The sequence below is a fragment of the Delphinapterus leucas genome, chromosome 15 (genome assembly GCF_059928025.1).
Source record: "Delphinapterus leucas isolate spDelLeu-1000000601 "Yukka" chromosome 15, BTC_Dleu_Yukka2, whole genome shotgun sequence".
Taxonomy (NCBI): Eukaryota; Metazoa; Chordata; class Mammalia; order Artiodactyla; family Monodontidae; genus Delphinapterus; species Delphinapterus leucas.
In genome coordinates this window covers 51,346,357-52,499,789 of record NC_143143.1, presented here as the reverse complement: position 1 = coordinate 52,499,789, position 1,153,433 = coordinate 51,346,357, and the positions used below count along the sequence as shown (strand labels likewise).

Genomic DNA, 1,153,433 nt, shown 5'->3' with positions numbered 1-1,153,433 from the left:
GCATAGCATTTAAACTGAGGTTTCAGCCCTTCTAAGTATGGGGCCCTGTACCACTGCACAAGTTGCATCCCCATGCAACCTACCTTGTGCAAAGTTTCTGAAAATTTATCTAGGGTGGTGTTCTGGTATCTGTGATATTTAAGTCGAGTTATTCTAGTATAAAGCCATAGTTGAAAACCTCTGATATAGTCCAAAATTATCATTTAATAAGTCAAAAATTGCTGAGACCTATGTCCTGTGCTGCCTCTCCAGAGCATCACTAAAACAGCCTGTTGTTAAGACAAAGCTGAGTTTATTGCTCACTCTGGTAAGGCAGAGAGATGAGCACTACCTCGACACTCCAGAAACATCTCAGAGAGGGAGAGACAAAATTGTGATATAGATTGAAATTTGCAAGTCTCCTTTAAGGTTTATATTTTTTAAATTTTTGCTTGTTTTGTTTTTCTCACAAGTAAGGACAGGCTTGGTTAGGACTGGGTAAGAATCAGGAAACAATAGTTTAGGATCAGTGAACACAGTAAAGCGGAAAAGACTTATGAACTGCCATTTGATGCCTTCTGTTGAAGAGTGTGCTGGGCCTTTTAGAAAGCTTTTGGAAATACCTTATTTAAAAGTTATCTGTAACTTTTAAAGTCCTGTGTAAGTGCTTCCAGGAATAGTAAAGTTAAATTGATGAAGACAATGGAATAATACAATAATGTTAGTATATATAATAAGTTGTGCAGGCAGTCTGGATTTTCCCCCAGAAATGTTAAGTGATTGGCACAGTATCACTCAAGTAGTGGGTGAGTCAGGCTAGACACTAAAGTTTCTGATTCTGAAGATAGTGCTTATACCACCTTACAGGCTGCTTCTATAGAACCATAGGTTGTATAGCCATCTAATTAAAATCTCTCAGGTTACACTCAGAATTCTCACAAATGGTATTTCAAAGACAGTATTCACAATAGGTATTAAACTTCCAGAAAATTGTAAGAGTAAAATATAATTGGATTTTATAACAGAAAAGTTCAAAGGATTACTTTTTCATCATTAAAAAGATAATAGTTTCAAATCCAAAGGTAAATTTGAGGATTTAAAAATTGTTATGCCACATATGTAATATATCTGTGCATCTTATACTTAAGTTTGTTTCTGAAAATACTTGAGTTGGTTCGGTAATCAGATTTGAGAAGGCTTCACAAATTACTATTTCATGGCTGTTACTGTAAATTGAAACACATCTCAATCTTTCAGTCTAAGTGTTTTCGTTTTTTCAAATAATGCAGCAATGTATGTTTTAGAAACTTTTACAAGAAATCCCCATCTTTCTGGGTTCACTGAGTTACACCAAGAAAAGAAGTCTTTATTGAATTTTTCCTAAACTAAGTAAGCTGTTTTTCTGAAAAATAAGCCCATATTTTTGCAGACTTTTACAATAAATTCTGTTTAATTTCCTATTGGCATTAGCTATTTTTCTAAAGAGAACTAATTAATGATGCTTTCTTTGATGAAGAGACTGTTTCCTTGGGTTGCCAATGGTGTAATGCTGAGAGGACTTGTATAACCCTCTGGAGACAGTTTTACATATAAAATTAAATTCCATACAGAAAAGCAAACAAACAAGCATCATCAGCCATTGCACACTCTTTTTTTAAAAAATTATTTTATTTTATTATTTTAAAAAAATTTTAACATCTTTATTAGAGTATAATTGCTTTACAATGGTGTGTCAGTTTCTGCTTTATAACAAAGTGAATCAGCTAGCTATACATATACATATGTCCCCATATCTCTTCTCTCTTGCATCTCCCTCCCTCCCACCCCTCTAAGTGGTCACAAAGCACCGAGCTGATCTCCCTGTGCTATGTGGTTGCTTCCCATTAGCTATCTATGTTACGTTTGGTAGCGTATATACGTCTAGGCCACTCTCTCACTTTGTCCCAGCTTACCCTTCCCCCTCCCCATATCCTCAAGTTCATTCTCTAGTAGGTCTGCATCTTTATTCCCGTCTTGCCCCTAGGTTCTTCGGACCATTTTCTTATTTTTCTTTTTTTTTCAGATTCCATATATATGTGTTAGCATACGGTATTTGTTTTTCTAACTTACTTCACTCTGTAGGACAGTCTCTAGGTCCATCCACCTCACTACAAATAACTCAGTTTCGTTCCTTTTTGTGGCTGAGTAATATTCCATTGTATATATGTGCCACATCTTCTTTATCCATTCATCTGTTGATGGACACTTAGGTTGCTTCCATGTCCTGGCTATTGTAAATAGTGCTGCAATGAACATTTTGGTACATGACTCTTTTTGATTTATGGTTTTCTCAGGGTATATGCCCAGTAGTGAGATTGCTGGGTCATATGGTAGTTCTATTTTTAGTTTTTTAAGGAACCTCCATACTGTTCTCCATAGTGGCTGTATCAATTTACATTTCTACCAACAGTGCAAGAGGGTTCCCTTTTCTCCACACCCCCTCCAGCATTTATTGTTTCTAGATATTTTGATGATGGCCATTCTGACTGGTGTGAGATGATATCTCATTGTAGTTTTGAATTGCATTTCTCTAGTGATTAATGATGTTGAGCATTCTTTCATGTGTTTGTTAGCAATCTGTATATCTTCTTTGGAGAAATGTCTATTTAGGTCTTCTGCCCATTTTTGGATTGGGGTGTTTGTTTTTTTGATATTGAGCTGCATGAGTTGCTTGTATGTTTTGGAGATTAATCCTTTGTCAGTTGCTTCACTTGCAAATATTTTCTCCCATTCTGAGGGTTGTCTTTGCATCTTGTTTATGGTTTCCTTTGCTGTGCAAAAGCTTTTAAGTTTCATTAGGTCCCATTGTTTTTATTTTTGTTTTTATTTCCATTTGTCTAGGAGGTGGGTCAAAAATGATCTTGCTGTGATCATTGCACACTTTGTTGGGAACTTATGGTGGAGCCATGGAAGGAAGGAAAGACAGAGGGAAAATTCTTCTTATGCCGGAGCAGCAGGTGTGAGATTTTCTTTTTCTACACCCTCAAGGCTAATTTACTTCCAGGCAAACAGAAAACACTGACTGGAATTAATATCACTAACTTGGGAACTCACTGTAACATCTTTCACTCAGATGTGAAATTTGCTATACGTAAATGTTGGGGAAGGAAGAACTATTGTTTTATTTCTAGTTTTAGGCTGAATGCTCAAGGTGTCAAAGAGAGAGAAAAAAGATGGGAGTGGGGAGGAAGGTGATGGGAAAAAATATGGTCCAGAGAGGCAACAAATTATATCAGCTGTAATTTATCATTATTTCCTTGTAATGTGACAGGGATAGTATATTAACCTATGAGTATTTGATGATTTCCCCCAGAAGGCAATAGCATAGGTGTCTCTCATTTATTCCTTTGTCCTTCTTCTACCCCCTAGACTTTATTACACAAATTCAGAGCAATCAGTAGAGCAGGGGAACAAAAGAAAATAAAAGATTAAAAGATTTTTAGAAGAAAAAGGTGAGGTTTATTTATGAAATCAGGAAAAAATGAGACATGGAAGGAGGAGGGAAAATCAAGAGCTTATGCAAAAAGAGTCCAGGGGAACATTTGTGGGGAAAAGAATGGAACGTGAGAAAGAGGTTGAGGTTGAAGGGTAGCCCATGCACCCTCGTATGAGATGGTAGAAGAATAAAAGAAATGAGTTGGAGCTTTTGAGCACTGTTAGTCTGGATAATGAATTGGACTCTCCTTAGTACTTTTCCAGAGATAAAATTAAGTATTCATGTTCCTGGGTTTAGCTGTGTTGGCTGGAAATACTGAACCATGTAGACTCACTAAATTTAGATGGGTTACACTTTGGGAGTGAATCTCCAAGTCTTTGGATTTGTGATGTGACATCCAACTGTGCTTTGAATTAAATTATCACCTGAGTCAACAGTGCATTTTGGTATGAAGGCCAGACTCTTGGAACAATGAAATAAAGTGGGAACTGAGGAGTGTGGTCTTGAAATAATTCTAGAAAGCCAGAGCAATGTGGTTGAGGCTTTGCTGAAATGGAAACTGTAATTGGGAGAGGAAGAAGGAAAAGTAGTTCCAATTTGGAAATCAGATTTATGAAGCAAATATAATGAATGAAATTGAGATTGTCTTTAAAAGGAAAACTTCTCTTGTGAAATTGCAAACTGGACATTTGTTTTAAGGCAGATTCAATGGCCACTTAAATTCTTAAGGAATTGTATTCCCTTCTCAACAGAGAAAGAAGGCCTATGTCAATCCTGCTTGGAGCACACAAAATATGCTGCCTTGCTCCACTGGTGGTGAACACATTTATTCCAGGGCGATCTGGCTGCTGCCGTGGAAGTCGACTTCAAGCAGACTTTGGAACCACCGAAACAAAATAATAGCTCCCAGAAACTTGAGAAATCTGTGGGAAATACCATGCCAAGGAAGGGCCAAATAAAAAAACTTGAGTTGTGATTTGACCATTCCACCAAAATGATACAAAGATGCACAGACACAGAAATAACGAGATGCTAGCATCTAACATCCTCCACCAGGGGTGATTTATGAAGTCAAAGCTAGAAAAGCTGCCATTAATGTTATGGATGGTTTTGAGAGGATGTGCCCATGAGAAGTAAGTGGCAGAAAGAATTCCGAAGGTGGACCATCTGCCAGGGGTGATGGAATGAGGCTTGGCAAACCTACTTGTTGGTGCAATTAGGTGAGGGGGGTCACGATTTGCTGGATGTTAATCTTGAAGCAAGAGCCTCATGAATTCTCACTATTGGTGAAGTAGACCTAGGCTGAGGAGGATAAAGAATGGATATGGCCTTCAGGATCATCACCTAATGGGGTTCATGTCAGAGACCTTGAGCACATCTAGGGAACTGGAAATTACAGCAGGGATATTCCCTCTTATTGAAGTCTCCTCAGGGGGTCATAAATAGGACCCAAATCCCAGTCAGGGACCCCAAAAGACAGCTCTTCTTGCAGGTTGGGCACTAATTTGCTTCCAGTGCAGGTGGTTTTCCTATGATGAGTGGAGATTTGAAAAAAACCTGCAGGGGTGAGTCCATGCAGGGCTCACCCTCGGCCTGTGTGGTTGGACCTAGAAGGCTGGGCATGGCCACTGTCCCCGTCTGCCTTGGAGAAGAGGGGAGTCTAGTGGTGGCCTCCACCTTGAGGGGGCTTTTCAGATCAATCATCTTTCCTTATTTGAGGAGCAGAGACTGGAGCAGAGGGCTTGAGATTCTCTGGGGAGGCAGGGGTATTATTTACTAGATCTGATATATTTCTAGAAACTCCATTAGCGAATTTTCCCATTCTCTGCTTCCAAAGTTTCTGGAAAGGACAATAGTGAATTTTGGCAGAAGCTGCTGAGCCTGATAGTTTCTCCTGACAGAGACCCCTGACAGGGATTTTTATCTGCCTGGAATAAACTAGAGAATTTGGGGTGTAGCAGATGGAAAGTGTAATAGGCGCAGTTACTTTTGACATCTGGGCATTCATGGCCTCTCCCCCATCTCCCCTCCCAATCAAAGAGAATTCTGGCAATGTCATTTTTGTATTTACTATTTTTCTGGAGCTCTGTGGCTTATTGTACAGTGAAGGAAACTTAGGAACTAAGATAGGGTATCTATATCAGAAAGGATCTGTGGAGAAACGGTCTTTCTCCAGAAAGGGTAAAAATAGAGAGGTAGTAGGTGAGAGGAAAATGGAGGTGAAGAGAGACCAGTGAATGTTCACACTGGGGACACCAGAGAGAATTTTTCAGGAATAGATTAGAGAATAAAAGGAGGGAATAGTGCTGGCTCGGGGAAGGGGGTTGATCGTTTTGGGGACTAAAGGAGGCAGAAAAGGAAAGGAATATAAGAAAATCAATATTTACTTTTGATTGCTAGATTATGGTCCTTTGAATTCAATAATCCACAAAGACAGGGCTATATTAGCCCCAGGATTTATTTAAACCATGAAATCCTACCTCATAGCAAAGTGAAAAATGTAAGAGAATCCACCACTCAACTTAAGAACACAGTTATTACCAACTTCTTCCTCCCAGCATCTGCATTTACTTCCAGGATCACCCCATCCTGCTTTCAGGAACTGGATAGACCAAGGTTGTGCCTACTTCTGGTTCATCCTCATTCCTAGCATGAGCCCTTTCAGAGATCTAATCCAAACCGGGGGGTTTCACAGGCCATCCCACCCTTAGCCAATCCTTGTCTCCTCAATGAGACAAAGTTCTCAAAAACATCACTCAGCCTTTCACTACACTCACCACCTCCACATCTAGAAATAGCAAGTGCCCTCAGTAGAAAAGCTGACCCTAACACCAGGATCACATTCCTGACCTTTCCATCTCTCCTGACCTGGTAATCCTTCATTATCTTATAAACTCTGATGCCCTTAAGCAAGATGTGTGTGTATGTAAAATTTATAATATATTACCATTTTAATATTTATATACATAAATATCAACATATATATACATATATATACATGTATATATATAAAGTAGCTTTTCTAGCTGTCCTCATTAGGAGGGTTGGTTAGAATTGTCTAGAATGTCATTAATGGATGTGGAAGTCCCTTACTATGCCCACTGTAAAGATGAGGCACAGAGAAGTTAGATAACTTGCTCAAGTTCACACCACTGGCAAATGGTTCACCCCCAGGAAGACTTGCTCCAGTATCTGTTTTCTCAAGCATCTGCTCCCTGCAAGGGTGAAATGCATTGCTTTTTGGTGACATAAGAACACATCTTGGAAAATCCTTAGGATATATTTCTAACATTCATTCCAATATTTCTACCACAGATTATTAGTAAAGTAGTTCAGGGATGTTTCATACTCAGAAGATAACATGGACCAGCCAAGAACTAGAAATACTCTGCATGTCTATTAACAGAAAAATAAACAATGTGTTGTATATTCACACAATGAAGTCTACACACCAATAAAAAGGATTGAACTGCTGATACATGCAGCATGGATGAATCTAAAACATTATTCTAAGGGGAAAAAAATGCTCTCCTTTTGTGTTTTATATTCCTTCTATCCTTTTAATAATTTTTAAAAGTTTGAAGTTTTTATCTGATATTATTTTCTCAAGGATTAAGGAAAATCTAATCCTGCTGTCTGATGAATAGTTTTCTTGTGTATTTTGTAATTTTGAATTGTGAGTGCATCTTAAGTGGGCTTCATCTATGGGAATCTTTATGCCAGGTTGAAGGTGTTTACAATAGTACTTAGTTCTGTGCTCACTTTTGCTAGTATACCCTCCTGACCCACTTTTTATGAGAATTTCTTGATTTGGGGCCTTTTGAGACTATGAAGCTTGTGTAAATTCAAACTTCAGTTTGTAAAGGTCAGGCCTGTGGTTATGATTTCCCAGGGAAGACTACTGTTTTCAACACACAGACCAGGCCAAGACAGATAAGCTTTCCCCACGTGCTAGTGAGCAGATTTTTCATTTCACTGAGGATGTGGCTGGGAATTTTATGCAGTTTTGATCCCAACTTCCCACCCAATGTCAAGACATTGTACCCTGTAACTATGTGGTCAAACCCCCTTGTTACCTAGGACAGCAGCTTCCACCGCCACCATCACCCCCACCACCACCACTCCCACTGGGGCAGTCTCAGTACCAGGTCATGTTTATTTACTTCATGATTTTTGGCCCCTGTGAATTTTTCTTTCTTTTGTAGTTAGCTTTGCCTTGAAAAGATGTCAGTTGTAGTTTAGCCAACATTTCTAGTTTTTGTGGTGGGAGAGTTTTCAAATTTTCTGTTCCCTCAATACCACTTATCAAATAAGTTTCAGAAATGCTAAACTCAACTCTTCCTTGGAGATTCACATCACTAGCCTGCTAAAGGACAATTTAAATTTAACCTTTTAGGAACAATGTACACTAAAATCTCTCTTAACTTGGGCTTGCCCTTAAATCACTATTTTGTTTGCATATTATGAATGAGGCAGTTTCCCTCATGGGAGAACTCAGGAATAATCATGGACTTAACTGTTTCTCGAGGCCACTACTTTAACCTGTCACTAGGATTATGCTGTACTCACAGGATGGAGGGGGTGAGGGGGTTGTCCTTCTGCTATAGCATGAGAGCAGGCATGCACTTTTAAAACAAATGCCAATACTATTTATGTGTGTTTAAAAGCATAGAAGAAAAAAATCACCCTATTTTATGCCAATTAATAGGGCAGTTTGCTCTGTTAGGAGGTAACACTTTTCCAGAGTCAGTAGAATAAAGGCTCTGAAGGAGGGTCAAAGGATTTGATACCACAGTATAACCATGTGGCTTTGCCCACAGCTGGCTCTCATCTATGGAGGAGTCAAGGGTATGAAAAGTCTTAGAATACTCTGTACAATATTGTTATTAGTTGGAATAGTTAAAAGTCAATGGTTAACCCAAAACCTGCTGGTTTCTAATGCTATTTATTAGATCGAGACTCATGCTCAGAACTTATTGCACAGAGAACTAACGATTGAGGGACAATCCTATAGAGTGACAGCTCTGTAATTTTGTAAACCTGGCAGGTTGTCCTTTTGAGTCTGGGTCTATCCTATGGATTCTACAGGGTAACTAGTTATAATTTTAGGAATTATATGCCCCACCAGGGACAACAGAACACAAAGAATGCTGATGGTATAAACCTTTCCAAAGTATAATTTTTAAGGTTAACATGATTAATCAGATGTCTATTAACTAGAAACCATTTAGGGAGATTTATGGAGTTTATAAATTACTGATTAGATATCAAAGACATTGAAATAGTAGAAAAAGCTCATACTAAGATTAGTAACTGTTCCTCTCTCATTCCCTAAAAGGAAAATGAGGTCTAGAACTCACTCTGAATGCTCAGCAAAGAACCTCCCACTGAAATAAATATTAGTCCTATTTTTCCATATGTGCATCTTAAAGGTTGCTTGCGCGCATCAGAGGGGTTCCAAATCCATCTCTGCCTCAGAAACCACTAATCCTGCCCTCCTGGTCACATGTACCATCCAAACCCTCAGCCTAGATCAGCTTCCTCTCTTATAAACTCACATAGCATCTCTTAACTCTTCTATTTGTCATTCTTTTTTTAAGCTTACTCTTTCTTTAAAATTTTTATTGGAGTATAGTTGCTTTACAATGTTATTTTCGACTGTACAGCAAAGTGAATCAGTTGTATGTATACGTATATCCCCCGTCATTCTTATTGCACTTATTAATGTCCATCTTTCCAAACAAAACACGAACTCTATGAGAACGCACGACTCACAGTTTGAAAACTCTGGTATCTTGAAGACCAATTATAGGCAAGTGCAGAAGGCAGACAACCAGCACTGGGCCTGTATGTATTCTTCCCTCTCCTGCGAAACATGCATTCATACAACTAATCTTCGTGAGGCACTCAGGTTACAAAGGCAGGTACGATAAAGTCACTGTGGCAGAGACGCTAGCTCTCAATCCCCCTTTTTCTTAAGGACACGGCAAGATTACACAGCCCAGTCCCCCTTTAGGTTAGGCGTGACCTCTCTCCCAGCGAACATAAGTGACACGGCCCAGCTATAACACCTCCCAGGAACACTCCTCGTGCTCTCTCCACTTCCTAGTGACCGGGGGTGAAATGAACACAGTCACCTCAGAAGCCACAAGTTAGACAGCAGAGCCTCTCTTGACCTGGGTCCCAGAAAAACTTGCATGAAGCAGGGCCTCTGCTCTCTGGGATGCCTGAACTCAGTGAAACAGTAATAAATTTCTCGTTCTGAAAGTTCCTGAGATTTGGGAGTCCGTTAACACAGCCTAGACTAGCCTAATCCAGTCCTCAGTCTCAAAAGGATCACATGTCCTAAGAAAGACGTGTCCTATTATTGTGGAACAGGTTCCAAATAGCCTCCGAGATTGAAGCAAAGCAGGGGATTGCATTTTGCACCTGAAGTGCTGTTGGCTTCAAAAGATGCAGGTTTTGCTCCCAAGATGTATGACCAAGTTCAAGTAGGCTGAGATACCACATAATGGATATTTTTCCATTAGCATTCTGAGCCAGTTTCTCAGAGGGGAAGGATTTGGTGGTATGGAAGTTTAACCATTTTTTTACTACACCCCCCCCACCATCTTTCCAAAGTGAAAAATCCAATATCCATTATTTCAGTCCTTGAGGGTGTTTAATAAAAGCATCGCCTCATGTCCTTTGTCCCTTTCCACTGCTATACTGATAGGAAGGGTCAGGTGTAGGTCAGAATCTTCTGAATGCCCTAGGAGACCATGTCAACTCACAGTGTCTTGAAGGGTTAGCAACATCCCTTGCCATCCACTCCAGCCCTGGTCACCTCCAGACCTCAGGACAGAAGACACCTGAGGGCAGTGAGTTTCTATAGGCAACACAACAACTGTGACAAGGAGGAAGCCTTGTTTCTCTGCACTCATTCTTGGTTTCGTGAACCTTCCAGAGCAGCTAAAGGCAAGGGTTCAGGTTTCATGAAGTCAAGGAAAAGAGGGAGAAAGAAAGAGGAAAAATGAACAGACAGGATGGAGGATGGACACATGAAAATTATTTTTTAAGGAAGTAATATTTTTCACTGCCTAGGCAAATGACTTCTGTGAAATTCTTATATGAAAAGTAATACACTGTTTTGTTTTTACTTATCACTATCATTAGGTTTCGATGCAAGTGGAAATTTACAATAAAATGAAAACAAATAGCATCAAGGATGATATACAATTCTGTGATAATGTGATTTGTAATTCAGGCAATGCCCTGCTTGAGACTCATATCCTGATTTCCCACTCCAGTTGCTGCAGAAGCAAAAAATACAGAGATGAAGAAAAAAATAATTATCACTAGGCTTAAAGATTAAGACCATTACAAGAATATAAATAATGAATTTATAATGTATTACAATACAAATAAACAGTATTTTTAGTATAAAAGCTGCATTTGCACGAAGAAGCTATTTAGTAACAAATATGATTAAAATACATCAGAAACATGTTAAAGTTGTATGAGTCACATATGTCACAGTTCACACGAAACTTCACTGAAAATAAGCCATCTGAAGGCCACATGTCCTGGTCTGAAACTATCAAAGGCCTTTCAACCAAACCTCCTGGTTCAGGAAAGATGCTCAAAAAACTGCCCCATCTGGGTTCATCAGACCTGATGACTCCATGTTTGGTTTTCAAAACAAGCTATAAGGGATCAGAACGTAGGACTGAGGTAAACAGATACTAAACAAGAAGGAACTTTTCTATTAGCGCAAAAGATTTACATGAATACTTCCCAAGATATTATATTGAAAGAATGGGTCAACCACACATTTAGAATACTGGCAGAAATAACACTTTAACACTGAGATGAAGGACATATCGAAACTACTGAGACACATTAGCAAAAGCACCAACCTTCCCCTTCTTTCTCTCACTTCATGCCAATTTAAGGTTTTATGCTAAAAGCTCAGGTACATCCTATCATTTCTACCCTTTTTTGGACTCTTTAATGTTTCCCATTCTGTAAAACAGGCTCCACTCTTAAAGGACTTGGTAATAAAAAGTCACATGCCAAGTACTTGCCTTAAAAGACACTTTTATCATCTCCCCAAATTACACATACCCAAATCCTGGAGAAACACCATAGCTATCAACAAGGATATGGGCCATAAGAGAGTCAAAATTTGGCTTTCTCCCCCGTCAACATCAACCTGACCAAAGCTTGTTTGCTTTTTGTCACATTAGTAATTTTGCATTTCTTTCTGTAGTCAGAGAGGCCTGTGGCTAACAGGGATTGTGTTCCCAAGATCAGGCTGGGGGTGCATGCCCATGTGGTGCCAGGCCCTGTGAGCTGAATGAGCAGGGCCTTGCCCCATTCATGCTTACATTTCAAAGGGAAAGAAGGAAGTGGGATTGCCTATATGTTGCTTCAGCATGAGATCTCTAAGCAAGTTGGGGTGGTCTGGCAAGAGATGAATAATAAAAGAAAGAAACTAAAGAAAATGTACCTAGAAGTTTCAGATTTTCCCTCTAATCAGTGAACAGGCACCCCATTCCCACTACTCACACATAAAGCACTGCACCCCCATTCCCAAATGAACAGTTTTATTTACCTAATTTTGATATATATAAAATACTATTCTGTAACTAAATGATATTGTAATATAGGGAGGCATGACTTTTATTTTTTCAATCAAAATCATGTTTCCATGCACTTGACTTCTGTATTAAATATATTATCTAAATGAAAAGTCTATCAATCCTATTGAAATGTTAATCTAATTTTAAATTATTTTGGGTTGACTTTTTTCCTTTAATTTTATATTAAGTATTGAAAATGAACCTAAAGGCTAGAAGTGGAAAGAAATTAAATTAGATGTATACATCTTTCATCAGAATATTAAAAAAAAACAAAAACAAAACAGGAAAAATGGTCCCTGTAGCCAGATACTTCAACTTTTAATGGATCTGGTTCTCCAAACTGTTTTATTCCTCTTCCTCCAATTTTTTTAAGTATTGCTGAGAAAGAAAATACATGTCTCATTATATAATCAGATACTATTTGGAGCCCAACTGGGAATTGGCCTTACATTTATAAAAAGCCAAAGTAGACTTTACTTCTTCATTCCTTCTCCTTTAGTGAAATACTCCACTTTAAAAAAAAAAATTATTTCAACATTGCAGGGGAGGAGGTATTGTACAGAAAAGCCAAACTATGAAACCCTTCTATTTCCATACCCTTGAACTTGAACTCAATGATCTTTGAAAACTTTGTTTCAGCTGATTAGAAAAGAAAGAAAATCCAGTGACAGGAGGGCAGATCCAGCTCAGCTCTGATCCAGAAAGGCTTCCTGGTATCAGGGAGATGCAGCTGCCTCCCTCAGAACCATGGTGCTTTGGGTGAGGAGGTATCAGAGCCCCAGATGGTGGGAGGGGCAAGAAATGAGCACAAGTCAAGGTTTTCCCAGTCTGTCAGTTCTGTGATAGCCTCAAACTTGAGGTCGTGTTGCTGTCTGAAGAAAAAAATTATTGGCAACTCTTAATGAATGTCACCGCACTGGGGGATGAGACTGTCAGGTCACTGAGTTGGGAAGATGAAAAACCACCAACTCTAAAAACTGGATTCCGTCAGAATAAAAACTCCCTTTGTATGAGGCTTGCAACAGATTCCTTCAGCCACACCAGGGTAGAGTTTCAGAACCTCCCCTTCCTCCAGTGAGCCCGAGTTCAAAGTTAGTACAACGTAAGGGTTATTGAAACAGCCAGATAGGCATATACTGCGTTTTTCTTTTTAAAGATGACAGAAGCTTTTTGAATTTCATAAACCTGTACTACTTATTATTCTGTCTGGACCCAAAGGGGTGTAGGATCAACTTTAGACATCTTTCATAAGCTCGGAATCTAATATTATGAATTTATTCTAAGACGCAAATCAGGTAGATGGATGGATTTTTTAAAAGACATTGGGCCCCTGGGTACTTTTAGCAGATTGAGTATTGAGAGATTTACAGGGATAAAATTCTTTACAACATTAAGGAAGAAGGAAACGAAACCAAATCTTTCATTTCCAGATATACACTTTCATTAATTCTTTCACCAAAAGCACATCACTGAAGGAAAACCAGAAATGGTTTTTCAGTTATTATTAAAGTGGTCCAAGAGCCAGGGAACCCCTTGAGATAGAAACAAAACAACACAGTATTCAAGTTTTCTTCATAAGACTACCTTGTACTGGCAAGACTTAGGAGACTTCTGGCTTCAAAAAGAATATTGCTAAAGGAACTTTTTGAAAAAAAAAAAATGACATTTTGGCTAAAAACAACAAGAAAAATCTCTCTTGTAAAACCCCTACTTCCTTTTGAATCTCCAAAGGTTACAACATTTGAGATGCTTGGCAGTCATGGCTTCATGGGCTGCGCTTCTTGATTATCTAAACCCTTAAGGTGGAATAAACGCAGCTGATGTCAAGTAGACTGCTGTCTGAGTCCTCTCACTGAGGACGGATTGTGAAGAGTGTGAGGGGCCTGCAGGCCCATGGTGGGAAAGTTGGAAATGCTAAAGGTAAGAAATAAAACATAAGAAGGGAGATTTAGAGAGTTAGGAAGATTTCCAAGCTCTTTTCTACAATAATATCCAAGGCCCTCTCAAGTTCTATCTCTAAAAAGTACACTTGTACTATGGTACCTGACGTTTCTTACAGTTTGACAAAAATAAATATTCAATACAAGAAGAGGAAGCAAGTTATCAGCTACACCCTGAGGACGTTCATTCGCCCTGCTTTCATGTTAGGGGCCTGCAGCCCTGTCTACTGCCCATGAACAGTGCTCATGATGGCTGGGGATTGCTTCCTCTTGTCAAAACTCTGGAGCCCCAAGGAAATGAATTTGTTCTCATCACAGGTCCCAAACAGACCCTAACAGCATGTTTGTTTTTCTGTACCCTGACTGTCATGCCTGAAAGATTCTCCTTAACATATATGAGACTTAATGCCATGAGACTACATGGGCTAGAGATCATTTTTTAAGAGAAGCTTGCTCATTCAAGAAAAAATAAGGATTTGGTTTAAACTGCAGACCAGAAGGAAGCAGACATATTCTTTTGGTCTGTATCCTTGGAAACACTGTCATCAGGCTGACGGTCCCTTGTCGGCATGCTGACTTCTGCGCTGTCTCACTGTGTCTTCTGCTGCCTCTGTGCCAGCTGGACAGGGCTGCTCTGGGGCATTCTCTTCAGTCCCAGCAGGTCCTTCATCCTCCTGGGCCTCCCTCAGGGGCCCCTGGTCCCGGGCATCACTCCTCTTCTCGTCCATGCCAGCACCCGGGCTGTCCTCCTCGTCCTCCTCTGCTTCTTCCTCATAACCAAGGTCTTCTTTCTCTTCTTCATCATCTACAAGGCTGTCCTTGTTTTCTTCTTCATTTGAATCATCCTTTTCTTCCTCTGCATCCTGCAACTGTTCAGTTGTATGAGCCTCCTCTGACCTAAGATTCTGCTCTGTGGAGGGAAGAGAGGGGAACATCCTCTGAATAAACAATGGGCATTCACAAATACTGTATGTTTTCACTAGTATGTGGAATCTAAAAAAATAAAACAAATGAATATAACTAAACAGAAACAGACTCATACAGAGAACAAACCAGTGGTTACCAACAGGGAGGGGCAAGATAGGGGAAGGGGGTAAGAGGTACAAGCTACTAGGTACAAAATCAATAAGACACAGGATGTAATGTACAGCATAGGGATATAAGCAATTTTTTTTTTTTTTTTTTCCAGTACGCGGGCCTCTCACGGTTGTGGCCTCTCCCGTTGCGGAGCACAGGCTCCGGACGCGCAGGCTCAGCGGCCATGGCTCATGGGCCCAGCCGCTCCGTGGCATGTGGGATCTTCCCGGACCGGGGCACGAACCCGTGTCTCCTGCATCGGCAGGCAGACTCTCAACCACTGCACCACCAGGGAAGCCCCAGCAATATTTTATAATAACTTAAAATGGAGTATAATCTATAAATATATCAAATCTCTCTGTTGTACACCTGAAACTAATATAACATTGCACATCAACTATACTTCAATTAAAGAAAGGTCATTCAGCAATTGAGTACATTTAGCTGTGAAATGAAACAATGGGGCATATGACAGTCTTCTCCATCTTGGAACTATGTTATCACACAGGACAGATCTCTGGATGGCATCCTGGCCCCACCCATGGCCTCTGCACCTCTCTCTGGAGACTTCACTAACCATGTTGACTTTGGCAGAGCCCAGGGGCATGGAGGGCAAAGGTTTCTTTGTGCTCTGTATTTTATACTGTGTAGAATGTTCAGTGACCCACTCACTGGTCATGGTGATTGGTTCAGAACTGTGACTTAAGCCAAGCCAATCAGAGTACTTTCCAGGAGTTTTTGGCCAGAGTCAGGAGCAAAAGCTTTCTCTCTTTCTACAGGGACTGCTAAGCTGATAAAATGTGAGTTGGGGCTGTTGAAAGCTACTGAATCAGCTTCATGAAGTAGAAACTATCATCCCTTGGGCTGTGCATGAAGCCAGAACATCCCCGGATTTTTCAGTTTTGTGAACTAATAAATTTTTCTTTTTTCCCCTAAGTTGTTTTAAAATGGGATTCTGTTACTTTTAAGAATTCAAAGGAACATATTTTATAATTATATATGGAAGTTTCAAAGCCTTAAAAACGTCAAGAACTAAAAAGAAATATAAGCTTATTTAGTTGAGCTCCCACATAAAATTCAACAATTATGAAATCTCATAAGAGTCTTCATGGGGACTTCCCTGGCAGTCCAGTAGTTAAGACTCTGCGCTTCCGCTCCAGGGGACATGGGTTCAATCTCTGGTCGTGGAACTAAGAACCCACATGCCTCACTGCACAGCCAGCCAAAAAATAAAAAAGAGTCTTCATGCAAACAATAGGAATAAAAGCATGGAAATCCAGGGGTATTTGGTCCCAGGAACAGTGTGAAATAGTGAAAGGATTTGGGGAGATGGCTTTTAAAGGACTCAGGACAGTTACTGGCACACAGTAGACACTCAGTAAGTGTCAGTTCCCCTCCCTCCCTGCTCATTCCAGTTTCAATGAAGGAAAAGATGTCAACTGATTAATGAAGGGCAAACAATTCAAGGGAAAAAGCAATTGCCAAAATGAAATGTTCCTTAATTTAAGAGAGGAGAAAAAAAGAATTTTTGCTCAAATCTATCTAGAGAACATATTTCAAAGGAATTTGGTAATGGTGATGGTTTGGTCACCTAGCAAATCAGGGGAAAAATCCACTATCTATATGAGCATGAAAGGGCACACCACAGAATTCCAAAAATACTCTATCTCATGAATCTGTCATACTTACCAGAACCTTCAGATAAATGCCTTGGAAGTGGCAGATAGAAACATTCTGATATGACCACCAAGACCTGGAGGGAAAAAAGTGATTTCACAGTGAGTGGATAGGACATTTGTTACCAAACAACCTCAAAGTTAGGTCCTGCTTCTATAACCAGACATTCATAGACAAATATCAATACACAGCAATTGGTCAAAAGTCCTCAAAAAAAGACAAGGGTATAATTAAGAATTTTCTATTTTTCAAATGTGATATAACATAGGAAAACACTATTAACTGTAGAACAGGGGTCACAAAGTCAAATGTATACACACAGACCACTAAAAATAGATGAATCAAGCAAGTGTAAGAAAACAGACACTGTCAGCCAAGACTAAAGTGATCTTTAAAAAAGAAAACATATTCTGACAAATAAAAGTAGTCTGTACATGGGTTGTCTCTCACCAGTGGGTAACCCTGATTGTGTGGAAGAATACTTCAGGGTGTAGAATTCTTAAGAGCCCTATAAGAAATTACTACAGGGACAAACTGTGAGAAAACACTTCAGTGATGTGAACTAAATCCTATTTTAAACAGTGATTGACTGGCTTCACACCTCTGACCTTGAATGCAGCATTGAGTCACTTGCTACTTACTATAAACATGCTGTTTCCCTTGATAAACCACAAGCTCCTAAGAGGCAGGTTCATTCTAGTCCATGTTCCAGGCCTGGATGGTGTGGGCCGTGGTGATGAAACTGACAGGATGACGTGTGAATCGGGGCCAAGTCAGCGGGAGCCCCTTGCTCTCTACGCCCTCCCCATGTCCTCCCCTACACAGTGCACAACACAGAGAAGTCAGCACAGGAGGAAGCTGCCCACTGAGAAGGGCTTCACAGTTCCTCTTTTACCTAGCTAACTCCTGGAGCTCACCTACACTTTGAACAACTGCCCAGTCTTTAAAATAGGAATAGTACTTCATAAATATGTTTTTAAGGGGCTCTAAAATTTTAAAAACCCAAAGTCATTGTCCTTTTGATTCAATTTTATAAACATCAAATGAGAACCTCACTTTATTACCATCTGTATATTCATTTATTACTTTACTTAATATTTGCCTCATTAGGTTCAAGATACCATGTTAACTTCTGAGGGGAAGGGTTCAAAAAGAGAAAAAAATGGCAGTTTAATTAAGAAGCAATATGGAACAGGGGTCTCATAAAAAATGAAGAAAGCTCTCTGATAGACACTTAAGAGATACAGAGATTACAACCAGTTATGGGGGTGGGGAAGACTCTAGAATGACCACTTGAAAGGTGGCATTTAGGGTCCTGGGCATGGTCAGGAGCGGAAGGGCAGCAGCAGCTATCTGGCTCTTGTAAGCGACACCAAACTGGACCACAGGGGCTCTTGGATCCAGAGGAAGGCCTAAATGCCAGGCCGAGGAGACCCATGTGCTGGGCAGTGTTCCTCCTTGGGAAGGAACAAGCTCCAAGCCATCAAATTGATTTGAACAGCAAAGAGGAAAACATTTCCATCTGAAAAGACTGAGGTTGAAAACCTATTTCTAATATGACAGTCACTTGCTTATAGTAGCTATTCACTGGACATAATGTTCTTTGTGACTTTTTTTTTTCCTTTTGGCTTTCTTAATACCAACTGGAGGGGAAATTTTTGGTCCTGATACATTGCAAGGGAAAGAAGAAACACCTGCCAGTGACAAATAATTGGCATTTACAACAAAGCCTGGGAGGGAGTAAGTCCCACCTGCGAGATACCTGGGCCATCTAGAGCGCTAGGTAAGGGGGCCTAGCAAAGACTTATGGGACACCAGCCTCAACCTTGTCAGTTGTGTGACCCTGGGCAAGTCACTTAACTGTTCTCTCACTTGCACTTTCTCTTGAAAGGACAGGCTTGGGACTAGTCTATCACTAAGGGCTGTTTTATGCCTCTAAGAGTATATAATTCCATTATACTGTCTTCCTTCCCAGAAATTGGGAGGAAAGCCCTCTCATTCTATCAGTTCAGGATCTATTTTCCAGTCTCAAGAACCACTCCCTTGGGATGAGTCACTTCCTGAGCCACTAAGAATGGTACTGTTTAAGAACAGGGTCTATATAGGATTGGTGTCCTCATCTTCATCTTCCCTTCCATGGTGAGATTTTCAGGTTTCAGCTTAGCAGACAGCCAGGCATCTAAAAGAGGAGAGTAGACGGATTTGCCATCTTTCACAGGAAAGATGAAACTTTCTTCCACTAGGAACTGGTCAGCAGCATGGAGAAAAATAGTCCACCCAAGCTGCAAAATCCAGACAGTGTCTATACATACCAACCGAAATGGAGACCAGATAACAGAGGCAAAAGATTGCTACCTGTGTTTTCCATTGCTTTTCTGCCTGTCTACAGATTTGCTATCTTCCACCCTTCAAAGCAGAGTTGCTGATGTCAGAAAATGATGCAGCCTGCGTGATTTGATACACAGACTATGCACTTAAGGATCTTTCCCATATTGGTTTAAAATGCAAAATATATACTTGATTTCTAAAACTGAGCTCTTTGTTTACATGTGAAAAATAACATTTAGTAAAATATTTCAACCACTAGGCTCAATCAAGACAGCAAGCAAAAATCAAACTAGCAGCCTTGTTTTGACTTCCCATCTTTTAAAATTAAGGAAAAATAGGAAATGTAATAGTCAGGCTTATGGGAAACAATGACTTGATCCGGAAATCACTTCTTATGGAAAACATCCTGCCCTTTCTGGCCACTGCAAAAGTTAAACTCCATAAAGACTCATAGAGGGAAGGAGACCCTCCAAAGTCACCAAGACCAAGTTTCACATAACTGCACACTGGGGCTTGCTTTCAGCCCCCAGTTAATGGCAAAGGTGACACAGAGCAATGAACTGATCACCTGCAGACCTCATTGAAGGCAAAAATTCTAGCTGTTGTGTTTCTTTTAACATGTTACAGTTGTAGAAAACATTTTGAGCAGAGACATGTGTTTGCTATTTTATGGAAATGTATTAACAGAAAATGTATGAGTCTATTACTGCTTTGAAATTATTATTTCCTTAAATAACATTCTCTTCCCAACTTCTTATGAAGGAACAGTAATCTCTATCACTTAGTCACTTGAATAGTCTAGAATCAACTCTCTTCTTTCTTCATGTCAAGCCTCTAATAACCTTCCTACACTGATTATTTGACTCTAAGTTTCCAAATAACTTAGGGCTTAGGCAGGCCTGACTTCTTGGACTTACGGTCAACCTCAAAAGTAAAATTCTAAAACTCTTTATGTGAGAAGATTTTTCAGTGATCTTCCAATAGGCCCACACTCAAACTACATTCCCCATAATTCCATCTCAGAATCACCCAGGATCTCATACTGTTCCCCCTACAGAAGCCTCACACTGATGCAGCTCCAGAGTAGACGGTAGATGGGAGAAGCACATTTATATCCAAAGTCAAAGTTATATCCAAAGTCAAATCATTTTAGGCCAGAGCATTAGGGAAATGTTAGTTAGCAGTAAGATTAATGCAGCAGAATGGAACATACCTAGGACCTAATGAATGACATATCTAAGTTCTATCCCCACCCATGAAGTTAACATCAGCAATCAAATGACAAATATAAACCATAATACGAAGTAAGCATGTTCATGGCAAAATAAAATCGAGCTTACTTGGCTCCTTGGAATATGACTTTGTAGTACCAAGTTGTGACTTGCTATAAAGGCGACTGCTAACATTTTAAGCTTATTTTTTAAAAGACCTTGCAAAAGAGCTGAAATACATTACAAAATGTAAGGATAGACTTTAAGACAATCTTACCTAAAGGGCTGTCCTTTTCATACAAATTTTTAGCGATCATCAATTATTCCTATCATACAGTGTTTAAGGGCTATGTGATTAGTATATAGTATAGTAACTTTTACAAGCTTCTTAGACTTTAAAGCCCAAACTGATCAAGTGTAGGTAAACAGAAAGATTTCAAAAATATATACAACCAAGAGTAAAACACGCCCAAACATTTATAGTTGCCTATATAGTTAAGTAAATAAATGTATTATTCCAACACTTACCTAAAACTCTAGGGAGAAAATACACACATACCTAATGGATAGTAATTTTCATATCCAAAGAAGACATAGTGATGTGGTTTGCATCTTATTTTTTCACATAATAATGATTGTGTTTTTTTATCCACATTATCTTACACACTCCACCTGGGGAAAACTGCAGTGTATGTATAAGCAGCTGGTGAGCTTAGAGGTTCAATTTGAGTATACGAACAGGAAAGATCATCTTGTTCACCCAAGGAACAAATTCACAGCTTTGGCCTTATCATCACAATGTTCTAATCAAGTAGGCAATTTGTGAATTCACAGCTGACTCAGTTGTCTTGGAAACTGACTATGAATTCGAGTAAGTCTCTATTTCTTTCTTCATTACTGCCTGTATTTTGGGCAGCACATGACTTCAGAATATTTAAGGGAGAGGAGTAGGCAATAATAATTTAATGAATTTTCCAGTATTTCTCAAATTTCCATTGAAAGCAGTATCAAACAAGCAAATATTATTTAACTGCTTAGATTACACACAAAATGATGTTTGTTTATGAGCTTTTTCTTTCTTGGCTGCTTTCCAGTTTTGCATGAAACCAACTGGCTTTAAAGACAAGAAAAAAGATTGGCATTATCTCTTACCAGACCCATGAAAAGGCCAAAAATCAAGGTGGCTATGATGAAAAAGACATAAGAACACCAAGCAGGAACTCCAAGGGTCACTGTGAAATAGTTGTGAAGATGCTGTAATCAGAAGAAAAAAGTAAAAAAAAATATATTTATAATGAGGACTAAGAATGTTTGAATCTCCCTCTTTACCTATAACTCAAGTCTGCAAATTGTTTCTACTTATATGAGCCCCCACAAAGGTGGTCCAGCAGTTTATGCATCTATATGATTCTTCAAAAACAAGTCAAATTTTACAACATTGAGAATCTGAGAGTAATAATCAAGGTCATATCTAGTGAGAGTTATACTTCCTTGAAGTTCATGATCAAATAGAACTCTGGTAGAATTGGTTATCTAGTCCCTTCTTCCATCCTGAGATTTTTTTGGTCACTCTGCCATAATAATTTATAATCTTAATTTCTACTCATAATATGGCATCCGTAAAAAATTAAACTTCTTCGGCCTTTACCAATTTTTAAGTAGAACTAAATTACTACTTACGGAACATCAACCATTTAAAATGTCTCCGTGCTTCCTTTTCTAATCAGACTCTTATTGCTCTACCCTCACTCATCCTTAACAACTTTCATAATCACCATAAAACCTGAATGTAATAATAGAAGTTTTCCAGTTAATTCATTATGAACAAATAAGATTTCATCAGTCTTCGAATAGAGTGCACATCCCTTCTTGTTTACTGCCCCTGGGACTCTATTTGATGCCAAACACTAAAAAATAAGTGAGGAGATACAATCTTAGCTAGAAGTTATTTACATGCTAAATCATACAGGAATTACAGATATGAGCCTGCTAGTCTGGAGTCAAAGCACATTTATATATGGACTTGCAAGAGCCATGCTGCCTCATGATGGCTTTGTGATAATCTATTTTAGCCTCTTACAGCTTTAAAAACATTCACTAAAAAAACAATAGTTTTATGATTTTGTTAGATAGTTTTATCTATAAAATTACTGGGCACAGGATGAAATGGCTCCAAGCTAAATGCCACCAGCAAGCAGATATAATGACTGAATGACTTGCCTAGAACTGATAAGGTTGATGAAAATAAGGCCAAGATTCTATTTTAATATTTCTCAAAACCTAAGTTACTCGACTATCTCCCATTGGTTTCTCAGTTTATAACTGTCAATACAATTAAATAATATATTTTATTCCGGCTTAATTCAGAATAATAAACAAAAAGCTTGTTAACTGATCTAGAATAATCTGAGATCTCTTCTCTCCAATTTTTTACTCAGCAGTAGAGATATATCTAAAGACTCATCAAGTTTTTAAATACACATAATCAGTGTTCAATAAATATTTATTGAATAAGGAAAAGATACTAGCAAATCCTTAAACTATTCATAAGAAATGCAAACAACTCTTGATTTGAAAAACTGTCATCTGTCCTCTGCTGATGGCACTGGTCGTCACTCTGTCTTCAGCCAGGGCAATTATTTATTAAGAATAAATAAGGGGACACAGGTTCGTGCCCCGGTCCGGGAAGATCCCACATGCCGCGGAGCGGCTAGGCCCGTGAGCCATGGCCGCTGAGCCTGCGCGTCCGGAGCCTGTGCTCCGCAATGGGAGAGGCCACAACAGTGCGAGGCCCGCGTACAGCAAAAAAAAAAAAAAAAAAAAAGAAGAATCTAGTATTCTGCAGCCCAAGTAGGCAAAAGAGGTGTTTGGGATACAAAAGGTTGTTTCATTCAAATTCTGTTCAATGGAAGTTTTAAGATGCATTGCACAGTTCTCTACTTTAGGAAATTTTGTATATTGAACAGTTTATTTATGCCTTTTCTTGATTATTCAATATCATCATCAAGATTAAACTGTGAAATGTGCCAAAGAATTAGAAGACATGGAAAGCCAGTATTCCTTTGTGCTGACCCATGGATGTATGAATTCTGGAACTTGCTTTATAAGTAATATCTGCCCATATAGTTGGAATGAATAACAGCATCCAGTTATAAGTCCTTCTGGACAGTGTCTTGTGCCCTTTTGCAAAATAAATGATTTAAGAAACCCTCAATAAATTTTCTAAGTTATTTTCTAGGATTCAGTAAATTGTGTGCCTTTGAATCACTGCATTCTGAGTCAGTCTTAGTGCTTTCAAAAACATCCTCTTATTATAATAGGTTCCACTTCAATTTTCTTGTATCAACTCACTCTTTAAAGGATTTATTTGAGCTTCTTAGAGAAACTCTGCCATCTTGTGGTCTTTTTAGGTGATTATTACTAAAGCCTCATTAATCAAGTTGTGCTCTCACAACTGCAGCCACAAATCCTTACCTGTTTACTTTGTCTGAGTCCACGATGGTTTCAGAGTACCTTTAAGAGTATTAGGGTTCCTGGTACTAGGCACTTGAAGTTTTGCTGTATATATGTTTCCAAGTAATAACTGATTAAAACTGATCTAGTTCAATTTTAGATTTCTGTGTTTCCATTCGTTGCCAGGTAAAGTAACAGTTTTCACTTGTGGAAAATACTGACCTAGTTCAATATTATATATGCTCATTACAAGGAAGCATCCTGTTGTTTACTTATGCACGAAAATGTCGCCTGCTGGGCCCAATACCTTATACTTTTGCAATAGGTGACTGAATTAGAGCTAATTTTTGGCTACATACATTTTGGCTACATACATTTGAATGAGAGAACTAAATGCAGAATAAATGAGAAGAATATTCCAACCAGTGGTCAGATGGATTTAAGGAATGGAGCCAGGCCAAGGCGTCCAGGGGTCAGAGGTGGAGCCTCCCCTCCCCAGGGAGGCCAGCAAGCCCTCTGGGATCTGAACTACTGCAGGTCAGGTTAAATCCCGCCCAAGGGCACCACTCATCCAGCCCAGCGTCCCAGAGTCTCATTCAGAGCTGGGCTGGCCCCAAAGGACAGAGAGCCTTTTGAATTTAAATCCCATCTGCATCACAGGATATACCCTGAGGAGTTTGGGGATGATCCTTAAACCCCTTTCAGACACAGATTAGAATCCTCAAAATATCCTCCCTGTGTGGGAGTAGCTCAGAAAGCCTTCTCCAGTGATCACCAAGGGCTCACTTCCCCTTCTATGTTCTACCCTCTCAACACCTCCAACAAGACACAAATCTGCAGCCTCTTGTAGGCTCAAGGGGAGGTGACTTGTGGATGGCCACCATCTCACTGTAATATGGTTCCAGATATTTTTACAAACAACAAAAGATCCAAAAACACTAAGAGAAGAGACACCACCATCTAAAACACAGGGGGATGTTTTAGAGTTTTAAAATTCACTCTGGTTATTCTCCAGTCTAAACATTCATGGCCTTTAATTCTCATCATGAGATACTGATAAAGCATTAAATCTTCTCCATCACACAGCATGTCCAATAAGGTGTAGCACATCTTATTGTAACTAAAATTTGCCATATGCCTGCATCTTTTCATAACAACAGTAACACTGAGGAGAGGTATTAACTTACATCCTGTATTAGCTCAGTAAGCAGCACAAATTCAACAAATAGAGTAATGCTTAAATACATTCAAATGCTAAACCTAGTTAACAAAAGTACACATTGTACAACTGTCATAAAACCCTATTTCAATCCTATCAACCGTGGTTAAAAAATAAGTGAAAAAAGATAAAGTATTCCTTGTTGTCTAATCAGCGGAAAAAGTAAAATAATGATGACAACAATGATTAATGAATAAAAGTAACAAAAAACAGTTTTCAAGTACATGATAGGCACCAGGTTCTATGCTAAGCACAGAACAACTGTCTATGGCAGGGAAAACAAATGGGTTGGGAAACATACAGCGGGTGGACTAGCAACCCATCCATGGGACACTGTTGCTGAGAAAAGACTGACTCCTATCTGTCTATGCATCCACAAAAATCTCAGTATGGTTAAGAGACTGTGGATTGGCATCAACAATCTTGCCTCACTGGCATTAGGCCCTCTGCGTCTTTCTTTCTTCCCTATTTTTACCTTCTTCCTCAGAGTCTTTACACTCTTTTAGTTCCAGCGCTGTGTTTCTTCTGTTCACTGTTAATACAGTTGCACTGCAGTTTTATATTATCTAGACTTGAGTTAAAAACAGATTATGTTCCCCACAATTACATACTCAACATTGATGTGAGGATCTTGGGCATGGGAGAAGAACCAGCTAAATAAGCTAACTGAGCAGTCAGGTGGTCAGCTAGGAGAACGGGCTTAAGTATCAGTAGTTCTGTAAGGACAACAAGGCAAACTATAGCTAGAGGTTGCAGTGGGAATCAGAGGCTGATGCACAGCCAAGGACTGGGTCACACCAGGCCAGAGATCATACCCTCTGAATAAGAGGACAAGGGCTGAATTCTGAAAACACAAGTGGTGAGAGCCCTTCCCAGAGATTTGATGAAAGGCTGGGGACTTGTTTCTAAGAATAAAAGAAATTACAAAAGTTTGTCAAGAGGCTTGAGGAAACCAGATGTTGATACAGAGAGTAATACCAGATTTCTATTATAGATGTTTAAGGTAGTGTACACATATGAGGAGACTAAAATAACCTACAAACCTACCATCTATATTCTTTTAGTCATGTACATCCCCACCCCGCCCCCCACCACACATACACACACAATCTACAATCAGGGCAAATGTATTAGTGACCTCAATAAATATAAATGGACTAACTTTATCAGTGAAAAGAATTACTTCTTGCTATATGCTTTTTAAAAGATTCACTTAAAACATAACAACAAACAGGTTGAAAGTAGAAAAAAATATCCCAGGTATACACTAAGCAGAAAGAAAAAATATGGTATTAATATTAGACAAAATGACCTAATAGAATGTAAAATACAATTGCTGTGTGTCAAATTCTACAGTTTATCTTATAAAATTGTATTTTTTGTTCTTTTTAAAAATATCTGGAAAGTCTAAACATACGTATATATAAAATATATAAATATCATATATACTTTACTTCTCAGTCCTAATAAGAACATCTTAATTGGTTATTCAGAGATGGATCATATTCTATTCTCCAAATGGCCTTTTCTCTGAAGTCCAATGCATCCACACAGAATCCATCCATGCTGCCCAAGGCTGTGCACTGTGCCTACAAAGATAAAACATCAACTCCTGGCCTTGATGTGCTCCAAATGCCACATATTGTCATCATTTGCATGACATGATGACAAACTGCAACTCCTTGTTTATCAGTCAAGCTATAAGAGGTCTGAGCAATCATTTATTTTCCCTGGTACTACCTTTGAAAATAAAACTACTCTTTAACAATGTGTGAAGGTCACAATCAGCTTCCATCTAAGCTCTTCTTAACCCTCAGAACAAATTCATCTCTTGACCTGCAGTTATAATAGATTCTGTGCTAAGATCTTGATGATGATTCCTCACACTTATTAAATTATCCTCTTGGATTAGGCATTATATGGCTATAAGGTTTTCAGATAGCTATCAGAATATATGACTCCATCAACCTTTAGTGTCAAAATACTGCAATAGGCTGAATCCCTTACTCTCAGTTCCTGGTTTGCAATTCATAATTCTCAACCTTTGAATAAACTTCTTGCCAATATTACGAAAATATCAGAAGAAAACCATATGAAACTCAAACTATCTGAAAAGGGAAAAACGCTAGTTATTGTTTAATATGATATACAAATGTCAAAAAAACCAGTTAACAAATCTTAACCAAAAAAAGACTGAATCTAAGTTACCAATTTGCTTTCTGTTTTAAAAATTAAACAAAAAAAATCTAAAGTAGGTATCTCACAAGGCAGGAAATATAATACAACTGAGAAACTAGGACACAAAAATTTGTTCTTAAATTTCCCTAAACATACAGTAAATGCATGAAAAACAGAGAGTCTTCATGAGCTCCCTGAATATTAAGTTCCAAATATGATGCATGACCTATAATCATAGCTTAGAAAAGACAAATATAGGGAGGGACTCACTTCTAAAGATCTTTTGAAGTACTTTAAGGATATATATTTAATTTCACAGCAATTTTGTCAAATCTGGTAGGATTTATTAGTTCACCCTACATGTAAAGAGGAGCAAAAGCTTATGTGATACATTCAAGATTATGTAACAGTTCAACATTTTAACCTAAATAAGTTCTAAGCCACTGAAAGGACTCAGTGAAGTGATACAATCACACATATCAGGGGCTCTCTTCCTTAAAGGGCCACATCATAAATATTTTAGGCTTGTGGGCCATATGATCTCCATCACAACTACCCATCTCTACCACTGTAGTGTGAAAGCAGTTACAGAATACAATTAATAAGTGCATGTGACTGTGTTCCAACAAAACTTTATTTACCAAAAAGGGTGGCCCAGCCCACACACAAGTTGGCTGATCCCTGACAAATATTTGATCTGTAGGGAGATTACAACAATGGGAAAATAAGATGAAGAGAAACCACATAAGCCCTTTCAGCTTTGTTAAAAGGATTCATTACCGATCTAAGAAAATATGACTTTGACACAGTAGTTACAGGTCTCTGTCCAATTTATGTCCTTACAAGGACACAAAGACACATTTCCACTGTGACCCCATGTAAGAGTACTTCTGTGACTTAAAAAGAAAACGGAAATTATAAAACCATTTATAAGTGTTTATTTTCCAATTATTTAGAAGCTACCGTTTCACTCTTAAAAAGAACCCTCTACCAATATAATAATAAAGGGCATATTTACTCACCCATATCTTGCCAGAGATGCTAAAAAGACCAGCCATTCCAGACATCCTAAAAACATAAAGAGAAGGAGAACCACTGGTGATGTATGGTATTAAAAAATAAACAAACACAAGATTCAAGTCACAAGGACTACTCCTCCACTTCTTGCAATACATTGTCCTCTCTCCTGGATTCATTTCCATCCTTATAGAGCTTAGACCCCATGGTCACCATCTGAATTACTCTGCTGTAAATACGGTCAAGTCCCTGATCCTTTCTCCCTGCATGGTGCATGCCTGGCGAAATCCCTAACCCTGAGCAGCTGAATGTCTCTGGGGAAAAATCACGATCTCCCCTCACAGTCACAAACCTCAGCGAGCACTCAATACGGCCCAGTCCCACTGTAATCTTTTAGGCTCTTACCTGAGATGATAGCTCCTATCCTTTTCTCTCCCTTCAAACTTTACACACCCTCCCCTCCCCATCCACTCTCAGCTAACAAACACTCCTTGTCTGTCACTGTGAAACCAGAAGCCATTATGTGATCTCTCTTATCTTCCCAGCAGCAAATCTGAGCCTGGTGTACAACTGCATCCACCTTCTCCTATTGCAACAGAGAAAGGCTACCTGCCTGAGCACAGTCCAAACCCTCAACTCGTGCCTTGCACCCCATCCCTTCTGTCTTGCTAATGACTTGGTTTTTCCTGTCATCCCATTTCCTGCATCAGTAATTTCTTCCTCTCTGCTGGATCATTTTCATCTGCACGAAAACAGGTTCTACCCTCTCTCATCTTTTGAAAAGAGCATCACTGGACCTCAGACGGCCCTCCAGCTTAGCTTCACAAACTTCTCCAAAGAGAAGCCTACGCTTGCTGCTGCTTCTTCCTCACCGTATCTTTAACCCATTCAAATCTGGCTTCCATCACTACTGCACTATCACTCCTTGTCAAGGCCACAATGACATCGCATTGCTTCACTCAATGTCTCTATCTGACTTGATCTCTCTTAACCCCTTGGTAACATGGGACACGAGTGACTATTCCCTCCTTCTTGCGCACCTTTTACTTGGCTTCTAGGAAACTGTGTACCCTCGCCTGTCCTCCTGACTCACCGGTACTCATTTTCAATTTCCTTTTGCTGACTCCTTCTCTATCCAACTTCTTAACTTTGGAGTGTCCTGTGGCTCAGGCCCAAGCACTTTTCTTTTTCTCTCTCTCTAGGTGATCCCCTTCCTTCTAAAACTTTAAATACCATCTATATGCCTTGTATTTGTGTTCCTGAATTCTCCATGGAGACCCAGCTCCATGCATCCAACTTGGCAGCTCTACAAAGAAGTCTGCATCTCAAACTTTACATGTCCAACACTGAACCCTTGATTTTCTCTCGCTCAAATCAGTAACTGGTACCAAGACCATCAAATTCTCAAACCAGAAACCAAGGAGTTGTGTGTGTGTGTGTGTGTGTGTGTGTGTGTATGAATCTTCCCTCTCCTTCACCTGAGCAAAGTCTACCTTTAAAACATATTTTATTTTAATAGTAAAACAATTATTAAAACATTTTACAACTACATTTACATCATATAAAAATTTAAATTTCATTTAAAAGTATCAATCGATAGTGGTGTTGGATTCACATTAGCAATCACTACATGATCAAAGAGAGTGCTTTCCTTTGCTTTATTACACAGTTATTTCTATTGAGTTAACTACTCAAGTTTCAGACTGCTTTATTTTTTTTCTCCAGGTATACTCCTTTCTTTAGGGCTCCTAAAGCTTCAAACAATTGTTCCTTCCTATCTTTAAACTCAGTCCTGTCTCAGTTTAATTCAACATCTATTAGCAGACATTGATTTCAATCTTATTCTTCTTAGCTATTATTATGACATACAGGGAAACAAAAGAAGCATCAAAGCTTAACATTTGCCAAGTGTTTTTTATTTATTAGGGGCCATGATTAGCACTGAATCTCAGTCTTCAGGGAAGAGCTGGGAAAGTGAAAAATATGATCTCATCTTCCATTTAGAGACTAAAAAGCCTGCTGTAAGTGGGCTCTGAGTGATGCTAAGTTTAATCACTTGGTTAACCAGTGATTGAGACAGACCTCTCCAGTGGAAATGCAGTTTTCCCTTGGTAATGGGTAGGTCATTTGTGGGGTGATATGTTGGCACCATACAAATACCCATTACCCCACAATCTTCTGCCCAAGAGTTTTACAAGTATTGATGACAATGGCCCTGGTCGGCCATCATGCTACTTTCATGCATCCACTCCACACGATTCCTATAACATTTAATAAACTGTAATATTATACTTATGTTTGGTATTCGGAAGGCATCTGAAGTTGTATGGCACTTAATTTAAAAGGCTTTAAAGGCCTGTTCAGCAGTCACTTGTTAACAGCAGAACTATAATTTTATTAGCACCAGCTTCCAAGTCTGTAGCGGTTCCCAACTTTGGCTGCTCCAGAGGAACACGAGGCTGCCCCACAGGAACACGAGGCTGCCCCACCAGTACCCGTGTAATCAGAGTCTCTAGGATGGCAGCCAGGGGCCAGTAGTTTTCAAAAGTCCACAGGTGATTCCCCTGGACAAGCAAGGATGCAAACCACTGCTCTCAATCATAGTAATGGCACTTCTTACCACTTCAAATTCAGAAAGGTAGAGTTTTGGTGAATCAATAAGCTGACTTTACAGTTCTCTGAAAATGTGAAGAAAGTGCAACACTGTCAGTTTTCACTAGAAAACTAGTGCTCTTGAAACTCATAATTCCTTAAGAAGAATCCAACATCACAGACGTTAAGCCACACTGCATGATTTTTGGGAAATCGAGTCCAGAATAAGGCATGTTTTCTGCCCAATTCTCAAAGAGATCACACTAATATTGTATAAGTGATTAAGAAGGGCCCAGACCTGGAATCCACGACAAAGAAATGAAGCTGATAATTTGGTGGAGGGAGCAGAGACGGCAGCAGCCTAATTTTGCCTACGGGGTCCAAAAGTGGCCTTAAGTAAGTTTCCCTCAGAGAAGAAACTGACATCATCGTGAAATACTAATGATACTCAGATATTTCAAATCTATCCCTAAGCCATTTTTTTCAACCAGAAATTTACTGCATTTCCCAAACTACACAAAAGTAAAAGTTTCAAGTAAGAGCCCAACCATCAGTCATGTCCATCTTTCTGCAAAAGTCACACAAAAGGATGATGGAGAGAACATCTTTATAACAGTTACACACTTCAAAACCACAAGCACCCAACCCAAGGGTATGTTAGCTAGAATTATGTAAGATTCACCTTTTAATTGTGTCCTGTGTCCTGCCAGGTCCAGTAAGGAGGGCTCTCACCCAGCTGGCAGGCCAGGTGTGACAGTCAGGCGCCTCCTTCCCCCATCCCCACCCCTGGCCCCCTGCCTACTGATGAATGTCCCTGAAGCTGAGTGGTGAGACGTGGGAGCAGACAAGTGGCCCAGGTGGACAGCGGGAGGAAAGCCTTGTTTGTATGTTATAACAATGACAGTGATGCTCATGACAATGGGACTGCTCAAGCTCAAACCATGTCAACAATGCGGATACAGAGCCTCAGCAAGACTGAAGACATGAGAATCTATTTGTTGGCCCTGAGTGGGCAGCAGCCGGAAAGTGAAAGTGCCAGTGGATCCCTCTCCCTCTCCTCTGCATTACAGCTCCCATCTTACCTGGTCCATCACAAGGAGGGAGGCTGGGTCAAAGGGTGGCCCAGAGTGGCAGGGATGCCAGGAGGGGACAGAAGGAGCTCTGGGGTGAGGAGTGAAAAGAGAGAAAAGTCTCACAGGCACTCCAGCCACCAGCTGTCAGAGGTTCTCCAGGCCAGGCCAAACTACAGGAAGGGAAGCCCCGAGCAAGGGGAGCTGAAACCTGAACACGGTCAAAGTGATGACTGAAAACGCTTAATCCCTCTGTCAGTCAAAGAAAAGCTGCTGTGTCTTCAGTCCCCATCACTAAGGAGGCCCAGCACATTATTGGATTCTGGGTACTGGAGAAAAATGCATGCCTCATTAAAGAGGTCTTGCCAATCACAAGGAAACAGAGCATCCATGGGTACAGTTGCCTGGTCCTGGTATCTCAGTTTGGCATGGAGGGGTGGCAGCTGCTCTTTGGGGGAAATCTCTCTCACTTCACCTGAGACAAAGCTGCTGGCAACAGTGTCTCCATTTAGAGGCTCCCCTGAGTGCCTGAGGGAGCTCTCCTAAATGCCACCAGTGATGTGCATCACAGCACCGCCACTGTTCAACCTCAGCACCCACTCTGCATGGCCACCAGTGGTGGCCCCGCTCAGCAGGCAAAACTCAAGGCCATTCTCACTGCAATAGGATGAGGCCAACCTGCAATACGGACCTCAACCACGTCCCTCAGGAAGAAGTTAGAATCTTATTTCAGTCTATTATCTATTGAAACCCGCCCAAAGCAGCTTAGAGCAACCTGCTAATTTTTGTCATCACCAATAATCAGGGGGATAAAGGCCACCCCACTAGAGAGACCACTCCCACTACCTGCAGCCCAAAGGGGCACAAGGCACTTCAGTTAGGTTTTGCAGCCCCCATTCCATTGGTCTGGGTGGGGTCAGATGGGTATAATAATAGGGTATTGTATTTATGATTTTTAAAACGAGTTCTTACCTTTAACAGAATGACACATTTGGTATCTCTTTCAAAACAATTGATTAAAAAAGCTATAATTTGATGATTATAGGTGGGTAAAGGGTACATGGGGGTTATTGTACTATTTTCTGTACTTTTATGTATGTTTGAAAGTTTCCATAATAAAAAGTGAAAAAAAAATTGAGTTCTTGTACAAAAATATAGAACAAAGTGGCTCATACCATTATGATTTGTGTATGATTCATACTTGTTACAAGCAAAATAACATGTTGCCTTAAAATACTACCAGAATATAATAAGGAAAAAAATGGAAATGGATGAATTCCTAAAAATGCCACACATCTACTGGTAGCTACAATTTCCAAATTCAATACATCATTCCCAAGATAAGTTAAAAGGCAAACATTTTGGGCTTCACTGGTGGCACAGTGGTTGAGAGTCCACCTGCTGATGCAGGGGACACGGGTTCGTGCCCCAGTCCAAGGCAAACATTTTAAAAGGAAGGTCTGAAAAACATACATTTTTCAAAGGATCACCTGCAAGTTTAAGAATTAATTCCAAGTTTTCTACATTCTCAGAACTCATAAAGTCTCAAAAATCCTGTGGATCAGTCCCTTTTCCAGCCCACTTTCTAACCTTCTGGAATATGAAACCCATACACCATCCAGTGACACCTCCAATTAACAGCTGGGTTGCCACGCTATACTTCTCGGCTGAAGGCCCAGATTCCTACCCAAACACCTTGCGCCACCATGGCTGCTTTTTAGCAAGGTCTGCAAGGTCCAGTGACTCAAAATTTCCCTCAGTCTCCTTAACTGGCTGCGGCCATTTTGGCAAGCTTGTCTCATGATGACCCCTGCAGGGGCTCGGCGCGGTGGGACGTGGAGTGGCAGGCACACTGCCACCGGCGCGAGATGGCTTCCAGCATGTGGGGCAGATGTTTAAAACATATTTTAGATCTACCCATTCTCTCCATCCCCACTGCCACCACCCTGATCTGCACTGACACCATCCCTGGGCTAGACTCTGAGACAGCCTTCTACCTGTCTCACCTCTCCACATGGCCTTCTCCACTCTCTGCTCACCGCGTGCGCTGCTAAACATCCCAGCTCCTCACTGGCCACAGGCCTGCATGATCTGCTTCCTGCCCTCCTCGCTTTCTCAGTTTACACTCCTCTCCCTCCCTTTCACTGGCCACCTTTCTGCTCCTCAACACACGGAGCTCTTTCCGATTTGGGGCCTGTGCGGATGCTATACCCGTTCCTGGGAATGTTCCTCCCCTGCTCGTCACCTGGCTGGGCCATGCTGTCTTTAGATCTCACTTGCAGTCCTCCCCTCAGAGCGACCTCTCCTAGCCCCCATCTAATGTCTAATGCAGGGCCACGCTCCCACAATTAGTCCCTGACTTAGTAAAGGTTTATTTTTTGTTTTTTTCTGAACAGTCCTTATCTAGACTATGATTCTTTACATCCCTAGTTTTTTTCTTAATCTGTCTTACTTTAAGTCACCCGAGGAGAGCAGAGGGGTCACATCTGTCTTGTTCACTGCTGCACATCTAGCACTTGGAACAGTACCTGCATAAAATCAGTGCTCACATATTTGCAGAATGAAATGCCAGAGATGAGCTGCTTTTAGAATAAGCCATGTATTTCCTGTAAATGCTACCAGATTACTTATTCCTGAAATATGGCATGATTTGACCCTATTTCAGCAGGGATAGTCCTTACACTTATATATACTAATATAAAATTAATTACAAATATGACAATTCATTCAAAATTAAAACTGTGAAAAAGTTATTATGGCTTGGCCTTATCTGTCTCACCAAGCATTATACAGTTTGCCATTATGGCCAAAAGTTACCCCAGCAGTATTCTGCTAGGCCGCCAAAGACACCATCAGTCTTATTTTCCACATGGATACATGAGCAATTCCTTCATGAACTATAATTCAAGAAACAGTTGCTCCTCTATCTTATGAATAATTTATACGGAAGGAAGGATGGTAAATGGTGTTCACCATATTTTGTAAAGAGAAAACAGGTGACATGGTGCAAAAGTTAGAGGAGAGGATTTCTGTAACCCGCCTGAATCTGGGTACTTAATTCCCAGTATCCTAACAACCAGCTGAAACATATGTGGGTCACAAAACCAGAAACACAACATGGGCCAAGCATAGGCATGTGTAGTCTGGGTAACCAGAAGTGAATATGAAGAAAAATGTAGACTGTCAAGTTCTATGGGTTGTTAACTTGAGACCATCTGTTCTATTAATAACACCTTGTCATTAAAAAAACAAGTTACGTTAGAGAAGCCGGGGATTTCCAGCCAGTCAGAGGCTCAACTGATTGCCACTTCTTCTCTAAGATATAGTTCTGCAGGTCTTCATAGATTCCTGGGCCACGGTAACGGCGGAATATCCCATCTTTTGCACTGTAAATTATAAAAACAAATAGAAAATAAATCCATTAAAATATCAAGTATTACAGACAATGAAAATCAAAATAACTATTGGTTTTACATGTGAACTCCACTCTGAATTTTAACTTGGCTCAAATGAAGAAAAAGAAATGTTATAGTTAGGTATAAGTCAGAAAGCATGCATAAATACTTATCTAGTACAAATGAGGAATTCCAAAACAGAAAGTATTAAATATTCTATTTTATTACTGCACAATTTGTGCCTATAAGCAAAGTCCTTGGCACTGTCTAATCTGCCAAGTTACTTTTTATTATTTTTGCAACCAACTATTCCAATTTTTCTCTTATAGCAGCAAAACAGCAATTGTTATCAAGTTTTAAAAAATTGTATCCACATTTCCAAATCTATGTCATCCAAGTCCCTCCCCTGAAAATTAACAAAATGCCTCTTAGTCTCACATACGCCTTTCGTCTTCCCTCCCTCTCGCTTTCTTGCCAGTCAAGCTTCCTAGAGGAGGAGTCTACACTTGCCATTTTCTCCTCTTACATTACTCATTCAACACTCCTGCAGTCGGGGGTCCTGCGTCCATGACTCCATGGAAACTGCTCATATTAGAGGTCTCCAATGACTCTTAAGTGCCGTATCCATGGAGCACTTTTCTGCCATTTTTCCTGGGTGGGTCATTGGCACTGTCCACTGCTGAGCCTCCCTTCCCTTGGCTTTTATGACATGAGCTCTCTGGACTTCTTCCTACTACTCTGTCCATCCCTTCTCATTTCCACACTCCCTGTTTCCCTTTGCAGATATCCTAATGGTGGTCAACTCAGGTTCTATCCTTGACCTGCTTCTCTTCCCAATGTATCTATTTCTCATTGTCTATATTTCTACTGTTATCTAAACCCCAGTATGTATCTCTAGCCTAGATCTTTCTTAAGAGCTTTAGATCCTGAAATCAAGCTATCACCTAAACTTCCCCATTTGGAATTAGCATAAACCCTTCACATTATCTTCTCTATTCTGGCCTCTATCTTCCGAACTTCACCTTATTCTAACGGCTCCTCAAAAGCTTTCACTAGTTAAGAATGGCCCATTGGTAAGTCATCACAGGCTCCTTCTTCCTTATGGCTAATCAATCACCAGTTCCAATGATCCCATCTCCTATGTATCTCCGGAATCCATCCCTTTCTCCTTCCCCCCTCTCACTACCTAAGCCTCTCTAGCCCCATCACCCAGGATGATCCAGCTGTACCCTATGGGCCAGCCACAGAGAACTAGTTACAGTTCTCTGAAGGTTATCTCCTTTTCTCCCGGGCTTTTCCATGATACATCCTCTATCTGGAAAGGCCTTCTCTACCTTGCCTGCTTAACCTATTCCTTCCTATCTATTAAGAATCATCCCATCTTTTACATCATCAGAAAAATCTCCTTTGACCTCCTCACCTATTTGCTACTTGAAATTAGGTTCCTTTCTCTGCAGCACCCTGAGCATCCCTCTCTTCTAATCACTATCATTCAGTGCAGACCAGTCTTTCTCCCTTCAAATGCTAAGCTGCATGAGTGACGGTTATGGAAAACAACTTAGAATACTGGTACACATCTACTGATTTCTAATCTTTGTAAAACCAAAAAATTATTTGAACTTACTGAAAAAATGCTGGGAGGGTAGTGACAAAGAAGCGGCCACTCAAACCTACAAGAAGCATAGACAAAAAAGTTACAAGTCAAACTCAGACTAAACCAAGCATCTAACTTAAGGTGCAAGAACAAACAGCCTTGAGCTTGTTCTTACAACCACATTAGCAAAATCTTTCCCATTACTGAATCACATTTACTATTTTTTTAAAATAAATTTTTACCCATTTTTATTTACCTAATACTTTCTAGTCATGACATACAACTTGCTTATCTTTGATGTGTTAAACTAGAGTTTTCTGGCTTGTGTAATACTTAGAATTATATGGTGGCTGAAAGGATAGGTATTAGAGACATGCAATCTGGGTTAAACAACTAAATTCTCCATTTACTAGCTTTGTGTCCTTAGATAAATTACTTAACCTTTCTGAGTCTTGGCTACCTCATCTATAAAATGGGGATATAAAAGCCTAACTGAATTGTTCTGAAGTTATATTGGATCATTATATCAAGTGTGTAGCACATAGTAAAGGACTCTAAATAATAATAGGTATTATTACATCAGTCATACATTTAAAAAATAATAAGGAATACGAAATAAGTTATGTATAATCTTTGCACATTTATAATATTTGCAAGTACTGTCAAGGGATTCTATATACATTAAATAGATTTTTTTCAATTTCTCTTGGCAAACCTTTACTGAACACTAACTACATATCAATTGTTATGCCAGGTACATGTGAAGACAAAGATAAAGAAAACCCTTAGTCACTCAGCAAATATTTACTAAGCACCTTCTTTGTTCTGGGCACTGTGATAACTATTCAAGATATAGATAAACAAAAAAACGCGTACAGTCTAGTGGCAGAGGGAAAAACTTAATCAAAATAATCACAACCATGACTACAAACAGAGATTGATGATATTAAGGGGCATGCAACAAAAACCTGAATGATATAGGAGTAATGAGCATAATGCTCTTTAAATGTTTACAAATAAATAATGTTTATGTGGGCACCAAAAGTGAGTAAGCCTGGTTCTGGCAAAGAGAAGCAAAGCTGAAGGCTATCTCTGGCCAGCATGGAAAAATGAGACATTATTTTCACCTTTCTCAAAACTTCTGCTTTTCCCATTGAAGAACAATCTGGACAAAATCAAATAGCTATTCAAATAAAGTGGCTCAAATTTTACATCTCTCCTGTCTCACCTGCAATTTGAAACACTGAAGCTTTACTTTTAATAACACGGGAAATTTGCTTATATCCATTCTATAAGTTAAACCTATATTCAGTATAATAATTATTAATTAATGATGAGTCTTCCAAAAAAACAATTACTATTTTTTTTCTGATATCAAACAAAGAAGACTCTAAAACATCCCTATGGCACTTAAAAGAAAAGATAGTATTCTGAAGGTAATAAAAATCAATTTACAAAAAGAAACATTTACTACATACACTTATCATTGTACATCTGGGGGGGAAAAAAAAAGGTTGTACTGGCAGTTGCAAAAACACATGTGACCTGAGAAGTCCACTGAGGATTTAACAAGCATGTTCACCTCTAACATTGTTTGGAAATACAGCCCAGCAGGGGAACAAGGGTATTTTTTAATAAATTTCCAATGCTAAATTACTAGGGGAAAAAGCATTGGTAATCCTAAACTATTATATGCTTTAAGCTTAAAATAATTATTGCAAACAGTTTCATCTCATTTCTCTCCTAGCTAGAGATTCTTATGACCATTCAAAAATTTTATCTAAGGAGTTACAGTATTAAGGAATTATGCTTTGTGTATATGGCCTTTTAAAGTAGAATGAACAAATAGCATCCCATCGCTACCTCAAGTTTCTATTTAGATTTCATTTTTATCAGAATAAATAGGACTTCTAATAAATGTTAGGTATCACTGAAAGCAGTACTTTTAACTTTTTCCTTAAAATCCTTCATGTGATCTTGGTCATCATTGGCCATGGCAATAAATAAAAAATAAATACATCTTTTTTTTTTTTTTTTTTTTTTTTTTTTGTGGTACGCGGGCCTCTCACTGTTGTGGCCTCTCCCATTGCGGAGCACAGGCTCCGGACGCGCAGGCTCAGCGGCCATGGCTCACGGGCCTAACTGCTCCACAGCATGTGTGATCCTCCCGGACCGGGGCACGAACCCGTGTCCCCTGCATTGGCAGGTGGACTCTCAACCACTGCGCCACCAGGGAAGCCCAAAAATAAATCTTAAAAGTAGTTCATAAAACATTAAATTATACAAAATCTTAAAAGTAGTTCATAAAACGAAAAGACAACCCTCAGAATGGGAGAAAATATTTGCAAATGAATCAACGGACAAAGGATTAATCTCCAAAACGTACAAGCAGCTCATGCAGCTCAATATTAAAAAAACAAACAACCCAATCCAAAAATGGGCAGGAGACCTAAACAGGCATTTCTCCAAAGAAGACATACAGATGGCCAAGAGGCACATGAAAAGCCACTCAACATCACTAATTATTAGAGAAATGCAAATCAAAACTACAATGAGGTAACACCTCACACAGTTAGAATGGGAATCATCAGAAAATCTACAAATAACAAATGCTGGAGAGGGTGTGGAGAGAAGGGAACACTCTTGCACTGTTGGTGGGAATGTAAATTGATACAGCCACTATGGAGAACAGTATGGAGGTTCCTTAAAAAACTAAAAATAGAATTACCATATGACCCAGCAATCCCACTACTGGGCATATACCCAGAGAAAACCATAATTCAAAAAGACACATGCACCCCAATGTTCACTGCAGCACTAAATGCCCATTGACAGAAGAATGGACAAAGAAGATGTGGTACATATATACCAATGGAATATTACTCAGCTATAAAAAGGAACGAAATGGGTCATTTGTAGAGACATGGATGGACCTAGAGACTGTCATACAGAGAGAAGTAAGTTAGAAAGAGAAAAATATCATATATTAACGCATATATGTGGAATCTAGAAAAATGGTACAGATGAACCATTTGCAAGGCAGAAACAGACACAGATGTAGAGAACAAATGTATGGACACCAAAGAGGGAAACTGCGGGGCGGGGGTGGTGGTGGGATGAATTGGGAGATCAGGATTGACATATATACACTAATATGTATAAAATAGATAACTAATAAAAACCTGCTGTATAAAAAAAAATAGTTCATAAAACACATTAAATTATACAATATGAATTTCCAGATTAATGAGCCAGCTTACCTGGGGTTAAACTCCACTTCTGCCTCTTAGTTTTTAATATGAGACAGTTAATTTAAACTCTCTGGGCTTTAGTTTTCTTATTATAAATGGGCATCACAATTTCTATCTTGCAGTATTGTAGTATTAAGTGATTTTATATTTATATAGCACATAGAAAACAGGGTCTGACATATAAGTACTTAATAAATGTTATTAATTTCTTTATTTAAATCTCTGATTCAAAGTTAGAATAAAATAAAGATGTAACAAACACTAGTTTAGTCTTAAGTGCTTTGGAAATTGTGCCTTATTTTGGATAACATAACTTAAAATTTTATAAATAAATGCACCCATGAAAATCAATGCGAAAATAAAAAAGAAACACAGTGATGGATGGTCTCTGAGATTTCTGCATCTTTCTCGTTCAGGCTAGACGGTACAACAGCACACTTGTTCCCCAAATGGCTACATTAAAGGGTATAAGAAATTTATAGTTTTTGATATGAATGTCTTCTAATTTTTAATACTGATACTATGAAATGTTAAGGGAGACCTTCATCACCTGAAAAGTTAAACCATGACCACCTTGGAACACAGAAGCACCATGTAAGGTTGTGGCTTTATGATTTAAAAACAAGTACAGATATTAAAGAATTATAACAGGGCAGCAGCTCATTTCAAGGTTTGCATAATGGTTCAGTGACACAAACTTCAGAAAGTATGGAAGAAACAAGCACACCTCAAATACTTAAGGAGACATCCCAAAATTTCTACGGTACCTTTTATACTTTAAGGGTAACTTCCACTTTAAAATGAAGACTGCATTGCAGCATAAAATGACATTAATCCAAAATGCAGAAAAAATTTTAATTTCTTATTAGCAAGCTTATCTTAAACACATATAGCAAAAGAAAAAGAAGAATTAAAGATTAGAGAAATAAAATTTATGGCAGGGAACTAATTTCATATGCAAAAGCACAACAGAAATTATTTAAATTTAATATTAAGAAAATGGGGACAGCTACTAGCTTTTGTTCTATCATTTATTAGCTGTGTTATTTTAGGCATGTTACTTAACCTCTCTGAGCCTCAGTTTTATGAGTAATAATATATAAATAGTTTGTTCTTCCTAGGATTATAATGAAGCTAAAATGTATGTAAGTGCTTAACACAATTACAGGCTGAAGTAAATGCTGCTAAATGTTAGGTTTTTTTTTTTATTAATTTTTATTAGAGTATGGTTGCTTTACAATGTTGTGTTAGCCTACATTGCAGAACAAAATGAATCAGCCATACACATACAGATATCCCCTCCCTTTCATACTTCCCTCTCATTTAGGTTACCACCAGGCATTAGGCAGAGTTCCCTGTGCTTTACAGTACGTTCCCAGCAGTTGTCTATTTTATACATAGTATCAATAACGCATATGTGTCAATCCCAGTCTCCCAATTCCTCCCTCCCCACCCCTTTCCCCCTTGGTATCCATACATTTGTTCTCTACGTCTGTGTCTCTATTTCTGCCTTGCAAATAAGATCATCTATACCATTTTTCTAGATTCCACATGTATGAGTTACTATACGGTACTCGCTTTTCTCTTTCTGACTTACTTCACTCTGTATAACACTCTCTAGGTACATCCACGTCTCTACAAATGACCCAATTTCATTCCTTTTTATGGCTGCGTAATATTCCACAGTTAGTTATTATCACCAAAGAGAGAAGTAGAAGGAAAACAATTAAAAAAAAAAAAAGTAGAACTAATCTTACCTTTGAAATTGAAATAAAGTTGTCAGTATAATAGAATACAAAAGACTAAGTTTTACAATTATAAAATTAAAATATCAACACTAACTAAAGTACAGTAAACTAAATTGTCTTCTATAATAAATTAGTGGCTTTAAAGACAGCACTTATTCTTGACCATGGTAAGGGTCTGGTTTACCTCTCATCTAGTGCAACAGCCATGGGTGTTCTCTGAGCAGCTGCTCTTTTCCTGTCCTGGACAACTAAGCTCATCCACATGGAACAGAAGGTTCAAGTATATACTCATTAAATTTAATTTTCCAAAGTCAACTCAACTGAAACATCATCTGGCCTATGCAGTATTAAACAGGCAATATAATGCAATCTAATCTAAGGCCTGTGCTCTCCTTGACTTCTACATCTCAGCTGTAAAAATGCAGTGTCTTTATAATCCTGAAATCTTATTTTCTATTTCAAATACCTAAAAAATCTCTTATTAGATATACCAATGGAACAGTTACAGGCATAACTAAAGAGTATGCATTAACACCTCAAAAATTCTTGCTTTCCCTTCTTTTTAAAAAAGAAATGAAATTATCCCTAACTAGCACTCCTGTGCACAGCAGCCCTGATGAAAGATACAGTAATGCAGATCTGTACCCAAATATCAATCTGTATACAGAAATATCTAGTAAAGAGCTCAGCCCTGGGGAAAATAATATCATTTTGATGGTTTCCCACTCATTCAGGAGGTAAGATTTTGTAAAAATGAAGTAAATACTTAAATAGCTTCCAAGAATAGGGACAAACTGCCCCAGAGGTTTGCCACATAAGGCATGTTCTCTTCATTCAGCTTTCAGGACCCCATACTTCTCCATCTCCTTCCTGCTTCACTGGCTTCTCCTTTTCTGCTGCTGGAACTTCTTTTCTTCTAAATGTTGTAATGCCCCAGTTCTCAATCCACAGAACACTTCTCTGCACACACTCCCTAGGTAATCTCAATTCGTCCCTTTGCTTCAAATACCATCTACACTGATGATCCTTAAATGCCTATCTCTAGCTCACCTCTATTTGGATTTCTATGAAACATCTCCAAATTAAACCCTGTCCCAAACCTGATCCTCCTTCAGTCTCTTCCATCTTCTTTCCTCTCACCAAGTGCTACAACCAATCTACTGGGAAATCCTTTAGGATATTCCACCCAAATGCCGTATCTCCAATCCAGTCACTTACCACTGCTGCTACTAGTGCAAGCCACCATCCTCTCCACTCTGGGCTATTGCATTAACCTCTGAACTTCTCTTCTTGCTTACACTTCCGACCTCCTACAGACAATTTTTCACATAGCCAAATGAATACTTTTAAAACATGAATCAAATAATGTCACTCCCGTGCTCAAAACCTTCCAGTAGCTTCCTTTCTATCATACTTGGTATAAAACCTAAACTCCTTGCCATGGCCAACAACAGCCTAAATGGTCTGGTCCCTAGCTCCTTCTCCAGTCCCATTTGTCTCAAGGACCCCATTGGCTACCATATTGTTTCTCAAATAAGCCAAGTACTCCTACCTGCACATGCTGTTTGCTCTGCCTGGAATGCTCCTCCCCTAAACCTTGTTGAAATTCATTTCCTTAATTTGTCAAGACCTACAGTCAAACAGCCCTTCCCTGGACATCCTATTAAAATAGTGGCTCCCACCATTTTCTACATTTTTACCCTGCTTTCTTTTTCATCATAGACCTTACTACCACCAGACATTATTTCCCAGTTTTCTTTTGTGATTGTTTATCCCCTTCACTAGAATGTAAGCTCAATGAGGAGCCAGGTCTTTTCTTCCTTATTCACCTGCACCATTATTTACCTGCATCATTCGTCTGTATCACTGCTATCCAGAACAGGGTCTGGTGCATGGTATCAACTCAAAAATTGGTTGCATAAACATATTATTTCTAAATGCTATTAAAATATTATTTGAAAGCATTAGGTTTGTAATTTAAAGTAAAATTATAAACATAAAAGTTTTATAAACATAAAATAATCTACAGTGAAATATTCTCTAGGCCACTCAGTCATGTGTGTAGAATTCTGGCTCCTAATTTTTACTTATCAGTTACAGGTTTTCAGTTGTTATCATTTAAAAGAATTCTAGGGCCTCTACTTTAAAAATACTAAGACACAAAACAACCACATTTTGTTTTTTGGACTTTGTTTCTTCACTAGTTTCATAGGACATCAGACCAAAGACTTTTTTTCTTCTTCTTTGAAAAGGTTTTACACTTATATAAATACTATGAGTCAATGATAAATTTGCTTTTAATATATTTTGTCATAATCAATTTCTCTTACTTCATTATCGAAAAAGCATTTCATCCATTCACAATGGAAAAATAGTTTATAAGTCTACATTTTAGGAGGAAAGACAGTATTCAGTTAGACTTTAGATCTGTGAATCCATCACAAAGCTAACTTTAATTCGTTTAATTCAAATCATGCTGTGAATTCACAGCAGGTATGCCAAAAGGCTGAAATGAGAATAGGCCGGCTGCATGTCTAAGAAACTCATCATAAAATGTGTCTGGTGCCCACAAATTAACAAGGACTCAAACTATTAAAAACACAAAAACAAGTTTACCACAGATATGTCATTGCAATGATTTGACCTCCAAGCAGGAAAACTAATTATAATAGCCCAAATCATGAACTAATAACTATAACTGTCCATCTCTAAATAGCAGAGAGGCAGAAGTGGTTTTGTTTTAAATGCTTAAAAAGGTTGAGGCTTGAGGACTCATGGCTTGTAGCAGAAATCTCTCTCCATGGGTTTGTCAACACATAGATCTTAACGGACATCATTCATTTTGTTGTCCCAGTAACTGGTAATTCATTATTTTGTGTTTATTGAACTCAGTTATTACAGAGAAGGAATAGCTACATTTCCACACCTACCATCTTTTTCCCCCTTGTGAAAGGATGCAATAGGTAGAAATTAAATGTAGATAGGAAAACAATTACTTATAAAGTTTTAAAATAGTCAAATTTGAGATTTAAATCATAAAAACCCAACTTTTCTCAATTTATATATAATACACAAAGTTACATAAAGTTATTTTTAAACTATAAATACAAATTTACTGTATCTTTTCAGAATTAAAGTCTCCTTTATCTCCCTCTTTTGAAAAATTATATCATTAACAACTAATAAATGTAGATGGTGACAGAATTAGAAATTTACCATTCTGGAGCTCTTAATAAAATATTTGATTCAGGTAAGATCATTACAGATCTTAAAAGCCTAAAGTATCACCCCACAGATTACTTTCCAGCTACAAAGTGGGGTCTTTTCTTTACAACTGAGATGTTTAGTGTCATCACCTTAACCAAATGCTCAAATTCAACATCACTAATAGTGACAGTACATGTCTTACGATGGGATACAATATAAAGTCACAGCATCACCTTTCCATAAATGTCTAATCCAAATTATGCATTTACACTGAAGTTTAAGTTTACAGAAAATATAAGAACAAGTTAAATGTCACCATAAGGAAACATCTAGGCAAATCCTTGGCCTGTTCTCTTCAGAATATCAATGGCATAGAAAAAATGGAGGACTATTCTAGATTGACAGAGACTAAGAACACATAACAACCAAATGTAATTGGTGAACCATGATTGGATCCTGGTTTAAAAAACTATAAAAAGTCATGTGGGAAATAATTAGGGAGATTTTAATATGCTGAAGTATTGAAGAGTGAAGTCTCATGATGTCTGCAACTTATTTTCAAATGACTTAGCAAAAAAATAATAAAAATATAAATATATACACATATGTATGTGTAAATACAAACACAGACAGATGGCAGATATGCTAAAATATTATCTTGATTTTAGGTGGTCAGTTCATGGGTAATCAATATTCTGGTCTTCCAACTTTTCTGAATGCTTGAAAAAATTAAAATTAAAAGCAACTAACTTTTGCATTTAATGTTCAACATTTACAGTACCTGGTTCTTGAATGACATCTACCTTCCCCACACTGATCTGAAGTATTTCACCATTCTTTGCAAAAGTCTCCCATTCTGAATCAGTCTGCTGACAGGATGGACACCAAGGGGCATAACTATAAAAGAATAATAGCTAATCAATATACATACATGAAAAATATCTGTAAAACAAAATAGAGAAATAGAGTATTTAAATTGACAAGATAAATTCTTAACTAAAGGGAGACACAAAAGCAAGTTTTCCCAAAGTCATTAGACAACGAAAAACAGAAGCACATTTCCCTCCTAGAATTTAATATAAATATTATGAATATATAATATTTATATTTATATATTATTTATATATTATAAATACATATTATTATATTATAATATTATTATATTATTTATATATTATAAGTATATAATATTTATATATATATATTTATATATATATTCCAGGAGGAATATCAATTCCCTGGGAAAAAATTAGCCAAAGTTTAAGATTTTTCACAAATTACTATAATACTTAAAGTATTTTATTTCAATGTTATTGCTACAATCAACCCAAATTTTATCACTTTCCAGATAGTTTTTGATATTTGAGGGTGCACACTGTTTTGAAAGTGCTACTAAAGGAGAACAATTTTCACAAGGGTACCCCTAAACTAGCCAAACCAGTTTCAAATCCATCAAAGCTACAAATCTGATGAGCAAAGACCACAAGATCTGCTAGTGGGTCCCCAAGAACGTGAGTCATTTCCAAACATCTGTGGCAGTTCTGAACTATTTCGAGAAAGAAAGCAGAAGCTATAGGCTAAACAAACTCTACCTGACACTTAAGAATTAGAAGAACCTGTGTCTTCAATCAGAACTCTGCTTTTTACATTAATTTTTTTCATTCAATAAACATGAACTGAGCACCAACCAAGAAGCTGAGGCTATAGCTGTGAACAAGACACATGTGCCTCCTCTCCTTAGGGAGTATACAGTCCAAAGAGGTAATTACAAACCAGGTGGCAAATGTGAGTATAGAAAAGATGGTATAGAGACACTCAGATGCTGGGTGATCTCAGAAGGGCCCAAAGAGAAAGAAGCAACTGTGCTAAGATCTAAAGGAGGAGTAACAGTCAGAGAGGGATCAAGGAATGTTCTAATCTAAGCAGAGAGAACAATGTGTGTGAAGGTGCAGAGTACTGAGCATTTAACTAAAGTTGTATAAAGAGTTAGCACTCTATTTGAAGCTCCATGGTTAGCCCTAAAGAGGTAAGAGAATTCTGATCAGATTCACATTTTGTAAAATGCACCCAGCAGTTCTGTGGATAATGGATCAGGGAAGAATACGATGGAAGCAAAGAGAAGAGGTAGAAGGCTGGCCCTCTCTAGCTCTATCTTTAAAAAAGACTAGTATAGGGGTTCCCTGGTGGCGCAGTGGTTGAGAGTCCGCCTGCCGATGCAGGGGACACAGGTTCGTGCCCCGGCCCGGGAAGATCCCACATGCCACGGAGCGGCTGGGCCCGTGAGCCATGGCTGCTGAGCCTGCACGTCCGGAGCCTGTGCTCCACAATGGGAGAGGCCACAACAGTGAGAGGCCCGCGTGCCGCAAAAAAAAAAAAAAAAAGACTAGTATAGCCAATTCCAAGATCATTCTAAAAGGTCATTAATCGTCCCATTATAGCTCACTGTCCAATCCCTGAGGTCCAGGAGACATGGACCAGAGAACATGGTCCAAGAACAATCTGCTGACATGACATCTTTGAATGTGGATTTTTCTATAAACACTGTATACCTACACTTCCAAGGCAAAGTACATCCTGGTATAGAGTAAGTGCTCAATAAATGTTTGCAGAATACATAAGTGAACAAACTTTAAAGAAAATTATATTCTTCATCTGAGAAAATAGTTGTTTTCTACATATTTTCTAAATATCCAAATGGCAGATGAAACTGGGGCAAGCAGTTGGTAAACTCTAGGGAAAAAAGGAACATTTTATTATTAAGTACATTTCAATAGGCATTTCAATATATTGGATAAGAGTTCTGCCAGAGGCATCAGAGAGACCAATTACAAATTAACCATGTGTCTTTGAGCAAGTTAATAATCCCTCCATGCCTCAGCTTTCTCAACTATAAAATGGGATAATAACAGCAGCTACCTTAGAAGGTTATTGAAAGATCAGACGACACATGTAAAGCAGGCACATATTAAGAAAATCATTAATGTAAATGACATTTGTAATATACGCCTGGTTTCAGAGACATTTTTATGATGCGTTAGCTCATCTGAACCTTATGGCCTCACTGTTGTAAGGCAACAAGGCAGATTCAGAGAGACTTGCTGACAGTCACCTCAGACCACACAGAGCAGGAACATAGATGGAGGTATTTGTGTGATAAAAATGTCCAAGGAAAATAAGATCCAACAGAGAAAGACAGAGAGACAGACAGTAGGAATAAGAAAGACATTACCAAAAGAAAGGAAGAAAGTTTGAGGTACAGTTTAATTAACTTCTGATCCTCTTTGCTTTGTTTCCCTAGAACTGTTTCTGCATACAACTGTTTCTGCATACAACATATTTGCTATATCAGTAATGATTAAATCATGCAAATTTCATCATTTTAAAAAATCCTAGTCCCTAATCTCTAGACAGACTATTATATAAATAGGGATTTTGGTGAAACTGACCCTCAAAGTATACAAATGCCACTGAGGTAATTTTAGATACTCCATTTTCTTTGTCGCTGTTACCCACTGGTCTGTGGCACTGTTAATGCCATTATTGCTAAGATTTAATCAGAGTTTATTGTGCTGGAATGTACCAAGGTCATCCATTAACCTAGTGTGTTCTTTTGGTGACGGAGATAAAGCAGCCCTGAGTCTCAGAAGTGGGAACTGGTCCATTGTTGTTGCAACTTTTTAAACTATTAGTATTCTTTTGTATCTAAAAGATAGTCATTTAGGATCTACCATGACACCTGCTAGAGAAATTTCACTAGAATGAACACTCCATGAAGGCAGTGACTGGTGCATTGTTTGTACCTAGAACAGAGCCTGGCACATTCTAGGTCACAGTAAATATTTATTACATCAATGAACAAAGGGGAGGTGATAGTGATTATCCTTAGTACCTAAGAAAATATATACAGCTGTTTCCTTCAGTGATATACTAGCTCGTTATTAAAGAACAATTAAAGTCTATTATTCATTCATTCACTGAGTCAAAAAGTATTTATTGAACACCTAGAACTTGACAGTTATTAAGGTTCTGTAAACAGGAGGAGGAAAAACTTTGTTCCTCTACTTAAAAGCTTATCATCTAGAGGAGGAGTAAGACAAAAACCAAGTACAAAAACATATAAATTGATTATAAGTTGTGATAAGGTCATGCTAGATACAAACAAGAAAGAATTTTCCTGGGTGGTTGGGGTACAGAGAAGGCAGGGCACCTGTATGAATGGTAAGGAGTGTCAGGAATGCACTCAAAGCGATGTTCTTAGTTTGCAGAAATTACAGAGATGCTAAGTCATGGGTGGACCTCTGAATCCCATAGGGAAAAGGCCTCCTCTTATATGGGTCAGGGTGCAGGCCAGCTGAAAGCGTAAGCATGAGTCAGCCAGGCTCTGTGCCTTCCTCCAGGCTCCCCCACTATACAACTACTCTCCTCAGCTTGCACTGGGGATTGCAAAGCTCAGGCCAGCATTCTAGCTCTGGCCTTGCCCACCACTTACTAAGGATATGGGTTAAAGGTTTAACCTCCGAAGTTTTCGTCTCCTTTAGTTAATGAGAATGAGAATAATAATTCTGCACCAGATTTCTGGGATGCTCAAATTCTGAAAGAGGGCATTCTGAATCGCTTACACTGATGTTAGCAATGTAACTATTTACTGTGATGATGATGACGATGGAGAAGATGTGGATGATTACCCTTTGTGGAAACAATGTGAAATCAAATACTTCTATGTTAGCCTATAAGCTCCTCTTTTGCATGCTTTTAAATTACCCATAACAGTACCTAAGGCAGTGGTTTCCAGTCAGAGGCATTTGGAAGTGTGTATAGGGGATGGAGGTTTAAATATTTTTGATGTCACATGACTACTAGAATGTTATGGGCAGGGGCCAGGGATGCCAAAGGTTCTGCAATGTGTGAGCCATCCCCACATATCAAAGAACTGTCCAACTCAAAATGGTAATAGTACCCTGGTGAGAACCACAGAGGAATGCTCAAGAGAGGAAGCATTCAACAAACATTTGCTAAATAAACAAATGCTACCTATGCTACTTATTTCCTTCACAGCCCAGCAGACATGCCAGTCCCTTGAGATCAAGAAATATAATTTATTCACTTTCATCCTCCCAAGTCCCCAACCCTGAACCTGACACATAACAAGCATTTAATGACTATCTCTTATACATTCAATCAACAAATCACCACTATCGATGAAACTGCAAGAAATTATAACTATTTGATATGGGCAAGTTAAGGCAATGATGTTCTCTCCCAATTATAAGAAGGATACTAGAAAAACAACGCTAAAACCAAGAGATCCTAGGGAAATAAATGAGGCTTTTCTCCATCACCAGATGACTAGTTTCAATTTTGAAACATGATCATCCCAAGAACAAAGTCAGAAAAAGTATTGCTTTATAAAGATTTCTATGCCTTAGAGATAAATATTTTAGATATTTTAACCCAAAGACATATTTTTCCTCTAGATATCAGTTTAAAGTATGTGGGTCAAAATTAAGCTTTGTAGATATCTACTTATGTCTTTGGGGTAAAAAAGCCACCAGAACAGCATTATATTGTATATTTTTGTGTTTCAAAAGAACAAAAGTAGTATTCTCAAGCACTGATATGATGGGAACCAAGCAAGTGTTTAAAACAGCAAAAGGTTACAAAGCAACTGAAGGAAGAACAGTATGAAACAATGGAAAGAGAGAAAAGAAAACATCAGAAGGCCTTTTAAAGATTAGATAATCTTCCCTAACCCAAGAAAGGACAAACTTTTCAACAGAGGTTAAGAGGAAGAAAGCACAGCAAACCAATTATAGAGACATGGCAGAAACAGGGGTAAAAAGTATAAAAGAATGTATGAAAGCAAATAAGAAGAGAAAAACTGAGTGTATAAAAAATCCACAGAATTAAAGAAAATGTTAATAGTAATGGGAGAATTTTTCAGGTTTTAAAAGGTTTCAGAATAAAAATGTGAATTACTGCAAATATAGTTTTAGCTGATATTTCTCCTTAACAGAGAAGTGCTTTTTTAAAAATTGAAAATTCAATTGCAAGAATATAAAAAAGTGTTTGAAAGTCAAAGAAAACATAACAAATTAAATTTTACATTAAGGACTTTTCATGTCTCAGAGCAAACACTGCTACGTGCTTCAAAATAAATTATTGATACCAATCTAACCAGGAATTGTATTATAGGAACTTTGTACGAAGTGGGATCAAAAAGAAAAAGTCCCCAGAGGAGAGGTAGCATATAAACAAATGAACAAGAACTGTCATTCAAAGTAATGTTAAAATTTTAATATTATCAGAAAGCCTCCTAACTTGCTTCTTTTGAGAAGTTAAATATATCATCACCTGTGGATCCCTAAAAATCTCCATTTATTATGACCAGTTCATCTGAACAAAGTACTAACATGGGAGCAAGTATTAACACATTTTGTTTTCCTCTTATAGACACCAGAAAAAAAAATCTGATAACTTACTGGATGTTTGAAAGAATTTCTAGAAATTTATAGTAGGCTTATAGTGGTACTGAAGATATAAATTTTATTTTTTTTAAGTGTTGGATTTTGTCAAAGGGAGGAGGAATATCACAAATAAAGAGCCACAATTTTCTTCAGGACGAGCACTTAGCTTCTGGAATTTGGAGATAATGGTTCTTTCCTTTCTAGCTGCACTTCATATCAACCTATTCTGAAGTGTACTCGATGAAAAGAGAACTTCTAAGAAGATCTCAAGTGTCTACACAGCTTACTTTCGGTTACAAGTATCATCCTGAACCAGAGCCCAAACATAACTCCATACAATGGACACATAGCAAGCTTACAACAATTGATTACTACACCTCAGCTTGTACATTTATGAAGTAAAATTTGAACCATCAACATAGCCATAAGAGTTGTTGGCTGTTGCTTGTTTATAATCTTAACTTGGCTTACACTTACCTGAGCTTTAGTGTTCTTAGTTTTTACTTAAAAAAAGAAAAATAAGAACATAGCTACTCCAAAAGGAACTATAAAGGAGTTGAGGCCATTAAACATAACAAGTCTTTTCTGCTTTGACCTTCATCATGCACATACACAAACTCAGTTTTAATCAGAAAACTGACATCTAGAAAACCTCCATTGTACAAGCACCTACTTAAAAAACAACTTTCTGTACTACTAGCTGAAAAAACAATCTCTCTAAAACTCTTGCAATTATTACAAACATGACAGTCCTGTCATGCTTACTTTAAAATTTTCTCTCTTAAATAGAAAATGACCTCATCTCTATTCAAAGTGGTTAACTGGTTAATTTTAATCAGTGCTTCATGTCTACAGATCTCTTTAATAATTTCATTGATTTATTATGATACCAAAGGCATTTTACTTTGAAGTCTAAAATATCCCCTGCTTTGTGACCAAAAGGTAAATACTTGTTTGAAACAGTACTGTGCATTATGTTCTTTGAGCAATGTCATCTACTAAGTGACTTACAACTTTTGGGCCTGAGGTTTTCAGTCTATAGAATAATCTGTTTGCAATCTAAATTCAAAGAATCAAAATTTAGTCTTAAGACAAATGAAGGAAAATTTCAATTCTGTTAAAGTCTGTGTCCTCAACGTAAAATTAGTTAACAGATGTTAGCAATCAAGTATGTGTATCATCTGAAAACCACAGGCTAAGGAGATGTGGTCTCGGTGATTATTTCTTCAGCGATTCTCCATTTTCCTTACAAGCCCCCCACGATGGTCTCTCTAGCCTATTGAGACATCTGCCCACTGCCTATTTCAAGCCGTCTTTCGAATGGTTACTTCCTTCCTAAATTTTAAACTATAATGAATAAATCTTCCCTGCTCCTAACTCAAAACTGCATTTACCTCTCCTCAAGCCAAGGCACTATCCAATATGTACTTTTTATTGTTCAAAAGGGGCAATTTATTAATATCCTTTTCTTTAAGACACTAGCACAATTAAGTTATGATACCTACCCAGAAATCTCTACCTCTAAAAACTATAGCAAATATCAACATTTATTTGCAATCTTGTTTTAAAACTTCAAAAGCACCCACCTTTCCGTTTATCTTTCACAAGGACATCGGGTCTTCAAAATGAAGACTGAGATACTTTGTACAGACTGGTCTGCCCTTCACCATGCTGCAATTATTCATTCAACAAGTACCTTGCCTAGTCAGTGCTACGTTATTTGTTCTGTACAGAAGGGTCACTGAATGACAGCCCTTTCCCCTCTACATACACTTTTATCAAAAGCTAGAGACTTTCTTGCAGATTTCTCTGTTCCCCTTCCTCCCCTTGGTAAACCGCTCATCCACCCCATCCCTAAAACACTTCCTCTCAAAATAGGGAACTAGTCAGGCAGGAGAGGATGCGCTAAACCCGCAGCCCTCAACGCGGAGGGCCGGGCGCGCATGCGCAGCGTCGGGGGCCTGGCCCAGCTCTGCAGGTCGCTGGCTGGGCGGGTCCCGGCCCGAGGTCTAGCCCAGTAGGCACTGCGGTAGTGGGAGAGGGCGGCAGCCGCGAGGGCCGTGTGGCGAGCGGGGCGGGCGGGCACACTCACAATTTCAGCATCCACTCGCCCTCCAACACCAGCGTCCAGTTGGAGGCTGTCATGGGCCGCACCAGGCTCCGCTCCTGCGGCAGCATGGCCTGCTCCGGGCCGGCCTCCGCCTCCGCAGCTGCCGCCGCCGCGACCCAGGCGACCAGGAGCGCCGTGAGCAGCGGGCCACGGCGCCCGCCCTCCATGTCGGGACGCGGAGCGAGGCTCCTCGGCAGGGTCTGGGACAGAGGGTACGGCCGGCCTCCGGACCGGGCCTTCCCAAGTAGTGCGAGGAAAAACCGGGCCGCCCCGCCTCCACCCTACCGCGCCGACCAGCCCAGCTCGAGAACGGGATGGCAGTCACCGCCTCTTATCTGCCCGGGCCGCGGAGGCCACGCCCCCTGCCGGCTTGACTCGCTGTTGCCCGGGGCGTCGGTTGCCTTGGCAACGGCCACCCTCTCCCTTCTGACCGCGGCGTTGAAAATAAACAGATGAGCCGTTGTTGCTTAACTTAGAACCTGCCCGGCGTGTGCCTGGGCTCCAGTAAGTGTGTGTGGGGGGGGGGGGTTGGTGCGTGTGGCTTTTTCTAAAGAGAAACGTCTCCAGTAATAAAAAAATGCATCACCTATTCAATGGTAGCAAAAATAACAGCAATGGACTACAAGTAAACTGCTGAATGGAAAAACAAAAGGACATGTTGGGCATCTCTTACTGAATGGGAGAGGAAATTTTAAGTACTCTTTGCCTGTGTATAATGAAGTAGCACTGCCTAATTGGAGATAATGAAACTAGACCGTGCAATTGTATTTTTTACAAAAATAATGTTAATTTCACAAAAAAACGTTTAAAACATGGGTACTAACAGATAAAATGAGTCAATAAGAATAGTGACAGTTGCGATTAAATGACTTCTCGCTTCTCTTGGCTACACTTTTGTTAGCTCTAAAATGAGAATGGCCTTAAATGATTTCCACATCTCTTTCCAGATACCCATTCGATGCATCTGTACCTTGAGATCACTACACCATTAGTATGTAAGACTGAATTAAAATCAGAGGTCGGGTGTGCTGTTTCAAAGTGTTGCTTTACAAGAATTCATTAGATGTGAAAAGCATAAAACTGGGTAGTGTGGTCAATATATCATGAAAAAGTGTGATTTCTGTCTGGGCAGAAATCAAATCAACAAAGACAGCTATGCAACTAAGAGTATTGCAGGGCACATGAGATCAATCTCCAATCAGTACTTACGGTGAGAAAGATGAATTTTGCTGGCAGAGATGATCATACGTGAATTAGGTGTTAATTAGTTGTTGCTCAATTCTGTGTGGAGCCAGCCCTTATCTGTAAGACCCAAATTTACAAACCACTGTAAACTTGGAAAGTGGCCTTGCAATAAATGTTACCAAAAGTCAGTTATTTTATACAGATCAGTCCTATAAACTCAGTGGGAAATATTTTATTTTGTTTTTAGAAAGAAATGGCATACACAGAAATTCTATCATTCTTTTCAGTGTAGCTTTTGTATATGATATATGATTGGTAAAACAAATTCTTAAAATAGGATCTGATATTAAGGAATTAGTGTTAATTTTGTTGGGTGTGATAATGGTGTTATGATTATATTTTAGAAGCCTTTATTGGTTACAGATAGTGAAATATTTATGGGTGAAATAATATGATGTCTAAAATTCTCTTTACTCCAAAAATAAAATTTGGGGGCGGTGGAAGGAAAATGGATGAAACAAAAGTAGCACAATATCAATCAGTGCTGAAGCTAAGTTCATTTTTGCTATTCTATTTTTGTGTAGGCTGGAAAATTCGCAAAACGAAAAGTTAGGAAAGGAGAGTATCATTGCTGAAGCTCTTCCTTACTTCTAACACAAAATGAGTGTTCAAGGATTGCATTTCTTGGCCTTCAGACTAGGGTCACTAGGAAGGAGTATAGCAAGCATGTGTGGGCAAGTGTGTGGTGGGGTGGCACAGAGTAGGCTAGGGCATTGGCCTGACACTTTCTACCTATGTGACTTGGGGCTAAAACCAGTTAACACCAAATTTTCTTTTTAAATGCAGGTAATAATAGAACCTACTGCATAAGGTGGCTATAAAGATTAAATGAGATAAATATAATGCCTAGATAATTAGGTCAGGGCTCAATCCTTTTCATGTTTAAAGCATGGAATCACAGTTTATAGAAGATTGGTACTTGGCACTGGGAGAAATAACTTTTGTCCCTAGAGCAGTTTCCAATGGTGGCACTGCGGGCAGCTATGGTTATACAAAAACACATGGCTCCTAGTAGGAAAAGGAAGCCAGATGACAACAAATATTCCAATGGTAGAAACTTTAAAAACATAGTAACAAGCAAAGACCTTGATAAAATTGGCAATGTGGGACTTAATATTACTAAGATAATCAATGAGGGATAAGGAGATTGTATTCAGATTACAAACTCCATAGTAATAAGTTATAGAAGTAATATGCACTGATTTTCCTATTGAGGATGGAGAAACTGGTATGGAAACATTAAATAAGCTACACAATGCTGTAAAATTAGTCCATAAAGTAATAATAGTACAGGAATTTAATTACACAAACAGATTTGCTAAATGCCTTACAGGAACAAGAGGTGGAGGGAGAATTATTAAATAGGACACTTCCTAGAACAGATGGTAGAAGAAACCATAAATGATTGAAATAAACTGAATTGTTCCAGGCTAGTGACTAGAAATGAATCCAAAAGGAGCCATGATAAGCCTCTAAGAAACAGCAAACAGAAACCCCAGGACCACCTGCTGGGGAAAGAGAATCAACTAATTTTTTTTCAAAACTAATAAGTGAGCTCAGGAAAAGCTGCATACAAGAGATATATACACAGGTCAATTCTCTTCCTATATACCAGTAAGAATTAATTTTAAAATGTAATATAGACAAACATCACATTCAAGAGCAACAAAAACTACCCAAAGAAAGAAAGAAACATGCAAGACATATGAAAAAAGCTAGAGGACTTTGTGGAGATGTCAATTTCCCCAAATTAATCTGTAAATCTAATGCAATAGGATTCAAAATCCAACCAACTTCTTTCATTTAGAATTCTAAAAATCTATCTTAAAAAGTTAATGCTTAAGTCTAGACAATAGTATTTTGAAAAAGACCAATGATGTAGGTCTTGCTCTCTCAGGTATTAAATCTGCTATAAAGTTACAATAAAACAGGGAGGTATTGGTATAAGAAGAAGCAAATAGAAAAATGGATCAGAGTAAAGACTCAATAAACAAAACTATATGTATATGGATATTTATATATGTTAAAGGTGGTGTAGTTGACAGGATAAAGTAGACTTAGATTGCAGTGACAAACAACCCCCCAAATTTCAGAGGCTTGACTCATAAAGTTCCTTACTCTGTCATGCAAAATCCTCTTTGGCCTAAGAGACTCTGGGGAAGCTGAACACTAGGCAGGGTCTACGTAATACATGCTGCTTCAGTCTTATGGCTCTGCCACCTCAACACGAGACCTTCCCCATGATCATAGCAGGGAAAGGGAAAAGTAAAAACCGCAAGGAGATTTTGGCTTCCTTAGGCCAGAAGTAGCACATCCCAATTCAGCTCATGGTCCACTGGCCAGAACTAATCATAAGACTGCATCACTTATAGGAAGGGTGGTCATCCATGGGAAATGAATATTGATGCATACTAATAATGTCCAAAAATGGCGTTTCAAATAGGTGGGAGCAATTGGACTGATGCATAGTAGTGTTAGGACAATTTCCTCCTCATTGAGGAAAAAAATATCTCTACCTCAATCTACATATCCAAATATTTTTCAGATCCACTCGTGAAAAAATATACTATAACAAATGTTCTTGGAAAGCTTTTGGGGGAATACTTTTATAATCATCTGATGGCAAAGCCTTCCTGAGTAACGCAAGAAACACTGAGGCCATAAAAGGATTCTGGTAAATTTGCCACCCAATAAAAACAATTTTTAAGTAAAGCCAAACTGAGCAAAATGACCTGAAATACACACAACACACAAAGGTTTAAATTCAAGAAGTTCTACAAATAATTAAGAAAAAGATATACCGCCCAATAAGGAAAATAGAAAAGAAAATAAATACCCACAGAAGAAGAAATCCAAATGCCAGATGAGTATGAAAACCTGTGCCTGCGTACTGCAGATCAGAAAAAGGACATTTTATAGTTGCAAATACAGTTTATTTGATAATTCCCTGTGATTCCCCTTGGAGTCCAGTCAACTGCGATTAGGACCAGCCACCCCAATATTATAAAGTCTTCACTGGACTCTAATTACAATAGCTCCCTTTCTGTAACTACTTGCCCCCTCATTTTCTGATTATATTGTCTGATTACATGATATTTGGGGACCTGGCAAGTTAGTGTCAATTTTAAAGTAGGATTAAATGGGAACTGGAAAAGAGAGAGGCACAAATTTTATTCAAAGCAATTGTGTGCTACAAATCTGGCAAATTGTACATGAAGGGGGAAAACAAAACCATCAAGGACTCCAAGTATAAATATTATGTGTAATGTTTGGTAATCTCTAATAATCACCAGGCCCTGGATATTGCAGTATACCAGGCGGTTTCTTCATTTCATTCAGCAAATTTTATGGAGCATATATTATGTGCAGGCCTTATGCTAGATTCTGTGAGATCAAGAGAGGCATGAGTCTCCATTCTTAATGAGGAGGCATAATAAAAGTTAAATAATGTTCAGAAAACACTAAGTATTCAATGGTCTAGAGCATTTCAGAATAGGAAGGTTGAGAAAATGCCACAGAAGATATTGAGCTTTAGAGCTCCTCTGATAGGAATAGAACAGACAAAGAAAAGAAGCAGAGAAAATTCCAGATGGAGAAGATGCCCTGATAACAAGAAAGCATAAGAACCCCCAAATTTAACTCTCAGCCTTAAAAAAAAATCTAAACCATGTTTATTATGAACAAATATCTGTTGTCTTGGCATTTGAAGGTTGGGAAATCAGGCTAACTGTATTCGTGTACTTAACACAGTTAGTCAAGATTTACTTTTATCGTAGAGAAGAAACTGGGAAGGAACAAAGATGTCCATTGAGTTTATTGCTCTGCTCCAAGGCAATAAAACATGTTAACTAAATCATCAGTTCTTGTTATCTATACAAGAATTCATTTTACAAATCTCATTTTAGTAAATATTTCTTGATATTTGAACCAAATATTTCCCAAAGTACTTAAATCATGCATTAAAAAAAATTTTCCTTTTGTCTTATTTACATTTCAGTGAAGGTAAAGAACAACAGTTCACCATTTAATAAACTTAAGTTTATATTCCTAAGTATAATTTTTGTCCATATTTCAAGCTCCTCTCACTTTGTCATCATATTTGAAATCCAAAATTAGACACAGATAAGCATTTAAATATTAGACAGTACAGGCCAAGAATTGAACATTTCTCATTTTACCTAATAAAATACTTCGGGATAATCACTAGGCAGTAACTTATATGTTCCTGATAGAAGCTGAGAAAACAATTTTGCTTGTCTTACAAGAGAAAATATGACTAAAATATAACTAAAAGTCCATATTTCACATAAATCAGTAGTACAATTTACTATTAAAGCATAAACATAACACTTAAAAATTAGAAACATAGTAGGATAGATTCTATATAACACCATTTTGCCCAACTGCCAGTGACTTGCCGGTAAATGAACAACAACCCACATCCCTGAGGCTGAGAAGCCCAGACTTGTTGAGTTTGCCAATTTTTGTGTGCTAAGTACTCCCACGTGACTGATTTCAAACTACCAACTTGATATCCACCAGCTAGAAGCATTTCTGAAAATTTGCCAGTTGGCTCTTACAAGCTGGTGCAAGATGACTCCAGCGTCTCACTGCAAACACTGATAATACTCTACTACCACTCAATACAATTGCTTACCCTTTATTGTTTTAAATACTAAAGATAGGGGTTTAAAAACTTTAAAATACTTCTAAAATATATGGATATAAGTGTGTGTATGTGTTTTGCAAATTTATGAACTTAAAATACTACCCTTGATTCAATTCCATGCTTTTGGGCACTTACTAAATTTCTTAAAAAAAAAAAAATTTAAACATAACCAAAGAACATGTATGTTTTCAAGTGAGTCCTTACATAAAGATGTACCTGGTGTTGAGTTACTGTTTGCATCTGTTGCTGTGAATGCACACACACACAGAAACACACACACACATCATTGAATGTTTTCTTTGAAGTATAGTTGATTTACAATGTTTTAGGTATACAGCAAAGTGATTCAGTTATACATACATAGATATATGTATTCTTTTTCAGATTTTTTTCCATTATTGGTTATTACAAGATATTGAATATAGTTACCTGAGCTATACAGTAGGTCCTTGTTTATCTATTTTGTATATACTAGTGTGTATCTGTTAAACCCAAATTCCCAATTTATCCCTCCCCCATCCTTTCCCGTTTGGTAACTGTAAGTTTGTTTTCTATGCCTGTGAATCTATTTCTGTTTTGTAAATGAGTTCATTTGTATCATCTTTTTAAGATTCCATATCTAAGTGCTATCATATGATATTTGTCTTTCACTGTCGGACTTCACTTAGTATGATAATCTCTAGGTCCATCCATGTTGCTGCATTAATCCTATACTGTTTTGATTAGTGTATCTTATAACATACCTTGATATCTGGTAGAGAAAAGTGTATGCCTTTGTCTATGCTTTTCATAATTTACTTGGATAGTCTTATTTCTCTATTTTTCCATATATATTTTAGAATCAATTGATTTGGACCAATCCTAAAAACAAATGAACTAAAACTGCTGAGATTTTTAAAATTGTGATTATACTGGATATATAAATCAATTTACAAGAACTAACATTTTAACAATATGGAATTTTCTAATCTATCAGTGATGTATAGCACTAAATACACCTTATTTAATGTTTTTGGCTAAAGTTTTATGATTTTCTCCATAGAGATAACACAGTTTTTTTGTCATGTATACTACTAATTACTTTTTTTTTTTTTTTGGCTGCACCACGTGGCAGGCAGTGTCTTATTTCCTCCACCAAGGATTGAACCCGTGCCCCCTGCAGTGGAAGCCAGGAGTCCTAACCACTGGGCTACCAGGAAAGTCCCTAATTACTCTATTTTAAAGTGCTATTTTAATTGGTCTCTCTTATATTTTCCCTTCTAAGACTTGTTTCTGGGACATATGGCTGCAAACGATTTTAAATATAGATTTAGTATACACTTAATTGTTAAACTCAGTTCTGGAAAAAAATTGTCTGAAGTTTTGTGGCAGAAAAAATTTTAAGGTGGCCTCTGGTGTACATACCCTGTATAAGCCCCTCCTCTTGCATGTGGGCAGGACCTGTAAATATAATGAGATATCTCCCCATGATTAGGTCAAGCTATATGGCATAGATGAAGGGATTCTGCAGATGTCATTAAATTCTCCAATCATTTGAAAGCTCTTAAAGCCCTTACTAAGGGCTTTAAGCTACTAAGGGCTAAGGGCTTAAAACTCTTAGCCCTTCCTAAGGAACGACACTCTCCCTCTGGCCTTGGAGAAGGAGGCTCCCATATTGTGAGCTGGCTGTGGAGAGGTCTGGCCTCGAGCAGCTGAGAGCCTCAGTTCCACAGCTAGAAGGAAACTGAATTCTATCAATTACCTGAATGAGCTTGGAAAGGGGCCCTGCTATCCTGATGAGAACACTGGGGTCAACATGTTGATTTCAGATATGGGAGACCGTGACCAGAGAGCTCTAGTATGTCTGCCTGGGCTTGTGGCCCACAGAAACAATGAAATAATAAATATGTGTTTTTTAAGCCATTATGTTTTGGTAATCTGTCACACAAACTTGTAGACACTATCAGATTAAATAACTCCTGTTGGTCCCTAGTTTGCTAAGAAATTTTTTTAAGAACAGAGGTTGAATTTTATCAAATACATTTTGTGCACTTTTCAAAAATATCATAGAGTTTTCTTCCTTCAAAAGATTCATGTGTTGTATTATATTAACTGATATTCTTATATTAAAGCAACCTTTCATTCTGAGGGAGAGCTTTCTTATATCTTGACCTCCTGTTCCTCTCTTCAACAGGGGCCCCTAAATTTACAGATTCACTCAAGGTTGAGAGAAAGTGAGACTGGAGGAGACAAGGCCAACTTCACAACAGCAAAAAAGGAGAAAACTGGAAAGTCACTGATAAACTGTGGGGTCTGGGGGCTTCCTGACACACATTGAGAGACCCCACCATTTGTGAAAGCCACGTACTAACAAGGGAAATTATATGTACATATGTGGTAATTTTCACTTATATTTGTAAGATTTTCTAAGAAAAAACTTTCCTGTTTTGCTTCTTTTCTTCCAATGGTACATCTGTCAGTTTTCTATGGAATACTAGGTGTCCAAGAAACACAATTTTCACAAAATTTACTGTTTTTTTAAAGCATCATTTAGTATTTAAATGTCTTTCTTAATCATTTTTTTTCAAATCACCATCTTTAAGGTGACTTACATAAGTCCTTGACTAAAGTGTACTAGATACTAAAATTGGTAAGTGTGGCATATAGCCCAGTGTCAACCATAGAAAAGAGACTCAGAAATGATTTGTGGCCTTAATTCATTAGACGTCTTCATCATGTTTAGCCAAGTGAGTTTATATGAATAGTTTCATGTCACACGTATCACATTATAGACCCTTCACAAGCTCAGATTTGTAAATGAGCAGTTGCTGTTTTAGTAAGAAGGATACTGTGAAATAAGTTTCAGTTAACTTGTTATCAGAAAGTGAAGTTATCACTGGCCCTATATTGCAGATGGAAACTATTTTGCAATACTTAAAATACAAAATTTGTAGTATATATAAACACTTCCATTTGTTAAAATGGGATGTTATTCCAAAAAAGACTGATTATGAATTCATAAACAAGTCAGGAGAGAGGATGTAGAGATTGCCACGGTGTTGTGAAGTGGGTTTTTTCATTTTATGATAATTCATTGAACTATACATTTGTGTTTTGTGTGCTTTTCTACATGTATGTGTTACTTTACCTAAAGTATTGGAAAATTTCATATTCTTGCAGTTTGTTTAACATAAGATAATGTTGATCATATTGGAAAAATCAATAAATTAGGTAGGTTATAAAATAGCACAAGTAGTATAATATCATATTGGAAAAATTCACAAGTATGTTCATGCACATACAAAAATCTTGAAATATATACACCAACAATTTCCCAGGGGCGAATGTAAAAGTGTTTTAGTGTGTAGCTATAACTAGTCTAGTTATAGATAATGCTATGTAGGTATATAAAGAGCTTCCTCATTTTTCTTTTTTTTTTTTTTTTGCGACACGCGGGCCTCTCACTGTTGTGGCCTCTCCCGTTGCGGAGCACAGGCTCTGGACGCGCAGGCTCAGCGGCCATAGCTCAAGGGCCTAGCCGCTCCGCGGCATGTGGGGTCTTCCCGGACCGGACACGAACCCATGTTCCCTGCATCGGCAGGCGGACTCTCAACCACTGCGCCGCCAGGGAAGCCCAAGCTTCCTCATTTTTTTACAGCTTCAGTATTTATGTATAATTTAATCCGTTTTCTGTTGATGACATTTAGTTTATTTCTAAGCTTTACTCTCCTAAACAGTGTTGCAACGAATAATCTTTTACACACAATGAATTGCCTATGTGCAAGTCTATCTATAGAAGAGTTTCCTAGAGTAGAATTGCTGACTTAAGGAAACATGCATTTGTACCTTTGACGGCCATGGCCCAATGGTCCTTCAAAGAGATTATCTCAATTTTATGCTTCCATAAGCAATGGATGAAAGTACCTGTTTCTACATCCCACAATGTATGAAAGTACTTCTGTGTCAATGCAATTTGTATATACTCCATTTCCACCCCCCCGCAAACTTGCTTAATGCAGAAAATGTAAAAACTATACAATAAACAAATATTTTGGATGGTATTAAAAGTGATCCCCTCTCCCCTGCCCCTTTTTCTGGCTTTGATTTTTTTTTTAGCTTTTCAAATTAACAGAAAAAAATCATGCTACAGAACAGTATGTATAATATACCACTAGGGGTGTAAAAAGTGTTAGAAAAAGAATAGAAGTATGTATGTGCAGAGAAGTTCTTTAGAAGTTGAAATAACACATAGATTCCCATGAATCAGAGAGATATTTCCCAGTCCTGAGCTTTATTAAATGTGGCAAGGGCCTACACAACCAAAATGCTCAGATGAAGCACAGAGAGGTCTGTGAAGTTATGGAGGCCCTCCCCTTCCACCCCACATCAGCTAGAGCTGCACTCTCTATGTGAGGTCCACAGGATCACCTGCCACAGTGGGAGCATTTAATTAGGAAGCATCTTCATTTTATGCCCAGGTATAGCCTACCTGACATTCTCCCAGGATGCCCAAGTCAATGATACTGGGTTCTATTTACTATAGGTTACCCTTAGCCAGGACCGACCCCCAGGGACCTTTTAGAAACAGTGCCTCTGCCTCCTAACAGACATCAGTTAAGTCTATTTACCTAGAGGTCCAGATGCCTCTCCCTTGGGGGCATATTCTCTGTAAAGGAACGAGTAGATCTCAGCCAGCTGATTTAACTCCTTCCTCCCAGAAGGATACACTACAGTGTCTTAGGGAAGCTGGATAGCTGGGAATGGGGTAAGATGGAGATTTTAAACTGAATATCTTTTTTGTCCCATGTGAATGTATTACCTATTAAAATGATTATATAAATACAAATAGCAAAATTAGTAAATTAGAAACATGCAGTTTATAACCAGTATAACATGATATTTCTGAATCCTTATTTTGTGCACATTCATGGAAAAATGTTATATGCTTCTATGCTGTCGTTAAATATCGCCAATTTAATTTTGGTAATGGAATATTTGGCACAGAGAAAATTGAGAGTGAGGAAGAGAGTGTAACAAGATTAAAGTCCTTTGGCTAAGAACAGTACAGATTCTTGTGTTTGGTTTTGGAGCTTTGCCTAATAACAGCCTATTTTTTTCTTCCTGAAATATATTAGTGGATTTTATGGGATTTCTGAATGAATTAATAGCATTTCCATTTCTAGGTTTGACCATTGTATTTTATTGTGCTTTCTGAAGTAATGGCTAGGCTTCAGGACATTATACTAGCCCTGTCCTTGTCAGTTTATTGCCTTAGCAAGACAACTTTTTTGTCTTAGGTGCAGAGGTAATATGTTACAGACCTAGAATTTGGGCTGGATTTGGCCTGCCACTTGTTATTTATGTGACTTCAAAATCACTCAGCTTCTCTGAGTTTCAGTCATATTCTCCCTATCTGTAAAATGGGGATATCAGTGCCAACTGTTTCAGCCCAGATTCTCTGGAAAACAGAGCCTGAGGCCAGGTTGACAACAATGATGCTTAATGTGTGGGGTGTGTAAAAGTCTGGAGCAGTAATAGTGAGGGAAAGAAGGAAAGTGAGACACCAGGAGGTACAGAGCCATGGTCATCAGCAGATATATCCACCTGTCATGGGATATCCTGGATAACAGAAAAGAGAATCCATGCGCCAGACCAGTCCATCAGAGGGAGGAAAAAGAGGGAATCTATTGGCTAGGCTTCATGCATCTCCTCTTTCCCACTGGCCAAAGTTCTCATAAAATGGGATTCAATGCCCTGCACTGCCAAGTGGCATCATTTGGCCCTTTCAGCTGCTTCTTGGGATGCTGTAACCCAAGCCCTGAGGTGCAATGTTTCATTGAAATCCTCAAGTGTCTGGAGGAGTCAGAACTCTGGATGGCCTGCCTGGCTGCTTTGGGGTGGCCATGAGGAAGGTTCCAGCATTCATGAAAGTGACTGTCAGCCCCAGGAGGTAGGCATGAGCCAGAGTAGAGTTGGTAAGACGTGGAAGGTGGCTGAGGTTCCTGGAGATGAGCCTCACTCATGATCACCCCAATACTGTGCTGACAGTAGGACTGTTTTTGTTCCTCCACAAAAAGAGCAATGACTTATATTATACAATTTAGGGATGTTAAACAAGGTGTTTTAACTTATTGTAATGCCTGAAATTCTAGCATTAGGTACTCATTTCTTTGGTCTTAAAGAGGTTTTGGTTTTGAGGTTCTCAAATTAAAATTAAAATACTCCTATATGGTAAATATCTTAAGTCATCATCAAAGAACAGTTTAGAAGTTAAAAACTAGACTCAACCAAGCCCTGGAGGAATGCATTAGAATATTTGGTAAATGAGAATAGAATATAGAATTAAAGTAGAAGGATTCCTGGACCAACTCTGCCTAAATTTTTCATAGTCCATCCCAGAAATCACTAGCAAAGGAGTTTCATTAACATGCACTCTTGTTTGGAGTGCACTATCTTTCCTCAGTGAGCACTATAGTGAAATGATCTTTATGAGTGTAAGGGTCAAGATTATGCACTTTGTGGCCAGACTTCTGGATTCAAACCCCAACCAACACTGCCTCTTATGAACTAGGAGACCCTGGTACAATTGTCCGGCTTCATGGTAGAGCAGTTCCCTGATCTTTAAGATAACCTAACAAACACTAAACTAGTTAATGTATGTAAAGTTCCTGTAACAGTGCCTGGTACTTTGGTAGACACCCAACAAATCTTGGCAAACAATCCATCAGATTTCAGCTACTTTATAAATATATTGTGACTCTGAGCTTGACTTTCCACTACTTCCTTGTAATGGGGCCATCAAGATCTTTGAATGAATAGAGTCACAATCATATGAGCTACATATTTTTTTTATCACAGATTATTTTTATTGGAGATAGCTAGTCTCAATTCCATCACATCAAATCAGGTAAGACATGGAATTCCACGTTTTGTGTGAGAAATATTATGTGATTGTATTAAAAAACCCTACAGTTTTACCATCATAATTATGCTCAATATCTATACATTTCCCCATCATAGCTGTGTTCTATAAAAGTAAGCTCTCAAATTAATAATGAAAATGAAAATCTCTTTCAAATTTTTCTATAAGCCTTTGATGTAATTCTTTCCATTATTTGTCTATCCATTAACTTAATTATCTCTGAGGAGACGGCCAGGGGGTGTTTCTTGGGCTAGCACAAGATAGCTGATGCTTCTCCCCAGACATCCTGCTATGTTCTGCCCAGGGATCAGTGCTGGCGAAGGACCTAGAATGTTGAAAAATTCAATCCCTCCCTCTCTCTCTCTCTCCCTCTCTCTCTCTCTATATATAGGTAGGTAGATAGATAGATAGATATAGATATATAAAACATAGAATATATATATAAAACATAGAATACACATAGCATTTCTTTCTAAACATATGAGATAGTCCAAACAAGCTAGCTATATTTCAGGACTAAATCAGCACAAGAACAGTGAGAAAAGATGAAAAGGAAATGATTTTTGAAAAAAACTTTGAATGCAATACTAAGGCCAAGCCCATTCAGTAGGGAAAAGACAATCTTTTCAACAAATGATACTGGGAAAATTGGATATCTATATGCAGAAGAATGAATTTGGACCCTTACCTTACACCATTTACAAAAATTAATTCAAAGTGAATCAAAAACCTAAACATAGAGCTAAAACTATTGAAGTCTTAAAAGAACACAGGAAAAGTGGTTTCTTGAACGTGACACCAAAAGCATAGTCAACAAAAGAAAAAATAGATAAATTGGACTACATCAAAATTTAAAACTGTGCACAAAGGGCACAATCAACAGAATGAAAATATAACCCATGGGATGGGAGAAAAATATTTACCAACTTATATCTGGTAAGGGGTTAATATAAAAAATATATAAATAATCCCTACAGCTTAACAACAAAAACAACCCAATTGCAAAATGGACTTTAATAGACATTTGTGCACTGAAGATATACAAATGACCAATAAGCACAGAAAAGATGCTTAACATCATTTATCATCAGGGAAATGCAAATCAAAACCACAAGGAGATACCACCTCATACCTATAGGATGGGCTACTATCAAAAAAATAGAAAATAACAAGTGTTGTCAAAGAGGTGGAAAAATGGGAGCCCCTGTGCACTATTTGTGGGAATGTAAATGGAGCCACTGTGGAAAAAAGTATGACAGTCCCTCAAAAGACTAAAAATAGAATTACCATATGATCCAGCAATTCCACTTCTGGTTCTGTATCCAAAATAATTGAAAGCTGGGTCTTGAAAAATATTTGTACACCCATGTTCATAGCAGCATTATTCACAATAGCCAAGAGGTGGCAACAGCCCAAGTGTCCATCAACTGGTTAAATGGATAAGCATAATATGGTGTATAATGCAATATTATTCAACCTTAAATAGGAAGGAAATTCTGACACAAGCTGCAACATGGATAAAGCTTGAGGACATTATGCTAAGTGAAATAAACTCATCACAAAAAGCAAATGCAGTATGATTCCACTTATACGAGGTACCTAGTGCTGAAAAATTCATAGAGAAAGAAAGTAGAATGATGATTGCCCGCACTAGGGGGAGAAGGAAAAGGAAGTTTATTGTTTGAGGGTACATAGCTTCAGTTTTGCAAGATGAAAAGAGTTCTGTACTTAATGCCACTGGACTGCACACTTAAAACTGATTATGATGATAAAGTTTATGTCATATATATTTTAACACAATTTAAATAAAAATAAGAAATAAATATGAATGCAATTTCTAAGAAATAGGAACACTTGTACATTGCTGGTGGGCATGTAAAATCATGCAGCTGCTGTGGGAAACAGTTTGGAGTTTCCTCATTAAGTTAGGTAAAAAATTATAAGATGACTCACAGGGGCTAAAATAGATATTTATACAAATGCTCACAAAACATTATTCAAATAGTCAAAAGATGGAAACAACTGTCCATCAACAGATGAATGGATAAGCAAAAGGTGATATATACATACAATGGAATATTATTCAGCTGTAAAAGGAATGAAGTTCTGATACATAGTACAAAATAGATGAAACTTAAGAGCAATAACCTAAGTGAAATAAGCCAGACACAAAAAGACAAATATTATAGGATTTCACTTTTATGAAATACCTGCAATAGGCAAATTCGTAAGGACAGAAACTAGATTAGAAGTTACCAGGAGCTGAGGAGGGAGGAATGGGAGTTACTGTTTAATGGATAGAGTTTCTGTTTGGGGTGATGAAAAAGTTTTGAAATAGATAACGGTAATGGTTATACAACATCGTGGGTGTAATTAACGGCATAGAATTGTACACTTTAAAATTATTAAAATGGGAAATTTTGTTATATATTTATCATAATTCAAAAATAAATATAAAAAAGTGCTAATACTACTGCCTTTTTGTTTTGTTTTGTTTTTGTTTTTGCGGTACGCGGGCCTCTCACTGTTGTGGCCTCTCTCGTTGCGGAGCACAGGCTCCGGACGCGCAGGCTCAGCGGCCATGGCTCACGGGCCCAGCTGCTCTGTGGCATGTGGAATCTTCTCGGACCGGGGCACGAACCCGTGTCCCCAGCATCGACAGACGGACTCTCAACCACTGCGCCATCAGGGAAGCCCCACTACTGAGTTTTTAAAGTTGGTTTTTAGGAAGTGAACAAAGGGAAGGAGTTGGAGGGCACCCTAAGATTTCATGGGCTGTGAGGCTATTCATGCTATCAAAACTGAGCATGTAGGAAGAAGGGGGATGGGATTATGAGAATGAAAGGAAATTGTTCCTTGGGTTTTGATTATGTTAAATTTGAGATGGTTACAGGGTACTGGTAATTTGATTCCAGATAATGGCGAAATCAATATTTGGAAATCATTAGCATTTAGTGGTAGCTGAAAAAAATAGCATAATGATAATTAAAACTTGAGACAATTTTAGGAAATTTTAAGCTCCTCTTCCAGTCTAATAAATATGATTACATTAAACTGGAAAAAAACCTAACAGAAAATAGCTTCCTCCTTAATGGTGGAGATAATTCTTTTCTTGACTGTTCTCAAAATGGAAAAAGTCAGAGTGAACATTGTTGTGCTACTTCATAGCAACAACCTAATTTGATTTTCTTTTAGTTACTGCAAAAAATTTAATTAGATACATAATCTATGATCATTAATAGTTTGTCTATTTATTCTAGGGAACCATGGGCTTTTGAAGGCTGGTTCTGAGAATTAACTTACTTAGATGCCCCTGTGTCTTCTGTGGGAACATGGATTGTTGCTAAGACCCCTAGACACATGAATTTGGATATTACCAGCAAAGATTAAGGAGCTCTACCCTGGAACGACCTCATGTGATAACATCCCTAAGCCAAGGTTCATATGGTGTAACATGAGAAAATCTTGAGATAGTTTAAAGTTCTGTATAAATATTATTTATTGTTATTATTATTGTTATGAGACAATCAGGCTGAGTAATGCATCAGCTTGCATCATTAGTACAAACATGTTAAGAAGGAAGTTAGCAGTGTGATTTTTTTTTTTTTTATGTATGATTCCAGCTGGTTTTAGGACTAGAGAACTCTGATTCGATACCTAAAGTAGCTCCTAAAAAAATGGTGTCTTTGGTATATACAACAGTATAGGCATTTTGGACCAGGTAACTCTTTTTGTGTGGGATTGTCTGGTGCATAGTAGTACGTTTATCAGCACCCCTGGCCTCTACCCACTAGATGCTGGTACCACCTCCCCAGTTCTGACAATCATCAGTATTTCCAAATTTGCCAAATGTTCCCTGGGGATGAAAATTGCCCCTGGTTGAGAATCCCTGCTGTATATACAGGTGTTTACATCTTAACTCATTTATAATAAAGATAAATAGGATTCAATATAGTGGTCTAATTGTCACCTAATTGGACTATTGCCTTTGAGAGATGCTAAGGAGAGATGCTTCACTACTGGGGAGCAAGGGAGTTATTCTATGCAGCAGTGGATCCCAGGATGCCTGATAGCAGAGAGGCCTTTGGAGCAACCAAATGGAGTGCTCCAAATGGAGCAACCGAATAGGGTGATTAGGTTAAGATTTTCCCACCTCCCTGGAGGGTTCTGTCCTCTCTGCAGCTCTAGTTTCACTTTCTTAGTCCCACCCCTCTCCCAACATAGCCACCAACACAAAAGTACCACCATCACAGAATAAATCACCCTGGGAAAAGGATGCAGTTTGCCCTGCTTAGGGAGAGACAGGTGATGTTTATCATTATTTTCCTTATCAGTTTCTGAGAAATAGAACATCAAGGCAGCCATAAAAATTCTAAACTCTAACCTCCCTCTTCTCTTAGTTCTCTGGTGTGAGCAAGAAAACATGCTGCACATTTATGGATAATCTATAAGATATTTAGAAAGTCTCACTGTTCTATTGCTGTTGTTCTTTTTAAGGTACAAATGAGGAGTTCAGCGTAAGGTACATGGAAAGCAAGGAGCCTTTTCTTCTTTGTTAAGTAAAAATAATATGAGCTGACACCAGCACAGAATGTAACTCCAAGAAGGAGAAAACTAATGTTTAATACAGACACATACATATGTATAGTACATCAAAACATATAACTTTTAATTTTGAAATGATTTTAGATTTACAGAAAAATTATAAAAAGAATACAGTTCCCATTCACTCCTCACCCAGATTTCCCTGATGTTAACATCTTACAGTTATCAAAACCAGGATATGAACATTGGTACAATATTATTAAATAAGCTGCCTTATTTGAAGTTCACCACTTTTCCCATTAATGTTCGTTTTTCTTTTCCAAGATCTAATTCAAAATCCTACATCATATTTAGCTGCCAAGTCTGCTTGTTCTCCTCCAATCTGTAATCATTTCACAGTCTTTCCCTGTTGGTTTGTTTTTTGCTTTGCTGAAGTTGGAATTTTTTGTCTTTCCTTGTTTTTCATGACCTTGGCTGTCAGGATATTCCTCGATTTGTGTTGATATGATATTTTCTCAGGATTAACCTGAGGTTCTGCATCTGTAGCAAGAACACCACACAAGTGATGCTGTACCCTTCTCAGGGCATCCTATCAGGGAGCTGAGATGAAAATGTGTCTTACTATCAATGACTTACCCCTGTTCTCTTGGTTAAGGTGGTGTCTGCCAGGTTTCTGCTCTATAACATTACTATTTTTCCTTTTTATACTTAATTAATATCTAAAAGTGAAAACACTTTGAGACTATGCACAAATCTTGCTTCTCAAACTCTGCCCACTTCTTTCAGCATTTATCAGTGGATCTTGCCTCCAACAATTGTTTCTCTGGTGTTTGCCTTTTCACGATCTTCTATTTCCTCATTCCTTCTACATTTATTAAGTAGAATCCTTCTCTAGGTAGAGCTTTCCATTTTCTCCCACTTATTTATTTGTTCAGCTATTTGTCTTATCACCATGAATGCATGGATATTTCTTTTATTCTATGGGTTAGAAGCCAATACATATTCTCATTATTTATTTCATTGCTCAAATTGTTATAGCTTTTGGCCTCTTCCAGCTGAAGCTTGGGTTCCCTTGACATTCCTACATCCTTTTCTGATCATTTCCTTATTTTCAGCACCAAAAGAGGTTCTCTGCTCATTTTGTATTTTTAAAATTAGATCTTCTTTTTCTTTTCATTTAAAATGAAAAGCATTTTTCATGCAGTTAATAAAAAGGACTGGGATTTGCAAAAGCCGAATAATTATCTTGAACTAAAAAAGATTTAATCTCCAAAGAGAAGGAAGATGGTAGATTTTGAGAGAACAGGAAGAAAAATACAGAAGAGCAATGCAAATGATACATAAAGAAAACAGATGAGCATGAGAAGAGCAACAAAGTGAGTGGGAAAAAAAGAAAGACATTTTTTGAAATTTAAATGGCTCTAAAGCACGGTAAATGGGGAGAAAAGTAAATGAAAAAGAGAGGTGCAATGAAGATCTTAAAAAGTAATACACATTTGACTTTATATAACACTTTGGCACTTTATAATATTAAAATTAAATACTTCATTTGCATAAAATACTTATGAAAATTTGGGAAAATATCTAAATTTCCAATCTTTTATTGCTCAGGTTCTTTTGGTTATAAGATTTGTTAAATTTGTAGATGGCTCCCTTCTCTGCGAGAGAACATACTTTTATTCCTTTATATTTATTTTTTCAAAGAAATGTGATGGAGGGGACAAAATGATCACAAGCTGTCATGAGCCCTTTCTTCTTTAACAGTTGCAAGGCTAAGCATTTGTTAGCTGCCACCATGCCCCATCCTCATTTCTCTTTCGGTACTCTCCTTGAAGTTCTAGTTTTAGGCTCTAGATCTAGATCTAGAACTAGATCAACTGGCGTTGATCCCCCATCACCGGGAGCTGATGGCACAGTGTTGGCACTCTTTTCCCAGCCTTGTGTCTGCTGCCTCTCTGCTCTTGACTAGACTGCTCCTTAGCGTAGGCTCTCTGGGCTCTAGGTGAAATCAGAATTCATCTTCCTTCTGCATCACATAAAAGGATGGATTCTTCTCTACTCAGAGAGAAAACATATAAAAAAAGAACAAGCTAGCAAGATCTGCTGGCCCCACTCCCCAGACTAACCCTGAACAACCACAGAGCAAGACCAATAAATCTGAAAAACTAACTTCAACCCTCAGAAATCCCTGAAGTAATCAAAGTGTGTTAGCTGTCTTTCATTGTATAACAAACAACTGTTTGTTATTGTTCATGAGGATGAGGGTCAACAGGGAGTTTCCACAGTTGTGTCCTGGTCAGCTGGGGTTGGCCTGCCATGGCTTCATCACAAATCTGACCACTGGGTTGGCTGGCAGTGGAGACAATGAGGTGACCCTGCCAAATGCTTCTAAATGGATAAATTTCAGCAGACTTCGAAATGGTTATATGTCTGGAAAAAAACCACAAAATATCTACATTAGGACAAATAAATAGAAAACTTGATTAGAAAAATAACCATTAAGAAGCACTAAAAATGCCACATGCTGTCAGGTGAGTTCTATATATTGAGTGAAGGGATAATCTCTGCCTTAAAAAAAGAATCTCTGTTAATATATTTTTAATGTTCATTCTCCCTAACTTACTCTAAAATCTCAAAGAGGTTCCAGTCAAAATCCCGTTATTTCAAGAAACTGAAAAACTTATTCTTAAATTTACATGGCAGAATTGACACATATAAATGATTATGTTGATTTTGAAAAAGAAGAGATACAAGGAAGAATTTGCCAAACTAGCCATAAACTGCTGCTTCAAAAGGGTCTTGTTCTAGACAAGAGTTCTCCCAAGGGCTAGGACTCTGGGCTCTGGGAAAAATGCTATTTCACCAGAAATGAAGAAATGCTACAAAGCCATTATAATAAAGACAAAGTTCAGAAAATAAACACACACATATATAAAAAAACTTGGTATAATATAGAAGTGGTACCTCTAATCAGTAGGGAAATGATGACTTGAAGATGTAGTTTTGGAAAAACTGGATAAACAAATAAAAATAAAGTTGGATCCATTCCTCACACTATACATTCAACAAGTTTTGGAGTGGGTAAGAACTTCTTAAGAAATACTCTAAAAAATTATAAATCATAAGGTAAAAATACAGATGGATTAGACTTACAACATAATTAAGAGTTCCTGTTCAATGTAGGCCATCATAGACAAAATCTGGGAGAAGTTAAATGCACTGTCAAAAATCCGTAAGGTATTAATACCAGTAATATGCAAGGACATAAGAAAAGAATGGGCATCCAATAGAAAAATAGGCCAAAAATATGACTAAGCCATTCCTAATAGAAACAAAAATGGCTAGCAAGGCTATGGAGAGATACTTTATCACACTAGAGATCAGATAAATGGAATGCGACAATAATGACCCTATCTTTTTGGCAAAAAAGAAAACAAAACAAAACAAAAGAAAACGCCAGTGGTATTATTATACCAAGTGATAGCAAGGCTACAGGGAAACGGAAGCCTTACTGAACTTCAGGTACAAGTTCGGACAGTGCAACATTCAGAAGAGAAATAATTCACTACTTTATGAAATTATACCTGTAAAATCCCTATAAAATACCTCTGAGAAGATAAATCAGAGACATTCCTGCATGAAGGACATATGTAAGGATTTTTATCTAAGGTCTCAAGCATAGAGGCAATCCTATTGGCTACCACTAGAAACACACTCAGACGAAAGGTGATGGATACTGTGTAGTGATTAGATGCAAAGAACTAGAGCAGAAACAGCAAAGGGAGGATTCTAAAAAGAATTTGGAGTGAAAATAGTAAGAAACTGAATAAGATCTAGAGCAAAATACTGGTGGTGAGAGTGAGAGGGATAAAGTAAAATAAAATGAGAGAGAGGTTTTGTATGAAATAATCATAGCATCCTAAGAATTGGGTGCATGATTATTTTAACTGTGCAACCAGCTAAACTAAAGCAAACATTTCTGCACTTTTCTCCCCTGCAGATATGCAACATGTCTTATTTTGTCCAGTGTCTACATGATAGGCAAACATTAAAGCCCCACACTACTATATATAAAATAGATAACCAACAAGGACCTACGGTATAGCACAGGGAACTCTACTCAATATTTGTAATAACCTATATGGGAAAAGAATCTGAAAAAGAATGAATATGTATATATGTGTAACTGAATCACTATGCTGTACACCTGAAACTAACACAACATTGTAAATCAACTATATTCCAATAATTTTTTTTAAAAAAGCTAAGGCCAAAACAAGTTTATACCTTATACATCGCCTGTTTTTATACTCAGAAAACTTTTTAAAATCATTTTTACTATAATCATGACACACATGATTGTAATCTTTTTTAAATGTATTTTTTATTAAAGTATAGTTGAATTACAATGCTGTGTTAATTACTGCTATACAGCAAAGTGACTCAGTTATACATGTGTGTATATATATATATATCCTTTTTCATAATCTTTTCCATTATGTTTTATCACAGGATACTGAATATAGTTCCCTGAGCTGTACAGTAGGACTTTGTTGTTTATCCATTCTATATACACTAGTTTGCATCTGCTAATCCCAAGCTCCCAATCCAACCCTCTCCATGCCTTTCCCCCTTGGCAACCCCCAGTCTATTCACTATGTCCCTGTTTCTGTTTCTGTATCATAGGTAGGTTCATTTGCGTCATATTTTAGATTTCACAGATAAGTGATATCATATGGTATTTGTCTTTCTCTTTCTGACTTACTTCACTTAGTATGATAATCTCTAGTTGCATCCATGTTGTTGCACATGGCATTATTTCATCCTCTTTTATGGCTGATATGTACCACATCTTCTTTATCCATTCATCTGTCATGGACATTTAGGTTGTTTCCATGTCTTGGCTATTGTCAATAGTGTTGCTATGAACATAGGGTCACATGCTTGTAATCTTAACATAAGTTAGGAAACCCATGGAGACTCATGCACATGGCCATTCCCACAAGGTCAAGTTATGGGTCTTCCAAAGCTTATGGGTGTCTTCTTAATATGATGCCACAGTACCTTAGAAAAGTTTACCTTTCCTTTAGTTTTTCAGGTTGATGATTTTCACTGAATCTGATGGTCATCTGTTATTAAAATCAGGAAAACAAAGCTTAGAAAAAAATGTCATACCTTCAAATAGTTTAAATAAAAATCATTGATAATTCTCTTATTTTTATTTAAAAGAAAATACTGTTAAGTCGTATTTTGATGCAGCAAGTACCTTTCATGTGATAAGAGGAAGATAAAAAATTTCCTATAACGATAACTTAGTTTTTTCGCTACATGAAATGGTGCACAAACATGTTTTGTATTCCATTGATACCATTTCCTTCCACACCCTTCCTTTAGAGTCGAAATAAGGAACCTATAAACCTATAGCTCATATGTTAATTCTCCACATCACTCACTTTAGTGCATACTGGCTGAGAACAAAGAGAGAAAATCGCATTCCAGGGCATTTGGTTCTCTAGCTGAGTGCTCCCAGGCAGGTGGGGTTCTAACTGTTCTGCGGATTGGTTCTAGCTGGCTTTTAAGATTTGTGCCACTAGATGGCGATAGAGTTCATAACGACGCAGTCATTTCTTGGATGCTGCGGGATCTTTTCAGTGCTCCATTATTCATGCATTTGATTTATTTATTTTAGATTATTCTTTATTATTCAAATATAATTGTTACTCAGATAACTGCAAGATACTATGAATTTCTAGAGGACAGAATCCTTGTCTCTATATCTTTGTGTAATCTTTAATACTTCATTTCAGTAGTGTATATATTTTTAAATAATATATATTTAATATATAAATTATATATGCTATATATTATATATGAATATGAACTATAACATACAGGTAGGTGTTAAACAACAGTATATTCTCCTTTGTTACAGGCATATAAATAAGGACTTGCTGGCCTTCACACTTGAAGAAGCAATTTTTGTTTACCCCATTTAGTAAGTCTGACAAATGGCGAGAACTTAATAAATATTTGTCACATGAATGAATGTCATCACTCGGCTCTCATTCTCCCCCATTCTACTTAAACTAATAATCATCACTTCAAAAATATGCTATTTCTTTAAAATCACAATTAAATGACTATTACATTTGACAGTTGACAATTACTACACTGAATCAATACTTTGTTGCATCTCCTAAAAGAATCGTGTTTCCTACACTTATTTTAAAAGTTCCCCTGTCACAGTAATCAAACACACAGGGAGAAAGAAAAAACTATCCTTCTTCAAGTGTCTAAAATCAGATGAAGCTGAAATGGACCGTGTGATTATAAACGAGAGGCAGAGTGAATTCCACATCTGCTTGGCTCTTGTGACTTCCTGTGTATCTTGGAAAAGTCACTCAGCATCACACAATAACCATGTAACAGAAGAGGCCCACTTAATGAGATGAGAGACCTACAGGCTATGTTCAGTCAGTGGCTATATTTTCCCTATATTGCCCTTGCCTCCCCAGAGAGAGGCCATATCTGACCCACTCCTGAATTTTGGAGTGAACTTTAATATGTGCCCAAGTTTTTCTCACTCCCTAAGTCCCCTTCTCTGAGCCCAGAGATCCCAGCAGCAGCTTCCCTGCTCCTCCTCAGGGGTCTGGGTGCCAGGCTCACAGGTCCCCTCCTCCAAGTTCAACTCACCAGTATCCCCTATGCAGAGACCCAAGGTGCACATCCACAGAATACCTTCTCTAAATTTCCAGTTTTGATTAGCCCAACACTTTCCATTTTTCCACTTAGCCCTTGGGGTGCTAGTTGTTCCCTGTAATTGTTAATTGAGTGATTTTTTGTGTGTGTGCTATTATTTCTTCAGTGCTGGGTTAATACTACTTTATATTGAATTCTCACGGTGAACAAAACTGGCATGGTTCTGTCCTCTGAGTAGACACTGACTGATAAACCTTCTGTTGGCCAATAGTGCTCTTTGAATCTTCTCTGTTGAAAATTTGGTAAATTTCTCATCCAGGACAATGATAGGTGAACTAATACTTAGCGAACTTTCATCTGTATTCTAAAATGAAAATAAGGGAGATTTCTTATAACAATACAGAAAAAACACAAAGGGACATCTAGCAAACATACTAGCTATTTTTGCAAAGTATATACCTTGATTCTACATCAAAAGCATCTTTGCAAATACTATTACTTAAACTGACTGGAAAAATACAGTTCAATGACTTCAAGAATGGGAAAGACACTTTGACCCTGAAACGGAATCATCAGTATCCCATAAAACAGTAAAAAAAAAACCCCACAAAAAACAAAAAACTGGATATGTTTGAGGAATTCTGGCTATTACAGTGTCCACAAAGTTAGCTCAACACATTGTGTTTTATACACCTTGCTTCTCAGAGATAAAAGAAACCATTCGGATATTTCATTCTCATTCAACAGCATGCCTTCATGCCTTTCTCAAAGAGCCGCTCCAGTTTAAATAGGAAAGAGTCCTGTCAGAGGAAAGTTAAATGAGCTAGAATTAAGATACAAGGATCATTATTTCTTATTTGTTTTGATAGCTTTTGTTTATCAGTAACATTTCCCAGATAGATGGCTCAGTTTTAGTTTGTTTGTTTGTTTAATGAAATGTCCTGGCTTGCTTTTCTTATTACAGCATGTGTTACCATGGCTACTGTATTTTTTAAGATTCAACTTTTTTCTCATCAAGAAGATACCTTTACTGAGCTTTTTTCCCCAGATTACGTAAATAATATTTGCCTTAAAAAAATTCAGAAGATACATCAAATTACATGGAGGAAAGTAAAACTCATCTGAAATCTCACCATCCTACCTCACTATTAATTTACATACTTTTATGTAAAACCTATGATGGAAATATTTTTAACACCACCTTGGCATTACCTTGTAAAGCTAACCATAGTCATAGACTGGAATCCAGCAATTCAAGCCCTCAGTACATACGATTGGGAAATTCAGGAGACATAGACAGGGATGTTCATAATAGCCCCCCAGAGAGAGAGAGAGAGCAACACACTTGTTCATGAACAGAGGTGGGGACAATGAATTGTGGTATAATCATAACTAGAAGATTATACAGCAGTGAAAATGAATAGATTACTCTGCTCACGAGCATGGATGAATCTTAAAACATATTTTTTTTGTTAAATGTCATATTTATATAATATTCATTTTTATATTCATTGAAGAAATTAAATACAGACTCTTGCAGGTTGAAAACCAGTAAAAATGATATTTGACCTAATATCTGATAATCCAGAAGAAATTAACAAGTGTCATGCTAGAACGTAATTTTTAAAGGAAAAAAAGCAAGTTGCAAAACAATACACGTAATATGATTCCATTTTTATGAAGATAGTAAACAAGTGAAACTCAATTTTGTTTAGGGATATGTAGTTAATCTATAAACAAAAGCAAGGGAATGATAAAGCACCATAATCTTCTCCCATTTTGTCACCTCTACCTTGCCCCCACCCTTCAGTCTTATATTTTTATCCCTACCAAAATCCCAGCATATGTGCAGCCTTGGAAATGCATCTCCTTTCAAGAAGGAGCTAGACATTCAGCTGCAAGGAATGCAGTCTGCTGAAAGCTATGGACTTTAGCTCCCCCTCAGCTTTTGGTTTGATATTACACATCACTTGGGGCAGACCTGAGCCAATGACTGGTCACTTGTGCCCAATGTGAGATTCCTTCAGTGGGAGACCTTTGTTTCAGGGCTTCCCATTGGACAGACCTAGACTTTGACAGAGCTGAATTATAATCTGTGGCTTACTCTATCCTATCCTGCATCTTCCCTCTTTTATCTTTCACAGGTACTAGCTATCCCAAAACTACTTGCATTCTTAAGCCCATCTCAACATCTGCTTCCCAGTGGACACAATGAAAATACCTATTTTCTCCAGTTGCCCTAATTTTGTACAAATACACATGTTTGAAGGTTTAGCACTGTTTACTTTAAAAACTGTGACGATATCACAATTCTATTCATTTGTTTTTGTCACTTAGGATAGAATGGCTCTGGCGCCAAGTCCACCTTAGAGATCTAACCCATTATTTCAAAGGCTGCACAGCATTTGATGGCATTGATGTCCCTCAGTTCATCAGTTGCCCCACTTATGGGAATTTTTGTTTTCAATCTTTTTGCATTTCAAACGGTTCTGCAATAAACTCACTTGTATATACATTCTTATGTACCAGACCTTTTATTTCAGTGGGATAGATTTTCAAAGTAGGATTTCAGGAGGTATGAATATATGCATTTTGAACTTAAATAAGTATTGCAGATTGCATTCCAAGTGTGCCTTAAACAGTACACATCTACATCGGCCAAGGGAGGGGATACCTTCTCCCACAACCATGCCAGTGGCAGTTGTAGTCACACTGATTTTTTTTCCAGTCTGAAAGATATAAAGTTTTATTTGCTGTTACTGATAATTCTACTCTCTAAGGACTGGAGAAATTGAACATTATTTCCATATGTTTATTGTTTATTTGTATTTGCTTCTCTATAGATTGCCTTTTCATATCACCTATGAATTTTTTCATAATAAAAAATTCCTATGAATTTTTTATTAATTTGTTACAGCTCTTTGAATATTGTGTAGTGTAACTACATATATTTTATTTTTTTATTAAAGTATAGTTGATTGACAATATTACATTAGTTTCACGTTTACAACTTAAGTGACTCTATTTTTATATATAGATTATATGCCATTTAAAGTTATTATAAAATATTGGCTATATTCCTCATGCTTTGTAACTTATTTATTTATTTATATTCAAGTTCAAGACTACCTTTACTTTGAAAATTCATACAACATTATTTATTCATACAACACACAACAATGTATCAGGCACTACAACAAACTGAGAATCAAAAGATTTAAGGGAATCCTCTCAGTGGATGAACCAGGATGGACCCTGGGTCTCTGAGCTCTTTTTTGAAATTTTTATTTATTTTTTATTTTTACTTATTTTTTTAACATCTTTAGTAGAGTATAATTGCTTTAAAATGGTGTGTTAGTTTCTGATTTATAACTAAGTGAATCTGTTATACATATACGTATGTCCCCATATCTCTTCCCTCTTGCATCTCCCTCGCTCCCACCCTCCCTATCCCACCCCTCTAGGTGGTCACAAAGCACTGAGCTGATCTCCCTGTGCTATGTGGCTGCTTCCCACTAGCATTCTACTTTACGTTTGATAGTGTATATATGTGCACGCCACACTCTCACTTTGTCCCAGCTTACCATTCTCCCTCCACGTATCCTTAAGTCCATTCTCTAGTAGGTCTGCATCTTTATTCCCGTCTTGTCCCTAGGTTCTTCTGACAATTTTCTTTTCTTTTTTTTTTTTTTTTTACATTCCATATATATGTGTTAGCATACAGTATTTGTTTTTCTCTTTCTGACTTACTTCACTCTGTATGACAGTCCCTATGTCCATCCACCTCACTACAAATAACTCAGCTTCATTCCTTTCTAATGGCTGAGTAATATTCCACTGTATATATGTGCCATATCTTCTTTATCCATTCATTGTTGATGGACACTTAGGTTGCTTCCATGTCTTGGTTATTCTAAATAGAGCAGCAATGAACATTTTGGTACATGACTGTTTTTGAATTATGGTTTTCTCAGGGTATATGCCCAGTAGTGGGATTGCTGGGTCGTATGGAGGTTCTATTTTTTGTTTTCTAAGGAACCTCCATACTGTTCTCCATAGTGGCTGTATCATTTTACATTCCCACCAACAGTGAAAGAGGTTCCCTTTTCTCCACACCCTCTAAAGCATTTATTGTTTGTAGATTTTTGATGATGGCCATTCTGACTGGTGTGAGATGACATCTCATTGTAGATTTGATTTGCATTTCTCTAATGATTAATGATGCTGAGCATTCTTTCATGTGTTTGTTGGCAGTCTGTATATCTTCTTTGGAGAAATGTCTATTTAGGTCTCCTGCCCATTTTTGGATTGGGTTATATATATATATATATATATTTTTTTTTTTCCTGTGGTACACGGGCCTCTCACTGTTGTGGCCTCTCCTGTTGCAGAGCACAGGCTCCGGACCCCCAGGCTCAGCGGCCATGGCTCACGAGCCCAGCAGCTCCGCGGCATGTGGGATCTTCCCGGATCAGGGCACGAACCCATGTCCCCTGCCTCGGCAGGTGGACTCCCAACCACTGCGCCACAAGGGAAGCCCAGGTTGTTTGTTTTTATGATATTGAGTTGCATGAGTTGCTTGTATGTTTTGGAGATTAATCCTTTGTCAGTTGCTTCATTTGCAAGTATTTTCTCCCATTCTGAGGATTGTCTTTTCGTCTTGATTATGGTTTCCATTGCTGTGCAAAACTTTTAAGTTTCATTAGGTCCCATTTGTTTATTTTTGTTTTTATTTCCATTTCTCTAAAAGGTGGGTCAAAAAGGATCTTGCTGTGATTTATGTCATAGAGTGTTCTGCCTATGTTTTCCTCCAAGAGTTTTATGGTGTCTGGCGTTACATTTAGGTTTTTAATCCATTTTGAGTTTATTTTTGTGTATGGTGTTAGGGAGTATTCTAATTTCATTCTTTTACATGTTGCTGTCCAGTTTTCCCAGCACCACTTATTGAAAAGGCTGTCTTTTCTCCACTGTATATTCTTGCCTCCTTTAACAAAGATAAGTTGACCATATGTGCGTGGGTTTATCTCTGGGCTCTCTATCCTGTTCCATTGATCTATCTTTCTGTTTTTGTGCCAGTACCATACTGTCTTGATTACTGTAGCTTTGTAGTATAGTCTGAAGTCCGGGACCATGATTCCTCCAGCTCTGTATTTCTTTCTCAAGATTGCTTTGGCTATTTGGGGTCTGTTGTGCTTCCATACAAATTTTGAAATATTTTGTTCTAGTTCTGTGAAAAATGCCCATGGTAGTTTGATAGGGATTGCATTGAATCTGTAGATTGCTTTGGGTAGTTGGGTCATTTTCACAATGTTGATTCTTCCAATCCAAGAACATGGTATATCTCTCCATCTATTTGTATCATCTTTAATTTCTTTCATCATTGTCTTATAATTTTCTGCATACAGGTTTTTTGTCTCCTTAGGTAGGTTTATTCTTAGATATTATATTCCTTTTGTTGCAATGGTAAATGGAAGTGTTTTCTTAATTTCACTTTCAGATTTTCAGCATTACTATATATGAATGCAAGAGATTTCTGTGCATTAATTTTGTATCCTGCTACTTTACCAAATTCATTGATTAGCTCTAGTAGTTTTCTGGTAGCACCTTTAGGATTCTCTATGTATAGTATCATGTCATCTGCAAACAGTGACAGCTTTACTTCTTCTTTTATAATTTGGATTCTTTTTATTTCTTTTTCTTCTCTGATTGCTGTGGCTAAAACTTCCAAAACTATGTTGAATAATAGTGGTGAGAGGGGGCAACCTTGTCTTGTTCCTGATCTTAGTGGAAATGTTTGCAGTTTTTCACCATTGAGGGCAATGTTGGCTGTGGGTTTTTCATACATGGCCTTTATTATATTGAGGAAAGTTCCCTCTATGCCTACTTTCTGGAGGGTTTTTATCATAAATGGGTGTTGAATTTTGTCGAAAGCTTTCTCTGCATCTATTGAGATGATCATATAGTTTTTATCCTTCAATTTGTTAATATGGTGAATCACATTGATTGATTTGATATATTGAAGAATCCTTGCATTCCTGGGATAAAGCTCCCTTAATCATAGTGTATGATCCTTTCAATGTGCTGCCGGATTCTGTCTGCTAGTACTTTGCTGAGGATTTTTGCATCTATGTTCATCAGTGATATTGGCCTGTAGTTTTCTTTCTTTGTGACACCTTTGTCTGGTTTTGGTATCAGAGTTTGGTGGCCTCGTAGAATGAGTTTGGGAGTGTTCCTCCCTCCGCTATATTTTGGAAGAGTTTGAGAAGGATAGGTGTTACCTCTTCTCTAAATGTTTGATAGAATTCGCCTGTGAAGGCATCTGGCCCTGGGCTTTTGTTTGTTGGAAGATTTTTAATCACAGTTTCAATTTAAGTGCTTGTGATTGGTGTGTTCATATTTTCTATTTCTTCTTGGTTCAGTCTCGGTAGGTTGTGCATTTCTAAGAATTTTTCCATTTCTTCCAGGTTGTCCAGTTTATTGGCATATAGTTGCTTGTAGTAATCTCTCATGATCCTTTGTATTTCTGCAGTGTCAGTTGTTACTTCTCCGCTTTCATTTCTAATTCTATTGATTTGAGTCTTCTTCCTTTTTTTCTTGATAAGTCTGGCTAAAGGTTTATCAATTTTGTTTATCTTCTCAAAGAACCAGCTTTTAGTATTATTGATATTTGCTGTTTTTTCCTTCATTTATTTTTCATTTATTTCTGATCTGATCTTTATGATTTCTTTCCTTCTGCTAACTTTGGGGTTTTTTGTTCTTCTTTCTCTAATTTCTTTAGGTGTAAGGTTAGGTTGTTTATTTGAGATGTTCTTAATTCTTAAGTAGGCTTGTATAGCTATAAACTTCCCTCTTAGAACTGCTTTTGCTGCATCACATAGGTTTTGGGTCATTGTGTTTTCATTGTCAATTTTTTCTAGGTATTTTTTCATTTTCTCTGATATCTTCAGTGATCTCTTGGTTATTAAGTAGTGTATTGTTAAGCCTCCATGTGTTTGTATTTTTTACAGATTTTTCTCTGTAATTGATATCTAGTCTCCTAGTGTTTTTGTCTGAAAAGATACTTGATAGAATTTCAATTTTCTTAAATTTACCAAGGTTTGATTTGTGACCCAAGATATGATCTATCCTGGAGAATGTTCCATGAGCACTTGAGAAGAAAGTGTATTCTGTTGTTTTTGGATGGAATGTCCTATAAATATCAATTAAGTCCATCTTGTTTAATGTATCATTTAAAGCTTGTGTTTCCTCATTTATTTTCATTTTGGATGATCTGTCCATTGGTGAAAGTGGGCTGTTAAAGTCCCCTACTATGAATGTGTTACTGTTAATTTCCCCTTTTATGGCTGTTAGTATTTGCCTTATGTATTGAGGTGCTCCTATGTTGGGTGCATAAACATTTATAATTGTTATATCTTCTTCTTGGATCGATTCCTTGATCATTATGTAGTGTCCCTCTTTGCCCCCTGTAATAGTCTTTATTTTAAAGCATATTTTGTCTGATATGAGAATTGCTACTCCAGCTTTGTTTTGATTTCCATTTGCATGGAATATCTTTTTCCATCCCCTCACTTTCAGTCTGTATGTTTCCCTAGGTCTGAAGTGGGTCTCTGTTGACAGCATATATATGGGTCTTTTTTTTGTATCTATTCAGCCAGTCTATGTCTTTTGGTTGGAGCATTTAGTCCATTTTCCTTTAAGGTAATTATCAATATGTATGTTCCTGTTACAATTTTCTTAATTGTTTTGGGTTTATCGTTGTAGATCTTTTCCTTTTTTTGTGTTTCATGCCTAGAGAAGTTACTTAACATTTGTTTTAAAGCTGGTTTGGTGGTGCTGAATTCTCTTAGCTTTTGCTGGTCTGTAAAGCTTTTAATTTCTCCATCAAGTCTGAATGAGATCCTGGCTGGGTACAGTCATCTTGGTTGTAGGTTTTTCTCTTTCATCACTTTAAATATGTCCTGCCAGTCCCTTCTGGCTTGCAGAGTGCAGAGTGAAAGATCAGCTGTTAACCTTATGGGGATTCCCTTTTGTGTTACTTGTTGTTTTTCCCTTGTTGCTTTTAATATTTGTTCTTTGTTTATAATTTTTGATAGTTTGATTAATATGTGTCTTGACATGTTTCTCCTTGGATTTATCCTGTATGAGACTCTCTGTGCTTCCTGGACTTTATTAACTATTTCCTTTCCCATATTAGGGAAGTTTTCAACTATAATCTCTTCAAATATTTTCTCAGTCCCTTTTTTTTTCTCTTCTTCTTCTGGGAACCCTATAATTTGAATGTTGGTGCATGTAATGTTGTTATAGAGGTCTCTGAGATTGTCCTCAATTATTTTCATTCTTTTTTCTTTATTCTGCTCTGCAGTAGTTATTTCCACTATTTTATCTTCCAGGTCATTTATCCGTTCTTCTGCCTCAGTTATTCTGCCACTGATCCCTTCTAGAGAATTTTTAATTTCATTTATTGTGTTGTTCATCTCTGTTTGTTTGCTCTTTATTTCTTCTAGGTCCTTGTTAAACGTTTCTTGTATTTTCTCCATTCTATTTCCAAGATTTTGGATCATCTTTACTAGCATGTTTCTGAAATCTTTTTCAGGTAGACTGCCTATTTTCTCTTCATTTGTTAGATCTGGTGGGTTTTTGCCTTGCTCCTTCATCTGCTGTGTGTTTCTCTGTCTTCTCATTTTGCTTATCTCACTGTGTTTGGGGGTCTCCTTTTTGCAGGCTGCAGGTTAGTAGTTTCCATTGTTTTTGGTGTCTTTCCCCAGTGGATAAGTTTGGTTCAGTGGGTTGTGTAGGCTTCCTGGTGGAGGGGACTAATGTCTGTGTTCTGGTGGATGAACCTGGATCTTGTCCTTCTGGTGGGCATGTCCATGTATGGTGGTGTGTTTTGGGGTGTCTGTGGCCTTATTATTATTTTAGGCAGCCTCTGTGCTAATGGATGGGGTTGTGTTCCTGTCTTGCTAGTTGTTTGGCATAGGGTGTCCTGCACTGTAGCTTGCTGGTCGTTGAGTGGAGCTGGGTCTTGGCGTTGAGATGGAGATCTCTGGGAGATTTTTGCCGGTTGATATTATATGGAGCTGGGAGGTCTCTTGTGAACCAGTGTCCTGACGTTGGCTCTCCCACCTCAGTGGCACAGCCCTGACTCCTGGCTGGAGCACCAAGAGCCTGTCCTCCACACGGCTCAGAATAAAAGGGAGAAAAGAAAGAAAGAAGGAAGGAAAGAAAGAAAGAAGATAAAATAAAATAAAGTTATTAAAATAATTATTAAGAAAAAAATTTTTTAAGTAATTAAAGAAAAGAAAAAAAAACAAAAACGGACAGACAGAACCCTAGGACAAATGGTAAAAGCAAAGCTATACAGACAAAATCACACACAGGAGCCTACACATACACACTCACAGAAAGAGAAAAAGGGAATAATATATGTATATTATTGCTCCCAAAATCCACGTCCTCAATTTGGGATGATTCGTTGTCTATTCAGGTATTCCACAGATGCAGGGTACATCAAGTTGACTGTGGAGATTTAATCCGCTGCTCCTGAGGCTGCTGGGAGAAACTTCCTTTTCTCTTCTTTGTCCGCATAGCTCCCGGGATTCAGCTTTGGATTTGAACCTGCCTCCGCGTGTAGGTTGCCTGAGGGCGTGTTTTCTTGCCTCAGACAGGACAGGGTTAATGGAGCAGCTGATTCGGGGTCTCTGGCTCACTCAGGCCGGGGGTGGGAGGGGCACGGAGTGCGGGGCGATCCTGCGGCGGCAGAGGCCAGCGGGACATTGCAGCAGCCTGAGGCACGCTGTGCTTTCTCCCAGCGAAGTTGTCCCTGGATCACGGGACCCTGGCACTGGTGGGCTGCACAGGCTCCCGGGAGGGGAGATGTGGATAGTGACCTGTGCTTGCACACAGGTTTCTTGGTGGCTGCAGCTGCAGCCTTAGCGTCCCATGCCCGTCTCTGTTGTCCGCGCTGAGAGCCGCAGCTCGTGCTCGTCTCTGGAGCTCCTTTAATTGGCGCTCTTAATCCCCTCTCCTCACGCACCAGGAAACAAAGAGGAAAGAAAAAGTCTCTTGCATCTTCGGCAGGTCCAGACTTTTCCCGGACTCCCTCCCTTCTAGCTGTGGCGCACTAGCCCCCTTCAGGCTGTGTTCACGCAGCCAACCCCAGTCCTCTCCCTGGGGTCTGACCTCCGAAGCTGCAGCCTCAGCTCCCAGCCCCCGCCCGTCCCGGCGGGTGAGCAGACAAGCCTCTCGGGCTGGTGAGTGCTGGTCAGCACCGATCCTCCATGCGGGAATCTCTCCGCTTTGCCTTCCGCATCCCTGTTGCTGTGCTCTCCTCTGCGGCTCCGAAGCTTCCCCCCTCCACCACCCGCAGTCTCCGCCCGCGAAGGGGCTTGTAGTGTGTGGGAACCTTTCCTCCTTCACAGCTCCCTCCCACTGGTGCAGGTCCCATCCCTATTCCTTTGTCTCTGTTTTTTCTTTTGCCCTACGCAGGTACGTGGGGAGTTTCCTGCCTTTTGGGATGTCTGAGGTTTTCTGCCAGTGTTCAGTAGGTGTTCTGTAGGAGTTGTTCTACATGTAGATGTATTTCTGATGTATTTGTGGGGAGGAAGGTGATCTCCGTGTCTTACTCTTCCACCATGATGAAGCTCCTCCCCCTTATTTATTTTATACATAGTAGTTTGTACCTCTTAATCCCCTACCCCTTTCTTATCCCTCCCCCCTTCCTTCTCCCCACTGGTAACCACTAGCTAGTTTGTTCTCTGTATCTGTGATTCTGTTTCTTTTTTGTTATATTCATTAGTTTGTTTTAAGTTTTAGATTCCACATATAAGTGACATCATACAGTGTTTGTCTTTCTCTGTCTGATTTATTTCACTTGGCATAATACCCTCCAGGGCCATCTATGTTGTCACAAAGGGCAAATTTTCATTTTTTATGGCTTAGTAATATTCCATTGTGTATGTGTGTGTGTGTGTGTGTGTGTATCTCATATCTTCTTTATCCATTCATCTGTTGATGGATACATAGGTTGCTTCCATAACTTGACTATCATAAATAATGCATTGGGGTGCATATGTCTTTTCAAATTCGTGTTTACATTTTGTTTGGATATATAACTAGGAGTGGAATTCCTGGGTCATATGATAGCTCTGTTTTCAGTTTCTTGAGGAAACTCCATACAGTTTTCCACAATGGCTACACTAGTTTACAATTCCACTAACAGTGTACAAAGGGCCCCTTTTCTCCACATCTTTGCCAACATTTGCTATTTGTGGTCTTTTTGATGACAGCCATTCTAACAGGTGTGAGGTGATATCTCATTGTGGTCTTAATTTGTATTTCCCTAATGATTAGTGATGCTGAGCATCTTTTCACGTGCCTATTGGCCATCTGTGTGTCTTCTTTGGAAAAATGTCCATTCAGGTCTTCATTTTTTAATTGAGTTGGGTTTTTTTCATTTGTTTGATATTGAGTTGTATAAGATGTTTATGTATTTTGGATATTAACCCCTCATAGGACATATCATTTGTAAATATCTTCTCCCCTTCAGTAGGTTGTCTTATAAAGTAGTGGTGATTAATGACAGTGGCAGACATCTGTGTCTTATTTTTTATTTTAGTGAGAATAGATTTAGTGCTTAATTAGGATGGCAGCCATTATTTTTTGAAGTTTGAGAATATTGGTTTATTTTTTCCTTATTTATTTTAGATTTCTATGGTCAATTGCTGCTGAATTTTCTCAAATTCCTTTTTAATATCTATATGTAGTGTTTTTGCTTTTTCTTTAATTTGTTGACAGTACAAAAAATGGGAAGAGTTTTCTGATATTGTACTGTTGAAGTATTCCTGAAACCCACCTTATGTTTTCACAGTGTATTATTTTTGAATCTCTGACTTAATATAATGAAGAAGGGAGAGCTTTCCAAGTTTTTTCTTCTACTAAGGAGTTAACATTAAACTTATCTATTCTGAAAAACATAGCAATCATTCATTTGATTTTAGTGCCATTTTTATTTATTTATTTATTTATTTGGTGGTACGTGGGCCTCTCACTGTTGTGGCCTCTCCCGTTGTGGAGCACAGGTTCCGGACGCGCAGGCTCAGTGGCCATGTGGGATCTTCCCGGACCAGGGCACGAACCCGTGTTCCCTGCATCGGCAGGTGGACTCTCAACCACTGCGCCACCAGGGAAGCCCCATTTTCATACTTTTTAAAGAATGATTGTTTTCCTTCTCTCCTTAGGTAATTTGTTTCTTCATGATTTTTACAAATTTGGATGTCAATTTTGATAATATTCATTTTTCTAAGAAAGTATGTATTTTCTCTAAACTTTCTAATTTTATGTCATAGAATTCCATATAATCATTTCATTTGTTTCATCTCTTCACCTATGTATCCTCTTTTTCATTCTTATTAGTGAATATTTTTTACTTTCCCTTTTATCCACTAGTTATATTTATCTATTTTACGTCTAGGATTTGTTTATCCATTGTTATTTTTTATTTTCTATATTTAAAATTTCACTATATATCTTTATCCACTCCCTCTTTCCATTTTCATTTATATCTGTGTTCTTCCAGCTTCTTAAGATGAGTTTTAACATAGTGGTTCAGAGTGTACACTGGAGCCAGACTTCTCTGGCTTTGAAGACTGGTGCTACCACTTGCTATGTTACACTTGTCAAGCTGTTTAACTGTTCTTTGCCTCAGTTTCCTCATCTAAATAATAGGGATAATAATCTCCCTCCTAAAATTTTGTGGGAATTAAATAATATAATATAGATAAATAACATAGAAGATTATCTACCATATACTAAGTATTATGAAGTACCATTTTTTTCCTTTATTCTCTTTCTCTTTGGAAAGTAAAAGCATTTCAGACTGTATGTTTTCCTGTGATTATGCTTTAGCTATGTCTCGACTGGTGCGAAGTATTACTCTTTATAGTCATTTATTGGTAGATTTTCATGTTAACTTTGTTTTCCTAATTAACTCAAAAGTGATTTGGTATTATGTTTAATAATTTTAATTCTTCAGTTTTTGGACATATTTTTATTATGTTTGGATATTATGATCAGAAGATGTGGCTTATAAAATTGATTATTTTTGTTTTGGGTGGTCAATTATATAATCAATTTTTATAAATGTCCCATAGATATGGGAGAATTGCATATTCTCTACATATAAATATTTGCTGTATCACAAAATCAATTTTTGATTGTGTTCCTCATTTCCTGTTCAAGAGCTTACTGATTCTTCAAGTGGTATTTATAATATCTCACCATAGTTCTGTTTTTTTTATTAAGGTCTCCCTGCACTTCTGATTGTTTTTGTTTTGCAGATTTAGCTGTCATATTCATTGGCTTATAATCTTTGTGTCTTCATTAATAATTGTGCCTTTTATTTTACATAATGTTCCTTTATGTTGTTAGTACTTTCAACCTTAAATTCTCCTTCTTTACATTATATTGTAAAACTTATGTTCTTTTTAGTTTTGTTTGCCTTGGAGCTACCATGCAAATATGAATATTTCTCCTTTTCTTAAAGGAATATTTTATTTCTTTCTTAAGTCTGGTATAAATTTCTGTTTATGCTTGAAGTTCAGGAATTTTTCCAGGATGTGCCAAGTCTCATTTTATCAGTCCTGTGAGGAACTTATTTAGCCCTTTAACTATGAAGAATTTATCTTTCCTCCACTCAGAGCAAATCTCTCCCATTATTTAATTGTTACTCTCCTCCATCTTTTCCTTTATCTCTATTTGGGGTTCTTAGTAATAGCATTTTAGAATGTCTGGAGTTGTATTCAAATGGCTTTGGGTTTCCTCATGATTCCCAAATCTTTGTAATTAATTTTTGTGTTTAGAGATATTTATTACCCAGGATCTTCCTGCCAGTTGTTATCTGATCTCAGCTATACCTGCACTCCCTTTCAATATCTCTCCTGAATCATAAAATGGAAAATCACTTGCTTATGTTCCCAAAAGAACTTTAGGTTTATAATTGAATCCTTTTACATCCATTTAGTTTGTTAGTTAATTAGTTATTTAAGGTTGCCATCAGTTCCCCGCAGGAGTTCTTTTCTGGTAGAAGCCACCTGTTCAGGGTGATCAGACCCATCACTCTGTCTCTGACTTCTAGGTTCAGCCCAGTTTATGGTTATTTTGCTGCTTACTTATGGATGACTTACTCTTAGGACTCAGCCTTAAGTAGGTATTTGGTATCTATTAGAAGCTTCCAGCAAAAATCATATTTATTGGTGAAATGTAAGAGAAATTCCTATCAAAGTCTTAAACAAGGCAAGGATAGCTATTATGGTCACTGTGTTGGTGATCATAGCCAATGTAATAAAACAAGAAAGGAATTATGTACATTGATTAGAAAGAAAAATGAAAAAACAGGCATTATTAACAGATGATATCATCTGCCCAAAAAGTCTGAGTGGAAACCAAAATATCATTAAAAACGAGAAAGAAATTGTCAAGGTTGTCAGACGTAAGATTAACATACAAATCTCAGATACTATTCATAAATGGTAATAAATGTTCTTAAATGTCTAGAAATAAATCTACCAGGATATAAATGTAAGGTATATAAGAAGAAACTCCATGAAAGGGAAAAGTACAGTAACATTCAGAGGAACATGCATAAAATTTAGATGAGAAAATTCAATATTGTAAATATTTCACTCCACACATTATTCCTTAAATTCAGTGCAATAATAAATAAAATTCACATTGGAGTTTTTATATGAATTTTTATGTAAACTTAAGAAAATATATCTAAATTTCATCTGGGAGAAGAAAAACAAATATACAAACAAAAGTATAGCCAATATATAATTTTCATTAAATAGACAAACAAACAAAATAATGAGTAACTTGCCTGGCCTGATAACAAGTTTATTCTAGATCTACAGAATAAAAGCAGTGTGGCAATAATTTTAGAAAATATAAATAGACAAATCAGATAGAATGAATAGTCCAAATATAGACCCATTTTCAGTGGAAAAATCAGTATACAGTAAAGATGACATTTAAATCAAAAGGATTAATTGTTTAGTAAAAGGTACTAAGGTCATGAATTCTGCATTCGGAAGAAAAATAAATTCAGTTAATTATTTCAAATTTGTTGCAGATCGGTTTCCCCAGGAAGCATTTTTGAGACAGATTTGTTGGCAGGACGTTTATTGAGGATTTGCTCTCTGGAGCAAATACCTGAGGGATATGTGAAGGAAGCAGCAGTGCACAGAGGGAGAAGTTGGGCTGCAATTTAGTCTCAGGGGCTTCTGCCAACCCTAAGTGGAGCCTCTGAAGCCGGGTGTACATCGGGATGGTGTGCAGTAGTCCACAGGGAACAGTCATTGGATGTGGGCTGCTGGTGGGTAGGGGGCGTGACCCTGGGCAAGGCAGCTTTCCCCAGCTGAGGGCAATTTTTCCACAGAAGGTTGACACTACAACAATATTCACAAAATGAATTCCAGACGTATCTAAAAACCACTTATAGGAAACTAAAATATGGGATGTAAATTTTTTTTAAGTATAAAATACTTATAATCCTAGGGTAAGAAGGACCTTCTAATGATAGGTGGACTACATGACTTAGAGTTGAGAATGCCTAGAAACATATTATAACACAAAGAAAGTCAAAGGACAGACTGGGAAAAAATATCTGCAGTGTGTTTTAACCAAGGCATGATGTATGGGATGTAACAAAAAGTGACATTACTTCTGTCTCCCAATGGACATCCTAAAGATGATTTAAGTAGGAGAAGCTCTGATGGGCACCATGACTTTTCTGTACTAAGTTCATGTTAAGTTAAAAACACATTCTCATTTCAGCCCAAGGTATTAATCCACACTTCTCCTCCTCCTCTCCAGCTCTGTGTGGCATTCGTGGGGCCCCAGATTTTAGGGAAGGGGATGTGGTTGCCTTCTGTTGGTTCTTTATCTCTCCTCACCTCATGCTCTCTAGCTGGCTGTGGTTTTAGACCCTGCCTGGTGGTAAAGGGTAGAAAGAAGGAAAGAGAGGTAAAAGGATACAGCAGGAAAGTTTCTGCTTGGCTGGGGATGGCTTCTGTCACAGCTTATGTCTGGGCCTGGCTGTGTTCAAAGGAGACTCATGGGAAATTTGGTGTGGTCTTTGGAAACCAGGATGATCTCCCCCAACCCCAACCATAGCATTCATGCCTCTCTGGCCCATGCCTCCAGTAACTTGTGGACCCCTCTTCAGGGACCCCCCAGGTGGTTTTGGCACAGGTGGAAAAGACTTCCACATTCCTGGACCCCCTGTGAGTGGGAGGAAATTACTCCCCCAATGCAGCCCTTTACACTCTTTTTCTCTGTTCCATCTGTCACCTTCTAGACATCTTGATCAGGAGACAAACAGCAGTCAGATTTTCCCCAACTGCAACCCCATGGACAACACTAGGTGTGAGGAGGAGAGAGACATGTACATGGGGCCAGCGATGGTCAGGGATGGAACTCACATGGGAAGAGGCCCTCCTAAGAAATCCCTTACAAATCTCTGCCCATCTTCTCAGCCCCTTGTGAATGAGGTTGTTTGTTTGTTTGCTTTAGGTTCAAATGTACTCTGAAAACATCCCTGCACAATACATAACAGAAAAGTGATTAATATCTAGAACATATAAAGAGCTTCTACAAATCAATATGGGCAATTTATTGACACAGAAGACAAATACAAAAGAACAATTAAAGGGAGAAAAGATTCCCAAACTCATTGATAATCACAAGGATAGAATTTAAATCAACTGGCACTTGGATTATCAAAAACAGAGACGTTCAAAGCATCTAGCTTGACAAAGATGTGGGGGAATAAATATTCTCATTCACAGCAGTGGTGAATTGGCAATTGGACAAGGACTATGTATTACAACGGTGGAGGGTAATTTAGCTATATAATTAAAAATTTAAACCCTCACAGTCTTCAATGCAGCAATTCCACCAGAAGTGATTATACTAAGTTTTGCAATAATGAGTGAAAATGGATTATCAGAGATAAGGAAAGTATGTACAGTTGTATAATAGAGATGTTTTTTCTTTGGTACACATCTGATTTGTGACCATCAAAGTTCTGTCTGTAGCATATGCTTTACTGGAGTGTTTACAAGAATATGTTCTATATAATACTGTGCATTTAAAATATTTTAAGAGATTATAAAATTATTGTTTTGCAATAACTTAAGTACAACAAATACAACATTTGTTTCACAAGACATAAAATGACGTCACCAATACACTCTCTTTTGCTCTTTTCCAGGCTACTGGTTTCAGAGAAGATAAAAAACACTTTTTCACAATCATTTTATTGCAATGGAATGATTTTTAAAATGGAAGAATTAGAAGGTCAAGACGTTCCTCTAAGCCTTGGTTTCCCAATCTCAGTTGGCCATCTCCTACATTCTCTTAAGATTATAAACACCACGTGCAACTCTAATTTTCACAGTTAAAATGGTATCCATGGACCTAAAATGAAAATAATTTTATTTCCATGGCCAATTTATGTTAAAATTATCTTCTAATTAAGAAGAATCTGCCGAGCCCATTTTTCCTTTCTTAGAGCTGTTTTCTAAGAGATCTTGGGCCTCACAACCATGTTTCTACTACAGGATCCTGTTTAACATGTTTCTAAATCTGAATGGGTCTGAATGACCCAAGATCTATAATCGGACTATCTCTTCCTGATATTTGGGAGTGAGCTTGAAGGACACTGAAGAGTCTGGTCTGGTTGCTTGAACAGAGGACACAGAAGCTCAAGAGACACAGGGCAGCAAAGTAACACAAGCATTCAGAAGGAGGGCAAACCATTCTGCAAAGACAAGGGGAAGATTAAAGTAGACACACAAAGAGGAGCTGAGAGGGAGACAGGGAGCAATTGCCTGGGTTCATAATCGTTTTCCTTGTGTTGAAAATAGTCCCTATTAGTAATGATACTTTTTTAGAATTTATTCTATGCTGGCAACCTTTCCAACCATCTTACACAAGATATACAGTCTCTTTCAATCCATATACCAGTAAGATGACTAAATACTCTTAGCAATCCTATAAGTGGAAGGAGAGTTTATATATCTATGGTCTCAGAGCTTGCAACGAGAAGAGCAACAATCTGAACCCAGGCTGAATGACTCCAGAGCCTAAGTTTGCTCTCTCTTTCTCTCTCTTTTAACTTTTATTTTAAATCTGCTTCTTTTTTTCCAACAAGTTTTTATTTTGAAAAGTCCTTCTTTGTCCCTAATATTTTCTTTAGGTTGTTTTTGCCACTGAAGATGTAATGAAAATCATGTATTACATTTAGTTGTCAGGTTCCTTTAGTCGCCTTAAATCTAAAATAGTCTCTGACTTTTAAGGTGTCTTGTTGTGTTTGGATTTTTGTCTCATGCCTCTTCACAGTTATCTACTGTTGCACAACAAACTACCCTACTACCCTACAACTTAGTGATTTAATGCCATTAAACAACCACCCTTTGATTATGGTCACAGATACTGTGGGTCAGAATAATGGACAGAGCGCAGTGAGGATAGCTTGTCTGCTCCATGATGCTTCATGCCTCAGCACTTAAATGGCTGGAGGCTGGGATCATCTGAAGCCTTCTTCACTCACATATCCTCTGCCTGAGCTGGGATGATTCAAAGGCTGGACTCAGCTGTGGTTGTCAACTGGAACACCTACACATGGCCCTGCCATGTAGCTTAGGCTCCCTCACAACATGGCAGCCTCTGCGGAGTTAGGCTCAGGGCTCCACCACTAAGTGTTCTAACTCCATAGTGTAGAAACTGAAAGGCTTTCAGTGATCTTGCTCAAAGTCACACAATGTCACTGCTGCTCTATTGTACTGATCAAAGCAGTCACAGAGGAAGGGAAACAGACCTTCTACCTTTTAATGGAAATAGTGTCAAAGAATTTACACCATGTTCTAAAACCACCAAAATATCATTGATCTCTTTGAAGAATCCAACCCAGTTAAATACATTTCTAACATCATGACATATTATTTCTTTCACAAGTTACCCTACTAGCTTTCAATTTTTCTTTTATAACTCCAGCTTGAAGCAGATTTCTTTTTTTTTCTGTTGTTCTTTCCACTGCAGTGATTTATTTGTTTTGCTCAAGGAATATTCCCATTGCTTAAGATTAACATTTGAAGTGAACTATGAATAGCGTTGTGTATAATGAGTACTGTAAAGGATATACATTCTTTTTTTTAAAAAATACATCTTTATTGGAGTATAATTGCTTCACAATGCTGTATTAGTTTCTGTTGTACAACAAAGTGAATCAGCCATATGCATACATGTATCCCCATATCCCCTCACTCTTGAGCGGCCCTCCCACCCTCCCTATCCCACCCCATTAGGTCATCGCAAAGCACTGAGCTGATCTCCCTTGAAGCAGATTTCTGTTAGTTAAGTTAAAAGAGCTCTAAAGAATAAGAAACATATTTCAAAATTCTTAATTACATTGAATCTTTATGTTGTATTGGTAACAAGCAGGCAGGTCTTCAACAAAACTGCCTTTTATTGCCACAGAAAAAGACTATCTATGACCTTCGCTTCCTCTTACATCACCAAATCAAAGCAACATGTAACACCTGCAAACACAGACGGACCATTCAGCCATAGCACCTCATAGCATGCACCAGGACATATTACAGGAAGAAAACAAGCGTGGCATGCAGTTCTTCTAAAAAAAATGAAAAGGAAATGTAGTTTTCAACCAAGAACACTTTTTTAAAGTTAATTTATTTTATTGTATTTATTTATTTTGGCTGCGTTGCGTCTTTGTTGCTGCACGCGGGCTTTCTCCAGTTGCAGTGAGCAGGGGCTACTCTTCATTGCGGTGTGTGGGCTTCTTATTGCGGTGGCTTCTCTCATTGCAGAGCATGGGCTCTAGGTGTGCAGGCTTCAGTAGTTGTGGCTCGCGAGCTCTAGAGCGCAAGCTCAGTAGTTGTGGCGCACAGGCGTAGTTGTTTCATGGCACATGGGATCTTCCCAGACCAGGTCTCGAACCTGTGTCCCCTGCATTGGCAGGCAGATTCTTAACCACTGCGCCACCAGGGAAGCCCCCAAGAACACTTTTTAAATATGATTTATTAATGTATAATTTACATACAGTAAAATTCACCCTTTCTTGGTATGTCATTCTATGAGTTTTGACAAAATAAAGCATATAGTCATAGTCAGGTAACCACCACTAAAATTAAGTTATAGAACAATTCTATTACTTCAAATGATAGTCTACTGTGCCTTATAGTCAATTCTTTTCATCCATTCCCAGCTTTTGGCAAGCACTGATCTCATTTTCCCCCTATAGTTTAGAGTCTTTCAGAAGAGGTCATGTATGTGGAATCACTTACCATATGCATTTGAGAGTCATCCACGTTGCTGCATTTATCGGTAGCTCATTTCCTTTTCTTGTGGAGTATTCTTCCATTGTAAGAATACACCACAATTTTATACAATGAGGGAAATTTGGGTTGATTTCAACACACAACTTTTTAAAAACAGCAGAAAAAGGTAAAAATTAACCTTGTCAGAGTCTTTCATTTCTTAACTGTCTTCATATTTCCAGGCCATTTTGAGTTTCTTATAGCAAAAGTTAGAAATCATCAACCTGATAGGAATCATGCAAGTTTTGGGGAGAGCAATGGTCTCTTTCTAATCAACCTTTTTCTCCCTGAATTCCTTCTGGTGTGATGCAATTGCTCCTGTTTCCCAATCAGTATGTTTATGGAGAGCATTGAAAGATGATTATGTTTCAGTGGGGAACAGCTGGCCTCATAGCAACTGGATGATAAAGGGATTATCCAAGTGTATAACTTATAAAACTTGGGCCAGGAGCTGGGTTTGGGGATGGAACACCCTCTCTGGCCGACTTTTAAGGCTCAGTCCTCAACGATGATGTTGATTGGGCAATCGTGAGCTTTCTACAGGATGGAGAGTGATGGCAAGGATGATGGCAGGGCCCGTGGAGAAAGAACGTGGATATTTCTGCTTTTTCCACATCCAGCTCCCTCTCAGCAATAACTCAGAGTGAGTCATTGCACATGCTATGCAAGATTTCAATAGAAATGAATTTTAAATCCATTAAAAACAAGCCCGTATCAGCATTGTCTCCATGACCCCTTGCCTTTAAAACAACTGAGAACAATGCTGCTTCACTGATTTTCTCCTGCTATTGTATCATTTGCATAAAACAGGGTTACCACAAATGTTTCCCTGCCCACTCAACATAATGCGCCTGCCCAATTCTCTAATTTCACTGTCAATGCAATAATCCTTTCTCCTTTGTTAAAAGGCTCTCGAAGTCACTGTAAGTAATGCCAATGCATACTGAATTTAAGTCAAATCATACCTTTGCCTTTCCCGCTAACTTTGAAGCTGGAAAAAGCAAGACCTGAAAAATTAGAGATGGGTCCTGGAGTGAGTCACTCAAAACTCAAGATCCCTGGTTTTGTGACAGCCAATATTACTAAAAGGAAGAAAAATAATAGGAAAAGAAAAAAAGTTAACCATCAAGTTTGATTTTTTAAAAAATTTATTTTCAGTCCCTTTCATTTTATAATACTTCTTTCCTTTAAGGAGTTTCCATCAAGAAATGAAATGAGTATCAACTTACATTTACCTGTCAACCATCTGTTTTCCTTTTTCTTCTTCCAACTGTCTCCCCACCAATAGAGCTTTCTCAGTAACTCTCACCAGCAGTGTCCTGGTTAAATGTGACTAGACATTTACAGAGTTACTCACAGAGACTTCAACCAGGGCTCACAAAATATACACTCACTCATCTACACTGCTCATTTCTGCACAATGACTGGGAATGAAAACAGATTCCATTATTTTCATCACCCATTAGACTGGTGTTTATAAATAAGTACATAATTAGTGTATACAAATAATTATGTAAATATGTACCTATATTTATGAAATGTATATCTAATGAATACCCAGATATACAGGTATACATATGTGTACATATAATGCCTGTATACCTTTTACATGAATGTAGGCTCATGGAATTCCCATGATTGAACCCCCAGTGGTGCCCGGCAACTGCCCCAGTCCCCGCATGCTCTGACTACAACCCTTCCCTCCCTTTCCTTGCTTACTTCACTCTGACCCCACAGGCCTCTTAGTTTCTTAAACACACCAAACTAATTCCTTCATCCTGGATGTGTTGGATGTTCTCTTGGCCTCAGGAAGCTCTTCCTCTGATGCAAGCAGGACCAAGTCCCTCTCATCTTGAATATTTCAGCTGAGCATCACACACTCAGAATGACGTTTCTTAGCCAATTGAACAGAGCTTTCCAGTCATTCTAGTTCTCTTATGTTTTTCTTGGCTTTTCCTTTGTTCCTAATTGGCGTACTACCAGTCCTCTGCAGCAGAGGGTGAGTGCCTCTCTAATGGCCCCTCATTCCCACGGCTCCCACTAGGTGGGCTCCCACTTGAAGCACCCGATCTTCTCTGCCTGGGGCTTCCTTTAGCCACAAAGCATGCTCAGCCTGCACAAGGGGGCTGGCCAAATCACCAGCGAGTTCATGTCCCAGGAGCAGCCCTCATCCAGTGACGGCTGAACGCTGATGGACCCTTAGGTGGGACAGCTCTGAGGTGTACTTTGTGACATAGCCTAGAAAGCCAGAGCAGCACTGAACCCCAATTTCCCAGAGCACTAACAGCTCTTCAACACACTTTTCTCTGCTTTTCTTCCCCTCTCCCCTCTCCCCACCATCTCTCAAGTAAACCATTAGTGTCCATGTACTTGTTTCAGGTCTGCTTCTGAAACATCCAACCTAAGACACTCCTTAAATTAGAATGTAAGCTCCACTAAAAGCAGGAAACATCTGAAACTATTTGTCATTATATCCACACCCCACACTCCCCACCCCAGCCCCCACTTCGCACACGGGATAGATATTTGTTGAATGAGTCAGTCATTACATTTGTACGCACGTATGTGCGGTAGGATATGATTTGGATACCTTAAGAAACTTTGCCGCTGACCCTAGGGCCTGCCTATCTCCCAATATAGGAAAGCTCTTTATTGCCTGGGGGCCTGAGTATTGAAGAGAAAACACAAAAGCACACAGAGAAAGTGAAAAGACAATGGGAGACTTTTGGGATTCTCAGTTGACATTTAAAAATGTTTCTGAAAAGTTGAGGATGTGATTTTTGAGAGGAGGACCAGCTACACTGCAGGGAGTGAGGACCATGGCTCAGGGGACCTAGGAACTTCCCATCTTGCCATCTTCCTATGGTATTTCTCCACCAAACTTTCTCTACTTCAACTTAGAGAAGAAGAGACATTAGGATTTCCTGGAGATTGTCAGTGGTTTGATAAAGTCATATTTAATATAATTCAATCAAAAATAGTTATCATACACCTATTATATATTTCCAGGTATTGTTTTAGGCATTGAGGTTATCACCATGAACAAACAGTACAAAACCCTTGGCCTGATAGAGCTTAGGTCTGAGAGGACAGAGGCAGTTCAATGAGTGAGCAACGTTTTTAAGTGGCATAGATAATAATATCAGTGGTGAAAATAAACGTAAGAGAGTAGGGAGAAATGCTGCTATTTTATATGTGGAGGTAAATGCAGGTCGTCTGATGAGAAGACATTTGAGAAATGAGGAGGCCAACTCTGCAGATACCTCTGGAGGGAGAGCACTTGAAGCTGATGAAGTAGCTCAGGGCAGAAGCCATGAGGCAGGAGACTGCTTGGCAAGTTGAAGCAGCTGCAGGGAGACTCTGAGTCTGGGGGCGGGAGAGTGAGATGGTGGGGGATGGGACCAGAGGTGGAGCAAAGACCCTCTGATGTGGAATTGAAACTCTCCATTATTTCCAAATCATCTTTATTTGACCTAAAGTCAATTAATTTGACAATCGTGCATTAATGGAAGAAAGAATCTACGATGAAGTTGCTTCATGGTCACAAGATGGCTGCTGTCCTCCAGCCTCAGGCCACAATCTTAGGAAAAACAGCCAATGTTTACTTTTATACATAAAATTTTAATTGAAAAATGACAGCATGTTGAAAAGTGCAAAAATCATAAGTATGCAAATCGACGAATTTTCACGAACTGAACACATCCATGTAATCAACAACCAGACTAAGAAATAGAATGTGAATCAACCTCCCAAGGGTAAGCACTATTCTAAATTCTAGCACCATCTTTTGTTTACCTCTTTTGAACTCTATATAAATGGAATAAAATCATATGTATTCTTTAGTGTCTGACATCTTTTGCTCAACATTAGGTTATAAGATACATCTGTGTTGTTGTATGTAGATGTATTTTGTTCATTCTCCTTGCTGTGGGTGAATTATTTGAGTTCAATGCACAATACAATTCATTTATCCATTCTGCTATTGGTGGGCATTAGTATTTTTTAGTTTGGGCTTCTATCAATACAAATAGTGCTGCTGTGAATATCTTTGTATATTTTGGTGTACATTTTTTTGGGTATTTAACTAGGAGTTGAATTGCTGGGTTAAAGAAAATGCTTTTTTTTTAGCTTTAGTAGATTCTGTCACACAGTTCTCCAGAGCAATTGACCAATGTTTTTCTCCCTTAAGCAGTGTATTAGAATTTTTGTTGGTCTCTATCAGACAGATGGTATGTCTGTCTTTTTAATTTTAGCCATTCTATGCAGCAGTATTGGATTTTAGTTTTAATTTATATTCCCTTGATGATTAATGAAGTTTAGCACTTTATATTTCTGCTGGTAATTAAATGTTCCTATTTTAAAGGCAGCTTATAAGTCATTTTAAAAGTAGTTATGGGAATTATAAATGAAGATGATAAGTGTCTACATCACAGGGTGGGAGATAATTGCATGAAAGGATCCATGTACAAACACTCAATATGACGCCTGGTAGAGAGTAAGAGCACAATTAATATTATGTGTTAATGACATTATTTTATGTTCTAAATAAAGAATAGCCTAAAACCTGTGATGATCTTTGCTACTAAATATTCCATTTGAAGATGAAATCTAGAGGCACTGCTGAGTGAAAAGAAAGAAAAGATGAATCACTTTCACAGAGCCAATAAAAATAAAAGGGCACTGGAACAGAAATAAACTAATCAAAGTCACTTCAGAGGCTGCACTATTTTTGTTTCAGTGATAAATATAGTCTTAAACGTCAAAGTGTGAGGGTCAAAATACTGACGTTAAAAAGCTTCATCTTTAACAACTTGTATGTTCTGTAAGTTTGATTATTGACATATTTCATAGAGTTAGATATTTTCATCTTTAGTCTGTGAATAAACATTCTTTTAAGATCTATAAAATACATTGGTAATATTCAGCACAATTCTTCTGAGGCTTATTTCCATAATTGTCACTTTTTGCTGTCAGTTGCGTCATTAAGTGGAGTATGGACTGGATTAGGGCTAACCTACTGTACAGGTAGAAGAAACAGAAATCAACACGGAGGAATGTTAATACTGAACTAGCATCTGATGTAAACCTTAAAGGATAAGTAGGGTTTATCGAAGTTGAAGGCAAAAAGGACACATCAAGTCATTAAAACAATAACAGCAAAAGAATTGACAAAATACTGTACATGTAATGTTCAGAGGATCATGAGGTCTGGAAACACAGATACACAAAAGGTAAGTAGAGTGATACAGGCTGCAAAGATTATGATGGATCCTGACTGTCATGCTGGATTTCGTTTTGTAGCCTTTAGGGGCTTGGGAAATGATTTTGAACTGAGAATGTTATGCCTATAATGTGGGAAGGTAACTTTAGAAACCTTGAAAAGAGTGGATGACATTAGGTTTGAGAGCAAGAAAACCATAAAGACTTTTGCAAGAGAAGAGTTGGTATATGATGAGAGCCTGACCATAGGTGATAAGAGAGAAAAGGTGAGAGAGGTGATTAATTTGAAATATATTTTGAAAGAAACTTGATTAAACTTGATGATCTGTTGGATGAAGAGAATGAAGGAGTGGTCTAAGATTACAATGAGGATTTTAGGTTAGTACTAGTACTTTCTAATTTTAAAAAGTCTTAACAGGACTGGATGGGACCAAATTTGGGAAGAAGATAATGAGTTTACTTTTTAATTTGATAATTTTATTCCTTTGCGTTTGTTAATGTAATAGGAATAGTAATGAAAACTAATGTAAAACCAAAGGTGGGAGCATTTGTGGGGGAAAAGATAAATTAGAGGAAGGAGTAGAAGATAAACAGCAACAACTATGGGGTAAATTCATGAGCCAAACAAATTTGGACAATGAAATTATAGAGATTCTCTATTGATGACATGATTTATGATAGACATCTAAAACATACCATAGATTTTTCTGTGAATACAAAGATTCTCCCTCTTGGTATTTTCATTCCAACCTAATTGAATGGGGAGTTATCAGCACCTAATAAGTGAGTAAAAGGAATAATATTCCTACATAGTTTTGAATACTCTTAAAATTGGAAAAGAGATCTTCCAAATAGGTTGTCTTTTTTTTTTTTTTTTTTTTTTTTTTTTTGCGGTACGGGGGCCTCTCACTGTTGTGGCCTCTCCCGTTGTGGAGCACAGGCTCCGGATGCAGGCTCAGCGGCTGTGGCTCACAGGCCCAGCCGCTCTGCGGCATGTGGGATCTTCCCGGACCGGGGCACGAACCTGCGTCTCCTGCATCGGCAGGCGGACTCTCAACTACTGCGCCACCAGGGAAGCCCAGGTTTTCTTTTTAAGTTATTCTTTTATCAATGCTTTGTATTACTATAATTCATTCATTTGAAAGTTTTTTGTCTTTTTCTAAATTTCTTAACTGTTTCAGGCACTGTTCTAAGCACTGGGATACAGCAGTGCGCACAATCAACCCCAAATCTCACTCTTCCTCAAGAACCGTTGAACGGTTATCCAAAAAGTAATCACCCCCCAAAAAAATTTACAGCAACTTTTCCCTATTTATTTACATTCTCCCTCCCATCATGAAAGGCAAGCACAGCCAAACATACTCGTGATTATAATGTAGAAACTGCATTAGACTTGGCAATCGCAATGGGCCAAGTGACATCTGTCTAATAGAGATAAGTGGATATTGTGATTTCACCACAACTATGCTAACTGTAAAATGCTAAATAAACATTTAATGTGCCTCCTGTATTTCAGTAAGTGAAGCCAGTATTTTGTGAATAGGTGTTAATCCATGTTCATGACTGCTCCAATTTTTCACGTCGTGAGAGCTTTTGACATTACACAGTTCATTTTCCCAGAAAGGACAGTGAGTCCTTAAAGTAATTATTTAACTAACCTCTGAGTGAACTGGCTCTGCTGTCACTGTAAAAATTTGGATGTACTCATTGTATTAATAGGCTTTGGCTAACTTCTGCTTCTTTACTTCCATCTTTTAAGCATGGATCTTGTTCTAAGTGATCTCCACTGCGAAAAGATAAAAGGCATATTTTAAATAAACTCTACTGCTGCTTTTTACTTTTATTTCCCCATTTGAATTTGATTCTGGAATCCTACATAGTTAAATCATAAAAGAGAAGGCATTGAGGACACTTCATCATTGTGAGAAACCCCCTTATATAACATTGACTCACACTGTTAAAACTGGCTGATGTTTTATCTTAGTCCCAGAAAATTTCCCAGGATTTGAAAGTAAATATATACTTTCCTCATTTGTCACTAAAAATCAAAATAGTTACTACTGGCATGTTAGTAAATACTTATTTTAAAATCTTATTCAGACATATTTTGTCCTATTTGAACTATGGCCTTTCTGTGTTATAAATCTTGCTTTGAAGATTCATTGTCATCACTACTTATTTTTTGCTGCTTTGATTAACACAATTCAAGACTCACAGATGTACAAGTTGCCTGAAATACTAAAATTTTACTGAAATAAAGCAAAACATTTCAAAATAGCCATCTGAAAGAAATCCAGAATTTAGGAAGATATTCTCACCTTGAATGAGCATCATTTCTGTGCAATAAGGTTCTGTTCATTGTATTTATAGATTTTACAGATGCCTTGAAATATGTGTTTTTCTTCCGAGAGAATATAAAGAAAGCTAAATATCTACAGGAATTCTTGAAACAGTATGTTTAAAAAAAACTGTGTGAAGAGAAAAAAAAAAAAAGAAAAGGAATAAATAGATTTTTATTTTTCTTAGCACTGACTAGTTTCTCTTGAAAAGGTTCCAGTAGGGGAAATCATAAAATAAAATTATAAATAAGGTAGCTTGCTAAATTTATTATTCATTAAAAACTTCCTCTATGACGTGTTCCAAGGTAAAAGGAATTTACATCCATATTTCAATGTTAGTTATACATTCACTAAATAATCTATTGCTCATCATTATGTATTCCACAATCTTCAGATTAGATCTTGAATCTTTTTATACATTATACTTCCAAGATTTTATTTGCAGTATTGGCTTAATTTTTCAAAACACATAATTAAGATGGCTCATGTGCGCTTTTATTTTTAACACCACAATATATATATATATCTTTATAGGCTTACTGTGTCTACATGTGATGGTAGCATATAAAACACTTCATGGTCTTGATTAAAGGAATGGCATGCAGAGTTTCTCTCTCACTTTACTGGAGTTCAAAGTTTATTTCTCACTTTGTTGAAGTTCTGAATTTATTTCTCACTCTACTGAAGACTGCAAGATATAAACAAACCTTTTAAAAAATAAACCACCAAGAGTGCAGTAGAGATAAGCAACACTATGGTATTTCTTTGAGCGAAAGTTGATCATGTGAGTGAAGTTTCCACAGTCTTCAAAAACAAGTGGCTTTCATATTTGAAATAGCTGAAAAATATGGAGGTACATAATAACTTTTGGCCATGGCTTTGAATTTTAAGAGTGGGCTAAAACCATCCTAGTCCTGTAAACAATCACATTGGTTGACCGAAGCTGCCAGGAAGGTGTTCCATAGTTTTGGGCTCCTGCCAGGCCACCATATTTTGAGGCTGCAAGACCTAGATCAGTAGCAATCCAGCTACTCGTTTCCATAGCTTACATCACTGGAGAAGGTAACAGGCTTTCAGCTGGGCATGGGAGGCGGGAGCTATAGCATCTCAGAAGAAAACTGAGATGTATCACAATAGAAACTCTCAGACTTCATTTTTACCAAAGCAAGAGCCATAAAATGATATTGTAACTGGAGAGAATGACTTTGGAGTGAAAGGTAATCTTCTCTGGGATGTAAACTTTTTGAGGAAGTAATCAGATTTAAGTATAAAGACAATATTTTCAGTTTTTAAATGGCAACATAGGTAACCTTCAGAGAGTAGTTGCAGACGCATTACTTTAGAAGATTTAAATAAGTATGGAAAAGCTCAAAAATATATTTGTGCATTCTTAATTTTTGAAAACTTATTTTTCATAGAAATATTTATAATGCTACTACTGCTCACTGTTCATTGTATATTGGCTTCCTTCTTATTTTCTAAGAACTCTAACTCTTTTTATTAAAATTAAGGGCAAGTAAATTTATAATTCTTAGATGTTAAACTTTGGGAACCAACCATTTCCTTTATTTACAGTAGGATAAGCAAAGTAGTTTTGAATGTCTGCTAAGTGCTAGGTACTGGCCTGTAGAAGTATATATCAAAATGTGAGAAAATGGGTGCATAAATGTAAAAATAATATTACAAAGTAGGACATGGCTATTGCAAATAACTGATACAGACAATAAGTACCATGTGGATTTAAAGGAGACAGATTTCTTGATGTCAGGCAGTCAGAGAAGGTTTTACGGAGAAGGTAGAGAAAGCAGGAACTGGAGATAAAACAAATAATTAAAGTATGTTGTGATAATTTTATGTGATAGAGGTACATATAAGAGTTTCAGCATCACTAATAAGAGAGGTCTTGCAGGATTAAATTCTTAGTGAATCACATTATTTCTCATTTGTACTTATTCTAGGACATCCTAAGACACGACTGTTTGGATTGTGGAGTAGATGCCACCAGTACCCTGTTACCTCCTGGACCACCTTCCAAATAAACTTCCTCCACTCAAATCTTTGTCATAGAGTCTGCTAAGGCAGGAACCCAGATGAAGACAGATGGGATGGGGTACATTTAATTGATTTTGTGTTAGTCAACGGAGTCATGTTTGAGCAGCACCGAAAACTATGCCTGTGTGTATATATAAGTGACAGGAATTACTAAAGAACATCTTACTGAAATGCAAAAGCCCTACAATTTCACACTTTTATTAATTTTCTTTCTTAAGATGCTTAGGGCTCTGCTTTATCTTCGATAAATTTAGAATAATATTACATTTTCTGGGTCAATGATATTTCATTTTATGTCATTATCATAAAATTGAAGTGATTTTAAAATGTAGAAAGAAGCAGTCTGAAAAAAACACAATTCACTTTGCGTTGCTTTTTTTGTCCAGGCATTACCAAGCTTAAGGTGGAATATGATGACTGAAGGAGATATATTCAATAACTGGTGATGGGAGAGAGCCATTAGCATGAGGAAAAGGCTGTTTTCCATGTATTTGACTTGTTTTATAGTGTTTCTCTTTTAGCCAGTGGATTTCCAGAGCATCACAAAAAATTTCATTTTATAAGAATGATCTCAGATTGCACTTAGCAAAAATACTATGTTTATACATTTTGTATGAAATTATAATATTTCTCTCATCTCATGTTAAAATTAGGAAAAAGGAAGTAGAATTAAAGACAGAAGCTATTACAGAGGCATATATGAGAAGGCATATTTAGTGGTCTTAATTATAACCTGTGGATTCCAGATTACATAGCAGGTAGTAAATGGACTTTTAGTTAAAAAATTAACCCCATCAAATTATATTCCCAAATCATATTTACTTACCTAATAAAACTCATATTCATTTCAACTTGCTTTATTACCAGCACTCTGCAGCTCCCTTAACACAAGCACACCCAAGAGTAGTGTATGATGAACACACCTACTAAGTGCTAGAAAACAGAACACTCGTTAAAATGACCAAGATGATTAAAAAAAAAAAAGCATGACTTCTGTCCTCAAAAAAAAAAGAAGGAGAAGGATGATCCATAAAAAGTGTGATGACTTCCTTCTTATCCCTGGAACATCAAGAGTACTGAAACAGCAGCATTGTACAGGGAGGTCAGCTCAGTGCTTTGCGATGACCTAGAGGGGTGGGATAGGGAGGATGGGAGGGAGGCTCAAGGGGGAGGGGATATGGGGACATGTGTATGCGTATGGCTGATTCGCTTTGTTGTGCAACAGAAACTAACACAATATTGTGAAGCAATTATACTCCAATAAAGATCTATTAGAAAAAAAAAAAGAGTACTCCTGTCAAAAACTGGATTGACTTCCTCTTTAGCTGTAAAATGTACTGCCTACCTCAAATCAAATTGTGAAGAAACAATTTGCAAATATTAGTAACTGCTATATAGTGTAACCTAATTAAACAAATTATCTTTGGAAGTGAGCCACTTCTGTCAGAGGACCAATTTATAAAGTTGCTATAACTAGTTTCATTTTATAAAAAATGAAATTAGGAAACTCTCCCAAAGTCTCAAAGCTGGTAAGTATGGATCTAGAAACTGCCCTTTACCACTACATGATGACTAAGGAGAAACAGGACCCAGGACAAATGTGACATAAGATCTGTTCATCTGAAAAAGTGGAGATTGAGAACATGAAGTACCGCCCTCATAGGCTGTTGCAGCTCTTTTGAACAGAGAAGAAAACAGTCTTAATTTCATTAGATTACTCATAATTTATACACTATTCTCCAATTTATGAAAAGAATAAAAATTCAAAACAGACATTGTTATTAGTCTTTGAGCATATAAGTATTTTTACTTCCTTTGCTGTGTCTTTGTTCTGGGGCCAGTCATATATATTTCCTGGGAAACACAAACAAGTGAGGGGAATCTCATTCCAGAAACTCTCTGCTCAGTTATTTTTCAACCTTTCATTACTTAGGTCAATCTTGAAAGCAAAGCCTCATCTGATTATGTGGGAGTTTCTCCATTAATGAATTGACCATTATAACATCTAACTAGTCATCAAAAGGGACAGTAGCTCATATTTTTATTTAGTTCCATTCTTCTTCTTCCATTTGTTTACTTGGCTATATCTTTGAAAGATAAATAACAGGGAAGGAACAAGCCATGAATGCACTGTGATTTAGTGATATTACTTAGTTCTTATAAAGAGCAACAGATGGTAATGAAGTTGTGTCAAATCTATGGATTAAATCATATCAAAATTTTCATAAATTCAGGTAACTTTGTCTAGCAGGAGCTATACATGAGTCAGAGAAAGAAGCATATTAAAATTATTTAAAGTAGGAACAATTTCGTAGGTCTTCTCTCCTGGTACCGTTTCCCCCCCTTGTGACAGGAGGACTAGTCACAAAGATCCATGTACATCTGATCTGGAGTACATCTCAGATTAGCCATGGTATCAACAAGTGACACAGGGCCAAAAACTAGGAGCTGGGACTGAAGCCTATTAGGTAATGACACTTGACACAGTGTCTGACATGTCTTAGATTGTCTTCTCCATAGGCAAGCCTAAGACCAGGATACATAGGCAAATGAGTTCTTAAGTGAGCATTCTGAAGGGAAACTAGTAAGACAGTGGTAGAAATGGAATAGAGAGGGGAGAAAGCTAAGCAAACATATGATTTCAGGTAAAGTCCAATTCTTGGCCTGATCGCAGTGGGAGCTCTGGAGCTTAAGTCACACACTAGAGTTGACCCCTGCTCAAGATAACTGTACACACACATTGTACATTTAATCCAGCAATTCCTCTCTCTCTCTGGGGATCACTGTGGTCTCAAGGACCACAGCTTAAGTTAGGTGTTCTCCCTGAATCTTGGTCAAATCTTAGGGTAGGTTGTATCATACCTGGTGGTCTCTCTGTCTTTGCAGAATAAATGTTCTAAAGGAAGTGGCTTTTATACTCCTGTGCCAGGCAGTCATTGGTTACAGATTGTCTCTAGGGAAACAGGAAAACCCAATGACTTCTGACTCCCCAGGGACCTGATAAAATTGCCTAGTGGTGGTCCTTTCAGGAAAGTTGAGCTGTCAGGAACAAAACACACAGAACACAGGGGATCTGAGGGGGTGGAGACGGGGAGAGCAACAATGCCTACTGCACATACTAATGTGTAGTTTTACTGTGTTGGACATGATAGTACTTGCCACTGTGTCCATTTATACTTGGGGTAAGTTGTATTACGTTAGCTAGCTGTCTTGGTTAAATAAGAAACCCAGTTTGGCTCTCTTATTTCAGGAAGGGCTGGATTTGGCCCGTGTTCTGGGCCAAACTTTGCAGATCCCTGATCAAAATTAATGGTATGAAATAAACTTTCTGTGCAATTGTATCAGGGTTAATACTGAACTGGATTAGAATTTTACTATCTAAGCTAAAACAAGACAAATCTACTATTTTACCCCCATTGCTGGGGTATTGCCCAGAGCACCAAAAATAGAAATTCAGTCCATAAAGTTCAAAGGAATCCTTTTTATTGCTTTTTAAAGTTTTCTGTTCCCATTAACTCTGCATTTCCCTGTACTCTCAACAGGGCACTTTGCAGGAGAAAGAGTTTTGGAGTCAAACTGGATAGGGAAACAGAATTAAATACACATGTTTCTACCATGAGACTTTTTAGCACTATTATTATATGTTGTAAATCCCCAAGAAGGGTGATACCAAATACAAAATTGTCATATTGAGATGACAGTGTAACCTTTATTGTATGGGGCATCTTTTAAGACTAATGTCCCTGGGCACACTTTGGTGAACTCTATTATGAATGAGTAATATAGAAAATTTACAGATCTATTTGACTCGTGATTATAGATACAAATATCCTAAACAAAATGTATGCAAATTGAATCAGTGTATAAAAATAATATGCCATGACCAATATGAATTTAAGCTATAAGAATATATATATTTCATCATGTTAAGAGAAAAAATACGTAATCATTTTAATAGTTGTAGAATAAGCACTTGCAAAATATGTAACCATTCATGACTTAAAAAAAAAACTATTCATTAAAATTGGAGTAGAAGACAATTTTAAGTTCTGCCAAAAATTGAAAGAAACAACTAAAACTAGATAAGCCATCATTCTAAATGGAGGAACATTTAAAATATCCTCTTTCAAATTAATTATAAGGATCTCTACTATCATTACTTTTACTAATTATATTGGAGGTCTTGTCTAGTGTGGTAAGAGAAGAAAAAGAAATGAGATATAAGGATTTGAAAGTTAAGAATTACATTTTTCACTAGTTTCATGGGATGTTTCTTTCACTATTTGCATGAGTCATAGAAACCACAAGAGTTCACAAACACATGAGATGTAATAGAGTTGATTAAGGTCATTAGTTATAAAATTAATAATCAAAAGTCATTTGCATATTTATACAACAGTTGCAAATACCTAGAAAACATAATTTTAAAAAAAGGTACCATATACAATTACATCAGAGAATACCAAGGACCTAGGAATAAATTGAACAGAAAATATGCATAACCTCCACAGAGAAAATTGTAAAGTTGTACTAAGATATACCAAAGACGTTATAAATAAATGGAGAGAATTTATTTTTATGATTAAAAAGAGTTTTTATAAATACTCTAATTTCCCCCCAGTTACCTACATATTCAATGTAAATACAATTAGATCCTGACAGAGCTTTTCCTGGAAACAGATAATACTAAAATTTACATGGAAGTATAATAGGCCAGGAATACTCAGGACTTGTTTGAAGATCCTTTTGAAGCAGAGAGAAGACTTGCTGTATCAGGAATCCAGATATATAGTAGAGCTATGGAATTTAAAACAGAGAGGTAATGACATAAGAAGAGAAATATTAAATGGTGAAATTTAACAAAAACACAGAAAGAGACCTCAGTAAACAATGAACTTTGCTCTATAACAGCAGAGAAATGAATGGACTGTTCGGTAACAGAACTGGGAAGAGTGGTTGGTTATTTGGAAAATAATGAAGTTGGATTTCTTTCTCATACCCTATTCAAAACTAAACTTCTGCTGGATTAAAGTTTTAAATGTTTAAAAAAAGGTTGAAAGTTTGAAAACCATCAGTAAATATCTTTCAAATATTGGGTCAAGGAGAGGAAACCAAAGGAAATTATGAACATAGGATTCAGGATGATGGTTGTCTACTGTGATGAGAGGTAATGATGGGATGGGAAGGGATCATATTTGGATAGGTTATTATCAGAAGTTCAGCTTTTGTTTTGGTAGTTGGCTGATTTATTATTAAATAAATAATATAACCATAAAAGTAAGCTATACATGACAGTGTCACAAACCAAGGGTTGTGATTAATCCAATTCTAAACAACCAAGGTCCCAATACAAAAATAATAAATGTACTATCATTTTTAATATTTTTATGCTTTACAATCCAGAGTATGTGAGCAAAGGAAACATTATAACACAACGGGTTTGAACATGGACTTCAAAGTCAAGGGGACTGCCTAATTTCACCACTTCAATCTAGGATGTTAGTTTGTTAACAGTTCTAAAGCCTCAGCTTCCTCATCTGAAAAAAGGGTAACATCACCTTTGCCTTGAGTTAGTTTGAAATTTAAAACAAGAGCATGAGATCACCAATGTCAGTGTTTCCCAAATATTTCACAAAAGTTTCCCAAATAGAAGAGGAGCGTGAATGTGTATCTCTGGGTAGAAGCAAAAGTAATCTTCCACAAACACACGCTTTCTTTAGACTGTAGTCTGTTGTCTCTAAAATTTCATCCTAATTTTGACTATTTTAGGTCCTCTTTAAATGTTTCAAATCACTTATCATCAGCAAGAATGTGGAAAAATAAAACTGTGACAGAAGACCCAGCGAGAACTCAATTTGTGAACGTGTGTGTGTGTGTGTGTGTGTGTGTGTATGCGTGTCTGTTCTGTAGCAGGAAGATCCCACACTTGACTCTGTGGGTGAGGGGCCAAGAGCTGAGATAGGGAAATGTGAATTATCAAGAATGAGTCCACCTTCTGGAAAGGTGGACAAGTCTTTAGCATAACCAAAATCAGGCTTGCCCACGTAAGCCATCAAATCATGCTTTGAAATTTGATGGAATCTAATAAACTCTCAGAGGGCCAAGAAAGGAGAGTGGTGTCAGTTTTCAATGTCTCACTAGAACAGAGAGGAGGAAATGTTTTGGAATTTCTAAGAGGTGGGTGCATGCAGCTAATTACTTTTGCAGTGACAGGGCTTTGGGGAGAAGGACTGGCTGCTATGGGTTGAATCCTTAGAAGCCTAGCCTAAGAGACCCTATAGTCAATCTGAGCATGGAAAGAGTATAGTATAAGCCTTTGTAGGACCAAGAGAATCCCAACACAGCATGGCTCAACGGATTGGTGCCTTTTGCATTAAGGACAAATAGCAGCAAGAACCAAATCAAAGTTTAAAACCCCATGATTCCTACTTACACAGGAGGGGAAATCTGAGATCCATAGCTCTGGAATGTTCATGAAGCTGCAAGAATTTGATACTAGATCTCCACTAGAGAGGGCCTAACACACCTTCTAATTTAATTTTAGCAATAAATTAAAATGACACTCCTTGTACTCACATTTTCATGGAACAATTCTTATCTGTTTCTGTCCAGTTAACAAGAGAAATTACACTGAATCAGTCTTCCCATACCAGAAAACCGGGCCAAACTGAAGAGAGCTGATACCTTGTACAGGCAATGTCTCTTCTATTTTTGTAAACCAATGTTGTGACAACCCAGACTTTACTCAAACAGAGGATTGGGATATATGTATGTATATAAAATCTATCTACTTAAAAGATAATTCAAAATGGTAACAAAAGTTACTAGGTATCTAAATAAATAAATTTGAATAAATAATCTGAAAAAAAAAGCCATACAAGCCCTTTTTGGAGAAAATTGTTTTAAAAAAATTAAAGGACCAAAAGAAAGACCTTATTAAATGGTGAGATATATCATATCTTGGATGAAATAATCCAGTATAAAAAGATGTCTATTCTTTTTGTGCCAGCCATAACAGGGAATACAATCAATTCCAATAAAATAGTAAATGCAATTCATCAAGGAATTTGACAAACTCATTTTTTTTTTTTTTTTTTTTTTTTTTGGCGATACGTGGGCCTCTCACTGTTGTGGCTTCTCCCGTTGCGGAGCACAGGCTCCAGACGCGCAGGCTCAGCGGCCATGGCTCACGGGCCCAGCCGCTCCGCGGCATGTGGGATCTTCCCGGACCGGGGCACGAACCCGTGTCCCCTGCACTGGCGGGTGGACTCTCAACCACTGCGCCACCAGGGAAGCCCGACAAACACATTTTAAAACTTGTATAGAAGAAGAAAAGTACAGGAATAACTAAGATCATTTTGAACAAGTAGGAGAAAGAGGACTGTCAATTATTAAGATTCATGATAAAGATATACTAATTAAGATAATTTCTTTTAAAACTGTGTAGTAGTGGTGACTAAATAAATAAATAGAATAAAACAGAAGGAAACAAAATCATGCATGGGACTTTGATATGAGAAAAAATAAGGATTTGAAAATCTGGAGGACAGGATGTATTAGTATATTTGGTTTTCTATATGGAAAAAAGTAATCTAAAATTCATATCATAAAATGCAACAAAACTGGGTAAAGACTAGCTTGGAAAAAAGTAAACCTATAAAAGTATAGCTTATTCTCTTTATTATCTCAGAATATAGAGTAATGTTTGAATAAGTAGATAAAGGAAAATGTAAAATCTTAAACAAGTTATTATCATAAGTAATAGATTGACAGGTTGAATTGCATCATAATTAAAAGATTCTCTACAAATAAGACACTGCAGTAGGTAAGTTCTGAAATTGTCCCCTAATCTCCATTTCTCTTGGTGTTCATCACTTTGGGTAATTCCCTGGAGTAGCTTGTTTCTTTTTTTTTTTAATTTTATTATTTTTTTATATAGCAAGTTCTTATTAGTTATCCATTTTATACATATTAGTGTATATATGTCAATCCCAATCTCCCAATTCATCACACCACCCCCCCACTTCCCCCCATGGTGTCCATACGTTTATTCTCTACATCTGTGTCTCTATTTCTGCCCTGCAAACTGGTTCATCTGTACTGTTTTTCTAGGTTCCACATATATGCGTTAATATATGATCTTTGTTTTTCTCTTTCTGACTTACTTAACTCTGTATGACAGCCTCTAGATCCATCCACGTCTCTACAATGACCGAATTTCATCACTTTTTATGGCTGAGTAATATTGCATTTTATATATGTACCACATCTTCTCTATCCATTCATCTGTCAATGGGCATTTAGGTTTCTTCCATGACCTGGCTATTGTAAATAGAGCTGCAGTGAACATTGTGGTACATGGCTCTTTTTGAATTATGGTTTTCTCAGAGTATATGCCCAGTAGTGGGATTGCTGGGTCATATGGTAATTCTATTTTTTGTTTTTTAAGGAACATCCATACTGTTCTGGAGTAGCTTGCTTCTAACCAATCGTAATGTCCAACATCCGGGGCAAGTCATTTCTGTGATTAGATTACAAATGTTCTGACTGCTATCTTGCCAGTACTTTCTCTCCCTTGCTTGCTTTGATGAAGCAAGTTGCCATGTTGCTTTTTCAACAGCCAGCAAAGAAGTGAGTCTCTTAGTCCAGCCCAGAGGGAACTGAATACTGCCAAAAACCATGTCAATGTGCTGATCCTTCTTCAGCCGGCCCTTCAGATGAGACGCTGGCCCTGCGTGACACCTCGATTGTAGCTTTGTAAGAAGCTCTGCCACCGAGAGCTCAGTTAAGCCATGTTTAGATTCCTGACACACAGAAACTGCAAGATAATACACATGTGTTGTTTTAATCCACTAAATTTGTGGTAATTTGTTTCACAGTGATAGATAGCTAATACAGATACCATGAACAAATAGACATGGTCAGAGTGAGACAAGACATTACAGCACATATAATAGTCAAAGCCTTAGTATTTAGAAAGGTTAGTACATAAGAAAGTCGTACCAATTAACATTTTTATGTTAACGTTTTATGAGGATCACTCAAAATGGGCAAAAGAAATGATCAGGTAATTCATGGAACAGAAACCTGCATTGACAATACACAGATGAAATAATGGTTATTTTCACTAACATTCAGGGAAATGAAACTTAAAGAACAAGTAATATCTTATACCTATTTGACTGACACAAACTTTAAAAGTTTGATAAAGTCTAGTATGGCCTGTGGAAATGAGAATTCAAATGCACTGCTGTTAAAAGTGTAAGTTATCACAACTGCTCTGAAAATCACAATTTGGTAAAAATTAAATGATGCATAACTAGGGCTTCCTTGGTGGCACAGTGGTTGAGAGTCCGTCTGCCGACGCAGGGGACACGAGTTCGTGCCCCGGACCGGGAAGATCCCACATGCCGCGGAGCAGCTGGGCCCGTGAGCCATGGCCACTGAGCCTGTGCGTCTGGAGCTTGTGCTGCACAATGGGAGAGGCCACAACAGTGAGAGGCCCGTGTACCGCAAAAAAAAAAAAAAAAAGCATAAGTAAGACCCAGAATTTTCATTTCTAGGTAAATTCTCAAGAAGATATGAACAAAGGTACATATTTTGGTATTTTTTGCAGTCATGAAAAATAGGAAACAGCCCAAATATCCATCAGTAGTCAAATGTTATAGTCATGCTTTGAAATTATATACAGCAGTTAAATGAATGAATTAGATCTATAATATTTAGATAAATTTCAGAAAAGAACATTGAGGAAAATACCAAGTTGAAAGGCATAATACACAATATGATATTATTTATGTAATTTATTAATAATATTTTAAAACACCATTCAAAAATAAAATGGATTAAATAATATTATAATATATAATACTAATAATAATTATTATTATTTTAAAAACTGACCAAATATACACTAAATTCATGATAGCTATCATCTTGGGAAAAGAGAGAAAAGTGATTCCAGGAGAAACCAAATTTTATTATTTTCTTTTTATGCATATTTTTGATATTTTATTTCTTTAAACAAATTATTATTTATACAAAATGTAAGCATGTTTAAATGTGGAGTGATGGGTGCAAAAATGTTTGTTATCCTTGTATTTTTTGGTATTATTTTCCAAAAAGAAAAAGTGTTAAAAATAAAAATGATCATGTGTGGCAATTGTTTCCTCAATGTATGAGGGTTGCCAAAGAGAGAAACTGAGAGATTTTCAGAAAACTGCCTAAATTAATATAAGACAACATTTCTGACTGGTTAGTAAAAATGTCTGTGAGGAAATCTTCTTGCTTAGAAGTCTTATCACATGTCACATGTCAGGCTGGAAAGGTGGTATTATGAGTATTGGCTATTTTAACAGTAATTAATGAATTAATGTTAATTATTTTAACATTAAAGTTATTTTAACATTAATTTAGCAGTCGTTTTGTTTACATGTAAATGTAGACTCAAAGACAAATAATCCTTACTATCAGCTTTCTTTATTTAACTCATAACTTCATTGTTCATTGCTGTAATCTGATCGCATGCTGTATCACTTACTCCTGGTTAACAAATCACTCCAAATCTTAGTGGTTTAAAACAATAACCACTTGTTATTTCATATGGGTGTAGAGCTTAGCTTAATGGTTCTGCTGATCTTGGCCAGGCTCACCCTTGTGTCTGATGTCAACTTCTGGGTTGGCTGAGCACTGGATGATGTAACATGACTTCAGTGGGACAGATCAGGTCCAACCACATGTCTCATCCTTCCCAGTTTAATCCACACATGTTCTTGTGGTTGTGGCAGGGGTCCAAGGAAGTGAAAATACCCAAGCGCAGAGCTTGGGTCAATAACTACCTGCCCAAAGCCAAAATCAGTGCAAGCATGCACTACCACAGTATGTAGATGCCAGGAAGTGTGAAAAATTCAGGACGTTAGCAGAACTCATCTACCATACATACTTATAAACACTCATGGTTTTTCTTGTAGCCTTTTAATAAAATTTACTAAATTGGGCAACTTTAAAAACCATCTTATTATTATTAAATTGGTGACTACAAATAATATTTATTCAGTCCCCGGACTGTTACGTTTTATTCCCCACTGTCAATAATAGAAGTTCTGAAGTGAGTTTACTTTCCTCCACAATTCCAGTCCACTCTATTGAGACCAGGAATCTATGGTGCTCATAAATATAAAAGAGAGAGAGCATTCCTGTTCATTTTGGCCTTACAGTGTTGGAGGGGTGCTGGCTGCCAGTAGAAGTTCCATCTTCTAATTTTGAAGCAACCATCAGTGGTAGGGTGACACTATGGTGCTAGATTTTCCTCAAGATTGAATTCACACCATGATGGGAGGGTTGGAGTTCTTTTAGCTCCATACCCAAAAGTTTTCTCCAGGTGCCATTAGATTCAGAGTGTTGGAGAGAGACTTGCTGTTGGATGTTCTTTGATGAAGACTCTAGGAGTGACTAAGCCTTTAGTGATACTCTTATGCAGACAGATGTCTCATAGGCAGGTGAGATGCTATCCACCCTAGTAAAAGGATCCTTGATGGCTGGGGAGGAACCCTATTCTGCTGCGACCATCAAAGTCCATAGCTGAAAACATTCTTAGTATGGCAGGATCCACTGAGAAGAGACATAAGTTCTGGCTATGAGGATTTTTGGTGACAACCCCTTTCAGTTCATGCACAGTGACCTCTCTGGCTTAAGGAAGGTCTAGTGTTGCTGTTTAAAGAACTCTTAGCCTAGACTCTTCCTACACTGATCACCTGCTAAACTCAAACATTGGACCTGTGAATTTCTCTTCAGACTTGTAACTTTATTTCAATTTATCTGTAGCCCTCCCCTGCTACTGGGTCTTAGTGGCTGTCACCTTGGTTCAGCCTTCTTATTCTCTCTGACTGGAACCTCACTTAGCAGAAAACATCTGGATTCCTTCCTCCAGAAGACCTGGAGCTTCTTGTACAAATTTGTTTGCCTCTTCCATCTTCAGTTTGCTCTGATAATCAAGCAATTCCCTTCTTGAAGCACCTTCCTTTGACTGAGCATTGCAAATTTGCCTCAGTGATGAGTATTTAAAACACACTTTTCAAAAACCACTTTTATCAGTCCAGGTATTGGATTGGCAGAGAAAACCAAGTTGCAGGCTCTCTGAAGCTTAGGTGGATAGACTTTAGAGGGCTGAAAGGGCTTGATTCAGTCTCCAAAGTTAGCCCCCTTGTAGGTGTAGGCCCACATTCCCACATATAAATCTCAGTTTATACTATATTCACTAAAAATCATGGCACATAATAATACACACATGTACATAATAATACATATATGTGCATACATGTGAACAATGCATATTCAGCATTAATGCATCATGAATATCGGTTTGCTCAGTACCCACCTCGTGCTAGACACAGTGCCAAGTACCAGGACAGAAAGACAAAAATGATATTACTGTTGTTACAGAACTCATGTACAATTTTTAGGTTGGAAAAGCTGTAGAAAATATATGAGATTTTTGCCATGAGTATATTGTTTCTAATTTTACACAAATATAAACACCCATTGTTCATTATCAGAGCTTAGAGTAAGAACGTGGATAATTTGTGTGCAACTCACCAAACAAACTCAGTTTGTAGGCCTGCAAGGATTCTTTAAATGAGTTTCAGGACAGAATTTATCAGAAGCAAGCCTCTTGCATACTTGGAAGAGATAACCAAGGTTAGTCAGCTCCTGGCTTTTTCATTTGGTATAACTCAGATATCTGTGATTTTGCCAAAGTTATAAATAGCCAACAGGCCTTTGAAACACATTTTCTTTATCATGAAGTGTAAGTTTTATATCTCCTACTTTGGTAAATTTTATAAATGCCAACTAGAAGCAGCCATTTTGGAGAAAAGTCATGGACTCAAGTAACTTTTTCTTCCCACTCACTTGAGTAACCCTTGATATATGGAAAAAAAATCCATTATCATTATTTTAAAAGACTGAAGCAGCATTATAGTTAAAAGCATATACAAACACTTTTAGAAAGCATGAGACACTACAAAAGAATGCAAACCATAAAGCAGAATCAGTTCTCAATATTTAAGGAATTGATTTCAACCTGTAAAGTATTGGGAACTGGTACAAACTGGTCCCCAGTAATTGATAATGCACTTGGCAAAAATTACTTAAAAAAAAATAAAAGGAAACAAAGGCAGAGATCAGCCAATCATGGACAACTTTATATTGTCAAAAAGAGCACCTTTAGGATGCTTACTAGTAGATCTGGCCTACATTTTTAGAGGGGTTTTGAACACATGGTTTGATATTTCACATTAAAATTATTTAAAAATGAATATGGTAATTTTCCGAAATGAAAATTTTGTTTTGTCTTTATATGTTTATTCCAGCAAGCAATAGGAAAATTGGGAATTAAATCATTATTCAGAATTAATTTTTGTCATTGAAAAGACATTCTTTTATTATACAAAGATTCTAAAAATAGAATTTCAATCGAAAGGATGGCATTCTAAGTCCATTTATGAAAAATGGTCAATTTTTCAGAAATTGACTTAGTTAGTTATGACTAGTTAGTTCCTGGGCAATTTGTGCTCTGCTGGAGGACTTTGGTCATGAACTCCTTTGACTCTCAGAGAGGTCCAGCAGCTGCGTTCTCACGTCTGTCCAGCCCTAGGAAATCACTGACTATGGTCAGAGCATGAGCAGACAGTTATCAAGGACCTGAGACACTGAGGGAGAAAAAACTCTGATGTCATAAGCATCTCCATCTTTCCCGCTTTCTGGAAACGCCTGTCTGACCTCCCATAGGCAGGCCTGGAGGAAACTGAGTAATAGGGATTTAAAATCTTGTTTAGTAGAATGCTTTCAATTAGTAATTAATTTATATCCCCCCAAGGCTTTTAAATTAATTTATTTTTATTATATGGATTAATACATGGATTCTCTTGCCAAATTTTGTGTTTAAAATAGCAAATAAAATGGAAGCGTTTTGAATAGTCACCAATACCAACCCTTCCACCATGTATGTATTCTTTCATCGCTTTTTTGATGTGTATATGCAGGTTTGTGAGGGTGTGTGGATGTGTGTGGATGCATTCAGATGTTTATAAAAATATAGAACGCAAGTGCAGTTGAACATATTTTACATATATTGGACATTTGCATTTCCTCCTCTATGAATTTCCTACTGGAAATTCAAAGGAAGACCTTATAGAAATGTAAATATATAGGGATTTTTGATATATGAATAGTTTCATATGTTTATATCACTGTACGGGTCACTTAGAAATAAATGTTTCAGAGATCTTTCCTTATAGAACATAAGGAATTATTAGTCGCTCTTTAACTGCTGTGTATAGTTATTCCAGAGGAGAGATTGGAAAGGTTTTATTTAACCATTTCCTTGTATGTGCCTCTCTCCACACGTGTCAGGTTTTTCTAGCATAACCAGAAGCAGAATTTTTAAGTCCAAGGGATACATAGCTTAATTTTTAAGAAATTGTACCAAATTATCCTCCAAAAAGACCATGCCAAATTATTCTCACTAATCACGCATGAAAGTTAATGTATCTCCCACCCTTGTCAACAGGGTACTAACAAACATTTTTATTTTTGCCAAGCCGGCACAAATCACTGCATTAAATTTGTTTGAATTTTTAGTTCCCTGGGTAACAAGTGCAGTTGAACATATTTTCCGTATGGTTACTGGCCAGCTGTATTCCCTCCCTCTCAATTTTCTATTTTTGACATTCAAAGAGGAAATGCAATACATTTGTTGAAGTTTATTATGGTATTATGTTTAGCTATCTTTCAGCTATATTTTGTGAAAGTACTTTCTTGTTGAATTGAAAAAGTCATTTATATATCCTGGATATCTTTTTTTATATAAATTTATTTATTTGTTTTTATTTTTGACTGTGTTGAGTCTTTGTTGCTGCGCATGCGCTAGTTGCAGCGAGCGGGAGCTACTCTCCATTGCGGTGCAAGGTCTTCTCATTGTAGTGACTTCTCTTGTTGTGGAGCACGAGGTCTAGGCACACGGGCTTCAGTAGTTGTGGCACTCGGGCTCAGTAGTTGTGGCTCGCGGGCTCTAGAGTGCAGGCTCAGTAGTTGTGGCTCATGGGCTTAGTTGCTCTGCAGCATATGGGATCTTCCCAGTCCAGAGATCGAAACGGCAGGCAGATTCTTAATGACTGCACCACGAGGGAAGCCCTGGATATCTATTTAATTTGTGTGATAAATCATTTCCCCTATTTTCTGACTTGTATTTTAAATTTAATAATGATATATTTTATAATTATTTTAATAATTAACTTTGAAATTTTATAATTAAAGTTTATCAAACTTTCTCTTTATAACATTTTCAGGACTTTACCAAAGTCATAAATATATGTTCTCATTTTTGCTAAGGTTTTGTTTATATATTTAGATTTTAACCCATCTGGAAATAATTTTTGTGAGTAGTGGGTGGGAGGTAGGGTTCAAATTTTATTTTTTCCAGAGGGAAAATCTATTGTCCCAGTCATTTAGTGAATACTTAATTTCCTCACTGGTGGGAGACACCACCTAATTAATACATGAAATTCTCATAGATATAAATGTATTCTTGACTCACTCGTTTGTCACATCTCAATTTTTAAAATTATAACACAAATGTCAGGAATTTAACTATTAATGGCAACAATTAATCATGATCTTCATTCATTTAACAGAGTTTATTGAGCGCCTATTATTTGCCAGTCACACTATTCTAAGCCCTGGGAGAAAGCAGTGAATGAAACAGGCCAAATCCTTGCACTCATGGCTGTTGTGTTCTGTATGGACCAGGTGTGCCAGAGGGCACCACACAACCAATGCATGATGATACAGCAGATCTACAAGATGTCAAGCTTAAAAATTGTTGACCTCCTCCTAGGTAGTGTTAAAGAATGTAGATCCATTTTACTTACACCAAAGTCTACGTAAGATACTTTTTGTTTTGTTTTGTTTTGTTTGCTTGTTTTAATGAACCCACATCTAAATTTCACTTCAGGAACAATCAACATGCAAAACTCTAAAACTACAGAAAAAGCATATGGCAAGTTCTTTTCCCCAAAACAATTTAAACTATATCTGGAGAAATGAGACATAAACAAGAAAAATTATATAACATGAATAGATAAAAGCAATAATAAATGAGGGGCTTCAAGATAACACAGCATTACTTTTCAAATTAATAGGATAAACCATAAAAATCACACCAGTTTGAGGAACCAGATAAATGTGCTCTGGAAAGATTGAGCTAGATGCTGAACTCTGACGTAACTATGAAAATGCAAGTACGTGGACACAAGTGGTATGGCATTCTTGATCGGGGGAGTTCCTCAGTTCCTTGTGTCAGTTTTATTTATTTATTTTTTAAAACATCTTTATGGGAGTATAATTGCTTTACAATGGTGCTTTAGTTTCTGCTTTATAACAAAGTGAATCAGTTACACATATGTTCCCATATCTCTTCCCTCTTGTGTTTCCCTCCCTCCCACCCTCCCTATCCCACCCCTCTAGGTGGTCACAAAGCACCAAGCTGATCTCCCTGTGCTATGTGGCTGCTTCCCACTAGTTATCTATTTTATGTTTGGTAGTGTATATATGTCCATGCCACTCTCACTTTGTCACAGGGTAAGATGTGTCAGTTTTATTGAAATGGAAAAAGGAGGATGTGTCATTAGACAATAGGCTGAAAAAAGCAGTAAAGAGAGAGGGCTTTAAATAGCTAAGAAGTGTTGGTTATATGTTATATGTATCAAGGGAAACCAAAAGAAAACTTTTAAGCAGAAGAAGGACTTGATCACCTTGGGTTTCATAGAACTGACACGCCTGGAAATCTTGAAGGCAGGACAGTCTGACACAAAAGACTGTCTTAACTTCTACTTTCCTTTGAGAGTCCCTTCTTTTCCCCAATGTGCTCTGTGTCATTGGGCCGACCTTCTCTCCTACCATAGTGTCCTTTCATATTTTGGACCCTCCAAAAATACTAACTATTCTTCTCTACTTTTCAACCCTAAAGAAAAACTAAATGGCCTCTGCCACAGTTGTAATGAATCTGAAGATGATCTATATCCTGGATTCTCACATCTGGTCCTGAAAGTAATGCTCCATGAAATACATGTGCATTTCACATAATTTGGGGATCAGGAGATGGGAAACCCTTTCCTAGAAAGCATGTGACAATTTCAGCTTCTGAGGCAGCCTGGGAAGAGAGAAACTTTTGTCTCAGGGGAGTTTCAGGTCCTGTAGGAGCCTTTAAAATGGCTCCTACTGACTTCTCCCTCTGGGATTTCATGCCCAATGTAATCCGTTTTTTGAGTGTAGGCTGGACTCATGACTTGCCTCCAGCAAACTGGATATGGCAAAGGTGATGGGATATCACTTCTGAGGTTAAGTTACAAATGATTGTTTCAAAACAAAACAAAACAAAAAATTGTTTCAACTTGCTTGTCCACTCTGGCTTTCTCTCTCTTGCTCACTTTAATGAAGAACTTAAGGAGGACTCAGCCCAACAACCTGTGGTGAACAGAATCCTATCAGCAACAATACGAACAAATTTTCCCTCAGTGGAGCCCTGACTAATAACATGATTGCAGCCTTGTGAGAAACCTTGAGACAGAAGACCCAGTTAAGCCACACACAGATTCTTGATCCACAGAATCTGTAAGATAATAAATGTTTATTGCCTTAAGCCTTATTGCCTAAATTTTGGGTAATTTGTTATGTAGCATAGATAACCAATACAGGCCACCTAATTACAGAAAATTCCATGGGTATTGTAAGCAATCCAGAATCTTGGGGTAGAAAGAGACTTTAAAATCAACTAGCTCCATGCCCAGTTAGATGTTTGAGACTCTCATAAAATTCCTGCTAATGATGGTCAAGGCATACTTGAACACCTCCCCTCTTCTGAACATTTTAATATAATTTTCAGTTGGGTTTGGAAATTTCCCTGTAATAGTCACTTGATAATGATAAAATTTCTTATCTCTGTGATCAACTGTCATTAATGTTGGTTTCTCATTTGGGATAAGGAAAATTATATTATTGATTAAGAGTGATAGAAAAGAAAAAGCATGTTATTTAGGAGAAGGTCTAATGCATGTCTGGTCTAATGAATCTTTCTGTAGTCACATTTCCTGTGTAAAACATGTCATCTCCAGAAAATGGAAATGGAAAATGGCAACATAATAGTGCTCTAAAAACATGATAAAGAGTGAAAAATGAATTATCACCAGAGTTGTAATAAATACCCACAACTATTTTTTTAAAAGATAAAACACATGTGACAAATGTGCCTAGACATAATGATTTGGCTCCTTTAGGAAGAAAACCTGTACAGTAATAATCCAGATCATACAATTACCCTATGAACTAGTCTTCAGTAATAACAAGCATAGGACAGCTGCAGTGCATCTTGAAATCCCACAGCATTTCCCAACTGCATTACTAACAAACTGAAGTCATACACCCAAATGTGGTGAAGCAATTCATTCAATAGCAGCTGGGAAAGATTGGTCAGCTTAAATAGACTCTAAAGATAATTTAACTGGCAAGGACACTTGAAAGAATGCCACATTGGTGGATGATTTATGTAGCTGAGGCTATTGAGAGCCTGCTCTTACTCCCTTGTGACTCAACCCTACACTAGGAAGGCTACTTAGTGCAAACACCTGCTGCTCTCTGCCTGTGAGCTTTCATTTTGGCCCATGCTCTTGGCAAACCAGAAATGCCGGAGGGAGGATAATGTTCTGGAAGCAAGGTCCAACCAATGTTGGAGCAGAGGTTAGAAGACAGATACACAATCTCCCTTGCTGCTCTGTTGGCATAACTCTAATGCGTGTTCTACACTGTCTCCCAGAGTTCCCCAGCTGCACTGAAGCAGCAATTACCCACGGTGGTAACTTGCTTGATGATGTAAACTTCATTGCCTGATTTCCCTTCCATGGTGTCAGTTCCCTGCTCCACTATAGGTGTTTCCTGAGATAACATGTAATAACAATCGGCATCCCTGGGGTCACCCAAATAAATTATTTGCACTCAAATCCATGTCTCAGGTTCAGTTGCTGGTTGGGTTCAGATCACGTCTCAGGAACCCAACCTAAGACATCTTACTTAGCAGCTGTACATTGAAATCAGGTATTATATTCTGAAAGAATTGGGGGAAGTTTTATACACACAGAAACGCTTAACAATAGAGCACATAAAGGGAAGTAAATTTCCTTGATTTAGGAGCTAAAACCAGACTTGGGATGTCACCTTAATGTATTTGTGAATTTTTGTTACATTTTCTCTTTCTTATCTTTAATTTTGAGGTGATGCCAGAGGCAATGTGCTTTTTTTTAAAAAAACTTTTATTAGAGTATAATTACTTTACAATGCTGTGTTAGCTTCTGCTTTATAACAAAGTGAATCAGCTATACATATACATATATCACCATATCTCCTCCCTCATGCGTCTCCCTCCCACCCTCCCTATCCCACCCCTCTAGGTGGTCACAAAGCACCAAGCTGATCTCCCTGTGCTATGTGGCTGCTTACCCCTAGCTATCTATTTTACATTTGGTAGTATATATGAGTACATGCCCCTCTCTCACTTCGTCCCAGCTTACCCTTCCCCCTCCCCATGTCCTCAAGTACATTCTTATGTCTGCATCTTTATTCATGTCCTGCCCCTAGGTTCTTCAGAACCTTTTTTTTTTTTTTTTAGATTCCATATATATGTGTTACATACGGTATTTGTCTTTCTCTTTCTGACTTACTTCACTCTGTATGACAGTCTCTAGGCCCATCCACCTCACTATAAATAACTTAATTTCATTTCCTTTAATGGCTGAGTAATATTCTATTCTAGGTATGTACCACATCTTCTTTATCCATTCATCTGTTGATGGACACTTAGGTTGCTTCCATGTCCTTGGTTATTCTAAATAGAGCTGCAATGAACATTGTGGTACATGACTCTTTTTGAATTATGGTTTTCTCAGGGTATATGCCCAGTAGTGGGATTGCTGGGTTGTATGGTAGTTCTATTTTTAGATTTTTAAGGAACCTCCATACTGTTCTCCATAGTGGCTGTATCAATTTACATTCCCACCGACAGTGCAAGAGGGTTCCCTTTTCTCCACACCCTCTCCAGCATTTAGTGTTTCTAGATTTTTTGATGATGGCCATTCTGACTGGTGGGAGGTGATACCTCATTGTAGTTTTGATTTGCATTTATCTAATGGTTAGTGATGTTGAGCATCCTTTCATGTGTTTGTTGGCAGTCTGTATATCTTCTTTGGAGAAATGTCTATTTAGGTCTTCTGCCCATTTTTGGATTGGGTTGTTTGTTTTTTGATATTGAGCTGCATGAGCTACTTGTAAATTTTGGAGATTAATCCTTTATCAGTTTCTTCATTTGCACATATTTTCTCCTATTCTAAGGGTGGTCTTTTCACCTTGTTTATGGTTTCCTTTGCTGTGCACAATCTTTTAAGTTTCATTAGGTCCCATTTGTTTATTTTTGTTTTTATTTCCGTATCTCTAGGAGGTGGGTCAAAAAGGATCTTGCTGTGATTTATGTCATAGAGTGTTCTGCCTATGTTTTCCTCTAAGAGTTTTATAGTGCCTGGCCTTACATTTAGGTCTTTAATCCATTTTGAGTTTACTTTTGTGTATGGTGTTAGGGAGTGTTCTAATTTCATTCTTTTATATTTAGCTGTCTAATTTAGCTGTTCTAATTTCATTCTTTTATATTTAGCTGTCCAGTTTTCCCAGTATTGAAGAGACTGTCTTATCTCCATTGTATATACTTGCCTCCTTTATCAAAAATAAGGTGACCATATGTGCATGGGTTTATCTCTGAGCTTTCTATCCTGTTCCATTGATCTATATTTCTGTTCTTGTGCCAGTATCATACTATCTTGATGACCAAAACTTTGTAGTATAGTCTAATGTCTGGGAGCCTATTTCCTCCAGCTCCGTTTTTCCTTCTCAAGATTGTTTTGGCTATTCAGGGTCTTTAGTGTTTCCATACAAATTGTCAGTTTTTTCTAGATATTCTTTGATTTCCTCTTTGATTTCTTCAGTGATCTCTTGGTTATTTAGTAGTGTACTGTTTAGCCTCCATGTATTTGTATTTTTTACAGATTTTTTTCCTGTAATTGTTATCTAGTCTCATAGCATTGTCGTCAGAAAAGATACTTGATACAATTTCAATTTTCTAAAATTTAGCAAGGTTTGATTTGTGACCCAAGATATAAACTATCCTGGAGAATGTTCCATGAACACTTGAGAAGAAAGTGTATTCTGTTGCTTTTGGATGGAATGTCCTATAAATATCAATTAAGTCCATCTTGTTTAATGTATCATTTAATGCTTGTGTTTCCTTATTTATTTTCATTTTGGATGATCTGTCCATTTGTGAAAATCAGGTGTTAAAGTCCCCTACTATGAATGTGTTACTGTCGATTTCCCCTTTTATGGATGTTAGCATTTGCCTTATGTATTGAGGTGCTCCTATTTTGGGTGTAAATATTTACAATTGTTATATCTTCTTCTTAGATTGATCCCTTGATCATTATGTAGTGTCTTTCTTTGCCTCTTGTAATAGTCTTTATTTTAAAGTCAATTTTGTCTGCTCTGAGAATTGCTACTCCAGCTTTCTTTTGATTTCTATTTGCATGGAATATCTTTTTCCATCTCCTCATTTTCAGTCTGTATGTGTCCCTTGGTCTGAAGTGGGTCAGACCTATATATACTTGTAGACAGCATATATATGGGTCTTGTTTTTGTATGTATTTAGTGAGCCTGTGTCTTTTGGTGGGAGCATTTAATCCATTTACATTTAAGGTAATTATCAATATGTATGTTCCTATTACCATTTTCTTAATTATTTTGGGCTTATTATTGTAGATCTTTTCATTTTCCTTTGTTTCCTGCCTAGAGAAGTTCCTTTAGCATTTGTTGTAAAGCTGGTTTGGTGTTGCTGAATTCTCTTCACTTTTGCTTGTCTGTAAAGGTTTTAATTTCTCTGTCAAATCTGAATGAGATCCTTGCTAAGTAGAGTCATATTGGTTGTTGGTTTTTCCTTTTCATCACTTTAAATATGTCTTGCCACTCGCTTCCGGCTTGCAGAGTTTCTGCTGAAAGATCAGATGTTAACCTTATGGGGAGTCCCTTCTGTTATTTGTTGTTCTTCCCTTGCTGCTTTTAATAATTTTTTTTGTATTTAATTTTTGATAGTTTGATTAATATGTGTCTTGGTGTGTTTCTTCTTGGATTTATCCTGTAAGGGACTCTCTGCACTTCCTGGACTTGATTGACTATTTTCTTTCCCATATTAGGGAAGTTTTCAACTATAATCTCTTCAAATATTTTCTCAGTCCCTTTCTTTTTCTCTTCTTCTTCTGGGACCCTTTTAATTCGAATGTTGGTGCACTTAATGTTGTCCCAGAGGTCTCTGAGACTGTTCTCATTTCTTTTCATTCTTTTTTCTTTACTCTGCTCTGCAATAGTTATTTCCACTATTTTATCTTGCAAGTCACTTACCCATTCTTCTACCTCAGTTATTCTGCTATTGATTCCTTCTAGAGAATTTTTTATTTCATTTATTGTGCTGTTCATCATTGTTTGTTTGCTCTTTAGTTCTTCTGGTCTTTGTTAAACATTTTTTTTATTTTCTCCATTCTATTTCCAATATTTTGGATGATCTTTACTATCATTACTCTGAATTCTTTTTCAGGTAGACTGCCTATTTCCTCTTCATTTGTTTGGTCTGATGGGTTTTTACCTTGCTCCTTCATCTGCTGTGTATTTCTCTGTCTTCTCATTTTGCTTAACTTACCGTGTTTGGGGTCTCCTTTTCTTAGGCTGAAGGTTTGTAGTTCCCGTTGGTTTTGGTGTCTGCCCCCAGTGGGTAAGCTTGGTTCAGTGGGTTGTGTACGTATCCTGGTGGAGGGACTAGTGCCTGTGTTCTGGTGGATGAGGCAGGATGTTGTCTTTCTTGTGGGCAGGACCACATCTGGTGTGTGTTTTGGGGTGTCTGTGACCTTATTATGATTTTAGGCAGCCTTTCTGCTAATGGGTGGGGTTGTGTTCCTGTCTTGCTAGTTGTTTGGCATAGGGTGTCCAGCAGTGTAGCTTGCTGGTCATTGAGTGGAGTGGAACTGGGTTTTAGCATTGAGATGGAGATCTCTGGGAGAGTTTTCGCAGTTTTATATTATGTGGAGTCAGGAGGTCTTGGTGGGCCAATGTCCTGAACTCTGCTCTCCCACCTCAGAGGCACAGGCCTGACACCTGGCTGGAGCATGAAGACCCTGTCAGCCACACGGCTGTTTCTAATGGCAGTTGAAAATGACAGTTTGTAGGGGAGGTATATCCATAATTCTCCACAGGAAAGGAGTATCCAAGGCTTGTCCTGGGTGCTGCTAGGCAAGGAGACCTCCGCACCTGTCTGCCAGAATTTTAAAAGTTTGTATAGAAGCCTTAATGGGTTTCAGTCACTTATTTCGTCCACATGGGGATGACACATCGCTTGCCAGCACAGTTTCTAAACTTTCATGAAATTGAGGTTGAAATATAGCGTTTCTCAACCCAAGTGGACTGTGGATTCACAAAGAAAGATTCACAACTCAATAATAACCATAACTTACTGAATACTTAATAAGGGTCAGGAAATGTGCTAAGTGCTTTATATATATTTATCCGTTCTACGTCTAATTAACCTTAAACTCTACATACTGTTCTTATTGTGCTTTTTTTGTAACAAATTTACTGTTTACATGAAAACTGCACATAGTTACAGTTTACCATATTGTAAGTCTAAATGCTTACACCCATGAAACCACTACCACGATCAAGATATCCAAAACCCCAGACATTTCTTCATGATTTTTTTTATAATTCTTCTCCCTTCCTTACCTCTCCTTTTCCTTAGGCAACTGTCACTGTACATTAGTTTGCATTTCCTTGTATCTTACATAAATGAAACAATACAAAATATAGTCTTTTATTTCTTCCTTCTTTCATTCATGATTTTTTGGGGATGCATTCATATCATTGTATATATCTATAATTCATTCATTTTCACTGCTGAACTTATTCCATTGTATGAATATCCTACAATATGTTTATACATTCACCTATTGAAAGACACTTGGGCTCTTTCCAGCTTTTGACTATTACAAATGTGAACATTTATATACAATATCTTATATGCACTTATGCTTTCATTTCTCTTGGGTAGATGCTCAGAATTGGAATAACTGGATTATACAGCAAGCGTATGTGTCACAATTTAAAAAATGGTCATTGTATCATTTTATATTCTGCCAGCAATGTATGAGAATTCCAGTTTTTTTCACATCCTCACCAGCACTTGGTATGGTTAGACTTTTTATTTTTAGCAATTCTTACAGGTGTGTGGTGCTATCTTAATATAGTTTTAATTTGCATTTCTCTAATGACTAATGATGTTGAGCATCCTTTCATGTACTTATTTCACGTGCCTCCTGTATATCTTCTTTGGTGAAGTGTCTATTCAAATAATTTGCCCATTTTTATTTGGTTGGGTATTGTCTTATTTGGGTTTCAGAGTTATTTACTTACTCTATGTACAAATCCTTTATCATATATACAATTGGCAAATGTTTTCTCACAGTCTGTGGTTTATCTTTTATTCTCTTAACACTATGTTTTGAATAGAAACATTTTTAATTTTGATAAAGTTCAATTTATAAATGTTTTCATTTAGGGATTATGCTTTAGGCATCTTATCTAAGGACTCATTGCCTGACCTAAGATCATAAAGATTCTCTCCTATGGTTTCTCCTAGAAGTTTTAAATTTATCATTGAGGTCTATTGTTCATTTTGTGTTTATTTTTATATATGGATCAAGCTTTATTTTGAATATCCAATTTAGCCAGTGCCATTTGGTAAAAAAAACTATGCTTTCTTCACTGTTTTGTTTTCTCAGTTTTTCCTAAAATCTGTTGTCAATATATGTATGGGTCTATTTATGGACTTTCCATTCCAATCCATTGATCTATTTGCCTGTCTTAACCAAAACGCTAGAGACTCTCTTGATTATTATAGCTTTATGAGTGTTAAAGTAAAGTAGTATTAGTCCTTCAAGTGCGCTCTTGTTTTTCAAAGTTATTTTGGCTGTTCTAGACCCTTTATATTTCCACATGAATTTTAAAATCACTTTTTCAATCTCTACAAAAAAGCCTTCTGAGTTTTTTTTTTAATTTTTAATTTTTTGGCTACATCATGCAGCATGCGGGATGTTCTCCAACCAGAGATCGAACCCGCACCCCTGCAGTGGAAGTGCAGAGTCTTAACCACTGAACCACCAAGGAAGTCCCACCTGCTGAGATTTTGATTGGGACTGTATTGAATCTATTCATCAAATTAGAAAAAAAAAATGTTATCTTAACAATATTGAGTCTCCTGACCCATGAACATGGGATATCTGTCTTTCCATTTATTTGAGTCTTCTTTAATTTCTCTCAGGAATATATTGTCATTAAAACTATAGTTTCCAGTGATTAGGCCTTCCACATATTTTATCAGTCTTATCCCTAAGTATTTCATATTTTTGATGCTATTGTAAATGGTGTTATTTAATTTCAATTTATAATTATTCATTTCTAGTATATAAAAATAAAATTAGTTTTTGTACATTGATCTTATATCCTGCATACTTGTTAAACTCATTTAGTTTGAGAAGCTTTTTAGCACATTCTTTTGGATTTTCAATATAGATTATCTGGTGTTCTTTGAATGAAGACAATTTTACTTCTTTCTGTCTAATTTGGATGATTTAAATTTATTTATTTTGCTTTATTCAGTGGATGGAATCTCCAGTACAGTGTCGAAAATAAATGATGAGAGTGTACATCCTTGTCTTGCTCTTTCACCATTAACTATGATGTTAGCTATAGTTTTGTCATGGATGTACTTTATCAGATTAAGGAACTTCCCTTTCATTCCTAGTTTGCTAAGAATTTATACTGGCTTTCATCTAATATAAATTTATGGATGTTATCAATGCTTTTTCTGCCTCTATAGGGAAGACCATGGGGCTCTTCTTTTTTGGTCTATTAATATGATAAATTATATTCACAGTTTTTTAAATGTTAAACCTGCATTCATGGAATAAACTCTAATCGGTCATGAGGTATTATCTTTTTTATTTATCAAATGATTTGATTTGCTAAAATTTTGTGAAAAATATTTGCATGTGTTTCTGAGACATATTGGTTTTTAGTTTCTTATAATGTTTTTTCTGAATTTTGTACCAGGGTAATTCCACCTCATAGAATGAATTGGGACATATTCTCCGTATCAATTTTTGAATGTGTTTATATAAAACTGGTATTATTTCTTCCTTAACTGTTTAGTAGACTTCACCAGTGAAGCCATTTAGGCCTAGAGTTTTCTTTGTGGGAAAGTTTTTAGCTACAAATTAAATTTCTCTAGGAAATATAGGGCTAATCAGCTTATCTGTTTCTTCTTAAAGGAGCTTTAATAATTTCCTTCTTTCGAATTATTTGTGCATTTAATCTAAGTTGTTGGCTTTACTGGCATATAGTTTTTCATAAAATTTTCTTGTTCTCCTTTTAATAACTGTGGAATCTAGAGTAATGTCATCTCTCTCATTACTGATACTTGTAATTTGTGTCTTCTCTCTTGCTTCTTGAGTTGTCTGTCAAGAGATATGTCAATTATAATAAACTTCTCAAAAAACCAGCTTTTGGTGTCATTGATTTTTCTCTATATTTTCTATCTTCTATTCTATGGATTTCTATCATGATTCATATCATTTCCTTTTTTCTGCATACTTTGGGTTTAATCTGGAATATATTTTCTAGTTTCTTAAGGTGGAAGCTAAGGTCATGTTTCAAGACATTTCTTCTTTTGTAAAATAGTATTTGAGTGCTATAAAACTACCACTAAATAATGCTTTAGAGGCATCTCACAAATATTGAAATGTTTTGTTTTCATTTTTATTCAGTCTAAAATACTTTCTAATATCTATTTTGATTTCTTCTTTAACTTATGGGTTATTAGTATGTTATAATTAAATATGTAATAATTAAACATATGTATGTTATAATTAAATATCTGTGGATTTTTCAGAGATATTTTATTTCATTGATTTCTATTTTTATTCCATTGTTGACAGATAGTATAATTTGTATAATATGAATACATTTTAATTTTCAAGACTTGTATTATGGTCCAGAATATTATCTATCTTGGTAAGTGTTCTATGTGTTACTAAGTCCAAGCTTATACTGCTTGCCACATGACAGGCCAATAAATTGAAAGACGAGGTGTTAGGGCAAGGAATAGTAGATATTGCTCCAAAGAACCATCTTACCCGAGTTAGAATTCAGACTTCTTTTATACTAAAGGGGGAGATAGTGATAGATCAAAAAAAGTATTGCTATAGAGCAAAGGAAATAAAAGCAAAAATAAACAAGTGGGACATAACTTAAAAGCTTTTGCACAGCAAAGGAAACCATCAACAAAACAAAAAGACAGGAGGGACCTTCAAGATGGTGGAGGAGTAAGACATGGAGATCACCTTCCTTTTCACAAATACATCAGAAATACATCTACATGTGGAACAACTCCTACAGAACACCTACTGAACGCTGGCAGGAGACCTCAGACTTCCCAAAAGGCAAGAAAATCCCCACGTACCTGATTAGGGCAAAAGAAAAAAGAAAAAGCAGAGACAAAAAATAGGGATGGGACCTGCCCCTCTGGAAGGCAGCTGTGAAAGAGGAAAAGTTTCCACACAGTAGGAAGCCCCTTCACTGGTGGAGATGGGGGTGGGTGGTGGGGGAGAAGTTTCAGAGCCACGGAGAAGAGCGCAGCAACAGGGGTGCAGAGGGCAAAGCGGAGAGTTTCCCGCACAAAGGATTGGTGCCAACCAGCTCTCACTAGCCAGAGAGGCTTGTTTGTTCACCCATCGGCCAGGAAGGGAGGGGGCTGGGACTGGAGGCTCCGGCTTCGGAGGTCAGATATCAGGGAGAGGACTGGGTCTGGCTGCGTGAACACAGCCTGAAGGGGGCTAGTGCACCACAGCTAGCTGGGAGGGAGTCTGGGAAAATGTCTGGAACTGCCTAAGAGGCAAGAGACCACTGTTTTGGGGTGCACAAGGAGAGGGGATTCAGGGCAACACCTAAACGAGTTCCAGAGATGGGCGTGACCTGCAGCTATCAGCGTGGACACAAGAGATGGCCATGAAATGCTAAGGCTGCTGTTGCAGCCACCAAGAAGCCTGTGTGCAAGCACAGGTCACTATCCACACCTCCGCTCCCAGGAGGCTGTGCAGTCCGCCACAGCCAGGGTCCTGTGATCCAGGAACAACTTCCCTGGGAGAACACATGGTTCGCCTCAGGCTGTTGCAACACCACGCTGACCTCTGCTGCTGCAGGCTCGCCCCACACTCCGTGCGCCTCCCTCCCCACGGCCTGAGTGAGGCAGAGCCCCCGAATCAGCGGCTCCTTTAACCCCGTCCTGTCTGAGCAGGTAACAGACGCCCTCAGGTGACCTACATGCAGAGGCGGGGCCAAATCAAAAGCTGACCCCAGTAACTATGTGAACAAAGAAGAGAAAGGGAAATTTCCCACAGCAGCCTCAGGAGCAGCAGATTAAATCTCCACAATCAACTTGATGTACCCCACATTTCTGGAATACCTGAATAGACAATGAATCATCCCCAAATTGAGCAGTGGACAGTGAGAGCAACTGTAGACCTGGGGTTTGCTTTCTACATCTAATTGATTTCTGGCTTTATGTTTATTTTACTTTAGTATTTAGAGTTTATTATCATTGGTAGATATGTTTATTGATGTAGGGGCTCTCTCCCTTTTTTAAAATATATATATATATATTTTGTGAGTATATAAGTTTATACTTCTTTGTGTGATTTTGTCTGTATAGCTTTGATTTTACAATTTGTCCTAGGGTTCTGCCTGTCCAATTTTTTGGTTGTTTTACATTTTTTAATTTTTAATATTTTTTGTTGTAATAACTTTATTTTATTTTTTCTTTCCTTTTTTCTCTCTTTTTTTCTCCCTTTCCTTCTGAGCCATGTGGCTAAAGGGTCATGGTGCTCCGGCCAGGTGTCAGGCCTGTGCCTCTGAAGTAAGAGAGCCAATAACAGGACATTCGTCTACCAGAGACTTCACGGCTCCATGTAATATCAAATGATGAAAGCTCTCTCAGAGATCTCCATCTCAATGCTAAGACACAGCTCCACTCAACGACCAGCAAGCTACAGTGCTAGACACCCTATGCCAAACAACTACCAAGACAGGAACACAAACCCATGCATTAGCAGAGAGGCTGCCTAATATCATAATAAGGTCACAGACACCCCAAAACAAAACACCGGACGTGGTCCTTCCCACCAGAAAGACAAGATCCAGCCTCATCCACCAGAACACAGGCATCAGTCCCCTCCAACAGGAAGCCTACACAGCCCATTGAACCAAGCTTACCCACTGGGGGCAGACACTAAAAACAACTGGAACTATGAACCTGCAGCCTGTGAAATGGAGACCCCCAAACACAGTAAGTTAAGCAAAGTGAGAAGACAGAGAAATACACAGCAGATGAAGGAGCAAGGTAAAAACCCATCAGACCAAACAAATGAAGAGGAAATAGGGAGTCTACCTGAAAAAAGAATTCAGAGTAATGATAGTAAAGATGATGCAAAATCTTGGAAATAGAATGGAGAAAATACAAGAAACTTTTAACAAGGACCTAGAAGAACTAAAGAGCAAACAAACAATAATGAACAACCCAATAAACGAAATTAAAAATTCTCTAGAAGGAATCAATAGCAGAATAATTGAGGCAGAAGAACGGATAAGTGATCTGGAAGATAAAATAGTGGTAATAACTACTGCAGAGCAGAGTAAAGAAAAAAGAATAAAAAGAATTGAGGACAGGGTCAGAGACCTCTGGGAAAACATTAAACACACTAACATTTGAATTATAGGAGTCCCAGAAGAAGAAGAGAAAAAGAAAGGGATTGAGAAAATATTTGAAGAGACTATACTTGAAAATTACCCTAATATGGGGAAAGAAATAGTCAATCAAGACCAGGAAGCACAGAGAGTCCCATACAGATAAATCTAAGGAGAAACACACCAAGACACATATTAATCAAACTATCAAAAATTAAATACAAAGGAAAAATATTAAAAGCAGCAAGGGAAAATAACAAATAACATACAAGGGAATCCCCATAAGGTTAACATCTGATCTTTCAGCAGAAACTCTGCAAGCCAGAAGGGAGTGGCAAGACATATTTAAAGTGATGAAAGGGAAAAACTGACAACCAAGATGACTGTATCCAGCAAGGATCTCATTCAGACTGGACGGAGATATTAAAACCTTTACAGACAGGCAAAAGGTAGGAGAATTCAGCACCACCAAACCATCTTTACAACAAATGCTAAAGGAACTTCACTAAGCGGGAAACACAAGATAAAATAAAGACTTACAAAAACAAACAGAACAATTAAGAAACTGGTAATAGGAACATACACATCGATATTTACCTTAAACGTGAATGGATTAAATGCTCCAACCAAAAGACACAGGCTCACTGAATGGATACAAAAACAAGACCCATATATATGTTGTCTACAAGAGACCCACTTCAGACCTAGGGATACATACAGACTGAAAGTGAGGGGATGGAAAAAGTTATTCCATCCCAGTGGACAGCAAAAGAAAGCTGGAGTAGCAATACTCATATCAGATAAAGTAGGCTTTCAAATAAAGAATGTTACAAGAGTCAAGAAAGAATGCTACATAATGATCAAGGAATCAATCCAACAAGATATAACAACTATAAATATATATACACCCAACATAGGAGCACCTCAATACATAAGGCAACTGCTAACAGCTATAAAAGAGGAAATTGACAATAACACAAAAATAGTGGGGGATTTAACACCTCACTTATACCAATGGACAGATCATACAAACAGAAAATTAATAAGGAAACACAAGCGTTAAATGACACAATACACCAGATAGATTTAATTGATATTTATAGGACATTCCATCCAAAAACAGCAGATTACACTTTTTTCTCTATTGTTCACGGAACATGCTCCAGGCTAGATCACACCTTGTGTCACAAATCAAGCCTCAGTAAATTTAAGAAAATTGAAATCGTATCAAGCATATTTTCTGACCACAAGGCTATGAGATTAGAAATCAACTACAGGGGAAAAAACATTTTAAAAATCCCATACACATGGAGGATAAACAATATGTTACTAAATAACCAAAAAATCACTGAAGGAATCAAAGAGGAAATCAAAAAATACCTAGAGATAAATGACAATGAAAACACGATGATCCAGAATGTATGGGATGCAGCAAAAGCAGTTCTAAGAGGGAAGTTTATAGCAATACAAACCTACCTCAAGAAGCAACCAACATCTCAAATAAAAAATCTAACCTTACAACTAAAGGAACTAGAGAAAGAAGAACAAACAAAACCTAAAGTTAGTAGAAGGAAAGAAGTCATAAAGGCCAGAGCAGGAAAACATGAAATAGAAACAAAGAAAACAATAGCAAAAATCAATAAAACTAAAAGCTGGTTCTTTGAGAAGATAAACAAAATTGATAAATCATTAGGCAGACACATCAAGAAAAATAGGGAGAGGACTCAAATCAATAAAATAAGAAATGAAAAGGAGAAGTTACAGCAGACACTACAGAAATACAAAGCATCCTAAGAGACTACTAAAAGCAACTCTATGCCAATAAAATGGAAAACCTGGAAGAAATGGACAAATTCTTAGAAAGGTATAACCTTCCAAGACTGAACCAGGAAGAAATAGAAAATATGAACAGACCAAACAGAAGTAATGAAATTGAAACTGTGACTAAAAATCTTCCAACAAACAAAAGTCCTGGACCAGGTGGCTTCACAGGTGAATTCTATCAAAAATTAAGAGAAGGGCTTCCCTGGTGGCCCAGTGGTTGAGAGTCTGCCTGCTGATGCAGGGGACGTGGGTTCGTGCTCCGGTCTGGGAAGATCCCACATGCTGCGGAATGGCTAGGCCTGTGAGCCATGGCCGCTGAGCCTGTGTGTCCGGAGCCTGTGCTCCGCAACAGGAAAGGCCACAACAGTGAGAGACCTGAGTACCACAAAAAAAAAAAAAAAAAAAAAAAAATTAGAGAAGAGCTAACACCCATCCTTCTCAAACTCTTCCAAAAAAAGGAGAACTCCCAAACTCATTCTATGAGGCCATATTATGCTGATAACAAAACAAGACAAACATACTACAAAAAAAAGAAAATCACAGACCAATATCACTGATGAATATAGATGCAAAAATCCTCCACAAAATACTAGCAAACAGAATCCAACAACACAGTAAAAGGATCATACACCATGATCAAGTGGGATTTATCCCAGGGATGCAAGGATTCTTCAATATACTCAAATCAATCAATGTGAATCACCACATTAACAAAGTGAAGAAGAAAAACCATATGATCATCTCAATAGATGCAGGAAAATCTTTTGACAAAATTCAACACGGATTTATGACAAAAACTCTCAAGAAAGTGGGCTAGAGGGAACCTACCTCAACATAATGAAGTCCTTATACAACAAACGCACAGCAAAAATCATTCTCAATGGTGAAAAACTGAAAGCATTTCCTCGAAGATCAGGAACAAGACAAGGAGGTCCACTCTCTTGACTATTATTCAACATAGTTTTGGAAGTCCTAGCCATGGCCATCAGAGAATAAAAAGAAATAAAATGAATACAAATTGGAAGAGAAGAAATAAAACTGTCACTGTTCACAGATGACATGTTACTATACATAGAGAACCCTAAAGATGCCACCAGAAAAATGCTAGAGCTAATCAATGAATTTGGTAAAGTAGCAGGATACAAAATTAATGCACAGAAATCTCTTGCATTCATATATAGTAATGCTGAAAATCTGAAAGTGAAATTAAGGAAACACTCCCATTTACCATTGCAACAAAAAGAATAAAATACCTAGGAATGAACCTACCCAGGGAAACAAAACACCTGTATGCAGAAAACTATAAGACACTGATGAAAGAAATTAACAATGATACAAACAGTTGGAGAGATATACCATGTTCTTGGATTGGAAGATTCGATATTGTGAAAATGACTATAATACCCAAAGCAATCTACAGATTCAATGCAATCCCTATCAAATTACCAATTGCATTTTTTACAAAACTAGAACAAAAAATATTAAAATTTGTATGGAGACACAAAAGACCCTGAATAGCCAAAGCGGTCATGAGGGGAAAAAAACGGAAATGGAGGAATCAGACTCCCTTACTCCAGGCTATACTACAAAACTACAGTCATCAAGACAATATGGTACTGGGGAAAAAACTGAAATATAGATCAATGGAACAGGATAGAAAGCCCAGAGATAAACTCACGCACATATGGTCAACTAATCCATGACAAAGGAGACAAGTATATACAAGGGAGAAAAGACAGTCACGTCAATAACTGGTGCTGAGAAAACTGGACAGCTATATGTAAAAAAATGAAATTAGATCATTCCCTAACACCATACACAAAAATAAAGTCAAAATAGATTACAGACCTAAACGTAAGACTGGACTATAAAACTCTTAGAGGAAAACATAGGAAGAACACTCTTTGACATAAATCCACAGCAAGAGTTTTTTGACCCACCTCCCAGAGTAATGGAAATAAAAACAAAAATAAAGAAATGGGACCTAATGAAACTTAAAAGCTTTTGCACAGCAAAGGAAACTACAAAAAAGTTGAAATGACAACCCTCAGAATGGGAGAAAATATTTACAAATGAATCAATGGACAAAGGATTAATCTCCAAAATATATAAACAGCTCATGCAGTTCAATATTAAAAAAACAAAAAACCCAATCCAAAAATGGGCAGAAGACCTAAATCGACATTTCTTCAAAAGAGACATATAGATGGCCAAGAAGCATATGAAAGGCTTCTCAACATCACAAATTATTAGAGAAATGCAAATCAAAACTATAATGAGGTATCACCTCACACCAGTTAGAATGGGCATCATCAGAAAATCTACAAACAACAAATGCTGGAGAGGGTGTGGAGAAAAGGGAACCCTCTTGCACTGTTGGTGGGAATGTAAATTGATACAGCTACTATGGAGAACAGTATGGAGGTTCCTTGAAAAACTAAAAATAGAATTACCATATGACCCAACAATACCACTGCCAGCCATAAACCCAGAGAAAACCATAATCCAAAAAGACACAAGAACCTCAGTGTTCATTGCAGCACGATTTACACTAAACAGGACATGGAAGCAACCTAACTCCCATCGACAGATGCATGGATAAAGATGTGGTCCATATATACAATGGAATATTACTCAGCCATATAAAGGAACGAAATTGGGTCATTTGTAGAAAGGTGGATGGATCTAGAACCTGTCTTACAGAGTGAAGTAAGTCAGAAAGAGAACAAAAAATATCATATATTAACGCATATATATGGAACCTAGAAAAATGGTACAGATGAACCAATTTGCAGGGCAGAAATTGAAACACAGATGTAGAGAACAAACATATGGACACCAAGGGGGGAAAGTGGCCTGGGGGGGTTGGTGGTGTGAATTGGGAGATTGGGATTGACATATATACACTAATATGTATATATTTAATACATATACATATACACTAATATGTATATGTTTAATATGGATAACTAATAAGAACTTGCTATATAAAAAAATAAATTAAATAAAATTCAAGAGAAAGATAACATACACAGACTCAATATCACAAGCACTGAAATTGAGAATGAGATTAAAAATCTTCCAACAAGCAAGAGCCGAGGACCAGATGTCTTCACAGGTGAATTCTATCAAACATTTAGAGAACAGCTAACACCGATCATTCTCAAACTGTTCTAAAATAAAGCAGAGAGAGGAACATGACCAAACTCATTCTGCAAGACCACAATCACCCTGATACCAAAACCAGACAAAGATGTCACAAAGAAAGAAAACTACAGGCCAATATCAGTGATGAACATAGATGCAAAAATCCTCAACAAAATACTAGCAAACAGAATCCAACAGCACATTAAAGGGATCATACACGATGATCAAGTGGGGTTTATCCCAGGAATGCAAGGATTCCTCAATATACGCAAATCAATCAATGTGATACACCATACTAACAAACTGAAGGATAAAAACCATATGATCATCTCAATAGATGCAGAAAAAGCTTTTGACAAAATTCAACACCGATTTATGATGAAAACCCTCCAGAAAATAGGCATACAGGGAGCTAACCTCAACATAATAAAGGCCATATATGACAAGCCCACAGCTAGCACCGTTTTCAATGATGAAAAATGGAAACCATTTCCTCTAAGATCAGAAACAAGACAAGGTTGCCCACTCTCACTACTCTTATTCAACATAATTTTGAAAGCTTTAGCCACAGCAATCAGAGAATAAAAGGAAGTAAAAGGAATCCAAATTGGAAAACAAGAAGTAAAGCTGTCACTCTTTGCTAATGACATAATACTATACATAGAGAATCCTAAAGATGCTACCAGTAAACTGCTAGAGCTAATCAATGAATTTGGTAAAGTAGCAGGATACAAAATTAGTGCACAGAAATCTCTTGCATTCCTATACACTAATGATGAAAAATCTGAAAGAGAAATTAAGGAAAGACTCACACTTACCATTGAAACAAAAAGAATAAAACACCTAGGAATAAACCTACTTAAGGAGACAAAGGACCTGTATGCAGAAAATTATAAGACACTGATGAAAGAAATTAAAGATGATGCAAACAGACGGAGAGATATATCATGTTCTTGATTTGGAAGAATCAACATTGTGAAACATTGTGAAAATTACCCAAAGCAATCTACAGATTCAATGCAATCCCTGTCAAACTACCAACAGCATTTTTCAGAGAACTAGAACAAAAAGTTCACAATTTGCATGGAAACATAAATGACCCCGAAGAGTTAAAGCAATCTTAAGAAAGAAAAATGGAGCTGGAAGAATTAGACTCCCTGACTTTAGACTATATTTCAAAGCTATAGTAATCAAGACAGTATGGTTCTGGCACAAGAACAGAAATATAGCTCAGTGGAACAGGATAGAACGCCCAGAGATAAACCAATGTACATATGGTCACCTTACCTTTGATAAAGGAGGCAAGAATATACAATGGAGAAAAGACAGCCTCTTCAATAAATTGGGCTGGATAAACTGGACAGCTACATGTAAAAGAATGAAATTAGAGCACTCCTTAACACCATTCAGAAAAATAAACTCAAAATGGATTAAAGACCTAAATGTAAGGCCAGACACTATAAAACTCTTAGAGGAAAACATAGTCAGAACACTCTATGATATAAATCACAGCAAGATCCTTTTTGACCCACCTCCTAGAGAAATGGAAATAAAAACAAAAATAAACAAATGGTACCTAATGAAAATTAAAAGGTTTTGCACAGCAAAGGAAACCATGAACAGACGAAAAGACAACCCTCAGAGTGGGAGAAAATATTTGTAATTTAAGCAAGTGTCAAAGTATTAATCTCCAAAGTCTACAGGTAGCTCATGTAGCTCAATAACAAAAAAACTAACAACCCAATCCAAAAATATGCAGAAGAAGTAAATAGCCATTTCTCCAAAGAAGATATACAGATTGTTAATGAACACATGAAAGGATGCTCAACGTCATTAATCATTAGAGAAATGCAAATCAAAACTACAATGAGATATCAGCTCACACCGGTCAGAATGGCCATCATCAAAATAGCTACAAACAATAAATGCTGGAGAGGGTGTGGAGAAAAGGAGACCCTCTTGCAGTGTTGGTGGGAATGTAAATTGATACAGCCACTATGGAGAACAGTATGGAGGTTCCTTAAAAAACTAGACAAAGAACTACCATATGACCCAGCAATCCCACTACTGGGAAAACCATACCTGAGAAAACCATAATTCAAAAAGAGTCATGTACCACAATGTTCATTGCAACTCTATTTAGAATAACCAAGGACATGGAAGCAACCTAAGTGTTCATCAACAGATGAATGGATAAAGGAGATGTGGTACATATATAGAATGGAATATTACTCAGCCATAAAAGGAAATGAAATTAAGTTATTTATAGTGAGGTGGATGGGCCTAGAGACTGTCATACAGAGTGAAGTAAGTCAGAAAGAGAAAAACAAATACCATATGTTAACACATATATATGGAATTTTTAAAAAATGGTTCTGAAGAACCTAGGGGCAGAAGAAGAATAAAGACACAGTTGTAGAGAATGGACTTGAGGACACAGGGAGGGGGAAGGGTAACCTAGGATGAAGTGGGATAGTGGCATGGACATATATACACTACCAAATGTAAAATAGATAGCTATTGGGAAGCAGCTGCATGGCACAGGGAGATCAGCTCTGTGCTTTGTGACCACCTAGAGAGGTGCGATATGGAGGGTGGGAGGGATACACAAGAGGGAGGAGAATTGGGGATAAATGTATATGTATAGCTGATTCACCTTGTTATATAACAGAAACTAACACACCATTTTAAAGCAATTATACTCCAATAATGATGTTTAAAAAAAGATAAATACTGTATATCATTTATAGATAGAATTTTAAAATTAAAAAACTGCAAGGTCATAGATACAGAGAACAAATTGGTGGTTGTCAGAGGCAGGGGGTGTGGGGACATAAGTGAAATGGGTGAAGGGGCTCAAATGGTACAAACTTCCCAGTTATAAAGCATGGCAACTATAGTTAATAATGTACTATATTGCATTTTTGAAAGTTTCTGAGAGTAGATCTTAAAAGTTCTCATCACAAGAAAAATATTATAACTATGTATGGTGACAGGTATTAACTAGACTTATGTGGTGATCATTTTGCAATATATATAAATATCAAATCATTATGTTGTACACCTGAAACTAATATATGTCAGTTTTACCACAACAAAAAATAATAAAAATCTTTACTGTGAAAAGAGATCAACTAAACAAAAAAACCAAAAAGATATCTTACTGAATGGGATAAAATACTTGCAAATTATACGACTAATAAGGGTTTAATATCCAACATATATAAACAGCTAATACAACTCAACATCAAAATATAAGTAACCTGAATAAAAATTGGCAGAAGAACTAAATAGACAGTTTTCCAAAGAGGAAATTCCAATGGCCAAGAGGCACATGAAAAGATACTCAACATTGCTAATCATCAAGGAAATGCAAATCAAAACCACAGTGAATTATCACCTCACACCTGTTAGAATGGCTATCCTCAAAGAGAACAAAAATAGCAAATGTTGGCAAGGATGTGAAACAAAGGGAACCCTCATATACTGTTGGTGAGAATATAAATTGTTGCTGCCATTGTGGAAAACAGCATGGAATTTTCTCCAAAAACTGAAAATAGAACTACCATATGACCCAGCAATACCACTCCTGGGTATATATCTGAAAAAAACAAAAACACTAATTCAGAAAATGCATGCACCTCAACGTTCATAGCAGCATTATTTACAATCGCCAAGATATGGAAGCAACATGTGTCCATCAACAGATGATTGGATTAAGAATAAATAGTATATATATAATGGAATACTACTGAGCCATAAAAATGAATGAAAAATTTTCCATTTATTTCAACATGGATGGACCTGGAGGGTATTATGCTAAGTGAACTAAGTCAGACAGAGAAAGACAAATATTGTATGCTATCACTTATATGTGGAATCTAAAAAAGACAACTAACAAATGAATATAACAAAAAGGAAGCAGACTCACAAATACAGAGAACAAACTAGTGGTTACCAGTGAGGAAAGGGAAGGAGGGAGGGGCACGATAGGGGTAGGAGATTAAGAGGTACAAACTATTAGGTATAAAATAAGCTACAAGGATATATTGTGCAGCACAGGGAATATAGCAACTATTTTATAATAATTATAAATGGAGTATAACTTTTAAAAATAGAGAATCACTACATTGTACACCTGTAACTTAGCTAATATTATACATCAACTATACTTCAATAAAAAAATTAAATTTAAATTTAAAAAAAGAAACCACAATAAAGGTGTTTGCTTACAAAAAAGAAAGAAAAGTGCTATTAATTAATTAATTAATTTTAAAGAAGGTGGAGGGTTGTTGCAAACTTGGTGTGGAGGGGATGTGAAAATCCTTTGTTCTTTCAGTTTTCTTGCAGTTTTTGTTCTTGCAGTAGATCTGGTTATGAGGTTCCTGTAAACCTCCAACAAGAGAAATGCTATTCTCTGTTCTGCAACTTTTTATCTCTACATGAGTAGAAAAGTGTTACACCTTTAGAGGTCAAACGTTGGAGGCAGAGCCTTAAGAAAGACTATTATATATATATATATATATACATATATATATTTCAGGTTATATGCAACATTCTTTTACAAAGACGTAGAGTCAGCATGACTAAGCACAAGCAACAGAGCACACAGGTTAGAACTAAAGGAATAGATTCAATATGGAATCAGGTTTGTTTGCTTTTACAAATGTGCACTTGCCAAAAGTGTGTATTCCTCTGGTGGATGAGGTGTTCTATAAAAGTCAGTTAGGTCAATCAAGTTGGATGATCATATTGTTCAAATCTTCTATATTCTTACTGACTTTCTGTCTTCTTGTTCTATCATTTTTCTGAGAGAGATATATTGAGAACTTTTACTATAATTATTGATTTGTTATTTTTCCTACAGTTCTATCAGTGTTCACTCGTGTGTTTTCAAACTCTGTTGCTAGGTGCATAAACAATTCGGATCAACCATTTTAGTATTATGAAATGATTTTCTTTATGCCTGTAATATCATCAACTCTAAAATCTCCTTTGTCTGATACTAATATATAGCCTATCCACTTTTCTTTTGCTTAGGACTAGTGTGGCATTTTATTTTTCCATCCTTTTACTTTGAACTTGTTATTTCATATTAAATTATATTTTGTTTCTTGTATATAACATACAGTTGAGTCTTGTGTTTTTTTCAGTCTAATAACCAAATTAAAAGGTGGAGGCCTTTTAATTGGGGTGTTTGAATCATCTGCATTAATGTGATTACTAGTGTGCTTAGGTTTAAGACTATCATCTCCCTATGTGTTTTCCATTCATCTAATCTGCTTTTTGGTCTCTTTTCCTTTTTCCTTGGTTGAGATCACTTGAGTATTTTCATGACTTTATTTAATCTGCTTTGTTGGCTTATTATAACTTTTTGTTTTGTTTGCTTAATAGTCTCTTTGGTGTTTAAAACTTGAATCTTTTAATTTATCACATTCAACTGTCAATTGTTATTATACCACTTGGCATAGAGTTTAAGTATCTCACAAAAGTATGCTTCCATTTTTCCTCTCCCAGAGTTTATGATTATTGCCATACATGTTTACTTAAATGTATGTTATAAATCCTACATTACATTGTAATTATTTTTGTTTAAACAGTAAATTATATTTAAAGAAATTAAATAATAAGGAAAATGATCACCATATATTTACACATATAGTTACCATTTCCAGGGATCTTCATTCTTTTGTGTAAATTTATATTTCTGTCTATGTCATTTTTCATTTGCCCAATGGAATTTCATTAAGATTTCTTATAATGTAGGTTTGTTGGTGGTGAATTTTTTCAGCTTTTGTACATTTGAAATAATGTCACTATTTCACCTTCATCTTTGCAAGATATTTTCTCTGTGTACAGAAATCCAGGTTGATAGGGTTTTTCTTTTTTGGGGGGTCATGAGGGGTGGGGGCTGGATAGGGAGGTTTCAGTATTTTCAAGACGTTGCTCTGTTGTCTTCCTTCTTGTGTTTTTTCTGACAAGAAATCTGCTGTCATGTTTATTTTAGTTCTACCTAAAACATGTCTTTTTTCTCTTGCTGCTTTTAAGATTTTCTCTTTATTACTGATATTGAGCAATTTGATTATGCTCTACCTAGGTATACGTTTTTCATGTTTCTCGGACTTGTTCACTGAGCTTCTTGGATTTGGTTTTTCAGTATTCATCAAGTTGGGAAAAATTTCAACTTTTGTTTCTTTAAATAGCCCCTCCCCCTTTGGAGTCTATTTACACATATAAGCAGGGCAGTTGACTTTGTTTCATAGCTCATTGATGCTATTTTCAGGTGTGCTTTTTTACTCCTCTCTCGGTATTTCATTGTGGATAATTTCCATTGCTATGTCTTCTAAATCTCTAATATTTTACTCTGCAGTGTTTAATTGCTATTAATCCCATCCAGTGTATTTTTCATCTCAGACATAATAGTTTTCAATCTGGGACATTTAATTTAGTCTTTTAAAAAATCTTTCATTTTTCTACTTATCTTTTTGAATGTATGGGAACTATGTCAATGTCCTTGTCTGCTAACTATAACATCTGTGTCAGTTCTAGATCCATTTCAGTTGATTGATTTTTCTTCTTGTCATGAATATTACTTCCCTGATTCTTTTTCTACATAGTAATTTTAATTGGATGCTTCGTGTTGATTGCAAATTTTACTTTTTTGGAGTGCTAAATATTTTTATATTACTATAACTATCTTTCAGCTTTATTCTGGAAGAGATAAATCACTTGCAAATGGTTAGATTTTTTTTAGGGTCTTGCTTTTATAATTTTTTTGGTGATCCTTGCGGATATTTAGTCTAGGGTTAAGTATTTCCCACTACTGAGGCCCACTACTGAGTACCTTCTGGGTACTAAATCCAATGTCTTGTCCTGTGAAGTTGGAGGTAGTTGGTACAGCCACAATCACCAGCACAGAATGGGTGCCAAACAATGTTACAGTGATTCTAATCCTTACATATGATTTTTTCCTGGCCTTGGATAGTTTCTTTTTATGCACATGCTGATGGATGCTCTGCTGAATATTCCAGAGAGGCCTTCTACATACCTCCAGAGTTCTCCCTCTATTTAGCTCTCCCCTTTCCAGTGCTCTGTCAAGAGATCTGTTGCTAACTTGTTCTCCTTAGACTCAGCTGTCTCTCACCAACTCATGGAATCTGTTGGGCCCTCCTGGGTTTCTCCTTCTCTGTGCCAGGACATGGAGATTCTCTCAAGGCTAAAAACTGGGCCCAGGGCTTCCCTGGTGGAGCAGTGGTTGAGAGTCCGCCTGCCGATGCAGGGGACACGGGTTCGTGCCCCGGTCCAGGAAGATCCCACATGCCGTGGAGCAGCTGGGCCTGTGAGCCATGGCCACTAAGCCTGCGCGTCCGGAGCCTGTGCTCTGGAACAGGAGAGGGCACAACAGTGAGAGGCCCGCGTACAGCAAAAAAAAAAAAAAAAAAAAAATTGGGCCCATTGTAAGGCTCATCTGTTTTTTTGTTTCATGTCTCTTGAGGATTACCATTGTTGGGTGTCTGATGCCCACTGTCTTGAAAACCATTGCTTGTATATTTTGTCTGGTTGTTTTTTTTTTTTTTGTCTGGTTGTTTTATTATTTCAGATGGAAAGATAAATCTAGTCCTTATTATTTCATCTTTTCTGTAAGCAGAATAAGGAATAAGTAATTCCTTATTGTAATTTAATAAATAAGTAAACTGAAACTAAGGGAGAAACTTCCTCAAGTGGTGAAGTCAGAATTCAAACGTAGATTTTCAAACTCCAGAGCATTAATTCTTGACCACTACTCCCTACAAATTATGTAAATACTATTCCAATACTTGCCACCTAATTAGCACTCAATAAATATTACTTATTTTGATATATTAACAAAAGCTATTAAACTGAAGTAAAAAATTTTAATGGAACCAGAAATTTTTTAAGGATCAGATTAGTTACACACAAGCAAGGAACTCTAGATCTTATAAACTAATTACAAGAAATTTGTGACAAAAGTAATTCAAGTATAGACATTAAAAGGTTGTTTTGGAATAGCTAAGGTTGACCAAGAAGAAATAGATCTAAATCCTAATGCAATGGATTCAGATTAAACTTTAAGAAGTTTTATTTTTGAACACTTAAGAACTCTTTACTTGGGTTACCAAAAGTTGTGAATCAGATATGCATACATGGATCCGAAACGGATTTCTCCAATGAGTTTTCCCTTGAAAGTCACTGACTTAAATCTTAACAGAACTGATTCATGAAAAATGGGCCAAAATTTCTAATTAGTTCATTTTTTAGAGATATGTGAATGAGAGGCCCAGGTGGTTATGTCTGAGTTAAGAGGAAAAATAGAAGGTAGACTTCACCAATAAACTATTGTCACATTTTTTTATATTTAAAAAGGGGGCATCTTTATCATTTTGTTTCTGAAGCATATATCTAAAAGTTTGTACTGAATTAATACGTATATTTCCAAAACCACAAAAGGCTGATAAACCTAGAATTGGCATCTTAATATCTCTTCTAGCCTGATGATTCTACCTGATTAATTCTAACCATTTCTCATTACTTGCTGAAGCAGGCAGGTAATACTCTGTATTTGGCTGCTGATAAAGTGATGTCTATTGCAAACCCTGAAGTGGGAAAATATATGAAATAGTTCCTCTTCTTCATCCCTCTCTGCCTCCATACAGCTAGAGAAGCTGGCCTAGTGCCTCGTACAGAGTAGGTGCCTAATAACTGGCTTCTTACGTTTCTATAAATGAACACTTTGGGGATAAAAATATTATTGGAGGAAGAATAATGTGGAATTTGAGAGAAAGGAAAAGAATAAGAGAGGATAGTGTAGCATGGCACTCAGAATAATTTTGCATTCACTCAGAAATAGGAAAACATGTAGAAGAGGTAGATAAAACAATGGAGAACGTAAGGAATCTATTTTTCTTTTGGATCAAGGTCAAGTTAACAACTTATCCAAAGGCTCTAAAAAAGATGAAGCATGCGATAAGCATAGCTAACTACCATATCAACTGACTCATGGGACAAACTTTATTTGCAAGAAAGTTTTGAGGCTACTGAATCAAGAAAAGAAATGCAAAACTGAAGATTTCAACAGAATTGCGGAGGATGAAGGAGATAAAATTATATTTTAAAAGTAGATATTCCAGGATAAGTGATGTCAGGCTTGGACAACAAATGCCTCCCCCATCTTTGGTAATTCTATGCTGACTCTAGTGGTGTTTTTCTAATTCAATTACTAATGATTCAAATTTTAAAAAATATTATGCATATTTAACTTCATTGAAATGGGATTTGAGTATATAAAATACTGCAAATATTTAGTGGACTATCTACATATTTTATCAGACAATTTTATACAGTGAGTATAAACCTCGTATTTTTCCTTTTTTTAAAAAAAGAACTACCTCGGGACTTCTCTGCTGGCACACTGGTTAGGACTCCATGCTCCCAATGCAGGGGGCCCAGGTTCAATCCCTGGTCAGGGAACTAGATCCCACATGCATGCCACAACTAAACAGCCCACAAGCCACAACTAAGGAGCCCACCTGCCGCAACTAAGGCCCAGCACAACCAAATAAATAAAATGAATATTTTTAAAAACCCAAAAACATGTTAAAAAAAAAAAACACCTTCCAATATCTCATATCAACACCTCTCATGAAATTCTTCAGATGAGATTTGCTCTTTTCTTTTGTAATTTATAAGTAGTTTTGTTTCTAAGCCCACTGTACTGAGTCAGCTTTTACTCACATCTGTAGTACCCATGTGTTTTTTTCCTCACCTTTTCAGACAATAGAAATATGATTATTACAGACAATGGTTTTGCTATCTGCAACTCCCAGAAGACACAGTGCCTTAGATATTCTAAGTATTTCATCATAGGCCCCACCAATGTACATTTAGGAATGAACTGATAAGAACTGAGTGTCCACTTGAGCAAGATATTTTTGTGGTTACAAAAATTATTCTGGAGAAATTATATTTTTCCTCCTCCTTCTTATCATTTAATAGCATGCTTTGAAGTGCATACACTTTAAGGGGAAATATGGTTTCTGTCCAGTGGGGTTATTGCTGAGAGGGCCCCCACTGACCTTTTTTCATCAAACCCATATCAACTCTTTTTCTAGACCCTTTTTTTTTTTGTCATAGATGTATTTAGCTCTGAATTGGAAAATAAATGGTATCCAGGGCTGAGTGACTTAGCAAACAAATGATGCATGGATATTGCAAAGCCAACCACTCTCTTGAATTGTCTCACAAAATTGTTTAATGGGAAGGAGATGGCAATTAACTTTTTCCAGTTATCATTTCTCTAATTCAACATTCGGTTGCTGAGTGTCAATGGGAGCTCCACAAATCATTCAGGGGTCAACAATTAAACTTTATGACCAGACTTTTAATGATTTCACTTTCTCTTTTTAAAATGAATTTTGATAAGCTTTAAATGTGTCTCCTTCCTTTTCAAAATATTAAGGCTGTGGGCTGTGCCTCTCCTTTGCTCCAAACACAGGGAAAAAATATCTTTTTGAAATCCTAAGGCTTCAAAGAACTTCTTTATCTTTATCTAGATGGGAGGAACCACAGTCTAAGACCAGGGCATTTGGGATCAAGAAAAACTGGATCTGAATCTCAGCTCTTGCCTTCCTCTCTGTGAGATAATAGGCAAATTACATAGTCTCTGGGTCCTTCCCTGTAATATGGGAGTAATATTAGCTACTTTTTTACAGAGCTGAAATGAGGGTTAGATGAATTAACATATGTAAAGTGCTTGACCAAAAAAAGAATCAATTCCTTCTGTCTTCACGGTAAAACACCTACTGTGAGTTTGAATCTTGTTAACTGCTAATGGTGGAAGAATCAGGGAAGTATCAATACGTACCTTCCAGGATTTATGGCTTGCAGTGATATATGAGCCAATTTAATATTATAAGGTATTTTATCCTCTCTTAGCAGATTTCTTCCCAAGGAACTTGTGTAATTCATCTTAGCATTTCTCACTCATCACAGTCCTGAAGGCAACTAACTGCTGTGATACATATAAAAAAACTGGAGGAAAACCTATTAGTTTATCTAGAGCTTAGCAGATTCTTTGAATCTTGCTAGTCTACCCTAGAGGCATGCTCTGATTCAACTATAGGTTGCCCTAAAACCACATCTTATCCTCTAAATTTGCAATATCCAACATTTTGATCCCCAAATGCTCATCAGTAAAAGCAATTTGTGCATACCATCTTTAAAATACATTTATTTATAAATGATATATATGTTCTTCTATACTGAGGCAGTTCACGCATTTTAAAAACATAGATAAAAAACAAGTTGAAATGGAAGTTCCAATCTTTTCTTGCCATGCTCCAATAGATCATCTTGTACTTTCCTTGGTGTGCCTCCCCTTTGAGACAAGATGTTTTTGTTGTTGAATCTCACACGATGGTGGAGCATGCATGAGGCAGAGCAGTGGATGCTGAGACGAGCGTTGCTTTCTGTTGGCCATATTTATGGCATGGCAGGTTCTCCTGATCTTATTTTACAGGGAGCTGAGTCAGGTTCCTTTACTTTTTCAACAAGGACTGGAGGAAACTGGACTCTTGGCCCATTGCCAGCCAACCCTTTTTTTTGGCTTTATGCTTTTATAATCAAATATTGCATCGTGTCCTTTGAGATTTGCAAAATTGGCTTGAATTCCCACTCTGAGTCCTGTGTAAATGTTCTTGCCCTCTCTAAGATTTCCCCAAGCTCCAGGATGGTTTTATATCCCTACAGTTAGCTCTCCCTCCACTTTCTTATTCTTTGAAATTTTCTATCTTGTTTATTTTTGCCACCCAGCAAGGGTTCTCTTCTCTCACCTTGTGCCACTCAGGGGAAGGACAGGGGGCACCAGCATGGGACACGATTGTAATGGCTGAAGAGAGTGTTTCATCATGGCACAGAAGAGCAGAGATTTACAATTATATATTACTATCCTGTGATATTTACTTTTAGATTCCCTTTGTCCTTATCTGTCTCTATGCTGAATTTCCCCTTAGATGTCCCTGGCCTTTCACTATGATGATATGTCAATCTCTCTCAAGATTATCCATCCATCACCCACTATCTTGGGCAAATATTTTTCAGAGGTGAATTCCAGAACAAGGGGGGGACCAAGACCATACTTATATGACAGTACTTCATACAACTGTTGATCCTTGTGTCACTACATTGATGTGTCACAATCTATTGTGAAGTGAAATGCAAGTAATTTCTTACTATCACACTGTGAATAATCTTTATTACCAAATGAGGATGGATTCAAAGTTACTCCTGCAAAAATGTTGTTCTTATTTCTTTGCATTGTAATATAAATTCTAGAGTGGAAGAGAGAGGGGTAGAGTTGCAACAGGTGTGTTGGGAAAGGTGCATAAAAGTGGTACATCCACGAGAGTGTGTCCCATATGTGAACATCAACCATCATTAAGGCTTTAGCAGACAAGTGTTTCTCACTTATTCAGACCAATGTATCTCCAGTGTGGAGTCCATACCCAAAGGAATGAGCAAGGTGATTCAATGGGGCAAAAAGAAAATATTACAACTTATATTGAAGTTTATTTTTATCTCATGGTTTTAAAATTATGTTTTGAGTGTATGTAATGTCACATGCAGAAGGGTTAAAGCATAGCCATAATTCTTTGACATTTCTCCTGTGAAGAGATAGGTCCTTGTCTCCTCCTCTTGAATTTGAATATACTTGTATTAATAGAGTATGGCAGAGGGAAGACCATGCAACTTCCCAGCCTAGGCCATGCAGCCTTCATCTTGTTTGCTGAAACACTTGCCCTGGCAACCCTGAGCCACCATGTAAGAAATCCAAATACCTTGAAACCACTATGCTGTGTGGGAATCCAAGCTATAAAACACCCTGATACTTCAAAATTATAGCCGAGCCCAGCCTAGGCACCAGGCATGTGAGTAAAATAGTCTTTAGATGATTCCAGCAACTGAACTTCCTAATTGAAGCTCCAGGCATTATGGAGCAAAGTTAGACCATAATTCCCTGTCCGAGTTCCTGATCTACAGGGTACATGAGCATATGAAAATGCTGTTTTATATTTTTAGGTTTTATGATGCTTTTTAATGCAATAACAGTGATCTGAACAAAAATGTATAAATATATTAGTACATGGACAGATATATATTGTGATGGTATATGAAAAAATTTTTACTGATGGAGTGCAAGGTCAAGAAATTTAAAGACTACTGAAGCTAGACCTTAGATAGTGATCATAGGCATACAGAAACTAAAGATAAGAAGTTTGCATAACCAGATAGCCTAGTTTGATCCAAGTATAGAGCTGAAGAGCAGAGAGAATATACAGCATATTGGTCAAACAAGTGGTCAGAAATCAAACTGGACAAATGCAAGAATCAAAGACTCCACGGAGATTAGATAAAACAAATGCAATTGCGTAGGCAAAGTAGGCAAAATACCTCAGATACTTTGAGGCGACCTAGAGAACCAGAGGAAAATTTCAGCCCCATCAACAGCTCTCATGAAACATCTATTAGGGTAGAAATAAACTTCAGGCCAGTGAGGCAGCAGAAGCAAGTACGTAATGCTCCAAACTGGAAATGAGAGCTGAGAAGCAGCGCTGAGGACAGTCCTGGCAAGTTAGGATTTTCTTGACTATCAGAGACCTATTACTTTCTCCTACAGCTCTGCACATTTCCTTCAGAGTATTAAGATATAACTCACACACCATAAAATTTACCTATTAAAAGTATACAATTCAGTGGTTTCCAGTATATTCACAAAGTGGTACAACTGTCACCACTATCTGATTCCAGAATATTTTCATCATACCAAGAAGAAACCTTTGAAAATATTAAAGTGGGGGACTTGACCTGTTTGGTTTTAAAAATTTTATACAGATACAATAGTCAAGACTGTGGTATTGACAGAGGAATAAGTGCAGAGAGCAATGGAACAGAATAGAGACCCAAGAGAACCAACACAAATATGCCCATCTGATTTTTGACAAATTTGCAAAAGCAATTCAGTGGAGGAAAGTAAGCCTTTTCAGCAAATGGTGTTGAAGCCATAGGCCAAACATCCACAGGCAAAAAAAGAAAATGGTATAAGAACCTTTAAATGTCATGCTTTATCCTAAAATTAAATCAAAATTGATCACAGACAAATATAAAATGTAAATCTATAAAATTTTAGAAAAAAAGTCACAGGAGAGGACCTTTGTGATCTAGGGCTAGGCAAAGAGTCCTTAGACTTGACACCAAAAGCATGATTTTTTTAAAAAAATCATAAATTTGACTTCATCAAATTTAAAAAATTTTGTTCTGTGAAAAATCATGTTAAGAGGATGAAATGACAAGCTATATAGAATGGCAGAAAATATTTGCAAACCACATGTCTTAGTCCTTTCAGGCTGCTATAACAAAAACAAAACAAAACAAAACAAAAAACCAAAAAACACAGACTGGGTGCCTTATAAAAAACAACTGTATTGCGTACAGTCTTGGAGGCTGAAACTCTGATATCAGGGTGCCAGTATGGTCAGGTCACATATGAAACAAAAGACTAGTTAGTATCTAGTATATATAAAGAACACTCAAAACTCAATAATAAAAGACCAAGCAATCCAGTTAGAACATGGTCTAAAGACATGAAGAAACATTGTTTCTTTGCAACCTTGGGAGTTCCCCCAGTGAAATTTGAAACTGTCTCCTGTTCTAGGAGGGCAAGGAGAAGAGACAGACCACTCCAGATTGGTATGTGTCAGGGTTATTTTAAATATTTTTTTTAGTTGAAGTATAGTTCATTTACAATGTTGTGTTAGTTTCAGGTGTACAGCAAAGTGATTCAGTTAAACATATACATACATATAGTGTTTTTCAGATTCTTTTCCATTATAGGTTATTGCAAGATATTGAATATAATTTCCTGTGCTATACAGTAGGTCCTTATTGTTTATTTTATATATAGTATTGTGTATATGTTAATCCTAAACTCCTAATTTATCTCTCCCCCCTTCCCCCTGCTATCCCCTTTGGTAACTATAAGTTTGTTTTCTGTCTTTGAGTCTATTTGTGTTTTGTAAATAAGTTCGTTGGTAACATTTTTTAAGATTCCACATATAAGTGATATCATATGATATTTGTCTTTCTCTGTCTGTCTTACTTCACTTGGTATGATAATCTCTAGGTCCATCCATGTTGCTGCAAGTGGCATTATTTCATTCTTTTTTATGGCTAAGTAATATTCCAGTGTGTGTGTGTGTGTGTGTGTGTGTGTGTGTGTGTGTGTGTGTATACACATATATATACACATATATATACACGTATATATACCACATTCATCTGTCAATGGACATTTAAGTTGCTTCCATGTCTGGGCTATTGTAAGTAGGGCTGCCGTGAACAGCACTATTGGGGTGGGGTGCATGTATCTTTAGAGTTTTCACATTTTCTGGGTATACGTGCAGGAGTGGGATTGCAGGATCATATGGTAACTCTATTTTAGGTTTTTTAAGGAACCTCAATACTGTTCTCCATAGTGGCTGTACCAATTTACATTCCCACCAACAGTGCAGGAAGGTTCCTTTTTCTCCACACCCTCTCCAGGTAGCTGTTAGTTTTTAATAAGCAAGGGAACTTACACATGAAGCTTTTCTTGGGCAGTCGAAAGATAAGTAGATTTCTGCACCCATCCACCAGAATTGTAAGAGTTTATATAGAGGCCTTAACTGGGTTCAGTCATGTATCCAGCCCAGATGGACTCAATAACACATTGCACTCTCAAGGTTGTGTCCTTGAAGTGGCTCCTAGTGCAGAAATAGTGGGTAGAACTACATTGCAAGGATAAAGGAGGGAGTAAGGAGCCTTAGATTGCCCAGGTCTAGCATGAGGTTGACCCAGCAGCCACGTCCTCTCAATGACCTCCTCCAACAGAAATTGTATCAAAAAAGATATACAGATGGCAAATAAGCACATAAAAAGGTGTTCAACATCATTAGCCATTAGGGAAATACAAATTAAAACCTCAATGAAATATCACTAGCATAATGGCTAAAATAAAAAATATTGATAACACCAAATGCTGGCAATGATGGAAAGAAGCTAGATCACTCAGCCATTGCTGAATGGAATGTAAAATACTAGAGCCACTCCAGGAGAGTGTTTGGCAGTTTCTTAAAAAATTAAAACGTGCAACAACTATACAACCCTGCAATTTTACTGCTGGGTTTTTATCCCAGAAAAATAAAGACATAAAAACCTGTACACAAATGTGTATACCAGCTTTATTCATAAAAGCTTAAAACTAGCCAGATGTTCAACAGGTAAATTGCTAGACACTTTGTTATATATCCACACTATGAAATACTACTAGCAATTAAACTATTGCTACATGCAACAACCTGGGTGGATCTCCATGGCATTATGCTGAGGGGGAAAAAGCCAACCCCCAAACGTTTTATATTATATGATTCTACTTATATAACATTATTGAAATGACAAAATTATAGAAATGGAGAACAGATTAGTGGTTGTCAGGGTTAAAGAGGGGTTGGGCTTAGGAGGTAAGTGGGCGTGGCTATAGCAAGACAATTTCAGGGATTCTTGTGGTGATTCTGTATCTTCACTGTATCAATGTCAGTATTCTAGTTGTGATATTGTATTATGGTTTTCCCTTTGGGGGTAATTGGGTAAAATGTACAAAGGATCTCTTTATATTATTTCTTAAAACTGGATATGAACCTACAATTATATCAAAATAGAAAAAGTTAAAAAAAATAAAGATGGAACTGACACCCTCAGTAGAAGAATTGCAGGACCCTTTAGCCTGGATTAGATTATGATAGCATCAGGATGACATGATGCTGTTGATGTCTTACTACAGAACAATCCATTAAGCAAAAAGGAAAAAGAACTAAGCTTTCCAGAAGGCAGGTGTCTAGTTGGTAAAGAGTAGCCTCACAGGAGCAAGGCTTGTGTGTGAACAAAACAGACATTTCCTCTGAAGATGCCACCCATTGGGACATTTAGCTTGGCAAGGGGAGAATGGAGTAGATTTTAGTTTCCAGTAGCTGAGGACAACAAAAGCCCTTCTGATATTGCATGACAGGGATTGTACACAAAACAGAAAGAAGGGTCATTTTCAGTCAAAGAGAATGGTCAGTCAGAAAAGTGCTGCAAAGGAAACAGGAAAATTCAGTGGGACTCTTTAGGATGCTGTTGGTAGAAGATGATTTGCAAGGACAACCAAACTAGCCCACCATGTTAAAAGCTCCTTCACTAAGCAGTGCACACCAGCTGTGGGGAATTTGCTTACATTTAAGGAATCTTTGACTTTAAGGTGGAATTCAGTGGGAAAAATGAGAAAGTGTTTTTAACCACATTCATACTGCAGGTACTCATATGGTGTTCATATCTTGTTTTTGCTGTTTTAGTGAACTTATTTCCAAGACCAGTTTTCCTCATCTGTAAAATACCTATAAAGTTATTTGAAAAATGGAAAACATGCACAAATTCCCTATGACAGTGACTGATACGTGAAAATTAGAACTTTTGAGAGATCATCTCTATTCCTGATCTTATATGTACTTGATAATATTTTGAGTTATTCTCTGTGAAATTATCTTCTACAATTAGATGTGACGAGTATAATAGGCATTGGGGTATTATGTGTATCTTTTAAACTTGTATTGTTTTAGTTGCAACCTCATAGACTAATTACAGAATTAAAAATTTGCTATTAGTCAAATGACTAGTTATATCTTCCCTGATTGCCTATTATATTCTAGACCGCAGCTTGACTTGCGGGAAAGTTTAAAAGTTGCTTTTTTAATAGACAGGCTTTTCTATTTGCATTACATTATAACAGATGGCATTTCTTGTGTTCATCTGTGCCTATCATATTCGCACATTACCCATGAATGGTGTTTTGGATTTCTTTTTAAGGCATTCTACTTTATTCCCTAAGTTTCAGTGAAAATGAGAAACAGAAAACCAACATTTTAAATTTTGTTAATTTCTTATAAAAGTAAAATGTACATATAGAAACAAAACTTTAAACAAAATGGAACAGTACAAATGAACAGTAATTGTCTCCTTCCTTCTGACTCTCTAGCTCCAATTTTCAGAGAATCATTTAAAAAATTTTATTAGTTACTTCCTAATTCTAAATAATTGTGTTAATTTTTCTATTTCCCTTTACAAATTTTTTTCGTTTCTTTTTTTTTTACATCTTTATTGGAGTATGATTGCTTTACAATGGTGTGTTAGTTTCTGCTTTATAACAAAGTGAATCAGTTATACATATACGTATGTTCCCATATCTCTTCCCACTTGCGTCTCCCTCCTTCCCACCCTCCCTATCACACCCCTCCAGGCAGTCACAAAGCTGATCTCCCTGTGCTATGCGGCTGCTTCCCACTAGCTATCTATTTTACGTTTGGTAGTGTATATATGTCCATGCCACTCTCTCGCTTTGTCACAGCTTACCCTTGCCCCTCCCCATATCCTCAAGTCCATTCTCTAGTAGGTCTGTGTCTTTATTCCTGTCTTAACCCTAGGTTCTTCATGACATTTTTTTTCTTAAATTCCATATATATGTGTTAGCATACGGTATTTGTTTTTCTCTTTCTGACTTACTTCACTCTGTATGACACACTCTAGGTCCATCCACCTCATTACAAATAGTTCAATTTCGTTTCTTTTTATGGCTGAGTAATATTCCATTGTATATATGTGCCACATCTTCTTTATCCATTCATCCGATGACAGACACTTAGGTTGTTTCCATCTCTGGGCTATTGTAAATAGAGCTGCAATGAACATTTTGGTACATGACTCTTTTTGAATTATGGTTTTCTCAGGATATATGCCCAGTAGTGGGATTGCTGGGTCATATAGAATTTCTATTTGTAGTTTTTTAAGGAACCTCCATACTGTTCTCCACAGTGGCTGTATCAATTTACATTCCCACCAACAGTACAAGAGGGTTCCATTTTCTCCACACCCTCTCCAGCATTTATTGTTTCTAGATTTTTTGATGATGGCCATTCTGACTGGTGTGGGATGATACCTCATTGCAGTTTTGATTTGCACTTCTCTAATGATTAACGAAGTTGAGCATTCTTTCATGTGTTTGTTGGCAGTCTGTATATCTTCTTTGGAGAAATGTCTATTTAGGTTTTCTACCCATTTTTGGATTGGGTTTTTTGCTTTTTTGTTATTGAGCTGCGTGAGCTGCTTATAAATTTTGGAGATTAATCCTTTGTCAGTTGCTTCATTTGCAACTCTTTTCTCCCATTCTGAGGGTTGTCTTTTGGTCTTGTTTATAGTTTCCTTTGCTGTGCAACATCTTTTAAGTTTCATTAGGTCCCATTTGTTTATTTTTGTTTTTATTCCCATTTCTCTAGGAGGTGGGTCAAAAAGGATCTTGCTGTGATTTATGTCGTAGAGTGTTCTGCCTATTATTTCCTCTATGAGTTTGATAGTTTCTGGCCTTACATTTAGCTCTTCAATCTATTTTGAGCTTATTTTTGTGTATGGTGTTAGGGAGTGATCTAATCTCATACTTTTACAGGTACCTGTCCAGTTTTCCCAGCACCACTTATTGAAGAGGCTGTCCTCTACTGTACATCCTTGCCTCCTTTATGAAAGATAAGGTGACCATATGTGCATGGGTTTATCTCTGGGCTTTCTATCCTCTTCCATTGATCAATCTTTCTGTTTCTGCGCCAGTACCATACTGTCTTGATTACTGTAGCTTTGTAGTATAGTCTGATGTCAGGGAGCCTGATTCCTCTGTCTCCGTTTTTCGTTCTCAAGATTGTTTCAGTTATTTGGGGTCTTTTGTGTTTCCATACAAATTGTGAATTTTTTTGTTCTAGTTCTGTGGAAAACGCCATTGGTAATTTGATAGGAATAGCATTGAATCTGTAGATTGCTTTGGGTAGTAGAGTCATTTTCACAATGTTGATTCTTCCATTCCAAGAACATGGTATATCTCTCCATCTATTTATATCATCCTTAATTTCTTTCATCAGTGTCTTATAATTTTCTGCATACAGGTCTTTTGTCTCCTTAGGTAGGTTTATTCCTAGATGTTTTATTCTTTTTGTTGCAATGGTAAATGGGAGTGTTTTCTTGATTTCACTTTCAGATTTTTCATCATTAGTGTATAGGAATGCGAGAGATTTCCGTGCATTAATTTTGTATCCTGCTACTTTACCAAATTCATTGATTAGCTCTAGTAGTTTTCTGGTAGCATCTTTAGGATTCTCTATGTATAGTATCATGTCATCTGCAAACAGTGACAGCTATACTTCTTCTTTTCCAATTTGGATTCCTTTTATTTCCTTTTCTTCTCTGATTGCTGTGGCTAAAACTTCCAAAACTATGTTGAATAATAGTGGTGAGAGTGGGCAACCTTGTCTTGTTCCTGATTTTAGTGGAAATGGTTTCAGTTTTTCACCATTGAGGACAATGTTGGCTGTGGGTTTGTCATAGTGGCCTTTATTTGTTGAGGAAAGTTCCGTCTATGCCTACTTTCTGCAGGGTTTTTTATCATAAATGGGTGTTGAAGTTTTTCAAAAGATTTCTCTGCATCTATTGAGATGATCATATGGTTTTCCTCCTTCAATTTGTTAATATGGTTTATCACATTGATTGTTTTGCATATATTGAAGAATCCTTGCATTCCTGGAATAAACCCCACTTGATCATGGTGTATGATCCTTTTAATGTGCCGTTGTATTCTGTTTGCTAGTATTTTGTTGAGGATTTTTGCATCTATGTTCATCACTGATATTGGCCTGTTGTTTTCTTTCTTTGTGACATTCTTGTCTGGTTTTGGTATCAGGGTGATGGTGGCCTCGTACAATGAGTTTGGGAGTGTTCCTCCCTCCGCTATATTTTGCAAGAGTTTGAGAAGGATAGGTGTTAGCTCTTCTTTAAATGTTTGATAGAATTCGCCTGTGAAGCCATCTGGTCCTGGGCTTTTGTTTGTTGGAAGATTTTTAATCACAGTTTCAATTTCAGTGCTTGTGATTGGTCTGTTCATATTTTCTATTTCTTCCTGATTCAGTCTTGGCAGGTTGTGCATTTCTAAGAATTTGTCCATTTCTTCCAGGTTGTCCTTTTTTTTTTTTTTTTTTTTTTGCGGTACACGGGCCTCTCACTGTTGTGGCCTCTCCCTTTGCGGAGCACAGGCTCCAGATGCCCAGGCTCAGCAGCCATGGCTCACAGGCCCAAGCTGTCCGTGGCATGTGGGATCTTCCCGGACCGGGGCACGAACCCATGTTCCCTGCATTGGGAGGCAGACTCTCAACCGCTGCGCCACCAGGGAAGCCCTCCAGGTTGTCCATTTTATTGGCATAGAGTTGCTTGTAGTAATCTCTCATGATCTTTTGTATTTCTGCATTGTCAGTTGTTACTTCTCCTTTTTCATTTCTAGCTCTATTGATTTGAGTCTTCTCCCTTTTTTTCTTGATGAGTCTGGCTAATGGTTTATCAATTTTGTTTATCTTCTCAAAGAACAAGCTTTTAGTTTTATTAATCTTTGCTATCATTTCCTTCATTTCTTTTTCATTTATTTCTAATCTGATTTTTATGATTTCTTTCCTTCTGCTAACTTTGGGTTTTTTTTGTTCTTCTTTCTCTAATTGCTTTAGGTGGAAGGTTAGGTTGGTTATTCGAGATGTTTCCTGTTTCTTAAGGTAGGATTGTATTGCTATAAACTTCCCTCTTAGAACTGCTTTTGCTTCATCCCATAGGTTTTGGGTCATCATGTCTCCATTGTCATTTGTTTCTAGTTATTTTTTTAAATTTCCTCTTTGATTTCTTCAGTGATCACTTCATTATTAAGTAGTGTATTGTTTAGCCTCCATGTGTTTGTATTTTTTACAGATCTTTTCCTGTAATTGATATCTAGTCTCATAGCGTTGTGGTCGGAAAAGATACTTGAAACAATTTCAATTTTCTTAAACTTACCAAGGCTTGATTGGTGCCCCAAGATATGATCTATCCTGGAGAATGTTCCATGAGCACTTGAGAAAAATGTGCGTTCTGTTGTTTTTGGATGGAATGTCCTATAAATATCAATTAAGTCCATCTTGTTTAATGTATCATTTAAAGCTTGTGTTTCCTTATTTATTTTCATTTTGGGTGATCTGTCCATTGGTGTAAGTGGGGTGTTAAAGTCCCCTACTATGAATGTGTTACTGTCGATTTCCCCTTTTATGGCTGTTAGTATTTGCCTTATGTATTGAGGTGCTCCTATGTTGGGTGTATAAATATTTACAATTGTTATATCTTCTTCTTGGATTGATCCCTTGATCATTATGTAGTGTCCTTATTTGTCTCTTGTAATACTCTTTATTTTAAAGTCTATTTTGTCTGATATGAGAATTGCTACTCCAGCTTTCTTTTGGTTTCCATTTGCATGGAATATCTTTCTCCGTTCCCTTACTTTCAGTCTGTATGTGTCTCTGGGTCTGAAGTGGGTCTCTTGTAGACAGCAAATATATGCATCTTGTTTCTGTATCCATTCAGCCAATCTGTGTCTTCTGGTGGGAGCATTTAGTCCATTTACATTTAAGGTTATTATCAGCATGTATGTTCCTATTCTCATTTTCTTAATTGCTTTGGGTTCGTTATTGTAGGTCTTTTCCTTCTCTTGTGTTTCTTGCCTAGGGAAGTCCCTTTAGCAGTTGTTGTAAAGCTGGTTTGGTGGTGCTGAACTCTCTCAGCTTTTGCTTCTCTGTAAAGGTTTTAATTTCTCCATCAAATCTGAATGAGATCCCTGCTAGGGAGAGTAATCTTGATTGCAGATTTTTCTCCTTCATCACTTTAAATATGTCCTGCCAGTCCCTTCTGGCTTGCAGAGTTTCTGCTGAAAGATCAGATGTTAACCTTATTGGGATTTCCTTGTGTATTTTTTGTTGTTTTTCCCTTGCTGCTTTTAATATGTTTTCTTTGCATTTAATTTTTGACAGTTTGATTAATATGTGTCTTGGCATATTTCTCCTTGGATTTATCCTGTAAGGGACTCTCTGTGCTTCCTGGACTTGATTAAATATTTCTTTTCCCATATTAGGGAAGTTTTCAACTATAATCTCTTCAAATATTTTCTCAGCCCCTTTCTTTTCTCTTCTTCTGGAACCCCTATAATTCGAATGTTGGTGCATTTAATTTTGTCCCAGAGGTCTCTGAGACTGTCCTCAGATCTTTTCATTCTTTTTTCTTTATTCTGCTCTGCAGTAGTTATTTCCACTATTTTATCTTCCAGGTCACTTATCCGTTCTTCTGCCTCAGTTATTCTGCTATTGATCCCATCTAGAGTATTTTTAATTTCATTTATTGGGTTGTTCATTGTTGTTTGTTTCATCTTTAGTTCTTCTAGGTCCTTGTTAAATGTTTCGTGCATTTTGTCCATTCTATTTCTAAGATTTTGGATCATCTTTACTATCATTATTCTGAATTCTTTTTCAGGTAGACTGCCTATTTCCTCTTCATTTATTAGGTCTGGTGGGTTTTTATCTTGCTCCTTCATCTGCTGTGTGTTTTTCTGTCTTCTCATTTTGCTTATCTTACTGTGTTTGGGGTCTCCTTTCTGCAGGCTGCAGGTTCGTAGTTCTCATTGTTTTTGGTGTCTGTCCCCAGTGGTTCAGTGGGTTGTGTAGGCTTCCTGGTGGAGGGGACTAGTGCCTGTGTTCTGGTGGATGAGGCTGGATCTTGTCTTTCTGGTGGGCAGGTCCACATCTGGTGGTGTGTTTTGGGGTGTCTGTGGACTTATTATGATTTCAGGCAGCCTCTCTGCTAATGGATGGGGTTTTGTTCCTGTCTTGCTAGTTGTTTGGCATAGGATGTCCAGCACTGTAGCTTGCTGGTCGTTGAGTGAGGCTGGGTGCTGGTGTTGAGATGGAGATCTCTGGGATATTTTTGCCGTTTGATATTATGTGGAGCTGGGAGGTCTCTTGTGGACCAGTGTCCTGAAGTTGGCTCTCCCACCTCAGAGGTACAGCACTGACTCCTGGCTGCAGCACCAAAGCCTTTCATCCACACGGCTCAGAATAAAAGGGAGAAAAAGTAGAAAGAATAAATTAGTAGAAGTAGAAAGAAAGAAAGAAGGGAGGGAGGGAGGGAGGGAGGAAGGAAAGAAGGAAGGAGGGAAGGAAGGAAAAGAAAGAAAGAAAGAAAGAAAGAAGATAAAGTAAAATAAAATAAAATATAATAAATTTATTAAAAGAAAAAAGTAATTATTAAGAAAACAAAAACAAAAAAACGGACGGATAGAACCCTAGGACAAATGGTGGAAGCAAAGCTATACAGACAAAATCTCACACAGAAGCATACACATACACACACACAAAAAGAGGAAAAGGGGAAAAAATCATAAATCTTGCTCTCAAAGTTCACCTCCTCAATTTGGGATGATTCTTGTCTATACATGTATTCCACAGATGCAGGGTACATCAAGTTGATTGTGGAGCTTTAATCCGCTGCTTCTGAGGCTGCTGGGAGAGATTTCTCTTTCTCTTCTTTGTTCTCACAGTTCCCAGGGGCTCAGCTTTGGATTTGGCCCCGCCTCTGTGTGTAGGTCGCCAGAGGGCGTCTCTTCTTCGCTCAGACAGGACGGGGTTAAAGAAGCAGCTGCTTCGGGGACTCTCGCTCACTCAGGCCGGGGGGAGGGAGGGGTACGGAGTGCAGGGCGAGCCTGCGGCAGCAGAGGCCGGCATGATGTTGCACCAGCCTGAGGTGCGCCATGTGTTCTCCCGAGGAAGTTGTCCCTGGATCCTGGGACCCTGGCAGTGGTGGGCTGAACAGGCTCCCCGGAAGGGGGGTGTGGATAGTGACCTGTGCTCGCACACAGGCTTCTTGGTGGCGGCAGCAGCAGCCTTACCGTCTCATGCCCGTCTCTTGGGTCTGTGCTTTAGCCGCAGCTCGCGCCTGTCTCTGGACCTCCTTTAAGCAGCGCTCTTAATCCCCTCTCCTCGCGCACCAGGAAACAAAGAGGCAAGAAAAAGTCTCTTGCCTCTCCGGCCAACCCCAGTCCTCCCCCTGCGTTCTGACCAAAGCCCGAACCTCAGCTCCCAGCCCCGCCCACCCCGGCGGGTGAGCAGACAAACCTCTCAGGGTGGTGAGTGCCAGTCGGCTCCGATCCTCAGTGCGGGAATCTCACCACTTTGCCCTCCGCACCCCTGTTGCTGTGTTCTCCTCCACGGCTCCGAAGTTTTCTTCTCCCTCCTCCACCCACAGTCTCTGCCTGCGAAGGGGCTTCCTAGTGTGTGGAAACCTTTCCTCCTTCACTGCTCCCTCCCACTGGTGCAGGTCCCGTCTCTATCCTTTTGTCTCTGTTTATTCTTTTTTCTTTTGCCCTACCAAGGTACGTGGGGACTTTCTTGCCTTTTGGGAGGTCTGAGGTCTTCTGCCCCCGTTCAGTAGGTGTTCTGTAGGAGTTGTTCCACGTATAGATGTATTTCTGGTGTATCTGTGGGGAGGAAGGTGATCTCCGCGTCTTACTCTTCCACCATCTTCCCCCCTCCCTTTACAAATTTTAAACTGTATATTGGCATTGATTTTAAAAAGTAACTTTCCTCATTTCTATCCCAGACCTATTTACTTCCCTCTCTTTTCAACTTTTGTTAGTCTTGTTTTAATTTTCAGTTGTTTCATTGGTTATCTTTATAATTTCAAATAATATATTTATTCCCAATACTTATTATTTTACTTCCGATGTCCTCAAAGTTCTTGAATTTCCTTTGTATTTGGTTAAGGTATACTCTCAAGTAGAGTTTCCACAAAATCAATTTGAATCTTTTCATGTGAGGAGACATCTTTATTTTTCTCTTATACTTGCTTGGCTGTAAGCTGGACTGATTTGGAATTCTTCGTTTAAAATAATTTTCTCTCCAAACTTGGAAGGCATTATTATATCATTTTCTGGCATCTCTCTGATGTCATTCTTACTCTAGTTTTTGGGGAATTACCTTATTGTTTTTTTCCTGTTTGAAAGTTTCTGGGTTCTATTTCTTTTCAGTTAAAAACATTGATTTCAGAAATTGATCTTTTTAATTTACCCAAATCCCAGTGAGCCTTTTAGGCAGAAAACATGTTTTTTGTTTGTTTGTTTGTTTTGCAGTACACGGGCCTCTCACTGTTGCGGCCTCTCCTGTTGCGGAGCACAGGCTCTGGACACGCAGGCTCAGCGGCCATGGCTCATGGGCCCAGCCGCTCCGTGGCATGTGGGATCTTCCCGGACCGGGGCACGAACCCATGTCCCCTGCAACGGCAGGCGGACTCTCTACCACTGCACCACCAGGGAAGCCCAAGACGTGTTTTAATTTGGCAATGAGAAATTTGTTGCTATGATTTCTGTGATTATTTCTCCCATTCCTCAACCCCTCACCTAAATTTCCGTTTTCTTTTTTTGGAACTTCTCTTATACATCAATAGGTGTTAAATTTCCTAAACAGACCTTTGATGATTTTAACTGTGATTTAAAATACTTTTTCTGAGTAGTGAGTGGAGACCTTCAAGATGGCAGAGGAGTAAGACGTGGAGATCACTTTCCTCCCCCCAAATACATCTACATGTGGAACAACTCCTACAGAACACCTACTGAACGCTGGCAGAAGAGCTCAGACTTCCCAAAAGGCAAGAACCTCCCCACGTACCTGGGTAGGGCAAAAGAAAAGAGACAAAAGAATAGGGACAGGATCTGCAAAGGAGGAAAACTTTCCATACACTAGGAAGCCCTTTCACTGGCAGAGACCCGGCGGGCAGGGTGTTGGCGGTGGCCAGAGGGAAGCTTCAGAGCTTCAGAGCCATGCAACAGGGGTGCAGAGGGCTAAGCAGAGAGATTCCCGCACAGAGGATCAGTGCCGACGAGCTCTCACCAGCCCGAGAGGCTTGTCTGCTCACCAGCCAGGGCTGCTGCCGGCTGGGAGCTGAGGCTCGGTCTTCAGAGGTCAGATCCCAGGGAGAGGACTGGGGTTGGCTGTGTGAAAACAGCCTGAAAGGGGATAGTGCACCACAGCTAGCAGGGAGGGAGTCCGGGGAAATGTCTGGACCTGCCTAAGAGACAAGAGACCATTGTTTCAGGGTGCGTGAGTAGAGGGGATTCAGAGCACTGCCTAAATGAGCTCCAGAGACGGGCATGAGCTGCGGCTATCAGCACGGAAACCAGAGACGGACTTGAGATGCAAAGGCTGCTGCTGCAGCCACCAAGAAGCCTGTGTGCAAGCACAGGTCACTATCTACACCTTCCCTCCTGGGAACCTGTGCAGACTGCTACTGCCAGGGTCCTGTGACCCAGGGACAAGTTCTCTGGGAGAACACACGGTGTGCCTCAGTCTGGTGCAATACCATGCTGGCCTCTGCCACTGCAGGCTCACCCCACATTCCATACTCCTCCCTCCCCCTCAGCCTGAGTGAGCCAGAGCCCCCTAATCAGCTGTTCCTTTAACCCCGTCCTGTCTGGGTGGGAACAGATGCTCTCAGGCGACCCACACGCAGAGGCGGGGCCAAATCCAAAGCTGAACCCCAGGAGCTGTATGAACAAAGAAGAGAAAGGGAAATCTCTCCCAGCAGCCTCAGGAGCAGCGGATTAAATCTCCACAATCAACTTGATGTACCCTGCATCTGTGGAATACCTGAATAGACAATGAATCATCCCAAAATTGAGGTGGTGGACTTTGGGAACAGCTGTAGACTTGGGGTTTGCTTTCTGCATCTAATTTGTTTCTGGATTTATGTTTATCTTAGTTTACTATTTAGAGTTTATTATCACTGGTAGATTTGTTTATTGATTTGGTTGCTCCCTCACTTTTTTTTATATATAGATATATATATAGTTTTACTTTTTCTGTTTTTGGTAGTGTGTATATGTATGCTACTTTGTGTGATTTTGTCTATATAGCTTTGCTTTTGCCATTTGTCCTAGGGTTCTGTCTGTCCATTTCTTTTTTTTTTTATTTTTTTACTTTTTTAAATTTTGAATAATTTAAAAATTTTTTAATTCTTTTCTTTTCTTTCTTTCTTTCTTTTTTTCTCCCTTTTCTTCTGAGCCATGTGGCTGACAGGGTCTTCGTGCTCCGGGCGGGTGTCAGGCCTGTGCCTCTGAAGTGGGAGAGCCGAGTTCAGGACATTGGTCCACCAGAGACCTCCCAGCTCCATGTAATATCAAAGGGGGAAAGTTCTCACAGAGATTTCCATTTCAACGCGAAGATCCAGCTCCACTCAAAGACCAGCAAGCTACAGTGCTAGACACCCTATGCCAAACAACAACCAAGACAGGAACACAAACCCACCCATTAGCAGAGAGGCTGCCTGAAATCATAATAAGTCCACAGACACCCCAAAACACACACCGGATGTGGTCCTGCCCACCAGAAAGACAGGATCCAGCCTCATCCACCAGAACACAGGCAGCAGTCCCCTCCAACAGGAAGCCTACACAGCCCACTGAGCCACACTTATCCACTGGGTGCAGACACCAAAAACAACAGGAACTATGAACCTGCAGCCTGTGAAATGGAGACCCCAAACACAGTAAGCTAAGCAAAATGAGAAGACACAGAAATACACAGCAGATGAAGGAGCAAGGTAAAAACCCAACAGACCAAACAAATGAAGAGGAAATAGGCAGTCTACCTGAAAAAGAATTCAGAGTAATGATAGTAAAGATGATTCAATACCTTAGAAAGAGAATGGAAAAAATACAAGAAACGTTTAACAAGGACCTAGCAGAACTAAAGAGGAAACAAACAATGATGAACAACACAATAAATAAAATTTAAAATTCTCTAGAAGGAATCAATAGCAGAATAACTGAGGCAGAAGAATGGATAAGTGACCTGGAGGTTAAAAAAATGGAAATAACTACTGCAGAGCAAAATAAATAAAAGAGAGTGAAAAGAATGAGGACAGTCTCAGAAACATCTGGGCCAACATTAAACACACCAACATTCGAATTATAAGGGTCCCAGAAGAAAAAGAGAAAAAGAAAGGGACTGAGAAAATATTTGAAGAGATTATAGTTGAAAACTTCCCTGATACCAGAAAGGAAATATTTAATCAAGTCCAGGAAGTGCAGAGAGTCCCTTACAGGATAAATCCAAGGAGAAACATGCCAAGATGTATATTAACCAAACTTTCAAAAATTAAATACAAAGAAAAACTATTAAAAGCAGCAAAGGAAAAACAACAAATAACATACAAGGGAATCCCCATAAGGTTAACAGCTGATCTTTCAGCAGAAACTCTGCAAGCCAGAAGGGACTGGCAGGACATATTTAAAGTGAGGCAAGGGAAAAACTGACAACCAAGATGACTCTACCCAGCAAGGATCTCATTCAGATTGGATGGAGAAATTAAAACCTTTACAGACAAGCAAAAGCTAAGAGAACTCAGCATCACCAAGCCAGCTTTACAACAAATTCTAAAGGAACTTCTCTCAGCAGGAAAAACAAGAGAAGAAAAAGACCTACAATAACAAACCCAAAACAATTAAGAAAATGGCAGTAGGAACACACATATCGATAATTACTTCAAATGTACATGGATTAAATGCTCCAACCAAAAGATATAGACTGGCTGTATGGATACAAATATGAGACCAATATATATATGCTATCTACAAGAGACCAACTTCAGACCTAGGGAAACATACAGACTGAAAGTGAGGGGATGGAAAAAGATATTCCATGCAAATGGAAATCAAAAGAGAGCTGGAGTAGCAATTCTCATATCAGACAAAATAGACTTTAAAATAAAGAGTATTACAAGAGACAAATAAGGACACTACATAATACTCAAGGATCAATCCAAGAAGAAGATATGAAATTTGTAAATATTTATGCACCCAAAATAGAAGCACCTCAATACATAAGGCAAATACTAACAGCCATAAAAGGGGAAATTGACAGTAACACATTCATAGTAGGGGACTTTAACACCCCACTTACACCAATGGACAGATCATCCAAAATGAAAAGAAATAAGGAAACACAAGCTTTAAAAGATACATTAAATAGATGGATATAATTGATATTTACAGGACATTCCATCCAAAAACAACTGAATACACTTTCTTATCAAGTGCTCATGGAACATTCTCCAGGATAGATCATATCTTGGGTCACAAATGAAACCATGGTAAATTTAAGAAAAGTGAAATTGTATCAAGTATCTTTTCCAACCACAACGCTCTGAGACTAGACATCAATTACAGAAAAAATTCTGTAAAACATACAAACACATGGAGGCTTAACAGTACACTACTAAATAACCAAGAGATTACTGAAGAAATCAAAGAGGAAATCAAAAAATACCTAGAAACAAATGACAACAAAAACTCGATGACCCAAACCCTATGGGATACAGCAAAAACAGTTCTAAGAGGGAAGTTTATAGCTATACAATCCTACCTCAAGAAACAAGAAACATCTCAAATAAACAACCTAAAGTTACACCTAAAGCAATTAGAGAAAGAAGAAGAACAACAACAAAAAAAACCCCAGAGGTAGCAGAAGGAAAGATATCATAAAGATCAGATTAGAAATAAATGAAAAAGAAATGAAGGAAACAATAGCCAAGATCAATAAAACTAAAAAGTGGTCCTTTGAGAAGATAAACAAAATTGATAAACCATTAGCCAGACTCATCAAGAAAAAAAGGGAGAACACTCAAATCAATAGAATTAGAAATGAAAAAGGAAAAGTAACAACTGACACTGCAGAAATACAAAGGATCATGAGAGATTATTACAAGCAACTATATGCCAATAAAATGGACAACCTGGAAGAAATGGACAAATTCTTAGAAATGCACAACCTGCCAAGACTGAATCAGGAAGAAATAGAAAATATGAACAGACCAATCACAAGCACTGAAATTGAAACTGTGATTAAAAATCTTCCAACAAACAAAAGCCCAGGACCAGATGGCTTCACAGGCGAATTCTATCAAACATTTAGAGAAGAGCTAACATCTAACCTTCTCAAACTCTTGCAAAATATAGCACAGGAAGGAACACTTCCAAACTCATTCTATGAGGCCACCATAACCCTGATACCAAAACCAGACAAAGATGTCACAAAGAAAGGAAACTAAAAGCCAATATCAGTGATGAACATAGATGCAAAAATCCTCAACAAAATACTACCAAACAGAATCCAACAGTACATTAAAAGGATCATACACCATGACCAAGTGGGGTTTATCCCAGGAATGCAAGGATTCTTCAATATACACAAATCAATCCATGTGATACACCATATTAACAAATTGAAGGATAAAAACCATATGATCATCTTAATAGATGCAGAGAAAGCTTCTGACAAAATTCAACACCCATTTATGATAAAAATCCTCCAGAAAGTAGGCATAGAGGGAACTTACCTCAACATGATAAAGGCCATATATGGCAAACCCACAGCCAACATAGTTCTCAATGGTGAAAAACTAAAATCATTTCCTCTAAGATCAGCAACAAGACTAGGCTGTCCACTCTCACCACTCTTATTCAACATAGTTTTGGAAGTTTTAGCCACAGCAATCAGAGAAGAAAAGGAATCCAAATTGGAAAAGAAGAAGTATAGCTGTCACTGTTTGCAGATGACATGATACTATACATAGAGAATCCTAAAGATGCTACCAGAAAACTAGTAGAGCTAATCAATGAATTTGGTAAAGTAGCAGGATACAAAATTAAAGCACGGAAATCTCTCACATTCCTATACACTAATGATGAAAACTTTGAAAGAAAAATTAAGGAAATCCTCCCATTTACCATTGTAACAAAAAGAATAAAATACCTAGGAATAAACCTATCTAAGGAGACGAAAGACCTGTATGCAGAAGACTATAAGACACTGATGAAAGAAATTAAAAATGATACAAACAGATGGAGAGATATACCATGTTCTTGGATCGGAAGAATCAATGTAGTGACAATGGCTATACTACCCAGAGCAACCTACATATTCAATGCAATCACTATCAAACTACCAATGGTATTTTTCACAGAAGTAGAACAAAAAATTTTACAATTTGTATGGAAACACAACAGACCCCAAATAGCCAAAGCAATGTTGAGAATGAAAAATGGAGCTAGAGGAATCAGGCTTTCAGACTTCAGACTCTACTACAAAGCTACAGTCATCAAGACAGTATGGTACTGGCACAAAAACAGAAATATAGATCAAAGGAGCAGGATAGAAAGCCCAGAGATAAACCCATGCACATATGGTCACCTTATTTTTGATAAAGGAGGCAAGTATATACAATGGAGATAAGACATCCTCTTCAATAAGTGGTGTTGGGAAAACTGGACAGCTACATGTAAAAGAATGAAATTAGAACACTCCCTAACACCATACACAAAAATAAACTCAAATGGATTAACGACCTAAATGTAAGACTAGACACCATAAAACTCTTAGAGGAAAACATATGCAGAACACTCTGTGACATAAATCATGGCAAGATCCTTTTTGACCCATCTCCTAGAGAAATAGAAGCAAAAACAAATATAAACAAATGGGATCTAATGAAACTTAAAAGCTTTTTCACAGGAAAGGAAACCATAAACAAGATGAAAAGACAACCCTCAGAATGGGAGAAAATATTTGCAAATGAAGCAACTGACAAAGGATTAATCTCCAAAATGTACAAGCAGTTCATGCAGCTCAACATCAAGAAAACAAACAACCCATTCCAAAAATGCGCAGAAGACCTAAATAGACATTTCTCCAAAGAAGATATACAGATTGCCAACAAACACATGAAAGCATGCTCAACATCACTAATCACTAGAGAAATGCAAATGAAGATTACAATGAGGTATCACCTCACACCAGTCTGAATGGCCATCATCAAAATATCTACAAACAATAAATGGTGGAGAGGGTGTGGAGAAAAGGGAACCCTCTTGCCCTGTTGGTGGGAATGTAAATTGATACAGCCACTATGGACAACAGTATGGAGGTTCCTTAAAAAACTAAAAGTAGAACTACCATACAACCCAGCAATCCCACTACTGGGCATATATCCTGAGAAAACCATAATTCAAAAAGAGTCATGTACCACAATGTTCATTGTAGCTCTATTTACAATAGCCAGGACATGGAAGCAACCTAAGTGTCCATCAACAGATGAATGGATAAAGAAGATTTGGCCCATATATACAATGGAATATTACTCAGCCATAAAAAGAAATGAAATTGAGTTATTTGTAGTGAGGTGGATGGACCTAGAGTCTGTCATACAGAGTGAAGTACATCAGAAAGAGAAAAACAAATAACATATGTTAACACATTTATATGGAATCTAAAAAAAAAAAAGTTTCTGAAAGACCTTGGGGCAGGACAGGAATAAAGATACAGATGTAGAGTATGGACTTGTGGACACGGGGAGGGGGAAGTTTAAGCTGGGATGAAGTGAGACAGTAGCAAAGACATATATACACTACAATATATAAAATAGATAGCTGGTGGGAAGAAGCTGCATAACACAGGGAGATCAGCCCAGTGCTTTGTACCACCTAGAAGAGTGGGATAGGGTGGGAGGGAGGGAGATGCAAGAGGGAAGAGATATGGGGATATATGTATATGTATAACTGATTCACATTTTTATAACGCAGAAACTAACAACCATTTTAAAGTAATTATACTCCAATAAATGTGTTAGAAAAATAAAATAAAATATTTTTTCTTTTTTACCCCTTATATCTGTGGTTTTAGTCTTGACATTTTACCCAACACAGTAGTCAGAGTGAACTGGCCTTAACATAAGTCAGATCATGACATTGTTTATTCAAACCCTGCAGTGGCTCCCCCTTTCTCTGAGAGCAAAGTCCCTGCAATAGCCAATAAAACTCTACATGATCTTCCTCTTGCACCTCTCTGTCTTCATCTTCTTCTACCTTCACCCTGCTCATTCCAATCCAGCAATATTGCCTCTTTGCTGTATCTCTAACCTCCCCAGGCTCACACCTGCCTTAGAGACTTTGTGCAAACTATTCCGTCTTCCTGGAACTCCCATTTCTTCTAGATACTCTCTTAACCCACTCCCTCCTCTTTCTCAAGTCTTTGCTTATATCTTAATTGCACAGTAAGCCTGGCCCCAATGGTCCCATTTAAGTTCCAAAACCTGCCCATCCCAGAGGATTCCCAAGTTTGTTCCCATGCTCTTATTTCTTGCCTAATATGCTGACATTTATCTATTTATTATGTTTATATTTATTGTTCTCCAGCAGCTAGAGGGTCAGCTCTGAAGGACAGGGTTCTGTGTCTGCTTACACTAGTATAACCGAAGAATCTAGTTATACTATCAGAACCAGGCACATAGTAGGTATTTAATTAATATTCATTAACTAAATAAATAACTTGTGTCCTAGAAAATTAAATGATTTTTTCTTCCAGCTCCTCAATGAAGCATTTTATTCAGTAACTCTATTTTGAATTTACATGAATCCTTTCTTTTTCTCAAATTATTCCTTGATCATAGCTTCTTATTTTTCTTTTACAATCACAACAAAATAGGAATATTTCTAAGTTCTTTTTTCCTCGAATTTTCTTAAGCAAAACGGTGAATCCTAATTTCCAATTAATTCAGTCATTTTCATTTTAAGTTATATGGCAGTATACAATAATCGTCTTGATTGTCAAAAAATAAAAAAGAACTTGGGAGTGAATATAAGTAGCTCATTGTTTAAAATAGAAAAAAAAAGACTTGATTGTCACAGCTGGGTATGTAAATCAAATTAGCTTAAGCAAAGAAAGGATTTTTTTCCCTCTTTTTGCTGATATAATTGAAAAATCCATGGGTTTATCTGTCTTAATTTATTGCTGAATCATCTATCTCACTCTCCATCATTTGAATACCCTCTATTCATGAGGGCAAGATGCCCCGGGATACATGGGAGCCTTTCTAAGTAGTCGCAGCAGAATAGTTTCAGTGAAGTTTCTGATTGGTTTGCCTTAGGTCACATGACTAAACTTAAGCCAAACTTGTGGTCAGGTATTTGAGATTCTCTGATTGTTTTAGACCTGGATCTTGTGTTCCCAAGGTGAAAAGAGGTAAAAGATAAGCAGCTTAACCTAAACTACATGAATAAAGTTCTCCCAAACAAAGAGTTATTAATATTGCTGTAAGAAGAGGGAGACAAAAATTGTGCATCAGTCATAATCTCCGTGCATTTTGAGGAAAACAACTGGTGCTTAGTTTCACCTAGAAGTTTAGCTAAAGATACAGAAGAGCATTTATCTTCAGGGAAAGCCACCTGAGTACAACCAGCAAACTATTTTATTAATAGCTTTTTAAATTAGTTGAAGCAGTATCTTCAGCTCTTATCTGGACAGATCTATTTTTAGTTCAGTGTAATCAACAGGATTCCATTGACTTTGTGATTTAATTTTTATAGTCTATCATATATACTGCTTGCTGAATCTGAGACTAAATTCATAAGATTAGATATGCAAAATGTTTATTCTTATTTATTCAAAATCATGCCAGGCAAAATTTTTCCTAGAGAGAAGTAATACCTAAGTTTCTGATAAAGGTGGGGAGGAAGAAACACTATAATTAATTCATTTTAAAAGGATAAGGAGGGACTTCCCTGGTGGCGCAGTGGTTACGAGTCCACCTGCCAATGCAGGGGACATGGGTTTGATCCCTGGTCCAGAAAGATCTCACATGCTGCAGAGCAACAAAGCCCATGTGCCATAACTATGGAGCCTGAGCTCTAGAGCTTGCGAGCCACAACTACTGAGCCCGGGTGTTGTAACTATTGAAGTCCTGTGCCTAGAGCCCATGCTCTGCAACAAGAGTAGCCACCACGATGAGAAGCCTCACACCACAATGAAGAGTAGCCCTGGCTCGACGCAACTAGAGAAAGCCCATGCACAGCAGCAAAGACCCATCACAACCAAAAATAACTAACTAACTAAATAAATGAATAAAAAGGAAATAGGTTAAAAAAAAAAGGATAAGGAGTAAAGCAAGTAACACAATAATAACATAATAATAAGTAACACTAGTAATACTTCTACTAATAACTTTACTGTTGAATATTCTTAAGTCTTTCAAAATATTTTCACCTATGCTATCAAATCACTTGTTTTCTCATCTCATGAATTCAGCAGGACAGATATCATTGTGTTCATTTACCGAACAAGAAAATTGAAGGTCACGTAGGTAAATATAACATTTATACAAGCCATCACACAGTTTGCTCATGCTGTATTCGAGATCTTTATTTATGTCTCTACATCACCTTTTCGGATTATGAGCATTATGGGGGTGAATATCTTGTATTATTTACTTGTGTAGTCCCAGATCTTAGCCAGAGCCTGGCATATATCAGATAACAAGAAAAAACTTTTCAAAATAGAATTTAACTGCCTGTGGTCACAAAGCTAAGTTACACATGGCTGGGATGAAAACCAAGTTCTTGTGCTTTTCAATACAGCATGTAGACTCATTAAATTGCAATCAACGTGTCACATATGTTTTTAAAATAAATGAACACAGTAACCTTGAGTCTAGTGAGATGTCATCCAGCAAAGTGTTAGTCAGGGGTCCCAGCAGGAAGAAGATGACACACCCAAGATGAGTAAATGAGGAAGGTTAATAAAAGGACTATTATAAAGGTCAAGGAAGAAAACAAGGAAGAGTGCAGGACACTGGGACTAGTGATAACAGCAGGGAGCTTCTACCACTCCTAGACCTGGAGAGGTAAGGAGAAGAAGTTCCATAAGGAGTTCCATAAGAAGGAGTTCCATAAGTTCCATAAGAAGTTACATAAAGGCAACTTGATGGGAGCTGGGGTCCTCAGGAGATGGGACCAGCTAACTTACAGGGGTTCAGAAGGCAGTGAGCCGGGAGAATAAATACCCTAACTTTACCTTCCTCCCATCTCATCCTGGTATATACCACGGCTGAAGCCAACCAGAAAACAAAGAGCAGATACTCCTATTGATAAATTGATCCAGATTAGCATCGCAAGGGCCAGGGCAGAGAGCAGGATGGAAAAGGATGGAGAATGGAGCGGTCAACAGAAGACATCTAACATGGAGGATTTGCTACCCCAAGCCTTCAGTGACAGAAGTGAAAACTCCCTTGAGTACTTAGCCTACACTTGACTAGAGACTGAGGAAGCTAATATACTTGGAAGGACCTGGTGTGCTAACAGGGCTGCTGCCAATCTTTGGAAGAATAACTCATTCTTGCCAAGAAGCATAACAGATGGGGTCTGTGGTTTAGCTCACCACTTCCATTGTGTGCAGCTGTCAGTTGTGGCTACAGTCCTGGGTTCTAGAGGGTTGCAGGCTGTAATATGTACCCCAGATCTTCCAGAGAACTACTGGCATACTCTGCCCAGTAAGTACAGGCACAATCCATCCACACTGTTAGAATCAAAGGATATTTTTCATTAATTGAATGTGACAGTGCATTTACCCCTCTTTATTTTAGAGAACAAAATACTGATTCAAAGATTGTTCTGACTATGAGCTCCAAACAACACACACCACAGAAGCCAATGACTCAGTTTGGTCTATTTCTTTATGAATAGATTCTTCTGTGTGGCATGTCCAAGTGAGTCCTAGCTTGCAAATTCTCAGCACTGCTCACCCAGCAGTAGTCTCCCTTTAACTTACTTGACATGGCTTTTCCTCTTGGGCCATGATGATTTCAGCTGTGTTGGTGTGCAACTTGTACATGCAGAATATTAAGGAAATGACTTGAATAAATCTCCTTCAAGCAAAAGGTCAGAATCAGGCTTCTGGTAACAGTGTCTAAAAACTGGGATGAACCACATCTGTTTCCACCATTGTATGACCCTGTGAACTTGTTAACCTCTGTAAACTTTGGTATTTCCATCTATGGAAAGGATATAGATTTATCTCCCCTTCCTACATCCCCAGATTTTGGAAATCTCTGAAGTGCTGCCTTATTATAAGATATTATAACCCATAATATATAGTTATTAAAGATAAACATTAATTTTAAATATTTTAAAGGGTTTACATATGCCTCTTGTTCTCTCCAGAATAGTTGCTGGGGCTTATGAAGTAGCATGTCTTAATTAAAATAGAGGAAATGTGCTTTTATTTCAACCTATCATGAAAAGTTGAATGAAAAAGGAAAAGTCACTTATTAATTTTAAGATTCAGACTTTTTATGTGAGAAATGGTGATAATAGGAATTTACTTTATGAATTTTCTCTGGAACTAAAAGAATAAGTGCTTTAAAAAAATGAAGTGTTATAAAAGTGAAAGTTACTTTTTAGTTTAGTTTAGATGAGTCATAATATTTGATAGATCAATTTATTTTCATGTTATGTACACAGTGTTTTGCTACTCTTGACTAATATTAGAGTCAGAATTCTACTCTATGAAAATGGAATATTTCAGTATTTCTAAAAAGAAAATATGAAAGTCATGACCTAAGTGACTCTGGTCAAGTGGAAGAAACCCTGGATGTGCAAAGAGAAAGAACATTAAAGAACTGATTTTTTTAAAAAAGTCTTTTATAGGTTTAGCAAGATTTTGGTTTAATAACTAGGGGTATCCATACTCATAATTTATCTATTGCTGCTACAATGTTGTGTTATAAACCACCTCAAAGCCAGTGGTTTAAAAAAGCAGACATTATGATTGCTGTTGGGTATGGGGTGAGTTGGACAGGTCTTCTGCTATTGGCTGGACACATTCATATGTCTGCAGTCAGCTGTGGGTTGGGAGGCAAGTCTGTTGACATTGGCTGGGTTCTATCACATATTTGGAGGTGGGCTGGCTCTAAGCTGGTTTGGATGGGTTCAGCTGGAATGACTAAGCTTTTCTTCATTGGTTTCTTACTCACCTCTGGCAGGCTAACCGGGGCTTATTTTCATGATGGCTAGACGTGGTAGAGGCTTAGGCTCAAAAGCAGTCTATTGCTACTTCTGCATCATGTTTTTCTGGGCAAACCAAGTTATAACACCAAGCTAGATTTGAGGAGTAGACAAAGACTTCACTGCTGGATGGGAGAAGCTACAAAATCACATTGCAAAGTGTATGGATACAGGGGGAAGTAGAGGATTGGGGCCATTCTTGCATTCAGCCTACCACACTTCTCTACTTAAATTGTCTTGTGGGCAGTAGGCAAGGGCTTATAAACATCTGGGAGGTTTCAAAACTTTGGACATTGCTATATCAGTGTGCCACTACAACAAGCCATCTGCATAGAGCAAGCCAAGTTTGTACTTAAAGGGATCTATGAGACATGCCGACTATTCTTATGAATGTACAACTTTGTCTGACATACATTTTTTAATATCTGGAATATCCCATTTGTGCAACTTGAGCAATCAAATCAGATGCAGTAACTGGTGGTGTGACACCTTTCTCAGCCACCCTTATAACAGAATAATTCTTAGGCTGCTATTTATTTTACATATTGGATTTAATTTACAGAACAAACATATGTCATTTTCTGAAAACTTCCATCTCATTTGCTTATATTTTTAGAGGGAGGAAAATTATCTTTACTTAATAATATTTGGAAATGTGGGCCTTTGTACAAAGGGCTGTTATATAGCACAGTGGTCCCCAATCTTATCGGCACCAGGGGCCAGTTTCGTGGAAGACAATCTTTCCATGGGGGTGGGGAGGGACAGATATGGTTCAGACGGTAATGTGAGTGATGGGGAGTGGCTGTAAATACAGATGAAGCTTCGCTTACTCGCCCACCGCTCACCTCCTGCTGTGAGGCCCAGTTCCTAACAGGCCGTGGACCAGTCGTGGTCCATGGCCTGGGGGTTGGGGACCCCTGATATAGCATATTTATTTGTAACTCAACATTAAAAAGGGTGTATGTAGAGGGGGGAAGCTGGGGAGTATTTACAATTCTTCGCTTATGCAGTGTAGATTATTTCTTTACTTAAACATGGAGCTTCAAAGAGGAAGTTAGATCAATGAAAATAACATATTTGCTTGGCCTTTGTTAATAACAAAGATTTTTGCCTGTATCTTCATGAATATGGAAAAAATAGAATTAAAAATATTTGGGAAAGTAAAACCAGATAATTATAATAAAACCAGCTAAATCAGATGCAAACTATTATATATAGGATGGATAAACAGCAAGGTCCTACTGCATAGCACAGGGAACTATATTCAATATCCTGTGATAAACCATAATGGAAAGGAATATGAAAAAGAATATATATATGTATAACGGAATCACTTTGCTGTACAGCAGAAATTAAACACATCGTAAATCAACTATACTTCAATAAAATTTTAAAAAATAAGTCAAAACAGAAAATTTTAAATTATATAATTGAGGAAACGGTGACTATAACCCCAGGGATGGTTTTGGATATTTCAGAATACAGCCTGGCCATGGTCATTCCTAAGAGAAAGTTTGAAGTTATAATAAAATGTAGCCGTAATGCATTTAGAGGAGTCAACCAACTTTCTAACTAGTCATAAAGTAGGAAAATAATCTTTCACGTTATTATGCAACCTGCAACGTTTTTACTAGTTCTAGTCAGGATTAAAAATGTCAGTTAGGGGCTTCCCTGGTGGTGCAGTGGTTGAGAGTCCACCTGCCGATGCAGGGGACACGGGTTCGTGCCCCGGTCCGGGAAGATCCCACATGCCGCGGAGCGGCTGGGCCCGTGAGCCATGGCCGCTGAGCCTGCGCGTCCGAAGCCTGTGCTCCGCAACGGGAGAGGCCACAACAGTGAGAGGCCCGCGTACCGAAAAAAAAAAAAAAAAAAAAAAAAAGTCAGTTAATGTATATAATATATACGTAGTGGGATTATATGGGAAATTTACTGTTACTCCAATATTTCATTGTCCAAAGTTCTAACTAGAATTCTTGTTTCTTTCAAGTATTCATTCTCCTTAGCCTGTTGAACTGCCTTTGAACCCAAAGACCTGTGATAATCTACAGGCTATGTGTGGAGACTAAAATCCCGTGCTAGTCTTCTATTTCAGAGTTCTGTTTTGGCTTTATTTACTGAACATTAACTGATTGTCTATTGTAACCTCTTGTTCACTGAATTCATGTATTAAGTGGGGTATTTATAACATTTTAAAATAATAATTATTTTTAAAGCTATGGTGGAGAAAGGTGAGTTTAAGATTCAAATCCTGGCTCCTACATTACTAATGAGATGACTTTGATAAGGGGGTTGTTCGCCTCCTAAGCCTCCTCTTCTCATCTTTAAATTGGAGATAGTAATGTTACTGATCTCATATGATTACTATAATAATAATGAGGTAATATGCATAAAGTAAAAATGTAGTGAGCTTTCAATAAATAACAATAGCTAGAAGTCATGCTTTGTTTAAAATACACCTGTTTCCTAACCCCTGGAAGAATCTTTGCTAGGAAATCTGAGCAACATAAGAGAAAAGACTATAAATGCTGTTATTTAAGTTACCCAAGGAAATATTCCAGTCTGATTATCTTACAACCACATTTAATAAGCTCTGCCCATGTCTTTAGAGCTTTTAATCAGTTTTTTTCTTTGCTCTACTCTTTTAAATAAGCTAGCAGCCAAAAATCACCAGATATTTGTGGGAAGTATCTGATATGAAAGATAGAGACAAAGCAAGCAGGAGAAAGCAACCAGGTGGGAACAAAGACTAGCCATTGGAAGAAGACTTTAAAAATAAACAGAGTCAATTAACATCATGGAGGGAATTGGAAATGAGACCAGGATGCTATAAAAATGATCAGAGAACAAAAAAAGAGCTCCTTAAAATTCAAAACATGATAGCAGAGAGGAAAACTGAAACAGAAGAGTTGGAAGGTAAAGTTAGAAAATGCCACAGAATGTAGAACAAAAAGATAAAGCAGGCAGACAGGAAAAAAAAGATAAGAAAATTAGAGGAACAATCCAGAAAGTTCAATACCCAAGACAGGAGGTGTTCCAGAAGAAAAGAAAATTAAGAAGAGGAAATAATAAATAAAATATTTCTGGAGAATAATTTCTAGAACTTTTCCCAGAATTACAACATGATTTTCTAAATTGAAAGAACCCAATGGATGCCCAGAGTAGTGAATAAAAATAACTCGAACCAAAGTCCAAAATTCATGTAAATTCAGGACAATTGAGGGCAGAGAGAAAGTCCAACAAATTTTCAGAGAAAAAAAAATTTTCATATCAAGAAAGAGAACTAGGTTTACAACACTGGAATCTAAAAGACAATGGAAGAAAGCCTTCCAAATTCTGAGGGAAAATCATTTCTAAACTAGAATTTTCTGTTCAGCCAAAATATCAATTAATTTTGAAGGGTAGAATAAAAGTATTTTCATACATATCAGGTCCCAAATAATATACCTCCCTTGCATACTTTCTCAGGAGGCCACATAAAGATAAAATCCTTGCAATCAAAGGGTTAAGCAAAAATGAGGAAGAATTGGGAGTTCCAACACAGTAACAAGGCAAAGGTAATCCATTCTCAACCTTATGAAGAAAAAGCCCCAGAAGACAGTGGTACAAAATCTGGACAGAGAATCCAGGTTGGAAAGTGTCAGAAGTGCCCAGGAAGACATCTTCAAGAAAAAGATGAGAGAATATCAACATGCCCTCAAGACGAGGAGATTTCAACAACTGTAGCTATGTGGAATTAACAGTAAGTACAAAACAATCTGATCAAATGAGAAAAGAAGGTATAGAGAACAAAATATTGTTCAGGAAATGAAAACTAATTATGACAGTTGCATGACAGCTATGAATATACTATATATATACACATGTATGTTTAGTAATAACATTTAAATATGAAATATAGAGCTAACCAAAATTAAGATAAATCTACATCTATGGTGGGATAATGAGGGCAGGAGAAAGATGAGGAAAGGATGATGCCAAAAGCAAATTTCTCATCTTCTCAATTCTTGATTGAGAAATCAACAGATAGTGAACAGAGTGAATCAGTCAGTGGTGATGTAAATGTATTATTTAACGATATGGCGCTAAATGGCAAAAGAATCAGGTAATGTGATTACAAGTATTTAAACTGAAGAGAGGGAAATTGGGTGGGGTTGGGACAGGAAGCTTCATCTATTTATGGAAGCTTTATACATTTATTTGGCACTTAAAAACTAAGAGTTTGTATATTTGATAAACATGAAATCTAAAAAGCAATGTATCTATGACATTGTACTGATTCAATTTTTTGAAAAATGAGGACAAATATTTCCCCAAAGAAACAGGTTTTTGAGAACTTTTAAACATGAACACACTCACACACACACACACACACACACACAGACATTCATCACTGTCACCAAGCAACTATTTTCTATCAATAAATGTGAGACGATTTTTTTCCCCCATGTGTGAGTACTGCAATTCTTTGCCTAACTTTTATCTGTAGATTTAACCTCATATTCTTGAGAATCAGACCTACCAAGCAACTTTACAGCTAAGGCTAGTCCACAAGAAAGCAGTGACCAACTTTCTCCTTCTGTCCCTTCCTCTGGAATAAAAAGCAATTATACAAATATAGAACATATTTTATTATTAAAAAATGCTTGTAAAAATAGAACTAGATAATTGGTCTCATCAAAATTTATATGTCTTTGCCTAAATGAGGGATCAGAAATTAAACACATATCAATACAAAGGAGACAAATCATTATATAAATAGAAAATCTCAATATTTAAAAATTCAAATATCAACTGTTAGCAACTTAGTGCATTTTAGTGCATTTTTTTGTAGTAGCCCTGGTTATTGTACTATGAAGAAAAAAATCTATTCTCTCAACATTCAGGGATGAAAAAGAGACAGGGCATTAAGACAAATTAATTCTCTGAGTATAGATATTAAGCAGCATGTTAGCTTTCTCCTGTGGTGCAATCTTAGTTTTCCACCACAGCACATAAAAACATATTCTAATATCAGTAACTAGCCAGATGGTATGTTATCCATGGAGTATGGAGTCAACATGGATTTTTTGCCCAACTTCAACAGTCCATGAAAGCTTAGCGTGTGACTCCATTATATGGAGTTGACTTCAGCTATTTTGTAAAGAGCATACATCTCAGGAGATGAAGCTTAAGATGTATGCCTAAAAGGCACAATGATTATTTTATAAGTAATAAAATAGATTCTCCTCAATGCCAAGATATTCCTTGAGAAGAAGTTAGTTCCTTAGGAAATTGGAATCAGGACTGCAGGACACTGGAGAATCACTTGCTTGCCTGTGGCACTAATACACTGCACAGGTACTTCTCAGCTCCTGTGTGCCCACCAATCTCTCAGGCTTTTGGCTAAAAGCACACTGTGATACAGTTGGTCTGAAGTGGGGCCCAAGATTCCGTATCTCTAAAAAGTTCCCAAGGGATGCTGATGCTGCTGGTTTGTGGACCACAAATTGAGTGGTTAGGTGCTAAATGATACCATAAGCTTCTCATTGATTAGATTGCTAGGTTTCCTATGTTGGCATAAAAGAGAGAAAACTAATTATAGAGTTTAATAGATTGCCTATCACACAGTAGGAATTCAATTTACATCTTTTGAGAGACTATGCTATCCTCAGATAAGTATGGAGTTGAAGAGAACCCCCAGAGAACATATCTTAGGCACATTTAATGAGAACTAAACTCTATATCTCTATATGCTTGGTGCACTTTTATATTTCATTTATACAAACAATGTAATGAGAAATGCTATTTTAATAACTGAATTTCTCACATATTTGCAGAAAAGATTAATTTGAATAATTATAAATTACACACCAAACATTATTTTATGGGGAATGTGATTTTGCAAGATGATTTCCTTAGATTTTTCTTTATTGTTGGTTTTGCTGTTGTCAGGCTCTTTTTGTTGCTAGGGGTTGTTATGGGCCAAAATTTATATTCACTTATATTCACCTAGTTCAGACAGTTGCCTGTCTTCATGTATAAAACATATTTTGCTTCCAATCTGCTATATTATGTGGGTTTACTTCTTTATAGTTTATTAGTAGAATTAACTGGACCTACACATTCCATGCCATAGAGAAATAAAGAAATAGGACACTTTATGAGGCAATAAATGCTCAGTTACTTTAAGGGAAAGGTTCAAGAAGTCTTGAACTTTTTTCTTCCTATAGAACAGGGGTTTGCAGACTATAGTCTATGGACCAAATCCAGCCTGCCACCTCTGTTTGTAAATAAAGTTTTATTGGAACACGGACACACTATATGTGTGTGTGTCTATACTGTCTATAGCTAATTTCAGTCTACAGTGGTGGAGTTGAGTAGTGATAGAGATCATGTGGCCTGCAGAGCCTAAAATATTTACTCTCTGACCTTAAAAGTTTGCCTATTCATTCTGCCATACAGTCAAAGAGTATATTCTTTCTAATAAATTAATTTGAATAGGTAACAGGAGACAACATTATTACCTTCACTCAGACTAGAATTAGAATGTAGGGTGATGCAAATCTTGCATTGTTTCATCCTTTGGAAGGTGCAGTGGCAACAACATAGCTCAAATAACAGTATATATATTCTGTTTGGTGGAGAGGTTCTCTCCATTGTCTATATGCAACTTAATTTTTCTTTTTTAACCAATCCCCAAAACAAAAGTGACTACTTGTTATTAGGGTATTTTCATTTTTTCTCTGTAGTCAAGAAAAGGGTGTTTTGCATCTTCATATTTATGACCTGAAATTTTTTACTACAGTTTTAAGTAAACCATTTTCCAAGTTATTTTTCTTTTCAGATTTGTAACATAATCACTGCCATCTGTTGCTTGGCTTGGCTGTTCTCTGTTCCTTGTACATATTTGTATATGGGAATCTGATATTTAATATGTACCAGTAGAGGTAACCTACATTGGGGAAATGCATACATGTTTATAAAATATCTGTATTTACCCAATAAATATATGTACAACTTGATTCAATTTTTAAAATCTGTCTTAAACTGCTAACCTGGTACTATTTTTGTGAATGCAAAATCCCAGCTCAATATTATTCTTTATCTATATGATTCAGTTTGGCATTACGAAGCTGGGTCAACAAAGATGTGGGGTTATTTATTTATTTCCAACTCTAAAATCAGAAGGAAACTGGAATATATGTCTTTCCTTTTAGTCATGCTATTTAGTTAGATAAAGAATGAAATCGTCCATACCCTTATTCTGTCAATTCTCTAGCATATTATAATGTCAGCATTAAAGTAAAAGATGGTATTCAAGTGAGAAAAGCACAAGTTCACAGTCTCTGTAAATCATCATAGATTATCATACATGGCAACATCTATCTCTAATTATGTAGCTGCTACTGTAGCATTGGGGCCTATTTTTAATAAAATGCAACGCTATGCCAGCTCCCTCATTACTTAACCTCATAAATACTTTGAAGTACAATTATTTTCCATGAAAACCAGTGTTTCTACCCTGATCCTGAATTGGTGGAATGACTGAAAACCAGCAATTTCTTCAGGAACAGAAACCCCGGGGAAATACATGAAAAAACAAAAGGCATTTTTCATAACCTGCTGGCACAGAGCACTGAAAGACGTTTAGAGAATTGAAGTGGAACAAAACAATAGCATCAGAAGCCTCAAGAATGTTCGGTGTTTGCTTTAGTATCAGTTAGGGCTGTTTGTGGCTTCATGGGCTAAAACCCCCCGAAATTGTAGGGATTTAAACGAGATAGAAACCTTTTTCTGATTTAAAATCTAGGTGATCCAGGATGATGTGATTGTTGGGAAACCCAAGAACTTCTATCTTCCTGCTCTACCCACCTCACTTCTGACTTCCTTCTCAAGGTCACCTCAGGGCTGAAAGTTCAGCCCTCAAGTGGGCATTCCATGGAGCAAGAAGTGGGAATGAGGGCAGGTGAACAAAGCATACTGTCATCCCAAATTAGATTGGAGTCTGTTGGAGGAGGTCATCGAGCGGGTGTGACATGTTGTCCCGTGAGCTTGATCTGGGAAATTGGAGGCTCCTCACCTATCCCCTGTCCCTGAAATGTACCTTCTGCCCAATAATTCACAGTGGGAGCCATTGTCAAGGATGCATCCTTGAGAGAGCATGAGTTGTTGAGCCCATCTGGATGGGATACGTGACTGAACCACATTAAGTATAAACTTTAAGATTCTGGTGGGCCGGTGCCCGATATAAGCCTGTTATGTAAATTCCCTTGATTTTAACCTGTCATCTACCAGTCTAGAGTGTCTGCTTCTTTCTTTGGTCTCTTCCTGCCCTCTGTGTACCTGCAGTAGTTTCGAATTCCCCCCCAGGGAACTTTTGAGGTTTCAAACCAACAGAATCCTACTGCCACTGGCCTCGAGGAGTATGGATACTGGGTAGGCAACCAGACTCTCTCTAACAGGGACTCCCTGATGAGCATCTTTCCCCACTGCTTTTGTATGTTTTACATAATAATTTGATTGGTTATAACACAAAAGTTTGCTCTTAGATCCCTAAGGTGGGGTGACTATAGAGAAATGACAGAATGCCAGAAAAGAGAAGTCCTGATTGGAAACAAGGTCATGTTCTTGTTTGTTAAAGCCCAAGAAAATGTGAAAAGATGGTTATCCATATTTTATAGATGTTAGTGTACCAGTAAATGGTGACTGAAGTCTTTGCATAAGAATAGGTTCAAAATTGGGGAATTTAAGTTCAGTTTAATTAGGAGGGGAATTATTATCTGAAACTAGTCAATAGGCCAAAAGATTTTTTAAAAGTGTGAATTCATTCATATGTTCAAAAGCTCAAAAATAATAATAAATTTCCTTTAAATTCTGGTGAGATATCACTAGAGACCCAAAGGTTGGTGGTTATATTTGAAGTGAGAGAGGATTGGGGGGTGCTGATATTTACTTTTATAGAATAGAGAAGACAGAATGACTCATGAAGATTATATATACTGATAGAGTGTTGCATCACTCTGTCAGAGGGTCTGGAGATGGCAGGAGGGAAACAGGGTGAGGTGGAGAGGTCTTTCCTAGATGCTTCTTGTCCTGAGGCATTGTTTCCATGGGCCACACTCCCTAACACCTGCATTTTCTGTGAAATCGGATTCTTAGAGCATCTCTCCTTAGACATTTTTGGATCTGCGCTTCCAAATTCTTTTTTTTCAAAATGGTGTTTAAGGTGATCAGACAGATTTCAATAAAAGCTTTTACTTTAAATGGAGGATAAAACAGAGCTTAAATGAATATCGGGTCATTTTTCTTCTTTTTCAAGAAGAAAAAAAACCCCACCATTTTTGTAACATAACTAAAGCAATCTGAAAGCTTTTTTCTTTTGTGTGATAGAATTTAGAGAAAATGCATTGCGCTATTAAGAAAGGGTTCAAAGGAGAGCCTCTGGGGAGGGAAAGCATAGCTTTTTTCCCCATGCATCAGTGATAATTTTAAGTTGTCGTCTTTTGAGTCCCTGCCTGTCCCAGGGTTTTACTTGATAATAGAACTCACTGAGTCAGAACTTGGCAATTTCATCACGATGCCTGTTCTTATTTACCATCTAAAATGTATAAATCTTATCTCTTATATTGATGTGAAATGTAATAATGGTAATAATGTTGCTAATGACATTTACTTCTTGGCTTGAATACTCTCAAAGTATAGTTCTTGTTCACAGAATTATACTGTGCAGGTGATCACGTGACCCTCACCCTGCAGTCCCTTCAGGTACCCAGGCTAACAGAAGCTCTGCTTTCTTCAATGTGCGGTCCTCAAGGTCACCATAGGGATCATCTTCATTCGAGACAGTCAGGGAGGGAAAGGGTATGGAGTAGCACAGATGGAGGGTTTTATGTACCAAAGACTATTTAATGTAACCCAGATGTGGTTATTATAAAGCTGGTTCTAGGCGGTTTTTCCTCCCTATCTCTCTGTTATTTACAAAAAGATAGAGTTAGAGGAACCCTGATGCTTAGATGCAATTAGAACACATTTATTGGTAATGGAAAAGAACTTTTGAATTCTAGAAGGTTAGAGATGAAAATGGATATGATTAAAGTTTATAGAATCAATGCAGGCAGAAAGAAGTTGACTAAATCACAGACCACAGAATTAGGATGCTGCCTTTGAATACTGCTCACAAAAAGTTATTCTAGGGCACATAAAGGCAATATAGTACAATTTTAGAATAATTATAAGTGCATTAACTACTATTGATTAGCACTATGTGACAGAGACTTGCATACATGATTTCATTTGACCTTCACAATAACTCTTCAGGAAAGTGTAGTGTGGTGATTAAACGTGTCTGCTCTAGGGCCAAGCTGCCTGGGATTTAATTCTGGTTCTTCCACTTACTAGCTGGAAAATCCTGTACAAGTATTTAACCCTTCCCTGACTCAGTTTTCTCTGCTATGAGATGGAGATGATAATGACAACCCGGTTCATGGGGTTAATGTGAGGATTAATGAATTAAAAGTGTAAAACCCTTATAGCTTTCATCATCATCATTATTATTTACCCATTAATATATTAGGCTTCTGTATTTCAGAAGGAGGAAGATACTTTCCCAATGTCACAAAGCTAGTCATTGGTAGAGCTGGCTCTTAGAAAGTATGTCTGTTCAAATCAAAACACCCTTCCTTCCCACTGTGGCAGGCCTCGAGTGAGTGATGAACTGCTAAGAGACAGGGCTACATACCACAGTTTTCTAGAGGAAATGGGAATATTTACATTATATTGCAGTTAAAAGTAGGGAAAAACTACTCAGATCTGAGTTGTAAGTTCTAGAGGTGCCTAGCATGGTGGTTGAGAGTTAAGTTCTCAAATCAGAGATCCTAGGTGTCAAACCTGGTTCCAAGTTGGGTAACCTTAAGCAGGTTAATTCACCTCTCCAAGTCTTAATTTTATAATCAATAAAACTGGGGATAATAATATGGTCCACCAGGTCAGCTGAGGCTAATAGTAAGGCTTAAGCAATAAACACACTTATTGCCTCACTTATCAGGAAGTCTAGAGACTTGCAAAGGGCTAACAATCTCATGAAGGACTAAGTAAGGCTCTTTGCATGTTTCTAGTTGGCTATCCTCTTTACAGGGTAACAGAGAGAGAGAGACAGAGAGGGAGAGACAAAGTCAGAGAGAGACAGAGAAAGGAGCAGGCCCTACTTCCCTTAATCCATTGGGCAGATTTGGGTCTCCTAATGACCTCCTAAACCCATCAGAGAGAAGGAGAATGTGATTTCTATAATTGCTTTAGACCAATAGACCAATAGCAGTTCATTTCCTGGGAAGAGGGAGGAGCCACCTTGCCTAAGCACATTGCCAGCTGAACCAAATCAGGGTTTGCTTAACAAGGAAAAGGTGGTGGGAGGGTGCTGTTGAACAGTAAGTGTTATGTTATCAAGTATCTGGGAAGTGCTTAGCCTAGTGCTCTGGCCTATAGTTAATTCTCAGTAATGGTTAGCTTTGCCAACTCCCTGAGGCTGACATTCCTGAGGGCAATTCTGTGCTCTCACATAAAACAGACCTTTTTATTGTTTTAAAAACAGAACAGAGCACTGAACTTGATGGATCACAGGCCTGGCTCACACAATTTTGGATGTTCTTACCAGTCCCTTTGCATGGCAAAAATCCCCACACGTTAAAACTACTTCTGTCTTGTATCTTAACCAGAGGTGTGGAAAATGAGGGAGTTGAACCAAGCTGCCTCAAGCCTCATCTTACATGTTGAAGGGGGTTATCACACAGCTCTCCTGGCTCAAACTGCATCCTTCTGCTGGCAGAAGGAGTTCCCACAGTCCATGCTTGTCTTGAAGACAAACACTGTTCAGAATTCTACAGCTTTATTCTCCTTACATTCACAGCAACAAGCAACAGCTGGGAAGGATCAAGAATACTAGATGAGTGACTCAACCAGCTACTTCCCACAATAATGGTGCATAATAAATGATCCCCCAGTCCCTGGCCAGATCGGTGGATCCAACAATGAGCATATATTGTCATGCTCATAAGTCTGCAGGTTGTCTGGGTTCTGACAGATCTCAGATGGGTTCTGTTGGATTTGCCTCTAGGCTGCAGATCGGGCCTACATCTTCCCCTTATGGCTCTCTGAGATGTGTTTTTCTCATGGTAATAACCAGAAACCCCAGAGGGCACGTATATTTCCCACCCATCCTCACAAGTATATTTCAAGCCTTTTCTTAGGTCACATCTTCTAACATCTCATTAGCCATTATCAATGGGGTGAATAAATACACAGGTCACCATAAGGTCACATGGCAAAGTGTGTGGATACAGAGAAGGACAAGGAACAGAGAGAGATGTTGCAATCTGCCACCACGAAGAGCCTCATTCTACCTTCTCATTTAGCCTAGAGCCCATTTCTAATCCTCCAAACTCATCTTCTAGAGGGCACATCTCTGGTCTATCTTGCCTTCCTACATCATTCTGCTGTTAAGCCTATTTGGCCAATAATCTTTTCAGTACAAAACTGAGGGTGGTGGAGAAATAAAAGAGAGAACAGAGAAGAGAAAAGAACAAGTCTGGTAGGATGAATTATAAGCACAATTGAGAAGGGCAGGAATGCTAGAAGTAGAGTTGTGTTGCTGTTTTCAAGAGAAGCAGTGTGAAAATGTGATGGTGCTTTCTGCACTTAGCAAGCCAAGGCCACTGGATAGAGAGTCTTTGGACAATATACTCAGGTTTTAGTTTAGGGACATGTGATCAAAATGAAACAAGTCAGTCTTTAAAGAGATTCTTTGTGGCAAGTGGCTTCCAAGGACCAGGTAAGGCCCCCCAAAAAGAGCAGGAGTCTGGGGTCATGTTCACCAGGTTATCCTTGGTGATTATCATAGTGCCTAGCATACAGCTGCTAATTAACACATATGTTTTGAATGCACTGAAATATTTAACAGCAGATTTCCCCATCAGATTTTGGGTAATATTTTGACCGAGTTTATAAACATTGGGCCTTGGAAGCCTCTGGGGCAGAGGAAAAAAGACAAACACTTAAGAGAAAAGAATGTTTCTCTCTTTCTTTGTTCATATTGTTTCTTTTTTAAAATCAACTTTATTGAGGTACAATTTACTTACAATAAAACATACTCATTTTAGGTATACAGTTCTATAATTTTGACAACTGTGTACACACATGATATGGAACATTTTCGTCGCTCTCAAAAGTTCCCTGGTTCACCTTCCCTGTCAATCTCTGCCAATCCTGGCCACAGGTGACCACTGATCTGCTTTCTGTCAACATAGAGTGGTTTACCTGTTGTAGAATTCCTCAAATAGAATCGAACAGTATGTAGTCTATTGTGTCCAGCTTCTTTCACTAAGGCTTAGAGTCTGTGTGATTTATCTGTGTGGTTGTATGCCCATTACTTTTTTATTGCTGAATAGTATTCCATTGTTTGGCATACCACATTTTGTTTATCCATTTACCTGTTGATGGACATTTGTGGTTTCCAGTTTTGGGATATGATGAAGAAAGCTATGAGCATTATTGAACAAGTCTGTGAGAACATATGTTTTCATTTCTCTTGGGTAAATACCTAAATACTTCTACCTAGAAGTAGAAGTTCTGGGTTTTATGATAAGTAAATGTTTAACTTCATAAAAAACTGTTTTTCCAAGTGGCTTTACCGTTTTATACTCTCTCCAGCAGTGGATGAAATTTCCAGTTGCTCCTCATTCTCTCAACACTGGTATTATTGGTCTTTTAAACTTGATCTATTCTGGTGGGGCTATCTCTTTGTTTTAAAAGAAATGAGAAATGTTTGTTGAATGAGTACAAACATCCTTACACCTATGTTCCTAAATGAGCAAGTTTCTATCAGTTAGACACCTCTCTCTCTCTCTCCTCCTCTGTCTCTGATACACGCGCGCGCGCGCGCACACACACACACACACACACACACACGCAGGGGCCTTCTGTCATCGTGGGAAATAAAAGCATTGTTTCTCTTAGAATGGGCTTGCTTTCTCAGAAACACAACTTAATCGAAGAATGCCCAGGCTTCAAGACCAGCGCGCTGCAAATTCTCAGGGCTGGCAAGGTTTCCCCAAAGAGCTCTCACTCCATGCCTCTCAAATGCTCTCTTCTCTACTAATAAATAATAATTGTCTTTTCAAAAAGCTGGTTTGTGGTCAGCGCTGGAGAGCTCCAGCTACAGGGGAAAGCAGTGGGTCGCTTCTCCGCTCCCTCCGACGGCTCCCTTTTCCCACCCCGTTTGGACCCAAGGACATTTCCGGGCTTGGGCTCACGTTCCCCAGCAAACCCCCAGGAACGCCTGGCTCCTGGACACCCCAGCACCCCGCCACCGGGGCACGAGGCATGCTCAGAGGTGCGGCGGCGCAGGCGTTGGCTGCAGTGGAGCCCGGGAGCCGGAAGGTGCCGCTGCGTCCCCGCTTCCCGGCGCCTGACCCAGTGCGCAAAGTTGGGCTGGAAGCCGCCGAGGGAAGGAGGGACTGAGCGAGCGCTGGTGGCGGGGAAGGGGGGCGGGAGGAGGAGGGAGGAGGGGAAGGAGCAGGGCGGGGGGGCGCCGAGCGTGTGTCATTCGCGCTCTCCCTCCACGTCTAGAGGATGTGCTGAATGGTACGCCAGGAGGCGACGGCGGCCGAGGAGCAGTATCCGGCGGCGGCTGGCAGCCCTGCTTGGCGGCTCTTTGCCCTCCGAGGCTCCGCATCCACCGCGGGCGCCCGACCCCGCGTGCCGCCCGAGCATGGCCGGGCGCCTCGCCCCCGCGCACCCCGCCTGCTGAGCCGCGCCGGAGGAGGTGCGGAGGCCGGCGCGGGAGCAGAGGCGAGCGCCTCTGGAGCCGGGAAAGGAGCCCGCGCCCTGCGCCCCGTCCCTGCCGCGCTCGCCCGGGCTGCCCGGAGCCCCGATGAGCCCTGATGGCCGGGGCTCAGCCCGGAGTACACGCTCTGCAACTCAAGCCCGTGTGCGTGTCCGACAGCCTCAAGAAGGGCACCAAATTCGTCAAGTGGGATGATGTAAGTCGGGGCGGCTGGCGGGGGTGCCGGCGGGGCGCGGGGCAGGCGCGGGCCTCTCGTGGGGGTGGGGCGAGGGGTGCGTTATGCAATGGGCGCACCCGGGCGGGCGCGGGGGCTTCGGAGCGCTCAGGTCGCCGCCGCCCGGGCGGGTGGCCGACAGCGGCGGCTGGGCGCCCGCTCCTGGGTCCTTGGGTTCAGTAGTTGACGTCCTGGCTGGGTCTGGTCAGCGCCCCCTGAGGTCTGAAATCTTTTGGGCCAGTGGAGCCGAAGGGGCCGGCGTTGCCGGTGACGGGTCCTGAGAGTTTGGAAAGTGGGGAGGGTGAAGTTGGGACCCGCAGGAAAGCGCGGCGGTGTGAACAAGTCGCGCCCCTCTCCGCGCGCAGACGCACCCCCTGTTACCTCCTTTGGTCCCTTTCGAGAAGGAACTGCCCGGGAGTCCGAAACTGTTGAATGGTTGCTCAGCGTCTTAGCGCTTTTCTGGGCGCCCACGCGGCAGAGGCAGAGGACACAGCGGTCCAGCCGACAGGTGGTCGGTGATGCCAAACTTTAGCGCCCGGCTCCGCAGAGAAGGGCCCTGAGAAAGGCTGGGGAGGACACACCAGGGGAGGGCTGAAGAGCAGAAGGGGGTAACTGAAGGGTCGATGAGGGCTCGGTGGGCCTGCAGGCCAAGCGGGAGGGCAAGTTTCTGAGAACTGAGCTGGCTGGAGTCTTCAGTTCGAAATAGACTACAGAATAGAATACAAGACATTACCTCAATTTACCTTCATCTTATGCCAGGAGGGGCTGGGCTAAGTCCAGTACTTTACAGGAACCCTGGACCCTAGGACTTCAAGTGAATCCCCCCCGCCACCCCCACCCCCCCTCGCTCATTGCCTTCAGACACTTTAATAATCTTGCTGAATACATGGGAATCTTCGGATATTAGTTTATCAATTTTATGGCCTAGATATCATTCAACAGGTTTGATAAGAACAACCCATGGGAATAAACCTGAGCTGCTGGATCTGAGGAAATTTGGGTCCAAATGACTAAGACATCTCTTAAACAGGAGGAATTATAGGAGAATGAGGCATTCTTCTTGCTGAAAAGATTTTCCACCTAGTAAATTATAGCCTGTTATTCTCCAGGGTATTTTTCTTTAATCTTCTTAAGCCATTTTCCAGTGTCTGAAAACAATTTAAATATTCCAGGTAGAGAATCCAGTTACTTAGCTGAGCCGGTCTGTGTCTATATTTTGTCCATTTGGAAGTGCAAACAGGACTTGGAGGCTGAGCCCACAGCTTCCTTGAAAGCTCATACCAGTTATTAAATGCTGTAGGCATCCTTTTACTATGGACTTTACACTTTTCTCCTTCTGACCTAGTCTAATGACCGGATGCTTTGTAAATGGATTGTTCCAGAATCTAAACAATAAGTTCAGACACAGATGAAATGCTTTGTCTGTCTCAAGGAAAAACAAAGAAAATGCAGTTCAACAACAAATAAAGCAGTCTTGCCCATCTTGAGATCCTCAGATAGAAAGCTAATATGATGATGGGTTTACTGAGAAAGAGAATGAAGAGCAGAAGGAAGAGAGAGCGAGCGAGCGAGGGAGAGAGAAGGAGACTATGCAGAATAAGAAGGGTATTCCAGGATAAGCTCTGGATTTATTCACAGAGATGATTTTAAACTGCATTTTAAATAATTCTCCAGATGAACCGGTTTGCAAGGCAGAAACAGAGACACAGATGTAGAGAGCAAACGTATGGACACCAAGGGGGGAAAGTGGCGGGGGGTGGTGGTGGTGGGATGAATTGGGATTGACATATATACACTAATATGTATAAAATAGATAACTAATATAAATAATAATGAATAAAATAAAATTTAAAAAGTATTTGAAGAAAAAATAATTCTCTAGAATGTCTTGTTTGGAAGAAAATATGTCACTTTGAAAATGAAGTTCTTCTTTGGAAACACTTTTTGATACATCCAGGTAGATGACTTTTATTATGTGCATTTATGTCACATATATTTCTTCCTCACCTACTAATGCCAGGCCCTGGATTAGAGCCTGGTGTGATGAAGAAATCAGCAAATCCCCTGCTGTTACCGACCTTACATACTAGGTGGAGGAGCCAGAAAATTATCAAGAACACCAATGATATAGAGATTATGAGGGCTGCAGGGAGAGTGACGGAGAGGCTGCTAGTCAAACGCCACCTGCAGAAGGTGAGAAGGGCTCCCTCTGAGCATTGAACAGTGAGTTTCTGGGGCAGTCTGGTAGGAAGGATATGGGCACTAAGGAGAGGGCCAGGGGAATCTCAGATCTTTCATAGGGGAGAAACCAGACTGCACCCAGGAGTCAGGTTATGTGGAATGCAATGGACTATCCTGTAAGTTCCTTGGTTGGCCTTCTTGGTCTCCATGGTGATCTGTGGAGTAAGAGGGACCCAGACCTTCTTAGGATGGTTTTTTCCTCCCCAGGTGTCACCCTTCTACTCTTCCCCGTTCATATTTGTCCTTCTAGTGTCAAGCCAGTTTAGGTTATCTGGCTAATTATATTGCATATTAGTGAGACTGTGTGTTGAAGACACAGAGAGCTAGATCTTGAGTCCAAAGGCCTGGGTGTACCTGCTGATTCTTACCAGCTGGCTGTGTGACTTTAGCTTAATACTTAACCTCTCTGAATCTTTGCTGCCTCTTGCTCAGACTGTGAGAATGCTGCATTTCCTACTTATTTCATCTAAAAGTTGGCAGTAGCTGATAGGTAAAGCAGCCCTTCTCACACATGAGCATGCATCAGAAACATCTGGGGGGATTGGTAAGGTTCAGACTGCTGGGGCCCACCCTCAGTTTCTGATTCAGAAGGTCTGAGATGGAGCCTGGGAATTTGCCTTTCTCATAGGGTCTCGGGTAGCACTGATGCTGCTGGTTGGGGAACCACACTTTGAAACCACTGAGATAAGGTTTGTGAAAAAAACTTGGAAAGTATGGTAGAGAGCACAGTCTTGCTGGCCTGTGTACATTTTCACCGGTTTGTAAGTTTAATTTTATCTCTGTGTTGTATTTTGAGAAATTCTTCCAATTATTACCTTTCTACCTACGTAGGAGGTAGAAAAAACTCAGTGACATAATCGTGGACAATCTTTTTAGGTCTTCTGGGATATTTAGGAAGTGTCTCTGATGCCCAGGCTGACTTAACTCACATTCATGCATTTCTTTTGAATTTCTTAGAGGCAATGAAACATTTTCAGCATTTTTGTCTGCTTCTAGTGGGAGTGTTAGACAAGGAAAGGAAGGAGAGAAGCTTCTTGAGAGGCTGTCTAGTCTGACTTCCTGCCTCTGAGCAGGGGAGGCTGCTGTGTTTTTCCTTTTCGCTCTGACTTTGGGAAATACCTGCTGCCCACACCCCCGCCCCAAGGGTGTGCCCCATCTGCTAGTGAGGAAAAATAAATGCTGGAAATAATTTAAAATATCTGATCTCACTTAAAAATTGTAAACCCTCTTCTCTGATCTTTAAGCCGAAGGATGGGCAAACTCAAAACAGATTTTCAATAGCCCATTAGAAAGCATAATGGTACATTTGAAAATGATGAGTTTGGGGCTATTTAGAATTGTGTAGAGATTCTGTCTTGTTCTTTGAGTGGCTAAAGCACCATAATCACCAGTCCTGTTGTCCTGGCCATCATGTAGAATGGGGGATGTCACCCAGAGGGCGTAGTGCCCTGCATAGTCTGTTGGCTACCTACCAATGTCATGGTGAGGCTGTGGATGCTCTAAGGGTGGTAGCCAAAAGCTTTGACATTGGCGTTAACCAATCACAACAGACAGCAGGCGGGCAGTGGAGCTGGAGTGGAGTCCTGGAGACATCCTGTTCCACCAGGGCCAGGCATGAACCATGCTTTTGCCTGATCCTGGGAAGGTCTGCGGGTCCCCAATGTCTGTGGGAGCATGTGGAAATATTTCCGTTTTTGAACAACTACTAATGGTGTATAGGTATACACAGTCTGAACATCAAGGCCAAGCCTTGTCCTCCAGAACTTGGCCAACAGATAAAGGACTGACCTATGGTGGCTATGTGTTTCACCAGTGATACGAAAGGATGCACCTTGCTTTTATTGTGCGTTTGTATCTTTGCTTTCATTTTGCATTTGTATATGATCAGTCTCTGGTAGTAGGAGGTGGGTGTACAGGACTGGGGTGTTTGAGAGTGAGCTAACTTTCTCCATCTCAGCTAGGGAGTTTGGGAGATTGTGAGCCTGGCCTCTCTCATTTCTCTGTGTTGGACAAGATGTGGAGGGAAAGACGAAGGTTTCCCAAACCCTGATTTGCCTCAAACTCCTCATTTTCAAATGTACAATTATGCTTTCTAATGGGCTGTTGAGAATCTGTTTTCTGAGTTTGCCCACCCTTCCTCTTAAAGATCTGTGTCTTTGTTCTACAACCTCTGGGGCATGGAGGGCTTCTCATTTGATTGTTTTCTCTTTCTCCACTCTCACCCTCCAAATTCAGAGCTCACTGTGGATGAATTGCTTAATGCATCTCAACCTGCTTCCTCATGTGTAATGTAAGGATTGTAGTATCTCCTACTGCACAGAACCACTGTTACCATTAAAGGAGCGAAGGCACATGCATTGCTCTGTGTGGCGCCTGACATACAACACTCAATAAAATAAGTTGTTAAAAGTGATGGTCCCCCAATAATTAGAGGGCCATGAACTTTATCAAGGTGGTCAGTTTGTGTTGGATGACTCTTTTATTCTATAGGTGGGAAGATCCGGACCTTCCTTCCATTCCCTTTAAAGTGTGTTTTGATTTTCATATTTTATGATTTGAAAGGGAAAAAAAAGTTTTTTTACCCTTTTAAAAAATATAGGTATTTCAGAGAAAATGAATCTATGTAAAAAATGCAGGACTCTTTCTCTTTAAAGGAAGTCAGTTTCCAAAGCATCCAAAAGTTTTACTTCTACTTAAAAACCTTAGAGTACACACAACACACACACACACACACACACACACACACGAGTAAGTGCACAGGTATGATGCCCAGAAGGAAGAGGAAACAGTTAAAAAAACTTTTGTAATTTAGCAAGAAAAAATTATATATAGATAGATAGATGTAAGTCTCACATCATACATCATGTCTCAGAAGCATAATCTTACATTCAAAGGTCATAATTGCTAGACTGGCTAAGTTGTTTGAGAAGAAGGCTGAGGAAGCTTGGAGGTTTGGATGTGCTGAGCGCCCTGTGGATTTGAACAAGTAACTCCCTCACCCCTCTCCACCACTCTGCCCTCCCCACCAAAAAACCCACAGCTAAAACAGGTAATAATAATAAAAAATCATGTTAGTATATTGCACATTTCCCAGAATCCTACACAAAAGCTCAGTTAGAACTTTTGCATTATGTAGAATCTGTAGTTGCGGTTTCCAAAATGATGACAAAGTGACACTGACAAGATTAATGAGGGAGCAGAGGAGAAGGGTTTACAAGGTGGGCAGTCAGCAGCATTCACTTTGGACAGGTTATAGGGGAAAGAGGGAAGAAACAGTCCTGGTTGGTAGGTGGTGGATCCAAACGCAGCCCCCAGAAGGGCTGGCAGGTGCCTTCTAAAATACTACTTAAATATGTCCAGATGTGTCCCTTTTTCTGTCCAAAGAGCTTTTGTGAATTTCTTATCGACAGTGATTACTGTAATCTAAGTGTAAGAATATCACTTTTCCAAAGTAAGTCAATAAAGCTATTTTAAGCTTTTGATCAGAGTGTAACGTTCATGAAGTAAAACACGCAAATCTCGTGTCCAGCTGGGTCAGTTTTCACAAAATGAACACTCACGTGATCAGCACCAGATGGAGAAACAGCATCGCCTGCCCACAAAGCCCCTGAATGCTCCCCTCTGGCCCCGACGCCCGCTCTCCTGACTTGCAGCTCCGTAGGTTGGTTTTGCCTGTCTTGGATCTAAGAAAGCTATTTTCTTCTTATTTTCAATGAAAACAAAAGCCTAAAGCATTTTTATTATTGCTTTAGGACCCTCTTCAACAGTAACAAAAATGACTTATCCTGGGTTTAGATGGACCTTGATTAGGTCCTTATCTAGCCTAAGGTAAGGCCTGGGAAGTGAAGCAGGTGTAGTAAATGCCCCAAAAGAGAAAGCAGTTGAATAAAACGGTAATAATTGAGCAAGGAAGTGTAGTGCCTACAGGCTGTTATTGGCATAGCAGAGCAGACTAGTAGAGTGCTGTTTCTGGAATATAATTTTCTCTAGGAGTTTTTCTCTCGCATCTTGCCTGACTTTGATATTCCCGCCTATGGTGCAGTAGGATAATTTACTCTGGCTATTAGCATATCTCTAATCCTTCCCAGGAAAGTTTAGCATATCAGTAAATAGCTTCAAATGATATTTACGTGCAATGACTGTTTAAATGGGACAGGAACATTTTGCTTTTTTACATTGAACTTGATTAAACTGTAGTTAAATGTTTCTTTATCAGGATTGCTTCACATTATCATGAACAAGGAGTGCCGGCAGAAAATGGAATGAGATTGATTGTGAATTGTCGACTAATGCTGTGGGTCTCCACCTAAATAACAAATATTTTGTACCTGAAGACCTTAGTTTTCCTGTTACTGGAGCTAATATGAGGTTCAAGCAGCCTTTTCAGACTGTATCAGAAATTCCATCTGCCCAGAAAGATTTCATAATGCTCCCCTTCCCCCATCTGTTCCATGTCCCATCCCACAGTCAGTGCCAGTGCCCCTGTATATCAGTAAGGAAAGGAACTAGGACATATTTCTGAGATTTACTTGAGATTTTAAAGAAGCTATTGATTTCTGTTAAAAACTAAATGAAATAGCATATAAAGAAGGCTAGACTCTTGAAGAGTTCTTTGGCTTCCCCTTTGATCTCTTTGTGCTCTGATATTTGATTTTATTATTTTCTTCATATGTTAATTTTCAATTTGGGGAAATTTTTATTTTAATTTTATTCTGAAAAAAATGCTTAGGTATATGCTTAGATATAATTGATGTTGACGAAATCTGTATACATTTATCAAGAAACTAAATTATTGTCAGTGGAGAAACATTATTCTATAAAATAAAAAAAATATTTAGTGTTAAAAGAGAATTAAAAGCATCCCACATATGGTTTTCATTTCAAGGACTTTTTTAGTTCACAGTACTTGCTCAGTGTTTTGTTTCTTTTCATCACAATGAAGTTTTATGAACAAGTTTAAGGAAAATGAATTAGTTAACAAAGCACTTTTACCTGAACTAGTCATTGTGGATCTTAATATATAACATTGATACATAGGAGATTAAGAAGTTATTTTGCTGTTAAAAAATCAAACTTTCATTGGAACTTGTTTATGAAGTAGGTAAGGGAAAGTTAATTTGATTCATTTTATAGGAGAGGCCATATAAGCTGAAAAAGGAAGACCCCAGAGCAAGTCAGCAAGTGGTCCCGTAGATTAAAAAAAAAATGAAGAATACTGGCAGGGATGCTTTCTCAGGTTTGCTGTTTGGTTGAATCTCACTTAGTCTCCATCCCCAGCGTCTAATATTCTGGCTGTAAATTCATTCCACCAGTATGAGATGCACTTATATGATATGTGAAGGAGGCCACTTATCTGCATTCTTTGGTTTGTCCCTACAGATGTGTGGGATGTTGAAGGATGAAGTATGATCTTCTTTAGTCGTTCTTCTGTGTTTGGTTATAAAGAGGCAGTGGCGACAGTGGTTGCTCCCTGTCTCAGATTACTCTTCCTTTGTCTTCAGCTAAGCCGGCGTGTGTTTGACCCTAGCAGTTTCTCCTTGATTTCTCTCTCACCTTTCTGAATGTGGTGGAGGCAACAGCTGTTCTCAAGGGTCAGTGTATCATGTTCTGGGGTCATTCACAGAGGCTCAGCCTGAAGCCTATGTCTCCAGTCCTTCTAGTGATACTGTCAAGTACCTGTAAGTAAACTCCTTTATGTTCAGAGTTTCCAGAGAGGTTTTTGTTTTCTTCATTAACCCCTACCCAATACGGCCTTTTATGGTTCTAGGATTCCATGAATTTCAGTTTTAATGTGCAATAACCACCCGCACATCCCATGTAATTTTCTCCTTCAATATTGCAGTTGAGTAAAATGGAGTTTTGCTGTAATGCTGCCTCTCAAGTTCAGTACTGAGAGCGAGTTCTAATAACAGGCCCTGATATTTATAAACCACTCTTATTTATTTGCAGTCATGCTTCTTCAGCCTTCAAGACCACCTCGAGTGGTAGGAAAAGGCCAGATGTTATTATTCCCATCTTACATAGAAGCACACTGGGGCTTGTGTGTGGTGAGTTGTCCAAGGCACACAACTATAGCCAAAGTCAGCTTTAAAGCTAGGTCTTCTGGTTAAATTCAGGACCTTTTCCAGTCTACCATGATATCCCCAAACAGTGGTAACAAAAGGCTTTAATCGAATCCAAATGATTACCAGTTGAAAGAGATTCATTGACTTTTCCAAAGAATCCCCCTGATTTTAGGATTCGTACAAATGAGGCTTAGAACCCTACAAATGCCTTCCTCTTTGCTAGTGTCTTCAAAAACAGCTATTTTTATGATGTGTATACAAAGCCCATTTTTGTTCCACAATGTAGGATGTGGGAACATAGGAAAACTTAATTTCTGCTTTGAGGCACAAAGACCAGGGCACAGTCTACAAATGTTCTACATCAGTCAGTCAGTGGAAAACATGCTCACGGAAAGTAATTCAGGAATGGTGTTAAAACAAAGGTCATTTTTTTCATTACCTAGTAAGTGGCACTTTTGTATCTGGCAAGACTCATTACATGTGCTTTTCCATCTTTTTCTCTTCCAAACATACTTGCAAATGTTGTCTTTTGCTGGATGCCCATTAAGACTGGTCCCATGGCTTCCTATGGGAAATCTTTGATGTTGGAAGATGAAAGATAAAGTGGGCATGAAGGAAGTGTAGAGGATGCCACTTGCACCCAAACATGAGGCAGAATGGCTTGGAATTCAAGGTGCTGTCAATTGAGAGCCCAGATGTAGATTGCCAGTGCAGGAGGGTGCATGCAAGGAGGTGGTTATGCCTCGTCTGTACAACAACTGGACCAGGGCTCCTCAAAGACTGTAGCTTTGTGTTATTTATCTTCTTCCCTAGGGCAAAGCATAGGCCTGGCACTGAGTTGGTGCTCAGGAAATCTTTGTGGAATGAAGGAATGATCTGGTGTGTTTCTGGGTCACAGTGGGTTCATGGGAAGGGGGAGTGTGCAGTCATGAGGGAGGGTGGTCATGCTCCCAAGACACCTGCATGACACACTGTGTGTGGCATTGGTTATAAAGCCCTGCCCTCCATCCTTCCATTCCATCTGACATCTCCCAGAGTCCGAGGGACCCTGTGACCTTCTTAACTTTGGTTTCTCCATGTGAGTTCAAGAAGCAAACTATTTATTGTCAATACAGAGCTGATTGCTGTCATAGCACAGATTTCCCGTAAGGGCTAAATATGGCTTAAGGTTGAGTGTGTAATCAATTGTGATTCGATATTGGTTGAAAATTGTGATGCTTAATGTATTTACATCTCTTATTCTGAATGTTACAAGTGGCTTCTGTGTTCTGGAAAAGATACACATATACCGAGATTTTGCAAGGAAAATTGCCCTTAAAGAAATTCAGAAGTGTTGGGAATGACAGAGCAAAAGACTGATGGGTGTGAAAACATCCTCTCTATCTGGATAATGATTCACAAGGAGAAAAATGGATATGTGAGCTTTATTGCCAAAATGAGAAAAATATTAAAGACATATAGTTTTAAAAATATTAGTTATAATAAAAATTCTACCTACACTATTTCTTCTGTATAGAGGGAATGGAAGTTACTGGGACAATATTATTGACATCCTCCCTTGCCCACTCCTAGTTCAATATACTTGGGCCACCTCTATGGTCCCACCTTCCCTCCTGTCCCTGGGAACGCTCTATGTCCTGGAGCCCATGCCTCCTGGTTTCTTTGGATTCTGGATTCATAATTATCCTCCCCTTTGACAGTATCTGTGAAAGATTCCCTTCTGTTGAGGCTCTTCTAAGAACACAGAAATATGCTTTTTAGTCATACAAATGCCAACATAGAATCCAGCACAATGTCCCCCACCCCACCTTCCTCCTACTGTTACTGCCCTCTTTTCCTCATCCTTCCCTCCACAAGGAACATGCAGCTTCTGCCCACTTTCTCCTCTCCTAACATCCCACTCACTCCTTCTCTGCCCTCCAAGGCCTTATTCTGCCTTTGCCATTGCTTTGAAATTTCTCTTGCCACAGCTTCTGGCAACCTGTTGGGTGCCAGCCCAATTGATATTTTTCAGAATCTACCTTGATTCTTTTTCTGCAGTTTCCTTCCATCTACCCATTCAGTGTTCATACTTTAAATTTGTATTGATGCCTCTTATAAGCTGGACATTTCGCTAGTGTTGTGGATTTACAATGGTAAATGATTTGGTTCCTGCCCTCACGGAGTTGGTGCTCTGCTGGGGGAGATAGATGCTCAACAAAGAGAGGTAAATGATGCTACTGTAATTGTGATAAGTACTACGGAAAAAAGTACAAGTGAGTATAAGAAGTTTGGAAGGTTTCCATGGAGAAATTCTGTTTAAGGAAAGACCTGAGTTATAAGTAGGACTTAAGCCAACATGAGGATGGGGAGTGTATTAGGTCAAATGTACAGGACATGTGGGCATCCCAAGGAGGGAAGGCACATGGGACTTTGAAGGACAGGGAAGAATAAGCAAATGGGGCAGTTGGTGGCTCAGATAATGAGGCGGGATGGCAAGGGGTGCATATATGCTACTTAGGCCACTGCAAAATTTTATCATGAAGTCAGTAGGAAGCCATTAAAGCTGTGTTTCTGAACCTCAGTACTATGGACATTTGGGGCCAGACAATTCTTTGTTATGGGGTTTGGCCGGTGCATTGCAGAATGTTTAGCAGCATCCCTGGCTATCTATCTACTAGATTCCAGTAACAAAATCCCCAGTGTAACAACCAAAATTGTTTCTGGACATTGCCAACATTTCCCTGGGGTGAAAAACTGACCCTGGTCCAGAACCACTGATTAAAATGTAAACCACTGATTTAAATCTTAACTGATTTTAAAAAGTACTGGGCCCCTGTGTGCGCACGCGTGCGCGCACACACATGGCCAGTAGGGACATGAAAAGACGTTCAACAACATTAGTCATTAGTCATCAGGGAAATGCATATTAAAACCACAGCCCACCAGACCTATAGCTTCCTGAAATGATTGGTTTACTCATCTGATGCCCCCACTAAACATTGAGCACCTTGTATGATGGGGGATCTGGACTTTCATTTGAATCCCTAGTATAGGCCTGCAGTATCTTGCATGGTATTTGAAGGAGCATGCTTCCAACTTTTTGCTGTATTTTGTTAAAAGAGATTTGTATACCTGTCAGTAAAAGGCAACTTTTTAATGGTACTTCTCTCCACTGTTTTGCATCCTCCACCCTGGACCTTCTTCCCTCCTCTGCTTTCCTTTCCTCGGGGAAATTTCAGACTGGACAGGCCCTGGGAAGAAAATCCTCTTCCATGCTGATGCACATAGAACATTTACTTCACTGATCTTAATCTCACAATCCATCATCCAAGACTGCCTTTAGTGTGCGTGTGTGTGTGTGTGTGCGTGTGTGTGTGTGTTTCATAGTCAGGGCTGCATCGCTGATGTTTGTTGGGCATCACATCTGATTTTCTGTGACACTTGGAATTTTTTTTCCTTACATAGCTGTTTGTGTATGTGTTTGCCGTCTTTGGCTCTGCTGCTTTCTGAGGCAAGTCTTGGGCAATCCCTGTGGAGCATGGCTGGTTATTTTCCCTTGTTGACTCTGTAACATTGATTAGTTGAGAAGTGCACATCTCTAGCCATGTGTGTTTTCTGTTTAACAACATGAGGACACAAAATCACTGTGGAGTCAGGATTGTGGTCAATCTAGGCCAGTAGACTTTCTGACAGTGGCACCAACGTGTGGGCTGTGGATCTGTGGGCCTGTGAGCCGGTCCTCGACATTAGCCTTAATGGGTTATAGCTTGTATCAGTTTTATAGGGTGTCCATAACAAAGTAGCACAGACTGAGAGTCTTAAACAACAAAAATGTGTTTTCTCACAGTTTTGGAGGCCGCAGGTCTGAGATCAAGGTGTTAGTGGAGTTGGTTCCTTCTGAAGACCCTGATCTGTTCCAGGCCTCTCTCCATAGCTTGTAGGTGGCTGGCCTCCCTGTGTTGTCACATCATCTTCCTTCTGTATGTGTCTGTGTCCACATTTCTTCTTTTTATAAGGACACCAATCCTATTGAATTAGGGCCCACCCTTAATGACCTCCTTTTAATTTAATCGCCTATGTAAAGATTGTTAACCATATAGGGTTGCACTTTGAAGCACTGGGTGGGACTTGAATATACGGATTTTGGGGGTGGGGCACAATTTAGCTCATTACTAGCCTGAACCTGGTAAAGTAGAACTCAGAGGGCAGCAACGTATTGGCTCTATTCAGATACTTGAAGAATTGACACTTAGAGAAGCAACTAGATCTATTTTGTATAATTGGGTTGGCTAAAAAGTTCATTTGGAAAAACCCAAATGAACATTTTGGCCAACCCAATAATTAGGAGTTAAAACTAAATGGTAGCTGCATATATGGGAAAAGATCCCCAAACTTTCTAGCTGGCATTATCTGACCAAGTTTGCTTTGTGAAAAAGATTTCCCTGTTAAGGAGAAAACTTATTTTCTCATGAAGATTTAGAGCTCCACTGCCCAGTAGAAATATAAAATGAGCCACACTGGAAATTTTAAAATTTTTAGTAGCCACATTAATAAAGTAAAAAAAAAAAAAAAACAGGTGGAATTAATTTTTTTTTTTTTTTGCGATACGCGGGCCCCTCACTGTTGTGGCCTCTCCCGTTGCGGAGCACAGGCTCCGGACGCGCAGGCTCAGCGGCCATGGCTCACGGGCCCAGCCGCTCCGTGGCATGTGGGATCTTCCCGGACCAGGGCACGAACCCGTGTTGCCTGCATCGGCAGGCGGACTCTCAACCACTGCACCACCAGGGAAGCCCCTGGAATTAATTTTAACAATATAGTTTGTTTAACCCGATATATTTATTTACATATATAATTAATATAAACAATTATTCATTAACTACTTTACATTCTTGTTTTCATTGTCAGTCTTTCAAATCTTATAGCACATCTTAGCCAACTCGCCACATTTCAAGCGCTCCGTGGTCTCAGGTGAGCCCATATTCAACAGTGCAGGTGGACAGCGTTGCCATCTCAGTTGGGGCCAGATCATCTCCAAACAAATGAAAAATGGTTCTTGAGGGACAAAAAGTCTTCTTATTCTTTACTTTTTATTTTGTATAAAGCACAGGATACATACAGCATATAAATAGATACAGAATATCTGTGACATTAACATTTCATGGAAGATGATTAGGAAAACAAATGTCGAAAAAAGCCCTAATTTAGCAGATCAGTAATGAAACTGTTGAGTGACCTTGGTGTAGAGTCTGTCCTTGAGGCTTAATTCCAGTGCTTCCCTTACTAGCTTAGCTAGGTTTCCTTGGACCTAGTTATTTAAGCTAAGCCTTAGTCTATTTATATGTAAAATTGGGATAAGTGTCTACCTCTTAAAATATTATAAATATCAAAGGAGAAATTCCATTTCAAGTTCATATTGCAGTGATTGGCTCAGACCAAACATTTAGGATGTGTCTATTATTATTTGGTCAGGGAGTTTTGTAAAGAATATTCTGGTATTGGGAGGGAGTTTGGACTGTTTTGTCATTTCCTCCCAGTTCCTTTAGGACATTTTGTTTATTTATTTATTTATTATTAAAGTATAGTTGCCTTATTATATTAGTTTTGGGTGTACAGCATATTGATTCAATATTTTTATAGATTATACTCCAGGGTATATAATTTGTTTTATAGTGATTCATTTATTTTCACATTTCATCTTTTTTTTGAGATGTAATTATCATATAACATTGCAGTAGTATATGTTATTGATTTATATCAGCACATTGATGCACAAATCATAATAAAGAAGTTATAGGACTTTGTAATTTTAATATTGATTGCAGTGACTTTTTCTTACTGAAATATCTCTCATTCTTTTGGATGTTGAGGTTTTAAGAAGTCCCTTTACTTTGTTCCTTGACTGTCCTTTATTTAACCTAAAATCTTTTTGGAGATTCATGTAAATTGTAGGACAGCAGCTTCTTATATCATTATATTAGTCTTCATTTTTGATAAGATGGGATGAGAGTAAAATGGTTTCTGTCAACGAAAGAGGGGTAAATGGAGATTTACTGTACATTATCCACAATTACTAACTTAAGACAGGTATGTTTATTAGTGTTCTTCTTTTCAAGGTAGATGTTTATTGGAAAAAATACCTTATAACTTTAAATAAGCAAATTAAAGTTGAATTCCTAGTTAGAAGCCATGTACTTAGAAGACACAGGGATGTCTACATTTCAAGCTCACTGGTGCTCCTGGGCATTTACATCATTGTATTCCTGATTCAAAGCCTCACCCATTGTAGGCCTGTGTCAGTGGATCTGAGTCTGGTTCCTGGACCAGTAGCAGCAGCATCACTGAAAATTAAGTAGAAATGCAGATTCTCAGACTCTGTTCCAGATCTCCTAAGTGAGAAGCTCCAGAGAAAGGGCTCAGTAGTCTGCATTTTAACCAGTACTCCTTGTAAATCTGATGCACCCAAAAGTTTGAAAACCACCTTCTTATGGAATACACATCTTACGGATATTGATGGAGGGAGAAAGAATAAAACATAGACCATCTGAGAGTTACCTCCATTATTCTGCAGTAAAATGCTGCAGTTGCCTTGGAAATGAAGGATGGCCGTATATTTCAAACTTCAAACTACAGCATAGATTCTGACAATTAAGAATACTTGAGATCTGGGTTGAGTAGGGGGAGAATATAGGCTCTTGCAGCTATGTGAGAGGTGTGAAAAAAGGAGGTGGAGTTGAAAATGGATATTCATGTATTTCTGGGTCAAACCCTGCCTTGCATGGCAAGAATGCCAAGTTCCAGCTGATCTTGGAATGTCAAAGGTGATTATGGAGGAAGCAGGCAGGGAGCCATGATAAATGATCATTTAGTAGAGGAACTGTGGCCGGAAGAGTGGGTCAAGAAAATACTGAACAAAGGAGCTTTAACTTTGAAGGAGGAAAAGGAATAAGCTAGAAAAAGCAGTATCCGAAACAACGAGGCAGCCTAACACAATGTTCCAACATATAAATTTGAGCTGTTTTGCTCTGCTAACTTTAAATATTTTATTGTCTGGGATCCTTGCAGTGAATTGTCACTAAGATTTTGATTAGAATCTTATCAGATACTCTTGTCAGACACTCTGATTAGAAAAGGAACTGACGTGAAAATGATAACTTACACCTACAGGTTAATTCCAAATTTACCTGGAAATTGGGATGTGTGTTCTGTGAAGCCTATTGGAAACTTTTATTTCACCCAACTCTGGAAGAGTAGGTGATGAAACAGAACTGAAAATATTGCTATGATTTACTGGAAATATTACTCTGAACTTCTATGCATGTAATCTCATAGGAAAAGCTTCAGATATTTTAAAAATTTTTCTTCCATTATAATATCAAATTTGTTTCCAAGTGTCTTTTTTTTTAACATTTAAAAGTAATTTTGGAATTTAAAAATTCCAGCTGAAGCTCTATGTAACAGCCCAAGCCTTGTAAAAGATATTTTCAGACTGCATGTTAAGAATGAATCTTAAGACTATCAGAATAAAACAGCAAGGCAGTTGCTCAAAAAATTAAATATAGAACTGTCATATGATCCAGTTATTTCACTTCTGGGTATATATGGAAAAGAATTGAAAGCAGGGACGCAAACAGATATTTGTAGGCCCATGTTCATAGCAGCGTTGTTCGCAACAGCCAGAAGGTGGAAAGAAACAACCCAAATGTCCATCAGTGAATGAATGGATAAACTAAATGATACAGACATATAATTGAGTATTATTCAGTCTTAAAAAGGAAGGAAATTTTGATACCTACTATAACATGGATGAACCTTGAACACATTATGCTGAGTGAAATCAACCAGATACAAAAGGAAAAATACTGTATGATTCTATTTATATAAGGTACCAAAAAGTAGTCAAATTCATAGATATAGAAAATAGAAAGGTGATTGTCAAGGCCTAGGGGGAGGAGGGAATGGTGAGTTAGTGTTTAATGAGCGTGAAGTTTCAGTTTGGGAAGATGAGGATGGATGGTGGTCATGGTTGCACAGCAATGTGAAAGTACTTAATGCCCCTGAACTTTACACTTAAAAATGGTAAGTTTTATGTTATATATACTTACCACAATAAAAAAAGAATGCCATGATAAACTTTCATTTAATATTTTAATAAATCAGGTTTTAAACATAATTCACTATAATAATAATGAACATTTTTATGTGCCAAGAATTGATCCAAGTGCTTTACCCAAATTATCCTGTTTAATTCTCACAAAAAACTCTGATGGAGGTATGATTATTATCTCTTTTTTTTCCAGTTGTGGTTGTGCAGAATGAGGCACGGGAGGGGACAGGCAGAGGTTTGAGCCCGAGGGGTTGGCCTCCAGAACCTGGCTCTTATAATAAAACTTACCATGTGTACAAAAGCCTTAGATCTGCTCTACCCATCGGGAAGACAATCCCAAATTCCAAAATTATCTCTGCAAGTTCTAAATTTATTACAAGTCTTTTTAATCAGATAGAGGATATGACACACCAGAGTTACAATGTGTATGAAAAAGTTGAAATAAACTGGTTTTATTTATGTCTCTTTAAAAAATGCAATTCCTGCAAAGATCCCAGTATTTCAGTATAAAAATCCATATCCAGTGACATGTGTTTCTTTGTGCAGATGGTATGCCTTTCTGAAAATTGCCAAAAGAAAAGAACACATATTTTAGAAATGTTTAATATTGTAATTACAATACAGGCAGTTTTTGCTTTATAATATGCATGCTTTAAACTAAGAAGACTGTCTATGATGTTTTATTTTATTGTGTGAAATTTAAATTTATAACAGTTTTGTGTATAGCCTTCCAAACATATAGAAGATGACCTTATTTACTGTTACCTTGGAAACAGCAATACCTAAATGCTGTGTTTACTCTCTTCAGTACAATTAAAAATCATTTTATAGAGCAAATGTAATTTAAAATAATATCCTGAAGCATGGATTTTAATTAACTTTAATCATATAAAATATGTAATGATGTTTAGTGTTAAAATTATTTGGAAAACCAAATATAGTTTTTTGTTAGAAAACATGCTAGTGCCTTTAAAAACTTGCCTTAATCAATAAATACATGCATCACTGGCCTTTTCCTTTATAAGTAATGTCCCAATATTCTAATTATTAGTAAAGTACCTCAGTTATGTAATTAGCAATCCTATGATGTTAAAGATATCATGTTTAACTTTTTATTAGTTTTACTAATAATTGATGATCTTGGAGAAACTTAACAATTATAACTTGTTAAGCAATTCACAGGTAAGGCTTTCTATAGTGGCATATGTTGATATACGTGTATTTTCTTACATTTCTAGGACTCCACTATTGTCACTCCAATTATTTTGAGGACCGACCCTCAGGGATTTTTCTTTTACTGGACAGATCAAAGCAAGGTAAGAAGTGAGATATGTCTTTCTTACATTTCCAGTTAGTTGCTGATTTGCGAAGTATTTAGCTTTCTATCCATTTCATGGATGACTCTTTGTAATTTATTTAAAGATTCTACTTAAAAATAATATCTTAGATAGAAATGTCTTGGGATTTTCCAAGGTCTGAAATATTAGATGTGCTAAATCCTAGAACAATTGGCATTTTTCAGGGTAAGAACATGGAATTGTGAATTACATTTGTTGTAGAGGGAAGTTAGCCAGTATTACTGCTGTTAAGTCTCCCACCAACTCTACCCATAAAAAATGAAGAAACATGATGAGAAAGTCATTTTTGACCCTGATGACTGTAACTGTGGCTTTCCCTTTCTCTTCCTTCTCCCCTTTGCTGCTTATTAAGTGTTCTCCCAGCCTCAGCAGGAATTTGGCCTTGATAATTTGTTTTTTGTTAGAAAATCAGGAATAAGATCCCTTTAGACTATACCTTCACTTTTTCAGGAATTTCTTCCCATTTTAGCTTTCTGTCCACCATACCATGAATTTAGAATCTCATTTATTATGAAACCAATTGAGATGATTCCATATTGAATTATTAAAAACTAGACTGTCTGCAGATCATAAGATTTATTTGGAGTTTAACGGGTAGTTAGATCAGAATATTCATAAAAAGTAGGATATTATTTCCATAGACGATGGAACATGCACTTGAACATACACTTGATGTTGCACTTGAACATACAAGGCCACAGACCTTGACACAGACACAGAATATTTTGGTCCTATAAGTTCTGATATTTGGAAAGGTGGGACAGGCTTTATTGAGAGCGCTAAATCCATACTGAAACCAATAAAATACCTGGCATCAAACTGTGAGGTGCCTTTTCATGTTCTGGTGTTAGTTCTCTATATCCAAGGTTACTGGTGTTTGTCAGCTTAGCTTTCGGCCATTGGGGGCAACCTGGACTTCACCAGTGAGTAGTGATATGGAAACTGCTCTGTGCAGTGGCATATTTGGGGTCAGAGTAGAGCCTGGGGAAACTCTTAGGGTGCTAGACAGTGATATCTGGCTCCCAGGGCCAGTCCTGAATGGGTCTGTTAACACGTCATGCAAAAGGCAGATTTTAGCTTTGTGGTCCTGGAGTTACTTTCTGAATATGGGTGCCCTGTAATCATCTCTGGCCACAGACATGGGGCTAAATCATAGACCCCGAGCTAACGTCAAAAACCGTATTTGAGTAAGATTTCATACTGACTGTTCATGTTTATTACTGGGTGTGTTAATCACTTTGGCTTTGACATTCTGTTTGGTTTCCTGCTGTTATGTATAAAACAATGGCTTGAAAGAGGTTTTTTATTTTTTTCTCCTAAAGGCTATTTTTAGAACTGTTGAAGCTATATTCATGAAAGATATATTTATAATGCCTAGAGCATTTTTAAATGTTGGGTATTTGTACAAGAGACTAGACTGTCAGTTTGATTTTTCAGCTTGTAAATCAAGCTTCTATAAAAGCAACAGAAGGTATTTTGGGGTTTTTAAATAATTCATAGCAACTCAGTTAAGCTCCCCTTTAAGACCAATCATAAATATTTCATTGCTTAAGAAAGAGAAAGTATTTAGGACCAGAGGCTTTTTGATGTACCTCTGTTGTCCTGTGAACCCAGTATTTTAACTCATGCTTATTTTCAAATGTAGAAAATTCTCAGTTTTTTAATACTAACCACTTTCTCTTGGTTGTAATGCTGTTTATGACCAACTTAAACAAATACTGTGGTAGCAATACTTCTGTCTCTTTATTACTTTTCTTTTCATGGATATTAATCTTCCAGTTCTAGCCAAGAAATGGGAATTTCATTTTTCACTTTTTAAGTCAATGGTCAGTCATGTATCAGAATTTTGAGGTTTATTTTTTTAGTTAATGATCATATATCAGTATCTAAAAGATGAGACGATTTAAGAAAAAAATTAAACTTTCCATGATTCTAAGTTTGTCATTTTCTTCTGGCTTTAAGCCTAGTCCTGGAGTCAGAACGAGTGATGAATCCACTTCTAAGAGGTAGACTCCTGTAAGTGATATATTGGGAGCATAAATGTACGCAAGCAGAGATGGTACCCACAAGTGAGTGGGGAGGGTGCACAAGCTTTAAGTCCATGTTTTTGCATAAAATCATTTGAAGGGATGGGCCTAATGTTGCAGTCAGATGATGCTTAGAGGCCCAGTTTCTTTAAGATACTTTTTCTGACAATCAGTCTTGTTGATATGAATCTATCACATGTACTACAGGGGTTACGTCTCAAAGAAAAAATGTGATACTTTTAAGTTTATCCCCTGATTCCCTCCCCACCCCTGTTTGGAAGCTTGTGTTGGTATCTGGGTGATGTGCCTCTCTTCTCCCTGGAGCTTCTTCCTTTGTCTTTGTCCATGTTTCTCCTTGGTCCATGAAGGCTGTGCTGAAGCCCTTTGATTAGCGATCCCTTGAAGCCTACTCTGCTCAGAGGCGAGCTGAGTGGCTTAAGAAGCTCTTGGTAAAGAATATTGTTACAAGATCTTTCTCTTTATAGCCCTGGAGGAGAATCCTCACGTTTGACAGTTTCTCATCCATGTCTTCTCTCCTGTCATGGCCACATTGTACCATGCACCACTGATTTCAGGCCACTGGTTTCACTTTCTGTGAACATTGACGTGCTTCCTTCTGTAACCCCTCCTTTGTCACCATAGAAATGATAGGTGGCAAAGAAGACAGACAGCCCAGATGGTTTAAGAACTTAAAAACCAGAGCAGGCAGGTAATTTTTATGTAGCAGAAATGTGCTCTGATGAAACATTGAAAGAATGTTTGGGGTTGGTTGGGAGCAGATAAATATGAACATCATCTTAAGGGATAAATGTTCATACTTTGTACCAGCTCTGGGCTTATTTTAATCATTCTTTCCCTTTTATTGTTGGCTCTGTAAATCTTATTGACTGTAATTAGCAAGAATGAGTTTCTGAATATGACTATTTTAAGCATGGTTGTTTTTCTTATGTCAGTGTGTGTTATGTAAAGAAGATCAGTTTAGGGCTTCCCTGGTGGCGCAGTGGTTGAGGGTCTGCCTGCCGATGCAGGAGACACGGGTTCGTGCCCCGGTCCGGGAAGATCCCACATGCCGCAGAGCGGCTGGGCCCGTGAGCCATGGCCGTTGAGCCTGCGCGTCCGGAGCCTGTGCTCCGCAATGGGAGAGGCCACAACAGTGAGAGGCCCGCGTACCGCAAAAAAAAAAAAAAAAAAAAGAAGATCAGTTTATTTGTAATCATGAGTGAGAAGGGGCTTCTGTACAGCCTGAGTATGGAAGCGGTTGCCTGCATTACGCTATGACTTTACTTTGGAGCTCTGCCATATCAGTACCAGAAACCAACACAGGAAGTGTTAGCCGTGAAAACCATGCGAACTGCAAGAAGAATCTGTATGGGAGCTAAAGAAGAAAGAAGGGTCAGTGTAAAAGGCTAATAACAAAAACCTATCCTGCTAGAACATGAAACATAGTAAGCTGATGCCCTGCTTCTGTGCCAAGGTTGGTGTAAAAATAAAACTACTCACTACTAGATCCAAGAAATTCAATATAGTTCAGTAAGCTCTTCCTTGTATCCCTAAAACAGGAGCTTGGAGGAGGGGAAAGAGGAACATATAATTAAATTAACAAGGAAGAGGAGGAAAAACACATTTTAAAGGAAGGATTCCTACTACTTTATCTTTTTTGTTACAGATATTATTTATTTTTTATTTTGTGGATAATCCACTAATAGGTTCTTTTTGTAAGAGAGTAAAGCAGTATTGATGCCTTTGACTCCATCCCACCATTGACCCAATCCTAGTCTCTTCCAAAGTCAATTGCTCGTAACAGCTTCATGGTATCTTTCCAGGTCTCCTTTTAATGAATTTGTGCATACATTAACTATGGAAATATTTCAGTTTGTTTCATTTATATCCATTTGTACCCTAAATAACATCATGTTATTTTTACAGTTCCACAAACTGGCTTTTCACTTTACAATATGTCTTACAGAACTTTTTGTGTAAGTACATGTGAATGCACTTTATTCTTTTAAATTGCTCTACGTATCCCATAGAATGGATGAGCAAATTTCATTTAACAATAAAAAATTCTCATTGATGGACTCTTGGTAGTTGTCTGTTTCTAGTCCACAGAAAACAATCCTGAACTATAGAGTAATAGTCAGCCTTGTGTATCCCTGTCTGAGTATATGGGTCAGGCGTCCCTGAGGTAAATTTTGAGAAGTACAATTGCTGATTGAAGGCTATATATATCCTAAATTTTAGTTAATAGTTGTGTCATTTTATAACTTTGCCAGTCTTGTGTGAGAGGAACTGTTTCCTCCATCCCCACCAACACTATTAAGAAACATTTTAATTTTTGTCAATCTGATGCAAGCATTGTATCTCTGCTCTAATTTGCTATTGCCTGATTTGCTACTGAGCTGTGTACATTTTCTTACATTTGTGGACAATTTCTGTTTTCTCTTACAGGAGTTACCTGCTGAATTTCCTTGCCTTGTGTTGAGAGTTGTCCAGGTATTCTGGATGTTAATCCTTTAGCTGTTAGGGATGTTGCAAATATTTTCTTCCTGTCTGTGGCTTGTCTTTTGAATTTCTTAACTTTTAACTTATGCATGACAAAAGATGACTCGACCTTCTCAAATTTGATGTATTCACATTTCAACCTTTTTTCTTTTTTTTGCTTTATTTAAAGCCTTTCTTATTCATCATCCTCATAGCCATCATTATTATTAGTTTAGATTTTTAATTCATGTATAGTTGTCTTAGTCCATTTGGGCTGCTCTAACAAAATACCATAGAATGGGTAGTTTATAAATGACAGATATTTATTTCTCACAGTTCAGGAGGCTGGAAGTCCAAGACCAGGGTATCAGCATGGTCCAGTGAGAACCCTCTTCTGGGTTGCAGACTTCTGGTGTCCTCATGTGGTGGAAGGGGCTAAGGATCTCTCTGGAGCCTCTTTTATAAGGGTGCTAATCCCATTCAGGAGGACTCTGCCCTCAGGACCTAATCACCTCCCAAAAGCCCCATCTTCTAATACCATCCTTGGGCATTAGGTGTTCAACATATGAATTTGGCCTGGGGGGTAGGGACACAAACATTCAGGCCATAGCAATCATATAATGTATTTTGAACATTGATGTGAAGTTTGGTTCTAAATTTAATTTCTTCAAATGATTAGTCTTGTCTGTAGGTGGCTCCTCATTCTTTCTTGTTGGAGCCAGCTCTGATAGCACCATCTCTTCTGTAGCTTTCTTCTGGCTGAGAGTAGAGGGTGTGGGAGGTGGGAGCTGTGATGGTGGGTTGACCTGAGTTGATGCTCCCATTTCATTCCTAGTGCTAATACCTTCACCGCCTGTTTGGGTGGCCCAGATCTACTCCTATGTTTTAACGTCTGTGGGTTTCTGGGATGTCATTTCCTACTTCCTTTTTATTCCATTTATCTTTTTTCTTCCATTCTTTCTGATTGAACAAGTACAATCCTTTCTGTGTACCCATGATCCTAGATGATAGACATATATTTACACCTGCATATCCAGTCGTTTCTAGGGACCCAGGACCAGAGGAGGGCTCCACCATCTGCACCATATGCCATCTTTTTCTGGCCTATGATTTTGCACGAGACAACCATTTGGGATCCTTGTAGAGCAATGATTAAGCTTCTATTAATGACAACTATAGACCGCATTCTCTTATGGTAGCCTTAAATTTCTATACAGAGTTCAAAAGCAAAGTTTAAAAATTAAATATTTACATAAGACACAGTGACGTTTTCAGCATAAAAGTCCAGAATTCAAAAACATTTAAAATGATGCCTCATAAACCTCTAAGAAAACCTTGAAATATCATGTTAAAAAAATAGTCTGGCCTCCAAAAGCACCACCAGGCACCACGGATTTCATTAATCATCATTTAACAATGGCGCTTCCTCTTTCACACACACTTCCCTAGTATATCCCAGAAACATCAATTTTGGACTTTCTTGTCTATGGTGAATGGGGTAAGACACTCAACAGTCAATTGAGTGCAGTGACATGATTATAAATTAAGAAGATCAACTCTATTCACTTTTATTTGGCAGTTTCCCCCAAACCCTGAAACAACAACTGATTTACCTTAGAAAACAGCAAAGTGCATGTGAGTATCACTCTTGGAGGGCTGGGATCATTGCTTGGCCTGCAGTGGTGCACCAATCATTGCCAACAAACCAGCAGCGACTATGGACTAAGTCTTTTCTTTCACCCTCCATGAATTTCCTTCACATAAAGAAATTAATAGAGCAGACATGGCCCAAAATCTAAACCCACGTCCTTACTACTCCTGAGGCTGAGAGTTGGACCCCAGTGGCCAGCATTTGCATTCCTTTGCTTTTTCTGGCCTCTGGAGCTCATGTCACTGCCTGAATTAACACCCACCCAACCAAAGAAGTTTGATGGGCAAATACCACAGCTCCCTCACTTCTTGGATGGGATAACTCAAAGGTGCTAGCTTTCTGTTTTCCTCTAGTGCCCTCCAGGGTTAATAAGCCCATTTACCCTCAGTGGTAACTGGCTTGAAAACACACCCTTCTTGGGCTTCCTTCCCTTCCTGTCTCGATTACCCATGTATCCTGGAACCACCTCTAAAATAAACTCATTTTACTAGAATCCTTGTTTAGCAACTGCTTAACATGGATGCTTTGTACCTAACAACTTAATATAGATGCCCCATAGTTAAGGGCATTAAAAAGATTCCTTAGTAAGAGGCACTGGAAACTGTTAGGTATATACTTTAAGCCAGGGAGGTTTTCTTTTCTTTTTCTTAAAAGAGTCCTGATTTGGGAGGCCAGAACTTGAAGTCAGACAGATGTGGGTTGGAGTTTCTGCTCTGCCTTGTACTCCATGAGTCATGTCTGGTGAATCTCTTCAACCATTTAAGCCTCCGTTTCCTCATCTGCAAGATGGGGTGTAACTTTCTCAGAGTTGCTCATAAACATGATGCATGTGTGTAGCACAATGCCTGGCACTTTGTAAACTCACTCTTTGTGGTGGCTTTTTAAAAAAAAAACATTTAATTTTAAAATTAGTTTAATTTTTAAATTAAATTTTAAAATGTCAGCATTCCTGAGGTATGATTGACAAAATTTAAGATAGTTAAAGTGTACATCTTGGTGATTTGATGTACATATCCATTGTGAAAGGATCCCCCCATCTAGTTAATTAGCACATCCATCACCTACCTCACTTATTTTTCTTATTTTTGTGTATGTGTGAGAATATATAGGTTCTACTCTCTTAGCAAATTTCATTTATATAATACAGTGTTGTCAGCTGTAGTCACCATACTATACATTAGATTCTCAGCCCTTATTCATTTTATAGTTGAAAGTTTATAGCCTTTGACCAACCTCTCCCTAGTTCCCTGGCACCCCAGCCCCTGGCAACCACTTTTCTGCTCTCTGTTGTTATGAGTCTGACACCTCACCCCTTTCTGAAGGTTTCACATGTAAGTGATACCGTGTCATATTTGCCCCTCTCTCTCTGGCTTTATTTCACTTGGCATAATGCCCTTAAGGTTCACTGTGGTGGCTTCTATTATTGGTATATAATGGACAGTTAGTCTCTGACTAAACAGTTAGTCCCTAACTAATTGTTAGGGACCACAAATGTGCTGTTTTGAAAGCCAAGTGACCATCTATTTACATATATTTTAAAAGAGTTTTTCTTCTTCTTCAAGGTAATAGTGACTTGTTTTCTGTTTAGACTCTGCTGTGGTCTTTTGATCTAAAGCATTGAAACTTAGGTCTGTTTGGGCAAACAAGATGTTTATTTATGTATTTTGTAATGTTTTGGGAACAGAACTGTGCAAGGCAAAAGAAGGGATTTATTGTTGAGAAGACTTTCCCACTAAGGATAATTTGCTAATAAATGCTGCATCATAGGTGAAAGGTTTTTGACCCTCGGGAATCGGAAGCATCTTATGAAATAAGCTTTAAGATGATTTAAAAGTCTTGGATAGGAGAAAATGCTATTATTCACAAGAGGAATTGGGCTCCGCCATGGTTGTCTGTGTCTTTTTTCTAAGATAATCACTTTGGGATTGGATTTTCACTGCTATATTGGCACCAGGAGCTCCTTTTCCTCCATACTGATCAGATCCTTAGAGATTAAACGTTCAGTGTTTGTGAGAATAATTTAGTCAGTGGTCTGTTAGATTGCTGAGGAACAAACTTCTTCTCATCAATTCTACTTCCAGATTAAGCTTTATTTATTATCAACACTTCCTTCTTTCCACTGCCTTGAGTCCCATAACTTTTGCCTCCATGAACTCTAGCTACTGTAGGACAGCTAATATGATTGCTTAGCCTATGCAGATGCAATAGAAGAAAACATGTTATTAGAATGGAAATTTTTACAAGGTTGTGAATCATGGTTTTTTAGTAAATGCATTTTAAAATCAAGCTGATTATTATGAAATGGCATCGTCGTTCTTTCTTTGGAATCATTTCTAGGGTGTAAGTGCATTAACCTGATTTTCATGTCTCCATCATAGCACTTCATCAGGCAAATAACAACAGCATTGCTTGTGTGAATACATTGTAACCAGAGTTTATTACTCCTAATATAATTTAATTACAAAATTATGCCTCAGTTTTATGAGTTGCTTATATTTAGCTCTTCCTAGTCTTGTAGTAGAAATTAAATTGGATGCTTTCTATGCTATGAAGGTATTATAATGGGATATTTGTACCTTTTGATACAAAATTAGTCTGAGATGCTGGATTAAAGGAATGTGTAGAGGAAATACATTTTGTATGTTGTTCATAATTTTATTTCTTGTTATCTGGAAAACCCATTTGCGCTTGTTGTGAGTAGAATTCCCAAATATATTGGTATTGACCCAATGTCTTGCTCCTTTGCTTGAATTATAGATGTTATAGATAGAGTGAGTATATTTGTTTGACCTCTAGTTCCTTTTCTTGCCAATTTAAAATTGTGTGATCCTACTGATGGGGTCCTTGTCAAACTCTTTCTATATTTAATAGCAGGACAAGCCTCCTTTTTCCTTCTGGTAACATAAATGGAGACTTACAGTTGAGTCATTTAAGCATTTACCAAAATAAAAATAGACTTAAAAATATAATTATTTTCCATTTTTCACATTTTATCTTCATTTGTTTCATTTAACTAGTTTTAAGAGGGAAAAACATAAACTTTAAACTATATGACAAACCCACAGCCTATATCGTTTTCAATGGTGAAAAACTGAAACCATTTCCTCTAAGATCAGGAATAAGACAAGGTTGTACACTCTCACCACTATTATTCAACATAGTTTTGGAAGTTTTAGCCACAACAGTCAGAGAAGAAAAAGAAATAAAAGGAATCCAAATTGTAAAAGAAGAAGTAAAGCTGTCACTGTTCACAGATGACATGATACTATACATAGAGAATCCTAAAGATGCTACCAGAAAACTACTAGAGCTAATCAATGAATTTGGTAAAGTAGCAGGATACAAAATTAATGCACAGAAATCTCTGGCATTCCTATACACTAATGATGAAAAAACTGAAACAGAAATTAAGAAAACACTCCCTTTTACCACTGCAACAAAAAGAATAAAATACCTAGGGATAAACCTACCTAAGGAGACAAAAGACCTATAAGCAGAAGACTGTAAGACACTGATGAAAGAAATTAAAGATGATACAAACAGATGGAGAGATATACAATGTTCTTAGATTGGAAGAATCAACATTGTGAAAATGACTCTACTACCCAAAGCAATCTACAGATTCAGTGCCATCCCTATCAAACTACCAATGGTATTTTTCACAGAAGTAGAACAAAAAATTTCACAATTTGTATGGAAACACAAAAGACCCTGAATAGCCAAAAAAAGCCTTAAGAAAGAAAAACAGGGCTGGAGGAATCAGGCTCGCAGACTTCAGACTCTACTACAAAGCTATAGTAATCAAGACAGTATGGTACTGGCACAAAAACAGAAAGATAGATCAATGGAACAGGATAGAAAGCCCAGAGATAAACCCATGCACATATGGTCACCTTATTTTTGATAAAGGAGGCAAGAATATACAGTGGAGAAAAGACAGCCTTTTCAATAAGTGGTGCTGGGAAGACTGGACAGCTACATGTAAAAGAATGAAATTAGAACACTCCCTAACACCATACACAAAAATAAACTCAAAATGGATTAAAGACCTAAATGTAAGGCCAGACACTATAAAACTCTTAGAGGAAAACATAGGCAGAACACTCTATGACATAAATCACAGCAAGATCCTTTTTGACCCACTTCCTAGAGAAATGGAAATAAAAACAGAAGTAAACAAATGCAACTTAAAAGCTTTTGCACATCAAAGGAGAACATAAACAAGACAAAAAGGCAACCCTCAGAATGGGAGAAAATATTTGCAAATGAAGCAACTGACAGAGGATTAATCTCCAAAATTTACAAGCAGCTCATGCAGCTCAATATCAAAAAACAACCCAATCCAAAAATGGGCAGAAGACCTAAATAGACATTTCTCCAAAGAAGATATACAGATTGCCAACAAACACGTGAAAGGATGCTCAACATCACTAATCATTAGAGAAATGCAAGTGAAAACTACAATGAGGTATCACCTCACACCAGTCTGAATGGCCATCATCAAAAAATCTACAAACAATAAATGGTGGAGAGGGTGTGGAGAAAAGGAAACCCTCTTGCACTGTTGGTGGGAATGTAAATTGATACAGCCACTATGGAGAACAGTATGGAGGTTCCTTAAAAAACTACAAATAGAACTACCGTATGACCCAGCAATCCCACTACTGGGCATATACCCTGAGAAAACCATAATTCAAAAAAAGTCATATTAGCACAATGTTCATTGCAGCTCTGTTTACAATAGCCAGGAAATGGAAGCAACCTAAGTGTCCTTCGACAGGTGAATGGATAAAGAAGATGTGGCACATATATACAATGGAATATTACTCAGCCATAAAAAGAAATGAAATTGAGTTATTTATAGTTAGGAGGATGGACCTAGAGTATGTCATACAGAGTGAAGTAAGTCAGAAATAGAAAAACAAATACTATATGCAAACACATATATATGGAATCTAAAAAAAGCTTCTGACAAACCTAGGGGCCAGACAAGAATAAAGACGCAGACATAGAGAATGGACTTGAGGACTTGGGGAGGGGGAAGGGTAAGCTGGGATGAAGTGAGAGAGTAGCATGGACATATATACACTACCAAATGTAAAATAGATAGCTAGTGGGAAGCAGTGGCATAGCACAGGGAGATCAGCTCGGTGCTTTGTGACCACCTAGAGGAGTGGGAAAGGGAGAATGGGAGGGAGATGCAAGAGGGAGGAGATATGGGGATATATGTATAAGTATAGCTGATTCACTGTGTTATATAGCAGAAGCTAACACACCATTGTAAAGCAATTATACTCCAATAAAGATGTTAAAAAAAAGAGCAATCGATTTATTAAGTAATTGGTGTCACATATTTTAAGGTGTTTTTTTATATGCACTAATTCAGTTTGCACTAATTCAATATTTTATTTTTTAAAATTTTTATTGGAGTATAGTTGATTTACAATGTTGTGTTATTTTCAGGTGTACCACAAGGTGAATCAGTTATACATATATCCACTCTTTTTTTTTTTTTTGCTGTATGCGGGCCTCTCACTGTTGTGGCCTCTCCCATTGCGGAGCACAGTCTCCGGACGCTCAGGCTCAGTGGCCATGGCTCACGGGCCCAGCTGCTCCACAGCATATGGGATCCTCCTGGACCGGGGTACGAACCCGTGTCCCCTGCATCGGCAGGCGGACTCTCAACCACTGCACCACCAGGGAAGCCCTTTTTTTTTTTTTTTTTAAGATTCTTTTTGCATCTAGGCCATTACAGAGTATTGAGTAGAGTTCCCTGCGCTATACAGCAGGTTCTTATTAGTTATCTATTTTATATATAGTAGTGTTTATGCACATTTCTTTTAATTTTTTTTATCATTGTTATCATAATCACCAATAATAGCAATCACATATATGGTGTTTTCTGCATGCCAGACGCTGCTCTGATACATATGTACATGCGCATGCTCACACACACACACACACACACACACACACACACACACACACACTCAATCATTTCCATGAACCTGTGAGGCTAGGGCTATTATCACCCCCATTTCCAGATGAGGACATTGACGTGCACACAGAGCTTGAGTAATGACCTTGGTCATACAGTTTGTGAATTGAGGCAGGAATAGAACCCAGGCAATCTGGCTCTGTGTCCTGGCTCTTCACTTCTTGCTTTTTAAAGACCCTGTTTAATCTGTCAAGTTAAGTGTCTCTCTGAGTTTTTTTTCTCATAGATTTGTCTGAAAATAAACCTCAGTAGGCATACTGCATGTGCATGGAAAAGGCAAAAAATATGAAGTGATTCTCAACTTGGGCTGCACATGGAAACACTGAAATCACTGGGGGAGCTTCAAAGAGTGCTGATGCCTGGGCCCCAGCCCCAGAGAGTTTGAGTTAATTGCTCTAGGGTGCAGTCAGGACATTGGATTTTCTTTTTTTTTGTTTTGGAAAGCTCCTCATTTGATTCTAATGTGCAGCCAAGGTGAACACTGAGAGGAAGCAAGCTGACATCACAAATCAATTCAGTGAACATCCTGAGGGGTTGTGCTCACTCTACCTTTCCTGTCCGTGGCCTCATTTCTATCAGAAGTCAGACTCAGCTTGAGCACCCAGAGGCCCTACAAGACTCTGAATTATTTAGCTATGATTGAATAATATTCCCTATACTGCACTTAGGAAGGCAGGAAATTACTAGCATTTTTTAGAAAGATTCTCAGTATCCAAGATTGAATCAAAATAGATATTTTTATTATATTCAGTTGATTAAGATTCATTTAATTTTCCATTCCCCAAATGTTCCAGGTACTAGCTATTTGTTTTATTTTTACTGAACATGTCCTCAGCACTCAAGCCCTGTTTATTAACCTTATGTTTATGTTTTATAGATCCCCTAGTAGACCAAGTTACTGTTTGAATTCCATATTTCATTAAATTAGTTGCACTTTTGAATAAGCAAATGTGGTTTTAAAAATGATTTTATATAATTATTTCATATCTTAAATTTGTATTGTAGATACAAAAGCAGATATCATCTTGGTAAATTATGGCATCATGTCATTTCTTATTAATTTGTAGGAATCCTTCCTTTATTGATACATAAGCCCAGCAGGGAAACCAGAGAGAGCCAGGTCATATACAGGTGTGACAGGAAGCTTGTGATACAGTCACTTCTGTGTGATACATTTGAGTGGTAAAATGTGTGTTTCTCCCTTAAGAATTCTTGGTTTTCACTTCTGTCTTCTATGTGGATTGTGATGGGAATGATTTTGCATGAGATTTCTCTTTAGTGTTTTACATGGTGAACAATGCACCTGTTTGAAGTGAATGCCTCAATGAAAAGTTTTATGGGGCAGAACTAGTTGCTATGCTAAGAAACTAAGGGCTGTGCTGATATACATAATGGATTCTATTTTTAGTTGAGCATGTGTTTCTATAGCCTGGCTTCGTTATGCAAGAGGCCAGCAGTTTCAGCACTACATTGTGAATATTGAGACATTAGATGATCAGAAGAGGTGGGATTTTAGGTTGTGAAATTTTCATCTATTGTAGCCCTGACAGAGTTCATGACTAGAGGGAAAAATTAAAAATGAAACAAACAGATGAACATATACACACTACTATATATAAAATAGATAACCAACAAAGACCTACTGTATGGCACAGGAAACTATACTCAATATGTTGTAATAAGCTATAAGGAAAAAGAATCTGAAAAAAAGTTATATATGTATAAATTTATCACTTTGCTGTATACCTGAAACTAACGCAACATTATAAATCAACTATACTTCCATAAACAAAACAAAACAAAAAACGCATGTCCTGGCTACTGTAAATAGAGCTGCAATGAACACTGTTATAAAGCAGAAACTAACACACCATTGTAAAGCAATTATACTCCAATAAAGATGTTAAAAACAAAGTTCTAAAACGACTTCAGCTTTATGGTGTTTGTAGGGTGAGTTCTCCCAGAAGCTGATCCCAAGACAAAGATTCAAGCTCAAGTACTTGATTTGGAAGGTGACCTCATGAAGCATGGACAGAACAGTGGGGAAGTGAGACAGGCAAGGGAAGACAGCCCATAATGGTTGAATTATCAAATAGGTTACACTCTGGGCAACTGAAGCTTCAACCCACTGGGGAGCCCTGGGGGACCTTGTGGCACACACCACAGTGAGAGAGCTGTGATATTTACCTATCAGTTCCCGCCTGTCAGTGTTTGAGGACAGCTCTTCCCTGGGCTGTTATGTCCTCCGCACTTTGTCAGCCCCTCTCCATGGCCAAGGGGCCTCCAGATCAACGGGCCCCAGGCTTCAAGAAAGCACTCATAGTTGTGGTTAGAAGTTGTCAGTGGGCATGCGTAGGAACACATGGGCACAAGCAGCAGTGACTACTCTGAAGGCCTTAATTTTCAGGTCAGACTTTATAAATCTCTACCACAGGCGCAAACAGGTGGCTGAACCCATTCACAGGCAGACAGATTTTTTTTTTTTTTTGCAGTACGCAGGCCTCTCACTGTTGTGGCCTCTCCCATTGCGGAGCACAGGTTCCGGACGCGCAGGCTCAGCGGCCATGGCTCACGGGCCCAGCCGCTCCGTGACATGTGGGATCCTCCCAGACTGGGGCACGAACCCGCGTCCCCTGCATCGGCAGGCGGACTCTCATCAACCACTGCACCACCAGGGAAGCCCGGCAGACAGATCTTACTTGGCCTGCTTAACATATTAAAATGTAAAGGCCAGCATTTAAAGAATCTGGGGAGTTAATATGCAAATCTGGATTTCTCAGAAAATCAAAAGGCCTGGCAACACTGGTCACCAGTACCCCCATGGCCACATTTGGCCACCTGCAATCAGGGCATGTGGGATCCGGTCGACCACTGTCCCCACCAGGCCAGCCTGCCTGCCTCATTGACATGATCACTTAAGCTCATTTAGACTTTTGAGCGTAGAGTATCAGGCGTCTATGGCAACATCCTTTACTGGAAGTTTCAATAAGCTAATGATTACGAAGCTTCCTGTGGAATGAAGTCAGTTCTGTCACAATAGGCCTGTTGGTTGCTGTGGCATAAAGACTGATTTTACAGTGGAAAATGGCTGAAGGTCAGCAAATCCAGGCCCTGCTCATAACTGCCAGAAGCAAAGCAATTGATACCCCAAGCCCATTTTCTTTGTGAGATATGGATTTGAAGTGTGTGAGCCTTGAGGTCACTCTCAGCTTTAAAAGGCTATTATTCCAAAGTGACTTTCACACGGCATTGTGCTAGGTTAGATATATCAATATGACTCCTTGGCAAACGATTTCACGTTGAGTTGGGCCATTAATCTATGGGAAATAAAAATGGTGGGCTCCGGGACACCAGGCAGAACAACTTCCCTTTGTGGAATGAATGGCATTAACTGCGTCCCCAGTTCAAGGCAATGGGCACTGACTAGTTTAGCCAGCTACTGTAACCTGACCTTTCCCCATTAGAGAGCTTCACTGTCCCATATGGTGGCCACTAGATGCATGTTGCGTTTTACATTTAAATTGTAATTAAAATAAAATAAGAAATGCATTTCCTCAGCCACAGTAGCCACATTTCAAGTGCTCTGTAGTCATCTGTGGACAGGTACAGTTAAAGAACATTTCCATCACTAACAGAAAGTTCTGTTGGATGTCACTGCATAGAGATTGGGTCAGAAATGGTCTAGTCAGAGCCAGTGCAAAGCAAAAGTTTCCTTGAATTTATAGAGAAAGAACCTTTCTCTCTTTTGCTGGATCATGTCCTGCAAGGATGTTGTATGGACCTGACTTTGTTATTTTGTTCCCATGGATGAAGATGTTCAGGTGCTCTGGATACCACTTTGGGAGCCTAACAGGTAAGCTAACCCTTCAGAAGACAAACCAGTGAAGGACCAGATCCTCAGTGATATCATTTGAGATATAGATCAGACCATTTCAAATCCATGAGCTAATCAGTCTCCTTCATTGTCTAAGCCAGTTTCAGATGGGATGTTGTGCTAGGTACCATGAAGATAATGACTCTTAGTTGGAGGGTTAAATGCAGTGTTTTATTCCATCACAGAAATCAAAGAAATGTAGCGGTAAAAAATGCTAATGTTTCAGACAAAAATGGCATAAAATCTTTCATTTTAGAATTGGACCAGGCCTTAATTAAGTTATCACATCTGATCCCTTCATTTTTCTCTCTTGTAATCGAGGGACAGGGAATGGGGTCTGGCACAATTACATAGGTAGCTGGTAAAAGAACCCAAGTTAAAATGCACATCTCTTAATTACCAACATACATTCCTTCCACTATATCCCACCATCATTTCCCAAAAAAGTAAAATTTTCTAATATTAATGATTAATTCAGGTTGTGTTATTATATAGTGGTGTGGTTGAACATATGGTAAATAAACCCACTTTACAAAAGGAAAAGCAATGTTTGATCATTCCTTATTAAATTTTGTCCATTGAGAGAGATTTTCCCTTTATCATTTTCCTCCTCCCTTAATTATCTCTTGTAGTTATTTACAGAATAAATATATCAGTCGCCTTCTGTTGTGCAGCAAACCACCCCCAAACTTAGTGCCTTAGAACAACAACCATTTATTTCAGTCACTCCTGTGTGGGCTGACAGTCTGGTGTGGGCTCAGGCAGACCCTTTGTCTTGTTCAGCCGGGCTCCTCTGGCATCTGTAGGTAGCTGGGGGATGGGTGTGAGGCTCTGCTGATCATGGCTGGCCTCTCATGTCTGAGGCTGCATCTGGGATGGCTGGGATGGCTCGGATCTGGTCCAGGTGGTCCCTCATCCTCCAGCTTGTTCTTGTGGTGGGTTCTGAGACAGAATGGAAGTTTCAAGGCCCTAGAGTCAAAATTGCCATATTGGCACTTCTGCCCCATTTTATATGCAAAACCAAATCATTCATAGGGTGAGGAAATAGATGCCAGCTCTTTATATCAAGTTCTGCAAAGAGGCCTGGATACACATGATGGAATGATTTGTGGCCATTTTTGCAATCAAATACAGAAAAGGAATTGTTTCCTCAAATCATAGGAGACTCTCTTCGTTATAGTGAAATGTCTCAATGGGGAAGAACTGACCAATGGCTTCCAAAGCTTCCTGAAATATCAAGGCAGTGCTAAATACCCTAGCCAGGCAATTGTGTTAACTGCATACATGCAGCATTTGAGCCTTATACTGCTGTGAGGTAGGGTTCTCTCTTCATACCCTAGACTTTGGGTCCTCCATTGATGTTCAGAGAAGAAACGATCCCTGTGAGGTGAGGGGGAAGTGGAGCCATATTCCAACCCAGGATGCACCTGGGCAGTACCCTGCTAGCAACGGCTCTTAAAAACAGTGTTTTTAAGTGTATTGAGGAATGAGGCTGGGAGCAGGCAATTGCAACAAGAGAGGGAACTCTTAATTAGTCTTCAAGGGTATGAGTTTGCGGTTATAAATCTCTCAGTTTTTATTCCTGTCCTGCCCCTAGGTTCTTCAGAACCATTTTTTTTTTGATTCCATATATATGTGTTAGCATACAGTATTTATTTTTCTCTTTCTGACTTATTTCACTCTGTATGACAGACTCTAGGTCCATCCACTTCACTACAAATAACTCAATTTTGTTTCTCTTTATGGCTGAGTAATATTCCATTTTATATATGTGCCACATCTACTTTACGCAAACGTAGAGAATAGACTTGAGGACATGGGGAGGGGGAAGGGTAAGCTGGGATGAAGTGAGAGAGTGGCATGGACATATATACACTACCAAATGTAAAATAGATAGCTAGTGGGAAGCAGTGGCATAGCACAGGGAGATCAGCTCCGTGCTTTGTGACCACCTAGAGGGGTGGGATAGGGAGGGTGGGAGGGAGATGCAAGAGGGAGGGGATATGGGGATATATGTATACATGTAGCTGATTCACTTTGTTATACAGCAGAGACTAACACAGCATTGTAAAGCAATTATACTCCAATAAAGATGTTAAAAAAATAATATGAAGAATAAATGAATGGAAAGTAGAAAAAACATAAAAAGAATAAATTAAAAAAATAGGGGCTTCCCTGGTGGCACAGTGGTTGAGAGTCTGCCTGCCAATGCAGGGGACACGGGTTTGTGCCCCGGTCCAGGAAGATCCCACATGCCACGGAGCGGCTAGGCCTGTGAGCCATGGCCACTGAGCCTGTGCGTCCGGAGCCTGTGCTCCGCAATGGGATAGGCCACAACAGTGAGAGGCCCGCATACCGCAAAAAATAAATAAAAAATAAAATAAATAAATCTCACAGCTTTCTGTGCTATTTTTTCCTCTCCCTAAATGATTTTGAAGTGATTTTTCTGTGCCTAATATAGCCCTTTTTTTTTTTTTTAAGTATTCCTGTGTTGGGAACATGGAAATAATTCAAAATCTGTAAGAACACTGGGGAAGTGGAAATTAAACCTCAGGATTCTTTACTTCTGGAAAATGATCGTGGGGGATTTTCCATAGTAGAGAGGTAGAAATCTTTCTAGATCTCTTCTTCTCTCCTGGGCCACAACATGCATTTTTCTGGGATGAAAAACACATGAGTTTGACCAAGGGAGAGTTTGGTAGGTTTTGTCAGTGAAGCATGGGAAGGGATCAGTCCTTACTCTGAGCTCATCTTTTTTTAAGCTGAGTGTGCTCTGGGAAGATGCAGGCATCAGCGCATTTATATCCGACAGAACCAACAGAGCTGCAGTGAAAGGGAAGAAAGGCCATTATCTAGCGAACGTATATTGAGCTGGGAGACACTGAGGTTAAAACATTCAGTTTATTGCCATCTCTTTATTTGTATTTTATAGAATTAGTCCACGACCTCCAATTGTTCTTTTGTAAGATACCCTGTGTAAGATCATGGACTCTGAAATCCAACTCCCTGGGTTTGAAACCCAGCTCAGCACTCTGTGTCTCTGAGGAAGCCATTTAACCACTCTGAGCTTCCGTTTCCTCTTCTCTGATATGGGAATAATATATCTCTTTCATAGGAATCTTGTGAGGATTAAATGAGATCACACATCTGAAACACTTGGTACAGCACACAGAGTAAATGCTCCACACTTGCTAGCTACCTTTAGTAGAAATTTTAGTACATTTAGAATATATATAATATATATATATTATATATATATATATAGTGTGTGTGTGTGTGTGTGTGTGTGTGTGTGAGAGAGAGAGAGAATTTGAACTATGGCAGGTGTTCAGGTACTTTTGGTTCATATTTTAAATCTTTTTACTTTTTTTTTACTCTATTTGATTAAAAAGTTGGGATCCCCAAGGAATGCCAGTGTCCCAGGTTGCAGATGTCCTCATAAATGAGTGTAGATTGGGAGGCTGTCAAATAATTAGTACGTCAACTAGATGCCTGAAGTCAGAGAGGACATGGGGCATGTGACCTACATCAGTGGATGTGAGGAATGGAAGGCTGAGCAGGAAAAGACACTTTGTCACCTAAACCAAGGATCTGGACAAGCTTGATGGACCCACTTGCCAGGTTGGGCTTGGAAAATGAGATCCAGTTCTCTGTGTTTTTGAAAACAGGAGCCATGTTTGATTTCTCTTTGTGTCTCTGGCAGCTTTTAGCAAGGCTTCTTATATTAAAAGAATGGCGTTAAGGTCTCAATCAGGACGGCCTGAGGCAGTTAGAGGGAAACTGATTTAGTCCCTCTACTGGGCAATGTCAACCAGTGTTGCACCCAGATTCCCTGGGATCCCTGTGTGCCCATTACTTTTGAGTGCCTATGATGTGCTCTTCTTGTTGTATCTGAACTCTAGCTAGGGAGGCCTGCTCAGATCAATACATTATTTTATCCGCCTTGGATAAATAGAAAATCATACTCATTCTGAGGAAAAATTGGCATATCTCAAAGCCTAAAGTACTCTGGTTGGATATTTAAAGAACATATGTAATAAACTCTTAAAAACCAGAGGTAAGAAAGGGGAAGCATTTGAAAGTATAACTTTGCAGTAAATCACAGTTTCATTCAAATGTAAGTGGGAAAATTGGAACAGGAAATAACGCCACTTACAAATTTATTTTAAATCATATTTAAATTTTTAGTCTTGCAAGGTCTGGGCAAGATAAAAGAATGTAATTGCTTGGAACTTCTTAGGAAAACAAATCAGTACATCAGTAAGAAGTAGCCTATGCAGTAGGCATTATTCTGCTTTCTGACCTGGAAAAACATATTATATTAAAAGGGTAAGCTAGGTACATAATCAAGGCAGCCTTTAATCTCTGACTTTTTATAGACATAAAAAACATGAATAGAAATGACTGATTCTAAGCAGAAAAACAAAGGAGCCCTGAATCTCGTAAGCTGAGCCATATGAAATTGCCATAATTGTAGGTCAAAAATGGTCAAACATGGGCAGTTTCACATAGTCAACAAGCCAGTCATTAGGAAGAGCAAGTGTTACTTTTGCTAAACTGGCCATCTATTGATGACAGTGTAGAGCCAACATTGATGCAGCAAATAGGAGTCCACTTCTTCTATTGTTAATGGATCTGATTTTATTCTAATAGATTAGTACATGGTGCAACGTTTCACAAATAACAGGAGATAATATGCTACTTTTACGATTCTGTATAGACTTCTTATATTTCATTATATGCATGTAATTAAGTGCAAGCGTAACTTTTGCTTAAGAGGTCAGCTTCCGATTCAAGTTTGGGGAAAATAAACTTGGAGTTAGCTTCCCACATATTTATCATTTTATTTGCTCATGAGTTATGTTCTCTTTTTGTTGCGTAGGAGAAAAACTGATTTAGGTTGCTTCCTTTGCAGTATAGGTTGGCAGTTAATAGTACAGACTCTGAAACCCCTCTGCTTGGGCTTGAATCTCAGCTCATTAACTTGTGAGCTGTGTGACTTAATCCATTTGTACCTCAGTTTTCACAGATATAAAAAGAGGATACTGATAACACTTCCTCGATAGGTTGCTGTGAGGAGTACATGAATTAACAGAAGATGTGTAGATCAGTGCTTTCCATATTGGAAGCGTGAGTGTTTATTGTTTTCCATTGCAGTCTTCTTTATGAAACTTCTGTACCTGGACTTTCTGGAGACTGACTGGTTGCTCTTCAGCATCAGAAGCCATCCTAATTCTCTTGTAGTACCAGAAATTCATCTGTGAGGAGTGTCACTTTGTCAATAGAAAGTCCACACAAGTTGGTGAGCCTAGAGGGTGGGGTTTCCTTAATCAGTTGACATTTAGTGAGGATTGGTTTGTGGGAGTAAACTGCTCTGAGTATTCACGTGGCTGGGAACTACCCCACCTGCGGTTGCCTTATGAATGTTCTAGTACAATTTCTTTGCAGGTGTCCTTTTACCCACAGAGCAGTAAGTGATGGTTGGGTCTATGTACTATATGCATGTGCATCCTGTTATTCATTCATTTATCCAGCACAGTTTTACTGAGCACCTACTAGGTGTCAGGCGTTCTTCTACGTAATACACAACGGCCTTATTTGCATCGTAAGTCAGATGTGCTGGAGAGCACTGGGAAGAGCTGGAACCGGGGGTGGTGGTGACTGTGTAGGTGCTCAGGGAAGGCATCTCTGAAAAGCTAAGTTTTTTTTTATTCAGTATATTTTTAATTGAAGTATAGTTGATTTACAATGTTGTGTGAATTTCTGCTGTACAGCAAAATGATTCAGTTATATATATATACTTTTTAAAATATTCTTTTCCCTTATGGTTTATCATAGCATATCGTGTAGTTCCCTGTGCTATACAGTAGGACCTTGTTGTATATCCATTCTATATATAAAAGCTTACATCTGCTAACCCAACCTCCCCCTTCATCCCTTCACCAACCCCCTTCCCCTTGGCAACCATCAGTCTGTTCTCTATGTCTTTGAGTCTGTTTCTGTGAAAAGTTGAGATTTTGAGCAGAGACTTAAAGGAGCTGGGGGACAAGCCAGGTGGAGATCTGAAGGAAGAATACTCTAGGCAAAAGAATTAGTAAGTGTGAAGTTGTGTGACCTGGGATAGCTTGATGAACAGAAACGTGGCTGTTTGGCTGCAGCAGAGTAAATGGGGGCTGGGGCAGTAGTAGGAGACAGTGCCAGAGAGGTCACTGTAAGGCAAGGTCAAGTTATGTTGGGTTTTATAGACTATTTTAAGGACTTTGACTTTTCTCTGAGTGAAATCTGAAGCTATTATAAGCTTTTGAACAAAGGTATGAGTGTGTTTCAAAAAAGGATCCCTGTGACTTATGATTTGGACAAAATGGTGTGGATTTGTGTCTCTCCGCTTTTCTCCACTAAGTACAACATAAATCCTGGAAGTAATGCCAGAGACAACCAGCAGAGAACTCTGACAGGTGCTGACAGGAAGGAAACTGGTTTGTGACATCAGGACTAGAGGAGCAGCACGGTGGCAGCAGGGCATCTCCTGTTCTTCCCAACCAGCAGAAGAAGGTGACCCGGGTCCCACATTGCATTGCATGAGCTCTGATGTAGAAACACGGGTGACCCAGGAAGCTCCTTTGTTCCATGAATCTAGTGGGAGTCCTTCCACTGTCACCAGGAGAGCCTGGCACCACTGGCAAGGGGGACCAACTGGGATCTCAGCTAGTGACAGAGGCTGGAAGAAGTGCTCTCCTTCCTCCCTACGTCTGAAACTCTTCTCCGTCATGAGACTCAACCTGGGGGTGGCTGAGGCACTGGCAAAATGGAACCCACTGCAACAAGCAGCCCTGGCCTGGGAAACCTCTTGTTCCCATGGGCCTGAGGCTACAGTCCTCTGCCCAGGGACACTGGGACTGCTGGGCAGCTCCAGGAACAGAGATTCCACTGCAGGGAGCACGTGGCCTGGAAAGTCTACTTGTTCCCACAGCCCTGAGGCTCCCCTCCCTGAGGAGGACTGAGGAAGCAAACCCCTTCTGCCCCCTCAGGTACAAGGAGCCCCTGCAGTATCAGATAAACGCAGCAGATCAAAGTAACACAGCAAAGGCTCTGAAAATTAACCTGTCCTTGGAACCATAGCCCATGAAAGTACACCAGGAACCTCATGATAAACTAAGCAGGGTGATTGCCTGCTAGAATAAAAGATGTGAAGAGGGTTCAGAGTCTTCTACCATAATAGACAAAATGTGCAGGATACAGCTGACGACTGCCCAGCATACTAAGAACCAGGAAAATGAAAATGTGGATGAGAAAAGACAATCGACTGATGCTAACACCAAGATGAATCAGAGGTTGGAATGATCTGATATGGATTTTAAAGTCACAGGATAAAAATACTTCAACAATCAATTAAGAATTCTTTTGGAGGGCTTCCCTGGTGGCGCAGTGGTTGAGAGTCCGCCTGCCGATGCAGGGGACACGGGTTCGTGCCCTGGTCCGGGAAGATCCCACATGCCGCGGAGCGGCTGGGCCCGTGAGCCAAGGCTGCTGAGCCTGCCTGTCCGGAGCCTGTGCTCCGCAACGGGAGAGGCCACAACAGTGTGAGGCCTGCGTACCGCAAAAAAAAAAAAAAAAAAAAGAATTCTTTTGGAATAAATGCAAAAATAGAGAACCTCAGCAAAGAAATTGAAGTTTTAGAAAAAGAACCAAATGAAATGATAAAACTGAAAAAATGTAATAAAACTAACATATAATAGACACATACATATATTTTAATAGCCAGAGCAATCACAACAAAAACTATGCAAAGATGTCCACTTAAAATATATATATAAAAACATGGAATCCTAAAAAGTGTTCAAGTAACTCCCAAGAAGGCAAGAAAAGGAGGATAGCGGAGTGAGAACCAGAGTAAACAAATAGAAAACAAATAATAAAATGGCAGAGTTAAACTCCAGCGTATCAATAATTAACTCAAACGTAGTAGCATGGAAAACCCAGAAACAAACCTACAAAAATATGAACAACAATTTTTGACAAGGTGCAAAATCAATTTAATGGGAGAAAATCTTTTAACAGATGATGCTGGAGAAGTTGGACATCCATAGGCAATAAATAAATAAATAAATACTCAATGTAGCTTCACCCTTTACACAAGAATTAACATAAATTATGGACATAAGTGTGTAACATAAAACTATAAAACTTAGGGAAAAAACATAAGGAAATATTTGGACCAAGGACTAGGCCAAGAATTCTTAGAATTGAAACCAAAATCGTGATACATTGAAAGAAAAGTTAGCTCTTATTAGAATTAAAATCCTTTGCTCTGTGAAAGACTCTGAAAAGAGAATTAAAAGACAAGCTACAGACTGGGAGGGAGTATTTGCAAATAATACAAATAATACAAGTTCTTGTACGACAGAGAACTTATATCTAGAATACATAAATAACCTTAAACTCAACAGTTAAAAACCGAAACTGAATGATCCAATTAGAAAATGGACAAAAGATGCTCAAATAATCCACCAAAGGGGATCTATAGATGACACATAAACATATGACAGGATGTCCACCATTATTGACCATCAGGGAAGTGCAAATTAAAATTCCAATAAAATATCGCTACCTACTTCTCAGGTTGGTTAAAATGAGAATAGTGACATTACCAAATGCTGGCAAGGGTGTGGAGCCTGATCACTCACACGTTGCTGGTGGGAATGTAATATGGTACAGAACTTTCGAAAAGAGTTTGGCAGTTTCTTATAAAACGTAACATGTAACTACTATATGGCACAGCAATGTCTTGAGCACTTATTTCAGAAAAGTGAAAATGTATGTTCACACAAAAAACCTTTACACAAATGTTCATAGAAGCTTTATTCACAATAGCCTCAAACTGAAAACAGCCCAGATGTTCTTCAGTAGGTGAATGTTGGTACTTCCAGATCATGGAATAATACTCAGCAATAAAAAGGAACGAATTATTGGTACACACAGTAACCTGGATAAATCTCCAGGATGCTGAATGGAAAAAGCCATTCCCAAAAGATTATATACTCTGTGATCCCATTTACATAAGTGTTCCGAAGTGACAACATTTTAGAAATGGAGAACATATTTGTGGCTGCTATGTGTTAGTCACAGGCATATGGAGCGAGGGAGGTTGGTGTGGTTGCAAAAGGGTAACATGAGGGATCCTTGTGATGATAGTACTGTTCTATATCTTGACTGTGGTGGTGGATGCATGAACCTGCACATGATAAAATTGTATAGAATTAAATACACACACATGCATAATACACACACACATACACAAATGAGTACAAGTAAACCTGGGGAAATCTGAATTAGATCCGTGGATGGCATCAATGTCAATACCCTGGTCATGATATTTCACTATATTTTGCAAGATAGTACCATTAGGGGAAACTGTAAAGGGTACTTGGGATCTCTATGTATTATTTCTTACAACTGCCTGTGAATCTATAATTATCTCAATAAGAATTTCAATCAAATAAAAAGAAACACCCAAAGTAGCACCTGAAGATTTTCAGTAATATCCCTGATCTCAGGACATCCTTAAACAAAAATAATAGAGTGAGTCTCCCTTTTCGAGGCATTTTTCGTAATGTGATATTGTTACTACTCCCTTCTCAATAATAAGTATGATGTTTATAGGAAAACAGCTCATGGTATATCAGTAAATGTTAGTTGTTATTGCACACTAATATGCAAATGAGGGACAGGCTTAATTATCTGGGTGTTGTTTACATTTTAGGAAAAGAATATTTAAATATACATGACTGCTATGAGAGAGGTGATTCTGGACAATATGGTTTTATGCTGTGTGATCGTACTCCAGGCTGCTACTCCCTTCTATAAAACACAAGGACAGAAATTAGCAACTCCAAACTCTGCTCATGAAAAATGCCATGCAATGCCCAAGTCGTCGTCTTCTTCTTCTTTTTCTTCTTCTTTTTCTTCTTCTCCTTCTCCTTCCTCTTCCTCTTTCTTCTTCTTCTTCTCCTTCTCCTTCTCCTCCTCCTCCTCCTCCTCCTCCTCTTTCTTCTCCTTCTCCTTCTCCTTCTCCTTCTCCTCCTTCTTCATATCCTTATCAGGAATTATATTTTATCTCTAACAGGAAAATGAGTTCAGGATAAAAATTTTGGCAACTACAAAATGCTATGTAAATACACATTTCTGGTTGAATTTGGAAATAGGTTTGTAGTAGGCCCAAAATAAGAAATACAAAATGTGTGTGATATACTTTCTGAAATCCAAAGTCCAGCTTATTAAAATAAAGTTTATTTGTTAATTCTCTTCTTTATTACAAGTGAGAATTTGAGGTAGCTTACAGAATATATAGTACCCAGGATAACAATAAATGAGGCTAAAAGTCTCTAAGTGTCTGGTGATATAGGGTTGCTTGAATCATGGTACTTATAAACAATGCAGCCCTAAAACTCATGCTATAGGTGTATCATTAGTACAATGGAAAACTATGATAAATTAAATTTAAAAAAAATGGACTTTCACTTTTACATGTATACATATCAATAAATGTGTATATATGTGTATATATAAAAAGAAGAAAAAAAACTAGAAAAAACTAGTCAGTTTGGGCTGCTATAACAAGAATACCATAGACTGGGGGGCTTAAACACAGTATTTATTTCTCACCATTCTGGAGGCTGGAAATCCAAGATCAGGGTGCTAGCATGATTGGGATATTGGTGAAGTCTCTCTTCCTGGTTTATGGCCATCTTCCTGTATCCTCACATGGCATAGAAAGAAAGAGGAAGTGAGTTCTCTCCTGTCTCTCCTTATAAGGCTCCACCCTCATTACCTAATTACTTCCCAAAGACCCCATCTCCAAATACCATCCTGTTGGGGCTTAAGGTATCAACACACAAATTTTGCAGGGACACAAACATTCAGTCCATAGCAATATGCTAGAATGTTAGCAGTTACCAGTAGTGGTGCTGATAGGAATATGTGTGGAATTAATTTTCTTTCTTATGCCATTCATATTCAGACTTTCTTATGATGACTTCGTATTATTTTTGAAACTGGAAACTAATACAATAAATGGGGTTTTCTTTTTAAGGAAAATGTCAGAGCAAAGAGAAAACTAGGATATGAGAAAAAAAAATGATGAAACCAGAGGTATAGCTGGTACACCATAAAGGGCCCACATAATAACTCAAAGCGATTTACAGTTTGACTCTGAGTTTCCTAGCAGCACATACAAAGATTCTCAGTGCTGATTAGAGCAAACAGACTTAGCTATTCAGAAGTTTTATGGCGACCATAGCTAATAATATAACTACCATTGATACGGATACCTAAGAGTTTTCTCCAGTGTGTCCCTATAAAGAAGATCACGCCATCTCTTCTTTTAGTGAGTGATGCCTGCAGTGACATCTCTGTAAGACACAGAGGCAATAGCATTCACAGAGTTTGTCTCATATCTTTCTGAAACAGAGGTCAAAAACTACTCAGTACTAGCAGTTCTAGGAGAAATAAACCATGTGAACCTTCTGTGCAGCAGCTATGCTATTTGTGGCCTCAAATTTTCCCTTCTCTGTCTCCACCCCTCTTTGTAATTTCACTTTGTAGGTCCTCCCATAAAAAGGTGGAGATTATTCCCTCACTCTTTGGTTTGGGCTGGCATTGTGACTTTCTTTGTCCAATAGAATGTGATAGAAGTGATGGGGTGTCATATCTGAGCCTAGACCTCAAGAGTTCTTTTGTGCTTCTGCTTCTTCTTCTGTCAAGAGAACAAGCTTAGGTGAGCCTGATAGAAGCCAGCAGATCACGTGGGACAGAGCTGAGTCATGCTAGACTATCCGGCTTCCACGTGACTTGCTAGTTGATTGCATATGCGTGAGCAAGACGAACTGAGTTCAGCTGAGCTGGCCCAGATCAGCAGATCCATTGATCTGGCCCATACTCTCATAAGCAAAGATAAATATTTATTCTATGCCCTTGAAGTTTTATAGTTGGTTGTCATGCAGCATTATTGTAGTAATAGATAACAAACACATCTGGCTTCATCCATTACAGGGAAAGAGATGGACTATATAGCCTTTAGGGCTCCCGTTCTGGTTCTGCATTTAACTAGATAGGTGACTGTCAGCAAATATTTTAACCTCTGTTGAGTGGCATATGTAAAATGGGAAAGAAAAAAGATTATCTGTCTAAGTCACAAAATTGCTAGTGTGAAATGAAGTATTTGTGAAATAATTTAGTAGCTGTGAAGTACAATTCAAATTTAGGTTAATTTGAAACTCTCTGCTCTACAGTAATACACCAAATTTAAATTTTCTCCAATACAGTTGATCTTTCACCTGCTAAATAAAACAAACAAACATAAAGAGTATTTTAATGCCATGCCAATCAGTGTTAGATTAATCCAGGCATGTTTTGATATCTCATTATCAAATATGAAATTAGCTAGAGGAGAAAATTTTTTTAGTTTTTATAAATATGGCTTACAGAAGGTGATCTTTAAATAAAATAAAGCAAAACAAGCTTTGGCTTACTCAAGGCAACTTTTTAGTTCAGAACATCGAATATGACTGTCAGGCTCCAGGCACGTCAGGGTGTGAACCTGCTGCACCCTTGAGGTATAATTTGCATGCTCTAGTCAGGTAACGGCATGTGCAAAGAGAGAATTAATTAAAAATTGGATGAATGGATAAAGAAGATGTGGCACATATATACAATGGAATATTACTCAGCCATAAAAAGAAACAAAATTGAGTTATTTGTAGTGAGGTGGATGGGCCTAGAGTCTGTCATACAGAGTGAAGTAAGTCAGAAAGAGAAAGACAAATACCGTATGCTAACACATATATATGGAATCTAAGAAAAAAAATGTCATGAAGAACCTAGGGGTAAGACAGGAATAAAGACACAGACCTACTAGAGAATGGACTTGAGGATATGGGGAGGGGGAAGTGAGAGAGTGGCATGGACATATATACACTACCAAACATAAAATAGATAGCTAGTGGGAAGCAGCCGCATAGCACAGGGAGATCAACTTGGTGCTTTGTGACCACCTAGAGGGGTGGGATAGGGAGGGTGGGAGGGAGACGCAAGAGGGAGGAGATATGGGAACATATGTATATGTATAACTGATTCACTTTGTTATAAAGCAGAAACTAACACACCATTGTAAAGCAATTATACTCCAATAAAGATGTAAAAAAAAAAAATTGGCTTTATTTAAATGCATTTTCACCTTTTTGTTTCACGGTCTACAGATCCCTGTAGGGTTTTGAAATATAGGAAAGAATTTCTCAAATTAAATATCAACAATATTCAGTTGTTTTATTTGCAACCACAGAGATAAAAGTGACTCTTGATATCTGATTTATTTTTAAACAAAAATTAAATAAACTTTAAATAAATTTCTAAAATAATTTTTCATTTAAATTAATTTAATTTAATTTATTATTAGAATAACCAAAAAATATTACTAAGGAAAATGGTTTTCTTGGTTTGGCTGTAAAATACATTCTTTGCATATACTATCATCTTGAAAATTCTGGATATTTCTAGTTTTTAAATAATGGCTTTTTTCTAATAATGATATACAATCATTATAATATTTAAAATAATAATAAAATATACAATAAAATAAAATTTTATTCAGATACCTTCACCCAGAAACACATTAACTTTTAGAGAATATAATTTCAGATATTGGCCTGTACATCTATACATATAGAAAGGTAACACATAAATAGGAGTACTTTTAGAACAACTGGAACATGTGATACATTCTAATTCAATTAACGTTTTAGATTTCATTTTAGTTCAAACTAAGCATGAAAAATAAGCTGAATATAATCTAAAGGGCTGAACTCCAGATAACAGTTTCACTGCAGGATAAGTTGTTTCTAAAGGATCCCTCTAAAATTAAGGAAAAAAGTGATTATAAAGAAATTGACTTTCAAGTCAGTACTTATGTAACCAAATTTTGCCCTTTAACCATATGCAGTTCTTGTTGTGAATCATTAATACATTAGATAACGTATGCTTCTTTTTCACTTTATTCTCACAGCCCCTAAAGTTATAATATTATTTTTACATTTTTAAGGCTTCTACCATGTCATGATACTCTGTGGTCATTATTCCTGAAATTATTTAAAATTAATGAAAAAACCAGCAATCAAATTAAAATGGGAAATGCAAAAAGTGCTTAGATATGAAAAAGGAGACCCAAACTTATTCATAATAGTAGAAATGCAAATTATAACCATAGTGAATTTCCATTTTTTACCTGTCAGATTGTCAACAATCTAGGAGTCTGACAACATCTTCTAATGGTGAGGCTGTGGGGAAATAGACCTTATCATGCATTGCTGGGAAAAGTGTAATTAAGCACCACTCTTATGGAGGTTATTCAGTAATATCTACCAGGACTATAAATGCATTTATCTTTCAACCCAGTAATTTCTCTTCTGGATATTTACCTTTTTATGTATATCTGCACATGTACAAAATGACATATGTACAAGGTTATTCATCTCAGAGTTGCTTATAAAAGCATATCTTAGAAACACCCTAAGTGTCCGTCAGTAGGGGACTTGTTGACATAATTATTAATTTATATTTTGCAGCTAAGGAGGAGGGAGGGGATAGGAGAAATGAGAGCTCTTTGTATTATTGTAGAAAGATCTCTAAGATATGCTGATCAGTAAAATGTTCATGTTCAGAAAGTGTATAATAAAGGGAAGTGGTAAGAATATTCTTGTCTATATTTGCATATAGACAGTTATGTATGACATTAATGAAAGTATTTGCCTGGTGTGGGAGGGGCTGGGGCAGAAGGGGCACTGGTGGACTCTAGCTCTCTGAATTATTCTGCTTTATTAATCAGTGGCCATTACTTATTACAAAAAGAAAATTAAAGCATTAACTGAATGGATTCAGTTCTCAGCAGCACTGCTTTTGTCTCAGACTCTTCATTTCTGACTTCTTTCATTTGATTTGCTTTTTGGTTAGCTGGATTTTTGTCACACAGCTAATTTAAAAGGAAGATTCATGAGTATTCTGTGTCCTAAATTGCTGCATGAGTGAGAATATCTGTCTATCACAGTTTTGTTTGTGAATCCTTACTTGAAAACTCTTACAATCCTTTGGTCTCACTTGTTTCTGCCTCAAAATGTTGTTAGCATCATTTCACTTTCTTCTGGAATGGGACTGTGGCATTTTCACCAAAGTGGATCTTTTTTTTTTTTTTTTTACCTCTACTTTTGTTGTTGTAGTTTTGGAGATTTTTTTAAGGTGGAGTAATTCACTAAAAATGGCTCATACTCTTTAATTTTACCCAGAAGTTTGGATTTCTTTTTAGAATATCTATTAATGTTGCATTATTTTGTGAATCTTAGCTTTATCTCTAACTCTTGAGTATAAACTATATTCAGGGAGGAATTTTAGCTCTTAAGAGGTTTAATTCAAAATTTTCTTTATGAAATTATTCCTATATTCTCCATGAGTATGTGAATGAAATACAAGAATAATCTGAAGTTTTGTACTTGTTTGAATTGCCTGTATCTTGAAACCGATGCTAAGGTTTTTAACTCTTTACTATACTGCTTAGGTTTTGAATTGTATGAGTGCTCTTTAATAGAGAGGTAGGTCGCTTAATAGCTTTATTCTTTATTGACTGTGATGTATGCATTGTAGATAAAATTTTTCTATGTGCAGATGATACAAAATGTCTTGCAGACCTCTATGAGTTTGCCTGTGCAATGCTGAAACAATCTGATTGAAACAATAAGGGGAGGAAAGTCACCTGGGTACCTCTATGTGCCTGTAGTAGTCCAGATGATCTGAGAAGCAAGTGCCAAGATGGGATTAAATGTGAAAAGGTTTAATTAGGGGAAATGTGTGTGAGTGAAACAAGGCAGAGAGCTGGGGGAGGTTGGGAGAGCCTTCTGACTGCGATGTAAGTTTGGCCCAGAGTGAAGGAGAGAGGGAGAAGAGGTTGGTTGGAAGTATACTAGACTGGCATGCCTTTTAAGGAGGGTACAGCAAACTTGAAGGTGAATCTTTGAGGCAAAGTCAATTGTCAGAGGAGTCCCATGTCTCCTAGGAATGGACCTGCCTTCTTCTCTTCGTAAGGATTACTCATTGCCTGGGAGCACCAGTAGGGGCTGTGGCTTCAGCATAAGTGTGGTGATGACTTTCAGAGGAGCTGTGCAGGCTGATTCCATCTTTCCCAGGCTTACACTGGGCCTCCTCCTTTCTATTTGTTCTTGGATGACTTCATCCACTCCTAGCACGTGGTCTGTCACTTAGTCTCAGTCTGTAGTTTTGGTCACTATCCTATCTGACATGCCAAAACTATTTTCCAATTGCCTTCTGTATATTTCCACCTGGCTGCCTTGAAGACCTTCCCAACTCAAAACCCTACAATGAACTCATGTTCCTTCATCCCTCCCCCATTTCCTCTATCTCTCAATCCCTGTCTTAATTCACCACTTTATCTTCTTTCCCCTTCCCAAGTTAAAAACCTTGGAGGTATCTGTATCTCTTCCTCTCTTCACCTCAAATATCCAACCAGCTGCCATGACCTTTCGTGTATCTAAAATTCTAGACTTTGGTCTCTCCTTCCATTTCTATTGTAACAGTCCTAATTTAGACTACAAGTTTCTCTTCATGGTTAAATAGATTTAATTTAATTTGATTTAAGTAATTTGATGCACTTTTTGTTTAGCTAGATTTTGTCATCTAGCTAATTTTAAAGGAGGATTCATGAGTGTTCCATTTCCTAAATTACTGCTTAAGTGAATGGAATAGAGTGGATAGGGCCTGCCACTCCATTTCCTAATGGTAGTGACTGACAGGCATCTCTCCTCTTCCTAGAATTCTCATAGTTGATCACCTCTTTTTTGACAGTTCTTCAGCCCTTATGTTTGTATGAAAAGCCAAAATCTGCAATGAGGGATGCTGGCAGAGTCGTGGCGATTTTTCTGCCTCTGCTTGTCACATTGGTATCGTGAATGATAATTTTTTTGTGTCATGGGAAAGTTCCAGATGCTACAGCCCACACTGCATAATCCAGTATAGAAGTACAGAAAGTATCAAAAGTTGGTAACTAAATCAGTAAATGTATAAGACTGTTACACATTTTATGGTGGTGTGTGTGTATATAAATATATAGACAAGATAAAACATTACATAATTAATTACTGTATTGGTAAGTTATTTGTGTAACAAACAACCACAGATTCTTTGTAGCAGACAACTATGATCAGTGTTTCTAGGTCTCTTGTCTGTGGGTTGCTGGAGTTTAGCTGATCTAGGCTTGGCTCAGCAAGGCTTGACCTCAAGTCTACTCCCAGATCTGGCTGTGGGTTAGGCTCTGGTCTTTCCTCCATGTTTTCATTGTGGAGCTCAGGCTCAAGAGCGAAGCCCATAGCCATCTGGAGAAGGCTCTTCTCAGGGTGATGGCAGAAGTGCTAGAAAGCAAGACCCACAGAACAAGTACATTTGAAGTTTCTGCTTTATCATGTCCACTAACATTCCTTTGGCCAAAGCAAGTTACATGAACAAATCCAACCTCAGAGGGTCCAGTGAGAGGAACTGCAAAAAAAATAGACATAGGGAGGGGTGAAGAACAGGGAACAATAATGCAGTCTAACCCAATTATAATTATTGCTTTCCATAAAAAGAACACAGATATAAAAAACCTGGGCTCTGTTGTGTGTACATGCCTTTCATGCTGTATGTTTAATCTCATTGGGAGGAGAGACCCATTTTCCTGTGAAAATTAAATCAGAAACTAAAAAGAAGGTAATTTGTAATTTTAGACAATAGATTTATGGCATTATTACATGCTAGTTCTCTGATAAGAGTAGCCACCAACTGACAAACAACTTTCACAGTTCCTTTGGAGACTTCCTGGGAATTGTTTATTTTCATTCACATTTGTAATCCCTGACCAATTCAAAGAGCTAAGTATAGTGTGATGGTTTTCACTTTTCAAAACTAGTCTCAACCAACTATGTTAGTGTCTCATAAAATGAGCTAAATAGTCAAACATTAACACATAAGCATTTAATATGGATTCCCAGGAAGTGGATTCCCAGAAGGTGAATTTATAATTCTTAAAGCATTGTGTAGTTGACTGTTACAATTAGTATATAATTGGTGCTATTGTGATTTGATTGGTAATTAAAATATTTTGTTAAGTGTTTCAGAGGAGAAGGACTCTATAAATCAAATGATTTAGAAATTAAAATGAGACCTGTCCCAAGAGGTGAGTAGTTGTAATATTTAAACATAATGTTGCCTAAATGAGCATGATTTAAGTTTTCTATTACTAATATTAGGAAGAATTTTAATTTTCTTTGTAAACAAAAGACTCTTTCATTTGAATTTTATATAGAAGCAAAGATATTACACACAGAAAATGAGTCTCTTTCTTCTATACCGGAAATGTTGGCAGGTATACTTTTATCCAGTCATAGGAAACACAATGAACTTGTGGTTGAATGTGCTAGAATTTTCTATCAAGTTGTGAAATTTGTCAGAATTGCAATACATTATCATCTATGTCTTCTTAAGAAACATGGATATGATAATGTCTTTAATTTCAGTCACTCAGTCACTCAGATTTTCTACAGTCATGTTATTCATGGTGAAATTCATTCAATAAATTTATCTTTTTCAAATTGGAAGGATTCAAGAAGTGACAGCTTCCCACCTCTTTCATATTTGTCATTCTTAAATTCCCTTAGAAACCACGATACTTAACCATTTACCATGAGTTAAGGGAATGTTTTACTAGAAAAAGAATTGCACAAGTGTGGGAGAGAAAAAAATACAAATTTTATCGAATAGTCAAGAAAAGGTCATGATGTGAAAACCAGATAGCATATTCTTAGCATGTCCTGAATTAATAATGAACATGTGGCTTCACTGATCTTTTTTTCCCCATATACGGATATATAAATATATGAAAAATACAGATTCCATACCAAGCAGTAAAATCAGAGCTCTTATTTATTCTTTTAAGTTGTTTTATTTTATTTGGCCACACCACGTGTCATGCGGGTCTTAGCTCCCTAACTAGGGATGGAATCTGTGCCCCCTGCAGTGGAGGTGTGGATTCTTAACCACTGGACCACCAGGGAAGTCCCTGTAAGTTATATTTTTGAAAAATTAAATTCTAAATGGCAGGTGACACCAGTACCATTGTGTTCTTGAAGTATGGTCTGCATTCCCCATTTTGTTCATAGCACACATTCCTAATCCCCTTTTTGTAAAACCCAGTTAATTATTAAATAGGTCAGAGTGTACACACTACCTGAAATTATCAGATAAGTTGTTTCTTAACATCTCCTTTGTATTTACTGTTTAAAAAAAGTTAGCATTGTTTTTGCTTGATTCTGTGAAATTGTTCACTTCTACACTTTCTTTTCGAACCAATTGTTCCTAACTAATAATTTTGAAGTTTGAAACGCCCTGGCCTTCCCTGTCATGCACAAATTCTGTACTTAATGGGCTTGATACCCGCATACACCTCCGTGTTTATGATGGCACAGCAAAGTGAAGGTTTCAGACAATCATCTTGACAGTCAGGCCTCCGGGTTGGCTGGCTGCTGTGTTTATAGGCAAAGCAAGCTGGACGCTGGGCTGTCGCAGACAACCTGTTAAAGTACATAATTCTCCAATGGCTTTTTGTTCTCAGTGCCCAAGTAACTGCCTGGTGTAAGTTGGGTATTTAAGGGTGAGCATTAACTCTCCAGGGTTACCAGGGAACCATTTAATAAGTAACCAGAGGCCTGGAGATGTTCATGTAATTCTCTAAATACCCAGGTTTTGTTAAGGTGCAGTTCACTGAAGGTCACTCCACAGTTTCAAATATTTAATGTCCTTTCCCAAGTGAGTGACCCAGGTCTCGTAGACAAGCTGCTTGATTCCTTATTTGTAGCCGGCCAGTACATAGTCAGCAAATCAAGTACATAATTATTATATTCTGGCAAGGAAAAGCTGATCATCAGATGAAATAGGAGTTCCGAGAGGCTAAAGTAAATCTGAGGTATAACAACTTTCATTAGATAAGAGTATATATTCACAAGGATTTTTGAGCTGAATACCTTTTGTGGGATTTTTTTTGGTAACTTTTAATTTTGATATATTTCAAACTTACAGAAAATTTGTAAGACTAAAACAAGGAACAGCTATATATTCTTCACACATATTCACTGATGGTGTCCAATTTTTCCCACTTGTTTCATCATTCTCTCTATCTACCAAGCTATCAATCCACATGAATTTTTTTTTTTTTTCCTGAACCATTTGAAGTAAGTTGCAGACACTATGTCCCTTGACCTCTAGGTAATTCCGTGTATATATTCTAGAACAAAGATATTTTTAACATTACCAGAGTGTATAATTTTCAAAATCAGGAAATTTAATAATGATGCATACTTAATTGTGGGTGTTTTTTTGATAAATTATATGCTATATAGAGAAATGAGAATATGCAAGTGAATGACTACAATTCCCACATTAGTTGCACTGGAGCAGATTGTTATGCTACATCAATGTGAAATAAAGAGGACTTAATTATTTAATGGTCACATACTAGGCTAAATTTCAGTTATAAACTTGCTAGATGATCCAAAAGCTGATTAGATGAGGGTCACTTTTTCAATAACTCCTTTGCGTCTTTTAGCCACTTCGAAGCTTTCTCTTTTTTCCCAGTGACTTACCAAGGAAATGATTATTGGCACTTAAGCACCAGTTTACAGTGTATTTGTATATCAGGTTTGAATTAAAAATCAAGGAAGGTTGACTTTGACCTTAATATTCAGCCATAACTGCACCTCTTTGGAGCTGAATTTTTAGGTGAACTTCATTGCTGGCATCCTTGAACTTGATCACCATATTGGATTTCTAGCTTTAAGTATGGAATTTAGTATAAATATAATGAAGATAGAATAAAAGGTTGGCAAAATCCATCTAAAATAAAGAGAACTGCTAATTTAACAATGTACCCTACGGGATAGTCAGTGTAACAATATAAGTAACACAAACAAAGCATACTTGTAGGAAATCAGATTTTTTTAAAATGTCATAAATGTATTCAGACTTTCTAGTGTAGCACTACTATAGTAATAATTAAGAAGTTTAAATCCTTCTTCCTGATGACTTTAGGCAGATGCCTGCCCATTAGAATCATCTGTTCCTACCTGACTCTCTCCTGTTCATTTTCCAAGTCTGTGTTTCAAGAAATGGTATTATGCCAAGTGGAGTTCTTTTGCCTTAGAAACTAATTCAAAAAATGTATGGCTGAAGTGTAGACTGCTAAGTGGTGGGGTTAAGATGAACACTGAGGAACCACATAAAGGCAGGTGTAGCCAGGAGGATTACCCACCTGTGAGGATGAGTTAGAGGTGCAGAAGGAGGTCCCATCTTCAGCTATACATCCAGAGTATCTTAACATGCAAGCCTCTTAGTTGGCATTGGGAGTTTTTGAAAAACAAATATAGCATCACCTGGATGATCACGTGAGTTATGGAGGTATGATGTACATCAGTCCCAAGCCAAGTATGGAAGCAGGATGGCACTCAAATCATGGACAGGAGTAAATGCCATCTGAGTGACACCAGTGTAAGTACCTAAGGATTCAGGGGGTGAAGAGAGTGTCTCAGAGACAAATAGAGAAGACTTGGGAGGAATTGGACATGGACAAAGGTGGGAAGAAAACTTCCTAAGAAATGTTGTAAATAAAATTATATTGCTGCAGAGAAGCAGGTAGCTGCTGAGCGTAGCCAAATATGATGGGAGCTAGGGGTGAATGTGTATGTCAGAGATCTCCAGTTTGATGTCAGTTCTCATGAAAATAGGGTGCAAAGGAAATGGCCTCTAACATCCAGTTAGTAGAATAGACTGTCCCTAATGGGTGAATGACTTTCAAATATCCATTTTTAATACTATATATATATATATATATAAATTTTTATTACATCTATAATTCTGCTATGATATTTGTTCATTCACGTTACCAACATGAGGTCCAGCCTGGGAATTTCTGCCTTTGCATACAGAATTTATGACATAAATCACAGGAAGAATAAGATGCTGACAAAGAATATCCAGTATAAAGAGGACTGTTAACTTGACACATTTTGTAGAAGAGGCTGTGGGAAAACAGACACATTCACATGTTGCTAGTAGGAGTGTAAATCATTACAGTACACAGGTAAAGCAACTTGGTGATGTCTATCAACAATACAAATATGCTCTTTGTCCTGGAAGTCCAGCTTCTGTAATTTTTCTTATAGATTCACTTATGCAAAAGAACTTTTGTGCATTGTTTGTAACAGAAAAAGACAGAAGCCCAAACTAAATGTTTGAAAATGGGGACTGGACAAATCAACCCTGGGAGATCCAGCCATGGAATACTATGCAGCTGTAAAAGAAAAATAAAAAAGGAGAGGAATGAAGACATGCTCTGTGTGCAGATTCGGAAATAGCTCCTAGAGGGAAGGCAGGAATAATCTCATTTGCATGTATTTACATAAAGAAACTGGAAGAATATATAAAAAATGAATACAAGTGTTGTGTGGTGGGTGGAAACTGGCAGATGGAGACAGGGGTGGGTGTGAAAGTCTTCACTGTGTAAACCTTTTTATACTTTAAAAATTTTGAACTGTGTTTACATACTAGTTAATGAAAAAAATTAAAAAGAGGACTAATGCATTCTTATAGGAATGGCAGAGACTGCTAGTTTTCTATCCAAACATCTATCCTGATTGTTTTGATTTTAAACCAGAACATTGTCCTCTAGGCTTAAAATAATATTTTCCCAGCTTCCCTTGCAGCTAGGTGTGGCTCTGTGACCAGTAAGATATCATGAGAAGTGTTATATACATTTTCATACTTTTTACATGGATCTATTCATCCAGGAGGGCCTTTCTCCCTTGGCTTTTTCTTCCTAAATATAGATTTGATGTCTGGAGGCTCAGCAGATATCTTGGACAATGAAATGACCTTGAAATTGGAAACCATGTATTAAGGCAGCAGAGCAGAAAGAGAATCATGAGTCCCTGTGGGCACTGTGGAGCCAACATATTGGCTCCTTCCTGTTTTCTGTTATATGAAAAAAAAAATCCAAACATCAAAACAAAACAAAAAACTAGATCCTATCTTGTATGCATCACTCTTATTTTGACCATTATGTTGTGGATTATACATTACAATCGAATCCAGTATTTACCCTCAATGTAGGAGAATCCTGTTTTCCTTAAGATCTTTTCTTTCATGAACTTCATTAGGGTACTCTCAGCCTCTGCCTTTGTTGCTTCTTCAAATTTAGTCACTCTTTGGGTTGAAATAATATGGTTTGTGATAAATCTTTCCAGAGAATCATGAGATGTCACTCTTATCTGTCACTGTGTTTTACAGTCCAAAGTACTGGTCTTGGAAAAATTCCCATAAGTGCATCATGTCATTTTTCTTTTTAATATAGCTGTACAGCTGAATTTTTAATATTTAATATGCAGTTAAAATAACCATACTTGTCATGTCAGAATATATGTTCAAATTCTCAATCGTGGACTTAAGGATGTGGAAATACATTGATTTTTGGAAAGGGGCATGTCTGTGTTATTGCCATACCTATAATTCAGGCAAAAAGTATAATGAGTAATAAAGAAAAAGACATGGAGACATGGATGAAATTTATTTCTTAGACTCATGGGTTATTTGTTTAGTGGTGGGAAGGGCTGATGTATTTTCAGCAAGACATCTGTTAATGTGACTAAATAAACAGTATCTATTAAGTAAACATTAACTTTTTTTCAGAAAGATATATTGTTATCTCATGGCTGGAAGACTCACAGTTTGTTCATATTAGAAGCAGGCAATTCCATCACAGTTGAACAGTACCATCTGTTTAAATCAAGATTTGCTCACCTGAAAAGTTATGTAATAACTTCACTAAAGAGAAATCTTAATAGATTGAAGAAGTAAACAAATTCAATTGCTGTTTCATAATATCTAATTTCCCTTAGACCTCAAATGACTTCTTCTGGGGCCCTTATACTGATTCTAATTTGCACACACAATTTAGCAGCCTCTTTCTCTGCTTTAAGTAGAAAAAAGTATTCTACAGCACATTTTTACATAATTATTCTACATTATGGAGATGGGCTTTCCCACATTTTTTATTAAGTAAAAAATCTTTTAGGAAAGTAAAGAAGAAACTATGCAAAAAGAAAATACTTTTTTGGAAAGAAGTTTAGAAGATATAGCAATCATTTGTCTTTATGTCATGCAATATAAGGCTTCTCCTCATCATAATACAATAATTTACACAGATAAAGGTCATATGGCCTTTATACCAAGTATATTCTTTTTTTGGGCCTCTCACTGTTGTGGCCTCTCCCGTTGCGGAGGACAGGCTCCAGACGCGCAGGCTCAGTGGCCATGGCTCACGGGCCTAGCCGCTCTGCAGCATGTGGGATCTTCCCTGACCGGGACACGAACCCGTGTCCCCTGCGTCGGCAGGCAGACTCTCAACCACTGCGCCACCAGGGAAGCCCCCAAGTATATTCTTTATTCGTTCATTTCTGTATTATTCTGAAGATACTTATTGATCATCTACTTTGTGCCAGAACCTTGGAGCTGCAGATAATAGAGTTGGTTCCTGATGTCATTAGAGCGGTGTAAAGTAGTCTTACAAGAATGAATTCCTCAATAAATGCTGGTGACTACAAACTGAGATAGGTGCTAGGGCGGGAGAGTAGGCCATCCTGCAAGAGTGCATGACAAAGGAACCTGACTCAGTGTATGGGCTCAGAAAGCCCTGAGCAAGTGGGAGCTGAAGCTAGGTAAGGTGGGTAAAAGTGGGGTGCACCTCATGTTCTAGATGGATGAGTCCTTGACAGTTTCTCAGTATTTCCTTGTCTTTCACGTCCTTGATACTTATGGAAAGTATTGACCAGTTATTTTGCAGACTGTATCTCCATTTGAGTTTGGAGATTTGGGATGTTTTCTCATGATTAGATGGAGGTTATGTGTTTTGGGCAAGAACATCACAGAAGTGAGCCTGTGCCCTTCTCAGTGCATCATAACCAGGGAGAAAATGATCTTTTGAAGTATCATTTGACAATGGGCGGTTTGACGAATTTGCCTCTAATTTGAGCTCTGCATCGTTATTGAACAAGTTCTTGATGGCTTGCAATTTTAGCTGCCTACTCTCCATTTTACTCACAAATGCATAGAATAAAGAGGGAAAGATGGGGGCTTCCTTGTTGGCGCAGTGGTTGAGAGTCCGCCTGCTGATGCAGGGAACGCGGGTTCGTGCCCCAGTCCGGGAAGATCCCACATGCCGCGGAGGGGCTGGGCCCGTGAGCCATGGCCGCTGAGCCTGCGCGTCCAGAGCCTGTGCTCTGCAACGGGAGAGGCCACAACAGTGAAAGGCCCGCTTACCACAAAAAATTAAAAAAAAAAAAAAAATTAAAAAGAGAGAAAGATGGAATTACTTTACAATTTAGCATTTTAGTCTGATATTTTTTCCTACATATGTTGAAAAGGGAAACTAAAATTTCACACCCAAATATTGCAAAGTGTTCTTATAAGCTGGGGTAGGAGGAGGGGTAAAGACAGTTGCACTGAAGTGGGCTTGGGGTGGGGGGTGCTGCTCAAGTGCACCTACCCCTGAAAGCAACCTCAAAGGCATTCCTTTCAGTCTTGCTGTTGGTCAGAACCTTTGCTCCTTTTCCAAGGAATCCCTTCCCTATCCCAGTTTGCAGAGGCTGTGACACCATGGAAGAAGCAGTAGCAATGGACAAACGGGCAGGCACAGACAGGCAGAAGCACAAGAACCCACTATGTAGACAGAAACATGTTAACTTTTGAGTATATTTTGAGGTTTTTTTCATATGTGCTTATACATAATTGTTTACAAATATACAATTATATTTACCAAAATTAGGATAATTATACACACACAATTTACCTGCTTTTAATAATAGACGTATTTTCCTTGACTGTGAATACAGAGCAATATTATCATTTTTCAAGGCTCAGCAGTATTCCCTTCTGTATTCTATATTCCATACTGGCTTGAATTGGTCTCATTTTGTTGGAAACTTCACTATTCTCAACATTGTTGCCATGGACATCCTTGTATGTTGATTTTACATTCTGCCCAGATACTTCCCTTTGGATAAAAGTCTAGAATTGGAATTATTAAATCAACCTTATGAACATTTGAGCCTGGTTGCATATAAATTGACTTCCAGAATAAGATTGTTCCAATTTTAACTCCCACCAATATGAAACTGTCCATTTCTGTGAGCGTTTGCCAAAATAAGAAAATTTCAACATATGAAGATATCTCACTGTTGCCTCAGTTTTATTTCTTTGATTGCTTTGAAGTTGAACCTCCTTGTATATATTATACCTTCTTTTATTTTATCATTTATTTGTAATTTGTTAGCTATAGTTTAGTTATTTTTCAATTAGGTTGTATGTCTTATTGATTTTATAGATTTACGTATTAGTGATGTATCAGTTATACTGCAAATAAATCTTCTATTTTGTAACTTATTTTTTAACTTCATAATTACTTAAATATTACTAATGAAATAATTAAAAACACAAATAACATAATGGGCATCTTTGTACCTATGGCTCATATTTAATATATAATAATGAAGCAATACTTGTGATTACTGTGACAGGTACTTCTCCACGAATTTGTGAATTTTAGCTTATTTGATCCTCATAAAAATTATTTAAGAGAGGTCCTGATTTTATATCCATTTTACAGATGAGCATACTCAGGTACAGAGAGGTTGAATAAGTTGCCTAAGCTCACATAGCTACTAAATGGAGACACTGGGATTCAAAGTCAGGCAATTGGTTTTTGAGTTCATGCTCTTACCACTACATTTTGTTATTAATTAAAAAAATCTTTATTTATGGTGGATACTAATTCTTTGTTGAATCATTTGCACTTTAAATATCTTCTTCCACTTGGAAGTCTCCCTTTTAACTTTGCTTATGCTATCTTTTGACATGAAGAAGTATGTCATAACTGTTGTATGACCATAATAATGAGGTCAGTTTTATCAATCTTCTCCTTTGTGGGTTATGCTTTTTTGTGACACTCTTAATAAAACCCATCCCAACTGTTGTATCATCAAGGTAGGCTCCAATACTTTCTTCAAAAAGTCTCCAATATTTATTTCATTCAGAGCCTTAATCAACATGGAATTGATTTTTCCATTTGGTATGGGATAGGAACTTCATCATTTCCATTTTGTCATAGAAAACTTATAGTCTCAGTAGCATTTGTTAATGTAATTTCTTTATAAAGGGCTTGGACCTCATATTTTATTTACTTCTAGGTGTTTTTAAAGTTTTCTTGTTACAGAGAATGAACTCATTTTGTTTACTACCTTGGTTATTCTAGTGTGTAGGAAATGCTATTGTCTTGGAATGTTGATTTATTAACCATTAACCTTGATCAACTGTCTTTTGCATTCTAATCATCTTTTCTGAAGATTTTCTTGGATTTTCCATGTAGAAAAGTAATAAGTATATAATCTATACATAACCACATTTTTTCTTTCCAAACCTCTTTACCATTTAACTTTTTTCTTGCCTTCTTGAATCATCTAGGGTCTCTGGCACAATACTGAATAAAGGCAGAGCTGTCTGGATCTGTGTGTTTTCCCTGATCTTAGAGGGAGTGCTTCCCATGTTTACTGTTAAGCATGATGTCTGCTTTAGATTTTTAGAAGATACTCCTTAACAAGTTAAGGAAATTTCCTTTTATATCTGATTTGCTGAGGGCTTTAGAACACTCATAAATATGTGTTAAGTTTTGTCAGATGACTTCTCTGTATGTATTGAAATGAACTTTTCTCTTCTCATATGTTAGGATAAACCCTACTTGCTCATTGCTAAAATCTGCTTGCTAATATTTTATTTTGCTTCTTTATTCACAAGACAGGCATAGAATTATTCTTTCTTGTACTGTCCTTGTTCAATATCAAGATAATATAGCTTCATAAAATGTTTGAGAAATGTTCTTATTTGTTTGTTTCTGTATTAGTTATTTAATGTTTTCTATGTTTCCAAATCTTCTCAGTTATTTCCTTTTAGTCCTTGGTTAATGTGTTACTAAGAAAGGGCTCCCTTGCCAACGTTATTAAGAGTCAACTCCCTTTATCTTATATTTTAGATATAGTATTTTGTTTGTTAACCTTTAAATCTTAAATGAAGTTTGCTCCTTATCTATTATAGGATTTCCTTCTGTATATACAAGAACAAGATGGGGTTATGCAATTCTTATTTTAAAACCAGAGAAAAAAGTCCAAAGCCATTTTTAGCAGAAGCCTCAAATATATTCTTCATGGTACCAGCTGGGGTGCCCAAGAGAATTGCTATAGTTTTCAGGCTTAAAATAAATCTAAGTCTCTACCTAATTCAACAATATGATTCCCTACTCAATGCAGAAGTAAGCCTTCATCTCGAAATATAACAGAGAATAGAATATACTTGGGAAATCTTCTTAACTCGTATAGACTATTACTCAGCCAGAACTAAGGATTTACTTTGCAAGCAGTTAGAATTCCCAAGCATACAGAAGCAAGGTGAATAGCACAAAAAAAAATGTGATGTTTTGCACATCTGGAGCTAAATTTTCTTTTAAGGATTTGCAATCAATGATGATACCATTGACATGATTTTAGATTAATGTTGAAGGAAAATTATAACTTTTAAAAAAATGAGCAGATGCATGAAGAACACAGTTTACTTTTCACATGAATGAAGACTCACAGAGTTTTTACCTGTGTTGGGTTTTATAGGTCCTTCTTGATTCTTCCCCGTATTTAATACGTATGTTCGAATGAAAATTTCCAACATGGTTAATCGTAATATTAATTTTATTCCTCAGCCAGTTTATTCAGGAAGGCAGTATTTGGGGATATTGTTCTTTATTTCTTTATTATAAAGTCTGTTTCTACAGTGATATCTATCTGTCTCTGGATATTTAAGACATACATGCAGACATTAAAATACAGTAGATATTCAACTGTTTGTTGGACTAAATAATTCTGATATCATACATGGGAGGTTGCTGGTTTGTCTATTTAATTCAGTAACATATATTGAGAGTACATTGTGTGCCAGGCAATGCATTGTGTTCTGGCATTTCACACACAGATAAAAATTTCATAATAGAGAGGGGGAGATTGTCTGCAACAATAATCACATCAGATAATGTGATGATTGACAATCCAGTATCATGAATAATGTGTTGAGGGAGCACAGGGGAGAAATCAATCAGTTTTTCAGAGGTTTGGGGGTGGATGTGAGAGCAGAGATGAGGAAGGACATAAAGAGAAAGTAGAATTTGGTCTAGGCCTTGAAGGGAGGTGTAATTCAGGTAGAAGGGGACCAAAGCATTGAATCATGGATGCTCTTTGCCTCCTTGGGGAATGGCAGATTATATAGGGTATATGTGGTGAGCAGTGAATGGTGATTATGGACCAGAAGAGTTTAGGCTGAATGGGTTTATCCATTGTGTTTTTTATATAGATTAACCTGGCAGCTATATGGAGGGTCATGTACAATGTGGAGAAAGTAAAAATCACTACACAGTTGAGAATGCAGTTCAAAGTCTGAACAATGGTAATAGTAATAGGAACATGGGTGAGAGGTGGAATTGATGGCAGTTTAATGTGGAGAATAAGGAAGAGAAGAAAGCAAAGATGATGTAGAGGTGTCTAGTTTGAGAAACCAGAGGGAAGGTGGTGTCATAAATGGAATGGAGAATTAGAAAGAAGAAATTGTTTATTTTGTTTTATTTTATTTTTAAGTGATTTCCAGTGTGGCGATGAAGAGTAAAAAGATAGTGAATTTGGTTTTGAACAGGAGCTTACCTAACTATTTAGATGGAGATGTCAGTATACGATGGGGACGATGAATTTGGAGCTCAGAAGAGTGAGATGTACATATCACCAGGACATGGGTGATGGTTGTAGAAAAGGGAGAGCATGAAGTAGTTCAGAGAGTGATGCACAGAGAAACCAGGTTCCTGATCAGTAGAAACTTTTTTTTTTTTAATTTTTTTAATTTTGTGGTACGTGGGCCTCTCACTGTTGTGGCCTCTCCCATTGTGGAGCACAGGCTCCGGACACGCAGGCTCAGTGGCCATGGCTCACGGGCCCAGCCGCCCCGTGGCATGTGGGATCTTCCCGGACCAGGGCACGAACCCGTGTCCCCTGCATCGGCAGGCAGACTCTCAACCACTGCGCCACCAGGGAAGCCCTAGTAGAAACTTTTAAGGTTTATCATGGGAAGGAGCCAGCCTCTTGCTGAAGAACAGTCAGTGAGATAAGGGAGAAAAGTTGGAGAATATTTTCTTGAAAATTGAAGGACAAGTGGTTCCCAAAGGGAATAGCCAAGAAGAGTGTAGATGGGAGTTGTTTAATAAGTCCCTCAGCTCTTTGCCCTTTCATTGGTACAACCCTGAAGCAAGTTCCACATAGTCTTTGAGAATTCTACTCACTCTTCGGACATTTTAAGAGGAGAGGCATGTGACTAGTCCATGGGGGATACAAAGGCACAAATACACACTACAGGAAATAGATAAGCTGAGGCAAGAGAGAACTTGGACGTGATGGGATAGAGAAGCCATTGATTAAGAGTCAGACCAGAGGAGGATCAAGGGCTCTTCATCCCTTGAGCCACAAATGAAGAGATTGGAATGAATCAAGTTTGAGGTGTGGTCATTCTTCATCATTCATTCTGTCATTTCCTACAGAAGGAGACAGACTTGTTTTCAAGCATACCCTGGGAGAGATAGTCCCTTCATTTCAATGTCTATGGTGATTATTCATTCAACAAATACTGTTTATCGGTCTAAAGCACATACTATGTGACACACTTGAGATTTTCTGTCTTAAAGACAGGTTCCCCCTCTATCATTTTTTTTTCTTCCTTGCCATTTATTTGATAACACTGGTTGCTTGTACTTTTCTGACATTGAACTCAGTTAAACTTATGCTACTTGTGCCACCTATGATAATAAATTATTATCCTAGAAATATGTTTTGCATTTAAATGGAATATACATCTTGAAGTTGCTGTAAATTCTTTGTGGTAAAATCCACTGATCATAATAATCAGGAAAGACAAAGCTTAAAAAATTAAATTATTTAAAATAGTGATTTAAGAGTGTTGCTGTGAAATATAGTGGGACTATAGAAGGTAATTAATATTCTAAAACTTGCTGAAATAAAGAAAAATGAATTTTTGTTATCTCATTCTGTGGTCTGGTTCTTCTCTGGCATCTAACTGTATTAGTGTGCACATATTGCATTTATATAATTAAAAGTCTTGTTGATACACCACCTATGGAGTAGTCTTGCCAAAAAAAAAAATCAAACTTGACATTTACGAAACCTCTAGGTCCAACTACTGACTCTTTGGAAGTACCAAGAGGAGAAGCATATGACTAGTCCATGGGGGATACATAAGCACAGTACATATTACAGGAAATAGGAAACTCTTTAGGACAGTCAACCTGGTTTACTGAATAAATAAATTGCACGAAAAAAAATAAAACAGAAGGAGAAACTATAGTTTAAAATACTTAAACTATAGAGACTTCCCTGGCGGTCCAGTGATTAAGGCTGTGCGATTCCAATGCAGGGGGCATGGGTTCAATTTCTGGTTGGGGAACTAAGATCCCACATGCTACCTAGTGCAGCCAAAAAAAAAAAATTATAATAATAATAAACAGAAGTGTTAAAAAAATACTTAAACTGTACAGTCATTTTAACCAGTTGTGATATATAGCCTTTATTAAGATTGTGGTTTAAAAAAAGAATTATGACCTTTATGAGATAACTTAAACATTGAGTATTTCATGATATTTAGGAATTGTTGCTAATTTAAAGGTATTTTTGTTATAAGATAGAATCCACATCTTTAGAGATGAATTCTAAGTTGCTTATAGATAAAATTATACGATACCTGGGATATAATTTAAAATAGAACAGAGCAGTGGGAGGAGAGGATGGTCTGTGGATGGGGCAGATGGGCCATGGTTGAATAATTTGAGGGTGGTTTACAGCTCTGAGTGTTCATTATACTCTTCTGTGTACTTTTGTGTATGTTGAAAATTATACATGATAAAAACATGAAAATTAAATTAATAATATAAAAATAGATCACCTCCAGTGTATGAACAGAGCATGATTTATATTTCTATGAAAAATGTTTTATTATATAATACCATGGTTTCTTAAATTCATCTGTTTGATAGAAATAAGGTTAACCAGTTCAAGAATCAATTAAAATCATCCTATGATAAGTTTCATTGCAAATCCAGCTCTGACCTTTGTTCACAGAAGAAAAGAATATGAAAATCACACATTTGTGCATGTTTTTTCCCTTACTCATGGCTTGTATAGATGTTAGCACAGTGTGTTTTTTTTTCTGAAAATATTTCACCCTTCTCCCATCTTTCTATTACCCTTCTTTAAATTTTAATCATTACTATATATTGCCAGTATTTTGAATAAGATGTCTAAATCTTATATGCTGTTCCTCCATTAAATTTGCTTAGTTTCAGAACTGCATAATTCAATAAAATGTGGTAGAAACGATAGGTAATTTAATTATGGAGTATAAAGGTATTGCTATATTTGTTACATTTTTAAAGGAAATATCCTTAATCTGAGTTGGAAATTGTTACAGTTGCTTATATAATATAGTAATTTGGTAAAATTAATAAAATTTATTTTTGGAGCTGCATCTAGATTTTGCTTCTGCCTAAAATATGAAATACAAAATAAATAATGCATTGTACTGTGTCTTTGCTAACACACTAAGTTTTTAATTATTTTTATTCCTAAGAAAGGTATGTATGAAAAATTATCAGAATTGCTATGCTAAATCATATAAATGTATCCCAAGAAAATATTTCAAAAATGAAAATATACATGAAGATAGTTACTATAGTATTTTCTAGACTAAAATAATTAGACATGAATTGAATGATTAAAAAGTTGCAAAAAGTAAAAGTAAATCATGGTATTTCAGCAAATTGAATTATTGAACTACTATGAGAAATGGATTTTTAAAATGAAGCAATATGGAAATGTTTAGATATGAAATTAGGGAAAAAGACAAGCAGAATAAAAATTATGCTCTTACTCTGATAATAAATATGTAAAATATGTTCATTTATAAAGACTGGAAGATTATATTTAAAAATGAAGCCAGCAGTTGCATTATACTGGTGCCATTAAGGGTGATTTTGTTTTTCTTTAGAATTCCCTTCTGTTGTTATAATGAAAAAAAAAAGTTGTAATGAAGCAAATATACAGAAAACAAAAAATTCTGCTATGAAAAGCTCTAATTATTTCAAATATAGTTCTAAAGGGAAGAAAATGGAAGGTTAATTTTAGGTCAACCCTAAGAAATACAATAAATAAATTGCAATGAACTGGCACATATTTTAAGTCTAGATTGTATTATAAGAGACAATGCAGGACATCTCATGGCTCTGTCCTTCTTACTCTTAATGAATCATTGCATCAACAAGAAAATGAACTTGTTCCATTTTCAGCAATGACCAGTGTCCAGTACAGTGCCTGGCCCCAGGTCGTCACTTACAAAACACTAGTGGAGTGGTTGAAGGGATACTCTTGAGTCCCTGCCTCCCAGAAGCAATATTTTCTCCAACAATGTCACATTTTATTTCTCTTCAAGTTCCTTTTTCAGTAACTGCCTCCCTTTTCCACCTCCATTACAGCTCTGGAATTATAGATAAAAGTTTTCCAGTTCTGGCATTTGAGCCCTACTCTCCCTATATTCTTGAGGGGTATTTGCATTGCTGATGTAGGGAAGAGATTGGGGAAGGAGTTGACTTTTTGTTGGGGGTTATTGAAGTGCCAGGCATTTTCAAAACATCTGGTTGTTTGTTTCCCATTGTCAGGATCCCAAAGAGTAGACAGGTATTTGAACCAAACTGTAGAAAACTGTTTTTGTTTTTCTTTTTCTTACCCCAGACACTGTGGGTCCTCTTCTAAGGTTTTGTCCCATAGAGTTAAAGAAACTCTTGGAACGTGGGGTCAGAAGGCAAGATCATGCTTTGGAATGTTTCTAGAGTTAATTCCTTTTTACTGTACAATTAACTTAAAATTAGAAACTCTGAAAAGCTGGCTTCTTTTTGAAAGGAGATTATGGACACAACATTTTTTTTTTTTTTTTTTTCCGGTACGAGGGCCTCTCACTGTTGTGGCCTCTCCCATTGCGGAGCACAGGCTCCGGACGCGCAGGCTCAGCGGCCATGGCTCACGGGCCCAGCCGCCCCATGGCATGTGGGATCTTCCCGGACCAGGGCACGAACCCGTGTCCCCTGCATCGGCAGGCAGACTCTCAACCACTGCGCCACCAGGGAAGCCCGGACATAACTTTTGATAAGGGCTGGCAATGGAAGGGGAAGGGAGGAGGTGTCATTTTTCTGTATATTAGTAAACACAGACATGCTTCGTTCATTCCACCACTCACATATTGCTACTGGGAAGCAAATATTTCCCTCTCTTGTTTATGCAGTACATTTAAAAAAGTTAATTAAAGGGTTTAACAGGTATTATTTCACTAAACACACAGAAGTCTTAATAAAACATAGACCTATGCTTAGCATCATTACATTCTTTTAAGATGTAGTTTTCTTAGAGTGTGAAAATATGATCTCTGTGCCAAGGAGTTTATATGTGCTTTTTGACATACATGTTGTATACATATCAAATATGAGAAATTTGCAAATCAAATTAGCAATGAGGACTAAAGTAATGTTTTTCATTTATTTCATGAGATTGTTGAGAATAACTTAATAAAAAATGAAAATGTTGTTTCAGATAAGTTAGTGTGCAAAATAAGCATTTTATTGATGAACTTAATTTATTTAACCAAAGCTACAGATCAATGAAGTAAAATGGAGCATGGAAGAGATTTTGGTCCTGCATGATACTAACATTTTCCTCAGCTTTTGTCTTGGCTTTTTTAGTGAAGATTATAGTCAGGTAGTCAAGATTGAATTAATGTGTTTGTTTCTAAAAGTGCTTTGCTCGCCATTATCTTTGGAGAGTATGATTGATACTGGCAGAGATCAGTAAAGAAAAACTTGTTCTATGGACTGTACAGATGGTCTTTGAGGGGCAGCCACCCTGACCATAGGAACTCTGATTGCTATTTTAATTAAACTTGAGGGCAGAAGAAAAGAGCCTTTTTAAAAAAAAAAAAAAGTATTGAGGTTACACAATGTGTTTAACCTTAAGGTATATCAACAGTTGTAGAATAAAATGAACAATTCACAGGAACAAACCAGTATGCAGTTTTACAGGTCAGCCACCAAGATGACTTTTCCATTGTAAGTGAAAGTAGGAAATAACTTTCCTTGGCAAATGTAGCATTTGTTCTCAGAGGAGTTATTGTCTTAAAACAATGGGTATATGTAAAATGTAATTTAGGAAAAGAAAAGGAATGTGTCATTTTATGGTAATTTTGCTGTGGTGTGTTTTACTTCTCTAAATTTAAAAATGTGTTTTCGTCATTTTCTAAATTACAAAAGTAGTACTTGCTTAATGAAAGTAGTTGATGATTGTCAAACATCCAAAGTCAAAATCCCAGTTGGAAAAGAAAAGCAAATGTATCTGTATGTGAAATAAAAATACTTCTCATAATTTCCTGGCCTTTCTAGAAGCCATGATTTGGGTCAGTTTGATGTGTTGCTATACAGAGTATTTTATTCTAAGTAACAATAGAATTTTAATATGTTATTCTAAGTAAGAGGAAAACTTACACATACATATAATCATCATATTTAGCATTCGTGAGTGTTTATCCCAGCCCTGCCTCTATTTAAGTGCTTTTATACACATTTGTCATTTAAATTTTACAGCCCTCTATGATACAGATATCATCCTCCATGTTATAAAGGAGAAAACGAGACAGGGAGAAGTTAAAAGTAATTTGTGCAAACTCACACAGTTAGTAAAAGGCTGAATGGGGATTCGAACCTGGGAGTATGTACTCCAATGCTTAATTACCACATATAACCCTAAATAAATAAACTGAATATCTGTGTATGTCCAGATGTATAATATTTGTTTTTGTAATAAAAAATAGGGTTACTCTATGCATATTCTGCATTTTCCTTTTTTTAATTAACAATAAATCAAGCCTATCTTTCCATGTTTGTGTACATAGCTCTGTTTTATTGTTTTTAAAAGTTTTATGACTTTTAATAATTCCATAGTTTGTATACACCATCATTTGTTTTAGAGATCTTCTCTTTATTGAGGGCATTTAGGTTGCTTCTCTTTTGAGTCCTGTGAAAACAGTGATGGACATTCTTTTATATACATCCTTGTGCTCATGTGGAGGTAATGTTGTAGTATTGATTCTTAGAAGTAGAGTTGTTGGGTCAAACACTGTGTTGAAGTACTGCTAAGTACTCTACCACCTTACACTCCCACCAAAGGGCAGTTTGTAATAAAGCAGGAAGGACCACCCAAGAGAAATGTAATCATTTATTCAATAAGTTAATTGAGTTATATGCCATTCATTCAGGAGTACTATCAAAGAAGAACAAAACATGATTCTTTCCCTCTGGAAGCTTCTGATTCATTTACATAGGCCAGAAATACAGTCAAACTGACACAGGCAATTTCTGCAGGCAAGCAATTCCATAGATAATGTTGCTTCACGGTCTCTTAACTTTGACCTCCTTCTAGGGACACACATCATGGGTAGCAGAGACTTGAACTATGCTTAGCCTGATCTTTTAGATCCAAGGTGATCAAATGTTTTAGCTAATGTACCCTAGAAAATAATTTTGATAATCTATATGTCTCTTCACAAATGTTTAATTTAACATCTACATTTTTTAAATCTGAAGCTTAGATAGCCACAAAAGATGTAAATTCTGCCTTTATTATAAATATGAACATTAAAAAATTGATCACCCAGAATGTCTCCCATGGAATCCAAAAGCCATAGTTTTTTTATGCCAACATTATCCAATTAGAAAACACCTAAGTTCTCTTTTAACAAGAGATTTATGTTTGGGTTTTGCTTTAACTTGAACCTCTATACTACTTCTCCCACAGAATTTTAACCTAACATACTTATGCTTGAAATTCTTGTACTGATTATTTTATCATTTTTCTGCAGCAAAAGTATATATGTATGTGTGTATTTATATGTGAATTAAAAAAATTCTGTGACCATAGTCTGTAAGTGTTGAAAACATTATTCTGGATGGAATATTTTAATTATTTTTAGTTACAGTTGACAAACACAACTATTTCTTGGTAAATAATTATTTAATATTCTATAATTTATTATAATAATTCTAAAATAAAAAGTAAAACTTTATTGGAATTATATCTCTTAGTGTGACAAACAAGGCTATCTTTTAAAAATTCATGCATCTGGGGTGAAAATTATGATTGCTAAAATGAAATAAGCTTCAGCATCAAGTGTATCCTTTTTATTAATGCACATGCTGAGAAGTATGCTTGTATAAATAAATGGATGGTAATGGAAATACTTTTCTTATAGCAATGCCCCTCAAGTCTTTGGATTCCTAAGCTATGTATCAAAAAATATCATCATTGATAAATCACGAAAAGTCATTTTATTAATCTATTGGCTGACAACTTAGACTTTCTTTAAATTTTGTTAAATTTAAATAATTGGAAACAATTTGACTTGTAAAATGATTTTTTTTGCCAATTTTGAGGTCTTTTACTTTCTGAATTTCCAGGAAAGACATCAAGAGATCATTCTCTATACCAGTTAGTATTTCACTTAGAGGCAGCATGTGAAATCTTTGTAGGTTTCAGAAGAATCGGAATATTGGTAATCTCAATACACTTTGACGATATAATATTTTCTGAGAAAAGCTTTCATCATAATTTTATTTCTATCCAAACCTTGGAGCTACAGTCTTAACTCATTCAATTTATGGGAAATGTTCATCCTATAGTCTAATTAGGAAACCTAGCCGTCATTGTCAGAAAACGTCTGATTTTATTTATAATTCAAATAAACATGTTGGGCTTCCCTGGTGGCGCAGTGGTTGAGAGTCCGCCTGCCGATGCAGGGGACACGGGTTCCTGCCCCGGTCCGGGAGGATCCCACATGCCGTGGAGCGGCTGGGCCCGTGAGCCATGGCTGCTGAGCCTGCGTGTCTGGAGCCTGTGCTCCGCAATAGGAGAGGCCACAACAGTGAGAGGCCCGCGTACCGCAAAAAAAAAAATAAATAAATAAATAAATAAAATAAAAAAAATAATAAACATGTTAATACAAACAGCCATCGTGCTGCAATGATCTGCCTCTCATTTTTCTGAGTGGGAGATAGAAGAGACCCAAAGCTTTGCCATGCATTGTTGTAGCACTCTGCTGCTGTCAAGAAGTTTTCCAACTTTGTTTCCATTTGTTCTCATGGGACTCCCCCTCAGGATGGGTGCATTCATCCTCCAGAGTAGGGGATGGGAGAGGCAAGTGTGTTAAATGAAAATTGTTAGCCCTCCCATTGCCTTACTTGACAATATATCTGAACTCAGAGTGTACTCATGATGGATGGTCCAAAGCACCATTACAAGCTTATGTATGATGTTTGGATAAAGGAGCCTGTTATCATCCCTTCATTTGGGTGCCCCTGGGGTAATGCCCTTTAGTAAGATTCTGATTGGATGAGGGGCAGGCTTTGTTTGGTAAGGAGTGTGAAGGGTGCCAGAGAAAGGGTGGGTGGGAGAGACAGAGCGGCCCGTGTTACTAAGCTGTCTTCTCAGGTTGCTCAGACTTAAGAAAGATCAAAACTTGCTGGAATCTCATTCCCTGAAAACTCTCCATGCCTGTGTTTCTCTTGGAAAATGTTGGTGTACCCTCACATCTCCATTTGAGTAACAGCATTCTAGATGGTGTATCAGAAGAGTTAGTTGGTTACTAAGAGAAAAATGCCAGTGATGAGCATTAACTAATTTTCCTGAATTCGAACTTTTGGATTCTCTACATATAATTATATTCAAATGAAATTGTCAGGGGTGTGGATTGGTCTATAAAGGTCTTCAAAAAAGGAAAAGATGCAGAACTGTGGGTGTTAATGATGAAATAAATGAGGAAAATATTTACCGTGTTGTCTTTGGTTGCTGAAATTCTTTAAGTTTTTCTTAATTTTGTATTTTATAGTGGTAGATATGCTTATTCCAATTGCTGTTGAAATCTATTGCAGTTCTTCAATGATTTATGATTGGGAAAGATTGCAAAATCTCCTTGTATCAATTTTCCTAAAATAAATTATTCAAAGCAGTTCATTATCTATAATTCTATCCTGAGTTAAAATAAAAATCTGCTTTCTAGGTCAATCTTCATTAAGCTATTAATATCCTTTTCATATTATAAGACTTCTTAATTTCCTTTATTAGCAACTGCAAGCCACTGAAATACAAATGTCATTGCTTTGAGTATTTATTGATATTGAATTCTCTTCATCAGTTTTGCTCTGATGTCAGCAACCTTCAGTCTAGTACACACAGGTATAAGGTCTTTATTTACTGACATATATACAGTAAATATATATATACTATACATATTTATGCATATGTATTATGTATGTGTATATACATATTTATGTTTTTATTTTACTTCTGATGATAGACATGCCTCTTTTCTATAATTTGTATGACAGCAAAATGCAGAATTGTCACACAGACAGTTATTGGTGCATTTGGAAAAGCTGAAACTTTATTATCCTACTTTATGTTCAAGAACATAAAAACCTTGAGGATAAATAAATGAGAAGTCGACTTAAAAAGTTCAGAACAGCATCTGAATTTTTGGTTCATTATATTAATCGATATGCAGTTTTTTCAAAAAGAATATACATTTTAAATATATTTTATTCTAAACAAAATTCATATCAAGGAAATGTGATAGGTGGAAAAAGCACTGGCATAAGAGTCCAGCTTTTCCTTCAGTTCTGTGAGCTTTGCCCAGTGAACCCATCTCTGGGTCTCTTGGTGAGTCTCTTTGTCCCAATTTATAAAATGAAATGATTGAATCATGGTGATTATTCTTATTCCAAGTCCTGTATTTTAGGACCTCACAGAGTCATAAGTTTAATTGCTATTGTGTCTTAGGATTATAAACGTAATATCATATAGAAAACACAAACCATATAGATATACATAACACAAAAGGCAAAATATCTCCACAGTTTCCAACCTTGGATAAAAGCACTGTTCACTGCTGACAACTGACTGGTGTGCCCTTGCATGAATACACCATTGTTTATTTACCTATTAAAGGACATTTAGAGCACTTTTAAGTTTCAGTTACACCCCCCACACAGAGACTCCTAAAGTACATTCTTGTACAGTTTAGAATTCTTACATGAAAATGCTTCATCAAAGTATGTGAGAATTTAATTTTTTACCTGTGCTACCACAAAGCTATGCCAAAAATCAACATTATGAATTTTTTATTGTTTGCACATTTGAAAACTGGAAGCCAAGTTCTCTCCCTTCTTGAGTCACTTCCTCCACCCGCTAAAGGCTCTCCAGCTGCCCTTTAGATTGTACACCATGTTTCCTGCTGGTACTCGAAGACTCTATATTGTCTCAAAACTTGATAGTGATCAAAAGTATATTCACTAATTCACCCAAGAATTTACTGGGTCCAGTATTGCACTGGAGGCTGAGGCCACAGTAGTGAACAAAAGCAGTATCTCCCACAGCTGCTTTTATGGAACTTACAGTCCAGGTGGTCAGGACACAGATGTTACTGAGATGGTTGCAGGAATGCATGTGGATTTTGCAACTGTGGGAAGAGACCTGTGAGTACAGAAGGACCGGTTTCAGTCTGATGGTGGTGGCTGGCAAGGAAGAGTTCACTGGGAAGAGATCTTAGCTCTGAAGATGCATAAAAGCGAATTGCTCATCATGGTGGGGATAGTAAATGGGCTGGGAAGAAGAGCTTTGTAATCAGAGGAGACTGAACATGCAAAGCCCCTGTGGCAGGAGGCAACAAAGCGAGTTTGAGGAGCTGAAAGAAAGGTGTGGCTGAGCTCAGAACACAAGTTGAAGTTTGGTGAAAGGTAATGCCAGAACAGGGGCAAGAATTAAGCCTGCCCTGTTGGTCAGATTTATTTCTTAAATTCAGTAGGAAGCCAGTGAAGAATTTAAGCAAAGGTGGAAGTCAAGGCAGGGATGGGTGTTACGTGTGTGTGTGTGTTTACATGCAAGTAACATGATTAGATATGCATTAACATAAATTGTAATAAAATATGAAAAGAACGCTTAGATTTTAAAAAGTTATGATTTTGCTTAGCTTGTACCAGTTACCCATGTTAGCAGATAGTTCATAATTCTTTTGGAAGTAGTTCTTTTCAACAATGCAGTGATGTTCCAGAGTTAGCAGAGAAATACTAATAAAGTCATTTTCCTACTGGGCAGAGAGTCCCAGTCCAATTTAATGTCCATAACTAACAGTTTCAATATAATTTAATCCTTAACTACTCGATCAAAGCTGGGACAATGGTAAACATGTTTTTAAAATCCTCGTCATTAAGGCTGCGAAAAAGCAAAAGTTAAACAAAGGTGGTGGAAGTAAAGAACAGCTTTGGATGGAATGTTTCAGCTTTGGGAACGATGTACAAATAATGACTTGGTAGAAATGGGTCCAACATATGCTGATGAAAGTAGCTGTGTCTTCATTCATTAAAAGGCTCCTGAAATGTACCTCATACTACATTTTGCAGCCTTGCTTTTCCCCTATTTAGGACTAATGTCTTTTGTTTTATGGACAAATGTAGCCTCATTCCTTTTTTATGTGATAATGTTCTCTGATGTGGCCTTTGTGTTGACCATTAAGAAATTGTGGGATTTAGAATGGTGGTTTGGGGGTACTGTGCTATTTAACTTGTCTTTTATTCTCTCAGATACAAAGGGCCCAGGCACCACTTCTGAATTATTTGGAAGACTGTTTGCACTTTCTCGCTTGAGGATTGTGTCTGTGGGGTTGCTAAGACTATAAAAAAAGCCAAGCTAACTTGAAAATGGTGCAGTTACGGCTGAAATATGTCTCCCACCATCTATCCTTTGTGTCCTACTGGCTAAGAAAGGCTTTCCTTAACAGCTCCATACCAGCTTCTTCGGGACTATTTTCATCTCATCTACTAGGCCTAATGCAGAAGCTATGTTTGCCATGTGAGTTTAAGGCCACTTAGAAGACTGTTTTGTTTTTCTGATCTCTTGACTCCCAGAAAGCTCCCATCATCCCTTTCTCTCCCACCTACTGCCACCACACTACGAGTAGAAGCCAGCCCATAGGCATTTTACATTTCTAAGTCAGTTTGTGAATCTCAAAAGGTCATAAAAATATTAAACTTAAATAGCTAACAGAGAAAAAAATGTTAAATCCCTGGATGACTTTGAAGCTAGGATGTTTGAGGAGCATCTTTGTTGTTTGCTGAGGGCTTAGAAATGACAGAGTCCTGTCACATAGCAGGACATACAATCCCTTTGAGTTATAGCCAGTCAAAGGCCATACTTTGTTTTGTAAGGTGGTGAAGGCCAGCTTTTTCCCCTTCAGATAGCTGACAGTTCACTGCCCCTGCCCCCTTTGGAGCACTACAGCCCTAGATTATGCAATCCGTTTGGAATTCTTCCTCAGCAGTCCTAGTTTGAGGCTCAGGCTGGGTTGTGAACATTGAGAGCTTTGGTCTGTCTTGACAAACTTGAATTCGTTGGATGTTCTGTTTTGGTTATATAGACCAAGTGCTCTGGGCTCGGATCCAAAACTTGAACAAAATGATCAGCCCTGGAAAGAAGCCTGAAAATCTCTGAGTACTTAAATGGGGCAAACTATTAGATAATCTACCATATTTTAAATTTTATATGTAGTATATACTTATATATATATATTTACAATTATTGAAGGGGGCAGTACACACACCATGAATATAAGAGAAATATCTAGTTTATGCAGAGTTAATTTGCTAATACCCTAACCACTCAATAATTCAGTGTTGGGCTTTCTTTCTTTTATTCTTATCATTTAAAAAGCTATTTATGTGATTTTGAGGGGTTTGTTCAAATTAGCTGATATTTTAAGATCCTTTTGACATTTTACATGATTATAGGACATAGGGACATAAGTTCAGAAAAACTTGAAGGCTCTCAGTCACAGAACTGCCATATTTGGAAGTTCTTGGCAAAGTTTTATGTAAACTGTATGTTTTTGACCCAGGGAGTCTTTATAATGGAACTAAGTCCATACTTTGTACATGGACTTCTAGCCACAGAAGGAATACAGCAAATCTACTGAGAAAGATAGAATTTGAATCAGAGAAAAGAGAATATGCAGTTAGAGAAAGGAGAGAGTACTGTACAGACCTAAGGGCATGGTGGGTCTTAGGTTCAGAACCAGGCTGTAGGATTTTCTCCTGACACTTGAAACAGACAGGAACCTGGGACTACACTGGAATTGTGAAGTTGTCTTCCAAAGAGCCAAAGCAGAGTTTGTGTTCTGTTTTGGTCTTCACAGTTTTAAAGGGATTTCTAAAACCAAGACAGACTTCAGAGATGCATCTGAGTTTCAAAAGAAAATTTGGAGAAAAGACAGAAAGCGAGTATATTTAAGTAGAAGTAAAAAGTCTGATCAAGATATAGGGTATCCACTCAGCTCAGGGTAGATTTCTGGGAAGTAGAAGATCCTTGCCCTCAAAGAGGTCAACGTCTATTACAGAACCACACAAAAAAAGGATATAGCATAAAAGAGAGAAATTCAGATGATTTCCCTCACTATACATGAACACAAAAATATCTGTTATCTACTATATAGAAACGCAAGTACTTAGAGCTCTAAGTCTATGAGTGGAACATTCAGAAGCCAGAATAAACTGAAATGGTAAGTCAGCCAGTTTCTCTGACCTGACACAGTTAGGAGCAGAGCCTCCCTGTCCTCCTGCCTCCCCAGAGACATTCTTCCTAATGTGTCATCTGTATACAACTTACCTCTGAGGTGGGTTGACTCACTCCCTTTCTCTACATAATTTCAGTCTGCACGATGGTGAGTGGCTGCCATGAAGCCTTGGTCTCCCTCTCCTAAATCTTGTTTCAAATTCACCCTACTTTACTAAAGGTGACGTTATTCCCAGTCATTCCAAGACCACATTCCTTATCCACATCTTTTTAAAAGCAATCGGAACCTTGACACTGAAACCAAAGTGTGTTATATAATTCTGAGTAAAGACCCCTTGGGATGCAAGGGGTCTAGGTTAGTGTTAGGAGAGAGCCTCCACAGCAAGTTGGGGTGAAGAGACAGGGTAAGGGTGTTAGGAGATGGGAAGAGTTGAAAATAAGCTGATCGATTAGCTGACAGGGAAGAAAGCTCAGAGGAGATTGAAGGGATTGAGTCAAGCAGAAAAAAAAGTGACAGGAGATGGAACACCCCATCTCTCCCTGAGGGTGGAAGGAGGGTGGGTAGGGGGAGAACAGTACAGAGGAACTTGCAGGTGGGGGGATGGGTGGATATATGCACTAACCTGGAGGAGATAGAAAGGAATTTGTGGGCATTTGATATCAACGACTATAAACTTTTTGCCAAAGTAAGAGATGAAGTCATCCGACAATAGCATGAGGCGTACAACTGAAGGTCCTGAGGAGAGTTGGAAAGGGTTGGGTTAACTGCTGAAGGAAGTGAACGTTTAATTCACACTTACTCATCCATCTATTCAACAGTATTTAGATTTCTCATCGTTACATACCCAAGTCTCAGAGGGACACGTGCAGTGAGCAAGGGAGGTGTAATCCTTGTTTACGTCAGTGGGGAATGTGGTGTGGTACCTTGCTATTCCAAGTCTAATGAACAGATGAGCAGCATCTGCTTCCCTGGGAGGATGTAAGAGATGGGCAACTCGATGTACATTAAAGTAGGTAGCATTGGTATAGGGTATTGATTCCAGAACCATACTGCCTGGGTACAAATCTCAGCTTCCACCTCTTACTAGCTCTGTGGTCTTGGGCAGGTTTTAAAATCTTTATTTTCCCTTACCTAAACTGGTAAGAAGAATAATAATACTTACTTCATAGAGTTGCTTTGAAGATTAACTGAATTAATATTTATAAAATGTCTTGGCACATGGTAAACACAATGTAAGTATTGGTAAATAACAATAGGCAGTTAGCTAAACAAAATTCAGGATATAATAGAGAACACAGAGCATGAACCAGTGGGTGTGAGACAGTACCATGCTCTAGATCTAGACTATGTTTTAGAACTTTGTGGGGGGTTGGTTGTTCAATTGACTGGGGAATATAATGGGAAAGGGCTAGCACATCCTGCACAAGTTTCAAATTTCCTAGCAGACATTCAAGTAGGTGAAAAAAAAGTTTATAATATTCTGAAGTTCCATTAACTCCATCTTACATGTAATTGCAAGAGTAAGGTGTTACAGAGTTTCATTATGCACTGAACTTTCCAGGACTGCAACTGCCTTGCAGATTGAGGGATGATCATACTTTATTTGTTTCAGAACATTACCAAGAATTATTCACCATTTCAGAATGTCACTAATTCAACATCAATCCCAGCATATGAGTCCTGATGCAAGGCAACTCTGTCAGCCTGAAGCACTCACTGTGGTTCTCCTTATTTGTACAAAAATCCAGAGACTTCCCATGTGTTCTAGTGAAGCTGTTGCCAAGCATTGATATAATGAAATACATGTGCTTTTGGAGTAATTTACTTTCTTATTTCTTGGTATTACAATAAGAGCATTATGTTGGTCTTTAAGTCATTATATCAGTGGATGGCTAGATAATGGTTACATTCTCAATGAATTTTATTTTATTACCAATATTTGTTAGACGGTGACAGAACTGGGACTGATATGGGTGGGATCCACTGGTACAAGCAAGTGCCCTGGGGAAGCGTCCGTGAGAGGTGTGGAGCCTGGGCAGTTGTTGCAGGCTGGACCATGGCTTCTGTCCATGAGGAAGGTATTTGTTAGATGGGCACAAATTTTCCCATGAGGGATTTAGTGTAGTCTTAGCTTGCCAAGCTCTGTTTACTTGAAGATGATATTGACACTTCTCTCTGAACCTTTATAAACAAGGTAGAGGTTAATATCTTTCTTGTGGAAAACAGGCACTACACCTAAACCAGCCTTGAATTTATGTCTAAACGCATTCACATACTCACTCACTTCTGGACTTAAGCTCGGTTGCTAACAAGAGATGGTTTTCCTAGACCCCTACCTTCTTCCAATGAGTGTGACATTATTACACAGATAGATAAGAATTTGAATTGTTATATATTAAAAACTTACTCTTTCACAAGTGTAATACATTGTTATTCCTAATAAGTATATATGGTCAGTTTAAAGAATCTGGATTTCACAAGTGATTTTTTTCTTCGAGGTTGCAAACTATTTGCAGACAGGGAGTCAATTTTGAATATCTTTGTGAACCTTGTAACTAAAACTGCCTGGCATAGAATAAGAATGCAGTACATCTTTGAGGAATGGATGAACATTTGTGTGGGGCACTGGTGAGTTTGGGAAGGTGAACTGAGCTGGAGTCATACATTCTAGGTTTTACTTACAGATTTGTCACTCAAGTGAGTTTTGAACTTGGGTTCAAATTTTCGTATTTTGGTTTCATCATCCAAAAGCTGAGGTAATATATTTCTTGCCCAGATTATGTATAACATTTTTAAAATCAAAAGAGATAAATCAGATAAAACCACTTGAAAACAATAAAGTCCAAACCAAATGCAAGCTTTAATAATTCTCACAAAAAGTGTGGAATCGAATTTGGGTTTATTCACAGAGGAATGGTGCATTCATGAGGGGTGTAGTAGGCTGAATAGTGTACAAAATTCACATCTGCTTGGAACCTCAGAATGTATCCTTATTTAGAAATATTATTGTTTTTTGAAGATTAATTAGTTAAGATGAAGTCATCCTGGATTAAGGTGGGCCCTAAATCCAATGACCGGTGTTCTTATAAAGAGGAGAGAGGGGAAGAGGCCCACGTAAAGATGGAGGCAGAGATTGGCATCATACAGCTACAAACCAGGGAATGCCAAGGACTGTCAGGGGCCACCAGAAGCTAGGAAGAGGCAAGGAAGACTTCTTCCCTGGAGCTTTCAGAGGGGCATGGCCCTACTGACACTTTGACTTTGGGCCACTAGCTTCCAGAACTGTTTAAAGTCACCCAGTGTGTAGTACTTTGTTATGGTAGCCCTAGGAAACTGATACAAAAGGTAATCTTTTTTTCCTCTTGTGAAGAATTGGATAGGATCAGAGGTGAAATCATGCTTCTGGAAATTTGCCTGGTGTCCTTGGCATCATTATCATTAACCAGACCTTCGTGGAAAGAGAAGCAGCTAGCGCAGGGTTTAAAAGCAGGGCATTTGAGACAGACTCAGTTGGGATCTGGTTCTGCCATTGGCAGCACTCTGGGAGGCTGGGCACACTCCACCTTCCAGCTGTAAAATCCAGGTGATAGTAGCTGATCTGAATATTAAATGTAGCTTGGAATATATTTTGTATATGTAACTTGGAATAATACCTTTTAAGGTTTACTGGTTATTGCTATAAACTAGGTAACTTGAGGCAACCATAGTCCAATTCCATATAGTTCTACTTTACCAAGGTATCAACAGAGAACTTGATTCATTATTCTTGATCACCATGTCCTCAAAGCATCAGAATTCGCCTTTGTCATGATGACGATAACCAGAACTGAGAAATTAACCGCATTTGGCTGACGTCCATTCCAATTGTAGATGTCTTTTTATTATATTTTTTAAGTTACTGCAACAACTTTTTGCCACTATTTAATAGGAACTCAGGAATAGAAAGCAAGAATTTGAAAAAGTCCTTGACCTTGCAATTGCTTTAAAGTCTTGGCTTATGTTTCAAAATAAAAGCAAGATTTTATTTTATTTATTTTTTAAAATTTATTTATTATTTTTGGCTGCATTGGGTCTTCATTGCTGCGCGTGGGCTTTCCCTAGTTGCGGCGAGTGGGAGCTACTCTCCGTTGCGGTGCGCAGGCTTCTCATTACAGTAGCTTCCCTTGTTGTGGAGCACGGGCTCTAGGTGCACGGGCTTCAGTAGCTGTGGCACAAGGGCTCAGTGGTTGTGGTGCACAGGCTTAGTTGCTCTGGGGCATGTGGGATCTTCCCGGACCAGGGCTTGAACCCGTGTCCCCTGCATTGGCAGGCGGACTCTTAACCACTGCACCACCAGGGAAGTCCCTAAAAGCAAGATTTTATTCCAAACTGGCTTTTTGCCAGTGTTTTGTTTTTTTTTTCTTAAATTAAAAAAAAAATTTAACATCTTTATTAGAGTATAATTGCTTTACAATGGTGTGTCAGTTTCTGCTTTATAACAAAGTGAATCAGTTATACATATACATATGTCCCCATATCCCTTCCCTCTTGCATCTCCCTCCCTCCCACCCTCCCTGTCCCACACGGAGCTGATCTCCCTGTGCAATTTTGCCAGTGTTTTTGATTGAGAGACAAGCAAGCCAGATCCTCCTCACACACCATCACTACCTTCTGTGAAGTCAGGCTGGACTTTCCTGTCCTCTGTCAATGAACGGTTCTTCATTAGCTTTAAAATCTCAGATAGCAACCCAAATGCATTAACAAAATAGGTATTATGAGAAACTTACAAAGAAGTTCAAATTCACACAAATTTTCAATATTTGAGACCTGAAAATTCCATATTCCATAGGTTTGTATATTTAGCTGTACTTCCGCAACATCTGCTGGGATGTTTTGTTAGACTGAATTGAAGTGAAAAGATCAAATGTCTGGAAATTTAGGCTTAACTTAACATTATTTTTCAAACAGTTTATTTTGAAAGTTTTCAAAACATCATTAATATTGTACCATGTCTTATGGAAATCATGCAACCCTATAGGCCCATTTATGTAGTTCTTTGTTCCTTAGTAGTTGTATGTTAGTTACATCTACATTCATTCTGATCCCAACAAGACAATGTTATAATTTTGCTTTAAGCAGTATTATATATTTTAAAGAAATTCGGAGGAAGGCTATCTTTAAAAAAATGTACCCACATATTTACTGCTTCCAGTGCTCATTATTCATTTCTGGTGATTCAAGTTTACATTTTGTATCATTTCCTTTCAACCTGAAGAACTTCCTTTGGAATTTGCTTCAGTTCAGGTCTGCTGAAGAAAAATTCTCTTAGTTTTATGCTTTGAAAATGTCTCTATTTTCTCTTTATTCCCGAATGATACTTTTTCTGGATATAGAATTCTAGGGTGACATTTTTTCCCTTTCAGTACTGTAAAGGTGTTCGTCTAATTCTTGTACCCATAGCAGTCATTCAAATCATTGTTCATCTGTAGGAAATATCTTGTTTTACTCTAGCAGCTTTCAAGATTTTTTCTATAGCACTGGTTTTCAGCATTTACAAAATGATGAGTCTAGGTGTGTTTTTCTTTGTGTTAATTCTATTTGGGTTTTGTTGAGTGTCTTTAACCGCAAATTCATATCTTTCACCAAATTTGGCAAAATTTCAGCTATTATTCTTTAAATATCTTCTGTTACACTTTCTCCATTCCTTCTGGGGCTCCAATTGCATGTATGTTAGACTTTTTTATATTGCCCCACTTTACATTATTTTAAATAATTTTACTCAACATATATCTTCAATATTGCAATCAGATACAAATAAATTGGCTTTCTCAACCTTGGTTACTGTGGCTTTCTCAGTGAAATAAATCCAATGCTTTCACTATATCCTTTTCATATGGGTTATTATTTGTTTGTTTAAAGAAATACTGTTCAACTGTCCAACAAGTATGTGTGACCAGGCCTTTATGTAAACCTGCTAGATCACCATTTTACTCATGAGCCATATTTATAGGTCAATATTTATTGACTCTTTCAAAACAAACAGCTCGTTCAGTTACACTGATCAAGCTTCCACTGATAGGTAAATGTTCCAACCTTACTGTAGCACTGAGCAGTGCTTCTTTTAAGTGGAATTCTCTTCTGCACCAGCCTCGTTAAGCTTTCTTGTTTACGACCCTTATAAGGACTTGGTTGCATTTCTACTATAGAAACCATAGGGCAGTTCTGAGGAGTCTTACCCTTTTAGCAAACTTGTTATTCAAATAACTTGCCTTCTTTGAACATTTATATTGTCTCACAACTCTATTTAGAGCAAGGCTGTGAGACCTCTCTGTCCTGAGCAAGACTTAAAAACTCATTCTTACCATCACATTGGCAAATACCCTGGAAGCCAGCCATTTGGAGGAACCCTAATTGAACATTCAAGCCCGAAGGCTTGGTAGAGTCCCAACACTGACCTTTTAGTCTTTCTTTCTTTTCTTTTTCTTAAGAAAATAGAAGAATGACTGCTTACTATTGATTACAACGTGTATCAACTTTTAAAATTCAGCAGTTGAGCAGTAAACTTGTTTTACTGTGCACATTTGCTTTTGTTGAATTAAGTCCAGGTCTCTTCATTTCCCAGGGCATAAAATCTTGGTTAAATTCCATGGGAAAGGATTAAGTTCTGGATATATAAACATCTAACCAAATACTTGTAAAATTCAGAAAGAGCATACATTCTTAACAGTGACTCAATTCAAACACATGCATGTAGATTAAACCTCTTTTTCAAGGAGGCATATTATGTTAATAGTTTTGAAAATGACTTTTCCAAGCCCGATTCAAAGAACTCCTGTTCTTCAGAATAAAATACACCTTCCGTTCAGGTGGGAGAATTAGCATCACCCCTAAAGTACTTGCTTGGAGGGAGGCAATTAAATTTTAGAAAGCACAAGAGGCATAGAATCGGTATGTGAATTATAGTGAGATTTGGCACATGTGAGGTTAATGGGATTTTTAAAAGTAAACCATTGCTTACAGTTTCAAATTGTTTTCATTTTGAGTTATTTTGGTTAAAAACAGAAACCCAAATTTAAACAAACATCCTGCTTAATGTAAAATAAACATGTAACATAATTTGCACATTTGTTGGATGCTTGTTTTGGAAATCATTGTGGTGAAATGGAAATAGTCACATAGTTTTCTGAGCCAGGTAAGTGTGGGTTTGAATCCTGGATGACTAGCTCTGTGGCTTTGATCAAGTCACTTAACTCCTTTGAGCCACAGATTCCTTTTTTATACGTTAGAAATGATGTCTACCTTTTAGGGTGGATTAAGGGATAAGAGATTCAACCAGCACCCGGTGGGTCTTCAACAAATGCTATTATTATTGGGAATAGACAAGACCAGAAAATGAGAGCATTTTATTTATGACTAATAATTTCTAGGTTGTTTTCATAGTGATGTTGCTGGATTGAAACAATTGAGACTTTATATTAAAATCTCTTTAATTCTTAAATATGTACCACACATATAATGCATAAACCATAGATGTATGTTAATAGATTTAATGCTTACCATTACTCAATATTTCAGCTTTTTGAGGAAACTTTAAAAAAACTTTTTAATGGAGTTATACATGTAGAAGAGTACACAAGTAATAAGTGTACAAGTCACAATAATTTTCACAAAATGAACAAATCCTGTAGCCATTGTCCAGATCAAGAAATAGGACATTCCCAGCACCAACCGGAATCCCTATATGCTCCCCCCATTCTATCCTCTCCTCACCCAGGGTAATGTGACTTCTCATACATGAGGTTAGTTTTGCCTGTTTTTTAACTTTATATACATGGAATCATATCATGTGTACTGTCTGATGTCTGGCTTCTTCAGCTCACTATCATGTTTCTGGTATTTATTTACTTATTTTTAAAATTTATTTTATTGAAGTATAGTTGATTTACAATGTTGGTTAATTTCTGCTATACAGTGATTCAGTTATACATACATATACGTTGTTTTTCATAATCTTTTCTATTATGGTTTATCACAGGCTATTGAATATAGTTCCATGTGCTAGACCATAGGACCTTGTTATTTATCCATTCTCTGACATTTATTTTTAAAGATTTACTTATTATGGAAAATTTCAAATGTACACAAATAAAGAGAAAGCACAATGAATCCAAACATGTTCACTAACTGTTTAAAACCAAACTTTCTTTGTTTCATCAGAACAGCCACCTAATTTCTTCCTGCCCCAAAGCACTGGATGACTTTCCTCAACCATTCTGTCATAAATATTTCAGTATGAGTCTCAACAAGAAAAGGATTCTTTTTGTCACACCTAAAAATTTAACAGTAACTACATTCTATCAGTGTCCTATTAGGAACCAAATATTTCCCCATTGTCTCAGAAGCGATTTATTTTTCCAGTTAGATTTTTCACAATAGGGTCTGAATAAAGTATGCGTAAACCTTCTTTTAAATGCCCAGTGTGAGGTTGGGGATTGTGTTCTATTTATATACACTGAATATTTGAGTGGGGATATGGTTCTTTATCACATAAGAACAGAGAGAAATTCTGAATATATTCAAATTACGTTGGTTGCTGGGGAGTTCTAAAAATTGAGGTAGTCTTAATTTCCTGACATGTCTTGGCATTCTTCAGATCTCTCTTTGTCTTTGGAGGTGAACTTCTTGCCTGATCTATCTTTTTGCCTTTGGTATTATAGAGTCCTTTTTTTTTTTGCTGTTTTATTCCTTTGATTTACCTGCAAAGTGACAAGTACAATGGGCTATTTTAGCTCAGCTCCTCTGAAGGAATTCATCACTGAGCCCTGAGAATGTTCCTTGAAAGGAGCTCTATAGAGAAAGCCAAAGTGTTCTCACCCTCAAATTATCACTTCTCCGAGTGGGGCTGGAATTTAACAGTAAAGCTGACACAATCAGATGTTTGTTGAAATGATTTTTCATAGAAAACATTTGAAGTTTCCAATTAAATATCTCTCAGTTTTTTCCAATTTAAGCCTCAGGCCACTCATTGGCCTTAGGTTTCTGCTTCCTTACCTGTCACCTGTGCAAGAGTTTGGCGTTTTGTCCCTTCCATCACAAGATGGCACCTGGGTGCAGGGGGAGGGGCATCTTGCCCTTAACAACTGTCACAGGTTGATTGAGGGCTCTCTTCTTGTCTTTTTTTAAAAATTTTTAATTTTATTTTGGAGTATAGTTGATTAACAATGTTGTGTTAGTTTCAGGTGTACAGCAAAGTGCTTCAGTTATACAAGTATCTATTCTTTTATCATATTGTTTGATGTCAAGCCAAGTTTTCTGTGGTCACTGAGAATTCAGTATCTTTTGGAGGTCATCCTGGCACCCCTTGTTGGTGACCTTCACCTTCGCCTCTAGTCACAAGCTCACCTCCCATTATGAGCACCTTACCCCACCCCCAGGCCTTCATCTGTCCACTGATCCTTGGAACTTGTACCCTCCTGGCTGCTTTCTCTTCACCTGCTGTGGTGTGCTGACTCTGTGAGGCCACCCTGAAGCCCGGTCACCTCCCTCACCTTTGCCATTTGATTGTGCCTGAGTCATACTGAGCACGCTGTCAGGGTGATGGCTGAGCTTAGATTATACACATATGGAGAAGCAGGGAACCAATAGCATTGGTTTTGAAATCTTTGAAACTTGGATGAGTGCTTCTCCCTCATCTTCTAGGTGTCTTTGGAGAAATAACCAGGACTCTTTGAGCTCTTTCCTCCTTATCTCCTTTATATCATAACTTCCTGCTTCTTTCTCCAGTGCTGTAGTAAAGCTCTGTGCTTTTCAGTCTTCCAAGGTTGATTTAGTTCCTTCCTTTAAGTTATATAGGTAATGTTAAATATTCTAGTTGCCACATTAAGGGAAAATAAAAAGAAACAAATGAAACTAATGTAAAACTATTTTTATTTGACACAATATATCTAAAATATTATAATTTCAACATGTAAATAATATAAAAATAATTGAGATATTTTACATTCTTTTTTTGTACATAGTCTTTGAACTCTGGTGTGTATGTTTTATACTTTACACATGTCAATTTAGACCAGCAGCATTCAGGACTAGTGTGGCCACCATATTGGACAGCCCAGGTCTAGGCAATCCAAGGTCCTATACAGGAAATACACTAGATAATTTTAAAAGAAAAAGAAACAATAAATAAACTAAGCAATTAGAATGATGCCGTTTTGCCTGCCTATCTCGGCTTCTGAGTGAGCACATTTTAGTTATCTAACCCCAGATCCCCAGTTCTGTACATCCTCCCTTTTTAGTTTAAGGTTCATACAGCCACACTTGAAGAAGATTTCATTATGCAGCATTTGGGAGTTAATAAAGAGAACTGGAAGCTGTGCAATAAAAGTGGAAACTGTAGGACTCGAATAAAGCATGCCTCAAAGATTTAAGAATGAGAGTCAGAAATGGTCACTTTGACTTTAACATTCACAAAAATACAAGTAAAGTATATGGGATTAGGAAACTTTCTGGAACAACCCACTCAAAAGGATGATTTATCAATAGAAGGATGAGGCTAGATTAATTCCAGATCTTATCTAAAAATATGTCTAATGATAATATATGAAAGTGATAATTCTAATTAAATGTATTTCAATAAATTGAAAAATTAAGTCAGCTATATCCCCTAGGAGTGTGGCGTTACTCTAATGACCAAAAAAAAATAAAAATAAAAAGTAAAAAATTCTGGCCCTGGAGGAGGATGTTGGCTTTAGTGACCAACATTAGTTCTTTTTCTTTTTTTTTTAATAAATTTATTTTTGGCTGCTTTGGGTCTTTGTTGCTGAGTGTGGACTTTCTCTAGTTGCGGCGAGTGGGGACTACTCTTCGTTGCGGTGCTCGGGCTTCTTATTATTACGGTGGCTTCTCTTGTTGCGGAGCAAGGGCTCTAGGCGCATGGGCTTCAGTAGTTGTGGCACGTGGGCTCTAGAGCCCAGGCTCAGTAGGTTTGGCACACAGGCTTAGCTGCTCCATGGCATGTGGGATCTTCCCCTACCAGGGCTTGAACCCCTGTCCCCTGCATTGGCAGGTGGATTGTTAACCACTGCACCACCAGGGAAGCCCCAGCATTGATTCTTGATGTAAGCACACACCCTCCACTCACATGCATCCACTCAGTCACCAAATCTTGTTCATTATGCCCCTTCAATTCCTCTTGGAACTTCACTTGCTTCTCTGTGTCACTGTCCACCTGATTTCTGGAATGGCTTCCTAGCAAGTCTCTTTGCCTTATGTTTACATCCCTACCTCCACATTTGTCCTCTAGGCTAGTGCTTTGGTAATGCTCAGTGGTGAAGACCACTCAGTGGAGGAAAGCTTGATGAGACAATGCTGATCTAGTGTCTAGTTCAGCATCCACAGGTCAACATTATCTGCCCCTGCCTACCTCTTGAGCTTCAAATGCTGTGGTGCCCCAGGCTGACCCTTCTGTCCGAGATGAATGATCATGTAGTTTAGTTCTCATGTGTCTTCATACCTGCTGGTCCTTTGTCTTGAATACAGTTGTTCCCTTTCCTTCTCTCTACCCACCTCCCCATATTCTTCAATTAATCTGTATGTTCATCTCATGTGTAATCTGCTCCAAAAAGCTTTTCTAGAAACCATCCACACCCCACACCCCCCTACACACACACACACACACACACACACACACACACACACACACAATTTAGATGGTCCCCTTTCATTTCTTAGGTAGAGGCCTATGTATGCATGTATCACATTCTTTGTTACGGTTGATTTATTCTCTCCCTTTAGATCAGCATTTCTCAACCTCAGTACTTTTAACATTTGGGGCCAAATAATTCTTTGCTAGGAAAGTAGGGAGCTGTCCTGTGCATTGTGGGATGTTTAGCAGCATCTCTGACCTCTACCCACTGGGTGCTGGTAACACCCCCAGCGTGTCTCCAGACATTGTTGTATGTTTCCTGAGTGACAAAATCGCCAGAGGTTGAGCACCACTACTTAGACCTATAAACTCTGTAAGGGGAGTCTTTCAAGGTGTATGAGATACTCTGAATCCATAACACTTCAGTTTCTGCACACAACTGGCATTATGTTGTCACAAATGTTAAATGAATGATTGTCGGGAAAATCTGTCATCATCAGGTCTTTCCTTGCTTTGTTCCTTTCTTCTTTTTTCTTTTATTCCATTTCTTTGCACAGTAAGCAATGAGTTCTCATGTCTAATTTGATTTCCTGAGTGAACTCACCAACCAGGAGGGAGGCTTCAACAGAAAGGACCGTCTCTGGTCAGGTGTGTCTCCCACGGTCAGTTGGTTTGGTTGGCTGATCCACAGTAGAAGGATGGACAAAAATCATCGACCTCCTAAACTGAAGACTTGGGCTGGGAGTGAATCGGAGGTGACAGCCCCCCTGTGATGCTCAGTTTTACTGTTTTAACTGTGAGTCAGAGTTGGCAGATCTGTTAGCTTTTCAAGCAGCTATTAGCTAAAGATTTTAGACTTTGGAGGAACCTTAAAGATCATGCATTCCAGTAGCCTCATTTTATCTACATGTGGATGATCTTTTGGGTCCTACTCCAGTCATCATCAGCATCCTGGATGAACATAGAGTTTTGTGGCTCCATCATTTACAGCCAATTAATGCAAAGTTGCAGGACAGTGTAGTTCATGACCTGAAATCCCTAAGCTTTGTAGTCTGCTGCATGCTGCTCTCCAGGAAGTCCCCTGGCACTGGAACAGTGTTATGGGATGGTGACACAGCTTAGCTCTATGGTACTGCTCCAGCCAAGCAGAAAGGACCCAGAAGTTATATCCCAGGTCTCCAGCATCGTTGAGGTCTGCTTTTCTGCTTTGCTCTTCTTTCTAGGATCCTCTGAGAAGACTGAACCCCCCACCTCCACATTCTGAAAACCTGTACTTCATAATGTCTGTCCTTCATGCTGGGTACCATTTCTGCCCAGGGGTTTCCTGTGTGTCTTTATGTCAGGCTCTGATTGTCAAGGCATTGCCATTCTCTTGTTTTGGACTGGCGGGAAGATGGTGAAGTCCTCTCCCCTGTCTTGGTTCATCACTTTTGCCACTGCCTTTCTAGAGCCTGATCACATTTGATCCCCACAGACGCCTGATACCCTTGTAGCAGCTTATGTTAGCATCTCACTCTGACATTGCCTTGAGTCTGGGCTTGAAATGGAAATGTGTCAACATTTCTCTTTTGTGTGTGGTGGGTAAAATATGTATAACATAAAATACTGTCTTTATCCTGAGTTCAGTGGTATTAAGTATACTCATATGGTTGTGCAACCATTACCACCATGCATCTCCAGAACTCCTTTCATTCTGTAAAACTGAAACTCTGTATGCAGTAAACAATAACTAGCCAAGTTCCCCTCCACCCAACCCCTGGCAACCATCACTATACTTCCTTTTTAAAAAAGTCTCCCCTTTTCTCCTACCATCTACCCCAGCCCCTGGTAATCACCATTCTACTGTTTCTATGAATTTGACTTTTTTTTTTTTTTTTTAAAGATTTCACATGTAAGTGAGATCAGTCAGTATTTGTCTTTCTATGTCTGGCTTATTTCACTTAGTAGAATATCCTCCAGGTTCATCCACATTGTTGCAAATGGCAGGATTTCCTTCTTTTTTAAGAATGAATAAAGATCCATTGTGTGTGTGTGTGTGTGTATGTTCTTTATCCATTAATCTGTCAATGGACATTTAGTTTGTTTTCATATCTTGGTTATTGTGAAGGTTGCAGTGAATGTGGGAGTGCAGATACTGCTTTGAGATCCAAGGAAATAAAATCAGTATCTTGAGGAAATGTGTATACAGTTCTTCACAGCAAAAGTGCGTTCCCTCTCTAGCCCAGGAGATACCTTTCTCAGCCCTAGCACACTCTCAGCTCTGGGTAGCTGTTTTGAGCTTCCTTTGCGTCTCAACCACATGGTCAGTTAGATGGACTGAGAGAAAGAGGCACAAGTCACCTGGGACCTACTCATCAGTCCTGGAGCTTTGTTACAGACTTTCATTCAATCCCATCAAATATTTATCAAATCCCTGCTCCGTTCTAGCCCCTGTGGATATGATTAAGTTGTTGTCTTGTGCTTCAAGCTGCTGGTCATCCAGTAGGACCGGAAATGAAGCAAAAACATGATTACAGTACAGTGTGGAATAATTATACAAAATGATATGGTAACACAGATAAGGGGCGAGTCAGAGAATGATGATAAGAATAAATACTCTTTGGAGGGGCAGACTTTATGCCAGACACTATACTAGTCATTTTATTAAAAAATTTACACTTCTGTTTAAAGTCTCACAACCATTTGGTTAGGTTGACAGGTATCTGAGATAAGGGAAAGCTCCTTTAGAAATTGATACCTGTCTGAGCTTTCTTCTTTCTCTATTCCTTCCTTCTTTCCTTCCTTCCTTCCTTCCTTCCTTTCTTATATATTTTTATTGAAATATAAAATACATTTAGAAAAGTACACAGTTCCTGAACTTTTACAGCCTGAGCATATCCATGTAACCAGCACCCTGACACCCAGATTAAGAAACAGGACATTCCCAGCATCCCAGAAGTCCTCACATGCCCGCAACCTAACCCTCTGTCCCCCTGCCCCACTCATCCTGCTTCCTTCCAGATGCTACTGCCCCTCCCCCCAAGGGTAATCTCCTGACTTTAACAACGTAGATGAGCTGTGTCTGTTTTGTACTTTGTATCAGTGGAAACGTAAGGCAGGTCTTCTTTTGTGCTGAGTTCTGTCACTCAACAAAGTGTTTGGAAGATTCATCCATATTATCATATGCAATTGCAATTCTCATTGCTGAAAAGTATTCTGTTGTGTGAATGTTCCAACATTCATTTCATTTATCCATTGTAAAGTTATGGGCCTTTGGCTAGTTTCTAGTTTGGAGCTGTTATTAATGGTACTGCAAAGGATTTTCTAGTGCACATCTATGTTGTGTATGTGAAAGCTTGTCTTCTGGGCATGTACCTCAGAGTGAAACTACTGAGTTATAAGCAGTGGTGCACTCGACTGCAGAGTGGAGAGGACCTGTGTACAGTGGGCTTATGAGCTGGTGGGCGCCAGCTTGGCACACCACTGCTTACAGACAGAGCATATGTCCAGCTTTAGTAGATACTAACAGTTTTCCAAAGTACTTTTACCCAGTGCTCAGCTTCAAGGAGCAAGTAAGAGCCTGAGGGTTAAAAAGAAAGCAGGAAATAGTTTTCCAGCAATGCACAGTGTGCGACTGTCAGAATTGCTTGTTGCTGGTTTAGCCATGTGCATGAATTTGAAATCCTGCCATGGGCTCGCCTTGCTTATTCTTGCCTGAAATTTCCAGCCACTAATGGAATGTAACACTTTACCCTTTTTGAACTTCTTCCTTCTCAACACAGTACCGCATTAAAGGTCAACTGTAAAATTTCCACATCCTATTAAATCCTGTTCCTGGAGCCGGATATGATACTTCAAAATGCTACTCCTGTTCAAAGGCATACACGTACTCGTTGTCATGGGAGGATCTAGTGCACGTGAAATTTTTTGTTTGAAAATCCAGAGTTTTTTTGGCCTCAGTTGTCTTTGCTTTGACTTTGTGGATCTGACAAAAATTGATAATTTTTTTCTTTTGGAGTAGAGGATTATTAGGTTAAACAGTATTTTACTAAAAATAGACCTCTTGGCTGACTATTAGTGTCTCAAGAGACAATGTGAGTGAGTGTCTGTTTCTATTTACCACGATGTTAAGTATCACCGGGAGCGTAATGCTGACAGCTTAACCCCTTTTTGTCTACAATATTATGGTTAGAATTCCTTTTCTCTCTTTGTTAGAATCTACTTTTGGGGGGGGTTCAGAATTACATAGTGAATGTGCCACGTGAATAATGATTTCTGAGGTAGTCATTTAAAAAAAAAGTCATTTCCCCTAAAAGGTAGCAAAGAAGTGCCTTTTTGCCAAGTGCAATTCGTGTAACTTCTTTTCGGGTTAAGAGGCTGTTCATTGGACGTTTCTGAACATATGCTATATATGTGATTTTCTTGGAAAGCATTACCTAAGATAATTTTAATAGCCTTTCTTCCAACCATGTAGAAATATGTGTGGAGCTTTGAGAAAATGAAAATATTACATGCATTATTTCCTATTACTTCATATAATGTATGCCATTTATAAACCACACTGAAGAATTATTCTACTGGGTGAATAAAATTGAAGGTGTCTATACATAAAATCTAGCATTATAAGAAACATACAACATAATAAAGTAGAGATTGATCCTCAAATGTAAGAATATTCTAATATTGGAAAACGTATCTATATTGGCACTACTTTAACAGACAAAAGGAGGAGAACCACGAGATCATACTGATAAGTGACAGACATGTGTTCAACATCTATTCCTAATAATTTTTAAGAGATCTTACAAATTAAGGATAGTAAGATACTAATGTCAAACTGGCAACCAACATCATGAATAATAATAACATTTTTGGGGCATCCTCCCATTAAATTAAGAAGAAGCCAAGTTTTTCACTGTCATTCGTATTAGTGAACACTGGCTCAAAAAATGAAATAAGGACTATAAATATTAGAAAAAAAGCTATTCTATAATTTGCATATGACATGATTGTCTACCGTAAGAACACAAGATCATCTGAAAAGATTAATGCTAATAAAGAATTCAATAAGGAGGATATTTCCAAAATAAATTTACGAAATGAGAAGTTTCCTATGTTTGGTAATAAAAAGTTTGTGGAAATGATATTCAAAACAACAACCCAACCCAAAATATAAAATACCTACATTTTAAAAAATCTTATGGAGTATACGGAATTTATACATTAAAAACAATTTAAAACATTCTCAAAATAATAAAAGAAACAGTTTTAAATAAATAGAAATGCCCTATTTCTAGATAGGATAATATTTTAAAGACACACATCATTCCCAAATTAAATTAATGCAAATTCAAAGATGGAAAGTTATTTTATAAATTTGGAAAACAACTCAAGTTAATCTGAAATTTTTTGGAGAAACTGCTTGAGAAACACTGAGGGAATTTTGGCAATCAAAATTTCAAACACAGTGTAAGACAACTAATGCAGCATTTTATTGACAATGGAAACCAACACATCAGTAAAACAGAACAGAAAGTTCATAAACATACCTAATGACTATGAAGCAAACAGACAAACAAAACTAACATAATAAAGGTACTAAATCAGTTGGGTAAGAGTGGATTATTCAATAAGAGGCAGAATCTACAAAAGGAAAGTTAAATTTGACAGCATTATGAAAAATACTTCCACATAAAGCAATTCACAAATTAAAAAAACAAAATGCAAAGGCACAACAAAACAAAGCAGACGGAATATTTTTTGCAAAATAAATGACATTTAGAAGGTTTAGATCCTTATTCAGTACCTAGAATATAAGAAAAACAGAAAAATGTGCAAAGAATACAAATGGGCAATTAATGAAAAGAAAGGAAGAAAGAAATACAAGCATAAATAAGTTTAAGAAAATTATTAACTTCACTACTAACCAAAGAAATACAAATTAAAACAGCAGTTATTTTCACCCATAAAGTTTCCTTTTTTCTAAAACTAAGAGAGCTGGTGGTTGGCAGTGATGAGGTTAAATACCACTCTAAGCTATTTTCAGAGAATTTAAATTGATTCAGCTTTTCTGGGTAGCTTTTGACATATTTATCAAAAGCATAAAAACCCTCAAGTCCTTTGATCTAACAGTTTCACTTTTAATGCATTATTCTAAGGAAATTTTCATGAAAGTGGGTAGAAATTATAAAGAAGTTCATCGTGGTACTGATCAATAGCATAATAAATTGGAAAATAAACTATAAATATTCAACAATAGGAAATCAGTTAAATAATTAGGATATATGTCTATAATGGAACCGTATGCAGGCATTAAAAATGATGTTGCCAAATTAGCTAATACATAAAAATGTTCATGTTCTAATGTCAAGAGAAATATGCAGACTACAAAGGAAAATGAACAAAAATATCTTATTTTTTAAAAAAAGAAAATGCTTAAAAACTGTATGGATAAGCACCAAAATAACAGTGGTTTTCTCTAGCTGGTGGGCTTATGAATGATTTTAATTTACTTACTTGTAGTTGCCTCACACTTGCAATTTTCTCTACAGTGACTATACATAACTTTCATAATTTATTGTAATAAAATCATACTTTACTTTACAAGAGATGTGTTTCGGTTTTTAAAAATAGAAATCAGAAATTGAATGATTAGAACTATCGATTAAATTCAGAGTTTGAAAGAGGAATCTTTATTCACTGGTTTCTCCATTACTATTTTTTGGATAAACTGGCTTTTTCATTAACTTCAGTGCAGACACAAATAACATTAACAGTATAATCTAGGCACCAACCATAGGATTAATTAGTTAACTGTTTACTTGAACTGGATCCCAATTTCAACAATCATACTTATGCAAAGAATGTCCTTTTCTTTGCAAAACTAGTGAAGTACCAACTTGTAAAATGAAGTCTGTTAACTTGTTATAAAAAGCTTGTGTAATGCCCTGAGAAAAGATGTAGAATGTTCAAGTTGAAGATGACCTTTGAAAAATGGGTAGATTTGAATTCAATATTTACCTCTTCTCTAAGGACTTAAAAAAGTTTTCTCAAAAAGAAAATGAATGCTCTGAAGACTTGACAAAATATTTTCTAAATGAGTTATGCCCTCAGGGTGCCCCCTGTAGGAATTAGAGTTGAATGAGTGGAATAAGTGATGATTTGTACTCTTGAGAAACTTACTGGAAAGAGAGGTGGCTTGGAGGGTGTAGGTGGGAATAAGCAAGGCAAAACCGTGATTTCCGGTAAGATGACTTGAGGAGCTGGCAGGTTACCCAGTGGAAATATCCAGCAGGCATGTGGGAATATGAAACTGGCCCTTGAATCAGACATGTCAGGGGCGATGATCCTGACGTGAGGAGTCAGTTGCCAAAAGTGAAAGCTGAAGCACAGTGAAAGTATGGGTTCCAGGTGGGTTCAGAGGCCCCTGATCGCACAATTCTCAGTCCGGGAATAGTTCTTCTTATTCTGTTCTTTGAAGTTATGCTCCAGGGCAAGCCACTCACATAAACTGTATTAAGAACAATGCCCCTTTTATGCCTTCATCATGCACGGTGGCACATACCAGATGAGTTCTCTCAGCAGAGCAAGACAAGATGTACAAGGACTCACACTTACATGTAAAATGAGAGAGGGGAAAACAGGAGTCAGTGGACTGGTATAAAATGGGAAGAATGAAAAGGGGCAAATTTCAGGGAGTGTTAGGCCCGTGGTGTCATATGTTCTAGATACACTGTAGATAGTAAGAACTGAGGCAGACCACTGGGCCTCAAAGTATAAAGAAATGGAAAATCCTGGAGACAGTGGAGTCCACTGAGCAACGGAGAAGACATCAAAGCACCGGGAAGTAGAGGCCGGTCCCTGGGGAGGAAGGAAGACTCTGGGTTCCGAGTGTAATATCCCTGATTGAAGGACTTGTATTTCTATTTAGAGAAGCCTGAGCATTTCTAAGTATAACAAAAGGAATCAGGGGAAAGGAGGAAATTGGAGGTGCAAGAGAAAGAGGGGAAGATTAATCAAACAGAGTCACGAGGAAAGAGGGATGGAATTGGATAAATATACCAAGGCCAGAATTGGCCCTAGAAAAGAGAAGGAATGCCCATTTCTCAGGATGAGACTGAGGTAGACGAGGAATGAACTCTTTCCAGAAGAGAAATGGGTTAAGTCATGGAATCCAACTTAAAATCTGGTTGGAATGTGAAATAAAGGGAGAGACCTGAAGTCACGAACAAGGTCTCTTGCAAGCTCGCAGTCACTAAGTTTCTTGTAGATGAAGAAATACTTTTAAGTCATTGTATGCAGCACTAATAATACTCTTTCACTGTGTCACCATCATCGGATGTAAGACACGGGGGACCAATTTACAGTTTTGCAAATGGGCCAGTGATGGGCATGGATACATTGTGCCAAATGCAGTTTGCAAAAGTGTTACGTTTTGCCTCCAGTAAATTGTGTTTAGTTTTACCAAGCAGTGCTTCATGTTTTCTATACCTGTGTTTCCTCTCTCTAATACCTGAAAAAAAAAAAAAAAAGATAAAGCCAGGTCAGGTATACTCTGAGATAACTGTTGAGAAAAGAATATTGAATGGGATATTGAGTTGATTGGTTAACACTTTAGAAAGATATGATGGTTTATAGCAGATCCTTTTTATTAAACACAGAGAATAGCATTTCATTCTGTGCCTTAGAATTTTGTGGTAGAATTGGCAACACCAGAGTACTTTGAGTTCTTTTAGTCCAGAAAAGCCCAGCACTGTAGCCACTGACACACTGTAAATTGGGTCCTTTGTTGATGCTGACTTGGAAACCGTGTTAAATATCCTGCCCAAGGCTCTGAGGATTTGGCTACAAATCTATAAAGCTATTTCACATTTGTGTCACTTCCTTTTGAAATGATAGGTAATTCCCAGCTATTTGCTTGTAAATCAGATATGGGTTTACAAAATACTAGACTAACAGATAATAAAGACTAGTTAAGTGTAGGTATGTTACAATATGAGATATAAATTAAGATTTCCAAATAAGAAATCATCCATACTTTCTCAACAAACAGAGAACTCAGAAGGGACTTTGAGATTATCTAGACTAGAATTCTAATTTTTTAAAAAATTCATTGTAATTACACATATAATCTATGAATATCTTCTTCATGTGAAAACCAAAAACAACACAAATGAGGTCAACGTCCTCTTTGGCACTTCCGTTTCCCAAACGAGCACCAGTGGTCAGTCTGCTGTGCAACCTTCCAAACTTGTCACGAACATTGACATACAAATACATGTATCTGCAGGAAATATGAAATACCATTTAGTGTATGTGCAATAAATAGCACCATGTTTTATGTAACTTGCTTTTTATATTTAATGATATGTCTTAGAGACCTTTGCGTATTAATAGGCATAGAACTACTTCACACTTTTTATCAGATGCAGAGTAGTTCATCATATGGATGCCCCATAGTTTGTTTCATGTCATTCTCTTCAGATGGATATTTGGCTTGTTTCAGAATTTTCCCGATTACAAATAATGCTGGAACACAAGTGCTTCCTTGCACTGGCTTTCTTTAGGATGCATAGAGAAGGGAAATGCTGGGCCAGAAATTATAAGCATTTTACATTTTAGTAGGCATTGCCAAATCACCCTTTAAAAGGATTGTACTAATTTTCTCTCCCATCAGCTATCTTTTAATTTCATGAATGAGGAAAATGAGGAACAGAAATTATATAACTTGCCAAATATCTTAAAAATCTAAGGAATAGGAATCAGATATCCCATCTCCCTGATTGATTTCTAATGCCTGCACCAAATCTTCTCCAAATTTATAAAAGAAGAAAAGAATATATATTAAGCTAGCTTCCTTGAAACTTTGCTTTATATTTTTCTTATCCTTTACTAACTTTGCAAAACCATTTCTGATTGGTCATTTAACTCAATGAGTTGAAGAATAATAAGAATATAATTTTCAATTTAGGGGTTATGGGAAACTATTAAAAACACAAGATTCTTTACTTGTTGGCTTTAAGTTATGTTTTCTGGGTTGTGTGATCGTGTAATCTTATATCTGCTAAAATTTTCATGGTTGAGGTATTTCCTAATATAATTGAAATTCTTCTGGTTTAGAAATTTCATTTTCATATACTTATCAACCGAGTCATCTTTATTTCTTCACTTGATGTGTTTCCAAAAGTAATAAAATATGCAGAGTGAGTTGATGGGAAAAATACATACAAGTAATATACTTGAAAAATCACACCTTTACTTTCTAGAAAAAAAATCATTTTAATGGAGTTTGGGTTCACTCTCCAGAAGTCCTTTCATATCCTAGGGTCAGGATGGGTCATAGACATCTAGTGATCCAGGCTAGGCATTCAGTTAACCTCACTTGGGTTCTCTTCACCTCTTGATCTGGAAGAACATGTCACTTGAACTTTCTGATATTTGAAGATAATTGGGCCCACATCATACATATTTCTGAATAACTGACATGTCTTTGTTGCTACCTGGTGGCAGCTTGATGTTGAAGCAAAATTCTATAGGAATCAAAAAATAGAGGAAATGCAATGGACTATTCAGTGGGCATGGAATAGAGCAAGGAACTGGCTAGGCATTTTCGTGTATGTTCTCTAATGTAGGCTCACAAGAAACTCATATAGTAAATTTTATTTTACTCGATTTCCATATCAGGAAATGGAGCCTGAGAGGGGAAAGTAAATATAAAGTTTCCCAAGCCTTCCCTGACTCCCATCTTGGTAGAAATCAGTGAAAGCTGGAGCAAAGAGAGCCTCCTGGAAGAAGTGGAGTGGAGTTGAAAAGTCCAAAAAGGTGGCCTAGAGTCAGATGCGGGGGGCGGGGGGAGTGCGGGGAGCATTTAAGGACAGGGAGAGGGCTTCCCTGGCGGCGCAGTGGTTGAGAGTCCGCCTGCCGATGCAGGCAGACGCACAGCTGAAGGCAGGCATGGTGCTCAAATAAGGCTTAGGCAGATTTATCCACAAGGAACAGAGCCCTGTCCAACTGGCTTTGGGAAGTATAATTTTGGAGGATAAAGGGCTTTGGCAAGAAACTCAGTAGGCGCTCATGAAAAATAGCAGCCAGAAACTAGGAGTCAGGAGCTCAGATGACTTCCTGTGTTTCTCTAGGAAATTTAGTGTCTCTTCCCTACTTCTTTGACCTTCCTGCTACCTACTTCTTTGTCTCTTTAGAAGGGCTTGTTTGCTTTGCCTCGTGTGTGGCCACCTCACTACAGCAGAGATGCACTAGCATCACTGAGCCTCGATGCCAGATTTCAAGGGCCAGATGTCCATCTCTGGTCTAGTCAGCTGTGATGAGAAGAATGGCTTTCAGTGGTCACTTCCCTTGGCTTGGGAGCAGGGTCTTTGATAGTGTGGCTCAGGCTGCTTCTCTAAGAAGGAATGATTGGCATTTGAATCACAGGAGCAAGAGAAATGGGAGATCAATAGGGTCCAACTTATAGAGTATCTCGAAGGCCAGTGGAAACACATGCACTTGGTTCTCTAATTGAGAGGGGAAGGTTTGCAAGGTGGAAGGGTTTGGTGCGGGGCAAGTTGCAAGGGTGGAGAGACTGCGGCACAGAGGTGAGCTAAGAGATAATGGCATAGGACATAGTAACTAGACTTAGAGGGTTAGGAAAGGAACGGTGATGGCAAAGGAGACAGGAGCTACTTTGAAAGGCCAAGCAGGATTTATTGACTGGTTTTAAAGAAAAGGCAGCTTTCACCACCAGGGACAGGGACAAGGGTGTGTGACTTTGGGAGATAAAGAAGGAGGAGATGGAATGTAATTTCAAGGAGAAGGAGAATGAATCTATTTGGGGGAATGTTGTCTCAGATTCATCTGAGGTGTGTAAACACCAGCCATAGGCTACGGGTGCTGTGGGCAAAGGGAATTGGATAGGATGTGAAGTCATGTTAATCTGAAGTTAAGGAGTTGAGATGGGGGATGGACTCTGGAGGAAAAGGGGAATCGAATCCGTGGCCAATAGCCTTCCATCCAAATTTGCATCATTGTAGGACAAGCTGTCCCTGGGTTTGTGACTGAACTTCCAGGTGGACAGGTCAGGTCATGAGGTGGTTTTCTAAGACTGAAACACCTGAAAAATATCTTGACCTAATACTGTGCTGAAACAGTGATGATAGATGAGGTCCCTGCAGTGAGGAAGACTCTAGAAGCAAGTCCAATTTTACTGTGGATAAGACCGATGCCGGAACCTGCTTTAAAGACCGTGCTAGGCTGATGGTCAGTGATTCCCAAAGTGTGCCTTAGACCACCAGTGCAAACAGGAAATGGTTAAATTTTCACATATGGGGATAAACATTTCTTCCTCTTACATCAATACTAATGGGACTTAGTCTAATGCAGTCAACATTGGTCTGAAAGAATGGTTGTGTTTTGGCCAAGCCACGAACTCCTTTTTGAGATTCTGCCAGTTCCTGGTGTAAGCCAGGAAATATATTTTTAGGTCTCTATAACTTGAGCTAAGGGAACTATGTACTGCCTGGTGGTTGTCATCCAATGGATATAAATAGAACCTTTAAGGAGACAAACCATATGCTTTGTAGTGGTTACTTTATTTAACTCCAGATCTGATTTACAATCACTTTAATTCCCAAAACCACTCAATTTTATTCATTAAGAATATGCATTGCACATAGGAATGCTTTGTAATTTGGCTGTGGAATCAGAAACCAAGAATACTTTCCTCCCCCAAACTTGTAATAAGGTCAAACACTAAAGCCTTATAATTGTTTTTAGCTGTTCTCTTAGAATTGAAAACAAATGTTATCTAGTTTCCCAAAAGTAATATACTGTTAATAATGTATTCGTATAGTATACTTTCAATTTCTTCATCATTTTTATGCATTATCTCAAAATTAAATGTGGCAAATGCTTTAGTCCTCTAATTTTTTTTGTGTGTGTGTGTGGTACGCGGGCCTCTCACTGTTGTGGCCTCTCCCGTTGCGGAGCACAGGCTCCGGACGCGCAGGCCCAGCAGCCATGGCTCACGGGCCCAGCCGCTCTGCGGCATGTGGGATCCTCCTGGACCGGGGCATGAACCCATGTCCCCCGCATCGGCAGGCAGACTCTCAACCACTGTGCCACCAGGGAAGCCCCAGTCCTCTAATTTTTGAAGAATTAAAAGAGCTGGTTTTTACTAATTAATATCAAATTTATGCTCCTCTGTAGCAGAGATTTTTATGGTAAAAATTAATATAGCAAACTTATAATGACATATACTTTTACCCAGTGTAAAGATATGCTGCATGCCCACCAGAAGGACAAAAATTGAAAAGACCGACGGTACTAAGTTTTGCAAAGATGTGGATAACTGGAAGTCTCATGCAGTGGGAGAGCAAATTGGTTGGGAATATAAATTGGTTACACAACCACTTTGGAAAACTGTTTATTAGTATTTATTAAAGGAATGTTTGTGTTTACCATATAAGCCTAAGAGAAATGAGCATATATGTTCTTCAGGAGACAGTTATTAGAATGTTCATAATGTTTTCTATTTGTAATAATCCCAAACTGCAAACAACCCAATTGTCTATCAACAAGAGAATGCATAAACACATTGTTAGAATGAACTATTAATACATGCTACCATAGGGATGAAATCTCATAAATGTCATGTTGAATGAAAGAAGCCAGATATAAAAGATACAGAAGATTCCTTTTGTATGAAGTTCAAGAAGAGGCAAAACTAATCTCTGGTGATAGAGATCAGAATAGTAATCTACTTTCCTCTTGAGGAAGGTAATGTTGGAAAGTGGCACCTGAGAAATTTGGGGGTGATATGGAAATGTAGATCTCGGTTTGGATGGTGCCTCCATGAGTGTAAACATATGTAAACATTCACCCAACTCTGCTTTAGAGTACTTCACCACGTGTATGTTATACCTCAGCAAATGTATAGAATTCATGTTGTATGTTTCAGTATGATTCACAACAAATTATTTTCCTCTTTCCAATTCCAATGAGAATGCAGAGGCTAATTCTAATGTAAACCATTGATCCTCAGCTAAATTGGGGTGGAGATGGATGCAACTGAAGTATTGAGACAAATACAGGGGGCTTTAACTTCCCTGTATTTATTGCAAAGAGTTCTACTGTGAAAGTAGTAAAATGGTGTGGCTTTGGAGAGATCCTATTTTTTTTTTTTTCCTGTAGAACAAGTAATAACACTTTTGTATTTGATACCACATCACATCAGATATATTCAAAAAGAGAAAAAATATTTTTAATTTTAAGCATATATCTACATATCCATATATATCCATCTCCTATAAATAAGATCATATGCATGCTTGTAGGATTCTTTAGTACAGTTTTTTGGGGGGATGTTTTTCCTGTTTCTTTTCATGTCACTTCCTCTCTTAGTGTTACAACCTACTGTGTATCTTACATAATTTTCTTTAAGCTCATGTAGTAAGGCACACTTATTATATATACATAGATATTTGTATGTATGTATATGTATACGTCCATAGATACAAGTGTCCTTGTGCTACAAAAGTCGTATTATACCATACACATTTTCTTGCATCTTGCTTTAATTCTCCCAATAAAACTCCATGAAAATGCCTGTAAGTCAAGTGGTAATGTCATGGTAGCCTTTTAGTCCATGGGGTGGATATACCATAATTTACTCAACCAGTCCTTTGTGTATGGGCTTTGGTTGGGCAAGGTCTTTTGTGTACTGTGGTGAGAGAGTTTTGGACTCAAAAACAGTGACTAGGGTGATGTCACTTAAATTGTCTGAGCCTGGGCTTCCCTGGTGGCGCAGTGGTTGAGAATCTGCCTGCCAATGCAGGGGACACGGGTTTGAGCCCTGGTCTGGGAAGATCCCATATGCCGCGGAGCAACTGGGCCCGTGAGCCACAACTACTGAGCCTGCGCGTCTGGAGCTTGTGCTCCACAACAAGAGAGGCCGCGACAGTGAGAGGCCCGCGCACCACGATGAAGAGTGGGCCCCCGCTCGCCGCAACTAGAGAAAGCCCATGCACAGAAACGAAGACCCAACACAGCCAAAAATAAATAAATAAATAAATGATTTAAACTGACATGTCATTTAAAAAAAAAAAAAAATTGTCTGAGCCTGTGTCTCCTCATCCACCAAAGGGGGATGCATTTATACCTGCCCACCCACAATACAGGGAAACTATATGAATCAGAAAGATGGTATGTAGGCATATACATGTTTGACATGATGGGAAGAGATTTGTCATTGTAACCATCACGATGTATTTGTGTTTAGTGCTTGTTATGTATGAAGCACCATTCTAAGGGTTTTAAGTGTATTCATTTAATTCTCACGATAACCAAATGAAGCACTGTGTGTTGTTATTTTTCCCATTTTCCAGATGAGAAAAGTTGAGGTAACTTAGGCAAGGCCACCAGAAGATCTCAGATTCGAATCCTGCATGTCCCACTTTGATTTTATCTACCATGCAACACTGCCTCTTAAATGTGATGCTCACTAGCCATTTTATTTTATACATAAATATTCACAGAACACATAAAATAGAATGGTTCTCGAAAAATGATGGAATTACATTGTCAATTGTAAACATTTAAAAACAAAAGCAGAGGCGTGTATCAGATAGCTATTTATGTGTAGGAAACCATCAGAAATGTAGTGGCTTAAAACAACAACCATGTATATACGTCACTATCCTGAGTCAGCAATCTGTGCTGGGCTTAGTTGGGTGATTCTTCTGCTTTTATCTGGGGTCACTCAAGAATCTGTGGTTAGCTGCTGGGTCAGCAGGGCAGCACAGCTTGGATATTTCCTGACTGTAAACTGGGATAATGGGGACAGTTGGACCATGGAGGTCTCATCCTCCAGCAGGCTTTGTCAGGCTTATGCAAACAGTGATAGTGTGGTTTCAAGAGGGAGAATGGAAACACACGGGAATTCTTGAGGCTAACAATTAATACTGGCTCACCCTGGCTTCTACCACATTCTCTAAATCAAAGCAAGTCACAAGCCTAACCTAGATTCAGCCCCTTGATGGGAATAACCACCAACTCACATGGCAGAGAGGCTAAGATCTAGGCTGATGAAAAATTTCTGTCTCATCCAATGTGGGAAAGAAAGAAAAAAATGTCTTACTATTTTCAACCCACAGAGCCCCAGAACCGGTTTCTTATTAGTATCAGTACTGTGCGTGTGTTTGTGTATGTGTGTGTTTCTGCTGAGAATGCCTCCTATGTATTATCCTCTGGCTTGCAAATAGCTGGTTTTCTTTTGGGGGGATGTTTCTTCCTGAGACAGTGGCTTACTCTGAATGTCTAAGCTGAATCAAATCTCCCACGCTTTAGAGCCATCCTCATGTTCTTGATTAAAGTCCCTCTGTCTTGAATGGTTTTAATCTGTATTTCTCAGGCAGCCAGAGGACATGATACTACGTTATGGCTTTTCAAATAGCAGGACTATTTGGCTACATAATCAATGTATCACAACCAAATTTTCTAATTCACATGGCTTGTAATATGTGTAAGTTGTACATTTTACAATGAGCACTGTCATGCTTTCTTTCCAAGACAGGTACTCTTCCTACACCTTCAGCACCCTCTTTTAATACTCTCTGTTCCCAGCATCCTTGCCCCATTGTGTTAAAGAAGGACACACATTCAACAGATAAGTAACCTGAGACACAGGAAAATATCTGTCAATTTCATACAGAGTTCATGGACTGAGATGCAAGATTTTCTCATTTCTTGGCTATTGACCATATGTACTGTCTAATGTGATTTTCAGGTTGTTCCAGGATATTCTAGAGACCACCTCTTTTTTTTCTTTTGAAGGCTTAAAATGATATATTGGTTAGCTCATCCTTTCAACATATTTCTCCTAGCTGCAGAGAAATGATGGTGTCTTTGCATAAGGAGCCTTAGGAAACCATGTAAAATTGGTTAGTGAATGTTCCTTATTTTGTTTTAGTCACATGGCATAGTAGATGAAAGTATGGATTCAGGAATAGACCAGATTAAGATTTGTATTCCAGATCCACCACTTACAGGATGTGTGACATTAGGCAACACACACACACACACACACACACACACACATACACACATACACACATACATATTAGCATATATTAGGCTGGCACATTGTGGTAAAAATTCGATAAATGTTTATTGTTATTATTTTTATTGAGGTATAATTAACGTATAACATTATATTAGCTTCAGGTATACAACATAATGATTCAATATATGGATATATTGAGAAATAATCACCACAATAAGTCTAGTTAACATCCATCACCACACATAGTTACAGTTTTGTTTCTCGTGGTGAGAACTTTTACAATTTACTCTCTTAGTGACTTTCAAATGCGTGGTACAGTTTTAACTATATTAGCCATGCTATATATTATATCCCATGACTTATTTGTCTTATAACTGGAGGTTTGAACCTTTTGACTCCATTCACCCATTTTGCCCACTCCCCTCCCACTGCCTCTGGCAAAGAACAATCTGTTCTCTGTATCTATGAGCTATTTTTGTTTTACAGATTCCACACGTAAGTGAGAGTGTATGGTATTTGTCTTTCTCTGTCTGACTTATTTGACTTAGCAAACGCCCTCCAGGTCCATCCATGTTGTCACAAAGAGCCAGGCTTCCTTTTTATGGCTGAATAATATTCCATTGTATATCTGTGCCACATTTTCTTTATTCATCTGTCGATGGACACCTAGGTTGTTTCCATATCTTGGCTATTGTATATAATGCTGCAAGGAACAGGGGTGTGTGTATACCTTTCTGAGTTAGTGGGTGTTTTTGACTTCAGATAAATGTTCAGAAGTGGCATTGCTAGATCAGATAGTGGTTCTCTTTTTAAATTTGTGGAATTTCCATACTGTTTTCCATAGTAACTCCACCAATTTGCATTCCTATCAACAGAGCACGAGGGTTCTTTTTTCTCCACATCCTCACCAACATTTATTTGTTGTCTGTTTGATGATGGCCATTTTAACAGGTCTGAGGTGATATCTCATTGTGGTCTTGATTTGCATTTCCCTGATGATTAGTGACACTGAGCATCTTTTCATGGACCTATTGTCCATCTGTATGTCTTTAGTATTATTATTATTATTATTTTTTTTTCCTGCGGTACGCGGGCCTCTCACTGTTGTGGCCTCTCCCGTTGCGGAGCACAGGCTCCGGACGTGCAGGCTCAGCGGCCATGGCTCACGGGCCCAGCCGCTCCGCGGCACATGGGATCTTCCCGGACCGAGGCACGAACCCGTGTCCTCTGCATCGGCAGGCGGACTCTCAACCACTGCGCCACTAGGGAAGCCCTGTCTTTAGTATTCTTGTTCTTGAAAACAAGGGGCAGAATAGGTATATGCCCTTCTGACGTCTGATGTGGAGGCCACAGGACAAAGGATCACTTGTGCAGACTTCCTTGTGTTTCTCTACCTTAGACGATCCATGTCTCACCCTTCGGTAAGAGCCAATGAAATAATATATATGAAGTGCTTAGTGCTGGGTCTGTACAGATTAGCTTCCTGCCTGTTTTACTCCCTCTCCTCCTGGAGACTGAACAGTCCTTACACCAGCATTTTGTCTTAGTTTGGGTTCCCCAGAAGCAGACTCTGAGATGTGGGTTGTGTGCAGGGGAATCCTAGGAAAGGATCCCAGGAGAGAATGGCAAAGGAGTGGTGGGAACAGGCCAGGGATGGGGACGAAGCTAAATAAGGGCTCTATTTCGGGGGCAGTCCAGGCCTCAGCATGATGTTGTGGGGTGCTCTAGAGCATAAATACGCCTCAGAATATGTCCCGCTTTGAGGCAAAAGACCCTTCCTTTCATATTCCTGCACCCGTCTCTTATTGGTCATGGGCCATCCTGGTGTAACTTCCAGACACTTCCAGCTCTCCGTACTGAATGGGCAGTCCCAGGGGCCCAAGGAAAACCCCTGAAGAAGGAAGGCTATGGGTGCAAGCATTTAGAAACAGAGCGCATAGAAGCTGGGGGTAGGTGCATGGAAGCTGCAAAAAGAATGGAGGTAGCATATCTGGGTGGGCAAGAGCAGTGTCCACTGCACCCTCTCGGAGTTTATAGGGACCAGGTAACCAGTCTCTGGTTAAATGGTGGCCTTCCAGTGGGAAAGGCAAGGCTACCGTTTAGGTCAAAGTCACGCCTTATTTTTGTAAGCGGCTACTAAAGCAATATCAGTCAGCAAGAATAAGTCCATATCTGAAGATCAAACACCCAGGAAATCTGTGTCAAGCTTCAGTCTCCCCTGTTAATCTGCCAGACGTGATCTGAGTGTGGCTAGGGGTATTTGATGAGCACATTAGATGTGCTGATAAAGAATCAGCTTTACTACTATCCCTTTTAAGGAAACAACTGGTGATTAATTTTCAGGCCAAATAGGGCTCTCCCTCCTAAAAGAATGGCTAAACTGAGAGATTTACTTCTAAAAGTGTAAACTTTTAACTGGAGCTTTTAGGAAAGAGCAGCTTAGAAAGAAAGCAAAGAAAGTTTCAGGATTGAGAAGGAATTCTGAAATTCCTCTTTTGGGAAATGAAATACTAACAGTTTCATGGATATTTGTTAAAGTAAAAATGAAATATTCTGGTTACACAAATCTTCCATTATAGTCTTTTAGTTGAGGAAATGTCATAATGAAAAAAAAAAAAATCCAAGGGCTTGATTTAAATAAGAAATAGAGTTATTAGAAAGGAAATTTCCAAAAAGCTGCTCATGGTGTTTGACATATTAAAAAGGGCACTTATATTTGTGAAAAAATGAACTATTTTAAGTGTAATTATTTCTAATGTTCCTTATTTTGGGGCCTCATGAGAAATTAGAAATTGCTGATAACTGATTTTGAATATTTTGGAGATAAGTTAATAAAACACTTTATCTGTGATTCATGGCTTTTTATCCTTCTTACATTATTCTTGTCTGGGTTAAGGACCTGTCCATCACTGGAAGCAGTTGGAAAGAAAACTTTGCCTGAAGCTGCTTGAGAACTGGAATCAGAATCTTAAATGGTGAATGGTGGCAAGATTCCAAAATTAATTATGAAGGCTATTGAAATGCTGTGGCATTTTTCAACCTATTTTGATTGACAAGAGATATCATAAATGGAGAGCTCATTTTCCATTTCCCCTTGCTTCCCTGTGATTTTGGGTCTCATCACTCTGAAATCTGAGCCTCCATGGAAGCCATGTCTTCATCTATGTCAATCTGAAGCAGCAAAGACGAAACAGCTTGTCTGTGTATCTGACTCTGTAGAGTCCCATAACCAGAAAGCCTTAAGCTTCAATTTGTTTCTTTTGATTATTGGCAGATTGCTGTCTGTGCTCTCTGATGTAACTGTTTGAGCATATTAGCTATGTCCTCCCTAATTATTCATGCTTCCAGTGTTACCCGTTCATAATGTATGACCATAAGGACAGTGGATTAGAAGCCTGAGGAATTTAGGCTTAAGTCTGCTGCCAGAGATTTATTGTCATTGTTTTAGTTGCAGTGTATTAACAGGCAGGCCAAGTCACTCCCGTTCCTGGCTTTTGGTACATTTAGTGTAGGATTATCTGAGAAAGGGTGCATTTTCTCTGACACACCAGAAAATCAAACAAATAAGGAGTTGTTGAAAAATAGGATTTAAGTTTAAGTCTGTTATTCTGTATCTGATGGGCATCACCCCAATCTGTGAAAATCTGATGCCGGGGATGTGCAGGCTTAGATAGATGCTTTCAAGGTGTGTCTCAAAGGCTGTCTTACTCCTTTTGTTCCCCATTTGATACTTTGCAAGTCTCCCTTAGTTGGTTAAAGAGAAAATCATTGACTAATCATATAGCATATATCGCTGCTATAAATACCTCACCTGCTGTGACACAATGTCTTATTTATTTTACTTTATTATTGTGATCTGTTGGCTTTTGTAGCCTAGTGCTTCAAATGCTTTTGCATTTGTAAAGTACTTAGTAATTAGATACTCTTCATCATACCTTTTGCCATCTTTGAATGGTATTTTAAACCTTTTTTAAAAAAAATCCCTAAATGTATAGTCTAAGCAAATTAGGAAAAAACTACCTATAAAGTATACTGACAAGTTCCATTTTAAATTTTTAGTGAACTGATGCATTTAATCTTCCTTTCTCTCTGTCAGTCAACAAATATTTATTGAACCCAACAATATACTGGAGGCATTGCTGGCTGCTGGGTCACGGGGCAAGAACACTGATGCATTTCATCTTACTTTGAGGCTGTCAGTCCCCAAATATTTATTGAGCCCTAACAATATGCCAGGGATTTTGTTAGCTGCTGGGGATTCGGAGCTGGAAAGACATAGTTCCCTTTTTTCACAGAATTTATAGAAGAGACAAACAAGACAATGTAGACTTAAGGTACGTACTCTGGTGAAGGGCTAGGCCAAGTACAGTGAAGTCCTCACAGGGAAAGGTTTTATAGCTGCCAGGGAGAGTAGGAAGACAGCCTTGGAGCTGAGACTTGGTAGATGGAGAGGAGTTTGCCAGGTGGATAAGAGCATGGAGGGGCATTTAAGGCAGGGGAAATAACACGGTCAAAAGCACAAAAGCCTGCCAGGGCCCTCAGGATCTACCAGTGACTCTGCATTATTGGAGAATGAAGTGTAAGTCAAGGAGCAGCTGCAGCTGAGAGGCATGGATGGGTGGAGGTCAGATCATAAACAGCTGTAAATGCTGTTCAAAGTGGTTCATATCTTACCTGCGTCCTTCTAGGAGGCAACTGTTATGGTTAAGACAGCAGGAAAGAGAATTTTCCAGTAGCAGAAATTACATACTTGCAAGTGATACTCAAACCCAGATCTTCTTGCCCCCCAAACCTTTAGAGTTGGAATAGATTTTGTGATAAAGTTTGCGCTCATTTGTTTGTTGCGGTAGTGATGATTAGAATTGAGAATGGCCATAAATGAAGGATATTTATTGCTCTAGACTTAGGGATCTTGGTATGAGTGTTTTCTTATTGTTGGGTCAGCACTGACAACTGCCCTTTGCAAGTTCTTTGAAAACGCAGGAGGCTCTGAACGGCCTGGATGATGTTGCTTGAGGGCTCAATCAGAGATCGATATTCAAGATGAGAGAGGAAGGTAGTAAGAAATTATGGATGATGAGAGAGCAAGGGTAGAGTGGTACATCCACCATAGACTGGAAAGGAAAAAAAGAAACCTAAGGGGAACTTGGGGGCCTCCTGATACAGCTGCCCAAATAAGCATGGAGATGCTGTCCTTGTCCAAGCTTGACTCCAAAGGGGCACTGCTTGGAATCAGGCAGCTGCTGGTCCCACGTCCAATGGGAACATAGCTCTTCCAGTTTGTAATGAATGATACACAGGGCTCTCAGATTGTGTGAAACTACCGGCTTCACTTGGAAAAACTGTCTAATTCAACACAGGTGTAAACGGTCACTAACAACAAGAAAACCTTACATGGTAACTCCTTTCAGTTATGCCCGCTGAGTGTTGCGATGGAGGAGAAAATAATGAGAAGAAGGTCCTATAAATCAGTAATGGCTAATTCTGATCCAGTGATCTCACATAACATTAGAGTAAATGTGAGCTTCATTTTGAAGACATTTCAGCTTTATTAAATAGCTGTTTTCATGCATAAGCAATACAGCTGGACCACACTATTCCAAAGATTGCTTTTAATAATACCTCATTAGCACACCAAGGCAAATTGAATTCTCACTTGATTAACCCTCCCACCATCCCTCATTTACCTCTGCAGTACAGAGCACTGAGTGTAGAATTTCACTGGCCACTCCATTGAGCATTTGATGGAGAAGTGCATGTAGGGAACGACCTTTATCTACACCGTGTCTTCCTCTCAAGGCTAAAATTAGTATCAATTCAACAGGCATGAGATAAAACAGTATCTGTGGTAACATTATAGTTTTCGTTTGCCTTGCTTGTATTTAGGTGACCGCATGTTCAGGTTTATCTGGGACAGTCCCATTTGAGTGACTTTACATTTGTGGGTCTGTTTTTGGACTCTCTTCTAATCCATTGATCTACCTTTATACCGATACAAGATAACTGTATTTATCCCCAGGTGACTATAATTTGTCATCAGAGTTGAGCATCACTGTTTAAGATAAATCATGATTCATTGCCTAGGGCTAAATGCATTGCTGATCTAAATGAAATTGGGATTTTATTCACAAAGAAGTTATGAGTATTGAATTGACAGATAACAGCGACTGCTACATATGTGTTTAAACCATATGTTGTATTAAGCGATATTTTTTATGAATAGTGCTTTTACCTTACTCATTTCATAGAACCTCCCCCACCCTCCGAATCTTCACGTGACTTTTGGGCACATTGCCTTTTTATTTTTTTACCACTGGAGCATCTTTTGGAGTCATCTAATAGAGTTTTCCAGGATAAATCTGTCCACTTCCATTTATATTGTTTGAAATGCAGCAATTTTCGAAACCCTATATGATACAGCCACTGGAAATTTTAGCCCAAGCCATAAATATCATTTGCAAAAAGTATGATAGTTTTTTGACCATTAATCCTGCATATATTGGAGGAGATCTGTGAAACCATTTACTGTATTTATTTTTGAAGTGATCCTGAAAAGGCCCCTTTAAATTATCTACAACATTTGCAATTGTGAGGTCATGCCCACCTAGGAATAATCCTCTTACTTTCTGTTATACTAGTTCTGTTTACATAAACCTCTAAAGGTATCTAAACTAGGATTAATAGAAGTAATTTTAGGCTAAGGTATCATCCCCAAATATTATCCTGTTGTTCAAAATAAAGTAATTAAGAAAACATGGTAACATTAGTGACTTTATTAAAACCTGACTATATAAATCAGGCCCTTTGTTTCTGAGGGACGCTTATCAAGAATAAAATGTCACCACTTATACATAGGCAGGCTTATATAATAGTTTTCTGAGTAGAAATCTTTTTAAAAAAAACTTTATTGAAGTATAGTTGATTTACAATGTTGTGTTAATTTCTGCTGTACAGCGAAGTGATTCAGTTTTATGTATATATTATTTTTCCTATTCTTTTCCATTATTGTTTATCACATGATACTGAATATAGTTCCCTGAGCTATACAGTAGGACCTTGTTGTTTATCCATCCTGTATATACTAGTTTGCATCTGCTAATCCCAAACTCCCAGTCTATCCTTTCCTACCCCCACTCCCCTTTGGCAACCACAAGCCTCTGACTACAGATCTTTGTAACTTCTTTTGACCATGGTTCGAAGTGGAAAATTCTAAACAATTTGAAAACTGCAGTCTAACATGGTTGCCTTATTTTATATGGCTATGAGAAGCTTTTTGGTTTAAATAATGTGTACCTTTTCCAGAAAATCCCTGCACATCACACATTCAAAACTAACTAATTTACCAGGACATGGGAAAATGATGTGAGGTGTCTTACTTGCTGAAATTTCACTTTATCTTGAATAACGAAATTACAGATCTACCTAGAATTAAACTTAATTGCACAATATTGTGTTTCCTTTGCCAATTAACCCAGTGGAGGTTTGAAGTAATATATATGAAAACTGCTTTGTAATCTCAAAATCACTAGGCAGAGTTGTTAATCGTTGTCATTACTATATTGGAAAAACTACCTGTGGCCACTCAGAGTGGAGAAAAAGTTTAAAGAACAGCTCAACCCTTAGGCAAGTACTTTATCATCAAAACATTTTCCAACGATTGTGATACATAGCAGATGGAAACTAAATCCTAAGCCAGTGTTTTCAAACTAGAGGTCTTGACCCATGAGTAGGTTGTAAAATCAGTTTATTGGTTAGAGACCAGCATTAAAAGAAAAAGAAAAGAACAGGAGAATAGAATATAACAGAACATAGAAGAAAAAAAATACTAGAGATTGTATGGACACATATTGTTTTGATATATATACTTACACAAACACTGGACGGAAATTAAAATGTTCTTACTGAGAATCACTGCTTGAAAACAAAGCAAAACAAATCCTATAACAATGAATACCATTGCCCTAATCTTGTTTCAGAATTTTAAGAACATTACAGTTGTCCTTAGACTTGGCAATTATTTTATTAAATTTAAATTGTGACAAAAATTCTTAAGGGTTTTGTGTATTATAAGATCATTATTTCTGAATCCAGAATAAAGGTTTTTTAATTAATATTTTTCTCATAAATCGTTGAGTTATTAAGGACAACCAGATATCCAGTTCGATTCAACACGTTTATTGAGAATTAGGCATATATAAAAGTTACATCAAGCAAGAGGAATTAAGATAATTATGTAATTATACCATATGTTAAATAACAATTTAGTTTCTTCTGTGAGATATAAATATTTCATAAATATCAGTATTTAAAAGGCTGACACAGATTTTAAAATATTATTTGAATTATTTTTACAAATATTTTCCTGTATCAGTTAGCTATTGTTGTGTAACAAACCATTCTAAAACGTAGCGACTTAAACAGCAGCCATTTATTTAGTGCCAATTCCATGGGTCAGTAATTTAAGCTGGGCTATCCTGGGTTGTTCTGGTCTTGGTTGGCTCCCTTATGTGCATGGTCAGCCCTGAGCCTGCTAAGCTGCTCTGGTTCTAAGAGCTGGTTGGCTTTTGGCTGGGGTGCTTCAGCTGTCCCCTACCCCAATCATCTCTCATCCTCAAGAGAGCAGTCTCTTCAGAGGGCAGAGACAGGGCCCTGAGTGACAGAGAGAGAGAAAGTGAGAGACAGAGACAGAGACAGGGCCCTGAGTGACAGAGAGAGAGAAAGTGAGAGAGAGAGAGAGAGACAGAGAGAGACAGAGAGACAGAGAGACAGAGAGAGAGAGAGAGACAGAGACTGGGAATAGAAAGCATGCTGAGGCTAAATTGGAACTGGAATGGTGTTACGTTGGCTGCACCCTGCTGGCTAAAGCAAGTCACAGGTCAGCCAGATTTAAGGGGAGGGCAGATAGACTCTACTTCTTGATAAGAGAAATGGCAAAGTAGTCACAGGGCAAAGGACAGAGATACAAGAAAGTCATTAATTGGGACCATCAGTGCAGTCAACCTAACATTGTTTTTTCTTTGCCATCCTGTTCTTTGGCACAATATAAAGGAATTCTTCAGACAAATGTCCATAAAGACCCTCTTTCCTGCTTCTGTCTGAGCTTCTAGTAAAAAGAAGATAAATGTGGAAATTAATCTAATCCATGCATTACTAAGTAGAACTTTTACTTAAACTGGTCAATTTTTCTCTCAATTTGATTGTAATAAATATTATGCGTTAAAAAGTCTAATATTGCTAACAGAAGGATTGTGTTTGCTCTGAGAACATTATGAAGCACGCCTTACTTATTAATAAATGCTTTCCTAAAAGGGTGTGGTAAATAAAATTGTAACTCAAACCAGATTTTGTATATTGAGACTAAAATTTAAAGAGATCCTTTTACATGTATTCTCTTTCCATAGGTGTCTCTGAAAGTCCTAGTTTTTAGATGGCACATTCCGCAAAGTGACCTTCACCTGTAGAACATAATTGCTATATTTAGCCCAAAACTTGGGCCAGAAGGGCTAATGTGTCATTTAAAACTTGCAGTTAAAATGAATATAATCTGCTGAGAATAGTTTCATCAACTAAGTCTAGAAATAACTAGGTACTCGAGTGATTTTTACATAATCATTTGTTTCATTTTGAACAAATTAGAAAGAAAATTAGAGGAATCTAGAAGGAAAATTAGAAACGGTGGTGCTAAATACCTATCCATATGGTAATAATTTTACAGTATAAGGAAAACTTAAGCAAAATATAGCATTTGTGTATACCTGTCTTGCCTATGAATACTGTAGTCTATTATAATTAGCAAGCTAATATTATGAAGTAGTTAGAAGATGACTGACTCCAATGACAGACTGCTTGGATTTGAATCTGAACTTCATCATGTGTTACTTTTGCGTTCCACATTACTTTATCTTTTTACACCTCCCAGTAGAATGGGGATGATAATGGTACCTAATTCATAAGTTATTGTGAAGATTCAATAAGGCACAGGGCAATGACCATGCATGGTAAACATTCAATAAATGTTTATTCTCACTATCAATACTTACGGTTTGTTTTTATTTCAAACTTCATGTATCTTCACGGATTCATTCCAGACTTGTTTGGACTCACATGTTCTGTCTTGTGCCAGCGGCCTGGGAGACAGAGATGAAAAACAAAGGCATTAAAAAAAAAAACAAAACCCAAAAAAACAAAGGCATTCCCCCAAGTAGCTGGAAGCATTAGATGAGTGCCCCCCCCCCGGATGTTTACATGGTGATGCACCCATAAAGGGGATATCAAGCTTGAAGGTCATTGAGAATGTCCATGAGACTTGTTTCTTTTTTTAAAAAAAGATTTTACACATATAGTTCCCTGAACCAAGGTGCATACTTTCAGTTGTTAACTAAAGTATATTGAATTAGCTGGATTTACTGAAGTTTACACTCAGCCTCTATATTTCTCAGAAATATACATAAAGTATATTATTAAATATTATATTATTAAATATCTTAAGTTATTATACAGAAATGTCCCAATATTATGTAAGGCATGCTTTGTAGATAGAGTATATTAAGCCTTAGACAAGGGGCACAATTCTTCATTCTTGCAGTATTTAAGGATTTTAATCTTCATTTGGTGGTTCCTAATTGTCCCCTGAAAATGACCCCTCCGTGCCAACCTTAACATTGACTGAATTCTGCCAAAAAGGAAAGGAAGTGATTATAATTCTCTTTATAGATCCTGGGATCCTGTAAAAAGCACTGGTTGGTTATGGAGCTTGCCTGGAGAACAGGCTATGTCAACAGCATAAAATCTTTACTACCAACTTTGCTACTCTTGGTTCGGTTGCATCCCCTTCCCTGCAGTGGATTCACATTTGCTTTGAGCGTGGTGAGCTATGTGGTAGGAAATATTGTGGTGTATGAATTTCATTTGCTCTTTGAAGAAGTGGGTCTTGAGTTCAACCTTTTCCTGCCAAGTCCCAGGCCTTGGGTCAGTCCCCAAAATGTAGAGTTGACAAAGACCTCCCATAACTGCAAGCCTGTAGAGAAATCAGAGATGGGTTCACTTTGGCTTTTATGTGCTCCTGGATCATTAGAACAGGTCCAGCACATGCAGCGTCTGGGCGACTTCCTTGTCAAAGAGGTGTATTGAAACAGATATTTAGATGGGATTGACTTTTTGGAGGGCTACTTTGAATGTGTTTTACTCAAACAATCTGATCTGCAATGGATTTGACTAACTATGAAGGAGAATTCATTACAGATTAAAATTAATTTTTTGAGGACACAATATTTTGAAATTTCTCTTAGAATTCAAGATTCTGATGCTTGCAAATTAAAAATGAGCAGAGATTTTTAAGTCTATCAATAAATTTATGAATCATGTTTTTAATGTTATTGTTATTTTTGGCTTATATAACAATAGGTTTATTGGTAAGCTGTGGTTTCTTTTTTTAAATTTAGGTATAATTTGTATAGAGTTAAATTTACCTCTGTTAAGTCTACAGTTCTGTAAGTTTTAACAAATGTTAAATGTTGAAGTGTTGTAACCATCACCACAATTAACATATTGAATACTTCTGTCACCCCCCCACCCCAAATTCCCATGGACCCTTTTGTAATCAGCCCTTTCCCCCAGTCCCTGGCAAAAACTGATTTGTTTTCTTTCCCTATAATTTTGACTTTCCCAAAATGTAGTATAAGTGGAATCATACAGCGTGCAGCCTTTTGAGTCTAGCTCCTTTCATGTAGCATAAGGAATTTGAGATTCATCCATGTTGTTGCTTTTGTCAGTAATTCATTCCTTTTATCACTGAATAGTATTTCATTGTATGGATACAATATGGTTTGTTTATCCATTCCCCATTTGAGGGACATTTGTTTCCAGTTTTTGTTAATAACAAGTACTGTCACTTAATTATGTTTTTACTCATTTTGGAAAAGGTCAAATAAGATGGTGAAAGAAGTACTTTGTGTGTACAGTGGTGAGGGTAGGGGTGGGGAAGTCTCAGTCCATTTGCATTTTCCAAATCTTAAGTTTTTCTCTAATGAACTGTTTGAAATACCTTGGTAACTCACAGAGCATAAAATTATACCTGGTTTGGCACAAATCATTACACTGATTTTCCTGAAATTGAATCAAGTAATTTGGGGGTGTACCATATAATCATGTAACTGCCAGGAGCTCCATCCCTCAAAAAGAGTATGCCATATGGAAAAGATTCTAAATTAATCTATCAGGGTGTTAAAATAGGACTCTTCTTGTGCCAGTTTTGGCCAAGGCGTAAAGACAATGGCCACTACATTGCTTCATGAAGATCGCCAGGAACAGAAGAGAGGCTTGGAGAGTCTGAGGAAGTGGAGACTAGAGCTTGGTGGAGGATTTGCGGGAGAGTTCTTAACGTTCTCTGATTCCCATCATACACCTTTGGTGTCGTGAGCCAGGGTTCAGTAGGACTATTTTCAGGATAGCCTGTAGCTAGCATGGGGTCTCCTTTTATCCTTTCCATGGGGCTTCCAGGAGGCGCAACCAGAGCTTAGCAGAGAAAAGCTAGGATTATCTATGCTTAGTGTTGAGGAGGGAATGAAAAATGAGCTACAGGAAAATGCATCGTACACATCAAAAGAGCTGAAGACAGAAGGGCTCTAGTCGGGGGAGTGAGGTTAGCACGTGTTAGTTCTCTGTCCATATCTTTACCTGAGGAGGTACGTCCATTCTCAAGCAGCTGTGGGTACCAGCTGCTAACAACTCACAGCTGACCTTATGCTCTGGAGGACTGCCCTTGGCTGACAGGAGCCTCCTTGCCCAGAGATGCCTTGTGGTTTATACCTCCCATCAATCTGGAGGCTGCCTATGTCCACTGACTGAAAAATCCAGAAGTGTAAAATCTCAGCATCTTTGCCTCAAGGCATTAGAGCCATGCTCCAGAGCTCTCCATGGCTCAGGCTGATAATAAACTTCAGCTGAAATAAGCTCTTTGCCAGGCTCATTCTCTTGTCCCATCTCAGTCCCTTAGAGGTTTCTTCTGAGAGTTCTCCCTCGAAAATTATTTGCGCAAGAATCCCTGTCTCAGGCTCTACACCTAGGGCACCTAACTTAATATAGGGGTCTCTGAAGAATCCACAAAAGCATGAGAAAGTGAGAATGAGAGAGAGACACACACAGATAGGGATCATGCATTTTAAACATGTGCCGAGCTCACAGAGGTTAATTTCAGCTTGCTACTATAGCAGTCAGGTAAGAACTTTCCTACCTCCCCCATCTCTTCAGTAAGTTTCTCGAAGTGTCAGAAACCATGATAGCAGGGCAAGAAGGCGATACCTAACCAAGCTGTTTAGGGAAAGAGAGCATAAGTCAATCATGGACCTTTCCTTCCTCCAAGATTCGGTTTTTTCACTGGCCTTGTGCCTTAGGAGGAGAAGCCTTAGTGCAAAAGCAACATGACTTTTCCATGATCCAGGATACTGATTGAGGGACCCGGGAAAGTGTAACCAAAATTTCATGGGGTCTGCCTAGTTTTCATCTAGGAGCTAGAGAATAATCAACTCACCCAGTCCATTTAAGGAGAGATGGGAGAAAAGTGCTTAATGATTATATCTCATGAGTCTTGCCCATTTGGTTACTTGTTACCCTAGAATAATTGAAAGGGCAAAAATATAATAAATTGCTGGACCCTGAAAGATGAAAGCAGAGAACTTGCCTTCCTTCTTAAGCTGAGGGTATGAGTATTCTAATTAGTAATGACATTAATTCTCCGTGAGATATATTCCGTTAAACACACAAGTCTCTCTGCCCTAGTCATCTTGGCAGTCCCACAGATACATCTGACAGGAAACTCTTTCTCTCCCAACTTTATTGAGGAATAAGTGACAAATGCAGTTATACATAACATGATAATTTGATTTACATATACACTGTGGGATGATTATCAAAATCAATATTATTAACACATCCATCACCTTCCATCATTAACTCTTTGTGGGTGTGGTGAGAATGCTTAAGACCTGCTCTGCAACTTTCAAGTATCTAATGCTGTATTATTAATGACAGTCACTGACAGGGCACTCTTAGTTGCTTTTTTTTCTTTTTCTTTTTGCAGTACACGGGTCTCTCACTGTTGTGGCCTCTCCCGTTGCGGAGCACAGGCTCCGGACATGCAGGCTCAGTGGCCACGGCCCACGGGCCCAGCCGCTCCACGGCATGTGGGATCCCTCTGGACCGGGGCACGAACCCGCGTCCCCCGCATCAGCAGGCGGACTCCCAACCACTGTGCCACCAGGGAAGCCCAGTTGCTTTCTTCTTGATAGCAGGTGGATCTTTTTCTTTCCTTGCTTAGCGCAAGAAATACCCAGATACCTGGAGGAAAGAAAGAGTGGGGAATGCATAACCATGAAGTCCTTGTTTTATGAAAATCCCAGTGAAAGGAGAGAAACAGGAAGACACAGCTTAGAGCACAGGACTGAGCAGAAGAGAATCAAATTTAGAATTGCCTTCAGTCATTGGAAAACCTTCGGTGTGACTGATGCTTTTAGATGCCTAGAAGCCCAGTTTCATTTTTTGAATTTCTTATGTTCCCCTATATTTCTGGTTCTAATGCAGTATAGAGGTAATAGAGTCAGCGTTGTAAACTGACTACCTGAGTGACCTTGAACAAGTTATTTAATCTCTTTAAGACTTAATTCCTTCATCTATTAAATGGGGAAGAATTAATGTCTACATTAATTCTAATGTCTACAGCACCTAAAATTGTGTCTGACACATACTAAATATTCAGTATTTTTAATTGTTAGCTTAGACCAAACTCTGGAGTAGTTAATTGAGAAATAACAATTATTTCATTAATAAGGAGATGCTGAGCATCGTATTACCAACAAAATGTTCTGTTGATCTGATATTTCAAATAGTGACATTAAATGTCCTGAGGTTGTTTCCTTAAACATGACAGCATCAGTTGACTCAATTCAGAAGAAAGTTGAGTGCCTACATAATGTAACACAAAAGTTGAGAATTCAGTTCTAGTTTTATATATATATAAATATATAATATGTGTATATATATATTTCTTACTCTCTCATGCATGATTAGGTTTCTTCATTAATGTGATATAGAAGGTCAGTATTTATTGGCATCGAAGGATGTTTTCATCTTAGCAGGAGCCAGATATGAAGTCTCATGCTAAAAAGTTTTTGTTCTTTCTTCCTGTTTCCCAAGGAAAATTGAGCAATTCTCCATGACTCACCAACATGTATAGTTGTGGATGCATTATGAGAAATGATTAACAAGGAAGTCTTGAAAGCTGGACCCAAATTCACCAGCTCTTAGAGAGGAAATTCCTCATAAGTCCAGGACCTGGCCATGTCAAGAATAACTTATTTGTCTAACATTATACATAATTCTGAATGTTTAAGAGCATAGGCTTTGGTGACAGGCATATTTGAGTTCAGTCCTACCAGTCATTAGCTGTGTGATTTGGGGCAGTGTCAGTTTTCTCATCCATAAAATGGGAATAGCAGTGTCTATCCTGTAGGACGGTTGTGAGAATTAAATGAGCAATGCATATAGAACACTTGGTCCTGAACCTGGCATATGGTAGCACTAAGGTAGTTATTATTGTTGGAATTGTCTGATTCAAAACATTTTCATTTTACAAGGGAATGACGAAATATCATTTAAGACTTGCCAAAGAGTGGGAGAGCTCTTTAATATCCAAGTAATGATATCACTGATAATTTCTAATTAACTTGAGGTCACTCCATATTTTTAGTGCAGGGAACTTTTAGTAGAAGCCAGCTCTTTCATAAGTATTTTCATCCTTTCATTTATACTTTAAAAAATGTTTTTGGAGCACATACTGTTGTGGGTATATGCCAAGTTTACATCTTAATGTTGTCTTGTACTTAACCTTCTTTGTTTCTGCACTGCTTGCACTTCAGTAATTTCTAAAATAGAGAATTGTGGAGCATAAATACATGTATCCATTTTCGACCATGTTTGCTATGTCATCACAATATTATTATCGAAATCATAATCTTTTCACTGCAACAGTGACTTAACAGAAAGAGCATGTACCAAGACAGAAATAACAGTTTTAAGTGATTTTTGAACCACTGTTTTATTATTTTTATTTTTTCTACAATCACTATTAGGAAATCATATGAGTGTCATGGTAGAAATTAAGTCATCAGATTAGGGTGGATAATTCATTTTTTATTGTAAGAATAGCCATATTTATCTGGATGTTTACGTAGAGTATAAGTAAGATTGGCTAACTTTTAAAGCCCCTTACTTTATCAAACGCTGGGTTACATGCTGCTGAACCTCCAGATTCTCCTTGGACAGCCAATGACAATGCTGAGGCTTTGTGTGTTGAAAACTTTGAATTATGTATCAGTTGACTATTGCCACAGTAATGCTGTGTAACAAGCAACCCCAAAACTCAGGGCTTAAAACAACAACCACTTATTGCTTCTTGCAGTCCAGTTGTGGTGGTCCTGCTGATCTGAGCATGTCTCAGCAGGATGCATTCAAGCATCTGCAGTCGGCTGTGGGTTAGCTAGGTGGTGTCATTGTTCTTGGCTAGGTGCTCACATGGCTTGGCCTCATCAGAGAGGATTAGGCTCCGCTCCACATGGCAACTCATACTCCAGCAGGCTAGCTCTGCCGTTTTCTCAGGCTACCCCAGTTACATTTTCATGACAACCACAAAGCAGCAAAAGAGAGAGTGGGAGTACTCAGACTTGGCATTGACATCTGAGAACATAGGTAGATCATTCAACTTGAGTCTCGATATCTTCATATGCAAAATAGGAATAATATTCCTATTGTGAGAGATTATGTTGAGAATTGTTACATGTGATAATGCACATCAAAGGACTTTGTTAAGTGGCAACAGAGATGTTACTTTTACTTGTAGAGTGCCAATAAAATAGAGTAATGGAGTAATAAAGAAAACTGATTTTATGCTTACTATTTTTTTTAAAAAATGGATTTTGTTGCTTACTGTTTTGTTTTTAAAAATGATTTTGTTGCTTACTATTTGTATCATTTAGTTGAAATTGAAACATAAGTTTTATATCTCTATCCAGGGGATATAAAGACACATTTTTGGCTTTAATCACATCAGTTTAGTAAGATAAAGGAATGTTCACTTCATTTTAACATTATATTTTGACTTCCTCTTATAAATGCTACTTCAAGCATATGGCAAAATAAACTTTCAAAATTAGCAAGCTTTGAGGAATAAATGATGATTTAAATATTCTTTTTGTGTGAAATGTACATACTTTTTTTAAATTTTAATTTTTTTAACATCTTTATTAGAGTATAATTGCTTTACAGTGGTGTGTTAGTTTCTGCTTTATAATAAAGTGAATCAGCTATACATATACATATATCCCCATAAATTCTCCCTCTTGTGTCTCCCTCCCACCCTCCCTATCCCACCCTTCTAGGTGATCACAAAGCACTGAGCTGATCTCCCTGTGCTATGCAGCTGCTTCCCACTAGCTATCTGTTTTACATTTGGTAGTGTATATGTGTCCATGCTACTCTCTCACTTCGTCCCAGCTTACCCTTCTGCCTCCCCGTGTCCTCAAGTCCATTCCCTACATCTGCATGTTTATTCCTGTCCTGCCACTAGGTTCTTCAGAACCTTTTTTTTTTTTTTTTTTGATTCCATATATATGTGTTAGCATATGGTATTTGTTTTTCTCTTTCTGACTTACTTCACTCTGTATGACAGACTCCAGGTCCATCCACCTCACCACAAATAACTCAATTTTGTTTCTTTTTATGGCTGAGTAATATTCCATTGTATATATGCGCCGCCACATCTTCTTTATCCATTCATCTGTTGGTGGACACTTAGGTTGCTTCCATGCCCTGGCTATTGTAAATAGAGCTACAATGAACATTGTGGTACATGACTCTTTTTGAATTATGGTTTTCTCAGGGTATATGACCAGTAGTGGGATTGCTGGGTCATAGGGTAGTTCTATTTTTAGTTTTTTAAAGAAACTCCATACCGTTCTCCATACTGGCTGTATCAATTTAAATTTCCACCAACAGTGCAAGAGGGTTCCCTTTTCTCCACACCCTCTCCAGCATTTATTGTTTGTAGATTTTTTGATGAGGGCCATTCGGACTGGTGTGAGGTGATACCTCATTGTAGTCATGATTTGCATTTCTCTAATGATTAGTGATGTTGAGCATCCTTTCATGTGTTTGTTGGCAATCTATATCTTTGGAGAAATGTCTGTTTAGATCTTCTGCCCATTTTTGGATTGGGTTGTTTGTTTGTTATTGAGCTGCATGAGCTGCTTGTAAATTTTGGAGATTATTCCTTTGTCAGTTGCTTCATTTGCAAATATTTTTCCCCATTCTGAGGGTTGTCTTTTTGTCTTGTTTATGGTTTCCTTTGCTGTGCAAAAGCTTTTTAGTTTCATTAGGTTCCATTTGTTTATTTTTATTTCCATTTCTCTAGGAGTTGTGTCAAAAACTATCTTGCAGTGATTTATGTCATAGAGTGTTCTGCCTATGTTTTCCTCTAAGAGGTTTATAGTGTCTGGCCTTACATTTAGGTCTTTAATCCATTTTGAGTTTATTTTTGTGTATGGTGTTAGGGAGTGTTCTAATTTCATTCTTTTACATGTAGCTGTCCCGTTTTCACAGCACCACTTATTGAAAAGGTTGTCTTTTCTCCATTATATATTCTTGCCTCCATTATCAAAAGTAAGGTGACCATATGTGTGTGGGCTTATCTCTGAGCTTTCTATCCTGTTCCATTGATCTATATTTCTGTTTTTGTGTCAGTACCATACTGTCTTGATGGCTGTAGCTTTGTAGTATAGTCTGGGTCAGGGAGCCTTATTCCTGTAGCTCCATTTTTCTTTCTCAAGATTGCTTTGGCTATTCGGAGTCTTTTGTGTTTCCATACAAATTGTCAAATTTTTTGTTCTAGTTCTGTGAAAAATGCCATTGGTCATTTAATAGGGATTGCATTGAATCTGTAGATTGCTTTGGGTCGTATAGTCATTTGCACAATGTTGATTCTTCCAATCCAAGAAAGTGGTATATCTCTTCTTCTGTTTGTATTATCTTTAATTCCTTCCATCAGTGTCTTATAGTTTTCTGCATACAGGTCGTTTGTCTCCTTAAGTAGGTTTATTCCTAGGTATTTTATTCTTTTTGTTGCAGTGATAAATGGGAGTGTTTCCTTAATTTCTCTTTCAGATTGTTCATCGTTAGTGTATAGGAATTCAAGAGATTTCAGTGCATTAATTTTGTATCCTGCTACTTTATCAAATTCATTGATTATCTCTAGTAGTTTTCTGATAGCATCTTTAGGATTCTCTATGTATAGTATCATGTCATCTTCAAACAGTGACAGCTTTGCTTCTAATTTAGATTCCTTTTATCTCTTTTTCTTCTCTGATTGCTTTGGCTAAAACTTCCAAAACTATGTTGAATAATAGTGGTGAGAGTGGACAACCTAGTCTTGTTCCTGATCTTAGAGGAAATGGTTTCAGTTTGTCACCATTGAGAACAATGTTGGCTGTGGGTTTGTCATATATGGCCTTTATTATGTTGAGGTAAGTTCCCTCTATGCCTACTTTCTGGAGAGTTTCTGTCATGCACGGATGTTGAATTTTGTCAAAAGCTTTTTCTGCATCTCTTGAGATTATCATGTTTTTATCCTTCAATTTGTTAATATGGTTTCTCACATTGATTGATTAGTGTATACTGAAGTATCCTTGCATTCCTTGGGTAAACCCCACTTGGTCATTATGTATGATCCTTTTAATGTGCGGTTGGATTTTGTTTGCTAGTACTTTTTTGAGGATTTTTGCATCTGTGTTCATCAGTGATATTGGCCTGTAGTTTCCTTTCTTTGTAACATCTTTGTCTAGTTTTGGTATCGGGGTGATGGTGACCTTGTAGAATGACTTTAGGAGTGTTCCTCCCTCTGCTGTATTTTTGAAGAGTTTGAGAAGGATAGGTGTTAGCTCTTCTCTAAATGTTTGATAGAACTCACCTGTGAAGCCATCTGGTCCTGGGCTTTTTTTTTGTTGGAAGATTTTTAATCACAGTCTCAATATCAGTGCTTGTGATTGGTCTGTTTATATTTTCTGTTTCTTCCTGGTTCAGTCTCGGAACATTGTGCTTTTCTAAGAGTTTGTCCATTCCTTCCAGGTTGTCCCTTTTATTGGCATATAGTTGCTTGTAGTAATCTCTCATGATCCTTTGTATTTCTTTAGTGTCAGTTGTTACTTCTCCTTTTTCATTTGTAATTCTTTTGATTTGAGTCTTCTCCCTTTTTTTTTCATGAGTCTGGCTAATGGTTTATCAATTCTGTTTATCTTCTCAAAGAACCAGTTTTTAGTTTTATTAATCTTTGCTATTGTTTCCTTCATTTCTTTTTTTTTTTTTTTTTTATTTTGGTACACGGGCCTCTCACTGCCGTGGCCTCTCCTGCTGAGGAGCACAGGCTCTGGACGCGCAGGCCCAGAGGCCACGGCTCACAGGCCCTGCCGCTCCGCGGCACGCGGTATCCTCCCTGACCGGGGCACGAACCTGCGTCCCCTGCATTGGCAGGCGGACTCCCAACCACTGCGCCACCAGGGAAGCCCCTTCATTTCTTTTTCATTTATTTCTGATCTGATCTTGATGATTTCTTTCCTTCTGCTAACTTTGGGGTTTTTTTGTTCTTCTTTCTCTAATTGCTTTAGGTGTAAGTTTCGGTTGTTGTTTTGAGATGCTTCTTATTTCTTGGGGTAGGATTGTATTGCTATAAACTTCCCTCTTAGAATTGCTTTTGCTGCATCCCATAGGTATTGGGTCATTGTGTGTTCGTTGTCATTTGTTTCTAGGTATTTTTTGATTTCCTCTTTGATTTTTTCAGTGATCTCTTGGTTATTACGTAGTGTATTGTTTAGCCTTCATATGTTTGTATTTTTTACAGTGTTTTTCCTGTAATTGATATCTAGTCTCATAGCATTGTGGTCAGAAAAGATACTTGATACGATTTCAGTTTTCTCAAATTTACCAAGGCTTGATTTGTGACCCAAGATATGATCTATCCTGGAGAATGTGTCATGAGCACTTGAGCAGAAGGTATATTCGGTTGGTTTTGGATGGAATGTCCTATAAATATCAATTAAGTCCATCTTGTTTCCTTATTTATTTTCATTTTGCATGATCTGTCCATTGGTGAAAGTGGGGTTTTAATGTCCTCTATTATGATTGTGTTACTGTCAATTTCCCCTTTTATGGCTGTTAGCATTTGCCTTATGCATTGAGCTGCTCCGATGTTGGGTGCATAACTATTTATAATTGTTATATCTTCTTCTTGGATTGATCCCTTGATCATTATGTAGTGTCTTTCTTTGTCTCTTGTAATAGTGTTTATTTTAAAGTCTATTTTTTCTGATATGAGAATTGCTACTCCAGTTTTCTTTTGATTTGTATTTACGTGGAATATCTTTTTCCGTCCCCTCACTTTCAGTCTGTATGTGTCCCTAGGTCTGAAGTGGGTCTCTTGTAGACAGCATATTTATGGGTCTTGTTTTTGTATCTGTTCATAGATTTTGTATCCATTCATAGACATATCCATCCAGTCTATGTCTTTTGGTTGGAGCATTTAATCCATTTACATTTAAGGTAGTTATCGATATGTATGTACCAATTACCATTTTCTTAATTGTTTTGGGTTTGTTATTGTAGGTCTTTTCCTTCTCTTGTGTTTCCTACCTAGAGACATTTCTTTAGCTGGTTTGGTGGTGCTGAATTCTCTTAGCTTTTGCTTGTCTGTAAAGGTTTTAATTTCTCTGTCGAATCAGAATGAGATCCTTGCTGGGTAGAGTCATCTTGGTTGTCGGTTTTTCCCTTTCATCAATTTAAATATGTCCTGCCACTCCCTTCTGGCTTGCAGAGTTTCTGCTGAAAGATCAGCTGTTAAGCTTATGGGGATTCCCTTGTATGTTATTTGTTGTTTTTCCCTTGCTGCTTTTAATATTTTTTCTTTGTATTTAATTTTTGATAGTTTGATTAATATGTGTCTTGGCGTATTTCTCCTTGGATTTCTTCTGTATGGGACTCTCTGCACTTCCTGGACTTGATTGACTATTTCCTTTCCCATATTAGGGAAGTTTTCAACTATAATCTCTTCAAATCTTTTCTCAGTCCCTTTCTTTTTCTTTTCTTCTTCTGGGGCCCCTATAATTCGAATGTTGGTGCATTTAATGTTGTCCCAGTGGTCTTTGAGACTGTTCTGAATTCTTTTCATTCTTTTTTCTTTATTCTACGTTGCGGTATTTATTTCCACTATTTTATCTTCCAGGTCACTTATCCATTCTTCTGCATCAGTTTTTCTGCTATTGATTCCTTCTAGAGAATTTTTAATTTCATTTATTGTTGTGTCCATCATTGTTTGTTTGCTCTTTATTTCTTCTAGGTCCTTGTTAAACGTTTCTTGTATTTTCTCCATTCTATTTCCAAGATTTTGGATCATCTTTACTATCATTACTCTGAATTCTTTTTCAGGTACACTGTCTATTTCCTCTTCATTTGTTTGGTCTCCTGGGTTTCTACTTTGCTCCTTCATCTGCTGTGTATTTCTCTGTCTTCTCATTTTGCTTAAGTTACTGTATTTGGGGTCTTCTTTTCTCAGGCTGCAGGTTCTTAGTTCCCATTGTGTTTGGTGTCTCCCCTCAGTGCGTAAGGTTTGTTCAGTGGGTTGCATAGGCTTCCTGGTGAAGAGGACTGTTGCCTGTGTTCTGGTGGATGAGGCTGGATCTTGCCTTTCTCATGGGCAGGACCATGTCCTGTGGTGTGTTTTGGGGTGTCTGTGTCCCTATTATGATTTTAGGCATCCTGTCTGCTAATGGGTGTGGTTGTGTTCCTGTCTTGCTAGTTGTTTGGCATAGGGTGTCCAGCACTGTATCTTGCTGGTTGTTGAGTGTAGCTGGGTCTTAGTGTTGAGATGGCAATCTCTGGGAGAGCTTTCACCATTTGATATTACATGGAGCTGGGAGGTCTCTGTTTGACCAATGTCCTGATTTCGGCTCTCCCACCTCAGATGTACAGGCCTGACATCCAGCTGGAGCACCAAGACCCTATCAGTCACACAGCTGAGAAGAAAAGGGAGAAAAAAAAGAAAGAAAGAAAGAAAGAAAGAGAAAAATAAAGAGTAAAAAAATTATTAAAGAGAAAAAAATAAGGCAAGAAAGAAAGCAGAAAGCAAGAAAACCAAAAAACAAATCCACCAATGATATCAAGTTCTGAAAACTGTACAAAAAGAAATAAAAAAAAGAAAAAATGGATGGACTGAACCCTAGGACAAATGGTAAAAGCAAAACTATACAGACAAAATCACACAGAGAATCCTACACATACACACTCACAGAAAGAGAAAAAGGAAAAAAATATATATATCTATATATAAAAAAAGGAAGAGAGCAACCCAATCAATAAACAAATCTACCAATGATAATAAACTCTCAATACTAAATTAAGATAAACATAAAACCAGAAACAAATTAGATGCAGAAAGCAAACCCCAAATCTACAGTTGCTCCCAAAGCCCACCGCCTCAATTTTGGGATGATTCGTTGTCTATTCAGGTATTCCACAGATGCAGGGTACATCAAGTTGATTGTGGAGACTTAATCCACTGCTCCTGAGTCTGCTGGGAGAAATTTCACTTTTTCTTTGTTCGCACAGGTCCTAGGGTTCAGCTTTGGATTTGGACCCACCTCTGCGTGTAGGTCGCCTGAGGGCGTCTGCTCTTTGCTCAGACAGGGCAGGGTTAAAGGAGCAGCTGATTAAGGGCTCTGGCTCACTCAGGCCGGGCGGATGGAGGGGTACAGATTGTGGGGCGAGCCTGCAGCGGCAGGGGGCAGCAGCAGAGGACAGCGTGAGGTTGCAATAGCCTGAAGCACGTCGTGTGTTCTCCCGAGGAAGTTGTCACTGGATCACAGGACCCTGGCAGTGGCGGGCTGCACAGGCTCCTGGTAAGAGAGGTGTGGATAGTGACCTGTGCTTGCACACAGGCTTCTTGGTGGCTGCAGCAGCAGCCTTAGCATTTCATGCCCGTCTCTGGGGTCCACGCTGACAGCCGCAGCTTGCACCTGTCTCTGGAGCTCCTTTAGGTGGTGCTCTGAATCCCTTCTCCTGGCGCCCCCTGAGCAATGCTCTCTTGCCTCTTAGGCAGGTCCAGACTTTTTCCTGGACTCCCTCCCGGCTAGCTGTGGCGCATTAGCCCCCTTCAGTCTGTGTTCACGCCGCCAACCCCAGTCCTCTCCCTGGGATCCGACCTCCAAAGCCCAAGCCTCAGCTCCCAGCCCCCACCCACGCCGGCGGGTGAGCAGACAAGCCTCTTGGGCTGGTGAGTGCTGGTCGGCACCAATCCTCTCTGCAGGAATCTCTCTGCTTTACCCTCTGCACCCCTGTTGCTGTGCTCTCCTCCATGGCTCCAAAGCTTCCCTCCCACCCAACCCCCATCTCCACCAGTTTGTGGAAACTTTTCTTCCTTAGGTGCAGGTCCTGTCCCTATTCTTTTGTCTCTGTTTTTTCCTTTTTTTTTGCCCTACCCAGGTACATGGAGGGTTTCTTGCCTTTTGTGAAGTCTGAGGTCTTCTGCCAGTGTTTGGTAGGTGTTCTGTAGGAGTTGTTCCACATGTAGATGTATTTCTGATGTATTTGTGGGGAGGAAGGTGATCTCCATGTCTTACTCCTCCGCCATCTTGAAGGTCTCCTAGAGAAAAGGAGCTGGAGGAGTCAGGCTCCCTGACTTCAAGACAGTATGGTACTGGCACAAAAACAGAAAGATAGATCAATGGAACAGGATAGAAAGCCCAGAGATAAACCCACGCACATATGGACACCTTATCTTTGATAAAGGTGGCAGGAATGTACAGTGGAGAAAGGACAGCCTCTTCAATAAATGGTGCTGGGAAAACTGGACAGGTACATGTAAAAGTATGAGATTAGATCACTCCCTAACACCATACACAAAAATAAGCTCAAAATGGATTAAAGACCTAAATGTAAGGCCAGAAACTATCAAACTCTTAGAGAAAAACATAGGCAGAACACTCTATGACATAAATCACAGCAAGATCCTTTCTGACCCACCTCCTAGAGTAATGGAAATAAAAACAAAAATAAACAAATGGGACCTAATGAAACTTCAAAGCTTTTGCACAGCAAAGGAAACCATAATCAAGACCAAAAGACAACCCTCAGAATGGGAGAAAGTATTTGCAAATGAAGCAACTGACAAAGGATTAATCTCCAAAATTTACAAGCAGCTCATGCAGCTCAATAACAAACAACCCAATCCAAAAATGGGCAGAAGACCTAAATAGACATTTCTCCAAAGAAGATATACAGAATGCCAACAAACACATGAAAGAATGCTCAACATCATTAATCATTAGAGAAATGCAAATCAAAACTACAATGAGATATCATCTCACACCAGTCAGAATGGCCATCATCAAAAAATCTAGAAACAATAAATGCTGGAGAGGGTGTGGAGAAAAGGGAACACTCTTGCACTGCTGGTGGGAATGTGAATTGGTTCAGCCACTATGGAGAACAGTATGGAGGTTCCTTAAAAAACTACAAATAGAATTACCATATGACCCAGCAATCCCACTACTGGGCATATACCCTGAGAAAACCAAAATTCAAAAAGAGTCATGTACCAAAATGTTCATTGCAGCTCTATTTACAATAGCCCGGAGATGGAAACAACCTAAGCGCCCATCATCGGATAAATGGATAAAGAAGATGTGGCACATATATACAATGGAATATTACTCAGCCTTAAAAAGAAATGAAATTGAGCTATTTGTAATGAGATGGATAGACCTAGAGTCTGTCATACAGAGTGAAGTAAGTCAGAAAGAAAAAGACAAATACCGTATGCTAACACATATATATGGAATTTAAGGGAAAAAAAAATGTCATGAAGAACCTAGGGGTAAGACAGGAATAAAGACGCAGACCTACTGGAGAACGGACTTGAGGATATGGGGAGGGGGAAGGGTGAGCTTTGACAGGGCGAGAGAGAGTCATGGACATATACACACTAACAAACGTAGTAAGGTAGATAGCTAGGGGGAAGCAGCCGCAAGGCACAGGGATATTAGCTCGGCGCTTTGTGACAGCCTGGAGGGGTGGGATAGGGAGAGTGGGAGGGAGGGAGACGCAAGAGGGAAGACATATGGGAACATATGTATATGTGTAACTGATTCACTTTGTTATAAAGCAGAAACTAACACACCATTGTAAAGCAATTATACCCCAATGAAGATGTTTTAAAAAAAAAAAAGTTACTACAAAATAAAAAAAATAATAAATAAAAAAATAAAAACAAAATTCAGTGAATTTTATTTAATTCTACTGAGCTGTAATAATTCTTGTATATTAAGATTGGCAGATTGTAGATTCAAGTTGAAAATGACACTTTTCTTGGTACCGCATTGGTGGTAAAATTTACGTGTATTTTGAGTTAGTGTAGGGTTAAATTGAAAATAATCCTTTTTAGGGTTGTGGCCAGCATGATTCGTAAACAATCTACCAAAACAACCATTTTTTCTTAATGAAAATATAATGCTGATCGGGATTTTGCAAAACACTGTGAATCAAATTCACACACTCAGAATGCTAGCGTCTGCAAACAAATCCCCCCTTACAATCACTATTCTAATCACACTGCATTTTTATTTGCGTCTTTCTTTTTCCTCCCTTTTACTTGGTGAAATACACACTGTATTTCCTTTCTTAAATACTTTTTCTGTTCAAAAATATTTTTTTAGGAATTTGAAAAATTCAAGGGAAGGCCAAAATGATAGTAGACTTAACTTCCAATAAAGGTTGATGCTGATTATGGTGTAATGGTGGGTGTGTGATAAATGGGCTTGAAAATCTCCAAGACTGTTGAGACTGGCTAATGTTTGGGGGAACTTTGGACACAGATGTTCATATGTATTACTGCACGTTCATTTAATGAGGGAAAAAATATGTGTTTAGATTGATTGATTGATCAAGCAAGAGATTGATTAATCTGGGGAAAAATAAGAGGATGGAATTTGGCAAAGAAAACCTAGTGATGAGAATTATTAAGATCAAGATTTTAAAAATTCTTTTTCTTTGAATTTGCCCTCTGGTGTGTGCTAATCTTGATGTCTGTGATTAAAATCCAACTTTTGCTCTTCTGCGTGAAAACTGGTGGAAGATTCTTGTTTCTTTCTGTCAGTTATGTTTGGAATAAGTCATCTGTCTTTGGATGAAATGCCTCAGTCATATAACAGCATTTAAAACTTATAGAGCTGCTGTTATATAATTGGCCTCAATCACATCTTGTGCCCCTTCTGCTGATATAGCAAAAACATACCTATGCAAATATGGAAGAAATTGTCCACAGCAGACACCAACCCCTGGGCCACACAGTAGAATGCATTGTTTTACCTAAACTCAAGTTGAAAATACTGAACATTCTTCAACCATGGCCGTGTGTTACTTGTCATACCATTGTGTTTTGTTTGCTATTTAAAAATTTTTCTTTACAATAAGTTTCACTGAAAGTGGTAGGAATCATTCCCCTGAAGCTTTGGTTTGCCTAGAAGAAATGTCAGGAAAAAAAAAAGAGAGAGAGAGAGAAAGAGAGAGATGGGGATGATTCTGGCTTCCTCCCATTTTTCCCCCTGGGGTTTGGTCTAATCTCCTCATCATTTTTTGTTGATTGTATAATATTAACCATTAAGGCATTCAATAGCAGGTTATATGATTGAAATTTCTGGCCATCTGACTCATTTAATTTGAGCTTTCATGAAGTTTTTGCTATATCCCTCCCCAGTATAATCACAAAATCCCACTGTTTCATTGTCACCCTTGAGAGAATTAACCATATTCTAAAATTAATTAAAACCTGAAAATCAGATTAAATTTATTTTAAAGAAAACAATGTATATTGCTTTAAACCTGTGGTTATTCTTTGTTCCCTACACTGTTATTTCTTTCTGACTCTCTTTTGATCTAAGGCAGAGAAATTTCTGCATAAGATTATCTAAGAAGTATAGCATATAAAATAGTTGGGGCATAAGAGAGTTTGACTTATAAATTGTCTGATTAATAGATAAAAGAGGCAAGGCAGAATGTCTTGTATTCAAAGAAAAAGTTGTCCTTAAAAGTGTAAAATTAGAGCTTGAATGTCTTGGAATCAAAGGACAGAAATAAAATTAATATTAATGTAGGTGTATGGGCTTAAGCATCCTACAACCCAATTACATAACAGGGACAAAATGAGGTAACCATGGTATAACATCTTGTAAAAGAAGAAGTGAAGTTATATAATTAGTCTGCATTTATCAAGCAGCCCATTCCTCCTACATAGGCTCTGAAGAAAGAGGGAGGAGGTGGATAGGGAAGGATTTCTAAGGAATAATGACTAAGAACAATTTGATATGTGCATTGGTTTCATCCTTTCAAACTTTTTTTGGTATCACGCAGAATATCACTCAGGTGCCTGATGACCTACAGTTTCATTCCTAAAAGTTCTTGATCAAGATGGTCTTTGGAGCAAAAAAAAAATGAACTCAGTGATTTGAGAAACAACCAATGTTTGCCCTAAGAGCTGAGTCTAAGGAAAGAAGGCAAGAACCTCTAACTAAGAGCGTATTTATTTGGATAGATTGTCTTTAGTATTGGGAAGGAGAGTTATTAGGTGTGCAGAGAGCACATCTTTTGTGCCTTGGGTTGTGTGAGCTAGAAAATTGGACTGATATATTATTAGCACAGTTAAAGATAATGCAGGTAATATGGAATGTTTTGTTAGTTCAACAGTATCATGGTAAGGTACAAAAGAGAGAAGGAAAAGGAAGATGCTAATAAGAGGCTTTACTATAGTAATCAATGGTTCTGGTTCTAAGGGGCAATCAATACAGCAGAATCACTCCAACCACCATGCTTACAGTTGTTTCCAGTTCTCTTATTTAGTAGCAGTCTTAATAAGATTTTTCTCTCTCCTGTGCTATTAAATCTGAAACAACAGTAATTCCTGATGAGGAAGTGTACTAACTGTCCTTGTGTACACCCAAATTGGAAAAATCTGAACTGATTTCCAGATTGTTTCTATTATTTTCTCCAAAGTTGGAGCTTATCAACAGTGATGAACCAGCTAGAAGTATGTCCTGATACCATCTCTGTCAGACACCAGGAGTTTAATGTCTTTTGCTTATCTCATATTTGGGGTGGCAACTTAAAAGTCCCTGATGAATTACATGTAATTGCTGAAATTGACAACACTGTAATTAATACATAGCTATTTTGCTACCTACATTGATGCTTCCTCTGAATGCCAAACATCTGGTGAGGAAGATAAATGCATGTGTGACTTCCCTGTTTTCAAGGGAACTATTCACTCAGCAATAGAATTTTGAAACTCAAAGAACAAATAGGAGTTAACCAGTGACAATAAACATGTAACAGTTCCTGAAACCAGCTAAAGAGGTAGCAGTAAATAAACGTTATCAAACAGGTGAGAAAAATTGTCTCAAATTCTACCCTTTAGAAATTACCATCATTAATATTGGATGAACTAAATGTTCACAAGGGAGGCTGGCAAATAACCAAGTTTGTATTTAAAGACATTTGGTGGGTAATGTTATAATTTCATAGTATTTATCTCTCATTTTATGACTTGGCTTTTTATTTCATTAATATTAACCAAAAACTATTTACTTTTGGCTCTGATGGACTTAAATCTGAATGTCTCACAAATTGAAATTGGCAAGAGTGAATTGAATTGCTTTTTAAACTCATTTCTGACAGTTAATTTGACTTGTTTTAAGATGGGACTATATTTTACATATATGTCATTTGGCAACAGTTATTTGCTTCTAAACTTTTACAGTGGAAAATAAATCACAAACTTGGTGGTAATGTAGATAGGCCCTAAATCAGTGAAATTACCTCTTTGCTGCTTCAGAGCATCCAGCCTGAGAATGTTTATAAGCAGGCAAACTGCCCACTGGCTGAACTGAGGTAAAGAACTGCCTCCCATGCATTCCCTTATATATTAATTTTTCAAGCCTCCTTCAAAATACTGGATTTTAGGAGTGGTAACAATTTCCATTTATTTCATGAAGTTGATTTCCAGTAGACTTCAAAGGTATTACTTTTCTACATAGACTCATTTAAAAAAATAGAGTAAGAAAATAAATTGTTCCTAAAATGTTATGGTGTAAATACTGCAGGCACTGGCTTGAGACGGATCTGGGTACTGATGTCACCTCTTCCGTATAAGGTGTACTTGGGCAAAGCTGTTTCCTGGTCTGTAACATTCAGATACCAATAGTTCGAAAGGTAACAACATAGAAGATGTAAAGATGTCTCCATATATAAACACTGTTGAAAGTGTTAGAAAGGGAAGTACAGGAGAAAAATCATATATTAATAGATGCTATGAGTACAGACAGGAGAAACTGATTGGGACTTTCAGCATAAAAACTTATTTTAAATGATAAATAAACAGTGTTAGCAACTTTCCATATTTACTTTCAGTCTTTTTTTTAAACGTGGCATTGTTTTTGTAATACACACACACATATATTCACGTATGTGTATATGTATATTCAGATAATGAAAATAGGACAAAAATCAAGTTAAAAATAATCACCTGAAATCCTAATACCCAGAAATAACCATCATTAACATTGGAGTAATGTCATTCCAGATATATTTCTAAGCATATATGCAGATAAAAATATAGATAAGGGATTAAAAATTGTTTTACAAAAATAGGATCATTCCAAAGGTATTATTTTAACATGAAGCCTTAAAATTTCGATCTTGTACTGAATGCCTCTCTATGAAGCATGAAAACATTCACCCCTAGTGTGTCTCAGCCTTTCCACCTGGCCCCATGTCTCCATATTTGTTACTTGTGTTATGTTTACATTGTTACATTAAAACATTCACACAGGGAATTCTGCTCAATGTTATGTGGCAGCCTGGATGGGAGGGGAGTTTGGGGGAGAATGGAACATGTACATGTATGGCTGAATCCCTTTGCTGTGCACCTGAAACTATCACAACATTGTTAATCAGCTATACTTCAATGTAAAGTAAAAAGTTAAAAAAACAAACAAAAAAATTCACATTGTCCTAGAACCATGATTTCCATGTTTGATTAGTATTAAGAGTATATTTCAATGAAATCAGTGTTCTCCATCCATCATTCACCATGGCTTTGCATTTCTAAACAGTTTATCGTCTCTCTAAATTGGCTCTGTTTCATGGTCAAAGTCTATGTAAAGATAAATTTCAGAAGGGCTCATAGGCGCCTGTATATCATGAGGTCTTCCATGTTTGCCAATGTCACTCTTTTACCTTAAACATGAATAATACTAAACCTCAATGCGATATTCTTGGGTCACATTTGTAGCCATTGTTCCATGGTCTTCTAGCACTAGATGTTGCTGCACAAAAGTCTAAGGAGAACTTGAACTTTCCCTGCAAAGGGTTATTTGTTTTTTATGCCCAGATGCTTTAAACATTCTTTTCTTTATTTTCCTCTAGACTGGGATATTTTGCATAGTTGCTCTGCTTTTTTTCTTCATCTTGTTTGAATGGCCCTTTTCAAACATTCTGTTTTGTTTTTTTTTTTTTTTTCCTAATAAAGTATTGCTGACTTCTTGACTGTCTCCCTTTATCTGAGACCAGAGTGCTTTCCCTTCACAGGCTATGGTTTGAGAGCTGAGAGTTTTTAGTTCTTTCTGTTTCTCTTCAGATAGAAGGCTGGAGGGAGTACTGATGGCCGTATACATTCTTTCTTAGAACACCAGGGTCTGTTTTCCCTTCTGACATTTTGGTAAATGTCCTGTATCAGGGAGAATGGGTATCTCCCTTTCCTATAGGGAGACATCCTCAGTCTTGAGGTAACTTTCCCAACTCATTATGAAGCAGTGGATGGATTCCTCCCTTATTTCAGAGAGAAGCATTCTCTCCCACGTTCCTCACTCAGAGGCATGTCTGTATTTTTCAGACAAGGCAAACTGTAAGGAAACCTATTCAACTTGTTTTTTTCTCAATTTGTGGTTATGGATGCAAATTCTTAGTAAGTTTGGCCTCAACCATTGGCTTGGGGGAGGGATCAGTGTTTGAAGTCAGACAGTGACTCACAGCAACTCTCTGCCCCAGAAGTTTCTCTTAGTTTCTTAGCTGCCAGAGCTACTGCACTGGGTCAGGCTTCAATTCTTGTTTGTTTGTTTTGGTTGTATTTTGTGTTTAACTGTTTTTGCTCTTTTTAAAAATGTATTCTGCAAGGCAGCTTTCATCTTAACCTGAAAATCAGTACAGGATTTTGACCTAAGCCCAGAAAGCTTCTCTGGTCTTTGAAGGTGGTGTGTTGTCCCTGGGGGGAAACTCTCTGTAAGAGTAGAGCCTCCTGTGTGAGCTAAGCTTCTGAGAAGGATATTTAACCAACAGGCTCTTTTATTTTTTTACTCTTAGCTCTCACCAGTGTCAAGGGTCCTGTATTTTTCCCAGTTTTGTTGTTGTTGTTACTGCTTAGAAGCTGAATAAGAAAGAAGACTCACACCTCCCTGACTTTCCTGTGGTTGGGAAATTCTTATATTTCCTCCTGATTTATTCTTCTTTGCTCTGAGATTTACAACCCTAAAGGGAGATGGGGAGCAACAAGATGAGACACACTATCAAGATTGTTTAAAACTCCAGCATGTTTAATGATTGGAAAGCAAAACTTTAAAAAAGAAGTAGCCAAAAAAAGTAAGCCTAAAATTGGAAGGCCTTTTCCTTTCCAAAATGTGTTTCTGCAGGAATTCTCTCAGGTTTGAAAGGCAGAATTATATCAGGTTAATATCTCCAGGTGGAGAGGTAGCTTTCTGTTTTACTTTCAAATGCTATTAATTGAATAATATTAATTTTTTTTCCTAAGCATCCATCTTGTTCACGTATGAGAATAACGGGGTGGAGTTAGGTTTTCCTCCGTATTCTTCATTGTGAAGAGCACTGCTTGAGAAACCTGCCTCATACCATGGCTATGAGGATTAAGTGAGCAAATATTTAGAGAGCACTTGGTAAATGCTTGATGAGTATTATCTATCTGCAGCGGCAACAGTGGGAGTTTCCTCATTTGTCTTTGTTCTTATTGAACATTCTCCTTGAGGTGTTTTGGCCTTAAAAGAGATTTTGCACAGTATTTAAAGCATAAACTCTACTGGTTTTCCATTTGAACTTTTGTCTGGAACATGTTGGTTTCATTGGTTAAAACACGATGTAAGTAAAGTTGATGGGTTTCGTTGAGGACAGGCCTCAGGTGCACTTTTTATAATGGTCCCCAGCAACAGGCTTAGTCTTCTTAACCTGTGTCCAGGCCCAGGGAAGTAAGGAAACCACATATACGACAACACACCCATAGCCGTTCCATGAAAAATGTCACTGGAATTGAGGATTTGGATTGCTGTATCCGTGACTTCAATCTTGACCTCACTCAAGCGTAGTTCACCGTTTATTATGTTGCATTTCTCCAAGAGGTTTATTCCCTTTGCACACATGAAAATTATACATGGAGTCATTTATGTATGAAGATGCCATCATACCGAGCCACCCACAAAAGAGAAGGTATTTTGATTATAGCATCCTAAATCTGAATTATTTTAAATAAGTGATTATTTTACTTGATTTGCTTTGAATTTCTTCGTTAAGTTACTGCAACTGTTTTATACCATCTACTCAGGTGGGTCCTTGGATCTGCAGCTTGGGCACCATCTGAGACGGTGTTAGGAATGCAGAAGCTCAGGCCCCAGCCCAGACCTTCTGAATCAGAATTTTCATTTTTCCAAGATTCGCCAGAAATTCACATAGACATTAATATTCAATGTTATAGTACCAGTGTAGCTGAGACCTTCTTTGATAGGGGAAGCCGTAACACTCAGAAGAAACCTGGATATAAAAGACCTTTAAATGTATGACTCAGAAGCTGATAATGATAATGAATTGTAGTCTTATAATGGTTAAAATGGTCAATATTATGTTATGGGTGTTTTACCATAACAAAACAAAACAAAAAAAACAAATTATAGTATATTCACAGAAAAGAACAGAGATGAAAATAAAGGTAGTACAGCTACACTCAGTATGATGAATCTCTCAAATATAATGCTGAGTAAAGAAAGCTGTATAGAACATAATGTATAACATTAAATGTATGTAAGTTCATTTATATAAATGACAAAGTAGGCAAAGCTAAAATATAGAGTATAGGGGTGTAAGTGAAGTGATTAGTGTAAAAAGAAAAGCACTGAGGCAATTACCATAGAAGGCAGATTGCAGATTATCTTTAGTGAGGGGTGTAAGGATCCGGAGGGCAAATGAAAGGTCCTCTGGGGTGCTGGCCCTCTATTTATTTAGTTATTCACTTGATAAAATTTTAAGTGTGCATTTTAAATGCATTTTTCTGTATGTGTTATATTTCACAAGAAGATGAAGATTATAAAAGTGGTTATGTGGTAAGGATACTAGTGGAAGAACTGGATGGAGTGAGTATGATTCTTTTAATTTTGTGCCATTTCTATTTAATGTTTTAAACTATGAGGTTATTACATGTATTCTTTTAATTTGAAATATTATATCAGTAAGCCATCAAATGACCTGGATTAGATAACTGCAAAAAATCTTGATTTTACATATTCAACCTCTGTCACCTTCCAGAAAATACAAAGACTTTTTGTGCAAATATAAATACAAATGTCTTAATGGTAAGTATTAAATTTGGTTTCTCTTCAAAATCCAACATTCTGTGTTAAGTTCCACTTGGAAACCCTACTTTTTGACCTAGGTCATTAAACACTAGGCATTTAATTATTACAGATACAAGGAAAACTTTAAAGAAAGATGAATTTCTTTGTTCATTTTTCAGACCGAACACCGCTTAGCCAGGGCCTGTACCAGGGTAGCAGTTCTCCCCACAGAGAGGCCTCACAGCAAGCCAAATTAACTTCCTTGTTTGGATCACACATTACATTTCTGAATAAAGCCATTTCCCTACCGAAGATCAGGAAATACTGATGTGCAAGAAGGTTAGGCTTCCAAGTTGAGAACATCATCTGTTACCCTTGGCCCATTGGGCGGCTACTTCTTCCCTGGTCTATGTTCCTTGTTCAGGTGTCCTTCTGAATGGCTACACAAAAAATTAATAACCCCTTCTAAAAGTAAAAGTCTTATTTTGGGGTAAGATGGCATTGAAAGTTGAATAAAAAATCAGGGTAAACAATGTTAACATGTTTCTTTTGAAAAAATACATTTAGCTCTGAAAGCAGCATCCTGTTGGAAATCCAGAGAATGGCTTATCAAGGACAGCCAGTTTAGGAAAAGGTATATACTTTAGGAAGCTTATGGGTTATATTTGGGGAGCCATTCTTTACTTAAAATCACTGGGGGCTTCCCTTGTGGCGCAGTGGTTGAGAGTCCGCCTGCCGATGCAGGGGACACGGGTTCGTGCCCCAGTCCGGGAGGATCCCACATGCCGCGGAGCGGCTAGGCCCGTGAGCCATGGCCGCTGAGCCTGCACGTCTGGAGCCTGTGCTCCGCAACGGGAGAGGCCACAGCAGGGAGAGGCCCGCAAATCCCCCACCAAAAAAAAAAAAAAATCACTGGGACTTTTTATTTATGTTTAAAAAAAGTCATGTGAGTAAACCTAGAACCCTTTTTTTTTAATTGAAGTATAGTTGATTCACAGTGTTCCAGGTGTACAACAAAGTGGTTCAGTTATACATACATACATACATATGTGTGTGTGTGTGTATATATATATATACATACAGACATATATGTTCTTTTTCAGCTTCTTTTCCATTATAGGTTATTACAAGATATTGAATACAGCTCCCTGTGCTATGAAGTAGGTCCTTGTTGTTTATCTATTTTATATACATTAGTGTATATTTGTTAATCCCAAATTCCTAATTTATCCCTTTCCCCCCTTCCCCTTTTGTAACCATAAGTTTGTTTTCTATGTAGGACTCTTTTTAGAGCAATTTCATCCTTTTTTTCTCCTGGGCTATGTGTTTGATTAAATTATTTTTGAAAATCATTTTACTGTGTTGTAGACACCATGAACTATATTCAGTAAATAATTCAGCAGCAAAGATCAGATGTTAAAAGTGCATATGAAGTGAGGATGTTTGTTTATTAGATACTTTTAAACTTTTAGACTCATTTTACCAATAAATCTTCACACATCAAAAAACAAAGATCTACACAAAGATTTCAATTAGGTAACTCTTCTTTCTCTCCTTAATTCATTTCCAAATTGACTTTGTGTCTTTGGCCTAAAAAGATTCTCAACAGTGTAGGTTGAATTTGGATGAAGATGTTGCCTAGTGTTATTGTCTTCGTATGGTTGTTTTTAATTATTGCCTTTTACTTTTTTCCTAATTTTTCTTTTAAATTAACAAATAATAACTGCTATGCTTATTCAACAAATACATGTTTCCATCTAGAAGTCTCCCTTCCTTTTATCCTTTAACATTCTAGTTGTGGAAGATACTGCATATATATTACAATAACAGGCAGTATTCTAAATTCTGTATATTTAATAATTCAGAAATTGAGATGCTTGATTTTTTTCACTTTATTGTTGTGTATTCCTAGTATGTTTTGCATCTACTTATTATTTTCATTAAAAAGAAAAGTTTGGATAAACTATCATAGGAAAATCTGACCTGGAACCTGTAAAAAACATTTGAAAAATTCAAGTGTTCAAATGCTCAAGCTATCATTTCATATTTAATACCTTGTAACTGTTATATACATTGGTTTGCATGTAATACAGTCACCATGATCTCCTATTAGAATGTACCATTTTTATGTAGTACAGTTTCTCTAGCAGTGTGGATAATACCTACTATGGGGATCAGCTGTACATCCAGCATTTATGTTGTCCTTCCTACTGGTTTTAGTTTATGGTAAAAAGGGGAAGAGGATAAAGATGAAATAGAAGCAATCCAAAGTGTGTAAATCGTGTTTTCTCCCCTTATGATCCTAATCTTGGCTTTTATTGCCTCATTTGGGGACAAGGTTATTGTATACCCATGCTATTAGACCTAGGTTAGGTCAGCTGGCTGTATTGGGTAAGAGAACTTTTTGGCTCTCAGCTTTTAGTCATCTGATGTTTTAAGTTTGCATTGGGAGGCAATGAAGGCGTATAAACCATATTCTCTGTTCCTTCCTTCAGCAGGAAGCTGTCTTAAGTCAACTGTTTGTTCAGATATCTGGTTAAAAATGAAATAATCTTCACTTTGTGCTATATGCTGCAAAGAAAATGACAGCAGCAATATGGAAGCAGGATATAAGTAGATTTTATTACCTCAAATCTACTTGTTTAAAAAAGAAATGAGCAAGGGCTTCCCTGGTAGTGCAGTGGGTGAGAGTCTGCCTGCCGATGCAGGGGACATGGGTTTGTGACCCGGTCTGGGAAGATCCCACATGCCGTGGAGTGGCTGGGCCCGTGAGCCATGGCCGCTGAGCCTGTGCGTCCGGAGCCTGTGCTCTGCAACGGGAGAGGCCACAACACTGAGAGGCCCACGTACCGCAAAAAAAAAAAAAAAAAAGAGAGAGAAAAAAAAGAAATGAGCAAAATAAGGGGGAAAAATTGTCAATCAAAATGGTTATATTTGGGTTGGCCGAAAAGTTTGTTTGGGTTTTTCCGTAACGTACAAAACCTGAAAGAACTTTTTGGCCAACCCAATAGCTTGCTTTATTTTTTTGACTACGTGCTTCCCAATTAGGTCAAACAAACTGCTTTCAATTAAACCTCCATTTCTCTTTCTTTTAATACTGCTTTTTTCCCCCATAAAATTAATAAGGTATCATTGTAGAAATTTTGGAAAATGTCTAGCTACTGTAACAAAGATTCGAGTGTCTTATGATTAGAGTTTATTTCTGTCCCATATTACTCTGAGATGAGCAGTCAAGAGCTGATGTAGTGCCCCGTGGTGTCGAGGACCTGGACTCCTTCCATATTACTATGCTAGCCTCCTCAAACATTGCTTTTGCCTTAAGGTCTAATATGGCTGCTTCCACTCCAGCCTTCACAGTCACCTTTCAGCAAGAAGCAGAAAAGAGAAAAGAATATTCTGGACATTCCTAGAAGCCTTATACATCACTTCCATTTAAATTCCATTAGTCTATGCTTAGTCACACAGCAGAAACTGAAAATTTTAGTCCTAATTTCAGATAGTCATATGCTCAGTAAAATTAGTGGTCCTATTACTACAGGAAGAGAAGGAAGACTGAATATTGGGAAATAGCTGGCAATCTTTGCTGCCATACATAAAAGTATAAAGAAGAAAATAATTATCTCCCATAAACTCACCACCTAAAGATAATCTCACCTTTAACTTATGGCACATTTCCTTTCATTAATTTAATGCATTCAATATTGTAAAACAGAATTACACTGTATGTTAAAATATGCTGTTTTTGTTTTTTGTGACAGCTTACCGTTGAACACCTCCCCCCAAATTTAATGACCTTCACTGCATTCTTTTTAATGGCCGCACAGTATTACATACTATATATGTATCATATATTTAACTGAAGTCATACTTTTGAATATTTAGGTTTTTCTGAAGTCATCAGTGTTTATAAATCTTTTTGTGGCAAAATCCTTAACTTAGAGATACAATGAACATTTTAAAGTTATTAATAATTTCAAAAAGGTGATACAAACTTATACTCCCATAGTTATGTCTAAGAGTACTTATTGCACCAAGCATTTCCCACTACTTAGTATAATTTTTAAGATTTGAGAGTTAACAAGTGGTCTCTTATAACTGTTTTTTTTTTAACATCTTTATTGGAATATAATTGTTTTACATTGTTGTGTTAGTTGCTGCTGTATAGCAATACATATATCCCCATATCCCCTCCCTCTTGCGTCTCCCTCCCACGCTCCCTATCCCACCCCTCTAGGTGGCCACAAAGCACGGAGCTGATCTCCCTGTGCTATGCAACTGCTTCCCACTAGCTATCTATTATACATTTGGTAGTGTATATATGTCAATGCCAGTGAACACTATTGAAACTTTAAAACATTTTATTGGTAATTTGAGCATCTAGTTTAAATTTCCTGCGTATGACATTTATCTCTTTCCCTACTTAAATTATGAAAGTTCTTTGTATGATAAAAATATCATTAATATGTTTTTAATTATGTTCAAATAATTTCCCAGTTTCAAGTTAGTCTTCTGTTTCATTAAGTATTTATATTCTTAGAAATTTGTTTTGTTACCATATTTACAAGTTTTTATTCACATTTAGTAAGCAATCAGTAAATGTTTATTTAGAAATAATGCCATCTGCAGCAACACGGATGGACCTAGAGATTATCATACTAAGTGAAGTAAGTCGGAAAGAGAAAGACAAATACCATATGATATTACTTATATGGGGAATCTAAAATACAACAGAAATGAACTTATCTATGAAACAAAAACAGACTCACAGATATAAAGAACAGACTGTGGTTGTCAAAGGGGGTGGGGAAGAGTAGGATTGGGAGTTTGGGATTAGCAGATGTAAACTATTATATATAGGATGGATAAAAAACAAGGTCGTACTGTATAGCCCAGGGAACTATATTCAATATCTTATGATAAACCATAGTGGAAAAGAATATGAAAAGGAATATATATATATATATATGTATGTGTGTGTGTGTGATATATGTGTGTGTGTATAACTGAGTCACTTTGCTGTACAGCAGAAATTAAACACAACATTGTATTTAAAAAAAATAAATGTTCATTTAATGAGAGGCTGAAAGAGTAAGCAATTAGGTTTATTAACAGGTTTTATGGTACTTGATTTTACTGCTAGTTTTTTCTTCTTTTTATCAGGGCTCCCCCATTCTGAAGCTTTAATTTTTATTTGTATCTTGGTTGACTAGAATATATATTTTAGTGATACTTTAGAGAAAGATTTCATATATATTAAGCTTGATGTTCTCATGCATATCAAAATATCATTCTATTGACTTTACCCAAATACTTGGATGATTGTATAGAATCCTTCATTACAGCTATTTCCCTTCAAAACTCTGTTGACCTTCTTCCCTTATCTTCTGGTATGTGATAGAAGAGGTGCAGGCATCCTGATTTTTATTTCTTTGTAAGAGATTGTTGCTGTTTTTATCTTCCTGAAAGCTCTAAGGACTCTTTCTCTCCCCTTGAAATATTAAAAAAAAATCATCATTATAATATGTGTTGACATTGATAATGTTTCATAACTTTTGCCTAGAATCTTGGGAATTATTTTAGATGGACAGATTTGGAAATGTTTCCTTCTGCCTTGTCCTTAATTCTTACTTCCTGGTCTGTCTGGCCTTAGCCTCTGGAGTATCAGTTTGCACTATTTGGGTGTATTTTTCATATGTATTCCTCATTGTTTTAATCTTTTTTTTTTCCTTCCCATTCTGTGAGAGTTTAAAAGGTTTGTTTCTGTACCAGTGACTCGATTTTTCTTCTCTGACAATTATGTGCCCTATTTCTAATAAAGACTTTAATTTTGTTATGGTATTTTCCCTTCTTGATGTTGCCTTCTTTGGCTATTCAGCTCTTGCTTTGTTTCTGCCTGTGTCTTAGCTCCTGTTTTATCTCATCCTCTGGCCCTATCCTCTCATTGTTTATATGCTTCTTATTTCAAGGAATTTTATTGATCCTATAAAACAGATTCCTCACTTGTTTTGCTCTATATATTTGCTCTCTCTCTATATTTCTCCAAATATATGTTCCTCCTCTTTGTTTTATTTATATATAGTGCAGTATCTTTAGGGCTCAAGCTTTTAAAACTTTTTTTAATTCTTTTTAATATTTATTCATCTTTGAACAAAGAGTCATCTAGATGTAGACCTGACATTTGCCCATAACCATGAAATAATGATGGTTGGATTCTTGGATCCTTTCATGTATCTATAGTAAAAGAAAAATTTTAAAGGAATCCTTTTCTGGGTGTTATATTAATATATTTATATTGCTAGTTCAGTGACCTAGCTACTTGAAGGACATGGTGGTTTTCTCTATTTAACTTTCTTCCTGGCCTGGCCTCCTTGTCAGGTATACAATGTGACCAGACATGACCTTCTTCTACCTGCTGCATCATCGAAATATACTCCGGGTCAGGAAGATGATCAAAACTTTTCTTGGATAGCTGGTTCGTAAGGCCAGGGCCTCTCCACTGGGGCAGCTACTTGCAGTCTCCTCACTTGTACCCACCATTTGGGGGGATGGTTTCCTAAGAACCTGCAAGGATTACTTTCAATCATGTTATGTTTATTTCTGAAGATGGAAGCATGCAAGGTAGCCCTTGGCGTTTTCCTTCAATTTCCCTTCTGTGTAGCAGAAGTTTGATGCTGAATATTGTTGGTGTTGTTTTAGGGCTAATCTATTATTTCCTGCATACTATAGTCCACTGGTGATTTTAGAATGGATCTGAGAGGCATAGCATAAGATAGTAAAGTGTGTCTTCTTAGGCTGCCATCTAAGGGCCAAGTTTATATCCATGCCATTAACTTAGCCTATAAATACTTTTATGACCTGCATAGTATATAATGACCACATCTCCATATTATTTGATATTCTGACAAAAATTATTTAGATGATTTCCTTCTAGTCCATGAAATTATCACACACAATTTTTCTACTTTCTCTTGCCACCTGGCCCAGTTCCACCCATAAGAGTCAGGGATTGGCCAAGGGTGACCCCAGGATATATCTGTAGGCTCCAGGTGAGGCAGCTCCCATTTGGATGAAGGCAGTTTTCAGAAAGGGTAACTATGAGCGGTTAGCAGACAACACTCAGGAGCTGGAAGGTGGACCTCAGGGGGAGCACCCACAGAATCTCATGTATGAATCCTGTGCATTTCCTTCCATGTGAATTGTATGTGTATGCTCTTTATCCATTTCCCTGTTTGTTAATTAATTGTTAATTACTGAACAAATAGTTATATAGTGCCTATTACATGTTAGAGATCTTGAATATTTGTAAGAGATTTCCTTCAGTGAACCTCCAGAGATCCACTGATCAGAGGTCTTTATATTAAGGAGAGGATCTCTTCATAATAAGGCCATTATCTATTTTATTTCTAATAAAATGCCTTCCTAATTTTCTCTTTTCTTTGTAAGATATATGATGGTTTTAGCCTAGAGAAGTTGATAATTTACTGTTGAAATTGTCAGTGGCTTTGTTTTTAATTCTTCCATTTGCTTTATGTGTGAAAAAATATCCAAGTAATCAATAAGGCTGATATATACCCAGATCCATATTTTTCATCTTTTATTTTAATATTTACCTTTTTAAAAATCTAACAGGAATTTATTTTGAATTTTTGTGATAAGTGAGATTCAGATGAATGTATTTACTTCAGAAATCACCAGCCAATTTTTACAGTGTTGTTTATTAAGTATTTCTTACCTGCTCATATGTGACTTTCTTTATCCTGTACCCAAAAGGATCACACTTCAATATTTTATATGTGTATATATATAGTGTATGTATATATTTATGTATACATATATTTTTATAGTGTTATATAAACTGGCATACAATACATTTATGATATAATATTATTTGATATAATATGAGCATAAATTTATGTATTTGTGTATATATATATTTAGCATAGTGTTGCAGGTGTCAGGGATGTTTAATAATACAAAATTTGTGATTAGAATAAAGAAGGAGACAGGATGCCACCAGCTTATTGATGAGTACTGCCACCCAAAATACTTCATTCTGACCCCAGGAGACTTGCTGGGCATGTGGGGGAGGGACAGAGAGCCAAATGGTGCCTGTGGTTCCATGTCAATGATTCCTACAGGGATGGAAAGCAATTACTCAGCACTGGTCCCCTGGGAAGCTGCCGACAAGGCAATCATGTTCTCTGCATTCATCTCTACAAGGTGTAATAATTAAGCCAACAGAATCATAGCATCCGCCTGATAGATGTACAGAGAATCAGCATGGACCCTCTTGGCTTGTTCATCACCTCAGTGTCACCTACACAGACTAGTAATTGCTCAAAGAATTTATGACATTTACATGTGACCATGAGTTTTGTCTCATTACTGCCTCAGAAACCTTAAGTACATTGGACAGTTAAAAATTTGTTTATGACCAGTGAAGCTTAAGCATTGGGGTTTAGGTAGCTTTTACTGATGTCACTCTTATGAAAGAGTTTAGATGTTTTCATCAGGAAGAGGACCAAGGGTATGTCCTGGATTTGGCCATTTTGATATGTGAAGTTGACAACTGTACATATTAAGTGCACTATAAACTAGAGGATTTCTCTGTTCGTGATGTAATTGTCAATTATGGGACTCAGGCTAGTTGCCAGGAAGCTGGACAGCAGGGGACCCTCGCAACTGGTCCGTTGAGAATTCTTGGCAGATCTTGAAGTCTGTTTTATAGTTCTGCCCTTCCCTACTCTTGCATTCCCATCAGGAGGCCAGTGCAAATGGAAATGGGGCCTTTTGCTCCCCTGATTCCTCTGCTGGAAGGGCCTGGAGGCTACAAGGAAATGAGAGAGAAGTGGCTACTCATATAGATTGGGACTCTGGCCATGGGACACTGCAGGGAAAGAGAATTCTGGAGAGAAGAGAAGTTACTATCTTCTGTCGGGGCCCCTAGAAGCAGATCCAGAGAGTGCGATTCTCCTGCAAGTAATGTATTGAGTGAATCCTCTCAGGAGAAAGAGAGTGAGGGAATCCGAATAGGGTAGAGCTGGAAGGAAGTAAAGAAGCTGAGGGAGGGGTCTCGCCTCAGCCTGTCCCTCAGGAAGCTCTGGAGTAGGAATTGCCCCACGTGGACCCCAGCCCATCCTTGGCTACCAGCAGCTTCCCCAACCCAGGGGTGGGTTCCAGCCACCTCCAGCCAAGGTGGTGCTCCTCAGAAAAGGATAATTCCCCCCTGAGAAGAATGTGGGTGGGAACTGTTAGCGAGCACCTGCGGCATCTGCAGAGTTGGGGCTCCCGCCCAGCACAGGGGACCTAAGTGGGACACTGAAGCACCAGCTATAGTTTCTGACTTCACCTTCCTCTCCCTGCCCCGGCAGTCACTCTATTACTCTGTGAATATAGTCTTAGCACGTATCAGTGGCTGGAAGTATCTCGTATATCTCTGTGTTTACTGCTTATTGTCTCTCTCTTCTCCACTAGATTTCATAAACCCCATACCATATTGCATCAGTACTCTATCACCAGCTTCTAAAACAGTGCCTGGCACTTAGTAGATAATCAGGACTTTTTTTTTTTTTTTTTTGCGGTATGCGGGCCTCTCACTGTTGTGGCCTCTCCCGTTGCGGAGCACAGGCTCCGGACGTGCAGGCTCAGGGGCCATGGCTCACGGGCCCAGCCGCTCCACAGCATGTGGGTTCTTCCCGGACTGGGGCACGAACCCGTGTCCTTTGCATCGGCAGGCGGACTCTCAATTACTGCGCCACCAGGGAAGCCCCAGGACATAATTTTTTGAATACAGGAATGAGTGCCTGGGGGTGGCGTGAGGTAGGATGGCAAAGGGGCCTATTTGGGACCATCAGACATCTGGGTAGTGCCCAGCTGTAGTGGACAATGTCAGTTCCCTGCCCCGACCGCCGCAGATCCCTGCTTCTTGGTCCTGGGTTCCCATCCCCACCTGTCACATGCTTCACTCCTAACACCTGCTCCCTTTTTCAGAAGATAGCCCTTAGCTCCTCTTCCAAGGTGCCAGGAGTGCCTGGGAGTTTCCTCCTAGGGAAGTCTTGGCCAGTGATTGACTGGGGTATGAGGATGAATGTCCAGGTCCCTTGCCTCAAGGCTGGAAACACTAATTTAATCTATCCTATGGAGTTCCCTGTAGGATCAGGCTAAGGCCAGGGCTTTGCCTGAAATCATAACTTGCTCAGCTTCTTTCTCTTCTCTACCCTGTTTTTTCCTGCCTCCACTATCTGTTTCTCCTTAAGTCACAAATCACATGTGTATGTACCTTTCCCTCAAGGATCTCCTTTTAGGAAATCAGATCTGTGATATCATGTAATAAGTCCATGAGAAAGACGTGAATCAAGTAGCTATGAAAAATATGTAAAAGGATGACTATGGCTTGTGCCACAAAAGAATGGTCTTATAGAAGCACGTACACGACTCTTGGAGATCACTAAAGACTTTCCTGGGGAAGTGTCTCATCAGCTGAGATAATCATAGCGAAAATTGATTGGGCACGTTCATCCTGTCGAGCTCTGCTTCAAGCACTGGACATGTGTTAGTCGGTGCTTCTCAGGCTTTAATGTGCACACCCCCTCCCCCTGAGGATTTTGTTAAAATGCACACTCTGGTCCAGGGGCTCTGGTATGGAGCCTGAGGAATTTCTATCCAGCTCCCCAGTGCCGATGCTGCTGGATGTAGCTTAGCTCATTAATCCTCATAACAGCTCTATGATGTAGATTCTGTTATTATTTCCATTTTGCAGAAGAGAAAAGTGAGGTGCAGAGAGGTTAAGTAATTTGCTGAAAATTACACAGCTGGTTAGAGGTGAAGCCAGGGTTTGAACCCAGGCAGCCTGACTCCCAAATATATCATCTTAAGTGCTATAAAGGAAGGTCTCTGCTGAAAGATGAAGTTATGAGTGGGGTTGATCAGGCCAATAAGTGAAGCCAGTGATCTCAGGGTGAACAAAGCCTTGATACTATCCCAGGAAACTCAGAGTCACTGAGCTTGTGTGACTCAAAGACAGACTTTTCTACCATTTTTCTCTTCCAGCCTCCCATCACTTGGACCCATTAGGTGCTGGGTTCTGACAGTGTTTCCCAACTGCTTGAAAGTAACTAATGAGTGAGTGCCAGTGCCTAATAGAGGTGAATGACAACAGTTGTAAATAAGTTCTCAAAGATCATTTGATTTGTCTTTTGTGATATTTCAACATGTAATGTTAAAAAGCAGGCAACTGGAGATTTATAACCTGATTCACTCTAATTGATTTCTTGGCTTCCTTGGGTCTAATTAACTTTTCCTGTGTACCTAAAATAGTGCAGTAGGCTTCCTGAAAGCTGTTAGAAGGCAGCTGTATCACAGTTATGAAAAATTGAGACCTGGCTTTTATTTGGTAGTTAAATAGAGATTGATTTTACTGTTTAGGTCCAGACATAAAGGAAGAAAATGGACTCCAAAACTCAGCAGACCACTGTGGATTACTCTGTCTTGGTTTGAGTTCCCCCAGGAGGAGATTCTGAGACAAGGATTTCTGTGCAAGTAGTTTATTTGGAAGGCAGTGCCAGGAAAACCCCTGTAAGGAATGGAAGGAGAGACAGGGAAAGAAGAGTCCGTAACACTCACAGTGGGTGCGTTGTCAAACGAGTTACCGCTGTGGGAGCTCTGTCTCTGGGCTTCCCCGGGACACAGTGTAGACCTTCCACTTCAGAGTAAGTCCAGCGAAGGAACAAGTAAACTGGGATATTTATTCAACCCTCCCATCAGTCATGGGTGAAGAGCTGCGCCTTGGGGAAAAGGGCATGAACCCCCAGCACTTCTGGCCATAGCCTGGCAGGCTAAGGCAGCCAGAGAAAACCCTTAATCAAAGAGATGGAAGTGAATTTTCACTTGGAGTCATAGGGTTGGGCCTGCAGAGGGGTGGTCAATGCCAAGGGGATGTGGGCAGGTCACCTACAGCACCTGTTGCAATGTCCATAAATCAGTTGTGTTGCTTTGATCTTCTTTTGTGCACAAGAAACGCCCCACTCCCCATCCCCAGTTCCCAGCCTCTTGCACCTAACCTTGCATAGATCCCAGAATCTAGACTATGCCACTGACTTGGAGACATTTAACTAAAGCAGTTACCTGTCTTACATTTTATAGTACAACACTGTATCCCAGTCTAGAAGAATAGAAATTAGACTACAGCTACGGATGAGGTTATGCAGACTGTAAAATGCTTTGGGATTGTTTTCATCAGTTTATTCAGAAAGCCATCATGATGACGACTTGGCCTGGAGTGGACCCTCAGTAACAGTGTTTTGAAAAAAAAAAGAAGAAAGAATTCCCAGCCAAACTGAAAATTGAATAGAAGCTTCTATGTTGCAATACTTTTTAATGGGTTTAAAAATTAATCTTGAAAATATAACATTTATGTTTAGCATTATCAGAGAATAAGGAGGAATAACAAAGTGCATTCCAGGCCAAGGAGAAATAAATTTGGCTCCTTCCCAGGGGCTGCTACCTCTGTGGTGTCATTACCTCGGTCTTTGGAGTGGCACCACACAGGCCGTCTTACCACCTCTCAGACCCAGCTGCTGTTTGCCCACCTGTGTGCCTTCGTCCTGCCCACAGGAGGAGAAACAAAACAGGAACAGTGTGATCTGACACCAGACTCAAGGTTCAAGAAAGACTTTGCCCTCTGGTTCTATTGTCCCCAGCATGAAGCTACTCAGAGAGGCCTGGGAATATCTAGCTGTTGACCTGTAGGCGTCAACCACTTCCTTAGGAATAACGTGCTTTATGGGCCCTACAGACCAGGAGAATGATTCACAACCTCTCTCTGATTTACACTTTGATATTGGAAATGTACGTCCATTTTTCTGTGCTTCATTACGTAACTCAATAACACATTTTCATTTTATTTTAATTAACAAAGCTTAGTTGTTCACCATATGCCGGACAATATCCTAAGCATTTGGCAAATTAACCTCATTTCCTCTTCATCACTTTGCCATGACATAAGTGCTGTTTTTATCCCCGTTTTACAGTTGTGTAAATTGAAACACTGAGAAGTTAGCATGGTGGTATTCTCATGAAAACAGCATTAAGACTGATGAAATGTATGTATTAACTCATTTTGACTCCGAGGTTAATCCCTCTACCCCTCCCTGCTCCCACTCCAGATGGCTTTAGGTATGTTATTTATCAATACATATTAGAGGGTTTTTCTGTGTTCTCTCTAGATTATTGTAAGAAAAATGTTGCCCTGGTTTAGTTACAGTGAAGGATGGTTTTAAAGTCAGTCCATAGGGGAGAAAATGCCACAGAGTCAAAGTTGCCCTTGAAGATGCTCCCAAACATCTCCGAGACACTTCTATATGATTTTTTTGTGCACACTCTCTGTAGTAATTCTAAGGATGCTGAAATTCTAGAACAAAAGAGCTTGACTAAAGAAAGGAACAAAAAGTCTAGATAGATTTTTGGGCTCTCAAATCAGCAACTTTTAAGATAACCATCAAATCCCTAGGTATAAATGAGTGTTGGATGAATGAATCACAAAAGGTTTTGCTTGCTTGCCAAGTAGATTCCCTTCTATTTTCACATCAAGCTTATAAATCTTAATTACTGGTAATTGGTTTATTTGTCACCTTTGAGAATGTGAACTCAAGCACAATTGTACTTTACAAGTATAGTATAGCCTATACAAGTACTTTACAAGTATAGCCTAGTGGTTAAGAAAAGGATCTCAAGGAGCAGAAGGACTGAGCTTAACTCTTGTCTTCTTAGATATTTAACACTGGCAAATTACATAAAGTGTTGAACCTCAGTTTCCTCATGTGTAAAATAGGCACATGATCTGTACTTACCTCCTAGGATTAACTTCCATGAAGCTCTTTGAAGGGTATCTGGAACTTAGTAAGGATGCTCTGAATGTTTGATGCTATTATTATTCTAGAGTCAGAGGGTAATTTAAAGTGTTTGTGATGAGATTAAACTCTATCGTATTGTCTTGCATAATAGTACTATGATGAATAGACTTAATAAGCTCTTATTTCCATTACTTGCAAGCTTGTGACAAAATCAAGATACTCATCTTCCCTATGGCTCATTTTCCCCAACTGCAAAATGAGATTATTAATACTGCTTTTCTCATAACATTATTTTAAGCATTAAATTAATTAATATATGCAAAACTTCTAGGACAGTGTCTGGCATTTTTGTCTTTTTGTTATTACTAGTCTATTCCAGAACCTAGCCCAGAGTAGGTGCTCAATAATGAATCAATAGCCACAATAGAGAAGAACTTTTCACATTAAAGTGTCATCTTTGGTTGATACTGTAGTTCCCAGGACATATTATGTGGTCTTAGCATGAACTGATTTCATATGTAGGCCCATTCATTAATATTATTACTACCACTGATCTCATCAGAAAAGTCTGTAAGCGTTGAGAAGCTGTCAAGCTCATGGTGATGGATACAAGTTTTCCAAAATAATTTTTGCTTAGTAGCTTGCATTTTATCTCTGGAAACAAATACTGTTAGTTATTTACCTCGAAGTGACAGACTCTCTTCATTAATTTTCAAGAAAATGTCTGCCATGTCCCCAAGTCTGAATAACCCTGATTTCCCTGTCAGGCATTTTTTCAAGTAAAAAAAAGGTTTTACATGGGAAGAACAACTTTAGTTCAAAATTCAGACAATCCCATTATGCTTCAGTATCCTGCAGGAGTAATACTTCTGCATACTTCCTGTTTTGCAACACAAAGTATTTTTAAAAACATGCTCTTAAGAATCGAGATTTAAGAAAATTGATAATTGTTACTGCTTCAAGAAGGACATATTTACCAACAGTGTGTGAGAATGAAGAATCCAATGACTTCTGGTACCCTAAGACTGTGGTGCCGTCATTTTGTTCCTTGTGAATTTACCAGCAGTTATATCCATCATTGCTTTTGTATAAAGTGTGAATGTCAACATAGAAAGAAAAGGAATAACCTCTTAGGATCATTATAAAATCCTTTTGACCCCAGGGATGCTCTGAAAAGGGTCTTAGGATAACCCAGTGACCTGTGGACCATGCTTTGAGAATCACTGAGCTGTAGACACATTCAGTAGGTAAAACTGGCAGGATTCTGTCTTCAATGAATGAAGGCATGAAAGGTATAAAAGAGTCAAGGATGATTTAGTGTTCCATTCTGAAAATGGCAGTGGGCACAGATGTCACTGCAGAGAAGGCAGACACTAGAGGAAGAATAGATTTGGGGTAGAAAAGATTATTTCCATTTTGGAGCATGAGGTGGTTCGAAGATATCCTTTTTGAGTTGTTCATTTTAGGACATCTTGTGCAATTGTTCATTCATGAAAGATTTCTGGAGCACCCAGTGGTGCTGGGGACAAAAATACTGTGTTTCGTTCCAAACTTTTTTCATTCAGGAGTCATTTTATTAGTGAAATTGTAAGCTTCCTTAGAGGATGACCTAAATTGTACATTTAGAAAAAAAATTTTATGACCCGATCATGGTGCCAGGCAATGACAAATTATCCCAGTTTGCCAAAGACAATGTTCTCCTTCTTGCTTCCCCACAATAACATACAGTTTTCCTCCTTCCTTTATCCCTGGTCAGATTAATATACACAGCTATTCTAACCCTCATCATTAATCAGGGAAATGCAAATATCACACAAAATGGTGTCTACTCAATAGATGGGTGAAAATTTAAAATTGGCCAATCCCAAGGGTTGAGGATGGTATGCATTAACAAGAGTGCTCATAGCCTTCCAGTTGGGAGAGGAGATGAGTACTGCCATGTGGAAAACAATTTCACAATGTTTTGTGAAATTGAACATTATATTCCCTACGATCCAGAGAATCCGCTAGGGAGAGACTCTACCAAAAGTCTGGCACAGGTGCACCAAGATAACTCTAAAAGAAAATGGATGATAGCACGTTCATGATGACAAAAGAAAAAAAGATGGGGGTAGCAATCTAAATGACCATCAGGTGGGAAGCAGCCACATAGCGCCGGGAGATCAGCTCAGTGCTTTGTGACCACCTAGAGGGGTGGGATAGGGAGGGTGGGAGGGAGGGAGACGCAAGAGGGAAGAGATATGGGGATATAGGTATATATAGAGCTGGTTCACTTTGTTATAAAGCGGAAACTAACACACCATTGTAAAGCAATTATACTTCAATAAAGATATTTTAAAAAATAATAAAATAAAATAAATGACCATCAGTTGGAGACTAGTGATATATTCCTACATCAAGATACTATACTACAGTTAAAAGGAATGAACTGCTAAATGCAATTATATCTGGAAATCTTAGAAATACAAGCTCAAAAAAAAAGAAAACTCTAGAAGACTACATACTGTAAGATACACTTTTTATAAAGTTCAAAGCAAACAAAACTTAAATGTGTTATTTATGGATACGTACCTATTTGATAAAACTATACAAGAAATAACACAGGCCTGCAATCAACCCAAAATTTTAAGGAAATGTTTTCTTCTGGCAGGTGTGTAGACAGAAAGATGTGATATGGGAGGAAAATACAGGTCATACAATAGTATTGGTAATCTATGTTTTATATTAGAAAGGTGGGTAAATCAGTGTTTATTTTATTATAATGATTTAGAATATGTTCATATATCATATATATATAGTATATATATATGCTTGTAACAAAATATATGCAAATTTTGTACGTATATATTTGTAATAAAATATGTATACAAATATATATATTTGTAACAAAATAGTATTAACATGAAATAAAGGAAAAGTTTCCTTGTTAAGGTTGTTCCTCTTTATTTAGTCATTTTTGTATTTTTCACATTGTACTGTGAATATGAGTTTATCTGCATGTTTCCTGATAATTACCAGAACTTCCAGGGCAAAATACTAATTTTAGTCACGTTTATATCCTGTCCTAAAGAAAAACGCCAATTTTTAGGATATGTAAGGCACCAAACCTGTTTGCTGACCAAAAATAATTAATATAAATAAATAAATAAATAAACGGAATCTACTTTCTGTATTGATCTGTAAGCAAGAAATTCACTGACTTTTCATTTGGCTGTATTCAGAATATGTATAAAATCCTCAATTATTTTTCCTACATAGGATTTTAGGTAAATATTCTGAGGATTATAGTTTATATGCACACAAGAAGGAATGTCTTTTTGTATTTGGTTTAATACTAGTTGTTCAACCTAATGCAGCGATGAATAAATTTTATATTTTTTTAAGTAGGAGAAAGATTGCTGGGCTGATTTTGACTGTTTATTGAGTGAGTTTGCCTCAACCAGCTAAGACAGGGAATTGACATGTATGCTAAGATAGTTACTACAGTTATTTTCATGATAAGACCGTCTGTCCAAACAATGCCACATTTTACAAACAAATATGTAGTAACCAGCCACTGAATATGTCAATCTAATTACATCAGTTAAGCCTTGCTGTGGCTTGACATGAGAAACGTACACATTTGTTTAGTGCAGTGTTGTATTTTAATAATGTGTGTGTATGTGTTTAGAGTGTGTTCTGCTATCCTGCAAAATTATCTGAAGTCATATCCCGTAGCCCGTTAGTATCGTTTAGGGAATCATAAGGACTATCATTGTCCTCATTTCCGGTACTGTGTCCTGCTCCCCTTAAACCTTCACGTAGTCATGACAGTGGGGCATAGAAACAAATACGTGCTCACCAAAGATTGTGAGTTCTCTACATCTTGTCCAACTGAGGCAATAACACAAGTTTATTGGCCTAGAAAAGTTCTTTTAGGTCCCTTTTCCCATTAACTTTTTAGTTGTAAACACTGGTCTTGAGGTTAGGAGGAAAGGTGATTTGAGGAAAACAAGGGAGGAAAGGGAGGGAAGATGTGAAGAGTCATTTTCTCCTGAATTATGTCTCCTTGTTTTGTGTTCCTTCCTTTGGGTGTTAAGTCAGCCAAGGTGTGTCCAACTTTTATTGATCCTGTTCTCCCACCAGCAAATCAGGGAGCAGATGGAAGATCTCTGGAGCAATTGGGCTTCTTCCTAAAGCGTGGGACAGGTACAGAGAAAGGTTATAAAAATGACAGTAGCTTTGCACATGCTGTAGCTTCATCCAGATATGACTTGTAGATGATGAAGCAATCATATGTTGGAGTAACCATATATATAGAAAATGAGAGGGTTTAAAAGTTGACTTTTTTGATCCAAAATAATTTTTATTCAGATACAGCCTGTGCTGTGTTATTTTCACATATATATGATATATATATATATATATAATTTATGTATATATATTATGTATGTTTGTGCATGTATATATATGCACGTATATACATATATATATAAGCAAGGATTAGATGGCTCTGGTATGGAACTGTATCACCTGAGGACTTTTTCCTTATATTGAAAACTATCAGCCTTTTTCCTTATCTGCAGGAAAGATAAATTTAAACTCAGAAAGGGTGATTAGTCATGTGAGTGGTAATAATGTCCAATATGCAGAGATCAGCTGAGTACATTGATGTCCCATACAGTCAATACCAAAGTAACATAGGAAAAAAACACGCTAAATAACATGTTCTCTTTAACTGTTTATTGATAAAAATTCTGAAGGGGAATGGGAGAAAATGGGGAAGGGCAATTTCATGGCAAGTCATAATAATGATAACCACTGCGGGACAGCTGAGCGAGGATGCTGTTGTTTGGCTGAAGAAAGCTTTCTTGGGACTCTGAGGATGTCAGTATCATTAATGCGTGACCATGGGGAAGGATTTTAAAAGGTGAGGTACAGACACAGTTGTTAGAAATAAAAGCAAGACATTTTTCAGGAAGGTTCAAGGCATTCTGGTCAGTCAAGAGCTATTAATTTCAATGCATTCTGCGTGTGTTCTATGAGCAGTTCCCCTGCGGGGCCACCTTTGATCTTGAACCTCCACGTTCATTTTCTGTCTCACTACCCTAGTGGTGTTCTCTTGCATTTTGTTGCCCAAAGCTTCCCTGTGTGATCTGGCAGACTCACACCCTCCTCATTTTCCATTTTAAATCAAAATCCCACCAAATGCCTGTGCTCTTTTATAAGATGAAGCAAGAATTTGAATCAAGATCGTAAAACTGAAAACCCAGAAGAGTCATTAATAGTTTCCATTCTCTGTTCAAGAGTCCTTGCAGCTCATAGGTACTGAGAGAAAAATACATTTTGTTTCCCTGTTCCTCAAACTATTCATTATTTTAAGAAATATGACTTAGTCATATTTCTAATATTTGTTTTTTAATCTGATATACTTTAAAGTACTGAAAAAGGCTTTATTCACTGACTGGACAAGGACTTTTCTGTTTAGAAGTGTGGAATCTGGGCTTATTTTCCCCTTACCATGGAATGAGCCAGTGTGAAGCACTGATTCTTTATTCATTTGAGTATTTGAATTTTGTTTTGTTTTTGCTCTTTGTATGTGGTATTTTTTTGTTGGTCAGAAAAATAAATAATTGCATGTAAAAACCATCTATTCTTTAATTTCAGAAGTATTTATTCAGCACTTAACTGTATTGCAAGCTTTGATGGTATTACACAGCACGTGGGAATTATTTATTTATTTATTTATATTTATTATTTTAACATCTTTATTGGAGCATAATTGCTTTACAATGGTGTGTTAGTTTCTGCTTTATAACAAAGTGAATCAGCTATACATATATTCCCATATCTCCTCCCTCTTGCATCTCCCTCCCATCCTCCCTATCCCACCCCTCTATGTGGTCACAGAGCACCAAGCTGATCTCCCTGTGCTATGCAGCTGATTCCTACTAGCTATCTATTTTACATTTGGTAGTGTATATATGTCCATGCCACTCTCTCACTTTGTCCCAGCTTCCCCTTCCCTGTGTCCTCAAGTCCATTTTCTACGTCTGTGTCTTTACTCCTGTCCTGCCCCTAAGTTCTTCAGAACCATTTTTTTTTTTAGATTCCATATCTATGTGTTAGCATATGGTATTTGTTTTTCTCTTTCTGACTTCACTCTGTATGACAGTCTCTAAGTCCATCCACCTCACTACAAATAACTTAATTTCATTTATTTTTATGGCTGAGTAATATTCCATTGTATATAAGCACACAGGAATTTAAGTGCAGTGGAGCATCCCAAAGGACCCAACAGAGGGATGGGGCATGCGTTCTGCTAAAAGGAAAAGATATCTAAAGTACCACCCTAACTATAAACATGTTTCGGTACAATTAGAGAAACACAGAGAGACAGAGAGAGACAGAGAGAGAGAGAGGAGGGAGGGAAGGAGGAAAGTCGAGGGAGCGGGGGTAGACAAACTACATTTATTCATTTATTTATGTTTTACTGAAAAAATAGCTAAAGGGAGACTGTAAAACTTCCTAAATTCTCTTAAGGCAAAGTCCTAATCTATCAGCAGCTGTTCTTCCCATGCTTCATTCCCACAACCACTGCTTTCTAGATCTCTTTTCCTCCAGGTGTGTCTCCATGACTTTTCTGATGGAAATCTATTTGGACTCTTTTCTTAGACTATTCTATCCATTATGCTGATCAACATATAAAGGCTTAGGAGTCAAGCAACCCAAAAACTATGTCTTAGAACAGTGTTTTTGAGGTTTTTTGTTTGGTTTTGTTTTTGATGAAGTCCCAATAAAACATATTCTATCGTGTACCTCAAGGTACAGATGAACATGCACACACACACACACACACACACACACACACACACACACACACACTTCTTTTATGCCCAGACCTTTTTTTATTCTCAATCAATAGTCTTGCTCAAGGTCGTATCATTCAATCTCATGGATGGAAATATACCTGCTGTCCACTCCCAAATTCATATCACCATTCCTTCTCTATGCTTCTTTTGATCTTGAAGTTGTCTGACACTGCCACTTGCATGTCTGTCATGCACCCTGATTCCTCATCTGCCACTGAACCCTCAGTTTCCATACACCCCCAAATTGCTGCTCCTCCTTCCTTCCTTTTTAATAAATTCCATAACTATCTACTGACTTGCCTAAACTGGATACGTAGGGATCACCCTTGGGTACCTCTTAAACCCTTGTCTCCCACTATCTGATCTATCACAGTGTCCTGTTTATTTATATCCAATATCCATCTAGAATCCACACACGACCCCCCATTTGTACTTTCTCTCAAGGCTCAAGGTCTTCCCTGGATTTTCCTGGCTGCCTCTTCCTTAGGGCTCAACTCTAATGTCACCTTATGTATCAGTGATCTCTTGCCACTTAATGCTGTGTCTTAACCACAAAACCTCCCTCGCATACAATCCAACAGTGGGCATTTGTTGTTCACACATTTCGGGGGGTGGTATCTACCTTGATAACTCTGTCTGTCTTAGCTGAGCTCACTCACCTGTCTGGTGCCCAACAGCGTGTTGGCTGATCTAGGATGGCTTCAACTAGGAAGGCCAGGATGGCTTGGTCCTAATCCACAACATCCTCCAGCAGCCCAGCTGGAGAATATTCTCCAGGTGTATGGTATAGACACAATAGCACAAGTAGACACCCCACGTCTGTTCAGTGCTCTGGTTTGTCACATCTCCTAACATCCTATTGGCTGAAGCAAATCACATTTCTGAACTTGGGATCAAGGGGCAGGGTATTGGACTTTGTTTCCTGAGTGAAAATCTGCAGATTCCATGGTGAGGAGCATGGATGGGAGGAGGACAATGAATTGGGGCCATTAAAGCAATCAATCTACCACACTGGGTCAGAGATGCTCTTCCCCCCAGATTAGAGTCTCACCTCCCCCATTTATACTGTCTCACAGCATCCTTTCAATTACATCATATCCATATGTTTGGAAGTGGTTACTTTTCAGTACCTATTTACTACTTAAAACTATTATCCTTCTGAGAAAGGAGAGAAAGGAGCTCCCTTTTGTTTCTTCATTTTCAGAGCCTAACACAATGCCTAGTTCATGGTAAGTGCTTGATAGATGTGGAATATGTGACAGAGCAGAATCAGCAGTGGGGCGTCTCAGGGTGCCCCAGACTAGGGTGCTGTTTACATCTGCAGGTAGAGAGAACTTCAGATCAGTGAATTGGCCCATCCCCCATGAGACCTTTGATATCATGAGCCTTTTGAGAGATGCCCCAGTTCCTGAGGCTGTGGCTGTGATGTCCCTCTCTCCATGGACCAAAGATGCAGGCAGGAGTCATTACTATAACACTGAACTCAGAGGCACCTTCCCTGCCTATTTCTGCCTGTTAGACTCCTGCCTGGAATCACAGGAACCAGTCAAGGGAGCTGGAGAAACCCTACTACTCCCTGAAAATTCAGCTCCCTGGAAATTCAACTCTCCTTCGAGGAATGTATCCTAAGGCAATGTATACCCTGCTAATGGCAGGTGAGGCAGTATCATCTTCCGTTCAAAGGGCAACATTTTTGTTAGTAAAACTTTCTTGCAGTTCAAAAATAGGCCATTTCAAAGAGCTGAGTTTGGTACTTCACAATTTAATAGTTAAGTCATTCTCTGTCTATTGTAAAGAGTTTTCAAGAGAATTCATGAAGAACTAGAATGCCCTTGAAAGATCCATAATACTCTTTTTTTTCTGACCAAATAGCGAATGCAAGCTTCATTAGAACAGTTGAGTACAGTTGCATGGATTCAAGAGGAATCTATATCCTTTGAGAAAAAAGGCAGCCAGAACTCTGGTAAAGAGAGCCCCCACCCACTGCTCTACCAAGACCTGCCATTATGCATCCCGTCCCATCCCCCACATGCTGAACAAATGAAGCCCCCACTGCTGCTGGATCTGGTTCCCCACCATCCTGCTGTGCATGCTGTTTCCACCATCTGGAATACCCTCTTCCTCCCTTCCTGCCAGTCCAGAGTCTATGCAACATCTAGGCACTAGGTATTATGGAAATTTAAAACGTGCATATGCTTTGACCCAGTGCATTTGTCTTGAAGGATTTATTCTAAGGATGGAATTGAAGTTGTGCTTTGAGATTGCCTGGCAAGACTTCAGAACATCAGCAGTATTTCTGTCATCTCCAGGGGTGGGAATTTGGCGACCAGGGACGTGGCTTTGACATCACATTGCCTGGATTCAAATCCTGGCTCCACTGTTTGCCAGCTATATGACCTTGGCCAAATCAGTTAACCTTTTTGCCCCAAGTATCTCATACATAAAATGGAATTAATATTAGCAACTACTTCCAGGGGTTGTTGGGAAGATTTGAAGTATCAGTAAACATGATGTACTTTGAACACTGCCTGGCACCCAGTAAGAACTCGGTGCATATGAGCACTTATTGTTTCCATTATTTTTGGATTTTTCTTCCTTTTTCTTGTGCAGTTGCTACTACTAGCACAGTTAGATCCTACTCTTTGTTGAGGCCTTTTACGTGGGGCATTAGCTAGTGTAGATGTTCCATGAATAATTGTTAACTTGTCAAGAAAAATAATGAAGATTCTTAAACTAAACTAATTTCTCTTAGAGGAACACATGCCAACTCTCTAGTTTGGGGAAACTACTTCTCTTTTCTGATATCATCTGAAGATGTCATGATAGTTATTCAAGACACTGGCAACTTGATAATAGGCCCAGATATGTGGTCAATTTAAATTACTATGAGTCCAATTTAAACAGGCTTGATTGGGTCAAAATTAGCCTTTTAATTTTACTGTATCTAACATCAGGAGTCAGTGTTGTGCTTTATCTATTTAAAACTTTGGCTTTCAATTAGAAATGTAATAGCAATGCATTGCATCTTCTCATTGCATGTGCAGAATGTAGCTTTCTAGTTTTTTCTCTCCTTCGATTAAATAGCATTCTAATCACAGCTGCTGAGAGAAGTTGCTAGTTGCATGCTCTGATGCCTCTTTCAATGTTTAACTTTCTTTTATTTTTTAACACTCTTATTTATTCATATTCAAACTGTGTCTGAGATGAATTATTTCTGTCTTCCCTTTCAAGTAAAACCTAGGGTTCTTTTTTATTTTCCAAAGAACAATTTTATTTATCAAATATCATATTGTGTCATTAATGTAGTATCTGGACAATGGGATGGAGTCTTGAAGATGGTAGGAGACAGTCTTGGTGTAAGAAGATGAAAAAAGAAAGTAGACAAATAGAATTACAATGGATTACATTGGTTGCAGGTAGGGAATCTATTACAAGGCTTGCTGTACATGGAAAGAGTTGGTGGTCTCTCCTAGGAGAACAAGTAGAGGTGAGGAATATTCTGCCCTGGACCAGGCAGGGTTGACCCCATCTCAGTGTCCTGTGTGTATCCCTGAAATGGAAGGTCTCCTCCCATGAACAGCTCCTGAAAATATGAGAAGAACGTCTGGGCTGAAAGAAGGCTTCCTGTTCCCTCTTTGTTACATTAGTCTTTATATAGATCTGGGGGGTTTCAGATGAAAGGTCATGATTTTCTCTCCTTGGTTATTTTGTCTCTGGGTTGGTTTGCCTTTACAGAAAGGGGAGCCGCTACTTCCTGACCCTGCCAAGAGGGCTGAGCTTCACCTCCTGAGCAGATGGAAGCTAGAAGAATACCACAAAGATGGATATAAATTTTAAAAGGGGTTTGGGAGAGAAACAAGGGAAATTCAAGGGTGATAAATCATTTTTTTACTACCCTTCTTATATATGGTGTATTACTTCCTTCAAAAAGAACCAGAGAAGCACAATACAAAGAGGGTCATTTTTAAATCTCCAGAGAACATTCTATTTTTTTTTCCTCCAAATTGGCCTTTTATGTCCAGTCCTAGGTAGAATTTTTTTTTTTCTGGCAAAATCAGCAGGAACTTCCAGGTGGCTAAAATCCACCCCACATGTTGTTGCAGAGAACATTTATAGCACATTGTTCAGAGCAGAATAACTGAGAACGACAGGGGGCTCTTGAAATATGCCTCTTCGAGCCCCAAATTGGAGACCTGTTTTTGTCATTTCAAAGTTTCGATTGGGGTCTAGGATTCAAAGCAAATACCACCTCCTGTGGAACACAAACTTTAATTAATTTCCAGCAGGAGATGAGTGATTGCCAATAAGCCATGAATTAAAATGGAACGGTGCACCAAAGGCCAGGTTCTCATCTCAAATGAATAGCATTTCTTGCTGTTTTCTTGAAAGATCATCTCAGACAGAGAGGGGAACAAGCTTCCACGCCAGCTCTCCAACTGTGAGGGGTGAGCAGTACTGGCAAACGCAAAGAAGTAAGTTCTGGTCCAGCAGAAAAGGGGGAACATGACTGATGGACTCAAAGGCATTTTGTTAGTGTCCCCAACAGTGATAGCTGTGATATTTATGGAGCATTGATTTTCCTGGACTCATTATTTCTCATATCGTCATAAGCCTCGGTCTTGGGAGGGTTCATGAGGGTTGTCTGTTCCCATCACTCAGTGGAGGCTTGTAGGGACCACTTGTGCCAAAGGCATGTCCAGGTGTTGCTTGAATCCTCCTGTGACCTGAAACTCCCTCCCTCTAGGAACAGCCTGTTTCATCTCTGAGCAACTCGGCCAGTTTCCATTTTTTCCTAAACTGGAGCCAAAACGCGTCCCCTACTGCTTTAATCCACCGAGGCTGATTTATCCCTGAGGGCCAAACACAATGAATCAAAACCCTTGTCATGCTTGATAGCCCTTTAATAAAAGGGAAGGCAGGTCTCGCACTCCCCCTGAGGTGCCTCCTTTATGATCAAAACATCTCTGAATCTTTCAAACAGGCTTCATTGGGCATGATTTGTGTGTGAGTGTATATCCACTTGGGCAAATGATAATAATAATCATTATAATCATAAATAGCACTTACAGTGGGCCAGACAGTGTTCTAAGAGCTCACAAACTCCCCACCGCAATCCTATGAACTGGTTACTAGGATTATCCCATTTTATAGGTGAGGAAAAATGAGACAGAGGTTAAGCAACTTGCCCATCAGGATTTGAATCCAGAATTTACACTCCTAACCATGACATTTCAACATTTCCCATGCTCTTGTCTATTTCAACCATACCTTTCCAGAAGACAGGAGCCATTCACAGTTTTCTGTGGGAAGCTGATATTTCTAACATTTGCTCCACACTGGACGTGTGCCTGTAATTTGAGATTTATTGTCTTGATTAAGACTCTCAACACTCAGCAAACATTGTGAGCCCCATTTTTCCTGCTGAGAAATGGACTCAAAGTGGTTAAAGATAACAATGCAGTAGAGTCAGGATTTGAACCCAGGCACTTCTGGGTCAAAACCATGGAGTTTCCATTCTACTGTATGCCTTAAGGTCCACGGCCAGTTGAGGTTTTCCACAAGCTTCAGCCACCTGTAGTGAATGAATGAGGAGCTACTTCCTGCAAAGTGGAGCCAGGCTATCTCGACTAGTGTCCCCTAGTGGTGTGAGAGGTGGGGCGAGGGGACTTCTAGTTTATGGTTTGACCTCAGGCATTCAGAGGCAAAATCACCACAAATCTGGTTCTCTGAACCCCCTTCAGTCTTGTTATTTATCTTTTCCTTAATCCTGAGGTCCTCACCTCACATGCACTGCCATGTAGATTCAGCCTTTAGCAACTGTCCAGATTATCTACTGAAATGCTCATTTCTGTGCCAGTGCAATGGCTAGCTTTGATTTTTATAGAGCTGCATGCAAAGAGAGAGTCTGAGAGTGGGAAGCTTGATTTGTGGGTTGCTAAAATAACTTGGGTCTGTGAACGTGGCCCCCTAATGATGAGAGGCCAGTAACAGAGGGTGGGCAGGGATGCTCCCTGGAGTGAACCCTAGGAGCCTAAATGAGGGCCTATTCTTCCATGTCTGCCATGGACAGGACGGTTAGGGGTTTGTGGAGATTAACACATTCCTCTTTTGGAGCGTAAATACTCTCAGAGGATGTGAAGCCAGTGGATAAATCTCATAGAATAAATTGCTTCATTGGGTTGCAATTTACAGAGATTGACTTTAGGGAATAAGTGATTTGTTGGAAAAGAAGGAACCCAAGAGGGTGGAAAGATCAAAGGCCCATCTTAGTTATGAATCATTAGGGCTGGGAGGTCCCACTTGGATTCCTGGACACGTTTAGAAGGAATGTCCCAGAAATACCACCTGCAGGTCACTGGTCATGCCGATCTGTGGAATCTTGTATACAAGTCAAGTATAAGAAAGAAACTCATTACCTTTTGATCACATTTACTCAAGTGTTGGATGTAATGCTAGGTCAGCTTCTCACTTCGGGCAAATTTTTTAATGTCTGCAATCCACAGTGTTTTCATCTGAAAGTGAAGCTTATAATACTAACTTTTTGAGACTTAGGGATTGAGCTAATGTCTTACATATCAGAGACAGACTAGTGCTGACACGTGACGAATGCTCAATAAAATATAATACTATTAAAATTATTGTTGTTTGAATATTAGGTTGTGGACTTATTAAAAAGTGAATGAAGGGCTCTCCTCTTATACAGTTTTCTTTTCAGTTTAAATAAATAGTTGATTTGGAAACAGGGAATCCTTACAAGTTACCATGAAATGTTACCATCTGAGAACTACCCCTGTGCTTTATAAACATTAACCAAATCCCCAAGAATTAAACTAGAACTAAGTGCTTTCTTAACGAGGCAGTTTGGAGTTTTCAGACACATCTTTTTTCCTTTAGCTCGTTTGCAAATACTTATCTCTGATTTAAATCATTCAAATGACTTCAGAAACACAATGGAAGCAGTGCAGAACTAACTGTTTCCAACTGTCAGTTCTGGTGAGGGATGATGTAAAATGGGACGTTTAGCTGGCATCCTGCAATGGTCTTTAAATAGAATAAACAAAAGCATCATGTTTAGTGGCTAAAAATAGTGTTTCTTGTAAATGCAGCATGCCTGGAGATCTCAGGGTGGGAGTGGGTGCCTCTGGGAATGGGCGAAGTGCTTGCAGGCAGGGGCACTCTGAGGGTCAGTTAAAAGGTTCTTAGTCTCTGGATTCAACTTTAATTGGATAAAATTGAGTAAAAATGGCCTTCCTTCTCTCTCCGATGTCATCTTCAACTGAATTATGGACTGAATCTGCAGAGGTAAATCTAGTGGAAGAACTGAACACTCCATTGATTTACTACAGATTATCAGTTGGAATAGTCCACTGAAGACCTGACTGCAAAGATGAGACTGCTTCCCTTTATCCTTCAGACAGTATTTCAATGTTAATGAGATTTTTTGTTTGTTCTTTTTGTTTTGTCTTTTTTTTTGGGGGGGGGGTTCAGCAGATTCCCCTCCCTGCCCTGCTAATCGTTAATTATGTTGTTAGTTAAGAACATGTGTACTTGACTCATGGAGCTTTATTTCTTTTCTACAGATTATACAGTAGAGCTATTTATTGTCTGTTTTATAGGGAGCTTTAAATATCAAAGTGGTTAATCCAGAAATTTTTTTGCTTGGATTGAACAAGCAAAATACATTATTGTTTTCTGCACAAGACCTGCTTTGAATAAGGGGACAGTGTTGCATAGCCAACAATGAAAAGCCAGATCGGATAGGAAGGCCATACACAATTTTTTTCTGAGCAAAACATTTGCTTTCAATTTATTATTCAATACATGGATATATAGCACTTACCATCTGCCAGGTAATCTATATTCTTCACAAACATTATTTAATCTTCATAATGATTAAATGAGTGAAATACTATGAACTTCTCCATTTTATGGATGAGTAAACTAAACCACACAGTGAAGTTGAGTAACTTGCCCAAGACTGTATACACAGTAAGTGAAGAAGGTGGGATTTGAACCCAGGCAGTGTTCATGAGCTCAGTCAACACTCTATCTGTACTTTTGTTCATACCTCTTGATTAAGTGTAATAAAAGATATAATAATGACAATAATAAAGCCTGCCAACATAAGCACTGTCACTCTTTTGCCTTTATAATGCTGTTCATTCAGAATCCCAGATAGAAATTCTCATAGAAGCTTTCCTTTTAATATTAAAAATAGCCTCAAATTTGGGGATTTAAAATAAAGATCCAAATAGAAAATTTCCAAAGGGTGGACTTAGAAGTGAGTATTATTGGGAGAAAACATTGTAGACTTAGAACCAAGTGTTACTGGGGAAAACATTATGTTTCAGTCAATAGTGTGGTCTTTGGGATCATCACCTGATGGGGCTGGGAGGCTCAGTATTTTTTTCTCTTTGTTTTTGGAGATGAAGAACCTGAGATGTGGAAGGGAGAGTGGCTGGACCGGGGTTTTACGTCCCACTAGTGATAGAGATCCATCTGGGCATATGATTCCCAGCTCCTAAACCAGCCTTTCCGCTGGACCATTTTCCTGAAATAGCTTCAGACGTCACAGCCCAGAAGCCAGGTCAAGGACGTGCCAAAGTCTGAATCCAGCAGATGCCCTTAGTCTTTTCTGTATTCCCCAAGCAGCTTAAAGCAACTTAACAGTTTTTCCATAGGACCTGGAGCAAGGTGGGTGCAAGGGCTGTCTGACTCTTTGGCAGGAAGGAGCCAGTTGTCTTTTGAAAAGATGAACAGCCGATGAGTATCACCTGGACTTGTGCTAATTGATGAGTTTTTTTAAGTTGGTCCAATCTCAGTTTCCCTTCCTATCAGTGATGGTGTTGGACGAACTTCTAGAGTGAGCCTGACTGGTGCTTGATTTTGAAAAACCAGAGTGAGGAAACGCTTTGGTGGAGCACAATTACCATATGCCCCTTGCCAGTTTTCAGAGGTTGGGAGACCACTGCCGGGTTGGGGGCTCCATTGCTGCCTGTCTCAGTGTAGGATGTCATCTTGCCTTAACTGGAGGGGGGCTTTTCTCTCAAGCCATCAGGGCCTTGCAAGGTGTCCAAGCATTCCTCCCATCTGTCTTGGGCTGGGGAGTGGATGGCACAGTGAGTCTGATGAGTGTCTTGGGCTACGTTTGAGGATTGTCCACGTGGGACTGGCTAACTGGATGGGGACCTGGAGAGATTCTCCGAGCAGAGTTGCGGGCACTCACACTGGGCAATTTATGAGCTCTGGGCTGATTGTGGATTGTGGGTGGCAACTCAAGGGTCAGTTTAGTGCTGATTTGGCTTTCCTGAAGCTCCAAGGTACTGTTAGGATATCAGGGGTTGTTAACCTCTTCTGAGTCCTTGGCCCCTTTGACGAAACCCTTGGAATAATGTTGTTTTCAGTACTTTATTGAGATAAATTTACATATTATAAAGTGAACATATCTTATGTACAGTCGTGACAAATGTAAACATAGTTACCATCATCCAGACCAAAATAAGAACACTTCTATTATCCTAGAAAGGTTCCTCATTCATTTCGCAATTAATCTTCCCTACCCTAGCGTCCACTGCTGGTTTCTGCCAGCACAGATAGTTGTGAACTTCATCCTGTTGTCTTTTAAGGATAGCTTCTTTCCTTATAATATTTCTGAGCTTAATCACGTTATTGTGCATATCAGTGGTTTGTTTTCATTACTGCATAATTACATAAGGTTTTTGAGTATATAATTCTATACATGCAAAGGAAACTGTTTTGAAATACAATTGTCAGCATATTTTTAGAAAACATTGATTATGTAGTTTGGTATGTATGCCTCTTTATTAATGCATTAATAGCAAGCTCTAGCCATGGGTCTAATAGTCTAGTAACTACTGTAATTGTGAAGTAGCACTGAACATATGCAGTGGACATCTGGCATATCTGTAATGTCATATGAAAGCATGTCATTTTTTATTGGTGGCAAAATAACAAATATTACCAATATTAATGTGGTTTATTATCTACATTCTTAATTAAAGAAATTGCTTTGTTAGAGGCTAGTAAAAATAAAGATATTTTGCCATCCTAATCACTGGCCCCCTGAATTCCGTGGACACCATGTTGTAAACCCTGGTGATCTGTGGTGGTTACGTGGGATGGTCCTCCTGGCTGAGTCATTCATTGCTTCTCTTTCACTTTTTGGCCTTTGAAATCTCTAATAAAGTCTTTGGGGGCTGGACAGCTGGCTTCATCCAACTCCTCTCTTACATGTGGAATGGGAGCTTTTAGCCAAAAGGTCTTTTCAGGTCTCCATTTTCATACAGCCCTAGGCTGTCTCTCTGAGTGGACTCAGGGAGGCACTTGGGATAAGAGAAGGACTTCTGTGAACAAGAGGGTATGGTTTTCTAAGAGAGCTTTGATTGGTCCTTGGAAATATCCCTCCATGAGGCGTTGAGAGGGAAATTCTCTCTGCCCCCAGAAGAACGCCCAAGACATTCCTAGACCACAAGGGTCATGCCAGTAGAACCAAGGACAAGAGAATTCCTGTGCCCACAAAATAGCTAACATAGAAAAGCATTTATTTTGTTGTTTGAACACAAAATATAACATTTGAAGATTTCTACAAATATATTCCTTAGATCTGGAAACAGTAACTAAAATAATGTCACACATTGATGTCTGTATTCTAAATGGCTAAGATTTTGTCAGCTGAGGCAACGAATGAGAAATAGAGGCCCCATGATGACCTAGTCCATTCAAGTGTCAAGTTTAAGTCTCCTGGTTCAGAATTAAAGGGAGCCATAGGGTGAGAAGCAATCTGTGTCCATAATCCTGTTGACAGCACTTTTCTTCAGGCTTTGATTCAGAGCTCATCTGCTCCTTGCAGATAACCCAACAGCCCGGAGCTCAGCATTGCCAGGCTGGTTTCCATGGAGCTGATGTGCATACCAAACCAGGACTTATATTTTTGTGTTTACCTCACACATTTCCAGTGCTAAGTGTTCTTCTAAGAAAGGGATTAGCGTGCTAGCCAATTAAGAGAGTATGCCAGAAATAAAGCACCCAGGGAATTATTCTTCAGGTTATATTACTGCTGCTATGCCCAAGAACAGAAAAACGGTTGATTGGTTTTCTTAGGCCAGCACTGAGTTTTAAAGATAAAATGTCTCCAGTGAGGTCTGTAGTGGTTTCTTTCTTTCCTTTTTTTTTTTCTTATTATATCTTTTAAGCAGTTTGCAAATGATTAAAACAGATTTTGTGTGTGCATGTGTGTGTGTGATTTTATTGTGGAGCAGGAATGGATTTCTGGAAGGTTATTAACTTTGGAGATTTTTTGCTTTTGTGGCCGTGGGTCTCTCTAGTGGAAAAAATATTGCCAAATTCACTTCAAAATATTTTCTTAAAAGACATCACTTTTTTAAGAAATTATCCAAATTATCTGAATCAGCTTTTCCTTTTTTTTTTTGCCGTACGCGGGCCTCTCAGGACGCGCAGGCTCAGCGGCCATGGCTCACGGGCCCAGCCGCTCTGCGGCATGTGGGATCCTCCCGAACCGGGGCACGAACCCGTGTCCCCTGCATCGGCAGGCGGACTCCCAACCACTGTGCCACCAGGGAAGCCCTGAGTCAGAATTTTTAATTAGCTTTAATCATCAGAACTAAAGCTGGAAAAAGTTTGGTTCTAAAATTTCTCCATTGGGCTTCCCTGGTGGCGCAGTGGTTGAGAGTCCGCCTGCCGATGCAGGGGACACGGGTTCGTGCCCCGGTTCGGGAGGATCCCACATGCCGCAGAGCGGCTGGGCCCGTGAGCCATGGCCGCTGAGCCTGCGCGTCTGGAGCCTGTGCTCCACAATGGGAGAGGCCACAACAGTGAGAGGCCCGTGTACCGCAAAAAAAAACAAAAAGCAAAAAACAAAAACCATGATGCTGAGTGAAAGAAGCCTTTAACAAAGGAGTATATACTGTTCGATTCTATTTAGAGGAACTTCTAGAATAAGGAAAATTAATCGATGGGGAAAAAAGTAACAGTAGTTGCTTCTCGGTGGTGGGGGCAAGGATTGGAGTGAGAAGATGTTTCATATTTTGATGAGGTTTGGGTTACATGTGGGTGCATTCAAAACTCAGGAAAGTATACTTAAGATTTATGTGTTTCACCCTACATACATTTTACCTCAAGAGAATAAAACAATAAAGTTCTCCATTGCAAAATCTGGGGTTATTGTATCAGATATTTAGAAAACCTAGGAGCTCCATGGCACAACTGGTTAGCGTGTGGTACTTGTACACAACAACTCGACTCTGAGAAAAAGTGGCATAATGAGTGACAGTTCAATCAGCAATACTTGGAAATTATGTGTGGCTATGTTCATTCTGCTACTTCAAATATTTACCCGAGTCTCTAGATACCTGTGGAAAGGAGTCTGCTTCCAGAAAGCACTACCTTGATTTATAATTTTGTTTGGTCAGCCCTGATTTGATTAGATTGGAAAGTGCACCATTTGGACTTCATTTTGATCCATCTTCCTTTTTAGAAATGAGAGGAAAGGTATCAGTGACCATGCCTTTGACCGGGTGGCATTTGGTAACCCAGTTTCTCAGGGAAAATTTAGTTTTTATCTCTTTTAAATGTATCAGTTCTCAGACAGTGGCCTGTCCGATGGTTCAGAAAGCCTTGGCTTTCTAAAATACTACTAGAGCTCTGGAGTGATCTTTTGCTTTTACCAATGCTTTGACTTTTCTAAGTTGCCATTTGAACTTGGCAAGGAAGCTGAGGAAGTGGTACCCGAGGCAGTTGAATCTGATGGAAGTGGGCTCTGAAGTCCTGCCTTGAAGTTATGGTTGATCCATATTACACAAGTGACAGAAACATGAATGGACAGATGTGGGCTTAGAATGTGAGCAACGAAGTACACCTCATGTCTAGGTGGGAGGAGAACGAGTTCTTGATCTCCATCTGCTTGATGGATTTTCTCTCTGTTGATGCCCCTCTCTCCTCTCACCACTCAACCTCTGAATCCATGCTGCTGTAGAAATCACTGTGGTGGCTCCCCCAGATTCCCTTCACAAGGCTGTGCATCTCCATCCCAGCTGTGAGTGGTTCTGAGGCTCGCAGCTGCCTCCCTTCTCAGAGGATTACCCTTGGCCGATGGGAGCTGTCTTGTCAGGGAAATACAGATCTACCCCCAACACACACACATACACAATTCTCCCTGTTGCCACAAGTAGTAATAACTCTGTGGTGTGATTCATGTTCCAGAGCTCCCTATGGGACTGGGGCAAAGACTGAACTCAAACACTTGTCTTCCTATTTATCTTCCCCATGAAAATGGTGAAAATCCTCAGCAGAACTCTAAAGGGACTGATTCAGATCAGGATTCTTGGCCTTCCCCAAACAATAGACGTTAACCAGAGGCCAGTCAGGAAATTCAGGCAAGGCTTTATTGGGGCCCCTGCAGCTGCAGGAGGGAGCGAAAACAAGTAACAGGTTCCTTTGCTCAATCCCTGAGGAGGAGGGGGGCCGAGTTCGTTCCCTATATGGGGTGATGGTAGGGGTGTGTCCAGGGGTCGGGCTGGAGGTGTGGCTTAGGTCGCTTGCCCACCCCTTTGGTGGTGTTGAGTGCAGGGGGCATGCGCAGTACGCTGATTTTGCTCCTGACACCCTGTTTTTACTCTTGGCTCTTCAGAAGTGGCAGTCGGGGTTTTTCTGGTCTTTTTGTAACTTATCATCCATAATTTGCCCCAATTGAGCATGCACACAGTTATTTTTACTCCCTTATAGTTTCTTTGTATCCTGTTGCTCGAGGAGACATTTGTCTAGGTGCAAGCTCTGCAGCCAAGGGTCCCAGGTCCCAGGTCCCAGTCTGTCTCAGGACCAAGGCACCCACCTAAAGGCAGCAGCAGTGACTGCCTCTAAGATGAATTTACATGTGCGTAGTTTGGTCTATGTAATTAGCTATTGGCCATTTTCATGTTTTTCCTGCCCTGAAACCAGCTGATTGTTGTGCTTGGGGAGAGCAACAATTCTTGTATGAAACAGAGCCAAGAGTAATTAACCTCTCACATGTTAATATTGGAGGGAAAACCAGGAAAAGCATGTTTTTAACATTTTACTTCTGTTGCTTCCCTACCATATCTGAAAGGGCATCACTTATCGCTCATTCCATCTGTAGAACTTTTAACAGGAGGGACACATACAGAAATATAAACCCTAACCTTGAGCCATTAGAATATTCATCCCAGATACTTTGTAGCTTCTGGGAGCCAAGAGCCTCTATGTTTTCTCTCTGGGGGAAAAAATGACTTCACCCTTCAGTTGGCTCTACCATGTATTGAAAGGGCCACCATTTGTTGCAAGTGACTGTTCTGTTCAAAATAACTGTGATTATAGAGTCACAGAAAAAGTATAACTGTTTATTCTGCTTACTTTACATTGAAAATGATGTTTATGCATATTTGTGTTTTAATGAAATGTGAAAGGAAGGGAAATCCATTTCTTTCTCTTTAGAGTAAAATTTGGGTGCCCTGGAGGGCTTCTCAGCCTGCCTGCAGTATGAATTTTTAAAGCAGAAAATACCAGCCGTTTTTTTTTTTTTAAGTAAGGGGAAGCAACAACAACAAAAAAATGTATCAAATATTTGTTTGCAGAATAGTGCTGTGTAGTGAGCTCAGGAGTCTGTGGTTCACCAGGAGAGACGAGGCTCATCTGGTGGTTCTTCTGGTCCTGGCCAGGCTCACTGATGTGCCTGGTGGTCAGCTGGTAGTTGACTCATCGCTGGAGCCATGGAGACAACTGAGCCATCTCTCTCTCATTCTCCAGCATCCAGCCTGAACATGTTCTCCCGAAAAGCAAGGATGAGAGCAAGCAAGTTCTCTAACCTAGTTTTCATGCCCCTGCTTGTGTGACATTTGCTAAGATCTCATTGGCTATACTGTGTCACATAGTCAAGCCTAGGGTCACTGTAGGAGAATCTATAAGATTAGTGGCCAAAGGTGTAAATACTGAGAGGGACAAAGAATTGTATGCATTGAAGCATCAGCTTTACACAAATACATAATTTTATCAAGTGAAGTAGAAATCTCCCTAGCTAGAACCCTAAAGAACTTGATATTTTCTGTCTTTTTCTTTCCAGACATCTGCTTCTACTCATTTTGACCTTTTTCATCAGAAATTTTGCACCCATCATTTCTCCTTTTTGGATTATCTTTTTTTTTCTCTTCCCTTTATCTATCCAAATCCTAACTATTTCCCAAAACCCAGCTCAAATTCACTTTCCTGGAAACCAAATGCCGGTGTCATTGTTCAACATTTACAAACTACCTTATTTAATAATTATTTTTATGTGTGTAAAGGTCTGGATTACTCCAATATAAGTTCCAATAAGTTCCTTAAAGTCAAGGACCTTAAAGTCCTTAAATTATGTCTTATAATTATTTGTGTCCCCCAGGTGTGCTTATTCTATAGTAAGAGCTTAATAAGTATGTTGATTAATTTCCTCTTCCTTGTCTCTACCAACATTATCTACTTCTCTGAGTTAGCATCTTGAGTGTCATCTTCAGTCAATTAGTACCAGCTGCCTTAGCTGTGGTGTTGAGAACTCCATAACCAGGAAGAGTTGTAATGAGCATCATCATCGATTAGTAATGTCTGCCATGGATGCAAGAAGAGGATAGGCCATTCATATTTGGAACCAAAACAGTTCTTAGTTCTTCTCTGAGTGGCATTACATGTTCCAAACTCTGGAGGAAAATAGTAGTAATAGTCATTCAAAAACCATACATTCAATCAAAGTATCTTCATAAGCATTTGTAAACTGCTAAGAATGGGGCCTTCAGTCAACCAGCCTGACTTTAAATTATGGTTTTGCTAACTTCTAACTCTGTGCCTTTGGGAAAGCTATACAATCTTACGTTTCCTGAGTTTCCCCATATGCTAAGAAATGACACCATATGACACAAAATGCTTAGGATTGTTCTTGGTCCCTAGTAAGCACTCAATAAAAACTAGCTACTATTTTATTATTAAGCAGTAGTAAAATTTACAAGGAAGTAAAATATACATTTAAAATGAAAATAAATATAACTCCTGAAGTTGGAAATCTTAGATGATGGTAGTTGATGAGAAGAATGGAAGGTTAGTGACCCTGGGTCTAACATTGCTTCAGGCCATTCTCAACATACCAGGAACCACTTTGAGCAATGATTCCATCAGCACCTAGTTTCAGTCAAGTTGAATTCCAGTTGGAAAACCACCAATATGGATTTGTTATAGGGTTTTATGACAATTATAACTTAGGCAATTGTGGGAGCTACTTAACAGTCTCTGTAGGTCTGTTGTTTGCACATCTGAAGCCGGAGCTTGAAGGGAAGATGGGTGTAATGTAGGGGAGAACAGGACAGGCTGGACCTCATGAGTATGAATGGGATGGATGCCACTAAAACAGACTGGACCTGTGACAGTTCTCACTTCCTCCGACCTTGACAAACAGGTGTCCTGCAGGAGAAGCCTCATCATGGAGCTGAACACGTGACTTACCAGGAGTGGACAACGTGAGAGCAGGAAAAGGCAGAGCAATTGCCTGCCTATTAAGTGAGCCATCAAATAAGTGACAGTGAACATGAACTACAAAGCACAGTGTGACCCTCTGAGTGTGAGAAACAGTATGGCTGCCACTTCACTTCTTCTTCTGACTCCTACAAGGCATCTTTTGTGACCCACCCTAATCAGAAACATACAGGGAAGGAAACTGGGGAATTTTGTTCAGCCCAGCTAAGCTGACACATTACAGAGTCACCATGTACCTCTAGTGACCATGTTTTACAGCAGAAAGAGAACTGGCCTTCAGACTGGGAGATCTGGCCATGTGACTTTAGGCAAAACCATGTAACCTCTCTCTCCAGGTTTTAGGTCTTAATACTCTCATGTGTAATAGTGAGTGTAGGGTGGACTTTTTCGTCCTTAAGACCCCTTCCAGCTCCAAGTCTGTACTTTGTCATCCCACCTCCATTATGTTTCTTGTGTCTGCCCGTCTTGTTTACACATTTCCTGCAATTCTGTCCCAGGGCAGTCAGCTAAGCCAGAAGGAATGCCAGGCAAGTAGAAGGAGCCCGTGTGTTTGCCTAAGCTCTCAGAGCTGCTGAGGTAAATGCTGGGGGCAAAGGGCAGTTGTCAGTGATGGAATTAAATATTTACCGTGTTAACCATGACCGCTCATGGATTTCAGGGCAAGTTGACCATACTGACTGAAACGTTTCACTCCAGTTTTTCTAATGATGTGCAATCTTGGCTAAATTTGCCAGCTCTCAGAGGGCTGCACGCTATTCAGCAACTTTAATTTCTTTGCCTCCTTCCAGTTACGAGCAATTATCATCGTGGCAGATTTACTCTCCTTGAATAAGCACGTGCACACTTTCTTGAAGCCTGGCAGTGCTGACGCCCTCCACGCAGAGACTCACTTAGGGTTTCGACATGAACTTGACAGAGTGCTCCCGCTGCAGAACCACACTACGGAGCGTTCTGGGGGAAGATGTTATCATGGAATACTCTGGAACAGAAGATTCCAAGAAAGTTGAAGGGAACTGGTTTGGGGGCTCTTACATCTTTCCCCTCCCGCCCAAATTGGTGAATTAACCAGTCCTGGTAAGGTACTAGTTACTGGTTCACAATCTCTTATTGGCAATCCCCTCTTTAGGAACTGACATTGCCTGGAGGGAGCTATCTTGCCCATAGTCACGTCCTTTCCTGCCACGCACATCCAATGAGTGTTGATTCCAGTATATGAGACCCCACTCCCTCTGTCCAGTTCAGGACGACTCTGTAGGGCCATCTCAATTCAGAGCCCTAGTGAGGTTGGCTGAGACTTCTTTAGCAACTGTATCACAGCCTAATTTCTCCTTCTGCCCCCACCGGCTCCCTTCCCTTCCCTTCCCCTTCTCCTCCCTTCACCTCCCTTATATAATTGCTGATCCCACATGCATTCCCTAATAAATGCTTGTGTAAAAATCTCTATCTCAGCATCTGCTTTCCAGGGAACCAAAGCTGCAACTGCCGTGACATGGTGGGACATTAACGTTTGGGAGGCAGAGACACCTGGGTGGGAGCTACCTAGTAACTCATAGATCTTGGAAGTTGAGTTTCTTTTCCAATTTATACATTGGTTTTGTTGAGAGGATTAAAGGCCACTCACTTAGTACAGATCTCTGGTCCCTGTTGGGAACATAAACACTCTCACAACACTTATTACCTTCTAGCTTATCTAATTTGTTCATGTATTATGTTTTTTGTTTAGTTTCTGTCCACTCTCCCCTTTGCTCACACACCCACAAACAAGAATGCAAACTTCACAAGGACAAGCATCTTTGTTTTGTTTGCTAACATGTTACAAACACATAGTGGTGTCAATAAATACTAAAAGAAAGAATGAATGAATGAATGAAAAGACAAGTAGAGACAGGGAGACCAGTTGGGAGACTGTGACAATAAGGTAGGTGAGAGGCGATAGAGGCTGCATGACACGAAAGAATGCAAATGAGAAGAAGCGGAAAGATTCTAAGGATTTGGGGAAAGTATAGTACACAGAAGTGCTTTAAAAACAACCTCAACTTCTCAAACTTGAGGGTGCATCAGATTCCCCTGGAGGGGTTCCTGGGCCCCACCCCTAGAGTGTCTGATTCTAGAGGTCTGGGATGAAGCCTGATGGTTTGCATTTCTTACACATTCCCAGGTGATGTTGCTGTGCTCATCTGGATCCACACCAGCTTAGAATAGCCTGCCTCTGGCTCCCCCCGGGTTTCCAGCCTTATCCCCTGTCCTTGTCCCCTGTGCCCACCCTGCTTCCTTCACAAAAGTCTCCTTCCAGTTCATCAGACTCATCACTGTTTCTCCTTACCTTCTTTTGGCTTTGAGATCTTCACACCTTTGAGACCTCAAAGCCAAAGCACTCAAAGCGCTCGCTTGGCGAGTCCTTGGAGAAGCCTTCCTGAGCCTCCCAGGCGAGCATAAGACCTTCTGTGAGTCACTGCAATAAGCAATTTGTAATCCCAGCCTCATTTGGGTAATGATTTCTTTAAGGAATGTCCACCATCATGGACTGGGAGCTCCATGGCGGCGGGGGCTGCGTCATGCTTATCACATGCTCTCTCCTCTTACCTACTGGAGTGGTTGGCACAAGTGAGCACTCTCGAAGTATTTGTTGAATGAGCAATTTTAACCCCTGCCCCAAACCCATGCAAATATGTGAAATCGGGGAACTTGCAAATCCTTTGTATCGTAAAATGAAAATAACAATTCCTATACCCGAATTGTTACCAGATTCGATAGGCAAAAGAGCTCAGCATCCAACCCACACTATTGTTAAAGCTGTACAGAGGGAGAGGATCCTCAGCCTCTTCTGGTACTTGCTTTTACTATTTATTGTTTACCCATCTTGGTTCAGTTTAATAAGGTTTTTGGTTATTTTGTTCATTGTAGACATAAGGAGTAAAATGTTAGTGTTCACCTGGTACCAATAAAAACTTCATAGTTTTAAAGATAATTATTAAATAACCCATTCATCTGCTCTCTTTTAGATTGTTTGAAACTCTCATTATTTATTTCCTCTTGAGCACCATTGGCATTATTTTCCTTCCATGGAGAGTACATTAAGAGTTATTTCCTTTCTTCTTTTTTTTTTAAATTTAGCATCTCAACTCCTATATTAGAATGCAGAGATCAACAGTGAGCTTGGAATTCATAAATAAAGTGGCAGTTATAAACAGACATTATTTCTCTAACGCCTGATTTCTGTGATACATCCTAGTGTTCATCTTAGGGCTTTAATCAGAAAAATTTTGTAATTTTTTGTATAGTTTATATGACCTTCGGTTTTTTTTTTAATTCTTTAACTATATCAGAGATAGATATTTGTATTTTTTTCTGACCTTACAGTTATTCAAGTTCATTATTAACTCCTACTTTGATTTTCCAGGGGAAAATACTTTTATTGAATATAATGAACCTGAATTAAGACCATTTTGACTAGCCAAATGCAGATCTTCTGAACCTTTCATTTCAGAACATTTTTAAGGTACTAGACTAGATGTTGTTTTATAGAAACTCTTCATTCTTTTTTTTTTAAAGTAATATTCTGTGTTGATACACAGTTACACAGATAAATTAGCAAAGGACCAAGGCTGCTTTATTCATCCCTGGGTTCCCACTGGTTAGCACGGTGCCTTCCACATGGTAGATGCACAGTGAATGTTTGTTGACTGATTGCCATTAACAAAGTTTTATTATTATTTATTTACCCAAGGGCACTGTGTTTCCTTGTGTGTATATTTTGTGGGTTTGCATGACAATATTATGTTCCTTGAAAAGCAGACAAGAAAAAGTTAGAAAAAAAGATGTTTTCAGTGAATCAATAAAATGCTTATCTTTGGGTATAATTTTGTGGTATGATTTTCAAATAATATTGAGAGTCAAAGAGTAAAATCCTTAAAAAATAATGATTTATAATCTGTTAAGTATTAAAAGTGAGAGTGGTGCTCCCTGCTTGTTTTTATAAAATGGTCATTTATTTTTTGTTTGGCCAAGGTGATATATTTTTTTTAGTTTTTTATTTTTTATTTTTTTTAATTTTGTTTTGTGGTACGCGGGCCTCTCACTGTTGTGGCCTCTCCCGTTGCGGAGCACAGGCTCCGGACGCGCAGGCTCAATGGCCATGGTTCACAGGCCTAGCCGCTCTGCGGCATGTGGGATCTTCCCGGACTGGGGCACGAACCCGTGTCCCCTGCATCGGCAGGCGGACTCTCAACCACTGTGCCACCAGGGAAGCCCCAAGGTGATATATTTTTACCCTCCTTCCAACAGCTAATCTGTTCTACTTAAAGTAGGCTTTGTTTAGTTGTACTGTATTATATCTACGTCTACTCAATATATCTTCTTTGTAATGTAATATATTATATATATATATATATATATATATATACACACACACACACACATACACATATATTTTAATTATGCAGTGACTGCTTTTTTACAGCTTCAAGAACAGAGGTCTTGGAGTCACAAAAACTAATGTTGGAATCTTACCTCCATTATTGTATCAGTTATCTATTGCTGAATCATGCTGCGTAACAAATTACTCCAAAATATGGTTGCTTGAAACAATAAGCATTTATTTAGCCCCTGTATCTGAAGGTTGGAGATGGGCAGGGATCAACTGGACAGTTCTTCTGGTCTTCTGATCTGTCTCACCTGTATGTCTGTGGTTGTTTGACTACAGTGAAAGGGGTGACTGGGTCATGGGTCTCACTTCCAGTGCGATGGCCCAGGCATGTTCACACATTGGCTGGGCTAGCTAGGCTCTGAGAGAGAGATAGAGAGATAGACAGAGAGAGAGAGACAGAGACAGAGACAGAGAGAAAAAGTACAGGCCTAGGCTCCACATGACACACTCTCACTTCTGGTGCATTCTTATGGCCAAAGAACATCACAAGGCCAGCCAGATTCGAGAGATGTGGAAAGAGACCCAATTTCTTGATGGTAGAGGGTATGGTTACAGGGAGGTTGGTGATCTGGGGCCATTTATGCAGTCTTCCACAGCTATTTACAAACCAGCTTGGAGCAATTTCCTCATACCTCGCCTGGGTAAGGGAGGGTTCACGCTTTTCTTTTCCTTATTGTGACCTCATGGGTGGTGCATTACTTTGATGAAATAGAGACCCTCCTCACTCAACCAAGGCACTGAGTGAGCTGCATGCCTAGGGTCACTATGAATGAGATGAGGGGAGGAGCAACCTCAGTGAAGGTATCATCACCAGGTTTGCAGTGACAGGGTAAGATATGTGACTTGGTATTGTGGCTGCCTGTGTACACCTGGATTTAGAGCAATGCATGGAACTTTTTCCATAAGTATATGATACATGAATAAATGTTCTTCTCTTTGTGTTGTTATTGACTTGTTATTAATAAAGTAAGTATGTTTTAACTTTAGGATCTTTCATAGGAACATGGACACACATACATATGAAATTGAGGATTGTGGGAATCAACTACAAACATCTGAGAGTCTGTGTAACTGCAGTTAATGCTTATGGAGGGTCTGTTATATGACAGGCTCTGCTCTAGCTCCCTTCTATTAGCATATTTGAGTTTTAGAAGGTACATGTAAGGCATCATGAACTTCCCCGTTTTGCAGATGAGGAAATTCAAGTTCATAGACATTGTCTTGCTCCAAGTTACCAGCTAATAAAGGTCAATGGCAAGTTTTGCCCTCAGACAGGATTGTTCCAGGCTCAGAGCCCTAAACCGTTGCTCTGCAGCTTCTGCTTCAGTGAGGACTTCCTTATGTGGTCCCCTTTCCTTCAAGCCAACTCTCAGGGAAACCAAACCATGACTTGCAGATCATTCCATGGGCATTGTTCATCTAACTCTGGCTTTGCCCCGATACCCACTCGGTACCTAACTACAGTAATAAGACTTTCCTTTGCCATCCATTCACATGTTATCTTATCAAGGAATGTAAATCATTTTTACGAGAAGTAGTTTTTTTCAGCTTTACTGAGACCTGAGTGACAAATAAAAATTGAATATATTTACACTGTACAACATGATGTTTTGATATACAAATACTTTTTGAAATGGTTACCACAATCAAGCTAATTAACAAATCCATCACCTCACATAATTGCCTTTTTTATGGTGAAAACATTTGAAACCTACTTTCTTTACAAATTTCAAATTATTATTGACTAGAGTCACCATGCATACATTACACCACCAGAACTTAATTGTCGTGTAACTGAGAGTTTATATCCTTTGATCCATACCTTCCCGTCTTCCCTACCTCCTAGTTTCTGGTAAGCTCCATAAAGAAAGAAAGGAAAGAAATAAGGAAAAAAGGAAAAATAAAAGGACGGAAAGAGAGGAAGGGGTGGAGGGAGAGGAAAAGACAAGAGAAGAAAAGAGAAAAAGCAAGCAGAGTGCATTGCAATATTTTTCTATTGTCCTCAGTTTTGGGCTCATCCAGCCATCACTATGAACTTCTCTGAGAGCACACATCATTGAAATAAACTATTTAGGTAGTAAACTAATTTTCTATGTTCAGAAGAAGACGGTACACAATCTCACAACTCACAAAAGTATTCTTCTCTCTTTATTTTGTTTGTATAGTTCTGTACTTGTTCCCTTTTATAACAAAATGTAAACACATGTGAGAAAAATTCTGATTCAAAACAGATTTTAAATCAGGAAGCCCTTTGCCTGCTCCCAATTGTTATTCATCAGACCCCTTATTGTCCTTCTCTAAGCATTTCGTAAATTTGTTTTTCAGTCCTCTGGTTTCCTCATATAAACCTTTATGTTCTGTTGCCTATGTGTTTGGTATATTTGTTAGTGAAAATCGACTTTTTCAATAAACACTTTTGGTGCCCTGGAGGTTAGGAGAGAATCTGAAGCAACTGGAGGGATGATATGGGTCCTGAGATGGGAACAGTAGGCTTTTGATAATAAGCCAAAGAGGGCAAGGGGTCCTTTAAATATTTTATCAGTACTCTGTGATTCTCAAAATAGCACATATAATAAACTCTGTTGGTACAGGGTTAACAACAAAATTAGACTGGCTTTGGTAGTGATAAATGATCTAGAGCTGTGTTAACCAAGTCATCAAGATGTCTCCATGTAAGTGAAAATCCCTAATTAAAAACCATCATCATATATCTGGTCTACCCTGAGCATGGCATTGGGGAGGACATGGGCTGCTGTAGCGGGTGAGTCGGTGCCCCGCCCATGCTCCCTCAGCAGTACCTCTGCTGCTAGCTTCTTGCTGTAACTACTTGTGACTTTCTAACTAAGAGAGCTCTCTGGCCTCTAGAATGTTCTCAGCATGTGCTGGGAAGGCTGAAAGTGTAGAGAGTTAACGCATCTGGAAACAGCGCTCTGCCAATTGCAGATGGGCTTGGTAGAAGCCAAATCCTTCGGCTCTCAGTTGGGATAAATCTGTGGTACTTTCTCCCCAGCAGGATGGAGACCCGTTACCAGCAACAATTACCTGTTTCATAAAAAACCCGCTTCTGGCTTCCTTCACCTTCCTGCCCTGCCTCCCCACTTACCTTGTTTCTTGGGATCACTTTTCCCATACAAACTCCTTGCACACCAGCCTTTATCTCAGGTGTGTTTCGTGGGGAGCCCTACTGAAGACATCTATCATAATATTCCAACAGTTAGATGACTGAAGCCATCCTAATTTTTAAATTAATTTTTTCTGTCCTTTTCTTTCCTCTGTCAACTCTTTTCCCTTTCTCCTTTTCCCTTGCATTGTAAGGTTATGCACCATCCTACAAGGTAAAAATCTTTGGGATAATGTATAGGGAACACACCAGCGAAGGGATAATGTATAAAGTAAGGGAGTACGTAGGTAGAATGCAACACTGGAATCTTAATAATTCTTGTGGATGATGCCCTTAAGATAAAACAAAACATTAAATTCTAAGATAGAAGGTGGTTATAAAAATAGAATAAAGAGGTAGGAGATATTCTACAAGCATTTCTTAAACTACTTTTAAAGAGCTTTAGACCATCAGACATAAAGTAGAAAAACACTTACCTAAATCAACACATGGTATTTCTCAGAAAGTAGAGGAGCCCATAAATTTACTTCCAATGTTTTGAATGAAAAATGGCAGGTGAAGGTGTACATTTGGAAACGCTTCCTCAGAATTCTCCTTCTCTGGGTAGAGTGGGCAGCCTACGTGGTCTGTCAGGGGATAGGAAGTAGCTGCTACTGACCAGACAGGTGTTGAATTGTTTAGGGCTGCACCATACGTCAAAGTGTGATAGAACTGACATAAAAAATACACCTCACGTTGTGTTAGAATTGAAAGGAACTGTTTGTGTTCATTAGAGAAGTGAAACTTTTCAAAAAAACTGCCTGCTGCAGTCAGAGCTCCATCCCACTGAGTGAAAAGGGTTTCAAATCCAACCCAGTTCACCGATTGCTTTGGAAACAGTCCCAAGAGGGATTTAATGCCAGAATGAACTTTGTAACACACACACCTGAAGAATTTGACTCTTCTTTTCTTTCTAATATGTTTTTCATCCTTTCTAAAATATAGTCTCGGATACTTTAAAGTAGGACAATTTATTTACAAGTACATAATGTGACAGTTATCAATTGATATATAATATACCACCCCAAACTTAGTTTTGTACAACAGGAATAATCACTTGTTATCATTATATATTATGGTTCCAGGTTCATGTAGGTAGTCATCATTGGAGGTCTCTCAGGAATTTGCACTCAGAAGGTACCTGGGGCCAGAGTTACCTCAAAGGCTTCCTTCTCCACTCATACATTTGTTGTCTGGCTGGGAAGACTCCAACAGCTGGGGTGTGGAAGAGCTGGGGCTCTTGGGCTTGGCTGTCTGTCCTTTCCATGTGGTCTTTGAGCAACGTGGATTCAGGAGAGCTGGGCTTCTCACTGGTGCCTCAGTGCTCCAAAGGGGCAATGTCTCGAGAGAGAGAACCAGGCAACCAGCTGGGTTGCCCTTTGGGACCTAGGCTTCTGTAAATTAGAAGCAAATCACTAAAGACCCATGTTTAAGAAAGAGACTCCACCTTTTGAGGGAAGGATTATCAAAGAATTTGAAGACTTTTTTTAACCTTTCATCATTACAGGGCCTTATGTAAGCCCACTGGCTTGTAGCGTCTGGCCTAATACCATGCTCAGTCATTGCTGAAAAAAATTGGCTAATTTAATATATCAAAATTATCATACAGCAATACTTTTGCTAACTTGAATGTGGAGTCCAGCTGTTCTTTTAAACATATTTATCTAGAGGGAAGGGTTAAGTGGGAGAACTGGAGATTCAGAAGTAAGATGTTGACTTCTAAATCAAGAAGAAGTATGTACTATTGCTTTTTTCCTTGAATTCAGCTGACATCTACAGTGGCCACTATAAGCGTCACTGTGCTAGGCTGCTGTGATGAATACAGCTCACTAACACAACATTGTAAATCAACTATACTTCAATAAAATTTTTGTTTAATTCAAAGAGTATTTATAATATAGAGGAACTAAACAGAAAGGAATGATGGTGAGGGATAAGGGAACAGAAAGAAAAAATAAAAATAAAATAAAATTATGAAAGAACTTAGTCCCAGGTCTTTCAGGAGCTCACAATCATGTGTGTGTGTGTGTGTGAACGTGCACAAGCGTGCACATGCACAAAATTCATTAACAAAGATTATTTAGCCATCATTGCAGAAGTCACGCTAATGAAATATTATGGAAAGATATGTCTTAATATTCTGTAGAAGCATCAGGCAAGAGTTCCCAACATTCTCCCAAATCCATAATCAATCCAAAGAACATTCTAAACAATAGGCTTTGTTAGAGAGGGTACAAAAAAGGTTAATCACATCTGGTAACAATTACCTGGTTGACATTTTTTCTGTCCTACAAATTATGATTTATGTATCATAAATATCATGCAAATGTTTGCTGAATTAATGAGACTTTACATAGTATCATTGGGCTAAACCTACCATCGAGAGGTCTTCTGTCTGGGGACCGGGGACTTCCTGAGCTCTTTTGAGAGAGAACTGTTGAAAGGGAATAAGAGCACTAATTTCCTCTCACTTCATTTTATAAAAGTGTAATCGATATAAAGGGGCATTTTCTCATTGGTCTTCAGTGTTATTTTGGTCTCAAGAATGCATAAACATCAGTATCCCAACCTATTTCCAGAATCACTTTCTCAATGAGCAGACACAGGTTGTATTTATTTGTTAGGTTCTTTCTCTTAATTATTTAAGTTCTTTTCCTCTCAGAGTTTATAAGTGGACAGAGGATTAGCTAGGTAGAGCGGGTGCCATCAGCATCTCCTCCCATTTCCCTCAAACCTTTCGCTGTGCTCCAGCCCTTTTCCAAAAGCTGGGATCTACAATGTGTGTCTGAATGCTGCTCCTTTTATTTTTTCTCAAAATTCTGACTGCTGCCCTGCTAGAATGTGTAGCAGCTGGATGTGCCATTGAATGTTGGTAACCACAGGAGCAATCCTTAAACAATGACTTTCGTGAGTTGGTGTATAAATGCCTGGGCTCCCTCCAGCCTTGGGCATGATAATGTGACACGTGTTTACTCAGGCTCTGAGAGTTCTAATGAGACCTTCCCGAAGGTCTGCAGAGCTGCCTTTCTTGATATCACACTTTCATTGGCTTTCGCGCTCTCCCTCTCTCTCCTTTTCTGTCCCTCTCTCTCTTGCTTTACCTTCCAAAAAAATGACTGTGCTCAAATCCTTGTCACAACCGCTGCTTCTGAAAACCCAAACTAAGATGCTGTGACTGGGGCGCTAGGTATTTGCCAGGTATTCATAGGGACTTTCCACGTAAGCAGAATTTTCTAAATGATTTTCAAAGAATGAAAATGTTAAATTAAAAATTTTGATGCTATTAGACACTGACACAGTAAGGAGACATATTTTCAGGTATTTTCTTGTGAAACAGTGCCTTTAAATAGAAGATTTTTTCATGTAACAATCATGATATGCGCAATTAGAGACACCAGCTATTCACAGGAGTGGAAGTTATGGGAGTTAAAAGGTGAGATGGAAAAGAAGAGACATTTCAGACTTTCTCTGTAATAAATAAATGACTTAAAACTACACATAGTTTTCTTGGTTAGATAAATTAATGCATATTCTTTAAAGCAGTATTTTAGATTTCCAGACACAGGTCTTCAAAGGAAGGACAGCCATTCTGAGCTAAGATTTTGCATTTTAGACCATTATTCTGGAATCTTCTCTTGAGATAATTTTGTTGGGTTGTGGCCATCCCAGCGTTTCATGAAGCTATGTTTCCACTGGAAAAGTTTTAAGTATTTTAACAGCAGTACTTGCTTGTAAGATTCATATTATTCTTGAAGCTGGTGTGCCATGGTGTTAACCTACCTTTCTGTTTAAATAAGTTCTTATTAGGCACCTGTGGAATCAGGAACTGACTTGAAAAAACACTTATGTGGCACTTACTACGTGCCAGGCACTTGTCTGAGAAATGTATTGTGTATTAACTCATTTAATCCTCAGACGTGCTTGCCCATTTAATACTATTGCCTATTTTAGAGATTGGGCTCAGGAAGGTAAGGTAACATGCCTAAGGTCATATGCACATGATTTGGTGGAACTAGGATTTGAACCTTGCCTGTCTTTAGAGTCCATGCTCTTGAATGTATGTGAGGTTCCATCTAGGGCTGTTTTCAAGGAGTTCCTAGTTAAATGGGAAGGCGGTGGAGAAACAAATAATTACAGAATTAAGTGGTATAGTAGAATGCTCAGGAAGTGCTAGAAAGTGCAGAGGATGAAAGGCTGACTTTGCCTGGCAGATTTGGAAGCTCCACCGAGAATAGCACCCTTGACCTGAATTGCAAAGCACATAGTTCATTGAAGAAGCTGTTGTTTCCAGGGAGCAAAATATTTTAGAATATATATTGAAAATATGTATGAAGCTACAAAGGACTTGTACTCACTTTTCTACTCTAGTTAAGAGTAATTAAATGTTTATTCTTTTAAAAGAGATTTACCCTTTGGGATTATGTAAGTAAATATTTTGCTTCTTGTTAAGTATTCCTGCTTGGAAGTGTAAATAACTGCTGATGTGTTTACCTGGGTCTCTAACTTCAAAAAGATTCCTAATCTATTTTCTTAAAACTCTTGATACTAAGAATTAATTCTCTGGGAAATTATGGAGTAAGTATTGACCTCTAAGAAATAAATTTTTAATATAAAGTAATTTATGTGGTTTTAATTTTGTGTTGTTGCTCATTTGTCAGCTTGTAAATGTTCACCCATGTACCAAGGATAAGACTATGGAGCTGGAAGGTCTGCATTCCAGCCCAGCTCCCGAAGCAGAGCAGAATGATGGCCAGAGTAGGCAATTTGCAATTGTTCTAAAGCTTTCTAGGAATGATAGGTTATGGTTTTTCTTGGCCTATGATTAAACCAGTCCTGAAAAATACATTTCTTTCTCATGACTCAGAAAATTGTTCTTGGTGTAGGTTATTTACATCTTCAAAGTTCTACTGGTGACTTAATTCAACTACTAAGCAATGACATACTGAAGCCACAAAGTGCCTGTTACTAGACATACCTTCTGTCCAGGTAACCCCCAATGTCCTCTCCTTTTTAAAAACAAACTTTAAAAAGAAATCAGAGCCAGGTCACGTCTTGTTTCTATTTTACTTCTGTGGCTTTCCAGAAATTTCTCAAACATATACCTGGTTATCAAGCCTGAATCATACACTGAAACAAAAGTTAATATTTGATATTCAATAAAAGTTGAATGTTGACATGGCTACTTTCAAGGGATGTAAACAGATCTAAACAAGATGGAAGGTTTATTCCTTTTCCATGTTCTATTTCATGTCTGAACCTATGGACAGTTTAAGGTGACCCCACCCCATGTGGCTGTCCAGATACCCTGGCTTCTTTTATCTAGATTCTGCCATATATATGCTGGAATAGTTCTGTGGCTGAACATGGGTTACAGCACCATATCCTCATTCCAGCTGTGAAAAGGGAGAAGAAAGTGGAGGACAATAGTTTCCTTTTAAAGATGTGAGGTAGAATGTTATACATCCTGATGCTTACATCCTATTGGTCAGAACAGAGTCAGATGACCATGTTTAGCTGCAAGGAAAGATGGGAAATGTAGTCTCTAGCTCAGTAGGCAAGAGTCCATCCAACACTTAGAGGTTGCACTTACCTAAAGGAAGAAAAGTAGCTTGGATATTGGAGAGCAATTAGCAGTCTCTGCCAAAGAAGGCTTGCTCAACATAGTTTAGTTTGGTGGAAAAAAGGGGTCTTCCTAATTTCACTTCATGCACATTCTATATTCCAATTTTTAAATGAACATGTGGTATACTTAGGCCTCCAGATATTTTTCTGAGGCTTTTCTGTCTGGTAAATTATTTCACACATTGTTGAAAAAGTATACTGTCTTCTAGTTTTCACCATATAAAACTAGTTATCTTTAATTCATTTCACTAAAAACAAATATATATTATATATAATACATACATAGTGATATATATAAACATATATGTAGTAATACACATACATGCAGACACAAACACCCACATGAGAAAGTGATTAGGGGTAATTTTCTTATACTGTTCACCAGACGTTTTTCTCTCTTTTCTTTTGCTGAACTTCTTTGTCATAGCTTAAATTTGAACTCTGTTGCTCCTGCAGACTGTTCAAAATGGAAAGAGGAGGCAGATGCAGGAATTGCAGGTGTCGGCAGCCAGCCCTTCTTGTCACTGTGTTGGCTTTTACTATCTTAATTTTTAAGCATATGAGTCGTGGTTGTTTTTGTTTTTTTTTTGGTGCATTGCCAAAAAAATAGTGGTCCTAAACATTCCATTTCTATTGGTATGTTTTATTTATTTATTTATTTAAAGGACTTATACGTATATGTTTTAGGTATTATTATATAGGACTTATATAATTTTATGAATCAAATAAGTCTATAGACATATAAAACCATAGCTTACTACAACTCTACTGCTTTTCTACCTTGAGCATATTAAAGTTGAAGCTGTTTTAAGTTTTGATATGCTCTGAGATAAATGCCCCAAAATAAAATATCTCAAGAGAGTTCTTGCTGCTCCAGGGTTCCTAGAAGACTCCCTTGGGGAAGAAGCAAGGAGATTGCTTAGAAAGAAAAATTAACCATAAGCATTACATTATGGTATTGCCAACTAATCCTGGACATTTAGTCAACTAACTAAGCAGATACATAAGACACAGCATTGAGTGAAAAATCAAGGAAATGCTTTCAACCTTGAACAGTGCCAACATTTTCAAAATCCAGTGTCAAATAAGAGTGAAACATTCCAAAAAGAGTCATGTACCACAATGTTCATTGCAGCACTATTTACAATAGCCAGGACATGGAAGCCACCTAAGTGTCCATTGACAGATGAATGGATAAAGAAGATGTGGCACATATATACAATGGAATATTACCCAGCCATAAAAAGAAATGAAATTGAGTTATTTGTAGCGAGGTGGATGGACCTAGAGTTTGTCATACAGAGTGAAGTAAGTCAGAAAGGGAAAAAAAAATACCGTATGCTAATACATATATATGGAATCTAAAAAAAAAAAAAAGTTCTGAAGAACATAGGGGCAGGACAGGAATAAAGACACAGATGTAGAGAATGGACTTGAGGACATGGGGAGGGGGAAGGGTAAGCTGGGACGAAGTGAGAGAGTGGCACTGACATGTATGCACTACTAAATGTATAATAGATAGCTAGTGGGAAGCAGCTGCATAGCACAGGGAGATCAGCTTGGTGCTTTGAGACCACCTAGAAGGATGGGATAGGGAGGGTGGGAGGGAGGTACAAGAGGGAGGGGATATGGGGATATATGTATACATATAGCTGATTCACTTTGTTATAAAGCAGAAAGTAACACAACAATGGAAAGCAATTATACTCCAATAAAGATGTTAACAAAAAAAAGAATGCAAAATTCAAGTGATAGCCTCACTCAATTGGCTAGCTTTGGGAGGTCTTAAATAGCAAAATTTAATTCTGTATTCCTGTATTTATAGCCAGTATTTTTTTTTTTAATTTTTTGGCTGTGCTGCGCAGCATGCGGGATCTTAGTTCCCTGACCAGGGATCTAACCTGTGCCCCCTGCAGTGGGACCTCGGAGTGTTAACCACTGGACTGCCAGGGAAGTCCCAGCCAGTATTTTCTATATAAGAGAAGTTTGGTTTTATATGTGTTCCTATTAATCTCAGCCTCTTTCAGAGAAGATTTCTAAAATGTTTACTTGCCTTTCTACCAGATATGTTTGGAAATGGTTGAAAGTCTCTCAACCAGAGCTGCCAGATCTTTGAAGACAGATAGCATTTTGCCCCATCAGCCTAAAATAAAGAGTCATTTTCTCTCTGCCACATTTTCAGCCATTGTTTCCTTTCCACCGTTGCATGCAGACAACTGGAATGTTGGCTTCTTTCATCTGCAAGAAATGTCAATGATCCAGCTTCCTCTTGAAGCTACCATATTTTGTCCCATGTGCAATGATAATGCCACCGATGGCAATGACATCTTCCTCTGCTAGTGGAGCCCAAAGCTAGGTTTACAGTGAGACTGTTCAGCATCATTCTTTTATGAAAATCATCATTTGATTTGGGTTGTGGTTCACTCATAAAGTTTGCTTCAGAGTCAACCTGTGCATTATCAGAGCTCTGCCCCAGCATGTACTTAGTTAGAGTTAGGTCTCTTTAACTCTAGACTGGCTCACCACAGTGCTGACTCATGAGGACCTTGCATTATGAATTTCATGAAATCTCCTACAGCTGAAATGTGCAGTAAAATAAGCATTACTTCAGTGTTTGTAAAGGAGATGTGTTTCAGGTTGTTTTCTTGTCATTAAATGTTTTTTTGCATTTAAAATAGGAAAATAGGTAGGTGACAAAGTCTTCAGGAATCATTCTTTCCTGTTTGCAAAACCCACTTCGTTAATGACCCTCCCCCACTCCTGCTAAAAAAAAAAATGTAGGATACAATTTGGGAGCCTTAGAATGAATGGAAACAATTATACTGAATCAGTAAGAATAGGTATCATTTATTAATTGCTTATCCAATTGCTGGGCCTTGTCCTTAGAACTGTACACTGTATTAACTCAATCATTACAGCAACTAGAGGGGGCAGATCTTACTCTCATTTTCTGTTTTACATGGGAAACTGAAGCACAGAGAGGTTAAGTAACTTGCACTGTCTCACAGCTGCAACCAAAAAGCTGAGATGTGAACCCAGACCGTCTAATTCCTGAGCCCGTATGCTTAACAAGGACACTGTTCTTCCAAGTGTTGTATGTAAATGCTCAAGAGGCTGCATTTTATGGCCATAGGAGAGCCATGCTGCATTAGTATAGAGTGTTCATTGAAAGTCTCTCGAATGTTACTCTAGCTGACTGGATGGGATTATTCAACCTCCTTTCATGGGTTCATTTGCATCAGACCAGCACTCATATCTCATATCCACTGATCAGCTCTCAGTTCTGTAATTCTGATGAACATCTGTCATTGTATGGAGCTTTTCTGTTTCTGTAGAAGAGATTGGTTCAGGATTTCTGTTTTCTCAATAGCATTCAAGGTTTCCTGCAAAGTCAGCAGTGTTCCACAAGCCTATTTTAAGGATAAACTCGTTGGCATGTAACAGATTCTGAAAGACTGTGTCTGGGCATTTTGATGGCATTTGTTGTTGGTTGAGTTGAAGGAATATTATCTGGGTCTATGATAAGAGCCTCTTAAGTCCTTTGCTGTGTCATAAAGGATGGATGTATAATAGAACGAACTATGAAGGAGAGAAGTAGGAAATATGATGTCATATTCTCCCAGGGCATAAAGTAGGTTTTTGGTGTACCTTGCGTAGTTCATATATCTTAGGCACTTCTTGAATATATGAGGTTGAACCCTAAGAAATAGCCATTTTTGAAGGTCAAAAACAGTCAACTAGAAGAAATTTCATTCACACACATGCACACATATGCACAGACTCACATGTACATACATATCAAAGGATACTTATGCTGTTAACTCAGTCAGTAAAACAAACAAAGCTCAAAAGTACCCAGTGGAATTTTTCTTGACCTCTAGATGATATTAAAATCTTGCATAGCTGAAATTAAGAGTTGGCTCTGAGAACCCATTCTTAGGGTTCTATCTGAAAAGAATGTTTTTGAGACTGAGACTTGCTTTTGGAATAATATGCTTGCCATCATATTCTCAAGCCCAGACTTATACCCTAAAAGAATGAGACTCAATCCATGTGATTTTTTTTTCCTTATTAAAACCAGGAGAAGCATGTTACCCAGAGCTGACATTTGAGATTTTTTTTTTTTTTACGCTATTCTGCTGACAATGAAGACTCTGCTCTTGGCAGGCTGATGCCTTTCGTGAAGTTCTGTGGTTGGGGGCATGTCTGTGCCAAAGTGATGGGAGCGATTTTTCATGCCTCATCTTTTTGACAGAAGTTACTGAGGTGTGATGTCCACATCCACCAAACCATTTCATCTTCAGCTATCAAGGCCCCAACGGAAAGAAGGGCTTTGGAGTATTTTGGTCCTAAACGAAGAGCTTGTCATTGGAGTAAAGTTGCTGTTTTTTGTTCAGCTTTGTTTTTATTAAACAAGTAAGGTCAAGTGCTCACAGAAGGTGGGGACTTACCTTCAATTTGGGGGAAATATCTCTTAAACTGGAAGAGGCATTTGTGTATGGGAAAAATTGATGGCTTCTGGAAAGGTACTCTGTAGACTTTTGTATTTGCCTCAGGTAGCTTAATATCACTTCACTTTGTAGAATTGTGGAATATAAAGTAACACAGATATGAAAGCAGCACAGGTAAGACAACTGGCCCAGGAATTGGCAATTGTGGCTTTGGGACTCATGTCTCCTATTTTTTTTTTTTAACATCTTTATTGGAGTATAATTGCTTTACAATGCTGAGTTAGTTTCTGTTTTATAACAAAGTTAATCAGCTATACATATAGATATATGCCCATATCTCCTCCCTCTTGCATCTCCCTCCCACCCTCCCTATCCCACCCCTCTAGGTGGTCACAATGCGCTGAGCTAATCTCCCTGTTCTATGTGGCTGCTTCCAACTAGCTATCTATTTTACATTTGGTAGTGTATATATGTCCATGCCACTCTCTCACTTCATCCCAGCTTACTCTTCCCCCTCCCTGTGTCCTGAAGTCCATTCGCTATGTCTGCATCTTTATTCCTTTATTCCTGCATCTTTATTCCAGCCCCTAGTTTCTTCAGAACATTTTTTTTTTAGATTCCATATATATGTGTTAGCATATGGTATTTGTTTTTCTCTTTCTGACTTACTTCACTCTGTATGACAGACTTCAGGTCCATCCACCTCACCACAAATAACTCAATTTCATTTCTTTTAATGGCTGAGTAATATTCCATTGTATATATGTGCCACATCTTCTTTATCCATTCATCTGTCGATGGACACTTAGGTGCTTCCATGTCCTGGCTATTGTAAATAGTGATGCAACGAACATTGTGGTACATGACTCTTTTTTGAATTATGGTTTTCTCAGGATATATGCCCAGTAGTGGGATTGCTGGGTCGTATGGTAGTTCTATTTTTAGATTTTTAAGCAACATCCATACTGTTCTCCATAGTGGCTGTAAGAATTTACATTCCCACCAACAGTGAAAGAGTGTTCTCTTTTCTCTACACCTTCTCCAGTATTTACTATTTGTAGATTTTTTGATGATGGCCATTCTGACTTGTGTGAGGTGATTATAGTTTTGATTTGCATTTCTCGAATGATTAGTGATGTTGAGCATCCTTTCATGTGTTTGTTGGCAATCTGTATATCTTCTTTGGAGAAATGTCTATTTTTGTCTTCTGCCCATTTTTGGATTGGGTTGTTTGTTTCTTTGATATTGAGCTGCATGAGCTGCTTGTAAATTTTGGAGATTAATCCTTTGTCAGTTGCCTCATTTGCAAATATTTTCTCCCATTCTGAGGGTTGTCTTTTCATCTTGTTTATGTTTTCCTTTGCTGTGCAAAGGAAAGTTTCATTAGGTCAAAACTAAGTTTCATTAGGTCCCATTTCTTTCTTTTTGTATTTATTTCCATTTCTCTAGGAATTGTGTCAAAACAGATCTTGCTGTAATTTATGTCATAGAGTGTTCTGCCTATGTTTTCCTCTAAGAGTTTTAGAGTGTCTGGCATTACAATTAGGTCTTTAATCCATTTTGAGTTTACTTTTGTGTATGGTGTTAGGGAGTGTTCTCATTTCATTCTTTTACATGTAGCTCTCCAGTTTTCCCAGCACCACTTATTGAAGAGGCTGTCTTTTCTCCATTGTATATTCTTGCCTCCTTTATGAAAGATAAGGTGACCATATGTGCGTGGGTTTATCTCTGGGCTTTCTATCCTGTTCCATTGATCTCTATTTCTGTTTTTGTGCCAGTACCATACCATCTTGATTACTGTAGCTTTGTAGTATAGTCTGAAGTCAGGGGCCTGATTCCTCTATCTCCATTTTTCTTTCTCAAAATTGCTTTGGCTATTTTGGGATCTTTTGTGTTTCCATGCAAATTGTGAAATATTTTGTTCTACTTCTGTGAAAAATGCCATTGGTAATTTGATAGGGATTGCACTGAATCTGTAGATTGCTTTGTGTAGTATAGTCATTTTCACAATGTTGATTCTTCCAATCCAAGAACATAGTATATGTCTCCATCTGTTTGTATCATCTTTAATTTCTTTCAACAGTGTCTTTTCTTTTAGTTTTCTGCATACAGGTCTTTTGTCTCCCTAGGTAGTTTTATTCCTAGTATTTTATTCTTTTTGTTGCAGGGTAAATGGGGTGTTTCCTTAATTTCTCTTTCAGATTTTTCATCATTAGTGTATAGGAATGCAAGAGATTTCTGTGCATTAATTTTGTATCCTGCTACTTTACCAAATTCATTGATTAGCTTTAGTAGTTTTCTGGTAGCATCTTTAGGATTCTCTATGTATAGTATCATGTCATCGGCAAACAGTGACAGGTTTACCTCCTCTTTTCCGATTTGGATTCCTTTTATTTATTTTTCTTCTCTGATTGCTGTGCCTAAAACTTCCAAAACTGTGTTGATTAATAGCGGTGAGAGTGGGCAACCTTGTCTTGTTCCTGATCTTCGTGGAAATGGTTTCTGTTTTTCACCATTGAGAACGATGTTGGCTGTGGGTTTGCCATATATGGCCTTTATTATGTTGAGGCAAGTTCCCTCTATACTTACTTTCTGGAGGGTTTTTATCATAAATGGGTGTTGATTTTGTTGGAAGCTTTTTATGCATCTACTGAGACGATCATATGGTTTTTCACCTTCAATTTTTTGGTTATTCTGTAGCATATTGTATAGCCTCCATGTGTTTGTATTTTTTATAGTTTTTTTTTTCCTGTTATTGATATCTAGTTCCATAGTGTTGTGGTTGGAAAAGATACTTGATGCAATTTCAATTTTCTTAAATTTACCAAGGCTTGACTTGTGACCCAGGATATGATCTATCCTGGAAAATGTTCCACGAGCACTTGAGAAGAAAGTGTATTCTATTGTTTTTGAATGGAATGTCCTATAAATATCAATTAACTCCATCCTGTTTAGTGTATCATTTAAAGCTTATATTTCCTTATTTATTTTCATTTTGGTTGATCTGTCCTTTGGTGAAAGTGGGGTGTTTAAGTCTCGTACTATGATTGTGTTACTGTCAATTTCCCCTTTTATGGCTGTTAGCATTTGCCTTATGTACTGAGGTGCTCCGATGTTGGGTGCATAGTTATTTACAAGTGTTATATCTTCTCTTGGATTGATGCCTTGATCATTATGTGGTGTCCTTCTTTGTCTCTTGTAATAGTCTTTATTTTAAAGTCTATTTTGTCTAATATGAGAATTGCTACTCCAGCTTTCTTTTGATTTCCATTTGCATTGAATATCTTTTTCCATCCCCTCACTTTCAGTCTGTATGTGTCCCTAGGTCTGAAGTGGGTCTCTTTTAGACAGCACATGTACAGGTCTTGTTTTTTTGTATACATTCAGCCAGTCTGTGTCTTTTTGGTTGGAGCATTTAATCCATTTACATTTAAGGTAATTATTGATATGTATGTCCCTATTACCATTTTCTTAATTGTTTGTTATTGTAGGTCTTTTCCTTCTCTTGTGTTTCCTGCCTAGAGAAGTTCCTTTAGCAGTTGTTGTAAAGCTGGTTTTGTGGTGCTGATTTCTCTTAGCTTTTGCTTGTCTGTAAAGGTTTTAATTTCTCTGTCGAATCTGAATGAGATCCTTGCTGGGTAGAGTAATCTTGGTTGTAGGTTTTTCCCTTTCATCACTTTAAATATGTCCTGCTGCTCCCTTCTGGCTTGCCGTTTCTGCTGAAAGATCAGCTGTTAACCTTATGGGGATCCCCTTGTATGCTATTTGTTGTTTTTCCCTTTGTGCTCATAATATTTTTTCTTTGTATTTAATTTTTGATAGTTTGATTAGTGTGTGTATTGGCATGTTTCTCCTTGGATTTATCCTGTGTGGGACACTCTCCACTTCCTGGACCTGATTGACTATTTCCTTTCCCATACTGGGGAAGTTTTCAACTATAATCTCTTTTCTCAGTCCCTTTCTTTTCCTCTTCTTCTTCTGGGACACCTATAATTCAAATGTTCATGCATTTAACATTGTCCCAGAAGTCTCTGAGACTGTCCTCAATTCTTTTCATTCTTTTTTCTTTATTCTGCTCTGTGGTAGTTATTTCCACTATTTTAACTTCCAGGTCACTTATCCGTTCTTCTGCCTCAGTTATTCTGCTATTGATTCTTTCTAGAGAGCTTTTAATTTCATTTATTGTGTTGTTCATCATTGTTTGTTTGCTGTCTAGTTCTTCTAGGTCCTTGTTAAAAGTTTCTTGTATTTTCTCCATTCTATTTCCAAGATTTTGGATCATCTTTACTATCATTACTCTGAATTCTTTTTCAGGTAGACTGCCTATTTCCTCTTCATTTGCTTGGTCTGGTGGGTTTTCTGCTGCATATTGCTCTGTCTTCTCATTTTGTTTAGCTTACTGTGTTTGGGGTCTCCTTTTCGCAGGCTGTAGGTTCATAGTTCCCATTGTTTTTGGTGTCTGCCCCCAGTGGGTAAGGTTGGTTCAGTGCCTTGTGTAGGCTTCCTGGTGGAGTGGACTGGTGCCTGTGTTCTGGTGGATGAGGTTGGATCTTGTCCTTTTGGTGGGCAGAACCATGTCTGGTGGTGTGTTTTGAGGTGTCTGTGACCTTATTATGACTTTAGGTAGCCTCTCTGCTAATGGATGGGTTTGTGTTCCTGTCTTGCTAGTTGTTTGGCATGAGGTGTCCAGCACTGGAGCTTGCTGGTCGTTGAGTGGAGCTGTGTCTTAGCGTTGAGATGGAGATCTCTGGGACAGCTGTCACCGTTTGATATTCCGTGAGGCCAGGAGGTCTCAGGTGGTCCATTGTCCTGAACTTGGCTCTCCCACCTCAGAGGCTCAGACCTGACACCTGGCCAGAGCACCAAGTCCCTGTCAGCCACACAGCTGGGCTCCAAAGGCTTTGCACTCTCTGGACCTGCAAGGGCTCAGCCAGGGCCCTCTGCTTCTGCTCTGAGAATGGCCACAGAAGATAGAGGGCTGGTGTTTGGGCCAGACTTGATGTCCTGCCTGCTGCCTGAGGTGGGTTCACAGCCTTTGCCTTGCATGGCCAGAGCCACCATGTCTCTTATTAAAACACCGATCTTGTTGGCCCTTTGTTTCCTCATCTGTAAAACAAGATGACTCAAAACCATGGACTGGAAAGTGAGGTTGGGTGCTGGGTTTCTGTTCTTGGCCCTAGAGTTTCTGGCCGCTGAACTGGCATAAGAACACACAAAGCATTTGACCTTGCTTCCATCTTTCATGATGCTCCGTGCTGCCCTTGGCATTTAAATGGACATGATTCTACTGCCTTGCCGTCAGTGGGGTTTGCACTCTGGGCTGCTTTCCAGCAGTGGGGATGGATTTACCCTGATTCATCTGCACTTTCTTCCCCAGATGCTTCCTCTCTCTGTTTCTATTGTAGAACCGAGCATATCTGCTAAGGTCAATGAGCATTTATTTGTTCTTTGTAATCAGGCTAATGTGGACAAACCTAAAGACACCCCAAATTCATAGAACTTAAGTGTGATGTATATTAGCCAGAAAATTTTGTAAATTTATAGATAATGTATTATTTATTTCTTGTGGCATGATATCAATAGCCAAAATTTATTGTACATTGTCTTCAGTACTTTCTATGTATCATCTCATTTAAACTTCATTATCCCCAGATGTGAAAATGGAGGCTCTGAGGGACTAAATTCTTTTTTGATGTCACATACAACCATCAGTGGCAGAGACAAGTCACTCCAGCATCAGTGCTTATAACACCATCCCTCTTTGTAGCTAATGTCACTCTCTGCTCTTCTTAATATTCGTCACCTGCCTTGCAGTTGGAAACTGTCAACTGAGATTCAGACTGGGGTTCTGTCTCTAGGATATCACCCTCAAGTCACAGGAATTATTCGTGTACAAACTTCACCATGTGTAAAATGGGGAAATAAAACATATACAATTGCAATCATATTTGCCTAACTTACAGGGTTCTTATTAGGCTGGAATATTTATGCAGCTGCTTTGGAAAATACAGAGCTGTGGCACAGATGGCTAGAAAAAACACTAAAAATACCTACCCCTTTCCAAAATGTAGTGTTATTGTTGGAAGAAGTTTTCTCAGTGCAGGACTGCCTGACCATTTTCCACCAAAAAGTGTCAGGAGTGATGTGTGATGCTTCCAGGCTGATGTGGTTACACAGAGGATGTGCCATCCTTACCATCTCCCCTCACCACCCTGCCCCTGGCCGAATGGAATGGAGGGAATTCCAGTCATGTGTTAAATATGATGGAGCCAAAGACATAAGGAGATGGGGTTCCTGAGTGATCACCTGGAGTTAAGACATCTGACAGATACACCTACACTGGATTGTAAGGAATAATCTTGCAATGAATTAAGGCACTGAGATTTTATCTGTTATAGCAGCTAGAGTTACTTAGTCTAACTACCATAAAGGCCCAGAACAAAAGTTCTGTTGCTTCAGTCTAGGTCCAGAGTAAAAAAAACGAGGATTCTATTATTGTCCAGCCTTTAAATTGCTGAGCAAGCATCAGCTCAGGGCAGTGTTTCTCAAATAGAACAATTTTGCCCTCGCCCTCCCTCTGCAGGGGGCATTTAGAAATGTCTGGAGACATTTTTGGTTGTCACAACTTGAGGGGGGACATCTAGTGGGTAGAGGCCAAGGATACTGCTCAACATCCCACAATGCACGTGACAGCCCCTTACAACAAAAAAATCATATGGCGCCAAATGTCAATAGTGCTGAGATTGAGAAACCTTAGAAGCATATTTGGAGGCACAGCTATGAACAGTTATAGTGCTCTTGAGACGTGTAGCAAGAACTGGTGGAGATATTGTCCAGTTCCTACTCCATTGGGATCCTGTTTTCTAGGTCTATCATTCAGGGCACATACTCTTGACAATACTCTTTTGGTCCTCAGGTAGCATGTTGTGGGGTAATAAACATTGGGTGGAGTAGAAGACTTTGACTTTAAAGCTATATCTTTCTGTTAATAGCTGTATGATTTTGGGAAGGTTAATAAACCTCCTTAAGCTTCACTTCTTTCATTTGTAATAATCTCATAGTTTATAAGCATTAAATGGAATGATACATATTAAAACATTTGTTATAATCTCTGACATAACAGGCATTCAATGTCAGTATTCATTTCCTTCCCAGGACTTTATAAATGTGAGAAAAATAACTTGTTAACAAGATCTGAAACCACACAGTTGTATAAATCAGAAATAATTTACTGAACAGCATAATGTTCCGACCCATATATTTATATAATGTCAGTTTATTAGTTGAATAAACAACTGGTTTCCAAAAAAAAAAAAAAAAACTAAACTAAACTTAATGTTCAGCTGTAACTCATATAGTTCTAGCTTTAATTCCAGGCCCTTCTTGACAAAGAAGTGGGAAACCCTCTATTAGCAGTGAGTTGGAAAAATGTTACTATGCTGTGGTCATTCTAGTTCTTTGTAGTCTTTTGCTCTTTTGTTTCTCTTTCACATCCTAAGCTAGTCTGTGCCCCATACTAACCTCTGCTCCATGCTTTTCTGTGCATGGCTGCTCGTGTTCTTGTATCATGGTTGATAGGCCAGTGCAGAATATGCTCAGGTGTTATTTGCAGTGGCTCCAAGTTTAGACATTGGATTAGAATCTTTATCTACTTTCCCATAACCGTAGGTATTTCTGAACCAAATAATGTCAGCACAGATTAATGCAGTGTTCAGACTTAATGAACAGGGGTCTACCCATCAAGGCTTGCACTATAAATGTCTCTTTCTGTTTCATGGGGAATATTTTCTTTGCTCTACTGCGATGATGTATGTTTTCAAAATAGCCATGGAAGTTGACAAGAAAAAAATATCTTTTTATACCAGGGCTTCTGAATAAATATTTTTGTGTGGGAAAAGTGGATCAACATACATAGGAAAAATATGTGTCTGCAGTTCCCCTAGTGCTGGAGGTGACCAGCTGGGGTATTCAACTGACCAGGCCTCACTCAGTTACACCAAGAGGCAGACCTGTCACAACCCATCCGTGTCACACTGACTTGTCGTTCTAGACTTCCTTGACATGGAACTATAAAAAAGACAGTTTCACACGAAGTTCTAACCCTCAGCCCCTTAAATATTTCCTATTAAAGTCTTGTTCTTCATTTATATTTTCCGGGCTATTATATCAGTTGTCACCTTATCTGTAGGAACTCAATTCAAGGTTCTCGACTGCTCCTGTTGGCTAACCTTGAGTGTCTGTATGCATATGACCAGAACTCCCCCCTGCCCCTCCCCCAATGCTTGTTCTCCTTCTGTCTTGGGAATTGCTTGGTGCCCCTGCATGGTCTTCCTTCAAGGACTATACACAGGATAGTTATTCTTTTGTTTCTGTTCTGTGCAATTAATGCCATTATAGGGCCCTTCCTAGCATTTCCAATACATTTGGGGCATCTCAGAAGAAAAAGACTATAATAATTTATGTCACTTAAGGACTAATTTCTTTCATGACTTTTAAAATGACATTTCAAAATGAAGACTTTATTAGCCAAGAAGAAAGCAGTCCTGGAGATCAACTGATTGCTATTAATAGTGCTGGTCAGGGAGATCCGGGTTCTGGCCCTGCTCCTAAGAGACCTGTTGGCAGCGTGGAGGGATCTAGAAGGGGAAGGTAAGGGTGGTAGAACAGCAGGAGCCACTGAGAACATTCGGAGCCTTTAGCCTGGAGAAAAAAAGTCCAAGGGGTGGCAGAGAGTTATTTTCAGCTCTCTGAGGAAGAATTAACAGAACTGATCTTGAATTTTCCAGCTGACAAGAACTAAGAGTAAAGGGTAAAAAAAAAAAGTAGTCACAGATTCAAACAGAGCATATAAAAGTTGCTTACTAGTGGCTACAATCGGGTGATATCCTCCCAGAAGTTTTTCTATGTAAACTTAAACATACACCTACCTACTTACATACATATATATATATACATATATGCTTTATATCGTACCTATATATTTAAGCATATTTTAAAAATGAGATCGTGGTCTATATATTTTTCTTAAACTGGGAGGCAAATTTGGACTTCATATAATAAAGGCCTTCTAAGAACTGGGAATATCTAGGAGTGGAACAGCTGCCTCATGTGTAGTGAGCTTGCCACGAGTACAGGTAATTAGAATAATATAGTCCACCTCGTCTCCAAATTTAATAAGCATGCAGATACCCTGGGGATATTATTAAAATGCACATTCTGATTCAGTAGGTCTGGGGTGGGGTGTGAGATTGTGCATTTCTGATAAGCTCCCAGGTAGTGCTAGTACTAGGACCATATTTTGAGTAGCAAAGATTCTAACTGAACATCTCTAGGGATGCTTAGAATGGATGCCGGTCCTGGGTTGGGATAAAATAGTTCTAAATTCCCTTCAAACTGGAAGGTTTTATGTTATCTCGATTACGTATACATCTATGGAAGAGAATGTTTGTTATATATAGGTGTTTTCATTTACTGTTTCACCATCACATATCAGCTTTCTTTTCTCTCCTTTTCTCTTTTCTCTAGTACAGACTGCACCACTATGCTGATAATCATGTTTATCATCTTTCCTATTTTAACATTCAAAACAAGGATTATAGTCCTTAACTTCCACTGGTTCCATGTATCTTTATTTAGAAAAAAATATGTATTTATATTAGGATTATTTCTATGTGTCTAAGTTAATTCACATAGTAATAGAAGTGTTATATTTTTTTTCCTGTGAGAGCAACCCTGTAATATTTAATTTATTATTTAGACATTAATCTGTGTATTTGAAGCAAAATTCTTCACTGATGGAAGCTTTTAGACTGGTAAAGCAGATAGCTGGATCATGCCAAGTCAAGGGCACGGAGCTATAGAAATCCTCAAAACTGCTGGAGGGCGTGTGGGCTGGGCTACCCTCCTGGACAGCAGTGTGACACTTCACTGTGAACCTAAGGATATGCACACCAGCAATATCACTCCTTTGATGTACATGGCACCATGCAGATATCATTTTTTTTCTGGTCTAATGCATATAATATGACCGCTTGTTTTCTTTGCTTTTTGTCTGGTTACTAATGATTTGTGCATCTCTTTGTGAGCTTATTCCTTATTGTGTGTTGTCTGTAGAAGTGTTATATTTAAGTGCTGTCCCTAGTAATGCTAATAGAAGGAACCAGAATAAAAAAAATAATAAATATTAATGGCTGAGAACAATTAAGCACAGCTTACATCATAGGCCCTGCTTTAAGGGTTTTATATGCATTAAATGATTCAATGTAAAATACAGACCGATGAAATAGGCACTATTATTATCCCATTTTATGGCAAAAGAAAGTGAGGTACAGAAAAATTAATTAATTTGTCCAAGGTCACCCAGCTGTAAGTGGCAGAATTAAGATTTGAACCCAAGCAGATTGGCCCCCTGTTGGCAATCTCAACTATTACAGCCAGATTAGGGAAATTCATTGGGGTGATGTGAAATAAGATAGTAACTTAAACTTGTATCAAAGTGTAGGTTTTCATTTTATTATCGTTAGGGTGCCATTTTTGTGATAACAGTCTTTTAAGTATACATTGCTTAGCATTTGAGAGATCCATGCTGCATTTTGTAAATTCTAACTTATTTGTGAAATGGTCTTAAACACATGGAATCTGTTGGACTAACCAGTTTCATGACGTAAAACTTAAAATAACACTTGTACAATGCATATGAGACTTTTGTAAATTTATTATTATAATTTTATGACATTTGCTGAAAGTAAAGGATACCTGTGTTTCAGTATTGGTTTGAGTAATTTAAATTTTTTCTTTGCAAAATTACACCATCTTTAAGAGGGAAGTTAATTCAGATATAGTTTTTTTCCAAAGAGGCTTATTTTCTTAGTAAGTTAACTATGCTTAAGTATTTACTCTTTACGTTTGTTTTTTTTTTTTTTTTCCTGTAAGCAAGATGAAAAGGAATAATTAAATGAATAAGAGTGAGTTCCTGGTATCTCAAGCCACACAGGTGTCCATAGTCAGGAGATCTACCCATTTCAGCACATGATGGCCATTGCTAAGAGCTGGAGAGGAAGATAAGCCGTGAAATAGGGCCAATGCCCCAAAGGTGCCTGTGACTGAGATTCTGGTGCCCAAGAATCTAGAGACACTAGAATGTCAGTGACGTGGGGGCATTGGTGTTCCTTGTGGAGTGATTTGCAGATCTGGGAATTAGCAGGGGCTATTTGTTTCTATTTTCCAAATACTTAAGTTTATTAAATTTTAATAATATATAATATATTCCCATGATTCCAAAAACATGAAAGGCAGGATTTTAACAATGAGAGGCCTGCTGATTATTCAGAGCTTGGCACATTCCTAAAGAAAGCTCAAGTACTGTCCTGTTTCTCTGTGGGAGGATACCCTGCCAATGGACCTCCAGCATCATAATTATTTTGTTAATGTTAATGGTATGTATGCCTTTTTATCAATACCCTCTTACAGGAAGAAAGCGATAAAATGGTCCACTACAGGAATAGTTGTTGAGTAGTTCTGGTGTGGGTTCTCTGATGCGTTGATTCTCTTTGCTTTTTGTGATGTGTGGTGATGGTCAAGAACCTGATTAGCAGACCTGGGACAAGGGTGATAAACTTAAAAGTCATCAGTGAAGAGGTTTTATTTCCCCAGCCCTCAGAACAAGGACAATTTTTAATATTTTTATTTTGTACACTAATGGTTCTTCTTTAAGACATAATGTATGTACAGTATAATGCACAAATCTCAAATATATCAATATCACTGAATGAATTTTGACAAATGTGTATACCTGTATAGAGTAGCTCAAGATAGAATATTGTCATGGCCCCAGATCTTTTGCCCTTTCCAGGCAGTATCTCTCCTGCTACTCTTGCACATACAGGAATACCCAGGGACAACTATTATCCTATCACCCAGCTTAGTTTTACCTATTCTTGCCCTTCTAAGTGGAATCACACAGCATGTTTTTGTGTGTCTGGCTTCTTTCACTCAACACAGTGTTTTCGAGATGCATCTGTGTAGCTGCATGTTGTGTTGCTCTTATTTATTGCTCTGTAGTATTCCTTTGTGTGACTTTACCACAATTTGTCCATTCTCCAGTGGATGGATGTTTGGTTTGTTTCCAGTTTTGAGCTATTGTGAGTAAAGCTGCTATAATCAATACCATACAGACTTTTTGTGACGATGTCTTTTCATTTCTCTTGGGTAATTACCTAGGAGGGGACTTGTTGAGTCACAAGGTGGGTGTCTATTTAACTTTATTAGAAACTCGCAGTTGTCCAAAGTGTCGGTGTCACTTATACTCTTACCAGCAGTGTATGAGCAGACAAGGATGGTCCTGATCACAGTGAGAAGCTTCCTCCACTCCTAATGTGGGCAGCTTCTCAGTCTTATGTATCCCTGAGCTGGAGAGGGTAGGAGAGAGTAATGGGCTGGGGATGGGAGGCACTGGAATTAGAGTTAGTGCACTGGAGAGCGAGCCATCCTTCCCCTGCCAGCAGGGCGAGCTCATTCGCTCCCAGAATCTCTCCCCAGCCCAGTGATGCCTTCCAACCTTCCATTAAGAATTACACCACCGGCAGACTGGCTGTGTTACAGAATTAATTCCGGGACTGGCTTTCAGCCCACCTGCACTTTGACCTCATCTCTGCTTGTTCTCTCTCCACACCCACACAACATTCATCCAGCTTCACAAAACCTCTGTCCTTCTATTTTTGGTAATTAACTTCATTGGCCTTCTTATCGCTGAAGCGTCAGAGTCATGAGTTCTCTCACTTAATAAGAAGTGTGTAACTTTGGGCAAGTTACTTAACATCTCATTGCTTCTGTTTCTTTGTTTGTGAGATGGGGATGGGGATGCCGTGAGTGATAGAAAGTTGATGCAGCTGTTCCTGCCTGCAGAGGGCGCTGCACAGGCTCTGCTGCCCGTAGTGTGTGCTCAGTAAATGCTGACTCTGCTGATGCCTGCACGACCCCTCCTGCTGTGCTTCTTACATATGGTCTCTCCACTCCCCTGGGTCTCTTTAATTGATAATTCTAGCAAAAAGCCCTCCTTGGAACTGCCTTACACATACTTATCCAAGTCCCTTCCCTTTCCAAGGCTCAGCCAGAAACTCACTCTGAGAAATAGTTAAGATGAAACAGGAACCATTTCTACTGCAGACCTTAGAGTTCCTGCCAGTTTGACATGGGGCCCTGTGGATTTCCTCTTCCCTATTTCTCAGGATGAGGAGTAAATTTTAAGGATGCTATGCTAAATCTACATCTCCCTTTTGCATTTTCGAGGATTTTAATAAACTGGTACGCTCTGGTCTTGACATGTAGAGTGCCTCCCCCTTAGCACATGCTGAGCACATGAACACTAGTCCCTAGGATCGCATGGATGTCAAGGGTGCCTTTCAGATGACAACAGAGGGGACTTAGTGAGTCCTGGGAACAGAGAGGTCATTGCTTTTATTTTAAACTCTGCTGCCATCTAATAGCGGCTCCCTTTTTTCCAAGCTCTCCATTCATGCAGGATGCCCGTAACCAGTCTGGCTCACGTGGTCACTCCCTGCCACCTCTTGCTCCCGCTTGGGTACCCTGAGCCTGCACGCAGACCTGCCTGCTTGCCCCATGCACCGGGATCCCTCCCCCGGAGCACACGCCCCATGCTTCTCTTCTCCGTGCCTTTACTCACCTCACCCCTCGCTCTGGTTAGTGCTTCCTTTTCACTATCGTGGGATCACCTGATTTTGCTGTCCACTTCGCAGCAGGACTCTTTAGTGAGCCCTCCACTCCTGGTGTCTACTTGCTCCCCTTCCTTTCTCTCCCCAACTCACCACTGAAAAAGGTCTTTTCACAGTCACCCTTGTCCAACATCTTGTCATCTGTTTTCATCTCACTTGGTCCCTTAGAATCACTTGATATGGGAAATGGCTCCCAGACCTACTTCTTCCTTGAAATTCTCTCTTCTTGTAGTTTCTGAGGCACCACCCTTGCTGCTTTTTCTTACTGAATTCTCTTCTCCTAGATCGTCATGGCGAAGCCGCTTCTCATGGATTTAACCTGCTTGCATAGGCCTGCTTAGTCCTGGACTGTCCTAACCAGAGCAGCTTCCATCGCTCCTTTGCCTCACTTTCTACCTTTAAAAAAAACAGCATTTATCCATACCTGACACTCTCATTGATTGATATGCATGTTAACATTTCATGGGACAGTTTCTAACTATCAAATCGCACATTTGGCAATAATGATAGGTGACATTTATGATGACCATGCCAGTGCACTTAGCACTTTGCATACGTTAGTTCATTTCATATTCATGATAACCTTGTGAAGTAGGAAGTATTATCTTCATTTTACATACGTGGAAACTGAAGTACAGAGAAGTTCAATAACTCGTACTTGGTGTCAGTAACTGTAGGTATCAGAGCAAAGATTCAGACCTGGACATTCTGACTCCAGGATCTGTGAGCAGAATCACTGTGGTGAAAACTACTGAATTATGCTGCTTCCCCATGCTTTCTGAGAGGACACAGGAAGACTTGGGTCAGAATATCTTCAGTGACACCAACTGGGGAGAACCAACATTTTATGTTTCCTCTGGAGCACTGAGAATTTCAAGGTTTGGTTTTGTGATGACTCAAAAAGTAATAGATCAGACACAGTAATGTATTCAGCACATTTTACACTGAGTGTGGCAGAGATTCATTACGTGATAAAGAAGTGCATTATAAGTATTGTAATAATGTCTTAGAATACGAAAATACACATTTCTGAAGCGTGTAGTTTATAAATAACAAGATATGTTAGCTTACTTGTTAATGAATCAGTAATCTGGGCTAAACCAGAACTAGCTCCCAATTAAAACAAAATAAAGACAATGAGCTGATCTCTATTTTCTGCCCTTTGACTCTCCACTTAATCATTAAAGCCAAGCCCTTCTCGCATTATTGGCAAGGGACAGCTGGCAATAAGGCATTTTGCGGCTAGAGAGAGCAGGCGTCTCCCACCTGTTGGGTTCTGTCTCCAAGCTGAACTTTGCCTCCTTTACCCCCATCTGCAGCAAAGATTGTTAGCGTTCCTGTAAACTGTTGATCTGTGGCTGGCAAGCCTGCATAGCCCTGGGCCAGAGCCAGCCGCTCCAGAAACCCTGAACTGGGGCTCACCTGATCCCAGCAAATCCCATCTCTGCCTGCTGGGCGGCTCCTTATGGCACCCTCACCTCCTGCCTGTGGTTCCCAAAAAAGAGGCCAAAACCTCAGTGGAAGTGTTCTATTAATGGATTCATATATCCTCCCCCTCCCAGAAATGTTTGCATTTGGGGCGAAGAGGACAGTTAGAAAGGTTGATTGTGGAACCCCACAGGATGAAATATCTCTGTCATTAGCTATGGTAGACCCTGAGAACCCTCAAATCCCAAGAGGCCAGCAAAGCGAGTCCCCGCTGGTATCTGAAGGGTAGTTTTATGTGATTGGATTACCAGTGAAGTGTTAGAGCTGTTCACTAACCTTCCCAAGCATCCCTCCAGGCTGTACCTCTTCCCCATACCCACAGTGGCTCCTTCTTTTAGCATCTTATTCACCTCCTGGTCCAGCCTTTCAAACTCTAATGTACCTATCAAGCACCTGGGCTCTGGATAAGACACAGAGCAGGTGTGCGGTATGGCCTGAGAGTCTGCATTTCTAACCATCTCGCTGGCTGGAGCCCTCTCTTTGAAAATCACTGCCCTCAATTATTATAGTAGCCCCTGACTTGTCTCTCTGCCCCTTCTACTTCCTTTATCAATGTCCTACCACCAGAATTCTCCCTAAAATTCTGAAAATTATAATTTTGTACACTTTCTCACCTTGTTTATAAAACTGCTAATGAATCTCAGTGGGCCATCTCATGCACTTCTAGATGCTTTGGCATGGTATCACACACAGCTGGAAATAAGCATCCCTGAGACAGAATTTTGTCATAAGCCTGCCTCTCTGGTTAGCTAATGGCAACTGTGAGCCAGTGCTCATGTCTGCGTTTATCAGGGCTTTAAGCAATTCTTTATTTCAGGGACTTCTGCAGACAACAGAAGCATTTATTGAGAATGAATAAACATACACTAGAGAATGACGTCTACAAACTTTTTAGTAATCCGTAATCAAAACATAATACCAGCAACGGGCTCGTTAGACCATACATCAGACTTCTGCTGTCAACCCCATGTGCAATGTCTTGAGAAACGGGCCAGCGTCAGCAAGAGATGCTTCTCCACTCTCTCCTGACCTGAGCTGCCCTTTGCTTCGCAATAGTTGTACTAATTCTCTCCTGTGAGACCCAAGCTATTTCTTTTCCAGGCTTCTAGATGCGAGGATTATTTGTTGTTGCTGCTGCTTGTTTTGTTGTGGGGATCTTGGTCCTAATTCCTTTTCTCTGAATCTGTAAATACTCCAAGTGCAGTCCATAAAGAGGCTTGACTGGCCTTCAGAATACACTGCCAGATGCTGGCTTCCAGCTTTACTAACCAACCCGAGAGCTGGATTTTGTGGGTTTGTTTGGTCTCGTGGTTTGTACCAACTGGGCACCCTGTGCTCGGTCCACCTTCTTCTCTGCACACAAGTACAAAAGAGAACATGTTATTCCTCTCCCTTGGGTGGAAACAGTCACTTTATTTATGGGGTCTGAACTGAAATTTGATTTCCTGATTGCCTGATTCTCTGACTTTATCTGTGTAAATTACGATTTTGCCATTTCATGGCCAAGTTCTTCTAGGCTTCTGAGAGCATCTGAGCCCTTGGTGGCCTCGGTCTTCCTCTTCAGCCTCAGCTCCTGGCACTGGGATACCTCTACCCCAAGGTCCCTCAGGAAAGTCACAAACTGATACCTCCCTGCCTCTGCTTATTTACTTAGTTCCCTCTTCCCAAAATGTCCTCTGCAGTGGCTTCTCCTCTGGTTCTCACCCCAACCTGGTGAAGCCCACACATGCAGGCCTACTCAGACCATACACTGATCTTTTTAAGCCCAATGAAAATCAGGTGGTTTGTCCCCAGAAGGCAATAGCCTCTAACTTGTCTCAGTTTTCCTTTTGTCTGGTTTTCCTAGGAATGTGTGTGAGGGAGGGAAGGGGGTATTTGCTGCAGGCAAATATTTGAACATCCAGGCAGATTTAAGGGGAGCAGGATATAAGAGTCTGTCAATGTGGGCACAGCTGATGCAGACTTGGAATATGGAAAGGAATTTTTGCCCCTTAATGATCTCTGCTTTCTTTTTTTAAAGTAAGACGTAAGGCAATTAAAAGCAGAAAACAGCTCTAACCAAACTGATATTTATTTTTCAGTATATTTGGTACACTGTATACTCATTCTCCATATTTTCAGAGTTTTTGAAAAGTGAAAAAGCTTTAAAACTGTCAAAGCCAGCTCTTCCTTCGCTCTTCACTATGCCTTAGGAGGCAAAAGGAAAGAGCTGGGCTGCTTGTCCTAGGTTTTTTATGCGTTGACACAGATGCCTTTGAAGAATTTGAAAAGAATTGCAATTTGAAACTTGAGTTCCTTTTACTCTTCCTGTTGTTTTGTGTTTTCACCCATGGGTACCCTTGATGGATATTATATATTGTTCATGGTAGGGAACAGACCACGGGTTTAGGACTTTGATGTTTTCAGGGAATAGGGCAGAATGTCCTTACACCTAAAAGGGAGCTAAAAGTTCATCATGTCTGAGGTTTTAAGACAGTATTTTTTGAATTATGCACCTGCTAATGAGCAGCAGCTTCCCTCTTTCGGACTCTAGGAATTTGGAAGCCTTGAACAGCAGATGATGTGAACCTTCTGACCAGACCCCTTTGGGGTCAGTGCACCCATCCTTCTGCTGTTACAGGTGCTGGCCTGGGCACTAGGAGGTAATCAGCAGCACCCACGTCCTCTACCCATGGATATGCCAGTAATGCCCCACCGGAGTGGCAACCAAAATGTCTCCAGACTTTTGCCAAATGCCCAGGGCTCGAGGAGGGGAAGCAGTGGGCAGCAAAACTACTCCCTGTAGGGAACCGTTGGTCTTCTGAGAATCTAAAAGTGAGCTGGGCAAAAGCTAGGTCTTTCCCTAAAACTCTTCCAGGAGAAAGGAGAAAAGAGATATCCTGCAAAACAAAGACAACATTCTTTTATTTTTTTCACATGGTATCACCATTTCCCTTCCCTCCAATTTTAACTGAACTTTTACAGGGAAGACTTCCTCAAACGTCCAAAATGGCAGAAGAGAGATGAGATGCTTTCTACTTTGAAGAATGCAAAGAGGTTGAAAACGGTCCTGGTTTAAAGTAGCGAGGCCAAGGATATTCGTGTTTTACATTAAATTGTGGCAGGATACAACATTTTAAAAGAGGTTTAACAGTTTCCCAGACTTCTACAATATTTTTTGAAAGAAAATAACGTATTGAATATAACTGCCTGACATTATAAAGATGGAGACAAACTATTCAATATGTTGTCCCCAAATCATGGACCTGACTAAACTAATTTTAACGTTTTCTTGCTGATAAATTTCGCCCTTTTTTTATCTGCCTTTGCAGCTCAACCCTTCAAATTTATCCCTGATGGAAGGACTACACATGATAGAGATAATTAAGCCAATCTGATTTTCAAGGCTTGAATAATTAACTACTATGATTTTGACATTTTAAGAATGTTATGTTGACCTTGTACTTTGCTCAGTGAGGAGAATTAAATGCAAGAGATGTGCATCAGAGCAGGGCCCTTAGCATAATAAAGATTTAATTTATAATGTTTCCTAACGTTCTCTTCTTTTTGGTTTACACTGCCTACATTGTGCCTTTTCCCAAAGTAATCATTAGTTATTATTTGAACTATTAAACACACACCTCCTTCATTTTATATTATGTTGTTCCATTAATCAAGGCAGTGACAAGAAAAATTTTGTCCCAAAATCTTAACCTGCTTTAAAATAAAACTAATGTTCACTTTTTAAATGAGCCATTAAACATATCCACTGAATTTTGGGGTGAAAAATATTCTCCTGTCTCGGGAGCTCAAATTGCACTTGACGGTTGCCTTTGGAATGTGTTCCTTCTCCCAAAGAGACGAGCAACAGCAGGAGTTGTGTCCTTGGAACACTTCTTCAGTTCCAAAAGGCAATTTCCATACTCTCCAGAGAGAAATCAAAGAGGAAAGGCAAGAATCATCTGCAAGAGAACGCAAGAAGAAATTGCACAGCTTGGTAGAAAGCTAGCCAGCAAGAGAGAGAGAGACGGAGGATACAGAATTGTGAGAGAAAAGGGAATTTTCAAGTGTTTGCAGAGTGGAGGAGAGATGACTGTAAACAAAGCCATGAGCTAAATATAGAAACTATGGAAATAAATAGCCCACGCTCCCTGGATAGCCTTAGCTTTGATGTTAAGCAGTAAAGCAGCTCCGAAAGTGTTCCTGCCTGAAGCTGTAAACAGGAAAGCCTTAAGAATATGCTGATTAAGAGAAACAAATATGTTTTACCTCTGGATTTTGCTATTTATGAAATAAAAAGCAAGAATGTCAGAGTAAGCATCTTTGTATAATTAAAATTCTAGAGCATATGGAGGGGAAAAGGCATATCATCCATTGTCTTGAAATACCTATTACACAATCTGTTGCAGTGGAGCTTTAAAAGAGTAGGTGCCTCATTCTAATCATCCTTGTTGACTAGGAAAGAAACCATGGCCATGAACTTTGAGGAGCAGGACTGAAACCAAACCAGAAGGTAGAGCGGGAATGAAGGGAGAATCTAATTGGAGCTAGGCGACGTATCTAAAGTACACTTCATGTATACTTTCTTTTTTATTTCCTTGGCTTGGTTATCATGTACATTTCCATTAGTTGGGTGACACTGGGTACATAATGGACAGGGGCACTTAGTTTATTTGCTGTTAGTTGAGAATGTGGCTATTTTAGGGGAGTTGGAATGGTCAAAAACTATAAGTAGAATAGTTCCTCAGGATACTGTTATACCTACTGTTTCTTTTAGAGCTACTTATGATTCTTACTTACAATGTTACCATTACAATGGACTGACTTAGACCTTAGAGTTAAGACAAAACTTAAGGATGATGAATTTTTAAAGTTAAATTTCCATTTAATTCTATGATGAGAGATCTACGAAATCTCAAATTGGCTTTAGTTTCAAGTCGTTGGAAGACAAAGAAGTCCCAGCTCCTTAAGAAGCCAGGTGGTAAGGTGGTAAATCGTTCCCCAGGAGAAAAAAGATGGCAGTATTCTGGGGGGAGATGTGATTGTAGGAACATTGCAAGTTTCTGTTGAAAAAGATGTCTTTGGAGTCATGGCTGAGAGAGAATATTCTGGAGAAGGTCATTGGGCAATCCCAAAGAAAGGAGGAATTATTCATCCAGTGACTTCACTGTCTTTTAGCAAATGCTTATTTCAGTACTGTTGAATACACAAGTTGTGTTGATTCACACACACATATGCAGAAATAAATGTTCTTCCAGTAGACAGAGGAAGTCTGCTAGCAGTTGGGCCATATCCATTCCCCTTTACACTTCCCAGCCTCCCTTGCAGCTAGGTGTGCCTATGAGACTAAATTCTGGCCGAGAGGTATAAGCAGAAGCCTGTGAGACTTCTGGAACATCATTTTCTTACAGGGAGGGCATGTGCTTTTTCAACCTTCCTCCTTTGCTGTAGGCTGAAATGTTGCCGATATGAAATGTGTTTGAGCAGCCATCTCTACCGTGAGGTTGGTGTCATATGCTGAGGATTGAGAAACTGTCAGATAGAAAAAGCTGGGACACAAACCACCTTGTGGTGCAGCCCTACCAAGCCTGGGCTCCTACCTCCAGGGCTTCTTTTATCTGAGAGAGAAGTAAGTCACTATCCTGTCTAAGCTACTGTTATCTTGGCCATTTTTTTTTTTTTTTTTTTTTTACTTATAGCTGAACATACATTAACGGTTGCACATTCATTATGATTATAAGTAGGATTAAAAGACATTTATATTTAGAACTTTAAATTATTTCCCCAGTTCATGCTAAAACTAGGGCAGTATCTCATTAAAAACAAATATTAATCAATTAAATGTATTTGATTTTATATGGATTGAAAAGAAGTATGAATGGAATTTTGGCCTTTGAGAGACTTTCTTTAAAGTGAAAAAAACAATTAAAAATGTGCCTACACACACACATACATACATACAAAACAGTATAAAACAACCCATTGTGGAACCGTTCAATCCAATATAACCAGTGGAGCAAAGAGCAAAAGATTAGCACAGGCAATAAAATCCTCAGCAGTTCAGAGGAAATAGCTGAAAAAGACTGAAAGAGACTGGAGAGTTTGGGCAGAGAACTAGATTTTGAAGATTAGAAGAAAAGATTAGACAGGTGACAAGAAGAGGAAATGGGATGCAGTGAATATATTGTCAACAAAATGAAAGAATTTATATTATCTTAATATGACATATTGGCAGTCAGAATCCTGGTTAAACGATCTCTTGCTAATGCTCATTTCTTTCAGCTGGTCTTGATGGAATGTAACACTGCCATGATAGACCACACAGTTCCACTGGTGGCATTTTCAGGAAAACTGTGCAGTTGGTGTCTGGATTCTTTCTATGAAGAATCCTTACTGTTTCCATTTCAACTGGCAATTCTGTGGTCAAAGAGATGAGTGGATGACTGCAGTGTGATGATTGTGTCTGGAAAGGAGAAAAGTACAAGAGGATGCTTCGGTTTCTGTTGGCAGCATTTCTCACGGAAATTGGAAAGTTAGGGCATTTAAAAAGATGAAGCGAGAGGAGCTAAGTAAGATGGAGAAATGCGACGAGGAGGTTTGATGGAATCAGATGGAGAGAGTTAGTACTCTGAGGAGAAGAAATACGGGGTTGATGGAGGCTGTGGAAAAAGTACCAATTATGGCCCAGTTGAAGAGGAAGAGAATCAGTGAATTAAAAAAACAAACAAACAAACAAATAAAGAACTAAAATTGTCTTTACTCACAAATGACATGATATTTTATGTAGGAACCCCTGAAGAAGCTATGAAAAAACTCCATCTGGTTATAATAAGTGAGTCCAGTAAGATTCCAGGATACAAAGTTAATGTATCAATATAAAAAGTCAATTGCTTTTCTATATTCTAACAATGAAAATTGGAAGTTGAAATGTAAAAAAAATATCATTTATAATCACACTAAAAATTGAAATAATTAAGGTTAAGTCTAACAATCTATGTCAAGGATCTTGCATGTGAAAAACTACAAAACACTGATGAATGAAGTCAAGAAGATCCAAATAAATTGGGAGATAGATATTCCACACTCATGGATGGGAAAATTCAATATGGTAAAGATGACAGTTCTTGCAACTAAACTACAGATTCAATGCAGTCCCAACTAAAAGCCCAGAAACCATTTTTTAAAGATATCAACATACTTAAAAAATTAGATGGTAATGCAAAGAACTGGGAATTACCCAACTCAATACAAAAAAGGAAGAACAAAGTTGGAGAACTCCCACTATCAGATTTCAAGTCTTACTATACAGTTATAGTAATCAAGACTCCTGTATTAGAGAATGCTTGCTGAAACTTCAATGAGATTCTGTCTACCAAGTCAGAGAACTGGGTTAAGCCAGGTATGTTGAGATCCCTGGGGTATTAGAATCCTCAGCCATCTAGGGGTCTCAGTCTCACCATCTATAAAATGGGGATAAAATTAGTTTTTCACTTACTTACAATTTTTTTCCCATTTTTAACTTTCTGTGTATGTATTTTCAGTGTTATCCAGAGAAATAGACCTATCTATCTAGAAACAGAGAGATACATTGTAAGGAATTGGCTCACATGATTATGGAGGCTGAAAAGTCCCACAGTCTGCTGTCCAAGTCCAAAGGCCTGGGAGCCAAGGGAGTTGATGGTATAAGTCCCGATGTGAGTGCAGGAGAAGATTGTTGTTTCAGCTCAGACAGTCTGGCAGAGAGGGAATTCTTCCTTTCTCTGCTTTTTTTTTCTATTCAGGCCCTTAGGGGATTCGATGATGCCCACCCACATGGGGAGGGCAGTCTGCTTTCTCAGCCTGCTGATTCGAATGCTCATCTCATTCCAGAAACACCCTCATCAGGACACACCCAGATGTTTGACCAATATCTGGGTACACCATGGCCCGGTAAAGTTGACACATAAAATTAACAATCACAATGTGTCTGTGATGTTTTATAACCTAAAATAGTGGAATTTGTCTTTTTTAAAAAAGGTCATATAAGCCCTATATTAACTGGAGTAGCCTAACTATTATAAAAGATAAACTCTAGAATGTCAATGGCTTAACACAATTATTTCTCATTCACTTGAGTCCAGTGTGGGGGTATGTGGTCTGGAGACGGCTTTTTTCTACCTGGTGATTCAGGGACCTAGGCTCTTTGACCACAGTGTAAAGGAAGAAGGGGAAGGAAAAAGGCTCTGAAATGATCCTCATCCCTTCTATTTACGTTCTGTTTATGAAAACTAGTTATGTGACCCTCCTTAAATGAAAGGCATGCTGTGAAATATGGTTTATGACTAGGCAGTGATTTTGCTGTAATTCTCTACAGTGTGTAAGGCAAAGTGCAAACTTGTGATGGAAAGTTAGTCACCTCTGCCTTAAAGCCTGCACTGCCCATCAATGCTGAACTGCACAAGCCCACCCACCTGGGTATAGGGAACAGTGGCACCATAAGAATACAGTCCTTCAGAAATCACCAAGTAGCATGGTGCAGTTAACCCCTTAGGTTTCTGTGCCCTGTAAATGACTTAATACTAATTCTATCAGAAAATGTTTTAAAAGCACTTGAGTATGCTTACATATTACTAAAATAATATTAAGGAAATCACTGACTCCAGTCTCAGCATTAAATGATACTTTATGTTACAAAGAACCCCTTCATGCTGTATTTTTCGTCTTTAAAAATAGACTTGCAGAATGGATATGACATAAAATGAGGACCATCATGTCTGAAATTTATTTGTCTTTATATTTGCACTGATAAGTTCTCTTTCCCTCTTTCTCTTTCTTCTTTCCCCTCGCGTCTCGATTTTCAATTACTCACGTATTTTATTTTAAAATAGCGTCTGATCATTGTTAACATCAGCGATTTTCTTTAAAGAAGATGAGATGCTTTTTCTGTGTGCTTTAATCTAAATATGAGCTTTTATAAGTCAGGGAATTATTAAGAACAAGAAAGCCTGTCATATCCACATGCTATTTGTTACTAATTTATGTGTGTCCGTGCCAGTGGTTCTCAAACTTGAGAGTATATCAGAATCATCTGGATGGTTTGTTATAACACGGCTTTCTGGATCCCACCCCCAGAATGTCCTATACAGTGGGTCTGGGATGGGACCCAGGAATTTGTTTTTCTAACAAGTTCCTAGGTGATGCTGATGCTGCTGGCCCAGGGACCATACTTTGAGAACCAATGACCTTTCTATCAAGTAATACCAAAGAGGTAGGAATAAAGACATTGAATCTATACCTTTGGACTATTTGATGTGTCCCACCTTTTGTACTAAAAAAATAATGCCAAAAGACATACAGTGCTTAAGACTCAAGTTAATTTAATTTCATAATCATAAGGCAGAACAATACCAATTTCGGTACATGGAGAGTTCTGTACTTAATTTTGACTGACCCACATAGAGCAAATGTGATTCATCTGACTTAAAATTGAAAACCCAAATAACCTAGGTTGTGAAACACAATATATTTTTATGATGGGGCCTAAAAGGAGACAAATTGGTTATTAGAATGATAGGAGTGATTTGGCCAAAGGTACACAGGGAGTAAGCTGCTCAGACATCAAGCAAAGTAACAAGAAAATTATGAAAACTTTATGAATAAGCAGGGTAGGCTATTTTCACTGAACATGAGTCCAGGGTCTGAGCTATACAGATTTAAGAATTTTCTCCTGAATATTTACTTTCTTAGTTATACAGGGGAGGTAATTCTGAGGAAGATTTATTTTTAAGGTTTACTTTCATGTAAGCAAGAAGAAATCTATTGTGCAATAATGAAAACAAAAATGGTCTGTTCTCTGGGTGTTCAACACTTCTGTTAAGGATTCATGAGTTAGTTATTTAGAAAATCATATACCCAGGAACATTGACCCTGGTCAAAATGTAGGCTTTATAGGAAATTATAAAATTCAGTTGCTCTATACTCTAGAGAGTAAAGTAGTTCACCCTAACATGAAAAACTGTGAAATGAAAGAACAAGAATTACAGTGGGTCCCCTTTTTGTAAGTATGATGCCTGCCTGGAATCAGCATACAGGACTCGCTTCAAAAGGTGAGCAGTGATGACGATCAATAATGTGATTTTTCTAGGAGATGATCTGGAACAAGAAGATAATTCACATACCAGGAAGGTAATATTCAGGCAGCCAAGGAAGCTAATGATTATTTCTTCTGGCTATTCTGCCCTTGATGAAAAATTTTAATACAGTTATTTTTTTCTCAGTTATATGTACAAAGGAGGCATTAACAGTGAGAATGTCTTGATTTGAAGAAATGAGAGGATACAAGGAAATCTGCCCCGCCTTCTGCCAGTGACAGTTTTATTTGGGAGCAATTCCACTCTCCATTGCTCCTGCTTTTATCACCCGATTTAATATTTCAGGAAAGTTATCCAAGGACGGGTTCTTGTGGTTGTCTTTCTTGGCACCATTCTATGGCTTCTCTGTGTATTCAGAGTGTTCTTCTGCCTTGAGGAGGTGAAGTTCATGCCTAAGCATGTACAGAAACCCAAGGTCTGGTGCTGCTCCCAGGGCCCTCAGAGTGAGTTTTCAGGAAGTCAAGTTGGCACACCTGCCATCCATTGTCATCAAGCAGCGTCATCAGGAAGGGAGGTGGCCCTGTGGCCCCACTGTTTCTTTCCCTCTCTCCCATTTTCAGTCTTGGGTGTGTCCTTCCTGCCCTGACTCTGTCCAGGCATGGCCAGCCTATGAGATGACCCCAGCATATCTGCTTTCCTCGTACTCTTGCTCCATCACCTCACAGAGCTACCAGAGATGGAAAGCTCCATGAATTTCTCGTGAAGGTCAAGACACGGATGGGTGGGAAGAAGACAGTGTCTTCTATTAACTGTCCTTCTGTCTTGTTTCTACCTGTTGTTCTGAAGCTGTAATTGGAGTAAACATAAGGCCTCATAAAAGAAGTTTTACACAGTATGATTTTCTTTCTTGTTGTGGAGTGCAAATGCAGAGCATATAGGTATGTCACCCCATCCTTCCCTTTTCGGCTCCAAGCTGAAGAATTCCAACAAAATCATTCATTCAAGCTTCCTCTTGACAAGTAGCTCACTTCCCACCTCCCAGTTCTGTCCACTCCTCTGTCCACATCTTACTCTGGCAACTTAAAGTTCTGTATTCCCTCTTTAAAACATTTTAGTGTTTAACGAACTTACAGAGTTCATTAAACTTAATGTTTAATGGAATTCCCTCCTTTCCACGTTAGCTACTAAAATCTGATTCCTATAAAACTGTAAGCCCCAATTTCATCTTCTCGTCTAGATCTGTGCCATCTCTGTGTTATCCCAAAATTCCTGTTGGGTAACCTTTACGGAGTCACTTGACTTGTTCTTGAACTTTACCCTTGTTTGACCCCTTAATGATTATCAGCTCTTTTCTTTTCCCTCTTCCTACAGGGTTCTCCCCTCAAGAGCTGTAACTCTTCAATTTTACAGTCTTCCCATACATTGCCTTTCAAATCTGTCCCACACTAGGTCTGACTGTGTTTGCTTTTCACTTAACTCCCTCGCCATTCATAGAGAGGTAGTAATACTAAACTAGTAGCGTTTGTGAAGAACACTTAGAAAAGTGATGTTACTTACATAAAAGCTTTTAAAAATGTCATCTTTATTCATTTTTAAAGTTTTAATGAAATTATGAAATGAATTATTTTTCTTCATCTTTGGAGTAAAATTTGTATGTTTAGGGATATATTTTTTTTAAAGAAGGGAAGCCAGAGTAGCTGGTTGAAAATGGAATAAATCCTTACCAAAAAGAAAGTGACCTAAAATATAGTGGGTATGAAAATATTTCTTTTTAGCCCTGAATATGACAAAAATGAACTCTGGTTCGGGAATTAGGTAAGCTGATGCTTTTATAGTTTTTTCTCACTAAGAAAAAGAGAAAACTATTTGCGCATTAAATTAGATGATATATACTCATATATGTATTTCCCAGGAGATAGTCAAAATATTTTAAAACCTGATTAAGGATGATACAAGATAAAATACAGTGTACAGTGACTGAGGACTCACTGCTTCAGAAAATGCTCGTTTAGTAGATGTATCATAATGATTAAGACTGTTTTCAAAGAAAATTTAAGGATTCCAAAAACCTGCAGAAATATATCAAAAGCCAAAGACAATAATAAATATACCAAATATATACAGAAATATATCAAAGGCCAAAGACAATAATAAATATAAAAATGTGATTCAAAAAATTGTATGTATGTGATTCAGAATGCTTTTGAGTTTAAGAATAACTTCTAAGTTGTTTATTTGCAAATGATAGCTGTCTTGGATCATGTTCTCCAAAGAGACCCAAATACAAGTGGCTGCGCACAAGAGATTTATTAAGGAAGGGTTTCCAGGAGACAACAGTAAGAGAGTGGAGGAAACAGGACAGTGAAGGAACAGAAGCCAACCCAGGGTGAGCTTTCAGGTGAAGTCCAAGCCTCAGCCTGGGAGTGTGTTCTGCCCCAAGGCAGGGTAGCTGGGCTTTCATGCTCCTGCACCTGTCACCCCTAGCTGTAGCACTCTGAGCAGAAATAGCCTCCCAGGCACTTCCCGTTCTCTGTGCAAGGGGGTCAAGTGCTCCAGGAGGCCAAAGACAGTCAAAGGTCAGAGGGTCAGTTATTAGGAGGGAATCAGGCAGGCACTGAGGAATGGATGTCCAGCCAGTAAAGGGGACCAGCAAGCATCAGGGTGGGCATTAATAGTTTCCTACAGGAGCTTTATTAAAATTTCCTGGAAAGTAGAAAATGACCCTGGATTTAGTGAACTTTCTATTATATAAAGTTCTTGACATGAACAGCTGGCCTCATTATGTGTACTTTCATTAGGGTTGAGGTTGATCAATAGTTGAATGAAAAAGAGTTTACCTCTGGTGAAATTACAGCACCCAGGCAGGACCTTGGGAATGATGTGTTTACTGACTAAGTGACTATTCTTCTAGGGACAATTCATTAAGCATGGTACTCCCCATTAGACATATCCAGTCCTTATCCCAACAAATGAGCATTGGAAGAAGCTCAGCTGGATTCCTTTTGTCTTACCAGAAAGCAAAAAGTGATCTTAAGAAGCAAGTCTTCTTTGAAAAGAAAAAAAAAATGACGTTATTACATACTTGTCAACTTCAAATATCTCATTTTAGAAGCTATATTAACTCCTTGCATGTTCAGGGTGTCATGTGAGATTAAAAGGTCATCAGAATCCTATGGTTGCTGCTTTTCCTGCATGCCATAAGTTCTGGTTTATTGTTTTTTCATTTTTGCTTGTTTTAAGATATTTTCTGTTTTCCCTTTTGATTTCTTTTTTGATTCATTGGTTGGTTGTTCAAGAGTACGTTGTTTAATTTCCATGAATCACAGGTTTTAAAAAAAGCCTTAGAATGTCCTTGATTAAGCAGTAAAAAATTTATTAAATCTTAAAAAAATAAAATCTTGTGGTTGCCAGAACCCTGGGAGAGGCATGGAAAAGTAAAAACAAACTTCTGGGCAGAAACATGCGAGATAATATGTAGGAATGATTAGCTGAAGGAGAAAAATGAGACAATCTGGTTAGACATTACAATGTGGCTACCAGGGAAGGAAAGGATAAATGCCATTTTTGTATACTTCAGATAATTTGGAAGTCATCAGACATTCCATGATTGTGTGATTGAAAAGAAAAGAAAATACATCAGTTGCCAGCTCAGTTGTCTCATGCACAAGGTTGAATCACAACATCGGGAAATAGGCCAAGCATCTTTAGAACCTCTCCTTGACTTTGTCTGGGCTCTAGGGCACAATGAGGAAATCACTGCTTTAATCTATTATATTTATTTAATTTAAAATCTATTAAATCTATTATTTAATTTAAAATCTATTAAATCTATTTAATCTATTAAAGCAGTTTTTGATGCTACCAATAAAGACAGTAGTCTGAAGAAGACTTTTCTCAAACAGTCTTATTATCAGTTCTCTCATTGTTTTTAGGATTCTGTTGCAATTGTTTCTTAAATGGATCTAGGCAGCTTGTCCAATATCCTACAGAATGTCCTACAACAAGTTCTAGCCCTGGTGAATTAGCCATCTCTATGCGCAGCTGTTGTCTTCTCCTTAATATCTAGGACAGAGGTTCTCAAACTTCAGATTGCTTCTGAATCATCCCGAAGTTTAATTAAAATACAGATTGCTGGACCCCACCCCAGAGATTCAGATTCAGTAGGTCTCCGGTATTACCTGAGGATTTGCATTTTGCACATATTCCAAGGTGATGTTGATGCTGAGCCTGTTGGTCCAGGGACCACATTTTAAGAACTACTGGTCTAGGGAAATGAAAGAATTTAAGTCATATAAGCAGATAAGTGATATGCTCAAATATTACAGTAGGATAAGATTAAGAGACTAGAAGCAACTTGCACTACCAGATAAAAAAAACTTGGCTGGCTGTTCAGCCATAGGGAAATAGGTGCAGACCAGAAATAACATTTTAGATGATTTAAGGGGAAAGTCTGGCTATGTTTAAAATATCTGGACTTTTCAAGCGGAAATAGCTTGTTTGCCTGATTAATCGATATCATTTCCATATGTCTTTTCAAGAGACCTTTTATGGAGATTGGATTTTATGCTCACCCAAAATATCCACAAAGATAGTTTTCCACAATTATGACACTATTTACCAAATGATGAATGCTGTTTCTAGTTAATCTGATTAGACTGAAATCAGGACTTTTGCTGAGCACAGGCGTAATAGAAAAATGTGACAATGCAATCTTTATCACCCTAATACAATTAAAAAACAAACTCTGAGTCTTTAACAAATGCAATATCACTATTTGTCCATAAAAATGCCATGAATCCCTCCATGAGATGCCTGTTAATAAATACAAACTAGGAAAATAAAACATTGGTCATCAACTTTCATTATACTTCTGAATTTATCTTTAGCATATGTATAGATCTTCCATGTTGATTATAGAGTCTTTTTTCTCAGTTTTTAAAACGATAACCAAATAAGTTTAAAATAAACCCAGTTACTATTATTTTAAATCTCCCCAGTTTTTCATTTATCATTTTAAAAAATTGCTAAAAGATATTTTCTGAAGTAATATGGTCTAGAAACTTTTCCTTCCACAATCGTACATGCATGGAGTTATAAATGTATCATGTTATAAACATACATGTTGTTAGAATTAAGTTTTATTAACATTATATCTTAATAAAAGGTTTGGTACTATGGACATAATTTTATGTTCAGCTGCGTTACCTTTCAACTTAAGCAACTTTTAATTATTAGATGAATACATAAAAGTTTCTCAGGGCGCTAAGGAAGGAAGTAAGAAGGAGGAAATTTGGCTATTGCATAACCAGGAGCTGAACTGTCTTGCTGGTTATGTGCGAAGGAGGAGTTAAATAGATATTTGCCAATACAATTCACATTGCCTTGTGGGGACCCAGCCTCACAGCCTCTTAAAATTACTGTTACATTCTATTTATCATGATATTTGTTTTCTTGTACATGAACAAAGAAATGTTCTTTTTCTGTTTGTACCACTCAGTTAATATTCATGCTATTTTATTAATACTGAAAAATAATTCTTTAGCAAAAAAGTCGGTCTGGGGGAATATGAATTATTTTCCTATCCTGTACTAAGTCTCAGTGATCTTGATCAATGGGTATATTTTTCTCTGGCACTCAGTTTCCTCATCTGCAATCTCCCCCAGTTCCCAAAGTCTGTGGTTCCATTACAGTAATTGTTTCCTGTTGGACATATTCAAAAAAGATGACAGCGTTGCAGTCATTTTTATACTGGGAAGAGTGCCAACATATGTAAAGTCATTTACGTTTTAATTAAATGCATTAGAACATGGAAACAATGGGGGTAGTGTATTAGTTATCTATTGCTGCATAACAAATGACCACAAACTTAGTGGCTTGGAACAACACACATGTATTATCTCACAGTTTCAAGTGGGTTAGGGTCTCACCTGCCTAGGGTCTCACAGGCTGCAGTGAAGGTGTCTACTGGGCTGTGTTCTGTGGATCTGGAGTTCCTCCTCCAAACTCATTCATGTTGTTGCCACAGTTCAGTTCCTTGTCACCACAGGACTGAGGCCCTTAGCTCTTACAGGACTTGTCTTTTCATAGACAATACAGGACAGAGCCAACACGTAAGCATCTCTGCTGCTTTGAGTCTCTCACTGCTGGATCTCTTTTGAAAGACTCACCCAGGATATCTCTCATTCAGTTAAAGTTAAGTCATCTGTTCAGAGACTTCAATGACACCTGCAAGATGCCTTCGCATTTGCCATATAAGGTTACATAGTCATGAGAGGAATAGTCCATCACATTTGCCATACTCTGTTGGCTAGAAGCAAGCTGCAGGTCCTGACCGCACTAAGCGGGAGGGGATTGCACAGAGGCGTGGACGTCAGGGGCGGGAGTCGTGATGGCCAGCTTGGAATTCGGCTTGCTACAGGTGGGCAAAATGTTGGGTTCCTGATGCAGTTGTTTAACTGACTAGCAATTGTCACTGAAGGTCTCCATCAGTTCTCTCATCTGCAAAGGGGAGGAATATAATACTCATGACAGTGGTGCTGCCAAGACTGATGAGATAATATGTACGAATTATCTTACAATTCTCGGCACGTGGTTGGTTCTCTGTTGGTAATAGTTAAAAGTATTATTGCTGTTGTTATTATTAATTATATTATTTGACTTTGCCTCTTTTAGTGATAGGAAACTTTTATCTCATTACAGTAATTTTTTCAGTTTTATTTTATTAGCTCAAAACTGTCAATAGTTACAGTTCATAACACATGAACTAGTTCATTGCTTTTTCTCCATTTCAAATATTAGTCTTATTGATATTTTGCATTTAACTGTGACATTAAAAGTAAAACCAGTTTCCTCTACAAGTTGCCTCTTACTTTATTCTCTTATTTTGTTTTATGAACTATCTCTGGAGTACTAGATTTTCATATCACATTTTGTTTGTTTCTTTGTTTGCATTCTGTGCTTTTCTTCTAGATGCTTTACCTATCCATTTTTGGCTTTTCCACTGGGGTCTTTTCCCTTTCACTTAGAATGGGAACTATTACAAGAATAAGGATGTATATGTATGCAGGACTCCCTGCTTGCTAAGTGGAGATCTCAGTTTAATATCTCAGTTGATTGAACAGCAGCCCACTGAGAAAGGTATTGCTGGTGTTGGCATCTCTGTTTGACAGATAAGGATTCAAGGCACAGACATCTGTGGTAACTGGCTTAATAATGCATAGGTTACAAATGATAATTCTGAGAGACAACTTAAGTGTTCTGCCTTCTAGTTCTATGAAATTTGCACCATATTAAACCTAGAATTTCTTAAATAAAGAAATCCAGATGTATCAACTTTCTTTTTTCTCTGCTGCTTGGTATTGATGACCTGGGCATCTCATTTCCTTGGATGTTTCCTACTCTGAGTCTCCATTGCAGACTGGGAAAAAAAGAGAAGAATCGAGGCTAGGGAACAAAGACAACAAGAGACCAGGTGAAACAGGGTGCAAGGACTTTTTGAGAGGTATACTAAATACATTTTCACTCCCTCAGAAGTGGAATCAAGTTAAGGAACAAAGAGTCTATTTTATCTGCTTCTCTTTAAAATAAAACACTTCATTAACTGACTCTAAAGTTGTTTTGTTTAAACATTGGACATTTTAGGGGTGTTGGCAGTCAATAAAACATATTAATGTCTACTACTTTTGGGAAATTGAGGTTGAACAACTTAATGAATATACCACATGGGGAGGTATACATACCCAGCCATTAATATCTTCCCTGTGTAATGTTTATGACTGTAATCGCTGCTCTGATTATATATTGTGTGAACTTGAAGCCCATTATTATAATGGGTGACAAATGGAATTTGGTGACAATGCACAGAAATTGGTATTCTGGAAGAGGGTTGAGTTTTAAATTGTATTCTTTCTTGAGTTTTCAGTGCATTTCATGGATCATCTACTTCACAGTGTGTTGGTGGCTGATGGATTGAAATCCTTCTGCTGAATAGTAAACATCAGAGATAATTTCGTCTTCCCTTAGCTCGTCTGTCTCAGTTTTCTCATCATTCATTCAAACTATCAAAAGTAAATCCCTTAATTCACTTTTGTCCATACTGACCTAGAGAGAAGACACATCTATCCACACTTCAGGGCATGCATCGGGGGTCCTAGGAATGTGGTCTCCAAGCTTTGCAGGGGCCATTGTGGGCCTTGGAAATAAAGGGTTTCTGTTAGTTCATTCTTCCTTTGCTGGTTCAGGTAGCCTACAGGGCTTTGGGCACCCCAATACCCTTTCCTTGTTGGATGGGCTTAGAGGCAAGAGAGAACAAATTTCCTCCTTTCACTTTTCTAAATGTCTCTAATGTTATGAAGTATAACACAAAAGATATATAGTGTAGCATTTTCAACAAAAATAAAACAATTTCAATGATTGCTTGAATTTCTGAACAGAGGCATTTATTCTACAGAGTAAAATTTAATGCTAAGAACACATTAGAATAGGAGTTAGTGGCATTTGTCATTCGATAGTTTATGTTTAATTAAGTCAAATCTGAGCCTAGGTTATTCACCATTAGGCACACTTTTGCATTCAGTAGGTATAAAATTTTTATTTGACAGTTCCCTATATAAAGAAATGACTGTTTTAAGTTCGTCATACAACATAGTATAAGTAGTGCATAGTTTTATCAATCATGTTCATCTAAAAAGCCTTATAATAACAACCCTATGAATTAGTACATCAGTGCTTTTCAGTGTGCTCCATGGACCAGTGGCAACAGCATCACCTGAGAGATGCAGATCCTCAGGCCTGTCCCAGTCCCACTGAACCAGAAACTCTGATGGATGGTGCTCAGCCAATTTATGTTTTAACAGGTATTCTAGGTGACTCCAATGCAGCCTTTGAGAACCACTGATATGGAAAGTATTATCATACTTATTTTATAGATGATACAATTAATGCTAAGTGTGGTCTGATAATTGGCCAAATACATGACTAGTTAATTTTAGGGCCCTTCCTCAAACCCAGGTTTTCCACTTAAAAATCATGGGGCCTCCCTTTCTTAAAGAAAAGAGTAAAGGAATAGTAAATCCCGTAAACTGGAAAACAGTAACTCTTAAATGAATTGAGAAAGGGACCATTTTCCTGCTTTCTCATCATGCAAATGGGATGTTAAAACTATTAACACAAGAAAATTAACCTAGAAAAGTTTTAATGACACAAGTAACATTTTTGTGGTCCCATGCATTGAGTTCCTCATTTTCTTTTTAGTGGAGGAGCAAATAGGATGTAGTTAAGTCCTAGAGGGGTGGCTGTTGTGTGTTAATAGAAGTGGGAGACTATTTTAATCATGGCTTTCTAACCGAATGAGTCCGTGGATAGATTTCCACCCGGGTCTTTCCTATGCCACATTACCCACACTGAGAGTGCCCTGCGGTGGTTTTCCTGCATGCACAATTTTACACGTGCTCCAGAGTCGCTGTGGTATCAGAATGAAAACCTAGGGCAGCTGGCGCTAACTACCCCCCTGTGACTTGGGAAATGAATGTTTCCTCTTGAGCTGGAAGTAGAAAACAGCGTTCATGATCTGTAATAGAAAAGTCTATAGAATGCTGCCTGCTAAGGTCTATTTCCTTGTGAACTCAGTTTGGGCTTTGTGTATAAAAACAAATAAGTAAAGTTTAAGTCTATTGTTTATTCAACTGGAATTTCCTTGAATAGAAAATGTTATACAATTAGGTAAATGTACTGTGCATGTGTGTGTGATTTTTATTCTGCATATATATAAAACATCATGCCACGTTTATGGAAAAGTGCATCAAACCATCAAACATACATGTCAGTGTTTTATGAATAATTACAAAGAGGACGTGCAGATAACGACTGCTAAGTTCAGAAGTGACTGATAACTCTCCATGCGCTTCTGCTGTGTGTCCAGAGTGACTTGTTTTCTGCACAGGACTCCTGACCCTGTGCATTTGTAACTGCTGTTTCCTCTCCCTGGAACCCTCCCCACCAAACACACAGAATTATAAGGCTGGCAAACTCCTTTTCCTCCTTGCGCGTCAGCTGAAAAGACGCCATAGCCCTTTGTAGTCCATGTCTGCAGTACACTTTGAAATGTCTCCTTTAGAGTATAATCATTAGCTTTGTGCATGAGCTCCTCTTTGTATTTTGAGATATCATTCCTCAGTACCTAGCCTGTACCTAACACATTGCAGCATTCAATAAGTAATGCTCAACTGAATTAATGACTGGTATTTCCACTTGGATAAAGCCCTCAAGCCAGCATCTCCAAAATGCAGTATCATTTTGCCCAAACTTCCAAGCCCCAGCGAGGAAGCTGGAACCCCTAGAGCTGTAGATGCCTCCTGTCTTGCCTTTAGTCAACTCTACCTCCTTATCATCCCTCTCATCTTTGTCCCCAGTACCTCTACCCTCATTTGGTCTCCTGTCTTTCAACACTCTACTCAGTTCTGGTCTTCTAGATTAAGCTTCGTCAAGCTTGGTTCTCTTCCTGTTACTCCTCTTTCAGCAAATGTTTTTGCTGCCATTGCCATGGAGATGAAGAAACCTGGGCCAAATGCTCCACTTCTTCACATCTGAATGCTTTGTATGCATTTGCCTAAGTGAGGCCTTGAGTCCAGCAGTTGATACCATTGGTATCTAACACTCACTAGGTGACCTTTGATATTGTGGATGGTGCGTCCTTGGGGGAACCATGGCACCTGCTACTCTGTCTTGCAGGATCCTTGCTGGGTTGCTACCTATCACACCCCAGGGTTTGGGAGGGTTTCCACAGAGTCATGCACAATAGAGAATGGCTTAAGGAATTCACTAAAATGGGGGAAAGCAAACTTACCAGGCCAGTGTGAGCAAAAGAAGAGAAGGCGCTGTTTCCTGTCCTCCCTGCAGCCCACGGAGAGGTGTGCGGGGCCAGGTGTTCTATTGGACCTGCTGTGTGGTTTGCACCCCAGTGGAGAGATTCCATCTCATCTTTGACCCTTATTATGCTGCAATCATGAAATCAACCTTAGGTTCAGGAAAATAATCAGACCATTTTGCACCAAACATTTGGAATCAGGGGCAGCTGTTTGAAGGAATTGTCTGGGAACCCATGGCGCCAGTCCTTGTAGATGTTGGGGCCTATGAGAAATTATAGCCACTCCTGTCCAGATGCAGTTCCTCCCGCTGGGAGATGGGAGTAGATGCCTGAATCCCACTGGCTCCTTCTCTAGAAAACAGGTTGGATGGCTCTGCTTATTGCACCACAGTCTCATCTAGCTGGTGACAGAGTTCACCGGATAACTCGGTGACGTGTGTGTCCCAAATTTCATGGCTCAGTGCCCTTAGCCAGACTTTCAGGGTTTCCATCCTTTTGCCCAAATCCCTTTCTGGTCTCATCTCCCATGATTTTTCTTCATATGTTCAGCATATGGAATTCTGAATGTCGGCCATGTGGATCCCCTCCCCCACTGCCACTGTGCCTTCCCTTGTGGTCTTCCTCACTCTTGGATGCCCCCTTATCCCCCTCTTCTTCCCACCTGCTTCCCATGCATTATTCTCCTGCTCTGAGCACTAAGGGCCATGAAGACCTCAAGGTTCTGCCCAAACCTCTGGTCCTCTCTTGTCTGGATATTTGCTCATGTGGTACACTACAGCTGGGTGAGCCCCTTCCCTCCCCACTTCTCTTCTCTGTGCTCCACAGACTTTTTTCTGAGCCTCTCAGGGAAAAATGATCTTTTCTCTGTTGACCGCACCCCCCCCCCCACACCCCAGCAGTTAACTTTAAAGTTGGCATTAGCATGGTCTCCCTTGTCTTATGTGTACACTTTACTCCACAGGTCCATCCAGAGAAGCAGCCATATCTTTTTTTTTTTTTTTTTTTTTTTTGCGGTATGCGGGCCTCTCACTGTTGTGGCCTCTCCCGTTGTGGAGCACAGGCTCCGGACGCGCAGGCTTAGCGGCCATGGCTCACGGGCCCAGCCGCTCCGCGGCATGTGGGATCTTCCCAGACCGGGGCACGAACCCGTGTCCTCTGCATCGGCAGGCGGACTCTCAACCGCTGCGCCACCAGGGAAGCCCCTATGCAGCCATATCTTATATGTCTTGTACCCTAGAGTAACTTGCATGTTATAGGTGTTCAATAATATATAATGAATAAATGAAAAGATCAGGGCATAAGGGATGTGTGCAAAAGGCTGGGGTGCAGGTAGGGGAGGCAGGTCTGCGTCTTTACCTTGGCCAGGTGGGCTGGGTATCCTGTGAGCTGAGGGGAGCACCTCCTTCCACTTCCCCGTCCTCATCCCCCACCCCGCTCACAAATCCTCACCTACACTCAGAGTGACTCTCAGGATTATTTTTCAACAAGGGAACAGGAAGGCCTGATTCATCATGACTTAGGAATGGCTTGTAGGATAGGCTGGGGACCCAAACCATACATATTATACATTTCAAAATGTATTATGACATATATATATATAAAACTGAAGAACTAGCAGGTAGCTATCTTTTTGTTTCCATTCCAATTTGATCGATAGGCAATGCATGTAAGAGGAAAAATATCCCAACAGCAGAGAAATTTTCAGGCAAGTCTTAAGATAATATTATTTTTTAAAGTGATGTCAATGCTATAAAACAAAGAAAAAAGATCTGTGTGTATGCTTAACGATTTCACATTTTTGCCTTCCAGGAGACGGAGCTGTTAGATCTCAGCCTTGTCAAAGATGCCAGATGTGGGAAACACGCCAAGGCTCCCAAGGTAGGAAGTGGAGTGTAGTATGCACACCAGCTGCTGCCTTGATTATTTAGCTGTGTCCTGGTATCAATTAATTGCCCCAGTTAAAAGTTTCTCTGTTGTAGATGTTATAAAACGCAATAAAACAGCCAGTCCTTTCAGAGACCAGTATGCTCTAAACACTACCATTTTTGTTAAAAGACGGAAACAACGAGCAAATATAGAGGCAGTTGGACATGGGGCTTGCTTTATGCCCTCGAATCTTATTTTTGTTTTGGAAAAAATAAAAAAAACAATGCCAAAGTTACTGGGTAATTCTAAATATTCAAAACGTGCTTAAAAGTACTTAAAAAGTACTTAAAAAGTGCTTAAAAATTTGAAAAATTCCTTGAGCCTCGTGAGCGTACGTGAACTAACCTTTTAGACAGATAAACAAGACCCTTTAGCTCAAATGCTTTGCAGTTGGAATCATTCCATCCATGAAGCCAGAGAGTGTCAGATCTTTCTGCAAATGTTCCTAGTGAACACCCGCAGACTTTGGGATCAGTTATGTGGAATGTCAACTAGCTTGGGTTTGAAAAACTTACTGAAGAAATATCTAAAGCAGTGTTTGCAGTTTATTTCGTTTTGGAAGATGGTTTAAAAATGTTGAATATGGGACTTCCCTGGCTGTCCAGTGGTTAAGACTCTGTGCTTCCACTGCAGGGGGCATGGGTTCATTCCCTGGTCGGGTAACTAAGATCCCGCATGCCATGCGGTATGGCCAAAAAAAATTATTGAATAAAACATACATATATTTTAAAAATTTAGATTGTCTGGTAGGGTATAGTAGCAAGATGTGTTGACTTGCCATCAAAGTGGGAAACTGCTCTTTATTTAAATTTTAGTACTTTAAAGACTTCTTCTGTAGCACAGAGAATATTGGCAAATAGGGAAGTACAGGTGCCATTCAGGGACTCTTGCCTCCTTCCATAATTGATATAAAACTAGCGATTTTCTATTTGAGTATCTGCCTGCAACTTTTGTTTTATTCCTTAAAAAGTCAAAACACTTTCTTTGACATCAAAAATTAGCTGTTGCTGTGGAGATGCAGGAAGGGAAAAAGTCACCTACAATGATTATTCTTCAGATACCTAACAGTGCAGTAGTTGCTGGCAAATTTTGTCATAGAGCAAACAGGCAAATACTGCTTTTATTGCTGAAGGGGTTAAGATGATCTACAGGAAAATGTGGAAAATGAAAAGAGAGAAAAATCAGAATTATTTTCAAGAGGGTTTCTATAAGTGTTTCATGTGAAAACGGCCCATTATTTACATTCATCTCTTAGTAATACAATGATATTTCATTGGTTTGGTCTTTTGGTTTTATATCAAGCTTATCATCTTTAATGCTTTGTTGATGATTCAAAATTGTTCAATTTTCAGGGTAGAAAACAAATTTTTTTCTTCTTCTCTCAATAACATTTCAGCCAGGTTTCATGTAAGCCTGTTATGGATAGTTCCGAGAACTATATTGATAACAGTTATAAAGTTTGTCTTTCAACGCAAGTTTATTGGCCTAACTTGAAGTTTCATTGTCAATATTGGTTAAAGACAGTTGCCTACCCTCTATCAGACCCCCTTTGTTTCTGGACTTAGGGAATTCAAGTCAATTCTTCTGACACATGGAGACTTGCTTTCAGGCTTGACTCTTCTACTGCAGCCCACAGCCTGCTTATCAGTTAAGTGTTTCATTTATGTACGTGGTTTGATAAATGTCTGTTGAATGATGAGAAATGAACAGAACTAGGGTGTGTGCTCTGCTCAGTTGATAAACCACTATTAGATTCTAAAAGGCTTCTATTGAGGACAGATTTCAACACTCAGAGTGCTCTGGCTTTTACTGTTTTTTTCCACTAAGATTTGCTTTCTCTGTGGATTATCCATGTTCTTGGTTTTTTTTCACTTCCTATTCCCTGCTGGGGTTCAAGCACCTCAATCTATTTTAATATTTTCAAAGCCGGATTCTGTCACATGTTACCTGTGTGAAATTCCTGAGACTTCTTCCTCGCTGGCTAAATAGTGATAATACTAATACTAATGCTACAAATAATAAATGACTACTTCATATCATTGCTGTAAGGATTAAATAAAATAATTCATTGGCAAAGATTTAGCAGAGAAGTTCTCAAATTTAAGAGCTTGTAGAATTACCTGGAGAGCTTTAAAAAAAGGCTGATCCTTGTTGTCTACTTCCAGAGATGCTACAAGAATCTAATTAAATGTGCAATGTGGCATCAGGGTTTTGAAAAGTAAATTTGCCACAAAATTTGAACACTGCTGCCTGAACTCATCACCACTATATAGTAAGCACCCATTCAGTAGTAGCCACTGTTGTTGGTATTATCATCATTATTTTTGTATTTATTATTATTAAAATTACAATTCAGATTTTCAGGAAGTCAGATTCATTTCACTCAGCTTGGAAAAGTTGCTGTTATAAAGAGAGATTGGAGCAGGGGCTTGGCTGAAAGGGGCTTGGTGGATGGACAGGCAAGAAAGAAGTAGGTATTAATGCCAGTTCTAAAATCTTTAAGTTGCAAAAGAAAACCTTGGCTTGAATTGGATAAATAAAAAGATAATTTATTAAAAAATGATTGGAATGTATTGAACAATTCAGTGGAATTTCTGGGTTTAGATGAAGTCACATTCAGCTGCTCAAAAAATTGTCACCAAAGAATAGGTGTCTCTTTCTCTCACCAAACTGGCTTCCAAGGTGCTGGAAGGGATTCCCTTTCCATCCTCAGGGTCCCCATGGTGGCCACCTCTGCACACCATCCCTGGCAGCTCCCAGCTTCCCACGTGGCAGCAGTTCTATGTGGCAGGGACCAAAAGAGAAGCTAGTTTCTTCCAGAGTATTCCAGAATGATTGCAGCATAGCCACCTCATAGAAGGGGGCATATGGACCGGAGGAGGAAAACTAAATAAGAGGGGACCATTGTGTTGGCTAGAACAGAAGCAGCAGGACAATTACAAAGTATTTGTAATTACAAATTACATACAACCAGTATGGAGTGAGAAAAGCTTGGGGACTTAGGACAAGAAGGCAATGTAATATGAAGACAGATTGAGTGGAAGACTTTCTGCGGGGGCTTATAGATCAGAGAGGAAGGCGGAACATGTGTGGAGCAGATACTATTTATCAAAACACCCAGGCACCCTGCAAATATTTATCTGTGTATTCATATTATTTTTGTTTTTCACAGCATCTCATTATATAAAAATTCACAATCTAGTTGAAGATGAACTGTTTTCTATGCCTGCTGTGATTTGAAATAACATTTACAGGACATGAAAAAGCTTCTACGTGTTGCCCCGTTAATGAATTTTAAATGTAGACTCCCAACGCAATGCATACGATTCCAGATCTGCTTTTCTGTACACAGCTTTTGTTCAAGTTATCAGTTTTGAAATTTCTCACTGGAGAGAAATTGGGAGATTTTTATCCAAAAGGAAAAATCACACTAAAAAAATCTTATCCTTTGAAATCTAAAATGTATTTATGTTTCCTTTCTTGCTCTCTCCTTCGTCTCCCCTTCCACCTTCCCTACCTTGCCATCCCCCCTCCCGCCCCCAGGTTTATGAAGCACATGTAAAGAGAAAGGTTCTGTGTTATATACATCTTGTCTATGCCATATACACATGCTCTCTGGATCTTCATTTCAACAGGATCTTTGCTTTTTAAAGGAGTGTTTATCACTGTGGTTTCTGATCTGTTAGTGGCACAGCATTAACAAAATGAATTAGGCCTAACTAGAATGAAAAATATCAGTGTCTTGTGCAGAGCAAGTTTTCTGATACTCTTTTGTGTGTGTGTGAGTGTATGTTCTAGAACACAACAAGAAGTGTATTTTTTTCTATAGGCTATCCCAGAAAGTTTTCAGCAGCATTTCTGAATGCATTTCTGATAAAGATAGTTTCTTTATCTTCAGGATTCTTAGGAATTATTTCATCCTTAGGAATGTTGAAAAGTAGATGGGACTAAGAAAGTGGAGATGTGGTTTTGGTTGCCCACTCTGCCATTAACGAGCTTAAGTTGTTCTTTCTATCTGTGCCTCTACTTCCTCATCTATGAAATGGGTGTCGGGGAAGCACAGGATTTTAGGTGTGTAAGTCTTGTTAAGTATTGATTCCAACTTTTAAGGGCAGTTAATCAAGCCAAGGCACTCCATCTTACAGATTATAAAACATGTCCAGCAGGTTTACATGACCTAAAACTTCTTACTTCGGTCATAGCAAATCAGGTGAACTTAAGAAAAAAAGTCAGGTAACATTTGAACCAAGATAAGGTCTTATGCAAACAAAAAGAAAAGAAAAGAAGAAAGACATGTCAAATTTTTCATGTGAACTTCTTGAAAGTTCTAGGATTGCTTTGGATTCCTGAGGGAGTAATACCACAGTTACAGAGGCCCTCCCAGGTTTTAGTCCATGATCAAGTCTCCATATGCATGCAGCAGCATCACTGAAAAATATGTCTATGGTAGTACTTTCAAACTGTATTTTGTGCAAAGAAAACTGCTTCTTTTGCTTAACTGACAATTACCTAGTTCCTCCTATCGGTAAAAGGCAGTGTATTCCAAGTGTGTGATATTAATTTGAACACAGATACCTTGTATATATCCAGGTCACAATTAAATTCTAGGTGGTACAGGTACTCCCTACTTTTCGAAAGTTCACTTTACACCACTGCATTTTTTTCGAAAGGGCTACATTAGTATGTGTTTTAGATAAATGAAAGAAATCTGAAGAGGATTTTCACTTTTACAAAACATGGGGAAAAGCAGAAAAATAGCATTCAGCTTTTGTTTGCGGCGGAGGAGCGCTTCTAGAGGTAAGCCTTGAGCGGGGCACCGCCAAGCTCCTTTCCTGGGAACGGTACTCAGCATCAAGCCACCCCAGCTTTGTGCCGTGTCTGTGAGCATCTGTGCTTTTTCTCAGTTTATTTTGTGCCTCCCTTAGCAAGATGTGCCCTACGGTAATTGCTTCTTCACTTTATGCCATTTCAGCTTGTGAAAACTTTCACAGGGATGCTCTACTTTTCGATAATGGGGGAAATCTGTATATAATATCACCACAATCACATAAGGTAGATTAGAGTAAAACTAAATTTTAAAAGCTGATCAGGTTTTGTTTTCCTAATCCTTATATAAAAATGATGGCTTTTCAATTTCATCATTGTTTTGACAAATGGACATTGAGTACCTGTTTCTGCCAGGCACTGTTCTGGGCACTAGGAAAGCAGCAATGAACAAAAAAGACAAATAACTCTGTTCTCATCTAACATTCCTTTTCGGAGTAGGGAAGAGGTGGTAGTGGTAAACTGACTTTCAAAAAAAGAGAGAGAAAGAAAGAAGAAGGAAGGAAGGGAGGGAGCGGAGAAAGAAGGGAGGAAGGAAGGAGGGAGGAAGGGAGATGGAGGGGAGGAAGGAAGGAGGGAAGGAGGGAAGGAGGGAAGGGAGGAAGGGAGGAAGGAAGGAAGGAAGGAAGGAAAGAAGGAAGGAAGGGAGATGGAGGGAAGGAGGGAAGGAGGGAAGGAAACCCCTGGTTTGTTGTGTTTCCTGGTTTCCTTTGGGTGAATATTCCGAACCTGATGGGTTTCAAACCACACTCTGACATCACCGAGAGTTGGAAAGCAGTGTGCACCACAGCCTTCAGCCCTGTGAGCAGGCTCCCTCCAGCACCGCTCTGGGTGAGGGAAACAGATAACTGATAAGTCCCACAGAGACAAATAAAACAAGGACAGGAGACCATAGACCATGAGTGATAAAGAGGCTTCTTGTTTTATTGAGCCCTAGTGAGTAAGTTCTCTTGATAAGATGAGATCATATAAGCAGAGACATGAATTAAGAGAAGGAGAAGCATTCCAGGCAGAGAGGGCACAGCAAGAACAAAGGCCCTGAGGTAGGAACAAGTTTGGCATATTTGAAGACCAAATATGAGGTCAGTGTGGCTACAGTGGAGTGCAGCAAAGAAAGGTGAAAGTCAGAGAGGTGGCTGAGGGCCACATTATTTTGGGCTTCGTAGGCCATGCTGATGATTTTGTCTTTTCCTCTGAGAGACATGGGAAAGGATCTGAATGTTCTGAGCAAAGGAGAGACAAAGATCTGACCTAGCTTTTAAAAGCATCACTGGCCACAGCCTTGAGAACAGACCACAGAGGACAAAGAAAAAAGCAGGGAGACCAACTAAATGGCTGTTGCAAATATCCTGGTCAGTGTTGATGATGAATTTTGACCAAAAGGTGTAGAAAAACACCAAAATCTGAATATGTTTTAAAGGCAGAACCACAGGATTTGTCAATGCATTGGATGGGAAGTATGGGGAAAAGAAAGGATTCAAGAACAACTCTGAGTGCTTTGACCTGGGAAAGTGGGAGAATTGAGTTGCCATATCCTGAGATGGGAAGGAAGAAGCACAGTTAAACAGAAAAATTCAGCTTGGTTTTTGGATATTTAAAGTTTGAGATGCCTATTAGACTTCTATCTGATATCATATTTGGATCTACAAATCTGGAGGTCAGAGGAAATGGCCATGGAGTTATAAATAACTTTGATTCTTTAAAGCTCAAGGCCAAGGGAGGTCTCCTAAGGAACGTAGGTGTCCAAGAAAGTTCTGATATCTAAACCCTGGGACCTCCAGCATTTAGACTTTGAGGAGATGAGGAGGAACCGATAAAAGAGACTGAGACTGGTATATTCCCCCAAAGAATGGAAAACAGGAACCTTAAAGATACTTGTATACCCGTGTTCATAGTAACATTACTTACAATGACCAAAAGGTGAAAAAACCCAAATGTCAATCAGTAGATGAATGGATATACAAAATGTACTAGATACATAAAATGGAATATTATTCAGCCTTAAAAATGAATGAAATTTTAACACAGGCTACAACATGGGTAAACCTAGGAGAAAGTATGCTAAGTGAAATAAGCCAGACACAAAATGACAAACATTATGTGATTCCACTTATATGAGGCAGCTAGAGTACTCAAATCCATAGAGCAGAAAGGAGAATGGTGGTTTCCGGGGCTGGGGGTAGTGGGTAGGGGGAGTTACTGTTTACTGGGGACAGAGTTTCAGTTTGAGACGATGAAAGGCTCTGTAGATAAATGGTGGTAATATTGTGCAACAACCTAAATTAATGTCATTAAACTGCATCACTTGACAACCATTAAAATGATAAATTTTATGGTATATATATTTTGCCACAATAAAAAAAAAAAGAGAGATAGAGACTGAGAAGGAACAGCCAGTGAGGAGGGAGGAGAATCAGAAGAGAGCATATCTTGGACACCTAAAAAAGTATTTCAAGAAGGAGGGAGTTGTCATTTGGGTAAAATGGTGGAATTTCCTTCTAGTCTTTTTTTTTTTTTCACTTTTACATACTTGTAACTTTATTGAGATACCATTTTATATATGCTTTAAATGTTTTCCCTATATCAATAGCATCAAATAGGTTATTTATTTAAGGGCTGTCAAATCTTCAATAGCTCATCATAGAATCTGGATGCCAATATGTAAATCTCATAATGAGCTGTTATTTGGACGTTATACAACAGTGGTTTCAATGAATCATCCATGAGTACTGGAGTTGTGCTTTATTTACTGTCCCCCTTTGCTGATTATAAGCTATTTCCCTGACTTTGAACAGATTTCACCATTGTGTGAAGCCGCAGTCATAAAATTTGGTGTAGATATTTGAGGTTTACTAAAGAATAAGAAAACCCTTTACACAACAAAATAAAGGTTTCTCTCTCTTTCCACTCAGTTGCTGAGGAGATTTACCTTCAGCCCATAATCTTGGTTCCAACTGTTTCTTAATTTACCTGACATGGTGCAATAGCTGATTTGGGGGTGTGGGGTGTGCATTTGTTGGGGTCATTTTGTTTACATAAATGTTTATTTACATCTTTACAAAATGGAGAAAAATAGGGCTAAAAATCCACAGAATTATCAATGTATGTGTAATGGTTTTGACAACTATTCACATTTAGCTCCAGATGTAAATTATATGGCATAGTTCCTTTTTCATGTTCATTAAATTCCATAGATGTCAGTGGTTTCCTTGGAAACGAAAACCTTTATATAACTAGTTGGAGATTTGGTAGCAGAAATATCAGGATGCTGAGGGGGGTAAGGAATGTTTCCCTTAGTAGATCTTTGCTTTTAAAACTCTTCTGTCTTTTCCACCTGCCCCTCAACCTCATGGCTGTTCAATAGTGAACAAGAGAAGATTTTTAAAGCTACCATTAAAGTATGAATATCTTCTCTAACGGTTAAAAACTTTTAACTTTTTTATAAGCAATCACAGCTAAGCTAAGTCTTGTCTGGGATGTTGATATAAATTCCCAAATTTGAGAAGGCGTTGGATTGTCTCTTATCAACAATTAAATCTGAGCATTTGAGTGATGCCGCCATTACTCAGTATATATATACATATGTGTCCATCTGTAAAATATGGTGAACTAAACATGTGTATGGCTGAATAAAGATTCCATTTTGCTTTTAATAATAGCAAGCATCTGTCTTAGTATCTAGTGCCACAGAGTTCAAAAGGCCCCTGAAGAGTTGTGGAAGGGGAAGGGAGAGGCCACAGTTCTGGCAAAGGTTAATAGTAGGTGAAAGACATGGCAGCTAAGAGCATTCTCACGATGGCCAGAGTGGACCCCTTGTTGAAGACAGGATTAGTTCCATGCGGTAACTAAACCCCAGGTCTTTTCAGAAGGTTCTGACTCATTCTATCACTGCTTCTATCTGCTGTAATTTCAATCTAAATCCAATCTGTTTTACATACAATGGTACAGAGTTGCATTTTGGAAACATTTCTCAATTTTAATTCTTTTGAATGAAATAATACGCCACCTTGTGGATATACTTGATATTAATTTCTTAAGTTAATTCAAAATAGTGAACTGCTCTCTAAGCCAGGGTTTTCAAACTTTGGTTCTAATGTAGAGATATGAGAGGCACCCGAGGAGTTTTTAAAATCTCGATGTCCAGGCCACATCCATATCAATTAAATCAAAATGTCTGATGTGGGGCTTAAGCATCGCTTTTTTCTTTAAAGCTCCCCAGCGATTCCTGTGTTTAACCAAGTCTGAGAACCATTGCCCTCAGTAAAAAGAGTGTCAGCTTAAATGGATGTTTCTCTTTTTAAAATAAGGACTCTATGCAGTAAGGCATTGAGAACTTTCCTACAATATTCTCTTGTCAAAAGGACTACTTTTCAGTCTAGCCTTCCTTCTCAACTTGCCCAGCTATACTTAATATAATAAGTGTGCCATAGTACTTGTATGAGAGTTTTCCAGCTGCTATAACAAAGTACCAAAGACAGGGTGACTTAGACAACAGAAATTTATATTCTCATCATTCTGGAGGTTTGACGTCTGAGATCAGGTGTTACGGCAGGCTTGGTTTCTTCTGAAGCCTCTCTCCTTGGCTTGTAGATGGCTGTCTTTTCCCTTTGTCTTCACATGGTCCTCCCTGTATACCTATCTGTGTCCTGGTTTCCTCTTCTTATAAGGACCCCAGTCATATTAGACTAGGGCCCACCCTAATTACCTCATTTTAATATAATTAACTCTTTAAAGACTTTATCCTCAGATATAATCACACTCTGGCAGGGGCAGTTAGGGATTCAACATATGAATATAGGTGGGGGGAGCACAACTCAGCCCATAACAGTATTTTCTCACTACATTACAAAGGATTATTTCACAATAGATCTAATATAAATAAGTAGATTTTTTTCTTTATAATCAATAGTCAAAGTGGATATAAATGTGTAGCTGGAATCATTTCAGAAATAGATATTACTTATCGCTTTTACAGAGGACCTTTTTTGCAGCTTTTGATATTTTTGTTTCATCAGCACATTCATACCCATTCTTCTATACCCCAGACCCCCAGTAAGTGTCTTTGCACATCTAAGTGCCTAATATAGTGTAGTCATTATGTGTACAAGCTTTTGGGTCAGATGCCCAAGGCTCAAAGCCAATTACTAGCTATATAACTCAGGAGGTTATTCCATATCTCTGAGATTTAGTTGCCCCATTTGAATTATGGAAATAATCTCTATGTTTATCTTATCTGGTTACTATAAGGACTCAGCGTTACAATGCATGTAAAGCCCTTAACACAACTCTCATGTCTATTGTATGTGTTAAATACATTTTAGCTATCATCCTTAATGACTTTTAGTAAGTAAATAAAATGTATAACTGATGCTCATGTGATGTACTGTAGTAGGCAAAAGCAAATTAGAGTTGCATAATTTACCTATTTACAGTAGAACTCAGGCTATGGGTTACTCCACGTGAGAGATTTATACTTTTGTAGCTTTACTTAAACCTACCTGTGAAAATCTATTTTTATGTATTAACTGTAGAAAACTCAAAACACATTTATCTTTGCATCCAAACCACTGTCCACAGTGAGCTATCACAGCAACCCATTGTACTAAGATTTACAGTTCTTATTTAGAAAACTGCCTAGATTTGCAAAGAGTTAAATAGATTTTCCCAACAATCAGAATAATTTTAGAGCAATTTACTTTCAGTTAAGAACATGTTGGTAACTTTTTCTGCACAATGAAACCGTTGAAGTAAAATTGGAAACACTGTTTGGAAATGGAAGACCAAACTTAGGGTCAGAGAGACCCAAATTCAAATCCCAGTGCACATATTAACTGAGGGATCCCAAGAAGGTTTCTTAGCTTCTCTGTGGGAATAATACCCATTAGATAGGGTTGTCTGGTAAGTTGGAATATAGTTGGTAACAAGACACACATCCTAATATCGGACACACTTTAGGAGCTCACTCCTTGTGACTTAACTGCCTACCTGCCTTGGGTTCAATGTTGGTTTTTTCTTCTTAGCACTCAGTGAGTCTGATGGGTAATTAAGCATATATATTACTTGAGCTACCTTCTTGTTGGAGATTAGGTTCTAAAGTATTTTTCATGTAATTTGACACGTGTCCAACAGGGAAAAGAACTGGATTGTGATTTGACTCATGATATAAGAGAAGAAAAAGTTGGGGGAGTAAAAGGAATGTTTATGACTACCATGGAGTCATTGTGAGAATTAAATGATGCATATACCTGAAATGGCTTCGCCAGCCACAGTGTGCTATATAGTAATATTAATTTGTGAGCAGCTTAGTAGAATGGAAGGAATTTAAGAATATGTACTAGGTCTTACTGTATAGCACAGAGAACTATATTCAAAATCCTATGATAAACCATAATGGAAAAGAATATGAAAAAAGAATGTATATATATGTATAACTGAATCCCTTTGCTATTCAGCAGAAATTAACACAACATTGTAAATCAACTATACTTCAATAAAAAATAAATAAAAATAAAAAAGAATATGTACTAGAAATTCATTTTTATCATCCTTCAATGGAAAATGGCTGAAAATTCCTGAATTCCTTCTATTTACCACAAAAGCATAAAATCCCAGATTGCGGACTTGGAATATGATACCTAACACACAGTAAGGTATTTTCATGGATGAAATAATACTTTCCCCGTAGTTTTTCTCGTTCCTTGATGTGAACACAATTAACATTCTTAGCTGTCTAAAATGTGAAATTTCAAGTGCCTGAAGAAATAGCCTTGGTTTTATGTAAAGAGTGACATTTAAAAGACAAAATAACGTAGTGAAATATTTGCTACTTCATAGATCTTTGTTAAGGGCAGAAATAAAGTTTTCTAAGGCTACAGAACTTAACATCCATAGAGATTTATAGGAGATGGAATAGCCTAACTAATTAAGCAGAATATGTGTTGTTTGCCTGTGAAACAGGATCATTGGTTCTAACAGGTCAGAAAATTCACATTTCAGTCTCACACAGCAACACATTTTCTCCGTGCCATCCAGATGTTTCTTGATACTGTAATTTGTATTCGAGCTTTACCAATTTCAGGAAAGACCAGTGCAGCTGGAAGAAGAGCTTGTTGGTCACTATTGGCTGTGAATGGATGTAATGTGAAGATGATTCAGTTTATTTTCTCTTAGGGACAGAGAAAACTTTAAAAAAATAATTAACTCAGTATTTCTCTGAGTTCCTTGGAATACTAACAGTTGTCATGAGATAGAAGTGTCAGATAAGTTTTGTAGATGTTGTTTCTTTACTACAGGACTTCTCAGAGCCTATGATGTGTTAGACATGGATCGGGGCCATTTTCCTTTTTTTTTGGACAACAGGCCCCTTTGTCAAGCATATCTCATAGAACTACTGTTCTGCTGAATTAGCTTTGGTGAATGTCTCTATAGTCAGTTCTTATGAAGTTAATCATACTCCATATTGGGACTGGAACACCAGTTTAATAGTGGTGCTTGTTCCTACAGTAATGCAGATACCTAATTAGAGATGTTTAAAAACCAAATTCTTGAGTGATCTAAACTATATTTTTACGTTTCTTTAGGTAAAAATCCCTTGATGATATACAATTGAATTTTATCTCGTATTATATTGTGTATTGGTTTTAATTTTAAACTTTATTAGCATTACCCCACTTTTTTTTTTTAACATAGACCTTGGTTTATGACAGAAGGTCATCAGCATTGTCAGTACCTCATTTAAAACACAAGAGTTTAATTTATTTCCACAGTATCTGGGATGTAGTTTGGCATTTAGGCCAGCTTAATGCATGGTGCAATGCTAGGGTGGGATTCCAGGTCTACTGATAATTCTGGAGATCAGTTTCCTACAGCTTTACATCTTATCATTTGTTTTAAACTGATACCACTTAGATTTTTGGAAAGATCTGAAGTCAAGATAAAGCTTGAATTGAGGTTAAATTAAAAGTAAGTAAGAGTTGGGCTTCCCTGGTGGCGCAGTGGTTAAGAATCTGCCTGCCAATTCAGGGGACACAGGTTCGAGCCCTGGTCCAGGAAGATACCACATGCCTCAGAGCAACTAAGCCCGTGTGCCACAACTACTGAGCCTATGCTCTAGAGCTCATGTGCCACAACTACTGAGCCTGTGTGCCACAACTACTGAAGGCTGTGTGCCTAGAGCCCATGCTCCACAACAAGAGAAGCCACTGCAATGAGAAGCCCGTGCACTGCAACGAAGAGTAGCCCCTGCTCACCGAGGTGTTGTACACAGCAGTGAAGGCCCAACACAGCCAAAAAAAAAAAAAAAAAGTAAGAGTTACTTGGGGAGCAATAATTTTTAAAACCATCGCTTCTTCCTGGTTCCCTTATGGGTGTGTGTGTGTGTGTGTGTGTGTAGTTGGGAGCAGGGGGAGGCAGTGCTGATTCTCTGATCACATGAATTGACTTTAATGCTCTGAAAATGAGGCTTTAACTCTGTAACCTCGTGTTAAAGGGACAGCAGTCGTTCAGAGCCCCAACCAGTGTTATCTTTGTGGCCACAGTCAGTCATCAGTTTCTTCATATTTTGATTTCCTTATTCATAAAATGAAGTTCATAATACTATTTCTCAGGGTTGTTGTGAGGATTAAAGGCCATAATATATTTCATAGTCAGGGCTCTGTAACTGTAGCTATCGTTATCCCAAAAACTAAAGGCCATTGGCACATACGTTTAATAGACTTGAACTCAGGGTCATTATTTGACAAATTAGACTCTTTGCTTGATCAGCTATAGTTTCAATTTTTTCCTTTAGATACTTACATTTGCCATCTATATTATGCAGTCTTTTCACTTTCTGGCAGTTTTCAATTTTAATCTTATCTTGAACAACATTTAAAAAAAGAACTTTGCTCATTATTCATATTTCAAATATTTAATTTTTAAATTGAACATTTCCTTACAAGAAGTTTTCAGGATTTGTAATATCTGGTCAAAAATTGCCAAGCATAACTTTTCTTTTTACAAATATTAATTAACAATTAAATTTCATTGTTTTTAGTTGAAATTAAGTATGTCCTTTTGTATCTGTGCATGAATTACATTTGCTTTCATCCTTAGAGTACCTTAGTGTGAATTTAATAAAGAAGTTTCATGGGTTGGGACATACACAAAGATCTGAGAAATTAACTATTGACTTGATTATTTTTGCCATAGGTAAACCCCTACTGTCTAAAATAGGAATTAATGAGCGAGATTTATTTTTTGTTGTTGGGTACTCTGAAAACATGCTTCTATATTAAGTTCCACCCATGCAGTTTTATTTAAAGATTAAATAATTTAGAAGGCATTGTCTACACATTTTTACTTACAAATATGGATACCAGATGAAAATCTAAATAAAATTAAGATCTCATGTTAGTTTTGTCTCACACGTATGCTTAAGTATGTTGAATAGCTGAAAACTGAAAATCAACTTCTTCATTTACACATTTTTAAAGTCAACAGTGTTTTCAAATAAATTATCAATGTACAATGTTGAAAAAGAAAAGCTCTTAGAACATCAGAAATTAAAAGACGATTGAGTGAGGTATTTCATGAGTTAGTGGTTGATAGAAATTTTGGAAAGTGTGTTAAAGAATAAATTGTGTCACTAATAGCAGACTAGACTGGATATCTAATTTTGTGGCTACCTGCTCAAAATTTTATGGTTCCTGTTGATAATTCTTAGTCAAATAATTTATTTGAAGGATACTGTAGAGCATTTGAAATACTGTAGAGGTATGACTAGAGACCTTATTTTTTTCCATGAAAAAAAAGAAAAGTAAATTATTATTCCAGCGCAAAGATTACAAAAAGTCATATAGATTGATTCTCTGCTCTGTAAATATTTTCCCCAGATACTTGTTTGCTACATTACTCTAAATTCTTTAAGTAAATTCTTACAAATGTTCTAAGAACCAAGAAATTCATCAAGCTTCTTTTAATCACATTTTAAAATGTCCTGCTTTTAAATTTACCAATATTCATGCCCAATTCAAGATTATGAATTGAGAAACTATAAAGTTACAAGAGAAAAATAATATATTGTGCTGAAGGAGACCTTGCCTTTGTAAGTTGAGCTAGTTTCTCTGGCAACAAGATGTTACATGATAAATCATGTATCAAAAACCATATAGTTTTGGAGGCGGTGAGAAGCAGAAAATTCAGGGCTGTCATCTGACTTCAGTTGATGGTATCTTTGCCACAATGAATAAGGTGTGGCCTCGTTAACTCAAGGGCAGAAGTTCAGGCTGTGGTGAATCCAAGTCCATTCACAATATTTCCTTTAATCATAACAAAACATATTGCTTTAATCGCATTTGTTGGTATTAGTTGCATGTGGCAAAAATTTCATGCACTATTAATTCTTTTTTTTTTCATGCACTATTAATTCTAACTCTACATTGGAACACTAGAATTATGCCGCCTTGGCTCTAAATAAATCCTCTTGGCTCTGACTGAGAAGAGAAAACCGATTATTTTAGGGGCCAGCCCTGAATTATTGCCTTAATACAGGCTCAGTCACCAATAAAGGGAGCTTGCATAAAGAATAGTTTAAGAACTAGTTGGAGGGGCTTCCCTGGTGGCGCACAGTGGTTAAGAATCCGCCTGCGAATGCAGGGGACACGGGTTGGAGCCCGGATCTGGGAAGATCCCACATGCCGCGGAGCAACTAAGCCCAGGAGCCACAACTCCTGAAGCCCACGGGCCTACAGCCCGTGCTCCACAACAAGAGAAGCCACCGCAAAGAGAAGCCCAGGCACCGCCCCCACTCTCCACAACTAGAGAAAAGCCCACGTGCAGCAACGAAGACCCAACGCAGCCAAAAAAATTAAATAAAATTTTAAAAAATTACAAAAGAAAAAAAAGAACAAGTTGGAGAAAGTGATGGAAAGGGATTCTGTCCTCAATTTTGGCAACATTGAAGCTATTACAAAAAATTCCTTTGAAAAAATATTTAAATTGCCTTAAAGCTTGAATAATTCCAAATACGCAAAAGAAAAACCGGGTCATGTGTTTATCTTCCAGAAGATCACACTGTGTTCATCTATTCATTTGCATACATGACATAGTAAAGTTCTTTTAACATAACAGCTTAAGTACAGCCATGGTGCTAAATATCCTTTTCATATTTATCACTTCTATGGCTGAATAATAATCCATTGAAATCATGTGAATATTTACCATCAATTTACTATTGAATAGTTACACAATTTCCATTTTATTTTTATTATAAGTAACTTTGAAGCAAACATCTGTCATTTTGCATTTTTCTTTTCTGTTGTTATTTTCTTAAATTGTAGTCCTAGCAATGGAATTACTTGTTCAAATGCATCTGATTTAATGCATTATCATAGGGTTCTTCCTCATTTTCTCTCCTTAGGGCACCCTGTGGGGTGGCCATGCACTCCCTGGTGTATAGCCAAGGAGGGAACTCCATATTGGTCCTGGGGATCTTTTTCATTCTTTTATATGGCGGTATATTATTCCACTGCATAGTGTACTGTAGTTTATTCAAACAGTCTTATGTGGATGAACATTTACGTTGTTTCCAATATTTTACTGTGCGTATGAGGCTGCAATTTAAAAAACAAAACAAAACAGAAAACAGCTCTATGTATGTCTTGTCATACATATGCAGAGGTTCAGTTTCAGGGTAAATTCCTAGGACTGGTTATTTTGCTAACTTTTCCTTCATAGGATTTTTGCTTTGTTTCGTTTTGTTTTTATCATTTTCTATTCCCCCTGCAATGTATAAGATGATCTTTGCCCCCTCACCCCCAGCCTTAACACAAAGTATACTGTCAAGTTTTAGATTTTTGTCAGTTTGGTAAGAAATGCTATCAGTATAGTTTTAACTTGCATTTCTCTTACTATGCTTGAAATTAAGCATCTTTTCATGTGTTTAAGAGCCACATGTATTTTTACTATGAACTTCTGTTCATATATTTTGCATTTTTCTACCTGGTCTTTCAGCCTCCTTAATTTTTTTACAGCTCTTTAGGAGAATTATCTCTTTATCTATCATAGAGCTGCAAAAATGTTTTCCTGGTTTGTCTTTTGACTTTGCTTATGGTGCTTTTTGCCGTGTAAGTTTTTGTTTGTATTTTTATATAGTCAACTTGTTAATTATTGCTTTTGGATTTTGAGTCACAGAAAGTCTTTTTCCATATCTAGTTTATGAAGAAATTAACCCATAGTTTTTTCCTAGTATGGTTTCATGTTTTTACATTTCAGTCTTGGATAATCTAGAAGTTTTTTATGTTGTATGTTGTGAGGTATGGATCCACTTTTACCTTTTTCTAACTTGATATCCTTTTATTACAACACTTTTTTTTTAAACATCTTTATTGGAGGGTAATTGCTTTACAATGGTGTGTTAGTTTCTGCTTTATAACAAAGTGAATCAGTTATACATATATATATGTTCCCATATCTCTTCCCTCTTGCGTCTCCCTCCCTCCCACCCTCCCTATCCCACCCCTCCAGGTGGTCACAAAGCACCAAGCTGATCTCCCTGTGCTATGCGGCTGCTTCCCACTAGCTATCTACCTTACGTTTGGTAGTGTATATATGTCCATGCCTCTCTTTCGCTTTGTCACAGCTTACCCTTCCTGCTCCCCATATCCTCAAGTCCATTCTCTAGTAGGTCTGTATCTTTATTCCTGTCTTACCCCTAGGTTCTTCATGACATTTTTTTCCTTAAATTCCATATATATGTGTTAGCATACGGTATTTGTCTTCCTCTTTCTGACTTACTTCACTCTGTATGACAGACCCTAGGTCTATCCACCTCATTACAAATAGCTCAATTTCGTTTCTTTTTATGGATGAGTAATATTCCATTGTATATATGTGCCACATCTTCTTTATCCATTCATCTGATGGTGGACACTTAGGTTGTTTCCATCTCTGGGCTATTGTATATAGAGCTGCAATGAACATTTTGGTACATGACTCTTTTTGATTTATGGTTTTCTCAGGGTATATGCCCAGTAGTGGGATTGCTGGGTCATATGGTAGTTCTATTTGTAGTTTTTTAAGGAACCTCCATGCTGTTCTCCATAGTGGCTATAACAACACTATTTTTTTAAGACCTTCATTTGTCCTAATCTGGTGTTGAGGTGTTTCAATATAATTTAAAAATTGAATTGTATCTTTCTGCAACTTGCTATACACTCGTGCCTAGACCATTTATTATAAAGTCCATTTTTGGCACAATTTATTTAGCAGTCTAACTTTTGTCCTAGTGAGTTGAGATAATACTCTTTTCATATATAGTATTTCCACATGCAGCTGAGCCTATTTCTGGACTATATTCTATTTCACTGTTAAGTCTGACTATTAATATATACTGTAGTACTTTAAATTCAGATTCTGCAAGGGAAAGGTGGATTCTTAGTGCAGAATAACAACAAAAAATAGGAAGTTATAATTTTTTATCAACCCATATGTCTGCTGAATTTTGCTTTCAATACTATTCTCTCCTTTACTCTTAATCCCTCATGGAAAAATTATTTTTCTCTAAGGCAATTTTTGTTTGTTTCATATATTTTATGTAGCTATGGCATGCCTTTGCTAATTTTAAAAAATTTAATTTTTTTAATTTTATTTTTTAAAATCCTTAGAAAACAAAAACAAAATCATTATCAGTTAAGCAATTGACACTGATATCTTGTAAATTTAACCACGAGGTCCAGGAAATAAAAACAAGAGAACATGTGTGCTTATTCTATCTGTCTTACCAATCTGACTTTTAGAAACCTATGCCATCGTTGAGTTGTCTGACCTATAATTTCTGAGCACGTTTTACTAAAAATAACTCCTGTGCATTATTCATGTTGACAGGCCCTTTAAATAGCCATATAAAACGTGGGAGCAGATTAATGCTGCATCTGCCCTGTGCTTTTTAAGTCTATCAATTGTATGGGATAGAAATCTTACATAATGTCAGAAGTTTTTTACATTCTCCATTGCTTGTGGTGGCATAGTGAAGTACCCGAGCTGCATTATGTGGGTGAAAATGTCACATTTTCTGATTGGATTTTTATCTAAGGAAGGTGAGAGCTGTCAGTTTCGCTTCGCAACTGTTACAACCATGTTCCAGGTTGACTAAGTTTTCTTGTAAAAGGATGTCAGGAATAGCAAATGTCTGTGACCTGTCTATTTGAGTCAGAATTTTTCTTGACAGTGATTACCGTTCTTACCGTTTATAACCTTTGAGATGTGAAAATTCAAATGATATTAGCCATTTGGGTAGCAGTGCAATTGGTCTGGTTTAATGTACTTAAATTGTTTTTATTTTTGGAAAAAAGTAATTCATGCATCTACTAAAAAGGTAAATTCCAACAGTGTTAAAGGTTATCATTAAAAAGTATACACTTTACCCTCATTTCTTCTGTTCCCTTCCCATAAACAACAATTCATAGTTATTTCCTTTTTTTATTTCCCAGGAAATCTATGCATTTCCCAGCCCAATTTAAAAAAATTAAATTCTATATAAATGATGGCACACTATCAAATGTTATTTAAATGCAACAATGTGTCTCAGAAATTAAACCATATTATTACACATATATCTACTTCATTCTTTTTTTAGAAGCTGTATTTTATTTTATAGGTGCATCAACATTTATTTATTGAGTCATCTCCTAATAGGTATTTTGTTATTTCCACTTTTTTGCTCTCCAAAAATGCTTCAATATAGATTTATTAAATATATTTTGGGACGTAATATGGGTACATTTGCATTTCCTACAAGTGAAATTCCTGCATCCACATGCATTTTAAATTTTGAAGTATGTTACCATATTGCTCTACAAAGAAATTGGATCTATTTGCGCTTCCATCAATAGCATTCAAAATTACCTATTTGTTCACATTCTTACCAGCATGGTGTTTCATTAACCTTTTTTTGATTTTTGTAAATATGGTAGATGAAACATCGGTAGCTCTTTATTCTTTAAATTCGTATTTCTCCCATTATGAGTGAAGAAGAACCTTTTTCTCCTGTGCAATATATTTATATTGTTTCATGTAAACTTTGCCCATTTTCCAATGGATTGTTGTACTTCTTGTTTTATAAGATATTTTGATATATTAAGAGCTGTCTGTCATGTGTTATCTCCAACTTTTTAATTTGACTTTGTAGAATTTTTGCTTTCCAGATATTTTTGGTCATCAGATTTATTAATCCTTTTCTTTATGAGTTTTCAATTTGGAGTGCTACTTATAAAAGTTATCCATTCTAAAATAATAAAGATAATTTTGTGATTTCTTCCGATGTTTTTATGTTTTAATTTTTATGATTGTGTCTTTACACCATCTGGACCTTATTTTATGATGGTGACAAAGGGATCTTCACTAGTCAGGATAGGCTAAGGTAGTCCCTAATAACAAACAACTGCTCAATGTCAGTGGAAAAACACATCAAAAGTTTCTCTCCTCCTCTGTTTGCTAAAGGTCTGAAACACATTCCAAGCTACCCTCAGCAATGTAGGCTGTTTCTATTTTGAGCTCTGCCATCTCAACAAGAGGACTTTGCTTTTGCTGGGTAAGTAGAAGAGAAACAGCTGGAGAATCAAGAGGGACTTTTCAGTGGGTCAGCCCAGAATTGACACCTGTCCCTCTGCTCACATTTCATTGACCAGATCTAGTCACATGGCACAGCTCAATTGCATGTGGGCTGGGAAATATAGTCTCCAATATGCCCAGGGAAGAAAGGAAAACTAAATAATAGTGAACTGATAATGTCTACTACAATACCAATTTTATTGAACTCTGCATGGCTGCCCCATTGTCCAACATTAATTATTGCATAATCTATTTCTTTTTCTCACTGATTTGAAATGCTATCCTGATTATATACTGAAAACCCCTGTATATTTCCATTCTTCCCTCTGGTATCATTGACCTTTCTATATATTTTAGACTAGTAATAAAATGTTTTAATTATTATAGCTTTATAATATATTATTATTTAATAGAGATAGTCCTACTTCATTAGTCTATTTTTTTCATTTATTTTTATTTTCATATGAATTTCAGGAACAATTTATACTATTTTCCAAAAATTTCTGTTGATTATTTATTGACATTACTTAAATATTTAGATGGATACAGTAACAGTTTATACTTTAGCATACTAAGTATTTCCATCCAAGTAAAGAGTATGTCTTTACTTTTATTCAAGTTGTCTTTTATATCCCTTCTTAATGTTTTCAAGTCTTCATCATAGAGATCATATACATTTAAAATTAAGTTTTCCATCATTTTGATGCTGTTCTAAGTAGAGCTTTCATTTACATTTCTAAGTGCCTTGTATTTAATGAAGGAAAACTGATTTGGGGTATATCATTGTATACCCAGGAACTTCACTGAATCTCATTGCAATATTTTTCACTGGATGTTTTCATTCTGACAGGTTTACAACCATACCCTATATAACAAATGATAATGTTGCCTCCTCATTTCTAAATTTTATATCTAATTTTTCTTTACCTTTGAACATAAGTTTTTGTATTTTGATGATTTGGTAAAGTTCTTATCCCTTTATGGCTGGGCAAAAATTAATCAATATTGTATACAATATCATTTTATTAGATTCTGAACTCTTTTTGAATTAGAACTATCTAATTCAATAAAAAATATTGAATATCTCCCACAGGAAAATCCCTATGATTTGTCCCAAATGATATAACAAGAGAAATAAAACAAAGTCCTTGTTCTCATAGTTCTTATACTTGAAACAAGAAAGCAGCAGGAAGTATGCAAATATCTATAACTCAGATTCAAATGTGGTTAATGATACAATTGGAAGGCAAGGAAGCGTTCGGGGTTAACAAGATTTTAATTTTGCCCATTTGGGCTGGGAACTGAGATGTCAGGAATGGGAGAAGATGGGCAAGGCATCACTGCAAAAGTAGCATTTAAATGGAATCTCAATAGATGTTCAGAAAGGAGACAGGAGGTGCATTGCTCAGGTGGCCCCTGAGATCCAGGGGCCAATCTGGACTCATTTTTGAAGCTTAATTTTATTCAGCACCTAGAATAAATATGCCCATGCACATTCAATATCATTTGGAGACTGCATGTCTGTGGAAATAAGACACTAGTAGCTCATTTGTCTTCAATTGAATGTCCATTCTATTGGAAATTAGGATAATTTCTTTTTTCATTAATTTCATGAGTTCTCTATAATTTATTTTTTTCTTTTCTTTATTTCTTTTTTATACAGCAGGTTCGCAAAGATCGAGAAGATGCAAGGCAGAAATAGAGACACATATCTATAATTTCATTTATTGTTCAGAATCTATCCTAGACTTTGGCTTATAAATCAGGCTTTTTTTTTTTTTTTGGCTCTTAAGTGTTTATATATGGACAGAGGTTTTCTACTTTTTATCTGTTTTTAATAAGTAAAGAAGGCAACATTCATTTTGTAGCAAGAGTAAAATTGTTTTTTCTTTGCAGACACGTTTTAGTTTAATGGCAGTCTACCTTCATTAAAAGCAATGACTTTTATGATTTTATGGGAAGAATACTCTGTGCTAAGAGTTAACTGACATAAGTTTTTGTTTCAGGGCTTTGGTCAAATATCTGTATATCTGTATATCTGTAAGCCGGTTGCTATCAGTTTCCTGTTGTGTTCAATCAAGATATGGGATCATAACACTCCTAGGTTCCTTCTGTCCTGAGTGGTTTTAACCAATCCCAATTTTGCCTTGTATGTCCAATGGTTTGTATTTCTCTATGCAAAGCACGTTTTGGTGCTGACCTAAAGATAAGAGATTAAAAAGTACCTAGTACAGAGGACACGAGACAATTCTCAAGATTATTTTGTGTTTCCTTCCTTCTTTCCTTTTTCACCTTACTCCTCAGAGAAGCAAGATATCAAGCTCTTTGGGAAGTTGAAACATTATGATAAGTTATTATACCTTTGGTTTATTGTATACATCGGAGTCTTCTCCATGGCACTTGTATCTCTTGATGATAAAGGCTCTTCAGTATTGTTCCCAGTTCGAGACATACTTTGTGTTTCTCCAGAAAGATTCCCTAGCAAGGCTGTGTGTAAGAATCCACAAAGATCCAGTCATAGAAGTGACCCTGAGTATTCTAGGACTTTGCCTTTAGATATTTGAATTTATTTCCCATCACACTCTTTATTTCAAAGCTTAAACCATCTAATCTTCCTTGTGCTAAATTAAAACCCCTCGTCACTTGTTTCCCTTTCCTTTTGAATACTCTTCAGGATAAGAAAATGTGTATTATATGAAGGAGATCATAGGAGTCTTACTCTTCAAAAATCTTACCACATTAAAAAAGAATGGATGAAGTATTTTCTTGCCATTATATTATTTCTACTACCAATAAGGGAAATGGTGCGTTTTGAAATAGTGAAGCCATTTGATTCCATACATCAGTGGCAATCTGATTATGGTGGCTGGGGTAGCAGTCTATGATTTGAAGATTCAAATTTAAAAATATAAAGATCCTTTCAATTATCCTTCCCCCCGAAATACTAGTATTTACTAGTGGTATTTTTTAAAAAGCAAGTCTTAGTTTTCACAAGATATATTCAATATTGAATCCATAAATCATAGTAAGAATATTCTGGAAATATGACTCTAACATTTAAAAATGGCAGAATTCTTGCTGATTATGACTAGAGTTTGGAATCTAAACAATATACCAAACCATACACATGTCCAGATTAGCAAAAAAAGCAGTATCCATCAACTGCGAATCAACCTGCTGCCTGATTTCCTCTGATATTGTCAGCAGTCCTCTACTTGCTTCCAGCAATTGTCCAAATGATTATTCTCTTTTTCTTAGTTCTCAATACAGAAGGCAGAAGTCAGTCTTATTCTCAAGCTCTACCAAACCTCCCCAAAATTCAGGGTCATAAAACAATAAATATTTGTTATTGCAAATGAGTCTACAGGTCAGCTCCATGGTTCTGGCTTACCCTGGGTTCACTTATATGTCTATGGTCAGCTGTGGGTTGGAGAAATGGCTCTGCCAAATTTTGTCTGGGCTTTTGCACGTGTTTTGGGGTCACCTGGCTCTAGGCTTATCTGCGCTGGCCTCCACCCATCTCTGTGTGTCTTGCATCCCTCAGAGTCAGTCTAGCCTTGACCTGTTCTCATGGTGGAGCCAAGGGTGCCAGAGCAGGCTAGCCTGAGAGTATTCTCAAGGTGGAAGCAGAAGGCTAAGAGAGAGACTAAAAGCACACAAGGCCTCTCGAGGTCTAGACCCCAAATGGGCATCCCGTTAATTATGCCGCATTTTTTAGCCCAAAGCAAGTCTCAAGGTCAGCTGAGATTTAAGGGTGGGGTAATAGACCACCTCTCAATAGGAAGAACTGCAATGTCACATTGCAAAATGGTGTAGATACAGGGAGAGTGGGGAATTTTGGCCAGTTTTGCGATCAGTCAAGCTTGATTGCTTCCACCGATATCAAAACCAGCTGAAACCTGGACAATCAGTGGCCAAAAACCTTCTTTGTAAATGTGAGTATTTTTGAGTTGGCTTTTACTAGCTTACAGAGCCAGTTGTTAAACAAAGCTATTAAATTACATAAACTTTAAAGTAAATACATTACACTGAAAAAAGGTAATATTACTAACCCCCCACGTCTTCCTGATTATTTTTATTATTATCTATGTTCTCAAGGGTATTTACAACAATAATATCTAAATGGTGGAAACGCGATATAATCGATCACTATTGCATATCACTGCCCAAATCTGTGCTATCATGTTGGTAGCTTGAAACTGGCCGTGGGAGTATTTACGATTCTGGAATTGGCAAACACTACTAATCAGGGCCCTTTTTTCTTGTTTTGATATCTACTTGTTAACGTTTACCAACACATCAGTGACTGTAAGTGTGATGGAGGATTTGGAGGCTTGAGTGAAGTCCTTCTTGTACTTTGTAGCATGAGTTACAGATTCACCTTATTTATTCTTTTTTTAAAAATTTAGATATAATCGACATAAATATTACATTAGTTTCGATATTTGTATGTATTGTGAAATGATCATCACGAGTCTTTTTAACATTCATCACCGCACATAGTTAGAGAATTTTTTTCTTGTGATGAGAACTTTTAAGAGATACTCTCTTAGCAAATTTCAAATATGCAGTACAGCATTAGTAACAATCCTGCACAGTAGTCCCCATGACTTATTTTATAACTAGAAGTTTGTGCATTTTGAGCCCCTTCACCCATTTCATCCACCCCCCCCCACTACCTGCCTCTGGTAACCACAAATCTGATCACTTTTTCTATGAGTTGGGTTTTTGTTTTGTTGTTGTTGTTTTTAGATTCCAAATACAAGTGAGAGCATACAGCGTTTGACTTTCTCTGTCTGATTTATTTGACTTAGCGTAATACCCTTAAGGTTCATCCATGTTGCCACAAATTCACCTTATTTATTCTTTTATGTTCTGCTTTGGTTTAAGAAAGGAAAGGTATGGATGGAGTAATTACAGAAAGGAAATCTCCTAAACGTGAAGTTTTTAAATCAGTGAAGACCATGGTGGTAAAAAAATGCTTTTCTCTTTCTTTGGTAAGCTCAAATGTTTGTAACTGAAAACATAAATTAATTCAAGTTACTAGTGTTAAGGTACAAGCCTAACCTTAAGCTTATATGGAAGGATAAGGCAGGCAGTATTTCACATGATAGCCATGGTCATAGCTTAGGGTAGATACATGCAGGAAAATAATTGCCTTATATTAAGTGTTTTCAATACATTAATTTCAGGATGAGGTTTTTTCTTGAGAAGCAACAAAAAGCAAGTGAGTTACTGTGTTTTATCTCCTTGTTAATGGAGACCAGGGCTTATTTATTTTCCTGAGTCAGATGGGTTGACGTTTGCCTTCCAGAATTCCTGTACAGCAAAAGGTCATTCCATCTACACAAAAGCCTGTCAAGCAGAGAGCCTTTTCAGAAAGAAAACTCACTGAAGAAGCACTAGGAAATAGATAAAATACAAAAAGTAGGGCTACTCTAATTCTGTTCTTTTGTTGTACCAGCTTCACTATGAATTCCCAGAAAAAGCAAGAATTGCAGCAGTTCTGTGTGAGGGATCAGCTTGGCTGAGCTGTTCCTTATTTTTAAAATCCATTTATTAGGGGGGCTTTGATGAATTGTTGGACTATGGTATGGCATGGTGGGAACTTAGGATAAATGATATGATGTTTCAGAGTGGGAAAAATTAGACTGGTAACTAAGTAAAGAATCAGGATTCTATTTCTAAGCCTCTCGTAGCTCTAAGAAGGTCATTTTCTTAACTTTCAGTCCATAGCCTCCTGATATTTTAATTGTTACAGATAACCAAGGGGTGAAAGGTAGAATGAATCATGTGATACTAGAATGAGACATCAGTGTGAACACATGTTTAGCTTAATATATTTACAGACGGATTAATAGGGAAATAATTATAGATATGTGTACATATACAGGTGTATATATATATATATGTATATAATACACACACACACATACACACACACACACACACACACACACACACACACGCCTATATGTTCTCAAGCTCTGCCCATTAACAAAACTTAGGAGCAACAATACCACCCAGAAGCAATAAGCACATCTCGTGCCCAGATCTTGGTTTCTAATACCATTCTCCAATAAAAGAACCAGGGCTCCTTGGAGAAGTGGCTAATTTCTGGAACTGTGACAGGAAATTTACATGATAAGCCTGGATCATTTGTGGTTCCAGAAAGCAAGTAAGTAAGTACTCAAAAAACTAAAAAATGAGGGTATGTCAATGGAACACCAGAGCCACCTGAAATATCTCCCGATGGTCATGCTGGAACCATGTGAGCAAGAAAATAAATAAGTTAATATTGGCTTGTAATCCAAAGTATTAAATAAACATCCATGAATCCATGCTGATGTAATTATGTGATTTAATAAAAATTTTAAATGGGACATAATAGACAATAATAGAAAATTCTTCCATACAGAAAAATCCAAATAATTGATGTAAGTAACACCCCCTCAATAGGGTGGGAACTGTAACTGCAGACTTAAGTGTGGACTTCACACAGTGCCCGCCTTCCAAAGAGAACAGGATAGAAACAGGGGGAAAGAGTAACTTTACGGTGGGAGAACCTGCCAGCCACTGCCTCAGTCAGGGGGTCAAGGTCAGCATGTCAGCACTGAGTCAGGTTGACGGTATGTAACCTTTATATGATGTCATAAAGGTGACACTTTAGCTTGTGGCTTTCTCCTTAAAACTGATAATTCCGGTCCAGTCATGAGAAAAAACATCAACCAAACCCAAATTAAAGGATATTTTACAAAATGCCTGAACAGTGCTTCTCTAAACTGTGAAGGTCATCAAAAACAAGGAAAGTCTAAGAAACAGCAACAGTAGGGTACCCTAAGGAGACATAAAGACTAAACATAATGTATCAATATTATCCTGGGTGGAATCCTGGAACAGAAAAATAAAATGTAGATTAAAAACTAAGGAAAAATTATTGAAGTATGAGCATTAGTTCAAAATAATGTATCAGTATTGGTTCTTTACTTGTAACAAATGTATCATATATTTGTAAGTTACAACTGGGGAAACTGGATGTGGGGTGTAATTGGATTCTCTCTACCATCCTGGCAACAGTATTGTATATCTGTTGACAGAAATCTAATACAGTTGCTGTAAAAACATTCCAAATTGGAAATTTATCATTTTTATTTTACTGAGGTATAACTGACATATAACATTTTATTAGTTTTAGGTGTATAGCATAATGAATTAAAATTTATATAAATTATGAAGGAAATTTTATTAAAAAATTACAGTGACATAAATGCTAGATTTCCCTTACCAAATTTTCTTATATCTTAAAGAAGATGCTTGGATATATTATGGTGTTTGGTTTTAAAGTCAAGTGTCTGTAGTGTAAATCTGTAGGCAGTAGATGACAAGACACGCTCAGTACAATGATGCTTAATTTTGGAAAACTTTACACCTTGAAGCATATTAGCGTTTTAATCTAAGTAGCTGAAATCACACTGTAAAAAAGTCAACTGTGTTACGGTCTATTTCTAGCTGTGCCACGATCCAGCATGGCAACTGAGACAGATTTCTTCATCTCACACTCATCAGCCTTTCTGCCAAAGCCACGCACATATTACAACCTGTTCAGGACACTTGAGAACCCTGTATATCTAGTAATAGTAATAATAACTATTTTTCTGTTACTAATAACCATGTAATTTCATTACTAATATTAATCCTTTGTGTTCTGTGTGAATAAACCCTCTAGAATCCAAAGTACAGTTGATTTTCTATCAAGTCTAATTTTCAATATTTTACATAGTGTTGAGCTTTGAAATTTAAAATTTTTGGAAACAAGTAGCATTGTAGTGTGTTTTAGATTAATGGAGAGAGATCATACCCACATCCACTCACCACGTGGTCCCAGCTAAGTTAGCTGAGATGCAAAAAAGGTCTGTCCATATCCTGAATCCCAGAAGCTGTGAATGTTACCTTATTCGGAAAAGGGGTCTTTGAGGGTGTCATTAAGTATCTTGAGATGAAAAGATCATCCTGGATTATCCAGGTAGGTCCTAAATCCAATGAGAAGCATCCTTGTAGGAGACACGCAGGGAAGATTTGAAATAGACAGAAGAGGACGAGCCAGTGTGAAACAGAGGCAGAGATTAGAGTGATGCAGCCACAAGCTAAGGAATGCTTAGCACCACCATAACCTGGAAGAGGCAAGGAACAGAACCTCCCCTAGAGCCTTCAGGGGAAGTACCACACTCTGCTGACATCTTAATTTTGAACTTTTTGCCTCCAGAACTATGAGAGAATAAATTTCTGTTGTTTTAAGCCACCAAAATGTGTGGCAATTTGTTACTGCAGTCGAAGGAAATGAATACATTGAAATAGACATTTTATCACATTATCTAAAACCATACCATCCAATATGGTAACCACTAGCCACATTTGAGATGTAGCTGGTCCAAATTAGATGTACTGTACCTATGAAATACCCAATGAATTTTGAAGACTTAGTATGACAAAAGGGCATGTAAAGTAGTTCACTAGTAGCATTTTATGTTATTAATATATTGAAATAATATTTTGGATATATTGGGTTAAATAAAATATATTATTAAACTTAATTTCATCTTTTTTTGCCTTTCTAAAAAATGTGGTTACCAGAAAATTTAAAAGAACACATGTGGCTCACATTATAGTTCTATTGGACAGAGCTACTCAAATACAACAGTGAAAACATGTAGAGGTCTGTCTGTAAGAAGTACAACCTTGCCACTGCCAGTTCACCATAAAGTCATCCTTCTACTCTTTATTCATCCTGTAAAAGAATAAAGACTCTTATTGTTTTGCTGTTTTCAAGTTCTGTTATACAGCTTGTTTGGGGTACAAACTCAGACATCCTGTTTTTCATTTTTGTAGTTAAACTGAGTCTCTAAAGACAATCCTTTTAGCAAAAGCATGTGGATTTCTTACCTGACAAACAGGCATTTTCCCTCATGACCTTGTCAAGTAGAAGGCAATTTCCTCATTAAAAAACTGACAAATTTAATAAGAAAACTACGGATCAGCTTACCCTAGTTACTGCATGCTAATGAATACATTGCAAGGTTTATTAGTCAGTTTTTGCTGCAGTAAGACTGCATGAAAAGAAAAAACCTCAAACTCAATAGTTTACAAAACATGCACTTATTTTCTTGTCCAGGGATGCGTAACCAGCTATGTTATGCTGTGCGATGTTGTGTGGTGGCTGAGTGTCTCAGATCTCAAACACGGTTCAGATTTTCTCTTCTGGTCTACTATAATCTCCGTGAAGTAGTACTTACCTGAGGCTGTTCTTCCATGGCAGGGCCAGGAAGTGAAAAAGATGAGCAAAATCCTCCCTGCCACTTAAAACCTTGAATCATGTCTGGCACAATCTACTTCCACCACATTTTATTGGTGAAAACCAGTCACATGGCCAAACCCAAAGTCAGTGGGACAGGAATGTATACTCTACCTACTGGACCCCACTATGGGGTCCCAGTAGTGAGGGAGTGAAAAACTGAGAACAATAATCCCATCTACCACACAATCATACACTGTTTTCCTCTTTTGCCTTTCCTTTCAATACATTAATCAACTATCTAATAGGTGATCAAATTCTTCAACAGGAAACGTGGGACTCAGAGATGAGGAAACAGCCAGGCCTTGCTTTATAGAACTTTATAGTCTAATGGAGAACACAGGTTCATTATTTAACACATTTTGCTTCCTCATCTGTAAAGCAGAGATAACACTGTTGCCTGCCTTGTACAGTTACCAGGAAAATTCATGTGGTTACACCTAAGAAGAGTGTGCACAGCACTTGGCACGTAAAGATTATAAAGATTATAGCTGTTGTATGTATCTGTCTCCTTGTCCATTTAGCTACTTAGTTTGACCTTAATTTAAAAGAATACAATATATCTGTATTTATATGTACTTTGCAAAGAAAATCAACATGGAAGAAACACACCAGCATGTTAATAGTGCCTACATTTGGGTTTTTTTCTTATGCATTTAGGTAGTTTAAAAAATTTCTACAGGGCTTCCCTGGTGGCGCAGTGGTTGGGAGTCCGCCTGCCGATGCGGGGGACGCGGGTTCGTGCACTGGTCCAGGAGGATCCCATATGCTGTGGAGCAGCTGGGCCCGTGAGCCATGGCCACTGGGCCTGCGCGTCCGGAGCCTGTGCTCTGCGGCGGGAGAGGCCACAGCAGTGAGAGGCCCACGTACAAAAAAAAAAAAAAAAAATACATTTTAAAAGGTAATTTACCCAATGTATTGGATCACATTGGGAAATTCCAGCTCCACATTGTTTGTTTCCTAAAGACTTCCACCAAATTATGTAGATAATTATGCAAACATTAAAGCTTTCATAGATATCACTTGGATTCTTTAGAAATTTTTTATTGTGTATATATGTGAATTTGATTTCTAATTGATACAAATTTTATTTTAATACTACATCTGCTCAAACTCTGTAACCAATAAAATCATCCATTTCTTTCTTGCCTTACCCTCTTGTTGTTTAAAATGGTCAAGTATTACTTGATTTCCTCTCTTGCACAAAGGTGGGTATGTACTACCACAATAAACACTCATTATATGCAGGGTCTCCCAGGTTCATTTTAATTGTTAAAACTTAATGTCATGAACACAGAACAGTGAGAAATCTGTTTTTTTCTTTTTTCAAGTTGTCAGTGTAAATAAGTTAGGGCATTTGAAAATATGAGCTTCTGCTTCCACTAGCAGTTTCAGTAATTAATGTACAGAAGGTTTATCAAACATTTGAAATAAGCTGAATATTTTGCTGAATTTGTTCCAGATCTTGGAGTTGAGTCGATTACTACGTGCTACTTTTCAGACACTCTTTCAAAGTACTCTAGCTAAATACGAAAGGAGTAAGGTTGGAAGGTTCACATCACTGCTGTTTGACCACGAAGGTAAAGGACAACCAGGAGACAGCCCAGTTCTAGGTCCTTCTCTATTTGCAGTATCAGAAGCATTTTAACATGTTCTAAATCTTTCAATTTTTGCAACTATTCCTGTCTCAAATTCGATTTTAAAACTCAAGAGCTAGAATGATTGAAGTGGTGCCATTTCTAGCACCTTCCATGGAAGTTTTGCCACAGCATATTCTGCCATCAACTGTAGTTTTCTAAACCTAATTGCATTTCATTATAATCAAGCAATTCACGCTGCATTTGAACTTTGGGTGTATCTTTATTTTCTAGAAAAATTGTTACCTAACAGCCAATTTTGACTTCCTGAGACGTTAATAGATTAACTGAGAAACAAACAAGTATATTTCTAAAGCATTTTCAGCTATTAGAGAGATAAATTATTATGTGAGTCAAAAAAAAGTATCATTTTTATGAAAAGGTAGTTAGAGAGAGCACTATCAGGACAAAAGCAGAAATCTGTTTGTTTTTTTTTATTAGACGTGCCCTATTTTCTCAATCTTGACACTACGAGATGAATGACATCTTCACATATTCTGGTTAATAAAATTGAGAAAGATTATTGCTGTACTCATATTCTAAGAGGACATTTAAGCATATCAGATTTAGGGTGTTCGCCCCAAACTATCTGACTGAATATGTTATTCATTAAATCTACAAAACACAGACTAGAAATAAGGATAGTTATGGAGCGTCCATTGTCTTGATGGCCTTGGAGTTTCTACCAATTCTTTCAGAAGAAATGTATCCACAAGATGCCTGCGAGCCCCCCCATTGCAGAATTTTTATGGAAGTGTAAAAAATAACTTCACAAACAGTGTAGGGAATTGGAGGGGAGTAGGAAGGAAAGATTAAAAGAGTGAAAAATCAAAGAAAAATAAGATACCTGAGAACATCTCTCCAATGTTTAAAGTAATTCTATCCAATGAACTTTTTGCACTACTGGAAATATTCTCTGTCTGTGCTCTCCAATATGGTAGCCATTTAGCCTCATGTGGCTATTGAGCACTTTCAAACGTGACTAATGTGACTGAGGAAACTGAATTTTTAATTTTATTTAATTTCGAATTTAAATAGGCGCACGTAGCTAGTGGCTGCCTTAGGGGAAAGCACAGGTTAGCAGTTTTACCACTTACAGTGTGGTCTTTGAACCAGAAGCATCAACAACATCTGGGAGCTTATTAGAAATGCAGACTTGGCTCCCACTCAGACCTGCTGATCCAGAATATGTGTTTTAACAACATCCTAAGGCAAGTGGTATGAAAGTTTGAGAGGCACTGCCCTAGAGCAAGTTTCACTTGCTAATTAATCACCCATTCAGAAAAAAACTGGGAATTCTCTATTTTTACCATGCACTAACAAACATTAGCAACATATTCATTTTACCCTCCAAAGAGTATGTGGTGCAGTAGGAGTGAGTTGTAATCCTGTTGGAACTGCTTACTTTAAATCTTTTCCAAATGTGAACAAAATGTACCCCCTTGATTGATCCGTTGATTCATCCACTTATGAAAGAAACACAGAGTCCTTACATGGAAGGTGCTGTCTGAGATTTATTGAGCATCTCTAGTTAAATTTGGGCATGTGTTTTATTTCTCTGCAGTGAAGGAAAAGGGGAGGAAATAAACAGATTACCAGGTTCATTCTTGGGACTGAGATTTAAAAATTACCATTAAAAATTTTAAAGCAAGGAAACATCTTCAGAGCTAGAATTGGAGAATGATGTTGATTAAACAGTTTATTGTGTTTGACTCTTTACCATATGTCTTAATTTGAATTCCCCTAAATCTGACTCTGAGATAGGAACTTGCGTACAAGAAGTCTAGTTGACAATAATCCCAAGAACCACAGTGAGTGGAGTGGTGAGAGTGAAGCAGGGACGGGAAGAAGGACAATAAAGGGCACATTGCTGTGTGTGTCATAGATGTGGGCAACTGGGGTTCAGTCCCTCTTGGGGGACATCTGAGAAGCTATAGGTATTTGAGGGAGGAAGACGTCAGCATGTATGGGAACTATCCACCTAAGCTTCTGGTGACTTCCTGAGTGGTGGTGGTGGTGTGGCGCACCTGCAGGGTCTTCTCCACCATAATGTAAATTGCTTCTGTAATAGGATACTACCCTGCAGAAAGAAATCAAGGGCTGTTGAGAACTGAGAACTAAGAACCAGTGAGACACACAAATCTCACCTAGGTCTCCTATTGTTTAATTATTTGGCTTAGGTACATTGCTCTGGGCCCCAGAGTACAGCAGAGGCATTGGATTTTGTTATCAGAGAGGTTACTCCCTGCTCTAAGGTCAGTATTCTTCTGCACCCTTCCTTACCAATATCTGTTATCTCTATTTTCCTGAAACTTACCTTTTTTATCTCCTTCCCTATTCCTCCAGAGAACACTAAAAATAACCTATAGGCTAATGAATCTCAAAAACACAGGTATGATTTGCTAGAAGTTCCATTTGGCCCATGTGTGTTTAGCTACTTCTAAGTTCAAGATATTGTGAGTATTTGAATTATATTTGCAGAATCAAGAGAATGAGCATGCATGGTATGAAAAAGGAGATTTTTGTTTTTTGTGTGGCTTCATTTATGTTTATCTCAAAAATGATTTAAAACCACTTACATAGGTTCCTAGTACAATAAGTTCTGGATGGATAGAAAATAAGGGCAAGTATTTATAGAAAATAAGTCTTTTAGATTTAAAAATATTACAGTAAATCAGATTTAGCTATATATTATCGAGTTGACTTTCCTACATAAAACAAAATTCTAAAGGCTCTACAATAAAATCCAGGGCAAATGGTCACACTAATTGCAGAGGATGCAAAGGTACATTCACTTACCTTAAGTAACCTAGTGTCCCTTTGGGAGGTAAGATATATCCCCAAGAATAGGGAACATAAGCTTATAAGGGCACACATTTTATGCACAGTCACATGAGTAGGACTAGAATGAGATTCTGTATATATTTGGGAGAATGTGTGTGGAAAGCCCAGGGGAGACACAACGCTGTCTTTTAGCATCCTCAGCAAGGACTCTTTTGGACATGGGAGCATTTGAACCAAGGCTTGAAGAATTACTGATAGGTGTAGAGACTTCCAGGGAGATTATGCAAATAGTGCTTGGTTTGATTGTGTTGGGTTTAGGGGACTGTGTGTAGATTGCCTGACTGAAGAAGAATATTTGGCGGAAAAGAGAAGACACAGTTGGATATGCCAGGGGGAAACGTGAGTGCCAGGGGTAGAACTTTAGTTGCGTAATCCTTGGGATCTCTTCTACAGCTGAACAGACTAGGTTCAGTATACATATATTTTTGGCAAAGTGAAATTGATCATGGCAATAGGACATTATTGCCCTGATAGTTCATTTTCTTTTTAGTCCCGTATAAGAACAGTGTTTATTCATTAAAGAGTTCATCCATTTATTTGCTTTTGTTGAGTGCCTTGGACTAGAACTGCAACACTGAACAGAAGAGCTCACCCTACAGGTAGATAAATGTTCAATGCAATAAATCTTAATAAAAGTGCTCATGAAACTATATACGGTCTAATCAGATTCTCTAATTGATTTGTTATTTAATTCTTATTTTCAATGGAGTCCCATATACTTTGTAAGAAGACAGAATGTCTGGCAGAAAATCTTACCAGAGAAAATCAGAAAACCAATCTGTCAGACACTAGAAGCCCGTTTTTTATTCATGCGTAATAGTTCTTCTAGCAGGATGTTCCGATGCATGCTGAAATGGGCCTGCAGGAAAGCCAGGCTGCCCACAAGCATTATACATGGGGTCTCACTCATTTGCAGTCATTTTGCTGGAGTGGGCAGCAACCTGCAGTCCCTGAACTCCAGCTGGATCCTTTCCATTAAGTCCAAGGCTGAGGCCCCTGGGCAGTTCTCTGGTGAAGGATGCCAGGGTCTTCTGCAGGTCAGCTGAGTTGAAGGTTGGAGCTGGTGAGAGTCAGACATAGATTCCTGGTTGCCCTCACTGCTCCCCCCTTCATTCCCATCTTTCTTTACAAATTGCTTGATGTACAGTTGTGTGGGTCCCACCAGTAGATGCAAACGTGCCGATCTTCCACAGATGTCTTGACCAGCTCCCACGGTTTTGTAAGATGGAATTGCTCTAGTAAACCCTACTTCCCTGTCACTCTGAGTGGCTCTGCCTCCCTGATCTGTGCCGGTTGCATTAGTACCTGTTCACTCCACCCCCTTCATCAGGCCATCTCCAAGCCTTAAAAGCATCACATGACACACCTCTGTGATTGAATATCTTCAGAACATTAAGATCATGGCTTTTTGTTCACCTGCCCTAAAAAGGCCTTAGAAATGAATATATGTAAGTTCTCATGCTGTTGAAATCTGCAGTGAGTGATGAATGGCAATCCCTTATCTATCAATGGAGCACTTTTTTTTTAACTTTTTTTTTTTTAATAAGTGTATTTATTTATTTTTGGCTGCCTTGGTCTTCATTGCTGCTCGCGGGCTTTCTCTAGTTGCGGCGAGTGGGGGCTACTCTTTGTTGCGGTGCGCAGGCTTCTCATTGTGGTGGCTTCTCTTGTTGGGGAGAATGGTTTTCAGGCGTGCGGGCTTCGGTAGTTGTGGCACGCAGCCTCAGTAGTTGTGGCACGCGGCCTCAGTAGTTGTGGCTTGAGGGCTCTAGAGTGCAGGCTCAGTAGTTGTGGTGCATGGTCTTAGTTGCTTCGCGGCATTGTGGGATTTTCCCGGACCAGGGCTCGAACCCATGTCCCCTACATTGGGAGGCAGATTTCCAACCACTGCACCACCAGGGAAGTCCCTCAATGGAGCAGTTTCTAAACGCTTTCTTTGTTCTCTCTTTTTCTTTATTTTTTCAAAGATGATCTTGGAGTTTTGCAAAAGTATGTTGTAATGAGAAAATCAAAATCTTTACATTTTATAAAAGGTAACTACTTTGTCTGTGAACTTCTTATCTGATTATAGTCTATTTTTCATACAATTGCTAAGTACTCTTTATGCATGGGTTGGCTCAAACACACTGATGACCTTGTTTATCTTACCCAACCATCCTGAGGAGAAACTGGAAGAAATGATAGCCTTTCTCCAAAGCCTCTGGAGCCTCCTGCCTACACAAAGGGGAGGAGACAACACTGAAATTTCTCAGAGTCCCAGGAGAACCTTTTTGAAATCCCCATCTGTATAAAATACTTCGGGTATGTTTCCATTAGCTCAGTAATGTAATTTTCACATGATTATTGCAGTTAATGATTATGTAATTATCCCTGATCATGTGGAAAATTAAAGATGTTAAATTAAAATATTGACACTGATATTAGTGAGTAATGGTTGTTTATAAGATATATAAGTTTTGAAAACTTTTTAAATGTAATCTGTTAAAAATCAAAGTTAACATGTCTTTGGTGTACAGAATTAAACATGTGACACTCATCTTGAACTTCACACAATGCTTAACAGCTTTTGTAATACTATTTTTCTTTTTTTTAAATTGAAGTATTGTTGATTCACAGTGTTGTGGTAGTTTCAGGTATACAGCAAAGTGATTCAGTTATACATGCATATATATATATATATATATGTATATGTATTCTTTTTCAGAGTCTTTTCCATTATAGGTTATTACAAGATATTGAATATAATTCCTTATGCTATACAGTAGGCCCTTGTTGCTTATCTATTTTATACATAGTAGTATGTATCTGTTAATCCAAAACTCCTAATTTAACCCTCTCCTCTTTCCCCTTTGGTAGCCATAAGTTTTTTTCTATGTCTGTGAGTCTATCTGTTTTGTAAATAAGTTCACTTGCATCAGTTTTTCAGATTCCACATGTAAGTGATACCGTACGATAGTTGTGTTTCTCTGTCTGACTTACTTCACTGATGAGTATGGTAATCTCCTGGTCCATCCATGTTGCTGCAAATGGCATTATTTCATTCTTTTTTATGGCTGAGTAGTATTTCAGTGTGTGTGTGTGTGTGTGCGCCACATCTTCTTTATGCATTCCTCTGTTGATGGACATTTATGCTGCTTCCATGTCTTGACTACTCTAAGCAGTGCTGCCGTGAACTCTGGGGTGATGTATCTCTTTGAATTAGAGTTTTTGTCTTTTCCAGATATATGCCCAGGAGTCGGATTGCAGGATCATATGGTACCTCTATTTTTAGTTTTTTAAGGAACCTGCATACTGTTTTCCATAGTAGCTGCACCAATTTACATTCCCACCAACAATGTAGGAAGGTTGCCTTTCTCCACACCATCTCCAGCATTTATTATTTGTAGATTTTTTGATGATGGCCATTCTGACCGGTGTGAGGTGATACCTCATTGTAGTTTTGATTTGCATTTCTCTAATAATTAGCGACATGAGCCTGTTGGCACTTCTGTAATACTTTTATGAGGCTTCTGCATTTGTCATGAGAAAGGCTTTTTTACTGAACCAGCTTATATTTTCAGAAATGTGACTTCAGTCACAGGTCTGAGCCAGTGCTTGGCTTATAAAAAGCATCCAAAATGTTAGTGATTGTTAGGATAATTTCGCAGGGAGGGAATAGTAGGAAATGGGACCATTTGTTCAAAAGTACAGTTTATTTGTAACTCAGATGTTTATGTATCCAGTTTGCTTATCATGTCTGAAAATTTTGAGGTAACTCTGTGGTCTTAACATTGTGGTAGGTTTGTCATTGTCTTTGATTTGTAGGCCTCAGGTATCTACGTGAGCAGCAGTTTGTATCTGAAATTATTATAAATGGATTTGCATGTTAGAAATGAGCCTGTCAAAACTCCATTATTAAATAAGGTCACAGCAGTAATTCTGATTAATGGAGGTGATTCTTGACAGCTCTGAGGATACTTCCAAGACCTTTATAAATATACACTTTCATAACAGAAAATGCCCTTCATTTCCTTACCTGTAAAGTATGGGTAATAAATATGTGCCTATGTATTATAATGAAAGTGAGAGAGGTTCCTGAATTAGCTAAATGAGAACAAGCAAGCAGAGCTTAGATGCAGGTACCAGGCCATCAGTTAGTCAGTTTCAGTGGGCTACACATCCTGTTCCTGACTATGGTCCTTGCAGAGGACACGACTCCAGTTTGTAATTTTTAAATACTCTGTGAACCCCCAGGTTTGTTCGGGATTTTTTGCAACCATAAATATAAAATCTTAGAGTGACAAGATTCTACTGAATAGCTATAGTGGCATTTTTTAATGTTATCTTCAGTAGATACAATTTTGAAAACGCTGTACATTAAATCAGTGCACTTAAGTAGCTAAAACAAGAAAGGCATAACACAATGCAAGGCTGTACTTCAAAAATTCCAAGTGTATCTGTGAGAGTAACAGAAAGATCCAAATCAGAAAGAAAAATTTGCCATCATCGTTTGGAATTTCTTAAGCTTACTGGCAGTGCATACTTTTTTGTCTGTTTGTGTTTTAAATACCCTGATGGAATAGACCAGTTTGACAATCTGAAAAAGAAATGTAAAAACTCAGCTGTCAGGCAAATATCATGTCCCTAGCAAGAGGCATACTGAGGAAAGGATATAACTTAGAAAAATGACACAGGACTCAGCTTTCCCAATTAAGCTAGTGAGAGGAATGAACAGCATTGTTACAATGTGGGAAAAATGAATCCTATAACCTTATAATTATTTGTGAAACTCCCAATGCCATTAATTTTCTTAGATAGGTTATATGTTACACAGCTTTATATGCATCCACTTGTCCTTGTTTTTAGGCAATAAATTGCCAAATTGTACAAACGTAGCCTTCTGGCTCTGAAAGTTTGTGGAGCCTGTCATTTCAGAAAGGGAAAAGCAGAAATAGGAGTACAAAACAATGGGAAGTTTTGTGTTTTATTTATTATTTTCAAGACAATCAAATCCTTGAGAGAGTTTCCTTGGAAATAATAGAAGTTTAGGTTCAGAAGGAATCTACAAGGTCCTCTCACCCTACTGGAGGGGTAACGGACCCATCAGATGCTCTTCAAAAAAGTGCTCCCTGATCTAATAAATGTGGGAATGCTCATATACTATATTGCTCTCTTGGAGAGTAACAATTCACATTAGCATGTTAAAGGTTCTGATGAGTCCTGTCTTAAAGAAACCGTTTTAAGTTTAACCCAGTGACTCCCAAATTTATTTGACCAGAGTCCTTTTTATGCCCTAAAACCTTGGCACATGGGTAAATGTTTATTTAATCCGACCTTGAATATGTCCTGAGTACTCAACCTGTGACCTTTGGACCAGCAGCATCAGCATCACCCAGAACTTGGTAGAAATGTAGAGTCTCTGGCCCAGCCCCAGACCTGCTGAATCAGAATTTGCATTTTAACAAGATCCTCAGGTAGTTCATGGGCAGGTTCAAGTTTGAGAAGCACAGGTCTATTTCCGTTCTAATTAACCACCTTCACTTCCTTGAAGTTAGAGGCCTACTGAAAAAATACCTCCTGCACAGAATTTAAATAATTGAGGAACTACAGGGAAGTTGTTGAACCCAAGCAGTGTCTGCATGCACCTTCTCTCTAGTTTCTGTGATTCTGGGAGCTGTCTTTGGAGACCTGCTCTGTTGTTCAGTGGGTTATGAGTGATGAATCTCTAGATTACAAACAGCGAACAGTGGAGCCCATGCCCTTGCCTAGGCACAGTGTCAGCTGGTGGAGTGTATAGAACCAGATGTATTGAACTGAAATCAGAGCAGGACTAACACTTCAAAAGAAGATATGCATATGCACAAAAAAGGAGAGAAAGTACAGAATTGCAGCTTGCTATTGAAAATTGAAATGGATGTTATAACTTTCAAATATGATTACTGGTTTGTCCTGGAAGGTGAAACATTTATGAGAAATCAAAACACTGCTCATTATGCAAAACTTCTGCAGAAGTATCTCTACCAGAAGCAACTAAAATGGATACAATTGACTGAGAAGGGGCAGAAGGGACCTTTCTGGGGTGATGGAAATGGTGTCTTGATAGGGGTTCCATGGGTATATGCTTTTGTCAGATTTGGTGAATTGTTCACTTAATATTTGTATATTTTACTGTATATTAATTATACCTCAATAAAAAAGTAAAATATTTTCTTTTATGAAATTTGAGTACAGTTGGTATTAGATGGAGCAGTGTGGGCTGTCAAAACTCCTTTGATGAAAATGTGCGTTTGGAAGTGCCCTTTACTTGGTATAGGGATAGTACTGCATTAGAGGGCATAGCCATATGGATTGTGTAGGCTGGTTTACATTGACCTCATAGGCAGGCCAATCAGGGTGCCAGCTCTCCAGGGAAGCCATACATAGGGGTTGTAGAGTATCGATAAAATGGCAATGATAAATGTATTGTTTTTTGGATGGTTGGTTTTGAAGATTGAATGATTTAATATTTGTAAAGAACTTAGAATAGTCCTAGCACATAGCAAACACTATAAATGTGTTTATTAGGTAAGTAAAACGGCTCCAATAAAGTAGCTACTACAACCACCATTACTCTCATCTTCGCCAGTTTTATTTTCTTAACAGCACTTTTCATTGTTTAAAATGATCCTGTTGTGAATCTTTTTTTCCATGTTATTGTCAGTTACCCACCCACCTATTCCATGAGCCCCAAGATATAAGGAACCAACCTGTACTGTTCATTGCTGTACCTATCTTCCGCCCCACCACCCGGCACTAGAACAATGCCTTACACACAGTAGATGATCAGTAACATATTGAATGAATGAATATGTGAATAAAGTTTAAACAAAACCAGTTCTTAAAGAAGTGAATTCTGAGATGTAATCTCATTTTCTTAAATACTGAATAAATTATCGTGGACCTATCACGTGCACTTAGTGATATGTAAATAGATTCCTGGAGCTGAGGTGTCTGTTTTGATGGGCTCAAGAAAGTCTCTTGAATAAAAGAGACAACAGTTGGAAAAACCAAGACATGAGCATTCCAGGTAGAGGGAAATGCCAGTGCCAAGCCCTGAATATCGAATGGTTGTAGCTCATCCCAGAATCTGAAGAAAGTGTGAATATCAATATTTAGACTAAGATTTTGTCTCCAGAGAAACAAAAACTTGTTTTTCAGGAAACTTAAAAGCTTAGCTAATACATTTATTACAGCATCTAATTATGCTAGATTTACTTTTTTTCCCTTTAGGATATACATCAACTAAGATTAAGGCAGTTTATATTATGACTGGGAATAAAGCCAAATTAACAACAGGAAAGTTTTGACCTTCAAATCTGGCAAGTGCTATATTTCCATTAACCCCTGCACCTGGCTTCAAACTGCAAGGGGAGGGACCTAATCATGTTCCTCTGTGTACCTTTTAGAAGCTTCCCAAAGTAACTTGTACTTAATAAGCACAATTAATATATAATCAAGTTATATGAGTTGAATTTAAAAATGTAGACCACATGCCCGAGAGCTTGAGACCCAGGATTTAAGGAAAGGCTTAGTGTTTCGCTAAGACTTTGCCTGCTGGAAGGACAGAGGGGCCACCACACAATCCAGAAGTTGGGCCCACTCCTTATAGCTCACAATTTTCTTACTGACCTTGCTAGGCCTGCTGTTTATCTCCCCCGCCAAAAACAAAAAAAAACCTCCAAAACATAGTAATGAACAATGGATTTGCTTCCAGGACCATGAGTTTTAAGATAAGCTGCTGGGAGCAAGAGTTTACAACACTGCAAAATATGTTGTGAAGATTTATGTTTGAGTCAAAGGATGGGAATTCAAACGTTTATTTCCAAGGAGCTCAGATAACACACTTACATTTGAAAGATGACAAGATATTTGTTCAATAACACGTTTACTGTTTCGTTGAGATGAACTTCTCTGATTTTCACTGTGCAACACTGTTTGAATAGGGGGCTGCAGGGGGTGGCTCGTTTTAGCATTTGCAGAACATTTTAGGGGACTTGCACTTCTGCATTTTTTTTTTTTTTTTTTTTTTTCGGTACGCGGGCCTCTCACTGTTATGGCCTCTCCCGTTGCGGAGCACAGGCTCCAGACGCGCAGGCTCAGCGGCCATGGCTCACGGGCCCAGCCGCTCCGCGGCTTGTGGGATCCTCCCGGATCGGGGCACGAACCCATGTGCCCTGCATCGGCAGGCGGACTCTCAACCACTGCGCCACCAGGGAAGCCCCTTCTGCATTTTTTTATCATAAGGATACATTAGCCTTCTGGGTTGCCTTCCGCCTTCCCCAACATCATTTTCAGAGCCTGAATTAAAACAATGTTTGTCTAGTATTTAACAGAACTCGTCCACCTGTACACTTACCAACACTCAGAGAGACCCAATCAAGTCAGCTAGGACAGTGCTTTTCAAGCTACAAAGTGCATCCAGATCCCCTGGGGAGCCTTTAAAAGGCCCTTCTGATTCCACAGGACTGGGCTGGAACTGAGATTCCATATCTGTAACAAGGTCCCAGGTGATCTCATGGACCACACTCTGAGTAGCAAAGGTCTAGAAGGAAATCCATGTGTCTTCTGGAACTGACCCCTTTTTTCTTTTTCTTTCTTTCTTTTTTTCTTTTTTATGAAATCTGGTTTTAATCCTTGAAATATCATTGCATATCTTTTGCCTCTGAAATGGATGGATATAAACCTCCTAGGCAGTGAGTGCCAAAGAAGCTAGTCTTATACACCATCAGCAGCCATGTCCAGGAGAGCTGAGTCCTTCATTTCTGGATTTTCCCTTGCAGTGGGCTGGCGTGTATGTCTACACTGCATTCAATTTTAGAAAAAAGAAAGTTTTTGCAATTTTCTTCAAGAGAGAACACTTCTCTGCTGTTTTTAAAACCTACTTCTCATTTTTCTGGTATCTTCCAGCAGGCAATGGAGGAACCTGATTAACCTCAGCCCTCTTTCACTTTGAGTTTCATGGTGATACTTTTCTGGCACCATCGTCAGCAGATCCTGCTTTTATGTGGAGTTGAAAGGACCACAGGAAGCACTGCTTCTTTTCTCTCGGGAAAATCCAGGGACTCACTGGCAATGTGATTTCTTTCCCTGAAATGTGGAAGGATGATTGGCAAAAATGAAACATAGCACAGCAGTCATTCTTCACTGGGGGCCAAGTCCATGAGCAATGAGGTAGTTTAACTCTTAGCAGTTTCTGGACAAGGCTTTAAATAATTCATAATCCTAAGGAAAGAAAAGTTCTATTTATTTCCAGTGGTGTTTGAGAAAATAGGAAATCTATTACAATTTGATTTTCACTCCATTCATGGAAAACCAAACAAGTTAACTAGTTTTCTTTATTTGTTTGCACGCACATATGCGTGCATATGTACACACACACACACACACACACCACAAACTTGAAGTTCAGAATAGAAAATCGATGAGGAAAATGGAATATAAATTTAAGCTATTTTACAGTCTAAGCTTCAGACCCTTATATAGGCTGAGATATTCAGAGCACAAAGGAAAATAATGAACTGGATGAGGATGAAAAGTGCCAAAAGTGGAAAAAGATTATTATAACAAGATAACAATGCAGATCAGGAATCTGGATATACCCAGATTCGCGGTATAGACTCATGGAAGATGAAAGTCCAGTTTGTTCCCCCAACTAGAGAGTTTAATAGGAAACCAGGCATCTGAGGATTTGAAGATTTAAACCTTGAAATTTGATTCTCTAATCATAATTGGTCTTAGCTAAGTTAGAAAATACAGGGGTGGGATGGAGCTTGAATGGGGATGGGAGGGCTGCACAGACAGCTGTCTGGAGAGGGAGACAGTTAAAAAGACTGTTTGGGCCCAAATGATTCAGGACATACTCAGCTAAAGCTTCTATGACCTGAGTCTCAAAAAACTAAATCTGAGGTTGACGGCAAGGGTTTTTATGGCTATGTTTAGATAAAAGAAAAGAAAAATGCACAGGGGAAAAAAATGTAGTGTCAGTAGAAAGGGCAGGATTATTCACTTCTAGTTTGCATACTCCATCACCAAAAATCACTTTTAAACTGCAAAGACGTACCAAGTGTCATGAAGAACAAATTGTGACAGATTAAATAAGAAAGATGAGTTCAGAGATCTCAGGGAAACATGTGACTGTGGACTCAGGTAGTCCAGGCTGTCTTTGGGAAATGATGGAGAAAAAATGTGGTGTCAGAAGTTAGGAACTTCTTTGACTTCCATCTAGAGTTTTGCTTGGCATCTTTCTCAAATACTTCTCAGAAATATTAGAATTAAGTGGAAAAAGTTTTCATTCTATCCCATGACAGTTAATAGAGAATGTGCGGATTATGGATTAGATTTGTGATTCAGGTGCCATTGATGGTTCCTGGAAGAGAAGGCTTCTTAAAAGCCGCCAGGAAACCAATATGACACCCAGTAAGAAAAGAGGAGTTTCTGCGTTGTCTGTGGCTCCCTTTACTCACTTGTTTCCTACCCTCTTCTCTCCTGGGAACATGCTCCAGGTAGGAGAGACCACCTTCCTGCCAGCCTTGGACATTTTAGGTATGTGCTGGGAACACCAAAATAGCTGTTGCAAGTAACTGCTCAGTCAATGTTAATTTCCAGAGTAAAAAACTCAGCTGACTTGAATTCTTTAACTTCTTAAACTCTTTAATAACTAAATGAAATAACTTGTGGTGGGGAGATAAGAGAATTTCCTATAGACCTTTTGAACTAGAGCTCATAGATTTCAGTGCTGTCACTGGCTAAGGTGATACAATGAGGTTATCAATCAGTGCTTTTCAGGCCTTGACCTGAATGGTTATGAATTCCATTTTGAGGGTTGGGAACTACAATATTAAAAAATGAAATATGGGCTTCCCTGGTGGCGCAGTGGTTGAGAATCTTCCTGCCAATGCAGGGGACACGGGTTCGAGCCCTGGTCTGGGAAGATCCCGCGTGCCGCAGAGCTACTAGTCCCGTGAGCCACAACTACTGAGCCTGCGCGTCTGGAGCCTGTGCTCCTCAACAAGAGAGGCCGCGATAGTGAGAGGCCCGTGCACCGCGATGAAGAGTGACCCCCCCGCTTGCCGCAACTAGGGAAAACCCTTGCACACAAAAACGAAGACCCAACACAGCCAAAAAGAAAAAAAAAAAAAGAAATAGAATATAATAAAGTCAAGTATAATATAGTGGAAAACACCAGAGCGTATCACAACTAGTAAGGTTAAGTGCTGGTTTGCGTATGTTTCAGTTACGTATATACCTGTGTGTATGAGTGTATTGAGTGATGATGTGCATTTTGACTGAGGGGCGTGATCAGAAAAATGTAAAACCACTGACAAGCATCGATGTATTTCTGTTAGGAAGATTTTTAAATGAAGCTCTTTATGGTAAAAGGAAAGAAGAACACAAAATTTTGAGGATCTACTCTACAAAGGCACTTTTATCCTTTCAACCTCTGATTATTAAGCATTATGTTTTACTGTGTTTATGGATGAACTCTCAATGTCCTAAAAAAGGTGAATTAGCTTCAGTGGATTAAAAATATAAATTACCTTGAGTCTTCCCTGTTGCTTGTAAGTGTCAGAGCCTGAATTTGAACATGAATCTGCATTAGCCGCACTAAATGCATATGTTGGTTAGAGTTCAAGGTTGGGCAACAGAAGGGCAGGTCAACTTGAGAAGCAGTAAGCATATGATGAAGGCTGAGAGTCTGAACCCTGGAGTAAAGTCAAGGGTTACTTACTTTGTGGTTGGGCAAGTAAAAGTGTGAATCTGAAGACAGGTCTGAAACTAGAAGATAAACCCATGGGAGAAGTAGGAAAATGTGCCATGAGTTTGAGTTACATTTGCAAAAGAGCAAAGCTGAGTTCACGATGGAAGAATTTCTACGTAAGTAGAGAGGGTAGAGGTGATCATCAAAGGCTGAGGTCGCTGGCGAGAGGCTGCAGATGATGTGAAAGCCAGGCATGTTCAGAAGCGAAGGGAATAGGAAGGAGGTTCTCCCAGGTCAGTTTTAAGGCTGAGATTATACTTAGGAAAACTGGGTGCATGGTTGGAGCAGGCTGAGCTGGTGCACCTGTGGACAGTAGCCTCAGGATCACCCTGCCTGGGAACGGGATGGGCCCAGAGCTGGGCTGAGAATGCAAGTTGCAGGTGCATGTTTAACGAATCTAGCTGAGAGAATTAGGGGACAAAGGATGTTAGGATTCAAACTGGTTCTGATGTGAGAATTTCCTTTTCAAAGACTAAGCTAACAGAACTATAGCAGTGCTGATGATGAAGATTTCTATTTTTATTTTTCATCAAAAGAAAGAAGAGAAAGTGGAAATTAAAGGACAAAATCTTTTCCCATTGTTTCCCATTGTTTATCTTTATTGGTTTAAAACATAAAAATAATTTATATTATGTTATTATTACATATTATGTATTACTATACAACTATATATTGATTTAATATGTATTTTTTAACATCTTTATGGAGTAAAATTGCTTTACAATGGTGTGTTAGTTTCTGCTTTATAACAAAGTGAATCAGTTATACATATACATATATCCCTACATCTCCTCCCTCTTGCATCTCCCTCCCTCCCACCCTCCCTATCCTACCCTTCTAGGTGGTAATAAAACACAGAGCTGATCTCCATGTGCTATGCGGCTGCTTCCCACTAGCTATCTATTATACATTTGCTAGTATATATAAGTCCATGCCAGTCTCTCACTTCGTCCCAGCTTACCCTTCCCCCTCCCCATGTCCTCAAGTCCATTCTCTACGTCTGCGTCTTTATTCCTATCCAGGCCCTAGGTTCTTCATAACCTATTTTAATTTTCTTTTTTTTGATTCCATATATATGTGTTAGCATACGGTATTTGTTTTTCTCTTTCTGACTTTCTTCACTCTGTATCACAGATTCTAGGCCCATCCACCTAGCTACAAATAACTCAATTTCCTTTCTTTTTATGGCTGAGTAATATTCCATTATACATATGTGCCACATCTTCTTTATTCATTCATCTGTTGATGGACACTTAGGTTGCTTCCATGTCCTGGCTATTGTAAATAGAGCTTCAATGAACATTGTGGTACATGACTCTTTTTGAATTATAGTTTTCTCAGGGTATATGCCCAGGAGTGGGATTCTTGGGTCATATGGTAGTTCTGTTTATAGTTTTGTAAGGAAGCACATACTGTTCTCCATAGTGACTATATCAATTTACACTCCTACCAACAGTGCAAGAGGGTTCCCTTTTCTCCAAACCCTCTCCAGCATTTACTGTTTGTAGATTTTTTGATGATGGCCATTCTGACTGCTGTGAGGTGATACCTCATTGTAGTTTTCATTTGCATTTCTCTAATGATTAGTGATGTTGAGCATCCTTTCATGTGTTTGTTGGCAATCTGTATATCTTCTTTGGAGAAATGTCTATTTAGGTCTTTTGCCCATTTTTGGATTGGGTTGTTTGTTTTTTTGATATTGAGCTGCATGGGCTGCTTGTAGATTTTGGAGATTAATCTTTTGTCAGTTGCTTCATTTGCAAATATTTTCTCCCATTCTGAGGGTTGTCTTTTCATCTTGTTTGTTTCCCTTTGCTGTGCAAAAGCTTTGAAGTTTCATTAGGTCCCATTTGTTTATTTTTGTTTTTAGTTCCATTTCTCTAGGGGGTGGGTCAAAAAGGATCTTGCTGTGATTTATGTCACAGAGTGTTCTGCCTATGTTTTCCTCTAAGAGTCTTATAGTGTCTGGCCTTACATTTAGGACTTAATCCATTTTGAGTGTATTTTTGTGTATGGTGTTAGGGAGTGTTCTAATTTCATTCTTTTACATGTAGCTGTCCAGTTTTCCCAGCACCACTTATTGAAGAGGCTGTCTTTTCTCCACTGTATATTTTTTCCTCCTTTATCAAAAATAAGGTGACCATATGTGCATGGGTTTATCTCTGGGCTTTCTATCCTGTTCCATTGATCTATATTTCTGTCTTTGTGCCAGTACCGTACTGTCTTGATTACTGTAGCTTTATAGTATAGTCTGAAGTCAAGGAGCCTGATTCCTCCAGCTGTGCTTTTCTTTGTCACGATTGCTTTGGCTATTCGGGGTCTTTTGTGTTTCCATACAAATTGTGAAATTTTTTGTTCTAGTTCTGTGAAAAATGCCATTGGTAGTTTGATAGGAATTGCATTGAATCTGTAGATTGCTTTGGGTAGTATAGTCATTTCCACAATGTTGATTCTTCCAATCCAAGAACATGGTATATCTCTCCATCTGTTTGTATCATCTTTAATTTCTTTCATCAGTGTCTTATAGTTTTCTACATAGAGGTCTTTTGTCTCCGTAGGTAGGTTTATTCTTAGGTATTTTATTTTTTTTTGTTGCAGTGGTAAATGGGAGTGTTTCCTTAATTTCTTTTTCAGTTTTTCATCATTAGTGTATAGGAATGCAAAAGATTTCTGTGCATTAATTTTGTATCCTGCTACCAAATTTACCAAATTCATTGATTAGCTTTAGTAGTTTTCTGGTAACATCTTTAGGATTCTCTATATATAGTATCATGTCATCTGCAGACAGGGACAGCTTTACTTTTTTTTTTTCCGGTTTGGATTCTTTTTATTTCTTTTTCTTCTCTGATTGCTGTGGGTAAAACTTCCAAAACTATGTTGAATAATACTGGTGAGAGTGGGCAACCTTGTCTTGTTCCTGATCTTAGTGGAAATGGTTTCAATTTTTCACCATTGAGAATGATGTTGGCTGTGTGTTTGTCATATATGGCTTTTATTATGTTGAGGTAAATATGCCTACTTTCTGGAGGGTTTTTATCATAAATGGGAGTTGAATTTTGTTTACAGCTTTTTCTGCATCTATTGAGATGATCATATGGTTTTTATCCTTCAATTTGTTAATATGGTGTATCACATTGGTTGATTTGCATATACTGAAGAATCCTTGCATTCCTGGGATAAACCCCACTTGATCATGGTGTATGATCCTTTTAATGTGCTATTGGATTCTGTTTGCTAGTATTTTATTAAGGATTTTTGAATCAATATGTATTATTAAGCTTTTTTTATTTAATTAATTATAAGCTCCAAATGAGATAGAAAAGAAAGCAAAACAGTCAAAAATGCTACTCAGTTTTAAGCACTATTCTGAATGTTGAAGTTCTTTATGGGAATTAACAGGACCTCTAAGATTATTTTCAGTAGGCTATTTTCATTGTCAGTAGGTAGACATGAAGCTTGGATTACGGTCATGATCTGAAAGCTATACTAGAAGAATGTTTACCTGAATGGAAACATCAGTCTTTTTTGCTTTGAAAAAGAAACAGAAGCAAAGGAAAAGCAGAAGGAGATGGAGGAGAAAAAGAAAACAATATCTTTCCAACAAAATGCAACAAATGTATGAATCCAAAAGTGATTTTTAAATACCATAAATTGTTTCACATTCTTTCTTGATAAGTTTTGCCACCAAATGAGTTTATGGCAAACTCATGGCCAGATTTGTGGTTTTCAGAGATTTTAGGATTTCCAGATTATGGGTGGGGGATTATAGACCTGTATTTGGTATGCAGAGCATTGGCGAGGGGCTTCACTATTCATTCTGATGTCCCCTTTCTGGGTTTCTGTCTGTGTCAGCACATTCTGCACAATGGTGTAAAGTTCTCCTGATAATTTAGTGTCAGCAAAGATTACTTTGGAGGTCACGTTTTCACATGAGGGTCTTGGAAAGAGCAAAGTATTAGTTGAAATATAATTTAACAATTGATTTGAAGGGGCTTAGATGCTGTAATTAGTCTGCTCAGGCTGCCTTTAACAAAATACCAGAGAATGGATAAACTACAGAAATTTATTTCTCATATTCTGGAGGCTGGGAAATCCAAATTCAAGATGCCAGTAAGAGAAGCTTCATTTTGAGGCTTCTTCTCTTGACTTGTAGACAGCTGACATCTCCCTATATGTGCATATGACCTCTCCATTGTGTGAACCAGAAGAGAAAGAAAGAGGAAGAGAGATAGAGAGAGAGACTTCTCTGGTGTCTCTTCTTATAAGACCACTAATCCTATCATATTGGGACTGCACTCTTGTGATTATTGGATTTTCATTACTTACCTGCATATAGTCACATTGGGGGTTAGGGTTTCAACATATGAATTTGGGTGGACACAATTCAGTCTGTAGCATAGATTGAAATTCAGAAGTGGCTTTCGCTGCTTACCAGATGATTATGTGCTGTGGTTTGTGGCAGTTTTTTTTTTTTTTTAATCCTATTTCTTTTCAATTCCATGTTTGCTTCTTTTCTAAGAAATTCTTTCCCACATGATCAAAGAGACAGGAACCTAAAAGTGGCATTTGAAGTTGTCAGCATTAAACCTTTGATCGATGGAGCCTAGTTGCCAGTAGAGCAAGGAGGAGAGAGATCAATCAGTCATCTAAATTCGCGGGGCAGAGGTGCTGAAATCCAGTTGGCATGGAAAATATTTCCTGTCCTGAGTTAAATTTAGTACTGAACCCACCATTTCTGGATGATTTCTCCCAGGGGTGCCCGTAGGGGCCGGCAGTGTGTGACCCCTTCTGCCTGTGCCATCTGTAGGTTTTCTCATCACACATGGGATCCATTCACCAGTTCTGGCTAGAACCAGTTTCCCAGAGTGAAGGGATTCAGCATCATGGGTACAGTCAGCTGAGGTTAAACAAACTTCTAATTAGACCCAGGACGGTTTATTAACACAGTTAGCTTTCTGGAGGACAGTTACAACAGGAAGCAAATTCCTTGCAGCATACTGTCTTTTTTTGAGCAATGTTAGTTGATCAAGAGGGAAACCTCAGAATCAGGAGTGTAATTGTAAACACCTAGGAACTTAACTTTCTAATAACTGTAAAATTTTAACTGCAAACTTTCTAATAACTGTAAAGGAATATATAACTTTCTAAGAACTGTAGTGCAAGAATGGATTCTAGAAAAATTGCTGGGAAATTAATTGTTAAAGTGCTGAAGGTTTTAAATTTGAGGAGAATATAGTTATTTTGGTTTGCAACATGAAAGCTGTTTTTGCCCGTGCTTTCTGGAGGTCTCCTGAAAAGAGGGGACCTATGAATTGCAAAGTCAAGCATAGACCGTGGAGTGACATTGTTGGTGTCATATTCTATCCTTGTGACCTTTGGCAAGTTCTCTAATCAGGTGTGTCTCAGTTTCCTGAGCTGTAAATGCAAGTAGTAAAAAGCAACTGTCTCACAGGATTGTTGCAAGGATTAAATGAGAAAATATACAGAGAACATAAAAGGGGAGCTGGCATCAAGTGAGTGTTCAGTAAATGATGGATATACCGTCATCTATATAATCAGCACCATTATCGTCATCATCATGGATGGGCTTTACCGGATGATAATCATTGTATCCATCTGATAATGTTCCACTGCTAATTGCCCCAGGAGTGGTGTGAAAGAAGTCTGTACATAGGTGCTGAAAGTGTTTAATTCTAACAGTATAATATCTGGAGTATCTGATTCTAACAGTATCAGAGGAAAAGCTGATTCTCTGGAAGAAGGGTATACTTCCTTCTATTGAAAAATATGAATTAGTCAACCCATCATATTTTTTGTTCTTGCCCTTATTACCAGAAAATTACAAGATGATTTTCCATCACAGTGACTATTAGTTTCTATGACTAACATGTTTATTTCTTTCCTTTCTTATGAATTTGATTTTCTATTCATAAGCTAAAAAACACACACATTCTAAAATGTGTGTGCCAGGAAGAGACAGGAAGTTAGTCGACAATTGTTTAATTCCTGTATTCATTCCAGTTAGTTAGTGTCTGCACTTCCTTCTGAAATGTAAACATTTTTGGAAGTATGGTCTCTATCTTGTTATTTTTCATTCTTTCATTCATAAAAACTTGGATGAAGGTGTCCAAAACGCTAGACACTAAGGTTTCACAGTGGTGAAACACCTGGTCTCTATCTTTAACTGTATAGCATAGAGCAGAGGACAAATTTATAAAATAATAGTAATAATATCTACTATCTATATGAACACATAAGATCAGGAGGGTGGGAATTTCTTTCTTATTCACTGCTTTATCTCTACTCCTAAGACAGTGCCTGGAACAGATTAGATGCTCAATTAATATTTCTTCAATAAATTACTATGCCAAGCATTTTACATATATTAAAAATATAAGAACTAACATTTATTGAGCAATTCATATCTATATGCTAAGCACTATACTTGGCATTTCACAATACCATGAGAAACAATTATTAATACTTTGAAACAGAAGTGAACATTAAGGTCTAGAGAGATCATATAGTTCACCCAGGGTCACGCAACTAATAAGAGCCAGACAGAGGGCTGCCTGGTTCCAGAGTCCATACCCTTAACCAATACCTCCATCTTTTACACTGTCTTACCCTAATACCACAGAGGTGGAGAGATAGTTTCCCCTAATGAAACTGAGACTTCCTAATGCAGGACCTGCTTACTCCAAAGAGTACACCCTTTCACTATACCACCCAGCCTCTCATGCACATAGACAACTAGACCTATACATGTTCTAATGAAAGCCTGTACACATTGTACTGGGACCTTGCCATGTAGTCACAGTTCTTGATTCCATGACATGTGACATGCCTGAAGTAGAATACCTGTTGAGTTGAGCTACAAAGTTAACCCATTGGTGATGGAATTTGGCATGAAACTTACAAGCTACCCATTGATTTGCATTGGTCACCCTTCACTACACTGCTTAGTTCTTGTGTAGATATTCTCTAAACATTAAGGCAGTTTCTATTCTTGCCATAGAGAATTGTGGAACATAGATGCGGTAGAAAGAATTCTGAGATGGTCCCCCTAACCCCCACCCTGTGTTGTCCATGCCCTCCATAATTCACTCCCCTGGAGGGTGGGCAGGATCTAGGACTTTCTTCTAGCCAACAGAATATGACAAAGGTGAAGGAATTCTCTGCAGATATAATTAAAGTCCCGAGTCAGCTCATTTAGAGTGAATCAAAAGAGATCTCCCATCCTAGATGGGCTTGACTTAATTAAGTGAAAGCCCTTAAAAAATAGACTGGGCCATTCCTGAGATGAGAGACTGTCCTCACAGACTTGATGAAGTTGGTAGCCATGTTGGAGGGGCCCACATGGCGAGGACACGTGGCAGGTTCTAGGAACTGCGAGCAACCAACTTCTGGGATCTATGGAAGCCAGTAAAAAGCCAGGGCCTTCAGTCATACAGCTCAAGAAATTGAAATTAGCCAACAACCTGAATGATCTCAGAAGAGAACTATTTCCCAGTCAAGCCTCTCGGTGATAACACAGCCTAGCCTAGCTGACACCTTAGTTGCAGCCTTGTGAACCTCTGACAGAGGACTCTGCGAGGCTGTGCTCAGACATCTAATCTGTGGACACAGAGAAAACGTGTGCTGTTTAAGCTGCTGGATTGGTGGTAATTTATTACGTAGCGATGGAAAACTAATACTGGTGCCTTAGTGACACGTCAGTTGTAATCCCAAAAGGTTAGTTAATGCCACCATTATGTCACTGGCCTTATTCCTGTGGTTTCATTTCTTACAAGTAAACTTTTGGATTCAGTTAAAAGTTAATGTTCCAGTTCCCCTTATCAGATAGACTAAAATGCAAAGAGGTTTTTCAAGGAAGCTGTATGTTCTAAAATACCATTATTGTGGCTGGGTAACTCCAGGTGGAAAGATGAAATATAACAAGATTTCAAGCATCTCTAAGGATAAATTAGAAAAATGCTAGGTGATCCCTAGATGAGCTGTGCTAAATTTCCTCTCCATATGAGGTAGATAATGATGTGTTTCTCTACTTCTTTTGAAAGTTCCATCATTAAGAATATTGAATATAATATGTGTGTACATACATTAATTTTTTGGATCAATGACTATCACTGCTTCACTAAATCTAGAAACCTCACTTTGTGTTCAGAAAAACAAGCAAGCACTTCAAGGTAAGCTTTCACACTCTTACTACATGGGAAGAGATTTTTAATTAAATAAATCTGTTATCACCTAACACTGTTCGTCTTCCTTCTCTCCCTCTCCTCTCTCTCTTCCCCCATCATTTCTCAGATCTTAATATCTGTTAGCTCCCCTCCACATAATCCAAACCCCACCCCCACTCTAGGTTTACATCCTTCTAGCTCCAAATCCAAGAGAGAGCCCTGGTTCCATATACTCTAGCAAGAACCCTGGAGTACCTTTCATTGGACCAACTTATGTTGTGGGCCAACCCTTGACCTAGTCGCTCTGGCCATGGGCTTTGATGATCTGGTAGCCAGGCCTGGAATTCATGCCCTTCCCTATAGTCAGGAGCAAAGTTGTTTAATCAAAACCATGTGGACTGGAGTTCTGTTTTCGAAAAAAGGGAGGAGGATGAAAAGTTTCTTTTACAGAAACGACTTCCAAAAAAAACCAAGTTTTTCCAGGGGATGGAAGTTGAGAAACACATTTAGAATCATCTGAAGATTGGAGGGAGTTGGGGATAGAAGAAAGGACATTCTAAAACACCTGTTTACTAAAATATCACCTACTAGTACAGGTAGAGACAACTAGATCAGTGGAATAGAAAAGATTAGAAGCTGTTCAAATAGGCATGACTCATTTAGAATGGCTGCATGAAATGCTATTTCATTATAAAGCCATTGTTTTAGAAACGTTTTTAATAAACTATACACAAACACATGAACACAAAATCTTACAGTTCTTAGTGCATTTAATATGTATTTCTCAAATAGCCAGTCATCTAGTAGAGTGACAGCTTATTGGATTCACATCAATTTATTCTCTCTGATGTGGTGTCTATTTCTAGCAGTATTTTGTATTATCATGAACATTTCTGAGCCAAGATGGCTGATAAAAATGTGCATATGTTAGCTGTGGCAGTGTGCACAAGAATGGCAAAGAAAAATATCCAATTTGATGTTAAAATACCACTTTTACTGGGGCTCTGGGCACTCACAAGGTGATGATCAAGGAAATACTAGGTAAAATTACCAATTATATAGGTATTAGGGAAGATCTTTGAAAACTTAATAGGTCATATACACATTGCTGCAGCCTCAGAGGACTGACAGCTGGAGAAAAAGAAATTGCCAATAAGTGATACTGAGATTGCACCTCTTTATAGAGACTATGCCATAATGAGGAAGTCATGCACTCAAACATAAATAAATCTACGTGAATAATTTTATACATTTGGTATATTTATAAATACATTTTATTGCATATATTTATCATTAGTGTAATTACTGTATTCTATGTACTTTATATATTTATATTACACTTTTTTATATTTTGGTATTTTTAATGTATATGAGTAATTTCATATATGTTTATTTTTGGTAATTAAGCACCAGGTGTAAGTGACATTTTCAATTAATTGGGAAATGGTATCTTTTGTAAGGGTTTTGGGACAATGTATAAACATGTAATGTGAGTAATTTTGTCACCCTGCCTTACACCATATAAATAAATAAGTTCCAGATGGCATAAATATCTAAAACATTGAAGGAAATCCAAAATTACTAGAATATGCAAAAAATACTTTTTATAATTGTGGAGGGAGAGAAGACATTTCTAGACATGATACAAAACCCAGAAACCAGAAAGGAAATCATAGGCAGATTATCTGTTTAGCATTGTTGACTGTCTGATTGGCCAAAGATGCAACAAAGGTCAAAGATAAGTTATAGACTGAAAGAAAACACATATGATATATATTTATAACTATTATATATATATGGCTCAAATCAACATGAAATGAGGTTCTTGGGCATCTCTGAATGTAAGCCCCACTTGTCTCCTATCTAAAAGGTCTAGAGTGCTTCAGGAATCAATTCCTACTGCCCCTGGCCGGGTGCTCTGAGGTCTGCCTCTCTATGGCTTCTGTACAGCATTCCTTCCCAGAGGATCCTTGGGACCCTGCTCCTCACCCCCCTTCTCAGCAGAGCCACAAAATTCTCAGTCCTCACCCCAAACCACAAGGAGAGTATCTCCTTAATCACTAGCCACAGGCTATCTCACCTGGTCCCATGATGAAAGAAGCACACCCCCTGTTCTTCTTTGGTGATTTGGCACACTCCTGGCCTTACATGGGCCCTCCAGGCACTGCCTATTTACTCTTTGGATGTTGACTTCACTCCAGAAAGAAAATTGAGAAGAAAAGAGGGTCAGGAACATACTCTCAAGAAGGCCATCTCCTCCGAATCCCCCTCTCTGCAGTTAGTTTTGAGCATCTCTTGAGAGCCTGTAAGGTTACTTTAAACTACGTTTGTATCCCCAGTGCTTTACATAGAGCAGGCATTCAGGAAGTATTTTGGCAAGACTGAGCAAAGGATTTAACAGTTGACCGAGAGCACATTGCCAACTCCCTCTATCTTTTCTATCCACAGGATTCAGGTTTGGTGGCTGAAGTAGTTGTAGTAAAGATGTCAAGCTTTGAGGTATCTATTGGACATTAGCACACTGGCATGTTTCTTAAGACTAAGGGATTCTTTTATTGACCCTTTCCAAACAATACCTAAAACAAAAACGTCTTAAAGCCTTCAAGTGATGGCAGGATGTATTTTTCCCTAAAATTCATAAATACAAGTAGCATAAACCGTTATTATTTCATAAGAAAAACTGTGCTACAGAAATACTCAGATGCTTAACCAAGGGAGCTGGGTTTTCTGTCACATTTTTATTTGAAGTCTTATATGTATCATACTATTCAGACCACATCCCAAACAGGCATCTATTACTCTTTAAAGTTGTGTGGCATTTGGATATTTAGATTTATGACATTTAGGTATTTGGATAGATATGTGGGTAGCAGATCTATAAGTAAAACTTGGATCTTTTCTAATATTATCCTACTTCTACAGTATTTTCTAAATTCTGCCTTCTATTTGATTTATACCTTTCCCTGCCTTTTTTTGACTGGTTAGATTTTTTTCTTTTCTTTTCTTTTCTTTCTATATTATTGGCCTTTATACAGGCATAGAAAACTCCACTTACCATGTACCAAAAATCTTAAATTTTTAAAAATATCCTTTGACTAAATCATCCCTTGTCCTCTTCTGAAACTATTATGACCTTTACTTTCTATTTTATTTTAATTAACAATATCTTAGAGATTTGCAAGCTTATTTGTGGGTGCATATATATTATCTTGTTAAGTATACAGAAGTGATGCATATAAAAGATTATGTTAGTTTCAAAGAATTGTGTGCTAAAGAAGCGATAAGAATCCTAAATAATAGAATTTCACATATTCAGAGCTTCTTTCATTAGAGCATTTGAAATATAAGCTGATCTCATCAAGGTCACCATGAAGTAGGATGATTTAAACTAGTTGTGTTTGGACAGGAATACCTTGTAGCTTGAAAGCCAGCAATCAATCAATGACTGGAAAACATATCTCTAAGGCTGGAAAATCATTTTAATGGTGGCCAATATTCTGCTGGCAAAAAGGCTTAAACATTTGAGAAGCCCATAGCTAATATTGATATGAGTGATGATAAATAAGGACACATTACTTTTATTGTTCTGTTTTCTTTCTTCAAAAACCTTTGGACTTTTTTATTCACATTTTTGTTGTCTAAGAAAACTGCTTAACAGTTATAGCTGGGACCTTGAAAGGAGAAGGGAAACTCAGAGCAAAGGGGTCCCCAGAGTTTCCTTATGTTTTCTGGACTTTCTGCAGGAATTGATTGCTATATGTTATTCCGTCTCACACCATTTTTTTTTTTTTTTTTGCGGAACGAGGGCCTCTCACTGTTGTGGCCTCTCCCCTTGCGGAGCACAGGCTCCGGATGCGCAGGCTCAGTGGCCATGGCTCACGGGCCCAGCCGCTCCGCGGCATGTGTGATCTTCCCGGACCGGGGCAAGATCCCGTATCCCCTGCATCAGCAAGCGGACTCTCAACCACTGCGCCACCAGGGAAGCCCGTCTCACACCTTTTAACTGGTAAAACACTTGGCTCTTCGGGGCTTACTCATGTTTCCATATATCTGGAAAGTTTGTATATTACAGCTAGCACACAGCTAAGAAATTAACACAGACACACTATTTTACAGTAGAAGGGACTTGAAACAGAACAAATTCAAACGACTTTACTGCAATCACTCAGCAGAGTAATCTTTTCCAAAACGCATCATCACAAGAAATCTGATTATGTCCCTGCAAATAAGTAGCTCCATCTCTTAACAATGTTTCAATTATTATTATTGCACACAATTAAAGGTAAATCATTGTTTCTAACTGTTGATATTACAATTAAGGCAGTATCACCATTTCTTCATTGAAGTCAAGCATGGTTAGCTCTGCCGAATTTGAGTAAAAATTTCACCCATGTGATTCTCTTTAATAAAAAATAAATTCAGAATTACATGGTCTTAGTTGAAATCTATGTGAAAGTATCAATTTCAAACTTACAGACCTTAATAGGATACTTACAGAAGAGCCGGATAATGAAGACCATCAGCCAAAGACTTCCTGAATATGATATAAATTTCTGAAGGGTAGACTGATTTGCTACAAGAGAGAATTGCTTTGAATGCATTTTCCAGCTCAGGCTTTTGATACCTTGCATTGTACCGGTTGCAAGATAATCTGATCACAAAATAAGAAATTTGATCAGTGTAATTCCAACTCATGTCAGTAAGAAATAATAAATACTCCTTATTCTGGAGGTTTGCTGAGTGACTTAATATTTATCTAAATATAGATGGTTTTGCATGAACACTGAGAGCTATGTTTGCTTACTAATGAACCAGGCAGATATGAAACATGAGCGATGACTGACCAGGGCAGAAGATGTCTCTGAAATTATTCATGTTTCCAGCAGAAGTAAGAATTCCTATGGGGGAGGGGGAGGGGACTGTTGCCTCTTCAAACTTTGTTTAGGAAGGATGACCATTCCCCTTGGCTTGCTCAACTATGAAGCTCTTTGTATTGGAAAAATTCCTTAAGCCAGTTTAAATATCAATACAGGAGGATTCACTGAGCAGCAACAGTAAGGCACCTTACCTCTACCTGTTATATAATTAATATAAAGAAGCATTGTATCAAGATAAATGAATGTGGACAAAATAAAGATCTGGTTTCAAGAAATATATTTTGTCTAGTTCTAATTTCACATAAAAGAAAATAAGGCACATTGAATATAACTGAATCCAGAATATACATAGAAATAAAATAACATTCCCTTTGTGTGTATGTTTGTGTGTAGAAGATATATTTTAGTGATTCTGTCATCTTTTATTTTTATTTTGAGAGTTTTCTAAAGAAGTCTGTATATGTTTTAAGAACTTAAGTTTACCTCTTTATTTTTTTAAGAATTTTCCTGATTTTTTAAAAAAGTTTAAAGCCCAGTTCAATGAATAGCTACATTAAAAGTTTAGTGAAAGCCCCAAATCAAAATTATCTTCTTTTGCAAGTAATTCACTGCATATTCTTGACATCAATTATCGAAATTTACAATACTATCTATTCAATTCTTCTTGGTTTTATTGATGAAACCCAGGAGATTCAAGTACTTTTGCCACGTTGTAGAAAAACCAGTAAAACAGCCAAACATACAAACCAAGCATGCTGGGATAATACTATTTAATTATGAAATAGCTACTGAGTCATCTTTATTTTCTTGAACATTAGTACAATGCAATAAGACTCAGTAAAGCCCAGTTTTCCAGAGTAGAAAAAATTGCATTTGACATTTTGATATAAAAACTGTACTGTGAAGTTTAATGCAAATGACACTTGGTGGGTCCTGGCCTTGGACTACATTTTTCTCAAAAATTATTGGCTGGTGTGGAAGAGGCCACTTCCTCCATCTCAATGGGATGAGACATCTGATTTTTACCTGGTAATGGAAGAGTATACCATTCACTATCAATTTAAGCATCACTTTTACCAATGTGAAAAAGAAATTGGCAAGAAAGCTTATAGACCATTAGCCGAACTGGAGAAGGGACATATGCTTAGTTTTCACTCTTTGCTGCCTCCCAATCACTCCCTCTCCCCTGAAATCCAGTTTCTACCATTGTCTTCTCCGCTCCGTGGGTGCCCTGGGAAGGTGACTCTGGGGAAAGTTTGAGTTTGGCCAGTGGGATACAGAGTCAAGGCTATTAGAGGGTGGAGGGATAGAGATGTGGGGTGTTTATCCTCTACTCCCCTCTCCTTCAGCACATTTCTGGCAGTGGCAGAATATCTCTTCAACTACAACTCCCAAAAGGCAGCCCCTCTTTTATGGCTCCAGCTCTGACCACATACAGTCAGTCATTCTCTTCCCATCACACCCCCTTACTTCCACTTCAGGCCCAGGAGTTATGACAGCTCCCCACAGTGGCTAATCCTGCATGAACCAGCTTCCCTTATTGGCTGTGTCCTAACCTGCCCTATACCTCTGAGTTCTATACCTTCATTAAAGCCTCTTCACTTAATATATCTTCTCATTAAAATTTAGAGGGTGTGGGGAGCTAGGATCTTGACTGATATGGGGTTTTTAAGTCCCTGGTTTGGGAACACTTAGGAAAGAACAAGTTGAGCATTAGGACTCTGCATGAGTAGGTCATTTAGTCAAGCAAATTAGTGTCTCTTTGTATAGTCATTCCCAATGAATGGGTGTTTATGATGGATTATATCTCGGTGTTATATCCTTCCTCTTCTTCTGATCAATTATTTTTATTAAGCAATTCTATGAAGCCATCATAGAAGATGCTGTTTTCTTTTTCTTTTTTTTTTAAATAGATCTTTATTGGAGTATAATTGCTTCACAATACTGTGTTAGTTTCTGTTGTACAACAAAGTGAATCAGTCATATGCATACATATATCCGCATATCCCTTCCCTCTTGACCCTCCCTCCCACCCTCCCTATCCCACGGCTCTAGGTCATCGCAAAGCACCAAGCTAATCTCCCTCTGCTATGCTGCTGCTTCCCATTAGCTAACTATTTGACATTCGGTAGTGTATATATGTCAATGCAACTCTCACTTTGCCCCAGCTTCCCCCTCCCACCCTCTATGTCCTCAAGTCCATTCTCTATATCTACATCTATTCCTGCCCTGCCGCTAGGTTCATCAGTACCTCCTTTTTTTTTTTTTTAGATTCCATATATATGTGTTAGCATACAGTATTTGTTTTTCCCTTTCCGACTTACTTCACTCTGTATGACAGACTCTAGGTCCATCCACCTCACAACAAATAACTCAATTTTGTTTCTTTTTGTGGCTGAGTAATATTCCATTGTATACATGTGCCACATCTTTATCCATTCATCTGTTGATGGACACAATCTTGAGAAAGAAAAATGGAGCTGGAGGAATCAGGCTCCCCAACTTCAAGTTATACTACAAAGCTACAGTAATCAAGACAGTATGGTACTGGCACAAAAACAGAAATATAGATCAATGGTACAGGATAGAAAGCCCAGAGATAAACCCACTCACATATTGTCACTTAATTTACGACAAAGGAGCCAAGAACACACAATGGAGAAAAGACAGCCTCTTCGATAAGTGGTGCTGGGAAAACTGGACAGCTACATGTAAAAGAATGAAATTAGAAGTTGCTATTTTCAAATGTTATGTGATGCACAATTTGGAGATAGGGTTGATTCATTGAATAATAGCATGAAGACTCAAAGAGGTCTCAGTGATCTGGAATCCTGTATGTGCAGAATTGGAGTTTCATTGAAATTGCACACAAATTACAATATGCATGTATGAATGTCAAGATACTGAGTGATTTGCTTTGATCATAAATTCAGTGTGAGGTGATATTGTGATTTGGCTGTTTAGAAATATTCATCACATTCTAGACATCATTAAAAGTAGTCAGAGGCCAACTATACTCTGCACCAATCAGACCCTACCTGGAGACATGCTTCTAGTTCGGGGCACTACGATGAACAGGTAAACAAACAGGAGAGCTGTGTGGCAAATGGTTCCAAGCACAGGATTTTGAGTGGCTGGATTTTAGTGGCCTGGGTTTTACTGTCAACTCTTTTACTTACTAGCTGTGAAATTTGGGACAGCTGCATACCTCATGTTCCTCATCTCTTAAGTGGGGATCCCAAGACCTTGGGAGCAGTCATTGAGAAAATGTACATAAAGCTGTGCCAACCAGATTCCAAATGCTCTACAAGTAATACCTAGAATACTACTGATAATCACTAGGGTGTGACTGGTCTGGAAACCAAGTTACATGAGTAACAGTCCAGGAAACTGGGGAGAGTTTTGTTTCTAGTAGAAAAGACATGGTGAGGAAGGGGCTCGGCTTCTTCAGAAATGTGAAAGATTGTTCAGTAGGAAAGAGAGTTGCCCTAGGGAGTCAGAAGGAGACAGTCAGTGCAGATTACAGGGAAATGTAATTTTGCCCAATATCAGAAATACCTTTCTAGTTTCTTCATGTCCATCAAGGAAACAGGCTAACAAGCAAGTCTTTTTGAGTTATTTGTCAACAAAACTGGATAATTACAATGTGGAATATGATTTTAGCAGGAAATCCTGCAATAAGGGCTGGTGTGGGGGGAGGGGCACGACAGAAGGAAAAGGTGACAAAATGACCTTTAATTCCCTTTTTGGGGCTCTATGATTTCCGACTCTGTGTATGTTGGACAGAATATCAGGAAAATGGCTGCAACCTTTGTTTGTATTCATGTTGTCTCTTTCAAATCAGCCCTTTGGCAGTAGCCCTGAGACATGTTGTCCCAGCTAGGCTTGGTAATCCCACCTATATTTTCCTGTGGAGAGGATTTTGCCTGCCAGATTTTGCCTTTGGGTGGCACACAATGGCTTCTATGTCACCAGCTTTGTAGACTTCTTCAAGAAACAGTTTTTTGGGGCTAGAAGCTTACTAACTTGGACTAAATCCCTTTCAAAAGGGATTTCTTTTCTTGACCAGAAGGAAAAATATATTGAGCGGGGGAAGAAACCTCACAGTGTTTGTGCTTTTCTTTTGGCCCTGCCAGGTATTTTTACCCTGATTGAGCAGGCTCTGGAAACCTTCAGCACACATCAGTCTTGTGTCTATTTCTGTTTGTACCACTAGGAGTTGATAATTACAGCTTTTCAAAGATACTCAGCACATGTCATGTTTTTGGTGAGAGCAGAGCCTTTGCGTGGAAAAGTGGCTGATATACTTCTAAGTAAATCTGTGGATGTGTTATGTTTAGAAGGCAGCGGAAGAAGGCTGAGCTGGCAGAGTAATTGCTGTGCTAGGGCGCCACTGAAGACAAATAGTGCACCCAAGATTGTGAACACCCTGTGTTATAAAAACTTGTTTCAACATCAGGACTCCTACTGGGACAGAAATAGCAATGTCTACCGTTTCTGAGCAAATTTGGAGAAAATGTCAGTGTAATAGCTCAAGGGTAATTCATTTTTGAAAAATGGGCGTCCTTTCTACTGACTACTTCTTTTTGGAGGGACATTTTTAGCTTTTCAAACTGTGCTTTCCTGCCCTGTCTGGATTTTAGCCATTTATATAAGTGCTGATGACAACAAAGTAAAGAAATGAGTCTCACACAAATCAGTCTCAATTATTTAAGGTCAATAGGTGGCTCCTAGTTAAGAAAGGAAATTCTGTCTGTTGAGAGGCATGGCACAGGCAATTGGATGGGCTGAACTGGGAGGTCCCTTCCTGTCCTGATGTTTTCTGATTCCATGAGCATAGCAACTACCAGAGAATATGACATTTCATAACTCATCGATGGGCTATTTAAAATGCCAACTAAAGTGAGAAGTGGAGTAGAATAGTCTTCAATGAAAATTAAATGAAAAGAGTAACAGAAATTGGATATATTTCCTTGGTTTGGTGAGCATTTTTGGCAATAAAAAAGATGTTTAAAAATATTTCTTTAGGAAAACGAAAACAGTTCATTTCCCTTGAATGCTTACTACATGCTAGGTCCTTTATTTTATATGCATTATGGATTTTATTATTATCACCATCTTATGGATGAGGAAACTAAGGACTGTAGATTATCTGTAATGGTGTCATGGAGCTGACACTAAAGAAATACTCTGTCAGCTATTATGTCATCCTGCATCTCTATAACAGATGGTGATATCAAGCACCCTTGGCCCCTAGATATTGGAGCAAATGTCATAGACACTTCATTGCATATTGCCAGCACTTCAGCTCTAGTGCACGTGGGAGGGAAATTGGAAAACCAATCAGTGGGCAGGAGCAACATAGAATACAGGGGAGTTAACATCTTCAATGGACAGCCCTTAACCAATGGAATGATAGGGGGTAGTTTCCGGGTAAACACACAGCCTGAGGCACAATTTCTGAGGGTGACCCCAGCAGGACTGAGCCACCACTCAGTGAAAAGTGGTAATAAACTCATTTCTGTATCTTTCATTAAAAACTCTTCCTTCCCTATCTCATTGTCCATACTCCTCTTTTCTGCTTCTGGGATCACCTCCTAAATCAACTTCCTGCACTCACATCCTTGTCTAAGATGCCGTTCTCAGGGGAAGCCACACTAAGACATTCCCTAAGTACAATATGTGTAACCGCTATATTTGTTATAGGCATAACCCCACTAATGGACTACAATGTCCATTGCACCATGGGGTTGACTATCACAAAACCTAAGTTAATGGAGGAATATTTCCATGGCATCAAATCGCTAATTACATAATGGAAGTTAATGATAATATATTGAACTTTGCTCTTTGGAATTCAATTATTCAATAAAATAAAAGAATCTTTACCATTTGAAGTCTTCAAAAAGCCTAATGATTTAGCATGAATATTTCAAGATCGTTTTTCCTAGGCTTCCTCCCAGACCACTCTCGGAAGTGCCTGCTATTTATTTCCTTTGTGGTCTTAGATGAGTCAGAGATTGTAGGTGAAATGATTGTGTACCCATTCCCTTTGAAAAATTTAATGCCAAACCTCTTACACCTACTTCAACCCTAATATTTAGCTCTAATGGATTAAAATAGCTACATCTATTTGGGGAAGTGACTCTAGTGAACAAAATCATCACATACATTTTTCTTTCAATTTCTTGTCAATCTATGAAATTAACGGACAGGTAGAAATGTCCATTAGTTGGGACCATTTTTTAGTGGTGTTTTTTATGTGAAAACAATGCAATTCAGGAGTGATAAGACTTGTCCACAATTGTCTCATCAGAATTCTACCAATGTACTACTGTTTTCTTTTCATCTCTCCTTTCTTTAATCTCTGTTCCTCAAGTATCTGGTGGATTTACTCTATGCTTCAAGGAGAGTACTGGATTATGCATACCTTTCTTCCTTAGCCTTATAGAAAGCCTGCTCCCTTTTTAAGGACTCTGTTTTTAGTGAAGCATCCACCAGAGATTCCACATTTTGTGCCAACAACCAATCTAGCTGCAGGATTTTCTTTGAGGAATTCTACCATCCTCCATTGATGACGTATGACCAACTCAATACTGTTGGGCTAAAGATAAGAACTGGTTCCTGGAAGCATGGACAGTTGACAAACATTCTGTGAAAGAACTGTGGTATTAGAACAAACACCAACTAGTAGAAGCCCCCAAATATCACTTTGCTGCTAAGTTGTAAAGAGTGGGCTTGTACCTGATGAAAATATTTTTGCAAATTTGTATGCGATGCCCGGGGGATATGCAACAAAGAGCAAGCAGAGATAAGATTCTCACTGCGTCTATGCTCAAGAACTATACTAGCAGTGAGCTGAATGCTAAACTTTACAATAATATAGAAACCGTATGCTTATTTTTCACCAGTGATAACACAGACTTCATTTTTGAAACACATGGTACTCATTCATGGATTCTATATTCAGCTATACCTATATATGTTCATATCACAAGGTTATTTTCAGGTTAAAAATTCACTCTATCTTTGTGGTAAGAAATAAAAGAATTAGTTCAAAGAAAAAAATTGTAATTTGTATTTGGATACAAATTTTAAGTGGACTTGCTTATTTCTGACTCATCCTGAGAACCCCTTTCAGCTTGCCTTCTTTAAAAAAAAGCATTTGCTTCTTAAAAGCAATTTCTTTCCTTTCTTCTTTCCTTCTTTCTTTCACTCATCTAAAAATCCTGTAATATAGATGTTTGGTGGAATTATTTTAGTTTTGATATCCACTACAAGATTCACTGGAACTCAGTCATAGAATTCTGTCCTGTTTTTAAAATTGCTACCAACTATAATAAGAGATCTACTAGGAAAGTTCGAAACAATTTCAATTGTGAGTATTTTGTTAAATGGTAATATTCATGAAACAGCTGTACTTTGGATGGTTCTTAATTTGCAAAACAACATTCTGTTTTAATTTTTAACTCTTTTCTTATGCCACTGCTGGAAATAAGTACCTTCTGGTAGAAAGAGATTTTTCCTTTTTTATAGTTTTCTTTTATATTTTCATTTTTACTCATCCCTTAACCTTTTTGCCAGAGCCAGAAGTTCAAGAGAAAGGTGAGCAGGGCCCCTCCTGGGAGTTTGTTAGCCATGTGAGAACATATGCTAAAATGACTTAAAGAGATTCAATACAGCCTCTGGAAAAACTTTTAGGGAGAAAAATTAGATTCATTTCTCAGCTCTGCCATTAGTTAATTATCTTGGGCAAGCATCAAGATCCTCATCTGGAAATTGAAGTTCCATTTCCAAACATTTATTGCGTTTCTCCAAAGTACTAAGCATACATTGGCATGCTGGAGATGTAAGATGAATAACATATAGGTGGCGTATTTCAGGAACACCACAGAAGACAGTATGAGCTAAAACAAATAATGGTTTGTGTGCCAGAATAGAGCCAGCTTCTACAGTGAAGAGCTCTGTTAATACCGCTCAGTGAACCCTGGAAAAGAAGCATTTGTTTCTGTACAAGGAGACAGGGAGCAGAAAAAGTCAAAGAGAATAAATGATATTTGATTTGGATTTTTAAGGATGAATAGAATTATACCAGATGAATACATTGGAGAAAAGCTTTCCTCATAGATGCAGCATGAGTTAAATAACTCAGGACTGAAGGAGGGCTTGTGAATAGAGTGCATGAGATGGAACTTTTGTTGGCATAATGATGATCTGTGATCAACAACACCATCTTTGCTTCCCCAATAAATGCCCCTGAGCACACCAGCTGTCATGGACACCAGAATTCCAGCGATGAGAATGTTCCTCTGTTCATTTCAAACTTAGGCACAAATTCGTTCACCCAGGACCCTGCTAGACTTTGCATCCTGGTTTCTTCATCTTATCTACTCCTCTGTGGGTGAGGTAACCCAACTGTGGAAAGATAACTCTGTTTCTGGCACAGCATCCTTCCTAGGATGCTTCTTCCTGCAGCTACACTTCGCCTCCAATATTTGGGCAAGAAGCCCACTGCCTCTGAGTCCCAGGGCCCCCTCATCAAGCCAGTTCTGTGCCCTGTAGATTCTGATGGGAGCTCAACAGTTACAGTAACTCATGTAGCCATCTCACAGGGCTGTTGTGAAGGACAGAGATGATAATACATGGAACCTGTTCACTTGGGAGGTAAGCAGACTTGGATTTAAATCCTGGTTCTGACCGAGGGAGCCAAGGCAAATTATTGAACTTCTCTGATCATCATTTTTCTCCTCTGTATGATGGGGCTAATAGCACCCACTTGGTATAAATGCTCTGAGAGTTTTCATCCAACTAATAGGGACACTTGCTATATACAGGTTACTATTCTAGGGCCTGGATATACAGCAAAGAACAAAGTCCCTGCTTTCTAGGACTCAGACAGGAAATGTAATATCAGGTAGGGATTAGAGGCTGGAAGAAGAATAACAAAGGGTAAAGGGAGAGAGAGAGAGAGGAAGAGGGAGAGTAGTATTATTGCAAAGGGTGATCAAGGAAGGGCTCATGTCCACATGAAGGGAAGGAGCCAACCATGCAGAAACCTGGGAGAAGAGCATCTTAGGCGGAGAGAACAGCAAGTGCAAAGGCTCTGTGATGGACTGAATTGTGTCCCCAAAATTCCTACGTTGAAGCCCTAACCTTCAATGTGACTGTATTTGGAGATAGAGCCTTTAAGGAGGTAATTAGTATTAAATGAGGTCAGAAGAGTGGGACTCTAATCCATGGACTGGTGTCCTTATGAGAAGCAGAAGAGATCTCTGTTTCTGTCTGCACATGCAAAAAGAAAGACCATGTGAGGACACAGCAAGAAGGCAGCCGTCTACAAGCCAGGGTGAGAGGTGTCACTAGAAACCAACCCTCATAGCACCTTGATCTTGGACTTCCAGCCTTATTTTCTCAACAGTGAGAAAATAAGATTCTGTTGTTTAAGCCACCCAGTCTGTGGTAGTATTTTGTTATAGTAGCCCAAGTAGACTAATGCAGGCTCTGAGGCTGAAAGGAGTTGGCAGGGGGCTGCAGCAGAGTCAGTGGTGGGAGAGAGGGCTGGGAAGTCAGGCAGAGAAGGAGCCAGGATGCAGGACCCCTCTGCTCTGACGAGGAGTCAGCATTTTACGCCAGAGGTAATACATGCTGGATGATAAGCTTCCAGAAGTGAAAGGATGGGATGTATGTTTTTAAAAGGTCAGTCTGGCTGTGTGGAATTGACTCTGGGCCAGGGAAGGCATGGCCTTGGGGAGAGCAGTTGGGTGGATGAGGGTGTGAGCCTAGAGTAGAGATGGAGAGAAGTGACTGGGATAAATTTTGGAGATGGAGGTATCAGAATGTGGTGATGGATTGGATGGGAAGTGATAAGAAACAATTCAGGATGACTAATGGACTGAGCATTGGACTGAGTGATGGTGCTTTGGTGGAGATTCCTGCTCTCGTGTCTGTAACACTGTGCTCCAGATTCCAGCATGGCTCACTCCTTCTTGTGTGTCTTCACCCAAATGTCACCTACGAATAGAGGCTTCCATAACCAGCATTCTTAAAATTGCACTGTCTCTTCAGTTACTTTCATGCTTTACTTTGCTCTATAGCATTTATCCCCAACTAACATATTATATCTTTTACTCACCAATTTTTTTTGTCTTCTAGAATGTATACCTCATGACAGTATATATTTTTGTCTGTTTTGTTTACTGCTTTTTGGTTCATCGTGCCTAGAACATTGTCTGGCACGTAACAGGTAATCAGTAAATATTTGTTGAATATACAGATGAATGAATGAATGAATGGGTGAAGCCTGAGGAAGAGGAATCAAGAAAGCTGTCAAGATGCCTACTAAACAGCCAAATGGAAATATCTAGTGTGTCATCGCCCGTGTGATTAACTGAGATAAGGCACATGAAACGTGTGGTGTCCTGCCTGCCACGTAGTAATGATTATTATTACAAGTATTATAATTCTATTTCTAAGCCTACTGCGTCTGCCTCTTACTGCACTTTGGTTGAAATTATCTCTGACCCGTAATTCTTAGTTCTGTGACTCTGTGGGTATGTGGTTGGGGGGAAAGTGCTGAGGGAAGTGGCTGCAGACCACCTTTGTCCTTTTGTAGCCACCCACACACCACCATCACACAAATGGACGCTTATGCAGATCCCCTACTTCCTTCACAGGCTCTCATCTTTGTGCTGAGTATTAATTCTCATCTGCATTCAAGGATCTTAATCAAGCAGGGGCAGTAATCAAAATGTTGTGTACAGCAAAATCAAAGCTTTTTACATCAGAATCAAAACCGCACGGAAAATTAGAGGAATGCGTATTATGGTTTAATCAATGACTCCGATCTTGCTTTCATGATTGATACAGAGAGAATCAAAGATTAAGTTTAAAAGTGGCCAAGACGAAAGTATTATGAATTTATCTCATAAACTTAGCCTGTTAAGACTTATTTTTAAGTAATAAGATTTTGCTGTATATCTCACGATACTACCATTCTCTTTTGGCACATGAGGACCAAAAAAAAAGAAAAAACCCGTAAAAGAGAAAACTTTTAGTATCTGCCTTTACGTAGTGCCTTGCAGAATGACCTGTCCCACCCTCCCACCAAAAGAAGTTCTTTACAAGTGAGATGATATAGGCATCAGAAAAAAATGGCTAATGTGCTTATTCTGCAGCATTAAGCAGATTCCTATCTTTGCTGTGGTTTGCGAGCAAAAGATTTGGGGTGATTTTTTGTTTCTTTCTGAGAAGTGACAACGTCATTAGTTTATTTGGTGGCACTGTCTTATCTTCACAAGTTAAAGAGTTGATATTTTTTACCTGACCCTCCCCTTAACAGTAGCAGTTAAGGAATAGGTTTATCTTTTAAAGGATGCATTTTCTGCTTTTAAAAGTTTATAATTTACATAAGGAAAAGTACATAAATTCTAATATAAAAGGTAAGAATTAACATGCATAGGAGGGAAAAAATCATTTTACCGTCTTCACCTATGGTGCATTTTATCCAAATGCATCCTCCTTGGACTTCTGTAGAGGTCGTTAGATTTCTTAACCTATCGCTGTTTTATACAAGAACGTATTTTTACATGCACATCATCTCCACTTGCAAAAGGATCTCCTAATGAGGTCATACTTCTTTGTAAATGTACCGAGAGAGTTCAAGTGTGGAGCAATGTCCACTGTCATTCAGTGTCTAAGTCTACCTGGGACATGACATGTTCAATAGGAGTAATGTGAGCTTTCCAGAAGTCATCTTGACCTTGTGTCCCAGGTCCACCACTTAGCAGGTGTTCTTAGTTATTGCTGTGATTTACTTCCTAACCTGTTCTTCTCCATGAGCATGCCACCTAGAAACCTGGAGTGATTCTCAGTTTTTCTCTTGTCTCTACCACATCTTGTAAGTTGTGTGTCTGTAACATAAATATCATCTCTTTTATTCTGTCCTCATTTCTGTCCCCACTGCCAGTGTTTAGGTCTTCAGCATCTTTCATCTGGGCCACAGTGATGATTTCCTAGGCATACTCACCTCATGGATTGCCTACCATCCATTCATCTTCCATCCTGCTGCTAGAGTAACATTTCAAAAATTCAAGTTAAATCGCATTAGTTCCCTATTTAAATGTTTTCACTGTTGTCCATAACTAAAGGATAAATTTACAGACTTGCAAGTTTGTCATTTAATGTCCTTCATCATCCTCCTGGTCTCTTTGTTCAAAGTCATGTCACACTTATACTCCCAAGTACATACACACACACACACACACACACACACACACACCACTCTACCCTCCAGACACACTCAGCCACCAGTACTACCCTTTGCATGCCATCCTGTGCGTAACTCTCTGTGCCTTAGCTCTTTGTAAAATCTCCCTCTCCATCCACTTACTGGATCACTTTATAAAGTTGATATTAATATGTGTTTATGGAAATAAATGAAGACCACGCAAATGTGAATAAACAAAAGCTATTCATTTAGAGCTTGCAAGGGTATCAGCAACAATTACTTGCACTTGGCAGAGACTCAAAGGCCAGCAGAAGAATAGGAAACCTTTATAGTAAAACAAACAGAAATTTGCAGGTGGGCTTTTCCATCCGGGAGGATTTTGGCATGGGGAAGCTGAAATTGGGCTAACTAGAAGTGAGCATTTGATGAGCTTGGTTTGGGAAGCATACTTGGCTTTCTCTGAGTTGGAAGGACAGTGGGGAGAAAAATAGGAAAGATGAAAGCCATTGATCAAATCATGATTGTTTGTGTCCAGTTGCGGCAGAGGTTCTGGTTTTGCTTCCTGGTCTAGTTACTGGAGAGTTTGTGGTGTGGCTCCTGGTCTGGTTACTACAGAGGCTGTGGTCAGAGTTCTGTTGTCATGTATGGCCTGGTCATTATCTGTTTGTATATTCAGTCTCTCATGGTCAATCAATTTTTGTTGAATGAGTAGATGAACATTTCAGCTTAGTGTTCATTCCCGCCACTTCCAACTTGATAAAATTCCAATATCCTAGCTTATCTCTCAACAAATTATATGTTCTATTCTTAAGGTGTAGGTCTTCCACATAGGTCTAGATGTGTTGATTCCAAGGGAAAGCAGATTTCCTTTTCCAGATAAATATCCCAAGCCTTTACCCTTAAACACTAGGTGATCCCACCGTCGTTGGATGAAACAGGAACTTGGGAGCACATGTTTTCTTCTGTTACGCAGTCCATTCCTATTGCTTGTCTGATTTGGCCTGCTTACCTCATTTGCACTACCTGCCTGGAGTAAAAGACAGTTAAGATTGTAGTTCTGGACTCTTATGTAACTTCTTCCTTCAGGTAAAGAAGCTGACCTTCAGAGCTAACTTTTCCCACTACAAAACGGTGATAATAACATGCCATCCACTCCAGAAAGGAGATCATGCAGATGAAAAAATAATGTTTGTACAGAGCTTGGCACTCTACTAAATATTCTAATAACATGGTGTCCACTCCAAGAAATGTTTACATCTATTTCAACAGAATTAAAAGCCAACATAGGATAAAATGTAAGTCGCCTGTCATGCTTTTTCATGGAGGCATAAGGCTACATTGATGCCATTCAACAGTTTCAAAGCTGAGGTCTAGCAAAGTCTCTGAGGAATGTTATTGGTTTGGAGGGGAGGAGGTGATGGTGGTATTTGTTTAAATCCATCTTTGTAGAGAAACAGTGGGCTACAGTGTGAACCAAAAAACACTTATGCAGCTAAATCACGGAAATCTGTCTACTCATCTCCAAGGGAAAGTTTTGGCTAAGCAAGTTAATTTTGTCTTAAGGCATTTGCACAGTAATTGTATTGGGCCTGAATGTGCATCTGCATGGAGATAATTTCTTTTTCTTTCAATCATGTTCTTTGGACAGGGATTAATATAGTTCCTAGAGAATCATTATATAGTAGATTATTGATGTTGCGTGCTTAATTACTTTTGTGGTTTGGTCCTTTATAACTTGATGCTTGAGACTCTAGTCTGCTATGTGTTGCACCTGCCTTTATTGTTGTTACCAGGTAATGGCCACTTGAATTTTGTGTGTGGGCTTGGTTTAGGGGCACTAATGAATGCCCTCACATAATGTAAGGTTTCAAGTATTATTAGAGAATGATAGTTAAATATGCTTTTATGAAAGAGGTATGTGGCATTCTAACATTTTTATTGTGACTGTTACGATGCTCATGAAAAATATGACCATGTGAATTATCTAATGGGATTCTTCCAGGAACCTCAGATGACCTCAAATCGTTGAAACCATTGCATGCCATTATCTGCCATGGAGGCCACAACATTCTATATGTCCCCACTGTATTCAAGGTTATTTCCCAAACCACCACTTTGAATAGCACAACTATCAGGGTTTCTAGAAATTACCCTGGAGTGATGAATGAGGATATGTTTACCAAAAGGATTTCCCAGAATTAGTGAAAAAGGTGTAATCAAGTTACTATGTAATATTTTTCCCCAAATTGATGAATGTCGACATGAGACAACTCAATTTTTGCTCATATCATGCCAATTTCAGTGGCAATTCTTGCCCAGAAATTGTTTGTGAACTAATGTTTTGTCTTTCTGGACCAGTTTGGTCTCTGTGAATAGAAAAGACATATTTATGCAGATCTTCTTTGTTGTTCTTTGTTAATAGAAAAATGGTAGAAATTATTCTACCACACACAAGATTGTAATGAGGCAAGGGCAGAGACGTTACCAGGGTGAGTTCTGTCTTCTGGTACTTTCTTGAATCCTTCTTAGTCATAGCATTCATAGCATTTTTCTAGGCTTCTTGGCTACAGTTACATATTGACATTATCCAGTATCAATCAGAAGGGACCCCACAACTACTTTCCTGGCATCCCCTGAGAGCTGGGAAGGGATCATTTTACACATGGCTTAGAGTATCATTTTTAGATACATGATCATGTGCTTGCTGACACTCAGTGCATCTGCCTTAAGTGCACCCCACTCAGCCCTGTGAACGCCTCCTGTAGATTATTCTGCCTAGTCAACGTTCATTGGAAACATTCCCTCCTCTCAAACATTCATCAAAGCACAAAGTGAATGCATTATCAGCACCAATCACTGTTTGAAATTCAAGGTCCATGAAATTACTTTAACATGTGCAAAGACTCTATTTGATGCCTGGCATGTAGGTCACCCATAGTTGATGGCCATTACCTTTATTATTGATCTTTTAGTGTTTGTTCTGAATGTAAAGTCCTCTGTATTCTGTTAAATGTTCCTCACTGTTGCCCGCACCCACCCACCAGCCCACATATTTTACTTGGTAAAAGTGTTTGGGGAAAGCTCTTAAAGCTTTTCTCTAAGAACCCATTTAAGATGTTAATGTTCACATGGATCACTGAGGGCTCTTGCTATTGTTCTGATTCAGTAGGCCTAGTTTGGGGCCTGAGATTCTTCATGTCTGACTAGCTCCCAGTGATGAGGATGGTGTTGAGAGCACCCCTCGAGTAGCAAAGCCCTAGAGCAGTGCCTTCTGATAGAACTTGCTGCAGCGATGGAAATATTCCACATCTGCATTGTCCAAAGCAGTGGTCACTTGCCCCTTGTAGATGTTGAGTGCTTGAAATGTGGCTGTTGTAACTGGGGTACTGAAATTTTGTTTTTTGAATTTTAATTAGTCTACATTTCAATAGCTGCAATATGGTAAATATTTGACTATGTCAGAGGACTTAAGGTTTTTATAGTTCATTGGCTTTCCCCAGTCTCGAGAAGGGCGATCTCGAGATTGAGGGCTTCTTCTTACTTATCTCTGAACTTCCAGGATCTTGCACAGGGCCAAGAACATTATGTGTGCATATAAACGGCTTTCCGTCTAGTCTCCAGTTATGGGAGCAGATTCATAGAACTGTCATATAGTAAAAAAGGTTCTGCTTTAAAGCTATAACACATAGTGGGTAGGTAGTTCTGCCTCCACCAATTATGGGATAATTTCTGGTAAGTCACTTAATTGCTCTAAACATCAATTTACTCATCTCAAAATAGCACTCATGATTATGGTAATACCTACCACACAGGGTTGCTGTGTTATTCACATGAAATTTTTGCCAAATCAATTTTTCAAGTGGTATTTGCTCGGCAAATGCTAGTTTTTGTTGTTATATTATCATATGTTCTTTCCCTCCCCTAAATATTTATATTTTTGGTGAAGCAATATAGAAATATGCCTTATGTGGACAGGACTGCAGTCTTAATTGAGAGGTGAAATAATCACACAAACCCATGTGCAGTTTTGTATGTTTCCTCACGTGGAGAAAACAGTTCTGATGGCCAAGGAAGAAGGCTTTAGCAAGTTTCTCTTATTGTATTGCCTTGCAATTTAATTTATGTGGAAATAAATATAGCATTTTTGTTTCAGGATTCTGTGTTGTTTGACTTAATTCCCTAATAAAATTGGGGTCATAAATGCCTTGCTAAGTCTAATTGTAATTGTATGAGTCCATCTTATCTTAAAAATACACCATTCTAACCTGCCAAATATCTAACTTCCCACTTGTTTATAGTGATAAACAACAGACATTTTCTTAAGCAGCTTGGCTTTGGGATAGCCTTTTTTATTTTTTCACATCCTCTTTTGATAAAGCATTGCCAGCTTCATGGCCATAAGAAAAATCACAATAATTAACATTTAGCAAGTGTACAAAGCGCTATTCTAAACACTTAGCATGTATAAACTCATTGAGTTGTTGTGGGACTGAATAAACCTTTTAAGCTCTTTTACTGTTTACGAATGTGGTGAGTTCTGAAAATATTGATGGCCTTCTTATTACTGGTGATGGCCTGGAGCAGCTATCCAGTGACCTTTGTACAATCTTGACTTATAAATGGGTTGAACTGAGAGCTTCACCAGAATGATTTAAGAATGATTGATTAAGACAAATCAAGGCATTTCTGAAAAAGGACAGATTGATTTTATGTTTCTTAGTTAAAGTGTTATAGCTTGTAATGCAGCTGTCTGCTTTTATATACTCTTAAACAAGCTCCATAGACCTTATTAAATAATTTAAATGTTTTGTTTAAAACTTGATATTGCAAGTGAATTCAGCTTCCTCTTTGCATTCATCAGTGTTTCTTTATAGACATTTTACCTTCATTCTAGATTACATTTTAAAGTAAATCAACCAGTCTGGTTAAAGGTAAAAGCCTTAACTGTTAACAATCTAAAAGCCATGGTGTGTTAACTGTTAACAATCTCTCAAGACTGAATCAATGCTGTCTTAGGTCTGAGTTTCTATGGCAGGTAAAAGACCTAAACTCTGACTCTCTCACCCCCGCTGCAGTGTACTTTCTTCCTTGCCTCACTCCACAGTAAGACTTAGATGCAAAATACTTGATTTTCCTAATCACCTCTCAAATGCGATAGACCATGAACTACCGATTTCTTCCTTGCCTCACTCCACAGTAAGACTTAGATGCAAAATACTTGATTTTCCTAATCACCTCTCAAATGCGATAGACCATGAACTACCGATAAGCAGAAAACAACTAGGGAGAACCTCCTTCCATGAATAGAAAGGCAAAGAATTGTGAGAGCACCTTTCTGTGTTATTCCAATCTCAAATAAATGAGAAATGGAGGTCTGGTAACCATCTTGTGACCATGGAGACCAAATCCACAGGGTGAAAATATCAGAGCAGAGAAACATAAAGAACCCAGAACCCTAAATGGCCGTAACAGCCCTACAAACCTGCAGACATCTCATTATGTAAGAAAAAGAAAACCCTATATGTTTGCTGTATTCTCTGAGCCAAACGTCCATAACTAGGAGTTCCACAATTGAAGTGGAAACCAGAGAATTGCAGGCTACTAATGTAGAAATATGGTGTAAAAAATGACCATATGGTGTAAAACATGACCAGAAAAGTGTAAAAAACAGTTCTGGACAGCCTCTGATAACCTGATATCTTTAAAGCAAGAGAGATGTCTCCATGAGGTATAAAGAGACCCAAAGGGAAATTTTTATATCTGTGGATTGACCGTAAGATGTTTTGAAAGTTATCTAACACCAGAGTCCTTGTAAGAAGGCTAAATGTTTCCTCATGCAAAGACGTCACCCTTTCCTGAGTCGCCAAGTTTCACCTCTGGACCATGTCTGAGAAAGAGGGCAGAATGTTTTCCCTTTAATGAACCTGAATCTGTATATCTCCATAAACTGCCGTGGATCAGTACTAACTTTTCCCTTGGAGCCGTCTAACCAGTTGAGTGTATAAAAGGCACCCAAGTATTTGAAGAGTATTTTCCTGAAGTCATTTAACTTCTTCATTCTCTGATGGAAAAACTGCCGTTAGTTCATGTATTTCCAATGCAGTCTGGTTTCTAGGCACCTTCCTATCCTGATGTTTTTTATTTTTTCAGATTGTGTTCATTTGTCTCCTTAAAGTGGGGTTTCTACAAATGAAGGCATTTTTCCAGCAGCAATCTAACCTGGCACAGAGCAGCGTATTAGTGTGTGTGTGTGTGTGTGTGTGTGTGAGCACACGTGCACCCATGCACACATGCACACACATGCTTTTGTGTATTGAATATATACTAAAATGTTTATAATATGTATAAAAGATTCAAATAATAAAATGAGTCTGTGTGTAACTACCACTGGCTTGCCCTACCGTAGAAACCCTCAGTGTATCCCGTCCCAATCCCCTGCTTTTCTTTCCCACCAAAGTAACCACTGTTATGAATTTTGTGCTTATTTTTACCATCCTTCTCTTTATAGTCATACTACATACCAAACAGCTCTAAAAATATGTTGTTGAATTTTACATCAGGATCCTGTAACAAAAAATCACACTGAATGTAAATGGAATCACATGGTATACATTCTTGTGAAACTTGATTTTTCATTCAATATCACTACTTGAAATTTATTTATGTTGGTGCAATTAGCTACTCTCATTCATGTTTCACTGTTCTATATTTGTCTCAATTGTTCCAGGTTTAATTTTTTTTCTTTTCCCTATTGAGCTAGTTTGAAATTATGTACTGTACTCTTTTTCCCCAACCAGAGATTGAACCTGTGCCCTTGGCAGTGAAAGCACAGAATCCTAACCACTGGACCACCAGGAAATTCCCCTGTACTCTTTTTCCTAATCTCTTGGTTACCCCGGAAATGTTTAGCCTAATACTTAATTCTTATTTAATCAACATCTTTATGTTTGTCTTAAGTAATAAAAATGAGTTAAGCATTTAAGCTTCAGCTGTTATCCAGTATTTACTTTTATCTTCTTTAACCACACAAAATAGATATTTTAATATAATCAATGCTTATTTAAATTCACTCCCATGTTTACTAGTTTCTTAGTTTACCTCTCTGTGCATCTCTGACTTTGCATTTGGAAATATTTTCCTTCTGCCTGGAGTATTCTGTATGAATGCCTTTAGTGAGGATCTGTTGTTAAACATTTTCCTTTTTTTTTTTTTTTTTTAATGAAAATGACTTTCTTTTATCCTTTATAGTGAAAGTTAGATTCACTGGGTTCTGGTTCCGGGTTGACACTGGTTCTGTCTTAGCACATTGACAAGAGTCTCCCACAGTCTGGTACCCACTGGAGCTGTTGGCAAGCCAGCTGTCCATCCAATTGTTCTTCCTGAAGTTACCTTTTCTTCTGGCTGCTTCTAATATTTTTATGTTATCTTGTGTGTTCTGCAGTTTCACTGTAATGTTTCCAGGTGTGGGTTTCCTTTTAAGTATCCCTCTCAGGATTTGTTCAGCTTCCTAAAATGAGGATTAGGTCAATCAGTTCTGAAGCATTTACAGCTGTGTTGTCTTCACTGCCTCTCTCCCATTTCATTTCTCCCGGGGGTATATACCAAGGAGTGCGTCATATGATAACTCTGTACTTAAAATTTAAGGAAGCTCCAGACTGTTTTCCTAAAGAGTTGCGCTGTTTTGCATTCCTACCAGCAGTGCATGATGATTCTAATTTCTCTATATTCTCACCAACACTTGTCATTATTTGTCTTTTTGTTTATAGCCATTATAGTGGGTGAGAAGTGGTATCTCATCGTGGTTTTTATTTGCATTTACCTAATCTTAGTGATGTTGAGCATCTTTACATGTGCTTATTGGTCATTTCTATATCTCCTTTGGAGGAATGCTTATTCAGATCCTTTGCTCATTTTTTTTAAATGGGTTACGTGTCTCTTAATAATTGAGTTGTAAAAATTGTCATTTTTTTTGTAGGTTTGTATGTTTTGTTCTTGTTTGATTAACCATTTGCTATTGGTTAAAAGTGAGTAATTAATGAAAAAATAAAGGAATGGGTAAGGGGAGAAGAGAGAGAACTAAATAGTGTGGAATACTTGCAAACATAACTAAGTTTCACCAATTAGGAACAGGTTAATATTTGTTTTACTAGCATAGGGGAGGGAGGAGTTTCCTTTGACCCTCTTAGGGTCCCTGGCTAGATCTGAAAATTAAACTAACAGAGGCAGATTAACAGGAGAAAAGCATACAAATTTATTTAATGTAAGTTTTACTTGACAGAAGAGCCTTCATAAGAAAATGAAAACCTGAAGAAATAGTTGATCCTGAGTATTTTTATGCTAGATTTGATGAAGAGTGGACAGTCGTAGAGTAATATGATACATGAAGGAGTGCAAGATAAGTGTGATAAACCGGGGGAAACTTAGTAAGGCCTCTTTTTTCAGAATATTCCTGGCATCCATTTATCTTTGGACCTAAGGTTGCTTCTTTCCTCCAGGTGTAGGGAGCGTACCTCTTTCTGGAGGGTTCTTTGACCTGTTTCAGGGAAGAAGGGCAGAGGGAAGGTCAGAATGACCTTCCCCTTTCTGCTCTTTTCTCAAACTCCTTTAGTTTAAAATATTCAATTTGCTAAGGTGCCATATTTTGGGGTGGTGTGTCCTGAACCCCATCACTAGTTAGAAAGATATCATGGGCAACCTACATGTTGGTTTTAATATAGTAATTAATTCATATCTTCTATGCTATATTTAATATCACCATTTCCCTAATTGTTCCGTTGAATGTTACTAGGTGTTAACAGCCAGAGGTTCTGTAGCTTAATAAGCCTAGAACCTCAGACTCGATAAATAGAATGCAGTGTCTTTACTAAAGGGCTTCCTTGAGCCTTTAATATTTAAATGAACAATGTAAATGTTCTGTATGGAGGCTGAGCTTCAGCCTACAGTAGTCTCCCCTTATCCTTGAGGGATACGTTCCAAGACCCCCAGTGGACACCTGAAACCTGTTTATACAGTGTTTTCTCCTATATATACATATCTATGGTATAGTTTAATTTATAAATTAGGCACAGGAAGAGATTAGCAACAATAACTAATAATAAAATAGAACAATTAAAACAATATGCTGTAATAAAAGTTATGAGAATGTGGTCTGTCTCTCTCAAAATGCCTCATTGTACAAATTTAATGCCTTTTCACTATTAACTATGCACTCATCATGCACTGTGGCTATAACTGTTGCAGTTTAACAACAAAATCAGCACAAATTTTTTTTTTCCTTCTTCACAGTTTCACAGATAGAAGATTCCTTCCTTTTGTAGATCTTAGCAACCTGAGCATACAATTTTTTTTCTTTCTTTATGAAGTAGAGAATTTTTACCTTTTCACTTAAAGGAAGTGCTTTACAATCCGAATCGTCAGCATCACTTCTTGTGTTTTGGGTCCATTATTAAGTAAAATAAGGGTTAGTTGGACACTGTCATTGAGATACTATGGTTACCAGTTAATCTGGTAACCGTGGAGGCTACAGGCTACTGGCTAATGGGGGCAGAGGGGCAGGGGACAAAGGGAGGTTTCACAACCTCCCTTGGAACAAGAACAGCTGAGATATCACTACTCAAAACAGCGGCAATTTAAAACTTATTGAACTATTTCTGGAATTTTTCATTTAATATTTTCATACCAAGGTTGACCAAGGGTAACTGAAACCAAAGAAAGTGAATAGAGGGGACTACTGTAAAACTCTCCTCTTTCCCTAATAATCTTGTTTTGAGATTCATGTTCTAAGGAACATACTGAGGAAAGCATTGCTTTAAAGACATTAATTTCCCTAAAAGAGAGAGACTTGCCATAGTGAGCTCTGATTGTGATAATAGGACAGGGATGATGGTCAGGTGAAGCAGCAATTGGTAAGTTGCCTGTTACAAGGTCAGAATTAATATTGGAAGGAGCCTGACATTTTACCAAATGAAAATTAACATTAATTAAACAGAAAGAGGAAAAACCTGGGAATATTTGAGACAGTGATTCCTCTCCACTAGCTGGCATGTTTATTTTTCACTAGAGTTCATGACTGACCCCCTGCTAAGTGAATTGGAGTTTGCAGGCCTTCTTTGTTAGGTATTTCAAAGAGCTCTAAATTCAACACATAGGTGTAAGCTTTCACCAGCCCTCCATTTATGGCCTGTAGTCTAGCTGGGAAAGTTTCTCTGTCTGTTAAATTAGAACAATAACTTTTTTAATGCAGCCAGTGTAATTCTGGAGAATCCTCTCATTTACATAATATTTTGGTGACTCTGATGTTTTCTCATAAATGTATAGGGAGTGGAGCTGTTTCTGGAAATATGAATTGAGAGTTTATTTTCTCCTGACTCTCTTACTGCCCTTATCAGAACCACAACAAAATAGGCTTTGCCAGTTCCCATTGCTGTGGGATATAGATATAAGATATAAAAGAGTTTTAAATGATTCCATGTTCATAATACATGAAAAAAATGATCATTTAACAAATTTCCCCTAAGGATACTAGCGATGTCTTCCTTAGGAAATTTAGCTTTTATTTTTTGTTTTACTTTTGGTGAAGTAGCTGAACTTTTGTTTCAAGGCAAATTAAGCATAGATAACTTGATTGTAAAGATATTATTGTTTGCAAACCTCTGTGGAATTTATTTTGGGCCAGAATAAACCATTACATATAACTCAAAAGAAAAGTGGTTTTTTTTTCTATCATTGTTATTTTATTGCATTTTACTTTAATATTTTGCTTATTTAATTTATTATTCATTTTATTTTTGTGCGCATGATACCAGGGATGGTGTTCTGGTGGTTACTTAGTTTTATCGTTAGGTAGAAGGTAGATGGTATGTGAGCCAACCCCTATGTAATAGTTAAAGCCATCTCCACCAGCTACACTGATATGATAAAACTTATTCGGACCCCAGATACACCATCATTTTGTAGAATGACTCTCTCTGGAACAGAGAAGTTTTCTTAATCATTGAGATCTGTAGACTGAAAGAAAAATGCACAACCTAAAAGTTGAGAATTATATTTTATTTGGTGGACTTTCTGAGGACTTCAAGCCCAGGAGACAGCTTCTCAGAATAGCTCTGAGGGACTGCTATGAAGAGGTAAGGGGGGAGCCAGGATATATAGGAGTTTTTGCAATGAAGACCAGGTAGTTGGAACATCAAAAGATTACTGTTAATTAAAGAAAACCAGATACCTCAAGTTAATGAATTTAGCACTTTTCTATGTATGGGAAGATGCAAGAATCTGGGTTCATTGAAATCATCCCTTTGATATATACCTCAGCTACCTGGGGCCAGTATCCTGCTTCTTTCCATCTTGAGTCCCCTTAGGGTGCGCAGTTGGGGGTGGCTCCATTGGCTGAGGGCTTGGCAGATAATTGAAGAATGACAGATCAAAGCACTGGATTATAAAGACAGGATGTAGGAGAAGGATGAGGAAGGGGGCTGTTTTCCTCTGATGCTGGATGCTGGAAAAGATGAACTTCCAAATCTCAGGAACTTGACACTAGAGAAGTCTGTTTTGTTGTTTACAAAATGCTCCTTACGGTGGACTGTTCTCTTTCAGGCCGTGGTTTACAGACCCAGGATTCTTACATTTTGTAGGTCCATCATCTTCAAATAGGGACTTCCAATTTACCCTGCTAGGCTGCAGCAGGCCAAAAGGGGAAAAAAACATGGAGGATTACGAATGGAAGGTTGTTTTGAACACACACTTTAGCTTTTATTCCACTGGCTCAAAGTTAGTGTCACTCGACTACATCTTCCCTCTGGGACAAGGGGTCCAACCTGATGCCTAAAAGAGGAAATGGGTTCTTTTGAACATGCAACTATCTCTGCCACAACTCTCTCAGGATATTTGCTTTTTTGTATTTATGGTGTTGAAATTAATTTGAGCCATGAAATGGAGTGAGTTATCTCCAAAGGAAATAAAATTATACATGCATATTAATTATACATTTAAAACCAACCTAATAATTAATATATAGCATTTTAAGTAATTTCCTTAATAAGTTCTTTACAAATTCCTTCAAAGATGTTTTTTGGCATTCCTGGAAGGCAAATTTTATTGAGCAAAGGCTCTGGTCTCAGTTTACAAAACAAATAACCAGCTCATTTTCGTATCTCTGGAATCACCTTACAGCAACAAGACTGAATAGCTAAGCATCACACCTGGCTAGAGAATGGATTTTGACAGCCCAGCCTTGTTAGTTATCATTCAAACGGGTACCATTAGCAGGAAGATGAAGCCGTCTGCCATAGCTCTATATGCTAATGGAAGTAAAGATCTATCCAAGTTCCCTGGCCTCCTTTTTGAAATAGAAAATGACATCATGTAATTGGTTTTGTCTGAACTGCTCAGTGGGTGAAAATGTGATTCACAGGAGTTAAGGCCTGATGTCATTTTTCCCAAAGCAGACTGTCAGGGAAGCTGGGTGCTTAGCAGCCTGATTCTTGGAGCCAGCAGCAGTACGTAAAACTGGTGAAGAACTTTAATCTCATTAGTACAATGTAGTGACTTTCTTCTTAAACGGAAACATGGTGGGTTATTTTTAAAAACAGGGAATATGCTCCAGAGCACTATTGATACCCTTAAGAGAACTTGTTGGGTTAAAGAATTGTCTGTTTTGGTCTGGTCGTTGTCTCACCTGAGCATGTATTCTGGACTAGGTATAATAGTCTTCAGCTTATTCCAATCCTGAGTGGCAAAGAGGGGCAGAATATGGAGATGGTTTTTATTTACATATTTAGCAATACTGCCCACCTGCTATGTGCCTGGTAGTAAGCTAGGTGCTGGAGATTTAGCCGTGAATAAAATAAAATTTTTCTTCTTGTAGATAATAAGCAAATAAAAACATAATCTAATACCAGGTACGAGCTAAATGCCAGGAAGAACGATGGGTGGAGTGCTAGAGAGGGATGGAGTAATGGCATGTCATGGAAAAAGGTGGTCTGAGAATATGACATTTAAGCAGAGAGAGACCTAAGGAAGTGAGGGAAAAATTATGTGGAAATTTTGGGAAAGAAGATTGCAAGTGGTGGGAACAGCAGGGGCAAAGGCTGTGAGGCTGGGAGCATGCTTGACAACTTTACAGATCAGCAAAAGTGAAGGAGAGTGGATGGCGTCCGCCAGTCTCCATCCCAAAGAGCACCTCAGCAGTCTCCAAATGTGAGTCAAAGCAGATGCCTGCATCTCAGGCTGATGCTCCAAGACAAGCAAATGAGCCTCTTCCAAACACAGTCCAGGAGCCCCTTGATGGGCAACTTCCCTCCTGGTCCCTGAGGCAGATTCAACAAAGACATCCAGATGGCTCTTTGTGGTATTTTGAGAGCAGACCCTGTTGGAAGCCGTGTGGCTGACAGGATCTTGGTGCTCCAGCTGGGTGTCAGGCCTGCGACTCTGAGATGGGGGAGCCAAGTTCAGGACACTGGTCCACAAAAGACCTCCCAGCTCCATGTAACATCAAATGGTGAAAGCTCTCCTAGAGATCTCCATTCCAATGCTAAGACCCATCTCCACTCAACGACCAGCAAGCTACAGTGCTGGACACCCTATGACAAACAACGAACAAGACAAGAACACAACCCCACCCATTAGCAGAGAGGTTGCGTAAAATCATAATAAGGTCACAGACACCCCAAAACACACCACTGGATGTGTTCCTGCCCACCAGAAGGACAAGATCCAACCTCATCCACCAGAGCACAGGCACCAGTCCCCTCCACCAGGAACCCTACACAAGGCACTGAACCAACCTTACCCACTGGGGGCAGACACCAAAAACAATGGGAACTATGAACCTACAGCCTGCGAAAAGGAGACCCCAAACACAGTAAGTTAAGCAAAATGAGAAGACAGAGAAATATGCAGCAGAAAACCCACCAGACCAAGCAAATGAAGAGGAAATAGGCAGTCTACCTGAAAAAGAATTCAGAGTAATGACAGTAAAGATGATCCAAAATCTTGGAAATAGAATGGAGAAAATACAAGAAATGTTTAACAAGGACTTGGAAAACTAAAGAGCAAACAAACAATGATGAACAACACCATAAATGAAATTAAAAATTCTCTGGAAGGAATCAATAGCAGAATAACTGAGGCAGAAGAACGGATAAATGACCTGGAAGATAAAATAGTGTAAATAACTACTGAAGAGCAGAATAAAGAAAAAAGAATGAAAATAATTAAGGACAGTCTCAGAGACCGCTGGGACAACATTAAACACACCAACATTTGAATTACAGGGGTCCCAGAAGAAGAAGAGAGAAAGAAAGGGACTGAGAAAATATTTGAAGAGATTATAGTGGAAAACTTAACTAATATGGGAAAGGAAATAGTCAATCAGGTCCAGGAAGTGCAGAAAGTCCCATACAGAAGAAATCCAAGGAGAAAAACGACAGGACACATATTAATCAAACTATCAAAAATTAAATACAAAGAAAAAATATTAAAAGCAACAAGGGAAAAACAACAAACAACATACAAGGGGATCCCCATAAGGTTAACAGCTGATCTTTCAGCAGAAACTCTGCAAGCCAGAAGGGAGTGGCAGGACATATTTAAAGTGATGAAAGGGAAAAGCCTACAACCAAGATTACTTTACCCAGCAAGAATCTCATTCAGATCCGATGGAGAAATTAAAACCTTTACAGACAAGCAAAAGCTAAGAGAATTCAGCACCACCAAACGAGTTTTACAACAAATGCTAAAGGAACTTCTCTAGGCAGGGAATATAAGAGAAGGAAAAGACTTACAATAACAAACTCAAAACAGTTAAGAAAATGGTAATAGGAACATACATATCAATAAGTACCTTAAATGTAAATGGATTAAATGCTCCAAACAAAAGACATAGACTGGCTGAATGGATACAAAAATAAGACCTGTATATATGCTCTCTACAAGAGACCCACTTCAGACCTAGAGACACATACAGACTGAAAGTGAAGGGATGAAAAAAGATATTCCATGCAAATGGAAATCAAAAGAAAGCTGGAGTCGCAATTCTCATATCATATAAAATAGACTTTAAAATAAAGACTGTTACAAGAGACAAAGATGTACACTACATAATGATCAAGGTATCAATCCAAGAAGAAGATATAACAATTGTAAATATGCACCCAACATAGGAGCACCTCAATACATAAGGCAAATGCTAACAGCCATAAAAGGGTAAATCGACAGTAACACAATCATAGTAGGGGACTTTAACAACCCACGTTCACCAATAGACAGATCATCCAAAATGAAAATGAATAAGGAAACACAAGCTTAAATTATACATTAAATGAGACGGACTTAATTGATATTTATAGGACATTCCATCCAAAAACAACAGAATACACTTTCTTCTCAAGTGCTCATGGAACATTCTCCAGGATAGATCATATCTTGGGTCACAAATCAAGCCTTGGTAAATTTAAGAAAAATGAAATTGTATAAAGTATCTTTTCTGACCACAATGCTGTGAGACTAGATATCAATTACAGGAAAATATCTGAAAAAATACAAACACATGAAGGCTAAGCAATACACTACTAAATAACCAAGACATCACTGAAGAAGTCAAACAGAAAATCAAAAAATACTAGAAACAAATGACAATGAAAACACGATGACCCAAAACCTATGTGATGTAGCAAAAGCAGTTCTAAGAGGGAAGTTTATAGCAATACAATCCTACCTCAAGAAACAAGAAACATCTCAAAGAGACAACCTAAGCTTACACCTAAAACAATTAGAGAAAGAAGAACAAAAAACCCCAAAGTTAGCAGAAGAAAATAAATCATAAAGATCAGATAAGATAAGAAATAAATGAAAAAGAAGGAAACAATAGCAAAGATCAGTAAAACTAAAAGCTGGTTCTTTGAGAATATAAATAAAATTGATAAACCATTAGCCAGGCTCATCAAGAAAGAAAGGGAGAAGACTCAAATCAATAGAATTAGAAATGAAAAAGGAGAAGTAACAACTGACACTGCAGAAATAAAAAGGACCATGAGAGATTGCTACAAGCAACTCTATGCCAATAAAATGGACAACCTGGAAGAAATGGACAAATTCTTAGAAAAGCACAACCTTCTGAGACTGAAACAGGAAGAAATAGAAAATATAAACTGACCAATCACAAGCACTGAAATTGAGACTGTGATTAAAAATCTTCCAACAAACAAAAGCCCAGGACCAGATGTCTTCACAGGCAAATTCTCTCAAACATATAGAGAAGAGCTAATGCCTATCCTTCTCAAACTTCCAAAATATAGCAGAGAGAGTACTCCCAAACTCATTCTACGAGGCCACCATTACCCTGATACCAACACCAGACAAAGATGTCACAAAGCAAGAAAACTACAGGCCGATATCACTGATGAACATATATGCAAATATCCTCAACAAAATACTAGCAAACAGAACCCAACAGCACATAAAAAGGATCATACAACGTGATCAACTGGGATTTATCCCAGGAATGCAAGGAATCTTCAATATACACAAATCAATCAATGTGATAAACCATAGTAACAAATTGAAGGAGAAAAATCATATGATCACCTCAATAGATGCAGAAAAAGCTTTCAACAATATTCAGCACCCATTTATGATAAAAACCCTCCAGAAAGTAGGCATAGAGGGAACTTACCTCAACATAATAAGGGCCATATATTACAAATCCACAGCCAACATCGTTGTCAATGGTGAAAAACTGAAACGATTCCCTCTAAGATCAGGAGGAAGACAAGGTTGTCCACTCTCACCATTATTATTCAACATAGTTTTGGAAGTGTTAGCCACAGCAATCAGAGAAGGAAAATAAATAAAAGGAATCCAAATCGGAAAAGAAGAAGTAAAGCTGTCACTGTTTGCAGATGACATGGTACTATATAGAGAGAATCCTAAAAGTGCTACCAGAAAACTACTAGAGCTAATCAATGAATTTGCTAAAATAGCAGGATACAAAATTAATGCACAGAAATCTCTTGCACTCCTATACACTAATGATGAAAAATCTGAAAGTGAAATTAAGGAAACACTCCCATTTACCATTGCAACAAAAAGAAAAAATACCTAGGAATAAACCTACCTAAGGAAAGAAAAGACCTGTATTCAGAAAGCTGGAAGACACTGATGAAAGAAATTAAAGATGATACAAACAGATGGAGATATATACCATGTTCTGAGATTGGAAGAATAAACATTGTGAAAATGACTATACTATCCAAAGCAATCTACAGATTCAATGCAATCCATATCAAACTACCATTGGCATTTTTCACAAAACTAGAACAAAAAATTTCACAATTTGTATAGAAACACAAAGACCCCAAATAGCCAAAGCTATCTTGAGAAAGAAAAACAGAGCTGGAGGAAATAGGCTCCCAGACTTTAGACTATACTACAAAGCTAGAGTAATCAAGACAGTATGGTACTGGCACAAAAACAGAAATATAGATCAATGGAACAGGATAGAAAGCCCAGAGATAAACTCACACACATTTGGTCACCTTATTTCATTTTATTTATTTATTTATTTATTTTTGTGGTACGCGGGCTTCTCACTGTTGTGGCCTCTTCCGTTGCAGAGCACAGGCTCTGGACGTGCAGGCTCAGTAGTCAAGGCTCACGGACCCAGCCGCTCCGTGGCATGTGGGATCTTCCCGGACCAGGGCACGAACCCGTGTCCCGTGCATCAGCAGGCGGACTCTCAACCACTGCGCCACCAGGGAAGCCCTGGTCACCTTATTTTTGATAAAGGAGGCAAGAATATACAATGGATAAAAGACAGCCTCTTCAATAAGTGGTGCTGGGAAAACTGGACAGCTACATGTAAAAGTATGAAATTAGAACACTCCCTAACACCATACACAAAAATACACTCAAAATGGATTAAAGACCTAAATGTAAGGCCAGACACTATCAAGCTCTTAGAGGAAAACATAGGCAGAACACTCTATGACATAAATCACAGAAAGATCCTTTTTCACCCACCTCCTAGAGAAATGGAAATAAAAACAAAAATAAACAAATGGGACCTAATGAAACTTAAAAGCTTTTGCACAGCAAAAGAAACCTTAAACAAGATGAAAAGGCAACCCTCAGAATGGGAGAAAATATTTGCAAATGAAGCAACTGACAAAGGATTAATCTCCAAAATTTACAAGCAGCTCATGCAGCTCAATATCAAAGAAACAAACAACTCAATCCAAAAATGGCAGAAGACCTAAATAGACATTTCTCCAAAGAAGATATACAGATTGCCAGCAAACACATGAAAGGATGCTCAACATCACTAATCATTAGAGAAATGCAAATCAAACTTCAATGAGGTATCACCTCACACCAGTCTGAATGGCCATCATCAAAAAATCTAGAAACAATAGATGCTGGAGAGGGTGTGGAGAAAAGGAAACCCTCCTGCTCTATTGGTGGGAGTGTAAATTGATACAGCCACTATGGAGAACAATATGGAGGTTCCTTAAGAAACTAAAAATAGAACTACCATACAACTCAGCAGTCCAACTACTAGGCATATGCCCTGAGAAAACCATAGTTCCAAAAGAGACATGTACCTCAATGTTCATTGCAGCTCTATTCACAACAGCCAGGACATGGAAGCAACCTACGTTTCCATTGACAGATGAATGGATAAAGAAGATGTGGTACATATATACAATGGAATATTACTCAGCTGTAAAAAAAGTGAAATTGAGTTATTGGTAGCAAGGTAGATGGACCTTGAGTCTGTCATTCAGAGTGAATAAGTCAGAAAGAGAAAAACAAATACCGTATGCTAACACATATATGGAATCTAAAAAATAAAAACCCCATGGTTCTGAAGAACCTAGTGGCAGGACAGGAATAAAGAGGCAGACATAAAGAATGGACTTGAGGACACGGGGAGGGGAAACAGTAAGCTTGGACAAAGTGGGAGAGTGGCATGGACATACATACGCTACCAAATGTAAAATAGATAGCTAGTGGGAAGCAGTCGCATAGCACAGGGAGATCAGCTTGGTGCTTTGTGACCACCTAGAGGGGTGGGATAGGGAGCGTGGGAGGGAGATGCAAGAGGGAAGAGTTATGGGGATATATGTATATGTATATGTATATGTGTAGCTGATTCAATTTTTTATAAAGTAGAAACTAACACACCATTGTAAAGCAATTATACTCCAATGAAGATGTTAAAAAAAGAAAAGAAAAGTGAAGGAGAGGGAGAGGGGTAGGGAGTATGGTCGGGGGGCAGCAGGATGGGAGCAAAACCTGCTCAGCGCTGGTGTTGACCATCATAAGGGACTGTGTGTAGAACCATGATGCTGTGCCGTTGAGGCTTCTATTTCATGACCAAGCACCAGGAGCAATGATCCTCTGTAGTCACTGATCTCTGCATTGGGCTGGGGGACTACAATTGGCCTTTTTTGGGCCCTGGGTGATTGGTTAAGTTTAGGAGGTCCTGAGTTCAGGCAATGAGGAGATGCATTGTCCATAAAGAACTTTAAAACAATTATAAGCCGTCTTAAAGTTGACCTACTCTTTATTATCATAATGCTTAAACAATTTCAGGGATAAAATACTATTCCCCCCAGGGACAGAGTACCTTCATCTTCCTGCATCCCTTGGTACCACCACTGCTTTCACCTTGAAGTTGGCCAAGAACGATCAAACATTGACTAAACAAAAGCCTCCAGACATCTAATAATAATATATAGTTGTTTAAAAAAGAAGACTATACGTATATACAGACACATACACGAACACACACACACATACATACATATTCTTTAACATATATAGCAAGGACAAATCATGGAGTATATAGATTTAAAATGAAATTTGAATTTAAATTTAAAATATTTGGAATCAAAAGATCCTACATGGAAAATGTTAAATTATTAAGGTAGAGAAACTAATATATACTCAGTACCTATGATGCACCAGGCTGGTTTTTTTCTTACATTTTCATTTGTTCAAAAACCATTTTGTGGAACTTACCTGTGCTGCTGAAGAAATAAAGAAAAACAAAAGTGATGTGCTTGCAACAAACCACAAAGTATGGCTTGACTATTCCAATTTTACAAACAAGAAAACTGAGGTTTGGAGGAGTTCAACCTGTACTCGGTCCACAGAGCTGGTAACAAAGAGCTGGAACTCAAATGCCATTTTTTCTACGCCTTGTCTCTTGTTTGAAACAAAAACAAAAACAAAGTTGAGATACTTGCTCTATTCTTAATTGTTTGAGATAATTGGCATGTGTGAAGTATTGCTATCCACATGGACTATTTGGATAGATGGCATCTAAGAAGATCTAATTTTTTTAAATATATATTTATATATTGATTTATTTTTGGCTGCGTTGGGTCTTCGTCGCTGCGCATGGGCTTTCTCTAGCTGTGGCAAGTGGGGGCTACTCTTCGTTGAGGTGTGTGGGCTTCTCATTGCAGTGGCTTCTCTTGTTGCGGAGCACGGGCTCTAGGAGCATGGTCTTCAGTAGTTGTGGCTCACAGGCTCTAGAGCGCAGGCTAAGTAGTTGTGACGCACAGGCTTAGTTGCTCCATGGTATGTGGGATCCTCCTGGACCGGGGCTCGAACCCATGTCCCCTGCATTGGCAGGCAGATTCTTTACCACTGCGCCAACAGGGAAGCCCAGAAGATCTAATTAATATCTGCTCAAGAGCAATGTTTTTATGTAGTATAAAAACAATTAATAAGAATCTAATACAAGTAGAATCTGCTCACACAGAATTAATTAATACTTGGATAAATGGTAGAGAATATATGATCTTGTCTTTAAGAGCAAGTCTTCATCCCCCTGTGGTACCTTATATCAGTGATTCTGTGGCCTACAATCATGCACATGGCTGCTTCTCCACACCTCTCCTGGGACAATATCTAACACCGTGTCACATACCACTGCTTCTCAAATTTTAAGATGCATATGAATCTCTTAGGGATCTTGTTAAGCTGCAGATTCTGATTCGCAGATCTAGGTGGGGCCTGAGATTCTGAGTTTCTAACAAGCTCCCAGGTGACAGAGATGCGCAGGTCTGCACACTTTGAGTTTAAAGTTGTTACAGTCATTTCTGGCGCCAACCAGAAGCTGTATCTTGGACCCCAACTCCACCATTGGTTCCTTTTGCAAGAGTGTTTGCTGGGCCGACCTTCCAGTAGAGCAGTTTACAGGATTTGAGGAAGGTGTAGAGTAATGGTAGGGGGATAAAAGGAAAGAAATAAGTGTTCCAATGGATGCTGTACCTCATTCCTAAAGCAACCACAAGCCAATCGTTTACTCCTTGTTATGAGGGTCATAGGCAGCAAAGCCGTTGGTCACCTTGAGGAATGAGTATTCTGCTCTTTGGTATAAGCTCAGTTTTATCTTGCTGAAACAAAACAGAAAGAAGCCAATAGTTTAAAAAACAATAAGCCAATAGTACATTCCCTCATATTATTCATTCTGGCTGGATGCTAAAGTTAATTTTCTTAAGTGTATTAAAATTATCCTTTTTATGAAATGGATTAATGTGAATCATTTGAAAACATGCAAGAAAATTTCGTTTGAGCATTGCTTCTGAAATTTTAATGAGCAAGCAAATCACCTTGGAATCTTATTAAAAATATAAATTTTGATTCTGTGGGTTTGGGGGTTTGGGGTGGAGACTGAAATTTTGCATTTCTTAAGAGCTCCTCGGTAAGGCTGACACAGCAGATCCTTGGGCCGCTCTGAGTAGAGAGGCCTTAGAATGCTTGACTGTCTTGCACTAAGATGGCACTTGTGTGTGTGTGTGTGTGTGTGTGTGTGTGAGGTTTTCAAAGTGGGGAGGAAGTTATATATTGACAGATAGCTTGAAATGTTGGAAAGGAGGCATCTTCCTCATCACACAGGCCAGTTATCAAAGATTTCACAGTCACATTATTTCCTTAACATGAAGGACTATTCAAACACCAATATTACAAGAAAGGACTTTTTTCAGTAAGATGATGGTCCATTTTAATTTTTCTGAGGCCAAGCTCTATTTTAGATCACTCAGCAGATTCTAAGAGCATAGATACTCAGGGCCCACTCCAGACCAACTAAATCAGCATCTTTGGGCTTGGATCTATCGAGTCATCTTTAGACCAGCAACATCAGCAGCTTATTACACATAGACTCTCAGGCCCCATCCAGATGTACTGAATACAAATGTGCAGTTCAGAAAGTTCCCCAAGCATTCCAATCCATGTTCAATTTCCAGAGACTCTGCTGAATGGGAGGCAAACCTAGATAGCTGCAACAGCAATGTAACTGTAAGGTATTAAACACTTCCTTTCCTGTCTGATAGTTTGGGCCTCTGCCTGATATGAAGACCAAAAGAAGACAGACAGACACAATGGTACTTTGACTGAACCTGAAGCATCTGGGTTGGTGTAAAATAATAGGGAGCAGGTACAAAAAGTGTACCCAATTCCCTGTAATGAGCGTTTTACATCAGCAATTCCATCTCTTCTTAGCTCTTCTTCTTTTTTTTTTTTTTTAGGAGTTTATTAATTAATTTATTTATTTTTGCTGTGTTGGGTCTTCGTTTCTGTGCAAGGGCTTTCTCTAGTTGTGGCAAACAGGGGCCACTCTTCATCGTGGTGCATGGGCCTCTCACTATCACGGCCTCTCTTGTGGAGCGCAGGCTCCAGACGCGCAGGCTCAGTAGTTGTGGCTCACGGGCCTAGTTGCTCCGCGGCATGTGGGATCCTCCTAGACCAGGGCTCGAACCTGTGTCCCCTGCATTAGCAGGCAGATTCTCAACCACTGCGCCACCAGGGAAGCCCCTTAGCTCTTCTTTATCATGGTTTTTCCTCAGCTTTTTCACAGAGTTTCATCACTTGCTTCAAGCTTCAAATCTATTGAGTAAAAGTTAATCCAAAGGAAACCAAATAGATAGTTGAAGTCTGGAATTGCTTGACCATAGGGACAGCTGTGCTCATATTCTTGCTACTTTGCAGGGAGGCAGTTCTTGTCACTGGGCTAAAACCCAGGCAAGGGAAGGAATGATCAGGCATTTACTGAGGAACCACTTTGTGCCTAGCATCAAGCTAAAGATGTTGGTGACAAATGGAAAGAGTCAGTTGCTTGAAACCTGTTGAAGTCACATGTATTTAACTCACAAATAATGTGCAAATTGTGTGTTATTAGGTTCTGAAGTAGTGAAAAAGCATCAATTAAAGGCTTAACAGTGGAACAGATATTCTGAACGACAACAAAAAAAAATTAGAGAAGGGCAACGTCAGTTTGAGGTGAGGCTTCACAGAGCCAGTGGGCCTTGACTTGAGTAGTTACAAGATGGAAGCCATTCCATTTAGAGGCGACAGTTTGAACAAAGGCAAAAAAATTAAATGGCACGAGATGACAGGCAGCAAGTAATGAGAACTTGCTCCTAAACATGCAGTGCTATTTTATAGCACACATTTTAAATTGTGCACATAGAATATTACATATGTTGGGGAAATTGTAGCTGTTTTTCTAATTCTTATTACAGAAGGTAGTTAGTTCTGAAATTAAACATTTTCAATAGTTATAACTTTCATTATTTTTTTCCTCAAGGGTATGGATTATGGTGTTTCCTGGTAATTTTTGCTAACTTCAAAATGGAAAGCATAAAGGTTTAATGAAATATTAATATTTTGAAAAGTTTTCCTGCTAGTAACGATCTAAAAACTGAAAAGTGTTAATTTGAGCAGGTTCTTTCCATAAATTAAAAATGCTCAAAATTGCTTGGATGTTATGGACTGATATTTCATATACTTCATTCAACTATACTTGTAAAATCTTCACTATGTGGTTTATAGAGGCAATTTTGCAGTCTGGCAGTAGTTATGCCTAATTCTATAGATAAATGTTATTTGGAATTTCTGTTGTCATTAACTTTTCCATGTGGGAAATGGGATTTATAACGCCAGTCTAAATAAGTGTTCTCTGTTTGGGGGTAAAAATATGAATGTGCTAAGAAGTGCATGTGTTCAAAATAGTACAGAATGATATGCCCAATAAATTCATGTATTTGTTTTATATCTTTACTTTTATTATCAGCTCTGCTTATTTGACTTATCTACTTTAGAAGGCTAATTGTAACAAATTACACTATTATAGAATAGGTGTAGGCCACCAAACTGAACATTTGATGGAAACATTTTTATTTAGATTGTAGATAAATGCAGTGTATTCTCAACAACAAGGTAGTGCTGAAACGTGTTACAGAAGATACAGTATTTCTAACCTCACAAGAACTTGTAAAACACCCGCTTACATGAAATAATTTCTATGCTCTGTCAGCTTTGTTATTATAAAACCTATGGCTATTAACTGGCACTGGAAGTTGTAGGAGGAAAATGGTTGTGTGCTGTATATGCCTCCACTGATAGAAGATATTATCAAATGTGTACAACTCACTAGACTGCAGACTTGTCTACGACAAGCCATACCCTACTCACTTTCATAGCCCGAGCAGCCATATGAATAGCATCATGTGCTCACAGCTCCCTTGCTCCCCATTTTCGCTATGGCTGGGTGTGGGTCAAGTAAACGGTAGCAGACCCCATCATAGTACAGTTCCTGCAGTCACCAGTCGGTACCCACAAAGCACCTCCATGCTGTCATGTCTTAGTTCTGGGATTTCTGTGTACAGGCATCCCCTGAGCTGAGCTCCAGCATATGATGCTGGTGGGGAAATATCTAAATATTGGTTTCTAGAGGTTTTCTGAGTAGTGGGACAGTAGCCAAGAAACAGAGGAGAAATCAGCTAGGCCAGCAGCCTTCTCCATTTCTGGGGCTCCAGATACTGGTTCAAAGTAGTTCAGAGATACAAAGGGGAAGCATTAGGGTCAAGTGATACCAGAAGGTTCCACAAGCCATGACTTGGTGCCTGAGTGGGTGGTGAGCCAGGGTCCCTGTCCAATGCTCCAGCTGGGCAGAGGGTAAAAAATCGGGGGTATGATTAAGCTCATATTCAACAGTACAAAATGAACAGGAAAATACCAACACAAGTTTGGCTGACAACTGGTAGTTCAAGGAATGAGAAAAAGGAATGAGGAACAAACTTGAAGCACTGGGAAAGGGAGTGGGGAGGAGTTGTTCCAAAGGAAATTGCTGAGAAAGGGGTGTTTATCCTTGAATGGGTGCTCTGGGATCTGACTGCAATTTAAGGTAGTTTTCGTATGGACAGATTACAGCCTTTGGGTGCAACCTGTGTCACAAATGGGGAGGGCACGGTTCCATATCTACTGATAACTGCTATAAAAGGGAGGTTTCCTATCATGTCCTCCAAATTCTAACCAGGCAATAATCCCAGGGAATCCGATGGTGCCTGGGTTGAGGGAAGCTTCTGAAGACAGCCTGAGAACCACGATAGGAATGGTGTTGAAGTTGGCTTTAAAAAGTAAAAACAGAGAACTCTGCTCAATATTATGTAACAACCTAAATAGGAAAATAATTTGAAAAAGAATAGATACATGTATATCACTTAGCTGTACACCTGAAATTAACACAACATTGCTAATCAACTATACTCCAATATAAAATAAAAAATTAAAAAAAAAAGACTGATCAATTGGTGAGAAACAAAAAAATAGGAGACAAACTGTCTGCTATTTCAGGTCAGGGAACTGAAACTGAAAGTTTACTTTTGCAGACAGTCAAATTTTAAATGTATTTGTTATTTGAAAAATTAAATTGTAGTGTTTTTTAAGTTTTTATACTATGTTATCACCAGGCAGATAACAAAAATCTCCACAGATATTACCTTGAAAGGGTCTCGAGGTGTCTTCTGATATAATTGCTAATGAATTCCTAGTAAAATTGAACTAATTTGAAAATACTAATTATTGTGAATTTTTGGATGACTTCCGATACATATATTTTATTTTGAAAGTATTGGGTTTTTTTCTCTAAGAATACTAACACTCAGTATCCATCTTATCTTTCATTTATAGCTGATTATTGTGTGCTATTTGTCCTGTATTTAAAAGGTAGGGCTTTGGGAAGCTCTGTTGCTACTAGTGGCGGTTGCATGTAGTCTGACCAAACTGAATGCTTAATAAACATTTTGTATTGTTCTTTCTTGGCTGTACAATTAATTTAGCTCATTTTTGTTAATTTTCTCAAAAGGAATCATAGATTACCTTATATGTAATAGTCCTTAATTACCATTTTAGAGGGAACTATTTTTATATGCTATTTGTTTTTCCCCCATTAGATTGTGCCTTATTTATCCTTCTTTGTCTTTTACTTTGATAATATTACATTGAACATTATGTTGTAGGCACTAAACAAATAAATAATTTGAATTGGTTCTTTGATCTGAAATTCACAGATAATAAAAGCAACTGAAAGCCATTGCTTTCTGTGAATAATTTTTTATTTTAACCAAGTTGGAGTTGGTGTCTACTTAAATATCCCTCTCTTATGAAAGAGGAAAAATTAAATATAGGAAAACTTTCAGGCTTAGAATTAAAAGAAAAAAAGCTTAATAGTGATGTGAATTTTCATGAGCATCCACAGCTAAGAAGTTATTTAAGTATGTCATTTATTCACAGTTTAATAAAAATCTGTCTTTTTCTACAGCTTGACTTATTTTGTGCTTGAAGGAAATTTTAAAACTGATTCTGTAAACCCAGGGTGAGATGTGTGTCTTTTGTCTAGCTTCACAAAGCAGCATACCATTAACCTGAAGTAGTGAATAAAAAGGACATTTCTCAAAAGTATATATTTGTATAACATCTTATAATACACCCTTACTGAAAGTAATAAGAGCAATATTTTCAAAACTATTTAGCTCTCCAGTCAACCACATACAATCTCGATTGTAGGGAAATGTGTTCCGTTTTTGAGACTGCTTCTTGCGGGTCCCATTTGCACTCAGAAAAATAAAAAACAATTTAATTACAAAGGACTCGATTTTATATATTGGAAACAATATAAAAATGTGACTGCTTGCCAAATGAGACTGTGTGTAATAAAGTGGGTTTTAAAAACTTATGCTCAAAACATAATCAGGAAGTCACAAGAGTGTGAGACTCATAAATAGCATGGAGATATTGGGCCAATATAAGCAGAGCAGGCAGTCCGACTTTCTTTTTTACCTTTTTCTAAAGGTCCTCTACTGAATTGAGCAGAGTTGTTTGAGGGTGGGAAAGTGATAGTGGGAGAAGCTTTTCTCTCCACTTATCTGAAACCTGTAACATCACTCTAGTCATCTACGGTAACAAAAAGAAATGAGACAGGCTAAATAAAACCTTAGTTGATTAACCAGACCAGTATTATTTGAGAGCACAATTCTCTACACCAGCCCTCTTTTTTCATCTAATAAACATTAAACTCAAATACATAAAAACATTTATTCTCTTTCCAATTCTGCTGTAAGCTCCTTGAGACAAAAGTCTTCTATCTTCTACTTTGTCCTCCTGACCAACAGCTGATACAATATTCTATCCATAGAAGACCCTCCAGAAATGTTTTCTGCTGAGATTACTGATCTTACTCTTCCTTAATGTGCGGCTTTTGGCGTTTAACTAGCCTCGTACCTCAGTCTCTTCAACCATGCAGTAAGGATAATAATTCCACCTGCAGTTAGCATTGAAGATAATGGGTACAAATTACCTGGTATACAGTAGGGCTCTAGGCTGATGGACCCTCTGTCTCAGCATAGAGTTTCCTGATTATTCTTGTTCCATCCTTTCTCACTGTTTCATCTCCCCTACTCCATAATGTGGCACTCACACATACCTTATAAATGCACATATATTTTCTTTCTTTTTAATTTATTTTACCAAAATATAGTTGACTTACAATGTTGTGTTAATTTCTGCAGTACAGCAAAGTGATTCAGTTACACATATATATACATTCTCTTAATATTCTTTTCTCTCATGGTTGATCATAGGATATTGAGTATAGTTCCCTGCACTATACAGTAGGACTTGTTGTTTATTCATTCTGTATATAATAGCTTGCATCTGCTAAGCCCAAACTCGCAGTCCATCCCTCTCCCACCTACCCCCTTAGCAAGTCTATTCTCTATGTCTCTGAGTCTGTTTCCTAGATAAGTTTGTTTGTGTCATATTTTAGATTCCACATATAAGTGATATGATACACATATATTTTCATAGTTTCATTAATCACATGCCACATGCTAACAGTACCAGCTTAAACTGTTTCATCAAATTGTTAAAGTTAACATTAGTGATATGAAGTTAGTCCTCAAAAATATGGAACACATTTTTTACAGTGATTTATTGTTCAATATTATTCTCCTAAATGCCTGCCAAGTGACTTGCCTGATCAGCCTACCTCTACTTCAGATCAAAAGCACATGAACACATAGTTCTTCTTTGGGGTCTTTCTAATTAAAAGTATTGAGGTCAGTACCTTAAATTCATAAGCAACTTTGGGGCATTTGATTTGAGTCAGGTTATAACAGTACTGTCCAATAGAAATTCAATGACAACCACATATATAATTTAAAATTTTCTAGGCAAACAATATTGCAGAGAATGTACTATCACTTCAAACAAAGAATTGTATCTTGCTAAAAACATTTAATTCTTCTGGCTGTCTTGCTTCATTCTATAACGGATCAAAGACAACTGAGACAAAGTATTATATAGTCAATAAAATAATTGGAACCCCCAAAATAGAAATAAATTAGGAAACCAAGAGCAAGGAAAATGAAACACAAATACACAGACCTAACACCCAGGCTGGCTCACATCTTAGGGCCTTTGCACATGCTCTTTCCTATGCTTGGACCAGTCACTTTCCCAGATCTTTTGATAGCTTCTTCTTTCATATGCTGTGTGTCTCTTTTTGAGATTTCACTATCTCCAAGATGTTCTCACTGACCACCTTGTCTGAACAAGGTTTCAAGTCTCTTTTGTCACCTCCCTTTGCTTTATGTTCTTTGGAGCATTCATCAAAACCAAGTAATTTCTTGTTCACATGTGTTTATATTTTGTTATCTCTCTTCCCCAATTCTGATACCAACTCTAGGAGAGCAAGAGTCTTGTTCACTACTGTATCCCCCAACTTTGAAAATTATGCCCAATATAAGAGGACTCTTTATAAATAACGTTAAGTGAATAAGTGTTCTTATGACGTTGTTATGTGGCCCTAAGCTTTCTGGAAGTCAAAATGAAGAGAGGAGGATTCTTCCCCGTGCTTGTCTTGCACAGGACCCCATTCGGTGTGTACTGACTGATGCAGTGAGCAAGGCTCCATATATTCCTACAGTAAACTTGGGAACAGAAGCCTTACAGCTATTACTTAAGGTTTCTTCAATCAAAATTAAAAAGAATGTGAAAGACTTAATTGTCAAATAGAACTTTGTGCAGGAGACAAACGTATATGATCCGCATCTGGAGCTTTCTGCTAGGCTGGCTCCATCTGAACATAGAACTTAGGTTAAAGGAGTAAATAATTGCATATTCCTCAATTAACCCTCCACAAATCTCATTTCTCTCCAATGGAATTTTGATAGGAGCTGGGAAACAAGCAAACAACAATAACAACAAAAACAAAAAAATAGCTATTCAGTAGTTTTTTTTTTTTTTTAAGTTTCCTTTTGTTCTTGTATTCATGATTCATTTTAACTCCTCAAATAAATTGTAAGCTGCTTAAGGGCAGAAACTATAGCATACTTAATATTTCTTCTTATCCCTACGACATAAGATGGCCCCTCTACAAGACAGGTATTAATTAAAAATCAAGGTTTGGTGATGCTAATGCTATTAGATGGATTCATTAGTCACATAGAAATCCATTATGTGCATAAGCAAATTTTATTATCCGTACTCTTTCAAGGTAAGTTCTGAGAAGGAACATTAGCCAGAGTGGGGCACAGAACTTCAGAGTCAGAGGTCCTCAGCCAGGGAACTTGGGCCTGAATGAGCACAACTAATTAGTGACAGAGCCTCATTCTGCTATACCAGTGTTAAAAGATAAACTGGAACATATTTAAAAAGCTAAGATTTTATGAGCAAAAATCAATTTGAATCAGCAACACCAACTGGAAATAGTAAGGAGTACTTCACTAACAGGAGCTGGGGAAAGACTCTTACAGAGAAGATGTGGAAGCAAAGCAAGGAAATTATTTGATGGGCTTTAGCGTGAGCGATTGCCTTATTTGGGAAAGTCTATTTGGCTGTTTGTGATTGGTTGTAATTAGGTTTCAATTTCCTAACTTTGAAGCTTAGGTTTTTGGTTTGCTGCTAAGGCATTAAGGTCATCTCAGTCTAGTGGCCTTATTGCTTAATTAATTTAATACCAGTGATTCTTCAAAGTTAGTGTGTTATCTCAGTTACATAGGGAAAGCATTAAAAATATAGATGTCTACTTCATACATATGCAGGATGCACAGGGATGTTATTTAAACCCTCCTCAGATCTTGGAGGGATATACTGAGATTCAAGGAGAATAAATGAGGTATCTGGGAAAAGTAGAGAAACCAAGACAGAGGGATCTAATAAAAAGAAAAAAAAAAAAAAACTACTCCAAAACTTAAAGGCTTGAAACAACCATTTTATTACTGTTATTGCCATGGCGGTGGACAGAGCACTGTGGGCAGAGACTTGTCTCAGCTCCACAATGCCTGTTCCATCCTGAGCCAGAGAGTGGAAACAGCTGGGGGTGATTAGCATCTCTCTGTTTTTCTGGAGGCTCAGACCTGTAAGGGTTTCTCACCTTCCCTCCCAGGTAGACAGGTTTCCTGGGGCTCAGGGTATTCTGAGAGACTCAAAGAGGAACCTGTCAATCTCCTAAAGCCTGGTCTCAGAAGGTAGCACAGCATCACTTCCACTGCATTCTGTTGGTCAAAGCAGAGCCCACCAAGAATTGGGGGTGGGAGGGAGAGACAGAAACACCTCCTCTCCTTGGGAGGTGTGTCAAAGATTTCATGACCTTCAGTCTACAACTAGTACAACCTTGAGAAATCCTAGTCTGACTTCACAATTGTAGCAGTACATTTTTTTCTAGCTCACCAAATCAAGAGCAAGAATTGGACAGTTTTCTAACAATACAAAATATTGATTTTACACCATAAACCCTAAAATATGTGGGATTTAAAACGCTTTTAAAATTAGACTTGGAAAAGTTTTTAAAAAAAATTTTTTATAAATATATATGATATAGGATTGCAGTATAATTAGTCCTGTGTTAATTTATTATACATTGATTTTTATTTGAATATGTAATAGAGAAAGGACAATTTAAATGACAGATAAAATGTTTCAATGTTATGTTAGGAAATGGAAATTTTTTTAGTGTAGCTATTTTAGGAGTTTTTCTGGTTATTGTTAAAGCCAAAAAAATGTTACATTGTTATGAGGAAAGAAAATATAGAAATTAAACTTTACTGAATTGAATGCAAATGTCAACACATTCAATGTTTATAAGTGTCAAGTGGAAAAATAATCTGGGTGGAGTTAGAAAAGTTAATTTTAGTGTAGGCATAAAAATCTCTGGAGCATTTTATACTGAAAATAAAATGCCAAAGCATTTCAAGGCCAATGAGAAAGCCATTGTTGCTTGCCTTTTTTTCTGTCCTGCCCAGTTCCCTTGCTGTCGCCTAAACCTACGCTCTCAGAGTTTTCACAGGCTTGAATAATCACCTATTGTCTTAAACTTGCAGAATACACAGTACTTTTAACTCTGCAAAATGTTCCAGTAGGCGTGGTTTCCCCCAGGCCATTGCATTTTAGCTAACTGAAAATTAGTCCGCTTTCTCACACTTTAGTCCCTTATCAGATTAGCCATCTATAATGGGGAGACTTTTGTTTTGATTTTTGTTGTTGATATTTTAGTGCTTTCATTAAGAATGTATTTTAGAGCACTCTTAGATTCCCAATTAAGTACCTGACTCACCACTTTTATACCTCTCCTGTCTTTAACTGTAGGTGACTTGTATGGTATATTGTTTTTTTGTTTTATATTAAATAATGATGGTTTTGTAACTGGCAAAGACTCGCTGTGTGGTTTTGATATTAAAAACCAGAACAGAAACATTGAAGTGGATTATTTATATGGGTTAGACCAAAACAGTCATTGCTTCCACTGGAAATGCAATTAGTTGTAGACTTTTATAAGAAGTTTTTGTATACTGTTATTTATTTCTTAAAAGTGACTAAATGCTACTTCCAAATGCTCATCATTTGGAAATAAATGATATGCTGCTTGGTAATGCAGATGGCTTTCTAAATAAGGACATATGACTTGGATTTAGGAAGAGTCAGTGTGAACTGACTCACTATGGAATAGATGCCAAATACAGTTAAGATTTTGATTGTTCGTACTGGAGCTCAAATTATTGCCATTATCTATAACAAATCCATCTTCTCGAACTGGCTTCCCCATTTTACCCCAGACCTTTTACATCATCTACTTCTCCATCAGTTACTTTGTAATAAACAAGTAAACTAATTTATTATTCACTGTTATGGCATAAACTAAACATGTTCTTGAAAGATGTATAGTTGTCCCAGATGGTAACAGACCGGGATCACATCTAATTTGCTGATCAAATCCAATACAATGAGAACTCAATAGTAAATCAGATGATGCTTATTAAAGTCCTCTCAAAGAGCTTCTGTGTAAAATACTAAAGGAACTGTAGGCTTTTAGTCCTGATGTTTGTCAATAGTGGCCTATTTAGAAGGACGCTTGTTTTGATGAATAATAAAATTGAAACTTCCATTCTCCATAGGACTGAATAAAAGAGAAGTAGCTTGATGGTGTCTATATACCCATTACTTTGAGTTTCTGAATGATTTTCTGGGAACACAGAAATTGGTTACAAAATTAAATAATACAGTCTAACGTGTTTTGAACAAACCACTGCAATGTACACTCCATAAAAATGAGATTTTGTGGGGGGTTTTATCCACTACGGTATCTCCAAAACCTAAACCAGTGCCTGACACATAATTAAGTGCTCACTATCTGTTGGATGAATGAATGAAACTCAATGTCCTGGCGGTTGTGAAATCTGGACATTGCTATTCTAACTCTATAATTTAGCCACCACATGAGGAAGCACATTAGTTGATCAAGCTGTCCTTGTCCACTAGTTAAAAAGAATCTTGATCTATTCAGGACAGTTAAAGCAGAAAAAAGGCAAACTCCAACTGAGTATCTCAGGTATCTGTGATTCTAACCCATTCAAATCTATACATTTGTCCAATGCCACAGTTACTTTCCTAGTTTAATCTTTCAAGTTGGAAAAACATTTGAGATTCAGAAAGATAAAATAGCCATGTAGTAAATGCATTTTTCTTTTTTTTCCTCTCAACTGCTCCTATCCCAAAATCTTCTTGAGTTGCTGACCCTTGTGCAGGTATGTAAAAGAGAAATGGTATTTGTTTATGAACATTCTCTATCAAAGCGCCTTCTAAGCACTTTTGTAATTCTGATGTGAACAGTAGAAATAGACCTTTGCATCGGGTTTGCTATTTCACAAAGTCCTCGCCCTCTAAACTCTACATGGAAAGAAATCTTGTCGCATATACAGCAACAGACATCTTGACAGAAATGTGAACGTTTCAACTGCTTTAAGTTCACAAATGCTTCCTAACATTTCCCTCTTTCTCATATTACAAAATGAGCCATGTGACTTTGTGTACATGTGGATATGTGTGTGTGTGAGTTCAAAGGCTTATCCAGTTACAAGATAGAATCAGAAGATGGAGTCCTTGCTATTCTCAAGTTATTTTTTTCTTTGTTCATATATGTGTATTTTTAAATTTAAGTATAAATACTTATACAAGACATGTTGGAGATATTTTGTGAATAAATCCTAAAATTTTCAAAACAGGTCATGCACAACATTTTTTTTTTCCCTTTGGGTGCTGGTTTGGCCATTCTTGGTTGGATTTCTGGAAGTAAGGAGTAGAGGTTTTCCCGCTACACCTTTATCAATGCTTCCAGAAAGCATAGAAATTACTCCAAATACTCTTGTCCTGGACTTCCTCCAGGAGATCAGCACTTGCCTTGCAATAATCATACGATGACTCAGGTTTAGAAGGGTTTGCAAGAGCTACTTTGTAATATGGGATTGGCTGTCTTCTACTTCCTCTGGGATGACTGGAATTTTCAACACAGGACAGGTACCAAGTCTTTCTTAATTGGTTTGAATCAGATAGGGAGGGGACAAGCGGACATGTGGAACTTCCAGGTCGGGTCTCTTCTTAAGCTCCTCAGAGAATTTCTGCGGCAACCCAAGGCCTATCTGTTTAGATAAAAAAGACACTTCGATGAAATTATTTGTTTCACTAGATAACCCACTTCAGAGGTTGGCCTGAAGAAGGTGGAGTATTTTTTTTTTTTAACATCTTTATTGGAGTATAATTGCTTTACAATGGTGTGTTAGTTTCTGGTTTATAACAAAGTGAATCAGTTATACATATACATATGTCCCCATATCTCTTCCCTCTTTCATCTCCCTCCCTCCCACGCTCCCTATCCCACCCCTCTAGGTGGTCACAGAGCACCAAGCTGATCTCCCTGTGCTATGTGGCTGCTTCCCACTAGCTATCCATTTTACGTTTGGTAGTGTATATATGTCCATGCCACTCTCTCACTTTGTCCCAGCTTACCCTTCCCCCTCCCCGTGTCCTCAAGTCCATTCTCTAGTAGGTCTGCCTCTTTATTCCTGACCTGCCCCTAGATTCTTCACGACATTTCTTTTTTTTTAGATTCTATATATATGTTTTAAAGATAACTGTTTTATTTTTTAAACAACTTTCTTAAGGTATAATTTATACACATATTTATTTTTGTAAAAACATTTGAGGGCAGAATATGAAGGACCTATTCACTGTAGAAAATTTGAAAAATACAAACAAATATGAACTCAGAATTCTCAGATTATCTCCTCTTAAAAATTTGGTCTATTAACACCAATTTTTTCCTTTATTGATCTATATATACATAAAAGTAATTGGGATAATATTTGATATAGATTTTTGTAATTTGAGTTTTCATTGAAAACACAAAACATTTAACCTTTCATCATAAATTCTTCAAAAATCTTATACTAGTGTTTATGATGAAACAATATGTTTGACATTTACTTCAAAATAATCAGAGAAGGGGAGTCAAGCCAGTGAAGGAGATATAGATAAAACAAGCTAGCACTTAGGTGATATTTGTTAATGTTGAGTGGTGAGTACTTACGGGATCTTAATGTGCTTCTTCTGTATACTTTCATATGTTTGACATCTTCTATGATAAAACAATGTAAAGCCTTGTTTTGAGCAGTTACGCTATATTTCAATGCAGATGTTTATTAAAGACTTAGATTGTTGATAGTTCCTTACTGTCGTAAACAGCACCGTGATAGACAGAAAGTGGGGTTTTAACAACAAATGTGTTGGGGCCCGGTCCGCATCCCTTTCTCTAGGCTGGTGCACCCAGCTCTCAGCTAGACCCCGCTCCCAGATCATTTAAAACTTCATTGTTCTGTAAGTAACCAATGGGCATTTTTAGAATTTGTCTGTCTCCTCATCATAACATAGAATCAAAATTTATGGAACTGCATTTGGTAGCTATATTGTTCGCCATTAAACATAGTAAAATTCCAAATAGAGAAATTCAGTGAATCTATGTAAATTTCCTAGATTTACTGACTCTGTTCTGGACAGTGTTGTCATAGAGATCAACATTTAATTGATGGTTTACATTATGAAAAATATAACATGGCGAAGATTCATAGTCCTGTTTAATCTCAGCAGTGGCATGTTATGAAGACAAATGGAGACTAGGAAACATTTTCCTAAATACAATACCTCATTTTATGTGGTTCTGATAAGCAGAGTTTACAGCATGAAATAATTTAGTACTCATTGAGTACCTTAAAAGTTTGTATACTCTGGTAGGAACTGGGAACCCAGGGTAGTAGAATATGGATCCTACTCCCAAGAAGACAGCACAATCTATTCTGGGGAAGGGATGGGGTGACACAGTAGTTGAGGGTGAGCTCAGACCTGTAAATAACTTATCAGTAAACGTATGTACACCAGACCTGTCTATAGCATGGCAGAACGCAGGATATGACTTTAGCAAGGGAATGAGCAAAGTACAAAGGGAACTCTGAGGAAAGCTCTGTTGAAACTGAATATTATTTTTCTCGTTAAGATTAGTATTACATAACTAAAATACTTCAGCTGAATGACCTAGAAAAATAAACAGTCATGGGAAATGAAAACGTCTTCATATCTTTATACAACTATTCATTTTGTATAAAGCATAACTTGGTGGCACACCTTTTCTTTCTACGGCTTCCCCCACTAAATTCTTGGAGTTCAAAAGGTTATCTTTTTGTTTGTTTTGTTTAACATCTTTATTGGAGTATAATTGCTTTACAATGGTGTGTTAGTTTCTGCTGTATAACAAAGTGAATCAGCTATACATATACATACATCCCCATATCTCCTCCTTCTTGCGTCTCCCTCCTACCCTCCGTATCCCACCCCTCTAGGTGGTCACAAAGCACAGAGCTGATCTCCCTGTGCTATGCGGCTGCTTCCCACTAGCTACCTATTTTACAATTTGGTAGTGTATATATGTCCATGCCCTAGAGTCTGTCATACAGAGTGAAATAAGTCAGAAAGAGAAAAACAAATACCGTATGTTAACACATATTTTGGAATCTAAAAAAAAAAAATGGTTCTGAAGAACCTAGAGGCAGGACAGGAATAAAGATACGGACATAGAGAATGGACTTGAGGACACGGGGCGGGGGGAAGGGTTAGCTGGGACGAAGTGAGAGCGTGACAAGGACATATATACACTACCAAAAGGTATCTTTGATTTAGTCGGTTTTTCAAGATGTTTATGTTGTAGCAAGTTATGGTTTGGGGGAGGGAAGTGATGAAAACCATAACTGCCTCCAGAGATCTGGTGGGTCCAAGCCATGGATTGGTAGAGTCCTGGTGACCTAAGGTTGGCCAGAGTACAGATGCAATGCAGCTAATCATAGTGCCAGGATAATTCTAAAAAGCTGTCACTTTGGGAAGTATTGGTTTGAAAGAGAATTTTCTAGGGTGATCATGTTCACCCTGGAACCTTCCACATCTGAATCTAAAGAGGAACTCTTTCTTTTCTGCAGATTTGGGATTCTCTAGGATGTTCTGGGGCCCCGGTGATTCCATTGGGGTAGATATCTGGCTTATTTGACTAAGAGTCTTTCTTCCTTGCTGGCATCTGAGGGCTCATTCACAGTGATGCAGTCATCACTGGAGGTAAGATAAGAGGAATCCAGGTAGAGCACTATATAAAGTGTCTTGAACCAGGCAAGAGAGGACTCTAGTACTGTGATGGGTTGAATTATTGTCAAAATATTTGCGGCCCCTGCCATCTGTTCTTCCCTATCGAGCCCCTCCATTCTAAAGGACTATCCTTCATGCCCCATTGCTGTAAGGATGGAACATATGTCTTGCTTTGAACATTGATATGTAAGAGAAGCAATGTAATTTTCTCGCAAAAGAGACATTAGTGGTTCAGCCGTGCAATCTCTTTGGTCATTCAGCCATAGTCTGGAGTTTTAGAATCATTTTGTCAATTTCTACAAAGAATTTTGGATTTTGATTGGGATTATGTTGAGCATATAGATGAATTTAGAGAAAATTTACTGTTTAAAAAATACTAAGTTACCTGACCTATGAACATGGTATGTCTTCCCATTTATTTAGTTTTTCTTTAATTTCTTTCAGTGATGGTTTTCAGTGTACATGATTTTGGAACCTTTTTTTTTTTCAAAGTTATCACTAAATAGTCCATGTTTTTATGCTATTACTTTTTTCATGTCAATTTTAAGTTATTTGTTGCCATATACAGAAATAAAATTTATAGAAATAAAATTGAATTTTATATTGATCTTGAGTACTACAATTATGCTAAACTTGTTTATTTCTTATAATAGCTTTTTATAGATTCCACTGGATTTTCTACAGAGACAGTCATGTCATTCTTCCTTTCTAATTTAATTGCCTTGCCTTATTGCATTGGCTAGAGCTTCCAGGACAATGCTGAATAGTAGTGGCAAGATTGGATCCATTTGTCTTGTTCTTGATCTTAAAGGGAAAGTGTTTATATTTTCATGATTAAATATGATATTACCTGTAGGCTTTTCATAGATGCTCTTTATCTAAGTGAGAAAATCCCTGTTTTGCTGAGAGTTCTTATCAGGAATGTATGTTGGATTTTGTCAGATGTTTTTCTGCATCCATTGAGATGAGCATATGATTTCTCTTTTTAGTTTGTTATTATGATGAACTACATTGATTAATTTTCAAAAGATAAGACCACCTTTGCATTCCTAGGATAAAATACTCATTTGATCATTCAGTATTGTTTTTTGCATATATTATTGGATTCAGTTTGCTAAAATTTTGTTTCCAAATTGGCATCTATATTGATGAAGGATACTGATCTACAATTTTCTTTTCCCATGATTTTGTCTGATTTTGGCACTGGGGTAAAGCTGGCCTCATGAAATGAGTTGGAGCATTCAATTTTCTTTTAATTTTCTGTAAGAATTTGTAAATAATTGGTATTATTTCTTTTTTGAATGTTTGGTAGAATTCACCAGGAAAGCCATCTGGGCTTCTAGTGTCCTTTGTGGGAAGATTTTTCATCTCACCTATTGTAATTTTATTTCTAGAAGTTTGACTGGGTCTATTTTTATACCCTCCATGTCTTTACTTAACATTTTGTACATGTGTAATAGTCATGAAAACTGTTTATTATGTCCTGGTATGCTAATTCTAACATTTGTATCTGGTCTAGGTCACTTTCAATTGCTTGATTTTTCTCTTCATTATGTATTCTATATTTCTACTTATTTGAAAATCTGGTAATTTTTGATTGGATACCAGACATTGTGAATCTTACATTGTTGGGTACTGGATATTTTTCTATTCCAATGTCTTTGGCTTTGTTCTGGACACAATTAAGTTACTAAGAAAGTGTTTAGTCCTGGTGGGTCTTGCATTTAAGCTTTTTTTAGACCACAGCAGTGTTCATTCAACCTACTGTTAAGTATTTCTCATTACAGAGACAAAACCTTTTTGTTTTGTCTCTCCAGAGTTCTTTCTGCAGCTCTCTCTTCTCCAGTCCTCTTGACTTAGTCTGCCTAAATCCTCAGCTCCAACTCCTCACCTCAGGGAATCCCTGGAGTCTGCCTGGGTTCCTTCTCTCTGAACCTCAGACTGCCAACTTTCTCTAGACAATAGCTGGGTCGCACGTAGGACTCACCTCATTTGTTTAACCATCACCCAGAGATCACTGTTCTTTGTGATATGATGTTCTGTGTCTTGAAAAGAGTAGCTTCATACATTTTAACTGTTGTTGTTGTTTCAGGTAGGAGGGTTATTCTGATCTCTGTTACTCCATTCTGACTAGAAGCAGAAATAACTAAATTGATTTAGAAATCAGTACATATTCTTGGTTCAAAGTCTGGTGGGCTAAAGATGTTGTCTCCAGATTGTATTATTTATCTTGGCCACATCATTTACTACTGTTGACTTAAAAAAAACGCACAACATGAGAGTTGCGAGTTAAGTTTTATTGGGGACAAAATGGGGACTGCAGCCTGGGAGACAGCATCCCAGATAGGTCTGAGAAACTGCTCCAAAGAGGCAAGGGGGAAGTTCAGTATACATGTGATTTTGGTGAAGGGGGATACATGCAACCGAGCACATATTTTTTTTTACAGAAGGTTTCTGCTAGTCTCATGTGGGTTACTGCTAGTCACGAGGAGCAGACGCCACCATGAAGGATTTTAGTGCTTTTCTAGATATGAGGAGATACAAGAATTGGGCTCATAAAATTGGCTCCTGAAAATATCTAACTCTCTGAAGACCTGTTCTGCCAGTTCTTCCCAGAGCAAAGAGTGCCTCATTTCTGCTCTCCACCTGAGCTCCTTTCAGGGGGTGTTGAAAGTCAACAGCTGCACCTGCACATGATTTAATCCTTGTAGAGGTAGATGGCAAACGCCAATGGAAAATGCCAATTCGTCGTTGACACTAGCAAACCTGCTCATTTTTAATGAATAGCTGCTTTGCCAACCATTTATATCCATCCAGTACCTCTCTGTTTGTTTTTCTTTTAAAAAATTGTTGCCCACTTCCTATTGACTTACGTAGAGTTCCATTATTTAGGATTCTGAAAACAGCCTTTCTGTCGTGTAAAGAACTATTTAACTGCGTATGACTCACTCACTTTTGTGTAGCTTGAATAGCTAACTGTATCTTCCAAAAGGAATTCTGGTGATGTTGATAAACTGTTCAAATAGGTCTTTTGTAAGTTTGCATCAAAGAAAGTTTTATGGACATGTTTGGCATAACTGTCCTTTCTTACCTTTTTAAAAATAACATGGCATCGTGGTAAATAATTTAAGCAGGAAATATTTGGGGTTTTTTGGGGTTTTTTTGTTTGTTTGTTTTGAGTCATATTTCCACCTGTACCTATGTTAGGGAATAATTTTAGCAGCTTATAGTTTCAGTGTGATAAAATGGGGGAAAATGATGCATTTCCTCCGGGCTTCGTCTTGAATTATAATGTAGACTTAAGTCAGGAACTAAGAATATCTGCCTTGGAATACATAATAGGTTTAAATCTAAGCACAGATATTCCCAGAGGTAGATTTTTTCATGTAATGACTTAGTCTTGAATTTGGAAATTTGTTTTCATGCCTCAATTTCAATAACACAAAGGTTATTTTATATATGTTCATTTTTCCTGTTTATTTCTTGAATTTTTTTAAATTACATACATACATGAGTAATGACAGCATTCTCATTGTAAAGAAGTCAAACAATTCAATAAAATAAAATTCCCCTGGTATCTTCTTATCTCCAATCTCTTTCTTTCCCAGGAAGTAATCATTGAAATGAGTTTGATGTGAATAACTCTCAATGATGGTCTCCAAATCCTCTTCTGCACCTATACCTGCCACATTTGAGGTGTGAACACTCATGGGCAGCTCTCTTCTTTTGTAAAAGTCTACCCATGCACTACGATTTTCTGTTTCAATCAATCCTATGCTTCACTCATCTTTCACTGATTTCTCAAACTTTCTGGTCATCAAGGGCACTACTTGTTCTATTGCTTGGAAGATAAAGTGGTAAAAAATGAACACTAACTTTAAAAAATATATATTCCAAAAACAATTTCTGAATTTAGAACAAAAGTAAATGAATTTAATTTTTGTTTAATTCCAAGATCATACATCACTAGATTTTAACACTAGATTTGATTTTATGGCAGGTTCCAAATGTGGCACTATTTAGGGTAGATGAAGGGCTCTGGTTTATTTTTGGTCTCTGGAAAAGTTATTAAATCTCTGTATGATTTTCAGAACCTAGCAAATGGGAAGCTTTTAATACTTCATTTCTTGTAAAGTTTTCAGAGTGCTGCTTGGTTCGGCATGATTAAAAGGTGAACCTTGGGCTTCCCTGGTGGCGCAGTGGTTGAGAGTCCGCCTGCCGATGCAGGGGACACGGGTTCGTGCCCCGGTCTGGGAGGATCCCACATGCTGCAGTGACTGGGCCCGTGAGCCATGGTCGCTGGGCCTACGCATCCGGAGCCTGTGCTCCGCAACGGGAGAGGCCACAGCAGTGAGAGGCCCATGTACCGCAAAAAACAAAAAACAAAAAAACAGTACATTTCATAAAAAGGTGAACCTCAAGTAGTCCTTACTTTGGTTTGCATTTCCACTTTAGAAGATTCTGAAACTGAATTAATAATAATGTCTTGAGCATTTGATAAACTAGAAGATTATAAGAAAACATTTTGGAGCATTGTTTTCCTTCTGCTTTTTAAACGTTTCTATTTCTTTTTCTCTAGATTTTTCGGTAGATGTTTGGAGGTATTTTGGGTTGAATTATTGTGTCTTTAAGGAATTCTAAGACAATAATTACCAGGAAATTAACTCAAATTACATAAGAATGTATTCTAGACAAGATAGGTCTTGTATTGTTGTAGTGGGGGAAATACCAGGATCCATCACAATATTTTAAAATTAGTAATGTATTTTAAATACTTGAACATTTTCTTTCATCTCAGAAGCTAGTCTGCTCTTAAATCAGAAAACAAAAGCCAGATGCCAGAGTGAAGGAAGTACTTTAGGAACTAAAAGAGGAGAGAAAATAGGCTTTTCTCAGTCTGTAATTCTGGGTGTTCTTTAAATGTGTCAAAATGCTCCTCTTGTCAATTTTTTTGGTGTAAATTTCTACTTCTTCTTTATTGCTCAAAGAGTTCTATAATTCTTTTCCCTCCAAAACAAGTTGCTTACTCTCCCCCTAACTTGCTCGCTTGCCCTTCCGTCTTCTCTCCCTTCCTCCCTCCCTCCTTCCCTCCCTTCCTCCCTCATCCCTCCATCCCTTCCTTCCTTCTATCTCTACATCCTATGGTTTACATACCAGCTCTACTACTAGATTCTTTTGGACCTTGAGTAGTAACTTAACTTTTGACTTTCAGTCTCCTGATCTGTAAAATGCAGATGATACTTACCTATGTCAAAAGCTTCTTATGATAAATGATTGAGCCACAATACCACAATACGTGAGAAGACCAAACATGGTGTTTAGTATCTAATACTCAATAAATATTATTTTTCTTTTTCTCTTTTTTTATGCTACTCTGAGATTTTTTTCTTCATCTGAGATTTAGTTCAAAATAGTTTTTTAAAATCTTATGGAGAAGAGGAAGAGTTATGAATCCATGAACAGAAGGAAAAGAACACCATCAACAATAATGAACTGAGAATATTGAGCACTTACTATAGCTGGTCATCATTTTAAGCCCTTCACTTGCATAAATTCATTTAATCTCATTACAATCCTATGAAATAAGGGTTATCATTATGTCAATTTTATACTAAAGGAAACAAGGTCCTAGGAAAAACCAGTAACTAATGGAGCCAAAATGTAGCATTTTGGTTTCAGACCCTGCAATCTCAGCTCAGCTGGAGTTTGGAGCAGAACTGATATTCATAAAATGTGATCTGGCTCTACTTGGTCTGGCCTTACCTGCCTTTCTTATCAATCATGCCACTGACCTGCATTGGCTTAAAAATCCAACTTCTTTCCTACCTCAGGGCCTTTGTATATGCTATTTCATTCTCTCTGCAATTTTTCCAGATCTTCCCAGCTCAGCAAAATATTATTTCCCCAAAAAGCCTTCTGTGATCACTCTCTTCAAAGTAATAGAGTCTTTTCCCACCAACCACTCTTGGGTTTCCATGGTTTGCTTTGTTCAGAATACTTATCACAGTAGGATATTATCATCTATATTTACTAGGTTTTATTCCTTGTCTTCTGTCTGTCCTCTGAAGGAGGTAAGCTGTAACAGAGCACGGACATTGCTTTTTCACTTCCTGTTTTGTTTTCTGTGCCAAGTATTATTGCTGGCATATGATAAATGTGTACTGTGAACGAACAAATGAGAGGTTTGTATTTTACACTGCCATGAAGATTTGTCCCAGGCTTACAGCATTTAAAGAGAATTTACTCTTCAAAAATGTAGGGTCATTCGGATGTATCCCAACTTTGCCATGATTAGTTTCAGTTCTGTCTTTCTTGTGGGCCTTTTAAGGAGAAGCTGATGGACAGTGTCAACAGACTACACCTTAAAGCCACTTATAAAGGTAGATTTTCTTCCAGGGGTACTTTTTGGCACAGAGTTGACTAAGGACATTTTTAAATGCTGTCTACATTGATATAACTTGGCAATCGGTCAGGCAAAGCCTGTGGTAAAGTGGACCCTAAGTTAATGCATGAACCCCACAAAATATAGTCTTTTGTTCAGTACCAAACTTTCATACTCATATTGATGCTTCAAAAATGAGCCTTCATGCTCATTTTTATAATAATGCTGAATGTAAGTCAACAGATAATATCTTTTACAGATAAAAGAACTGAGTCACAGAAGTAAGAGACTTACTTACATAAAGTAGCCTGTATGGGGTCTCTATGTACTAGGTCTGAACTACTTTGAAGATATTAGAAGCTTGCTTGACATAAAGTTGTAAAGGACTATTTTAATTACAGGGAATGTTATATATAATATATGTGTGTCTGAGGAATGTGATAAATAATTATACATTAGATGTGCTAATGAATTTAATTGCTTGGAAATGAAGGAAAAGATCTACAAAATTTTTATTTAGGCTCATGCATTTTATGTAGAAAAAAACATTGAAATTTGGAAGCAAATAGCAAATCTGCATCTTATTTTGTATATACCTGCTGCCCATATATTAATTGCAAAATGTTTTAAGTATTTTAATTTATTAAATGCTTTGTCAAGTATTTGAAACACCCATATGATATTTGTTACTGAACTTAAAAATGGTATATGAGGGTTTAGGTAAATACCGTCTGTCCAAAAGTAATTTTGGAAAGTAATTTAGAAGATAATATTTTGAATACAATTCTGGCAACAATTATTAAATATGTTTTGAGGAGAAAATTACTATCCAAATTACCCATCTTATCTTGGCACTTTCTGAAAAACACGACAAAGATTTTATTTTCTTTTTAGTTTTTGAAGGCTGCTCACAGCAATTAGAAGCCAATTAATTATAAAAGATTTAGCCATGCACTTAACCATGAAATGGATTGGTTGTGACCGCTGGATTATAGTTTCAGATGATTTTATGTAGATCCATGCATTACTTTGACTTACTGATTATTATGATGATTATCTGTGTGAGTGATCAAAAAAAATCCCAATAAGATTAAGATATTTTTCTTGGTAAAGGTACAGAATATGTTTGAATAAATAAATAAAGTTAAATAAGGTATAGAAAAATATCTGAACACCTCATGAATTTTTAAAATCAGTTAATAAATAGTGAAAAGGCAAGAAGCTCATTAATTACAGACTTTTAGTCTTATTTCTTAGGGAGTGTTTCTCTTTAATCACTGCATTCATTTGCTCATCTAGGGCATAATATTTTTCACAAGTACTTAAGGTCCTCATTTGTCTTTTTATGTGATATTGACTTTCTGCATATTTTTTTATTTCTTGGTCACTAGTTATCTTTTAGGTTATCTTAAAGTCCACAACAAACATCTATTCTTATAGTAAGCTAAATGCCAAGAATTGAAATATTAATTTTATAGGTTATTTTATTTAAACTTCAAAGTAATTCTATGAAATAGATACATTTTTTCACTCCACAAATATTTACTGACCAACTAATAAGTATGAACTCTTCTAAGACCTTGGGACACGTGGTAAAATAAGGTTGTCAAAGATCTCTGCCCTTATAGAGATTACATTCTGAAGGGGAAGAAATATCCAATAAAGAGGATAGTCACAGTTTGACATATGACACTGTAATAGTGACCAACTCATGGACAGTAGGTGAGCTTTTACTTCATCACAAGCTACCTCAAAATTTAGTGACTTAAGACAACCCTTTATTTAGGCTCGTATTTCAGCTGGTTGCAGTACAGCTAGGCTCAGCTGGCTGGTTCTGCTGATCGAGGTTGGGCTAAGTTGATCGCATTTGGAGCAAATTCTCAGCTTCCAGATCAGTTGGAGGCTGGCCGAGGGTGTCCTCAACTGAGATGTTTTGTGTCTGCTTCCCATGGTCTCTCCTGTTCTAGCAGTTGATCCCAGATTTTTCACGTGGTGGTGGTTACATGGGTCCCAAGCGCAGCAGAGATCCTTGTGAAAGCTAACATTCCGGATTTTGCTTCATTCTTCTGAGTGTATGCCATATAAAAATTGATCAGATTATCCAGAAACCTTCCTGTATCACTTATCAGGTTTGAAAACCCATGAGAAAAATAAGATTCATTCTGCTGATGGAGTGATAGTAGTGAGCTTTTCAAAATCTACCCACAAGCCAAGATGTATGTTCTTTGAATTTTGAACCAGTATGTGATTTTCATTCAGAGAAAAACTATTTTGCTATGACCACCCTAATGAGTAAGACCTACAATAACTTAGGAACTTATGGGCTATTTCAGGTAAGGGTGAAAAAAAATGATTCAGAGAAAAATACAAGTATTGCTTTTTTCTAATATTCTCCTGCTTCCTTCTATTGTACGTGTCATGGAGAGATGCTTTCTCATTTATCCACTTGGCCTGTCAAACACAAATGCAATATGAAAACAAAACATTGAGCAGGAGTTACACTGGGGGAAGTAAACAACTGTGCAATTTTTGTTAGTGTCATAAGGAAGCCAGAAAGATATACAGAAAGACATGCCTTGGAGATACCGTGGGTTCGCTCCCAGACCACCACAATAAAGCATATTTGAAATGAAGTGAATCACAGAAAAATTTTGGTTTCCCAGTGCATATAAAAGTTATGCTTAGGGACTTCCCTGGTGGTCCATCGGTTAAGACTTCACCTTCCAATGCAGGGGGTTCAGGTTCGATCCCTGGTCAGTGAGCTAAGATCCCACATGCCTCACGGCCAAAAAACCAAAGCATAAAACAGAGGCAATATTGTAACAAATTCAATAAATACTTTAAAAATGGTCCACATCAAAAAAAATCTTTAAAAAGAAAGATATGCTTAGATTATACTATAGTCTATTAAGTGTGCAATATCATTATGTCTAAAAAACAATCTACATACCTTAATTTAAAAATATTTTATTGCTAAAATACGCTAACTATCTCTTGAGCCTTCGATGAGTCTTAATCTTTTTGCAATTGTAACATCAGAGATCACTGATCACAAATCACCATAACAAATATAATCATAATGAAAAAGTTTGAAAAGCGGTGAGAATTACTAAAATGTGACACAGAGACAAAAAGTGAGCAAATGCTGTTGGAAAAATGGCGCTTATAGGACTTGCTCGAGACAAACCGTCACAAACCTTCAATTTGTAAAAAGGCAATAAAGTGAAATACAATGCAAGGAGGTATGACTGTACAGAGTCAGTGCCAGATACTTTGTATCACGTGTTCAGTGAAGAGGAGGTAAAGAAGGTTGTCATGTAGCAGAGACCCATATTTCTATACTCTGGTCCATAAAATTTAGAGTATTTTGGTTCTTATTTAAATTCACATAACATATATAAAATGAAAACAAGTAGAGAAAAATGCTATAATATTACATTTGAATTAGAAATATCAACTCATGATATAAAAAAAAAAATTTGCTTCTTAGTTCTGTCCACTAATCATTTAAACAATGGTATTCCAGTAGCAGTAGCAGACCTAGCACCCCATCTTGGTTTTTCATATGCTTATTATCCATTTGCATATATTCCTTTGTAAAGTGTCTGCTCAAATCTTTTCCGTTTTTATTGGATTGTTTGCGTTTCTTATGATGGAGTTGAAGGACTTCTTTCTGTATTCTGGATAGGAGTTCATTATCAGATATGTTTTGTGAACATTTTCTCTGATTCCATGGCTATATTATTTATTTTCTTGATGAGCAGTTTTTAATTATGATGAAGTACAATTTATCCATTTTTTTTCCTTTTATTGCTTTTCTGTGTCTTGCCCCAAAAACCTTTGCCTACCTAAATTACAGATATACAGATATTCTTCTTATGTTTTCTTCTAAAAGCTTTATAGTTTTGCTTTTTATGTATAAGTCTATGGTCTATCTAAAATAAATTTTTGGATGTATTTCTTTCATTAAATACCATCAAGTGCTTAATCAGAAAAGAATAAATTCATACAATCTTGTATTCTTGGTATGTGTGCCAACATCTCTCTTTCAAAGTTTGTTGAATTAAAGTACTCAACTCTCCTACACTTCTAATAAGGGAATAGATATGTAAATTTGCTGCATTTTAAGAAAGCAGGACTACACATAAAAGTAAATATTTGTGGAGATTTCTATGTGATTCACAAAGTTTTTGTCTTTACTGATATTTTTCATTAATTCACTCAACAAATATGTATTAAACGCTTATTATGTGCTAAGCATTGTTTTAGGTGCTAGGGACACATTGATAAATGAGGCAGGAATGGCCCTGCTCCCCTTGAGCTTACAGTATGTTGGATATTAGGTGAACAACTCAGTTTTTCTATTTTTTTTAAAACAAGCTGCTGATATTTTTAACAAAAATCATAATATAAGAAATTTACCAAAGGAATTCAAAAAACATTACATGACAATTGAGCTGGACCCAGTATTCTAGAAAGGTTTTATTTTAGTTTTTAGCAGTTTATTCATTTAGGAAGAGGTCACTTTGATTTGAAACATCTGTAAATTCAGCCCATGAGGTATAAAGAAGCTAAAGGCAAAGAAGCAGAGTCTAAGCAAGTACACAGAACATGGTAGAGACCTTTAAATTCTCTTTCTTACCATACAAATTGGTCTCTCGAGAATTCAGATATTTACAACCAATACAACAAATGTTTGGGTATGGGCTCTATACTATTCTAGGCTATAGAATTGTAAAGATATTTAAGATATGTGAGAAACTGGTCCTGCCTAAAATGCTAACATCTTTGCTGACATCTAGAGCTTTGCATGCTCCCTTGTCGTATGAGCAATGATGGTAGAAATCACAAAATGATAGGGATCACGGAAGTCCTACTGAGAATTCTCTATGTGCGCAGAGTTCATAGTCTTTACACATTGCTTTTTTCTTGTAATATAGGAAAGTAAACTTTTACCAAATTTTTCGTTCCTCATCTTTATTATGTGTCTCTTATTAGTGATTATAAGCCCATGTGCAGATGTTTTCTTGTCTGAATCCAAGTCTTAGAGTCACTCTTACTATTTTTACTGCCTTGGGCAAGTGGCTTAACCTCTAAGACTTAGTCTCCTCCTCTGCAATGTGGAATTCATGGGGTTGGCCCTAACTTGCTGGTAGGCTGATCATGAGGCTTAAATGAGATCATGCCTGAAATAGTTTACAACAGAGCTTGGAGCATCACAAGCACTCCCCAAATCTTGGCTATTTTTATTCCTATTTGTATTCATTTTTGGATTAGTTCTATTATATGTGTATAAAATGTGCCACTGTTTTCTCATGTAGCTTGAAAGAATAAAAGAGAAGGGTCTCCTTTCTGTTTCTTGCTCTTAGTTCAGGGGCAATGTTTGTCCTCTTTTTAAGATTTTCAAGAATCTGAAAAAGAATACATATATATCTGAATCACTTTGCTGTACACTTGAAACTAACCCAACATTGTAAATTAACTATACCTCCATTAAAAGAAAAAAAGATTTCCAAGATTTCCTAACAGTTCAAGTCCAGACAACTCACTGGGACACCCGAGACTGATCCCTGTCCCATCCCCCATTCTCACACTGCCAGCTGCCCTAGAAAAAATGCTCTGATGTAACGTGGACCAACCAGACAGAGGGCACATTCCATTCACAGCCTGGGACAGATAATGCTTTTTCCACAGCAAAGACCAGCCTCTGCCAAACCAAATCACTTGGCACAATTTCCAACTCCAAATTCACTTCTTCACTTATTTGCTTAGTAACTGTCTTCTCGGCAGTCAGCCAGCCTGAGAGAGACAGTGGACGTGCCTTGCACACAGCAGGTTCCTAGCAGAGTGCCTGAGGCCCTCAGTGTGCTCCTTGAAGAAACCAAGCCAGCAAAGTGCCCTCTGCATTGGAAGCAGCGTGTGCCAACCACGTCACCTCTGCTGTGCCTCCCTATGAAGCCTTCTGAACGGTCTCCCACGGCTTGAGGCTGCTCTGCAGAGAAGCCCGCACCAGCTTGCTGCACAGACCCTCTTCAGCTACTGGACAGTAACCCTGGCCCTACTAGATTTTCAGGCTGGGTCAAGGAAAATGTCAGTCTGTGAAAAATTCCATGCCATGGTCTGGTCAGCTGCATGATTCTTCTGTGGAGCTAAGTTTCCCTTAAATTAATGGTCTTTGCCTGTCACTGTGCAGTCTTAAGGTCTTAACATGCAGTTCCAGACAGTCTTCTTTCTAAAAGATATTAAAAAGTACAGCAGTGTGTATCGTATGCTACTATTTGGTGGGGGGGGGAAGTTATAGACATACTTTGGGTTTCTCTTGCTTCTATTTATGCCTGTGTTTTACTTCTTCTAAGGTTGATACTTTCTTCTAAGGCACGAAGAATGCAATTCAAAAATAAATAAATAAAAAGAAATAAAATTTATAGTCTATGACTTCCCTTCCTTGTTGAATTAATTTAAGTTATATATCTTCTTTATTACTAAGATTGTTTTCCATTTTTAATGTATATAATGACTACTGTTTAAAAAATACTGTTGTGTAAACTAAAATTAACAATGTTCTATGGGTTGGCTCTAAAGATACTATAACTATTAAAATATATATATATTTTTAAAGTATTCCAGAAAGGAAAAATACTTGACATGAACTGTTCTGACATATAAATCTTTTCTTATTCTTGTCAACGCTGTCACAGTAAATGACCAAGGTGGTATTAATAGCCATACATTTTTTCTGAAAATTAATTTTCTAACATCTTTCAATTGACAAGGCCAGATGGACATATTTACACTTTGAAAATCTTTTATTGTATTATTTGCAGATAAATAAATCTACTATATATATGTGTGTGTGTATATAAATATATATATGTATATATATATATATATATATATATATCCTTGTTTCGAGGAAGTAAAATGATTATTTTCTGGCACACTGACTTGAATTTAATTAAGTACAGCTTTTTCCTGTCTAAGTGTATTTATCTATTGAACATTTTCAAGTTCTTGTTATTCTTTAAACAACTGCATTCTCATAGATTAGAAGAAAATAACAGCAACTCTATTGTTAGTTCTAAGTAGTTTTCCAAGTGCTAGTCTCCAAACTTTGGAGAAAATATTTTGTTCTCTGTGCCTCTTTGCAGAATTCTTAGACTACTCGCTAGTAGAATAGTAGTACAAATCCCCAATCCAAGACAATATTTTGCCATTTTGTTGATAATTCTTAGAATACATTTGCAAAATAAGTTTAATTTTATTTTATTCCTGTGTCTCATGTTTTCCCATCTCCTTTCCTCAAGTCATAGAAAATTCATAAACCTTCCTCTGTTCTACTCAACTTCAGCTGGTCACCTCTCTTCCACAATCCTGGGTGTGGCTGAACAGAGGACCAGTTATGTGCTGGGAAATCTTGGCAACTGAGTTGACCATTATCTGGACCATGAAAAATGAGACCCACCTTAGAGCTTAATATGAAGATGAAATTAGTTAATAGAGGGGAGGGCACATTGGACAGTGAACCACAAAAGCCACCAGTAGTAGTAGAATGCTAAGAAGTAATCTTTCTAACCCCCAGTTGATGAAGTGTTTCTTCCAACACACCTCCAACAATACGTGTCCAAACTCCTTAGAATAACATTCAGCTATCTAACAATGGTGGTAGCTGCTTGGACCAGCTATTTCTTCCATTTCTTAAAGATGCTGCCCATCGTTTTTCCTTTCCCTGGGATTCCTGGCAAGATACTTCTGTCCAGCTCCTACACACAGTTCAAATCCAGTCTCCTCCTTGACACAACCTCTTCCCTCCAACACTGTTCATTTCTCTCTCACCTGAAGGGTTAGCAGACAATTTGCTACATGAAGGTACATGAAACATACTTCACGGACCAAATCTCCAAAATATCAGTTTTTGTCCCTTCTCCCTTCTTTCCTATTGAATCAGTCACATGGACAATTTATTGGATGAATATGGAGAGAAAAGAAAGTTACTTTATTTCTTATCTCACAAACTTTTAATCAAGTTCTATTGGTTTATTTTCCCTTTGCTTGATAAATTACAGTGATTTAGATTGCTATCATATATTTACACACAGTCTCTTTTTAAAAAGATATTTAACATGACAGTGTATATAGTATGCTACCACTGAAATAAAGTGTAAAAGTCTCTGGAAGCATACGTGAGTATGAATGGGAGAAAATATTTGCAAATGAAACAACTGACAAAGGATTAACCTCCAAAATTTACAAGCAGCTCATGCAGCTCAATATCAAAAAAACAAACAACCCAATCCAAAAATGGGCAGAAGACCTAAATAGACATTTCTCCAAAGAAGATATACAGATTGCCAACAAACACATGAAAGGATGCTCAACATCACTAATCATTAGAGAAATGCACATCAATGATATCAATGAGATATCACCTCACACCGGTCAGAATGTCCATCATCAAAAAATCTAGAAACAATAAATGCTGGAGAGGGTGTGGAGAAAAGGGAACCCTCTTGCACTGTTGGGGGGAATGTAAGTTGATACAGCCACTATGGAGAACAATATGGAGGTTCCATAAAAAAACACAAATAGAACTACCATACAACCCAGCAATCCCACTACTGGGCATATACCCTGAGAAAACCATAATTCCAAAAGAGTCTTGTACCACAATGTTCATTGCAGCTCTATTTACAATAGCCAGGACATGGAAGCAACCTAAGTGTCCGTCAACAGATGAATGGATAAAGAAGATGTAGCACATATATACAATGGAATATTACTCAGCCATAAAATGAAAGGAAATTGAGTTATTTGTAGTGAGGTGGATAGACCTAGAGTCTGTCATACAGAGTGAAGTCAGAAAGAGAAAATCAAATACTGTATGCTAACACATATATATGGAATCTAAAAAAAAAGATTCTGAAGAACCTAGGGGCAGCACAGGAATAAAGGCGCAGACGTAGAGAATGGACTTGAGGACATGGGGAAGGGGAAGGGGAAGGGTAAGCTGGGACGAAATGAGAGAGGGGCATGGACTTATAAATACTAGCAAATGTAAAATAGATCACTAGTGGGAAGCAGCCGCGTAGCATAGGGAGATCAGCTTGGTGCTTTGTGACCACCTAGACGGGTGGGATAGACAGGGTGGGAGGGAGACGCAAGAGCGAGGAGATATGGGGATATATGTATATGTATAGCTGATTCACATTGTTGTAAAGCAGAAACTAACACACCATTGTAAAGCAATTATACTCCAATAAAGATGTTAAAAAAAAACAAAACCCAAACAAAAAGGAATTGAGGGTTAAGACTGGGCTGATAGAATCAAGGGTTGGAGAGAGACTTCACTGTATACACTTTTTGAATTTTGAATCACGGGAGTATATTTCTCATTGAAATATTAAATAACAAACATTTAACATAAAATTTTAAAAGTCTAGGAGAGTATAATATAAAAAATTTATTCATTCAAGTAGTCTGTAAATTCCCTGGCTCGTAAGCTTACAGGGGAGAAAATAATGTGGCTGGCTTTGTTACTGTTTCCACCTTTGTCTATTTTTCCTACGTTACTCAGTATGACACTTCTGACATCTCTAGATCTGGAGCCAGGACAGGGTGAGGAGTCAGGGACATAAAGGTTTTACTTCAAAGGTATAGTTTTAATTGGGTATTGACAGAAGGGCTTAATACAAAGAATATTTCTCAGTCAAGCTCCACTGCAGTCAAATTCCTCTAGATTCGCAGGTGCTGTGCTCCATATCATCTTCACTCTGAAGTCACTGTGATGGAGCGGCCACCATTTGTTGCATCAAATTACTATGCCAGTTGCTGTGGCAGAAGGAAAGGACAAGTGACAAATCATGTGCTAGCTCTTAAAGTGTCCACCCAGATGTGACCCAGGCCACTTCAGCGGACATTTCCTTGGTCAAAACCAACCACAGGGCTACACCTAACTTCAAAGTGGGTGGAGAGACGCAATACCTCCATGTGTTCAGAAATATCAAAAATGATGGCAAACACACTGATAAATATTTTCTGGGAAATATAAGTCAAGAGTGGAATTCCTTTTAAGTACTTATTTAGTTGTAATCTGGGCCCCAAGATATTTTGGGTTACACATGTAACTAAAAATTAATAAGTGACTGTGCCTCAGCCCTCCCCGCCCCACCCCCTGGCCCAGACTTTCTCCTCTTTCTCTCTTCTTGTTCTCTTTCTTTCCTATAAGTCACCAGAAAAACAAAACAAAACAAAATAATACCACCTGGATGCCCTCTAAAATATTTGGTACCACAAAAATATTGAAAGCAGGGCACCACTGGATTGTCCAATATTGCCAGCATGGCATTGAGACATGGGCAGTTGTGTTCTTTGGTACCTTTTCTCTCCAGAAGGAAGATACAGGGTAGTTCTTACTGTGATGAAGAAACCACAAGCCTTTATTCAAGGAGGACCACTGGCAATTCTTTTTGCCCTACTCTTCCATCAACGGTTCTAGCAGGGCCATTTCTTTTTCTTGTGTCTGTTACCTCCTCTCTGAATGAGGAGAACACACTCTTGAGACTCAGCAGCTTGCTCTATGTCAACCCACTGTGACAAGAGGGAAACATGGGCTGGGATGTAGGGAATGGATATTGGTTTTAGTTACCCCTCTGGAGGCATTTTGAATTAATGCAACTGGTGCATAAAACAGCAATGGAATGTTTATGTCCTTTTCCAATTAGTGGAGGAAAGGAGTAGAAAGAATAAAGAAACAGAACCTAGTAGTCTGTTTGGTGTGTTCCAAATATAAATTTAAAAGCCTCTGAAATCTTTGCAATGACAAATTTCTCATTGCTGGGATATCAAGTGAAATGCTCTGTAAAATATATCCTGTTTTGCTAGATGTGATGGAGACAATTTTCTGAAATTGTCATATTGCTCAGTGAGATTAACTCTTCAAGAGACCGCTGGAAATTTAGCATCTAAAAGAGAGAGGAGGGGAAATACAGTTGGCTCAGTTGAGAAGCAATCCTTTGGAGCTGATAATTATGTCACATCTGTTTGGAGATACAAGTTGGCCTTTAAGGGAGTGAATGGAGTAGCAACTTAAAGATAGGTTAGATTACATGAAAATTACTTGCTATTATTATGGGAGAAATCTGTTAAAACAGACAACTGGGAAAGCACTGTTTTCCTTTTCTCTTGAGGGAACAACTCTTGACACAGCAGGAGAATTCAACTTGCTTTATTGGATGTAAGTTTTAACTCCGGTGTATGAATGGAGGTCATTGCACCCAGTCTGTGCATTTCCCTGTTTTCTCTTTCCTTCTTCCTTTCTTACTCAGGTGCTGGTCATTCATAACTCGGTTTGATGTAACACTTGAGCCAACAGAGCATTATGTGGTTTTCAGTTGCCTTCTTTGGTTTGCAGGAATTTTAGAAACATTCATTTGCCTTAAAAAAACTGAAAAGCTGGTTTAAAAAAAAAATATATATATATATACATGTGTATATATATATATATATATATATATATATATATATATATATATATATATATGAACATATAGTCCATAATTCTAACCTGGTATTTTTAGCTTTGTGGGTTTGAAACTAACTCAACTGAAATTCTCTATCTAATAATAAATCATTTTCTCTCCCTAGTATTGTCTTTGAGATAGGCTTATAAGCAACTCATTCTTTCTCAGTGTGAATTTATCTATATCACCCTTTTTGATGGTATTCTCTATATGGAACATGGAAATGTAATATTTTAACATGCCAAACAACTAGCAAAGAACTTCTCCATGAATAATGAACTTGAAAATTATACATTTTAATAAGCTGAAGCACATCTCAAGAAAAATCAACTTTAATGAAGCTACAATTGTAGATGTGTTTAAAAGGACACTAGGCCCAGAATTTCCATATGTTGGCTGTTTATTTATAGAGTGAATTGCCAAAGAAGAGTTCAAAAAATCAGTCCATCTAAATAACCACAATTAATCTAAAAATGCTCTCTATAAACCCAGGAAAGTTATGAAAAGAGTGATGCTTTACCCCGTTTTATTTTATATAATCTCCGATGACATTTGTTGTCCACTTTATCATTTGCCCAAGATTTTTAATTTTTATAGGATGCTATTGTGGAAATTTTGTTTTTAAAATAACTTCAATAAAACTATTATGTATGCCTATTAATATAATAAAATCTACTTATTAGACAAAAACCTTTTAGTCTTACAAGTGTCATGGTTTGAACAATAAAATGTAAGGTCGCAGTCTCACTAGGTAGAAATTTGTCTTCAATAAATTCGAGGTTACTTTATGACTGTCAGGATGTGAGAAAGTAACTGGGAAGTAACAGTTGCCAAAGATCAGAGTAAGTAACAAGTTGCAAACCCTTTAGGATAGTGAAAGTGTTAGGGAGTATGTTTTTCCCACTTGCTACAATCCACAGTAAGCAATGATTGAGGTCAAGGTAGAATAGGAATTTATATTTAAATAAATGCTATGACTACATTATGGAACACTTAGTATCATTTCTGGTGACAGTTATAATTTCTGACCCACAGTGGAGGATTGCATAATGCCTTGTTTGATTGAGTGATTAATGTAGATCTCATGGCTGACAAGGGGCAAAGAGTCTGAGAAGATTATCTAGGAATGTAAAAGTCGTCATTTTGTCACTATGTATGAGTCCCAAGTAAATAAATACAGTGAGAGAGAGAGGGAATTGTATTTCATATGCATATAATGAAAATTTAGTAGTAGCCTCAGCAATTGTTTAAATCAACAAAGAGGGTTTTTTTGGGTGGGGGGATGGGGGTGGTATTTTATCACTGACATTATTAAGAATTGCCAGGGAAGGATGATAATAAAAAGCAACCAACTTGTAGTTATAAATGCTTAGAAGTTCTTTCAGATAATCCGTTCCTCTGTTATCTGCACCTAGAGCAGACAACTCCCTCCAGCCTACCCTTGTCTACATGACTGCCTAAACAGTCTTATATTTTAATTATATTTTTTCCTTTAATGTCAGTTAAAAAAATTATAACTCATTGGCTACCAAAGCCTTACACTTTTTTAGTAGTAGCAATTCAGTGTTAAAACTTCACTGGTATTTAATAATCCTAGGGGTCTTCATGCTGTACTGCAGCAGAGACATCGTGCAAGTCCTCTGCCTGGGTCTGGCTAGACAATGGAAATGGTGCCTTGCTTCAGAGTGCCTCCAAACCACATGTCACAGGAGAGAGCACTAATCCTTGTCAGACAACTTGGAAATGAAGTCATCAATTTCAGCTGAAGCAGGGAGATTATTGAACATATTTTCCATGTGCTTTGGAAACAAACACAAATTCAAAGGAAAAATCCTTCAGTGAGGTCTAATCAAAGGCAGTTGATGTTTACCATTCTTTTTGTATTCTAAGAGAAAGCTGGTTAATATTATTCATCAAACTATATTATTCTTTCTGCTTATAAAATACAATGAAGAGGAAGTAAAGAGAAGAGTAGCTAGATGAGTTAATTAACCTAAAGTTGTTTCAGTTCTTAGACATTGGCACCCTCTAGGAAAGACAGTGGCATGAGAAAAACCATTAAAAATATTAGAGGTCAGTTAAAAAAAATGTTATTTTGGCAATATGAAGACTATTAAGTTGAGGTGACTTCAATCTAGCTTTCATTCTGAAGACCCAGGAGTAAATGTACATTTTCAAGTGACTGCTTGATACGATATTGCTCCATTAAGCCACTGAAGGGCTTGTGTGTAGGCATGAAAAAGCATTGCCATCTGTTTTGTTGCTTGTGTCCTTGCTTATATTTCTGCCTTCTTTTGAGGGACTACATTATGGAACACTCTCCATCATTTCTGGCAGCGATTATAATTTTATGACCCACAGTTCAGGACTGCATAATGCTTGACTGATTGAGTGATTAATGTAGATTCTGTGGCTAACAAGGGGCAATGAGTCTGAGAAGATTTTCTAGGAATGTAAAAGTCATCGTTTTGTCTACTATGTCTGAGACCTAAAGATTTGGTAATTTCATAGTGAATCTAGTGTCAAGTATAATGAGGATCTTGCTTATTCTATTAACCGAATGATTTCAGAACTGGGACAGGTTGCTTCCAAGTGAGGAATTTTCCACTAGCCAAATTGAATCCTCTATATTCATAACAAAGTTAATTGTGTGAATTTTTTTTTTAGGATAATACTGATCTCTTTTAAACTGTAATTTTAAAATTTACTGTCCTCACAGAAGAAGTGAATTTATTTTTAATTACTGTTCTGCAGAAGCTAATTAAACTTCAGCTGGACTACTTGTAAAGGAGAGGACTTTTTACCATGATTTTACCTAAACTTGTTTAGATAGGACAACCATTATTTTAAATAGAAGCAGTAAAAAAGTTTTGTATTCTGAAATTTCAGTCTATATGATTGAAATATTTGTTGGATTTGTGATTAAATGATTAGTTATTTTGGAATTAGAAGTTGAAGTTTTAATCAGAAATCTATAAAGTTAAGAGTGCAATCATCGCTTTTAGTATATTTCTTATTCATCGAGATAGTGTGAGCATTTACTGAAAAAAACTATGTAAATAAGCTGTAAATAAGTTACTCTTTCATACCAAAAATCACATTTAGACATAGGTGCTTTAGTTACAATTCGTAAGTACTTTGAATACATTTCATAGATTTTTAAACTAGTATTACTAGTTTTTTTTTTTTTTTTTTCCTCTGTGGCTGTGTTTGGAGAAAGTATTGAAGTTTTGTAAATATAAACCTACTACAACTGCTCCAAAATATTTTTTAAATGAATTGCTTTAGATTCTTGAAGAATTTGTCAACTTTTCTCCCCTTTTTTATTTTTAATTTTGTGGTTTCTTTTTTTAAATGTTTAAACAAAAGGATTCAATATATAAATCTGACACAAACAAGTACACACTGTATTATTCTATGTATATGATGTACAAGAACAGGCAAAATTAATCAAAGAGAAGAGACCAGAGGAAAACTTCAGGGGTAGTGGAAATATTATTTTATCTAAGAGGAGGTCACACAGGGATATAGATGGGGACAAATTTCTTCAGCTATGAACTCAGTATTAGAGCCCTGGCAGTAATGAAGGGCACACACATACACTCACTCATTTACATTCAGGAAAAGAAGTCTAGTAAGTGAACATAGGGGTGCAGAATGAGCATTAGTTCATGTTAAGTTGCAGTAAGACAAATTATATTTTCTTACAGTGTAAACAGTTATCTTCATTTAAATGCACTAAGTGTGTTAGAATACACTGGACAATTCAAAATGAAGACATATACTACATGTACAGCAAGTGCTGAAAACAAAAGAATTACATCCCTGTTAAAGTCTTGTAAAAATTCTATTCCCTTTCTGCCAGTTGCTGTCATTAAATAGTGTGTGAAATAAGATGGTGTTCCCTAAAACTTACTGGGTGAGGATAGGGCCAAACTACTTTCTAACAAATGATAAAGGGCTACCAGAGCTGAGGAAACAAAATCATTTTAAACTTTATTATTAAAAAGGAAGATTACCTATTATAAAATAGCAAAAAATCCTATCCCTAATCAATATTATACCCCATAGAGTAAAGCCCTTTCTTTTCTCCCATAATGTTGTTTCTGCCATAACAAAGTAAACTAAGGTTAAAAGTTAAAACAGGGGCTTCCCTGGTGGCGCAGTGGTTGGGAGTCCGCCTGCCGATGCAGGGGATGAGGGTTCGTGCCCCGGTCCGGAAGCATCCCACGGGGCGGCTGGGCCCGTGAGCCATGGCCGCTGGGCCTGCGCCGTCCGGAGCCTGTGCTCCCCAGCGGGAGAGGCCGCAACGGTGAGAGGCCCGCGTACCGCAAAAAAAAAAAAAAAAAAAAAAGTTAAAACAGTATATTTTAGTTTATTCATGATATATTCCATATAGTGTGCATGAATGAATACTCTCATATTATCTTTTGCTTCACATGTAAAGAAATTCTTTAGAAAGGGAAATTAGAGCCTTGCTTCTCAAACTGTAATATACACACAAATTACCTGAAGACCTTGTTAAAACTGAGATTCTTCTACAGTACTGCTGGGGTGGGCTGCGGTGCCGGGTCCCTAACAATTCCCAGGTGATGCTAAAACTGCTGCATAGGCCACACTGTGAATATTTAGACTTTGATTCAATTATATAGAAATACCCCCTGAGTTTTACCACAGAAGTTTGGATATTAGATTGTAATACATCTTTATGATATGAAGGAGATATTTTTTATAACAGCTTTGCATATTTCAATGTGCATATGAATCTTGCTAAAGTTGGATTCTGATTCTGCAGTTCTGTGTTGGGACCTACAGATCACACTTCGAGTAACAAGGTCTTAGATTAAAAGATATTTAGACTCACTGATACTGATTAACTTATAAAAGTCAGAGATGAGGGTGGGGGAGAATGAAAGGCAAAATGTTAGTCAAGGCACAAAATACAGTTGACCCTTGAACAACATGAGTTTGTACTGCGTGCACTTATATGCAGATTTTTCTTTTCAGTGAATGAGTAGGTACTACAACTTCGCGTCCACAGTTGGTTGAATCCATGGATGCAGAACCGTGGATAAAGAGGGCCCGCAGTAAAGTTATACGAGGATTTTTGACACAGCGGGGGTGGGTGCCCCTAACCCCCGTGTTGTTCAAGGGCCAGCTGTATTGCTGTGTAGAAAATGGTATAAGTTTAAATATATTCAGCCCTGGAGAAACAGCCCCACACTTTTAATAGTACCACTGCTTCTTTACTGTTTCTGTTTTAATGTGACTATAATAATAGCCCTTCAATTAGAGAGCTGTTTCAGTAATAGCATCTGCTTTATTAGAGCAGTGGTTTTATTAAACTAATAACTGTTAGCATGCAGACATCATTACTGTAAATTATATTTATAATTATGACAGTAAATATACTCAGGTTGTATATAATTGTTAGAAATTTTACCCTAATTATTATTTACCTCTCCCACAGCTTTCTTGCTGTCATACACTCTGAATTTGTGTCAGTGTAGGCCAGCTTTTAGATGTAGCTGTTTTCCTGTATCGCATATCGCTATTCAAACTGATGCATGGTCTGTCCAGAAGCTTGTGTCACCAGCTTAGAGAGTAGTTAATTAGAACTTTCTCCACAATTTCTACTTCCCACAATGTGGGTCAGGTCAATGTTTAGGGCCTTAATCAGAAATAATTTGGTGTCTGGCTGTGCATGGCACTGAGGGAGGCACCAAATAAAGAAAAGTTTAAATAAGAAATGCACACATTAAGTGTTGATGCATAGCAAACACCCCTAAGTGCAGAGGCTTAAACCAAAAACCATTTTTCTCACTCCTGTCAGGTCAGCCTGTCATGCTTACCTAGACTCAGCTCAGCATGGGGATTAGGTATGTGTGTGTTGGGGGGTGTCTGCTCTACACACACCTCCTCTGAGCCATGCCCTCCTCCTAGCGATGGCCCGTGCCTATGGGAGCACTTCCAACAATGGAAGCACATTGCAAGCCTCCACTATGTCATATCTGCTAATATTATTACATTGGTCAAAGCCAGCCACACAGGTCAGCCCAATGGCTAATCACTGTGCTCCTGATGAGGCTGAAGGAAGTCACATGACCAAACCCAACTTACATGGAGAAGAGAAATATCATCCTCCCATGGGATAGAAGGGGAATGAGTGATCCTTTCAGGATAACAGTCTAACCTACCAGTGGCAGTTTTCCTTCTATATGTGTAAGTACAAGTGATATCTAAAGTCTGTGAGTCAGTTATTTTTATAACATGCCAAATAGCCATAGCTATATTTAGCTGAATCAGAAACATTTGGATTGCTTTGTTTCTTTAAGAATCTCAGGTTTTAATAGGCAGGGAGAAATTAAGATCCTAACATCTGAGATGCATTATTGTTTCAGTTTAGTTTTATATATTACTAGTCACAAATAAGGGCTTTTTTTTTTTTTAAACATCTTTTTTGGAGTATAATTGCTTTACAATGGTGTGTTAGCTTCTGCTTTATAAAAATGTGAATCAGCTATACATATACATATATCCCCATATCTCTTCCCTCTTGCGTCTCCCTCCCTCCCACCCTCCCTATCCGCCCCCCCCCCCACCCGCCGAACCAGGTGGTCACAAAGCACCGAGCTGATCTCCCTGTGCTATGTGTCTGCTTCCCACTTTCAAAAAGTCTGGTGACTAAAGTCTCAGGCCAGAGAGATGTAACAGTCGAGTCATGGTCAAGGTGGTAGGGCATTCATTCAACCAAGAAACCATTCATCAAAGCTTTTCCATGTACCCCTTGTCGTGGCCACAGAGATGGATTCAACACAGTTCCAGGCTTTAAAATTCTTACACTATTTACAGACAAATGAACAGAACATTCAGTAGAAGGTGGCAGGTTCTATATACCGTGTGTATGCCACCTCTCACAGAGAGTGAGTTTAACCACCTGATGGAAGGGGCAGGGGGGCAGGCTGGATCTGCATGTTGACGGATGAGAAAAAATTCACCAGGAGGATAGAGGAGTTAGGCATTCTGCATAGACAGATGACATCATGCTCCGTTCAGGGAACTGCAAGTAATGGGTTAGGAGTGTTGTTTGTGTCCAATACCTTCTCCCTGACATCCTGTCCCAAGGGTGTTAGACCCTGAAGGGGCCTGTGTCATAAGCCTGGAGCCTAGTGAAGATACAGGAACAAGACAGGATTGCCAGAACATGGAAAGATATGAAGCAGAAGTAGGTGCTCTAAAAGGTATTGTCTATGTTTAAAACTGGAACCAGTGCCAAGCTGATGAGACCATGGGGCCATCAGTCAGAGCCACTGGAGTCTGACAGCCAGTGAGAGCTCACCTTTCTATGAGCAGTGTTAGTTTGATTCAGGGTAGAGAGAAATGAAGTTAGAGGATCCAGTGATTCATGTGTCACAGAAACAGCTTCAACAGCTCCAGCAACGTTAATGTTCTTCCCTCTTCTTCCTGGGCACACATTAGGTTGCATTTTGAGCCTGCCTTGTAGTTAGAGGGCCATATACCCGAGCTCTGGTCAACAGAATGTGAGTGGAAGTGGTAGACCCACCTCTAGTGCCAGCCCATCTGCTCATCACTAACAGAGGATTCCGAGACCAGTAGAAGAGCAGAGGGGAAGATGGAAGGAATTTGGGTCCCTGAATGACTGTGTGGAGGAGACAAGCATGCCTTTCTTGACCCGCGTGAACTGTAATGTGATCTTAGAAATTAACTTGTATTGTGCCACTTAGATCTAGAAGTTTCTTAGCATTATTAGCCTACATTGACTAATAAAATCAGAAATACTGAGTTTGCTTTATGTCTCCTCTCTCCCAGCTTCAGAAATACTATGTGTTTGGGGATAAAGAACTTTCTCATAGATCACAGAGGATCCTCTCAAAGAGGTGGGAGGCAAGATAGGACTGAAGAAAGAAAACCCAGCTGGGGAGAAAATGGCAAATGGAGACTGGGTATCACAAGGTGGCCACCCGGCTCTTCACTAAGGGAGCAGTTAATGTTCTTCTCCCAGTTTAAGTTCAGAACCTTGTCAGTTTCAGAGGGAAGTTTCATTAATTCATTGATTTATTCAGACATATATGCATCCAGTAAATACTTACTAAGCATTTACTACAATGCACCAGGCAATACGGCTGGGGCTGAAATTGCAAAATGAGCAAAAATAGACACAGTCCTTTTCTCAGTAGCTTCTGGTGTGTAGAGAAAGAAAGAGATTACAACTGTGGTGAATACTGCAGAGGGGAAATAGGCAACATGTGAGTGCATTTAGTATGAAAGAGGAAGAAATCTATGGGAGGGAAAGATAAGGAAAAGCTTCTCTGATTAAGGGACTTGGAGCTGAGATCTGAAAAAAAAAAAAAAAAGGAAAGTAAACTAGATAACCAGGATGGGAAAAAGGAAGTAGGAAGTAGAAAATACGAAACAAAGCACAAAATATCATCAATAACAGCAGAGCCTCTTCATCCTTTGTAACCCCTTCCCCACTCAATGATGATTAAATGTTTAGGGAAAGGAGTTGCTCTTAGCAATCTGAATATTTTTGTATAATTGCTTTCATTTTGTATAATTGCCTAGTTTTACTAGAGCAAATAAAGACAGAAGACATGAAGACACACTAGGAACCAAACATGGAACTCTACAACTCCAGAAACCCATCAAAATGATATACAAATATTCTATGTAGATGTCCTACTTTTTTCCCAAAAAATCCCATATTGAAAATAACTTTTTGTATCTATAATCTCATTAGCTCAGTAATTTTAAGGCACTGTTAGAACAACATTCATTAAATCTTGAAGAATGTTTAGTTCTCAAATTTCTTGTAGGATATTTCCTGACCCATAATGTGCAAAAGGACGTGGTATTTGGCCAGAGCAACCACTTTATAATTTCTGTATCATAAGACAGCCTGACTCAGCTCTTTAATATATAGTTTCCCTTTTAAATCATGAATGCTTTAGAATTCATGTTTTAGTCAAGGGGGAATTTGGATTTTTTCAAGCCTGGCAAACACAGAGAAAAGCTACTTAGAAAATCACACTTAGGCAACAGAGTGGTAACAAAAGTCCCTGTAGTGGTTATTAGCACTTTGCCTGAAGAAAAACTGTTTGGAGGAACCTTTTAACTTTTTAAGTTACAGAGGCATCAGAAACTAACACACCATTGTAAAGCAATTATACTCCAATAAAGATGTTAAAAACAAAACAAAGCAAAACAAAAACACTGTTGAAAAGTTCTTAGTGAGACAAAGACTTGGTGAAGGAGAAGTTTATTTTGGAATTTCCTTTTTAGAATTTCAGGATATCCCATTGGTTTATTTAAAGTTAGCGTCCAGTTTGCAAAGATAGCAGATTGTAATTGAAATTTCCACCATAATCAATATCTAAAATTTGTACTAGGTGTTGGGACAAAGCCTGCAGTTTGGATAAATCATAGGAACATAGGGCACTGCTATCTAACTACTCTTCCAGTTACCTGTACCAAACTGTTTTTTTTCTGTGTTCACCATCTCTCTAAAGTTGGATCTACGATTCAAATCACAACCTATGCATCTTTTTGCTAATAATACTTTATTAAGGTATAATTTACTTTCAGTAAAATCTGTAAGTGTTAAGTGTGCAGCTCAAAGAACCTTGACATACATGCCAACCTATTTAAAAATCACCCAGTTGTGGAATATCACCATCATAAGTTCCATATTGCCCTACTCCAGCTAGCCACACCCCACCTCCAAAGGCAACAACCATTCAGTTTGTACGACCATAAATTACTTCTGTCTGTTCTTGAACTTCGTATCAATAGAATTATAGAGTATGTAGTACTTGGGGTCTGGCTTCTTTTACTCAAAATCTGTGCATTTTGAGGAATTCTGAAGCTTTAAAGATACCCAGGGCTTCTGTAAACATGGGATGCACACACAACTTCATCTATCTATACCTGTCAGAATTAACCTAATACTTCTTAACCTGAAAGTTTCTGATTATGATGCCATGTTACTCTAGGCGGGGACTTTGTTAAGTTAGTTACACACTATGGAAGAAAACTATCCTGAAACAAATTAAAAATAGAAATAAAATTGCAGGTAGTAGAAGATATCTAATCTTCTTAGAGATAAGCTCATCCTAAGTACTTTTCAAGTGCGAAAGAAAAGACATTATAAAGTATTCTTATCCATGTATTAAGACTACTCCCTTAAGGGTCAATCCTAGGCAATGCTTCGTCAACCTTGTGTCAGTTACTTATTCTTGAATTTCAAAAATTCTTTTTTTTTTTTTGATAATTTTTATTAACTCAGAACTTTTCATTAATTCAGGCAGGCCCTCCTTATCATTTGTACAAATTAGTGAGGTGGTTATATATATGTGGAGTCCTGGAGATTCATCTTAAGAAGGAGAAGGAAGAGAAAGAGAAAAAGTAAATGTATTGAGGGCCTACTGTGTACTCATGGTCCAGGGTACTTTCTCCTGCATTCATAAATTAAATCCTTCCAATAAATTGTGATACACAGAATGCAATACACCCAGTGGAGTACTGGTTCAAAATCATTGGTACTTAAGCATGAGTTGCATTCTAACAGTTCACCTCAAAGTTAATATTTTACCATTAAAACACAGATATAAGTAAAGACTACTTTTCTAAAATGGTCAATATACCGTTATGTGGATAATAGAACATATTTTATCAAATCTAAGAAGCTGCTGACTATAAAAGGCACCCTTATTCATGTAACCAGCACTAAAGGGAAAAAATTGCCAGTTATTATGGTATATCACATTTAACTTCTGAGATGTTAAAATGTGCAAATATGTCTTAGAATTAATGGAATACAGTACTTGTGTAGAACTGGAATCAAGAATATAGCCAAGAATCAAGAATCGAAGTGGGGAGGAGAGTCAAGAGCTCAGAGCAGTGAAAATATTCATTCAAAACCACTTTCAGCAGAATGAGGAAAGTAAAGAGATGCTGGGAGACTCAGCTGCTGCCCTGAACCAACAATAATAATAACCAAAAGGAAGAGGAAACACAAAAACCTTCAAGAAAGGGTGAAATTTATATTTAAACCACACAGAAACCAAGCAGAGTTCAAGAGTGCAAACTAGATCTTCTCTCTTAATACAGGATGTCTCCACTGTAGCAAATGTAGTTGGTGCCCTGTCTAAATCACCCAGCTGCTGTGTGTGCCTTTGCTAAAGCTCAGATTTGCAAATGCCTCTGAAAGATTGTCCTTGAGTGACTGGAGTCACCTTCTGTTGAGGCAGTGGGGAGTCTCCTATTATCCCCATGCCTCCTAAATCTTATAAGCAAAGACTATCCAATCCTGTGGTATGAAAACCCAGCCACCTTGTATCAAGGCTAGATGAATTCTGAGATGCAGTTCACACTCCAGAAGTCCCCTTGGGAACAGGCTCCTTCTACTGTTCTAGCCTGCTTTCCTTACTCTCTTACTGGCTTCTCCTGAGAGCACCCTTTATAAGGATCCCTTATAAAGGGTGCATCACTTTATAAGGATCCCTATCTCAGGCTCTGCTTCTAGGGAACCCAGCTTAAGATAGACTTTTTATCTATGTTGTAGTCCTCATGCTGCCCTGAAGCTACACTAACAGCTGTCTTCTCCCAAAGAAAGGCAAAGGCAATTTAGGGAAAGTGACTGCAGTGATGAAACAGATTGTCTTCCGTGCGTGGAAAGCAGACACTGCCTTTGTAAGCACATGTAATTTAAAAACAAAGAATTAAATATTCCTTATCACAATAAATATAAGAATAAGCTTTAAAAAATGTTCTAAACCACAAAAAAGGTAAAAAATATTGTATATTATTCTAAACATATGAGGATAATTAAGACAAGAATATGAAATGAAAGTTTAATATTTATTTGAGACAAATCTACTGAAACAAGAAAGATAGGGGGATCCCGCTGCTTCTCAAATGAGGACATCTCAGATTAAAGCAAGGCCGAATCAAGCTGGCATTTTAGTCAAACTGGCTGAAATGCAGGCCAAACTATCAGGTAGAATGTTGGCCATAAGACACGGTTTATGGTTCTCAATGGAGTAAGCAGTTCAGGATATCACTATAGATTCTCATCATCCTCTACCAGAAAGAAATGGTCCATTGTGAGGTACTGGCACCTTACATGTTTGAGTGCCTGCTATGTGCCAGGCATCAGTCTAGACAATCAGGATATGGTGGGAAAGAGGATGGATGAGGCCCAAAAAGCTTGTGATTTTGTGAGGGTTCAGAAAAAAGATCAGCATGTCCATGGAACAAGAATTAGATTCAAGAGGAGGCTTTGTAAATGATCATATATATAAATATATATACATATATATAAATATATATATATATATGAATACCACCCTCAAAGACAAAAAAGGAAGGAAAAGCACATGATCATCAGCAAATAGAATGGAATAGTATGCGGATTTAATTTAATTGAAAGTCTCAGGAAGGTGTGAGACAGAGCGATTTGTTTGGCTACAGTGATGGTGTCAGTGAACATCATTTGCGTTATTAACTCAAGGTTTTAGATCCACTGGAAGGAGAAAAATGGAATTTGCTCAGCGTCTAGAGGGTGGAGATGGCACTCAGATCAATGTGCAGTGGGAGGGGGAGGAGATCCTCGTGTGTTATGAGAGTTTATGTGAGACTCTGAGTGCGTGCAAGATGCCCAGTGATACACAGAGGCATCGACTTGGAGGGATCTGAAAACTACGCTTATGGCTTCTCGTGCCAAGAGGCCAGTATGCAGAGCACCTATTACATGGAATAAGGCAGGACAGTGTTACTGCTCAAGATTTAACAATAATTAATTAGTTTGTTGTTTAATTAATTCATTTTAAAATTCCCAAAACTTCCAACATGCATTTCAATATTTTGTGTAAAATTTGAAAAATGACAACCAAACAAAATTACAAAAGACAAAAAAAAATCTCCATTCATTTCAGTGCCATGTATTAAAAGCCTTTATCCATAAAGTGGAAAGAATGTTTTATTCAGATACTCCAGTCACAACTGTAATATTCTGTAAACTAATATTAGAGAAGACATTTAAGAAAAACAAATATTTAAATACCACTCTATGACTTTGGCAATTCAGAAAATTCAGTAAATCTTGAGGAAAATTAATCTCTCTGGGTTTTTTTGGAAGGGATGAGAACACTGTTTTTTTTAAAAAACACGATTTTCCAGGCTACCCAAGCCTGGGTCAATTTTTTTAATAACTCAAGTTTGCTAATCAGTTATGGCACTTGTTTCCCTTCTTAAATGCAAATCAGAGTAATGCAAATGAGAGTAACATTGTGTGTCTGTCTTTTCAAGGTCATGTTTGGCCAAGAGAGTATAAGCCAGGGTTTCTTTTTCCTCTTTTAAGCAAGCAGCAACGATCTGATTAAATATTTATAAGTCCAGTTAGGTAAAGTTAAATGGAGCAGAAGATACAGTTAAGAAGTAAAATCAAGTATCACACTGCAGGGTCTATTTACATTATATAAAACATTGGTATCATAAAACTTTGGGCACTGTTTTTAAGCCAGAGTTGGGTTGTTTGGTATGATAAGTGAACAGTGATTTCTAAGATTTATTAATCAATGTTCAGAAGTTGTCTAAAAATACTGAGTAATGTATGCCCTCTCCATATTCTCCAGAAATAGTTTTACTATTCCCCAGTAGGGGTGGGGCGTAAGAGGGAAGTGGTGACTGTGATGTTTTACTGTCACAGCTGTGGACACTGCAGCATCCTCTTTCAAAGTGCTGTCATAGACACCTTTGGGGCTTGTTAAGAATATCTGGAGAGATGTGAGCAGAGGTTAAATGTTTGACCACTTTTTTTCAGAAAAAAAAGGGAACTCATGATTAGCAACATACATCCCTTCAGTTGCTTTGACAGCCTTCCAATGACCATGACATATATGTAAATGAAAAGAAAAAAGGAAAATAAATAAATAAAGAAAAGAAAAGAAAAGGAAAAGTCATTTTTCAATCTCAGATTGAATGCTGGTGGATGGAGAGGTGAGCATAAATTCATTATCAAATACCTTCTTCACCCACACATAGATAGGAGGAAAGGAGCTAACTGCAGACCAATTACAGAAGGAGCTTAACCTTGGCAGAAATGGATGCTCTTTAATTATAATTAGTATTATGTATTCATAAGCATTTTCAAGGTTTGTATTTATTTGGGGTTGAAATGTCATAAATATTTGTCTGTGTGGTAATATTCTAGTTAATTTGTTCATAATGTTGATAAGGCCAGGTTCAGGTAATCAATCTCAATTAGGCTAGTTAGTTTCACACTAAAAACTGTACCAAGGGGACACAGTTCACTCCACCTCTAGCTGACGGTGTTGTGCCTTTGGGCCCTAGGAGATCATGGAAAGCAGATCTCAGGGTAATCACTCTATACAAATACTGGAAAAACAAACTCAATTTTCACATCTTACCCACAGTCAGTTGTGCTGCTGTTGTATATAGATGAAGTAGAACTTCAATGGAAAATAGGTTATGTGATCGATTAATAACACCTGAATTCAGTGAAGTGAAATTGAGAAAAATCAGTAAAAAATGAGGGAAAATGAAATTTTCTTTTTACTTGGGGGCTGAAGAGGGATGTCAAGTTTTCTTTCAGTAACTCTATCCTGTAAAATCTTTATGAAACTTGTTCAACTTCTCAAATGCAAATTGGCATTAGGTTACAATTTTCATTATTTTTTTCCTAAAGTATCAGTTGAAGTCTTGTATTACTATGAATGATTATTGTTAAGGTGAAAGAACAGTGGTTACTTTTGGAGTGGTGCAGTAACGAGTAGGGGTATGTGGGTAGCTCCTGGGACACAGTAAATGTTCTATATCGTGATCTGGGTGGAGGTTACCTGGTGTGTTAACTGTGTGAAATATCATTGTCTTGTGCACTTATGATTTATGCACATACAGTTTTACCTCTTTTATATTCCAAAAGTTTTTTAAAAGATTTTTTAAATTAAAGTATAGTTGATTTACAATGTTGTATTAATTTCAGGTGAACATAAGAGTGATTCAGTTATATAGATATATATTTTTTCTTTTCTTTTTCAGATTCTTTTCCATTATAGGTTATTACAAGATATTGAATATAGTTCCCTGTACTATACAATAGGACTTTGTTGTTTATCTATTTTATATATAGTAGTTTGTGTCTGCTAATCCCAAACTCCTAATTTTTCCCTTCCCCCCCTTCCCCAAACTTAAACATAAGTTTGTTTTCTATGTCTGTGAGTCTGTTTCTAAGTTCATTTGTATCATATTTTAGATTCCACATATAAATGATATCATATAATATTTATCTTTGTTTGACTTACTTCACTTAACATGATAATCTTTAGGTCCATCCATGTTGCCACAAATGGCAGTATTTCATTCTTTGTTATGGCTGAGTAATATTCAATTGTATGTGTATATATGTATATATATATATATATATATATATATTCCAGATCTTCTTTATCCATTCATCTGTCGGTCAGTTAAAGGAATTATTAAAAAACCAGTTGGGTTCCTATATTCCTTCCTATAAACGAAGTTGTCACACAGACCTGAAATTTTATTTAAGTACTGGCTGCATTATTTTCTTTGATGACAGCATGTTTCCTGGATACATGCATTTTTATCAAAGGTCTTCTAACATTTTTCTTTGATTTCTTTACTGGGACCTTGTTACCGTAATGCAAAACCTATTTGCAGTTTCCAATATATTATAAAATTAATATCTTCTTCCCAGTTGGGATTAGAAAATCACTTGGTTTTAATGGTGTCCCAAGCTTCCAGCTACCTTCACATATAAGCCCTAGCTTTGATTTATCTTTCTAGCATCCATTCCTGGGCAGTGAGCATCCTTATTATCCTCCAGTATGGTAAAATGTTCAGTGTAAGAGTCCTCTTTACTCACAGTATACTTTTGAATCTATACTGTTTTTCTGGCATTGGATACTCAATTCATTACATTCTGTATAATTTTGTATACTGATGTCTTGGGGAGTAATAATTGCATTTTAATGAAAAAATGGCCTGGATTAGCAGTAATATGAGGAGCTGTGGTCTACAGTGTTAATATACACCTACTGTTTCAGTTTTCTAGTAAAGCTGATAATGACTGAAGAACACAGGTGATTCAGAAAATCATGCCTGGCAACTGTATCTGTCATCATGTTGACTTTTGATGCTTCATCTCTAGCAGTTTGCATTTAGCTTTTATTGAAGAGTGATGAAAAGCAGCGCCAGTGCAGATATCCTCTGATGCTTGTTTAGATGTTTTACCTGGTGCTCAAGCATTTACAGTTCTAAAAGACTGGTCTCTAGTAATCATTAAAGCATGGACTATGATATCAGACACAGCTGGGTGATGTTAGACACACCTGGGTACTCGTTCTTACTGAGTCACATACTAGCCTTGTGAGTTGGGCAATCTAGTTTCCAGTCTTAGCCTCAGATTTATTATCAGAAAATGGGTATAATTGTATCTTTCTTATTGGGTTATTGGAAAGGTCAAACGAGATTATGCATGTAAATTCCTTAGGTAGCACCTGGTGTGCATTCCCGAGCTCAACAAATGGTGACCTTTATTTTTATTAAATACTGTGTTGTAGCTCATTCCAATCAATATCAGAAATTAAGCTCTACTTTGTCTTTTAAACCTTGCATATGAGAATAAATAGGTATAACGGTATGATTTAACTTATGTAAAGTTTAAACACAAGCACAGTCATTTTATGGGATCAATATCGGAGTAGCAGGTCCTTCTGTGAGGCGTGGTAGAGTCTGGGAGAAGCACAGAGTTTCTAAGGTGCTAAAAATATTCTTTCTTGATCTAAGCCATAGCTATTGAATTTTATATGTGTAAAAATTTATCGAGCTGTACACTTAAGATCTATCCTTGTTAAAACTCGTTAAAATAGAAAGACGTGGCTTAAAAATAGTACATTTCTCAAATTTATTGAGGGAATATAAATTACTACAGACTTTTGGGAAAGTAAGAAGTCATAATACTCTAACTCTGCCCCTTTTGTTTCAAATAACTATTCCGACAGCAGAAATATTCCCACAACAGCTAAAAATTAATTGCATGAAAATGTTAATTGCAAAATTTCTTATTTTAAAAAAATAAGTAGTATTGAAAACAATATAAATTAAATGCCCAATAATCTAGAAAAAAATTACTTATTTGGTGATGCGTCAATTCCAGAATTATGCAGTCATCCAAAATAATTGCAAAATGGTGGTGCAGCCATTTTAGAGGACTCCTTAGCAGTGTTTTGTAAAGCTAAATATACATTGGCCCTATGACCCAACAATTCCACTTCTGGATCTTTACACAATACAGATGAAGACATATGAGTCCACACAAAGACTTGTGCATGAATGTTCATAGCAACCTTATTCATAGTAGTAGCACAAAGCTGGAAACAATCCAAACACCCCTCCATAGGAGAATGGATAAAGAAATGGTGGTATATTCATACAATGCAATACTACTTAGCAATTACTGTAACATGAATGAATCTCAAAAAAAGTTAAAGACTCCAGGTACAAAAGATTACATGCTGTGCGATTCCATTTATATGTGTTCCAGAAGAGGCAAATTAGTCTATAGTAATAGATACTAGAACAGTGGTTGCCTATAGTTGGAAGACGGGGAATTGCCTGGCGATGGACATAGTCTTTATCTTGTTTGGCAGAATCTGCAGCAGCCATCTTGTGACCTTGAAGGTTTGCCCAGTAGAACTGTAAAGATACCAATCCTAAAATTGTTGAGCTGGTGACCCAATGCCAGGACTCATATACTTCCATACTTCTTAACGTAAAAGAAAGTAAAGTCATATTTATTCACCCACTGTAACCGATAACATCCTATAAGAGAAGACTCAAGGAAATGCTGTTCTAATTTATGTCAGTGTAACAAGGAGTTATTAATAAGGGCTGCAGGAATTCCAGAAGCCTTCTGGCAGTCTCTCTGGCCTTATAGAATGATAGGGATAGAAGGGACATTAGCATTTATAGAAAATGACACCAAAGCCCGGAGAGGTTATGTGTCTTTCCCAAGGACACATACGGCCAAGTTTAGATCATGTAACATCCAATTCTCAGTCTCCCATATGAGAAAAAAGAGATTAAAAGAACTGTGACAATTCCCAGAGAAACTGAAATGGTATTTCCTATATAACTCTAAAATAGCACAACATATAAGATAAGAAAGTTTGAGGAGAAGCTTTGACACTGAAAATATAGTTCTACACAGGAGCCTCCTAATGATGTCTCATTGTGGAGGCACAGGTGGATCCATGTGTGGATATTTGCATGTCCAGTCCCTTCAGTATCAGATATTTATCATAGCTCAAAGTCACACACTTGATGTTTTTACTTTTCACTGAATTTTTTTTACCTGTTTGTTCTTGTTCTATGTTAAGAAGTGTTGATGATAAGTTTAAATTGTGTTCTCATCACGAAATTTATGAAAATCTGTAGTAATTTCATGCTTGTATTTAATTATGTATCCATTTATCATTTTCCAAAATATTAAAATATGCACAAATATGCCCCTGTGATCTTTATGGCATTATTAACAGTTTCCTTTATCTATGAGAAAAAGATAATTTTAATTTTCTCCTGTGTTATTTAAATATGTTCTACAATTCCTCCTGCAGGAGGAGGAGTTATACCTATGAACAGCAACACTTACCCCCACAACTTGTCACATATGCCCAAGGAATATTTGTAGGTGTTTTCAGTAACCCTGTTGCTTCTTGTCATATGCTTTTATAGATAAGGAGAAGTTCCATCTTTTAAGAAAGTGTTATTTCTATGGCATTTGACTAGTCATTGCCAGATTTTTGGTTCAGTCTCTTGACAGAGCCCTACTGAATGAGAACTGGGTGGTTTTATTTTCTGTTGTTTTAATGTTATTTTGTTTACTTTATCAATAGTTAATATAAGCATTGTGTTGCAGTCACAAAATTCAAAATGAACGAATAAATGATAAATGATAAAACGGGTGTGAGTCAACGTCACATCTTTCTCCAGTCATTCTGTTCCCTTCCCCAGAAATAGTATTTTCAAATAGTTCAACATAGAAACTTACATTCATATATATGTATTTTCTTCATCCTAGTTTATACATGTATTGTTGACATATTATACACAATGTTTTATACCTTTTCTTAAACTTAACAGTTTCTTTGAGATCTTCACGTATTGTCGTAAAGAGCTTGAGCAATGTTTTGTGTAGCTCCATTGTATTTCATTGCATAGATGAACCATAACTGAATCAACCAATCCCTTCGTGATAGGATTACAATGTTTCTGATATTTTACTCTTACAAATACTGCTGCAGTGAATAACCTTAGATGTAGATTATTAAGTATGTTTTGCAGTATTCATTCTTATAAGAGTATGTGCTTTGGCAATTTTAGTTAATATCACCTTGCTCTCTGTAGAGGTTACTGTGGTAATAAAGCATGTTCCTGGAACCCTAGACACTCCCTGCAGGCCCCTTTAAAAACCCATCCCTAACACTCTTCTCACTTCCAATAGAGATAAACACTATCCTGAATTTTTATTTATGATCCTCCTTTTCTCTTTCTGCTTTTACCACTTCCATATATGTGTACATTTCTAAGTAGCACAGACATATGTATAGATTCCTAAATGGCATATTATTTTTAAATATAGGTACATAAATAGAACCATACAGTATAAATTCTTCTGTAATTTGCTTTTTCCTCAGAACATAACAGTTTTGAGGTCATTCATGTTGATCCAAATAACAGTAGTTCTTTCATTTTCACTTGTGTGATGTGCCATTGTAAGAACACACTGCAATTCATTTATCCATTCTAGTGATAGACGTTTTTGTGCTGATTAACGTTTTTACTATTTCAGCATTTCTATGAACCTTCTTGTCAATGTCTCCTACTGTACACGTTTTCAAAAGTTCTGTAACTCTTGGAGTGCAATTTCTGCATTGTGTGTGCTGTGTGTGCTAGGTATTTTCAACCTAGCTATGTTGTTATTAACTTTTCCAAACAAATGGTCTAATTTACCATCAGGAGTGGGTGACGGTTGTTGTGACCCCACAACCTTGCTAGTACCTAAAGTCAGGCTTTTCAACGGAGTGCGTGAGAAATCGTATCTCACTATGGTTAAAATGCGCATATTGTGGATAGTAATAAAATTGATCATCTTTTCAGATGCTTATTCAGGTTTTTGCTTCCATAAATTGTCTCTTCAAGTATCCTGCCCATTCTTTTTTTTTTTTTTTCTATTGGGTTGTTGGTAATTTTTTTCTTATTGACTCATAAACTGATCCTTATATACTTTGGATTTAGGTATTTGTCAATTATATATTTTTTAAATCCCTAAGTTGGATGCAGCACTCCCTAATTTCAAACCTGCCTTATTCTCTAATGTAAATATCTAAGACTGGTTGATTTCTCTTAAAGTATTAGTGTATCTTACAAACTTTGATGCATGATATGTGTGCTGTATTTCATCTCAATACATATAGTCTAATTTCCATTATTATTTCTGCTTTGACCTATAAATTGTTTAGAAGTGTGTTTTTGTATTAATAAAAATAAAGGTGGGCTATTTCTTATAATTTTTTATTATTTATTTAAATTAAATTGCATGTGATCAGAGAATGTGTTCAGTATGATACCAATACTTTGAAATTTGATAACATTAGCTTTATTGCTATGTAATCAGTTTTCAGAAAGGCCTGCATATGCTTGAACATAATATATATTCTCCACTAAATCAAAATTCTAAATTATAGTTTTCAACCATTCTATATCTTTACTATTAGACCCACCAATTACAAAAGAGTCTTATTTGTCTATTATTAGTATAACTAATGCTTTCAGTTTTTATATACAAACATTTGGTTTGTTCTGGGTTTATTTTGATATAAAGTGTGAGGTAGGGATCCAACTGTTTTTTCCAGATCCTAATTATAACAATAGCTTTTATAATATATATTTATACAATAGTGGAATATATAAATAAATGTATATAAATATGTATTTACTTAATATATTTTATGTACAAATAATATATTTATAACATATATTTATACAATAGTGGAATAATTCATCATTTTCACCACCTATTTGTTATGTCACCTTTATTATATACCAACTTATCATGTTTTTGGTTTACTTGAGGATATGTATCCTATTCCACTGATCTGTCTATTCATATAAGGATGAGTCTTTTTGATTTGATGACAATCAGCAATGAAAATTAAAATTGGGTCTTGATGGAATGATACACTGAAGGGCCAAAGGCAGACAACTGAAGCAGAGACTTTAGAAAGATGGATAGGATCATAGTCTTTTTTGCCTAAAGAGGAGTAAGCCTAGAATGGATGAAAATGCAAGTTTCATCAGAGGGAAGCGCACATCGTTAGCAATTTATTTAAATCGTGTATCAAAGTACTCTGCAATGCTTTGCTCTGTAAGAGGCATCATATTATGGAGATAAACATCACACTAAATTATACTTGTAGCATGTACTCATGTCTCCAGAGAAATGGGTGAATATGGTTAATGCATGTTTTATGCTATTTTGACTCTAGTCTAAACCAACAAGAGTAAAGAAATTTACTTTTTGAACAAAAATGGCAAGACATGATGGTTGCAATTAGAATGTGATGTTAAAGTTAATATACCTGTATTCCTTACACCTAAAACACACCCTCCTAGTAAATTAGCCAGTGTTTCATGTTTGTACTTACAATCTATTCTCTAGGATACGTGGAGTTCATACAAATTAATGCTCATTTACATAATTTCATCGATGCTTCTTCCACCTCTAGGTCTCCCCTTCTTATGCATTAAAAGAATTCATCCCGACCACCCCAGGAGGCTGTGGGTAGAAGGGAAAGAGAGATAGAAAAAATAGTTCACCAAGATTTTACAAATTCTTCCAGGATAAAAAATATATATCTTGAAAGTGCTGTGACGATGTTATATCAAAAACAAATTTGTTACCACTCATACAAGGTTTTAGGACTTATGAATTTTTTAAAGTTTAAGTCATTTTTTAAATAACTTTTAGTTTAATTTCACTTGACTATATTTTTAAAAACTAGAAATTAAAAATAATATATATAGCAATGTTAATAGTGAATTTAATGGTGAAATCTGATCTACTGGGCTTTGCTTAACCTAATATCCAAAGCCCAAGTATTAATTAAGTTGGGGTATGGCGAGGCCTATTACATTCTTAGGGACATTATTATTTTTTCCTTCCTTAGTGTAGGAAGTGCCATATTTGCCGATCTAATGTTTTATGAACCAATTCTATGCTGCCTGAATTTATTTCTATTCAAATAAAACAAAATGAGCATTTCAATTGGAAACTTACTGAATTCTTCTGAGCTATTGGTAATATCAGATTCTTCAGCAAGAAAGCTGTTTTATCAGTTGCTAAACACACAGACACTGCATAATCTTGCCCATTAGAAAGCCAGGTCAGGTACACATTTTGGTTGCTAGGCAGCTGTTAGAGAAGTAATCCCTTCCAGATCTGTGGCTCACAGGCCTGCATTTCACACCAACCTCCCCAGACTTGCCAAAGAGTTGCTAGAGAGGTTTGTCATTTCCCTGTCATAAGCACACCATTTGTGTGTCAGCTTTTATCAGGGACATTTCTGGGAGGTAAATATGGTAAATTTTTATTTATATATATATATATTTTATATATTTTATATATAATATATATTTTATATTTTTATATTTTTATATATTTTATATATTTATATTAACTGATTCTGAAGATTCACATTGAACAGAAATAGAACAAAGCCATAAAGCCATTGTGGAATTTGAGAATGTGGATGAGAATATATTAAGATTAAAAGGCAATCTCTGTTACACTTCTATTTTCATGAAATTTTGTAAAAAGTCTTCAGAAGAAGAGGAAAAAGTGGGACAGTGAAAAGGAGAGAAGAAAGGGAAGAATAGAGGGATTCAGGGAGGGAAGAAAGGAAGGAAGGGAGAGAGGAGGGTGGGGGAGACGAAAGGAGAAAATGCACCTTTTAACACCTCGATAAATACTGTATGTGAATGTGAACTGTCATGGAATATTCCCTATGTGGCAGACGTTTTATGCTCTTTGGCTACCTGTACTATGTCAATTCCTTTTTTAAAACATATTAAAAACCATTCAGTTTTATTAATAAACATACATTAAGTTCACCTATAGTCTAAGTAAAGCCTTTCACAATTTGTTGTCTGATCTTCAATCAAATTTCAGATTACAAGAATTCAGGAACATTCTTTTTCTTCTGATATAATGATCTGAGAATTGTAATTTTTATGGTTTACATACAGAGGCTAATTATTTAGTAAACTTGGATGTACATTAATTCTATGACCCCTTAGGGAAGGGTTACCTATACTTTTCTTGGATATCTGTGAATATGTCTTTTTTTCAACAATGTTAACTAACATTCATGACTTCTATCTGTTGCTTTTATGAGTATTTATCAGGATTTTAATGAACTGCCATCTTTTCATACTAAAAAGTAAATGGCACAACCATTTAAAATTTAGACTGATAATCTGTCTTACTTTAATACAGAGAACGATTCCCTGAACTCTTACCTAATAGTCACCTATGGGAATATTTTAAATCAATGACAAACATCATCTCCATTTAGTTTTCACTGGACAAACCTCGCCCACCTAGTGGTTGAGAGCTTTGGTCATCATGCCCTGAGCAGAAATGGAGTGGATGAGGCAGGCCTGTGGGAGGGGCTTGTAGATTCCTTGAAAGCAAAGCCAGTTGGGGTAGCCCACTGAGAGAGGTCTGCCCCACTCCTTGAACATCATGCAACTGGAGTAAAACAACAGGAGGCCATGTTTCCAACCATCTGGGAAAGAGGTTGGATAGCTTTCTCTCAAAGACAAGGGATGTTCACAGCGGGCATCAGAGAGAGCAAAAAAGCCATGTTTTAGATTCTCTTCCTGACACAAAACAACTGAAATCTTTGTTTATCTTTGGGGGTGGCAGGCACGGAGGGGATAATGGGGCTTTGGTAGTGATGCAAGGGAACAAGAGGGCTGCAGTTAATTATCCATCATGACAGTATAGACACAGTCTGGGGAGCCTGATCTGTCTTCCCTGTTCAAGAAGACAGGGAAGACAAGAAGCCTACGATTTTCCCAAACCAGCAAGTCCTTTACATTGAAACAGTTTCACTCTTTGCTTTCTGAATTCAAATACAGACTTCCCTTATGAAGGGCTAAACTTGGCAGACTGTGAGAAAAACAGCAAACTAGAATGCTACTTTCAAGTCCCTTCTCCTGGTTGACGGAAATAGAACAATTCTTTTTGAAAACATAATTTTTCAACTTTCAAAGTAAAAAAAAAAAAAAAAAAAGGATAGATGCAGTTCAGAATTTCTTTGCTGACCATTCTATAGGAGGGTACATTCTCAGACAATAATTACAATTAGCAAAATAAATGACTTTAGTATAACAGCCTAAGTATATTATATAGCTTAAATATACTATTTTGTTATAATTCATTATACTATATTAAATATACCCACATCTATACTAAAATATGTTGCTGCCCTATAATTCAGATAACTGTAAACCTTTTGGGGAAGGAAATTTGGCAGTATACATCAAAAGCCATGTCAGTGTCATTCTCTTTGACCTAATAATTCCATTTCTAGGAGTTTAACTTAAAGAAAAATGTTAAAAATTGAATAAAATAATATTCATGAAAAGGCTTAAGTTATAATGGTTAGAAAGGAAATAATATAAGTAACCAGAGTAGGAGGTTTATTAGGGCACTGGCTCTCAAGGGGAGGGGCAGTTTTGTCCCCTAGGAGACGTTTGGTAATGTACAGGACTGTTCCCCTCAACAAAGAATTACCGGCCCCCAAATGTAAATAGTTCTTCTAAGGTTCAAAAACTCTACCTCAGGGAAATTAGAGGACACTGACTGGAAAGAAACATATGCAATCTTTAAAGGTCATATCATAAAGGATAGGCTTTGACATGGAAAATCATTTTGATATAATATGAGAGAAAACAAGATATAAATGTATATATTCTTTACAGTCAACAGCAATTTACCATGAAGCTAATGAGACCTAAGATGAAGGCCCTCTCATTTACATAAGCCCCTTCAAAAGCTCTTAGAGACTTTGTACAATGTGTTTCATATGGTTATAGATTTTTGAAAAGAAATTTTTCAAGTTAGATTATTTAAATTTCCTCTTGAACTAAGATTTTTCCTTTTTTCCCCCATTATGTTTTACAAGCTTCAGGTACCACTAAACTAGATCCCCTTTTGGTTATAATTTTAATATAACATAATGCACATGATCAAGGAAAAAAAAAACGAAAACCTGTTGGGAAATTCCCAAAATAGCTAACTGCAATAATGTAAGGCTGGTGGGGTCAGGGGAATGTTTTTTTCTTCTCTAGTTTCCGAATGTTTTGCAAAGCTGTTGTATTAGTTTATAACGAAAGAAATTATTTTTAAGAGAAAGAAAATTATAGTCATATGAGAAGAAAAATATGTGGAGGAAAACCACCATTTTAAGCTCCTTATGAGTTTTTTATGGTTCAAATCTTGATCTTCTCATGCTGCCCCTTCTGGCTTATAATTCACCCTGGTCTCTGTCACTCGTACTAGTGTTCAACTCTTGGCCTAAGAGGGCACGTGTTCCAGTCGCCTATTGCTATATAACAAGGCACCCCACAGCCTAAGAGGTTGTCTAGGATTTGCAGGGTGGTTCTCATTTGGGTAAGTGGTTACAATAAGAGGGTGGTTGGAACTAGAATCATCTGAAGGTTCATCTGGGCTAGGCGTCCCAGATGGTCATCACTCACACGTCTGGTGTCTCAGTGCTCCTGCCTGTGGCCTCTCTGGACAGTACAGTATCCTGGTCTCCCTACATAGCAATCAGTAGTCCAAGAGGCAGGACGAAGAAAGTGCCAGTCCTCTTAACCACTAGACCCAGAACTAGGAGAGCATCACTTCTACCATATTCTATGGTTCAACACAATCATAAGTTAGCCCAGATTGAAAAGAGTGGAAGAATAGACACCTTCCCTCCCTGGCAGATTGTCATGTGCATATAGAGAAGGAACAGCTTGATGGCAGCCATCTTTGAGCACCAGCCAGGGACATGTGGTTTCTGGAATTGGCCCAATATAGGGAGGGGTCTGCAATATAGAGCAAGGACCTTCCCTACAAATAGGGATGTGATGAAAATTCCTACCATATGGTGATATCCTCATGTCCGTGAAGTTCAAAACTTTTCTTCCTTAAGTCCAGGAACATTTCTTAAGAAAATAATTCAGGATTATTGGGAATAACCTCAACAGATGACAGACTTCCCTTATTTCTCAATAAATTTGGATGTTCTGCATTCACTTGAAATATCACTTGTCTTAGCAATCCTAAGCATGCCCATTTCTTGCTTCTCAAAGTAAGGCCCCCATTACTAGGAAATTACTTCACAGCTGGGCACCATTTACTCTTCTACTCATGCCAGTCCTGAAGATTCTGTTCTTAAGCCTGTGTTATACTGTCGTCACCTATGAGAGCATCTTTAAAAGTTAATGGATCTATTGTAAAGGAAAATGGGTGAGTCTTACACTGGAATTCACAGTTCCCCTTTTCCTCAAGTGTTTAGTAATGCAACAGTGTGAGGAATTTTGACTGATGGGTATTGCAGATTCTCCTGGGCATTCAGAGGGAATAATGAATTACATGTGGAAATGAATTGCATTCTCAAAAAAACAGTATCGAGACATATCCATACTTACAACATGAAGAATATCTGACCATAGCTATAGAAACTAAAAAAACTCTTAAGCAGCATTTTTCCAAGTAGAGTGCTCTATAAAAAGGACCTTCCTGAAATCCTCCAGTATAATTTTCTATTATGAAAATTAATCGCAATAGAGCAATTACATCTAGCTGAAATTTATAAATATTTACTTGTAATAGCACATAGATATATATGGATAGTAAACTAATATTTGGATTAGAAACTTCTTTAAAAGAGAAGATACAGACTACTTTCTACTGAAGAAAAGTGTCTCAAGCTAAAAAGACTACCTTTCCATGATTGTGGAGTACCTGGTAGAGTAACTAGTGGATGAAGCAGAGCTCACTAAAGGCCACCTGCATCAGCACTGAATTAATCAGGATTCTTGGGTAGTGTCCCTCTTTGCTGGATCACTGGGAATTCTTATTATGTTTCTAAATGTATGAGTAAGTGATCAGGGCTGTTGTTTGCCTTGGGGATTGATATTCCATGGATTCAGTTAGTCTTACTTGCAATTAATGAGCAAATAGTTAAGATAATTATAATATGTACACATTTGATGAAATAAAGAGACAATTTGCAAGTATCAACACAGAAGGACAGACTCAGTCCACTTATTAGAAGCATGCCACAAATTAATCAGCATTTAGCATTATTTTCCTTTCTTTGTCCCACATTTCATGCTACATCTGACATTTTTGTCAAAGATCTCCAGCAATCCTATTTCTTGATATCAAAGTACAGTGCCTCAAACCTGTGACTATAAGAGAATAAATTTAAAATACCTTACACTTTCCATTCCCCATTTTATTTTATGGCTAACTTCTTAACCACCTTGCCCTAAAAAATGTCATCAAATATTTTCACCATACTCTTAATTCTCACAGCTGGAGCAGAAATGCCATTTAAAATGAATAGAGAACAATTTTTTTCAGTCATTTATATGGCAAAAGGAACCACTTATGAATGAGTGCTAGGCCTGATGTCATAAAGGCTCTAAAGAAATACTCCCAGGAAAATAATTTAAAATCATGTGTCTCTGATTTTGGATGCATTTTCAAACGAACTTGTATAATATGTTTTCCCAACCTGTAACATACCTGTTCATGTTCATTTATTCAATGACCAAATCAGGCACCCAATGAATACATATTTATTAACTATCCTAGGTGCAATGCTGATGCTGACGTTATAGAATTAAAGATAAGTTACAGTCTCTTCCTTGGAGAACAGGGAAGGACTCACCTGTCTTGTTTGCTGTCGTATCCCCAATGCCTGAGATTATACTTGACACAGAATAGGCACTCACAATGGTCATTCTTTCCTTCCTTCTTTCTTTCTTTCCTTCCCTTCTCTCTTCCTTTCCCTCTTTCTCTCTTGTTTTCTGCTTGTCCTTTTTTCTTTTTCTGTTTTTTAAATGAGTGACATTTTAAAAACACAAACACCAGTGGAAATACACAGAGATAAGAAGATAACAAGCTTAACAGACCGAGATTTGACCAAATGGTCTTCCATATCTTAGCAGCCCTCGTAGGGTTGAGGTTATGTCAGTCTTACTCCCCAGTGGACCTCCAGCATTACCCCAGTGACTTGACAAAAGAAGTAATCAATTAATAATTGATATTGAAAGGAATGATTCAGTATATTTGCCACCTAGGACAGCATACTCATGGATGCTCATAAGAATCATATCAGTTTATTGAAAAAAATGTTAAATGATGCTCTTTATACTCTACTCAAAGAAAAAAAGGTTTAAAGTTTTTTTTCATTCATCTGGAAACTTCATTTACACCAAAGTCCTTATTTAGCTTTGGTGCCTGATGAATGAGCGATTACTTGCTATTCTCTTGCTTTGTCGATAACCGTTGCATCTAGAGAGCAGGGTGGGATTTCTCTAGCTTTCTTGACATGGTGAAGCTTCTGTCAAAACATGTTCTCTCACTGGGAACACACTCCGCAGTTTGCAGAAGCCCACAGGTTGTTGAAACCTAACCCAGTTGTAAATCAAAACATGGAAAAAGTCTTGCATATTTTAGAAGACAGAAAAGAAAATAACTTGTCAGCCAGCAATCAGAAGCACGTTGTATCTCAGAAAGCCTGTCCCTTGTACCTGTTGGGCTAAATGGCTCCTTTCACACAAACCTTCTTTCCAATTCATTTGGAGCCTCCAGACAACTCCCTCCCTCTCGTCTCTCAAATTACCCCACAAGTCTCAATGACACCACAAGTCTTAGTTTTCCTTTAAAATGTTTCCAAACCACTGGAGCACACCTCGTCATAGACCCCCATTGATGAAAAGTAGGATGGAGGTTGTGCCAGATATAATTAATGATTAGAATTATTCCCACCTTCTCCACATTGTTGACAGACAACGAATAAAGGCAGCATTGTTACACCTACAATTGATCTGTTGAAGTTAGGACTTGTTTTTGACTCATGAAAATACCACCTTTTGCCAGGGCTGCTCTAAGCCAATGATTTAGAGCCCTGATTCTCTATATTTATTTTTTAAAATAATTCTCCTACTGCTCATGCAATGAGGCATGTTATTATTATTATGACTGCCTGGCTTTGGATAGTGCACGTGTGTCGTACCCACAAACTCATGGAAAGAAAAAGCATACAGATCTTGCGTTCAAGTAGAAAAGGAAAAGACACCATCATTGTTTTCGTTCTGTCTCTTCTATTTTAAGTAGTGAGGTTGTTACCTCAGTTAAGCACTTCTGGCTTAAGAATAGATTGTATGAGAAGCTGTATGAGTAGAAATTAGGAGTTAAGGCTTTGGAACCAGCCCCATGAGGGTTGGTTCTAAAATGTGGGCTCCACCATCTAGTAGTGATGTGACTGGCCAGGAACCACTAACCCCCTTCAAACTCTGAGGGAGGTTTTGAAGGTCCTTCCAAGATGTTTAGACTTTCTTCTGCAGGCAGAAGAGAGCCTTTGCAGAAGAGTAACATGGTAGGAGGGAAGACTTGAGATAACTTGCAAAGGAGAGATGTCAATGACAGGGCTTGCTAAGTTCCATTCTCATTCTGGACACACAGACGTGCTGTATGTCTGTCACTGTTGATTCTCCTTATTTTATAAACAAACAAACAAACAAACAAACAAAAGTTGCTGTAAATGACTGTGACGATTGAATAATTAACCAACAAATCCAAGTAAAGAAAGAAAGATGATGAAATGGGGACATGTAGACTGACTGATGAGAGCTCAGGACAGGTTCCATGATTTACTTTTCTTTTGAATAATTTATATTCATTTTTTGAGAATTACCTGAGTAAAGGACATAATTTGCTCCATGCCTCATGTAATGGTTTAATAATCCAGTACTGAATCAACACTGACCTTCAAGCAATGTCTCAAATCCAGAAGCCACAAAGAGTTCTGAGATGTAATTTTCCCTTCAAACTTCCCTCCCTTTATATTTGCATAAGATTTTGAAATAGCAGTACAATTTAGATCAGATGAAGAGGAATGAGGTGGCTTCGGCTAGCTGCAGAACAGAGATGCGACTTCATTACCTAGCTGTGAGTAATTTTCCTCCCAAGCGGAGGTAGAATTTTGAATAGGCTGCAAGCACATTCTGTAGCAGGAGCACTGCACCCAAGATGCTCTGTCAATGCAGGCACTCACTTACTTAACTCATATGGTGGCCTCAGATGGTCGCCCTTCCTCTTCTTTATGCCATGATGAATGCAGGTATGAATGGCCAGGTCAACAGTCCAGAAGTGAACGGTCCCCAGGCTTCTGTGTTTTCATGACCTGTTCTTTCATAGACATGAACTTGGCCATGTGGAACCCACTAATCTTTGCCTAAACAGAAAGGGCATATTTCTTAAACCCCCAGAAGTGAAACACAAAAGCAAGGGTCAGTGTGAATATTGGGAATGAGCTGGTGAAACTGGCAGCCACTTTTGATCATTTTAAGCAATAAATGTGTTCTCCCCACATTCTCCACATTAATGGCTCACTCTTGTCAAATGTCTCACTGGGTATTATGTGGATTTGCCTAAGAATGCCTGTAGCTGTGAATATGGTCTGGGCCCTTTTTCTTTTTATAATCTTCAGCAGACACCTGTTCTGAAATCACATGCTGGAAGCTCTTGACCAGAAATGGTGGAGAGAAGGGGAAAGAACAACACTTTAAAAAATAGAAGAGCTTCAATGACATTTGCAAAATTGCCTTTCTTTCTGATTTGGTTGGAAAAATATTTTTCAGATTCTAGGGAGTTATTGTTCTCACATACTTCATAGAATAATATGCTTCAAGCCAAAAAGACCCTTCGAGGTGATGTTCAGTGTCCTTTGTACAGATCAGGAAACTGAGACTCAAAGTTAATTGACCTGCACTACAGTTGTGAATGCAAAGCACAGCTTTAAATGTTAGGCAGACAGAGAGCAGATCAGTGGTGGCCTGGAAATGGGCGATGGGCTACAAAGGGTGACAGAAATAGTCTGTATCTTGACTGTGGTGGGAATACATATGGATTGTCAAAACCCATCTAATGGTGCAGTTAGAATGAATGCATTCTATTAAAGGGAAATTATCCCAAAAAATTTAAAAGAAAAAAATGTTAGGCACATCCTAACCAGGACATGACATGACATAACATAACATAACATAACATAACGTAACTTAACATAACATAAAGTAACAGTGAGATAAAAGCTTTTGCAAAGTGTCACAGTTGAAGCCACACTTCTCTCCAAACCTGGGGAGAAACGGGATGTGTGGCCTGTACAAGATTGTGCACTTCAAACAATCATTCCGGGAACCCAAAAAGCTTGGGAGTTGGCAGAATAAAAGAATAGAGAATCCAGCGAGTTACTGAAATGAGGAAACACCTGGTCAGCATCTAGAAGATAGATTCTATTTCTGCTTCCGATTCTATTACTTCCCAGCTTTGTGACCTTGGCTAAGTCACTTCTTCTCCTTGGGAAGGCAGTTTTCTTCTCTCTCAAGTAGTGATCAGAGCACCTGTTCCCACTTTGCTCTTTAAGGGTCAAGTGCAGCATAAGAGCTTTCAAAGTGCTTTGAAAGTTCAAAGTAACCATATACATGTAAGTGATTGCTAAAATTTCCTTCTCTGTTTGCATTCATATCAATGAGACCAAGAAGCTGGAAATGACTCCAAATATAAGGCACTAGTGACACTGACAAAATTTCAGGGCCTGGTCAGCTTTTACTGATGTTCATGCAAAATTCTGTGCTGAAATGTTCCCAAAATAGGTCCAGCCTCCGCACTTCTAATACATATTTTAGGTAGATTCTTCTCAATAAAAGACAAAATGGTGAAAAGCAAAAATGTGTTTTGTAAAGAAAGGGCACGTGGAACAAATTTGAAGGTCACAAAGTAGATTTGATATAGACATTTACATTCATGTATCCAATGACATGTTTTGAATATCTGGCATGAGCAAGGCCTGGAAGTATATGCAAAGATGAAGAAAACACAGTCAAGGAGAAGGATAAATAAAGCACAGATTCACTGTCATCTGGAAGGATTGATCATATATGTCTAAAAGTAACTTGAGTGCAAAACCATATGTGGAAAATATCAGAAAAAGTTTAGTGCAATGGAGTTGGATAAGGGGGTAAATGCTTGTCTCTTGGAAGCCTTCATGAGAGAGGTGGTATTTGAAGTGAGCATTGAGGAGTGAGTAGGAACCCCCTGAGAACAAGTAAGGCATCCCAGGTGGATGAATAGATTAAGCCAAGTCATAGAATTGGGAAAATACAAGGCATTTTTGGAATGACATGATGGCTGGTTTGGCTGGGGAAGAGTTTATGTTCAGGGCGTTAGTGTGGGAGGTTAGGCTGAAGAAGAGGAATTGAGGACAGGACCATGGAAGGCTTTATGTGACAGGCTTTCTTGGCTGGAAATGAGAAACAACTGGAGGCTTCTGAGCAGTAGTATGACTTGAAGTGTGCCAACGGAAAATGAATTTGGCAACTTTGCCCTGTGTACGCTCATGTTGGGAGAGACCACTGCTAGGCAGGCCAATTAGAAAACAAATGCAAAGATCAAGGGGAGAGAAAATGAGGTTTTGAACTAGTATAGTAGGTAGAGATAGGAAGGTAAGTGTTGCAGGAAAATGGGATGCGAGAGGACGGTCATGTCCCAGGTCTCAGGTGAGACCCTGGGACAGGCCGCCAAGTGAGGGTCCTTGGCTTCGCTCAGGATAGAATTCAAGAGTGAGCCATAGTAAAGTGAAAGCAGGTTTATTCAGGGAGATACAGACTCCATAGATAGAGTGGGGCCCGTCTCAGAAGGGGAGAGCAGCCCTGAGGTGTCCGGTAGTTAGTTTTTATGGGCTGGGTAATTTCATAGGCTAATGAGTAGGAGAAATGTTCTAACTATCTTGGAGAAGGGGTGGGGATTTCTAGGAGTTGGGCCACCTTCCACTTTTTTGGCCTCTTATGGTAGGCCTCGGAACTATCATGGCACCTGTGGGTGTGTCATTTAGATGCTAATGTATTACAGTGAGTGTATAGTGAGGCTAAGGTCTACTGAAAGTCAAATCTTCTGCCATCTTGGGCCTAGTAGGTTCTAACCGCTTTTGGTGACATCCTGTTTTTCTTAATGGTTGTGTCATTCTTTTAATGGTTGTGCCCTGCCCACTTCCTTCCTGTCTCATAAGCACAAATACAAGTAACACTGGTATTAAAAATTTGGCTGGACTTTAAAACTTCTTGGTGTGGGAGGTCAATAAGGAGTATCAAAGAAGACGCTCAGATTTCCAGCCAGAAAATCCTTGGAAGAGTGCATTGGGTGAAAGATAGTATATTTATTTTTAAGACATGCTGAGTTAGTGGTGCAAGTGGGACAGCTAAGATTATTGGGTATTTCTTTTATACTGTACACATATACGTGTATTATCCTATTTAATCTTCCAGATGGCTTTGCGAGAAGAGTAAGGTCATACCATTTTACAGATAGAGGGATTTAAGCTCAAGAGGTACAGTAACCTGCCTAAGGTGGCAAGATCATCATTCAAAAAGAAATCTAAATATTGTGTCCTTTGTATATCACCACAGCAAAAAATCTAGCAGACAGCTGGATGTGGAATCCACATGGTGGCTTTATTGAGAAAATGCATTTTTCCCTTCCCTGACACAGTACAGAGCACTATAAAATCTATTCAATACATCTGCATAGTTTTACAAACTCTAGAGCATAGAGATGATTTCCTGGTCCAGCGATAATTTCTAATGTATATCAAAGAATCATTCCAGTGAATTTCTCAGTAGTATTTTGCTAACATATGATACATACAAATTAGTTCCTAAACTGTGTTTTGAGAGTACACTGTGATTCAGAATATTCTCATATTGCCAAGAATGCCACTCTGATTCTATACGCAAATCCATACCATACACTAAAGATCTGGGCGGAAGGTAATGTAACGCAACCTATGTATCAAAGGTCAGTCACCCCCTAAACAGACCTTGCTACAAAAATAAGTATATTCAGAAAACAGTTGATGAATCTCAGATCTGTGGCTGAAATTAGAAGTTGATGAGATTCTAATACACGTCGTTACCATTGCTGTGTTCTGGCTTCTTATTCAAGTTTGTAGGAAATGACTAGTATCATAAAGCTTCCTAACAAAAATCACATTTCTGTTTTGCAAATAAGAGTTTTTTTATGCCACAGCAAATGAGTTCTTCTTTTGAATTCAGCTGTGCTTTTCTGAATATTATCTGCTGGCAATGGCTTTGCTTTATCTCCACTCCGCTGTTTCCAGATAGCCTATTTTGCTATATGTATCTGAAGGTGTATAATTGCAGCTCCTGGTTGGAAATCAAGGGTTAGCATTAATTAACAGTTACTGGTAAAATGTCCCACTGATAAAACAAATGCATACATTTCTAAAATAATAACTTCAGTTCTTCTCTGAAGAATCTGAAGCGGCAGGCTGTCACTTCACAGAACTTTCTTACTTCCCCAAACTTGTAATAAAGCCAGCTCATTGTTTCTTCAGGCTACTAAGCATCAAGCCATTTGTTCTCTGTGCTCATTCTGTCTACTCTTGCTTTTCTGTTCACTGAAGCCCTACAGCTGACTCCAGGATCATTTTTTTTTTAAATAAACAATTACAGTACCTTTGAATATGGATATTATCAAAAAGGGATCTAATTGTCCATCACAGATATGGACCAGACAGTTATTTCGTATAAAACCTAAGGTTGATTCTAAGGAAATTATTCCTGCATGGGGACACATGTCAAATGCATTATAAAAGCACCGCCTCCTTGGTTGAAATGGTGTCACCTGCTTCCATCCAGTTTTGCGGCCTGGGAATTTAAAAGTCATCCTTTATACTTTGTCCTTCCAACCCATTTCCAAACCGTTCAGTGTTCTGAAGTGTTACTTCTGGAATCCATCCTAGTAAGTCCTAGATGTATTCATTTTTCTCTTTTCCAACTGCCCCTCTCAGTCAGTTGATGTTTCACTGTGGCTTCCTGACTGGTCTCCCCACCATTCACTTGTGCTCCTTTCCAGCATTTTTTCCGCACTATAGTGAAAGTGATATTTTCAGATTAACAAGTACATCAAGTGAGCCCCAGGTTGAAACCCCTTCAATAGCTTTCATTGCTCTGAGTACCAAGACCAAAATCCTTATCATGACCTCCAAGGCTCTGTGCGTTCTAGCCCCACTTCTCCAGACCATTTGTTACTATTATCCTCTTCTCTGGGAGGAAGAGATCCCCTCCATCAATACTGCTTCTTCTCTCCCATCTCTTCTCTTGGCTAATTCTTTTCCTTTGTCTTTGTATCTCAAGTGCCACTTCCTCAAAAAGTCTTCCTAACTACCCCCACCCCCGCCTCCAGGATCAATCTATCTATGTATCTATCTATCTATTTATCATCTATCTATCCATCTTTGTATGTACATATTCAATAGGACTGACTCTTTGTACTTCAGAGCCTTTATTTCCTTTTGTAAATGTATATTTATTTGTGTTCACAATCTCCACCAGTAGACTGTAAATTCCATGAGAACATCGGTTATATCTGGCATTGCTTAACTTTATATGTTCAACATCTAATTCAATGTCTGGCACAGGTGATTCTCATAAATATTCGTAGACTAAGTTAAAGTGTTTTGCTGTGCTTTGAATGTTGATCAAGAAGGCCTTACCACTGGCAAAAGACTAAATTCCAAAAAAATAAAGTACTTTACCACTTCTCAGCAAATGGTTTTCAGTGATGCAGAGAGGAAAAGGAAGACATACTTCTTGAAAATCAAAAGAAATTAAAAGGGATATGAGAAGGTAAATAAAACACATAAAAATGAGACCCTTCCTTTAGCTACTCTTATCTTATATTTGAAATAAAGTGGAATTGAAGAAGAATGTCTAGGCCCAGGTTGCCAGTGCTTGCTTTTATGTATTCTCATATTTTTAAGCCAATTAGCAATTAAAAGCAGTTTAGGATCAGTTTACGACCCATTGGAAAGTCCAGATGGCAAAGGGACATTTGATTTTTTTTAATTTATTTTACTGAAGTTTAATTGATTTACAATTTGTGTTAATTTCTGCATATAGCAAAGTGATTCAGTTATACATAGCATTTGATTCTGATTACTAAAATAAGCCCTAGCTCATACATACCCCAAACCTCCCTTCATTCTCTGGGCCATCACAGTGCCTTCAGTATATTCTTAGAGTCAAACTTTAAACCAGTGCTTTGCTTTTAAGTTTTTTCTATGGTTTCTTGTGCACCTTACATGAAATTCACCACATATATTGAATTAAGAGAACAACTCCACGTAGTTAAGAGGGAGAATCCCAGCTAACAGCTCACTCATATTCTCTCTCTTTTTCTCTCTCTCTCTTTCTCTCTCTCACTCTCTCTCTCTGAAATTTTTACCAGAAGCAGATTAAAAGATACACCAATTTAGATTCTATAACAAAGAATGACAAGTGGGGTAGACAAAGAACAGACATTAACACTTTGCATTAAATAAGGTCTGGGGCTAATTGTCCTCTGTTCCCAAGGTTCTTTCAACTGATTAACAGGAATAACTTGAATTAAGTGTAATATCATAAAATATTAGTGACTGCATTTCACCACAAATCACTCATAAATTCCTCTCTTGCTAAATTAGGGGTCTTTAGTTTAGTATAACTGAAGGGTAGGAATTTTACCTTTAGGTTGGCTATAACCAAAGCTACCAAAAAAAACCCATATTTTAATATTATTTGTAGTTAATTTGGCACCTGCCTGACCCGATTTAAAGTAAATTTCTTCCTTTGATTACTGGGTAGAGAAGACCTTGAAGTTCTATTCCCCTAACTCAGTCTTTGTTACTTCTCTGAATAGACATCCTTTGGCCCTTGGTGTCCCACTGATACATGCTAGATTTGTAGGGATGTGGTTAGAGGAGAGAGACAGGAGAAGGAAGGATGGAGAGAACAGTCAAGACCTGATAAACTTCTAGGAAATCTTGTCAGCATTTCAATTTCAGCTGCCCTTACAAACAACAGGATGCCAACTAGAATACCATGGATTGGACTTTCCCGGGATTATGCTTACATTTCTGCCTCTGCTTTTTTTTTTCTAGATTGAAAAGGTTCATTAGGAAAGAAATGTAAGACCAAGCTTCTCCACCCCCACCCCCAAAGCACACACACACAATTCCATAGTGAATATTTGCTCTTTGACCAGATATGTGTGGTGGATTAAATTCCAGGCCCAGAGCCAGATGCCAGAGCCACTACCCACATCACCACCCCCAGGTAGCAGACATTTAACATCTGGTCCTGCATTCCCATATCCCCATCCAGGTTGTAAGTTTTATAGCTGGAAAAGCATTTTCACGCTGATTTCATAGTGATTATGTGTTAATCACCTTGGGGAGTTATTAAGAATTCAGGATAATCTTGGGTTGGGAAGCAAGGAGCATGTATCCAAAGGACAGCTATTCCTGAGATGCACCCTCATAGATGTGATAACCCCGGAAAACAGTCCGATTTGCATCCATAACTGCCTTCTACGGAGTGGGGCTGAAGCTTCAGAAGCTGAGTTTTGTTACAAATGCCCAAGTCTGGGCCACAGATAAATCAGACATCAGGACTAGGGTGATTTTATAACCTGTATGCATTTTATAGTTTCTCATGACACACACAGTAATCACGAAATTCAAAAGACACACTCTTTACAAGTGTGAAAAAGGCAATTTCAGGGTTCCTTTTGCTTTTTGTTGTCGTAAGGCAGGATTTAGATACTGTTTCTCATTATTTAGATTTGCTGCTGAAGTTTTAGTGGAATGCCAAAAATTTCAGTTAACGAATGTCAATAAATGATGTCAACACAACTCGAAGTTCAAGGTGGAATAACTTCTTGAAATAAAGCAAGAATTTGATGCCCAGAAATCTTGTTTTGAGAATTCTGTTTGTTTGTTTTTTTTTTGTGGTACGTGGGCCTCTCACTGTTGTGGCCTCTCCCGTTGCGGAGCACAGGCTCCGGTCGCACAGGCTCAGCGACCATGGCTCATGGGCCTAGCCGGTCCGCGGCATGTGGGAGCTTCTCGGACTGGGGCACGAACCTGTGTCCCCTGCATCGGCAGGCAGACTCTCAACCACTGCGCCACCAGGGAAGCCCCAGATGTCTTGTTTTAAGATCCACAAACTTCTCAGCCCTTGAAGTCTCTTTATTAAAAAAAAAAAAAAAAAGAAAGAAAGAAAAAACAGGTCTTCCCTGTTGGTCCAGTGGTTATGACTCTGTGCTCTCACTGAGGGGGACGTGGGTTCAATCCCTGGTTGGGGAACTAGGATCAGTGCAGCCAAAAAAAAACAGAACAAAACAAAACACCATATTCTTATACATATATAAGTATACTTTTCTCCCATGTGCCTGTTTCTGACATTTGTACACATACACAGTAAAGTGTTGGTTTTGTTTTTTTTTCTAATCTTTTATTCTTGTCTACAATTGTTGATAGCATTTGGAATGTGGAAATGTTTTATAAAACAAAAAATCAAGCAAATGAAGCTAGAGAAAAATAGAAGCCTTAATAAAATCATTTACTAACCCAAAAAAGCTATTCTACAACTACATACTCATTAAAATGGCTAAAGTTAAAAAAAAAAATACTAACAAGACCAAGTGTTAACAAGAATGTAGAATAACTGAACTCTCAGGCAGTGGGATGTAAAATGGTTCAACTACTTTGGAAAACTTTTTGCAGTATCTAATGAAGTTCAGTATATACCTACCTACCCTTGACCCAGCAATTCCACTCCTAGGTATTTACCCAAAAGAGATAAAACATATATCCACATACTGATCTGTAAAAAAATGTTCATAGCACCTTTATTCAAAATAACCCCAAAAAGGAAAAAACCCAAATGTCCATCACCTGGTGAATGAATAAACAAATTGTAGTATACATATATCCAAATACTATCCAGCTATAAATAGGGATGAATTACTGATACAAAATGATTGAATCTGAAAAATATACTTTTCAGTAGAGTTGAAGAGATACAAAAGAGAATATATTTCACAATTTCATTTATATTAAGTTCAGAGATAGGCAAATACTCTATAGTGATAGCATGATTGACTCTGGAGTGCAGGACAGTTGGTTGGAAAAGAGCACGAGGAGAGTTTTCTGGAGAGATGAAATGCTTTATACCTTGGTCTGGGTTATGATTACTTACATGGTCCTCTACAACTGCCAAATTACACTGATCTGTATGCTTAACGTGTGCATTATCTGTATATAAATGACACCTCAATAAAGGGCTGCTGACATTAACTAAAGTGATTGCCCAGCTTCTGAGTTCCTGTTTGACAATATTATGTGTTGTTTTTCTACGTTAGCTTGGAGGCCAAATTCAAATTCAGCATATGGCAGGATCTAATTCATGTGAAATTACTGGGATGTGTACTGTTCCATTTAAGGAAACTCTCCAGAATATTGAAACTTCCCCCTTCAAGTGCCAAGCCTTAAAAAAAAAAAAAAGAAAGAAAGAAAGAAAAAAAATTAACCAGTTTCATGGCAAAATCTCCTGTGATTGCATTTTTTTTTCCTTCTTGGTAGTGCCTCATATTGATCATCTCAAGTTGCATTGGCAAAGTTTTTTCCCACATTTTTAATATTCTTCAAAGTAGCTGAACAAGTATTTTCTATACACTAGGACATTTCATACATTAGAAAGATTTTCACCGTGTGGAATGTACCACAATTCCCTTTGCTTGTGTCTTTCTCTAGTCCTATTGCTTGATATTAATGAATATGTAGAATTCCTTGGGACTTGAGAAAAGCAAAATGATTAAACTGGGAGAGAAGAGATGGATGTGATCACAGGGTCAGGTTGAGGGAAGCTAACAGACACCCAATTGATCAGACACATTAACCCAAATAATTTTTCTTTTTCTTTTTTTTTTTTTTTTAAATTGGCGTATAGTTGATTTACAATGTTGTTTTAGTTTCAGGTGTACAGCAAAGCGAATCAGTTATACATATACATACATCCACTCTTTTTTAGATTCTTTTCCCATATAGGCCATTACAGAGTATAGAGTGCCCTCTGCTATACAGTAGGTCCTTATTAGTTATCTATTTTATATATAGTAGAGTGTATTAGTCAATCCCAATCTTCCAATTTATCCCCCTCCTTACCCACTGATAACCTTAAGTTTGTTTTCTACATCTGTAGCTCTATTTCTGTTTTGTAGATAAGAGCATTTGTACCCTTTTTATAGACTCCAAATATAAGCAATATCATATGATATATATCTTTCTCTGTCTGAGTTATTTCACTCAGTATGATGACTTCTAGGTCTATCCATGTTGCTGCAAATGGCATTATTTTGTTCTTTTTTAAGGCTGAGTAATATTCCATTGTATATATGTATCACATCTTCTTTATCCATTCCTCTGTTGATGGACATTTAGGTTGCTTCCATGTCCTGGCTATTGTAAATAGTGCTGCAATGAACACTGGGGGTGCATGCATCTTTTCGAATTATGGTTTTCTCCAGATATATGCCCAGGAGTGGGATTGCTGGATCATAAGGAAGGTTCCCTTTTCTCCACAACCTCTCCAGCATTTATTGTTTGTAGGTGTTTTGTTGATGCCCGTTCTGACTGGTGTGAGGTGATACCTCATTGTAGTTTTGATTTGCATTTCTCTAATAATTAGTGATGTTAAGCATATTTTCATGTGGTTTTCAGCCATCTCTATGTCTTCTTTGGAGAAATGTCTATTTAGATCTTCTGTCCATTTTTTAATTGGGTTGTTTGCTTTTTTGATATTGATCTGCATGAGCTGTTTGTATATTTTGGAGATTAATCCCTTGTCGGTTGCTTCATTTGCAAATGTTTTCTCCTATTCTGAGAGTTGTCTTTTCATTTTGTTTATGGTTTCCTTTGCTATAAAAAAGCTTTATTTATTCCCAATAAATAAAAAAGTTTATTAGGTCCTATTTGTTTATTTTTATTTTCATTAAAAGACAGTCTCTTCATTAAGTGGTACTAGGAAAACAGGACAGCTACATGTAAAAGAATGAAATTAGGGGGCTTCCCTGGTGGCGCAGTGGTTGAGAGTCCGCCTGCCGATGCAGGGGACACGGGTTCGTGCCCCGGTCCGGGAAGATCCCACATGCCGCGGAGAGGCTGGGCCTGTGAGCCATGGCCGCTGAGCCTGCGCGTCCAGAGCCTGTGCTCCGCAACGGGAGAGGCCACAACAGTGAGAGGCCCGCGTACCGCAAAAAAAAAAAAAAAAAAAAAAAAAAAAGAATGAAATTAGAACATTCCCTAACACCGTACACAAAAATAAACTTAAAATGGATTAAAGACCTAAATATAAGGCCGGATACTACAAAACTCTTAGAGGAAAACATAGGCAGAACGCTCTGACATAAATTGCAGCAAGATCTTTAACTCAAAGAATTTTTCAATCCCAACATTAACCTAGATGTTTGGTTACTACCAGACAGATCTTTGATCATGCAACAATGGGCTGCCCAGCATATCAACAGACATTCATGGCCACTTATTAAATTTCTCTTCATTTAAAAATCGTTCCTATGACTCACTGTCTCTTTCATGTAATTTTAGTCAGGTTTAGAAATTATTTTAAAAATTCTTTCTGAAAATAATATTTATTTATTAATTTTTGATGGAATAGAGAAAATTGGATCTATCTTTATCGGTAAGAATTTTTTAAGTTGTCGGTAACTGATATTTGAGGCAGATATGGAAATTATAGTCTATTCCCCTCCAACTTAAGCAATTTTCTGATGCTTTTGATGAAGCCCTGACAACCAAATAGCTCCTGTAACATTTGTGATGAGAGCACATGCCATATTCTACCCTGACATACACACTGGAGCCAACCTTATCATTAAAGCAAAATGCTTCCACTTGCTTTTTATTTGTCACATTTGAAAGAAATACTTAAGAATTGAAAGAAAGCCAGAGATTTATAGAAAATGTATGACTTTTCCAGAGAAGTCTTCAGACCAACCAGGACGGAGAAAGTATGTCTTCAGAAGTACTTAAATCATAAAAGCTACCTCAAATAGCTCAAACCAAGGTCCTACATTGAGTGAGGTGCTGCGTTCCAGGTTGTGGTGGATGGTTTTAGTCTGTGAGTTGGTGCTTCTGGATTATATGATATAAGTGTGGGGAGAAGGGAGAGGAGAGAGGGAATGTGTGTCCAGATTGTGTCAGAACTGCCTCTTTTACTTCAAAGCTCATACCTTTGCTTGACCTGCCTTTTGAATCCCATTCAACCTTATTAAAAATACAGGGTTATGAGTGTGACGTTTGGTGGTCAAGTCGGCAAAAATAGCAGATTGGGAACTCTAAGGGTCCATCCCTCCACAGAAACACCAATAAAACTACCAAAAAACTGTCATAATCAACTCTATGAGAACTCTGGAAAATAGCCAAAGGTTTAAAGGAACCAAGCCAGGGACTTCCCTGGTGGTCCAGTGGCTGAGACTCCATGCTCCTCATGCAGGGAGTCCGGGTTCGATCCCTGGTCGGGAAACTAGATCCCACATGCCGCAACTAAAGATCCCACGTGCCGCAACTAAGACCCAACACAGCTAAATAAATAAATATTAAAAATAAATAAAGGAAATAAAGAAAACGAGCAAAAGGTGACTCGAGGAAAAGGCCCCTTAAACACTATAAGGGAGCTTTGTGGCATTCTGCCTTAGGCTTGTCACACATCTCTCCTCAGCAATGGTGGTGGTGTAGATGGCAGTCCATGTTCTCCATATGGGTTCCTGGTTCTAGAAGGAACAGAGTGAATCTTGTTATCAAGGAATTGTGCTTGTCTGTTTTGATATCCAGGGGTTCCCTGAAGGAATGACACAAGGTGTTTGCTTTTTTTTTTTGCTTAATTTGAGGTTCTCTCAGGACAGAAAATAAGTTATGCAGAGGGCATTCTTCAAAAACATTGAAAGGCAAATGAACAAGCTGCTCCCACCAGGGACAAAAGATTACAGTTGGGTCAAACAATAGTCATGCCTAAAGCCTAAGAGGCAAATCTGCAGAGAGAGTTACTTTGAGGAATAATTGTTTTGAAAATACCCCAATATAACAAGGAATCTAAAAAGCCATGCAGATGCCCAGAGTAGGGTGTATGCTTAGAAAGGATTCAAGGAGACTTTCACCTCCAACTTTCACCTCCAACTGATCTTTAGGCTCCATGCCAGCAGAAAGTCACAGCTAAGATAGAGCTGTAAACATTGAAAGAATGTCTCAAAGGACTTGAATAGAAATTTCTCCAAAGAAGATATACAAGTGGCCAAAAAGCACATAAAAAGATCTTCAACATCACTAATCAAAATCACAATGAGGTACCACTTCACACCCATAAGAATGAGTACTCTATCAAACAGAAACAGAAAATAACAAGTGTTAAAGATGTGGAGAAATGCAAACACTTGCACATTGCTGGTGAGAATGTAAAATGTTGCTGGCACTGTAGAAAATAGTAGAGCAGTTTCTGGAAAAGGTGAACATAGAATTACCATATGATCCAGCAATTCAACTCCTGGTATATATCTCAAAATGTTGAAAGCAGGGATTGAAACAGATATTTGTACACTCATGTTTATAGCAGTAAGTATCTGTTCCAATCAAAAGGTGGAAGTAACCCAAGTATCCACTGATGGATGAATGGATAAATAAAATGTGATGTGTAAGCACAATGGAATATTATTCAACCATAAAAAGGAAGGAAATTTTGACATGCTACAACATGGACCATTATGCTAAGTGAAATAAGCCAGACACAATTTGTGTGATTTCACTTACATGAGGCAGCTAGAGTAGTCAAGTTCATAGAGGCAAAAAGTAGAGTGACGGTTTCCATGGGCTGGTGGGAAGGAGAATGAGGAGTTATTGTTTAATGAGTACAGCGTTTCAGTTTGGGAAAATAAAAAAGTTCTAGAGATGTTGATAATGATGACAGCACAACACAATATGAGTTCACTTAATGCCACTGAATTATTATGTATACTTAAAAATGGTTAAAATGGGGGCTTCCCTGGTGGCACAGTGGTTGAGAATCTGCCTGCCAATGCAGGGGACACGGGTCCAAGCCCTGGTCTGGGAAGGTCCCACATGCTGCGGAGCAACTAAGCCTGTGCGCCACAACTACTGAGCCTGCAAGCCACAACTACTGAGCCCGCAAGCCACAACTACTGAGCCTGCGTGTCTGAAGCCTGTGCTCCGCAACAAGAGAGGCCGCGACAGTGAGAGGCCCGCGCACTGCGACGAGGAGTGGCCCCCACTTGCTGCAAGTAAAGAAAGCCCTTGCGCAGAAACGAAGACCCAACACAGCCAAAAATAAATAAATAAATTTATTTTTTAAAAATGGTTAAAATGGGAAATTTTATATGTATATTTTGCCACAATAAAAATAGTTTATAAAATTCACTAAACAAAGAAACAACCCCAACCCATAGCAAGCAGCAACAACAAACCCTGAGGAGAGGAAAGAATCTGATTTCCAGAGTCATCACATAATAATATTCAAAGTGTCTACTTTTCAACAAAGAATTATGAAGCATGCAAAGAAACAAGAAAGTATGGCTCATTCACAGGAAGAAAAAGAAAAAGAAATTGACTGAAAGTCTTCCTGAGGAAGAACAGACATTGAACTTACTAGACAAAGACTTTAAATCAACTCTTAAATATGCTCAAAAATATAAAAGAAACCATGGTCAAAAAAGAACTAATCTAACTAATCATACACTTTTCCCATCCAATCTTTGGCCATATGTGTATATTTTATCCAGATCATACATGTGCAATTTGAAACTCTACCAGAAAATATTTAAGCCACAGAATGATCTTTCCTTGTTCATTGAGGAAAGACAATAAGAATAAACTGTCATATCAGCAGGATGATTTGGATTTGTCACTAGAAAGAACTTCTTGGTCAGTAGAGTTAAACTGTTCAAGAGGTGAATGTGTTGATTAATCAAGTTATAGAAGACATGAACAGGGTCCTGTCTAAGAGGTCGGGTGATGGGGAAATGGCCATGGAGAGACGACCTGGGACTTGTCAAGGATGGTTCCAGGTAGAGTGCTGAACACTGCTGGTAGAAATTATTTGCCTATTCATATATCTTTCGCTTAGATGTCCTTCTGTGTATACTTTACCATCTTATTGTAGTTTATGGATATATCTTCTAGCCTAAAGGAATGAAAATAGATTTACATTTCCCATTGTACAATTTGGTATCTATAACTTAGAACATAATATGATTATGACTCATGTAAATAAGATTTGCAGTTCGAGCACAGGGATGATGTGTAATTCTAGGGCCCTCATTCTTAGTCTGTGCTTCTAAGACAGTTGGGACATGAGCAGCTTGAAAACACTTCTCTTAGTTAGTTCAAGTGGATGCCAAGCCCCAAAAAGCATTGGAGACTTGAAATCTAATGGGTTTGACATTTCAGGTAGATGTCCAAAACCACTTTCTATTCTGTCTAGATGTCACATTGAAATAACTGCTATGGTTTAATTCTATGAATAAAAGTAATACAATGAAATATTACTCAGCCATAAAAAGGAATGAAATTGGGTCATTTGTAGAGACGTAGAAGGACCTAGAGACTGTCATACAGAGTGAAGTAAGTCAGAAAGAGAAAAACAAATATCTTATATTAACACATATATGTGGAATCTAGAAAAATGGTACAGATGAACCAGTTTGCAAGGCAGAAATAGAGACACAGATGTAGAGAACAAATGTATGGACACCAAGGGGGGAAAGCGGGATGGGTGGTGGTGGGATGAATTGGGAGATTGGGATTGACATATATATACTAATATGTATAAAATAGATAACTAATTAAAAAAAAAAGTAAAGTTTTTTGTTTAACTTTTTTCCGTCCTCGTTACCTTTCCTCATTTGTGTCCAGTAAATTTGCTTCAACGCCTCAGTTTGCACGAGGATTAACTTTCATTAAGATGCAATTAGAGAGTGTGGTTTATAGAATAAATCTGCTTTATACCCTAACCACATAGACATCAAGATCATCAGTGCAATTGATCAGAAATCCTTTAAAGAAAGTCAAGTCTACAGTTAATAGAATTTTTTTGTATAAAACTAAGAACATTCACTACAATCAACATATATGAACTAATAAATCTGGCCCCCCCCTCACCCCATCACCTGAAATTATAGAGCTAGGTCAGTTTGATATTCTTGCAGCAAGTAATTCTCCCTGGCATGAGATGAAACAAAGTCTGCTTAACCGTGCTTTCCGTTTTCCTTTTAGCAGATCTTCCCCTGGGTGAAGAAAGATGGAGGGGAGGGAGAGGTCTTTGCTCAGTTCACTCTTGGCCTGTTTAACCACACTGTGTCATAGCTGAGTACGGGAAGGCTGCCTGCATGGGAAGCATAAATTAACACCCACATCCTACTCACATCTTGAGCCTTGTCTCTTTACAGCAGTGGTGCTCAACCATGACTGTTGGTTGGAATCACCTTGGGTGCCTTAAAAATTCTAATGTCCAGCCCCACTCCAAGATTTTGATGTGCTTGGGCTGGGGTGCAATCCAGGGACTAGGAATCTGAAAAGCTGTTCAGTGATCTAAAGGTATGGTCACGTTTGAGAGCAGCTGCTTTATAGGTAGCAGTGCTTTACCTAAAACAGGTAAAGCAAGGGTGTACCTGAGACTTTGGGAAAGGAAAGGCACTTGTTTCAATAATAGCCGAAAAGCAGACTAAGTGTCCTCTGCTCATCGAAATATTTTTCCCTCTTGCTGCACATTTAAGTAGAAACCGTGCCAGAGCAATCTCATTTTCTCTGGCCGCACTAGTTTTATGAAGCCAACCAGTCTAACAGAATGGTATGCAGTCTTTTTGCCAAACAGTACACCAGCTCCTCTATGGACAGGAAATTGCTCTTCAAAAAAAATGGGTGGCATTTTTAATAAGTGTAACCCCAGTTTAAATATAACCAACTGAAAGTCTAAGCAATTAGGCAACATGGCTTCACAGGGGGGTAATCTTAACATTAGTAAAACCTGAAATGAAGTTATTTCTAGAATATTGCTAATCTCAAATTACTACCTTTGGTAACGTTTTGGGTGGTACGCTATTTTTACTAACTAGAATAAACTCTAAACCAGGAAAAGTACATCATTGAGGCCAACCTGTGGACCATTAATGGCATTACCTCTCCCACTTGCATGAAACTGCACCTTCCTGGTGGCTTATAGTGTAGACTTATGAGACTGAGACCAAAAAAAAAAAAAAAAAAAAGAGTGTACATATTATGCTTCATCAAAGGGCAAGAAAGTAGCCAATTTGTAAATAATTACCAATTGGAACAACCCTTCTGTGAATTGGCAAATAAAACTTGCATTCACACAATGGATTGAAAAGTTTTGCTTAAGAATTGGAAAGCAAGTAATTGATTTTCTTAAAATGGTGTAGGGGGAGTAGAATAGTTTTATGGACAGAAAAAAACAAATCAAGTTAAAAGGTCTCATTTGAAAAATAATTTAGCTTCCATCTACAAGGGGTCTGGCCTTAGCTAGAGCAGGAGGAATAAAAGCCCCATCATTTCCCTCCTCCCAACCTTCAGTCTCTTGTGGGAGTTCTCATTGTGCAAACTCAAAGGGAAGCTGGAGGGTGAAGGCTGGTGGGTACACTTCATTAAGGTCTGTCCCCTGCGGCCCAGAACTGGGTGAGGAAGGCTGGAAAGTGGGTCTGAATGGGCACACAGAAAATATACAGTGTATTGGCTCAACCAGTATTCTTTCTCTCCTTCTCCTTCAGTAACATTCACGGTGGCACTGTAATCAGCTAAAAGTCTAGGTTTGGTCACATGACTACTTTCTGAGCAATGTGATATAAGCAAAACCCTAAGGTGGAATTTTAAGGAAGGTTTTCTCCAGGAGAGTAAAGACAGCTGGGGTTTGCAGTTTATCCACCCTCCCCTTTCTGCTTCCTGATGCCTTATACTACAGAGGTGAAGATTGAAGCTCCAACTGCCATTTTGGACCAGGAAGCAACCTTGCAGTTGGAAGTCATTGCTAAGGATGATAGAGCAGAAATTTACAAGGGGCTTGGGTCTCTAGTGAATGAAGCCACTGTACCAGACCTGGATCCCAACTTTGGGTTTGTTCCATAAGATGGGAAATTAATTCTTATATATTAAAAAGAATCCTCAATGGCTCAAAAGTTTCATCTCATTATTTATTTGTTATCAATTATATAATTAAAGTATGATACAGATATTTTAAAATCATTCATTTTTAAAGTTAGTTTTGGGAAGGGTAAGCTGGGACAAAGCGAGAGAGAGGCATGGACATATATACACTACCAAATGTAAGGTAGATAGCTAGTGGGAAGCAGCTGCATAGCACAGGGAGATCAGCTCGGTGCTTAGTGACCGACTGGAGGGGTGGGATAGGGAGGGTGGGAAGGAGGGAGACGCAAGAGGGAAGAGATATGGGAACATATGTATATGTATAACTGATTCACTTTGTTATAAAGCAGAAACTAACACACCGTTGTAAAGCAATTATACTTCAGTAAAGATGTAAATAAATAAATAAGTTAGTTTTAAGCCCCCAACCTGTTTGTAATTTTACATAATATATTTGACTGCCTTACAGTAGCCACTGTCTGCTTGTGAGCTATATTCATTTGAAATGAAGTTTGTGCCTCATTAATAGATGGAGACATCATTAAATATAAAGAATGTCTATTTAATGTATCAAGTGAATATGCGAACAAAGCACCCCAACTTACATTGGTTTTTTCAGTCTATGAACCAAGTGCATACTTCATCAAAAAGTTGCTTTTTTTCTAATAAACACGACAACAGATATCCCAGCACCTTCAAAGTCAAACAGGGCTGAGAAATGATGCAATGATGTGTGATTTATCCTTGGAAATGTGAAAAACAACATTTCTTCAGAATCATGTGAGTATGAGTGAGATCATGATCATTATTTAAATATCACCAAATAAACATAACATTTCCATTGGACACCTTTTAAGCAGTTGGAGTTTCTTTCCATAGAATATATTTTAGCTTTGTTTTGCTTGCTTGATAATCATAACACTAAATTTAATAAATAGTTATTACTGAATTTCCTGGGAATGTTCCCAGTGATGTGCACAATTGGCTGCGACACATGACTATTTATCTATAGTACTTAAGGGTACTGAAGCCTGTTTTAGATTTTCTGGACCTCAGTTACCTAGCTTGAACTATCTTGAGAGTTAATTCACTTCTTTTTTTTTTAATTTTTACTGGAGTATAGTTGATTTACAATGTGTTAGTTTCTGCTGTACAGCAAAGTGGATTGATCAGACTACATCTGGTTTTTCACAATGAATGTACTACTGGTATTCGGAGCCATTATGTGATATGGACCTCAAGATTTTTCTTATAAACACTGGAAAGGAGTAGCCCTCTCACCCAGCTAAAGTGCTAGGGGTTTCCAGGGTAGCCTCTTGATTTGTGTGTTCTTAACCTTGAGCTCCAGGTAGGATGGGCCAAATCTGGGGTCAAGTATTAGAGTTTGGGAAAAGTATTGCAATTACCATGAAATTAGGACTGCTAAAACAGTGACCCTGACAGTGGTCTGTGGTGATTTCATTAGGTCTCCCCCTTTCTCTTGAACCCTTTCACTCATTACATTAACAGCTTTTAGCCTAAATTATCCAGATGCCTCAATCTTCACACTTCATTTTGCCCTTGTAGGACAGCCTGAGTCCTGAGTTCATGACGTTCATAGATGGAATATTCTACAATAACATCAAGATCTTGATGGAAGATCTCTCTAAATTGTGATGGCAAAAATCTTCCTTCCGAATTACAGATATTTTGAGTGAACATCATGATGCCCATAAACCTGTAACTTCATTGATATAAACCAAAAACTATTTTATGGTACTTCTTTTAAAATAGGTTAAGCAATAATCATTATTAGTAGGTGGTACCCGCTTCTATTTTGCTTAAAAGCAACGAATGTTGAAATGCCCATTGAAGTTGTTAAAATTTCTTTAAAGATATTATTTAGAAGTTGTGACTTAGCAATCAAAGCTGTGGCTTTGAAGTAAATTTATACTTTAAAGGGAATTTATGATCAGTTGAGTTTCAGATCTCATGCTCAAATATCTAAAGAAGTTAGAAGTTCTAAAATGCAGTGTTTGGAAAGGACATGCATGTATAGTTGTGATATTGTCTTAGCAACAAACTTTCTTTTAAAAGAAGAATTTCTTTTTACGTTATCAATCCTTAGAACAGAAGGTCATATATACTTGGAAAACAGGCTCTTCATGAAATCTGTAAAACACCATCTAAACTCCAAGTGAACCTCAAACAGCCCAAACCAAATATATGCTAGAAGAAGTGTATTGTGGTTGTTGGAAAACTTTAAAATATGAAAAGTTCCCATTACTCTTGGTATTTTACCTCTGAGAATTTTCTAGCCAAAGTTCTATTTGAACTGAGGTCAACAATCAGTTACTGTTTGGACTTTTCTTACAGAATAAATTTAATGAAAGGGCCTAGTTATTGCAACAGATGCTGCCTTCATTTCAAAAGATTTCCTTAAAGCATGATGATTAAGGCCTAGGGAGAAATACATTTTTACTTATCAAAAGCTCTAAAAAGTCCCCTAGAGAAAAAAACTGAGTCCCGAAGCCATGATATAATGAATAAATACTCCTTTTAGCTTAAAAATCATAACAAATCATTAGTTATTTTTGCTTCTTTTTCTTGAATGTGCTTTTAGAATTTTTAAAGGCTGGTGTACATTGTACAGAGTACTTCTGTCTGTCTCTAAAGAAAAGTGAACTGCTTTATTTTGAATTTTGTGGTTCTTCTTTTTTTTTTACATAGAGTAGGGAAGATTTCAAATTCTTAATAAGTATTTTTTAAAGCCTAAGTAAGTCATTATACTATAGTAAATCTCATATGATATGTGTCTTAAGACACATTCCCTAGAGAGAAAGCCTGAGAGAAGGTTTTGGGTACAGAATTTATTTGGAAGGTGATGTCAATAAGCACCAATGTAGGAGTGAGGACTGACACAGGGAAGGGAAGGCAGCCAACGTAATGTGAGTCATCAAGCAGATTTCCACTATGGACAACTGGAACTTAATCCCACTGGGGTGCTCTGAGTGAGAATGTAAAAACCTGACCTTACTGTTATCCACATGAGGGAAAGGGAGCTGGGGTATTTATACACCAATTCCCATCAGTCTTTGAATGATGGATGCTTTTGGTTTGTGAGGGAGGGCATTTGACTCAGCCACTTCCTGCTCATCCCATACTTCGGCCTAGTGGGCACCAGCAATAAAGCTTTTTTTTTTCTTTTAACATCTTTATTGGAGTATAATTGCTTTACAATGGTGTGTTAGTTTCTGCTTTATGACAAAGTCAATCAGCCATACATATACATATATCCCCATATATCCTCCCTCTTGCATCTCCCTCTCACCCTCCCTATCCCATCCCTCTAGGTGGTCACAAAGCACCGAGCTGATCTCCCTGAGAAAAGAACTTCGACTGTTTTCTGTGAAAGTCATTGGTCTTGGTACATGGAAGTGATGAGGACCCAGAAGATATTGCTAGGACACTGACAGCATCTGCCACAATGAGTCTGAAAAGTTGACTATAAATTCCAACTACAAAATGACAAATGTTTCCCAGAAGAATAAATATCAATACATATCAGAAATTATCCAAACACCAGTTAATCAGAGAAGATGCAAATTAAAACATACGAGAAATCAATTATTAGGTGCATCTAAATTTTTGTAAAAAGTAAGTTTGTTATAAAGTCTAATACAGGCAGGATACTGATGATACTAAAATATTTAAATCATTTTAAAAAGCACTATGGCATTGTATTTCAAGAAGTAAAGCAATTTCCATACATTTTGACCTAATAATTATATTTCTGGGAAATAAGCATTAAAGAAATTAATCAAAGCATGAGAAAAGTGATAATACCCTATGTGTCTGAAAAATGGACAAATGGTTAAGTTATAGTATATGCAATCAGTGGATATTTATATATCAAACAAGATTATGGTTGTGAAGATAAGTATTAGCATGAAAATAAATGCTTATACTGTAACAATAAGGAGAAAAAATAATACACAAAAGTATACATGCATTCTGGTTACAACCATCTTATCTTTTAACAGCATTAAAATTTCCTGGAAGAAAATACCCCCAAAATGTTAACAGTAATTAGAATTTAGTGCCAATGTTTTATACGCAAATAACAGAAAATCCAGCTAATACTGGCTTGAGCAATGAAAGAAATTATTGCCTTGTGTAACTGGAAAGCCCAGTGGTCAGGTTTCAGGTTTGATCCAGCAGGTCAGTCAGGTCATTGAGTTCAATTGCTTACTTTCTCTTCACTCTGCCTTCTGGAATGTCTGCTTCATATGCAGGCAGGCTCTTCTCTTGGTTGTCATTTTGACACCAGCAGAAAATAGAACTAGGTGCTGCCTTGGTTACACTGAGGCTCAGAATAAGGCTTCTCTTCCTCAAATATTGAACAAAATCACAAAGTTCTGGGTTATATGCCCATCACTGAATCAAAAAAATACGGCCAGATGGTGAGATTGGCTTTAAGCCAATTAGGGCACCCCTCTACAACTGTGATTGGGTCAATTCTACTCTAAATCCATGGCTGCTTCACAATGAGCATAAGTGCTGAGGAGGCAATGCCAATATCTACTACCGTATGTAAATATACATGTATATATGTGTTTATACATGTGGGTACATATATGCACGATATAGACATACATACACACCCATCTCCAGAAGAAGCACAACTGCACTACCAAGCTGATTCATTTGTTCATTTATTCATTCAGTAGACATGTATTTACTAAGTACCTGTCTTGTTCCAGATACTATTCTAGGCACTGCAGACACAACATTAAATGAGAAAAGGAAGGTCCCTTATCTCATGGAGCTGAAATCTCTGTGGGAGAAAACCAACAATAAACAAATAAATGAATAAATAAGAAAAATGACGTGAAGGAATTAAAGCAAGATGCCTGTTGGAGTAACAAGATGGATATATATATATATATATATATATATATATATATATATATATATTTGGTGTGGTTGGTTAAAGGACTCTTTTTTTATTTTATTTAATTTTTTTAACATCTTTATTGGAGGATAATTGCTTTACAATGGTGTGTTAGTTTCTGCTTTATAACAAAGTGAATCAGCTATACATATACACATATCCCCATATCTCCTTCCTCTTGCATCTCCTTCCCACCCTCCCTATCCCACCCCTCTAGGTGGTCACAAAGCAATGAGCTGATCTCCCTGTGCTATGTGGCTGCTTTGAAGAGGAAACATTTAAGCTAAGATCTGTATGAAAAGAAGAGCTTCCCAGGCAAAGATCAGCGTGTAGAGCACATCAAGAAGGTCCATTAGTGTAAGAGGCCTAAAAGTGCAAGGAATCCTGAGATTCTGGAGAAGCCACAAGAAGCTCTGTGAGGCAGAGATACAGGGTATGAAAAAGAGTGTGGGCTGAGTGGAGTTTGGAGCAGTGCGTAGATACCAGGTTATGTAGAACTTTGGAAACCATAGTAGAAATCTGAGTTTCATGCAAAGAATAATGAGACACATTGGAGCATATTTAGCAGAGAAGAGCAAATCTCTTTGTACATCTTTAAAAGGTCTCTTTAAAAGATCTCTTTTGAACCTACTACAGGTTTTATATATCTTTTCTAAATATTTGGACATTAGAACTGTTTCTAAATATATTTTTCCTAGTTTAAAACAATATATGTATGGATGTTTATGTATACTTCTGTTTTACAAAGTGGTTGTACCAATTTACACTTCCACCAATATAGAAAAGAGCTCCCAATTATTCACATCCTCATTCATGAGTGTTAGACTCTGGCCATGTGATCCTTCTGACCCCTCTGTAAAAAGATCAAGTTCTCAGTGGTTTCACTTTGATCTCTGCTAATCAAGCCTTACTCTAAGCTCCCAAAGGCATAATGAGTTTTTTTTTTGTTTTTTGTTTTTTAATTTTCATTTGTTGTTTCTGTCTGAGCAGAACTCTAGAGTATCAATCGGTGATTACAGCAATAGTTTCTGTCGTGACTTTCAGAAAAAGATCAAATGTAAACAAAACAAAAATCCAAGAATTCCATTCCTCTTTAAGCCTGTTATTTCAGGATAATTGAGCACTTACATTTTTCAGTCTGTAGTTGATGAACATCATTTCATGGGCAAAAGAGGAGTGAGATAAATGTGGATCTTTTTAGAATTTTCTTTAAGACTTTGCTTTTAAAGTCTGATTCATGTTTGAAGCCTAGAGATTCGATCTCAAAAGTTCATAGCAATCAGTGTACACAGCAAATGAGAAGGAATCAAGAGACAAAGAGCAATCTTATTTAAAATGATAAGGTTAAGAGTAGGGAATCTTCAGCTCACACAATGTTAGAGTCATTAGAAAATAGAATTAATAAATATTTATGATTCTTAATTATTTTCTACCACAAAACACTTAAAGGTGGAAAGTATCTTAGCCTGATCCTGGTCCTAAGTCAAGGATTTGAATGGAAATAGTTTATTTTGAAGGAGTTTCCAGGAAATAGCAGTGGAGGTATGGAGGGAGTGAGACAGGGGAGGAATGTAGTCATATAGGATGTTATCAAGCTAGTTACCACTGTGGGCAACCAGAGTCAATCCCACTGGAAACTGGGAGACAGGATCGAATACAATCCTCAGGTTTTCCCACCTGAGATGCAAGGGAGCTGGGGTATTTATCCACCAACTTCCTTTAGTCATTGGTTGAAGGTTGTTTCCAGGGGATATTAATTCTGTGGCACTTCCAGCCTGCTAGACACTAAGCAGTCTCTGGCCACAGGAAAATCACTCCACCCTAAAAGATACAAAGGCTGGCAGTTGAAAGTTCAAGTCCAAATGCAATAAAATGGTAAAGGGGAACCTCAGAGGGGCACCAACAGAGGCCTGGTGGGAGGAGACACAACGGTAATTAAAACAAAGCTCCTCTAGTACTTGTTTCGAATACTATTCCAAACAGACCCTCCACAACCCCACTGGAAATCAGCCATTGTGTCTAACCCAATGACTGCTATATGAGGACACAGAGGCTCAGTGACATTTAGGGACTTGCTCCAAGATGCACAGATGTAACAGAGAAATCAGACATCATGATGTTTATTCTATGAGTCTGATGAACATCAGTAAATTGTGCGTCTTCAAATATTTAGAGAGGAAGAAAATAGCTGTCTTGGACTTTCAAGTGAAGCATTTCAAAGTGGGGACTGTCTAACTTATCCTTTCATCCAACCAGAGTCAGAAGCAGACACGGAGACTAGAGTAGACAGCATCAGGACCCCAACAGGAGTCTTCGTCTCGCCACGGAGGCTGACTATTGTGCCCGTAGAATATGTCTGTGAGTAGATAGATTCCATGTGACTCCCATGTTTTCTTTCTTGACTCAGACATAAATTTAGCAAAGGGAAGTCATGAGAAGTGAGGAGACTAATCCTTTTGTCCTTTGAACTAGACCTGGACCAAGCAGTGACCCCACCTTAGCACTTCATCAGGAGGTAAGTTCTCCTGCTTTGGGGCTTTGTCCATCCCTTTGGTGGACAGATTTGATTCACCATTAGTGGGGAAACTCTTGGCTGTTTCTCAGCTCACTCAAGAGTGCTAGCAGAGGGGGTTCATATTCATCTGACTTGTTTATAAAGTTAGGCTGGATTTCAGGTAGAATTCTGACCTGTAATCATCTTGATTTGATTTGCCTTTGGTTCAACATCATATAAGAGTTGATATCCACTCCACCTTCAGAAATTGTGGTCCCTGCCACTTGTTTTATCCCTTTATTTTATACCAATAACAAGCTTAGAGACGTACATCAATCACCACTTGAAACTGGTTGATCAAACCGAGTAGGAAACAAACCTTCCTGCTCCATGAAGGACACCCATACTTCAACATTTGCATATTCAATAAGTCATAAATAGACTAGACTAATTTATACAATACAATAAAAATATTATCCCAGTTAAAATCATATATGCTCTCACATATTCAGGGGCAGTATGCTTTTTGAAAAAATTGTTTAGGAAATATAATTTCTTTAATTTTATAAATTACTTCACAACTGATCAAATTAATATTTGAAAAACATCTGACAGTTGGTGGGCATTTCTACCTAATTTTCATTAAAGGCAAGTAGTTGAGCCTGTCCTCCTGAAACACTTAAACTGATTTCATATCTTAATTTTTTAAAAATGCAGTTTAGGATTTCAGAGACTGTGCTAGCTCTGAAAGGCATTCCTGTGAGCCCATCTTCAGTCTGGGATGAAAAAAGTGTAAAGCAATAAATAAGAGACCAAGGAAAATAAAAGAACTCTCTCTGACTAGATATTCTTAATTCTAAATAGAGTTTAACAGGAAATGACACAGCACTGACATACTTTTAAACAGTATTTTCAGACAATAATTTAAATTTATGATTTTCCAATTTTTCATATAAGTATTATACATATATATGTACTTTCACATAAGTGCATATATGTATATGCGTACATACATAAAAGTACATATATATGTATATATGTGTACACATGCTTAAATAATGGAAGCTCATTTTAGAAGTATTTGAGGAACATGAATCTGTAAGGATCAGAAAATAATTCATTACTCATTTTTCTTAGTAGTATTTTTAAGCATTCATTCATTTTTCACTTTAGCTGAACTAAAATTGAATGTGGGATTGTGTTTCCTGCCATTTTTTGTTTTAAATTTTTAAGTGGTAGTCATTAATGAACTACCTAATATTCTATATATTCCCTAAATTTCTCAGATTTTAAAACCTATGAGTGATGGTGAGTGAGACCTGTAGCTGAGATGAGGAGCAAACAGAGATCACTGTAGGAAGCAAAGAAGTAATATTGCAGAACTGACCTTAATTCTTTAAGGCCAGGTCTTAGAAAGGGAGTAAAGAACCCCAACAGAGGAACAGAGGGTAAAGGAATGAAGGGCAATAATGAATGCTGTTAAGGAAACAGTCAAATCATGTATTATCTGTAGATGTATCACAGATAAATATTTTTAAGTCTTGAAAGCAACCACATTCAGTCATAAGATAGTTTCACATATTCTTTGATGACCTTCTAATATAAGCAATCTTATACCGGCAAAAGAAAAAAATAATTAAGAATTCTCTCACAATATGGTGTCCTAGTTTAGTATCTAAGGAGTCTGATGAGAACTGACATTAAAAAAAAAACCTTCTTTAAATAAATTTAAAAGGCTAAACATAAATGCATATACAACAAACCATGCTAATTCTCTTCTCTTAGCTAATTTATAGGTTATCAATTACTTTTGGCTTTTTTTCCCTCTTGTTTTCCTTGTTTGATTTTGTGTTCAAAGTTAAAATGCCAAGGAGCTCATTACTGCTTACTGTGTGGTTGTCCTGTGAAAACCACTTGTGCTTTTATATACACCATATTCTCATTACAACTGAGTCCATGCAATGTGGGCTGTGGGGCCTCTGCCTTTGTGAACATGTCCTAAAAAATTGCTCCAGCAACTAGTAAACCTGACCCTTTAGGCCATAGAGAGCTCTTTCATCTCTGTATTCTAATAAAAGTTACTAACAAGTAACTATAATATTAACTGTTGTAAGCCTTTGTAATTTACTTTTGGTGTACTCATTTCTTTGTCTTCACTGATGAATAGCTTAGTTAGGGCAAGGACAATGCAAACATTGTGCTTCTGTGTGTTTTCCAGACACCAGCCCAGTGCTTGGTATATATTATATCTGCCATTAATATTTTTGCTGAATGAACCAACGTTGGATGGACATGAGACAGTCACTTCTGTATAATACATTCTTGTCTCCAGGGTGAATAAAGCCGTAATTTCAGTGTGTGAAGGTTATAGAAGATCAGAACTGAACAGTCTTTGATCTGTTGAAGCACAGTGAGTGAAGGGAACAAAGATATTGACCCATAAAAATTAATGAATAAGAAATAACCTTTCCTAAATAAGAAATGGAATACAAAGGATCTGTTGATTGGTCACAAGGACCATAATTGGAAGTTATGATGGAGAACATATCTAAGTTATTTGTAAGAGAAGTCAATATGTTACAGATAGAAAGTTCTATGCAAAGATTGTTCCAACCATTATTGTTTAAAGGACTATCCAGAGTGTAGAAATTAGATTAATTTTTTGGGGGGAAACAGCCCTTCCTGTTCCTCAGTTATTTCTCTTGTTTTTTTTTTTAAACATTACACTTTTCTTCTTTGTCCATTACCACTCAGGGTCAGGGTCATCAAACAAGAAATCAACCATGACCTGGATTCCTGAGAAATAAATCACACTGTTTCATATCTTCCAGTGTAACTTGAAGCAATGATTCAAAGTCTTCTTTAAGCCTCTCATATATAAGCACAAGTGAGTAGATCAATAATAAGATGGATAATCATATACAGACCTGAGGATATTTCCTGTAGCAGTCACAACATCTTGATAGGAATAAATATTAGTTCAATGGAAATAATTTAATAAACATATGTCTGCATTCCCAAGCTTTATGCAGATGATAAAATGTTAATCTAGTTTGTTTTCAGAGTACTCATTTTCCTTTAGGTATACTTGCTGCTTTTTACTTTGTTGGAAGATTGATTGCATTACTGGCCCCATTTCTTCACTGTCACCACCCCCTGTAACCATGCCCTTAGACATGTAACTTTATAATTACCTTGTTGTACTCTGACTTTGAGCTCAACAATGTGACTCATAGTGGCAAATGAAATGTTGGCAAATGTGAAATTCACAGACATGAATTCACAGTGCAATTGGGCTTGTTCTTAGAGTTGCCCTCTGACACCATGAGAAGGATATGCCCAGACTAACCTGCGAAAAGAGGAAACACATGGAGCAGAGCTGGTACCCACAGCTGTCTCAGTCAAGGCCATCCTAAGTCAACCAACAGCACATGTACCTGCAGGCATGTGAGCATGCCAGGTCAGGACCAGCAGAACCACACAACCGACCCACAGAAGTGTAAGCAAATAGTTAATCTATTGTTTTAAGTCATTATGCGTTGGGGCAGTTTGTTTCATGGCATTAATATGATAATTCCTACCTGATACAATTTGATTTCTCAATATGTAAATATATAATTAATTGTTTCTTATTAACTGAAAGTATTAAAGCACATGGACAATGAACAGTGATTCCTCAAATAGGTCCATGATTTTATTTTAAGGATATGGTATCAAATTAAAGTAAAAAACACAATGGATTTCTTTTTTTACAAAGTTCTGAGAATGTTCGAACTATGATCTCTTCATTTTTTCCCATAACAAGGATTGAACAACCATGGAGGAATCCAGCTGGCCTATATCTTGAGTTCTCTAGGATTATATGAAGTTTTCCAATTGATAATATGACAGTAGACTTTAGTAATGCTCTGGAAGGCAGTCTCCTCAGCTGCATGGGATAGAGTAGAACAATAAATGTTTATTATTTCTCACTATTCTGTGGATTGACTAGGCAGTTCTGGTCTGAGGTAGCTCGGTAGCAGCTTAACAGCCAAGAATGGCCTCGTCACATGTCTAGGGTCTCAGCTAAGGTAGCTGAGACCTCTCTCCAAGAAATCTTTTGTCCTCCAGTGGGCTGACTTGAGCTTGTCCATTGGTAGCAGAAGGGTTCCCAGCAGCAAGGTAGGGTAAGAACAATGAGCAAAAATCTTTAAAACCTCTGCTGGCATCACATTTACTGTTGTCCCATTGGCCAAACCCAGAGTTGGTGTCGGGGGAAGAGGGGTCGGCAGCGGGGAGGGGTACCTGGCATGGGCATTGTTACAGAGAGAAGAATCATGGTAGCCATTTTGCAAACAGTCTACCTCTTGTAGCATACCTAAATCTTCTTGATGGGGGACTAGAACTCTACATGCCCATTTCTGCAAACTATTCAGTAAGTCCTACACTCTGGCCCATGGAAGACAATTCCACCCTTGTTTTAAAATGTAGGTTTTATTATTATTAGTTATGGTGAGGCCAACAGATCAGGAGACAACAGCCATTGGAAAGATAGTTTGCTAGTCATAGCTCCCAAAAGGAGGGGGCGCACCATGCTACAGGGGGCCATATGGGGAAGCACCAGGGTCAGTCAGGAAGTGGAAGGAGCAAAGGGAAAATGTGGGCAAGAACTTTACTGTGGTTTCCACTGGAAGGGATGGGCAAGGCTGAGGATTGGCTGGTTTGAGTAATTTCAGTTGGCTCTGGGGTGTAAGAGTTGGCCTGGGTGATTAAGGCAGGAAGTATAAGGGCCCAACAGAGGAAGTCAGGGGTTGGAGGGTAGGGTTCTGGATTTGTTGGTTTGCATATGAACCTTTAGTGTGAGTTATTTACTCTTCTAGGAATTAGTTTGCCCTGGAAGGGGCAGTCCCTCCAGTGTCAGCAAGGCCCCAGATGTCAAAGCATCAGAAAAGCAGAAAATAAAAAAGCATGGTTAATACACCACCCCACTTCAAAATTATATTCCTAAAGCAATAATATATTACTGTTCTGAGAGACTGAAGTTCAGGGAGTCCGAACTTTACTTCATAAAATCATGTCAATTGGCCCTGCTGGTGATACAATGACCACAACATTCTCAAAATATTTTTTAAAGGATTTCTCAGTCCCATATGAGGTGTGTAACATTGACTTCTTGCTATACTGTCTCCTTTCTAGGATTTTCTTTCCAGTGTTAAGACATTAATGTAGGACCATCTTAGCATTCTGCTAAGTGCCCACTCTAAATGTGTGTGAAAAATATCTGACATGCTCTCTGAATGCATGAAAATGTGGGGGGAGAAGCAATGTCAGATAAATAGAAGGCAGCGTCAACTAAATACACTTTAGCAATGATTTATTTGGTACCTACTATGTGCCAGGCACTGTGATAAGTGCTGTGGGATTTTAATCAAATGCCATTTAGGCTCTCAAAGGGCTCACAGTTTACTGAGCAATCAGGAAGAAACAATGTTAAAACATGTAGCACTTTATGGGGTCTGCTTAAAGTTTAGGGTTACCTGTCCAGGGTTGAGGAGTTTCTCTAGGATGCAGGAGGAATTTTCTGTGCCAAAACTGAGATAGCCCCAGGCAAACCAGGATGGTTGGTCACCGTAGGTCTGCTTGGTCATACAACCTGCAAAAAATGGTTAATGATGGGACTTCCCTGGTGGTCCAGTGGTTAAGACTTCGCCTTCCAATGCAGGGGGTGTGGGTTTGATTCCTGATCGGGGAGCTATGATCCCACATACCTTGTGGCCAAAAGACCAAAACATAAAACAGAAGCAATATTGTAACAAATTTAATAAAGACTTTAAATATGGTCCACATAAAAAAAATCTTAAAAAAAAATGGCTCATGAGTAGTTCTCCTCTGAATTCAGAAATTTCGACTAGAGAGATCTGGACTCCTCCAAACTTCTGTATCTGAGCTACCATTCAGTTATGTTGACCATGAATCCTGATTTGCCAGGATAGGGAAGAAAGTGTGGATGCTATAAGCCAGAGTTGTGCTAGTATCAACTCGCACGAGCTCACAAGAGCTGGTTCTGCTCATTTCTTCCCAACTCCACATTTAGTGAGTCATGCTGATAGATCAGAATTGGCCATGCTGGGAGAATTTATATGATGGAAATTGGCAAATAGTACTATAAATCAGGGCTCCTCTCCCCCATGCCCAACCCCAGAGCTGGGTTTTAAACATTTACCAGCACACCACTGCCCAAAGCTGAGTTGAAAAATCTGGCAGCCCAATGGAGATGCAGTTGCTGCTCTACTCCATCCCTTTTCTAAGGCAGTGCATCTATCCCCCAGATGCTGTGTGTGCTGGTTGTCAACAGCTCTTAGTCACCCCCTTCTTCTGAGAATTGTCCTCAGCTGACAGGAGCTGCCTTGCCTGTAAATGCATGGGAGGTAATACCCTGTACCCAGTGGTGGCCTGTAGCCAGTGACTGACTTACGGAGTGATATCAAAGGTCAGCCCTCTTGGCTCAAGTTGGGAGAACACTATGGTACCATGCATGTGCCAATACTTCCTCTGAGATCAGGCTGAGACTAGTCACCAGATGGAACCACATCCTTGCCCACCTGCTTCCCCTTCTCTATCTTGCTTCTCTTATTTCTTTATATGTTTTCCCCAAGAGTCTCCCTAAAAAAAATCACTGGCTTGGGCTTCCCTGGTGGCGCAGTGGTTGAGAGTCCGCCTGCCGATGCAGCGGACACGGGTTCGTGCCCCGGTCCGGGAAGGATCCCACATGCCCGTGAGCCATGGCCGCTGAGCCTGCGCGTCCGGAGCCTGTGCTCCACAACGGGAGAGGCCACAACAGTGAGAGGCCCGCGTACCACAAAAAAAAAAAAAAAAAAAAAAATCACTGGCTTAAGAGTCCCCATCTTGACCTGGAGTTTATCATACTAAGTGAAGTACGCCAGACAGAGAAAGACAAATATCATATGATATGTCAAATCTTAAAAAAAAAAAAAAGATGCAAATGAACTTATTTACAAAACAGAAATAGACCCACAGACATAGAAAACAAACTTATGGTTACCAAACAGGAAAGCGGGGTGGGGAATAAATTTGGTATTAACATATACACACTCCTATATATAAAATAGATAACCAACAAGGACCTACTGTATAGCACAGAGAACTGTACTCAATATTTTGTAATAACCTATAAGGAAAAAGAATCTAAAAAAGAATTATATATATATCTGAATTACTGTGCTGTATACCTGAAATTAACAGAGCACTGTAAATCAACTCTGCTTCAAATTTTTTTAAAAATGGGCAATAAAAAAGAGTCCCCATATTAGGCTCTGCTTCTAAGGAACATGACATAACATACCCAGCCCAGGAGAATCTCTAGGGAATGAACATTTGATCCCTAGTATATCTCATGTACTAACTTATGAATTGTTGAGAGAACTTTTTGATCTTCATCCCTCCTTTGAGCAAAGAGCATCCCCTTGATTCTTGAGCTTTCTGGAATCTCATTTGTAATTCTCCTTCATTTCCTTGTGCATACCTAGTAGTAACCACAAAATGATTTTGAGGGCAGTTTTCAGTTTTTCATTTTGAACTTTGGATCCTCCTTTATTTAACTAAATTGGGAGAAGGAGAAATGAAATTCCAGTGTATTCACATGACAGTTAAGGTAGAGAAATTTAGTGGCAGTAGGCAATCACGTGTAGCAGCCATTTATGACTGAATTATACCATTTGTAGCTACTTAACATGCTGAACCATTCCTCTCTGTCTGGAAAAATCATAAAAAGGGACCCGTCAGCACTCTGAGTCACTGCTAAGAAGCTTATGAATCCTCACACCTGCATTTAAATGAGTGTTTGTGGGGCACAAATATAAAGACCTTAGAGAAATGAAATGAAGCACTCTAGCAGAGAAAAACAATATTGGTTTCTGTCTACATTTGTAAATTGACTGCAGGAAGAACACTTTTGGAATTAGTTTATTAATAAGAATCATTTTGAATAACTTTTTTACTTCATATGTTTTTTAAACGAGGATAGATCATATAAGAAGGATTAAAACCAAGGGGCAAATTTTGATAATATCCAAATTATGAAGGAATAGTAAATGGTAGGATACTTTGCTCCATTCCAAGTAGGAATTCTGTAAATATGTGAATACATAAATCATATCAACAGTAGGATTCAAAACCAGGAACTGTGAATACCTCATCTTTAGTTTCTTCTTTCTTAAATTTTACATTTTATTACGGTATGACTTACAGCAAGTATAGTGAATAAATCTCAGGTGTAAGTCTTGATAAATTTATAAACACGCACACACACACATAATCACTACCCATATAGAAACTGAGAATTTCTGGTACCCCAGCAAGCTTCCTCAATTACCTCCCCACCAAAAGGTAACCACCATCTGACCTTACACTGTAGATTTTCCTAGATTTTCATGTTTCTGTGGAATAATTGTTTCCCTGAAGAGCAGCAGGAGTCTAGTCATAGCACCTCTTGTTGACTATTTCATGCATCCCTTTAACCCACCATTATCTGAAGAATCATTAGCCTTTTGCTACTTATACTCAGAAGAGCTCACCCTCCCATTGTCCCCACTGGGCATCCTTACCCATGCTACGGCCACATTCTCAATGTGATCCTTGGAGCTTTTGCCCACTTTCTGGGAGCAAAATACACCCCAGACTCTCAGTGCTTCTGTTCTAGGTGCTTATCTACAGGTTCTAGGACCTGTATCTAGATCCTTTCAGGAACTCTCACATGCCAGAGGTAAGACATGTCCTCAAGGCAGTGCCACCATGCTGTCATATGAGCAAGGGCCATATGGCAGTGGCAGACTCCATTGCCAGTCCTCCAGTTTACTGACTCTTAAATGTGCACACCTCAGAAGATGTCACAGTTTTGCTCAACCAGAGACCAGCCTCTTACAGAATGGTTCAAGATGAGGTAGAGTTGGAAAAACTACAACCTCTTCTCTTTGCATGATGCTGTATACACATTTTACTCCATTATAACCCAACAGAGCCTAGTTTCTGGTATACCATGTTGGTTCATGTCTCCCTGCCTTTAATCATATTACTACATCTTTTTAGAACTACCAAGTTTTTACCTTTCTTGACTTCAGTTCTTTTCTTTCTCTCAAGTCTCGGCTGAGTTGTCACATCCCAGAATCTCAAGTTTAGCTGAGTCCCTCTTCTCTGGGTCCTCATGCTAATGTGCTTTTTTTAGCATTACTTCCAGTATTTCCCAAACTTGAGGTGGCCGCTGCTCCTTGACAGCTTCAAGTGTTCAAATATTCTTCATTCTTTAAATTCAAATTTGGATACTATCTCCAAATTTCCAGCTCATCTCTAATGAAGCTTATTGCTTCCTCTCTATACAAATTTGACAGTTTGTTAATACCTCCTCATGGTTTTCACATTTTATATTTCCTGCCAAATTGTAAAAATGCCTTGAGAAGAGGAACCATGTCTTATTCAATATTGTATTCCAATCCTCTCCAGCACCCAGCTCAGCACCATTCAATTAACACCGGCTGAATGCATGCAGACCTGAGTGAATAAGCACGCCTCATTGATTAATCACATCAGTTAAACTGGGTCAAAGACATTTTTATTAAATTGTTTCCATTGTCTGACTTTTGGAAAAGCAATATGACCTACAGAGTTGACATGCCCTTGATATCACAGAGGATGTGTCTGAAGAATCATCTTTCTGGATCACTTCACCAACTCCACCCTTTGGCTTTTGTTCCAGGCACATTTTTCACAAAGAAACATGTTAAACAACTAAATGTGATGGTGGCAGATTTATTATCAACATGATGTGGCGTAGAGAAAAACAAATTTGCATTTAAAAGCAGACAGTGGGCCAGTGGCTAGGCCAGACTTGCTAATTTCCTCACTTCCTTATGGCCTTGTATAGTCTGATACTCACAATGACAAATCCCAATGGGCCATAGACCCTAGTGGTCACTCTCAAATAGGAAAAGCTTGAATTTTAAATTTGCAGATTCAACAGGTCTCCTTTGCACATTTTTTGCAAAATTTGTTTTGATGAGAATTAGATTAAGAACAATTTGTTTCCCATAGAAGTACACCATAGTCTGTACATACAGCACTACCCTCAACCCCTCTATACCTTTTAAGCAAACAAAGCTCACAAATTTTAATTTCAAAATCCAGAACCATTATATTAACTCGAAAGTCTGAGCTACAAAAACTGGGACACATATAAACCCAGTGTGGAATCTCTGAGACATAGATCTCCAGCACCACATGGTATGTTTTAGTTTAGGAGTTTGTAAAAGTGTAGAGGATGAACTTTTGCTGTAGGTTATATAATGATGATATTTTTATTAAATTTGCAGGCCTAAAAATATCTTTTAGTAGATGAAAGTATTTTAACTTACAAGAAGCATTATATAGTTGGTAAAATTGTGCCAAAATTTTAAGAGCAAAAAATGATCTGCTTTCTTTGCTATTTTGGAGGACTAATGCCAGAGCTATCAAATATAAAAAACTGTTGGGAACTCCAAGAGGGGGATCATGAAGGATCTACTTAACTCTGAGCAGTACCAATAGAGAATTCTCCCAGGGCTTATACTAAATGAGTTGGGTTATTATTAATTAGTAAGAATTCAAACAATTATCTGATAATGCACAGCACTGCTCTTAATGTAGCCTAGGGACCCTCTCAAGAGGGGCTTTGGCAGTTTGCCTCTTTGCTTTCTTATATAATAATATCATTATGGTCCAAGCAAGGGGGGAGTCCAACAAGAATGTATTCAAGCCCATTCAAAAGAGGTCTCCATGACATTTCAAGGAGTTAAGGAAAAAACAGAAAAACAAGCATGTGAGCAGAAACATTCCTTTTTGAAGACATTAGGAGTCTTTTGTTTTTCTATTTTCTAATTTTTCTTTCTAACTTTGAGAGTACTTGCATTCATCCTGCAAGCTTGCATGGGGAAGAAATAATATAGTTGTACATTTGTCACCATTGTATCCCAGCTTATAACACTCTTACCTGAGATTATAAATTTTTCAAATTAGTGGAGTTTTAATACAGAATTGCTCATACTGAGATTTGTGTATGTAACATAATAATTAAAACCCAAGAGACAAGTAATACATGAAGTCAGAGGTCCTGGGTTCTAGTTTTCCCTAGCTGGGTGCCTATGGATTAATTATTAAACATTTCTGAGTGTTCAAGTCCATGACTATAAAATAGAAATGTTGAATCATGTGACTTCTCAAGCCACTTGAGCTTTTGAAATTGTAAGATTTTACATGATCACTTCAATCCCCACCAAAATAAAAATTTCCAAAAAAATTGAAGCCAAGTTTGCTTGTCCCTTTGGTGTTGGGGTGAATAGCCATAACTGTCAATTACTATAAAAAAATAGTTGAGACTTATGTAAGATATGATTCAATAAATGCTTATTGAGTATGTATTACTTCATGTGAGGCTCTGCACTTGGAATTGTAGAAAAGTTCAAATATATTTAAAACATAGCTCTGGGATGGTGTCTGGTCTGAAGTGGCCTCCAGGGGAGGTGGGGAGATAAAGGAGATATTTATCAAAATTATTTTGGGGAATGGTGGAATAGTCACCATAGTAGTGGTCTGTCTCTCCACCAGATGCTTATATATTGCCTTGGGTTTTGTTTCTAACTTGATTATTTTCTAAATTCTGTGTGGAACCAGAACTCATGTTGTATTATTTACATAGTAGATGTTACCGACTGAACTTTGTCCCCAGAAATTCATACGTTGAAGCTTTAACCCCCTATGTGACTGTATTTTGAGAGCACCCTTGAAGAGGTAATCAAGGTTAAATGAGGTCATAAGGGGGGTGCCTTAATCCAACATGACTGGTGTTCTTATAAGAAGAAGAAGAAGAAACATCAGGGATGCACACCCACAACAAAAGGCCATGGGAAGACACAGTGAGAAGGCTGCCATCTGCAAGCCAAGGAGAGAAGTCTCAGGAGAAACCAAACCTGCTTATGCCTTCTTCCAGTCTCCAGAACTGTGGGAAAATAAATTTCTGTTGTTTAAGTCACCAAGTGTGGCATTTAGTTATGGCAGATCTAGCAAACTAATTCAGTTTATTTCATGCAATTTCATGTTTTCTACACTGTTGTGCTTCTGATGTTTATAATCCCCTTTTTAATCAGGAAAGTGGAGTATCTGTATGGGGGAAAGACACTTGTCCCCACCTCCTGCCCCCCAGCACAAACACCCTGATACAAATGTCTATCAAAACAACCCAAATTTGGTAAATGTCTTGTGAGTGATGTCAGCCTTCATGATAGGTCAGCAAGGGAGAAATCCCTGGGTATCTAGAGTGCCCAGGGCGGGCTCTAAGGATACTGAGCTGGACCAGGTTAACTTCCATCACCACTTTTGCCTCTGGGCTTAGCCGTGCTCCCTCCTCCAACTTCTTAGGGCAGAAAGAATGGGTTAAGGCATGAACATGTTTTGAAAACTGTTCCTTGATTTGCCCAGTCCTAGGTGCTTGAGTTACATGAGTGACCAAAACAGACCGCAATCTTGCCTTTCTGGAATTTATACTCTGGTGGAAGGAGGAGAATAAGATGGCCCCTGCCTCTGAGAAGTTCATCTTGTGGGGAGATGGCCCCACTTACACTAATGGTATCAATACAATGATAGAAATAGAGCAAAGGAAGCCTGAACAGGGAGTTTTAGAAGGACCTAGAAGGAGCCTGAAGATGATTGAGCTGATGATTCCTTGAAGATTTCATTTGTCCAGAGAGTACGAAGAAAAAAGCCAGCCCAATATGCCTATCACAAACTCTGAAATGATGTCATCTGAATTGTCTTCTTTATGTTCAACTTACTGTATAAATGTAAAACACAGAAGAAACATCAGTTGAATTATTTTTAGCTCCTTTTGTAGGAATTTAATTGTTTATATAACTAAATATAGTCCAGTAGTAGGTAAAATTGATAGTCTTTTTTTTTTTTCCCCACAAATTTAGTACCTTCAATAACACAAATTTATTATCTTACAGTTCTGAAGGTCTGACACGGGTCCTACTGGGCTAAGATCAAAGTGCCAGCAGGGTGTGTTTCTTCCTGGAGGCCCTGGGGAAAATCTATTTCTTTGCCTTTTCCAGTTTCTAGAGACCACCTGCATTCCTTGGATTGTGACCCCGTTCCTCCATCTTCAAAGCCAGCAACATTGGACTGAGTCCTTCTCACCCAGACTTCTCTCTGGTTCTCTTTTCTGAGTCCCTCTTTCAATTGGAATGACCCTTGTGGTTACAGTGAAGCCTTGAACAACATAAGTTTGAACGGTGCAGGCCCACTTATATGCAGATTGTATACAAAGGATCTGCAGCTGGTCGAATCAGTGGATGTGGAACCATAGATACCGAGGGCTGACTGTCAAGTTCTGTGCAAATTTTCAACTGCTCTGAGGGTCACTGCCCCTAACCCCCATGTTGTTCAAGGGTCAACTGTACCTCGAGCTCACTGGGATAATTCAGGATAATCACCCTAGATCAGCTAATTAGCATCCTTAATTCCATCTGACTTTAACATCCCTTTGCCTTGTATCCTAGCACATACACAGGTTCCAGCAATTAAGAGATAGAGACCTTTGGGGAGCCATTACTCTGCCTACCACTCTAGTGTATTACATATATTCTGATCACCAGGAAAAAAAGTAAATAATAAACATAAAAGAAACCAACTGAAAGAAAAAAGGTTTGTCTACCCTGCAACACTAGAGAGCAGAGAAAATCAAAGAGCTGTATTTTTCATTTCAATCATTTTGACAAGATAATAATGTAGAAGACAAGATAAAGGAAGACAGACTTTTCTTTTTGAAAGCACAATTCAGATTCAGTGCTCCCTCAAGTAGTGTCCACCTGTGTGTATGGGGCGGGTGGTGTCAGTGATAATGAGACATTATCTTCCGAGCACTTGCAGTAGATGTGCTCTACACCGTAGAGCCATGTGGGAATTCCCACTTGAGAAGCATTTGCTGTTACACACTTTTCTTGCCTGTCTTCACCTCACATTGTACGCACTTCAGAGGCAGGTATCAATATTGTGCACAGCTCTTCACATATTTTGGTGGGTGACTAAAACACATTTCATTATATGCAACTTCTAGTCACCCAAAACATTATGGTAACAATAACCACTACCTTTTATTGAACCGTTACTAACTAAGGGCCAAGACTCTGTGCCAAGTGCTAGACATATATTATCTCATTTAAAGGTGACAGCAATGCCACAGGGAAGGTACCACCATGCCCAGTCTCACCTTGACTACACATTAGAGCCACCTGGGCAGCTTGTAAAACTTCCAAAGCCCAGACTGCACGCAGGCCAACCAATCAGAGCCTCTGAGGGTGGGATCCAGGCATCTTATTTTTTAAAGCTTCTGGATGGTTCTGACATGCAGCCAAGGTTGAGCCTAGGTCCTAATATATTGGATCCCAAGCCCAGATACTTTCCTTTGTCAAGTAAGCCAACTGCCCAGGCCCCTCCCACCTTCTGCCTCCACCATCCCCATTGTGATGCTTGCCAGTTTCTGCCATGGACTCTTCTACTCCCAGTTAGATTCTTGCCCACTTCACACAAGCTGAACATTCTTGAAGTCTTTAGTGTGATCCCAGTGACCATCTGACATTGCTTTCACCTAAAATACCCTTACTGTTCTTGGTATTTTGGGGGGGTTTTCTTGGGAGGGGGTATCTTTATCATTAACAGTACTAGTATTTTGCAAAATTAATTATAATAGCTTGAAATTTACCACGTTATTTTATATACCAGACATTTTGATGGACTTTACATGGTCTTGTGACACTTTGGGGAAGGTTCTGTTATTGTGAGTGAAGGGAGTATGACCCTCAGTGACACTGCCTCCACGGGGTGACATTCAAGACCAGACTGTGTTATTTCAGAACATCAGCTTATACCCTCCCCTTAGTTTTCCAAAACTGACTGCTAATAAATCTTTCTTGAGCAACTTGTTCACTTCCTGAAAATATGCATTAGCTAGTGGTGTTCCAGGGATAGACCACCACATGACAAGACAGTGGGCCCTTAAACAATGGCGCATTTGAATTGCGAGGATTTTTTTCAATAGTAAATACTACAGTCGTACAGGATCTGAAGTTGGTTGAATCTGTGGATGCAGCACCTTGGATAGGGAAGAATTGCATATAGGGAAGGCAGACTATATAGGTGGATTTTCAACTGCATGGATGGTGGGCGCCCCTGACCCCCACATTGTTCAAGGGTCAACTGTATTTCCTCAGGTCAGGGCTTCTCAGAAGTTCACATTCAAACAAGTCACCCAGGGATCCTATTAAAATGCAGATCCTGACTGAGTAGGTCAGGGGTGAGCCTGAGATCCTGTATCCCTACCTGGATCCCAGGGCATGCGATGCTGCTGGTCCGCAAACCACACTCTGAGTTGTGACCCAGTGCCTGTGAACTAAGTTAAGTTTTCTGAGAGCACTGTTACTCTCTATTCATTGTTGCATCTTTCTCATACATTGATTTACAAGAATCCCCTAGTATGTCCTTGAGGAAGCAAAAAAAAAAAAAAAAATGGCACTTTTTAGACAATGGGATCACTAAGAGCTCAGTGCTTTAAATGAATTTTATAACTAGAACAACAGATAAATTACCTTTTCTAGAAATAAAACATTTAATCAACTACATCTTTTACCCATTATACATTAAACCCATTCTTAGAAAACAGTTCTTCACCCAAACTGGGTTCTTAAAAAGGCATTTCTTAAAGGAATAACATATTATCTTAATCTCTGATTTGTTTTAAAGTGGGTCTTACATTTTATATTCCATATTCTAGCACCTTGATCCTTTTTTTTTTTTTTTTTGCGGTATGCGGGCCTCTCACTGCTGTGGCCTCTCCCGCCGCTGAGCACAGGCTCCGGATGTGCAGGCTCAGCGGCCATGGCTCACGGGCCCAGCCGCTCCGCGGCATGTGGGATCTTCCTGGACCGGGGCATGAACCCGTATCCCCTGCACAGGCAGGCGGACTCTCAACCACTGCGCCACCAGGGAATCCCCCACCTTGGTACTTTTTTTAGGATGTGCCTGTGAATTTTCATTCAAGAGGACGTACTCCTAGGTACAAGATTTTTATATTTTATACAGATTTTTTAAGGCAATTAATAACCCTGTAAAAATACAAGGAGAAAAAGAAGACTTTTAATGAGACTAAAACTAACTTAAATGTACCAAACAAGAGAAAAAATAAAACTGACCTCGTTTTTAATTCACTTCCCAGAGTTATGATTCCCAATGTGAAATGTATATAAACCACAGATTTTAAAATAATACTGGTAATAACAGCAATGTTAAAGAAAACCAGAGCCAGGCAAAAATTAAAGTGGTAGAAGCAGATTTTGTTCAGGAACCATTGCAATAGGGGAGAGGAGACCATGGTTATAGGACTGGGCTCAATTCTGAATACAGCAAGGCAGGTGGGGATTTATAGCCAAGGAGCAAGGTTGGGGCAGTGGATGGAAAATTCCTAAAAGGCAACATCAGCGGTAAGGGTGAGTGTTGTCTAAACTGATTTCAGAGGATTCTTGCTGAAGGCAGGCCAGGATGGTCAGATACCAAGGGTATGGATGAGGAATTTGATCGTATATTGAGGTGGCCAGACGTGAAGGGTGGGGAGTGCTCTCCAAACTGACTTAGCACCATCTTTGCTACAACTGGGCGATGCAGACCCTATAAGAGGAGGCCAAGGTCGAGGCCCACAGGGCTTGAGGAGGCTGACTGGAGTTAGGTCAAGGAGGGAGTCTTATCAAAAGCAACGTTAAAAACTCACATTTAACGAGCACTTCCTTTTTACCTATGTACTAATCAGTAGGCAAAGCAATAAGCCTCTTAGGCAAGTGCCCTCTGACCTCTTGTATAGATGAGGAAATGGAGAAGTGGAAGAGCTTACCCCACTTACAGAGCTCGTACAGGGCAAAGCCAGACACACTCAGGTGTTCATTTCTAAACTAGACGCCTCTGAGCTAGTTTTCTTTGTACCGGAGTAAAGTGGAGGAGTTCATACTCATTGGAAAACTTTTAGATGTTGATGGAGTGCCATGTTTGAAAGGAAAAATCATCCAAACCTCCTAATGTTAACTGGTGTGCTCTCCCCTTGCTTTGAGACAAGGCTTGTTCTGGAAGGCTTGTTACTTTCACAGCTCTGTTTATCCCTCCCATCCTTCCTCCCTCTTCCTAGCACCACTACCTCCGCCACTACCACCATTTTATCTCCTAGGACTGTATGAGTTCCAGGTTTAAGGAGACCTGAAGTTCTTCTAATGTCACATTCTTAAAAACACATTTTAAACACATTTTCACATGGGGCATCACCTTTTGTAGCTTCAGATCAGATAAGAATTAAAGTTCTCTGATGAGACTAGTTTGAAAGCTGATCATAAGAGACAAAGAACAATTTTCTAATATCCATAAGGAGGTTCTATATATAGGAGTGTTTGACACCTTTTGTGGGCTTTTATTTTTAATCAAACAAAGGCAAGGTTGACTCTTGCAAATCCCAGAAGAGGAGCTCTTATAACAGACCTTAAACAGCCTTAATTTAGAGAAGGCATATAAAATACAAAATGGTATTTAAAGAGGTGTAGAGATATTAATTAAAACGGACTTAACTGAAATGCCAGGAATATCATCACTTCTGAAAATTGAATTACTGAATGTCAATGGTGAATTAAAATGAATAGAGTTATCTATCTCTGTCCAAAGGTATTTTATCCACAAAATGTGTAATACACGACAATTAATCAGAGGTCATGGATTCTAGCTGAAACCCAATCAAATTCTTCAGAACTCTAATAGAGGAATGCATTCAGGTCAAATAACATTAACAGAAAAGCTTCCATCACTGAAAGGGCAAGCAGAGGGAGTCTTCAAAGAAGTGCTAGAAATATGCTTAATTGTTCTCTTCTTGATCTATTGTTCTTGATGATGTAGAAAACCTGTGTGCTGCAAGTTAAGCTACATTAATTACAGTCATGTCAAATATGTAGGCCTTTCTTTTTTTTTTTAAAAAAAAGAGCTTAATTTCTATGGCTTCTGAAAGTGAGAGGAACTGAATGCACATTTAAAAGCTGGTATATCTGTTGAGAAGTTTTTCTGCTTTTCCCAAACAGTAGAATTTTTCTAAAGGCTTGCCTGTTGGAGAACCAGGGTCCAAAGGCAGTTAAAGCTCCTGTTAGAGGTCCAGCATCCACTACTTTTGTTTTGTTTTGTTTTTTTGTCCTCAGCACACCTTGGTTTCAAAAAGCCCCAGATATATAAAACTCACTGTTAAAGCACTGCATTGTTTGTGTACTAGGATCATTTGTACTATATTAAGAATTCTGAAACTATGGAGAATGAAAGAAGATTTATTGTCTATGATAAACAGGATAAATCCTCTAGCAAAAAAGAAATTTTGATTTTCACCTGTTATTTAAAAACATGAAATGCTCCAGATGCTTTTATTTATTTGTTTGTTTATTATTATTATTTTTGCTCATTGACCTTAACTCATTATGAAAGGAATCTGTCACTAAAAATACATTTCAGGAATCAAGTGCCCTTTTTTTTGTATACATCCCTCTAAATCTATGACTAAGCCCAATGTTTAAGGTTTTGAAAGTGGCTCTGATCCAAAATGAGGTTAACATTTGCACTTTCCCTGAAGTGGGACTCCAAGATGCAGCTCAAACAACCTTTGCGGTAATCCTCCCTAGTGGGTTTTAGCATCACCAGCTGGCTCCAAATGGGCCATTTGCTCTCTCTACAGAGGAGGGAGTCTTAAACACTTAAACAAGAGTCAGAGCTTGTCAATTCAGCTGTTTCTGAATTCATAGATCAGTGGTTATCACAGTGGTGTGGTCCCTAGACCAGCATCCTCTAAGAACTTTTTAGAAATTCAAATTCTCAGGTCCCGACCTACTGAATCAACACTTCTGGGATGAGGTTCAGCTATATGTATTAACAAGCCCTATAAGTGATTCTGATGCACACCAAAGTTTGAGAACCACTTTTGTAGACACTTCTTTCTTTCTTTTTTTTTTTTAAACATTTATTTATTTACTTAGTTGTGCTGGGTCTTAGTTGCAGCATGCAGGATCTAGTTCCCTGATCAGGGATCAAACCCGTGCCCCCTGTGTTGGGAACATGGAGTCTTAACCACTGGACCACCAGAGAAGTCCCTGTAGATACTTGTTTCAACTTGATACTAACCAATAATTCCACCATTTAGAATTAGCAGCTTTCATTTTTATGATCATTTATGTTGGACAAGTAAAAGTGACCAATTTCAACTACTTAGAGCACCAGGTTTTATTCTGGGTTGTTAAAAATGTTTTGGAACTAGATAGAGGTGGTAGTTGTATAACACTGTGAATGTACTAAATATCACTGGATTCTTCACCTTAAAAATGGTTAATTTAATGTCATGTGAATCTTACCACAATGTTTTAAAAGATGTAATATAAATGAAAGTATTTTGAAATGCAACTGCTTCAGGCATGCCAGTCTAGACAATAAACCTACAGATTAAAAAATTCTCTAACCTATAATCATGTGATTTGGGGTACATCCTAATTTTAATATTTTTTCCTAGACACATATGAGATATTTTAATTGCACAATTACTAAATTTTACTATGTGTGCATGGAACATAGAGTATCCATAAAACTGTGATTTGAGTGCTGGCCATGGAAGGTTTCTTGTTAGAATTTCTTCATGAGTCAAACCATAGTTTCAACTATAAACAGAACAAGGGAAATTTTTTTCTTGCCTATCATTGTTAGCGTGAGGATTAGAAAAGAGGTAGAAAGAATAAAAATGAGGCTTTTAAAATTAAATTTCAGGAAATGTCTTATAGGGCCTCCACCCTATGACTCATTTATTCTGTGAGTAGAGTTTTATTCCTTATGGAATCTACATTTTTTATATTCTTTTCCATTATGATTTATGATAGGATACTGAATATAGTTCCCTGTGCTATACAGTAGGACCTTGTTTATCCTCTTTATGGAATCTAGTATAGAATATTATCTTTTATAATATGCTCTGAGAGTGTCCCCTGCAGTTGTGCATCACAAAATTCTTGGGGTATTGTCTTTTGTGGGTAAAGGATTTGTTAGCTACTGAACATATATGTGTTTCATTAAGGAATTTTTTTCAGTAAATAAAAAAAAATTCTATGAAGATTTACTTAATGTGAAAAACAAAAATCAATTAAGGCTTAAAATAACATTTTATTTTATTATATAACCCTATAACCTCACCTCCCAACTATCTATCTATCTCTTATATTTATAGATATAATGCATTATAATTTAGAGTATTAGAAAATATGAAAAATATTAAAAAAAACAATTTCCCTGAATCTTCACAACTGAGAAATAACATCTGCTGTATCTCATGAAACTGCATATGTGTGAGCACACAGCACACATGCATGCACAGATTACAGTCAATAACACAGCATATTCCAGTTTGAAACCTATTTTCTCCTTAGCATATCATATTCCCCTTGACAAGAAATGCTCTTCCACAATATTAATACAATTTTAAAGGCTGCATAGTATTCCAACCTAAGGGCTTAATTTACTTGATTAATTGATTAATTCCCCACAAATGAATATAATAATTGCATCCCTATGACTAACGTCTTTACATATGTGTTTTTGTGATTTTGCTGATTATTTTTCCATTATATTGATACGTAAGATCTCTTTTTACACTAAAAATGTCAGCCTTTCTATTTATCTGTCAAATATTTTTCCCAGTTTGTCATATTCTTTTTAATTTTGGTTTTAATGCCTGTTTAATGGTCAACATTTTCTTTCATGATATTGTCTTCCTATCCCAATATTATATGAGATACCTGTAGTTTCTTCATCATGGTTTTGTTGTTTACATTTAACACTTTATTTGAACATCATTATGATCGGTGAGATGGTAAAAAGATCTAAATTAATTTTTCCAAATAATTAAAACAAATTTAATTGCCATTTATTGAACGATACAATGCTTTCATCACAGATTTGGAAAAAAGCTTATCAAACTAGGTGTGTAAAATAGAGCAAATGTGCCTTAGTTTCTTCCTCTGACAAAATGAAGACACAGCACCTCCCTCAAAAGGCTAATATAAGGGAGGAATTTTAAAGGTGTCTGACGCAGAATAAACACTTGATCAGCATTAGATTACCACTATTGCCATGATATGTAATATTTAATTATTATTGCCCTCTCCAGCTCAACATGCTACTATTCTTTCTAGGACATTTACATGTGTATTCAGAAGTGAGTGATCTGTGTTTCTTGTGTTTATGTTAACTTTGCCAGGCTTTGAATAGGGACTTGATAATTTCACTTTTTTTTCTATATTATAAATGTAAAATTTATTTTACATTACATTTGCATTTCATTTACATTACAATTGAAAGAATTCCTCTCAAACTCTTATGAGCCCTGAACCTTTCTTTAAGACAAGACTTTGAAAACCATTTCAGGGTTTTCTTTGATTTGGAGTCTCTTAAAAACTTACTCTTCTTTTGGATCAGCTTTGGTAAGATTTTTGTCTAGAATGAATTATTAGGAACATGCCCGAAAGTAGACACCAGTAAGGAAGTTGTTCTAACAGTGTAGGCAGTAGATGTTGGTCCCCTGTCCTAAATTCATGTCTTTCTTAGTACTTTCAGGCTCAGTAAATGACAACACCTTCATCTCTATCAGAAGACTCCCTGGGAGCCCCCCTTAATTCCCTCCTTTCCTCAGTACCACCTACCACCATCCCCACATCCCGTCCCTCAATAAGGCCAGTTGCCTCGTATCTAGATCACATCTAGAATGCATCCATTTCCATCCCCATTGATTCCACGTTAATCCAGCCACCATGAAATAGACTTTGAAATAGCTTCCTAACTGGCCTCTCTGTTTCCAGTTCGCACACAGCAGTGTGAACTTCCAAGAAAATAAATCAAATCATGTCACTTCCCTGCATTAAACCTAACAGCTTTCCTGTGTTTCAAATACAAATCCAGACTCCATCCCTACAAGAGCCCAGATGACTTGGCCCAGCATTCAGCCCCCATCCACCTCACCACAGATCACTGTCCCCTTCTCTTGCTGTGTTCCAGCCTCTCTGGTCTTTATGTTCCTTGAACAAGCCAAAGCATTCCCACCTCAGAGCATTAGCACTGCCTGGAACATTCTTCTCCAGACTTTTGTGTGCCTCATACTTCTGCCATCTGGGTTTTGTTCTATGGGTACCTCCCTTGCCACTCTATCTAAAGGTATCCCCCTACCCCCAATCCACTCACGATTCTACCTTCTCTCATTTTATTTTCTTCATAGACTAACCACTGTTTGAAATTTTCTTGTTCATTTTAGTTGTTTGTTTATTGCTCTCCTACACTATAAACATGATAATGTGTTGTTTATGTATCTCTGGCAGGTGTTTGCCTTCAATAAATATGCATCGAGGGAATGTGTGAATGAATGAATGCAGTCAGGATGATAAAACAGGTGAATTTAAGAGATTGAAGAATGAGAATATTTAAAAGTTAGATATAAAAATAACTACAACATATGTACATTAAGCCGTACACTTAAAATTAATGCACTCTGTACTCTTTAATACATGTGTGTTATCCCTTAAAAAAAATCCATGAATATTTGTTTAAAATAGCTAGAGAAAGCACAAAGCTTAAATAATATGCCCAACTCAGAAGGTTCCATTTTCACATACTTTAGGACCTAACAGCCTGTGCAAATTAAACATTTATTTGAGAATAAGACTGGGGATTTTGTAAAGATTTGGGGCTCTACCGTGAGGTTGATAAACAAAATTGCTCGCTTTGTTCAAGGTAGTAAGTGGACCTCATAATGAGCTGGTAATCATCTCTGGCTTAAAAGAAAAGGGTATGCCCACAGGGCAAACTTGCTTCAGCCCAAAAAGCATTTTATCATGCCCATCTAAATTAGATAGCTTTACATTACCATGTGACATTTGTTAAATATCCAAATGAAATAGTCCCTGATGTTTAGAAAATGATACTTAGATTTATAGAGTGGTTTCTTGCATAAGACACTAATGCTGTTCATAAGACATCTCATAAATGGATTTCATATGAGTCATTTGGCACAGAGACACACACAATGTAGAAACTCAAATCTTTTCTGAATAAATAAGTGAATGGGGATAAAAAATAAAAAATTAGAGGTAATTAGTCAGGTTCCAAACAAACCTTTATTTTATTTACGGATCCTAATATTTGAATGAATTCAATTTTCACTTTATCATAATTGGAAGACTGCAACAATTGTTAATTAATTGTACAACAGTGACGGGCTGTGTAATTCAGTAATATTAACTCCTAAAATGTTTGAGACATAAAAATACAGACACCCTAGTCTTTTAAGTGTACGTTAGAAAACGGGCCCCAGAGTTTCTGGAACTTTTAAGCTCAGGCAAAATTAAATACCTTTCTCTGATTCCCTGCCCAATAAGAAAAACTTTATTGATTGGAAAGCGTTCTTTTCCTACAACTTTTTTGCATTCTTTTACTCATTTACATGGCAGGCAGGTCAGTAGAACAAAAAGTGTTGGTTACTGGGGATTAGATTCCTGATTTTAGATAGACGTATGCTGTAACTATACATTTCCCAAAGAAGCTAGACCTAGTTCAAGCATTTATATTTGTGGCTTAGAGCATAAGAATGGAGGAGATTACAAGTTTAGAAATTCCCCAGCATTTGGAAGTAGTGGGCAAGTTGAGGTTCAGCCAAAGGGAGTTAAGTCACTGGGCCAGGCTACCTGTATCCTTCAAAAGCTGTGCATGTTATAATTGCTGACTCCAAGCCATCTACCTAGTCAGCCACTGCTGTTCTAAGCGTCTCCTTCCCCTTCAATTCACTACCTATCATTAGGCCAAGAAAACCCTATCACCTGCCAAGAATAAAAATATTTTGAAGCTTTCTCCAAAAACACTGAATTCTATGATTCACCCATGCCTTCTGTCTGAGACATAGAGCAAATTTTTCACAGCATGGTGGGGGGAGGTGGTGGTGCACAGATGCTTTAGGAGGTGCATGAATGAATATTTGTATTCACACCCCAATTAGTTAACCTCTCCAGAGTGTACAGTTCAGTGGCTTTTAGTATATTCAGAGTTGTACAGTCATCACGACTATACAATATTAGAATATTTTCATCACTCTAAAAGGAAGTCCTCTATTCATTAACAATCACTCCCTTGCCTGCCTCCACCCAGACCCTGGTAACCATTAATCTACTTTCTGTCACTATTGGTTTGACTATTCTAGAGATTTAATGTAAATGGAATCATACAACATGTGGTCTTTCATGACTGGATTCTTTAACTTAACATAATATTTTTAAGATCCTTCCATGTTGTGGAATGTAACAGTACTTTGTTGCTGTTAATTGCTGCGTACTATTCCACTGTAGAGGTAGACCACGTTTTGTTCCTACCTTCACCAGTTCATGGACATTTGGCTTGTTTCTACTTCTTGGCTGTTTTGAATGATGCTACTATGAACTTCCACGTACAAGATTTTGTTTGGACATATTTTCATTTCACTTGACTAGGTACTTAGGAGTGGAATTGCTGGGTCACATGGTCATGCTATGTTTAACACCTTGAGGAACTGCAAAGCTGTTTTCCAAATTGGCTGCACCATTTTCCATGGCCACTGGTAGTGTATCTATTAAGTCCCTTATCAGATAGAATTTACAAATATTATCTCTCATTCTATCAGTTGTTTTTTTTTTTACTTTTTTTATAGTATCCTTTGAAGCACAGAGTTTTCTGTTCTGATGAAATCCAATTTATCCCTTTTTTTCTTTTGTTGCTTGTGCTCTCAGTGTCTAAGAAACCACTGCTGAACCCAAGGTCACACAGATTTACACCTGTTTTATTCTAAGATTTTTGTAGCTTTACCTTTTACATTTAGGTCTCTGATTTATTTTCAGTTAATATTTTTTATATAGTGTAAGGTTTAGGTCCAGTTTCATTATGATAATGATAAGAAGTTTCATTTTAAATTAGTGTATTTTAATGAAGAAATTTGACAACTAAAATAAAAACCTTAAATGAATGCTAAACTGTAAGCATCTAAGAAATGTGCCATAATTTTTTCAGGCTTTCTAGAAAAATTAATCTAGTTTCCATATTACTGAGGGAATTTATAGTTAAATTTTAACTTTTATTTAATTTTAATTTATAGAGTGTTAGGATGGAATAGAGGAGTATATATACATATACAAATATGTGCCAAGTTCTGTGTGAATGCAAACTTTTATTTTAAAGTAAAAGCCCTTGTGTTTTTAAGGTTAGGAAAGCATGTATGCAAGATGGACCTCATCAGGCCCCATCTTCTTGAGTTATTAGTTATGAAATACAGAGGAATACTTTGGCTTTGATAAGGTTAAGCCTTAGTGTTAAAAGTCCTTATATAAGGTTAAAATTAAAAACTACATCAGTACCTTTAACAAAGGGATTACCAAGAGAGATTTCCACTGTACTCAGTTCATTCACATCAAGTTACCTGCTGTCTGATTATCTGAAAATGTTAGAAGCCTCTACTAACTTTATTTTAATAATAAATTAAATTATGGGTTACTCAATCCCTGAAAACATGATTTCCATATGTTTTTCATTTGTAGAAGCTGTAAAAACAACTTCTTCATGAGGACTAGGATTACCAGGAGGGCTAATAACATGAACTAGAAGAAATTTTATTGGCCAAATACAGTTTATGGAGTTTTACTGGCTGAGTGTGCAGGAAATACTGACTCTTTGATCACTTTTCCTAGTATTTCTACTGGTATTTTCAGAACATTTCCTTTGCACTATTCATGTGTCTGCAAACTCTTAAGAGATACAGTCTTAAGAAAACTTTTCTACCAGCTTTGCAGCTGGTTTTAACTTCCTTAAACACAATTAGGCGGCCTTCTTCAATGCTCCAAAAGCATTTATCCCATTACACACTAAGGATCTATGTACATTTCTCCTCTACCAGATCATTAGAACCTTAAGGGCAAAGGTTATACCTCGGTAATAAACATACCCCTAGTATAGAGAATGGAAATACAAGCATAAAGTTTGTTGAATTAAAGCGGGGTGGAGGGGGGAGTACAAATGAAAGAACACCTGAAAAAAGAAGTATTTTTATAGTATTTGTAAAGCTCTCAGAATATTCAGTTGTACATAGGTGAATCAATTCTTGTACTAAATGTCACCTAAGTAAACATTCACAGTTTTCCTGGGATTCTGTGATATAAAGATCCAAAAAGCAATTTTGAAGAAGGCTGACCTTAAGGCCTCATCTTTGTTGTTCACTGGATGGACAAAGTAGGGAAAGGGTGGTATATAAATGTGAGATAGTTGTCTCTCCTCAACCCAATGCCCTATACATTTCAGGTCCCATCTTCTCATAGTCTTGTTTTCCTGCACCCTGCAGTCCTCTCCTCTACCATGACCAAGTGGAATTCTAGAGCAATAGGAGGCCCATTACCCTCTGCTTACACAGAAGCATTACATGCCCTGTGTTCCCTGGGTGCATTGGGTTATCATGGACCCACTAAACCCCATAGCTCTCCTTAAAAGCTATATATGTGCCTACATGTATGTACACTTTTCTTCAAGTACTCAGGTGTTAGAGCATGATCATTGTGGAGCCCTTTCAAGGTCTTCTAAGAGTGTTAAGTTCAACAATAGCAACATTTGGGTACTGACTTCAGGGACATTAGCTGTACTTATTAAGCATCCCTATGGGTATTGTAATAACCTCACAAGGGGAAATTCAGAACATAGGCTAGTGCTGGCTCCCTTCTGTGCTAGTATGTAACCTTCAGTCAATATCATAAGATTCTCTTACAAAGTCTAGCATTAGTAAATGCTCATCTATAGAATGAAAAGAAACTAGTAGCATAAGTTCCCATTTAAAAGAAAGCTTGATTCTTAGTTGTTTTAAAAAGCATTTTCCTCATTATATTTCCCTTGATACTACAATAATGTATTAAAAGTGCATGGTCCTTGTAAACATTTGCAAATTACATAAAGGATATTGAAGAAATAAATGCTTATAAATTGAATATTTCTGTAATGTCAAGATAAGGAAAGTCTTTCACACATGACAGTAAGTCAGAAAATAATTAAAAAGACTGATAGGTTTGAATATAAAATTGTTTTAAATTTCTGTAGGGGGAAAATACATCATGACAAGAATTTAAGACAAATGATTTAGAAAAAATATTACAACATATATGCCAGGCAAAGGGTCAATAAAAGCAAAAGCTTCTTATAAATTAATAAGAAACACAGAAATAGCCTACCAGAATAGAGGGGTAACAGCCTGAACAAACAGTTCATACTATAAAAGACATGTGAATAGCCAATAAATAAAGGGATACCCTCACAAGTAATTTTTAAAACAAATAAAAACAGTAAAAAGATACAATTTTTCTTCCAGTAGACTGCCAAAATGAAAAAATTGCCAATAACCCATGTTTGTGACCTCATCTGCTATTTGTGGGGCTGTAAACTAGTAAAGACTCTTTAGAGAGCATCTGGCAATATGTATCACAAGTTAAACATGTATACCCTTGACCCTGCAGTTCCCTGCCTAGGAATTTATCTCAAACAGATCTTCAGTCAAGTAGATGATAACATAGACACAAAGATGTTTGTTAAAGCATCGTTTATAATTAAAACCTGTCCAATGACGAAAGATATATTAAATAAATTGTGGTACATCTATATAATGGGAGGCAGCAGGATCAGTTAAAAAGGCAATACATACCTGTATTTATATAAACATTTCATTAATATATTAAGTGGCCAAGATAAAAATAAATATGTGTAGTTTGGTCCCATTTATATACAATTATTTGGATATTTGGGTATGTGTCTAAGTAGAGAAATATTTATTTTTTTCACATTTTTATTGGAGTATAATTGCTTTACAATGTTGTGTTAGTTTCTGCTGTACAACAAAGTGAATCAGCTGTATGCATACATATATCCCCATATGCCCTCCCTCTTGAGCCTCCTTCCCACCCTCCCAGTCCCATCCCTCTAGGTCGTCACAAAGTATTGAGTTGATCTCCCTGTGCTATGCAGCAGCTTACCACGAGCCATACATTTTATATTTGGTAGTGTACATATGTCAATGCTACTCTCTCACTCTCCCAGCTTCCCCTTCCCCCACTGTGTCCTCAAATCTGTTCTCTATGTCTGCGTCGTTATTCCTGCCATGCCACTAGGTTCGTCAGTACCATTTTTTTAGAGTCCATATATATGCATTAGCATATGGTATTTTTTTTTTTTTTTTTTTTTTTTTTTTTTTTGCGGTACATGGGCCTCTCACTGTTGTGGCCTCTCCCTCTGTGGAGCACAGGCTCCGGACGCGCGGGCTCAGCGGCCATGGCCCACGGCCCAGCTGCTCCGCGGCATGTGGGATCCTCCTGGACCGGGGCACAAACCCGTGTCCCCTGCATAGGCAGGCGGACTCCCAACCACTGCGCCACCAGGGGAGCCCAGCATACGGTATTTGTTTTTCTCTTTCTTACTCCACTCTGTACGACAGACTCTAGGTCCATCCATCTCACTACAAATAACTCAATTTCGTTCCTTTTTATGGCCGAGTAATATTCCATTGTATATATGTGCCACATCTTCTTTATCCATTCATCTGTCAGTGGACATTTAGGTTGCTTCCATGTCCTGGCTATTGTAAATAGTACTGCAATGAACATTGTGGTACATGTATCTTTTTGAATTATGGTTTTCCCAGAGTGCATGCCCAGTAGTGGTATTGCTGGGTCATATGGTAGTTCTGTTTTTAATTTCTTAAGGAACCTCCATACTGTTCTCCATAGTGGCTGTATCACTTTACATTCCTATCAGCAGTGCAGGAGGGTTCCCTTTAGAGAAATGTTTAGAACTATGCAGTCAACTTGCCAACCAGTGGCCTCACATGATTATTTAAATTTAAATTAATTTAAATCAGATTAAATTAAATTAGATTAAAAATTAACTTCCTTAATTGCAATAGACACATATCAAGTGTTCTATAGGCGCTTGTGGCTAATGGCTACCATATTGGACAGCACAGATACAGAACAATGCCATCAACACAGAAAGTTGTATTAGGCAACACTGATCTAGAAAGGTGTTTTCCAACATGTTTTCAGTGGTTGCTTCTGGGTGGTAGAATTCAGAGTTAATTTTGTTTCATTATCCTTTTCTAAATTACTTGAATTTTTTATAAGTGTATGCCACATCTTCATATTCAGAAGTTATTTTCATCTGAAAAAAGAAACAACATCTTACAATGTAGATATGAGCATTGCTAATAGTTTGTTATATTTCTTTTGAGTGCTCTCTGTACTTATAGTTGCACCGAATTAAGACCATGTGTACAAGTTCTTAGGGTTGCTTTTATACCTAATATTACACCATCAACATGATTTTTTAAAGCTGCATAAAATTCCATCCTATGTGCTTAAGTGATTTTTGTTTTATATGTTGCCTTAAAAATATTACTAAAATATTTAAGAGTTTTGCAAATCACTTGGATTTGGGGAAATCAAATTCATAATGAAATTTATAGTTCTTTTGTTATAGTTACATAAACATCTAATATATCACACTTCAAAGATGCTGTTTTTGTTCTAAATCACTATTCAGAACCACCCTCCTAAAACATAATAGCCTTAGAAATCAGTGTTTTTGATGAAGTACCTTTATAATTCAATCACCCACTTCCACTATTGAATGTAACAATGCACAGAAATCTTTGTTAACATCTGTCTTCTGTGGAGACTTATCCAAAATGTATCACCTCTCCTTAAGTCCTTTAGAAGCTGTTCTTTAAATGTACATACTTCATTTGGCTTCCTGGGGCTACATTTTGATAAATATAAAGTGATTTTAATGATGTGAATCAAAGGAAAAAAAAATATTTGAGGGATTAAAGAACAATGACCCAAAATCCATGTAAGAGGAGAAAGTGTAACAAATCCACTTGGCATCTTACTCTTCAGGTTGTTTTTGCTGTATTTAGAGTTCTATCCAGAATAAAACTGAAATCAGGGGCTCTGTTTCTGTAGCCATTCTCTGGTAGATAAGACTTTTGCAGTTGGATTTATGATCCACAAACAGGAATAGTCTCCAAAGCACCTCAGACTTAGCATATTAAAAACCCAACTCATTACCATACCATCTACTCCCCTCAAACATATTCCTTCTCCAGGTGTCCCTGTGTCTCTTGCCTACACCACGTCTCAGTTGTTCAGAACCTGCTAACACCTCCATCTCTTCAATCCCAGTACCCAATCTAACATCAGGTCAAGCTAGTTTTGCCTCTTCCATGTCTTTCAAATCTGTCCAGCTACACCACGATGCCCCTGAAATGCTGCAAGTGCCTCCCTTCCAATCTGTCCTCTATGTTCTAGCAAATCACACCGTGTTCTTCCTCTGCTTGAACCTATTCAATGGCTTCCCTTTGTTCAAAGGCTTAGAACTCCCTAAGCAGCACAGACCATACCTCTTAGTATAGTCTGGCTCCCTACCTACCTCCCAGGTTCATTTCACGCAAACTCCCTTCCCGCTTTGAACTTTCTCTTGCTTTGAACTTTCTCTTACTTGATTGTCTTCCTCCACCCACAAGGCATTTACATATGCTGTTTCCCCTGACTGAAGGGCTTCTTACTACTCTTCCTTCACTTGCTTAAGACTCTTCCTCATTTTTCAAATTTTAGTTCACCTAATACATCTTTAAGGAAGCCCTCCCTTATTCCATTAATTATATCATAACAAGCTCTGTCTTGTTTATTTAGAGACTCTTTGAGTAATTTAATGCTTGTGTCCTAACCAGATTATAAATATCACCAGGGTGTGTAGTATCTGTTTTCTTTCCCTAATGTAGCTTCATCAACCAGCACCATGCCAGGTAAACAGCAGGTACTTACAAGCATTTGTTCACAGGATGAATAAAGAACTTGTGGCAGATGCCCACAAACACTAGGAACACTCTAAATGTTCTTCCACAAAGGAGCCTTTGGAATATCTGTCAATAGCAGAGTGTCTCTAGACAACCAGACTCTCTAATGAGGAGAAAACCATGCTAGTCATTGTACTTTGGAGTGAAATGCTCTTATTACATTTCACTTTGAGTTGGACTATAATTGTATTTGAAGGTGAGAGTCCAGGACCCAACCCTATAGGTTTAGAGCCCAGGAAGCTGGGATCTACCCAACAGAACCATTCTAGGGGAGTACCCAGAGTGAGGTCCTCTTACATGTGTCAGATAAGGCCCGAGGAGAGCAATCTGTGACAATAAAGCAATTGCGAAGCAATCTCCAGCCAGGAAGAAAACCAGAAAGAAGCTAAAATAGATAAATTGATGCCTATAGAGATTTGGGGGTGATGCTGTTCAAACAGACACGTTTCCCTATTTCCCAGAAACATAGCAGTCTCTTTTAACTTTTATAGACCACCTCTGGACACAACCAGTGATGAGCTGGAGCCAGCTCATACCAGTTCATGATAGTCAATTGTTAAATTTTTGGTAAATGTGCTACGGGTTGTTAAACACAGCCATTATTATAAATTAAATAAGATGAATTTGCAACTAAATACATTATATTAAATATATAGGTAATAAATACTCAACACTCATCACTTTCTATTTATTTTGTTATATTTTATGATTATGATCTTGAGGCTATTTATAGCTCTTGTATCTGTACAGTGAAATATTATATAATAGTGTGCTACATCTGTAGCACATCTGTACATCTCTTTCCACTTCTGAATCCAGTGATGTTATTTGGGTGGTTTAAAATTGGCTATAGTGGCAGTATTTACATCATGAAAAGTGGTAAGTGCTACAATTCAGGGATATGGGGGTTTTTGTTCTTGTTGTTTGTTTGCTTGGGTTTTTGGGTTTTGTTGGGATTTTTTCCTTTGAAAGCCTTAAACATGTACCAGCATACCATGAGAGGCAACCTATTCATGGCTCAGTGCAATCCATTTTTTGTACTTAATTGTTGAAATTAGCCAACAATGCTAGGAAATCACTAGACTGAAGTGAAACTCTGAGCGAATCTTCCAATATCTTCTACAGTATATTTCGCAAGAAGGTATCAAGTGGGAATCGTTAAAGAAAAGAAAGGAAAGTGCATGAATCCTCTTACTCCCACTTTGTAGACTACTCTGTTTCTTGAGTCCGTAAGTCAGTGTTTGCTATGAGTTAATCATAAAGCAAGTATTTGAATGAATTGGAGAACTCAAGAAGTGGAATAATTTGAATTGATCCTTGACAGTAGGATGATTTCTCTTTATATGAAACTGGGTTACATTACAGTTCATCCTAAAAGAGTCCATGCCTCAAATGTTGTCTTCTTAAGATGATATAAAAACATGTAGTTTGCCAGTTTCCAAAGGCTTTACAAAATCCCCCAGGGAATACTTTGGTAGGGGAGAGAAAAGATGAGTGAGTGGGAAGGAGGGAAAAGGTGACAGAGGGATAAATGATATTTGAGAACAAAGTTAAAATAAATTACTTCAAAACTGATTCGTGCAGGTCGACAAGTAAAATGCAAAGAATTGGCTACTAATGTCCTGGGAATACTTACTTGTTTTTTTGTACAATTTTTGTAAAATTTTGAGAGCTTCATAACTCATTGAATTCTTTTTACATTCCGGCTTAGAATTGTACTAGCAATCTTGGCGATACTGTAATGGCATGGAGATATTATTAACCTGCCTGATTTTACTGACTAGACACATTCAAATAACTCTCAGGATAATTGTTTTCTCATGGAAAGTTGAGATGACAACTTTGGTCTTCATGTGTAATGTTGGATTATTCTGATGGATGGATAGCAAAGAATTTTAGAAGACATTTTCTTACTTTCAAAGAGAAGCACACACATAAAAAGGCATATTTAAGACAGAGCTTATTTAGATGCTATTTGTTATTTCTTATAAAAGTAGACATCAAACCTCCTCCAGACTTTGAATTATAAAGAGCTTTATAATACCTGTGTTTCTGAAGGAACAATACATTATTGATCTTTATTCATTATGGAATATAGTTAACTCATTTATCTAGAGTAACGGAAAATAAAAGAGATAAATAAAACAAAGAGATAAATGTGAAAATCAAATAATATTTAATCTTGAAATATTTTTAGAACCTTTAGTAGATACACATTCGTATCTACATTTAGACACTGCTAGATAACTTATCTATTTACTTCAAACTCCTTTAGTTACCTATAGCAAATTGACAGGAAAATTTCTTTCCTTTAAGCTCCTGTATCCCTTTTATAATTTTAATAAGAAAAAGGTAAACAGCTGACAATTTTTCACTGCTATTTTTCATGTCATACTTAAAATAAATTATTACATCAGTCACCACAAAAATATGTAAATTCTTTCTTTACACGTGACACAGTACAGTTTGCAGATTCAATTTTGATTACCACACTAATGCATTAAGGTGAGAAGACATTATTATCATCCATATTGAGTAAAAACTAAGCTGAAACTCAGAGGAAAAAGTTGCCTAATTTTCAAAGCTAGTTGAACACAGGAGCCAGAAACATAAAAGTTCTAGAAATGTCTTTTAGCACTCTTTAAATTATGCTTCCCATGGAAGAGCAAATTAAGGAAAATATAAAGGAAAAGTGTGTGTGTTTAAATATAATATAATAAATAGATACAAATGTAAATACAAATATATGTCTTGCTTGATAAGTCACAAAGTAAGTAAATATATATATGTGTGTATATATATGTACATATATATATTTGTAGTAACATGTTCTGGTGTCCATAAGAAATTAAATTATTCAGTAGATGCCCCTATATTGTCTTTCATTTTCAGGCTATTGATTTATTTTTCACATACTCACAGCTTGTTATGTGCTGCCCCGAGCACTTAACATATAATTATTCATTTATTCCGGTAACAAAGAAACTGAGTCATAGAAGGATTAAGAAAACTCACGAGGTTACATTGCTTTTAATTGGCACATCTGAAACTCAGAGTCAGATAGACAGGATACAATTTCTGCTGTCTCCCTCAGTGTCAGAAGTCCTTAGCATCTACGCTAAGCACATGGATTTTCCAGAAACTGCAAAGGGAGCATTGTTTGTGTTTGTCATTGCTAAGGAATTGTTGGGCCTTCTTTTTTTAATATGCTTGATTTTCACTTCTGTTCTGAGGTTTCAGAAGCCCCTTTGGTGCCCTCTAATTGTATCAAATACCGTATAAGGAGGCAAATCCCACAACAAAATAGGAAAAAAAAATATCTCACCAGTTAAAGGACTCATGGACCAGAGAGAACTTAGTAAATATTATCTGCATTCTTTTAACAAACAGGCTTCATTATTCTAAAACTTGGAAAAAATGATAATGAAACTTACCCAGAAGCACCACGCTCCCCCTCAACCCACCCCACCCCCAAAATGTAATGCATGTCACCCGCTCTGTGGGGGATTTTAACCAGGACGGAACATATGCGGACTAATTGCCTGCTTTGCACACACCGCTAGCCCTCAGGACATGTGGCTTTTTATGCACTGGAGTGGAAATGACGGTGTATACGAATTTTGCTGGGAGTTAGGTGGTTGCATGTGTCACAGAAGGCCTGGGGAGAGTTTGAAACATGAATGACAAGCTATCTATACTTTAGAATTTTTAAGTTTGACAAATACTGACTCCATGAGGAGGAGGAAGCTCACTTCTTTTCCCACTGACTTTTTTTAAAAAACTGCTATATATTTCATGCACTTTGACTTTCAGTAAAGATTACTGTACAAATGATGATTGAACTTGGCTGTTTGGCTCCCATTCTTTCCTAGCAAGACAAGTGGTACCACTAGACCATATTTCTTTCCTGTTTTAATTTCACATTCGGATTATTTTGTACTTTTAGGAACTGCCTAAAATATCACTAAGGGAGATGACTTGAATGGATGCTGATTTATTTGTTTATTCTGCCGTTTGAAATATTTGCACTATTTTTATATCAACTCCATCAAATTGGCTACATTTTTAACACAATGTGATACAGAGAGGGCTTAGACTTTATGATCCACTGTACCCGGTGGCAAATCTTCCTTCCCCCATTTTACAAAACTGGGCAAATTACTTTACCAACCCCCAAACCTCAGAGTTCTTATTTGCAAACTGAGGGGAAGAAAAACATAGCTACCTTTCAACGTAGTTTGCAGATGAAGCAGAGGGAAAAATATAGAACAGCTAGGATGGTGCTTGACAAACGATTACTAATTAGAACTTACTGTGGCTATATTTATTATTTTTTATAGAGAACTGATCAGCTAGGAATCTAAATCTACTTGCCCTAATGAAATTCCTTCAAATGTAGATCCCATAGAATACATGAAGATTAATCAATATCAGGACCAAATTTTATTTCTTACAGTCATTCCTTCAACAGTGTAACAGACATTTTCTGTGCACTCATATTCCACTGGCCCACCCCAGCATTTACCTGTAGAGTTCCTACATAGTCCTGAGAATGTTTTCTGGCCGTAATGCAAGGGAGTGGACATCCCAGGAGAGATGCTCCATCAACAAGAGATGGGAGTTGACAGGTCGGTACTCCAGTTTCCAGGACCCTTGGGGGTATGTTCACACAGTCTTAGGGTTGCGCTGGTTGGATTGAGCCTCAGTTGCCCAAAGTGGTAATCTGCTCTATATCCTACATACTGTAAACATGCTATCTATTGGCTTTCTTTCCTCCTTGTCTTACTCTGTCATTGTACTTCCTGTGATCACCTCCAAAGTAATGTATCAATACTTGCCCCCAGATCATTGACCCAGGTCTGTTTCTGAAGCATCAAGACAAGCATCCTGTTAGCTGAGCATGTGTACTGCGACCTAGGAGCCTAGCTCAGATAATGCAACTTCTTAAAATAACAGCATTTGTGCAGCTCTAACAAGTATCACTTGGACATCTCTACATTCTGGGGCTTACTTGTTCCCAGGAATCCAGGCAGCTTATTTTAATCCCCTTTTTATTCTCCTTCTGAGTGTCAGCTGGCTGAACGCCTCCAGCACCCACTTCCTCTTTCTCTTCATTCTTTGAAACTACGTAACTCTGAAACTACGTTAAAACCACACCCTGAGCTTGTTCACTGAAAGGAGGAAAACCTCAAGCAGTTAAATTTTACGTTAATCACTAGAATGCTAATTGGAGATTTTCCTTGAATTTATATCTCTCTCCTCTGTAGCCATTCCTAAGGATAAACAAAATTTTAGCTGCATGGATATGCCTATGATCAAGGGGAATATTTTTCAGGGTGATTGCATTTACATTTCTTCTAAAGTATTTATTTTTCTTTTAGATTTGAACAGTCTGTTAGTTTTTAGCTCAATAAACTCATGTCTGGCACCTTCAGGACACTTTATTTTGGATGGAGATGCATAGCCAGGCCAACTAAATGTTTTCTTCTCCTCCAATAGATTTTTTTACTTGTACATGGAGGCCTCCCATGAGTGCAGTGAAGACTGTGTATACAACTTCATCACCACTCTATCCAAACAAGTATAAATAATCTTGTTATGATAATGCCTCTGTGAGATATGAAGGACTGTACTGCTCTTTTTCTTTCTAGTATTTGCCCATAGTCACTTTTCTTTGTCATAGTCAGTCTGTTCTCACTTTGCTATTTCCTCCATCTAAAGAAATAGCTGAAAACTATTCAAGCCACCCCCGTCCTCACTTACAGGAAAAAAATGGATAAACAACGTCCTCCAAGTTTTCCCTTCTGTGTAGGAGAATGTTCATGGCACCACATTTCAGAGTTAAAAATCCATGCAAGTGGAAACTTTTATCTGAAAAGGCTTGCTGGCTGTGTGAGCTGCCTAAACTACTGGTATATCCTGAAGAAGAGAATAGTATTCCTCATGACGTTCATAAAAAAGAGCAAAACTTTTGCAATGAGAGGTGTGAGAATAAGTATTGATTCAAGGGGTTTGTTCATCTATGTTTTATTTTCCAAAAGGCAAATGTTAAATTCAAAACCTTGATGGAAAACCACCCTTGACATAAGTTTATATCTTTCTTTCACAACAGATTTAAATAAAGCATAAGCATGCTAATGTCATTTTAATCTAACAAGGAATCTATCTCTTTCATTTCTAACTGTTGTACTGAGTGTTAATAGAAAGGCTTTTATATACCTGGCTCTTTATCTGAATGATGGATTAAAGTTACATCTATATAATTTTAATTCAGATCAAAAATATTGTATTAAGTGCTGGGAATAAAATTAACCTAATATGCAAATTGTTCAATAAGCCTAACATCCAGTAAAGATATATTTTATGGGGATGAAAAATGAGTGAGGTATATTTTCTGCACCAAGAATGTTTTTGGTATCAAAATGAAATCTAAGGTCTTGAAAGATTTTTTTTTTTACTTTGCATATGTCTGACATACAAATAAAATAGCTTTTCTTTGAAAGTCATATATATTAAGGAATGAAGGTTGAAACTGGGATTTGACTCTTTTAAAAAGCATCTTTTAGCATGTGATTATCCTTTTTATTAATTTCTATTTTGTTGAATGATATGTTATAATTATAGTAATGCACACCTGTGTCTCAGGTGTAGGCGGGTCTTGACTTTCTTCAGTTGCCTATTACCTAGAAATGGGAATCATTAATCTGAGAAACTTCACTTTCTTTGCAGCAGAACTGAAGAAATTTAATCACGAATCCTAATGATTAAGAGAAAATGAACTTATTTAGTCAGACAGTCTCTATTTTGTAACACTTATGGGAATGAATAGAGATGATCCTTCACTTAACATTAAAATTACACTTAAATTATAGCTGCCAGGATTCTTAGTTGGTCTGGCTAATTCCAATGGTGGAGACACATGTAGGATATTCTCTGGGGAAAGCAGGCCTGAGTGCCAGCTTAGTGAAACTACGAAATTTCAAGTTCACCTCACCTCTTTTTTTTTTTTTTCTGAGCTATATTCTTTAGTGTTCTGCAACAGAGAAATTGGACATTTTTACAGAGTTGTGGGGATAGCTTGTTTTCTTTGTAAAATTTTCAAAGAATTTATATCATTGCAGGGACCAAGAAATATGTTTGAACTTGGTAGTCACCTACGTAGGTAAATCCTTTTCTGAAAACTGGTCAGGAGGTTCAATCAATGAGAAACAGAAATAAGATTCCTTAGTAGAATAGATTTTGGGAAGAGGGTGGTTTTTATGCAAGCTGTCTATAGGTTTTTTTTATTGTTACAACATATTTTGATTTTGTTTGTTTCTGAAATGCAGCCACCCATATCCCCAGACCTGAGAAACAACTCCCGAGAGACAACCATTTTTTAGACATATTTACTTTATTTTTTGTTTGTTTTTGTTTTTGTTTTGGCCATCCCACGTGGCTTGCGGGATCTTAGTTCCCAACCAGAGATTGAAACCCGGGCAGTGAAAGCACTGAGTCCTAACTACTGGACTGTCAGGGAACTCCCTAGACATGTTTACTTTAAATCCTTCCACTTACAAGTTTCTCCAAACACTGGGTGCCTTTGCTGTTTATTCTTCTAGATAATTTCCCCCTTTTGCCTATTCTCTGAGGGTCTCCTTTGCTGAAAACAACTGAGGGCAACTTTTGGTACTTGAAAGGACAGATATCTTTTCCAAGTATACCCTTCACATAACAATCTGCTCAGTAATGAGGAATGAGATTTGAAGCCACCACATCAGCTTGGGATGTTGTGTTCAAAATAGAAAACAGTACAGGTAAAAAGAAAAGTGAAGTCATGTCCTAAGAGAGATTTCTAACATAACCATGTTTGGTGTTGATAAAAATGAAATAGATGAAGAAAAGGTACAATTTTAAAGAGAAATAAAATGATTAATGATGGAAAAGAAAGTAAAATATAGTTTAAAAACTACTATGATCCATCACCAAGAAAAGGTATTAGTAAGAAAGTTGCTTGTTATATATTTAAACGATTTCTCTGCTTGCTTTCAGAACTACATAATTTTAAAATATTGTGGTTTCTCTTGAATTTCTAAATTTTATTTCTAAAATTTCTTGCACCTCCTGTTCATGCTCAATACTTTTTAAAAATCTATTATTGATGTATAAATGTTAACTATCTCAGATGTAGATAGATATATAACAATGAACTCTCAAATACCTACCCCTCAGATTCAGTCATCATCATCATTTTGCCAGCCTGCATTATCTTCCCAATCCCATATATATATGTATGTAACCATTAAACTATTAGTGGGAAAACTTAACAGAGCTGCCACAAAGAGTTGGTCATCTTTCTCAAAACTTCCTGTTGACTGTACCTAATAGTATTGTTAGGGACAGTGTGAATCCCCGAATCCCTCTTCCAGAATTATCTTCTATTCTAGGCACCTTCCCTCGGTCCTCTGTACTTGCCCGGGGTTCCTATTTCTCAAGGAAAACTCAAATGAATCCCTGAGCCCCACACCTAGTCCCTGAAGTTCTGAGAGGTGACACTCTTTAATCCATCAACTATTAATAAGTGGGCAAAAGTATTTTTAATGGATATGTGAATTAGGCAGCAAAGTAGTATAGAAGGAAGAGAAAATACTTGAAAGAGAAAAGAGCCAGAGGGTGAGTCACATGGCTGTCAATGGAAGGAAAGAAAGGATACAAAGTATAGAGCGCATTCAATTCCAAATATTGTCCCATTAAATGTTGTAGAACCGAAGATATTGGTGGACTTTTTAATCACTGATTTAACACTAGGGATTTATAATTACAAGTTTCAGGTGGTTTCTGAAGTTTATTTTTCTCTTCTAAGTACACACAAAAAATTTTTAAGTACTGATCAAATGTATTTTCTCTTTGAAACTTGCCTCAATGGTGATCAAAACCTAAGATGCAGTTGTTTCACAGAACAGCTGGTATCATTCTTTAATTAGCCTTCACAAAAAGTCCATTCTTTCGGAACATTCTCCTTTAATCTTTCATTAATGGTAAAATGTTAAACATTTCCCTTTTTGCTATGATTGTTTATTTAATATTTTTTTACTGTGTTCTTCTCCTTTTCTAGGTCATGCAAATTGATACTTTTGTGATAGCATTTGATCTTTCAAGGAGGCCTGATGTTCTTGATAAATTCTCAGCTTGTTAGTCAAGTTGAAATTTTGATTATATTGGGCACAGCTTTGAAATGGGATTTCCTCTCATCATAACTTACCTGAAAATGTTCCTCTTCATTCGGCCGAACAGAGGAGAAAGTTTTATTAACTAAAGAGAGAATTAATGTCACCAAATCAAATAACTCAGCTGGAAACGTTTTGTTGTTTCTTTCTTGGTTTTTTCAAGTTTGCTTTTTCTTTATAAGCGTGCTGTATATAAAAACCTCAGAAGGGAGATCAGAATAACCAGCCTAAGTCATTAAGCCCTGTTGGCCCAGCATTTAGCTAAATAAATAAGAATGTAAATTTATTCCTTGCTCAGAAGCTGGCTGAAAATTTGCCAAGTGATTGATTTGATGCTAATTTTCTGCATGAAGCTGTTATCTTCTTCAAGGCCTGTATGAAAGGAAAATAAATTCAGCCAAAATGGCGGAGCCCTATGTAGATTTTGTTTTGAATTCAGAAAATTTGGAAACCTCCTTTGCCCAGCAGGACTATATCTCCAAGGGATCCATACTTATGATGTCACAAAGAAGGCAACTTGCTCTGAAAAGAGTGCAGAATTTCTCTATGTCCAAATCCCATTACTTTTTGAGGATAGAACTGAAATAACATATTCATGGCAGGTGCCGCCATGTGGCTCACTTTAACAGTCCTCTCTGTCAGTGTTCAGTGTGGAGAAAGTCCATGCTGTGACCCTCAGCTAGGTTTCTGCCCCAGCCCTAGGTGGCATTGTTGTGTTTTGATTCTGCCAAACCACCCTCTTCATTTCAATGTGTTCATGAATTGAGGAGAAGGATGAGATTTTGCATTTCACTATGTGATTCCTGGGATAATTTGAGGAAATAAAGGGAGAATTGTGACACATAAAAATGTGTTACTGAATGAGAGTATGACAGAAAGAGCTCTTGACTTAGGACCATAAGTCTTTTTTCCAGCTTTATTGAGATATAATTAACACACAATATTGTGTAAGTTTAGGTGCACAGCATGTTGATTTGTTACATTTATATATTGCAAAATGATTACCACCAGATTGTTAGCTAACGCCTCCATCACCTCACATAATTATCATTTCTTTTTTGTGGTGAGAACATTTCAGATCTACTCCCCTAGCATTTTTCCAATATATAATACAATATTATTAACTATAATCACCATGCTATACATTAGATCCCCAGAACTTATCTTATATCTGTAATTTATACCCTCTGACCAACATCTCCCCATTTTTCCCACCCTCCAGTCCCTGGTAACCACTACTCTAATCTCTGTTACTATGAGTTCAGATTTTTTAAAATAATATATAAGTGATATCATGCAGTATTTGTCCTTCTCTTTCTGACTTAGTTCACTTAGCATAATACCATGAGGATCGGGACTTCCCTGGTGGCGCAGTGGTTAAGACTCCACGCTCCCAATGCAGGCGGCCCAGGTTCTATCCCTAGTCAGGGAACTATATCCTACATGCATGCCACAACTAAGGAGCCCACCTGCTGCAACTAAGACCCAGCACAACCAAATAAATAAATAAATATAATATAATATAAAAAAAATACCATGAGGATCTGAGGATCATAAATCTTTATGCAGAAATTCTCTCTTCACAACCTTTGGGCAAGTTATTTCACCTCTCTGGGCCTTTCTGGGTTGAAGGACTTCAACTCATACCAGTTTCTAGTAAGAATAAAAGGCAACTTTACCTAGAGAATATCATACTAAGTGAAGTAAGCTAGACAGAGAAAGACAAATATCATATGATATTGCTTATATATGGAATCTAAAAATGTGATGCAAATGAACTTATTTACAAAACAGAAATTGATCCACAGATGTAGAGAACAAACTTATGGTTACCAAAGAGGAAAGGAGGGGGGAGGGATAATTTAGGAGTTTGAGATTAACGTATACACACTACTACATATAAAATAGATGACGAACAAGGACCTACTGCATAGCATGGGGAACTCTACTCAGTTTTTGTAATAACCTATAAGGGAAAAGAATCTGAAAAAGAATATATATACGTATATATCTCCAAATCACTTTGCTGTACACCTGAAACTAACACAAGATTGTCAATCAACTATACTTCAATAAAAATTTAAAAATTAAAAAAAAAGAATAAAAGGCAACTTTGTTTTTAAGGCATTCTAACTCTAATTCTTTTGATATTATGCTCTAAAATCTCTAGCTAAGACTAAATATTTCAACATTTATTATTATCCAGGACCCCAAATTACGTGAACTTCTGGATGTGGGGAACATCGGGCGCCTGGAACATCGCATGATAACAGTGGTGTATGGGCCTGACTTAGTTAACATCTCCCATTTGAACCTCGTGGCTTTCCAAGAAGAAGTGGCCAAGGTATGTGGATTGAAACTTCTGAAGCTTGTCACCTCTATCTGAATCCGTATGACATTGTCCTGATTCCTATGAAAGACTTTGAGTTTTTGTCATATTTAGCATGTGTTAAAATTCCATCTAAAAATCATTCTGCTGCCAAGTAGAAGTGTAATTCAAACACTTCCAAGTAATGGCATTGGCTTAGAATAATGGATATTTTACATTAGAAAATAAGGCATTTTATATAATTTCTTTGCAAAAGAAAATATAAATGAAACCACATTCCATTTCACCTAAGCATCTTATCCCAACCCATTTTCTCAGCCTTACCATCTTCTTTCCATCCCTCTCCTAGAGGGCAGACATTTCAGTACCTATTTAACTTCTTTTACCATGTGCACACTTAACCCATGGTTATGCACATAGTAGCTGCTCAATTAATATGGGAAAGAATGAAAAGTTTAAAATTTTAAATAATAATAAATATTTATTCAGCCATGGACTAGAAAGATGAATTAGACATCGCCCTCTCCATTAAGGAGTTGCTAGTTTACTAAGATAGTGGGCCTTTCAGATGCATACAGAAATAACTAGAACAAAGGCAAGATATATCAAACAAGAAGCTATGAACTTCTGGGAAACTTGGACTCAAGTTTGATGCTTTCTCTAAAAATGTCCAACTGCCATTAGAAGAGAACTGAAATGAACATATTGAAAGAAAAGTTTTCTTTTTCCATGTTTATAGTTTATAAGATACTAATGATGATCCCGACCCTTCATACAATTTCTTTCCAGAGTTAAGAATATGAATCTAGGAACAGTTTGAAGTCTGCAGATCATGTCTGTGCCCTTACACAGCTTCTCACATCATGGATCAGAACTATGGGGTCATGTCAGGCTGTTGTTCATTGCCTGAGCATTATGATCTATAATTTTTTAAGCCTCAGTGCTCTGACATTTTTTTGAGCTACACCAGATAATCTGACCTGACCTCTAATTCTTCAGTGATTACGGTAGAGGTTTATTTCCAAAAGTTGCATAACATCAACTTCAATTCTTATAATGGAATAAATAAAATGCCAACTAGTTTTGACACACTGAGGTCTTTAGAAACTCCTCATCAAGACTGTGTTACAAACCCCATCTATTTTCTCTCTTTAAGAACCAAGTCACCCATTTACTTCTATGGTATAATTTATGCTTGGAGAGAGACTTCGGTTCAATGAAACATTGTCTGCGTGACAGCATTGTACTTGCCTTGCAATCATTCTTATTCTGGTACCTGCTGGTATTCTGTTGAGTGTATACACTTCACTTCTCAATATATGTATGTATGGTTGGATGGATGGATGAATATAGATAAACAAATACTAAATATTTCTAAAATATTTTTAAAATATCATTCCTGAAATACAGTCATATTCAGTTTCTTAAAAAAATGACCAATTCATGATATTCATTAACTCTCAGTTAAAAGCATTCACTAAATGACAGTGACTTTCAGGGAGGCTTTTACTGTGAGCGAATATAGTTTTTATTACAAACAAATCTGCATATCTTATATTGCGTTAAACCTTTGTGCGGTTGAGTCGAAAGCATTTTAATTTCCTCCTCTCTGTGGGCTTCTGCTCACTAATTGTCTTTAGGGATTTTGATTACTGAGCCCTGTAGTATTCCCTGTCAGAAATGAATCTATAGACGTTTTTCCAGCAGCTACTTGCTTAGTATAATTAATGAAGATACAGAATATGTTTTGCCTTCCCAGACTGTGATATTCTATAGGATACTTTTCCTCCATTGAAATTGCTCAGCCAGAAGATTAAAATTTGCAAACACCATGTACTCTGAAAACTTAATTTCCACCCTTCTAATTGTCAGCACTGTCTCATAACATCACACCTTCTGTTTAGTCTCCGGAGCCAACATACCTAGTACCTTGCATAGTGCCAGCACCAAAGGAAACAGTTTTCCTCATTATGCAGAACACCCTACAGGGACCTGAGCTTCTTTGAAAGTCAAATGTCTTCAGAAAAAATTGTTTACCAGGGGATTCTGGCTCATTCATTCATTCAACACACATTTGTCAGGTGCTTTCTGTGTTCCAGTGTCAGGGACACAGCATTCTGGAGGAAATAAATAGATAAATCACGATGATGAAGTACACTTACTGTGGGTCAGATGGAGGTCTGTGTGGAAGGATATAGCAGGATGAGAGGGTATGAGGATGGGGGAAGGGGATTATTTCTTCATGGAATGCTCAGAGAAGGCAAAAATCTGAAGAAAGTTGCTCAATTGCAACAATATCATAGATTCCTGAGAAATCTCTTGAGTCGATTAAAAATTTTTTTATCAGAGCCAGGACTTCAGCTTTCCTAAATATATTATTCCAGATTTGCGTGCTTTCTTTCTTACATAAATCACTTGAGATTGAATTTTTTATTTATTCTTTAAGACAAGTGACTCAAAAGTGGATTGGGAGAAAGCTGTCTTTCAATTTTTCCCTCTGTAGTTGGACTAAAAGAGTGGTATCTTTTGCAATTAAGTAAAAGTCACTCTTCTTGTTATGCAGCATGATTTGCCGACTCTCTGTGTCCTAAAGATGGACATTCCCTGATCTCTCGAGGGATACCTCCCTTTAATATACCTGGAAAATGGGTGGTTTGTTTCACATTTGCCCTCTGAGTCTCACACTTCTCCCTGCATCTCCTGCTTCCCCGAGGACCAATGAACACATCCACATTTGCTACCCCTGGAACTCCTGGACTTCAGTCCCCCTCTCTGGGATGCCCTGACCCCTCCTCAGAGCTTCAGGGGGGAGGTGAATACCATCATCCTTCCCTTTACTCTCCCACTGTCAATTCCCAACGGTCCTCCGCGCACAGCTACGTGAATCCTGGCAAAGGTGGAGGTACCAGCAAAGGAAACTAGCAAAGGCAACAGAAGTCGATTTCTTGTATGGTAATGTAGGCTTTTGAAGGACTTTGGCTTTTATTTTGAGGGAGATGGAAGCCATTGGAGGGTTTTGAGCAGATGGTGGACTTGGTCTGACTTAACTCTTTAGTCAATAATGGACTGCAAGGGCAGAGGCAATAATGGAAGCAGGGAGATCAGGTAAAAAAACTGTAGAATATTTTAAGTGGGTTATTAGTATCTTGGACCAAGGGGGAGCTATGTAGGAGATAAGAAGGGGTCTGAATATCTGTATCTACATCTACTTAAAGGAAGAATCCAGAGCATAAACAATTGCAATTGTATGTTGCATGTGAGAGAAAGAGAAGAATCAAGGATGATGTTAGAGTTTTGGTGCAAGAGACAGGAAGGATGGAAATGCCACTTACTTCAAAAGGAAAGTTTAAAGTAGAACACATTTGGTGGTATACAACAAGGCTTCAGCTTTGATTATGTTCAATTTGAGATTATTATTAGATACCCAAAGAAACATGTTGAGTAGGCAGTTAGATATATGAACTTGGGGTTCAATGCCAAATATAATGCAACAGTTTGGAAGTCATCAGGTTATCGATAGTATTTAATGAGGCAGGATGAGCTCAGCCAGGAAATGACTGTAGATACAGAAGATGTCCAAGACCTGAGTCACTGATACTCCAACATGAAGAGATTGAGGAGATAAGAAAGAATCAGAAAAAGTAGGCTGAGAAGGAGTAGCCAGTGAGGTGGCAAAGAGGCCAGTATGTGTGTTTGGAAGCCAGGTAAGCAAAGTGTTTCAAGAAGAAGAGAGTGATCAACAGGATCAAATGCTACTCATAGGTCAAGTAAGATGAAGGCCAAGAATTGACTGGTGGATTTAAGGATATAGAGGTCATTGGTGACCTTGATTAGAGCAACTACAGTGGAGTAGCAGGGTCAAAGTCTATTGGAGAGGGCTCTGGGGAATATCAGTGGAGGCAAATTAAGAAACCAAAAGAGATTGCTCTTGTGAGTTTTGATGTAAAGGGCAGGGGAAAAATGAGAAAGATGCTAGAAGGGGGAAGTGAGACCAAGAGATAGTTTTTAAGATGGGCGAAACCACAAAATACATGTATGCTTGTGGGAATGATCCTGTGGAGGGAAAACAATGTAAGTGAGTCAGAGAATTGCTAGAGCATGTCCTTGAGCGGGCAAGAGAGTGGTAGGATCTAGTACAAGGCTCAGTAAAGTACAGCCTGAGGCCAAGTCTGACCCACCACTTGTTTTTATAAAGTTTTATTGCAACATAACAATGCCTATTTGTTTACAAGTTGTCTATGGCTGCTTTCACTAGACATAGTTGAGTAGTTACGACATAGAACATATGGAGTACAAAGCCTAAAATATTTACTCTCTGGTCCCTTACAAAGAAAAAGAAAATTGTTGACTCTCTCTTATTCACAAATAGAGGGGCTGTGCTCAGACAGGAGCAATGGCATTTAATCAATAAGAGGAGGAAAACTGGAGTCCAGCAGTAGAGATGCTGGTAAATCGTCCATGTAATAGAGGGAATTGTAGATGTTTTTTGATTGCTTCTGTTTTCTCAGTGCCAAAGACAGAAGTCAGTAGCTGAGAGTAAGGACTATTAAATCCTCAAGCCTTTTTTCCACACCAGTTGGCGAATTTCTTTAAATATCTGACTGGTAAGGTTAACATGGACTGCAAAAGACAGATCATTTACATCAGCTCCAAAAAACAGTGTCATTTGAACAAGTTAACTGATTTATCAGGTCAATGCAAATTTTTCTATTGGTCAAGAAGTCTGAAGATAAAATAATTCTCTTCTTCCTGCCCAGTTCTAGTCCCTCTTTCTAATATTGTGCTTTCCTTTGAGGTGGGAGGCTACATAGAGATGTCTAATTGTGCCTACTTCTTCCTGCAGTCGTGCAACCTAAACACCATTGTGTAGGTTAAAACAGATTGCTCTGAGCCAGGAGCAGGGTTCACAGGATTGCCATATGCTGGTGTTTACTGTCAGGTCTCAGGGATCCAGTATGTAACTCATGGGAGATCACTCTTCATCAAGAGAATTTCAGTAAGAAATGAATCTGTCTCAGGATTAGTAAAGAGGAATCTCTGTGTGCAAAGGCAACAGAGGTGGAGCCTTCCCTGTTTGGATTTAGAAATCTAAAATGATTTTCAGCATGTCTTCCCTCTGGGTTCTGGTCCCTGGAGGCTCACCCCATCACCCACCTGCCCAATTCCTATCCCAGATCCTTGTTCAATCCAATATAATAGCGAGATGGCCTATCACCCCAAGAGACAGGATTTGAGATTCCAGCTCTGATATTCAGTTCTAATTGGTTAGATATTCTGATAGGCCCCCTGGGTAGATACATTGTTGAACCACCCCCCAGTTTGGCAAATTTCAGCCCAGACATTGTTTCAGTGTATTAAAATGCAGTGGATTATGACAGCAAGGATCCAGGGGGTTAAGATTGAGATGCCTAATGACAGAGCCATGAAGGGGAAATTTTGTGTCCAATTCTCTGCACAAGAATTGAGAGATGCCATTGCTTCCAATCCTTAATATTTTACACACTAAATTCTCTTGAGCATTTATAAATTGGAAAAACAAAATTAAAAAATTAATTTTTTTTGTTTAGCTATGCTACTCGCAGGGACTTGACCGGATTTTTTTTAACTTTGATTGAAATATAATATGCACAGAAAAGTGCACAAGCTGTAACTATATAACTTGATGAATTTTTGAAAAGAGCACACACCCATGTGAGCAGCACCCCAATAAAGAAACAGAGCATCACCAGCACCCCAGGTGTCTACCCTACTAACACACCCTATTTTAACCTGCAACTTTATAAATTAGTTTTACCTGTTTTTAAAATTTCTGTAAATGAAATCATAGACTATGTTTTCTTTTCGGTCTGACTTCTATTACTCAAAATTTATATTTATGAGATTCTTCTACATTTTGCATGTGGTTGCACTTTGTTCATTCTCTTTGCTAAATAGTATACCATAATTTATTTATCTATCCTATAGTTTGTGGACATTCAGGCAGTTTCCAGTTTAGGGTTATTACAAATAGTGTTGTTATAAATCAAAACTACAACAAGGTATCAACTCACACCAGTCAGAATGGCCGTGATTAAAAAGTCTACAAATAACACATGCTGGAGAGGGTATGGAGAAAAGGGAACTCTCCTACAGTGTTCTCCTACAGGGAATGTAAATTGGTGCAGCCACTATGGAAAACAGTTTGAAGTTCCTTTAAAAACTAAAAGTAGAGTTGCCATATGATCCAGCAATCCCACTCCTGAGGATATATCCAGAGAAAACTATAATTTGAAAAGATATATACACACCAATGTTCATAGCAGCACTACTTACAATAGCCAAGACATAGAAGCAACCTAAATGTCTATCAACAGATAAATAGATAAAGAAGATGTGTTTATATATATATATATATATATATATATATATATATTCACACACACACACACACACACACACACACAGCGGAATATTACTCAGCCATAAAAAAGAACGAAATAATGCCATTTGCAGCAACATGGATGCACTTAGAGATTATGCACTAAGTGACGTAAGTCAGAAAGAGAAAGACATGGACTTACACAGTGGTCCAGTGGTTAAGACTTTGCGCTTCCAATGCAGGGGGTGTGGGTTCAATGCCTGGTTGGGGAAATAAGATCCCACATGCCATGCAGTGTGGCCAAAAAAATAAAATAAAATAAAAAGAAAGACAAATACCATATGATATCATATGTGGAATCTAAAATATGATACAAAATGAACTTATTTATGAAACAGAAACAGACTCACAGACATAGAAAACAAACTTATGGTTACCAAAGGGGAAAGCGGGTGGGGGCGGGATAAATTAGGAGTTTGGGATTAGCAGATACAAACTACTATATATGAAATAGATAAACAAAAAGGTCCTACTGTATAGCACAGGCAACTATATTCAATATTCTGTGATTAAACCATAATGGGAAAGAATATGAAAAAGAATATGTATATATATATATGTATAACTGAATCACTGTACACCAGAAACTAAAACAACATTATAACTCAACTATACTTCAATTTAAAAATAAAAATAAACAGTGTTGTTATAAACATATGCCTTTCTGTGAGGTATGTAATTGCTGGTCATAGGTCTTCCTATGTCCAGCCTTGATGGATATTGCCAATTTCCCAAACTGGTTGAGCCAGTTAGTTTTCTAAATGTTAATTCACTCATGCAAAAAGAAACTTTAACAGAGGATCTCTGTCTGCTAAATTATTAGATTTTGAAGTAACTGTCACAGAATAAATGTGCTCTCCAAAAATATGTTCTATAAACTGACATCAGTTTTCAATAGCTATTTCAGAATTTGGGGGTAACCTCTGTCACTGCTGCAGGTATGAATATCATAGACAATCTAGTTTACTCATTTGGGGAGTATGATCTGGGATTTCCTGGAAGTTTGCCTTAACTGCATCCACACCATTTGCTTGCCCACCATCCAAATAGCTTGCAAGCTCTCTGAATTTCCTAATTAGCTCTCATATCTCTTTCCTCATCCTGCTCCCCCCTCCCATCTTGTTCAAGTTCTTGATGGGTCCCATCTGTAGACGCCTTCTACCTCATTTCCTAGAATCCTCTCTTTGCTCTCCAACTCTGTGTGTCTATCTGCTAGGAATGATCCTAATAAACCTCAAACCTGATCTTGCTTCAAATCATTTTTATTGCATATTACCCACAAAATGAAGTTTTCTGCCCATATCATTCAGTCATTCATTTAATGAACAAATATTCATTGAGGGTGTAGTATGTGCCAAGTACTAGGGATTTATCCGTGACCAAAACAAACATAGCCTCTGCCCTTAGGTGTCAGTGAATCACCACTTGGACCCTAGCACTATTCTGCCTCAACTGTTCTAAACCACCTGTGATTCTTTCTTCCTTTATAATGGTAATTCTGTGCCCTCAGAAGTGTGTGCTTTCCTAGATGTCCCTTCTCCATTCTGTCCAGAATTTCCAAGCCTCCATAGGGACTCAGCTTACTCACCCATCTCCCCTTCTGTTTCATGCGTTCCATGAACAACTGATGGTTCCTTCCTGTTTTTTGATGAACCCCATGCATATTTGCTATTGCATTTCTCACACTTTAATTATCTGTCAGTGTGTCTGACACCCTACCCTGGATTTGTGAGCTGCTTAAAATCAGAAAATATAGCTTAGTCATTTGTGTTCCCAAGATCTACCTTAGTGCTTAGCCGGTATTAGGCACTTAATAAATGTGTGCTTTGGCAGAAAAAATAAAAAGAAAGAAAGGAAAAAGGAGGGAGAGGGGAAGGGAAAGAGCAATAAAGGGAGAAAGAAGCTTATGAATTCTTGAAAGCAATTGATAGATCATGAAAAATTGTAAAGCCATGGAGACTTTGAACATCATACACTCCAATATCCTCATTTTTGAGTTCAAAAAATTGAGGCTCCTGAGCTAGTTGCTCCAAGATCCCTTCCCCCCAGTACAGAACTCCCCCTAAGGTTTTCCAGGATTCTTGGTGGCTTCCAACCTCATCTTTCCCGATCCCAACCTTGTTCCCACTCAAAGTCATTGTCACTGTCATCCCCCTCTACCCACCAGTTACCACATGTTTTCTGGAGAAAAGAGAAAATATCTTCAGCTCGCCAAATAATTGAGATCTTTTAGGGGAAGGAATAAGAGAAGGTGCCACAAAGGGGGGGCTTTTTTTAAGAAAAAGAAATAATAGTCTACTAAATGAAATAGAAAAGAAAAAGAGGGAAGGGTCCTGCCACAGCCTCCTCTGGCCATTCCTGGTATAGAACTTGATTCCTCAAAAACCTTGGGACTTTTCTTAGACTGTCCTTCAAATTAATAATATAGATATTTAAAACTGACCTCAATAGACACAAAGTTCTTACATTTCTTTTTATTCTGAGACATGTACATTGAGATAATAATTTTCAAACACTAATGGATATTCTGTACAAAATGTGAAGTTGATCTCATTTCCTTTTTGAATTTAGCACCAACTTATGGTAAGTGAGCAATGGATATGTTTGGCTTTTCTTTAAATGAAAATGATTAAGAAAAAGAGAATGAGGTACCATATATTCTTTTCAGCAATGTATTTTGGGAAATAATGGAAAACTGTGCTGATCTCCTTGGGGGTAGACTATATGTGCCAAAAATATTGCCATATTGAATATATATTGCTTTTTACACATGTGAAAAGTTAGCCCTCTTGGTTATTGTATTTTATGAGATCTTCATTCACTGCTATTCCTGGCCTTCTCATATGCCTATGTCATCTTAGGATATTCCCCCCACCCAATCATAAATAAGGACCAAGTTCTTGCCAGGTCAATACATTGCACTGTTAGTCTTGGGATTTTACAGTTGTGGATGTCCTTTGTTGGAAAATGAGATTTACCCCACGTTCTGCACTTGAGTTTTGGATGAGTGTGGGGCAGGTGAAAGATGTACATTATAAACTTTCAACTTGTGAAAGTGTTACCCATCTGGAACATCCATATAAAAGTTTAAAAGTTCAAAAGTAAAAAAATATATAAAAAATAAAATAAAATAAAAAAGACATTCATTAAAAAAAAAATAGAGGGGAAACAAAAGGCAACTCAGATGGTAATCTCTTCTTACACTCAGATAAGAACCAGCAATTGCAATTCTGTTGATTGTGGAAGAAATCACCCTCGCCCACCTCCCCCGCCATCTCTTCTCATTCCTTAAACATGGAGCTTCTTTTGAACCAGGCATTGTTCAAGGGTGCCACAAAAAGGAATTAATGCTTAACTTAAGGGAAAGTACATATGCAAGGACACAGAAATGATCGTGATTTCAGACTGTGGGCTACTGTTAGTCCACTTTCCCCAGGAAAAGACAGGAAACTGCTTAAGCAGCAGCATCTTCGCTTTTCTTCCATCCATTCCATAACACAGAAATAAGCTGCTTCCCACTCATTCCTCTGCCTCCCTGTCTTCTGAGCCTGGCAGCTGAGAAAGCCCTAATTGTATTATCTGTGTACCTTACCTTAAAGCAGGCACAAAGATACATTTTAAAAACTCAGGGCTTCCCTGGTGGCGCATGACTAAGAATCCTGCTGCCAATGCAGGGGACCCGGGTTCGAGCCCTGGTCCGGGAAGATCCCACATGCCATGGAGCAACTAAGCCCGTGCGCCACAACTACAAAGCCTGTGCTCTAGATCCCATGAACCACACTACTGAGCCCACGTGCCACAACTACTGAGGCCTGGGCGCCTAGTCCCCGTGCTCCACAACAAGAGAAGCCACCGCAGTGAGAAGCCCGCACACCGCAACGAAGAGTAGCCCCCACACACGACAACTACAGAAAGCCCATGCACAGCAACGAAGACCCAATGCAGTGAAAAATAAATAAATTTTTAAAAAAAGAGAGTTTACAAAAAATCACCATGGGCTTCCCTGTTGGAGCAGTGGTTGTGAGTCCGCCTGCCAATGCAAGGGACACGGGTTCGAGCCCTGGTCCGGGAAGATCCCACATGCTGCGGAGCAACTAAGCCTGTGTGCCACAACTACTGAGCCTGCACTCTAGAGCCCGCGAGCGACAACTAGTGAAGCCTGCGCGGCCTAGAGCCCGTGCTCCACAACAAGAGAAGCCACCGCAGTAGAAGCCCATGCACCGCAATGAAGAGTAGCTCCACTCGCTGCAACTAGAGAAAGCCCGTGTGCAGCAACAAAGAACCAAAGCAGCCAAAAATAAATAAATAAATAAAAATTTTAAAAATCACCATAATTTTTTATTATGAATACACAATGATGAAGAGAATGGATAAGTCACTAAGACATGACATAAAGGAAGAAGAAATCTAAGAATATTTGGCTTCCGTGTTTAATTACTGTGGAAAAATACCTGCTATCCTTTGAAAGTGGCATGTTGATCTGTTTCATCTAATGCCTTAATATCAGTTGTTATGTTTCGGTTTCCAATGCATCAAATGCTCCCAAGGAATAAGATGCTCCTAAGAATAAAAAACAAAATTTTTGAAAATACTTTAAAATAATCTTCCTATTGGCTATATAATAATAATTCATTCATTCACTCAACAAATACTTAATTGCCTACTGTGTACCAGGTACAATGTTGAGTGCTGGGGATAAACTAGACAAAAATGATTGTCTTCATGAAGCTTACTTAATGGTGGGTGTAGGGTGACGATAACAAAATAAATAAGATGGTGATAGGTTCCAGGGGGAAATAAAGCAGGGAAGAGAGATAGGAAGTGTTGCGGGGGGGGGTGTATTTCAATTTTAAATAAGTTGGTCACATAAGGTTACACTGATATGATGAAGATGTTGGAGTGTGTCAAGTGGTTATCATGGAGGAGAGTGATGCTGAGATAGATGTGACCCAGTGTGTTGGTGGAAGGGAATGATAAGCAGGGAGGAGAACAGGGGAGAGGCGAGAGGAAGAAGATGGGGGATGTGACAGGTGACCCAAATAGTGGTGGGTGGCCACTGTGAGAATTTTGTTTTACTCTCAGTGACACAGGTATCTATTACATCATTTTGAGCAAGGGATGGATTTGGGGTGATGTATTTTAACAGGATTGTTCTGGTCGCTCTGTTGAAAAGCTACAGTAGGGGTATAGAAACAGAAACAAGGAGAGCAGAGTGCTTGGGATAGAGGTGGTGAGAAATGGTTAGGTTCTGGATGTATTTTGAATGTGAAGCCAAAAGAGTTACTGAATGTACCAGATACATGAAATAAGAGAAAGAGAGAGCTAGGGATGATCTCAGGGCCTTTTGGAATTTCATTTATTGAGAGAGGGAGTGAGTTAGGAAGGGAAAATCAGATATTTGGCTTTGGACATAAAATTTAAAGCAGTGTTAGCCCAAAACAGCAAAATGAGCACAGGTGTGATCTCTTATCTCTTTTGAGTTACTGTGAATATGATGATAAAGGAATATAAATACACAATGATGAAGAGAATGGATAGGTCACTAAGACATGACATATTTTAGTAAGTTTGCAGGAGAAGAAAATGGAAAGAGGAAAGTGATAAGATAGAGTCAAGAAGACCACAGTCTAGGTTACATAGAGAGTTACAGCCAAGGAAACTCCTGACCTACTCAGAAACAATTGAGACATGCTCTAGACTCAAGTTCTACCAGCCCAGCAGAACATGGAGTAAGAATTGGGGGTGAGAAAAATAACCTTCTACTCCTTCCTCCTGGTCCTCATGTAGAATTAATCAATAACCAATTACTTCCTGGGTCAAAGAGCTGAATGTCTGTCTTTTATGAAATTGAACAAACTAGTTGAAAAATATTATGGTGGCTAGCATTGGAGTTCAGGATCCAGAGTAAAGCTCTTCTCATTCTAGCATTTATGGATACTACACTATGGTGGCTGGCACCCACATGCTCACTGGGAAAGAAGTCTGCAAGCTGGTCATTCCCACTCCCACACCCAGAGCTCCCAGTCGGCCCTCCTATTGCCCCATCTAAGATGTGAACTAACAATAAAATATCCACAGACTATAGAGAAATGCTACAATACTGAATGACAAAGGAAGCCAAGATGAACAAAAAGAGAATAATAGACACACAAGGATAATTAAAGAAACAAATAAAATAAAAAAGGAGAAAGTATCTTCAGAGAGAATTTTAAATATATTTTATCCTTAAGAAAAGAACAAGGACTTCCCTGATGGTACAGTGGTTAAGAATCCACTTGCCAATGCAGGGGACACAGGTTCGAGCCCTGGTCCAGGAATATCCCACATGCTGCAGAGCAATTAAGCCCGTGTGCCGCAACTACTGAGCCCATGCGCCACAACTACTGAGCCTGAGTGCCACAACTGCTGAAGCCCATGCACCTAGAGCTGGTGCTCTGCAACAAAAGAAGACACTGCAATAAGAAGCCCATGCACCGCAACCAATAGTAGCCCCTGCTCACCGCAACTAGGGAAAGCCCACGCGCAGCAACGAAGACCCAGTGCAGCCAAAAATAAATAAATAAATTTATTTAAAAAAAGAAAAAAATAATAAAGTGACATGAGGGTTTTGGACAGAACCACTTCAAGAATATGGCTGAGTGACATGAACGCTATGGAAAGGATACTTTGGGTATTTCATATTGGGGCATTTGATGGACATTTTCTCAGTTGTGCAAATTAGCAATGACTCAGGAAACTAGCTGGAGAGAGAGGTGGGTGTCTCCTCAGCTGATGCTCAAAATACATGAGATTCACAAAGATACAACTGAAAACCTCTCATCATGAAAACGTAACCAAAGCAAACATTTTTTCTCTTTTCTTCCACTCTGTGCCAAGGATGTTGCACTTTTGGGTGTTTTATTTCTTTCCATTTGAAGAATTCTCTTAAGGTTCATTTTAACTTGATATCACCACATTAAACTTTTCCCATTGGAAAGGAGAATGTCAAAAGCTGTTAGAACAGGACTAGGGATATACTAGACAGTTAGCTCTCAAAACGTGGATCCTTACATCCACATCTTGTACACGGCACTTGCAGGCATGTAAACTCTTCCTTAGACCATCAGGATAGAGCAGTGCTTCACTTATCCAGGGAAAGATAATTGGGCAACAATCTTCAGAATACAGCCCAAAACATAAAACAAAGCATAAGGTATATCTATGAAGCCAATGCAGATGCTCTAAGCCCTAAAATTAAAGTTTCTGTACTTTATTAACTGGATAGTCCCCTCAGCCCCATGCTACACACAGGACTGTGAGTTCTTATAACTTATTCCAGCATAGTTCAAATTACAATAGGAAATGTGTAAAGCTATTATCCAAAACCGTGTAGCAAACCATGATGAATGAATACTTATGACAATGAAGAAGACATAAAAATTAATTTCACAAACAATAAATTATAAAGCATGGATGTAATTCTGTTTCATTTACACATTCATTCATTCGTGCAGTCAACTCAGGTCAACAAGTATGGATTTATTCCCCAGTGTATAAAAAACTGGCTTCAGAACTATAAGATCTCACACAAGTTGTGGGATGATGCACATCCTTTTCTTCGCTACTCCTATGAATGGTTATATGTAGTGTTTTCTATACTCTTCCAGTTACAATGATTTGATTTTCATGGACACTGCTAGGTTCTTACTCAAATAGATTGTTCTAGAGGTAGACCAATCAGAGACCTTTCCCAGGATTTTTCATACTGGTTATGAGGAAATCAATCAGACTCTCTCTGGTGGTAGGAGGCACCATATGTGACAACTCTTGGTGCAGTTGGTGGCCATGGGGAAGAAGTTGGTCAGTCAGGAAAAAAGTAATGACATCAGGAAGAGAGAGCAGTGAAAAAGCAGTGAAGAAATCCTCCCTGGTATCCAGACCACAGTTTCCTGATACTCTGCAAACTGCAGTTTGTCAAATTTTTCCTTCAGTTACAGGAAATACCCAGTGTCCTTGGCAAATTCTCCTATTTCCTAGGCTAGTTTGAGTTGTGCTTTTGGCAACTGTAGCCTAAAGACATTTGAATAACATACACCTTTCCTTGATATTACATTATATGAGTAATATGGATTCTAGTGTCCCAGTGCTGATAATATTGGGTTGTAATATACTTCCTGATTTTGGTAATTATATTGTATTTGACAAACATTTCTCTTTGAATATGAGATCAACATTTTGACTATAAAATATAAATCTTCACTGCCACCCAAAACAGAGGAACTGTGCTGGAAATTTTGCCAAAATTCTAAATGCTCTACATAGACCTGTAAACGCAGTTACTTTTCAGACAGTCTTTTCTGCTTTTAATGAAAGTCTTTGCAGCTCATATACCATCTTTCACCATGAAAAGATTCTTTACTGTGCCATTAAGACAAATGCACGGCAAGATGAATTCTGATGCCTGCCAGCAGGTGGGAGAAACGTGCTCAGCCAGGCAACTCAACCCTGAATGAGCTGTGCATTGTTCCTTCTTACTCAAATCCCAACCTGCTGCCTGCTGATGATCAGAGGTAATGGGAATGACACCATTATCAATGACGGCAATAGGGGTTTGCCAATAAATTAAAAATAAATGGAAAGCTATTAAAAATTGTTAGGACTTTCATATGTCTCACAAATATTAAAATACCCTGTTTTAAATTATTATTTATTCCAGGAACATTTTATTAAAAAATACAATAGATTGAGGCTTCCAAATCAGGTACTTTGGAAATACCTGCTTTTAGATTATTGTCATCTGTCACTCCTGTTACTTCATTAGGGTAACCATTGACTCATAATTGCTTATATAATTATAGACTATAATTATATATATTTATTTATATATATATATATATATATATATATATATATATACACACACACACACACAGAGAAAGAGATTTGGTATTCCTTTTAGAATATTGTCATTTCCCCAAAGAACTCACTGAATAAATACATGTCTTTCGGGACAGACTTCACATTCTGCCTTTTCTCTGTGACTCTAGATGCTTGGTATCAGGTCACAGCCATGGACTGGGTGCCTGGCATGCCACGATCATGGACTGGGTGCCTGGCATGCCACGATCACGGGTGACATTTACAAGACACAGTTACTATGTGTAATTTTGTTTCTATCAATAGGACTAAGACTGACCACCACCCTGTGCTTGAGCTCAAACCTCAGACAAACAAACAAAACCCTCCCCTTTTTAAAGACAACGAACACAAATACCCAAAGAAAAAAATGGGTTAAGAATGTGAACAGGAAATTTGCAGAAAAGAAAAAGTGGAACAACCCTGACATGTAAAACAAGGCTCAACCAGGCAGGTGAATCAGGGATGCCAATTAAGACCAATCCAAGGTCCCACACTGCATACATCAAATTTGCAAAAATTTTCTGAAAGGCTGATAATAGCAAGTTGTTTTTGAAAATGTAGGAAAATACAAGCTCTCCTACACTGCCAAAAGGAACACAGAGTGTCCTTACCACTTTGGTGAGCAAGCAGCTGCCTCTAGTACTGCTGAAGATGCATGGATCCTAAGAATACATCATGGTAATAACCCTAGAGAAACTTCTGGATGTGGCTTGAGTCAACAAGAAATAGGTTTGTGCAAATAAACTTTTTTTTTTTTTTTTTTTTTTTTTTTGCGGTATGCGGGCCTTTCACTGTTGTGGCCTCTCCCGTTGCAGAGCACAGGCTCCGGACGCACAGGCTCAGCGACCATGGCTCACAGGCCCAGCCGCTCCATGGCATGTGGGATCTTCCCGGACCGGGGCACAAACCCGTGTCCCCTGCATCGGCAGGCGGACTCTCAACCACTGCGCCACCAGGGAAGCCCACAAATAAACATTTTTGAAGGAAAAAACTACATATGTACATGAACAGAAGAATAAATTAGTTATACATTCTTATAGTGGAATATTTTAGTAGTTAAAATTAATGACCTAGATCTACATGAGAAGCAAGGACACATTTTAAAGACATAATGTTGACTGCAAATAGCCATTGGCCAAAGGATGCATACAGTATGATATGATTTATGTAATATTTTAAATAAACATATATGAGTCCATACCAGGGACTGGCAAACTTTTTCTGTAAAGGGCCAGCTAGTAAATACTTCGCCCCTTGGGAGTCTCTGTTGCAACTACTGTACTGGGCCACTATAGCATGAAAGCAGCCATAGACAATACATACGTGCACGAGCATGGCTGTGTTCCAGTAAAACTTTATTTAGAAAAACAGGTGGCAGGCTGGATTTAGCCCTCAGGGGTTTGTTGAACCCTGATAAAGACCACTGTCCTCAGAATCCATATGAAAATAGATAAGGTATTGATATCTGCTTTTCAAAATAGAGCTTGCTCCTGGGAAAGTGAGAAGAATGGAATCAGGGAGAAGCACAACATAGAATGAGTCTGCACTGCAGTGTCTTAAGTACATAATTTTTTAAAAGCACGGAAGGAAATATCACAAATTGGTAACATTTGTTAAATATGGATATGTGTTAGTTACACTGTTCTTTGTATTTTCAGGTGTAACAGAGATACGTAATGCTAGAAAAAGGAAAGATTAAAAAATACATTAAAATACTAAAGATAGCATGCATCAGAACAATGGGAAACAGAAATATCTGCAAGAATGATATTTCTTCCAGAAGGTTCTGTCTTAGTCTGTATACCACTTGTGTTCATAAGTTGAGCCAAAAAGTTAAGAGGTGTGAATTGCTGATAGGAGAAATTTCTCTCTGTTCTCAGAATTATGAACGGTTGTTGAATAGCTTCATGACTAGTATTTGGATCTAGGGCAACTAGATCTAAAAGTTATTGAATCTCTCTCTTCACATTAGTTCAGTCACGTTCAAGTTGAATCTGTGACTTCCTCTATCAAAGTTCTAAGACTTTAGAGCTGCATTTTGTGATGGACCTCACCCCTCTCTCCATCTTATGATTTTTCCTCTACCATCATTATCGTAGCATAGTGGTAAGGTGTATACTTTATGAACTTCACACATTGTTTCATCACTGTAACATAATGGTAAGGTGTTCAGACTCCAGAGGCAAACTTCCTGGGTTCAAACCTTGGATGTGCCTCTAACCATCTGTGGGACCTTATGCTAGTCATTGCATGCCTCTGTGCCTCAGTTCTCTCATTTGTCAAAATAGGGTGGTAATAACAGAGTACATCTCATAGGGTTGTTGTGAGTATTAAAACGTTAATTACTGGGCTTCCCTGGTGGCGCAGTGGTTGGGAGTCCACCCGCCGATGCAGGGGACGCGGGTTCGGGCCCCGGTCCGGGAAGATCCCACATGCCGCGGAGCGGCTGGGTCCGTGAGCCATGGCCGCTGAGCCTGCGCGTCCGGAGCCTGTGCTCTGCAATGGGAGAGGCCACAACAGTGAGAGGCCCGCGTACCGCAAAAAAAAAAAAAAAAAAAAAAAAGTTAATTACTTACAAAATGCTTAGAACAGTGCATAGCCCATAGTAAGTGCTAAGTCAATGTTTTAAACACAGCATAGTTAAGTGGATTTATTTATCATTTTTATCTTTTTGAACTGTATGTAGCAGCCATCTTAAAATGTTCTAGGACAAAATGACAAAAGCACAGTATCTAAGAGTACAGGTTTTGGAGCCCAAGAAATCAGTTATCTAACCCCAAACTGTGATCTTATTAACTCTGAGGATATAAATAAATTTTATAAGTGCTTTGAAACTTTGAATCCTCATCTGTAAAATGAGGCTAATAACAGTACCTGCCTCCTGGAGAATTACTGTAAGAATTAATTAAGTTGTTGGATGCAAAGAATTTAGCTCAGTACCTAGTAAAAACTCAAACAATACCTATGAGAGTAACTGAAACTTGTAAAATAATTGTTCGTAGTATTAAGCAAACACATAAATCCTGTGGCAAGAATGGCAGAACTTAAATAACTTTAGAAATAAAAGTACATTAACTTTGTGACATGTTAGGAAAACTTAATGGTGTCAAGACTGGGATCTCGGGCTTCCCTGTTGGCGCAGTGGTTGAGAATCCACCTGCCGATGCGGGGAGCACGGGTTCGTGTCCCGGTCCGGGAAGATCCCACATGCCGCGGAGTGGCTGGGCCCGTGAGCCGTGGCCGCTGAGCCTGCGCGTCTGGAGCCTGTGCTCCGCAACGGGAGAGGCCAGAACAGTGAGAGGCCCGCGTACCGCAAAAAAAAACCAAGTGGGATCTCAGTAACGACGCCGGGGTGAGGGAATTGCAGAAATCATCTTGCGATGGAAGATACGAACATGTGCATTTAAACTCCAGGTGAAATCCCACAGAAGTTGATCTTTAGATCCATTTTCTCTAGTTCAGGTCTCTGTAATCCCCATCACAAGAAGAGATCGATCCTAAGGCAGAAAATGTCACTTAAGAAGCTTCAGGGTTTAAATAGCAGGGACTGAACCAAGCTTAGTAGCAATCATCAGAACTTTGCCTCTGAAAGTAGAAAAACAAATAGTCCAGATTAAATAAGAAGCTGTCCTTCCAATGCCATACTAACTAGGGCCCAGTGCTGGATTTATGAGAGCACTGCCAGGTTGGGAGCCGTCTACCCTGCAGCAAAGCATATGTCATAATCTCATAATGAGCTGAGGCTGAGGCTGCTTTAAGCTGCTCTGGCCACATCTCTTAGCCATGTTGTTCTTAATACAGCTGTAAGGGCTTTTTGGTTATTCTAAAACAAATGACCAAAATATTTCTTTATTTGTTTGGGAAGCAAGTAGACAAAGATTAGAATAATGCTTAAAGTTCTGCCCCTGGCCCAGCAGTACACTTAAACATGCATAAAATATATAAAGGTTTCTTGGAAAAAATGCAGATTTTGAGTCAGAGATCTGGTGTGGAGCTTACAGTCCTACATTTCTATCAAGCTTTCCATCAGTGCTGTAAGTCCTCTTGCCACTCATAGCATCATCTGACACAGCCCTCACTTGGGATACAGATTCTCTGCCAGCCCCTCCCCAGCATCTGCGTCAGCATCTGCATTTTAACAAGACCTGCAGCGATTTGTACGCACATGAAAGTTTGAGAAGCCCTGCTCTAGAACGTATGTGAACCAATTTCTCCAACACTTTGGTTGCACATCCCCTATTTACACAACGTAGCTACTTCTGGTACCCAAAAGTCCTGAAATTTGTTATCTGTCTGACTCTAACAGTGCTCTACCCATATCCCCTCCAATTCATTCACCATTTTCATATACAGCACCTCGATGGGGATGGGCTTTCACTTCCAACAGCCAGCACCCATGTCTCTTTGTTGTATGCACCCTCTGGATGCTGGAACCCCTTTGCCTACTATCAAGGAAAGCAGGAAGTGCCTGGGGATTTCCATCCACTCCAGCAAGCCCTGACCCAAGACTAACAGGCACAGGGATCACCATACTCCAGCTCCTTTTCTGCTCATCAGAAAACTCAAGTTTCAGGAGTGGTCTACACAGGGAAAGATTAAGCCAAAATTACCATCTGCGGAATTTGCTTGGTATCTCAACTTTCTGCCTTCTTCGCTTCCGAATCCTGCTCACTCCCTTATAATGTTGCCAGGGAACACTTTGTAATAAACCCATTTCTCATAAATCCTTGTCTCAGGGTCTGCTTCTGGGGAACTCAAGGTAATACACATGCTGTTTTAGCTCAGTGTAATATAGATTGAGACCAGTACCCCACCAAGGATTGAGTTATTTCTCGAGTTGCTTTGGTTACTGCTTTAGACCCTGAATTTTGATTCAGCCTGGGTCAGATTTTCTGCATATCTCAAAAGGCTGCAGGAAGTCCATGGATTCTAGGAATTCCACACTTGGAAATTTAGATGCTCACATTCTGAGAATGTGGTCAAATAAATTATGCCTTACTTTCTGAAACAGCTGTGGCTGTGCAGTGAAGGTGGTGATGATGCAGTCCTTCAGCTGGCTTTATAAAGGACCCAAAGAAGGAGTGAAGGATCTAGAAGACCTGCCCTGACCCATGCTGCAGCCACAGCTCCCAGCTATGTGTGGCTGTTGAGCACTTGAAAGGCTGCCAGTGCAAATTAAGACAGGCTCTCAGTGCAAAATGCACACCTCATTTCAAAGACTAAGCACATAAAAAGAATTATATAATAGCTCAGTAATTTTTATGTTGATTACATGGTTAATAATATGTTTGAAATATTGGCTTAAATAAAATATATTATTAAATTTGTTTCACCTGTCTATTTCTACTTTTTTTAAAGTGGCTACTGGAAATTTAAAATTATATGTGTAGTTCACATTATATTTCTGCTGGACTAGATGTAATAGAGGTCTTATCTTTCAACCTAAAAGGTCAGACCCAATTAAATCTCCCCAGCTCTTCATAATACCTTCTCTGTACCTATTTCTGTTGTGGAATTGGCCCCCAGTAAACATACAAAATGGTACATTGCCTCCAATTATAAATACTTTTACCAAAGCATAAAGTTGCCATGGAGCCAGAAAAGTCTAAAGTTCTACCCCTAGCCTGGAAAATATTATACCAGAAACATATTTTGAAAATCAGTGCCAGTAGTTATTACTCTTAGTTTAAAATAATCTATTTTGAGGACATTTTATTTTAAAGCTGTTAAAAAGTTATCCCAAAGCTTTTCTGTGTGTCCATCAAGTTTGTTTCACTGATAGCTCTTCTGTGCTATCTTCCCCAAGCCCTCCACCAACAGTCCATAGAATCCAAAACCTCACTATGTCTCTCACCTGGACTGTGACAGCTTCCTAATTGAGTTCCCCCATCTGGTTTCTCAGCCTCAAATCCACCCAGCATTTGGCTTCCAGATAACCTCCTTAACAAACCATCTAGCCCTGGCTCTCCTTATCTTCACCCTAAAAGAAAGGCCTTCAGTGATATTATATTTTTTTGCCAAATTCCAGAAAACTGAACAGACATTAAATGCTCTCCATACTCTCACCCCAGCTCTACGTTTTTTTGTTGCAACTTCCCCTCTTTCTTCCAATTCCTTTTAGGCTACTCCCCATTCCCACTAAGTCCTGCCGCTAAAACATACCCAACAGAATAATGTAAAACTTCTTATAGTACGTAGAGTGTTGTCATCTGGGATTTTTCTCTAAAGTCCAAGTATTTCAGGTGATAATGTAAGCTGCTTGATCACACTTATTTGTGCAAAATTGATTTGCATTTAATGTGAATGTTTTCCTGCTTAATTTTATATAACCTCAGAATTTAAAAGACTTCAAGGGAAATTAAAGGTCTTTAATTTGTGTGACAGTTTTTACTGTGCTGATTTTTAAAATAAACTCAATATTTTAAAGTAAAACAAACACCTAAACAAACAAAAAACACTGCTTAGAGTGCCCTCTTCCCTCTCCCATGACTCTATACCCCAAGTTCTACCTCAAATGTTACAGTATTGCATGACGGCATATTATCAGGGCCTTAAATCAGGAGGCAAAACACAAAAGACCAACAAAGCTATGGTAGAAATAGCAAAACTAGGTGGAAAAACATGATTTCACTGAGGAGGGAGCCAAGTCAACTGCAACATCAGATGATTACATTACTTAGCTCTTATGTCATCTTCTCTTATTCTTTTTCAGCCCGGAATGTTAATTGTGTGTTCAAAGCCATCACCCAGAATGGAACTTCAACTGTTTTTTTGTAGATTTGTTCTTTCCCATTTTCTTGGAAGCCAAGAGAGATCAGTGGTGAATGGTGTGAGGTAGGGATTGAGATTAGGTCAGCAGTAAGGAATGGACTCAGCTCGGGGGTGGGGAGCAGGGGAGAGACAGTACTGGATATTGTATGACATTGTGACTGCACCTAGTTTAGAGAATTTCTAGAACTGTAATTAACATTTAAGGAGTTCCTGGTATAGCTGCTTTGACTTGAGTAGTAAAATAGGAAGATCTTATTTGCAGGTGTGTTGAAAAGACAATTATTTTAAACTCTTTATCTGTTTATAATGCAAGGAAAGGAATATCATATGCTTGCTTATTAAAGGCAACATACCAGGTCTCTATCTGTAGGGATTTTAAAAAGCAGATAAAATTTGTTTATGGGTAAAGAATATTTCCTTAGGAAAGGAGTAATCGCTCAGGGATTTGAATTTAATTATGTCATTTTTACAGGATAAAAACGGGAAAAAAACCCAAAACCCTTAGGCACACAAATTGAGCTAATTTGTCTTCCTAGTAGCCTAGCTAAAAACATGTGTCTAATGACTGTACAGTAGTTAAGCTAATGCAAGTGTGATTTACATTTTTCAGGAATGGACAAATGAAGTTTTCAGTCTGGCAACGAACCTGCTGGCCCAAAACATGTCTAGGGATGCATTTCTGGAAAAAGCGTAAGTAGCTCTAATTTTATTGCTAAGGGTGCTGCTTCATTTAAATCAGTTTCCTTTCTCCTTTGTGAGTCTTTTGTTTATGCTGCACTGGCTTCTCACATTGATAAACATAAATTTCCCTCTGGCACTTGTTAGAGAACTGATACGTCCACCGTTTCAAACTGGAATACTTCCAAGAAAGATCGTTCTTTCCTCTGAGCCACACATCAGGGTTACGCTGAGCTCGCCTGAATGTCAATGCCTTTGACACACAGTAAGCAGATACTTCTAAATCCTGGCAGCTGTGCTCAGAACCAAAAATTATTCATCTCAGGGAGTCTTCAGCCCTACATCTGCCTGTGTTGTATCAATTATTAATCTGAGGAAGAGAATGAACAACATATGGGACTCAATTCTCTCGAGTCTAAGATCTCTGATAGATGCTACTTAAATCAATAGGCTGATGTCCTGACTACTGTCCTTATAGACAATCACAGCAAATGTTAGTAAGAAAAGAGAAAGAACATGTAGAGGAAAGAGCAGAATGAAAAGGAAAAGGAAAGAAAGCAAATCAGGATTACCCAGTCGCTCTCAAATTACAGTCTTTCTGAAATTTATTTGACCAAGGAAAATAATGATTTCTGCCAAATGAGCAGCTAGGAAAGCTGGTTGTGTTCAGTTTGGAAACAGTGGGTATCCAGGATTTTGGGAAGCCTTGAAATGAAAACCACAAGTGGAAACATTACTAGGTGGTCCTCTATTTTATTTAATAACTTTCTTCTCTCTTCTTCTGTAAGACATACCCATCATTCCAGACCAAAGACTCCAGACCACATTTCTTTCATACTCTTCTATGAAATCCTTTTACTGTTAGTCATTACTCACAGGTCTTCACTTAAAGGCTCTTTCATGTCATCATCTCATCTCCTTACTTTGTCACCTTCAAGACCTTTCCTATGTGCCTCCCCCTTCCCTCTTCCTTTATTCCTCATTTTTAAAAAATTGTCTTTGATCTTACCATTCTTCATCTAACAGACATTTCTGGAACATCTGTTGTGCCACACAATGTTGGTGGAAGGTGACACAGAGAGAGATAAGATGTTTTACCTGAAACATAGCATGTTATAGCTCGTAAAACATCTAGCTGGCTAATAATATCTATTGCAAATGTCCATTTCAAATAGGCATCTCCCTATGAATAGCTGCTATGGACATTCTAGAACATGCCTTTTGATGAACACACTGTAAGCATTTCTGTTGCATCTACACCTAGGTATAGGATTGTTGTGTCATAGCATGAGCAGCTGGTGGTCCCAGTTTACACACCCATCAGCAGAGTTTGTAAGCTCTCCTGCCCCTTCTCTCTATCCACATGTCCAGAAGCAGTGGAAGAGAAAAATGTAGTTGTATATTCACACAATAGAATACCATACAGCAACGAGAGTGAAAGATCTACAATGAAAAGCAAAAATATGGATGGATCTCAAAAGCATAATATTGAGTGAAAGAAGCCAGACACAAAAGAACGTGATTCCATTATGTAAAGGGCAAAAATAATCTGAGTTGTTTAAAGTCAGGATAGTGGTTCCCACTTTGGGGATAAGCCCTGGAAGGGGGCATGACAGGGGCTTCTGGGATGCTACTAAGGTGATAATATTCTTTTTCTTGATCTGGGTGGTGATTGCAGAAACTTGGACAATTGGTGAAAATTCAGCGAACCGTACATATGCAGGAGCCCTTTTCTATGCATTTTATTCTTCAATAAAAAGCTTTAAAAAAAACTAAACACTTGTTTTCTGCTTCTCCAACAGCTATACTAAACTTAAGCTGCAAGTCACTCCAGAAGGACGCATTCCTCTCAAAAAGTAAGCTTCATGAGCATTTCCCATTATTCTTTTTTTTTTTTTTTCCCTCAAAGATGTGAATCCGTGCCATGGCTCTGTTTTGGTCCAAGTAGGAGCATGGAAATGTGTGCTAACCCTGTCCTCCCACACACTCCATATGCACATCAGTGCAGCTGGTTTTCTCATAGAGATTTCCTGGGCCTCCCCGCTTCCTGTGGCATCATTCTCAAGAAACACCAAGGCAGGAAGGGGGCGGAGGGGATGGGGGACCCTTGCTGTTAAACCTAAAAGACCATCTGAGACTCAGATCTATTCTAGGAATGGAAACTGGGCGACCACAATGCCTCTTTCTTCCAAGATGACACTAGCCTTGAAGCAGGGGTTGCAAACTCAAATGTCAACAGAAGCCAGGCAGGGAACATGCATGATGAAGCAGGCCAGGAACAGGAAGGAAAACTGAAGAGTGAAACCCCGTCTCAAGGAGACAAGGACAACTCAACTCCACCATATTCCCTGTGGGACTGGTGGGCTCTGGACGCTAGATTTTCTAATGTTTCAATAGAACCCATAAATCCAAATTGTTATATTAAATTGTTCAGTACTTAAGTTATATTTTTTAAACCCAAATTACTGACCAACAAAAGCACATCTCTAGACCATGTTCAGTCAAAAGCCTTTAACCTTTGACTTACTAGCTACCAGTGGGCTTCTGCTCATAAAAAAGTTACATTATTAATAATAATACTATTAATTAATTGTTTATTATTAATAATATTAGCAACGTACACCTTTAGAGCAGTGAGTAGCAGCAAGGAGACAGAGTTGTCAAGGATGTTGATTTTAGTGCTTAACACAATACCAGAGGCTATTTAGTGCAATGTTTTTTAACTGGGTCATCGCCATTGTCTCAAAATATTGATTTTATTTTAGGCACTTTGATTTTAAAAAGCACACACATAGAACTTCCAGAACACATATGCTGATGCTAGAACAATCAGTATCTTTTAATTCTCTAAAGATGAATTATAAGGAGGTTTGATTGAACGGAATGTTTCAGCTGGCGTCATCTACAAGTGTGATCCAAATGCCTTTTAAGCATCTCTCACGTGGTGTGCTTTCACTTCACAGCATATACCGCTTGTTCTCAGCAGACCGGAAGCGAGTTGAAACTGCTTTAGAGGCTTGTAGTCTTCCATCTTCAAGGGTGAGCATGTTGCCTTCCTAAAACTAGCACTGCTAAATAGCCCTGAATAATCTTACTAAAATATATCTTGCCCCAATATTATCCAAACATTTTTAAAACTAAGAAGTACATAGGACTTATTTGTTAATATGTACAATATACGGGGTCACTGTATTAGTTTCTTTCACTCCCATAACTCCAACATTTTCAATAAGAAAGACCCTTTGCAAGTTGAAAACAATAAATAAATAACCAATTAATACAAAAAAAGTACTGGTCAAAAAATGTTAACGTTACTAAGAATTTAAGCTTCTTATTAATTATAAATCCTTTCTTGATGTCCGTTGAGATATTAGCTAATGATTATAGATTATGATTAGTAGTATTTTAAAATATTAATTTCATCTTATCCCCCTTTTTAAATGTCTAGGGCTAATATTTTTAAGTTAATAAGCAATTAGAATGGTAGTACATTTTATAAATAGATATATTTATGTACATTGCAGGGTGGTTCTCAAAAGGCTTTTGCCAGAGAAGTACAGGATCAAAACAGTTTGAAAATTGCCTACTTTGCTCCTATGATAGTCAAGTAGATGAGAGGATAAGCTTGTAAGATGCTTTTTTTTTTTCCTCCCAATACATTTGAGGCACTTAATATATGTTGACCACTTAAAATAAAGTAATTCGCCTTCATTTCAATGCATTTCTACATACCTGGCTCTAATTATCGTTGTTTCTGGGATAGCTGGGTCTGTTGCATAAAACCTTTTCCTTGTGCTATATGCAGAACACTCCTTTCTATTATGAATTATTTTTATCCCAGTATCTAAGCAACAAGTAAGCAAGAATAACACTTATACCCAAAGAAGAACCTTTGAGTCTCTTGAAACATGCTGGCAGTGTTGAAGTTGCACTGAATGAAGTTGAGAAGCCATTCTTAAATGTATGGTTAAGTTATGAAAAGTATTGAGAGCTGTTGCATCAGTTACATCAGCCAATTCTTGTGAATATTTTTCAGAAAAATGAAGTTTATTAACGACTTTGGTCGGTAACAGAAAAGAAATAAAAAAGCCACTCTCCGCTATCAGTCTCTTGCTCTCTGTGGAAAAAGCTGCCGATGCTGCAAACACTGGGCAGAGCTGTGGAAAGGCCCCCAAGCATTTAACCTTCACTTTAATAAAGCAAAAGAAAATGATCAAACTTGTTTATTATTGCTCTTTCATTTGATGCTTTAGAGCAGGAAAGATATAACTGTTAAGGTCTTGTCCTTGACTCAACAAATATTTTATTTGACCTATTTTTTTCTTTTTTTAATTGAAATACAGTTGACTCACAATGTGTTAATTTCTGTTGTACAGCAAAGTGATTCAGTTATATATATATATATATATGTATATATGTGTGTATATATATACATTCTTTTTCATATTTTTTATTATGATTTATCACAGGATATTGAATATAGTTCCCTGTGCTATACAGTAGGACCTTGTTGCTTATTTATCCTATATATAATATTGTAGTTTGCATCTGCGAATTCCAAACTCCCAGTCCATCCCTCCCCCACCACCTTTCCCCTTTGGTAACCATAAGTTTGTTTTCTATGTCTCTGAGTCTGTTTCTGTTTCATACATAAGTTCATTTGTGTCATATTTTAGATTCCACATATAAGTGATATCATATGGTATTTGTTTTTCTAGTTCTGACTTACTTCACTTAGTATGATAATCTTAAGTCCATCCATGTTGCTGCAAATGGCATTGTTTTGTTCTTTTTTATGGCTCAGTAGTATTCCATTATGTATATATGTACCACATCTTCTTTATCCGTTCAGACTTGACAGATATCGCTTGAGCTCTTACTATGTGCCCTCCATCACTGAGAATATGGTAGTGAGCAAAATGAAGTTCCAGTCCCAGGATTCAAGGACCATATACTCTCTGGAGGTGCTAGTCAAACACTTTGACTGACGTGTGTAAATTGGGGGGGAATGCCATGAACAAAAGGAATGGAGCACTGCCACTGAAAATAAGGGAAGTTCATTCCAGAAAAAGAAAACAATGTGTGCAAAACCCTGAGGCTGGAAAAAATTTACTGGTTTGAGTAACTGAAAAAAGACCACTGCATTTAAGCATGAAAAGAAAGTGTGAGACATGAATTTAGAAAGACATGCAAAGAATTTTTTTCCTCTACAGTTGCTCCTGAATTGACCTTTACTGGATAACATCTTGTGGAAAAAAAAAAAAAAAGATCAAAAATGTTAACTTATTACTATAAAACTAGCTAAGGGAAAGAAGGAATAGAAAAATGAAGCTGAATAGAAAATCAAATCCATCAATCAATTCTCTGTAAATTGCAATTTTCTAAACAATTGGATTCTGACAATCCAGTCGATAAATGCAGATTGAGTTTTTACAATCCACTATGTCTATTATAGGTTCACATTTTCAATCCAATGTCAACTGGAGACATTTTTTAAAGGAAAATGAGTTTCAAATAACAGGAGTTATGTTTAAAGTGAAAAAAATATTTATCTTTAGTAAATTAAATGTTATGACAATTTTCTGAAAACAGATTGGAGACTTTTTAAAAATATAATCAACTTCCATCATAAAGTTTTGAAAGCTCATTATTCACAGTAAAGTATACTTTAGTTGGAGGACTCGTAGAATTACAATGCTGTAAAAAGATCTAAAAAACAAAGTCAGTTTCAGAGCTAGGAAATAAATGCTTCCTTGAACTGACTATATTTTAAATCCTTGTTGTAAGTTCATATCTACAGAACAGTGGCCCTAGAAAATATTCACTGATTAGCAAAGATATACTGACAAGAGGTGTTTTAAACACTCCACAGAAGAAAAGGTTACGTAAATGGTAGACGGTAGTACATATCTGGGAACCTTATATAGCCAGTGGTTGTTCAAACTAGATTTAATTGTGTTCTGTAAATAGACACATTACCAGAAATACTGTGGATATCCTGTTGAGATTTTTTAAACATTATCTTTGTGCACATTGTTAGGGATAATTAATGCACTTGAACTTGTATCCTGACCAACATGATCCATTGAAATAGCACATTCCTTAAAGGGTACTCCTTTAGAGATTTCAAATGCTTCCTAAAGTTACCTTAATTGTTAAAAAGTAGTACTGTATCTAAAAAGAGAGGCAAAGTAATTACTGTCTTCTTTAATAATCCAAACGTATTTTCCAGTGAGATGTTTGAAGACTTTTCCATATTCAGAAAACTACTACTTTACTCACAAACTTTCTGAGAACAGAAAATAGTGTGTTTGCACCAAATTCCCTTTGATTTAAGGCTTTATTAACTTGAAAAAAAAGCTCACTGACATTTGGAATCATAGTCTTGGCATAGCACTGATCTTTTAATGAAGAAGATAAGAATAAATCCATATTTTTTTATAAAATAAAGCTTACTATAGTTATCAACATACATGTAATACCAAAGAAAACAGCGATTATTCTGGATTTAAAGAATTCCATAAATTTTACTAAAGAATACTATGAACAAAATTTACAAAAGAACTTCTCCCAGGATAACTGTAATAGGTTGCCTTTCTCCTATGCCTTATACCCAGAATGTAAATTAGAAATTATAGTTATTCATTCAGCTGTGATTCTTAAAATCACTAATATCACAATTCCATTTTAGAACCACATTATGTATTCAGTTCATTATCAGTAGTTTACTTGTAATTATTTCATGTACTCTCTGGCTGTCTCAACTTTTGATTTATAACTTTAGGACAAAAATACTGAAAATAGATTGAAATCCTGAATTTACCAGAAAATAATTCATTGATTTGTGAAGATAAAATCTGTATGTGGACTCCTTATTCATTAAAGTCCAGTGAATTAAATTAATATGTTTTTGAATAACATTTCTGAATGTTAAGTACCTGTTCATTATAGAATTGTTTTTTAAATCTACAAATGTATAAAGAAGAAAATACAAACAGTATCCAAAAACTGATATGCAATTTAGTTTTCTGGATTGCAGTGTGAGTTGAGGAATCAAGCGACCTTACTTCAAAGCATAGCAACCGCCCCCCCCTCAATTTGATGCCTTAGACAAGTTTTGTAAGCTCCCATCTCTTCAGTGTATGTATCTGTAAAAGGGGCCCCTAACCATGCCAACCTCATAGAGTTGACATGGGATTAACTGAAAACATTCAAGTAAAGCTCATAGAACTATATGCTTGACATACAGTAAGTGCTCAATAAATATTAATTCCTATTATCCTCTGAGTATTTTTACATATGCATATATATATATGAGTTTTTTCTCTTTTTTTATTTTCAATTTGGCATGTGGATATGTCATAACCTGGTCTTTGGAATCTGGAAATGTAAATGCCATCAGTACTATCTCAAGTTTTTTGTTTAATCTTTTCTCTTTTGAGATTCTTTGTATACAAGCATGGAATTGAAGCAACTACGTTTTTAAAGTATGGAAATTCTTTGTAGTTTCTGGAATAAATGGGCCTGATTCTGACTGTATTGGTCTTCTTAGTTCTCCCTCAAAAAGTTTGGATAACAATGGCAACAAATAATCACTGACCATCTGTTTTGTATTGGAGCCATGATGTGGTGAACCAAGTCCTGGACTACGAGACAGAAGACCTAAGGTCTTGTCCCATACCCAGGTTCACCCAACAGACATTGATTAGGTGCATATTATATGCTGGGCATCATTCTTGGGACACAAAGGAATTAAATAAGAGATAGTCACTTTGCTCTGAAACACGCAGTCTAGTAGATCATCAGAAATATAAAAAATAAAGGAAAAATTGTGTGATGGATCCTCTAAGGAAGGTATATAAAGGTGGATTATGGACACAAAAAGAGAATGTGTCATCTCTACCTGGTTTGGTAAGGAAGGGTTCACAGAAGAGTATTTGAACTTTGGGTACAATCTTAAGGGTATTGGACTTTAAGTTTCCTCCTGCTTAAACAGGACAATGAATCTATTCTATCCACTTGACCAAATCATGAGGTCCAGGAAAAGAAAATAGGTGAATGACCTTTGTGAATTTCAGCCTTATTTAAAATATACAGAATTGGTAATTGCCTGTAGCTTTTCCCTAAGTATCTCCCCCATACTCTTTCACTTGAGTTTTCAGTGGTGCACATTTTAACTTTTTTCTCCAAAATATATTTTCTCCCATTTTCACCCACTGACCCTAAAGGGTATCTTCATCAGTCAAGTTGGGCAAGAGAAAAATGAAGCTGTATTGAAATGTTGTCCATTTTCTATGTGCTAACATCCAACTGGTAATAAAAATAATACTGTATTTATTCAGCTTATTTCATCAATGTGTCCTCTCTAATAGGAAGTTCTAATTCATAGCTGGTGAGTAAACATGGTTAGAGTTTTAGTAAAGCATATTGCTCCATGAAATTATGTTTATGGAATATTATGCAAATGGCTTTAGTTGAATCTGATGTTCTGTGGGAAGCATACTTGCTGTCAACTTCCACTTTTGTCATAAATTACACTCATTCATTTAGTAAATATTTATTGTGGACCTGCTATATGTTACAGATTGAGCAGTTAACAAGCAACACACAAGTCCTAGCTTGTGTTGATCTGCAGGTTAGCAAGTAATACAGAGAACTGTACAGCTGGGAGTACAAAACAGTTAAATAAGTACTGAAATATGAGATAAGTGTGGTGTGATGGTAGCACAGAATGGAAGACAAAACCTGGTCTCAGAGGAAGAGATTTTAAGCTAAGACAAGAAGGGAGAAAAAAAAGAAGTCAGTAAGAAAAGGAAAACAATGATTGATATCCTTAGACAAAGTCTGTTTATTTGTATGCTGAGGGGAGGGGGAGGTAGAGTGAGCTCTAAATAGTAACTAAACAGTAAGGAGACTGGGAGAACAAATTTGGGGTTCATCAAATCCAATAAAGTCTGATGCTTGAGTTGGCCGACAGAGCCACTGAGTACTTCCTTGAGATCTGTTTTAAAATCTCTCTTCCCTGTATCTCTCAGCCAAAGAGTAGGAGAGAGGCTCATTTCTGGCTATTTTTAAAACTACTTAAAAGAGACATGGGAGTCTAACTCCGAGAGAGGGTGGCACTAAAAAAAGTGTGCTTTGTCCAGCCAAAAGGTTTTCTTTCATTTTGTATCAATAAATTAAATGGAATTTTGGAAACCTGTTTATAGGTTATACTTGTCCCCATCTTTTGAGTGGCAAAACACCGTGAAACAATTTATGGGAATTCCCCATTGTTCTAGGAATTGGCCACTTGTGCTCATGATTTCAGAGTTGGTGTCCAGGTAACTGAACTTAATGGTGTAATGCATCTTCCTATATATAAATGACACATGTGTTGTTTGGTTGTCTCAAAATGCTGTTTTGCAAAATGGATGTTTTTTTCTGCCCTATAAATTGATTTAGTAAAGAAAATATTATTTTGTTCGTTCATTTCTCAAATATGGGACTCCTGCTGTTTGCCAAGTGGTGAGCTAAGTTTTCTTATCTGTTAGCAAGCAGTGTAGTCTCAGACCATAATTCAGACAATAATTTTTAGATATTTCTGTAAAGGTACATTTCCAAAAATAAGAATACGGTAAAAGGAAGGGTGTTTTCTTTGGTTTAAGGACTTGAAAATAAAAATAATCATATAAACACATACCTGAAAAAGGAAAAACGACATGAAGAATGTCCTTCCTGTTAACAAAGGCTTGAATACATGCTTCCGGTTTCCATGGCAGCCCGACTAAACAGAAAAATAAGTCATAGAAGTCACTTTTTATATCAATGACTTGCTTTCCAAACAATAGGAAACAAGAGGAATCAGTGAGAAATAATGACCAATGTCCTACTTATGAAAAGTGCTTTGCAACTTATCAGATTACTTAAACCAGAAAGAACGTTGTTTGAAAAAAAGACACAAAATTGGGATTTTATCTTTTCATTTTGAAAATGTCTTTCTACAGGTTCTTTACTTTAAAAAAAAATACATTCATTCAAAAGTCTGCTAAACAGCACATAAACAATGTGAATGTGCTTCATGCCACTGATTTGTACACTTAAAAATGGTGAAATGCTATATTTATCTTCTGTATATTTTATCACAATTAAAAATGAGATTAAAGTCACCAAAAACAGCAACCTAAAAAAAAAAAAAATCTGCTGAACAGACCCTGTTTTCACTAGATCTAACCTTATTTATTTATTTATTTGTTTTTTAACATCTTTATTGGGGTATAATTGCTTTACAATGGAGTGTTAGTTTCTGCTTTATAACAAAGTGAATCAGTTATACATATACATATGTTCCCATATCTCTTCCCTCTTGCGTCTCCCTCCCTCCCACCCTCCCTATCCCACCCCTCCAGGCAGTCACAAAGCACCGAGCCGATCTCCCTGTGCCATGCGGCTGCTTCCCACTAGCTATCTACCTTACGTTTGTTAGTGTATATATGTCCATGCCTCTCTCTCGCCCTGTCACAGCTCACCCTTCCCCCTCCCCATATCCTCAAGTCCGTTCTCCAGTAGGTCTGTGTCTTTATTCCTGTCTTACCCCTAGGTTCTTCATGACATTTTTTTTTCTTAAATTCCATATATATGTGTTAGCATACGGTATTTGTCTCTCTCTTTCTGACTTACTTCACTCTGTATGACAGACTCTAGGCCTATCCACCTCATTACAAATAGCTCAATTTCTTTTCTTTTTATGGCTGAGTAATATTGCAACGTAAGTGCCCATCATTGGATGAATGGATAAAGAAGATGTGGCACATATATACAATGGAATATTACTCAGCCATAACCTTATTTATTGAATGTACTTCAGAAATTGCCTTAACATCCCTTTAGAAGGAGAAAACTCTTAAGCTTAAAATATAATGAAAAAAACAGAAAATAAGGCTTTTGATACCTCAAAGCCAGTGTTCAAGTGAACTCCACCACTGGCCTCATAGATGTTTTCTGAATGTTCACCCTGGCCTCCTATTGATCTTATGGAAAAACCCCAAACGAACTTTTTGGCCAACCCAATAAAAGAAAGAAAAGGGGAAGGAAGGAGGGAGGGAGGGAAGAGAGAGAGAGAGACAAAACTGGGAGGATGAAAGATAACGAAGAAAAAGACCATTTACTGACCCTCTTGTTTTATTCCCCAGAATGATTTGATACCTCAAGAAGATTTCACTCCAGAAGTGTACAGAGTTTTCCTGAACAACCTTTGTCCTCGACCTGAAATTGATAACATCTTTTCCGAATTGTAAGGGAACACATTTTAACTAGTTTTGTTCTGCCTTGGCGATGGTACTCAGGGTGCTAGCTAGGGCAGGATTTTGAGCAGTAGAGGGAGATGGCAGAACCTGTTTGTACATGATAAATAATAGCACTGATTCTGTGTAATTTGATGGAGACAATCACGCATTCCTACCCCTGAGGTTCAACCACTTTTTTAAAATTAATTAATTTATTTGTTTTTATTTTTGCCTGCGTTGGGTCTTCGTTGCTGTGCGCAGGCTTTCTCTAGTTGCAGCGAGCAGGGGCTACTCTTCATTGAGGTGCGCGGGCTTCTCGTTGCGGTGGCTTCTCTTGTTGCAGAGCACAGGCTCTAGGCGCGCGGGCTTCAGTAGCTGTGGCACGCAGGCTCAGTAGTTGTGGTTTGTGGGCTCTAGAGTGCAGGCTCAGTATTTGTAGCACACGGGCTTTGTTGTTCCACGGCATGTGGGATCGAACCTGTGTCCCCTGCATTGGCAGGTAGATTCTTAACCACTCGCTACCAGGGAAGCCCTCAACCACCACTTTTAACGAGTGAAGTTGGCTATGATTTGTTGCAGGGTGTCTGTGTTTTAGAATCCTCAGGGGGCTCTGTGTAGTTTGAAGATTATGGCTAGAACAGAGAAGCATCTAGGCGTACTTTGTGGAGATAGACTGTTGTAGAAAGAATGCTGACCTGGGAACCCGTCATATTACCTCTTTGCATCAAATTAATGAAATGAGAAGTTTGGATTACTAAGAACCTTCCTAGCTGAAAATTATTTGCTTTTATGTTAGAAATCATATAGGCATTACTTTTTAAAAAATGAATGAAAAAAAAGAAAAACACATCAAAACACGCAAGGCAAATATGGGGAAGTAGCAATTTATCAATACCTTTCTTGATATACTGAAATCTATGTGATCACAGATTGATCCAAAACTGACAGACTAAATAAAGATTTCTTTATATGAAAAACAAGCAAACAGTGCTGCTGAGAATGATATCAGATGTACTCACTTTGTCATGTTCATTGCCATCGACTATTGATTGAACATCTGCAATATCTGTACTATTGAACTTGTCTTTGGGTTGTCAACTGGATTGAAATGGGAAGTTTGAATCACACTATATTGCAGAGTTATAGACTCTTGCTGAAGCATAATTTTAATGAAAAGAAAAATGTGCCCAAACATATTGGGTATTTTTAATAATGAGAAATAAATACATCTTTAGATGATTAAGCGGGATATGAGAATTTGATGACTAAACCAGAAGTTAAGCATCATAATCAAAAAAACAACCCATACTCTGTGTTCCATTTAGAGTGGTGCATCTTCACACACAAGATACAGTATTTCCCTATGGTGGTTTTCTTATGCATCTGGTAGAGTTCAAGGGCATTGGGATTTGGTGGCAGTGATTGCAAAAGGTTGTGATGGAGCAACACAATGTTTTTAGGGCAAATAGGAATTCCAGTATAGCATACTCTTGCCAGGTATGGCAGGAGTTTGTTTCCACATAGCTAAATGCAAATATATGAATGAGACTTGGTGGAAAAACCTTCTAATTTCCTTGTTTTTAATTGTTTTTAGTGGTGCCAAAAGCAAACCATACCTTACGGTTGATCAGATGATGGATTTTATCAACCTCAAGCAGCGAGATCCCAGGCTAAATGAAATTCTTTACCCACCTTTAAAGCAAGAGCAAGTCCAGGTGTTGATTGAGAAGTATGAACCCAACAACAGTCTTGCCAGAAAAGGTCAGTCCACTTTTTCCCACACCAGAGCAAAGCTCGAGTTCTAATTGTGAGTGGGCCACTCTTGGTAGTCATGGACATCAAGGATTATTCAGGAGGGTTTCCCACATTTATATGCCTGCTTTTCTTTCTGACTTAAATCACTGGTGGTTTAATCAGAAGATTTTTTTAGAGTTTGGTATGTGATGTTTTTGTTGTTGTTATGCATATATGTGTGTGTGTGTGTAACATTGTTTTTTAAATGTCTAATCATTTGTTTTGTTTTAAATTTTCCCAGTGACTGAATGCATCTGTTTTTCAGACAGGAAATTCATTATCTTAAAGGTTGCCCTTTTGGGTCTGTTTCTAGCTCTGTGACATGACCCATAGATTTTTCTAAATCTCTAAAACTGAAGAGAATATTCAGTCCATTAGACCCTTATCTTATAGTAGTTTATAGTTTACACTACTGATGAATTTTTCCACTTGAAAAGATATTTTAAACTTTGGCCTTCTGTGTTAAAAAAAAAAATAGCGTTTGTAGGAAAAAAAAAACAAAACTGGTATCAGAAAGACAACACTAAGGTGCTTGAAAGTTATTGAGAAATTTATATTTTTGATTCTGGAGAAATGACTTGCCAAAATAAGATCATGAAAATTCAGGTGCCAGGAGTTTTCAACTATATGTGGCATCATGGTCTCTAAACTGGATCATCCTTTACCACTAAGACCAAGTCTCATCTGGATTGAAATTCCTTCACTGAGAATATTAATTACTGATGTTATTGTAAATTGACTAGATATTCCATAGGGAGCAAAATAAAGTGCAATTAACCAATTATTAAGAAATAAATTGCATGCTAATATGCAAGTAATTTATAAGTAACAAATAGCTCTGGCAAGCTTGTGGTCATTAATAAGATGGTTATCTTAAAACTATCCTCTAAATGAAAAATGAGAGTATTTATTAAATATCAAAGTAAAATCTTATCACTAATTGTATCTTACATGTTATTAGTTGGGAATTTATAGATGAATTATTTTAGTTTTTAGTTTTATCATTTTACATATTTTAGTTTTAGTCTTAGTTTCTTCGTCAGGCACTTTGCCTTTGTTGTTGTCATCATTCTTACTGTTGCCGAGGTCAAAGGAAACAACTGACCCAATAGTACATGTTGGCGTTGCCAGGCCTGCCCCTCCAACCCCCTCAGATCTGAGTCCCTTTCATCCCTGGTGTCACAGAGATGGGATTTCTCCTTTCATTAAACCAGAAGAACTCCTTGGAGGTTTCTCATAGATAGCTTGACAGTTCCCTTCTGAAATCCAAACTTTGCCAAAAATAACTAACATAGTGTTTTAACAATTCTGACAAGACTTCTAAAAGCAGTTAGCCCATGACACCAGGAAAACAAAAAGCTTTTGTGAAACCAATGAGGCACTTCAGAACCTAAACTTCGCCCTTTTCTCCTTCCTTCATACCACTTTGCTGGTGGTCCAGGCTTCATCTAGTGCGTGTCGCCCCCATACATCATACTCTGATGACTTGGACAAAGTAGAGGATACAAAGGAAAATACTACAATAGGTTATTGTAAAACTCTATCATCCTGGAAGAACTGATTTTGATTCTAATGGAATTAAGACTATATCTCTTAACATTTGCATGAGTATTTAGTTCCATCTTATAGCTGTACTAGGTGTGAATTCCATAATCATGCAGACATGTAAAATTCAGGTATATTTAAAAAATAGCAACTTGATTTATTTTTCTACAACTTAATATGATATTAATCATGAGCCTCTCTGTCAGCATTGATGTGATTTTTTAAAATCACAGTATTCATTTCTCAACCCCAAAACTCCAGTAGGAAGATGAACTTGAGATGTCTCACACCATGTCATTTTGTTTGCTGCTTTGGCTCTGTTTATGTGAACAAAGAAGATTAGAGAAGATTGTTTTATTCTAGCAATTGCTGTTTCACAGTCAAAAGAATAACAGTTTTGAAATCTTTATTTGTAGGAATAAGAAATTGTTGAGTTAGACCTCAATTCTTTAGTAATCAAAAGTTTTAAATATTTTTTCCAAGGATGAAAATCATTTTTTACTTGACTTTGCAGTTTATAATATCTGATGTTTGACTTTAAGATCTTTACAGGAACTCCTTTTTATATGCAACAAAGTACAATTTAAGAAAGTATTTATTATATGGCTTCAATGATGACTGATGCAAGGAAATTAGCTCTCACTTATCACGTGACTTTCAAAATGTGCATTATCATTTTACAAAGAAGCAAACCAAAGCTTTGAGGTCAAATGACTTACCTAAGATCTCATACCAAGATGCTCTTCAGGAAAGCAGAGTTTTTAACTTTCAGTCAACTAGTTAATATGTTTTAATCAATAAACACATAAGAAAATAAGTAGGGAAGTTTAATATTACATTATCATTTTTTTCTGCGGCACCATACATTTTTACGAGTTCTTCAAATGTGCCCAAGTGTTAATTAAATTGACCACAAACTCAGTTTCATTTATCAGAGAAAGAGACTTCCATATTGCCTATATTGTTATAAAATCATGGGAATAAGATACATACAGAAAATCCATATATAATAGCATAAATATATATATACTATCTGATACAAGAAACATATTTTAAAGTAGGTGTTAAACAAATAAACAATACACAAAATTGACATATGCTAATGTTTAGTTTTTATAGCATTTGGTATAATTTTGACATAAAAGGTGATCTTAAATTAATGAAAAATTTTCAGTGTGGCTAAAAGCCTAATGGCTAAAGCCGAGTGTAAGTGTGAAGTGAAAACCCAGAAGAGCTGACCAACAGTGATGCTCTGTTGGCCGCCTGTCATGAGGATGTTACCCACATTCCACGCCTGAATTTCTGTTTCTGTAGATGTATGTATTGGTTATAAATAATCAGAAGGTTTCTGTGCAGTCTAAGGCCAAATGTTCACAGGTTTGGGTTTCACAGAGTTGGAATCTTGCTGCAGAAGATACTATTCTCAAGGGAGTTAGGTTTATTTTTACAATTTAAAATCACACATTGAAAAATGCTGTGGTCCCAAGTCAGCAAATGTTTCTTCCTTACCATGTTGTTTGCACTGTAGGCCTAACTGTACTTAATGCAGGGCTACACAATGCCTCCTGCCTCTTCCAAACAAAAGGGTCATGAATGTCAGTTTGAAGACTCATGTCTCTTAGAGTTATTTTGTTTATAATTTAAACTCTTTAGAAGAAAGGCATTGAGTAAAATTAGCGTGAAAAATGAAATAGTTATTGGTGCCTTAGGTAACAGGCTGCAGACCTCTAGATTCAGCAGCTTTGTCCGTAGAAGAAGGCCAAATTATGCTTAAACGGCCAAACTGAAAGAAAAGAGTTAAGTTTGTTCGTATGTTTATTCTCCTGTGAAGAGCAGGTGTTCATGGGTATTTGTTAAGCAATTGAATTAATATAACAGATCATAATATTAGCAGATGTTTCAAGCTACGTTTCTTTTTTATCAGCAGTTCTTCCTCTTAAATTTTTATACAGTGTGGTATAAAAAAGCTTCCCTGCTTTGTTGCAATTAAGATGAAACTAAAACTTTTAGTATTTGATCAGTACTCCATGAGTTAATAGTTTAATAGTTGAACTCAAAATTAATAATAGCAGAACAATTTGTTTTTAAGCAAAGCAAATAGAAGTTCAGGTATAGCTAGCATATTTGCTCCAAATAGACCTAAGCTAACAATGATTTGCATACTAGAAATAACCTATTGTATTTTTAATATTGTTTTATTTTAAAATTTTTATGCAAGTGAACTATACTGTGTCATTATTATCAACAACCAGAAGCACCCAGAGTGTGCTAGAGAGAGCACTGGACTTGGAAACTTGCAACCTGTAGTATTAGGTGGAACTCCTTCAGTTGAAAAATGACAAACTTAACTCAGACTGAAGCACAGAAAGGAACTGACAGGTACATATAAGCAAAAAGTGAGGGTGTTAATGACTTTAGGCATGACTACATCCAGGGGCTCAAATGATGTCATCAAGACCTGTCATCTCCCATCATGTTCTCTGCACTGGCTGTAATCCTTGGGCAGACTCTTCTGAAGTGACAAGAAAGCCAACAGCAGCTCCAGGCCTACCAATCTCATAGTTCCATCAAAATACCAGAAACCAGAACATGGCTTAAGCCACCCAGGACCACTCCTGAACTAGGATCATTGTGGCCTGGAGGATGGAATGTACCAATTGGACGGACTTTGGTCACATGACTCTCCCTAGAGCCAATAAGGAGTCAGCTACCTGAACCATGTGGACTGACAGTGGGAGGGGGTGGTTCCCTGAAATTCACCTGGGGTGTGTACCTAGAAAGAGGAGGACTAGTCACCAGACAGATGAAAACAGCAGATCCCACTAAAACTGGTCACAAATCAACAATTCATCATCTCTGTTTACCTTACCTTAGGAAGCCATTTAATCTCTTTGACCAGTTCCACCCCCTAGTTTTCTGATCTTTGAAAATATTCTGAGAGAATTTCTGGTAGAATTAAGTAAGTTTCTTATGATAAGAAGGTTGCATGTATTAATTGTTGCCTGTTGAACCCTTGTTGACCTGAACTAATGAAAAATGAGAATCGGCATTTGTGCCAAATTATTTTTGAGTCTGGAAGTGAGATTCAGAGCACTGGGCAGAGACATTTCTGAATGCTGCTGTCTCTTGGCTAACAGGCTTATTTTACTTATTTCAATTAATAAAAAATTAGACTCATTTGGTGATGAACCCTGAAAAAATATGGTGAGTCATATCTGTGCACAAATGTTCATTTCTGACTCATCAATATTTTATCTACATTTTTATTAAAATGGAATTATAATTATAGTTTAAAATGTAAAGATTTACACTGGAATCTTACTGTTTACTTTATCACTTAATTTTCCTAATAGAGTTTTAAAAATTGTTATTTTCCCAACACCATTTCCCTTTACTAGGTAGAAGTTATAAAAAATAATGATTATTTTTATTAATGTGTATTATGCATTCTTGAGACATCAAACATGCCATAATTAAGGAAAGAGACTGGCACTGTATTATGCTTAAGCCAGTTAACCTCAGGCAAGTGACTTGACTTGCTTGAACTTCAGGTTCCTCATCTGTAAAATGGGATGATACCAGTTCTAGCAAACATCAGTGCTTATCCTGTATCCCTCAGCATACATGGTTCCAACACAGTCAACAGCATCTTCTGCAAATCTCTGGGACTTTCTCTCAGCCCAACCACAGCCAGCCTACAAGTTCCCAGGACTTCATGGCCCCAGGAGTAATTTTCACTCAGGTGGTAGTACCTCTCTTCCTTGCCCCTTGTGTGGGACATTTCTGATACGTGTTCTTCACATTCTCCCAGAGTTCCCATGTATCAATGAGCCCGTTTCCCACAACTGCAACCTGCTTGATAAGGTTCCCTTTATTTACTGCCTTTTCTTCCCTTCTCTTTTCTCCACTCCCCTACTGTTAGTTCCTGGGTTATCTCCCAAATAAGCTGCTTGCACTCAAATCCTTATCTCAAGGCCTACTTTTAGAAGAACCAAAACTAAGACAAGCATTTCTCAATAAATGGCCTTAACAGAATCTAAAGTGAAAGATGGGTAAGGTCAGAGTAGCTGAGCATTGAGAGAAAAAAAAAAAAAAATGGAAGGGCTGTGCCCATGGCTCATCCCTTCCAACATGTCACATGTTATCTTAGCTGTTACCATTCCTGAAGTCCTGGCTGGTAGCCTCAAAATCACAGGATCTCCTGTCTACAAGGGACTTAGCCATTTAGTCCCAACTCTCAGGTCATAGAAGAGGCATCTAAGTGACAATGTTGAGAGTAGGACTATATTTTCTGTGTCCCAGTTCTTTGCACCACTCCAGACTCCCACGTGGAGCCCTCCATTAGGGCTTGCTCAAAAAACGCAATGTCAACTCTTCAGAAGTTAGCAATTTGCATCCATAGCAGTGGTTTTCAGACTGTCCTTGACATAGCATCCTTTTATTTGTGTTTGTTTCTTCTCACAATGTCTCATTGGATTGGTCAATGTGTAGGAAGAACCGTTAGAAGCACTGTTTTGGTTGAATGAGCAGAGCCTGCATTGCAGCTGGTGATGGCTGCCCTACTCCTGTTTATTCTTCTGTTCCATCCCATTCTCTGCAGGCACTTCTGCCCAAACCCCAGGAGATTCGAGATGCTCAGTTTAAAAACCACACATCTGAAGGAGATATTCACTGGCCTAATGACCTGCCTCACCATTAAGGTGGCATCCGTTTAAATATTTTTATATAGATGACCTGTGTAGCAATAAAATAAATAAAAGAACAGAAATGAGTGAACAGAGGCAACTCAAATGAGATAGATTTTCTTCCCAAAAGACAAAGACAGATGAAAGCTGTATGATGTAGCCAGTTCTTTTCATATCTTAAGTTACTACACTAAGAAAGCTGCCAAAAAGCCGCTCTAGTATTTTATTGATTACAATCCCATTTAAATCCCACCTATTGACTTGTTAGCCTCTGTGGAAGGTCATAGAAGAATGACATTAGCATCTGTGAGTGTATTCCAAGCTCCTCTTAACTCTGTGTTTTGTTTATTCATAGACTTCTCTGAAGTATTTGAGACTGGCAAAAATGAAAAAAAAAATATTTTCAAGAGAGCCATTATGGGGCTTCCCTGGTGGCGCAGTGCTGGAGAGTCCACCTGCCGATGCAGGGGACACGGGTTTGTGCCCCAGTCTGGGAAGATCCCACATGCCGCGGAGCGGCTGGGCCCGTGAGCCATGGCCGCTGAGCCTGCGCGTCCAGAGCCTGTGCTCCGCAACGGGAGAGGCCACAACAGTGAGAGGCCCGCGTACCGCAAAAAAAAAAAAAAAAAAAAAAAAGATAGCCATTATGAATTCACTGTTCATCAGTTGCCTTGATAACTTCCTTGAATTTCCTTTCTTGATTGCATTTCCTCCTTTCCCAGGAGGGAGGAACTGGGCTTGAGGAAAACAAATGCCTGGCCCAGGAGTCCTGGGTTTTTTCTCTTGCATCCTTTCTTTCTGTGACCTCAGTGTCCACTCAGAATTACAGCTCTAGCCAGAAAGCCACAACCATGTCCATTCAAAGCTGAAATGGCTTTTGTTCAGAAAACAACCAGTCAGGAAAAAAAAACCAAACATATATATATATATATATAGTAAAAAACAAATGCAAGTTTTAAAGAGGTGCAGGAGTGGACTTGGTAGCATAATCCACCCCAGTCTGTTGAGTGTTTTTAAAACTTCTTTCCCTCATCAGACTTTACCTTCCCAAGATGCCTTGCTGTTGTGGGTGAGAACTAATGGGACAAAGCAGATAATGGGTATTTTCTCCTAGAGGTAACCTCCCATCAGAACAAAGGATTAATGATCACTGACTGTTACACCTTTTCCCTTGCCAGCAGGGGGCAGGGGGCAGGCTATGGCTCAGTTAGAAGGAACAGCTTAGCAGCTTGCACTGTGCTGCTGCAGAAAAGCCAGGAAACCACAGGCATTGGACCCCAACATCTGCTTTTCCCAGAGCTGAGTTTTGTTGGTAGTTGATTTTACACCATATAAGCGGGAAGGAAGCTGATTGAATGCAGAGAGAATCAACTCCATGGCAAACATATGGTGACCACAAGGAAGCCAGATGAGGTGAGGGGTAGACTGTCTAACCTAACACTTCACAGGAAGGCTGAAAAATGAACCGTGGCAATGGGTGAAATGTCGGGAAGCTGAGAATGACCAATAATTTCATTCATTCATTATAGAGATTCTAGGAGCCCTGTGTGAACCACTGCAGTCTGTAGGACTCCAGTTGCAAAAGCAAAATTACCTGCAGAGTAGGGATGACACCATTTTAAGAGGAAGACTTAACTAAGGATGTTTGAAAAAATTAAATTTCTCACCTAACACCCTACCTTACGTGTAGAAAAGGAGTCCAAAATGCTTCTTATTAATGTTGTTACTGTTACGTAAAGACTGGGTTCGCCTCTTGGTGGGTATTGAGCCAATAGACACAGCCAAGCCAAAGATTGGGAGAAGGAAGGATTATTACTTGCAGCAAATAAGGAGAACACCAGGGATCTTTTCTAAAACAGGGTCTCCCCTAACAGCAAAATTGGGGAAGTTTTAAGCTAAGGGTACTTGCATATTCATGAAGAGGCTAGAGCAGATGAGAATTCAGCATAAAATTGAGGCAAAAGTCGAGAGAGTCGGAGCTTTAATTGATTGAAGTCAGGAGGGTCAACATCACAATTCCATCTTCCACCTGGGAGGGGGCCTTAGTTCCTGCAGAGCTCAAAGATACATTATTATTATGTATATCCCTTGAGGAGGAGCTAGGACTCTGCTTTATCATTGCACTACTCTTTGACTGCCTTTTCTTTGTTCCTGCATTCCTTTGTTCCCTTAATATCTTTGATTCCTGAGACCTGTTCAAGGGTAAGCGTTGTGGCCAAGCTTAGATCACTAAATGGCTTAGACCAAAATGGGTTCTCTTATGTCAAGAAAGCCATGCCTGGTTCTCTTTCTCCAGGGACTCCCCCTAACCTATCTGCTTACACTACTTGCCTTTGTTTAGGTTCCCCCAGCAGTGACTCTGGGAGAAGAATCCAAATATAAAGAGTTTATTTGAAAGGTGATCCCAGGTAGCACCAGTAGGGCAATTTAGGAGGTGAGAATGAGGAACGGTAGGCAACCATTAAATGTTGCATCATCTCTCAGTCCTGGGCAAAACTAATGTCCATCTTACCCAAGGAACATGACATTCTCGTTAAGGATCTAGAACATTTTGCTGTCCTTTGTGTTATGGTCAAGAGCCGTTGTGAAGGGTCTCCTCTCATGGAACAATGTGATGGTGCACTAATAAAATGCGACAGACTTGTTCCCTACCCTCGGAGAACCTCTAGCCCTAAATGATCAATCAGGCGTTACATACATCTAGTGAAAAAGACTCCAAGCCCATGTTTAAGAGAGTAGGGTACCAATCTGGATTCTGTTTTTATCTAGCCATGTCAACTTAAAAGGACTCTTTAATCTCACTGGGTCAAAGTTTATCTGTCCTGTTAAATAATAAAATGCTGTCTCACCTACCAAACAGAACAGTGTGATGTAAATAAATTGCAGATGTGAGAATACTTTGAAAAAGGGAAAGTGCTAAATCAAAGTTAGGTGCTATTATTAAGAACTTTCACACAAAACCACATGAACAAGTTCAGCTGAATACAGGGAGAACTACAGGGCCACAAAAAGCCAGGACAGCTGGGTCGTGGGGTTGATCTGCAAAGGCTTTTGAGAAGAGCACATATTCATTTAGTGGAGATTATTACACGATATCTTGGACTTGTATTTGTACATAATTATGGTAATTGAACAGCTTTGCAATCAAGATGGAATAAGAATGCATGACACTTTTCAGCCTAAGATAACATAATAATGCCTGAGAACATGTATAGAATATACTAACTCCAGGATTGAAAAGAAATGGATAAAATAGGCAAAGAAACCAGCAAAGTTCATACACTATACAAAAACACAGTTAACTGGCAAATGTAATAGGAAAGTCTGTGCCCAAGCAAAGAGAATTGAAAAGGGAACATTTTATAGATTATTTCTGTAAGCAGGCAAATAGATTTTGGTGAGCCATGGGATATTAGAGCCATCTGCACTTACTGTCTAGCAGAACTCACAGAAGGGTCAAAGCACCAGGAATAAATATGCGCCAAGGAAATACCTTCTCAGAGCTGTGCTTGGAAGTGATTTTAGGAGGTGCTAAGCCATTGGACCAGTAGCTTTCCAACATGCCCTGGTATCATTACATTAGGACTGAGGATTGAATGGTGATGAATGGATTCTCAACCACCTAATCCCAGTGACATCCAAACATGTGAGTGGCAGATCCTGCCTAATTGGCATTTGGCTCAACAAAGTGAGGCTGGTGGCCATGCTAGCTGGCAGACACATTGTTCAGTTTGCCCGTCCTAACTGTGTGATGATTCTGTAAGGATTTATAGGCCATCTGTCTTCCAAGGCATAATTTGTCAAGATTTCTCTGTGCTTCCAGGCTTTGAAAGATGTTATTTGCATGCATTTGGCTATTCCTTTTAAAAGGTAACCTGCATTTTTTTTTTTTTTGCAAAACCCACAAAACAATGTCATATTTTCTGTTTAGCATTTCTGTTGTCCTCACATTGGCATAACACATTTTTTTTGTTGTATTTTATTTTTCTTCCTACAAGTTAGACTCATGGATTGGAGAATAAAAATGTTAGAGGGTGCCTTTGAATTACTTGTGGAGATTAGAATGTAAATTGAGTCTGGAAAAGAATTTTAGATCTTGATAGACAAATCCAAATCAAAGAGCTAATCCTCACGCCTCTACTAGGCGGGTCATTTGTCCTGCCTGAGTCCAGCTTCTTTTAACAAAAAGATTAAAGTCACACGTTTTAAAGAGATAAGTAAATCATGGGAAAAAGCTCTTCCTTGGTCACATTCAGGGCTATTTTTAGGACTAATCCACATTGCCTCAATTGAAGCCAGCGGCTACATAGGCAGGATCCTCTCCTTTCATCATCCTTGTTCCTCATCCAGGCCAGTGCTGGGAAAGTTATGTGGATAAACATCATCAGTCCCACGCACCACCATCTGCCTTCCCGTTGCCCTGGCACCACCTCCAGATCCAGCTCTCACGCTGAGTACCCCCTGTTACCTTAGAAAAGTTGCTTACCTCTCTAAGCCTCAGTTTGCTCATCTGAAAATGGGAAGTAAAAAGTACCTCTCTTATAGGATTTCTGTGCCTGCCACATGGTCAATGCTCAGGTAATGCTAGCTCTTCCTGTTATGATGATGTGATATGGTGAAGATTATGATTTACCTTCTCCTAGTACTAGATTATGTGCTGTACAGCAGGATAGCATAGTAGTTAATGGCATGGAACACAAAGCCTGACTTTGGGTTGAAATCCCATTTTATCCACTTGTAAGCCATGTGACCTTGGGCAAGCTACTTGAGTTTCTCACCCATAAAATAAGCATAAAAGTAGTACCCACTTCATAGAGTTATTATGAGGATAGAATGAGTTAATATTTGCATATAGTAAATAGTATATAAAGGTTTATAAAATAATATATGGGAGATAGACTAAATTCATGAAGCTCTTCAAAGGCTGGCTCTCTCTTCCTTTACCATCCTGCTTGCACATGTATAAATATACTTCCTTTCAAGTCAGAATCCATTCTTTTTTTTAAAAAGTACTATGTTTGTAGACACAGCCAGCCACATTTTCTTTCTTTGACTCTCCACAGAATTATTTTTCACTTTAGCACTTCGCCACTGTTACCTTACATCTGCTTTTAGGACAAACGAGGTAGCAGTTCCATGTTGGTGCTTTGATGCCATGATGAGGTCATTTCCAAGGTAACCATCCCAGTAAAAAACACACACTGAACAAGAAAGAGCCTGACTTTCAAAACTTTCTAGTCACTTTAGTAATGTGCCATGAATTCTATTTAGAGATTAGCTTGTGACCATGCCCTGCTGTCCTTTTCCCTTTCCTGGTCACAGAGCCCATGTAAAGCGTCATGTGAGAGTCTGGTGCTGAGGACTTGCCATCAGGCTCATCTGTGCAATAAGGAGCATCAGCTTTTGTTACACAACCTTATTGAAAGTCACTTTCATAAGCTTCTAGGTAGAAGGTGAGGGCTATAGATTTATTTCAGATAAACTTCTTACTTGTGAATTTCAAAAGAAATTCTAGCATTGCTGAGCAAAGATGTTAGAAGGAGAAAGTATTGACAGGGCGGGTAACTTGTCATGTCAGTGTCATGAAGGACAATCAGCTCTTTCATTGTTTAAGGATTGATTTGTTCTGTTGTGAATTATCCTAGTCCCCTATTTCTATTTTGATGGCTTTAGACATTTAATACTGTCTGATTAGTGCTTCTGCCAGGGACTAGGCAGAGGGAGAGAGTAAAGATAAAACTCTCCTTCTGTTCCAGCCACTGGGGAACACCAGGGCTTGGAACTTTCTAGAGCATCTCCTAGAAAGGAGCCACAGGCTTCTCTCTTCAGGACTTGGGACTTCCCCTAGGCTTGGGGACAAGGAAGCCTTGGTAGAAGAGTGCCCTCAGAACCAAGCCAAAAAGGTACTCTTAAGTTCTCCCTTCTCTTCCATCCCTCCATTCCCTGAGACAAAATTAGAATGCTGTGTCGCTGCCTGTATTGGAGAAGAGTGAGAGGGTCTTGGAAAGTATAAGGGAGGAAATATTTTGTCTGTTAAATACTCCCGCCTGATAAATACCTGGGAGCTCCGGCTGCCTCTGTGACTGACTACATTCTACCTGGGAAAAGACACAGCAAGGAAAACTTGACTGACAAATTATCCATATAGTGCCACCTATGGTGAGATATTAGTCACTGCATACTTCTCACCAAAAAGATTTGAATGAAAGACAACCAAGGAGATCCACGATAAGTCCCTGACCAGGCAAAGCAGGTCTATAACAGAAGACCTTCAGTTTCTCCCATCTGATTTATTTTACCTAAAAATAGTAGGATCAAAAGGATAAAGCATGTGAAATCTGATTTTTTTTAACTTAATCAACAAAATTCTGCAGTCTGGTATAGTAGAGAAATCATGGATCATCAGGATAAATAGAATGAATAGTCTAGACGTATTCAACTAATTAAACTCTCTCTTGAAACCACACTAAAATCGCATTTTTTTTTTTAAGGCATAATCTGGCAAGGGTGGATATAATAGGGTAAGAGACATTAATTACACAATTTTGGCAACGATCTATAGGTTTACAGCTATAGCACATCTGAGGAAACTGATCATAGGTTTAGAGTTACAGCCTAGAATAAGGAGGGTTGGTTGACAGCTGTTTAAGGAATAGTCTCCCACCTGGGAGAAAACTAAAGGTTTCCCTTCTGGAGACAAGAAAGCAGAGGGTCTGAGGATAACACAATCCCTGGTGAAGGCAGGGATACCATTTGAAAGCAAAGAGATAAAGTGATCATAAACATTCTACCCCTTCCCCCATTTGGCTCTGGAAGGCTGGTATCCAGGCCTTTATTTTCCTGGCAAGTGATTAAACAGATCTTCTCTCAGGACTTGATCGGCTCAAGAAGAAAGAACTAAAGGTATTGACATTAGGAGTTACTCCAAAGAGACAAAGACTGATCCCTCTACAATGATGCCTTATTAACTCTTACACTTTGCATGTTCACATTCAGATATACAGATGCTTTGAAAAGTCCAATCAGCTTTTTAGTCCCCCCATTTGAAATATGAACAGGCAATTAAAAATCACTAGACATATGAGGAAAACTTACTTAAAAAGTAGAAGTAAGCAAGAATAAAAGTAACCTTAAGGAAAACAATGACTATGTAGTGAGAAGAAAACTTTAAATATACATATATCATTAATATCCTTAGAAAGATAATAAAACATATTGAACCACTGAAAAAATAACAATGTATTTTTTGAAGAAATGTCAGAGAACATAAACTGGCTCTTAGACATTAAATAGAGGGTAGCAGAAACAAAACACTCAAAGAAGGGTTGGAAATAAGGTGTGGAAAGCTCCCAGAGAGTAGAGCAAACAAATAAAATGAAAAATTGGAGGGAGAATATATGAAAATGTAAAATTTGATCAAATAATATTCCAGAAGAAAGAGAACAGAAATTAGCATAGAGATAATTTTTTTTTTTTTTTTTTTTGCGGTACTCAGGCCTCTCACTGTTGTGGCCTCTGCCGTTGCAGAGCACAGGCTCTGGACGCACAGGCTCAGCGGCCATGGCTCACAGGCCCAGCCACTCCGGGGCATGTGGGATCTTCCCGGACCGGGGCACGAACCCGTGTCCCCTGCATCGGCAGGCGGACTCTCAACCACTGCACCACCAGGGAAGCCCCAAGATAATTTATGAAAATGTTCCAAATAGAAGAATAATAGCTTTCAGACTACAAGGGCTTCAAGAGTGTCCAGCACAGGGGATAAAAATAAACCTATACCAAAGCACATCATTGTGAAGTTCCCAGAAACTGGAACTTAATAAGATGCTAGAAATTTCCAAAGAGACAAAGTAAAAAAACAGGCCACATATGTTTTTAGGATGATGAAATAGTAATTCTTCAAGTCTCTTAACAGCCCACTAGAAGCTAAAAGACAATGAAGCAACTTTTCTCACAAAAATCTAAAAAAATTTTCTTAACCTATAATATTATACCCAGATAAACTAGCAATAAAGAATGCAAATGTCATAAAGCCATTTTTAGACATACAAGGCTCAAAAAACTTAACACTCAGGAACCCTTTCTCAGGAAGCTACTGACAAATGTGCTCCCACTGAAATGAAAAGCTAACTATGAAGGAGGAAGATGCGGTTTACAAAAAATAAAAGAGATTCAACAAAGAATAGAATTTTAAAAAATGTTAATTGATTAATCTAAATTGGATTAAGTCATAAGACTCTAGGAAAGGCTTCATCAAGTAAATGAAACTGGGAGAACAGTTGTGCCTGAACATATTGCAAAGAGGTTTAGATAACTGTGTCTTCTTCCTGGAGAGACTTAAGCTGAAACATCTTTTCTTAGATGCCTGGAACATGAGGTCAAGCTGGAAAGTTCTGTTGGAAGTAGGTTTCAAGAAGTCAATTAATAAAAGGGGTCAGGACCTGAGAAAATGGGAGAACCAGTCCATAAACCTCTTTAGACTGTTCCATTCTGTTCTCCAGAGCTCCCTTTTCTGGACACAGATCCTCCTTTTCTTAATTGTTCCCAAGGCCTGGGACTTCCCTGGTGGTCCAGTGGTAAAGAATCTTCCTTCCAATGCAGGGAACGTGGGTTTGATCCCTGATTGGGGAACTAAGATCCCATGTGCCACAGGGCAACTAGTCCATGCGCCACAACTACTGAGCTCGTGTGCCTCAACTAGAGAGGAGCCCCCGCACCACAACGAAGAGCCCGTGCACTATAACAAAAGATCCCGCATGCCTCAACGAAGATCCCACATGCTGCAACTAAGACCCGACACAGCCAAAAATATAAAAATAAATTAATTGTTCCCAAGGCCCATAGGATGGTCCCAGGTTTAAAGAAGGCAAGGGAGTAGCTTGTTCCCCAGTATATATTCAAAGGCCTTGGCATGCACTTGTAAGCATGAAATGCATCCAGCTGTATGTCCCTGTATATACAGCAAGATTTAAAAGCATCCCTGGGAGGTCTCATTTTGTCACAACAAAATTTCAACTTTTTGTCTTCCTGACATTTTCAAGAGGACACAAGTGGAGCCTCAGTCATCATCTACCCCAGGGGAAGGAGAGAGGCAGAAGGAGGCAGAGGTACAGTTCCTGGCCATGGCACATGTGTACAGCTGCCTGACATTTGAGAGTTTCTCTGCAGCAAAGATATTGCTGAAGAATGACAAGCCATATAAATGGCCATTGGGGACCATCATTTTGTCATGCCACTTTCCTCTCGTATCCCTTTGAAGATGGTTCCTCCCCATTGAAGTCAGATCTTTTCACATTTGATCACCAGCCTTCTTTTTTCAGTATACACTAGAACTTCTTTTGAACGAAAAAGCTTCATAGAGCGGTGTTTTCTCCATTCCTTGAGACTTATATTTTTCCTACTTTGGCTCTAAGTGGTTCAAATAATATAAATGCTTATAAAGATCTTAGATGCCTTTATATGAGTGGCATGTCCACTTGGAAGCATATCAATCTTTTATTAAGAAAATATAGAAGGGACTTTATTTTTAGCTTTGTCAGCTGGTATTATCCTTCTGAACTTAACTTTTCTTCCTGTTGTTTTTATTCCAGAAAATCATCACATTGCTTTTAATTGTGGTTTGATGTTTCATAATCTCATTCTAATATGGACATTTTGTTTTAATTTAGCTGGTAATCATCCAGAGTGTATTAAACCACTTGAATTCATAGAACTTTAGAGCTGAAAGAGACATAAGAGCCCATCTAGTTTTCTCATCCTATGGTTGAAGAGTTTGTCGCTGATCAATTACTGCTGGCAGGAATGGAAGCCGCATTTCTTGTACTGTTACTAAATTGACTGGTTTAGAAAAACAGTGTTTTCCCCATCTTAGTTCTCAAGGCTTTTCATTTTTCTATGTGCCTCAGTGGACCTGAAAAAAAATCGTAAGCAGTTTCGCAAAAACAGTGACGGGTTGGTGGAAAAGTACTGATGCATTTAAGTCAACAGCAACAACAGTATTCCAGCTGTAGGTTACATGCAACAAAGGAAAATCCTCTAAGGGTCTGTTTTCATCCAAAAGCCTTTACTGGTCAGAACTATATTTTTAGGCTAATTCATTATGCCAAAAACATCTACATTTTTGCAAATGAACTCTTGACCCCTCAGCTGATGCCTTGCAACTTATAAACCTCCAACTCCTGATCTTTACTTTTTCATTGGCTTTTCTTGACTTTGACATATCTCTGCCTAGTCATTTGATATATCAGAAGTCTTGCACATTTGCTCCTTTAGTTAGCAAGGCAAGCTTTGGGGTTGAAAAGTTGCTCTGCCTACTTGCAGTCTACAATCATATTCTGAACTGTCCTCCAAACTCATATATTGTTCCTATTCAAAGTTAGGTAAATTCCTCAGCTGGGGATTTTTAAATTATTTGATATAATTAATTGTAAATAAAGCTTACAAACACTGATTCACCTAACTCTTGTTTTTACTAATTTTAATCTATGCTAAAAACTCTGTTAAAATCTCTGACTCCTAGGAAATAGTAAAGGTAGAGAAGGTAACCCAAAGATTATATTAATTGACCTATAGGACTTTAAGCAAGTTTATATTCAATTTAGCAATATTTTAATAGGTTTGGGGGGTAGGTTGCTGACACACATATATGTATGTATCAATATCCCATAGCCTTCTTTGAAATGGGTTTGTCATCATCCTGATTTTCTCATTAATGAATCAAATAAAACTTTGACACATGTTCTTTGGCATGTTGCAGAGCATAACTAAATTATAATATCCTGGTTTGAGAATAACAAATATATAGCTTGCATACCCCCACTTTTCTGTCATGCATTCCATGACCGACATCAAAATTATTCACAAGCATGGTTCAGAATCTTTCTCAACACAAGTGCCCGGAAGGCACTAGAGACAATATAATGGAAATCCCTGCTAAAATTAGAATTAATTTGTCATCCATGCCATATTGGCATATGTTTTGTTTTAATTGCTTTTAAAAGTTGCTGATCACACCAAGGAATATTTATTCCCAAGATACCAGACACAAACACAGCCTTCACCCGCACCATAAAGATGGTATGTCTTGGTCACACCATGTTGTATTGCTGTCATTTGCATGCCTTTAGAAGGAGCATATACTTGTGAGTTTTCCTTGGGTACACTTTATTCCAGGAGTCACATTACTTTCTTTTGTTGGCCCCTAAAGCCACTTGCATTTATTGCCTGTCCTTTGAGGAACAGCTGTGGTTAGAAATTGAGATGTATGAAACTGTCATTTGCATAGGTTAAAAACACCAAATATTAATAATTTCATATGATTTGACCTAATCAGATAAAAGAATCAAAATTATGCCATCTTTAGTGATCTCCCAGGTTCAAAACCATTTATTTTCTCTTTTGAATCACTAATTGTCAAAAGTAAGTGCTGATTTTACAGCTACAGTGCACAGAGAATTGTGGTATATTCCAAGGATGACAAAGATAGAAACATACATCCTGCTCTGGAGGAGCGCATGCCTGCTGTTCAAGGGGTGAATGGTCTTATTTTCTATTAGATTATGAGCTCTTTGAAGGCATAGTCTGTGCTTTGCTCTGCTTTACTTTTCTGTGTATTCATCACATTGCAAGCGTTCAATAAATGTTTGTTAAGTGAGTGGAAGGTAAAGAGACGGGAGAAGGAAGGGAAAGAGGGAGGGAGGAATAGACACTCGTTTGAGAATAAGGTGACAAGATGGCGATAAATCAGAGTAAAATGATAATTGTCCACAATGCAGACGAAGGATCACCCCAAACCTCAAACAGAAGACTGAAAGTCACTGAACAACAAAGTAAATAAAATAACACCCATTTTTCTATTTTAAAAAGTGCCAGCTCTCGAGTGCCAAAGCATGGAAATACCCAGGACCCGGGACTCCAGTAACACTGATGCTCGAGAGGACGGGCCACCTGGCTTCTAAAGCTTAATTTAAGCATCTCAGATCTTCATCTTTTGTATACCTGCTCTATGATTTTCGTTCCTACCGATAAAAGGAACGAAAAGGAAGACGATGAAGAAATTAGATTTTTTAAAAAAATACTTTATCTCTAAATGTTTTATGCTCCAAAATATTGTTGAAAGCTATCTATTGAGATAACTTTGGCCCTAAGAGGCACTGACTTTGGTTTGTTTCCAAAAATTGAAACCAGTCTGTAAGAGTATATGCATTCCACCATAAATGAATTTCAAAAGAAGGTTTCAAAGGCAATAACCAAAGTGTTCTCATCAATGACAGCATGATTGGAACCATCACCTTGGTAGGTGATGGTTATTTGGAGGTATAAACTATGGCATCTATAAGATTTTTCTTTTTGTAAGATACAGCTCCACTCGTCAAAAGCCAGTAACCAAATTTCTTTCTATTTATTTATTCCTGGAAAACATTAAAGGTGATTTAGCTATAATGTTTCCAGAATTATGGAACATACTCATCAGTTATTTTGAGAAACGTATTGAATGTAAAAAGATTTACACTGTGGGTAAACAGTCAGTGCTAGCGTTTCCATTTGCAGATGACACATCTCTTACCATTCAAGAATAAATAATGCTCAAATCAATAAAAATTAGAATTATTAGATATCGTGTTTTTACCTATGAGTTTGGCATAGGGGTGAAGAGAAGGCAAACCACTGGTGAAAGAGTAAATTGCTAGAACTTTAACAGAAAGCAAATTGGTTATGTGTAGTAAAAGCTTTAAAAATATGCATAGTCTTTGAACCAGCAATTCTATTTCTGGAAATTCATTCTCAGGAAATAATTAAAAGCTTGTACAGAGATTCAACTACCAGAGTATTCCATACAATGTCATTTATACTAGTGAAAAATGAGAGACAACTCCAAAGATAATGGAATATTACTTAGTCATGTGATGGCTATATATTTTATAATATATAAAATGTAAATATTATATAATTATATGACAGTGTTCATAATATATTCTTCAGTTAATATAAACAAAAGTTTCTAAATCATATACAGATATATAGGATTGCAATTTCATAAAAGAATTACACACACACACGCATACACACTTTTTTTTTTCTGGAAGCATATACAACAAGATTTTAATAGTAATTGTCTCTGAAGGAAGAGTTAGGCATGTTCAGAAAAGTTTTACTTTTCCTCTCTGTTCATCTTATTTCCTAATTTTTCTTCCATAAACATATACCACTTTTATATTAATACAAAACTTTTTCAACAAGGAAAAAAACTTACTTCCCTCTAACATTTACTAGCAAGATCTTTACTGCTCACAAATGCACTGGTGATTGTCTTTATTTTGTTTGTTTGTTTGTTTGTGGCTTTGATTGTTAAGGTTGAAGAGACAAACTGTGATGATGAACCAAAATCATGAAGATGGCCCTTTCTATGCATTACATAAAATTCACTTTAATAAAGAATTATCTCAGTATTTAGTATTAGTCACCTCAGAAAGATTACAACAAAAGAAAAATTCTAAATACAATCTGAATAAACTAACGAAAGTGTGAGTCATATTTCTTTCATTTGAAGTAAAGTCATTCTAAATAAGAACTTTAAAGACCTTCCTTTTTATGAGCATTCAAATTTTTATTCCTCAGTATGGTCATCTTTATTTTCTGTTTTAGAGATAAAAAATCATTATTTGAAAATATTTTCACTTTATTTTAAATAATAAAACCACTTGTGAATAACTCTTTTAATTATAAAAGTAACATATTTTCATGATAGAACATTGGGAAGTGCACTCCTAATTCTATCACCTAGAGATAAGCACTAATAACATTTTGCTGTCCATACGCAAAGTTGATAAGCATTCTTATATTTAAAAACAGGAGATCGCTGTTCAGGTATTTAACTCCTCTGAAAGTCTGTGATACTCATGTAACTACATTTTCCACTATTATTTCTGGCATTTGGAGATAAATGTAGTGAAATAGCATGACCCTAGACTACTGTTTATCCATATTAAATTGCAATTGGGGCTACTGTCTTCCATCTTGGATGCTACCAGAGTTTTCTGGAAAAAAAAAAAAAGTTAAAGCAACATGATGCCAGAAACCCATGAAAATAATACATTCACATTCTTCTTAACTCTTCATTTCCTCCAGGACAGATATCAGTGGATGGATTTATGCGCTATCTGAGTGGAGAAGAAAATGGAGTCGTTCCACCTGAGAAACTGGATTTGAATGAAGATATGTCTCAGCCACTTACTCACTATTTCATTAATTCCTCACACAACACCTACCTCACAGGTATGAGTTCATAGTTCTTTGACAATTATTTTATCCAGCCTCACCAAATGTCACCAACCTCTGCTTACTGTTGTTCTGAAGTGGAGGCGTATTTCCTTTCACTTCCTGTGAAAAACCTCTGAGAACTGAGGTTCCATGACCAGAGGCTCCACCCACAAGCAACAATATCATTTCTTCACATCTATTCCTAAGTTTTCATGTCATCTAAAATGTATTCATGTCTGGTATCTTCAGACCAATGGAATTTTTGCGTAACTGAATTCTTTCTTCAATAGACTTCAAGCCACTTATAAAGCCACATAGTTCTCTGGACTGTTTTCATCTACAGGAAAGTTCTTCCCTAAACAACTTCCACTCAAGGCAAATTAATAATTTTGCTCAGGTGACAGGGCTTTAGACATAAACAAATTTCTTTGTGAGTGACAACTTATATATACTTTGTTGCAAATATTATAATAAAGGAGTGCGTTTCCTAGCTTGACCCTAAATTGAGCACTGCCATGGTTTTTAGTAGATTGTTAAATAGAAAAAAATATTAAAACATATATATAATATATATTATCTCAATATAGTTTAGAATAAAAATTTTAATAAATACCAATCTCAATAAACTAAAAATGTTTTTATAATCAAAATACATTTCTTGCAGAATACTCTCTGATTACCAGCCTTAGAAAGACTTTGTAAAAAAAAAAAAAAAAACCTACTGGTTAAAAAAAAGGACTTTTCAAAACTTTATCACTTTCTTGCTTCATACAGTCCATCACTCAAATGAATATAAGATTGCCAGACCTTAAGACCCACAGTGCAACCAAAGTCTGGGGTCTCATTTGGTATCTGTAAGTTACAGGTACTTGCCGTGCCTTGGGGGAGGTTTTGATGTGCTTATGGCTCATTGCCTAGGGGTGTGTGGTTTGTGTGGCAGGATAGACCAGCAATGCCATGCACATAGTGGCAGGGAGGTCCAGGCACTAGGTATTCATGAGAGTGTTCAAGAGAATTTCACAGGGTTCAGCCATCTGGCAAATAAGCAGTTCAGTCTTCTGAATTCCTTAAGGGGATCCATTTCTCTAGGCACAAATGTATGTTGTGCTAGCATCGAATCCAGCGTTAGCCTGGTATCCCACACTTGGTGAAAAATAGCTTAGAATAGAAATGACTCTTGGACAGAGATAGCAATGTGGCCCCTGGACAGCTAGAATGAGCTATTTCAGGATGATTCCATATCATCTGAGACCATCTTGTCAGAATCATACACTCTGAGTTCTACAGGCAGTTGAACTGCAACTTGCATGTTCTTCATGAAAATCGGACTGTTCTCATGCTACTTGTGGCCTGTTTTGTTTCAACTACATACCTACTAAGAGAGATTCATGCTATAAAACTAATTAGATTCGTGCCTGGCTCATCCTAAACCCTATTCTTGTCATCTCTTGGCTGTATAACCAATCATGCCAAAACACAGGGACATAAGACAGCCACCATTTTATTTTGACCATGTTCTATATGTCAGGAATTCAGACAGGACACAGGGCAGATGGCTTGTTTCTGTTCCCTGGTGTCTTGGGCTACAGCTGGGAAGTGAATGGCTGGGGTGACACAAAAGGCTTGGTTGTTGGAATCATCTGGAGGTTTCACCACCAACATGTCTGGACCTGGGCTAGTGACCTAACAGCTGGGCTCAGTTAAGACTGCTGACCTAATTGCATAAAATTGGCCTCCCCGTGTGGCTTGGGCTTCCTCACAGCATGGCAGCCCCAGGGTAGGTAGACTTCTTACATGGCAGCTTATAGCTGCAAAAACAAGTGTCCCAAAGAAACGTGGAGGAAGCTTAATTGCCCTTTTTTGCACTTAGCCTCTGAAGTTCCATACTTTCACTTCTTTCTTTATTTGTCAGAAATGTCACAAACCTACCCAGCTTCAAGGTTCTTTATTTGTCAGAAATGTCACAAACCTACCGAGCTTCAAGGTAAGGGACATAGACCACAGCTCTCAATGGGAGGAATGTCAGAATATTTTTAGCCGTGTTTTATTTTTTTTATAAATTTATTTATTTATTTGTTTGTCTTATTTTTGGCTGCATTGGGTCTTTGTTGTGGTGCACGGGCTCCTCATTGTCGTGGCTTCTCTTGTTGCAGAGCACAGGCTCTAGGAACGCAGGCTTCAGTAGTTGTGGCTTGCAGGCTCTAGAGCACAGGCTCAGTAGTTGTGGCACACAGGCTTAGTTGCTCCGCAGCATGTGAGATCTTCCTGGACCAGGACTCGAACCCGTGTCCCTTGCATCGGCAGGCAGATTCTTAACCAATGCGCCACCAGGGAAGCCCCTTAACCTGTTTTAAAATTACTACAGGTTTCATAGCTTCAAGAAGAGAGTGTCCACTTAGCCCACTTTCTTGGATTCAGTTTCTTAGACTTATTACAAAAATTTTTCAGCTCCCACTCAAATTGCTAAGCATTTGTAAAGGATTTTTTTCCTTCCCAGAGGTCCTTAATCTTATTCGGTAGCATTGATGTATCTGGCAGTGTGGTGAAGCCTATGGACCCTTCTAAGAATGTTAAACGTATAAAATAATGTACATAGAATTAAAGAGGAAAAAATTCCATTGAAATATTTTGATCAAATATTGAAAAACAAATTTGGATAAAATTGTATATATTTTATTAACACAATTTTTAAAAATTGTATAAATAATACGTGTGATATTTGCAACAATTGGAATATGATATGAAAATATCTGTGATTTCTACTGGTAACAAAGTCACTGTCCTGCTAGTACTACAGTGATTTGTGGCCTACATTCATAACTGAAGAGAATGTTAAATTGCACATAGTGATTTGAGTTAAAGATGTAATCTTTTTTCTCATCCAAGTTTGAGGAGGTCTATAGAACCTCAAGTAAAAGTCTAGATCTTTGACTTGATAGGATCCTAAGAAATATAACTTTAAAGACTTTGACACATGGTTGAATCTTGCATTTATCTTGTACTTAGGACCCCAAAATGCTTAAAAATACTTAAACATATGTTCAGTTAAATTTTGGACATTGCATGTTGTTTTATCTATCTGGAAGTCACACTATGCAATAATTTTACCAATAGTCTTTTTTAAGTCCAAAAATGAATATATTTACTTGTGTTAGTATCTGTATTATTTGCCATATAACAAATCAGGCCATGATACCAAAATGACTGAATGACAAGACTGACTGGGTATATATACGTTCTATTCTTTTTACCTTCTTTCAGAGTATGTTAATTTTTCCCTTTTTGCATATCATTATGGACAAAGTTTTCAGAGTTTACATAGGTTCACTCAACCACAGCCACTATTCTCCTTTTGATGTTCAAATCGTCTCAGCTTTGGTCAGTGGAAACATTTTTTAGGCTGGCTTCTCTCTCCTCTTGACATGACCCATTGATCTTTGAAAAATGTCCTTGTTTTCTGGCACATAAAGATCTTCCAGTCTCATCTTTCTGCACCACGCATGGAATCAGACTTTTCCCCCAATGATCCCTTGTTCCTTTTAGCGTGAAAAAATACGCATATGGGTAACAGCAATTTGAACCCTGTGCTATGGAATGTTGTTTCTGGACCATTTCAGTGAACAAATCAAGAAAAGATACATTTTTCTTCTTGTTAAGGCACAAGAATTCACATAAAGATTTCTACTCCTATCTTCCAATTTAAATTCTTGATTCTATAGCTGTGCTTTTTATATCAATCTTGATACCTAGCAAATTATACATAATTACTCATTTGTTTTACTGACAACACAATAATAGTTCCAAGAAAATTGTTCAGTATCAACACAAACAATGGAACTACAAAATACTGTTCAATTTTTCTCAGCAGTTCTTTTTGTTTTTTAACTGCATTTTACTAAGGACTTTTAGTCCAATAAATTTCTTCCAGGGTCACTCATTTGCCCTCCGTCTGATTAACTTGGTCAGCACAAATATGGTAGAGAACTTGGCTCCATTGTGTCAGTTGGGTTTGGGGTGTTACCATATTAATGGCCAATAGTTTTCAGAAAGTAGAGCTTTCAGCTACTATAAAAGAGAACGGTCCACTCTCCTTTTTGCTGAAGAAAGAACTCAAAGAGCTGCCTCCAAATTTCTGTACAACTAAACCAACTCTCTCCCCAATTTTTAAATTTCTAACAGTATTTTTAAATTTCTTAAGTATTTCTAGTAATACTTAAAAGTATTCACATCTTTTTAAGTATTCAATTTTTAAAGCTATGTTACCTATGTTAGACCATGTTCTGATCTTTAAGGTTTTTTTTTAAACTTATCTTCCTCACGTTTCTGAGACATATATTTTCATACCAGGGTTTGCATTATGTAAATCTCCATTCTTACAATATTACCTTGTCCCAATACCAGTCAAAATCTCTGCAGGGGAACTCCAGAGAATTCCATATAATTAATTCCATATAATATAATAAGGAGAATTCCATATAATTAATTTTAAAAATTAATATAAATTCTAATATAGGTTCTTGAGGTTTTGCCTAAAAACCTCTTCTAACAGGTAAAATTTGGTTTTACTTCATATGATATTATTAGTGTCCTTGTTTTAATTATAGAGAGTCAGAACTCTTATCTCTCAGAGACCTTTGGGTAAGCATCTAAAATATAGAAATTCAAACTTCCCAAAGCCTATTAAGAATGTAGTAAAATAAAATTATAACCAAGGTATAACCCGATAAAATCCAGTTAAATGTTAAAATCAATACCTAGAAAATGAGTTAGATTTTATACTTTACAAGCAGTTCCAGAACAAGTAGAAATATTTTCTACAGAAACATTATTTCACGAAGGGGTATTGTGGTGGAAAAAGAAAAGTTTTCCTATTCAAATGAGTTTTTAAAACGCTAGATTCAAACAAAGGTTGGCATCTACTGCAGTATGTTTTGAATATAGGGAAAAAAAGCTTACAGATTCACTCACACTAAGGTTATGATCAACCCTCCTCCCCTAGTCATGACCACGCTAGGTACTTTCTTGGAGCATTTTAAGAACAAGTATTCCTGAGAAATGCCAGTCTAAATTCAAATAAGGAGAACTTCATTATTTGGAATGTTTTCTTTTGAGCATTCAAAGGGACCATAAAGATTAAACATACAGTATAAAAACCAATCAATTTAGCAATGCATTATTATTATTATGTCTATTTCTCTGCTCATTATTGCCCCTTTGTTGACTATCAAGACACTCAGAAGGAAAAATAAAATCCAATCACTGAGAGAAATACACGCACAAAATGAGTTGATGTTTAATTACGATGGTCATTTTCTAGGGTTTTGGATAGACTTGGCAGTACATCAGGTAGTGATTACGGTTTAAGTTATTGTTTTTCCTTGAGGAATCTACCCTTATGACTCAAAACAAGATTGTCTCAGGACTGAACAGTGTGCATTCATTTCAATTACACTTTTTCAGCTCTTCATAAATCTTTCCATACTCTAAACCATTTGGGAGATGATGGCTCCATATACTCAGGAAAAGCAAAGTGACATATCTCTGAATAATTAACATTTTTATTCAGCTTGGGAAGTAAAACATTAGATTGGAGGTTTTAGTTATCCCTCTGATGAATTAAACTATCTGATTATTCAATTCCTCTCCTATACCTTAAGGTATAGTTTTTCCCTTGGCAATCCACTACCAACCCAAGCTTAGTGTCACTCCCTCCCTTTATATCTCTCCTACTCATTTAGTCCTTAGCATATGCAACTTTTTATAATTTATTTTTGGTTTAAAGCACACACAGACCTATGAAAGTTGGGTGGTAGAATGGAAAGAAGTTGAGCTTAGCAAATAAACAGACCAAGTTTCATTTTGCCTTTAAGTAAATTAAGTCTTCTAAGCCTTAATTTCTTCATGTGAAAATGAAAGTAAATTGAAACAGCCAGGGTATTTTGGGCTATGCATAAGAGGATACTATTACTTAATGGCTTAAACATTAAGAAATTTACTACGTCACACAGCAAGAAGTCCAGAAGCAGAGTGGTTGAGTGTTGATTAAATCAGGAATTCATTGATGTCATCAGACCCAGATGCTTTCTATCTTTTTGCTCCTCTTATGGTTTCTTTTCCTTTTTTAAAACAATATATATTTATTTATTTATTTTGGCTGTGCTGGGTCTTAGTTGTGGTATGCAGGATCTTCGCTGCAGCATGTGGGATCTTCACTTGTGGCATGTGGGATCTTTTAGTAGCAGCATGAGGACTTCTTAGTTGCGGCATGCAGACTTCTTAGTTGCGGCATGCATGTGGGATCTAGTTCCCCAACCAAGGATCAAACCCGGGCCTCCTGCATTGGGAGCATGGAGTTTTACCCACTGTACCACCAGGGAAGTCCCATCCTCTTATTGTTTCAAGATGACTGTGCACCCTGAGCATTGCCTCCATAAGAAATAAGCTCCACATGTGGCCCAGGGAACATGCGCATCTTGTGGCCCTTTGTATGAGTGAGGTTTTCCCCAACTCACCCAGCAGACTTTCCTTTACACCCTATTAGATGTAGCCCAGAGTTACACCATACAGCAATGCCCTACAATAAGTACCAACATGGACCACAGAACCACTGTGACTGGCTGAGAAGAATTAAGATTTATCCCAGGGCTGGAGAGCGGACCCTGAAGCATATCAGAGCCTAAATAGATTATTCTGTTGGCAAGGAACAAGAGAAAGAAATGACAGCCAGAAGTGTAATAGTGCAGTGAGGGTGTAAACTCCCTGGCACATAAGAGCCTTCTCCTTTGTTTGTACTTGCCTCCTTACCTAAATGGTAAGGCAAGGAAGATGTCTTGTGTCATTTTTGTATCCAAAGCAACCAGTATTTTACCTCCCACAGAGAATATTTGAGAATATGAATATACCCTAGTGATGAGGCTCCTGTAATCAGTAAGGCATATGCTTAAAGTTCTTTTCCCACTTGCCTAAGCCATCCCATGGCAATTGGATCTGTGTTCAAAAGAGGTTCATGGTGATAAACCATAATGGAAAAGAATATAAAAAAGAATGTGTGTGTGTGTGTGTGTGTGTGTGTATATATATATATATATATATATATAAACTGAATCACTTTGCTGTACAGCAGAAATGAACACAACACGGTAAATCAACTATACTTCAATAATAAAAAAAAAAAAAGACCTTCACGGTCTTACTGGGGCAGCAGACAGATAATGTAGAAGAGAGAGATCAGATCAAACTGATGGCCCTAGAGATGGTCAAGATGAACAACACATCCTCTGTATTTTGCATAGTTCCCTCAAGTGTAGCTGTTGGTTTCACAGCATTGAAAGCAAGTAGAAATGGTTCCCATATCCATTTATTGAAGGAGACAGTGTTTATTGAAGAAAGCCACTGAATTAACAAAAGTTTCACAATCTGGAAACTTCTTACCCTAAAGATTGAAGAGAAGACAATAAATAACGATAAATATAAATATAGGCAATTAATCATCACACTCCACAAGATGAGAAATTTCTCAGAAGCTTGTGTTAATAGACGGATTGTGATTTTCAATTTTCTGGTCTCTTCCATCCATGGATGCCTTGACTAATCTGAGACAAACTCAAGTGAATGAAGCCAGCTGCCCAAAATGAGTGCAGTCAAGTGAGAAGTTGCAGAGCTCTGACTCGGAGCTTCAGCTCCAAAGTTCAATCATAGGCTTGTAATGTACTCCAGAGGGTGTTCACAGCCAGGCAGAGATAATGCCAGAAACTAGTTTCAGAAACAACAAGGGTTGAGGGACTCATGACATATCATTAATCCCAACCTGTGGCAATCCCCTGGCCCCAGAAGCTTTATTTATTGGATCTAATCAAATGGAAATATAATGGTTGGATGGGATATAATAATGAGGAGTTAGGAATTTTAGGGAAGAAAAATAAACCAGCTTTGAGGCTTTAAGCAGAAAAGGAGAGAGTAGTGGCGAATATTAATTCACATATTTGGAAAAAATCTCCATAAATGAAGGAAAACATACAGAAAACCTAATATGCATTCCAAGCAATAAGACAGTTATGGATAAATGTGTGTTTTCTAATGCTTTCTTTGGAAGATTTTATTTTCTAATACAGATTATTCATTTTAATAATGAACAAATTTACCTTAGAGGAATTCTTTTGGGCTTAGATGTTGGACAATAAACACGACACAGGCACACACGCACACACACACAAACACATATACACCCTCCTCTTCCATTCTTTTTTTTTTTTCAGAATCATTTCCATCTCTAACCCCATGCCTTACCATCTCTTTCAAAACATTAGCTGATCAACATTCAAAAAGTACATCAAATTGCTTCTATTATATATATATATATATATATATATATATATATATATATATAGCAAGCAAATCCAAAGAAATGTTTCTGGAAACTTCTTGAATCTTTTATGACAGAACACTCTAGTATGGGTTAGGTATTTTTCTACCTTCAATCTATTATTAGATTGAAGCAACTTGCTTACTGGCAACTTCTTTACTGGCAATTCCCTTTCAGAAGTTAGTAACACTTAACAGAATATTAATGAAATTGCACATTATTGGATATAGTCAGTAATACACTTAAACAATTTCCTAGGTAGTACACAAGAAAATCTGCTCCACTCTTGAATAGCTGTGCAGTGGTCTGAAGGAGCTAGCATTTTTAAAGAATTAACCTGATAATTGTTTGAATTCTTCACTTCTTTAGCTAAAGTAGCCCTCCTTTAAGTTTAGGAATAACATATAAATGATCATCTTTTCCCCTTCACTACCACTCTCCATTTTTCCTTTATGCAGCAAAGACCTTTATTACAATAAACTTTGAAGCATTTTAAATGGCAAATTGATTATCTAGCATCAGGAATTTTCTAGATTATTTTGTCAGCATTTCTGCTTTTGCAAACACTTGTGTATTTAAAATGTCCTATTTTTTCCAGTAAAGAAAAGTGATTATGCAAACCTACTTAATCAGCCTTTCAGTGCATTTACTAGGGCTCTATAGAACTGAAAAAATGTCACCCTTTTGTCATGCTGATATTGGATGCTGTGACATGCATATAAAAATAAAATTAAGACAATAGGTTTAATCCCATTTCCTTTGTCCTGTGTGTCTCCAATGGACAGATCTTATCCATTTCAAAGTCATTTTGACAGTTTTCATCAATATGTCGTCTTTTAAATGACTGCTAAAAAAAATGATGGACGCTTATAACGTATAAGTCACAGAAAATCTTTAATATGGAAAACCAAAAACTTCCATTTGTGTGTTTGATGTTGGGCTTGTCTCAAAACTTATTTATTATTAATCTTTTAAAAATAATTTATCAAGGGAATTCCCTGGCTGTGCAGTGGTCAGGACTGAGGGCTTTCACTGCCGTGGCCTAGGTTCAATCCCTGGTCAGGGAACTAAGATCCCGAAAGCCACATGATGCAGCCAAAATAATAATAATAATAACTTATCAAAAAATTAGTACCTTCCATCGACTTCTTAAATGAAACAGAAATAGCTTGGCTTCTCTTTCCGCCCTCAGATTTCTTGGGTGCCTTGATTATTACAATTCTTATCACTTTACTAGAGGATATCAGTTCTGCTTCCAAAAGTTTTTAATTTTGATAAATTTTATCTATTTTATTCCTTTGATACTTGTGCTTTTGGTGTCATATCTATGAAACCATTGCCTAATTTAAGTCACAAAGATTTACCTCTACATTCTCTTCTAAGAGTTTTATAATTTTAGCTCTTACAGTTAGGAGCTTCATTGATTTCAAGTTATTATTTTTTTAATATGATGTGATAGGGATCCAACTTCATTATTTTCCATTTAGCAATCCAGTTGTCCCAGCACCATTTCTTGAAAAGATGATTTTCGGCAATGAATTGTTTTGGCACCCTTGTTGTAAGTCAATAAATGTAAGGGTTTATTTCTGGGGTCTCAATTCTATTCCATTGATCTATGTGTCTAATCTTATGCCACTACCACGCTGTCTTTTTTTTTTTTTAACATCTTTATTGGAGTATAATTGCTTTACAATCATGTGTTAGTTTCTGCTTTATAACAAAGTGAATCAGCTATACATATACATATATCCCCATATCTCCTCCCTCTTGTATCTCCCTCCCACCCTCCCAATCCCACCCCTCTAGGTGGTCACAAAGCACCAAGCTGATCTCCCTGTGCTATGCGACTGCTTCCCACTAGCTATCTATTTTACATTTGGTAGTGTATATATGTCAGTGCTACTCTCTCACTTCGTCCCAGTTTACCCTTCCTCCTCCTTGTGTCCTCAAGTCCGTTCTTTACGTCTGCGTCTTTATTCCTGTCCTGCCCCTAGGTTCATCAGAACCTTTTTTTTTTTTTTTTTAGATTCCATATATATGACCACACTGTCTTGATCACTGGAGCTTTGTAGCTAAGTTTTGAAACTGGGAAGTGTGAGTCTTCCAACTTTTCCTTATTTTTTAAGATCATTTTGGCTATTCTGAGTCCTTTACATTTCCATATGAATTTTGGGATCAGCTTATCAATTTGTGCAAAAAAAAGCCAGATATGATTTTGATAGGAATTGAATTTGTAAATCAATTTGGGGAGTAGTGCCATCTTAACAATTTTGAGTCTTCTGCTCCATGAACATGGGATATCTTTTCGTTTACTTAGGTCTTGTTTAATTTCTTTAACAGTGTCTTGTAATTATAAGTTTTATACTTCACTTGTCAAATTTAAATTTATTCCTACAAATTTATTTCACTTTTTCTAAGAGAATATTTAGCTATCCTAAGCATTTGTGCCTTGGACAAACATGACAGAAGGTTTGACTTATATAATAGAATAGCCTGTCAACAATACCCCTTCATAGGGAGGGTCAGAATTAAAAGACTGAGTTTTGAAGTTATAATCCTGATCTTCCACTTACCAGCTTTGGAAACTTGGGCAAATAAAATGCTCTATGCCATGTTCATTATCAGAAAATAAGCATTTAAAAGTAAAGATAGGGCTTCCCTGGTGGCGCAGTGGTTGAGAGTCCGCCTGCCGATGCAGGGGACGCGGGTTCGTGCCCCGGTCCGGGAAGATCCCACATGCCGTGGAGCGGCTAGGCCCGTGAGCCATGGCCGCTGAGCCTGCGCGTCCGGAGCCTGTGCTCCGCAATGGGAGAGGCCACAACAGTGAGAGGCCCGCGTACCGCAAAAAAAAAAAAGTAAAGGTAGTTATACCAGGTAGATTTTTATGAAGATTAAATGTAGTAATATACGTAAAGTCCAAAGAACTATAATTGGCACATTTATAAACATGAGTTATTGTTATTGTTACAATGCTCTCCTCCTTCTATTCTCTCTTCCCCAAACCACTGCTAGGGAGCCACAATTCCATTTGGGATTGTGCCACTACCTTCTGGTATGTTGAGGCAGAAGAAAGACTGAGAACTGCTCAAGGTCTTGAACTCTGTTTTCCTATCGTTGACGAGCTTTTCTAGGAAGCCACCAGTGTCTTCCTTGCTTTGTGGGAGTCTGAGCTTCATTTCGTTGACGTTTTACAGCTGGCCAGCTGGCTGGAAACTCCTCCGTCGAGATGTATCGCCAAGTGCTCCTGTCTGGTTGTCGCTGTGTGGAGTTGGACTGCTGGAAGGGACGGACCGCAGAAGAGGAGCCAGTCATCACCCATGGGTTCACCATGACCACAGAGATATCCTTCAAGGTAGAGTGAATGAATATTGCTAAGAGAGGAAGCTGGGGAGACCTGACACCTTTTTGGGTAAAGCCTGCTAAGGTAGAAAGTCCCAGTGGTCCCAATTAAGTCCATAGGCTATTAATCATCTTTGCAATTTCAGAGGCTAAAATTTAGCAATTCATCCATGATTAACTGCCATCAGGTAAACTGCTAACCAAAATCTAAAGAAACTGTCTTATTAAAGGAAATATCAATTTATTTGTCTATTTAACACTCATTCTTTTTATTGCATTTTATCATTGTGAAATATAACATACATAAAGAATACATACAACTTATTCGTACAGTTTAACCAATGGATATAAAGTGTACACCCATGTATTTACCACCTAAAGCAAGCAGTAGAAAATTACTGGCACCCCAGAAACCCCATGTACCTATTCCCATTAGAATGACCTCCTTACCTCCAGAGATGACCACTTTCCTGACCATCATAGTGATCACTGTTTTGCTTTCCTTCAGATGTGTCCTAGTTTATGTGCAGCTCTAAACATTGTAGTTTCACCACTGTTTTAACTTGATATAAGTGGATTCATGCTGTAGTATGCATTTTGTGTTGTGCTTTTTGAACTCCATGTTCTTTGGGAGATTCAGCAATCTTATTGCATGTTTCTCTAGCTTCTTTGCTTTCTTGATGATGATGATATTAATCACCACTATTTACTTATTACACACTATTCCATTCTGTGGAATATTATATAATAGCCAATATAGGAGATTGACTATTATAACGAGCTTTTGACACATTGATGCCTATCAGTCAAAGACCCCTAGGAATACACCAGTGGTCCAAGTTGGCTCTACTGGCTTATGCAACAAGAGAGTACACATGTCATGGGGAACTGTGTTTGTCAGTAAAATTGTATTAAAGGGGATTTACAGGATTTGGCCTGTATTAGGTGATTTGGGTGAGGGTTCAAGGAGACAGGGTTTTGCTATAGGTTGGATGCTGTCAGTAAGCAGAAATAATCGTACGATTGGGTATCTTAATAAATCCTACCTAGGAGGGAAGACTAAAGTGGTAATTAGTAAAGAAGCATCAGCTACCCTTATTAATCAGGAAGGAGGGAATATTTGGTCATCTCCCTTCTCTCTCCACCCAAATTTCCATCCTACACCATAAAGGGCCTAACATTCATGCATATGGACACCCAAGCCCAAATATCCAGGTTCTATTCACATTCCCTGCAAAGAGCTGTCTGCAGGAGCTTGGGGTCATTTGGGCTGGGGAAATCTGGTGTCCTAGGTAACTCTAGAGAGATCTAGAAAGAGGATATGTGGGCTTTTGGGGACATGTTCTCTTGACAGACTCAGGCTTCTCATCTCTTTGGAAGGGATCAGAAAAGAAGGGCCAGAGGATAACTCTAGAGCATAGGGTCCCAAGGCATGAGCCCCATTACCTGGGTTACTTGGGTCTCAGGGCAGAACTGGCTCTGGGTCACTAACTCTTACCCTAAGTAACCAAGGAAACAGAGCTCAAGTGGGTGGTAGGTAAGGTGGAGTGGGGAGAAGGCCATTGAAAATGGGGAGGTCGGAGTGCTGAGAGGACAGAATATTGGATGAGTTAGATGTTAGCATCACCAAGACTGGTGACAAAGCTTTGGATGAAGAAAAAGTGAGCCACTTGCCAAAGTCTTTGCTGAATGAGGGGACATTCAGTAGATGGCAGAAGTGAAGAAGTGGTAAAAGCTGGTTTGGCTGCTGCATGAAAACTGGGTTTGGTTTGGTTTTGTTTTAAGATAAGAAGATTGAAATGTAATATTTCAGAAGTAGCATTGGGAGCAAAAAAATTTCCAATATCCAGCTTTTAGCCCTGGAGCACTTGGGATGAGATAAAATAAACATCTGTCTTTTGAGAGGGCAGCAAAAAGAAGCAAGATTTTCAAGGGACAGCCAGGTTTCAGTTTAGACAAATGAATTTCCTGATCAAAGGTACTATACTTGACAGCAATAAAAATGTGTTCAGAAGGAATATTAGCACCTTAAAGTATATTTACTATGTTGTGAAGTTGACTTTTCATGATTTCTGAAACTTCGGTTCTTACATAGCAATTAGTGAAAAGTAGCACCCTTCATTAAATTTTACAACAAAGTTTAATATGGGGTTGACCTTAATTCTGATCAAAATCTTTCTGAAGTTGATTTTGATCTTTCTGAAATGCTTCTGAAGTTGAGCACTCTTAATGTCATTTGGTTTTTCTTTAATGGAAAATCAATGGGTTTCTGTTCCATTTCCATAGTCCCCCACCTTCCCAGCTCCTGCCATGGTCCCTCGTCAGCTAAGATACCAGCCCTCACCTGTTGGGCTCTTCTTAAAAAGTGGGGGACACACGACCCTTGTGTGGAGTGGATACCATTTGTGCTCATCCATCTGTTGATGGATGGACAGGGTCCTGGAAAGGGAGACAGCACATCCTGATGGAGCCATTGCTGAGCTAGGGGACTGATGGCCTTGTGCACACACCCGCTGCCAGGAGGGCCACCCACACCCCCGCCCACCATCCCCTCAAGAGTCCCTGTGAGGATCAATTATATTTTCTTAAACAGTTATAATCCTCGAGGTTCTTTGATTTCCTTTGGGGGAAGGGGAGACTGTGGGGGGGGGGAGATAAAGCACATTCCAAGCACATTCTAAGGCACATTTATTTTGTGTGAAGCATTGGCTTCTTGGCCTTGGCCATCAAGTCAGCTTAGAGTGACTCCTGTGCACTCCATCGTACAAGTGGTCCTTCAATCACATCTGTGATTCCAGAGTCATGGGCCGATTGAGCATCTATTCCTGGGCTCCGGAAGCACAACTTCCCACCACATACACAAACTTGCTGACAGATTTAGGGACTGAAAGACTAAATCTAGCCCAGAATTCTGCTTCCTCTCTCTGCCTGCTGGAATTGGGGGTGGGGGGGCAGCCTAAAAAGAGCAGGAAACTCGTCATCCTGGTGCTTAGTTGGTACAGCTTTGCTTCCTGCTATTGTGCATTTGCAGGATAGATAATTCTGGCAGAGATGTGGGTGCGTGTGTGGTGGTGGTGGTGGTGGGTGGGGATGAGTGTGAGGCCTAGAAATGCCAGCCTGTTTTGTGGACAAACACACAGAGCAGGAATTCTCTGCATCAGGACTAGGACTAGAGTGAGGCAAGTGAAGCATCTCTCATGCAAAATTTAAGGAGGTGCTTATTCTCACTGACATATAAATGCGGACTTGGCACCTGAGATTGAGTGTCTCTTTAAATTTTGCACTTTCGCACCTCACTTGCCTCACCCAAGTCCCAGCCCTCTCTGCCTATCAGCAGGCAGTCTGCTTTTCCAGAAACTACTGTGTAAAATGACTTTGTAAGAAAGGATGTGAAGAGAAATTGGGGACAAAGCTCCATGTGATCTCTCTCCCCCTCATCACCCCTTTCCCCCTCACTCACATGGCTGGGCTCTGTGCGGTCCCCTGACCATGATAGTTAGGTCCTGCCTCACAGCCTTTGCAAGGTTGCCCCTCTGCCTGAAACACTCTTCCCCCAGGTATCTGCATGGCTCACCGCTTACCTCCTCGAAGCATTTCTCAAATGCCACCTTCTCAAGGAGGCCTCCTGGGACATATTTAATACTGTGACCAGCACTCCCACACTCCTGATAGGCTCCCCACCACTTTATTACTTCTATTTACCAAGAGGCACTTATCACCTTCTACCACTCTGCTTAATCTACTCAGGTATCATGTTCCTTCTTTATTGTCTGTGTCCTTCCGTCAATAAGAGCATTGAGCTCCACAAAAGATGGGGATCTTTGTTTTGTTCCCTGATCTGTCCCAAGCACTTTAAAAAGAATCTGGCATATAGTAGGTGCTCAATAAATTTTTAATGACTTTTTCCATCCCCAGGAAAATAGACAAATTATAGTATAGCCTTCATTTTTAGTCTTTCTTGCCTCTGTTCATCAGATAAATGAATTTTGTCTTTCTCCGTTTTTGCTGTGAAATTCCATGTATCAGTAGGCGGTGAAAAGATTCTCCCAATGTTTGCCAGTTTGGGCTATCCCATAGATTTGGACCTGATCTTCACGGTGTAATTAGACTATATTCTATAGCCACAGCGTGTATTGCAGCAACAACATAAACCAATTGCAAAAGTTCATCATTTTTTTGTCACACAGTTTATCTGCTCTGAGTCTATGTAATCTGGAAAGCTTCCACGCGATCTATGATAAATCCCCAAAAGCAAAAGTTCCTGTTGGCATTTACCGCCTGTTTATTGTTGGGCCAAAATAAAAAGTTGTGTTCTGGGAAAGCAGACATGCTGTAATTCAGCCTCTTTATGGAAGACTTTTTATTTTGCACTCTGGATTTATTTATTATATATCCCATATATCGGCTCTTCACTTTCTTTGCCTCATTGCCTGAGCCTTTCCGATGCTCATGACATATAGCAGTTCGCCACGTGGTCTGCAGACTCTCTGCTCCCACTCAGTCTCCTCCGCCCCACACCGATCCCCACCCACCTTCTCCATCCCCGAGCTGCTCCTTTTTCTCACCCCTCAGGCAGCTCCTTTGTAACCAGCAATTGCATAAGATGGAAAACTGAGTAAGGTGATAAAATACATAATTAAAATATATTAAATTTGAGTATGTGGTTAAACGGAGCATTTCTGAAAATGAAGTGTCATTCTCTGAGAGAGTAATAATTTAGGATGCAATTTAACTGCCACATACATGCTCACATAAAATGGATATCCAAATACACCCTGCTGTTGTCTGTCAAGGATAAAAGATTTCAAGGGCAGTTTTTCCCCTGGAGGTTAGTAACTGAGCCATATGGTTTATAGATTATTGGATCCAGTGTTAGAGGTCTCTGAAAAAATGATTTTGGCTTAATGAGAAGCAGTCGAGCAGTAAGGTACTTTCAAATCCATTGTCCACTAAGGACAGCTGATGTGAAAGAACCAGTCTTAAAACCGAGACTAGCCTTCTCACCCTTAGTGATCAGGTGCTCTATGCGAAGTATTAGAAAGGTATGAAGAACCAAAAGGGAACTTCCAGAGTTTTCAGGTGCTCCCAACTAAAACGGTTAGATGAAATTCAGTAAACGTTTTCTTTAAAGGTTCCAAAAGCTTTCCTAAGCTGGTGACTAGAGTTGTGGTAGAGACGGGGGGAGGGAGGAGGGAGAGGCTGGGAAGGAAAGAGAGAAAGGAGACCATAGACGTTTAGAATGCAGCTCTAGAGCTGACTGCCAGGGTTCCAGTACCAGCACTGACTGGCTGCAAGGCCAGGAGAAGCTCCCTTACAGGCCGAGCCTCTTGTTCTACGCCATGTCTGTATATTAAGGAGGGTCGCTGAATGCTGTTGCTCTAAGCATTCAGTGAGCTTACTTAATATACAGGCATGGCGTAGAACAATGCATGGCACGTAGTGAGTACTCTATAAGTGTTAGCTACTGATATTATAACTGAAAAATTTAAAGCCACACTTTAGCTTTCCTTCTAGAAATATAATGGTAGGGTATTACATATGCAAGGAGTTGTTAAGTCAGGGTGAGGGCAGGGAGTTGAATGAAGTCATTTGTAAAGCTGCCATGGTAGAGGATGTGGGTGACACCCAGACACAACCCCTGGCATCCACTTTACCTCTAGGAAGAGGCCAGAAGCCCAAACCATGTGACAAATGAAAACACAGCCCAGCCTTGGTAAGAGGCCCAGTGGGAGCTGAGAAGAGTGTAACCAGTGAGCTTAGAGGCTTCATTGCAAACATGGGGTCCTTGGTCAAGTGCACAAGACCAAACATGTACAATATCAGAGGTAGGAAAAGGGAAGAAATAGGATACATCAGTCAAGAAACTCTAGGAACCCCAGAACCCAGTGGCAGTTCAGGGCACACCAGCATCCCTCCTGTGGGAAGAGAGAACCCCACCCAGAGAGTTAGGAAGACAGGTAAGGGCACAAACTCTTTACAGGTGTCTGTAAGAGGAGGCCCAGAAAAACATGGACATTTCATTGACTAAAGATAAAGAGAGATAGGCCCTTGGGTTTTCACTCACCTTCAGGCGTGATTCTCACTGGCCCAAACGGTGATGGGGCGGGTCTACGATCAACGTTCATTATTAACAGCAACTGGAGCAGTATGCATATAGCCAAAATTGTCAAAGACTAATTACACTATCATTTGAAAGACTTTTTAAAATTTAAGCCTTGATCTTGATTGGAAATTTTGCCCAAGAAATTATTAAAGTTAACCGGACTATTGAGTATGGAATCAACATTCAAATTTCTATAATACAAAATTACATTTACCTTTGGTGACAGTCACATTTTAAGATTTGCTTAGGCCAATGATCAGACCAGTCCAGGGGCTGACAACCTATCTTCTGCAGCCCACATTCAGCCTGTCATTTGCTTTCATAAATTCAGTTTTGTTGGAACATGGGCACATCCACATGTTTGCATATTATCTGTGCCCACTTTGGGGCTACAAAGACAGAGTTGAATATTTGCCACAGAAACCATATAGCCCACAAAGCCTAAAATACTCACTACCTGGCCCTTTATGGGAAAAATGTGCTGTCCTCTGAAAGAGTCAGTAGAGAAATAAATGGGAACACAAGTAGGCAGATTGTGTCTCTCTTCTATTAATGATTTTAAGAGTCCATTTATTCACTTGGAAATATTTAGTGAGCATCTAGAATGCTCCATAGTAGTTTCTACATCCTAGGGGCAGAGCAATGGAGAAAACTGAGTGCTTACCCTTAAAAAGCTTACATTCTAGTGTGGAGAAATAGACCAAAATAAACACACCACATGGCACGTGGAAATATCCCTTTAAGACAACGTTAATCAGCATTGAAGGCAAAGAAGGGCTAGAGGTATGCTATTTTCAGCAGGATGGTGGGAGAAGACCCTGGTAATGTGGAATTTAAGCAGAGATCACCACCCCTCAAAATTAAGGAAGTTAAGCCTTGCTGTCAGATAAGAGTATTCCTGAAAGAAGTAACAAGGATAAACAAAGAAATGAGAGATGAACAAAGAGATGAAGTAATGCTTGGTCTGTTGGAGGGAAAGCAAGAATGTCAGTGGACTATAGCAGTGTGAGCAATGGAAAAGAAGTATTTAGTGAGATAGCAGGTGCAGGATCTGATAAAGAACTTGGAGTTCACTGTGTGAAATTGGAGGTCATTGAAAGTTTACTCCAAAGGAATGAAATAGAAATCATCTGACTCATGTTTAGGAGAAATCACTCTGGCTGTGGTAGGTAGTACAGGAGGCAAACATAGAAGCAGCTAAAAGCTTTACTAGTCAGCCTCCACTAGGTTTTGCTGCTAAAACTAGAAACTCCAGAATCTCAGTGGTTTAGAACCACACAGGTTTATTTATTGCTCAGGTTAGATGTTGACTGTTGCTGCCATCAGTATTGTCTGCAATCCATACAGAAAGAACAGCCCCAATATGTGATATCACCAGGCTCACAGCAGTGGGGAAAGAAAGGTGGCAGACCCCAAGATGGCTCTTGAAGACTGCTCAAAAGAACGGTGTGCCATTTTCACATGCATTTCAGCAACCAAAACAAAACACAGGGCCATGCCTATGGTCAACAGATCTCACAGGAAGGGTAGTGAATATGTGGGAATGATGACAGAACCTATCCCAGAAGTTACTGCAAGGGTTTTTGGGTCAGGATGATAGAGGTGGAGGTGCTGCTGTGTGGTTATATTCTGATTATATTTTGGACAGGATTACAGATGAATTGAAAGATGTTATAATAAGAGGAATCAAGAATGGCTCTCATGTGTTTTGCAAGTAGCAAATAAAACAGGGCCAAATTTAGGAAATAAACAAAATCTAGCCCCCCTTTTCTCCCCATACTACCCACTTCCTTTAGATATCTATTTGCAATTCTTTCTTTTTTTATCAAAGTAGAATTGATGTAAAATGTTGTGCCAATCTCTGCTGTACAGCAAAGTGACTCAGTTTTATACATATATACATTTTTTTAATATTCTTTTCCATTAGGGTTTATCCCAGGAGATTGGATACGGTTCCTTGTGCTATACAGTAGGACCTTATTGTTTATCCATTCTCTATATATAATAGTTTGTATCTGCTAATCCCAAACTCCAATCCATCCCTCCCCCACCTACCTCCCCCTTGTCAACCACAAGTCTGTTCTCTATGTCTGTGAGTCTGTTTCTGTTTTGTAGATAGGTTCATTTGTGCTATATTTTAGATTCCACATGTAAGTGATATCATATGGTATTTGTCTTTCTCTTTCTGACTTACTTAGTATGATAATCTCTAGTTGCATCCTATGTTGCTGCAAATGGCATTATTTTGTTCTTTTTTTATGGCTGAGTAATACCCCATTGTATATATGTACCACACCTTCTTTATCCATTCATCTGTTGATGGACATTTAGGTTGTTTCCATGTTTTGGCTACTGTGAATAGTGCTGTGCAATTCTTTTGAGGGCTTTGATCTTAGTTGGTTAAGGTCATTAGCTGCATGAGAGTTACTGAAATGATTAAGAGAATAAACTCTAGAGTCAGACAAACTTTCCTGGGGTTTCCTGGACTCTCCTCTCTGTGACCTTGGGCAAATTGGTTAATATCTCTGAGTTTCCATTTTATAATCTGTGAGATGACAGATAATATTTTCCTTAAGGAATGTTTATAGCGGGAGATAAGATCTGTATCTAGAATGCAAATGCTCATTTAATGGCAGCTCTTGTTTGTATTAGTTGGGTTTAGGGTGAATGGGGAGGGGGGGGCACCAGCAAGCTGAGTAACCTTAGTTGTTTTGAGAATATCTGCCCATCACGAGCTGTGTCCTTTACCTCCTCTCACTGCATTCTTTTTTTTTTACATCTTTATTGGAGTATAATTGCTTTACAATGGTGTGCCAGTTTCTGCTTCACAACAAAGTGAATCAGTTATACATATACATATGTTCCCATATCTCTTCCCTCTTGCGTCTCCCTCCCCCCCACCTCCCCATCCCACCCCTCTAGGTGGTCACAAAGCACCGAGCTGATCTCCCTGTGCTATGCAGCTGCTTCCCACTAGCTATATTCCACGCTTGGTAGTGTATATATGTCCATGCCACCCTCCCGCCCTGTCACAGCTTACCCCTCCTCCTCCCCATATCCCCAAGTCCATTCCCCAGCAGGTCCACATCTCCATGCCCGTCCTACGCCCAGGTTCTTCATGACATTTTTTTCTTTTTTTTTCTTAAATTCCATATATATGTGTTAACATACGGTATTTGTCTTTCTCTTTCTGACTTACTTCACTCTGTATGACAGACTCTAGGTCCATCCACCTCATTACAAATAGCTCAATTTCGTTTCTTTTTATGGCTGAGTAATATTGCATTGTATATATGTGCCACATCTTCTTTATCCATTCATCCGATGATGGGCACTTAGGTTGTTTCCATCTCCGGGCTATTGTAAGTAGAGCTGCAATGAGCATTTTGGTACATGACTCTTTTTGAATTATGGTTTTCTCAGGGTATATGCCCAGTAGAGGGATTGCTGGGTTCTTGCAACAGGCTTGTGGAATGAGGCTTATCACTCGTACTTTACAGGCCAGCAAGCCAAGTGCACATAGGCATTAAGTTATTTTTCTCAAGGCCACACAGCTTGTAAGGATAAGAAGAAGGATTCAAACACAAGCCTGTTGGACTCCAAAGCCTGTACTCAAAAAAATCAAATAAAGAGTTTTAAATCTGGGCATTGCTTACTATTTATAGTGTACTTATTTTTGATGGTATCAACTATCATAATGTATGAAAGGCAATCTGTGGATTCACTTTTAAGAAACAGTGAGTGATTCTTTTGCTCCATGCAGGCAAATCCTTCTTAGAGGATATATGCAAATGTAGTACAGAATTAGAAAGCCTTATTTATACTCTGGGGCTGGAGAAATAGCTTTATGGCATGGATAGAAAGCAAACTATGAATTGTTTAAGGAAGGTAGAGAAGATAATGGAAAAGCCTCAGGCATAAGGGATCAGAGTGAAAATTCCTACTTGAGAGGAGAAGATGTAAAGAATAAACATAACTAAAAAAAAAAAAATGGATATGAAGCCACAGGAGTATTGGCATTGATATAATTAAAAATAAATGAGATCATCCTTTAATACCAGTTCAATAAGGAAAACAAATGCCCAAAGCTGGTGAATATTCATTAAAATCTGGTCCTTCATATATTACTCTAGGCAATCTAAGATGAAAAATAATTTGGAGAAACACAGGAGACTGTAAAAATATTCCTATTCTTTAATTTAATAATTCCCCTTCTAAGAATTCATTCCCCGAAAATAATTCAAAATATCAGGGGAAAAAATAAAGAGGTTCTTTGGAGAATTATTTGAATGATAGCTCTTAAAATATGTCTGTCCAACAATTGGGTAATGGTTAAATCAGTTATGATACTGCCACTCCCTAGAATTTTATACAGATACTAAAGCTATGACCTATACATTTTTTCTAAATACAGATTGAGGAATGAAGTACTGACACATGTTACAGCATGGATGAACCCTGAAAGTAGGCTCAATGAAAGATGCCAGACATAAAAGGCCACATATTATATGATTCAATTTATTTGAAATGTTAGGAGTAAGCAAATCTATGGAGACACAAAGTAGATTAATGGTTGCCTAGGTCTGAGTCTGTGGGGTGGGGTTGGTGAAATGGGGAGTGACTGTTAATGGGGACATGGCTTTTGGGGGGGTGATAAAAATGTCCGAACTTAGACTGGGGTGATGGTTGCACAACCCTGTGAATATTAAAAACCATTTAGCCGTACACTTCAAATGGGTGAATTATATCTCTTAACGATGTTTAAAAATACAAATAGAGTATTTACTGTAATTAAAACTAAGTTATACAGATATACGAAAAACAAACTAGAAATAAATATAACCAAATGTCAGCAGTGGTTTGATTCAAAGGGTGAATTTATGGGTGAAAAATGTTGCCTTCTCTTGTCCAAAATTTTTATAATGTGATCTGATTTTTTTCATTATTAAAAAAAAAAAGTAGATATAATTACCAAAGAGGAGAACCATTCACCCTCACAGTTATGACTCCCCCTCCACCCAAATCCAGTTTTCTTTCTTTTATCTTCCTAAATCAAGAGTAAGAAAATTTATAATCCAGCAGCCTGCAAACCGCTTCTAGCCATTTTAGGCGATTTGATAAAATTCTATGAATGAAAAAGACAGTGATATTAAAGGGTGGAACCCAAAAGAAAAAACGATACACATTAAAATTCTGGCTTATTGAATATAGGTATTCTCATTTTTAGGAAGTGATAGAAGCCATTGCTGAGTGTGCATTTAAGACTTCACCTTTTCCAATTCTGCTTTCATTTGAGAACCACGTGGATTCGTAAGTATTCAGCACATTCAATAGGGAGTATTTCCCCAAATAGGGCATGTTTAGTCATTGTTCATCAGATATAAGATTATTTGATGTTACTAATGGTGTTCCTCAATTATGCTATATATTAAGTGGCATGTGTTCATCTGTATATAATGGAATTCATTCATTTAAATCTCGTTAATATTAAAAAGATCCATTGGACTTGTGGAATCTATTTTCATGCCATGGTAGGATTTAAATTAAGGACTCCTCTTTTTACAATGCAGTGAAACCCATTTCCTTGTATAACAGGTGTGTCTATTTCAGGGGACCACTTTTATAATCCTCCTTCGTTTGCTTCTTCTATTGTGTGCAGATTTATAGTCAGTTTTACCACCCTAAAATAGCCAGTTCTGTACACGCTGGAGCTGGTGTAGAGAAAGCTAAATAAATTAAATAAATTCTATTCTGCCACTTTGAACTTACATAGAACTGAGACCACCAAATTCTCCCTACTTCCTGTTTTCGTTGGTTTCCCCTGTTTGTTAGTATTTGTAAATATTTTCCTATTTCAAAATAGCCTGCACTTTTTGCTGAGCTATACAAAGAATAGGTAATTTTGACTTAACTCTTATACTCATTTTATGACAGAGGATCAGAGTAAGACACATCTACATCAGACACGAGGATGTTAGCTTATTATATAGTTATTCAATCTAAAGAGCCTCAACATGAAAGATTCTCATCTATTACTGAATCAAAATTCAAGAAACTAAAATTCTAGTCCCTGGAATCAATGTCTGAAGACTATGTAGTAGTGACCATCACTGCTCAAAAGAGCATTTGGGAAGCCCTTTGTTTCATTCAACCACCTAAGACAGTTTTCTCAACTAAAAGCCTACAACACCTATCCTAATTTGGCTCACAAGTTCCTTAGATCCTTTTTTATCCTCCTTCCTATCAAAAATCTTTCCCAGGTCACTGATTCCCTTTGTCCAACTAATTTGCAACACATGCGTCAATTCACTAATTCTTAAAGGATTTACGAAACCTTAAAGAACCAGTTAGGTAGTGACCAAATTTTAGCTTGAGGAATTTCAAAGTAATTTAATGTGATCATTTGTTAATGTATATGTGGAGAAAGACCTTATTTTGAAGTAACCAAATTATAGCTATCTGTATTTCTAGTTTGCCCTCAGGAAATCCATACTACATTTACCAGCTCATGACTCTGTTTCATTAGGAAACAATCATCCAGTGAATAATGTAATCATTTGGCATAGAGTTTTTCTACCACTTCTGAGGGCCAACTGAAGGGACAAGAATTTATTCTGTTTCACTATTTCTTTTCTAACTAAAGGGGGAACCTCTTTAGGTACTGTATTTAGTACTTCATTTGCTGTGACAGCTCTGATTTGCATGTGACTTTCCTCATCTCGGCCTGTCCCTTTGTAATTGGGCTCTACAACGCCTTAGCACCTTTTTTTCAGGCACTCTAGTTCCTAGACAATCAGTCGTTTCCTTTTTGGAGAAATATCTCCATATCTAGCACATTTATTTTCTTCAAGAAATGTTTCTATATAAATTAGACAAAATGAAAAACTCTACTTCCATTCTTGATGGTCATACCCGCTACACTGGTACGACTCTGCCATGCAGCCAGAGAGGTATCAAGAGCCACCACTACCACAAACATAATGACAGCTAATATTTATTGAATGTGTATTATGTGCTGAGCATAAGCTCATGTAACCCTCACCACAAAGCCAGGTGCTCCTAAGAATAAATATTATTACTATTATCCCTATTTTACAAATGATGAAACTGAATCCCAAAGAGGGTAAGTTACGTCCCCAAGGTCATGCAGCTAAAATGTGGCAGGGGTTCAAAGCTGGCTAGTACGGCTTCAAAACTCATCTGTTTAACCAACTCCATCCCCCACACCTAAACAAAAGCATCACAACCTTCCAAGCATCGAATTAAGACAACCAGAGCATCCCACAAGGCAACTGCCTGTGAATGGTCACATTTTTGTGGCTCGTGACCCTTAACCACAGCTTATTTTTTTCAGTCTTCAGCCTCAATTCTACAGAGAACCAAACTGAGCATGAAAACGAAATCCACATTGAACACATAATCAAAAAAGATTGTACCATAATACAGCCCTTTCTGGTTTAAAAGTGAGAAATTTAGCTGTTAAAAATTCATTAATAATGCATGAATACAAAAGAAAACAGGATAACAACCTTCCCTGGATGCCATGATATTGATCCCAAACCACTGAGATAACTGAATGGCAGTGAAATACTGAGATACTGAATTCTATTGTGGAAGGAAGTTTTTGCTTCCTATTTCCATTGTCCTTGAGCCTCACACACATATCAACATCATTCAGCTACAATTCTTTCCTGGCTGGACTATCACACACCCAAAGAAAACCTGCAAGCTTTTCCTTTGCTGGTAAAACCCTGTGCTTGACCTGCAGGCCATCCCACCTCATTGCTGAAAGAACCAGTGACAGACACCGTTCATCAGTAACAGCAGTCTTCCCCACGAAACTAGGTACACCCTCAGAATCCTACTCAACACAGTGACACAGGGACACAGCCCCCAAAATATCTGAAACCTATATGTTACCTCTAGCAGCAGTTCTTTTTTTCTCCTTTGTGCTGTGTATACAAAATACCAGATTCAGAACCCTGGCCCCAGCCCCCTTGAGCCGTACTCCAAAACAACCCCACACTGGAAGAAAGGAAGAAAGCCTCTTAATTTTCTGGTTCTCTCTCCAAATATTTGAAATCACCTATCCATGGACAGCAAAGAGAAAGCTGCCATGAGCCACTGGTGACTTATCCTTCTCCACCTGCTACATCAGAATCCCATAAAATGCAGATTCCCGAGCTTCACCCCCATACCTTATTTGAATTTCTGCAAATAAAATTTTTTTAAAGTCCTAATTAACTGATGGGCCACCTAGTTTGTGAACTAGCATTTTCACTAAAGGAGTTCTCCACTGAATTCAAGTGCAGAAACCACTAGCCCTGGTTCAGCCACAGGGAATGTGAGATTTTGGACAAGTTCCTTAATAGCCGTGAGTTCTAGATCCCTCATCTATAGAGAAGGAGGTTGGTTGAGTTCAACTTGGAAGATGTGGGCCTGTTCCTTGGTCAGAAAACTGACCACTTTGCCAGGTGTTTAAATGTGACCGGATGGGTCTGCTGTGGCCTGAAGCTCAAAATGTATTTGTGAATATTTTCCTCTCGCTTCATCTCCGTGGTAGCTGATGTTGATGTTCCAAATGCTTCAGGATTTTTTTTTGCTCTCGTGGCCAATGCAATGTCTTGTTTCTGCAGTTCTGGCCCCACAGTTAAAGTTGTTTTGTTTTCCTCTGACTTTTTCTATTCAGTTTTCTCTCTGCTCTGATTCAGTTCCCTGTCAGGTGGGCATGTGTGTTTGTGGAGAACACGAAAAGCCTGATTGTCAAATAGCACATTTTCCTTTCTCCTTGGACACCTGCCTCTTGTTCTCTCCAACTCTGTTGATGCTTAAGCAGGATTTTAGAAGTCTGGGTCAGACACAGATGCTTGCTCTTCAAAGTGACATTGATCCATCGACCAGCAGCATCTGCGTGTCGGGAAGCTTATTAGAAATGCAGTCTCGATCTCCATCTCAAACTTTGCCTTGGAATCTTCATTTTCTTAAGACCCCAGGTGGTTTGGTGAAGTGTCAGAGCACAGTTGTAAACACCGTAGTCCATTAACCACCTGCCTCAGAATTAGTTGCAGGCTTGTTACAAATGCAGGTTCCAGGGCTCTGCTCCCAGCTCAGTGTATCAGGGGATTGGGCACAGGGCCCTGCCACCTGCAGCATTAACAGCCCAGGTGATTCTTTAGTGGAATCGAGTAAGATTTTGCTCCAGCAAAATCCTTCAGGGCCTGATTTGGGGACAGCTTGACAGAGGACAGAGGACTCTGCCTTTCACCTGCTTAGGGACACCTGGAACACCACCCAGAAATCCCTCTACTGGTGAGCCTATGGCTCCACTAGAAGTCCTGAAAGCAGGATGTTGGGGTACAATCCTTCCTTTTCCCTCCAGGCCTCTGTTCAAAGGAAGTTGTGGCTCTCAAGTTCCAGCCCTCAAGAAAAGTGTCATTTACTTAAGCACCTGGTGACTTGGTTCATCCATCACAGTGGTTCTCGAACTTGAGTGTGCATGAGAATCCCCCAGAGGGCTTCTTAAGACCCCTGAGCCCTGCTTCCCCAGAGATTTCTACTCAATTTGCCTGCCTTCCTAGGAGGCCTTGAATCTGCGTTTCTAACCAGCTCCAGGCCCTGTGGATGCTGCTGGTCTATGGACCACACTTGGAATAGCAAAGCTCTATTTAATAGCATCATTCCATGAAAGTGAAATGGGAGGGTTGGACAATTTCTTTTGTGCAACCTGGAAAGTGTAGGTCCAGCACAGATGGATTTGTCTCAGCTACAGACACAGAGCTCGCTGGCTTGGTGGAGCCCCAGGGCCAGCTGTCTGTTGAGCAAGGGTGTCTGAAATGTGGATGCCCAAGGCTCCTCTGCTAAATCAGTCACTTTTCTGCTTGTTCCCTAACTATAACACGTCATCCCTAAACAACCAGCCCCAGTGCTTTCCAGGATCAGTTCTCCAATTGGTAGGTTTTCCTCCCTCGGTGATACTGCTGGAGAAAGCTGCAGGATATTCTGAGAGCTACATGAGCTGCCCAGCAAAATCTCTTACAGGTCAAAAAAGGCATGATGAGAATTTGGGAGTTTGTCATGTAGGTCTTCTCTGAATCTTTCCTTTGCCTCCCCTTGCAGTTCCAAGAAAGCAGTGACCTTGGGCTCATATTTGAAGCCCAGAGAATTCATCTGATCCCCCAAATATATGCTTTTTTAAAAGGGTGATATAAAGAGTGCTTTTCCCTGTGGACCATCGCAGTATGATTTGAACCCCCAAAGCACCCCCCTTCCCGTGAAAAAACTGTTCACGATCCAGGTTTAACAGTCATGGTAGAAGGAATGAAAATAAGAATCACATTTTATAATCGATTTGAATTATAGTTAAGAAGGATTTTTATCACTTACCTATTCTTACTACAGCCCCAGTTCTGCTAAAACGTATTAACATTGCAGCACATAGAGACAACTATTGGAAATCAAGTCCGACAGCCTGTAGGTCAAAATCACAGTCCATAAAACCCGATGGAATTGGATACCTTTATAATGATATTTAACATCCTACAGAATGAGAATTGCTTTTTTAAAAGGTCAAGGGAAGCAGGAGTTTTGAAAGACTAAGGATGTTCCCTCACATCAACTGTGTTTACATGTGAACGGACCCTCGTTTGTCTGGTCTAGCTGGCGGAGACTGCCTTGCATCTCCAGGATCAATCATCTTACATTTCAAAGTGTTTTCATCTATTATTTCACTTCATCTTCTCAGCATCCTCTGCCCCTTTCCAAGAACAATTACTTTCCTCTGCATTTTATAGATCCCGAGTGGTTGATAGCCTGGAGCTCAGCTCAGTGAACCCAGCAGCTCCAACCTTTTCCAATCAAACCAGGTTCCTACTGGCACCTCATCAGGCTAACGCCACCTTTGCTTCCCTCTAGTGCACAAAAGGGCTGCAGACACCCTTCCCCAAGGTGGCTGCTTCTCTTGTCTTTCCTCCAGGGCCCCCTCCCAAGTGGACATACTTCTGCCTGTCAGCCTTTTCTCTTCTGCATTTTGAGATTCTCTCTCCCTCTCTCTGTCCAGATCCCTCTCCTCTCTTCCCTCACTTCCTTGTCAACACTTCTTTGCAGTGCAGCTCTGTCCATTAGACAAATTTCACCCAAGAATTCACGTAGAGTTGAATGAGTTCCACCCGCCAAGTATCTGGCATTTGACTTAGAATCAGGAACTTAAGCAAAAGGGACTGAGTCTGTAACTCTGCGACATTCAAACATCCAGTGACAGGCAGGTGACCTTCTGTCCTCTCCATCTATGTCCATGCCGCTCAGCTTTGCGAAGAGCCTCCCCTGCCCACCTGTGTGTGGCATTCAAATCCACACAAGTCAGAATTGTAAACAGGGATTTAGAATAATAAAAACAATCCTGACAGGTAGGAGGAGGAAATGACCTCTCTCTGTAATTGATAACACAAAGTCATCCTGTCCGGCCTCTTTGAATAACCTTCTTGCTTTCCTTCTCTCTCCCCTCAGCCCAAAGCAGCAGGCCAAGATGGCAGAGTATTGCCGACTGATCTTCGGGGACGCCCTTCTCATGGAGCCCCTGGAAAAGTACCCAGTAAGCAGTTTTGATGCTCATCCCGAAGGAACGCACACCTTCTTTATGATTGGATTAGGGAGAGACTTCCTTACATCCTTTCCATGTTTATGTTTCTTGGTATGAGTTGACAATGAGCCCTCTGACCAGTGGAGGCCGGCAGGGACCTCCTGAGGGGGACAGACCTGCATCTGTCCTCTTCCTCTGCCCACAGCTTTCTCCCTCCCTCACTCCCCGATGTGAGCCAGTCAGGACTGCAGAATTCCCACAACCACAATCAGCCCACAGAGGGAGTCCCAAGGGACAGGCTCTGGCCACCTCCCAGGGAACCTCATCACACCCCTTTGAAAGAAATGGGTCAGCAAAATGGGACATTGAAGGTGGCACAATGACATTCCAGCCTATCCCTGCTGGCCACTCCTCACTTCCTTGCACTCTCCCAGCAGAATCCGGACCTCCTATTGCCGTGGTAACAATCCTTGCTTTGGGAAGGAAAGCAGCAGAAAGATCATCAAGTAGCCTCTTCTGTCTTCAACCCTTTCCCCAGTCTCCACACATCCTTGCATGATTTCATACCAGTCCCCGGACTGGTTGCAAGTGAAGAATAGAGGGCCTGCTTACAGGAGTTCATAGATTTCTAAAAATAACCTGTTTTGGGACTTGCATACATTCTGTCTGTTACAATATATAATAACCTTCTCAAGGGAAATTGATTTTCCCATAGATGTACAAGCTGGACACACCAGAAAGAAGGCTTGCAAATAGCTTGAATCTCAGGGCAGCCAGGAAATCTAAAGCCACCTGGTCCACTTCTGCTGATGCCAAGAAGATGTGCCACTTAACTACCTCGTGCCAGGATGAGGATTTTGCTGTTTGCAAACTGCATATGAAAAGTTGATTCTAAGGGCTTGCCTGGAAACGCCTGCCTGTCTTTACCATCCTCCTGGCAGATGCCACACTCTAACTGGCTTCCATCCTTTGAAAATCCAAGACAAGGCCGTCCTATCTGTCCTAAATCACGATGGTTGGATTCAGAGGGACCATCAGAAAACTCATGAAACTTTGGGTTAACATGCCAAATCACCCAGTACATTTCTGTGGTGTTATTCATGTAGATTTCTCATGGAAAAATAATTACAGTACACTAATTAAAATATACCTTTCATGTGAAAAAAGCAAGAGCTATGAACTAGCCCCTACATAAGACACCCTTAGAGCAGCTTAATGAGCTGTGTTGAGGTAGTAAAGAATAATCTAGAAGCCCTTGGTATCTAATGCAGTCCTGGGAGTTTGTTTTGGGGAAGGAACTTGAAAGGAAGGGACAGTGTTTTTAAAGAATGTGTCTTTTCTTTCCATTAGCTGGAATCTGGAGTTCCTCTTCCAAGCCCTCTGGACTTAATGTACAAAATTTTGGTGAAAAATAAGAAGAAATCCCACAAATCGTCAGAAGGAAGTGGCAAAAAGAAGCTCTCAGAACAGACCTCCAACACGTACAGCGACTCCTCCAGTGTGTTTGAGCCCTCGTCCCCAGGAGCTGGTGAGGGGCTGGCGGGCTCTCATTCCCCTGTTATGTATGGATTTAAGAATTGCTGCCCTGGAATTAATTTAGAAGGACTTTTAACATTTCTACCTGGCACAGTTTTAGAGCGTGTTGTTTTTTTGACTTCTGTTATAAACCTGGAGGCTTAAAACTACACAAACATATGAACACCCAGCTCTGCAGGACAGAAGGCCCACATGGCCTCACTGGGCTAAACTCCAGGTGTCAGCAGGGCTGCTTTCCTTTCTGGAGGCTCTAGGCAATATTATTCCCTGTATTTCCAGCTCCTAGAGGCCACCCACATTCATTGGCTTGTGGACCCCTTCCTCCAGCTTCAAAGCCAGGAATGTCCCATCTCACTTCTTCTGTCATCACATTTCCCTTGGACCACAGCTGGAAAAGGTCCTCTGCTTTTCTGAACTCATGTCTTTCCATTGGACCCATCCAGATAATCTAGAGTAATCTCTTGCATTTCAAGGTCTTTAACTTAATCTCATCTGCAAATTCCCTCTTGCAATGTATTCACAGGACACAGGAGATGTTCATAGGACATGGGCATTTTGGGGGAGGCCATAATTTCTGGCTACCACATAAGCCAAATAATCTTTGTAGTGACCATGTTATTTTAAGCTTCTCAAGGGCAGGGATCCCTTGACACTAACTACAGGTCTGGACACAAGATGTTCATCAAATGGATTCTCATTGATGATGTGCTGAAGAGTTCTGGGCCATTCAACTTATCCATATTCTACAGAGCTCTTTAAAAATGTGAAATGGTAAAGTTACTTGAATTATCTATCAAAGCTACTAGGTGATATTTACTGTCACTAATTTTTGGTTTAGATTTAATTTGAAATAGATTTTTGTGATTGATGAGAAAAGAATTCAGAGTGGTCACGCATTTCCTTTGAATTATTTGTCATTTAGTCTAAGTTCTTTTCCAACTCTAGTCAGAGTCTTGGCAATCTTAAAAGTGCATTGCAGATATGTTCACCCTGATTGGAGGGTGAACAAGTAAAGGAAACTTTAAGCTTAAATCTAGAAACTTCTTCAATAAAAAGTTTAGCTAACCTTGGAATAATCATTTTGGAAAACTGTTTGGCAGCATCTACAGAAGCTAAGCTGAACATATGCATATGAACCCCCTCTGCCCCAGAGAATTCTATTCCTAGGTATATACCCAACAGAAATGCATGTAGATGTTCACCAAGAGACATTGGTGAAGAATTGCTTAAAGCAGCACTATTCAGAATAGCCCATCAACAGATAAATACATGTGCTATATTCACCCCATGGGATAATATGTAGCAATAATGATCTACAGTGCATACAACAATATGGATGAATCTCGTTTTAGAAGCATAATGTTGAGTAAAGAAGTCAAATGCAAAAGATAAGTATCCACTATCTGATTCCAGCTATATAAAGTACCAAAACAGCAGAACTAACCTGCACTATTAGAGGTCAGGAGATGGTTACCCCTGGTGAAAAAGTGACTAAAAGGGACCCAAGGAGGCTTCTGCACACAGTTACATTTTGTTTCTTGATCTGGGTACTGTTTCCTAAGGTCTGTTTGGTATGTTAAGGCACTGTACACGTATGGTATGTGTACTTTTCTGTATACTTATCACATGTCAATTAAAAGGTTTAAAAATAATTTTTAAAAATTAAAATATAAACTCTACGGCAATCAGAAAAAAAAAGGTTGGCCAAGACTCTGATTTATCTTTTCCTGTATTTTTCCATTACAGTTACCAATTACTTTTTTCTCCCCGCCCCCCCCCCCCCAGCTGCGTTGGGTCTTCGTTGCCGCACATGGGCTTTCTCTAGTTGTGGTGAGCGGGGGCTACTGTTAGTTGCGGTGCGCGAGCTTCTCATTGCGGTGGCTTCTCTTGTTGCGAAGCATGGACTCTAGGCTCCCAGGCTTCAGTAGTTGTGGCTCATGGGCTCAGTAGTTGTGGCTTGCGGGCTCTAGAGCACAGGCTCAGTAGTTGCGGCGCACGGGCTTAGTTGCTCTGCGGCATGGGGGATTTTCCGGGACCAGGGCTCGAACCCATGTCCCCTGCATTGGCAGACGGATTCTTAACCACTGCATCACCAGGGAATTACTTTTATTGTTTAGATTAACATCCTTGTCCACAGACGTTATGTGATTCCTTGAAAGATTTTTTTTTTTTGGTAGTTTTTAAATGTGTGTTTCAAACGTTATTACACAATTCTGATTCTTTTCTCAAAAATAACTTTTGTTCTCAGTGAGAATGTTCTTTTTGAAGTTTTGGAACGAAAAGTCACTAACAGGCCACCTATTTCTCAGCACGATTCTATCTCTTGAGTGTTAGCGAGTAAATTGTATCTTCCTTTGCATGTGGGAGCTTGTCGTTTTACCATCTGCCTTCCCCAGTTCTCTTCCCTCTTATTAACCGGATGCATAACACAAATAACAATTTTTAACAGGCAGTGAATATTATTGCTTAGTTCAGAGAAAGAGCAGCAATCTGTTACTAATTTGGTAGATTTCCTAAGCTAGCCCCATACTCTGTTGTGCAATTTTCATTTATTTCGATGGAAATTTTTGGACATTTAAATATGTAGGTAGGGCCCTGAATAAACAGCACTGCTAATTTACCATTTGGTTTGTAGATGTTTTCAGTATTGGGAACTCAAATAACTTGAAAAACATGTTTCTTATATCAAAGCTAATCTACTTATCATGACGCCTGTTGGCCAGATCTTCCCCCAGGAGATCCAGTCGTTTGCCTGTACACTTGTCTTAAAGAACTAGGATATATATATATATATATTTTTTTTTTCAACAAGATTCCTCCAGACACTTATAAGGGAGAAATCAGGTCCCTGCTCATAGAGCAAAGAATGACAAATTCTTTCCTTCCCACATAAACTAGAGAATGGCCTGATTACTTGAAATTCTGGTGTGTTGTTAATGTAACATGAAGCACTGTCCTGCCAAACTTCTTAAATTACTCAATAAAAAGAACCCCTTCTCTAATTAAAAAAAAACGATAAATAGTTACAAAAACTTGAGGCAACAAATTTGACTCTAAAAAGTTTTGTGTCAACCTCCTAAAAGAATGTCTCTAATAGGATAAGCTATGTTTTCTTTTCAAAGTGGAATTGATTCCCCTTATTAACTAACACAATATTAACGTCATAAAGCAGTTGTATGTGGCTTTCTTTAATAAACAAGCTGAAAATAATAAGCCATGTTGGTCCCAGACATCTTTTCCCTCTAAAGGTTGCTTCCCTAATGCTAACTGCTATCATTAGTAATCGATTGAACTTTGTCAGCCAAATGAAAACATTTATAAGCTTCTTGGAGGTAGTGCTGTGGGCAGTGTCATTGATAGAGATTGCGCAGGGCAGCTAATTTATAGAAGGCAGGGAGGGGAGGTACTGGCCCGTGTTAGTTGCCTCATTGTTGAACTAATATTGCCATCTTCTGGGCTTATTATCCTATTGCATTGTATGGACCCTGACAGAAGTCAAATCAAACAATTTAAAAGTGTGCTTTCTTTACTTTATACTTGAAAATCTTTTTACATAAGTGATATTACTGGGTCTGACTGAATCCCAGAGCTGGGAAGAATGTAATGCCTCATACCAATGTGACTATTTAAGCTGGTGGAATCATCCACCTAAACTTTGGAGAGAAAAACAATCTATTGAAATGACTGTATATTGACTACATGTGAAGCTGCATTATAACTGACCAAGGTAGATTTACATGCATAATTATGTTAAGAGTTCACCCATTTTATCCTGCCGTCTTAAACAGAATATCTCCATTTTTAAAGATATGTGCATTGTTTAGACAACAATGCCTCCATCAAATAAGCCTGCAGGCAAATCACAGGATACAGGTGGTACCTTACAGTTTTGTAGAATCAGGTGTGCTACTATAGCCTCCATTCCTGTCCCAGCTCTTGTCCTCTACCTCGACTTCTGTGATGTCCTCTCTGGCCTTGGAAAAATAGCTACAAGGTCACTGAGCTCTGGCCAAGCATCACACAGAAGAGTCAGGACCAGGAAGAAGAGGGAAAGGTGGTAAAGTGATAGTTTATCTGTTTTAGGGTCATGGAGACACTAAAATAGAATGTATACATCAAAATAGGATATGTGCACCAGAGAGAGCTAACTGTATAAGATGCCGTATGTTTTGTAAAACATATAGATAAAAATGTAAAGACAAGCATCTTTTATAGAGCTTGGAAATTTCAAATGGTATTCACAAATCAAATTTAGAAAACTAAATCCATATTCAAAATGTCAGTATAATTCTGTATAATTAATAAAATTTAAAAAACCAAAAGAATAACTTCAGAACGGTGAAAGGCCAACTTCCAAGGAAATTTTGGGTAATGCACATGTCACATGTGCTTCGAACCTGTAAATGCTTATTTACTTCATGATCTGTTATTAAAATTTGACAGGAGAAGCTGATACGGAGAGTGACGATGATGACGATGAGGATGACTGTAAAAAGTCCTCGATGGATGAGGTAGGTTTCTAGGGCTTGACTTCTGGTCACAGAAGCTTTCAGCTAACTTGCCCGTCCAGACTGCGCCCTCTGGATGGTAGTTCCTGGTCGCTTTCTGCCATCTAGTGGTGAAAAGAGTTTGAAAACTGAAGATGCAAACTGGTCGCTAGAGGAACAAGCATTGCATTAAGCAAAGTTCTCTATAAGGAACAGTGTTGCTGAGGCTGCCTTCCATCAAATGTGGTATGTTGAGAATGAATTAAAAATTTGTGGCCTCGGGCTTCCCTGGTGGCGCAGTGGTTGAGAGTCCGCCTGCCAATGCAGGGGATAGGGGTTCGTGCCCCGGTCCGGGAAGATCCCACATGCTGCGGAGCGGCTAGGCCCGTGAGCCATGGCCGCTGAGCCTGCGCGTCCGGAGCCCGTGCTCCGCAACGGGAGAGGCCACAACAGTAAGAGGCCCGCGTACCGCAAAAAAAAAAAAAAAATTTGTGACCTCCAACTGCCTGCTTCAATTTTTGAGGCAATTAAATGGATTGTCAATGGTCCAGAATCCAGAGAAGACATGAGGTTTGGAGAAATGTTTATAAACATGACATTAATTTCGTTGTTATAATTTTGACCCTTTTTTGGCTTATGGGGTCTTAGTTCCCCCACCAGGGATTGAACCCAGGTCTCCGGCAGTGGAAGTGCAGAGTCCTAACCACTGGACCGCCAGGGAATTCCCCGTTGTAATTTTAACACCACTAGCGGTTATATACTGACAGAAGCTCAAGCTTCCCAAATAACTTCATCAGCTCAGAAATATTCATTGCACAGAATCCAGAAACAAATCAAGGATAGGTCAATTGGAATTTTAAAAACTTTGTTTTAGTCTTGTTCAAAAAGTTTAAACTGAATCTGCTTTCAAATATATTGGAAAGTATCTGTCTCAGTATTTGTATCTTTACATTTTAGTTAATACAGATAAATAACAAATAATAAGCTGTTCTCACATAATGTTCTTCCTCTTATAATTATTTCCTTTAATAGAGTCTAAATTTTTGATTAATTATGTTTCCCCACTAAATTTCAACTCACTATCCAGAAGGAAAACTGTTACAGAGTAGTTTTTCCAGAATTATTTCAATTGTGTAAACTTTTTGTCAGTGATTTTTGATCATTTTAAAACTGTCTTACTAGCTGGATGGCCGTTTGCAAATGAATATTTCCCAATTCACATTTAACCTTAATATTGCTACAGAAGTTTTCAAAAGAAACCATGTCTCCATGTATTTTCTCTTCTAAAAATGGGAGAAAATATTAGATCAGCCTACAGAGGTCTGTCCACACGAATACTGCAATATTGACTTTCTTCTTTATTAAATACTTTATCAAAGTGGTATGTAATACATAATAGTAGCTAAAGTAACACCAGGTTTTACTATGTGCCAGATACCGTTCTGAGCTTTCACATAAATTAATTCATTTAATAATCACAAAAACCCTATATGCTGTTGGGACTGATTTTATCATAATTTTACAGGTGAGCAAGCTGAGGCACAGAACCGTTAAGTGACTTGCCCAAGAATGCACAGTTTCTAAGTGGTGGGCTTGGGATTTAAAATTAGACAGTCTGGCTCTAAACCCTGAGCTACTGACCTACACTGTTTTGGGCTGCTTGCCTAATAGGTGCCCAGGAGCCAGAAAGGGAGGGACAGAGGAAAGTTTGTAAAAAAAAGCCATATACGTTTACCCATCCCCATCCACTTCCACCAGCAACCTTTTTTTATAACAGTTCGTGATTCAGCCAGTGGTCACCTACATACTCACTTTCATGTTGTACAGTGAATTCTTGGTATGTAACTTCAGACATCACCTGTGGACTCCCTGCTTTGGCAGATGAGACACAGCTCAGGGCTTCTTAAACTTTGCTGTGCATTTGAATCACCTCAGTAAAATGCAGATTCTGGTTCAGGAGGTCTGCGCAGGGGGCTGAGAGGCTGCTCAGGTGGTGCTGATACCGCTGGTCCCAGAGTGCCCTGGGAGCTGCCCCTAAACCTCCCTCCTCCCACCCCGCACTGTGTAATGTGAGGTGTTGCTTTTCCTTTCTTCCGTAATCCATTTTCTGTTGGCGATAACCGTTTTCAGAAGAGGCGTGATAATCTTCTGCTCTCTTGGGTCATTTGATCATTGCCCTGGGAAAACATAATGCTGACTCTGGGAACGTTATTTTTACTCCTGCTTCCAGGGGACTGCTGGGAGCGAGGCCATGGCCACAGAAGAGATGTCTAATCTGGTGAACTATATTCAGCCAGTCAAGTTCGAGTCATTCGAAATTTCAAAAAGTAAGTTTTCCCTGGAGAAAAACCCCTAATGTAGCATAGGATAAGTATATTTTAAACACAAGGTTACTAGACCAAAAAATGCGACCCTTATTAGAACCATTCTATGAAGTCTTGAGTATATGTGTGAATTTACTATCTGTTTTTTATATATCTAAATAAATATATATGACTATATGTAAGTATATTATATATATATATAACCATATGAGAAAGTATTCCATGATATGTTTTCCCAAAATTCTTAATAGAGCTACAGGCCATACGTGGTTATCTAAAAGATATTAGACCAGAGTACAGCTGACTGAGTATTTTACATTATTTTTCGTTTGTGACCACATGGGCATTCCATCAATTATATAAATGACAGTGTTGAAATAAACTATTTAACCATCCCCTCGAAAGGAAGCAATCAGAGACTTGATCAGTCTCAATATTGAATAGAAATAAAACCAAATCAACCAGTTCATCCACATTCCATTTGTTCAGCCTATGTTTTATATATTTAGGAGAATATATCATTAACTGCACATTACTTGGTGTTTTCCGCTCATCCAACTACCCATCCTTACTGGATGCAAATTATATATGTACATTATCTCTCCTCATACTAGAGAAAGGAGCTCTTTTATCAAATTGCCCTTTGTGTTTGCATGAACTGTAAAATACTATTAGGTTAATAGTAATGTAATGGGACAGTTTAGCTACTTTTATAAGCATATGCTCTTAAAAACTGATTTTTTTCTTAAACACAGCAGCCTCTTATAAAGGAGAGTTTTATAGATATACCAAACTCTAAGCCTCTACATTAACACACTTATGTATAATTATATAATTTTGCCCAAAGAGTCTTAACTTAAATAACATATGGTATCTAGATCTCTACAACAAAAAATTTAACTTCCAATAAGATTTATACATAAAGATTTCAACAGTTTGTTTGATGTTGTAATTACTGGTGCTTCTTACTACAAGCTGTTCGATGTGAAACATACTATAAAGTAGTTATTTTTATATTACTATAACTTCCTTTGGCTGTAAAACGAGTTTTCCTAATTCATGAGTCAAAAGCTCCCAGACAAGTAGCTAAACTGAGAAGGGGCTGATACATTTAGGCCCTTAAGAACCTGGTGACAATATCACCAGCCAAAGATTTACAAACAAGTACTTTTCTCCCTGTGTTTTATATCATTTTCTCACTTTTTTCAAAAGAACACTGCACATATTTCACAAAGAACCTATTAAATTGACTTAATTTTAATTAGCAGTCACGCTTAAGATAGTCATATGAAAGTAGAATTTTGATGGACCAAAATAAGAGAAGTAAAGGTTTCCTTTAGAGTCAATTAAATTGGGGAAGGTGACGAGGTGGATAAAGGAGAAATCTGGGAATGACTAGGAAGAAGAATGAGGCTTTAATTATGGAAAGTGGGCATCAAAGAGGAAAGATGCCTCAAGGTAACTCAGTTTAAATCACCAAGCTCCAGATAACACATCTTAGTCTGTATGTAACAGTGTGATTTCTTTCTAGTTGGGAAGAGGACAGAGAAGCTGTTTGACTCTTAGTCTTTCTAAACTAAGATAACTTTGTTTGGTTTCTCTCACTCTAATTGGAAGCTTAGCTTTCACTTTCAAGATGTTTCTCTGTGTCCAAGAATATTGAGCCCTCTAGTACATTCACCTCTACAGCCTCTGTCATCTAATCTGAAAATGAGGCCATCGGACTGAAAAATGTCCAAGGATCCTTCTGCTTTAAAATAACAAAATTCTTATGTCAAATTAGTAGTTTCTAAAGGGTCTCTACAAACGTGAGGCAATGACAGTGTGGGTATAAAAGAGAGTCAGCATCTAGCAGGAATGTACACACGGTCTGTATTGTTAATTCTCAGTGATGGCTTCCAGAAAGCAATCTGAATGGATTTAGAGCAACAGATTCCCACAGGGCCCCTGCTCTTTTGACAAAACAGCTTTCCTGGCCACACTCTCCAAGTCTAAAATTCATTTTCCCACCCTAACGCCACCAGGTCCCTAACTTGCCCAACACCTGACCCAGGTAGCAAATATTAGAAGAGACAAAACTAAGACTTGACTTTTGTTACAGGTAAATAGTCCACTGAAAACAACATTAAATATAAAAGTTATTTGAGGATTCTTTGCCATCAACTTCACAGAACATTTGCCTACATTTTATATGCTATCATTTATAATATTGAATTTTATTTCTCACTTTTTGTTGTTGTTGTTAACTCAGAAAGAAACAGAAGCTTCGAAATGTCTTCCTTTGTGGAAACCAAAGGACTTGAGCAACTTACAAAGTCTCCAGTGGAATTTGTAGAGTATCCTTGATTTGACGGACATCTGCTGAATCGGCAAGAGTGAAGTCGTGCTATTTGTTTAATTTTTTGTCTTTAATAAAGGAGAAAGGTGCATGACATGGCTTAAGTCTGTCACCTGGGCAATAAATAGTTTCAGGTTTCATATGTAATGGTGAATGGGATAGTCTGGCATGTGGAAAAGAGAACTGGCCTTGGAGTAGAGGAAGCCCAGATTTCCAGGATACCTTCAGACCACCAACCTCTTTATCCCTTGGTAATTTGCATAATCCTTCTGAGTTTTCTCACCTGTAAAACAGAAATGATGATAACAGCTTTATGGCTTGCTGTTGGGTTATGGACAACATATGTAAAATGTGTGTGTATGCTTTATGCATATGTAAAATATGATAGGTATAAAGTGTATATATTATATGTATATAATATAGACATGTTTTTGGTGTCTCACACCCTTACATGTAATAGATGTCCAATTGAAAAATAGTTGGGATGATGGTGATGAGAATATAAATTACTAATAATGGCTTTATTTGATACTCCTGACAACCAAAAATTTTTAACTTTATCCCTGAATCAAAATGAAATGACACAGATCTTTAAAATTTTTTCATAAAACAAATATTAAATGTCCCAAACAACCCAATTTCATGAAAGTCCTATAATAAAAAAGCCACCTTTAAAACTCATCAACAATAGAGGAAACAAGTGTAAACTCCATAAGCAAAGTGACAGTATATCATGATCATTAGTATTCATCAGGCACTAACTATGTGATAGACCTTTTGTTATATGTCTTATTTACTCCTTACAATAGCCGTATAATGTAGGAATTCACATCTTTTATAGATGAGGAAACTGAAGCACAGAAAAGGAATAACTTGTCCGGAATCATACAGCTAACAATTTCCAGAATTTAAGTTTCAAACTCTATTTGGCCTAACTCCCCTGCCGAGCTCAGAACCTGAGCTAACCTCTACCAAACTTGGTAATAGAAATAGTCAGTTGTGCTTTAAAGACATAGCATCCTTCAATAACTAAAAGGTTCTCAGGATGGAAAACTGATGATGGTAGGAACAAAAATATGAGACAAGGTCAAAACCTTCTGTGCTATATTTACCTTGTTATCAATCATAAAGAGTACCACAGTCTTGGCCAATAGCATTCCCTGAGAAGGTTAAGAAAATGAGCAGAGAGCATTTCAAAAATAGCCATACAGTTCATGATATCTGCTTCTGCCAAGCACAATATCAACCTGTCACGTGACTTGCTATGCTTGGACTTCTTCATGTGTCCTTAATTGCTAAGCCAGTCCTTCATAATCTCCACAAAATCACATTGACTCAACCATCTTTGCACCTGATTAGTTTTTACCCACAGGGATCTGCAAAGGTGATGCTACATTTCTATTATAAAAGCACATTTATTCTGTTTGTTCAGAAAGCTTTTTACCTATTTCATCCACCAGCCCAGGGAGATCATCAATCTTTAATTTATTTCCCCAATGGAGAAAGATGGAAGGCAGCTTCTCAGCTAATATTATTGGCTAATTATTTTTATAATTGTATTCACTACTTAACATGATGGTCCAGATATAACAAAATGCAGCTTAGCAGGATATATCCAAAAGGAACACGTGTGGATTCATCCAACTACATGCCCCAGCTCTTCTGGAATGCAGGCTGCCAAATGGTTGCACTTAATTTCCAAACAGTGGGTAAGTAGCACAATTAATGTTCATTTCCTTTCTATTATAAAGGCACATTTCCTCGTGGCTTTATAACCATTCCCAAGGAGAAAAAAACTGCCAGACTTAACTGAAAAAACAAACAAAAGCACATTTTCATAAAGGAAATATCATTGCAAAAAAAAGTGAATTTTGAAAATTGAGAAATTGTCTTCAATGGTTTATAAACAAGTCTTTATTTCTAGTTGTTTTGCATTATTTTCAAACAAAAACTTTTATACTTTTTAAAGTAATATGTATTTATTATAGAAAATGTAAAAAAAAAACTATAAAGAAAAGAATAAAACTGCGAGGAATGTTACCACTCAGAAATTCAACATTGTTAACTTTTGGCATTGTAATCTGTAAGTTTTTTGGATATACATATACATGCTTTTTCACTTAATAACTTGTTTAAATATATATATATCTTTATATATATTTAAATGTGATACAGAATCATGAATTTTAATAGCTGTATATTAAGCACATCTCACAATTCACTAAAACCCATTTCCTATCACTGAACATTAGGGTATTTTTTTCCTACTATAAATAGTGCCCTGAGAACAGCCTTGAATATAAATTGTCAAGTCTATCTCCTAATGTTCTTTTGGAACAGTTCCTGAAATAGAATTAAAAGAAGTGAAAGTTTTAAGAACCTTTGTGCACAATGCCAAATTGTTCATCAAAAATGTTGCACTAGACTTCTCCTCCATCAGCAATGTATAAGTTGTTCCCTCTCACTTGAGATCTTGGTTAAGTATTATAATTAAATAATAATAATAATAATTCAGAAAAATATCTCCTTGTTCTTTTTTATTTCATTCCTTTGATTATTTTTGAGGTTGAACATTTTAAGTATGTGTTTTGATTTTTACATTTCTGCTTTTATGAATTGACTATTCAGGACTCTTGTCAATTTTTCTATTCATTTATAACAGTACTTTTTATATAAAGGTCATGTTGCCTTATTTTGTGAAACAGATGAGATCAGGTTGATTAATGTTTTATTTTATGGAATCTTGGTTTACTGTCATGATTACAGTCTCCACACCCAATGATTCATCCATATTTACTCCTATTTCTTTCATGGTTTCTTTTTTATCTGTAATTTAACCCTTTCATCCATGCAAATTTAATTTTCATGTATAATCTCAGTAAGAGATCAAACTGAAATTACAATTTATTAGATGTAGCCTTTTTATTTTAAAAAAATTTATTTATTTATTAATTTATTTATTTTTGGCTGCGTTGGGTCTTCATTGCTGCCTGCGGGCTTTCTCTAATTGTGGAGAGTGGGGGCTACTCTTCGTTGCGGTGCATGGGCTTCTCATTGCAGTGGCTTCTTTTGTTGCAGAGCACGGGCCCTAGGAGCATGGGCTTCAGTAGTTGTGGCTCGTGGGCTTTAGAGCACAGGCTCAGTAGTTGTGGTGCATGGGCTTAGTTGCTCTGTGGCATGTGGGATCTTTCCGGACCAGGCCTCCAACCCGTGTCCCCTGCATTGGCAGGTGGATTCTTAACCACTGCGCCACTAGGGAAGCCCCTAGATGTAACCTTTTTAGTTGTTAATTTGGGTACATTTTTTCAATGTACAGTCTTCTCCATTAATAAATTTTTCACCTTCCTGGAGCCAATAACTTATTGTTATTATTGTAATATTTAATAATATGGTTTAATATGTGGAAGTAGAAATTCTTCATGGCTATTAACGTTCAATTCTTCTTTCCTTGACAGTGGGATTCTTTTTCCAAGTGAATTTAGTTTAATTGTTATTTTCTCCCCCACTGAAAAGAAAATGAGATTTTGATTAAAATCCCATTAAATTTATAAATTCATCTGAAGAAAACTGACAACTTCTAAGTTTTAGGGGTTTTTGTAATCACAGAAAATTATTATATCTAGTTTCTCAACAAAATCACTTGTCTTCATTAGAGGTATAGTTTCTTTAGATTAAATCCTTTTTTTAACATTACATTTTTCACAGATTGTTTCTGGATATTGGTATTTGTATATTTATTTTATAAATAAATGTATTTTAGAAATTATCATCTTCCTAAACTCATAATAGCCTATTTTGCCAGTAGATTTTATTGTTTTTTTCATATACACAATTATAATAATTTAATCACATCTACTTTTTCCCCCTTCTTAGTGCCTTGGACTGACCATTGTAAAATAATATTAAATAATAATATTAAGAGTGGGCACTTCCTTTTCATCTTAACACTAACAGGAATTTCACATTGTGATACCAATGAGTAGATGCTGGCTGTGACTTTGAGACAGCTAGTCTTTTACACACTAAAGGAATCTACACTTGCCTTAAGTGACAACAGTGTTTTAGGAATTTATGTTGAATCTTATTAAATGTCTCTTTGACATCTATTGGGATGATCGTATGTTCATTTCTTCTTTTGTGAGAAATGTGATAAATTATATTAATATATCTCCTAATATGTAAGTATCCTTTTGTTCCCAGGATAAATTCTACTTGCTTGTGTATTATTTTTTAGAACATATGTTTTGCTAATTAATTTTTTAGACTTTTAAAGTTATTTTTTTTTAAGTATGATAAGTCCATCATTTTCTTTTTTTGGTACTCTGTCCAATTTTGGTATCATAGTCATAATACTTTAAAAAATGAGAGATAAAATTTCACTTATTTTCCCTGCTCTAAAAATGGTTTGTTACATGGAACATTGGAATGATTCTACCATCTCTTCTTTACTGTCCACCTAAATAGACTCAGATAATATGGAGGAAATTGACAGTTTCCCAGATTCCTTATGACTTTAAAGTATTTTTTTGTTTGTTAAGCTCTAGCAATTGCAACAAACGTAGACATTTATTTCATACATTGACTGAGTCTTAGCAAAACTTTGACCAGGAATCTTTCTCCATTAGAAACTAGTCAGTGTGTGATTAGATACTGGTAGTAAATAATCAAAGAAATGAAAAATTTTAAAAGAAAATCTTTTTTCTTTCTTATAATTGAAAAAAGAAGAATTTCACCACTTCACCACTGTTGGTGAAGTATGAAGAAGTCCATCCTCAAAAACATGGATTGGAGGTTTAAAGTGATTTAAACTTTCTGAAGGGCATCTTAGCAAGAATTATCAAAAAACTTTTCCAATATGCATATTTTCTGACCTAGAAATTTCACTCCTAAGAACATTGTTAATGATGGCTTCAAAGATTTCATCACAATGATGTTCATCAAAACATTATACATAATGACAAAAACTTGGAAGAGAGGAGGCTGTTATAAACCGTGTATTCAGACATATCTATTCAAAAGAAGTTTATACAGTTGTTAAAATTAAAGCAGACGAATATTTAATGAAATGGACGTACTGCATTTTCAAAATATCTGAATTAGAAAAACAGAATATATACCAACCTGTTGGTAGTGGTTTACCTCTGGATTTGGAGATGACGGCTCAATTTCTTTTTCTTGTCTGTATTTCCTGTTTCTATAATGATTAAATCTTTATTTTTAAAGGAGGAACAAAAGTGGACTGTAATACAATCTTGCTTTCTTGCTCCAAGTATAAATACAATCACAATAAAGTTTGTGTTTTTGATATGCAGACCTGGCTATGCAAATAAACATGGGGATGTATGAATACAATGGGAAAAGTGGCTACAGACTGAAGCCAGAGTTCATGAGGAGACCTGACAAGCACTTTGATCCATTCACCGAAGGCATTGTGGATGGGATCGTGGCCAACACTTTATCTGTTAAGGTATGTGCTACCCTATCACACAATTGTACCCAGCAAAAGTCTTCAACATCACCTATTTTGTATAAAGTAGTTCAGTCATGAAGAATTTAATTCCCAGTAAAGTCTTCACTTCTTTCTTACATTTTTTTCTTCAAGGACTAAATCTGAATTAGCAGTTTTCAAAAGCTACATGCATGAAGTAAACGGACTAAGCCCCACTTTTAATAGGATAAAAATCAGACCCAAAATTAATAAAACAAGTTGGTGAGATTCACCATGGCTTGTCCTTTCTTTTGGTGTAAAGATCCCATGGTGAAATTTACCACGAAAATTACTGACTTATACTGAAGAAATCTTCTGGTCTTCCCCCCCCACCACCCATTAGTCCTAGGAAGATAGCCAAACTGAGCAAAATTAGAGAAAAAGTATTCTCTCAATAAATTGTTAAATATTGAATAAAAGCTCTCAAGTTACCATAGCATGGCTTTTGAAAATCTATCAGAGTATTCAGGGATTTATAACACGTAGTAATGATATTAAATACAAGAATCATGTCATTAAGCATACATCTGACCCTCAAAAAATTAATTCCAAATGATTTCTGCAGTCTTTGAAATTGATGTTACAGGAGATACAATTTTTTTTTTAGTTGTGAGAAAACACTTTTAATACTATGAATGGGAAATCATTTTTATAAAGAGCTTTTTACATGAATCCTATAAGCCTGTGGTTGTTGTATTTAAGTTGCATTTACATTTTAAAGTTTCACTTCTTTTCTGTTTAACTGGATAAGTGCAGAACTAAGAAACATTTTTTAATCGGGCATAAATTCAATTTTCCAATTGACCCTAAACTAAAGGCATATAAAAAACTGTGCAAAAAAAAAAATGCTCTGTCACAATTTCACTAATTTATATCTACCCTAATCTTGTTGAGCCCATTTTACTTTAAAATTTATGTTATTTACACCAACGATTAAAAATAAAATTGCAATGAAGTGTCTCACAGTGATATCATTTGAAATTATTTCACACTGTATATCTGCAGAGTGAACTTGGCAGAATCAGAGCTTCAAGATTATATTTAGTTTAGGAAATTGTTTTCAGCAGAGGATGTTTAATTCCTGTCAAGTTTAAGATAAACTCTTAAGTATCACACACTGATAAAATGTTATTTTTAGAATCCTTGTCAATTGTAGTTATAGTTGGGTCCACTTAAAAATATTTTGACAAAATAATAATCTTTTGTCCTCGTTTGTCAGCTCATCTTGTTTTATATGTTTGCTTGCATATTTATTTTTTCTTGAAAATTCCACTATGACAATGTAAGCAATTATAAACAATGACATAGAGACAGGATTATAAACAACGACATAGAGAAGTTGAGGGGAAACAGTTGAGTCCCAGGCAGGTGTACACTGCTGCTTGAGTCCAGAGTGGAGACAGTGTTCTGGAGATGTCAGTGTCCTCTAAATGGACAGGCCGTGATGCATCAGAGACCTGCAGCTGAGCCCTGCCTTCAACATTACATCTGGAGCCAGGATGTGGCTCACTTCCGCCTAGTACTGCCTTTGTTTTGAACCCCTGACATAGACTTTATCATGCCAAAATGGACTTGTGAGCTCCAGTGGTGTTCCATCATCCTATTTTACTCAGGAGAACATTGAAGCTCAGTGTCGTTAATTTAGTTAAGGACTCTGCTTTAATCAAACTCTTAAGTACACAACATCTTTGATGCATCTGAATTCCCAATGTGACTCATCGCTTAACTTGGAAGTTTCAAACATGTTGTAAAATGTCAGCTAAGTTGTTCTTAAGAAGAACCTGAAATTAAACAAAGAGATTGTTGCCTGCAGGTCTCATGCACCCAGGCAAAGAGAACATTCAGGAGAAATGAGTTGTCCCAGGGTAAATTCAGACAGCCTCTTCCTCATGGCTTTCTCTCTATCTTGTATGGCATCTCTGGCCACATCAGCATATAGCTGCCTTTGGCCTCACTCAGCCTCTGATGGCCATCCTCAGGCCGCCACTGTGTCTCATTCCTGGCCCAGCCACAATCTTGGTAATTTTGTCCCCTTTCACCAGCCAGAGCTCAGAAAGTGAAGGTTTGTCAACAAGACAACCCAGATCAGATCTCTGGGTCTGCTCCATCAGCACTTGCTTTCTTGCTCCCCTCTCTGTTAAAGCAGAGGACACCTCAGAGTCTGAAAATTCGGTTAGAAAAAGAAGCAGACGTGGGAGACATTTTATGAACATGTAGTTTTAAAATCTCATTTAACTCCACAATATTCATTAATTTTATAGCTAGGCAAAGGATACCCACTACTGTGTGGATGGCTAACCAGGTGAGGTTAGGAGTGATGATAAATTGGGCTTAATGGTTTAAGGTCATTATTTGTTTTCAGTATTTTTTTTATCATCATTGTGGCTTTTTATTTAAAGTGTAACAGCTTTGAGAATTGGAATAGCATGATGTTATAACCACTCTTTCAAGTCAAATTTTATGAACAAGAGGAAGTTTTTTAAATGCTAGACTTTCTAGTGTGTTATGTTTTAAATTTGTACTCTTAAATGACCTTTTAATTTCATTTACAATCATGCTAAAATGAGAATTTTTTTCTCTTATAACATTTTTAAGTATTAGAAAAACATTTATATTCAGATAAAGGCTCTACAGATCAATCTTTAACATTTAATAGATGTATCTCTCAAATGCAAAGGCATAATCTCATCAAACTTTTGATACTTGTTCATTTACTTCCTCCTATAAAACTTTGTCTTATTAATTGACTTCTAACCTCAGCATTTTCAGTATTCCTCTGCAAATTCCTTAACAGAAAAAGAAATCACATTTGTACTCTGGTTTCTATTTTATTTTGATTATGGTTCAACATTCACCATCAGCATTTGTACCTCCCTAAAGTATTCTTTTATATCATTGTTATTCATTTATCAAGAGTTCCTTTTTTATTACTTTCTAGATTATTTCAGGTCAGTTTCTCTCTGATAAGAAAGTCGGGACTTATGTGGAAGTGGATATGTTTGGTTTGCCTGTGGACACAAGGAGGAAGGCATTTAAGACAAAGACATCACAAGGAAATGCTGTAAATCCTGTCTGGGAAGAAGAACCCATTGTGTTCAAAAAGGTTGGTCTAGTGTCCTTAATATGAGATGTTACTGCATCTTCTAGGTATTTTACACTGGGGAAAAAATAAAATGAGGAATTATTGGTTGCTTCATTTGGGAATTTACACATTAATAATGCAATAGCATTTTCAAAGGTATGTTAAAAACTATTCAAGATTTCCATGAGTTACTTTTTTGGATTTTTCATAATTGCATTGTAAATCAATTAATTCTAGGATACCTCATTTGGAAGGCCAGAATAAGATATAAATTTAACTCATAGCCTCTCATAATACAAGTGATAAATGATATGTTTTCACTATAATTCAAATGAAGTAGAGTGGGAAGTAGGGAATAATATGGTAGCGGAGAGAAAGGAAGTCCATATTTCCTTTAAAAAGTATATTAATTAAACTCCCTAGAATCTCCAGCCACTGGTGCTGGTCTTTGTAGCTTGTCTGGAGTCTGTCTGATAGAGTTAAAATCTTTTATATTCAACTGGGCTTTCCCTCTGCCTTCACCAGAAAGCAAATCATTTTCACACATGCTTCACACACAAAGGGAGATGCTAAGTCTAGTAGAAAGTAGAGTGGATACTTACCCTTTGCTTTTTTTTTTTTTTTGCGGTACGCAGGCCTCTCACTGTTGTGGCCTCTCCCGCTGCGGAGCACAGGCTCCAGACGTGCAGGCTCAGCGGCCATGGCTCATGGGCCTAGCCGCTCCGCAGCATGTGGGATCTTCCCGGACCGGGGTACGAACCCGTGTCCCCTGCATCAGCAGGCGGACTCTCAACCACTGCGCCACCAGGGAAGCCCACCCTTTGCTTTTTTCTGGCCAAAATATCTACAAAGGCAGTCTTTTGTGGAGAGAATATCTATGGTAAAGGTCTCTGTGCTTCAGGGTTTTTTTTTTAATAGGCTAATTGGATTTAATAATACCGTCTGCTTCATAGAGTTATTATAAATATTCCCTAATGCACTGAAAACATTTAGAAAATATCGAACACACTGAAAATAGTCAATAAATGTTAGTTTGTTTATGTTACCAAAGAAATAAATATTTAAGGATACAATTGGCCTCATGTTCTTGACATGGGATATGTGTACTCCATATGTTTTACATTGGGGGGAAAAAAGTGAGCAGTACTTTTGGCTAATTTGGGAATTAACAAATATATAAATCAATCCCATTCTGACAGTTATCCTTGAAAGCTACTTTTTAATTTTTGCTTTTGCTCCAAAGTATAAAAGTAATTTGCTTTGAAAATATAATAGTGAATGCTCAAACAGTGATAAAACCACCAACTCTTTGTCTCTAAACATAGAACTTTTGTCATTTCTACCTTGAGAATGTTCATGTCAAAAGAAAATGGTCTATTTGTTGAACAGATTCCTCATTTGGACAAGGTGAGGAAACATAGATGAAGCCATATCTCTGGTAATCCTTCTCTTTTTGAAAATCTAAATTATAGACCAACAACTTTTTATCAATTTGCTCACTAGAAACTTCTTGGATTTGGAAAAGTGGGGCCAGTTTAAATAATACCTTTCTAATTCTTTCTTGCAGTTGCTCCTTCTTGTAACCACATGTACTGTTAATGTCCTATAGGTAGTTCTTCCTTCTCTGGCCTGTTTGAGGATAGCAGTTTATGAAGAAGGAGGTAAATTTATTGGTCACCGAATCTTGCCAGTACAAGCAATTCGACCAGGTATGGATAGCGTGGTGAGAAACTTTTTATCAACGTTGTCGAGAAAACCATCACTGCCTTACATGATTGTTAAAGAATGATCTAGGAATCCATTTGTTGCTTTGGTGTTTTGTTACATAAAAAGGACTATAAATTTATGTATTTAAATCTGGCAGTTTTATGTTTTTGTGACATGCTATGATCAGTAGGCAAGTCAACTCTTGCCAGTTAATTATGTGTAACAAACTATCTGAAGATTCAAAGGCTTATAACAAGTGTTTTATCTTCATGCTCACAGGTCTGTGGGGTGGCGGGGTTTGGCAAGTCTCAGCCATGTAGCTGTGCTTTAGGCTGTGGGCTGGGCTTAGGTCTTCCCACATCTGCTCATTCAGGGGCCCCAGCTGAAGGAGCAGTGGCGCCCACAGACATCTCATGGCAGCCCAGTGGAATGCATAAGGGCACACCTGTTTCTGCAAGTGCATTTTAAGCCTCTGCTTGTACTACATCACTAACATCCCATTGTCCAAAGCAGGCTAAGCCCCAAGTCAAGAGATCATATACAAGGGATAAATTTGGACCAATAATTCAATGTATGACATATGGTTTCAAATTCTCTCTTGTGGGGATAAACATGGTGAAAGGAAAAAAAATCAGCATCAACATTGTTTTCCTGTCTGATGAGAAAAATAGTACCCTACCACTCAAAACCATATGATTAAAATGAAAAAGAAGTGAGCTGTTTGTCACCCAAAGTCACCTAAAATAAACACACATGTCAAATAGATGTTCCTGTGTTACAAGAAAATATGATGCACGGTATGATGTCACCCTCCAGGCTATCACTACATCTGTCTGAGGAATGAAAGGAACCAGCCTCTGATGCTGCCAGCTCTCTTTGTCTACATAGAGGTGAAGGACTATGTCCCAGATACATATGCAGGTAAACAACCTAACTCAAAAGGATATTTCCATCTGGGGTCATCCATATTTTTGTGACTTAGTGGAAAGCAAAGTAGACCAAACAAAGGCAGGAGATTCTGGCCTCAGAATTACCTCTATGTTTGTATGCATGTTTAGAGGTAAATTGATCAAGCCTTTGTGAATAAATTAAGTGCCCATAAAGTATTGACCATTTTTATCCATTGGGTAATATGATTCTCATGGACCCAGTACTTTCTAACCAATGCTACCTGATACTATACAGTCTATCTAGGCCTGTGCAATGAATTTGCCTTCAGCCAGTTTTAGAACCCTGATCCTTTCCACGGGTGAAATCCTAAATTAGAGGAATTAATTTACGATGATGTCAACCAGGAATCATAAATTTAAATGCTTATACTGTGAAGTGGCCTGAGTGCAAGATACTGGGGAGTGGTGGAGACTCTGGCAGCCTTGGAGCACATGCCCCATCCAAAGATGGCAGCTATAACTCACTCCAGCTAGACAGTATCATGTGCAAATGAGACCCATATTGCCAAGTCATTGAGTTTTTCAACAGTTTGGAAAGCAGTCTTTTTATGTGAAATGTCTCCATTATGAAACACCATTTGGCCCAAATAAGACAGGTGTGTGGGCCATTGCTGGAATGGATGAAACACTCAAAAATAAACTATAAAATTTGGAGTATTGAGGCATCCTGAGTTGGAGCTTGTCCAGTTTGGCTCTCAGAGATGACCTCCTTTGAGTTCTCTCTTCCTGAGGGTTCAGCAAAGGGTCCTCACTCTTGTCCATTTCCAAAACGTTGGTTGGATAAGTAGATAGTCATATGGGTAGATGGAAGGATGGAAGATGGATGGTGAATCAGTAAATGGATAGGTAAGTAAATAGATAATGAACAAATGCATGGATGGATGGGTGATTGAATGGATGGATGGATTGATGGATGGTGGATAATCAATATCTCCAGGACCTTTGGATCTAAAATGTCTCTTCCCTATTTAGATGTGATTGAAGCTTTGTCAAATCCAATCCGATATGTGAATCTGATGGAGCAGAGAGCTAAACAACTGGCAGCTTTGACGCTGGAAGATGAAGAAGAAGTAAAGAAAGAGGTGAGAGGGTGTTCTAGTTTTGGGCACAGCATGAAGCATGATTACCACATCTCGTTGATGGCTTTGCCTACATAACATCACCCCTCAGGAGAAGAAAAGAACACATTGGAAAACCACTTTGATGGAGTTCAGCCTCATCTCCCAAAACATCTATATGATACCCTGAATTTTTCGTATTTCATTCTCTTTTGGCATTCTGTGGCCACCACCAGCATCTTATTTTGTGATCACATTAAACAGTACACATCTTGCTGTTTCAGGGGAAAGTTTCTAGATAATTTCATGTCGATTAAAGGTGAATAAGGCACTTAAAAAAGAAGATGATCATCAAGTTATTTGGTGTTTTCTTTTGTCTTTAATTTAAAGTACAGGGTTTTCAAAGTGCTTTTGTGATTTCTTACAATACATAAGGTACTTAACACAATGCCTGGTGTGTAGTGTGAGCCATAAAGTCATTACTATTATTACTGTATATATATGTATTATAATACATATTCCCAAAATAATTGGTGTATTATTCTAAATTAGATGTCACTATGCAAAGAATAGTTAAGGAATGTTCTAGAAATAATAGAAGTAAGTTTAAAAATATGAAGCCTCTGTGTAGACTGAAATAGAATTTAATGATTATTGGAGATGACAGCAATATTACAAATAGTGATAGAAACTAGCTATTTTCATATTTCATTTGAATGTTCAGAGGTTAAATTCAGGGAAACATGAGAAAAATGGAGAGTTATCAGTATAGAAAAGAAAACCTTGAAAATTGTTTGGGTAACTATAACTAATAGCAAGTCCGTTAAAGTTGACATTATTTATTAAATCATCTTTTTCTTATTCCAAAAGAATAAAGAAACCTAGACTTATCATAGAAAATTTTTAAAATAAAAATGAGAAAAGAAAATCCCAAATAATTCACCTATAATCCAAACACCCAAGCCACCCAGAGATAACACTGTAAATATGGGGTATATATGTAGCTCATCTTTTTATGCACAATTAGTACTTTTTCATAAAATGGGATAATATTCACAATCTGTGTTTTAACCTTTTATTTCCACCTAATGCAAACATTTTGCATGCCTTAAAATGTTCTTCTACATGACTTTTAATAACTTCATAATGTTCTATCATACATATGTACATAATTTATTTTTCCAATCTCCTATTGTTGGATATTTTGAGTGCTTCACTATTTTAAACAGATCTTCAGGGAACATTACATAAATATGTTTTTGAGCACATTTATGATTATTTCCTTGTTTTTTGTATAGAATTTTAGAAATTTTTGATCTAAGATGTTGAGTTAATTGAACATGAGAAAAAATGAAATGTAAAAAAGAAAAATATTTAACACCAGAGTAAAATTTTCTGGGCTCTTATTTATACTGCAGGCATCATATCCTATAGAACCAATAAATACATATCATCCTCTCTGATGAAATTTAAAGTTAGACTGGAAAGTTTTATAAATAATGCTTTCTGTTGTATGCAGTATTATAGGGAAATTTTACACTGCTGGAAAATTATGCCTAATGGTAGACATGAATTTACTTCCAAATTAGGAGTTTGGGATTAACAGGTACACACTATTATATACAAAATAGATAATCAACAAGGACCTACTGTATAGCCCAGAGAATTCAATATCTTGTAACAACCTATAATGGAAAAGAATCTGAAAAAGAATATATATATACATATACATGTATATGTATAACTGAATCACTTTGCTGTACACCTGGAACTAACACAACATTGTAAATCAACTATACTTCAATTTTTTTTTTTTAAAAAAAGCTATTTGGGGAGAATGTAATACTAATGGTTATAAAAATACAGAAGTAGAATTTTAGGTCAACATTATTTTTGTTTCTCCTCTAAAAATAATGGTCATAAGGATTTTCAGTAATGCTGATTAAACTCAAAGAATATTTGAACATTTGCAATTTTAGAAATAATTTTAGAGGCACTGAATCACATCGATTCCATATGACAATAGAGAAAAATACAATTTTTTCCTTTGAAATGTCTAAACCCTTAACTGATTTCATTTTTAAAGCTTGAGAAAAAAGTCATTTGCCCTACCATGTAATGCTGGGAGAGGAAAGTCATTTCACACCTTTGAACACCAGTATGCCCTTTATCTTGTCTTGTAATAATGTAAGTTTGTTTGAATGAGGCCACTGAAAATAAGTAACTGGTTTTCTCAAAAGAAAATTATATCTAGGACATGGCAGGCACTGGAGACACTATTTTAGCAGCAAAGACTTTTTTAGTATAATCCTTTTAACTTGGTAGTTATAAAGGTCATTTCTATTTGAAAATGAAAGACTTTGTTGGACTACAAAATATTCCCAGAATTGAAACAGTCTAATAAATTATCTTCATAGAGTACTTTGCAAACCAAATAAGTAGGAAAGTTGAAAATTCCCCCATGCTTTGAACAGCAGACATTTGTTTCAGATCATGTGAAATAGATAGATAGATAGGTAGATAGAATTACAAATATATATATATATATAATTCCAGTATATAATTGGAAGTTAAGGGATAACAGAGATTTGAGTTGCTGGATTTATTTTGTCTCTTTTAAAGTCACAATTCAGGATGATGTGTTAGTAAAGTCATAGAAGGTTGCCTAATCTGAATCATAACAAAGGCTTTATAATATTTATAGTTATTTCCCTAAATAAAATATTGTTTAAAAACAAAGAAACAAAAAGGCTTCTCAGTAATCTTGCAGATACTGTTAACACTTTTGGTGTATGTCCTTCTAGCATGTTTTCTATGTATATATATTTTTCTTTACAAAAGTTCTTAATTAAAAAAAAAATGTTCCACAGCCCTAATAGTTTAATGTGGTTAATAGAGATGACTAATGAGACATCAGTAACATTTTTATTTTCTATTTTTAAAATACACCTCTAGGGCTTCCCTGGTGGCGCAGTGGTTGGGGGTTCGCCTGCCGATGCAGGGGACACGGGTTCGTGCCCCGGTCCAGGGGGATCCCACATGCCGTGGAGTGGCTGGGCCCGTGGGCCATGGCCGCTGAGCCTGCACGCCTGGAGCCTGTGCTCCGCAACGGGAGAGGCCACAGCAGTGAGAGGCCCGCGTACCGCAAAAAAATAAAAATAAATAAATAAAAAATAATAATAAAATAAAACACACCTCTAAGGAGAATAAAGTAAATATCCAATGTACTGACTGCAAAATATATGTGATATTCCAAATGCAATATTTGAACATGACTTGTTTTTAGCACATCAAGGAGTGCAGAAACATTTTACTGAGTGCTTACAATGTACCTGGCACCATTCTGAGCCTTTTAATGTTTATTAACACATTAAGTCCTAAAACATCCGTATTTCTTAACGACTATTTTTATTGCCGTTTAACAGATGAAGAAACTGAGGCACTGAGAGATTCTGTTCCTTGTCCAGTGCCACACAACTACTAAGGAGCAGAGTTGGGATTGAAATCCAAGCAATCTAGCTCCAGAACTCATGTTCCACACCAACACTTCTAGAAGTTTAATGTGCAGACCAAGGCATCATAATAACAGGCTGATCCCACCTAATAACATAGGTCTGGACTAGGGCCTGAGGCTCAGCATCTCTGACCAGCCCCAGGTGATGGGATAACACTTCCATGGTCCACACCTTGAGTAGCAAGGGTCTACACTACACCACATCTCACTACCTCAATAACAAAACTGTAATTTTCTACTAACCTTTAATAAGGACTAGCCCTTTTTCATCTTTCTGTCCTCTGTAGCAGGTCACCTGGATGACTGACCACAGATTATAAGACCTTTACTTTAAATAATAATCCTTTGAATTGAATTTTCTGTTGAATCAGATGTCAAGATTTCTCCCTTTCAATCACTGGATATTATTAGAACTTGTTCTTCAGTAAGTTAGGTTTATATATGTGGGACCTATTCGGCTGGTTTGTACACTGCCTGCTGGCCCTCTATCACCTGTGTGTTCATGATACAAGTGAAGGTGTGTGAGTGGTCTTCACATTCTTTTGATGTTGAAAAGAGAAAAGCTGTTTGGTAGTATTCAAATTTCATTTATTCCAAGAGGCCTACTTTATTTATTTATTTTATTATTATTTTTTAATTTATTTATTTATTTTATTTTATTTTTTTGTGGTACGCGGGCCCCTTACTGTTGTGGCCTCTCCTGTTGCGGAGCACAGGCTCCAGACGCGCAGGCTCAGCAGCCATGGCTCACGGGCCTAGCCGCTCTGCGGCATGTGGGATCTTCCCGGACCAGGGCACGAACCCGTGTCCCCTACATCGGAGGGCGGACTCTCAACCACTGCGCCACCAGGGAAGCCCAGGCCTACTTTTTTAAGTTGTCAGATTCATATGCTCTTATAAGTGAACTGAAATTTATCTAAAATAATTTATTTCCTAATTCTGTGTATGGCACTGTGGGCATCTTCAATGGGATCGATTATTTGAAAAGAAAAAGATCCTATGGTATGGTATGAACTTTACCAGTAGGATAATCCAACAGAAAAAAATCCAAGGTGGTGCTCTCAAAAAGTTAGAGTGTTTAAACTTAATAAGGCCTTGGGTGTCATTTAAATTTTCCAAGATGGGAGCTTGATGCTTTACCCACTGTCCAAGAACTTGGCACTAAAATCAAAGATGAGGTTTAGTGGTCATTTTGGATTCTCTTCCTCCTCAAATAATGATTTAGCAAAATACCAACTTACATAAAAGAGAAACAAATATTAGAGGTAGTTGGGGAAGTGGGAGGGGTTATACTTTGGCTTATAAAAAAGCTCTGAGTCCTAGGGGTGTATTGTACAGCATGGTGACTATAGTTAATAATACCACGTGTATACTTGAAAGTTTCCAGGAGAGTAGGTCTTAAGAGGTCTCATCACAAGAAAATGTTTGTAACTATGTGTGGTGATGGATGTTAACTAGACTTATTGTGGTGATCATTTCATAATATATACAAGTATGGAGTCATTATGTTGTACATCTGAAACTAATATAATGTTATATGTCAATTATATCTCAAAAAAACCTCTGTACTTAGAAAAATACATACACTAAATAAATGTTTCTTGATAATGATGGTGATAGTCCCATAGTTTGATAAAAAATATTAAGAAATTTTCTCTTTTAATATTTTTAAATTATAGATCAAGGACCATTTCATTCTAACTTTTCACTTGCATGTGTATAAAAATATGCCACATATATCACAGAAGTAATGTCATGTTATTTTAAAGAAAATTTTTATGGAGTCACATGAATTTATTTTCTGCAAAGACTCATAAGTGTAGTATTCCAGGTTTAAGTCAAATACATATGTGCTATGATCTAAAATAAAAATTTGAAAGAAAAGAAAAAAAATACCAACTTACAGAAACAATAGTTTCTCACCATCCCTGAACTTTAAAGCATCCAATAAAGTAGGAAGAGAAAGTTTGCCTTTTGGGTAATGGCCTTTAGATAATGACCCTGTCCCTTTCATTTCTACACAGTTTTGGAGTTTATAAGGCACTTTGATTGGATACCCTGGGTAAAACTGGGCCTGAACTAGCACAAACATATAGTCCCCAGTTTTAGAAGAGGGAACAGTTGCTTATAATGATAGAGTGACTTGCTTAGTATCAATGGCCAATAAATGGAGGAACCAGGGTCTTTTTAAATGAGATCTCAAAAGAAGACCATATATTCATTTGAGTTAAAACTACTCAATGAACAGTTCAATTCCACTGCTTTTACAGACCTCCTCCATAACAATTTTTAAAATTTCAATGGATTCTAATGAGGGGCTTTGGGTTCATCTGCCTAAAACAGCGATGAATCCAGAATCCATGCCATGACCAATACCATAGGGATTATAAAAGCATGACTAAATGACAAAGTTTTTCACTCTGCTTTACAGCAAGGTTTCTCAAATTTTAATGTGCGTACGGATCACTCAGGGATCTTGTTTCAATACAGATTCAGATTTAATCGGTCTGGGGCAGGGCACAAAATTCTGCATTTCTGACAAGATTCCAGGTGATGCTGACGCTGCTGGGCTGGACCATATTTTGAGTAGCAAAGCTCTCAGATTTTAGTATGTATCAGGATCACCTGGATGGCTCCTAAAGGCACAGATTGCTGGGCCCAACCGCAGAGTTTCTGGTTCAGTAGGTCTGAGGTAGACCAAGAATTGGCATTTCTAAGTTTGTAGCGATGCTAATGAGGCTGGTCCAGGGACCACACATTGAGAACCAATGCTTTGGAGCCCTGCATCTGTCTCTCACAAGCACCTGGCTCTCCCCACATGCAATTGAATAGCCATTAATTCCATCCACTCTAAAATGTCAGTTCAATCTCAGGAACCTGGGAAGAGCTACAGGAGAAACTCTCCTTGGAGGATTGTCCAGAATCTGTTCTGTGAGTGATTGATGATAGTCTTTGACAAATAATTTGCTTAGTTAATATAAAAGATACATTTCCAAAAGATGAATGTGAAGGATGTTTGGCCCATGTTTTCTTTAAAGGAGGAATCCTTGATTTCTGCCTAACTCAAAGAATTCATTTCTGCTGATTTGTTTGGAGACTGTATCAAAATATTTCCAACAAATTAAAGCTGGTAGGAATGGTAACATAGGCAACACAAAATAGTCAGCAGAGCTGTCACCCTTTAATCTCTTTCTAAATAAGCTGTTGCAATTATGAACTAAATGCAGATTCTCTAGCCACAGACACAGAAAGAGCAGCATCTTCATATTTTTCACCCATTGATTCATTCATTCAAAAATATTTTTTAACATAACATTTAGATGGTTCTTTAGTTTCAGGATTTTGTCACTGATACTACGTCTATTGATTATACACGAGGAGGAAACAAACTGTGTATGTCTTAATGCATTCATTTAATAAAAGTTTTTTTTAACACGCTGCATCAGTCACCATGCTGGGCAATATAGAGATATAATGATGAGAAAAATCAGATGCTCTCATAGTCCTTAAAGTCTGGAGAAAGACTGGAATAAAAATTTACACATATGTATGTAACTTGCAGCTGTCACTAAGGCTTCAACAAAGAGACACCATGTGAATGCTGATGATTTCTTTGTATGATGACACATATGATGACAAAAACTGAAGTCAACAGATGAATTTATTCAGCTCCTTAAAGCTGTCTTTTGCTTTAACTCACTTTGGTAAACTCTTAAAAATATCAGAGTTTTGTCATAATTTATTCTAAAAATTTTCAAACATACACAGATGTTGAAAAAGAACACCCATATATCAATCACCTGGATTCCACAATTCCAATTTTGATGCATTTTCTTTATCACATATATATCCATCTATAAATCCCTCTATCCTTTCATTATTGCAACTGATTTTTGATGCATTTCAAAGTAGGCTGCAAATATTAGCATACTTCCTCCCTCAATGCTTCAGAACACATACAGGATATAGTTTTTAGAAATGTTCTGAAATTTTTAGAAATGTGGGGTAGATACATCATCTAATTTCATTCAGGTAATATAAATTTAAGGTACCAGTTGTACATGTGTTTAAGCAAGCTCTTTCTTAAGGCTAGTTTTGATGAAGCCACATCCACTGCCCACATTTGTCCTGAGTGGACTGGAATTCTGCATGATGAAATTATGAGTCTTGCCCTCAGTATTCTGGAAACACTGATGACCTTGCCCTTGCCCTCACTCATCTAGTATCTGAGTCAAGATGCTGTCATCCTAACCACTACCTGGAAGGGACTGTACTTTTTAGATGACTCAGGAAGGACACCGACACCTCCAGTAGCTCAGTCAACACATTCTGGTGTTTGGAAGACCCTTAACTTACCATCTTAACCACCCCACTAAATTCCAGAAATTTGAGTTCTCTCTTGCTTCATCATCAGATCCAAATTTTCAGTGCCTGGGATAGAAATCTTTTCAACTAGCATACCAAATGGCATCTCCTCCTTCTCTAAAACTTGTAAAAATGGCCTTTCCAGTTATACTTTTACTGATCCACTTGTGTTATATTTTAAGGCGCTTCTGTTTATTTTTGATATAGTAAGGACATAAATATTATTTTTTATAAAATCTTGGCTTTAAAAAGTCCACTGTTTCATGTTTTGAAGGAAAAATAGTGTAATGCTCTCATTTGGCCACTGGAGGGCAGTGACCTACTTCTGCTGTAGTTGATTTTTCTCTACCCAGCTAAGCAAAACTTGGTGCAAGTGAAATATCAATTTCTGAACCTTCTTTCCTTGAAATTTGTTTAATTGGATCCCAAGAGTCTCACCATTAAATTGAGAAAACTGATATTTCTAGTTCTTTTGTTTCTATTGTAATTTCCAGTGCAATGCGAAAGAATTTCAGGCTTATTTCATTCAAGCACATAAAAAAGAATATTTGGACAAAGACTGGGGAGAAAGCAAGTCACAAGTGTTGACTTCCACTGATGCTTGTGAGTGGAGCAAGGAATTTGGTTTTTGCATTTCATCTCACATATCCACAGAGTGGGAATTATTCAACCTTTCAGTGATGATATCAAAAATTTAATTTTTAATACCTGAATGCCTTTTTAGTGCAACAGAGTAAGCTCTTTGAGAATGGTCTTTACATTTATACATCTCTGTATCTCCGCAGTAACGTAAGTTACTATTGTGGTTCCTTAAGTTGCTATTATCATAGAATACAGGGTGAACTAGTGCAGTAGAAAAATTCAAACTTTAGACTATGACATATATTCAAACACCAGTCGCACCCTTAACAGTGTGGCTTCTAGCAAGTCTTTAGTAAAGTCTTTAATAACGCCTCTGACTTCTTTGCTGTATAATGGAGTTGAGCGGCTGCCTTCGCTGTCTGGCTGCGACGAAGCTGGCGTGTGTAACGGTGTCTGGCCCGCGGTGATCTACAGCTGCTTCTATGGTCAATCTCCAATAGGGAACAGCCAATTCAAATCTGTATATACTGCCCTTTGTTAGCAACATATTTTAAGCATCAGTCCGATATATTTGCCACTATAGATTCTCACTAAGTTAATAAAATCTGTTTCCAGAAAATCCTAAGAGGTCCCTGACAAGGGTCAGTCTACACAAGGAGCCCCAAATTCCTTAGCCCAGCATTCAGGGTCCTCCTTACCCGCTCTTTTCTCTCCACTTTTGCTGGGTCCCCGGGGGGGGGGCGGGGGGGAGGTGGGGGGCGGGGCGGGGCTGCAGACCAGTTGGCCCCGCCCACTGCGTTTCCAGCGGTGGCTCTGGGTACATTGCTGACTTGACACAATCCCGAAAACCCAGGCAAGCTCTCTCCTCTGAGCAGAGGGTACGGATGGGCAGCTTCTGGACCACTTGCGCTCTGAAGATGTGCTTTGGCATCTCAGTGGTTTTAAATTGGGAGATATTGCACCAAAAAGTCAGTTTCCCAGCTTTCCTCGCAGCCTAGGCAATAATTGGCTGGAATTCAGTCGCCCCTCCCAGGAGCTCCCCCTCCAGGTCTGGGCACAGCCTCGCTTTGCCCTATTGCCTGAAATCTAGTCCATTTCGCTCATTTCCATCATTTCTATTGACTACCTGTTACTGTACAGTGCCAAGGGTGCCCCTGCAACCCCCAGGGTTATGTGGTGCCGTCCACCCTGCCTGGAGGCATCCCCAGGACCCCTGGACCAAGCATTTCTCCAAAGCTTACCTCAAATCCAGCACCAAACTTTGGTGATCTCTTGATCCTCAGTTGTAACTACAAAGTGTTTGCCAGTGCGTTTCCTCAACATTTATCTATTTTTTAAAAAATGTCTGAATTCATACATTATATCAGTTTCTGCAATGTAAGGGCTTTGTCTTACATACCCTTGATAAGCAGAGCTTCTATTTCCTGCATCTTGATTCAAGTTAATGACTGAACTTGATTTCCCAAGGGCACACAGCCCCATGGAATGCCTGCAAACCTGGTACAGACAAAATAAGCTTGCTGGGTTCATTTTGAATACACCTCCAGCCTGAGACCCCCAGGGCACTACACCTAGTTGCCAAAAAGAAGCCACACAGTATTGCCTTCATGGAAGCTGGCTTTCCATCACCTCCATGCTTTCCTCCATCAAAATTTTCTTCTTCCCTATCCTCTTCCAGAGGGCTAATTTCAGCCAGCTATCACACCGGGAAGAATCTGATTCATCCCCACCTGTTTCCAGAAACCTGCCTGGATATAAAAATGGGCAAGATCAGCCGCCCATGGAACAGGAGCACCTTCTGTCCCTGTTTTCCCGGCAGCTGAGCTTGGTGACCACGGGCGCCCCCTATGGCTGGGAGGCTGGGAAGTTTTACCCCCACTGTAGTCAAGCCAGAGGAACAAGGCCAATGGGTAACTTTGCTGATGATCCAGTGCTCTGTCCAGCACTCCCTTTACTTCAGTCTCTCCTGTGCAATGTAAATGCATTTCCTTTATGAATTGTGTGGTCAAACATCTATGATAGTTCAGTCTTCTCAAGTATCTCCTGCAAACCCAAATGCCTACACGACTGAGGCAGGTAAAGTTTAAATGAGTCACAGGGGAGTGTCCTTAAAGAGGCAGAAACCCCTCCGTTCTCATCCAGAGCGGGAAAGCAGGCCCAGTGTTGCCCAATCTGATTTTTCAACTGAAGCAAGAGATCCATTTTATTAATGTAAAATCTCCTTATTTTTAAAATCTGGCAGCATTGGGTGAACATTTCGATGCACTCCATTTGGACCCTAGAACATTTCAGTGCACTCCAGTTGGACCCTAAGCCTCCAGTTTGCAATCTCTTGCTGAACAAAAAATATGAAATCCCTCCCCTTGGCATAATGATTCTAGGGAGACTTTTCCTGATGGATGTAACTGAACAACACAAACATACCAGAACTTCCCCATTCAAAGTAGCCATTTTTCAGAAGACAGAGTTCTGCATCATGAGTTCTACAGGCTGCCAAGGTCACTGGTCTAGGTTCCTTAGCCCCCACTCTGCCCCCTGCCCCGCCACTGACCCCAGGCTCATCCCTTACATCTCAATACCATCAGCTCTGAGCAGAGCAGGCTGTAGTAGGTAAACAGGGATTGTTTGTTGAATTAAAATAAGTTCTGCCATCACCAAAAGCAGTGTTGGAACTTGTGTTTTAAAGATGCTTTGGGGGGACAGATTAAAAGCCACTTGTGACAATGTGTCATTATTTTCATTCTCATCTTACATTTTCTAAAAATGTTATCATAAGGCAATCTACTGTCTGTAATTACATAACAAAATGTCACAACATTGAGCTCCAAATGACTCTTGGCCACTTCCTAATATATTTTCTTAATGTACAACAAAGTAGAGCATCAGGATATCCTCAATGTCAGTAAAATCTGCCTTGGACTCAGAAGGCAATCCTGAGACAAGAGTTGCAGAACCCTGAAAAGCTTCGCTAAAATGGTATATAATTACTGAGGCAATTATTTTATAAAGATCAACATTTACTCCTCAAACATTAAATGTTTGCTCTGCACAGGGCATAGCAGACTAGCTGCTGGAGGGAATGGAGTAGAGATTTCATAAGTTTTAATGTATCTGTTATTATTATTTATTGGTAGTATTATACAAGCTTAAATGTTTTATCTATTTACTTAACATGCACAAATTTACTCTGTGCCAGGAATTATTCTAAGCACTTTATGAATAGTAACTTATTTGATCCTCTAAACAACCTTACAATATAGATAATATTATGATCCCCAGTACATACATATCCCCATCTATAAAGATGAGGAAAGTGAGGGACAGACTTGCCCAATATCACAATACTAATAAGTGGCAGGGCCAGAAATTGAACCCAGGTAAGTCTGGCTCCAAAATCGATGTTTATAACCAGTGTATCAATTAGCTACTGCTGCATAACAAACAATCCCCCAACTCAGTGGCTTACAACATCAACTACTTATTATTGTTCATGAGTCATTTGGTCAGCTGAGCAGTTCTGTTGATCTGGACCAGGTTCAGCTAATCTTAGGTGGGCTCACTTAAGTGTATGTTGTCAGCTCAGGGCTGGCTGGTCCAGGACATCCTTGTCTACATGACTCAGCTCTCCTCCATGTGGGCTCTCATCCTCCCTGGCTATAGCAGGGGTCTGAGAAAGAGAAGAAACATTTGCAAATGGCTTTTCAATCCACTACTTATATCTAGTTTGCTACTCTCTCATTTTACCAAAGCAAATCACATGCTCAGGTCCAGAGTCAGTGCTGGAGAACACGTCCAAGAGCAGTGGGCATAGAAAAGCATAAATATCAGGTCCTTTAATACAATTAACTGGCCAAAACCATGGTTCAACACCATGCTGTTTTTACCCTGCTTTCTGCACAATTTCAGATGTGATATTTCAGAGTCCAAATGAGTTGTGAAAATGCTATCAAATGTAGCTTTTTGGGTTTAGGACGATCACAAAAGAACCATAAGAAGTGTGAAAAATTAAAGGATGTTTATGATTTTAGGCTGATCCTGGGGAAACACAGTCAGAAGCTCCAAGTGAAGCCAGGACAACTCCAGCAGAAAACGGGATGAATCACACTACATCCCTGACACCCAAACCACCCTCCCAGGCTCTCCACAGCCAACCAGCTCCAGGTAAACACTCTGATGAGAGAGCTGTGCTACATGACTAGTAGCCTCTAGTTTATATGTACCACTGAAGGAGGCAGCATGATTGACTTAGCGAAAACATCACTTGGGCAAAAATGCATGGACTTAGGAGATGCTCCAGAAACATGTGATGAGAGAATGAATGAGGGAAGGAAGGAAGGAATGAAGGAAGGCCAAGAGACTCATAAGTGCTCACCTGGCTCTGCTGACAATTTACGAAGCCACAACAAAATATCACCCAGATTTCCCATGTCTTTATGTAGTGATGGATTATGGTCCATCTGCTGGCAGGGTGTGTGAAGTGTTCTTCAAGCACCTTATATGCAGCTATGCTTTAGAAGCACATTCTTAGTTCTACCTCACTAAGTTACGTTTCTGCCAAGAATTCCTTCGCATCTTTCTCCACTTCCTTTCACCAATTTTAAGTGCCTGTCATGTGCTGAGCACGTTGCTAAATGCTTCACGTGGATTATCTCGTTTAACTCTTAAACCAGGCTTCTGAGGGTTGATTCTACCACTGCCCCCATGGTGCAGATGAATAAATTGCAGTTTTGAAATGACAAGGTACTTCTTGAAGGCCAGGTCGCTATTGAAGAGTGAAGACAAGACTGACACCAGTTCTCCACGATCCTAAAATTCTTCCCTTTAGCTTCTATGCTCCTACTGAGACTACTTAAGAAAGGAGGTTGTTGAGATTAATAGTAATAAGGAGATAACCTGTGTATAAAAAGAAGTGATATTTTCAAATGAAGTTTTTATATACCAAATACAAACAGTTAGTGTGTTTCTAGAATATGAATAATTAATTTAAATAGTGAATATAACCTTGTGCTTTTGAGAGTAAAAGAGAATTTAGCATTTGATGTTTTTACCTGGGTGCTTTGGAATCATTTGACCGACAGAATAATTTTTAAAATAGCACAGAATACATTGCAAAACTGGACCCCTCTTCTCTGGCATTAACATCTGTCAGAGTCAGACCAAGAAATTAACAATGGCACAATACCCTGAACTAAACCACAGACGTTGTTTGAACTTCACCTGCTTTCCACTAATGCCTTTGATTGTCCCAGGTTCCAGCTCAGGATCCCACATTGTACTAATTGTCATGTCTCCTTAGCCTCCTTGAATCTGTGACAGTCCCTCAGTCTGTCCTGTCTTTCATGCCCTTGACACTTCTGAAGAGTCTGTTATTTTGTAGATTATCCTTCAATTTGGGTTGGCCTGATGTTTTCTCATGATTAAACTAAAATTACACATTTTTGGCGAGAACATCACAGAAGCAATGCTGTTCTGAGAGCATTATGTCGGGGGTATCTGATGTTGCTGTGTCTCATCATCAGTGATGTGGGATCACTTGGTTAAGGTGCAGTCTACCAGGTTTCTCCACTGAAAGTTACCATTTTCCCCTTTATAGTTAATTGATATCTTAATGGAGACATTTTGAGACTATGCAACTACCCTGTTTCTCCTTAAGCGTTTGTCCGGTGATTTTGGCACCCTCTAATGGATCATGCCTGCAACATTATTCCTGCCTGCTGGTCAGCCTTTGATTTTTTTTTTTTAACATCTTTATTGGAGTATAATTGCTTTACAATGGTATGTTAGTTTCTGCTTCACAACAAAATGAATCAGTTATATATATACATATGTTCCCATATCTCTTCCCTCTTGCGTCTCCCTCCCTCCCACCCTCCCTATCCCACTCCTCTAGGTGGTCACAAAGCACGGAGCTGATCTCCCTGTGCTATGCAGCTGCTTCCCACTAGCTATCTACCTTACGTTTGGTAGTGTATATACGTCCATGCCTCTCTCTCGCTTCGTCACAGCTTACCCTTCCCCCTCCCCATATCCTCAAGTCCATTCTCTAGTAGGTCTGTGTCTTTATTCCTGTCTTACCCCTAGGTTCTTCATGACATTTTTTTTTCTTAAATTCCATATATATATGTTAGCATACGGTATTTGTCTCTCTCTTTCTGACTTACTTCACTCTGTATGACAGACTCTAGGTCTATCGACCTCATTACAAATAGCTCAATTTTGTTTCTTTTTATGGCTGAGTAATATTCCATTGTATATATGTGCCACATCTTCTTTATCCATTCCTCCGATGATGGGCACTTAGGTTGTTTCCATCTCCGGGCTGTTGTAACTAGAGCTGCAATGAACATTGTGGTACATGACTCCTTTTGAATTTTGGTTTTCTCAGGGTATATGCCCAGTAGTGGGATTGCTGGGTCATATGGTAGTTCTATTTGTAGTTTTTTAAGGAACCTCCATACTGTCCTCCATAGTGGCTGTATCAATTTACATTCCCACCAACAGTGCAAGAGGGTTCCCTTTTCTCCACACCCTCTCCAGCATTTATTGTTTCTAGATTTTTTGATGATGGCCATTCTGACTGGTGTGAGATGATATCTCATTGTAGTTTTGATGTGCACTTCTTTAATGATTAGTGATGTTGAGCATTCTTTCATGTGTTTGTTGGCAGTCTGTGTATCTTTTAAAAGATCACTTGTCATTCCTGTTATGGCCAGAAGGTAGCAGTAGCCTAAACTGAATTTGTTGACAGAGTTTTGATTCAAAGTGGAGGAATGGCCTTTCTATAACCAGAGTATATAGATTCACATTTAATTATGTTTGCCCCAAAGTTACAAAATGAAGACATTTCTTAGAATATTTTTAGGATAAATTTTCTCCTGCAATTTGTAATTTCTCCATAAAGAGACTTAGAGTCAAGAGCCAAACATTGTTTTACAGGAAGAAAACAATTTTAAAAGTTAAAAGAGGCTATTTTTTTTTTTCAGGCTCTGTAAAGGCACCTGCCAAAACAGAAGATCTTATTCAGAGTGTTTTAACAGGTAAATACCACCTTTTTTCCCTATGGAATTAGGCAGCTGAATATTACGCAGGGTAAGTATTTAGAGGAGAGGAGATTTCATCTTTGAAATATAACATCATTAATATTTCTCTTCTAAAACCATCTACAGATACATCCTACTTCAAGCCATGTTACACAATATAATCACAGAGAAGTAACCATACTTGGCAAATAGGACCCTACTGGTATAAAAAAATAACATAATTTCACAAGATGTATTTTGGAATCAAGGAATAGTTTCATACTGGAAATGTGACCCAGTGAACAGGAATACAGTCTTCCCAAAGTGCCCACAATAAAGCATATTTTAGAAATGCAGAATGTGAACTGTTTGTGACCATAGAATACACAGAGTTTAAGAATGATGATACAGTTTGGGAATATTTTATATTTGGTTAATTTTTTAAGCTAGTGGGGCTAAAATTGGTACCAGCTTTCTTTAATACAATTAGCAGTATGTAGCAGTGTATAACATGTTGGCCCAACATACAACAGAAATGTACACAAAAAACAGCACTATGGATAAGAACCAGAAACTGCAAACAACTTAAATATCCATAACCAGTAGAGTGGATAAATTATGGTATAGTCACAGAATAAAATAGGATACAGCTGTAGAAATAAACTACAGTTACACACAACTGCATGGATAAAATTCACAGCATAATGTTGAAGAAAAGAGGACAGACACCAAAGAGCACATTCTTTATGATTCCAGCTACACAAAGTTCAAAAACAGGCAAAAGTAATTTGTGTTCTTAGAAATATGGATTTGGATTATACTTAGGGGGTGGGAGGGAAGGCTGGAACTGAAAAGAGGGTGTCTGGGGTGCTGATAATATTCTGATTTTGATCTAAGTGGTGGCTACAGAAACCTCTTCACTTTGTGAAAATTGAGAGGGATGTGTATTTATGATTTTACCAATATAATACATAAAATATGCATCAAAAACTTACTTTAGGAATGTATGAAAAGAAAACATGTGTTTAAAGATTTAATTCCATGGGAAACAATACAATGTTCACACATAAAACAAGAGACAGAAGTGTAAATAAGAGCATGATTCCAACATTATTTAAAAATACACAAATGCATAGATGAAAGGTGGGTGTCTATATCAATATATTAGCAGTGATTATCTCTGGTTGGTTTATGAGTGGTATTTGTTTCCTTATATAAATGGACATTACCTTTATGCTTAAGGACATATTCAAACAATAGCCTTTCATCCACAGACTTTTTAAAAAATGATACTTTCCGTGGAATTATTTTTAGTCATAGGTTGGAACATCTTGAACCCTGTTGCTAAACTTGCCACAGCTGGTGTGCTGCACACCATTTTTAAAGAAGTGAGGTTGAATCTGTCACCAAAACTGCAGCAATTCCTTAGGATTATAAATTTTAATATAATCAGTCATTATGCAACCATAATGAGTCCATCTGGGCCTGAGGGAAACCATTAAATAAATGTACCTGATTCTCTCCCTGGCCTCTTTCTCAAAAGGAATCGAATGTCAGGAGAATAGATACATTATTAAAAAGGGAAACATATTTCAATTGCTTAAAGACCTTATCATTTAAGAACATAAATTGTTATTCTGATTTCAACATTTATCCACTAGATATATCATTTGCTATCCAGGTCTGTTGTTATTCATGGCATATATCATTTCTGAGTCTCTTGACAGTTCTAAATATTTATGATAACTTATTTTTGTTCCCAGAAGCAGAAAGTTCACATCAAAGGATGAAAACATGTGAACTATGACTTAATCTAGGTCTAAATAAATGATAATTAATTGAATTTAAGGCACCATCCTTTTTAAGGTACCTCACTACTCATGGATGGCCACGAAAGAAAAGCACCAACAAGTTGTGACACTCCATTGACTACGTGATGCATCTTAGTTTTAGAAATGTTAACGTATTTTTTAAATGCATATTTTTACAATTGATTAAACAAGTCAGTAAAACACAGACTGTTTTAAAATCAAGCTCTGTCACATTAAATGTTTTCTTGGCATTAAATAAAACACTATGTAGTGATATAAACTACCACCAACCCTTATGGTGCCTTTGGGTAAATCACAGCAAGGACCTTCCCTCACCTTACTGATCTATACTGCAGCGATGTTGTGATAAATATACAAACCTACAATATCTATACTGTGAATAGTGCCCCTTAGAAATGGTGCTGTAGAACCTGTACAATCATTTGTTAAGCCTCTAACAGGCACACTGCCAGAAACTATGTTAAAAACTTTGCATTAATTCTTTTATTTCATCATCACCATAACAACCCTAAAAAGTGGAAATTGTGTGATCTTTAAAGTGGATCCTGTTAGTGCCCACCAAAATCCCCTTTACCATCTGTGGCACCCAGCTCCCAGCTGTAGTAAACGTTGGCTACTAACAGCTCATAGCTTCCTCTGCTTTTGAAAATTGCCCTCATGGAAGGCACACTGATCATGAAGAGGGATTTCTTATCTGATAAATATCTTGCTACGCTGTTGATCATGGAGCATATCTCATTGTATCCATTTGAGCTGTTTATTACACAACTATGTCTCTGACAACGCCCTGATACATTTGATGCTCTAGGCATCAAAAATTTATACAAAAGCAGGTGCAGTGCCATTTGCAAGCATATTAGCAAACCACAGAGATAGCTGAAGATTGTGTGGGAGATCTTTTATAAAAAAAAAAAGAAAGAAAGAAAGGAAATTGCCCTCAGCCAAAAGGAAGCCCCCTCTCTAGGAGTTTATGCCTCCCCACAACTGACATTCCCAAATAGGCAAAAAGCTGGCTTTCTTGCCTCAAGGTGAGACTAACTCTGTAGTACAGTTCACGCTCCAGAGCTCCCCGTGGGATCAGGCAGAAGCCGGACTCCAGCCGAGACCACATCCTTGTTTAGCTACTTCTTCTTCTGTATCTGCTGCCCTCACTCCCCTCCTACTGAGAGCCCCCCTTGGTAAATCACATGTACCTGAATCCCTCTCTTGGGCTCTGTTTCTAGGGAACCCAAACTTTTTTTTAAATTATGAGTAAAGAAATTGGGTCTTTGAGAAATTTGGTAACATAGTCACAAAGTTAGCAAGCCATAAAGCCAGCCTGGAACACAGGTTTGACTTCCAAGCTCTGCTCTCAAGGTCCAGTGGGCTGGGGTCAGAAAACTACTGCTCAACAGCAACTGCTCTGTCCTCTCAGCCCTTCCAGGCCTCTCAGCTCTCATACCCATTTGTTGCAGAAGTAGAAGCGCAGACAATTGAAGAGCTGAAGCAACAGAAGTCGTTTGTGAAACTTCAAAAGAAGCACTACAAAGAAATGAAAGACCTGGTTAAGAGACACCACAAGAAAACCACCGACCTTATCAAAGAACACACTACAAAATATAATGAAATCCAGAATGACTACTTGCGAAGGAGGGCAGCTTTGGAAAAGACAGCCAAAAAGGATAGTAAGAAAAAGTAAGTTGAAGGGGTATTTTTTGTTAGTTTTATAGTATAAAGGAGGAGAGTCATTTACATGGATTTTCAGTGTTGTTTTTTTTTGAATGGACAAACTACAATTAATTTAAATGATTTTTTATTGATGAACATAAGTGTTGTTTTTGATTATTTGCTGTTATAAGAAATGTATTAATAAATATGTATGTATAAATTTTTTCGTATATCCCTATTTTCTTAAAATTTTAAAAGTGGGATCCCTAGATCAATTTAAAGACTTTTCTGTTTCAGTTTGTAACTATCAGCAAGATACGAAAGTGCAAAACTGATGGAGAAAAAAGTGATGTCATTAGTGTCTTAATTTGCATTTCCTTATTAAGTTGAATTTTTTGGCATATTTATTGTCAATTTATATTTATTCCTTTGAAAATCGTCATATCACAGTCTTTGCTTGATAGTTCTTTTTTTCTTTTAATTGGAGTTTAGTTGATGGATTTTCAGTGTTTTGCACCACGTTTTGGATCTACACCACTGTAAGAAGGAAAGCCACCCAACTCCTTCCACTCTCTACAGCTTTTGTGTCCTCTCAGCTCACTTTTGCTTGTAGACTGAATTTCTTTATTTGACCAAATTCTGAGACTAGATATGCAGGAAGTCCTACCATTGAGTTCTAGCCTGTAGGCCCAGGACCAACTGGCTGACTTGCCATATTGCAGCTGCCAACCTGGGGGGTCTGACATTTTGCTGTGGACTAGAACCAAGCTGAAGAGGCAACTTGTCTTATTGAAAAGAGAACCTCTACTGCCCTTTGCTGTTCTATCTGAAACCCACAAAGCCCTGTACAGATAATCCTTGTTTGGGGCCTAAGAGTCCCCACAGCCCCATGTACTCAGACCGTGCTGGAGAGAAGCGTTTCTCACACATTCATTCAACCAATATTTATTGAGCGCTTTCTTTCTGTGTGCCCTGGGGACACAGCAGTGAGTACGACCTACTCAGTTATCACCCCAAAGTGCCTAACGTGGTAACGTGGGGAAACTATGTGAGCATAGAAGCTAAGAGTCAGGCAGGCTGTACCACATCCCTCCATCCTTCCCTTCACTTCCTTATTCAATGATCCGATCAGGTTAGAGAGAAAGGTAAGAGGCATTTTTAAGATTCATATGAATCTGAAACATATGATTCTTGTGACATATGATTTAACATGTGCTTAACTTAAAAGCACAATCAAAACCCAGTACCTGGGTTTTTAAAAGCAGCAAAAACATCATTTTTTAGACCTGGAGCAGCCTTAGAAGCCATCTAGGTGAACTGTTATCACTTCTTCAAGGAGGAATCTGAAAACTAAAGGCTTAACATTTACCCACAGTTACAAAACAGTTCAGGCAAAGCTTGGCCTAAAACTTCTAAATTTTGATCTTAGTGATATGTATGTAGTCATTTGTTAATTCCTGTATTCATTTATTTATAAGTCATATCCTGAAAACTTCCAATAGAATGTTAAAGTAAATTCATAGACGATATGTAAAAAAATCCTATAAAAATAGAAAAAAAAATGTACACACATACATATGCACACAGACTGCCTACAAGTTACCAGATCTGCTGTCCAATACATGAGTCACTAACCACAAACAGTGACTCATTGGAATTGAAATGTGCTTCAACTATAAAATAACACACTAGAATTCAGACTTCACTAAAAAAAAAAAAAAAAGAAAGAATCTCACATTTTTATATTGATGTGTATTGATTTTAATTACATGTTGAAATGATAATATTTTTGATAATCCAGCTATGTAAAATATATTATAAAAATTAATTTCACTCATTTATTTTTACTTTTAAGATGGCTACTAAAAATTTCAAATCACATATGTGGAAAAAAATCAAATATATGACCCGTGTTGTATTTCGACTGGACAGAAGTAATCATTTAATGTAATTTCTGTCCTTGAACACTAAAACTAGCTCTTAGCTTCTGAGAAAAGGAAATACGGGTTAGATAATTCTCCTTATCTGATTAAAGGAAACTTGCATTTCCAAGAGGGACAAACATTTTCCTGGTATTAAATTACAAAAGAATTCATCTCTTGGATCATAAACAGGCAACATTAGGCAACAGGGGATAATATCTTCAACCCTGTTTTTAGAGAAGATGCAGAAACATTCGTCCCTTGGTTATTTTTCTTTACTTTCCCTCAAAAAACAAACAAACAAAAATCCCTAAGCATCTTGTGTCAAAAAATACATCAGGAGAAACTTTTCTTCAAGAGGCAAAGACACTGAGGTCTGATTATGTCTGTCCATTTCCCATCCCCACATGATACACATTAAAATCCTGAAAACTCCTCAGAGTAATAAATGGGCATAACGTCCATTATATTCATTTTTTTTTTGCCAGTGAGATTTTTTTAATCTCACTGATTTTCTTCTTGTTTTGAAAGTATAATTATTTTTCACAAAATATATTAATATGTAATGGGCTTATATTTTCTAATGAATGAATAAATAGTTTTTAGATCTATTTTTTATTGAGGTAACATTGGTTTATAACATTATATGTTTCATATGTACAACGTTATATTAGATCAGTTTCTTATTCAAATATCCGTAGTGTCAACTGAGTTTTCACATAATGTGAAGGGTAGATCATTCAAAGATGGTTTCTGTCACACACTGTGTTGTTCTCAGAGCACAGACTTTGCTGTTTTCTAGATGTCTGTCCTTGGGTAAGCTGCACCACTGCTCCCCCATACTGTGTCCTTAGGAAAATCGTCTTACTGAAACTCAGTTTCCTCAAATGTAAACAGGAGATTGTCACACCTGCTAGCTGGGCTGTTGTGAAAGACAGAAGTAAAGCAGAAAGTCCCTGGCACCTGCTGAGTGGTCAAGAAATGTTGCCCTGTTGCCTCTGCTATGGTGATTGTGGCTCACTGAAGCAACACTTTATGTCTGGCTACACCAACTTCCTGCTGCAGCAGATTATAAATGTATCTCGTGTTCATGCCAAGGAGGTCACCCCTCCAATGCTCCTCTCCTCTGATGTTGATAAATAGACTTGTACTCATGCCAGGATGGAGGGCCACCTCAGTGCTGCCATGTGATTTTGATGTTTAGAAACCTTTGAGGGAATTCTGCATCCCTTATTTGACAAAACAGGATCCTAACACTAGCTCTACCGACTGCCTCTCCATGTGGCACCATTGTGTTGGCCTAATTCAAAGAGAAAGTAAGAGGAATTAGCACCAGCTGATTCAAGAAACCTCTTCTACTCCTTCCACTTGGCCACAAGTGAAAACATGGAGACAGAACCTGATGTGTTGGGTATCTTAGGTGGTTGTTTCTGCAGCGGTTTCCATATAAATGAAAAGAACAGACCTGCTCTTGGTACCCCGTTTCCAACACTGTCTCTCATTCTATTTGTCCTACAAGAAGTAAGAGCAGAAAATTTGAAAGAATCACACCATATGTTTTAACACAATAATGTTAGTGAGAATTGCTTTGTTTTATTTCAACATTAGTCCTAAATGTCAGAATAGCTATATAATTCTTTATGAATAACTCAAAGAAAGCCCCCCTGCACAGAGTGAGCACTCGATAAATATTTTAGAATGAACCCAATTCACCCTCCTTTCTCTTGGAACCAAAGTGCCATTTTGGGTGGAGATATCAATGAAGTTGGTTCAGCCCCCAAAGAAACTTATTTTAATAACAAATCTTGCTATTAAAAGACGTCAAGAAACAGAACATGTCAGCTGGGAGTGTTGTTGGCCTGTGACGTCTGCACATGCCCTCTGTTGTCAGTCTACATCACACAGATGCAAACTTCATCACCTTTTCAACTCCCCCTACAGAACCATCAATGCAGCAGAGTATACAGGAGAAATGTAGGTGGAAATTACATTATACATGCTACGTTAAAAAATAAAAGCCTTAAAAAGTCCTTATTAGACATTGTTTTTCCCAAGGGGGGATTGTCGTTCTCTCCACCACCACTGCCAGGGCCCCCAGCCTCTTGGCTTTCCTTTTCTGCCACTACCTCTTTCTAGAGCAGCACAAATTTCATCTCCTTTCTGTGTTTGGAGACCTTCTGCTGCTAAGCTTGTCCTTGGGGTATCAGCTTCTGTCTCAAGTGGTTTATCGAAATATTTATTTCCAAACAGAGTCTCTAGGAGGGACTCTGGTGAGCAGCCCTCCCTCCACCTTGCTCTGACCTACATGTTTTGTGAGTCAAGCTCTGTGTCTCTGCAGATCGGAACCCAGCAGCCCTGACCATGGTTCGTCAACAATTGAGCAAGACCTTGCTGCCCTGGATGCCGAAATGACCCAAAAGTTAATAGACTTGAAGGACAAACAACAGCAGCAGTTGCTTAATCTTCGACAAGAACAGTATTACAGCGAAAAATACCAGAAGCGAGAACATATTAAACTGGTAAGCCTGAGAAACGTGATTTCTCTTTCTATAGCTGGAATCCTCTTTTCTATAGAAAAATTTTGATGCCCTTGGATAACATAACAGGAGACAGCAGCAGTTCTGGCTGGCACTTTCATTTCGCTTCCTGACTGAATAATCTTATTTTGATGCCAGGTTGTAGAGGGAGATAAGAGGCATTTCTCAGATCCATATTGTGACATGTGATTTAACACGTGCTTAACTTAAAAGCAGGATCAAACCCCAGTACTTCGGTTTTAAAAAGCAATAAAATCATCATTTCTTAGAAATGGAAATTGCATGGGCCAAATAGTATCCACCATACTGATATCTTACAAGCCCCACTATTCCAGAATCTTTACCAAGTTCCTCTCTGTTCTCCAGTGAAGCTATGTTTTATTATTTTTATTTTCACTAACTCATGTTTGGGCTATAGTCGTTTTTTGGGATTTTTGAAATCACACAAGATAATTACACACTTATCTTTAAGAAAACTAAGAACGTGCTGCAAATAAATGTTCACTTTTTATGTAGCAGTGTAGCTTTGCAGTGATACAAAGAGAACTGTACAGTCCACTCTTCTACACTTAGAAAAGTCAGTATTTAAGTGGCCTGCATGGAATGTTGTCTACCCAATTCCTGAGGCTCCCTATGAAAGGAAATGCCGTCATCTCCATGAATGATCAGTTTTGTCCTCCAAAATGTTTTCTCAGGAAATGTGACAATCCATTGTTTTTTTAATTGAAATATCATTGATTTACAATGTTGTGTTAATTTCTGCTGTACATAAAAGTGATTCAGTCATATATATATATATATGTATATATATACATATATATATTCTTTTTAAAATTATTTTCAATTATGGTTTATCACAGGGTATTGAATATAGTTCCCTGTGCTATACAGTAGGACCTCGTTGTTTAACCATTCTCTATATAATACTTTTCATCTGCTAGTCCCAAACTCCCAATCCGCCCCTTCCCCACCCGCCATTGTCAACCACAAGTCTGTTCTCTATGTCTGTGAGTTGGTTTTTGTTTCATAGATAGGTTCCTTTGTGTCATATTTTATTTATTTATTTATTTTAACTTTTACTTTTTAAAATATTTTAATTTATGTATTTACTTGGCTCTGCCGGGTCTTAGTTGTGGCATGTGAATTCTTAGTTGCAGCATGTGAGATTTAGTTCCCTGACCAGGGATCGAACCCAGGCCCCCTGCATTGGGAGTGCAAAGTCTTAGCCACTGGACCACCAGGGAAGTCCCTGTGTCATATATTAGGTTCCACATGTAAGTGATATCATATGGTATTTATCTTTCTCTTTCTGACTTACTTCACTTAGTATGATAATCTCTAGGTCCATCCATTTTGCTGTAAATGGTGTGATTGCATTCTTTTTATGGCTGAGTAATATTCCATTGTACATATGTACCACATCTTCTTTATGCATTCATCTGTCAGTGGACATTTAAGTTGCTTCCATGTCTTGGCTATTGTGAATAGCCATTAGCCATCGGCTGTGAACATAGTGGTGCCTGTACTTATTTGAATTATAGTTTTGTCCAGATATATGCCCAGGAATGGGATTGCTGGATCATATGGCAAGTCTACTTTTACTTTTTTGAGGAACCTCCATACTGTTTCCCATAGTGGCTTCACCAACATATGTTGCATTGTTGTTGATGGCTTGACACAGAGTAGGGACATGATAAATGTTTGGTGACAGATAAATTAAATGAATCAAGCAATAAAGTAGCCTTGAAAACAAGCTTGTGCCAAAAACAAGTGAGTAAGCTTAACAGAAATTAAAGTAGTGTACCCAGGGGAAATGGGTTCTCAAAGCTGTTTACATGACCTGTTCATTTCATTGCTGAAGGCCTGTCTATGTAAGAGAATTCTGAGGCTGTTTCTGCTAATAGGTTGCAAACAGTGAATGGTTTAGTCATGACTATGTAATAGATGGATCAGGGTATTGCTGTCATTGTAGTACTGGTTCCCAATGACAGTATGCAAATGAGCAGGTCAAAATCACAAGAGGAGCTTACCAAAAATCAGATTCCACTTGGTCAGGTACTGTCGACTTGAGCATGCATCAGAATCACCTGGAGGACTGGTTAAAACACAGATTGTTGGGCCCTACACTGAATTTCCAACTCAACAGGCCTTGTGTAGGGCTGGCGATGCTGATGCTTCTGGTCCCATGCCCACACTTTGAGACCCACTGCTCTATACCTAAATGTGAGGCTCAAGGACTTATTTTTAAAAGCTCCATACGCTTTTGATGGGCTGCCTTGTTTGTGAACTACTGAAGTAAGATCAAGCAGTGAAAGAACATGCGGGCAGAGGTCAGGTTTAGTGTAAACCTGGGATTGCCTTGACAGACCTGAGAAAATCCAAGTGAATTTTAATGGGAGATAATAGCTTTGGGAGCTACAACCACTGCCATCTTTCTTTCTCAGTACCCCATCCCTAGGACTCCAGAAAATAATAACAATAATAAAAATTAAAATAGCAGCTGTGTATTGAACACACCCAATGGGGTATGCTGTGCTAAACCATTTGCAGAAATTGTCTGAATTTATCCTCACAACACTGGCATTTGGTACTCTTTTCAGCCCATTTTGCAGATTAAAAACTTACAGAGAAATGTAGTGACTTTCCCAAGTTTCCACAACCAGAAAATGGAGTAGTTGGGATTTGAACTTGGTCCTCAGACTCTAGAGTCCCTACTTTATAACCATTGTTCAGATGCCTCCTAATTCAGATCTCACACCAATGTTCTCAGACGACCTCACATCTACTCACACAGAGCACAGAGCACACACAAGCCAACTCCTGCATTAGGATGGCTGAGATACCATGCCTCTCTTTTTAAAAAGCTTTATTTCACGTTCCTTTCAGTTCATGTGTTTAAAGTATACAGTTCAATGGTTTTTAGCTTATGTATATTCATAAATATGTACAGCCATCACCAATTTTAGAACATTTTCATCATCTCAGAAAGAAATCCTGATTCATTCATTCATCTAGTCAACAAATACTTAATAGCCACTCAGCAAATACTTTTAAATAGTAGAGGATAAAAATTACAATCCTAGCCTTTATGGAGCTTACATTCTAGATGTGGGGGTGAGACCATAAACACAATAAGTTGGTAAAATATGTCAGTTGGTAATAAGGGTTTAGGAAAAAAAAAATCAATCCCAAGTGGAAAACTAGGGAGTGGGTGTGGGGGAAGGATGAGGAACGTGGTTTGAAATTTTACATAGAGTAACCAGAGAGGTACTCACTGAGAAGCCAGCATCTGAGTGAGGAGGAGAAGGATGGGCCCATGCAAACATATGGGGCAAGATTTTCCCAGGGAGAAGGATTAGCAAACGCAAAGACTCTGGGCTGGGAATGGGCCTGTGTGTTGGAACAGTAGGGGTGACCGTGTTTAAGGAGGACTGTAGGGTCTTAGGTCAGAGAGATGGGACTTCTGGAGCTGGAGAAAGATCTCTCAGGTCTTGTAGGCCCCTTGTGGCCTCTGTGTTCCACTCAGAGCACAATGGGAGCCAGTGGAGGGTTCTGAGCAGAGGAGTGATGTGATCTGAAGTAACTTTCACAAGGATGCCTCTGGGGCTGAGCTAGGAGTACATGGTGAGGAATGGGGCCCCAGGAAAGTGCCATCCAGAAGCACAGTTCAGAGGAATAGCAGCCTGAGGGTTAGAAGTCCTGGGGTTCTCCCGCAGATTACTGAAGTTGACTAACAGGGTCAATGTTACTTCAAAGACGAGGCAATCCAGCCATAATCATCTGAAGCTTCCTCAGAGTGCCAACCTCTGGCAAGATCCATTCCCCAAGGGAAGAAACATGGCAATTCATAAGAGACATGGCAGAATAAGAGGGAAGACCAGTACTCACAGAACATTCCTGAAAAAAGAATTAAGAGTGTGAATTAACACAGAAGCCCAGACATCCCAGAAAGGCCTCCTGGGAAGAAGGAGACTTGAGCTTCAGAAATTAGATTCAGAAATCACAGGCAACAGCTACACAATCTCAGAGTTCTGGGAGGCATACGTGAGGGTGAGCACCACATCAAATCCCACCAGATGGGGGCATGAAAAGCTGCGCAACAGATTTTCCCCTGAAGGAGGAAGTTGGCGGGGAACTGGGGAAGACCAAGCTGAAGTTATAGGTGGGAAAATCCCACCCGAAGGGCCACTGGAGCAGGAGAGCTGTTGGAACTGCCACTCGAGGTGACAATCTCAGAATATGTGCCTCTGCCTCCTTTTCCCCAAGAAGGACTGAGTGTGTCCACGATGAAAGCTTGAAAGCGTTTTCAGAAAAACATACATATACATCCAAGCCAGCCTGGCCCGTTCAGGCCAAATATAAGCAACCTACTCAAAATGCTCCATCCTTCGCCACTGTGATTGTGGATTTGGGTTTAGATAAAGTGCCAGTGCCCTTGAACGTACCTGTATGGGCCTTTGTTAAGAAGGCTAAGACCCAAACACCTGGGATTTAGAACCACACAGAGTTTATTTTATGGCCATTTCAGGGCATCCACAACTTACACTACATGCCTTTAGCTAACATGTGGCAGAACTTTCTATAAACCCTATTTGTAATAACTACAAATTGTTCTGCCAGGAAGTCTTTTGGCTGAAACGCACCGAGAAGTGTCAGTTCTATCTTTGGTTGTGGTTCTGAATTACCAACAAGCCTCTTAGGCTAAATTAGACAAGTGGAAGTGTAATTAAAAAGCAAGTCGGCCCCAGGTAAAATGGAGTATTTGGGTGATGCGGAGCATTAGGCAGAAGACATTTTATCTCCCACAATTGCTTTGGGAATTAAATGCAAATGTAAACCCACAGTTCAAGGATTGAGAAAGAAACCATGGCATCAATAAACTCCCTGCCAAATGTGCATTACAACTTAATATCTGTCAAACCCTGTGATAGACACTGGAGGTAAAGATGAGGAAGGCGTGGTCAGCACATGCACAGGGAGCATGTACTACAGTCATTAATACCATGTGATAAATGAAACCATAGACAGCCATCAGCAAACTGCTATGGAGACACAGATGTGGGAACAATTTGCCTAACCATAGAAATTAATAAACACCAAGAGAATATTTTTGAGATAACTTTTCATGTTATCATAGGAGGTGTTAAATGCACACCAAGCTTCATAGACTCTATAGCTCAAAGGACTCTAAGGACTTGTTCTACCTGTCTAAATAAGAACCATCATCTTTAAAACTCTACATCCAAGCAGCTCTGCAGCCCAGTTACTCAAAGTGGGGTCCCCAAATCACCTGAGAGCCAGCCTGTTAGACATGCAGAGTCTCAGGTCCCACCCCAGACCTGCTAAATCACAATTCGCATTTTGATAGGAGTCCCAGGTGATGTGTTACACATTCACATTGAAGAATCAGGTTTTAGAGCCATTGATCCTTATCTCTGTTCAAAATGCATTTTAAAATAAGTGTAAATTTCCTCTTGGTTGAAATAGGAAATGCATCATGCTCGCCACTCTTCATAGCTTGACCATCAAGCTGGATGGTTATCTCTTGGTGACAAAGGCACAGGTCCTATGGAAATCACTCCTGTGATTTCCTGCCTGTGTTCATTATAGAAGGAAACAGTTACTTTCAGTTAAGGGTGAGTGAAAATAAAGATGTAGGTTCCCCAACCCCACTGAAGTTCTTGCACCCCCTGAAATCCCCTCATAGATACCTTGGGGGTCTGTGGAGCCCAGTGAAGGATGTCTGTTCCAGGAAAGAGCTCTATGGTTGGGGAATCTGCTCTAACTTACCTGTTTTTCATCAACTGCCATAGGTTGACCCTGGGTTTTGTCATACCATTAGGGTAAGGTCTTAATTTTAAATGTGAGTTTGGTAAGTGATAGAAATTCTTAGGGGGTCCCTCTGAGGGTTCTCAATCACTCTCAGAATCAGCCCCAACATCACGTTCAAGGCTCAACATCCACCACCTAGGGAGAGGAGGTTTTGTGGTGACATCCATGGGGTCGCTTCTCAGTTGCTGCAGGGTTTGACCTGCCATTTTGTCTTCTCTCTTCTTTCTCCTTTTCAGTGGCATCAAGAAAAGATTTCCTCATTCTGTCTCACAGCACCATACTCTTTATCCTCTGCAGAGGCTTGTTTTGTTTTGCTTTACTTCCTACCTTTTCTCCTCTTTCTCGTATTTTGTCTCCCACATGTTCCAAGCCCATTCATTTCTCCTTTCCTTCACATAGACCTTAATGGTTGGGATTCTTCTTATACATACTCCTGCCTGTCCCACCAGCAATCATTCCTGGGCCTCAAACCAACACTAGTACCTGTTGAGCTGAGTGCTCCCAATTCCCTGCCAATCCTGGGGAATGAAAGTTGTGTTTCACAGTGAAAGCTCTGGGTGGATACTGACCAGCTGCTCATGGAATGGCCCATCAGATGTGAGTGGTGATGAGTGAGGGTCCGCAGTCAAAAGTCCTCATTTCTGGCCACTGCTCACGCAGAGTAGTTGTGCGACCACTCAGAATTTCTGTTTTCTCATCTTTCCAATGAAGATAAGAATAATTCTCACTTTATTGAACTTTAAGGAGGAATAATGAGATAATGTGCATAAATCATTGTTTTTAATGAAAGCCCCCCACCTCCGCTTTTTTTCTTACAATACATGAATTGGCTAGGAAATCTTAAGCTCAAATATACATGTGTATTTGCAGTTTTTGACATCCTGCTACAGCCTGAGGGTGCTCACCATCTTCCTTTTTGATGATTTCTATGAGCACCGTTTGCTGCTGCAGCCTGTCTGAGAGCCAGCCTTGAATTTTCTCACTTCTATGGTCGCTCAGCTGAAGTATATGTGCCAGGAGTAACTGCAGTGTCAGGAAGTAACTAACTCTATGGTAGTGTGATCTGTCTTCCTCCAATATTCTGACTTTAAGGCAGGATCATCTTTCTTGAGAAATAAATGATTTAGCTTTTCTGAAAACTTTACATTCTCTACCAAACAAGAAATGACAAATCAATACAAGACTTTAGTAATGAAATAAAGAATGAAACAATTTGTCAAAATGTGTTCTTATTTGTTAATTTTCCTAATCATCATTGGGTAACCCTAATAGAATTGATTTGTTCTAGAGATAGATAGATAGATACGGATATATAGATAGAAATGATATTTATCTTCATTTCTATTGATGTAATCATGATCAAAAATGAGCATATGTGGGCAGAAGACCTAAACAGACATTTCTCCAAAGAAGTTATACGGATTGCCAACAAACACATGAAAGAATGCTCAACATCATTAATCATTAGAGAAATGCAAATCAGAACTACAATGAGATATCATCTCACACCAGTCAGAACGGCCATCATCAAAAAATCTAGAAACAATAAATGCTGGAGAGGGTGTGGAGAAAAGGGAACCCTCTTGCACTGTTGGTGGGAATGTAAATTGATACAGCCACTATGGAGAACAGTATGGAGATTCCTTAAAAAACTACAAATAGAACTACCATATGACCCAGCAATCCCACTACTGGGCATATACTCTGAGAAAACCATAATTCAGAAAGAGTCATGTACCACAATGCTCATTGCAGCTCTATTTACAATAGCCAGGACATGGAAGCAACCTAAGTGTCCATCGACAGATGAATGGATAAAGAAGATGTGGCAGATATATACAATGGAATATTAGCCATAAAAAGAAATGAAATTGAGTTATTTGTATTGAGGTGGATGGACCTAGAGTCTGTCACACAGAGTGAAGTAAGTCAGAAAGAGAAAAATACCGTGTGCTAACACATATATATGGAATCTAAAAAAAAAAAAGGTCATGAAGAACCTAAGGGCAAGATGGGAATAAAGATGCAGACCTACTAGAGAATGGACTTGAGGACATGGGGAGGGGGAAGGGTAAGCTGGGACAAAGTGAGAGAGTGGTAGTGTATGTATGGACATATATACACTACCAAATGTAAAATAGATAGCTAGTGGGAAGCAGTGGCATAGCACAGGGAGATCAGCTTTGTGCTTTGTGACCAGCTAGAAGGGTGGGATAGGGAGGGTGGGAGGGAGGGAGACACAAGAGGGAAGAGATATGGGAACATATGTGTAACTGATTCACTTTGTTATAAAGCAGAAACTAACGCACCATTGTAAAGCAATTATACCCCCATAAAGATGTTTAAAAAAATGAGCATATGTCCATGTGTGTATTGTCCATTTGTATTCATTTTTTCTACAAACTGTTTATATCCATTGCCTACTTTTCTGTTGGATTGTCTTGTTCTTTTGACCCACAGAGTTTATGCTATCTTTTAGTTTATTGTTTTTGGGAGGTTGGGCAATTTAGAGAGCATAAAATATGCTTATATAATTGTTTAAGTCAAAGTTATTGAAGGCCTCCTGTGGTCCTCATACTGGTGGGGGGATTCCTGTAAACCAAGCCTAAATGTTGTCTCTCCCCTCAAGGGCTTACCGTGGTTAAGAACACAGGTTGTGAAGTCAGATGGACCTAGTAGTAGTATACCCATCTTTGTCCATTAGCTTTGTTGCATAACAAATGCCTCAAAACTTATTGCCTTAAAACAACAACTATTTACTTAGCTCATGTTTCTATGTGTAGCAATATGAGCTTGACTCAACTGGATGTATCTTCTAGTCCTGGCTGGGCTCATTCATGTGTCTGTGGTTCAGTTGCCAGTTACTTAGAGGCTCTGCTCCTGAAGGTTGGCTGACTGTCAACTGGTCCAGGCAGATAACTGATACACATCTCTCATCATCCAGCAAGGCTAGCCTGGGCTTGTCCATGTGGAATTTGGAAAGGATTCCAAATGAGAGCAAGCAGAAGTAGGTAAAGTCTCAACAGATCTATCTCCAAGCAAAGAGTGTGAATGCAGGGAATGGTGGAGAATTAGGCCTTTTTTTTTTTTTTTTGCAAGAATCAACACATAGCCCTCACAGTTTGGATGTGAGATTCAATAAAATAATCCATGGAAACTTAACACAGTGCCTAGAACATAGTCATCACTCTTTATCAAAGGACAATTTGTACAGGATTTAAAGTGAGGAGACATGACTTTCACTTTTAGTTACGTAACTTTAGCTAAATCATTTCACCTCTTTGAGTGTTTGTATCCTTGTTTCTAAATAAAAATTTGTACAAGAGTGCTTGTAAAGTTTCCCTCTAACTATAATGCTAGTTTAACTAAGTTTATAGAATGCAGAGATGATTCAACTCTCACATCTATTAAAATAATAATTAAGGATTTCAGTTTAAAGCAATAAAAAAATCTTGTTTTTACTTTTGTGTGCACACAGTATGTCTTAGTATATTTTTTGTGTTAATTGATAACTATTTAGATAAGATTGAGGGAAAAGAGTCAGTAAACAAAACCTATCCCCAAAGGCAAAGAAAATAATAGTTTTGACTTGCATCAACCTAAAGAAGCTTAAAGAACAGAAGAAATTCTGCTGAAAGGAAAATTCCAAAATAGAATTCACAAGTCTGACAATTTAGTTTGTGCCCTCTGGAATTACAAGACTCATTGCACTCCATCTGGTAAGTTTCAAGATGCTTGAAACGATATATTTTGCATTAAGGAAAAAAGAAGCTGACATGCTGTGCTACTCATCTTCATGGGCAGCTCTTCTGGTTCTAGCTTTCAAACAGACTATTGAATATTAAGCCCTTGATTTATTGCACTATTTCAGTTACAAACCACAGGACAAATCATTTCTCTTTTAATCAGGTCTCCTTTCTTAATTATTTGAAAACCTCCAGTTTGAACAGTATAGTTATTTTCCCACATCTGAGTGATAAGCAATATTTATTTCATCTATTCTAAAGTAAATGGTCTTGATATCTTTCAGAATTATGAAGCCTGATCCTGAAATTTTGGTGGTTTGGATTTTTGTTTGCAATTGGTTTAATCAGATATAATGATCTCAACTAACTTGATCCTATACAACCATTTTCTCATTTTCTTTTTATTTAATCAAAAATCCATAATTGTGTCATATGTGATACTACACCAACTTTTAAAAAAACTCTTACGAGTAACTTCATTAACCTTTTATAATTACAAAGGGGTAATTCTTTGCCTGTTATAAATTTGTACTGAAAACTATATGAATCATTTTAAGTGAAACTTCTTTTATCATAAAAATGAATTCCAGTTATCACTAAAATAAATATTTCATGGCCATAAATATCTACTTTTTATGATTTTCAGGACATTTAAAAATCATCATTGAATTTTTAAACAATTTAAAAAATTTAAAAACACACATAATATACTTTTAAAATTTTGCTATATTTTACTGGTCGGGAAACAAGGCCCAAGAATTAAGATGGAAAAACCCAGGCATCATCTAGGATGATAAAACACATTTACTAGAGCTTCCTTTACCAAATTTCTTGATTTTTTTTTAAAGTTTGAAGATATTTCCAGTTGATAACCTTATAAAAGAATACCAGAAATATCATTCAAGGGCGTATGCTACATTGACCCATTTATATTTCCCAGAAAGCTAAGAAGCTGACATTTACTTTGGCATATTTTAAAAGTGAAAAATAATTTTAAATGCTGTAGATTCATTGGGCCAACTTGTTGACATTGACTAGGAGTCGTGCTCAGATTTTCACTTTCATTTATTGCTTTGCCCAGCAAGTAAAAAGAAAATTTCAAGGATCCCTTAAACCTTTAGATTCAAATAAGCAGCTATAAGTTCTGTTTAGATATGGAAATTTTAAAAGAAATGAATTTCATAGGTATGAAAGACTATCTCAGAAAAGAATCAAGGTGGTTGGTCTTTTAGTCCAAGACTTTCTGCTCCTTCTGAGAAAAGAAGTGAGCTGGTGGGAAACATGAGCTCCACCTGGACAGGACTTCGCTGCCAACTCTCAGTTGGACCATCAATACACAGTATCCAGCACATCACAGGTGCTCAGTAAATATTGGTGGAATGAATGAATAAATATTTTTCAATTTGAATGGACAGGAAACACGCCAGTATAAAAATCCACCTAGTTTTTAAATTATCAATAATGCGTTTAATCAGTAGATCATTTCTTAGTTTAGAAGCATCATAAATTAATACTTTGTAGAAGATAAACAAGCAATTTATGGTGAAAACTCAGAGTGGATGCTTTGACTAGCAGAAAAGAAGGTGCTATCTTCTCCACTTATGAGTGAAGGGAGAAGGAAGATGAGTTTCCCTGAAGTATGTACACTCTACACTTGGCTCTTTGCACATTTTCCCAAATTGTCCTTCTTATAAGAGGCTCTAAACATGACAATTTCTGTCCACATATTTTTCTATCCCTTTTAAGTTAGAGTCAAGGAATTAGTCTCTTCCTTGGAAACCATTCCCTCACCCTCAAATGACTAAACCAAGTGAAATTCAGCATGGAGCTGAGAACAAGCATGAAATTATATTCCCCAGAGCTTTTCTTTTTCATTCCATAAAAGGTTTGGAACATTTAACTAGGAGAGTTGTCATGAGTGGTAAACAAACAAGCAAAATAATTGAAATGTCTATTCCTTTGGGCCAGAAAAAGAAATCATATTAAAAGTTAAAATTAAATGTTGTTTACTGCATTTCAGTTTACCATGTACTCTCGACTCTTTTCCCCCTAGGAATTCTAAACTAATTTTTTGTTCTTTTCTATCTTCAGTGAGTCTTGTGGCTAATATATGATTGAACGGTTCTTTGAGTAGAGCCTGTCTGCTAATAAATACACCAAAGTGAGAGTACCCTTAGGTCAGTTAAAAGGCACTTCAATTATTGTGTGAAAAATCCCTCTTCTGGGTCCGATTTTCACACTTCATGAAATAGAAACCCCGGACCCAATGCTCACAGGTTCTTTCATCTTATTTGGGGATTAAGGAGTAAAATTTTTAATTTTTGTTTCTTTGCTTGTTTGTCGGGATTCCCTTGGTTACGAGTGACAAAAACCTATATTGGACTAACTTAGACAAGAATAGTATATACTAGAAAAGTACATAGGGGAAGGCCATGTAAGGAAGGGTTGACCATCCACACTGGAGAAGGGAAGGGATAAAGAGACGCCTACCAGAAACCACTCACAGCACTTCCTATGTTTGTCTGTCTCTGTCTCTCTCCCTTTCTGTCCTGATTTTCTCTGCATGTCAGTATTATTTTTGTCCAAAGCAGCACACAGGCTTCCCCTTGTCAGAAAATATAGGCATCAACCCCTTCCAAGTTATATTTCTTTCACTAAGGACAGGTTGGAAAAATCTTGGGGCAAGCCTTTTTAGTGTGATATGATTGGCCAAGCTTGCAACCTTAGACCAATCACCTGTGGCTAGTGTCGGGGTATGACTGGTCCTACTTGGATCTATGCCTCCCCGGACCAGTTACCTTGGCCCAGGGATGGGCGTAAAGAACACAGCAGCTCCATGGAAACCACATTAGGCACAGAGCCAGTTCTCAGAAAGCAGAGGAAGTTTTTTCTGAAGTAGTATTGGGTAGAGAAAACTATAGTTGAGCCCCACACTCTCTCTTTCTAGGGTAAGAAAGAGATAAATTATTAACGCCTAGACGTAATCTCATTGCCAGTTTAATGTAAGTCTGACAATAGTGTCATATTATTAACAAAATCATAATATTAATCACTCTGCCTCCTGGACTTTAAGTAGAGGAAGTTTAAATGAAAACAGTAAATGCTGTAAGAGCAGAATTATAGTAAGAGTGATCTTTTGAAAATAGCTGAAAAGGGCAGAATGTTACAGGGAGGGGTCTATTGTATGAGAGAGTTGGGGAGACCAAGGGGAGCTGAGTAGAGTGGAAGAGCATTTGTCATATTAAACACAGAGATATTGTCCTTTTTTAAACATATTCTTTGGGATTCTATGGAGACACTATTTTCATTAGTTTCATGCAAAAGCCACATTAAAAAATAAAAAACACATGCCTGGATTTCACAATAAGGCATTTGTTCTTAAAGGAACAAAACTTAGCTTGTTAAATATCAAAATTATGTAGTTTAAGAAGTATTTTCAATAAGACAGCCCATGGCTTGGACATGATGCACCATAGCCATAACCAAGGCCCGGGTCAATGTGGTTCTTAAACTTAACAGATTTTTTGTGTGTGTGTGTGTGCGGTACGCGGGCCTCTCACTGTTGTGGCCCCTCCCGTTGCGGAGCACAGGCTCCGGACGCGCAGGCTCAACGGCCATGGCTCACGGGCCCAGCCGCTCCGCGGCATGTGGGATCTTCCCGGACCGGGGCACGAACCCGCGTCCCCTGCATCGGCAGGCGGACTCTCAACCACTGCGCCACCAGGGAAGCCCCGCAATAATTTTTGAGTGCCTATTTTATGTAGAGCCTGGTGTCCAGACAACCACTGGCTGGTGCCTACCCCCTTATCAGGAGTTGAGCAGCACAGCCCAGTGGAATGTCTGCAACCATGGGAATGCCCTACATCTGTGCTGTCTCTCATTCAAATGGGAATGCCATCCAGGTGGAAAAATAACATGAGAAAAAGTATAGAAGCAGGTATGTGCCCAGACAGTCTGAGAGTAAAATACATCCTAGTTTATTGAGGGTGCTGAATGCTAATCAGGAAAGGAAATTTGGAGCTGGAGTGTAACGTATTTGAGGATACAGAGCCAGTTAAGGCTCGGGACATACAAAAAATACTATTTGTGATATGGAGCAGAAAGACTAAGGAGAGACTGAGGGCAGGGAGAGAATACTTGCCAAGTCCAGACAGGAGTTAATGAGGACCTACACCAGAGCGCTGTTAACACAGAGCCAAGAGATAACATGGTGACAGAAGAAATGAACAATTCTCCAGGACTCAACAGATGGGGAAAGCACCCAAGAGGGCAGTCAAATGTAATGCACACTTTTAACCTGAGTGATGATACTTAATGGGAAAATACGATGACTTGCCTCTGTGAAAGGTGTTGAGATGCTGGTGAGCCATCCTCAGCCAGAGATGGTCAAAGGCAGTTGATGCAGAAATGAATTGAAGCACTTAAAAGAATCAGAGAAGAGTGACTGTGGGAATTGCTGGAGATACTGTAAATGAAGGAAAGAGAGCTTCTTATGAGAGTGGTTGGCAGCTGGCATCCTATCAAAAGGATAAAGTCATGATTCCCAAACCATGCGCCACGTCACTCTGAAGCACCACGTTGAACTCACAGGGGTATTGTGGGATATCTTATGTTTTTGAAGGAAACAGAGCAACATCTGTTGGATTCTGTGCAAAGTACTACTATTAAGTTATTTGGACCTAACCATTTAATAAATAAATGGAACTGTTCTTTTATTTCTTTTGGCCTAGGGGGTGCCATGAAAAAATTACTGAGATCCTAAGGATACAATGAGCTAAGAAAATTTATGAATCTCTAGAATAATAAAAGTTCATCCTGAGATATGGCCAATGAGTTTAGTAACAAAAAAGTTTTTGTAGTCTTAAAGCAAAATCAGGTAAATGCCAGTAGTTGGAATGGAAGAGATGGTGGGGTTGAAGACGGTGGCAGTGGGGCATTGCAGCTGTGGAAGCAGCCATTGGTCTTCCATTTTAGGGATGGAAAGGAAAGAAAGGTCAAAGGTGGAACAAAAGTTCAGGGTTCTGGGAGGATAAGAAAATAGAGATGTGTTTTTAGGCAAAGGGAACGAATGTATCCAGTGCAGAAGAAAGTTTGAGAGAAGAAAGTGAAATGGTGATCCACAGGGAGAAGAAGATGGGACAAAAAGCAAAGGAAAACCTTCCTCTGGGAAGGAAGGGTAAGGAAACCAAGCTAAGAACCTATGACCTGGTTTATTAGGAATCACACATGTGTCTTCTCTTCCAGCTTTCACAACCACCCCAGGAAGGAAACATTATCCCTGACTCAGAGGTGAGGAAGCTGAGTCTTGGGTAATGAAGACAATGCACATAAAGTTCTGCAGCTCTTTTGAGACAGAAAAGAGGGAATTTGAGAAGGTGCCTTAGAGACTGGGTGGCTTAAACAATGAATATTTATTTCTGACAGTTCTGAAGGCTGAGAAGTCCAAAATTAAGGCACCAGTAGATTTGGCGTCTGGTGAGAGTCCACTTCCCAGTTTATAGAGAGCTTTCTTCTAACTGTGTCCTCACGTGGTGGAAGGGGTGAGAGAGCTCTTGTGGTTTCTTTTACAATTATGGGCACTAATCCCATTCATGAGGGCTCCACCCCCATGACCAAATCACCCAAAGGTCCCACCTCCTAATACCATTACACTGGGGGTCAGGATTTCAATATATTTATTTTGGGGAAACACAAACATTCAGTGCATAACAGAGGGCTTCTTCTAAACTGTCTCCATCTTCCCCAATAATGTGCACATGAATTTCCTGGGAATTTTGTTATAATGCAGATTTTTGTTTAGTCCATTGTGTTAGGGCCTGAGAATTTGCATTTCTGCTGTGTTCCCTGGTAATGCCAACGCTGCTGGCTCCTGGACTATATTTTGAGTAGCAAGATCTAGAAAGCCAACTCATCAGCTCAGTGTTTCTAGAATAATGCCAGGTCTTTAGTAGGCATTTGATAAATATTTGTTGAATTGTGGCTAACTTGAATAGTTTAGATAAAGGTGTGTGTTCTGGGAGCAAAGGAGGTGGGAATTAGTTCTGAGAAGAATAAAAAACAAGTACAGATGGTGCAAGGGAGGGGCAAAAAGGAAGGCCAGGGGATGCAGCAGACAGGAAACTTTTGCAGAACCTTGAGGGAAGTTGGTGTTGGCAGTTGTGTGGGGGCTGAAAACAAATGGAAATAAAACTCAGAACCAAGTGGGTAGAGGGCTGGGAGATCTCAAGCTCAGTGGCTTCATTGCCTGGATGTTGATGTTGCTGAGGAAGAGGGCAGGAGTGGGGAGGAAAGCTGTAAATGTGAACAGGTGCTGCCATAATCAAGAAATGATTCTGGACTAGGGTGAATGATGGAGATGAGAACACGGAAACAGAAGCATGAATGTCACTGAATTCAGAAGTGTTGCTGGGAGACTTAGCAGTGGCTATAGAAGGAGGGCGAGCTCACTGAGACTCCCTAGATCTGGCAAAGAATCCACATCATCTGAGGAGATTTTGAAAACACTGATTCCCAGGCCCTGCCCCTAGACATGTGGAGTCCATAGGCCTAGGAACAGGTCCTGGAACGTGTATTTTTAAGAAATTGCTCACAAGGGATTCTGATGTTGCCACCAAGGTTGGGGCTCCCCTGATAACCCTCTAAGTCCTTAGGCTGAACGGGGGAGGAGAAAGGTCCTCTGGGGAGGCGAAGGCCCTGTGTGTACCCCTCAGCTAGAAAAGACGTGCTGCGGGAATCCTCAAGGAAACGGTCAGAGTCTTTGCACAGCAGGATTTCACATCTAGACGGTTTGATAAATGGCATTACTAAACTGCAGTATTTCATGATTTCTTTAATTGTGACAGTCATGATCAGGCAACCTCTTTTGAATGATTTTCAATGGTTTCAAATAGGCTTTCTGCTGGCCCAAGCTCCAGTTAATATTTGTTCAGATTTAATCCACTTCACAGATGAGTGCATCAAATTTCATGTTCATGTCAAGTTAATGTGGATTCTTTATGGTAATTCTGTGAGAGAATTTCTCCCTCGATTTCTTTTATTCTCTTAGATCAGAAGAGGTTTTTAAAACAATTTCTAAAATCACAACAAAGCAGCTTGGGGGAGTGGTGAAGGCCACAAGCTGCGGAGGCTGATCTGTCTGGGTTTGTACCCAGCTCTGCCAAGTACCACCAAGTACAAGAGCCCAGAACTTGAGTCCCCTGAGTCAGTATCTTCATATGTAAAACGAGGACAGTAGCTCTTACCTCACAGGACAATTCTTAGGATTGAATAAGTTAATACATTTAAAACTCTTCAAACTATGCCTGGCATGTGTAAATTACCAATGAAAGTTTGCTAGTGGTATGATTATATTGCCTTGGTATTGTCATAGCTACTATATATATATATAACTGGTTAACTCAGTCTGCTCTATGTGAGAATCTCCATCTCTGGGGAACAGAATGGACCTTTCGTAGGAAGCCCACACCATCTATTTGATGCTCCAGTAAGAAGGGTTGAGTCCAGTTGCTATTGCTGCCTGAGCAATGGCAGAAGGTTCCATAAGTTCTTCACGTAGAATAAAGAAAGAGAAGCGACTGGAAGTTACCCACACAGGACACAAACATCAGTTTCTAAGATGGGTAACTCACGTCATTCTTGAAGCAATTAAGCAAGGAATGAAAGCTGGAAACCAAGAATTATAATTTACAGTTGATTACCTCTTACATTTTTATCACACTCAGTTTTATTTTAAGCTTCATAGTACCTCCAAGATATAAAGGCATTGATTATCTCATTTATAACCAAGAAAATGTAGGTTCAGAAAATATAGGTTCCGTGACCAAAGTCATAGTTGTAGTGAGTCATAGAGTGGAGATTGGTACCTGGGTCCACACTGTTCGTTGTCTTTGCACTTGGCAAAGACAAGCTGCAGTAACTAACCCAATAATTTAAGAAATCCTGTTTAATTAGAAACAGATAAGAAGAAGAATTTCATATTAAAACCTAGATAATGTAATGGTTGAAAATTATGTCCTTATTTCCTATGTAAGATGTCTGATGATTTTAACTATTGTTTTTTGTTAAAATTTATTTATTTATTTTTGGCTCCATTGGGTCTTCATTGCTGCATGCGGGCTTTCTCTAGTTACAGCTAGTGGGGGCTACTCTTCGTTGTGGTGTGTGGGCTTCTCATCGCGGTGGCTTCTCTTGTTGTGGAGCATGGGGTCTAGGCGTACGGGCTTCAGTAGTTGTGGCTCATGGGCTCCAGAGTACAGGCTCAGTAGCTGTGGCGCACGGGCTTAGTTGCTCCGCGCATGTGGGATCTTCCCGGACTAGGGCTTGAACCCGTGTCCCCTGCACTGGCAGGCGGATTCCTAACTGCTGCGCCACGAGGGGAGTCCCTTAACTATTGTTAAACATCAGATTTTCTAACCTCAGATACTGTTGTTTGATGTGGAGGGGGAGGAAGGGAAAAGGTGCTTTGTTTGTGATAATGTAAAATAGCCAACTTGCATTTTCTTTCCTCAGCTTATTCAAAAATTGACAGATGTTGCTGAAGAATGTCAGAATAATCAGTTAAAGAAGCTTAAAGAAATTTGTGAGAAGTAAGCCTTCATTCTCATTACAATAGATTTGTGTACGTAAATGTATTAAACACCAATTGCTATTTGCTTGACCATTTTTCCCTTTTACTTCCATTTTGCCTTCAGAGAGAAGAAGGAATTAAAGAAGAAAATGGATAAAAAGAGGCAGGAGAAGATAACAGAAGCTAAATCCAAAGACAAAAGCCAGATGGAAGAGTAAGTAGAAAGAACCCCCTTTCTCCCAGCTTTTGCCTGGGAATTATTCTACAGCAGAATAACAGCTTCCAACCATACAAAGGCCCATCTGTGAAATTTCTCCTCTAATTAACCTTTTTGAAGATCCCTTTTATAAGGTTTTTCATAGTGAACTCAAAGAGCAGTTCAATAAAGGATTGAGGTGCCCACAGGGCCTGTAGATAAAGGCTGAGTAAAGACCCACCCTAAGGGAAAGGCTAAATCTTCACTTCTGATATTGTCAGACAACCCTCCTGGCATTCAGTGAAAACAGAGCTTGTGCCTTGGGTGGAACCTGACCTTTGTTCAGAGCTGGCAGATTGGTACCTTCCTTGCAGCAGTAAGAAGGATGTTGAGAGTTCTGTAAACTTTCATCTGGAAGCCTGAGGTTCCCATGTTTGTTGATGATGGATGAGTTCATATAATGATCTTTTTGTCATTTGCTTTCAGGGAAAAGACAGAGATGATCCGGTCATACATCCAGGAGGTGGTGCAGTACATCAAGAGGGTATGTCATGCCGATGAGTCTCTCTCTCTTTTGCAAACCATGTATGAATGTTTGATAAATACCATGTGAGCCTATGGAGAGAAAAGCCATGCTTCATTGTAACTCTTTATCACCAGCACCCAGCAGAGCTACTTCCCAGAGCAGCCAGTCTGTAATCAGTGTTTCTGCAAGTTTAATTGCAAACCTCTATGTAGAAAGGTTCATCTGAAGATAGACATTAAGAATCATTTCTAGAGTCAGGAACCCAGAAACATGATGTCAAGGGGACCTTCCACAAAAGAACCTTTAGTTGTCACCAACAGTGGAGAGGTGGCAACCTCCAAAGGTTTTTCATTAATTTTTAAATTGGTATTATGGACATTTTCAAACATTAACAAAAATATGAGAATGGTATAATCCATCGATCACCTCACTCCCACCCTCTGTGTACCCATCACCCAGCTTCAATACTTGCACTCTCCTACCCTTATAAGGTCAGTTCTTGACCAGGATATGAAATAAACATATGCCACAGATCTGAAAAGGTTTTAATTTTTTCTGAAAACATTCACTTGAATGTTTAGATGAAAATGACTTTATTTGTAACTTTCTTATAGTTAGAAGAGGCACAAAGTAAACGGCAAGAAAAACTCGTAGAGAAACACAAAGAGATACGTCAGCAGATCCTGGACGAAAAGCCCAAGGTAAACTGAACGGAATAATAATACACAGTGATTTCATTTTCTTTCCATTTAATTAGAATAAAACCTCCCTAGTTCAGGTATGTCTCACACAGTCTCAGACCAGTTCTTGCATGTGAAACTCATGTAACTTTCTCAATGATGGTAAAAATCTTGATAGCAATATTCAGTAAGCACTCATCACCGGTCATCTTTAAAAATTGCAAATGCACGAAACCCAGATCCTGAGATTTGGTTTCAGTTGGTCTGGGATGTAGCTCAGGCATAGATATTTTTAAAGCACACCTCCCCCCCACCACCACTACCACCTCCCCACCAGGAAAGAGAGAAATTAGGCAAGTTTCTTCAGCTCTAAATAGATGATGTAATATTGTAATGGCAGACTCTGTCCAGCAGAGGATGTCTTGTACCAAAGTCACCCTGGTTTTTAATTTAACAAAATATTTTCATAAACCAGAAAAAAAAAATGTTTTTCCCCCATAATAATAGTTTATTGGGGCTCCACTTTAAAATTACCTTATGCTTATTTGGTCAAAATCAATCATTCCTTGAATATTAACTTTAAACCAACTGAATATCTGTAAATCAAATACTTTCAGGTTAGCATAATCTCAGTTTTAGATCATTCTATCCATTTTGATTCATCATTGAATATTTTTCTGTTGTGAAAAACGTGCTTTTCCGTTTTCCTGTTCTTCCATCTGCAGTTTAAAATATCTACTCTAAAAGGCACGGCTATTACATTTCTGCAAAGATCAAATGTTAGTTTTGTTTCATTGTATAGTCTGTTCAATATACTTCTTATAGATTGCTTGTGGCTAATTTAAAATATATTTTTGTGGTTGTTTCTGCTCTTATTTATTGGGCAGAACGTTTATTTAATATTTTTTACACAAAGTTTTTAGGCTTGGGAATACAGATTCTCAAACAGTAGTGAAAATCTAAGAATTAATCATTATTGAGATATGCTGCTCATTTTTATGTTTTTTATATAAATAAATTATGTTTTTAATTTTTATATAAAAATACATTTTTTAATGTTTTTTTATAAATACAATTTAAATATTCTTAGCCACCCTCTCAAGTTGATTATGCATTAGTAAGGTAGAATACATTTTAACATAATTTTAGACTTTGCAGTATTTTCCATTTAGGATTGATTTTTTTTTTTTAATGCGCAAAGGTTTGGAGCCAAAGATCCAGGTTTGACTGAAATTTCAGAAACACCTTAAGAATAATGAGTGATATATTCAAATACATACATTTTCAATCCATGCTGTCTGAATTTCAATTTGTCATTACTTTGTACACTGGTATGGTATATTTAGCTTACGGTTGATATTTCATTAGCCAGTTTTTATATTTCTAAAACATCTCTCTTGGAAAATATTGTTATTCCCACAATTTTTGTTTTGTTTTCATTTTTGTTCAAAAATGTCAGCTACTTTACTCCTAAATAAAATGTGATCACAAATGTGTTTAAATTACATAAATCTCAGTATAAATAATCCTCCAAAGATTTTATGTTACTGCTCTAGCTTACCATGATGAAAATCAAATTTAGTAGTAGCTTTCTTCATTGGATATAAGCGAACATTAGAAGAACTCATAACTGTTGGATAATTTATCAGTCAGGTGTATTCAGCAGCAGCTTTACAGAAAAACCCAATTAAAACTGGCTTAAGCGACAATATCACTTAGCAAGTCACGTTATTGGAAGCTCAGAGGTATTGAAACTTGAAGAATAGCTAATTTAGTGGTTCAATAACCTCATCAAGAATCAGGGTATTTTTCAGAATTTCCGCAGTGTTATCTCAGTTTATTGCCTTTCATCCCCAGGCTGTCAACCCACAGTCACAAGACGTCTGCCTTAGCTCCATGCATCATAACCTTCATCTTGTAACTGATTATAGGTTTGAGGAAAACTTTCCTAAATCTCCTCAATAGACCTCCCCTCATTGGCTAGAATTGTGTCCATTTCCATTCCTAAATCAATTATGAGCATAAGAATGTAATTTTCATGATTGGCTTAGAGTAATTAAGACTTACGCAAAAGGGTAGAGGGATTTCACCTTCTCTTCAATCCCACGATCACCAGGTACCTGAACAAAACTGATGTTTTCTTATCAAAAAAATAGAGGAGAGATAATAGTTGGGTAGGTAATTAACAGTGTGCCCCCTACCATATGTATAGCAATTTTCCATTTCTTTTTTGGCCCCTGAGAAATAGATCTGAAGTGTTTCTATGAATTTTTAGTCATTCTGTTGCCTTTATTTTTGACTGTAACTAGGTACCACAATGATTCCTCTTTGCTTTTCACCCATGAGGCTGCTTTTAATGACCATCTTATTGTGTCTGGATTTGAAGGTTGCCCTTGAAGATTGTTGGTTCCACGTCAAACTAAAGCATTTATTGAGAGGTTTTCTTCAGGGCTTAAAACTTTTGTGCTTTGTAACCATGACTTTAATAATATAATAAGAAACCATGACTGTTAATATTGTAAGACACAGTGGCTAATAAAGGGAAATGACCGTGACCAGAAAGAGGAATAATAAACAGTGAAATAAAACAATAAGATCAAGTGTAGGTCATGTGGAGAAAGACCAAAACACGGGATGGCAAAACTGAGCAAATGAAAGGCCAGGCCAGCAGAGCAGTTATCTGTGCTCCTATAATTACTGGATGCGGACCAGAAATAGAACAGAACTGGCTTTGAAATAATCCCTCTTCACATCAGTATTGGAGTAGCCTTTGATACCTGACATAGATATGAGGGAAATTAACAGAAGTAGAAACAAAATAGAAAGAGGAGCAACTCAAGGAAATGAATGACCAGCAGTACCTATAAAAGAGGTTAACTGAGTGAGTTCCATTCAGTCAGAAGGATGAGAAGACGGGGTGATTTTATGACATCTAGAAATTTATGAACTGTTCCATCACTCAATGTTGGACAAGGAAATTGAGTTGACACTGTAGTAGGTAATATTAAAGATAGTTGCAACCTTCTTATGAAGAGGAAAGCATGCCAAACTTTGCCAGAAGTTGCCGAGGGGAATAGAGTTCCTCCTTCAAGTGTTTTTTAGGTGGGATAAGCAGTTTTTAACTAGAAACCAAGAAAGACTAATCTTTCACTTATGGCAAAAACATACACTATATGGCATCATGTCTCTTCCCATTCATCAGTGTCTTTCACCTTACTGTCGATTATATCATTTACTTCCTCTTTATCCACTTATTCTAACTAATGTGATCATGTGTTTTATGTTCCTAACCTCCTCTTAAACAAGAGGGTGCTCTTTTTCCATTCCTATTTTCTCCTAGTGTCACTATTTTCAGTTGTCCTGAACCCCAATCACAATCTGTGTGATTTTCCAAGCATTTGGTAACCAAACAACTTGTTTGTTTAAAAGTGAACAAACAAGTATAAAAAAATTTTTTAACCAAAGAAATTTGAAAATCCAATTGGTGAAACACAATAGTTCTTCAGTGGCAAGGAGTTCTGGCTAGATTTAGAGCAAGTTAACAGATGTAGATTAATTGAAAGGGTAGCTTTTTACTCAACCATACTTATGATCTGGAAGGATTAACTCAAGTTCCAAACATTTTTACCATGATGCTACAGAACAGAACAATGTGCCTCAATCAAAACCAGGTTAAAATTCCATTTCATTTACACATATGGACGAAGAACTTCCATCCTGCTGGTCTGTATTTGGTAGGGGACCAAATTGGACCAACCCCACAATGTGAAAGTTTATGTGTAGAGTCCATTTTTCCCATTCAAAAAGAGATTCAGTGAGTCTTTTCCTTTTGTATGTAATTTTTAAAGGAGTTGAAGAAATTGGACGTAGGTGATCCTTAGAGGCAACTTATACAATAGATAAACATTTTGGCTCTCAATTTGACATAAAATTATGTCGTGCATTCCTGTACATAAGTCCCACTGAAATTTATAAAGTCCTTACAAGGGACTACTCAGCTCCTTTTCAGTAGAGTTCTAAATCCTGGAGAAATGTTCAGCTGCATGTTCCTTAGCAGTGAGATATTTGATTCAGTCCCTGAGTGTATGCTGTTTTCAGCTTTGTTCAAAGCTGTGAAATCCATAGCTTCAGAGTTCTTAAGATGAACGCAATAAACTCTAACCAGTCTTTCAACTCAGTGACATAATTGGTTTCATTGGGATTTCCATACCTGGGTTTGCCAAAGCCATTAGGAAAGGGTTTATGTGTACAAATGGTGTTAGAAAAAACTGAAGGACCCAACTGCCACTGCAAAGAAACACACCTTTTGTGGTTGTGTTCAACTCAGAATTGATTCATTATAAAAAGGACGTTCTGCCTTTTGCCTGAACACTTCAAAGAGATTTATTTTAACATGTTGAAACATCGTTAATCAGGAGTTTCCCTGAATCTGCTGCGAATATTCCAATGTCTATTGATCACTTTGCAGCTACGGGCTCTCATTACAAGAAGAATCATCTTTTGAGGGGACTTTTTAATGAACCGTCTCCATAACCTCATAAAACAGTCGATAAATGTGTACTTTACTTTTTCTCTGACACTTAATTTGTCATGCTTCTTAGCACACAGGTTTTCTGTTTTTATATAGCTCATCAGCAAGAGAGAATTCCAAGAAGCTTTAGGGCATTTTAATTTCTACCCAAAAAACATTTCATCATGTAGCTACTGGCTTTATTTTTTCCTCCACCAGGGGAATATAGACTGATCTTCCTCCTTTCCCTGCTGACATCTTTGTAACAGGATGAGTGACTCATCCCTCTGCATGAAGTTAGTCTTGTCAGACCCACCGCTGGGTCCTGAGACAGAACCCTAAATGCAACTATTTCAGTACTGCCTTCCCAGTGCTCAGGGAGAAAGAGACTACCTTGGGGATTTAAAGTAGATGCTTCTCTTTTCCATGATTCATTTGTGCCTCCTCTAATCCTCTGCTGCTTGATGGGGAAACGTGCATTCTCCCTGCCAACAACCACTGGACCCTTTCTTAAAAACCAGACCAAAGAGTGCTAACTGGCTGCTTACCTTTTATGTTTTACTCTTTGTCAAGGCTTGGCTGACCTACTCAGTGGTTTGCGTTTTTGTTTGTTTGTGTGTGTGTGTGTGTAAGAAATTTCCTTTTCCTTTGTTTCAGTGTGAAGAATTGCCTTTTAAAAAATATATAGTCATTCACTATTTTCTTGAAAGTAAAACTTACACATGCTTGATTTCCTTCAGGCAATACTCAAATATTAAAACAGTTTTTTAACTCCGTTTTTCTCCTCTTGATTTATTTTTGAAATTTACTTTAATTCTGTAGATTTCTAAACCCGTAAGACATTATTATTCTATGTTTTACAGGCAGTGTTCATTCACAGGCTTCTTAGCTAGATATTCTTTCTTGTGTCTCAGATCATCCATTTGGGATCATTATCTTCTACATCCTTTGGAAGTTCCTTTTATACAGTCTACTGGTGGTAAACTCCTTGAGTTTTTTGACTTGTTTGTTTTCATTTCTTTCTGAAAATGACTTTATTTTAGCTTTATTCTGGAATGATATTTTCACTGGGTATAAAATTTTAGGTTGGCAGCTATTTTCTTTTAGCACATTGAAGGTGAGATTCTACTGTCCTCTGGTCTCTCTTGTTATTGAGAAGTTAATTGTGAGTCTTAGTGTAATTCTTTTGGTGATAACTTGTATTTTTACTCCTTTGCTTGCATTTAGAATTTTTTCTTATGTTTTATGCAAATTTCTATAATGTATCTAAATATGCATTTGAGGTGACTGGATGGATGGCTTTCATCAGTTCTGTAAAAACTCAGCTATCATGTCAGCAAATTGGCTTCCATCACACTTTCTAAAAATTTCCTTCCATCACATTATTTACATATAAATAAAATGGACCTTCTTATTCCATCTCCTCTTTTAACTCGTTCTAGTATACTCCATCTTTTTGCCTCTCTATGGTACCCTGTGGACAATTTTCTTTCTGACCTTTATTCTAATTCCCTAATCTTTGTTTATACTGCTACTTCACTCATCCACTGAGTTAATTATATACAGCTTTTGTATTTTATGTAATTCTAGAAGTTCTATTTGGTTTATTTTCAAATCTACAATTTGTGTGTCTGGCTTATAGTAAGGAAATTTTCCTGTGAGATTCCTCATTCCTGGCCAGCCACAGGCTTTGAATTTTGTCCTCATCCTAGAAGGCTGTCAAAAGATGAATTCAAAATATCCAGCATTAGCAAAAGCCTGTCAGGACAAAAGCAGCTTCCCTGCCTGTTACCTGTCTAGGTGTGATGTTCCTTGGAGTTTGGGCCTGATCATTCTTTAAATTTTTGTGATTCTTAGTTTCTTTAAAGAATATAGTTTTTAATATCAAGTTCATCTTTTCTAGTTGTTTTCAGTGAGAAAGATGCCCCAAATAACCTAACCAGCCATTAACAGAAATATAAAATTCCCACATAATGTCAGTTTGGACATCATTTGAACATCTGTATCAGTCAGGGTTCAACTAGAGAAGCAGAGCCAGTAGCAGATTATGTGTGTGTGTTACAGGGAATTGGCTCATGTAATTGTGGGGGCAGGCTATGCAATCTCCACAAGGCCATCTCTCCATCTAATGCTGGACCCTGGCAGGCAGGCAGGCAGGCAGTCTGGAAGAGAAGACCATGCGTGGGCTTGGCAACTAGGATAACCTGCAGAAGCTGAAATTCTGCCACAGAGCTGAATACACACACACACACACACACACACACACACACACACACATAAACACACCTGACCCAGGAGTCATAAAAACTAAAGGAAGAACCAAAGAGAAGGAAAAGTGATTACAGGCCCAGTTGCTGCTTCACCCCAAGACAAGTCAACAGATCAGCAACAGTGCATGTGTGTTACACAATGGATGCTGCCTCTCTCTTCAGCCCTCCAACTCTTGGGAGAGTCTTCCTTGTAACCAACTCTAACTGGGAACATACATGAAGGAAACCCTGGCATATGTCCAGCCTAGCCAAGTTGGCACATTACAAAATCATCACACTATTATTTTTAAATCAGAAATTTTCTTATTAATTTTTTTTTCTTTTTAAAAATTAGATTATGTGATTACAGGGATCCAACATGGAAACAAATCTCTAGAGCGGAGAAGAGGCTGCTCCTTAGGCCTGCAGGGCATTCCCCAGGCTGCTTCATGGATTTCTGTTATCTGTTGGCCCCTGCAAGACAACTGAGTTTGAGATTTAAATAGAATTGGAACTGAGATTCCCATGTATGCCATTGATTCCTCCCCCTTTTCTCCATCCCATTAACTTTCTTTCCCCTTCTTTTGTCTTTATTTTCCTTTCCTAAAGATGAGAAAATATGGGAGTATGGTGATGGGCGTATTGGATGGAGGGGAGGGGATCCAAAGGCAATACCCACAACCTGCTAGAGTAGCCAGTGTTTGTGTTGATGGGGTTGAGTCTTCCCAACAAGCACTGAGTTTAGCATCAGGGATAGGATGAGATGGACCTCAACCTCAGTGACTTTCATCTGCCTTCCTACCATAAACTGGAAGTCCACAACTATGGATAGCCCACAAAACCTTTGGGATTTACTTCTGTTTCTACTCTGTGTGCCTGTCATTGTGCACAATTTATATGAATTTTACCAACACACGTTAGATGTCTTGTTCCAAATGCATCTCTAGTTTGTTTTTAAACCCCTGCTTTGGTATAGCCGGCATAACAAAAATAGTCAAACACATTATTAAGTGTAAAAATTTAATTGATCTCAGGAAACCACTATCTGATTTTTCTATGACCTTCAACATTTTAAGGGGAGGAATGGCCAAACTCAAACCAAGAGAAATATTTACCTGTAGAATATCCAAAGAGGAAATGTATTAGTGCTTTGAAATATTTGATGAAGCAGTATGTGGAGACTAGAGAAAAGTCTAATGCAAAAGGGCATATGCTGAAGAAAGTTTCAGTTCAAAATAGGAAAGCAATTTCTCAGAGCAAGAGTCACTTTCTCTATTTTCCATGTATTATGCCTAAAGCCAAATCAATGTAACAAATCTACCACTTAGAGTCCTGATTATACATCTTCTGTCAGCAAAAATCAATTGACACAAGCTTTTGCATTTATTATAATCATTTGCTGAGGATAATCTTTGAATTTGACAAGGAAGTTGAATTTGTAGCTGAAAGCAATACAAATAATATTTTAATATTTCAAAGAGTTTTATCAATAGAGTTGGTTTTATCTTTTGCTAATATTTATGATAGAATAATAAACAGTTCATCACATTTCTGATAGTTTAGATAGATTCTCCACTACATATTCTCTATGGCCATTTCACACACACACACACACACACACACACACAAACACACAACTTGATACACTTGGGGGGAATCTTAGAGTGTTTAACCATTTGGGCATCAAAATAGATTTTGACCTAGTTAATCATGCTAGTATATGGAAATTCATGTCTAAGACAGTAGCCAGCAGAATGTACATGTTTTTTGTGACATACAGAAAACAGGAAATATGTTAACTTCTAGCTTTAGTTGAAAAGGATTTCACTAGGTTTTGGGAAATACAAAATGAGCTGTTTTAATTCTTAAATTTTTTACAGGGGTCTTTGTTTTCAATGGAATCAAAGCAACCCTAGGACTTGCAAAATATTATGAAGCAGTTAGGACATCTTTATAATTGTTAAGCTGCCAACTGCAGGTAAACCATCCTAGCCAAAGCCACCGCCATATCTCACCTGGATTTCTAAATAGCCTCCTAAGGGGTCTTCCTGCTTCCACGTGTCGACACTCACAATCAGTTCTCAACGTGGCAGCCAGAGTCATCCTTTGAGAACATAAATCAGACCACTCCTCTCTTCAAGACCCTTCCATGGCTCCCATATTTCTCAGAATAAAGGTCCTCAAGGTCTGACATGATCTGACCCCACTCAGCTGCAGCCCCTCTTTATCTCCTTGTTGACATATTCTCTGCTCAGGCCATCCTGGGCTCCCTGCTGGGCCCCAATAAGCCAGGACAGTGCCACCTTGGGCTATTGCACAGATTCTTTCCTCTGCCCAAAATGTTCATTGCCCAAGTGTACGCTTGGGCAACTCTCTCCTGTCTTTCAAGTCTTTGCTCAAATCTGTCTTCTCAAAAAGGCCTTCCATGACCACTATTAAGTTTACACCACCCTCCACCACTCTCCCATCCCTGGCATCTCCTTTCCCTTTTATTCTGCTCTACTTTCTGGTGTTTATAGCATTTGTCACCTCTCATTAGGTCATTGAATTCTTTCTTAAGTGTGTCACTCAGCGTTGGTCCCTTCCCATTAGAATGTAAACTCCATGATAGCAGGGGCTTTGAATGTTTTGTTCACTGGTGCTCTTGAGTTCTAAGCACCCAGGAGCAATTCCTGGTCCATAGTTGGTGTTCAATACATATTTTTTGAATGAAACATGTCGAGGGCTAACAAAACTAATTTTGTGTGTTAAAAAATAGTTCTCTTTCTTGGAGAGAGAAAAGTAAAGCCATTAAGCTCAGACTCATTGGGCTGCATTGTTCAACTGCTGTCCATGACTCAGTGCAGTCTTTTCTCAGGTTTCTTGACAGTAGTGGGATTTTGTGGAGAATTTCTCAAAAGTAGTAGTTGTGATCATATTTAACATCTAATTCCTACAAAGGTAGAGAAGAACCAAAGAGAATTCAATTGCCAATTCCATTGCATTTTTGATGGGAAATGTTGGAGTAGATAAAGGAGCTTGAGGTTTTAAATCTCCATACTAAAAGGCACTCCAAGAGAACTCCCAGACAGATAATTTGAAACAGAAGATGACTCAGAAATCAGTTTCAATGTCACAAAAATGACAGCCTCCCTTTTTTTCCACACAGGGGGACGGTTCCTCCTCATTCTTGTCGGAAACTTGCCATGAGGATCCCTCTGTTTCCCCCAACTTTACTCCCCCCAACCCTCAAGCTCTCAAGTGATGACCAGTGAGACCGGTGTCCTTCCGGCCAGGTAGGACAGGATGGGAGGGGTTGCTTTTGAGAGAAGGGTGGCGTGTAGCCATCCGGTTTACAGGCATCGTGGACTTGCTCCTTTGTTCTTCACCCCCCCTCTCTTTACATTCCCGTCTTTTTCCTGCTATAGTTCGGGTGGGTGATGCGTCCCTCATCTTTACGTGTCTTCCTCAGGTATTTATTGCTTCATCATTGTTCTCTCTCCTCCTGACATAAATTCCATTCTTCCGTATTTTCTTCTTCTTCATTTGTCTTTTTGTTTCTCTCTCTGCTAAACTGGCTTCGCCTTTGACCTTGATCTTTCTCTCTTACACTCATACTATTATTTACACTTTTGAAACATTTTTAAAATTCCTCCTTCTCACAGTACTGGTTTCCAATCATATTACCTTAAAATCCAGTGGGATTAAATTAACCCTCAGGGAGTCTTCTTGACTCACTCCACTCAATTTACCACACCCCTCCTTGTAAAACTACAGTAAAAGTCATTGTATTCCTAAACCATATTTTGAGATAAGGGGATAGCTCAGGAGTTCCTGATTCTCTAGAATCAAGAGCTCTTGAAAATATCTAACCAATAGGGATGCTTGGGCCAGGGGCTGCTGGCTAGAGCAAATTGAAGCTTGAAAATTAAAGAGGACTTTAACTTGCTAGAGGAAACAATACATGATGAAATCTATTGGATTCTTTTGCTAATAAGAAAACTAGACTATGCCATTGCAATGGGTGTATATTTCAGGGAGAAAAGAGGCTTTATAGTGATTATAAAAAAATAACTTCTATTCTGATATATTGAAAACAGGGTTGTAGTGAGATTTATAATGTTTTTGTCTTCAAGCACTTGTTGACTTGTGAAGCAGTGCAGTTCAGAAACATGTTGAAGAATTAGTGAAAACAACAATTTTACTGAGAAAGAGGTGTAAGTTCTTTCTCATCCTTTATATCAATTGCCACATACAGTGATGCTCTAGCTCAATTATTTTCATTTTTAATGAAAAAATGAATTACCTGGAGATCCTATGAAAATACAGATTCTGCTTCAGGAGGTCTGGATGGCACCTGAGATTTGTATTTCTGACTTGCTCCCAGGGAATGTCCTGGATGCCACATCTCCAGGGACCACATTTGACTAGCAGGGATCTAGTATATTCCTTCCTCCTGGCTGGAGCACCTGGAAGGAAAAGCTTTAAGCTGCCTTCATGGTGTTTTATTGTATTTTAATTTTTTTGCCTAATCAAGAGCCTGACCCTTTGATATCTTTTTATTTTGTACTATTGATTGTTATACTAGAAAGAGAAGCAGAGAATGTCATTTGAGAGCTAAGCCACGCCCTTAGCTTTTAGCTATGAATTCTGTCCATGTCCTCCCAGCAGTGATGATCTCGTCCCTGTGGTGACCTTGTGATAAAACTCACATTGGAAGGTGGGGTGGAGGAGGGGTGAGTACTATCAATTTCCCCAGGAAGATGTCAGGGGGACCTTGAAGCTGTCTTCCTCATTGGTCTATCAATGTTTAGGCTACCTTTTAAGTCATCCATTATAAACATCATCGGATTGTGTTTTGCTGCACTTGCTGTTCCTGTCCTGGCATTTTTGAGAGTTATTGTGAAACATTTAACAACCCAGGTAGAGTATTGAATTCTCTCAGAAGAGGTAAATGACAGTGGAGCTCAGACACATGACTTGGGTTTTGTCTTTCAAAAAAAATGCAATAGAGACGTAAAGGTTACATTTGTGTCACTGTACTCCATAAGGCTTGTGATGGCTGGTTCACAACTTGTTTTCCGTTCAGAATGTCAACTGACCTTCCTACTTAGCAAAAAATTATTTTCAAAAGAGATAGATATTCCCACAATACCTGGACATTATAAAAAATTCTTTAGTCACATAGTTAGTTTGACCCCTTTAGCTTCCCACATATAAAAAGACAACATAAAAATAAACCAATTTCACATTTTCCATGGAAAAATAGGTCTCATTGCTAAAATAGAAAAAAAATAATTACACTATTTTGTATTTGAAAAAGAACAAAATATTCTTCTTTTATAGCAGTGTACAGAAAGTATATTTCATACCATATTTAATATTTCCCCAAATGTTCCTTCCACACCTTAAACATCTCCATTGATAGACTAAACCTGAAAACAAAATGAATGAATAAAAAGTAATTGTACATAAAGCCATCGCACATTTGCCAGAAAAGAATGAGTTTTTACTATAAAATTGATCCCAAGAATACTCATCATATAAATACTTGAAATTTCACATTTTTTAATTTGTGAATGCAAACCTTCAGGGATAAAAATATATTCCTTGTTATCAACTAAAGATTAATAGGTGAATCTGAACAGCTTAGTCATACTTTTAACCCTGGTAACTTCTATTTTTTAATAAATACAAATTACTGTAGAGCAAGATTAAAAAAAAACATACAAGGATGTTTGCTCGTTGTGCATATATATTAACCTTTAGGTAAAGAGCTATAAAATGACCAATTAAAAAAATAATGGTGGGCTTCCCTGGTGGCGTGGTGGTTGAGAGTCTGCCTGCCGATGCAGGGGACACGGGTTCGTGCCCCGGTCCAGGAGGATCCCACATGCCGCAGAGCGGCTGGGCCCGTGAGCCATGGCCGCTGAGCCTGCGCGTCCGGAGCCTGTGCTCTGCAGCGGGAGAGGCCACGACAGTGAGAGGCCTGCGTACCGCAAAAAAAAAAAAAAGGTAATAAAAATAAATAAATAAATAAAATGACCAATTTCTAAAAAGGCTAATGGTATAGCTTTGGAAAATCATAAATTTATGTCAAGTATTAAGTGCTTGCTTTATTCTAAGCTATACCTATTTCAATAGGGAGTACAAATGCATGAAAACCACAGTTCCTACATTCAGTAAAACAAATAAAGAGCAATTCAAGGCCATAGAAGGACATTAACATTTTTTTCCTGACACTTAAATAATAAGAACAAGAAGAACTAACATTTACTGAGCACTTACTATGTTGACAAGCACCTTCTAAGCACATTACATGTGTCATCTTATTCTTGCCATTGTGCAGTTGAGGGAACTAAAGTTTTTAAAGGTTAATTACTTTACTAAAGTCATACAAGAAGTGCCAAACCTTGGAGACCCCATGTTTTGTGTCCTTCAGTTTTCTCAGTAAATATCAGAAGCTATGATTTTGTGATCTCGTTGTCAGGGGTGTGAGATCACTTTCTCACATTTCGTGGGCAGGCAAGCAATAAGGGTCCACCGTCTGTGCCTCAGTACACTCATATGTAGGATGGAGAGACTCCCAGCCTCTCTGTTGAAGGAGGCAGGTCTCTGAGTGGTGAGAAGGGGTAGACACCTATCACATATAACAAAGCCTGTTTTGTTTGCTGGTGGCACATCCCGGCCTCCACAAGATCATGACCAAATCTTGCCAGGGATTTAGCCCCCAAACTGGTCACAGGCACAAAGGAATTAACCATCATGGGCAGGATGTTCAAGTTTCTCAAAATCACTTGTTTTTAACAAACATCTGGGAGAAGAACATCTCTCAGGACTAGATGTTAGAAAACTTCCAGCCCAGTGAAAACAGACCTTACCTCCAGGAAGCCTGTACTTGAGAGGTGGGCAGCTGTTTTCTGTGTTCACCGCATCCAGCGGGAAAGCACTGCCAAGCAGAGGGGGGACTCTGAGGCATGGTGGTGCCTGCATGGGTGGGTTCAAAGGATTTGACACAACCTTCTTCCCTACCTGCTGAACATGCACTGCTCCCCTGTGTGAAGCATCGGGATTGAGGTCAGACACCCTCACCTCCTCCCAACCTTGACTTGCCTTCTCCCCTCACATCTCCACTCACAGGCACCCAGCTTACGTGTACTGACGCTGAGCTCAACCAGAGACCCAGTGGGCCTGCTTCTCTTGAGATCCCCTTCCCTCCACATTTTCTCTCCACATTCTCCCCTCTTAAATCCTTCTCTTCCCCCAGCTCTAGAACAGCATCCTTGTTAACTAACACCTACCTCTCCCACTTGAAAAGTCCTGTCCTGGATTATGAGAAAGAAGTTTGGGTCCACACTAGTCTCTGTGCCATGGTCTATTTGTATTTGTTAAGGGATTATTTTTATGGCTTTTGTTTTTTTCATTCAAAGAATATTTACTCAGCCCTACTATTTACCCTGAGGTTACTAGGAAATCCAAAGGAACGTTAGGAAAAGCAATATCTCCTTTTAGATTGTATCTACGTCTCAGTTAAAGCACAGAAAGGGGCTTCTCTGGAGCATGTGACAGATGACCCTGTTCTCCTTTTGCTCTGGAGTTAGAGTGAGGAGAACTGCTTTGGACTAAATCGCGAAAGATTTAAGCAAGAAACAAAAGTTTCCGAGAGAGGTAGAATATCTAAATACCTAAAGCGATTCCCAAGGGTTATTCTATGTCTCTTTGAAGATCTTTAAATGTGGCAACAAAGAGGCTGTCTGCAAGCAGGGAGTTGTGTACCAACTGGGTGACCTTTCTATGATCTCCTTTAGTCCATGAAGAATACGGTTAATTAAACTCAGAAGTTTGTCACTAAAATAATAGGTATGAGATCCAGAGGATTCAAGGTGTTGGAGGACTCATTAAATAAGGCTGCATAAATATCATGCTGAAAGATTTAATGAGTCCATAGGGTCAGTTATAGAACAATGGAGCATAGATGACCTAGAAAAAATAAATTAGAATCGATATTGTGCTTCTGAGTTAACAACTATAGATTGCTATATGAACACCTCAGAGAGAAATTCTATAATTATATCTTAATTCTACATGTTGGTTTTCTCATCCCAGGGAAAATGAAAATTGCTTAGTTTTCTTTTACTTGTCAGTAATAAAAATAAATTTTTATATATGTGTTCATTCCTGTGGTCTCTAGGAACCATGAATGCTTAAGTAGCTACAACTAGATAAATAGTGTCAATTTTTTCCTTTAAATCAACTAACATTTATTGAATGCTACTGCATAGCAGGCACTAGGCTGCATGCTGGGAAAATAAAAGGATGTAAAAAGATGCAACCTTACCAACCCCCCACCTCAAATTACAGTCTAGGGCAACACTGTCAATAGAGCTTTCTGCATTAAGGGAATGTTCCTTGTCTGAGAGTCCAATGCAGTAGCCACAGGTATTATTTAGTATTTGAAATGTGATTAGTGCAACTGAGGAATTGAATATTTAATTTCATTTAAATTTAAGTGTAACAACAGTATGGCTAACATATGGGCGGCCCAGGAAGATAAGATGCTGAATCTAAATTTCTAAAGTAATGTACCTTTCTACAAAGGATTTATGCTGGGACCAAACACTATGATCATTATTATAATAGAGCTCTTTACAGGGGAGGAAGGGCTGACTCTTCTTGGGGAAACCAAGGAAAGCTTCCCAGAGCTGGTAGCCTTTGACCTACAGGAGGAAGTGGAAGTTTATCCAGCAGAGGAGCAGGTAGGAAGGAATTCCTCATGACATTGTGACAAAGCCTGAGGTGCAAGGATCACGTTACTGCTGTGGAATTGCATGTAATTTCATAATTCACATGTTGTATTAGTTAGTCTGTGCTGCCATCACAAAATATCTCCAACTGGGTGGCCTAAACAAGAGAAAATTATTTTCTCACAGTTGTGCAGTCTGAAGTCCAAGATCAAGGGGCCAGCAGTGTGGTTTCTGTGAGGCTTCTCGCTTCCTGGTAGGTGGTGCCTTCTTGCTGTGTCCTTACATGGCCTTTGACCTGCAGTCATGCACAGAGAGGGAGAGAGAAAGACAGAAACTCTGGTGTATCTTCCTTTTCCTATAAGGACACCAGTTCTATCAGATTAGGGCCCTACCCTTATGACCTCATTTAACCTCCTTAAAGGTTCCATCTCCCAAAACAGTCACATACAATGAGGCTTCAACATATGAATTTTGAGGGGACACAATTCAGTTCATAAAACATGTTTCAATAAGCAAATATCTTCTTTTCTGTTTTTCTTATTTTACCCCGGGAAAGGAGATACATACCTCACACTCAGCTCACACACATATATAGAAAACTATCACCTACTGATCTAGCATCCAATGATTTTAATCCGTGTTTTTTATTTGTCTATTAATAGATAACATAGAGTTCTGGAAAATTAACAAGCAAAAAAACATCTAAAGCAAAGTGTCCACCTCTCAGAACTCGAATGTAATTAAATATTGCTTAAGCAAACAGCAATAATTTTCCTTTATTCTCTGAGGACAAACCATTGATGAGCTGGAGCTGGTCATACTAGCTCAGAGGAACTCATTTTTAAATTTTCCAGGAATTCCGTGAGCCAGTTGTTAAACACAGACACTATTGAAAAGTAAATTATATAGATTTACAATTAAACATATCATACTAAAAACAAAGGGATCTATAAGGGAAAAGAATCCATATAAAATGGAATCACTTTGCTGTACACTTGAAACTAACACAACATTGTAAATCAACTATACTTCAATTTAAAAAAAAGAAAAAGAAAATGAAACAAAAAATAAAAACAAAGGTAACAAATATCCCAAACTCACCACTGCTAATTAATTAAGACATTTCACTATTGCCTGTGCCCTGGAGGTAAGTTACATCTGTGGTGCCTGTAGGGTCACTGCAATGGATTCCTACCACACACCTCTTCCTAGCTCTTTGTTCAGGGTCCTCACATTGGTATCTTGAAATTGGCTACAGTGAGTCTGTTTACACCATGGACATCAACAAATGCCACAAACCAGGCTCTTTTCTTCCCTAGGAGAACAGCCTATTCAACCTTCACCAGTACACCACTGGCACAAACCTTACTGTTTTATGGCATAGGTTTTTCCCAGAATTGTGCAGAGTTCCTTTTGCAAACATTATTACCCGTCCTTTGTATACAAAACCTTCTACTGAAACATCATTTATTACCTTTTTTAAACCTTTTTTTTTTTTTTTTTTTGCTGTACGCGGGCCTCTCCCTGTTGCGGCCTCTCCCGTTGCAGAGCACAGGCTCCGGACGCGCAGGCTCAACGGCCATGGCTCACGGGCCCAGCCGCTCGGCGGCATGTGGGATCTTCCCGGACCGGGGCACGAACCCGCGTCCCCTGCATCGGCAGGCGGACTCTCAACCACTGCGCCACCAGGGAAGCCCCTAAACCGTTTTTTTCTAGGTTTCTTCCACCAGAGTCAGTGCTGCCTTGCTGACCTATGAACTCTCAAGCCCAGCATATATAAAATATTTCGGGGGTGGGCAACAGAAAAGTCTCCTCAAACCTAAGCCTAGCATTGACATCATTTTTCTAACCCATTCAGCAATGTCTTCCATCCGAAAATTGCCTCAGCTGTAACATAATATCCCTCCCACTGCTAATACTACCCCACAGCGAATACTAAGCTAACACTTTACTTGTTCGTTATAAAGAGGCCATTTTTTTTTTGCGGTACGCGGGCCCTCACTGTTGTGGCCTCTCACGTTGCGGAGCACAGGCTCCGGACGCGCAGGCTCAGTGGCCATGGCTCACGGGCCCAGCCGCTCCGCGGCATGTGGGATCTTCCCGGACCGGGGCACGAACCCGTGTTCCCGGCATCGGCAGGCGGATTCTCAACCACTGCGCCACCAGGGAAGCCCCTAAAGAGGCAATTTTTTTTCTCTGCTAAGTTTTAAGTAACAATAAATGAAATAGAATAGAAAATTGCTGGGGTAAATAACAGTTTTCAGATGAAGTTTTATTTTCTGTAGGAAACATTTCTCTCCAAGGTTGCTTTTATTCCAAGTAAAAAGTGGCACAGCCTTTGAAAATGAAATGCCAATTCTCATTCAATCTTTTATTAAAACTACAATTAAGCCACACCTGTGTTCTCTAAACTCTGCAGCCCAGGAAGTGAAAGTGACTTGTCTGAGGTCACAGAGGGACAGCACTCAGTGCCTGCCCACATCTTTCACTCCAAACTGACACCCGGTACCTCTTGCTTTCTGACTACAACCATGTTCATTTATGATTTCTTTTATCATCATCATATTGTATGAGGCTGTTATGAGGGTGATGAGAGAAGAAGATGTTCAAGCAGAAAAGATTAAGTGACTTGAAGTTTTCACCCATTCTCCAGGTGTAACTTACATGCACAAAAAATTGAGAATCATGAATCTAGGTTGAATTGAAGCATAGGATGGATAAAATCCTTGGCATGGAGAAGGAAAAAAGAAAGGATCCCAGGACTTAGTTCCAGATAACTCTTCATTTTAAGAAGTCTGGTAGAGGAAAAAAAAGCCTGAAAGGGACAGAAAAGGTACAACCTGTGAGTTGGGAGGGAAACCAAGAAGAACAAAAGGCATTCCTATGAAGGCAATGATACATAGTGCCTACACGACTCAGTAGACGCTACTTTAGTGACCACGTGTCCTTTGACTTTAGTGACCAGGAGGTTATTGGTGCCCTGGGTGTGAGTGAGGGGTCACGGGAAATGTGGGAGTGGAGCAAAACAAGAGTGGAATGAACAGGAGGCAAGGAATAGGAGATAGCTTACCTACCCCTCTTCTCGAAGCCTAGACTTGAAGAGAAGCAGAAATCTGAAATAGTAATGAGGGATGTCAGGAATTGGGGGAAAACCCATTTGAAGAGAGATGAATGAGTACTTCTAACCTATGGTCCAGTCTAGTTTATCATGAGATTACTAAATAACATGATTGCCAGGGAAGAATGGGGAAAAAGAGATTTCACCCATTTACTGGTTGGCGGGGTTGTGTTTTCCTCTGGTGAATCAGTATTCAGCAGAAGGACAATATCTTAATGAGTGTGCGACATCAATTATCCAGAACTTTCAAGAACAATAAAGAGCTTCCCTACACACTGTTTAAAGGTTAGGTTGTTTTCTCTTGCTGTTTAGTACGTTGATTGTGATCTTCAGAGCTGGCGCAGAAGGGCACAGAGCCTGCATGGCTGCCACACGAAAGCATCTATAGATCAAGAGACTTTCACATTTACCATCCTGTAATTAGAATTCACTCCGCCTTGTGTAGCAGTGAAATTATTTTGCACATGATAAGCTGATATATTTTCTTTTCCTTTTAAGCTTCCTCCTTCCCTCTCTGCCATCCACCCCACCCCATCCCGCCCTGGTGGAGTCATGGCTCCAGGAGAGGCAAGGCTGAGACTCCCTTAAGGAGAAGACCCTCGTTAGCAGGGCAGAAATCTTGCAAAAGTGAGATTTCAGGAGAGGAAAAGATTTCTCCAAATTTCTTTAGTTTCTTTTAACTCCAGTCCTGAAGGGCTAAGCCTTACTAAACACCCACCCTAGCACTCAGGATGTGACAAGAGGAAGAGGAGAGCCTGTCTTTTCCAACCCTAGGAATTGTGGGGAAAAGAAGGGAGAGAGGATAGAGCAGGAGGTAAGATGTGTATGTTACCTCTCTGACTTCTACTCTCTGGGCTAAAATCTGGAAGATTCTGGACAGGGCTCTTGGCTCCCATATCATGTGTGCCTTAGAAGGGACAGGAGCATTCCTGAGTGCCCCAGTGGTGGGAAACAGTGGTGGTGAGGGGGCCGGTGGAAGCCTAAGAACAAGACAGAGGTCCCGCCAGGTCCATTGGCCCAGACCATGGACTCAAGCAGTGGCTACCAATCAATCAACCCAAATGGCCAGTAGGCATTTGTCCATGGAGAATTTTAGAACAGCCCCTTCACAGCAGAGACCTGTGAGGATGTAAGGGAAGCCTGCCACCCTCTCTTCTCCCACTTTGAAGACACAGAGTTCTATAGAGACTTAGCCACCATCTTGGGAAGCTAAAAATGGGAAGGACGTCTTTGAAAGATTGCACTTTACCCAAAGAGACTGATTTATGCAAGAAACTTTTAAGACCAACCCTATAGGGAGCTGGAATTTTTAAGCAACTCTAAGGAAATTGTCTAGTTCCTTTAATAGTTAGAAAGGCTAGGACAGCTCCCCTCGCTGTCATTGGAAAGGCTAGGACAGCTCTCCTTGCTGTCATTGGAAAAGCAGCTCCTACACCTCCAGGGAGAGTGGTTTGGGGAAGTGTTTCCACTGTGACTTAAATGACAACCATTTCACGGGCAGGCAGCTCAGGGACTGCGGTGGGCAGTGCCAGCCACTCAGAGTCAATTGAAAGGGAATAGGTCACCTGGGAGTTTTCTAAACTGATTGCAGGTTTCCTGGACACCGTGTCCTCTCCTGACCCAACATCTGCTGTGACACAGATGTTTGTAATGAGGTGAATAACAAACAGTTTTGTGGAGATTGGGTCACACGGGAAGAAAAGGCACCCTTGCCCTGGTGGCGCCCACCTTTTCCTGTTCTCTCCTATCATTTTCTCTACCAAATTGAACTTTGATCAAATACTTCAGCAAGATTTTTAGTCAAAACCTGTAAATACACATTTTTCGAAGAAGATTTTTTTGCTGTTTCAGGGCTGAAAATTATGCTTAGTTCTGCTGAGCTATAACCAGAAATTTGTTTTTTAATGTCCATTTCACATGTAAGAGCTCAGAATATCCTTCTGTTAAGAGCAGCTCTAAAATAAAATATTCCTAATAGACAGATTAATTAGACTGGCTCTTGACAGCCACTGCTCTGGTGTTATTTCAATGGATTTATCCCACAGGTGTATCCATAGGTGAATGTGTGTCCCTGTGAGAGCACAGAGCCAGCGAAGCTTTCCGTGTGACCTGCCAGTCTCCTCTCCATGCTGACATGACCCCTAGAACTGAGGCTCAGCTGGGGCTTTCAGAAATAATCACTTCCTTTTCTTTAAACCTTGTGCCTAAATATATTGTTCAGTGTGTTGGCAGAGTTTATCATGATCATTTACATAACTACAATTCCTGCATATTTAAATCCTACTGGCAAACTAAAATGTGAAAAAGCTATTATGTGAGATTTTACAAGAGCCCAAGATGAAGAATAAAGACACCTAGGATGGTCCTCAACTGCACTGCCCTGCTGTCATTGTGTTACCAGGATTCTGGCCTTCAGGAACATTCTATCTAAGGATTAAAGCTAATTTAGTTGGAAAACCTAGAGATTGTATATTGAGAACTGTTTTATCACGTAGATTTCTAATCTTGAAATTATAGTACTCGCTTATCAAGGAGTAAAATAGAAAATAGGTTTTGTTTTTAAGTTTTTTTATCTCTTGAAACTGGAGGCAGTGAGTTTGAAAGTAGCTCTCCAATCCCTCATCTGTCCATTTATCCATCCATCTATGATACATACTTGCATATATATATGTAAACATATTTTATATATATTTTAAAATATATATTTTATCTATATTGCACATATTGATATATATGTAAACATATTTAAAAGGCAGACTTACTCATTGTTTTGGTACATATCTCTAATCTAAACAAGCCTGTGTTGGTACTTAGTAGTTTATTGTCAGTGAAATTGTATTACAATGCAATACGATAAGGGTATGAATGCCCCTAAATAGCCTCTTGCCCACTTTGAGCTTTGCACCATGTGTATTACCTATCTCTTAAATTTGTTAATCCATTGAATGTTTTTTTTCAAAACACATGTAAATGTTATTACACACATGCTCTACTATGACACCAACAAACAGATCCTCAAATGAGCACACCTCTCTGTGGCTTGCTTCACAGCTATCCACACTGGCTATCCAGGTATAATGTCCATTATTTTAAAAATCCAGTCCCCTTTAATTTCAAATCACGTGCTTCCCTTCTCTGTTGTGCAGATGCCAGATAAATGTGATTTCTGCTGTATTGCATTGTTTGTTCCAGTCTTCTTTCCTCTGTGTTCCTTTCTTTATTCGTTTTCAGCTGCTATTAATTTATACACAGTTAAAGGGGGAGGGAAGCATATTAATTGAAAACTTGATTACATAACCTTGAGGGTTTGCTTGCATGTCCAGGAATTCCATTTCCCCTGATTGATTTATCTGCCCTGACTTAATAGAGGATTTTTCCACTGGTCTGACAGCATCATGTGTTCAGACTCTGGTGTCATGCTTTGTTATTCTCATTATTCACACAAAAATGTGTTGATGGGCTGTGGACAAATTAAATTTATAATCATCCAAAGGTGGGATAACAGAGCTATTGCTAACTCTGGTGATCCTGAGGTACAAAATTTTAGAAAATTACATAAACAATAAGAATTGCAAGGGGTTTTGAAAGAAACTGACCTACACCTTCACTTAGCAGATGTGCAAAGAGGCCCAGAGAGGTCCACTTGCAGGTGGACAACTGAAAACTTATGTAAGAAAAAAGAATTTTATTAGACACTGGATGAAATTTGAATATGAAAAGTCAAAAGTTTTCTTCTATAGCAGCAGTAATCTCTCCTATATATATAATATATATATACATATAATAATTATGTAAAAAATAAAACCACAAAATATAGAACATATATTTAAAAACAAATTTATGTAAACTATGTATAGATATTCTTAAGGAGTCTTGTGGATTTCTGTGGGACAGATTCCTAGAAGTGATATTTAAGTGATTTCTCATAAAATGATAGTGAAAAAAAAAAGAGTCCAAGAATACAAAAGAGGAGATAACGGTGTTTAGAAGATCAATATAAAATTGGAAGATAGAAGGCAAATGGAAGGGAGGTAACTGATTTTGCAGAAGAAGGAAGGAGAAAGCTAAGTGCCCGGAGCACAGGATCCCAACAGAGAGGGGCACCAGAAAGAAAACTGAAGGAAGCAAATTATCAAAGAAATATGATAAGAAACATTTTTCACAACTGAAGGACATTAGTTACCAGATCGAAAGGCTCAGCACCAAGAAGGGAAGAATCCACAGTAAGTCCCAAAGCTGGGAAGTTTTGGAACATCAGAAACAGAGGGAAACTTCTAAATGTTTCCATAAAGAAAACTACAGGTCACAAGTTGAAAGTCAGAATGGGGTCAAGCTTCTCTACAGAAACTTTGGAAAATTGAAGGGAGTGAAGCAATGTCTCTATTAAATGATTTAATGCAGAATTGTATATCTGGACTCTTAAGCAAGAGAGTAGAACTGAAAAACATGTGCAGACATGCAAAATAGAATGCCACCTATATATTTTTCTAAAATGCAGAACAAACTCTATGTTTCTCTCTGTGTATATGCATAGATATGAATATGAAGAATAGAGAAGTTCTGGACATTTACACACCAAACTTTTAAACCGTGGGTAAACTTGATGGAGGGGCTGGGATTGGAAAGGTGGTCAAGGGGTACTATACAGCTCTCTATATTGTGTGTTGCATGTGTTTCTTGAAATAATGTATCTATATTATCTGGGTGATCAAAAATATTCTGAATTTTAATGCAAAAGTCTCCATTACTGCTAAAAGTTAGTTCTAAATAGGAGATTGTTTGAAATTTTAAACTTTTCTCTAACTGTTCATCTGGATCCACTTCTTTCAAGTGCCCTCTTTCTTTCTATTTCTAGCTTTAAAAAAGCCAATTTAGTCTAAAAGGAGCCATTATGGTTCCTGGATAACATTGCATCTCTGCTAATGAGCCCTTCAAACTTGATTGGTTTTTAGTAGAATTACTGTGATTCTGAAGTCACCTGTTTTCCTCAGCCATAGAAAAACCTACATCCATTGCTGATAGGATCTAAGATGTGAAAACATCAAAAAGCAAGCTGGAGAGACCTGAGTTTCCAATAAAAACAAATAAAGACTCTGTATAACTTTTAAAATATGTTTAAATGAGTCAAGCCATGGAAAAGAAATTAAGGAATGCTCAAAGGACAATTTCCAAGTGAAAGCAGGAACCCAGAGGGCAGTAAAGCTGTCTTTCAGCTTAAAAGTATCTGTCAAGTTGACATTGAGCTTAGATTTTTCATGATGTGTGGATAATCTCAAAGAACTGCAAGAAAATTGTTGATCTCAAAACTAGATGTTGAAGACAGGTAGAAAAAATTCTTCCTGAGAATTCATGGTTACAAGCTCTCCCTCATGTGGGCTTGAAGCCTGAATTCAATTCACACCACCTGACAAACTCAGAAGTTAGTGTAAATCTGTCTCATCCTGGAAATCCTCTGATCTCCTGGCATAATTAGTTTGTCTGTAAAGGAGTCTGTCTTCAAATCATGCTTAAGCTATTACTACATTTAAAGTTCCAAGAAATGTCAGCTTATCAAAGCAATTACAATGAATATAAAGAAAGTCCATAAGTGAGAACCAGCAGAAACAAAAGATAGTGTAAAAAGCCCTGTAAAAACTTAATATTCTGGAATTATGAGAAAAAGAATGTTAAACAAGTATTGATATTTTTAAGACTGACAATAAGAGTAAAGATTAATTGACTTAAAAAATGATGTATATTTGAAAACAAACTGATTTCCTATAAATGAATATATGTTTAAAATTCAATGCATTATTCCAACAAAAGAGAGAGAAGTAGTAAATTTTTAAAAAAGGTCTATAATATTATCCAGAATATAGCAGAGTGTCAAAGAGATGGAAAATATGATAGAGAGATTAAAAGGCATGAAGGATAGAGTGAGAAGAGGTGAGCAAAAATTAGGGCAGTAAAATATTTGAAATATTTGAAGAGGTTATGTTTCAGAATTGATGAAAGACACAAACTCATAGATTCAGGAATCCTAAGCAAGACACATTTTAAACAATTCTATATCTAAATACATCATATCATAATTTCCGAAGACCAAGGAAAAAGCAAATATCTTAAAAGCAACTAAAGAGAAATTACTTTTAGAGAAATGACAATTAGATAGATAATTGGTTTCTCAGCAGTTAACAGTGGAAGCAAGAAGATAGTGGGATAATATCAACACAGAAAATTTTTGCCAATCTAGAGTTTTATACCCAGAGAAAGTATCACTTTAGAGTGAAAGCAATAAATGCATTTTCAGCCCTGCCCAGGATGACTGGAGATGGTGGGGGGAGAGTATGGCAGAAAGGGCTGAGAGTTTGCCACAAGTAGACATTCACTAAAAGAAATAATAAATCTATATGCTAGTCAGAGGAATTAAATAAACATACATCAAAATGTTCCATTTACAAATAACAGAAATTGTCAGCTCAGCTTGTTTTTTTTTTATTAAAAAATGTTTTTTTATTTAGTTCCTTTGCTTAATAAGAACATGTCTGAAGAATAAGGGTTAGGAAAGAAAAGAAAAAAATATATCAGGCAAATACTAACCGAAAGAAACCTGCTTTAGCTATGTTCACATTAAATAAAATGGATTTTAAAGCAAAAGCAAAGAGGGCTGCTATGTAATGATAAAATGTTCAGTTCTCAAACAGAATATAAACTTATGTGCATGTGATAATGTACTCTTACAATGGTTAAAGCAAAAAATATTGACAGTATTGAATCTACCTCTCCTAGAAAATATTTATATTTCTCTCAGTAATCAATATTTCAAGCAGACCCCCCAAAATATCATCAAAGTATACAAGATTTGGGTAAGACAACACAATTAGAAACTTCACTAATGTTTGTGCATACATATGTATATGTGTGTGTACAACAAAATGAAAACAAATACAAGGAAAACCTCATAATTAAAATGCTCCTATTAGACAAAGATGTCCCCTGTTATTCCCTTCTATCCAAGAAAAAGAAAGAAATGGTATAACATTTAAATAGTAAGTGAAGAAAAATATAATTTGCAAATGCTTTGAATCTCTATTAGAAAGGATTTCCAGAAAAAGTATTTTAATTAATGAGTTTAGCAAATTTATTGACTATAAAATCAATATACAGAAATCATTTGCATTTCTATAAATAAGTAATAGGCAGCTAGAATAACTTTAAAATTCACAATATTATAGCAGATATACTATACCCACTAATAACTTTAGCAACATGTATTGAAGGTTATGGGAAAATATATAACCTTTTATTGAAAAACATCAAAGACCTGTTATAATATGCTAAGGAATTAGAAGAGTCGATAGCATAAAAATGAGTTCTTCCAAATTGATCTATAGATTAAATGCAATGCCTTAAAAATCCCCTCAACATTTGTAGAATTTGACAAGGTGATTCCAAAATTTACATGGAGAAGCAAAGGCCCAGAAATTGCTGAGACACTCCTGAAGCAGAACAGAGTATAAAGACTTAACACACATAAAGAATCATTATGAAGATAAACAAGGTCCTACTGTATAGCACAGGGAACTATATTCAATACCCTGTGATAAACCATGATGGAAAAGAATATGAAAAAGAATACACACACACACACATATCTGAATCCCTTTGCCATATAGCAGAAATTAACACAACATTGTAAATCAACTATACTTCAATAAAATATTTTTTAAAAGAACCATTATGAAAATATAGTAATTAAGATATTGGTGGAATATTGGCAAATTGAACATTGGCACAAATAGATGGTCCATAAGCAAATGCACAGAGGTGTGAAAACTCCACTTATGATGAAGTTGGCACTGGAAATCAATGGAGAAAGTCAGGCTTTTTGAGAAATGCTGTCAGGACTATTGGTTATTAATATGGAAAAGAAACAAAATTGGATCCTTAACTTGCACCATACACAAAAGTCAAGTCCTGCTCTTGATTGCTCTTCCTGCCGTCAACCACCATCCCTCCAGATTTCCCTGTGGCTGGTTCCTTTTTCTTCAGTCCTCAGTTCAAATATCAACTTCGTATAAGGACCTTCCCAGACTACAGAATAGACTAACCTCCTTTCTCTGTTTTCTTTTATTTGTGGCACCATTCACTCTGAGAATATCCTATTCATGTGGTTACTTGTTTATTGCTTGTCCCACTTCCACACAAGGGCCACATCCCTTTTATTCTTGCCCCAAGTACTTGACATATAGTCAATTAAAAATAATGGAATGAATTAATATTTTTTACCTAAATATTTGTGGGGAAAAACTAGCATTTATTTATTTTTTCTTCTTTATTAATTTTTATTGGAGTACAGTTGATTTACAATATTGTATTAGTTTCTGCTGTACAGCAAAGTGAATAAGTTATATATGTACATATATCCACTCTTTTTTAGATTCTTTTCCCTCTATAGGTCATTACAGAGTATTGAATAGAGTTCCCGGTGCTATACAGTAGGTACTTATTGGTTATCTATTTTATATATAGTAGTGTGTATATGTCAACCCAATCTCCCATTTATCCCCCTTTCCCCCTTGGTAACCATAAGTTTGTTTTCTACATCTGTGACTCTATTTCTGTTTTGTAAATAAGTTCATGAGTACCATTTTTTTTAGATTCCACATACAAGTGATATCATATGATATTTATCTTTCTCTGTATAATTTTTTTTTAATTTGGAAAACAATACATTTCAAAGAGCCATTTACTTCATTTATTCATTCAGCAAGTATTTATTGAGTGTCTACTATGTGTTAGGGCCTGTGCTAGATGCCAGCATGCAGAGTGAACAGTTAAGTAGCCAGTAACCTCATACTGGGAATGGACAGGCCTCCAGCTGTTAGGTGCAGGGGCTTATGAAGGTTAAAGTAAAATCAAGAATGGAGTAATTTGGAGGCCAAGATACTGAAGAGCTAAGGGGAAGATTATGGGTATTTCTCTTCATTAGTTCTATAGTGACACCTAAGGACAGCATGAAGATTAAAGGATGAAAATATCAGAGGTAAGGAAAGCTTTAGGACACAAAGGCCATCATTGCATCAATGCCAGTTTCCAGCAGAAAGCAAAAATAAGTGGCAACAAAGCTGGATCAGTTTCTGAAACAATGGTCCTACATCTCCCTAAACACTTCCTCATAATTGTCATTGAAACCCCCAGCTGGGAAAACCCTTCTGAATCCCAAGACTCATTAATGAAATAATGCTTCTACTTTTGGTCTGTAAGAAAGACCAAATGAAAGAAAAATGAGAAGTGAACTGGGGAGAACAGAGATGTCTCTATAATATTCCCCGATACAATGTTATATAAGCTTCCTAATCAATTAATATACACTTTACCCAGTTTTATATCATACTGAAATATTAATATTTGATTTGACATGTTTGTGGCCAGTTTTGAACAAGGCCATTTTGAACCAGTTATGTCTTGATGTGGGGCACATGCCCCAGTCGTATCTTTGTTTTTATGGGACTCTCTGATTCATTCATATTCTTTTGATTTATACCATTTCTAATAGAGAACATGTTCAAAGCAAGAAGGCTTTCTATATAAGGGGTGAACTTATCCTCTACAGTCTCTCTGAGATAGTTCAGAAAACCCTGAGGAATTTGCACATTCTAACTACCATGGGACACTTCTGAACATGTTGTAAGGTCATCACAATTGTCTGCTAGTGACCTTTTGCTCCTTAGGTGCCTAAATGGGCAATCCTGGTTCTCAATGGCTTTTGTTACCACCGCACTAGGTTGGCAATGACACCTACCAACACGTCTCATCACCCATCCTTGGGGAATCAGTTTTGCATCTTACCTCCTTGCTTGTTAAAAACCGATGCATTCAATGGGCGTATATACACTACCAAATGTAAAATAGGTAGCTAGTGGGAAGCAGCCACATAGCACAGGGAAATCAGCTCCATGCTTTGTGACCACCTAGAGTGATGGGGTAGGGAGGGTGGGAGGGAGACGCAAGAGGGAGGAGATATGGGAATATATGTATATGTATAGCTGATTCACTTTGTTATAAAGCAGAAACAAACACACCATTGTAAAACAATTATACTCCAATAAAGACGTTAAAAAAAAAAACAAAAAACTGATTCATTCAGACTGTTCATGCTGAGTATAAGATAACCAATAAATCAATCTGTATTTTTTAACTCAAAACCTCAATTCTTTCATTTAATATTAAACCAGATTGTTGGACCTCTAAGTAGGTCACACATTGTGTTAAGTGATCCAGCTCCGTCCTCTGCCATCTGGCTACATGAATCAATGTCAGATGGATGCAAATATATCTCTGAGAGAGGACCTTGGGAAACATTGCTGATATACCAAGCACAGACCCCAGGACATTTACCTACTCCCAGAAGAATGATTTCAAGGTAAATCCAAAGACATCACAGCACAGGTTTAAATACTGGCCGCATGATTTCACTGTCTATTATTTTCATTTGATGCTAAGAGGCTGAATAAGCTCTATCTCTGTTTCATTTACCTTAATTTTATTGCATGCCCAGAAGTTCAGGGGAATTCAAGGACAGCAGGGAGTGAATGAGGAGCAGTGTGTGACAGAAACTACAAATAGCCTCAAGGGCAAAAATAATAATAATAATACTGAGACAATGAAGCTTGTATATCAAACTGGCTACTGGATTGTCACATAACCACCGGAACTGGTTCCCACCTTGGACTGCAGAGCTTTACTGGTATAGTTAGGATTGGGATTAATAAGTATAATTATAAATGTTTCCAATTAGATGGAACACAGATGGCAGTAGTGTGTACAGAATTGAAAGATAAAAATCAATAGAGAATAAGTGAGGAAAATGAGATCAAGGGAAAAGAAGAATAGAAAAGTAACTAAGAGGCAGGAAGGAATGAGTTAGTAAACCACACACAACACACACCCCACAATAGCCTGTATATTAGTTGGTGTTGGGCCATAGAGTCCATAGGTCAAAACTAGCTGTAGAGGAGCAAAATCCTTGGAGTAGTTTGGGCTTGCAAAGAAGGCTGGCATTATACACCTTCCCATACCTAGAGGCCTCCATGCACTTATACTATCCCCAGATCCTCATTGATGTACTCATTCATCCATTCAAATATTTCTTAATGTGCCAGAACCATGCCAGCTTCTCGAGAAACCATGGTTTGTAAAGTAGACATGGTCCCTGATCTAGTGAAGCTTACAGAGAAGTGACAGAGGTGACAAAAAACAAATAATCACATAAATGAATGTGTAGCTAAAAACTGAGATACCTTCTCTGTAGGAAAGGAACATTGTTCCAAGAAGAAAAATCCAGAATTGTCTGGATGGGGTAGGTATAGAAAGGTAAAGATCAGGCAGGACTTCTTGGAGCAAGTAATGTTTGAACTGAGAGCTGAAGCTGAGTAGGAAATAACTGAGTAAATGATGTGGGGTCCAGTGGAGTGAGAAGGAGTGTATGGATGCAGGAAGCCCTTCAGGAGAGAGGAAATAGTACATGTAAAGACAGTGTGGATGCAGGGACCGTGGTGTGTTCAAGGAACTGAACTGCCCTATGGTAGATAGGGCACAGAGAACAAGGAAGAGAATATACGATGGGGAAAGAAAGTTAGACAGAAGTGAAACCCGAACAGCCTTGGTTGCCGCCTTAGCAATGTTGGTTTTTATCCTAACAAAATTTAATCCACAGTGGAAGTAGTGAAATGACCAGATTTAAGTTTTGAAGAGATTTCTATTGATTGAAGTGGAGAACAAATAGAAAGGAGGAAAGGGAAAACAGGATGCAAGAGATTTGTTAGGGCTATTATATTAGTTCAGGCAAGAGACAGTCACAGCATGGACTTGGAGATGGAGAGAAGTATAAGGAGGTGAGAGGTAGGACTTAGTACTGGGTTGATGATAGGGTGTAGGGCAAGGGAGGAGTCAAGGAATGACCTGAATATGTAGTGTGTGCAACTGGATGGGTATTGTCACCCATCACTGCAGAAGACAGCCAAACTTGGAATGAGGGCAGGGTGGTGTTGGACATGGCATGACTGAAATGTCTTTGAGACATCTAAGTAGAGAAGTCATGTAGATGGTGAGATATACCAATTTGGAATTGAGAGAAGTCTTCTGGAGAAAAAAGATTTGTGAATCAGATATAGATATAGATATAGATATAGATATAGATATAGATGGAGGAAAGTACAAGCATGGATGAGGTTCCCAAGAGAAAGACTATAACAAGAGAAAGAAAAGGCCTCAGATGGAGCCTTGAAGAGCTTTCAAGGAGCTAACTGGCCTGGCATTATTCTGAAAACAGCACTAAGATTGTAGGGTCCAGTCTTTTTTTTTCCACCACTAACTTACACTTCTTTCCTATTGTTTTGTTTTGTTTTGTTTTACCAACGATAGACATCTATCCTCCATCTCTCACACTAGAATTTCCTTTGTTAACCCTGAATTGCCTCTGCCAGGGATGATAGGAGAAGTTTCACCATAAAAGGGCTTAATTAAGATGAAGAATACTTTATACTTGGGTTAGAGTTTAATGAATAGAACTTTATATGTGTGCTAAATGATGCTTGTTACCAAAACTATTTAAGTGTTAGTGATTTTATGCTTTTGTCTTTTAATGGTCAGTTACTCTGTCCTTCATCTGTGAGATCAGCATGTGGTGCTGCCCAGAGATGCTCTGAGATTTGATTTGAAATGACCTAGGGCTTGCAATATCATTTACTTAGAAATGATCATTATGCATATTTTAGAAGAGGACATCCCTTCAGTCTGTTTTGCAAGTTCATTATTGCAAACAATGGCTAAAGAAAGTATAGGCTTTTGTAACAGATAATTGAGGAAACCAACAGAAAATTTTAAGTTCATATTATTGTCCAATATTGTGTTTTCATAGTAGACATTGCATAAGAGGGAAAGATCCTTAGTGATAAGCATGGTTTTCTTTCCATGATTATTTGTTCACTGGGTAGTGATGGTATGCCAAGGAAGAGCTGCATTGTGTTCATGAGTGCACATGTGCACTATGGGTATTTGCATGTTCTCTGTGTGTTTGCCCATGTTTACTATGTAATTAAAACAAGACATCAACTGTGATCTCCCCAAAAGGAGCAGTAACTATATAACTTAAGCAGCAAACAGAAGGATTTTTTTTTTTTTTTTGCTGTCTGTTTTAATGTAGGCAAGAAATAAGAATGTTTTTCAAGATAATATGAAAGAATATTATGGAGCTGCACTTTCCAACAGGGAAGCCACTAACCATAAGTGATGATTCAAGTTTAAATTAATTAAAACTAAATAAAATTAGAAATAAATTCTCATCACACCGGCCACATTTCAATAGTGTCTACAGTATTGGACAGTGCCAATATCCAACTTTTCCACCATCACAGAAAGTTCTATTGAATAGTTCTGAACTGAAGCTGGGATCTAATCCAGGCTGTGGCCAGTTTTTGCATAGCCCATGAACTAAGAATGATGCTACATTTTGAAATGATTGAAAAACAGAAGAATAATATTTTAAAACACATGAAAATCATTTGAAATTCAAATTTGAGTGTTACTAAATAAAGTTTTGTTGAACACAGCCACACCCATTCCTTTACATCCTATCTGTGACTTTTCACGCTGCAACAGCCCCATTGAGTAGTAGTGACAGAAACATTATAGCCTGCAACGTCTAAAATATTTACTCTGGCTCTTTATAGAAAAGTTTGCCCACCTTTGAGCTAAGGGACGGAATGTAGCAGGGTCACAGATCACTTTACTGGTGACTGTTCCCTGCGGTTTGGAAAAGGAAATCAGGGGAAGAGAACATGTGTCCAGAGCTCTTGCCCTGATTTGACTGCTGTGGGACATCCCCCTGCCTTTTAGAATTTGATGGTGGAGTGGAGTGAAGGCTCCAGAAATGCTGGAGGTCGCCTTTAACATGAATCCAAAGGGCTTCATCGAACTCTCAGCTTTCTCAGTGTCTTTTTGTAATTTTTTTAAGATACTGTCTCAAGCTCACCACTCTCTGGTTCATTGTCAAAAGGCAAATTAAGTTCTCTCAAAGGCTTGACAATAAGAAAAAAGGAAAGTCAGTTACCCTCTTGACAGCAATGCCAATTATCTTTTTAACCTTCTCTTAGGCTAATGGCTGAGAAAATGAAAAATTATTTTGCAGTGGGACCTGAGCCAACTCAGCATCCATCTGCTCTCATTCTACCATCCCTCCCTATCTCTTGAGAATGGACTCACTACGAATATGTCGTCTCTTATTGAGCCATGCTTAAATCCATGCAAGAACTTCATGAAGTCATTCTCTATCAGAAATGCCACAAGGCTATTGAGAACTTCTGCAGGACGAGGATTGTATCTTCTGTACCTGTGAATTGACTGGTTCACGACAGATCACCCTTGGGAGCCCAGCCAATCCATTTGATAATGCTGCTGGACAAGGTTATATCTGGGGGGGAAAAGGTCCTCAGCAGATGCATTTCTAGTTTAAGCCTCTAACCCCTCAGCATTAGCGTTAAGCCTAACTGACTTCAAAGGAATAAATCATCAGGAAAAGTCCAGGACCCAAACGATTGATGTCCAGATTTTCCTGGGCATGGCTCAGGTTCAGGCACAAGTGCATGTCCCCTCCTCAGGAATGTGTGCCCAATGACCTTCCACTTGTTGGCTGCTGGGGGGAATTCAGGTTAAGACCACGGTGCAATGGAAAGAACGTGCGCACTTATACTTCAGTCTCTAGGATTTATGAGCCTGATCCTTACATACCTACCTTAGTTTGCACTCTTTCTTTACATCCTCTGGCCAGTAGATGTATTCCGAGTGTCTTGTAGGTGGATTTGAGGACGCTGATTTGTTGGAATGTTAAGAGGAGGACTCCTAGAAGGAGCCATTGGACCAACACTTCAATAGCAAAAGGGAGGTAGTAAAAATCATCCATTTTGACATTTAGATTTCTCATTGACATGCAACTGATTTATTTAATTCTTTTTAATATTAAAGAATGAGGAGAGTAGAACAAACTGTTTGGAAATGGATAAGCCATTTAGGTTTTTTTTAGCCATTTGGTTTTTAAACGAAAAAAAACCTAGAGCAAAAATTTTCATGACTGAAAGGATTTTGAAATTATTATTGAGATGCCTAGAGCACACAGCGGCAGTTTTGGAAGCACTAGATCTTTTTTCACCACTTAGAGTACCTAAGGCCAGATGGATGGCTTTGTCAGAAAATATCATGAAGCCAACCTGTCTTTGATAATTATTTCAAATTGTCTACATCTATAATCCTAAGTCTCTTTTTAACTGCTTATTTGATCGGTGGTCTTCGATGTATAACTACTGGACCAATAACTGATGTCCTGTTAATAATGAAACAGAGTCTTAGCTTCACCATGCGTCATTTCTAGAGGATGTGAGCTAAGGCAATAACAGATGTGTGAGTAAGAGTGAGAACTCTAGAAGTTGTGGGAAGAGGTTCCAGGTAGAGGGACAGCAGGTGTGGCTGCCCAGAGGCAAGGGGATCATTGGAGGAAATGGAGGAAGTTCATCACCATAGAGATGAGGCTGAGGAGGAACATGGGGCCAGAACAGGCAGGTCATTGCAAGAAGCAATAAGGGCTTGAAGCTTTATCCACGGGACAGTAGCAGCCATTGAAGACACATGGTCTAATTTCTGTTTTAGTAGAATCTCTCTGTGAACTGGACAATGAATTAGAAAAAAGAACCAGGAGATTTATTAGAAGGCTATTCCTATAATCCATAAAATAGTGATATTCTGTGTTTATGTCCTTGAGAAGAAAGCATAGGTAAGGATCACTCGATGTATCTTTGGTAGCATATTCTACAACCAATCATGAAGGAAGATAAAGAACACAATTAGGAGACTGCTAACTCATTACCTCCATTTTCCTTTATGTATCAGCTCAAGCACACTTTCTAAATGAAACTAAACTTTATCATTACTTTTAAAAAATATTTAAGAGTCTCATGATTACCTCTTGAATGTAAATCTCCCTATATTCATTGTAATCAAACCTATCCAAAGGCTGGCATCAATATACCTAGGCAGCGTGTATATTCTAGCCCAGATTTCACATGGATGACACCAGAGTCCCAGACATAAACTTTAGAAGCAATGCTGTTCTCCACAGGTGGGGGCCTCCACTACTCTCAGAGTATATTACATCTGCTCAAGTTCAGAGCAGCCTGGGTGAGGGCAGCCCTGCTTTTTCACTGGCCCACACAGCTGTCTGCCACACGATAAGCTATCCCATCAGGTTTCATTAGGATGTTGACCACAGGCTAACCAGTGACCTTTCCTTCTCTCAAGACTTATTTAGAATATCCCTGCTATTTATCCAAATCACTGCATGATTTGACCTTGGCTTCCTGTGCCTTCAGGTTATCAACATGAAGGTCAGGTCATTATAAAAGAGTGGGGTCCATCACTAATGACCTCAGGACATACCTTAGATATTGGGATGTTGAATAAATCCCACTAGTTCCTTTTATTATAATGTGCCTGTTTATCTTGAAAGCTAAGCCCCGAAATAAAAGAATTTAAATGGCAATTTATTTTTTAATAAATGAATTTTGTGAAATAAATTTCATGAATACTTCCCCCTTCTTCCAGTTAAAACGTAATTCTCATGGGGCTTTAAAAGTCAGGCTAATGAATTCACCTAGTAGTTATTACTTACCATCTGTATATGATCTTTTAATAGACATTTTATTGACCTAGGGATGGTAAGGACTGAGGCTTAAGTGGTTCCATTTCTAACAGTAAAAAAGAAACTATTTCTGGCTATAATAAAATTAAGTGGTCTTAAAATTTAAATAGAACAGTTGTTTATACTTACTCAGGGAAATGGAGAGTTATATAGGATACTTAAATAGATTGTGGATCACTTGGTCCTAAAAAGTGCCCATTATAATACTTTAAACAAATTAAATTTTATTTTAAAGTTTCAGGTCTCCTGAATGTCAGGGGAAGGTGAAAATGCAGTCAGGAGATACAAAGGCTAGCACAGGAAATACAGCCAGAAATTATGAACTTAGATTTCTTTGCATGTCCTTGTACGGCATCATTGCTTAAAAGATGACCTTGATGAACACTGACATTTTATAAACTTGAGTGCAAAGTGCAGTGTGTTCCTTTTCCATGGACTGAAGCACATGACAGCACTTGGGCCAGATTATAAGAATGCCTATCATAAGATTATAGAAAATGAGAGGAAAAAATCCGGATTGAAAGCCTGACCCACTCATGACTCCCTGTTTTAAAGAAAACTTTTGATCTTGCTTTCAGCACATGGCTTCCTGAGCAAAGATCTGTAATAAGTAATTGTTTAAAATTTAGCCACGTGGATTAATCTTAGTCCCTAGGGAAACCCAAGAGGATGTGGACAAAGGCCCACGTCCCTTAGAAAGCACCCCCTGTTGGCAGCTGGAAATACAATCAAGAATTGTCTTGTAGAATCATAGTGAACTCCAGGTCTTTTCAGAACTCTAGTGAGTTGAGAGGTGGTCCCCTGAAAGATATGTCCACATTCTAATTCACTGAACCTATGAATATTACCTTATTTGGAAAAAGGGCCTTCAAAGAAGTAATTAAGTGAAGGATTTTGTGATGAGGAAGTCATCCTGAATTTCCCAAGTGGTCCCTAAATCCAATAGCACGTGTCCTTATAAGAGTGAGACAAGGATACAGCAAAGCGAATTTACGCCTGAAACTAACACAACATGGTAAATCAACTATGCTCCAATAAAAATTAAAACAAAAAACAAAATAACAGTGAGGCAAGGACACATTTGACACAGAGAGAAGAGGAGGAGGTGATGTGACCACAGAGGCAGAGATTGAAGTGGTATAGGCCCCAGTCAAAGAATGCTGGCAGCCACAAGAAGTTGAAAGAGGCAAGGAACCAATTCTCCCCAAGAGCCTTTGGAGGGGGTATGGTCCTCCCAACACCTTGATTTCAGGCTTCTGGCCTCCAGAACTGTAAGAGAATAAGTTTCTGTTGTTTTAAGCTACCCAGTGTATGGTAATTTGTTACAGCCTGCGCAAGAAACTAATATGCTACCAATGCATTCTGTTCCCTCTATTTATTGGTACCCTCCCTAATGTCTGCTTTTCTGGGTGAGGTTATCTTGAAGGTCTTTTTCCTTTCCGTGCTCTTGCACACCCATCTGGAATATACTCTGTGGCAGTAGTCTAAGCCATTACAACCACATTTCTTATAGATTGTATGTGTGAAATCTGCAGAGGTCAAAAAACAATATTTGATCAAAAGCAAGTCTTGAACAAGTGAATTGCTTTTTTCTTAAGTTCATTCATTCAACAAATATTTGTTGAGCATCTATTATATATCAGGCATTGTCCTCAGTGGTGGGGATACACTGGGGAAGAAAATGGACAAAAATCCCTGTTCCCCTGAAGTGTTCATAGGCAAGCAGTAAGTGAAATAAAATTATAATATGATGGGTGGAAACAAAAACTACAGAGAAAATTAAAGGAAGAGGAGGGATGGGGAGTAGAAGTTCTGCATCCTTACTAGGATGGTTGGGGAAGGCGTAACTGGGATGGTAACCTTGAGGAGGTGGCTCTCCAGAGAAACTGAACCAATAGGAGATACAAAAGGATTTATTATAAAGAATTGGTTCACATGCTTATGGAGGCTGGCAAGTCCAAAATCTGCAGAGCAGATGTCCCAGTTCAAGTCCAAAAGCCAGAAGCTGCTGTAGAACCGGAAGATGCTTCAGTCCAAAGGCCGTTAGGCAGGAAAATTCTTTCTTACCTGGAGGAGAGTCAACCTTTAGTTCTATTCAGGCCTTCAACTGATTGGATGATCTAATGGGATCTAGGTTTAACATTATGTATCGTATCCTAATAAACCTGGGAAATAGTTATTACCACCACACACACACACACACACACACACACACACACATGCACGCACACACCATGGAGGAACAAAGAGCTCAAACCAGCTAAGTGACTAGTCTTACAACACACAGGTAATAGAACCAGGCATCAGGCATGATTATGGCAGATTCTAAAGCCTACTTTCTTTCCATTATTTTATTAGATTTTTTTCATACTTCTGAAAGAAACTACTAGAGCTGTGGACTCCAAAATATTCAAGGCTGATCTGTGTGTTGTTTTTCTTCCATAGTTTCCCCAGTGTTCTGTTCACATTTCATAGAACTGCTGAGAATCCTCCAACATTTTCAGCGCTGCCAAAGGGCCTGAAAGTATCTCGCAGACTGAATTGAAGCAGCATTAATAGGTCTTCTCCTATCTGAGCCCACACACAGCTCTGCACCTCAATCAGCCAATCCAAAAATAGCGTGAGCATATAAAGATGAAAGGACATGATCCCTGCTTTCAGTTTGCTGGTAATCTCATTAGGGTGATATAACTAAGTGAAATGATGAGATGAGATAAGGGCCAGGCTGTGTGACATTGACCTTAGGTAGACAAAAATTCAATAACAACATAAAAGAGTGATTAGTCTGTGGAAGCTGCACAGGAGAAAGGACATTGTGAGTTGAGTGGAGAAGGATATTGCAAAGACCTAGGGAAGGGGGGAAGTCTGCAGAGGGTCGGAGCAATTGAGCAAATTATCTCAGAGCGAAACATGGACTCCCTCTTTTAAAGTTGTAAACTTTCATAACTTCATAATAACTTCCCGATAACTTTGGCCAGTATGCTTTTTTTTTTGGAGGCAATAAATTCACAAATGCTGTAAGAGCAAATTGAACATGAAACCCTTGGTTGATTTCATTTTCTTTTTTAATTTAGCAGAGACCTCTTTGGACTAAATCTTATCAAGCATAATGTGACCTGAGCCACCCATTGTACTGAATGACTTCCCCTTCTTTTTAAATTTGCAATCAGTTTTTATTTCATATGCAGGCATAGCATCCCACAACAATTATAAGTAAAAAAAAACCCAAAAAAATCCAATAAAAACCTTTCCATCAGCATTTTCTATGATTGCAATTTATATGCAGAAGTAGCCTGGTGTTATCTCATGAGGCAATTTCCTTAAAATATGTAATGGCAATTAAGTCATTGTATGGAGTCATTTCTAAAATAATACACTTCGTCACGTTACCTTAATTACCTTAAGCTGTGGCTGTATTTTAAAGAACAGAACGTCTTCTCATCACTGTTATAAATACAGACAAATTATTTTTCCCCTTGTGGTAATCATGAGGCTAATGTGCTTGCCTTTTTCCTTCTAAAACCAATCTTTATTAACAAGAAATCAGCGCAATCATAGGAATTGGGATCAACAATTCTCTTAATTCTGTGTTCAGTTGAATCCCAAGTTTTTTCTGCCTTCCTAGCTCTATTCTTCCATAAGACAAATCCTTTTGCTGGCGGGGGCTCTCCAGCAGCACATGGGTAAACGTGTGCAGGCACCTCCTGGTTTGTAATCTCCACTCTTAACACTTGTGCTAGTAGATATTAAAATCAGAATTCCAGGGTAAATGCCAATAAAGGCAATAAATCTGAACTATGCAGGCCATGATTTATGTTGGTTGTATTTATATGCGTGGGGCTATGAGGATCTACAATTCCAAATTCAAGTTCTCTACTGACTGAGCTCATGTCCTTGAATGTGTGATTCATACTTGTGGTAACACCTCGGAGTCATTTTATAGGGATGCTGAACTTGTTCGGAGAGGCTTTAAATTGATTCTTTTGCTTCGTGCAAAGAGCTAGTTATCTGATGTGGTCTCTGTTTTGGAGTAATAAGGGGGTAAATGTAAATAAGACATTAACATTGTTCAACCTTTCTCATAGTTAGAATGAATACCCTTTGTTTGTAGTTTTGAAAGCATCTTGGCTTGTGTGGCCACTGTTGCCTAATGTAATAAAATTAGGATAAAACAAGGAAATGATGACATCATTGTAAAATAGAATGAAATCTGACCACCAGAAATACCCTACTTTACAACATTCTCAAAGCCTGGAGAAAATGGCCAGGGCCAGCTTCCTCATGCACAAGGAGAGGCAAACAATCAGTAAAAAAGCTTACATAGAAAGTAAATAATGAGATCTTTAACATGAATTTTCAATATTTTATCAACATTGGTGGTTTTGGTCAACCTTATATCAAATAAACAGAGTTATTTATTGTTATCATTACTTGCTAATAAATACTGTTTTTGACCATCTGTAGGTTTTGTCTTACAATTTAGTCAGAAATGTGGTTTTGGATCATATTAAGTGCATTGTGTCAATGCAAAATCTTCTACTGAAGCATTTTGTTTTGTGTGCTCCTATTTTTTGATTGATGTATAGCTACTGTACAACATTATGTGTTACAGGTATACAATATAGTGATTCGCAATTTTTAAAAGTTATACTCCATTTTTAGTTATTACAAAATACTGGCTACATTACCTGTGTTGCACAATACAACCTTGCAGCTTATTTTATACCCAATGTTTTGTACCTTCTACTCTCCTTCCCCATCATGCCCGTCCCTCCTCCCTCTCCTCACCAGCAACCACCAGTTTATTCTCTATATCCGTGAGTCTGCTTTTTTGATAACAAAAAATATAAGTTCACTAATTTGTTGTATATTTTTAGATTCCACATATAAGTGATATCATTCAGTATTTGTCCTTCTCTGTCTGACTTACTTAACTTAGTGTAATGCCCTCCAAGTCCATCATGTTGCTGCAAATGGCAAGAATGAAATTCTCATTCTTTTTTATGGCTGAGTAATATTCCATTGTATATATATACCACATCTTCTTTATCCATCCATCAGGTTTAATTCATGGAGTTGACAGTGAAATGATTTTGGAATAACAACAGGCAAAAATGTGGAAGAGAAGAAATCATAAATTCTAAATACGTATTTTTTAATTTATGTTAACTTGCACAGTAAGTTTTTAAAATATCAGGAAACATAAAGTTTACTGTGCTGAAACTATGAATATTTGAATTTTGAGAATGACAATATTTCATCCATTTTTATTTTACCAAGTTGTGAATAAATCATGGCCTGATGGCATCTAGACATAAATTTTGAGAAACTTCTACATTATAATTCTATAGAAGCTCTATAAGGCAGTATTTCAAAATTAGAACCTGGCTTTGGAAAATTTCATTTTGTGAAGATTAAAGTTAGACATTGGCAATCCAAAAACTTTTACTTTCCTGATGGAACAGAATTAGATGTTAAGGACAATAGTTTAGGGTACTTTAGTTTTTTAGTGGCATCCAAATTTTTTGACTTTATACCCCTAGAAACTGAGCACTCACACACAGGCATATTCAGTTAGTTATTGTATGCTTAGAATAACACATTCATTATAATACATTCATTATAAATGAATGTATATGTAATATATAAATACATTTTTAAATTATAATGAAATAAAAATAATGAAAAAGGGTGAGGTAAAGATGAAAATCATGTTTTATTTTATTTGTTAATGATTCAAAATGCCTCTTAGCTCTCCAAGTGAGAGTAGATGTGTTTGGATAGACTTCATTATTTTCAAAACCCTTGGTTTGACTCTTTGATTCAGAAATCCAAAGCTCTGGCTCTAAGTTTAGCTTTTTTCAGTGTTTGGCTTTAACGTCCCTCACTGCTGGAAAAAACAAAAAACAAAAAACGAGCCCTCACATAGATTTGAAGATTGAAATGGAAGAAGTGCATCCTTTGCTGTGCTTACTGCATTATTACACCCTTTTTATTCAATTCCATTCACCAATTGTAAAGGTTTGACTTTATGGTGGATGATTAATTTTTAAGTGCTCTGTTAATTACAATGTCTTTGCACTTTCATTAACATGCTATAGGCTTAAGGCAAGGTTTGTTGTTAGCCATAGAGGAAGCAAATCTATATTTCAAAGAGTCTTCTTTTTTAAACTGATTCTCCTGTGATAACTGATTATTTTCACCTTTTAATGTAGGAAAGGGGGACATGAAAACTCGGTTTCCTTTTGTTTACCACTTGCATTGTTGCTAATATGGTTCATCTCCATTTCTTTGCAGGGATTTAGTCTTTCTGGTGAGGGTTTGTTAGTTAAAATAGGTAAAGTAGCCTGTAAATCCACTTAACTTGGCCACATGTGAACAGAACATGTTGCAGGAAGCCGAAAGTGAATGTATAAGCGAGGGCACCACTGTCTAGCCCTCAATATGTGAGACCCTCCTCTTTCCTCAGAAGGCCTTCAGCACTATGTGGCATCCATAACCATCAGACAAACACCAATATGGCACCAGTGTTGAACTTTATACAAGGTATAAATGAAGTTAAATGCTCTTGCAAATGGAAGTTCTGGTACTCTTTTCCCATATTGTAATGGATCATTTCTCCTCTGAGCATACACATGCCTCTTTGAAGACTACAGGTCTAGGGCATTAAATTGCTTGCTTTCTTGCCAAGACAAAAGATCATGAATTCTTTTGGTAATTAGGGAGTTCTGGTATTTTGTAGGCAAGAAATATACTAGAAGTTCCCATATCTAAGCCTATTAGCCTTGTCAATTTTTTTCTTTATATGGTTTGAGGGTAGAATTATTGGGTACATACATATTTAGTATTGTTATGCTTCCCTATTAAATTAATGCTTTTATCAATATGAAATGTCCCCCTTTAGTAATTTTTTTTGCCTTAAAGTGATACTGTCCAATAGAGAAGCCACTAGCTATGTGTGTCTATTTAAATTTAAATTAATTAAAGATAAACTTGTATATTCAGTTCCTCGATTGTACTACTCATGTTTCAAATGCTCAATAGCCACATGGCTAGTGGCTACCCTATGGGATAGGGCAAAGCACATTTCCATCATCTCAGAAAGTTCTGTTGGACAGGTCTATCTTAAAGCTACTTCATCTGATAATTAAAACAGCCATGCCATGTTTCTTTTTTGGTTGATGATTACATGGAGAATTAGACAAACCTGCAATCACAGATGGAGATTTTAACATACCCCTCTCCTTTACTTACAGAACAAGCAGGGAAAAAAATCAATAAGCATATAGAGGATTTGAGTAACACAATTAGCTAGCATGGTCTAATTCATTACATCCAACAACAGGACCATACCTACTCTCTTTAGCACTCAGAAAATTTACTAACATGGGCCATGTGCCAGGTCATAAAGCAGGTCTCAAAACCTCACATTATTTCAATCATGCAGTGTGTTATTTGACCATTGTGGAAATTAAGTTGGAAAATCAATAACAGAAAGATAACTAGAAAATCTCCAAATACCTGGAAAATAATCAACATGCTTCTGAATAACCTAGAGGTCAGAGAAGAAATCAAAATTAAAAGGAAAACATATTTTGAACTGAACAGCATACCAAAACATATGAGATGAAGCTTATGCAGCGTTTGGAGGGAAATGCATAAATTTAAATGCGTATATTAGAAAAGAAGAAAGGAAGAAACTCAAGCTCTAAGCTTCCATCTCAAGAAAGTAGAAAGGAAACAGCACCTTAAACCTAGAGAAAGTAAAAGGAAGCAAATACAAAAAATGAAAACAGAAATCAGCAAAACAGAAAACAGGCAATATTAGAGAAAGTCCATAGGGATAAAGGTTTGGTTTATTAGTCTAACATGATTAATAAAATTGATAAACACCCCCTCCAAGACTGATTTCTCTCTAAGTTAATTGCATTTGTTGCCCAGATACAAAGAAGTTTACTTTGAAATTATAATTTACTAAACTTCCATCCAAGTCAATTCTCTTTCCATTATGACAGCTTTTTAAAGCCTGTTTTTCATCAGTTAAGTTGAATCATAATGATAAAAGCATAATCAGGATAACAAAAGTGCTGAGAGAGGAAAGAATGCTGAGTAAATCTGTGAACCTGATGAGGGCAGGGGACGTGACATTTAAAACAAGTCTTTCTAACGGCCTCAATGGACAGTGTGGGGAAGGAAGAACAATTAAATATTAATTTTTTAAAGATGAAAAAGAGTTTCTCTTCTATTTCACCTTTCAGACAGCTAGGAGGATTTGACCAACAGACCATGAATATTGGTTTTAATAGAAGAGACAGGGCAGAGCAGTAGGTAGAGTTGGATGCCAGGTCTCCCCACAGGGCAGGCCTTGATTGTTGACGTCACCCAGCAGGAGGTATGTAATTCTACAATCAGGAAACTCAGAATAACTGGTGGCACAGAAAAGAAACACTCCTACAGTTTGGGTTTTGCTGGCACCATACTGTTTAACCTGTTAATCAGTGATTCTCAAACTTTAATATAGATGCAAATCACCTGGGGAATCCTATTAAAACGCAGACTCTAAGTTAGTAGGTCTGGGTAGACTTTATAAAAAGTCTACCTTTACAGTCTGACTTTATAACAAGCTCCCAGGTGATGCCAATACTGCTGGTCTATGGACCACACTGTGAGCAGGAAGATTAACTCAGAAGCACAAACTGGCAGCCCAAACACCAAGTCATGACAGTGGTTCTTTCACTACTACTGTGTGGAATTAGTTACTAACGTATGCAAAGTGTGAAATTTCATATGAGCATCTGAAGCTTCCCTTGAAAATTGGGAAGAGCCGGCCAGAGTGATCCTTCTTCCCTGCATGGCAGTAGTCAGCTGGAGCCAAGTAGAGGCTGTCACTTTAGGGACGCCATGATTTACCCTCTGAGACAATCCCCATCTCTGTGACACTGACCGCCTGCCCATGATCCTTCGCATTGTTCATCTGCCTTCCAAACCTCAGAGGCTCTCAACCTTGGCTAAATGTTGGAATCACAGGGGAGCTTCGAGAACTACTGATGCCTTGGTCCCACCCCAAAAGATCCTCATGTCATTGGTTTTGGGTGAGACCTGGTCTTTTTTTTTTTTCATTTTTGGCTGCACTCTGTGGCTTGTGGGATCTTAGTTCCCCAATCAGGGATTGAACCCAACCCCTCAACAGTGAAAGTGTGGAGTCCTCCCCACTGGACTGCCAGGGAATTCATGAGGCCTGGTGATTTTAAAAGCTTCCAGTTGATTCTGATGTACAGCAAAGGTTGAGAACTTCTGTTTCAATTTAGCAAACATTCCAGCAAGATTCTCAGCCACCACCCTCAAATTCTGATTCAGAAGGTCAGGACCACCTACGTCCTAATATTTGCAGGACCTAAGACAAATGGAGACTCTGAGCACATGACCTTCTCCCTTCCCTTCCAAGGCCCCACCCCACCCCGTTTCTTCTTGCACCATAGAGGATCTTCTGTACATAGAAGTGGACACCCTAGCACATGTGTCCAAGATCTGTCCTTACTCCCATCAAACATCCCCCCCTTAGTGATGCCTTAGACTGTAAACCTGTGAACCTGATGAGGGCAGGGGATGCAAAATGGCAGCAAGGTTCTGCTTTCAGGAGGACTGACTGGGGAAAGAAGACTGTAAGGGACTATAAGGGGGGCTGGGGGCCAGTTGGGAAGGGAATCCCGGTATCCCAGTGGTGTGTTTCATGAAACCAAAATTTTCTGAGGCCAGCTGGGTGTCCTACAATTCATTTCTGACACTACTCAGAGTTAGCACAGACCCCACAGCCTAAGAGTTCAGTCCCACAAGTCTGCCCCCACTTGAGATGCTCACAACAAGTCTTGGGCTACCTGTACTTCTGACCAACCAGCTATAAATTGGGGGTTTCCACAACCCCCTCTTCATGTTTGATAATTTGCTAGAATGGCTCACAGAACTCAGAAAGGTACTTCACTTCCATTTATCAGTTTATTAAAAAGGGTACAAATGAACAATGGATAAAGAGGCACATGGGGTGAGGTCTGGAAGGATCCTGAGTGCAGGACCTTCTGTGCCCAGAATCTAGGGGTGTGCCATCCTCCCAGCAAGCTTTCTCCAACCCAGAAACTCTCTGAACACTGCTGTTCAAGAGTTTTTATAACCCAGTCTCCAGCTATGTCCTTCCTTCCCTGGTGCTTGGTACTGGGGGCTGAAATTTCCAACTGTCTCATCACTTGGTCCTTCAGCCCCATCCTGAGATTATCCAGGGCTCTATTCTAAGTCACCTCATTCGCATTAAGTCAGGTGTAAAGACATTCCTATCACTTAGGAAATTCCAAGGGTTTTAGGAGCTCTGTGCAAGAAGCAGAGACAAAAACCCACCTGCGTATTCCAGCACTGGGGAGGCCGTGTCTCCAGATGAGCTTGCGCAGTGAGAAGCACATGCATGGAGGGCCAGAAGGAGTCATGAAGGCCAAGGAATGGGCCCCTCTGCCCAGAACTAAGGGTGCTCTCGTGGGAGGTCTAGGATGAGTCTGAGAGTTATTCACATAGTCTCGCCCAGGGGATTCCGAAGAGATGGTCCACAGGGTACATTGGGAAAGACAAACTCTGCAAGAGAATCAGAGCTAAAGAAGAACAGCTTTCCTTCTTTTTTCTTTTCTGCCCAACAGTCCTCCATAAAAATCAGATCCTGGAAACCACACTCGTAATGTCAAACCAGGAATTCATCATACTTTTGCAGATGAATCATGCTTTGGGGGCTTTGAAGCCAGAGTTAGAGTCTCCAAACAGTTTATTTGAAGAGAGTGGCCACAGGCCTTGAAAAAATTAGAGATTTAAGTTGGCTACACTCCCTGCTTCTGGGAGCTCTTTCTGATAGAATGCTGTTGTCAAGTGTGGACTTGGAAATACAAGAGAAGCCAAACAGCCAAGTGGGCACTGCCTTCATCTGGATGCTCCCCCGGAAAGTAAAGCCCTCCTTGGCTTCAGGATTTTGAATAATGAGAGCTCATTTGAGCGAGTTCTTTTGAGGGGCCCAAGCACTGAGCCATCTCCTGTGATCCCCTATAGTGTCTGCAGGGCTGACTCAGCATTCTCACGTTATGCACAGAAACTGAGACACAGAGACCAGCCACTGGCCCAAGCCCCTGCAGCTCCTCACTGACAGAGCTGAGATGTGAATCAAGGCACCTGGCCCTGGAACTCACATTCTCCAAACCACCACCATCCACTGCCTCCCCAAAACACACATGTGTAAAAGTGCCACCATTTTCAGCTGGGAGCTGTGTGACTCCCAGCAGAGTTTCTGTCCCCAAAGTCCAAAGGAGACGACACCGTGAAGGTTAATGTTTGTTGCAGCCAGAGCAGACCTTGTAGCTTCAGGGTGAACCAAATTGCTCAGAAATACCCACAGGAACATTTTCTACTTGTGCTTATGGAACCAGGAAATGTGATCGACATTCAAGAGGCTGTAGTTGTACCATAGTCCTCACGAATCATAGATGCACAGGAACTTCCTGGGGAAACGTTCCTTAGAAACCAGGCTGGACTCCCTTTACTTGGTCAGGAAGAGATAAAAGGCTAAACTTCCCAGGGCAGCTGATTTGTGAATGTCATCCTAAGTATCTGAAGAAATTGGAATAAAAATTCCCCAGCCTACTCTTGGAGCCTGTCCCTGACAATCCTCTTCCAAGCAAACTCCATAAGCCAGACATTGCAAACAGACAACCAGGCTGCAATAACCAGCAAACACAATTTATTTGACTCACACATTGTTATAGTGCTTTTTCTTTACTATAGTTTTCTTTTTGATTGGTCTCTAACTTTTAAAAATCAGATGATGGGCTTCCCTGGTGGCTCAGTGGTTGAGAGTCTGCCTGCCGATGCAGGGGACGCAGGTTCGTGCCCCGGTCCGGGAAGATCCCACATGCCGCCGAGCGGCTGGGCCCGTGAGCCATGGCCGCTGAGCCTGCGCGTCCGGAGCCTGTGCTCCGCAACGGGAGAGGCCACAACAGTGAGAGGCCCGCGTACCGCAAAAAAAAAAAAAAAAAAAAAAGAAATCTGAAGAGGATTTCCACTTTGAAAAAAGGCGAGAATAGCATTCAGCACCTGTTTTACAATGGACCCCAAGCCAGGAGAGGGGCACCGCCAAGCTCCTTCTCCGGGAGCTACTCTCAGCATCTCAGCATCAAGCTGCCAGAGATGTGAACTGTGTCTGTGAGCATCTGTGCTTTATCTCGATTTATTTTGTGCATCTGTTACCAAGATATGTCCTCAGCTTCTTCGCTTTAGGCCATTTCCGCTTGCAAAGGTTTCATAGGACCGCTCTACTTTCGGATAACGGGGAGACCTGACCTTTAAGGTACCATCTCACCACTAGAGGGCAAGAATGACTCCGCAGCACTTGCCTTTGCTAGACCTGAAGTCAAAATGATTAATCACGGAGAGGCAAAAACAAAAAACCAGAGAGAAAAGAGGTGAGCACTCGAAGGCAAAATAAACACCCATACACTTAAACTTTCCTGGGTAGGGAGGATATGAAAAAATGTCACTCGTGAGTCACTTTCTAACTTTCTTTCCGTCTTTCCTTTCACCCTCTGTTTTTAAAAAATCGATGCCATGGTCCTCAGTTGTTGAAACTACCACTCAGTAGGGTGGGAGTGAGTCAGATCTCAAAGGGCATTTTTCAGCACAACCTAGAGTCTTGATTAGGGAGGGACAGGGGGAAGTTTACGTAACCCACAAAGCACTAGGGGTTCTCAGCAAGCAACAGGGAATCCTGCCACCTCCTCTTCCTTATAAGTAATATTTCTTCCAATAAAACCACAGTGTTTACTAAAATTGAGGCACTGGTGGATAAGGTTGCCAGCTGCCCACACCTCTCCTCTCTCCATCCCCTTTACCTCCTACAAAATTAACCAAGATCACAGACCAAGATGTGTTGTCTTTGCGGGGAGAGGAAAGGTTGGGAAATTCATTATGAAGGCGAGTTGCCTTTAGGCTATTTATAATAAATGTCTACTAGAAAAGGACATTTGGCTGACAACCCTTTTCTTCTGCCTTCGCATGACCAAATACAGTAAGAATTCAAAATGAAAACTGAAAAGCAAGGAAGAAGAGCCTACAGCTGGAGCAGTCTGTTTTCACATCTCACGCTGGCGAATGACAAACTCAGAAAGGATCCCCCTGTGTATTCACTGTCCCGGTTATCTCCTGCTTCTCCGAAGGGCTAAGAAGCCTTTTCTGTTAGCCAAGACTCCTTTGTGCTGCAGCTTAATTTTCCTGGCATAATTTTAAATACAGATCATGTCTACAGCGCAGCAATTAATGGATAGCCTAAAGACTTATTATTTCAAACTAATTGATATGTAGGAAAAGTTTAAATAACTTAACAGGGAGGGGGAAATTTTAAATGATGTGTGCATGGTGAAATTTAGAATTTCTGTCTGTTTCGGAAGTAGCAAAAACATCTGATTAAGTAGGGGATGTGACCGAAATGTAGAATTGATCTGGAAATCTTTCCCTATTGACGTTCTTGAGCTTGTGATTAGAAGAGAGAAAGATTCAAACATTTCAGAAAAGGGGGATGAGGGGGGTCAGGTCCTCCCCCCAACCCACCCCCACCAATTCTAGGGGATTTTCTTATAAGAGAAATGAAGGCCAGGGTATATTTTGAGTTGTGCTTTTAGGTAAGCGATAAGTAATGGGAAAACGATGCCAGTTTTCCATTGTAACTCTGTGGCCAAATCTTCTTGATTTAAACTAGACTTGAGAGGGAAGTCTACAAAGGCCAAGTTCACCCAGCTGCAACAGAACTTACTCCAAATCACCAGTGCTTCCTCACCCAGGATTGCCTCCAACTTCTAAGAAATGTAAGAAATATGCTGCAATTAATGACAGTACTGGCAAAACAGAACAAAACAAAACAACCCACTTTTCTAATTTCCTCATTCTTCATTCCAGCAAGTTTAAAAGGAAAGTTCAGAAAATTTATCTGAAGAAAGAATATTCTTTAAATGAAAGAAAGCAGGAACCTTTTAAGAAGCAATTGAGACCTACGATGCTAGATTATGTTGGCAACATTTTGAAGAACAGAAGTTGGCGTTTGTAAGGAAACAGAATTCATACCAAGAATAAACCATAGAGGAAAAAAATCAACCTACCTTTGAAATGTCCTTTTTCACGCTGGATTCATGTCATGAAAATATCTGAATGACTTTGGCCAAGTCACTTAAACTTCATGGTCTTTGGTCTTTTCAAATATAAAATTGCCACATGGGTTGGTGACTTTTCAGGACCCTTCAGTTCTAGCTGCCTACTTCATTTTAGGTAGCTCTACCTACTTTTTAATAGATATTATGTCAAGTGTACAGTATTGTATAAATAATAATCTTTAGTTCATGACACACCCATCTCACTGGTTTGCACAAGACCATATTGGTCTATTTATAATATAATAAATACCCTTGAAATAATTACACAACACAAAAACTAGAACACTGGTTTTTTTCCCCTCTCTGGTACCCCTGCCTCTTTTTCCCCACCCACAATCCTCCAAAGTAGTCATGAATCTGAATCTTGTATATGTAATTGTTGTATTTTTATATTTACATAGGTATAGATATACATACATGCATTATACACATAAATGTATGTATATCTTTATACATATATATGCACATGTCTACATCATATGCATATATTCGTATAACAGTTTTTTGTTTGTTTTAGTTTTTAATTTCATAAAATATGAGTTTAAAAGTATCATACTGAACTATGATAACATAGGTAAAAGTATCATAATGAAATATTACACTGTATATAATCTCTTGAGACCTATGTTTTTCACTAAAATATATGACTAACCCCAACAGCAATGAGCACATGTATTCCCCCAAAGATGCCTACAAGAATGTGCACTGTTTGTAATAGCCCCAAACTGGAATCAGCCTGATGTCTATCAAGTGTTACATGGATAAATAGAGCGTAATATATTCACGCCATTGAATACTGTACAGCCATGAGAATGGACAATCCACAATGGTACACAACATAATGGATGCTTTTCACAAACAAGACATGGCATGAAAGGATCTAGATACAAAAGTATACACAATATTATTACATTCATAGGAAGCTAAAAGGGTAGCTACCTTGGGTTGGGGACAGGACAAGGTGATTGGAAGGTGGCAAAAGTGGGACTTCTCGAGTGCTGGTCATGGTCTCTTTCCTGATCTGGGTGCTGGTTAAATGGGTGTGTTCACTTTGTGAAAGAAAAAACACAAATCCGTACACTTATTGTATCAGCTGTTGTTGCATAACAAATACCACTCCAAACTCAGTGCCTGAAATAATAAGCATTTAGTATTAGTCACAAGTTGGGGAGCTGGGTCTCTTCTGGTCTTGCTTGGTCCCACTCATGTGTCAGCTGAGCTCTGCTGATCTTGGCTGGACCCTCTTTCATGGTTGGGGGTCAGCTGGCTCTAGGCTGGTCTAGGATGGCCTCGGCAAGATCAGGTCTCTTCACCTGGTCTCTCATCTGCCAACAGGCAAGCCCAGGCTTATTCACATGCTGGTGGCAGGGTTCAAAGAGCACGAGTGGAAGCACAGGAGGCCTTTTGAGAAATAGAACTAGGACAGTGTCACCTTTTTCATAGTCTCTTGACAAAAAAAGTCACAAGTGAGGAGTGAATAATTGTGGCCTTTTAAAATATCAATCTACCACACTTGTGATATAATGCACTTTTAACTATGCATACTAATAAAAAATTTTAATAAAATTACTATATCTATATACAGTTTATCTATGTTGTTGGATGTAACTCTAGTTTGTTTTGACTTCTAACATTTTACACCATGACTATATTACAGTTTATTTATCCACTCTCCTTTTGGTGGGCATTTTAGGGATTTTCAGTTTATTGCTGTGATATGCGGATCTGCTACAAACATTCTTGCACATGTCGCCTAATACAGAAATTCTGTTCAAGAGATTTTCTTGACTGTATACCAAAGTGTGGATTTGCTATGTCATAAGGAATAGGAATCTTCAGTTTTACAAGAAGATGCTAAAGTGTTTTCCAAAGTAACTCCACCACTGTATACTTCCCTAAGAGACCCTTTGATCCAGACACTTGCCAACAACCAATATTCAAGTCAGACTTCTTAAGAGTTCCCAATAAAATGGGAATAAAATAGCATCTCATTGTGGTCTTTGCCTTTCTCTGATGAGTGAAGAGAATGATCATCCTTTCATTTCTATTTCTTTGTTGTGTCTCTGGTTTTGGCCACACATGTTTCTTAAGTAAAATGTCTATTTGTATCTTATGTTCATTTAAAAAATTGGGTTATTTTTTCTTATTTCTTTATAGCAATTTTTTTGTATATTCTCGATACTACATTTTTGTCAGATGTGTGTGTTGTGAACATCTTTGCCAGGTTCATACATGTTTCTTACTTTGTTGAAGGTATCATATGATTCACAGATTTCTTAATTTTAAGTGTTAAAATTTTTGTTCTAATGTTTATCATTAGCTATTGAGGCTTGTTTAAGCAATACTTAACTACCCCAAGGTCTGAATTATATTTATTTATATTGCCTTCTAAAAGTTTCAGAGTTTTGGATTTGGCTTTTAAATCTTTCATTTATCTGGAGTTTATCTTTGTGCATGGTTTGTGGTAAGGATCTAATTTCCTGTTTATTTATGTAGATAACCATATTTTAAAACTTTATCTATCAAATAATTCCTCTTTTTCCCACTGATCTGCCATGCCACCATGTTCATATATAAAATTTGCATACATGCATGGGCCAGTTTCTTAGCCACCTATTCCATTCCATTGGTTAACCTGTCTATTCTTGTGTCTGCACCAATCTCTTGATTACCATAACTCCATAACACACCCTGTGTCTGCTATGATACCCCTTCCTATTGCTAATTGGTTCATCCACTTCTAAGGCCAGTACTTAGAAAGAGTGAGCTCAATCTTATTTGGCTCAATACCTTGAATTCATCTCAAAGAAGCACCAAATCTGTAACTTTCTTATAAAAAACATCTGCTGAAAATAGAAAATATTTCAAAACAGCACAGCCTAAACTTTTTCAGTTTAACCCTTCATATGCACACTTAAAAATTAATAACAAACATCTTTAAATCCGTTTCTCAGATTTCAACGTGTATACGAATTACCTAGAGATCTTGTTAAGAGTGCAAATTCCGATTCATTGGGTCTGGGGTAAGCCTGATGTGATACTGCTCATCCTAGTACTTTGAGTAGCAGTGCTTTATAAAGTGATTTTATCCCACACAACTGAGTCGGAGAACTTTTCCTTCTAGAGGATGGATAGCATTCTGGCTATCTTTGGAAAACCTTTTGAATTTTTTACCTCACACTTCTATTAATTCAAGAACCTGTTGGGTTCTTTTTAAATCTCTCTGGACGTTTTCAGGATCCCTTCTTAATTCTGAGGCATTGGTCAGATATTTCTTTTTTTTAATGCATTTTTTTCAGTCGACACATACATATATATATATATATATATTAATTAATTAATTTTATTTTTGGATGTGTTGCGTCTTCGTTTCTGTGCGAGGGCTTTCTCTAGTTGCGGCAAGCGGGGGCCACTCTTCATCGTGATGTGCGGGCCTCTCACTGTCGCGGCCTCTCTTGTTGTGGAGCACAGGCTCCAGATGCACAGGCTCAGTAGTTGTGGCTCATGGGCCCAGTTGCTCCGCGGCATGTGGGATCTTCCCAGGGCTCCCAGGGCTCGAACCAGTGTCCCCTGTACTGGCAGGCAGATTCTCAACCACTGCGCCACCAGGGAAGCTCAGTCAGATATTTCTTGTTCAAGTCTTTTTTTTTCAGTGTAGACTCTTAAGTCTATTAGACCATGTCATATATTTTCAAAGGTATAGACTATTCAACTGAATAAATGTCTGCTTGGATGTGGTAAGACCTGGATAACACAGTGGGAATAGGAGAGGGAAGAAAAAAAGAACATAATATCCTCTTCTCCATTCTACCTACCATGACAATGTATATCAATTTTGCCTTTGTTCTTCCACTATTCTATATAAGAGTGTCTACCAACTTTCTGCTTTAGTGAATCATTGAGGGAATACAAATATATGGCTTCTTGCTAATGCTTGATAGAAGAGGAGGTTATTGTAAGTAGAAACTGTGGTGTGAGAATACCTAAGTTTGAATTCTGACTTCATTATTTACCAGCTGTGTGACATAGCCACTAAATGATAGTAGTATTTACCTCATAGAATAATGTAAGAATTCAAAGAGGTAATCCATGCATATAATTCATGCCAGTTACTTAACCTAGTGCCCAGCATATAATAAATGCTTAATAAATATTCATAGTAATAGTCATGGTTATTTGACAACTATGACAGATAAATTACTAAAAGCCTAGTGGAAGAAAACTTTTGTGCTTAAGACACTGGTGATTAGTTCATTTTCATGTTTGGTAATTGGAGGCTTTGATTTCATGGATTAACTCAGATGCAAGTCTCCCCACAGTGATTTACAGTTTCTAAATCAATAATACGTACTGATTTGGCAATTCATGTTGTATGACTAGCTCAGGTTATTGTGTAACTTTACCTTGGCTCACCAATTATATTTTAAGTTTTTAACCCTTAAGAGACAACTGTTAAACACCATTCAGGATTCCTCAAGCCAGCTACCACAGAGCCAGCCATTTACATTAGTAAGTGCTCAATAAATATTCATTAGTCAGTTCAGTGATTAACTGTAGCAATTCATACACCTCCACAGGGACTTAAGTGGGTAAAGCAGGAAAAGCATCTTAAGGCTGTTATCTTCGAGAAATTAGTATATTATCAGTGTGCTTCCATTTGTTTCTTGAACATAATTTTCCTGATGTCTTAAGAGAACTCACAGGAAGAATTCCTATACTAATAGAATAACCATTCATTAGTTTTCAAGTTCAATGAGACACTAAATAACTCCAACCAGTTGCTTGGCTTTCAACTCATCATTTTGACCTCATAGTAGACACAACTTTCTCAGAAGAGTCCATACCATCACGGTGGCCATGACAGACGCATTTGCAATTTCATTCTGTTACATGTTTTCCAAAGAAGTTGGTTACAGATTTATTAAGTAAATATTAGATATAAAAATAAATATTTTAGGGGAGTAGGATAAGAAAGTGAATGGGGGGAGGGATAGATCGGGAGTTTGGGATTGACATGTACACACAGCTATATTTAAAATAGATAGCCAGCAAGGACCTACTGTATAGCACAGGGAACTCTGCTTAATATTCTGTAATAACCTAAATGGGAAGAGAATTTGAAAAAGAATATATATATGTATAACTGAATCACTTTGCTGTATACCTGAAACTAACACAACATTGTTAATCAACTATACTCCAATATAAAATACATTTTAAAAAAAGAGTGAATAGAAATTTATGGCTGAGTAAAGGTGAAAGAAAGCCAAATCATCAGTTCTATTTCTGATTATATTTTAATCCAAAAGACCATATTTTAAATCAGGTTCCATGTCTTGATTAGTGGCATTTCTCCTTGAAAATATTGATTGCATTTGGCTCCCAAGTCTGAACTGCTAACATACTTGCATAAAGCAAAGAAGTTTAGTTTGTATTAATGATATGTGATCAAGGCACAGGAACTCTTAGTAAAGAATTATGCACTTACTATGTTTGTTTGAAATATAAACAAAGGATAATTTATTACTTGGTGAGGTGGGTCATTTTCTTTGAGACAGAGCATTTAGTTAGAAGGCAAGCTAAAGAGAAAAAAGTATCAACTTGATTTATTAGAAAAACATTGAAAATAAACATTTTAACAGATATTTATTTTAAAGCAGAAAGCTTTTCCTTTAAACATACATGATATCTCTGGAATTGTTACTCAATTATTTAATGCAAAGGCCATTTTCTTAAAGGCATTATATTTCTGCTACTAAATTCAGTGCAGTAACATATTTCCTCTTGCAAAATACATTTGATCTTCTTTTGATGGGATAAACTGTTTCTGAATATGCTCAGTACATCATACATTATTTATTCATCTCAATGTTCAGCATAATTTTTCTTGACAGCCTTTCTCTCACTTGAAATGTTATGTAACAAAACCACCAAAACCAATTGGCATTTGAGTTTATCCCTCTGTTCCATATGCTGCTGAATGAAGAAGGAAATAAACACACATCATCACTCTGCTGGGCACATTTCAGACACAGCCTATCTTTTCTCCTGTACGTCAATGCCTCTTCTCCACAGAAATAATTTCACAGCAGTTTTAGATTCGTGCTACATTATATATGACCACTGAGGTTACAGTCTATATAGCAGAGACCAAAAGATATCCAAGTTCACATTTACTTGGATTGCTGCTTGAATTTAATGTGCTTCAAGGCCAAATAGATCTGTGTAGATTCAGAAAGGAATGACTGTTTTCAACTTAAATCTAGGCATTGGACAATTTATGGTAGATCTTCAGCTCAAGTAATTTATAAGCAAGTCAAATAATATCAACCTGCATTATACGTTAGGGCACATCAATCCCAAAGCTATAAGTAAATCCCTGTAATTTTTACACCTAATGTATGCCAGTTAATAAATTCAAAAACTAAGTGAATGTCTTAGTTTGCGTGCCCCCAGAGGCAAACCCTCAGATGAGGATTTCAGTACACGCAGTGATTCTGAGAAGTGATCCCAGGAAACTAGTAGAGGGTAGTGAAAGGGGGCAGGAAAGGGAAGGCAGCAGTAAAAAGTGTGTTTGTTATCAAGCAAGTTACAACCATGGGCAACTGGTGCTCAACCCTACTGGGAGACTATGTAGAAGATGCACCTTAGAGTTATTCCATCTAAAGGGTAAGGGAGCTAGAGTATATGCTTATGCCAACTACTGGGCTGCACTTCCAGGCATCTGTGCTCTCTACTAGAGAAAGCAGGCAGTTGGAAATAGGACAGTCTACATTGTAATGGTTAGTCCAAAGGGCTGTAGGCTCGACGATGACTATCACTGCTATAGTTACTTCTGAATTGAACGAGAAGCCTCCCCGCCACCCAAGATTGTAATGCTACAGCCTCAATAATCCAGACTTCAATGTCATTGAATCCAGTACTTTCCATCTGATATATGTACTTTGACAATAGTCAAATGTGTTTAGGTTTACAAAATACTTTCCAAATCTGACGCTACTTTTTTGGCAAGACTTAATCACTAAATACACAAATGGTTCCCAAGAATACACGTATATAAGACTGTCCTGCAAAGCTACCTTAAGTTCTAAATCAGTAGTTCTCAAACTTTGGGATGTATCAGAATCAGCCAGAGGGTTTACTAATACACAGATCACTGGGCCTGATAACTTGCATTTCTAATAAGATCCAGGTGATGTTGATGCTCTATGTAACTTCACCCACTTCACTTGCCCCAGGCCTAATTATTTTTGTTTTACCATTATTACCAAAAGGATACTATACATTTTAGAGAAAGGAAATTTTAGGAAGCCTTGACATACACTTTCCAAATAACTGGAAGTGTTAAGCAGAGGAAGTTTTTTCCACCTCAAAGAAGTCAAGGTTGGAATCTTCTATCCACAGTTGAAAATTCTATAATATTTATTTGACTGACATGTATAGAAAGATGGTCATTCATAGGTAAGGATTAGATTGATAGGTTTTCTGAGTGGGATTTCATTTAACACTATGAAAAATTATGCATTTAATAATGTTTTTATTATTGTTTGGTCACTGATCTCTGGGGTATTTCCAACTTTTACAGTGTTTTATTTTACTTAGCCTACAATTAGACAAAATAGTCATGTTTTAAAAAGATAATTTGGAGTTCTTATATTGTTACTTTTTCAGTTATTTTGGAATGTAATTGGATGTGCCACAGAGAGTAAGAGGGAAATGATATGAGTGAGCCTTTGATAAATTTAAGTGGCAGTCACATGAACAAGTGTGCAAGAGGACAGGAATTTAATGATGTCCAGTACTTCTGGTCTTAGGTAATTCCTACTCTGGGATACCAAGGAGAGATGATCGCTTCCTCCTCTGTGCTACTGCTGTATATTGCTTATCACTTTATCATGGTATTTATCTCAGCATATCACATTATTATTTTATGATTCACATCTCCCACTGGTCTTGAAACCAGGGCTGTGTCTCGTTCATGTCTCTATGTTTAGCATTAGTCACAGTGCCAGGTACACAGAAGGGCACTCAGTAAATTTTGGATAAATGAATGAATAAACCAAAGAATTCATGAGGGAGTAAAGGCAAAAAAGTGAGTAAATGTAGAGAACGAACCATGAATCGATGGCATTTGCCATCCAGCCCAGTACTGCAAGTATTGGGACATGTTCCCTAATTTGGGATTAGGATGGCTTTCTGGCCAACGAAGTCACCTGAGAACTAGAACAGGTTTGGTAGAGCCTACTAGACTTTTCTGTCACCAGTAGCTTTTCCTAAAGTCATTTATCCCTGTGTAACTAAGGTTGTCTATGACCCATTAGAAGGGCTTTCAATCCCTTAGATTGGGTGATTTGAAGAAGTCACCCAGGTTTTTAGAAGCAGCCTTGGGGTTATCCACACCAGGAGATGGTCAGATGATGGCAAGTTGGAAGCAGAAATTAAGATTTAGCTGACTAGTTCAGCTTTGTTCTCGAAGCAGAAGGAAAAGGAATAATGTCTTAAAATTGATTTGCAATATTACTTAATTGAAGTCTCCCATTTCTGTCCTTATAAGAATAGCTTCATGATAGCCATAGACTATATATTGTGTTGGCCAAAAAGCTCTTTTGGGTTTTTCTGTAAGATGTATGGAAAACGTGAATGAGCTTTTGGGCCAACCCAATACATTTTAATCCAGTGATAACAATGGAAGAAAATGGAGATTTTTTTCACCCAATACTTTTCTTGTAGAAGAGAAATAAAGATTGATGGAAAATTATAATGCCCCTGGGATTCATAACACTAGCTCTTTCTTATAGCTATAAAATAGCTATAAAGTACTCAAGATTTATTGTTAGGATTATTCTCTAATTTTACTTTAAACCCAGAATAAATAAGCCAAATATGCCCCCAAGCAACCTTAAGAGACCATCTTTATGGCATAAAATTGCCTAATAAAGGTGAATCATAAATTGGAGAAACACTTGTCATAACTACACATATTCCCTTAACCTTAACATAAATCATGCAACACAAATTATATATGTGAGAATGTATTGGTTAGCATAACACTGGCTGCTGTAACAAACAGCACCAAAATACAATATAATTCTATTTCTTTTTTCATATAACAGCCCATTGTGGGTGTTTCTGGTTGGTAGACAACATGCTTCCACATGGTAATTTAGAGAACCATATTCTTTTCATAATGTGGCTCCATCATCCTCTAGGACTTAGCTGGAAAAGGGAAAGAGACAGTAAAGATGCCCCCATATGCCTTTTAACAAGCTGGCCCTGACATTTCATTGGCAAGAACTGGTCAAGTGCCCCCCTAGGTGCAAAGATAGTGAGGGGGCTTGTAAACATTGTTCTTGTCTAGGCAGCTGCCATCCAGGCATAGCAGACACTATGAAAGGGTGAATGTAAATTCGGGGGATAACTTGTCATATTTTACCATGTAGACCAAGATAATGGAATTCAAGTCTGCTATACCTAGAATTACTCTGAATTCACTGCCACTCATGTAAGACCCAAAAGATAAGTCAGCAGAGTAACCACTCTATGTTCCAAATCACCTCTCAAGACCTCATGAAAAAAAGAGATCCATCAGAGAAAGGATTTGGCCTTGAAGACTTAAAAAAGAGCATTTCTATAAAACACCTTGTAATTGGGTTAATGAGATTCCCCATTCCAAACCCTGTGGGTTTAGCAGTCACATCACCAAATTTTGGTAAAGGAGGAAATAGGAAAATAGACATCTCAAATTATTTAGCAAGTCCCTTCCAGCGGAGCTGCCTAGAATAGGGTCAAAAGCTTATTCCAGGTATAAGTGTCTTTTTCTTCCCAGCAAGGAGCGCCTTGCCACAAATTCAGAACACCAGCGCAATGTGGTTATGTCTCCATTCATGCAGCAAAGAGGATGGCAGCCAATCCCTGAGCTGGGAGGACTCAGCAGACTTCGGGGTAGCTGCCTATCACGTCCAAAGACATACCTATAGAATATATTACCCAGATACTCTGGAAGTTGCAAATTGACCTGCAAGTAGCTTTTTTTGTTTTTTAATTTCTAATTTAGGTGCTAAAACTGACAAACCAGAAGATTTAACATGAAAATCCATATTGCTAGCTTCCTTTGAAAAATCAAATGCAGCAACCTTGGGCAGGTATGTGGCAGCAATCTAGTTGGCAATTTTGGGCGGCTCCTCTTTGTAACCAAGGACCCAAGGACCACCCTCTGCAATCCCACAGTTCTCGCCTGGCCCCAGTCTCTCATTTACCTTTCTACCTGGCCCCATTTCAGTTTTCTGGCTCTGAGAAAATTCATTATAGTTGCCAACTTGACCTGAGATGGAGAATTCAGGAGTGAAAACCAGACTGCTCCAAACCCCTCCAAGGCCAAGAGATCAAATGTCTAATTTCCCCTCAGATTGAGTTGTAAACGGTCAACCTAAAACCACAGTAATTTAAGCAGAAGACGTTAACATCATGTTTAGAAGGAGTGACCATCTAATTAGAAAATACTCGCTCCCTAAACATCAAAATCAATTGTCCTGATAAAACCCGAGGATGGCTAACCACTCTTGAAATACACATTTACAAAAAGAAAAAGAAAAACCCAAACTAATTTTAGGTGATTGGGAGAAGAGCATTCTCTAGGGATGTGGCTGAGTTCATTCTAGGACACAACACAGCCTGTCTCTTGCTTTTTAAATGCACAGGCTTTAAATCAAGAGAGAGAGCAGTTCTGGCTGGGGCTCAAGTGTGGGTAATTAAGAATTAAAAGGAGTTAAGACAGGTGCGTGCAGGTGAGGACACTGATCTGAAGGGAGGCCCAATCAGGGCAGGACCTCCTTGAGAATAAGTCTTGGGAGGCCACTCTGGCAGGTCTGAAGGACTCCCAGCCCAAGACTTTCCTAAGAGGATGTTTCCCTGGGACTCCCACTTCTCTGAGATGATTGCAGCACCACCTGCACTATAAACATTTGTTTCTAATGTGACTCAGCATAGGAACTGAAATCATAATGTAAGTTCAGTTCTTCCCTGCTGGTGGTATTCCACTTGATGGCAAAAAAATACACACTTCATCTAAAAATAATTAGCCCTTGCATGGCTTTTATTTCCACTGACTTGAGGCTTTTTATTGATTCTTTTAGGGTTTCTGTGGTTGAGAGAATGGGATTCTTCTGGTAATGCCTTCTTAGCCTCCGTCCAGTGGACATAAATCACGCTTTGCTGTCATGCCCTTGCTTCTGATGGAGCAGCTAAATCAGGAGCCACAAACTGAAGACTAAACTGAGCTTTTTATTTGACTCTTGGTACTTGTTAACATTTTTGAATTTGAGTGTTTTAAACATGAAATACAATTCCAGTTAGCCACAGGTGTTGGTACTCCTCTATTGCCTTATACCAAACCTAATTCACAGATTTATGTTGTTTCTTGGTCCCCATGGATATTTGAATTTAGAGATTTTGAAATTAAGATTCCTGTATTAAATTGATTCATGCATGAAAAGTCTTAAGAACAGTGCATGCCATACAGTAAACACACAGTAAATTGCAATTACTACTTTCATTGTATTACCATCATTATTTTTGTGGTTCTATATTTCATTGCAATTTACTACCAATATTTACTAGATTGGTTCTATCCCAAGAGATCTTTCTTTTTCCTTTAAACTGGATTTTTTAAATTCCAATTTTCCATTTGCTTATCCTTTCTTGGAGTATCCAACTCTTTACAGAAATAGTCTGATTAAATTAGACTGCACTTAATGGCAAACAGGAAAACAGCCAGCTGACCAAATAAACAGGTCCTAAACTGAAGAATTACATAGGGGGAGTGAACAGCCAGTGTCTTCCAAGCATGACAGACACAAACAGAAAAGTCCAGTGAAGGGTTAGAAATAGACCAGGTTAACTGCAGCTGGCTTAGAGCCCCTTTTGTTTTCCAAGAGCCTGAATAGGCGTACCTTGTTTTACTGCACTTCACTTTATTGCACTTTGCAGATATCGCTTTTTTTTTTTTTTTAACAAATTGAGAGTTTGTGGCAGCCCCATGTCAAGCAAGCCTATCAGTACCATTTTTCCAACAGCATTTGCTCACTTCTTGTTTCTATGTCACATTTTGGTACTTCTCATAATATTTCAAAGCCTCCACCAGCAAAGAGATTTACAACTCACTGAAGGCTGAGATGATTGCTAGTATTTTTAGCAATAAAATATTTTTAATTAAGTTAAATACATTGTTTTTTTAGACATAATGTTATTGCACATTTAGTAGACTATAGTATTGTATAAACGTAACTTTTATATGCACTGGGAAACAAAAAATTCATGTAACTTTCATTATTGCAATATTCGCTTTATTGCAGTGGTCTGGAACTGAAACTACAGTATCTCCGAAGTATGCCTGTAGTCTATTATTAAGAGGGCATGTCAGTAAGACCCTATGCCATGGAACCCCTCCTCAGCATCACTTTTCATTAACAGACACTTCCCAGTTATTTGTGACAGCAACTTTAATACCCTAGACACATAAGGAAAATACACTGAAGTTATTTGTTATTCTTCTATCAACACACAGAATATCAGGTTATTAAGATCTTCACAAATCCTGTTTTTACAGAGGAAAGGGATTGGCCTGGAATGGTTGGGTTGGAGCCTGGATTAGGAGGCAAGAGTTTGGTGTTCAGATCTTGCTTCTGCACTAAACCACCTGGGTGGTAGGCTTCAGTTTCCTTGTTTAAAAAATAATGGTTAATAATGTGCAGAATGTGTATTCACTTAAGTCTCTTAGCTTCCTTAGCCCAGAGCACAGGTCTTCAAAGATTTCAACCATCTTTTGGTAGTTTAAGTACAATAGCAACTTTCAGTTTGACAAGGTGTCTCTGGACCATGATTAATCATTTTGGTAGAATCAAAATTGTTTTTCTCTTTCACATTCATTTTTATTCCCAGCTATGATAGTCCTCTGCTGAGTCTTCCTACAGAAAGCACCAAACTAAAAATAGAAAATTCCTAGTGTTACTAAACGCAACTTGGACCCACTCGTTCGCTGCACAGCAAAACCAATCTACTGACACTGGGTTGTAGTAAAGGAAAGTACAGCATTTATTTGCAGGGCGCCAAGCAAGGAGAATGAGCAGCTCATGCTCAAAAGACCCGAAGTTCCCAATGGCTTTCAGGGAAGGGTTTTTAAAGGCAACATTTGAGGTGAGGGCTGCAGGGTGCATGACTTTCTTCTGATTGGTTGGTGCTGAGGTAACAGGGTGGTGTCTCAGAATCTTAATCATCAGCCTTCTGGTTCCAACCAGTTTGGGGCCTATGTGCTTGTGGTCAGCATGTAGTCACCATCCTCTACCTGGGTGGGGGGATCTTACTTTCTGTAGAAAAACTCAGAGATATGTGTCAGACTGTTATGTATATCTCTTGAGGAGAAACTAGGGCTCTGTTTTATCACTGACTATTGTTTGAGCTGTCATTACTTTTCTTGCTTAACTGCTTTCCCTTTGTTTCTGCGTTCCTTCACTTCCCTAATTAGTAACTGCTTGTGCCTGCTCTTTGAAACTCAGGGAAGGCCTAGGAGACTAAAAGCCCTTTTCTTCAAACAAGAAACAGGGGACATGGAGGAGCTTTTGTACCCAGGAGGGTCCCACAGGGTTCTGCTCAGTTTCAATCTCCCCTTTTCTTTGATACTCCTCAATCCTAAGGGGAACCAGGGTGGGATAAGAAAGGGAATAAAGTTTTGGATAGAAAGGTTAGTCATAAACTTGGCAGGGGAACTCTGTTTTAGGGACACTTGATTTCACTAGGCCTTAATAGCAGGCATCTATAAGGAGAGAGTACTCCAGCTCTAACACAAAACTTTCAAGGTCTAGAATGCACACATTAGCTGGGATGAAGTGGCTTAGCAAGTAGCGTAATTATTGCCTTATGTTTTAGTATACAGTCAGCCCTCCGTATCCATGGGTTCCATATCTATGGATTCAACCAACCTCAGATTGAAAATCTTTGAAAAAAATTTCAGAAAGTTACAGAAAGCAACACTTGAATTTACTACATGCCAGCAGCTATTTACTTAGCATTTACATTGAATTTACAACTATTTACATAGCACTGACATTGTATTAAGTATTATAAGTAATCTAGAGGTGATTTAATGGGAAGATGCTCATATGTTATACGCACCATTTCATATAAGGGACTTGAGCATCCTCAGATTTTGGTGAGGCCCACACCACAGAATTTCATGAACATTTTTGAGACAAATTATGGGAGTCATGGGGGAAATGCTACAATAATACTGCATAAAACACAAAACTTCTCTGACAATAATAAATATTTATTTAGTTCACGACTTTCAGAGTTCAGCTGATCTGGGCTGAGCATAGCTGATCTTAGTTGGGCTCTAGACTCCTAATAGATGGAGCTTTTTAGAAACAGAGCCAGATCTTGCCCTGCATACTTTTCATATTTTCTTGTAATAAACAGGTATTCCATTTATAAGAAGAAAAAAATAAAGAGAAAAGCTCTAAGTTGAAATTCAAGTAAATGCACATTTGTAATTCATTCATTAATAAAGACTTTTTTTTTAAAGAATGAAATATATGGCATTTAATATACATTTAATTTAGTTTATAAATTAATCATATTAATTTATTAAAATAGTTTAGAGTATAATAAAATCTACTACTAATCCATGATAAAAGGAAGAATCTACCAAAGTTATAATTTAGCCACAACTGGGTCAATTTTTAAATTAAAAAAATATAAAATTAGATTATTATTATTATTGTGATATTGTGATTTATAATAAGGAATATACATTTGGTCTTCATCCCAGTTCCTGGCACAGAGCTCCTGAAACCCTTGAATTTCCTAAGTGTTAAGAACAATAAAGGTGTCTTTTGTTATGTTAATGAGGTGACTTGGGGGAAGCACCTAAGGATGGGGCTGGTTGTCAGGGGAACTAAGCTAATGATTGGAGGGTTGAAACTTTAACGTCCATCCTCCTGACCTCCTCCTGGGAGAGGGCAGGGGCTGCAAATTGAGTTCACTGGCCAGTGGCCAACGAGTTACATCAGTCATGACTGCATAGAAAGCCTACACAAAACCCCAAAAGGACAGGGTTCAGAGATCTTCCACATTGGTGAACACATGGAGATTGGGGAGAAGGGTCCACCTGGAGAGGGCATAGAAGCTCTGTGCCCTTTCCCCATACCTTGTCCTGTACATCTGGCTGTTCCTGAGTTGTGTCCTTTTATAATAAACCAATGAGGCGCAGTGGTTGAGAATCTGCCTGCCAATGCAGGGTACATGGGTTCAAGCCCTGGTCTGGGAAGATCCCACATGCCGCGGAGCAACTGGGCCTGTGAGCCACAACTACTGAGCCTGCGCGTCTGGAGCCTATGCTCTGCAACAAGAGAGGCCGCGACAGTAAGAGGCCCGCGCACCGCGATGAAGAGTGGCCCCCGCTTGCCGCAACAAGAGAAAGCCCTCGCACAGAAACAAAGACCCAACACAGGCAAAAAAATTAATTAATTAATTAATTGATTATAAGAAAACAATGATCTAGTAAGAAAATGTTTCTCGGAGTTCTGTGAGCGACTCTACCAATCTAATCTAAATGAGGGGATCGTGGGAGCCTCCAAACTATAGCCAGTCAGGCAGAAGCACAGGTGACAACCTGGACTTGCAATTGGCCTCTAAAGTTGGGGGAGGGGTGTGGGGCAGTCTTGTAGGACTGAGCCCTTAACCTGGGGGATCTGACGCTATCTCCAGGTATATATAGTGTCAGAATCGAATTCAATTGTAGGACACCCAGCTGGTGTCACAGAGAATTGCTTGGCGGTGTAGGGAAAAATACCCCCATATCTGAACTGGGTGCAGAATCATAATTATTAAAATTAGATTATTAAAAATTACCAGAAAATGTTAGTTTAAGTGTTTATTTGGCATTTTCTCACATTTCATATTTTCTTTTTTTTTTTTCATAAGTTAAAAAAGGAAACAGCCTATCAAGCACCATAGGGTCTTGTCCACCAATGACCTAAGAGAAATCAGTGTCTAGGTCAGGTGCAATATATCTATACTGAAGGTCCCCCAGTCTAACCTAAATGAAATCCGCTGTTTCTTAAACATAGGGCCCCATGCTCTTCTCCCTTTCCCTACATTTTTTGGAAACGAAACTTTAACTGCGTGTGTTGCTGAACTAAAATTGAGACAAATTCATGACGAGGTCTGAATGGTGGTAAATGGAAGCTGTCAGACACCAGGGTGAGATTTCACTTATGCCAGAGTGTGTCAGTGTAAAAGCCCCACCTGGGGAGAAACTGGCCATTGCCTTCTTATATCTGATGCTCCGGAGGGTTGTCCCCAGTGCTGAGGGTGGAGCTGTGTGTGAAGGTGCCTTTACCACATCATGGCAATGTGAATCTCAGGCCCTGTGGGTATCCCTCTCATAGAGTGTTTCCTTCTTGGTTTATTGGAATTCACATGCCAGGACAACATATTCATAAATACCCAATATTTGATATTTGGGGGGAATAGGGGACTTTGAATACTCAGGCCAAGCCATTTTTATCAGGCACTTTTTGATGTGGAAAAAAAAAAAGCTCATTCAAACAGATCCACAATCCATTATTCGAGACTCTTGGGGCCTCTTGTTTTTCAGAATTCATAATTTTTCTCATTTTAGAAAAGGAATATGATGCATATACCATAAGCATTATATCCCAAGGGGGGCCGGGTCACCCTCATAATCAAACAAATTAATATGTCTACAGTACCGTGTATGGACATTCACAAGAAGTGGGATTAAATAAGGATTATAAATAGCATTTTATCAAAGTCAATGATTTTGTTACAAATTTATAAAAAACTTCTCAATTTCAGAATTTTGGGGATTTTAGAATTGCAGATAAGGGATTACTGATCTCTATTAAGTTTGGCAAAGTTAATACATAATATTTAATACATAATAATAAGTGATTACTGATCTGTACTAATTTTGGCAAAACTTCTCTGGCATAGAAGCGAGAACAAAAAGGAATTGAACTAAAGGGGATGTTCTCAAGCTGCTGGCACTGAAGAAAGGGGGGTCAGGACACCGCAGGGCAGATGACCTGAGGACTATCTTCATCCCAGGTGGTCAGGGGTCAGACTGCACTGAAGCTGCAGATAGAGGACATACAGCCAGGATTGAGACCAAAAGTAGAATTGGGAGCTCAGAGTAGAACCAGGACAAGAAGATCGTCAGTGTGTCCAAAGTAGACCAGCCACAGCCACATCAGCATCACCCGGGAGCTGCTGAGAAATGCAAGATCTTGGGCGTTTAGGAAAAGCATTTAGTCTCTCACGCCATATCTAAGATTAAGCTCTCTGCTTATCATTCAATAAGCAGAGAGAATTTTATTCAAAATCCTGGGTTTCATCTGGGCTCTGAGCAGCAGAGCGTCCTAGCAGGCAGCACCCACCGCCCCTCACCCCACTTCTACCAGATGCCCAGCTTTTACTTGTTTTATGGCTGAGGCCAGCATAAGCCTGCATTTGAAGAAAGGGTTCTGTGACTTTTAAAAGTCTGAAAATTCTCCAGAGCATTAAACAGATAAATTTGAAGGCAGTTTTAAAAGGTAGGTAAAACGGTTTATGAAGCAAATAAAAATTAGAAAGAAAAAAAAGGAATCAGAATAAACAGGTGATAAAAGAAGTGAAGATAGAAGTTCAGGTTGGCTATATGAGTATGCTCAGTTTGTAAAATGCATTTAGCTCCTGGTTAGAAACAGCCTCTGGATGAGGCTGCACTTCATAAAGCCCACGCCTTGACCGTCTGTCCACTCCAATTGACTTTGTGGCTCTCCCAGCCTGATTCATGGCTGACCTTGATACCCTCAGCTATTGGTGACTTTTAGCTGTGAACAAATGACATGTCCAACGAACCTCAGTTTCACATCATGATATTAAAATTAATTGGTCCCTCCCCTCTTTGTACATCTCTTTCAAGGAGTTTCTACATGGGTGGTTATAGAAACCTAAATGACATAAAATCATCCTCTTTCTTGCTGTCTCCCAGCTGCAGGTGGAGCTAGAGCAGGAGTACCAAGACAAGTTCAAAAGGCTGCCCCTGGAGATTTTGGAATTCGTGCAGGAAGCCATGAAAGGGAAGATCAGTGAAGACAGCAATCACAGCTCTGCCCCTCCCCTGCTGACCTCAGACCCTGGAAAACTGAACCACAAGCCTCCTTCCAGTGAGAAGCTGGAAGGAGAAAACCCAGGAAAAGAATTTGATACTCCCCTGTGATTGTTTCTTCCTGGCCTTCAGAACACGCATGGCCACTCCAGCTCCATCGGACTCTCTCTTACAAAGATCACTGCCCAGGAGCATCTTCCTGAGAAACATCCCTTAGATTAAAATCCACACTGGAGGGAGAGTTCCAGAAGGATCCATTCAGCTTCCCCATACCCAGGCTCCATGTGTTATGTGGAAACTACTGCAGGTCTGCTAGTGAAGAGTGCATGTATGTGGTGGGATTTTGGTTTTCTTTCCAGTAGTAAATTCAAAGCAGGCAACTTCCAGGCTCCATGGAACATTTAATGAAGGACAGCGTCTTCTTTGAAGAAAAGCAAGCTCATGTTTTTAGTTGAAGCTCTGGTGTAAAGTATGTCAAAGTAATAGAAATAGTTGAGAAATGCATAGCACTATTTAACACTATTGAACAGCCAACTTTGAGCACTTTTTTTCCTAACTGCCCCTCAACTACCATATCTTCGAGTTAACATGCATATTAAATTGTTTCATCCTCTGCTTTGCAAGCACTGGCGGCTTGCAATTTGCTAATTTATTTGTCATAGAGTCATCAGTGTATTTGTTGCTGACATGGCTTTATTGGATACCATAGTTGCTCAAATAAGCTGGTTTTCTGCCTTGATTGTGTCCTTGTCCAGTAAAGCCATCCCCAGACTTGGCAACATGACCTGTACATTTGGCTGTGTGAGCAAGTTGGCCACACACTTCCAGGCAGTGTGCTATCTGAGTCGACTATTTGCACTCAAAGTCTGGGTATTCATTGGTTATTGGCCTAAAATCATTAAACAACTACAAAGATCTTTTTAATTGAATAAAAATAGTTGAGCCAATGTATGATGAGCAGAGATTCAATCAGAGTGAATAGGTTCCAGCAGTTATTTTGCTGTCTGACTTTCTTTATGGTTCATTTATTTTTAATATAGAGATAAAGATTAAATATTTATCTAGAGACTACACAGACCCACATATAAATGGTATATGTTATCTACATATATATATGTATGCACTCAGCCATATAAGTACATACATATACACCACATACACATACACACACACACATTCATATGTGTGTAAATATGAGTTTCTTAATTGGCAATAATCCAGATCTCTTCCACAAGACGTAAAACCAATTCAATGACAGAGAAGAAAATGGTCAAATATCTACATTATGTGGATATTAAATTACATTAAAATTCTAAGAAACAATTGATGGAGGCCTTGATGCAAGTTGAGGTAGATTGAGAACTTAGAAGATGACTTTGATGTATATTTTGTAAGATCAAAAACTGGATTTTAAGTATTTTAAGCTTGTTTTAATGGTCAGAATATACAAAAATGTATAGGACAGCAATATGGAAATGTATTAGTATCTTCCATAATTTTTAAATCTGACAGATTTCAATTTATTTCTCACATTAAAAAAAATCTTTCATTATATATTTACTATGTACATTTAATTCACTTAACTGTCTTTTTGTTAAGTTCCTATGTTAAGTGGCATAGGAGAAACAAATTATATTATGGTGAAACTGATTTAAAACATTATTGAAAGGTCTTAAGAGAGAATAATTATATAGAGGAAAATATAACTTAGAGAGTAACACAAAGAACATTGAAGTTAAAGCCCTGAAGCAAGATGTGCAGTTTTATTTTACTTTAAACCTGTCTGATTGTAGCTTAGTAAAACATTTTAAAACACAAAAACTAGTTGTGTCCTGAAAATTGTGTTGTAAGAATTTAATATTTTTATGGAAATTATTCTATTTAACTTTAAGCAATAACTAGGGATCACAATTAAGTTTTAATCAAAATGAGGGCTTAGTTCAAACATTAGGAAGTAGTGTTTGATTAAAAAACACATCTAGGGAGACACAAGGGGAAAAAAAAATCCCATCCCCTTTGGAGATGACTATATTTTGATCTAAAGGATTTAGGGTGTTAATTAGACACTTAATAAAACTTAACTTCCACTGAATGAGAACTCTTTTGTAAATCATTCTACTTTTGCACCTTGAAAGAAAGGCATTAATCATAAGGAAGCAAGAATGGTCAAAATAGAATGCTGCATTTTTATAAACAAAATTACAGACTGGCTAAAATTGCAGAAGAATGAACTAATAATAGCATTAATAACCAAATGCAATGGTGATTGTTACAGAACATTGTATCACATTTTAGTCCAGAGATAGACTGAAGTTGAATAACCTTGACTTACACAAAACTGTTTTGGTAGTTGGATTTCATTACCTTAGTGACTTTAGTCATTTTGCAATATGTTTGTATTTGGCCATTTCCTGTAATCACATTTTTATATCTGTACAATGACACTTTTTGCAGTTGTGGGAGTAGCGTGTAACACTGTCCATCTTGCATCATTGAAGTTACTACAGTGATACTATCATTTAATAATATTAATATTACTTGAAATAGACTAAGATAAAGAAAAAGGGTCTATATGATGTGCAGTTTTGTGCCTTTCTGTATTTGCCTTGTTCTTATGTTGAATGTGTGAAATTCTGTACTGTGGTTTTTCCTATAATAGAGAGTAGAGCTGTGTATTAAATTAGACTATGCCCCTATGATACCCTTACACTACTGAGAATAGCATGGTTTGGGCCATGTACTGAGAATTTTCAAAGTTCTAATGACATGCCATGTGTTTTTGGTTTTTAACAGTTCATTTTACCATTTCAACATCACCATACATTAATTAATACTCCTATGATAGATAAGCTGTCATTAAATAATTTCGAAAGAAAGGGCCATTGCTTGCATTACTTTGAATTTAATGTTGTGCTTGTGCACTGTATAAATATTGTTTGTGATGGATTGGACATTGTGACTTTTGCCTTTTCAGAAGAAAAAAAGATAGGACAAAGTATTTGAAGCTCTTAAAATGTACATATTTTGGTTCTTCTATCTCAAATTATTTAAAATGCATAATTCACATTTTTGTAATAATTCTATGCAATTTTGTGGCATGATGTTTCTTCCACTTGTAATTTTATGTGCTTTCATCACAAATCCAAAGGAAACAATAAAAATTTCTTAACACAACCCAGCTGTTATTTCGTGGTGTTGGGGCCAAACTTCTTCTGATGGGCAGGAAGGTGGGAGCAGCATTGATACCAATTTTTAGGGAAGTAATGCCCACCCTGATGGGGCACATCAGTGTCTGTGCAGGAAATCAGGAGACTGCAATGCTTGGGTCGGAGAGCACAGTTGTCATCATTCCATCAGTCCACCACCTCCTTCCGGAAATGGCATTAAACTTGCCCATTGTTCGCATATTCAGGATCCTCCCTTCCTCCCCTCCTTCCTTGACCAAAGCTAAGGAAGGAAAAATGTTCAAAAGTTTTGTGACAAATAGTGGATGTGACAAGAACTGACAGAGTATGCGATGCAAGTTTCTTCATACAACAGATAAAAAAAGAGTTGGCCACACTGATTTTTGAAAAAGAAATATACATTTGAGTTATGAGGATGTCTCCAAATGCAATATGTTAGTTAGTTATGGCTATGTTACACATTACTCCAAAGCCTAGTGGATTAAAGCAATAAGAATTATTTCTTAATCTCTCATAGTTTTGTGGGTCAAGAATTCAGACAGGGCAGAGCAGAGATGCCGTGTCTCTACGCCATGATATCTGGGGCTTCGGCTGGAAGATTAGAAGGCTGGGAGCTGGAATTTTCCAAAGACTAATTTACTTTCATGTCTGGTGGTTGATGATACATCACTGAGAGACTAACTGGGGCTCCGGGCTGGACCACAACATGTGTCCTCTCCACATGGCCTGGGCTTTCTCACAATATGTTGGCTGGACTCCAAGTATGAGCTTCCCAAGTGAGAACCAGGCAGAAACTGGATCAAAATTTTTATGACTGAACCTCTATATTGCATACTATCACTTCTGCTGGACCCCATTCATTGGTGTTCTCACAGCCCCTTCCCAGATTCAAGGGGAGGGAACAAATACAGACCCCATCTCGCTTTGGGAGCAGTGTTGCTTACACTGAAGTACATGAATATATAGGCATCTTTGGAAAATGTAATCTGCCACATACAGTATACAGCAAACTGAATTTCCTTACACTCAAACCTGCTCCACATCCTTTGTTTTCTTCATCAGTGAATAAAACCAATACCAATTCAGTTGCCCAAGCCAAAAGGTGGGCATCATCACTGACAGCTGGCTCTCTATCATCCCCATTCCAATAATTCACCAACCTCGGTCAATTCTGACCCTGTGGAATAGCCCCCAGCTTCGTTCACTTTCTACCCTCTCTGCTAATACCCAAGTTCAGCCACCATACCCCCCACCACCTACCAAGGTTCTAAACGATTTCCATGCCTCAAGTCTTAAATCATGTAACCATTTCTACATACTGGAGCAAGACTGAACATACAAGAGCAAAAATGGAATTAAAAGCCTTTAATGGACCCCAGCAATCCTCAGGATAAAGTCTAAATCCCTTAATAATTGTTTGAAATCTTACATGATTTGGTTCATACATAACTCTCCATTCCTGCCTTATGGACCATCTCACTTCCTGGGCTTTTTAAATACTATTCCCTCAACTACTTAAACCCTTTCTGTTCCTCTTTCCCTTGAACCACTCCTGAAAACACACTTATTCACACACTCAGGTTCTCTCTTTTCCTTGTCTCTTATTCATCTTTAGCTTTATAGACTAAATGTCACTTCCTCTGGAAGACTTCTCTGATACACCCAAGCTCCCCATCATCTGTGCTCCCATTGCATCCTACGTCAGTTATTTCTTGCTGCATAACAAACACCACCAATACTTGGTGTTTTTAACAACCATGTTCCATTGATTGTGAGTCTACAGATAAGTGCCAGGCTCTGCTGATCTGGGCTGGGACAGGCTGATCTCATCTGGGCTCATCTGTACATCTGTAGTCAGCTAGGAGTTGGCTGGTGGCTGATCCTGCCTGGGTTCTTTTACATGTCTGGAGCCTTGACTGGAACAACTGTGCTGGTCTGGCTCTTCTCCATGTGCTCTTTCCACTCTTTGGCAGGCTAGCCATGGGTTTTTCACATGTCCAAGGCAGGATCTGGAGAACAAGCAAAGGCATTCAAGCCCTCTTGAAGTCTAAACTCAGAACTAATACACCATTACTTCCACCACATTCTATTGGTGAATGTAAGAGACAAGACCAGCCCTGATCAAGATTAAAAGAATACTATGGTGTTATAGGGAAAATGATGTGGACACAGGGTGGTTCCTAATACAATTAATCCATTAACACCATGTACTTTCTTTCACTTATAGAGTATATACCAACTGCAACGTACTGGCCTTCTTACTTAAATACATCCTCCATTGACACCTTTGATGTCAAGGGTCATGTCTCATTCACTACTGAAACCCCAAACCCACCATAGTGAAATCTCTCAATAAATACTGCATTTACAGTGAGTAAATCTGTTTACCCATCCAGCTATTAGTACTAAGATGGAAAAAAATAATGATTGATATGTGAATAATAAACGTCATTAACTCAAAACTACAGTGTTGTTTAGGCACCTCATGAGTCAGCAGCACCCTGATAGTAGGGCTAGACCACACAGAGCCATGTTCTTTGACTTTTACTTATGGCACCAACCCCAAAGCACAAAACTGCTTATGACAGATGAAATTAGGTCAGTCACCAAATAGTAGATTCTGGATCACAGGTGGAGAAAGCTAGGCTCACCTTGGATTCCAGGCATACCAACAGCCTCTTTCTGCACACAAGCGAGAATTCAGGAGCCATTCTTTGTCCCCTGGAGTCCCTGCACTGTTCATTTGTTTCTTTGACCCTTCTGCATATATTTTTAATTACAGTTTTATTAAGCTATAATTCACATACATAAAGTTCACCTTCTTAAAGTACACATTTCAATGGTTTTTAGTATAGTCAAAAGTTGCTCATCAATCACCACTCTTAATTCCAGAACATTTTCATCTCCCCCACCATACTCATCAACAGTCACTTCCCATTCCTCATTTTCCCCCATTTCCTCTCCTTAGTCCCTGGAAACCACTAATCTATCTTCTGTCTCTGAGGATTTGTTTATTCTGGACATTTTAAATTAGATTTATACAATATGGGGTCTTTTGTGTCTGGCTTCTCTCATTTAGCATAAAAATTTTAAGGTTCAGTTTTCAGCATGGATCAGTGCTTCATTCCTTTTAATAGTTGAATAATACACTATTGTGTAGACATTGTATTTCTTCATTCATCACTTGATGGACATTTGGTTTGTTTCCACTATCTGACTATTATAAATAATGGTGCTATAAACACTCATGTATAAGTTTTTGCATGGAAATATGTTTTCAGCTCTCTTGGGTATATAGCTAGGAGAGGAACTGCTAGTTCAAATGGTAACTCTGTTTAATTTTTTGGAGCTGCCGACAGTTTTCCATTTTACAGTGCACCATTTTACATCCCCAGCAATATATGAAGATTCCAATCTTTCCACATCCTTGCCAACACTTGTTGTTTTCTACCTTTTTGATTATTGCCATCCTAGTGGATATGAAGAGTATTTCACTGCAGTTTTGATTTGCATTTTCCTGATGACTAATGATGTTATGTGACTTGGCCATATGCATATCTTCTCTGGGGAAATGCCTATTCAAATCCTTCGTGCATTTTTAATTGGGTGGATACTTATTTTAAAATCTGGGTCCCCTTTCTTGATTTTTGTCCTCCAGTCCCTTTTGCACCTGTCTACCCCAAAGCTTAGTCTAAAAAGCCTCTCTCAGTTATCATTCTTCCCTGGGCCACTGAAGAACTGGAGGTTATTTGGAAAACGGTGCCGGTTATTTTCCATGTGAAGTCAGAAAGTCACTTGTCTGCTTTTTTTTTTTTTTTTAAACTAAATGTCAAATATTTGTTTATTTTCCCAGATTTCACTCTTCCTTTTAAAAACAAGCTGCAAAATAAGTCTAATAAATGTGGGTTGAATTCACTGGGATTCAGTGACATTTTATGGAAAGAAATTTATTAAGGACAAGTGGCACGGGATATCGCCATGAAAATATTTGCCACATAGCCTTTAAGAATTGAAGTGAATTACATAACATGCTATCAAGAAGCTTATGCTGTCAAGAAGCTTAATGTGTCAATAATAAATATATCAATAACAAAGAAAAGATCTTGCCAATTAAACCCTGACTCTTCATCAAACATAAAGGCACATCCCAATTTCAGAAAGGTTAAAAGTAAAAGTGTATCCAAGCATACTACTAAAGAAAATCATCAAACCACAGGGGAGGAAACAAAAAGAAAAAGAAATCAACAGAGAAGAAGTACAAAAAACAATGGGAAAAAAAGTAATAAAATGGCAATAAGTACACACCTATCAATAATTACTTTAAATTTCAATGAAATAAATGCTCCAATCAAAAGACATAGAGTGGCTTATTGGATTTAAAAAAAGAAAAAAAAAAAAGACTCATCTATATGTTGCCCATAGGAGACTCACTTCAGGGCTAAAAACACAAAGAGACTGAAAGTGAGGGGATGGAAAAAGATATATCATGCAAATGGAATTGACAAGAAAGCAGGGGTAGCAATATTCATATCAGACAAAATAGACTTTAAAACAGAGGCTCTAACAAAAGACAAAGAAGCGCATTATATAGTGACAAAAGTATCAATACAAGGAGAGAATATTATACTCATTAACATTTCATCAGAGAAATGTAAATCAAAACTATGAGATATCAACTCACACCTGTCAGAATACTTATCATCAAAATATCTACAAATAACAAATGTTGGCAAGGATATGGAGAAAAGGGAAGCCTCGTATGCTCTTGGTGGGAATGGAAAGCAGTAAGGACGTTCCTCAAAAAACAAAAATAGAACTACCATATGATCCAGCAATCTTATTCCTGGATATATATCCAGAAACAAAGAAAACACTAATTCAATAAAATACATGCACCCCAATATTCATAACATCATTATTTACAGTAGCCAACTTATGGAAACAACCTAAGTGTCTATCAACAGATGAATGGATAAAGAAGATGTGGCATATTACTCAGCTGTAAAAAGAATGAAATTCTGCCATTTGCAGCAATGTGGACGGACCTAGAGACTATCATACTTAGTGAAATAAGTCAGACAGAGAAAGAAAAATACTCTATGATATCACTTATTTGTGCAATCTAAAAAGTAAAACAAACAAATATATATAGCAAAACAGAAACAGACTCGCAGATATAGAAACCAGACTAGTGGTTGCCAGTGGGGAGAGGAAAGTTAGGAAGGGCAAGATAGGTGTATGGAACTTGGAAATACAAATTATTATGTATAAAAATAGACAAGCAACAAGGATCTATTGTATAGCACAGAGAATTATAGTCATTACTTTTTAATAACTTTTCATGGAGTATAATCTGTAAAAATACCAAATCACTATGCTGCATACCTGAAATCAATATAATACTGTAAATCAATTAGACTTCAATTTTTAAAACAATTTTTAACAATTTTTTAAAAAGTAAAAGTATATCTTAGAACCAATAAAATGTCATAATTTCCTTTCTTTTTTTATTTCAAAGAAATATCTGCTTCATAAGAACCTAGGGTTGTACATTTCATTTATTTAAAATCATCAGAAAGCCCAGTCTCCAGAGAGCACAGTATTCAAAGTAACACCAGTCCAAGACCCAAAAAATAGTTTAAAAGAAAATAAATTTGTTCTGAAATGTCTATAAAATGTACCAAAATAGGGTTTGATTCATGGCATACTATAAAGTCTCTTAAAATTGCTTTTCCCATTTCTTCTTGTTTCTCTGTATGTGATTGTTATATATAAAGGAGCTTTGGTAGTTCCCTGGTGGTCCAGTGGTCAGGACCCAGTGCTTTCACTGCCGTGGCCAGGGTTCAATCCCTGATCAGGAAACTAAGATCCTGCAAGCCCGGCTGTGTGGCAAATCAATCAATCAACTTAAATTTCAAAAAAGAAAGCTTCCCCTCAAATCTCCTTCAAACACCAGTCTGTGTGAGCTCTTGCTTTCTCTGCCCACAACCTTCATCTTTGGATTTATTCTATTTCCTTTAACCTTCTGAGTAATCCTTTAAACTTTCCAATGTAAATCATTCTCGCCTTCCTGAATGCTCTAGTGTTGCCCAATTCAGCTCCCAAAAGGCTCATAAGTGAAGTGGGCAAAAATAGAATTATTCTTACACTGGGAGAGACTGTAAATAGTCCAATATCAACATTTTTCCAGTAACACATTCAGTCAATTCAATTCAATAGACACCTACTCTGTTCCAGGCACTGGTTCTGCCCCAGGTTCAATTGGGTTAGAAGCTCAGGTTTCTTGGTCATAATTGTGCCTAAATAAGTATACCTTTAAGGCTACTCCCTCAAAATGAATCATATTGTGTGTCTGTACCCCCAACACAGTTAAAAAGGAAAGGTTTACTTCTCTTTTATCATGAGAGTGCTACACACATGCATGTGTATGCACACTCACCCAGATTGGGACAGAGGGTCTTCAGCATCAAAATGACATTTAATACCTTTTTATCTTCCAAGAGTTGCTTCCCTAAGTCCCCAGTTACCTGCAGCAAAGGGCAGCCCCAGACCTGGGTATACCTGAATTTTCACCTGAATATGCTGAATGCCACACTCTGCCTTTTCTATTCCAATGGCTGTAGACGTTGGCAACATGTAAATAATGTGAAAGCAAGTTTTTATGATTAAGGAATCAAATTTATTGAATTTTATTACTGAAAGTTGAAACAACATGTATGAACAAAAACAATAAAAGAATGTACTCTTTTCATGGAAAAAAATTAAATAGTATGAATTATTCTATCTTATTATTTGCTAGACTCTAATTTTGGAGATATAAGGCCATGCTCTTTATTTATCACCTCCTGAAGCCCCACATAACCCAAGGGAGATTGGATAACCACGTGGCTTAAATTAGTTATTCCAGCTGTCCATGCCCACCCAAATCCTCTCTGCTCATCCCGAGTTCTTCCCTGTCCATTCAGAACATTGATTTTATAGTGGCCTCTGAGAAAACTATCATTTTCAACTAATAATCCTACTTCACGATTCTTCTGACCCATCTTTCCATTCATGATACTCTCTTCAGCTGTGTCTAAACTACTGATATCTTATCTATTGAGTTGTTTGTTATTTCAGTTATTGTATTTTTTAAAATTTCTACATGTTTTATTTGGTACTCTTTTAAAACTGTTAAGTCACTTTCCATAGTGTCTGTTCTCTGAAGATTATTTCTACTTGTCTTTTTTCTTTTAGGTATATTAAATTGCTTTATAACTGTCAGTTGCCCAGTTTGGTTTCTGCTGGTTCTTGCTTATGTTTTATCTTCTTCTGTGCTTAATTAATTTTTACTGTATAGTATTTATTTTCCTTGAAAAGTCATTTATGAACATTCTCTGAGACCTAAAATGGATATACATTCTGACAGAAAGAATTGGTGTTTTCTTCTACATGGTGTCTAGGGGAGTATCCAACCCAAGTACTTTCTGCATGTTTTTTTTTTATGTTTCTGAACCATTAATGTATGTGATGGTCTATATTAAGGATGAAAATTCTTGGAAAGCTAGTTTGTAGACACAATCTCTTTGGGACTATTTTTCCTCCAGCCAAGAATCAAAGAAACTTTTTGCGGGCCCTATAATAAATACACAGTTAAGATTACTTCTGATTCTCCTTTATTCTAACATTGAACCCCTTGGGGCACTAGCCTAATGGGTGAAGGGTGTACAGTTACTACTCTCTGATTTGAATGGACTCTTAGGCTTTAATTTTTATGTGTCTCATCCAATGAGGCCATCAAAATTGAAGTCCACATTTGTCTGAACAGGTAAATATTCTCAGGATAAAACTGGCTTCAGTGCTCTGCTTACTTCCCTGGATTCCAGCTTTCCCTTATATTTTGGCCCAGTAACGACTTGCTACCTTGTCAACTCTTCATTACCTCTAAGAAAATATTTTGGTTTCTACTTTATCTAGCATTTTAGTTATTCTCTACAGGACATTTAGTTTCTATTGTGTATATTTTGAAAATTTTAAACTATTTTCCTAAAGAACACCTTTGATCCTGACTAGACCAGGCCCTGCATCTGGATAACATGAAAATACTACTGTCAATACCTGGCAAAGTAATCAATCAAAGTCTAAAAATTCTAAAAATTAAGTGACTCATTCATTGCTTGGGGACACTCTTCAGTCTGTCTTACACATCTCAGCTGAAATAGCAATTAGATGGGGAAATATCAGATATAGATGGCAAAAACTCTCCCTGTAATCTAAAAACCTTCAAGTTGTCAAATGTACGTATGATATCCTTGTAAGATAAATTTAGCATTTAGGCCTCCAGTTTCTCCCTGAGATCTGTAAAAACTCATCTAGCCTGACAGTTCCTTGTTGGCTACACTTCTGAGAAGTCAGTTATTCTCACCAAGGCCAATTTTAATTTATACACACTAAGTTACTACTGATTTTTTGTGTGATTTTTTTTTTAATAGAAGGTGTAATATCAAATTTAAGGACTAATGACTTTCAGGACAGTGTTAAGAAATCTGATCCTGAATCACCAGATTACCTAAGGAAAGAGATGTTTTGGTTATTTGATATTTTTCACTAAGAAATAAGCACAAAATTGATTCTTATTATTTATTGTATCTCTAGTGTTTATTGTAACACTAGGCCAGGCACAATCAATAAAGTATGACAGGAAGACAATCAATAAAGTTTGAATGAATTAATTAATTATGGCAGATTGATTGAAAAAAATGGCATTAATTCTTTACAGCTTCTCTATATTTTTGTAATGTGATTTAGTAGATTCTGCCATCAAGGAGTTGATGTCTTGTCTCCAAACTTGAATCTGGGTTTTGGCTAGTAGAGTGAGATGATTCCCATAATCCAGTTCCCAGGCTAGAACTCTACCTTTTGGAACTCTGAGATCACCATGAGAACAGGTCTGTGTTGCTTACTGGAGGATTGAACCTTATGAAGCATAGTTGACCTCATTTTCCCAGCTGAAGCACTGGATTTTACATCACACCAGGTATGTGATAGAGCCCGAACAAGATTAGCTAAGCCATCTAGCCAACAAGTTGCTGATCATGGACCCATGAGTGAGCCCAGCTGAGGTAGCAGAGCTGGCCCAAGGCAGCAGAACCACCCAGCCAACCTGCACATTTACAAACATTAATTAATGGTTTCTTTTTCAGCAGCTAAATTTTTAGGTGGTTTGTTACACAGCTGTAACTAACTGATACAAAATCTTTGTTACAAGACATCCTAAGGTGTTTTAGAGGAGAGGACACCACATTGGGATAAGAATTCCTCAGTTCCAGTTCAGTCTCTGCCATAAGCTTACTAATCTTGAAGGAAACGCTTCAACCTCTCTATGCCTCAGATTTGATGTTCCTTTAAGTTCTAATCTTATGTATTGTGTGGAATCCCCCCAAATACTTTACTCTATATTTTGCCTAAATAGTGAGAAAAGTTGGTTTTTTAAAATAGTTGAGCATTTATCGAGTCCCCAGGGAATCTGCTTGTATCAAGTATTGGAAATTGTAGGAACTTGAGCTGAGTGTGTTCTTACTCTTATCCACTACCGCCCACCCCTGAAAGTATATTTTTAGAACAAATCCTATTGGAAGCTGCCTATGATTTTTGTTTTCTTTTGATTTTGCCATTCCATTCTCAAAGTAGAAGTCAAACAAACAAAATCTATTAAAATAAGCATCCTTGTTAATCAAGGCTTTAGTGAACTTTATACTATACCATCATCCCAAAGAGGGACACAAAACAGATTTAGCAATGGAACAAAAATACCACTTTATTATCCATCTGGATTTTATTAATTGAATATTTTGGGGTAGAGAGATGTAGAGAATTGGACTTCACAGTCCTCAATTCTGAAAAGCATAATGGATTCATGGACACAAACACACAGATCTGTGTCTATAAAAGAGAAGTCCATGTAACAGTGATTCTTAATATGTAAGGATTAGGAACCTCTCTGAAGATATGATGAAAACTAGGAACACTTGATTCAGAAAAGCCCACATATGTACACATTCACGTGATGGACTTTTTTGTGTTTTTGCCTTCTCAGCACCTTATAAACACTGTTCTTGTGCTTGAAGATTTTTCCACCTTATCCCCAGAATAGACGCTAGAAACCCACTTCCTATAGTTGCAACTATGGTACAGACACATGGCCTAGGTTCAACCTTTCAGGTACAAATGCACAAGACATTTGGAAGCAGGTGTAGCACAGATCCTTTCTGGCTAGGACAGAGGCAAAGACAGTGAGCTTTCAGAAACAATAGTGGGTAGAGGTCCTAGCACTGTGCTCTGTGACAGCTGGTGAGGTGCGGTGAGTCTGTCCAAGAACAGCAGTGGTAGTTCTTCCCCAGAACAGTCTGCGGTATAATGCTGGAGTTGTTCCTAGCTCTGAAGCTTCCAAGCCTGGTTCTCAGACTTTTTCAGGGATGCAGTGAACTATCTAAAGCCCTTTAATAAATTCTTAAACTGTGTGTGCAACAGAGAGCTCTGACTGATACACACATAAAAACATATTTTCCACATAATTCCAAGATTTTGTATGACTTTCCAAAGACCATTCATGGCTTAGCTCTCTTAGAATAGATAGGTGCTCATACATTAATAATATAATATATGTAATAGTATAATACAGGTGGAAAGGTAAAAAGTAGAATGGAGAATGGAGGTAGATAGGGCTTCTTGGAATGAAAAAATACACATTGGGTGGAGTAACAGACTTGGCTCTAGTCTTCACTTTGCCACTAACTGCCTAGTCATTCAGCACTAGGCGGCATCTAAGTCCCCTGCCCTGAAACTGGGTGGCATGGTGACCAATAGAATGACATGGTAATAATGATGCATCACTTCCAAGGCCAATTCAAACAAAGTGATACAGCTTCTGCCTTGTAACCCTGGGACACCCTGAGCCACCATATAAGAGTTTGAACTACCAGAGACCACGATGCTGTGAGCAAACCCAGACTGAATGGAGAGGCATGTGTGGTGCACTTGAGGTAATAAAAGCCAGTATTACCTGCCAGATAGACCTCCAGAATTTTTCATGCTAATTGATAAATTAGCCCAGGACAATAGGCATCAACCAGGACTGTCATGGGCAAAATTGATGTATGGTTACCCTACTGAGCATTGCCTCTGAGCTAAGCACTTGGGTGTCTCTTTACCTCTAGATTTCCTTAAAATTAGGGGGATGGTTGTTGAACTAGTAGTTGTCACAATTCCCAATTCCTGGTGCTTAAGGATAAGACAAGCAACCAATTCACACGAGACAGCTGAAAATGAATAACAGAACATGGCAGGGACTTCAGCAAGCTGCAAAGCACAACTAGAGGGAACAACTCAGCTCCCATATTTATTATCAGGAAGAAATGTGAGCTCACCATTTTCTGACATTCTGATTTTTTTTTCAAGAGATGCTAGGAATCTGAAAATCTAAGTTAAAATTTTCAACTTAAATTCAAAACGTTTTAGACAATTTTAAGGTGGTCTCTATGAGCTAGAGAATTTCAATGAATTCTTCAGGTTTATGGACCAAATTAACTTAAATATTCTGCTGCCACCTTTCAGTATCTGCTAATCCTGGCTCTCCATGGCCTCACTTTGGAGACAGCTGTCATCTTTGTTAGAGCGTAGCCCACTGTGTCACAAGCCACTGTTTTTACTTGTCTCATAGTTCCAGATCGAAGCTCCCTTCCTATACCTTGTGTAAAAGGAGTTTTAACTCTATCATGTCAGTTTACATAAATGTCCACCTAGGTTCAGAAAAAACATAAAAATCATTAACCCCATGTATTAGTCAGCTATTGCTATCCTAATGTTATGTAACAAATATCATAACAGCTTATAACAACAAGCATTAATACCACAATCACAAATCTGGGCTGGGCTCAGCTGGATGGCTCTACTTTAGGTTGTGGGTCCACTAGACTGTGCACTGAATTCAGATTTGATCTTTGTAGGAAAGGCAGCTATCCAGACGCTCTCTGGCAGATCACCAGAGTGCAAGAGCCAAGCTGAAACACACAAGTTCATTTAAGGCCTCTGTCTGCCTTATACCTGCTAACATTTGATGGGCTAAAGCAAACCCCATGGCCAACCCCAAAATTAAAAGAGCAGAGAAGAATACTCTACCCACAACAGAAAGGGGAGAGAAGTGAATACTTAATCAAATAGAATCCAAACTCTCATACCCAAGAGGTCTTTTCCAAAAGCTCATTTTCTTTCTAAATAATCTCCCCAAACAACCTCTCTCCCAGGCTTTGCTGGCTCCCTGTGGAGCTGACGAACTCTTGGACTTCACCACAGTGGACTTTGACCTGCTGCAAAACATGTAGTGGGTGGCAGCAGATGCCGAGGGCTTGGAAGCTCTCAGTACAAGTGCTCTAAATTAGGAACAAAGCATTCCTCGGACTACGTCAAACTTTAAAAATAAGCCTTTGCTCCATACACAGCTAACGACCTTGGTGAAGGCATTCAAATGCCTCATATATGATGTTCAAGTAATTTCTTGGGAGCAGTTACCATAAGGTTTTTCCATCCCATCTGTGCCCTGCCTCTGAGGTCTCTCATTCCCCTTGTTGTCTTGGGTCTCGGTTCCCAGGTGGCCTGTTCTGCACCGAACATGATCCTTGGCCGGTTCTGCAGTTGTAATCTGTGCAGGCAAACTTTTTGGGCACATTAACAGATGCCAACCTAATGTAAGAAAGCTGAAAATAGGTGGTACCTTGGGGGGATTTCTTTGATATGAATATTGCTTACTTAGTCTGCTGTCATGATGCCTTGTAAGGAGAAAAGTCAACCACTTTCATGGTATTATTTCACTAAGGCAGAGCCTCATAGGACTGGAGCATAGGGCACAAGCTCCTTTAAGATGTCTTTTTCTAAAGAAATTGTGGAGCAAGGTGAACCTATTGCCAATTCGAGCCTGAGTGAAAGCACACATGCACACCACACACACACACACACACACTGGAACCAAGGTGCACAAAAAATCTTGAAGGAAATATTAGTCAGAAGTGGATTGACAGATAGGATGGACTGCCCCAGTGATTCCTTATTCACTTTAGAACCCAGAGATAACTGGACCACCTCCTGGCCAATCTTGGTACATGATCACATTCCAAAGAAATACAAGTCCCTAATTTTTTTTTTAAAGTACTTTATTTTAAATCTTCCAAGAATACTCAAAGTAGTGTCAAAGTTAGAGGTAAATATGATCGCATAATAAGACTCACTTGTCTCCCCATCACCAGCTTCTTGAAGTCCTGCATATCACAGCAACTACTTAACCATATTTGTTTCCTCCAATTCTTCCCATCTATTTCTCCAAAAATCACATGCACAAAAAAACGAAACAAAACAAAAAAAACCTAAGCAGCCAAACAAGGATTCCCCAGAAGGTAGAGAGGCAATGGATGCATATCAGTGAAATGTATGTCCTGCTCACACTTGCTCTGGTCAATTTCCACACCTCAGACCAGTGCTGGTTCTTACACTGGGCCCAGAGCTTCTCTGGTCAGATGCCACATTCAAAGCCATACTCTGTGTTATAAAAAAATAGATAATCAACAAGGACCTACTGAATAGCACAGGGAACTCTATTCAATACTCTGTATATGGGAAAAGAATCTGAAAAAGAATAGATATATGTATATGTATGACTAAATCACTTTGCTGTGCACCTGAAACTAATACAACATCAACTGTACTCCAATACGAAATAAAAATTAAAAAAAAAAAACAGACTGTGTGATTAAGAAAACAGAACTGCAGCCTGAAGACCTTGGGTCAAAACTGTCCCATTACTTAATTAGCTGTTTGATTTGGACAAGTCCCTTTGTTTTAATTAACCTCTTTCCTCAACTACAAAACAGGAACAAAAATTCCTACTTCACGGTATCATGGTCAAGGTTAAATGATACAATGAACATGAAATCTGGAGACAAATGGGCACTCTACAAACCTGTGCTGATTCTGCAAGACAGTCCAGGTGGGAAAGATCACCTAGATAAGTCATTTCTCAAACTTGTTTCCTCATTTATATCCTGACCCTAGAAAAATATTAGAGCTTCCTGAGAAATATAGCGCCAGTCCACTGAAGCAGTCTTTGGGAAGTGGTACAGCTTTCACAGGGCAGGACATCTAGTGTTGAGAGTTCTTCCCCATGTACTAAGAGTACAGTTATAGTTAACAAGATGGTGGAATATGAATTAGACTCCCTGGATCAACCTTGGGACAGAGAAACAAACTCCAAGGAGCCAGGTACCTGCTCTCTGAGACTCTTCGTGTACCCCTCTGTCCCGCTTGGAGGTTTGCTATGTTGGTGGCCCTTATAAACTTCAGTGAGTTTTAGTTTGTCTCTGCCTCCTTTTACTATCTAAACAGTGCCTGAAATGTCTGGTTCTTGGAGAGCATTAACCAAGCTATCCGGAGTACAGAATAGATTGCTAGTTATCCAACTTGGTGTCAAATCCAAGAGGAGGTTTTCTGAATTGAGGCAATTCAGGATGGCTACGTGGGCTTGTGCAGTCTGTGGACCCACTGAGGGGGTAACGGAGGATGAAATGAAGCCCTGAGTCATAACCTCATCAGAAGGGATGTCATCTCCATAACTCGACTGCCTGCATTTTTAAAGTAATTATCACCGAGGTTCTGTAGGTGCTGACCACAGTCCTGGAGAGTTTGATAAACCTTCTGATTATTGATCTAAGAATATTAGGGAGAGACTGAAACTCATCAGAACTCCTTAGAGGAAGGAGTTTTTTTATGTGGACATGATATGGACATGATGTGGACATTATGTGGACATGATCCTTAATTGCTTTCAGGACTTTTCATGGAAGCCATTACTATCAAGGAGAGAGAAAACTTAGCTAATGGCCACAGACCAAACTCACATATTGAGTAGAGGGCCTCAGAAAAAGAGAAAGAAGTATGCCATTTCAAAACAACAAAAGTCGGTTTTCACAGGGGAGTCAATCTGGCAGGTTGTCAAGAATTGGTGATTTCATTTCAGTCACTTAAGCTATTTAACATAACAGGAATTCTGACTTCTTCTCACTGTTAGACAGTCTGCTCCATTAAGAAAACAGCCATCTGTTGGAGCCGTATGCTTTCCGGAACAAGAATTCTTTCTCATTTTGTACCTGAATTGTTGAAAGTTTCAGTAACAAGTTTGTAAACAGAAATGTCTTCTCGGGCTTGATAATGAATCAAGACTCTTCCTTCAATATGGAAAGAGAACTTCAGTGGAGATATCTTTTATAAAAGTTACCATAATGCTTAGAAATGTATATTTGTCTCTCACTAGACTCTGAATCACCATCCCCCTCTCCGAAGGTAAGGACATTATCTTACTTCACTTCCAATGCTTGAGATAAAATAGACACCCAGTGTCTGATTAATGAATGAAGGGACTAAAGTGATGTATTTTGCACTGTCTTTCTTTTCAAAGCCCAATGTGAAACTTGTTCTACATTAGTCTAATAGGAAAGTACATATAGCACATTTTTGATCGAAAAAGTTATATATATACACCGAAATGTGTGTTTTTTTGGTATATTAAACATTATGTAGTATATTCTTTATATGTATATGTGTATATATATGTTTCATTTGTATATAACACACACATTTATGTAATACAGAATATCTTCCATTTCTTTCCCAGCACTTAAATAACCTTGTCTAGCCACCATCAAATGTTAAGTAGTAGATAGAATTTGTCATTGTTTCCAATTGATGAGCCAGAAGTTCCCAAGTATTCCTTTTCCTGTCCAGGTAGACGGAACCTGGTCAATCCGTGCTTTCAACCACAATAAGGATGTTTCTCTAGGCCTTTTCTCCCCAGGTGTGGCCTGTGAACATCATCTGGGGGCTGGTTAGAAATGTGGAATGTTGTCTCTGCCCCAGACCTAATGAATCAGCGTCTGCATTTTAACACAATTTGGGGCTGGCAGACCGTGGTTAAATAGAAGTTTCCAGGCCTCTGTGATGGACTGCCCCCCTATACCTGGAGAGATAGCCAACGCCTAAGACAAGGAAGTTCAAGTTCAACAGAGAGGAGACCCCAACCAGCCCCTCCTATCTCTTCCATCTTTCTCCTCGGATTTGAAATAGATGCGAGGCTGGTCACTCCCAGACCTATTCCCTTCTCTCAGAAATGTTGGCTGTGGGAATTAAGTACTTTGGATAGAATGGGTAAAAAACAATATTAATTCTTTATGAATCTGTGAGATTACTTCACCCTGTGCTTTGTTTTCTGTGCCTTGTCAGCCTGGGCTATTTTTCTTAGAATGAAGTAACTGTCTACGTACTCTCCACTCAACCTTGCATGGAGCTTCTGAACACGTAGGCTTTTAGTGTTTCTAAAGATGAGGACAATGATGATGATGACAGTGATGGTAATGACATGCTGAGAGTACTTCAAAGACTCCCTCCTAATCACTCTCACCGATCTGCTCACAATTCTAAGGAACCCGTGATTTTCGAACCAAGTTCTATAGAGCCCTCGGTCTTATGGTAACAGAGAGGGAGAGGAGGGTAGAAGGGGGAGGCAGCTGGCTGGCTTGGCAAACCCACACAGATTGAGGTTAATATCCAGAGGATAGGTGAGCATCTTTGCACTGATCAGTTTTCTATACTAAAGACTGACCCTTTCTTTGCAAGTAAATTTTATTTGAACATAAGATTCTACTCTTAAAGCAAGTCATTGGCCTCAGTTACTGCTGTGGTTGTATAGTTATTAGATCTTGGAATATCTAGTAGTAAGATATTCCTGGAAAGGAAAGAGAAACATTTAAGAGAATGAAAAAATATATTTTAGTTTGGAGAGATTTTTCAGTCTATGGTGGTTGATAGAATTTGTTTGCATATTTCAGATTCAGACCTAGATTTCAGTGATACCATGAGATATTATGATGAGGGAAATACAAATATTGATAACATTTAAAAAATTTTAAAGGTCCCAAATTCTTTAAAGAACCTGGAACACACAACTGAGAAATTCCATAAAAGACTCTCCTTGTATGGGTACATTCTGGACAGGGTGATTTTTAAAATCTCCTTGGAATGTGTTAAACTTAGTTTTGTCTGGAGTCATATGAATGTGCTAGATATTCCCTAGTGACCTGCTCCACTACAGCAATTCTATGATTCCGAGTTTACTTTTCTATTACTGAGGTAGAAGGCTGTGTCAGTTTAGAATCACAAAGTTGGTAAGTTACGTTGTATTAATAATAAACCCATACTTGTGATATTTCCATTTTCCATTCATTTTGCTCTCACTCTGTTTCATGATCTTGTTGATTCTTAGATACACCAAAAAATAAAGAAGAAAGAGGAATTATATCCATCTTTGAATTGTTATTATTATAGGTGTGTGGCAGATGAAATTCTCTAAAGATGGCCACCAAATCCCATCTCATATGTTCTTCTTACAGTGTGATGGTAACACTCCTCCCATCAAATGGTGGGACTGTGCCTTCTCCCCTTGAACCTGGACAGACCTTTTGTGATTGCCTTTACCAACAGAATACGGAGGAAGTGACACTGTAAGACTTCTAAGACTATATGATAAAAATGGCACTTACTTCTGCCTTGGTCTCTTGGGACACTTGATCTTGGAACCTAGCTGCCATGCTGTGAGGAAGTCCATGATACATGGGAAGACCACTTGTAGGTGCTCCAGCTGACGTCAGCTGAGCTCCCAGCCAACAACTAATGTTGATCACTAGACAAATGCCCAAGGAAGCCTTCAGATAACACCAGCCCCAGTGATAGTATGACAGCAGCCCCATGAGAAACCCTGCCAAGCTGAGCCCAATCAACCCTCAGAACCATGAGATAAGAAGAAAATCCTTACAGTTATTTTAAGCCACTAATATTGGGGTTATTTATTACACAGAAACGGAAAAAATACTCAACACCCTGTGTTTATTAGGACAGAAGAGTAAGCTGTGGTCCTGCATGCTCAACTGAACTTTCTGTCCTGAATAATTAATTCATCATAAGAGGTGGGTGCTATTAATTTTAGACTATACTGTAATAGCTTTCATTTCCTAAGGGAGCAATTGGATTTTGCTTATAAACCAAACATCATTCCACTCTCATAACTAATTTGACTAATTTCTCCATTTTCATCATGATTAACCATTCAGTTATCAAGGTCTTCAGATACTTTATATTTGCAATGTCGTCCAAATCCCTCATACTAAAATGTCTCTAACCCCTTAGCCTCCTGTCTCCACATTCCCAGTTCTAAACATTGCCACCAGAAAAACTTTTTAAAAAATTACATTTATCATGTCATTCTATGGCTCCCACATCCCCCAAAATATTCATGCTACTTAAACTAGTGTTGCAAACTCAGAGAAAAGCAGAAACGAGAGACTAACAGAGTTCTGAGACTGATCAAGTCCCTACTTCAGCAACACCTTAGTTAAATGGACAACAAATCTCTCTTGTTCACTTACACCAGTTCAAGTTGAGTTTCTCTCATCTGCAAGCAGAGAAGTCCTGACAAATACATTAGGAATATCCTTCAGAATCCAGCATAGTCCTAGGCCCACAACAGGTCATTTAATAAATACATGTTAAATTCATATAGAAAGGAATACAATGTGATACTACACAACCTAAAAGAATGACTAAATTTTAAATAGACAAACAGGGGCTTCCCTGGTGGTAGAGTAGTTAAGAATCTGCCTGCTGGGGGGCGGAGTCAAGATGGCAGACTAGGAGGACATGGAATTCGTGTCTCCGAACAACTAGGGCACCTACTAGGCACTGGTGGGGGACCACGGACACCTAAGCGGACAGGAGGAACCCCCAGTGGCCAGGTAGGATGTGGGGCATGGGGGAAGTGAGGGGAGAGGAGAAGTGGAGGTGGGACAGACTGGCACTCCTTAGGGGCTGCTGGGAGAGGGGAAGGAGTCCCACACGTGAGGGGGGAAATTGGGGAACCATTGGGAGGGCAGAGGATCAAAAGGGAGATTGGCCAGGTTTCCCCTGCCCACTTGGGCCCCCAGGAGGCTGCTGAGGTCCTTGGCCTGATCCTCTGCTCACCAAGGCCCCCCTCCAGTGCGTACGTCCTGAGGGAGTAGGAGGGAGGAAAGGGGGGGCAAAAGTAAAGGCTGGACCTCTGGGACCTGGATTCCTGAGGGGTGGCTGGGGGAAGGGAGGAGTTCCTACACCCAGTGGGACCCACCCACAGTTAGGGGTCCAGCAGGGATGGGGGATACCCTGGGGGCGACCATGGGGGTGGGACACAGAGGAATGGAAGGGAATGCAGCCAGCACTTTCTCTGTCCACTTAGGCACCAGGGAGCCTCTTGGGCTCCCTGGTTACAATTATATTTTTATTTCTCCTAATATATTTTTTATCTTTCTAACTTTATTTTGATTTTTATTCTTTGTTATTGTGTTGCATTTTGTTTTTTGTTTTTCTGTTTTTGCTATGCCACATGGCTTGCAGGATCTTGGTTCTGAGGTGGGAGGTCGGGCCTGAGTTCCTGTGGTGAGAGCTTTGAGTCCAAACCTCTGGACTAACAGAGAACCTCAGACCAAAAGGAATATTAATCAGAGGGAGGACTCCTGGAGGTCCTCATCTCAGCACCAAGACCTGGCTCTATTCAAATACCTGCAAACTCAAGTGCTGGACGCCTCATGCCAAACAAACAGGAAGACAGGAATACAGCTCCACCCATCAAAAAAAAAAAAAAAAAATGAAACGACAAAAAATATGTTACAAATGAGGTAGCAATGTAAAAACCTACAAGACCAAATAAATGAAGACAAAATAGGCAACCTACCTGGAAAAGAATTCAGAGTAATGATAGTAAAGATGATCCAAAATCTTGGAAACAGAATGGAGAAAATACAAGAAACATTCAACAAGGATCAACAAGGATCTAGAAAAACTAAAGAGCAAACAAACAGTGACGAACAGCACAATAACTGAAATTTAAAATACTCTAGAAGGAATCAACAGCAGAATAACTGATGCAGAAGAACAGATAAGTGACCTGGAATAAATGGCGGAAATAACTGCCAGGGAGCAGAATAAAGAAAAAAGAATGAAAAGACTTGAGGACAGTCTCAGTGACTTCTGGGACAAATTAACACAACAACATTTGAATTATAGGGTTTCCAGAAGAAGAAGAGAAAAAGAAAGGGTCTTAGAAAATATTTCAAAAGATTATAATTGAAAACTTCCCTAACATGGGAAAGGAAAGAGTCAATCAACTCCAGGAAGCACAGAGAGTCCCATACAGGATAAACCCAAAGAGAAACACGCTGAGACACATATTAATCAAGCTATCAAAAATTAAATACACAGAAAAAATATTAAAAGCAGCAAGGGAAAAGCAATAAATAATATACATGGGAATCCCCCTAAGGTTAACAGCTGATCTTTCAGCAGAAACTCTGCAAGCCAGAAAGGAGTGGCAGGACATATTTAAAGTGATAAAAGGGAAAAATCTACAACCAAGATTACTCTACCCAGCAAGGATATTATTCAGATTCAATAGGGAAATCAAAAGCTTACAGACAAGCAAAAGCTATGAGAATTCAGCAACACCAAACCAGCTTTACAACAAATGCTAAAGAAACTTCTCTTAGCAGGAAACACAAGAGAAGAAAAGACCCACAAAAACAAACCCAAATCGATTAAGAAAATGGTAATAGGAACATACATGTCGATAATCACATTGCATGTAAATGGATTAAATGCTCCAACCAAAAGACACAGACTGGCTGAATGGATACAAAAACAAGACCCTTATATATGCTATCGACAAGAGACCCACTTCAGACCTAGGGACACATACACACTGAAAGTGAGGGGATGGAAAAAGATATTGCATGTAAATGGAAATCACAAGAAAGCTGGAGTAGCGATACTCACATCAGATAAAATAGACTGTAAAATAAAGACTGTTACAAGAGAAAAGGAAGGACACTACATAACAATCAAGGGATGGATCCAAGAAGAAAACATAACAATTTTAAATATTTATGCACCCAACATAGGAGCACCTCAATACATAAGGCAAATGCTAACAGCCATAAAAGGAGAAATTGACAGTAACACAAAAATAGTGGGGGTCTTTAACACCCCACTTACAGATAGACAGATCATCCAAACAGAAAATAAATAAGGAAACACAGCTTTAAATGATACAAGAGACCAGATAGACTTAACTGATATTTTTAGGACATTACACCCAAAAGCGGAAGAATACACTTTGTTCTCAAGTTCACATGGAATGTTCTCAAGAATAGATCACATTTTGGGTCACAAATCAAACCTCAGGAAATTTAAGAAAATTGAAATCATATCAAACATTTTTTTCTGATCACAATGCAATGAAATTAGAAATTAATTACAGGGAAAAAAAAACAGTAAAAAACACAAACACGTGGAGGCTAAACAGTGTGCTGCTAAATAACCAAGAGATCACTGAAGAAATCAAAGAGGAAATGAAAAAAACAAATGACAGTGAAAACACGATGATCCACAACCTATGGGATGCAGTAAAAACAGTTCTAAGATGGAAGTTCATAGCAATTCAGTTTCACCTCAAGAAACAAGAAAAATCTCAAAGAAACAATCTAACCTTACACTTAAAGAAACTAGGAAAAGAAGAACAAAGAAAATCCAAAATTCGTAGAAGGAAAGAAATCATAAAGATCAGAGCAGGAATAAATGAAATAGAAACAAAGAAAACAATAGCAAAGATCAAAAAACCTAAAAGCTGGTTCTTTAAGAAGATAAACAAAATTGATAAACCTTTAGCCAGATTCATCAAGAACAAAAGGAAGAGGGTGCAAATCAATAAAATTAGAAATGAAAAAGGAGAGATTACAACTGACACCACAGAAATACAAAAGATCATAAGAGACTACTACAAGCAACTATATGCCAATAAAATTGACAACCTGAAAGAAATGGACAAATTCTTGGAAAAGTACAGACTTCCAAGATTGAACCAGGAGGAATTAGAAAATATAAACAGACCAATCAGAGGTAATGAAATTGAAACTGTAATTAAAAATCTTCCAACAAACAAAAGTCCAGGACTAAATGGCTTCACAGGCAAATTCTATCAAACATTTAGGGAAGAGTTAACACCTATCCTTCTCAAACTCTTCCAAAAGTTGTGGAGGGAGGAACACTCCCAAACTCATTCTACGAGGCCGCCATCACCCTGATACCAAAACCAGACAAAGATATCACAAAAAAAGAAAATTATAGACCAATATCACTGAGGAACATAGATGCAAAAATCCTGAACAAAATACTAGCAAACAGAATCCAACAACACATTAAAAGGATCATACACCATGATCAAGGGGGGTTTATCTCAGGGATGCAAGGATTCTTCAGTATATGCAAAACAATCAATGTGATACACCATATTAACAAATTAAAGAATAAAAACCATATGATCATCACAATAGATGCAGAAAAAGCTTTCCACAAAATTCAACACCCATTTATGATAAAAATTCTCCAGAAAGTGGGCATAGAGGGAACCTACCTCAACATAATAAAAGCCATGTATGACAAACCCACAGCAAACATCATTCTCAATGGTGAAAAACTGAAAGCATTTCCTCTAAGATCAGGAACAAGACAAGGATGTCCACTCTCACCACTATTATTCAACATAGTATTGGAAGCCCTAGCCACAGCAATCAGAGAAGAAAAAGAAATAAAAGGAATACAAATTGGCAAAGAAGAAGTAAAACTCACTGTTTGCAAGTGACATGATACTATACACAGAAAATCCTAAAGATGCCACCAGAAAGCTACTAGAACTAATCAATGAATTTGCTAAGGTTGCAGGATACAAAATTAATGTACAGAAATCTCTTGCTTTCCTATACACTAACAATGGAAGATCAGAAAGAGAAATTAAGGAAACACTCTCATTTACCATTGCAACAAAATAATAAAATACCTAGGAATAAACCTACCTAAGGAGGCAAAAGACCTGTACTCAGAAAACTGTAAAACACTGATGACAGAAATCAAAGATAACATAAACAGATGGAGAGATATACCACGCTCCTGGATTGGAAGAATCAACATTGTGAAAATGAGTATACTATCCAAAGCAATTTACAGGTTCAATGCAATCCCTATCAAATTACCAATGGCATTTTTCACAGAACTAGAACAAGAAATTTCACAATTTGTATGGAAACACAAAATACCCCGAATAGCCAAAGCAATCATGAGAAAGAAAAACGGAGCTGGAGGAATCAGGCTCCTGGACTTCAGACTATACTACAAAGATACAGTAATCAAGACAGTACAGTACTGGCACAAAAACAGGAATATAGATCAATGGAACAAGGTAGAAAGCCCAGAGATAAACCCACGGGCATATTGTCACCTTATTTTTGATAAAGGAAGCAAGGATACACCAAAGAGAAAAGACAGCCTCTTCAATAAGTGGTGCTGAGAAAAATGGACAGCTACATGTAAAAGAATGAAATTAGAACACAGTCTAACATCATACACAAAAATAAACTCAAAATGGATTAAAGACCTAAATATAAGGCCAAACACTATAAAACTCCTAGAGGAAAACATAGGCAGAACACTCTATGATATAAATCACAGCAAGATCCTTTTTGACCCACCTCCTAGAGTAAGGGAAATAAGAACAAAAATAAACAAATGAAACTTAATGAAACTTAAAATCTTTTGCATATCAAAGGAAACCATAAACAAGATGAAAAGACAACCCTCAGAATGGGAGAAAATATTTGCCATTGAAGCAACTGACAAAGGATTAATCTCCAAAATATACAAGCAGCTCATGCCACTCAATATCACAAAAACAAACAACCCAGTCCAAAAATGGGAGGAAGACCTAAATAGACATTTCTCTAAAGAAGATATACAGATGGCCAACAAATACATGAAAGGATGTTCAACATCACTAATCATTAGAGAAATGCAAATCAAAGCCACAATGAGGTATCACCTCACACCAGTCAGAATGACCATCATCAAAAAATCTAGAAAAAATAAATGCTGGAGCAGGTATGGAGAAAAGGGAACCCTCCTGCACTGTTGGTGGGAATGTAAATTGATACAACCACTATGGAGAACAGTATGGAGGTTCCTTAGAAATCTAAAAATAGAACTACCATATGGCCCAGCAATCCCACTACTGGTCATATACCCTAAGAAAAACATAATTCATAAAGAGACATGTACCACAATGTTCACTGGAGCACTGTTTACATTAGCCAGGACATGGAAGCAACCTAAATGTCCATCAACAGATGATTGGATAAAGAAGATGTGATACATATATACAATGGAATATTACTCAGCCATAAAAAGGAACAGAATTGAGTTATTTGTAGTGAGGTGGATGGATCTAGAATCTGTCATACAGTGTGAAGTAAGTCAGAAAGAGAAAAACAAATATCGTTTGCTAACGCATATATGTGGAAATTTAAAAAGCGGTACTGATGAACCTAGTGGCAGAGCAGGAATAAAGACACGGACATAGAGAACAGACTTGAGGGCACTGGGGGGGAAGGGGAAGCTGGGATGAAGTGAGAGAGGAGCATTGACATATATATACTACCAAATGTAAAAGAGAACACTAGTGGGAAGCTGCTGCATAGCACAGGGAAATCAGCTTCGTGCTTTGTGACGACCTAGAGGGATGGGATAGCGAGGGTGGGAGGGAGGCTCAAGAGGGAGGGGATATGGGGAAATATGTATACATATAGCTGATTCACTTTGTTGTACAGCAGAAGTTAACACAATATTGTAAAGCATTTATACTCCAATAAAGATGTGAAAAATTAAATAAATAAGAATAAATAAATAAATAAATCTGCCTGCCAATGCAGGGGACACGGGTTTGAGCCCTGCTCCAGGAAGCTCCCATGTGCCACAGAGCAACTAAGCCCGTGCACCACAACTACTGAGCCTGTACTCTAGAGCCTGCGAGCCACAACTACTGAGCCCATGTGCCACAGCTACTGAAGCCCGCATGCCTAGAATCCGTGCTGTGCAACAAGAGAAGCCACTGCAATGAGAAACCTGCACACCGCAACAAAGAGTATCCCCTGCTCGCCACAAGTAGAGAAAGCCCACGCGCCACAACTAGAGAAAGCCTGCACACAGCAACGAAGACTCAACACAGCCAAAAATAAATAAATTAATTAAAAATAAATAAATAGACAAACAGTACCAGTGTCGGCAAAGTTGAACAATTGGAATGCTCACACAGTGCTCATGAGAAGGAAAATTAACACAACCATTTTTGAAACCTATTTGGTATTGAATAAAACTGAATATATAGCTATATCGTGGGACCCAGAGATGCCAACTCTAAGTGCAGACACATAGAAATGTAAATAGAGTTCAACAAAAGACATACAAGAGACCACTCTTCTTAGTAGCCTCAAACTAGAAACAATTCAAGTGTTCAACAGTAGTTAAGTTGTAGTGTATTTATACAAGGAGATATTATACAGCAGTGAGGACAGATGAACTTCAGTTAATGTAACAACATAGATAAATTTCACAAATACAATGTTGAGCAAGAGAAGTCAATACAGAAGTATACATAAAGCATGATTTTATTCGTAAAATACAAAACAGGAGAAACTAATTTTCACTGTTAGAAACCAGGAAAATCATTACCCTTGTGGAGGAGTTTTGATGGGAAGGGGACATAGGGGCCTTCTGTATTGACTCCATTGTGTGTAAACTCATGGTTTGTAGCACTTTTATAAACTTTTATGAAAAATGTATTTAAAGAAATTAGAGTAGAAATGGTGTTGTCGTTCCCTGGACTGTTGTACCCCAGCCAGTTTCCTTGTCTCCCTCTGAGTGCCACGCCTGGCACGTCCTTTCTCTGAAGCAGAGTGGGGAGGAAGTGAGAACTGTGAGAAAGACAGCTATGCCCATAAAGGAGCAAAGCCATCAAGAGAAAACACTTCTGTGACAAGGGAAAAACACATTCCCTGACTTTCCCCATCTGTCACACCATATGCAGCAGCATCTATCAACACCCAATTTGCTGTGTGTAGTTGAGGACGCTCCTTCCATGTAGGAGAATAACTTGCCTCATTTAGATCTTAAGATGAACATTTTTGAAGCTTGATGTTCTGTGAGTCAAGTCATTATCATTTCAAGCACCCTCGAGTCAACAGAATTGGATCCTGGACCTATCAAAACCCAGAACTCCACACCTAAAATCTAAAATCCCAATCACCCCATCTTGGTCCACAATCTTTCAACTTTCATTCTCCTCATTTTCCTACACTTGTACTTTTTTTTAGACCTTGATCCATAGGATGTTCAACTCTCAGGCATTATATAAGCACCTTCTATGCATGGTAATTCCCCTAACCCATCCTCAGGGATTTAGTAATTCCAGTCAGTCTAATCATTAACTTTGATTCTTTTGCTCTTTTGATCTTCAATAACATTTGCCTAGAAAAACCTGACTCCTACTATTCAGGTTGTTTTAAGCCCTGTAACTAATCTTTTGAAATCCAATAGTGAAAAACCACAATCATATTACTACAAATTCAGGTTCTCTGACCAATGCTGGGCTTTTATCCCTGCCTAGTGATTCTCTTTCAAGTCAATAGTCAGTACTGTCTTCAGTTTCCCTCGAGGGCAATTCCATATTTCCACCCATTCCCTCATTTCAGCTACTCCGGTAACTTGACTTTCTTCCTATTTCCATGAGAAAATGCACCTGGTGAGATCTCCCTCCTGCAGGCTGGCTTCATGGCTCTTCAACCTGTGCAGTCACCTAAGCCCCAGCCTTGGTTTAATGCTTTGCCAACACGGTCTTAAAATTCTTAATAATTTTTGAATACAGGGCCTCACACTTCCGTTTTGCCCTGAACCTCACAAATCATGTAGCAGGTATAATGCAGGCCCTCCTGCAATATATTGAGGTCTAATCTCCTATTTGATGGTATTTGGAGGTGGGGTCTTTAGGAGATAATTAGGTCATGAGGGTAGAGCCCTCACAGATGGGATTAGTGCCCTTATAAGAACAAGCCAGAGAGTTAGCTTACCCTCTTTCAGCCAGATGAGGACACAATAAGAAGTAGACAGTCTGCAACCCAGAAGAGGGTTCTCACCAGAACCCAACCAAGCTGGCATTCTGATCTTAGACTTCCAGTCTCCAAAACTGTGAGAAATACATTTCTGTTATTTATAAGCCACCCAGTCTGTGGTAATTTGTTATAGCAGCCCAAACTGATTAAAACACTAGTACTGTGAATGGCATCAGAATGTACTCGATTAATGCTTAATAAATCACTTTTAGAGGTTCCATATGGTTCTGTGATTATTTCAGTTGATTCTTAAAGAGTTTTATATAGGAAGCAGCACAACATACCCAATGGGTTAGAGACTGTCCCTAAAGAAATGTTCATACAAATCCAGGGGTTTGTATACAATTTTGTTCAATCCCTAAAACTTATTTATAGTCTCTGCTTAAGATCTCAGGTTTTAAACCTGAGTTCCACTCTCTCCCATGTACTTCTTGGCCTGAGAAACACAAGCTCTACCTTGAAGCTGGGCAACAGGGAATTAGGTACAACCACCAACACTTCATGACTCAAAATTATGGATAGCTTTACCAGCAAGGTTGGGGCCACCCTTCACTGGAGAAATTCAACACACAACCCACCCCCAACCTTGCTCCTAAATAACCCAGGGCAGCCCTCACATATCCTGGCCTACGAGGCAGGAAGCACCACATCCTTGCCCATCTCCCTGATCCTGGGTTGAACCCAAGGAGCTTCAGTCAGCTTGGCTGAGAGCTCCCTGCCCTAAACTTCCCCCAGCTGAGAGGTGGGCCACTATCAGAGTTACTACTCTGGTGCCACACATTGTCACTTGGGACTAATATGGAAGCAAGAACCCCTCCCCTTGCACTAGCTTCTCTCCCCTGTAATGACTCAGCAAGGACAGCTTCTGTGCTGCAAGCATGTTCCCTCCAGCATGATCTGGATGCTGGGATGACATGAAGGTGGGAGATATGATTTCTTATAAATTTCCGTATGTAAATCTGGAAGTATGCAATGACCCCTGGGCAGACACTAGACGGCATGGAGACTTGGAGGAGAAGAGAGGTGGCCAAAGTCCTACCTACTATGGCATTTCAAGGTTTGAAGCAGGGGTAGGAAATTTTTCTAAAAGAAGCAAACATTTTCAGTTTTGTGGGCTTTATGATCTCTGTCACAACTACTCAACTCTACCTTTGCAGCAGAGGGCAGCCATAAACTGCCCCTAAAGGAATGGGTATGGCTGGATTTGACCTCCTGGGTATAGTTTGCCAACCTCTGAGTAAGCACTGCATTCTGGGAAACTGCTTGCAGGCACCACAAGATGTGTTTGATGACACAGGGACATTCCATCCTTCCAGTCATGCAGCCCCCAGTCACTACACACAGGGAGAAAGCAGGAGTTAGTAAATGTTAATTTACAACGTTCAGATCTCTGTTCCTCTTAAACTAGCAAACTTGGCTATGTGAAGCCCACCCCTGGTTGAGCACAGGAGTCTGAGCCTCAGAGCCCAGAGCCATTTTAAATTCTCCAAAGTAATAAATGCCTTGCATTTGAAATCTTTGGGGAGCGGCCGGATTTTACTTGTTTGCTGGTAGCACAGTATTTCCAGTAGTATCTGTTCACCTCCTTGTTGAGATAGCACTTCAGGTATAGTATGTGGAGAGAGGATGAGCTATTAGAACTCAAGTGATATGGTGCCGGATCTCAGCCCAGCCTCTAACTTTCTAGGAACCATTTAGTCTCCCACCTTCAAGCAGGGATAAGGGGACGTGTCCCTGGCATCCGACAGAGCATCACGTAAGAGCACATGGGAAATGATCTGCAAAAGGGGGAATCCTGACTCTTATACCAAGTTACTCATGATGCACTACACGCTCAAGTGTCTCATCTTTAACATAGAGATTGCATGCTCCCCACCAAGCTGTGGTGAGGACTAAACAAGAAAACCCTGTGAAGGCTGCAGCATGGTCTCTGGCACATTTTGAAACAAAGACTAGCTTATGGCCAGTAAATATTGTCACAAGTAATCAGCTGCTGGGCCTGCTCCAGATGAAACAACCACAGCCCACCAGAGCATTCCCTGGATGAGCTGAATTTAAAAAGCAAGACAAAGCCTTCTGTACCACCATATGAGCCATCTAGTTTAGGAGGCAGACTCTATTTTTTTTTTTTTTTTTTTGCGGTACGCAGGCCTCTCACTGTTGTGGCCTCTCCCGCTGCGGAGCACAGGCTCCAGACGTGCAGGCTCAGCGGCCATGGCTCACGGGCCTAGCTGCTCCGCAGCATGTGGGATCTTCCCAGACTGAGGCACGAACCCGTGTCCCCTGCATCGGCAGGCGGACTCTCAACCACTGCGCCACCAGGGAAGCCAAGGAGGCAGACTCTTAAGGTTAATTGTTTCGTTTCATCTGGCCTTGAAAAAACATTTCATTATTTATTATTGCCTGCTATTTTCCAAGAGACCAACAATATTCTCTAAATTGAAATCTGCTGGTTTTTTGCTATGGAGAGCCTTGGGAAGAAAATTTTTCTTAAATTTTTAAAGAGGAGCGGCTATTTCAGACTTGTTTTTAATTTTCACCTCGATACTTAAGTATCTCCTCTTTCATTAATTCATTCCCTCATTCATTCAACAAATTTAACTGAGCACCTGTTGTATGCAGGACCATTCATAACAATGAATGGACCTTACATCACAATGTGTCTAAGAGATAATAAATAAAAATGTTAAGTGTTATAGTATTCAGATGCCGATAAGTGCAATGGAGGAAAAGCAAACAGAATAAGGGGGACAGGAAAGCTGAGATGGGGGAGTCTGGCTATTTTATGTAAGATAGCTGAGGAAGGCTGAAGAGATATCGAAGCCAAGAACCTGGGAGACATGAAAGAACAAGCTGTGCAGACATGTGCAGGAAAGATGGTTCCCGCAAACATGAAAAGGAGCTGCAACGTGGTTTGTTACCTCGTCAAAGATCAAGGAAGCCAGTGTGTCTGGAGAAGAGTGAGCAGGGGTAAGTGGGGTGAAGTACTGAGGTCACAGAGGAGAGAGGAAGGGGCCATCATGTGGTGCCTTGTGGGTTTTGTTCTGAGTAGGCTGGGAAACCATATGATGATTTCAAGCGGAACGATACCCTCTGTTCACAGGCTGTTTCCTGGGTGGAAGATAAACTGTAGAAAGACAGAAGTGGACATAGGAGTCTACTGACAAAATCCAGGGAGTAGAGATAGAGCTTGAGAACAGGGTGATATCAGTGGAGAAGGTGAAAAGTATTAGATTCTGAATATATTTTAAGCAACAATTGCCAGAATTTGCTGATGGCTTGGATGCCAGGTATGACAGAAGGCAAGAAGTCAAGTCAAGAAGACTCCGAGGTCTGCAAATTTAAGGTGAGAAGGCTCATCCAATATAAATTTGCTGCCAAACCACCTGTGGTTAAAATTCAGGGTCTGACCCAGCAGCCTAAGAAGGGCCTGAGATTCATCATCTCTTACAAGCTCCCAGGTCCTGCTGGTGATGCAGGTCCATGGACCACATTTTGCTCACTGTTAAAGGATTCCATGCATCTTAGTGGTAACAGCCTGGACTCTGGAGCCAGAATATATTGGTTCACGTCCCAGTGACATTCCTAACAATGTCACCATGGGCGAGCAACTGCCCTACTCATGTCTCAGTTTCTTCACCTGTAAGATAAGGATCATTGTGAGAATGTCATGAGATAGAAATATAAAGTTCATAGAACAATGCCTAGTACATAGTAAACAGATAATACATATTATTTGTTACTATTATCATCACAATTACCATTATTCCCTTTTGGCAGGACAAAGTTTGCCCTTTCCTCAATCCTTTGGTTTGTAGTGTGTTTTTCCTAGAAGAGGTGGGAAGATTTGACTGGAAACCAAGAAGTATTCTAAAAGACAAATTATCTAGACAAGATCTGTGTCTTTGGACATTCTAAGTCATTAGAGATTCTCTGAGTCTAGAATGACATAGATCAGAGTTTATCAAGAGACAGAAACCAAATTATTCAAAACACTCCTACCTTGGCAAAGGTGATGTAATAATATCTCTACCTTCATGTAGTTCAAAAGGCTATATTAGTCACAAAAGGTTTTCTAAAAGAGAAACCAGAACCCTTAAAATTGTGTCAGAGAACATCTTGTTTCCTAGTAAAAGTCATTTCAGAGTGGAAGGAGCCAAGTGGCAGTGAGAAAGTCTACACTTAAGAAATTCTGAAAGGGTTATTCAACAAAGTTTTGGAAATTTTAGCCACAGCAATCAGAGAAGAAAAAGAAATAAAGGAATCCAAATCAGAAAAGAAGAAGTAAACCTGTCCCTGTTTGCAGATGACGTGATACTCTACATAGAGAATCCTAAAGATGGTACCAGAAAACTACTAGAACTAACCAATGAATTTGGTAAAGTAGCAGGATACAAAATTAATGCACAGAAATCTCTCACATTCCTATACACTAATGATGAAAAATCTGAAAGTGAAATTAAGGAAACACTCCCGTTTACCATTGCAACAAAAAGAATAAAATATCTAGGAATAAACCTACCTAAGGAGACAAAAGACCTGTATGCAGAAAATTATAAGACACTGATGAAAGAAATTAAAGATGATACAAATAGATGGAGAGATGTACCATGTTCTTGGATTGGAAGAATCAACATTGTGAAAATGACTCTACTACCCAAAGCAATCTACAGATTCAATGCAATCCTTATCAAACTACCACTGGCATTTTTCACAGAACTAGAACAAAAAATTTCGCAATTTGTATGGAAACACAAAAGACCCCAAATAGCCAAAGCAATCTTGAGAACGAAAAAGGGAGCTGGAGGAATCAGGCTCCAGGACTTCAGACTATACTACAAAGCTACAGTAATCAAGACAGTATGGTACTGGCACAAAAACAGAAATATAATCAATGGAACAGGATAGAAAGCCCAGAGATAAACCCACGCACATATGGTTACCTTATCTCTGATAAAGGAGGCAAGAATATACAGTGGAGAAAAGACAGCCTCTTCAATAAGTGGTGCTGGGAAAACTGGACAGCTACATGTAAAAGTATGAAATTAGAACACTCCCTAACACCATACACAAAAATAAACTCAAAATGGATTAAAGACCTAAATGTAAGGCCAGACACTATCAAACTCTTAGAGGAAAACATAGGCAGAACACTCTATGACATAAATCACAGCAAGATCCTTTTTGACCCACCTTTTAGAGAAATGGAAATAAAAATAAACAAATGGGACCTAACAAAACTTAAAAGCTTTTGTACAGCAAAGGAAACCATAAGCAATATGGAAAGACAACCCTCGGAATGGAAGAAAATATTTACAAATGAAGCAACTGACAAAGGATTAATCTCCAAAATTTACAACGAGCTCATGCAACTCAATATCAAAAAAACAAACAACCCAATACAAAAATGGGCAGAAGACCTAAATAGACATTTCTCCAAAGAATATATACAGATTGCCAACAAACACATGAAAGGATGCTCAACATCACTAATCATTAGAGAAATGCAAATCAAAACTACAATGAGGTATCACCTCACAGCAGTCAGAATGGACATCATCAAAAAATCTAGAAAGAGTAAATGCTGGAGACGGTGTGGAGAAAAGGAAACACTCTTGCACTGTTGGTGGGAATGTAAATTGATACAGCCACTATGGAGAACAGTATGGAGGTTCCTTAAAAATCTAAAAATAGAACTACCATACGACCCAGCAATCCCACTACTGGGCATATATCCTGAGAAAACCATAATTCAAAAAGAGTCATGTACCAAAATGTTCATTGCAGCTCTAATTACAACAGCCAGGACATGGAAGCAACCTAAGTGTCCATCATCAAATGAATGGATAAAGAAGATGTGGCACATATATACAATGGAATATTTCTCAGCCATAAAAAGAAACGAAATCGAGCTATTTGTAATGAGGTGGATAGACCTAGAGTCTGTCATACAGAGTGAAATAAGTCAGAAAGAGAAAAACAAATACTGTATGCTAACACATATATATGGGATCTAAGAAAAAAAAAAAGTCACGAAGAGCCTAGGGGTAAGACCGGAATAAAGACACAGACCTACTAGAGAATGGTCTTGAGGATATGGGGAGGGGGAAGGGTTAGCTGTGATGAAGTGAGAGAGTGGCATGGACATATATATACTGCCAAATGTAAAATAGATAGCTAGTGGGAAGCAGCCGCATAGCACAGGGAGATCAGCTCGGTGCTTTGTGACCACCTAGAGGGGTGGGATAGGGAGGGTGGGAGGGAGGGAGACGCAAGAGGGAAGAGATATGGGAACATATGTATATGTATAACTGATTCACTTTGTTATAAAGCAGAAACTAACAGACCATTGTAAAGCAATTATACTACAATAAAGTTGTTAAAAAAAAAAAGAAAGAAACTCTGAAGGGTTACAGGTAGAAGTAGATTGACTCAGTGACCTCAGGGGTGGTTTTTGAAATATGACATGCATGTGACACCTGCTGTCCTTAATGACCATAAGTTCTCTGCTTGTGATTTAATACTAGGACAAAGAGTAAATATGCTCATTTGGGCTTTGTATGGGCAAATCAGAGCAAGAAAGCTCTTGTTTCATCAGGACAAAATTTCCCCTTTTCCAACATGCTACAGGTATTAGTGCCAGTACTGGTTGTGACAGCCTAGGTTTTTGTCCCAGAATAGCTATTAAGAAGCCTGATATTAAATGGAATAAGTAGAGAAATCATTGCCTCAATTAGCTTTGCAGAAACTGTAGAGGGAGGGATAGTGGAGGAGGCTAAGTTAGTGCAGTTCTAACCCCAGTCCTGTCTAAGTATGGCCTCAGCCTCGTCTGCAATAAGTCTCCTAAATAGTTGGTCATATAGATTTTACAAGAACAGACACCACCTGAAAATTCTCTCTTCCAGATTTTGATTGTAGTGGTTTTAAAACATGACCTCAAATTCTTTGGGACCCCTCCCATCAAAAGATGAGCTCTATGTCCTCTCCACCTGAATCTGAGCCAGTCATGGTGGCTTGATTGAAATCAATAGCATACAGCAGAAATGACACTGCTCCCAAAGCTGGGTAGGAAAAAGTCATACAGCTTCTGCTGCCTCTCTCGGGGCACTTGTTCTGGGGAAGCCAGTTGTGTAAGAAACACAATTACTCTGAGACTACCATGCTGGAAAGGCCATATGGAGGTGTTCCCATTATCAACCTAGATGAGCTGCTGGCTGATAGCCAGCATTCACTGTCAGCACGTAAGCCACCGTGGACATCTGACCCAGTCAAGACATTGGACGACTCTAGCCCCACCGATGTTTGACTTCAGCCATATGAGAGACCCCAAGAGAACGCTTTCCAAATTTCTGAACCACAAGATTGTGAGCAAAAATTAAGTGAATATTAGGCTGCTACATTTTGTGGTAATTTATTCCTGAGTTATTGAGACAAAATAGTTTTCCTGGGGAATGAGTTAATAGTAACAGGAATAACCATCTCCACTACAAAGAGCTCTGCCAGACTGTAAGCTCTCTGAGGGCAAAACCGCATCCACTGTGTTCCCTCTTGTATCCTCAGGGTCAAACCCATAGCATGTGCCCGTAAGAAATCTGGAAAATGTTTTATTGCTCTTGTACTTTCAAATAAATGAGCTTTGATTATTTTTTTAAAAATCATAGAAATAAATAAATTTTTACTAAGAGTCCCTGACTGACTTCAGGTGGTAATGTTTTCTGGTTATAGCTAAAACAGGTATTACAAATTAGGGCTATTCCTAACTACAGACACCTTAGAACATAAACCTATATGTAAGAGTAATCTGGGGCTAATTTCTTAAATACAGACCTATGCTTGATGGTTAGTCATGTTTACGCTCCTGCGTTCAACTGTAGTCATTTGTTTATTCAGACAACACAGCCCCTTTGGTGTAGATCTAAGGTCCCCAGTCATAGCGTGTGACTCCTCACACCTCACACTGGGACACACACACACACAACCAAAATTTGCCTCAATGCAGACAAAGTGGCTGAGGCAGTTTGCAAAATAAAACAGATTGTCAAATAGCACAATCAGAAGGGCAGAAGCCACTTAAAAGGAGCAAAGACTGATGTTTCTAGATACAGCAGATGGGCTAATTGCCATCATTGGGCAAGGACTCGGTTCTGAGGCTACAGGCAGTCAAGAAAGAAAACATGTTGGTTTTATGACCTGATCTCAGATGTGTCTCTTCAGGAAAACTCTTCCCAGGAACCAAACTCTACTTTTATCTGCATATTTGTAGAGGGGACAATGTCTCCAGTCACAATTTTGGATAAGACATAGAAATATATCATTTAGATGAGTCATTCTTGCTCATAAAAATGACTGAGAATATAGCCAATGAGCGGGACACCCAGGGAAGTGGGGGCAGGGAGGGTATCTTCACAGGTGCTGCCGTAACCCCACCCTAATGGCTTAGCTGTGCAAATGCTGACCTCCTGTTGGGGCACCCTTGAAGATGTTTCCCAGGGCATAGTTCCCTAAAAGGAAGAAGCTCTGCTCCAAGGGGGCCTCATCAGACACCCCTCTATCTCTCCATCTCCAGCCCCCACGGTGTACTTCACAACCTCCCTCCACTGTTGTCCCTCTGCCACCCGTCTGCTTGGGGTAATGAAAAGATGGCTCCAGATCAGGCCCCCATTGAGCAACCGGCCCACCCAGAAACTTAAGCACCTCCTCTGTGCCCAAAGTGGAGGTGGGGCTGCTCCACTTCCCCTCCATCTCTCGCCAATTACTTTCACTTGTGCAAAAGTTTCAGCAACCAGAAAAACACATGCATGGAGCTGTCAGGCACAGCAAGCAAGTACCTCTTCCTTCCAGGTAACCAGTCTCTTGGGCCCTTCTCACCTGTGGGGAGGAAAGAGCATCCTCTTCTCACGTCTTAAAGTAGGGAGCAGTTTTCTACCCGGAAACTCAATCCCGACGTCTCCAACAAATTCCACCAAGTCTTTTTATGTAGGCTGGAAGTAAGGGAGGGATGAGAAGATGCTTGGAGGAGCAATGCTGTTCCTGACCCTCTGAGATATGTCTGGCATCTATTCAGTTTCTGTGTATCAATAGTGTTTACCTCCTACCATCTGCCATTCAAAGACAACAGGAAAAGTCCTGGGTAACGTTCTGCTTATTGTAGATGCCCCAATTTACTCTCTGTATGGGTTTAGTTGTCTGTTTCCCCTTCCAGAGTGTGACCTCTTTGAAGGCAGACATTTTGTTTTACCATCCGGCATCTAACATATCAATAAATATTTCAGTGAACAGACACCAGTTAAGCTTGGGATTTCATTTACCTTGAAACTTTTACTGCCAATTTTCATTTTAGAAGAGTTTTGATGATGCAGGTTCTAAGAACTAATTACGTAGGTATTTCTGAACTTGTCAAAAAGCTGAATCGGGAGAAATGAAATGTGTTCTTAGGAAAATCAAAGGCTGGTTGGGTGGCACTGATAGAATCAGAGGAGATAGCCTCACCTGGACTCTTCCAAAGTAGAGTGGCAGGTGGCTAGAAAAAAAGAGGGTTTGATTCCCTGAGCCTAACAGGTGGGCCTCCTTTTGTCATTTTGAAATGGGATCAATAACAACCTCAGAGTGAGCAAAGATGAGTCTATCTACCTGTGGGGACCTAGGTGTAAGTGGCCCCACCGTAACTACAAATGTGATCCCCATGCCTTGGCAGGGCCAGTTGTAGATCTGGAAAGTACACAGCAGCTGTGGTCCTTTAGAGGCAGGCTCAAAAAGATTCTGGCATTCTTTTTAAATCCTCATGCAAGTGCCAATTGGTACATGTTTCTAAAGAAGAACTTGACGACTATTACTAAGAGTCTGAATGTATACACCTTATATCCAGCAATTCCACTTCTAGGAATTGTTCCTAAAGAAATTATCAGGAACAAGACACTGATGTATGCAAAAGAATGCTCATTGATGTGTATTAATTAAATTACCATATTAATTAATACAATGGAATATTATGCACTTGTTAGAAGTCACATTATAGTTAATAAAACATGGGAATGTTCATGATACATTAAGTGAAAAAAGCCAGCACGAAATAGCACTATGGTATGATCTACTTCTATGGAGGACGTGTGGAAGAAGATAGGAAAAAAATGTTAACAGGGGTTATCTCTCAGGATCAGAGAGATTATGGATGGTTTTACTTTATTTCCCATACTTTTCTGGGACCTAGGTGTAAGTGGTCTTTTCTTTTCTTTTTAGTAAATGTATACTACTTTCTTTTTAGTAAATTTATACTTTTTAGTAAATGTATACTACTTTTGCAATCAGAAGAAAACAATAAATATTATTTTAAACAAGAAGAAATAAAATCCAGATGAGCAATTAGTTTATCATTTATGGTTGAAGACAATAGGACTGAAGGAGATTTGGCCCAGAAGGGATTTGTAGTGGGGAGAGAAGTATTACCAAAAGGGATTACTTTGTTTTGATGATAAGAACATTCCTCCGGTTGTGATCTGAAGGTAGGTCAAGCAACATTCCAATTGTGTGTGTGTGTGTGTGTGTGTGTGTGTGTGTGTTCACAAGAGAATTATGGAAAGGAAGAAGAAGAGGAGGAGGAGGAATTTCCTGGGATTTAACATGGCAATAATATTGATAGGTGAACCTCCAGGTTGACCTCTTGATAACCCTGAGTTATATTTATGTCAGTATTTATCCATAGATCACAGGGTTTAAGAGCTTGGGCTCTTAAATGAGCTCAAGTTGCAGCTGTTTTACTCATCTGCCATGTGACCTTGGAAAATTGTTTAATCTCTCTCAGTTACCACCTCAGGAAAATGGAAATAACAACAACAACAACAGTAATAATAATAACACCCACTATATATGGCTGTTTTGAAGACTGAGTGAATTAATACATGTAAAGCACTGAGAACACCATCTTGCATATAATACAAGCCTAATAAAAGTCACCTATTACAACTATTGTTATTGCAAATAACTTCTTGTAGCACATTGCCGTGGAAAGCCCCAGCCTGGGAGTCAGAAAGCCTGAGCTTGAGGACAGATCTCACCACTTGAGAGGAGTGTGACTTGGACCAAGCACTTACCTTTTCAGAACCCCCTTCTCCAAGATGGGGATAGCTGTATCTGTCTCCCCTTCTCCATAACACCATGGGATGGGTGAGGTATAATTATTAAAATCCTGATCAACTGAAGTAGGCTGGACAGTTCCCACTGTTCTTTTCCTGTGAATATAGGATTTCAAGACTCCCCTGTGTAGAGGATTTTAGCCTGGCCTCGTTAGGATAAGTCGAGGCTCTGGGATAATAACCAGGTGTCTGGTTTAATAGCTTTTAAACTGCCACCTGCATGGTGGAAATATCTAATGCAATTACAATAACTCATCTATAAGAATCGGTTGCAGGAATAAGACACCCAGCACTTTCTCCTTCATTTACAATCATGACAAACCAGAAATCATCTAAGTGCTCAGAAAGACTTGGTTAAATGAATTTCTTTCCATATGGGCAAAAGGATGTTTTGTTAGGACATTATAGACAGAAATTTAATGGGAAGGGAAATTGCTCATTACCTACAGTCAACAAAGCAGGCTCATAAAAACACAGCTTTATATATAACATGGGTGGGGTATGTATGGAAAAAAAAGATGTGGTTAAGTTTTAAACTTAACCTGTTGATGTCCTGCTGTATGGAAAGGGATATGGGGAGCAGGTCATTGATAAAAGAAATCTTCACATTTTAAGTTATGGGGAAGTCATTCTGGCTTATACATGAGTTAACTTGAATTTTATGCTAACTGAAATAGCCTGTTTGTGGCCTATCAAACATACATTGTACATCTGCTTTAACTATTAAAGAAAAGGGCACATTTACCAGAAGTAAATAATGTCCATGTTAAAAATAAAGATTGAATGCCTCTCTTCCTGGGAAGAAGTGCGGGCACTTCTTTGATAATAAGTCTCCCTTCCCAGGTTCCAAGGCCATACTGACTGTGTATGTTCTGGTCTGCTTTTTTTAATCCTTGAAGAAATGTTTCACTGACTTATTTAATATTCTTTGCTCTGAAAAGATACAAAACTGTGCTGAAAACCATGCTTCTCTGGAGCAGTTTCTCACAGTAATCTGGGAGTAATCTGGCTTCCAGGCTATAGTCCTCAGTTTGGCTCAGATAAAACTCTTTTCTATTATTATTGATTGTTTATTGATTATTTTCATTGACACTGTAAACCAGGACTGTTCACCTACTGACCTCAAGTCAATAAGGAAAATCAAGTCAGCATAACAAAAACTTCATAATGATGCCCAGAACAGGCAGGAGACAAATGCTTTTTGCAAACAGGGACAAATAGAAAGATTACAAACAGACCAGGCAGGGATTTCAGAAGGAAATCAGCCTTGAAATGTGGGGTGCGTTTTATTTCAGATATTCTGTTAGAGAACAAACAGGATTCCAGAGTAGAAGTCCCTCACTGCCTCTCTCATCATCCCATGACTTCAGAGCTCACCTAACCCCATATCCATCTTCAGAACCAGCAAAATGGAGAAAGGTCAAGAAGTGAGCAAGTCCACTAGAATACCCAGGACGTACTCACTATACCCTAAGACAGTACAAGAAAGAGCTTGGGAACTGTCCTAGATAACTATGCTGATGAAATTTCTGCCCAGCCCTCTGAATATAGAAATGCTTAAAGCTTAGTTAGAAACAAGAGAGTGACTTTCCTTTCACCAGGGGAAATGAGAGAGTGAGATAGACATTGATAATCTACACATTGTGGACATTTGGGTAGTAAGGGACAGTCTCCAGTTAGATGAGCAGGCCTTTCTCCACTGAGAGGTGTCTACCCTCCTTTCCCCTTTCCAGAGGTAGCTAGAAATTCACCCTATGGAACAGAAAAGGAAGAAGCTAAAGTGAATTAATGAAATTGATTCCAGAGGGACTGTCACGTGAATTCTAAGTTTCAATATGCCTAAATGCACCTCGGATTGAACTAAACTTTATTGATCACTATGGAAGACTGAATGTGTTAATGGCCCAATTATTTTTCCTCTCTATATTCATGCCCCTTGCCTTGTGAATTGCTATTCGATTCCTTCTGCTAAAGAGACAAAGTCAGTTACCCCAGTCCTTAAATCTGGGCTAGGCTGTATGACATGCTTCAGTTAACAGAATGCAGTGGAAGTGATGGTATGCTACTTCTGAGCCTTGGCTCCAGAGAATTTATGCATTTCTGTTGCCCTCTGTGCCCTTGTTATCAGCATGATGACATTTTCAGGCTAATCTGCTAGAGGATGAGACATAAATGGAAGAGAACCAAATCACCCCGTCATCCCAGCCAAAGCCAGCCTAGATCAGCTGACAGCCAGCCTAACCCCAGATACATAAATGAGTCCAGTCAGGAGCAGAGCTGCCCAGTTGAACCCCAGCTGACCCTATATGTGTAAGCAATCAATTTATTGTTGTATGTCACTGTGGTTTTGTGGTTGTCTGTTACACTGTTGTATATTGTTACAACCACAGGTCACTGACATAACTGCTTACCTCTCAGTGCTCAGTTTACCACCTTCTAAACCTCTGAATCATCTGTAAGAGACGTATTATTATTTCTACTTTGCAGATGAGGAAACTGAGACAGAGTAAGATTAAGTGATTTTCCCCAGATCACAAATATACTAAGACAAAGACTTTTCATACTCCAAGTCCAATACTTTTCATACTCCAAGTCCAATACTCTAATGAACTACAGATGAATTGGGAGAAGAAAATATATTTATATCATATTTTTAAAATAAATATGAATGCAGATTGACTGGGTTAAAATTCTGGCCCTTCCATTTACTTGTTTTAGAACTTTTTGCAGATTTCTTAGTCTTACCAAGTCACAGAATTCATTTCTGTAAAATGCTAATTAAATGACCTGTCTTGAAGGTAATTCATTCCCCACATATTTATTGAGTGATGACTACGTCCCAAGTACTGTTTTTAAGTGCTGGAGATCCATTACTGATGGAAAGTGCTAAGGTCCAGAGGCAGTAATATAGCCAGCAAATTTGAGGAACAGCCTAAACTTCAGAAAAAGGGGAGGATTTGGGTTTAGACAAAACATCTTGGCCAGAAACTTGAAAGAAGAAGAGTTTCTCTTGCTAAGATTTTGAGCTAAACTCCTCCATTTGGAATTAGGATTAAGAGAACAGTGCTTGAGAGAGTTCTGGGATCTCAGAGCAAAGAGGAACAGAACACTATCCCTTCAATATTTCTTTTCTAGGAGATTCATTTATGAGAAGATCCATGAAAATACCCATGCCCTGAGAAGAACAAAATCACTAGAACTAAAGGGAAAAATTTTTGCTACAGTGGACATCTCACAAAAACCTATGTCAACAGATGAATCAATGATAAGATTCCAGCCCTGCTCCCCAACATTCTAGAACACTGGCATAAATTCTGGGGAGGGAATACCTTGGAGAGCACCTCTACCCCAATTAAATGACCTTGCTATACTAGAGGGATAGAGCTTCAAAAGGCAAATTATTTTGACTTATAGAAAATAGAATGATATATTTTTGCACACCCAATCTTGAAGTCTTAGATTCTCATTTTACTTAAACCATGTTAGCTGTTATTATAATTGGTTCTTATAATATAAGGTAAAATGTAATATCGCACATGTTCTACAGAAGAGACTGCTAGTTTGCCAACAAAATTTGTGCTCCCTACTCTATGATATTGTGCTTAACTGGAAAGCAACTGCCCACAAAGAGACTACATTTCCCAGAATTCCTGTATCTCAGCAGGGTCATGTGATTAGTTCCCACCAGTGGATTGAAGTCACGTGTGTCCTTTCCAGACTGAAGTACCTTCCCTACTTTCTCTTTCCTTGTTTGCTATCTAAGTTGCAGAGGACTCTGAGGCTCTGGGGATGCAGAGACAAAATAGAAGGAAACTGAACTCCTAGATGTCACCTGCAAGACCACCCACTGACAAGGAACACCTGCATTAGACTACTATGTGGGCAAGAAATAAATGCCTCTTATCTTGAACCACTGATATTTGGGGACTTATTTGTTACAGCAGTTAATGTTACCCCAATTAATACAAAATCACCCCAGCAAATCACAAAATGACCCAAGCCAAAAAGCCATGTGTAGATCTTAAGAAACTAACTCCGGAAAGAAGGAATTCACCTGTGGCAACTTGTAGAGTTAATGCTAGATTAATTAGAGGTTTCAGGAGTAGAATTCCTCCTAAAATAGCGCTGCGTAAAGGTGTGTGTTGAGGAGTCTAAGTAAAGAGAATCTTTAGGTTTAACACAATGTTCCCTAGTTTTTATACAAAAGAAGAGTCAACTAGTCAGATGGGGATCTAAGTTGTAGGTAGATATCACAGCCTGTTTCTGCCCCAAACCCTTGCTAATGCCGGAAGATCTGTGTTTATTGCAGTCATCATTGCTGTTGGAAAGTGTTAATGAGCTTGCTTTTTTCCAACAGGTGTGAATTGCATGGATTCTGTTTCCTAATATGAGTCTAGTGTCACTTGATATTTTCACATAAAGAGAGTTGCCTCACGGCATGGCTTCTGAAGCTAACGTGAACTTCTTCATAACCCCACTAACACTGCAAACCGCGGTTCAAAATTTTGATTTGGTTATTCTTGTGAAACCTCATGAGCTCAATGATTTCCTTAGCTCAATGTTTTCCATGCCATAAACTTACCCTCAGCAGGAAGCACAGACATGTTTAGAGCTGTATCCCAAAGGATTCTGAGGCCCAAAGGATACAATGACTCAAGCAGGATCATTAACATGGTACACATAGAGCCAGCTCTGTATTTTTTTGCCATTAAAAAAATTTATCAAAGACAATGGTTGCCATTCCAAAAGTCTCCATAGTGGGCGATCAATAATAAGATCACTGTGAACCCATATTCCAAAAATCTACCACATCAAATGCTCAAGATCTTCAGTGGAGTGATTCCAGCTAGAGCTGCAAATTTTTCATTAAGCTAAATGAAATATTATAAATTTATTGAGACTATCAATAGAAGAATGGATTATGGTATAAATGATAAATTATGGTAAATTGTGGTATATTGCCACAATGGCATACCATATTGCAATGAGAATTAACAAAATTCAATTACATCTGACCACATGTACAAATTTCACAAACATAATATTGAGCAAAAGAAGCCCACCCAAAACAATGCATGATTTATGACACTTTTTATATGAAGTTAAAAAATAGGGCAAATTAATTTACTGTGTTAGAAGTTAGAACAGTGGTTATGTTTCAAGGATGGGAAGAAATTGGAGGAAGATACATAGGGACTCCTAGGGAATTGATAATGTTCTGTTTTCAGACTTGGGCTCTTGTTCCCCAGGTGTGCTGAGCTTGTAAAAAATTCACTGAGCCATACTTAGTGCATTTTTCTATATAAATGTTATACTTCAATAAAATGTATACTTAAAAATCAAACAAAACCCTTAAAGACCCTTGTAGAGATCCCTCAAAGTTTAGAGATCTCAGGTAATGAATCACTACCTTACTCCCCATATACTTTTTTAAAAAATGCATCTTGGATTTTGTCATATGTCATCAATTAATTCAACCAGGTTAAAACCGTTTTACAAAAGTGGAGCTTGGACAGATGTTTTGTAATTGGACTCCTCTTCTTCCTTCTCACCTATTGCAGTTTTTTATTATAAGCAAACATCACATTTTAAAGTGGTGACTAAGGTTCAAATGTGGTCTGTGCTTCATAGATAATGTGTGGAAGTCAAACCAGACCTTGCTTGACAGTGTGAAGCAGTCATGGTTTTTATATGACCAAAAGAGTCAATACTGCAATTAAAACATTATCTCTAATACCCCAATGGGAATGGGAGGCAACCAAGGCTTGGACCTCAACCCAATACTTCCATTATGCTTTTTGTTTGAGTCTATCCCAGTGACACAACTAAGTCACAATCAGTAAGTGTAAAACATTTTAAAGCTGTGTTATTTCACCACCACTCCCAGCATCTCTACCAAGCATCCTGATATGGTTACAGTTATATCCACCTGGTATTGTGACTGTCAGTACCTTCTGATTTTTATTGCTGGCAGTATTGCTACATAACATGTTACCCCCCAAATATAGAAGCTTTAGTATTTTTGGTTTTGTGGGTCAGGAATTCAGGAATAGCTGAGCTGGGCAGTTATCTCTTGAGATCTGTCATGCAGTTGCAATCATATAATAGCTGGGTAGCAGTCATCTGAGGGCTCGACTGGGCTGGACATCCAAGATGGTTCACTCAGATGGCTGGCCAGTGAGGCAAGCTGGGGCTGATAACCAGAGCACTGACAAGTGCTTGCCCAGCATGATGATCTCTGGGTAGTAGGTTTTCTTAAACGGTGCCTAAACTTCTAGCTTCCCAGCAGTGAGTGTTCCCTGAGAACCCAGGGGAACTGACATTGCCTCAGAAGATGTGCAGCATTGCTTCTGTTGCATTCTGTTGGTTAAAAGTGAGACACAAACCCACCCAAATTAGAGGGGAGGGGATTAGACCCCATCATTTGAGGGGAGGAATAACAATGAATTTTCAGTTATTTTCTAAAGCTGTCACAGTATGTGACCAGGGCAATAACCATATTAAATTTAATTGATTGCTTCCTTATACTGATGTTCTCTGGGGTCTTCACCCAGAAAGTTACAAATAGTCATAGAAATGCCAAACAACTAACAAAAATTTTTCAATATTTATTATCAAAGAAACAACGAGATGCTCCCATTTAATGAAAACAGATCCTTGATCCTATAATTTTGTAGGAGAAGCATTGTTATCAACTTGTTTCATTTGAAGAACCTAAAACCTAAAAGGGCTCACAGGCTCCTAGCTGTTATGTTGCAGGGCTAAAATCTGAACTTATGTTTTCTGACTCTAAGTTCAATATTTACGGCTATGACCCTGAGAGTATAGAGTTTACACGAGTGTCAATCATTTCAGGGACATATTCTGCACCAAGCCCCTAGATGCTTTGGACATGAGTATATCTTACTTCCTAGCACTGTATCCTGGGATATTCTGACCCATTTATTTAAGCTGGACCTTGTACTAGTGCCAACTGAGCAAAGTACTTGCTGCTCTTCTGAGTAAAGAAAATGGAATATACAATCTCTAGATGTTTAGAACTGCAACAGACCTATGCACCCAGGAGGGAAGAATATTTTACTCTGAGGGTAGAATATCTTTATCAATTGCCTAGCTGAAGGAATTGAGGATTAATAAGGATTAAAATGGTAAGCAAGATGAAACCAGATGGAGTTCCTAAGGGCTCAAGGGACAAGACTAGAATTCAATATGATCCCAGACAAACTGAAAAGCAGCTGATTAGAAATGAGGTAAAATACAGTGGAAACAAATGCAGGAGATGGCTCCTCTCAGTGAAAATCCACTTAGCTGCAAAAGTGGACAAGACTGTCTGGATACAAGTGTGGTAGATACTCGTCTGTGCCAGAGCCAACAGGCACCATGTGATGGGGGCGGGGGCGGGCACCATGTGGTGGCAGTCAGCAATATTAGTTTCAGCTGTGGAACCCATGGGCGAGACCAGAAATATTACCTCAATACATAAGGGCTTTCTCTGACTCCTCCAAATTAGATCACCCACAGTTGTAATACATATTCAAAGTTCCTTTGTTGTTTCTTCAGTGGCCCTTATCATCATTGAATTTTTTTTCAATTTTGGCGTGATCATTTGACTAATATTGTCTTCCCACTAATGGTGAGTTCCACAAAAGCAAGGTCTATTTCCATCCTGTATGCAGTGTCCGCCACAGTGCCTAATATATAGCTGGTGACTCCTCAATGTTTATTGAATAAATAGATTAATATTAGGAGGAGAATAATTTAAACCATGGGTGAGCAAACTATGGCCCACTGACCAAATGTGGCCTGCCTCCTGGTTTTTTGTTTGTTTGTTTGTTTGTTGCGGTACGCGGGCCTCTCACTCTTGTGGCTTCTCCCGTTGTGGAGCACAGGCTCCGGACGCGCAGGCTCAGTGGCCATGGCTCACGGGCCTAGCCACTCCGCGGCACGTGGGATCTTCCCAGACCGGGGCACGAACTCGTGTCCCCTGCATCGGCAGGCAGACTCTCAACAACTGTGCCACCACGGAAGCCCCTGCCTCCTGTTTTTGTTTGGTTTGTAAGCTAAGAATGGTTTCTACTTTTCTTAAATGGTTAAAGAAGACTAGTATCTTGTGACATGAAGATTATATGAAAGTTTTCTTGGAACACAGTCATTCTCATGCATCTACATACTGTCTATGTAACATGTAGCTTTTGCACTTTAGCGATTTTGCGCTAAAACAATAGCGCTGAGTAGTTATAACAGAGACCCTATGGCCCACAAAATCTGAGACATTTACTCCCTGGCTTTTTACAGAAAAGTTTGCTGAACCTCTGATAAAATCTTGCTTTCATCAAATATGTTCCATCTATGGGGAACATATTCGTAAGCTTTTGGCTGAAACCAAACAAAGTGATTTTTGTGGTCCCCATTTTGAACCATAGACATAGTCGCTCTCTTTTTTCTAATAGGATGTTGGTTATAAGAAAGAAAGTGCTCAGCTCTCCAGAATTAAGGAAACAGTTATTGAATTAAAAATTAAAGTTTGAGAATCATGTAGACTAGGGTTTGGCAAGACCATGAGCTTTGGAGTCATGGAGAGCTGTGTTCACATCCTCTATACATGCAGTCTTGGGCAATTCTCTAAGCTGCAACTAAGCTTTCTGTAAAATGGGAATAAAATTATCTTCTTTGTAGGAGGCTGCGGTGACTAAATTAGATAAGATAGACACCTTCTAGGTATGTTTGCTCGTCCAAAAGTCCTTCTCTGAGAACTGTTTCCCCAACCGCAGGGGCAGCCTATGCAGCCTCTTTCGACCTCCTCTCCTCTGGCCACAATTGACTAGACAAAGCATGGACACCTAATACGAAGTCTGTCCTGGGCCAACTGAATCCTTTCCCCTGAATTATTGAAAATGGAACATAGGAATTCCAGTTCGTTCATTTGAGGCACTTGGACTTGAGCCACCTGTTTGAGCCACAAGCAAAGGTGGAAGAAACTGGTTTGCAGACTGGGTATAATGAACACATAGCAAGTTATTTATGTGGAGAGAATGAAAGTAGTCTCTTCCTGCTGGGATGGGGCCCTCCTGCACCATCCCCCATGGCAGCTGGCATTCTCTGCTCATGAGTACGGGGCTGAAGTCCTAAATCCTGCCCATGGAGACATGCCCACCTCCATCTCCAAGCTGCATACTCATGACAGACTCTAGGTCCGTCCACCTCACTAAAAATAACTCAGTTTCGTTTCTTTTTATGGTTGAGTAATATTCCATTGTATATATGTGCCACATCTTCTTTATCCATTCATCTATCAATGGACATTTAGGTTAGTTCCATGTCCTGGCTATTGTAAAGAGTGCTGCAATGAACACTGGGGTGCATGTGTCTTTTTGAATTATGGTTCTCTCTGGGTATATGCCCAGTAGTGGGATTGCTGGGTCATAAGGTGATTCTATTTTCAGTTTTTTAAGGAACCTCCATACTGTTCTCCATAGTGGCTGTATCAATTTACACTCCCACCAACAGTGAAAGAGGGTTCCCTTTCCTCCACACCCTCTCCAGCATTTGTTGTTTGTAGATTTTCTCATGATGCCCATTCTAACCGGTGTGAGGTGATACCTCATTGTAGTTTTGATTTGCATTTCTCTAATAATTAGTGATATTGAGCAGCTTTTCATGTGCTTCTTGGCCATCTGTATGTCTTCTTTGGAGAAATGTCTATTTAGGTCTTCTGCCAATTTTTGGATTGGGTTGTTTATCTTTTTAATATTGAGCTGCATGAGCTGTTTATATATTTTGGAGATTAATCCTTTGTCAATTGATTCATTTGCAAATATTTTCTCCCATTCTGAGGGTTGCCTTTTCGTCTTGTTTTTTTTTTTGTTGTTGTTGTTGTTGTTGTTTTTTAATTATTTATTTACTTTTGGCTGTGTTGGGTCTTCATTTCTGTGCAAGAGCTTTCTCTAGTTGTGGCAAGTGGGGGCCACTCTTCATCGCGGTGCGCTGGCCTTTCACTATCGCGGCCTCTCTTGTTGCGGAGCACAGGCTCCAGACGCGCAGGCTCAGTAGTTGTGGCTCACGGGCCTAGTTGCTCCACGGCATGTGGGATCCTCCCAGACCAGGGCTCGAACCCGTGTCTCCTGCATTAGCAGGCAGACTCTCAACCACTGCGCCGCCAGGGAAGCCCTCGTCTTGTTTATGGTTTCCTTTGCTGTGCAAAAGCTTTGAAGTTTAATTAAGTCTCATTTGTTTACTTTTGTTTTTATTTCTGTTACTCTAGGAGGTGGGTCAAAAAGGATCTTACTTTGGTTTATGTCAAAGAATGTTTGTCCTATGTTTTCCTCTAAAAGTTTTATAGTGTCTGGTCTTAAATTTAAATCTTTAACCATTTTGAGTTTATTTTTATGTATGGTGTTAGGGAGTGTTCTAATTTCATTCTTTTACTTGTAGCTGTCCAGTTTTCCCAGCACCACTTATTGAAGAGGCTGTCTTTCCTCCATTGTATGTTCTTGCCTCCTTTGTCATAAATTAGGTGCCCACATGTGTGTGGGTTTATCTCTGGGCATTCTATCCTGTACCATTGATCTATATTTCTGTTTTTGTGCCAGTACAATACTGTCTTGGTTACTTTAGCTTTGTGGTACAGTTTGAAGTCAGGGAGCCTGATTCCTCAAGCTCCATTTTTCTTTCTCAAGATTGCTTTGGCTATTCAGAGTCTATTGTGTTTCCATATGAATTGTAAGATTTTTTTGTTCTAATTCTGTGAAGAATGCCATTGGTAATTTGATAGGGGTTGCACGGAATCTGTAGATTGCTTTGGGCAGTATAGTCATTTTCACAATATTGATTCTTCCAATCCAAGAACATGGTATATTTCTCCAATTGTTTATGTTATTTTTGATTTCTTTCATCAGTGTTTTATAGTTTTCTGAGTACAAGTATTTTGCCTCCTTTGGCAACTTTATTCCTAGGTATTTTATTTATTTATTTATTTATTTATATTTATTTTTTTTGCAGTACATGGGCCTCTCACTGCTGTGGCCTCTCCCGTTGCGGAGCACAGGCTCCAGACGTGCAGGCTCAGTGGCTATGGCTCACGGGCCCAGCTGCTCCGCGGCATGTGGGGTCTTCCTAGACCGGGGCACGAACCCGTCTCCCCTGCATTGGCAAGTGGACTCTCAACCACTGCGCCACCAGGGAAGCCCTAGGTATTTTATTCCTTGTGTCGCAATGTTAAATGGAACTGTTTCCTTAATTTCTCTTTCAGATTTTTCATCATTAGTGTATAGGAATGCCAGAGATTTCTGTGCATTAATTTTGTATCTTGCAACATTACCAAATACATTGATTAGTTCTAATAGTTTTCTGGTGGCATCTTTAGGATTTTCTATGCATGGTGTCATGTCATTGGCAAACAGTGACAGTTTTATTTCGTTTCTAATTTGTATTCCTTTTATTTCTTTTTCTTTTCTAGGACTTCCAAAACTATGTTGAATAAGAGTGGCGAGAGTGGACTTCTTTGTCGTTACTGATCCTAGTGGATAGGCTTTCAGATTTTCACCACGGAGTATGATGCTTGCTGTGGGTTTGTCATATATGGCCTTTATTATGTTGAGGTAGGTTCCCTCTATGCCCATTTTCTGGAGAGCTTTTATAAATGGGTGTTGAATTTTGTCAAAAGCTTTTTCTGCTTTTGAGATGATCATATGGTTTTTATTCCTTAATTTATTAATGTGGTGTATCACATTGATTGATTTGCATATATTGAAGAATCCTTGCATCCCTGGGATAAATCCCACTTGATCATAGTGTATGATCCTTTTAATGTGCTGTTGGATTCTGTTTGCTAGTATTTTGTTCAGGATTTTTGCATCTATGTTCATCAGTGATATTGGTCTATAATTTTCTTTTTTTGTGTGATTTTTTTTTTTCTGGTTTTGGTATCAGGGTGATGGTGGCTTTGTAGAATCAATTTGGGAGTGTTTCTCCCTCTGCAATTTCTTGGAAGAGTTTGAGAAGGATAGATGTTAGCTCTTCCCTAAATGTTTGATAGAATTCGTCTGTGAAGCCATCTGGTCCTGCACTTTTATTTGTTGGAAGATTTTTAATTATGTTTTCAATTTCATTACTTGTGATAGGTCTGTTTATATTTTCTAATTCTTCCTGGTTCAGTCTTGTAAAATTGTACCTTTCCAAGAATTTGTACATTTCTTTGTGGTTGTCCATTTTATTGGCATATAGTTGTTTGTAGTTGTCTCTTATAATCCTTTGTATTTCTGCGGTGTCTGTTGCGATTTCTCCTTTTTCATTTCTAATTTTATTGATTTGTGTTCTCTCCCTTTTTTTCTTGATGAGTCTGGCTAATGGTTTATCAATTTTGTTTATCTTCTCAAAGAATGAGCTTTTAGTTTTATTGATCTTTGCTATGGTTTTCTTCATTTCTATTTCATTTATTTCTGCTTTGATCTTTATGATTTCTTTCCTTCTACTGACTTTGGGTTTTCTTTGTTCTTCTTTCTCTAGTTGTTTTAAGTGTAGGGTTAGATTGTTTATTTGGGATTTTTCTTGTTTCTTGAGGTGAGATTGAATTGCTATAAACTTCCCTCTTAGAACTGCTTTTGCTGTGTCCCATAGGTTTTGGGTGGTCATGTTTTCACTGTCATTTGTTTCTATGTATTTTTTAAATTTCTTCTTTGATTTCTTCAGTAATTTCTTGGTTATTTAGTAGCTCACTGTTTAGCCTCCATGTATTTGTGTTTTTTACAGTTTCCTTTCCTGTAATTGATTTTTAATCTCATAGCATTGTTGTCAGAAAAGATGTTTGATACGATTTCAATTTTCTTAAATTTTCCGAGGCTTGATTTGTGACCCAAGATGTGATCTATCCTGGAGAATGTTCCATGTGCACTTGAGAAGAAAGTGCATTCTGCCACTTTTGGGTGGAATGTTCTATAAATATCAATTAGATATATCTGGTCTATTGTGTCATTTAAAGCTTGTGTTTCCTTATTTATTTTCTGTTTGGATGATCTGTCTATTGGTGTAAGTGGGGTGTTAAAGTCCCCTACAATTAGTGTGCTACTGTTGATTTCTCCTTTTGTGGTTATTAGCACTTGCCTTATGTATTGAGGTGCTCCTATGTTGGGTGCATAAACATTTATAATTGTTATATCTTCTTCTTGGATTGATCCTTTGATCATTATGTATTGCCCCTCTTTATGTCTTGTAACAGTCTTTATTTTAAAGTCTATTATATCTGATATGAGTATTGCTACTCTGGCTTTCTTTTGATTTCCATTTGCATGGAATATCTTTTTCCATCCCTTCACTTTCAGTCTGTATTTGTCCCTTGGTCTGAAGTGGGTCTCTTGCAGCCAGCATATATTTGGGTCTTGTTTTTGTATCCATTCAGCCAGTCTGCGTCTTTTGGTTGGGGCATTTAATCCATTTACATTCAAGGTTATTATTGATATTTTATGTTCCTATTACCATTTTCTTAATTGTTTTGGGTTTGTTTTTGTGGGTCCTTTTTTCTCTTGTGTTTCCTGCTTAGAGAAGTTTCTATAGCATTTGTTGTAAAGCTAGTTTGGTGGTGCTAAATTCTCTTAGCTTTTGTTTGTCTGAAAAGCTTTTGACTTCTCCATCGAATCTGAATGAGATCCTTGCTGGGTAGAGTAATCTTGGTTGTAGGTTTTTCTCTTTCATCACTTTAAGTATATCCTGGCACTCCCTTCTGGCCTGCAGAGTTTCCACTGAAAAGTCAGCTGATAAACTTATGGGGATTCCTTTGTATATTATTTTTTGTTTTTCCCTTGCTGCTATTAATATTTTTTCTTTGTATTTCACTTTTGTTAGTTTGGTTAATATGTGTCTTGGTGTGTTTTTCCTAGGGTTTATCCTGTATGGGACTCTCTGTGCTTCCTGGACTTGATTGACTATTTCCTTTCCCTTATTAGGGAAATTTCCACTATAATCTCTTCAAATATTTTCTCAGACCCTTTCTTTTTCTCTTCTTCTGGGACCCCTATAATTCGAATGTTGGTGTGGTTAGTATTGTCCCAGAGGTCTCTGAGATTGTCTTCAATTCTTTTCATTCTTTTTTCTTTATTCTGCTCCTCGGCAGTTATTTCCACCATTTTGTCTTCCAGCTCACTTATTCGTTCTTCTGCCCCTGTTTTTCTGTTATTGATTCCTTCTAGTGTATTTTTCATTTCAGTTATTGTGTTGTTCATCTCTGTTTGTTTGTTCTTTAGTTCTTCTAGATCTTTGTTAAACATTTCTTGTATTTTCTCAATCCGTGTTTCCATTCTATTTCCAAGATTCTGGATCATCTTTACTATCATTACTCTGAATTCTTTTTCAGGTAGATCTCCTATTTCCTCTTCATTTATTTGGTCTTGCAGGTTTTTACCTTGCTCCTTCATCTGTGACATATTTTTTTGCCATTTTTTTTTTTTTACGAGTGGGATTGTGTTCCTGTTTTACTGGTTATTTGGCCTGAGGCTTCCAACACTGGAGTTTGTAGGTTATTGGGTAGAGCTGGGTCTTGGTGCTGAGATGAGGAACTCTGTGGGACCTCACTCTGATGAATATTCCCTGGGGTCTGAGGTTCTCTGTTTGTCCAGTGGTTCAGACTCAGAGCTCCCACTGCAGGAGCTTCTGTCCAACCCTCGGCTTGTGAATCAAGATCCCACAAGCTGCATGGGACAGCAAAAAAAAAAAAAAAAAAAAGAGAACCATAACAAAGTAAAAAATAAAATTATACTAGGAAACTAACAGATATGTTAGAAAAAATGTAAAAATAAAAATATAGATGAACCAACAACCAGAAGGTACATCAGTACCACAATAGTAAAAAAGAAGAGGAAGGAAAGGAAAGAAAGAAAAGAAAGGGTGGGAGGGGGGAGAAAGGCATTGGCTGTGGAGAGCAGGACCTAAGCAAGGGCGAGGTTTGGGTGGTGGGTGGGGCCAATGCTCAGGACCCACAGGGTGGAAAAGGTCCTGGGGGCTGTGGGGTGTGGGGCTTAAGCTCAAGGAACAGAAGGGACCCAGGAGTGACCCCACCCCTGGTCTCAGAGGGCAGGGGACCACTCCTGGGAGCCCAGCAGGCTTCCTGGGCTCAAGTGGACGGGCAAACGCCCTCCCCTCCTCTCCTGTTCCCCTGGTCTGGGGTCTGGAAGGGCCCCTCCCACCTGCCTCTTCTGATCGTCCAGGTCTCCCTCCTTTACCCCCAGGACCAATGCGCCCAGGGGAGGGGGAAGGGAGGCCTTGGAGGGCAGGGTACCTACTGGCCTAGGAACTCAGCAGTCTCCCCATGCCTGAGTGGGAGGGGCACTTGCCCTCCGCTTCTCTCCTGCTCCTCCCAGAGGGCCCCTCCCACCTGCCTCCCACAAATCCTGCTTTTAAAACTAGTTCTGGGACTTCCCTGGTGGTCCAGTGGTTAAGAATCAGTCTTGCAATGCAGGGGATGCTCGTTCAATCCCTGGTAGGGGAACTAAGATCCCACAAGCCATGAGGCAGCTAAGCCTGCACACCACAACTACAGAGCCCATGCACTCTGGAGCCCACTCACCACAACTAGAGAGACACCCATGCCACAGCTAGAGAGAAGTGCATGCAGTGCAATTAAGAGCCCGTGTGCCACAACGAAAGATCCTGCATGCTGCAACTAAGAGCCAACGCAACCAAAATAAATAAATAAATAAATATTTTTTAAAAACCAAAAAACTAGTTCTAAGAAATTTCAGTCTCTTGTCACAAACATGCCCTGACTGAAGCAATATGTAGTTTCTAGATCATAACTGTGGTTCAATAATGTAATGGTTGTTATTATTTTTTATTATTATTAATTGGCCATTAGAATTCAATGGCCATAGCTTTTAAAGATGCATATGCAGTACAGAGTACTACAGTTTATACTGCAGTATGTAGCCACAATATGACATTTCTGGGACTTGCTTCAGAATAAATCCATATTAAAACTTAAAAAAAATAGATAAAGCAAGTTTGGCAAAATCTTGGTAATTGTTTAATCTAGAGATGGGTATATGGGAGTTCATTGTACTATCTGTTCTACTTTGTGTATATTAGAAAATTTCATAGAAAAAATATTAAAATTATTTTAGAGTTAAAAACATTAGATTTTAAATATACTAAGTTGATTAGACAACAGCTCCAAAAAGCCAGTTCATCATGCCTGCTTGTAAAAAAAGCTTTAGAATAATTTATTTGCCAAAAACAAGTGAGAGAGATATCTGTCTCAAATAATGTGAACTGGCCCAGAAACAGGGCAATGGACCAAAAGATGCTTTAGGGTCCCTCGTCCCACCACACACACACACACACACACACACACACACACACACACACACACTTATCAGCTCTACTACGCTATATTGGAAACTGAAGTGTTTCTCCCAAAACAGAGGCCAAGGTATTCTCCTGCCTGAGAAAGCTTAGAAAATTATCAATAACCCGCATGTGTCAAAGAACCACAATATTTCCTTAAATCTCAAGGTGGGAGAGGGAATCACATTACTGATTTCTTCTTTTACCAATATAGGATGCCAGTGGAAATGAATGATTTGGTGTCTGTGTCTTCGAGTGTTCTGTTGGTGGTTGATAAATCAGCCCCTGGAAACTCTCCATGCTGCCCTGGTCAGCTTCCTTCCACAAGCACAGCCACCAACCTCCTTTGAGTCCAGTTGCTCTGTAAAGCTGGGGTTTTTCCAGGTTGGAAAAAATGGGAGAAATAAAGACCAGATATGGCCTAGCCAAAGTCAGAGAGTATCACTTTTCAGATGCATATTTGATGTCAAGAAAGAGGCAGAAAACAAAGGCTCCGGCAAACTGAACAAGGAGATCCTCTCTAAGGCACACGTGCTCTCCACTCCAGAGGCAGCAGGAGGAGAAGATGCTCCCTCCATCCCTGAGAGGGCAAGGCTGCCTGAGGTTAGCACAAAGGATGAGCAGAGGGAGGGAGGACAGAACTTGATGCCTCTTCGATCTGTTTATTCAGCCACTGATGGCTGTGGTCTGAAACTCCAAACTCCTGCCCATTCAGCCTGGAGAACTGACGTGAGGAACTTTTACTTGAAAAGAAAGATGATTCCTGGAGGCAAGTCGAGAGAAGTGGGTTACTGAAAGAGAACTTAAAGAAAGGAGCAAGGTGGCAGCTGGCACAGAGCCTGGCCCATGAGAGGTTCTCCATAAATTCATTCATTCTTTAGAAAAGATGCTGAGTGGGTGTTTACTATGTGCTCTGTATTAGGAATTCAGCCCTGAATGAAATAAACCTAAGGTCATTTCCTGGAACAGAGGGTCTGCTGGGAGGATTGGTATTCTCTCAGATAAATGTACAATTGCTGGGAGTGATAAGCAGAACAGCACTGATCTAGAGGAGCTCTGGGGTTTTTTTCAGTGTTTTGTGCCCAGAGGCACCCAATGGCAAGATAGCAAGGTAACCAGGACTTCACAATCTAGAAGGAGACTCTCTGGATTCGAATCTCAGTTCTACCACTCCCTACCTGAATGACTATAGGCCAGTTATTTAACCTCTCTGTCTCACTGTAAAACAGTGATGATGACAAGAGAGTGAATATGAGAACCAGCTTAGCTCAGCTCTGTGCCCCGGGACTCTGATCTCTAATGACTGTACCACCCAGCTCCCTTGCCCTCTGACTTCTGGTTGGATTTGACCAGTGGGAAGTGATTCCAGGAGATTGGACAGCCAAGGCAATGCCCACATTCTCCTGTCTTGTGGCCATCTTCTAGAATCCTATTAGCTTTAAAACCCCACCTCCTTCAGGCCAATGAGTGATAAAGACTGCAGCTAGCCCGACAACTTCCCCTGTTAGTTTCCCAAAATAGTCCCTTCACCAAACACCTTTTGACCATCCCTTTTGAGTGTACCCTGTTCTTTACGCTGGGGTCCTGACTGGAGAACCTTAAAATAATGCCTGGCCCTAGATAAGCATTCAATAAACAGAAACTAAATATTATCCAAGTGAAACTTTGTTTTAGATTTGTGCCATTTCACAGAAAATGTCTAGGACCTCCACACTGAAAATATACTGAGGGGAGGTAGCCCAACTTTTCCCAAATTCTCCAGGAACATATCAAAAGAGGATAAGAGAGTTAGGACCCTGCAAAACACTAACGTCAAGTGGCCATACCTGTGTATGGCCACTTGATGCAATAAATATTAGTGATACTTACTGCACTTGAAGCAATAATAATTTTAATCACTCGCAGACTTTGCCTTGTGTTCAGAGATCATGGTGTCATCACAAGAAATAATAACGCTGTAGCCCCTTTCACAGTGATGAGAAAAGGGAGATTTTCCAGCAAGAGAGCCCCAGCCAAATTTGAGGGCATTATTTACCCACTTAAGACAGAAACTATCCTCTCTGGGCTCTTAGTGATCTAATCCTTTAAGCCTTCTGCTGGCACTGGAAACAATGTTAATCTTTGGGATCAGGCCCTTTGGTTTTTATAATCCATGGGAATTTGAAGATGATAAATGTGTGGAGAGCCTGAAAGTTCCTGAATGTAATTGGAGCCCGAGGGGGAAATAATTAGGATCGAGTCATGTAACTCCATCAACTCTTCTTGAAGCCTCTGAATTATGTAAGTCCCTTGCTGCCACATCCCTCCTCTGTATGCCCTATTTTGCCATGGAACAAGAAATAAAAGCAGAGGCAATGAAAGGCAGTGAAAGAAAAGATCTGCCCAATATGACTACTTATTAGCATCTGTGGTGAGAGATCTGATAGGGAAAGAACTCCAACTGCTGTCACAAACGTAAAGCACGCTCAGCATCACCTTGAACTTAGGCTGTCGCAGCCACCCCTCGGCCCTTGGCCACTCTTGCCAAGGATAACTGGCAGCTACATGTAACAAAGAGCACTCTGTTCTATTCTTATGAATAAGATTTGTGGGGACAGGTTAGTCCTCATTATGGTGGCTAAGGCTACAGTTTTGAACGTAAGAGGATGAACAAAAAGTTCCTTTCATTTTGGCTGTAACTGTCACTGTAAATAGGGCATCTGCTAAGAGAATGGGCTTCTGTAGGATGTTCAAGTAATGGCCATGAAAGGTTTAGCAAAACCTCAGAAGATGAATTCTTATTTCTCTAGTTGTCAGAGGCACTAACCTAAATTTGTCAGCCAACCCAGGCAAGAAGAGAGCATGGGAAGAGCTAGGTGGGCACCACGTGGGGCCAGAAAAGAGGCTTACCTTGGCTGGTGTTGTCTCCTCTCTCACCTACAGTCTGATGAGACATTATCTGACTCATTTTTATTCCAACAGACTTGGTAGGAACCCATATTGAGCCAGAAGGGAAAGATCATTGAGAGCCACCCCTGACTTTTAAGCCCAAAAAGCTCTGAATAATATCTGGCATTGAGTGTGTGCTTAAAAAAATGTTTACCGGATTCAAGTGGAGTCCGTATGTGAGTTTTTGTTGTGAAGCAGACCAGCACCTGCTGGTGTAGCTCTTGGTTTGTCTTCTCTTGAGTTAACCAACATCTTGGTGGGCTTTTAATCCCTGAGGAGAACAGACTCATCAATAAACAGGTGGGACAGGTAAATTCAGGTATACGGCACAACCTGAAGAATTGTGGGCCCACCCTATTTCCAGGCTCTTGAAGTGCTACTACTGCTGAATCACTCTAGGGGGAAGATACTGCCTTCTCAAAGGACTCCTGTTGGGAGTAAATCCCATGTGATCTCATTTTTTTTTCCAGCACTTTGGACTTTTCAGTTTGTTTTCTCTTCCTTTAACTTACTTGATTCTCAAAACTGTTTTTTGCCTTAGGTAGGATCTTTAGTGGTAACCACTGTGCACAATAGAAAATTGAGGCCCTAGGGGCTTCCCTGGTGGCGCAATGGTTGAGAGTCCGCCTGCCGATGCAGGGGACGCGGGTTCGTGCCCCGGTCCGGGAAGATCCCACATGCTGCGGAGCGGCTGGGCCCGTGAGCCATGGCCGCTGAGCCTGCGCGTCCGGAGCCTGTGCTCCACAATGGGAGAGGTGACAACAGTGAGAGGCCCGCGTACCACAAAAAAAAAAAAAAAAAGAAAAAGAAAAAAAAAGAAAATTGAGGCCCTGCCATCTTGACTTTGGGTAAAATGCCTTTCTAGAAATTTGACTCGGGGATTCCAGAACAGGTGGCATTCAGAGTGTGCATGTATTTTGCAGAGCAATTTCTTTCCCTACTGGAGACTTTAAACAGTGGGAAGCCTCAGGACCCCTTTGTTGGGAGCTGGAAGCAGAATCAATCAAGAGCTGCAAAAGATCTTGGCACTTCTGCCTATGGTACATTCTGAATAATTTAGGTAACTATTCTCAAATTAAAAGCAGAGTCTAGACCCTAAAATAATGAGCAGATTTTAAGAACACCTCACGTGGGCACTGTCTGGGCACTGACAGAGGGCTTTAAATGCAGCTTTCCTTCCAACCAGCTGGCAGCAGATGTTGGTGGTCTTGTTGGGGAGGCTGGTACTTGTGCCTCTGCTGGTCCTGCCACCTGCAGACAGACTTCATCAAGTGGCTTGATTAAGCCTCCTGATCGGGAAGTTTCTTGGAAAGTTCCTGTGTAGAACATGTCGGTACAGCCTCACTTCCAAATATTTACCTACACATAGGCAGAAAGCAGTGGGGTCAGAAGGAAGAAATTAAAGAATTATTGCCAAGTGTAGGGTCTTGAAGAAAATCAGTTCATCAATTCAGAGGAAGCAGAATGCATAGCTGTAGGAGATAGCACTCAGGTGCACTCATGAGACATTCCTTGGGCAACTTCTGCTCAGTAAGAGCTCACCTTTGGATCTGTGCCTTCGAGTGACTTTCACTGCATTTCACCCTTTGGCTTCTGGTTTGGCTTGACCTGAGCTAGAAATTAGTTTCTTTTGTTAACACTGCATCTTCAACTTTCTCCTCTTCAGCCTGCTTCCCCATTGCCTTCTTTCTTTCTTTGAAAGGTATGTTTTTTTCGGTTTTATTGAGAAATAATTGATGTACACCACTGTGTGTGATGAGAACCCTTAGGATTTACTCTTTTAACAGCTTTCCTTGTGTATCTATCTTACAGCAGTGTTAGCTATAGTCACTGTGTTGTACGTTACATCCTTAGTACTTTTTTATCTTGTAATTGGAAGTCTGTACCTTTTGACCACCCTCCTCCAGTTTACCCTCCCCCACCCCTTGCCTCTGGTAACTACAAATCTGATCTTTTTTTCTATGAGTTTGATTTGTTGTTGTTGCTGTTAAACTTCCACATATAAGTGAGATAAACAATGTTTGTCTTTTCTCTGTCTGACTTATTTCACTTAGCATAATGCCTTCAAAGTCCATCCATTTTGTCACAAATGTTAAGATTTCCTTGTTTTGTTTATGGCTGAATATATTCCACTGTATGTAATACCACTTCTTTATTCATTCATCCATCAATCAACACTTAGGTTGTTTCCATGTCTTGGCTGTTATAAATAATGCTGCAATGAACATGGGATGGCAGATATCTTTTTGAGTTAGTGTTTTTGTTTCCTTTCAATATATTCTCAGAAATGGAATTGCTGGCTCATATGGTACTTCTGTTTTTATTTTTTGAGGATCCTCCATACTGTTTTCCACAGAGGCTGTACCAATTTTCAATCCCACCAACACTGCACAAGGGTTCCTTCTTCTCTACATCTATGCCAACATTTGTTATCTCTTGTCTTTTTGATAATGGCCATTCTAACAGGCATGATGTGATATCTCATTGTGGTTTTAATTTCATTTCCCTAATGACTAGTGAAGCTAAGCATGTTTTCATGTACCTGTTGGCCTTTCTTATATCCTCTTTGAAGAAATGTCTATTCAGGTACTTTGACCATTTTTTAATTGGGTTCCTTGGGGTTTTTTGCTATTGAGTTTTATGAGTTTTTTTTATATATTTTGGATATGAACTCCATATCAGATATATGGTTTGCAAATTTTTTCTTCCATTCTGTAGGTTGTCTTTTCACTTTGTTGGTGGTTTCTTTTGCTGTGCAGAAGCTTTTTAGTTTAGTTAATGTAGTCTCAGTTGTCTATTTTTTTATTTTGTTGCTTATGCTTTAGGTGTCATATCTAAGAAATCATTACCAATATCCACATCAAGGAGTTTTACACCTGTTTTCTTCTGGGAGTTTTATAGTTTCAGGTCTTACATTTAAGTCTTTAATCCATTATGAGTTAATTTTTGTGAGTGGTGAAAGGTATGAGTCTAGTTTTATTCTTTTACATATGAATATCTAATTATCCTAGCACCATTTATTGAAGGGACTGTCTTTTCTCCATTAAGTGTTCTTGGCTCCCTTGTCAAATATTAATTGCCCATATATGCTTGGGTTTATTTTGCACTCTCCATTCTTTGGTCTATTTTTTTGTTTTTATGCCAGTACCATACTCTTTTGATGACTATAATTTTATAGTATAGCTTGAAATTAGGAAGTATAATACCTCCTGATTTGTTCTTCTTTCTCAGAATTTCTTTGGCTTTACAGGGTCTTTTGTAGTTCCATATAAATTTTAGAAGTTTTTTTTTCTACTTCTGTTAAAAAAAAAACACCATTTGAATATTATAGGAATTGCATTGAATCTATAGATTGCTTTTGGTCAAATTAACATTTTAACAATATTATTTCTTCTAATCCATGAACATAGGATACCTTTCCATTTATTTTGTCTTCTTTTATTTCTTTCATTAGGGTCTTACAATTTTCAGAGTAGAGATGTTCCACCTCTTTAATTTTATTCCTAAATATTTTTTGGCTGCTATTGTAGATGGGATTGATTTCTTTACTTCTTTTTCAGAAATTTTGAATTCATTAATCAGATCTAACAATTTTTTTGGTTGAGTCTTTAGGATTTTCTATATATAAAATCATGTCCTCTACAAATAGAGACAATTTTGCTTCTTCCTTTCCAATTCTGATATCTTTTATAACTTTTTCTTGCCTGATTGCTCTAGCTAGGACTTCTAGTCCTATGTTGAATAAGATTGGTGAGAGTGGGTACCCTTGTCTTGTTCCTGATCTTGCAGGAAAAGCTTTCAGTCTTTCACCATTGAGTATGATGTTAGCTGTAGCTTGTCATATATAGCTCTTACTATGTTGAGAAATGTTACCTCTATGCCGAAGTTTGTTAAGAGTTCTTATCATGAATGGATGTTGAATTTTGTCATATGCTTTTTCTACATCTACTGAAATGATCCTATGGTTCTTTTCTTTCATTCTATTCATGTGATTTATTCCATTGATTAATTTGCCTGTGTTGAACCATCCTTGCATCCCAGGTATAAATCCCATTTTGTTATTGTGAGTGATTCTTTTAATACCCTGCTGAATTCAGTTTGCTAGTATTTTATTGAGATTTTTTGCATCTATATTCATCAGGGATACTGGCCTATAGTTTTCTTTTCCAGTAGTGTCATTTTCTGATTTTGGTATCAGAATAATGCTGTCCTTGTGAAAAGTTTGGGAGTGTTCTCTCCTCTTTGATTTTTTGGAAGAGTTTGAGAAGGACTGGTGTTAATTCTTCTTTAAGTGTTTGGTAAAATTCACAGTGAAGCCATCTGGTCCTAGGCTTTTCTCTGTTGGGAGTTTTTGATTACTGAAATAATCTTACTAGTAATTGATCTATTCAGATTTTCTATTTCTTTCTGATTCAGTCTCAGTAAGTTACATGTTTCTAAGAATTTTTTTCATTTCTTCTAGGCTGTCCAGTTTGCTGGCTATAGTTATTCATACCTGTTGCCTTCTTTCTAACACTCACCTGACCAGAAGTGACATTTCAGGGAAATTTCACACCCCATTCTTACCCAGATTTATCCCACTGCCTTCTTCACCTGGAGGTCAAGAAAGAGTTCTCAGAGTATCTCTGAATTCTGCTAAGGAAGAACCGTAAACTCTGCAAAGAAAGCACCATGGAGAGGAAAATATTCCTCAGAAAGCTTTTTTTTCTTAACTCTATCAGTTATCTATTATGCAACACACCATGCAAAACTTCATGACTTAAAATGACAAACATTTTACCTCCCAATTTTGAGTTGGCAGTTAGGCTGGGCTCAGCTGGTTGGCTCTTCTGGTGCTTTGTCTTGGCTCAGGCATCTACAGACTGGAGCTGATCAGCTGGCAAATTATGTCCTCAGGGTCTGGCTAATCTAAGATGGTCTCGCTCATATATCTTATGGTTGACTCACTGTTAGCTGGGGTGATGGGGGCAAATGAATCATGTGTTTCTCATCCTCCAGCAGGATAACCTGGGCTTGTTCATAAGGCAGCTTGATACAGTTCTGGGAGAAACTAGAAGTGTGTAAGACCTTTTGAAACATTGGTCAGAACTAGCACATTACTTTCATTGCATGCTATAGAACAAAGAAAGTCAAAAGACCAGCCCAGAATCAAGAGTTGGAGAAGTAAATGTGATGGATGGGTGTTGCTCCACAGGGAGATAGATACAGGAGAGAGTGAAGAATTGAGGTCATTTTTGAATGACTCAGCCATGAGAACAAAACTACTAACCTAAGTAGTCTTTTTTCCTGACCCCATAGGCCTCACACTCTGTCCTTTGAGCCTCCAGAAGCCGTTCAGAGAGGTCAGGGTGGCTAACAATTCCATCTGTATAAATCAACAAAATGGTTGTTGAATGGCTGCTCTTTCCAAAAGCTTCTCATTAATTACATCACAAGGTGAGAGAAGTTGTAGACCATGCTGTACATGCATAAGCAAAACCCCTGATGTGACCAGCACAAGGCTTTGGCCTGTGAGGACTTTTCACTCCAGTCACGTTTTCCTTACTGAAAGAGTCATTTTGTGCTGTAGCTTTTTTGATCAGATTCTTGTATGCTTGGTCCTTGCCCTTCAGGGTCAGCTCTGGGATGCCCAGGTCTTCTACCAAGCTGGATGTATTGGACCTATCATTCAGTCTGCATAGAGAGGGAGATGAAATAAAGACTTTCAGGCCTATTGAGGTTATGGCTGTATTTTTTTGTGTTTCAAAGTACAGCCAATTGTGTTCCCTAGACTGATGAATGACATTTTCCACAATCATCAAAATTGAGGGAGGTGTGGGGAGGTGTATATAACATCTTCTATAACATCTATTATCCATTTCTATAACATCTTCATTTATTGCAGTGATTCTGCTCCTTCAATATACTGATTCACATGGGCGTGACTCTTCTTCATCAGGACCAGAGCTCTATGCATACAGTCACCAAAATAGCATCCCTGCCATGCCATGGCTGGGTCTCCCTAGACTGACAATTCTGTTACATGCTTCCTTCATTGCTCAGAGTTCACCTGGCTGTATGGGCTGCTGGACCGGATAATATGTGATTGAGACCCTCATTTTGGTTTTGGTTATGAAGAGGGCTACACTTTACTCTTCTTCTTATACTTACTGTCTCCCATCAAATGGAAAGAATAATCAGACAGTAGAATATTCCTCACAATTACAGGATATTAACCTCTGTTACTTACAATTTCTGTGACAGGGCCACAATCCCACCTCCACACAGAACACCCCCTCTCTCTATTTGGAGTTTTACTCCCAATCACCTCATCCTACTGGTTTTTCCTGATGCCAGCCTCAATTTCTACTCTTATGGTTAAAAAATAACTAGCTGAGCTTTGTTTTTAAGTGTAGGTTTTGTTTTTTTCCAGTTATGGTGAGGTCAACAGATCAGGAGAAGGCTGCCATTGAAAAGGGTTTATTACTCACAGTTTCTAAGAGGAGGGGCCATGCTACATGCCACAGGGCCACATGGGGAAGCACCAGAGTCAGTCAGGAGGCAAAGGGAGTGAGGAGGAAGTGTGGGTGAGAGCTTTTTTGTGTTTCCATAGGAAGACATGAGCAAGGCAGGGTAAGCAGCCTTAGGATTACCTAGTCTGAATGATTTCAGTGAGCTCTGAGGTGTAGGGGCTGTCCTGAGTTGTCTGGTGCCTGGCCCAGAGTGACTAGTGCAGGGAAATGTTGGTCTGGAGTATCAAAGCTAGATAAAGGAGCTAGTTTGCAGTTATGGGCTTTGGATTGGTTGGTTTGCATTTGAAAGGTACACTTAGAGGTAAGTTCTTTGCTATCTCTAAGAACTGGTCAGCCCTGGGAGGGGCAGTCTTTCCCCTTCAGCAGGGCCCCAGATGCCAGAGCATCAAGAATACAGAAAATAAGAAGATATAGTTATACAAGTTTCCAACCCTTTCTAACAGCCATTTTCAGAATAAACCAGCTATTGACTATTTGTGGTCCCTAGAGAGCCCCTGCACATAGGGTACCCCACCTCCACTGTGCTCTCTGCCTACTTTGCACCAACACTGGAACTTTCCTCACAATACGAAGAGTTGGGTGTACCTTCCCACCTCCACCTCCCACTGTCCTTCCCACTGGCTTCTATGTGCTTTGATTCAAATGGCCTGCATCTGTCATTCTATTCACAGACGTGCTTTGGGCCACTAGAGCTGTTGTGCCCCCTACTCCCAAGAGTGCTAAGTGCCTTAGAGTCTGTGCATTCACCCTTCTCCTTGCCCCCTGTGACAATCAGTCTAAGACTGACTTATATGTAATGTAAAAGCGAGCTCCCTTCCCTCCAGTGGGGAAAAACTCTGAGGTGTGTGTATTTTATGCTCCAGAGCTGCCTCGCAGGATCAGCCTGAGGCTGGGGTCTCACCAGAAACCACATCTTCTCTGGCCTCTTCTCCTTCCCTGTCATGCACCCACCACACTCCGTTTCTGGTTTCTCCTGGGCATGCTGCCTTTTGAAAAAAAATCACTGCACACAAATCCTTATCTCAGGATCTGCTTGTGGGTAACCTAACCTAAGACAAAGAGGAAACTAGAAGAATCTGTGTGGGCTATGGAAGACGCCTGGTGGAACTATAACCATCCACAAGCCTTGTAGACAGCTTGGGTCAAATGCTCAAAGACGTCCACCTCAAAACCTGTTATTATGAATCGGCTTTATTCACCATCTCGCCAGTAAAATCAGTTTCCACGATGAGTCTTGGGGTGTGTGACTTCTGGGGGAAAAATCCCCACTGACAGTCTCGTAGAGATGCCTCCTTACCCTGTCTCCCAGACCATAGCTTACTGCATCCATCCTGATCCAAAGCAGCCCATGTTGGCACTTCAGCAGCCTGTGTGGCCCAACCTGATAACATAGAGTAGACCAGTGAGATACAATTCTTGGAAATGCAGATTTGTAAACAGAGGGACTAAGGCAGTGAGCAGCAAAGTAAGAACCTGGCGAATGCAACCCATGTTCCAAAGATGAATAGACTCAGGAATATCATGAGATATGCCCAGGGAACCCATTTCATTGACTAAACATCTTGCAGTGTTTTGATGCTATCCTTCCTGAGTGTATCACATGTAGGAGAAATGTAATCAACATTACCTTTCTTCAATCTTCTCACAAAATAATCTAGACACTCCTGTGCCCCTTTCCTTGTTTACCAGCAACAATGTATTTTTTTGTGGGAAATATTTTGAAGTTGCTTTGGGGAATATTAACATGTCCAGAGCACTCTTTGTTTCACGAAAATGTCAATGCAGCTGCAGATGCTAAGGAGCCTTAAAACTGAGGGAAAACAAGATAAAAATCCATATACTTACTGTAAGATAGCATACATTTGGCTCTCCCGTTAGAGAAGAGGAATGGCAGACTGGGAGGGGGGGGGATAGGCTCCCAGCCAGGCCTCCCCTACATAGACCTGCCTTTTGCTTCTTTGTTCCTCCCGGGCAGAGGGATGCCTGGGAGGGAGAAGGGGGCAAAGGGGATGGAATGCTGTAAATTTTTTTTGATGTTTCAGTTCTTCTTCCCTTTCCCTGGGGGCTTGAGATATCCTTTGCAGGTGGTTGACTATAAAGCCTCAATGTTAACTCATTTGAAACACTGGGTACAAAAGCATTTTCCCTACTTACAGCCATTCTGGGTCTAATCAAATAATTATCGCAGCAGCTGTATGCCTCTCCCCACAGACCCTCAGCCCACCCCTGAGTCATCCGCAGCTGTGGTGGGGACAGTTCCTGATCGCTTCATCTGCTCCCAACCTGAAGCATCTGCTTCTTGCTTTTTCACTGTTTGAGGGCTTTCTCCAGAGCCTCAGAAGCTGCCTCAGCCCACCTGAATAAACTGAGAAAGCCAGTTGATCAAAGAGATCAGGAGCGAAATCAAGTTATCATAACTACTACAAGCCTATATGGTGCCTTTTGCAGATTTCAGAAAGGTTTCATTTCCTCAAGACACTTTACTTTCATTTACTGAAACATTTTGTAATATAGAACAAGGCACTTTTAATGTCATCTGCCAGAAAATTGTCATAATAAATACAAAATGTATAATAGATAAGATGTGCAAGGCTAACGCTGAGCACCCAGCTTTCACAATCAGATGTAGTGACTCTGGTTTTTTACCTTGGTTCCAATGTCAATTCCTGTTCCCCTATGGATCAGCTAGGTCAGGTTCCTAATCTCGGATTCTGGTGAGAATTCTCACTGCATTCTTTCTGTCCTTAAACAGAGTTTGAGTGGGTCTCTGGCCTTAGACTAATAACAAAAAAGTCCTCTGTCACCTCTCTCAATTACTATGGACAGGGCAGGACCCTCAGGGCCAATGGTAAAATCAGTTACTAGTTTTCAAATTTGTTAAATGGATATTGATGAATTCTAGATAGGAATCCAGCTAAATAACTTAAATGAATTTTTAATTATATGAACTAATTCAGGTACATATAATTCTTAACATAGAATATAGATTTTTAATAGTGTTTCTCTTTATTTAGAAAAATTATGTGTACTAGTCAGGTTTCTCTGATGATTATGCTCCATAACAAACAATTCCAAAATCTCAGCAGCTTGAAACAACAAACATTTGTTTTACTATCACAGGTCTGCTGGCTGACTGTGGTTTAGCCATTTGGGGCTGCACTGGGCTGGGCTGGACCCCAAATTGAGTTAAGTTTGGGTCTTCTCTACATTCTCTCCAGGCCTCAGGCTAAAGGAACAACAGCTACCCAGGACACACTCTTCTGAGGGTCAAGAACAGGAGTGTAAGAAGCCAAGGCACACCATGCAGGCACATTTAAAGGCCCTGTTTGGACATCCCATGTCAAGTCTATTCACATTTCACTGACCAAATAATATCCTTGGGCTGAGTCCAGTATCTGAGGAGAGGGGACGTATACTATGCCTAGTAGAGTGAGAGGCACAGCACAAATAGCAAAGGGTATGCACGTGTAATTCTATTACTCAAAGGGAGTGAAGCATTAGAAATCTACCACAATATGGAAAATTTTAAACATATCCAAAAGTAGAGAGAATGTTATAATAATTCCCAGTGTACCTATCATACAGCTACAACAACCCTCTCACTACTAATCTTGATTCACTACCCCTCACTGCCTCATTATTTTGAAGCAAATCCTGGATATTATGAGTGCCTTTTAAGGGAAGAAAGTGAATCTATATTTTTGTAGGACACTTGAGATTACTTAGGCCTCAAAGAGTTTATAAAACAATAAAAGGGATTTACTGGTAAGTTAACTTGATGTGAAATAAAGCACAAGAACATGTTCAACAATATTGAGAGTTGATTCCAAGACGCTGTCATGGACAGTTTACACTGAATATTGATGAGTTTTATATTTAACTGCCTGGTCTAGTTGGAATAATGAATAGTACAAAAAAAAATACCTAAAAGTAAACGCCTACTCTTTATCTAGTTCATGAACCCTAGTGACAGAAGAGGAGGAAGAAGAGAAAATGAAAATTTAAAGTAACAGAATTTTAAGATGCAAACCGAATTTAATTTATCTGTGGACTAGTATCGTATTGCTTTTGGCCAAAACCTCACTTCCTCAAGACACTTTATTTTCATCTATTGGAACATTTTAAAATAATGGACAGTTACAAAAATAAACTTCAAATGTGTTACAAATGTCAAACGAGAACGAGATTTTTAAGTACAAAAATGAGAAATATTTCAGTGTGTTCAATAAAAAGAATCCTCAGAACAATTTATTAAAATATTATTTTTAACTCATATTTTAAATATCTCAACTTCTGAAATGGCCAATGGAAATCCATTTTTAAAGTCATGTGTTTGATTACTATATAGTTTGCTAGAGATGCCATAACAATACCTAAGGCGGGGTGGCTGAAACAACAGAATTTATTTCCTCACAGTTCTGGAGGCTGGAGGTCCAAGATCAGGGTGCCGGAAGGTTTCTTTTCTCTTGAGACCTCTTTCCTGGGTTTGTAGATGGCCATCTCCTCACTGTGTCCTCACATGGACTTTTCTCTGTGTGTACACATCACTGGTATCTCTCCCTCTTTTTATAGGGATAAGAACACCAGTCATATTGCATTAGATCTCACCCTTATGATCTCATTTAACTTTAATTACATCTTTAAAGACGCTATCTCTATATACAGTCACAAGGGGGAGGGTGGTTTAGGTATTCAATGTATGAATTTTGGGGGGAACACAATTCAGTCCATAACAATTACATCAGTCAGTAAGTATTATTACAACCATTTATAACCAATATCACTACTAATAATAGTTAATTAGCTTACAACATAACTAATATTAGTTAATAGGTGGTAATATAGCACTCACCACACACCAGGAACTCTTCTATGTGCTTTCAAATACTGTATTAACTTCATTTTTAATAAATCCTGTTATGTATGTACTATAATTTCCCCATTTTACAGATTTTCATCTCATTAGAGATAAGGCACAGAGAGGCTAAGTAAAGAAGTAGAGACAGCCTTGCCAGTTAATTGCAGGATGTCCATTTAAATTTGAATTTCAGATCAACAACAAATAACTTTTTAGTATATGTATGTTCCATATATGGCATATCATATGCTTATACTAAAAAAACGGTATACTGTTGACCTGAAATTCAAATTTAACTGGGCATCCTGTATTTTTATTTGCTGAATCTTGTAACCCTAATTAGAGGCAAGGTGTGTTTTCTATTATACTGGAGCAGGATTTTAAGTTCTGTTCAAGAGATCCTAGAACTTTCTAGAAATATATTTGGAGGTTGCCGAGAGGGCAAAAGGGAAGATGAATAGTCAGATCTCCCCTTTCAAATACAGCAACTCCTTTTTAACCTTTTATACACTGAGATTTCCTATAAATGCTCATTTGAGAAAAAAAATATATTTTCTTGACCTAAAAAAAAAGTTTGCAAACCATTATATTTCAGGTAAAGCTAGCATACATTTTGGGTTGGTTTTCCTTTCTTTTTTTTTTTGGTTTGGTTTTGGGTTGTTTTGTGGGGGGGGTTATTTTCCAAAAATTTTACCTTTGGCTTCTCCAACTTTGATATTCTCTAACTCAGTTTCCTCCACTAAGAACAATCAAGGTTGGCCATTTGCTTGGAGGACTCTGAAAGAATTTGCAATTATGGTCAAAGACCTACAGGCCACCCAGTTTTTGTAAATAAAGTTGTATTGGGGTACAGCATCATTCACTCATTTACATATTATCCACAGCTGCTCTGGGGCTATAAAGGTAGGTTTGAGTAGTCAAGAGAGAGACCATATGTCCCAGAAAGCCAAAAATATCAATATTTACTATCAGGCTCTTTACCAAACATTTTTTGCTAGCTCCAAATCTATAAGAATCTGCTTCTGATGGCTGATGGAATAGTTTAGAAACAAGTTGTCGTGAAGATTGTTCTGAGTTTAGAAGAAGCAAGATTGACTGGGCAGATTGATTTTCTATGATAACTCAGTTACTTTATGTCACTTGAAAAAACTGTACTATAAAATAGTACAGCTATTAGACCAAGTGTTTCTATTGAAATTTCAATCACATGGATTGTTGCTGGTAATGACCTGTGATTCGGCAGAGATAAAATAGAAATGAAGTTTCACTGGGAAAAACTCTATCATTATTTTCTGTACCGTTTTTGTCTCTTCAAAAGTGATCCATGAAGCAGAAAGTCCATCATTTCTTCCCTGATTTCAGATCACTCTCTGAGTCAAGTCTCTAACACATTACAATAATCAGCGACATTAGAACTACAGACAAGGTATTCCAGGCCACTGGACACTTGGAATAACCTAAAAGGGTTTACGTTGACTATCCCAGGATTAGCAATGGAAATTTTAATAGAGCTGCTGTGTCTTTGAAGTCGCATCTTACCAGCACCTTTGTCTTCCTTCATGAAAAGTTGTCCATAAATGCATTATCCAGCACTAGACCCTAGAGAACTCAGTTCATAATTTGCTGCTTCATGTAGCATTTTAAACAGTTATTCCCTGTAGCTCCCCAGATTCTTCCTGAATAATCAATAACCATAATTACTCTAGGGCCATGAGGGGAAGTAATACCATTTAGAGAAATGTTAATACTATGAAAATCAGATGGTAGATCTAGCTGGTATGTGTATTGCTGATATTAATTTTCTTTCCTTTTTCTTGTCCAAAGAAAGTAAGAAAATATTTTAAAGGAAGGATGTTATGATATAATTTAATTTTTTAATGCATGAAAAGATAGTCATATTCATTGAAACACCAATTTTTGCACTATTATTGTGGTTTGAATTCCCTTTGAAGCCTTGAAAGGAGTATATTAATAGTAGTTTTCAAAAACCTATTCATTATAAATGAGAAGACAATCCTTTTACACCATTTATGATGTCTACAGAAATACGTTAGAGACCACCTCCCTAAGAATGAGACATCCCTTGGTCCAAACAAGGATCAGTCATTTTAGAGACTTCTTGAATGTGTAAAAAATGGTTTAAACAGATGGGGCAGTTAGGGAGGCCAGTGAGTGCCATCTTGTTTGATTGGTGTTACCTTGGTGCTGTGTCTGCCTTGGTGCTTCATTTGGGATTGGCATTGGTCCAAAGGCACCACCTCAGAATGAGGCAAACTGATTTATGTCCAGGGCTCAAAGAATAAATGCCCCCCCCCAGGGCCACAGTAAGATGTAGGTGGATTTCCAGATAGAACTTGGGAAGAAGTCACCCCAGGAGACCCATCATGAGGCTGGGTGTTTTCCAGATGGAATGAATCTCCACTTTCTTTCTCTAATAGATATGGAAAAAAATAATCAGCCTGTGAGACTCCACACTTAAGGTAGAAGAATGAGGGTATTCAAAAACCCAGACACAGCCCCAGTCAAGCCAATAAACTACGCTAAATACAGAAAGTTGTCCTAAGCCGTGACGGCCTAGAGCCACTGCTTACTATTGTGTGATTTGTGTACTGTACTCCAGTTAAGAATCTTTCATTTGGACTGTGGTATTACAACTATTTGTGCCAGGGTAGTTCTTTTTTAAATATCACTTTTTTCTTTTGTTCTCTGTGAAAGAATAATTCATTCATTCATTCATTAACAAGATGTGGATTTAGTGTCTTCTATCACATAGTAAGAGCTATGGATACCAAGGTCATTGGTGACCTTGACAAGAGCAATCTCCACAGAACGTGGGGCAAGCGTGGACTAGGCTGCATTCAAGGAGGGGACACAATGAACCATTGTCCACGAAGGGGAATAGAGACATTTCACAACATTTGGAGGGAGAGAGGTGGTGCTTTGGGTTGAATCATGTCCCCCCAAAGATATATTCAAGTCAACTCTTGATCCCTGTGAATGTGAGCTTATATGGAAATAGGGTTTTGCAGATGTAATACTTAGTTAAGACGAGATCATATTGGTGTCAGGTGAGTCCCTAATTCAGTATGGCTGTTGTCATTATAAGAAAAGAGGACGAGACGGAGACACACGAGAGGCAGAGTTTGGGGTGATGCTGCCACAAGCCACTAAACACCTGGGGCCACCATAAGCTGAAAGAGGTAAGGAAGTATTTTCCCCCAGAAACTTTGGAGGGAGGATAGTCTTGCCAACACTCTGATTTCTCACAGGAGTCTGAAGCAGATCATCAGCTGAGGGGGTGGAGATGTATGTGTCTTGGGGATGGCGAAGGGACTGAGTAGGAAGTTAGAGAAGAGGTGAGAAGGTGTGGAGGAGTCACTTGGGAAACCAGGACATTGAATATTCTTGGGAAGTATTAAAGGATTCCAGGCCCATTTGATATTAGTGGCCTTAAATTTGAAGTAAGACCAGTCAGCATGGTTGTGTGTTTCCTTCACAAACAGTCTGTGGTTCTGGGACTGGTGTGGAATGGGCAGGTATTTAGCTTTAAGAGGGGTTTTGTGTTGGGTTATTTATTTTTTTCTTTTCTTGCCAAGTGACTATGAAGAAGCTGGAATTAAAATAGATCACAAGGAGTGACTTTAATAATTCACCAAAGTGAGCAACTTATTGTAGATTGGAGATTTTGCTGAGAGGTCAGAGAGTAGCTGAGTGGAGCCTGGGAGTACCAATCTCAGGGGAACCCATCAGACACGGCCTGTATGTCTCTGACCCAGGCCAGGGTACAGAGAAGCTGCTGGAGGAAAGCAATTTTATTCCTGGCTTTTGTAAAAGGAAAGGATGAGGATGTGGCGGCAGGTTCCTGGGTCTGGAGATTCCCAAGACTGGGCAACAAAGGCAGGGCTGGGGGCCCCCAGTTCTGAGGATCCAAGATGGAGCCTTGAGAAGGGGAAGGACCTCCAGGGGTTGCTGCAAGGATGCCTGGGGCATCCTTCCGGCACTGAGGCCCTGGGCCTCATAGAGGTCCCATGTTTCCTGGAAGCCCAGTGGTTTCAAAACTCTGCGTAGGGATGTCAGGGCGATCTGGCTGCGACATCTGTCACCGCATTGATCGACAGGGTTGATTCGGCTGATCTGCCTGGCTAGGCGGGTGTCCCCTTCTTCCCTCACCGCTCCATGTATGTCCCTCCCGAAGCTGCGCGCTTGGTCAAAGAGGACCACCTTCTCCGATAGAGGAGGACGGTTCTTCGGTCAAGGGTATACGAGTAGCTGCACTCCCCTGCTAGAACCTCCAAACAAGCTCTCAAAACTCTGCGTAGGCTCAGACAATTGGCCAACCGTCATGGACCGAGGAAGGGAGGGGCCTCACCAAATGCTTCTGTGCCTAAGACCTCCCCTCCTCCCTACTCCAGGTTTGCTGTGACCTTGTAGCTGAGGTGGGGGTGAGGGCCCTCATACTAATTCAGAGGAATGTCCAACAGCCTAATGTCACAGGGGCTCAGAGTCAGGTAATTTGATTTTTAAGAAAATTAAGAAAGGTGCCATCTGTGTCTCAAAAACACTGTGTTGAAGGAAAGAAGCCAGACATTTATACGAAGTTCAAAAACAGGGAAATCTATGATGATAAAGATCAGAACAGCAGTTTCCTCTGGCGGGGAGGAGGGGGCAATTGACTGAAGAGGGGATGATGAGATTTTCTGGGGTGAGAGAGATGTTCTTCTCTTGACCCAGGCAAAGGTTATGCCTCCATCAAACTGTATGTGAAGACTTGTCCATTTCATTGCACGTACATTATGTCTCAGTAGAGTATTGACTTGGCACTCCGATGGAACCCCATGAAGGAAGGAAGAAGGAGGGAGGGTTGGAGGAAGGAAAAGCAGAAATAAAGGTGCCACCAATTGTTTACCAGAGCTGTCACAGCTGAGTCACACACTTTACACATTTGCCGCCTGTTTGTTTCACAAACTTTTATTGAGCACCTGGTCTGTGCCAAGGGCCAGAGAGAAAACGTGGAAGCAAATAGGTAAGTACACAGGGCTCAGACCTGGAGGGATTAGTTCTCTCTGGGGGTGAAGGGGCTGTGCTCCTGGGAAAGGTCTGAAGAGGGGTTGAAGGGGCACATGGGCTGCAGGGATGGGGGTTCCTGAGACCCGAATCCACCTGTGCTCACACTTCCATTTCTCCTTAAAAACCTGAACATAAACCCACGATCTTGCAGCCCAGGACTTCCCCGTGGAAGATGCTTGTGACTGATGCTGATGTGATGCTAAGCCTGGGAAACGATTCACAGGGACACAGGACTGCCCTGAGGAGACTTGGGAAAATGACATTTCCTCAGGCTGGAGGACTTCCTGAGGTGACTTTCCAAAACATTGGGTTAAATTTGCTTGATTGTTTATCTTCTTCAGTTTTCTTCTGGAAAAAAACATGTCCCTCTGGATCTTGATATCAATAAAGAGAACATTTGAGACTATTATAAACATTGATGGACATTTGTTTAGGGTAACAGAAAACAGCAACACCACTCATTGAAAATGACGAAACACAGCCTTCCATGGAGCCATTTCTCTGCCACGAACTTAAAGCTTAAATAATGTCAACTCTGGCTTCTCAGCATTTTGATCTCAGAGAAAGAACTCATTACCCATCCTCTCCTGTCATTTAAATGAAAACTTCCCAGGACGCCATTCATCAGGAGTTTGGAAGTAAAATTTAAATGTGTTTTGTAAGGCAGCATTTTGCTGACACCCTATAATCTAGGTTGTAACACCATTTTGCTAAGAGGCAGAGGTTTCTTTCTTCCTGTTCTTCAAATGAATTGGAGATGTCCTGAGACAGTGGTTCTCAAAGTGTGGTCCCTGGACCATCACCGCCAGCATCACCTGGGAGCTCATTAGAAGAATAAATTATCTGATTCCACCCCAGATGTACTTAATCGGAATCTCTAGGGGTGCACCCAGTAATCCATGTTTTAACAATCCCTCTGATACATGCTGAAGTTTGAGAAATGCTGTTCTGAGAAAATCAGAAGCTAGGCTCTCTCTGGTATCAGTTCAGTGAATTCAGCTCCCATTAAAGACTTTCAAAATAACAGTAACTTAAACAAGGTAGAAGTTCATTTTTCCAACATATAAAAGAAGTTCAGAGGTGGATGTGCAGAGCTAGGATGAATGCTCCGTGGTGTCAGAGGAAACCTAGGTTCTTTCTATTTTTCTGCCCTGCCATCCTTAATATATGTTTTCCACTCTCGAGATGACTTTGTGATTCAAAATGGCTGCTGGAGCTCCAGATATTACATCTCTGTTCCAGGCAAGAAGCAGGAGGAAGAAGGAGAAAGAAAGTAAGGTCCATTCTATCTGTTTACATCTCTCTAAAGGAGTTTTCCCAGAAGTCCAACCCAACCGTTCCTACTTATATTTTGAGGTCTCCCATAGTTTTTAAGAGAGGTTTGGGAATACAGTCTTTTGCTTGGATTGAAATTACAGTTATTGAGTGGCAACTTACTTTCTCTGCCACCACAGTTCCAGACCCTCGTCCATACAAATACACACAACTCCAGATATAAAACAAGGTCAAATTCTTATATATCAAAGAAAAATCAAATGTGATTTTGACTGTATTTTTTTTTGAATTTTATGAAAGAATATGAAAACACACAGTCAGAATCTCATAGATTATCTTTTTCAAACTTTTCATTTCACAGATGAACAAACTGTGGCCACAAGAGGTAGATTTTCATGTCCATGGAGTACAGAGATGATAGGATCAGACCTGGGGTAGTAGAACCTAAGGGAGATTGGAATAGATGTGTGATGGTTAAGTTCATGTGTCAACTTGACTGGACCATGGGGTGCCCAGATATTGGGTCCCACATTATTCTGGATGTGTCTGTGAGGGTGTTTCTGGATGAGATTAGCATTTGAATTTGTAGACTGAGAGAGCCGATTGCCCTCCCCAGTGTGGGTGGGCTGAATAGAATAAAAGGCTGAGTCAGAGAAAATTCTCATTTTTTCCTGACTGTCTTCAAGCTGGGACATTGGTCTTCTCCTGCCTTTCGACATGGACTCACCTCAAAACCATGGTCTCTCCTGGTTCTCAGTCCCTTGGACTCAAACTGGAGCTGTACCTTCAGCCTTCCTGGGTCTCCAGATTGCCCACTGTAGACCTTGGACTTTTCAGCCAACATAATCCTGAGCCAATTCCATATAGTACGTCCCTATATCTATCTATCTATCTATCTATCTATCATCTACCTATCATCTAGCATCTCCTACTGGTTTTGTTTTTATGGAGAACCTAGATGAATACAAAATCTGAGCCTTCCCAAAATACATTCTGAAGCAGTAAACTCATGGGAGACTCCGTGGAAAAAGAACTCTCTGGTCAAATGTTATCAGTCAACATAGCAAAGAACCTGGAACACACTATAATTAGAAGGAAAAAAAAAGGCTGATCTTAGAAAAGACATCTACATATCTAACAGACATACTGCTTATCATTTAGAGTGAGTTCTTAGAACGATAAGAAATAAAATTGCTGCATTGGTGGGGGCTTCCCTGGTGATGCAATGGTTAAGAATCCACCTGCCAAAGCAGGGGACATGGGTTCGAGCCCTGGTCTGGGAAGATCCCACATGCCACGGAGCAACTAAGCCCATGAGCCACAGCTACTGAGCCCGCATGCCACAGCTACTGAAGCCCACGTGCCTGGAGCCTGTGCTCCGCAACAAGAGAAGCCGCTGCAGTGAGAAGCCCACACACCGCAACGAAGAGTAGCCCTCGCTCGCCACAGCTAGAGAAAGCCCATGCACAGCAAGGAAGACCCAAAACAGCCAAAAATAAATAAATAAAATAAATAAATTTATTTTTTTTAAAAAAAACTGTTGCATTGGGAATAATTTCTATTGTAAATTCTCAGGAATTATTTCTGAACTCCTGGGACCTGCTTAGACTACTGTAGGGTCCACTCATGGTACATGGACCAGTCATGACGCCTGCATTCTCAGCCTGGGGAGAGGGGAAAGACTGCAGAGAGGAAAGCAGGGTGAAAAAGAGGTGAATGGGGTAAAGAAAAGCAGTGCGCCTGCCTCCAGATCACTTTGACACAAGAATCCTGATTAACTCATACATTGATTAAACCATTTTCAGATTTTGTACAGTTTGAAAGTAGGCCACCTTCCCCAACACCCCGTCACTCAAGGCGATAGCAAGACCCTTGCAATCTAAAGGACACTCACGGGGCCTCCCTTCGTGGTAACTGCAGCGATGGTGCTTGATCATGTAGGTTCACTCCCTTCCTCACTGGGATTCTTGCCAAGGCAGCTGCAGCTCTCTAGCAGCTGTTTAAATAATCAGCTAGAACGATAAGGCCGGGGCTGCCCTTTTGTTATTTCCTTGGGACTCTGTGCTCAGGAAAAAGCTCCCCTGAACTGATGGGTGTGGCCAGGGCAGGACCACAAGGAAATCAAAAGTGGGAAGGAAGGGAGCCGCCTCAGGAACTTCACCTGAATGCACTGACAAGTGAGCAAGGCACTGGGTGGGAATCATCAGGATCCGTTGGGAACTGTGTTTTCAAGAGCAGAAACGAGTGGCTGTCCACACTGGTCATGTCCAGCAATAGTTTAAAAAAGAAAATGACATCAATATATATTGGAGGGATTAAATCAAACAGGAGGCAATCTCTAAGTGAAAGAATGGCATTATGGGAATATCAGTGTTAGATACTCCTTTCGAGGTAGTAGTGGGTGCTGCTTTTGCCCACCCAGATTTCCTTACTGGCTGCTAAGAGGATTCGCTGCTAACAAAGAAAGTTCCTTTCTCCAGAGAATTGCCCTGGGATGAACAGGGATCACGTTCATTACCCAGATGTGCCATCCCCTCGGGGAACAGCCCATAGTTGATGACACTCAGGTACAAAATGCCATCACTCTTGTCTCAAGGTGAGACAGCTCCATGGTACCACCCGTGCGCCAGAGCTCCCTGTGAATCAGGCCAAGCTGAGACTTTCCTTAAGGACACATCCTTGCTCAGGTCCCAGACTCATCCTGCTTCCTTCACTCCCTATCTCCTGAGAGGTCCCCTCAAAAAATCACACACACCCAAACCCTTGTCTCAGGCTCAGGTTCCAGGGAACCCAACCTAAGACAGTCACTGAGTCTAGAAATCTTTTATGGAGCTATTCTAAATCCCTCCTGCTTTAGTTGAAGACCTCACATAAATTTTTGTTTCTATCCTGTGGTCACTACCCAAAGTTAAGTATTCAAAGAAAAGTCTAATCATATTTCTTCATCCTTATATTTACCCTAATGATCAGTGGTTTCCCTGTTGAATCACTAACTTCCTGAGTCACTTTACATCTGCTTTGCAGTCTGCAGCACACACGTAATGCTGGGGATACAAAGCCGTAGGGAATAAAAATATGCTGCGTCCTCCTGAAGCCTCAATATCATTCAAAGATTTCGGAGGTAAAAAGCAAACAGCTTTAGGTTAAGGTAAGTATCAATATACATGGAATAAAGTGCAACATTCACATGAATTTCTAAGATGAAACAAGAGACGTTAAAGAAAGTATGGGCTTTCTATGAGCTGCTTTTGGTTCTGTCCAGAAAAACTCTGGACAGTATCCAAAGAGATATAAAATATGTCCATTCCAAATTATGGTTGTAAGAGATCAGTAAGCAAGGGAGACATAAGCCTACAATATGAGCCAAAATAGTAAGTGGTCCTAGGATATTGTTCCCTAAAGCTGAGCTTCTGAAATTGTAATGTGCATAGAAATCACCCAGAGGTCCTGATTCAGCAGGGCTGGGGTGGGCTCCATGTTTCTGCATTTCTATCAAGCTCCCAGGTGATACCCAAGTTGCTGGTCCCAGAACACTCTTAGAATAGCAAAGCTGTAGAGCCCAGCCTCCCATCTGTGTTTCCACTGGGCTTCAAAACATGGATTTCCCCAGCCTGTAGAGAAGGGATGAGGGTGGAGAGGAGGTGGACATCCTGCTCCAAAGCGCCTGTCCTTCTGACCTCAGGCCCTGGTGGCCACTGTGTGAGATGTTGGTGGGATCTCCTGTGTGAGCCCCGCCCCTCCCCAGACACAGCCAGGCTGTAGCCACACTCTTATTTTGGACCATGGGGCTGGAAGGAGGAATTGTTCTCAGTCCAAGACCCCACTGGGTTATACAGTATACCCTTGTAGCTTATTTTATACATAATAATTTGTACCTGTTAATCCCCTACCCCTGTACTGCCCCTCCTCCCTTCCCTCTCCCCTCTCCCCACTGGTGACCACTGGTTTGTTCTCTATATCTGCGAGTCTGTTTCTTTTTTGTTATATTCACTAGTTTGTCATATTTTTTAGATTCCACATATAGACAATATTTTATAATAACTAAATGGAGTATAAACTTTAAAAATTGTGAATCACTATATTGTACACCTGTAACTTATAGAATATTATAAATACATAACTATACTTTAATTTAAAAAAATTAAAGACTCCACTGGGCAAATGTAGAGGTCAATCTCTCGATAGTCTCCTGTGAGCAGAACAGATGTTCAGCCAGTGTACCTTAGGAGGACTGTCTAGTTGTTAAGATCTTGAGACACTTCCCTACTGAGGGTAAACAACCACTGTCCTGAACCCCCAGAATGCCCCCTGATTCATCCATAGAAGACCTGCCTTCTAGGCCTCTCCAGACCTTCCCTCCTGCACCACGGCTTGTCCATATCAAGGTTGCTAAAGAGTTAGAATATCAACCCTGACTGCATGAATAGATGAGAAGGACATTACCATCTGAGTAATAAAATCTTCAATGCATACCTTTTTAAAATGGAAGTAAAATTCACGTAACATAGAATTAACTATTAACCATTTTAAAGTGTACAATTCAGTGGCATTTAGTACATCCACAACATTATATAACCATCATATCTATCTGTTTCCAAGATATATTCATTACCCTAAAAGGAAACCTCATAACCATTCATCAATCACTCCCTGTTCCCACCTCCTGGCAACCACTAATCTGCTCTCTTCCTCCATGTATTTATCTCTTTTGGATGTTTTATATAAATAGAATCATACAGTATGTGACCTTTTGTGTCTGGCTTCTTTCACTTAATTTTTTCAAAGTTCATCCATGTTGTCACAGGTACCAGTCAGTATTCTTTTTTAGGGCTGAATAATATTCCATTGTATGGATAAACCACATTTGTTTATCCGTTTGTCACTTGGGAGACATTTGGGTTGTTTCTACCTTATGGCCGGTGTGAATTGGACAATACATTATTGGAACTCCCCCTCAGATCATTTTTGATCCACAGAAGAAAATAGAGTTCTATCACCTTACCTGAATCAACCTTACTTTTTGGACTTTGAATTAACTTCTGGCAGTTTAAAACAATTTGCTTAATGCTCAACATGTGAAAATTTCTGGAGCTCTGAATCCGCTATTCTGTGGGAGCCAAAGGCAGTTCAAAATAGGAGCTCCACAAATGTCTGAACAATGGCAGCATTAGTGGTCCAAGGAGCCCGCATTGGATGAGTCTGCTTGACCCTGGGTTTGTTACTCTGTGGGCCCCTCTGCCTAAGCTGGGTTTCCCCCAGATCAAATCCTGAGACAGGACCATGGGTGCAAGGAGTTTGTGTGGGAGATATTCTCAACAAACACGAGTAGGGGTGATGATGGCAAAGTGAGACAGGGAAGGAGGGAAATCTGTTAAAAGATGTATTGATGAGCAGATTACCACTCGGACACCTGGGGCTCATTCCATCTGAGAACATACCACAGAATAATCCCCCTGGAGACTGAAAAAGGTGGGCTATTTATCTACCAACTCCTGTCCGTGATTGGTTGCAGATTTCTTCTGAGCTGTTAAATCCCTGCCGGTCCAGGCTGAGCACAGCCACCCTGAGCACCCTTCTGGGGCCAAGGAAACCCTTCAGGCCAATAGTGTAGCAGGTACTTGAGATAGGGAGCCATCCATATGGACAGAACATGTCCCCAGAGCCACAGCAGACCTCGGGCAGCTCACCAACCACGGCAGCTGCAGTGAGAGAGGAGCTGAGCGGGGAGAGGAGGATGTAATTCAGGCCTGGGCAGGCTGGCCATGGGCACTGAGAATCTTCTCAGAGGAGGTGAGGCCCCTGCCTGGAGCTGCCTGAAGCAAAGTCACCACAAAAACAACTATTTTTTTGTTCAGGACTCAACACCGACCTCCTAGGAAACAAGCCACAAAAGTCAACTCTGCCAGCAAAGGTGATGGTTCCCGTGAAGGGGCAGAAGAGGACTATTTTTTGCACTCGACACAGAGGCATCTTTGTGGGGTGGGGGAAGGCTGGAAAGAAAAGGAATTCACTGCTTCCTGCCCCTAGGGTTTCCTGAGGAGCAGGGTCTTAATTGGAAAAGTGGAAGGAAACTTGATAACCGGATAAGGAGCAATGGGTCAAATGGACACCAGGCCCCTTGTCCTCTTAAAGTGATCCAGGAGATTTTCCCTGATCTTCACATCATCCTGTCAGTTCTACGTGGTGGTTTATTTTATTTCATGATATAAACTCAGTTACTTAAATTCGTGATAGCTAGCACTTCATAGAAACCTTAAATCAGAACCTCTCTGCTTATTTATCAAGCACAGTCGCGGGCCGGGGTTCTGAAGTTTGCGTTCCTGCCGATGGACCCCACCAGACTCTGGGGAAGCCTGTAACCCCCCTTATCAGAATAACGGTGTTGTCATTTTAACGGTTCTATTGAGATGTAATTTCCATGCCATAAAGTCCATGTGTTTAAAATGTACAATTCAATTGTTTTTCGTATAATTGCAGAGTGCAACCATCACCAGAATCTAATTTTAGAACATTTCTCTTCACCCCAAAATGAAACCCCACACTCATTAGTAGTCACTCCCCGTCTCCCCTCCCCCAACCTCTGGCAAGCACTGATTTGCTTTCTGTTTCTATGGATTTGCCTATTCTGGGCATTTCATATAAATGGGATCATATATTATGTGGTCCTCTGTGACTGGATTCTTTCATTTAATATGATGTTTTTGAGGTTTACTAAGGTTGGAGCATGTATCAGTGTTTCATTCAGAACGACATTAAAATAAATAACCAACAAGGACCTACTGTATAGCACAGGGAACTCTGCTCAATATTCTGTAATAACCTAAATTGGAAGAGAATTTGAAAAAGAATAGATACACGTATATGTATAACTGAATCACTTTGCTGTACACCTGAAACTAACACAACATTGTTAATCAAATATACCCCAATATAAAATAAAAATTAAAAAAGAATATTTTAAATGCATAAATTTAAAACATAGGATTACACAGGAAAACAATTTCTTAAAACAGTTAAAATATCTTAATACTTTAAACAACAGCATGTAGTGGTGGGTATAATAACCACCATAATTACTAAGTAATTAGGAGAATGTAAACAAGATTTTGAGAGAGCAGCCACAACTGTCATGTAATAAAAAAAAATATCTGTGATGTGTCCTGGTGACAAATTCCCAGATTCTGAAAACACTGCTGTGGTGTGCTGCCTACATTCACCATTGAAGGAAGTGCTACAATTCAGTTAAAAATTATTAAAAGACAGAATTTTTCCCATCCTTGTATAACGGCCCCCCTGGATTCTATTCATGGACTCGGGGGTCTTTGGATTCCAGATGAGGAAACCCTGATAAGACTAAAAGCTGGACTTGGAAGCCACACTAGGCACTCTGCCTGATTTGAAACCTGTTTTAGCCATCTCCTGGCTGTGTGACCTCCGGCAAGTTACTTTACCTCTCTGTGCCTTGTTCCTCATTTGCAAAACAGGAATAATAAAATGCTTGAGAAGGTTAAATGAGTTACTGTAACATTCTTGAAATAGTGTATTTCTGTAGCAAGTACTCAGTAAATATTATCTATTTTCATTATTATTTGAATTTCTATACTCTGGGCTGACCTTTGCCCTGGAGAAACTCATAGTGTATTTTTAGGGTGAGACACATAAAGAAGAAAACGTCTAGGGAATGTATTACAAATTATGGTGTATCCACCTAGCTGAGTCGGGGGCAGCTCTCAGAGTAGGTACTATTTGAACTATGTCTTGAAATGTGAGTAAGAGTTTGGAAGGCAGAAAAGAACGGGAAAGGAATTCCCAGTAGCAGAATGTATGTCCAAAGACACTATAGTTCGGAAAATATGCTTTGATAAGAATTCTAAGTACAGTGTTCAATATTAAAAGGCTAAATATAAATGTTAAGTGAAAAGGCTATACTTATATGTACTCATTATGTGGGTCCCTATTGTGGAAAATTTACACAGGCTGTCACAGTGGGGATTCCAATAATGTGAGAATGCTGTAAACCCAAGTATAGATTGTGATCCATATAGAACTCCAGAGCACCCGTGATACAGTCTCTGGTCCTTTTCTTTGGAAGCCATTATTTTCATTGTAATTTAAAAAAATAAACTAAAATATCTTCATATCAATAGACCATAACTTTCCCAGAGCAAGTCTGGGTTGGGTTCATGGCTGCATCCTCATTACTGAACACACTGCTACATTCAGTAGGTGCTCTATAAATGTTTCTGGGAAATGGCAAATCCCCTTCTGGTCTGCTGAGATGCCGGTGAGGGACCAGTTTCTAGAACATATTTGAGAAAATTTGAGCTCTCAGAGGCAGGATAATAGAAGCCCCCTGGAAAGAGCTTCTTGGCCTCAAAGTGTGAAAGCCACCAAGTGCTGACCCATTTCAAGCTTTGCTGAAGTGAAGGTGCCCATTAAATGAGCAAACACAATCACCCTTCCTCAGCTCCTCACTCAGTCTCCTAGAAGCCACCTTTCCTTGGCGGCAGTGGCCTAGATGCTGCCATCAGAATGTTGAAGGGCCATCCATCACTTTGCATAGTCTCTATGGTCCCTCACCCCATTTTGCCCCAAAAATTTCACTGTGAGGACTGGGCTTCCCTGGTGGCGCAGTGGTTAAGAATCCGCCTGCCAATGCAGGAGACACGGGTTTGAGCCCTGGTCCGAGAAGATCCCACGTGCCACGGAGCAACTAAGCCTGTGCGCCACAACTACTGAGCCTGCGCTCTAGAGCCCTCGAGCCACAACTACTGAAGCCCACATGCCTCGAGCCCGTGCTCCGTGCCGACAAGCCACCACAATGAGAAGCCTGAGCACCGCATCAAAGAATAGCCCTTACTCGCCACAACTAGAGAAAGCCTGCACACAGCAATAAAGACCCAACGCAACCATAAATAAATTAATTAATTGAATTGAATTTTTAAAAAAATATATAAAAATAAATAAAATGAGGACTTATCACCATAAATATTATTGTAGCCTCAGAGGCAGCATGAGCAAAGGGAGAGGAAGAGCTGGGGGTTGGGAGGGAAAGTATCTTAGTTTTGTTTCCCTATAGTCAGAGCCTGAGAAAATGGATTGAGGAGCCTATGATTTATGGAGGGAATGTTCTCGGGGGAAGGGGGATGGGGGTTAGGATTTGGGGTAGAAGAGAGAGCGCAGCGAGGATGCGGGCTCACTGGACTTCAGCTCCAACCCAATCCCTCAGGAGCCCTGGGCCTCGAACAGCATCACAGAGTTAGCCCACTTGGAGGACAGGGGCTGGCCCCACATCTCGCTGTGCCAGCAAGCCACTGTCTGCGGGCTGTAGAAGTAGAGTGAAGGGGTGGAGGCAAGGGATTTGCTCCCATCAGGCCCAGAGCAAATCTCTAGAGAAGAGGCAGGGGTGAGTCATTACTAGTGAACGGTCACAGAAGCTTCAGGAGAGGGTCCAAGGCCTGGTAACAGAGATGGAGGCAGAGCACCAACAGTGAGCTTTTCAAGCTTTGCTGAAATGAAACTGCTAATCAGATGAGCTAATATGACCACCCTTTCTCCTCCAAACTTACTTTTCTTTATATATAATGTGGATATATAGATATAGATACAGTAGTGAACAAAACAGTAGGTACATATATGTCAATTAGGGATCTTCTGTTATAAGCTACAGGAACCGACTCTTTATAACTCATTAAATAATAACTCATTTGAGTGATGTAGGAGAACTAGGCTGGGAAACAGGACAGGGAAATAGACCAACAGTAGGCATCTAAGCAGCAAAAACTACTCCATTACCTGGTATGGGCACTACCAGTGGAATAAATGTGGAGTTTTGTTGTTGTTGTTATTGTTGTGGTTTTTGCTTAATGTTTTAGATTCTCACTTTTCTCCACCAATTAGATCTATGCTCTGAGCCACACAGGTTCTGAGACTATGTTTTAGGACCTTACATTAGTCAGCCTTTGCTATGATTAGGCTGTGTAACAAGCATCCCCAAAGTCTCAGTGCTCTTCAAAAGCAAACTTTTATTTCTCATTCATGGGTTTGCAGTTTGGCCACAGAGTTTCTGCTCCAGACTAAGAGTAAAATGCACATATGCTCTACCTATCTTTCCTTCTAAGCTTAGGGAGCACTGACTGCCTGGGGCATACTTTTCTCACAACAGAGCCCAGGAGTGTAAGATGCCAAGCCATCTTGATTATGGAAGCTCCTTTTGAATGTGAAGGATGTCATGTCTGCTTCTATTTCATTGTCCAAAGCAAGTCACATAAGCAAGCCCAACTTCAATGAAGTAGTAAAGTATACTCTCCCATGGAAGGGGTAAGAGAGAGGGAGTATTTTCTGAACAATAGTGCAACAGAACACATAGAACTCCTCTGGGGTGAGATGGAGATTAGGGCTCTGGCTCCCACCCAGGCTTTAGCCAAAGTAGTTTACTTTGATCTGTTTTCTATCCTGGACTTGAGTAATATTTTATCTGAAAGAAGTATTCTGTTGCTTTAAAAAAAGGAGTTTGCAAGCTATTGATTCCAAGTCTCTTATTTTGCCAATGAAGAATCTGGGGTCAGAGGGTAAATGCCTTGCTGATTTGTATCTGTGCCAAGACCTGAACTATAGGATTTGAAGTCAACCAGATTTGGATTTTTAATCCCATCTCTACCATTTCCTAGCCAAGACATCTTGGACATCCTCCCACCATCACAGGCAAACATCTGTCGAGGACCCTAAGTCCTAAGGCCCTCCCATCGCTGACCATACTGAAGAGATGAAATGCATGATGGGGCCTCAACCTGGCCCAGTGATGACCTGCACTCAGTTGGGGAAGGCTCTCTGCTCTCAATCATGTCCCTGGGATGAGATGGAAATGTGCACTGTTTGCAATATAGTTAAACTACTGGATTTCCCACCTTGCCCTTCTCTCCCACCTTCCCTTGGCAAAGTCAAGGGACTCAGGCATACAGCTGTCTCCCCTAGTAGAGCACAGACTTTTTGAGGGAAAGGGTTACGGGTTACTCTTTTTGTGTTTATTTCTCCCCATGCCTACACCTCACACCTCTTTTCCACAACACAACAACAATCCTACCTGCACACATCAGGGACTCTGTAAATGGTTATACATTAAATAATTATTTTTCTTCTCATGACACACAGGCAGCTTTTTTGAGAAGACATGACTTCAGGCATGATTTCCCAGAAATTCTGAAGGTCCTTAAAACTAGAGGGGAAAGTCTTATGCCATCTGCAAAGGCTCATTTGCAGATACCGGCCCAGCCCAAATATATAGAAACAAAGAAACAGAGTTAGTCAAAACCATTAGAGCCTTTGGCTCTGATTTCAAATAAGCAAAACAAACAAACTCCAGTCCAAGCAGGAACTAGTTCTGCCGTCCTTGTCTTTCAACTTTCCAAAGCCAAGTACAATGTTTGAATGTTTCCTTCTAATGGATTTCCTTTTATTGTATCTTCCAGATGGCCAATGGATCCTAGGATAGTAAATAGACATGACCATTTAAAATTCTGACTTAATTTCCTTACCACTTTTCTCGCATCACTTGTGCATATTATAGGGGGAAAAAGTGTAGCTATTACATTGTCTATAATAAATCCAGCTGTGTTTTACCCATATAGTCACTCTAAATATTGTGACTTCTGGTTACACACAGGTTGACCACAAGGGCAGTAGGTATATATACACACACAGATCCTCTACCCAACATTCCTGGTAAGTAACCAAATCCATCCTCCACCCTGAAATTCAACAGCCTTGTGGTTAAAATGGATGCTTTGAGACATGATGAAAGATTCATGTCAACCCCTCTGGTTCTTAGAATTCATAGGCTCAGACTTTTCCATACCCAGTTTTCTTCTTGTATCTGCTTTGCTAAGACCAAGATAGTTGATGAAACTACCTAATTATGAAGAGCTCTTCCCACCCTACCCATTTAAATTTCACAACGTAAGCAAGAGAGATGAAATCACCAGTTGGTCTTCTTCAACTCACGCTGACTCTCTCTCCACTGCAAATGTCAGGATTGCTCAGACAAGCTGTTCACAGTGGCCCTAAACCAGACAACACAGTGATGCCCTCCAAGAGTGCCTCATGGCTGAATAAACGTAGTGCTTTTAAGAAGTCGAGGAAAAAGCCTAATCAATAGGTTGAATCTCAAATGCCTCAGCAATCAGTAAAGCAGGACACATATAAATGCCCACAACTTAATCCTGAACAGCAAAAACAGCAGAAGCTCTCCTTCCAGATCCAAGATGGTGGACCAAGAGCTGATCCTGCAAGAAGAATCATCTTAGAAAAGTATTTCACCTCCAAACTTGGCCTTCAACTTCCAGCTCAGATGTCCCCTTCTTTCTGAAGATTTTCTCATCCTCTCCTCTCCAGATATGGTTAATCATATCCTTCCATATCATACCTATGAACCTTGTTTGTACTTCTACTGCAGCATTAATCTCACTGTATTGTCATTTTTAATTTATGCCTCTCTCTCTTCTACTAGCCTCTGATCTCTTCAAGGTCAAGAATAGTGCCAAGCTACCCAAAGAACTTACTACCATGCCAGTTCCTTAGCATAAAATTGTGGGGCTTTCAAGTCAAATCACCTAGTGTTAGTAAATTATTTCTTCCCTCTGAAACAGTGAAAACCAGGAATCGGCAAATGTAACCTCTTCTGAGGGTTTAGAATCAAGAAAAAGTGGACACAACTCATCAATGCCTGATTCTGCGGAGCTGAGATATTACTTTGCCTGCTTCTTCTAAGCTTAGCCTGCCCCCTGCTCCCCACCCCATCCTATAGCCATAGATGAAGGAGTACACAGGCTCTTGTTACCATGAGTACTATATGTGCCCTCTGTGGTCACAGCTCACTTGACTAGCTCAATGGTCATTTAACCCCCAAAATTGGGGAAATTGGATTATATGACTGAGGGTTTGAATGAAGAAGCCTGGGAGTTGAGAATCCATATATCTAAGGTCCTGTAGATTCAAGATGAAGCATCCATTTACTATTTTATAGCCACATGTGATGAAGAATGATTACACAGAAAAGCAGGACAATGAAGCAGACACAGAGAGAAGCAGAAAATCACGTTTCACATGTCTCCAAAGAGAGACAGATAGACAGAGAGAGACATAGATAGAGAAGTGAATATTTATAGTTTTATTTTTCCCAATCCTTGTCCTGTGGGAAGCCTGCTATTCCCCTGACTTTGAATTCCATGAACCACCCCTCCACCATTTATTCAATATCAATTTTAGCTGACTTGTTTGGGTTTTAATTTCTCATATGTAATAAGGTATCCTGCAAGATAATTCAATCTTGATCCAATATAGCCATTATTGGTATATGCCTAGAAAATGGAGCTTGATTAATTATGTTCAGAGCAGTAAAAAAAATCTGTCTGCAGGGCTCACCCATGAAAATAACCTTAACAACCAGATATCATTTATCTTGCTTCCTACTCTTCATAATGTAAAGGTCACAGATTTTTTCAGTCAAGCTAATCTGGGTCCTAATTCTAGCTCTGCTCATTTAATAACTAAGTCAATTTTAAAAAGTTATGTAACCTCCCCCTGCCTTATTTTTTTAAATTTTATGCCTAGTAAAGAAATTTTCAAAACCTAGACTTACATTACCCAACTTAAGTAATTATTAACATAACGTCAATCTAATCATGAGAAAACATCAGGCAAACTGCAACTGAGGGATGGTCTACAAAATAACTGACCAGTACTCTTTGAGTGTCAAGGCCATGAGAAACAGGACAGACTGAGGGATTGTCATAGAGCCAAGGACAATTGGTGACAGAACAATTAAATACAATGTGGGGCACTGGGTTTGATCCTGCAATCGAAAAAGGACTTGGTAGGAAAAAAACAGAGAAGAAATTAGAATAAAATCTGTAGGTTAGTTGATTATGTTATATCAATGTTAATTTTGGGGTTTTGATCATCGTTCCACAGTTACATAAGATGTTTACATTAGGGGAAGTTAGGCAATATATATTCAGGATGCTGTGCTAAAAATAGCACAGCTTTTCTTTAAATCTAAAACTGTTTCTAAGTAGAGTTTTAAAAAATAATATTAATCAACATTCTGCCACTATTGATTCTTTTCTTGAGTCTTGTTTCTCCTACCTGTCTTTATTTTTTGTTTTTATTTTATTATTTTTTTGCTGGAGTATTTTAAATCAAATTCAGACAGGATATAATTTCACCAGTCAGCCTCTGACAGATAAGAATTCTGTTTTATAACATAATTGCAATAACATTACCACACCTAGCAAAATTAGTGCAAATTCCTTAATAGCTAATATTCAGTCCATGATCCATTTTACCAATGTCTCAAACGTGTCTATTTATGGGTTTTTTTGTTTTGTTTTTTGGTAAAATCAGGTTCCAAAAAAGATCCCAATGTTGCTTGTGTTTGCCGTGTCTCTTAAGCCTCTTTCATCTGTGACAGTTCCTGCCCCTCCTCTTTTTTTCATGGCATTTATTGTTTTTAAGAAATGAGGTCATTTTTCCTGTAGAATTCCCCACATTTTGCTTTGGATGGTTGTAAGCTTGTGATTTGGCTCCTTATTATTATAAAATGGGGACAATCACACTTACCTCAGAGCATTTTTGTAAGGCTTAAGTGAGAAAAAATATATGAAAAAAAGCCCAGAGCGTAGTGGTGAAAAGGGGTTGAAGAATGTTCATCTCTGATCCCCATTCACCACCACCTCCTCCAATCCTTTCCAAAGATTTCTAATTTATTTGGTTTTGAATAGTCACCAATTATTTAACATTAAGTCTTCATTAGACTGACTCTCGGAACTCTTGTGGGTAACAGGTGAGTCATCACGAATGATGTATAATAAAGACCTGACCCTAGAACGAGAAGATGCTCTCCTGACTCTAAAAGTGACCAAGTGGCCACAATTCAAAGTGTGGTCCACGGACCAGCAGCAGCACGTCCCCTGGGAGCTAGTTAGATGCAGAATCTCTGGCCCATCCTAGACCTGCTGAATCAGAATCTGCATTTTAACAAAATCCCCAGGGTTTTCTATGTGTACATTGCAGGCTGAGAGGCTCCGGTCCCTAGAGCACTAAAAGGTTGTTTGGTGCAGAAATTGGGGATATCCTTTCTTTACCCTGACAGAGAAGGTTCTAGTCTCCCTTCAAACTGTGGAGGCCTTAGAAGGTCTGTCTCCTTTCCCTCAACTCCTGCCTCCCTTTAACTTCCAACAGGAGCTGGCCAACTAGAGGACGCCTGTGAACAGAGGTCAGCAGGAAGTGAACCCTTTCTTTCCTTCCTTTCTCCACTGACTCTCCAAAAGGAGTATCGGGAAAGAGATGGCAGTTCTTAGGGGCTGTAGTCAGCATTTGGGTAAATGAGCTGTGAAGTCTCACTTTCCTCAGTTGTGCAAAGGAGGTCTAGAAAAATCCTTGAAAGAGCTGTCATTTGCCCACAGATTTTGCTCCCTTCAGAGCTGCCAACCCTGAGGACTATAGGATAGAGATGTCCTTGCTTTGATTTGAAGAGATACCTCAAAGTGGAACATGTCAGTTGACCTTGGAGGGTTTGCAGGGAACATGGTCCATCCTGATTCCACAATGATGGTCTCCTCACAAGGGAAGAGTGAGGGTTTCAATTATATCAATACCTGAGCTTATCAGGCTGCATACATTTTTGACTTTGCAGAAGTTTGGTTTTGTTTTAACATGGAATCATAGTAAACATGTATGAAGAATTGTAATCTTGCCTTAGATTTCAGAGTGGAACTGATATCTTACCTTAGAGCCAAACCAAATTAATGGCTCTAGGTATTATAGCTTTTATTAAAAATATACCTTTTAATTGCATACTAGTATATGAATGCATCTGGAACATTTTAAAGTAAATACCAGACATTGTATCTTTTCACTCATAATTACTTAGGTCTGAATCTCTACCACAAGGATTTTTTAAAACATAACCAAAATATTAGTTTCATACCAAAAAAAATGCACAATAGTCCTTAATATCTTCTAATACTAGTTCATGTTCAATTTCTCCCATTTTCTCAATTTTCTTCTTTTTACCATTTGTTCAGAAATTAGGATCCAACCACAGTTCCATAGGTCACATCTGGTTTATATGTCTCTTACTATATAGTAGTCCCTTCCTTTCCCCATTGTTGTTGTTTTAATGCCATTTATTTGTTGAAGAAATTGGGTCATTTGCCCTCTAAGATTTCCCCAATTCTGGATAAGGCTGATGGTTTCCTTGGGATATCTTGTAACATATTTCTCTAACTCTGTATTTCTTGTAAATGGTTAGATAGCTATTACATGCTTCTAAGTTAGTATCAGGCAATGCAAAATTCTTGCACTTAGGGGCTGCCTGGGTTGAGTGTAAGGAAAGGAGCATGGCTTTGGAGGTCAGCAAAACCAGCTTTGCTCAGGCTTCATGGACTTGACCTTGTCACTTGAAGTCTGTCGTGCCATGATCTCTCACAGTGTGGTCCTCTTTCTCACAGCAAATGTTGAGTATGCAAGCTGTTACTGTGAAAATTCAATATTTGCAAAGTACTGGTCCAGCATAGAGTTGGTGCCCTATAAACGTTTATTTGTCCTTTCCTCTATGAGCCTCACACTTCTCCACAGTCAGCTGAGGTGACTGGACTGTGTGGCCTAAGTTTCCTCTCCAGCTACGAAATTCTATGACCTCTGTTACATTTTAGTATCAGAGGTTGGGTCAGTTCAATTGGCATGGAACAGAATCCACTGTTTACTTATGCTCTCTTTCTAATGTAAACTGCTTAAAACTAATTTTTAAATTATTTTTTTCATGCAATAAATATTCATTTGTCACTGACTGTGCCCAGAAATACTCCTCTGGGAAACATAGAAATCATTTAGATGTGGTTCTTCCACACAGCAGCTGACAGTCTGGGAGCCGGGGAGGAGATAAACGTAAGAGGTAGAGAAGCTGAGCTGAAGTTTGAGGGAAGTGCTTTCTCTACCAGGGCATCAAAGATGACATCAATGCTTGGCTCACGTTGGAGGAACTCTCTTCCGTCGGTGGGGGTGAGCTTGGGCTGGTCTAACTTCTCTCTCTCATCATGCTTTCTGCCCTTCTTGTGACCTAAGACAAGCTGTCTGTGGTTTATTGAGGAACAGTCTACAGACAGAAAGAAGGGATTGGGACCTAAGGACAGTGTCTGTGTGGGGAGGCCTGAACTCTGTCATCTCCAACCAGGGGATCAGGATGCTGCCTTGAAGGCCAGCTTTGTAGAGACGCCATTGAAAGAGTTAGGAAGGAACAGCTGGGCTCGGGGACCATGAACAATACTTAGGGAAGTTAGCCAAAGAAAACAATCCAGTGAAGAATACAATGTAAAAGAAAATGAAGAAATCTGTCTGTAAAAGTGAAAAGCAGACAGAGCAGTAAAGAACGCTTCGTTTTACATAATCAGCATTTTCTAAGCTGCGCCAAGATAGCAAAGTCAGTATAAACAACTTCAGTTACATCAAGAAACATCTGAGCTTGGCAAGCTGTTTCCTGCTTCAAGGTCTCACCCTCCATTTTCTTTGTAGATTATTGCTTTTCACACACTGTACAACACACACACACCTTCACACACCTACAAACACAGAGTCTATGCACACACACCCCCACCCACAAACATATATATTAAGGCTACTTAATATTTTATTGCATACGATAATACTAGTGGCGTGATATATATTAAGTACACAAGAGACATATGTCTGTGATATATAAGTATGATATAATATATATTATTAGGTAGACTGAGGCCCTGAGATTTGTGTTTTCTACAGTTTTTCAGTCTTCTCAAGCACAGCCTTCACAAAAGCCTGTAGAAGACTTGAGATAAACGTAAGTGCACAAAGGCATCGGAATGGAATTTTATCACTGACTTTCCCTGAATCGGAAAATAAAAATCAAAATAAAAAAATGCCATGAAATAACAGGACAATCATCTTGTGACAATTGGTTACCTCAAAATAGCCATCTGTCCTCCTTCCACACGAGCACATCAAAGAACCCATCTGAAAGTATTTCTTGATACGAAAAAGAAAATATAAGCAGTGTGTATATATATATCAGGAGAGCTTTTAAGAAAAAGAACGAAAGAGCCTCGCCGATTCCAAAGTCCACTTTAACACTCGATGACATTGTTGGACACATCATTTAAGGATATGTGATTGGATTTGAGATGATTTTATCAGAATGCAGCAACAAGTTTTACCAAAATCTCCCATGACAACTATCTAGGGCATAAAGAACCTGGATTTTTCCACTGAGAAACACAACATACTCCTACCCCTTCCCAACCAATGGTTTGGTGCCCAAGTAGCTGAAACAAAAATCAGATCACTTACATTCTGGCATGTCCAGAAAATTCTCAAAAATAACTATGGAACACTCATCAACGTGACATGAGGACTTAAGTTCACATTCAGAAAAAGGGACTGAGGCTTGAAGTAACTTATGCATGCATTTAAATATTTGACAGTCCTCTGAAGGGACACCCCACTGTCACTCCTATACTAGGGGGTCAAAAAATATTTCATGTAAAGGGCAGATAAATATTTTCAACTTTGCATTCATGGAGTCTGAATTGATCGCAACTACTCAAGACAGCTATTGTACTGTGAAAGTGACCCTAGAAGATATGTAAACAACTAAGCATGACTTTGTTCCAATAAAATTTTACTTAGAAGGCAGGGGCTGGCTGGATTTGGACAACAGGCTATAATTTGGACAACAGGCTATAACTACTGTCCTGTGTAATTTACTATATTTTCCTGCAGAATTAAAGCAGAATTTCTTCTTTAACATGCACGTTCACAGAAAAAAAATAAAAGTAAACGCAAAAATGACAAGCAAAACTCAATAATATAAATTTGGTTGGCTTGGAATAGCAGGCAGCTTGTTAATTATTTTTATATTATTTTATTTGGGGGGATGATAGAAACATGATTTCGAGTGAACTCTAGTCTATGTGATTTAGCTACCTGTTGAAATTGGCATGGCATGTAATGTCTGTGATTCTTGATATATTTTAGTGGGGAGCATTTCTTTCTGAACATTTGCATTTTGCTCTCAACTTTGGATTTGTAAGACTAAATAGATTTTCTTCTGAGTTAATGGAATCAAAGTCTGTGTTTTTATTGTAAGCATTTGATAGAATCAGTGCATGAGACGATGATTTTTCTTGGAGGTTTGGCTCTGAAATAGTGGCCACCTGCATGGTGGTTTTGGCTCTAATGGCAGGCTGATAATATTTGAGAATACCATATTTCCGACTTTTACTTCCATTGTAATTGTGAACAAACAAGGCTAGGAACGACCATTTTGCACAATGATGATACAGAACATAATGTAAAGGAGCTGTCTCACTTTGCATTTTATTCTTGTTTTGAAAGCCCTGTGAAGGAGGACCCGGCTCTGAGTCAATCAAGGGAGACCCACACACGCTGAGACTAAGTGGCATTTGGTGTAGAACAGTGGTTCTCAACCAGGAGCACTTGGCCAAGTCTGACAGACATTGTCTGAAGACATTTTTGGTTGTGACAACTGGGGTGCTATTGACATCTCGTGGGTAGAGTCCTGGATGTTGCCACACAATTTACAATGCACAGGACAGTCCCCACCACAAAGAATTATCTGACTGCAAATGTCAATATAAGAAGCAGACCTACTTGGTAGTACACGTACCCCTAAGCGCAACAAGCAGCATGCCGGCTGAGGTGGGTGTACACGTACACAAAGCTCCTCACAGTGAGGGGAAGAGCTTCAGCAAAGACATGGGGGGCATTTAAACTCCATTTGTTACCTTGGCCCAGGCATGAAGTTGTTTGAAGTGGGCCTGACCAGTTTATCTTGTGGAGGGCCTATGGCCCCATCTCACAGCCCCACAGGTACTGGTGGTCTACATGCCCACATGCTTCCATGTTGATGTGTGTGTATGTGTGTACTTAGTGGGTGAGGATAGGCTTTGCAGGGTGTGCCAGCCCAAATATTGTCTCAGGCAAAACTGGACAAATAGCCACCCATTGGGCAAGACTCTGAATGCTGCAGAAATCCCCAAATAGCCAAAAGCCACCAGGGGTTTTCAGAGCATCTTCAACCCAAATAATCTGACTTTTCCTGAGATAGTTCTGGGGATCCTGGAACAGGCCTAAATTCAGGGGCAGAGATTTACAGAAAGGAATGTGAAGACCCAGCATCAGTAAGCTATAGGCCCAATTCCCAAGGTCAGTGTTCTATTCTGGCCCTATTCTGCATATCACTAAAGATTCCACATTCTCTATCCTTATGATGGATGGGCAGAGGGCCACTTTTACTGCTTGTTAGTTTACATTCAAGCATGCACTTTCCAGTTATGAATGCTAGCTTATAGGCATGCCTTGCTGAAAGCAAAAAAAAAAATGTTCTGAAAATAAGACTTGCAATGAATTATTGTCAGTAGAATCCCATTTAGGTGTAAGCAGGGAGATTATTATTTCAAGTAAATTACTTATTGAATATCTTGGGAACCTGGGCTAATTTATCTACTCTGTATTTTCATATGTAATGTTTAAAGAGTGATATAACAGGATTGGATTAAGGCTACTTTAAAAATAAATTTATATATCCCTCTACTGAATCCACCTTAAAGATATTTATCTTTCTTGAAGAAAAAGGTATTAAATCCACAAAAACAGACACGTAGACACATGCCTTCTACTTCTTGTGCAGTAACATTTGCAAGCTGGAAACGTCTTTTGAGACCACCCTGAACTACTTTGTAAGCTAAAAAGTGTTATCAAAATGTTATTTTTTGTTATTATAAAATGGTATCTGAGAGTGACAGGAAATTCATTTGGTATGAAAATCATCATCAATCTGCCCAAATTAATTTTTAAAGTACAATTTTAATTGTGTCCTGCCCAGATTGTGATCCTTTGGGATCCTACATGATGCCAACTACATGGCCTATAGACTAATATCTTTGGCACACCTGCAACCCATTAGCAACATCTGGTTGGGATGCTCTGACCCAGGGGAGTCTCCAGAATGCATCAGAATTACCCAGAAGGTTTGTTAAAACAGAGATCATGGGCCCCATCTCCAGATACTTTTATTCCTTGGGTCTGAGATAGGGCTGGAAAATTTGCATTCTAACAAATTCTTAGATTCAGTAGATGCTGAATCTGCTGGTCTGGGACTACCCTTTGGAAAATAATGTTTGGCTTTTGGCTGGGGTCAGCAAATGTTTTCTGTAATGGGCCAGATAATAAATATTTTAGGCTTGGCTAGGCATATGGTCTCTGTCACTATTACTCAGCTCTGCCATTGTACCCTGAAAGCAGCCACAGACAATATGTAAATAAATGGGTATAACTATATTCCAGTAAGCCTTTACGTACCAAAAAAAAAAAAGCAAGGGCAGGATTTGGCCAGTGGGCTGTACCAACCCCTGGTCTGTGAGATAAAGTATCCCTAGGTGAGATTTTTATTCTCATTTTCCATTATTCTACACTGGGTTTCAGCCGCAATAGGCCCATCTTGTTCACCAGGGTATGTGTGTGCATGTGTGTGTGTGATGTGTGTGTGTGTGTGTGTGTGTACTTTCACAATGTTGTAAAAATATTACCATGCACCAGGAATGGAAAACAGGAGAGGTTAGTGAGAAAATAAGACAGAGAATTAGCAAGGAAAAAAACCATTTTAACTAACCAAACTGAGCCCCAAACTAAAACATCTCTTAGTTGTAAAAGGTATTTAAAAAGTTTGAAAACATCTTTTCAATGTTTCCCCATCCTCCAACTGTTTTTTCCTACTCCTAACTTGGGGATCACACAACCTTTCCAGGATGGCAGTCTTTTGGGTTTTAGTGCATGAACACTTTCCTAAAGCTTCAGTTTCCAAACCTGATGGAAAAGCTTATTGTGAGTTATATGCTACCATTATCACAGGAGAAAAGTGGCTCCAAAAACAAGAACATTTCATGGGAAAAAAGGGAGGCTTTCGAGTTTCTGTTATTGATGCTGTCTTTGCAACACATCTAAAACCCTTCAATGCTTCTGAGTTTCATCTCCCAAGCTCTCAAGAAAAAAGGCAATTTCAATTCCTCCCCTGTCTTTATCCTTCCATTCAAACAAACCAAAAATATTTTATAGATAGCTTGTATTTTTAGTTCACTCAAAGGAACTAAATCCACTGGATCAAAAGTCATTTCGGTTTCTACAATTTCATTAAAATTGTAAAGGGAAGGACAGGCATGAGGTAATCAAATGAATTATTCACTTATGTGACCACAGTCTCTTACTTATTTTTATTTATTTATTTTTTTGCGGTGCGCGGGCCTCTCACTGTTGTGGCCTCTCCCATTGCGGAGCACAGGCTCTGGACGCGCAGGCTCAGAGGCCATGGCTCACGGGCCCACCGCTCCGTGGCATGTGGGATCTTCCCGGACCGGGGCACGAACCCGTGTCCCCTGCATCGGCAGGGGACTCTCGACCACTGTGCCACCAGGGAAGCCCAATTTTTTTAATTTTAATTTTTATTTATTTATGTCTCTTACTTAATTAAGTGCACTGTCTCTACAGGTAAGGGTCACACATAAAAAAATGTTAAATTGTTTTGAATGGTTTCACTATTTTTCATTTAAATCAAAAATAGAAAAAGAACAATGTTATCTTCCCAGTAGAGAACCAACTCAACCATAAAAGAAAGGGTAACAAAGATTAATAAGAACATCAAGCCGAATTCAACTTTGTAATTTCCTTTTTATGATACTATCTCATGTAAAATTACACACTCTACAGACACATTCCTATGGCTTCAATCCAAAATGAATAATAACGCTCCTTGAGAAATGGCTGTGAACAAGTTTCCTTCCCTCCTTTCATCTGGAATGCCATGCAGACTATCGAGAGAGTTTCCATTTCCCTGTTTCCGACAGATACTTGGTTAATTCAGTTGCTGACATTAGTACCAGCAATTGGAACAAATTCTGAGCCACTCAGTGCAGAGCCTTGAGTAATCAATATAGTTTTAAAACAAAGCAGAAATATCCTGAAATTAGACATAATTATAATGCAGTTGGTAAAATGTCATTAAGAGAGTTCAGTCGACGGAGGAGTAGGGTAGAAATATTTAAAATGTTCAAAATCACTGTGTCTGAAAAATTACTTTGGAGCTCGATATTACTCAAAGACAGGACTGAATGCTTGATTTTAATCACATTATATGACACTTACACAAAACACAGAGCAAACAAGGAAACTCCACACTTGCAGGCTTATAGAATCATTATCACTTACCCGTGCCTGCTTCCCAGTCCATTAACTTGTAGGAGGCCAGGGACTAAGCACCGCTGCAGCTCTTTGTCTTCCTTATCCACTTTGGTTTCATATTTGTCTTTCACTCTGTTCTGAAAATCAAAATCCTTAAGGGGAAATCCTTCTGGAGATTTTTCCTCAAAGGCATTGCAACAATTGAGATTTGGGTCAACTGGATCATACTGGTTAGCAAAGCACAGGGAGCTGGGCTGCTGTGTGGAAATGTAGCTTACCTTCTGTGCTTGGGTGTTGGAATGTTCCTCCAATAAGTAATATCCTTTTTCTTCAACATTACTGGGATTTTAGTTCTAAAGGGAAATCATATAAAAAGTAGGTTACCATATATCATTGTTCATGTGAACTGTATAGAATCACCAGTCTTATTCTCTAAGTAGGCAAGCAAATATTTTTTGATTTTACTATTCCTTTTCTTGAGACAATTTTAATTTTATATATTACCTTAAGTTTTATTTCCAGATGTGTGACTTCTTAAGAAACGTTTCTGAGATCATTGATCTGCCGAACGTGTTCAGATCCATATGTTCTGCGTTTCACAATAGACCACTGATGCCTAACTACAGCTTTATGGCACCACAGCATTGACCCCAATTATGCAGTTTTATCAGGGAATGTCTCAAAGCCCTAAGTTCATTTATATTCTCCTAATTGAAACATGTGTGTGTGTGTGTGTGTGTGTGTGTGTGTGTGTGTCTCCACATAGAGCAGAGTAATTTAAAGGCAAAAGGATGAGGGATTTTTGTAAAATTCAAACCACAAACTGACTTAATCTAAAGAAACTGCAACTGTGTCCGTAGATTTGAAGCACTACCCATTCTCAAACCAGCCATTTTTAAAACTATTTTTTAATGTCAGCAGATTATATACAAAATTAGCCTGTGCACTACAAAAATGTCAATGTCATGAAAGACAAAAAAAGGTTGATGATGTTTTCCAAATTAAAAGAGACTAAAAGATACAATTGAATAAAATGCCTGATCCTATAATAGATACTGGATGGAGGAAAATATTGCTGTTAAACACATCAAGGCAATTAACAAAATTTGAATATGTATTCTACATTAGATAATAATATTGTGTCAATGTTGTATTGTCTGATTTTGATCATTGTACTGTGATTACGTAAGAGAATACTCTTGTCTGGGCAAATACATGCAAAAGTATTCAGGAAAAAAGGTGATGTCAGCAACTTACTCTCAAATGGTTCATCAAATATGTACGTGTATATATGAATATATACATACATACTACACACAAACACATATATATAGAGAGAAGAGAGACAGAGACAGAGAAACAGAGAGATACAGAGAAAGAGAGGAAAAGCAATGTGGCAAAAAGTTAATTGGTGAAGTTAAGTGAAGGATATATGCAAGTTCATTTGTACTATTCCTTGAACATTTGATTTTTTTCAAAATAAAAAAAGGTTTTTAAATATAAGCACAGTTGATAATTCATTTTGATGCTAGAGAAATGTTACTAAGATATTGTCACATATATCTGGGTTTAATTTAAACTTCCCTCCACCACAATTATAATAAAGGTGATGCATTTTTCCAGTAGATGAGCTAAGCTCAAAAGAAACAGCCAGCTATGCAAAATCAGGGTTTCTTTGCACAAAAACACAAGGTTAATACTGTAACTTCCACCTAGAAAATGCTCAATAACTGATCTGGCCATGGATGGTTATTGAAAGACTGTTGAGGATGTGAAAGATTTTTGTAATCACTGTGACTGATTCCCCAACTGAAAACAGGAAATGACATAAACACATATTCAATATGGAGAACTTTGCCTTCTTCCCACTTTAGCTGCCAGATGGCAGGAAAATAGAAGATAGTCTTTAGGGAATATTAGCAGCTCAGGAGAAAAGACCCCAAAACACCATCACTGGGAGTTACCCAAATAAACAGCCAGATTCTCCGCCAGCTGTGCCTCCCTGTGGGTTGAGTGTTACCATTTGTTGGAAGGCTGAGCAGCTTCCTGAGGCTTAAGACAAGACTCCAAAGCAAAGAGCTTAAGACATGGCTTGTTTCAGTTGTAATGCTGTCAGCAAGGTGGCTGAGCTCACGCAGAAACATCCACAACAGCTGTAACCAGAATCAGAGCTGAGCCAAGAGACTGTGACATGGGAAACTGGAAGTGTCTTCTACAGGCCACTTTCAGGAGGGGACTTCTGCCAATACCCCCTCCCCCTCATTTGCTTCTCCCCAAAGGAGAGAGTTGGTTAATTCAACTGGGCATATACTGATCTTTATCAGGCCAAGTTACTGTGTCCCCAAGGCCTCATCTGTGTTTTTTCTCTTTAACCACCTGGTTAAACTCAGGCACAGCTGGTCCTCTTGCTTGTTCTTGCATTCCTCAGTTTAGTCATGGCAGGGACACCAGGCAGGGTCTATCTAAGGAGACGATCTGTACTCTCTCTCTGTTCTGGCTTCTTGCCCGGCCACTGCTCAGGTTAACATGTAGATGTGTACTGTAGGTGAAGAGGTCTTTAATTTATGGGATGGAGCAGAATCTTAGATCTTTGGTTTTAATGGATGGATGGAGGACCAAGCAGGATGAGAGGTCACCAGAATAAGACTGACAAAAACAGCTGATGTTTATATTAACTGACGTGAAATAGGAGAGAAATTTTTAATATTATTTTTTAAAATCCAAAAGGATACTGAAATAATGACAGTGGAATAACAGACTGTTTATCAGGAAGATTTGAAAAATAATCTGGTCTAATGGATGGATTAAACATTGAGGAGTCAGGTAGATATGAAGAAATTATCTAAAATGCAACTCATAAAGCAAAAGATGGAAATTATGAAAGAGAGGTTAAGAGATGTGGACGGTAGAGTGAGAAGTTCCAATACACATCTACTCAGTTTCAGAGGGAGAAAACCAAGTGAATGTGGGAATGAGGAGAGAGGCAATATCTGAGAGATAGTGGCTATCATTTTCCAAAATTGATCAAAGTTCGTGAGTTCAATAAATTCCTAGCACCTCGACATACATTACTAAGCAAAGAAGAAAAGATCTAAAAGCAACCGGAAAAGAAAGACACATTACTTACAAAGGAATAAAACTTAGCAAATTTCTTCTAAAAAATAATGGACAAGAGAAACAAATGTGATGATAAATTCAAAGAGAAGATGTTGGTCAACATCGAATTATATACTCAATAAAAATCTCTTAAGGGCTTCCCTGGTGACGCAGTGGTTGAGAGTCCACCTGCCGATGCAGGGGACACGGGTCCGTGCCCCGCTCCGGGAAGATCCGCATGCCGCGGAGCAGCTGGGCCCGTGAGCCATGGCCGCTGAGCCTGCGCGTCCGGAGCCTGTGCTCCGCAACGGTGAGAGGCCCGCACACAGCAAAAAAAAAAAAAAATCTCTCAAGAACAAGGGCAAAATGTAGACATTTTCAGACAAACAGAAACTGAGAAAGCTTAATCTGGGTGGGTGTTTGTTTTGATATTATACTTTAAACTACACATTTTCATTATATCATTCATGGCATACTTCATGAGAGAGACAGAAAGAAAGACATACACAGAATGAGTGGGTTTGCTCACAACAATTCCCCTCTAAAGATTTTCTAAAGAATGTGCTCTAGGAAGAACGCAAATTATTTTAGAAAGATAGAGCTGAGATATGAGAAGGAATTGTCAGCCAGAAAAATGGATAAAAGATGCAAAAAGCCAAACAATTATTCACAAGTAATAAGAAAACATGCAGAATTCAAGATAGACCCAAAATCCTGAACAACAAAACATAACTTGAGTGGATGATTAAAGTGTCTTAAAAGTATTGTATTGTTCAGAAGGCAGGTAAATATACTGATACTCATTTTAGGCTATTATTAGGTTAAACAGTGATATTAAAGTTTCCAGGGTATTTTCTAACACAAAAGAATACTAATTATTTTTTTAGGAAAGAGAAAATTAGTACAGAGAAAAAAGTTAGAATTAGGTGAACATTATTTCAAAACAAAATAAGAAAGGAGAACATAAAAGCAATATTTTAAAAATAGGTCAGGTAGAAAGGTCAAAATGAATTGGAATAAGTGAGTTCAAATATATCAGTAATGACAATAAATGTAAATGAACTAAACCTCCAGGTAATAAACAAATATTATCATATTAAGCATATTTTAAAAGATTATTAAATTTTTAAATCAAATATTCAAATTGATCTCCTCTGAGCTTGCTTTGGAATTTGAAATCCTAGAAAGAAAGGTATGGTAAAGGTACATCTTCCAAATTACTGAATCTATTTTTTTTCTTTTGAGAAATTTACTAAATTTTGAACTGGAAAACCCATTTGAAACAATTTTCTCAATCTCCATGCTTTGTTCTATGCTGTGTGGTTCCTATGAAACTCAAATAGCTCCAAGTTGACCAGCTTGAGATAAACATGTTCGTGTGGCTCGTATTTGTTTATTTATCCACCCACAGCAAATTTGTTTTTGTAGTCCCCGGACAAGTGGTCATTTCACCCACAGCCACTTACCCAGGGTGTACAGTAAATAATTTTAATATTATTAATTAGCTTAATTCCTGGGTTTACCCACATTTTATTGGACTGACATTTTTTAAAGAAAATACCACCATGGGGTTTCTGGTGGCATCAGACCAGGGATTAGATGTGACAGTAAGAAGGAGTAAGCAGTTCAATCCCCGTCACCCTCCACTCTGCCCCATTACCGTCTCTGGCATCTAACCACACCTCCTAATATATACGTGAACCAGTGTGACCATGAAGAGAATAATTTAAACTCTGTCTAGACTGAAACTTCACAACTAAGAAAGAGGCAAGTATTTGAGATTATTATAGAGGGAAAAAAAGAGTTGGTATGAAAGATGAATGGTGGGAGAGTGCTACAGGAATGGAAAAAAATTAAAGGAGGTTAAACCTGGCCTTGCTGAGGGTGCTGTGCCGGGAAACTTTATCTTTCCTTCTTCTGCCCAAACATTAAATACTTGGGAATGAGTTGATGTATTTTGTCCCATTTACTACAGCTGGTAAACAGTCTCCAGAAAAAAAGCAGGTGCGGTAGCCAAAGGAAGAATGCAGGAATATATAAAAATGCCAGGTGGGGGCTTCCCTAGTGGCGCAGTGGTTAAGAATCCACCTGCCAATGCAGGGGACACGGGTTCAAGCCCTGCTCCGGGAAGATCCCACATGCTGCGGAGCAACTAAGCCCGTGCGCCACAACTGCTGAGCCCACGCTCTAGAGTCCAAAAGCCACAACTATTGAGCCTGTGTGCCACAACTACTGAAGCCCGCACACCTAGAGCCTGTGCTCCACAGCAAGGGAAGCCACTGCAATGAGAAGTCCGTGCACTTCAGTGAAGAGTAGCCCCTGCTCCCCGCAACTAGAGAAAGCCCAGGCACAGCAACAAAGACCCAATGCAGCCAAAAATAAATAAATTAATTAAATAAATTTATAAAAAAAAAAATGCCGTGTGGAAGAGCAAAGGTAAACTTCTGAGTCCTGGTGGAACCCTCCCTAACTGGGGACGGGAGCAGCAGCTGAAAATATTTATGCAGACTTGGGGATTTTGGAAGTCTGGGTCTCCATCTCCATGGGTTTCCATATTCTTTGCCTTTAAAGAAATAGCTCGGGGGACCTTGAAGATGGCGGAAGAGTAAGACGCGGAGATCGCCTTCCTCCCCACGGATACACCAGAAATACATCTACACGTGGAACAACTCCTACAGAACACCTACTGAAGGCTGGCAGAAGACCTCAGACCTCCCAAAAGGCAAGAAACTCCCCACGTACCTGGGTAGGGCAAAAGAAAAAAAGAAAAAACAAAGACAAAAGAATAAGGACGGCACCTGCGCCAGTGGGAGGGAGCTGTGAAGGAGGAAAAGTTTCCACACACTAGGAAGCCCCTCCGCGGGCGGAGACTGCGGGAGGCGGAGGGGGGGGCTTCGGGACCGAGGAGTAGTGCACAGCGACGGGTGCGGAGGGCAAAGCGGGGAGATTCCCGCACAGAGGATCGGTGCCGACCGGCACTCACCAGCCCGAGAGGCTTGTCTGCTCACCCGCCCAGGCGGGCGGGGCTGCGAGCTGAAGCTCGGGTTTCGGTTTTGGACGGAGCGCAAGGAGAGGACTGGGGTTGGCGGCTTGAACATAGCCTGAAGGGGTTAGTGCACCACGACTAGCCGGGAGGGAGTTCGGGGAAAAGCCTGCACCTGCCGAAGAGGCAAGAGACTTTTTCTTCCCTCTTTGTTTCCTGGTGCGCGAGGAGAGGGGTTTAAGAGCGCTGCTTAAAGGAACTCCAGAGACGGGTGCGAGCCGCGGCTAAAAGCGCGAACCCCAGAGACGGGCGTGAGCCGCGGCAAAAAGCGCGAACCCCAGAGACGGGCGCGAGCCGCGGCTAAAAGCGCGGACCCAGAGACGGGCGGGAGACGCTAAGGCTGCTGCTGCCGCCACCAAGGGGCCTGTGTGCGAGCACAGGTCACTCTCCACACCCCTCTTCTGCGGAGCCTGTGCAGCCCGCCACTGCCAGGTTCCCGGGAACCAGGGACAACTTCCCCGGGAGAACGCACGGCGGGCCTCAGGCTGGTGCAACGTCACGCCGGCCTCTGCCGCAACGTCACGCCGCCTCTGACGCCGCAGGCCCGCCCCGCACGCAGTGCCCCTCCTTCCCCCCCCTCACCCCCGGCCTGAGTAAGCCTGAGCCCCCGAATCAGCGGCTCCTTTAACCCCGTCCTGTCTGAGCAAAAAACAGACGCCCTCCAGCGACCTACACGCAGAGGCAGGGCCAAATCCAAAGCTGAGCTCCTGTGAGCTGTGAGAACAAAGAAGAGAAAGGGAAATCTTTCCCAGCAGCCTCAGAAGCAGAGGATTAAAGCTCCACAATCAACTTGATATACCCTGCATCTGTGGAATACCTGAATAGACAAGGAATGATCCCAAATTGAAGAGGTGGAATTTAGGAGCGAGATCTATGATTTTTTTCCCTTCTCCTCTTTTTGTGAATATGTACGTGTATGCTTATGTGTGACATCTTGTCTGTATACTCTTGCTTCCACCATTTGTCCTAGGGCTCTATCCGTCCATGGTTTTTAAAAAAAAAAAAATTTTTTTTCTCAATAATTAATTTTAATTGTAATAACTTTATTATACTTTACCGTCGTTCCTTCTTTCTTTCTTTCTTTCTTTCCGTCCTTCCCTCCTTTAGACAACGAATCACCCCAAATTGAGGAGGTGGTCTCTGAGAGCAAGATTTATGATTTTTCCCCCTTTACCTCTTTTTGTGAAGGTGTATGTGTATGCTTCTGTATAAGATTTTCTCTGTATAGCTTTGCTTCCAACATTTGTCCTAAGGTTCTATCCGTCCCTCTTTTTTTTTTTTTCTAAATATTTTTTAATTCAATAACTATATTATACTTTATTTTATTTTTACTGTATCTTCTTTCTTTCTGTCTTTTTTCCTTCTTTCCCTCTTTCCTTCCTTCCTTCCTTCCTCCCTCCCTCCCTCCTTTCTTTCCTTCTTTGCTTCTTTCTTCCTTCCTTCCTTTCCTCCTTTCCTTCTTTCTTTCCTCATACTTCTACTAATTCTCTCTACTTTTTCTCCCTTTTATTCTGAGCCGTGTGGATGAAAGGCTCTTGGTGCTCCAGCCAGGAGTCAGGGCTCTGCCTCTGAGGTAGGAGAGCCAACTTCAGGACACTGGTCAACAAGAGACCTCCCAGCTCCACATAATATTAAACGGTGGAAATCTCCCAGTGACCTCCATCTTAACACCAGCACCCTGCTTCACTCAACGACCAGCAAGCCACAGTGCTAGACAACCTATGCCAAACAACTAGCAAAACAGGAACACAACCCCACCCATTAGCAGAGAGGCTGCCTAAAATCATAATAAGGCCACAGACACCCCAAAACACACCACCAGACGTGAACCTGCCCACTAGAGAGACAAGATCCAGCCTCATCCACCACAACACAGGCACTAGTCCCCTCCACCAGGAAGCCTACACAACCCACTGAAACAACCTTAGCCACTGGAGACAGACATCAAAAACAACGGGAACTACGAACGTGCAGCCTGCAAAAAGGAGACCCCAAACACAGTAAGATAAGCAAAATGAGAAGACAGAAAAACACACAGCAGATGAAGGAGCAAGATAAAAATGCACCAGACCTAACAAATGAAGAGGAAATAGGCAGTCTACCTGAAAAAGAATTCAGAATAATGATAGTAAGGATGATCCGAAATCTTGGAAGTAGAATGGACAAAATGCAAGAAGCAGTTAACAAGGACCTAGAAGAAATAAAGATGAAACAAGCAATGATGAACAACGCAATAAATGAAATTAAAAGTACTCTAGATGGGATCAATAACAGAATAACTGAGGCAGAAGAACGGATAAGTGACCTGGAAGATAAAATAGTGGAAATAACTACTGCAGAGCAGAATAAAGAAAAAAGAATGAAAAGAACTGAGGACAGTCTCAGAGACCTCTGGGACAACATTAAACGCACCAACATTCGAATTATAGGGGTTCCAGAAGAAGAAGAGAAAAAGAAAGGGACTGAGAAAATATTTGAAGAGATTATAGTTGAAAACTTCCCTAATATGGGAAAGGAAATAGTTAATCAAGTCCAGGAAGCACAGAGAGTCCCATACAGGATAAATACAAGGAGAAATACGCCAAGACACATATTAATCAAACTGTCAAAAATTAAATACAAAGAAAGCATATTAAAAGCAGCAAGGGAAAAACAGCAAATAACACACAAGGGAATCCCCATAAGGTTAACAGCTGATCTCTCAGCAGAAACCCTACAAGCCAGAAGGGAGTGGCAGGACATACTGAAAGTGATGAAGGAGAAAAACCTGCAACCAAGGCTACTCTACCCAGCAAGGATCTCATTCAGATTTGATGGAGAAATTAAAACCTTTACAGACAAGCAAAAGCTGAGAGAGTTTAGCACCACCAAACCAGCTTTACAGCAAATGCTAAAGGAACTTCTCTAGACAAGGAACACAAGAGAAGGAAAAGACCTATAATAACGAACCCAAAACAATATAGAAAATGGGAATAGGAACATACATATCGATAATTACCTTAAATGTAAATGGACTAAATGCTCCCACCAAAAGACACAGATTGGCTGAATGGATACAAAAACAAGACCCTTATATATGCTGTCTACAAGAGACCCACTTCAGACCTAGAGACACATACAGACTGAAAATAAGGGGATGGAAAAAGATATTCCATGCAAATGGAAACCAAAAGAAAGCTGGAGTAGCAATTCTCATATCAGACAAAATAGACTTTAAAATAAGGACTATTACAAGAGACAAAGAAGGACACTACATAATGATAAAGGGATCGATCCAAGAAGAAGATATAACAATTGTAAATATTTATGCACCCAACATAGGAGCACCTCAATACATAAGGCAAATACTAACAGCCATAAAAGGGGAGATTGACAGTAACACATTCATAGTAGGGGACTTTAACACCCCACTTTCACCCATGGACAGATCATCCAAAATGAAAATAAATAAGGAAACACAAGCTTTAAATGATACATTAAACAAGATGGACTTAATTGATATTTATAGGACACTCCATCCAAAAACAACAGAATACACATTTTTCTCAAGTGCTCATGGAACATTCTCCAGGATAGACCATATCTTGGGTCACAAATCAAGCCTTGGTAAATTTAAGAAAATTGAAATTGTATCAAGTATCTTTTCTGACCACAACGCCATGAGACTAGATATCAATTACAGGAAAAGATCTGTAAAAAATACAAACACATGGAAGCTAAACAATACACTACTTAATAATGAAGTGATCACTGAAGAAATCAAAGAGGAAATAAAAAAATACCTAGAAACAAATGACAATGGAGACACAACGACCCAAAACCTATGGGATGCAGCAAAAGCAGTTCTAAGGGGGAAGTTTATAGCAATACAAGCCCACCTTAAGAAGCAGGAAACATCTCGAATAAACAACCTAACCTTGCACCTCAAGCAATTAGAGAAAGAAGAACAAAAAAACCCCAAAGCTAGCAGAAGGAAAGAAATCATAAAAATCAGATCAGAAATAAATGAAAAAGAAATGAAGGAAACGATAGCAAAGATCAATAAAACTAAAAGCTGGTTCTTTGAGAAGATAAACAAAATAGATAAACCACTAGCCAGACTCATCAAGAAAAAAAGGGAGAAGACTCAAATCAATAGAATTAGAAATGAAAAAGGAGAAGTAACAACTGACACTGCAGAAATAAAAAAAATCATAAGAGATTACTACAAGCAACTCTATGCCAATAAAATGGACAATCTGGAAGAAATGGACAAATTCTTAGAAATGCACAACCTGCCAAGACTGAATCAGGAAGAAATAGAAAATATGAACAGACCAATCACAAGCACTGAAATTGAAACTGTGATTAAAAATCTTCCAACAAACAAAAGCCCAGGACCAGATGGCTTCACAGGTGAATTCTATCAAACGTTTAGAGAAGAGCTAACACCTATCCTTCTCAAACTCTTCCAAAATATAGCAGAGGGAGGAACACTCCCAAATTCCTTCTACGAGGCCACCATCACCTTGATACCAAAACCAGACAAGGATGTCACAAAGAAAGAAAACTACAGGCCAATATCACTGATGAACATAGATGCAAAAATCCTCAACAAAATACTAGCAAACAGAATCCAACAGCACATTAAAAGGATCATACACCATGATCAAGTGGGGTTTATTCCAGGAATGCAAGGATTCTTCAATATACGCAAATCTATCAATGTGATAAACCATATTAACAAATTGAAAGAGAAAAACCATATGATCATCTCAATAGATGCAGAGAAAGCTTTTGACAAAATTCAACACCCATTTATGCTAAAAACCCTGCAGAAAGTAGGCATAGAGGGAACTTTCCTCAACATAATAAAGGCCATATATGACAAGCCCACAGCAAACATCATCCTCAATGGTGAAAAACTGAAAGCATTTCCACTAAGATCAGGAACAAGACAAGGTTGCCCACTCTCACCACTCTTATTCAACATAGTTTTGGAAGTTTTAGCCACAGCAATCAGAGAAGAAAAGGAAATAAAAGGAATCCAAATCGGAAAAGAAGAAGTAAAGCTGTCACTGTTTGCAGATGACATGATACTATACATAGAGAATCCTAAAGATGCTACCAGAAAACTACTAGAGCTAATCAATGAATTTGGTAAAGTAGCAGGATACAAAGTTAATGCACAGAAATCTCTGGCATTCCTATATACTAATGATGAAAAATCTGAAAGTGAAATCAAGAAAACACTCCCATTTACCATTGCAACAAAAAGAATAAAATATCTAGGAATAAACCTACCTAAGGAGACGAAAGACCTGTATGCATAAAATTATAAGACACTGATGAAAGAAATTAAAGATGATACAAATAGATGGAGAGATATACCATGTTCTTGGATGGGAAGAATCAACATTGTGAAAATGACTCTACTACCCAAAGCAATCTACAGATTCAATGCAATCCCTATCAAACTACCACTGGCATTTTTCACAGAACTAGAACAAAAAATTTCACAATTTGTATGGAAACACAAAAGACCCCGAATAGCCAAAGCAATCTTGAGAACGAAAAAAGGAGCTGGAGGAATCAGGCTCCCTGACTTCAGACTATACTACAAAGCTACAGTAATCAAGACAGTATGGTACTGGCACAAAAACAGAAATATAGATCAATGGAACAGGATAGAAAGCCCAGCGATAAACCCACGCACATATGGACACCTTATCTTTGATAAAGGTGGCAGGAATGTACAGTGGAGAAAGGACAACCTCTTCAATAAATGGTGCTGGGAAAACTGGACAGGTACATGTAAAAGTATGAGATTAGATCACTCCCTAACACCATACACAAAAATAAGCTCAAAATGGATTAAAGACCTAAATGTAAGGCCAGAAACTATCAAACTCTTAGAGGAAAACATAGGCAGAACACTCTATGACATAAATCACAGCAAGATCCTTTCTGACCAACCTCCTAGAGTAATGGAAATAAAAACAAAAATAAACAAATGGGACCTAATGAAACTTCAAAGCTTTTGCACAGCAAAGGAAACCATAATCAAGACCAAAAGACAACCCTCAGAATGGGAGAAAATATTTGCAAATGAAGCAACTGACAAAGGTTTAATCTCCAAAATTTACAAGCAGCTCATGCAGCTCAATAACAAAAAAACAAACAACCCAATCCAAAAATGGGCAGAAGACCTAAATAGACATTTCTCCAAAGAAGATATACAGAATGCCAACAAACACATGAAAGAATGCTCAACATCATTAATCATTAGAGAAATGCAAATCAAAACTACAATGAGATATCATCTCACACCAGTCAGAATGGCCATCATCAAAAAATCTAGAAACAATAAATGCTGGAGACGGTGTGGAGAAAAGGGAACACTCTTGCACTGCTGGTGGGAATGTGAATTGGTTCAGCCACTATGGAGAACAGTATGGAGGTTCCTTAAAAAACTACAAATAGAATTACCATATGACCCAGCAATCCCATTACTGGGCATATACCCTGAGAAAACCAAAATTCAAAAAGAGTCATGTACCAAAATGTTCATTGCAGCTCTATTTACAATAGCCCGGAGATGGAAACAACCTAAGCGCCCATCATCGGATGAATGGATAAAGAAGATGTGGCACATATATACAATGGAATATTACTCAGCCATAAAAAGAAACGAAATTGAGCTATTTGTAATGAGGTGGATAGACCTAGAGTCTGTCATACAGAGTGAAGTAAGTCAGAAAGAAAAAGACAAATACCGTATGCTAACGCATATATATGGAATTTAAGGGGAAAAAAAATGTCATGAAGAACCTAGGGGTAAGACAGGAATAAAGACGCAGACCTACTGGAGAACGGACTTGAGGATATGGGGAGGGGGAAGGGTGAGCTTTGACAGGGTGAGAGAGAGTCATGGACATATACACACTAACAAACGTAGTAAGGTAGATAGCTAGGGGGAAGCAGCCGCAAGGCACAGGGATATTAGCTCGGTGCTTTGTGACAGCCTGGAGGGGTGGGATAGGGAGAGTGGGAGGGAGGGAGACGCAAGAGGGAAGACATATGGGAACATATGTATATGTATAACTGATTCACTTTGTTATAAAGCAGAAACTAACACACAATTGTAAAGCAATTATACCCCAATAAAGATGTTTAAAAAAAAAAAAAAAAAAAAAAAAAGAAATAGCTCATCTTCTAACTGAGATTGTTGCCAGCTTTCCATTATCCACACCACCATTCCATCATGACATCCACAAGCGACCTAGAGAGGAAAGTTTCCTTAATTGAGGAAGAGTGTGAGATCATAATCTACACTCAACAGGTCCTGAATATAGAAAAAAGCAGTGAGCCTAGGTTTAGCGGTTAATGGAAACAGGAAATTGGGAAAACAAGGAGTCTCTATGTGCTTCAGTTTCCTCATCTATAAAATGGAAATAATAATCTCTAACTCTTAGACTAAAATTAATTCAATATAAATAGCGATGACCAGTAAGAATTTATTGTTCCCTAATAATAATTCTCATTACATGAGTATGCACTTGAACTGGTGCCCCTGGGGCATTCCTATATGCACATGGAAGGAGAGAGAGCTCATGGTAAAACTGAAATAACAATATTAATTGAGGCACAAACATCTCTGGTATCGGGATTTAGTCTCAAAAAAGAAAGAGTTTAGGAGAAAGTGTGTCCTGACAAAAAAAAAACAAAAAAAAATCCAAGCAAAATATGGGTAGGGCTTCCCTGGTGGCTCAGTGGTTGAGAGTCCGCCTGCTGATGCAGGGACATGGGTTCGTGCCCCGGTCCGGGAAGATCCCACATGGCGTGGAGTGGCTGGGCCCGTGAGCCATGGCTGCTGAGCCTGTGCGTCCGGAGCCTGTTCCGCAATGGGAGAGGCCACAACAGTGAGAAGCCCGCATGCCGCAAAAAAAAAAAAAAAGGATAGAAGACCTAAACAGACATTTCCCCAAAGAAGACAGATAGATGGCCAACAGGCACATGAAAAGATGCTCACTATCACTAATTATTAAAGAAATGCAAATCAAAACTACAATGAGGTATCACCTCACACCAGTCAGAATGGCCATCATGAAAAGTCTACAATTAATAAATTCTGGAGAGGGTGTGGAGAAAAAAGAATCTTCCTACACTATTGGTAGGAAAGTAAATTGGTGGAGCCACTGTGGAGAACAGCATAGAGGTTCCTTAAAAAACTAAAAATAGAGTTGCCATATGATCCTGCAATCCCACTCCTAGGCATATATCTGGAGAAAGTTCTAATTCGAAAAGATACATGCACCCCAATGTTCATAACAGCACTATTTACAATAGCCAGGACATGGAAGCAACCTAAATGCCCATCAACAGATGAATGAATAAAGAAGCGGTGGTATACACATACAATGGAATATTATTCAGCCATAAAAAAAGAATAAACTAATGCCATTTGCAGCAACATGGATGGACCTAGAGATTACCATATTAAATGAAGAAGAAAGACAAATATATCACTTATATATGGAATCTTAAAAAATAATACAAATGAACTTATTTACAAAAGAGAAATAGGCTCACAGACACAGAAAAAAAAATTATGGTTACCAAAGGGCATAGCAGGGGGGAGGGGGAGAAATAAATTAAGAATTTGGAATTAACACATACACACTACTATATATAAAATAGGTAAGCAACAAGGACCTACTGTATAGCACAAGGAACTATACTCAATATCTTGTAATAACCTATAATGGAAAAGAATCTGAAAAAGGGTATATATATATATATATACGAATCACTTTGCTGTACACTTGAAACTAACACAACATTGTAAATTAATCATATTCCAAATTAAAAAAAAGAAGAAATTTAGGAGAAAGTGTGCCCTGACTGACCACAGAGAGAAACAAACCCAGGAGATTCAGGGGCACATGGGATAAGGAAAAGCAGGAGCCCCAAGCATAAAAAATGATTGCTTGGGGCCAAGGGTAGATGGGCACCACTTTGGGGGCCCAGGCTGAGCATTGGTTAGATTGGGGTTAGAGTTAAATGTCGAGCTCTGGCAAAGCTGGTAATGTCACTGTATCAAACAATGGCTTATATGTTACGTAAAACCAGACTTCTCACTTTGCAGATTCCTATAGAGAGTAGACTGTGTGACCAACAAACTCTTAAAGTTAGGTTAACCTAGAACTGGGTGGGAATAGTTAGACAGAGTGTGTATTTTATACATAGATGGGTGATTGCATTAAAGAATAGAAAATAATTTTCTGGCCAGTGCTGATAAGAGCCCCTTCACTCTCCATTGCAATTATCGGGATAAGCCAGAGTGTTTTGTTCCTTGTGCTCGAGGCATGAGCTGCAAATACTGCACTTAAAAAGCATTGGCTCTTATCTTGGAAAGAGCGAGTGGTTTTTCTCTGTTGGTAGAGGGTCAGGTTCATAGACTCCCCAGGGATTCAGCTGAGACCTTTTGTGGGTTCTGATTGAAAACTGTTCACTGGATGAGTGAGTTCACTGTAAAGTCTCAGACTTTCATTGTTGGGACCGGAGGTTTCACGCTGCTTTGCTGCAGCTACTCCAAATCTTCATCTTTTCTCATCATTTAATAGAGAGCTGGAAGGGAAGACATAGAAAAGGATTGTTAGTCAAGTGAGTGCCCTGGAGAGGTCCATGAAAAGTCTCAGGCAATTGGAACAGTCTCTTGTCCCAGCAGAGGACCCTTCCCCTGTGGCAGGATGACTTACTCTCTGGCTGTATCTAAATGCCCTGGAGTAAAAGATTTTGAGAACTCCTGCAAAAGTTGCTTTGGCTCACGGTGATAACCACAGCCCTTTTAGAGGGCAATGAGGCCATGCTGGTTAGACGCTATGTTTGGCTAAGGCCATGTCTACACGTGTGGTTTCTCAAAATGCCCTGTCCAATAAGCAACAGCAGCGGCACCTGAGAACTTCCAAGGCATATTCTTGGGCCCCACCCCGGACCTATTTATTCAGAATCTCTGGGGATGGGGTTCAGCAATCTGTGTTTTAACAAGCCCTCCATGTGATTCTGATACACACTAAAGTTTGAGGACATCTGAGCTATGGGACCAATTTTAACTGTTTTTACTGGATTGACCTGTCAAGTTAGTTGGACCAAAATAGTGTTTGCATATCAAAAAGTTCTGAACTATTTAAAAGTTTACTAACTATAAAGTAAGTTTCTCAAAGGAGCCCTCCTGCACTGTTGGTAGGAATGTAAATTGGTACAACCATTATGGAAAACAGTATGGAGGTTCCTTAAGAAACTAAAAATAGAGCTACCATATGATCCTACAATCCCACTCCTGGGCATATATCTCAACAAAACTATAATTCAAAAAGATACATGCACCCCTATATTCATAGCAGCACTATTTGCAATAGCCAAGACATGGAGACAACCTAAAAGTCCATTGACAGATGAATGGATAAAGAAAATGTGGTGCATATATACCATGGAATACTACTCAACCATAAAAAAGAATGAAATAATGCCATTTGAAGCAACATGGATGGACCTAGAGATTATCATACTAAGTGAAGTAAGTCAGACAAAGACAAATACCATATGATATTGCTTATATGTGGAATCTAAAAAAATGATACAAATGGACATATTTACAAAACAGAAATAGATCCACAGACATAGGAAACAAACTTATGGTTACCAAAGGAGATGGGGGGGGATGGATAAATTAGGAGTTTGGGATTAACATATATATACTCCTATATATAAAATAGATAACCAACAAGGACCTACTATATAGCACAGGGAAATATACTCAATATTTTGTAATAACCTATAAGAGAAAAGAATCTGAAAAAAAAAAGTATAAAACTGAATCACTGTGCTGTACACCTGAGACTAACACAACATGGTAAATCAACTATGTTTCAATTTTTAAAAATAAATAAATAAAAATCTTGTATCCCTACTAAAAAATAAATAAATAATGTTTCTCAGGAGGCCTAACTCTTCTATAAACTGGTGTCACAGAGCTAGAGATAGAGCTCTAGACCATTGGCAAAAAATAAAAATTAAAAACAGAAAAAGCAAACACTGATGCCACGTCCTCCTCACAGAAATTCTGATGTAGTCAGTTTGATGTTCCATCTAGGCATCAGGCATATCCCCAGTTGACTTTAATGTGCAGCTGTAGTGGTCTGGTTGCCAAAAATGGCCACAAATTATATCTCTCCTGGTATCTGTATCCTTTGTAATGTGCCTTTGTCGTTCCTTACTCCTCCCATTAAGAGGAGGAATATGACCTCGGACAGGTAGCAAACATAACGTAAGCAGAGACTTATAACATGTTTACTCATCAGTGCTCACTCATTTGTTGCTTTGGAACATGGGACACCGTGTAATCCAGCTTGGAGGATAAGAGACCCAAGTGGTCCAGCTGTAACAACCACGAACGTCAGAAACGCAGCCAGTCCCAGCCCACTTGCTATCCATAAACGTGTGAGCAAGGCCAACAAAGATAAGCCAGACTTGAGCCAAGAACTGATCTTCTATAATGAGCTAAATAAATAGTGGTTGTTTTAAGCCACTAAGATTTGGGGAGGTTTGTTAAGCAATCATGGTCAGGTAGAAGATAACGCTTGCAATCAATGAAATGGTGACTCCTGGAAAGTGAATCATCAAGCCGAGGAGATCATTCCAGACACCCCTAGCCTGAGGGTTGCGTGGCTTAGCTCACCAGGCAACTCTGAGCTTCCTCCTTCTCTCCCTTCAAGTAAGAATGCCCAGTTACCAGACCTTCCACAAGTCCCCAGATTCACTCAGCTATCACTAAAGGCAAAAGGGGAACTGGACCATGAAAGCATAAAGGGTTTGGAGAATTTCAAGGAAAATAGAGCACAAATTTGAGTCCAAAACATGTTTTTAAAAGAGAATATTGAATAGAATATTTATTGTTAAGCATCTGAGATAAAGCTTGGTTTCTGGATTACCCCCAGCTAAGATTAAGGAAAGCTTATGAGATTGGTATCTTGAATCATCCCAGAATTTTTCAGTACGTGTAAGGAGATTTATTTCTTGACAAAAAGGAGAACAGTAGCTAATAAATGACTGAACATAATCTCTTGTCTATAATGCATCATGGCTACAATACTCTTCTACCACTCAGCATAGAATAAGTGATATTTTAGCCGCAGTGTGGCTTGGGGGAGGTTTGATTTGACTCACATCTTGCCCTTGGCTCTCTCTCTATCCTCATTTGGCTTTACTCCTTTCTCATCTTCTAACAACTGTCTTGTTGCTATTGTTTCTACTCTTGCTCTAGTCCACTTAACCTTGTACCTAACTCCTTTTTTTTTTTTTTTTTTTGCGGTACGCGGGCCTCTCACTGTCGCGGCCTCTCCCGTTGCGGAGCACAGGCTCCGGACGAGCAGGCTCCGGACGAGCAGGCTCGGCGGCCATGGCTCATGGGCCCAGCCGCTCCGCGGCATGCGGGATCTTCCCAGACCGGGGCACGAACCCGTGTCCCCTGCATAGGCAGGCGGACTCTCGACCACTGCGCAATCAGGGAAGCCCTCCTAACTCCTTTTTTACCTTGGATTTAACTATTCCAAAAAGTCCATCCTAGACTAAATTAGTGGCCCATTTTCTATTTGCAGCCTTTCTGTATTTACCTTTATAATAAGGCTTTTCACCTATATTGAGGTCACTCTAGACTATGAACAGCTTCAGAGTAAGAAGTATATCTTATCCACTGTTGCGTATCATATATTAGGAAAGCATTTGACTGCAAGTGACAAAAACCTGACCAGCAGAGCCTTAATAAGTAAGATTTATTACCCCCACAGACTGAAAAGGAATCTGGAGGAATGCACTTGGTGGCTTTGATTCCTATCATTTCAGTTGCCAACAGGAATTTTGGCTCCTTCTATATTCCTGCTTCAACATGCTTAGTTCATGATTGATTTCATTTCACCCTTATTATTACTTTTATCTTCATGGGTGCAAGATAACTGCTGTGCTTCCGGGTCTACAGTTAACTCAGGAAAAAGAAAAAAATGAAGAAATGCCAGCAAGGTTTATACTTTTTTCCTATGAAAGTAAGAGTCTTTCCAGAAGTTGCACAGCAGAAGTTTGTTTAGGTCTCATAATTTAGAAATGTGTCTAATGGGCATCCCTTGCAGCAAGAGTATAGGGCAGCAGATGCAGAGTTGTTATGTGTGCAGCATGTGTATTTGTTGAATAAGTATATGAGGGAATTGCATTTCAAATAAAAGAAGATAAAACTTCTCCCTTTAAGGATCCTGGACTCTCAAATCATGAACCATACAGAGGTATTTAGCCTAAAAATTGTCACACCTGACCTATTTGTGGCACTCCTAATGAAGTCCATGGTTTGTGTGTTTCATACATGGGACGTGGGGTTAGCCATGTAGGTGGTATAAATTATGGAATCTAGCCATTCTATGGTCTAACTGAAGGGCGGTGTATAGAAGTTGAACCTGAAAAAGTTATCTCAACGTTAGAAAAGCTTCTTTTAAGGGGAATTCATGTGCCGATTTAAGGAAGCAACTGTCTAGCACCCATCTTTTTACCCATCAAAATATGCAGCCAACTGATAGATGTAGGCATCAGTCAGAGATCAAAGAATAACTTTTATGATTGAAAAAGGCTAGTTCAAGAAAGTACCTTCTATCTGCTATCCAATATGGCTCCTTTGGAACTTACATATGAGCTACAGGTACTTGGGGAAACACCATCCTCCCCATGGGGGCATGTTCCTGAAAAACTTACATAACAGAACAGATGGGAATGCATGCTCTTTGCTGGCAAGCTGATCCCACAGAGCAGGACCTGAGTCAAGCATGCTCAGCTTCTTCTGACCTCACCTATTAGTTGCTCCCCGCAGGGTAAGGGGTGAGGGGATGGAGAGAGGCCAGAGTGTTACTCTAGTAGAAATTCTTGCCTCTCCCAGTAGACCACAGTATAAAAATGCTCTATTACCTCCTTATCTAGGTACACCAATCAGCTGTTTTCGCTAACACCTGCTGCTAAATCAGCCAGGTGTAAAGGACTTGTATCTTCGGGAACTCCATGGTAACAAGGATAGAGAACTCTGTGGCAGATGGAATATATTTATCCAGAGAGAGTGTTTGCTAGTGGCTCCTTACAAAAAGTAAATAATTAATGGTGGTGGTGATGATGAAAATATTAGCGAGGATTCTACTCTGGAAGTTACTCCAGAAATGAGGAGAGATGGATTTCATTTTGAATGAAATTGGAAAACAGAAGCCAGAAGCATTAAAGGCTACATGCCACTGTTTCTCTTTTTCATAAAGAAATCAATATTTTGAGAGTTAATGCTGGGTTTTTTTTGTTTCCTTTTCTTCTAATTTGCTGTTACTGTGTTTTACGATCATAAAAACTACTCAGTTTCCTTAGAGCAGTGTCCTCTATCTCTCATGAAACCCTGACACCAGCATGTGAACAAGCCCAGGCTAGCTTGCTGGAAGAAGAGAGATCACATGAGAAAGGGCCCATTTGTACTAGCTGAGGCCATCCTAGACTAGCCTTCAGCCAGGTAACTCCCAAATATGTGAGAGAGCCCGGCCAAGATCAACAGAGCTGCCTCCTTGATCTATAACTACCTGTGAAGGCAAGGCTACAAGTACGCTCAGCTGACATGGAGACCTATGAGCAATAATAAGTGTTTATTACTTTAAAATACTGAATTTTGGGGTGGGTTGTTATGCAGCAGCAGCTAAATGATGCAAAGCCTTGTCTTAGGGACTGGCAGTACAGGTTTGACATAGACAAACCACCACAGTTTCTACCAACTACTCAGTTGGTTTGAGAAGATAATGCATTTGGAATCTGACTTCCAAATCAAACACTAAACTTTTTTTTTTTAAGTTGCAAAACTGCTTGCCTGTCTGATAGATTGATGGTGTATCTCTGTGTACAGAGGTAATTTGAAGATGTGTTGGTTGTGCCAATTGGCTGAATATCATTAAATATAAAACCTACCTGGCTGTTAATATTTTGATGAATAGCAGTGGATGGGTTGTTTTAAAAGTACCTGGTCATTTCGCTAAAACAACTTTTAATTCCCTGCTTCATACATTTCAAATCTCTTTATAAGGAATCCAAAAGTTCGCAAGGAATGGGCCCAGAATATAGAGTGGAGTAAGAGTTATTATGCTAAGCTGTGCATTCTCATTGGGGGCAGTATGGCCCCCAAAGGAAAGAAAATTGGTTCTTGGGGGTCAAGAAAACTTAGATGTTTCAATGGCCTGTGGCCTTCCAAAGAGCTATAGTACATAAACAGATATATAGTATATCTATGATATTAGAATTTCTTGGGGGAGGGGAGGGGTGACTTAATATACAAAAAAGTCTAAAAAGTCTCCTTACGGGAGACAGTAATAAAAAAACAGTTGAGAAACACTGTTCTAAGTAGAGGCCAGCATCAAATTCTCATGGGCAATAATTTCTTCACCATATCCTCTTACATTATTTATTTTCCTCTTAACTAGATTTGAAAATTCCTAAGATTTCTTCTACCCCTCAGACTCTAAATTAACTGGTCTTTTACTGGAACAAGTAAAAATTTACTACTTATGTTAGCAAAGTTAAAGAGAAAGTAGATAGAATTTAACTGACCCAGACATTCTGGTGGATTAAAGGGAATGAGAGGAATTTTTCTAGCTGAGAATGAACCTTTGGAGTTGAGAGGGAGGAGAGGTGGACAAAGAGGGAAACAGGGTTGGGAGGACTGTAGGGAGGGAGAGTATTGAGAGCACAAGTGACAGGAAATAGACATAGGATGAGCAGCATGGTCCACAGGTGTTAAACTAAAGTTCTACCAGTGGGCACTCAGAATGGTTTTACAAAGTCAACACAATACTTAATTGTTTTAAGTGGAACATCTTTAATTGGGGCAAAACTTCTCTGTTTGGCCACAGTTTCTAACCCTCAATCCAAATTACACCTTCATGTTACCTATTTCATTTCTTTCAGAATCTGATTTTGCAATCCCTGGTTGTGATGAGAAGCACTTAAAGTGAGAATCCAACACCTTAGACCAGGGGTCCCAACCCCCAGGCCATGGACCGGTGCTGGTCCGTGGCCTGATAGGAGCTAAGCCGCACAGCAGGAGGTGAGCAGCAGGCCAGCAAGCAAAGCTTCATCTGTATTTACAGCTGCTCCCCATCGCTCGCATTACCGCCTGAGCTCCACCTCATATCAGATCAGTGGCGGCATTAGATTCTCATAGGAGCACAAACCCTACTGTGAACTGCGCATGCGAGGGATCCAGGTTGCACGCTCCTTATGAGAATCTAATGCCTGATGATCTGAGGTGGAGCTGAGACGGTGATGTTAGCACTGGGGAGCGGCTTCAAATACAGATTATCATTAGCAGAGAGGTTTGACTGCACAGAGACCATAATCAATCAATTGCTTGCCGACTCATATCAAAACTCTATCGGTGAGTGGCAAGTGAAAACGAGCTCAGGGCTCCCACTGACTCTGCATTATGATGAGTTGTATAATTATTTCATTATATATTACAATGTAATAATAATAGAAACAAAGTGCACAATAAATGTAATGTGCTTGAATCATCCCCAAACCATCACTTCTCCCCACCTCCCCAGTCCATGGAAAAATTTTCTTCCATGAAACGAGTCCCTGGTGCCAAAAAGTTTGGGGACCGCTGCCTTAGACAGTGCAGTCTGTAGATTCCAACAGCCCCAGCCCTACACTGTACGAACAAGTTACTCAGCCTCTTCTCTGTCTCTATTTCCTCTAAATTATAAGCAGTAACATCTAATGTAGGGAGTTTTGTGAGAATGAATGGGGTTAGCAGGTCTGCAGTGGATAGCAGAGTAGCTGGCACACTGAAGGTACTCAATATATCCTGGTTCATTTTTCCTACATCTTTCTCTTCTGTCCATTTCTCTTCTGCCCCATTTTCATCCTGTATCTCTCCTCTTTCTTTCTCCTCACGTTTCTTCTCTGTTTCTCTCCTGCCTCTTCCTGAAGGGCTCACCCTTCCAGGACTTGTGAGCTCAGCTTCTACTCCTTAGAAAAGACCTTGCTTCCTCCAGGATTAGAATGAGCCCTGCCTGCAGCCGAATCCTACTGCCGGCTTCACACTATGGTGATAAGTGGAACAAGAGGGGCTCTCCTTTCCAGACCTGGGGCTTCTAGAATCAATGTCATATCCACAAACAGAAGTTCCATTACAAAATCCATGTAAATTGGTGCAACCACTATAGAAAGCAGTATGGAGCTTCCTCAAAAAACTAAGAATAGAGCTACCATATGATCCAGGGATCCCACTCCTGGGCATATATTGGGAGAAAACTATAATTTGGAAAGATACATGCACCCCTGCGTTCATAGCAGCACTATTCACAATAGCCAAGACATGGAAACAACCTTAATGTCCATCAACAGATGAATGGATAAAGAAGATATGGTATATATATATATACAATGGAATACTACTCAGCCATAAGAAAAAATGAAATAATGCCATTTGAAGCAAGATGGATGGACCTAGAGATTATCATACTAAGTGAAGTAAATCAGAAAGAGAAAGACAAATGCCATATGATATCACATTTATGCGGAATCTAAAATATGACCCAAAGGAACTTATCTACAAAGTAGAAACAGACTCACAGACATAGAGAAAAGACTTCTGGTTGCCAACGGGGAAGAGAAGTGGGGGAGGAATGGATTGGGAGTTTGGGATTAGCAGATGTGAACTATTATACATAGGATGGATAAACAACAAAGTCCTACTGTATAGTACAGGGAGCTATAGTCAATATCCTGTGATAAACCATAATGGAAAAGAATATGAAAAAGAATGTATATGTATATGCATAACTGAATCACTTTGCTGTACGGTAGAAATTAACACAACATTGTAAATCAACTGTACTTAAATAAAATAAAGTTTTTTAAAAAAACTTGTATTCCAAATACCAAGAAATGAAGAACAAAAGTGATTTGAAAAACATTTCTACTCAAGAAGATAAAAACGTCCAGCAGCTGCACCTACTTAACCTCCAAAATCAAGGGAAGTTACTTTAATTACTTTTTCTTCTTTTGGCTGAAATTGTTTGCTATGGCCAATACTGAAATATAAATGCTAAAGAATCTAAGGGTTTTATTTTCAAGTGGTGATTCTCTGGAATTATACTGCACTCAGTGCCAGTTGAATTGTTTCATTTATTTCTTTGTGATACTGCTCTTTATGTAAGTTAACAGTGTGAAGTGCGTTGAAGAAAAACAACTTGAATTCTTTTTCCTTTAATAGTTTCTAAAACAATCTAGAAGATTGCTGTAACCATTAATGAGACTCCTTTTAATTTTTTTTCTAATGGGTTATCTATCCTTTCTACATGGGACTTTCCTGGGTAATCGATTCTATTATTTTCATTCCACTTTTCAGCTGTGAGATTAACGCTTGTTCACACCATTTGGGAACCATTTTTATCTCTGTTGCTTCCCCCTTATCATTTCAGATGCCTGTGTGTGTACTTCTTAAAGAGCAAAATTCAAAATAAAATTTGCTCAACATATAAGGTACTAAGATGTTCTCCATACACCCCATGTGATTGGCCTTGACTTTGATACCCTCAGGGGCCAGAGCCTTGCTACTCAGTTTTGAAACCCCAGCATAAAGCTCTGCACAGAAGGACTCAGAAGGTGAAGAATGGCCCTCATGACAACTAGGCCACAACATTTCTCACTGAACATAAACAACTCTCAAAGCACATAAACAGGACAGGGGCAAGGCCACTTGGTACCCTCAACAAACCATTAACCATGGCCCCCTCCTGACTACCAACGATACATCTAGCTCTGTTTAACCTTCCCATCTCTCGGAGAAAAATTATTCAGATATCCCAGCTTGGACAACATCCCCTCAAAACTGGCCCCTGTTTCCTTAAACTCATTGTAGAATCATCCACCATGAACCCACATCCCATAAGATGCTCCCCATAACGCCTCATGGCAGGGTCTCCTTTGCTGCTGCAAGTTAACTCAGGTTCATTTTATTTGACTCAGGGTGTGTTCCAGAAGGGCTTTAACAGTCAGTGAGCTTTAACAGTAGGTCCTTAATAAATGCCTGATTAATAAATTTTCTTTAAAAAAGAAAAAAAACAGCACATTTTTATGAGCGCAGAGACTCCTCCTTTTCAAACTCCTTCTAACTTCATTTCTGAAGTACTGTTCTCTCTTGACCTTCCTACTGGCCCCTATTCTCCTTCTCTGACTCCTGTGTTCCTTTTCCTAAATCTGTCCATTTTAGGTACCAGCCTAGGATGCCATCCATGTCTCTCTTCTAAGTCATAGTTTCTTCATCTATAAATTCAACATACATTATTATATACACTGTGGTCGAAATTTCTAGTTTCCTGCCAATATTCATTATTTCTATCTTCCATAGATAGCAACTAAAAATTTTATTATTGAAAATTTAAAACATATACTAAAAGATAGAAATTAGTATAATGACCCCTATGTACCTATCACATAGTTTTAACAATTACTGACTCATGACAAATCTGGTTTCATCTGTATCTCTCATCCCAACCTTGCCATATTATTTTGAAGCCAATCACAGAAATATCATCCATTCTGTCATTTTATTCAGAAATATACCAGTATGTATTTCTAAAAGATAATGACTTTTCTGCAATGTATCACACTTAAAAAGTAATAATAGTTCATATCTTCCAATATCCATCAGTCTTTGACTTTCCCTCAATGTTTCCTAACTTTCTTTATTTAAATCAAGATCCAGGTAAGGTTTACACATTACATTTGGTTGACATAATCTACTCCTTGAATTTTTTGGCCCTTGGCATTTTTTATTGAATAAACCATGTTTTTTTGTCCTGTTTGGTTTCCCGTGGTCTTGAGCCTGATGATGGGTATCACCTAGATGTTGTTTGGCATGTTCCTTTGTTCCCTGTATTTCCTATGAATTGGTAGTTAGGTTTAAAGACTAAATAAAAATAGATTTGAGTTTGAGTGGTGGTGTGTATTTGGTTGGGAAGCCAATAATACTTTGCTTTTTTATGATGTTAACAGGTACTGAGGATCATTGCCTAAATCAATATGTACCTAATTTTTAGGAATTGTTAAGTGACAATACTCTGATTCTATTTTTTCTTCTTCATTTCTTAGCTAGAAAATGTTAGCTAGAGTTCATTACAAAATAAACTTCCTCTAATCAACTGTTTGGCAACCTGAAATATAGTTCATATTATATTGTTTTCAAAATAATCATTTGTTCCCTGGAGTCCTCCAAAGGTAAGCAAACAGATGTTTTATTCTGCTGTTATTTGGTTTTGGATTTTGAACTGATATATTTCAACCTATTGCAGTTACTAACCTTATTAATGGTCTGTATTTCCCATTTTTGGTCAGTGACTCTCCAAGTTTGTTCCTGAGACTTTTGACAGGCACTTAGTAGTTTTGATAACTTCCCTGTTCCGGGCACATCGTGAACACTTCCTGCCCTGGACCCAGAACTAGCCATTTTCCAGGTGAAGCAAGAGCATTTACAGATAACACTCTTACATAAGAGGTACTTGTTTTACTGAGTTTGTTGTTGTATCCAGCTAGGCCTTTTCAGTGGAGAGATCTAGAAAATATTTGTGTGTGTGTGTGTGTGTACATATATCTTTTTTTAAAAAAGAAAAGGTGTCATTAATTATTAATAAAACTTCAAATTCAGAACTACAGAATTTTTGTCTTAACTTTACTGATTTTTACCTCCCTATGCCTTTTCTTTCTGTCTAAAAATCCTGCTTCTTAATAACGCTGAGCAAAATTATTCATTGCTTTATTCCACTGTCCACAGACTCAGAATAACAATCAATACCACCATCAAAAAGGTTTTTTTATTACAATTTGTTTTTGTCCATGGGGTACAGCTCACTAAGAATGTCCTATCAAGTTCCTGTGTTTTAAATTTACTCAAAATAGGGTGGTATGTGACCAAATAAATTTATAATCAGATTTGTTTCATTTTGTATTGGGTGTTTAGGAATTAGTTTTTAATTTTTTTCTATAATTATGTAAAATATTTACAAGGCTCCAAACTAGCATGCCATCTATTCAGAAAAGTCAACTTCTAGCCTCATCTCTTCCACCTGTTCCTTTCCTCCCTCTACAGAATACTAATTTTTAAATTGTACTGTTCATCTTCCAACTTCTTCTTAAAAGCAAATGTATATGTATATGTATATGCCTTCCCCTTCTTAGATAAATGGTAGCATACTCTACTGTGCTTTTTCACACTCATTCCAGAGATTCTTCTCTAAGAGTTTATAGAGCTATTTCTCATTCCTTTCTACAGCTGCATAGTACTCCCTATGTAGAATTACCTGTTCCCTTTTGATGGGTATATGTGTTGTCTTCAATGTTGTTTTTATAGATAACGCTACAAGGATCTCTCAGAATAAAGACCAGCCTTCCTTGGAACCATATATTGACACAGACTAAATTCCTATCAATGAGTCAAAAGTGGAAGTGACATATTCAACTTTGGGTCATAACTTTAAGGGAATGGATGTGTTCTTCTGTCCTTGTCCCCTTTCTTCTGGCTGGATGTAGGCATGGAAGTGAGCTTAGGAATGATAGAACAACAAAAGAGGACCCCGGGTCCCTCAGACCATGGAGCATCATATCTGGAACAAGGCCTTCACATCCAGCTCAAATTTTTACATAAGAGAAAAATAACTTTGTATCTGCTTTAAGCCAGTGTTGTTTGGTCTCAGTCACACATAGCTAGAACCATGTTCTAACTAATACCTTTAATTTACAGGGTTGTTATGAGTGTTAATTAAAATGACACACGCAGCTTGTCTAATAAAGGGAGGACATGTCCTTAGGCCACTTATCTAGTTGGTGTCCTCTCCTGCCTATCAGCTGACAATTTTCCAAATCTCAGTCATCAACCTAAACCTTTCCAGATCCCTATATCCAATTCCTCACTAACATCTCTACCTCAGACACAAAGTATCCACAAATGAACCTCTCTCCCTTCTTCCTCCTTTATTTGTATCCATGGGGAACAGTCACCATCTCCTCAGTTGCCCAAGGCAGTGACCCAATAGGCCTTCATCTCTCTCACCTCCCATATCCAATTGGTTTCCACGTCTCATTATTCAACTTCCTAAAAGGCTTGCATATCCATCCTCTCCTCTAACCCACTAAGCCTTCACTTCCTTATCCATTGTTTCAGTTCAAACCTGTGGCATTAGTCTCTTTGACTCTTGCCATGGACACCTATGTGGTTTCCTTGCTTCCAGTCTTAACCTTCATCCTATTAAAGCACTTCTTGTCATTGTCAGCACAACTGTTTTTCTGAATAGAATGGAAGACATTTCAGGATAGTAACATTGTTTTCCTTCTTCATATCCCTAGTACTTAGCAGAGTCATTGGCACACAGCAGTTACTCAATAATTAAAATGAATCCAGAGCACTTACCACCAGGTACCAGGCACAAGTCCGAGACCATTGTGCGAACTAACTTAATTCACCCTCACCATAACCCTGCAGGTAAGTATTATCATTATTCCCACTTTACAGAAGAGGAAACTGATGCATAAAGTAATTAAGTAGTTACAAAATGTATTCATCTAGGAACAGATGGAAAAAGAATGATCCCCAGGTGTTTATTGAAAAATGAAAAAAAAACAATTGTATGAAAGGATAAATATATCAATGAAGACAGATTATTCTCTATTTTATGATTAGTAAGACTCTTATCTGAGTTGATTTGCAAATCCTTCTCTCCCAGAGATACCAGAAAGGTATCTGGAAAAACCCGTGAGGGCCCAAAATGCATCCTCTCTCTTCTCACTCGTACTGGATATCTCACCGTCAGAACTCATGGTCCTATCTTGAAGCTTTGCTCTCTTAAGTCACCAAGACACTTTGAAAGAGAAGTAGCTTTAGTTACTCACTGTCATACGTTCCTGAGTGTGGATGAGAGAAGGCTAGTTTAGGAGGGGTTTGGATGGGAAGGAGCATGAGGGTGGTAGTCTCCTGAGTTGGGTGGAAAAGAAGAAAGACTTTAGAATTTAATGACCAGCAACATCAGATACTAAATTCCCCTATGTCTGGGTTCTTTATGAGTTTTTACTGCTGAATGTTTATTGGCTTTTATGTTTGTTTTGATGTCTTTTTAATAAAAAGGTCTGGATTACCAGAACTGGAAATGAAAGGTGATAACGTGGAGATGTACTGTGTCCATAAACTCACCAGGGATGGAGGAAATCTCACAATGCCAGAATTTATGAGACCAGACAAGGCCTGGCTACCCACCAGGGACTTTTAATCCTCATGCCTGATGATAAATTACACCTTCATTTTCAGGGACCATTTGCTATAGAAAAGCAAATTAACCCAGTAATTTTTAAATTATACCTCTGAGGTTTCACAAAGACATATCCAATCTGGTAATGTTTTGGTCCTGAGGCCCTAGCTTCCTGATTCTTCTCTGATTGTACTAACTCAAGTTGTTATTATTTGATTCTGAAGGAAGTTCCATTATTTTTACAGGCTTAAAGCCCATGATGGTAGAAAGCTAGGAATTATGAACGTTTTAACTCCTTACTTTTCTCATGACTTTGTCCTCTACCTGCCAGTATTGAGTTTCCTTAAGCCAAGTTGATCCTCAGGATGTATGTCTTTTAAGGGTTTGGGATATTTGATTTTATTTCCTAACTTGTATTCATGTCCATGTGGAAGAAAAATTACAGCTTCTTTTATGATTGTATGTTGTATGTCATTAATTGATGACTGTTGATAATGTAGTATTTGAATCAATACTATGTATTTTGTTTTTTTTTTAAACATCTTTATTGGAGTATAATTGCTTTACAACGGTGTGTTAGTTTCTGCTTTATAGCAAAGTGAATCAGTTATACATATACATATGTTGCCATATCTCTTCCCTCTTGCATCTCCCTCCCTCCCACCCTCCCTATCCCACCCCCCTAGGTGGTCACAAAGCACCAAGCTGATCTCCCTGTGCTATGCGGCTGCTTCACACTAGCTATCTACCTTACGTTTGGTAGTGTATATATGCCCATGCCTCTCTCTCACTTTGTCACAGCTTACCCTTCCTCCTCCCCATATCCTCAAGTCCATTCTCTAGTAGGTCTGTGTCTTTATTCCCGTCTTGCCTCAACCTAAGTGTCCATCAACAGATGAATGGATAAAGAAGATGTGGCACATATATACAATGGAATATTACTCAGCCATAAAAAGAAATGAAATTGAGTTATTTGTAGTGAGATGGATGGACCTAGAGTCTGTTGTACAGAGTGAAGTAAGTCAGAAAGTTAAAAACAAATACCGTACGCTAACACATATATATGGAATCTAAGAAGAAAATAAAATACTATGTGTTTTTTACATTAATGTTTCTTTTCAGCTCTGTTGAAGTGTAATTGATGTATAAAGTTGTAAGATATTTAAAGTGTATGTTGTGGTGATTTGATATACATATACATTGTGACAGGATTCCATCCATCTAGTTAATTAACATATCCATCATCACACATATTTATCTTTTTTTACGGGGAGGTGGGGGGACCGTGGTAAGAACATTTACATTCTACTCTCTTAGCAAATTTCAGTTACACAATACAACACTGTCAACTATAGTCACCATGTTTTACATTAGATCCTAAGACCTTATTCATCTTACAGCTGAAAGCTTGTAAGTTTGTGCCCTTTTACCAGGCTCTCCCTATTTGCCTACCCCCCAGTCCCTGGCAACCACTTTTCTACTCTCTGTTTCTAAGAGTCTGACTCTTTTTTTTTTTTTTTTTCAGATTTCCATGTATAAGTGATACCACACCCTATTTGTATTCCTCTGTCTGGCTTACTTCACTTAGCATAATGTCCTCAAGGTCCATCCATGTTGTCACAAATGGCAGGATTTCTTTCTTGCTCATGACTGAATAATATTCCACTGTATATATATATATATATATATATATATATATATATATATATATACCAGATCTTTAACTATTCGTCTTTAACTATTTAAGTTATTTCCCGGTCTTGGCTATTGTAAATAACTCTGCAATGAACATGGGGGTACAGCTACCTCTTTGATATTCTGTTTTCATTTCTTTGGGATATACACCCAGAAATGGGTTTGCTAGATCATTTTGTAGTTCTAGTTTTAATTTTTTGAAGAAACTTTCTATTAATTAAAGTTTTTTAAAATATGAAAATGTTAAAGTATTCCCGGACTCCTCAGCTTAACTAGGCACTCTCCTTGTAGTTAGATCGAGGAAAACAGATTTCCTCTGTGAGACTCTTTTTCTTTTTGTTTTCAAAGTCGTTCACTCACTCATCCACCATCCCTTCATTCATTGAGCACCAAGTGTGTCCCAGAGGCTGTACCAAGGGATACAAGAGAGAGCATGTCCCAGTCTCATGCCTGAGTGGGTTTTGCAGACCAGGTAACAGCCAACAGGCAGTGCAAGCCTGAGAGTAAGTAGAGTGCTCTGTAGAAGGCAAAGGCACCTGGTAGCCCAGACTGAGCTCCGGGGGTGTTATCAGTTCTCTCTCTCTCCTTGCCTCTCCTCCTTTCCTTCCTTCCCCTCTCCTGTTTCTGCTCTCCTCTCCCTGACCCCACAAAGCATTCCTCCCTCTCGGTGTGTCAGCATCATTTCATCTTTACTCAGATATGCTTCCTCAATATGGCCACCCACTGCTCATACTCATCTTGCCCCAGTTTGGCAACCCTAGTAGAAAGAAAACGTCTTTTTGCTCTGTGCATGTGTGAATCCAGGAAACACTCTAATGGGCCCTTCTTAAGTCACATGTCCATTTTTTGGACCCATCCCTGTTGCCAGAGCAATGGGGCACTATTTTTGGCCTGGCCTGAGCTATATTATTTTTTATATGAAGGTGGGTAAGGTAATATGATTGTGAATTCCAAAGAACCACCTAGAATAAAGAACACAAATTTCACCATACCCTTTACTCACTTCTGAGTACTTATCACAACTCATAAAATATTGTTGTCTTAGTTGTTTGTTAACTGCCAGTTCCTCTAGAACTAACATTCATGAAAGTAGAAAATGTGGGAAATATTCTGCTACTGATACATACCCCAGAAGTTTATATTCTTATTCTGCTTGAATCTTATCTCTATATCCCCATATCCCTAGCACCTGGCATAGAGTAGGCATTTAATACATATTTCATGACTGAATGAATAATTGATTCTATTGATTTACTCTGCTTGCCTGGAATGGTCCTGCTTTGTATCCTGAAATTTTCTGTTTTAATTCTGCTGGAATCTTCGCATCTTTTTGGACTAAGGTATTAGAGTGCAGTGGATGAGAGAATAGGATTATGCTGTGGATTCAGGCAGATGTGAGTTTGAATCCAAGTTCTATCACTTCCTACCTGAGTGTCTGATTCCTCCATAGGACTATGAAGATAATGTCTACTTTGCACTAATAATTTGGTAATTAAATAAGGTAATGATGCAGAGTGTTTATTATTGTTCCGTGGTGGGTTTAAAACAAGTCTGCAAATTATTTGTCTCTCTTCCTGTTGTGAGACCGAGACTAATTCCCCTCCCTCAAAGATGGGCTGTCTCTCTAATGACTCCCCTCTAAATGATAGAATGTGGTGGAAATTACCCTGCATGACTCTCCATGCGGGGTAACACAGCTTTGGAGCCCTGAGCCGCATCTGAGAAGTCTGACCACCTCAAGTGACCGTGTTGGAGAGATGGAAAGAGAGAGAGGCCCACCCACTCCAGCCCACAACAGTCTGTATCCTCCTGGTCCAGGCACCAGGCATGTGAGTGAAGGAGTTTTCAAGTTGACTCCACCCTGTCCGCAGCCTGACAGCCCAGCCACCACCAGCCTGCAACTGCCTGAGAGGCGGCAATCAGAACCGTCCTGCTGAACCCAGTCAATGCCCGGAAGCAGGGGAGATAATGATCATAAACAGTTGTTGTTTTATGGCACGAAGGTTGAGTCAGTTTGACACAGAGCAATTTATAGATAATAAGAATACTGGCTGGATAGTAGGTAGTCAATAAATAGCAACTTTAAAGTATAAATCATAAACCACATACCACCATCTCTGAACAGAGTGTATAATAGGTACCAAAATAAGGAGGCAAATATTAGAGTTAGCTATCTTCAGCAGTAATTCCCACTTGTTGTAAATAAATTAGAGTTGGCTTTATACTCTGCATATTTGATTTAAAGTAACAGGTGTGAGACAATGTAGCCTAATGGTTAAGGTCACCAGTTTTGGAGACAGACCACTCGGCTTCAAAACTTACTGTTATTTCCTAAGTGCATGACCTCAGATAAGCTGCTTGTCCTCTGTAAAATTCAATTTTCTCATAAAGCAGGAATTCTCAAGGTATTTTTGTAATAAGCATGAAATTGAATAATTCACATAAACTTAGCCCAATGCTTGGAAAACAGCGCCTGGTAAATGTTAGCTATTATTATACTGGGAATCTACAACCAAGCAAAAGCAACCTCCTGGGCCAAATGGCCATGGACTTCTGAACCATGAGATATGTTCATGAAGGAGAGAGACAGTGACCCACCCACTCCAGCCCTCATTAATTCCAAACTGTCACCTGGAGATGACAGTCCACAAATAAAATGTGTGATTGATAAAATGGCCTGCAGATGCCATCTGAGGATAGCTAAATTACCCTAAGGTAACAATTAACATTCTATAGCATGTTCTTATTATGTTTTTTATTGGATAATATTGTTGTTGCCCAAGCTGGCATTCTCATTGTGTCACATTCTTCTGGCTGTGAATTTTCTCCTTGCACTTCATAAGCTCTTTGAGAATTACATGAAAATGTTCATTTTCCTGGAACAAAATGTATGTCTATTGTGAAATTCTTTCATTTAAACTAGTGAAATCAGAGCCACAGAACATTAATTTTTAGAATTCTGCCTGTAAGAATAGATTATAAAGCTTTGCTTTACTCAAATGATGCTTCAGATTTAAGTGGTCCTCTGACATGTGTTGTTCTTAAGTTTTGCCATACATTCATGGTAGAATGGAGGAGCACACAAATATTAACAGTGCAACTCTTTTTTTTTTCTTTTTATAAATTTATTTATTTATTTATTTTTGGCTGCATTGGGTCATCATTGCTGCACACGGGCTTTCTCTAGTTGTGGCGAGCAGGGGCTACTCTTCATTGCAGTGTGCGAGCTTCTCATTGTGGTGGCTTCTCCCGTTGCAGAACACAGGCTCTAGGCACGCAGGCTTCAGTACTTGTGGCACATGGACTCAGTAGTTGTAGCTCATGGGCTTAGCTGCTCCATGGCATGTGGGATCGTCCCAGACCAGGGCTCAAACCGTTGTCCCCTGCATTGGCAGGCGGATTCTTAACCACTGCACCACCAGGGAAGTCACAATGGTGCAACCCTTGAATGTGCATTTAGTGTTTTAAACCTGGGGCTATACCTAGATATTTGGTAAGCTTATAGCTTCATATTGCTAAGTGAAATCAGTTTTTAAGTTATTCTTCTCAATGTTCAAGGTTTGCTTCTTACTTTTTGGCTCCACTTTTATTCCTCTTGTAGACAAAAATACAATACTACTATTGAAAACTGACAAAGTAGATGAACAAAGGAAGTGACTCAGCAAAGGGAAGCCCCAGGAGTGCCCTTCTCTCGACCTTTCTTTCCCTCTAATTCTTTCTGTGGCTTTGAAAAAAAGAATCTTGTCTCCCTGTTTTGCTGCCTCTTTCTTACTTCTTAGTGTACCAAGTGGGAACAATGGCTTCTCTGCAGGGAGAAGATAAATGTTGATACCCTGGGATGAGAGCTTTAGGATGGTGGATGTTTGTGCAGTCATTTTATAGGCATTACACCATATGACATGTTCCTTATGACAGGAGCCCTGTTTTCTCTATGACAGGATACAGGAGAGGTGGTTTTATGTGCTGCTGTATCAGGAGACAGTTTTCTGAGTGCTTGTCAATGGGTGATATGTAAAGGGGAATAAAAGTTTAAATACAATGTTACTGAGGTCTCTAAGTTTTTCGGGATAGGAATATATAGGGAAATTTAAAAGATGGATACTTTTGATGTTTGAACCATCTGACTGACACCTCCTCATATTAATATCAAGTCAAAGAGAGTGCAGGAAAATGCCTTATGCAGGACAGCATGCATCGGACAGGCACAACTTACGTGCAAAATATTCTATTTGTACTTTATCCATTATGATAACAAGCCTCATTGTTCAACACCGGACTCAGAGGAAACATATACTGTATTCATCTGAGGATTTGACACATGGTAGGCCCTCTTTCTTCAAACCCTACAGTACTCCAGCTCAAGAAAATGACAGTGGAACCCGTGTCAAGTTTGAATCTCAAATTGTCTCAAAGCACGAGAGTCTTTTCAGTACAAAGGGGATTACAAGGGAGGGCTTAGATTTTATGGTTGCAGGAAATTAAGGGGAAAATGCCCTTGAAAGGTAGGAACTGTAAACAGGATCATAAATTTGATTCCAGAGTCTGTATTTTTACATCCCAGCTGAAACAGAATAAAAAGGATAAAGAAAATAAATGTATATATTTAGAGAACCAGCTTGTCAAAATATATTGAAATGTGTTATTAGCCAGAGTTGTTTTACAAATAATAATAATAGTAAAGATAACAACATACACTTATGCAGCACTTACTCTGTGCTAGACACAGTTCTAATTGCTGCACACGTATAAATTAATTAAATCCTCAGAACAACCCTCTATTGATTAATTAAATCCTCAGAAATGAGATATGAAGGGCATAAGTAAGTTTTCCAAGTTCTCACAGAACTGTGGTTTAAATCCCAGCATTGCAGCTCCAGAGTTTGTCCTCTTAATCGCTGTAGGTGTGTTGGCAAAGCTTTAATTGTAAATCCATGAAACAGATGAATCAAACACCATGAACTGCCACATGCAGTAGATTATTCGGTAGATTATGCCTGAACATAATGACCAGAGTATAAAAAGTCCAAATGGAACCTCCTAATAATAAAGGAATTTACTCATTCAAAAATTCAATCCTTATTTAATAACTGTGAGGGACCCTGAGGACACCAGAATAAATAAGACTTCCTTCCAACTCTCAGAGGGACTCAGTCAGTCTTCCAGGGAGGACAGACAGATAAAATGAGGATTTAAATACAGGGTCGTATGTACTAAGAGGGCGTGTATCATGGGAGTATAAAGGAGAAGCTCCTGGTTCAGATGTTCCAGAGGAAGGAAATCAGGAAAGACATTCTGAAGGAGGTGACCTCCAATCAGAGATCCTGGGAAGACAAGACTTTAACTTATGGAGGAGAAGCTGAGGGTTTGCAGGTTTCGGAGGAGTAAAAGAGTCCAGATAAAGAGGACAGCATAAGAATCGGGCATTTCTCTTCCAGTACAAAAAAAAAAAAAAAAAAGAGTTAAATTTTAAAAAATATTTTGAATATATGTGCACATTACTTTAAATTGGATTCAATAAAGTTAGCAACTACTACCCTCTTGTTTTGGCGTGATGTCGGAATAATAAAGATTATGAAATCTTTATTCCTTTTTTTCCTCCTTATTTCTAGAATACAGCACTTTAAGATGTGATATTTCACATCTGTGTGTGTGTTAGATGTGTGTTTATGCCCATGAGTTAATTATTTAAAATCTTTGGGAATTTTAACACCATGTCAACGCCTGAGGCCAAACCCAGGTGATATATATATGTAATTATATACACACACACATATACCTTTGAAGAGATATATATATATTCTGCCCCAACATAACTCATATAAATATTCTTTTTTACATTATGAAACGAACATCCATCATGTCTCTGTGTAACCTCGTTTAAAAGGCACAATTTTGTTTATCTCTGAATGGCTATATACAACCACTAAAAAAATTCCAGCAATGTGTTTTTAATTTGTTTCAGTTATACAAGTGGGCGTTCTATTTTGCAATCAACAAAAGACCACATTGATAGTGAAACTACTGAGAACATTTTGTGCATTTTTTTTTTTTTTTCGGTACGCGGGCCTCTCACTGCCGCGGCCTCTCCCGTTGCGGAGCACAGGCTCTGGACGCGCAGGCTCAGCGGCCATGGCTCACGGGCCCAGCCGCTCTGCGGCATGTGGGATCTTCCCAGACCGGGGCACGAACTCGTGTGCCCTGCATCGGCAGGCGGACCCTCAACCACTGCGCCACCAGGGAAGCCCCATTTTGTGAATTTTTAAGGAATGTTTTTAGAAGTTTTAGCAAAGGCCATCAAAAGCAACTGCATCTTTCTTTTCTGTTGCAAAAAAAACTTATACAGGTGAAAACTAAGACACGTCTGAGACCGTGCTAGTAGTCATCAGGACTGAAATCTCTCTCAGAAACCCCAATAGGTGTAAAAGTACATTCTCGCACCCATGCAGTGTAGGGATTCATTTAACCTGGCTGCCATCTACCTCAAATTAGCATGACCGTCTTAAATTAACGTTATTCCCTATGACACTGGGGTTTAAAGGAGATCCCTTAACTTCTTAAAGCCACTAAGACATCCTCTAGGTTTTTTTACTGCTTGATAATTTAATCATAAAGCACCAAGCAGTGCAGCTACTGAATACTTCTATGAGCAGTGCAGCTCATAGAATTATATATTTTAATGTATTCACTGTATTTCTGCATCCTGAAGGATGTTTGAGGCATCTTGTTCTATTATTTCTGCCCAGCAATCTTCTAGGCAGAGCAACATTGGTGTGTGCTGTTGTGTCAGTCTACATAACTCATTAAAAAGAAGTGAGAAAAATTCAAGAAAGTAAAAGAAAATCCTGACCTGTAAGTGTGTTTCATGGGCTGAATTCCACTGTGGTTTGTATGCATATTAAAACTGTGGTTTCATTTTCTTATTCAGTATTATTACGAATAATAAAATCATGGGTAGAGACACAAAGGTGTGAAAGGAAAGTGGGAAAGCAAATTTTACTTTGTGGAAATACCATTAGAACAAAATTGAAGAGTGTTTTGAAGAGAGATGTAGTTATATTTATGTAACAGGGAAAGGTACCCGGAAATGGACACATGACCATTTTCATTTTCTGAGAAGATTATCGTCTCAAAATAAAGTCCCAGGCACCCCATACCTCGTCCAACCAGATCCTGTTACCTTAGAAGTTTGTGTCGGTGACTTCTGCGTTATCCTAGGGGCAATATTCGTGATTTAACTGAATATAAAATTGCCTCATTCATTCTGCATCACTGGGTAAATTAAATCTTTAGGTAATGGAATCCTCTCCCTTTCAACGACAAAACTTTTTTTTTTTCGTTTTTAATGATGTTACTCTACCGCTCAGGGTCTCAGTGGCTCCATATTACTTGGAAGTAAAAAGGCTGAACTCCTGATATATCCTACAATGACCCCTTTACTGTCTTTCTAGCATCTTCTCTACCATACTTTAAAGTCTATGCCCCAGCCACGCAATTGTTTAATGATTCTGTATCTTTATTAACACTGGCACCTCTTACTGAAGTCTACCTGATGAAATGAAATTCATATTTTAAGGCAAGACAAGAAAAATTTAAGCAGTATTTTTTTTTCTCTGCCCATTTGGACCTCCTCCCTTCCCTCTAGTGTGCATTGTGCATCTGTGTTATGCATTAACCAGACTTCCCCAATGGCAGAAATACCTGCTCAACCATGAAGATCAATTTTTCTTTTTCTGGAGACAGCCACTTACCTCCTTACAAGATAGCATTCCTTTCTGAATCCTGTAAATGTTCACAATGATTCACCACTCACCTTGTGCATGCAGACATCTTTGGTGAACTTTATGTACAATGCCAATTTCTCATTTCCCTTAAAGATAGTGATTGGTGCAGAACAGACAGGCCAGATGACCTGGGGAGATGCTGGGTTGCACCTAATGGAAGTTTTTAGCTTGGATACTGACTTATGACCTTATTAATGATACTTGCTATGTTATTTGCATTCTGCCTATTGTTTCTTGCACTACCAAGTGTGTGACTGAGCCTCAGATAAAATTAATGGTGATTAGGCAATTTGACCAAGTATATATTCCTATAAGATCAATGATTCTAAGTGTAACTCTAGATATGGGAAGAAGCAACAAGAGGGAACCATTTCCTGGACCATAACAGACATAAGACAGGTGCTCCAGAGGCTTTGGGCCACTGTTAACAGGGCCTAGTCCAGTAATAGCACATTGAGTGACCTATCAACAAAATCCTTGTCTGACCTGGGAATGAGCATTCCTAGCGCCACAGGACAAGTCGGTCAAGAAATGACTCCCAAATCTTGATCGAAATTAAGAGCAAAAGGGAAGGGATTGTCAGATAAAGAAGGTTGCCCACCCTCCGGTTCTACAAGGATCAAGTCATTAGCACTGCAGCCACTGACCTACGACACACCCTGAAAGGGATTCAAGGTGAAGATTAGGATGAGGCACTTTGTGCTCTGGGAAAGCTGACAGAACTGGCCCGCAGAGAGCTAGATATTTTCAGGAGAAAATTTTAAGAACCCAGTGTCTTTCATCTTCCCATACTTAGAAAGACACTAAAACCATTAACTAAGATATCTGTTCCTCGCAAATAGCGGCAATCTTCTACCAAGATGAGTACTTGATTGCACGTACCCCTTTGCCAAAATCACATATACACAGGCCTCCCCCTTTACCTCTTTGCAACAGTTCTCAGAGAGAACTGTCTCCCGGGTTATAATCCTCACGTTGGCTCAAATAAAGGTTTTCATTTCTTTCTTAGATTGATGATTAATTTTTTCATTGAGATACTGCTTCTCACTCCTTTAGTTCACACTTAAATGATCCTAAGACCTCTCTCTGCCTGCTCAGGGCCTGTGTTTGTTTATTTTCCCCCATATTTTCTGTTGTCATCTGTTTCGCTCTTTGCTTTCTCCAGGACAGTGGAAGCAAAATTTGAGCTTGCATCAGAATCACCTGGAGGGCCTGTTGAACTGCCAAAGGCTGGACCCCATCCTCCATATTCCTAAATCCAGTGCGCGGAGCTGGATAGGAGCTCTGCATTTCTAACAAGTCTGTAGGGCATGCATATGCTGCTGGTCCAGGATTACAGTTTGAGATCCAGTGCTCCAGGAAATCACTTTCCCCCTCTTAATTGCTCTCAAACTTCCAGTAGACTTTAAAACCAGGTAACTAATACCCCCAGTTCTAGGCTCTTTTCTTGGCAGTACAAGGTAGAGGAGAAATGACCTGTAGTTAAATGAGCTTTTATTCCATCTTGATCATTCATTTTTGTGGATTCTGACTATAGCTTCAAATTTTTACAGTTATCGACCATGCAAAACTCACCCATAGGACATCTTTGAACAAGTGTTCTCAAACTTTCATGTGTAGAAGAATCTCCTGAGGAATCTTGTTTACAATGCAAATTCTGACTCAGCTGGCCTGGGGTGGGGTCCAAGATTCTGCATCTCTAACAAGCTCCCAGGTGATGCTGATGCTGTTGGTCCATGGATCACATTTCACAGGTAAGGTGTTAGGGTGCTTTCAAGGGAGAACTCCACCCAGACCAGTTTTCGACTCTGTTAAAAATAAGATATTATGCAGAGACTCAGTGGACAATGGTCTTCTGTGAGATCCTTGTGGTTGCTTGGTACCTCGTTTTGCAACGTATGTTGCCCTCTTTATGTTGTGGCCGTAGTTAGGTGGCGTTTGTCTATAAATTCAGCCTTGAAGCAAGTCCATGGCAATCAAGTGAGCACCAAGTACCAAGAAGCCTCTCTTGGAGGGACAACAGATGGTTGCCAGTGGTCTTCTGTCACCCTCTGTGATATTCTACACACCAAGAGAATTTGCTTGACAAAACAAAAAGGGCAGTGTTCTCCCACCCCCACAAGGTAAGATGTCATAGCAAATTCTCCTCACTCTGGAATTAGGAGAGCATTCTCTTAGTTTCCTTAGAAGCAGAGCCTGAGCCAGGCTGCACATAAGTTATCCAGGGAGTACTCTCGGAAGACACCTGTAAGAGAACCAGAAGTAGGCTAGAGAAGGGGAGGGCACCGAACAAGGATGTGGTCTCAAGACCCAAAGCCTGAATCTCATTAGCGAGGCTCGGGAGCATAAATTGCACCACAGAGTTGTTTGCCCGTGGGGCAAAGGGACTGAGCTTTTGTGATCTCTGACTAGTCATTAGCCACTTGAGGGTGGGAGAACTAACCTGCCAGGCTTCTCCGGGCAAGGGGGCTCCCATCGGCCAAAGGCAATTCTCCAGAGATGGGTGCAGCTGTGGGTCATTATCAGCAGCTCTCACCACCGGGATGAGTGTACAGGATGGTAAAACGGGGTGTGAGCTGGGCACCAGTGGACACAGATCGCTTCAGTTCAGAATTTTCCCCAATGACATTGAAGTTAGAGGCAAACAGAGATGCAGAGAGATGTGAGACAAGCAAAGGGCAGTCCTTGTTCATGACACAAGAAACATGGGTATGTTTAGGACCCAAAAGTGAATCTGGAGCACCAGCCAGGAACTTGGGGAAATAGGGAGATGCCCTGAGTTCCTCTTGGCCTAACAATGCAGTCCCTGTTCTGCAAAGACTTCCCCAAGAGAAAGCTTGGCAGGGCTGTGGGCCTTCTGTAGGGGTTTCCTATCACGTTACCTTTTAGCTGGCTTCACCTTCTCTGAGTTTGTTTTCTCCTAGGAAATCAAAGAGGACTTCTGTCCTATCACATGACAAACATTTTATATTCTTGGCACCAGCCCAAGAACCAACAAATGCCAAGCTCCCAGACTTTCCTAAATGAAAGATTCCAAAACCTAGAAAATCCTTTCCAGGGTTTTTTCTGGGGGGGGGGGGGTAAAAAAGAAAGAAACTCTTTACATTATTTTTTTTAACCCAGTGTCTATGCATTTTAAAGTGAATTGCATTTATTTTCTATATCATACCTTTCTAGTTTTAAACAAATGTATGTAAAATAAGGGAGAATTTATTTTTAAATGACTTAACAATAGGCAATGTTTTGTCCCCAGGATATACACATTTTGAAAATCATTTTTGCGCTAAAATTGTGTAATGTTTTCTAGTCTTGGAATGCAAGTACCTTGGGGAGCAAACACAATGTATTCAATCTATTCACCACCTTAAAATTAAATTTTAAAAAAGGGCAGAACTCTATTAGTAAGGAGTGAAAGACATTGTCTAGACAGCTTCCTTCAGGCAGAATAAACAGTGGCTGGCCCAGCTGGATGCTTCGCTCTTTGGAAGATGGGCTGTCATACACAGCTGAAGCCTCGGGAGGAGGGGGTAGCTGGGAGAACTGCCACATCCTGACAAAGCAGGAGATCTTCAGGCTTCTCTGTGTCCCCTAAGGTGGGCAGTGCTACCTTCTGCTGTAATGACAGACGTCTGTATCCCTGGAGCTGGAGATTCAGAAGCACATTCATTCTTCATTCCAGATTGGGACTTAACAGATGCCAGATGGAACTCCTGGTCTGCTCTCCATCCTGCCCCATCCCCAATCCTGCCCAGTTCAGTGAAGACCCATTCCACCAGTCTAGCTGCCCAGACCAAAATAATTTCAGTCATCTTTGCCTCATTTCTTTTTCTCACAGCCCATGGCCAATCCATTAGCTAAGCTGTTGGCATTACTTCTAAAACCAGAATCTGGTCATTCACACCATTTTACCATGGTTGTGGCCCAAGTTGCCACCATCTCTTGCTTGGATCATTGGGGTTTCTCCCTACATGGGTATCTCCCTACCAGAGCATCTCCTTACTTCTGTACTTGGCCCAAGGCACTCTTAACAGGGCAGCCAGAGTGATCCTTTGAAAACATAAATCAGATCATATCACAGTCCTCTGCTCAAAACCCTCAGATTTATACTGAGCCTTGAAAATCAGGTCATCTTTCTGGCATCCATGGAACCTATTGCTTATAGCTGAACAGTAGCCATAGAAGATAAACTGCTCAGACCCTCAAGCTTCTCATTCTTTTAGAGGAATCAGCTGAATCAATTGTGCATTCAATGATTAAGAAGAGCAAAATGTAACCGTTTCCAGATTCCTGGGTCATTCTAGCTTTGAAAAGCTCTTTAGGAAAATACTTGGAAGGCAGAGGCTTAAAGTGCTCTGTTGCTTCAGAAGTTCTGGTGATAAATATTTGTGACCTGTGCAAAATTAGGCGTCAATACTGTCAGTCATTCTAATCTACTCAGGAAATTTGTCCGAAGGGAAAATGCAGTGAGCAATGTTGAGCTGGTAAGAGAACTTTCCAAGTTTGAGAGTATCCACAGGGTAAAACTGTTCATGAGTACTTAGGAATAAAATAGTCTCATATGTGAATTTACCATATTTAATTTCCATTCCCCAAATGATTGGGCATTTAATTTTTTTTCTAAAAGGAAAGAGACTGTATCAACCACATTGACCTAATTGATATTTATAGCCATCTTACCCAATAACTGCAAAATGCATATTCTTTTCAAGTGCAAGCCAAAGATCTCTCTTTTTTTTTCCCCCCCGTACGCGGGCCTCTCACTGTTGTGGCCTCTCCCGTTGCGGAACACAGGCTCCGGACGCACAGGCTCAGCGGCCATGGCTCACGGGCCCAGCCGCTCCGCGGCACGTGGGATCCTCCCGGACCGGGGCACGAACCCGTGTCCCCTGCATCGGCAGGCAGACTCTCAACAACTGCACCACCAGGGAAGCCCTGTAGATCTCTTGAGATAGACTAAATTCTGGGCATTAAAAAAAAAAAAAAAAAAAACCTATAAATTTCAACTGATTTAAATCCTACAGAGTGTGTTCTATGGCCATGATGGAATTAGATTAATAACATAAAATAGCTAGAAAAACTTCAAATATTTGGAAATTCAAATAAATAACTCACTTATAAATAACCCAACAGTCAAAGAAAAATCACAGTGGGTATTTGAAGAGATTTCAAACTGATTGATAAAAGTAAAAGTCTAAAGGAATTCAAGTGAGGAACATTTTAACATCAAACTCCAAGATAAAAGTAATGATTAAAACCTACCTAAGGTTTGTATAACACTTTACAGTTTACATATATTGTGACATCATATATTCATCTTCACAACTGCTGTAGGGAACATGTTAATATTCATGGGCAGGACATTAAACATCTCCACATTTTCAAGGTATCATAAAAAGGCCTGTTGGTCTGCTGATTGACCCATGGAGGGGTGATCTTGGTCCTTGCCCCAGCTTCCAGCCTGGCCCCATGATCTCCCCCCAATCAGCCTCCACTCTCTCTGTACCTGAGCTGATTCTGTTGCTTCCCTTGCAATATATCATAACATTCAAGAATACTTGTGCATGGACTTGTGTGTCTACCTCTTTGTTGGATAGTTTAAACCAAGGTTAGCTGTGACTTAACCTCTACAACTCAGTAAATGGGCCAGCAAATACCAAATGTCACACGAGGCTCGTGGCTTTCATGTTGGACAAAGCAGAAGCTGAACATTTCCATCATCACAGAAAGCTCTATTTGAAATTGCTGAATGCAGTTCAAGGCCAAGGCTTTTCCATTAATGGCAGCTTTTGCTATTTGAACAGATTTGGTACTGGAAAACTTAATTCCACTTAAAGTAGTGACCACATTTTCATAAGAAGTACTGAAGAAAGGGCTTGATATTGACATAAGCCTGAGAAATGAAAGGGAAAAAAATCATGAAAATAAATGTATTTCATATATTTTTAAAAAAAAGGTTAAAATGATAGTTTTGTGCTAATTTTAGAGCAGAGAGTGAATAAATCAAATTCTAACTGTAGCGTATAAGTAGTTATAAAGAATTATGTGTGATTAAGCATTCAAATCACATTTGACTTTTGTAGCATGATCATAAAAAGGCTATTTTTTTTTTAATTGAGGGCTTCACCAGTTTTTCCATTGGATTCTCTTAACTTGATATTTTAATTGTTCAGCTCTAAAGTACATATTTGATCAAAATCACGTTCTCGTTTCTCTTCTTGTTAATCCTGTGAACATCTCATTTATCAGATTTGGGGGAGGGGGTCAAAATTCATCAATATCACATTTACTGACATTATAAAATTTGGCATCTTTTACCAGATTTTTAATTCCTTTGGCAATTGTTTGTAATCCAGTCACATAATATTATTGAATGTCATCCACCACACAATTGAGAGTAGAAGATAATGTTAAGCAAAGAGAAATGTTTGATTCAGAATTAATTTTATATGTAGTCACATGGGCTCCTGTAACTGCAGGGAGGTAAATCATTAATATTCAGAAAACAAGCATCTCTCCCCACTCCATCCTGTGACTACTTCAATATGAAACATTCAAAACAAAAGAAATATGTGATTTAATTAAATATTATATTATCAAATGAGTGTCATCTTAGGAGTCATGCATATTATGGCCAAGACTGCCTGGGTTCACTGATGTCCATGCTCTCCTCTTCCTTCTAGACACACTGCACTCCCCAACCCCCTTGCAATCAGGTGGATCCATGTGACTAGTTTTCACCAATGGAATGTGAGCAGAGTAATGGGGGTCACTTCTGGGCTAAGGTAGTGAAGCATGGATGAATATCTTCCATGTTGTCTTGCTTCCCTCATCTGCCAGCCAAGTGCAAAGGATCCAGGGAAGGACTCCAAGACCCTAGGCAATGGTGGTTCTCTCCCTTAAGAAATAAACCTCTTTGGGTTAAGACACTGAGACTTTAAGGGTTTTAAATTATAGCTAAGTCTATAATTAGACTTAATTAGTGAATAATACCGTGGGTAAAACCATACACTGAATTGTTATATCTATAAGGAGGTTATGTTAAATGGACTGAATTTGTCCTGGAATTTGGCAGATTTTGAACAGTTAATGGTCCATTGCACAAGAATGTATTGAGTACTTATTCTATGTTTATCAGTACATGGAGCATGGCAGGAAGTATCTAGAGAGAAGAAGCTGGAAGAGGAAGATAAATAGTTATTGAATCCACGTTCATAACAGCTCACCCACCTTCATTCCTTTCCTGGGTCATTGGTAGCAGCCACTCATTGCTCTTCCCGAGACCACAATGGCCTAACTCTAATCCATTCTTTAAATCACACCACAGCGGTGTCTCCAAAGCGTCAAGCTAATCACATAATTCTCAATTTAAAATCCTTCAGGTGCCTCTCTTTGCCTTTGAAATAAGTCAAAATCCTTATCACAGTTTACAAAGACCTCCCTTCATGATCCGGCCTCTGCTTGCCTATCCAGCCTCATTTCTTGTGACCCTCCTGCCCCTTCTCTCTGTGTTTCAGCTGGATCAGGAGCTGCTTGAAGTCCCTTGTACAAATACATGCTCTTGGAAACCACTTTGCCTTTGCACATTCTGTTCACCCTGTCCACATTCTTCTCCCACTCCCCCAAAGCAGAATAGTTATTTCAGGTCTCAGCTTGGTATTGTCTGTGTTAGAAATCCCTCCCCTGTGTCCCATTACGTATTGTATCTTTCACTCACCCCTGACTGGGCACCGCATCATATTTCCTTAGTCTATCATAGTCATGTGTATCTCCTACAATTTTATGAACTCCTTTAAAATGGTGTGATTGCCTACTCTTTACCTTTACAGTCTTATATTATAGTCTTGTCATAGACAACATGTTTGATAAATGTTGAATGAATACATGATTAAATGGTATCAGCATTGTATATGGTAGAAACACATGCAACAGAGTTCAATACAAAGTGATATATACAATGAAATTCTGAATTAAATGATGTTAGTTTCCAACTTGTATTCTATGAGGAATATGTTCAATAGGCAAAAAAAAAAGTCTTTGCAGTTGTGATAAAATTAAGCATTTTGAGATTGGGAGATTATTCTGGATTATTCAGGTAGGTCTTAAACGCATTCTTGGAATCCTTATCTATAAGAGGCAGCAGAAGATTATCCACACACAGAGAAGGCAGTGTGAGGACAGATCAGAGCGATATTTGAAGATGCTGTCCTTGAAGATTGGAGTGATGTGGCCACAAATCAAGGAATGCCATCAGCCACCACATGGTGAAAGAGGCAAAGAACAGATTCTCCCATAGAGCCTCCAGTGGGGGGGCAACCCTACGGACACCTTGATTAAGGTGATACTGATTAAAGACTTCTGGCCTCCAGAACTGTGAGGGAATACATTTTGGGCTACCAAGTTTGTGTAATTTGTTACAGCAGTCACAGGAAACTAATATAAGGCAGGAAAAAGACAAGGTCTATGTTTCCTCAATTATTAGTAAAATATTCAGGAAACAGGTGGAATTTGAACTTGACCTTGAGGTAATTGCTATATTTTGTTAGGTTAGATGTTAAAAGTTCATTCCAGACAGAGATGGATAGCTTTCACATTAGCAAAAGTTTACAACTTTGAAGGAGAATAATAAGGGTATAAATTACAGTAATGCTAGCTGCTGTAACAAATAAACCTAACATTTCAATGGCTTAACACCTTAAAATTTTATTGCTGTCTCACAGAATCCAGTGCAGATGTTGCAGTCAGTATGTGGTGGGTGCTTCACTCAGTCCCTGAGGGACTCATGCTGATGGAGGCACTGCCGTTTCCAACATGTGGCTTTTAGAGTTGCCCAGCATATTAACAAAAAAAAAAGCGTAGAGAAACCTACATGGGAAACCTTTATGTTTCCAACCTGAAACTTTTGTGAACATTCCATTGTCTCTTATTATGGACTGAATGTTTGTATTCTCTCCAAACTTCTGTGTTGAAATGGAATCCCCAACATGATGGTTATTTGGGGGTGGGGTCTTTGGAAGTTAGTTGGGTCTTGAAGATGGAGCCCTCACTAATGGGATTAGTGCCCTTATAAGAAGAAGCCAGAGAATTAGCTTGCACTTTTTCTGCCATGTGAGGACGCAACAAGAAATCAGGAGTGTGCCACCTGGAAGAGCATTCTCACCAGAATCCAGCCACACTGGCACCCTGACTCAGACTTCCAGCCTCCAGAACTGTGAGAAATAACTGTCTGTTGTTTATAAGCTACACAGTCATGGTATTTTGCTACAGCAGCCTGAACTGGCTACATTTCAGTCACACAGCCACACGTAACTTCAAAAGAGACTGGGAAATGTAGGCCATCTGGGAGCCCAGAAAGAAAAGAGGAAACAGATTGGAGAACACACCGTCATTCTCTTGATGCTCAAATATTTACTTTGATTTTCTTCCCACACAAGAACATATTCCCTCCCCAAGGAAGACAACTCAAAGCTCCATTCAATCACTATAGTCAGCTGCATTCCAAGATCACAGGTGATGGCAGAGACCACGCCATCCAGAACCCAATGACCTATCATAATCAAATGACCTATTATCTGAAAAGACAAGTGATCTGCAAACTCCCACAACACACACTAATCAACGATCCAGGAGAGACCGAATAAATGTGCCTTTCATGAAAGGGACACTGGGAGACACACACAGAGATCATGAGATCCTGATCAGCAGGCATGGTGAAACCCCTCCCACAATGAGTACCTTGAGGGTTGGGGGAGTACTTGATAGACCTTGATTCTGCCCTCTGGGGGCAACCCCCATATCCATGGTCCCACGTCTGTGGATCTGCCCTCAAAGAGTCTCTTTCTTTCTTTCGTTTTTTTCTTTAATTAGAGTATAGTTGATTTACAATGTTGCGTTAGCTTCTGCTGTACAGCAAAGTGTATCAGTTATACATATACATATATCCACTCTTTTTTAGATCCTTTTCCCGTATAGGTCATTACAGAGTATTGAGAAGAGTTCCCTGTGCTATACGGTAGGTCCTTATTAGTTACCTATTTTATATATAGTAGTGTGTATATATGTCAATCACAGTCTGCCAATTTATCCCTCCCCGCGCCCTCACACCACTTTCCCCCCAGTAACCATAAGTTTGTTTTCTACATCTGTAAATAGTCTCTTTCTTGTCCATAAACATCCATGGCCATATCCAAGGTGCCCAGAGAGTATACCTTCCCTGGGGATACACAGTTTTCATAGCCAGATTCTAGCTGGTGCAACTTTCAGGTCTCTGAGCAATGTTTTGTTTTGTTTTGTTTTTCCCAACACATACATAATAAGCTTATACTCTGCATGAGACCCCATGCTAGGCACAGGTACAGTGGTTTAAAAGCATAGGCAAGGGACTTCCCTGGTGGCACAGTGGTTAATAATCCGCCTGCCAGTGCAGGGGACACAGGTTCGATCCCTGGTCCAGGAAGATCCCACATGCAGTGGAGCAACTACGCCCATGCGTCACAACTACTGAGCCTACGCTGTAGAGCCCACAAGCCACAACTACTGAAGCCTGCGTGCCTAGAGCCCGTGCTCCGCAACAAGAGAAGCCACTGCAATGAGAAGCCCACACACAACAATGAAGAGTAGCCCCCACTCGCCACAACTAGAGAAAGCCCACACACAGCAGTGAAGATCCAACACAGACAAAAATTTTTTAAAATTAAAATTAAAAATATAAATAAAATAAAAACACAGGCAAAGTCCCTCTTTTCATGTATCTTACCTCTTAGTGAAGGAGACAGACTGAATGTTGTTTTAAAGTTCAAACGCTACAAAATTTTTCAGTCTTGGCTCACAGTTTCTTTGGCAATGCAGTTGCCTAAAAAATTTAGTACACTCACGTCATTACATAGTTCTGGACCTAAACATAGATCTCAAATCTGTTTTTCATTACTTTTTGTCCTAGCCCCCATGCCTTTCTCTTTAGCTAACGGCAGCTACTTTGAGGCCATGTGAAACCATAGGCTCGAGGTGAGAAGGTAAGGCCATTTATCTGATCTTTGTCTCTGGCTGAATCTCTTTGTTCAATGATGAAGTCTTCCTGCAACTTTCACAATCAAAACCTTTCCAGTTTTATCTACGTGAAGGTCCAATCCTGTAATAGGAATTCTTTCAAGTTCCTTTGATATTTGCATTGAAACCAGCTATTACTTGTCTAAGCCTATTGTGATCTTCTAACATCTTGCTAAAATCTACCTGAAGTTGCCAACACACAAACATGCTTACTTTTCCATCTACTTTCGCTAGAGCAGTTCTCAGAATTTGGTCCCCAGAGCAACAGAGTGGGCACCACCTGAAAGGCTTTTAGAAATGCAAATTCTCAGTCCAGATCTACCAAATCAAATACTCTAGGTGTGGTGCCCAGGAATCTGTGCTTTCACAAGCCCTCTGGGTGAGTATGATATACAGCTAAACTGAGAACCATTGCTCTGTGGCTACAGGAATGGGCCTTCCGTGTTATGACAGGTGGAAACTTACATGGTTGGAGCAGGGAGTTCATGGTGGTGGTAGAATAACACAAAATCATAAAAAGAAAGAAGGGCAATCACCCAATATGTTAAGGTGATTATTTTCAGATATTGAGAAATTCAACTTGGTTTTTCCTGAACAAAAATTTTTAGGTAAGAATTACAGGCTCTTCGAAGATAATCCTGTTCTTCTGTGATCGTTGTGCAAGCAGTGGACATTAATGGTTTCACTTTAGATGATGTCATTGCAGATGCTCCTATTTCCTCTGGGATCAGTTTCTTCCCCATTCTGTGTGGCCTCAGGAGTATTGTCTGTCAATCATGGAATTCCATGCCTTTGGTCAAAAGGGAAGGTGTATGACTCAGGCCCAGCTGAATCTGGTAATCTATCTCTGTGACATTAGCAATTATTATGGGGAAGGACATGTGACACAAGCATGATCAATTGGAGTCTAATCAGAGCTAGTAACTAACACTTGGTACTGAAGGCCACAGTTGTCTTCTCACCTTTCCACAGGTCAGCCCCAAACTCATCCTTTATGGTGACCTGAGCCAATAACGTCCCTCTGCTTTAAGCAAGTTTGAATTGAGTCCTCATATATACAGCCTTGGTAAGATGCTTGACTTCTTTCCTGATGTAGCTTAAAATCGAGTCCTAGACATTCTTCTGTAACATCTCTACTAGAATGGAAAGGGAGGGGAAAGGCAATTTCATTTAGTATGAAGCAAGTAAGCCTTTCTCACTCCCTTTTTTCTTGTATTTTTTAAATAGTTTTAAAACATATGTATTCATTGTAGAGATAAGTAAAAACAAGAAATGGATGGAAATTCCCTGGTGGTCCAGTGGTTAGGACTTGGTGCTCTCACTGCTATGGCCCAGGTTCAATCCCTGGTCGGGGAACTACAGGATCCTGCAAGCCCTGTGGTGCAGCCAGAGAAAAAAAAGAAGGAAAGAAAGAAGGAAAGAAAGAAAGAAAGAAAGAAAGAATGAAAGAAAGAGAGAAAGAAAGAAAGAAAGAAAGGAAAGAAGGAAGGAAGGAAGGAAGGAAGGAAGAAAGAAAGAAAGAAAGAAAGAAAGAAAAAGAAAGAAAGAAAGGGAGAAAGAAAAAGGAAGCATTACATAAAAAGCTCATTTAAAAAAAATCAGTATCCGGTGTGCCACTAAGTCTTATCAAAGCTCTTCTACTATTTATGAATTTGGTGCCTCACCCAGACACTCAGTTGACATAAGTGATGGCTGTTCATAGTTCACAGATGCATCATTCTCTGGAGAATTGCCCTTGACCTACGGGAACCACTTTACCTGAAATGGCCTGGGAAGCTGTGCCTTTTCCTGGGAGGAGCCTCCAATCAGTGGTTGATAAAATGGAAAAAAATCCCTGCCCGCCCGTTGCTTTAAGGGAGAACATTTGCAGTGGCATTCATGCTCCAGAGCTCCCTGTAGGACCAGGCTGAGTCTAAACTTTAGCTGAAGGTGATCCTCTCTAGCTTCTTTCCTGGTACTGTCCTGAGGGTTTCTCCTGAGAACATCTCAGGTTCTGCTTCTGGGGAATCCCATCTAAGGCATCATCTTTAGTCCCTTCATATTTCTTATCTATTTCCTCCTTTTCATTTTGATTGAAACTACCTTCTTCCTCTATGTTTCAAGGTGTACATACAACTCAAGTTTTTCCTGTACAGAAGGATCAACTTTAGTGCATTACACCTCTATGAAAAATGCTTTTGAAGAACCTGGCTCTGTTACAGGTGTTCTATAAAGCCTACCTGAATACTCGCTCCCATCCTGCATCCATTCCAAGTTGCTAGAGCATTCTGCTTGGATCTTTAAAGCATGATTTTACTGTATTTAGGTATTTGCATGCCTGTCTTTCTTGAGAGAAAAGTTTATCTTTCATCCATGTGCTCCTAAAGTGTTTTTCTTAATTTTCCTTTCAGGATGCAAACCAATAATATGCACTGGTGGGGATGCCTTAGCTACATCCTTAAGATCCTTTAAATTCTGCCACAGCAGGGCTGGCACAAGAGCCCAGAGAAGAGCAGAAGGGTCATGTGAGATGAATTCACCTCAAGAAGCTATGGACATTGTAGGCGCAAACGGGATAGGGAAAAGGGTAAATTAGAAGGATGTCCTGATTTGCAGGAGCGTAACAATATACTCATGGGCAGAGCTGGCTTTTACTGTATAGGAAGATGGGAGCCAGGTCTTCTCCTGTGTTGATCAGGTGGCAGGAACATGGTGGCAGTAGGTAACTCTGTTGGTATACTCGTTATATGGTTAGAGTGTACTCAGGTCCTGATCAGGGTTAGGTTCTATGTGAAAGGCACCAGGGTCTCAAGGCTGGTGAGACCAGCTGGGGACAGCAGGTATTTTCATGGCTCCCTGTCTTATTCCCACAGGGGGTTTCAGGGATTAGTTATAAAGTAGGAGATAACTATCCATGGGAGTGTGTCATCCTGGATTGGAACTCATAAAAGGAAGAATATGTCCTTAGGTTATATAGCTGACTTGTGTCTGAACTTTCCCATGCCCCATCAATGAAAGGCAACAGACAAGACAAAAGGTCCTTGGAAATTCTCCCATGTATTCCCAGCTGTGATTAATCAGGGTAGTGGTACTTGGATACATGGATTGGGCAATTTGGTATCACTTTTTTTTTTTTTTTTTTCAGTACGAGGGGCCTCTCACTGTTGTGGCCTCTCCCGTTGAGGAGCATAGGCTCCAGACGCGCAAGCCCAGCGGCCATGGCTCACGGGCCCAGCCACTCCGCGGCATCTCCGGGATCTTCCCGGACTGGGGCATGAACCCGTGACCCTGCATCGGCAGGCGGACTCTCAACCACTGCACCACCAGGGAAGCCCTGGTATCACTTTTTGAAACCCTGTCTTGGACTGAATGTCTAATATTTTTTTCACAGCTATGCCTTTAATTGTAACTTTAAAGGAAAAGAAATGCTCGCAGTGAAACATTAGCACATCACTGGTTGTCAGCTGTATTCAGATTTCAGAGATATTAAGATGTGCAAAACTATATATCTTACAACCAACATAATGCAGGACTATTTAGACTTTGGTGAAAAACTCTGACTTAGGGAGAAATGATTAGTGGAGAAATGAAAATATCAGCAACAAAATAGAATAAGATGTCCCTCAATCATGCCGCACTGCCACCCCCAACAACAACAATCTGGCAATGATCCACAGTCAAAAGTGCCTTTATGGAAGCTGTGGGATCCAGAAACATATGCCAAGGGACTCAGGAGGAATCTGCCCCATGTGTTCATTGGGTAATAGGCATAGATAACTTAGTCTAGGCTGTGGACCCTGCAGTGGCCCATGAACCAGCTCTAGCCCTTCTTGGCCATGGAATAGGAACCTCTAAAGAATGTTATCTCAGACAATCACCCACAGATGAGAGAGCCTTTGTGGAAGTCCAGGTTTCCAGTGGAGAAATTCCAGCACACCATTGGAGCAAAAAATATATGTGTGTATATATATATATATATATATATATAATCAGTTTGGATGCATTGGAAAGGGTAAGAGGGACAGCTTGACTTTATCCATATCACCCTTCCCCCAAGGTGGCACAGCTTAGAGTCCAGAGAGATCTTTTTTGCCTGTGATTTCTCCCATGGGGTATGGAGGTCAGGGAGTGAGATCATGTGAGTGAGTGTCCAACTTCTCCAGCTGTGTCAGATGATGCCAAAGAGGTCCATTTCCCTTGTGCTGAATTGCGACTGGCTGGGAGGAAGTGGCTGGAAGAGCAGCAGATAGGACTCTGGAGGGCATTAAAGTGACACAGATACTACTAACTGTATCATGAACCCCATCAAAAAGCCCACCTATGAGCCGCTGAACTCACCTCACCCGCAGATCCCCTCAACTGGCACATGGACGACCCCAGGACTCCACATACCTCACCCACACACATCTCCACCCTCTGGCCAACTCCCTGTATGAGCTCATAGGGGTGGTGATGAGAGCAAGCTTTGGCAGATGGCTAGTGAGCACATGCAGAAAGCCAACCCAAATATGTGGGCCAAGGAGAGACCACAATATTGAGTTTTAGTGACACCACCATTGGGAAGGCAAAAGGGAGGCTGTCAGCACATGGCGTGGTGTGTTGCACAAATGAAAGGAGGCTTACAAGCTTAAGAATTTTGCCACAAGAGGGAGCAAGAAATGTGGAGCAGGCATAGCCATAGAAGGTCAGGGAAAGCCTCAGGATCCCTAGCTGGGCTGACGGAAGGCATTTCTTTCCCAAAGGCAGTTAGTAACTACTGGAGGAGGTGACTACTACTTCAAATGCAAAGACAGCAAGGCAAAACTTCAAGAAATGTGAAAAATCAAGGAAATATGACACCATCAGAGGATTTCAATAATCTTCCAGTAATCAGTCCCAAAGACATGGAGATCTGCAATTTACCTGATAAAGAATTCAAAGTAGCTGTTTTAAGGAAGCTAAAAGAGCTACAAGAAAACGCAAAAATAATTCAATGAAATCAGGAAAACAATACACAAACAAAATGAGAATTTTGAGAAAGACATAGAAAGCGTAAAAAAGAACCAAACAGAAATTTTGAAGCTGAAGAATACAGTGAATTAAATGAAAAATGTAATAAAGAGCATCAGAAGTAGAATAGACTAATCAGAAGATAGAATCAAAGATCTAGAGGATGGGAACTTTGAAAAACCTAGTCAAAGGAGAACAGAGAAAAAAATTTTAAAAAGCAAAAGAAGCCTACATGATCTATAGAACACCATCAAATAAACAAATATCAGAATCATTGGAGTTCCAGAGGGAGACAGAGAGAGAATGAAAGTTTATTAAAAAAAGTAATAGTAGCTGAGAACTTCCCAAGCTGGAGGAGAAACTTGAACATCCAAGTTCACAAAGCTAAAAATTGTATGATCATCTCAATAGATGCAGAAAAAGCATTTGATAAAATTCAACATTCATTTATGATAAAAATCCTCAACAAATTGTGTACAGAAGAAACATACATCACCATAAAAAAGCCCCTATATCATACTCAACAGTGAAAGTTTAAAAGCTTTTCCTCTAAGATCAGTAACAAGACAAGGGTGGCCACTCTCACTACTCTTAGCTAGAGCAATCAGGCAAGATAAGGAAATAAAAGAAATTGAAATCAGAAAGTTATCATTATTTGAAAATGATATGACCTTACATATAGAAAATTCTAAAGACCCAACCCAAAACTATTGAAACTGATCAATGAATTCAGTAAAAAATGCAGTATATAAAATCAACATACAGAAATTAGTTGCATTTCTATACACTAACAACAAAGTAACTGAAAGAGAAATTTAAAAAATTGTCTCATTAACAATGACATCAAAAACAATAAAACATACTTAGGAATAAATTTAACCAAAGAAATGAAAGACTTGAAGAAGTTACAACCAGATGAAAGGATATCCTGTGTTCATGGATCAAAGGAATTAATATTGTTAAAATGTCCATACCATCCAAAACCATCTATAGGTTCAATGCAATCCCTATCAAAATCCCAATGGACTTTTTCACAGAAATAGAACAAACAACATTAAGATGTATGTGGAATCACAAAAGACCCTGAATAACCAAATCAATACTGAAGAACAAAGCTGGAAGCACCATATCTCCTGATTTCAAACTATACTACAAAGCTACAGTAATGAAAATAGTATGGTACCAGCATAAAAATAGACACAGAGGCCAATGGAACAAAATTTGAGCTCTCATGTGATTGGTTAATGTTTGACAAGGGAGATAAGAACACTCAATGGGCAAAGGATAGTCTATTCAACAGATTATGTTATGAAAACTGGATAACCACATGCAAAAGAATAAAATTGGATCTCTATCTTATACCACTTACAAAATTAATTCAAAATAGGTTAAAGACTTAAACATAAGACCTGAAACCATAAAATTCATAGAAGAGGCTACTTGACATTGGTCTTGCAATAATTTTTTGGGTATGATACCAAAAGCACAAGCAACAAAAGCAATCTACTTGAGTCTAATAACAGCTTATTAGTTACAGAGTCTTTGGGAATATTTAATGAGTTGATACAGAAAGATACTCGACACAGTGACTGGTACATGGTAAGAGATAGTGAGAGATATTTTGGGTGCCTATCCAACCGCCTTTCTTCCCTTTCTCCCTCATTAACAGAACCCCAGTTTTATTGACCTGCCTCAGAAGACCATGACCATTAGAAGACCAGGATTCTCCTAAGCCTACAGAGATAAATAATTTGTATAAATCAGTCTGATTTGTTTACTTCTTGTCAAGTGATTGATTTAGGCATAGGTATGTGATGTAATTCTGGCCAATGAGATATGTGGGGACGTGTTTTGTGAAGGCTTTAATAATGGGATACATGGTAGGGATGTTTTAGAAGTTGTCATCTGCATGCGAAGCGTGGAATTGCTGCAGCCATCTTGGTAATATGAGGTGAGCAATATCACCATGCTGAGGGTGATAAGACAGAAACAAGGAAGCCCCTGGGTCTTTGCAGATACTAATGAATCACTGAGCTCACCAAACCTAGAATCCCCTACTTCTGGATTTTTTGCACAGTAAACAATTAATGGTATCATTGAAGCTATGTCAGTTCAATTTTCTATCACTTACAGCAGGAAAAGTCTAAAATTGATGTTTACTTTTGTGATTTGTCGATAGGATGGATGAGATAATGCATACAGAGTGTTTAGGCCACTGGCTAATCCAAAGAAAGTGCTTGACAAAGGGTCAAAAGATACTCCTTCTGTTTTTTTGCTTCCTTCTCCTCTTCCTCCTATTATTTTATTGTTGTTATTATCACTGTATAGTCCAGTGTTGTAGATTCTATTAATTTTTTTTTCACAATTCTATATTTGCTCTGGGGACATGCCATGGCTCACTATGAGCAGGGAATACTACTCTACACTGTATGGACTTGACCATATGTGTTGCTTTGGCCAATGGAATGTGAGCAGATAAAATCTATACCATGTATGTCAAAGGTTTTGCATGTACTCATATAGTTTGGTTTGTTCTCTTGCACTCCTGTCATTTACCGTGAGAATAACATGGGCCAAGTAGTCTCCATTCCTTCGGCCTGGGTCCTAAAATGAAAGACATGGGAGCAGATCTAATCCTATACTTCAATCTGAAGCAGAGCTGGTCCAACAAGCTCCTGGACAGACATCTCGGCACAAAATGTTTGTTCCTCTAAGTCAATGAGATTTGGGGGCTGTTTATTATGCAGCATTATCGCAGTTTTTAAAAACTTACTAATATAGCCCCTAAGCCCCCAAATGAATAGAACCTCAGAGTGTTCCCCAAATTTGCTGCCTGGTCCAGGGAGACCTATGGCATCTGGAGTAGACCCTGACATAGCAGAAAGGCTGATTGAGACAGTGGATTTGGGGCTCTGCATCTTATCTTCTTAGTGGTAAAAGGCTCAGGCTACTAGATAGACTTCCTCAGCACATCTTTAACTACCATGCATGGAGCAGGTTCTTCCTGCAGTAAGTTTCTTCAGGGCTTCCATTGAAGGTAATTGAGATGAAGTAGGCTAAACTTGGTTTGGGAATACAGAAAGGATTTGGACACTGTCAGAGGCATCTCTTGATTACTCTGTGTGCAACATAAGTTACTCTAAGGGAAGTGAGTCTGAGAAGCTGGAACTAGTGCCAGATATCGAGAATGCAGGGAAGTTATCTGGTGAGACACAGAAATGGGAGCCAGAGCACAGAAAGGTCAGCAGCAAGATGCTCCAAAAATCCTGAGTTGAGAAGTGAGTGGAGGTCAGTTCTGGAGAACAGATGAGGCCTGGAGTGTGCAAATGAGGCACGTTAAGTGTCTGTCTGGATAAAAACCATGGCACACTTGTTCCAAACCATTTGAACTGGATCTAGCTGCTTTTGAGTGAGCACTGGAGCCAAGGTCTCAGGTGCTACAAAGACCACAGTGATTCCTGACTCTGGTTTCCTGGCTGGTGCTCCCATGCCTCTTGGACTCAACTTCAGAATTTCTCATCCTGTTGCTCTGAAAAACTGAGCCTGCCTTAAATTCCAAATCCCTAGTTGAGTCCATGTTTTCTGACACTGCTGTCTCCTTGTCTGCATATTGCCTGTTGCCAGGTTCCCATCCTGTCTGCCAGGAGCCCAACAGGCTTTGTCTTCTTAGGCCTCTCATAGGACACCCCTGGAGGAGCTGGACCACTGACCTCTCCCTGCTACTGAGCCATCCCATCCCATGCTCCACCCCCCACTTTGCCCTGGCTCATGCAGGAGCATCCACAATGTTCTGCCTTGTCCTCAGCTCCTGGCTGCTCCTCACAGACCTTGCTGTGCCCCACAGCTCAGGATCTGACACATGTAAGCCTGAGAAATACCTACAGCCTCCTTGAATGACTTTTCTGATCCCTGAAATTATACTTTTATAGATGCGGTCCTTTGGTCCACATTAAAATATAAATCCCCCATGGGAGAGACCCTATTAAGACTTGCAGGGAATTACTAACTTACATCTTAATGTGAGTGAGGTTATTGGATTTTTCCCCCCTTTAAGGCAGTCTTTGATGGGAGAAGGGGAAAAGTAGAGAAAGCATAATTGCCAAAGAGAGATGTAGGGTCAGAAAGATGGTTGTGGAGACAGGGAAAGGACACAAGAGTGGAAATTTTGGTCCACAATTTTGTCTGGAGCATTTAATGTGGATAGTGGTTCCAGGTGCCTCTTTTAACCTCGATGGGTAAAGTGTTTTTGTTTTGCTTTGCTCTTTTTGAGATTTAACTCTTATTGGGTCATTTCTGTGGTGGAGTGATACAAAATATTTGGAAAGCAAAAAGATTAGTGGTAAATATGGATGCATCCTTATGATAAAAATCAGTCAGGATATAGGATGATGGATATAAATGAATCACAAAACTGTCTGGCTATTGTGTCAGCTGTAGCTAAGACAACTCAAGAGAGTGGGTTTATCTAGGAAGGCTGATCACTCTGCTTGATAGTATAGTGAGTGTCTTATTTGGTCATTCTATTTTAGGGGCTGGTCCAAAATATGCATTTTCAGAACTTACAGCTTTGCTGGTACATGCAATAGCTCAGCCTCAAAGGACTGACTCTTAGCTCTCAAACTCACAAGAGTATGAGAGGCAAGTCTTTGTAGTGTGTATAATATTTTATACACTGTCAGCACACCTGCCTGCTAGAATCAGAATCATAGGGAAGCCAAATCAGTGGCTAGATGGTAGCTATGGAAATGAGTGGTGGAAATGGGGGGGAGGGGTGAAGAAAGTCTTGACAGCTAAGATTGAATACTTGTAGGTGCCAGGAACAATGCTGAGCAGTTTATTTCTCATTTAACCATTAAAACAATCTACAGATGAGGTGCTTTCATTTTTCCCCTGTTGCAGGTGAGTAAGTGAGGCTCCAAGAATTTAAGTCTTTCTCCAGATCCTCAGACTAGAAAGAGCCTGAGCCATTCAAATCCAGGTTAACTGAGTCTGTGAAACCAAACTTAATGTCTCTGGCTACATGGAAAACCTGGAGGTGGACCTAGACATGGAAAAATGGGTGAGCAACAGGAAGGGAAGGCAACCAGGACTCGAGTCCAGAAGGAATGAAACCAAATGGTGGTTCAGTGTGGCTCTCAAAGCTGGGTTGACTGTATAAAATTGGTAGGTTAAGAAATGCTCTTGGTCTTCCTTGATGTTGAAAGAACCAAATCTTATTTTCCATATAAGTACGTGTCTACATGGGTTGTGTTCTTCCTGTGAACTGAGAATTGTTTAAGTGAACAATTAAGCAATAAGTAATAAAAATAATAATGATATTAGCCACAAAAAAGAAGAAGAAGAAATGCTCCTCTAACAACCACACGCTTCCCCATTTCACACACTTGAAACAAATTGGGAAAGATAAGACAATTTGCGGGTTCTCTAGAGATGAATCTCTGCTCTGAAACTTTTGGTGTTCGGATTCTTATTGCTTTTATTGATTTTGAAAAATTTAAGGTAAACTTTATAAATAATTTATTACAAACTCTATAAAAAATATAAAAGCAAAACTTTAATCTGATAGACCCACAAGAGAAGTAAAATGACATAGTCAAAGATTGACTTATCATGGTATTTTTTGCATCTAAGGATATTTTAGATATTTGCGGGGGGAGGCACTGTATGGAAAAATAACTCCAATATTGTCTGTGTCAATAACATGGAAGAAGGCATCCAAATATGGTACACACTTAAATATCCTTATCATTTCAAAAACTTCCCTATTGAATCTAATTTTATTCACTGACATGAAAATTCTATGTTAATTGGGGAACCAAATTCATAGGGTTATTCAACCAGGGTAATATGTCCAATAAGAACTTAGTAATGTATTTTATGCCAAGTCGATCATAAGTAACTGAGCAGTAACTTCTATCCAAAGTAACTTAAGACAAATGAAGAAACTCTACTGGCAAGCAATGAAAGTTTCATAATCACATTTATGTCCTAGTGCTTATAATATGATCATTCTTCTGCTATAATCAATCCTACTATTTTTTCCTAGATAAATTTTAGGAATAATTCTAGAAATCAAAGTAGAGTGTCTAAATACACAATCCAATCAAAAAATGGATGGAAGATCTAAATAGACATTTCTTCAAAGAAGACATACAGGTGGTTAAAAAGACATGAAAAGATGCTCAACATCACTAATTATTAGAGAAATGCAAGTCAAAATTACGATGAGGTATTACCTCACACCGGTCAGAATGGCTATCATCAAAAGTATCTAGGAGCAATAAATGCTGGAGGGGGTATGGAGAAAAGGGAACCTTCCTATACTGTTAGTGGGAATGTATATTGGTACAGCCACTATGGAGAACAGTATGGAGGTTCCTAAAAAAACTAAAAATAGAGTTACCATGTGAGCCAGCCATCCTACTCCTGGGTATATATCCAGAGAAAATCATAATTCGAAAAGATACATACACTGCAGTGCTCATTGCAACACTATTTACAATAGCCAGGACATGGAAGCAACCTAAATGGCCATCACCAGAGGAATGTATAAAGAAGATACGGTACATATATACAATGGAATATTACTCAACCATAAAAAAGAGTGAAATAATACCATTTGCAGCCACATAGATGGGCCTAGAGATTGTCATACTGAGTGAAGTAAGTCAGACAGAGAAAGACAAATATCATACAATATCACTTACATGTGGAATCTAAAAAAAGGGTACAAATGAACTCACCTACAAAATAGAAATAGAGTTACAGATGTAGAAAATAAACTTATGGTTACCAGGGGATAAGGGAGGGGAGGGATAAATTGGAAGAATGGGATTGACATATACACACTGCTATATATAAAATAGATAACTAATAAGAACCTACTGTATAGCACAGGGAACTCAACTCAATAATCTGTAGTGGCCTATATGGGAAAAGAATCTAAAAAAGAGTGCATATATGTATATGTGTAATAGATTCACTTTGCTGTACACCTGAAACCAACACAACATTGTAAATGAACTACTCTATACTCCAATAAAAATTTTAATAAAATAAAATAAATACATGTGCTTAACAATGTGTGCTGAGTGCCTACATTTGTCTACATTAGGAGCATTCTTGTCATGTACTACTATCTTTTTCTTGCCTTAGTATTTTCAATTAGTTTTTCTATTTTAAACAAAATAGGGCTCTAGAATAATAGCGTGATCTTAAAGAACCTTCTGAGATAATGAAATGTTCTATATGCATGCTGTCTGACTCAGTAGCCGCCATCAACACGTGGCTGCTGAGCATTTGAAACTGGCTAGTGTGACTAAGGAGTTAAATTTCAAGTTTTAATAAATTTAATTGAAATAGTTATATATGGCTAATAACTACTGTATTAGACGTATAGCTCTAGAACATAAAAATATGCCTGCTTAGAGAAAACCAAAAGTGGAGGGAGTTTTGTAAGAAGCTCTTTGTCATGTAACATCTATGATTCTTAGGTATTATTGTTCCTATTTTTCAGATGAGACACTAGTATTCAGAGAGATGAAGTGTTTTGCTCAAGGTTTTACAACTTGTCCAGATCAGAGACATCAAAAGCTCAACTTTTTCAAGGAATCCTTACTGCTTTAAATGCATAAAAGCATGCTTCTATTGTAACCTTTATAGGCTCAGTTTTTTTACTTTTCAGAATTCATTATTCATTGAAATGAATGTTTTAGAATATTAGACATTGTCCTCGTATTTTGAAGAGACTACTTTATAAGTGAACTTACAGTGACAGAGTATAATAAGTGTTGCAAATTATTTTCAGGAAAATGTATAATCCCACCAACCGGATTAGAGAGTGTCTTGTCTGTATTAAGTATGGTCATTTAAGAAAGTCTTTGCCAGTTCAATGAGTGGAAGATACTATTTTGTTTTAAAATTTTACATTTATTCAATTACCACAAGCGGGGCCAAACATTTTCCGCTTGTCTAATTCTTCTGTAAATTGTCTATTCCTATCCTTTTTTGAGACCACAACATATATTTTCCTGAGGGCTCCTCAGTTGTAGATCTTCGAAGGCTACGAACTGTTGGAAAAGTGTGTTCAAGAGAAGCCAGGCCTTTACTGAGGTTTTTTCCCTTTTGAATTCAGAGGCATAACTTTAAAAAGAAACTGCTTTGAATAGTTGCATGGGCAGCTGCCCAAATATTTAGGGACTATTCCCAATTCTTTCTTTTCCTGGGCTTCCAAATACCAAAGGTTCTTAAGAATTTTGTGGATATACAAAAATGAAAACCCCAAATCATCATCATTACCATCATCAATCAGCAGTGATGAGTGATTCCACTATATAATGATTAAAGAGGAATCATCCTAGTATATTTAAATGTTAATTTAGACCCTTAACTCCTGAGCAGATTAACCAGGGGCTAGAGAAATTTATTAGCTTAAAAGATGCTACCATTTAAAGATTAATAGGAGAGAAGATAAAACAGCTCTAAAACATAAATAAATGTTTGACAGCAAAAAATTCACATTTTATAGAACTTCAGGAATATATCACCAAGTAAAGTGAGTTACACCTGTAGAATGAAATTTAGTGATGATGACAGGGGTTAGTTGCACACTGAGTTTAGTACCTAATTAGTGAATCTCAAAAGATAATCATCTATAAAATGGAAATCAGTGAGAAACTGGGAAAATCAGCCTTTCTCCTGTTCCTTCTCAATCATCTCCACGTGAAACAATATGTTGGACCATCACGTTGCTCAAACTAAGATTCTGTAAAATAGTTTATTTTATAACTAATGAGAAGGCTGATATTTGGCAATACCTCGTCTGATTTATTCACAAAGAAACTTGAGTGTATTTGGAAAGGTTGCAAGGTAAGAGAACCTTCTTCTAGAATCCATTTTATTTCTTCAGCATCACTGTATTTCTTAAACGTTATGTAACAAGTGCAAATGTTCATTTTTATAGTTTTTCCTCCCAGTTTCTTAAAAATATACACATGTAACTGAACAGTCTCAAAGAGGAGGCGTACAAACATGAACTGATTTCCATTTTTTCCAGGTGCAACTTCAAATGTTCTGGGCTGATTTGCTCCCTCCACTCCTAATGGCAGCCTGGAAATATTCTAAAACTTACTGGCTACTTTCTGACTAGTCAGGATAGGGTTGCTTAGGCCAAGGTGACAAATTAACTTTAAAAATTTCAGTAGTCTAGAACATCAAAAATGTATCTTTTACTCATGCGAACTCTAGTAAGGATCTGGTGACTCTTCAAGGCAGCATATGTCCAAGTGGTGTCCGCTTCCACACTGTGGCTTCATCATCTTAGCTCACGGCTTCCAACAGAGAAGAGAGACTTGTACAACTCTGAGAGCGAGTGCTTCATTCTTCCACCCTAATCTCAGTCCATGGAGTCTGTCTTAATTTAAAGTGCTGATTTAATTTATCATGGGCTCCTCTGCATGATTTTTTATTTCTAAGAAAATTTTGAAATATTTAAAACAAGATTTTAAACATTAAATTTTAATAATAAAATATTCATTTTATTAATTTTAAATATTCATAAATGTTTTGAAACATAAATGCTGAGTTTGGGGGCAGGTGTACAAATTTGGTGCCTGAAACAAGTGTCAGCCCTGCCCTGGGTGGACAATGTTCCTTGCTCAGAAGCCTGTTCCTGGGGTCTGTGGCCATGAGCTCTGACTTCTGGCACTTCTTCTTAACCCCTCATCCTTTTCAGCCACATTTGAAATTGGCATTTGAGAAAAGATTCTCCTTAGGGGCTCAGAAGTTGCTTTATATCAGAAATAGTCAAAGATTTATGTTTTCTTGGCAATACATTTATCTCAAAAAACTAGCAGGCTTATGATCTATTTGCCTGCAATCAGTTCCATGTGACTGATGACCACAGTCGAGGTTTTCTTGGTTGTGATTCCTAAGCCTGTTTCACTTCACTCACTCAGTGCCATGCCTCTTTGGAAAAATGTCTGTTCAACAACTCTGCCCATTTTTTAATCAGGTTATTTTTGTTGTTGTTGTTGAGTTGTATCAGTTCTTTATATGTTGGATATTAACCACTTATTAGATTTATCATTAGCAAATATCTTCTTCCATTCAGTAGGTTGTCTTTTTCTCTTGTAGATAGTTTTCTTTTCTGTGAAGAAGATTTTTAATTTGATTTAATCCCATTTGTTTATTTTTGCTTTTGCTTACCTTGCCTGAGGAGTCATATCTAGAAAGATATTGCTAAGACCACTGTCAAAGAGCGTACTGCCTATGTTTTCTCCTAGGAGTTTTATGGTTTCCCCAACAAGGGCCTACTGTATAGCACAGGGAACTATACACAATATCTTGTAATAACCTATAATGGAAAAGAATCTAGAAAAGAATATATGGGTTGGTCAAGAAGTTCCTTGGTTTTTAAGTAAAAATAAAAGACATATTTTTCATTTTCACCAAGAACTTTATTGAACAACATAGTCACTGTTTTGTTCCACTACCTTCTGTCATTTTTCAGGCAACTTCATAATTCCATCTCCCCAAAACTTTTTATCTTTTTGAGCAAAGAACTGTTCCAGGTGCCTTTTACAGTCTTCCAGGGAGTTGAAATTTTTTCCATTAAGAGAATTTTGTAAAGACCGGAATCAATGGAAATCCGAAGGTGCAATGTCTCGTGAATTCAACGGATGAATCAGAACTTCCCAGCCAAGCTGTAACAGTTTATGCTTGGTCATCAAAGGAACATGTGGTCTTGCTTTATCCTGATGGAAGATTATGTGTTCTCTGTTGACTAATTCTGGATGCTTTTCGTGGAGTGCTGCTTTCAGTTGGTCTAATTAGGAGCAGTATTTGTTGGAATTAATCATTTTGTTTTCCAGAAGGAACTCATAATAGAGGACTCCCTTCCAATCCCACCATATACACAACATCACCTTCTTTGGATGAAGACTGGTCTTTGGTGTGGTTGGTGGTGGTTGATTTCATTGCCCCACGATCTCTTCTGTTCCACATTATTGTACGGTATCCACTTTTCATCATCCATCACAATTCGTTTTTAAAAAGGAACATTTTCATTACATTTAAGTAGAGAATCACATGCAGAAATACAGTCAAGAAGGTTTTATTCGCTTAACTTATATGGAACCTAAACATCAAAGCGATGAACATAACCAAGCTGGAGCAAATGATTTTCGATGCTTCATTTGGAAATTTTGAGTATGTCAGCTATCTCCCGCGTGGTGTAACGTAGACTGGTCTCAATTAATGTCTCGATATGATCACTATCAACTTCATCTGGTCTACCCAACTGTGCAGCATCATCCAGCAAGAAATCTCCAGCACGAAACTTCACAAACCACTTTTGACACGTCTGATCAGTCACAGCACCATCTCCATACACTGAATAAATCTCTTTTTGCATTTCAGTTGTGTTTTTACCTTTCTTGAAATAATAAAGCATAATATGCTGAAAATGTTGCTTTTTTTCTTCCATCTCCAATATTAAAATGGCTACACAAAATTTCACCAATTTTGATGGTTTTTTTAAAATGCATGCTTCTATGACAGCTGTCACAATACAGTGTAACAAAATTGTTTTGAATGAAGTTAAAAAAACTAAACACTAAAAAAAAAAACAAAAAACTAAGCACTACTAGAGCCACCTTAGGGAAAACACTGAACGAATTTTTGGACAATATATATATATATATATAACTTTACTGTACACCTGAAACTGACACAACATTGTAAATCAACTATATTTCAATAAAAACTTTTTTTTAAAGTTTTATGGTTTCAGGTTTTACATTCAAGTCTAATCTATTTGGGGTTGATTTTTGTGTATGGTGTGAGATAGTGATCTAGTTTCATTGCTTTTGCATGTAGTAGTCCAGTTTTCACAACACCATTTATTGCAGAGACTATCCTTTCTCTATTGTGTGTTCTTTTCTCCTTTATTGAATATTAATTGTCTATATATGCATGCGTTTATTTCTGGGCTCTCAGTTCTGTTCCATTGATCTATGTATCTGTTTTTCTGCCAATACCATGCTGTTTTGATTACTACAGCTTTTTAAAATAGTTTGAAATCTGGGCATATGATTACTTCCAGCTTTGCTCTTTTTTCTCATGATTGTTTTGACTATTCAAAGTCTTTTTTGGTTCCATATAAATTTTAGAATTTTTTATTCTATTTCTATGAAAAATGTCCTTGGAATTTTGATAGGGATTGTGATAAGGATTTGATAGTAGATTGCTTTGTGTAGTATGGACATTTTAACAATGTTATACTTCTTCCAATCCATGAGTGTGGAATATCTTTCCATTTATATGTGTCTTCTTCAATTTCTTCCAAGAACGTCTTACAGTTTTCAGTTTATAGGCCTTTCACCTCCTTGGTTAATTTTTTTCCTAGGTATTTTATTCCTTTAGCTGTGATTGTAATTGGGTTGCTTACTTAATTTCTCTTTCAGCTAGTTCATTGTTAGTGTATAGAAATGCAACCAATTTTTGTATGTTGATTTTGTACTCTGCAACTTTACTGTATTTGTTTATTATTTCTAATAGGTTTGTGTGTGTGTGTGTGTGTGTGTGTGTGTGTGTAGTCTTTAGGGTTTATTACATATAAAATGATGTCATCTGCAAATAGTGACAGTTTTACTTCTTCCATTCCAATTTGGATTCCTCTTATTTCTTTTCCTTGCCTAACTGTTCTGACTAGGACTTCCAAATACTGTGTTAAATAGAAGTGGTGAGAGTGGGCATTCTTGTCTTGTTCCTGACTTTAGAGGGATGGTTTTCAATTTTTCACCGTTGACTATGATGTTAGCTGTGCCCACATACTTTCATCTTTGCCTTGAGTCATTTTGTCAAACTCAACAGTTTTACTGGGTGCTATGTACTCAGTCTTTGCCTTAAGGTCCTTTAATCAATTGGAGTTTATCTTGGTATTTTTTTATTACGTGAGATCTATTTTGAGAACCCATCTCTTTCTTTGGGAACTGGAAACAGAAAACTTTTCCAAACCTTCAAGGCTCTGAATTTCAGGAATCTCTCTAGTTTTTCTCATTTCTACTTGCAAATTGGCAGTTGTTTTCTGAGCTCATCTCTTTCTTGTAACACCTTTACCAAATGCAGCCAACAGCAATCAACAACTAAAGTTCTATTTTCCAGTTTCTACCCCTGGAGCGCAAGCCCATTAGGCTCAAACACCTCCTGTCTTAGGCACACTAATGACTCCAAAAGATGTCCATACCCTAATCCTGCAAATCTGGGAAAATGCTATTTTATATGGCAAAGGGGGATTAAGATTGCAGATGGAACAATGTTGTTAATCCTGGACCTTACCTGGGCAATTATCCTGCACTATCTAGATGGCCCCAATCTAGTCATGTGAGTTCTTAAAAGTAAAAGAGGGAAGCAGAAGAGTTGAGTCAAAGACAATCAACATGAGGACTATACCTGCCTTTGCTAGTTTTGGCGATAGAGGAAGGGGTCCATGGGTCATGGAATGTGGAGGCCTCTAATGCTGGCTTAGTTCACAGCCAGCAAGGAAATGTAAACCTTAATCCTACAAGGAATTAGAATTCTGCAAGGAACTGGATTCTGCCAATAACCCAACTGAGCTAGGAAATGTGATCTGAAAAACAAAATGCAGCTTGCTGCCACCTTGATGATAGTCTGGTGAGATTTGTGTAGGACTTCTGACCTAACAGAACTTTAAAATAATAAATTTTTGTTGTTTTAAGTCTAAGTTTGTGGAAGTTTGTTTCCTCAGTGATAGAAATCTAAAATATCTCCAAGGTTGTCTCTGACAAGCATTTTAACAAATATTTTGCTCCTGCACACACGCATAACTGTCTCTCCAGACTCAGGTACATATTGCCTTATCACCCACCATTGACTGATAAGCCTCTACCAAGTATTTTAAGTTTTTGTTATTGTGACACCCCACTTTCAGTTTCAGCTTCTGCATTCATCAGAATAGGTTGTTATCCTATTACAACATATCCTATCCTGGTTAAATGAACCAGGAACCCCAGTGACCTCAACAAAGGTCTATTTCTTACTTACGGAAAATCTGCTGTGGGACCAGCAGAACTCCATGGCATCTCCTTTCTAAGAGATGGCTCGGAGATCCAGCCTGCTTCCATCTTATGACTGTTTTAATGTAATACGTACCTTTCAGAGGACCACAGCAGAGGAAGAACACACTGGAAGTCTCCAAGGATCTTAACTTTCTCAGATCAGAAACGACACTTGTCACTGTTGTTTATAGTCCATTGGCCAGAATTAAATCACAGCTCTGTATACCCTTTAGAGGGATGAGAAATGCAATTTTTCTGTGTGCCCAGAAGATAATTGATATTAGTGGTTCTCTCTAATAGTGGTATCTTACTATGCTTCATCATTTTAAATGAATTCAGACTGGTCCATGTGAGAAGTAGGCATTGCACTTAATGTTCATTCAGTCTCCCAGACTCTGGGACTACATCTCCCAAGACTCCCAAGAACTTCATCCTCAAGCTCCACTTAGCACAAAGTGAGCTACAGGTTTTGTAGTCCAGCTGTTGCCCAACTCAACACCAAATACGATATCAGTCCTCCCTTCTAATGAGCAAACTCAAATTTTTAGGAATGGTTTGCTCAGAGCATCATCCTTTCCTTGATTTGATGTGGGACAAGAACTCCTCTCCTTTCTCTCTTAGATGGGAAGCGGGTAAAAAAATCCCAGTTTGCCTTACTTACTCCATGACTGAAGTTGCCAATGATTTCTTTTGCTTTTTGCCTCCCCAATCTATCTAGGAAAACAAAATGGATATAAACAATCAATAAGGGTATTACAGTGTTATATCTACTGTATAGAGTTATTCCTTTATAGTACTACCACTAAAACATTATAGAAGTTCAGAGAAAGAAAGAGGTTAATGAGAACTAGAAGTAGTCCAATAGAGCTCCTGAGTTAGCATTCACTGAATCCTTAGAGGTGCCAGGTACTGCGTTAAGCACTTGTGATAGTTAATTTCATGTCTCAACTTGACAGGGTCATGAGGTACCCAGATATTTGGCCATACACTATTTTGAGTAAGTCTGGGAGGGCGTTTCTGGATCAGATTAACATTTGAATCAGTAGACTGTAAAGCTGATGGCCCTCCCTAACATGGGTAGGCCTCACCCAATCAGCTGAAGACCTGAATAGAACAAAAAAAGTGAGTAAGAAGGAATCCTCCTGCTTGACTGTGAGCTGGGACATTGGCCTTTCCAGCCTTCAGACTCAGCCTGAAACATCAGCTTGGGTCTCAAACCTGCTTGCTTTTTGACTGGAACTTACTTACACCATCAACCCTCCTGGTTTTTGGGTCTTTGGGCTCAGACTGGAACTAAACATTTGCTCTCCCTGGTCTCCAGCTTGCTACCTGCAGATCTTGGGACACTCCAGTGTCTATAATTGTATGAGTTATTTCCTTATAATAAATCCCTTTACATATATATGTATGTATGTGTTTATATACATGTATGTTTGCATAAATATCTTTATGTATATATATACCAAGGATTCTAGGAGACTGCCCTGCCTGAGGTCCCTATGAAGCTTACAGTGAGTCATGCTGGGGAGGGAAACCTTGTGTAAGTGGAAAAAAAACACTATGCCATCTTCTGCAATAGATTACAAGAGGAAAAAATATAAGTCAAATAATGCTATATGTAAATATAGATTGTCTTGAGGAAAAAATTTGCTAAGGCATGCTCTGTATAGCCCCCATAGATCTCAACATCAGTCTGGGCATCTAATAAAGAACCAATATTTTTCATGATATTAAGAAAATTGTGGAGAAACTGGAGTAAGAGAAGCCACCTTGATGGGCACTACCTAAATTAATTGAAACCGCATGTGAAACTCCATTGCACTGTTGAGTCCCTCATGTACCTACATGTAATTTTACTTAACTCATTTCTGCTTCTATTTATTTTTATTTTTCTAATATTAAACCAAAAGCTGAATCAACCCAGTTTTAATGCCCATAAAGAGATGGGTCTTGTGCACTGAAAAAGTGTGGCTGTGCCCTCACGGAAATGACATTAAAGTAGGAAAGAGAAAAATGAGCCCAAAGTTGTTCATTTCAGTAAGCAGATGAAAGTAGAGCCATGCTTCCTTGGAAAAGCATCAATGTGGTATTAAAAATAGTGAGAAACAGTGGGCAATAGATGCTATCCATTCTGAATGACACTTCCAAGCTTCTAGATCCGCATTCTGGGTCTGGAAGAAATAGGGCCACCTTAAGAAGCAGCACAGAAGCTACTGACATTTCAAATAAGATTTAAGCAAAATTAAAACCTTTTCCACATGCTATAAGCAGTTTCAAATAAATGATTTGCTTTGGGATTTTCAGTAACACACATGACAGTTCTCAGAACTATTCTTCATTCTCTCTTTTTTTTAAAATAATGAATTTATTTATTTCATTAACATGTCATAGAGTTAATCCAAGTAGTAATCAGTAGTTTGCCTCTTGAAATACATTTTACAGCTACAGTCTAGATGTTTTCCTTTGCAAAGTTCCTGAATGGCACTTGTGTTAACTTAATATTTTTTGTACAGTCTCTCTGTATCAAAAGTTTCCCATTTGAGGACAACCTGTAAAAAATGGACAAATTCTTGGAAAAGTACAACTTTCCAAGATTGAACCAGGAAGAATTAGAAAATATAAACAGACCAGTCACAGGTAATGAAATTGAAACTGTAGTTAAAAATCTTCCAACAAACAAAAGTCCAGGACCAGATGGCTTCATAGGCGAATTCTATCAAAAATTTAGAGAAGAGTTAACACCTATCCTTCTCAAGCTCTTCAAAAAAATTGCGGAGGGAGGAACACCCTCAAACTTGTTCTATGAGGCCACCATCACCCTGATACCAAAACCAGACAAAGATATCACAAAAAAAAGAAAATTATAGACCAATATCACTGATGAACATAGATGCAAAAATCCTCAACAAAATACTAGCAAACAGAATCCAACAACACATTAAAAGAATCATACACCATGTTCAAGTGGAATTTATCCCAGGTGTTCAAGGATTCTTCAATATATGCAAAACAATCAATGTGACACACCATATTAACAAATTAAAGAATAAAAACCATATGATCATCTCAATAGATGCAGACAAAACTTTTGACAAAATTCTACACCTATTTATGATAATAACTCTCCAGAAAGGGGGCAGAGAGGGAATCTACCTCAACATAATAAAAGCCATATACGACAACAAAGCAAACATCATTCTCAATGGTGAAAAACTGAAAGCATTTCCTCTAAGATCAGGAACAAGACAAGGATGTCCACTCTCGCCACAATTATTCAACATAGTATTGGAAATGCTAGCCAACGCAATCAGAGAAGAAAAGAAATAAAAGTAATACAAATTGGAAAAGAAGAAGTAAAACTGTCACTGTTTGCCAATGACATGATACTATACATAGAGAACCCTAAAGATTCTACGAGAAAACTACTAGAGCTAATCAATGAATGTGGTAAAGTTGGAGGATACAAAAGTAATGCACAGAAATCTCTTGCATTCCTATACACTAATGATGAAAAATCTGAAAGAGAAATTAAGGAAACAATCCCATTTACCTTCACAACAAAAAGAATAAAACACTTAGGAATAAACCTACCTAAGGAGGCAAAAGACCTGTACTCATAAAACTATAAAACACTGATGAAAGAAATCAAAGATGATACAAACAGATGGAGAGATATACTATGCTCCTGGATTGGAAGGATCAATATTGTGAAAATGACTATACTACCTAAAGCAATCTACAGGTTCAATGCAATCCCTATCAAATTACCAATGGCATTTTTTACAGAACAACAGCAAGAAATTTTACAATTTGTATGGAAACCCAAAAGACCCCGAATAGCCAAAGCAATCTTGAGAAAGAAAAACGGAGCTGGAGGAATCAGGCTCCCTGACTTCAGCCTATACTACAAAGCTACAGTAATCAAGACAATATGGTACTAGCACAAAAACTGAAATATAGATCAATGGAACAAGCTAGAAAGCCTAGAGATAAACCCATGAACATATGGTCACCTTATCTTTGATAAAGGAGGCAAGTATATACAGTGGAGAAAAGACAGCCTTTTCAATAAGTGGTGCTGGGAAAAATGGATAGATACATGTAAAAGAATGAAATTAGAACATACTCTAACACCATACACACAAATAAACTCAAAATGGGTTATAGACCTAAATATAAGGCCAGACACTATAAAACCCTTAGAGGAAAACATAGGCAGAATACTCTATGACATAAATCTCAGCAAGATCCTTTTGACCCACCTCCTAAAGTAAGGGAAATAAAAACAAAAATAAACAAATGGGACCTAATGAAATTTAAAAGCTTTTGCACAACCAAGGAAACCATAAACAAAATGAAAAGACAACCCTCAGAATGGGAGAAAATATTTGCAAACGAAGCAACTGTCAAAGGATTAATCTCCAAAATATACAAGCTGCTCATGTCACTCAATATCAAAAAAAACAAACAACCCAGTCCAAAAATGGGCGGAAGACCTAAATAGACATTTCTCCAAAGAAGATATACAGATGGTCAAAATACACATGAAAAGATGCTCAACATCACTAATCATTAGAGAAATGCAAATCAAAACCACAATGTGGTATCACCTCACACTGGTCAGAATGGCCATTATGAAAAAATCTAGAAACAATAAATGCTGGAGAGGGTGTGGAGAAAAGTGAACCCTCCTGCACTGTTGGTGGGAATGTAAATTCACACAGCCACTATGGAGAACAGTAGGGAGGTTCCTTACAAAACTACAAATAGAACTACCATATGACCCAGCAATCCCACTACTGGGCATGAGACATGCACCACAATGTTCATTGCAGCACTATTTACAATAGCCAGGACATAGAAGCAACATAAATGTCCATAGACAGATGAACGGGTAAAGAAGATGTGGCACATATGTGCAATGGAATATTACTCAGCTGTAAAAAGGAACGAAACTGAGTTATTTGTAGTGAGGTGGATGGACCTAGAATCTGTCATACAGCGTGAAGTAAGTCAGGAAGAGAAAAACAAATACCGTATGCTGACTCATATATATGGAAATCTGAAAAGCAGTACTGATGAACCTAGTGGCAGGGCAGGAATAAAGACGCAGATGTAGAGAATAGACTTGAGGGCACAGGGGTGAAGGGGAAGCTGGGATGAAGTGAGAGAGTAGCATTGACATATACACACTACCAAATGTAAAATAGATAGCTCGTGGGAAGCAGTCGCATAGCACAGGGAGATCAACTCGATGCTTTGTGACGACCTAGAGGGATGGGATAGGGAGGGTGGGAGGGAGGCTCAAGATGGAGGGGATATGGGGATATATGTATACATATAGCTGATTCACTTTGTTGTACAGCAGAAACTAACACAACATTATAAAGCATTTATACTCTAATAAAGATGTGAAAAAAAGTTTCCCATTTGTTTCATCTTATTTCCCATGATAAACATAGATTTCAAAAATTAAGTTTAGAAAAGCCTCTTTTCATCTCATAAATTTGAAACATTTCCTCATTTACTCTCAAAGTTTAGTGTTTACGAATCCTTTATACCTATCTGCTTTTCTATTATATGGTATATTTTAATTCACATATTATTCTTATATTTAAACTATATATGCTATTTTAAATTTAAACTTAATTTTATAGTTATATTTAACCTCTTATACTACTTACTACATTGATAACCAGAACATCAAGGAAACAATTTAACAGACTTTTCAAATAATATATTTTATATATTTTATTCCTCCTAGATACAAGATTAATCCAGGCATCTTCCTTCTTATTTGAGCCACAATATAATTTTCAACCTTGCTCTGAAAGGTACAAGATTTTCAATTCTCTCACAGATAGTCCAAATGCTTGATCACTGTGAAAATTTAAAGCTCTTATTAATAGGAACTCACTATTGCAGTATAGAATTAAATTTGCATAAGAACAGGTGACTTACTTTTTCCTACACTGCTTTTTCCTCCTCTGTGGTAGACAGAATAATGTCCCCTCCACAAGAAGTCCATGCCTTAATCTCTAGGACCTATGAATATCTTTCCTTACATGGCAAAAGGGACTTTGCAGGTATGATTAAATTAAAAATTTTGAGATTTGGGAGATTATTATAGCTTATCTAAGTGGGCCCAATGTAATCACAGATGTCCTCAAGGGTGGAAAAGGGAGGGAGAAAAGAAGGTCAGAATGATGCCATGTGAAAAGTGCATTACTTTCTGTTGCTGATTCTGAAGATGGAGGAAGGGGGCCATGAGCCAAGGAATGTGGGCTGCCTCTAGGAGGTGGAATAGGCAAGGGAATGGATTCTCCCCTGGAGCCTTCAGAAGTGGGGGGTAGCCTTGCTGGCACCTTGATTTTAACCCAGGGAGACCCATTTCAGACTGCTAACCTACAGAACTGTGAGATAATAGATTTATGTTGTTTTAAGCCACTAAGATCATAAGTAATTTGATACAACAGCAATAAGAAACTAATATTCCTCCCTTCCTTCTTTATCTTTTAGCAAATAGTTATTAAGCATATTAGACATTGGAAATGAAAAGAAAACTGAGTTAGAAGATTGAAAGTATTGCTGCTCTTTCTCCTATTTTAAAATTTAGAACTTCTGTATGATCCAGCAATTCCAGTTCTGGGTATTTTTTTTTTTGAAGAAAATAAAGAGACAAATTTTCAAAGATATGTGCACCCCTATGTTCATTGCAGCACTATTTACACTAGCCAAGATATGGAAGCAACCCATGTGTCTATTGATAAATGAATGGATAAGGAAGATGTGGTTAATGGAATATTAACCATAGAAAGAATGAGATCTTGCTATTTCTGATGACATGGATGGACCTAGAGGGTATTATGCTAAATGAAATAAGTCAGAGATAAAAAGACAAATACCATATGATTTCATTTCCATGTAGATTCTTAAAAGCAAAACAAAAGAAGAAACATAACAAAATAGAGACAGACTCATAGAGAGAACAAACTGGTGGTTGCCCAAGGGGAGATAGGTGGGGGAGATGAATGAAATAGGTGAAGGGGATTAAGAGGTACAAACTTCCAGTTAGAAAATAAATACATTACAGTGATATAATGTACAGCATAAAGCATGTTGTCAATAATACTGTAATTACTTTGTATGGTGACAGATGATAAGTAGACTTATAGCGCTGATCACTTCGGAATGTATAACAATATCAAATCACTATGTTGTACACCTGAAACCAATATAAGATTGTAAGTCAATTATGCTGCAATTAAAATATTTTAAATAAATAAAATAGAGAACTGAAATAATAGAACATAAAATATTTAATGATACCCAAGAAAATGTTCCAGACATTGTAACTTTGAATCTAAAGCTTAAAAAGGCATGCCATCTCTCACCACTAAATATTACCACTGATGCAAAAATATTCTAGTAGGATTATTTTACTTGAAAGATAAAGAAAGAATTCTTTGTGGATGTAGATACATAAATTAATCACCTTTCGGGGGAAAACTTTAGGCTGGCCTCAGACTTTGTCACAGCAACGTTAGATGGTAGAAGCAAGTCCTATAAGGTCCTGAAGGAAAGACAAGGTAAACCAAGTTTATATAAAGTCAAACAATCATTCAAGTATATAGTGAACAAACAGATATCTTGACATGCAATCATTAGGAACTATGAATCCCACAATCCATTTAAAAGATACTAGAGGACAAATTTCAGCAAACCAAGTTTTAAATGGAGAAAATAGAGCAAATGGACTACCAGGGAATCCAGTTAATCATAAGACTAAGACTAAATCAAATACCAACCAAACCCTGAAAATGTAGGAATAATATAAGTAACATTCAGGAAAGGAAGGAGGAGAAAAGGTGGAAAGTAATATAAAAATACTGATAATCTTTACAGCCAGTGTCAAAGATATTATTATAGACCAATAAAGCAAGTAACAGAAGTGAAAATATATTTAAAGCTACAAAAAAAAACACTAACAGAATAAAGTAAGTAACTAAATTTTGGGTGGTGAAGAGGAGGAAGAGGAATAGGGAAGAAGTGAAAACATATTACTTTCAACATTGCTTATAGCAAGGAGTAGTAATTAATTGTACTGATAAATTATGGCACATCCATACAATGGAATGATATGAAACCATTAAAAAGATTAAGGTTGTTCTACAAGTGTGGATATCATTTCCAAAATAGACTAAATTTAAAAAGCAGTATAGTGTGTAAGAAGTAGAAAGAATACATTTATATAAGTTGGTATGGTAAGACTCATCAGGAATATGATTTCCTCCTGGTACTTGAAGCCTTGTGGGTGGGAAGTAGTCCTTACTTTTGAATTTCGTATCTTGTGCCTGTATTACCTATTTTAAAAATATATACTGTTATTTCTTTTGCAAGAAAAAGAGCTGGAATCCTGATTTTTTGCCCTCTGGAGTTTCACACTCCTTTAAGGTGAAACAGACAAACAGATAACTCTAATAATGAGGCAAGTGCTATAAAATAGAAATGTACAAGGTGCTTTGGGGAAACATAAGAAGCTTAATTCCTCATGGAGGTGTTAGAGAAGCTGAGTCTTGAATGGAAAGAAGAATGATTTAAGAGATATTTATAAAACAGAGTCAATCAATATTACTTAGTGAACGCTTCAGGTGTAATGTGAGGCTGCAAAAGAAGTAAAAAATGACTCACTGGTTCTGGTTCCAGCCACTCGGTGGCTTGCAGGGCCATTCATTTTTAGCTCAGCAAACACTTATTACTACCTCACTATGTTCCAAGCACCATGCTGAGCCTTGAGGATTAGAAGTTAGATAAGAAATGGTCCCTACCCTCAAGGAATGTGAAGCAGTGTGGCAGATGGCTATGATGGCCTCAGTTATTCACCCTTCCCTTTGCAGCACCCTCCCATCATGGACAGATCACCCTGTCCTGTCCCTAAACATGGGACCCAACCCAGTAACTCAGATGGGGCAATGACATGTTAGCAGACAGGACACAGAGGTTGGGGTCCCAGTAAGTCATCGACCTGCGCAAATCACAAGAGCCTCTCTGAGGCTTAAAATGTTCATCCATTAGGTGAAGTGATTGGATCACATGATCCTCTAAATCACTTCTGGGTGGAAAGTTGTAAAAACCCATTGTTTTTATCTTGGCTAGCATGAACCACAATGTCAAAAATGACTAAAAGAGGGAGATCAAAGAAATTTATTTTTGCATGTGGGTGAAAATTTTGGTCTTCCTGAGACATGGAGGAACAATCAATTTAACTGAATTGTGCTTTTGTTGTGATTCCAACCACATGGAGTCAGTGAAGGAAAGAAAAGAACATTGAGTCTTGTTGAACGTGCAATTGACATTTATATTGTAAGTTAATGTATTTTTCTAATCTTGTTGCTGCATAACAGAGATGGAGGAACAAATCACTGTATTTTTTAAAAAGCTGATTTGTTCACATTGAAAGAATGGAGAGAAACATAAAATCATGCAATTAGGCCAGCAGTTTAGCAGCCTCATTAAGTGGTGTGTATATTTTCCATACGCTCTCATTTCATTTTATGTAACCTTGCCATAAACATCAGGTAGGTGGGAACCAGTGCACTCATTTATAAACCATATCCCATAGGTTAAATGCTGACATCCATATTTGAAGCTTTCTAATTTAAATCTAACAGCACATATTCCTTACACTTCAAGGAAAAGATTACAAATGTTTTGGCATCAGAAAAAAATAATTTAATTGTCCTTTGACTTACTTGGGAAAAACCCTTTTTTATCCAGAAATATGTCATAATTTAATTTGCACTTTTGCATAAAGCACTGAGGAATTCACTTTGCCATGACACAAAATAATGTTTATTTTCACAAAATAATCCATTAAATATGGAGTACTTAGTATACTATTGTCCTAGTAATAGGGAATACACAAGGAAGTGGGATGAGAGTGTAGGATCGGCTTTCAAGGACTTTCAAGTACACTTTTTTAAAAATCCCTGTAAAATTTTACCATCACAATAGATCAGATAAATACATTTTGATACATTCATACAAGGATGTACAATGCAACAATAAAAAGGAATAAACTATAGGTACAAGCTGCAAAGTGGATGAATCTCACAGACATAATAATTATGACATAATAATTATCGAAAGAAGCCAGGCAGAAGAGTACATTCTGCATGATTCCATTTATATGAAGTTCAGAAACAAAGAAGACAATTCTATGGTGTTAGAATAGTGATTAGTACCTGTGGTGGTGATGATGGTGGTGGTGGTGATGGTGGTGGTGTGTGTGCATGTGTGGTATTGACTGGGAGGGAGTATGAAGGAACTTTTTGGGGTGCTGAAAATGTTGATCCTGGTGGTGGTCACATAGGTATTTATATAAGTGAAAATTCCTCAAGCTCTCATTTAAGACTTTATATATATATATATATATATTTATTGGCTGTGTTGGGTCTCAGTTGCGGCACGCAGGGTTCTTTGCAATGTGTGGGCTCTTTGTTGTGGCACGTGGGCTTCTCTCTAGTTGTCGCGTGCAGGCTCCAGAGCATGTGGGCTCTGTAGTTGAGGCACGCGGGCTCTCTAGTTGTGGCACGTGGGCTTAGTTGCCCTGCGGCATGTGGTATCTTAGTTCCCCAACCAGGGATCGAACCTGCTTCCCCTGCATTGCAAGGCAGATTCTTAACCACTGGACCACCAGGGAAGTCCCTCATTTAAGATTTTCATGCTTTATTGCGTATTTTATACTTCCATAAAAACAATTATCACCATCATCATCACCATCATCACCACCATCATTATCACACAGTGGGTTTGAACCTCTACATTCTAGTCAAATTCTAAGACTAGATCACACATGGAAAATTCTTTCTCAAGTCAAGTTGTTTGGAATGGAATTAAATGCTCTTCTCTACTTTTCTTCTTATCTTCCCTTTACACTCCAATCAACAATTGATTTGAGACTTCCCTGGTGGTGCACTGGTTAAGAATCCACCTGCCAATGCAGGGGACACGGGTTCAAACCCTGGTCCAGGAAGATCCCACATGCCGCAGAGCAACTAAGCCCGTGCACCACAACTACTGAGACTGCACTCTAGAGCCCGTGAGCCACAACTACTGAGCCCACGTGCTACAACTACTGAAGCCTGCACACCTAGAGCCCGTGCTCCGCAACAAAAGCCACCACAATGAGAAGTCTGCACACTGCAATAAAAAGTAGCCCCACTCTCCACAACTAGAGAAAGCCCGCACGCAGCCAGGAAGACCCAATGCCGCCAAAAATAAATAAGTGAATTAATTAATTAATTTTAAAAAAGAGTTTAAAAAATTGATTTAACAGAAAGTTTAGTGTTTTGTTCTTTTTTTTTTTCCAACTGCCATTGTGTTCTACATAAACTGAATCCTCAGGCAATTTTCTTGATTATCATTCTTTTTGGTTCTCAGTGCCCCTAACAAGTTTTAGTGGAACAAGACACACAAGGTTAGGGAGGAGACACCCTGGGGCAGAGACAGCCCATGTCAGGTTGTTTTGTGTGCTGCCCACTTTTCAAAGATTATGTCCTTAATTAAGGCAAACTGGACAAATGGGCCAGTGGTGATTTTTTCATTTCCAAAGACAGCACGTAAGGGGCTAGGTGGAAGCTGCGATTAATGTACCACTTTAAATCAGGACAAGAGATGTACTGCCCTTTCTCTAAAAAGAATGCAATATGATCTTTTGCAAACACAGGTGTGACTATTAACTTAAAGGTCCTCATTTCTCATATCCTCTATATGTTGTTTCATATAAGGCAACAATAACACATAGGTTTTAAAAAAATTGAAATAAGGAACTGAATGTTAATTCCCGTAACAAGATGTTGCCCCAGAACTGAAAACTAGAGCCTTTTAAGTACAAAGACATGTTCAGGGATCCACATTCTTGAGAAAGAACTGGGTCTAGGCATCCCCTTGTGATGGAAATAGCTCCATCTTATCTGCCTCCTTCCCTACCAACTTTTTAGCCTGGCCGGGATGGGCAATTTTCTCTAGTTTCTCTGTACTTCCAGTGGACACTGTGGAAGGTTGCTGGGATAACTTTCCTGTGTGTGCCCCACCCTACAGTGGCCTGCCTGGCATGTGAGCCCCAGCAGTAAGATGCACTGGGCTCAACTGCCATGGAGAGAACCATGGGGCTTGGAATAAAAGGAGCAGAGCTAGAGGGAGGGGACTTGTGGGAGGTCCCGAAGGACCTTCTAAGGGCCTCACTATGTCCTCCACAGCAGAAAGCTGGCTCTGGGGACACCTGCCCCAGTGTCACTGGTCTCTTATCCAGAGAAGCAGCCACAGTGAGCCAAGCAAGGACCACGATGGCTGCAAGGATAGACACTCATCCCTTTCTTTCCTCTTTTCTGCCCAACGCTGGAGGAACTAGGCCTTGAAGGTCAGGTGGCAAGGGCAAGGGGCAGGAGACAAAGTGTTTAAGGGCTAGATCCTGTGCCACCAGCCTTCCACTTCAAGGAGTAAAGGATCCAGCTAGAGCCTGCATTGGGGAATAGATTGGATTTAAGTTGAGTCTAAGGTTGAAGATTTAAAAGTCTAAGTTTTAGAACTGAAAATGATAAAATCTGCCCATGTAGAACCACTGCTATGTCCTTTTAATGGGCTCCCTTTTTGTACTCTTGTCCCCATGGGCATTCTCAATGCAAGCTCTCTATACTGTCAACCAGATCATGTCTCCACCCTGATCTACACCTTCCAATGGCCTTCCATCACACTTAGACTAAAGCCCAGAGTCCTTTCTATTGGCCTTCCACGGTCTGGCTCCCTGCTGCCTCTGTGACCCCAATTCCACCCACTCTGTGCCTCACTCTTCCAGTCTGGCCTCTTTTCTGTTTCTTGAGCATGCCGAATACAGTCGTGTCTCAGGGCTTTTACTGTTCCCTCTGCTGGAAACACTGTTCCCCAGATATGCACATCTCTCTCTTTATTCCCATCTCTGTTCAAATGCTGCGTCCTCAGAGAGGCCATCCCTGATCAAGGTTTCAAAATTGTTTGTTGAGTGAATGACTGTCTGAAATGTTATTAAAGGGAAGAAGAGACAATTTCAAAAGAATCGAATTGAACTTTGTACTTCAAAATAACATTTAACTATTTAAAACCTCTAAATTGAGGTTCCTTAATAAACTCAATATTAAAGACCTAGCAAAACAGAAAATGACTGCTGTGATTTGGTCTACCAATATGTAAAACTAAAGATAGGCTTAATCTATGACACTCTGAGTGAACCCTAGGGCAGGGGGGTTACTTTTATGGAAGGTGGTGTATGTAGTAGATTCAGGGAAAAGAAACCAAGCACCAAAACATAAAACCTCTCTATTTTGTTCTCCTCCCATCAGAAATTGAAGTTCACTATTTTTCCATACTTTGAGTTTGGACATGACCATGTGACTTTCTTTGATCAATAGGACATTAGCAAACGGAGGTATGAAATGCTGTTTTAAACTAGGGCTTGCCTTCCTTTGCTCTTGGGAGCCAGGAGCTCACCATATAAAAAAAGCCATATGGAGAAAACACCCTGTCATCCTAGCCATCCAAACTCCACATGCCCATCTGCATGAATGGAGCCAGCAGAAAACAGCAGACAACTGCTCTGCTGATTGCACGAATAGTTGTTGCTTTAGGCCACTAAGTTTGGTGTAGTTTTTACACAGCAAGGGCTAACTGATGTACTATATTTGGAAGTACTATGTTCTACTGTTAAAACAGTCAAGAGACATAGACGACAGCTTCTAGCTCATCTGTCTATGGGTGGTACACAGAGAATACAGGAACTTACACAGGAAGTCCTCCAGAACTGGGTTCGAAACTAGCTACATTACTTATTGGCTGTGTGAGCAGTTGGCTGGGACAAACTGCTTAGCCCTTCTAAACCTTAGTTAAATATAAAATAGAGAACAGGCCTAAAATACTGACCCAACCTCAAAGTCTGATCTGAGGACCATGGCACTCAAGCTTGTCAGAAATGCAGAATCTCAGGTCCCACCCCAGACCTGCTGAATGAAAATCTGCACTTTAACAAGATCTCCAGGTGACTTGTGTGCACATTACAGTTTGAGGAGAGCGGTCATAGTACCCTGTCATCACTGAAGATCACCACATCTCGAAGACTCCAACAGTGAAGAGCCTCACAGCTTCTCCCTGGGATCTTGCAGGGAAACTCAGTCTAGGCTATTTTTCTTGGCTTCTTCAAAAGGCTTGGTGGCTTACAGCTTTTCTCAGGGCTCAGCAAAGATTGCAGTTTAGCAATTGAGCTGAGGAGTTGTCAGCGGGCCCTCAGCCCCCTCCCACTGAAGGATGCCCAGTTGGTAAACTTTTGATCACCCTCCTCTTTGCTCTGCCTGAAAAATGCCAGGATGTGTCAGGAGAATGAGCCTTTTGCATCTACATCTGCCTCTAGTCCTTGGGGCCTGGCTATTGTTTGCGCCCTCTTCCCCCCTCCACTCCCCACCGCTCAGTAGCGGCCAGGCTCGCTCTTTCCTCCTGGCCAGCCGGACCAGCTCCTGTGGCTGAGCATGCCCAGTTGAGCTGCTAGCGTGGCCCCAGTCCCCAATGCGCAGGTGCCACGTCTCCGGGTTTTGGTGGCCGCCGGCCCAGATGAGGAGGCGGGGTGGCTTCGGGGAGGAGGGAGCCCTCCCTGGAGGGAGTCCTGGAGCCTCACGTTATGAGGGTCCACACAAAGGGTGATGCTAAAGGGAACACCATTAGGGTCTAAATGCGTGGGTGACTCGGAGTCACCTGGGGCCGAATTAGGGCCGAAAACTGGCTGGAGCTGCGCCCCAGCATCCCAGGGACCAAAGTCTGGGGGGTTTGCGTCTCTGAGGTTGCACATGGGGGAAGACTTTTTGGAACCACTTAATCTTTCTGTGGCTTAGTTTAAGCCTCCGGGGTTAGGGGGGGAGATAGTAGTACCTGCTTTGGAAGATTGTTTTAAGGAATACAGGAATAAAAAGCCTTTATGACAGTGCCTGAAGCACTGTAAGCGCTTTATGTGTTTATTAAACAAAATATAAACAAATAAACACCCCACCCTCGCCAAAGGCTTTGGGTTGTCAGCTTTCGCCAGTCCTGACCCCTGTCCACTCTTTAACCCCCACCCTAGCCCCAGGGCCCACAGCCGGCTGCGCGTCTAAAATCGGAGAGGGGTGTCCCCCACCCCTTACAGGTGGTGCTCGCGAGGCGCCACGCTGTGCGTCCCCCGACCCCAGGAGCGGGGCACGCGCGGGGGCGCCGGGACCCCAGGGGGCGGCCGGAGAGACCCCAGAGGAGCGCGCTGCGGGGCGGCTTCCCCGGGCGCCCCACCTACCGTTTCCCGGCGCAGCCCTCCACCCAGCCCGGCCGCCACCCCTGGCGCCCCCTCCCCGCCCCGCTGGCTCGCGGCCGGCCCGGCCCCTGCCCACCCCCAGCCCGGCCGGGCGCGCCGCACTGGGCATGCTCCGTAGCCCGGGCAGGTTGGGGCTGCGAGGCGACAGCTCGGGCTCCAGAGCCGGGAGGCGAGAACGAGGAGGGAGACTCGGGGGCTGGGAAGGAGGGAGCGGCCGGCCGCGAGGCCCGGAGCCGGGACACGCCGAGCCCGGCGGGAGGGCGGGCGCAGCGGGCCGGCGGTGCCCCGCTACTTGCCTAGGGAGCGCCCGCGGAGACCCCCGCCGGGGTCTGAGGTGAGAACCTAGCGCCCTGGAGGCAGGGGGCGGGGGCGGGGCGGGGCGGGGGCGGGGCGGGGGGCGGGCCCGCCCGCCAGGAGGGGGCTCGGCGGCTGGCGCTTTCTGCGGGGAGGGGGTTGGTAGCGCCGGGAGCAGTTAGTGAGCCGCACCGCAAACAAGAGCTCACACACACACACGCGCGCGCACAGTCGCGCGCGCACCCACTGGGTCTCCAGGCGGCGGCCGTGGCCGCATCCTCGGCAGCTGCTCCAGGCAAAGTGACAGGTAGGAGAAGGCTTTCCGGGTCCCGCCCGAGGATGCTCCGGCCCGCCCGGGCCCGCTGGGCTTGTTTGCTCCCGGCGGGTGCGTCCCGGACGCGCGCCCGCGCGCGCGCACCCAGATGCCCAGCCCCGGAGCCGGTGCAGGTGCCGGTGCCAGGCGCCCGGCGCGCGCGGGAGGCGGGGGTCCCCGCCGCCACCCCCTTCCCCTGTAGTCATCGCCCGCTGGGTTTCCTTAGACTCAGTCCAGACATTCGCCGCTTCTGGCTAGAAATAGCTCGGCTCGACGTGAATATGATTATTTTGGTTGGAAATTGTTGGCACCGTGCAACGCCATGTAAATGTGTATGCGTGTGACTCTTCTTACCTCTTTTGGGGAAATAATAGAAATGACTGACCATTTCCACTTAAGACAACACTGACAGGCCGGCACTCTTTGGGGGCTGTGTTCCAGCCTCCTAAGAGCATACAAATGATGGAGACTAAAGGTTGTCTTATTTTCAGGATTTTGAAGTTGCCTTTTCCGTAACTAATTAGACCCTGTCTACATAGTACAATACTTCTGACTGTAGACTTTGTAGGCAGTACTGTTACAGAAGTATGGAAATACGGAGTTCTTCAATTTCCCAGTGTGACTCAGTGCAACTTAATCTAGAATCATAAAACTAGCATTTTTTTTCTAGAGAAAAATGCAAATGCACATTGTAGTTTCATAAATGTGCATGTGTTTGGGAGATGGCCCTCTGACTTTTTTTTTTTCTTTATGACTCTTGAGGTGATTCTATCTATTGTTCTAAAGCACATGTTTGAAATTTAATTCTGGCCAAAACGTCCATGGAAGGTCACCATTTTTACCGTAAATCTGATACGTGGTGGCCTGTAAATTAAGTTGAGTGTGTGGAGATAGCTGTTTAATAATTCTGTTTCGTTGGTAATGATGTCATTCAAACTTTAGCTATATAACATCTAAAATAGTTATTTCCCCTTTAAAGAGAAATCAGGTTCATAAAGTAGACTGACCAGTAAGAGCAACTAGTGACTTTATCTGGGCAGTCTATCTACAAGGTTAATAAGGTGTCCGAGGAACTGTATTCTTCAGAAAAAAAAAACATATTTGTGTGTGTGTGTAAATTTTAACTTTATCCTTTTTGTTTTTTCAAGACTCTTGGTTTCAAAAATATATGCTTGAACCGAGAACCTAATATTTTGTGTGCTTCAAACTTCAGTGGCCCAAGTTATTAGAATCATGCAGAAGGACAAAAATTTAGCTGGGCAGGGGCATGTGATTTAATCTGCCCTTATCCGTGTTATGTAATCTAGAATGCTGTGTTTTGATAGGACAGTCTTGCATATTTTTCAGCTGGTGTTTTTATCTATTATGTCATCTTCCTTTTGAAGTTTAATAAATGATGGCCATCTTGAAAGAACACCTGTTTTCATAAAAATTCACTTTTTAAGCAGAATAACATTTTTTATTGGCATTTTTATGGACAGGAGAGACTTCACTGCCATAACTAGTAACCCTTTGAGTGTAACTTAGTATGACACATCTGCGGTAGCCCATATTATTACTGGTTATACTTTTCTACAACTATATTATTATTCAGCCATCCCAACTTAGTTTTGATTTAGCTTTGATATCACTACCTAGCTCTGAATTAATCGCTGGTGAAAATGCTCTTCTACACGTAACTGTCAAAACAGAATTTCTAAGACTCCATTTGATCACTGGGTACACATTGATATGTGTTGGGATAATACTACCTCTATTTTACAAATGTACACCCACACAGAGAGCTTTGTTCTAAAATACTCTTTTGCAAGTTTAAAATTGGTGTGCCTGAAAAATGTGATTGATGTTAAACTACTTCTACACCCTGGAATCTTGAGGAGGTGTGTTTTTGCCTAATGAGATAGTGAAATAGGGAAGTTTAAAAAGTGTTAAGGGTTACCAGAATGATTTTGCAGAAATGGAGTTTTAAATCTGTATCACCTCTTTGAAATACTTCATCCCCAGCAGAGACTTAGCCAGTGCTTTTGGCCTTGCTATTTTGTCTTTCTTAAGAACAAATCCAACATCTTTAGATTAATGCGTACTGCTGATTTTGGCAACGTGGGACAGTTATATTTGGCAATCCAAATGAACATGGTATTTTCCTAGGATACTAGTAAATTCACTTTGGGGTTTGATTTGTTAAGAATTAAAATGATGTCTAAGGCTTGCCAGATATTCAGCCCTAACCCATCTTCCAAGTTAAAATTGAGGTAAAATTGAGCTTTAGTGCTGTTGTGTTGTTTTCCTTGAACCCATCAGATGGCATGCCAATTTGTGAAAAGATGTGATAGATAAGTCTGCTTCTGGATTTTGTGTCTGCATTTTTTCCCCCAAACTTTCAGATGTAGCTGGCAAACTTAAATTATCTAATTCCTTCATTCTATCAATTATTTCTGTGGATTATTTTTTGAAAAATACATTAGTAATTAGTTGCCGAGTTTATTTTTTACTTTAAAAACCTTGTGTTGAGAATAAATTTGATCTTTGTGGATCACAGCCCTTATGTAATATAGTCACAGGAAAGAAAGATTATGTATTTCTTACATTCTCCACAAATGTCTTTAATAGTGAGCTCAAGTATTTTGGGGGAGGTAAAAATATTCTTTGAAACTTAAACTTATTTTGCAGACTGTGACTGAATTTTCGTCGTTTGTGACCACTCGTAAAGTAAGGATGAAACAGCGTGTTTATTAGCACGAAGGACCCAGGTCTTTAATAAGCCATCTATCAGAGTGAGTCCTGTAAAACCAAGAACTTGTGTGTTTGATATGCAGAATGAGGTCAAGGACTAATGGAAACGCTTTAATGATCACAGTTAGTATATTTCATGTCCAGACTGAAGTTTCTAAAATAGTTGCTGTTCACCATGTAATGTGAATTTGTGTGTCTTATTAGTGCCTGCCAAAAAGACTTACCCACCTATCAGGAAATCAATACAGCTCTTCATCGCTGAGTTTCTGTGGTTTTACTATCTGTGAGGACACTCAGTAATTCTCAGTACCGTCCATTCTGCACTCTTCTATTTCTCTGTAATATTTAGGAACTATAATAACCCTGTGTAGGTCATTCTTTCATTCCTCAATATTTGTTTTTCTGTTTCATAGTTTTTCTTTTGATCAAGCCTCCTCCTTGGAAGTAGAAATACTTCCTCAAGGTGTAATATTACTTATCTAGTTATGCCTTAGAAAGAGATAAGTTTTTGCGCATTCATAGGCTGGGACTCTTTAGCTCACCAGATATATAAATGGGTTTACTTCACCCCCGGGGAAGGAGAGGTGGGTGAAAATGCATCACCAAGTAGATGAGTGAGAAGTTTGCATTGTCCTTACTGGAATGAAGCCTGCTTTTAAAATTCACCCCAGAGTCACTGGGAGATCCTTATGTTCAAGAGGATGAAGGGCCAGCAGAGGTTCTGTTTTCTCTGTGTGAACTCCATCTACTTTCCTTTTCTTTGCGGAATCAAAAATAGATGAAAGGGACATAAATCAGAAGACGGTTTTTCTCTGCACACCCCTTTGCCTACTACCTAGAAAACCTTCAGTGAGAAGGTCGCATACCATGTGACTGCAAGATAGTGTTATCTTATCCCCTTGACCAGGAGTCTCCTTTAGGGCCCTTGTCCCCTAATCCTTTGGTGTGCAGAGGGCTAGGAAATTCCACCTCTGTCCACCGAGCCACCCTGGGGGCAGTCAAATCATTGCTTTAAGATATACTGCCCTTGTTATAGCATTCTTCTCCTCCTGAACAATTAGAGGAGGTGGTTGGCTCCCTGATATGAATGAAGTAGCCATTTCCTCAGAGCAGGAGGAAGACAGTAACGCAAAGAAACTAATTATAAGCAGCTCATTCAGAGAGAAGAGAACACAGACCACTAGATTTACACTTGACATCTTTGCTGTCTCCCCCAGGACAGGAGCTCTTCACCTCAGGACCACCCTCTAATGGCCTAATGATGGCATTTGGTAGGTCCATCTAGCTGGCAAATACATCTTTATTTTCACTTACTTCCAAATGACAATTAGGGCAGGTATTAGAGTCACTGATGAGTCTCGGCATTTAATGGGTTGTAAAAAGAAGCACGTACGTTACTATGTGTGCCTTAATTTTCTTTTTTTTGGTAAGTATATTTCAATATAATTGGTTTCTTCTGTACTTAATTTTATACATTTCAAAATATTTTGCTGAGAAGGGTCTGTAGGATTCATTACATTGAAGGGGGGTCTGCGACCCACTCAAGTTAAAGGACCACTGCTCTCGAGAGATGCTTCCTCTTGGAGGCAGCTGGCGGCGGCGGGGGGCAGTAAGTTGGGGTTTGCTTTCAACAGTGTAAAGTTGCTGTGACCTTCGGGTATTGGAATCAGGTGGACCCAAGCTTGAATCCTGGCTATGTCATGTGTTAGTATGTGACTCTTGAGTGTCTGTTGCCCCATCTGTAAATGAGGAGGATAACACTATAAGCCAAAAGTGCCCTGCAGTGTGGTGTGAATGATGCCAGCTGTTGTGTTACTGCTGCTGTTGCTACAAATGCTCTTGGCTACCAGTATGACTATTCACCCCCTTGTTCTCCTCCTCCGTAGGGGGCAAAGGCCAGTGGCCTATCCATACAAAGCAGGCTGTGCCAATTCCTATAAAACTTTTAACAAGGGACACTTGCCCTGCCCCTCTACTAACACAGAAGTTCTAGTTACCTTTTAGGGCTACTGTGAATACCAGATCTTCCTCTGGACTTGCCTGACTCTGTGACTGCAGTTGGACAGAGGGGCCTCATGTTAACTCAACCCTAACTGCCTCGAAATTCTGTGACTGGGGGGTTTCGAAGAACTCAGTGAGCTGGAAGCTATCCCCAGGGCGTCTGTGTCTCCCAGCCAGGCTTTGAAAAAAGACCATATGAAGCCAGTTAGGCCTGGAAGGAGAGGGGCATCTGCCAGAATAATTTGGGAATCTGTGATGTTTACGGGGAGGTGTCGTGACTCCTGTTTCCCCACGGGCTTCCACGGGCATGCTGATGGCTACAACAGTAACAAAACCACAGATGTAGGTTAAGCTCTTAAAATGTGCCACTTTATTTAACTCTCCCTACAGCTTTTCTTGGCGGTTCCTAATAGTATCTCCATTTTACATATGGGGAAACTGAGGCTGGGAAAGGTGAAGTTATTCACTTCTGGGAGGGAAAGTTAGAGATGGGAAGTCAAACCCATGTAGGCTGACACCAGAACTCCAACTTCTAACCACTGTGCTGTGTTACCTGCCACTCAGGTACATGCTGCCAAGAGGTTTGCTACAGTGAAAACTTTTGAGACCATTATTTTAAGTGACGGGGCTGAGGTATGACAGAGAAGCTTCTGGCAACCCTGCCTTGACCACGGAATTGAAATGGGAAGTTGAAGATAAAACCACGTGCCCTTATCTAATCCTAGATGCTTTTGTTTCCGCAGATACATGGGGCAGAAGTCTGAGAGGGAGGTTACTAAATGCTGCTCCAGGGTAGGCTAAAAACTAATTTAGTTTTCTGAAGGGCCAGCTCTTCCTGGGTGAGGTTCCTCATGGTTTCAATCAGGTGTGACCCACTCTGATTCCTCTGAGGGCCAGGTAAGCATCATGGGGCTGCCCAGGTGTCAGCTCCCTTAGCGGATGGGGAGGCCGTGTGCATCGGGTGCTTTCCTGGGGGCCAGGTCTATTAGATTTCTGCCAGGTGGGCGTGGGGCTCAGGGTTGCCAGCACCTCTCCATTTTCAAGAGAAACATGAAATACAGATTTCTTTAAAGCGTGAGATATCATTGCAAAAACTTTAGAAATAATTACAGTAGAAACAAATATGTCAGCCCATGGGCTGGCCAAACAAAACACGTTTGTGGAACATATTCGGCTCATGAGCTCCCACTTTGAGCTTTGTCAAGTATAAGTGCTTAGAAACCTTGTGAACTAGTGTTGTCTTGATTAAGTAAGCATGGTGCCTTCTTTATTCATGCTCTTCTTTTTTTCCCCCTGTTAAATTTCTTACAAAGGTGGTTATGGCCATTTGTTTCCAGTGGATGTTAGTTTCAGAGTCTGAATTTCTGCCTGTTTTTCCCCTCCCTCATTTTTCTAAGATGTTAGCAAGTCTGCAGAGTTGAATGAGGAAGGCCAGGGCTTTGTCTCCTATTTCGCGGGCTCCTTTGAAATAAGACCACCTAAGTGTGGAGAAATGCGTGACTCCATTTATGGGGACATGGAGGGTCTCTTGTGTACATCACTGATCTGAACTCTAACCAGTCACAAAATGTTCCCCCTGCTATTTGGTAGTTGCTGGATTTGTCCTGGGCACACAGAATGTAGATCTGTTTCTGCAGGTCGGTATTTCAACGTGCAGTCTATTTAACAGCCCTCATTTTCCTTTTGGCTCTTAAAGGAGGAATCCCAATGTATCAAATGAAACTGAAGTCCTTTGAGATAGGATGTCTGCTGATGCACTATCATTGGATAAATCACCAGAGCCCCCTCTAGAATTTCTATTAATTTTTTGTCTTCATTGGTTTTTAAAATGATGGATGTGATACATTAATATGTTCCAATTGCAGTGATAATGCAGAAGCACAGAAACAAAATGTAAAACAACCTTTCCCACCTACACCCATACCCAGATATAACCATTGGCAACAGTTTAGAGCACCTCTCTCTTCTTTTTCTATGCATTTACATATATAAGTACATATACATGCCTTTTTTTTACTACATAAACTGGATTGTACTGTGTATGTTTTTCTGCGACTTGCTTACTTGCCACTTAGTGTATGTTGTGGTGATCTTTCCATGTCCATATACTAGTTATATTTTTATTTCTAACATTACATAAACTCTAGTAGTACCATAAATAAACTATGGGTGTACGATGTTTTATTTTAACCATTCTCCTGTTATCACTGTTGCAAACTGAAAGACTGAAGATCTTTGTACCTATGTCTTCAAGCACATGTGTGAGAATTTCTTGTAGATAAATTCCTAGAAATAGAACTATTTGGTCAAAAAGGTATGCACATTTTACATTTTGAGGGAGCACTGCCAAATTGCCTTTAACAAAGTCTGCATGGAATTTCTATCTCGTGGAACCTCAAATTATGAATATGGTGTCTAATTGAAGCATGCCCCACATTGTTTCATTGCTTTACTAGTTCAGCTGGATCTCAGTTATATACAGTACACCAGGAAATGACTTTAGAAATAGTCTATGTCCTTAAAATTCCTTGAAAATACAATACTTAATCAAAAAGAATTTACCAATTAATAGGCCAATTAAAAAAGTTGTTAGTAAAGAGATATTGAGTAGAATCTGAGTTGAAAATCTATATTCTGATCAATTTGGTTAGCTGTGAACCTCTAAATTCCTCAGACCAGGGACATGTCATAAACACCCTTGAATATATGGTCAAAAAAGTGAGGTGCTGCACAGACAACAGAGGTTGATATTGACCTGGGAAAATCAAATTAATTTCATTGCTAAAAATTCTATCCAGGTGTATTTATAGCTTTAGACTTTCAAGTACTTAATTATTTAAGAATCTCTTTTACCTTCTACTTTCTACTTTGAGAATTAGAAGATTCAGAGATAAATTTATTTTATTGAGTTTTATTATTTAATAGATACCTGAAGTGAATTTCCATGCTAGTTAGAAGTGATATATAGACAAAGGGCTGTATAAATTAGAAACTACACTGTATTTTCATTTAGAGACATTAGGAAAAATACAGAAAATCTAGGTCACCGATTCTCAACTTCTTTCAGAAGTTAACTTCAGTAATTATAGTTGTTTTCAATAATATGAAGTGAATTATTAGTTAATTTTTAGAATTTTATGACATCCCTTGAAAGACTTGGAATCACCCTAAAGTATCATATTATCAGAGTTAGTAAATCTCGATGTGGATAAATAGCAGGAAATGAAATATTGTTTCTGTTTTCAAAGATGAATTCAGTTCTTTCATCTGTTTCTCCAGATACCCATTTTTAAGAAAAAATCTGGTGAGGTTGGCAATGATATTTGGATTCTGATTGTATGCTTTCTGCGTGTTTATTTTTATAACACACAGTGAATTGTAGAAATATGGTAGGATTCAGTCATGTTTCCTTGGCATTAAAACCTTGCATATTCAGGAAAGTCTGTACTAGGTTTTGTTCATGGAAATGTCATAGCATTTTACAATTTACAGACAATTTCCTTTGATGATATCTCTGAAAGCCGCAGTGGAGGGCCCCACCTGGTCACTCTTTAATCTTGTGTCATTCAGGGCCTGCCAGGGAACAGATGGTGGGTGTAGACTGAGTCCTTTGAAGAAGGCTTCATAAGGAGACCCTTCAGGAGGTATGGGCAGGTGTAGGGAACAAAACCACAACCAGGGTGAGGGCTGAAGAGGGACTTAGCAACGATGGGGAGCTTTCCTACTCTAAGTAAAGGGGCAAGAAAAGCTGTCCTACAAGAGATGTATCCTGTGGTAGAGGGACACAATCAACCTGTAATGTCCCTGCGGGAAGATGGCAGGGGAATAAATATAACTAAATCACTCTCCTCTTGTCCCCTAGGCTCTGGCTGGTGCCTTCCATTAGCTGATTCGGATAGAAACTAGAGGGCAGGAGCGAAGAGGCAGGAGTGAACAAGGATGGTGAATGGGTCTGGGCTGGCAAACTGCACGCTCTACCTGCCTGCTGTTCTAGAACAGAGGTGTGCGTGGGTCAGGCCAGGCTGGAAAGCCTGTGGTCTGGTTTTGTGGCCACAGAAAAGAAAACTGTAGCCATGAGGACTAAATTTAAATGGAAGTCGGGAATGTCCCATAACGTCACATGGCTGATATCACTAAGATGTGTGGTGGGCCTTAGAGTAACACTTAATTGTTTTTTTTTTTTTTTTTTTTTTTTTCACTTGGAATGGATTGTGCTTCTTGGGAGATGAGCAGAATGGGAAACTTTATGTATTTACCTGAAGAACCAAAAGTGTAGGCTCTAGAAAGAAGAGACAGAAGGGATTCATAAAGTCCATAAACAACATGGAGTTAGATACCTAAGATATAATTCCTTTGCTTTTAATATTTTATGAAAACATTTTATCTAAAATGTCAGGTACCCGGGGAAAGAGACAAGGAGGAAATTAAGGTTATTAACAGTAATTTTCCTTCAAAGAAGTCAATGTAACTGAATCATTAGCATCACTGAGGAGAAATGAACAAGCTGTATTTTCCCATTGTTCAGCATGACAGTGAGACTCTGAGATTTCAGGCTCATCTGTTCCCTTGTTTTCTTGGTGCTGTCGTTTGAAAAGGTGAAGACTCTGGGCTCTGGACTCTGTTTAGTTTGTGTACTTGTCCTGAATGAACAAGCAATGAATTGGTTAGAATCATAAAGTCAGACTGCTGGAAGGAATGACAGAATTCATCTCTTCTTCCCTCCACATTTTATGGTACAAAAAACCAAGACACTATTAACAACTGCTGCTGTGCAAATTCCCCAAGTTGGTGAATGGGGAAGTCGCATCCCTTCACTCTGAAGGAATTGCACTAGATGAATTCATTTTTGCTGTTACCCTTGTAGATTCCTGAAGTTCCTGATTCCTAGGCCTTGCTTGGCCGTTCGATACTGTTTTCATATATCAGAGGCAGGCCTTCTTGAGCACCTCTTCCACCACCCAGCCCTTAAAATGGCATCCTCTGGAGGTCTCTGAATTGCTCTCGACTCTTCTTATGGTACATATTCTTTCAGTACAAGACAACTCACCCACTTCTACCTTTTTTACAACCACTTATTCACTGATGACTCCCATATCCCTAACTTGTCTGAGCTTCAGTTATATCCCATTGTCTGCTGGAGATCTTGACATTGAAGTCTTATGGCTACTTTCAAATCAGTGTGCCCAAAACAGAAGTCCTCAACTTCACTCCAGATCTATGTCTCATCTTAGGTTCTAAATCTTCGTGAATCCAACAGTCACCAATTATTTGAGTTTACCATTAATATCTTGAATTTCTATCCATTCCTCTATTCTTATTGATGCTACCTAAGTTTCTGTCCTCAACTTTCATGCCTTGGTTGTTCTAATAACCTTTCAATCAATTTCCTATTGCCTTCTCTCTTATTCATTCAATGTTTCATGTTTTCTATTAGCTATTAAGTGAGTATCAGGTACTGTAACAGTGAGCAAGCTGCAGCTCCTGCCCTCAGGGGTTTGCAGTTCCCTGGAGGAGAGAGACAAATAAACAACTACTTTATAAGTTTACGTTTTTACCCCTTTACTCCAGTCTCTATACTCAGCTAAAGTCATTTGCACACAGCAAATCTTATTATAGCATTACCTCTAAAATGCTTTTACAGTGCCCTGTTGCTTTCAGGATTTAACTTTATTCCCCTAATTTGCCAAATACAAACCATCCATGGCTAAACCTCTGCAGTGAAGTTTTAACACCTTTGTTTGGGTCAACAATACTGAGCTATATTAAAATCCCAGGAACATAAAGTCTGTGGCCACAGTGCTTGTGCTGACTTTGCACTAAACCCCATTCTTCAACTGGTGAATCCTACAGGCCCTTACACACCTCGCACAGTTGCCATTTTGTCCTCAAAGCCTTCATTGATTTCAGCTCTAGGTTGGTGCCCCGCCCTCAGTTCTTCTGTTGAATGGTTTGCAAATTTTAGCCATAGCATGACTTTCTTGGGGAAGGGAAGAATCTGTATATTAGAGACTAATTCAGCGTCTCTTCAATGAATGAATAATGAACTGCCATTATTGCCAAGTTAGGAAACCAATCTGATGAATAAGCAGAAGAGGTGCCACGTTTAATAAATTGAAGTCATCTGCAGACTTATTACAGAGGGTAGAAAGTATTCCATTATTGTTTACACTGGTTGCTGAGAAGTACCACAACAATTCATTTGGAAAGATGATCAGTAACTTGAAAAGTCTGTATTCATGATTTCTGCTAACAGGGATTCGGATATTTCAATTTCTTAGTGTACTGGAACCAGAGGAGACACTTCCCTGAAGATAGTTTGTCACTTATTCCTTGTGAGTACACTCTCATATAGTTCTTTCTATTTTATGGGTTCGATTTTAATCAAGTTATGCTTAATTTTCTTACAGTGTGTTAAACCCAAAATCAGAGAAGTTCTCTTATTTCAAACTTGGCTGAAAACTTAGAGGAAAAAAACATTTATTTAATCAGATTATTTTTATTAAGTGGGTCTCTTGGTAATCTGAAATGCTTTGTATTTATTTTCTTGTAGCATTTTATTTTCTAAATGACCTGTGAATGAACCAGTGCCAAAGAGAGAAAGCAAGAGAGCTGTTACTTAATTGAAGGAAAATATTCTGCTGAATGTTGTTTTTAGGAGAGCATCTTTTCCAAATCAGGAGGGAACTCATTATTCAGGACATCGGTTTGAATCTTATGAAAAGTGTGGCTTTGACAGTCTTCACCTTCTCCCCTCCCCAAGCCTGTGGTGTCAGTAGCATTTATGAGGTTCCTTCTTCACAATTGGCATCTTTTTGGGATTTAGAAAATTTCTTTTAGCTTTGTGTTGAAAAGGTGCTAGCTAAGTATGTTAATTATTAGATATATGATTTTTCAGATTTGAATGGAGACAACATTTAGAAGGGTGACAGCTTAGTTATTGCAGCTCATGGGAAAAATTTTTACGATAGTCCTGTGGAAATACAGATGAATATTTCCTTTTATTTAGAGCCTTTTTGGACTTGTGAGGCCCTCCGAGAATCTCAAGTCTGGCCTCATTCTGTCCATTTTTCATTCCCTTTGAAAGACTTTCAAAGTAACTGGGTAAAGTTCCTCTCCCATCTGTCATAAGTAACACACAGAGATTTTTTTATTTTTTAAAGCATGGATCATTCTTTTTTTTTTTTTTTTTTTAGTTTTATTTATTTGTTTATTTTTTTATGGCTGTGTTGGGTCTTCGTTTCTGTGCGAGGGCTTTCTCTAGTTGCGGCAAGTGGGGGCCACTCTTCATCGCGGTGTGCGGGCTTCTCACTATCGCGGCCTCTCTTGTTGTGGAGACAGGCTCCAGACACGCAGGCTCAGTAACTGGCTCACGGGCCTAGTCGCTCCGTGGCATGTGGGATCTTCCCAGACCAAGGCTCGAACCCGTGTCCCCTGCCTTGGCAGGCAGACTCTCAACCACTGCGCCACCAGGGAAGCCCACACAGAGATTTTTTTGTGCAGCTATCAGAGGAAAAGGAGGACATTTAAAAGCACAGATGATTTGGGTATTAATACCTATCCTGAAAGTGACTCTGCTTGAACCAAGCTCTCTTGAACCGTTCTGTCACATGTTAATTTTTATTTTCTCAGCTTGAATTTATAAACATGACGGACCAACAGATTTTACATCAAGGTTGACAACCAGAAGGAACCCACTCCTCAATTCAGAGCAGCAAATGTTTGAAAAACCTTCTGGAAAAGTTCCACTGTTTATCAAACCAAGGCTGTCCCAGCTTTCTTTTTTTTTTTTTTTTTTTTTTTAGTTTTTTTAATTGAAGTATATGTACAATATATTTTGAAAAGTTATAATGTATACCTGATTTTTATCCAATATTTGCATGTAAGTTTTAAATATTCAACTAATACTAAACGGCTTTAGTAAAAACTACACTCCCTTGCCTGGTCTGCAGTCCTGTACCCCCACCCCAACTCCAGTGGGAACCACTTCCAACTTTTTTGCTATTTCTACTAGTAATTATTGACATATTTTTATAGGATTGTACTGCTGTTTCTTGATCTATGTTAAATATTTTCTAAACACCCCCTGTTACAGAAGTTAAAGTATGTCATCTCTCTCTCACACACACACACACACACACACACACACACACACAACTTCCCTTTCCTTCTTCATCCCCTCCATGTAAGGCTGTCCCAGCTTTGTTGGAGAGGTGAAGGCATAAATTCCCTGGAAGGTGTACCTCACTGCTAAATAGGTTTCTGGTCTAGAATATCTCAAGAGAAATTCCTGAAAGCAGCCTTTTGATTACGAAAGGATGAGAAAGGATGTGATGCAAGGAACACAAGTACTAGTAAATTGGTGCTTCCTACCCTCATGAAAGGTGTAAGACCATCAGAAAGGAAGTCCCCCCCTTCCCCCCAGCAAACATGTGTGTGCATTCACACACACAGACAAACACACACACACACACACGAGAGTCAGAGACTGCAGGCTCTCTGGCCACGCTGTGGACTGGAATACATGAAAAGTCACACAATAAAGAAATAGAGTCAGTTCTTTGGTGTTTTTGAGTCTTGACTGGGTGCTCTGTGATATTTTAGAATCTTGTGACTCCCCAGGATACCTAAAGACCAGGCCTCAGACCCAGGTCCATTAGGGCTTAGGTAGTGTGCCCTGGGCTTTCTGATTCATGCAACCCTATTTCATTCTCACAGTGATTTTGCAGTCTGGGTACCATTCCCACCCCTCCATACTCAGAGAACGGAATGATGAAAGCATTTACTTAAGGTCACAAGGTTGATCAGTAGTATAGACCCAAGTCTACATGGTGCATCTGTGGTCAGTGAGGTGCATGGGACATAGTTCTCTCTCCCTTCTTTCTGCTGGAGGTGTTTTTTTGGTTCAGGGTAGCAATGTGTCTACTTGAAGATACTCCTCTCCTTGGCCTCCCTGCAGCCAGGAGGGCTCACCCAGTTCTGACCAGGGAGACGTAGGTTTCTTCCTCCTGATTCTTTCCTTTCCTTCCTGGACACTTGTAGCTGCTGTCTTGTGGTTGTGACAGTGAGAACCATACACTGAGGTTGGCAGGACAGGAAATGGAGGTGTCCAGTTTCTGGATGCCTTACTTGAGTGGCTTTATCAACCCTGATCAACTTCCCTATGAATTTCCTGTTAACTGAGAAAAGTAAGTGACTCTTTGGTTAAGTCACTATTTTTTTTTTTTTTTTTTTTGCGGTACGTGGGCCTCCCACTGTTGTGGCCTCTCCCGTTGCGGAGCACAGGCTCCGGACGCGCAGGCTCAGCGGCCATGGCTCACGGGCCCAGCCGCTCAGTGGCATGTGGAATCTTCCCGGACTGTGGCATGAACCTGTGTCCCCTGCATCGGCAGGCAGACTCTCAACCACTGCGCCACCAGGGAAACCCTGGTTAAGTCACTTTGATGGCTGTTGTGGACTGAACTGTGTCCCTCCAAAATTCATAGGTTGAAGCCCTACCCCTCAGTACCTCAGAATGTGACTGTATTTGGAGATAAGGCCTTAAAAGAGATAAATAAGGTTAAAATGAAGCTCTTAGATCTAATCCAGTCTGACTGGTATCCTTATAAGCAGAGATGTTAGGATGCAGGAGAGAAGGCAGGGGTGTGTGCCCTACAGAGGGAAGGCCGTGTGAGGACGCGGTGAGGAGGTGGCTGTCTTCACGCCAAGGAATGTTCCCAGAAAACAACCCTCGATCTTGGACCTCCAGCCTTCAGAACTGTTAAAAAAATAAATTCTGTTGTTTAAGCCACCTAGTCTGGTATTTTGTTGTTATGGCAGCCCTAGCAGTGGAATACAGTGGGGTTTCTTTTACATGCAGCTGAAAGCAGTCCTACTGATATAGAAACCAAACAAAGTATTACAGACCAAAATAATATAACTGATTTGAATTATTCCACCCTTTCTTTTTTTATGAATGCTGTCTCCATAGCACTCATGGCACTGTGCTCTGTCTGTTTACTTGTTTAATTTCCAGCGTCCCAGCCCTACACACACACACACACATGCACACACGCACACACACGCACGTGCACGCGTACACACACACACAGAGCTTCCTTAGGCTGAGGTTGCCTATTTCTGTTTCCTCATTCACCTAGCACAATGTTTAGCACGTATATAGTCTGTTAAATAAATTATTTAAAGGAATGAACTTGATAATATTTAGGAAAACAGAATGGTCAAATTAGAATAATGATAAAAAACACATCTGCTCTTTTATCATTTCAGAATAATAATTTTGGTATTGGAACATATATTCCTAATTTCAAAAGGTGATTTTTGTCTCGACTTGGCTTAGTTTACAGGGTGTTTGCTTTCTCTGAACTTTCATGAGTCAGTTTGTTTACGGGAAAGGATTAGATAAATCATGTATTTCCTTTAGTCTGTTTACCTGTATATCTATCCATCATCTATTTTTCCTCTGTGAATTTCCCATCCTTCTTTAAGGTATCTTATGATTGAAACATTTCACGTTAAACTTTCCATAATTAGGAACTTGAATCATTGCCTAACTTACAATTTGATAGGCAATGTGTAATTATTGAATTTCTCTGCTATCAATCTCAGTCCTGGGGTAAGTTTTTTTAAGCAAAATAAAAGTGGTTTTGCTTCTTCTAACTTAACTTTTGAGTAGTCCAGGAAATATTTTAGTTTCTCTTTAGGTAGTTGGTACTTTTCTTTTCTAATATTCTTTTGTGGAGAATAAATTATGTGAACTTTCAGTAAGTGTAATGTAGTATTTTGCTAGATTTGGTACTTTTTAAACAGTATCTAGTGCTATTTTCTTAAATTATGAAGAAATTTGGTAGTTTAGATATGATATATTCAATATTTTGTTTAAAATACTCTACCCAGAACCTGACATAGCTACAACATAGAATAGGGTCAAGATAATATGATGTCTTGACTCATTTATGTGCATTAAGTTTCCGTGACCACATGAATTCATTTGAATTTATTTGAATAAACTAATTTTGAGCCCTTTGGTGCTTTCAAGTGTTCATAATTATTCTCAATTTTAAAATTAAATTTGTGCAGGACCTAACACACAGTAGGCTCTTAAGTGTCTCCTAAAATGAGTATGAAAGATGTGGACATTGACCGCATACTGTTTTTCCACTTCTCTTCCTTATTTGATGGTTTTGTATGTCTTATTTTGGATTCGTATGCACTCTGCTGTTTCTAAAATTGGTAGCCAAGCGATGCATTTTTTTAACATTAGTTATCAAGTTTTGTCTTACTTTTAAATTTCATGTGGTTTGTGGGGCGCCACTGTGGGCAACTGTTTACCTTGCTGACATCCACTTTCCTGGGTTGAAAATATGTTGACCTTGATTATAACCTTGACTATAAGAGAGTTTAGGAGAGTTGCCTAGAATCTGAAAACATGAAGCCCGGTGTGATTGTAAATGCCTACTCCTATAACATGCTCAATTATGTAATAAAAATAATCCAGAAAGTTGTCAAGTTTCTTGAACATTTTATACTGGGATTCACCTTATACAGTACAGACTTACCTATGAGAAAGAGTTCCTTTTTTGAATAATCTTTCACCAAACTGAAGGTTGGCCTTACAGTCCTGAGGCTGTGACTCTCTGGTCATCTGGAGGAATGTCTCTTTCTTCTTTGAACAAGATGATACGTTTAAACTTTTTTTTTTTTTTTTTGGAGGAATGTGTTAAATTGTGTCCATTGAGTGACTCATTTTGTAGTGTAAAAAGTGATATGAATAAAATTATCATTGAAATTTCTACCCTGTCTGCTTTACTCACTTAGACAATATGACCTTACAGAGTTAGGCAAAGCTAACATGGCAGAAGAAAAAGTGATTATCTGAAACACATTGTATCTAGATTGAAAAGAATGTGTTTTATAATTGAGGGTCCCATACAGAAAATACCTTCCTAGACTTACTCTCAAGTATAGATAGCATCAGTGTATTGGGAAGGGAACCAACATTTTTCAAGTGCTTAGTAAAGGTCACGCATTCCACCAGGTACTTACAATTGGGCATAATGCATGTGGGAGACAGCTTAACAAAATGGTTGTGAGTGTGTATTGTGGGGTCCCAGCTTTGTCACTGATTAGCTGGGTAAGTTACTGTCCTCTTCTTCCTCATTGTCTTTTCCATCAATCCCATGAGAGAGGTGACAGTATTCCCATTCTGTAGATAAGGAGACTGAGGCCCATTTAAGTAATTTGTTCAGGGCTACACAACTAGCAAGTTGCAGTGCTTGAATCTGGAGCTCAGGCACACCCCCGCCCCTCTACCCTTCCATGTGGCACTCCCCCACTTCCCTGACTAAGGCTGTGTCTGGGTAGCTAATGAGTTAATGGTTTTGACCAAGTTGGCTGGTTGCTTTCGTGTCGAATGAGCTCAGATTTGGGGCACTGGTTATATGAAAAAGGCTCTGAAAAAGGAATTGGGAGAAGTGACTTGTAGGTGACCATTCTCTTAGCTAAGTGACCTTGAGCAAGTCATCTGTCTCAGTTTTCTTATCTCTTGTACCATTCTTTCAGATTTACTGTTTTATCATCATGAAGTGTTAGTCTTTGTCTCTAGTAACACCCCCTTGTGTTGAAGTCTGTCTTATGTTAATATGGCCAGTTCAGCTGTTTTATGCTTAGTGTTTGCATGCATGGTGTGGCTTTTTTTCCCTAATCTATCTGTGTTTCTGTTTGTTTCTTTGCAGAGAGTGCATAGTTGAGGTATAGTTGATTCTAGCTTTATGATTGTTATTATTTTATCCATGCTGACAATCTTTGCCATTTGAATGGAATGTTTAGTGCATTTATATATATTTTTAAATTTTTTAATAAATTTATTTATTTTTTTATGGCTGCCTTGGGTCTTCATTGCCGTATGCGGGCTTTCTTTAGTTGCGGTGAGCGGGGGCTACTCTTCGTTATGGTGCGCGGGCTTCTTATTGCAGTGGCTTCTCTTGTTGCGGAGCACGGGCTCTAGGCGCACAGGCTTCAGTAGCTGTGGCATGCAAGCTTCAGTAGTTGTGGCTCGTGGGCTCTAGAGCACAGGCTCAGTAGTTGTGGTGCACGGGCTTAGTTGCTCCAAGGCATGTGGGATATTCCCGGACCAGGACTCGAACCTGTGTCCCCTGCATTGGCAGGCGGATTCTTAACTACTGTGCCACCAGGGAAGCCCCTCCATTTACATTTAAAGTTGTTAATATGGTTATATTCTTGAGTTAATGTCTTCAGAGTTATATTAAATTTACATTTTGATTTTCTATATAGTCTTACTTTTCTTTCTCTTTTAACTTAATGAAAATAATCTTTAATAGGTTGGATACTTATTAGTGTAGCTGGTTTGTTGAATGTGTCACTCTTAATAAGACACAAACAGAAAATAGCTTTATTCTTCTTTTAAAAGTGTTGGAAAATCTAATTTAAAATATTAGAAAATGTAGTACAATGTAAATAAAATTTCCATTCTCTTGTCCAGTTTATAGCTTCTCCCCTTTTCCATCCTCAGACCTGAACCCCAGCTTGGTGATGAACATCAACAAGGAAGAAGGGTCATTTCTCCTTCTGTACTTCTTTCTGCCCACTGTCTCTGGCTCCTCCAGTGTTGGCAGGGGCAGAAAAGAGGCCAAGCCTGTTGCAGTTAGCTGGTGCTATTGTTTTCATGGCCAGTGCTTTCTCATAGGTAGCCTAATGTGTTCTTGGGAGATCTTCTGCAGGGTCCATCTCTACCATGCCATTTTTGGATGTGGGCAGTGCAACCCCTGAGTGACCACTTATGCCATGCAGCTCCTGTCCTCCAGTGGTATCACTGGAGTATCCCTAAGTGCCTGTCCAGGCAGTCCACTAGGGTAGAGACCTATCAGGATCGCTCAAACCTCATTACCTCCATGGGATCCACTTGGTCCACAGGAAAAGTCACGTTAGCACCATCAAACTCAGTTCCACTTTCTCTGAGGCTCTGTTGCCTTGCCCTACGATTGCAGGCAGCATCTGCCAGGCTTGAGGGCTCCATCCTCACACATGTGCCACTGAGCAGGCTGTGAGTTTCGGCATAGATGATCAATCTCCCTCACTGCAGAGAACCCCAAGGTATAAGGGTTGTTTTGGGCACTTGATCTGAGCTGGTCAAGAGGGAAAATAAAAGGAACCACTGTCTCTTCCCGAGAATTTTCTTTGAAAAAGTGACTTCTGCGATGCAAGTTCTCATACATAGACTTTGGGGGTGACCTCTGGACTGGTTTGACCATGTGTAGAAAGTCCTGTGGTCTGGTCCTGTGACCAGAACTCATCACCTATTGCCTTTAGCATTGAGACTTTAGCTGAAAATTTGAAATGATAGGAAACTTTCCATCCAACTTCTGTTGAAGAGAATCTAAAAGTTATTGGCTTAACTGGCAAGATGAACAGAGAAGCTTTATACCTTCAGTTACGTTTAGAACTTGTGAACTACCACACTCTAATCCTCTCCCTTCACAGTAATGAGAAATACTAAGTACAAAATAAATGCTTAATGAATCGACTCATGGTAATTTGCGGTTATTGGTCTCTGGGGAAGGTAAGGGTGACCAGTATAATAAGATGAATGAGGTTTCTAATCTGCAATGCTCTTTACTAATTTGGTTAAACAATTGGTCACTTAAGTGGAAAAAAAATTCAAAACTATTGTTAGCTCAGTCAAACTAGTTGGTCAGGTTGGCTAAGGTAGCTAAAACCTGAAACTGGGTTGACAGGCTTCTCTGGTGGAAATCTTTAAACCGTGCAGTTCATATATATATTTATACATTTATGTATATATAAAAGATGTATGTGTATGTAATATGTGTATATAAGTGTATATGTTTATATACTGTATGTGTATGTAACATGTATATAGCATATTATATAACATAGATATATATTTTTATAGTCCTGATAAAGCTGTCAGAGAAAGAGTTGACATATGGTGGGGTCACCCCAAATAGATTTTAAGAGTTGGCAAAGAATAAATAGCACAGATGAAGGAGAATGGTTGGAACAAGAAACAGGTAATTTTCTAAATTTTTGGCACAGATACAGATAAATATAAAAATGTATTTATCAGTTCATTAGTTAGCTTATTTTGAAGTAGAAGATAACCTTAAAACATTTAATATGGTTTTGTACTAGAATCTATAGGTGACAGTATGATAAGAAGTTATTTTAAAGGTATAAATTTAATTATCAATATATTTTCTAAATATATTAACATGCATTATTTATTTCACAGTAGTGATTTATGTGAATAAAAAGGAGATTATATATCAGTAATATCTAAGATTAAAGAAATAACCTTGGAGCTTGTAACAATAATACATGATCATGCTAAAAATATTGGAGAATAACTGAAAGGTACAAAAAAGGCATCAAAAGTGCTCGCTCTTAATCTAATCATAAACAGACAACCATTATAGGCCAGAATGAGAAACACCAGATCGCTTCTTGTTTATTGATACATTTTTTCCCACGAGTTATAGAAAATTGGCCTTTTCATGACAGAACTTCCTTTGATCTATATTTAATCAGCTCAATTATTTTTCTGTTAAAGACTAATAAGAATTCCCTTTCATGGCTAGGAAGCTGCACCAAGATTGTGTCCAGTATCATCAGAAATCTGCTAAATATAACTTCTCAAACTTTATTTGTAGATTTTCGTGTAAATTTTTGAGCCTTAGTCAGTTGTTATGAATTACTTTAAGATGCAAAAGAAAAAGAAATAAGGAAAGTGAACTGGTGCCTAAGAAAAGAGGTATTTTAATGTTTAAGCCTTTTCTTAGTTCAAGCTCTGGAACTTCTTACGGCAGTTAATTTAATGTGAACCTCGATATATTTTTTTCTGTAAATGGGGCAGTGTCTGGCTGCTGGTGGGGTCAAATGCAAGGGGGAATATGAATGCTTTTGGCCTATTTTTCTGGGTGTACTTTAAGCAAAGTAAGCATTCGTGAAGGGATTCCGAATTTGCTAGAAAGCTTGGAGTTTTGGGCAAGAGATTTAAAAGGAGAAGTTGTGTACAGAGATCTACTTTAAGCATCTTTAAGCAAAGGGGTAAAAGTATCTTTACCCCGTTTCTTTTATTATAAGACCCATCTTTGAAAATGATTAGCCTTTGGTGAAGATTGCACACTTTGAAAAATAACTTTGTAGAGGAAAAACTGTGTGTGCAATAGTGGTATTTAACTGAGAATACACTTTTTCTTTACCATGGGAAAGTATTGAAATGGGCTAGCTGAAAAAAAAAAAGAGTAGCTTATCTTCCTAAAGATAATTCATCCATTATTTAGAAGAAGACCCCAGGTCCTTATACTAACGAATTTTTTTTTTTCGCCAAAGATCTGTGTATGGAACATTTGAAAATGATAGATAACTAATAGAAAGGGGGAGGAAAAAATGGAAACATGTTTTATCACATAAGAACCATCCCACAGTAAGTTTGGCTTCTAACACATTTTTCAGGTTAAAAAAAAAATGGATATTAGATAGCTGTCCTGATAGAAATGGTGACTTGCAAAATACTCTGTATTGTTTAAAAATTGGTGGAAGACTTAACCTGAAATAGCAGAGCAAAGAAGATTGTGATTAGGCTAATAGAGTTAAGTTTTTCATCTCTGCGCATACCTCACAGACTGTGCACATATTGTGGCAAAATGATTACCAAATGTTTCAGGGGTGATGAGTCTATTTCTTCTCCATGAGAATTTATGAAGTTGTTAAATTAGGTTTCTTTGGAGTCATAACAATTTATTTCATTAAGATGTTTACTGGATAAATATTTCCACTAAATTTTCATCAGTTTCGAAGAGGTATTATTTATTCAATGAAAACTGTTAGCAGTCTGTTGCAAAATACATCCTTTTTATTTTCCCTCGACAGTGGATTTTTTCCCCCTTTGGTTCAAATGAGTCTCTTACTTTAAACTGCTTCAGTAGATCTGATATCTTGTGTGGACAGATGCCGTGGGTTTTATTGTAAGCCCACCCACCGGCATCTCCAAGGCACATACATGCAAGCTGTCGTGCCTGTGTTTACTATACGTGGGTGGGGCAGGGAGGGCTGTTGATTTCTAAGAGAAACTGAAACCCTTGGCACATAGGTTTATTTTGCATCATTTCTAGGTCATATAAGTACATAGTGACTTTTTTTTTCGGGGGGGGGACATGCTGTAGGTATGTAGCTCCTTTGTAATTCCTTACAGCTGTCAAATGAGCTAGAGGTTAGTGTCTGTGTCATGCCAAAGCATGTCTGATTAGTGACATGGGCAAAAAGTAATTGTTCTGGAGGTTACAATGGACCCTCACCCTGTATATATGGTTTTGAGGCCATAAACTGAAGGTTCTCGTGAATGTTATATCAGCTAACGTATGCAATTTATAAACAGTATTTTAGTAAAGACCAAAGTGAGGAAGCAGCATGATAAAGCAGAAAAGTGAGAGCTGACATTCCTGGGTCTGAATATCAGGTCTGCCTTTTAGTGGGTATGTGACCCTGGTTTAGCTCCGTAGCTCCCTCTGAACTTGTCCTGGTCTGAAAGGGGAGACCCTAGTGACTAACTGGGATGCGGGGGTGTGTTGTGGAGATTAATGAAATACTGGGTGTAAAGCCCCTAACACATCACCTGGCTTAAAATAGTTTCTTCCTAAGTGTAGTTCTTTCCCCTTTTCTTTTCTTTTCTTCTCGTAGACATTTGAATTAAATATGTTATGTTGGGTCACTTGAACAGTTCATACACCTCATTATATTTCTAGAAAAATCATGATCCCAGATACGATTTTATTTTTGGGAGATTGCATGCTTTTCATAAAATCTCTTGGAAAAGGAATCTGTACGTTGCTTTGCTCATTTCTTCGTTCAGCGGTTGTCAGTACTTGTTACACACCAACTTTCCTGAACCCTAGGAGTTTATGTTCCATCAAGAGACATCAACAATTAAGAGAGAAGTGACTGTAGAATTTTACGTTCCACAGGAGGTACATTGCTGAGGCCCCGTAGAAGCACGGAGTAGGGGCCTCTGAACCAGGATACCCTTCAAGCCCTCAAGAGGTGCCCTCCTTCCTATTCTTGTTTTCTGTTTCTCAGAGATGTTTCATTTCTGATGTTTAGTTTAGCCAGACCTCTAAATATTCCCTTTCCTTCTTTGTTGAGACACACATGTTTTGAAGACTGTCTTAAGTTAGAAGATCCTCCATTTCTTGATCATTGGAATAGTACTACTCTCTTTTCCTGATGGCTGCCTGCCCTTAATCTTGTTGGCATTTTAGTGTGAGGGATCCTCTTGACAAGTGGGAACTGTTGATGAGGTAAGCGATGATTACATAACCCTGTTACTGGACAGTTATATGGAGCATCACAGTCACTGGAAGTAGAAGCAGCTTCTGAGAACACAGGGGGAAAGATAAATTATATCTGGTGTTTGTTAGAATATTTCTGCCTGTGAATTATAGAAGACAGCAGCTTAAACTCAAAGAAGTCACACCTAACATGAAGTGCGAGGTTAGGAATCCAGACATTTTGGTAGGGGCAGCATCTCAGCAATGCCACTGAGAACCAGACTCTTTCTGTTTTCACTCTTTATCATCTGGCTTTTGTCCTCATGGTGATGAGGTGGCTCTGCACTGTCCAGAAGCTATTCCCAAGAAAGTGGGAAGGGGTTGTCTTCATATCTTGATTGCAGACTTTCTCAGAGCCTTCTTTCTTGCATCTTATTGGTCAAAACTGCGTCACATGGCTTCCGCTTCATTTTCCTAAGGGTGTCTGGGGAACAGACCATTTTAGCCTGACACATTGCCTCACCCCCCAGAAGAAAATTAAGGTTATGAATGTTAGTTAGACAAATAGCCATGACCACCATACCTGGGGATTTTATTTTTGTCATTTCTAATGACCTTTGATTTAGATTTCATGATGTGGTATAAGTAACCACCTCATTCATTCTTTTATCTGACAAATATTTATTAAATGCATAGGACTTTGTATTATACTATTCCCAATTTAATAAAACTCGGCCTCGAATTATGGCTGCTTGAATGAAAAATATGTGAGTATGGGTGTAAGCTAATGGAAGTTTCTCTTAGCTCATGTAGTAAATTGCTGGAACCGTGATTTTCAAATTGACAAAAACTCAGTTTTGTTTAGCTGACCTTCATCGTGCAACTCATTCGTAATTATTACCCCCACACTCCCTTCTCTGACCCTCAGTCCTTTTTTACCAATAAATTTGGAGGCCTGCCTCCTAAGGCCAAGTTATACTGGTTTTCCCCTAATACTCCCTTTTCCAGCTTTTATGTGCTTATCCATTAAGTCAGACGAATTTCCTTTTCAGAATTTGGCATTGTTTCTTTACTGGAAAGGAAATATGTTGTTTTAGGCCTGGAAAACTTGAAAAAGAAAACAGAAAACCGTCAACTACTTTTTTTTTTCTTTTTTTTTTCAAACCATCAAATCCCTTGTTAGGATTTTCAGTGTTGGGTCTTGTGCATACTCTGGTCAGAGGGAACCAAAGTTTGTTCTTGTCCTGGCTCATCTTTGAAGCAGGCGTGGCACATCTCGACACATGGTCTTTCCCCAAACCATGACATAAATCTGCTTTTTAACTTATGTTCAGAATTAGATTTCCAGTAGTGGTGACTGGCAGGGTCAGTCAGTCAAATTCCAAGGCTGTGAGGATGATCTTACTTGGTATGTGACTTTCCCCGTTTATTGTGGAAGCTGGATTCTGGCCTTGTATGACCCCTTCTAGTTTCTTCCAAATTCTGGCCAAATTAGTGGTTTTCATATATAAAGTGCCCATATTTTGTCTGATTCCCAGTGACAGATCTCTCAGGTAGCATAAGTGGTTTGGAGATATGATGGTTTATATCTGTGGTCCCAAAGTTTGCACCAATAAAGGACGCTATTTTTTTTTTTTTAAATGGTGTCCTCTCAGATCTCTTGTTTAATAGGATATTTGTCCATGACACAGATCATGTTGATATTAGTTGTAGGTCATCCATTTTCCCACTTATATTAATCAAAGTCATATTAACTACCAACAATTTCTGACAAGCATGAGATAACCAGTGTTTCTATGTTGATATCACTTATTTCAAATCAGAGATATTTAAAATAAAAAAAAAGAAGCTTTATTATAGTTAAATACATACCTCTAATTTGGCTTTTGAAATATTGAAAGGAAGCTTTAAGGCCATTATTACTTCATTTATAAAACCATAACTACAGGCTGTTCATTTTTCCTAGTGTGATATTCAATTAATTTTTTTTTTGCTTATTTCCCTAGATTTTCCATTTTTGGTGAAGGGTGTTTGGAAAACAAGGTTATGGTATTTATGGTCTGTGTATTCCTCTCTTATATTTTCACACATGAGTTTCGTCGGGTGATCATTCATTTTAACTCTTCGTCATGGAAAATTTTAAATTTAAAAGTAGAGCAGATATTATAATGAACCTTCATGTGTTCATGGTTAAACTACAGAAAACTCATGGTTGCTTTTGTTTCATCTCTCACTTGCCATCTACGACCCCAACTGGATTGTTTGGAGACAAATCCTAGATATCATATTTTTTTCTGGACAGCCAGTTATGAATTAAAGATCTGCAAGGAGCCCCATCCCAGTAATTACTAAGCCAGAGATTAGGGTTTGGCTCAGTGTGTGCATGTTGACCCATGTTTCTAGATTAGTCATCAATCTGTCTTGGCTTTCTTTTGTTAGCAGGACTTACCTGCAACTGCGATTTCAGAAACTAGAATGGGCAGCTGTGACACTTAGTACTACACTGGCAGTGAGAGAGTAATGCTGGCTGATGTCTAAGTTAAGGAAGCAGGAGAGAAGAGGTCCCAGATGCTCGTTTAATCTAGGGATTCCATGTGGGGAATTGGTGTTGCTTTAAAGCAAAGAGGTTCTGGAGCTAAATGTAGCCAAAAGGGTCGTATTCAGCCTTGGCTCTTTGCAGGCGTGGGTGTGGTTGCAGGTTTCATGCTCCTTAAGGTAAGACGTTGGGAGAATTTCTTATTTAAAGTTTAGAAAGGATTTTGATTGTCTGAAAAGAAAGGGCAGCCTAAAAAAGCACAGGCTAATCTAGGAGTCCCCATTGAATGTTTCTCTGTGTGTGTGTGTGTGTGTGTGTGTGTGTGTGTGAGAGAGAGAGAGAGAGAGAATGTGTGTGTGTGTGAGAGTGTGAGAGAGAGAACGTGTGTGTGTGTGTGTGTGTGTGTGTGTGTGTGTGTATGAGTCCTCTGGGCTGTGATTGCCTTGAATTTATGCCTTGGTGGTCATTTCAAATCGTTGAAGCTCTTTTGGTTCGGAAATCGTGGTCATTGTTTCTGAATCTACACATCCCCCACTGGAAGTTAATCTAGTTTTCACATGGAACCTAACGCATCAGGGTCAGAGTCAGAGTTACATTCTTGTGAACATTATTCCATTAGCTGTTTTACTTAGATTTGGTGGAAATCGTTAATAGTAGTAGATGATTAACTTGCATTAAATTAAACCATTCCCTTTCTAATTTGGGCTTGAGTGTATAAGGTCAAAATATTAGAATAACTTAATGTACAACAAAAAGTAATTTTGAATAGAAAAGTTAGTATTTATTAGTGACTAATAGATTTTTATGTCAACTATTTATTGTAAATAGTAAATGTAAAATAAAATTAGAGGCATCCTTTTAAAAAATTTATTGAAGTATAGTTGATGTACAATGTTGTGTTAATTTCTACTATACAGCAAAGTGATTTAGTTATACACACACACACACACGCACACACACACACACACACACATATATATATATACATTCTTTTTCATATTCTTTTCCATTATGGTTTACCACAGGATACTGAATTTAGTTCCCTGTGCTATACAGTAGGACCTTGTTGTTTACCCATTGTATATATAATAGTTTGCATCTGCTAATCCCAAACTCCCAATCCACCCCCCATCCTACCCTCCCCCTTGGCAACCACAACTCTGTTCTGTATGACTGTGAGTCTGTTTCTGTTTCATAAAAGTTCATTTGTGTCATATTTTAGGTTGAGGAATCCTATTTTGATTTGCTTCCCTTTTTTTCTTTTTTACTTTCCTTTCCTGTTTTTCTTAATTCAAAAGTCTAAGCTAAGAAAAACAGAGCCCTTAAATGGCTTATTGGTCTGGACAATAAAAAATGCTTTAACAGAAGGAGATAGTAGCTTATGATTCTGTTACATTACGTTACCTGCACAGGCTATTACAATCTCCTCATATCATTTCCCACTGGGAGTATTGAAACAGGAGTGGAATTTTATACATTTACTTCTTTATTTATACATTTACTTCGTGAAATTAAACTGTTTGAGGATATGACATTGGGATATATGTGAAGTGAATATTCAAATTCTAATTTTGAAAAATTCCCATTTATTTTTACCATTTGCTCCTAAGAAATCGTCTTTTTTTTTTTTTTGCGTGCCTTGCAGAATCTTAGTTCCCCCACCAGGGATTGAACCCTGGCCCAAGGCAGTGCAAGTGTGGAATCTTAACCACTGGACAACCAGGAATTCCCAGAAATCAAGTCTTTGGAATCAAAGTCTTTAACATATTTCATTTAGGTAGAAATTAAGAAATATTTTAAGTCTAAGATGATAGATTGCAGTTGTGAATGTTGTAACTGAAACCGTAACATGAGGAAATTATAGCAGGTCTTAAAAGTTCACCTTTGCTACTTTCTGTTATTAGTGGATAGTCTTTCTTCTTTTCTCCCCACAGGAAAAGATGGTTTCTCTACGCTATGGAATCCTGAAACATGATCTTTCTTAAAAGGGTAGGTGTCTGTGCTTTTAAAATTAACTTATTATGACTTTTAAAAAAATTTGTTATCTTGAATAAGTTACAACCCAAGCTATTTAATTGAGAAGCCAATTTTAGGCAGCTAATGCATGCCATTGTAAGTTGAATTAAAACCTCAGATTCAGCTTTCTAAATTCAATATTGAGTTTCCCAGGCTTTTTAAAGAATGACTATTTTGAGTGAATAGCTGTTATCTACAGTAGTCAATGCATGTGGTGTGTAATAAGTGAATGTCTCTCACTAGGCACATTTTTTATTGAAATAGACAATTTCAACCTATGTGGATGAAATATGTTCCTATTTTTTCAGTGGGTGACATCATTCTGGGAAGCCCAGAGAGTTTGGAAATATACAATGGTCTGTGGCCAAAGTTGTCACATCTTCCATTTTTTCTATGAGATTTCTTTCTCAGAGCATGGATTGTGATTTGCTTGATACTTTATCAGCTATAACAAGGTCGTGGCCACTCTAGGTTTATGGAGGCTTTTGGTAATCTATACAGAGTCTCCAAGAGGTTACTAAATTTCATGGATGGAGCTCCTAGCCTAGCAGTTGCTTTGTTTTCCTGGTAACTTTTACTCTGTCATATGGACCAACATCTGCTGGCTCTTCTGTTCTGAAAGATATGCTTGGGGACTTTGATTCTGATGAGAGTGATGTGTCCAGAAGTCTGTATAGATGCTGGAAAAGCTCTAGACACAAGTGCTGTGGTGGGTCTGATGTGACCATCACCCCAAACCACAGGGTTACCTCTGAGATTTTGGGATGTTCCAAGATCCCAGCAGTCAAACTTCACCTTGAACCACTATCCTTCAATGTGTCCCTCCAGTCTCCTCTCAGATTTTAGGAGTTTAGCTCTTAGATCTTTGGACAGAGAAGTTATGGTGTGGAAACATTCTTCCCCATTTTATAATCACAGATTTGTGAAGCTGATGGGGTCTGTCTTCATTCTTCTGTCAGCTTCATAAAAGTGGCTTTTCACCTCCAGCAATCAATGACCTTGTCCAGCTCATGGCCATCTCCAGCCAGGGGATGGCTCAGTTCTCTCTGCCAGAGCTCCCAAAGTTACTTACCCATATATCACTTATAAAACATCACCTGCCTCTAGATAGCAAAAAGGGAGAATTATGACATGGACTAGATCTTTGGAAATCTGGGGTGGAGAACAAACATGCTTTCTTATCTCTGAATTGGAAATAGAGGAGGTGAAACTGAGATGAAATATTTGTCCCATTTAAGATAAATTGAAACACCAGTGCACACTCAGCATTTGGACATAAATACTACAGGGGTGTATTTGTAAATAGAGATATTAAATGGAGAAATTGCAGCTAATTTGCTGCACAAATGGACTTCAGAAATCTGCTCTGTGCAGATTACTTACATGAAGTGACTGCAGAGTTACTAAGTAAATGTTTGCTTTATTTTATTTTTTCCTGAAATTATTTCTTCAGATTTTTGGCTTCAAAGATGACACAGAGAAACATGAGTTAATCACAGGCGGAGAACTGATAAACATTATATAAATGTTGAGTTATAAAAGTACACTTTTAGGAAATCCAGATTGTTAGACCTTGATCTTCGCAGCTAGAATGATAATTGGGCTTCACTGCAGCATAAATAATTTATATTGTACATCTGCTACCAGATATACATTGAAAAAATTTGACTTCCAAGCTTTAGAAAAGTTACATTTTCTCATTTCTCTAATACCAATCCAAACTCCCTCTTGTGAACAAAGACCTACATCTGTACAACATATATCACATATCTGGTGGATACTTGGGAACATGGTCTTTAAAAGAGGGCTCCTAACCTGTGTGCACAGAGCCCAGGAGGCAGTGGGAGATTGTAAGAGGTCCTAGAATCCATGATAATATCAAGGATTGCTCATATATTAAATAAATAATGTATCCTGTGTTTATGTGTATGATTATTTGAAAACCCTATATAGTTGCTGCTGTTATGAGGAAATATACATGAATATAAGTGCTATTGAATTAAGAGGAGCTCTTTACTATAATAGATTTTCTTAACAGGAGGTAAAGCACAACTATTGTAAACAGTTAATAACTCATTTTGACTTTAAAAATGGGTCCTCACCACCTCACACAGGTTAGAATGATCATCATTAAAAAGTCTACAAATAATAAATACTGGAGAAGGTGTGGAAAAAAGGGAACCCTCTTGCACTGTTGATGGAAATGTAAGTTGATACAGCCACTATGGAAAACAGTATGGAGGTTCCCCAAAAGACAAAAAATAGAGTTGCCATATGATCCAGCAATCCCACTGCTGGGCATAAACCCAGACAAGACTATAATTTGAAAAGATACATGCACCCCTATGTTCATAGCAGCACTATTTACAATAGCTAAGACAACCTAAATGTCCATCGATAGATGAATGGGTAAAGAAGATGTGGTACATATATACAATAGAATATTACTCAGCCATAAAAAAGAATGAAATAGTGTCATTTGCAGCAATGTGGATGGACCTAGAGATTATCATACCAAGCAATGTAAGTCAGAAAGAGAAAGACAAATACTATATTATATCATTTATATGTACAATCTAAAATACAATATAAATGAACCTATCTACAATAGAGGAACAGACTGACAGACATAGAGAACAGACTTGTGGTTGCCAAGGGGAAGGAGGGGAGGGGGAAGGAAGTATTGGGATTAGCAGATGCAACCTATTACATATAGGATGGATAAACAACAAGGTCCTACTGTATAGCACAGGGAACTATATTCAGTATCCTGTGATAAACCATAATGGAAAAGAACATGAAAAAGAATATATACATGTGTAACTGAATCACTTTGCTGTACAGCAGAAATTAACACAACATTGTAAATCAACTGTACTTCAATGAAATAAAAATATGGGTTCTCATAATCAGGATTTAGAATTGTTGCTCTAGAACTTTGTGAGGTTATTTAAATCAGGTTAGAATTGAACCCATGATCCAGCCAAGACAGAGCCAGAATGTTTTAAACAGTTACAGGAACGAAATACCCACACATATTTTTTTACGATATTAGATTGGATTGCTGAGGGCAATGAAGCAACTTCCTTCTAAAAGACTTCAGTCTCCTTTCTTATACACTGGGTTGGTTCAACACCACCAGGAAGGGTAGACCTGCACTGTCCACTGTGATAGCCAGTAGTCACATGTGGTTATTGAAATCTAAATTTAAATTAAGAAAATTAAAAATTGAGTTTATCATTCACACTAGCAACAATTTCAGTGCTCAATGGCCACATGTGGCTAGAGGCTGCATACCGGACAACACATAGAACATTTTCATCATCACAGAAAGTTCTTTTAGACAGTGCTGGGAATGACTGTCATCACTAGGACTATTCCCTACCACTTTTAGTAGCTTTATCCTGAGGTCCTGGCATTGAATGGAGAAGACAAAGCCTGGTTTGCCTGGTAGAGTCTTCGGGGATTTTATGGACATGAAACCCGAGGGCATGAGTAGAAAATCGTTTCCCCTATAATCTTCTTTCAGGTTTTCTCCCTCTGATAACAGCCCACATCTCATGACAGGTGGCAGGAGTCTGTGTCTATTAAAGTTGTTAACATTTTATCATGTCTGTAGTAGACATTTGTCACAATTTGGGCTGTCTAGCATCTGGATCCTTTTCCTGAATTTGGGGGAATCCATCATTTTTGAAGGTGGGTGGGTGAGACAGCCCTGTTCCTCTTAGATTCCCAAATAGAAATGCCTACTTTTGTTTTCCCTGAGTTCTGCCAGCTAGAAGGAGCACAGGACTTCAGGCCTGCCAAAGCTGGGACTGTGCCTCTGGAATGAGGACTCAGAGACGCAGAAGATGGTTTAGAATTCTGCCCATCACTGGTGCACGAAGCAGCATTGGTGGCCATGGACAGGAGCCAGCTGTGTTACCAGGGCCGGCAGCTTTGGTAGCAGGTCTGTGTCTATACCCGTTGAGTCAGCTGTTAAGAAAAAAAGAGAAATACTAAGGAAATCAGGCTTTCTAAGTATGTAAGGAGCCCAGACTAGCTTTGCCTATTCCTACTGACATCCTTCTTTATGTGGAGTAATAATAACAGGATAATTGAAGAAAATCAAGAGAATCAGACATCAGTATTCCCTTAAATTAGTCATAACACAAGTAAGATATCCCAATATTCTGTAATGGAAAGAAAGCCTTTCATTATCCTTTAATGAAAGAATACATATCTCAGACTTATAAACATCCCACTTTGATTAAAAATGGAATGACTCTGTTTTTTTCTTTTTTTTAGAGATTGGTGTTTATAATTCTGTTTCTTACACTCAGAGTCTAATCAAAACTGTTGCCTGTGAATAATTACACCATATATGATTCCTACCAGCTAGATGGAATAGGCAGTTTTATTTGTTTTCTAGAAGAAGTAAACTGTGGCATATTGTTTGTTTGTTTTTGAATTTTATTTTATTTATATTTTTATACAGCGTGTTCTTATTAGTTATCCATTTTATACATATTAGTGTATATATGTCAATCCCAATCTCCCAATTCATCACACACACCCCCCCCGCCACTTTCCCCTCTTGGTGTCCATACGTTTGTTCTCTACATCTGTGTCTCTATTTCTGCCCTGCAAACCGGTTCATCTGTACTGTTTTTATAGGTTCCACATATATGTGTTGATATACAATATTTGTTTTTCTCTTTCTGACTACCTTCACTTTGTATGACAGTCTCTAGATCCATCCATGTCTCTACAAATGACCCATTTTCATTCCTTTTTATGGCTGAGTAATATTCCATTGTATATATGTACCATATCTTCTTTATCCATTCGTCTGTCCATGGGCATTTAGGTTGCTTCCATGACCTGGCTATTGAAAATAGTGCTGCAATGAACATTGGGGTGCATGTGTCTTTTTGAATTATGGTTTTCTCTGGGTATATGCCCAGTAGTGGGATTGCTGGATCATATGGTACTTCTATTTTTAGTTTATTAAGGAACCTCCATACTGTTTTCCATAGTGGCTATATCAATTTACATTCCCACCAACAGTGCAAGAGGGTACCCTTTCTACACGCCCTCTCCAGCATTTATTGTATGTAGATTTTCTGATGATGCCCATTCTAACTGGTGTGAGGTGATACATCATTGTAGTTTTGATTTTCATTTCTCTAATAATTAGTGATGTTGAGCATCTTTTCATGTGTTTTTAACCATCTGTATGTCTTCTGTGAAGAAATGTCTATTTAGGTCTTCTGCCCACTTTTTGATAGGGTTGTTTGTTTTTTTAAAATTGAGCTGCATGAGCTGTTTATATATTTTGGAAATTAATCCTTTGTCCATTGATTTGTTTGCAAATATTTTCTCCCATTCTGAGGGTTGTCTTTTTGTCTTGCTTGTAGTTTCCTTTGCTTTGCCAAAGCTTTTAAGTTTCATTAGGTCCCATTTGTTTATTTTTGTTTTTATTTCCATTACTCTAGGAGGTGAGTCAAAAAAGATCTTGTTGTGACTTATGTCAAAGAGTGTTCTGCCTATGTTTTCCTCTCAGAGTTTTATAGTGTCCGGTCTTACATTTAGGTCTCTAATGCATTTTGAGTTTATTTTTGCGTATGGTGTTAGGGAGTGTTCTAATTTCATTCTTTTACATGTACCTGTCCAGTTTTCCCAGCACCACTTATTGAAGGGGCTGTCTTGTCTCCATTGTATATCCCTGCCTCCTTTGGCATAGATTAGTTGACCATAGGTGTGTGGGTTTATCTCTGGGCTTTCTATCCTGTTCCATTGATCTATAATTCTGTTTTTGTGCCAGTACCATATTGTCTTGATTACTGTAGCTCTGTAGTATAGTCTGAAGTCAGGGAGCCTGATTCCTCCAGCTCCATTATTTTCCCTCAAGACTGCTTTGGCTATTCGGGGTCTTTTGTGTCTCCATACAAATTTTAAGATTTTTTGCTCTACTTCTGTAAAAAATGACATTGGTAATTTGATAGGGATAGCATTGAATCTGTAGGTTGCTTTGGGTAGTATAGTCATTTTCACAATATTGATTCTTCCAATGCAAGAACATGATATATCTCTCCATCTGTTTGTATCACCTTTAATTTCTTTCATCAGTGTCTTATAGTTTTCTGCATACAGTTCTTTTGTCTCCCTAGGTAGGTTTATTCCTAGGTATTTTATTCTTTTTGTTGCAGTGGTAAATAGGAGTGTTTCCTTAATTTCTCTTTCAGATTTTTCATCATTAGTGTATAGGAATGCAAGAGATTTCTGTGCATTAATTTTGTATCCTGCAACTTTACCAAATTCATGGATTAGCTCTAATAGTTTTCTGGTGGCATATTTAGAATTCTATATGTATAGTATCATGTCATCTGCAAACAATGACAGTTTTACTTCTTCTTTTCCAATCTGGATTCCTTTTATTTCTGTTTCTTCTCTGACTGCTGTGGCTAGGACTTCAAAACTATGTTGAATAATTGTGGCAAGAGTGGACATCCTTGTCTTGTTCCTGATCTTAGAGGAAATGCTTTCAGTTTTTCACCATTGAGAATGATGTTTGCTGTGGGTTTTTCATATATGGCCTTTATTATGTTGAGGTAGCTTCCCACTATGTCCACATTCTGGAGAGTTTTTATCATAAATGGGTGTTGAATTTTGTCAAAAGCTTTTTCTGCCTCTATTGAGGTGATCATATGGTTTTCCTTCTTCAATTTGTTAATATGGTGTATCACATTGATTGATTTGCATATATTGAAGAATCCTTGCATCCCTGGGATAAATCCCACTTGATCATGGTGTATGATCTTTTTAATGTTTTGTTGGATTGTGTTAGCTAGTATTTCGCTGAGGATTTTTGCATCTATATTCATCAGTGATATTGGTCTGTAATTTTCTTTATTTTGTAGTATGTCTGGTTTTGGCAGCAGGGTGATGGTGGCCTCATAGAATGAGTTTGGGAGTGTTCCTTCTTCTGCAATATTTTGGAAGAGTTTGAGAAGGATGGGTGTTAGCTCTTCTTTAAATGTTTGATAGAATTCACCTGTGAAGCCGTCTGGTCTGGGACTTTTGTTTGTTGGAAGATTTTTCATCACAGTTTCAATTTCATTACTTGTGATTGGTCTGTTCATATTTTCTATTTCTTCCTGGTTCAGTCTTGGAAGCTTATACCTTTCTAAGAATTTGTCCATTTCTTCCAGGTTGTCCATTTTATTGGCATAGTGTTGCTTGTAGTAGTCTCTTAGGATGCTTTGTATTTCTGTGGTGTCAGTTGTAACTTCTCCTTTTTCATTTCTGATTTTATTGATTTGAGTCCTCTCCCCCTTTTCTTGATGAGCCTGGCTAATGGTTTATCAATTTTGTTTATCTTCTCAAAGAACCAGCTTTTAGTTTTACTGATCTTTGCTATTGCTTTATTTGTTTCTATTTCATTTATTTCTGTTCTGATCTTTATGATTTCTTTCCTTGTACTAATTTTGGGTTTTGTTTGTTCTTCTTTCTCTAGTTCCTTTACTTGTAAGCTAGATTGTTTATATGAGATTTTTCTTGTTTCTTGAGGTAGGCTTGTATTGCTATAAACTTCACTCTTAGAACCACTTTTGCTGTATCCCATAGGTTTTGGATTGTCGTGTTTTCGTTGTCATTTGTCTCTAGGTATTTTTTGATTTCCTCTTTGATTTCTTCAGTGATCTCTTGGTTATTTAGTAACATATTGTTTAGCCTCCATGTGTTTGTGTTTTTTTACGTTTTCTTCCCTGTAATTGATTTCTAATCTCATAGCATTGCGGTCAGAAAAGATGCTTGATATGATTTCAATTTTCTTAAATTTGCTGAGGCTTGATTTGTGACCCAAGATGTGATCTATCCTGTAGTATGTTCCATGTGCACTTGAGAAGAAAGTGTAATCTGCTGTTTATGGATGGAATGTCCTATAAATATCATTTAAATCTATCTGATGTATTGTGTCATTTAAAGCTTGTGTTTCCTTATTTATTTTCTGTTTGAATGATCTGTCCATTGGTGTAAGTGAGGTGTTAAAGTCCCCCACTATTATTGTGTTACTGTCAGTTTCCTCTTTTATAGCTGTTAGCAGTTACCTTATGTATTGGGGTGCTCCTATGTTGGGTGCATATATATTTATAATTGTTATATCTTCTTCTTGGATGATCCCTTGATCATTATGTAGTGTCCTTCCTTGTCTCTTATAGCATGGCATTTTAAAGTCTATTTTATCTGATATGCATAGTGCTACTCCAGCTTTCTTTTGATTTCCATTTTCATGGAATATCTTTTTCCATCCCCTCACTTTCAGTCTGTATGTGTCCCTAGGTCTGAACTGGGTCTCTTGTAGGCAGCATATATATGGGTCTTGTTTTTGTATTCTTTCAGCAAGCCTGTGACTTTTGGTTGGAGCATTTAATCCATTCACATTTAAGGTAATTATATGTATGTTCCTATTACCACTTTCTTAATCGTTATGGGTTTGTTCTTGTAGGTCCTTTTCTTCTCTTGTGTTTCCCACTTAGAGAAGTTCCTTTAGCATTTGTTGTAGAGCTGGTTTGGTGCTGCTGAATTCTCATAGCTTTTGCTTGTCTGTAAAGCTTTTGATTTCTCCATCGAACTTGAGTGAGATCCTTGCCGGTTAGAGTAATCTCGGTTGTAGTTTCTTCCCTTTCGTCACTTTAAATATATCATGCCACTCCCTTCTGGCTTGTAGAGTTTCTGCTGAGTAATCAGCTGTTAACCTTATGGGAGTTCCCTTGTATGTTATTTGTCATTTTTCCCTTGTTGCTCTCAATAATTTTTCTTTGTCTGTAATTTTTGCCAATTTGATTACTATGTGTCTCGGCATATTTCTCCTTGGGTTTATCCTGTATGGGACTCTCTGTGCTTCCTGGACTTGGGTGGCTATTTCCTTTACCATGTTAGGGAAGTTTTCAACTATAATCTCTTCAAATATTTTCTCGGGTCCTTTCTCTCTCTCCTCTCCTTGTGGGACCCCTATAATGTAAATGTTTGTGCGTTTAATGTTGTCCCAGAGATCTCTTAGGCTGTCTTCATTTCTTTTCATTCTTTTTTCTTTACTCTGTTTCAAACAGTGAATTCCACCATTCTGTCTTCCAGGTCACTTATCCATTCTTCTGCCTCAGTTATTCTGCTATTGATTCCTTCTAGTGTATTTTTTATTTCAGTTATTGTATTCCTCATCTCTGTTTGTTTGTTCTTTCATTCTTCTAGGTGTTTTTTCTTTAATTCTTCTACGTCTTTGTTAAACATTTCTTGCATCTTCTCGATTTTTGCCTCCATTATTTTTCTGAGGTCCTGGATCATCTTCACTATCATTATTCTGAATTCTTTTTCTGGAACGTTTCCTATCTCCACTTCATTTAGTTGTTTTTCTGGCGTTTTATCTTGTTCCTTCATCTGGTACATAGCCCTCTGCCTTTTCATCTTGTCTATCTTTCTGTGAATGTGTTTTTTATTCCACAGGCTGCAGGATTGTAGTTCTTGCTTCTGCTGTCTGTCCTGTGGTGGATGAAGCTATCTAAGAGGCTTGTGCAAGTTTCCTAATGGGAGGGACTGGTGGTGGATAGAGCTGGGTCTTGACCTGGTGAGCAGAGCTCAGTAAAACTTTAATCCACTTGTTTGCTGATGGGTTGGGCTGGGTTTCCTCCCTGTTGGTTGTTTGGCCTGAGGTGACCCAACACTGGAGCCTACCTGGCTGTTTGGTGGGGCTAATGGTGGACTCTGGGAGGGTTCACACCAAGGAGTACTTTCCAGAACTTCTGCTAGTGTCCTTGTCCTCATGGTGAGCCACAGCCATACCCCGCCTCTGCAGGAGACCCTCCAACACTAGCAGGTAAGTCTGGTTCAGTCTCCTGTGGGGTCACTGCACCTTCCCCTGGGTCCCAATGCACACACTACTTTTTGTGTGCCCTCCAAGAGTGGAGTCTCTGTTTCCCCCAGTCCTATCAAAGTCCTGCAATCAAATCCCACTAGGCTTCAAAGTCTGATTCTCTAGGAATTCCTCCTCCTGTTGCCAGACCCCCAGGTTGTGAAGCCTGACGTGGGGCTCAGAACCTTCACTCCACTGGGTGGACTTCTGTGGTATACTTGTTCTCCAGTTTGTGAGTCACCCACCCAGCAGTTATGGGATTTTATTTTATTGTGATTGCGCCCCTCCTACTGTCTCTTTGTGGCTTCTCCTTTGTCTTTGGATGTGAGGTATCTTTTTTGGTGAGTTCCTCTGTCTTCCTGTCAATGACTGTTCAGCAGTTAGTTGTGATTCCAGTGCTCTCACAAGAGGGTGTGAGCACACGTCCTTCTACTCCACCATCTTGAACCAATCTTCTGGCATATTGTTTTACATTATGTTTAAACACATTGTCTGTTCTTCCTGTGTGCTGTTTCCATACTTTGGCACACATAGCAGCTGTGTAACCATTGTGTCATCATGTGTGTCAAATCTGGGACAAGGATTCTGTGCTCTGTCTCCCTTCTTCTTCTGGTTGGATGTAGATGGCTGTGAAGCCAATAATGGATGGTGGGGAGACAGGATTGAAGACATCTGGGTCTCCATAACTGTGTGAAGGAGGGCTCTTCACTAGCCAGAACACCCACATATTCCTGAAGAGAAAATGTTTGATGATCAATATTTGCTGTCTTTCCCAGTAATAACTATGCAATGAAAAAAAGAGCATAGATTATATGAACATGAGAGAGAGAGAGAGAGAGAGAAATAAATTTCTGTTGTGTTGAGGTCTTATATATTGTTGGACCTATTTGTTCCAGAAGCTGACATTACTCTTGTACACCCTCATTCAACCATGTAAACTCATCATTTCTTCTTAACAGGTGGTGGCTGACATTTTTCTTTTTTTAGTTGCTGATTATCTGGAATGTTTTTCCTCACTGAATAGTAGTATGAGTTATACAGAATTATGATGAAACTATTGGAAAAGCTCACGCACATATTACCCTATATTACTTCATGTTGTTTACAGATAGGCCTAAGATAAAGGAGAGCTTAATGACTCATGGAAGAACATTTTGCTAGTTTTGTAAAATGTAGATTTAGCATTTTGAGTGACTTTGTAATCTTCTTGGAACATCATGAAGATTGTGGTGCCTTAGTATCCAAGTTCAGTGGCTAATTTTCACTTCATATACAGAAATGTATAGAAAATCTTTGATAGGCTTATTAGAAAATGTTTTCCAGGCTTAATGTATTCATGTAGGCTGTATAGGCAGACAATGAAGGTGGAAAGGATGCTATGAAATCATCTTATATTAAAACGGAGGGAAAAATGTATTTGATGCTCATTCAAAAGTCTCAAATGTGGTGGTTCAAGAGATTATCCATTTTGCAATTGCCATGATGTATAAATGACTGCTTGGCAGAGAGGAGGTATTAGGGATTTGATGTTTCTGCTTTGTAGTTTACTGTGTATGAACTAATAACATTTTCCTCTTCTAAAATGTGGTAAAAGCAACTGTGTACCTGTGAGGTTATTAACAGAGGTTTTATCTATGCTCGTATATTTGAAATGTTTTGAGTCCTTAATAAATTTAATAGTACTTAATAAACACAAATAACTACTTCTGTTAACAGTTCATTTCTGTTTACTTAATACACTTCCATTTTTTCCCCCATAATAATGCCAGAGCATCTTATAAGCTCTGTGTAGCAGCTTGAGCAAAAATAAGACTATTTAGTGTCAACACTCTGTAACCCTTGCCATACTCTCTAGCATTTAAAGGCACAATTCAGCAGGATTATTATGAACAAAGTAAAAAGTTTGCACAAAGGAGCCACATGGCTGTCACTTCTGTCTAAATTATGAAGGTAATAATATTTAAGTCTAAGACTTGTTCTTATAGGAGCCCCCAAAACTCTTTTTTTATTTTTGCGGTACGTGGGCCTCTCACTGTTGTGGCCTCTCCCATTGCAGAGCACAGGCTCCGGACGCACAGGCTTAGTGGCCATGGCTCACGGACCTAGCCGCTCCGCAGCATGTGGGATCTTCCCAGACCGGGGCACGAACCCGTGTCCCCTGCATCGGCAGGCGGACTCTCAACCACTGTGCCACCAGAGAAGCCCTAAAACTCTTCTTAAAATCTGCTTTTCCATTGTACTTTTTAACATATTGGTGTGTACTCTGGGCCATGGTATAGCATGTATCTTGAACTTTTTGGTCTCAGGCCCCTTTATACTCTTAAAAATCTTTCAGGGTCCTGAACAACTTTAGTTTATGTGGCTTATATCATAAATATTTGCTATATTAGAAAGGAAATGTCCCCATTTTGGAACACTTAAAATATTTCTTTATTAATTAATTTTAATTAATAATAAACTCATTTTATGCTAACATAAAAATAATTAAAAATTTGCTATATTTTTCAAAACAAGCTTGGTGAGAAGAATGGCACTGTTTTTTTTTAAAAAATTAATTTTTGCAAATCTCTAATTTCTGGCTTAATAGAAGATAGCTGGATTCTCTTCTTTATTTCTGTAGTCAGTCTGTTGAGATATAAAACACGCTGAGACCCCTGGATAACTGCAGCTTGTGAGAGAATGAGAGTGAAAAAGGCAAATCATGTCCTTGTATCATTATGAAAATACTTTTGACCTCCCAGATCCCCTTGGGTACCACACTTTGAGAACCGTTGTGCATACTAACCCATAAAGGTTGTCTTTAGAGTATCTCCATTTTGTCACGTTTATTACTTTGTACCAGAAAATCCCCTTCCCATCCAGTGAGTGGGTGGTTGTAGTAAGAAATCAAAGATTAGAAAAAAAAATTGCATACTTTATTTAAAAATTCTCATTTGGTTCCATCTACAGAAGGCTTTGCTTCTTAATTCAACCAAATGGAAGCATTTAAAATATCAGTGTATGGGGCTTCCCTGGTGGCACAGTGGTTGAGAGTCCGCCTGCCGATGCAGGGGACACGGGTTCGTGACCCGGTCCGGGAAGACCCCACATACCGCGGAGCGGCTGGGCCTGTGAGCCATGGCCGCTGAGCCTGTGCGTCCGGAGCCTGTGCTCCGCAACGGGAGAGGCCACAACAGTGAGAGGCCCACGTACCGCCAAAAAAACCCAAAACGAAAACAAAAATAAAATATCAGTGTATATATATCTATATGTATTTCTCTAAGTGAGAGGCATATCTCTAAGTGTTGGTAATTAGGATTATGATCTTATATATTTCTGATAAGTTGGTGGCAGTGGACAATTCCCAAAGATTAGTAAGTATATTTGTCAGACACAGTGATTTCTATGTGATAAACCAGTGGCATACAATAATACTCAATTATTTATCTATTACAATTACTTATTTATATTTGTTACTTATGTATGACAATAAGTGTTTCTTGCTTGTGCGTCTGTAGCTTGGCTGGGATTTGACTTACCTGGGCTGGGCTCCAGACCGTGGGTTGGGTTCAGGATTGCTCTGCATGTATCTCTCCAAGACTTACATGGGACATGCTCCTCTGTGATGGCAGAAGTGTAAAGACCAAGCAGAAACTTGCAGTGTCTCTTCAGGCCTCTACTTGGACCTGACCCACTGTCATTTCAGCTCACATACCACTGATAAAGCAAGTTACATGGCTAAGCTCGATATCAATGTGGCAGGAAAGTATACTCTTCCAGTGGGGAGTGTTGGGGTGGGTGGGGAGAGGGAGTGGCTTTTGACTTTAAAATAATCTACCACAATGTGCAATTCCAAAATATTAGTATAGTGTCTACTTACTTAATTCTTATTCAGTGAAACAACTAAGTGGCTAGATTTTAATTGTAATTTTAGGCTGCAGTCCTTCTATTGATTGTATCTTCTGAATATTGCTGGTGTCTAGCTCTATTCCCTCATTCTCACACTGCTTTTCAAGTTGTTTCTTAATCTTATTGATCTGAACTATTGTGAGAGCCTCTAAATTGGTCTCTGTCCTGTTACTATTGCTATGCCACAAACCACCCCAAAATTAAGTGCTTAAAAGAACAACAATCTTGAATCTGCAGTTAGGGCAGAGTCCAGCAGAGAGGGTTTGTCTCTGTTCCTTGTGGCATCAGCTGGAGTATTTTGACTGGGTGCTAGAGGATCCACTTCTGAGATAATTCACTAACATGCCTGCTAAGTTGGTGCTAAAGACCAGGAACTTGAGTTTATCTCCATGTGAGTTCTCCACAGACTGCTTGGGCTTCCTCATAGCATGGTTATGAGTTGCAAGAGTAGCTGAGTTGCAAGAGTTAGTGTCCCAAGAGATAGGATGTGAAAGCTGCCAGTTTCTTAAGGTGTGGGCCTGGGAACTGGCCCAGTGTCACTTTTACCGGATTATAGCAGTCAAGCAGTCACAAAGTTCAGATTTAAGGGGAGGGGACATAGACCCCACCTCTCAATGGAAGGGGTGTCAAAGGATTTTGGACCTGTATTTTAAAACCAGTATACTCTGTCTCAGTGCTTCTCTCCCCCAAATTGCCCATGTTTGCATCCTGCCCCAGATTCATCTTCCTAAAAGTGTAGCTGTATTCATCCAGTAGCTCCCCATTTTCTACCGAACAGAAGCAAGTTACTCTAATCTCTTTTTAGCATACCCTGTGCTCTGGCCAAACTTGGGGCTATTTCTTCTTTTGCCTTTGATCATATGTATTTTTTTCTCTTTCTAGAATATTATCCCTCTGATCTTTTCACATCTTGACATTCTGTGTTTAAAATAAATGCTAGCCTCTCATGAAGATTTCCTTAAACTCTCCATCCTTCTGTAATGTATTCTTCTGTAGTCTCCCATAGTACATTTTAACTGTATCCCATTTAAAGACCTCCCAGTTTTTTAGACAATAATATATGCATATATATGTGTTTTATAATCTCTAGTAGATTTTATGTCCCTTGGAGGGGTCCATATTTTTTATACAATATTAATATTCAATTACAATGATACCTTGAGATACATGTAATAAGTGCCTGATTTGTTTTTTAATGAATGACTTGAAAGTGTGACTAGAATTAACAGAGTATGTTTAGACTCACTTGAAAACCTATTAGAAGCACTCTGGTTGTTGACTAAGGTTGCTGGTTGGGTATAAAGTAAATAAGTAAAAATAGATTGATGACTTAACCACCAACATGAATGTTAGAAAATATTGTTAAAAAGAGATTCCATTTACAGTAACAATCCAGCTGTACAATGTTGGAAGTAACTTACTTAGAAATGTGTAGTAACTAAGTGAGGAAAGCTATAAAACTCAATTGTAGGACATAAAATAAGTTTCAAATAAGTGGAGAGAGATACTTTGTTCTTGTAAAGTAAGATTCACTACAATAATGCATGCATTTCACTTTTGTTCAATTAAACTACACAATACCATCCTTATGAAAACTGGGGAACTTGCTTAAAAAATTCTGAAGTTCTTCTGGAAGAATGAACCTATAAAATACTTCCAAAATTATGAGAAATATTTATCAGGGGTACTTGCCATCTCAAATATTAAAGAATACTATGTCAGTGATGATTGAACAGTGGTATTGGTAAAAGAATACTTCAATGAATAAAATACAGAGAGTCTATTTTTGGATTAGTATATATGGTAATTTAGTATGTCATAAGGTTGGTATTTCTGATTGGAAGGAAAAAGATGAATTATTCAATAAAAGGTGTTGGGACACCTGCCTAGTCATCTGGAAAAATAAAGCAGAATCCCTACCAAACAATTCATGCAAAAATAATTCTAGGGGACAAAAATAATACATGGAACAAGGTAAGCTATAAATGTATGAGCAAAATATATGGATGATTACTTTTACAATCTTGTGGTAGGAAAGGTATCTCTAAGTAGAAACCATGAAGGAAAGGATAAAGAAGATGAAACTACATACCACATTTTAAGTCTTTTTTTTATTTTAGTTCATGGAAAACCATCTAAACTTGTTGCAGAGACAATGTTCTGGGGAAATATTTGCATAGCATATGATCAACAAAGGGCTGATATCTCTAATGTACAAACAGTTATTATGATTTTATCAATAAGATAGAACATCTTTATAGAATTGTGGGGAAAAATATAAACAGGTAATTCATAAGATAATGAATATGGAGCCAGCAAACACATGAAAAAGTATGCAATCAAAGTGCCAATTAAACCAACATGGGTATATCTTAATAATTGAAATGATAAAAATAAAAAAAAAAAATCTGGTGAAGGACCATTTTTTTCCCAGTCTCTGACTGAAACACTTATAGAATACAATAAAAATAAATAGTTAGGGAAAGAAAATGAAAAATATTCAAAATAAAATCTCAAATGCATTTCTATTTATTTATACACTGCTTTCTATATGTATTCTATGTGTATAGAATATGTATCTATATGTATCTTATGTACTTCTATAAACTGTTCATCAGCTATAAAATTACTCTGTAAAATTCTCTTGAATCTTTCAACTGCTGAATTCAGAATAGACTATAAGGGGACAAATCCAGAAGGGAAAAAATCAGATACCAGGTTATTGTGATAACCAGGGAAGAGCTGGATGATATTAACTTGGATGAGGGTGGGAAGGGTAGAGGTGGTTTGAAGGGGTCAGAGTCTTGATCTGCTTTGAATCACTGAGATCTGCTCATGGATTCCATGTAGGTATGAGAAAGGGAGAGGTAGGTGGTAAGGGTGATTCTGAGGTTTTGGACCTGGGCTCCTGGAAGGATGGAGTTGCTGTTTACTAGAATGAGGAAGACTGCATTACACGAGGTTTGAATGGGGAAGATCAGAAGGTGGCTTTGGATGTGTTAAGTTTGAGATTCCCATTAGACATCCAAGAGAAGATGACTAGCAGATGGTTGGATAGAAGGGTCTGGAATTCAGGGAGCAGTCTGGGCTGAAGGTATGTAAGTGTGCGAGTGTGAGTCTGGGTGAGGTCAATAAAGAGGTAAATGCGTATGGAAAACTAAGAGGTCTGAGGACTTAAGCCCAAGGGCGCTCACCCTTAAAGGGCAGGGAGATCAGGAAGAATTAATATTGAGATCAGGGATAAGAGAGAGTTAATGAAGTAGGAGGAACACCAAGGGCATGGGGTGTCTTGGAGGCCAACCAACAAGTGTCATAAGGAGGGAGGAATAATCAGACGGCTGCAAGGAAGAGACGGTGACTTGACCGAACAGGATGCTGAGATGAAAGTCCAACCAACAGGAAGCATCAGCTTGAATTTCATTATTGATGTGTGAATTGTGAAGCATGGAGATGATGATGGTGATACTAATTATTGTTATTTTAAGAATTCAAAAGGAACAGTGTCTTCTTATTTCTTTGTCAGGAATGTCAAATATATACCCTACCATTAAAATTGGATATCGCAGCCAAAAGAGAAAGAGAAAGAAACTAAAATTACTGAAAGACAGGTTTTCCATGTCCTGTCAGATTGTTTAAACTAATTATAAAGCTGGTTAATGCAGATGAAGCTGCCCAAACTTGGATTACACATTGGCAGGGAATATCCCTGGGGAGAAGGCCTGCTGAGAAAGTGAATTGGGGGAGAGAGAGAGAGAGAGAGAGAGAGAGAGAGAGAGAGAGAGAGAAAGGAGAAGTTAGAAATGGAAAACCTAGGAGGATCAAAAGATTGCTTGAAGCTGCTGGTTGTGGGAGATGTATGATGTATAGGGAGTAGAAACCAGGTGCCTGGTAAACTTTGTTGAGTCTCCAGAAATATGACACCAGAAAAGTGTTAGTTGCCTTTAACAATAGCTTTAGCTTGAATAGATTTGAAAGGTGTACATTTGTCATAGACGAATAGTTTTCCTGGTACTTAAAACAATATGCCGTGATCCCCTTCAGGGAAAGAGGTATGAATTCATGTCTCTGAGGCTGAATACAATAAAAATTCATAAAATGATGCTACTAAAAAAGTGACAGTAGTTGTGCCAGATTTTCTTCTCTAGGCATTGATTTGATTAAAAAATGACCACATTTTTGGTTACTTTCTCTAGAAAAGATTGATAAAATATTAAAATAAAACTCTAAAATGTAATTTTAATTGTAAATCAATGATATTTCAATAAAATATATGTTACTATTTGGAAGGGGAAATCTGACCATTTTCACTGGTAGGGAATTCATGTGGGGTCTGACTGTATAAGTTTGGGAAATAGAATGATTTTTTTTTTTGGTAACAGACAAAAATGATTGCTTCCTGATTTAATAAACATTTTGAAAACTCCCCTACCCGCCCCACCCCCAACTGCAGCACACACACAATGCACATATTCTAGTGCTTATCAAATTGTGAAAGCTGGGTTCAGATAAAATAACAGGAGGATTTTTTTGGCCTTAGCCAAGAGTTATTTGGAAAACAGGCAGAACAAGTTAAAGTGAAGGGAAAGATTTGTGTGCCAGCCATAGATGCACTTAGTTCTTTCTCACATAAATATTATCTCTTTGTTCTTGTCAGAGCTGAGATGCAGTTATTGTCTTAATTAGCCCAAAGAGTTCTCAGTTATGGCTCCAAGACCTTAGTCTTCTGGAAATCGTCCTCTGGCTTCATGTTGCCCTATCAGTGTGACCTTCAACGGGCCATTCAACCAGTGTAGGCCTCGGTATTAGGAGTGATGGGTGTGGAGGGGCAGGCTTACCTCTTGTTTCCAGGTTGTATGTTCTGTGCATCCATTATTCAAGTTTATGGACAAATTTCAACAGAGAAGCTTAGCAGCTTTTCTATTTTTAATAAATGGATATTTTACTCAACAGCATTTAACTAATTTTTGCTGTGTGTTGATATATAGAACATTTTGAAACCCAGCCTAAAAAGTGAGTCCACTATCAAGGCTAATGTACACTTTTCAACTCTTTTGCTTGAAATTGTGGTATTTTAAAAAAGTTTTTCAGTAAACATTATAGTTGAAGATAGGCAAAAAAATGTATTTTTGTTTGAAAAGATTATTTACACCAGTGAGCATTTATTTCAACAAAACTTGGGTCTCTAAAACATGGAATGTAAATGTCTTTCCATTGTTACTAATATAGGCATTATTGTCACACATACATAGAAATGTCTCTCAAGATATGATTTCTCTTCTATTTACACTATTTTTTGTGGGGGAAATAAACAGAACAGTGTTTAGATTATCGCTACACGTTTAAAATTTCTCCCAATGGCTGAGTGCAATGGTTGGCATCTGAGAGAATAAACAGGAAATTAGAGGCACAAACGTTCCCCTTCATCTCCCGCCAGGGCTGGACTCCCTGCTTCATTTATTTTCATAGGACACCAGAAACCTGAGAGTGGTGTTTAAGCGGACCACAGTTCTTTTATAGCTGGTGTACACATGGCAATCTACAGATTGCCCGATCTTTCTCCTTTTCTCCAAGTTAGTATATTGGCATTCCAAGTACCAAATGTACTTTTCATCAGTGAATGGTTTAAAATGAAGTGGAACAGTGTAGCACTTTCATCATCCTATGACATTGCATTTTTTTTTTTTTTTGAACGATGAAAGTAATACACGTGTGTTGTAGAAAATTTGGGAAAGTATTATACCCTGAAGTCTCACAACCCACAGGTCACCACACTTGGTATTTTAGTCTTTTTCTCTAGATCTACATGTATTTAGTAAGTACTAAGTCCTTTTGTGTTTAACAAACTGTTTCCAAGGGGAGCTGGCAAGAATGTTAATAGATGTTCTGGGGAAAAAAAAACAAAAAAACTTTCCATGGTCACATGTGTTTGGAAAATGCCAGGTTGAATCATGTTAGACTTAGCTTTGTCATACATGCCCTCCCCAGGGTGGACCCCCTCAGGACTCTCTTCCACCAGGCAGGAATGGCGGGGACAACCCTGGAAGTACTAACTGGGCACAGCCCCAACTTGACAGTGCACCTGCTAACACTGCACAGGTGTGTCCTGCAGCCGGTACTGAGCATCACCTTCTGTTTCTGTTCGTTTTGTAAAATTGAGTTTTCATGTTTTTGTAACCTGCTTTCTACACTTAACATAGTATGAATGTTTTGCACTTAAAAATTTTTTTTCCTCCAGATTGCTTTCCCTCCTTGTGATTTTTCAAAATGTTCATGTATAAAGATTCTGTGTAGAAAGCTGGGGCCTAACCCAGGTGAAAGATCATTTCAGCCCTTGGTGATTGTCTTGAAAGGTTCTGAGGTATAAAGTGTTTATACTCCTTTTGGTTTTGCCTTCCACCCACCCACTCTGAACAAAACTTTAATTTTGGACTACTGTTGTTGAAGCATGTGGATTCACAGTTCCCGAAGCCAAGACTAACTTGTTTGCTTTGGGAAGTCCTGATGAAAATAGGCTGCTTTTAATGCAAATGGCTCATTTTCTCCTGTTGGGGCAGTTCATTTAAGAATAGCGTCTTATTTATTGTATTGTAAAAATAGCCTCTTTGGGAAGAATAGATGGTTCTGGGTAATTCTCCCAGATTGGCTTTTCTTCCATATAGAAATGACTGCTTTGATTTAGAGTAGTTTATTGCCTTCCCCAGTCTCTTTTCCACTACAAAATAGAATTTTTTTTTTTTTTTTGTGGTACGCGGGCATCTCACTGTTGAGGCCTCTCCCGTTGCGGAGCACAGGCTCCAGACATGCAGGATCAGCGGCCATGGCTCACGGGCCTAGCCGCTCTGCGGCACGTGGGATCTTCCTGGACCGGGGCACGAACCCATGTCCCCTGCATCAGCAGGCGGACTCTCAACCACTGCGCCACCAGGGAAGCCCAGAAATGTGTATTTAATGTTTCCTAAAGGTCACCAATACCTTTACTAGTATTACTAGTACCTTTTCTCCATGGTTGATTATCTAAAATATTTTTCTACAGTTACAGGGAGACACATATTTGCCTCGAGTTTAGCCCAAATTATCAATACAAATGGGTTTCCATTTGTTCCCTTCACCCATTCTTTATTTCCTTTATCACAAAAATATCCTTGAATCTTAGCATTTAACAACAACTGTGACTATTTTTTTATTGTGTAGTTGGAAGTGTTAAGAATCAGAGGAGACTGACTTTGGACTGTACTACAAAGTTACAGTAATCAAGACAGTATGGTACTGGCAGAAAACCAGAAATATAGATCAATGGAACAGGATAGAAAGCCCAGAGATAAACCCATGCACATATGGTCACCTTATCTTTGATAAAGGAGTCAAGAATATACAATGGAGAAGACAGCCTCTTCAATAAGTGGTGCTGGGAAAACTGGACAGCTACATATAAAAGAATGAAATTAAAACACTCCCTAACACCGTATACAAAAATAAACTCAGAATGGTTTAAAGACCTAAATGTAAGGCCAGACACTATAAAACTCTTAGAGGCAAACATAGGCAGAACACTCTATGACATAAATCACAGCAAGATCCTTTTTGACCCACCTCCTAGAGAAATGGAAATAAAAACAAAAATAAACAAATGGGATCTAATGAAATTTGAAAGCTTTTGCACAGCCAAGGAAACCATAAACAAAATGAAAGGACAACCCTCAGAATGGGAGAAAATATTTGCAAATGAAGCAACTGACAAAGGATTAATCTCCAAAATATACAAGCAGCTCATGTCTCTCAATATCAAAAAAACAAACAATCCAATCCAAAAATGGGCAAAAGACCTAAATAGACATTTCTCCAGAGAAGATATACAGATTGCCAACAAACACATGAAAGGATGCTCAACATCACTAATCATTAGAGAAATGCAAATCAAAACTACAATGAGATATCATCTCACACTGATCAGAATGGCCATCATCAAAAAATCTACAAACACTAAATGCTGGAGAGGGTGTGGAGAAAAGGGAACCCTCTTGCACTGTTGGTGGGAATGTAAATTGATACAGCCACTATGGAGAACAGTATGGAGGTTCCTTAGAAAACTAAAAATAGAACTACCGTACAACCCAGCAACCCCACTACTGGGCATATACCCTGAGAAAACTATAATTCAAAAAGAGTCGTGTAGCAATATGTTCATTGCAGCTCTATTTACGATAGCCAGGACATGGAAGCAACCTAAGTGTCCATCATCGGATGAACGGATAAGGAAGATGTGGTACATATATACAATGCAATATTACTCAGCCATAAAAAGAAATGAAATTGAGTTATTTGTAGTGAAATGAATGGACCTTGAGACTGTCATACAGAGTGAAGTAAGTCAGGAAGAGAAAAACAAATACCGCATGCTAACACATATATATGGAATCTAAAAAAAAAAAAAAACGGTTCTGAAGAACCTAGGGCCCAGGATAGGAATAAACATGCAGACGTAGAGAATGGGCTTGAGGACACGGAGAGGGGGAAGGGTAAGCTGGGATGAAGTGAGAGAGTGACATGGACATATATACACTACCAAATGTAAAATAGCTAGCTAGTGGGAAGAAGCTGCATAGCACAGGGAGATCAGCTCAGTGTTTTGTGACCACCTAGGGGGGTGGGATTGGGAGGGTGGGAGGGAGATGCATGAGGGAGGAGATATGGGGATATATGTATACGTATAGCTGATTCACTTTGTTATACAGCAGAAACTAGCACACCGTTGTAAAGCAACTATACTCCAATAAAGATGTTAAAAAAAAAAGAATCAGAGGAGAAATGAATCTTTTAAAATGTATTTATCTTTATGAAAAAGGGTTTAGGTAAGTTTTGGAGCCCTGTTGAAACACTGTCCTACTCTTTATTGGTTGTCTCAGCCTGATTGATAACTGTCACCTCTTGCAGCATAAATGTTGTACCTTTTAAATATTATAAACTGCATTGTAAAGTCCTTTCTTTTATAAACAGCATATCTGGGCCGGGCCTGGAACACATTCACAGACTATGCAATTCCTGGCCATGTGCTTCGCTTTTAAAGACTGGAGCTAAAAAGCTTTGCGTTTACTTTTGGCATGGGGATTCCTTGTAGAGTATGCAAATTTCCCCCAAGGAAAACTGAATTTGCATGCAAAAGCTCTCACTGTAATTATAACAATTTCCTCTTTTTTTTAAAATCGGCTTCTCAGCATGCTAAGTATAAGGTTTTCTCCTTCCCACCAAGACAGGTCTTGCGGCAGACTCGGGCTGCTGAAAAGCCTCATGCCAGCTCCCTAAAGTAGCTAAAATGAGACATTATAAGGTTTGAAATGCACAGTGTGGGGGACAGAGAGTCTTGGTCCCGTGTGCCTTGAATATCATATATATGTGTGCATGCAAGATGCCATCTGATTGTAGTTGGAAGAATAAATTAATGGAGTCATTAAAGTGGAAAAAAGGTTTGATCATCAAGTTTTCCTTTTCCTGAGGGCTGTGCTTACATAGTTTAAATTGTAATAAAAATTAAAACGCCTGAAATGTTTGCAAGTTGGAATTCTCTGCTGCTTTAGCTCATGGGCACCTCCCAGAATGCTCCCTCAGATACCAATACAAAACCCTGGCAGCCCTCCAGGAGAACATTCTTTGAGGTCCTCACTGGCAATTGGGAAAGGGAACTTCACGTTCTGGCTGTGCAGAGTGCAGGCAGGTGTGTAGTCTCCATTCTAAGGTTGCTTGTTGTCATCTGTGTAAAGTGTATAATTTTATTATTTTCTTCAGATATGCCCTAGGTGGGACATCCTTATAAACATCTGTATCTTGGTCAGGAAAGTCAGGGAATTGGTGTATTGGGGAAAATCACATATTACTAGAGACACTTTAATTACCTTTGTGGAGAATTTGCTTTCTAATAACCACAATTGTTAAAATATTAAATTTTATTTGTTGTCTAATAACCCAAGTTGTGAAATCGCTAAATAATCTAACACACCAGACTGCTAAAGTACTACCAAAATAATTAAAATTTCATTTGAGCAACTTTGTGACCCTGGGTCATTATCAATGTTGTATTAATGTGGAATTCTAGTCGTTGGGGGTCCCTGTTAATAGAATGTCAGACAGATGGAATCAGGGGACACAGCAGCATTGCATCACGTGGCCTGTGGCAGGTGACTAGGGGGAGGGCTGGAATCAAGCTCACAACGTGACTTTTGCTCAAGATGTGATGTCTTCCTTATCTGGAGGGCTTACTCCCGTTGCAGGCTCAGATTTCTGGTGATCTGGGCTTGACCGAGGACTGTGCTTCATAAGATGTTCAGATGGGTAGTGCAGATGCTGGGGGCAGAGAAGGGAACACGGGATAACCGGATTGTTGAGTTTTGAGCTAAGCAGTGACCAACTTGTGTAGCATTTGAAGGGAAAGTTAGAAAATGAAAGAAACAGTACAGCTGGAGGGTCAGAGGTGAGGGTGCGTATTGACTGTGTCAGGGAGGGTAATGATCGCTTATTCTGAGCTCACTGCACTACAAGGAGGTGGTAAATACTAAAACTGAAGTTGGTTGCAGACTCTCAGCCTTCCTCTTTCTCCCTCTCCTATTCAGCGAGGAAATGAATGAGTGATGACTTTCAGGCGAGCTGAGACAGGGGAGGAAGAGTATCAAGTCCTGTTTGTGCATCACAGAGGAGCAGCTTAGAGCAGTGGCCGGTGGAGATTTTCACAGGCCTGCGTGGCACAGGCCTTCTCCTGATGTCAACCGGAATCCTCACTGCGTGTTTCGGCTGCTTGCTTCCCCAGTTAAAGGCCGCTTTCTGGAACCATTTTGTGGCACTCGGGGAGAATTAACATAGTTTTCTGAGATGCCCGAGTAATGACATTTCTTCCTGTCCAAGAATGCTGCTGTGAAAGGACTGGATTCCTTCTGATGGCCTTGATTGACCTCACATTCAAGGGACGGTTACCTGGAGAAGGTGAGCTGAGACACCAGCCTTTGGTCGCTGACGTTTGGCCACAAATCCACCCTGACTGACTGTGAACTTCACACAATACTGGCCTCACTGGCCTCTCCCTTACTGTCATACTTGCTGAGGCATTTCCTTCTGCAAATAGTATCCTATGTGGACCTTATTTCGTTTGAAGAAAGGTGAAGGACTTTATGTATTTTTCTGCTCTAGCTCCTTTTTTATTTTGAGTAGTGAACCTTATTCTAAACGTTAGTTCCTATGCAGAGGCAATGAGTCTATGGACTACTTTAAAATTTCCATAAATCTTATTTTATGCATTTTTAAAAACTTCAATTAATAAATCAAAACCACAACAGTGCCTGATGGTTCTCAAAGAAATCGAAGTGTGAACATTCTTGTAAAAAATTAGGTAAATTGGTATTTCCAGGCATAATACAAATACAATTCCCCCCAAATTACAACTTATTTAATAATAAAAACACCTTCATACCCTAGTGCTATATGAATAATAGAAGAATTTCAAAACTTACAGTATAATTAATATGTAACTGTAGTGTAATTAAGTGAACTTATTCAGTTATTTGAATTATTGGCTGGACTCTCCTTCATCCTAGGTAATACTTGCAGACACATGTTGCTGTCCCGCATTGATAAAATTTACCCTGAATTATGTATTAACTATAATTTTAAGCTCTAAATCTGGTCTTTTTCTGATTTAGAGTGTGTTTTCTTTACTAAACATTAAATACGACTTGTAAAGTAATGTAACAGGAGTTTGGAACTCCTATTAACAATAACCAATATCATTTTTGTGCATTTCCAATACCCCATGTGGACCACACATATTTATAGTTAAAAATGTCACTATATATACCATTTTGTATCCTTCCTCACTCAAAATTACAAAATTAGCATTTCCAATGTTGTGCTCCACTTGTGTGTGTGTTTGTTTAGGGCTTCACATCTTTTATGAAAGAGAATTAAAAATTTTGAATATATCAGTGCCCAATTCCCCTCAGTCCACTCTCTTTCTCTCACTTCCTAGAAGTAACTCCTCTCCTTAGGGTGCTATTTTTCTTTTCCATTTATATTTTTATACTCTTGACTCATGTACATATGTGGGTATGTATGGGATGTGTGTATACACATACAGACATGTTATACATATGCACATACAAATACACATATACGTTATACATATACACATACACACATGTATATACACACATACATATACATAGTGTGTATATGTATAATTATATATGTGTGTATATATGCACACATACAGTACTGTTGTATATTCTAGACATTTACACGTCTGGACATGTTTTGACTGCTCAGTTCCACTCTGTTAGTTTTGTTTCATCTATCCTAAAGCCAGTGTCACGTTGCTAAGAAGAGGGTGAGGCACACAAGGCACCCAGGTCACAGGATTTATGGGGACGTTTACCCTTAGGCTCTACCTCACTTGCCTCACTCTATTTCATCCCTCACTATAGTCTCATAGTAACTGGGTATTTGGTAGGTTAAGATCTTGCCTATTCTTGGTCCCTTTACTTACTGAATGAATTTAAAGAAACAGCTTGTCCAGTTCCATGAAAAATCTGAAAGGAATTTTTGACTTGAATCATGTGGAATATAATGGTTCTGTGGGTGTAAACTTGTCACCAGACTTCTGTATCCTGGCCCCTTGCTCCCGTCTACCCTCCTCTCCCATTGTTGCCACTGTGCCCCAGCCACACCAGTCTTGGTGCTATTGTTCAGACTTTCATACGTCATTCCACCTCAGGGCCTTTGCACTTGCTGTTCCCCCTGCCGTGGACACTCCCCGGATCTTTGTATGACTATCTCTTCTTCTCATTCATGTTTCCTGCTCAAATGTCACCTCCCCAGAGACCTCCATGGCTACCCTGTCTAAAATATCCCTTTTTAATCACTCTCCTTCCTCTTACTCTGCCCTATTTTCTTCATATATTTTTCATTATCTGAAATTACATAATATTGCTTATTAGTTATTTTTTTGTTTACCATGGATTTCTTCCACTAGAATATCAGGTCCTTGGAAATAGGGCTTTGTCTAAAGTCTTGATTCTCATCATATACCAAAATTTCTAGTAGCATATTAAAAAAGCAAAAGGAAAAAGGTCAAGTTAATATTCATAACACTTTTTTAACCCAGTATATCTAAAATATATTTCTGCATGTAATCAGTATAAAAGTTATCAATGAGGTATTTTACATTCTTTTTGTTTTTTTGGGTTAAGACGTAATTTACACATAAGCACATCTCAGATTGGGCTGGCCGCATTTCCAATGCTCACTGGCCACATGTGGCCACATGTGGTAGCTGGTGGCTACTATGTGGAATAGTGGAGGGTAGAACAGTGCCTGACACACAGGAAGAAATCAATAAATATTTGCTGAATGGATGAACAAGTGAATGAATGAATGAATGAATGAATTTAACTTTAGTGTGTGTAAGTAATGAAAACCTGAGTCAAATTAAAAGTAAAATCAAGTTTCCATAAAGGGTGATTTATTGTTCAAGGAAAGCACATGTCCCTTACTGAAACACTATTGTGGTACCCAAACAATTTCAGTTGTGTCACCCGCTATGCTTCATACTAGGCACTGGAGCCTGAGGTGAATAAGACAAGGTCCTTAAGATGTCTGATGTCTGGTGAGTTGGTAAGAACTTGATTCTATTGACGCTCTTGTAGGTTGTGTGTGTGGATGAAACAGCTAAGTGTATCATGGATTACATTTCCACACTCTAACTTTTATTAATATTTAAAAACTTAGATTCAGACTTTATAGTTGCAGAAGTAATTGTGGATCATCCTGCCACTTTTTATTGAACACATTTCAGGGTACTTAGCATTATGGTAAGGTGCTCAGGGAGTGTGTCTTTGCCCTTGCACTGTTTCAACATGTATTTCTCTAGGCTGGATTCTTAACTCACCTGAACTGTCCTCTAAGCATGATTCTTAAGTATTTCAGCTATATTTTGGGCGCATTGAGATTCTAAATGTGTATCCAGTATGGTCTTTCCTTCGTTTTCAGCTTATAATTGGTGAGTTCCCATAGGAAAAAATCATTATTGGTGCTATAAAAGCACTCCTTATCTGTCACATTTGGGAAATGAAAGTTTTGTAAAGGTCAAAAGAAAGTGTGCCCCCAATTATGATGATGACTTGTACATCACGGAGAGTTTAATAGCTTGGAACCTATCTTAGTCTCCCTGACAGAGTAAAAAGGAGAGAAAAAAAAAAAACAAACCTAGTCACTCAGTAGCTATTTTACTGTATAGTTTTAAGAAGGAAGAAAAAGAGCTTATTTAAATGCTTTCATCAACATCTATCTCTATACATTCTCTGTGATTTGGAACTATTTAAAGTATATAAGCCCACAAGTTTATTAGTTCACCTTTATTAATTTGTCAAGGTTAATGTCTGCATAATGAGTTGAAGATAAAGATTCGCTAGCATCCATCTGCTAGTGTTTACTCACCGTAGTAAGTTTTATAGCTCTTCTTGTAATGTTTCCAAAGGAGATTTCTTTGCCACGGAACCAATTTTTAAAACGCAAACCATGCTGCTGCCTTAGGCAATGTAAGAATTCTGTTCCTTAATCTTTCAGCACATGACAGCCTGTTAGGGAGATCAGATGATGTACCTCTAAGAAGTCCAGGGTGTTTTTGCAGACACTGTTGAGAGTGGGGTGATGCCAGATGGGCAGACACATGACCTGGCGGCTCCTCTTTCCTTCAGCAATGTACTTTGGAAGGCTGTCTGCCGCTGGTATCTGTGCTAATTATTCTTGCCCCGGCCACAGAGCTGTGGGCACTGCCCCAAGAAGGACACCCTCCATGCTCTCCTTTTGTGAAGGCTGACGTGCACGATGGATGCGAGCGAGCAGGCCTACTGTATGCAGCCTCTGTTATCGATTGATAATGCAGAACTTAGATTAAAAGGGAGGCCTTAGGAGGGATTCAAGACCCCCTTTGAACATCTTGTTTCAATCCCATTTCATCTGAACTCCCTTAACACGCTCCTTTTCTAAGCTCTTCCTTTCTCTCTCTCAGCATCCACTTGCCATCTGCCTTTCCATCCCTCCTCAAAGCCAGTAATTGCCAGGTGCTCCCCATTCCAGTTCCCAAATCTCTCTCACCTCCATCCTCTTGGCTCCATTTTCAGAATCAGTGTTATTTCTCACCTGCAGAGTGTCGTTTGCTCCCTTACTGGTTCCCCCCATTCTCCTGCCCTCCCCCATTCTCCTGCCCTCCCTCATCCCAAGCTCACCTCACTCATCCTTCTCCTGGGGACGGATCCCACAGCTCTCCGCTGTCGTCTTCCGTGGTTTCGCATTGCCTGGGAATAAAGTCCTCACTGAGAGCCAGGCTCCTGCGAGGGGGGATGCCTCCACCCCTCCTCGCCTTGTCTGCCTCCCCCAAACCCCAAGCAGAAGGAGCACCCCCCTACACCTGGGCCCCCCACCTGTGCAGCCCCTGCCTCTCTCTCTCTCTCTCTCTTTCTCTCTCTCTCTCCCTGAAAGTTCTCGAAGCTTTTCTCTTTGTGGTGATTCATCCACTCATCATCTGAGACCCTGCCTGTCAGTTTCCAGAAGGCAGCATGGCATCAGCCTACCTTTTTGTCCCCGCTCCCTGCGAAGCATCCATTGAGCGCTTGGCATTCTTTTAACTAGTGAGCAAAGCTTCTTCAGCTTCCATACTCCTTGGCTTGGACCTTTTCATCCATTTCCCCCCTTCCTCCGTAAATGCGCTTCGCTGTTTGTTTTTTTGTTTGTTTTTGCTTAGTAACCACCACCCACAATTATCAGATTCTCTCCCGGCTTCTGGCTTCTCCACAGGGCTCTGGGCTGCTGTCATGTGTCCGTCCACCTGCTCCCTGGTCTTTGGCCTAGTTTCTCATCATTTCCGTGAACGGTTCCTGCTGGTTCTCTTCCCTTTAGCTTTAATCGTGCCAGTCATGATGCCTGTTTCCAAAGCCCAGGCAGCTACTATCTGGTGGAAGTGTAGGAAGTGGTTTGTTTATAATTTCCTAGGACAAGTCATCTGGTGTTGAACACACTGTTACAGAGTCTGCTGCTAGAATGTTCTGAAATTCTTTCTGGAGAGTTGTTTTGTTTTCCTGTGGAAGGCAAAGATGTCTCCAGTGGAAACAGCACTTTAATGCAGAGTTTTGAATGAAATGTGTCCAAAACAGGCAGCTCTGACCAATGAGGTTAAAGGACATCAGTCTTAGAAAAGCCATGTTTGTAATGATGCTAATTATTTCAGTTTTTTCCAGTTACTTATATTAAGTTGATCATATTTAAGGTTTATTCCTGACACAGAATTTATGTCTGTTAGGTCGAAAACTTGACAAGAATAGTTACAAAATATTACAGTTTTCAATTTTAATTATTACTGGCAGCATTCCTGTCCACTTTGTTTTCCCCAGGGCTATTAGAAATGTTACTTATTTAAATGTTTCATTTTGGGGCCAGTGTTTGCCCTTGAAGATAAAATTAAACATGAAATGTATTCTTGAATCTCCCAGATTCGCAGACTAACCAGATTAATCTCTAGTGGTAATTTTTCATGTATACTAACAGGAATAGACACAAAGGAACATTATTTTTATTTAAAAAAATTTTCTAATTGTAAAAATGGTGCTTATTGTAGATAAATTCAAAAATTCAAGAAAACATAAAAATGAAGATCACCATTATTCTACCACCCACAAAAAAAAATCACTATAACTTAATGTTATATGTCCCATATAACATCTATTCTATTTTTTATAAAATTAGGATTATATTGGACATACGATTTTTATCCTGTTTGTTTTCTCTTAACATTGCATTGTGATTACTTCCTACATAATTTTGTATTAAACATAGCTGTAATGGTTGTATACTTTTAAATCACGAAGGACTATAACATTTCAGGAATATTCTATTATTGGATAGTTAGGTAGTTTTGTTCCATTGCTTTAAAATCATTTCTATTCCTCTTCAAGATGTAGATACTTACAAATTGGCATATTATAGTGTATTTCTTTAAAAAAAAAACCCATAAGGTTAATTAGGTGTGTACTCTTGATTTAAATGTGTAGTATTTCAGGAATTAGAAATAGGGAGATTAATTTTGAGTAATGTTATATCATACAGGCATTTAAAAACCAGATGCATTTAAGGAAAGGCCCAGTTTTGCTTGCTTTAATGTTGGCCCAGGTTTGGAGACTAAAGCATTTACAGACCATTAACTGTAATAGTTTACTCTTGAGACCACTTGTCATAATGAGCTGTCAATTGTTGTGCATCTAAGTGTAGTTAAAGGGACCGTTGGGCTTGCACTTTAAAAGCCAGCGTTTATAAATGTGCAGGAATTGAATTATAAATGTGGTGGTTCAAGTGAGGCTCTACTGCGTCATGCCCGTCTGGATGCACTGTCTGGTCTCTGGAAGATTTTGTGTCCATTTAAAAGTAAGAAACAGTGAAAATATTGTGTGCTTGAGCATATGGCTGCATGATTTTCATGTTCCTTATGATATATTTTGGGAAAAAAATTTTTAATCAAGAGTTATGAATCAGTATTTCTTTATTAGGCGTGCAATGAATTAGTTTCAGCTGATAGCTTGGAGAGAGAGAGATGGAAATTGAAAATATTTAAATGTACTTTTTCTTTATAGGTGACTCAATAAAGCTATAGTCTCTAATAATGTATAGTCTGTATTACCTGTTTCATCATTTGTTTCTGAACAATGTTTGCCTTTTCAAAATATGTGCACTTTAAAAGTAGCTACTCTACTTTTAAAAATTAGTATGACATAACTGGATTACATTTCACATGTTTTTCATGGTTAAGATGCCCTTTGCGTTGAGTGTACAAATTCTAAATGATCACACAGTTAAGAAACTCTTGAAAATCTTTTTATTTTTTTTTGACATTTCAACTGTTTAATTTTATCCTGTTTTGAAAGGTCAATATTTGGTATGTGAAAAGTTCCCCTTGAAATTTGTTTCTTTCTTTTCCTTTTTTTAACACAAAAGTAGTACCTCCTTGCTAGAATAAAACAATATAGGTGAGTAAAAAGCAAATATTTTATTCAATTCCACTCTCTCTCTTCATTAGAAGTGACCATCATTAGCAGTTTGGTGAGTTTTCTTCCAGACTTTTCGTCTAAGTTTTTACCAAGCTAGGTCGGTAGATAGATGATGATACACAGATGATATGCAGATTTTCCTATGTGAATTACCCAGTTCTTTCAAATAGTATACATAAAGTGATCTAATAGGAGTCTACGATCTATGTTATGTGTTGCTATCATACAGATTAGAATAGAGGTCAGCATACTTTTACTGAAAAAGGCCAGAAGGTATTTTTGACTATGGGCTCCACACTTTTTACTGCGACTCTTTAGTGTTGTAGCACAAAATAGCCACAGACAATACCTAAATGAATGGGTGTGGTGGCTGTGTCCTAACAAAACTGTATTCATGAACACCAAAAGTTGAATTTCATATAATTATCATGTGTGATGAAATATTATCCTTTTGATTTTTTTCAACCATTCGAAAGTGTAGAAACCAAACTTAGCTCATGGGCTCTATAAAAGCAGATGGATGGCAGGCCAGATTGGTCCACGGGCTGTACTTTGCCAACCTCTGGTCTAGAGTAAAAAAAAAAGATAAATTTATTTACAAAATTCAATCATACTTTTTTTTCAGAGTTAAATATCATAGTGAGATTAATAAAGGCAAAGAAAACACTTCTTTTATAGAATACTCACCTGATACTTTACGGATAGTGAATGAAAGGAAACATTTAAGAAGCAAGCAAATGAGAGAAGAACGGCTGAGAGCAGACTTATGTGGGGCCTCAAGTGCTGGAGGGCCAAAGGGGGTTTTGGTGTTATGACCAATTCACAAACTCCCTCAGCACTTCCCCAGGGAGAAGTATCCCCCATCCTGTTTTTGAAGCACAGCATTAGTATAAACTTCTGCTTCACATGGAGACCTGTATTTGCATGTATCATCTTTTTATATGAACTTTGTTTTGTAGTGTTAGTTGACAAGTATCATCTTTGTAATTGACAATTTTTTTTACACACTCTGTGGATTCTTAAAAGTGGATTCTTAAAAGTTTATTAATTATGAAGTTTTGTATTACTTATAGGAAAGTAAAATAGAAACATTGAAGGTTGCCCAGGAAATATGTTACCTTTTAAGCCCCCCCAAATAGATGCTTTATAATGTTAAGGCCGTCCAATTTATTTCAAGGATGCTCTCCAAATGCCTCTGATGCTCTTGATTTGATCCATTTACCAGGTGTGTCTCTTGATGGCAATTCTGCTTTCACACCAATGAGAACACTGTGATCCAGTTTTGCTGCCTTGTGGAGTAATTGCTAGTTTTAAGATTGTAAAATAAAACAATAGGACACCTATTGTGGTACCTGTGAAATTGTTATTTTCCACCATAATTGCAAAATACTACATGTAATTCATAAAACAAAAACTTTTTATCATGAAATAAGGAACGGTTGATTAAGGATTTATACTATCTGATTTTATATGCTTGTTATGTGGTTTAATGAAAGTGTGTGGTAAAAAGTAAAAATAAATTTATTGTGTGTTTTTTTTTAAACCACTTGTCCCGTATTTCATCTGAAGTAGAGAATAAAATAGTGTTTCATTTTTTTCTATTGTCTATTTTGGCAATTTGAGGAATGAAGGATATTCTTACTAGATAACCAAATACAAGTGTCAAAATATATACATGCATGCCATACACACACACACATGCATACAAATGCACACAAGCATATATGAAAAGGGGTTATATCTTTTTTTTTTTGAAGTTCTTTGTATAAAAGTGAGAAACTATACATCAGTGTAAAGAAGAATATAAAAGTGTGTGTATTTTTACTACCCAGCCATAACCGCTATTAATAATTTTGGGAATACCTTTCAGTATCTTGTGTCTCTTTCTATACACATATGCACATATACTTATATTTATTTCTTTGGTCCTATTTGTTACTTGTCTACCATGTGCCTGACACAGTGTGAGGCATTGTGGGCACAGAGGTGAACAGAACAAGCCCCTCTTTTCCTGAGGTTTACTTTGTTCTAGTTGGGGGAGATAGGCCATAACCAACAGGTTACTGTATATCTGGTGATGGTGCGTGATGTGAAGAACATTAAGAACAGGAAGAGGGACAAAGAAGGTGTAGGGTGTGTGTGTATGTGTAGGGGTTAGAGTAAACATGGTAAGGGTTATACTACACATGCACTTTTGTAACTTGCATTTTGAAATTAAAAATACAGCATGAGGGGGCTTCCCTGGTGGCGCAGTGGTTGAGAGTCCGCCTGCCGATGCAGGGGACACGGGTTCATGCCCCGGTCTGGGAGGATCCCACGTGCTGCGGAGCGGCTGGGCCCGTGAGCCATGGCTGCTGAGCCTGCGCGTCCGGAGCCTGTTGCTCCGCAATGGGAGAGGCCACAACAGTGAGACGCCCGCGTACTGCAAAAAAACAAAACAAAACAAAATACAGAATGAACATTTTCTGTGTCAGTAGACATACTTCTAAATAAGCATTATTCTGAATGGCATACTCTACTGATATGAATGAATGAGTTTTATTTAACTAGTTGCCCAATATTATACAACAATTTTTGCTTTTTTAAAAATTTGCTTTTTATGAGCAAGGCTATAAGAAATATTATTTCCTGAAGATAAGGTTTTTTGCACACTCTTAGGATAAGTTCCTAATAGCAGAATTATTGGGTCAAAGAATAATCTTTTGTTAAGACTTTGGTTATGTGCCCAGTATGATTAAAATTATTATACGGCTACTTCGTAATTCAATTTGTTTTCCTTTCCTCTTCACTCTTCCCTCCACACTTTCAAAGTTTCAAATCCAAGCAAAGGATTTAAAGAACTTAAAGAACTTGGTACTGTGATAACATACTACTTTAGTGGTGAATTTTTTGTTTCTGAAATCAGATTCGTATTGTGGGTGGGAAGGCTAGTGCACTTATAATTGCATCATTGCACAAGCTAACAAAGTCCTATTTGTTGCTTACAAAGTTGGTATGAAACGAAGAGAAAAAAACATTAAGCACAACAAGGCAGGAGCTTTGGAAATGCAAGAGGGTCAGTGCAAGTTTCAACATGTCATTTCATTTGCTTTTTTTTTAAGGTCTGATGAAAGTCTAAGAATATTGAGCTGCATTACAAAAGAAACATTCAGTCTTGGGAGAAGACCATTTTATTTTTTTTCAACTTGCCTTAGGATAGTTTTTTTATCACAATAAAATAAAATTTATTATTTTAGATGAAAATTTCTAATTTACCATCACCTTCCACTGGTTTTCTTTCAGGTGACCGTCTATGTAATACTAATGCTAACAATATTGGCGTACACCTACATAGCATCTGCTCTGTGCCAAATACTGGATTACCTCATTTTAAAGCTAGACAGAGAGATTCTTTTCTTTTCTTTTCTTTCTTTTATGTTAATTTTATTGGCGTATAGTTGATTCATAATGTTGTTAGTTTCAGGTGTACAGCATAGTGATTCAGTTATACATATACATATATTCATTCTTTTTCAGATTCTTTTCCCATATAGGTTATTACAGAATATTGAGTAGTTCCCTGTGCTGTACAGTAGGTCCTTGTTGGTTATCTATCTTATATATAGTGGAGTGTGTGTGTTAATCCCAAGCTCCTAATTCATCCCTCCCCCGCCTCCACGTTTCCCCTTTGGTAACCGTAAATTTGTTTTAGAAACCTATGAGTCTGTTTCTGTTTTGTAAATAAGTTCATTTATATCATTTTTATATTAGATTTCACATATGAGTGATGTCTTATGATATTTTTCAGGGGGATTATTTTCCACAAGAGAAAGTGGAAACTTTAACACCAAGGTACTAGAGGGTTAGCAGCTCTAAACCCCGTTGTTTTGGGCTCATTTTGACATTCTCTGTGTATTGTATTTTTAATATAAAATTATGTATTTAGTGACAAGCTTGGAAACAGATTAAGAAGTTTCTCGTACCAGAGTTGCTGCTCAAAGTGGAAAAATGCAGCCAGGGGTGTAAGTCAGTCAGAGCCCTGCTTCATTGTCTTTGGGGATTGAGGCTTCTAGTGAGGTGAGGAGGTTTGAACTTTCATTGATCCTTGGGACTTGTTAATGTTAGAGCACTTACAGGCCAACCCTATTTAGGCAGTTATCGCAAAACCACAGACAGTGAGTCCTAGACCTGCGATTACAGAGGGAAAATGTGCATCTTTTTGAAGACTGCAGTTACCTAGCACCTGCCTCAAATCAACAATAAATCTCTAAAGATCTGTATGACAATGCAGTGGATTTGGTGGGAGATACATGCATACTTCAGAACGTCTGCTTGCATCCTCCTTTTTTGAATTTAAAAGATAAATTACTTTAATTGATGTGTCGTCTAGCCAGTTTCTAGCACATAAATAACTTTCAAAGTAGAAGGCAGTTTCAGCCACAGAAAATAGATGGTATTTTCACTGAAAGTGTTTCCCCTTAAAGTCGTTGAAAGAGTCCCTTAGCAGATGTTTTCTGTGTTTGGATTGTTTTCCCAGGAAACCCATGAATGATGTTTGCACGTGACAGCGCAGTTGCCTAGGTCAGGAGCAAACTCATCTGATCTCATGTGTTGGAGACTGGACATCTTCTGTTCATCTGATCTCATGTGTTGGAGACTGGACATCTTCTGTGTTGACTTTGCACAGTGGCAGCTATTTGGAAAGAAATCGTCTTTTTCTTAGTGGGATAAATTGAAGTTGTGGTCATGTCAGCAAGAAATTAACATAAAGCACAAGCAAAGCAAACTAGCTTCTCTGTATTAACATAGAACATTATATTCATTATGCCCGTCAAAATATAGGAGGGCTAATTGAGACTGAAAAAATAAAGTCAACGCTCCTCTAAGGGTTTCCTGGCAAGGCAGCTCATCCCCTCTAAGCCTCTTGCCTTTCCTTCACTGTGGACCTCTGGGCTGTCACATAACAGAATCTTGTGAAATTACATTAAATTAGAGAACGCTCGGGTGGTATTAATAGCATGTCTTGACATTTTTTCATGGCTCAAGGAGCAATAACTGATTATCTACTGTAAGCCAGATCTGCTTTGTGCTGGAGCAGTTCTTTCTATCTGTCTGTTAATCTTTCTATCCATCTGTTGACCCATCATTTGATGTATCAACCAATCAACTAAATGATCTGTTGATCTTCTTTCCTTCCTGCCTGCCTGCCCTCCCTCCCTCCCTTCCTGACCTCTCTTCTTCCAAACTAAAATCTAAACAAAGCTAGAATCAGGCAGTCTCCCGGCAGATGAGCTCCGAATTCTAATCTTACCTTGGGTCCTGACTGACAAGATAACACCTGCTCTCTGTGACCTGAAACTTCCTCACCTATTGAATGAAGGGCTGAGATCAGCGCCTTCCAGTGCAGTTGGCAGTTTCGGGCATTTGTAGCTTCTGGATCTGCCTCTATTTTGGTCCTGGCTTTACTACCTCCTGTCTGTGTGACCTTGGGCAATTTATTTAATCTCACTATGCCTCAGTTTCCTCATCTGTGAAATTAGGATCATAATTTTACTTACCAGCTGTTTGGAAGATCAAATGAGGTGATCTGTTTAAATTGCTTAGAACAGTGTGTGGTGCATATTAAATGCTCAACAAACATTAACCTTGTTATCATTACTACAATTATCTCTCATTTGTGTGCCATAGATGCTTGACCTCCTTTCCTGTCTCCCAGTTTTCTTCTCCTGTCCATCTTCACAAAGCTCATAGTCTAGTATTGAGACAAGTGTAATTACCTGGCAAAAATAGAGGAAGAAGATGACCTGTAATTGGGTATTAGAGGATGAGAAGGGGTTTGCCAGGGAGAGAAGGCAAGGGGCCATCATGGGCAGAGGGAACTGTGTTAGGAGGTGGGAAAGAACTCAGCAGGCTTGGTGTACAGCACTCAGTTGTGGCTGGTGTGGAGGATGCTTGTGGGGTGATGGAGGGAAATGTCATCCTGCATCAACATACAGAGGGACACACAGTCACACCAGAGACACTGGCTCTTCACCACAGTGATTCCCCTCCGTTGGGGGTGGGGCACCCATGATTCCCCAAGGGGTGGGGTGTGAATCTTGGAGAGGCCATGAGGGACTCATGTATGGATTATGAAACCCTCACCATTTTCCCCCTGGGGATACATGCTTCTCTTTTTCTTCACATTGATGTAATTTAATCTCAGGGCTCACTTATCCATTGGCCAAACTTTGGGGGATAAGGAGCCCCAGTTTTTACGCTACTGATTTAATAGCTAAGCAGCTCAGCATAGGACAGAGAGCCCCACGTTGGGTATTGTGAGGCTTCAGGCCTGGATTTGCTTCTAACCAGTGGTGGAACCTTAAAAGCCACTTTCCTTCTCTAGGTCATGTTTATCTGTGGGATAAGAGAAGTGGTTTGGGGGTTCTTATGCACCCCTTTGGCAGTTCGGTGAAGCCTCTAGGAACCCCTTCTCTAAATAACTTTTTAAATGCATCAAATAAAATACACAGAACTACAAAGGAAACTATTACATTGAAATAAAGATATAAAAATAGTAAATACATCTGTGGCATGATAATATGTGTACATCTTATTAACACATTAAGTGGCATGATCGCTACTGTAATTTTGAATTATTGATGAACACAAGTGATATTTTGTAATATCTGAAATAATTCTAATGTGATAAGAAAATATCTGGAATTTATATTGAAAACCAAGTCATAGGTGGTGTTAATACCACTGTGGTTTGTGATTTATATTTATAGTTAGAGGAAATGCCATACTTCAGTTAGAGTTGAGTGAAAATAATCATGTAATTATTTTTACCATCCCAGTTTATGGAGCCTTGGGTTATATCTGTGGACCTGTTGGGTGGTCCATGGAACTCAGGTTAGTGATTCTTGGACTAGATGACTTCTAGGATATTTCCTTTCCTGATTCTTTGGCTATCAAATGATGTGATAATCTGCATAATAGTCAATTTCCAAATAAGTGAAAAATGTTAAAATTCCCATATAATTTTTAAAGCTCACGTCATTGGTTATGAGAAAAACCAAAGTGCTCAGGGGGCACAGGAGGAACTTTTATCTATGGTATTTTACCGGTGTCTGGTTCAAGAGTGCTAGTAGCCATTGTTCAAGGCCCTCGGTAACAACAACTAAAGAGGTGTCGGTTGCGCAGTTGATCTCATTTACAATAGTTATGTTCCATAAAGTCTCCACGAACGTTGACTTAGTGAATACAGAGCCATTGCTCTTAGTGGACTTGCGGGGATAGGTTCCCATGAGCCTCTAGTCACATTTTGATCAGCTGATCAATATATAACCTTGTTTAAAAAAAATCTTACTTAATATGTATTGTTGATTCATTGACATTGAATTCACGGCCCGCAGCACTAAAACTCATGTCTGAATGAAGCTCGTCTAACACGTATATTTTCTCGGTAAAGCACATCACAGCCTTCTTGAGCTTAGGAGCACTAGACAGCACTTCAGCATGATGCTCGGGGGCCTTTTAAAGAGTGAAATCATCAACAAAAAGCACAAAATTTCGAAAGCTATGGCACTACATAGACTGTAGAAAGAACACTTGTTTACGGTGTGAGAGCTGAATCAAGAAGGTAGAGCAGAGCTTTGTTTGACCTCAGCTGGAATCGTGTGCATCAGTGGCTCAAATTTTTTGCCTCTCTGCACATGTCCACTAAGGACCACCAAAGTGCTACGAGTAGGTGAACTTGCAATACTGGGGATTGACCATATATGTTATATTTCTCTCTGGACCTGAGATCTAGCTGTGACACTGCCTCTCTTGCCCTCCACCATTTTTATCAAGAACATGTGGAAAACTATTGGGCTAGATTTCCAAGGCCATTTTTCCATTGGGTTATATTTTATTCATTTGACAAATACTGAGCTTGGCACAATTCTCTGTGCTGTTCTTGCACCAAATTCACTAAAAATTGATTAGAGCTATTTGAAAACGGCCTGCAAATACTTTTTATTTGTAATTCTTATTAAATAGGTTTTCTACTAGTTCTGCATCTTCTGACCTCTCTTAATAATGAATGGCCGAAATTAATCTTTCAAATTTGCTGTTGTTTCAAACTCATCAGATTCATTTAGGAGCTCTGTTCAGTCTTCACTCACCCTGGTATGGGCATCCTTCCTCTGTGAGATTAGAATCAGAAATGCCCTCCTCATTGGTCATATCTGAAGGTAGGTCATTTGGAAAACAGGGCCCCCACCCACAAGATAAACCCATTCCAGGGGACACCCAGTATTTTCCTGGGCATCCCTGCCACTTTGGGGTTGTGTTTACTGCTCTACTAGAAGGTTGTCATGATGGAGATGCCTTTCCCCTCTGGAGCATGCATTTTCATAATCCCTGTGTGCCAAAATAGTAAAATAATGTAACAGTATGCATTAAAACAATCTTGAAGCGACCTTCTACTAGTTTAAAGCACATTATAATTTTTACATAGGGCAATTGATGTGTGATTTTTCTTAGCCTTCAATGAAAACTAAGTTTTGTACCTAGATTGCACCTGGTTCTTCAGAAGAGTTTGATTCCTCTAAGAGGAAAATTGGGAAGAAGGGAATTGACAGTAGATTTGGATCAGTTTGTTTTAGTCCAGTGAGTGTATTATAAAAATGAAATCTTCAAATTCACCTGAAGACTAGTACTTAATCTTTAGTGAGGGAATCTTTCATCATTGGTATTTCTGTCCTTTAGGGAAAAAAAAATAGAATTTTCCTCTGAAACGCTTTTTTCTTATGAAATGATGAGATTGAATGATTTCTATTTCTGTACTGAGAGCTGGCTTAAGGAAGGCATGTAGGTGTGGTAGCTTCAGTTTTAATTTGGTATGGATCATTTCATGTCTACAATCATTGGTTTTTAATAAATCTGTTGATGTTCAGAAGGTCTGGGCCAAAAAGACGTGGTCTACAAGGAAACCCTGTTCCAACTGTGGAAGACTGATACCTTGGTGGCCCCAGTGAACTCTGCCTCCTATCACTCAGGCCCTTGTATATTCCCCTCCTCATTGACTTTAGACTTGACCATACAGCTTGCTTTGGTCAAAGGGACATTAGCAAGCATGATGCAAGCAGAGGCTTGGTAAGCACTGGCACATTAGGGCTTGTCCCCTGGGAATGCTCCTTCTTGGAAGCCACTCTTGGTGCTATAGAAAAGCTTAGGCTAGACTCTTAACTGATCGGCCATGTGGAGAGAGAGAGAGACCTTGAAGGATGAGAGGCCATCTTGAATGTTCCAGCCCCAGTCAAGCTTCTGACTGAATGCAGCCTATGGAGTGACCTAAGCTACACCACGTGGAATAGAACTGCTCAGATGAGCCCAGCCAACCCAGTGAATTGTAAGAAATAATCAATTATTGCTGTTTTAACTCACTAAGTTTTGCAGTGGTTAGTTACATAGCAATAGATAATGGAAATTATGCCCTACTTCAAAAAAGTGTGTGCAAAGGGACATTATTCTGCAAAGATACCTTGTCCATTTGGTTTGTAGAAAACTGCATTTCATAATGCTGTGATGCTGTGATGTCTTCAGAAGTACAGTGAGCAAGGGTAGGCATGCATGTGCATGTATATGTGTGTATGTATGTGTGTGTGTGTTCGTGTGTGTGTGCATGTGTGTGTGAGTTAGATATTGTGGGATCCTTTCTTCCACCATTGCAGCTGAGTATTATGCATGCAATATTTTTATTTCCACGAAGGGTATACCTGAGGAAGGTACCTTGAAAAGTAATTGCTCTTTTATTCATTCAGGTTGTGGAAGATACTGAAAAGTATAAAGAAAAGAGCCATCACCCAGAATCCCACCACCCAGAGGCTAACTTTGGGAAGTTTTCATATTGTAACAACAGTTAACATAACAAAAAACTTCACTTGATTCTTCTTTGAAAGTCTATTGTATAAAGTAGGTCCATTGAGAGGGTGGACTCTTTGATATCCTTATAAAAGTGGTTATAAATGTGCACACAAATCTGCCGGTTCAATTTATAGTTTATGTCCCCTCACTCCACTTCATTCTCCATACTGCTGTCAGACTGCTTTTTCTAAAAGGCAAATTTCTGACTTTGTTCTGCCTATGCAGTAGGTCCACACTGCCTCTAGGACGGTGGGTCTCAATTAAGGGTGATTTTGCTTCTGGGGAACATCTGGCAATGTCTGGAGACATTAATGACTGTATTGGGGGTGTTAGGTGTTGCTATTATCTAGTGAGTAGAGGCCAGGGATGCTGCTAAACATCCCACAATCACAGGACAGGCCCCCACAATAAGGAATTATCCAGCCCAAAATGTCAGTAGTGTGGTCACTGGCTCTAGGGTAAGGCCAAAATAGTTGTGCCCTTTCTGACTTCACACTGACCTCTGACCTTTTATCGCTTGTGCATTTTCCATATGCAGTACTAAATAGATTTCTGTTTCCATATCTTCTCACCTTGTGACTCTTTCCCGCAGTCTGGAAAACCCTTTCTCCAGAGGTAATTTGTTCTTTGTGTATTTTATCATATGACTCTGCTCACTTCCATTTTTCTAACTACGCTGAGTTGCAGTTACTTTTCGAAACCTGATTTCCCTTCAAGCTGTGAATTCAAGGTGAGCTAGGACCAAACCACATGTCTAGTAAACATTTGGGTGAATGAATGAGTGTTTGAATAAAACCAGTGAAAAAGAGGGTGGAGCTGCACACGTTGAGGACAGTACATGACTCACCCTCAGCAAGTTTTCTTTGCTAGCGGGTGTGACTCCTTCCTGCAAAGGCACTGTGGTCACCAGTTCCCACTGCACATGATTTCAATGTCACTGCACTTCCCGGGGGATCTTCCTCAGGCTTCTTTGCCCCATAAGCCCCATAACAGGCATTAGTATCTGATTTCAGGTGGCTTGAGGGAGTAGAGAGGTAACCTCAGGCATGTGAGGAGTGGGGAGATGAGCTTTGTGCCCCAGATGCCCACCTGTAAGAACCAGGGAAGGGAAGGTTTTAGAGAAGTGAAGGATTGATTCAAGCCCCTGTCTTTTGCCTTAAGTTACATCAACATTCACTCAGCATGATGTAGAACAGCTGTTCTCAAACTTGTATGCCTGTCACTGTCACCTGTACAGCTTCAAAAAATACTGTCGTTGGTTGTCCAGCCCCCCAGAGTTGTTGATATAATTGGTTTTTGGTATATCCTAGGCTTCATAATTTCTGAAAGTTTTCTAGGTAAATCTGTTATCTTTGAGAATCACTGATGTAGACAATTAGGTAGATTATAGCTCTTCATGTTAATATTTCCAAAGTAATTTAATAATTTTCTTTTTGGTAATTTACTATTTCTTAACAATTTTTGTATAAATAATAAATTAGTATTTATAACTTTGTTTAAATTTATATTGGCTGTAAGATAATTTAATATCTAACTTTTTAGTAATTGACATTGTGTAACTTCATTTTCTTCTTTCCTCTTCCTTCTTGAAACTCCTCCTTTCCTCCTTTACCTTGAAACTCATATGAAATATCATAGAGAAGCAGCTTACCATTCTTCGTGTTGGAGGAAATTGGAAGGAAACCATTTTTTAGATAGTCTGCCCACAAAGATGCAAAATTAGAACTTTCCTTTTGGTTTGTATCCTCCTTCTTCTGTTTCCCATACCCACAAACTCTGAATTCTTTGTGCCTAAGAGAAAAACTAGGAAGACCCCTCCATCGTCCTAATAGTCCTTCTAAAAGGCTTACTGTACTCTCAGGTTCTGCACTTTTTTTTTTTTTTTTTTTTTTGCGGTACGCGGGCCTCTCACTGTTGTGGCCTCTCCCGTTGCGGAGCACAGGCTCCGGACGCGCAGGCTCAGCGGCCATGGCTCACGGGCCCAGCCGTTCCGCGGCATGTGGGATCTTCCCGGACCGGAGCACGAACCCGTCTCCCCTGCATTGGCAGGCGGACTCTCAACCACTGCGCCACCGGGGAAGCCCGGTTCTGCATTTTATTACAGATGGTGCATTTGTTATGAATATGCTGGGTAAGAAGAAGAAGTGAAAGAGCCTTTCTTTTTTTTTTTTTTTTAAAGTTGGGTTATTTTTTGTTACTGAGTTATTTGAGTTCCTTATATATTTTATTTTTAAAAAGATTATTTATTTTATTTACTTATTTTTGGCTGCATTGGGTCTTTGTTGCGCACGCGGGCTTTCTCTAGTTGTGGCGAGCAGGGTGCTACTCTTTGTGGTGCGCTTCTCATTGCAGTGGCTTCTCTTGTTGCAGAGCACAGGCTCTAGGCGCACGGGCTTCATTAGTTGTGGCACGTGGGCTCAGTAGTTGTGGCTCACAGGCTCTAGAGTGCAGGCTCAGTAGTTGTGGCACACGGGCTTAGTTGCTCCGTGGCATGTGGGATCTTCCTGGACCAGGGCTCAAACCCGTGTCCCTGCATTGGCAGGCGGATTCTTAACCACTGTGCCAGCATGGAAGTCCTGAAAGAGCCTTTGAATGCTGTCTTATCATCTTCCTCCCTCCATGTCCTCCTCTGCTCCCTTCTACCCTGCTTCCAGGCATTTTGTTTGCTTGTCATGTGTTTCCAGATATTACTGAGACAAGGTCTTGATCACCTGTCAGAACGGTGTTGCTCATGACCAGTGGTTGGACTGATTTTTGCCATTATCTTAAATATGAGAGCTAGAAACAACATTCATTCCATGGCACTGCATGCCCAGCTCTGCACTTTTGTTTTTTCCCTTAATATTCAGTTTATGGAATTTGGGATCCAGTGGCTTCTGCCACTAAGTAGGTAAGCACTGCTCTAGGGTGGCCACTCTGGGCAGAGGCAATAGCTTTAAGAGAAGAATAGAATCATTCTGAGGTGCAGAATTTTAGGTCACTATATTCTGTTTCATTTCAAGAGGGAACGTTAGAGTAGGAAGAGTGTGTTGACATGGTATAGATAGTGTAACCCTATTATGCCTTTTTTTTTCCATTTAATAAAACTAAAGCCGAGGGCCCTTCTTTAATTCACCAGTTGATCACTGCTTATGGACGGACCCTAGGTCCCCCTCTTGGAGGTGCTACTGGGTGTGGGGAATGAGGAAGTGAAATGATTTGCTTAGTGAGACAAAGTTTTGGCAGAACCACAACTATAAAGCAGGTCTCCATTTCTTGAGGTGCTTACTTTATACAAAATTTCCAGTCTTGATTTTTTATAGGTTTTTCCTATAATGGAGTAAGATGGTGGTCAATGGATGTTTATACAAGATTTATAAGTTTAAGAATAATTGACTATACGTATGCTGTCAAAGCTAGGAAATTTGGCTTAAATTAGTATCTAATGGCCATTTGGTTGACAGGTTCATTTCTTAATTTCTAAAAGTTATTTTCTTATGTATGTGTAACTGAATAACTTTGCTGTACATCAGAAACTAACACATTGTAAATCAACGATACCTCAATAAAATAAATTTAAAAAATAAAAGTTTTTTTATGGTAATACAAAAGTGCTTTTTGCTTTTTCTGAATTACCTAACTTTAAGAAAACACACCAAAGAGTGGAATTTTGTGTCAGTCCACTGTTGGGCTGTATGATTTATGTCCCTTTTACTGCTGAAAATTTTTAGCAAACTTTAAAGCTGGATGAGAAACTTAAAGGTCCTCTTATCTAAGTTCATTGGACAGATGAGGAAATCAAGGCCTGGGGAGGTTGTTATTTGCTAAGGTTCACAGAGCAAGTTCAAGGCCAAGTCGGAGACTTAGAAGTCACATTGTTTGACTTCAAGTTCAGTACATTTTTCCTTGGGTGCAGAGTAACCACAGGCAGGGCCAGTACCACACATGCACACGTGCCCACACTCTCACACATTCTTGGCATGGGTTGTGGATTGTCTTCTCCCAAAGCTGGCCTGAGATGAGGGTTGGGGTGCAAATAGCTTACTTGTCATACAGTCCCAGGAATCACAAGTAGGGGAGTGGGGATGTGAGATAAGGAAGGAAATGCAGCCAATATAGGGTGTGTGGACCCCCAGGTTGATCCCACTGGGGGCAACGGAGTGCTGTCTGCAGAGCACTGTGTTTGGAGGCGGTGTAGAATAGGCTTCACAGTAGTCTTCTGCAGGGGTGAAGAGCTGGGCTATTTGTTGGAGGTCTTACTTGTAGGCACTTGATGAAAAGCCCACCATCAGAGTCTCGGGTCCTAGAGTAAGGCCTCGTCGGTGTGTGTGGGAGCTGAGTGCCGAGGGGCTGTGGAGGGGTCACTTCTGCAGGCTCACAAGGAAATGGAAATGGGTGTAAGTGGAGGTTCCTACACACAGTGCGATTTCGACAAACATCCCGTCTTGGCTCTTTTCTGTTCTTACCATCTGCGCGCCTAGTGCTCTAGTAGGGGGTAGGTGGGGCTGAGAAGTAGGTACTGCCTGTGATACCATCAGTGTTGGATAGTCTCTGTTTGGCCCTCCTGATCTGCGCTCCACCTTCTGCACGTGCTCATGTCTGCAGATGGAGCATTAGATGCTGCGTTGATGGGCTTCCTTGCCCTCAGGCGTCTGGACGGATTCAGGAAGTGGGAGGCTAGAGCAGAAGATTGGATGGAGGAGGAACATGAGGTCAGCCTCTATCCCCCCAGGTTTCTTCTTGACACTGGGCTGATGGTTGTCTCTGTCGTCCTCCCGGAAGCCACAGAGTCTGTCTGGCAACCCCTCCTGTAGCCACAGCACTTTCACTGCGTTCCAGTGGCTCTGTCTTCCTGCCCCTCTGGCCTAGGGCTCTTCAGATTCCCTGGTTGTCTTCCTCAAGCCCTGCCCACACCTGGTAAATAATCCCTTATTAAATGCCCTCAGCTGTCTCCTGTGTGTGTTCCGTCTGTCTCCTGCTGGGACCTTGGTTGAGACACCATTTTGAAGAGTTTGCTCTCCAGACAGAATTGGATGAGATGAAACAGCTAGAGACGGTGTGAAGATATAAGATAATGAAGTGTAAATTGTACTTGAGCCCTAAGGACACTCAGCAGGTAGGATGCATTAACAAAAGAAGCGGTGCTTATTAAAGAAGACTTTTTGGAGGGCTGCCTTACGTTGTAATTGGTGAACTTTTTTGTTTGGTCTCCTCTGAGTAGTGACTTGAAAATCAGAAGCTCTGCCTTATTAGGACCATGTATGCAGTTAATTATAATGTATCTGACTCTATCAGATGGAATAATAGGTAATTCATAGAAACAGAAGGGTGAAGGGGATCTACCCATCTGGAAATTTCAGAGATTTCTCTCATGTATTTTTGTTGTTGTTGGAAGTCAGTTCTTTATATAAAGTCCCTTGTGAAACCAAAACAGAATAAAAACAAACCAAAAAGAAGGGGCAGGGCAAATTAAAAAAAAAGAAAAAGGGAAAAGACAGGGACAAAGGACACAACGGGTCACGACCCATTGCGCCTCCGTGGTCTCGTCCTCGGGCTCCTTGCCCTCTTTCACCTAAAGAGCTTCTTAGCTTCTCAGCTACTTTCTCGGCACTCTCATTTTTGCCAGATCCTTTCTTTTCTCTCTCTTCAGCCTCTCTCCTGCATTCTTCAAACTTCGTTTTGAATTTCTGCGCATTCTCCGCGTTAATGGCTCCTGCTTGGGGCACTCGTCGGCGAAGTCGGCGTGGGTATTCCAGACCCAGGCGCTGTCACTGCCCGCGTACGGCTTCGGCTTCATCACCGGCGTGATGCAGTGGTTGGCGCAGATCTTGAGGGTCTTGTCCCTGCGCCTGAGGAGGCGGATGGTCCCCTTCTCCTCGTGCTTCAGCAGCTTGATGTCCCCGGTGCCCCTCTCCTTCCACCCCGGGAGGTCATTCTCCGAAGCGAACTGAAACAGCTTGGCCTGCATTTTTAAAAAAATTCCTCTTCATCTTTTTCCAGCGTTTTAATTTCTTGCTCGGGAAGAGAAACTATTAGCAAAAAATGGGGGTCATGGTTGGACTCGTCAGCATTCTCGGCGGAGGTGTGGTGGTCCTCGTGGGTGTCCTTGGGGGCCGCCATAGGCGCGGCGGCTACTCGCCGGCTCGGTCGTCGCGGGCTCCGCGGCCTCTCGGCGTCTGCTCGCAGCTCCTTCCTCCGCTTCTGGAGACGGTGCCTCCCGCCCGCCCGCCCGCCCGCTCTTCCCTCCGCCCTGCGACCCCTCGTGTATTTTAATGTTAGATAAATAAGTCATTTCCTCCTAATTCCTTCTATTCCTCATCCCTCTAATGGGTTATAATCCACTTTTTGGAAATTTTTTTTAAAAGCTGGTGTGAAAGGCATTTCAAGCAGCTTGGGGTAAGGCACTATAGCAACAGAAAGCACTCACTCTGTACGTGTTTACAGAGGGCCTCTTGTGATTCCGGCCCTTTGCTAAGCACCATGGAGTCTGTAATGAATAGTATTTGATCACTGCTTTCAAGGAAATCACAATGTAGTTGGGAAAATAGACGTTCAAACAGATAATTACGATAAATATTTTAAGTAGTATAGGCGTCTACAAAGTATTATGTGTATCTCAGTGAGGGTGTAGTTAAGCTTGGGAGTGTCAGATAATGCTTCATAGAACCAGTGACATTGAGTTGGGTCTTGAAGCATGATAGTGAGATTCCCAGGGAGAGAAGGGGAGATGGTATGGAAGAAGGTATGGAACTTCCTCGTGGGCTGGAGAATCAATGAGGCATACGATGATTTGACCAAAATGCTGGTAGCCTTTGGAGGAGTGCCTGGACTTGAGACCAAGGGATAGAATAGTAATCTAATCACTTAAAATAATATAGACGGCACATATACTCTAAACATATTAGGGATGAAGACAAAACAAAAACAATGTAGTTAAGAATCTTTGGGTGTTAATATATTGCTAGACCTCATGGAGCACATGTTCTAAATACTGAGCAATGCATGTTTCTAATTCATGAGCGTCTCAAAGGAGGGAGATAGAGCCATTGGTGTCTTCTATCAATACGTACCTTTGCTCAGATTTGTGCTCCCTTACACCAAATTTATCATGACAGAATTACCTTGTATCACTTTAGATTTACCTAAAATATGGAAATATGGTGGATTACCTTTTCAATTACTAATGCTTATGTTAGCATCCATATTTCACGATCACGCATTTAGTAGAACATATCTGACACCCCTGCCATAAGAGATACTTGAGCCTTATTCCTTCTAATTATTCTTGTCCCTAAACCTTTAGGATTAGTAATCTTGATATCCCAAGGCAGGGAATTGGTGAAGACTGTTTTATCAATTCCATAGTTGTAGACAGTGAACCAGTAACGAGTGCTGGTTACTTCATGGGACACTGATAAATAAGAATTCCTCTGCAGAGGCATGAACAAAACGGTGACTGTAATACGGGGGTATTATAGCTAAAGCCTTTATGAACAGAAAGCCCTTAAGCTGGTCATGTTAAAGACCATTTAATGTCAAGAAGTTTAGATTTGTGGATTACAGAGATAGGAACAAAGTCTGATCAAGTGTCATGGAACTAGAGTGGGAAAGCCCAGAATTAAGCTTGAACTCCCCTGTCATGCAGGGGCTGCATCTCTGCTTCATTCTTTCCTGGTTTTATTTGCTACCTTGCTCTATTTCTGCTTTAGTTATCTCTTGCTTTAACTACCTCAAAACTTATTGGCTTAAAACAACCACTACCGTTTAGTATCCCTCAGGAGTCTGACTGGGCTCAGCTGGGTGGGTCTTCTGCTCCACATGGTGTTGCTGGGGCTTTAGTTATCTGGGGGCTCAAATGAGTCGAATATTCAACCTGACACTCCCACGTGGCAGGCAGTTGATGCTGGCTGTAGAATGGGAGCCCAGTTGGGATGCCAATGGAGCACCTGCGTGCTCTTCCTGTCCACGTGGCTTGGGCTTCTCTCAGCCTGGGGGCCGGATGACAAGAGGGAGCATTACATACGTGCAAAAGCAGAAGTTTCCGGAGCCCTGAAGGCCAGGATTCAGAAGTCCTGGGTGACCATTCCCACTGTGTTCTGTTGGTCAAAGCAGTCACAGGGCTAGCTTCCCAGAGAGGGGAAATAGACTTGGGAAGAGTGATGAACAATTTACAAATACTTTTCTTTTTCTTTTGTATGGGACTCAATATGCCCAACATGTCCCTCAGGCCCTACTGCATGGAAGCTTTTTAGTTCAGTGTTCATCACCAACTGGCTATATAGCCTCTGTGTCTGCAGAGCTCCCAGGTTCAAATGCTCCCAAGTTCAGATGCTTCCAAGAGACACTCATATTGGTTGCTGGCTGTCCAGTCATCGATGGGTTGAGAGGGCCAAGTCTTGTGCTACTGAGGATTTTCTTTGAAGGGTTGAGGTGGGATGGGTTATGTCACGGGTACTGCGGTCAGAGTAGGCAATGGCACATGAGAGCATTAGGGGGATTTGAAGGAATTCTCAGGTCCTGCCCATCCCTCCGAGGCTAGAGAGTTCTTTTCTTTCTATGTTCCACAAAGCTCTGCTTGACCTGCCTTCTGACTTCTTGAGTCATCCCCTCCCTGCTTTGTTTTGTTTTTTAAGTTACTCCTGTGCACTGTTCTCCCTCCTGCCCTCTGTCCTTCCACGGCCCTGGACAAGAAGCGTCTCTTCTCTCTCCCCATCTGTCATTTAGCTTCTAACTTACTCTTCAAATCTCAGCTCAAGTGTCACTTCCTCAGAGGAGTGTGGAAGCCTTTGGATTAAGTCTCATGCCCTGTTCCATCTCAGTTTCCTTCATCACACTAATCAGAGTTTGTAATTGTGTACCTGTGTGTCTGCTTGATCACCATCTGCCTCCCACTGTGGGCTTTAGAGACAAAGGCGCGTGTCTGTCCTCGGGGCATCAGTGACTGTGCGTGGCTCAGGCTCAGGTTGGGTGCTGAATTAAACACCCAATTTGCATGAATTAAACACCCAATTTGCATGAATTTAATTTGCATGAATTAAAACTTGGAGGTAGTTGCCTTGAAGAAGGAGTAAGTGGAGAGAAGCTTTGTCTTGATGAGAGAAGTTAAGAGCAGTCTGTTTTGGGGACTACAAGGACAGCATTTCTCAGGGAGTGCCCCCTGCCCCCCGCCATGGTGATTTAGGAGTCAGTGAAGTCCTATTGTTAAGGCATGCTAGTGGAGGCTGTGTGGTAGTTTCTGAAATGTAGCAGGAATTCCTGCTTGGAAATTGATTCATAAGTGCCTGGTGAAAAGCCAACTTCTTTTTCTTTTTGCTTCTAGCCCTGTGTGGCCCCAGTTCTGTACTCAGAGATCTCAGTGGTGGCCAAACTTTGTGGGGCCAGAGCTGTGCATTCCATTCCTGCTTACTCTCCCATTAGGCCAGTGTCTTGTTTGTAAGTCAAATATCGGTTAGATTACAATTTGGGATGTGATATGCTGGGAGCATAATCTCGAGATAACCCCAGCCGTAACTTTTTGTCCAATTCTTCTGTTGCACACTATCTAAAAACAAAGTGAGTCAAATAATAAAAATGGCAGAAGAGAAATAGAAAGATAGAGTAAGAAATAACTCAGATTCTGTTTTATTCAAAGATTCTGTCTCCTTTTGAATTCTAGAGGTTTTCAATTCCACACTTTCAGAGACTAAGATGGAAGGTGACATTGTTTCAGTTAATCTATTTCACTGAAATAATTTAATTCAGTAAATATGTATTGAATTTTGTATCTCAGTGGCAGGTGTAAAGAAATACAAGTTGGTCCATGACCATGAAGTTTGTACCTACCCAGGAAATATGGCATGCACCTGTGTCATGAGGTCCTAATAATGAGAGAGTCAGATAAAGAGGGCCATAATAGGACCTGACCTGAATAGGGGCTGGGGTAGTTACGGTGTGTTTTTATAAGGGGAGCATAATTTGAGCTAGTCCCCATGGATGAGTGGATTTAGGAAAGTTTGCACAGAAGGGAGAGAGAGAAAGGGCCTTACAGGCTGGGAAAGCCCCATGTGTGAAAGTTAAAGTGAGAGAAAAAGCAAGAAGGCCCTTTTCACACTCCAGAGGGAGTGAAGGCCTTGTAGGGTAGGGATGAGAAGTTGGAGAATGGAGGGCTATGAAGAGACCCCTAGCCTTTGGGTGAGACCCTTGGAGGCCAAGTTGCAGGTGCTGAATGCTTGCAAGCAGAGGAAGTCACATCATAAAACCTCTACTTTCAGAATGTTATTTCGATCACAATTAGCAAGGGGGTTTTGATGAGGGAGAGGTTGGAGCCAGTGAGACTGTCTGGAAGGTTGTAGTGGTTGACACCACAGTGGTGGCAGGAGAAACTGAGAGGGAGGGAAGTGTACAAAATAGGGTTCACCTCCTGCACTGCTGGTGGGAATGTAAATTGGCACAGCCACTATGGAGAACAGTATGGAGGTTCCTTAAAAAAACTAAAAATAGAGCTACTATATGACCCAGCAATCCCACTCCTGGGCATATATCCAGAAAAGAAGAAAACTCTAATTCAAAAAGATACATGTACCCCAGTGTTCATAGCAGCACTATTCACAATAGCCAAGACATGGAAGAAACCTAATGTCCATCAACGGATGAATGGATAAAGAAGATGTGGTACATATATATATAGCGGAATATTACTCAGGCATAAAAAAGGATGAAATAATCTCATTTGCACCAATGTCGATGGACCTAGAGATTATCATACTAAGTGAAGTAAGTCAGAAAAAGAAAAACATTGTATGATATCACTTATATGTGAAATCTACAAAAAGTGATACAAATCAACTTATTTACAAGACAGAAACAGATTCACAGACATAGAAAAAAACTTATGCTTATCAAAGGGGACAAGGAGAGAGGGATAAATTAGGAGTTTGGGATTAGCAGATACTATATATACTATAGTATACTACTATATATAAAATAGGACTTGTTCCCTTGCCTCCTTCCAATCTTTGCCAGTCGGGCCTTTCTTTACCCTCCTGTTTAACATGGCCATCCCCCTGACTTTCACTCTGGGCCTGCTGCCCTACTTTACCTTTTTCCCTCCACAGCCTTTAGTGTCTTCTAATACCCAGACTGTTTACTTATCTGTGTGCCAGTCTGCCTCTCCAGAAGGGAGGTTCCATGAGAGCAGGGATTTCTGTCTGTATCACTCACCATGGCAGCCTCAGTGCCTGCACAGCACCAGGGACTCAGTGATCAGTTGTTAGGTGAATGAACAAAAGTCTGTTAGCAGTTTCTTTTTTGAGTGGCATTTTTGTGACATCTTTGAGATCAGCTGTCAATAATTTTTATCTTCATATCCAGGGATAGTCAGCACTCAGTAAACGTTGAATAAGTGAATAGAACCTAAAAAGTAAAAATGCTAACATGTTGCATTATCTAGTTCCAGAAATTTCCATTACTAAATGGAACCTTTAAATGGTGATGTGGGGAGGGGTGTGGAGGAATAATTTCACTTCATTTAGCTGAACTTCCACTTGTGCTTCAGAATTAACAGAGCAGTTTGGCAATTCTTTCATTATTACTAGGATTATTAATTGGATGCTATTTTAAAATTTGGCCCCTAAACTCTCAGCTGATGTTTTAGGAGATTATACTATACAGGGTGCAGAAACTGCTGGGGCTGACTGCAACTGTTCATGGCCAAGTAAGGAACAGCATAGGCAAGAAGCACAGGGTGGATTCAGTTGTGCCTCTGGGAGACCTGGTGACGATAGTTCATGGTCTCTGGGAAACAGCTGCCTGGGCTTCCTTCCGCAAAAGGAATCTTGATTTTGTTACCTGGTGGGTGCTTTTTATAAATAAATAAACAACCTTGAAAGACTGAGGGGGGTTAAAGAGAGAAAGGGAAGAACAATGTGCAGAAATTGTTCTTTATTTGGGAACATTTACTTGAGAGATCCCTCTGAAGTTTGCTTTTGTTTTATTTGGTATCACTTTCATCTCTTCCCAGGGGATGCATATGTCTTTGGAAGGAATGCATGCAGAAAAATAGGCTGTAGGAGACCCGAATGAGTTCTTGAAAGTTTAACAAGCTTCTGAAGGACAGAGCAGCTCCAAGAAGCTGGGCTGTTACCGCATCTTGAAGGTTGAGATTTGGGAGGACCAGTGATGGTGTCCCCTGCTGCCAACATTCATGTGGTTTGTTGATGATATGACTAAAGGGCCAGGTTCTTATTTATATTTTTAGGTGGGGCCTTTTAAGGGAGTTCAGACAGTAGGGAAATAGAGCACACGGCAACTTGGAGAACAGCAGCCTTGGAGAACATTATGCCTTTGCTTAACTCGAGGGTTAAAACAATCCATAGGAAATTGTTTGGGGTTTTTCTGGCTGGTGCAAACACTGTGCAGCCCTTGTTTTCAAGTGCACTGTCTATAAAGGGTCAAAAGAAAGTTCAAATAAAATTAAAGCCTAGAGAACGAGGCTGTACACACACATAGCCCAATGATCGTCCATGTGACATTCCCTAAGTCTATTGCCTGGCATCATTTGGCGGGATGTTTAAGTCAATGGCAGAGCTATTTTCCTATCTCTGCCTAAAAGTGCCAGAGATATACTGGGTGTGTTTGGTCTGGGGTCAAAAGGCATGCGAGAAGAAACATCAGAGACAAGCCTTTTTTGGTTTTAAATTGTCTTATCTGTGTTTGAACTCAGTTCTGTCCTAATTGAAAAGGACAACTCATGGGGTAACCAAGACAGTGAACTTTGGTGTCCAAGGTGAAAGTGAATGAGAAACAAAAATATTTCTCTGGTGAGTTTTGTGATGAGAAGCAGGAAATCTGACCCTATGGAGCTCTAAAGTCCTTCCTACATCTTTATCTTTTCCATCGAAGAGGTCACATTCATTACATAGCACAGTTCTTGGAGAGAGTCCTTCACTTTGAACAAATGAGTTAAAATGTTTATATCCAAAAAATAAAAGGTGTATTTTCAGTAGAGTTTCTTTGATTAGGAAAAGAAAGACACTACTGTGTCCTACCATTTTTTTCCTGATTGTCTGTTGTATTTTTGACAAGTGCCCTCACTTCAAAAAGTCTGTGTTTTAATTCTAAATTCATAATGATCTCTCTTATCCAACTGATAAGATTACCAAGGTTCTTTTTCCTCTGCTGTTACCTAGTGTTTGTAATTATCTTCCCTTAATGTTGGACAGGGGAGGGGATAAGGAGAGAATATACAGCAAAAATCAGTCATGTTTTATTCAGTGGCCCATCCTGTTTGTTGATTTCTCCATCCCTCCATCCATCCACCCATCCATCTATCCATCCATCCATCCATACATACATCTGTCCATCTATCCATCCATCCATACATCCACCCATCCATCCATACATCCACCCATCCATCCATATACCCATCCATCCATCATCTATCCATCCATTCCATCTGTCCACACACGAACCCATCTTATATTCATTGATCATATACTATGAACCAGGCAAGCTAGGATCTCTCCCATGAAGGAGAGTAGACCTAATGATAGGCATTTATAGTGGAAAAATGTTAAAATCAGGCAAATTCAATCATGGGAGGATGTTATCACCTGTTTTTAGGGGTTTCAGGGAAAGTTTCAGGGAAGAAGTACTGTCTCTACTGATACAGGAAGGATGAATTGAAGTTTAGCTGGATGAACACTGTGTGTTTGGTCTTGGGTATGGTTAAGAGGTGAAGAAGAGTTTCCAGAAGAAGAGTTGTGTTTCTGAAGTCCTTGCAAATTCAGAACTTCCCTAATTGAAGAATAATTCTGACAAAAGATGGTGGATATTTCCTTTTATCAGCTAATATGGCGCCACCCTGTGGCCACTTCGTAAACAGAGTTTAGCGTTCCCTCGTCTGGGCCAGCTTCGAAACTACAATTCTTGAAGAATTTTAACATTTTGGGTGGATTTAACATTGATTCAAATTAATGTGAGACCATATTAATGTTTTTAATATATTATTTCAAAGCTGCATAATTCACGTTCACATCAAATAGGACCAAGTTCTGGAGAGTGTAGCTCATGGCCATTTGATGGAATTGAAAGTAGTTGAGCATGGGTAGCATGTAGACCAGAGAGTAGTAATACGTTAGGAAGGAGATAGAGGGAAGGAAGAATAGCGGGAGAGGAGATTGATCATCAAAGGCCCTGATCATCAAAGGCTGTGAACCACGACAAGAGGATTGCAGTGGGTTGCCTTTCAAGAATGTTAAGGAGGGAATGGCAAGGTCAGTCTTAGGCTTTCTTCAAGTTTTAATAGAGCAAGTTGGAATTAGACTGAGGCTATGTATGGGTTTTGGATATTTGCAGAATATTCCCCTTTATTTATAATTAGACTTGGGTTATAAACAATATAAGCTTTCATAGTTTCAAAATACTTTTAAGTTTTTTGTTTTGTTTATTTGTTTTTGAAGGGTCCACTAAGTACCTTGGAAGAGACAACAAAATACATGGCTTAACCCCAAAAAGATTGGGTAGAGGCTCGACCCAGACTTGGGATCTAAGGTTGGGGGAGAATTTGATTAGCAAATCATACTTGGGGGTCCCTGGTAAAATAGGTTAAGGAAAACATGAGTTAGACAAAGTTAAACTGCTTTACTGTGGGACTTCTTAGAGCCTTGAAAGCATTCATGTCTGTTGTGAACCTTTATGATTAAGGCATGTAGCGTGTGCCACACTTGTTTCACCGCTAAGGAAGCTTCACTCTGGAAATAGTCATTATAGTCTGGCTGAGAGCTTGTTATCCATTGCCACAGTAATGCTGCGTAACAAGCAACTATAACATCTCAGTGGAATACAATAATAAAACTGTATTCAGCTTGCAAGTTTGGGGAGTTCAGCTGATCTTGATCTGGACTTGGCTGATTCCAGCTAATCTCACTCACGTGTCTCTCTCTGGTCAGGTGTGGATTGGGCAGGCAGCTCTTCTGATCTGGGCTGGGTTTGCTCACATGTCCGGGAGTTCAGCTGGCTGTTGAATGATCTAGGATAGCTTTAGCTAGGAAAACTGGGGGTCACTTGTCTCTGCTATATATGGCTTTCATTCTGAGGCACGCTAGACCTAGCATGTTCTCCTGGCCATGACAGAGGAGCAAGAATGAGAGCGATGCCAGCAGTGCGTGTATTTTTCAGCATTTGCTTGCATCGTGTTAATATCTCATTGGTCAAGGGAGTCACACGGCCAGTTAGAGTAGGAGGACACTGCAAGGTTACATAGCAGAATGTAGATCCAGGGAAGGAGGAGACTCAGGCTCTGTTTGCAGTCAGACCCTGGAACCCAACTTGAGAATTGCCTGTTGAGATCACAGTCAACTGAGGGTGAGGAATGAGGTCAGACTTTTCACTATGCCATGGCCACAGACTGTACTTTTAGTTCTGATAAGCAATCTCACAGATAGATGCCTGGCCCAGGTCAAGTGAGAGAGTGTTCATCTGGTTCCCCACAGGACTTCTATTTTCTTTCTGTGGAATCATTTCAGGGCTGAAAGGATTATGGTCATCAGCTAGTTCTAGTTGCATTATGTTGGAAATGAATAAACAGAGACTCAGAGAGGTTAACCGGCCAGCCTAAAACTACTCAGCTAGCTAGAAGCCAAGCTGAGCCTGGAACCCAGATGTTCCTTTAATCTCATTGGGTTTTAATAACCTCAAAGAAACTGTGTTTGGGCTGAAGGGGAGGTGGTGGAAGGGACTGAAATTGTGTTTGCAATCATTGTATGTGAACAAATCACATTCCTTCTGGAGGGACTATAATAAAAGTAATTTTTAAATAGATGATAGATGTCTTTGGAAGGACAAAGTAGATAGTTAAAAACTGAGTTGCTGAATACTGTGACTGGAGTTTTGTTTTGTTTTTTTTTCAGAGGAAAAGTGGGGTGTGGTTTGAAGTGGGAAGGGCCCTCGGTTGGGTAAGTCATTTCCCTTACTACAGCCTTTGTTTCCCCACCTGTGAACATTAGAAAAGGAAAGCAAAATGAGGACTGCTTCACAAATTGGCACGTGGTCTTTGCACAGGGGCCATGCTAACCTTTGTATTGTTCTCATTTTAGTATTTGTGCTGCTGAAGCAAGCACTGATGGGAAATCCTTGGTGATATGTTTTTGTTTTCGGGGTTTTCTCTCCTCTGCTCCCTCCACACTCCCAAGGATTTCTGCTGCAGAGGACTTCCGAGAAGAGAGGAAAGAATTTGTGTTCTAGCTCCTGCTTTGTCAAACAGCAGATAGAATCATGAAGGCAGATCTAGCCTTCCAGAATAGGAGCTACATTAACACCTAATTTAGCCGACAGGGGTGGGGAACAATTTATTCTATATAAATCAAATTTTGCTCATGAAATTTTACCCAGTTAAGCATTATCAAATGAACTAGATATTTTTATGATGGAAATACTTCCACAAATATTACGTATATTCCCCTGATTTACTAAACAGAAAACAACGGAAACTTCGCACCCATTTAGACATCAGTTATTGAACTGTGTGGTAATACAGCAACGTGCCTGTAAAGAGCCATGTAGTGAAAGGCATTTTCTATTGTTATTATTTGTGTTTGCTTAAGGACTGCTGGAGTATGTTGGACTACTTGCCATCAAACTGAGTTTTGACAGACATACTTTTTAAATTCTTTTTTTTTTTTTTTGGTGGTGCCACAAGGCTTGTGGGATCTTAGTTCCCCCACCAGGGATGGATGGAACCCAGGCCCCCTGCAGTGGGAGCGTGGAGTCCTAACTACTGGACCGCAAGGGAAGTCCGACTTTTTAAATTCTTGTATTTTATTTTCAGAGTGTTTCTCCATACTTCCTTATTGTCAGTTGATTAGCTGTATTTTGGGGCTGCTCAGATAGATTTGTTCTCAGATCCATTCTTGACTGTTTCCTGTTCCGCTCCATGTTGCAAGGAACCATATTTCCCAGGCTCTCTTGCCCTCTGGTGTCCAAGGGGAGACGTAAGGGTATCTCTCCGGGCCCCTTTCTGCTTTCTTTGGTATCTCTAGAAACAGCTGTGTCTCTTCCATAGCTTCTGCTCCCACCAAACTTCTTTTTCCACAGCAGCCTATCCTGTTCTAGTCTTGCAGGTTGTCCCCAGTCTCTGGGCTCTGATAACACCTCTTCCTTCCATCATCCTTCCTGCCTAGGCAAGCTAGCAGTTCTCCACGGGTGCTGGTCTCTGGGCTGCCTCCCTGTTCCCTCTGTGGCCTCCTAGCCATTCCATCACTCTGTAACCATGCTCTTGACTTGAAAGATCTGGAGTAGTTTCTGTTTTCAGATTGTTTTGACAGATAACAGAGGTTGCCTGCTCTTGCAGCTGTCTCTCATTCTAATTTGCTTCTTGCCATCTACTCTGAGGACACCAGCCAGCTTAACCAGTTTACTTTATTGGACGTAAATATGCAAACCTGACTGAGCACTAGAGCAGAATAATCTAGAGCCTGGGCTCTGGCAGTACAATGTATGGGTTCCAATCCAGCCAGACCACTCATTGGCTGTGTGACTGGGCAACTTTCTTAACCTTTCTGAGACCCACTCTTTTCATCTGAAAGATGAAAGTAATTGCAGTACCTATGCTGTCTCTTAAGGGCAACACCTATGGAGGGGAAAGGAAGGATGTGAGATTGGTCAGAGGGAGAAGCTGGGCTGCGATGCAGTCTTAACAGCAGCCTCAGTCAACCCCGCAGGGAGCTCTAAAGCGGGTCGGGCCTTTATTCACTGATGTTGACTACTGGAGGCCGCTGACAGGGGATGGTGCTTGACCTTGGGCAGAGCAGCTTTCTTCAGTTGAGGGCAGTTTTTTACATTATGTCGCAGCTCTCGGAGTAGCAGGGGAATCAGTTCTTCAGTCCCCGGAGTGGTCTGGTCATTGCATCACTGTCCACCGCACGTTTCTATGTGTGCAGTAGTGAAAGATAAATGGCTAATCCATGAGAAGTGTGTTGTTTGGTGCCTAGTACTTGGTGAAGTCTCAACAATAGTAAGTATCATTATTGATGGATTAGCCAATAAGTGGATTAGTCCAATAAGTGGACTTTATGATACCTAATTAGGTATTTGGAGAGTTTTTCCTGACTTCCTGTCCATGACCCCATCCTAGAGAGTCCAGGAAAACCTGCATAAGTGGCCTGTGGGTAACTAAGGTGCTGTGGCTTCTGCACATACACTATTAAACACATTTATATTTTTATACTAATGTTAATGTGGTATCTTTAAATATGGCTTACCCATAGGTTCTTCTTTTTTTTAAAATAATATTTACTTATTTATTTTTGGCTGCATTGGTTCTTCGTTGCTGCGTGTGGGCTTTTCTCTAGTTGCAGAGAGTGTGGGCTACTATGATGCGGTGCTCAGGCTTCTCATTGTGGTGGCTCCTCTTATTGTGGAGCACGGGCTCTAGGTGTGCAGGCTTCAGTAGTTGTGGCTCGAGGGCTCTAGAGCGCAGGCTCAGTAGTTGTGGCGCACCGGCTTAGTTGCTCCGCGGCATGTGGGATCTTCTTGGACCAGGGCTCAAACCCATGTACCCTGCATTGGTAGGCGGATTCTTAACCACTGCGCCACCAGGGAAGTCCCCCATAGGTTCTTATATCTTTATTTTCTGAGGTATTCAGGTATTTAGCATCAAATTCGATAGGCATTAATACAGCCCTTGCTTTTTGAACACTTATCATGTAGACACGGGGCTAAGCATGCATTATCTCATCAGTTCTCAGGACAACTCTCTGGGTGCTAAGAGTCCCACTTAATGGTGAGGACCCGAGGTCAAGGAGGTTAAATGATCTGCCCAAGGTCACCCATTCAAGGAGTGGCAGCTAAGTTCCCCCACCAGGGCTGCAGCCCCAGACTCACATGCGCCTACGCTTTCAGCTACACATTTTCACAATTTAAACAGCAGTAGGGGAAACCTTCTCCTCTGAAAATAACTCTAGCACAGTGTAGGTGTTGTTTTGGTAGAAACATTTCAGCTGCTGCCATAAAATTCGTCTCCCAAATGGCTCTGTGAGAGCAAAGCTGGGCAGACTCTGCTTGTGTTTAAGAAGCGAGCCTTATGGCTCAGCCACAACACAAATGATTTGTTTTCCTGGCCTTGTTGGCGAAGTGATTTAATTTCTGGATTTCCCTGAGGAAAAAGCTGAAACAAATAAATTTCTTTGTAATTGGATGTTTAAGGAGGAGCCACGTGGGAAAGTCATGATGGGAAGCCAGGTACGTTTTCCTTCACTGAGTGATGCAGTGAGCAGGGCAGGGTCGGGGAGGGGGGTAAGTGCATGGGCAGAATTCACTAGGTAGTTTTACTTCCTAATATTTGGGTCTCTGCTTTTCATCAGTAAATGATTATTATAATCATCTAAAGCCCCACAAGCAAGGTGGGTGTTTAGGAAAGTGGGTGTTCATCGTTGTTGGAGAAGAGCAAGTTAGGTCACATTTCTTTATATCTGAATAGAAGTAATGCCTCTTTTTCTGTAGAAAAAAAATACTTTTTCAAAATTGGGTGTATGGCACTAATGAGAAGTCTAGGAAGCTGTAAGGTCAGGGATTTCTAAAAGTGTATTCTGAGGATCTCTATTTCTTGGATATATCAGTTAGGATAGTTTGGGCCATCTATAGCAGAAATGTAAAGTGACTGTGACATAAAATATAATATAACAGTGAAAATTCATGCAAAAATATTCAGTTAGGCCCTCTGTGATTTCACAGTATTGTCAAGAGTCCAGGTTCCTATCTTTCTGTCTCATCCTCCTAATCCTGTGGCTTCCATTTTCAAGGTCACTCTGAGGCCAGTTTAGTTTTGGCCACCATGTCTGCAGTCCAGATGGGCAACAGAAGGGAGGCCCCTTAGTGGAGGCAGCTCCCTCAGTTTCTGCAGCCTTCCTGGAAATTCCATAGAACACTTCCATTTATATTTCATTGGCCAGTATGTGGTCACATGGTCAGACCTAGCAGCAAGAGAGCCAGGTTGACAATACATTCTGTGATGCTGGGCATGTTATAGCCCTCTGAAACGTGCAGCCACCTCACCCATTGAAAGGGTGCATGGTGATCCCTATCTCAGTGTATTCAAGAAATTATCTGAAAGTCACATACGACCATTGCTCATAATACCTAACGCTGACATGGTACTAACCCTGTGCTGGGTGCAGTTCTCCACAAACCTGTGAGGTAGGTGCTCTGATGATCCCATTCATAGTTGATCCTACTGAGGCATGAAAAGGTTAAGTAACAAACCAAGGTGTTGCAGACCCGAGGTTTGCACCCAGGCACCAGGCGGCTGGTCCTATCTCACAGTCAGGCTGAAGAATTGCCTCTGAAGTGTGAGTCACTTAAAAATGAGAGAAATAAAGGTCTAATTCTGACAGAATTGAGAGGGATGGGAACATGACTTAGGTTTTTAAAATTAAGTTTGGATTCTTAGTACAGAGCCTGCCCTGACAATTTAAATACCTAGTTCTTGCAGGTGCATTTGACATTCAAAAGCAATCAGATTGTATTCTCTGTTCTTTGAGGGATTACTGGGTTCTGTGCATCTTGAAGGTTACATTTGCAATCAGCATTAATTTCATTGTTAAGCATTTTCCTTCACATTAGTTACAGGGTCCTTTCTTTTTCTTTTCGTTTTTGCGTCTTTTTTTTTGAGACTGGTTGGGTTCTAGTGGAGATAAGTTGTGAGATTAGGTGGGGCAACTCTCTCAAGTTCATTGTTCAAGAAGCCGTATTAGCTGCAGAGAGTGAACTCAGAGCTTGGCTGAACCGTGTGGGTCGCTAACCTAGTGTCACAGAGCAGTGTGCTTTGTTCTTCCCCTTGAACTGGAGTGGGGTGAGGAAGGCACAGGACGTTAATTGAGAGTGATTCTCCCACTACATTTTATGATTCATTCAAGGGAGTCACACTAAACTACATAAACAAAGGGAGGAATTCCCCTGGAAGCCAAGGTCAGAGAAAATCATATGAAGAAAAAGATAAGTGATGTCCATTTGCTTTTCTATTTGTCTTAGTCCATTCAGGCTGCTATAACAACATACCACGAACATGGTGGCTTATAAACAACAGACATTTATTTCTCACAGTTCTGGAGGCTGGAAGTCTGAGATCAGGGTGCCAGCAGGGTCCAGTGAGGATCCTCTCCTTGGTGCAGACATTCCTTGTATCCTCACATGGTAGAAAGGGCTCAGGAGCTCTCTGGAACCTCTTTTTTATAAGAGCAGTAATCCTATCCTCCACCCTCATGACCTAAGCACCTACCAAACGCCCTACATCCTAATACCGACATCTTTGGTATTTCATGAATATTGGGGGGACACAAAATTCAGATCATAGCAATATTCAAGCAGATTTTTAAAAAGTCATTGCATGTAGAATGGTTATAATTTAAACAAAAACTCATTTATTGGAGCAATATTTACGAAAAGAGAGCAGTTCTTGGGATGCTGCATAATGAGGCAGAATGTTAAAATGTTGGTTGGAGGACCCGTGTGCCTGGTTGTAATTACATTTTGGTTGGTGCCATATGGGTAAGGAATGGCAGCCTCTCTTTTAACTCTTAGTATATTGAAATATTGGGATCTTTAAGTAGAGAGGAAAGGAAACTATAATGGAATTCAAGACACTGCACTTGATTTTCTGGCTTCCAGGGAATCACATGGGTTTAAAACCCTCCTTAATTGGCTGCGTTTTTAATTAAAGGAAAACAGAAGGAGCTTTTCCTTTCACCTATACATGAGCCCATGAAGAAATCTCTACCTTATCGTGTAATCCACAGGCCAGAGGATCGAGTTTGAATAGATCATTATTTACCCAGATATATTTATAAAATACTAGTAATTTCACTAGTAATAACTAATTTATATGGAATTCTTGCTATATGCCATGTACCATTTTAGTGTTTTACTTGTAATAACCCCTTTATCCTCATAATAACCCTTTGAAGTAGATACCATCATTACCACTATTTTACAAATGAGGAAACCGAGGCACAGAGATCTTAAGTAACTTGCCTAAAATTACACAGCAAGGGAGTTGCAAAGCTAAGATTCAAACCCAAGCTGCTTTTTAATCGGTACCGTACAACATTTCCCAAGTATCCGTCATTCATATACCACCTTCACGCTTTTTGCCATGATTATATTCTCCTTCTATTATTATTTCTTGTTTTCCACTTTTATTTAACTGAAAATATAAATGCATTTAAAAAGGAAATCTTCAATTATTACCTTAAATGGAAAACTATCCAGTGCCACAAATAGTAGAGATAGCCAATAAAAATTAAAAAATGAAAACCAAATAATGTCATTCAGTCCTAAGTAGATGCCAGTGCCTGCTGAAACCCAAGTCAGAGACTTGCCTTCACTGTACTGAGAGAGAGAAAGAGGAGAGAGAAGA

At 38.6% G+C, this 1,153,433-nt stretch overlaps 2 protein-coding genes, 1 long non-coding RNA gene, 1 other non-coding gene and 1 pseudogene across 4 annotated transcripts; 1 reads left to right on the top strand and 4 right to left on the bottom strand.

Annotated features, from left to right (window-relative positions):
* Nucleotides 1–9,059: 9,059 nt before the first annotated feature.
* On the bottom strand, nucleotides 9,060–53,918 carry TMX4 (thioredoxin related transmembrane protein 4). Its single transcript, XM_022556469.3, has 8 exons — nucleotides 53,592–53,918; nucleotides 45,817–45,932; nucleotides 36,860–36,905; nucleotides 35,098–35,226; nucleotides 28,184–28,229; nucleotides 21,464–21,565; nucleotides 16,785–16,848; nucleotides 9,060–14,928 (listed from the first exon to the last, which is right to left on the bottom strand). Exons 1-8 carry the CDS (start codon nucleotides 53,774–53,776, stop codon nucleotides 14,564–14,566), a joined length of 1,053 nt encoding a protein of 350 aa, XP_022412177.1. The 5' UTR covers nucleotides 53,777–53,918; the 3' UTR covers nucleotides 9,060–14,563.
* Nucleotides 53,919–196,425: 142,507 nt separating this feature from the next.
* On the top strand, nucleotides 196,426–878,896 carry PLCB1 (phospholipase C beta 1). Its single transcript, XM_022556517.3, has 32 exons — nucleotides 196,426–196,538; nucleotides 214,187–214,264; nucleotides 430,566–430,634; nucleotides 655,583–655,720; nucleotides 678,403–678,482; nucleotides 680,273–680,326; nucleotides 681,434–681,509; nucleotides 689,642–689,742; nucleotides 691,329–691,495; nucleotides 711,883–712,029; nucleotides 723,571–723,728; nucleotides 735,046–735,128; nucleotides 741,321–741,405; nucleotides 742,744–742,921; nucleotides 747,373–747,440; nucleotides 749,647–749,743; nucleotides 751,992–752,076; nucleotides 753,663–753,787; nucleotides 757,391–757,545; nucleotides 760,505–760,669; nucleotides 762,258–762,357; nucleotides 763,172–763,276; nucleotides 764,278–764,387; nucleotides 776,853–776,985; nucleotides 779,808–779,861; nucleotides 783,130–783,349; nucleotides 787,583–787,763; nucleotides 805,868–805,944; nucleotides 806,050–806,139; nucleotides 806,608–806,665; nucleotides 807,262–807,348; nucleotides 874,925–878,896. Exons 1-32 carry the CDS (start codon nucleotides 196,440–196,442, stop codon nucleotides 875,150–875,152), a joined length of 3,651 nt encoding a protein of 1,216 aa, XP_022412225.1. The 5' UTR covers nucleotides 196,426–196,439; the 3' UTR covers nucleotides 875,153–878,896.
* A 233,898-nt stretch (nucleotides 878,897–1,112,794) lies between these two features.
* Nucleotides 1,112,795–1,119,038, bottom strand: LOC111165621 (uncharacterized). The gene is made up of 3 exons (XR_002642412.3): nucleotides 1,118,732–1,119,038; nucleotides 1,118,387–1,118,455; nucleotides 1,112,795–1,113,458 (listed from the first exon to the last, which is right to left on the bottom strand). It is a non-coding gene; the product is annotated as an uncharacterized LOC111165621 (long non-coding RNA).
* Nucleotides 1,119,039–1,128,520: 9,482 nt separating this feature from the next.
* Nucleotides 1,128,521–1,137,387, bottom strand: LOC115804082 (ran-specific GTPase-activating protein pseudogene; annotated as a pseudogene).
* Nucleotides 1,137,388–1,147,039: 9,652 nt separating this feature from the next.
* Nucleotides 1,147,040–1,147,143, bottom strand: LOC115804086 (U6 spliceosomal RNA). Its single transcript, XR_004024921.1, has one exon. It is a non-coding gene; the product is annotated as a U6 spliceosomal RNA (small nuclear RNA).
* Nucleotides 1,147,144–1,153,433: the final 6,290 nt, after the last annotated feature.

What these genes read in the sequence shown, in the direction of transcription:
- PLCB1 (XM_022556517.3), top strand. Translation starts at nt 196,440, where the DNA reads ATGGCCGGGGCTCAGCCCGGAGTACACGCTCTGCAACTCAAGCCCGTG. An exon ending in AAGAAGAAGTAAAGAAAGAG is followed by an intron (nt 764,388 to 776,852) that starts GTGAGAGGGTGT and finishes TTATGATTTTAG; the next exon opens with GCTGATCCTGGGGAAACACA. An exon ending in TGGTGCAGTACATCAAGAGG is followed by an intron (nt 806,666 to 807,261) that starts GTATGTCATGCC and finishes ACTTTCTTATAG; the next exon opens with TTAGAAGAGGCACAAAGTAA.
- TMX4 (XM_022556469.3), bottom strand. Translation starts at nt 53,776, where the DNA reads ATGGAGGGCGGGCGCCGTGGCCCGCTGCTCACGGCGCTCCTGGTCGCC. An exon ending in AGATGTCATTCAAGAACCAG is followed by an intron (nt 36,906 to 45,816) that starts GTACTGTAAATG and finishes TGCTTCTTGTAG; the next exon opens with GTTTGAGTGGCCGCTTCTTT. An exon ending in TTGGCCTTTTCATGGGTCTG is followed by an intron (nt 16,849 to 21,463) that starts GTAAGAGATAAT and finishes TTTTCCCTCCAG; the next exon opens with GTCTTGGTGGTCATATCAGA.